Source organism: Apis cerana, linkage group LG5, assembly GCF_029169275.1.
Source record: "Apis cerana isolate GH-2021 linkage group LG5, AcerK_1.0, whole genome shotgun sequence".
Lineage (NCBI taxonomy): Eukaryota > Metazoa > Arthropoda > Insecta > Hymenoptera > Apidae > Apis > Apis cerana.
The window spans coordinates 8,305,819-9,188,210 of record NC_083856.1 but is presented as its reverse complement, the minus strand read 5'-3'; the positions used below and the strand labels follow the sequence as shown (position 1 = coordinate 9,188,210).

The 882,392-nt window shown below is 41.4% G+C and overlaps 39 protein-coding genes, 7 long non-coding RNA genes and 1 pseudogene across 115 annotated transcripts; 19 read left to right on the top strand and 28 right to left on the bottom strand.

Moving 5' to 3' along the window:
* Positions 1-94,695: 94,695 nt before the first annotated feature.
* On the bottom strand, positions 94,696-212,778 carry LOC133666094 (uncharacterized). Its single transcript, XR_009829710.1, has 3 exons — positions 212,525-212,778; positions 153,554-153,654; positions 94,696-95,062 (listed from the first exon to the last, which is right to left on the bottom strand). It is a non-coding gene; the product is annotated as an uncharacterized LOC133666094 (long non-coding RNA).
* Positions 159,098-369,640, top strand: LOC107994315 (uncharacterized). Of its 4 annotated transcripts, none has more exons than XM_062074916.1 (8): positions 159,098-160,900; positions 298,336-299,716; positions 313,378-313,555; positions 335,119-335,231; positions 353,881-354,130; positions 361,209-361,320; positions 363,849-364,190; positions 364,299-369,640. In XM_062074916.1, exons 3-8 carry the CDS (start codon positions 313,394-313,396, stop codon positions 364,886-364,888), a joined length of 1,569 nt encoding a protein of 522 aa, XP_061930900.1. In that variant the 5' UTR covers positions 159,098-160,900; positions 298,336-299,716; positions 313,378-313,393; the 3' UTR covers positions 364,889-369,640. The 4 variants fall into 4 exon arrangements, with proteins under 4 accessions (XP_061930900.1, XP_061930902.1, XP_061930899.1 ...); XM_062074917.1 differs by lacking the exon at positions 159,098-160,900 and adding an exon at positions 212,920-213,093; XM_062074918.1 differs by lacking the exon at positions 298,336-299,716.
* Positions 369,641-377,148: 7,508 nt separating this feature from the next.
* LOC107994490 (tubulin--tyrosine ligase-like protein 12) lies at positions 377,149-379,848 on the bottom strand. Of its 2 annotated transcripts, XM_017051454.3 has the most exons (3): positions 379,522-379,826; positions 379,353-379,438; positions 377,149-379,001 (listed from the first exon to the last, which is right to left on the bottom strand). In XM_017051454.3, the coding sequence occupies exons 2-3, from the start codon at positions 379,433-379,435 to the stop codon at positions 377,585-377,587; spliced, it is 1,500 nt and encodes a 499-aa protein (XP_016906943.1). In that variant the 5' UTR covers positions 379,436-379,438; positions 379,522-379,826; the 3' UTR covers positions 377,149-377,584. The 2 variants fall into 2 exon arrangements, with proteins under 2 accessions (XP_016906943.1, XP_016906942.1); XM_017051453.3 differs by having other exon boundaries at positions 377,149-379,438; positions 379,522-379,848.
* Positions 379,849-380,118: 270 nt separating this feature from the next.
* LOC107994472 (RNA-binding protein 34) lies at positions 380,119-382,879 on the top strand. Of its 2 annotated transcripts, XM_017051418.3 has the most exons (5): positions 380,119-380,274; positions 380,511-380,668; positions 380,771-381,949; positions 382,034-382,344; positions 382,436-382,879. In XM_017051418.3, exons 2-5 carry the CDS (start codon positions 380,551-380,553, stop codon positions 382,640-382,642), a joined length of 1,815 nt encoding a protein of 604 aa, XP_016906907.2. In that variant the 5' UTR covers positions 380,119-380,274; positions 380,511-380,550; the 3' UTR covers positions 382,643-382,879. The 2 variants fall into 2 exon arrangements, with proteins under 2 accessions (XP_016906907.2, XP_016906906.2); XM_017051417.3 differs by having other exon boundaries at positions 380,511-381,949.
* Positions 382,724-383,283, bottom strand: LOC107994475 (cysteine-rich DPF motif domain-containing protein 1). Its single transcript, XM_028665076.1, has 2 exons — positions 382,986-383,283; positions 382,724-382,764 (listed from the first exon to the last, which is right to left on the bottom strand). The coding sequence occupies exons 1-2, from the start codon at positions 383,281-383,283 to the stop codon at positions 382,724-382,726; spliced, it is 339 nt and encodes a 112-aa protein (XP_028520877.1).
* On the bottom strand, positions 383,204-384,889 carry LOC107994474 (putative transferase CAF17 homolog, mitochondrial). The gene is made up of 3 exons (XM_028665034.2): positions 384,650-384,889; positions 383,359-384,533; positions 383,204-383,284 (listed from the first exon to the last, which is right to left on the bottom strand). The coding sequence occupies exon 2, from the start codon at positions 384,498-384,500 to the stop codon at positions 383,388-383,390; it is 1,113 nt and encodes a 370-aa protein (XP_028520835.1). The 5' UTR covers positions 384,501-384,533; positions 384,650-384,889; the 3' UTR covers positions 383,204-383,284; positions 383,359-383,387.
* A 1,434-nt stretch (positions 384,890-386,323) lies between these two features.
* Positions 386,324-422,933, top strand: LOC107994432 (unc-112-related protein). 2 transcript variants are annotated; one of them, XM_017051352.3, is made up of 8 exons: positions 386,324-387,032; positions 417,993-418,226; positions 419,032-419,300; positions 419,642-420,061; positions 420,692-421,120; positions 421,267-421,479; positions 421,560-421,796; positions 421,885-422,933. In XM_017051352.3, exons 1-8 carry the CDS (start codon positions 386,894-386,896, stop codon positions 422,083-422,085), a joined length of 2,142 nt encoding a protein of 713 aa, XP_016906841.1. In that variant the 5' UTR covers positions 386,324-386,893; the 3' UTR covers positions 422,086-422,933. The 2 variants fall into 2 exon arrangements, with proteins under 2 accessions (XP_016906841.1, XP_061930860.1); XM_062074876.1 differs by lacking the exon at positions 386,324-387,032 and adding an exon at positions 388,281-388,284.
* Positions 422,781-425,006, bottom strand: LOC107994433 (testis-specific serine/threonine-protein kinase 1). 2 transcript variants are annotated; one of them, XM_062074910.1, is made up of 4 exons: positions 424,610-425,006; positions 424,143-424,316; positions 423,416-424,081; positions 422,781-423,326 (listed from the first exon to the last, which is right to left on the bottom strand). In XM_062074910.1, exons 1-4 carry the CDS (start codon positions 424,691-424,693, stop codon positions 423,159-423,161), a joined length of 1,092 nt encoding a protein of 363 aa, XP_061930894.1. In that variant the 5' UTR covers positions 424,694-425,006; the 3' UTR covers positions 422,781-423,158. The 2 variants fall into 2 exon arrangements, with proteins under 2 accessions (XP_061930894.1, XP_028520902.1); XM_028665101.2 differs by lacking the exon at positions 424,143-424,316 and having other exon boundaries at positions 424,610-424,722; positions 424,809-424,950.
* Positions 425,007-425,324: 318 nt separating this feature from the next.
* LOC107994314 (small ribosomal subunit protein eS25) lies at positions 425,325-426,680 on the bottom strand. Its single transcript, XM_017051153.3, has 3 exons — positions 426,534-426,680; positions 425,887-425,979; positions 425,325-425,643 (listed from the first exon to the last, which is right to left on the bottom strand). Exons 1-3 carry the CDS (start codon positions 426,534-426,536, stop codon positions 425,380-425,382), a joined length of 360 nt encoding a protein of 119 aa, XP_016906642.2. The 5' UTR covers positions 426,537-426,680; the 3' UTR covers positions 425,325-425,379.
* Positions 426,681-426,790: 110 nt separating this feature from the next.
* On the top strand, positions 426,791-430,114 carry LOC107994353 (zinc transporter 7). The gene is made up of 2 exons (XM_017051214.3): positions 426,791-426,959; positions 427,392-430,114. The coding sequence occupies exon 2, from the start codon at positions 427,425-427,427 to the stop codon at positions 428,487-428,489; it is 1,065 nt and encodes a 354-aa protein (XP_016906703.1). The 5' UTR covers positions 426,791-426,959; positions 427,392-427,424; the 3' UTR covers positions 428,490-430,114.
* Positions 430,115-430,235: 121 nt separating this feature from the next.
* LOC107994408 (uncharacterized) lies at positions 430,236-599,308 on the bottom strand. Of its 8 annotated transcripts, none has more exons than XM_062074857.1 (13): positions 599,180-599,308; positions 598,737-598,874; positions 576,280-579,878; positions 493,174-493,725; positions 475,160-475,344; positions 473,756-473,945; positions 467,329-467,937; positions 466,251-467,164; positions 461,515-461,804; positions 448,266-448,614; positions 442,496-442,808; positions 433,431-433,640; positions 430,236-432,669 (listed from the first exon to the last, which is right to left on the bottom strand). In XM_062074857.1, exons 3-13 carry the CDS (start codon positions 579,805-579,807, stop codon positions 432,031-432,033), a joined length of 7,779 nt encoding a protein of 2,592 aa, XP_061930841.1. In that variant the 5' UTR covers positions 579,808-579,878; positions 598,737-598,874; positions 599,180-599,308; the 3' UTR covers positions 430,236-432,030. The 8 variants fall into 8 exon arrangements, with proteins under 8 accessions (XP_061930841.1, XP_061930837.1, XP_061930839.1 ...); XM_062074853.1 differs by lacking the exons at positions 598,737-598,874; positions 599,180-599,308 and adding exons at positions 589,345-590,513; positions 591,379-591,978; XM_062074855.1 differs by lacking the exons at positions 598,737-598,874; positions 599,180-599,308 and adding exons at positions 589,345-590,073; positions 591,379-591,978.
* On the top strand, positions 517,230-556,295 carry LOC133666090 (uncharacterized). Of its 2 annotated transcripts, none has more exons than XR_009829705.1 (5): positions 517,230-517,426; positions 554,112-554,233; positions 554,293-554,548; positions 554,683-554,814; positions 555,280-556,295. It is a non-coding gene; the product is annotated as an uncharacterized LOC133666090 (long non-coding RNA). The 2 variants fall into 2 exon arrangements; XR_009829706.1 differs by lacking the exon at positions 517,230-517,426 and adding an exon at positions 528,965-530,139.
* Positions 599,309-602,733: 3,425 nt separating the features above from the next.
* LOC133666089 (uncharacterized) lies at positions 602,734-604,577 on the bottom strand. Of its 2 annotated transcripts, XM_062074912.1 has the most exons (3): positions 603,679-604,577; positions 603,408-603,597; positions 602,734-603,298 (listed from the first exon to the last, which is right to left on the bottom strand). In XM_062074912.1, the coding sequence occupies exons 1-3, from the start codon at positions 603,983-603,985 to the stop codon at positions 603,109-603,111; spliced, it is 687 nt and encodes a 228-aa protein (XP_061930896.1). In that variant the 5' UTR covers positions 603,986-604,577; the 3' UTR covers positions 602,734-603,108. The 2 variants fall into 2 exon arrangements, with proteins under 2 accessions (XP_061930896.1, XP_061930895.1); XM_062074911.1 differs by having other exon boundaries at positions 603,408-604,577.
* Positions 604,578-606,349: 1,772 nt separating this feature from the next.
* LOC114577043 (uncharacterized) lies at positions 606,350-622,257 on the bottom strand. Its single transcript, XM_062075583.1, has 6 exons — positions 622,067-622,257; positions 621,878-621,998; positions 621,606-621,746; positions 620,037-620,704; positions 606,636-617,111; positions 606,350-606,541 (listed from the first exon to the last, which is right to left on the bottom strand). Exons 1-6 carry the CDS (start codon positions 622,255-622,257, stop codon positions 606,412-606,414), a joined length of 11,727 nt encoding a protein of 3,908 aa, XP_061931567.1. The 3' UTR covers positions 606,350-606,411.
* An 888-nt stretch (positions 622,258-623,145) lies between these two features.
* LOC107994434 (kell blood group glycoprotein homolog) lies at positions 623,146-687,434 on the bottom strand. Of its 4 annotated transcripts, none has more exons than XM_062074868.1 (18): positions 687,301-687,434; positions 686,607-686,807; positions 679,527-679,746; positions 668,609-668,716; positions 655,460-655,674; positions 648,772-648,867; positions 632,600-632,731; positions 632,379-632,488; positions 632,122-632,292; positions 627,675-627,861; positions 627,328-627,504; positions 627,145-627,245; positions 626,972-627,027; positions 626,608-626,894; positions 626,338-626,496; positions 625,797-625,873; positions 625,425-625,710; positions 623,146-625,340 (listed from the first exon to the last, which is right to left on the bottom strand). In XM_062074868.1, the coding sequence occupies exons 1-17, from the start codon at positions 687,301-687,303 to the stop codon at positions 625,611-625,613; spliced, it is 2,400 nt and encodes a 799-aa protein (XP_061930852.1). In that variant the 5' UTR covers positions 687,304-687,434; the 3' UTR covers positions 623,146-625,340; positions 625,425-625,610. The 4 variants fall into 4 exon arrangements, with proteins under 4 accessions (XP_061930852.1, XP_061930853.1, XP_061930854.1 ...); XM_062074869.1 differs by having other exon boundaries at positions 632,122-632,297; positions 632,390-632,488; XM_062074870.1 differs by lacking the exon at positions 648,772-648,867.
* LOC133666093 (uncharacterized) lies at positions 627,744-690,445 on the top strand. The gene is made up of 2 exons (XR_009829709.1): positions 627,744-627,881; positions 685,908-690,445. It is a non-coding gene; the product is annotated as an uncharacterized LOC133666093 (long non-coding RNA).
* Positions 690,446-694,793: 4,348 nt separating this feature from the next.
* Positions 694,794-727,154, bottom strand: LOC107994313 (neuroendocrine convertase 2). Its single transcript, XM_062074872.1, has 12 exons — positions 726,680-727,154; positions 717,910-718,014; positions 716,785-717,052; positions 715,032-715,069; positions 712,424-712,500; positions 708,506-708,770; positions 705,627-705,839; positions 701,539-701,639; positions 698,787-699,020; positions 698,294-698,458; positions 698,109-698,226; positions 694,794-698,000 (listed from the first exon to the last, which is right to left on the bottom strand). Exons 1-12 carry the CDS (start codon positions 727,100-727,102, stop codon positions 697,836-697,838), a joined length of 2,172 nt encoding a protein of 723 aa, XP_061930856.1. The 5' UTR covers positions 727,103-727,154; the 3' UTR covers positions 694,794-697,835.
* Positions 727,155-727,884: 730 nt separating this feature from the next.
* LOC107994471 (AP2/ERF domain-containing protein PFD0985w) lies at positions 727,885-730,744 on the bottom strand. 2 transcript variants are annotated; one of them, XM_017051416.3, is made up of 3 exons: positions 730,081-730,744; positions 728,613-730,012; positions 727,885-728,451 (listed from the first exon to the last, which is right to left on the bottom strand). In XM_017051416.3, the coding sequence occupies exons 1-3, from the start codon at positions 730,163-730,165 to the stop codon at positions 728,365-728,367; spliced, it is 1,572 nt and encodes a 523-aa protein (XP_016906905.1). In that variant the 5' UTR covers positions 730,166-730,744; the 3' UTR covers positions 727,885-728,364. The 2 variants fall into 2 exon arrangements, with proteins under 2 accessions (XP_016906905.1, XP_016906904.1); XM_017051415.3 differs by having other exon boundaries at positions 727,885-730,012; positions 730,081-730,639.
* A 10-nt stretch (positions 730,745-730,754) lies between these two features.
* LOC107994470 (VID27-like protein) lies at positions 730,755-735,657 on the top strand. Of its 3 annotated transcripts, none has more exons than XM_062074903.1 (9): positions 730,755-730,976; positions 731,049-731,153; positions 731,222-731,352; positions 731,434-731,513; positions 731,584-731,633; positions 731,737-731,860; positions 733,448-733,570; positions 733,662-734,196; positions 734,511-735,401. In XM_062074903.1, exons 1-9 carry the CDS (start codon positions 730,879-730,881, stop codon positions 734,687-734,689), a joined length of 1,425 nt encoding a protein of 474 aa, XP_061930887.1. In that variant the 5' UTR covers positions 730,755-730,878; the 3' UTR covers positions 734,690-735,401. The 3 variants fall into 3 exon arrangements, 2 of the variants coding, with proteins under 2 accessions (XP_061930887.1, XP_061930886.1); XR_009829703.1 differs by adding an exon at positions 735,462-735,657 and having other exon boundaries at positions 730,756-730,976; positions 733,662-734,884; XM_062074902.1 differs by having other exon boundaries at positions 730,757-730,976; positions 734,734-734,958.
* LOC107994469 (protein FAM50 homolog) lies at positions 735,395-737,372 on the bottom strand. Its single transcript, XM_017051413.3, has 4 exons — positions 736,724-737,372; positions 736,476-736,630; positions 736,287-736,399; positions 735,395-736,195 (listed from the first exon to the last, which is right to left on the bottom strand). Exons 1-4 carry the CDS (start codon positions 737,370-737,372, stop codon positions 736,075-736,077), a joined length of 1,038 nt encoding a protein of 345 aa, XP_016906902.1. The 3' UTR covers positions 735,395-736,074.
* Positions 737,373-738,171: 799 nt separating this feature from the next.
* LOC107994489 (zinc finger protein 568) lies at positions 738,172-744,947 on the top strand. 4 transcript variants are annotated; one of them, XM_017051451.3, is made up of 7 exons: positions 738,172-739,577; positions 739,657-739,994; positions 740,071-740,211; positions 740,285-740,350; positions 740,416-740,480; positions 742,857-743,710; positions 743,828-744,947. In XM_017051451.3, coding segments are annotated over exons 2-7 (1,461 nt in total). In that variant the 5' UTR covers positions 738,172-739,577; positions 739,657-739,661; the 3' UTR covers positions 743,830-744,947. The 4 variants fall into 4 exon arrangements, with proteins under 4 accessions (XP_016906940.1, XP_028520858.1, XP_061930872.1 ...); XM_062074888.1 differs by having other exon boundaries at positions 739,040-739,185; positions 739,394-739,577; positions 742,857-744,947; XM_028665055.2 differs by having other exon boundaries at positions 739,051-739,185; positions 739,287-739,577; positions 742,857-744,947.
* Positions 744,795-746,160, bottom strand: LOC107994395 (uncharacterized). The gene is made up of 6 exons (XM_062074914.1): positions 745,999-746,160; positions 745,820-745,912; positions 745,567-745,692; positions 745,256-745,426; positions 744,940-745,107; positions 744,795-744,871 (listed from the first exon to the last, which is right to left on the bottom strand). Exons 2-6 carry the CDS (start codon positions 745,901-745,903, stop codon positions 744,821-744,823), a joined length of 600 nt encoding a protein of 199 aa, XP_061930898.1. The 5' UTR covers positions 745,904-745,912; positions 745,999-746,160; the 3' UTR covers positions 744,795-744,820.
* Positions 746,161-746,568: 408 nt separating this feature from the next.
* On the top strand, positions 746,569-756,803 carry LOC107994390 (L-asparaginase). 8 transcript variants are annotated; one of them, XM_062074881.1, is made up of 9 exons: positions 747,916-748,052; positions 752,972-753,250; positions 753,345-753,456; positions 753,538-753,652; positions 753,971-754,307; positions 754,705-755,019; positions 755,134-755,438; positions 755,520-755,693; positions 755,771-756,803. In XM_062074881.1, exons 2-9 carry the CDS (start codon positions 753,085-753,087, stop codon positions 756,095-756,097), a joined length of 1,851 nt encoding a protein of 616 aa, XP_061930865.1. In that variant the 5' UTR covers positions 747,916-748,052; positions 752,972-753,084; the 3' UTR covers positions 756,098-756,803. The 8 variants fall into 8 exon arrangements, with proteins under 8 accessions (XP_061930869.1, XP_061930868.1, XP_061930867.1 ...); XM_062074880.1 differs by lacking the exon at positions 747,916-748,052 and adding an exon at positions 748,714-748,854; XM_017051268.3 differs by lacking the exon at positions 747,916-748,052 and adding an exon at positions 749,868-750,107.
* Positions 749,380-750,630, bottom strand: LOC107994396 (uncharacterized). Its single transcript, XM_017051279.3, has 2 exons — positions 750,049-750,630; positions 749,380-749,868 (listed from the first exon to the last, which is right to left on the bottom strand). Exons 1-2 carry the CDS (start codon positions 750,244-750,246, stop codon positions 749,545-749,547), a joined length of 522 nt encoding a protein of 173 aa, XP_016906768.1. The 5' UTR covers positions 750,247-750,630; the 3' UTR covers positions 749,380-749,544.
* Positions 750,580-752,591, top strand: LOC107994394 (ADP/ATP translocase 1-like). Its single transcript, XM_062074909.1, has 5 exons — positions 750,580-750,963; positions 751,048-751,304; positions 751,666-751,897; positions 751,976-752,126; positions 752,186-752,591. The coding sequence occupies exons 1-5, from the start codon at positions 750,580-750,582 to the stop codon at positions 752,188-752,190; spliced, it is 1,029 nt and encodes a 342-aa protein (XP_061930893.1). The 3' UTR covers positions 752,191-752,591.
* LOC107994392 (uncharacterized) lies at positions 756,124-758,556 on the bottom strand. Of its 2 annotated transcripts, none has more exons than XM_062074913.1 (6): positions 757,625-758,556; positions 757,361-757,541; positions 757,091-757,274; positions 756,840-757,011; positions 756,594-756,754; positions 756,124-756,522 (listed from the first exon to the last, which is right to left on the bottom strand). In XM_062074913.1, the coding sequence occupies exons 2-5, from the start codon at positions 757,532-757,534 to the stop codon at positions 756,598-756,600; spliced, it is 687 nt and encodes a 228-aa protein (XP_061930897.1). In that variant the 5' UTR covers positions 757,535-757,541; positions 757,625-758,556; the 3' UTR covers positions 756,124-756,522; positions 756,594-756,597. The 2 variants fall into 2 exon arrangements, with proteins under 2 accessions (XP_061930897.1, XP_016906762.1); XM_017051273.3 differs by lacking the exon at positions 756,124-756,522 and having other exon boundaries at positions 756,532-756,754; positions 757,625-757,767; positions 757,897-758,556.
* LOC107994391 (uncharacterized) lies at positions 758,551-760,719 on the top strand. Its single transcript, XM_017051272.3, has 5 exons — positions 758,551-758,779; positions 758,868-758,953; positions 759,157-759,343; positions 759,412-759,553; positions 759,662-760,719. Exons 1-5 carry the CDS (start codon positions 758,600-758,602, stop codon positions 760,063-760,065), a joined length of 999 nt encoding a protein of 332 aa, XP_016906761.3. The 5' UTR covers positions 758,551-758,599; the 3' UTR covers positions 760,066-760,719.
* LOC107994387 (transmembrane protein 8B) lies at positions 760,206-765,677 on the bottom strand. Of its 4 annotated transcripts, none has more exons than XM_017051264.3 (6): positions 765,537-765,677; positions 763,606-763,847; positions 763,241-763,518; positions 762,513-763,145; positions 761,597-762,449; positions 760,206-761,517 (listed from the first exon to the last, which is right to left on the bottom strand). In XM_017051264.3, the coding sequence occupies exons 2-6, from the start codon at positions 763,782-763,784 to the stop codon at positions 761,355-761,357; spliced, it is 2,106 nt and encodes a 701-aa protein (XP_016906753.2). In that variant the 5' UTR covers positions 763,785-763,847; positions 765,537-765,677; the 3' UTR covers positions 760,206-761,354. The 4 variants fall into 4 exon arrangements, with proteins under 4 accessions (XP_016906753.2, XP_016906754.2, XP_016906755.2 ...); XM_017051265.3 differs by lacking the exon at positions 765,537-765,677 and adding an exon at positions 765,389-765,528; XM_017051266.3 differs by lacking the exon at positions 765,537-765,677 and adding an exon at positions 764,931-765,070.
* LOC114577049 (uncharacterized) lies at positions 765,163-766,242 on the top strand. The gene is made up of 2 exons (XR_003696789.2): positions 765,163-765,300; positions 765,409-766,242. It is a non-coding gene; the product is annotated as an uncharacterized LOC114577049 (long non-coding RNA).
* Positions 766,123-769,748, bottom strand: LOC107994386 (protein O-mannosyl-transferase 2). Of its 3 annotated transcripts, none has more exons than XM_017051262.3 (14): positions 769,606-769,748; positions 769,402-769,485; positions 769,246-769,330; positions 769,070-769,174; positions 768,875-768,983; positions 768,492-768,760; positions 768,278-768,384; positions 767,945-768,137; positions 767,623-767,826; positions 767,389-767,540; positions 767,220-767,308; positions 766,962-767,110; positions 766,496-766,905; positions 766,123-766,357 (listed from the first exon to the last, which is right to left on the bottom strand). In XM_017051262.3, the coding sequence occupies exons 1-14, from the start codon at positions 769,695-769,697 to the stop codon at positions 766,252-766,254; spliced, it is 2,154 nt and encodes a 717-aa protein (XP_016906751.1). In that variant the 5' UTR covers positions 769,698-769,748; the 3' UTR covers positions 766,123-766,251. The 3 variants fall into 3 exon arrangements, with proteins under 3 accessions (XP_016906751.1, XP_061930857.1, XP_061930858.1); XM_062074873.1 differs by having other exon boundaries at positions 766,123-766,334; XM_062074874.1 differs by lacking the exon at positions 766,123-766,357 and having other exon boundaries at positions 766,778-766,917.
* LOC107994385 (probable ATP-dependent RNA helicase spindle-E) lies at positions 769,304-775,727 on the top strand. 4 transcript variants are annotated; one of them, XM_017051261.3, is made up of 10 exons: positions 769,304-769,446; positions 770,538-770,728; positions 770,787-771,081; positions 771,148-771,605; positions 771,707-772,076; positions 772,153-772,319; positions 772,433-773,626; positions 773,688-774,827; positions 774,892-775,226; positions 775,313-775,727. In XM_017051261.3, exons 2-10 carry the CDS (start codon positions 770,552-770,554, stop codon positions 775,449-775,451), a joined length of 4,275 nt encoding a protein of 1,424 aa, XP_016906750.1. In that variant the 5' UTR covers positions 769,304-769,446; positions 770,538-770,551; the 3' UTR covers positions 775,452-775,727. The 4 variants fall into 4 exon arrangements, with proteins under 4 accessions (XP_016906750.1, XP_016906749.1, XP_016906747.1 ...); XM_017051260.3 differs by lacking the exon at positions 769,304-769,446 and adding an exon at positions 769,618-769,755; XM_017051258.3 differs by lacking the exon at positions 769,304-769,446 and adding an exon at positions 769,724-769,816.
* On the bottom strand, positions 775,473-777,922 carry LOC107994384 (G protein pathway suppressor 2). 4 transcript variants are annotated; one of them, XM_017051256.3, is made up of 9 exons: positions 777,794-777,922; positions 777,513-777,631; positions 777,228-777,444; positions 777,002-777,155; positions 776,831-776,945; positions 776,677-776,748; positions 776,408-776,566; positions 776,195-776,319; positions 775,473-776,125 (listed from the first exon to the last, which is right to left on the bottom strand). In XM_017051256.3, the coding sequence occupies exons 2-9, from the start codon at positions 777,607-777,609 to the stop codon at positions 775,952-775,954; spliced, it is 1,113 nt and encodes a 370-aa protein (XP_016906745.2). In that variant the 5' UTR covers positions 777,610-777,631; positions 777,794-777,922; the 3' UTR covers positions 775,473-775,951. The 4 variants fall into 4 exon arrangements, with proteins under 4 accessions (XP_016906745.2, XP_016906746.2, XP_061930891.1 ...); XM_017051257.3 differs by having other exon boundaries at positions 776,677-776,730; positions 777,794-777,917; XM_062074907.1 differs by lacking the exon at positions 777,794-777,922 and having other exon boundaries at positions 777,513-777,722.
* A 1,324-nt stretch (positions 777,923-779,246) lies between these two features.
* Positions 779,247-811,397, bottom strand: LOC107994443 (tubulin polyglutamylase TTLL5). Of its 8 annotated transcripts, none has more exons than XM_062074867.1 (16): positions 811,242-811,397; positions 799,348-799,519; positions 798,823-798,903; positions 798,569-798,692; positions 785,720-785,826; positions 785,240-785,453; positions 784,750-785,006; positions 784,474-784,673; positions 784,166-784,395; positions 783,894-784,089; positions 783,657-783,822; positions 783,437-783,568; positions 783,201-783,351; positions 782,955-783,121; positions 782,675-782,850; positions 779,247-782,601 (listed from the first exon to the last, which is right to left on the bottom strand). In XM_062074867.1, the coding sequence occupies exons 1-16, from the start codon at positions 811,246-811,248 to the stop codon at positions 782,585-782,587; spliced, it is 2,397 nt and encodes a 798-aa protein (XP_061930851.1). In that variant the 5' UTR covers positions 811,249-811,397; the 3' UTR covers positions 779,247-782,584. The 8 variants fall into 8 exon arrangements, with proteins under 8 accessions (XP_061930851.1, XP_061930849.1, XP_016906857.1 ...); XM_062074865.1 differs by lacking the exon at positions 811,242-811,397 and adding exons at positions 807,516-809,501; positions 809,638-809,822 and having other exon boundaries at positions 779,247-782,850; positions 783,437-783,577; XM_017051368.3 differs by lacking the exon at positions 811,242-811,397 and adding exons at positions 807,516-809,498; positions 809,638-809,822 and having other exon boundaries at positions 779,247-782,850; positions 783,437-783,577.
* On the top strand, positions 792,582-798,543 carry LOC107994444 (uncharacterized). Of its 3 annotated transcripts, none has more exons than XM_017051371.3 (2): positions 792,582-792,749; positions 796,013-798,543. In XM_017051371.3, the coding sequence occupies exon 2, from the start codon at positions 796,030-796,032 to the stop codon at positions 797,770-797,772; it is 1,743 nt and encodes a 580-aa protein (XP_016906860.1). In that variant the 5' UTR covers positions 792,582-792,749; positions 796,013-796,029; the 3' UTR covers positions 797,773-798,543. The 3 variants fall into 3 exon arrangements, with proteins under 3 accessions (XP_016906860.1, XP_061930871.1, XP_028520820.1); XM_062074887.1 differs by lacking the exon at positions 792,582-792,749 and adding an exon at positions 795,389-795,600; XM_028665019.2 differs by lacking the exon at positions 792,582-792,749 and adding an exon at positions 795,390-795,585.
* On the top strand, positions 799,426-803,840 carry LOC107994445 (uncharacterized). The gene is made up of 5 exons (XM_028665020.2): positions 799,426-799,532; positions 799,606-799,846; positions 800,025-801,714; positions 801,837-802,002; positions 803,229-803,840. Exons 3-5 carry the CDS (start codon positions 801,475-801,477, stop codon positions 803,633-803,635), a joined length of 813 nt encoding a protein of 270 aa, XP_028520821.1. The 5' UTR covers positions 799,426-799,532; positions 799,606-799,846; positions 800,025-801,474; the 3' UTR covers positions 803,636-803,840.
* A 205-nt stretch (positions 811,398-811,602) lies between the features above and the next one.
* On the bottom strand, positions 811,603-814,088 carry LOC107994356 (molybdopterin synthase catalytic subunit). Of its 3 annotated transcripts, XM_017051217.3 has the most exons (9): positions 813,847-814,087; positions 813,662-813,775; positions 813,442-813,588; positions 813,074-813,377; positions 812,456-812,696; positions 812,290-812,375; positions 811,981-812,225; positions 811,837-811,890; positions 811,603-811,752 (listed from the first exon to the last, which is right to left on the bottom strand). In XM_017051217.3, the coding sequence occupies exons 3-9, from the start codon at positions 813,580-813,582 to the stop codon at positions 811,681-811,683; spliced, it is 1,143 nt and encodes a 380-aa protein (XP_016906706.1). In that variant the 5' UTR covers positions 813,583-813,588; positions 813,662-813,775; positions 813,847-814,087; the 3' UTR covers positions 811,603-811,680. The 3 variants fall into 3 exon arrangements, with proteins under 3 accessions (XP_016906706.1, XP_061930888.1, XP_061930889.1); XM_062074904.1 differs by having other exon boundaries at positions 811,603-811,890; positions 813,847-814,088; XM_062074905.1 differs by having other exon boundaries at positions 811,603-811,890; positions 813,662-813,745; positions 813,847-814,088.
* A 3,239-nt stretch (positions 814,089-817,327) lies between these two features.
* On the top strand, positions 817,328-832,781 carry LOC107994399 (RNA-binding protein Pasilla). Of its 14 annotated transcripts, XR_009829702.1 has the most exons (7): positions 817,328-818,097; positions 819,643-819,789; positions 819,893-820,050; positions 820,510-820,861; positions 820,950-821,404; positions 825,304-825,498; positions 825,577-826,287. XR_009829702.1 is itself a non-coding variant. In XM_017051293.3 (6 exons), the coding sequence occupies exons 1-6, from the start codon at positions 817,980-817,982 to the stop codon at positions 831,207-831,209; spliced, it is 1,245 nt and encodes a 414-aa protein (XP_016906782.1). In that variant the 5' UTR covers positions 817,328-817,979; the 3' UTR covers positions 831,210-832,781. The 14 variants fall into 14 exon arrangements, 12 of the variants coding, with proteins under 12 accessions (XP_016906782.1, XP_016906783.1, XP_016906784.1 ...); XR_009829701.1 differs by having other exon boundaries at positions 820,950-825,498; XM_017051293.3 differs by lacking the exons at positions 825,304-825,498; positions 825,577-826,287 and adding an exon at positions 831,195-832,781.
* Positions 832,782-833,111: 330 nt separating this feature from the next.
* Positions 833,112-837,478, bottom strand: LOC107994400 (probable maleylacetoacetate isomerase 2). The gene is made up of 5 exons (XM_017051296.3): positions 837,238-837,478; positions 836,852-836,903; positions 836,500-836,648; positions 836,208-836,412; positions 833,112-836,135 (listed from the first exon to the last, which is right to left on the bottom strand). The coding sequence occupies exons 1-5, from the start codon at positions 837,253-837,255 to the stop codon at positions 835,906-835,908; spliced, it is 654 nt and encodes a 217-aa protein (XP_016906785.1). The 5' UTR covers positions 837,256-837,478; the 3' UTR covers positions 833,112-835,905.
* A 1,209-nt stretch (positions 837,479-838,687) lies between these two features.
* Positions 838,688-841,884, top strand: LOC114577035 (uncharacterized). Its single transcript, XR_009829704.1, has 2 exons — positions 838,688-839,269; positions 840,227-841,884. It is a non-coding gene; the product is annotated as an uncharacterized LOC114577035 (long non-coding RNA).
* LOC107994355 (scaffold protein salvador) lies at positions 839,879-841,735 on the bottom strand. Of its 2 annotated transcripts, none has more exons than XM_028665013.2 (7): positions 841,601-841,735; positions 841,341-841,417; positions 841,153-841,280; positions 840,850-841,083; positions 840,546-840,767; positions 840,172-840,477; positions 839,879-840,099 (listed from the first exon to the last, which is right to left on the bottom strand). In XM_028665013.2, the coding sequence occupies exons 1-7, from the start codon at positions 841,689-841,691 to the stop codon at positions 840,009-840,011; spliced, it is 1,149 nt and encodes a 382-aa protein (XP_028520814.1). In that variant the 5' UTR covers positions 841,692-841,735; the 3' UTR covers positions 839,879-840,008. The 2 variants fall into 2 exon arrangements, with proteins under 2 accessions (XP_028520814.1, XP_028520815.1); XM_028665014.2 differs by having other exon boundaries at positions 840,546-840,761.
* A 1,829-nt stretch (positions 841,885-843,713) lies between the features above and the next one.
* LOC107994451 (serine/threonine-protein phosphatase 2A 56 kDa regulatory subunit epsilon isoform) lies at positions 843,714-867,663 on the bottom strand. The gene is made up of 10 exons (XM_017051384.3): positions 866,743-867,663; positions 866,376-866,669; positions 847,019-847,215; positions 846,647-846,841; positions 846,388-846,518; positions 846,170-846,287; positions 845,817-846,092; positions 845,495-845,724; positions 845,216-845,358; positions 843,714-845,140 (listed from the first exon to the last, which is right to left on the bottom strand). Coding segments are annotated over exons 1-9 (1,581 nt in total). The 5' UTR covers positions 866,744-867,663; the 3' UTR covers positions 843,714-845,140; positions 845,216-845,219.
* LOC133666091 (uncharacterized) lies at positions 852,047-856,545 on the bottom strand. Its single transcript, XR_009829707.1, has 2 exons — positions 854,302-856,545; positions 852,047-854,194 (listed from the first exon to the last, which is right to left on the bottom strand). It is a non-coding gene; the product is annotated as an uncharacterized LOC133666091 (long non-coding RNA).
* Positions 861,367-863,983, top strand: LOC133666092 (uncharacterized). Its single transcript, XR_009829708.1, has 2 exons — positions 861,367-862,577; positions 862,646-863,983. It is a non-coding gene; the product is annotated as an uncharacterized LOC133666092 (long non-coding RNA).
* Positions 867,664-868,096: 433 nt separating the features above from the next.
* Positions 868,097-869,824, top strand: LOC107994366 (JNK1/MAPK8-associated membrane protein). Its single transcript, XM_017051234.3, has 4 exons — positions 868,097-869,074; positions 869,154-869,323; positions 869,422-869,498; positions 869,590-869,824. The coding sequence occupies exons 1-4, from the start codon at positions 868,602-868,604 to the stop codon at positions 869,803-869,805; spliced, it is 936 nt and encodes a 311-aa protein (XP_016906723.1). The 5' UTR covers positions 868,097-868,601; the 3' UTR covers positions 869,806-869,824.
* Positions 869,825-869,911: 87 nt separating this feature from the next.
* On the bottom strand, positions 869,912-873,715 carry LOC107994310 (amino acid transporter heavy chain SLC3A1-like). Its single transcript, XM_062074879.1, has 9 exons — positions 873,253-873,715; positions 872,407-872,785; positions 872,081-872,325; positions 871,869-871,994; positions 871,551-871,777; positions 871,285-871,468; positions 870,988-871,214; positions 870,239-870,388; positions 869,912-870,137 (listed from the first exon to the last, which is right to left on the bottom strand). Exons 1-9 carry the CDS (start codon positions 873,487-873,489, stop codon positions 870,062-870,064), a joined length of 1,851 nt encoding a protein of 616 aa, XP_061930863.1. The 5' UTR covers positions 873,490-873,715; the 3' UTR covers positions 869,912-870,061.
* LOC107994368 (uncharacterized) lies at positions 873,155-875,631 on the bottom strand (annotated as a pseudogene).
* A 146-nt stretch (positions 875,632-875,777) lies between these two features.
* LOC107994367 (maltase A3-like) lies at positions 875,778-881,482 on the bottom strand. Its single transcript, XM_017051237.3, has 10 exons — positions 879,740-881,482; positions 879,112-879,622; positions 878,233-878,412; positions 878,011-878,165; positions 877,809-877,943; positions 877,508-877,704; positions 877,227-877,422; positions 876,696-877,150; positions 876,497-876,637; positions 875,778-876,416 (listed from the first exon to the last, which is right to left on the bottom strand). The coding sequence occupies exons 2-10, from the start codon at positions 879,275-879,277 to the stop codon at positions 876,191-876,193; spliced, it is 1,851 nt and encodes a 616-aa protein (XP_016906726.2). The 5' UTR covers positions 879,278-879,622; positions 879,740-881,482; the 3' UTR covers positions 875,778-876,190.
* Positions 881,483-882,392: the final 910 nt, after the last annotated feature.

Here is an 882,392-nt window from a genome sequence, read left to right as displayed (position 1 = left end):
CCAGGTGTAAACGTGTACACCGGCGAAATTGATTATCAATTTCGACTTTGGTCGGGCAGAGATAGCACGGGAACGAGACTAATTCCACCCTTTTACAGATCGTTTTCGCCGCGTTTTACGTCGAGGGATTACGTGTTTTCGTACGATTCGGTTTTCGCGTAACCGTTCGTTTACGATTTCGATAACGATGAGTCCCTTATTGCGGGATCACCGCAAATTCCACGTCGCTTCACTGCCCTTCCTTCGCTCCCGCCAGTTATTCGCCGTTTTTTTACAAAAGCGACGATTTTGCTCTTCGTTGCGACTACGATTTAAATACGTCATCTTATACATCTCCTTGACCAAGCGTAAATCGAAAATGGGCTTCGTTCGAATGTTATTCGCAGTGATAATGTGAATTCTGGAAAATAACTTAAAATGTATCGATTATTGACAGACAGGATGTGCATACTTGCAGCTCGAACCGGACGAGTTTCCTTTAAACTTCAATGCTCCATCGAGGACAAATTCCATTATTATTTCTTCCATCCTTAACTTAATTTCGTTCCGTTTGCGGAGAGAGAAGGAGAGAGAATTCTTTGAGGAAACTTGGGTCTCCCCCGCGTGATAATACTCCTCTTTTAAAAGGAACGGAATGTTAATATTTTCGCTCCGAGAGTCGAGTCAATTTCAACGCGGCCCGAACGCCGAATAAAAAATGAGTTCCAACGGACCGGGAAAATAAATTTCCCGCGTGTTTTCGGCCGAGCATTTTCCACGAGGCTGTCAGGGGATTAATGCATCTTTACGACTGCTCGCTTTCGTCGCGATGCAACACGCCCTGTGAATAATATATCGCACGCGTTACGTCGCAAAGAATAATAAAAAAAAAAAAAAAAGAGAGAGAAAAAAGGAAAAACAGAAAAGCAAGAAAAAAAGAGGAAAGTACAAAAGGTGTCTCTGGTTTCGGCTTGAAAAGGCGACGACTTCTGAAGCTCTCGAGCAATACGATGTGTGACGATGTGTCACCTTTCTAATATCGGACTGCTCCTCGGATGAGTTATGATACGTGGAACCAGGCAAAGAGTAGGAAGTGGCGAGGAGGCTGCCGGCAACGAAAGATTCCTCCTTTCTTCCTTTCTTTCTCTCTTTTCTTTTTCCCTCTTTTCCACCCCCCTCCGGCTCGAGACGCCTCGCCAATGGCGAAAGGAAAAGGGGGAAACTGGAACAACATCGCGCCACGGGGGATGCCGCGGCTTCTGAACCATTGTCGAGTTGGCTTGGAAAGGGGATGAAGAATTTTTCTCCCTTTCAATGGACGAAGCCCGAATCACCTCGATCAGAAGATACGTCTCGAATAATTGGAACCGAATTCGCTAACCTTCGACCAAAACGCGTTAACTTTCCCCATTTCCAGGACTCGGTCTGCCACATTTTCACCTTTTCACGCGAATTTATCCGTGGCAAACCGTGGATTAAGAACGGCTAAAGTTTTTCGGCCGAAATTTTTCCCCTCTCGTTCGTCTTTTTTTTCCCTCCCCCTCTCCACGAGGAGAGAAAAACGAAAACGAGGGAAAGAGAGAGAGAAAAAGTGGCGGCGGCCTGAATTTACAGCATTTAATATCGGCAAAATGAAGTACGAGCAACGACGGAGAGCGCGGCAAGGAGGCCGCCATTTTGTGGCATCGATAAATCCATTTTATTGCCCTGGCTTGTACGTAGGCGGTCTGACTACGGTTACCAGGGAGAGCCTACTTTTACTCTTATACCTTTCTCTGGTCTATGTGTATAAGAAACATGGGACAAGAGGAAAAAAGGGGAGGAAAACCAACCCCCGCATTTGACTAGAGGGGCATCAACTTTTATTTTACTCTTTCATTCGATCGCCCCTCCTTCAGGCAGCCAAAGCAAAACGCAATCTCGACGCAATTTCCTTCTTTGCGTGAATTTTGCATTAATTTTTCCTTCTTTTTTTTTTTTCCTTCCTTTGACGAAAGTAATTGAAAGGATTGTCACGAGAAATCGTGATTTAAGATGTTGAAAAAAGGAATGTGCGTATATATAATAACTTCGTTTTCTCGAAACGTGACGAGATAAGATAACTTTATCCAGCAGAAATATGAAATCGTATCAAAGAATATAGTTTCAGTCCACTCGTCTAATTTCCATCCATGGGAAGAAATTTGACCGGGGCGAGGAAAATATTCGTGACGAAAAATTGTGATGGAATTTTTCGAGGAGTTGACGAGAAGTCGAGGGATGAAAGTCGAGGGGGTTCGGTTGAGAAAGGATTTTCTCTCGCGGGGAGGGGCAGAGTTTTCCAAGATGAAAGTTAATTCCGCTGGATAATCTCAGCCCCCTTCCCCTCTTCCTGCGAGCCTGGGAGCGGGGGAGCAGCGTGGGCGGGCGTAACGAGGGCGAAGAAAGATCCGTCACCCTTCCTCGCTCCTTTTTCAGCTTGGAAATCTTGGAAGCGGATCGAGAAGTTTGCCGAATTTATGAGATTTCGGGTTTTCGGAGAGAGGGAGAGGAGCGGCCGGTCCCAGCGGAGGAGGGGGGAGAGGGATTAACTTGGTCGAGCCATTTTCTCGACCGCGAGAGGGCTTTGTGAGGGAAGGGAAGACACATTCCCAGCAATTAGCCAACCCTGGTGGTGTCTCTGCGTCCCTCTGTGCATCGATGCACTCGAAAAATCGCTGTCCAGCCAAATCTTTGCCGGCCAAATGTCCCTATATTTATCATGGATGTACCACAACCAGGATGAGAAGATGCCCACCGTGGAATTCGGAATGAGGATTCAATGAAACTTAATTATCCGTGGACGTTAAGGACAATTATGTCGAGTAATAAAGATCCTTCAATAAGACGTCTAAGACGATATAATTTTCGATCGAATTCTTCGATCCCTCCTCCTGACCAGAAGTTGTCGGCAAATGTTGTAGCAAAACTTTGTCGCGAATAACTTTGGACGATGGCCGGTCTCTCCTCCGATGGAGTCGCTAAGTCCATAAGACTTTTTCCGTTCCCCGAACGGAATATTCGGGGGGAGAGGGAATTTAGTCATCTAGTTCGGACCCGTTCCACGTAAAGTAACGAATGAAGAAAAAGGAACAGGAGAAGGAAAGAAAGAAAGAAAGAAAGAAAGAAAAAAAAGAAGAGCGAAGAAAGAGGTATAACGGGGGAGGGGAGGAGGGGACAAAAAGAAGAGCAGACAAGGTTGGATCAACCGGTGCAGATTAATCGGTCGGTAGTACGCCGAGGCACCGACCTTTTAAGAAGTCTGGAGAGAGAGAGAGAGAGAGAGAGAGGAGAAAAAAGAAGAAGAAGAAAAAGGAAACACCGTTCCAACCGTTACTTGGCTGAAAACTGAGAAAGTATATATTCCAAGGATTTCTTATAAAAGCTTGCAGAACGCCCCGGTTAAACTGACTCTTTTGGAGGGGGGTGGGAGGGAAAAAAAAAAAAAAAGAAAGTGGGAATATTTCTTCGTCAGAGATTTAAGTGAGGATCTATTAAATGGCGGCCAGGGATCGTGATTCGTTTGCGAGCGGAAGGACGAGGGAAGAAAAAGAAAGATAGGCCCTCCTTGGGTGGAAGAGTTACTTATTAGTTTTTAAGCCGCTTCGCGTCCTCGTGGAATTAACGAGGAGCAAATAAATCCCAAAGTAGGGAAGGGGGCAGATTTCGTCGAACGAGAAAGTCCCCCCTCGTTCGCCTTAAAAGCATGATAATTAACGCGGGGTGTCGTTTTTTCTATCTATACGGAGGGGCGAATTACGCGCCAATTTTTCTCCATTCCTTCGACGCGTCGTTCGAGCGGCGAAACTCGTAATGAAAGACACGCAACGATGAAACTGAACGTTTATATGAATATTGGGACCGAATAATTCGAAAATTCTTTGATCAATAGGACTTTAAACAGTGTGCTCGACGAAACTGTCAAATCGGAGAAACTTGGAACGACGGGAAAAATAAGGGAAGAAGAGGAAAAGAAATTTTCCATGCGAATGATATGGAGCCATAGGGAGTCGCTTTATCATCTTCGTAATTAAATTCTCGTTCGATCTCAATTTTAAAATAGGTTAGAATCTCGCAAACTTTCCATTTATTAAGCATACAAAGTTTCGCAACGAAATTAAAAAAAATACCTCATCATCGAACGCAAAAAATTATTCACATCCTAATCCGATCGGCATTTCACGGACAAACAGGCGCGCGGTTCATTCGTGGCCGGATATTTACCGAGAATCGTGGCACGCGTCGAGAATGCCTGTTTCCCTATCCCTCTTTGCGTAGCTTTATTCCTCGAGATTAAAAGGCGCGCCGGTAGATACACGAGGCCGACACTCTTCTCTGGATACGTGGCAACGAGTCGCTCCCTTCTCAGGATTCGAGCAGCTCGCGAAATTTATTTGTAGAAAAGTTTGCTCGTTAAAAGCGGCGCGGCGTGTACACTGTTCCATTATCAGCTCCCCACTCCCCTTCGCAGTCGCGCGTTGAAACAATGCTACGTTACCGACGGCAGATAAGGTAGCTACGGGTTATTTCGTTTTCTTTCTCCTTTTCTCTTCCCTCTCCCTTCCGTTTTTTCACCGCCACTCGCATTTCTCTCCCGGTTTTTCCGAGAACGGCTGGTGTGCGTACCGCATAGGGAATGTCTTTTTTTTTTTTTCTTTATGTCGCGCTTTTCCACCACCAGTTTTCTCTCTCTCTCTACATTATCAAATTGGTATTTATCTTCCCGATTTTTCGTCGCCGACCCAGCTTCTTGCACACTCGTTTATTTCGGAATGTACGTATCGCGTTCGCTCTGCTCTCCCGCGAACGAGCTCAATTCTAAAAATGAACATTCATCTCCGCTTTCGGCCGTTCGATTCGTCGAGCATTTTTCCTCCTCTTCTCTCTTTTTTTCGAGACCAGGCAATTTTTTTGATTTTTCCCAGCAATTTCTTCGATGGTCAATCTTCTGACAATCTTCTTGCGGCTCCCTTTCGTAATATTCGCCACGCTGTTGATAATTCGCTCGAATACGCGTGGACAGTTTATTTATATCCTCTACCCCGTGATAATTAATTTTATCATCGTCGCGTACACGCTGCCTGCTTCGTAGATAGATTAGAAAACAGCTTTTTCAATGAACCGCGTTACAGATAAGTAAAATTCATACGCTCGAATGTCAATAAGACGAAGAAAATCGAAGGAGCAGAGAAAGATAAACCGTTCTTGGATAGTAAGCAACAAGAGGATCCCATCTTCTTCGCGATATCAAGGCGAATAATTACTTAATTTAAAGTAAATAAATAAAAGCGATCGACTTAAAAAAAAAAAAAGAATCGATCCACGGAATGAGAAGTAACCGATAAGAAAATTCCTCCCGCGAGAAAATTCCTTCTCCTCACTTCCTTAAAAAAGAATCTTAACCTTATCACGATCCGCTAAGTCCGTCAAATGAAGCGCAATTTGTAACGGAGGAGGAGAAGGAGAGGGAAGAGGCTTCCCCCTCCGGTTTGTTTTCGCCCGGCCTGTCCCATCTAAATCTTCATTTATCCTCTGGTTGCGAGGGGGCGGAGGGGACGGAGTCGAGCCAGGCTTTAGACGCGGCATAATTAGTAAGTTCTTTTAACGGTGGTGGTCCGCCCGTTGATCAACTCTTGGCGAGATTAAATTTTCGATCGATCTTTCCTAATTACGCGAAAGATCCGACTGGTTCCAAGCTTTAATGACCGGCATCGTCATCCTCGAAAGAGAAATGTTCCTCGAAGAAATGTGGTCAGGGATTGCGAAACGATTAAAAGAAAGGGGGGAAAAAAAGGAAAAGAAAAGAAAAGAAAGAATAATTAAAAAAACAGCCGCCAATTTGCATTTATCTCGGCTACACTTTTCGGGATCTGTTTCGATGAGAAGAAAAATCGGAGGAATGGGTCGAAAAAGGGAAGAAATTGCGTGTTGGAAATTAGCCTGTGTCGGGTGAGAAGGGGATGAGAAAGGAAAGGAAGAAAGACTCGAGTTGTCCGCCAATATCATCGCCGGTCGTTATTGAAAATCGCTTCTGTTTTATGATATCGCGCCTGGCATAATGGCTGCCACCAAGATCCAAGCAATTGATCCAATCTTATCTGCAACGTATTAATGCCTCCCCCTCCCTTCCCTAGAAAATTGCTTCCGTCGGAATCACCGTCCCTCCCTCCGCCCATAGAGGAGTTTTCTCCATAAGGATAAACGATTTCCAAATTCGAACGATTAGATTTAGCCTTGGATTCTTCAATATCCATTCAAAAAAACTTTTACGAATTGGACAATTATCGGAGGAGATGGTTTATACGTGGGACGAAACGCATAGAGCTAGTTAAGCGCTTCAGAATATATAATAACTGTTTAACAAAAATTAATCGCGAAATTATTACGGATTATAAATATGAAAACCAAGAGCACCAAGAAAATTATTAACCAAGAAACTGTCAGAGAGATTTAAATCTGGGTCGAATACATTGAATAATTAATCAACAAGAAAAAATTGCAAGAAAATCGTCACAATATTTCCACTCATCAAGAAAACTTCTTAATCCATTAATCCATTAATTATATTCCCCTTAAAAATAATAATTCTATCACGGTTCTTGAAACGGTTCTTGAAATCTCTTCTTTCGCAATCGGGGACACCTGTGCAGTTAAATCCACCTGGCCGGCCATCCACCTGACCCTTGTTGGTATCTGTGTTGTCAAAGAAGGGGTAGGGGGGGGGGACGGAACAGTGACAACAAGGACGATGATGACAGCGAAGAGGCCCCTCCCTCTCCCCCTCGACACGTAACCAACAACCATCGCGGCCGCGGGAAACCGGATGGCCATGGCGGAATGCTAACGTCCGCATTAATACAAACTCCGTGTAATTAATGGCAGGCTTGGTACAGGGGACGTTATTCTAATGCGTTCACCAGTCACGTCGCTGCACAACCCCTTGTCGTCGTTTACTTTCGACACTCACCCACCCTCCTTCGCCCTTGTTGGCACACGCTGCGTGTTTTTCCACCAACTATGCGCTATCTTCGCCAACAAGTTTTGGAAACATATATATATTCTTTTTCTTTTTACGATAACAAGTAACGATATTAAATTCAATATTCAATTGCTGGGAAAGAGCAAAAAGGTTTTGGGAGATTTGTCGAGTTTTGTTGAAAAATTTTCTTCTATTTGTGGAAGGGAACGTGTGAAGGGGAAATTATTATGGAGGGGGTAAGTATAAATGTGTATAAATGGAAAAATGTGGAGATATGGGAAATGGAAAAGTATTGGAAATTTTCTCGAATGGAATGTGTGTTTCAAAAGTCGTTTAAGTAAGTAACGACTGTATTCTCTCTCTCTCTGTTGAAAATTTTTTCCTTTCAGATCGAACGACTGGAACAGGATATATTTACTTTCGACGGGGCTCTTTTCTTATCTCTCCTCCTCTGGAAATTTTTTTGAGACAGAAAAATCAGCAACTTTCCACCTCTTTTCTAATGTTTACTTTAAATCTTTAAATCGAGAGCAAGAGCGAAACAGGATACGCGTTTATGTTTTTTTCAAACTGGAACATACGTTAACTTTCAGGCTCTTATCTGGACATTTTTTTGAGACACGAGAATCGAATGATCGTTGAATATTATTTATTTTAATCGAGGAGAGGAGGAGATCCTTGGAGATGACGAGTCGAGGTCAGTTTCCGAAAGACACGGGCTCTCAAAGGGATTTCATCTCTCCCGTTCGAGATGATGTAACGAGAAGAAATAGAAGGAGAGGGTGGATAGGTTTGGAGGGAAAGTTTTGATTGAAAGACGGGAGAGTGGGTCACCGGTGGGACTTTTGTCAACGGGTATCTCGAAAAATTGCGCGCCTCGTAAAAAAGCTGCTCCTCGTGGAAGCTGCATCGTTCGCGACTTATATTTTTCGAACACGACCTTCTTTTTCCTATTTCTCTCTCTCTTTCCCTCTTTCTCCACGCCGTCATACGATCCGTTTTCCCCGAGATTTTCTCGTGAAAACGGAAAACTCGTCAGACTCGTCGTGGGAGGGAAAAAGCACGAGACGAGAGAATCTTTCCCTCGATTCCTCGCGCTTTTTCACCGCGTTTTCGTTTCCCACTCGAGAAATTTTGCGCCAAGGATGGCTCGTTGTTTTCGCGCCAGCCTGGAATAAATGAACGACGCGCGAGGATGTGTATTCGAGTCGTTCGACAAATCGGCCTATTCCACGAGTTTTTCCATTCTAAGTTTTCTCGCGGTTCCGATATGCCTCGTCGGGAAGCATTCAGAAGTTTTTGTCCCCGTTGAAATAATTATTCTTACGTTACGATGGATATTCTTGAAAATAATTGATAATTTTTTCGTCAGCAAGTATTTTTGTAAAAATTCTACTATTTCGTGCGAGATGAAAACAAGGAAAATTCTTCATGACAAACGAATACGTAAAGTTCAATTATGAAAATCTCTTCGAATTATTTTCGCCTTTCGTATCTTTTTTCTTGAATCTCTCCCGCAATTCGCAAAAGAGTATGATTATCCACAATTTCGCGTTTTAATTGGAAATATAAACGGTGCGCGAAGGACATTAAAACGCGATCAAATTATATATATATAGATGCGAGGAGATAAAACTCGGGCGGAAAAAGGCGGAGACAAAACATCGATCCAGGGATTGGCTGGTATCCACTAATGAGCCACTTCGTTTCAACGATCCATGTGCTCGTCGCGATCGAGAGTCGAACGATTCGCGGAAGGTAATCACGTCTGGGTTGAAACCGATAGGAAAAACAATGGAAATCGAACGTCTTGAAAAATTTTTTCCAAGATTTAAAATTCCTTCTCTCTTACTCTTCCCTTTCCCTCTTCGTATACATTTAGTTGTTTCCATTTCTTTCAAGAAGTTGTAAAATCTTTTTCTTGAATCAATTTTTTATTTAAAAAAAGAAGAAAATTAAATCGAATCAAGACGACAGATTTCGTTGGGAAATAATAATGCTCTGGCAAGAATTAATAATCAGACTGATCGTCGTATCAAGATCTGAACCGAGGGTAGGGAAGATAATAAAAATTAACGAGACACTTCTATTCCACCGAATTTCTCCGAATTGTTCCTGGAAACATTTGTCCAACTTCGCAGGTGTGACGGCCATCCTTATATATTATATATATAAATATATAATTCAATGGATCCGCGCGAGGAACTCGTATCTGCGCACTGAAATATGCAGAGATGTTGGCGAAAAGCGTCGATGCTCCGTTTTTAGGGGTCGGCGAGTGCTCGACAGGACACGGGGCGGGAAACCCATTCGACTTTCCAAATGACCGGCGCAATCGACCTTCGAAATGGTAACGATAGCCATCCAATCTCGGTCGACACTCTCGAGAGCTGCAAAGTGGATGGATACGGGGACATGACGGGAGCTGATACTACTACTTTCCTCGAGTGTGCTCGTGCAACGAGCGATAAATCAATAAACAATCTTTTCTTCTCTCGGCAAAATGAATTTTCGTAAATTTTCAAACGAGATTCCTTTCTACCAAGATGTTCTTGTTCACTCGAGAATCTTTCTCGCCATTCCAAATTAATTATTATCTCGCACAAAATTAACGTGTTTTCCCGAACTTTTTAAAGGATTTCTATCTGCAAGCCACCGGTATAAATATTATCAAAAAACGAATATTAAAAAATTGTGAAATAAAGGAAATCGTCGAAATTTATTATAGAAAGCGAGTCGAACGCGGTATGGAAAAAAGGAACGTTTATAATCGGTATTAATATCATCGAGTAGAAAGTAGATGAATGTTAAAAAAATTATAAAACAAGGATATCATCAAGCATGGAAAACCGGTATGGAAAAACACGCGTCTATAAGCCATCGGCATTATCGACTTAAAAATAGATGAAATCATTCGCGAATTATTATAATAGAATCGAATGGAAAACAGAGGAGAGTCGAAAGGAGTTCGATTGTTTACAAGAAACCTCGAGAGTATATCGCAGGATAGGAGTGGATCCTAATTAAGGGGAATGCCGGGTCCCACAATCTGTTCTTACGCGATTGTCGGTCCGCCAGGTATTATCTTTAATGAGGAATTGCTTCCAGTTCAGTCGCGATATACACGTCGTGGAATCTTGGCCGGCCGGTTAACGACGCTTCTGAACTCTAACCGCGCTATTAGTCAACGCGAATCTCGATCCTCGGCTTAATTAGAACTCGTGTTTCTTCAGGTGACAGGTTCGAACAGGGAGGGAAAAAAAATCATCGTCCGCCTTCCGCGAACGATTCTTCTCTTCGCGAGAGAATCTTGGCAATGTGGCTCGAAAAGTTCATTTTTAAATTTAATAAAAAAAAATAAAAAATTGTTTCGATCGTACATTTGAAATTTTTAAAAATCAAATTAAAAACTGATCGAATTGAGAAATATTCTGTAAAAATTTGTTAAGAAGCGTTTAAATTTCAATATTACGTATATATATTTTGGGAAATATTTAATTTGATTTCAAATAATTTGTGTATGTATAAGAAGACGATTCGTGTCTTGTATATTTACGCGTGATTCCGGGTATCATTGGGCGGCGCGTTTCGGCTTTGTTTTGTTTCGTTTCCGCTTGTGAAGCGACGCGGCACAGCGAGCTCGGAGCAGTTGAACGAAAGCATCGGCACGATCCACATCTACATAACGTAATTTATTCCTAATATTTAATTTTCTTTATTATATATATATTCTTTCTTGCCGTTCGACTTTTCGTCGAATCATTTCACAATCTATTTCCCTGATATCATTGTGAATTATCGATGAGTATTTCGATTTTTGTTTTTTCTTTTTCTGTAAATTAAAGTAAAATAATTACATCGTATTCACACGGTATAATGTCATTACGTTAATTTTCGAATCTTTGTGATATCTTTTTTACGCAGGAAGAGAAATTTATTTGTATAAATCAGACAGGAGGACGAGCAGATGATCGATTATTTCCACTATTATTAATTTTCTCTGCACGATCGAAATCGAGAAATAGATTGCGCATTAAATAATATAGAATCTTAACTTTACGTCATATTCATTTTTAAATAATATCCTGAAACACTTACTTCGTTCCCATTCCACGTACACATTTCTCATTATCAGATTTTAAAACCATATCTCATGATCGATTCTTCTCGTCATCGAATTACCGAATCCCCCTTTCCCCTTTCCACAGAGAGGAGGTTACGACATCCCACAGGCGCACATTTCACCGGGTGATTAAATCTCATTCAATAAGAGAGCAAGCTTCGCCTTCATCAAGATCTCAACATCTCGGGCGCGAGGGTTAGGTTTCTCGCAAAACCGCGACGACGGTGTAGCGGAAATGGCAGTTGTAACTGGCCCTAAGGGAGGGGCGTTAACGCCATAATCGCCGCAGAGCCGAGTGACAGGGACGTGATGCGGAAGCCCGAAAGCCAATGCTAGTCGCGCCATCAATCCCCGCGATTAGCCTAATAATTTCTCTCCACCCCTTCGAGTGAGGGAAGGGACACGGTGAATTATAATATCTCCGTCTCGGCTCGATGTGTTCCTCGAATTATCCACGCGCGCGCGCGTGTGTTCATCCGAACGATCGATCCTCTTGTTCGAGAATTGATCTTAGAGGAATAAATTTGTGAACGGAAAAGGGGACGATATTTCTTTTTTTTTTTTTTTTTTCTAATTTTGTATTCGATTCTCTAAACGAACTCTGTATTGAAGTTGATCTTGGAGAATAAACTTGTGAAAGGGAGAAGATGATACTCAAATCTTGCAAGCGGTCTCTTATCGAGAGATTGATAGGTCGATCTTAGGAATAAATAAATTTTTTATATTAAACGTTTATCGAGGTTGACAGGTTGATCTTGGAATAAATTTAGCTTGTGAAAGGAAGGGAATGATATTTTGTTAATTTTATATTAAACGATCGTTTATCGAGGTTGATAGATTGATCTTGGAATAAGTTTAGCTTGTGAAAGAAAGGGAATTATATTTAACGGTCGTTTATCGAGGTTGATAGGTTGATCTTGGAATAAACTTTGTTTGTGAAAGAGAGGAAATTATATTTCGTTAATTTTGTATTAAACGATCGTTCATCGAGGCTGTTGGGTTGATCTTGGAATAAATTTTTGTATTGTTCAATTCTGAACGATCTCTTGTCGAGTTTGTTTGTGAAAGAAAAGAAATGACGTCTTGTTAATTTTATATTAAACGATCTTGATCGATCTTGAAATAAATTTAGTTTGCGAAAAAAAGGAAACGTTTCTTTTACTTTTACATTCGCCTTCAATCGTTTCTCGAATTCCCCGTATTAGATCTATCCAGAGAAAAGGCAAAAGAAAAGTCAGAGAGACTCTCTTTCACTTTTCACGTTCCCTGGAAATGTCCACGACGCGCCCTAGAATGCGAAATCCGACGCACGACGCATCGAACTCATCTCCAATGTTTCGAACAATCTCCTATTTCGAGATATCGTTCTTGGAAAACTCTCGTCTGGCGAAAGCATGATGTTCCAAGATGTCAAAGAGGAAGAAGTTTTGCGTACGTTTAATCCAATATTACTCCAAATAATTACACGAGACTCGAGGAGAAAAGAAAAAGATCGGAGGAAAAGAGGAAAGGGAAGAAAGGAGAGAGAAAAAAAAAAATTACGGGACGGCTTTGAAGCGACGCCTGTCGTTATCCGGACAGTAGCCGGCCCATAATTTAATGGCAGCCGATGAACGTCGCTAATAGGTAGTTTCTTTTTTGCCAGGGCCGTGTCGCGGCCGAGGATGGGTGTCGCGCCGGAAGAGAATCAATTACGAGCTTTTAGTCTCGTTAGTTCGCGCGTCGAGGTGACACGGCGACGTGTCATCTTTCCTTTTAAAGATAGAAAGGCTATTAATAAACGTCACGCGTAGATAAAGTCGTCCGTGTCTAGCTAGACCATCGTTGCACGTCCTCTCTTTCTCGTTAAAAATATTGTTCACCGCCTTGTTTCTCGCTCATTTTCATTCTTCCCCTTTAATTCGCCGCCTCGTCTCCTTCCTTCCTTCCGCAGAAAGGAAAAAAAATCGGCACTCGAAAACAATCGAAAATAAAGCACAAGTAATCCTGTAAACAGAAACATTTAAAACGCATGAAACCACGCGTGAAACGAGAGAGCAGATAAGTCAACGCTAAGAGGGGAGGGGGAAAGGGATGCTCGTTAAAATAAATAAATTAATCCTGCGAAACGAGAATATCTCGTTTCGAAACGAGGGATTAACGATCTTGGAAAGGGAAAAGAGACTCGTGAAAATCGAGGGAGGGGGGAGACGTGATCCAGCGTCTTCTGGAAGATGATGCACGAGCTCGCGGGGATGACAGCCGCATCCGGTACTGCTATCCGAGCACGGCACACGGAGAAACGCATTTTCCCCGGGGTTTATTTAACCAGTGCCAGACGGTATATAGAGCGTCGCCACTGTTTCTCCACGGCTAATGCGTCTTACCCCTTCGATTCACATTCACCGTGACGGTCTGACAGCATTCAAGTGAAGGGAGGACTCGTACTTTCCCTCTCATCGACATATCCTCTTCGTTATTAAACTTTTCCTTTTAACGTATTTCTCCTACTTTTACGTTGGAAATTAATTCGTTAAACCTATCCTCGAATAATATACAACGATTCCATCGACGCTCTGATAGCATTCGAAATACTCTCTCTTTTAACGTAAGAATTTCTCCTTTCTTGGAAATTAATCAATTCGTAGTTTATCTTCGAACCTCGAACAATATCCAAAAAATATCGAGCGTTGTAATACGATTCGATCGACGTTCTGATAGAATTCGAAATACACTCTCTTTTAACGTAAGAATTTCTCCTACTTTCAGGTTGGAAATTAATCAATTCGTAACCTGTTCTCGAAATCGATTAACGAATATCAAACGTTGTAATAATATTCGATATTCTGACAGCATCCTAAATACACTCCCTTTTAACATAAGAATTTCTCCTCTTCTGGAAATTAATCAATTCGTAGTTCATCGAAATCCTCGAACAACATCCAATGAACATCCAGCGCCGTAATACGATTCGATCGACCCATCTCCATTAGCCGCCTATACTATATCCGCATATCTCCTCCCCTTCCCATAAATCTTTCACCGCATTTTCCTCGTAAACGCGTGTCCCTCGAGGATCGCGTGGCGATTTAATCGAGCCGTCGACAAGCCCCTCCCCCCCTCGTTTATTTCTGCTCTAACTCGCGGGTTAGTTAAATGTTCCGTGGATCAGGCTCGTCGCGTCGCGCCCGACCAACCTCGATTCGTTCGATTGACGGAGGCGTCTGTTGCTCGGCACGATCAAAGGCGGGGGCCGATCCCGACTCTCGCGTCTCTGCCGCAGTTTTCGGGGGTTCCCAGGATGCGCGCAGGGCGGGTGCACGTGTTTAATAAGGCCGGGGACAAATTGACGCGAGTAAATCAAACGGCGGCGTAATTCGTTTCTCGGTATATATATATATATATACGAGGAGCGTTGGTTGAGGATCGGGCACAGTGACCTGTTTGTTCGGGCGGCGATGGGGCGAGGGGGTTGGAGGAATATTTAAAGCTTGACAAATGCGGGCCTTTAATAACCGAGGAGACGGTTACCAGCGGCGGACTATATAATCTTTCACGATTCTGACGGTTCCTGTTAAACGCTCGACGACACACCGCTTCTTTCTCTTTTTCTGAAACGAGCTATCCGAGCAGCTTGCTCCTCGGGAGAAGTTAGATTATGGATGTTTGCGCAGAATTATGTTTTCTACTTTATTCTTCGATTTTTCGATCCGCATGATCGCGCAAAATATCTGTTTCTATGATGATTGGGCATCGATAGAAGCAATGAAAGAAGTCGGATTACGGATACTTGCGCAGAATTATATTTTCCATCTTATTTTTCGACATGGATGATCGAGCAAAAAGAAATTTAAATTAATACCCTTGGATATATTCGATGTGTTTCTATGATCATTGGCCATCGATGGAATAATAAAAGAAATTAGATTATGGATATTTGCGCAGAATTATATTTTCCACTTTGTTCTTCGATTTCTCGATGCGAATGATCGCGCAAAAAGAAATTTAAATTAATATCCTTTGATCTGTTTCTACGATCATTGGACATCGATCGAAGCAATGAAAGAAGTCGGATTACGGATACTTCAGAATTATATTTTCCATCTTATTTTTCGACATGGATGATCGCGCAAAAAGAAATTTAAATTAATATCCTCCGACGCGTTTGCACGACGATCATTGGGCATCGATCGAAGCGACTAAAGAAATATTTCGAGACGCGAGCAATAAAAATCGGAACTGGAAGGATGAAGAAGCAGCGGGAAACAGGATTTCCCTCCCCTCCTTTTTTTCACATCGTTATCGAACGCTTAATTGCTCGTTGAAGGAACTCCTTTGAACGGTTGTAGGTTGAGGATATTATTGTGCGCCTGCGAGAGCATCCCTTTCATAAAATTCGTCACGTTCCGGTTTATTACGATTCAATCTCGGCCGCTGCTCTCCGCGGCGACAAAAGACGCGGCTCGCGCCGCGCGCGAGCGGCCGAATCCGCGCCTCGTTTCCTACTACGTGACGAGATAAACGCGCTTCGATTCGCTTCGACGAAAGCGATCGCGTTTAATTGGACCAATGTTCGATCGGATGGGAGGAATTGAAAATTTTTTCCTCGTATCGGGAGGGAAGGATGCAAGAACGTTGAGAAGAAATTTGTTGGCAAGGATTTTACCTTTCATATATTAATAATAAAACCCCCGTTGTCCTTTCTCCCCAACGAAAATAACTTCTATTGTTACCATCGCACGATTCGGTTATTTTAACTGAATATTTTCGAGCGGAGCCTTCGTCGCAACGGGGCTCGCTTCGTTAATAACGAGTTGTTAGAAAATGTTTTAAAGATATTCTTTCCTATTATATGTTGTGTGGAGTAAGAAATGGTTGACGGCGGATACGAGGAAGGATCGTATTCGTGTTGGAGACTCGGCGGACCGAAAAGGGGGACGACCAGATGCAGGTTCTTTCGCAAAGGGAAATCGGTCTTTAAAGGTGTCGAAACGTTGGAAACGGGAATAAATAATCTGCGAAACGAGACGGGTTCCTTTCGAACGCTAAGGCGAAAGACAACCGGAAACCCATTTGTACGCTCTATTTCTCTGCGTAATGACGCGACGAAAAAATATCCTCGCGACGACATTTAAAACTTCCTCGATTGCGAGGAATTCCTTTTTCAGAGAATTTCTAATAATTAAATTACATTTCCGAATATAATATTTTTCTAAAAAAGAAAAAGGTATAAAATGGAAATTCATTTCACGAGCTTATCCTCTCCTCTGTCAACGAAACTTCGTCGATCGATCGGAAACGGATGTTAAAGATGAGTGGCGCAAAGCTGAACAACAAGCCCGATACACGAATATTTCGCGCGGCCACCTTGGAAACGAATATTCATCACGACTTTGATTTACAATTTACAAAAAGGGATCGAAACAAAATCCATCCACGCCCGCGAGAAATTCTCCGCGAAATCGCAACAACGATTATTCGAAAAAAATATTCTCTTGCAACGCATCGACCAGAGGGATTTCGAAAAACAATGGCGCGAGATCGAAGGGTGGGATCGATGCTTGCAACGGCAAACGTAACAACGCCTCCGGCCAGATTTACCATTCGCTCGATCGGGAGAGGTTAAACCTTGATCGAGTCATATCTCGTCTCAGGATTTGCCCGTTCGTTCGTTCGTTCGTACTCTCGTTGTAACTCGAAACGAGGCTGTCGCGGCCTGGCCAACGCCGTGTCCCGCCCCGGTTTCGTGCTGCAATTTACTGCTGATGGCAGGTAATTCCGACGGCTGATAATCGCGCCACCAGCATCCGGCCACCGACTGATCCGCACAATAAATACGGATACCCGTCGGTGATTAATGATTGGGGGAGGCAGACGTACTTACTTACGAATTCTCGAATTTGTTACCTCGGTTACTTAGTTGTAATCTTGGGACCGTTTCGAATCTAGTAGCCATAACGAGGTTATTCGAAGGATAGTGTTCGAATTCTAGCGCCACGACAGTTTTCGTAACCCCTTTCTTTTTGGTCGAGAAATAAGGTAATCGTAATTACGATGGAAGGGATTAGATTCCAAGTTAATGTTGGCCGGGCGGTGAAAACAATAAATATAAACGTACGAGTTTTGCTGAAGGAATATATTTTAATTATACGTGATTGCGCGTATCTGTTTACAAAACAACTGATCTATACGTATCTAAGAAAAACAAATAGGTGCCAAGTAATAACAGTTAAATATAAATTTCATGCTAATTAAAATGTCACTAAGAATTTAGAAAAATTTAGTTATTGTTCCTTTTTTCGAATAAAGATTACGTTTATATAAATTCTATTATATATTTTGAAGAGAATGAAAAAGAAAAAGAAAAAAAGAAGCGAAATTAAAAGTCTCAGATGAGGTTGAAGTTGGGCCGCGAAAATTAACGCGGCGCGAATTCAGAGGGGACGTGGATGGATCCTCGACTATCTTTAATCGAAGTGGTCTGGATCGGCGCCCGTTGATTGGACGGAACGACTCGATCAAACGGCTTCTCGAGACTCGATCCCGATCGCCTCCCTCGTACAGTCGCGTCAACTAGTTCCCTCCAAACACGCATCGAAGAAAGAATTATTCATCTTTCAGAAACCGAACAGACTCACGAACGAGAGATCGAGCCTCGACGGTTTATAAATTCCCGAATCGTTGCTCGAATCGAGCGTGATCCGATGATGGAGGATTGAGGCCAGCCGGATGAATTGCCAGCCGGTGAAAATTTCGGGCCGCGAAATCAATTTACCGAAACATCGGGCCGCGCCAGTCGGATAAAATACCTCCGACCATCGGCCATCTCCCGGGAAATTTAGAGCCTCGCGATGTATCCCCCGCCTCCACCATTTTCCCACGCGACGTTGCAAAAATAGCAGCGGGTCGAACATCGGACATTGAACTTGGCCGGGTCGAGCCGGTTGCAGTTTCAACGACTGTACCTCCTAATACCGCGTAACCGTAAGCAGGTGCGACGCTCAGACGTTTTGGAGCACCTACTACTCTCGCGAGTGCCGAGGGTAGGTAAGAGGATAGGGCAGGCGACCCCTCCCCACGGACGCGCCACTCTCGACCGGGCGTGTTGGCAATAACGAAGTTCGAGGAAAAGAAAAGAGAAGAAAGGGAAAGGGAAGAGTGAGCGAGAAACGATTGTTTTTTCAAACAAGACAAATTTTGGGGAAGAGTGGAGAAAATGATTGATGTAGAGGCGAGACGTTAATCCGAGTCGAGTAGAAAGTAAGTTAAAAATGAATGGAAGTTGCTTCGAGGTAAATAGGTATTATATATGGTTAAAATATATTCCTAGTTATCGATCCGTTTTTCCTGCAAACCGTCGTACATTTTCCGATTGTTATTGAATTTTGAACGACGAATTATCGAAGCAACTATTAAATTTTCCCCATCACCGAGAAGACTACGCTTTTTACACTAGTTAGGAAGAAGGCAAAGAAAGAAAAAAGAAAAATATGTGGTACACGTGCAAGATGAATCGTTTATTTGCAAATCCTAATAAAGCGATTCGACTGCGTAACGATACTTTGGATACAATTCAAACAAGAACCTTATCTTTGCTAGGAGGATGAAGCGAAGAGGGATAGAGGGGGAAGGCGTCGCAGGTGCAGTCTCCGCGAGGCAAGGCGAGAGAGGGGTTAAACCCATTCGGTGGCGGGAGAGGGGGAGGAGGCAAGCGTAGTCTCGTTAAAAATACACGCGTGACAAGGTCCTTTACACGCGGTGCAACATCGGTCGCGTGCTGGAGCCGGAGGAGGGAGAGAGAGAGAGGTTGCTTTATGGCTGAGCACTCGTTAGTAATTGAATACTTCGGTCGAGGAGGAAACGAGGAGCGGGCGGCATTGTTGCTCGTGGCTTGCTTCCGTCTTGCGCCGCTAAACGTGACGATATCTCGCACCTGCTCGATGCGTCGCCACGTCCGACCGAGGACATCAAGTGACAAGTTTCAGGATCTCGAACTTTGGAAATCTAGAGACTCTGGTATTTCACTTCTCCCGTTTCGTTAGTTAGACATTCGAAGTCGAATCTTTTTCGATCTATACTTGATATTTTTGTATCTTTCCTCTTACGTAATAATTGATTATGGAAGAAGGAAAAGATATACAAATCCTTAATAATCACGAAAGCACAAAATACGATCTTCATTCCACAAAGATCGATTTTTATAATAATCCAAACGGTCTGACGCAAAGTGGTAGCAATAATTAAAATTGAGGGCAATTTTTATTATTATAGAAAAGTTTCGGGGGAGCGTTAGGCTCGTCGGTTTCGGTGGAAATTCGATAAGGGCAGGCCCGCGTGACCGGCCAATAATTCTGCGGCGATGCTTTTGCGCAGACTTCCGCCGAGTCGCGATATATCAGTCCGAGGCCGAGGCAAGCCGGAACCGGAAACCGTCAATCATAGGACTAAGTTAACGCCGAGTCCGTTCTACTCGCCCAGAGAACCGCCGCCCTATATCGTAACGCCAACTATTTTATGGACTCTCTCCCCTTTCTCCCTTCCAAACCACCCTGCCTCTACCTGGTTCCTCCTTCCGTCTCGATTCTCCTTTTCCCTCGTTCGTGAATATACACACACACGTGTATATATATATGTAGGAAGGTGGGCATCGTCATCCCCTTGAAATATACTTTCGAGCATGGAACATCGATTTTTTCATAAATAACCATCCCCTGCCGGTAAATCTCTCAATCTGGCCATACTCATCCCTAAACTGCGCGTGTCTGGTTAATTCCGTCTGGATACTCGGATAAGCCTCGATATCGAGATGGAAATATTTTTTTGAAATATTTTTTTTCCCCCCTCCCATTTTAACGGTTCGTTATACGGTTTGTTTTGATGCATTGAAATATTGGTTGTATTGGTGGCGTATGGTGAAAATGTTTTTTCGCGAAGGGTGGGTTTCGAGGAAGGAATGTGGTTGTCGGTGGTGTTGAGGGGCCATTAGGGATTGCTTTTTTTTTTTGAAATATAAAATATTAGGATATTTTATATTATAGTAGGATGAATCAAATATTATATATATATATATATTTTTCAAATTTCACAATAAATACAATGAAATGAACAAATATTCTATAATCTTTTCATTCATTAAGAACATGTAATATTTATTGGTATTATAACTGATCCGCTCTTCATGGCGGCAAGATTATCTGCCGTTATTCGAATGATAAACTTTATTGTTAACCCATTAAAATTTCTTCCCGCAATATTCGAATCGTTAAAATGACAAAAAATAATATTCCATTATCCGGAATCATATCGCTCCTCGATATAAACTCCTTAATAAAATTAAACATTAATTCAACAATTACGCAATTTCGCTTCGCGTAAAACACATATATTCGTTGCACAAAACGATACTATGCACTTTCTCTCTACTCATCATCGAGATCAATGCGCAAATATTCTATGCACGACGGGGAAAACAAAGAGGGTGGAGAGGGAGGAGGGAAGGGATATATCGATAAAAAGATAGAACCGAGGAGAATGAAGATAAAGGGGTATCGTATCACGAGAGGGTATTGGACAGAAATTGAAGGAGTTGGCCCATGGGAGGGGAGGGGTTTGGCCGATGTATCGAGGAACGTGGATTGAATAATTGCCACGGTGGGCTCGGTTTTCGCCTCGCCTCGCGAAGTACGTTGAAAACGGGTCGTGCCATTTCCCCTCCCCCTCCCCGGCTCATAAAGGTCGAAATTTTACGGGCCGTAAAACGGCCCCGGTCATTAGCGAAATCGGCGATAGCTTACGGTTCCCGCTTTTACGGCCCCCTGATCCTTCCGCGAAAATAAAAGAAACTCGTCCCTCCAACTTCTCTACCCAACGCCCTTGCTCTCTTTAATAGAAACTCTGAGATGTGGAATGGTGAAGAGGATAAAAAGAGGAGAAAGGAAAGAGAGAGGGAGAAAAAAAGAAAATACATGAACAGGAGGAAGGTGTTGTCGATACCGTTTGTCGAAGCGTCGTTCAAGCGGAGATCGTACGTTTAACATCTCTTACAAGAGAACGTTTCTTACAAGAGAATGGACCGACTACTTTGCCAGTGACGGTTGTTCAATTTTCATCCTGCGACACTGCGTTATATAATGCGTTACGTTCAGATTCTGAAAATTTGCGTTTATTAAGGATATTACACTTATTATCCGTTCTTAAAAAAAAAAGAACGTGAGACGTATTCAAAGATATCTGCAGTGTGGAGGAATCGAGACGAAATTTCCAATTTCTCGCGGTGATAAATCCGAAGCGGACGTTGGACCGTGGAAGAGAACGGAGGGGGAAAAGAAAAGGGAGAAAGAAAAGAAAAATAAAAGAGCCATCAGAGAGAGTCTATCCAGGAATGGCTTCTTGAAAAACGGTGATCCCCTGGATTCGATCCGCCGGTATTCAATCGGATACCTTCTCTCTCCTCCAATCCCACTTTTGATGGAAACAAAATTGGCGCCCCGTGCCACAATATTCGCGTATTTAGGCCGCGTAAAGCGTTTCCCAAATCGTCCTTCCAACCGTTGTAATATTGCTCTTCCCCTCTCCTTCTTTTTAATATTATGCGGATACCACTGAACTGGAAATCGCAATAATCGACGGTATCCTCCTCTCTTTTTCCTCTTTCTATTTTCCCGTTTCTTTCACAATGGGCACGACGAGGTTCAGGTCTCGTCTCGTCACAGGGCCTCGTATTTTTTTCCAGTGAGTTACGGGGTCGCGAAACAGTGGTTAAAGGGGGCCGACTCTAATTCTTCCGGGGCGGACGTTAACAGCCCAGAAAAGGATAAGCACGTAGCAACGCGCTACGTGACGCGAGATAGGGAAGCTACGGCCACGGCTATCTATAATTCATGCAATCAATTGGCGAAACGAAACGATAACTTAGTCACGCCGCGCTATTCGCTTTTACGACCGCTCGAGCCCTGCCAGGGACACGCTTCTCTCTCGTCCTTTTTCTTCTCCCTTTCTCATTCCTTCTCGAGTAAAGAGGATGGGAAAATTAATTCGTTGAACGAAGGTGGACAGAATCCCTCGGTCTTTCGCTTAATTACTCGCGTTCGATTTTAGACGGTAGAACCGTGGTTGAGATATTGACACGATCATTCGGGTTATACTGGGGTGGAGGAAGACGTGTTTGCGTTGGATCGTCTTTGGGTTAATAATAAGATCCGCGGTCGAGCTGGAAATGTGCCGCGCGACGGATTTCGGCTTTTCCGTGATTGCGCTCCTAATTAAATCGAGGGAAGCTCCGATTCTGAGAAGGAGTGGGGGGAATATTCTCGAAGATCCTCCTTGCTCGGCGAACGTTCGAAAGTAAATTTTTATCGAGGATTATCGGAATGCGGAGAAAGAATTGGAATTCTTGCGAGTTTTTATCCCGAAGATCGATAATGTGACGACATTTGTCGTGAAATTCCGTCTCGAAAATTCCACGCCTCCTCTAAATATTCTCCCTCTCCGTTTTCCTTTCCCATTTTCTCGAGCAACAAAAAGGAAAGAAAGGAAAAAAAAAGGAAAATAAGCAAAACGCAGAAACCAGAAACGCAATTTCAAGAATCCCCCCTATTTTACGCCTCCCCCTTTGTTTACCCAGGGAAGCTCCATCGTTCCATGCTTGCGTTTCGCGCGGCCACGAAGAGGTGAAACCTCTGTTTCCTCGTCAAACAAACAAATAAGATACCACGGGGTTTCCACGCTTCCCCGGGGAGGATTCGAGGTCTGGTGGAGAACGATCTCCGACCTGGGGCGAGGCTGAGTGACTGGATGAGGCGCGCGAAATTATCTAATACCACGGAGGGGAGAAGAGGGTAGCTGGGGGAAGGGGGGTGACTTTTAACTCTCGTTCGCCTCTCGCTTCTTCCTCATCATCGTAAAGTTTATGCCACGGCGTGTTGCGTAGGGTGGTGCCATTACGAGCGCAAAGGGTGAAAGGTGGCCGTTCCAGCCACTACTACGAGGGAAAGAGGGTGGAGAAGGGAGATTGCGGTGATGGTGGTGGTGTTAGTCTATGAGGCGGCCACGTACAGGTTTCGAAGGTGGCTACGTACGAGACACAATTTCACCCGGCTCTTTATGGACCATCACAGGCGACGGCTAAACTTGGAAGGTGGGCCTCCCTCCTATATATTGTTAACTATATTCCTGTCTGAGCGAAAGAGGAGGAAGTGATAGATGGCGGTGGCTGTGTGGTGGTGTGGAAAAATTAGCAGGAGATTCGAAACGCTTAGAAATTAATCGTCCTTTCTCGAACGCTCCTTTTCTTCGCTTCTCTCTTTTTTCGATTTTATAATAGGTAAATAATGCGGTAATAATCTTCTCTGTACACAAGATAAGATGCAAAGAAACGAAGGAAATTATAAAATTTTAGAAGAGCGTTAAAGATTTCACAAAATTTTTTTGCGAATCGTGTACTTTTCCTTCTTCGATGTTATATTCCTGTTCGGAGAAGGAGAAGGAAGAGAAGGCGAGCCTTTTTTCGATTTTATAATAGATAAATGATCTGATATCTTCTCTATCGCAGAATAAGAGATTCAACGAAATTATATATTAAAAATTTCAAAATGTACAGCGAGGCAGAGAAAATACTTTGGAATATAATTTATTGTTTTAACGACCACATCTGTTGCGAATCGTCTCCTTTCCTTCTACGATATTAATTAAATTCCTGTCTGGAGAAGGAGGAGGAAGGGGAGTAAAAAAGGCGAGCCTTTTTTTTCGATTTTATAATAGATAAATAATCTTCCCTATGCAGAATAAGAGATAACGAACGAAGAAAATTATACATTAAAAATTTCAAAATATACAGCGAGACAAAGAAAATACTTTGGAATGTAAATTTATCGTTTTATTGTTGTTTTCCATATTTGTTTTAGAATCGTCTTCGCGCTCCTTCCTACCCACCGTCCCTCCACTGGATTTGAAATCGAGATTTTTTTCCGCCGTTAATCAGCGTAATTTCGACGCGCGATTCCGCCGAAAACGAGTTCGACCAGCATTGTTCACAACGCGAGTCGGGAGGGAGAGGGAAAAAAAAAGGCAATCTCATTTGCATGAAAATATCCACGGCCGCTCTCGTGAAATTTCCAGACACGGTGTACAACCCCCTCCTTCCCCTCCCCCTCCCCTTGTACCTGATCGAAAACAGAGCTTCGAATTCGACTCGGTTTTGGTAACCAACGGCACGTTACAACGATTTTCTTGAAACGTTATTACCACTCGTATCGTGAATCAGAAAAGAGAAAATGTTTGAAACAAATATTTTCGATAAATCGCTATATATATATATATCATTCTTCCTAATCAAGAAGGATGATCAATTAAAAAAATTACGGATATATACTATGGAAATTATTCTGAGGAATTTATAAAAATATCCTTTCTTTCCAATAGTTTTATATTCTTCGCTACGTTGAGATAAGATTTTGTTAGCCAAAAATATATATAAAAATATTGAAAAACTCGATAATTTTTTTTATCGTTTAAACGAGCAACTATTTCTATTCGTGGAAGGAAAGGATATTTGATTAAAAAGGAATAGGATACAATACCGCCGTTCCACTGGTTTATAATTAAATATCAATTTAGAAGCTGGTTGCTCCCGCAAGAAGTTCAGAGTGGTTTAATTGATGAACGTTGATAGTCTCTAGACTAGTTTCCACTGGGGGGAAGGGGGGTGTTGGAGAGGGGCGAAACGATAGTTTCGAATGGCTGGCGGTAATTCGGTTGATGAAAAGACGGTTCGGTTTATATATCTCGGGGATACACGCGATCCCCTCGAATTAAACGTAATTTTACTCTCTCGCGTGCGTAAACAGTGAAACTTCCTATCCTATCCTACTCGCTGCGCGTAGAGACTACTCTACTTTTCTACCATTAGACACATTTGAACGATCCCCCTAAGTTAAGCTTATATATATATATATATATATATCCGTGGAATTTTCGCCATTGAAGAGAAACTTTGAGCAACGAGTAAATAAGCCAAGGGACCTCGGATGGCCGAGCTCGAGTGTACAATTTATTCGATATGGGAGGGAAAGTTCGAAAAACGTGGTTTTATAATTGGGAGGGAAGAGGAAGAGGAAGAGTAGGAGGAGAAGGAGAAGGGTTTCGACGAGTTTTCTCCAAGTTTTCCGAACTGTGACCGAAGATCTCGGTTCTTGGGGAGGAGGAGGGTCAGTTTCGGTTGAAAGTTGACAGGCACCGATCGGCTTTAAAAGTTTAGGCTGCGAAAGGCACGAAATTCCAGGAAAGCTCGAGGGCCATCGGTCGCCCCGACGCGACCTAATAAACTCGTTCGTTTCATGGTTGAAACCGGTCGAAAGCTCGATGAACGACACTCGAGATCGAGTCAGCCGGAAAACGAGCTTTCAACGGCCCTGGTGTCGTTAGAAGAGAGAGAGAGAGAGGGAGAGAGAGGGGACAGAGAGGGAAAAAGAGAAAAAGGAAGAGGAAAAAATAGAAAAAAAGGGGGAGAGAGAACGACCTGGATCCAGGGAGTTCGTGGTGGAGGAGAAAAAAAGGGAAGAAAAGGAAAAAAGAGAGGAAGGAAGAAAGACAGAAAGGAAGAAAAAAAACGTCGCGATCTTCCTTTATCGTAAATCTTTCGATCGAGACGTGCTCGAGTGGGCGTCTTGAGCGAGCCGAGGCCGAATCATCGAGAGAACGGGGTCAATAATGTGAAAATGGCCGGGCTTGAAGGTGTTGGTTGTAAATTCGACGTGGAAGTCGCGAGTTGACGCCTTGTGTATATCGATTATCCGTTTAGCCGGCCACTGCAATGCACCAGTCGCTTTCTACCGCTCGAACCCTCTCGTCAATTTGCATCCCGCAATCTTGCTCCCCGACAGATAACGACGATTTCACAATTCCCCTCAACCTTTCCTCGAACATTTCACATACCCAACAATCGCATCGATCTTTAAATTTCAATAAAGAAATTGAATCTTTCGGATGGAAAGAGGTAAGAAGAAGAGCGGAAGAATCGATTGGACGGAAATTATCGACGAGATATTTCCCCCTTGAACTGACAACCCTTGATAATTCGTTGGCAAACAACCGCAATCTCAATATCCAAACAACCTCAAGTTGCACGATGTCCTTTATGAATACCGAGGACGAGCACGGATGCAAACGCGCGTCGCATTTGCATAAATTCCAAAGCGAAACAATTTCGCCGGGGCCAATATCGCTGCGAAGCGAGTGGAAAGTTCCCTATCTGGTCAGGCGGTCGACGGTGGCGGCACCCAGATTCATCCGAGGGAGCCGAGGAGTCACCGGGAACGGTTGGATCGCGCGTTATTGCAACCTGGTGAAGTTTCGGCCAGGTACCTTCTCGAGCTGGCCGGAAATTGCGGATGCATTACCGTAGACAATTTGGAAGCAGTGTATGCCCCGCAGCTGATTTCCATCCTACCTTCGCGGAAATTAATCGCGGATCCTACTATCGCCGATAAGTAGAATGGATTCGAATGCAAATTAAAGTTGAAGGATAATGCAGGCGCGTGAATCATTTCCGAACTGCGTCTGTTTATACGGTTATCGTATCGTGGGAAATCGAAAAACTTTCATTATCAAAATCGTCACTCGGAGGACGAAGAAAATTATACCGTTCGAGTCGCTTTTTGTCTCGTTTCGATATCTCAATCCGTTGCCGAGATATGGAGGATTCGAAGTTTGAGATTACGAATCCGGGGAGGGGAGGGCTAGTGAGCTATATCTTTCATGCTGGAATCGCGTCTGTCACTTGTTCGAAGTTTGGAATAGGTCAGTGAGAGGAGACGCGAGAGGCCCGAATAAGCGATGAACGATTAAAAAAATTACCTTTCTCTTTACACGACGATATCTCGGGAACCGGAAGTCGTATCGAGACAAATCAAAAAGCGCATCAAAGAGGAAGGTTCCCCGATTCCGACGATCCTCGATTCGTCGATCGAAAATCGTTATCTTCGAAGTTACGGAGATTTAAAGTTTTTCTAATTTTAATAGCGTTTGATCGAGCGTCTCGAGGCGAAGACGCGTATTTATTTCTAGAAAAATTCACTTGCACGGACGCGGTTCGAGTCAAAGAAACTCATTTACGTCGATAAGTAGTTGTCGAAGAAACCAGTTCGCGAAGAGAAACTTGTCGATTGGAAGGAAAGAAGAATTTCACCGAACAAGAAACGATAGAATTTAGTTTAGGAAAAGGGGATAACGAATAAAAGGGAGAAAGGTGATGGAAAATGGAGGATCCGCTCGTGTTTGTTTCGCCGGAGGGGGAAACAATAAATGGCCGCGCTTATAACGAGCGCGATACGGGCGAACATTGCGGCAGGCTGGAATCATAAATCCATGGGGGATTAGTAAATATGCCTAGCGGATGGTGCGTGCGCGGTTCGAAGCAGGGGAAAGGAGCGTTGCGTGGAGTTTGTTGGAATTTAGCCGGCAAAAAGACCGAGATTAAATCGGATGGACCGGTCCCCGGTTCGGCGATACGTGTCGCTTAAACGTGGCCGCTGTTAAAAATGACATTAGAGACGGTTTATGGGCAGAAGGAGGATCCCCTTTATTTCAACTTGATGGGCAATTACGAGGCACGAGTGTCGCGAGAATCGTTCGGCGTGTCGTTTCGTTAAGGGAAATTGGACGAATTTATTCGAGTAATCGTCCGGGAAAGAAACAGCGAATGAAACGAATGAACGGTACCGAAAATCTAAAATCTAAAATTTATCTTATTTATTAAGTTCTTAGACACATTTTATTATTAAAAAATCTACTTTCCTTTTATCTAATTTTTATTCTTCAATTTTTCTACATACAGTACAAGTATGTTGAAAAATTGAAACGAATTTTAAAATATAAATCGTAGTCGCTTTGTCGCGAGCTTGCAAAAGATTAAGTAGGCGGCTATAGGGATGCAAATTAGCGGTGCCGCTACAAAAGGGAGATATTTCATCCTTCCCTCCTAGTTTTTATATTAAACATCCAACCATTAAATCACACGATTTTCCGCGTACGTACGTAATCTTTTATTTTTCGTTCCACGATTTCTCACCGATCCTGCGTTTTACTTTCGTTCAACCGATCGTTTAATCGGCGGACGCTCTCCACGAGCTCTCTTAGACTCTGTCAAATTGAGTCTGTACAGATTCGAGAGGAAAGGTGGGCAAACAATGAGGGGTGGCGAGAGATCCACCAACGCTCCGCGTCAACTCTCCTCCTCGGCCAGACGCCACGTATATATATATATATAACGTAGTATATAAAGGCCACATCGAGGGGCGGATGTATCCCACTTGCAAGGTCGTTTGCACAGGAAAACGTCGTAGTTGATGTTAATTCACGACGTCAACCCCCGGTGGATCATCAAGCCCATTAGTCGCGCAGCCTGGCGAACCTCCTGGCATGGAAATGGTCTGTTTACAGGATCATGGTTCACTGCGTTTAATTTACCAGCCTCTCTCTCGCCCGCCGAGAGAGAGAGAGAACCGTTTCGATTCGGGCGTCGCGCATTCGAATTCCATCCTCAAAGAGGAATACCGAAATACGGGCGCGATATTCCGGCTGATTACTCCTCCTCGAAAGAAACTCCTCTTCCCCCTCCCCTTTCGTCGCCTCGTGTTGCGTAGATAACTTTAATCCTCTCGAAAATATGACTCGTTTCGAAAGAGAAGGTTTCGATCCGAGAAACCTTTTCGATTTTCGATTCATTTTCGAAATTAATTAAGAGGGGAGCAATGAAACTCGAGTCGATTTTATTTTATTCTTTCGATCGTTGAGCGATATACGAGCGCAAATATTGCGAGGATGACGAGGATGAGGAGGAAGCAAGAGGTCCGTCTGGGAGGAGGACAGCCTTTGACTAGGCAAATGAGCGCCAGCCTCTCACGTCACGGTCTCACGTCAAGCAAAAGAAGAGAGGAATCTGTGGGCACACGATCTCCTCTCTCGAGGATGAAAGACATCGTGCCTGGACCTAGCTTTACTCTCGCCTTCCACTTTAACGATACGATCGGTCGTAACGGGACTCGACGCTTAAACGGATCAGGGGAAGTGTCCATCATCGTTCTGCCGTCTGATAACAGTGATAACTGTCATTCATCGTTCCTCTCTTCCCACTCGAGAAGTTACTTTGAATTTTTGGCAGAGGCGAAGAAAAGAATTCGTATCGAATATCGATAAATTTACTCGAAGATTGTTGGTGGATAAATGGAAAGGCGAGATTCCAAGAGAAGAAGAGGGAAGATTTTTTTGGAACTTTTGTAGGATATCGAAAAAGTTGGAGATTTTTAGAGATTAAAACTCTGTAGTTAAATTAACACATTGAGATATCTCGTTTTAATGTTTTTTCGATTCGATCGACGAAAACGCTCGAAGCAATAATAGGAAAAGGCAAGAAGAAATTTCCGAGAAAGGAGCGAAACCAGATATAATTGAAAGAATGCTTCACCAGAAAATGTAAAAGAAACTTACATAATAAATAAATGTAACAAGAAATATACTAATATACTAATATTTAAAAATATACTAATATTTAAGAATACTTTACAAATGTGAGTTGAAAAGTGTATATACGCATGGTACACACTTTTAGAGCGTTCAAAAAATGTGTGCAAGATTAATTTTAACGTATTAATTTTAACATTTTGCAAAGTTTTGCAAACTTAAATTAACGGTAGAAGAAAAAGAAAGTAGAAAGTTTCTACTTTTCATTACGATATCGAAGATAAAATAATTGCATCGATTTCTAATACGAAGTAAATTATTTAAATTTACGTTTAATCCGCCGGAAGATATAAGAAGATTAGAAGGGGAGGATGAAATTTCAAGCTGCAGATTTTCCATTCTTCCATCGCTTCGAGTTCGCAAAAGGTACGCAGTTATTTCGAGAAGGATCCCTGTGATGACGGAAACGGTAACGCGTCCATTGTTATTTCTTTTCGCGCGGTGATTTCGATTTTATCGCGGCCGTGGTGTTACACTTAACCTGAAACATTTACGACCCTCCAGCATCTCCTCTTCCCTGCTATGAAACACGGATCAGAGATTTCCAGCCTCTACCTCTGTATCTCTACTCAATATTTCTTTCCTGATATCCCTCTCTCCGTTTCGTAAGAATTTTCCAAACTCGGGCAAAAAGATAGAAAACGGTCTTCTCGAAAGGTATTCTGTTCTGTGTGAACAGATCGTCGGTTTATATTTATAGAAATGAGGCCTCCAAAATTATTTATTGCCTCATTTGTTTATTTGTCGATCTCGACGATAACGTTGCCTCTTTTCGTTGAACGAGAGGGAAGGAGAGTTGGATTTCCAGCGTTGTATCTCTCGGCGCTGGTATCGTTTCCTGATATTCCTCTCGGTTTTGTAGGAATTTTCTAAACTTTCGGGCAAAAAGAAGGGGACAAGGTACAAGGAAAGCCTTTTCGAAAAGGATATTCCGTTCGAAGTGGTTCGACAGCGTGTTTATATTTATAGAAGAATTTTTTGGGGAGGCTCACTACGAACGATCGCGTTGCCTCTTTTTTGTTAAACAAAAGGGAAGGGGGACTACGTTAGAGCAGTTTTAGCACCAGGATCGTGGAATTTCTAATTGGAAAGGTGAAAGCGCGGGGGGAGGCGTCGGTTGTTTACGGCCTATGTAACGAAACGAGCTACGGAACGACGTTTAATAAAATGGTCGTAAGGATTCCGACAAATGGGGGCCCCCGTCGTAAGGTTAAGGGGAGAGACTAACCAGATGAGCGTTCAATCCGGGATGATCAAAGCAACATCGCCAAGGTATTTACGACTGCTCTCTCCCATTCGTGACTTTGACATAACGTTTCCTCCCTAACGGATTCCAATTAACTTACAACCGAACGCGTTAGCTCGGAAACGAGGCGCTCCCCGCTCTTCGTGGACTTTATAACAGGTCGATCGACACCTCCTCCTTTATATATTATAAGGAAATATAGCTCGATTCGAAATTTCAGCAAAACTCGGAAGAAAATATACCGATTCCGCTTCGAAAATTTCGATCCAAATCGGGAAAAGTCGAATTCGAATTACGAATACTGTAAAAAATTCATCTACCAACTCGCAAAGGTTAAAATTCAAATTTCGACGAATATTCCGAATGCTATTTCGCTCGAATAGGAAAAAATTCTTCTTAGCAGTTTCCACCAAGGTATTCGTATTCCTTGCGGGGGACAAGACTCCGCCAGATTGCAACGCGACGTTGCCGATCAAAGGAGCGTCACGGAGAGGAGCACGAGGAGCGGAAATTCCGGAAAGTTGCCGGAAAACGCGGTTAATGAGGTAGGATGGAGGCAACTCCTCGAGGAACAGCCGATCTTCCCTCGCGGACAATCGAGCGCTGCACAGGAATCAATTCGAATACGTGTTCATGGTGGTTCATCGTCTTCGTTTTATGAAGCTGCTGTTATTCGAATCGAGTGCAATATTGCTCAGTTTCTTTTTCCTTTAGATGTAAAGAAGATAGATTATTTATCACACGATCGAGTGACAAACTTTGGAAATTTAAACTATCTCCCTATCACGATGATTTTTGGGTTAATATTTCTTTTTTTGGTAAAGAATATCAATTAAAGAAACGGGTTAACCAAGAGTTAGTTTCGCAAGAATCTAACTCTAATATATATTCTTTTTACTTGACATTTATTACACGATTTTGGGAATTTCGAAATTTAAAGTTAAAGTATAAAGAAACGGGTTAGCGAGTCGGAACAATCCTCGATTACGCGTGGAGCATTTTTCATCCACGGAATAATAACGATGAAAATCGAGTTTGGTTACCATCTGGTGGCGAACAACCAGGCTGGTTCATAGAGGGACGGCCGATTTCCTTACGGAGGGCGATCTCCAATTAGAGCAACTTCACCACGGAGCGAATCACTAACGAGCTTTGACCGAGAGAACGAGGCCGTATCGATTCCATGGCGACTCGACAAGATTTACGACCGGTGTACGAAGGTGTGCTCGCCTTTGAGACTCGGCCGCGGTTACCATCGCTGACATTGTCTTTCGATCCTTTCTCCGCTTTCCCCTCCTCCCCCTTTTTTCCTTCGATATCAAGCAAATCTGTGCTCTATGATCCTCTTTCTTTTTTTTTCTCCCTTATTTCCATTATATTTCGAGATTAGATTTCTTTCAAGATTGGATTTTTTTCTTTCAAGCTCACATTTTCCAATACGAATTAACTTAATTGTTGTACATTTCAGGGGATACTTTATTCAAAAACATTAGAGATAATAAATTCACAATAAAACTTATACGAACACTTATACGATCAAATACGCGAAATTATTCTCCCCGCTTAATATCACCAAATGTAATATTCTCCTTCTCAAAACTTGCGATCTTTTCGGAGGAAATTAAATATCTACAAATTTATCTCTTTAAAAATAAATTCAAGTAACATTCTCCTCCGCTATTCTTTTCTCCAATCGTGCAAAAATTGATTACTTGAAAACTTGGAGGGACGAGCCAATACAGTAATTGCATTTTGCGTTTCGTGGAAGCACGATTCAACGAGTCTTCGAACTGCATACATGGTCGAGGAGAAAAAGTTCGACTCTTGAAAATGGAGGGACCCGTGCCTCGTACGGATTCCGGATTCGACGCGCGGCTTCTTCGATAAGTCCTGTAATACAAGATATTAACGGCGTTGATGCGAGTCTGGAGCGTGACTTTAAGGGTTTGCGCCAACGTTCTTCCTCGCTCCCTGCTTTCCACCTCCGTGGAGGAGCCGTTGTCCCGCAAGAAGGAGAGGAGGGCTGACAGAGTGCGTCGAGGCGGGCGATGCGTGGTCTGTTGGAGAGCCAGCGCCAGGGAGATAATAACTTCATACGAAGCGCTGGTGGTCCGTGGCGTGCAGAGAAATCGACGTGGGCAAAGAGTCGGAACAAAGAGTCCCTCTTTCTCTCTCTCTGGGAGCGTTTCGCGTTGGCCGTGATCGCGGGAAACCTGATTGCGACCTTGTAATTAGCGATTTTATGACTCCGAGGCAATTGCTTTATACCGTCTTAAAGACCTTGCCTTGTGAATCGCCCGTGAAATTAATTAAACCGAGCCTGGCGAGCTCGGGAACTCTTGGAGAATCGTTTCTTTTCTTTTCTTCTTTTGAACTTTTTTTTTTTCGATACCACGGAAAAATTAAGAAAATACGCCAACGATAGAATAACATTTTGGCCGTCTTCTTTCCTTCTTTCTGCTCCTAGTCGATCCTTCCATATATCCCTCGTGAAAATGCATCTCTCGATGCAGGAAGCTTCCTTGTCTTCCGGGGAATCAGTGGGCCACGTGTCAAGGATTCTCACCCTTTATCTCTGCGAAGCAACCGTCCCCGAGAGTCGATCAAAGGAGTCCACTCGACAAAGAAGCATTTCTCGATACTCTCTCACCCCCTCCTCCCCTTTCTTCTTCTTCTTCTTCTTCTTCTTCTACTCGAAAACGTTGGAGAAACCCCTTCACCCAACTTTCAAACTCGTCTTAGTAGAAATCTTTCTTCTCTCCGAGATACAAGTATTAAAACATTCTCCACTCCCTCCTTAAAGGAAACGGAGAAAAGGAGAGACATATTTTTCCTTCTTTTAAATTGAATGAAAGGATAACGATTACGGGTCGGGCGAGAGAATAATACACGATCGCGCGCTTGTCTCTCGAGTTTCCTCGATTTCTCTTCTCGGATCGATATATCGGGGGAGAGAGATGCGATAAGAAAGGGCGATCGGTGACAGGTAGACGTGGGTGAGCACGCCTCGCGCGTGCACCGAGGAGGCATGCAGCGATCGTGTAATAAGATATTACGAGAGCAAAGGCACGAGAGGCCGACGGGCATGAGCGAGGAGAACGAGGCCGGTGGTCCTTGCCGATTCCACGAGTCGCCTCCCCCCATGGAAACCTCCTCGTCGTCTGTCATCCACGGTGAACGGATTGGCGGACCATCTTTCCATGGTGTATTGTAATTAAACGCGTTTTATCCGGGAAAGGAGGACAAGTAGAATTCATCAGAGTAACGCGTATTTTTTTAGTTTAGTTTATTCCAATTCTATTGTCGATCGTTTGTTAATTATTTTATTCTAATTTTTAAATTATCGAGAGGTAAATTAAATCGTCATAAAGATACATGTGGCTTTCGATAGTCTTTCAGGACAAGTAGAATTCATCAGGGCAATGCGTATTTTTATAGTTTAGTTTATGCCAATTCTATTGTCGATCGTTTGTTAATTATTTTATTCTAATTTTTAAATTATCGAGAGGTAAATTCAATCGTCATAAAGATACATATGGTTTTCGATAGTCTTTTAGGAGGACAAGTAGAATTCATCAGGACAATACGTATTTTTATAGTTTAGTTTATTCCAATTCTATTGTCGATCGTTTGTTAATTATTTTATTCTAATTTTTAAATTATCGAGAGGTAAATTAAATCGTCATAAAGATACATATGGCTTTCGATAGTCTTTTAGGAGGACAAGTAGAATTCATCAGGGCAATGCGTATTTTTATAGTTTAGTTTATTCCAATTCTATTGTCGATCGTTTGTTAATTATTTTATTCTAATTTTTAAATTATCGAGAGGTAAATTAAATCGTCATAAAGATACATGTGGCTTTCGATAGTCTTTTAGGAGGACAAGTAGAATTCATCAGGGCAATGCGTATTTTTATAGTTTAGTTTATTCCAATTCTATTGTCGATCGTTTGTTAATTATTTTATTCTAATTTTTAAATTATCGAGAGGTAAATTAAATCGTCATAAAGATACATATGGCTTTCGATAGTCTTTCTTCTTATTACTGGATACACGATTTTGTATTTTCTGAAATTTCTTCATAAAAATCCTACATCGCGTGTAATATAATTTGAAAGATAAAATCATAAAAATACACGTAGCCATTTTATATTTGACATTTTTAGAAATTTTCAATAATTTTTTACTTATGATCAAACGCACGATGTTTTCTGATATCGGTTAATCATTATTTACGGATTTCGGATAAGAATTTCATAAAAATCATTCAATCCGATAATTTTTCCTCTGCCCACAATCCTCGAAAGACCAGAAATGTTCTCCTTTCCTCCTCAGACGAGAAATACATCTAAACAACTTGCTCGCGATTCCCCTTCCTCCTCCTCGATCATCCTAATCAAAAATACGCAAACACGGTAGCCACGATCTCGTATTTCGACGAGATATGCATAATATCGAATCTATCGCGCGGGGGATTCGCGTGAGAACCTCTGCGAACGGTCGAGGAGGATGCGGCACGTCGTCGTGGCGGACAACTGGATGGATGGAGCGGACTCGGGTCGGTTCGCTCACTCGAAGCGAGGCGAAGGGTATTATTAGGACCCGGGGCCGAGCGTAATGACTTAATACTACGAGGCTGCTCGGGCACCGTCCGCCTATGCATCGCTTTCTCGACCCTGTTCGAGCTAACTCCTATCCATGCTTCTTCTTTCCGTCGCTCTATCCCCGGTTGAGGGGATATAATAAAGTGGCCACGTATATGCTAAATATTAAGTTTCTGGCAAGGATGAAACGGTAGTCGAACCGAGGAGGGGGTTGTAAATATCGGGGTCAGGAATTTAATAATACTCTGGATCCCGATCGGAAAGGTACGAAGAAGGTTCGCGTGGGTCGACTGCTTCTGGATACAGCAGAGACATCGAGAGTGCACAGCGTGTTTCGAGTCGAGTCGTTCCTCGGTTGTTGAGAGGGAGAAATGATCGGAGGAATATTTTTGAAGAATCGATCTGTTTGTTGTACGAATTAGGTGTTTTATTTAGGGAAATTTCGTAATGGATTGCAGGGAGGTGGAATTCAATTTAAGGATATTTTTCAATTTTTGAATTTTTAACTTTGTTCTTTTTATGTAAAGAAACAAAAATTTCACCTCCTTATAAAATATCTCGCGAGAGAAAGGTTAAATTGTACGGAATTTTATTAAAATTACGTAATCCTTCGTATATGATGTTTCACGAAGCAATAAAAAAGTGTTTGAACACTTTCCTGTAATTCGCTGTAATATCTCCTCCGTGATATCGGTTATTTAATCTTCATAAAATTTTGTGGCCTGTTCAACGTAAGATAATTATTATACATAGAACGATTAACTACATTTGTTCGTTACTTATTTCTTCGTATCGCGCGAAATTAATATACGATCAAAATACGTTTCTCCTTAAACGGCGTTAACCTTACGGAATATATTTCATAATATATCGAAAAGTAAACATAAACGGATTTACCTCGTACGCGTTTCGTATCAATGTAAACAAAACCGTGGATTTTCGTCTTTCGTGTTCGACGCTTGGAAGTGGAAAGACGCAGTTCGCGCGTGTCTCTCGATAACTTCGAACGTTTGATCGAAGAATTATTTTTTCTCGACGTAATAAATCCTCGTTTATCCTTCGATATTTCGGAGAAAACATCTCGTAAAGATCGATTCGTAATCCGTAATCGAGCCAAGGCTCTCGAGAATCCTCGTGATACTTTTCCTATTTTTCCCCTCCGTAAAAAATTCAACACGTTTTTATTTTCGATCCGCCTCCACTGTTTTCCAGTTGCCGATAGGAAGAAATCGGTAGGGAGAGGATGGCGGAGGATGCAGTCTCCCGGAGGACCCCTTATTGGAAAGTATCTCTTCTCCCTTGTACCGGCCTTGTTCGCGACGTAACGATGGAAAGATTACACGTTTGGTGGCCACGTAACGTTTCCTTTCGGGGAAACTCCGTTTTCGAAGAGGCACCGGTTACCGCACCGGGGCTGCTGAAGAGAAACGAGGCTGATAGATGCTCGGCGACAAATCTGCTTTCCCCGAGGCGTTGTCTCTTGGCGTCTCGATTAATCACGAAATAATCGCTGTAATTAGAACGCCGCTTTGCTCGCGTTGTAGCCGCGCGATCCTCCCTTTGAAGCCGCCCGATTGCGATTTGAGCCACGCGATTAATCAAAGGTAAGGAAACAAATGGAGAATGTTAAAATAAACAAGGCGAAACAGCGAGGATAAATTTATGCATTCTTGCTATTAACGTTTTAATACGGGGATAATTTTACATTATTTCGTATCTCGTAACATCTCAAACGCGTTACGCTTATTATCGTTACACGTTTGAATTGAGTTCTTTTTTTTCTCGATAAATATTTGTTTTAAAGCAAGGAATTTTAATTATAAATGGAAATGGCGATTTTAATAAAGGCGGAAGAAATTTTCTAACGGAATAGTGGAGATTTTCCTTTTCTCTTTTTCCTTGCTTTTACCTCTTTCTCGTACGAACTAATTGTTTTAATCGTTTCGTTATCTGGCGCGCAAATAGTCATTAATAGCCTGTTCCTGAGAAACTGCTCGCGGAAAAGGGAGCATATTTTCGCTCGACAATAAGACGCCTCTCCGCACTGTGTCGCGTTAAATAATGTACGCTCGCCTTCCTGGAACACGTTTTACGAGATTTCCACCCGCTTTAAACTTTGCCTCGCATTCGAGAAACAAGTGTTTAACGACGACAGTTTTCGCGGCCGGCGAAAAAAAAAATACATCGTGAAAGAAAAATTCGAAGAAAGATTAATATTTCCTCGACGCCTTCGAAAATTCTAAATTGGAACGGGTTTAGATTATTTCGAGCGAGATCGTTCGTTGAAAAATATACGAGACGAAGATGAAAAGATTTTCCAAAATTTTCCAAAATTTTAAATAATTCCAATTTTCTATTTAAAAATTATTGGACTATTTTGAGGGAAAAATTTTCAATTGTAATATGATCGATGAAAGAAAAATTCGAATTAATTTTTTCTGGATGCTTCCGAAAATTCTAAATTGGAACGGGTTTGGATTATTTCGAGCGAGATCGTTCGAATTTTTGAGTTGGAAAGGAATTGCAATCGAAATATAGTCGATGAATAATATACGAAACGAAGACAAAAGACAAATTTTCCAAAATTTTAAATAATTTTCTACTTAAAAATTTTGAGGGAAGAATTTTCAATTGTAATATGATCGACGAAAGAAAAATTCGAAGAAAGATTAATTTTTCCTTTCGAAAATTCTAAATTGGAATCTAAATTTTAAATTATTTTGAGCAAGATCATTCGAATTTCTGAATTGGAGAGGAACTCTAATTGCAATATGGCGATAAATATAGCAAGGGAGACGAGAACAAAATTTTCCAAGAAAGATTTTCTGAAATTTTCTGAACTAAATAATTTTAAACGATTCTGAATGAAAGAATCTTGGAGGAAGAAGAATTGCGATTATCGAAAGATTAATTTTTTCCTAATTAGTACCGAAAATTTCTAAATTAAAAAACGATTTTAAATCAACGGTTTTCGAAACGAGATAATTAATTCTAATTTTCGAATCGAAATCCGGCGATCAGCTTGCCTTGGAAAGGAATTCTAATCGCAATATGGCCGGCGGTCGACCGGTTTTCGTAGAATTAGCATAATCACCGCGTCCACGGTGGAACGAATCTACGCGGACACGAGGAAGGGGGGAGATCCGTGGCGTGGAACAGCTGTCAGCGTAGGATCCCATGGAGGAGTCGTCGGGGTCCCCAGTCAAGCAGACAAAGTCGTCAAAAGTCGAAACGAGCCTCTCGTTTATCCATCACGGCATCATCGTGGCTTCGGGCCACGAGTCGAGGAAGCACGCTAATCGCGGACCTCTATGACCTGCCATTTTATCTCCGATTATGCTCCCTCCTTACCTGCCCGCTTAAAGCAAACTGCAAGTTTCGCGGACGTTTTACGTTTTTTCCGCACAATTTCTTCCAAACCCTCTCCTCGCGTTTATCTGTGAGAATTTCCAAGTCTTTTCGTGTTATTTTTTTTCTCTTTTCTTTTCTTTTTTTTTTTTTTCAAAGATCGGCTATCGTATATATTCGCCCGAAGGCTAAATTTATATTTCCAACAAACTTTCCTGCCAAGTTTTAACTCGTGTAAGAGAATCTCATGAATATTCCGATTATTCGAATATTTATCCCAAATTTCGAGCGGATTAAACCATTTAAAATATTATATTCTTAATTTCTTATTTAACGTAATTACAGTATTCGTATTCGCTGTGAAAAACCGCGGTCATTTTACACTCTTAATGCAGAAACGAATCGTCTCTTTTTAAAACGATACAGTTTTAACTGTAATTCCGAGCTTCCAATTTAAAATTCCGTATTTCAGATTCCATTTTTCACCTGGAATCGCGATCGTTGTACTCTGTCACTGAATATATTACGAAGACACATCCCGCGTAGAATTTATTGCCAAAGTATCAAAGAGTCGATAATGGAAAAAGTCTTGTTACTTGTTCAAGCAAACAAGGAACAATTGAATGATATAAAAAAATTTACAATTTTCACGAAGCAATAACAAGTTTTGAAGGGATACTTTCTCGTTCGTACACACTGTGATTCTCGACTATGGCGAAATAGCGAGGCGGAAAATAAAGCGGACAGGATAGGGGGAGGCAAGCATCTCAGGTGTGCCGTTTGTTCGTTACCGGTGTCTTCTAAATCCAGGTTATGACGGACATAACGTAACGGAAATTCGATGCTTGCGAGTACCACGAGTACATTCTTCCCTCGATTTTATCGTCCCTCGATTCCCCCTTTCTCTCTCTCGAGTGAATTTCGATTGAAATCTTTAAGGCTCCGCGTAACTCGGTATCATCGTCGTTTTTATGGACGTATTTACAGATTCCAGAAGCGTCTGAGAATAACGGAGGAAATTTTTGATATCGTCAAAAATAAATCTTGAGTAGTGATACGATTCTAATCGGCTATAAACACATCTCTCTGATAATTTCACAGTAACAAAATTTATAATAGTTCAATCTCAATTAAAAGAAGATATTTGGATATCAACGTATTAACGTTTTAGAAAATAAGAAGATAATTTCAGTACCAAAATTTCAGTAACAAAATTATAACTATGGAATCCATGAATAGCAAAAATATCAAAATTTATAATAATTAAAAGAATATCAACATTTAAAGATTTTAGAAAAGAGGAAATCGTTCGATTTTTGATTCCAAGTAACAAAATTATGAGGAAAAATTAATCGTTTACATTAAAAATATCCTCCGCGTCATTATACATCGTTTCGAAATACAAAGATCCAAAGGAGAGGAAAAACGACGTTTTCCATCCCGACGAGCATTAACACGGATCCGGCCGGTTTCTCAAGTCGAGTCGCGCGACCAGAAACGAAGGATAAATACGTGGAAGCGTTTTCGTGCGGCGCTTCGATAATTATAGTTCGCAGCGCGTAAATCACTTCGCCGAAAGTTTGCTCGAACTGGCCGGCCTCCTGGAACGGAAGGCCTTGGATCGTTCCGCGGCTGCCTCTGTTAATGTCTTTATTACCGGCGACGATGCCCGTTGTCGGCGAATAAAACGATTCGGCCGTGAACAACGCGTGGAGGAACTATTCTCTCTCTCTCTCTCTTCCTCTCTGTTTATCTCTTTCTCTGCAGCCGTCCGCAACTCTCGTCCCGTGGAAGTCGCGGCAAGAAACGAGCGTGGAAGTCTGGAGTGGAGAGAGAGAGGGAGATTTCTTCGAGACAGATTGTACACTCGGCGTGTATGGAAATGTTTGGTCGAGTTTTGAAAAGATATTCGATGGGGAGGAGGTGGGGGGCGCATTCGAGTCGCAAATCACGTAGAATCGCGTCTAGGGCGGTTGAAGAGCGGTAGAAATTGGCTGACAATCGTTCGAAACGAGGTCATGGAAAAGCAATTGCCACTACGTGAACCGGATCTTGGAAATTCCCGCAAGTGGAAAGTTTGCGAGCGGGGAAAATTGAGCTTTTTGGGGGGAGAGAAGTCATTCGGGGACCGATTCGACGATTAACGTTGACTTACGTGCTATGAAGAATTGATCATCTATCTATCAATCATCCTACAACGCCATTCTTTTAACAACTAGATCGCATAATTAAGGAACTTTTTCGAGAAACGCCACAAGTGGATCCAGATCCACTTTGGATCTCGTATTCGAATATCTCGAAATCGGTTTTCCAATTTCTCGAAAATTAACCCTTCGTGCTCGATGACTTTTTTAACGAAACCTAAAATGAATCACTCGAGTTATGCAGCATAGTGGTTCGAAGGATAGAACTGGACAAAATTATTTTCTCCCGATTTTATATTCAATTTTTTATAGAAAATATAATACTATTTCTTTTATAGTAATTTATTATTTCTTAAATAACGTAAAAGTATAATTAAATTTATAAAAAAAATTAACATTACAATAGTATCTAGTAGACTCGTTTCTGTAACGCAAAGGGTTAATATCCGCGAGGAGGAAGGAGGAGATTTTTGGAATATTTTTTTTCCTCTAGGATAATAAATAAGTTGGTTCGACTTGTCGAATGAAATGAATTTATCGCTGCGGCGGCAAGGAAAGGGGTTAATTACCATGCAAGTGAGTAGATCCCCTTTTTTGGCTGAACAGGTAGTAGGAAAATCGTTCTCTCTTCTTCTTCTTCTTCTTCTTTATCCGCGCATCAGGTGATATATGCTATTATTATCTGGCAGTTAGAGCCATAATCACCGTGGCGCCAGGTAGGATCCGGTCTTTGATATACCGTGGATCATAAAGCAGTGATCTTCTATATCTAATTTCCGTTTGAAGGAAAAATTTTGGGTCACGACAGCTGCACGTTTCTCAGATACATTTTCATTAGAAGAAAGGGGGAAAAAATTAGATAGACGATTTACGATATATGTAGAAAACAAATATTAAAAAGACACGTTTGAGGTTAGATTTAAACGAAGAAGCGAATTGTGTTATTAGTTTCAAAAGTTCGATCGGCATATTTTCTCTATAAATGACTCGATTTAGGAAAATCTCTTATTCCGAATTCGAAAAAATCGATACGATTTTCGATTAACTTTTGAAAAAATCCTCCTAGAAAATTCGTCTCTTTCGTACAAAACTCGTTCCGTTTTAAAAAAGGAATTTTAGAGATAATTTTTTCCTTTAACGGTCGTCGTTGATCGCGAACGTTTGCCGGGGAACAATCGGCGTTGACTTGGAAAGAAAACTGCGCAAGAGATTGAAAGGGAAATTTTTCTTTTTTTTATTCTTTTTCTTTCTGAACGAATGAGAAAAATAGCAGGGGGGAATAATATATATTTGCTCCGTTAATGAGCTCGGTAACGTTGTTAATTTTAACGCGAAAATCTGTGTTACCTGTTGAATAAAATGTTGCCTCCGTAATGAAGCCGATGATTAAAGCACGGCCGCCTATTTTCCACCGGTAATTATCGTATTGCCGCGAAGAAAAACCAGTCTCCCTTGCGCCCCAATTATCCTAGATTTAACTTGGAACGTAATAATTAGGGATCGTGCTCGATGATTCGAAATATTCTGTAAATAATTTCTTTCGCAATCTCTTTACTTTTTCTATGAAATACAAAAAACGAAGATGCGTCAATCGTATACACTTTGAGGAAAATTTAATAAAAAAAGAATCTCGAATCGATCGTGGAATATTTTTCAACATATTTTTGAAACGAAAGATACTTTTGACAATTTTCGAAAATTCCCTCTTAAATATGCATTTCTCTCGCTTCCTAATTTATTCATTCGAGGACAAAAATACAGCGGAGCTCGTACATTTCATTCATCAAATTTAACATTAATTAATCCCGATGTTCGTCGTTAAAAATTTCTCCGTTGCATTTTCCGCGATCACGTCTTCTCCATAAAAATTTCATCTATTTTCGTTAACCCGAAATACAATTCAATCATTGCTAATTCTTCAAAGAAAGAAAAAAAAAACCATTTCTCCTTCGATCTTATCGAAGAACACCTTTCTTCTCACGCGGTGTATCGAACGGAGAAGATACGCTTCGTCACGCCATTCTTATACTTACATTATTACAGATTAAAGATGATCGCGTTGAAAAGGATACATCTCTTTCTTCAACCGTTTTAACCTTCACGCTTAAAACCACCTTCCCTCCTTCAAACATCATCATCCATCTTCCCGCTCCGTTTATCGATTCGCCACGTTGCAAATCCAGGATACATATATATGTATCCCTCGTCTTCCAAATGAATTCTAACCTCGTTCCTTCGTCCCGAATAGGGAAACCCGATTCGAGAGATTTCTGTTTTATTTCTCTTATTATCGGCCAACGTAATTTGCCCTACCTGGTCGCTGCACGCAGCTGCGGACTCCTTCTGCGGTCCGAGAAATTACGCGAGTTCCGATTCACCTGCTCTCCCTCTAATGACTCTATCGAGAGGCCTTTCCTATCCGCCTCGACACCTGTACTAGCTACTCCTCTGTCTGGCTAGGGATCCAGAATTATTATTATTGTTATTATTAGTCATGATGTCGGATGGAAGAATTTAAGCGAGCAACTAGAATAATTAATAACTAAAAATTGAGAATTCTTGGAATAATTAATTCGGTAATTTCCAAGGTCGAAGAATCGTTCTATTCTGTTCACTCCGGAAAGAGAGAAGGAATTAGGAGTATTTGTCGCGTACATGATCCGATCGTGATAAAATTATCTAAACCTCGATTTTAGATAGAATTCAGAGAGAATTGGGTTAGTTAGCCGGTTGAAAGGCTAAAAATCTCGAATGAACGTTCGTTATTCGACAAGTTATTCGACAATTGTCACGTTTTGAATGATGAATTATCGAAGTAACTTAAATTCTCCCCTGAATCATCGAATTAATACGTAATATGCGCACTTCTAATGCATAAAAATCTGATTTATAAATATTTACTCGATCATAAAGGAATATACGAATAAGCAATAATTAATTAAAGTTTCAACGATACTTCAATTTCCAAATCTTAATCTAACCTCACCGGAATGAAAATAATTTTTACGATTCAAATTACAGCCACTGCTTGCGTGTGCCTCTTGCCTCTCTTGCCCGCCAGACTTCTTCCAAGCAACGAACAGTGGATACTCTGGCTCGAGAATAAAAATAACATCGTGGAGAAAGTCAGTCTCCAAGCAACACCTTTGGATTCCCTCCTCTGGAAAGGGTGGAGAGCAAGGAAGGGTTCTCCTCGTCGGGGGAGAAGGGAGGAGGAGGTGACTCGCGGTGGCACCATCAGGAGTGGGAGGAGGAGGAGGAGGAGGGAAAATTGGAAATGCGGGTAAAACGAGGAAAAAGTTAAATTAAATACTCGAGTAGTGGTGGCGAGAGCAGCGGCGGAGACACGCGCTTCTTCCGCATCGGCCCATCCTTTAACTCGGATTTTTCAATTTCCTCCACTCGGGAAAAAACCGCCGGTTTCTTCTCCCCCCCGCCTTATCCACGCCGCGGCCACGGCCGCTTCTCCCCCTTCCGCCCTCTTTTCACAGGCCCAAGAAAGGAAGGATGGCTCAATGTCACTCAATGCCGCGGCCTCGAATATCTTCCCAGCTTCCTCTTTATAAGGTAATCACTTGAGAAATTGCTCCCTTTGCGCGTTGGAAACACGCTTCCTCCTTACCTTTTCTCGGATTCAATTTCTGCGATGTATCTAACCGGAGGAGGAGGTGGGGGAATCTCGTTCGACTAACTCGGATGACGGGTGAAATGATGGGTGAAATTCTCTCGAGAGTTGAGGAGGGGAGGAGGGGCCAGGCTGCGATTTTTGTCGACGTAATTCTTCGGTTTCGAGTTTCTTTCGGGTTCAAAATTTTCTATGCAGTGTTCATTTCTTTTTTTTTCTTTTCATCTTTCGAGACGATAAATAATAGGGCGTCGAAGCAAATTTGGAAGTTTATTTTTTTCACTCCAATTTATCTAACAGTTTGTCAAACGTTCGATTGGATAGGACAGGAGAAAAGAGAGGATCGGTTGATCAATTGTAGGAAAGTTGTAGGAGAATTCGATCAAGATTCAATATTTCAAAGGGTATGTATCAAAATTCATGGAACGTATCGATTGATCTTCCAACAAGTTTATTTTCTCAATTTCGAATCCGTGTGCCAGGCATCAGGATTTTGTGTATGCGGCTGCGTATAACCGGCCAAGTTTCTTGCCCAATAAACGTTTTGAACTTCTCTCATAAATTCAATATTAATCCATCGTAAACCGAGAGCAGAAATATTATACGAAGCGGAGATGGGTCGACCGCTTAATGAAATCTCTCGCATGAGCATCGATGCAACGCGAGCTCTCTTTCTCTCTCTCTCTCTCTTTTCGTCATTGGTGAAAAGCTTTTCGTGAATTTCATTGCGAAGAAACAAATGTATCGATATTTGCGACGTATCTCTGATCCCTTCCTCTTTTTCCGCCAACACGAACCATACATTTCGATAATTAACTGTTGTTCCTCTGAGAAAAAATTCATTGGCGTACAGAAACTTGAGATCGACTTATTTATGTATATAAGAAAAGGTTCATCTTTGAAAGGCTGTCACATCTTCAAATGCATACGGATTTTTAAAATTTCTCATTGTACGTGAAACACTTCCAGATCGCGATTGAACGCGAGCCACTTCATTTTGAAACATATTCCATTTAAGAAACTGGAACTTTTTCAAAGTGATATTCAAAGTGAATGCAAGAACGATAAGAAAGAAGGAATTTTGAAAGTTCGTTTGGAAAAAGAATTAATATATTAAATTACACGATAATTTTACATAAAAATTTCGAGAAAAAAAAAAAATTGATAATAACGTGATTAGTATCGATGATAATAAAAATTACTGTAGTTATCTCCGTAGCACCAATTTCTTTTTTATTTTAAAGCTAAAAGCTTTACCCTTTACAATGACGCGAGGAAAAAATTAAAAAAATATTTTTCAACGATATGAAAAGAAATCGTATTATACTGTGAACCAGATATTCCATTAATTATCTGTATAAAAATTTTTTTCATTTTGAGAGGCGAACAAACCCCTATTGTGAGAGAAAGTTGCGCGACTTTTTACACTCGTCTTAAGAACCCACCCGAAAAGAAATTCAAATTGAGGAAAATGAAGCGTATCGCAAGGCAGCGCGAAAAGGAAAAATTCAAATTTCGGAAAAAAAGAAAAGGAAAAAATTGGTGGAATGGAAGGAGAGACTGGGAAGAGATCAGAGATTGGGGAAACGGTGGAAAAGCGAGACGACAGCGGAGGCAGAGTGGCGTGAAATGGAAGTCGGAGCACGGACACGTCGGGTATCTTAGGTGTGTAGCGGGCCTGTCAATCAGGGCTCTTATGTTAGACTATGGCCGCGGCGGAAATCTCTGTCGACCCCTCCGCGGAATAAAAGCCTGCTCCCAAAGGCCCCCGCGACATCGACAACCTGCCACCGGTTATTCGTTGTGGATTTCACGGGTCAATGGACGCGCTTCGGCCCTCGCCCCTCCCACGTCGGATCCTGTTCGATCTTGCCATTGAATATTTAGCGACTTGGACCAAACGTATCCTTGATTTCGCGCAGTAAGGTAAACTCATCCTCGACGTTTGCTCGATAAACTTTACCTACGAGCCGAAAAGTTGTTTACGGATTATTGTTCTGTACGTGTCCGTCGAAAAACGTTGGATATTCTCGATGGAAAGCGATATCGATTTCAAGGAGGAAATGTACACAGAATTTTAGGAAAGTAACGATGCTAATTTGATAGAATTGCACGAATTTGAGAGCACGGTGATTACTGAACCGTCTGATTAAATATCTCGAGACGAAAAATATAACAATATAAATATATTTTTTCTGCTATATTGTAAAGACTCGTTCAACGATCGACGATAGTCGAGATAGAATTCGCGTGACGAACGGGTGATTCAAATTTCAATTTTAACGGCGAGCTACTTTATATCTCGAGTAATTTTATCGTTGGAGAAAAAAGGAAAAATGGAAAATTCTGCAAGGCAAAGGGAGTTCCAAGAATAATCCTTTACGGCCGGTAGGTTCCTCGGTTGGTCTGGTTCGATCTGGGTCGTCCAACTCTCCCTCATGAGCATTTACCACACGTTTGTAACACTTTTATACCCGGGAGGGTTCTCTCACGCTGCCTTTGAACCCGCCAAGACGGGATAATTGCACGTGACAGCTTGGACGCGTGGACGCCTTTTCCCCCCTCTCCCTCTTTCTCTTTCTTTCTTTCTTCTCTCCACCCCTTTCCACGTTCCCTCCAATCTTTTGTCCTTGCAACGTTTCGTCCCTTTGTGCGTCGGCGGCAAATTTTTAAATTTCCCGCCTTTCATTTCACTCCACTTTCGCGATAAGAAATAGTCGCCGAATCGATTCTTCTCGAACAATTGTAAGAAATTCATATAGGGAGAGAATGGAAATCTGGAATATTTTTTCACGAGGGATAATTCTCGAGTTTTAACTCTTCGCACTTTTGTTTCCCTCTCTCTTCCCTCTCCTTTAAATAACACGTATTGACACGGTGTACAAGTAGAAAACGGTGCTTTGTTTAAACAGAATGGTAATTATTTTGCACGAAGAGTGGAGAGTTTTCAGTTGATTCGAAGAGCAGGATAGAGGATTTCCAAGCAGCTCGTTTCACTTTCCCTCGGCCCCTGGATTCGCAGGGCCGATATTTACGAGGGCCGCTCGATTTAATCACGATTTATGAGCGGGACTCGACTGATCTACGGACGAGCGGTGATCCTCGAGTTATCCGGAAGGCGAACGGATGCTGTCGACGCCGACTTTTTTCGCGGTCGATACACAACGCCGCTACTTTTTCCTTCGAACACGGATCACTGAGTCTCGCTTCTCCATCGATAAAAAAAAAAAACGAAGAGAGAAAGAAAAAAAGAATAAACTTGCACATATCGATAAAAGTGGATTGCCCGATAATTACTGAAACCTCGTTTAAAATTAAAAGAAAGACGCATAGAAATTTAAAACATTTCAATCTCGTACAACGCAAAAAATACCAAAAAGAAATAAAATTAATTCGATGCCGGGAATTTAAAACACGAATTTAAAAAACATTTCAATTTCGATTGAATAAAATATTTTAATCATAAATATATATTTCCGGTTTTTAAAAACGAAATGAGATTAATTCAACGCCAACTTCTTAGAGATACGATAATCACGATTCTTTTTGAAAAATTACCACGCGAAAGAATTCTGACTCGACAGCATCGAAGAGGTCAAAAATGGCGTAGATCATTGACTAAATAAAATATCAAGAAACGTGTACATATTCCAATTTCCAAACGAAATTAATTAATTTAACCGCCAACCAATTTTTCGAGAGAACAAATAACGGTGACTGTTCGATCACGATTCCTTGTGAAGAATTACCACGAGAATTCCCCTTTACGTGAAAGAATGTGAGAATTCTCACTCGAACCCGGCTCGAAGAGACAAAGCTCGCGTAGATCATCGACGGCTAATCGAGCCGATGCCCGTTCCTCTCTGGGACGCGTGTGTCATCCCGAAGGGGGGAATAAACGAGCCTAATATATGCACGCTCGCCGCGGGAGATCGGCTTAATGCCTCGGTCCACCTCCGCCATAAGACACCGCGGCTCGTTCGAACCCCATAACTCTTCCCCTGTAACCTGTCCGCCGTGTAATTACCCATCACGATCCCGTTGAAATCTTAAGGTGTATTCAGTCGGAACGATTGGATGGAAAACAAACTATCTTCCGTGCTTCTTTTGTAGAAAAATTATTTATTGCCAATCCTTCCCAACGAGGAAAATTCTAGTACCTTCGTGCAATTACAAAATACGAATCTATTTTAAAAAAAGGATTTCAATTTTTGTTTTTTCGAGATCGTTTTAATTCACTCTTTAACGACTACATTTTCATCCCCATGTTTATACGACAGACTGATTTTCATATTGTTTAATTTTCGGATACATTTAAACGAAATTTAGATGTATTTAGTCAAAATCTCCAGTGATTTACGAATAGATAGATTTCCTTTCGTTATAAAATAACGTAAAAATCGAATTGGATTATTCACCTGCTTTGGATCAACGACATCAAAAACCAAAAATTCTTAGCTAACTATTGCGATCGAAAAGGTCCAATTTTCTCTTGTCTTGTTTTCGAAACGCTCGTTGCCGAGTGTACAGAGCTTAACTCAAGCGGCGTTCGCGCGGAAAACAAATAGGCGTGGACGCGTCGTATAATAGCAGGCGCGATATAGACACCGATACCGATAACGCTTACACCGTCCAACTCTCTCTGTATTAGCCTCATCGCCGCGATGACGCCTGTAATTCGCTCGCCCCGATTCGCTTCGCTGCCCTTCGTATATTTCTCCCTCCCTTCCTCTCTCTCTCTCTCTCTCTCGTCGGCTCGAGAGTTATTGCAAGGAATACGTCATCCCTTCAACGCTTACTTCAGGAATTCGTTTCGTGGATCGGTTTCTCCATACGTTCTCAGAAGGTTCTCAGAGGTTCAAGAATTTTTCCAAGCCAAGTTCAACGCGGTTTAAACTCCCTTTTCGATCGAATCGTCCTTTATCATTTTCTCTTTTAACTGATTCTCCTCCTCCTCCCTTCGAAACTTGTCAGAGCAGAGATTTAGGGATTTCTGCGAAGTTAACTCTACCGATCTGCTGTCGTTAAAACTGTTGGATCCAGCTTGCAATTGTCCTATGTATAATATTCATTTCTCGATTGATTTCTTTGGTCAGGTTGGAAAAAGTTAAGAGGAGGAGATAGTTATGGATATTAAACGGAAAATAACGGTTTGGTTAAAAATATTTCTGGAGATTTATGGAAGATTTATCGGAGGGAGGAGGTGAGGGTGACGAAGGGGAGAGAAACGGATGGATATTTGATGTGGAAAGCTTACGGCAAATCACTTTTTCGCAAACGGAATTCTATAGAAGTCGGGGAATATTTTATACAGAGGGAGAAAAAAATACGAAGATATATATATTTATATATAAGGCGCGTCGTGGGAAATATAAATAGATATAGCGAAGTGATCAATTTGATCGAGTTGGAGAAAAAGACGGAGGGTGGAGAGATTTAACTTAAAATCCAAGCGTTTGCCAGGATGGAAATTTGCGAATGGGGCTGCTATACTTTTTCGCCGTTTACCTTCGTTTCCCTTCTAACTCGTCTATTGATAAATTTTCATTATCGATAAATCGAATATCGTTTTCGAGGAATCAAAATTCCTCCTTCGATATCTCCTTCCACCTCTTCCATTTCCATTCATCCATCCGTCGGTCGGAAAGGGACAGACTGTAGACGTATAGGCGTGTACGCAACCGTATAATGCAGTCGAGCCAGTGAGTCCACGCGAACCGGAGACACCATCTATCATCCTGATCTCATCCACCGGCTTAGACGACCCCGATACGTCATTTTCCAAATCTCGACGTCTCGAGATTCGCGGATCGACGCGATTCCGCTGCAAGTCGAGAAGGGGGAGGAGAGAGGGTGAGGAATCACTCGAGCCAGAAGGAAAATAAAGCTCGCGACGCATTTTTCTCGCCCATCAGAGGCGACGTGTCTCTTGGATCTCATCCGTGGCGAATAAATATGGCCGCTTGAATCGCGACGTATTTCTCCCTTTTCTTCTTTGCGCCAATAAAGAGAAAAGGAGGGAGAGAGATTTCAAGAATTTGATTTCAAGAAGCTAGAATTCTTTTAGATTTCGAAATTATTATTCTTTTTTTTTATAAATGGAACGAGAGAGGGATAATTGGTGAGCGAGGTATCAAGATCGGTCGCTCGTAAGAGACATTTACGATAGGATGATTCGGAAAAGGTAACGCGAAGAGACACGAAAGATCGTCTCGATGACGCTATCGAGTTCCCTCGGAATTCGCCACACGAGACATCGATTAAAAAAGTCGTGTCGCATTATGCGGCGATCGATGAAAAGGGACGGGAAAAGGAGGACGTGGAATGCTATTATCTTTAATTGAAGCATCGCTGGCTAGAGATTGAAAAAAAGAAAAAAGAAAAAAAGAAGAAGAATCGTTAAACTTATGCATTTTTCGATTCGGCGGGTTCGACTGAAATTTTCGTGAATGTTTTACGAGAATTTTATCAAATTTTTGAAAATAACGGGGAAGAACCTCATTAAAGAAGAGATGATAAAAAAGAAAACGCGATTTTAAGGGCGTTCTTGCGAATTTTTTACGAATTTTCGAATTTTCAAACGTTCGTTAAAATATTCATCGAGTTTGTTCCATATTTCACAATATCCTTAAAAAAATAAAAGGAATCAAGCATCAAGATAAAAGTTAGGAGAAGTTTTCGCGAATTTTTCATGAGTTGTTGAAATTTTCAAATTTTCGTCTATTTGGATATTCAGCCTCCAAGAATTTCTCTCGTATTTCTAGAATCCTTAAAGAATCCTTAAAGAGAGGATAAAAGTAATTAAACGCGACTTTGGATATAATTATGAAGTTCTTACGAATTTTTCACGAGGCTTTCAAATTTTCAAATTTTCGTCCATTAAAATATTCATCTATCAAAACTTTCTCTCGTACTTTTCCAAAAATCTTAATTAACCGTGACTTCGGATATAATTATCAAGTTCTTCGCGAATTTTTCATTAATCTTTCAAATTTTCAAATTTTCGCCTACCAAAACATTTATTCTCCAAAACTTTCTTTCATATTTTTCAAATATCTAATACGAAGTTAAAACCCTTCCAATTCTTCAAAAATTCAGAAATTTTCATCCATCAGGACACGTTTTTCGCGAGTTCTTCAAGAATTTGAAAATTTTCCAATTCTTCGAATTTACGAATTTTCATCATTCATCTGCCAAGATTTTCTTTCAAAAATTTTCTCCTAAAAAGAGAACTAAAGGGATTAATCTCGATGTAATCGGGAGTTTTTATTCGTCAATTCGAAAATTTTCCAATTTACAAATTTCCATCATTCATCTGGATCAAGATTTTCCCTCATACTTCTCCTAAAAAGAGAACTAAAGGGATTAATCACGATGCAGTCAGGAATTTTCACGAGTTCGTCGATTCGAAAATTTCACAAATTTCCATCGTTCATCTTCCAAAATTTTCTCTCATACTTCTCCCAAAAAGAGAACTAAAGGGATTAATCACGATGTCCTCGGGAATTTTCACGAGTATTCGTCAATTGGAAAATTTTCCAATTCCACAAATGTACAAATTTCCATCATTCATCAAAATTTTTTCCCAAAAAGGGAACGAAAGGGATTAAATTTCGTAGACAACAATTTTCACGAGTCCGTCAAATTTTTTTAGGAAAATTTCATTCAGCGAAGCGTTCATCTTCGCGAGACTTTCACTCGCATTTGTCAAATCCGAGGAGTGGGGGGGAAAGGAAGGAAACGACGAAAGCTTGGAGCGACGCCATCGGCCGTGCATCAATCTTCCTCGAGGGGCCATAAACGTCGCAATTAAGCCGGTTCCTCCTGTTCCGGAGGGAACCAGCCCTCAAGAACGCGGTCATCGATGACGTGGACGTCGTTCGCCAATAATCGCGGATCGGTGTTTGCCAGAGACGGCGCACGTGTCGATCGTAGCTCATCCGAAGGGGTTAACCCCCCTGGAACCGGCAATCAAGGCCTGGAATAACGTTTTCCCCCGTTTCAGGGACATTGTTCAGGGGAGGCGACAAAAGACGCGGCAGAAGACGCGATTCAATTGCAGCTCGCTCAAAATTCATGACGATTCGTATAACCATTGTATGCCGGATGCAGGTGGGCGTGCGCTCGTTCCACGCACGTATTAATTGCCATCGCCCCTCGGAACGTAGGCGAGTGTGCTCGAGGAAATAAAAACTGTATTGTGCGTAATTTTTTGTACGACGAATTCGTGAAATTCAAGCCGAACCCGTTCGGCTAACTCGACGTATAATTCTACTTTATGGGAATACGATTTTCCTTGTTTGAATCGCAAATACGAATCAATCGTTACGTTAAATATTCTTTTTTACTCAAGATTTCTACTATTCGTAGTCGATCGTCACTGTCTTCCTCCTATTTCTCTTTGTTTCTAAAACTTTGTGAATATAAAAAAGAAAGAAAAGAGGAATGTTCCACGACTATAAATACATATACGTTCGCCTGACTCGAATGGTAGTCTCTAATTACACAAACGTTACGAAACGAAAGAAGAAGAAAGAAAGAGGAACGCAATCACGTCGAAAGGTATTAAACACGATTTACGACCGAGCCCCGGCTGCCGATCAAGCATCGAAAGGGGCAAGTATTCCGAGTTTTCGAAACGAATTCGTTAAGGATTTATTTATTGTTTGGATACGTTCGTGTCGTGTGGAAGCCGCTCGAGGCGGTTCTCGCGAGCGTGGACCGCGATATCTATAAATATTGGACCGTTGTCCGGGGACGTGGCTTGTAATTAGGGGGAATAGATCGCCCCGAGTGACGCAGCTGGCCGTAAGTCAATGGCGGAACGCGGCCGGAGGCGGAATCGAATTTGAAATTTTCGGGAGGCGTGGATTCGGACCCCGAAATTTTCACCGAACCCCGAGGACAGCGAGTTGCCGTGGTCTCGAGGGGGCGGATACCTCGTCCTTGGTAATTAATACTTGTGATCATTGTCGAAATTACGCTTTTTGTCGAGAGCGACAATTACCGACCGACGTCTCGAGAAATTCGCGCGCGTTTTTCTTTTTTAAGTAATTATCGATTATCGGAAAAGGAAGAAAAAAAAGGAAAGAGAAATCGTTGCGAATTCCGCGATACAATCTGACCAGGGCTATAATTACGTTCGATGGACAAGAAAAGCAAAAGAGAAAGAAAATATTATTGAAAATTAGGTACGTTTTCCTAATTTTTTTAATTTTTTGGAATTAGACGCATATATTTCCAATTCTCGATTCTCGCTTCGCGTTGATTGATTGGTCATTATCCAGCATCATTGATCGATCGGTAACCGTGACGACAACCACAGGCTGGTTTATTTAATCAGTTTACGCAATAATGCTTGATTAACTATTTAACGAAACAAATATATAATAAAGCTACATTTATACGATTGGGAGGAGCACAGAAATTATATATCAATTTCGTTAATTCTTGATCCCAAAAAGCTATATTTTTCAAAAACGTTCCTCGACGAAACTGTCTTCCGTTCTTTTTTTCATCTATGCATCTACGCAACGACTTGATTAACTTATCGACTATTATCCTTAAAAACTACCGTGCATCGTAACAATCTTGGACGAATCCTTGGCCGCGAGTAGGGATCCTTATAAATAATATGCCAGATACGCCAGTAGTGTCGTTGAACAAACTTTGGGCGTAACCGTGGCGAGCCGAATGCATAAATTCCGCGCGATCCTCTTCTTCGAAGGAGTGAAAGGCGTGCACGCAACGCGCGTACACGCGTATATTATAAGCGTGGAGCGGGCGTGTTGTTGCGTGCCACGTGATTTAACGACGGCCCAGGGCCCTGATGGATCATCCATTGAATGGTAATCTTCGAAGCTTTACTCTCTCCTCCTCCTCCTCCTCCTCTTCCTCTCGGTTTCTGCTCGCTTCTTCGCGAGAGGATAGGCGACGTCGCCGAATTTCCACCTTCCGAAGAAATTGCACGACAGGAATATGTATCAGGATTAATTCAATCTCGTTACTATTCCTCCAAAAAAAAAAAAAAGAAACAACTTACAACCAAAGTGAAAATTTCAATTTGTTCAAAACATATAGTAATAGTATCAGCGAATAACTGCAATGCCAAACAATAAATTATAAAAATGAATTATAAAAAGAAGTTTCAACTAAGTAATTGTATCAAAGTAACTTTATTAAGAAATTTTGAATTTCTCTGTCTTTCTAAATTCTCACTCCGCGTTCTCCGCCGGAAAATTGATCACCGAAGTCGAATCCCATAAAACGTTGGTTAAGTCGACGATCGTCTATCGATTTACAAAACAATCGCGGCGAAATTTCCACGGCGTCACGACAACGCCGTGACAAAGGGCACGGAAGACGAGCATCCTCCCTTGCGACGGACACAGATATCAAGGGAGGAGCGTGGAACGGGTTAACCATGGAACCGCGAACATATTCGTTTTCTATAAGGTGCACGGCGTTTGGCTAACAGGCTCTATCAGCCCGTGCCGATCAGTCGTTAGCGTTTATGTCGCGGCTGGCAGCGAGGGGGCTGCTTCCAAGGATGCTACTTCTGCTGCAGGTGCTCCCTTTCCCCCTTCTCCTCTTCCTCCCCTTTCTATCCTTCGAAACTCGGCTCCTCGATTCTTTATTCTTTTATTTCCACGGTATATATGTATATATATTCGAGGTTCGAAAGAAGGAAGGAAGGAGCGTGTCAGGGCGGAGGTGTGGGCTAGTCGATGAAAGATACCACCCGGTAATGGTTTATTTAAATCAGTCGAGTGGATCCTTGCTCGGGGTGGGTGAAAAAGAGAAAGAAAGAAGAGAAAAAGCTTGTTAGACCGGCGTCGCTCGTTTGATACGGAGACACCGACCGGTTAATTGACGCTCGGGGAGGGTTCTCCCTTCCTTGAAATATAAGAGTCGGTTGGGTGGTGGTTTAATCGACGGTCAAGATTGATACGTTAAGAATGGCAACAATGTTCAGCAAGAGGTTACGATCTTAACCCAATCCGTTGTTTGATATCATTTCGGAAAGAAATGAATCCGCGACGAACGGATCGTGCATTGGATGGAACGCGTGATGCTCAAAATTCCAGTTATTCGATCCTTATTTGCAATTCCACGAGCGTGGGACGAGGTGAAATATCGATTTCCAACGCGGAGGAGGCGCGGGAAATTTGATTTACGCGCGAGATAAATCCGCGTTCGAGGACTGTGCGCCACGAGAGAGCCTCGATAATCTCGAAAAGAAACCGTCTCTTCACAAATTTCCGCAATGAACGGTGCGAATTTCTTTAGGAAAGGGTTCGTTCGAAAACGAAAGCTTTGTTTGTTCGAGGTAAAAACGTTTCGCCATTTGTCATCCCGGAAAACGAACGGGTTCTCTGTTAATTAAAGCTAATACGAGTGGAAATTACACGTGTAACTTTCGTTCCTGAAGGATTGAAAAATTTAGAATTTTTCGTCGAAAGATAGGTGGAATCTTTTAACAATTAAAATAATCATTTAACGAATCTGGACACGTTGGTACGAATTATACGTGGATTAGTAGAAAATTTACGGAGATTATATAAGTTCTACGATTAATTTTTACCTATCGAAAGAAGAAACGATAATGATATAATTCATTCTTAACATCATCATTAATAAGAATAAATTTCGAACGTGATCGCGCAAAACTTGAGAAAAAAAAAAAGAAAGAAAAATCGGAGATATTATACCTACCAAGAGGAATTAATCCCTCTTACACTCGGGTATCCATCGGATCGAGAGATACGACACGTTGCTACGACGCGGGAAGGAACGATTTTTCCTTCAGCCTGGGTTCAACCTGATCTACGGCGATGTGTACCAATTACCAAAAAATTACTCCCTCCAGAAGCAGGGAAATAATGGTGGCTCGTGATGGGAACAGCGTGTCGAGGCGATAACTTGGAGATCGTTTATCGAGATAAGGAGAACGTAGCGGGGAGGTGCGAAACAAAATGGAGGAGAGTGTCACAGAAGACTTTTGCGGCCTCCTCGTGAAGCCTCGTGTCCGATCCCGTCTCGAGATACTGTCCACGTTCTCGTGAGTCGTCTCGTGTACCGTTTTCATTCGGACGCCAGACCGTTCGGATGCTTTATCTCGCATCTTCCTCCTCCAAAGAAACACCGATAATCCATGCGAACGGTTTCAAACGGTTTGAATTTGTAGTTGCGGGCAGAGCAGGTTCGACGGATGGAAAACGAGCTACCGGTCCGAGGTGTTCGAAGATGAGGAGGCCAGACGATGATATCTTTCGATGTAACGTGCTCGGGTCTTTGGAATGGTAGCCGAGACGTTTTGGTGTTGGTGATTTTTAGAAAAGGAATTCAATGTAATGGTCGGGAAAAGACTGAAATATTCTTCGAGAGACACATTAATCGATCGAGAAATATTTATATTTAATAATACAATAATACGTTCGAGGAATTTTCGGAAGAAGAAAAATTTCAGAATTTCGTTCTTGCTATTTCGATTCAAGGTAGCGAGGTTTTTGTTTGGAGAGCGAAAAATCTCGATTTTTGCCCTCATCATCGGAGATTCCACGTATAAAGAACTCTTGAATTTCGACTTTTGAAAAAAACTCTTACCAGAGAATCAAATTACTACTATATTATTTTAACTTTACTTTAAATATTCGTAGTACAAGTAAATGTACGATGTTAAATTTTATTGCGAGATTTTAATAAAAGTATGAAACAAGCAATGAATAATTTCAAGAGAACGTTTTTCATTAACCGTCCACGATAATCCACCATAAAATACGATCCGCCAAGATTCGCGGCGCAAAATTTTCTCTGACTAATGGGGAAGAAACGCGTCGCCCCGTTTCGAGCTTCCTCGAAAGAAGATTTTTTCGCACTTCGGTTCTCTCGGTTCCAAGTTATAGTTGGCCGGTTACGAGTTCGCGTGGCGCCAACTTGCGAGGAATCGTAACTTCGTTTCGTAAGCAGGCCGAGGAGTTGTCTCGAATTAGTCAGCGGCCGCCCGCCACCCACCCTCCCGCGGGATTGGATTAATTGCTTTTAAGAAGTTCGCCATGCGCGACCCATTAAAAAGGGAGTGACGTCTCTGCAACGGACAGCTCGTTTCGTTGCTTCTTCCGACATCGAACGAGTTATCGTCTACTACGACAAGTTTCTATTCACTTTTTGTGCTTTTTTAATTATTTTTGCCTATTTTCTTGAACTATCGTCGTAATGGTTTGTTTGAAAGGAAATAGATTCGAATCCGTGTATCGAATTTTGATGATTCTTTTTAAAGTCTGCGCAGAGTTCACTAATTCACGCCGCGATCTGTCGTTTTGGGGCGATTTATAATATATACTTTGTGCAACTTCGGAAGAATTCCCTTTCTACGCGAATCGTACTTCAAATTTATAAATTATTTTTGTTTCTTTTCTTCAATGATATCGTCCAACCTTTGTTTCGTCTTTTCATTTTTCCGCGAATCTATAAATACAAGATCATTTTTGTCAAAACAAACATAGATTCGAATCCGTGTATCATTTTGTTTTGATTTTCAAACTCGATGGAGTTTAATGTGATATAGAATTGATAATCAGTGATGGGGAAAATTTAATAGTCACTTCTATAAGTTTAACTCTAATAATTTATTGTTCGTAAAGCATAATAACTAGTTACTATTCACACTTAACTAGTTACTTTTTCAACAGGTTGATACTCTGTTGATAATAGTGCCGCGATCCGTCGATAAAGAAGAAGAAAAAATCGTTTCGTTATGTAACCACTGTACTTAAAATACAATATCCATATTTTGTGCAACGAGTTGAGAAGCGTATCTTCGAACGTAAGCTAACATAAATGCTATAGAAAGGCGTAGAAAGAAGCTTCGCAAGGGTTAAGAAACAGAGGCGACAACGTGTTTTGTCCCGTAATTAGTTATTAGGCGCGAAGCTTGGCTAGGAGAAACAAGAAAGTTGGCGACGACGTGTACGAAGGTGAGCGTCCCCCCACCCCTCCGTGCAAATTGCCCCATTTAGGAGAACAAACAAGTAACTATCCTTCTAGCGAAGCAAGAAATCCGCGATTCTCTCATCGCGATGAATCATTCTCATCGCGCTTCGTCCGATCAAACGAAGCTGGAACGTTTTGTTTTAATCGTCGATAGATGTACTTCCTTTTGACTCCCCTTCCTTTTGTCCAAAACTGGATCTGCTTTGACGAGAAAGAGAGTCCCGGAAGTACGAGAAGTCGAAATCATCGGTGGAAATTAAATTGGGACAGAGAGGGGAGGGATTGGCCGATCCCAAAGGGAGAGGCGAGGTTTGGCCGACAGCCAGACACGTTGGTCCACGCTGAAAAATTACTGCGGCTATGACAGCTTCTTTCTATTGCCGCCCGAATTGCTTTCTTCTTCTTTCTTTCCAAGTGATGATCGATCAACACCGTCGAATAGTGGAGTGGCCTCGCCTCTTCGGAGAAAAACAGCCAGAGAAGATATTTACCGACTTCTTCTTTCCCTTTCCCGGACGCGTAGCGCAATTCCATCTCCGTATATCTTTTATTCATTTAACCGCGATCAAGCGAATGATCGTACGAATATTCTATATATATATATATATATATCGTGTGATTTTACAGAAACGGTTCAACCAATAATCCTAATTCACAAAATTCGATTCGATCTTTCCATCGATCCTTGAATCGTATCCCATCTCATCTCACTCTCGCTTCGCAATATTAGGATGATCATCGTACGAATCTACGAGCTCTCAGAGATAAAGAGAGATATCGACTTTCCGTTTGAACTGGACGAGTTTGAACCTCGGGGATCGGATGGGCGAAAATCGGAATGCGGTCGGATCGTCGGTCGGTCGATGAACCAGGATAGGAAGAGGAGGGGAAAAAAGGAGATTGATTAAAACGCCGAACTCCGCCGTCTTTCACCATTGATATTCCAGTTTCAACTCTCCTTCGCCTATCTGTCAACACTTACGGCCCGTCGATGCTCGTCGAAATGGGTGAAAAGGGGTGGGCAGGGGTTGGTTACCGGGCCGGCAAACCACCAACGACAACCACGGGCGGCCCGAGGCTAGATGAAAAAAGTTTTCGATCGAATCAAAGCCACCTTTATTATCGATCAACTTCACTTCGTTCCGTTCCCAGCGAGAACTTTTTTCCAGCCCGGGAGCGAGACCGTTTTAACCTGGCCACCGTCTTTGTCCCTCTCCCTCTCTTTCTCTTTCTCTGAAACAGCCCCTGGCCATTTTCAGATTTCCAACAGTGCCGTTTCGAGTTTCTCGATCGACGACGATGAATTGATATTGTTCTTAGACCGATGGAGAAGGCCGATCCGCGCATCAACTCTCAGTTTCTGGACACCTAGCAACGCCATCCTCGTCCCTTGTTGACCGCTCATCGTTGACCCGCTATATATACTCGGCTCTTTTCAGCGGGAGGAAGGAAAGCTTGCCCTCGAGCACGGCAACCGCGACTCAACAATCAACACGTCGATCAACACAAGGGTGGACAAAGGCGACGCTCTGCCGGTCGGAAACGGGGAAACTCGAGAGAGTCCCGATTCCCTTCCCTCGCCGGCGAGTATCGAAAATCGGGATTCGAGAAAAAACCAGTCGCGAAAGAGAGTTGAGAGTCTCGGAGGAAAAACAGGACGACGTGATTGGTTCATGAATAGATTGGATAGCCGGTTACAAAGTGGCCGGGTCGTACACGTGGTTCGTCCACTTGCGGAAGTAGTTGTGGTCGGCAAGTAGGTGTACAGGCAATCATTAACGGGACAGAAATACAACGCTTTCCTTCTCCGTTCTCTTCCTAGTTTCACGTCGATTCGATACCCAAAAAAGGATGGATGATTTGGAAGAAACGATGCTTTCACTCGCGCGTGTTACGTGCCCTCCTTTACTCTTTAATCCCAGATTCGATCGAGAAAATTGTTTGCTCTCTTTCCCTGTGTAAAAGAACAGGTGAGAACGAAACGGTATTCGCACGATCCGTTTTTCCACGCCAATTAAAGTAAAAACACTTCCTCGCCGTCGCCATTCTATTTGTCTTCCCCCGCTCCGGCAAGATTCCCTCTAACCCGCCTGTTCGAAAACTTTACAGCCGAAGTCAACAGGACCGACCGGATCGATGCTCCCTTAATTTTTGTAATCGCCCCGACACCGCGTCCCAAACTTGTTTGTTTGCCGGTGAATTAGCAACGTCTGCTGTTCGAAAGGCGAGAGACAGCTTAATTTTCTGCCGAGGAGGTCGAGGGGGGTCGGAGGGTGTTGAATAAAACAGGAGGGAGAAGGGGCGAGGAACGGCGGAGGCCGTAACCAAATACCAAATTCCATTCGATCCTGTGTGGCGGCAATTTTCTTAATCCTGGCTGCAAAAGTTGGGCGGCGAATTTCCGCCGAGTCAGTAGATCAAGAGGGGATGAGATCGAAATTGAAACGTCCACGCAGCTTGTCGAAACTAAACTTTTAACCCGTTTTTTAATTAGATCCATTTAATTGGATTAATCGAACAATTTTGTAATTGGGGGAATCCGACGATTCTTCGTTTTCTTTTTTTTTTCTTTCGAGCGGAGAAGAAAATTCGATAGCCGAGTAATTTTGTAATTTCTCGATGGATGATTCTTTTCTTTCAAAGCGGAGGAGGGAAGAAAAAGTAATTTGCACGGGTAAGCGGAATTAAGCAAATATTCGTAAAAACGGACAATGAAAGTCAATCTGACCTCGATAATAAATCGATGACCGATTTTTTAGAGCGTCTATCACGTTTCCGCGATGGGAACTGACTCAAACATACACATTGGAAGGAAAATCGACAGCTCCGAAAGTCTAATATTCCAATTGACTGACCAGCCAAATGAAACTGTCCCCCGATCAAATTACAAAGCTTCGATCTCGAAAGGAGTACGCGTTATTGAAACGCCAAATCCGCACGAATCACATTTTTACATAGAATAACAATTTTACGTAACGATACAATGCGTAATGTAATCGCACATTCGAAACGAAGGGTTAAGAAAATCATCAATTTGGAAACGTTCTACGTGTAACGAAAGTGGCCTAAATATCGGGCTACGTGAGCGTCAGTCAGACAGAGAGGAGAGGGGGGTGCAACGAGGAGGAGAGTCCACGATAAAATATTCAACAGACGCTGAGCTGCAAAGTGGCAGAAACTCGTCCTGGTGGCGCATTCCCTCGGGATGTCGTCAGGGAGAAGCGAGAATCGGAGCGGCCCTCCTCTCCCCCTCCCCCCAGGCCCTAGGCTCGTCCAACAAGAAATCTCTTCCCCGTTTCACCCTCTACGCTCTAATTCCTTTGTTCTCCCTCCTCTCTCCCCTATGTTTTCAGCTGTCCGACTGAAATATTAAGACGATAAGGGAAAGTTAACGTCGGCTCTATTCGATTATAGGGACTCGCCTCGTGAATTTGTTAATATGTCAATCTCGACGATACAAAATGCCCTTCCCCCCTTCTTCTTTTCGATCCTCTGATCGATCTTCAACCCGAGTTTCACTTTTCACTCGCTCTCCGCAGTTACTCATTTGCGATCCACGCGGCTGTGATCATATTTGCGAATGGAGCATCGACCGACGAAACTGACGTAATTATCGGCTGTTGCGAAGTTGGCTTTTGTTTTTTATCGTGATTCATAAGTAATTGCTGTATTTCGAGGATTTCGAAATTTTTCACCCCTCCTTCGACAACATCCCTAATAATGCGTCCAGTACCCTTTGATAATTTGCAATGGAGTGTCGATGAAACTAATGTAATTGATTATTCTCGTAGTTTTGGCTTTCGTCGTGACTCATAAGTAATTGCTGTATATCGAGGATTTCGAAATTTGTCTCCTTCCCTAACGATGCGCCCAGTGTCTTCTATTTTTCAACTTGTTATTTCGAGCCAATGTCAAGAACAATCAACAAGTATCGAGAGATTATTTTACAGTTTTAACCCAATTTCCCAGAAGCATAGAGTATTTTCGCGGATGGGAAGGAAGATATGATCTCGGGCGAGTTACGTTGAAAGAGTGAGAGAAAGAGAGAGAGAGAGAGAGAGGGAGGGATGGGCAAATGGAGAGACGTATAAAACGGCGATGGGCGGGGGAAAGAGCGGGGAAAGAGCGATCGAGGTAGTGGAGATTAGCCCGTAGCCTCGACGGCTGAAAACGGACTATGCTTTAAATCTTACATGAGGGACGTAATGTCAGGGAAATTCAGAGATGTGATCCATTAGCAACAGCGGCTCTCTCGGGCGAGGCGGCGAGGGGGTCGAGCGAGGCCGCGTGTCCCACGAGAAATAACCGTAATCGCTATTCCCCTCCCCCTCCGCTCTGCACAACCTCTCCATCTCTGTTGCAAGCCTACCGCCACCCCAGCGGAGAAGGACGAGCAAACGTGCACGTTTTACTTCCCTTCCCTCCTCCTTCTCCCCGTTTACATATTCACGCGACAGGGGGTGGGTTTCCATGGGAGCGGAGGTAAGCCGGTGGCTACTTTTCGAGGAAAGTGGCTTTCGAATCGTCGTCTCGAACGACGGCATCGTGTATCCAACCGACAGATACCCGTCATCGTTTCTTCTTCTTCGAGGAAAAGTTTTCGTTTCGCGATCTGTAAACGTTTCTTATTATTATTATTATTATTATTATCATCATCTTCGCACGATTCGAGAGAGCGAGGTATAATAATCGCGGTATAATATCGATCGGATTCCATTTTATTTTATTCTTCATTCTTTATTCGACGAGCGACGACGAATCTTTGTTTCTTGGAAAATTCGCGCCATTTCCACGTACGCTCCCCGCAATATATACAGAACGTCGAATCTGTACACCCCCTCAGCGACAAACGGAGCAGCCAATCGTTTAATGCCCCCGCCACGCGCTTTCCCTTTGCGGGTGTTCATTTTTCGAGAAGGGAAAACGCGATAGAATAGGGTGTACGGGAAGAGGGAAAAGAGAGAGAGAGAAATTTCGCTTTATGAACGATCGGAATTTAAATTGCTTTTCCACCTCCCTTTTTCTTCCATTCCTCTTCCTTAGTACTCTCCCTCCCCGCCAAGGTTTCGTTCCTCCTTATAAATCCCAATACCCTTTGGTATCGGCCGCGAGAAGAAAGGAGGGAAGGAGGCGGAAAGTAGCAGTCGCGAATGGAATATGAAAATATTTGGCGGAGCTACCACCGCGTGTTTACTCCTCCGTCTCTTTGTACCTGTACCTACCCTAAATTGTGTTCCTCCCTTTCTCCCCCGTTTCTCCTTTCGAGAGCTTCCCGACCAGGATCGATCGATGATCGTTTCGATGAATTCGGGAACTGCAAGATGGAACTAGAGCTAGCTGGAAACGCGGCAAGTCATTGTCAAAGGGACGTCTGCGGCCAACTCGCCATAACTCGAGCCAATGAGAGAAAAATAGTGCGTGCAATTATAATTATAAACGCGAATATATATATATAAAACTGAAGGGTAACGTCTTTTCGCTTCCCCTCACCTGGACAACTCCGAGCGATTACGTTCGAAAGACCGAGTGAAGAACGGGCGTAAAGAAATATATATTCGAGGATAGGCCGTGGTGACGATTTTCGAAGACATCTGGTACGGTGCAAGCTGTTGGAAATTAGCGTAAAAATTATTCGTCATGGACGGGAGCAGAAGTTTGTTTCGTGCGCGGATTTCGTAGAGGAAGGGTCGTCGACCGAGAACACGCGACTCCGAGGGTCGCTTTGTCGCGGGATAAACGTGGAATGAAGAGGGTTTGTCCCCGAGAGAGAGTCGTTGCCTACCTGCAGCTTACCGATGCCGTTCAAAGGGACTGGTAATGCGGGGGGAGGGAGAAATACGGTGTATTTTTTTCGGGATACGGTGGCATTGAATACGGGGGCCAAGGGTGGTCTGTATCCGAGGCGCAAGGGACCGTAAAGCGGTACTAATTTCTTCGAGGTTTGAATCGAGAACGAGGACGATTCTCTGCCTGTGGAGAAGAAGATAGAGAGAGAGAGAGAGAGGAGGAGGGGAGAATAGTAGAATGGAAAAGAGGGCGAAATGAGATTTCCTTTCGAAAGGGATGTCATCGTGTCCTTAAAATAAAGAAGGAAGGGGAGAGCACCTGGCGAGAAAGCGAAATCTCCCCCTCCCTCCTCCCTTCACCTTGGAGACTGCATACAGCGCCAAGCAGGTCGTGGAAAACGTCCTAATAAAATCAGACGAATTAATCTAATCTCGACGGCGATCCCTCAGCCCACCGGCACAAAGGATCGTTGCCCTGACCTAGGTAATTCAATATGATTCGACAAACAGTTTAACTGGGATTACATCGAGTGTAACTGAGCGAAAGTAATTGGCTCCTCTCTCTGTCTCCCCTATTTGTCCTTTTCTTCTCGTTTCTCGGAATCACCTTTTCAAACCGAAGCTGATACCTCGACTTTTTTTCCAGTCAACGCGGCAACAATGGACGGAAATATGGATATAATAAAGTAGAAAACGAAGTCGAAAGATTCGAGGGGAGAATTAAAAGTATCGGGGTTTCATATTGGGAATTGGCCTTTCGATAATGCTACATATCCGTTGGTAACCGAAATTTCCTCTCGCGTATCGAACGATTTCGACCAAGGAATCCGTTCGAGGGAAACGGAGGGGTGAACGGAAATTTATTTGTGGGTAATCCGACTTAACCTCTTCCCCGTGATTTTCCTCCACACCACGCGATCTTCGAGCAACAATCTGTCCGCGAGATATTATGTTCGAGGAGAAGAATACACACGCTCCCCAGTTGCGAATAAATTATGCAAATTTGTGAAAAAAAGAAAAAGGGAAAAAACAACTTTTTACTCACTCCAAAAGAGTCCTTTGCTAGAACACTCGTCGCCCGTTTAAACTCGTTGTTGCCGAGTAACTACTGCCCTCTGAGGGCGACTGCTCTCACTACAATTCGCTCCAACAACTCCTATATAAATTTTTCCCTTTCCTCCGAGCTATCTTGGAAAGATAGATCGTGGGCGTAAGGACGATTACGAATTCACGTTGTGGAACACGTGGATTCAGGACGTTTTCGATCCAATCCTTTCCATCCACGCCTTTTCTATGTCCTCCACCGAACATAGAATCTTGGCTGGCTGGCGATCGATCATCATTCCGCGACGCAGTAAAAATACCTTTTCCCCGAAACGTGTCGAAACGCACAGGTTTCGTGATGTTAAACCAGCGTTTCGAAAGTGTAACACCTCGTACCAAGAAACCTCGAACCAAAAATCTAATACCTCGAACGTATCTATTAACGAATTCTCACCCAATTTCCAAAGTGATTCGTGCTCACGATCGTTTCCATTCCGTCAATCGAATTCCGTCCAACGGCCAACTAGACGAGGATCAAACGACGCGGGGACACGCAATCTTGTCGTCGCGGACCCCTCCCGAGCGGGGATCGCGCCGTTGTAAATCCTAATCTCACGACAGACCCCGTGCACCCCGTTAATTAGACGTCCCGACGCTGGTTCGATAAATAACGGCTTCTGGTTGCCTGGATAAGGGGGACCAAGGAATGGCGAAAGTGGATTCACGAGAGAAAGGGAGAGGGGGGGATCGAAGTTTCGTGGACAGAAGGCGAAAGTGAGGCGGGAGAAAGGAAAAAGGTAGAGAGGGAGGAAAGAATTAAGGAAAGGTCAAAGCCACGGAGAGAAGAGGAAGGAGGATTCGTTGCGGGACGAATTGTGAAAAAGAAAATGGTGAGAGGAGCGCGAACTCGTACAAGTTGTCGTAGGAGGACCGCGGCTGAGAGAGGATTAAGAAAAGAAAAGAGAAAAAAAATGGAGGGAAGTCATAGACAAAAGACTCGCGAAAGTAAATTCGTGGAGGAAGGAAGAAGATCCGTTCGTGACCATAAGCGCGAGAGAGAGGTGTTGAAACTCCTCGTAAATAAAGGGCGAGAATGAATTCGCGGAAGAGAGATGATTGGGACGCGTGAAAGGAGGAGAAAATTAAGAGAAGCTTCACGGATAGAAGGCGAAAGTAAATTCAGGGAGAAAAAAAGAAAGAAGAGGAGGAGGAGGAAGAAGAAGCGGAGCATTGAGACGAAGCGCGAGAAACAAGAGAAGCAAGAGAAGAAAGAGCCGAAGCTCCATAAATAAAAGGCGAAAATGACTTTGCGGGGGGAAAAAGAAAGCACCGTGAAAGAGAAGGTCTCTAAAAATCGAAGAAGAATCGAGAATACGAAGTATCCGCGTATGCAGGTGGTGGAAGTTTGGGGCGGGGAGTCGAAGGGGTGGTTGGGGAACCGGCTGATTAACTTTTTCGCGTTTTTTAATCGCCGTAAATTATGTAGGTACCGTGGACGGTGTAGGTAGGTGTGCCTCGAGCGTTGAACAAGCTCGATGTGTATGCCGCAGGGTATGTACGAGGTTGTGCAGTTGAATTAGCAAGATCTATCCGTTTGGGTGGAGGTGGGTGACGACCTCCACCCTTTGACCTCCGCCGCGACGCGAGATTCAATTATATTTCTTTTCTTCGGCCCTTCCTCCTCCGCCACGAGGAAAAAACCCCCGTTCTCTTTCGAATCACCGTCGGGGAAAAATGTTTTCGAGTTTTACGGCGCGTATCGTGATTCGATCTCGCAGATGTCCCTTCTTTTCCCTCTTTGTTTCTCTCTCTCTCTCTCTGTTCTTTCTTGCGCGAACGTTGGAGAGAAAAAAAGAAGAAGAAGAAAAAAAGATTGGGACGGTTCTTCAAAAGCGATTCATTAAGAGCATTGCGATGGAATTGCACTTTATGAATCCCCCCCCCCCCTATCGAGAGGGATTCGCTTTGTTATAATCGGAGTGTTTTAATATTACGCTCGCTCGGAATTGTTCGAGTTTTCGTTCTCTCTACGAGATTTTTTTTTTTATCAAGAAATTTTTATTAATGCAAGGGGTGGGGGGGAAATTCCCTCGCGCAAAGGGAATTTATCAAGGGCCCGATAAACCTCTGTTTAATTCACGGCCATCGCAACGAAGCTAAACCATCCGCTTGATTTCCTCGCTCGTCCACGAGGATTCGGGCGAGGAGAGAGACGTTCATCCGGAAAGATAAACAAGACTCTCTCGAGAAGAAATTATAAGACGGTGTCCTTTCTCCTCTTCCTCCATTACTATTTCTAAGGCTCGAGAGCTCGAGCTCGAAAACTCGGGACGGGATCGGGGAGAAAAATAAGTCTCCTTACTCGACCGGTTGAATAATATTCGACGAAACGCGTCGCCATGCTTGTAATGGGCCATCGTCAACCCGCTATCTCTTTTGGTATTACTATTTACACGACCCGTGGGAGCTCGAGGAAATTCTTTCCCTTTTTTTTTTCTCTCCACGATGAAAATATCCCGCTCCCCGGCAACGATAATAAATATTAGAATGCGGCCCGAGTATCCGTCTAATTTGGGAAACATTATTTTCCCTTATTTTTTATTATTCATGGTATGCAGCTACCTTCTAATCAACCTTCCTTCTCCGTTCCGTTTATTTTTCTTGGAGAAATCGTGCGTCCGTTCCTTCATTAATCCACGTTCTCGCGAAAAGAAAAAAATCTCGACACAATTCTTCGTTGAAGAACTTCCCCCGTTTGATTTCTCGAGGATCATCGGTTCGAGTAATCCCTCCCTGAGAACTCTTTCCGGAACCCTCACACGTCGACGAGTGATCACCCTTGTCGGACGATATTATTTCCTCGTGGCGTGAATGTTGGCCGCGCCAACGGGTAATTCTATGGATTCGACACAATCCAATAACGCGGCCCGGCCTCGTTTATCCTATTCCAATTACCCTTGCAAATGGCGGCCGCGAGACGAGCCACGGCGACGTTTCAGAAAACGGGTCGGTGATTATGAAAAAAAAAAAAAGAAAAAGAAAGAAAAAAGAGGAGCAGCGAACAGTCGGAGCCGGTTATTATTAAGCCGGTGCAATATTCGGCGTAATAAGCCGGCGCGCGTTACTTTTTTTCTCGTTTGAATTTACGCTCGTCATGGGAGCAAACGGAAATGGCGGCGTAAAGCAACGGGTAATGGAGGATGGCGCTGCTTCCCTAATGGTGAACTACTTATACTTATTGTTGGAGAGAATTTTGGAGAGTTTTCAAGCGAGACGATAGGGTCTCTGTTCTTTATTTAAGCAGACAGAGAAAGATATTAGACGTTCGATTTCCAAGACGAGTAACGCGCGAAGAAAATTTGTTAAAACTCTTGAATTAGGAAGTGACAAACGAAAATCGAATGAAACGGGAAACAAAAATTGATATCTGTATCATAGTTTATATAGTCGAAGTTTTTGAAGAACGTTCGAAACTGCGCGTTACAATATTTCTCCAAGCTTGCTCAAGTTATGCCCGCGGGCCAAGACACGTGGGCGGAGTCGGACGAAAATTGATCAGGTTGATGGAGATAGGCTTTGGAGTATGGATCGAGTATGGATATCGGTGGCCGCCGAGCTTTTCCCGGAATTGAGTGGTAAAACTTGCGGCTTCTGGAAACGCGTAACTCGTCCGCCCCGCTTCTTCCTCGCCCGATCACGCATCGAGTGATATCGACGGAAGTTGAGGATCGATCCTCCCGAGGTAGGGCTCAAGTTGATTTGTTGTTACGAAGCTTGGGTTGAGTAATCGCCGAGCGGGTGGCGCTGTTTATCGTGCAACCGCCGGCCGAATAAAACGAATTGGCTATAATCCGCCTCCAACAACACCCGTCCGTTGATAGATTTACACGATACGAGGAGGAATAAAAGAAGCGTGGCAACGTATCGAGCAAACGAAACATTAATTTCCCCCTCCCCCTACCCAGCGTTGAAAAATTTGCGAGGAAAAGCGCCTGGAAGGGCAGAGAGAAACGGAAGATGCTCGAGACGACTCTCGATTTTGACGATCTGCGCGAAGATATCGCGTTTCTCGCATCGAGCATTTTGTTCCATCGATCGCGTTTGGCGAAGCAACGCGTTCTTTCGCTTCGTGCAGGACGTAATCGTAATTTTTTACCCTCTTTTGTCCACTGTCGTTTGTCGAAAGCCGCGTCATTGGATTTCTCGTTGAAATCATTCCGCGTGGAATATGCTTGAGACTTACGTTTCCCGATCGTCGATTCGGAATCAGCGGAGAAAAATTCCTCGATCGTTTTTATTAAAAAAACAATGGAAGACAAGATATTCCATCTCTTTCGCACAAGATCCAACGAAGAGGTTGACTTGGACAATTTTTTAACGATTCGATTTCGTTTCAACGAAGAAAAAATTTTCCTTCCCCAACGATGATCGATCGAAAATAAGTTTCGCAGCGATGCTTCGTAAAGTAAATTCAACGCTCAACAGGAAGGACAATACATACCCTTCCATTTCGAATTCAAAGACACGTTTCCATCCTTGATCCATCCTGTCCGCACGATCTATCCCGCAAGCATCGCGCGGACAGATACCAGTTTCATCCTCGCTCGCGTGCTCGCGTTCACGGCGTTGACGATCACGGTCACGAAAATCAGGGAGCGAGAATACCTCGGGGAAGGGGGAGAGGAACAAACGAGGATATGTTTGCCGATCCGATCCACTCGAGCGTGACTGGAGAGCGCGGGGACATTGTGCGATTGTCGCGTTACAAAGGAACGGACGACAGAGAGAGAGAGAGAGACGCCTCGAACGGGAACTCGAACTTCTGGCTCCGCCGGCATAAACAGTTGTGACAGATGCCGGGTTATGTAAACAGGGCCCGACAGATTCTTGGATGCATTGTGTGTGTGTCACCGTGATCGGCCGTGATGGGGAACCGGACCGTGTCCCGCCACCGTTTTTTCTTCTCCTTTTTTCTTTTTTAACCGACGGCCAACAATACGAGGATTTGCGAAATACGCGCTCTAGGAGGAATCCGTCGCTTGAGCCGGCCCGTTCCTTGGCTTTTCCACTTGGTCGCTCGTCGATCGTGACACGGTCCTGTTGCCTGTTGCCACCACCAAGTTTAATGTCTTTGACGTCGGATCGTACTCTCATCTTTCCTCTCCAAGGGGGGAATGTTGTTAAGGAATAAAAAATGGTTTTAGGTTTATGTAATTTTAATTTAGGATTTCTGAATGTAAGATAGGATTTCTTTTGGACGATATTGTAATTGGATTTAATTAGGATTTTTATTGGTTTTTATTGGGAAATCGATCGATCGTTTGGTAAATTCGATCGATTCTTATATATGATTGTTAGAAATTTGGTCGATTTTTCCATTCGATCGAATTATGCTCGGAATTATAAATATTTTCGATTCGATTGACATCTTTCGAAAACTTTATCCCATCCTCATCCCGGAAATCTCCTCGCCTCGAAGTAAAAATTTTGCGAAGGAGAGGAAAAAATTAATGGCACTCAGGATGAGCGAAACCACGAGTTCGTGAGAGTGATTTCAATTGGAAGGCAACAACGATGCCGGATCGAGTCCGTGGCATATGTTGCGCTCGTCGTTTACCTCCCAATTTCGGTGGGCCGCGCTCCATTATGGACATCTCGATATTTCATATCTTGCGGTCGTCCGTTTCGCTGGAACGAGCATCGAGAAAGAGAGAGAGAAAGAGGGGGTCAGAAGGCGATCGGAGAAAATTAGAGTGGTTTTCGAACAGGTTTCCCTTCCAAGTTCGAACCCCGACCACTACTCGACGCCAGGGGCTATCGAACAGCCAGCCACCTGGCTTATCGTTTCGCAAACTATCCTTTCAAATGTTTGCGAACCGGCTATGAACTCGCGCCACGGCAACATTTATACCTGTATACCTTTCATTACGCCGTATCGAAATCGATCGAGCAAGATCGCCAATTGTATTCAATTCAGGTTCCTCGTAACTCACCGATCGATCGTCTTTCTTTTTTCCAAAAAGAATTCTCCTATACTTTACATTCCGAGATGATCCTTTTCATCCTCGACAAGAGTTTAAATATTTTCCTAAAATAGAACACGAAACGTGAATCGAAATCCGTTCCACGAGGAGGAAGCATCGATACCTCTTATCTTACCACACTCTGATACTTCTCAAACTTTCACCCCTCCTGTATCTATATCAGAATACACTCACCGAATCTATTTTACTCCAAGATCGCTTCGAATTTGTTCAGCATCCTTCACACCCTTTCCAAGCGGCCGAGAAACCCGAGATGAAGAATCAAGGGGGCAGCAAGAATCCCCACCGGCACTTGAATAACTCGAAGGTCCTGCGGTGGTCTTGAAAATTAGCGCGATTTTCATCATTTCGTTCGGACGCTCCAATTTGTTGAAAAGGCAAAGGGGGGGAGGGCAAAAGCCGCAATAAAGGCTGCCTCGTTTCGCGAGGATGAGCACGGCGACGAGAAACGATGTGGAACAGGAATCGAACGCTCGTTTCCGCGTGGAGATCGCGGGAGGCCGCGTTCCGGGAACCGCGAGGAGGCGAGATGTTATCGGTCCACCTACGTGCCCCGACACCTGCGAGAATTCGCACGGTAGGTGGCTCCTGTATGTGTAATGGCGCGGGTTGGGACCTGCTGCATATATGTATGCATCGCGCATATATGTATGCATACATGCATACGTGATAGCGCGCTAGCGATGGGAACGAGTTTCGGCGGATTTCAGTTTCGGTTATCGTTTCGAGGTCCTTCGAACCTTTTGAATAAAAGCTTGATCTGTTTTGGATGTGTTTCTCTTTTTCTTTTTTTTTTTGTTTTTTTTCGAAAAGAGGGGAAAAGTGGATATTTATGGTTAGTCGAAGGTTAATGGAATTTTGTGAACATGAGAATTTTTAATTATCTTTTCTTTTTTTTTCGAAAATTGTTAAAATATTTGTGGAATATTTTTCGAAGCTATTTTGGTAAACGTAATATTATTCTTGGTTGGCGATTTTGGATATATTTTCCTTTTTAAAGAGGGAAAAATGGAAATTTATAGTTAACAGAGTCGAAAGTTAATGGAATCTCGTGTAGTTTTTTTTTCGAAAATAGAAAAGATTATTGTTGGGATGACGTTAAAATTATGGAATATTTCCAAACTATTTTGATAAACATAAAATCGTTAGGGATTACATCGGTTTATTAATTATATCGTTTTTGAATAAATTTTTCGTTTTGAATTGGGGAAAAATTTATCGGTGAGAAAAGTCTGAAATTTCTATGAGTTTTTAATTTATTCGATTTTATATTGTACTTTGTTTTCGAAAATCGTGGAAATGTGAAAATTTACGATTTCGCAAAAATTGAAAGTTTTCTTTTTGCTACGACAATATTGATTAAAATTTTAAATTTTAATTTTAAGTTTCGAGCACAGATTTATAACAACGAAAAAAATAGATAAAAGATTCTTCCATCGACAAAGATTCTCTCTCCTCCTTTCTTTCTCTCTTCTCCAAACTCTTCTTTTATTCATTTTCAAACGAGCGTTATTCTGGTTGATTCTTCAAATATCGTTATCGTTATATTACAATAATTGACGCGATTAAACGTTAGGAGGAATTTTTCTCCAATTATGGGTAAAAACACACGTATCCCTTTCGAGTAGATATCGTTGAAAAGCGATCGGCAAGTTGTTCACGGCCTTTTTATCGACGTTTCCATTCTATCGTCTCTCAGCCCTTTAAAGGCGGTGACTTGCCACTCTCTCCGCACCACCGCAATAGGAGACCTTGCTTGGTCGACAGAGGTGTACTTTATGGGGGGAACGAGCAATCTGTCTTCATATTTACCAATTTCCCCTCTTTTCCATCGTTTTATTAACTTTTATTGATTGGGTGAACGGTTATCCGAGGTGTCTTTAAACGAAACGCACGCCCTGCCCGATGACTTTGCAAACTTGGTAATTTCGGTTTTCCATTACACTACTTCGAAGATTATTAGCGCTCGAAGAAGATATGAGATTACGTTTGGACAAAAGTATCGTAGCATTACACGTAAAAATAGAAAATAAACTATGGAATTGGTAATAATGATAGTATATCGAATCTCTTGGAAGTTGTCTAGATTTTTCTCATTATTCCACGAACTCTTTCAGATATATTCCGCACTTAATGTTCTAACAAGCGGTTAAGGCCATGTTATAACTTAGATTTTTATTAATGTTTGAAAAGAAGAAATACAACGTTTGAATATAATGGTTTTCAACGGAAATAACAATTGTAATATTAAAACCTTTGAACAATTACCATTGATATAAAAAAAATTTGAGCAGAACAGTAAATTTTAAAAATAAACCAAACGGATTCTAGTTTGCATTGTATTTCAACCTGTTTTACAATGAACAAAATACATTGAATTTATCGATTCGATATATTCGATGAACATTACCCTCGATAAAATTGTAAAAAACGTCGAGCAACGACGTTAAAAATTCGATCGTTTCATCGCCAACAACGTAATTTTGAATCACGATCGACGAAACAGGAATTCTATTAATCCCATTCGTGAAATCTTTTTGCAACCACGCGCTTTTTGCTTCTATGTTACAAAACTGATTCGAAGATCAAAAAACGAGCGGACGATCGATCTTGCCAAAACGCTTATCGCCATTATCGACTAAAAAACCTAATATCCCAATCTTTCCTTCGCACGAGGAGAAGGAAAGGCGAGGGCGCTGGCAAAGTCGACTACAGGTATGTGGAAATATCGCCGCTCCAGGTAGTCGATCCATCGTGAGAGATCGTAGCCGGAGATTTGGAAGCGAGAAAGGAGGGAGGGAGGGTTCCGGCCTGGTTCCCCCTTGTCGCGTTTGCGACATGCCGAAAAGAGCGTGCATAATACGGGTCCGGCATTGTCCTCCGCGAAAGGCAAGGCGAGGGTAGGGGGCGTTAATCGCATTGAAAATTCGCGCCCCGTGTCCGACTCCTCCTCCTCCACGGTCACGCATCCACCGATCGAATCCTCGCCCGTGAAATCGCGGACGAATCTGCGGAAGGTTTCCTCCCGCCTTTTACGGGAAACCCGTGACGATTTCCGATATCTTCTCCCGTTTTCTTCCATTTCCCAGCTGCGAGAAGAATCCGTAAGAATTTTCCACGCCGCTTTCGTCCGATTTTTTCCACCCAGATGCCTTCAAGATCGGCGTTCTGCTCGGTTTGGTAGTCAGCTTAGGTTATCCTTTATTGGAAATTACGAAGAGAAGCTTTTAAAAACTTTTCTGTATATATTCTTAAGGAGAGTTGATATGTGTTTGTCCATAATGTCGAACTATCTATGAATGTTTCGTTGCAATTTTTGAAAATACTTTTACGCGCGTTAAATGAATCTGCTTATCACGTTTCATTCTCCAACAATTGCAATTATTACAAATTTGTGGAAAGCTTTTAAAGATTTCTTTAAACGAAGACTTGGAATAATTAGATACGTCGTAATAATTTACAATTATGTGAGATATTTTTCGAAATTTCAGTTATTGTTGATATATATGTCATTTATATTATACAAAATTTACAACGATTGGAAATTATCATTCTAAGCGAATTCCTTGGCTTTTAAGCTTTTAAAAGTTTCTTTATATATTCTTAATGATATTGATATACGAAGAGTTGATGTTTGTATCCTCTTTTATTACATGGAACTAATAGCTGCAATTATTAAAAATATTTTTGGCAAAATTTAACACACACAAAATGAATCTTTTTATCACATTCCTTTCTCCAACGATTATGATGTTACAACGATTGCAAATTACGATTCTAAGGGAAGCTGTTAAAAGTGTCTTTGAACAAAGGCTTGGAATAACTTAATGACAGGAATCTTTCGTTGCTGGAATCATTAAAAATACTTTCGACAAAATACAGATATACACAAAATGAATCTATCACGTTTCATTTTTCTATTCTATTTAACCTGGCAAATCAATCCAAATAGTAGCAGTGCTCAGAGCGTTGGAAGGAGGATTGGCGCGAGAGATCGATCGTCGAAAGCCTTACGATTTTTCGTTGTCGTTCGTTTAACGAACGGCGGACGACTTGGACGTAGGATACGTGACCGGTGGAGAAGCGGAAGAAATGGGAATGCTTGCTCGCGCGAGATCGCCGCCGGTTCAATTTCGAATTCGGCCACCGAGCGCGCTACGTGGTTATCGCCCGTTCCACCTCGATGGATCCGCGCCGCGACGAATCCTCATCTATTTAACGCTTCACGTCCACCTTCCTTACGTCGCAAGAAGGAAGCAACGGCTCGATGCATCTGCTATTTCTCCATTCTCTATAAACTTTCGAACAAAAGTTTTTTTATTCAAATATATATATATATATATCAAGCAAACCAATAGCGAGACAGATTTCTATCTAGGTAGAAAAATTACGTAGAAGGGCGCAGTAGATTCGTGATGGCGTGGACGGTTGACGTCCGTCAATCACCCTCCATCACCGAAAAAAAGCTTTGAAAGCTGCACTGTTTTCACAAGACAGCCCGCGGAAAATCGTCACTCATCCGTTCCACGGCCACGTCTCTCTTTCACGATCGTCGAGCCAAAGGAATTCCGAGGCACCGTCGTTTAAACGCGATTCCGGGGAACAATAAGTGGCATTTTTCACGGATTCGAGTGTTACGTTTCACGCGTTTCATCCGCTGGAAAATGTTTTTACGGGGCAAAGGAGCGACCAGTTGTACGAGTTGTAGGAGGACAACAAAAGATGGGCTTGCGGTTGTTAATTGGACGACGGAAGTGGAGAATTTTACGAGGTTGTTACAAGTTCTTTCTAAATTGTATGATGGGAATGAAAGCGAAACGTTGCTAGTTTGAGAGTAATGTGAATAGTCATCGATCAATAGCGAGAAATTTAAACAGAGAAAATTATCAGAAACGATGTTGTTATTTTGAGAGGCAAAATTGAAAGCCGTCGAATCAAAGATATAAATATATATTATCGATCGTGCGTGGATTGTTTAGAACGAATTGCAAGAAAGAAGTAAAATTGAGAGCCTCGAGATTCGAAACGCGTAATACAAAGAGATAAATTTAAACCGGGATGGAGATGAAACTAACTTTGAGAGGTGAAAAATTATGGTTTCGAGATAACAAAATTGAAAATTGCCACCTTTCAACCATACTGATAATGAATGGATCTCTCCGCAAAAAATTTCAATAAAGGGGTAAAATTGAGAGTACTACCGGTAATTTAAAGCCACGTATGTAAGGGAATAAAAGAATCCAAACCCGAGCGATTTAAATAAAAACCCCTGCCCGTTATTTAAACGCCGGGGAAGAAAAAAATTCAACGGAGAGATAACGAAATTAAAAATCGACGCACGATACACGCGAAGAAGGGAAATAATTGATATCGATATCGCGTCGATCGTCGAACAGACGAATATATACATATTTATAAACGAAAACAAATGGAATTCGTTCCCGAATTCGAAGCAGTAATTCGGCAATTTGGCGGACGAATGTCGAGCGTGTGTTTCGCGGCCGATGTTAATCAAACGCAGGTGGCAAATGGCATCGATCGCGGAAGGCCGGTTCCCATGCTAAGGAAATTATTCCCTTGTACGGCAAATTCCATTAAGCGTCCCTTCGATTAGGCGGATCGATCGATCGATGGCAAATATGCCGCGTAAACAGGGCCGCGGATTCGCTCCTGGGAATCCCCAGAATCCCTTTGCGACGAAACAGAGTCCGGCCGGACCGAACGAACGGCGGATCGAATTTCTGCTTCGAAGTCGCTCCAAGACTTCCCTCCCCTCCTCTCTCTCTCTCGATTCGTTAGCTCTGCGGCTTTTCATTAACGGGTCCACGGGTCCACGATCGGACTGTTTGCGGTCAACGTGTACGACCCCCGATCCCTCCTCTCCTCGCTTCATTATCTCGGCCAAAAGCCAGAAATTCGGCCTCGATCCAAGTTTCGAATCGTTTACCGATACCTTATCGTTTGTCTCCATCCGTTAAAGGGACGCGATGTCTCTTTGAATTCTCAAACATTCCGAGAGAATACTGTTCGAGAGGGAAGTGTACTCGAACAATTTTAATTTCCGATCTCGCGAAAAATATTCTATCGAGGGAGAGAGAGAGAAAGAGAGAGAGGAGCTCGTCGAGGGGGCTTTCGATTCGATCATCCCTCCGCTGTTTATCTTTTCGCCCATTTCTCGTGGAAGGAAGAAAGTAGGGGAGAGTGGGCCTCGCACGAGCGAGGACGTCATCGTTGTCCCGAGGAAGACGACAATGGCCGCGACGTGACATGGTACGGGGCCAAAAGCTTTCGAGTTTCCTCGTGTGTACACTTGAGACCGCCAATCATGCTGATTGTCCTGATTGTATCCCTGACCCGTTTGCTCGCCGTGGTCTACGCGCAATAATTATATTAGCTTTGATGGCCGCTTCCTACGTATCCTCTCGGCCGTGCTCGCGGTTCATCGACCCTGCCCGACTCATTACCGATACTCTGGATAAACAGAAGGGACGCGGGATTGGCGGGATCAGGCCCTCAAATTCGCCGGAGGGGCTGCCTCCATCTCCAAGGATCAAAGAGATTCGTTTTTCCACTCGATCGTTGCCACCTTTCCATTTAAAAATTGTATCCGGCATAAAATGTTATTAAAAAACTATATCATCCGGGGAAGATCGATATAATCGGACGGACTAATGTTCCTGACGTTTCCACGATGAAAAAAAGACGTCCATCCCCCGCAATTCTCAAAGATCACGCCCCCTCCAAAAACACTCGACCACCCAAGTGCCCTTCGATCCCCCGTCCCCCCATTGTTCCATTCCATTCGCTCCCACCGAGCCATTGTCGCCACGAATACCATCCCTATCGTCCAATCAGGGGCAGCATTCATCGCTAATCACTCGTTTAACCCACTCCCTATATACGGCGAACCACCACCCGAACAAGAATCCTATCGTTATCTCCGTCCACGCGTGTACCGTGGACGTCCATAAACCAGACCCTCTCTCTCCCTTCCCACCGCTGTTGTATCCTCTCTCACCGCCACGTTGTATCCCGGGAGGATAGTCGAGTCCTTAGATAAATGATAGCGGAGTGGAGGAGCTATCCATAAGTTGGCGGGCGGAGAGGGGAACCGGTTAACGGGGAGAAGATGCGGGCGCGGATCGGTTGGCAAGCGCGTCGATATGCGGCGTTTACAGGTGGACAATGGCGAATAATCAGGGGCGGGAGGAGGAGAAGCGTAATGGAGTGCGGGTGAAAGGGAGACACGCCCCTGATAGCGAGAGGAGAGGAGTGCACGCGTGTACACGCGTGAGGGCCCGTTAGACGCGCACGGCATGTTATTACAACACGCGGCTCCTCTATCGTATCTCCAGTTCGCACGGCTCTTAGCCTCTAATCGGCCCGCTCGCATCTGCGCCTCGGAGGCAGCCGCCACCCGGGACACCTACATCACGCTCCACTACCGCCGTCTCGTTCCACCGTCTCGATCGTGTCTCCCCTTTGAATTTCCCCAGATCGGGATTAGATTAGGGGGGGAAGAACGGATTCGAGATGTAGTTTTTGGAGAATGGTGGAAACTTTTGGATAATGTATTCTCGATCGGGGTGAATCTCTAAATTTTGATACTCGATTCATAAACGAAATCATCGATCGAATTTCAGGATCGAGATTGGGTGAATCTCTAAATTCAGAATTGTAAAGAATTGTTTGGGAATAGGTACGTAGATCGACGAACTGTGCGTATAGTTTAAGAAATTGTGATTCATAAACGAAACTTCGTTCGTTAACAATAACGTTGATCGAATTTTCGAATTGGAGCCGCTTCCTTTCAATTTTCGTTAACAATTTCCCCATTGATTAGCCTCCTTAGTAATATCAGTTAAAACGGATGCTCGATATCTGAACGGTTAATTCCGCAACTTTGCTCGGTCAAGACCCTCCGCCTCCTCCATTCGACGTTTCGACGGAACAGGCCCTCGCTTTTAATTGGATTAAAGAAATTCCGGGCGATAAGGTCTCCCGTGAAACTCTCCATCCGCGTTTTATAAAACAACGCAGCAACAAGATTAAAACTACCGAAAGGCGAACGAAATAATACCATTCGCATCGGGGATCGAAATTAAAGACACTTTAATTTCGACTCGTGACTTCTCTCCTCGACGTTTCTCCGCGCGCGGCACCAGAGAAGTCTCACTACTCTCGGGTGGGAAAGAATTACATAGGAATTTCGACGACCGCCACCGCTTAATTTCCTCCCCTTCCCCCACGGTCAACCCACTTTTTCGCCTCGAGATCCTCTCCTTCTCCCCCCCGCTCCTCCTCCTCCTTCCATTGTCTCTCCCGCCAGCAGGAAACTTTAATTGGCCCGACGACAGATCGATTTGCCGCAACCGGCTAACGAAATCGTTACTACCGATCTCTATCGAAGACAGAGCCGTGGTCCCTTCCTTGTTCGCGCGGGCTGCCTTCCCGCTGATTTTATTGCGTCCACCAGCAATGGAACAATGGAGACAAGGATTCCATTGAAAAACAAACGAAGAGAAGAAGGGACGAGACGATTTCGTTTAACGGTAGACCAATCTCTCTCTCTCTCTCTCTCTCTCTCTCTCAGATTTGTTACATTTTCTTTTTTCTTTTTTCTCTTCTTTCAAAGTCGAAAACGAAAACATCCGCTTAATTGATCTTCGATCGGAATTTTAACGGGAGGGTAATTATACAGGGTAAACTATCCCTATGACGAGATATTTCCCGACGGGTTATTTTTCAATCAATTTTCGTCATTAGTTAGTTAAAATGTTTTTCCACGAAATAGATATGGAAATGACAATGGCTGAATGTTAAAAAAAGAAAAAGAAAAGTAAGATAGAGAGAGAAAGATCGGTTGACGGGGAAGAATTCGAAGCGTTCGCAACGTTCACAGCTCGGAATTGGCGCGGGCAAAGGCGGAGGACGTTGAGTTTTGAACGAATTATCGGAAAATCTTTGATACGATACGGAATAGCCTCGGTAAATCAATCGAGGTACACAGATCGAGGCACAAAAGGCGGGCTGTTTTCTCATCTTTTGCGGAGCGTATCGCCGATAAAGCGTTTAAAATAAATAAATCGAATTAAATTAAACCGGTTTCAGTTTCGTTCCGTTTCGAGGCTTTTCTAACGATAATCGTTAGAAAAACAACAAAGAACAAAAGGATCCTTCCAACGCATCGACGAAAGAAAGAAGTGGTTCGACGCGATATGACGCTTAACTCGCAAAATTTTCCACGCTCTTTTTTCCCTCGAATAGCAACCCTCGACAAAAATCGCTTCCCTCGACACGTATTCCTATTCCCGATATTTTGCTATACGATACGTCGCTATAACGTAAAGGAAACAAAAAGAAAAAATCCAAGCAAAGACTTTCTCTCGTCGATTAATATCGAAATATCGCAAAATTCCATCCTCCCCATCCTTTTCAAGATTTAATTTTAATTCCAAATCGTTATCGAAAAAGTTATTTTTAAAGAAACACGATCCCCCAGTATAAACTGTCTCGTTTCCAACGATTTTGCCAGGATTCTTTCTCCAAATTCGAACCGTATTCAAAGACAAGTGGGACGAGTTTTTTTTCTTTTAATCTCGCGACAGTCAACCGCCCCTCCCTCCTCCCTCCCCCCAGAGGAGCGAGGCTTCGATCCACGGCAAGCTTTCACGGCACGTAGCTCGCATCGATCATCCCTCGATCGCCAATATGAATTCCGCGCGAAGGGGATAGCTTTCCCCTCGTTCCAGGTGTGTATCACACACGAGAGCACAGGTGGATACGATTCCTCCTCCCCGGCGCCGGTTAAAGGCGGCGCCAACGCCTCGAACGTACGAGATTAATTCGGCGTTTAATTCACATATACGATAATAAAATCGATTACGACCTATCAAGATCGGCCTCCCCCGAGTTTACGAAACTGCGACGTTTATCGAGCCGCGGAGGGCTATTCGAGACCCTTCAAGTCAAGGATTAAGGAAACCGCGCGCACACGATCGACCTGCCGTTTCTCGATCTCGAATTCGATCTCGGTCTCAATTTGAACGAAATACGAATGCCTCGCAGAATGTTTCGAGAGGTATCGCACGAATTTTGCCAATTTTAAAATCAATCTGCGACTCGTAAACTCTACTTAATTTGCTTGGCACATTTCCCCTCTTGTGTACTTCCTTTTGGGTAAATAAATTCAACTGGTCTTTTGGAAGCGAATTTGGAATATTATTATGAGTTTAAGTCGGGCGCAGCTGAAGCATATCGAAACGTTTGGTTTTTTGAAGAAGATTTTCTACTAATGAGAGGATCGTTCAAGAATTCAGTCAGTCTGAGGGTTTTGGAAATGCTTTATTAAACGAAGATAAATTGAAAGCAAAGAAAGTATCTCCAATGACTGTTCACAAACATTTGGATGCAATGGCAAAGTGAAAAAGTTGGAAAAGGAGGATCAAAAATTTGGAAGTGTGCTTAAAGCTAGAAACGATAAAAATCCATTTTTGAATAGAATTATAATCTGTAACGAGAAATGGATATTATAATCGTACGATTGAAAAAAGTTATGGTGACTGTACGGTGATCTGGCAAAGGAAATAATTCATTATTCTTTTAACAGCAGCATTATTTGCCTCGCTATTTACAGTCGTTTTCAAAGAATAAAATATTCGAGAAGCTATAATCGCAGCATTCGAAGTAATTTCTTTTACGCTAAAACCATAAAAGTTTTATAAAAATGGAATATGTCAGTTGGAATCTGGAAAAGAATCGTTAAAGCCAATGGCTCGTGTTTTAATTATATATATAAAAATTATAATTTATATATCTTTCTTCTTTCGACCAACAAAAACGACAATTTCATGTGGTAAGATCTAATATTTCACTTTGATTAATTATTTCATTTAATTCGAAAAGAGTGATGTACGATTTAGAGGGAGGAGAATTATAGCCAAGATTATATGAAGAATGAAATAGAATTTATGTGAATAAATGTTTAATTCGATCGTTTTCGAAATAAAGTTATTTACTTAAAGTAACTTTATTCGAAATTTTAACTAGTTACTTTTTTCAGCAGGTTAGTGCCGTTCCCAACTCTGCTCCCAAAGTTCCAACATTTTTTCATTTTTTCACTGTAATTTTGCTCGGCAATTTCCTTCGCAATAATAATGTGATAGAGCACTAAATTCTGAACATTTTGCAATTTAAAATTTTGCTCCATCTCCCACCATTACAAAGTTATATTTAAAAAGAACGGAAAGTGTACTTTTCATCCTTTTAAAATTATATTTTGGTAAAAAAAAAAAAAAAAATTGCTCCCATATATACAACTCGTTATACATTATACTAACATCATGCTGAAATTTATTCTATTTTACAACTTGACCCATAAAGATATTTTTAAATATTAATTATATAAATATAAATATTAATTATATTTTTTTTTATTCTATATTTTTACAGCCCAACATCACAAAATTCACTTGTATCGTTTAAATAAATCACTACTAACACTCAAATCTTAATTTTGATACGTGAAGTATTTTTGGGTCAAGAATTTATTTATATTTCTTCGAATAAAATTAAAAATAAACATAAGAAAATAATGGGCAATAAATTTTTTCTACGTCTATAGATAAACATCGATTAAAGATAAAAAAAAAATACAGAAAGAAATTTATGAACGTGATTATTTCATCGGATATCATCTTTATTTCTCAAGATTTCACAAACAACAAATCGTTCTCCACAAAGCATCGAATAACCTCCTCTTTCACCGCACGAATCAATCACGACATTACAATCAAGAATGGCCCAGCATCGGGCCATTAGTTAATAAACAATCGGGTGGGGGATCCGTCAAACTCGAGGATCCGATACTCGTTCCCTTCTTTTAATTAAGCGAATTAATTAAAGCCAAGGAGGCGACGCAACAGTTTCCCGTCAACAGAATTTCGAAACCTTGCGACTGAATTCGAAACTCGCGTCCTTCTTTCTCTGTACTCTCTCCAAAAAAACAAAAAAAAAAGCAAAAAGAAAATAGGGGAAATAGCAGCGTGCTGCAGTGGAGGAGGAAATGGAATAGGAGTAGTTCGGAAGAAGGGAAACCGCGGCAGGAACCTTTTGAAACAAGGCTCTCTCCTCCCCTCCCTCCTCCCCCCATTAACGGAACGCGAAGTCATCAGGAAACTCGAGTCGCCCCGCGTGCTCTTTTAATTACCCCGCGTTCCGTTTCCAAGGAGCACGCGACGGGCATTTGCATTCGCCAGGAAACACCCGTTTAGAAAGTTACACCGCCACCACGTTGTTGGTTGTTTAATGAATAAAACGAAGAAACAAAGGGGAGGGAGGGGAGGGAGGAGGAAGAAGGGGTTAAAACTCTCGGTGGCCCCCGCGAGTGGCCCTCGCGGGCGAGGCCACGAAAAGACCGAAGGGATCTGTTCACTTTCAGGGAAACTAAGACGCGGGATTGCATTTTAATAGAGGTATTACGCTCCACGCTCGCCTGTCTTCCTCATCAGTTGAACTTCCACCGAAGAGAGAGAGAGAGAGAGAGAGAGACACTTGTCCCCCCATTGCCTTTTCGTTTCTCCACAGATTCCTAATAAAGCTCGTTACCAGGAGAAACCACTGGGCGAGGAAAAACCTCGTTATCGAATTTTAAATAACCGTTCGCCTTGAAATTTATTTATATATTACGCGTGGAGATAATTGGGAGACGATTTACCATAAGTAATTTCGAGATGGTAGGCGAGAACTTTCTTAGGCAGCGCTCGGTTTTGAGAAGGAATTGGAACGAAACGTGAGGCTTACCTGGAAACGCCTTCTGGAGGGTCACCAAGTTGGCGGGAATTAGCGCGCCTTGTCGGTGTTCGACAATTAGGGATACTTTTCCGCGGCATCGTTTTATCCACGTTTCCTACTTTGGCCACCGTTCAAAAACTCACCGTTCATCCGAGTTGAAAACCGAGTCCCGGTTTAAATCCTTCCTAAGGATTCGCTTCGATGCGAATTAATCCTCGCCAATCGGTGGAAATAATCAGAGAGGAGAGGAAGGAGAGTAAGACGGCGGAGATTCGTAGGGAAGGGGGAAAGTACTCGAGGTTCGTTGTTTCGCATTGTTAATTTTCCCGGGTCGATTGGAAGAAAAGAAAGAGTTGACGAGTCGTCGAAGGTTGGAATAGAGAGAATCTTTTCGTGTATTTTAACGACAATTCGAGGGAACGATCTGAAATTCGCGGGAAAGTTTGGTTTCGTTCTTGACATGATTGCCGCCTGTTAATTTTGCCAGACTAAGTTTTTCGCTCCGATTCCCTCTCGCTTGACGCGTCACGCGAGACACGGGAAAAACTCGCACGCGTGATCGCACGTAATCTCGCGAGCTTTTCGAAAACGATCCTTTCCCCCGTTTCGAAGAACTCAAACGGACACGCGATCGAGCGTGATTTACTCTCCAACGGTCGCTAACTCCCTTCTGTTTCTTGTACGAATCGTATTTCTGTCCCTGGATTAGAGTTACGTTCTAATTAAGACTCTAATAACAATTTCTGAGAACTTTTTATTAACGAATTTTTTTAAGAATTAATCCAACAGTTTGATAAATGAATATTTCTCTCTTTTGAGTGAAATTACTTTTGAAGAAAGACTTTTTATCTTTAGAAAAATAAGAATGGCTTACAGAAGATTGATCGACAACAATAAAAGGAACTAGTAGAATTGAATACTTCACTCGAAAAGAATGAAACCGAGATCCCTGTTGCATCCAATAACAGAAAGGAAGAGCGATATTTGTGCCGCTTTAAGTTCATCCGTGCCAGACCTCCGAATAATCATCCTCTTTATTGAAATTTACCCCCGCCCCGGAAAGGAGTCTGGTCAAATTCGAGCAAAAACTCGCCTCTTTCCATCATGTATATACGCGTCGTTTCTCGCGCGAGCAATTTTCCCCGGCTTTTGTTGTTCGAGAAAATGCATCAGCCACGTCGAAAACTTTTGATCCGGTTGCACGACTTTCACCGTGGAATTTCGAAGGCGGTGGGGCGGCCGCAGGAGAATAACAGCTGGCGACTTACGGTCACCGATCGCGGGGGAAACTGATTTACTGGCGTCTTCCTCCCGGGAAAAATTCCGCCGCGACGCGATACTACGCTCCGCTGACCGGGAAGAGGAATGCGATTGATTCGGCCACCGCGCGTTTTATTACCTCGAAAGATAACGGCGGCCCACCCACCACCTCTGATCCTTGAAATTACATTTCCCGGAATCCCGCCGCCCGCTTTATTCTTCCCGATGGTTGCCGGGTATTTTTCTGGCGGTCAGCGGTCGAGGGATATCGTTCGCTATTTATCCGGCTGATCGTGGGTGGATGGACGTGATGGACGACCCCTGGGAAGTCGGATTTTGACGTGTACGTCAACGATAACGATATTCGATAACGTATCGAAGAATCGAAAAATATTTGTGTTTGCGCACGTTTGATTCAAGTTTGAACGAGAAACGTAGAGACTATTAAAGAAATACGGGAGAGTCTTACGAGAAGGTTCCGTGGATGGAGACCCCGGATCGCGACATAGGGGTCTACGTACCTTTCGCCAAGGATTCCACTCCACGGTTTTTCCATGCTATTCGATTCCTCTTTGTTTGCGTTCACGCATTGTTTGCGTCTAGATTTTCTGGTTTCTCGTTTACGCGTAAAATTATGTTTGCGATAAATAAATAATGTTTATCCGCTCGTCTACATTTCACCGGTAAATGCCTTAATGTCCATTTTATTAATCCTCATAATTAAATTCCAAGCTTTCACCTCGTTTCGTCTGCTTTATTTAGAAAGTATTTACATCCTTATAATATATTCGTTACAAGGAAACTCGATACGGAAACTCGAGAATAATCCAGGTTTGCACGCGTCAAGCCACAGCCCGCGGTCATCCGAAATTCATTCATTCACTCAGGTTTAATTATATACCGCCGACTCCCACGCTTCCATATTCATATTTATTTATATTTACCGCTCGCACGGTACGCAGGATTTATCGTCAAACTACATAATATAAATTGAATCCATCGACGACTCGAATAACGATCGATTCTGCCTTTAATCGAGCCTGCTCCTTGGTCCAGAGGTCCATCGATGCTCGGTTTTGTAAACGTTGTCGGTTTAATCGAGTGGCTGGTCGGTGATCAGGAGGGCTGAAACGTGGCGAAGCAACGTAGGAATCGAGGTGGACGTCGAAACCGGCACACCGACCGGAAATTGCCGCTTGGAAATTCAATTAATGGCCGTGTCTCGTGCGCCTTTTTGCATCTGTCGGTGAACTAGTTACCTCGAAAACGCGGCCGCTTATGCGGAATCGGGATCATAGAATCTGTGTCCCGCGATACACCACGTTTGAACTTATTTCCTTTCAATTCCGATTCGCGTATCATTCTGTCATCTTATCGAATAACCATCCCTTTGAACCACTTTGATTATTTCGTATCGATTAATTTGCACGACGAAACGAAACGAAACGAGTCGTCCGTTCGAGGACAAAAACACACTTCTTCCCTAGATACCTTCTATAAATAAACCTTTACTTACAATATTTACGACTTGCTCGAAAAAATGAGAGATATCGTTGTCCTCCTTTCAAATTCTAAATCTCTATCGAGCATCCATATATATCTCTCTCTCCCCATTCGATTCCAATATCGATCTTCTGAAATTCTCCGAGGAGAGGAAGCAACAATTTTTCGTTTCCACGATACAACTTGTATCACCACCACCGCTCGATTCGACGGATCCGTTTATTCCGTTTCTGCATTCCTGCGACCGTTTCCGTCCATCTGCATTCCTGTTCCTGGCATAGGCTGGAAACCTGTAGTTCCGACTAAGTTCCAGGAATCGGCGAACCAAACATTCCTCGACGGCTGCTCGGCACACTCGGTCCCATCGAGGCCTCTATCGAGGGGAGAGGAGGGGATGGGGTAAACCGTGTGCCGGATCGAGAGTGAGGGGGAAGAAGAGGAGGAGGAGGAGGGAACGCGAGAATTCCTTCGACCATAGAAATTTTGCATTCCGAGGTCAGACTAGGAGCAATATCCAGTTCCGCGTTCAAAATCGAGTCCCCTCCTCGCCCCGTAATCGGACCCCACCCCCTCCCCTGTGTGTAAACGGGGTAGGGAGTCGAATTTTCCTCATCGTCAGAAGGAGAGATTAAAAGATCTATAGAACGATCATTACATGGTCGAATTAATCCAAGACGATTTCTTCCCTCCCTTCGTTTTATTATTCCGCGAATAATAAAGAGGAGAGAGGAGATTCAAGGTCGTCGGTAAGAGTAAGATCTCTCGCCACGAGAAAAAAGGATCTTTTCCCCCTCCCTCTTTTTCTCTTTCTCTTATGACACTGATTATGGAAACAATTCCTTTTCCTTGAACCGCCGCAGTCAGCAACGGCGAAGGGAGGAAAAGGAGGAGGAGGAGGAGGAAGAGGATTGAAATAATATTGACGCAGTGTTTTACTTTCTTCCGGATCGAGTCTCCTCCTACTTCTCGAGCCACCGTAATAAAGAAAGATCAGCCCTGCTGGACGGAATCCGATTCGCGTTCAACGCCGGGCAAGAATGCTGCGCCCATTAATAATCCCATTAAACCGATCAAACACCGGTGGAATAAATCAATAATGGACTTTTACCAGCGAACGAATAATATTTGCTCTATCCGTGCTCTATCCACGCGTATCCACTCTCGCGTTAAAAGTTCGCTTATGGTTACTGCAAAACTTATTATTCATTCCTCCGCCCAACTTCGAGCTACCGGGAAATAATATATACGAGTTACGATCGTTGTTTCGCAAAATTTACGGATCAAAAATTTAAACGAGGAACCGGGTCATTCGAGTTAAAACTTCTATTGGAAAAAATTTCACCCGCCGAATTCTTCGTTCCTTTGCATTGGAACGATCATTAACTTATTAACGATCGAATCGATTACGATCGAGGGAACGAATCGAAATTAACTCAACTTCGTTCGTTTCGTGGAGGAAACGAAGTCGAAGACGACGAGGGTGGGAGAGATAGGTAGTATTCCACGGTGGATCGACTTTAAACTCTCGTCAATCTGGAAATAACAACTCCCAATCATCGAAGGGCTCCTCATCTCAACTCATCTCGTCCAACGTCCTCCGCATCCAAGGATCTTTTAAGATCTCGCGCAAACAAGGAAGTGCTCCTCCACGGCTCCCCCGTCTCGCCGCCGCGTCTCAAGGAGGCCGGAGTCGATTGCACCAGATCGGATAATGTCGCTCGTTAGCCGCGATGGTTGGTTTATTGGCGTCACATCGGTTCGCGAATAACGAACGCTGCTAACTCTCTCTCTCTTTCTATCTCTCTCCCCTTCCATTCTGGAAAATCATTCGACCGCGGAAACTTGGCCTCACCCTTGCCCCTCCTCGTTAATCGAACAAATGAATTCCGCAAAAAAGAAAAAAAAAAGAAAAGAAAGAAAGAAAGAAAGGAAAAACGATCAGGTCGCGATATCGAGTCCGTTAATCACCGATAACCGCGCCACGATAGACTCGCCCCTTGCCCCCAGTATCGGTGGAAACGTAACTGCTGGCATGGATTCGGCCATTACGTGATTTAGAAGCGGAAACGCGGTTGGCCACGGGCCGAGAGGCTGCCCAGGAACGAGCGACGAGAGCTTAAAACTTTATCTCCAAGTGTCCGCCGCGATACGTGCGGCATTTCGAACGAGCGAAAGCTACTACTTTTTTTCCCCCCTCCCATCCCGATTTCTTTTTATTTCTTTTTCTTTTTTTTTTCTTTCTTTCTTTCCTTTTTCCTTTTTTTTTTTTTTAGACTGGGTCTCTCTCGAGTTTCTATCCCGCAAGGAATAATTTGTATTGTTATAGACGGAATCGTTAATGGAACGGATGGAATTCAATGTTGCGTTGGAAAAGGACCATCCGGGATGATAAATGGCGCGGTGTGCGCCATGGGTAATTAGGCAATGATGATTTATCGCATCGATCGTATCGTGAATTTTTGCATTCTAGGTGGATGGAATTCGGATGATCTTTGGAAGCGGATATAGTATGAATTGATGATGTTTGAAGCAGAAGAGGAATTGAAATATTAATCTTGGAGCCCTGATTTTGGAAAAATATCGGACATGTAATTTTATTATTTGTTATGTCTCGTTTGTTTTTGGAGATATTAAAAAGAAAATGTTTCGAAAAAGATTAACTTTGTTCTTTTAAATGGAATCGTACATTTTTCGACACGTGATTCGATGCAGCGCGCTATTGTCTATAAAAAAGTTGTTGAAACGATTATAGTCAAAAACTATTAATTTGAGAGATGTTTAATTATTTCCTCAATTAATAATTATACGGTCTCATACTTTGTTATAGATGATATCGAGATATATCGTTGAATGCATCGAAAAATGTATGATTCTATTTAACAAAAAGGAAATTGATTTTTACAAGATTTTTGTGTGTCTATCTACGAAAAAATTATTAAGATGAGAATATAGTCAACTCAACTCAATTTTTATTCGAAGCATTTTTTTATAACATAAAAAACAAACGAGATATTTCAGATATAATTTTACATAAATTCCGAGCTTTTCCTAATTGTAAGAGCTAAGTATATGAAAGGTAAGTATCTAGAATTAAGAAAACTGTTGAAAAAACGATAAAAAAAAAAATAGGAGCTGCAACAGGTAAGTATTTCAAAGGTAAGTATACAAAAGGTAAGTATCTAGAATTAAGAAAACTGTTGAAAAAACGATTAAAAAAAAAAATAATAGCAGCTGAAACAGGTAAGTATTTTATAGAAGAGGTAAAGGTAAGTATATAAAATGTCAAAAAAAAAAAAAAAAAAAAATAATAGCAGCTGAAACAGGTAAGTATTTTATAGGTAAGTAAAAGGTAAGTATATAAAATTTCATAAAAATTCTTTTAGAAAATAATAAAAAATAAAAAAAAACAAAAAAATTCAGTTATGTTTTTACCAACTGTTCTCCTGTTGAAATACGATAAAAAAGTCGCAGCAATTTTCGGCTGAAACAAAGTATTTTATTCGGTAAGTAAAGCTCCGTTTCGAAATTCTGAGAAAAATTTCTCGAAAAACGTTACCATCCTACCAACTCAGTTATGTTCTTCTAATACAAAGTCGAATTTTCGGCCAAAATTTTATTCGGTTGCTCCGTTCCGAAATTCCGAGAAAAATTTCTCGAAAGACCTCCTACCAACTCATGTTCTCCTAATACAAAGTCGAATTTTCGGCCAAAATTTTATTCGGTTGCTCCGTTTCGAAATTCCGAGAAAAATTTCTCGAAAGACCTCTTACCAACTCATGTTCTCCTAATACAAAGTCGAATTTTCGGCCAAAATTTTATTCGGTTGCTCCGTTTCGAAATTCTGAGAAAAATTTCTCGAACGACCTCCTGCCAACTCATGTTCTCCTAATACAAAGTCGAATTTTCGGCCAAAATTTTATTCGGTTGCTCCGTTTCGAAATTCCGAGAAAAATTTCTCGAACGACCTCCTACCAACTCATGTTCTCCTAATACAAAGTCGAATTTTCGGCCAAAATTTTATTCGGTTGCTCCGTTTCGAAATTCCGAGAAAAATTTCTCGAACGACCTCCTACCAACTCATGTTCTCCTAATACAAAGTCGAATTTTCGGCCAAAATTTTATTCGGTTGCTCCGTTTCGAAATTCCGAGAAAAATTTCTCGAACGACCTCCTACCAACTCATGTTCTCCTAATACAAAGTCGAATTTTCGGCCAAAATTTTATTCGGTTGCTCCGTTTCGAAATTCTGAGAAAAATTTCTCGAAAGACCTCTTACCAACTCATGTTCTCCTAATACAAAGTCGAATTTTCGGCCAAAATTTTATTCGGTTGCTCCGTTTCGAAATTCCGAGAAAAATTTCTCGAACGACCTCCTACCAACTCATGTTCTCCTAATACAAAGTCGAATTTTCGGCCAAAATTTTATTCGGTTGCTCCGTTTCGAAATTCCGAGAAAAATTTCTCGAACGACCTCCTGCCAACTCATGTTCTCCTAATACAAAGTCGAATTTTCGGCCAAAATTTTATTCGGTTGCTCCGTTTCGAAATTCCGAGAAAAATTTCTCGAACGACCTCCTGCCAACTCATGTTCTCCTAATACAAAGTCGAATTTTCGGCCAAAATTTTATTCGGTTGCTCCGTTTCGAAATTCCGAGAAAAATTTCTCGAACGACCTCCTACCAACTCATGTTCTCCTAATACAAAGTCGAATTTTCGGCCAAAATTTTATTCGGTTGCTCCGTTTCGAAATTCCGAGAAAAATTTCTCGAACGACCTCCTACCAACTCATGTTCTCCTAATACAAAGTCGAATTTTCGGCCAAAATTTTATTCGGTTGCTCCGTTTCGAAATTCCGAGAAAAATTTCTCGAACGACCTCCTACCAACTCATGTTCTCCTAATACAAAGTCGAATTTTCGGCCAAAATTTTATTCGGTTGCTCCGTTTCGAAATTCCGAGAAAAATTTCTCGAACGACCTCCTACCAACTCATGTTCTCCTAATACAAAGTCGAATTTTCGGCCAAAATTTTATTCGGTTGCTCCGTTTCGAAATTCCGAGAAAAATTTCTCGAACGACCTCCTACCAACTCATGTTCTCCTAATACAAAGTCGAATTTTCGGCCAAAATTTTATTCGGTTGCTCCGTTTCGAAATTCCGAGAAAAATTTCTCGAACGACCTCCTGCCAACTCATGTTCTCCTAATACAAAGTCGAATTTTCGGCCAAAATTTTATTCGGTTGCTCCGTTTCGAAATTCCGAGAAAAATTTCTCGAAAGACCTCTTACCAACTCATGTTCTCCTAATACAAAGTCGAATTTTCGGCCAAAATTTTATTCGGTTGCTCCGTTTCGAAATTCCGAGAAAAATTTCTCGAAAGACCTCCTATTAACTCATGTTCTCCTAATACAAAGTCGAATTTTCGGCCAAAATTTTATTCGGTCCGTTTCGAAATTCCGAGAAAAATTTGTCGGACGACCTCCTATTAACTCATGTTCTCCTAATACAAAGTCGAATTTTCGGCCAAAATTTTATTCGGTTGCTCCGTTTCGAAATTCCGAGAAAAATTTCTCGAACGACCTCCTACCAACTCATGTTCTCCTAATACAAAGTCGAATTTTCGGCCAAAATTTTATTCGGTTGCTCCGTTTCGAAATTCCGAGAAAAATTTCTCGAACGACCTCCTGCCAACTCATGTTCTCCTAATACAAAGTCGAATTTTCGGCCAAAATTTTATTCGGTTGCTCCGTTTCGAAATTCTGAGAAAAATTTCTCGAAAGACCTCTTACCAACTCATGTTCTCCTAATACAAAGTCGAATTTTCGGCCAGAATTTTATTCGGTTGCTCCGTTTCGAAATTCTGAGAAAAATTTCTCGAACGACCTCCTATCAACTCATATTCTCCTAATACAAAGTCGAATTTTCGGCCAAAATTTTATTCAGTTGCTCCGTTTCGAAATTCCGAGAAAAATTTCTCGAACGACCTCCTACCAACTCATGTTCTCCTAATACAAAGTCGAATTTTCGGCCAAAATTTTATTCGGTTGCTCCGTTTCGAAATTCCGAGAAAAATTTCTCGAACGACCTCCTACCAACTCATGTTCTCCTAATACAAAGTCGAATTTTCGGCCAAAATTTTATTCGGTTGCTCCGTTTCGAAATTCCGAGAAAAATTTCTCGAACGACCTCCTACCAACTCATGTTCTCCTAATACAAAGTCGAATTTTCGGCCAAAATTTTATTCGGTTGCTCCGTTTCGAAATTCCGAGAAAAATTTCTCGAAAGACCTCTTACCAACTCATGTTCTCCTAATACAAAGTCGAATTTTCGGCCAAAACTTTATTCGATTGCTCCGTTTCGAAATTCCGAGAAAAATTTCTCGAAAGACCTCCTACCAACTCATGTTCTTCTAATACAAAGTCGAATTTTCGGCCAAAATTTTATTCGATTGCTCCGTTTCGAAATTCCGAGAAAAATTTCTCGAACGACCTCCTACCAACTCATGTTCTCCTAATACAAAGTCGAATTTTCGGCCAAAATTTTATTCGGTTGCTCCGTTTCGAAATTCCGAGAAAAATTTCTCGAACGACCTCCTACCAACTCATGTTCTCCTAATACAAAGTCGAATTTTCGGCCAAAATTTTATTCGGTTGCTCCGTTTCGAAATTCCGAGAAAAATTTCTCGAACGACCTCCTACCAACTCATGTTCTCCTAATACAAAGTCGAATTTTCGGCCAAAATTTTATTCGGTTGCTCCGTTTCGAAATTCCGAGAAAAATTTCTCGAAAGACCTCTTACCAACTCATGTTCTCCTAATACAAAGTCGAATTTTCGGCCAAAATTTTATTCGGTTGCTCCGTTTCGAAATTCCGAGAAAAATTTCTCGAAAGACCTCCTACCAACTCATGTTCTTCTAATACAAAGTCGAATTTTCGGCCAAAATTTTATTCGATTGCTCCGTTTCGAAATTCCGAGAAAAATTTCTCGAACGACCTCCTACCAACTCATGTTCTCCTAATACAAAGTCGAATTTTCGGCCAAAATTTTATTCGGTTGCTCCGTTTCGAAATTCCGAGAAAAATTTCTCGAAAGACCTCCTACCAACTCATGTTCTCCTAATACAAAGTCGAATTTTCGGCCAAAATTTTATTCGGTTGCTCCGTTTCGAAATTCCGAGAAAAATTTCTCGAACGACCTCCTACCAACTCATGTTCTCCTAATACAAAGTCGAATTTTCGGCCAAAATTTTATTCGGTTGCTCCGTTTCGAAATTCCGAGAAAAATTTCTCGAACGACCTCCTACCAACTCATGTTCTCCTAATACAAAGTCGAATTTTCGGCCAAAATTTTATTCGGTTGCTCCGCTTCGAAATTCCGAGAAAAATTTCTCGAAAGACCTCTTACCAACTCATGTTCTCCTAATACAAAGTCGAATTTCCGGCCAAAATTTTATTCGGTTGCTCCGCTTCGAAATTCTGAGAAAAATTTGTCGGACGACCTCCTACCAACTCATGTTCTCCTAATACAAAGTCGAATTTTCGGCCAAAATTTTATTCGGTTGATTAATTTTGAAATTCTGAGAAAAATTTCTCGAACGACCTCTTACCAACTCATATTCTCCTAATACAAAGTCGAATTTTCGGTCAAAATTTTATTCGGTTGCTCCGTTTCGAAATTCGAGAAAAATTTCTCGGACGACCTCCTATTAACTCATGTTCTCCTAATACAAAGTCGAAATTTTAAACAGGAAAAATTTTTCCAAAATTAGACTTTTATAACAGGAAAATATAACTGGAAAGGAGGTGGCACGTGAAATTTTTCTAAGAATTTCAGAGTTCATTTTTGTTGAATTTTTAGGTTTTTCTATCAGGAGAATATAATTTCAGAAGAGGTCGCACGTGAAATATACTTACCTTATACTTACCTTATACTTACCTTTCACATACTTACCTCTTTAAATATTTTCAGGAACAATTTTTTAATTTTTTCATCATTTTACTTACATCTAATTATAGAATTTGACATACTTACCTGTTTTATACTTACCTTTTACATATTCAATTTCTCCTAAATCCAGCATCTGTAAAAGAAAAATACAAAAATATATTTATATAATATTTATACACATTTTTATTTACAATTATATATAAAATATACATATCAAACTCTGTCGAGCTTGCATATACATACGTACAATATTACAATTTTCTAAATTAATCTCAACTTTCAATTGTACTTTATACTCGCCTAAAAAATATTTCATATCTCGTCCAATAATCATCCAATAATAAATGAAAATGATCTCACGATCTGCATACTCGATCGCAACACTTTCAGATTGAAACGATCAAACCGGCTAGCCAGATAACGAGCTGGACCGAACGATTTTCAAACGTGGCCGTGGTGATTAATCGGATTTCGCGTGGCGTGTCTGCGAAATTTGCCGTGGCATTTATCAAATTCCGCCTTTAAAAACGGATTTGTTACAGAGGCTCGTCCCTGGGAACCTGGCATAATTCATCCTGTAAACCAGGCTGTGCTTAATTGCACGTAGCGCGACCGGTTAACGATTTAATCACGGCGTATAGATATACGCTCGCAAATGATGGGAATCGAACTCATCGGCGATCGATCGGCCACCTACGAATCATCGAGGCGACGAAAGTGTGACGTGTAGGTGATAAATTGATAAATTGAAACGCACTCTGAAACCCCTCGGCGAGTACACAAGAATAAGATTTCTAAAATCGATAATTAAGTCTCGACTCTTTTCGAATCGATAAGCTTCCAATCTGATTTCTTTCGTCTCGAAGGTTTTCAGGAAAATCGTGGGAGATCGATCTCGTTAAACCGAAATCACCGGTTAATCGATTCGCGCCTATATACGAGAGAGGAATAGGATGAGGATGGAAGGGAAGGGAAGAGTGGAATGGAGAAAAGGATGAAAGAGAAGGTATTCTTGGGTCGAGGAAAATCGGGGAAATGGTAACGAGCAGACTTGATTACAGGAACAAATTGAAACTCGATCCGATTCGTTTGTTGCGCTTTGTTTTCTCGATCTTGAGAAACGCTTACTCAAAGTGTTTAGTTGATATATATATATATATAAATACATAGTAAATTTCTTTTCCTTTAATAGAATTTATTAATCAAAAATGCAAAAATATTTCGTATATCTTGGGAAAGATATATAAAACCATAGACTTTTGCAACAAATCGTTTACTCAATACTTTCTGTACGTCGTACAGAATTATGATACGTAGATGATAACAAAATAAACGCTAAATATACAAAAATATTTCAATTCCATAAAATTTGAAGGAATTCTAATTCCTAATTCTAGAAATTCTAAAAATTCTATTTCTTTTTACTTTATAAAAACAATGGTAAAAAATACAATCCTTTTTGATTCACAATTTGAAAATTCATCGTGTCCCTATATCCCTCCATTCCAGAAGATCTTTTCGAAAATCCGGTTTACAGGATATATAATCTTTTGTCTTTCTTTTTTTTTTATTCGAAGCTTCATCTACGCTTTTATCGAGATGAAAGTAGCGGGGGAGTGGTGGCCGGGCCCGGTTAATTTACGATTCATAGAGACGAAAAGCCGCCGGTTTTTTGGCCATGGTTATTTTCGAAGCCGAGTCCGCGCCGCTCGAAAATTGGCGCGGAGGAGAGTTTCCTGAACACTTCCTTCCGGTTTTAACGCGTTATTAAGCGGAGAATTTTTGCCAGCGTTATAATTCATATTCCCCCTAGGTTTCCGCGCCGTCACATTCCGGTAATATCTTCCCTATCGCCGCGAATGAAAAGCTTTCGTTCGGGAGACAGCCGTTTCGAAAAGTGAGAGACAGGCAGCCGATCTTCGAGACGCGACCGAATTTATTTTCGAGCAACGTTCGGCGTTTTCTGCAAGGAATCAATGTTCCTCCCCTGTTCCTCCCCCGCGATAAAAGCCTCCATGATACTTGGAAAGAGCGGTCGATCATTTAAATATTCATACGAGAACGTGGAAAGAAAGCCCTTCGAAAGTAAACGAGAGTAACCATCCCTCGAGAGAAACGTGGTTTCTTTTTATGCATCAGAGATGGTGAGATGCGAATAAAAAAAGGAACTACTTCGAAACTACTTGGATTGGAATGTATCGAGAAATGGCGAAACTTCAACGTTCAACGTGCGGACCGTCGCGTCAACGTGCGAGTTGTTATCCAAGTCGCTATCCGAACGAGTATGAAAACGTGAAACGTGTGAACGTGTAGTGACAAAAAATTATCGAAGAGGAAGAAATTCGAATAACGCGAAGAAACGAAGAGGATACCGTGACGAAGAATTTGACTCGATACGAAATAAAGAATTAATCTGCCAAATATCCGTCTTGTCCCTTTATTCCCAAAAATTAATCGTGGCATACTACTAACGCTTCTTATAAACTACGCTTAAATAATAAATTTCAAAAGAGATTTCAAAAATTCCACGTTGTTCTCAATCCCATCCTTCCCGAACACGAACGAAGTTTATCGCAACGAGGGAAACTTTCCATCTACCTTCGAACATTCGAATATTTCATCCTTACTTCCCAGAAACCCGAAATCCTTGCCCGAAAAGCGTGGCGCGACTCCGTCCGCCATTTTTCCCGTGGAAAAGGTAAACTTTCCGCTCAAACTATACGCGCAAGCGTCCGCTCTGTCCGAGGCGAAACGTTATCGAGTGCGCGTCTCCTCCGCGTACACAGAAGCGCACTCTCCGACAACCGGATCCGAACGAGTCGAATTAAAAGAGGGATTCTTTTGAAACTCGCACGCCAGCTTTTACACTTCGATCCTCTTTTTTTTTCTTTTGCCCGCGCCACGTGAATACGACAGAGGGAGAGAGAGGGGGAAAGGAGGAGGGAAAAAGGAGGGTGGGCTCGTTTCATTCCGAAAATCGAAGTAACCGTTGTCGCGAGGCCGCCATGACTTGTCCGCCTTTTTTCCCCGCTTCTTCCTTTTTTTTCTCTCTCTCTCCCTTTCACCCCGTTAAGGGTGTCCGAGTGAATAGGGTTTCGTTTTTCGTACGGGCCAATGTTTAGCTGCTTTACCCCTTTTTAAATAGAAATGGCCGAGACGAGTTAATTTTTAATTAATCCGATGCTTCATTTATTCTCGCTTTGTCAGGAATGTATTTTCTCTGCACGAAAGATCTCCTCTCTTCAAACACGCATAACGAATTTCACTAATTTTTTGTACAATATCTCTTTCTCTCCTCGCGTTGAGAAAGGAACTGTTTCAAGAAAAAGAGAGAGAGAAAAAATTAGCACGCTCTCCTAATCTTATCTTCTTCCTCCAATAATTCATTAACGAATCGAATTCAACATTTCGTGGAATTTCCACCGTCACCCCAATTGATAAGCGGAACATATACATATATATATACATTCGCATTATCAAAGTTGGGGCGTCAAACTCGCGAGACATAACCAGGGAAGCCGCGCGTTCAGGAAAGACCCGTGGCCTGAATTTTGGCTAAGCCTCGCCCGACTCGTGAACGAAGTCGCGAGATTATTCCTCCTCGGGTTGGAAGGGGAGGAGAGGAGGGTCGCGGCCGACTTGGCGAACGGATGCAAAGTTTACGAAGTTGGTCGGATCGTTAGTCGTGGGGGTTGGAGGCTGTATCTCGCGCGGAAAGATAAGGGCTCGGATGAGGGAAGTTGCATTCGGGGCAAACTTGTGCCCCGAGGAGCGGAGAGAAGCGACGTCTCCGCCTCTAAACGGCACTTGCGGCTCACGGCCGCGGAGTTGTCATTTTGGCCGGCCGCTTGTGTTCGTTCGCCACCAACCCCTCTTTGTAATCTCTGTATCGCCACGCCGAGGGATCGAGGGATTATATTCAACGGCGGCCTCTCCTTCGAGCATCTGCCTCGAAACGCGTACAAGCGATCAGGCGTGCGAATAAGTTCGTTTCCTCTCCCCCTTTTTTTCTAAATTCAACATTTTCTCGGGTATAAATCGGGTATAAGATTATTTTAAGATTTCAGTCTTTGTTTTTCCTAAGCTGGAATGCAAAAAGTAAGCGAACGATGCTTCTCGCACAGCTTGAAATTGTTGCACAGGATTGGAAAGTCTCTCGAAAGGCATCACAAAAGGGAAACAATTCGTATTCAGTCAGAAGTTATGATATATATATAAAAATTGTAAATAAGAGTGCAACAAGATCGAATATTCAATCGATAATTCAATAATAAAAATTGTAACTTCCTGTAATGAATCAGTATTGTTCGTCGGAATAAATTTAGAAAATAAAAAACTTATATTCCCTTCATGGACGACCTGTTTTTCCCAATGTTGTGCCGTAAACTTTTATTCGGATTAAATGTTCGTTTAAACTTGTCGTAAAACGCACAAAAGATGCAATACACAACAAATATTATAATATTGGCCCCAAACTTCTCCGATCCAGTCACTCATCAAAGCTGAAAAATTAAAATTTTCTTTCGAAAGAAATAACTTCGATCGATGCTATTCTTTTTCTTCTTCTTCTTCGGGTATCTTCCTTTCAGAAATCGACGCGTCCCACAAATACGTTCTCTCGTCTCGAAGTGATTAAAAGGCGATCGAAACGGAAACGTAATTAAAAGAGATTAGCAAACAGAGATATTACACAGAGGCAAACGCGTGCAAACACGTTGTAATTATGCTCCAAGCCATTATTGCGGCACCGTTAACTCATCCGGGGAACGGGGATGGGCAGATTTTCGATTATATTTCCAGCCTCTATTTTCCCCGGACAAATACGCGTTATTTGCCCGGCATTCGTTCGTTACGCGCAAACAATAAAGTCGCGCCGATTCTCGTAAATCGTACATATAATATATACACACATATATATATACATATATAAATACATATATATATACGTAATGATAGAAGCCAATTAAAGCCGAGCGTCCGTTTCGTATTTGTATCACGATAAACACCACCATACAGAAAACTTGACGCGACGATCAACAAGGAACGAAGGAGGAATGAGAAAGCACGGAAGTACCGCGGCTGGGGCGCATCCACAGTACCAGGCAGGGGTGGAGGTTGAGGGAGGAGCCGGGAATCAATCTTTCACCGACTCCATCCGGCCTTCGGTCTGGATCCAACTTCAAAGGCGACTTGGGCGAATCGAGCGGCCGCTGTAAATGGTCCTCCTGGTGATGCGAGAAAAGGGAAGAAGGGAGGACGCGTGGAGGACAAACGCGTCGGGGAGGGCGGTGATTCGAGGGTCACGCAACGCGGCGTAATCGTATTTACGTGCTCGCGGGGGACGGGTAGCCGCAGGTAGCCCGTCCGTCTTCGTTTCCACGCGCAGGAAAAGAGGGAGGGAGAGAGAAGGGGCGAGGGTGGGGAGAGGGTTGCACCACGGGGGTTTTTCACGCATTCCGCCATCGGCTCGTCTTTGTGAAACCGTTGGCTGCCTCGGAACGAATTCGCCGACAAACGTCGATGAATAAACGATCGATGAATACGAATCTCGACTCTAAACTGGGCCAGGGGACTTCTGAGAGAGGCCGCTCACAGGTGAAAACGCACTTGTCGACCGTAATTTTCAACGATCGTTTTACAGCCAGGATACTCGGCTATTCGTCCAATTTTTTGAAAAGCGTTGAAAAGAATTCTCGCGAGAGGGTCCGATTCATCCCCATTCGGCCATTAGTGGAAAGGATTCCAATGGTTTCGAGGAATTCGAAAAAAAAGGGGAACAGTCGTCGAGATTTGCCAAAAGGCGAAAAGTTGCCAAGATCAATCTCCCACGGACAACTTCCTCGCAGATATTCGCCGAATATTGATTGCGCGTCAGCCCCGAAGGCGAACCTTCGGCTTTCGAGATCGAGAGAAAAAGCTTTCACCCTTTTTTATAACGCGATTCGTCAAAACCAATCGAGTATTCCTATTGTTTTCTTAGTGCAAAGACTCCGCGACCCCGACTTCGTCGAAAATTTCGAGGAGAGGATCCCTCGAAACGCGGAGGAGTTTCCAATTGATTCGATCCGACAACCGCGCGACACTAAACGGACCTGTGACCGGAATATTATATCCAGTTTTCATTACGTTCGCCGTGAAAACGATCAAGAGTGGGGCGTGATATCTTGTTTCGTTTAATTCTTCGATTTTCTTCAAGGAATTACGAGGCACCGTAACTGAATGTAAAGGGATTCTATGTAAATTCAATACCAATAAATCATGTAATACGAGTTATTTGTCACGTCAATCGTTGCATACATTGTGCTTCTTTTCGACGATTCATTTATAGATTTAGGTATATGGAATACGCATGACTCGTGATCGTGTAACTAATCTGACTCTTTTCACTGTTGAAAAGAACCCTCGCGGGATCTTTGCTAAGACCTATACCTATCCTTACGCTTCGTTGACAATCCAGACATCAAACAGCGATAAAAAACAAATTGAATATTTGTAAAATCATTTATGAGACTATTGGAATAATCATTTGAAAGACTGAAAACTGAAGTATTAATATATCTACGTAAAAACGTTCTATGCCTAATGCATCGAGCTTTATTTAATTATTTATCTCACGATTATCAGTATATAAATAGAAACTTAGAACGCTTATAAAGACACTTGCAGACACTTTGAAGAATGCTATTTCCGAACCACCTTCCGTTCCACGATCCAAGATCCAACCATGTATGTGCACGCACGGGTGTAGAATAATACGCTTCGAAAAGAGTGAGGACGCGCGAAAAGTTGGCTTAACGAAGCGGACGCGAAACCGGAAGCAAGGGTCGCACGAGAGACAGACGCGCGTGATTCGAATCCGGGAAAGCGTTACAAAGGCCCGTTTTTATGGAAAAGTTTTACGCGCGGGGGAGGTGTAGCTTTTGCAGGGCCGTCACACTCGTTATCGCGGCATGATCGCCGTTTTAAACTCGGGCAAAAGTAGCCCGGGGAACGGAAATTGATCGGGCGTGCCGGAAACGACGTTTCTGACGAAGCGAGGCGTATCGGCGAGGAATCGTCGAGCGGCAACAACCCCCCTCCCCTTTTATCTACACATTCTACATCCAATCTAAGATGGAACCGTCGCAGTGCAGAAAGCAGTAGGGATCCAGCTAGGAAAATTGCGGCAGTACGTTACACGGGGAGCCCTCCCGTTGCTGCGCGCCTGCCGCGCTTAAAACGAATGGAACGTTCGCGTGGTTGATGCAGTTTCGAAAACTGGTACCCTCGATATCGGAGAATTTTCTTCCCCTCGCGATGATTCATAAGAATTCCGTTATCGAGCCGTGAATAACCGAATTTATCCTAACTTTACGTATTCCCGAAAGAGGATCGACGTACACACGCGTAAAAATCTACACTAACGGTAGGTAGGAATGGATGGCAACGAGTTCGGAAACCACTTTTTGGAAAAGGAAACTGGCGGTGTTATCGTCGGAATTGGCCGTTAGCCTCTCCAACACTCGTGTTATCATCGGATGGCGTAACAGAGGCTCGGTTAAAAGCATCGGCGAAAAATAGCGAGGCAATTAGCTAATAAATAGCGGGAGGGGTACCACGGTGGATAACGCGGTGATGCTCGTCGATGCTGGAGGGTTATATCGTACTTGTTTGCCGCTTCCATACGATGATGATAACGTTAAATAACTCGTTACGAGGTCTCTCGCTCGCTCGCGCGTGCGTTGCCTTCCACGATAATGCGATCCGTGGCGGGGAGAGGGCTTCCGGAAATCGCTTTCTATGGCTCGTTTCAGGCGTAACGCGGCTGTCTATGTATCGCGCGACGCACCATCCCATAACTGCTGCATAATGGAGGGGGAAGGAGTGGGGCACGGAGGGAGGCTTCGATTAATATGGGTATCGACGTTTCGCCGGAGCCACGATGACATTTCACCTCTCGATTCGGCCTCCATCTCGACCCTTGTACAACGCTGATTCTTCGCGTGTCGTTGATGGATTTCGAATGGATGGAATCGTATCTAAAAGGATATATATGTGTGTGTGTGTGTGTACGAATCTTGGTAATTTTATTTACACGCGGTGGGTCATTTCTCTCTTTCCTTTCCTTTCTTGGAGAAGATTCTTCTATTTTTAATTTTTTTTTTTGTTATTGCGTTAACTTGCGAAAAATTCGTAATTGATTTCGTCAGCGAAAGAGGTAAAAAATGGGTATTTTGAATTTTCGTCAAATTGTCGAATTACTATTTCCGAACTGTCGAGAATTAGAATAACGATTTTTCGCGCCACGTAGGTGATTGCACGTAGTTTCTGAAACTGAACGATCATTGGCAGAGGTTTATTCTAATATTGTAGCAGGGTAAAAAAAAAACGGAGGAAAAAAAATTCCAATCGTTTCCCTTAAACGAATCGATTGAAGCGGCGAGAAATAAAAGACGGTCGGCGAAATGGGTTAAGTTGCAATCAACGATGCGGAAAAGCAACATCGTAAACGATTTTAATTCTTTTACAATTATGTACCTGCGAATCGAATCGTTTGTTCCGTTCGAAACGATTCTTAATAACTCGATCGAACATTTTGCATTTTCAATTTTAACAGAAGCAGGTATTTATTTCTTATTTGTTGTTGTTGCACCGCCGATTTTTTCCAAGCGATATTACGACATTATTCCCAACGAGATTCGCAACGAGAGATGACTTGAAAAATATTAACGAGCGTCACATCTGTCTATATCGTCGAAATCACCAACCCTTCTAAGTTACGATATCAAATCGATCTCGTAATAATCGATAGCGTAATAATTCGAACTGGGCTCGCGTCGATGCGTCACGATCGGCCATTTAGAGAGACGAGTAATAAATCTTACGAACGAATTGTCGAATTTTTTTCAAGGGAACGTCGAGGCTTGATTTTCGATGCGGATTTATCGCTATATATTTGAAATTCTCAGCGTGTACAAAAAAAAAATCATTAAAATCATCGCCAGAGAACGGCGATCCATCTTTCCACATTGTCGATAAATTGGATTGATAATAAAATCGTCGATATTCGAAATTGCGTAAAAGTTTATTACTTTTCGCAAGATAGTTTCCCATATCGTTCCTATTTTACAACAACCTATCTCGTTCAAAACACTTCGAGAGAATTATTGATTCACGTGGCTGATTCAAGTTGCTGCTCGATCGCGATAACATTGATTTCAAACCTCGATCTTTCCTTAATAATAAAATCGAAACATCTATCCAATCCATAGGCACGCATTTCGAGTTCGTCCTAAAGAAACGAGAAGAACATCACGCTAATCAACGTCTAAGGTTAACGAATCTAATCGAAGCCACTCGAAGATGGTCGATCCGTGGTCCAACGAGGACGACGAGGCTCGAAATAAGAGAAGAGAGGAGGAGACCACGATCAATGAGAAATCGAGAGGACCGATTGCATCCTCTCCTATTAATATTGACGTACTGGCTGCAGTATCTCTATATCTCTATTGAGTATTCAGGGTGAGGCGACGCGTTTGATTGGCGCCTCTGGGGTCATTTCGATGGATGAATGGTTCCTCTGTGTTCGACCCTTGTGTCACCGTGGCTCGCCCAAGGCTTTTCGCGCGCAAAAAAAAAAATAAATAAAAATAAAAAAATTAAAAAAAGAGAAAAATAAAGAGAGAGAAAGAGAGAGGCAGAGAGATAGGAGAAAAATTATTGATTGGCCCTTCGCGATCTCGCATCTCTCTTTCTCTTTCGCCGATTTTATCCGCCACCACTTCCCTCCACCCCGCGACACCTCTATTCCAGATCACCACGAAGATCACCGGGTGGGAAAAATGGGAAAAAGTCAGAAGGAGGAGATTGGAAAACGGGAGCGAAACGTCGACGGAAATAGGTCGCGGAGCGCATTGTGAGAGGAGCCGCAATCGCGAAGCGCGTCCGAATATTTTGTCGTGGTGGATGGAAACAAAAAGAAAGTCGAAAGGAGGGAGGAGATAGGATAAAATACGAATCTTTCGCGGCTCGTTATTATTAAACGCGTGGAAATCTTGCGCGGATCTTTTTCTCTCGAGGCAATCTTTGCCCCTCGAGATTGTTCGTGTGCGTTTGGATAAAGGGAGGGATCGTTAGAAATGAGGGAGAGACACAGGTGCGCGATCGAGGCGTGATCGTCGATATAGGGAATATTCGGAAACGCGGCAATTGTCGTCGATCCTATCGATCGTTCGTTGTACGACGGTCGAACCGAGTTTTTTCTGTCCTGGACGAGTTCGAACCGTCTTTTTATGGACCAAGCTTCTTTGAATAAAACGGGGATTTAATGATCTCTCTGAAGAAGAAATACGGTGGATGTAAATATTTTTCTTTTTTTAAAATAGGCGCGTGTAATGCACGATGGATCACAGGGATAATTGATAAGTAACATTTGCGAATAATTCTGCAAGCGTGATAATTTCTCGATGAATTGAGATACACTTTCACGCGTGTTGGTTAAAAAAAGAATCTTAGGTTAGAATGATATAGCAAAATTCACGATAGATGGATCATCATTCCCGCGAGTGTGGTGCGGGATAAAAAGAGATGCACCCTCTTTTAACGAGGACAAGACTCCCCACGGCCCTCGAGATTGTCGAGGGATGCAGGTAATTAGACATCCAGGTGCCCCTTGCTTCTTAACCGCCCCACGAGCCAGGATCTTCGGGATCCCCATTGTCCTGTTTCGCATTCACCGATTCGATCACGCTAGGCTAACTCCTCTAACGACCTGACGCGTCGTGTCATTAATGATTCGCCGAAATCGCTCATCTCGTCAACGGCCGGAGGGGAACAGCCGCAGGTGTGAACACGATTCTTTTTCACGTCCCAATTTTTTCGACCGACAGTCGAACCAGTGCATAACTTAGTTCTCCAATTTTTCCTCTAAATAATTTTCGGCTAAAATTTTGCGTTTACATCGAAAGATTTGTTAAGATCGTTAAATAAAACGTGGTTGAATATCACGTTTTCGCGAATAATTAGATCGAGGAACTTCAAGAGAACTCGATAATATATACTCATATCTTACAAATAACTTTCTTTGGCGACAAAAAAGAAATCTCTCTATCTCATACGGTATACCAGGGATTAATGTTACAACCCTCGATGAATAGCAACGGATCTCCCGTTTCTTCCTCGTCATATACACAACAATCGAGCCCCGTCTTCCCTCTACATAATAACATATCTACCCTCCCTGTCCAACGATGCAGATCCCACAAACAGCGGCCAATAAGTTTCCCCATTCTTACCGCGTCAAGAGAGCCATTCCCTTCCTATTCATTTACCAATGCCGCGATTTCTTCCCGACGGCCAAGCATCCACGGGCCAGGAAACGAGAAAGGAAAAGCAAAAGGACAGGAGGCGAGGTCGCGATCGCCGCGTCCGCGGGGAGGCTTCCGCCCGCGTTCGATTCACGCTTGGAAGGAGAAAAGGATCCAGGGCGCAGCCGTGGTTTCAGCTTTAGAGAGAAAGAGAGAGAGAGAGGGGGGAGGATCGAGGGTTGCTTGCCGTCGATACAATGACTGGACGCCGCCACGCTTCGCCTCGTCGATAGTCCACTAACCGAATTTTCCCCGAAAAGTTTGGGAAAATCGCCCCCTGGCTGTGATTTACACTGCCTCCACCGCGGTATTTGCACCTTTGTGTCGGAACGAACAAACAAACAAATATTTTCTCCGGTACCGTAGAAGAAAAATATATATATATACTTCATTGTGCCCCTGTTTTTCCACGCCACCAATTCTTCGTCAATTTATTCGAGAATTCTGTCCAACGATGAATCTCTATAGAACCAAAAAATAGTTGAAACGCCGCTTTTTTTTGATACAAATCCTGAACCATCGGCTAATTATAACGAGTTTTCCCGGTAGAAACCTTTTAACTTACGAGCCGTTAGCCTCGATTGGATTCTTTCGAGAGCTTTTCCTCGAGAGTTGTTGCTCCGCGTGTACAATTCTGGTTACTAACCGTGTAACCGCACAAAGAGGAGTTCATCTTTGTTGGGCACGGAAGAAAGAAAGTTAATTCTCTTTATCTGGTGGAGAGGAGAGTTTACAGAAACCGGTCCTCGCGGTCGGCCAAGGCGACGACAGGACACCTGGCCCGCCCTATAATGGCGTCCCGCAGACTCGTCGTCACACAGGCCTTGGATCTTTCCGGAAAGCCATATCCACGGCACAATTATAAGCTTCCGCTTGGCCGACCGTCCCACTCCACCCTCTCTCTCTCTTAAATTTACCTCTTTCTCTCTCTTTCTCCCGCGTTCTGGGCGGAGCTCCTGCGACGATATAATAATCGAGCGAAGAACGAATTTATTATAGGTGTTAGTTGTAGCACAAGAATTTTTCTCCAACACTTTTGTCGCTCGCGACAACCACATTTTATACAAGCGGTTACCGACATAATGGACACACTGGGTCTTGGAAAGGATCGGTGACGTCGTTTTGTCGAGACGAGAAAGAGAGGAAGAAAAGGAGAGAGGGAGAGAGACGTCTCTTTGTCGGCCGGATGGGACGACGGAGGGAGGAGAGGAATTTTGCGATTCTTTCTTTCTTTCTTTGTCGATCGTCGCTCCGGGGGACTCTAGTGGCGCTTAATGGCCGGAGAGTGTGGAAACATTTGTCCGTCTGACAAGAAGGAGGTCGGAAGATCCGTTTGAAGGGAGTCGTAGCGGTTAATACAATACCGAGTATTTCGTGAAAATTGGCGAAAGGACAGGTTCGATGGTGTATAGGACCCTCGACGTTTTTTCCCTTTGTTAATAATATCTTTCTGAACGATTTCGTTGAAAGAGGCATCGATGGAGGGCAAAGAACCCTTCGAAGGAAATCGAGTCGAGTCGGGGAGGGAATCGGCTAATTCGCGGAGTCGAGTGCGCGGTTGTCTGTCCTCGGTTCTTATGCATCATCGATCTATGAATTAAATTTCGTTTAATTCGCAAACAAGCGGGATACGACGGGGCGACTCTCGAACAAGGGCCATTCCTCCTCTCTCTCGCTCGTCCTTTGTACCCTTGCGGCCTCCATCTGGAGCCACTCCAACCCCTTTCGAATTATCCTCGAATCGGCCGTGTCAATGGAACCGCTCGGCCCTTTAAAGGGAGGGAATTTACCGCGAGAATCCAATTACGTAATATCGTGGCTGCGGTTCCCCGAAGAAGCATCCGTGATCCTCGACGACAGAGGACCGAGACCATAGATGAAGCCGAAGGAAAGGAAAGAGGGAGGAGGAGGGGAGGCGGAACCTTTGGTGAACAGCTTCGAGCCTAGCATCCCTCCTATACCGACGCGTATGTATGGGCCAAGCCAGATGAGAGTAACGCGCATCTCACGCTGTCCTGACTCCATCTGCCTACGCGGGTGCCGCTCTCCACCACCGTGCGATCCGGTTTCCTAGGAGATACTACGATAATACTACGTGTGAAATAAATATCTCCCATCTCTTTGCGGAACTTTATGATTTTTTTATTTCCCATCGTTCTAACATCGCCGTGCAAGAGTAACGACCGCAAGGTGTGTAGAAATTTTCACGATATCCCGCGTTGCGAAATATTCTGTTCCACGCTGTTACCATTTAAGATCGTTTAAGATAATCGATATTTATATCGATTTACGAAAGTGTCATCAAGTTTCCGATCCGAATAACGAACAATTTACCGACCGAGATACAATCGTTTGCTCACACGGTAAAGAAGAGTGTTTATTCGTTTCCTCGTTTATTAGAAAATTATACGTTATTCCTCGTAAATCGAATACGACGATTCTGTTCGTTTTTTCGGAGCACGAGATAAATCGTAGGGATTTGCGAAATAGCGGTCGAGCGGAGCGGTTCCTTCGGCAGGAAAGTGGCCGATTTTCACATGCAAAGAGGAAAGTCGTTGCACGTTATCGGCGCCGTTCTCGCCGACTAAGAGAGGGATCGACCATCCACGACGTCGTTGGCCTCCGCGTTATCGCAACATCGAAGGATCCTGCTCGCTCCGTGTAACTTGGATATTACGCGTGCCACGTTGCATGCCTCGCATCAAAGTGCTCTCCACTTCTTCCCAACAAACTTGCGAAGAAAGTCCCCAACTATTTCCCCATAAGGTTGTTTCACGTGAGGAGAAATAGTTCGATGGAAGTGGGTGTATGTTTCAGATATGCGCGAGACATTCCTGGGGAGATATACGTCGGAGGAGGAGAATCAATCGGAGATCTCGAGCGAACAAACTTCCGTAGTGGAAATTTTTCCACTGCAATTCGAAAATCGAAAAATCGATTTTTATCGAATTACTGCAATAATTGTAAAATCACAAAATCACAATCGATATTATTTCTAACATTGAAATTTAATAAGATAAAGGAAAACACGTAAGATGGTCGAATCGATCGAATTAAAAATGGTTCGTGCAAATGAGAAAAGAAAGGAAATGGAATGGAGAGGTGCTTCGAATTACCAAAGAAGCGATACACCGACCATGTTTATTCTCTCTTCCCTCCCCCACCATCTCTTTTCCTACAACCATCTTCTACGAGCATCCTCGGTCGCGACTCGTTTTATTCGGCGGAGCCTTGGACACGCGGGAATCTTGGGCTTCGTTCGAGGAATTAATTTCCTTTGTGAGCTTTCAAAGGGCGCTCGATGCGGTTGCTTTCGAGGATCCTGTAACGGGGGAAGCAGGATCGAAAGCAACCCACCGACAGACACGCGAATAACTTTTAAATACGATTAAGATTGCCGTTAAGAGGATGATATCCCACTCGAGTCTCCCCAGCTTCCGCCTGATCATCGTGTACCTGGATCCGGCCCGATGGACCGGAAGACGGAAACCGATTCCCTTCTCTCCCTCGACGAAAGCTTTAGACGTTCCACGTGATCCTTTAAGGAAGCTTTCTTTGTCCTAGGTTTTGCGATCAAGTTTAATTTGAGAATACTGGTGGAAGCTTCGTGGTATTCGAACAGAGTAATCGTGTTTCGTTTGATGGCGAGCACCGTTCGGTTTTGGAGCACGAAATAATATCTTTTAAATCTTGGAAAGATTAAGAAGATTCTCGAGGTTGTTATTTAAATGTGTTATCTCGAAAATTCGTAAAGATAATGAAACATAATTTTAATAACTTGATACAAGAAATGCCAATATCATATTTTTCTAAAAATGAAACAAATCCGAATTTGTAATCAATTATATTATTTTATAAGAATAGAAAGAAATTTTAATTATTATAATTTTAATATAAATTTTAGTTTTAAAAAGATTCTCGAATTTTATTATTTAAAAGATTCATTATCTATCTCGAAAATTTCTAAAGATAATAAAGTACAATTTTGCCAATATTTTTGAATTTGTAAATAACTACATATTTTATATAAGAAACTTTAATCCCTTCTTCTTCCATTAAAATAGAAATTATTTTCTAACTTTTATATTTAAGTGTTAATATCCGTACTTCATAATCGGTAATAATTCTTGCATCGACGAGGCACGGAATTATGGAAGGCGAATCGATATTGCATCAGCCGTGAACAACACGTGTCAAATCCATCCAAATGTTACAATAATCCGCAATTAATATTGTACCAAGTTCCAATTAAGAATTTACGTCGCTTACTCGTACCCGATGGAATTAATTGAAAGCTCACTTTCATCAAATTGATTACCGTTCCACAAAACTTTCATAAAACTTTCGATAAAAATTATCTCGACTATCATTCACACCTCGTCGACGAGCTTCCCTATTCGCGAAGCTCGATGCCCAAAACGGTTACTTTCGCCTCAAGAGAGAGCATCGTCGACACTAGGAATCCGGGAGGCGAATTCCCGCGAGGGGAAAAGGCTCGTCTGCCACCCCCGCCTCGCCAAAATATATCATATCGAGGCATTCGAATGATCCCCGGGTATTCGAATCGCGGATTCCCAATAGGGGAGGGTTGCTTGAACACCGTGGAAGAAGCGTCGTCGTTGCTGGCTTTCGAACGAGAGGACGTTAGTGACGCGTGGCTACGTCACGGCGCAAGCAAAATTGCTTAATTTACCATGGAACCCAACCCGTCAGGAGGAGGAGGAGGAGGAGGAGGAGAGCGTGGAAATCGAGAATGGCGGAGTTTAAAAAGGCGCGAATTGATATTGAGACGAAATTGAGGATTTTCTTTTTCCACTTTAACTATCGTATTTTTTTAACGGAACTAATGAAAGCATTCGAATTCGAAAAGCTCTCCTTTCCGTTTTCAATTGTAGATTTTTAATCGTGGAAGCACGCTAGATTAATATTTGTTGTTTCAATCACAGGAATCTAAACGAAACTTTTTTTCTTTGCTCGAAGCGATTATACGTATATAATGCGTATCTTCGATAGTTGAACTCGTTAAAGCGAGCTTTAAAATAAATTCAATTGGAATTCTTTTCTTACTTTTTACCTTTCACACGCGACGTCATCAAATTTCGAACAAACGAAATCATTTGCTCCGTTCGGAGAAGGAAAATTATCTTATAACTGGTATCGATCTGTCTGGAAGAGCGAGGGAAATATATAAAAATGGAAATCTCGCGCGACGCGTTGAAATATTTCTGCCGGAAGTTGGATACATAGACGTAGTGGCGGCTCGCTTTTCCACCTTTGAGCGGTGCGTTCTCGTTCGTGTACAGTTTATTCGCCGACCCAGATATCGGGAAAGCATTACGCTCGATGGAGGGATGGCAAATTCATAATTCATTCCGCGGAGGAAACGACCGAAAACTTCTTCCTTCTCGTGTTTACGCGCCTCTGAGAATTAAAATTGAGAATAAAAATTCTTTGGAAAGACCGATTTCGATTCCGTTCTTGACTTTTTTTTCTTTTTCTTTTTTTTTTAAGCTTTGTTACGATGCAGATAAATTCGAGATGTCAACGATTGGAAAATTGCAAAAAAAAAAAGATAAAAACTGCAGAATATCGAGACTCTCTCTCTCTCTCGTTCGAAACTCGACCTTTCGAATTTACGTATCTACAAATGCGGCGACTTCGATTTCGGATATCGAGCAGCCCATCGCTTTTCAACGGTTTCTTCCGTACCAGAAATTGTCGTCCATCTCGATAACTATTCATCCCTTCCGATTCCTCTTCCTCCTTCTTCCACCCCCAGCCACGACACGGGACCAATCCCCCAAACGAGTTCGTCAACCAAGCCAGAAACTTCGATCCCAAAAACTCGTTCGATCGATGATCGGCTGAAAGATATCTCGGTTCCGGCCAACCCTTTCTTTCGATCGACGCCTCGAATCCCTTTCGAGTTTAGCTTCGAATGGAAAGGGGGAAGTTTTCAGAAGAAAGGAAGGGAGGGAGGAGGGAAAAAACGCCCTCGTTTAAGAAGCGCATAAACTAATAAACCCCGTAGAAATTGAAATCTATCGCGAAGCGATAATCCGCGCGCTGTGACGATCGAAAAAATGGAATCGGCGTAGATAGCCGCTCCTCTCGGCTCAGTTGCGCCTGCATCCGCGATACCTGAGCGTGCAATGGACAGCCGGAGTGGAGGTTTGCGGTCGTGGATTGCGTGGAGCCGTGGATCGTCCGCGGGGTTGGGAAATGGCCGAGGTCGCTCGAGGTCGGGTGTGACCCACGCGTCTTTTAATTGACGATCGTTCAAGGGGTGGAGATGGAGGGGGAAGGGGACACATATCTGTTGCGGACAGATGGGAAACGGGACCGTTGTGCCCGCAGACAAAATCTCTTCCGATTTTGTTTCCATTGATCGATCAATCGTTCCATCGCGCGACATGCTCAACATGCGATATTTTATATTCCGTGAAAAAAAATAAACAAACCGTTATTTTTCCCATGACGTGTTCACGCACGCTTTCAAAGGATTCCTTTACAACAACATCGATGCGCAACTCGATTGTATAAAAACTCGACCCGTATAAAAATTTATTTGTTCGCGTAGCGGGAGGGAGAGGGGGAGGGCCACTTTAAAGGAAATTTGTTTTTTTCCCCGATCGAATACGAATTTACCATTCGTTATCTATGAAATCATTAGTAATCTCGTAAGGAAGGTGTTATCGTTAATTATCCTTTGTGACTCTCGATATATATATATATCGATAGACCGATAATCGTCCCATTACTTCGCAGGAAAAGAATCCAATCGGATTAAACACGAGTTTACGCTTTTTCGCGTCATTTTAGATCGCTCGTCGGAGAATGTTACGGAGGTGGAATATGAAAGTTGGAGTATTTTTACGCTTGCTCGACGATTAAAACGGTTCTCGAAATATCAAAACGGTGGAAAATTCTTTGTACGGATTTACAAATGCTTTCTCTTCTTTCTGGACGTTTTACATGCTAATTTTCCCAGATATCTTATCTCATCTTTTTACAAAAAAAAAAACTTTGCCGATTACACGCCATAACTTGTTGTTTCGTTAGCGCTTCGTTTAATCCTGATCGTGGAAAAACACGAATCTCTATCTACTCCGTTCACGACGGAAGCAATCGATGTCTAATATACATATAAATTAACCAGACGCTGTGCGCTTTCCCTCCTTTTCTGCTGCCCCTTTGTCCACGTCCCCGCTCTTAAGGTGGCCCTCCTCCTTTTCCTGGTCGTTTTGTCGTCGAGGCGAGCACGACGACAGGTTCCACGACTTGGGACTCGGTTAAAACGATTATCCTGGTCGAGCTCGCGAGCGCGGCAAACGAGGCCACCGCTCGAGCTCCCTTTGATCGACACCTTAATCAAAGGATCTAGTCCACCGAGTTCTACGTCCACTGACTAAACTAGGGACAGGGGGATAAGGCCGAAAGACTGGCCGTCGTAAAATAACGCCCTCTAACCCGACGACCTCTCCATGTTTTTTTCATCGCCGCCCATTCTCCATTACCCTGTATCACCCTTTCGAGAGAAAGTGTCGCGAGAGAGCCTCGCTATGTAGAGTCAAAGGACCCGTAGTAGCTCCACTGGCTAATTCGATAATGCACCGGGGTGCCATTCCAACAGGAGCGTGGAGGCAACGAGCTTTGATTCGAACGGTTTGAGATTACAGAGAGAGAGAGGGAGGAAGGGAGGGAGAGAGAGAAGATTGGACACGGAATTCTAGTCTCGCGTATGAGAGAAAATTAGCTTAAGGGACGCCGACACCGCTTAGCGTCGGATAGTTTTTGGACGAATAGTTCAAATGCGAATCTCTCGATGGCAAAGAGTGAAAACTCTGGAGAATGTCTCTGGATGATAGACAACGCGATTCCGAAGCAACGAAATTTCATAAACTCCTCGCTTAAAAATCGTAATCGTTATTAACCTCGTTAGGCTCGAGAGGCGGCGAAGCCTAAAACGAGAGAAGCTTTCACGAAGCTTGTTCACGTCGGGGGTGTCGTCTGGGGGAGCGTGCGTTAAGCGATACACGCCCTCGTACACCCTTTGCTTCTTTGTGTCGCGTGACAAAATTTAACGGGCCGCTCTCGTAAGCGCCCCATTAAACCGGCAGCCAGGCCCTTCTCCTCTCTCCCCCACCCCTCCCCCTCGTCGCGACGAAAGCCGCCAATTTACGCGCGGCGGGCCCCCAGCCGAGGATGCGGGAAATCTTGCGGGACGTAAAATGGAAAATGGAAGAGAGGGCCGTCTTCCTCGCTCGCCTTTGTTCCCCCTTTAACCTTTAACCTGAGCAAGCCGCAACATCGGCAAAGAGCCGACCGATCCTTCAAAGAGTCGGCGAGAAGAGAAGAGAAGAGAAGAGAAGAAGGTGCGATCGTGGGAAAATAAGCGACGAAGGCGAATTAAAAAACGAGGGCGAGGGAGGCGAATCGGTGGTTTTGTCCGGCTGAAAGCCAGCCAGCCAGCCGGCCGATGACGATACCCAGTTCGAAGCTAATTATCGTCGGCTAATTAACGAGCATTACCGGCTGCCGTTGGCTGGCGTGCGCGGCCGCAGCGTACGTTCGTTATCGCGCAATCAAAAATTTGGGCCAACCCCCCGATCGCCGGATGTAAATTGCAACGAGCTTCCCTCGTTAACCATCCCTATCTCCTTTCCTCTTTTCTCCACATCTCTCATTCCCCTCTCTCGTTTTTCTTTTTCTTTCTTTCTTTCACTTTTTCTCAGTTCCCGTTCTTCTTTTTTTCCTTTCTTTTTCAAGCGCTACCAGCCACGTCATTGCCGCGATATTGCGTCGCGAGATTTATGGAGAGGAAGGGAGAGGAGAGGGCGGTGAGAATCCGGTGCGAATCGACGGCTTTCGCGCCCCTATATCGCGCATATCGTCCGCGATATCGATATGACAAATAAACGTAGAAAATCTCCCCGTGTCCAAGCTTTTTTTCCTCCCGCTAGTCGGGCTTAACTACGGGCTCCTGTATCTGCGCTGATCGGACAGACAGGGAATCCGGGAACATGACGATGACGAGGAGATTTTGTTTAAGAATTTCTTTTTAAATATCTAAACTTAAACCTTACCTTAAAATCTCTCGAAACTGGTATACTGACACACATCATGATAAATTATCTTCATAGATAATTAAAATTTTATGAATGAAAATTGCTCGATCGTAATCGTGATTGTAAATTAAAATTATTATTTGAAAGTAAATAATTTTTCAATGGATTGAATCGTTGCTTCTCCGTATAGCTGCAAGATGGATATCGAAGAATGGTAAAGCGATTAAATTCGAGTTTAACGTACGACATTCGTCTGCGCACTAAACTCGACGATCGGCGGTCGCCCGTGTATTCGTTCGCTCGTGTTTATCCATTCGACATTTATCGATCAAAATCGACGAGCGGCGTTCGAATAACAAAACTCAAGCGATATTTAAAAAAAAAGAGGGGGGGAAAGAAATATTTGAAATTCCGAGAATCTTTTCGAAAAAAAAAGATCGAATTTAATTTTACAGTTTACAACGATTCATTAAAACGTTGAGAAGAAAAGATAAAAGAAAAAGATAAAAATAAAAATCGGGCTTCAACCAATCCTCCCCCTCGACCTTTTGCTTTCCGATCGATTAGCCATTTTTTTTTTTTTTTTCGTGGTTGCCGCGATCGTCGCCGCGAATTTTCACCGCGATAATTAACGGGAGCGGCGCGCCAAGGGAAATAAGTGATCGCGATCAATTACGATGCACGTTAACGGCGTAACCGATTTGAGGTTTCATTAACTCGAGTAAATTCGGCGCGCATATAGGAGCCCGCCCGTGTGCTTACCGCAGTTTCTGACGGTTCTCCATTATTCCGAAGTGCTTCCAGCGGTAATTCCAGTCTGGAGAGAACGTTCGGTTGCAATTATAAACGCGGCCAGCCGGATCGAATTCGAATACGTTCCGGTTAACTCTGTTTAGGCCTACGGGAGAAGGAGGGATTAATTTCGACTCGACTCGTTCCCCTTTAAAATTCAATGGAACGACCGTATCCATTTCTATCTGACGACGGAGGAAAGTTTCATCTCGTTCCTTTCATTACGCGACACGTGCGTGGCGCGAGTCATTGTTTTGGCGCCTTAAATACGCTTATCGTCGTTTCTTTTATACGCGGGAGCAAAGAATCTTTAATAAAATCCTCGTACTCGCATTGAATGAAATTTAAGATTAGACGCGTAGCGGATTACATATATTTACATTTTCCAGCAAGAAGAAGCTTCCAAGAAACTTCCTCGTTTCCCTTTTACGATGGCAAGATACGCAACTTGGAGAAACTTGAGAATAATTTCTGAAATCGCGTATTCGATTATTACATTTTTTTCTAAATTTCCCTCCTCCGGTTCCCATCGTTTCCAATCGTGTAATATCGAAATCGCAGGTCCGACATTATGCGAAACCTGTACGATTCCATCTGTATAGGTATTCGAAACCTGAAAGGATCGAATGATGCATCGACGTGCACGATGAAAGTGAAATTCGTCGAGGGAATGGCGATGCTCGAATAGCGGCGAGTTTCCTCTGTGCGGGCAAATATTCTAACCGCTCGTTGCTCGATCGAAATAATTCAGGGTAGACGAGAGTGCGGCGGCGGCGGCGGCGGCTTTTAGCTCGGAAAAGCTCGCACGCGTTTTGCCCGTCCTCACTCGAATTGTTGCGATACACTGTTCGATCAACAAAAATATCCATGGAACGTTCTCGCTGATTGACTTTCTACTTGTCTCTCTCTTTCCCTAGATATACACTATATGCGTGTATACGTATTTTTTTGATTGAATCGTTTTTTCTTTTTTTTTTTTTCAGCGTAAAAAGATCGATCTCTGATAAATATTAATTAAATGCGTTCTCCCGACGGTGGATTCTCTTTGCTCGAAGATAGGCGAACGAGTGGAATTATCGGCTGCCAATGCTTCGAATTTCAATGTTTTCCTTCTCTTTTTTTTCTCAAACCTCTCTTCGATCATTTTTGAAATCGAATCGATTTGTAACCGCTGGTTATCAAAACGATTTTTCCTAATTTTTTTTTAACATAGCGAGCAAAGAGTCCAGTGGAAATCAGATTATAATTCTTTTTCGCTCGACGCTCCCTTGTTAAAGATAAGCAACCTGCTAAGGGAGAAACGAGGAGCTCGAAGGAAACCGGGCCAACTTTGTTCCGGAGAAGTTACATCCTTTAAGGATAGCGAAAACGGACGATTGCAACTTCAAAAGCTGCTTAAGAGGAATTCTAATTAGAGACGGTATCGGGGGCGGAAAAAACAACCGACGAGAAATGGTTTTTCTTTTCTTTTTTCTTTTTTCTTTTTCCCTCTTTTTTGGTATTACTGGCATCCTCTGAAAATATGTGAGTTACCGATCCGTGAAATTTACTAGTTTTACAAAAAAAAATCTTCCTTTCTTTTTTCTCTAACTTCTTTTCAACACCTCCAGAGAACACGTTAGATCGTATACAATCCATCGATTCGCCAATTGCGATGAACGAAATAATTCCTAATCTTTTTTTTCTTCTTCCTCTTCTTCTTTTCACTTGGACATTGTTACAAGAAGATCGCAATAAAGGAAAGACAGTGATATTACTATTAATAATTTCAAAGCTGCCAGCGGAACGAGAACAAAAAGAAGAAATTCTCGAAAATCTTGGGCAAAGTTTTTACCGCCTCGAAACCAAAGCGTGGAATTATGGGAATCGAATACAAAGGGGGGAGAGGAAAAAGTCCTTGCGAATATTGAATTTCTCGATAGAACAAGGGATATCGCGGGGGTAGCCAGCCGACTTTGGTGGGTGGAAAATTTAATTTCCAAGATTACGAAGCTGTGGCGAGCGCGAGAAAATATGACAGAACGAGTAAAAAGTTGGAGAAACCTTGCGATTCCCCACCAAATACCAAAACCAATATCCATATCCATCATTCCATTTTTTCTTCCTTCTACTCTACTTCCCTCCTTCTTACGTTAACCAGCTATTTACCCTGGATTCGAAGGGTGGGCGAAGCGCGATTTCACCAATTTCCTCTCCCGGGTCGAAGCGGAATTTTATGGATCGCCATCTGTACTCGGATCGTACTCCTCTCTCGGTTCTTCGAGAGGAGGAATCCAAGAAATCGGGGGCGGATAAAATATAATCTGGAAACTGGAGCGCCTCTCTCTCTTTTTGCCGTCCTCGAATCAATTGCTGGGGGCACGGGGCACATTTATTAGAAACAATTACCTCAAGGGAAGGAAAACAACAGGGTTCCACTAGGTTTTACCTTCCCTTATTACTTTCTTCGTTAGCCGGGGTTGAAAAATCGCGGCTCGAGTGCGGCCGTAAAATTTCGTTCGAGATCCACCACACCACTACCCTCGCTCGAGGGTAGCGAAACTTTCCATTCGTTGGAAGAAGAAGGGAGGGGGTTGGAAAAGATTTGTTCGAGGAGAGAGATCTTCCCTAAATGGAGAAATATAGCGGGGGATCGTACGTTAACGCTTAGGACTTGCGCAAGGTAAACGGGCTTCTAATCGGGGAATTCGACCGCAATTCCTAGCCCCCCGCACGGGGGATTAGATGGCCATAGGAGAGGGAGGAAACAAGGTTAACGTTATTTTTCTCAGAGACTCGTTTTATCCGGCTACTCGGGCGGATCGTCGATTTAATTTTCGTCCGGCCCGTCGAATCGTTTAACCGGATTAAATCCTTTCAACTTTGTTGTCGTTGTTGTTGGCCAACTCGCGACGGCGCGACGTTTCGTTAATTACGATTCGAATTCGATCAGTTTTTCCGTCTCCAACGACTCCTCGAGCTTTTTCCTTCCTTTTTCTCCTTTTTATGAAATCGTTTCCATTTTCAACGAGTTTCTTCTTTCTTTCTTAAAGACTCGCGATACCGGCGGAGGAGGCTGGTGTTGCCGTCGAGATAAAAAAAAAGAAAAAAGAAAAAAGAAAAAGAGAAAAAAAAGGGCGCGATGAGATTTTTTTCCCCCTCCCCCCATGGAAGTCGTATTATCGAGAATTGGACCGGTAATTACGATTCGATAGGGGACGACTGTCATTACGAGCGGATAATGAAATACGGCGAGAGTCCTCGAGACGGGTTTGGAATCGACGCCTGTCCGTCGAAAATTGATTTTCCCGCGCGGCCGCCTCGATGAAAATTCCGCGACGTCCGTTCGTGACTCCGAGTAATTTCACAGCTGACTTCGAACTCGACTTTCGATCGCGGCAAACACAATCACGCGAGCATCAAGCTCGATCGATCCTCCCGAAAAACGATACGTTCCAAGCTCGGGTATTGCATAAAATAAGGGGACTGGAGAAGAGCGGAGAGTCGAGGCCGAAGATAAAGACTCTGATCAAAATTTAAATCTCGAAATTTCGTCTTTGCCCGAGAAAAAGAATTCGTGGTTACGCGCGTGGTGTTCTCGAGATACGAGAAAGACGGCGACCGTAATCACGAGAGTTTTATTTCGGTCACGTACCGCCACAATCAAATGTGGCGGGCCGTGATGAAAAAAGGAAAAAAAAAAAGAAGCACGACCACCTAGCTCTAGTTCTGGCAAATAGGGGGGAGCATCGCGGGAACTTTTCGAAAAAGGGGTAAAAGGGGGACGGATGCGTTCTTTAGAAGCGCGAGAAACGTCGGCCACCCCTTAATCCGAAGAACATCGGGGTTGGTTAGAGATTTTCGACTTTCCGCGCGAAAGAAACTTTCCTAATATTCTCCCGTTTCTTCTGTTTCCACCCTCGATCAAAATTTTCGTCCCTCCCTCCCTCATCTTAATTCTAAACGGGAGAGCCTCGCGTCCTCCTCCCAAAACTCCTCCTTCTTGTCTTTCCCTCGAGATCACGTCGATCGCGCCGATCGAGGAATGTTTTTTTGTGATCTATCAAGCGTGGAGAGGACAAATTTAAGAGAGGAGAAAAAAAATAAAAGGCAAAGATGCTTTCCCCTCCTTTTTCGTCCCTTCCTTCCCTTCGTTAACGAGAAAAATGTAAAAGTTGCGGGAAGAAAGAGAAAAGAAGTTTTCGTTCCACTTGCTCGATTCATAAATATCCCTTTGATTTGAGGATCGGCGATAAGACGAAGTTCTTCGTAAGAGGGATAAATATAAGAAAGAGGAAAGAGGTCCCGACGAAATCTTATCTTATCGCTGTTGAAAGTCGTCCTCAACGAGTGGTACGAGCAAGTTATTACGCACTCGAGCAAGCGGCAAGCCGGCTTCAATTCCGTAGGACGTGTCTAATGGTAAGCCTCTTACGGGAGAATAATTAAACACGATTTGTCCGGGCGAGCGAGCTCTCGAGATCGAACCCCGTCAAGCAAAGCGCGCGTGGGGGGTTCGAGCGTGGCCCAAGACGCGCCGCCCTCGTAAGAGGATTCCACTTATTACTGCCGAGTGACCGAACGCCCGAATCGGAAAAACCGTCCGACGTTGGATTAAAACATGGAATATTCAGGCTGGACAAGCGATAATTAATCCGGCGGTTTCGTGAATTCGCAATATCGAACAAACAGCTTCCGCTTTCGATACCTTTCCAATATGCATGGGCCACAGTTGATATCGAATTAATTTACCAACCGTCCATGGGTATTTCGTTCGACGGGGGCGGTGGGAAACGATGATTTCCAAGGATAATTTTCTTTACCTTTGTGAGAATCGAATCACCGGGTTGATTAAACGGGGGCGGGGGAGAAAATCTCCATCGTCTTCTCTCTCCCCCTTTCGAGAACGGAGGAAGCTCTTCTTTCCTCCTTCGAGGAAGAGATTAAAAAACGCGTCGAACCGATCGAACGACGGGAGCAAAGAATGGCAAAGCTGAGCCGCGTCGAAAAGGAAGAGGAGGGAGGGAGGGAGAGAGGAAAGGGGAGTCGACATTAATTTGCGATCGGCGTGCATAAATCTCCGCTTAGGGTGCGCGTTTGCATAGGGAACGAGAGGAGGAAGGGAGGTCGCGAAAAGAGGGCGGAGGAAGGAAGAAAGAAAGAAAGAAAGAAAGGAAAAAAGGAGGAGAACGTAGATAGGTAGGTGGGTAGGTGGGAGAGCCGTGTTTACCTCATCAAATTCTCATCTGGCGGAATGTCGACGGAGGAGCGAAAATCCGGCTACCGATCGACTCGTCCCGGTGGCGCAGAAAATTAACAAACAGGCAAAAAAAGGGGGGAAGGAAATCCGATGAGAGGAGGAAGAAAGCGGTCGACGGAAGGAGGAATGAAGTCGATGGGGATAAATTCCAAAATTAATCGATCGAACACGCCTATCGAGGATCATCGTCATCGAAGCCATTCAGAACGTTGCTCGAATTTTCGACCAAAAGGAAACTAGATATCCATAATACACCACATTTTTCTATTACATTTGACGATTTTTTCCATCCAATTATCGAGTCGAAGGAATAGGGACGAGAGGGAGCGAAGAGATATTACCATGAAATATTCAACTTGGTTTTTCAAAGCTCGCCCCTCCTCGAACCTCGCTGTTCGTTCGAACGTGGAGGAACTCGGATGCAGGGACCGTTCTCGAAATGTCCAAGCAAGTTGGTTCTCACGGTCGAGCGAAGAGGTGAATCGAGCCGATCCCGATAGACAAAGGGGCCATTCTCGATCGGTGTCACGTCGATAGGGGAGGAAGCTGGACGGCTCGCGTCCCTCCTTATAGGGGAAAGAGAGGGAGGGAAGGAATAAGAAAGGCGCGCACGTCGGGGATCGTCATACAGGGCGAAAAATAAAGGGGCACGCGGGCGGCAAGAGCGTCTCTGCAAGATAAATGAACCATCTGCCGTCAGGACGTGAACGCTGCCGCGAATACCACCGCTGAATACCGTTTCCTGTTGTGCAGATACACCGGTAAAACGCACACGTACGACCGTGCGGCGTACCGACATTTTGAACCACCAGACGTTCCACCAGACCACCACCACCGCGCGCATACCACCAAGCGCAGACAATTACGATCCTATTCTCTATTCTTTCCTACCCGAACTACTTTCCTCGCGTACGTGTCACTGTTATCCTACCTACGAATATACAATGTAATTCGGCGAGTTGGACGAGCGCCACCTCGGCGGAAGAGACGGACCCCGTCTATCTAGGATCACGAATAAAACGGGTGGAGGATGGAATAGAACCCTCTTATTTCCTCGACACGTCTCCTCCGGATCCTTTCGATGAGAAGTCACCTTCGATCGAGGTAGCATCGATCGAGGAAAAGAAAAAAGCGAAGAAGAAAAAGAGGGAGAGGAAGAGGGAAAGGGGAGATAGAGAAACGTTGCGATATCGAGTTACACCGTACTCGTTAAACATCCTTCTCTATCATCCCCCTCTTGCGCTATTCAAGTTAACGGGGTAACACTAATAACAACGGCGGCCGTAATAATAAGATCGTCGTCGACCTCCGTCACGAGAAGTTTTCCCGGGGTATAACAAACCCCTCCCCCCTTCCCACCGCTCTTTCCTTCTACCTGCGCCTCTCTCCCCCCCGCGTCCTCTCCATCGAATCCTCGCCGCGAAACGAAGTTAAACGACGGGGACGAAACTCCCCGGTCCTCGAGTGTCAGGGGGGAGGGGATGGAGAGACGAGAGGGCAGAGATGGGTATCCTTGAGCGATGGAAACGAAGCGAGGGACGAAGAAAAGAAGAGGACGGCGGGGGAGGGGGAAGGGATGTGAGTGGCAGGCGACGGGGTGCTCGTGTCTATCTTCATTAGAACGTTCGGTGCATTCATCGCGACGAGCAGCCAGACAGAGAGAGAGAGAGAGGGAGAGAGAAGTGGGGAGAGGGAAGGAAAGGAAGGGTTAGGCTGGCAGGTTAAACCCGCGCGTATATTGTATTCGAATTTCGTATTCCTATTCCGTTAACGCGGTGAATGCTCCGCGTACCTAAGCGAACTCGTACGTGCATGTATAATTTCACGCGATTGTGCCTGGCTCGGCATTGTGCGGCTGCCTCGGCCCCCCATTGTACTCCGAGGAGCTGTCTGTCAAAACTCACAGCGTCAACCAACGCCCCGCTACTATTAAAGACATTCATACCCGTAGCAGCGCCCGCTTTTTCCCGCTCCCTCCTCGCTCGCCGGCCATATTCCGCCAGAATAGAATAAATTAAAAGGGGGCAGCCTCCTCCTCCCCCTCCTCCCCGGCCGTTTTCCAGGGCCAAAGGACCTGTTTCGCCGCTCGGACGTTTCCGCAGCGGCGTAAACGTTTATTACGGGGGAGTCCAGTGGTATCGCGGCCGTGTACCGGAAACCCGCCCCGTTTGGAAACCTTCCAACCACGCGATCGACTGCCTATCTCTGATCGTTTATGGGGCAGAAAATGAATTTTCTCTTTTTTTTTTCTTCTTTTTTCTTTCGAATATTTCCCTGATACATTCGTCCTGGTTATATCAATTTCTATTTTCGCCGGTCCAGGTAGGGTCAAAATCAAATGTATTTGCTCGAGATCGAGATCGAAAGCTTAGAGAGATGAATTTAAAGAAAGATGGGTGATTTTTGACAAACGCAAGATTCTAAGAGAGAGAAGAAGATTAAGATTAAGACTCGAGAGTGATTCTTTAAGATGGATCCGATGAAATTATTATATACGTAGTTACATTATTTTTTTTGAATAATGATTTATTCATCGTATATATTATTAATTTTCATTTTCATCGGTCCGGATAGTATTTACCGGAGATCAAAAAATATGAGGGGTTAAATGGGGAGATGAATTCGATTCGAAGGAGGATGATATTTGATTGAATTCAAGAGTTTGGTCGAGAGTTTGGTCCTTTAAGATGGATTCTCTAAAGGGTTATTAACGATCCGGCAATTTTTTTAAGTGGTAGCATTGGAATTATCGTTATTAACGGTCACGAGGGGTGAAAAAGAAGGACGAAGCGAATCGTGTACTCCTCCTCCGGTGGCGCAGGTGTTATCCGTACAATTTCTGTTAACGATCGCGTCCTATTTTATTATTCGTAAAATATTCGTTCGAGCGGAGTTTGGAGAGGGAGGGGGACGTGTTAATTAATTTTTATCGCGAGTATACGTATACATCGCGCGCGAACAATTGGAATTCGACGGCCTACAAACCGGCGCGGATGTTGCTCGATTCCCGCCGATGTTGCCCGATTAATAATAAAATTGGCCCTGCTTCATCGATCGGCAAAATGTAATTGCGAATAATTGCGAAAGAGCCGAAACCTTTGGCCGCGGACGGACCGCTTGCTCGAAACCCCGTGACTAATTAAACATCGCGCAAAATAAAACATCACCCTCCAAGAGACGTTAACCTCCCCCTCCCCCGCCGCCACTCCCTTTGTCCCCAGCTTTGTTTCAACAATATATTTTCAAACGTTAATTCAATCAATTAACGAGGTTATCGAGAAAATGAAAAAAAAAGATAAAAATAAAAATAAACGTGACAAATGATTTGGATAAAAAAAAAAAATCTCGCACAACTCGCCGGCCATCGATTCGAGCAACGGCATGTGTAATTGTGCACGATCGAGGGGAGGAGCAAACGGTGATCGAGCGAAGCGAACATCGATTTCGCGGGAAAAAAGAAAGAAAGAAAGAAAGAAAGGAAAAAGCGATTCTTTGTTCGACGCGCTTTTTTCGAGGATAACTTTTTCATCGCGCGCGTCACCCTCGTCCCGGATACGCGGCCCGGTTTTTTTTATTAGCTCCGTTGTGAAATAAATTAGGGGTAAAATTATAAAAGCAGCTTCCTGCCGCGCCACCCTCCACAACCATTCACCATTCACCCGACGCTCCTACGCTCCCTCCTCTCCCCTGCATCGTACAGGCTTTGCCGCACGCGTTCCACAGAGGGAAGGAGAAGAAGGCACCCTCCGGGAATCTGAGCCCATCCGTAAGGTTAACCTTCGACGCGACGCCGTAAAAAATCGCTTCCACTCCGTAGAGGGATCGCGAGGGAGAGATGGGCCGCGAGCCGAGAGGAAGACGGATATTTTTCCCTGGATCCAGCCGGGGATCCGTAGCGGGACACCCGTTATACGTCAATGCCGACGAGAGAGCGGGAAAAGGAGGGGAGAGGCACGGAGAGGAGGAAGGAAAGAGAGGGCGGCACCCCTTCGAAAAATCTCATTTCGCCTTCTACACGGGTTAACACCGAAAACACGTGCTGCCGCCGACTTATGAACTTCCATTCTTAATGGTTCATGAAATTGCCTTATATTTCACGTCCGGCAAACGCGGACACGAAGCGGAACGAATTTTCGAGGGTTGCAGAGCACGCGGGTGTCGTGCCATCGGCCGAGAAATATTTAAATTTCGCCTCCGAAACACGCTTCTCTCCTCTGCACGTGCGTCCAACACACCGCCGCGTGTTTGCTTCGTAAGGTGTGGCGTTTCGAGTTTCGATCCGCTGTTTATAGATGGGATCGGATCGAACGGTTCTCGAAACACGGATAAACGAGAATATATATATATATATATACGTAGAGAGATAGAGAGATAGAGAGAGCGCACGAATTGAAATCTGTTTTTCTCCCCGGATCGTTCGGTCACCGATCGAAAAATGGATTTCAATGGCGCAATAATTTGGACGGGCGAGGTTATCGGCGGCCGATCGGCCGGCTGCATCGAAAGATAATTCAAGGCAAACTAATTTCACGTGGCGGCCGTGTATGACGGTAAATCCGAAAGGTCAATAAATAATGGGTTAGATCGTATCGATGCGCCGCCGGTTTATGAAGTGCCGTTTGTTTACCCGCTAAGCGTGTACGTCCGGATGAAATTCGAGCGTATCAGTTACACGGTGGACACTGGCGGACTCGTTCCGCCACCGAATTATTTACCGCTCAATTTTTCCCGCCCTCGAGACCTTGTTCGACCGGTGTAACGACTAGATATATCCTCCCCATTCCACCAACATTTACCACACAACCGAGATTCCACGACACATCTCTCTCTCTCTCATTGATTTTCGTCGAATCGAAAAGTCGGTCGAATTTTCGGCGACGCGAGAATTCTTTCGATCTCGAGCCTCTTCGAGCACGAAGATCGAACAGGTAGCAAGCACGGCGTGACCGATTTTCCGGTGCTCGACACGCGGTATCGCGTCCCCCCCTCTCCCCCGCATTAAAACGCGCGGTGAGAGGGAGGAGGGCTTATTAGTAAAAAGCATGACAAACGACTGGTGGTTTAGCCGGGTTTTAACCCCGTGGACCAACCCCAGTAGGGTCGTAACCTAGGCATGCAACACGGTGCACCGGTTGATATATGGCGATTTTTAGTCACGCCTTTATACAGATATAAATCCCAACCGGTTAACGTGTAGCTCCCCAGATTCCCGTAAGCACGCGGTACCCCGTATCATTGGCCGGCGATGGTGGTGGTGGCAAGCGACGAGAGAATTCGTTACGCGGTAAAGTTCCCCCCCTTCCGCTCCCCATTTATCGCGTCGATCGACCGTGAACCGTTTTATTGTCAATTTCGAGGAGAATATGTTTCGAGCGAATAATAGTTTAGCGTTAAATTCCTTTTTTTTTTTCATCGAAACGAAATTGTGGCGAATGGAATGAATCAAGGGAGGGGAGGTTCCGTTTAACGATCTCCGGATCTTGTAAATCTCCGTCGGTTCCGTTCCGAAGAAAGTGGAACGGAGGAATTACGTTCGCGCGTTATTGGGAAAAGTTTTTTCGCTGTTTATCGTCGTCGACGTTTAGCCTAAACTTGGCTAACTGAGCTCGGTTCGTCCCAGTTTTTTTCCAAGATTCGAATTGTACGAGGCGAACATCGCGCACCTTGACCGAAACAGCGGGACCCCGTCGCAAAGCTCGTTAATCTTCACGGGGGAGCGGAAGCGAAGCGAAAACACCGTGTTATCGATGTGCCAACGATTTTCGATTACGAACGCCGATTCGCTAATCCGCGAGAGAGCTCGTCCTCGATCATCATTATGCGCGATTTGTCGGATTCGCCCCAAAGGAAGGCGAAAGCCCCAGCGCGAGGCAACGATGATTAATAATACGTTATCCCCTGATTGGCGGAGGTAATCCGTATCCGCCGAGCAACGCCGCCTATGATTCACGACTATGATTGGGCCAATGTTTTTTCGCTCTTTGTTCGAAAAATTCGAATCCCGATATTTTTCTCTCCCACGAGAAATTCCGCGTTCCGATGGAAACGATGCTCGCAAATGCTTTTTCGAATCTTTTTTTTCTTTTTTTTTTTCTCTCCCTCACCAATCAACGTTCCAACACGGATATAGACAGAGATACAGAGAATCTCGGCGCAGAGAATGATATAGGGTTGCGTGGAAACTAAACGAGCAAAGGTTACGACGAGACTATTTATGGGAAACCGTAAACGGTATCAATCGCGCCACTTTCTCCGAGTAAGGGAAGAAAACATTTCACCTTTCGAACGGGGAAATGTCGCGCACGCGCTCGTAAATTTCGATAAAGAGATTCGTTCGAGATATAAATTTTGATTGATCGAGCGATGAATAAACTTGAAAATGGAAAAATAGAAAAAAAGAACCGCGAATAATTTACTCTTCCGTTTTATTTAGGTTAATCTCAAATCGTTGGATGCAAGAAGAGCACACTTTTTTTTACGGTATATGTAAATTCTGGAATGGAACGATCACGGGACGAATACTTTACGATAAATCCACTTTGGAGATAATTCTTTACACCCGGATAAATTTTGGAAGGAACGATCGACGAGAAAATTGTTTGATTCGGAATTAAGCGGTAACCAAGAGGCGGAAAATAAAAAGTGGCCGTTCCCAACGGAGCGCGAACGAAACGAAATTGATTCGTTTATAAAAGCCACGGGGCTTTATTTTAATAGAACTCGCGGAGCTAATTGCGCGTGGATTTTAAACGGCGCTTTCCACTTTGTCGAAGCAGCAACCGAGCCGAGTTTCCGCCGCGATCGCGCAACCAACTTCCTCGACGATGCGATCGTCTCTCTGTTCCTGTTGAATTAACGTTTATTAGTTTTCTCCCGGGCCGGGAACGCGAATTCCGCCAGTTATCGTTTGGCTTCGCCTCCGCTAATCCGGAAACCAGGCACGCGATGCACGCGCCAACTATTCCGAAATTTCACCAACCTTCCTTTAATCTTTCGTTTTATTTGAAAATCGTTCCAACCAACCCCCTCCCCCTCCCCTCCTCCACCACCAGCCCATGTATCGCGGATCGATGCCTCGATAACTCGGTGAATTCGTCTCCTCGGAAGAGCTCGTTCGTATCGTATATTATTTTTCGAAAACGAGAGGACGACCAGGGAGGAGGAAGTGCGTTCGCACGCTGCGAAGCACGTGGCAGCCAACGACCATCCAGTCTTTCCTCGGCAGATGAACCGACCACGTGTTCCACCACCGAGGAAATTAACCGGCTATTAGCGTTTCCTGCGCCGGCTTCAACACCCTCTTCAATTACGCCTCGCCCGATAAATCACCCTCCCCGAAAACCTACATCCACCCCCTCTCCTTCTGCCCTTCGCGACGTTTCTTTCTTTCTTTCTTTCTTTTTCTTCCTGAAAAATCGGCCCTATTTTCCATTTTTGATGCAAACGCCCGAATCGAACGTGGTAATAGTGTATCGCGGCAACATGTTTCGCAGGGCATTAAAAGGCTTGCCAGATTGGGCGCAACAACTATGCACCGATGCTTTATCGGATATTGATATATATATATATATGCGCTTCGATGTGCTCGCGGAAACAGGATAACCAATTCAACGAAGCCATATTTTATTAATGCTCCCGGGGAGAAAATACGAGAGCGGCTCGAATCCAGTCGCGCGCGCACGAATCGGGGACACGATAGGGGCATAGAGATGGGTGTGGAGGTGATCGCGAAAGGTTACACGGGTTAATTCGCGGGGAGGAGGAGGAGGAGGAGGAGGAACGAATCGAAGCGAAATCGCGCGGCGATAAAAAAATGAAACGACGATAACATAAAGCGGCCGCTTTTCGATCCAAGCCTCGAAAACGGCGTTCAACCACCTTTTGAACCGTACCATATTGGGATGCTCCATATTGCGATATTTATTTCGCGAGAGTTTTTTTTTCCTATTATTTTCGGCAGCGAAACCTTTGTTATTAGCTCGATTTACCGGGATCTTTGTTCCAGTTGCGGGGAATTTTGTCCCGTGAAAAAATTGGCCGGTGTTCGGTTCTCTGCGCTTTTTCCCTTTTCCGACGCGACTCGAATCCGATTCGCTCAAGTTCCGTCTCTCGATTTAACGATTTTCTTTCTTTTCTCTATCTTTTTTCTTCTACCTTCCGGTCTCGGATGGTCAATTAAACGGCGATAAATCGTCGAGATTTTCCGATCGATCGATCGAAGGAACAACTGGGTTTCACGCGAATTCAAATTCCGTCCTCGTAATTTCATTTCGTGAACCCTTTTTCACCCGGGCTTTCCATCATGGAATCTGGGGGAGGGGTGATAATTGAATTAACGAAAGCGGACGGGAAGACTTTCCACCGAGGCGGAAACTCTCGACTTTGACTCTCCCGTTTCCGGGTGGATGATCCTCCTCCCCCATCCGCGGCAACCACATGTTACCACGAAAATCTCGTCCCGTGTCCCCGACAGAGAACGGTGTCCCAAACGCCACCACCGTTTCCTCCCACGGAGCGTGCCTCTTCAAGACTTCGGTGGCTGCCACCTGTCCCCTCAGATCCCGAGGGAACGAGCGAACGGCTGACGAAAGTGGAGGAGAAGGAGCAGGAGGATTCGAAAACACGAGAAAATCTGAGACAGGAATACCGTTACCCGATTTTCGCCCCGAAAATGTTTACTCGGCTCGTTCAACGTCGGTTCCCCTCCCCGTAAGTTCGTAATGTGGGCCAGACGAGAGTGGGCCGACTCGTCCACGAGAAATTTCGAACCGAAAGAACGGAAGAGGCGATGGATGTAACAAGATTTCGAGCGCGATGATCTGATTTCCATTTAGGAAAGGAAGAAAAGATTCGAAATTCGGCTAATGCGGTGTTTTAATTACGATCCTTCCATAGGATTATTATCCTCGAAGTTATAGATATATACGTAGAGAGAGAATCTAAATTTGTTCTAGTTTCCATAAGATTTGTTAATCTCGTCAAATTGATTCTTCGGTTGAAATAAATCGAATCATCGTTTAATTCCGAATTATTTGATACAATATATTCGAATAGAGGAAATACAAAGACGAATTGCATTGATCCTCGGGACGAGAAAAATCAGGTCTGACCACGCGTGCGGGTAAGAAGATTACCAGGGATTAAGATCGAATTCTAGATCGTGAATTAGATTTCCGTCCGTGTTTTTCGCCCTATTTCCACTGTACACAGGATTGGAAATACTTATAGAAATACGATTAGGATCGTGTTACGACGTAGGTGGAAACGACTCGTGGGACAGCTTAATTAAGGCCATCGGGCAGCCATCTGGCAAACGGAAGATCCAGACGCAGATCTCGTTCCTTGAAACAATCTTTCCTCACCTTCCAAAAACGCGAATCACTTTCCTCTACCGCGACAGAAAACTGTTCCATTGACTCGATAAATAGGTGTTGGAAACGACACCACGCACGTGTTCTTTCCTTCGACCCTTGCGGTTAGCCGATGTTTCATTTCAGAGGACACCCGTCGATAAATTCACGCGGAGCATCCCCTACCCCGCACCTCTGACCTCGATAAATTATCCTCAGGGATGACACAGACGTTATAATCCAAAGGGTGTAATAAAAAAGACTCCGCTTCGTCGTTACTCGGCAATAATTCGAAAGATCCATTCGGGGGCGAGGAGGCCGATCCCTCGAAGAACAGAGAACGAGAAGTGGAAACTGGATGGAACGAGAAGGAAGGGAGGAGAGAGCAAGTCGCAAGGGGGAGGGCAAGTCTCGCCCCTGCTAGGCAGATGCCTCGAAGAGAACAACTTGCACAATGCTTGCACCGACAATGGAGAGACGTCATAGATCTCCGCGCCAAAGATCCACGCAGGATGATTTATCGGATCGTATTCGTAGGCCATAATACGGGGAAAACACAATACGGTGTACGTATCATCTTCTCGAAAGAGAAGTCGAACGTTTCTGGTGGAAATTACACATAAATATTCACGCGTCTCTCCGATCCACGATTTCGCTTGGAATGCACTAAGATTGCTCACTTTCGCCCTCTCCCCCTCCCCGTTGATGGTTGTGGAAAGAAGCGAATGATCGAAAACGAAGATTAACTCCGGAAAAGTTTGACGAAGTTTGAACGCGATTCGGAGCGAATCGACTTTGGTAATTGTTTAAAATAGCGCGGAACCGCGAATTCGCCCCGGAGCAGCGAGGAAAACTCTGATTGGCTGTTAATAGCGTTCCGTCGCGATCGAAATTTCATCCGACAGTCAATTATGAATCAGGCGCCTGTGCCACGAATTCAGACACCCCTCCGCCCCGCAATCTCGTTTCGCGGCTGATCGCGACTCGAGGCGCGATGCATCCTCGATGAGTCGAGAATATTCCCTCCCTTCCTCCCTTCCTCCTTCGGTTAAGAACGCGCTTGAAGACACCGCTCGCTTTCTTCGACCCGATTCGTTGGAACAATAGACGGGGGGAAGGAAAATTCGAGAAATTCGACGTCTCTGGCCACTCTCGCTCCAGCCGAGAACTTAACCGATCCATCGAAGAATTCGCGGAGCAATTTGGGAGCGAAGGTATCGATGTCGTTAGGATAATATCGTTTGTTCTACGCGCGTTCCTAAGAGTCCTTAATGAGGCTGTGGCACGTCTCCTGTCTGGGGTCTCAGGTATCCGGGCGTGGCGGATCGACGGTGCAAGTATGCAAACTATGCGAGCCGAGTTCTCCATTAGCGACGATACACGTGTGCCTACGAGGCCGCGGGCCGTTTTAATAAAATAGCCTCGTTAAATTCTCGACACGGGTGCTGCTGCTTCTGGTGCTGCTCCTGCCACTCTTTTCCTCCTTCGTCCCTCTTGCGCGAGCTTCCGCAGATCTCGACATATCTCTCGAACTCGAGAGAGAAAGTAGATTTCGACGCGTTAACGTAGCTCGGTCTACGGAGCGGGAGATTACCGGAGAATGGGCCATTTCTTTGGGAAAGGGAACGAATTTGAGCGATAAACGCGGTCGTGGAAGCCGCGACGAAGTCGGTCATCGAACGGTTTCCCATTCGACGACGATATACCATTCCCTGTTTCGCGAAACAATGCACGAGGACGGTATCTCGAGATAACGGTTACGACAATTGGGGATATATGGAGGAGGCGTTCGCTGATGACGTCCGCATAATGACATCCGTGCCGCTGGATTCGCTCGAATACACTTCGCTCCGAGCTCTTACTCCAATGCGATACTTTTCTCATCGATTCCCTCCTCGGCGTGTACAGAACGGTTCCTCGTGGAATTCCGCAACGAGACGTAAACGTGGATTAATATCGTCTGGTTGCAAAATTTCAAAAGAACGTTTCCACGGAAAGTGGCCTATCTCGGGACTGCACAAGAAAATGAATATCCTCGGTGGTATAATGAAAAAACAACTTCACCACGAAATAGTAGTAGTTTCGAGATATACACGTTGCCGTGGGGAATCTGTAAATTCCACGCGCGAATTACGCGAGGATTATTAAGTCGAGGAAGGGGGCGAGGACGAATCAAAGAGCAGCATCCTGTTTTTCATCGAGCGAGGAGGGTTAGACGAGAAAGAGGGAGAGAGAGAGGGACCCTTTTCGGGACATCCAATTTCTCAAAGAAGTTTACGGGCATAGAAACGAGGAAAATTGCCCGTTATATATTAAAGACGTCTTTAGAACGGTAAACAGAGCGACTTCCCGCGGCAAGTTATACGACAGTCCTTGCCGGAGGATTATCAGACGCGTCTTCCCTCTCTCGCCCGCTCTAGCCTGCTCTTTGACGAGCAACGTCAACCCTCCCCTCCTCCTCCTACTTCCAGAAGGGGGTGAGTCGCACGGAGCGAGCCTTCCTCGCTGATTCTCCGCCTAATTTTCTACCCGCGTTCGGCCGACCGCGACGCGACCAACTTTTCGGCAAAAGGATATGAGATATTCGGATGAAAGGAACCTCCACCTCTTCCCCCCTCTCCTTTCCCGTCGAATCACGCTCATCCACTCTATTACCATCTTTTTTCCCGACATACACGTGATCGTATCCTCCAAAGCAGGGACTTGGATTATGACCAATCGTCCCGCTAAGGATTCGAGAGGCCTTTCCAAGTTGCCAAATTTTGGAAAGCCTGGAGGGGCGACATCCACTGGATACTGCTTTGAGGAAACTGTTTCCGCCCAAGTTTTGGAAAAGGCGCGAGGGACCGATAAAAAGTCCCCGGTTTTGGCTGGAAGAGAAATTCAGATACGGCTCGGTTTTATTGCGGGTGGAGGAGCGGTTAGGGGAGGCGAGAACGGTATTCGAACGAACGCGCTAATCGATGTTTTCGCATAGTCTGAGTGGAAGGGGAACGTGGAGGGAGAGGATCGCTTTTTCGGTAATTTCTTCGCGTGGATGCTTCGAGAACAATGCTATTAACTCGCCAAGAGGTTCACCCTGAAATTCATCGAGCCAGTCTTTTTCTTTCTCAGAATTTCCAGAATTCCAACACCCTCTTTTTCCTTACTATCTTTCTGACTCTCTTTCAAGAGGAGCTATCTCGCGAGTATTTTGCTTCTCTTTCGAGGAATCCGCCGAAAAAATACCGACAAATCATCTCTCTGTAAAAAGAAAAAAAGAGTTAGGAGAGAGATCCGAAATTTCATTTCGCACATCCTTGTTATATAAACTCGTACGTTCTTCAACAATCCAACGTTTTTATTCTCGTTCGCAGAAGAAGAAAAGGTTTCGTCGCCGATTTCGCACCAATTTCAGGAATATCTCTCTATAGGAGAGGACGCATGACGCGTTTCGGCGACACGGGAGGACAAGGATAAACCGAGGGAGGGCATCTCGCAACGTTATCCTGTCTGCCACGTAACCGCGATCAGTTGCAGCGTCGGGTAGAATAGGATGGGGAGGGGGAGCAGAGAGGGTAGCGGCAATAAATCGTCGGGCGCAAAAACGAAAACGGGCGCAGTTTTCCCCGACGAACGCCACAGCCTGTTCGCGGAGCCGCCATTCTCCGGATGGGATCGCGGAGGTGGGAACACGGAGGAGGAAATACGCGTAATACGAATATAATAATTTATGGTGTATCGAGGTATCAGCGCAAGGTGTCGCCAACGACCCTCTTTTCTCTTCTTGCCTTGGCTTCGGCCAAACCCTTCCCCCGAAGCATTATCTACGCATCCCATACGTACCACCACCACCACTACCACAGCTGAAAACAGCTGACGTGTCGGAAACTAATGCGCACCCTTCCCCTTCCCCCCGATTCGAGGATGGATTTTGGCCGGATGACGTGAAAATCCTCCTCCGCTTTCGAGCCAGATCCACCTCCCACAGCCTTTTCAATCTCGGCGACAAAGATTAAGGCCCGCGGAGCTCGGAGATTATCGGCGCGGAGACATATCGCGTTCCTCGCCCCGATCGTCCCCTTTTAAAATCCATTAAGGATTGTGGATAACGATAAATCTAAAAGAAAAAAAGAAAACAAAAAAAAAGGGAAAGAAAAAAGAAAAAATTGAAGTTTTCTCCCCGGCAATTTAATCCAGAAAGATGTGGAAGTGTGACAGGGGTGCGAAAAATTACGTGATTTTGAAGCCTGGTACCGGTCGTGTCTTATCAATGAACCCGGAGGAGACACCACGTTGCGAGTGCGACCCGTTACGTCGAGGACTGATCGATGCGCGACGAGGTCAGATAGACGGGTGAAATATTATTTTTTTGCGCGAGAGCGACGAGGGAGGGGAAAAACGGGGGTGGGTCCGTTTGTTCGGAGCGACAATAGGGGAGAGGAAGTGGAATGGTGTAAACTCGCTTCGAACGTCGAATCGAGTTAATTATGCATGCTGAATTTACGACGGATTATGAGAGGAGGAAGACGGAAATTTATTCGTATTCGTATCGCGCCGTTATTTTTGTTTGTCAAAGATACGCGCGTGTCCTCCTACACCCTTCTCGCAGGAAACGCGTGGCAAACATCGTTAAAACGGTTAAAGCTAGGTAATTACCTGCTACTTCCTCCTCCTCCACGCGAAATCCTATAAATTTCTGTAATAAATTTCGCGAAACGGAGCGTTCCACGTTTTTCCACCGTCAAAAACGTAAATTTTAAGCTTCTTCTTGCGCAAGTAGAGAAATAACGAAACGGATAAAATTAGCGGGGTTAAAGGGAAATAGAAACGGGGAGGCGTTATTCAACACGGAGGGGGAGGGCAGCGTCGCATCTCCCTGAAATTTCGTCTCGGTCATAAAAATTTCATCAGCGAGCGGGTTCGCGCTGATATCAGCGGGAACTTAGACGCGAGCGTGTAACACGCGGCCTGAATTAATTTCTCGGCTCCCCGGGAAAACGGCTAATCTCCATATTACGAAATTAAAAAAATTTCTCGCCTCTCTAATTCACCCCCGCCGCGATGAATTCTAATTTCCGGCGCACCGGCCATCACCGCGATTTCTTCGCGCCAACCGAGAATTTCGCTGATGAATCGTTTTTCGACCGTGTGCCTCTCTCTTTCTCTCTCTCTCTGAGCTTTGTTTAACCTCTCCCTATCGTACGCGGTGGAAAAGGGTCGATAATCCGTGGAAAAGGTAACCCGGTCCATTTTCCATCGAATCGATGGAATCGCCATTAACGCGCGAAAATCCACCGACCCAGTGTCGGAAAGTTCGTTTCGAATCGCCGTTACCATAGCTCGTTAAACGAACGTCGGTCCACACACGAGTCCCGACGAATCTTTTGGCTCGCGTTAACAGGCGCAATTTGCCCGGTAATCTCCGGTACGTGTCGATTTATAAGGACGTCCTCGTGTTGTTGTATTTTCGAGAATCGAAACGGGGAATGCAGGGAGGGGGGATTCCTCGAAAGTTCTTTTAATCCTTCGCGCCGGTGTACGTTCGCGCCTGTGTCACGATGCTGAAGGGTCTTTGTGGGGAAATCATATGGTCGGATGGCGATTCTACATAATACGCTTTGTTATTTCGTGTAAAGCGAAGAAAAATTTGATCGATCGTGTTCTTTAGAAAATCGGTCGAGAAATCGTATAATCTTTAATTTCAAATTCAATTTTCTCGAAAATTTATTCGTATTTTTTCCATCGTGATTTGAAAGACACTCTGGATAGAAATTGCAATTTGGCTATTTCCCTTCCTGAATATAAATCCTGCAAGTAATAATCGCGTTTGATGAAGATGGGCCAATAAACCTACGAACCGAAATCGTAATATTACCTTTTATGTACCGTTTTCGAAACGAGCAGAAGTTACGCCTATTAATGAATAGAATGATCCTGTCTCCCCCGGGTATTTTTGCACAAAATTGTGCGGAATAGTGGACAAATTACGTTACAAAGGGGAACGTGATCGATGAGGTAACCGCGCAACACGAATTCTTACAAAAGTATGAAAACTTGTTGATACAATTTCTATAATAACACGCTGCCACGTGGATCACGTAATCACGCTAATAAAAAGGAGAAGAATACACGTATAAATAAAAGAGCGAAAACGAGCGAGTTCATTAAAGGGAAGAAAAAAAATTCGTGGAGAAACTGATATTTCAAAATAAGCGTAGAGAGAACGAGGGAGCAATAACGATAATAAACCCGGCAAGGGAGGAGCTGATTTTTGCCCCTCCTCGTTTTACCAAAACGAAGGTAAAATTCATTGCAGCTCGTTTAATTAACTTAATTCCCAAATAATATATATTTTCCGGAAGGGGGATAGGGATACGAAAAAGAAAAGAAAAGTATCGGGCACGCAACAGTGGAAATTTCGAGACCTGATCCTCCTCTCTCTCTCTCTGTCTCTTTCTCTCTTCCACTCGTTGCTCGTCCGGCAGAATTACCGAGCTGGCAAGCGAACGAGCCGCGAAACTTTATTTGGTTTATTATCCGGGCCGGTGTTTGCGCCGAAATAGAGAAAGCTCCCGGAAGAGATATTTAACGCTTGACGCGGCGCGGATTATATCCGCGAATTTAATCCGCGAATCAGCCGAGGAATTTTTCACCTGCCTCCTCCTCCTCCTCCTCCGATGTCTCGGGGTCACGCGGGGCCCGACAATAACACGGAACCGTATGCGGATAATCGTGAACCGTTCCCCTCCCCTCCGACACGCTGTTTCGCGGATTACGAAGATTAAATATTTCGCCCCCTTCCTCATCGCGAAAAAGGGAGAGCGAGAGTTCGATCTCGTACAATCAATTTTTCACCGCGATCGGTCAATTATCGATCGAAAGATTCGATTCAGGAAAATTCGGGAGCGAATGTTACGTTTGTGAGGAGAAAAAAAAGGAAGAAAGAGAAATGCGCAGGTCGACAACAACTGGGCTTCGGCTAGAAGGTAAGACGATGGAGTTGGAATTTGATAGAGATTGAATCGTCGTATTCGTCTCCTCGTCCGCTTCAGCGATGCTGAAACATGGAAACTTTGATGTTCTCGAGGAGACAGAGAGAGAGAGGGAGAGAGTCAGCTGTGTCTAAAGTCAAGTCGAGGAGAGAGGAAGTTGGATGGGCGGCGAGACAGCGGCAGCGTTGCAGATAAAACTTGGACAACGATGGCTAGTGTCCAGTCGGCGTGGAATGGGATATATGGGTTGTCGAGAGGAATAGTTGGCGAGATCTAGGAAGGTAAAAGGGGAAGGCGAAGTTCGAGAAAAGGGGGCAACGAGACGTGTATAACGCGATCGTTTGAATTTCAACGGGGAGGAGTAAGAGAGTTAAAAGTTCGCTTTGTTCCACCTCCGAGTACCTTAGATACTATTTGTTTGACAGCCCGGCGAATATATAGCGCTGAATATATTCCTTATATTCCTTGCACCGTAACCGTAACCGTACACGGAGACGTCCACTTTTATTTTCCATTTTGCACTTTCGAATACGAAATAATAATAACAATGATAATGGAACGGAAATGGAAACATCATTTATCCAAGAGAGATCTATTTAAACGTATTTACGTCCCATCGTCTTTAAAAGAGATTTTTCCCTTAATGACAGCACGTTGATCGAATTATCCGCTGGGTAGAATGGAGGGAGAGAGAGAGAGAAGAAAGCGAAATAGCGATCAAAGCGGCGGGGGACCCACCACCACGAGGGGCTGAAGGGGGCGAGCCCTGTCAAAAGAATCGTAATCGGAGGGTGAAAGAGTGGCGCTCGGTCGTTGGACACAGGGAGCCCGTCATATCTCGCTGGATCTGCGAACAATGCGCGCCTTAAACGATTTCCATCAACGTGATTTCCAACCAAGGTGAATATTCAAAAAAGAAAAAAAAAAATCGGGCGGCGGCCCGTCCTCGAGGAGGAAGGACAGTTCCGAGGTTGGAAGGTAGCAGAGGGGCTGTGGATAGGTCGATGGTAATCCGTCAATGGGCCTAATGGTTGAAATCCAGTGGACGAAAAGCGTCCCGTTTAGACGGTTGGGCCATTGTGCGGTCCAGCGGTGGGATAAATTTACCGTGAAAATATGAAAACTCGCGGACACTCGTCGATCGTTGGACAACGGAGCCGTCGAGTGGCCGACGTTCATTGATCGGCAAATATATACCGGGTGTTCGGAAAATAAACAACCAAATATTTCCCCATCATACACGAAAGCGATCGATTCTCTCTCTTCTTGAGAATTTCATTTCTCAATAGTCTCGTTTTTAGAGGGGGATCTCGAGTTTTACCGATTTCCTACGTTTTTAGAAAAGAGATACAGGAACGCGCGTTACCTTTTGGATATCCAGTAGCGCAGAATCGAGAAAATATCCTTCGACCCCTGTGCGAGTACGCGGATTTTCCTTTCTCTTTTTCCACTTTTCCACGAATTCTTTCCATTTCCAGATACTTTGCGACGAGCGACGTGTCGATTCCGTGTCGATTAGAAAGATTATTTTCCAAGTATCAATCAAGGGAAGGGATAAAGCCTGGACTTCTATTTTGATCTACTTAAACGGCTAGTTTAGGTTTAATTGGGAAGTGGCAGGTATAAAGGAAGGTTCAATTCCCATTCTTCTCGAAGCCTTCGAGGCGGAAAGAGCTCTTACTTAATAATCCCTCCATTCAACCAACCCACCACCATCCTCCACCGACTTACCCTTCTCCACGATGACCGTTTGCTTCTTTCCTTTCTTTTTCTCTTTCTACCTTTCCCGCGATCGCGTCAACCGTCCCGACCATCATCTCGTCTCCCCTCCCACCCCTGATTGTTTTACTAATTACACGGAAGAAAGAAGAGGATCGTCGAAGGAAGAGCGGCTCCGTTAAGCGGGCTTAAACTCTGCCTCCGAAGGAAGTAGTTCACCGGAGAACGAATTAATTAAATTCCCGTAGGAAGTCACCGAAAGGGGGCGCGCGGCAACCCTGAAATTGGCCGGGAACCGAGAGAAACCTCGCCTCCCTCCAAGGTTGGAGGCGTCACGCGACGAGGAGGGGAGTGAAAAAAAATAAATAAATAAACAGATAAATAAAGACCACGAAAGGAAACAAATGAACGCGCTGTGTACCCGCGCGTAAACGCACGAACACGCGGGGACGGTCGCCTCTCTCTTTCCGCCCGATATATATTCAGAAGGGGATCGGGTAAAAGTTAATTAAAAAACGTAATGAAACGCCACAGGCGTATCGCCAGGGACCACCGATAATTACCTTCCCTCTCCCCCTCCTTTTTTCCCCTCCTCTCTCGTTCCATTTTCACGGATCGCAGAGGCCGATCGTCCGGATGTCTCGGTGCGCATTGAATCGCCCCCTCCCCCGATGAAAACATATCGATGTAAATAATAAACAAACGAAAGGGACGACGCCTACGATACCATGCCACCGCATCCAATGCTGATTTTCCATTCTCATCGGCAACGCGCCCCCGCGTAATTTACCGATCCGACTAACTACCACTATTACCACCTGCCCTCCTCTTCGCCCCAACCCCCTTTTATATTTCCATCGTTCATTAACATTTCAACCGGGACGAGAATCGGCGCGCGTCCCGCGCGTGTAATTCGATTTCCTCGCGACGCGAATAAAGTTTGTGGATGAAATAGACACTAACGAGGGCTTCGGCTAAATAGACGCGTCGATTCGGGGAGGGGGAGTTTGCGGCCGGCACAACTGCGCTCTGTAAAATAATTTGTTGACCGTCTGCAAGTAAATATTTCGCTTCGGCAGGGATGCACGCGACGGAATATTTCTGAATCGCGACCGAACCGAAAATGGGACGGAAAATCTGCCCGTTTTGTTTGTTTCGCTCGTTTGCAATCTATGCCGTTGCGACTATGAATCAATTCCATCCGATTAACCGCACATCGACCGCGTTCGTATTCTTTCTCGTTTTCCTCGCGTCGATTATCGTCTTCTAAAAAATGTTTAATTATTCGCGCTTGTGCTGCTTCCCTACTTTCCTTGATATTGAAGCTTGTTTATCTTTTCTACGTGCGTGAAGAAAAGTATCTGTTTATCATGGATTAAACTGGATCAAACTGAATGTTGTAACGAGTGAAAGAATTTTACGTAAACGTACATCTGCTTTGTGAAATATATTACGCGAGACTTGTTAGAGGATGGCTGGGCCAAAGATGGATTGGTGTTCGTTCAATTGGCGGGAAAAACTAGAACCAGAAAGGATTAATAGCGAATTGACCGAATTAAAAAGCAAGGTGTAAAGGTGAAAAGGGAGAACAATGAATTTGGAAGATGCGAAGCTTGCATTTTGAAATGGAAACATAAACCTCTTTTCTCGGTGTTACTCCTACAACATCCTAATGCAGCTCGATCGTTTAATCCGACGATAGAAACAGACGAAAAACTCGTATGGATATATGGAAATCATCATTGAATAATTAAATTTGTTAATCGATATACATCTTTCTCTGGAAATCAGTAGAATCAGTATTTTCTTTTCGCATCATTTGTTTCTCGCGAGATTCCTCGATACTAAAAATCACCAAAAAAAAAAATACTATCTGACGATCTTTCTCGAGTACATTTTTGGAGAAATCGCCCGCAGCGAAAGGGTTAAGATTCGCGGAATTAATATCGCTTGCTTTCGAGAGATCGTTGCGAGAAGTATTTTCGTCGCGAACGCGTGTTTATCGCCCCGGGGGCGGTGGAGTGAATCAACCCTTGGTGGCGAGGGCGGGTCCTTGAAGTGGCGCAACGTTTTACGACGGGTTAGGACCGGCTTAATTAGAAAATGCTTGACCCTCGTAAAGTGTGGGGCCTTGGACGCTTTGGACGCGGCTTCCACCAGTAACGCGCTCTCACCACGTGTCCTTCCCGCGAATATTATAATCCCCTGAGGAGGAGGGGGGAGGAAATGATGCTCGTACGTCGTAATTTCTTTCCCCCTCCCACCCTCCATGTAACACGTTTGAATTCCTTCGTTAACGATTTCGTTCGCTCCACCCTTTTGCAAATTTCGCCTTTAAACCCGCCTTTAAACCCGCTCTTCCGACTGTTTTCACGCGATCGTCGGCGCCGGTTTCACGGGGGAGCCAAGTTTGTACTCGCCAAGATGTTGCGTCCGGGCGTAACGTGGAATCGAGGGTGGTTCTTGTCAAGCTTGTTAATGAAGGGAAATAAACGTTCCTCCCCTCTAAACGCGGAGAAATATTGGACACGAATACGAACACGTCGAGGGGATGAGATCATCATCACCCTTGCGAAATTGTAAGACCGCGTGGCAGTGATTCGCCGGATCGATCAAACGCAGAATTGGGTCAAGAACGAGCACATCGAGAACGTGACGGAAATGGATACAGCTTTATTATTATTTATAAAAATCGGGACTGTATGTCTTCCCACATTTCTCGTGCTTTTTTTTTTTCAGTGAAACTTGAACGAATGTTCGAGTAAAATTTGATTGAAAAATGTATGTTTCTCTACCGTTTGCATACATACACGTAAGCGGTAGAATGAATGTTACAAAAATTGTACGCTCACAAAATATTTATACACGGTCATCGAATTAGCCGATTCAAAAAAAATTCTAGATATTTGGCAGAATAATCCAAAAAAACGAAGGGAAAAATGAAACACCGTATACGCAACGTGATTAAAGCACGTGCTTGTGATCGCTCGATACTAAAAAGTACCAAAACAATAGCAGTTAACAAAAATTCTAATCGAACGCTTGCCTTAATCGAACTTTTAAACTTTACAAAAAAAAAAAAAAAAAAAAACACGAGAAATAATAACTAAAAAACCACCTAAGCGCTGGCCAATTTTCGAGAAAATGAAGATACGCGATAAATAATCTCGAGCAGAAGAATCTAATTAAACCGTGCGTTTTAGAAACTCGAAGGGTTCGTCGAAGCGACGACAAGCCCCGCGCGTAAGTCGGCATTGTCTCGAAGACGCTTTCTTGGATCCGCGTCTCCCGTCTTAGTCGCGGCGGGAACAATGGCATCGATAACAGGGATTGTACGCGGCCGAGATAATGCGAGCGAGTCGCGCGGCACCAAGTTGGTCGAGGGCGGACTCGTGCGCGAGACATCCGGTTAATTACGGAACTACGGAGGACAAGTTTTGGAACCGAGAAAGGAATCCGTCAGCTGACGCCGCGACAGCTGTCCCCCAAACCCCGCTTTCGGTAATTCTGACAATTTGCCGATTGTGTCGCGAGGATAATGGGGATCCCTCTCTCCCCATCGGGGGTGTGGCACGAGCCTAACTTCTTTCTCGTCTCCGGCCGGAGAGAGAATGCCCCCCCTCCATTGTGTTCAAAAGCGCACGTTCACGAAACTGCGCTTTTGTCGAAAAGCGATTTTGGAAAACGATTTCGTTGTTCCCCGATTTGTCCTTCTCCTCTCCCGACGAGATTATATTAATGCTCGTTATATCGATGCGATTTAGGGTGCGGATTTAGGAAGAATGGATCCGCAAAGGAGTAGCGATCCATTTCTTAATGATCTACCGATGAACTTGGATTCCCTAAAATCCTAATTTTTTTATGTTACGTCACGTTAACAGCAAACTGGGAACGTTTTATATTTTATAAGTTTTCTTAAAGACCAAAACTGTATCCGGAAGGGGAGTGACACGAGCAATCGTGTCACCGTGACAGGGGTTGCCAACGCGCACGCCCACGGAACGCAATGACCGTGGCCATTGTCATCGATTTCCATCGATCTCCAATCTCGTAAACTGTATATCGATTGTACACTTTTATCCTGCGACAGCCGGCATGCTACGAGTCTTTAACCGTCCCCTGCAAACACCTTCTCCCTTCGCATTCTTCCGCGTCGTGCCATTTTCGGAGGGGCGCCACGGGGAAACGTGTCGCTAACTGCCGCACCATTATTAAGGCCGCGATGCCATTCCATTTTCTTCGTTACCAGCCAGACGCGCGCCCTTCGTTCCCCGCCGCCCTTTGTGCTCGCCTTATGGCAATTTATCGGAACCACCCCCCTCAGGAATCTCCATTTACGCGCCCCTGTAAATTATTCGATATCGCGATAAGGCGAGTCCCCAGCCCTGAAAATATCGATGTCTGTCCGATCGAGAACCCTCGCCTCAACCCTTTCATTGGCCACTGGAATTCGACTTATCGCGTTCCCCTCTCTTCTCTAATTTTTCGTATATATATATATATTCCTTTCTTCTTCCCTCTCCTAGTTTTTAATCTCTTCTTCCTCCATCCATTCATCCGTTCATCCATTCGTTTATTTCGTCGCGCGTCATCGCGATCCAATCGAACCTGGCCGCTCTTTCGCCTTCTTTTTCCCTTTTCCTTTCTTTTTTTTTTCGAGCCACGGTTACTTTTATTGGCACGCCGCGCTGATTATACGAACGTACAACTCCCCCCCTCCCCCAGCAAATGGAAATGGAAATCTCCGATAAGTCTGACAAATTGTTCGTATCTCGCACTGCGCGCACTGTCGCGATCGATTATCATTACCCCGTAAATAACGCGGATCTCCCCCTCTAAGTGTATGAAAATTAATATTCGCTTTTTTCCCTCCCCTCTATCGAGGAGAGCCGGGTGGAAATCAGTTTATCGGAAAGCGATAACGCGAACGGTATTGCGCCAATTTTTTCGTAATGATCATTAGTTAAACCAATCTGACCTGACCGATTTTATATATATATAAAAATGTATATACGTATGTCTCGGTATTTGCGTGTTAGGATCGATTCCCAAGCCCGAAAAATAAATAATAAGGGATATTAATTATCGATCAGTGGCAGAAATAGGCAGAAAGGAACAAAGTTTGTGGGTGCACGAGGCGGCGGGTTTCGAGGGAAATTTACGAGAGACGTTTCGAGATGCTTTCGTAGTACGTACGTCGGTTCCTCGATTATGCATGCCAAGTAGCTACACGCTACGCTACGTACACACACGCGACACGCTGTACGTAGTTTCTTTCCGAATCGCGTGTATATTTATGCGCGCGAGGCGATGCAACAACGACACGGCCGCCACCTCCCGAAACGAAAACGGTTATTCCTAGGCTGCATGCGATCTCTCCCCGCCCCCGCTCCTCAAATATTTAACGAAACATTTTTCGGAAAAACCTCCTTCCTCTCCTCTCTCCCTCGAAAATCTCGCACCGAACGCGCGTCGTTTCTTATTCACGGGCGAAGCGCGGTCGCTCGAAAAATGCCCCTTAATCTCACCTCTTTGGCGAGAGTTTAGCTGCTTTCCTTCTCTTTATTTTTCAACGGGAATATTTTCTATCTCCCGTCGCTTGTTCAGGGATATGTAAAGAATTATTCATCGTCTCGCGCATTTCACAGGTTTTCATAGGCGATTCATTCAATGGCCGAGGAATTAATAACCGGATGACGTCACAATGGCGTACAATTAAGCGATGAAATAGTACGAGTTGAATATTAAATAAAATAAAATCGAGGGACAAGACTCGTTAATTGAAAGGGGTGGCCCGCCGATGCCTTTTCCGCGCTCAAACCGTTAACTCAAACAGGAGGGAGGGAGGAGGGAAATAAATTAGTCACGCTTTAGCGTTGCGTGTATATACACTTCGATTGCAGTGGCTATTACGTAGCGGTGTGGAATTGATTCGAAAAACCGTCGTACACCGTTTGGATTATTAATAATTTCGCGGGTAAATGTTTACGCGATAAATATACGGGGGAGAGAACTTTGCGCTCGGCTTTCCGCCGGCCGATACGACCGAGTCGAAAATCGAGATCGAATCACGCGTTGGAAAAACACGGGACAGAGGGGAGGAGGGGGAGAGGATAGAGAAATTATTAATATCAAAATACGGAATTTTAATATTAAACGGAACGCCGTGGGAAACAATAACTCTATTAATTATGTGGCCGTCTGTCCTCGACTTGGCCGATAATAACAGGTTATGGTTTCGTTCGTGGACGTCGAAACGAACGCGTAAATACATACGCGTTGATAACCGGAGTCCTCCTATTCGAATCTCCATTAATTTCGACGAGCTCCCCCTCCCTCCCCGTTTCACTGCAAGCCGCAACATTTTTCCGCTCTCTACACCCCGTGGCTAGATTAATCCCTTCGCCAAGCAACGAGCACCCCCTATTTTTCCGCCGCGAGAACGGGGTGTAAACGAGAGAGAGAAAAAGAGAGAGAGAGAGAGGAGGGTGGATGAACGATAATCGATCGATCGTTTGTCAGAATCAGTGGTCAACGATATAATTGATTTCTATAGAAAAATGATTGGAGAATAATGAACCGGGCGTTTGATTGGTCGGTGCAAGTATAGAACATCGGACGAGGCACGCAGGCAAATATATATATATATATGTGTGTGGCACGTGTAGTTTCTAGAAATCGGTTTGATTGATAATATATTTATTCGAACAATATCCGCGGTTAATTAGGTAATAATTAATAATGATTCGATAACACGGCTCGGGATAAATTTGATCACGGTACAACAATTTCGATTAGCGAACTTGCGATACGAATGCGATTATTATTATTTCATGCGTGACTCGTTCCGGGATAACGTGTATCGATATGCGAAAATCTATTTATAAGAGTCTTTGATCCTAATTAATAAGAATTATCGTATGTTTTAGCGGAACGAGTCGATATATATATACATATATCCGACGAGTTCACGGATTGCTCAAAACGGTTCAAAACTACGTATCGATCGATCAACCCGCCCGATATTGATGCAAATTAATATTTCTACAAATTTTTCTATTTTTCGTTTCTCTCTCTCTCTTTTTTTTTTTTTTTTTTAATGAAACGTATCAGTGCACTCGTAATTAAAATTGTTTTTTTCTAATTAAAATACGCGAAATTCTTCGCAGTTATTTTCCCCAGTTTGCTCAGTCGTATCCCGCAAAACGATTCCAATAGATTATAATTCTCAAGATTATCGCTTAATTACAATCCCTTTCGTTTCAATACCGTTTTCATCCCTGATTCGAAACCGATATACGGGCACGAGACACGAGAATGATAAACTGGGGACTAAATTACACAGCCCCCGTAGACACAAAAGTGGACGCAAAAATGGCGGGCGACAGATCCGTTTCCATATCCCGGCCGGTGGAAATATAAACGGGTGTACCGTCGGTTCAATTATAATTTCGTATAGCAGTTTCGAAACACGACTGTCCACGATCCAGCCGCGTTGCTCGCTCGCCCGTTCGCGCTTTCACCCTCGCCTATTCAGGCCGCATTACAGCCCCGTGATCCGATATGCGGAGGTTGCGGCGCTCGATACCTGCCCGTATGAACTGCCGCCTACAAATAGCGAACTGCGGGGTTAAAGGGGCAGAACCGACACGTACCTTCCCCTCCCCCTCGACCAACTCCGATACGGGCATTACGCGACACGGATTGCCAGAATCTTCGATCGATCGAGCTCCATTTCTCGATACGTCCAATTCTCTCTTCCTTTCTCCTTCTCTTTCTCTCTGTCCAAGTACCGTCCAAAATAGAAATTTCAAAGATCGATGGAGTCGGATTCCGACATCCATCCTCGAATTTATTAACTGGAATCGCCGTCTCGATACACATCGGGAGAAGAAATGCGAGAAATGTTTCCGTATTGTATTTTCGAAAGTCGTTTCGAAGAAAAAGAGAAGAAGATCGGAGGAAAGAGGAACGGCGAGAGGGCGGATCGATGATCGAATCTGGAATGGCGGCCATTTCCCGGCGGTAATTCGCGAGCCAAGGTAATCCCAAGAATTCTGCTCAGGAATACGGGCGAAGACAATAAGCTTGGGATATAGTGGACGAGTATAGTAGTCCACGAAATGCGCGAGCCGCATCGAATTGAAAGTGCACTGCCAAATGGGACGCAAATAGAACGGACGAGCGGCGTAGGAGAGAGCCGGATCTTGGCTCGCGACGGACCCACTGATAAAAGCCAATAATCCTCCTCCAGCAATAGAAACCCTTCTCGAGATTCTCCTCCCCGGAATCACTCCTCTCCTCACCGCTTTCACCGCGAATAATCGCGAGACGGGCACGGGAGGAGCTCCAAATATCCCGTCAGTGAAAGTTCTTCTCGCGCGAGAGAGAATGGAACGCCGCACAATGGGAAGAAAAATTTACTTTGAAATGTTTGGCGGCCGATTTCTCCTACGTGCATATATACCTTCTCTTCGAAGATCATTTTCGAAGCGATCTCGGTCAAAAATCACGCGTCTTTATATATATATATATATATATTTTCTCTTCCATCGAGAATTTTTTTTCGAAGATCGCATTACTATTCGAGGAGGGGGAGAACAGGGTTTTTCGCACGTTCGCACGACGATCGAAAAAAATTCGTGTACGCTCCAGATATGGCCAAGATCCAGGCGAAACAGCGGGTGTTTGGGAACAGGAGAAAACTTTCGATCGATCCGCCTTTCGAATCGGTCGATAGTCACGCCTGTGTTTCCCAGTGTTCTTTTCATCCCCGCGACGATTGTCTCTCTGCCTCTCTCCGTCTCCTCGTTTAACTCGAGGAGGACACGGATCGAAGGGGAGGGACGGGCGATGATGCCGGAGGGGATGAGAGGCGCGCACAAGCGCCACTTGTATCCATTACAGCTCGCGGAGTTATGAGGCCGACGTTTATTGGCCAACTTGTAACTCCTTGCAGCTCCGCTCTCTGAATTATTCCACGGCCCTTGCACAAGCCTCGTAAGTTTATTTCAATTTGGCCCTGCACCACCACCTCCCCTCTCATCGTCCTTTCCTGTCTTTCTTTCCTCCGTCGTCGTTTCCGCTTCCGAGATTTATTACGCGGCGGCGGCTACGAATTTTCATGAGCCTGTCTCAAACGTGACGCGAGGGAAAACAAAAATGGAGAGTGAGGGGGAGAGAGAGAGAGAGAGAGAGAGAATATCATCTCGCGAATCTTAATTCGCAACACCTCGGACGAGTTTGAAAATCTAAACTGGTTTAACCGTGTTAAACGGGGCTGCAGCATCCCACTCGTAAAACGTGGAGAGAAGCGAGCCTCGGTGGAACAAAGGGCGAGAATTTTTCTGGGGATGCTGAAAGGGAAGAAGAAGCACAGCCCCGTTACTCGACTCGAGAGAAGAAAATAAAACGGAAGGTGTTAACGAAACACGGGGAACCGCTATTATCCCATTCGTCGTGGTGCCAGGTTTATCTTGTCTCGACGCGTCCTCCGCTTCGTTAAGGGTGCGCACAACTCGGCGCATCGTCCCTCGCGTCCTCTTTGTCGAATTCATCGGATTTCATGCCGACGTCGTTACATATATATATATATATACAAGCATCGGACCGTGTTCCATTGACACTCTTTCGACAAGTTTAATCTCGACCGAGGATTAGACGACGAATACGAGATACGTAAAAGTGAAAAATGCAGAGATAATTGAATAGCGAGGCACAAAGTGACGTAGAAATAGAATTGTTGTCACCTCTTTGCGCGTTCTTTTTGGTTAGGAGGGGGGGAAGGCAAAGGAGGGGGAGCTTTCTCGGGTAACCCAGTTTCCCTTGTCCCTTGTCGAGATATAAGAAATATAAAAGGCAGCTGAGGAGCAGCCATTAATTTTGAAAGACATTATTAACCGCGAGATCGTTTGGAAAGCTTTATACCCTATATTCGGGAAAGAAACCTCCTCTCCCTTCCCCATGGGATACTTACTTCTCCACTCTCCAAGATAAATATCCCTTCATCGATTTATTTTTCATTCAAAGCCCGCATTCAGGGAAGGGGGGCGAATATATAATAAATTTATAATTGATCGAAGAAAAATGTTTCCCCGAGATTCCGATTCCTCGAGAGAGAGATATCTCGCCCGCACGAAAAATGTAAATGCGCGTTTCCTCGTCGATTCTCCGGCAAACGATCCTAACGATAAAAACGGCAACAACGCGCCTCGTTCCCTCGGAGGAAGGAAACATCGAGAAACATCAACGACCCCTCCACCCACCCTCTATCGTTTCCAACTTCTCCTCGCCGGTGCGGCTTCTCCGCGGTCTTTAACCGCCGCGATATTTTCCCTCCCCCGGCCAAGTTTCACCGGGAGGAGGCCACGAGGAGGCAACTTTTCCACGGGCGAGAGAGCCGCGAGTGGCACAATTATACGGTTTCCCTGGCCATAAAACCTCTCGAACAAGAGAGACCCTCGTATGTCGCGGCGCAAAACCGTTTGCGACCAACTTTCTCGCCAGTCCATCGCGTCCACGTGCAAGTTTCACGATTTCATCGTTCCTCGCCAGTAACTTGAGGGGGGAAATCGAGCCAACGATCGGATTCAACCGTGGAGAAAGAAAAGACGAAACGTCCAAGATTCGTTCGTTGTTAGCGAATGTTCCGCGAGAAGAAGAATCGCGAACAAAGTTTGGAAAACTCGAGGGAAGTCTCTCGAAAAAGTCTCTTGGAAATCAATTATATCACGGATATATATATATAAAGAAAGTCGTTCGATGACCTCGTTCCTTCGCGTTTCGTTAATAGAGAGCGAGTAGAAGCAAACAGTTCGGTTTATTTCCAGTCCAGTGTCTCCCTTAGGACGCATTTCATTAGCGCACGACGCGTACGAATCCAGCATGATAACTGATCGGAGAAGCCTGGCCAACCTATGCTGTACTCGTTCGCGTCGAGAGCTTTCCAATCAAGTTAACTTCGAATCCACGACCCCTGCGCGCTATTCCCGTCCTAACCGATGGTCAAACATTTGCACCTCGACATTATCGAGCTCGAGCTTCGATCGATCCTGTGCACGGTTTACGCGAGAGAGACGCCAATGGTCAGAAGATTGGACGGAGGGGGGAAAAAATGGCAATACCTCGGAGAGGAGCGTTCATTCGGTATTTTATCACGCGCGGGACAAACGATCCCGAGCAGTAGTCCTTGGGGGAGTATTCGGAGGGTTTGGCGGAGGAAATCAGTCGGGCAAGAAATTAAATATTACCCCCGAGGAGCGAGGGCGAGTTTCGGTTGCGGAAACCTTGGTGTCTCGAGCGTTTGGCGGCCGCCAAAGGAACGGTCTCGAAGGGGGTTGCAGTACGTACTCGGCGTGGTCCCACGGGTATCCAGGACAAATAACATCCTGACACGGACGCGGCAAACAAGAAACCTCTGTTCCCTCGGCGCTCAATGTCTCATCTCGGCCCCTTTAAACGCACCTCCTCGAGAGAGAGAGAAGTATCGATTCGACACCCTCTCCCTCCACCCTCGCGCAGAGACGAGAGATCCTCTCCATCAAATGCTCCGCTCCAAACGCTCCGTCGTCGGTCCATCTCCGCTCACCTCCGTCCCCTCTCTTCCGCGCCGATTCCTCGAACAGTCCTCGCCGCCCCGTCAATGTGATCGATCGTCTTCTGGCCGCGACGCTTTTTGTCGCGACACAACTTTCGCGCCGGAAATTAATAACCGGGCAACCGGTGATTTATTCCACGCAACAGACTCGCCCGCCGCGGCACCAAATTAATTATGCGCTTAATTAGGAAGTTTGATTAATCGCGAAAGGAGGGGGTGGAAAACGAGACGCCTCGAAGAAACGAGAAGAAAATCGGCGGCAAGGGATCGCGTACGCGTTCCATCCTCGCTCTCCCCAGATCGCTCGATGCCTCTGTCGCGTTCAACACGGCGCAGAGCCACGTTTAAGCGTGGCCGACAGAGAGGATTCTAATTAAACCAGCTGCGCGGGGTCCTTCCTTCGTCTCCACCTACGTAGTTACAGTTATTGTTGTAATTATCGTCGACGCGTGCACCACTCGCACCCGTGGCCCTCGTTGTAGCCGTTGTCGTCGTCGTCGTCGTCGTTGTTGTTGTTGTTATTGTTTGTCGCGAAACTTCTCGATCTCGCCTTGGTTGCCCCGCTTCGCGCGCTCATCCCTCCCCTTTAGCTCGCGTTTATCGCGAGTTTCGGTGTACCGCCAACTTCTCCTACGTGTTCCGGTAACTGGGTTTGCCACGCCGCCTCTAATATCGTCACGGCTCTAACTATGCCCCGGAATCGAGTCGGCAACCGTGCGCCACCTTCCACGTGGGATCGTTAACTCCTTCTCTTCCCCCCCTAAAGTAAACGCTGCTGTCCTTCACGAATACCTTTTTTTCGTCTCTTCTTTAGAATTTTTCTCAAGTGCTCTCAATTGCCGAGATTCCCGTTCAAATTCTCTCTCAATTATAACCAATGTCGCCGATTTTCCAAGGGTAGTTCGGAAACGAAGACGAGGAAGAACAATTGCGATGCGCTTTAAAGTTTTTTAGTTTAAATCGGGGAGGGCAACGTTAAAAACTTTATCGGCCAACTGCATTAACTGGTCGCTTCCCCCGAATGCGTCGCCTCTACACACAGGTTCATCGAGTTCCCTCTCGGTGACGAATACCCGGAGGGAAAAGCAGCCCATCGATGCCTCGATTCTCTCGAGCGCCACTTTCGCCCATTCCGACCGCTATCGCCACCCTAAAACCCGATCCTCCTCTCGTCCCCCACGTCTTTTATCCGTCCCTTTTTTCCCTGCTTTCCCTTCTCTCCTCACCACCCCCTTTCGAACCGAACCTCGAACCGTTCCAACCCGAAAAGCTCGGGGTTGCGGTTCTGACGAACAGTGTTGCGAAAGTTTTCGTTGCTGTTTCCGCGCCACGACCGTTACACCGGCCATGTAATGGAATTTGTTGGCCAAGTTAGCTGCACGAAATACCGCCTCGTAAAAAATCGGCTACGTTGGATAACCGCTGTTTCCCTCCCTTCCCCGCCTTTCCACCGCGAAACTGCGACTCCACGAATCCTCGCCCGCCCTCTTTTCCAACAGTTTATTCGAAAGCCGTCCGTGAAATCGACCAAGCCTCGCTTGCTCTCCCATCCCCCGCGTTTGTTATTGTACTTTTCCCTCCAAACGTAAGAAAAAGTAGCGCAACGAGAGAGTGACGGATCATTGACAAGCATGATCGTCATATATCGTATATATTTGTGCGCCAATTTTTTATTAAACGTTTATTAAACGTGTTCGAATAATTTCTACACTTACCATTCCTTTCATTTCGCCTTGCATACATTTCGACCAATAAACTCTAATTCGAGGAACTATCAATATCCACGCGACTCCTCTTTGATCTTGAACAGAGCGGGCGTTACAAGGCTACATCCACCCTTCTTTGGCTTCCAATAAGTATGAGCTACCGACTAACCCCTCTTATATTAAAATCCATCTTCGAAAATCACCTTCCATCGAAATTCACGTTGATTCGCGTTGGGAAGGGAGGGCGCATTCTCACGGCACGTGTCGTGTCGACACGACCTGCCGGCTTCCGGCCCGGTCACGTGGCCTCGATCTCATCAAAGTTCATCTTTCGCGCGAGCCCACCCCCGCTGCGATCCTCGCCGCCATTCTCCTTCGAGGATCATTCGTGACACACCATCCCCTCCGTTTCTATTAATACACGCCTCCTATTAGCGCCACTCGGTATATATTCGCGAGCCAGGGGGTGGAACGGTTATTAAAATCGCGGGATCAACGTTCGGGGCATTAATCACGCGCGTGTAAACCGGGGGAGGAGTTCGATCCCCCGGCTTCGTGGCTTGGATCTCTAACTCGCGGCTAATTTCTCTCTCCTCCTAGTGGCGGAGGGGATGATGGAACCGTGCTCTCTAACGATTCTTTATGGGATGGAAAAAGAATCGAGGGAAAGGTTGGGTCTCCCCTATCGTTTCGAGGTTTCGTCACGACGTGATATCGCGAATATCGAGAAGCAATCTCTTATCGTATCGAGGTTTGCACTAGTTCGAGATGATGCGAGCGATCGAGGGGTATTTCTAAGATTTTTCTTTTTCCTTTAATCAAGAAATTAACTAACCCATAAATATCGTAGCAGCCTCTCCTTCTCCGGGTGGAATGCCGTTCGATTTTCACCTCCTTTCCTTTGTCCGTTCTTCTTATCGGCGAACGTTAAGCCATCTGGAATTTGAACGAAGGGAAATTAAAGCGCGACGGGAATCAAGGGAAGTTCTTCGAGTCGCTCGCGCAACTTTTTACATGACATCTGGCGAACGTAGAACGTTACAGAGAAGAGGAGTTGTAGTCGCGCAAGAGTCATAACGCGACATCTGTTTGGAATGAGCGAGATTCGGGGGTGGTTAAAGACGGAAGGAGGGAACGAAAGAGGGAGAGAGAGAGGAGGTAATACGCAGTTTTTGGTGCATCCGCACACATTGGAGACGAGGTTCTCGCTCGAGACAAGAAGACCAAGTGAGTGCCGACGTACACGAGGACCGCATTACCAAGTAAGGTATTAACTAAGGTTCCAGCGGTACGTGTCGTGCGACGAAAAACAGCGCCCCGTGCTCTCTCTATCCGACGTTTCCCCTTCCTCCTCGTTATGCGTAGCATGACGAATAATCGAATAATCGCCCGATGATGGCGCGGAAAATCGTGACGATCCGTCGAAGGAAGGCACTTTTTGGAGGTTGCACCATCTCGCTGCAGAGGAAAATATCTCGATCGTTTACGACGACGAACTTTATCCTTTTTTTCGCGAGACACGGTGCGACAATTCCATCGGAATTCCGTGGCAGCGATGGAAGCCGAAAGAATGCAAAATGAATGGGAAGAGGGTATCCTCTTCTCTCGGGCTGACTGCGCGCGATTTCGAATCCGTCCGAAATCCGTCGACGAGGAGTTTCGAATGGGAACACGGAATAAGAGTTCGTGCGAAATAGTTGGCGAGTAGTAATCGATTACTGGTCCCTCGAAGGGATCGGAAGGTGGAGATGGTATTCGATAGCCGGCGGAAAGGTTCTCTCGAGGGTGAGAATCGGCGGAGAAGCGGGATCGATGAGGATTTTTCGAAGCTCGGCCGGCACGGAAAAGATAACAACGTGACCGGAAACGCAGCATTTCGACTAATTCGAGCGAATGACGGAAAGTGAGATAACGGGGAAATGGGGGAAGCGGGCGGTGAAGCGGAGAACGTGGAAAGGGGTGGAAATGGGTGGCCAACTGTCGCTACACGGGGGTAATCACGGGGGCTAAACTTTCTCTATAAATCACGAAACGATTCGAGGATATGCCCCGTTCCTGCGAGAATGGACGGAAGAAGACGAACGGATGATGGCACAGGGAATGTAATGGATATTAATGTCGCCTCTCTATGCTGATTCCCTCCACGACCGTGTCTTCTTTCAGCTTTCGCGTATTCTTCGTAAATTCCCACATCTCCCCGATCTCGATTATGTGCCACATTTGTTTTTCTTCTTCTTTTCGCCCATCTCATCCTCCTCGCGTTTCTCTCTTCGTTTCCGAATGATTCTCGTTCGAATTCATTTGCGTATAAATTTCCAAATTTCCATCCTCTCTTTTTTCGTCCGATCGGATGGAAGTTTCAAGGTTCGAATCTGCCTATATATCTCCTTCTCCTTTCTCTCTCCCTCTCCCTCTCTCTCTCTCTCTCTCCGTCTCTCACTTCGAACCCGATGGAAATACCAAGATTCGAATTTCCAAATTTCCATCCCTGTTTTATTTTTACCCTCTCTCTTTTTTCGCTCGATCGAATGGAAGTTCCAAGGTTCGAATCTGCCTACAAATCTCCGACATCTCTTTCTCCTTTCTCCCTCCCTCTCTCTCTGCCCGCTCGACTCGATGAAAATTCCAAGATTCGAATTCATCCAAACTTTCAAATTTCCAAATTTCCATCTCCCTCGTTTTCTTTTCACTCGATCGGACGAACGTTGGCCCAAGCTTGGTCAGCGTACGAATCCCTTTCCTCTTCTTCTCTCCTCCTCTCTCGTCCTCTTCGATCCGTCCGAACTTATTTTCCTCCTCCTGTCGCCCCCTCTCCTCGGCTGCGCCCCGATTCGAAGGTCGCGACTCGTCCCGGGGATCCTTCCGCCGCAACCAGGCGAGCTCTCGCAGAATTATGGACCTCCGGTTCCGAGAAAGCCCGGTCCCCATCGAGATTTAGGTGAGGCACCTTCCTACTAACTACGTGTCACTCGATATCCACTCGCCGAGACGGCGAAACCTTAGCGCCAGCGTCGACTTCCGTTCCCCGGAAACGGAATTATCGAGACCGCAATGACGCAGAATTTCAATTTCGACGTTTTAAGCCAAACTTATCCGCGCCCATTTATTTCTCCCCGCGGTCGACGTTCCTCCACCTCTGTCCTCCCCCCGCCCCGCCAGCTTCCGCCTAGGTGATAAATTTCGTTACCTTTAAAACTCGGTTGGCGCCCAGCTTTATAAACGCGTTGAGCGCGATCCTTCATCAGGGGCATACGGAGTAATTATTAGCAGAAAATGGCCACGTTATTTGTCGGGATAATATAACGTTTCCGATAAATTTTCTGGCTTAGAAAAATACGGAAGAAAACTGAACCGTTAATAACCGGTTGACGAAAACTTTCTTCGAGTTTTAACTTGTTCGAGTTTCAACTTATTGAAGGAATAAGATCTACGACACGCGTCGATTAAATTACGTAGTTTAAAGAGAGTGTTAAGAGTACAAATATCGTGGGTAAATTTCTCGAGAGTTGCAAAGTTTCCGTCTTGGAAGCTTTGAAAATATTTTTGCCGATGAGAATGTTTTTCCTTTTAAAAGAAAAATTGTTCGGGATCTTATCACGTGGAAATTCCTCTTCTCCTGTACACGCGTAATCACCGAGGCTGAATTCATTCAACTGGCGCGATATCCCTTTATCCGTTTCCAGTTTGACCATTGGTCGGCCAAGATTGCGGTCAATCCGCGCGCTATTCGTGCATCAAATTAGCCCGGAGAACGCCCTTAAACCATTCCCGCAAACGCTAAGCTCGCGCTCTGGTAATTTTATCGTCCGCCAGCCAGCCGGCCGGCTTCTGCTTCCTTCGGTGACAACTAATTTATTTGGCCACGGGAGGGAGGAGCGCGGCAGCAGCGTGGGAACAGGGAACGGAGAAGGAAAACATCGAAAGATGGTGGTGGTGGTGGCGGTAGTGGTAGTGGTGGTGGTGGGCTATCGCGAGAGAAAAGGATTGCTCCTCCCTTTCGCCCAAGGAATCGATCGAGCACTCTTCCAGATTTCGTTCCATCCCCAGTCCTTTTTTCTCCCTCTCCCCTCGTCGTTTCGCGCGAGAAAACTTTCCCCGCGAATTGGTTTATTTACAACTCCCTCTTTTCGTAAATTCCCTCCCCCTCCCTCCTTTCGGGGGAATATTTACGTTATTCAATACGGTTTAAATCGGGATCACCGGATTCTTCGCGCGCCCGTTCGCGCTTCTCCTTACTTTCAAGCGTAGCGCGACTAAGAACAGTATCGTGAACAGTGTTGTTGATCCTAGATCTACCTAGATCTTGGCGATATCGACGCCTCGATACCGTGTCGAGAATACGCGCGTGGTGAAAATTCGCGCTCGGCGAATTTCGTCGAGATCTGGACCAACTGCGTTTAATTAATTAATTCCTGTAAAGAAATGCACAAATAAGTCGAAAATACCACGCTCTCGAGAACGTTTGAAACGGAAAGAACGTTTTGGAATGCGGAGGAAAGAGAGAAGAGAGAGGGGAGGAAAAGGTAAACACGGTAAACACGGGCCTCCACCCCCCCTCCCCTCTCTCCACGGCCACGCGATCGCGTTTAATCCGAATAAAAATACTACCGGCTGTAGTGTTGTCAAACACAGGGACAGTTTTTATTCGGATTAAGGGAGGAAGGAGGGTTCCGTTCGGGGAAAGGGGGGTCGGTTTGCGGAGCGTCGTGTAATAACATCCCCAAATAACGGTGGTCGAAGTTTGCTCTCGAATCGGGCTGTACAAGAGACAACTCACCTTGAATTATTGTTTCGGTTCCGCGGGATAAGCCTTTTGATAAACCGCTCTTCCCCCTCCCCCTGCCCCGTGACAAATGTCCCCTCGAATCTTTGCCGCGTCGTCGTCGTCGTCATCCGGCGAAATGGTCGATCGGTAATGCGGTTTTTCCCGCGGAAATTGAAAAGTTTTCTTCTTGTGCCCCTCGGGGGAATGGGCGCGAGAATCCGACGGAGGATTTCTGGCGGGATCGAGGGGGATCGAGGCGAGGTTGGTGGAGGAGGAGGAAGCTCGGGGAGATGAGATATCAAAATTGTTTTAAAATTGTCTCCCCCTCGGGATCGAGTTGACGAGCGTCTGCGGAGGAGGAGGAGGAGGAGAGATCGGATGGACCCTCTCCCTCGATCGGTCGCGATCGGAGAACGGATCCACCCCCTTTTCGAAAAACGAGCGGCGTTCCCGTTCGAAACCTCGGCAGTTGCCTCGGTTCAATATTTATGAAATCAATATTTTACTTGGCCGGCGCGTGTTTGTTCTAACCATCGATAGCCATAGTGCGCTAAAAATTGTACCTCTATGCATCACGGATTACGCGTATTAGCCGGGCCACGCTTCTCTACTTCCCTACTACCACCATCCTTTTCCGTGCTTAATTCCGATTAATCCGATGCGACGTATAGTACACGTATATACTATGGTGTACACTCGATTCAATTCATACGTTTTTTTTTCGTCTTACGTACGAATCTCGAATCGAACGGAGGAGAGGATCGCGTCGTAAAAAAAAAAAAGTATCGAGCCACTCTCTTTCGTCGAATCGACGGAACAAGTCTTCTCTTCGCCATCATCTTTCTTCCTTTCGTCGTAAAAATTCCACGCGGCAAATTCGTTAAGATCTTATTCCGGATGAGAGAGATCACGTTTCTAATCGCGAAGCTGTCTGCTATCGAGAAACGTTCGTTACCTCCTCGTGCGAATGCGTACGATACGAAGGCGGAAATTGGGCGAATATTCCGATCGATTGGAGGCGATCGCGCAGGGGGGAGAGGAGGGGGTACACGTGTCCCTTGAGAGATGTCGAAGGGGAGACGGTGGCGTGCGGAGGGAAACAAAACAGCGGAGGGTCGGGATGGACGAAATCGTAGGAACCTTTTAGTCCCGGAGGGAGCACGCCGCGCCAGAACAGATTATCCATCCATTATTTGGGGTTGGGGAGGGGAGAGGGCGGAGAGGAGAGGAGAGAAGAGGGCAAAAAAGTGGCGCGCGCGCGAAAATCCGGGAACGGCGCGAGGACTAGAAGGGAAGACCCGAAGTGGACAAGTTTTCCGGCGGAACTCGGGTTCTCGGGGCCTCGATTCCCTTTAAACGCGCACGCCACGCAGAGAGCCTCGTTATATCCCGGCGTGCCGCGCTCCATTCGTTTCCGCCGCTCGAAACGATGTAATTAATATCGTTGCTCGGCTTTCGAATTTGCGACTGCGCGCAACTCGGTCTCGCTCTGGGCCGCTCAGCCCTCTCGTTCCAACCCGCCCGCTTCCCTCCCTCTCGCTCTCTGTATCTCGCTCTGCCACCCCCCCGTCGTGGGGGTGGCTCTCGTCGCCGAGGTTCGAGCCTCTCAGTCGTGCCGAGAACCCGCTTCGTTGCAGCAGGGTCACCTCCTCCTCCCTCGGTCGACCACTTTTTCGACGTTTCGCCGTTGCTTTCGCGGCGGACTCGGTCGTTCGGGAAAAGTAGGCAGGAAAACGCGATCGTCCCTCTCGAACGTCCAATTCCTGCCTATCGCGTCCTTCCATCGACGTGCCCGCCTTCGACGAGACTTCGGCGGTCCGCTCGAGGCGACGTTTCGAATCTGTGGAGAGTTGCAGTTTCGTAGGATCGTAGGACCAGAGAGGGAGAGAGAGAAAAAGGGAGAGAGAGAGAGAGAGAAAGACTGTGTGCACCGGTATGAAAAGCGCGGCTGTTATCGCGCGCGGATCGAAGGTGGTGGAAAGAAGGGGTTGTGGCGATTTCACGGATTCGCGCGATCGTGTTCCGGTTTAGCGGCGGTTGAAAGTTCTCTCGCCTGGAGAAGAAGAGGGGCTCGTTGTCGGTCGAAAAGGTCTCCCCCTTTTGGCGCGCGAGGGGGGAGGGGCGACTCGGAAAGAGGAAGAGTGACCGATCGATCCTGGTAATAAGGGAACTTTTGCGTTGTCGGGGGTAGGGAAGAGGAATCCGTGGAAGAAGAAGAAGAAGAGGAGGAGGAGGAGAAGGAAGAAGAAGAAGAAGGGTGTCTCGCCGCCACCCTGGAGGAGAAGAAAGTGGACGACGGACCCTTGTCGAAGCTCCATCATCCCCCGGCTGCGAAACTCTTTTGAGGAAACGATCCTCTCGGGAAACCGCTGAAGCGCATCGGAGAACCGTAAGAGACCGTTGTCGAACAGCGAACGACTAGCTTCGCCTTTCTCCCTTTAAGGGGGATCGAATCGCCTCGCCTCGTCGTTTCTCGCCACTTTTTTCTTTTCCTTTTTCTTTTTCTTTCCGTTCTCTTTTCTCTTTCATTTCGTACTCGAGTACGAGCCCAGACTCGCGCCCGACGATCCATCCAACGGCGAACCAATTTGGTAATCGTTAACATTATCTCGGTATCCGGGAACGGGTGATACGTTTAATGGCCCGACAATTAAATATAATTAACTCGGGGGATAGCTGGATACGTGGCGTTCGGCTGCCAATTAGCGCGTTAGCGCCTTATCGAGCAGCGACCGATCGCCCGGCCGCGTCGCTTCCATCGTTCCATCTTCTCGAGCCGATAAAATCGCCGTAGTCGAGGGGATCAGTCGTCCTCTACGAGGAGAAAGAAACAGGGAGAGAGAGAGAGAGAAGGAGAAGCGGCCAATGGATGAAGCGAAGAGAAAGAGCAAAACGAAGAATCGAGAACAAGCCGAAGGATCTAACCGATTCGGCCGATCGTGAACGATCCTCGGGAAGGGAAGAAGAAACTGGTTCGTCTCGCCTCGCGCGTCTCGCGAAAAGTGTGACGGAACGTACGAAAGAAGGATGAAGGGGCGATGAACGCGACGACGGGAATAATAACGGAACGAGCCACGGCGAGTCTTTGACTCCGGTGGAAAGTTCGGGAGAAGTGTTTTTGGTGGAAGAGTACGAGGAGGCGCGAAACGGGCCGGATTACATGGTCGGGGGGAAGGGGGGGAAGGGGGAACGTGGTTCCGTCGCTCGTCGCCTGTTCGCCCTCGCGAGGGCAGCCCTCGACTCGAGCGAACTCGCGTCGCCTGTTCCGTTCGGGGAGCGCGTCGCGCATCAGGCGGATTCCTCCCCGTAGGAGGACTCGAGGAGGATCGAGAACGAGGGGAGAGAAGTGGACGCGCGAGAAAGGGCCGGAAGGAGGATGCAATCGTGACGAACGGAGCTTCCGATCAGGATCGTGAGGTGAGTTGCTACTGTTACCTTTTCTTTTCCTTCTTCGTTTACGACCATCGATTTCGCCGCCACGCGCGCTCATATTCCTCCGCTCGAGAGTGGGAAAAAAGTAAAGGAAAGTAGAAGGGGGATGAAGGGAAGGAGAGACTACTCCCGCGGGAAATGCCGGCACAGCCGGGGGCAGAAATTTCTTTATGCGGTGGCTGGGCTGACTTGGCGACCTTTCGCTCGTCTCCGAGGAATTTCTCGGTCTATTACTTTTCCTAACCCCGGCGACGGCCAGCCGCTACTTTCCCGGGTATCGCGCGGCCCCGCGTAATAGCCGCGCGTTTATTCTTTCCTTTAACTCGCGCTTTTCATCCCGTGTAATTTAACGCGTTCTCGCGCCTTCTTTTGAACTCGAACCAACTCTGTTGATTGCGCTTCGAAATTGCGCCAGAGCTCATTCTCCTTCCTTTCCTTTCTTTCTCTCTTCCTTTATATTTTTCGAATTAACGAGAAGCAGCGTTGCGGTCACGATAGAAATATATATATATATATATAGGTAGGAAACCATGGACACAAGTTAACCGTCTAAGCGGGCGAACAAACGTCTCTAAGGTAGCTTAGGTTCGACGATCAAACGAAAACTTGCGGGCCCTGGTAGCAAAGTTCCCGGGTAATTAATAATTTCTAGAACATCAAACACCGTAGTACTTTCCTATTTACAATATATACTCCTCCTAGTAATTCGTATTCCACGGAGAGAACCGCGTAGAATACACGGTTATACAAGTATACCCACTTTCGAACAAGTATACGCAAGTTTACATTTCGCCTTCTCAAACAAGTTCGATTCCCTCCCCTCGCCGCTTCTTCTTCGCTCCTCGTCCAAAATTTATTCGACCGCGAATTATCCTAATTTCACGGTGCAACATTAGACACACTTGAAGAATACGAGGGAAGGGGGCAGATATCGAACACGGCTTCATCCTTCCCCCTCCACTCTCCTCGTGTCCCGGATAAAGTTTAACGGCTCCCCTCCTGACCGATCCTCCCGCGGCACCGACGATTAATTATTTCGTCACCGATGTCGGTCTAAAGAGGTTATCGAATCTCCCTCAAGTACTTAGTAACTTTACTCGAGAGAGGGTGGTGGCTTTAGCCGCTCGTAAAGCCGTGGAGAGGCTCAGATTTTGAGACTTGGTCGGCGGGAGCGATTCCGGCGCACCTGCGTCCGTTGTACGCCGCCAAGATCAGAGAGAGAGAGAGAGAGGGATGATTCGAGAGCATTATTAAGGACCTCGTGTCTTCGCTCATTACGCCCATTCGTGAAAACCGCGTCGTACGTTCGAGCCTTATCTCCATTAGGCGGGCAGGGAATTAGTAGTGGATAGAGGATGTGTTCAAGCGCGTGTGGAACGGCATAAAATATTCGTCCATCCCGTTCGTTAGGGAGGGGAAAGAACACGTGCTAGCAAGACTTGGCGATAAGGAGTGGAATATATAAATTAAATTTAATTCAAACGCGTACGGAATTCTCGGGATTCTCGGGAAGGAGATTTCATCGATCGACGATTTCGTTTCTCTCGACTCGATGTGTCTCTCTGGTATGCGGCGTGCACGTACGCAGGCAGAAGAAGAACGCGAGAGGAGGCAGATCGATGAAAGAGACAAAAGGAAGATGGCGATAAGCGGATACCAGGTTTCCGCCGTTTACTCGTTAGACCGCTCGATAATTGTTTATCCGCGCCGCAGCCAGCATCGCGATACGGCAACTGGAAAATAATTAATTAGAAGTCACCTGACGCGCGTGCCGCGTTGCGCCCATTCGATTTGGATAATGCGTTTTCCCGCCCCTCCCCCGTGATTCCATCGCAAACCGTGCAATTTTTCGAGACACTCGACCGGCAGAAATTAATTTCGCGATAGACGTGGCAGACACAAAGCGGGTTCCAGCTTGCGCCAGACTAATTAGCAAACAAACGATAATCGATCGTTGATTTCGTTCCCTGCGTGTCGTCTTTCCACCATTCGCAGCTACTACGAACTTGTCATTCCAATTCGAATCGAACTGTTTCTCTTTTCTTCCTCCAAAAATTCCTCCCCTTCCTCGCCTCTCTCCCTACTCCGAGTGAATAAGGAGGAAAAACGACACTCGCGAAGAGGAGTAAAATTGCGTAAAATTGCTTCAAAGAAAAAAAACAAGGCCTGTTGCGCTTACTTAAATTCTCGCGCCCCTCTCGACGACTCTATATATATATATATAGCCATAACTCTCCTAAAACCACCGATTCGTCCGATTTCCGGATTCTTGGATTCCCAGCAGGAATTTTTCATGGCCGAGGTGGCGACGATCCCCGGGGAAAATCCTAAGGGGACAAACGGTTTCCACTTAAGCGCGATTATCCGGCGGCGAGTGTCCGGGCGAGTTGGCCGGCCGTTGATCCGGGCCGAGGTCGCGGCAAGGTGTAAAGACGTCCTTTAATCAAAAGCTTCCCACCACCGATATTAGTCAACGTCGCCCGTTCCTTCCTACCGTCCCCGTCGTAATTTCATAATACCGGCGGCCTGTTCGAGGGCGCCGAGTCGCCGCATAAATCACCGCTTTATCCCTCTCTCCCCGCGGTTTCTCTTCTTTTCCTTTACGCGGAGCCAATCGAACGAATTTCGAATTTTTAATTATCCGTGTGACGAGAGAGGCGTAGCTTCGAACGGGTTTGAAAAGGAAAGGATTGGGAGAGAAAGAGAGAAAAAGAAGATTATGGAGAGGAAAGCACGACTTTGGTCTTCTATCGAGCTTCGATTTCGAATAGGGGGAGAATAATAAGCAAGCTCGAGGAAACGGTTGCTGGCTGTGCGCCACGAGAGGAGAGGAACGAATAAAATCGGGTTGAATCGGGTATATGGCAATATCCGTTAACGATATCCACTTGTACGGAACAAGTGCGAGTTACGCGGTGCGAACGAGAAGAGAAAAAAAATTCTGCGTGGAGGGAAGCGTTTTCGAAGAAATGGAAGGGGAGGGCAAGGGGAGATGAGACTCGGTTTAGGATCTCGATGTAAATGTATCGCGACGGAATATACGCGAGGGGTGGCGTCCGAGCATTAGCCAAAAACCAGTCGCTGAATATATCGGGTGGAAGAGGGAAATGGCGGGTAGGAGAAAGGAAGGAAGCGACCCAGTTCTTCGACCCGCGTCAGATAAATTGGATCCGAGCGGTTTTATCGTAAAACACTGGCTCGGTTCGATCGACGAACGGTGCAGCGATGGCCCGGTCATCGCCGGCAAAACTTTAACTTCGGCCACGGAAAGCGGTGGATCGTCTGCTCGCGACAGCCTCCTCCCTCTTCCTACGGAGTTAGAATCAACTTTTCCCCGGCCCCACCGCGTCCCGATCTTTCTTCTCCTGTCGCTCGACTCCTCGTTTCACGCCCCCACGCTCTCCGACAACGACCGGTACAAATCGACCGCCCTAATTCTCTCCCATCGGGTTGATCGGGTTTCGTTTATCGTTAAAACTCGCCAAACCTTGTTTCGACGATTCTACCAGCTCCGTGCGAATCTCGCCGTGTGAAATATCGCTGTGTTTATTTTTCCCCCGGATTACACGCTGGTACATTACATGGTGGTACACCGGCTATGATCCGCGGGTGTAAATCGTCTTCGAATAGAGCACTCGGCCGTCTTCGCCGAGTGAAATAGGAGGTGAACGCTCGGGACTCGACAAGGAGGGAGGCGTGGAGGGGGATGGTTTGTTCGGTAAACGCGCGGCACGTTGATCCACCGGCTAAGTATTATTTAGTGGTGGTCGGCGACGAGTCGATTTAATTTATATCGCGACGCTCGCCCGCAGAAATACACGGCCGATCTTCTTACCGAACGAGCACGCGTGGCGAACCAAATTTTTACGAGGTACGTCACGTCGTCTCGATGACGCGTTCTGGACGCGTTCCAAACGATCTCATCGTTCGGAGCTCGAAATCCTCTCTATCTTATGACATTGTATCCCGCGATCGTGAGAAGTAGCGGCATCGTGGAAAATTTCCACCTCGATAAAAATTCTCATCGGTTTCGCGAGCTGGCCGAGGGGCTTTTTTCCTTCGCCCCCGTTCGTTTTCATTTTTCACGCTCGTAAGAAAGCAATTGGCGTAAGGATCGGCACCGGATCGGAATTTCACCGAGGTATTGGTTTTTGCACGAGGATGGATACGCAGACCGCTGCTCGCTTCCCGCCGGTAATTATGCAAATAGGGTATCGATTACCGGTTAAAACGCCCGATAAAAATAACGCGAATCCGCAGAGGGCGATCGGTTATCTGCAGATTCGCGTTAAAAAAAAGAAAAAATAGGCAGGATCGCGTTAAATACGGGGGAGGAAATTCTCGAAACGAGAGATTAAAAAAGCGAAAAGGGGTTGGGAAACGGGAATCGGAACGGGGGAGAAAAAGGAGAAAAAGTGGTCGACGCGTATAATTTTCCGGTCTGGCTCTGGCCGGATGAAATTCACCAACGTTTTATAAAAATTACGGCACGCGCAAAAAAGCGTATAGGCATCGGGCGATCGAAAGGGTGAAAAAGATAGGTTCAACCTCCGCAATCAAACAACGATCACGCCCCTTAATGACCGAGTGACTGCTGTTACTCCTTCGTTCGTTTCAGGGGAAGGGGGAGGAGGTGTTTCGTGGCGTGTGGGGTCGAAACAGCTGCGAGTGACACCCCCCTCACTCGTACACATCTCTCTCTCTTTCTGCCTCTCCAGCGTTTTCGCCGCTGTCAGAGCAACACCGCTATACATAATTGCTGCGACTACTACGTGCTACGCTTAACCCTCGCGGTAGAAATTTGCATTATCGGTCTCCCCCCTGCTCGAGAAGAGGGCGGGACGAGGGATTCTCCGAGTAATCATTAAGGAATCAATCACACTCGACGGAGGGAGGGGTTCACTCGTTTTGTCGCCGCGTCGATCGCGCGAATTTCATAATCATCCGTGATTCGTATCGTTGTTCGATGATCACTTTTCTTAATTAAATGGCTGTTATTATCTTACGAGCATTTTTAAACCACGTTTCATAATGCATCACGAAGATGCGGCGGATGTACAAGAAACCGGATCTCGAAACGTAAAAAGGAACGTCTTCCGTTACGGCTTACTACAATTTCGGAGGACCTTTTATTTTCGCAATCGAACCAACCACTTCGCTATTTAAATCTCTCCAAGTTGGTTATAGAAATTCGTATTATCCAATTACCAGCTTCCTCTTTATTCTCGTCACTTCCGAAAATTACCCGAGCTCTGTTATCTCGATATACATACGTTCTCAACTTTCTCGCCTCGCGCTAAGAACATCCGCCTTTAACCCCGTCGCAGCTCGGTTTCCGCCGAATCACGTTACCAATGGTCCTCCAACGGTTCCAGTTTCTTCGCGAAATTATTACCCGTTTGCGAGATCGAAACATCGCTTCGAACATGTACCCCAATTAATATTCCAAAACGCGTAGTCTCGAGGTTTAGATTTTTACGATATCGAAAAAAATTATTCAAACATCCAGGGCAGAATTCGTAAATTTCCCGTCCGCGCCTTACACGAAACGAGATTCGACATCTCGAAGCAATACTCAACCGACGGTGGGTATTCACGAAACACCCCCATGGGGTGACTTACGCGAAATGGAATTAAAAGCGAGTAATAATATTTGCCCGACTCGTTAGGAGGTCGACATCTGTCGCTCCACGTGAGAGAGTGGAGAGAGCGTCCCGTGGAACGCTCGAGATCGTCGAGATACGTATAGATTAGGCATCCGCGTTGATCTCGCCGACTTGCACGAGCCCCGCGACACGTACGATCGCGAGAGGTACATCGCGGTGGCATCGTGGGCGGGACAGCGACGAAATGAAACTGATATGTATGGAAATCACTCGCATCTCTATGTATGAGCCGGAAACGTTACGTTACCGTATATAATACGCGCGATTTTATATGTTTATACGCGCGCATGTGTGGGCATCCACCTCCCCCAGCTAGTCGCCGCTTTAATCGATCGATAGAATCGAGTGGGGGAGAAGGAAACTAGTCGTTTCGTGGAAACGTGATTGCCGGCAACCCTTTCGCGGCCCCGTGGATCAACAAGTCCCCGTTTACTTCCTTCGACGATTCGGGGAAAATATTTAACAATCGGTACCATTTTTCCCGTCCAGGTTTTCGCGGGGTCGGAACACGATTCGAGGATTTTTAAAAACGCGTGAGAATCGCGCGAGACGAGATATCGACAGACAGGCAAGTTTTTGTCCGCGTAACGATATCTCGTCGAGGAGAGAGAGAGAGAGATATCGCTACGTTTGGATCGTGTTTGGACTTTTCGATTTTTCGAATAATATTTGCCGAGCAAATTTGACCTTCGCCTGGCGGAAGAGGGGAGGGAGATCGATTTATCGATTGAGGTAGGTACGTAAGGGATGGACAGAGGTGAGAGGGAGAGAGAGAGGTGGGCAGAACCGATCACCAGTCGTGTATGTACAAGCGGCGGGACGCGAACAATCGCGCACAAATCACCCGTAACGCGCGCGTGGCCATCAACCATCCGAGGCTGCAAAGCCGCGATGGATCCTTGCATCGCGGATCTTTTGTCCCCCGCGGACAATCCCGTCGATTTCTGCCCCCCTCTGCACCACCTCTCTCTCTCCTCGCTGGCGTGTAAACGCGACGGGAGGGCCGGCCGCTTTCATCGCCTCGATTCCGCTGTCCCTGGAATTTCCCTCTTCCCTCCCCCATAAATCAACCGTTGATTATTTCCGCCCGTCGATGCTCCCTGTGTTTCCCTTTCTCTCTCTGCGTTTACGATGTTCCGTTGAACCGCTTACGAGATCGTTGGCGTATTATACGCGCGTATCCGATATCCGCCCGTTGTTTCCTTACGTTGCTCGTGGCGTTCGATGGAATCGGGCCGCGTATGCGTTCGCGGAAATCAAGAGTAAGAAAACATTCGTACGCAGGAGGGGGAGTGTAGGATTTCTTCGCGGACCGCGGTAACCGGAGGAAAATGTCAACCAGGGGAGGGGGAGTCTCGGCGAGTGAATTTGAAAAAAGACTCTATGGACGCGTGTCGAATTGTTCGTATCGTATCGTGGAATAGAGACATACGGATCGAGGAGAGGGGAGGGGAGGAAAGAAACGGGAGGGCGATAACGTTATTTGTATTGTCGATAGTAATATTATCGCACGATTTGGAAGCACAAGCTGTTGAGTTGCGTAGTTCGAGGAATTCGGAGAATCTCTATCGGTCCGTTTCACAGGATTAGTACACTTTTCGGGGTGACGAGGAAAAATCGATCGGGTACGTACGTATGTGCGGGGGCGGAAGGATGCAGCGGTCCAAAAAAGCCGAAACAATTTCGTAAATCGAGCGTGCGTAACATATCGCGCGCGCTCCCATGCCCGCCGGGGCCAGGATCGGTAAATAACTTTCCCGTTACTCTCGCTACTTTAGGCAACTAACGAACGTGAAATTAACCGCGGCAACCTGGGAAATAATCAAAGTAACGACGCTTCAATGCTCGAAATCGCGTTCGTCGTCGTACGCCCGCCGCACACACGCTCGCCCAGACAGTAATTATCGACCCCCGTCAAAGACCTCCCTTTAACGCGGCAGTGCGCGCAATTAAGTGACATAAGCGAGCGTAGCTAGCCACAGTTTGCGCGTCCAATCCTCTTTTTCGACCCCGCCCGGTTCGCGGCGATCATCCTTCCGATATATCGAACTCGCTAAATAAATTTATAATCCTCGTTGTATTTATCTTTCCTTCCCTCCCTCCTCCGTTCTTCCCCTTCCCCGTCTCTTCTCGGCGTTGCCACGACGACGACGACGACGGTTGCCGTCGCGTCGTAAAACGGAAAAAAAATTGACGGTCGAGAGAAAAAATCCCAGGTTATTCTTGGGCCGCGCTTTACGATCGCGAAAACGGCGCGTAATCTCGCGAGCGCGGACGTAAAACGGTCCGAAAGGTAAACACCGGTAGCCAGCAGGATCGATGTCCCGCCAAGATCGAGGCTCGATACGATACGTTCCCCGCCTCGGATCCTGTAAATATCGGAGCGCGATTACGCGAGTTATCGGTTACGAGACACGGCCGGGTGTCGACTATCGCCGTCTCGACGCGACGATTCCCGGTAGTCCGATCGTTTATCAGCGTTCCACGCGTTGTACGCAACTTTGTTATCGGTGCGCAAACGCGCGTGTCGCGATACCACGATCGTAACCTCGAGCTGTTACGCCGTTCGCATTCCGATCGGGGGCCCTCGCTTGTCTCCCCCCCAGCGCAACATCCAGGACAGGATGATGTAATCGAAACGCGTTATCGAAACATCGCCTCAGAGTTTCGTTCCCTCTTCCTCCCTTTCCCCGCGAATCGCGATTTAACGGGCAAGGTGTTCCCTTCCACCTTTCCTGTTCCTCTCTCGTTCTTATTTACCGAGAAATAAGAAAAAAGAAAAAAGGGAAAGTTGTATAGCGAGAAGAAAAAACACACAGTACGATTATGTCGATGAATTCGTAGCGAATGGCTCTTCTGATCGAGGAGAAAGAAGGATATGTCGGTATCGAGAATAGTCTTGGAACGAACCCCTCGACGCATTTTCCTTCTGGTCGGGCGAACAAACAGCTTAAATAAACGCACGTGATTGGATCCGATGTATGCGCATCTGGCTACTGAACGGAGGGAGGGAGGAAAAGGATTCTTTTTTTCTCTCTCTGTCTCTCCCTTTCTCTCAAACACACACGCCCCGTTGGTCCGTTTTTTCCACCCCCTTCGAACAGTCTCGAGTAGGGCACTCGGAAGCACGCTCGGTTCCTTTCATGCGCAAATTCGCACTCGGCGCGACGACTCTCGGCATCCCTCTTTTTTAAAATTATTCCCGCCGACTGTGCCCGCGCGATGACATTAGATTACCCATCCCTTCCGCGAACAGGCACCCCTCTGTCGATCCATGCTCACGAGCGAGTCGTGGAGCGTTGCGCATCCGGTTAGATTGCTCCGCATATATGCATATATCTTTATTGTTACGCTCGAATTTCGTAAGAGCAATTTCTCCGATCTTACGTACTCTCGTTTCTTTTTATTTTTAGCAACATAGTTCTTATCGTGACATCTTTCTTCTTCGAAGAGTTCGATTCCAAAACAAAACGTTAACAGAGAATTGGTATACAATTTTTTTATTTTTATTTCTAGCATCGTCATAGTTTCTACCCATTTAGTAGATAGACAATTTGTCGAGATAAAAATAATTTGTTCGCCTCCTTTAAATCCTCGACATCTTTTTTTTTTTCAAAGTCGTCGAAAATCAACGCGGCGCGTTCGATTCCGAAACTACGTCACACTCGTGGCACAGAGACAGAGAGAAATTCGTTCGTTACAATTTTTATTCGTTTCATTCGGTCGCTCACAGCCGGTGAGTTTTAATTTCATCCAGAATTTTTCATCCCGCTATTCGACGCGTAACGCGAGGCGTGCGCCGTTGACTGAAAGGCGGAATAACATTGGATTACCCACACCCCCATTGTTGACGCCCCACTGGCAACCCTGGCAGTTTTTACACCCTCTTCAGCCACCCCAGAGAGCGAGCCGGGGAGCGAGCGTTCCTTTCTTCTCGTGGCCACGCGCGGTAAAGGGAAAACAATCTTTGGCGGAAAACAGCGCGTCGAATAATTTATCGGCGGCGGGCCCAAGTTGCAAGGAGTCACGACCACCCCTCTCCCTATCTATCACCCCTCCCCTCACGCTCCGCTCTTTCGCAGGCCCGCTTCAAACCAATCTCCAAACCTCCGACTTCCCCTGGATGGAGAGAGAATTTCTCGCGCAGAAAATTTCACGTGCTCGTGCCGATTTTCGAGCAATTCTCACCGAGATTTTTTCGCGCCAAACACAGGGGAAAAAATTTAGTGACGAGAAGAGTGGAGTGAAACGGGCGAAATTGGAAGAAAGAGCGAGAATCCTCAGAGATTTTTTTTTTTTTAACTCTTTCGAGTCTCGAAAGTGCGAGTTTCGAGAATTTCGATCGATAAATCGACGCATCGTTTCGGAAATTGTAACTGACGCAGAGCAGACGTGAAGTTTACAACGCGTAGAGTCATTTACGAAGAGAGAAGAGAAGAAAGGAAGGGGCTTGGAAAGGGAAACGGAAAGGGAGGTGGAAAAAGAGAGGGATAGCTGGCTGGTGTGCATTCCTCGATCTGGTTTTCTCCAGGGAGCGAGAGGCAGGGTCGAGAGATATCGCAACAGAACTAATCAACGCGAGGCAAGAACGATTTTCACCCCTGTCGTTCCGAATAAAAAATAGTTCCCGCCCGATAATATCGCTGCCGGGAAGATAGACTTTTTTTCACTCTCTTTCTCTCCTCGTCCCCCACGACTCTGTTCATCCTTCCAACCTATGCAAACTGCCTATGAGAGCTCCCAAGGGAAACGAGCACTCGTCTTAAATCCGCTCCAATATTTTCTGAATCGGCCTGTCCAGATGGACAGAAGATTCCCTCTCGCGAGATTAATCGCCTATCCTCCTCCTTCGATCCTCGATGAACGTCCACGTTCGCGCCTTCGCGTCGTTTCCCCTTTGCTTTCGAGAAAAAAAGAAAAAGAGAAAGAAAAAGAAAAATCGTGGTCGAAAGTTCGGTCGCAGTGGGGTTAGAAAATTCTGTAGCAGCGAAAATGACGAGGCGCGAATACGAATTCGGCTGCAAATCGATTTTTTATTGGCACTCGATCACCAGGGGTGGGTTCGACGATTGAAGTGGGCCCGCCGGAATCCAAACTTCCTGCTGGCGCTCTTTCTCTCTCTCTCCCCTCCCTCCTCTCCGCTCCGTCACTCGTTTAAACCAGCCAGATCCCCGTGCCTCTCTCGTTCACACGCTAATTCGTGACTCAGCCGAGCAATTAATCAAGTTCATTCGCATCGCACTCGACTACGCCGCTCGGAGTAGTTTAAGTTAAGTTCATCGTTGCAACCGACGGTAACTTGACGATAACTTCGCCTCTGCTTCTGCGGAGTACGAGTCTTGGAGGAGGGGGAGTTTGGCTGAGCGTGGAAAAGGTCAAAAATCGCAATCGTGATAGCTTCGAGAGTCTCGAGTAGAACAGTTTGATCGAGCGATTCGAAGTTTTTGAATCTATTTGTGCGATTTGATAAATTTGTCCATTTAGTCTTCGATTTCTTTTTTGAATTGAGAAAGCATGTAAAGTATGTCGTAGAGAAATTTTCTTACAGAATAACGTAAGAGTAACGTAAGAAATTGTTTCGATAAAATATATATATGTGTCTTGCAAACGAAGAAAAAGAAGAAGAAGAAGAAGAGTCTAATTCGAGTTAGTCCGCGGAGCAAGGGCCACGAATTACGAGGGCATAGGTAACGTATATGAATGACGTGGCTGAACTCTGACATCGGTAACATCGTTTTAGGGACACTCCAGACATCAGCTGCTGTTTGTTAAACATCGTTCAGCTTGTCAGCGTGAACACGCCCGCCTGCTCCCGTTGCACGCGTCCTAAAAATTCAAGCGTCCTTCTCTCCCCTTCCTCGACGACTTGGTCGACCATCTCGATCGATTCACCCGCTTCCTTCCCGCTATCGTCTCTTAATAACTTTCGATCCTTTCGAGAGCGGAGATTATTCTTATTCCCCTTTCGTTCCCCCTAATTATCGGAACATTCGTTCGCTCTTTCAAATTCGAGAGAAACTTTGGGACGAAGTTGAAACAACGGTGATTTTTCTGGCGGTTGGAAAAGATTCAACCGTCGTTCGAGGATGATTCGTATTGACGATTGACGTTTTATTTATAAACGACCGTCGGCGGACCGTTTCTTTCTTTTCTTCTTCTTTTTTTTTTTATAAGAATCCATTTAATAAAACGATGCGCGTAATCGATGCTTCGTTGAAGCTCGTTTGTGTCATTTCTGCGAGCCGATAGTCACGGAAAGGGACGGAAAGTCGATAGCGATGAGTTTGCGACACGCCGTGTAATTTAATCGTTTAAAAAGTTTCTCCGGCAATCCCGGAGGAGTTTCCTCGACGTTGCACCGTCGGACACGGTTCAATCTGCTCCTTAAATATTTGTCGATAAATCGGGAAGAAATTCCGATAGGAAATTCGTCTCGTTAGATATTGTTTCGAAACACCGATAATACCCGGGCGCCGCCCTGAGAGAGATTTTCAGGGAACGAGGATAGAGATTAAATTCGGCTCGCGACGCTGTTTCGAAAATCGTGTGCGTGCAATTTCGAAATCCAGGGATCGACGTACAGATGTTAAGGTCCCATGGTTAATAAGATCCGTCCCGACTCGCAAAATTCTTGGACGAGCACGAATAGGTGTAACGCAACGAGGAGAAAATAAAGAGATGAAACGGCGAGTGGCGCGAGAAAATAACTCGCACGACTCGCGATGTGACGAGAGTGAAAAAGTTGAATCGCCGTTAAAAATAACGCCGGTCCTCTCTCCGCTCGGCCGGCAAAACTATTGCCCTCCTCCCCGTTTCGAGATTGCACGCCGGGAACCGATCGGCCCTCGACTATATATATCAAGCGGGACCGAGTATAAATATTTATAAAATAGCGTCGGCAGATGGTGGGTTGATTCAGTTACACCAGCGCTACCACGGACCCGCTTTCCACGTCACCCAACGGTATACTTATTACCGTTGTTTGTTTCTTATATTAGACGCGCCGTGAATCACAACTTCTGTCCACAGATTTTTCATTCACGGTCTGGGGTGTAAATTATCTCGAGACGTCTAAAGTTCGAATTCGATTCCAACTTATTTTTCTTTTCTTTCCTTTTTCTCTTTTTTTTTTTTTTTTTCGAACACGGCAAATTTTCACTAAAAAGATATCGTTCGTGTTTCGTCACTCTCGCCCTCGTTTCGAGACGACAGGATTGAAGAGATAAACAACGGTGGGGGAAAGAAAGAGAGAGAGAGAGGGAAAATCGAATGGTCGCAATCCGGTTCGAGCAACTCCTCGTTGCTACTGCAATGCTTTTGCAATGCTTGCTTTTATCGTAGGCGTGTGTACTCGTTAATAATTTATGTTCGACTAACGGTTACGTGTACCGGACGTTTCGACTTTATCGCATATATCGGAGCATCGGTATACGCATGAATTTCAAACGAGGAATATCAACCGTAATTTTTTCTTTAATCGCGTCTTCGAGAGAATCTATTGAATTTCTCGCAAAATAATTGTTATCTCGATCTCGAAAGTTGAGGATCAAGTACGGTTGTATCGTTGCGATCGTTCTCTTCTCTTTCCCAACAATTCTCCGCGTTCGTTTTCCCAGGCCTTCGTCGTCCAATTCCGCGAGAGTTTCCGCCCGATTTAATCGCGCGCGCGCGCGGGTCCACCAGACTTTCCAAGACCTATATTTCATTTTTAATATCGCACGTGTGGCGCCCGCGATGATATATTTCCACCAGCTAGCTAACCGCGTGCTTTCGAACCACCCCCTCGGATCACAGTCGATTCGCCTTTATTCGTTATCGATCCTTTCATCGAGAATGGAACAAGCGTACCTTGTATTTTTTTTTCGCCGATTTTTCATCGGATCGATCGGCTCTTCCCTCCGCCGAAAAAGTGGAAATAAATATTTATTTCCGTGGGAAACGCGCATAATAAATCGATCGGTTTTTTCCCCCCTCGACCACGAGAGCAATTGTTGCGCGTGCAAATTAACCCGACGGACAGTATTATTATTCAATTCATTCCCAATAGATGGATAATAGAAGTGGAACGGAACGGAAAAAGAAGACCGCGCGTTTCGATTTCTTCGAAACCACGTTTCGAGCGTCGCCTGTGAACGACGTTTCGACGAACGCGCTCTCGTTTATTCGCCACACAAGCGCGTGCAACGCACACCGACACGCGTGGAAAATGCAACGGTTTGCGTTTGTTCGGCTTCCGACAACGAGGTGGGAACCGGTGTTGCGCGGAATCGATAAACGGCCACGGCGAAAAGTCGCGAGTTTGCCGCGAGATGAAAACGCGCGCGGGTGCAATTAAGGCGTACACACGACGCTGTTCCTTCGGTGGGAAGGCCTTTGCACGGCCTTTGTACTTGCACCGTTCGTACTCTAATTGATCCAACAGGTAACGAGATACCCGAGATTCGCAAATCCCGGCTGCTCGCGTCGTTTCGATCGTAATAATTACCACCGGGATGATGATCATTTTCACCGATTTTCCTCGATTCAACAAAGCAATGGAACAAAGCAATTAGTCAGGAACGAACAATGGAAGCTGGGCGTGGAGGATCTCTTCGTTCTTTTTTCTCTCTCTCTCTCGTTTCTCGTTTCTGTGTCATCGTCGAAACGATCCGCTCAATTGTAGATCTCGTGCTTTGGCGAGAGGAAAATTTTTCTTTTTCTTTCCTTCTTCATTTTCAAGCGCATCAAGTTTCATCTCTCGAAGAGGAGAGAGAAACTCGGTTGAAGATCACCGCTCGTATCGACTCGCCATTTCGAGAATTCGTAATTTTTCTTTCCGATCGTAAATTGGCGAGAGTCTGGGCCAAGACGTACGCGGCAATAGGGCGAAATTAACGCACCACCTTGTTTCCGCCTTTTATCCCATCCCCGACCAAGCTCCAACGCGGGGGGATACCTTCTCCCTCAGCCTCTTTTTTTTTTTGTTCGAACTTAATCCCAGCAGCGACCAGGGAAGGCGAGTTTTCTTCCTTCTCTCCTTGCCTTGGTGGGGGCGAGTAGACCCTCGAAGACTTTAAATTTCGACTTGGCGAAGAAACGGCAGAAGTAGGAGCGCTCAAACTTTTCATCCCTCCGCCATTACTGGATTTCGAGCACAGTTTAATCTCGTCGTTTACGCGGAATAATCGCGAGACGCCTCGAGGATGTGCATTAAAAGTCATACCCACCCCTCCTCTCCTGAAATTCCTTCCCCCGTCCGCCCACTTGTCTCTTCTCTACAAGCTTCTCTTCATCATTTACGACCTTTCGCTTCTCTTCCCGCCAACTTTAACGGCAAAAGCAAGAAATAACTTTCGAAATATTTTCCCTAACTATCGCGATACGCGATAGCTGACAGAATTTTAGCGAGTTCTCCTCCGCGACCTCACAGAGAGAGAGAGAGGGTTCGAATCGCGTATTCGATACTCGGCTGGAATAATTATTACGAGTTGAATTTGTGGAGCTGTTTCTCGAGAACGTGCATAACACTCCACCTAACTACGCGATTTTACGCGAGGCACGGACGAATTTCTCGAAACCGAAAAATAGAATTCTCGTTTCGAAGATTTTCACCTTCGGTGTAAACGGTGTTCGAGCGAAAGATTTCCTTCCTCCCCCTGATTTACGAGCTTTTCTCATTGATCGGATTCGAATGTCGGAGGATAGAGAAAGAGAGAGAGAGAAAGAGAGGAACAACTTTGTTATTTTCAGTCGAGCGGATCGCAGCGAACCGTGGAGAAACGAAAGTGATTTTGCGGTCGCGACGTCCGGTGAAAACCAGGCCCGCGTTAAATGGAAGCGTAATTGACTATGAAAAAACAACGCCCGTGGAAAATCGACTCGATCTCTGTAGGACTGGTTTTCACGCGCAACCTAAAGGAATGCGTTCCAGTCTCTCTCTCTCTCTCTTTCTCTTTCTCGTCAAGGAAATCGCGGAAAATTCGTCGTGACTGAAAACAATGCCAATAATTATCACATCGGTATCGTTTACAACGATGATAACGAAGTTAATCGTATGATAATAAGAACAACAGCAACACCGTGCAGATACATAGACGCACAGCGGAGGGATAACGAAAGGTCGTCGTCGCTCTCGTTCCACTTTTTCGAAGCGGAACCGTGCGTGACCGACACCGTCACGTTCGAAATCATCGATTCGAGATTCTCAATCCCCGAATCATCCGCAAAGGTGGCGCGCATCGATACGGGAGAGAGGGTTGGAAGAGGGATCTCCTGCCCGACGCGGCGACCGAATATCGGCCTTCCACGAGCGACAATGACCGGCCCTCGAAACGGATAAGCCTGCAATCGTACCGTTTGTACTTCCGTACGGCCGCATCCCCCGCTTGATCGCTTTGTGAAAGCCATCCATACGCATCCGTGATCAAGGTATCAGCCGCGATTTCATCCGACGAAAATCTATGTCGAGGACGCGCCGCTCGATCCCCTCGATTTTGTCATCCGCCTCGCTTCACCTACGCCCCCTCCCCCCTTCTCTGCTCGTTCAACGGGAGGCACAGGGAGCGGAGTGTTGGTTTAATCTCTCCTATCCTTTCCAGCGCGCATCGTACATCGATATGATTTCCGAATCGAAACTGCTTCCGCGTTCGAGACCAACTACTTGAAACCGCAACGAGCATCGGACGACTTTCGTCCGTACGATAATATGGGAAATACACGTGGGCATCGACGAGAAATCGAGAGCGCGAAAAATCGGCGGCGAACGAATCGCCTTTGCCGCGCGGCCAATTGCTCTTCGATTAATAAAATATCGGAGGCGTGTGTTGTGTCGGGGGCTAGCGATATCCCGTTGTTTGGAAAATTGGAGGGCGCGGTGTAACATACGTATCTACGGCGTTTCGTTCAACGACACCGATAACGGGTGTTTGTTCTAAGCTTCGGTGGCCTTTTTTTTCTCTTCTTTTTTTTTTCATAAATCTCAAAGAAATTGGCCTGTAATTAATCGTTAACCGACATTTTCGATACGCAATTGGATTGGAACGGGCGAGGCCGATGTCGATTCCCAATTTCCGATTTTTCCTCCCTATTGTTTCAATCAAACTCGATCGATGGTTTTCATAATGGAAAACAATTCCTTTTTCCCCGGGAGTCCGTGTATCGATGCTTGTTTTCTTTTTTTGTTTTTATTTTTTATTATTTTTTTTTCCATTAAAATTGCACGTAATCGATCGAACCGCTGCCTACACGCGCAGTTTACTACAACTCTTCCCTAGTGTCGATCTGTCTCGAAAAAAAATTCTTTCATCATCGCCCCCTCCCTTCCAAATTTGTAGATTCTTTTTTCTTTCTTTCTTTCTTTTTTTCATTCGACACGGTGGACGAAATTCCAAGCTGTATTATTAACTCGTTCCTCGATTCGAAACGAGGGAAACGCATCCGCGTTGTGTCCCACCCCTCCCCCCTCCGTCGAAATTAATTTCGCTGGCTCAGACGGCAGCGAAATGAGCCAAATTTCCGGAATGTGGCCCGAGGCTGGGCCGGCCACAAACGTGTGGCGAGTTTGATTTTTATCAAGTGTATCGACTACAAACGGAGAGCCAGGGGCGATCCTGGCGATCCCCTCCGCTGCAGCTAATGGGTTGGCGCGCGGGCGTAAAGAGGGACGCGTCCTGGATCGACTGAAAAACCAGCAGGAATTGAGAATGGAATTGCCGATTCCGGGCCGCCGTTTAAAGCCCGGGCGTTACGTGAAAATCGAACCGGCCGCTTGTTTCGCGTTCCGTGTTATATAGCTGCCTGTGACGCAGATGCGTGCACAACTCGACCTCGTATAGGATATACGTATGTACATGAGCATTTAGTCGACGCGAAAAAAAAAGAAAAAAGGGAAAAAAGACGGCGAGTCAAAAAATGGCTTTCGAATTGGAACAAGTCTCTACCTCGGTTCTTCCGTTTTTTATCCCCTTCCTGGCCTGGAAAATTTAACGCGACCAACGGTGAAAACGCGGCGCGTTTCGAAATACCGACCCTTCAAGTCGAAAATAATGGATCCATTCTTTTCTTTTTTCTTTTTTTCTCTAAAAATACCGTACTGTCTTCTTTTTTCGTTTTTAATCCTTCGATATCGGGATGGAAGGATAGAGAGAAAAATTTCAACCCCCTCGCGTTCCCTCCGATTTTCGCCAAGGATATTTTCTAAAAGAAACGAGATGGTTTAATTAAAGACTTAAATGTCAAGAATAACTGTAAGGAATAAATATCGTTTTATCAACACCAACGTTTATTATTAGAACTTGATTTAATTTCGTTCCGCTGTCGATACCGTTGCAACGTTTGCCCGCAAGAAGAATATTTAATATCCCTCGAAACGGGACAAAATTCGCCACAAACGTTTCGATCCACGCTGCGTTTCGGTGGCTTCATTTCATCCGCCCCGCGGAACATTCTTCAACGCGTTTTCTTTTTCGAAGGATCGCGAACTCCTTCGCGCAAGTTATCCAATCTCGCGTTAGCGGATTCGGTTTGTTCTGTCCCCAGCGCGATACGTTCTCGGGGGGTTTAAATAACATCTGGCAAATAAAACTCGTCCCTTCCGCGATTGTGCCTCGAGACCATCGTTTCTTGGACAAACTTCGACGCTTGCATTCGATCCTCCCCGGCTTCGCCCCTTTTCGTATCCACTTTGTAACGCAGAAACCCCCCTCCCGCACGTTGAAATTTCGCCGCACAATGTCGCTAACCTGTCAAAATCGAGCGAAAACGCCGCGAGAAAGTTGCGGAGAGAGTTTTTGACACGTGGAGAAACTTTGCAACGGTATCGCGCCAAGTTGCGAGATAGTTGGGGACATAACAGGAATCTCGCGATATAACTCGCGAAACTCGCGTGAAACGTGGAACCTTTCACACCCCTTAATCGTCAACGTCTGCTCTAATGCTCTTTTTCCAATGCAACGAAACGAGGAAAATATCTTATTACTTCATTAGCCGGGAGACACAAGTAAGATTTGCGGCGCGTGCGCAAACATGGAACATGGAACAGCTTCGAAGAATGGAAGTAATTATAAGTAAAAGTCCTACTTCTTTTTTTGATATAGATAGAATCGCGCTATTACAACGAGGACGTAAAAGTAAATAGATCAAATATACCCGATGCGGTTTCCTTCACCCTTCGTTTGATAATACCGCTTACTTACGATTTCATTAGCTTCGAAGCATGGATATAATACAATAGCGTTATAATAGGATTTGCATAACGTGGATACACTAAACGTAACATGTGCAATTTCAAAAGAAATTGTTCCACTCTCTGAATGGGTTCACTCGTCATCCTATCCCGCACGCTTAATTGTTAATATCCGGGCCAAATGTTCCTTCGCGTGCAACCGAATTCAAGGAAAATATCTTACGATTTCATTAGGAGACGGTTCGGTCGTGGATCGGTTACGGTTTTAAATGATTCGCGGCGGTATTCGCTCGGGAAATCAGCAGCCGCCGCGGTTGTTTCTGTCGAGATTTCGCCGTCGACGCTATCGGCGCGCACACATCTCGAAAATTCGAACGGGCGCAAGTGCGCGCCGTTAACGCGGATATTAATGGAACCGTGCTCGGCCCTGTATCCCTATATAATATTCGGGGCTGAGAGTAAGTGCCAACTCGTCGCCATTTCCACGGTCGCGCGGTGGAACGGCGTTCCGCGCGAGTTGTAACTTTCTCTCACCCCCTTTCAACAGCATCGAACGGAAAGAGAGAAAAATCCAATCCAAACACCGAATTTACCCGCGTCGCTTGCTAATTTCGCGTCGAAAATCGTTCTCACCCTCCCTCTACTACTGCCGTGTGTGTAACTGGAAATTATTACTTTCCATTCGAGCGTAGAGAGTAAAGAGAGAGTCGGTGTCTTTAATCAACGACGATGCATCAGTACGTCCTTTTTGTGGAGGAGGAGGAGGAGGAGAAAATAAAATAAAATAAAATAAAATCAACACGCGTCGTGACACTGGTACATCGCGTTCGTTTCACAGCTGAGTTGGCGTATTCTCAATTATATGAATTTTTTCGTTTGCTTGAAAGTTGGGGGCCGTGTCCGGGTTCGTTTCGGTCAATTTTACGGTTCTTTCGGCACGATGCGCGGCTCGAATCAGTGGCGTGCAACTGTAAATTGAAATTAACGGTGGAAAAACGGTCGCATGAAAATGCCGAGGAGAAAAGAGGAAAAAAAAAAAAAAAAAGGAGATCTAGCTCGACTCGAATCCGCGGAACGTAATTATCCGCGACGCGCGTAATTCCACACTCTCGATAACGCGCACGCTCTCGGCCTCGTCCTCGGCCGAGTAAAGTCGACGATCCGCTTCATTAGTTTCGCGCGGCGGTGACAAGCCTTTGTCCTCTCCGCCCCTTAACGTTTTTTGTTCCCCCTCGTTTCCAACCCATCTCGCCGAAACGAACCAACTTTTCGTCCAAACCGAAACCCCTCCCCCCGTTGCGTACTCGGGACGAGGTCGTTTTCCATCCCCCGAATGAAAACGATCCGCGTTCACGGCCATCTCCGCGAATTTATTCTACCAATCAACGCCACCGTTCGCGAAACCAATTTCGAGAGAGGAGGAAAAAGGGAGGAAAAAAGCAGGATCGTCCCCATTGAAGAGAATCTCCTCTTCCTTCCTCGTTACGACTCCTCGTAACAAGCTTCCATCCCTTCTCGATTCCTTTCTCGAGATCTCGAAACGAATTCCTCCATTTTTGCAACGTGGACGCGGCAGTCGAGCAACTGTTTAGCGATTTTTGATAAAAGTTCGCGTTCATGCTCCGTTCCGTCAAAATCGAGCGGGAAAATTTCAAATTTCGTGTTACACTCTCTTGTTAACGCGATGGAACGACGTTCTCGAAACAGAGAAGGCGAATTTCCAGCGGGATGGAGGGTTTTCGTGAAATGGATACCTCCCCGCGCGAAAAGAAATCGCGACACGCGCGAATAAATCGGCTCTCCGAGACGTAACCCTTTTGTGTTCTTCTATGAGATTCATAAAAAAAATCCCCTCCCGTTTGATTACCCGTTTGGGTTATATACCAGGAGCCTCGACGAGTCTCCACTTTATTTGCGCGTTGCTCGTCGCGCGTTCGCTCTTATCGCGATGATGGGGGGAAGGGAGTATAAATCCGTGCAACGGCGCGAAACGGACATAAATCTCCGGTTTAGAACAAAGACTCTGGTTGGGCAGAGTGTTTGCACAGAGTCCGTTAGGCAAACTCAATGGCCGAACGCGAACAGCGACCAACGGCCATTCCGTGTTTTTCTACGTCCTCCGCCTTCCTCTTCTTATCCCCCCCTCCTCACTTTATCTCTTCTCGCGAGTCCATCCGGATCCACATCCCGTCATTTCCTTGCTTCTCTGGATCTCTCCTCCATTTCTCCTCCCCGTCCCGTTTTCATTGTTTCCCCTTTCCTCCCCGCGCGATATACCGGGCTCACCGAGATAGAGGGTAAGCAAGACGGTCGATTCGAGAAGCCAGCATTCATCCAACCCGTCATTTCCTCCGCGATGCGTTTAGCGCGTCCCTTCCTTCCTTTCTTTTCCTTCGAATTGGATTCTCGTTTCTTCGAATCGAGGAGAGAAAGAGAGAGATCCTGTCCCACCCTTGTTTACCAGTCCCATGCTTGCATTCCTTTATTCGCCTCCATTACTCCGGCCCCTTCTCGCGTTGGTGGATAAAGTGGTCGCTTCTCCAATTTGCAAACGAGGGTGCGGAAGGCGACGCGCGAGTCTTGGAGAGTCTAGGATGAAGGGAGGAGATTCCACGGTTAATTTAGGCGTTGTGTTTCCCCGGGGTGCCGTCGACCCGTCTTCTCGACCTTCTCTCGCCCCTCGCCTCGGTGAAAAATACCATCGACGATGGGTCATCGAGGGCTCGTCGAATACGAGTCGGATACTTTCTCGCTTAGTTCGTATCCTTTATCGATTTTGTATCGATTTCGAATTCGAATCCACCTCGATCTCCTTCCCTTCTTCTTGCTATCGTAATCTTCGTTTTCTTGCCTTCGCTCACAATTGACAGTCTCTTCGAAACATGACAAAGAAGATCGATCTTATTGATGGTTGGTACTTGGGCTCGCGTATTATTCGAATTCACCCTATTCGTCTTTAAGTGGCGGGTCCACGTGGCGGGGTTTTTTCACCCTTCGTTCCCCCATCGATTCCTGTCGGGAAGATGGAGTCGCGTCGGAGATGTCACGGTCATAATGCCACTTGACTTTGATTCGATCGAAGCCTCGCCCTACAACCACTTACGACTACTTTTCTTTCATTACTGCCAATCTCGCGCTCCCCGTCGCGTGGGGAGAAAACAGTGCAACGAGTCCAGGAGAAAATCCAGGTCCTGGTGGTGGAGTTGTTTACCAGAGGAGGAAGACTCGAGAACGCGTCCCTCTCTTCTTCGAGGAAGATCGAAACCGAAGGAATCGATCGGGTGAGATCTAAAAGAGATTAAAAGAGAGAGGAAGCGCCGTCAGAAATCATCGTTCCGACTATTCTCTCCAACTTTCCCAGAATGCGAGCGCGTTGTCGCGCGCATTGTACGAGCGCATTGTTCCCTAACGACTCGTCTGGCGACAGCTTTCGAGATCCCTCGTCGCCAAAGATGCTCGCCGACTCCCATGTGTCTCCCATCTCCATTCTTCTCCCTCCCTCTTTGTTTACGCGTCTGTGTCTTAACGCGGCCACGCAATGGGGAAGTTATGTTTTTGGCCGCCGCGCATCCTAACGTACTGCTCTTGTTCCGCCGCTCGAGGGTGGTAACAGTACCAACGAGCCACCAAATTCCCCGCTCGCAACTATTGTTGTATCTCGCCCGAAAATTATCTTCCCGCAATTCTGGCCCGATCTTCCAGCTCGCGTTTTCCTCTTCGCGACCGTCGTACGTTTCGTTGTTACGCTCGAGCCGAATCCTGCTTTTACGAACGATGACTCGCCTTTCTTCGAAATGAGTGGAATCACAGCAACAATCGCGTAACTTTCCGTTCGAATATCTCTCGGCCACGATGAATCGAGCTAAATTCGAGCGTGCAAATCCTTGCCCCGCGTTGTTTCGCCCATCGTTCTCGCCGCGGATTATCGCGGGTAATAATAATCAATTGGAACGGAGGCGTCTCCCCGATCGCTCCCGTCGGGCTTTATTTGTCGGCCGGGCGACGCCTACGATAGAAAACGGGAGCAGGGCCGCTCCCGTGTCGACTCGCAAATCTTTCGTTTCCGGCTCAACACAGGCAGATCCAGTTAAACGGGAGCGGCACGGTGGGCCACGGGATGCTAACTCGTTATACGCGCCGTGTGACGCGCCGTTTCGTCGCTCGCCTACGATGTTTGCCAAGCTACAAATATAGAACCGGCTAAATGTCGCCCAACGATCATGTTTTTAAAGATACAAACTCGGTAACGTGTGTCTAATGAACGAGATCCGAAATGAATACACGCGTCTCTACACGCAAGCAGCCGTGTAACAATTACGGCGATATTTGGACGAATGATGAATCGTCGAAACGAGAAGTAAGTTAGTTGAAGGGATATCGACAGTAATTGACACAAAACGTGATCCCGAAAAAAAAATACTCCGGGAAAAAGTAGTGGTAGGTTGACGGTACGATTTAAATAATACGAATGGATAAGTTAAAAGAGAAACGAAGGTATAAAAATTACGTTACGAGCGAAAGCGATTCGTTAATAATTCGCGGCCGTGTTTCCCGATGACCCAGATGATCGAGCCGAGTGGATTAAATTCACGGATTAAAATCACAGTTTTCCAGGGGAGCAATTATAACGGGTACGTATTCCTTTCGGATTATTCTTTTGCCGGGTGTACCGCGATGCTCATTGTCCCGGGCATTAAAGAAGATCTCGAAGAGGGAAGTGGCGCGATTTCCAAGTTGGCTCACAGTTGCGAAGAATAGCCGGGAGCGCTTAGCGACCGAGTAATTATTTTATAAATATTCCGCTCGTTAAGACGGTATCGGTGAACCGTTCGCCAATTCGAGCTTCGTTACCTCTTAAATCATTTCTTCCCTCATTTTCATTCCTTCTCCACCTTTTCCCCCTCCCCTTTCCCTTCGGTAAAACAGTTGCAGGGGTAAAAACACTTCGCCATCTCTTTGCCGCGTTAAATATAGAAACGTTTTTCGAACGAAATATAATGCGAGTTGGTACAACGGAAACGGTCGATTGTCCGAATTAATCGGAGGATAAATAAATTCCACGATTCCACGTATTCGGCGAGAAGCAAATTTCTCAATCTCGTCAAAAGTAAAAGTTGAACAATTTTCGAACGCGGATACCTGGATCGTGTAATGCGTACTCGTTTAATTCGTAATAGTGTAAATACATTTTACTCAATTTTGCGTCGAGAGAATCGGTTACTCGATACGCGACATTCTCGTTAAAAGTTGAACAATTTTCAAACCTGGATACCTGGATCGTGTAACGCATATTCCGAACTTGCGTTCAGATAATCGGTTATTTCGAATAATTAAACTTGGAATAATCGACTAACCGTTATTCGTTTTCGTATAATTCCTCGATCGAACGATCCCTTGTATATAAATCGATACATATATATGGACTATTATTCCATAAAATAAGAAAGAAGCGATATCGGGAGACGTCGTAGCGATACTTTGCACCTAACGTACGTTGCGCGCTTCGTTCCTCGCTCGTTTCACGAGAGATTTTAATATCCTGCCCTTTGATACCCTCTTAAAACTCCTCCGCCTTGCTCTCGCAACAGATATCTGTAGCTACGATCCAATTCTCCAAATAGAGGATTGAAACGAATGGAGGCAGATACACCGGGTTACCCTTCTCCTCCTCCCTTCTCCTATATACCTAGCCAGAGCTTAGATACCTTATCGTCCTCGATGCCTCGCCTATACAAGACCGTATTCATTTCGTACCGTTTGAACCGTGCACAACGAATCCGCAATCAGAAAGTTGGCTCGCAGTCAGAAGAGGCATTGGCTCGGCATCGAGGACACGGGGCCGAATTTATTTCGGATTTAAACACGATCGCGCAGTCGAGCCACGAGTGTTATTATTAAAACGGATGGAGGGTGAACGTGCACGAGGAGCGAATCGTGGGAATGGAAGGGTATCGATGGAAATTCTTGAGAGATTCGGAGAAGGTAGGATGCTCGCGAAGGTTCGAATGGTTTCGACGAGGCGGCCGGTCTCCAAGGGATTTCAGATTTGGGTCAAGCACTCTTTTCGCCTTCTGTTCTCGCTTCCATCGATACTCTTGCAACGAATCAACGAATTTTTCCGCCTCTATTCCCCTCACGCACCGTGCCCAACCATCCGATTCCGCTCGCGACGATACATCCCTCCCCTCGAGCATCGACGAAAAGATCCTCGACCCGTGCACCTGCTGTTCACCTCCTCCTCCTGCTCCTCCTCGAGGATGAACGCCAATTCCCCCCGTTAAAAACGTACGTGGACTCGCTCGGCCGACGAAACGAGTGGTGGAAAGGGAGGAAAAAAGGGAGGAGAGCGTCACACGGGGTTAGCGGGCGAGCTAACTTGGCCGGCGTCGCGAAGGGGGAGAAGAAGGGCAGTGGCACCCTTTGTCGGCCGACGGCACATTGTTTCCAGTGGCCATAAATTGTCTCGCGGCTCGCCTCGAGACTAGGCTCGAGCTTCCTTCCTTCCTTCCTTCCTTCCTTCTCGCCCTTCTCGCATAGGCCACCGCCCGTTCCTCCCCGATTTTCTTTGCCGCCGTCTAGCTCGATCCATGACGCCAGGGGGGATGCAACCCTCCATTCCGACTAAAAGCGGTCTCTGGTTTACCTTGACCGTGCTTGTTTACGCGACGAAACGCGAACCTCGTCTTCCGAGGAAAAACTTTCTTGGACGAGAATATACGTTTCTCCTCTCTTAATTCCTCCCTCTCCCTCTCTCTTCCGTTCCGCGTGCTTTTTTTCTTCCTTTCCTTCCTAGATTTCTTTTCAACCGAACCCGCAACGCGCTCTTACACTCGGTTTCCAGCGGTGCACAGAGAGCGTCTAAACGGTTTTACGCTACGATGTACGCCCTACTGTATGGCCGTATGCTCCACGTTGGCACATGTTCCGTCACAGCGTTATAGCAGTGAGGCTAACCTCCCTACGACGCCATTTCCTCCATCCCTTAGGTGGCGTCACGGTGCTTCCAGCCAGGCTTTCCCATATACCCTTCTTCGTTCCCCTCTTCTTACTTCGCGTAAGATCGTTACTTCTTTCAATCCCCATAGGGGACCAACTTATCGAGTTGGAAACAATATACCACTCCACCTGCGGGTTACCATCGGTATCGGCGCCATATCCGCCTATACAACGACGAGCTGACCTTTCCAACTTGCTCTCTCGCGCAATCTTAACACGTTATCCGACGAGAGCGAAGCGTTACTCGATGAAATATATATACGAGGAACAGGGTTGAAGGGATTGATAATTCATAGCTGGTTGGCGAGGCAGGATCCTTATCTGGGGATTTCCATGGCGTTTCGAATGGAGGACAACGCGGAGGGGGAAAGCGCGTGTTTGCACAGACGTCGTCCGACTTAAATCCGGGAGGGTATCGCGCGCTCTTTTCGTGCCCCGCTCGACTCGACACTCGAGGGAATCGCGAGATAACGCCTGCCCGAGCACACGAGGGTTGCGCGAGCAACGGTTCAAAGTTATCTCGCCGTTAATTCGATCAGAGATACCGCTCGATCCCATTTTTCAACCAACGTCTCGACTCCATCTCGCGTAAAATCGCTCGTCGCATTCTCGTCTCGCTCGCGGGGGAATCGGTCGTCGCAACTTTCATTGTTAATTGCAACGGCGTCGTAAATTGTTGGCAGAGTTCGATCGGGGAGCGAAAGGGGATGGAAGATGGAAAAGGGTTTGGAAAGATGAAAAGACGATCCGTCGGGCATCCTTGGACAGGGAACGAATCGCAGGATAGTTGCAGACGGACGCGTAAACTTTGGATTGGCTGCGCTCCAGTCGCATGGTTTATTAGATCTCCCCGTTGGGCGAGCCAATCGATGCGCCCCGATATTATTGTACCTGGAGATTTTATTCGCCCCCGTCCCTGTAACCGTCTTCCGCTCTATCGAATCACGTTTCACCCGCGTCCAAACAAACGCCGAGCACCCAGCCGGAACTGTCTGGGGGGAGCGAGTTTTCCCGAGATAATCGCGAGAGCGAAACGGCAACGACGAATTTCCCGAACTCGTCGCACCACCCTTTACCCTTTCTCTCTCGTTCCTATCCTCGTCACGCAAGCCCCCTCCTCTTTCACCGCCTTCGCGTCCATTTCCTCCAACGGGTAGGGCCGGATACGGGGCCACTCGGGAAAGGCGATCCTAAATTTTCTGCCGGTCGCTTTCGAGGGGATGAAACCGAGCGGGAGGATGGCGGGGATAAGATTCCAAGGACTCGTGTCACGGCTTCTCGAAAAGGGTGCGAAGGGGGAGGAACTTCCTCGAGGGTGGACTTGTCTATTTGGCCGTTACACGCGTACGACCATCGCGGATATATGCAAAATCGGTCGCCTCCTGGCAGGGACGATGAAACGCGTGCGCGCGTAAATATTCATTTCAACGATAGATAGAGGATGGATGCGTGTTTCAGAAGTTGGTCGAGGTTGAAAGGAGAGGTGGGGTTGTCTAGACAGAATTTGGGGCCGACCGTATCGTCGAGGGCTGTATCTATCTGGGTACACGGAGATAACGTTGGAGCAACGAAGGGTCGGCGGTTGTCCTAGATGCCGTTATCGTGCTCCTCTACTTTTTCTCCTTCTCGAAACTCCCTCCTCGTCCATATTTTTCGACGTGCACGACGAAGGATTTCGCTATAACCCACTAATTGAAAGCTTCCAGAAGAAAGGAAGAAAGAAGGAAGGAAGGAAAGAAAGAAAGAACCGTGCGGATTCCATGCTCTCGTTCGACCGGTGTAATTGTTTCGTAGCTGCAAGGAAGAGAAGAAGCGGGTTTTTCCTCCCTTTTTTTCTTCGTTTCCCCTCTTTTTCTCCCTCCCTTCCCAACTACTTCCCGACAAAGACGGTATATAACGCGCCTCCGGTCGCGAAGCGAAAAAACCCGGCCAAAGCGTATCGGAAGCGTAAACTCTTTCTTTAAATCTCAACTCTCTTTCTTCGCGTGCTCCAATCTCCTAACGGTCGATCGCTCTGTTCCCGTTTCGCGTCGCGGAGAAAAAGGAAGAGAAAGAAAATCGACCACCTCCTTCGAGATCAATGATATAATCGAGGATTCGCTTATCACGACGATGACGTATTTCAACTCGAAGCGTTGAAGGAAGAGGAGGAAATTCGTGGAGATGGCAGAGGAGAGGAAGGTTCTGTCGGTGTTTCGGAGCGTCGAATGGAGAGAGGAGGAGAAGTTGGTCCATTCTCGGGAACAGGTGACGTTACTTGCGCGAAAAATCCGACGCCGCGAAACTTTTTCCCCTTCCCCGCGAGAAGGGAGGTACTTAAAGTCCCGTTAGATGGCGCGAGAACGACGGGGGAAGTGGAGCTTTCGAGAAAGTTTCCTCGAATGACCTGCCACGTACACGGTCTTTTCTTGTGCACGCACGCGTGTGGCCATTGTGTACGCTGCGCGTTCGCCATTAGAGATGAAAGAGGGCAAAACGCCCCATAAATTTCCAACCCGTTTCAACTTTTAAATCCTTGTCGAATGGTCGAGGAAATTTTATGCGCCCCGCGTACGTTCGAGTACGTCCGCCCGAGGCGGGGCGGGGCGAAAAAATTTACCGAGCCGATGAAACGAAAATTTCCTCGAAACTACTCACTACGAACCTCGGGAGAGCGAGAAGGGGGAGGAGAACGAAGAGAGAGAGGAAAAAAGAAAAAAAGTCGCATCTCTAATTCAACCCCGAAGGCGGAATTTCTAAATGAACGTGGCGCAAACAACGCGCGCGTGTTCGCCTCTTCCCACCTACGATTAAACGAGAAAGAACGAGAAGGAAAGGCTACGAGAATTTGGGTATCTGGAACGTGGTCGGCTCGCGAATACAAAAGGCAGGTGGAAATTATTACCACGAACGCGACGCGCGAACGAATCTTGGTGGCCGCGAAAATGGCGATGGTGGCAAAGGAAAACGCGGGAGAAAGAGAGCGGAAAGATGGGGGAATGGCCAGGTACTTTTAAATGAAAACAACTCGCCCCTTTCTTCGCGCCGGGAGGAATCCGTATCCCCGGGACACGGATACTCGAGGAGGAAGCTCGACCGACACACACCGAACGAGCGAGCGGGGAGAAAGGAGGACAAGAGACGTCCACGGGGCATGCAAGTTGGTGCAAAGTTGACTTAAAAACTCGAAAGAGAGGAGGAATGGAAATGGGTAAGGGGAAAGGGAGGAAAAGCGAGGAGGAGCGAGAGAATGCACGGCCATCCTCCTCTCTGTTAGAACGAGCTCTTGTTATTCGAACGGAAACCGTTTCGAGCACGAAAGAGAGGACATTCGATAGAAAATTCACGGGACCTCCCATGGTAGTTTCATGGTCCAAGCAATTACGCTTGATCTTTCGCAGAGAAATTCTCTCGTTTCCTTTTCTCTCTCTCGCTCCTCGACGAGCATTTAAATACAACGCGATGCGTTCGTTCGATTTTTCCTTCTCGTCAAGGAAAACAAGAGTGAGAGAAATGGAGACGCGTCTACTCGATTAAATTTCCAGCAACAATGTTGCGCAGATAATAATGATACGCCTGGCACGTTTTCGAGAAGCGTCACCACGCGTTTGCAACGATAAGCCGAGTTGCGAGTCTCTCGAATGGAAGTCTACCTCACGCAAGTAGTAAGTAACCGAACTCCGGTGCTTATCAGCCATCGCACAACTTGCGAATATAATAAAGACACGGTTTATCGCGTGTATATATATATATATGCACAGCGCGTACCGTATTCACCCGTTTGTTCTCGTTAAAAGCGTTTGCGCCATTGAGTCTTAATCAATAAGCCTCCTTTTAACGAAACATTAGCCACGTCTTGCACACCGTTACGCGTCTCTCGAATCTCGCGAGAAGGATATTTAACGGAAGGATGAAAGACTAGCACGAGATATTCGAGAGAACTCTCTCTTTCACCCGACTTTCCCCCTGTTAGGGGATGAAAAACCGGAGAAGATCGTTAGATTTAATATCATATTAACGTTCCTACCGGTTTAAATCTGTGTATACACGGTATATATGTATTCGATCTTCGCGAGGAAAGATATTGTATCCTGTTTCGGTGTGCAAAGGTTAACGAAAATTATCGACCGTCTTTCGCAATAAAGGGTGATGCAACCGGCGGTGAAAGAGGCGCGCACCGAGCGGGTTCGACTCTCTCCCGCATAATGCAGCGGCCTCGGTAATGCACATTTTAATTACGTTAGGTATGGAAGGTTGGGCCGTCAGCGGCTGGTATATAGAACGCCAACACTTCTGGTTTAACGGCTACGTATCCGCATTACTGGTCCAGCTACACGGAAAATCAAATTCGGATCCGCATTAGCCGGTTGACGAAGGTTGGGCGTGAGTACAGACCTGCCCTCAACATCCAACACGGTCACTGTCCCATTGCGTTCGGTTGGTTACACTTTGTAATCGCGTAATTGAGTAAACGAGCGAGTAAAAAAAAAGAAAAAAGAAATCGCGACGTGGATACGTTCCTTCGTCAAAATTATTCCGCGAAATCGTTATTAATTTTTCTCACGAATTTCGGAATCGTCACCAGCTAGATAATTAATCGAGGTTAAGGCGAGAGAAGTTTAGAGGTGGATAGAACGTAAAGTCGATTCGGTTGTAAAGGTAAGCAGAATCGGTTTATCCGACGGTAAGCTTGATTTAAACCCGAATGAATAATTAAACGATGGACCTCTCTCGTGATTCTTAACGCTAACACTTTTTTGTGCAGAGTTCCCAGTATCCAGAGCCGCGGGTTCAAATATTAAAATCTCGGCGGTAAAAGGCCGCGACTTTTTGCGATTCGAGCCGTGTTAAGTCGCGAGGGTTAGCTTTCAAAAAGCTCGATCTTTTCCAATTTCCCCTCCCTTTGTGGTCAACCTAGTAATTCTCGAAAAGAGTTAAAGCCGCTCGAAGATTCAACAGAAAGAGAAATCGGCAAACGAATCTTTTTTCCCTTAATTAAGGATCCAAACAATAGTTCTGAGAAATTGAGATAATCAATACAACTGATCGACTTATTCTCAATCATGGTTACGCGTCTATTTCTTTTTAATTCTGCTTCAGTTTCTTGAGAGCAAAAACACCACTCTAGAGAATTACTTCAAAGTTACTTTCCAGAGCATAGATATAAACCCGTGGAATAAATCTTCTTCGCATTTCATCCAAACATCTCGACAATATTTGCTTCCCTTTTCGAGTCCCACTATTTAAATAAACCGATTCGTTTCAGAGATACAACCCATCCAACTTCATTTCCCGTTACGAGCAGCGGGATAATCGTCTTTTTCAACCCTGTTCCGCTGTTTCGGTCACAGATCGACGCGCGTTTCCCTCTCGCCACGATGATCGCGAATGCTCGCGTTATGATAATGCGGCCACGCATCGGATCGCGGTCGGAAAAGCGTGCGTGCGAGAGCCACGTGCGCGCGGCACAGCCATAGCGGAAGTTGGTTGGAAGCGCGGGCCGCGTTCACTGTGCGACGATGCGCGCAGTTAAACTGTACGACCGAGTTTATTGAAATAACAATTACGCACAGTTGCGAATATTCGCGTTTCTCCTTCCTGCGCGGTTCCTCCATCCCTTTCGAAACCAAAAATCTTTTCTCTCTCTCTCTCTCTCTCTTTTTTCCTTCGAAGGAAATAATTGCACAATTTTCGACGATTCGCAAGATTATCGCGACGCGCGATCTTTGAAGAATAATATCGAATTACGCGTTATGAATTTGCGAATAGATTTTTAGTTCGCGATAATTAAGGTGTTGCTTTTTAATTAGAATTTGAATAAGCGAATAAAAGCGCGGATTATAATAATTAATTATTTTTAATGACATCGTTAAATTAATTGGTTTACCGGGCTACGTTATGCAGGAATAATAATGCCAGTTGATTAACATATCGAAAAATGAGGACAATAGTGTATACATATGTATTATAAATTTTCACGTTGAAATGTTAAAAGACATAATGATACCGTAGAATATTTAAAGCGAGTACGAACAAATTTATCAACGTTCGTCATCAATATTTAAAATTTCGCCAGTGTTGGTTAAAAATTTATCAATTTTCCCCCAATTTACGTTACTTATTCAACGCGTTTCAACGCATTCGTTGAATCAGCGATTAAATCGCATCGATCATCGCATGCGAGCCCTTTGTTCCGCGCATACACGTATCGCACGTACGCGCTTGCTGGCCAATGACTCACGCTTTCAGAAGATTATCCCCGCGTTAAGCGGAGAAGATGAATTTAACGAACTCTAAGCCGCGCGTAAGAGGGCCGCGCAATTAGAGCCCGCTAACGTACGAGGAACTGTAGTCCCTGTCCACGAGTGGAGTGGCAACGTATCATCGGCCAAGCCAAGAGCTCCAGGCATACATTTACAGCCAGACCCCACGAGTTCACAGAGAGAAGTTACCCCTCGTAATTCAGAGTTCACGAGGCATTAGCATTTAGTGGCAAACTGTGCTCACGCTAAACACGTATGGATATGGTTTCATCGTGCCGGTTCTCAGGGTATCGGTTTATTCCACGATTCACGGGATCAGCTATCGAAGGTCGCCTCACTGGATCGCCACGAGGAAGACCTATGGAGGAGCCTCCTCCTGCTTTGAGCAACGGACGCAGCTGTTGTCCTATCCCCTCGCATCGAATGCCCTCTCCTTCGAGAATGTAACCGGTAACCGGCTAACGTATCCTACACGCATCGTCATGCATCCAACGCATTCGCCCTGAAGCGGATCGTTCTAAAGCGATACAGAAACGTCCGTTTTCACGATTTACACCCAGCAAATTCGAAGACGCGAGATTACACGTTGCCGTGCAAAGTGTCCGGCCCTAGAGACAACGCATTTCTTCGTTCAACGAACTCTCTCGCGAATCCTCGTGCAACCGGATTAATCCAGGACACGGCTCGCGACGCGTCGACACTCCTCGGCCCACGGAAACGTGGAGAGAAACGGTGGAATATTGGACACGGAAGCGCGGAAGCTCGAAATCACGGAGTGTCGCCCCATTTTCGCAATCTCACCCAGCTTTCCCTCGTTAACCGTCGCGGTTAATATCTCCAACATCGAGGTGGCATCCTGCCGAGAATTCCCACCCACGGTTCATCACGCGAAGAAGAATTAGACCCGTTCCAATTAACCGAGGGAAACCGAGTCGAGGATTCCGATCTCGAGAGCATGCGATTCCCTCGCGGATCTTTCCTTTCGCGAAAGAATGGAAATATCGGTGTGGCAACAAATAAGAATTGCTCGTGACGTTTTGCAGTTATACTCGTTTTTCCTTTTTTCGCGTCAAAGAGGAACGACTTCTGACCCAGAACGTGCACGCGTATGTATATATACATTCGAAAATTGCTTCATCGACGAGGCACTCGAGAGCAACAATTGGCGAGTTCCAGGAAAGAGAGAGAAAGAATACGATAAAAATATTCGTTTCAACGGTATAAGCATCGACGTTCACGCATCGATTAAGAGGATTGCGCGGTCGTTTTGAAACACGAATTTCGAATTAATAAAGGAGACTGCTCGAGACGAGTAGTCCAACCTGTCGAACTCGGGTTACTCTCTCCTCGGGCAAACGAAAACGGTTTTTACGTGATACTAATTAGTCACGGGAAGTGGAAACCATTAAAGTATCGGTCGCGCCACTCGAAGAATTTCTTCGCTTAACGAAGCTTAATTAGCCGACTCATTAACGCCGGCCGCGTTCCACGCCGGTTTTAGGTTCCTAATAACGTTCTATTTTAAATTTATTCGCCGAAGGAGGGCGCGAGACGGAACCATTTGCTCGCGAAAGTAACGTTTTCAAATAATAACAATAACACGGTAACCTTTCCATCGCTCCTCCCTCAACGTGCTCTATAATCGAGAAATATCGAGTCATGCTACTAAAAATTTTATCGAAAAGGAAAAAAAAGACCAATGATTAACGAGATCGCGGATTGGAGAGGGAACGCTTCTTCTTTCAACCGCCGCAAAACCGTTCCAAACGCTGCAGATCAAAGCGAGGAGGATCCATTATTTCCTGGATCGCTGGTAAACGCGATGGTCGCGGAGGACGTGCGTGGCCATCGATCATCTATCTATCCCTTAATCCCGTGGAGCTGGACCAACGTTTCGACTGAAACTTACTTACCAAGCTTCCCACTCATCGAAGATGAAGACGCACAAAGTTAACAACGCGCCTCGATACGCGCGATTCGTCCAACGCTCGATCCGTTCATCCCCTCCGCCGGTTTTAATCTTACGGAGAGCAACGAAAACTGGGAGAGGAAACCGACGACAAGGGGCGGCGGGTTATCATCGATCGTATCTGGTAATCAAGATAATTGTCCGATAACCCGCGCGCGGTTTTAGGCGGTCTTTCGCAGCTGCACTCAGGAATAATTGCATTGTTGCATGCATGTCGCGCCTCGTGGATGGCGGAGCCATGTTGGTTTTGATGTCGACGCTGATGATGACGCTCCGACTGAAGGGGGAAAGGAGGGAAGGGGGGCTCTGTGTACGGGGAGCGTACGGGTTTCGAACGGCTGGCTGATCTGATTATGTTAATGCATAGCGGACTCTCGATTGATAATTGCATCGGGGATCGCGGATGCGGAGAGCTCGAATGCCATTCAATGCCTACGCTTCTCGTTCCCAGGAGTGATTATCTATGCTAAACGGTTGCCTCGTTAATCGTCATACGACGACTATGCTTCCTATCTCCTACATCTTTCTTTTCCTCTCGTAAACGTTCCATTTGTTCGGTCGTCGCGTACAACCTTGCACGCAAGGGCGACCAAGGAGCAGCGTTGCAGCACTTGGATCGAGAGAAACGCGCGGTTTCCTTTCGTTTCGTTCAGTCGCAAACAATTCTTTCGTTGGGGAATTTAAAGTTCACTGAAATTTAAACACGCATAATTATAATTAAATATATATAATATTCGTTCGGGTAAATCCGTACATTTTATTTACCGTTTTCAACATCAACATCTTTTCGTCGTGTTTTCGGTTACGGAGATGGCACGCGTGAAATTCGGTTTTCCCAAAGTTCAGCCGTTCAACTGTTCCCATCGCAGCGATAATCGTCGGGGCGAGAGCTCGATTTCGGTGACGGTTCGTTGTATACGCGTATACGAGCGTAAAACGGAGCGAACCATACCGTTAACGAGGAAAGAATTAAAAATAACGCTGACCCGGTTGGCTCTCGCGTCACCCGGTGTACGTGCATGCAAGCGTCTATGCACGCGTGCCAATAAACGGGAGGTTTATCGTCCTGGAAATTAGGGGAATCGCGAGTAACGTGGCGTTTATAATCGCGCCCTGCATTGCGGAAACTCTGGGATGGACATTTTCGTTCTTCAATCTAATCGCGAAAAAACTATCGTTTAAACTTTAACTTTAATTCTCAGTCTCGAGATTCGCATTACGAATTAGCTTCGCTAAAAAAATGTGGAAAACGGCTGGAAATGTAGCCGGAAGAAAGAAAATTTTATACAGAAAATCGTCGCCAGTTCGACCGTTCGATTAAATTAACGACGCGACGAAAGTGTTCTCCACGCGTTTACGCGCATCCGGGATCAACGTACGCGCGTCTTCTGGCTTCGTTTCAAATTTCCACGATAGATAGACGCGATATCCACGCTCGTCGAGGAATTTTATCCACCGTGCGAGCCTCGAATTCCCGTGAAACCGAAGAAATATTTCCGGCCTAACAGGCGGAAATCCGTTGGATTGGAGAGCTTTTCGACCGCGTTTCGAAATCTTCTTTTTTCTTCCTTTCTTTCTTTTTTCTCCTCTCCTTCCATCCGGCGGAAAGGTAGTAGAAGTAGAGGCACGGTTACAAGTAGCGATAGCGTAGGGCGACATCAAAGCGATCGAGGAACCGGGAGGGAAAACAGAAGCGCTGTATTACATACCGCAAAACCGCTGTTTTATTTCGCCGGACCCAACTCGGTTGCATTAATTCACCCTTTGTACACGATTCTTCCTTTTCTTCTCTTTCCCCCCCTCTCTTTCCCTATTTTCCTACTCTTTTTATTTCGCCACGCTCGACCGGTCAATCCCGGGATGGGAAAAAACTCGGGATGAATCGAAGCAATCATCGATCGACAATGTTTGCGCAGTTAGGCTGACTGTGCGCATTGTTTTTCCCCGCTCTCCATCTTCCTCGCTCGCCGTGCTCGCCCTTCTTTTTCTGTCTCTCCACATGGCGCGTACAATGGCGCGCGAGTCGACGCACGCTCACACGAGCTCACAACTCACGCCGCCACTCTTTTCCCTCTTTGTATCTGTTCTAGTTTGGCCGGGCCGGCACCGTTTATTCCACTGTTACGGCCTGTTTAGCCGAATCAATCTCCCCGCCACCACGTGGCTCCGCTTCTCACCACCTCTCCCCCCTCCTCGACTCTTCGACCGAGGGAGGAAATAATTAAAAGTTAGTGTTTACCAAACGAAAGCAATCGGTTGCCCATCACCGGCAACAACTGGATTCAATTATAAAACTAAACGCGCCATCGGTGCCATTATACCCATTCGCAGCTCACGCCGTGCTGAGCTCCCCCCGCTGACCGAAGGATCGAAGGAGACTCGAGGACGACGAATCGACTCCTCGATATTTCCGTGGAGGAAAGGAAAGATGGAAGAAAACTCCGTCTAGAGAAGAAGAAGAAGAAGAAGAAGACGCAATGGATTTCTGATCCGATCCTTCTCTCGTCGACCCACCACCTAGTCTCCGAACCCCTTTAATTGGAAATCCACGTGACAATGGCACGCCTTCGTCCTCCCTCCCTCCTTCACTTCTTCTTTCGTTTCCTCACCCCTACGCGACTTCTTACTCTGCCTCCTCCTCCTCCTCCTCCTCTTTCTAACGCTCGGTCAAGAAACTCGACTTTCCTTTCGGGAAGAGATCAAATCCGGGAGAATCTTCAACGACTCGACCCGATCTCCGACGGCCATTCAGCCCGTCTTGACTCGATCTCCACTCGTCCAAAGATTACTGGAAAATTTCTCGTTTCCTTCCATCGACGCGGCGCCGCGCTAAACCCTCAACCCCTCCCCCGTCGCTTTTCTTTCGCGGGTGAAAGTGTTAGAACGAGAGAGAGAGAGTGGGAGAGGGTGAAAAAAGGGAAGTCACGTCGAAAAGACTTAATCTCCGCTCGATCGGGTAGAGATCTCTAATCTCCTTTCGGACGGACTGATTCAAGTTCCAGTTTGAAAGGGCGTTAGCCAAGTTAAACAAATTAATTGGAACGCCGCAATCGACTTTCGCCTTAATCCCTCTCCGCTTGTTTTCGCTTCTTCCGTCGAAGAAGAGGAGCCCTTTGTGTCCACGATTTGGGAGCAAACGTCGCAGAAATCGTCTTCCCTTCCTTCTCCCTTCCGCGACAGGGTGGAAGAGAGCTAATGACGATCTCGGATCCGCGGAGATCCAGGATGCGAAAACGATCTGTCAACGATTTTTCGAGGCTGTTCCAACATCGGTTAACCGAAATTTTGATCGTTCTCTGTCTCGGTACGCGATGACGTGCGTACTGTTTCCGAACGAGGGGAGGGCCGGATTGATTAACCGGTCGGAAAATTGAAATCGCAACGTTTTCCACTCGTTTCCCCATTCACTTGTCGCTCCACACATACCACGCGAATTTCCAATTTTTCCGCTCCGCTCCGGCTTAATGTTCGTTCGACTTTTTCCCCGTCAATGTAAACAAGTTTGGAGGAAACAAAACGAGACGAGAGAAAAAGAAAAACGAGAGAAAGAAGGGGGAGGGGAGAAAGAAAGGAAGAAAAAAGAAAGGGGAGAGAAAAATGCGAGGGTGGTGGTGCGCGGATACGTAATATCGAGGGGGGGAAAAATAGAAGGAATAAAAGGGAATAAAAATAAACGGCGAACGGGATTACAACGAAACGATACGGGGAGCCGATATTATGCGGTATTTAAAACTCGATTATTGAAACGCTCGCCGGGGCGAAACGCGAAATCCGTTTACCCGATTTCATCGGTCCAATGTTTTTCGTACACACGGGCAAACGAGTCGTTAGTTATAATTCGGGCCGGTTACCGGGTGCCGCGCGCGTGGTTTATACAACGCGGGCAAACAGAATTCCCTCCATTTGTAATGTTGCGGATCAACCGGTGGATCAAACGAAACGTTTAGACTATTTGAAAATCTCGTTACGCCCGCCCCTCCCTAACAAAATGAAAACTGGTAAACGCGGTATTGTAACGTTGGATCGGGCCGAAAATATCAAACGATCGCAACTGGAACGGGCAACGCGGTTCGGCATCCATCTTTTAAAGGGAATCCGGGCTCGAAACACTGCCCGATTGTCCAAGGTTCGAAGGTAATTATAACAATAGCGCGGAAATTCCCGTTTCGACAGCGGCCCGCGTGGCCGTGAATGACAAATTACTTATTACCATCGCTTTCGCGTTTCCACGCCGCGTCATCACCGGCGACGATCCAAATTGCGACCCAAATTCTCCCCGCTACCTGGCTAATTGAAACGGCTTCCTTTGAAATTTACCGTCGAATTTCCTTTGCGGAACGAAACCCTCCCCGATCCCTCGATAATACGCCTAGGATATACGCGCGGGGATAAACGCGATCCACGTACGGCCGAGTACGTGTCCCTTTCTCTCTCGATCGTAATGGATCCTGCTACTTGCGTGTACTCGTAAAAGCGGGGAGGGGAATTAAATGGGTCGAACAACAACAGAGCGTTTACGTTTCTTCCTTACCATATATTCCTCTTTATCTCGTTATCTATCGTTACTCCTCTTATAATCTTCGCAACGTTGATCCCGAGCGAATACGACTCGAGAGCGAATTAAACGGTAAAGAGACGTTGGGAGTTGGAATTAAAGGTTTTGGAAATTTACGTTCTTCAAGAAATTTATCTTCCCTGCAGGGGCGGGGTTCCTCGATTTATCGTTAGCGATGCTCCAACGCGGCGAAATCGCCGAGACGATTGCGCGCTGGATCAGAAAGAAAGGTTTTGCTCGACGCGGTATCGAGCCGCGAGGAAGTAAAGGAAACGATCGATCGAAACCGACTCTTCCGACACCGGCCGATTCTTTGGCCGAACTCGAGGCGAAGCATCGCAAAGTTGGAAACACCGACTATTACGTTTGGCTTGTTAAAAGTTGGAGGAGGTTACTCTTTATATTTTCCCGATGATATCGATAGAGATACCTCGATACCTCTCGGGGGCAATCGATATATACAAAAAGCATCCCGCTATTTTCACGGCACCGTGTTGTCGGATACGAGATGTAGCTTTATTAAAAGTACGAATAAAAGGGATCGCACACGTACACCACTAGCGTACCACTCTCCATTATGTTTTCTTTCTCCTTTGACCGCTTCTCCTTTCATAAACTCGCGAAGGAAACTTTTCCAATCTCACGTTACGAACACCGGGTTAATCTACGATCGTTTCCTTCTTTTCTCTTCTTTCCTCGTTTTTCCTTTTTTTTTTTTTCTTATGAAAAAGCAATTGCTCGACAATGGAAACGCGACTAGATTATTCGACGTGCGTTTCTCGCGTCTCTTCTCGAATTTCCAGAAATGACGAATCAATCTCGAAACTTCCCTCGTCCCGAAGGAGGAGCAAGGTTCCATTGTCTCGAAAACGGGAGGAGTTCGCTTCGCAAAACGCTTCGAACAAAAAGGGATCCCCTTTTTAAAAAGGGGAGGAGGAGGAGGAGGAGCGGGCGGTTTGGATGGGATCGGGGAGAGAGAAAGAAAGTCCAAAGGAGTTGGGCCGGTGATTGATGGCCGTCGATCCGAGAATGCGTAGCATCCATCGCCGTTTCTTTTGAGGTGGCTCATTTCCACCGCGAATTCTCTGTCGTTTTCTGCCCTCGGCCCGAGTGGGCCGGGCCTCGGGAATGTCGCTTAATTTTAGCGCCGCTCGGGAGAACGAATGGCGGCTTCTGATCTCCGCGGGGACATATATTTTCGAGTCGACGGAACGTGTCGAGTGCGCGCCACTGAACCGAGACGCCACGCGTCCCCGATATCCTATCGGCTCCGCCACTCCATTTCGCCTTCGTCTTCGATTTTCCAACGTGTCCGAGAACAACCATAATTCATGCGCACACGCACACGCGGTGTACGGTGTTTAATTTACAACGTCCAGTTTCGCAAATATCCGCCCATATCTTTCGCAAACGAGCGTAGTTTCCAAGTCGCGGACAACCGTTCGGATAGATCGACCTTTTACCACCACGCGCATATTCTATATCTAGCTACTTTGGAACGTGAATTATCGCGAAACGAGATCGCGAGAAAGAGCGCTTGCTAAATCTAATCCCTCCAATTATTTCGTTTCGATATAAAAGTAAGTAAGTTTCGTCCGGAACGAATCGAGGTGGACGTCTCAGGGGAGGAGAGGAAAGAAGGAACGTTCGGTTGGAGAAATTTGAATGCTGGCCGCAACAGCTGCGCCTGGTTCGGCGACGAGCCGATCCGAGAAGGTGAGGCAGAATGCCGAAAATGTTGGCCGCGTTAACGAGCAACCGGGGAGACGTCGACGACAAAACAATTCCGCGGGGAATGCGCCAGCCCTAACTTTATTTATCGGCCGGCCGAACGTAGCCGGCGAGAATCTTGCGGGGCGTGGTGTCCCGTGGACCGCGTATCAATCTCTCCGCCGCTGTCTTTGATCTGCGAAAATAGCCCGAGCCGTTGGCAGAGGTTTAACGCGCGGCGAGCACGGGGATTCAGCCGATTAAACTCGGCCCAGCGCCGCGGAGAATAAAACGGAAAGAAAGAAAAAGAAAGAAAGAAAGAAAGGAATGGGAATGGACGAGGAGAATTCCGCCAAAAGTCGGAAATCGATCGTTTCGAACGTACGAAAATGCGCGTCCAAAGAGTGGAGAGATATTTAGTTGGTTACGAACGAGTAATTTTCCTCTCCCGCTCGCGACACGCGATGGGGATCGCTTTATTTCCAACTCTTGGCTTCCTGACACCCCCGCAAACCACAGGCCGGAGGGTCGGCTTTCAATTCTTGGCCGAGACAAAACAAACGGGGAGGGAGGTGGGGATAGAGAAGGGAAGAATCTTCGGGTCTTCTTCCGAGTCGAAGAAGGAAGAATAAGAAGGAAGGATCGAGCCGGTGAGCTTAGGGCTTAGGTCGATGCAATTTTCGCAAGGATCCATTAAGGATCCTGGGCGCAATTAGTGGGTGCCTTAACAAGGCCATTGTCGCCCGAACCCTTCCCCGCCAAATCCACCTCCTCTCCCAAATCGGCTCGACGCGATTTTACTTTGCGGATTTAATTTGCCTTTTTCGGAGACAGCCCCACCGAAACAGCCCGTCAAAGGGGACGATGGACGAGCTTTCAGCCACGGGTCCAACGGGTTAGGGGTGGATAGGGTTATCGGTGGAGCTATATCGAGTTTCATTAAGCGCATTGTGCTCCCGTCGGGGGTTGCTCGTCGCATATAGGCCGGGGAGGGGAGGAGGCGAACCGTGGCACGGCGAGAGTGTGGAGGGGACCGATACCAAATGACCTCTGGTGGGAAGAGGTGAGGCGGCCCCGATGCTCGTGGCAAGCGGTAATTTTCTCTGTTTACCCCATTGTTTAACGTTGCCGTGTGTGCCACGCTATGTCGAATTAAAGATATACCTGTGCCCCGATTCGTCGTAGACCGACTCGAACGTTTGCACGCTCTTGCGCCCTCCGAGAGTATGCAACCACCGGTGTTCCAATTCCCGCTAATTACTTTCCACGTAACGATTAAACGCTTATTAAGGATTTCCACGATTGTCATATCGTCGACCAACGTAAATCGGAAATTGGAAATGCGAAACGGACGAAGGTAGAGGCCGAGTCTGTGGGGGAAGGACACGTGCGGAGGACGAGAAAAGGAAACGAGGTGGTAAACGTTTTTCAACGATTTCAGAACGTTTCTGTTAAGCGCACCGTGGAAAGAAATCTCGGTAATGGGCGTAGTGGTAGTGGCAGTAGAGTGTACCCGCTGCGTTCCTCTCAATGATGATGGATCTACTTATATCGTGCGCCGGATCCTAGAGTGGATCTCTAGCTCGCGTAATGGGCGAATCCAACGTTCCTTTAGCCGAGTAGCGAACGCATATCGCTCTAATTGTGAACGATGGCGCGCCATCATCGGTATACTTGATAAATGCCTTTGAAGATTTACCGGATTAAGTCGGAGGCCGAGCCGAGTCGCCTTGGCAACGCGATAATCGACGACGAAACGGTCGTCGAGGAAAAAGAAAAAAAAGGGAAATAATAATAACAATAACTCTTTCCATTCAATTCGTATTATCCATTTTAAACGTTAAACGACGGCGCGGTCAACCGTTTCGTCCCCTGTATTAACGTACGCGCCATTGAGATTGTCGTTTCACCTGGTGAATCACGCTAATAGGCAGCCGACACCGCGATACCTGTAATCTCCCGTAAATGTCGCATCTCGTAAAAGCTAACGCGCGTTAGTCGCTTAAAGTTAAACCTGCGCACCTCGATTAAAATAAATTCGTCCTAATTATGACAGGTGGCTCGGTAGACCGACATCAGGCAACCGGTAAATATAAAAAATCGTGACTGAATTAACGAGCGGCGCGCCGCCTGTTAAAAAAAAAAAAAGTATATATAACGAGGGCCGCAAAAATGTAACGGACGTAGCGTAGCAGGCCCACCGCTTCGTTGTATCAATTAGACCTCGTCTTGGCTTTCCTTATCCAATTAATCTTAATGCAACGTTGGTAAATGTTGCGAAACTGTTCGAATAACGAGTGATCTAGCTACGATTATATGTATATATATATTACCGGATACTGTACTTGCGTAAACGCTCCCTTTTTCATTAAACGGATCGAGAAGAAAGAACGATGCGAACGGTGCGCACGGCACAAAGAAAGGCGGAAAACGAGGAACAGATTTTACGGCTGCTCTATTATTCAACTAGATAGAAGGCGAACGACACACTCGTGTTCAGAAGCGCAGCCCTCGGCGAGCTCAATTAAATCGTGCTTGCCTCTCACGGAATGTAAAATTGAATTTTATTTCGCGACGGAATTATTTCGCGGATATTTTTCCTTCCTCTCGAAAAAAGGAAAAGAAAAAGAAGAAGGAGAAATCTGACTTTCCTGCGTAAGTATCCGTAATTCTACATCGAACATATTTGCAAATATGGGCGAGAAATGGGGGAAAAGAGAAGCGTACGAGGCGCGAGTTTGGATATGATGGAAGCACGGCCTCCATGCTGACTCAGCACGTCTGTCGCGACGATGGGAGCTGACCGCGGAGCTGGCAGCGTTAATGGATTTGACAAGATTGAATTATAGGCCGTTTCGTCGCCGGCAATACGCTCGAAAAGGGGCGATGGATCGGCCCTCGAAACGTACCGACGATTCGAACGTAATGGATCGATCCAGGAGGGAAAAGTTTCGTTCGGACGCCGTTGATAATTGGACCAATTGGTCGAAAATTCGTCTCGAGAAAAATTTCACGTTCCGAAGAATTTCGATCGCAGAAAAATCTTCATCATCCGATCCAAACCGGTGGCAATACGAATACGAACGGCACTCCACTCGGGAGTATTAGCTTGTAATACCTTAACGAGAAGAGAAATTATTTCTTAAGGGTGAAGAGGAAGCGCGTCCAAGAAAGTTGGAACCTTTCTCGGTAATTAGAAAGGCCGCGTCCAATTTCTCAAAGGGACAGGACGCAAAGGCGTCCTGGTTCCCTCCTAAGAGAATGAGAGAGGCGAACCACGACGTTCGGTAGCACTGTTTCACTTACTTTCATTAGAGCAGAGTCTCTCGCGAAATACGGGGAGAGATCGGGCAGAAAGGAGGGACACTGACCTCAATTGGCCTCAAACAATTTGCCTGGTGAATTGGTTTTGCCAGGCTACTCCTTGGCAAAGCGACCGCCGTACCGTGTACGTGTAGCTATTTATTTATCCTCCATTTGGGTGGCCTTTGGATCTCGGTAACCTAATTTTCCCCTCGCACTAAACTCTCCCGCATTCCAATTCCAGCACCGTGGAAACGACGGATTGGACAAACGACGAATTATCAACACGTTGCCTTATCCTAAGCGAGAGTGTTAACGGGACTTCTGCCGAAGAAAAACACGGTGGGAAAACTTAAAAAAAAAAAAAAAAAAAAAAGAAAAGAAAAAGAAAAAGGAAAGAAGAAAAAGTAAGGGGAGCGTAATTGAATCATCGTTGAAGAGGACGCGTTCCTACGACGATGTAAGGCAGCGAGAGATTGGCAATGTTGGCGCTATATCGCTTCGCGGCATGCGGGTAGAAGCTTATTATTGTTTGATTAACAACCCCAGGAGTTTGTGATATTTCGTAAGCAAGCAAAGGGTTGCGCAACGAGATTGGATGGCAAATGTACACAAGTACATGTACAGCCGCCGGCTTAAGCTCAACGTTAGACGTTTGCGAATTTCCATCCCTATTTCTCTCTCTTAAGAGTATATAAACGCAACCTACCTAAAAGTTCACAAACTACTTTCGTCCCATTTCTTTTCTTTCCTTTTTTTTTTTTTCTTTATCCTCTGTATCGCATAACAATTTCCTGTAATTTAACATGCGACATCTTCCTGTCCCTTCGCATATATATATATCCGATATATCTGATATATCCGTTTCGAAGTTACGACAGTTTCGTAATTCGACAGATTGGACGAACGAAACGAGGTTAGTGGTACTCGTATCGCCAAATTTTTCAAACTCGGAACTTGTAAATACTCTCAACCCTTCCCTTGGGCAAGATCTCTTTAACACGATCGATCCCGATCATCGGTCTCGGTACACGATGCGTTACACGAGTAAACAGTCGAGGCTGAAAACAAATCCAAAACGTGGCGAATAAATATCAAAATATCAATAAACAACTCTGGAATATGTACAAACAAACTTCGAAATATTAATAAACTGTTCTCAAACCAATCTGGAAACGTAAACAAAATTCGAAGCACGAACAATAAAATGAAAAAGTGATTAATATAATTTCTTTGATTCATAGTTGTTCGTAGAAGTAATGATAAATGCGGGCGATGAATAATTCGCGTAATAATAAACTGGACGCGATAGAATCGCGCGAGGAACGGCGAAGCGCGTCAAATAAAATCTTCGAATATCGCGTTAAAATCGTGAGTGAAAATGGTGGCAACTGCTCTGGGCAGTTTTCCTTTTCAACGAGTGTAAAGTTAAGCGGGATGTTACTGGGTCTGGTGGTGAATCTCGCCGGTTGTTACCAGCTACGCTCGAGAAGACCTCGTTTCTACTAGCTACTTCCCTCTCGAACGTTCCTATATACTCCTAGCAAAGTTGCGCCACACTTGAGCGCTCCAAAGCAAAAATCCACCTGGCACAGAATCGACCACGGCTGTTTCTTCGCATTCTATCCGGCTTCAATACCATTCTCGAGGATCCTCCACGATTTCTCTCCCTTGCTGGTCCGTTTCCATATCTAGGCCACTTCGCGCTCAATTGTGACGACTGTATCGACCGCGTCGAGCCACCCCATCGCGTTTTTCATCGGTCGAGCACCCTGACTCTTCGATTCTTGGACATCAACGGCCCGCCAATTGGCACATCACGCGACGCTTTCACATTTACACAGGTAACAGAATCTCTCGAATCGTAAGACGCGACGTTTCTTGCGTGTCCAAGTTTAGAAGGGTTGCAGAGATTCGTTCGAAAAATTGACCGAAGCTTATAAAATTTCTCTGGCTTGATGTGATTCGAGAACGACGTGGGGTACGATACCCAACAGGGTTGTAAAACTTGCGCGTTGCATTCACGGAACGATACGAGTTACGCATATTCAGAGGAAACGCGGGTACTGTTAAACCAACCGCTTCCTTTTTTTTCTCTTCAGAGAGAAGAGATTTACCGCACCCTTTTCACAGCATTTTCATATAAATTAAATAGCGCCTCGAGCGAAATACGACACCTACGTTCTCTACCATATTTTGCACCACAGCATCTCTTGAGATTAAATTATTATTTCGTTAAGTCTAACGAAATAATTAATTAACAATTGCCTTTGAGAGTTTACTCGACCTCGCGCCGCTACGAAATGTAAAGCGAGACACACACACATACGCGTGATTTCTTTCTCACTTCTTTACTAGAGATCTCGTTTTCGTATTCGAGATCTTATAAAATGCACGACCGATAGCTCGAGTAATATGTCGCTTGATTTTGTGACGGCAATAGGGACGACGAGTGTACGGCCTCGTCATAAATGTATCGCGGACACACGAGAAACAAAAATAGTTTTGACACATCGTTAACTCTTGACCGAGCACGCGCGTCCGTGTAAAAGCTCGTACTACGTATTTCGACTTATAAGAAGCAGGCTGGCGACGCGCCAGCAGCCATCCGACCGATGCCTGCTTTCAAATTTACGTTTGAGTAATATCCGCTGTACTTTGCCTCCTCACCCGTCCATCCCTTTCCCCCTCCCACCATAAATTGATAAATTTCGCGGGACAAAAGTGGAGGAGAGGCGGGAAAAAATTTTCCTTCTAACCCCATTTCGAGGATCCCTGTTTCATACGCGTGCGGACTTGTCCTGCTTTGGCAAAGGAGCGGGGGAGGAAATCGAGAAGGAACGAAGTTACATCGTTTCCCAATCTCGAGGCGTTAAATATGATTGGGGAGAGGCGAGAATAAGAAGAATCGTTCGCTCTTTAGAAAATAGGATTTGAACGGGAAAGCCGTATCGGTTGTCGTCGAGAGGCAAAAGGTATATCGAATTCGCAGCGATAACGAGTCGTCGATAAAATAAATTTGACGTTTCAATTTATCGATACGCTCCCTCCCGTCCTTCCGTCATTTCGTCCTCCATCGTCTCTTAACACAGGGTGAATACGGGTTGAAATCTCGCGGACCCGGCGCCGCAAACTTCGGGAAAAGAAGTGTGCGTATACATCTACATACGTATGTATATGTATATAGTGCGGCTACATGCACACGTTCGACTTCCTTATAATATTATAGAATACGGAGGGCGGGTAACGAACCAAGTACTTGTCCCATAAGTAAATCAGTGTATAACAAGCCGGTCTATCCACCGTTCGAGCGGAAGCTCGCAACGCTTCGAGCCGGAACGAAGAAACCTCGAACTTCTTTCATCACGCCCGAGCGGGTTCCTGCAATTCGATTTAAGGGTCGATCCCCGTTCGAGCCAAAGACGAAACGAAATCTGGGACGATGACGAATTTAGAATTTCAAGCGAGACGCCCGCCTCCACAATCTGAATACTCGTGATACCGTTGGAATTTTATCGGGTATTATGACTACGGCAAATAACGCTCCTCCTCAAATTCAATCCCTCGAAATCAAGTGTACCTTCCCTTGGGACGATATCTCGCTCCTACTCGGCACGATTCCCTAATAATAATTCTCTAATTGCGGGATCGAAGGCGATCGTCAAGGAGGTTGCGTCCTTTCCGTGGAAAAAGGGGATTGGAAATGGTCATCCACGTCCTTGGAGAGATGATAAGAAGAACGGGGCAAGGCCGAGGGTGTGAGAGACCGAAGGAGAGCCGAGGTTGAAATAAAACGCGAGCCCCATAACTATCCCGGCTCCGTATATCTTTCGGCAACGTTATCTATCCCGGTGGTTAAGCCAGACGCAGACGTAACGCCCCTCCTTTCGTCGTTGGTCGGCTTAATCCGCAAAATCCCTGGGACACGTCCCGATCTATTAGCCCGGATATCCTCGAACGGTAGTAAGTAAAGATCCCGAGAAACCCTTTCCTCCTTCTCTCTGTTGATATAACCTTGACTCGTTGCCTGGCGCCAGACTTCGAAAATAAGGTGGCCAGGATTGGTGTCTTTGCTTATAACTTGGAGAGGGGAAGTGGAGGAGAATCGTTTAAATCTACCCGGGTTGAGTAATTTACGAAGACATTGCTTTGATCCAATTTCAAGGGGTGCATCTTTGCCCTTTTAGCGCCACCATTTAAACGCTTGCGTCAAATTTATCAAAGGATATTCGTTTAGACGCGCGCACCGCGATATCTAATTTCAGTTTCATTCCGCCTTCGCACGATTGCTCTCACAACCGACCGTATCGAGAATAGATCATCACCGTTCCGTTCGAAACAGAGAATTCAACGCGAAAGTGCAATAAAATTTTCCAACCGACACTGCCCAACCAAGCGGAGCGGAGCCGAGCTATATTTAGTACAAAGTTTATCGAGTAATTTACATTTTGCACCATCTCGAGAGTAATAACATAGCTACACAAGGTTGGGGGGGGGAAATTTGGTTTAAAATATAGTTTTCAATAACGCGATACGTCAGGAATTTTTTATCAAGGTTGAAAATTTGAGGTTTGATAGCGCGATAGGGATGTTCAATCTTCGATAACTTTCGATTTCGAATGCAAAAGACCTGTAAGCACTCGTGGCATGTACTTACGGTACTTACGTAACCGAGCAAGTTTACCGCATATGCAAAGTTTCTAAATCGATATTATCAGGAAACTTGTCGATGAAATTAATTGATGCTAATACCGTAAAGAGAGCCATGTCATGGTTATTACCTCGCGAGACGTCGCCCTAATAGCATAGTTTGGAACGCTCGAGCAACTACCATCCGTCACGAGTAAAAGATATATTTTAGTCCCATTTTTCATTGCCTGTACGTCGCATTCCAGAAGCGAGCTAACTTCTTCGTTTACACGTTTTCTACTCTCACCTCTGTGATCCTTCTACCCTCGTTAGTATACAGCGAATATACACGCCAAAAACTTGTTACAAAAAAAAAATAAACAAAAAAACAAAACTCAACAACGGAAGGGAACAAAGGAAAATTCACCGATGAGAAAAACGAGGTTGAAAAAATCGGGTGGACGGAGATGGGTTCGAAGGGTTCGTAGCAAGCGATATCGTTTCCTTGCAACCTCGAGCTAATCTACATAATAATACCGGCCGCGATTAAAAACGTCTGCGTGTGTCTGCAGGGACTCTAAATTAATATTCCACTGAACTTGAGCAAGTGGCTGGAAGTTTCTCTCGGACTTAGCGAGTTTCTTGCCACGTCCCGAGGGTTTCATTAAGATATTTCGACCGAGCAAACGAGCCTTGCTTATTACAGTTTTCGGCATTAATTAGTATCCGACAGACACGAACTTCGAGAGTCATTTGTTTCGCCTCCCCTCCTTCACTTTTCGCTTCGAAACGCGTGTCATTATCCTCCATTACCTTTCTTTCGCGGGCAAAAAGCAAACTTTAACGAGCGTGGTTTAGCTCCGCCGCTTTTCCTATACCCGTATAATATACGTCGATGGTGATATTAGCAGCGAGAGGGGAGGGGAGAACGGTTGAATTTCGCTGAAAGGACACAGGGAAAGCCTTCGGAAACCCTTCGAATTTCCTCGAGCCGTAGCCAAGTTTAATCAGTCGGCGAATCGATGGCTTTAATTAAGGAAACGTCTTACAACGGGATGGCTAGGTGCGGCCTGGTTAATACCTTAATGTATACGCTACCCACATGCGAGTGTATTCATATTCGTGCATGAACACACGACGCGAAGTTACGCTCACGCTCTCCCCTGAAACCGACGCGTTTCGAGCTGTTCGCAATGTTCCTTATAACCATCGACTTAGCCGGAATAGTGCTTTCCATCGTGACACACTCTACCGATTCGCGCTATCTCCGGCGGTAACTTCTACCCGCGCTCCCAATCGCGATGTAATCCTTTGAATGTGAACGTGAACGGGATAAGGAAGGCGAAATTCAATGAGAGGGAAGAAAGGGGAGGACGCTTGCACATTTACAGAGCTATGAAGTAAAATGAATTACTTATCGGCTGGCATAATCTTACGACAGGCCATAAAAGTCAGGCAGGGCTTTATCGATCGTTCGATCTTTTTCTTATTCCAGGATTTTTACTACGTATCGATCGTAAAATCTTCTCGTAGATCTCATATTTTCATCCGCGCCCCGTCAATTTGATCATTCTGTTTTCTCATTGTACAGAACATTTTCCACGTTTGTCAATTTGGAACGTCATTTAACCGGCAATTAAATCAATCTACGTATAAATAAAGCGTGTTCCGATTTTATCGATCCACGTACTCGACATTCGAATTCAGGTTTCCAGAGAATCGTATCCGGAAGCGATTTAATCGATGTCGACGACAAGCGTCCGATCGGACAAAGCCAAGCAGCGAAATTGGCCTGCATGGAGAGCGATCAACGGCGATGCGTGAACGGCGTTGTACACGCATTTGACACGCACACTAAAGGGTCCTGTGTGACGCGTCGCACCGTCTTGTTTCCCACGAGTGTGTGGGAGGAACGGGGACAACGATCGAGGAAGGAAGAAGATGTTTTGAGAGAGGCATACGGAACAGAGAGAGAGAGAGAGAGAGGGAATAATCCGCTTAGCTCGTCTGCACGCATGCCATACAACGTGCGACGTCTCTCTTACATTAGAGAGAAGCACCACGGGAGTGCATGTTACAAGGCAGGAGATATTGAGGATGGAAATAGAGAAGTCCAGTGCGGCGGAAAATCATGGAACATCGTGATCTGCACGGGTGTCACACGCTTCTCACGGACTATGATTCATCGTAGAACGAACTAATTTTTAGGGAATGACGATATAAATACTTCTAAATGTATATATTTAAACGATGATAATACTATTAACTCTTTTATGTACACGTATGTGAATTGAAAAAAAAGGTATATTGGTTTCGTTCTAGTAATTTTATAACAAATCATGAATTTTTTCAACGTGCATTTAAATCGAGAGAGTGTCCAAAGAGTTTTTCGAGGGCGCGCGTTATTAGTGGACTCAATATCCTGAATCCAATCCAATGCCTTTGGGGTGTTCCACGCAGTTTGACGCCGGATATGAACGGCCGATGTCACGTCACTGACAACGATAGATATGTACGTTACATACCGTACTTCGACTATTTTGATATCTGTCGGTTGGCACACCGGAGATCTGACACCTGTCGAAATTAATCGAGCCACACGAACGCGATCGATGGGAAATTCTTTCGAGTAGAAACGAATCATTTTCGAGAATCTGCTATCACAATGTTCTTTAACGATCAGTTTTGACATACCAATTTTCTTTGCTGTTTATCGATCGAATTTATGTATCCATAACTCGAGAAAAATACGAAAGTATAATATCATTTTTATATGCAAAGAAGCAAAATTTGAAACAAACTGTATACATCATGTACTATCGGTACAGGTTATGGAACATATTCGAATCATATCGTATATTTGTATTCGATAAGTTTGGTTATGTTCGTATAAAACGAAAAACAATTTGTAATGAATCAATAGCAATGAATATTGTTTGTATATGCAAACGATTCGACAATATTCTTTTTAAATTTTAACTTTTCGATTATGCCGTTATTGTAATGGCGTCGCAATAAACCGTGATTAAATCTATTATTGAATCTTGTGATTATTGATTGATGTACAGTATACGATAGAATCGTAATATATTTTTTATTCATTTCAATAAAATCTATAGGATCGTTATTAAGTGATAAATGATAATATCTATTTTTGCTTTAAAAATATTTTCACAAACAAAAGGAACGACGGAATATACGTTTATATGTTATATACATATAATAAGTGAAATATATGTATATATATGTATATATATTTATAAAATTAGTACTATTCAATCCATAAAAATTCCCAATAAAACCGATATTTATCATAATGTATGATAATCACATCACCAACAATCACAAAATCAAATTATGCGTAGATATGTACTCACCAGTAATTTGTAGAATTGGCAGCAAGTTGGCAGCGAATAATGGCGAACAATGGCGTGAATCACACGTTTCCTTTCGAACGAATCCGCGAAGACTGAGATAGATTGTAAATACACTTATACCGATGTTCGTTCGCGTAACCGTTTAACCACATTTGTTTATATACACTCATTGTCGTATTTCACAATTCGATTCAGCAAAATATTGTTTTCAAACATATGACTCATTTCGTTCGCGCACGGTTCGACGTCTCAATTATAAATTTAAGCTTCGTTTCTTCTCGGCGAATATATACGAATTTACACGAAGGCATAAGTGTCGTAAGGGGGGCGTAAGAGTCGCAAATATCTTCGGAATTTGCGCCACCTCTCGACACTATAATTAACGATTAGTTTAACGGTAAAGTTCTTTCGTTCGTGCACGTGTAACTGCGTAGTGATCTCGCGAGTGAAAAAATGTGTGTGATACGCAAATAAAATTGATTGATTGACAAATAAGATGGATCGAGGATATCCTGTGAACACTGTGCACAGCGTGATGCGATGGAATATGAAGTAACGTCCATATTTGGGTGAGTTTGATAACTTCTTTATTCTAAATTATCATGGCGCCATTTTATGATGCAAATGGCGTCATCGTTGATAATTATGGAATTTTGGCGTTTAATTTACGTACGAAATCAATAATTATGGTGCGAAATGAATAAATATTACATATATATACGTGATATTAACCATGCGCCTGATAAAACTAGCGATATTACATTGAACATAATTTCGGTGGTAAATACTAGGTGGAAAGTCAACGATTGCGTGATCGTTGTGATATTTGCCACTAGACTTTCATCCTCTGTTCGATGTACACGAAAACGAGCGCAGGTAATGGATCCATTCGTGGCATGTAATTCGAGTGTTTCGCATTATCCACTGCAAACTCGTGTTCGTGTACATCAGCACGAACTGCATTCAGTGCAATGGGCCGCAACGTGCAACACAACTTGCGCCAATGCACTGATCTTGAATCGGTAAACTGGCTGAAACTGGCCATGAATTCCCATGATTCCGCGTCGATACGTTTTATCGTACGTAGAAATTGTTTTCGCTGGTTAACGACCGTTCGTCATGAAATTTCTGTGCTCGTAAGAAAAGCTATAGGATGAATACAAGAGAACTAATTTGCATGAAAATATTCTGTTCATGATATTTCTATGACCCGTATGTATAACGTTTAAATTCAAACGATCAATTTTTTTCTTAATTTGACAAAAATTTTCTCTTTTTCCACGAACAAGTTATTTTTAAATTTTTCAATTCTCAACAAAATGATTAAAATTCTCAAAATAAATAGATTTACGTAAGATCGATCCTACGTAAAATTGCAATACGTTTCGATTATATTGGATCGAATAAATGAAATCTGTAATCGTATAATTATAGTACATTTTTTTAAAAGAGCAATCTGAGATTCGATTAGATCCTTACAAATTACATACATAAGCATACGATAGCAATTACTCTCGGCAAGAAAGCTAATACACCTTACATGTAATTCGTATATGTAATCGGAAAACGAAAAAGTGAATGCGTTCACGTGCGTGCAATATTTAGAGGTTAGAGGATTCCAATAATCCATTAATTTCGCTATATATCGTATAGTTGTTTAAACCTTATCCATGCATGCAAATTTAAAATACCGATTTTCCTTAATTCCACTGTCAGCGGAGAGTCAAAAAAATGATCATACTGATATATAAATCTGAACAAAATTAACGAAACTTGAAAGGCAATAACTAACGATAATAAGTACGTGTGTGTTAGTCGTAAACAAAACTAACGCGAGAAGTGAGGAGGAGTTTGGTCAATTTGAAAGGTATTAAAGGGAGACCAGTGCGAGGTGTGGAAAATTAATCCCTTGCGCAATTGCGCCGTAAAATGGGTGGAGATTGCGTTTGTCTGTCGTAAGGGGAAGGTGCAAATCCGCGTGGGAGATATTCGCAGGCTCGGAATCGCGCAACCATGCTTTCGCTCACGCACGCGAACGTAACTCTCCCCTGGTCTCCCGCGCCGTCGTGGAATTTGCATATTTATGACTGTTTATAATGTATAATTGACGGGAATCCGCATACCATCGGACTAAAGCTACCGGGCTAGAGGCTACACTGCCTTCTGCGAGCCGCCAAATCAGATTACCGGCTTTGCATTTTGGCTCGACCTCGGTCACGACCACCATCGACCGCGATCTCTCCCCATCTCTCTCTCCAACCCTTTCTTCTTTCTCTTCCTCCCCCTTTCATTCAGAACGCTACGCTTCGACCTCGCTGTCTCTTACCTCGTCCATTTTCTCCCCCTCTTCGTATCCCTCGCCTCTCTGTTTACCCTGTTTGGCGCAAGGGCCAAAGTGGACTTTTTTTGCGATTTTGGTCGCGCAGGAAGAGGGTGCAATTAAAAAGCGACGCCGCGCGTTCGTGGAAGGAGATCTCGGCTAGGGTTAGGTCGCTTTTTTCAACCTTTGTCGTTGAAGTGGATTCGAAGCACGCGAATTTTACAGCCGCGCAATTATTCAAGAGTGGGAACCGCGCGATGCCCAGCTGCTACTCGCGCGACTCGTCGACGCGCAGACTTTACGCTCTTAAACGTGATTATCGGGAAACGTTGAATTATTCAGGAAGCCGTCGTTTAATTGTTTGTTCTACACCATCGAGGCAAAAGACTCGTCGAAATTCCGGACGTTGGCGGCGTGTTGGTAGTGTGTTAATTTATTTTCCACCTCGTGTTTCATGAATGAAGACACGCTCGCTCTCCTGTTCCGCCGGTCAATCTTGATAATACCGTTTCAATGCGGAGATGGACGCATCTTCCGCACTGTTCTCCAATCAGCTTATCCGAGGATTAAGTCTCGCGACAAGCAGCCCCGACAAATTCACGCGTGACGTTAGATCGGTCGACATCCCTTCTAACGCGATTGCTCTTGCCATTTCACGCCTTCCTGCGTTTTGGTTCAACTCTAGAATCTCTTTGACGTTCCACGAGCGTTGCGTTCCTTGCGCGTTAGATCCTCTCGCGGTGGCAAAAAAAGAGAGAGAAAGAAAAAAAAAAGAAAGGTTAACGACTTGCAAAGGAACCTTTTGTTTTTGCAAGTTCGTTTCGAGAGGCTCGCGCCACTGGAAAATCCAAAGATAGAAGAACGGATATCGTTTCGCGTGGAACACGCGATTTCGTCATTTCGCCGGCGCGAATTTCGCGAGATTTCACGCGATTCCTCGTCTTATTTCACGCTTGGCGAGCGAATAACGGGTAAAAGTAGGTTTCTTTTCGTTGGCCGGAGAACGATGCTCTTGATAAAAAGTCGCAAACAATTAATTTTCTCGTTAACGAGAACAACTGTGTCGTCCCGCGATGAACGAGCTCACGCGCCACTTTCTTTGTCTTTGTCTTTCTTCCACGACCTCTGCAAGATACTTTAAAGTATCTTGCACCGCGGTTGGAAACTTTTGCCATGCCAACCTCTGGCATGCCACCTACTTTCCTGGAAGAAACGCTTTTTGACCAACCAATTTCCACGATTTCATCCTTCCCCCCGCGATCTTTCTTCGCGGTCTGAATTCCATGCACCGCGAACTGAAAAATTCTTACGCTCCGTATCCGAGCTGTTTGTTCCGAGCTTTTTCCAACCAAAAGTATTATTTGTATTAGGTTACGTAACATTACGATCCTACGAGGCGAACGCGTTTCTTGCTTTTCATTTGATTTACCAGTGGAACAGTATCTTGATTTTTGTGCACGAAAAGAAAAAAAAATGTCGAGATTTATTCTAGACGAAAATCTGATATTTTCCGAAAATAAAATAACATATCAAGAAGAATAGGATTTCGACAAGGAATATTTAAATTCAAAATTCATTCGCTAGTCGTCTCATTTCTGTTGGTAAATTGGCATTAAACATATATATTTTTTTCTCTACATGCTTGAGAAGATTTTGCAAAATTTATTTAAAAAAAAAAAGTCAAATAAAGCATATCAGATTAGTTTTTATAGAGTGTCATCAATTACGTTTATCGGAATGAAAGGCACATTGCTGTTGAATATTTCGAGCCCCTCTCCCTAATCAAAAGCACTAAAATGTGCAATAAACCGTAGAACGACCGGTAGTTGTCGGCATAACAAATTTTGGTGGCTAATATCAGCACGCGCCCAAGGGTGTATTAAAAGTGAGAGGTGTAAAGTTGAACTTCGAAACGTATAAACGTAGCAGATTGCGAAATGCGGAGAATAGAATGGATACGCGTGCAGAGCGTGAGGGAAACTTTTGATGATAGAGGTATCAAAATGTTTGATCGTTTAACAACTATTTCGCGATAATGAAATTTTATACACTCGATTCGCAATGCGTACCCTTTGAAATTTTTCGTGGAACAAAACTCTTGTCCCTCCGCGAAGAATTAACGAATAACACGTACGAAATGAGGATAAATTCGATATTACGAGTGTAGCGATTATTCCACGTTCCAGAACGCGATTGATCGTGTAAAATCGCGACGTAAGCCCGTATAATCGTGGAAAAACGCGCGGATCGAAGCGATACACCGTTTGCGTGATATAACGTCACGCGACAAATGGCGAACCATCCGCGAATAATAACGCATCGACGAAAGCAAAACGAAAGTCGAAATCGATTTCTTTCTTTCCCCTCGAATCCGCCGTGGACGTGAATGGGGAGAGTTACCATCGCGTCTTTCGACGTGGAGGAAAATACTTGGCATTTCGTATTCATCCATAAAGACCATGACTTTCCAATGAGAATCCGCTCTTGAACCTTCATCTATCGTCGAGACCCCCTTGCCATTATACGACCGATTTCCTCGAATTTCGCTTTTTGCCAATACCTCCGACGAATCTTTGAAAATTTCCCTATCTACATTTCTCGGTGACAGGATCTCGACGATGAAAAAAGTCTCTCTCTCTTTCTCTCCTCTCCCTCGCGAAAAAACGTTGAAATCTTTCAGAGTATGCGACCCTCTTTGTTCCGCGTGGCCTTTATTCGGCCAATAGAAGCATTGGCCGCCAATCAAATTGCGTGGCTATCCGGCGTGTCGCATTCGAGAGAGGCGAAGAAAAGAGCGGCGCGGAGAAGTGGAAAGAGTGGACGGTATATAGCGAAAAGGGAAGAGGATGGAGAGGGAGGGAAGAAAAGGGAGAAGGGTAAAGGTTGCACGGGGTAGACATGGGCGTGCCAGGGTACTGTTTGGTCTCTGGAGAGAATAGAGAGGGTGCAAGTGAGTCTGGTTGCCGGAGAGTGACTGGATGGATCGGCGTCAAAGTGAGGGAGGCTGATGTATATGCATGCTACTCTTGGGTCAACGGGATGGCCCGAATTACCATAAACACGATAGATAGTAGGCTAACTGCCACTGTGTGCTCTTGCTCACTCTCCTATCTCTTCGTCTGCCTCTTTCGATTCATCAAACTCCGCGTTCCGAATTTCTCTACTCCCTCCCTTGTTTACCGTCGAGACGAGTTTCGCGTTTTCACGCCTTGCCACTTTTTTCATTATCTCCGTTAATCTTCTTCCCGAGTAAATTTCAAATCCTCGTTGACAATTTTTATCAAATCGCGACGCGGAAATCACGATTCGAAATAGCATCGAGTTGTACATGAGATTTTATTGTTAAATTTACAAATTAATAACTGGCATTAATAACTGGCAAATTTGCTTTTGTGCATTCTACGAGCAGTCTCTAATTACGGGCAGACAAGCATACCCTCCCCGTTCCCCTATTTATCCTTCTCGAGTTTCACGATGATCCGACTTTCACCCCGCTCCATTTATCGACCTTTGCCGTGCCAGATCACAGGGAATGTCTCTCCTTGATGTTTCTCTCCGCACGGCGAGCAAAGGGCCAAGGGCAGCCTCTAGCGTTGCCTTTATTCGTTCCACAGCCGCGTTTGATCGATTCTTCCGTTCCAAGTCTCAAACACCTCCGGCCCAAGTTATTCTTTGAACCCTTTGCTCGGCCCGTGACCCGGGAACCGAGATCCGATCCTTCGAGCCACACACTTTTCCACGCTTCACGCTCGATATCACGATATCACGATAATAATGAAACGGCGAATATCAAAATTTGGTGGGCTCGGGCCGAATTACAGGGCAACGAAAATCACGATGCCGATATATATATATATGTGTGCTATATAAGATCGACGGTGGAATGTTTTGCACGCGATACGGCGGAACGAAGTGGATCCGTTCGACTACCTGGCCGCAAAATTTGTTAAATCGGCCTCGAAAGTTGCCCTCTGCGCGTTACAGAGTCGCGCGTCGTTGCCAACGCCACTCTCGATCGGTTCAATTTTCCCACAGGAATCGTTTCTAAATCGAACACCCGCGTAACGGATAACGCGATTCGATTCGACCGGTTGAAACCGTGGAGAATTCCTCCGGTGGATGCACGTATATGTGTACACGTACGTGAATGCAATCCCGCCGCGTTTTTCTCGCGATACGATTTATTTTAACGAGAATTGGCGTGAATCTCGTTGACGAAAATGCCGAGCGATGTCATTAGCAATAATTTCGCGTGCCCCTTCTTCGACAATGCAATTAGCCCGAGGATCGATAAGCGCCGCCGCATCCGGCGCGATGCCAGTGGCTCGTGTGTCTCATTTTCCGAGCTTTTGCGGCCAGGAAAGATAGCCGTTTTGCGATTCGTACGCTCGTTGAGCACGTTTAATACGAGGAGGGACGAAGCTGGTGGAATGGTTAGTTGAAACCGGCGACGGCGAACCATTATTCCATTATCCATTCAAGGGTTGGGGAAGAATTAATTCGTATCCGAGTCGAATCGGCGATGGATGGGTGTAAATATCGCGTGTAAAGGAATCGCTTCTTTCGCGTTACAGTTAATTAAAGATAACGTAAGCGAGAAGTGGCTTTTAACTCGGATCTTCTCCTCCGCATTCCTCGAGGATACGGGGAAAAGTGGAAAGTCTCGGAGGCGTTCTCGAATGTTGGTTCGACTGTTGGCGGAAAAGCGCGAGCAGCGAGGCGTGGAGAAAGCGTTTCGACGATGGCGTTCGCCGGATTCTCAGGAAGGGAACTCGAAGGAATGCAATTTTCCTCGGATGTACTTTGTGCTTTCCATCGTTTCGACGATGAACTTCTCGTCAAGCCCGATCACGAGGACTACCGACAGGGGAGAAGGGAAGCAGGATCGATATCGCGCTCGACCGTATTCCTACGCGTGTTCGATCAATTTCGACGATCGATTCGAATTTTCCAACCTTTATCCCTCCCTCCTTTCCTTCTTTCCCCGAAAATTCGCGACACGAACCGAATAGTTTCGCCGCCGAATAGTTAGTACTCGGTGAATAATCTATTAAGCGACCTCCCATTCTCTCTCTTCGGAATAATAATTCCGAATTCGAAACTCGACCGAGGATTTTATCTCTTAAATTCATTTTCACGGAATTTCATATTCAAAGACCGCCTCGATACCACCTCGCCCCGATGGTCCCCGGGAGGACACTTGAACCGCGACATCTTGAATCGAATATTAACGCGACGCGCACAACAAAGCGGGACAAATTCGGTATTATTTTCATCGCGAGGCAGGCTTGCCCCGCCTCCGCTCTCCCTTTCTTCCTCGCGAGGATTAACGTGAAAAGACGCGTTGGCGAGATGAAGTCATTATCCGTGGAATTATTTTAGATTAAAATAAGGGAATAAAGGTCTGCAAGTGGGAAACCCGGGAGAAACGTAAAAGGCGGGCGGCGAGGAAGGAGACAAAGAAGAATCCGTGGCGGAGGGATAAAACCGCGGAGGGGTCGAGACAGGTGCGGCGAAGGGCGGGGAGAGGACGAGGAAACGAAACGACGTGCGACGGAAATCTGATACCTGCGGGTTTGGGGGAGGGGGAGAGAGGGAGAGGGGCCGGAAGAGACTTTTTAAAGTTATTTAAATTAAACAGACTGTTGGAAAGATGGAGAGAAGACGCGGGAGGGGGGGAGAAAGCGGAAGGAAAAAGGGGAATAAGAGAGCGAGGAAACGTGGAGGGCGAGATAAGGGTTGATTGTGAAGAGGGTAAAGGTTGAGAAGGAACCCCGCCGGTATTGATAGCGACAACACCCCCGGATAAAATATAACGCGCGTCTCGCAGGGAATTAAAAGGTGTTTCTGCCTCCTTTTAACGGCCTCGCAAGAAACCAGTCGGGGTCGTCCTCGAAAGAGGGAGGGCAGCCATCGAGCGATGCTATCCCGAATCTCGATTCTCTATCTCCTTCTGGGGAGGGTAGGGACGATAATAACTCTCTTTAACGCCTCTTTTGGAAACGGGTATCAACGTTGGAGAAATTACTTTTACTAATCTTCCTTCCCGCTATCGCGATACTTCGCACGTATCGTGGCTTCGCCCGATATTATATCTCGGCGAGCCGTGGATCGATTTCTTCCCATCTCGTACGCGCTCGATAATCGATTTCACCTCGCGCTCATTACACGTGCCTTTGGCGTACGGTACTTCGTTTCGTATGCCCGCAATTCTCGACGGAGTTGTCGACGGAGTTTGTGAACCGGCGAGGCGTACGCTTAGCGATCCGAATAACCCGATGGATCGATCATCCATTTTGGCCCACTCCATCCGTCCGTCGGGGTAAATAGAAGGGTATTAAGTTCCCAATAAAAGTAGGAACGATTCGAGGATGCCGTAATGCAACGTAGATCTCGAGCCGTTCTCTTTCTCTCTGTTTCTGGAGGCCCAGTAGAGCCCTCATCCCAAAACCTGAACAGCTCCAGTTACACCAAAGTTTTGGCGGCAATAATGGACTCTGCAGCTCCGAAACTTGGAGTATTGTTTTATCCCCTTTAATACTCGCCCCCTTCAGGTAATGCAGAGTAGTACCTATCGCCTCCATTTCATTTCTCCGCTCCCTTCGACCCTTCGCCCACCCCTATCCCTCTCCCCCTTTTTTTACGTTGCTTTTCACGGCCGCTGCTTCGCGATAAGCGATTTCGTATGCGCGAAAGCAGCCCGGGCCTCCTTTAATTTTAACGCTCGTAAAACTCGACCCGTGGCAAACGCTATCCCTCCAACGACCAGCCAATTTTTCAAACCAACTTCTTACACGTCGCCCTCTTGGATTACTCGGCCGGATAATTTATTCCCGTTTCCCGAGATGTATTGTAATTATTGCCGGAGACGCGATGGTTCAAATAATCGAATGCCAAGTAACAAGGAAACAAGGGAAAGAGGCAGTCACCGTTTCTTAGGAACGTTCCTTCAGAGATTCTTCGGGAGAAGAGAGGTAATTAAAGTTGGTTTTCCTAATTAACGTTGCAGCAACGTCCTCCGCCCCGATATTTCTTCACCGTAATATCGCTCGTAATTGCGCATTGCGGCACAATGGGTTTGATCGCGATATCGGCGAAAGCGAAACGAAACGGGGACAATAAATTGGGCGTGGCGGATAATCGGCGGTGGCAAGAAACGAGTGGACGCGTATTGTTGTTGTCGCTGCACACGCTGATCGAATAAGAAAAAAAACGAGGAGAATTGACCCGATTTCTGCCGTATCGTCGTGTCGGTAATCGGTTAATAGAAAAGTGTCGAGTATCGTGTCCGATGGAATCCCAACGATTCGTACGAGGCAGAGATACGATGGAATCCCCTTTCTCGAGTGTTATTAATCAGAGAGGCGAGCAATGATGGGGGGAGAGGGAGCAACGAAGGTTCGAAACGCGAAATTCGGCGGCATCGGCCGTTTATTTTCCACGTGCGCGGATCGAAAGGCAAGTGCGTGTGCGAGACGAGAGGGGGCAAAGAGAATAGAATAGGGACGCGGGGAGATAGGGGGAGGAGAGACGAGCGAGTAATTTATGATAGAAGTTTTGATATACTGCGCATTTAGGGTAGAACTTTAAAATATTAAAATAGCTACGGCGATACGATAGAGGCGGTCGAACCGCGACGGGAGATTTATCATGCGCGGGAGATATCGTTGTGTATAGGTGTTGTGCTGCGACACAACAGCCCCATCCCTCAACGATCCCTACACCGCGACACTTGGCCGCGCTACACTGCCGCCCCCCTTCTCGCCCTATGAATACATCGGCTAGGTTTAGCTCGGCCCCAACGCGATTTCGATCCCGCCGCGGAGATCGTCCACCCTTCTGTCGACCCACGATACTTTAGAAAGGGGGAAGGGAGGAAGGGCACGACCGTTCCTTGACCGACGACATCGACAAAGAGATCGAGACGACCGATCTCTGCGCGAGAAACCCTTCCCCTTCGTGAATTTACCGACTCGTGGCGAGATATAACACGCGTGTGAACGCAACGTATTCGATAAGGAAGGGAGACCAGTTCCACGAGATCGTATACGAGGTACGATATATCACGCACTGCGACGCGTAACGCGGTTGTCGAGAATCATTGAATTTCGATCGGAGGAGGAAAGATCGGCGAACGATTAGCGGTTGAAAGAATGGAAGATGTATTGGTTACGTGAAAGAGTTAACGATGAAAGTGTTATCGGGAAAGGAAAAGCCTCGCGTTCGATTTCGGGGCACGTAATGGTCGATCACGGGTCACGATAAGTCATGAATCACGTGGCGGACAACGTGACCTACTGGCACGATCTTCATTATGCGCCAGCCACCCTTGATGGCGCGCATAAAAAAGAAAAGAGAGAAATAGAAAAAAGGGCAGACACCCTCGAGAAACGTAACCCTACTCGTGGGTAGGGCAGGGTGCGTGGGGGCTGGAAAGTGGAGGCAGGGACAACGACACGCGCAGCATGTGGAGCCGCATATGGCGCGTGGCTTCCCATTGTTAAAGGCGCGGCTTACCTAACTGACTTTACGGTTGACCGTAGTTCCAGGGAGAATCCAGGCTGCGTCCTCGTGGGGCCCATGTGTGCAAGGTGTCCTGGAACGATTCATCGTTCGATAACTATTGTCGGCCGCAATTCTCGTTACGTTTTTACAACGCTCCTCCTCCTCCACTCTTCTATACGGGATGCAAACAGTTCGAGAAATCGATAAATACATTCGCTCCTGTTTGCTACAATTTCAATGGAGGGAGGGGATGCCTCGAACAGTCGAATATTTTTGGCCACGTCGCGGAATCGAGGCGAAAATACGCTGAACGTAATTCAGTCGAGTCGTTAGATCCGTTATTATCTACATGCAACGAGAATATTCTCGTCGAATTCGTGTTGAGGAGAACGAGATCGTTTCTTTCAATCGTCGTGGATAAGACAGTCTCTCGTGCTCCCATCGAAGAATTCCTGTTCGACTTAATTGCGCATCCGATCGACGAGAAGGATTCGAAGATCCTCGGGGGGGATAGGATCAAATCGCAGCCTTGCTTCGAGATAGTTTTCCTTTAATTTCTAATGGCGGCGAATGGCAGATTGGACGATGACGATTTCAACGCGAACCTCGCTTCCAACTTTCTCTCCCCCGGAAGTGGATGACGTCCGCCGCCGATTCGAAAGTACGAAGGGCGTCTGCGATTCACAGGATCGAGGCGTAGCAATCAGCGCGATTCCCTGAAAGAGGGGGAAACTGGGACGCGGGACATTTAAATTATGCATTCCTCCTGAAGAGGAGGGAACAGTCGATAACGGTCTCTCGGAGGCGAGGCGAGGGAATGGGCGGCGGAATCGAGGCAGCGCGGTGGCTAGAAATCGCGCTTGCATAACGGACAGGCTTGCGAATCGATATTACGTGTCGCATTCCCATCACCCGAAACTCGACGATCTCCGTGGAATGCTGTGGAGCACGGGTTGGGAAACGGGTGGTCGAGTGCATCTTGTCGGGACGATTATCGGCCGTATAACCGGAGCGTATTTAACTCGTTATCCGAATCCTCGAACCTCGAACCCGTCGCGTTGCTCCTCCGTCGTCGCGTCGTCCAAACAAGAGCCGAGCGAACGGAACGACGAGGAGGTGGAGGGCCTCGAATAATCTCGAATGCTCCACTTCGTTCCTCGGTTATTCTGCGCGGCTGTTTCCGTTAATTAAGAATGGTAGCTCGCCTCTCCTCCTGTTTCCGCAATCGAATGAACCGGGCGATGCCCACTTCCGCCTCGGTTATGATCAACAGCGACCAGCCCCTTCCCCTCCTTGTAATTTAATCGCCGCTACACGCCGCTCGGCCTGGCCTCGCTTTGGCGACGAAATGCGCGTCCGTATGGAAACGAAAACTTTCCCCTCGTCATCGTCGAATGAAAATTCAAGTTTCGCGACACGATGGCCCGACCGTCTCTTGGCCCGGCGAGCCGTGTTTCGACGGTTAATGCACTTAACTTCCGGATAATCAAACGAACATTGTTTGCCGAGTTGCGAAACACCGTGCCCGCGCGAAACAGAGTTGGATGCTGTGTGCAACCGCGCGCATCCTTTGGGACATCCGAGGACGACGACCGAGGAGGCTATACACGCCAGGCAACGTCAGACCGTGCACACAACCCTCCCCCTCCGGATAGGAGTTTCGACATTCTCAGGAAACGCTTCCGTCCCTGTCTTGAACTTTCGTCTTTTCTCTTCCGGCCGCTGTTTTACTCGGTCCACTCCGCCCGTTAACCGAAATAACGATGAATCGTTTAGGGAAAGAGAGAGAGAGAGACAAAGTTGTTCACTCGCCGCTGCTTTGAGTTAGAGTTAGAGAATCGCGACTGACGATACGATTTATCGAGAAAATGGATTCTCTTATAGCGGGGAATACGTCTCGTTGCGTGGCTGTGATAAATGATATTTTATATTTAGATTGGAATTTTTCGCGATCGTTGAAACAAGGGGGAAGTGGAGCGGTGAACGAGAGGTGGAAGAGAGGGGCAGGAAATATTCGCAATTATCCGTAGCAGAGAAAAAAGAAAAATAAGAAAAAAGGAGAAAAATGAAACGGAAGGGGCGAAGGAGAGGAGGAAATGGAAAACGAGCTCGTTTATCGACATCGGGATAGTAAAAAAGGGCCAGATTGGAGGCTTTACGTTAAAGTGATGCGCGTATCAAGGTTGGTTATCGATAATCGAAATTACGCCGAATTATTATTAGTTCGGTGCATTGGATCAAGCTTCACTTGTCGCTATTCAATATTCCGTGACGGCCGTCATCCAAGGGCACGCAGCCTCTCCTCGAGAATTACGCGGATCAACGGGGGGAGTAGGTTGTCGGCCAAGTTTAGATTACGTCCAAGTTGCGCTTGCGAGTCTAATTCGTGGGAAACGACGATTACAATAACGATCCAGAGATTTCGAAACGGCAAGTTTCCAATGGCGAAGCATCGCGGGGGAGTGGAGCTGGCAACAAGCTGCCAGTTTGCGGACCGTTTGTAGGTGACGCGAGCTCTCTCTCTCTCTCTCTCCATCGATATATTATCGGTTATCAGAAGTTTGGCGCCTCGGTAACTACGGTTAGCTCGATCGATGGAAATTTCATTCTCGAAAAAATGTCCAACCGTGCGGAATCGGTAACGGGGGACAAAGGAGGAATGTAAAGCGGAGCGTAGCGAGCGGTTTCGGGTGCGGCGGGTTTGAAATTTTTCAAAAGCGTGTCTCGAAATGGTAATAACGGGGCTGTTTTATATTCCTTGCCATGGTTCGAGCTGAAAGATGCGTTCCACACGACGAGATTCGTTCCAGCTCGTTTCGGGGGTTGGCTGCTGGCGCATGGACCCTCGACGGACGACAGTTTAATACGCATCGAATGAATGGCCGAGATGCGCGGCATAGGAGGTTGTTGGCAGGGGATGGATGGGGATTGTGGAAAATAAAAAATAGGCGAAAGCATTTCCCTTGGTGTATAAATCGCGATGGCGTTGCGGGATGACGCGTACGTGCCGACTTTGCGCCACGGGCAGGCGAGCCACGATTGGCGTTTTGATTCGATCGCGAACGTGAATCGGGTTGAGCACGAGGAGAGGGAGGGAGGGAGAGAGAGCGTGTGTTCAACGCGGGGACACGCGAGCCCGTCGAAAACGTTCGACGTCTCGGAAGGCGCCTCTCGCGCCGATCTAATAGAGACGTTTCCCGGTACGAGACTTGATTTACAATTCGATCGGATTTACCAATAAGTTTCGCCGTCCGGTATTACCTGTCAGGTGTGTCAGCGGCGGGCCGATTGCTTCGCCCTCGCTATTTTGTCCTGCATCGATCGATCCTCGTAAACGAAGCCGGCCTATACAACTTGCCCGTATCTTGCCCATCCACGGAAACGAAACTCGACGCCTTTACCAAACTTGTATCGATAATTCAGCGGCGAGGAACTTGCGTGCCTCGACTTTCGCGTCAAGCTTCAAGTTTCGCCAGACTCGGGAACTCGGATACTTGTCGCTCTGCCCGAAATGAAAATTTACCTCGTCAGGAATTCGACGGAGGCGAGAAGGAAATTATTTCGAACGATATATACGGATTAAAATATCTAAATATCTTTTTAGGGTGGTAATTGGAAGTAAGCAAAGTTTTCAAATTTAGAATCGATCATTGTCATAATTATCGAGCGACGGGAGAATTAATTTTAGATACTCGAGCCACGAATTTTTTATATTATAAATTTAACGTGATGGATATCGATACACTTTTCAAAAATCACCGAGCGAATGCGATAAAAAAAAAGAAGAAAAAAAGCGAAATATTCTCGCGGCTATCGCTTCTGTTTTTCGTGCCGCTTTTCGATTTCCCCTTTCGACCCGCAACGAGTTCCGCCGATTAAAATACACGCGAAAACGATTCAGAACCACCGAAATACGATCAATCCGATAGATTAGATCGGTTATCCGATCCAATTTAAATTTATTCCATTCAAAATTCGAACGAATGAAAAAAAAGAAAATTAAAATCTGCCCGATAATTTAATTACCATTCAACGAGATATACGCGTTTATATTTCTCTTTTTTTCTTTTTTTTTTTTTTTTTGCTCGAGATTCCTTCGCGCCACGATAAACATTGTTATTACTCTCGAAATATAATCGTTTTACGCTCTTGGACGGAAATAGAAGCGATCGCTTCGATCGTCGTTGATCGCTGGTCGTGGAATCGACCGCGATCCTTCTCACCTCCCACGCAAAATTAATTCGAAATTAACATTGACCTCTCGACGATCGACAGTTGCGGTCGTGGTCGTGGCAGTGGTCACGCTCGCGATACAGAAGCGAAGAGAGAGAGAGAGAGAGGAGGTCGGTCACAGTGCACCGTGTGTGTCACGTGCATGTATTATACCGCACGTGGCTTGTCAACTCTGCGTTTGACAGCGTACACGTGCGTTTGCCTTTCTCTCCGCGCGCGTGTCAGTTAGCGCGATCGCGCGCGACAACTTGCTCGACGAGCCTTTGCCTCATCGCGATTCAACGTACGAGTCGAAGTGACGAAAGTCGCGCCAGATCTAATCGTTGTCGGAATCGACGTTTCGGATGCGATTTCTCGAGGTCCCGGTGCGAGGAAACGACGAGGAAAATCGGGAGGATGGTTACAAATTTTTCGCGCGGCGAAAGGGAACTGGAGTTTCGGCGAAGGTGTCGCGGCCTAGCGATAAATCCTCGTGAAAGATGACCTTGGGCGCTCCTGGGACGAGGATTTCCTGGCCCGCGGAACCGACTCTGGTTCTCTGCCACTGGTGTCTAGCTGGGATGGAGGGTGAGGATGGAGGGTGTCGTGGAGCGGCGGGAGGACGGCTTTTGACTCCCTGCCAAGAGCGAGAGCCTCTCGCCCTCTGCCCTTCCGGTATCCTGGCATCGCAGCCACGCATCGGGATTAGCGACGTAGGCCAGGGCCAGACTACGTTAGGATTTATGATTGAAGCTCCGCTCGACCGCGGAAAATGGAGGAAGGAGGTAAAAAAAGAGGGGAGGGGAGTAGCTAGCAGGGCTTCGTGGGGAACTAACTCGTAAAATTTGGCATCTGGCACGGCTGCCCCACGCTTTCTGCCGCTTGCCTCCGTTCCTTTCCTATGTACCAGTCTACCTACCGCTTCTTTCGCCCCGCTAGGCTCGGAATAGATTCCCCTTGGAACGGGTTAACTCTCGCATCCTCCGCTTTTACGATTGAGAATCGGAGTTCCGGTGTTCCGCGCTGTCTGAAGTCAAGTGGTCCTGGACCAACGTCTTTATAGACCTTCCCCTCTTTCGTGTTCGCTCTTTCTTTTTTTCTTTCCTTTCTCGCTCCCCTTTATTCCATTTATGCTCCACGCTGCATAGGAGACTCGGTTCTCGGATGTACGTGTATATATATATATATTGGTCGAATTAACACGCGATTTGCTTCTTCTCGGCGTTGGCCACATCGTAAAAATTTTCCAAGATAATGAAACGAGATACGATACGATTTCGATTAGGAGGGGTTGTTTATCGGAAGATATCGAAGATCTCGAAAGGAGCTCGTTCCTCTTCAAATCCATCCTTCGCCCCGGTTCTTTTTTCCCTTTCGTCGAAGGGGTGCTTCACGGTGTCGGCTTAAATCGAACTGCGGCCACTTAGATTCTGTCTTTTCTCGCGCCAACTCTCGATCCTTTTGATCGATTCCTCTCTTTTTCCCCGACTTAAAGACTTCGCCGAGATCCAAAGCGAGGCCCGCTCGAGAGTCTCCCCGGTACGTCTCTGGCTTGTAAATCGTGGCGGCGCATAATAGACGATTACGGTTATAAGTCGTGGCACGGCTCGTTCCATGCCGCTTCGAATATTAGAACCGCTTGTTTTACCTCGAGTGGTGCATTACGATCCTCCGATACTCCTAGCAAGTTGTCGTGTATACGGGAGGTGAAGGTGGTCGATCGAACGCCAGATTAGCCCGAAACGTGATTGATTATATATGTATTCGTTCGATACGTTTAGGGAGATTCCAATTGAGAATTATATCGTTACTCTCAATTTTATTAAAATTAAATTCCTCGAATAACAGTTCTTTACATTGTAATAGCGTATGAAAAAAATGTGCTATCTTTTGGAATCAACGTTTACTTTTTTTCTTTTTTTAATCTAATAACGTTGTAATTTTATAATTCGCTATTTAGATACAAAGGGAACGATTTAGAATAGAATGTATAATTATATCGTTACTCTCCATTTTAATAAAATTAAATTCCCCGAATAACTGTTCTTTATATTGTAATAGGGTATGAAAAAAAATTATCTTTTGGAATCAACGTTTAGTTTTTCTTTCTTTTAATCTAATAACGTTGTAATTTTATAATTCACGATTTAGATGGGAAGAAATTTATCTAATTCGCCTCGCTTCGTGGATCCACAACTGACACAAAATCCGAAATCGAATGACTTGGCAAAGATAAGCTTGTTGCTGCCTTAAAGTGTAAAATATATATATATACGCAGCCCCGACAAGTTGCGCGAAATAATATTGTACGCAACACGGTTCCTCGCGTTTAATTCAATTTACATCCGCGTTAAGTGGCGAGGCTGGAACATCCCGACGCCAATTAAATCGATTACGCGTGAATCCCGTTACGTTGAATCATAAGTTACGTTATATCCCGTTCCATTGCTCGGAGAAACTCGGTTCCCGGTTCGTGAAATCGAACGAGAATAGCGTTTTCAAAAGTTGCGGCTAAAGGAAGGAAATCGTTTATTTCAATCGTATTTTTCCCGTCCATTCGAAATAGAATCACGGAGATGGTTATTCCCGGTAGTAAGGAAGTCGTCGGAATCGTGGAAATTTTCTCGATATCTCGAAATCCCATCGGATCAGCCCGTTTATTTTTACAACAAAAGCAACAAAAGGCAAACGTAAACGTTTCTCGTTTCCCTCCACGATTAACTCCACCGTGAAATATCGCGTTTTAATCAACCGCCCTAAATCTCGACCGCGAAGATGATCGTAAAACGGTCGTTTAACCTGGGCGAATTTAAGAAAATTATATTCGTTTAACTGCCAGATATAAATAGGAATATCCCACTCGAGCCGATGTATCGCAATATCTTCCGGCCGGCGCTTCGTGTTGCACGATGCCTCCAGTGAGTCCAGCTCAAACGATCGCACGCTCGATCACGAGGCGAATAGTTTGGCGCGATCGTTAATCGCCTCGGCGAAGATCGAACCGCGACTTTATCCGAAAGAGGAAGAGGAAAATCTCTCGCGGTGGAAAATCGCGAATAGGAAACACGGCGATACGACGAGTGGGAAAAACATTGGAGTTGCTTCGCTCCGTAACCCGGGCACGGCTTCCTGGCAAATGGTCCGTAAGCCTTCCTCGTGTAAGTGTATCCCCGTGTGTGCCAGCGCCCCGTACATAGCACAAGAAGCCCGCACACGGTACGTCTTATACTCGTACGGATACTCGTGTATCTTGCGCCGAGACTTGCCACATCGTCGACCGTGCAAACGTATTACGTGCACTGCGAAGCGCTCGTATTGTGTAAGTACTTGCTCGCTGTTCTCTTTAACGCGTGCACGGCGAGCATCCAAATACGGGAAACGTAGCGGTGAGAAATAGCACGGCAAGTGTTTTATTCATTCGGCGAGAAATGATCGATCGCACGCCGTTGATCGGAATCTATCCAGAGCACTATCCGGGGAGGATTTGCAGGATTTTCAGCATGGGCGTCATTGGAATTATTATTGAACGGGCGGGAGGAGAGGTGAAGGGAATCTCGACGTTTGAGGTTTAATATTCCGATCGGTGGGGGGCGGACAGGCGAACAGTTTCTTAACAATTCGGAGAGTTCAAAGTTCGGCGAGTTGAAATTCCGCAATTTTGGAAGGCTTGCGAGTCGAGAAGGTGGCGAGCTTCTCGAGAAAGTTACAGTAGAAGAATCGAGTTGCTCGAGTGGCCGGCACAAAGGTGCCCGCTTCAGCGGTTTAACCGTCCAACTTCTCTCTCTCTCTCTCTCTCTATTCGAGCAACGATTCTCGAGCAAGGGAAGAGAATAAAGCAATCTGGCTAAAGAGATAGAGGTGTGCGATAGATAATTGATCTCGTGAATATTCGCGAGATCATACGCGATTTATTCACTTAGAGTATTGTAAAGCGTCGTAAATGAATGGGATGGTTAACGTTTCTATCAATATCGATGTACTGCTTAAATAATGAGACGCGTTCAACGTTCGTGACGCGGCAGGTTCCGAGTATCGTGTTTATTTATATATCGAATCCAACGTTTCCTCTTTTTAAGAATCGATTCTCCGATAATCTGAGATTATTTAAACGACAAATCGTTCCCATCCGTATCCGCAATCGTTTCGATTTTTCTACCGGCTCTCTCTGTTTGTCCGTATACAGTTGAAGGACCATCTCACGGTCGTGGAGCATACGGCCACAATGTGTGGCACAATGCGCGTCGCATCCTCTCGCTGGGGTCCTCGCTCGTTTATTTTTCCCCTCCCCATCATCCTCTGTCTTCCCTCCTACGGTCACTCATTTCCGTCATTGAACACCGAACTCGAACACGGAGCCAGTGTTCCGCACGTTCCGTACACATACGGAATGGAACGCGTGTTGTTTCTCTGTATACGCGATTCTACACCCTTCCATCCTTTGTTCTTCGTTCCCCTCTCTCCTCGAGGCTGTCTCGATGTATGCAAATCCTGTCTACGAACTTGCTAAGTGCACGCGCAAGTGTATTAGGAGGACGATAAATTGTAGATCGAGTCTCGAGGAAGTGTTGCGGAACTATGGCAAGTTGGGCGAAATTGAGTCAACCTCGGCTTAGAGTTTTATCAATATACGAAGTAACGCGTTTTCTAAAGGCGTCGAGTGAGGGCGATCGCGTATGCGGGAGAGTTTAACGAACGAAATCCTCCGAAAAGGAAAAATTCTTCGTTCGAGTGTCGCCATTGTGCGACTCGTAAACACACGGCGAACGAGGAAGGGGAATACGTCGAGATGGGTTGGAGAAAAACGATCATCCGCTTCGATCGATTCCTTCCCCTCCTCCTATGACCGGGGATGGAGAAGAACGCTTTAACTTCTTCCTCTCGCGCCATTGTACCCGACTCTAAAAGTATTTCACTGCCGTTCACCATTGTCGGTCGCATATACGCGTACACGAGATGCACGTACGCGTTCGTGCGATACAACGTGCCCGTCCTCCTTTTACGATCCTCGTCGCTCGATAATCGATCCAACTTGTCATCGGTTGAAACATCGGGGCGAGCCGATCGAACTTTGGAATCTGATCGCATCGCGATACCACGCGTCCCTTCCGATTCTCGAGAGCGAACGCTCGTCAACACGAGATGAAGAAGCAATTCGGAACGATTCTCTTCTTCTCTTTCTTCGTTTTTGATGTATCGCGGTCAGATTTGCCGCGCGAAAAATAAAATAAAGCGAGGGGAGGCTCGGTTTTATTTACATAAAGATAAATGTTTCGGTTTAAGCACGTGGGGGTTAGAGAGAAAGAGAGGAAGAGATCGCGGGTCGAGGAAAGTAATTTGCGGCGGTTAGTAGGAAATCCGATTTACATTTAATGCGAGACGAAAATCCCGCGGACTCGAAACCAACGGACAATTAATGCGTTCCGCAGGTACGCGGAGGGAAAAGGATCGTTAAAGCGTGAAGCTTTCGCCCTCGAGAGAGTAAGAGGTACGCAACAGTAAATTTGCATCCATTTCGAAATACATGTCGGTCTGTTGGAAAAGGACGGGGGATGGTGGTGGGGCGCCGGTGGATAGCGCGCGAAACCTCCCGCCTTTTAAGGGGAGACTACTCGGGGAATTGAGTAGAAAAGAGGGAGCGCTTAATCGGCTTTAATTGCAAACATCGCGGCGTTTCGGATTCCCGCGAGCATTTCACGGTTTTGAATCGTTGTGCCACGCTCTACCTTACCCCTCCCCCTCTCCTTTCTTCTTTTTCTTTTTCTTTTGCTTTCTTCTTCTTCTCTCTCTCTCTCTCTCTCTTTTTAGTCTCTCATCCCCGTTTTTTATTCGTTCGACAACCGCCAGATCCGAGCGACGGGGCGTGCCATCTCTCTCTCTCTCTCTCTCCCCTCTTTTTCGTTTTTTCATCAGACGAGCAGACAGACGAATCATCGCGCGATGTTTAAACTCGTCCGCGATTCCGAGCTTCGTATTAATTTATTCGCACGTCAAGGGACACGCGAGATGAAATTTAATCAAGGGCGGGGGAGAGGAACCGTATCGACGCGTCCGTATTGAAATCTGTGCTCGGAATCAGGCCGGCTTCGAAAAATGCAATCCAACCGCCCGTTTATGAGCGTCGATACAAAACTTGGCGGAATATATCTCGCAAATGATTGTTTTAACGCGTTGTTGCGCTCGTTACAACTGGAAATCCGAGCGGTAATAAAAACGAGCAGGTTTCGGATATATATATATATATATGTGTGTGCGTGTGTGTATCCGTGTTGGAATCGAATTGGATCGCGAAGATTTTATTACCGTTGAAACGAAGTCCCTTTGGACGGTCGATTTACGAATAAACGTTGACGCTGAGAGAAAAGTCGCCGCTTTTAATCTATCCCGTTGCACACAGCGTAATGTACGCTTAACGTTAATTCGTGAAAGACCTTTGTCCTGTTCCCTCTTGCCCCGAAAAAGGGCACTCCCTCAAAAGACGATGGATCTTGCGATTTTATTTCGCGTGGTGACGGTAAAGATCGAGGAGCGTGTTTGTCCCAGCTTATAGTCCGAGTTATTCGAAATAGCGGCGGAGACAGTGAATCGAATCGAAGCGCGACAGTGGCAAAGGGGGCGTCGGAGGGCGAGGAAGAAAGAAAAGGGAGCGGAGAAGAAGGGCGAGGAAGAACGGCATGCCATACTCTGCCCCCTCCTGGGGGAAATCACATGCTTCCAGGTTTTATGAGTACTCCCGCTTCTGAGCGGGGACGATCCACGGGGAAAGCCTCTCCTCCCCCCGTCTTATCCCACCTCCTCCAAACAACTCGTGCTTCTTTCTCCCCGCGTTTTTCTTCCATCTCGTTTTCCTCTCTCCGCTCCACTCTCGCGGGAGCACCGATGCTCGATCCTTTTGTCTTGCCAGATTATGGGATGCCTCGCGATGTTTAAGGCGATTCTCGAGCCCGCAAGGCTTCTTCGTTCCGCAGCGATAACGTAAACACCGATCTTTAAGATCCACCTCTCTCCCCTGTGGTGTACGGCTTTTTCCTGTCATCAAAGCGGTATCTTTATACCGGCGAATCTCGAGACGATCCGCTCCACCGGTACGTGTCGCCGCCGCTTCTTCCTCTCTCGGCGAAGGGAAGAAACTCGCGTCGAAATTAAAAATTCTTCCGCGGCCCCCGGGACGGTTATTAATAATTTTCAAGAATTCTGTCTCGTTCCGGAAGAGAGAAATTTCGCGAGGAGAGTTTCTCTCCGTCCGAGGAATCGATCGTTTTTTTCTTTTTTTTTTTTTCGCGAAATAGCATTTCGAGATACGTAAACATCACGAACAAATCGCAACGAACGGCACGAGGCACGATATTACATTGGTTCGAGAGTAGAAGCGAGTAAGAAATATGGAATAAAGGTGAATGGAATTATACGTGCGCGAAAGATGGCGATGGAAACAAACACGATTCATCCCGTTGCATATCCGTGAACCGAAACGAAAGAATTATTTTTAATTTCGCCGAAACGGGGTGCAAAAATATTTCTCGCTTCGTTCGTTATCGGATATGACGCGGGGGAGAACGTAGTATCGAGATACGAAGACACAGGGTGGAAAAGGGTGGAGAACGGAGAGACCAGTAGCATACCTACGTGTACCCACTCCATCTTGAGCGGACCGAAGCCTGTATACAGCGGAATATCGATCGACTACCGTATCCCGTAGGATTCCACACCGATTCCACTCCCCCTGCCACCCTCTCCCGCGCTCTTTCAGGATTCTTGGGTTGCTCATGCATGTTGGTCGTTCGCACCCCTTCACCCTTGCTCCTCCGCCGCCGGAAAGCCCCTTCGCCGTTCCCATGCTATTATCACCCTTCCCCACCCTATGCATCTTCTTACAACCCGACTACGTTCGCTCCCGAGCTTTCGAACATTCGCACGTATTGTATCCCGAGGAGAGCTTCCTTATACGCTTCCCTCGTAGTCTTTTTTTCCTGACACGCTTATTTCAAGGCTTGCCGGCTAGCTGGATCCGTTTGCATTCTCCAAATCAACCAGTTTCCGCTCTCATCACCCTTCCTCGGATCAGCTCTCGCCGAATTTTACGCTCGTTGGCCGGCGAAAAGTCGAAATTTTTCGAGTGGATTTTTCTCTCTCGGATGAGGGCAGGAGCATGTTGCATCTCAGGTCTGTTGGACGAATACGGACGAAGTGGTGGGGAGGGGCGCGATCGCGTCGACCTTAATTTTCGAGGAAATTCGATCGGTGTTTCATCGGTGATATAATTCATTGTTGGACGATGTTTGCCCTATCCTCCATCAACGTGTTTTAATGAAAATATGCACGGCAAATATTTGAGAGCCGCGTTCATATTACAGTCCCTCTGATATACATTAACGAGATATTTTTAAGGGATGTTTTCCAACGAGCGAGGCGCCCCTCTCCGCGGCCCGCCAGTTTACAGCGCAGCACTAAACACACCTACCCCTTTTGTAGGTGTACCTACCCCCCGCGGAAAAGTCGTTTGTACACAGCATCCCCGAGCGAAGTAGTTTACTAAATCTCATCTGGCTTATCGAGTCATGCTTGTTCCGCGCCGCGAATTCCGCCTCGCGTTGAATCGTGATTCCCAGGTTTTTCTAACCTCCCGGTATTACAATACAAACACCAGATGCAAATTCCAGCCAGCAAACGTTTCCCCGAATCATTTTTTTCTTTTTTCCCAGAGAACGACTTTCCCACGACGAGTTCCTTCCCTGGAACAACGCGACTATTTCTCGATCGACTGCGCAAATTTCCCCCTCCCTCTCCCCGATCGAATCGATCGTCGTGAACCAGTGCTTCATCCCCCGTCGACGACAAGAGAAATTCGAGCATATTTTTCCACCGTGTATCCTCCTCGCTGAAAATTGCAGGTTAAAATTGTCTGGTGCGCGTTCGCACTCTCGCGTGGGAAATGTTTACGACTTGCTCATCCCCCTCGGATGCATTTTCCATGCGAGGAACGAAGAGTAACGTCGCGCGACGAGAAAAGACTCCCCTTTTCTCTCGAGGGGGCGAGAATATCGGTCGCGCTCGGATTACAGTTCGGACAGTCGTCTCGTTTCGATACGATCGAAACGTAACGGCGACCTGTATCCAGGGAGAATACGATCTCGTGAATTTCACGAGAATGAAAGGTTTCTCTCGTCCGCCTTCCCTTGGAATCATCCCTGACGCGAGGAATATATATATATATATATACATATATATTCCGATGGAATTTAGATATTCGCTTTCTTATTATCCTTTCAAAGTTTGATCCCTTTCGATTTTTATACGCCCTTTCGTCCGTCGACTGTGTCGCTCGGATCGGATCGATGCAAGCATTCGAGAATTACGATTTCAATCGCGTACGCACGTCTCCCCCCTCTTCCTTCCCTCAGTGGCATTTTTCTCGGCTCGAATTCCAGCTTCGCCGTGGTATTACGGATGAGCGATTCGAAGAGGAGGAGAAGGAGGAGGAGGAGGAGGAATGGTCGGTGATCGAAATAAAACCCCCGAACTCCCTTTTTCCAAATTCCCTTCCCTCGAGGGAGGAGGGATTCGTCGGCCTTAAAACCGGCCCGAGTGGTTTCTCCTCGAGCTCGATGTTATGGAGGGAGGTGGGTGTTTCTCTTGGATCTCTGTACGCCGAGAGGTGTGCGAAACAGAGGTGTCATTTCGATCGAGGCGTCTTGTTGGAGGAATTAAGACGAGGTCGGACGAAGGTCTGAGGAGGGGGTGGAAAGAGGGAGGGTTGGATGGATGAGCGTGCCTCGAATCGCTTATGATATTGTTCCTCCAACTCTGCGCGGTTTTGTTCGTTTCACCTTTTCCTCGATCGCCTTCCAAGTCCGTCCTTCCAACTTTCCGTTCCTTTCCCGACCCGATAGGATTATCTCATAAACCGTGGCGTCTTTTTCCCTCTTATCGAATAATCAATGTCGGCCGCGAGGCGAAGGGAACGCGCTCGCCTGACTGGCATTTTCAAACGGCGCCACCTTCTTCTTCCTCGATCGTCGTCCAATCCCGACCCACCAACTGCTGTACTATTTTCTATTATTATCGAGGAAACTTGTTCCCTCGCTACAAATACTTCAATGTTGCACGCGGCCGATGACGAAGATCCTCGACCCCTTCCGTTGTCCTCCTCGATTATTCAACACCTCGTTTTAATAATTGCAGACGTTGGCCGGGTTTTAGGAGAAGTTTCCTGATCGACATAATTAAACTCGTCTCGCGGACGAAGACGAGGGAAGTAAAACGGAAACGAGACTTTAAACTTTAGATTCGACGCGTGTTATAAACTTTGGCGTAACATTTTGGTTTCTCGCCCTTATCTCCCCTCCCCTTCGTCTAAAGTCATCGCGTACATAAGTCATGCTTCTCCGCCAAAAACTCGCGCGTCACCCTCGTCTGCGAGGATACGCCGGGGGCTGAAAGACAGCCACCAAGGGCCGCGATAGAGCGTGATATATAAAGCGCGAGGAATTATTTATAAAGGTTGTTTCAGTTCGAATCAAAGCCTATTCAGAGCCCTCGCTTTCCTGCAAATGATACGCATTTTTTTCACCGTCGAGGGATCTCCAATTCGAGAGTTCGAACGTTATTTCTCGAAACTAACTGTCTCCCTTATATTCTCCCTTCCCAAATAAAAAAAAATACTTTGAATATAAATTAGTCAGAGGAACAGAGAAACATACGGTCAGTAGAATCGATGATGACCGGTTACCCGCGGGACGACAAACGTTTCAGGAAGTAGGAATATTGAATTGGCGGGGAGGAGGGTTGAGAACGCATACTCGAAGAAAAATTGGGATGGACGGTGCGCGAAAGTTAATTTACGATCCGATCCTAAAAAACGAGAGCGAATTGTAGTATCGAGCTAATCGACACGTCTCTGTTCCTTCGCTGTTTTCCACGCACACCTCTCTTCAAACCTTTCCCCCTTTGTCCACCGTCTAACGGCCGGCAAGCTCGATGGCCCATCCACTGTGCTGTCAATCGTGCGAGATGGTGCATACCCGATGAGCAACTTGGCCAACATCACGGAGACATTGACCTGCACAACACCCTCTCGCAATTTTTCACCCTACCTTTCTTTCCCCCATCGAGTGTACCGCTCGCGTTCTCGATAAAAAGACCGAAAAGTGGACGTTTGTTGAAATTCGTTTCTTTCCTCGAGCGAGCCACGATTTCATCGAACTCGAGGTTATCTATGGGGGAAAGCCGCTTCGTTTCGAAGAGAGAAAGAGAGTTCGTAGATCCCTCCTCCCGTGAATCGATCTTGGTCGGCGAGGCTGAAGGGAAAAGAGTGGCGGATGCGAGCCGTTTTCGACTGAAATATAGTCGTTCGAAAGGAAGGGAACTGGCTGCTCCCTTTCATTTATGCGACCCCCATGATAGCAATTAGTAATGGTAATGGGCAGACACGTGATACCGGCGCATAATTAATCCTATTCGTTAACATAATTTTGCATGATAGCCGTCTGGCCGCGAGTGCATCAACCGGGCCGCGGATCTATCTCGAGTTAACTCGCTAGAAGTTATCTCGGGCGAAGCGGGTAAAAAATTACCATGTAAAACAACCCGTCGGCCCCTGGCTTGCGGAGAGAAGCCCCTTTGAGCCCCGCTACCTCTTTAGATTCCCCCGTTTCTTTCTTTTTCCCCACCTTTTTTTCCCTTCCCTGGCGCCGCTTTCTTTCGCCGCCGGCCAATTTTCTCCTACCAAGGTCGCCTCGCGCGCGCGTGTGCGTGTTTTGCGGCTCGTTTACCGCTCCCTTTCCGCGAGAAGGTGGGGGAAGGGGGGTGTGGAAGGTGTTGCATCGCGATTGCATCCGTCAAAGCGGCATCGGTTAATAAACCGACCCCTCCTCCTCTCCCCCCTCGTGTCGTTCGCTCTCGTTTCAAAGATCTCGGCTCGGCTATCAGCGGCGGCGATAAAGGAAAAAGAACTACTTTGTTATATCTAGATAAAATTTAGTTCGTTGTTTGACCGAAAAAGGAGCGGAAAGGAACATGGGTGAATGAATGAGGGTCCACGCGAAATTCAAAGGGTTAATTATCACCTTTCCCATCCCACCCCCGCTCAATTATGCGAAATTGATTATCCATGATGCGCAGAATCCGCACGCTTAATCGCCCGTAAACAAAATATCGACCACACGTCTACACGATTACGCGAATTTACATTAATTCGATACCGTGATTCGACGCATCAACGACGAGGTATCCATCATCCTCTTCCTCCTCATTCCCCATCTGTTATATCTACCTCTCTCTCTCTCTACCTTTTTTCGCGATACCTTTCTCGTGGAAGATCGAATTGAAAGAAAGAAGAGTTTGAGAAAAACTCGGAATCGAAACACTCGCATCGCGACGCGAGATGGGGGGGAAAAACGTGGAGCTGTGCTGTTTGCATGTCCGATACGTCTGTGACGCGGTCGCGACGACGTCGGTGAAGATTCTCCCGGGGGACGAATCGGTCCACGCGCGACGTGTTCTCGTTGGTCGGAGGTTACATGAAGGAAAGTGCGCGCTTAACTCGAGCCACGGCAAGGAAAGGGGTGGCGTCGCCAAAGAGGGGAATGACAGGCGGAAGACAGGGGGCCAGGAGGGACTGTAAGTTCGTTGCGAAAATGAAATTACCGCAAGGTGAAAGCACTGCTTTGCGTGAAATCCGTGGGAGAAAGGGAAGAATAGGGGAAGGAGGCGAGGCGTTGCGATAACATCGTACCTTTCCTTCTTTCCTTTCTCTCTCTATCTCTCCCTCCCTCCGCGCCTGTCCCTGGCCATTGCAGCCTCTCGGCGTCGAATAAGTGAATTTTCGCATACTTTAGATTTTTTCAACAGACAGCGAACGCGCCACGGCTCGACGTTGTCTCCTCTCGTTACAATCGAACGCCAAACGTCTTCCTTCCTCCTTTCTTCCCTCAGAATCGTGCCGATACAAATGTTCTTTCGCCCCCTCTCCGCCAATACCACCAATCCCTCTCTCCGTTATTTTTTCTTTTTTTTTTTCCCCCTTCCCACGCTGGCGAACAAAGGTATCAGGGATGAGAGGATGAAAGTCCATAAGGAATTCGCAAATATCGCGCGTATAATCGCGCGGACAGATTGGCGGAGGTGGTGCGCCGAGTGAGAATACGACAGGAATGGTGGATGGAACCCTCGTTGAAAAGGCATGTTTGGAAGGGTGGGGTGCGTAATCGAGGGCGACTTTGCATTTTATATTTTCCAATTTGCACCGAGTCGTGCCTGGGTGGTTCGGGAAGAGGAAGAGGGAGAAGAAGAGAAGGAGGAGGTTTCTTCCTTTCCCGCCTCTTCTTAGCCTCGGATCGCGATAACGGTCGCACCGGGAATGCCGGTTAGACCGAAGAGAAAGCGAGAGTGAACGAGAGACGTGGAAAGAGGGACGGAGTTTGTTGGTAAGTTTTATAGACAATCAGTCGACTCGTTAACCGGTAACTACGAGGCCCTTTTCCGGCTGCGTTCCACCGTGTTATTTCCATTCGCCTCCACCACCCTCCACGTTGCAGACGTTAGACAGGCCATTCTCGGCCTATTTGACGCTCCCCTTGTCCCGTGAGGGCAACCCACTCTCACCAGCGCGCACCAAACTTCCATCCAACTTCGCAACCTTGTCGGGTATGCTAATGCTCCCCGAATTACCATACCGCGACAACTATGCGAGAACAAACAAGTGAAAAATTCTATTCGTCGAAGGGGGATATATGAAAAGGGGAGGGATGGCGCTCGATCGATCTTTTCCTCTCGTAACGCGACATAAGCTCCTATTCTTCACCCTCTCTCTCTCTCTCTCCCTCTCTCTCTCAATTTCCTTAACGAAACTGCGAAGCTTTTAACGGTTTCACGTGGTGATGGATTTGGGTTGGAGCCGATATACGATCCGTTGGTAGCGATTAATCGTGATTAAACGTGATAGTACGTACGTATGTACGGCGTCGTGACGTCGCGGATTCTTTTATCGCTGTCATCGTTCATTCTTCTGTCGGTCCATAATGATTTTTTTCTCTCTCTCTCGCTCTCTTATCGCCGCGTCTGTTTTCGCGCGGAGATGAATCGTACGAGAGGGTCGTCGCGTGGAGGATGGGGGGGGGAAAAAAGAAAAAGGAGACGGTGGAAGGCAACAAGAGAGATCTTAGGAACAATATTCGGCGCAAATGGATACAAACGAGGTGATTGGCCCCGGCCAATCCATCACCGCGTGCCTCCTCAACTTTTTCCCCTCCGCTCTCCACTTTTCTTGCTCCATCCCTTCGCCCCCCCTTTCTTCTTCCTCCCTTTCTTCCCTGTCGAGAGGGGGAAAAAGGGTCGCGTGGCTCGAAATAAAACACATCCATCACGATCCGCGTGCACTGTCTGCTGTCGATAAACAAGCTTCGAATAACGTTATGAACTTCTCCTCTCTTCCTCGATGCTCCTTTTTCGACCTTCCTTTTCCACGATGGCCGAGCACCGATCGCGGCTGCGAAACAATGGTGGAGGCCGCTTTATCGCTTTTTGATGGGTTCGTCGTTAATGCGCTGCCCGCATCGCCAATTCTGCCACGATGGAATTCGATTCCACGTTTCGAGATCGATTCGCGTTCCTTCGTCCCTTCGAATCGCGTGGTAAATTCGTGGGGGGGAGAATTTTGATGGGGAAAAGAAAAAGAAAGAGAAAAAAACGAGAGAGCGTATATACTCGGCCGATATATTTCCAACGGAACGGGTAGGGCACGGTTGTTCCGCGCAAAGGGACAGGTGGAGCGATTTTCGAGCGAAAGCCAACGAACGATGGACCAACGAGTACCGTAACAGCTTTACCTCCCTGTTAATGGTCGGTTTTACACGTGGTGCGTGACACCCGTGTCCGCGTTTACGCACAGCCCACCATCTCTCTCTCTCTCTCTCTCTCGCTTTCTGCTCTTTCACCACCAGCCACGAGCCGGCATTGCGAAACGACGGAACGAAATAAAATTAACGAATATAGATTTACGATGGCTGCTATACGAGCTTTCTTAACCGTATCCGAACGAGAGATCGAGTTATCGTTTCCTCGCTTTCATTTTCCCCCTCGAAACGTTCTTGGAAAATAATATTCTTAAATTTCGATCGATCCCCGTAATTTTTACTAATCGTAATTATTAATCTCTCGCTATTCGTCCGCTGCGCGGAAGAAAAGCTAAGGTTTCGATTGTTGACAACAAGTTGAAGAATAGATATTACAAAGGAACGTTCGAAATAAGAGAGGCGTTAACAAGGAAGGGGGATATAATGAAATTCTAATTATCCACTGGTCTCTCCGGTAGGCCACGCGGCGTACCCGCGGCGCAAAAGTTTCCTTTAAACGGCGTGGGGCCGGCTCGTGAATTTTTTACCTACAATTCTCGGCCGCTAAAGCAACAGTTACGATTAACTCGGGCCGCAAAAGTTCATACGCGAGCCGCCTCACCTTTTGGGAGACACATTTCATGATAACGGGGCCGAGAAAAAAATTCAAATTTAATTTGCCTCGGCCCCGTTGCGCGAGAATTACGCGAGCCCCCGGGTAAAAATTAATTCCACGGGAATTTCAGGCAGAAAGGGCGAGAAAAATAAAAAAGTAACTTCTTTTTCAATTTTTTCCTTTCCTTTTTTTTTTTTCCTCCCTATTCCACGTACGAAGGAATCCAACGTACGAGGAATCATCCGATTCCATTCCCCAAAAGTCGGGATATTTCGAGTGATATTATTCGCGGATAATTTTCGATTAAAATTCCTTCGGGATAATCGAGTCCACGTGGACATCGGAATCGACGCACACAGCATCGTTCGTTTTGCTACATTCTCGATACGCGATACCCGACCGATTCCCGCGATTTACGAGTTGCGGCGAATATCTCGATGCAAAGCGAGCACCGATAGCGTGACAAATCGCGTCTGTTCCGGGCGTGGATTAAAACGAAAAAAAAACTCGATTTCGCGAATCGAACTCGGGACGGTCAAAACAGGTTTCGATAAGGAATAGCAATGTCCGCGTGGAAATCAATGCGAGCTGTCCTCGCGATAAATCAGAAACGAAACCGCGATTCAAAATTGCCGCGCGAGAAGGCGCAAAGGATAGGAAATTACGGGGTAGAGTGCTCGGTTCGAGGATGGCTAGTTGGCAGCGTATGCCGGAGTCTTTGCAGATCCGACGGCGAGCACGATGGTCGTCGTCCGCCGCATTGTTAGGACGAGTAAACGAAGGAGGAAGTGGAGGAGGAGGAGGGGAACGTGGTCCGCGAATTTATCATGCTCCACATCCCTTGACGGCGATACATTCTGCGAGGTAGGTAGGGAGATAGGTATGTAACCCATCCGCCTCTCTTTTCGTCCTCGCTCGGAACGTTAACCCGGTAACGGTGTCGTTCCGTTCTCGAAATTCGCTCGGCTCTCCTCCCCTCCCCTTCGTTTATCCTCCTTTTACGCTCGCTGACAAGCCTCATCGTCCCGTTCCTCCCGTTGTCTCGCGGCAGTTGGCAGAGCAACAGACGACCCGTGGTATATTCGAACGGGTATACTTCCTCTGCCAAGTATCGCATCTCATTTACATCCATTAAGGAATAGATCGGCAGCGGAAGCGGGATGCAGACGGATCGAGAGAGAGGCAAGTTTTGTTCTCTTGTAACTTAACGTTACATCCGTGTATATATCGGAGCTCTGGGAAATGCTCGAGAGAAATTTATATCGAGAGAGGGGGAGAGAGAGAGAGAATAGACGAGTAATTTGTCCTCGAGCTCTCCCGTTTAATTCACGCTCGAATTTGCTCGGTTATGTATGTACACTTCCTTCCTTCCTTCCTTCCTTCCTTCCTTCCTCCGAGTCCTTTTGAAAAGGACTGGGTGTCCCAGGAAGGGGGCGACAAGTCGGCGATGATCGACGTCGATTCTCCATCTTTCTATAATAAAATCTCCGTATAAAGTAATTTCTGGTTACACGTTACACGATACGCGGAGTCGAGGAAGAGGCGTCAACCCGCGCGAAACCACCGAGAAAGGGAGTGGAGGACGGAGTAAACGGAAGAGGAGAAGAATAACCCATACATCCCCTATTGTCGCGAACCGTGCCGCGAGGACGACCGATATTCCCGGCAAAGTGACTTTCATCGTTCCGTAGGAGCTGCTCTCCTCCTCCTCCTCCTTTTCCTCGGCCCTTGGAAGACAAAACTTCCCTCCCCTTCCACCCTCACGTTCCAACGCCGCGTGTTCCGCCAGGAAAGAAATCGGCGAGACGGAGGGATCTCCGCGTTTGCGTAATTGCGAAAACGCAGCCTCGAACTAATTGTAAGGAGTTCTCGGTGCCATTATAATTGGTCGATCGACCAAACGCTCGAGAAACGCGGCGGCGACAAGAGGCGAAGGAGGGGAAGAGGAGGAGGACGGAATATGGAGAAGGAGGGGGAGAGAAGAACATGGAATATAGAGAATGGAGCGGAAGGGGGATTGAAATTGCAGTTAAAGCAGTGCGTGCAGACGCTCGTCGTGCTTACCGTTTCGAAGATCTACTACTCGTGCCCGGGCACGTCGTAAAGACAGAACCGTCTACGTTTCGATTAAACTTCTCAGACGGGAGGAATTATCGCTGTCGCGCGATCGTCTCGAATATAATTCGTACGTGTGATGGTTGCGCGTGTTCCTTTATGCGGAACCAACTCGGTGTACAAAGGCAATGGCCGATTCATCGAGCGAGAATATTACGACGGTCGTAATAATGGACAGCCTCGATGAGGTGAGGATCGTATCTTCTCGTCTTTCAACTCGTCGTTAATCTCTTCCGTCCGTCCCTCCACGATTACGACGCGTGTTACGCCTCGAATTTCCAATCTTCCGTTTCGAAAATTAGCATTTTTACGGCACGATAAACCAACTCGCACCCACCTCTCTTGCATATGCATCAGCCTCGTAAGGCGGAATCGTGCTTAAGCGTTCCTCGATTCATCGGGAATTGTCGGCCGATCGTGTTCCGATTGTGTTGCGCGATGGATATTAGACGAGCAAGGAAAGGGAATTTTCTCTGGATTTTCGGAAATGGACGACCGCTCCTCGCCGAGGAGTTACCAAGAGATTGGAAGAAATCGGTTCGTTTATGGGGCAGATCGAACACGAGATTCTCTCTCTCTTTTCTCCATATTTCCCCTCGATCCAAGGTAATCGTGGCAGACTAGTTGCGGCGATCCACGAATCCACGATGGAGATGGTATCTCCTATCTTATACCGGTCTTTTACGGGATCGTGGTGCCTATCCTCGCGAGGAAAAGCGAAAAGAGGATAACGGCTGGAAGGAGTGAATTTGATCGAGGACGGTTACGGGTAGGAATGGATTATGGTTCGCTCGAGACCACTTGAACGTGCGTTCGAGGACACTGAAATTTCTGCATATGCTCGGGAACTGACTTGGAACCTTTTCGTTGCTCCTCCATCGAGAGAACTGTGCAACGCGGCAATGGCTGTTAAATCTCACGTTTATGATTCACACGGTGCAAAATACACCATGGCTTCCCCAACTACTTTTCTACGTACCTCATTCTACTCTTTCTTTCGATCGAACAGAAGACGCAGTCTGTTAAAAGTACCGGATTCGTACCGGTTACGACGTATGCTTTACGTCACAATTTACGAACATACTTGTTTCGCGTCGGTAATAACGGCTGGCGTAATAGATACTAGTTGCCGTTCCCCTCTACGTATATATATATAGGATAGATCTCGCGTATAACGCACCGGATCGCGCTCACGCAGCTACTACCCGGCTACAGTAAACCGTAATAAGTCGTAATAGTACAACGGCGTAATGGCGTCGATGGCGTAATAACGAGATGTAATCGAACGAGAAAAAGTAGGAGGGATGATGCGACGATAAAAGAAGAAGAAGAAGGAGGAGGAGAAATCTGGATAAGACACGGGAGGGTGAAAAGGTCGAAAACACACACGGCCGAAAGGAGATACTTTTCCCGAGGCGAGAGGAGCTCGCCAAGTTTTTCCCTCCCCGAAATTTGCATACGACCTGGACCACGCTTCTCGGAGGCGAGATATCCTGAATAAGGGATCGACTTGTTGGCGCGAAAAAAAAAGTCTGAGAGAGCCACGTTCTGCGGCCGGATGCGCGCATTCCCTTTCGCGGGAAGGGATTCGAAACGGATGAAATATTCAAGAATTTTTTCCAGATCCATCGACCCATACGAGAGGCTTCGAGCGGGAGAACAGGATCTTGGAAATTATTTCCCAATGGGAGCGGATCATTACGCTCCGCCGACTTTTGCCCTTTTGTTGGCGCGTGAAAAATGCGCCTACCGTAAACCATAAACCGGATTCGTTTGTTTTTTGGGGAGAGGGGGACAGTTCATTCCGTGACGAAATCGCAACGGAAGCACAAAGGGCGACGTTTTTTCCACGACGCGCAACCCGAACATAACATAGGAAAAAGAAGAAAAAAGAAAGAAAGAATCACGCACGATCCCCGGTCGAAATTTTCTCTAATTTATAGGTCTCCTGCTCCCTTTTGTCCTCGCCACCCCTCCCGTGGCGGCAATTCCCGCCGTCTCTCCTGGGATCGAAATAATGCGGCGAATCTGCGCGGAAATAAAGAACGGGTGAATTAAAAATTAAAAAACGATCGAAGCCGAGTGCGTCACGCGCCGATCGAAAGGATCCTTCTCGGAAATTAAATTGTTGGAGGAAGAGAAAAGATGATGGTGGAACGCTAGCCCTCTCCAAACCCTCGTCGAATAAATCGTCCCTTCCCCTCGATCCCTACCCGATCCAAAACCGCGGAGGGTTGAAAGCACGAGAGCCAAAGAAATATATATATATACACTTACACCAGGAGGCCAATTAAGACGGCCAATTTACCGAGCTTCCTCAGAGAGCTCCTTTCGTATTTCGTTATTCGTGTATACGATTATCGTGCGCGTATACCACGATCCGTGGTTCGTTAAGTCGGTGGTTAGTCCCTTGAACGAGGGCCTCGAATGTTGCGAAATTTTCTTTCTCGAGGAAGAGGGGGAGAAGAAACTCCGTGGGATACGTTCTCGAGGGAGAATTGGTTAAATTCAACCGCTTGGAGGAAGGAGACTTTCTACGTCGGGGCGCAGCCAGTGGCCGTTATCGTGCTTCGCATTGTGGGGACATGTATATGCAAGCCGGAATGCGCATATGAAATTTACAGCCACTGTGACGCGGGATACGCGCCCTTCCTCGCCGTCTTACCTTGCATCCTCTCCTCTACTTTTCTATCCAAACGCGACGTCCCAGGATTTTGCACAAGATCGTCTCGTTTCGGGACAGAACGTTAAACATCGGGCTCGATGCGACTATTACTAGTCTCTACGATCTCGTACAATTGTATTTTTTCCTAAGATGTTACGTGTAACTTCAATTTTAATCTCGCGTACATTAAATGATCGTATCGATCCGTTTCCGGGATGATTCGATGTTTTCGCAGGCTTTTCTAATTAAAGATTAAAATGCCGACTTTACACGAGAGAGAATTATCGCGGAAAAATCGCATACACGGGAAATGCGAATAATAGAATAGGCGCAAATAATCGTATCACGCGTTATTTTCGCGCCCGATAATTCGACTGGAAATACGTGTAGGTATAATGAAAAATGGCCGGGGACTCGTCGCGCGACCTATTCATTTTTCATCCCGCACAATCCCTTAACGCCTCTGTCTCGCGCTTCTGTCACACGCGCTTTTCCGTGTTATTATTCATATACATTCGTTTATTTGCATTCCGCTTCATTATTGATTCACGTTCCTCGGTTTGTGCGTTTCCGCGGATTCTTTCTGTCTTCCTGTCCTCTTTCGACCACCTTGTCCCCTTCTTGTCGAACGAAACGAAACGAAACACGATGGTGGGACGAAACAAGGCAGGCGCAAGGGCGAAGGATTTCGAGAGAGATGTCCGCTCGCCTCGTAACTCGCAAGAAAGTCAATTGACTCCCGCGGGATCGAGGGATTTACGAGGGGGTGAAGACAAGCAAGACGTCGTAAAAGGAGAGGGAGGGGGCGAAGAGAGTCGACATCGTAAAAAAGAAAGAAAAAAAGAAACTTAATATCCTAAAGGTGGGGGAGTAGGCTCGACAATCGCGCCTCGAATCTTGGTCGCGAGGGGGTTTCGTTTCTCGCCGCTGGGGGGTGATAGACGCAAGGCGGGAAACAAAGGGGGAGGACGAAAAATCAATTTCCAGGGCGCGATCTCGACGAGGAGAGCGAGCTTCGATTCAACGTGAAACGTGAGTTGCTGAACGCGGAACGCGAGAGGCAACGATACGCGTAAAATCCTTAAACCTCTTAGCGGGTCGAAGATCGTGGCTGCGAGCGAAGAGACGAGCGAAAAGGAAGATGAACGCGCCACAATTTTCTTCTTCTTCTTCGGATGGAAATTTGATCTTCGCTCTCTTTACGATTCCTACGGCTATGGTTTCATCTTTGCCCCGGATTTGTTTCCACGAAACGGGAAGAGCTATTACGGAACGAGTGAACCGTGTTTTCTCGCAAACAGTTTAACTCGAAGAGGGAACTGTTTCCGCCTCTTTGATCTCCGCTCCAAACTGACGATTCGAAATTCGTTTTCAATTCGTTCCAGAAAATCTATTCGTCTAGCATTAATTGGTGGATTCATTGCGATTCATTTTTTCCATTTTTTTTTTCCCCTTTCTCTTGCGACGGAAGAACGGAAATGTGCGCTTTCTTTTCGAAACACGCTTAATCAATTGCGAATTTTCGCAAGTGAAAACGTAAAATTTTTTTCGGACAGTGAATCGGGACGTTGAACATTCGCGGAACGTTCGTGGAACGATTATCCGAATTATTCCTCTTTATATCCCCCGCGTGTTCGAAGCGAGAACAAAAGCAGCGGGGATGAAGGCTCGCGGAAGAATTCTCGGAACAACTCGGACGGAACTCTCCGAGCTTCGCCCTTTCTTTTCCACGGCTCGCTATTTTAACGCTCTAATCGCGGCCGTCCGTCTGTCACCGCCGTCGTCTCGTGGACGAGGAGAGGTCAGCTCGAGGTTCGGTTGGAGCGAGGCACGACGATACCGCGAAATCTCGCGTCGTGACACGGCTGGGTAACGAACTCCTCGTGATCGTCGTGGTAACCGGAAGGGGCCGGTTCTCCTCGTCGAAAATTGGCTTCCATCGGCGGATGGCGTAAAAAACCATCGGAGACAGGCTTGAATTAATGATGAACGTTTGAGAGATGGTTTGGCAGCTCGTTTTAAAAGCTTCTCATTTTCTCCTTTTTCCCTCCATCCTGGAAAATCCTCCAACGATTTCGAGATTTGGAGAGACGACGAAGCGTCGGATGGAGCGATTCATCGAGCGATTTCGATGAAAAAGGTAAAAATTCAAGATCTCGACGAACCTTTCGACTCTTTCCAGATATTCGGCCAGTCGTGAATAAATAACGCGACTCGGTGAATCTGCGGCGGGTTGCACACCGCAGAAAGGCGAATCGGGGGAGATCGTAAGATTCTTTCGCGAAATAGAATTCCCCGCTTTAACCGCGGTTTACGAGACATCCAAGTTTTATACCGTCCTCCCTTTTTATCGCCGGACGAATAATTCCGTCCCGATATGTAGATCGGAATTACGATTCGTATTCCGCGTACGCGGCTACGTAGGAGGGTTACATCGTCCGAAAATAAAGCCCCTCGCCTGAAATTTTTATTCTCCGCCGCTTTCATTCCGCTTCGCCTCTGCTCCGAACCTCCGATACACATCCGAATCACGATCCTCCTCCTCCTCTTCCGGGTTTCGCGCTTCGTTCCAAGTCGAAATCGTATCACGAGGTTATATCGTATCGATGATACGTCTTCGATCCGTCGAGTTAAAATATTCACCATCAGAAATCGAAATGGATGGGGATCCGGTATCCTATCGATCTCGTCTTTTTAATATCGGCCCCCTTTCGTGCCGCTCCATGCCGGATTATTCTTGGCACGGATCCACGGACGTTGCATTAGCTTCCATCCGACTTGGAGTTTCGTTTTTCGATTCGGTTCATTGACAGCTTGGTTGACGAGGTTTGCGTTTCACCTCTGGCTGCCTCTCTCGCCTTCTAAATATAAGCCCGTCTCCTCCGGTTCCTCCAACTTTCCGACGCGCGGGGACGAAAAGAAGGGGAAAAGAAGGCAGCGAATGTCCGTCCAGTTTGACGGGTCGGGCTAATGCGTGACGTCGGACGTTGTCTTCTCCTCCGGCAATTTTTCTCGCGATGAATGTCGCGAAAGAGGAATAGCCTCCCCTTGGAAAATTGATTCTCGACGGATTACCACCGATTCTCGAATTAATTTCCGCGTCAACGGCGGAACGACGAAGGGAGACGAGTGGCTGTTTCGCTCGCCGTGGCTCGAGATTTATGCGCGCCGGATGATCGCGGCGATTGACGACGACGAGCATCGTAACGTTCGAACGAAACGCGCGTCATCCTCGAACGATTTGTCAGAGAGTTCTCGGAGAGCCGATAATTTCGAGTTCAGTCTCGTCTCGTCTCGTCTCGAGTCGGCAAGAATAATCGGTCGGTTATTCGTCAACTAGCAGTTATATTTTTCTCGACTTTCGAGAGATAGAAAAAGAAAAAGAGAAATAGGATAAGATTTCTGTTTCGAAAGGGAACGCCTGTTTCCCCAAGTAATCGTCCAAGGAATGTAATTAAGTTGCGGTTCGAATCGAAGTTGCTAGATCGGAACGAGATCGGTGGAGGCGAGAAACGAAACACCACCGTTTCCCCTCACCTGCCCCTCCCCCCTCATCTGGTAATCGCATCAATCGTAATTGGCCGTGAGAGTTTAGCGCTTAAAGGCTGCGCGCGTGCGTCTTGGCCGTGCGGAAAAGCCGATTTGTCGGTCAAACCTGTCCGACAGATCGAATCACGGGTGAAAAGGAGAGGAAAAAAGAGTAACGGAAGTCGGATTCCGCGGAGGAGAGAGCGAGAGAGAGGAAGGAGAAAGAAGGGGGCGCACGGACTCCCTCTCTTATACGCGATTGGCCGCGTTATTTCCGGACGATCTCGCTCCAAGCTCGCTTCTGTCCGGTCGTGTTCTGTATATGTAGGAGGAAAATTGGAGGAGCTTTCGAAGAGAAGCCAAACGGCCGCTGAATTCGCTCCGCTCGAAGCCAACCGAGTTGTCCGACTTTGCCTCGCATCTTCTTCCGCGATTTTTCAATTTCCCCCTATATTTCTCGAATCGTGCTCCTTCGATGTGTTTACCGTTTTCCTCCTCCACTCTCTCTCTTTCACTCACTCTCTTTCTCGATACAGGAGAGGCTGTTTGCCTAAGTTGCAACGTCGAGTAGAAACGGAGACGAAATGGAAAAGTTCTCGTGTTTATTTTCGCCTCGTCGAGCCTAACGATTACAACTCGTGAATCGTAGAATTTACCCAAGTGTGTGTGTGTGTGCAATATTCGATCGAACGAAATATAGAATCCGGTAGGCCGTCCTTCGTTTTTCGACGACTTTCCACTCTTGGTCGTCATTAATTCGAATTCGATCAACGGTTGTCCCCGATCCGAGCCATCGCATTCCTTGCCAGCGCGTTTTCGAACACCCCGAAAGGATCCTGTTTATCCAGCGAAATTGGAGTCGTCATACTCGTCCGCAATACCATTTCTCCGTTTGCCCCTCCTCCTTGCAGCGGACGAGCGGGCTGTTTCCGCTGGAATTCCAATCATCGAAGGCGTGCTCCTTGATCTTCCCTCGCAATACAATAATCGTATATAACTTTCGTTGGAGAATCGTGTGTACACACTGTATTCGTATATACGAGCCGGATTATCGGTATTCGTTCGAATTGGACCGAGTTGGCGGAGCATCTCCCTCCCCCCTCTGGAAGAAATAATCCCTTTGGCCTAGATACAGGTCCACGACCGCGTACCACATCGATACGGTCAATTGACACGGCTCGTCGAATCCCATTGTCTTCCTTCCAGCGGATGGAAGACTCCATCCGGCCGATTGTCGCGGCCCTCCTCGCCCTCCTCGCGCGGCTGTTCGAACGGCGGCAGAGCCGCGTCAGGTCGACCGCGTTGCGGCAGCGTTTCGAGAATTTCTCGGCGATCTCTCGCTCGTTCGGAACGCGGCTTCAAGTACGAAACGTCGATAATACCGCCCTGCAATCCCCGTTCCACTTTCTTTCCTGCTCCTCCAACTCGGGGGAGGGGCGAGGGGGAGGAAGGAAAGGGAGGAATAAAATTACACCAACTGAAAGTCGAAGCGAAGACTGGGGGTGAAAACTTGTTCCGTCGAGAGCGGCGGCATTCTCTCGACGAGCGAGAAAGTTTACCAGTCTACTACCGGTTCCGCTTCTTCTGCGCCCCTTAAACGATTTTAAACGGACAGAAGAACGAACAGCTCTCCCCTCCCCCATTGTTCTACATTTTAGTTACCACTTACTTACGCGTCGAGTAAACGAAACGCTTCGCTCGAACGCTTTAATCCTTCGTCCAAGAGCGGTGATCGGAATATCTATCGCGCGGGCAGACACGAGATCTTGGACGAACGCGTGGAACACCTGTTAAAAAAATTGACTGCCATTCCATCAAGAATTCCAATAGTTAAAGAAAAGTCTCGATCTGAGCCCCTAACATCGTCCACTTCTCGTTCGTTACCGCGTTTCGAGGATCGAGACGCTGCTGGAAAACTCGCGTTCCGTTTGGAAAATCGAATTTCTTGGCAAGGTGCTTGCAAACCGGGGTTGGACCGAATCGTGGAAACAAAGAGAAGATCCGAGTCGTGTCGGGGGAGGATTTCACCCCGTCGTCCCCTGGTTCGGGTAACCGGTCGGACAGTGCAAACACGCGAGCTAATTTACAATGGGTGTTTGCTCGAAAATTTGCGCCACACCGGTGGCGGCCGCGGTTCGGCGCGTGGTTGCTTCTCGATCTGACGAATTGCCGCTCGTTTGCTTAAAAATTCCATTTAGCCCGGTCGGAAATCCTCGAGGCCGTTTTGTTTGTTTTTATTAATTAAAATCAAACCGGGCCGGGTCGCCGCGGCCCTAGGACCGATCGAATCGGTTCACGGCCTCCGCGAAGCGTTTACGAGAGGAGTGGAGCGGAGAGGAGAGGAGAAAGGGGATGTTCAGACGGCGACGGGCGAGCCGTGGAAAATTGAATTTTCCCCGGTTGCCAAGATAAATCGAGAGACCGAAATAATATGCGACAGCGTTGGGAATCGGAGCAGGCCGCCGAAAAATACAAACGATTCTATTAATTCGGCGGTAGAGAGAGAGAGAGAGGGAGTAGCGGTGGTCCTTGGCGCCCACCTTTTATACGTATAACGGCAAAAATCCCGCTATAAGGGCGGCGTATCGCCGATGCGGAGACGCGGCTTTTATTACCGCATGCATTTAAATATAAAGCGGCGGCAAGGCGAGCTTACCACCTGCGTTGCAGGAATTTGTCGGATGATTCTGAAAAGGAGTACAACGCGCTAGCACTCCGGATCTTCCTCTTTGTGCAACGCGCGTGTCTCGCCCCCCGACTGCGCCTTCTTCTTCTTCTTGCTCCTCTCTCCTCTTCGTTTCCTTTTCGTTTCCTCCCCGCTTATTTTTCCTACTGCGTGTTTCTTTCTTTTCTCCCCTTCTTTCTTTCTTTTCTTTTTTCACGTGAGTATCGCGGGAAGGGGGGGAGGGAGAAGAAGCACCCGGGGGCAGGATTTCTCTTTGTACGCAGGCGGAAACTCGAGGAGGGAAGCTGCTCGCGCGGTACAGGGAGAGAAAAATCTTCCACGGGGATGATCCGCGTTAATAAAGATAAGAGTAACAGCGGCGGCACAGGGGAGAAGAGGGAAATTAAATGTTCGCTGACCTCGGATTCGCAAAAGAGAAGATGCTTGTTTTTTAATGGACGAGGAGGCGAAACACGCGCCGCGACGCATCCCTGCGGAAACGAATCGCGGGAAACCGCGAATATTGAATTTCATCAAGAAACCCCTTTCCTCCCACCGCTTTTCTTCGACTCGAGCCCTCGTTTCGGTGGCCTTGTTCTCTCTCTGCTGGTACTATTTCTTTATTTCTCCTAAATCCGTCGAAACAAGTATACACGACATAAAGAGATAGTAAATTTTCATCTCTCCACGTTTTAACGACCGCCCACGACGGGACGTGGTATTCCATCGCTCGGAGTCGATTGATGAGCTATTGATAACGGTATTCGACTCGGCGAAATAACGAAGCTGAAGAAAAAAAAGGAAAACGCGTTTCGATCCTTGGACAAGGATCCGTATCCTTCCTCGACGACACGGATAAAACTGGAAGAAGGGAAGGGAAAGCGAATTAATTACGGGCGGGGAGAGGAAATTAATCGGGCCGTTTCGCGAACACGCTTTCAATCGTCGCTCGTTCAAAGTATCCGCGAACAAAACCATTTGCCGCGGCGGCAATCGATAATCCGAATCTCGGTCGCTCGAATCGCGAGCAATAGGGAAGAAATAACGCTGACAGAGACGCGGAATAAAAAGTAATTATCGACTACGCCACTCTCTCTTTCTCTCTCTCCTCCGCTCGACCAATCGAAACGAGAATCTCGGTTGAACGGGGTGAAAAGCTTGAGAAAAAGGCTATTATCGCTGCCCTCTTCCATCACCGCGTCGAATTTCATTTTTGCCTTTTCAATTCCCCCCTGATTTTCTAATTGACGTGCCTCGTGCGCGAAAATCCGCTTGTTTCCCTTCGCTGGAGGGGAGGAAAAGGTTGGAGGGAAGATACGAGGGAGGATACGATCTCTCCAACGTAATGGAATCGCGTGGACATCTCGAGCTGCAGCGCGTTCAAAGGTCGGAGATGATACGGAGTAAGGCGATCCTCTCCGTAACGTGGTTGGAAGGTCGAATCGCTTGCCACCGAGCGAAACGCGAGCTCGAGGGTACGTAGGATAGGAGATACAAGTTTCGATCCGATTCTGCCGTGTGTTTCGCGAGTTCTCATCGCCGAGCCATCCGATCCATCCATTGTGCACCTTACTCCGTGTCCTCGTGCGGATCCAGAGACGTCATTTTTCGATACGATGTTGATTCAATGGGGTTAATTTAAGTTAATTATTTTTCAAACGTATTCCGCGCATGCCATTCCTGTTTCGCGCCATTCGTTCGTGGGCATGGTGAGAAGGAAGGGGAATATTCCGAGATGCTCGAGGTGTTTAAACACTCGTTAGCGGGTTGCCGCGAGACTGCGCGCGATCCACCTCCGCTTTGCGCGCTTCTTGTTTGCCGTTCATAAAGGGACGCGACGTTGAGATGGCCGTTCTAATTAGCGACGCGTAGATCGCGACATCCCCTCCGCGTTTCGCTCGAAGCCGAAGCGAGGAAGGAGCGACAAACGTCGGTTAGCAACAACGGAGCGATGTTTCGATCCACTCTCTCCTTATCTACGTATACGTGTGAAACAAGGCGTCTCGATAAACTGTAGCGACGCTCTTGAAACTGTAGCTTCTCTAACTTCCCTCCAAGACCTTTTGCCCCGCTGGGACAAAAGTGCTCTTTCTTTTTTCCTCTCGAGTTAACGCTCGAGAAATCGATAAAGGGTATTCCTCTTCCACTTGTGGTTACGGTTGGAGACACCTTTTGGCCTCCCTCTCCGCCCGGATAAGGCGAACCTTGCTTAGCAGGGAGAAGAGAGGGGAGGATTGCGTACCCGAGGCGGAATCGGGGAGGAGAGGTCGTGTCTCGTACGTTTCCGCGAGTAACCACATTTGCTCCTCGGTCGCCGAGGGACACGCACGCTAATGGAGTAGGTAGACTCGCGAGTTCGGGCGAAACTATCTCCGGTCAACCTTCGCCGACCTTCCAGGCGATAGCTCCAAGATACACTTAAGGCTTAATTGAATTCCGCCAACTTGAGACCTCCTCCTCTTCTCCTTCGCCGCTCGCCTAAATCACATTGCCGTTTACGGGGAGAACGAGGGGTCACGATCGATGAATGAAATCGTCGGATCGGTTGCGTAACGAAGATCGACGATCGACTCGCTTTCCCCACCGAAACTTGCACCCCTCTCTCTCCGTCTCTCTTTTCTCTCTGTCAGCCGCGGTTGGCCTCGTGATCGGTGCAATTTACAATTGTACTCGAAAACGTACTAGAATTACCATCTTCTCTTTCGAAGGAATTTGAAATTAGTTGAGATATTCCGTGGAAACTTTGGACCGGTTTCGCGGTGTCGTTTCTCGAAAATTTCGCACGGACGGAAACCAATTTATAGAAATAGAAACCAATTCTCTCGAATTTCTCCTTTTTCTTTCTTTCTTTCTTTCTTTCTTTTTCGACGTCGCCTTTGCGTACGAAGAAGATCGATGAAGGGGAGGGGCTATTATCGCTCTCCCCCTCGATCCCTCGTCGTTCAATCTTCTCGATTTCCTCGCGGAATCGCGCATCGGTCAAAGAATCCTAAATCCGTAAACGATCCGTCGAAGAGATGCTTTTTAAGAGAGAGAAAGAGAAAGATTCGTTGGAGAGATTTGAAGAAAGTGATTTCTCGAGGAGGGGCGAGTAGTATCGAGATCAAGAGTGAGCGCCGCTACGCTTTCCTCCCTCGCACGAATGAAAACCGCGCCGGGTAAACGGCTTTCATTGGCCCGATAAGAGAGGAGGGGGAGAGGAGGAAGGGAAGAAAACAAGGGGGACGGGGTTGGAAAGGGGCGGCATCGGCATTGACCTCCGCGCCGCGGGAGTCGGCGAAAGTTAAAAAACGGCCGCGTCACCCTTCCTCGTCGAGCCCAGTGATCATTTATTAATTAACGCGGCGATTAATCGGTCCGAGAGATTGAAAGGGAAGCACGAGATTGAAGAGACGGACGACGTTATTAGAAGATCCGTTCTAAGTGAGTCAGCAGGATATTTCGTGGACGGAGGAGACTAGTTTACCAGCGGCATTCCGGTCTCACGCTCGGTTACCCTTCGACGATCTCGTCCCCGGCTCGCCAACGGTGGACACTTTGTCGAAAATGAATGGATCTCTATCAGCAACGTTAATTGATTACGCTTCCGCGACGCGATCGATTAACCAACCGCGCAGAATTTATAATAAATTTCCTCCGTTGTCGCCGTTGGATTCGCCCGTCCGCTTTTCGAGTCTCGCGTCACGAAGCTTCAATTATATTTTTCGAGACTTCGAAGAAGAAGAAGAAGAAGAGACATTGGTGAATAAATCTTGGATCTTCTTCTTCTTCGCCTGCTCTCCAACGACGTTTCCACGAAAGAATAAACACGAATCCCGGAAGATTCACTGCCGATTCTACTACCTTCTTCTTCTTCTTTTTCTCGCGTTTCCCTCGCGGCTCCCTCCTTTTCCTCCCGCCCAGCGCTGTTTTTCCACCTCCTGGATACTCTTGTCCAGCTTATTCTTCTCCGGTGCTCGCCGGGGGAGCTTCTTATTTCAACTTCCGTGGTTCAATTATTCGAGCCGAGAAGAAACTGTAAGAAATTTTACATCTCTACGTTCGTTACGAGCCTCCACCAGCTTTTCAACGCCAGCGTGTCTCTAAATCTCGCGGAGAAAGAGACGCGAGCACAACGTTCGACGAATACATCTTTGACGGTTCGAGGGAGAGAGAGAGAATAGCTTTGAGAATAAGAGGAAGTTGCGGGTTCGAATGTCTCGCGGACTCGTCAAACGTTTCTGGAACGTCGCAGAATTTCCGCGTGACCTGTTTCGCTGCCCCGCTCTCTCTAGGATCGCTCGCTTCGAATACACTGCGGGCCGTTGCGTTGAAAGGAGGATATAGAAACGAGAGAAATTTGAAAAAAAAAAAAGAAAAATCGAACGATCGATACGATACTCTTTCCGTGTTTTCCACCCGACGCTTCTCGTTATCGCGTAGCAGAGTTGAACGACTTTGCGAGATAAACTGTTGCGTATAAACGCACGATCGCCATTCTTCTTTCAACGCCGTCATCAGAATTCGATCGGGCCAAATATCGAATACAACTCGATTCGTTCACTTTCACGAGACGAAACGAGGTCTGTCTACGTTCGGGTAATTGATTCGCGAGATCGAACATCTCTGTAACGCTCGAGCTCCCCTCTACGCGAGATTGTGCCAGATCCCTTTTGAGACGAGATCTCGATATTCGCGGGCTCGCTCCTTTCAAAGAAACGGAATAGAAGGAACAGGAAAAGGAATAATTGATTGGGAAATAGTTGATAAAAGTAGCCGGGGAGCGAGCTTTTTCGCTCGGCGCCACGGTCCATTCAAATCGGTCCCTGTAAAGATTCCGGGAAGAAAGGAAGGAAGGGAAGGATGGATCCGATGTCCGGCGAGAGGAAGGCACGAGATACGGGGCTGATAAGTGAGAGACGGGAGCGAAACGGGAGGATTATCCCGAGTCTTTCGTCGAGTCCCGTGGGATGCTCGACGCCTCCACCTTCTCGATTGCCCGACGTCGTCCCGGACGCGAAGAGGAGGGGACGAGCTGACCAGTCGAGAAACCAGTGATCCACCGTCGACACCTACCCCTCTCGAACGAACCAACGATCGGACGAAAAGTGGCCGGAGATTCTGCAACCTGGGTCCGCTTCCTTCCAACCACCGAAACCGTTTCTCCGTAAGAGGAGGAGGGTCGTGATGGATTGCGATACACTCGCCCGTCTCTACTCCCGAATAGAGTTTCCGAATGGCGTTCCTTTTTCTTCTTCCTCTCTTTCCTTTTATTTGTCCACGTGCCCGTTCGCGACGCCTCGATAATCCCTCGCAGTTAGCTCGCAGAGATCGGGACGGATGCTACGGATTAATCCGTCTGGACGTTCCTCGCGATTATTTCATACGCGATTATTTATCGAAACGGGCGGAGTGGAATTCGCGGGGTCTCGATCGCCGTTAACCAACTGTGCGTCCGATGCACCATCTGTTCGTTTCGCGAAATGGCGGAAATTTCGCGCGCGCCGACAAATTCGAAGCGTGCGTACGAACGAGGGGAATTCAGGGGGAGGGTATGCACGAAGAATGCGGATAAATAAAATGAAACGAGATAAAAGTTTAACGAAACAACGTTTAAATGGTGTGTGGGAAACGGATAGGTGGAACGAATTTAAATCGAATTCGATCGTCCGTTCCGAATTGTTTCGTACGAAATTATGTACGATTTTCCCTCCTCTCTCGTCGATTTTCGGTGCTTCCTTCGCTCTCGCAACGCGATCGTGGCACGTTGGGGCGGGGAGGGTGGCGGACGAGAAGCTCGTGGAACGGGCGTCCTGGTGCTGAGCCAGCACCTCGCTGCTCCTGTTAGCGGCGTGGCGCGCAAGCGGCCGGCCTAAATTCACCACGTTGCAGATCCTCGAGTGCAACCTCGAGATATCTCGCGCGTCGAGGGGTATCTCTCGTCGCCGCGGGAATATCGTGGTAAAAATCTGCGCGAATGTGTGCTACCGGTTTCTTTTTTTCCTTTTTTTTTTCCTGATAAGTTTGAAATCGATGGAACGACGATTAAAGACACCGCGAATTTTTATTTATAGAAAAATGTTCACGTGTCTTTGGAAATTTTGTTGCGAGATTCGTTTTCAAGTACGATAAGTAATGGGTGGAAAATTGAACGAAAATTGAACGATTGCGTTGCAAAGACAGCCGCAAATCGGGTGACTCAAGATCGTTGGTTTTTTTGGAAAGCCTGCTTTCTGTTCGAAAGCTGTACTTTCGACGATAATTAGGATGAGCGGAATGGTCCGAGCCAAACGGTGAAAGATCGCTGAAGAAGGAGACGGATCGTGACTTGATTTATAAAATCGAAGGGAGAAGGTGAAGTAAAAAAAAAAAAGTCCAAAGTCTTCGTTTAATTCCAAGAGTTTGGAACGGTGAGACGTGTGTCTCCATCGAAACGATAATCTTTTGCCTAGCGGCACAACGTTATATTATCAAAGAGATTGCAATATTTTGCGTAATTTTAACAACATTTTCAACCGCCTAAAAATCGATCCGACGTTGGAAAACTTGTTCTTTGTTTCCCGCCACTACTCTTTTCTCTTTCCGATCGAGTATAAGAAACGAGGATTTCTCTTCTCGGGGATAAGCTTTGACGAGTTTTCGCCACGAAATTTCTTCTCCGCCGTTGTTCGAATGATGGCGTTCAACTTCCATCTCGCCCTGTTTATTTCAACCGAGAGCAAAGGGGTACAAAATCTTGGCGCAAAACGTACGTTTCACACGTTTCACGGTATAGAAGCTTCTTGAAAGCCACGTATCATCGTATCCTCGTGGAAACCGTATAGTACGACAAACGAAACGGCGCGCAACCGTCTAATATTTTGTCGCGATCTCGTCCGGGGAGGAAAGTTTGCGCGAAAATTAAGCTTGCCCGATCTCCGGGCTGAATATTCCGCGGTAATCTAAACGCTCGCTGAACAAAACTCGTTCCCGAAACTCGATGACGCGGCAACGGTGTTAAAACCTGCCCTTCCATCGACCCGCCTTTCCCTCTTCGACCGTTTCCTTCCCTCCCTTTTTTTCCATCGGATTAAACCAACAACCTCCCGAGTTTCAATTTTCCTTCCGCCAAAAATATCCGCCGAGAATAACCGCACAACAGGCAACAATTGAGTCGGTGGAGCGTGCTCGAGTTGTAACGCACCGCTAGAAAATTTTACCAATTTAACCAGTAGCATCATCCATCGAGTCATCGGTGGCGGCGATAAGAGTTCGTTTGAATCGATCGTGTTGGTTACAAATGGGAGATTCGGTGGAAAACGATGCCGCACTTTCACAGAATTTCAGAGAAAAAGGAAATGTTATAAAAACAATTTGGTATTCTGTTCGATCATAGAAACTAGAAGAAGAGAAAAACGAGGAACCCTTCCGATCTAATAACCGTACGAATTTCAATATGTTATAATTACACGCGCGAAATATATACTGGCGAGAGTTTTCGAGGCCATTAGTAACAACGTAGCAACCTCGAGCATTTACCGAAACTTGGCGCCAACGACGCCTCGAGAGTTCGACACGAGCGTGCTACACGACCTAACTTGGGATCCTCCTTCGACGTTGACAACCACGTAGCACAGGGAGGAGCGTTATTAAATTGGCTGGCGAAAATATTCGAGGCTCGATCGGTGGAGGATCGGTGGAGCGCTCGAAAATAGGTTTGCTCGATCGTTTAGGCGGGCGCGTGACCAGGCGGCAGGCCCTCGTTAGTTCCGGAGAATTCGTCTTTCTTCCGCGCAATTACGAGCCCGCCTTGGAACGCGGCCGCTGTTACAAAGCCGGCTCGCTTAATTCCCGCGGATAAATCACCCATGGCCCCGAAACATCCAGTTTCTTTCCGCCGTTTCGAATCCCATCGTCGAACAATCCCTAGCCGCATTCCCTCGGAAATTAGGGTTATCCCATTATCCTCCCCTCACGAGTCAACCAATGCTTAATTTTCCATCCTTGTATTTATACAAGGTATATTATTTGCAGCGTTACTCTTTGGAAAATACTCTAGTTAATTGTTTAAATAATTTGTCTCGGCTCGTTTCACTTTGAGTTCTGTTCTCACATTCGTTATAGAAATTTCTCGAAAGTGAGGTCGACGCTTCCATTCCATTTATTGTTTCGAATAACCTATCGCGTCAGGGACGTTCTCAGCGAGTTGAGCTCCGGTTATTGGCCAAATCGTGGACCGAATCGTAAGGGAATTCAATATCCTACCGATTCTTGCTAAAACTGCACGTCGTTCCGAAACCTCTTGGCATAAATTGTTTGCCCCGGAAACGAAGAGAAAGAGAGAGGCAATGCGATGCTCTCCACGATTTCCTAATTTCTTACTACTCTTCCCAATTTCCAACGATTACGAAACCTTCCTTCCCGGGTAACGGGCTGAAATATCCACGCCTTTCTCTTTTTCCTCTTTAATTCCAAGCCTCTGTTCCGCCTCGCTTCGCGTCGCGTGCCGATACGGTTCGATGGAACAGTGTTGCTGCGGCTCGCCTTCGATTTATCTCCATTTGCCGCGTTAATTGACTCCATCGAAGGATCATCGTCCTCCGAATCGATTTTCAGAGAAAATGGACGCGCGTTTCAAGGCCGCGGCTCGCAGCAAAGATGGAACGGTGTTGATCGGTCATTGGATCTGGAAGGGAGGAGGAAATTTATTACGGAAGCGTCACGCGCCTCGTCGAGAAACGGATTTCCAATAATTTCCCTCCCGTTCGATCCCGCGAATGGCGGCAGCCAGCGTCTTCTCTCGATAACTCGTTACGCCGGATCTCGATGTTTGTACGCGTTGAAAATTCGCGGCGGACGAAGAAAGTTTGAAAGTCGCGTCCGTCCGGAGTCGCGAAGAAGAGAAAGCCGTCGATGCGTTGCCGGGAGACAACTTGTTTCGAACTTTTGACCGTTCGGACAGACCGGTTTCCCGACGAATCTCGGGAAATTGGGTTGGCCCCTTCGATCCCTTTCCACCTGCTGCCTCTGGGACCGGATTAACGTCAAATCGCGCGCACTTTGGACGGCTGCCTGCGTTCGAATGCATATCGATGAAGGTGTCGATCGTCGCGACTCCTCCCTCGATGACGTACCCTCGCCAAAAGAGTTCGGAGAGACTCGGCGGCGGCCCCCTTTTGGCCCCCCTCTCGAGCATCTCGCAGCAAAGGTTGTCACGATCGCGAGACGAGCGTGGATTGAATAACAGGAGAAAATGGACCTCGGCATTTCGATTTTCCAACGATATCGGTTATCGGCGATATAATAGTCGGCCCGCTAATCCATCGATTATCGTTAGCGCGGCAATAACATTACCACGTTTGACAATAATTTGATATATCACCGTTGGCGTTGTGTCCCCACGGGGGTGGCGGCGGAGCAGCTCCCGATTCTACGCGCTCCATCCCCCTTAACCGCTAACAGACGGTCGACTCGATTGCCCGATATCGATCGCCCTCGCATCGATGTTACGCGCAAACACCTCCCCCTCCCCCGATTATTACCGAATTTATCTGCCCGATTAATAAAGCGCTTAATCGCGCATAAAATTAGCGCGACACCGATCAGCCGTATTATTGCCGGCGGAATCGTTTCGCGGGGAAAGAAGTCGCGTCGCCTGCGAGCGGCCGGGCAAAACTTCTCGTCTGATTTCTCACACGATCTCGTTCGTAAATCTCGAAGGCCGGACACCGAAAACCGATATCGAGTAATAACGAATCTCGGTTTATCAAATTCCTGAGGGAGGGGAGTAGAGAGAAGGAGGCAGATGTCCATCGAGAGGAATCGAGGAATCGTAATAAACTCTTCGCTTGAGCAAAAGAGTCTCTCTCTCTCTCTCTCTCTCTCTCCCTGTGTCGCGCGCGCCACTCGTAAATTTACGTCTTTCGACGTTTTGCGCGGAGATTTGCGATCTTCGTAAATCCAGCGTGGTTGATGAACAAGGAGATATGCGAGGGAGAGTATGCGAGGGAGCGGGCATCGATAAAAATATCCGGATATCCGAAAGCCGAGGCGAAGATCGATGGCGCGGCGGGTAACGGCGGCGCGACCGTGTCATCTGTTTCGGTGATTGGTGGTGCGGCGAAGAAAATTGAGGGGGAGGGGGAGGAGGAGAAACGAGATCGACGCGCGATACCGACGACGCGTATTCGAGAGGAGAGACAATGGAGGGAGAGGGAGAGAGGTGTGCTCGGTTTGGGAGCGACGCGAGCGTGATGGAACGCGGAGGCGGGAGAATAATGCGAGGACGCGGCGTTGCCGGAAGGATTCTTCTGTGGAGATGGGAAAATTTTCTTCGCATTATCATAGAGATGGCGGGAAAATTCTGCTGGGAAATAATAAAGAATTAGAATGGGTGCCAAGCGCATTTCCATAATTCGATGACTCCGAGAACTCCGAGGAGGAGGAGGAGGAGGGGAGTGGCTGGACCGACCGCTAACCGATGAATAACTCGCTTCCCCGGCAAATCTCTTTTTCTCTCGATTTCCGAAAAGGAGAAACCTCTTGGAACAATTGGGAAAATGTACATACTCGCTCGTGAAAGCGAGGGCATCAAATTCGAATCGACGTCTCCGAGGGAGGACGAAAATCTCCCGTTTTCCTTCGCGATTCGTTGTGAGGAGAGCGATTGGAAAGGGATATATTGTTGGCGATCCCTTGGTCAAGGTTGCAGGAGTAAATCGGTTAGTCGACACACGGTTCTCGCGTCGAATATAATCGCCGCACGGAGTCTAAAAGATCTCTGACCGCGGGGAGCGAATAGTGAAAGCTCGAGGAGGAGAGAGAGAGAGGCGCCGTTAACCGGGGAGAGGGGTATATACGTGAGCCGAATCGGCGGGCCAAGGGGATGAAAGGAGTTCCTGGGATAAAATCGGCACGTTCCACGGTTGGAAGGAAGGACTCGAGGATCTCGTTACCTCTCGGCCGGCCGACGACTCGCCACTCGAGATTCGGAAACGCTTCTTTCGCGTAGATGTGCGAGCGGATAGCGGAGAAGGAGAGAGAACGAGATACGTGTGTTCCCTCCCTCGGGAACATCTCTGATTCTCGGCCGCGTCCGGTCACGTAACCAATTATTCAATAAATGGAATCCCGCGCCACCGACCGCGACTTGGAATTATTTCGGGTGTAGCGTTTTGAATTATACGCGATTAATTGTTACGCGCCGACGAGATATCGGATTTCCAATTGGTCGATGATAGTGGCTCGGTATCCCCCGGGAAAACCAAGGGATGGAAGGATAGGAGCTAGGAACGGAATCGAATCCGCGAATATCGGGTCTTTTACGAGTTTCGAATTATTTCGGGTATTTCGAATCGCGCGCGATTAATTATTACGAAATATCGGATTTCTCTGGCCAACCATTGGGATGCGTACCCGAGCGAAGATGTATCTTATTGGATTAGAACGAAACGAACGGAAGAGCACAGTCTACCGTTCTTCAAATTATTTACGCGACTAATTGTTGTTCACGCACCGTTGAAATATCGGATCTCCGCCAGCTTCGATTGAAAGACACGCGCTATAGGTGGAAAGGATCGTCGAGTAAAGGTCTTCTCCGTTCAGGAAGTAACGGTGGCCCGCCTATCGGGCCGTGTAACCAGTCGTTTAATAGCTGCTGCACGCGGAAGCGTATTATACACCGTTGTTGTGTATTATGCGAGAGAGTGCGCCGGCCTTTAAGCATTCGGGATTCCTGCACGAGGAGCGTTGTATGCGCGTATGTACGTATGTATGCACCGTATGTACCGGCCGCGCGGAGGGTGGCCGATCGAAGAGGCCGGGAGAAAAGGATCTGAGAAACGCTTCACGTGTATATATATATATATGTAGAGCTCGTTAAGGGCTCCCGTGGCTAACCTTTTTTCCTTGCGGATATTCCATAAAGGAGCACGTTGGTGTTCCACACGGCTCGGCCATCGTCCCTTTCAACTCCATAAAAAAAACTACTTTGTCGCGGGATCCCGTAAAAATCGTAAAACGAGAGAGTTCCGCGAGATCTTAACCGCGTGCTTATTAACCAATGGCCAACCGCGAGTTTCACTTTTCCCGTTACACGTACGTACGCGATTACGACATGCGACAGCGGATAGGAGTAGCGGTAATCGATTGGAATGTACGTGCGTTTCGCAATTTTTCCCCTTTTTGCAAATTTATACACCTGCTAGATAGGCCGTACCACGGCGGTATGTGGAATACGGTGGAAGGAATTCCAGGCGTGGAAGAAAGGAGAGAAGGATGGAAGGAAAATGTCGCATTCGTTCGAAAAGGAAAAAAGAAGAAGAGAGTAATTTGGTTTCAACAGCTTACCTCGTCAAACGTAACATCCTCGGTTTCTCCCTTTCGATTTACGGGGAAGGTTTGACGCAACTTTGGACCTTAGTTTCCCCCGCATCGGGGGAACGAAACTCGTTTGCATAGAAATTACGGGATGGAAATCCGGCGGTTATTAAAGGAGGCGGCTACCTCTTTTCTTCGACGACCGCATCCCATTTCCTGCGAGCGCAAACAGGCTTGTCCGGCTGATTATTAGGTTTGTCACGACGGAGCGCGGAGAACCGATCGCATCAAAGAAAGCGGGCGTCGCTGCTACCGAGACGGCCCGGCATCCACTCGTTTGATGTTGACCGGCTGCGAACGGAAGCGTTGGCGTCGTGTCGACAACCGTGTTACCGTGGCACACGCGTTCGTAAACTGACCCGTCCCGTCCCCGAGCAACGCCCACCGACGCGCCGAGTAACGCGATCGAGGATTCTGGGAGCGCGTGGCACGCGCTTCGTTGCGACCTTTTCACCAATCGACCGTTGCTCCCCGCTCGAGCGGTGGTGTCGCGTGGCCTCGAGAGCGAAACGAATCGTGTAATACGGCCGCTACCCTCGTAATTTCGAGTACCGTGCCCGTAAAAAAGGAAAAAAGGGGCGAATAGTTGCACCGAATGAAAAATATTCGAATCGTGGATACGTAATTTGGAATGAAAGTCGAGTGGAAGATCTTGGAGCGAAGTGATACGGTATACTGCGTTTGCATCGCGAGATCGAAACTTGGGACGAAATGGAAGATTCGACGGGAGGGGGCACGTTGGAGCGATTTGACGCGAACGATTCTGCTCGCTGCCGGATTCGATTAGTCGGTGACAATGAGCGCTGATGATCCCCGCGTCTCGACGCGAATTGTCCGGGCACAATGGACGCGACGTCGGTCGGTGACGCGGCACGGCTCGCGTGGCAAGGGTCTGCGGCCAGGAGGGTTGAGATCGAAGGGATTGGGGGCAGACCCCTAATAAAAATCCGCGACATATGTCGAGGCCTGGGCTCGAACACTCGCTTCCAACCCCGTGAAACCATCCACCTGATCTCTGCGATTCCACCGACCATACGTTGCCTCCTAACCGCTTTCTTCTCCGTTTCTCTTTTTTCTCTCTCTGTCTGAAGGCATTGTCATCACGAGTACGCGCACGCTGTATGCATTATGCGTTCGCGTGTGGATATTTCGATTTTATCAATTAACGACATTATCAATTTGGCAAATCAATCGAAGGAATTTTTACTTTCATCGGTTACGATTAAACTCCGGCGAGGATCGAACGACCGATTAAAAGCGAGAATCGGGCAATGATATTTTTCGCGTGCGCTCAATTGCCATGGCGACCGCTGCGTTTATGGCCACGAGAGGGGGCCTATATGCGAAAAAATATCGAAACGAGTCTGTGAAAGCTATAGGTAGGTAGGTAGATAAGTCGTGTGTCCAAATATTTCCACGTGACGAAGGGAGAAATCGACCTCGATGTCCATGTTTTTTTCTTTTTTTTTCTTATCGAATCGCGCATTTAAACGAATCGGAACCGGAGTCGATCGTTCGACTCGTATATAACGTATCCGCGTGTATCGTTGAAAAATTTCTGCTTTGGATTATTATTTCGCGAAAATAATTCGACGATCGCTTCTTTTTTATATACCCGCTTTTGCCAACGGTAGAAACGTAACTGTAATAAACGGAGAGCGGTTTTTCAATACGGATCCGAGTGCATCGCGAGTGCGCGAACACAGGTGCACACATACGAGTGCCTGGAAAGGGAAACAGATGTCCTTTCGCACATTAACATGCATGACCGTGCCGGACCGATACCCCGCTCGATCAATTGGCATAATTAATTGCCGGCGGCCACGGAGCCCGGTAACCGGTAACAGAAACAACGTTCACGGCGATCGTTGGACCGGCAATGAAGTAACCTGCGACGTACCGAAGTAAAATCCGAATTAAAAAAAGGGGAAAAAAGGAAAAAGGAAGGAAGAAAGTAGTCGAGCTTCCCGAGCGAAACAATTGAACGCGAGCAAACAACCATTTCCGTCGACGCAAAATAATCCAAAGAAGATTCGAGAAAAACCGTTCGAACGGAAGGGGGGATAACCGCGTGTCGACGTCGTGGAATGCGTAGAAATCGTAGTTAAAGGCATCGTTTCGAAAACCGGATCGAGCGACGCTGGATCGAGGGTCGGCACCGCTCTCCACGGAGAACATTACACGCATATGGCGGCCGGTTCGCGTCACCTGCCGCCCCATTCCGCGGAAATCACGTGCGGGGTCGATCATTTGAATAATTGATCGGCCATTCAAAACGGGGCGGAACACGCGCGTCCATTGATTCCGCTTAATGTTCCCCTCCTCCCGCTTCGCGGCCGAGAAACGAGAAATACGTTAGCAAGTGAAAGAAACGGCGGAATCCTCGAGGAGGCGAGCTCGTTATTAATACATTATCGTTGCCCGCCGCTCGGCCGCATCCGCTCGCCTTTTTTTTCCCTTTCTTTTTCCCCTCTCTCTTGGCTTGCGCCGCGTACATATTTCAGGGGACGCGCGAGAAGGGGAAGGTCCGTCCAAGATTAAAAATAAAGGAAGGAAAGCGGCGGCTTACGCTCTTATGAAATTTTTAACGATCACAGTGGCCGCCACAGGCGAAAAAGTTGGGATTATAGGTAACGGAGCGAAGACAATGATGAATGGGCGAGGAATCGATGAGCGGAATATTAATAGTAATGCGAGTCCGCATTGCGGTTAGGAGGCGGAGGAGGAGGAGAAGAAACTTTTCCCTCCGTGGAATAGCTCGACAAAAGGAACCTCGACGAACGCTCGCCGATCTTCCCGCCACGCAGAGTTTCTCTTCATTACCGCTATTATCATCCCGAGTTTTTAATCGCGCTCGTTCCCAGATTCGACTCGGCTCGCTCGATCGATCCGAGTTCGCCAACTTTGTTCCTCGCTTGCATTTTGACGATTGCTCGACAATGACGAGCGACATCTCGATCGGGGAGGAGCGAGCGGAAAAAAAGGAAAAGAGAAAGAACGGGAAATAGGACATTTTAAATCCAGAGAAAAGGATCGAGGAAAGATTTTAATCCTCTGAGAACTTTAAAAAAAGAAAATTAAAATCCTCCTCTCTCTCTCTCTCTCTCTCTGGACTGGCATATCTGTTTAAAACGATAAACCACGGGCCGGTAGAGATTACCCAAGGGCGCGACGCATTCGAGCATAAATCACGAGCCTCATCTAATGCAAATAGGAAGGCGTCGACTAATAGAGAGAAACTGTTCCAAAAGCGAACTAATTGGCCCAGATCTGGAGAGGCGAGGAGCCGCGACCCAATTTTCTTCTGGCCGGTCGAGCGAAAAGAAGGAGGGGGGTGTCTCGGTCGAACGTAATCCCGCGGGCAACGCTCCGTTCTTCGGAGGGGGCGTAATTTCCGGAAAAATTATCTTGAACACGTCGCGCGGTGGCGAAAAGTTGGCGTGGATAAGCAGGACGAGGTTGGAAGGTCGAGATCCCGTCCAGAAATAGCTTCGGGCCGCCTCCGGTGACCGATACGTCGTCTTGACGTCGTTCCTTCGCTCGTAGAATATTCAATCGGTGCAGGAACGTCATAGAGAGTCGCGTTCGCGTCATTCGGCTTGTGACGCGTTACGGATCGATGCCCGGTGCACAAACGGCATAAATCGCTGGCGGACGACGCGATTGTCCGCTAACAGCTCGCTCGTTGATCGAACGTCCGAAAGAATCGATTTTTGCACTCGTTCCTCCGCCCGGAATGGATCCCTCCGCGAGGAAGGATGCAAAAGTTGGAAACGAGGACGAAAGGTTGGAGAATTCGCTAGATTGACGAGGCGAGTAATTTAAACGTCCTTGAGCCAGGATAGATCAAAAGTAAAACCATCTTCTTCCCGACGAAACGGAGGAGGTTAACGAGAATTCGAGGGTTCTCTTCGCGCGCGTTTCTAAAGTTTTCGAATGCAGCGGATATCTCGAACGGACGAGCGCGTATTCCTACGCGAGCCATGGAAATCTTATCGTTATATTTACACGGAAGAAGGAGATAAGGAGTCGCACGATCGGTGTTGGTTCCAACGATTGCTGAAAGGGGCGAACCCGTCGTTACCCGCACGCGATGATTCTTTTTCCTCGAAACGGGTATCTCTCCTGAACATCGACGTACCATCGACTGTAATTGTCGACTGTAACACGGCGAATGGAGTCGAAGTTATCATCCAAGATATCACTCGTTGCGAGTGGTTACCGGGTCACCGAGTCCGGGTCATCGCTGCTTTCCCCTTATTCGCGCGCCCCCCTCCGGCGAACGAACGGGAAAAACACAGGCGATACGTCGCGCGCCCGTATTTAGATATCGTTGGAACAAGTTGTCGGGAAACCAGTTCCTGAGATCTGGGTAGGTGGGCGCAACAGTGGCTCTGACAGAGTTGTCCTCGAACGACCGAATCTGGCCACCACTCTGACTCAGCAGGTAGATTCGACAAAGTCCCTTTTGTCTATCGTTCTCGAGAATCCTCGTTGGGGAGAAGGGAAGAGGAGTACTTCACCTTCGAGAGAGGTTCGTTCCGAATTTCGTTCCGCTTAATCGAGGCGAGGAAAGAATGCACGTCTCGTTAGTTGTCGAGAGACCATCCTTCTTATTGACACGCGAGCACAATCGAATTCTTCGAGGTTGTTCCGACTTATCGGTCGAGGACCAATAATCCAGCTTCGTCTTTCTCTCGCGTCCCTTTTTCGCGACGAATTCGGACGGACATCCACGTCCACGTTGCCGCGTGGTTGGACGTGGATTAGCCGGTATTTCTTATAGTTTTATACTCGTTGTCAGAGGGCATCCGGCCTTCAACCAGAGATGCGGCGACGGTTTATTGGGTCTGCGGCGGCGGGTCGCGGAAAAACAATCGAGTGCCGCGCGCGGAAAACTTGGCTCGCCTTAACCGACAAGAGCTTCCTCCGTCCGCCAACCCCCTCCCCTCCTCCCCTTTGTTCCCGGACGGATTCTTTTTCCGCGACGTTTTGACAATAGAAATTGCTCGAGGTCGTGACCACGGCTCCTTTCTTCGAGCCTCGCCGTTTCCTCCGCTCCTCCTTTCAAAAAAATCTGTTCCCTCGCGTTCCTCCGTCCTTCCATCCCAGTTCCTGTTATCTTCACTCGCCTCTTTCTTCCCCTCGGTCGGGACGGAAAGGACCGTCGTTCCGTGTCGCGCGGATAATCTTTTCACGATTCGCTTCGGGTAGGAAGCGTAGGAAGCGTAGCTACAGTGGCAGCTAAACGAAACGAGCGAACAGGTTACACGTTCGCCTTCTTTCTATGGAGAAATGGCAATATTATTTTTTCTCTCCTTCTTTTTTGTTCCAATCTTTTCGTCATATTGAATTCCATTCGTCGAATAAAGGGAGTATTGTGAACCACGGCCTTTATCGGATCCGCCCGTTGGAGAGTTTCGAGCACGAGTTTAAAATTTTAACTCGAACGAATTTGTAGGTTTAATCGGGAAGGTGGTTCCGATCAATTATTCGTGACGCCTTTTGACTGATCGAAACCTGATCGGCCGGCAAGCCGGGATTGATAGTGTGGCAAAGTTATTAGGTCAGAACGAAAGTTCTGCCTGATTGGTTTTTGATGTTAACGGAAACGAGCCCCGCGTAAATGAGAAGCAATTAATCATCGATATCAGTTTCCTCGTTTCCCTTGGTAATATCGCTTTTTCACCATCTCTTTCCCCGCAACTTTTGCCGGCGAACGAAAAAGTTCACCGACATCGCCAACCAATACAAACCTTCGACCCCTCCCCTTCCAATTATTCGCTATTACTCCTCCATTAATTTTTCTTCCGCGGTCGCGTGCCACTTCTTAGAAATCGATTTCTCTTCCATTTCGTTGTACGTACATGCAGATGTACGTATCCTTTCGATCGATACGAAATCGACGGACGAAATGGTTCCAAGTGTATTCGGATATACTTGGGGTAAGGCAGATAACCTTGGTCGAAGGCTTTGGTGTTTGAAATATTCAACGTTCCCCGAGCGTTAATGGCGATTCTCATAGGTACACCCGATTTATATACGTTCGAGACTAAAAATTCATTCGCGTATTATTCTTAGATGCAAGACGTCGGAAGTGACGTGTTAGTTCTTAGAAAATTCATCGATGGACATTTTTAGCCGGGCGATCGATTCGCGAGGAGGAAAGGTGTTTCGAAGGAGAAAAGGTCGAGCGTGACGCGAAACTTTCATCGTCAACCGTCTTTCGTTAATCGTCATCCAGTTACGGACGCCACGAATACTCGCAAAGGTTATCTATGACCCGCCGTTTGTATTTCCGCCGAGTCAATTCGATACCTCGTACTCGAAATACCAGCCGGCTCGGAATAAAGTCGTATCTTGGAGCGGAAATGTCACGCGAGTCGAACGATTTTCGAGTCCGCCGCCAATCTTGCAAGACGACACGTTTCGCGACGTGCGATGCCATTTCAGAAACGCGTCCGATCGATCGACCGACACATCCGGTTCTTCATCACCTATGCGCCGAAACGAAAACACGGAAAAAGGGATATCGTTCGTGCTTTATTTAGCCCCGATCCTCAAAAAATCATTACACTTTTGCACCGCACTCTCTCCCCATCCGTTGTATAACTCGCTTAACCGTTCTTCCACTCGATCCAGCGCTCTTTAATCCGCCGTGCGGAACTATGTTTCGTCGTATATGCTTTCTAATTGATAAGTTAAACAATATCTGTTGTAACGGGTATAAGTTGTTTCTCCAAAAGGAAAAATGTATGCTTTCCAATTCTTCTTCTTTTTTTTTTTTTGAGAGCCATATGCATCGCAACGGATACACTTTTGCCTTTTCTCCTATTCGATTTATTCGACGAGAAACCGAGGGAATAATCGCGAATCTCTAAGAGCGATCTCTGGATAGAGAAGACAGACGTGATTTTCGATCGTTAACGGATATTTGAAATAACGCAGCGTCGGGCGTTCTCTCGAACGAGAGAGAGAGAGAAAGTACATTTGGCCGCGACACGGCCGCGTCGTGTCGCGTGACGCGCCCTACTCGCCGCGTTTTGCGGTCAGCCCGGTGCCTAGCCGCCATTGTTCCAGCCCTCATACGTCGTCAAAGCCTGTCAGCTTAATTATAGGCGGGCCACCGCGGACGAGCCGTTGTTCTCTCGCGCGACACGTACCATTCTCTCGTCCTCGCGATCTGCGATTGACAGTGCCCCCCCTCTCAAAGCGATGAACATCGCTTCCCCCTCGAAACGCTTATTATCACCGGTGATTATAATTAGGAGAATTAATCGGCCCGTGAGTCGAATGAAACGAGCTCTCGTCTCATATTTCGTGCCCGTCCCGCGCTCGTCCTTCGGAACGTAAAGAGTAACGTGAAGAAACGGAGAGGAGGAGGAGGAGGAAGAAGGCGGACGTGACACACTTGTGGACAGTTGCAAAGACTCTCTTTCGAAATCCTACCAATTTCGGAGAGTCAATAGGGCGGAGGAGAAGCGGCTTTTGCCGGGCGTGTGGACATCGGTGAATCTTATCAGATCGGCACACGCCTCGAAGATACACGAAGAAGCGGGGCCACTCGGCGAAACGGTCGTTGCTTAAACATAAGTCGACCTACCTAAAGAGGTTCTGGGGAGGAAGAAAGCTCGACAAACTGGTCCACCACCGGTTAAAAACCGGTGGACCTCTCGAACCCGCTACGTGGTAAGGCACTTAGCCGCGGGTTACGATTTTCTCAAAGAAACTTGGAAACTTGGAAACTTGGAAACTCCTCGGGGGTTGGGCACGGTTAAACGGAGCAGCATCCGAGACGGAAGGTCGCAAGTTGTCGGCTATTCCCTGTTCTCAATCGCAACACGTAGCGCGTGGCAGTGCACGATACACGTCGAAGAGAACGCGTGGTGGAGAGAACTGTTACCTCCGGTTTTAAACCTCCGCCCGGGATGTATATTTAGCCAGTGTCACTGGCAAACGACACAGCGCCTCGAACACTCCTTCCTCTCCTTCCCCTCTGAACTTTTCATCCTCCTCGTTCGCTACGAATATCCCAATAACAACGCTCCTCGAATCCTCCCCATTCTTATTCGAGTCAACTTTCTCAATTTTAACGAAGAATAACGCGATCTCTTTTCGGAATAAGAAGATTCTATTATTTCAGAGAGAGAGAGAGAGAGAAGCTGTGCGCGATCGTTGAAAGTCTTTGGAACGTCGTTCGATCCGGATGGACGCGACGGAAAGGGATCAGAAATGGGGTAGCAGAGGTGTTCCTCGGGGCTATTACTTAATAGATGGTCCGGCTGCCAGTCCGGGAAGCGGATACGTTTACAAATCGCCTCGTCAGTCGGAACAACGGTGATACATTATTCCCGATTCCCGGCCGACTGTCGTCGATCTCGCGGCACCCACGCGAATAGCTGCCAGCCAGAGCAACGTTACAACGTTCGTTATTAAATCGTACGACAACGCGCTCGTCGTCCACGCGCGTCGCCACCCGAAATAGCACGATGAACTCTCGCCGCCACCGTTTCGAACGATATGCGCTTTTGGATGGAAAAAGAAAAAGAAAATCCGGATGATAATTTTACGTTCGATCTGGTATTCGATGCAGGCCACGTGACTGTACACGAAAAATTTTTTTATAACGATTTTCTTTTGAATTCTTCTTTTATATTTATCAGAGAGATCGACATCGATCGTCTCTCTCTGAATTTTTGGTTGGTTGGAAAAAATTGCGAGGCGAGAGAATTATCGTTCTATCGCTCCGTTTCGAAAAGTTGGACGAAGAGGAGTTATTTAAGGCGAATCGTCGGTGTCTCGAATGACCGTGTACGTGTACGTGATACACGGAGCTAATACAGCCGCGACAACTGGACAGTCGTATAACCAGACGTCTGCTCGTTTCCACGTATCATCATCGATCTTGTCCCCCTTCTTCTCGAGTTCGTTTGTCGGTGGAAGTGAGACACTGTCATTTACATCGGTAGTCTCGTAACCGTAGTCTCGGTGATTTACGAACGAGATAGAGAAAATACGGAAGAAAACTAACGCGAAGAAGCTATCTAAGAAATTATGAAACTATCGAAAGGTTCATTCGAAAAATTCCCTTATCGATTACAAATAAAATCGGTGCTTGTTCCAATTTTATAAATCGCTAGTAAAGAGAATAGAATTGTTCGTTTATATAAAATCCACCATAAAACAGTCCCCTACACGTTTCAAATAAAGCTAGAGTTCGTTAGATGGTACTCCTTGCTCGATCGGGCGCGAAGGAAAAGATGCTATCACAGATTCGTTGTATAAAAGCTATATATAAGAAAGAAAATTATTTATAACAAATCCAGCTCTCGAATATCTGTGGTATACGATACCCGAATTATTCCTATATCTCGATAAAATTTGCACCGAAGGAAGGTCTGAGGGAAGAAACGTGGATCGATGGGAAATTATGTTAAGAGGTAGAGAGCGTAGCGAAAACAAACAAGTTGTTCCCCTCCTCTAGACGAAATTCGGCGACCGCCTCTCGCGGGTATTCACTTTCGAACGAGTTTGCAACAGCTCCACAAGATTACCTATATATCGTCGTCGATCCCCGCGTTCATAAATCTACTTTGAGCCCAGCGGAGGAACGTGCCCCCCGGCATAATTTCGTTACCGGTACGTCGTCGTCGACGGCGTCTTCGTCGTCGCGAACCGAGACGTCACGCCGCGCCGCAAGCTTTTCCACGCCGAGCTGCGAACAGAGATGTCTCTCGATACGATACTCGCTCCCACGAACCGTGAAAATTGCCACGTTTACGAGTATCCATCCCCGGTGATCTTTATTCTCGATCCCGTCAACGATCGCCGTGAAATCGTCCGTTTCGATAAACTTTATCGCTCGGAAAATAAAGACGAATAGACACGAAAATTGTGACAGGGGAGGGGAAGGGACGGGAGAATGATTAGATTACTCGTTGCCTATCACCTGCCCTGGATTCGTTTCGAGAGAGAGGGAGAGAGACGAATTATCTCTCCGTTAACTTCGAATCGAGGACGATTCGAGATAATACGCGATATCGGGCCGTTTACCTCGAAGACGAAACCGTTCCAAGCGGAACGACGGAGGCGTTAAACGAACCTAGCATGTCGTATTACGTTGCACGACTTTACGATCTAGTGACATAGACAAACGCGCGAATAACGGGCACATTTTTTTCCGTCCAGAACCAGAAGTATTCTAAAATGCGCCTCTCGGAATGCACTCGGAAGATTAAGTCGCGAGCGCCATTTCTCTCTCGGCGGATGGGAGCAGCGAAAGCTTGTTTCAAGGATCGAGGACAACGATCACCGGCGACAGGCCACGGATCCCCGCGGAAAGTGGACTGCGGCGTGAAACGGAAGGAACGTTGATTTATGAACCGGTAACCAGGCTCACTACCGAGCCCCGTCCAATCGCGACGATGGCTTGTAACGCGGGATCGGAAGATGACAAACGCCGGCCTCTGGCGAGAGGCCGTCGAACAGGAACGAGACGTCGCGGCCAGGGCGGAATCATTAATCCTTCTAATTGCCACTCGAGGAGGCATCGCGTGTTTTTCCTCGCGGCCTTCCGCCTCCTTCCTCCTCGATCGGGCTTTCTTTCGCTTTCTTTCCGCTCCAACCACCACCGCCACCATCACCACGACGAATGGGGAATGGGGGGACGAGAGGCCGTGGCCTCTGCTCGTTTCGATGGGAGGGGAGCCCCGGGGATATATACCCGCAGCTTCGGTAACACATTCGGTCGACAGATGTAGGATTGTTTATTTGATTAGCACGGCCATTAATCAGGAAAGCCGGAGCCACCCTGAAGCGGCGGAGAGGTGCGTGCGTCCTATTAACGAGCGTCTATAGGAGCGTCCGCTTTTCTCTTATTGGGCGGGCGGGGAATGGCAGGGGAGCAGGGGGAGAGGGAGTGGAATCTATCCAGGCCCGGCCAGACAGATATGAAAATGCTTTTTGCCTTTCCACCACGCTCGATCTCGATTACGCTCGCGTGATGGTGGCTCGTCGTTATGGGGGTCGATACGTGCGACTCTCGTTACTATATCTATATATATATACACATATCTCGCGTTTTTCTTGATAAATTAATGCACGCTGAGGGAAATTGGATTGCTTAGGAGAATATAGGAGCGCAGTTTCGCTCTGGAATCTAGATTAGAAATGTATCGATATCGAAAAGATGGAACCGAGGGAAGCGAGCGAGCAACCGCAACCCCTTCTCGCCCCGCGTTCGTATCGACCAACGCGTTTGGATTAATCTGGAAACGGTGGGACGGTATTTCCGGATGTCAGGAAGTAATCGGGTTCCATTAAGGCCGAAACGCGCGGACAAACATTCGATCGGCTTTAATCCGGTTGGCCGCATAAATTTAGCCCCGTTCCGGGGGGCGGCGGCGGCGGAAGCGAATCGTTTTCTTCCGAAACTACGGCGGCGCGCTCGTTTGCGAAACAGAAGCGGCGCGCACGGCTCGTTAAACGACACAGCCCCTATATTTACACGACCTGATTCTCGGCCAACCACCGCAAGATTCGACCGCAGCGGATTCAAATTCGTCGGCGGATCGGCGACACGACGGATCCCCCCTGCAAATTTTTTCCCCTTCTCTCTATTTCTTTTCTCTCCCCTTCCTCCGTGCTCGAGATGCAAAAATTCTCCGAACCGTGAAAATGATCGATACGATCCGATCCCACGTCCACCCGGAAATTGCGTATACTCGCTCGATCGAGCATGTGAAATTGGGGATTGTTTCTTCCTCCTCTGTTTCGAGACGGGGAGAAGAGACTCTTTAAAATTCTTCGCAACCCTTGGTGTTAGTTTCCTCTTGGTGTCTTGGAACAAAGCGGTTTTAAAAGAGGACAACGGAGTGGAAGAGAGAACCTCGACCGACCAACGATTCGTACGGGCTTTAAGCGGGATTCTCGGGCCGCGAGGGGTGGAAAGCGGGGGGAGGGAAACTGGAGAAAGGATGGGGGAAAAGTAGACACAAAGAACGGCGGAGCACGGTGGTGGTTAATGAGTCGTCCAGTCGCTCTTTCTTAGCTTTCCGTCCGCGTGGACACCGAACGAAAGCTCCGGGCTGCCCCTCGTCCTGGTCCCTTAAGGCCAGAAACCTACCCCTCTCTTGTGTCAGATCCGCGAGCCAGCGACGGAGGGAAGAAGGGAGGAAGGAAGGAAGAAAGAAACGGAACGGCCGGTTCTGTGTCTGAGCCTTATATATCTGCCGGAACTAATTGTCCCATAATTCACTCTGTCCGGCAGTTACGTTGCTCTCCGCTTATCCATCGCTGCTACTTCCCTCCATCTTCTCCTTTCCTTCTTCTTCCTTTCCTCCTTTCTCCCCTCCCTTTCTCTTCTCTTCTTTCCTCTTCCTCCCTCTCTCTTCCCTCCGAGGCAATGGTACGCGCCAGCCGTGGTACATTTGGCTTCTGCCTCGCCGTTGTCTTTCCTCGCGACCGACGCGCCTCTGTTTTTCTCCTTCCAATTCGTTCATATTCCGGATCGGATTATTCTTCTCTGGATCGAAATATCCGATGGACTTAATTGGAGAAGGGAGAGAGAAAGAGAGAGAGAGATAAGTAATTTTCATAATTAATAATTGGATGGAATATCGTCGACCAAAACTTTGCTACGAAATTGCTTTTTGTTTCTCCTTTGGTTTACCCTTTCTACAGCCGCGGATCGGATTCACCCCGTAAATTCACCCCGTCCGAACGTTATCACGAGCCCTTGCTTCCGTGAACCTGGCCAGACGACCGGCTCTAATGCACTTTCTGCGGCCAACTGTGGGACACATACCCTCCTTATCCGGAAAGCCGCCCCTCTACTCTTACCTCGCCGAGGGTAAGAGAAGGGTGTCCGGTTTTCTCGCAGCGTGGAGCAAACAGCCCCGACTTTTCTACTCGAACAGGGCCGATCGATCGGCTTACTCGGCCGATTGGCCGGGTTTTGTTTGCTTTCGTTAATTCGTCGGCCCACGTACAGCGCGCTGTGCAAGCCGAAATGCGGATCACGTTGGCCACGCGTGGCTTCTCACGACGAAACGGTTTTCACCGGTTCGCGGATTAAAACCGTTCCCACGTGGACGAGGTTTTCCTCGATCCCTCCCTTTTATTCGTGGAGGAATAATTAACGAATAAAAAGAAGAAGAAGAAGAAGAAGAAGAAGATACAATTTGGAGTTGAAAAAGTTGAAAGGCTTCCCCCGAAGACTCGGTTGAAAACTCAATTTTTGCAAACACGCTTCGCGAAACTTCTCTCCGCATTCTCGAGAGGAGGGGATTAAACCCCGGGGCCCTCTCTCGCGAAGGTTGTCCTTGAAGTTCGTCGAGTTTCCGCGAAGTTCAAGCGGCGACCTTCCTTCCTTCCTTCCTTCCTTCCTTCGCCCGGACGCGGAGTGGACACAGATACTCATCGTTCATCCTCGACGTATGAATAACGTAGAAGTTTGCTGAAGAGCGCGGCTGGAAGGCGGACGTGGAGCGAAGAAGGGACGGGCTGAACGCGAGCCACCAGGTTTCATACATAAGTAAAGGGAGGAGGCGAGGGCTACGGGGCAGTCCGAGATCTCCGGCGTAGTTTCACTTTGCGCTCCGTTATTTTCCGCGAGAAACAGGGCAGACGAGACCCCCTTTCTCCTTCACGTCCTCTCGCTGGAAACACACCCTCTCCTCTCTCCGACGCGGCGACTGTATTTCCTTCTCGACCTTAATCGAATTTTTCCACCAGTGAAAAACATGGTTTTCAATGGAACGTTTTACCGTGATTGCGCTCCAACCTCCTTTGCATCTTTCTTTTTTTTTTTTTTCCGTAATGCAAGCTTATTTTTTTTTTAACGAGAATTACCTTCGGCATAAATACACGCACACTCGCGCAGATTAATACCGATATTTAAATATAATTGCAACGACAATTTCGTTACAATTTCCTTCAACGATTGTAGTCTCGACGCATTCTCGATCGTAAGAAATATCTTGAACGAATCCTTGATGAAATTATAAATTCGAAATTCCTTCCCCTTCGTTGTCGTTGTTGGTCCGTGACAATGCTCGTGGAACGGGCATAAGTATCGTATCTAATATCGTACGAGTGCGCGCAGATCGCGCGCGTACGCCTTTGTTCCGAGGAAAGAAGAAGACCTTCGGAGAGGACAATGGGATTAATGCCGCGCCTCCCGTGTCCGTCCTTCCAAACGGTCAACAACAACCGTGTCCAAGAGAAAGACTGGAGATTTCAATCGACAATCCGACGAAGGATCGTGTGTATTATCGATATTCCTCTTTAAATAAACTCTTTCAACTTTTGGAAATTCGTCGATTTCTTTGAAATGGAATTCTGTTCGCGGATTAATTCGCGTTAAAATATAAATCGTCCGCGGGTGACGAACTCCGTTTACCACTCTGGCCAACTTTTACCAATTTATGCCACTTGAAATCCAATAACTCGTGTCGTTGCTTCGTGGCTCGCCTGCCGTGTGCATCAGGCAACAATGTGCTCGCGCACGCCTCGAGACGATGTCCCCCGCGGTTATTACAACCGATATCCCCGCGGAATTTCAAGCAAGCTTGAGGGAAGGCAGCCAGATCCTCCTCGTCGCGTGCCGGTTTCCTTTGAAAACAGAGGCTGAATCTCTGGTTATCGCGCGATCATACTATTCGTCGTTACATCGCTCGTCGCGAAGTCGAAGGATGACGCGGGCGGACGTGGCGAATAAAGGAAAGGATCTCTCTCAGGAGGAGAGTGGAAGAAAAAGAAATGAGAATTAGACGGGAAATTGGTCGACGAGTTTCACGAGACGGAAACGTCTTATTTATAGCGAAATTTAGTCGCGAAGGAATAATATCTTGATTTAAAAGAAGAGTGGCTGGCCGTGGAAAATTCTGTTTCCTCGCGGTCAACGGAAGAAGTTTCGATTCGAGGATGTTCGAACGGTTTAAAACAAATTGGTAATTGTATGGAATTCAACGGAATGAAAATTGGAGCGTATCGTAATAAACGTTTAATTGAAACGAAAGTTTGTCCTTCCTCGTTAACAAGTTTTTTTCGCTACTCCATCCAACTAGATCTTCATGCGGTCTTCCTTCCACTTTTCCCTCCCCGGGCGTAGAAACGGTCGAAATTCCGGAGCAAAGGAGGACGTAACTCGATTAATTGCTCGTCTCCGGTCATGCACGAAGACCAAATCCTCCGCGATCGTTATTCCCTTCCAGGGAATATTCATCTCCCTGGAAGCGCGACGGAACCCGACGCGAAGAAGATTGGAGAGGGTGGAAAATCTGGGGGACAAAGCTGTGGAGGAAAGGAAAGGAAGACTCGCGTTGTACGCGCGCGCGGCTCTTTAAATTTCCCATCGTGCCTCGTCGACCGTGAAAAGATTCCTCATCCGAGGCAAAGACCTCGCCTCCCCACCTCTCCGAACGCAACAACGGTTTCTCTCTTGTGTTGCGTCTCGAGATCGTTTGTTTTTACTTGCTCGGGCAGGCGATGCCGGCCTGTCTCCCCCCTTTGACGAGGCAGAGAGGCAGCATCGTGCGTTTTCCTCGAGTCGGGGAATCGATGAACGCCAAACGGAATTCTCTCGAGCGGAAGGAAAGATGTTCCTTTCCGTCGTGGAAACGGTCGAACCGCGAGACGGGCGAATCCGATTAAAATTCCGCGTGAGAGGGATACGCGGAAGTGCGTTCGATTCCACTCTATCCCGAATCGAAACGAAAATGTCGAAGAGAGATAAGGGAAGTTCCGCTTGTCGAGCTTTTGTCGCCTCTACAGCGCTCCACGAAACCCCCTTCGAATATTCCAGTATTTTCGTTCCCAGAGTCGAGGCACCGATCGAACTGCCCCTCCCCTCGTCCGATTTTTCGATAATACCATTGTCGTTTTCTAACGGTCACTGTTTCCGTTTTTTGTTCCAGGTGAGTGAAAGCAGAAGCCTAGACGTGGAAACTCCGTTCCGTGAGTAATTATCCACGTCGTGCCCGTTTTTAATAAAGCGACAGAGAGGCGCGAAAAGAGGTGTTAAGTCCACGACGAAACACAGAGGTTGTTAATCGGGTACGCGATCGTTATGGACGAACGGAAGGGGAGAAACGGAGCGCGTAATTATTCGGATCGGCTCGCTCCGATAGGCCTCTCTATAATCCTCTAATGAAGACACTACGCGGCTCCCCTCGACGAGGGGAAACGTCTTATTTTCGGAAACGGCGCCATGTGGCGAACCGGTCGGCCACTTCTTCTATCCTCCTCGTTCGTTCGTGAACACGCGAAACCGGTGATTACTAGACAGCCGGTTCGGAAACGAAGGATGGAACGAGGCATCCGTCCGCGACACCGATACTCGCCCCTCCCTTTCACACCGATAAAACCGTTCAAACGTTGCGTGGTACGTGATCGACAAGGGTGTGTCTATTATCGGAACTCACGCAACGCGTATTTATTAAAAGGGCTGCCTCCACCTTTTCCGTCGATCCTTTCCTGGAAACGCGAACGGTTCCGATAGCGTTCGAGTTTCCGTGTTTGCTGTGTTTCGATATTATCGAACATGTTGTATCTACTTTCCGTTCTACGTAGAAAAAGAGGGAACGAATCTCGAGGGAAGAGTTAATATAATACGATATTCGAGGGGGAATTGGAGCGAAAGGTGATGTTTATTTATCAAATTGTTTATAACGATTAAAGTTTTTCCATTATTGTTAATTTCTTCGTTAATTTTGCTTATAAATTAGTTATAAATAAGCGTCTCAACCAAGATATATTAATATCTTAATTTATACTGAATATTCCTTGTTCCGATATTACACGTTACTCTTCTGCATGCAAAAAAGAGGAAGAGAAAAATGAAGGAGAAAACATCATCGCGGTTTCTTATATTTTTACATTTTTACAGACGGCCGCGCGTTGCTCGTGTTCGAATCCGGTAATAAAAACTTGCGATGCCTTGAACGAAACTGGCTCATTTTTCCACTTTTCGTTTCGTTACGTTACGAAACTGGTGGTACGTGCACCGCGGTATCGAGACTAATTAAGCGATTATCTCATTCGGTGTAGACGCGTCGCGCAGTTGCACAGTTCCAATTGCGGACAAAGGCCAATAAAAGCTACGTTTTTGTTACGAGAACGTTCCTCCCGGTGCCGACCTACGCGTTGCTTAACCAGCCTCGTTCCTCCGATTCATTCCTCCCCTCTCTTCCTCTCTCCCTCATTTTTCCTCCCTTTTTTTCTCCTCCGAGTGTTCCGTTTATTTTCTACCCGCCACGGCCGCTTTCGAACTAGACCCCCCTCCCTCTCCCTCTCTCTCTCTCTCTCTCCTCGCGGATTTTAATTCCTTTTTTACGTACCTCCCTCCACGCGAACCAAGATAACGCCACGGCCCCCGGTGGCCGTAACGAATTACAACGCCGGAAAGAAATATTATTTCTACCGTGGAAACGTCCAACGTTTTCCGGAATTCCAATTACCGGCCACCGTTATTATTGTATTTCGTTCGGTATCTGGCGGTGCGGCGATACTCGCCAATTTTTCCTTCCCCGAAACGAGATCCAAAAGATTCGCGCGCAAACATTCCCTATTATTAATATTAATATAATCGAAAGTTTGTCGCTCGTTCCGAGAATATTTTACGCTGATATATATATATATATATATGCTTGCCCCACCGAAATTTTCATATCTAACCGTTTCAAGTGCGGTGGTAATTTCGATGCGTGTTTTTTTCCCTTTTTGAAGATTCTTTCTTCCTTTTTCCGCTTGCCTTGGAAAAACTTGCAGGAAATCGTTTTTCGAGCGTGCGTGGGACCGCGATATTTGCGCGTGTAAAAAATTTCATACGATCCGCCGTTCGTAAACAGGGAGCAACCACGCCAGCAACCCCGCATTCCTGTGTTTATTACGTACCACAAATTGCAACTTTTCCTCCCCTCCGTGGATAAAGAAGGAGAGGATAGGACCCTGTTCATACGATCCCTTGAAATATAACGCGCCGTGCATAAATTTTCGCTAAGTATCGTGCTCGAAACCCAATTTCAACCCGTGGTTTATCGCCGCGGAACAGCGCGGAACAACACTGGATGCGTTGTTCAGATACCATCGAGAGGTTTTTTTTTTCTTCTTTTTCTCGAAAAGAGACGAGGAGAAACAGGCGTCGTGTCGTTTTTAAGCGAGAGATACGTTGTTTGTACGGCGCGATACAGGTTGGACAACGGCGGTGGATCTCGAGGGGGATCCCATTAAAATTTTTCTGTGCTCGGACGCCACGTCATCCGCGCCACCACCGGACGGAAAGGAAGGTCGAAGGCGAAAGGGAGAAAGCTCCTTTATCATCTCAACTCTCCAGAGTCGCTTTCTCGGTGGACGGAGGGCCGCCGATTCTCCCCGCTTTCGATCTCGAAGATCTCGTTTCCCCGACAAATTGCAGCCTGCCTCGAGGGCGCAGCTCGAACATCGATAATGTCATTATCGCGTTACCGGAACCCGTTGATTTTTTTACCTCGTCACGGAAACGATTGGTCATGCCGCTGGCTAATATATACCTAAAAACTAGAATTTTCTCGTTCCTTCACGGTGCCTCTTTCACGCCCCTTCGACACGCCTACTTTGGGCCAACGTGTTACTTTCAACGTGCTTTCCTTCCTTTCCAACTCTTTATTCTCCCTCCTTTCTTTCTTCTGAGAACAAATCAATTCCGAAAACATCTGGAAAATATTTAATAACATATATTGAGATTATACATTATTATTATTATATACTTATTAACCCAGACTCGAAATATTCCAAATTCCTTAAAAAAAAAAAAAGAAAAGGAACAAGCTTCTCTTCGATATTACTTACCGAACGAACCAACTCAACACCTTTCTCCTGCCGAAACGAGGAAACCGGAAGATATAATAATCGAGCGAGCTCTGAAACGGGCAAGCTGGAAATATCCTCGATTAAATCCGCCAATTGTTAATCGGGCGTGTGCTCGCTCGACCGGTCAATGCTCGAGCCACTCTTCCTGAAACGGATTCGGCGTATCCGCGTGAACTTCCTTCCGATCGTGAGCAGCTCGTCACCACCGGAGACGAGTAACGAGAGGTCGTGGATGCTCGTCCAGCGAGCAAGAAGGATAGGATAGCGCAGCGGGTCGGGGAGAGGTGACCAAGGAAGAGAGAAAGAGAGAAACGAATTCTAGTACGCCCGCCATATGTCACAGGGTCCTTTGCGTAGTGGTTGGGTATCCTGGACGTATCTTATCTTCCGCTTATGGCCGCGAGAGTAATCCGAGCGGAAGACAAACGCGCACGAAATAAAATCCGGACCGGTTCAGGGACGGGACTTCCTTACCCTCTGTTGCCACCTCTCTCTCTTCCTCTTCGTCTCTTCGAGGGAAAAGGGAAACGTTTCTTCAGAGTTGTGCGATCTGATGACACACTCTGGGAAAAGTGTCGAAAGTCGGGAAGGAATTCGTGGAACAAGATCCATCTGGAGACAGAGAGAGAGAGAGAGGAAAGATATTTTATGGTCGTAGAATTCACATTCTACGAATGATTCCGTAAATATTACCTTCTTGACATATTTCTTCGAATCAAGTTTTACTCGTGTACGCCGTGTCTCGAGGTTTCGAGGGAGGGGGAATAAGTTTATTATCCTAGTTAAGCGCGCCGCGTCAAACGCACATGCGTCGCATCCTCGACTCATTATACGGATTTTCAACTCCTTTAAGAAAGATCGTACTTGGTGATGTTGGCGCGCGACAACGTGTTCCGAACAATTCTCGACTCGCACGAGTCGGAGGGGATTACAAAGAACGAAAAGGAGATGGAGCAGAGGGATAAACGAGACCACGTTCTCGAGCCAGTTGAACCGGTTGAACCGATAACGCGTGCGTGCGCATACGGAATACCGAAACAAAAGCGTCGTTACGTCACTTTTCCATCCAAGCAGAAAGAAAAATAAAAAGATCCGACGAGATCGATCTCGAAGAAAGAGAGAGTTGGACTTGTTGGATCCGATTGCGATTCGAATTTCGTCGCATACGTCCCGTTCGTTCTCGTGAAACCACCTCTCAACTTTGCGAGGGGTCGTCGCTTTGCCTTTGCCCTCGAAACCGCAGCCATAGTCGAGGCCCGGTGTAAGAGTAATTAGCAGGAGGAAGGAACTGGGGAGAGGTCTTCAACGCGTGGCCAATCGATTACCTCTCGACGGGGTCGTCACCTTCTCGACGTCTCGGGACGAGAGATGAAAAACTGCTGGCACCTTTTTCCTTGGAAAAATGCGAAAAGTTGGAGGAAACTTGAGCTAAAACGATGAACGATTTTTTGGGAGGATGTTTAAGAAAGAGAGAGGAGAGTTCGGTGTACATGATTCTCGCTTTTCAAGTTTTGTAAAAGGAGAAGAAGAAACGGAAAGAAGGGTCGGAACAGGTTTTTCTAAACTGACGTTCTAAACAATGCCCGGTTAAAATGGTTATAGATAATTACTTCTAAATTTCTCTACGAATACGAACCCTACCTACGTATTTGTAAAGATAGCGATAAAGATTTCGTAGCATCGGCCAACGAGTCGTCGTTGATTATCCGAGAACAATGGAATAAAAAGATGGAGAGGAGAATAGAGAGGACACTGTCGCAGCGAATAAGTAATAAACGGAATCGGAGCGTCCTACGAGGAAGAGATTCTCTTGGACGGGCGAGAGGCGTAGTGGTCGTGCACGTGTACGAGCGCGTCCTCGCTCGCCTCCAATGACCGGGAAGAAAATTAGAAATATCTGGCCAGTGGGGGGACGTGCTTCTCGCTCGAGTCGTGGCATTATCGTTCCCCGTGTGTGTGTGTGTGCGTACACTCGGTCGCGGACCGGTGCTCACGTTTCGCTCACGAGAGACAACGGAGAGGACACGATACTAGATAGGAGAGGGGGAGGGTTCGGATAGAGGGCTCGTATATTCGTACTCGCACGTGCGCCAGAAACGACCGCCATTCCTTTTATCGTTATATACATTTATATTTTTCCCTCCCTTCTCAATCTCCATCCCCAATCCTCCTCTTCCGTCCCGGTCATCGTTTCCGTCCAACTCGTGGTTATTAAGTACGATTTAATTAAACGGACCATTGTCGAGAATACGTATATACAGGTGCGTGTGTATGTGTGTGCGCGTGTGTGTGTATATACATATAGTCAGAGAATGAGGACGACAATTGCCAGCTTTAAATCGAGGCGGTATTTCTTTCAACACCGGTGGTGAAAACTCGGGATTTGCCCCGCGTTTGTACACGAATTTCCATCTCTTTATTCTCTGACGAGAATCGCTTCCGCGGAGAGGAGCTACACCCGAGATTCGAGATTCAACGCGCCGCGAAATTGTCCGTCCGAGTTTTCGCCCGGGCGAAAGCGGCGATCTGTGACTCGGAAGAAGAAGAAAGAAGAAACGGGTTTACGGGTTGTTTGATCTCGAAAGGGGAAATTCGGTAAGCACGGGTCGTTATTTTTTTTTAAACAAAAGCGGATTTTTCCGCCGCCGGTAATGAGCAGAATTTCCCGATCTGGAAATGAGGGATCCATCGAAGGAGGAGAACGAGTCGAAGCAAAATGCAAGGAAAATTGCTCGTCGGCATCGTTTCCATCGGCGAATCGAAAAATTGTACACGTCTGTTCAAACGGTTGGTCCATAGGTTCGGTCGAAAATGAGATTCGGTCACTCTGCCATCGTGATTTCGATGGACCGTTGGAGAGGAGAAGAGAGAGAGGGGCGGACAGACGGCAGTCGTTGGCTCGCGAACGATCGAGGTTATTGGAGGGATAATAACGGTCGTAAAAAATAATAGGGATCGAGGTGAATCCTGGAACAGTCCGCTCGATATTTAGAGGATCTAATGACACCGAATTTATGAGCCAGGTGCGCGCCGATTTCAGCGTGAAATACCAAATGACGGAGAGAGGGAGAGAGGCGATCAACGTTTAGTCGTATAAATCACCAATGTGGCGAGTACTTACATCCTCGTGATTCGGTTCCCTCTCCCTCCTCCTCTCTCGCGACAAAAACGGAGTTGTCCGCGCGTCCTCACGTACTCGAGCAGGCCGAGTCCTTTCGTCGGAAACGAGCCGAGGTCGATCCAAAACCCTCGAACGAGAGAGTGGCTGGAATATTAATATGCGTGAAGGGGCACGAATTTTTTCCTCGTCTTTATCTCGCGAGAAAACAAGAATATAGAACGAGTTTCGAAAGTCTCGCCGCTATCTTTCTTTTTTTCTTACTCCTCTATCTCCCTCGATCATCGAGGAACAAACTCCCCTCGGAGAATTTCAAAGTACGCGGGAAGAAGAAGAATGAAGAAAAGTAATATTTATCGGAGGTGGTCTTCTCTTGGTAATCCTTTACGTAAATAACAGAGTATATACGTAAGGCTTGGTAAAAAAGAAAAAAAGCGAATGGCGAGTTTTCGGATTATGTCAAAGGTCTCCTCCACGACAATGGCCGCCCGTGTTTTCCGCTTCCTGCCCCGTCTTCTCCGGACCTTTGTCCTGGCACGAGCATCTCTCGTTCGCGCGTATACACTTATACGGTATACGAGCGAAGCACTCGTGGGTGTGCGTTGTAAACGCGACCGAAGGGAGGCAAGCCTTTTACGGGCTTTACAGCGGCATAAAGCGTTCGAATAGATCGAAACTTTCTTCCGCTCGCTCGCGTGCACGCTTCGACTTGTGCGTGCATACACTTTCTATATACGTATAATATAGTATATCTGATGCATTCACCTGGCGGGATTAATCGGATAGGAGGGGATAGCTGGAATTCGACGATCCGATTCGGAGATCGAACGTCGTTGAAAGATGGGCCGTTGTTGCGCGTGAATCAAAAATGGATATCGAATATATTCCGCCCATTCCATGGCAAAATCCGATATTGATTTTTGTTAAATTTCCTTCGTTCACGAATTATCCTGAAAAGGTATTCATAACTGGGGGAGGAGGAAAAAAGAGTAAGATCGGGCGAATAATAATCGTTCGATCGAGAAATGTTACGCTCGGCGGAAGCTCGACGTTTACCTTTCTGGCGACTTGGTGATTGGTGGAGCAAAGGGTTCTTTAATTAAGGAATTGGACGATCAACAAGGTTCCCGCGGTTCGCCCATCGCCATTATGAAATTTGCCGGGAAACCGGGTTGGCGGCCGACACAGAAACGCTTCTCGCTCGGTTTAGGAATCGGGCAGAGCGTTTCGGCTTTCAGCCTGGCAGGCTAATCCTCCAGGCTTTGTCGCCAGCAGCCACTTTGGTTTGTCAGGTCTCTTTGATCAGGTGCGCGGCTCTGTCGTCCCTTTTTGTTCCACCGCTTCTTTTTTTTTCTTCTTCTTCTTCTTCTTCTCTCGACGACGGGCCACGAGTTTCTTCAACCGCTCGAAAATACGTTTTTACATTCTCGATGTCGTCGTCGAAAATTGACGAAGGGAATCGTAATTCGGCTCGAATATCACGCCGATGATAATTATTCGCGGATGCGGAGGTGGCTACAGCCTCGTAAACGGCATATATTCGGGGAAATTGACCGGGATTATTCTCGCATATCCCAGTGTTTCCAAGACCCAGATACGAGAATATTCGGGGAAATGTGTCCGCCCGTGAGCTTCGTCGACGATAATTGGTCGTCTCGCTCCGCGTATTGTACTCGATAATAATCGGAGAAATACGATTATCGATCTTCACAGCAACAGAAAAGAAGAGCAACAAACGAAATCTCCGTTTTCTCCATCGAGGCGACGAAGAGATGGACGGGCGATGGATTAAACGATCGTTTAGAGGTGACGAGAGAGGTTCGGACCCGCGTCAAGGTGGCAAGGAGAGGTGTGTTCGAAAAGCCAGGATCCAGCCACGGAAAGATGACGATACCGCGGCCGGCACGAAGGTGGCAGGACCTCAAGCTGCGAGCATAATGAGCGGCTGGCGGGTAATGAAGATCGCTCAATCTCTTCCAACGCGCCATCTTCTCAAAGAGCGAACTCCCTTAAGTCCGATCCCGACCACTAATCCGTTTAATCTCGAGATAATTAATGACCGTTACGCTTTAATAATTCTTGCTCCCCCGTGGAAACGCCGTGCTCCACCTCCGATATTCGCGCGAATTTAAACCGGACGTATAGATAGATCCTTTTTCTGCCTTTCCATAGTCTCTTAACTTTCGTTGTCATCGTGAAAAATAAAATTCGCGTGCAACGGCCGACGAGATGGAAGAGAGAAAGAAAAATCTTTTCGCGGTTACATTGCACAGAGAAAATATAAACTTTTCTCCGAGTTGGAGTTGTTTTTCGAGGACGAGTTTTCATCTTTCCGCAAATATGTATATTTTATTTCTCGATTGTCGAAAGGGGAGGCGGGCTACGTTTCGAGATCCAGGTGTTTTCAACGTTTTCTCGTGACACGCAAAAGGGGACATCGACGTGCCAGGACCCTGTCACCGTCCCAGGAAGCCGTTTCCCGCTCACAGTTTACACAGGATTTTCCAAAGAGACGGCTTTATCCACGCGTGTAGACGCGTTTACATCAACGCCGTTGTATCGGGGGGACGTGTTTGTGGACGGGGACCCCAGCTAAATGCACTTCCAAATGTTTGCGCGGACTCTGTTGCGGTCTTTTACCTGATGAATTTTTGTAACGCAAATATACAAGAGAAAATTCCTCCGTTTCTCCATTACGATTGCCATTCCGGTCAATTCGAGCCACGTTTAAGAAACGTGCGTCGTCAAAGATGAGAAATCCTTTGACTTTCGGAAAAGAGAACAAAAAAAAAGAAAGAAGAAGAGTTGAAACGAAGCGGGTATAGGCGTCCAAGGGAGCGAGCATACCTGCGAGCCTTACCCAATTATCCCCCGCATCTCACCCAACTGCTCCGCTCACTGTTGTTCTTTCAACGTTTTAACGGACGCTCCTCACCGAGATAATTCAGATATCATCCCTTCGATTTATCCGGCAATCCTGTCGAACGAGGGGACGCGTTGGTGGGGTCTCGCGTGCCAACTGACGGTCTCCCAAAAGCAGGCCAGATTATAAACCGGCGATCGCGGACCGAGGGATCCTCGATCTTGGGTTGGGAAAAAGAACTCGTGAGATAAAGAGGTTTTCCTGGGCGAAACAGGGAATTCCGAGGACGAGAATTCGGGGATGAAAAGTAGAGAGAGAGAAAGAGAGAAAGAGGTCTTTTTCTCGCTGGAACAGGGGGAGGGGGAAGGGATTAAAGCGTTAAGAGGGCCGATTCCACTCACGGCGCGAAGCCTCGCACGCTCGAATCGATCTTCAGGGATTTCTCGTGCCGGTGTCCTCGATCGTGGGGACGAGGCGAGTGGATGGGCTTCTTCACGGCCGATTAAGTAGCGCCGCTCCGTGTATCGGGGCGAGCCGACGAAAAGCTTCGTGGAAATTTCCACGTTGATCGCAGCTTTCGACTCGGCGAAAGGGATTCTCTTCCCCGAGATTCTTCTCTCCGCTTTTGGGAGAGAAGTCGAGAATTCGAGCGGAAGCGAAGGGGGGCGAAAAAATTGTGGGAAGGTAAAAGTAGAAGAAGAAGAAGAAGAAGAAGAAACGACGTTGCGTAAACGTCGATCGTGGAAGTTGATTTTGAAAGAATTCGAAACGGTTTGTTTGGCGCTTTCCGATAGTTCGAAACGCGTGCAGGAGTACGATGGTAACCGATTTAAAGACGGTTACTTTCGCTCTAATCCGCGAAAACTCTCAACTTCTGGCAAAGTTTCCGGTTTCATCGGCCGGCGAAACTCTTCTCCAACGCACCCTCGAATTACTCCACTCGTTTCGTGTCTACCCGCAGGAAAATCTCCCTGGCATCTTTAATTAAACGCGGCTTTAATCGTTCCGCCATCGAATTTTGCTTGTAACCCGACGCATAATATCTTACGATCGGTGGTAATTGCCGCTTTATTCATAACTCGTTCCACGTAAAATATTTGTTTCCTCCTGTAAAAAAAGGGATTTCAAAGCGAATACGAATTTCCGCTCTTCGACAACGATTTTTTTACTTACTCTCGCGTGACAAATTCGAGGTATAGTAAAGAGAATTGTTTCGTCGAACTCGATCGCTACCGAAATTTCTACAACAATGTTCCGGAAGCAAAAGGAGCGCGATTGTTGCACGGTCGACCATCGATTAGAAGACGATGAAACTAACTGTGACGAAATCGTCTCGTTTCGAAAGCAGCTCTTCCTTCCCAGAAGAAGGGAGGCTTGCGTGCCCGAGAACGGATATCGCGTTCACCGTTTGACTGGCAAGCGTGGCGAAGGTTGGAGCGTTAGGGGGTGCGTGCGAATATCGAATGCATTGTTCTCCGTGCCCCGACGCCCCGCCGCGGTGCTCATCGCGTCTTGAAAGCGTCTTCTCCGAAGGAGATGGATTTATGAATTTTACGGCCACCTCGGTCGGCGGGGGACTAATTGCCGGCGGCAGCCCCGAAGGGAGCCGGGGCCCGAAGAAATGGAAAGCGGGCCTCGCTCGCCCTTTCGCGAAAAACCGGGGCTCGTACCCTAATAATTGCTGTAATTTTCCCAACCGTCGTTTAAACTCTAAAGTTTCCGAGTTTCTCGCGTTTCTCGGCGCAAACTTTCGCCGAATCGTCGCAACCTTTCCAACGACTCGCGAATTATGATTCATCGAGGATCGTTTAGTTGATAGGAGATTAGACGGATAAATTGGCTGGTTCTTTCGAATTCTCAACGTTTAGGCTACGTGGAAACGTTTCGTTCGAATCCCTCCTTCCTGCTAGAAATCATTCGCGCAAGGATCGAACCATCGAAATTAACATCGATTTTAGAGGTGGAAGATTTATGGGATGGAATGGTTTCGGTGCGGTTCTGTTCTTTCGGGATTAATCGAACACGTTGGGGATACCGTTATACCGCGATCTTTCTTCGAGAAATTGGGTAACGAGACGCGTTTGAAATCGAGTCGAACGAATGGAGAGAACTCGGCGGCCCCTTTCTCACCCGGTGTAGGAAACGTGTAAGGAAAAAAAGCGGCCGGACCTTTTCTAGGTTGCAACGCCTAGCATTTACATGTCGAGATAAGCTAATGAGACGTCCAACGGTTCGAGGTAAACACGGCTCAAGTTTTTGAATTCCACGAAACGCGACTGCCATTCCGGCTTATTATTAATCCACCGATAGCGAACCTGGTCGAAAATCGTATCCGACTTTATCGTATCCGTTGTTCTCCTTTTCTTTTCTTCTTTTCCCTTTTTCTTTTTCTCGGTTGGTGAATTTTTCTCTCCTCCTTTTTTTAATCCCTCGTTTCACGATCGCCGCAGCAAAGTAAAACGGTTCGGTACACGAAACGATAGGGAGGGTTAATAGCTCCGAGTTTTTATTATTTCTAAAAATATAATAACCCTAGACAATCTGGATCTGGAGTTTCTAAACATTTTTCGAGAGATCGACGAATCGTTAAATTTCCACGACCGTTTCTTTCTTTTCTTTCCGTTAAATTGAGGAACGCGTTCGATAAATATTTCAAAAAATTTTCTCCGCCACGATAAAAATCCTGTCCAAGAAATATAAAAAGACAGAGATCTAGAATTAAATATATATATATATATATATACAAAAGTAAGAAAGGTGAAATTTTCAGTCACGTCACTCTTTCCTCGCGTCGCGTCACCTCGCGTCTTAAAATCCTCGAAATAAATCCGTCCGTTCATCACGGATCCACCTTCGTCCCCGCCCTCTCTCTCTTCCCCGAGCAACAATGGAAAAGCACGGAGGAGCGGGCGTTGCATCGCATTTTTCTTGATATACACGTTTCAAGACCTCCCTCCCCCTCTCCCCGTTTTGAAATTCATCACGGGAAGCTACTTCATGCAACGCGGCCTGGATGAATTATGTCGCGGCGTACCTCCGCCGCCTATCTTCGTTTTTCGCCCGCCCGTGCAAGTAATCCCGGCCCCGCGCACGTGCTCCTGAATTTCGAGGTTTAAATTCGCGGGGCGACGTTTCGAGTATGCGACCGCGGAACGTACGCGAGCCGCAGGCCCCCGTATCTCGCCGTGAAATAATTTCCAAGCGTCGCCAAACCCGCGATCACCCCGCGCGTTCCACGGATATATTAACGGCCACTTTACGTCGCAACGATTAACCGCCAACTTTCCTCCCCCCCGCGTATTAATCTTGCCGCGAGTTCTCGTTTTCGTTTTAACTTGGATCCAAACTCGAATTTCTTAGGAATTTCACCAGTCCGATGCTAGACTCGATTAGGATACATTTTTTTTTAATGGAGTCTCCTCTTTGACCGGCCAGTCGTCCTCGTTTTAAATTAAAATATCGAGATAAGAGGGGAGAAGTAAGGAGAGATCGAAAGGTGTCGAAGAAGATGGCGATTAAATGGTGGTGAAATCGGTTTACGACGAGGTTGTGAAACCGCGGTTAGATCGATGTTTCTTCTTCTTCTTCTTCTTCTTCTTCATCGCGGTGAGAGTAATAAACGCGGTAATAAACGGAGACGAAGGAATTAACATTGTGGCAAATTGCGTTTCGCAATGGGCGAAACGAAGCGGGAACCCGTTATCAGGCTCGGCAAACGACTTCGATACAGGCACGATAATGTAAATACGGGACAGTCCAAGGCGTTTATCGTTCTTTCGACCAGGTTCACGCGCGCCTCTTCGCGCGGATTGACGACCTCTCTGCCATTCGAAGAAGGTATACATACGCAATTTAGTCTCGGGCTATAAATCATGGTCCACCTACGTCCTGTAATTTCTTTTTGGATCATAAATCAGCTACGCCTCGACACCCATACGCGCGCACCGTATACCAGGAGACGGTGCGTGTACCAGCGATGAGAAGATGTGAAAAGTTAGGTAGGTGTATCTGTTGCACCATCTTTTCAACCGTCATTAAAAACCCTTCGCTCTTGTTACTCGCCCTTGTATCGCTGCACACACACACAGGTGTCGAGTTTATCTCTGATTTTTTGTCTAGAAAACACGCTTCCGAAATCCGTCTTTTTTTTTTTTTTTCTAACTGTCGTCAACTGTTTCCTTTCGTCGCGAATATCTTATACGGTTACGCACGAGGTTGGAGAGCGACTTGGAGATTTTGGAGAGGCGTTTCGAATTCCTTCAAAGATTCTATCTTTAATAGAAGTCGAATAAATACGTTTAAAGAAGCGTTTCGTTCGAGAGATCCGATCGACGATAATCTCGTGGACCGGACGAGAGGTTAAAGAAGAAGCCGCTAACCAGGGGACGAATTAACAGAGGGATACCGGGTCCATTAATATCAATTTTATTGTCGCGATTGGGGAAGCGCGTGCGCAGGTCGCCATGAGTCACGCACATGTGTACAGCGACGATATTTTAATATACCCTCTCCTCGTCCCGCCCGTTCCTCGAACACGGGATGGACTCGAGGGCTCGGTCACCTCAGTCGACACGATACGATGCCGCCTTTGAAGATGGAGGGAAAATCGTTTCTTCGTCGACACGATTTCCGTAGCCACGGCTCTTTGTACCCGTGCTGCTTAATCTTATCGCTGTTCCCGTTATCGTCTTTACACGATCCGGTACGACGTTCTCTCTCTCTTCGATCGTCGCGCTCCAACTCCGTCGGGTCGTGACTCTCCTCGCGAGTCCGTGTCTCATGTTTATTTAAAAGCACGCGGTGATCGCCGGTTGTAATCGAGGACAGTGTTCGAAAAGTCTCGGGGAAATGCGTGAGTTTGTCGTCCGATAAGGCGTCGATAAGCTGTCGAGACGTTTTCTGGAAAGAGATCGAATTGGAAAGAGGCGAAGAGACGGTTGTTGGTAATTGGTTAAGAGATCGCCGCTGGTTGCGACGATCATCCGCTTTCTTTCCCCCGAAGTAACGCTTCCAAGGAAAGCATGTCGGTCGGGGAAGGTATTGGCGCTTTATCTGGCCCCAAGTTTTTCCGTGAGTGCAACGAACTTTACGCTTCTCGACCATTATCGCCTCGTTTTTGTCCGAGAAGAGAGTGCCTCCCCTCCCCCGAGATACGACAAGTTCCTCCGTCTATTTGCCCGGTTAGATACACCGGCTATCTCGCGTGTTTTTGAGGAAGGTTAAACAAACTTGCGACGCCCGAAAACCGGCCAAGATTACCCGGTGTTTGTCGAACGATGCATCATCCCTCGCAAACAGAGCGCGCGAGATCTTCCTTCGTTCGGGGATGGAGAACGCTTCGTATTTGCCCGCGTCGTGAAACTCTTAGCCGAAGAGAGCGATCCCTCTCGATCTCGATCGAACGAACGGGAACGTGCCGAATCGAACGATCGGGAAATTTGCCTCGACGAAGAGGAATAATCGCGGTCACGATGAAACAGTGGCACGAAACAAGAGGAACCCTCCCCTGAAACGGAACGATAAATCGCGAGGCGTGGACGCGATGGCGGGGCCACTTTCGCGTTTCCGTGAAACGCGGCCACTTTCTCACGGAATGCATTAACGCGTTTCCCGGGCTCGTCTACGAGCATCCACTCGACGTCACACGGCGTGCACAAGCTTCACGAGGATGTTTAGCAAACACTCGGAAAATTCGCTGCATCACCTTTCGGCTCGGCGTTCGGCAAACAAGCCCCGGTTGGAGCGTTTCCAGAAAAGCTGTCGCGTAGGCGCCGGCGTCCACGAATAATCTTCACGAGATCCGATCTTTACACTAACGTTCTCCCTCTTTCTCCCCCTCTCTCTGTTCAACTCGAAAGATCTGGCGATTTTTTTTCTCTTCTCTCCCCGCCTCTCCTCTCCCGATCGCACTCCTTCCGTATTAACGTCTGCGGCGAGGGAGAAAGCGCAAGCGTGGTACAATATCGCGGGTAATACGATAACCACAATGGACTATTTCGGCATCAACCTGTTCCGCAAAGCTCTGCCCTTCCCGTTTGAAGTTGCCCGACTCGAGGCGCCGGGGCTCCCTTTCACGATCCACCAGGCCGAACGAAAGGATTTCTAAATACTCGTTCGCGGTATTTGCGGATATCCGTCGGCTAGGCCTCGAAATACCTCTCCGCCTCGAAGCATGCAGCGCAGCCACCGTGAGAGGGGAGAGGGGTGTGTGTGGGAAACAGGGGGTGGCGGTCCGAGGATGGGAAGGAGAAGGGAACAAACGGCGGGACCTTCTCTCACGGGGCGCCTGCAATCCGATCCTCAAAGCCCATCGGGTAAATACACCCGCGCTATCTGGGAGGGGATGGAAGGAGCGTTTAATTAATTCCATCCAATATACCGGTGTGCGCCGGCTGGATGGAACGTAGCCGTTTTCCACCGTACGTACGCACGTGTTGTTGCGTTTATGCATGCTCGTACGAGTGCGTGGCCAACTACTCGGTGGTCGTGGCTTCGGTCAAAGCGTAACCGCCGTTTTAGATTCCTCGTAGAGCGAGTGGATGCGTCGAATTATTCTTGACCGATTCGGGAAATGCCGCGCTGCGTCCGCATTTTTCTTCGTCTCCTTCTCAAAATATCGTATCGTGTATAGTTCGCGTATGTATCGCACGTTGACGGTATTGGGGATGGAGGAGAGGTGTGTCGGTGCGGCAAGTTGATATTTCGACGGAGTTGCAGTCTGCCGTCTGCTCTTTGCGTGGGCAAACTCCAGCTGTTCGCGATCGGAAGAACGCTCGAGTGCCCGCGCGCCTGACCCATATCCCACGACGTGAGTTCCGTCCAGCTCGAGCCAACGTCCCTCGATTCTCGCGACCCACAACGATAACCGAGATCGAGGATGTCCGATTACCAAGTGACTCGTGTGTTCGCATCGTATCCCATTGTCGAGACCTATGTTATTATAGGAACGTATGTAGCGTACATGTGTATCTGTGTATCCGAGCTAATAAACGGGGTTAGATAATTGAATCCGCGAATGAGACGTGAAACGTCAGAATCCGATATGCGTGTGCGTCTGCGTGTGCGTATGTGGAAAGAAAAGCCGACGAAATTCTCCCTTCTGTGATCACCGAGTCTCCGTGAATTAAACGCTCGCCAGAGCAAACAACAGCGACACGCGTCACTTTACGCGACGACTTTGTCTCGTTCCAGCCCCCGCGGAATTACCCCGACACGGAGAGTCTTGTCATTCAACCCCGTCACCGGCTCGTCGACGCATTGTGTCAGCCCCCACGAAGCCTGCACGGGACGGTGGAGGGCACCACGGTGCAGGCTCATCGTGAAGGGCGGCGTAGAATCTCGGGGAGACCCTGGAATCTCTCACTCTCGCTCTTTCTCTCTCTCTCTCTCTCTCTGCTCGCACCCTCCGACGTGGCGCTGCTTTTTTTTTTATTTTTCCTTTCCACCGAGTCACCGTTGTGTGTTCACGCTCTAAAAGGACGACACTGGTTTCCGTCCTCCCCGCTCGCACGACTGCCACTCCACATCGCTGAACGCACGGTCTCGCTCGCACCCTCGTGAAAGAAGTCTGCCACGCAGAGCACGAAGAAAGAAGAGTCGCGAAGGAGTGGGGATAGCAAGCGCAGCGACTGGAGTGGGGAGACGAGGCGCCGGTGGGGGTAGCTCGCAACGTGATAGAGGAAGCTTTGGGAAGGAGGGGTGGTGGGGATAGGGAACGGAGCGAAGGCTCCGAACGGTCGGGCGAAAGCGACGAGCAACAGTGTGCCGCGCGCCACCGAGGAGCGAGTGTTGTTGTGATCCGTGTGCTCGGGTAAGCGCGTGTTTTCGGAAGTTCGGAAGTGCGTTCGAGAGTGACATTGTTGTTATTACGCGGAGAAACGTTACGTGTTCGATCACGTAACGAGTGCGAATACGTGTTTCGAATCGGATGTGCGGATGACGACACGACAGCTGACACTGGTGGATACATGGGAGTGTTCGAGTTGTGTTAAACAGTGAGGTTTTCCGTAATGATGATATGGGTTCCGTGCGGGTGCGAGATCAACATCGTGTCTCGAGCAAGTGAGAGAGGGGAATAAATCGGGGAGAATGATTCGAGTGCGGGAGGAATAAGTGCATCGTTTTTGACGACGAGCCTGAAAAGTTGATCTTCGTGTCCGTTAAACGGCGTATGGCTCGCGATCGGTCGATTTTTTTTCTGCCGTGGAGATTCGTAACGACGCTCCGGCACATAGAACAATCGTCGTCCGACCGTTTGTTTGTAAACGGACGTGGAAGAAACGCACGATCGACGAGCAGCAGAAATATTCGGCGACAGGTGATTTCGAGGATAGTGATCGCTATTCCCGGAATACGTTGTTACGGTTCCGGCCGAGTGATACGTGAAAGAAAACAAAAACGACGGAGTGATTTCGCATCAGCGCAGAGGATATAATACACCGTGTTGGAATAGGAGAAAGATAAATCCTGCGGTAGGGTGGTGCGCGGAGGGGCCCGCAACGAGGAGGGTGACCGTATTTTCGAAGGAAATGCGCTGCTAGCAAATCGGCAAGGTGTCGCCCGAATTTTTGAGGTAGGCCATCCATTTGATTCACGGTTTAACCGCGCCGCGATAATCGTTCGCGAAAATGCTCCGTACGGAATATTAGGATAGACGTGGCGACAATTATACGTAGAAATATGCGTGAGTGGCGCGGTAATTGCTTCGGGAAATGGACCATATCGTCGAAGCTGAAAGCCCGTTACGGTGGAAACATAGCTTTTCGAGTCGCGTGCAAATTACAGAACCGGCGGTGTTTCGGCGTCGGCACGTGGATCCCGGCCAGCAGCGAAGCTGGCCGCAAAGTTGCGACCAGTTTCGCGAGATTTTTCCCCTCGAAAGAGGATTACACCCTCGATACGATTCCAAAAACCGGATGTCCCACCGGGTATCATCCCTATCGTAAAATCCTTAGGATCACGGGGAGTAGCAAACGTGATATCGATTTTAGATTTCAGAGATGGCCGTCGGATCGACTCGAAAATCCTTCCCCCGTCAAAATTGTCGCGCGGATCGAATTTCGAACGAATTCTCGAATTCTTCCCTCTCGCGACGGAGTGTTTCCATTCTCGAATTGTTCCCAACGCGTGTGATCGCGATGGCTCAGCCAAGATCCTCCACCGAGACCGACATTTTTCCGCGGTTAACGTAATACGATAGCTCTGCGAACCTCTCCGGATCCAATTCGTCTGCGGCAGACGTTCGCAGACGAACGATGAAATGTACCAGAGAGAGAGAGAGAGCGAGAAACGGAGGAAAATGACAGGGGGAAGAGAGACGGGAAACAGAGAGAAATTCCGCGAGAGTGTGTCTTTGGGGGTGGTGGAGAAATGCAGAACTTAATGCAACGAGCAAACAAATAAAGCATCTCCGACGGGGATTGAAAAGAGTCGACGTGCCGCGGAGATCGATATTCGCGACTCGCTGCGAAACGTCGAGCGGGATTAACGCACGCTGCCGCGGAAATACGCGTCGACGGCCTCTCTCGCGCTTTTCCACCACGCTTTTCCCCTTTTTCTCCTCTTTTTTTATCCTCTTCTCTCATTTTTGTTTCTTTTTTCTTTTCCTTTTTTTTGTAGCGAATTAAATCGGCACCGGTACGCGTCGACCGTCGCCGATTCAGTTCCGCGCTCGTTCGGCCTTTTCAACGACGAGGGCTCGTGCTCGTTCACCTGTTGGTTAATTTCCATCGAATCACGGGGATGTTTACTCTCGATTACCCCCCGTAATGGAGAATTTTCATCGCGGTAATTAAGCGAATCCTGGAATCCACGCCGCGTCGGGAAATACACTCGTTCCATTTGCGAAATTACCGGGGGGGCCGCCGTCGATCCTCGAAACGGCGCAACGCGTGGTATCGCGATATTTCTACGTGGCGGCGACCATTAAAACATCCCGGCTGGTGGCGGAACGTTTCCGCCGAGGTTCGATTTAAACCAGTCCAACCTCCTGCTAACTCTTTTCCACCGCGGAGCGCGTGCCACCGAACGGAGATGAAATTAGAAATGATCTCGAGACTCCCACGAACGGGTCGGGGCGAACCGTGCCTGCCGTTGACAGTTATTAGGAACTTATGGGGCGAGAGTTCACGGTGAAAACTCGAGACTCCCCGAGTTCCTGTTCGAGACGCGCTACTAACGGTTTATTTTGACCGTGCACAAAACCGGGCTCCTCGTGCTTTTTCCCTTTGCCTTTGTTTCATCCTCGAGTTTCGACCCCCGTTTCTCTCTCTCTATCTCTCTCTCTCCCTCTCTCTTTCATTTATTCCGTTCGGAAAATTCGACGATGATTAGAGAACGCGAAGGAAAATGGCGCTTTCAAATTTTTTCCAAGAGATGGAGGGGAATTTAAATATCGATAGAAATGGAGAGGAGGCTCTTATTGCAGGGCTCGATCGGAATCGTATTTCCAAAGGTGTTGAAAACGCGCGCGTGTTGTACGCGGAACGGCGGTCACAGGGCTGGTTCGAATCGAGCTGAAAATTTAAACGCGCTCTTTTTTTGCGCGCATCGCGAAACACAACGCCACTAATCCACTCTCTTTTCAAAGAGAGGAAACGAGCTCGATAAATCGTTGCGAGCATCGGAAAAAAAATCTCTCGCCATGGAATACACCTTCATTTTCCTCGCTAATTCGTAAGAATGCGCGGCGCTTTGTACGCGAGGGATGCGTGATAATGGAGCGTCAAATTCGTTGAATAAATCCGCGCGATTGCGCGTAAATATTTCAAAAGGAGCCCACCGCAGCCAGGAAAAAGCGAGGCTAGCCGCGTCCTTGACAGTGGAATAGTACGGAGAATCGGCACCAGATGGAACCACCGTACGGTACTCCACGCGGATCGACTTTTCCTTCTTTTTAAAACTGTTCCTCGGGTGGGTAGAAAATATAGCGATGGTTCACAATTTAACGAGGTTGTAAATTGAATCATAATGAAGAGGGCGAACACGCTACACTTATAATTAGACTCGTGTTTTATCGAATTTTTTTCAACTTCTCTTTTTCTTTCTCACCAAATTTTTTGCTCCAAGTCTCTCAGGTCGTTATCTGATCGTAGATCCGTCGAAACGCTAGGCATCCATACGTCATTACTTTCCGTTCCATTGATTTTTACGACTTTTCTCGTATAATGTGGGCCCGCTATAATATATAACACGTACACGCGGAACGATAAAACGTAACTATTGTTGTTTCCTCCTTGACGACGTTTTAAGGTCTACTCAATAAAGTTTGGATAATGTTAGTTGCGGTCGAGGCATTTCATTCGTTCCGCTGTATCGCGCGAGAAGTACGTTAATGACTATTCGTTCTATTCGAAGAGCAAGCATTGGTCGATAATGATCCAAAGCTAACGTCTCAATTTGACAAGTTGAGAATCGTTCTCTGAAACCCATCTAAAACCCATCGGTTCGATAATTCCCGGTTCTTGGAATAGAATAGGTGGTTAAAAGTGAGACGTTAATTAGGGGCGTGAGTTAAGGGCCGATAACAGCAATTGGAAACCGAACTTTGCAATTGTTGGACGTATCGGTAAGAGGATCCTGCTGCTCGATCGTCGTAAACTCGGTTTGGAACTTGGGAAGCGGAATCTCGTAACGGCAAAGGGTAGCTCGACTGGCGCGCAACACCCACGCGACACTTGCTCCCCTCACCCTCTCGTGTCATTGGATACCTGTGCGCTCTATACGCTCTCCAAGTCGGTCCCCTCGCCGGAGGGTCCCGGTTTAATAAAGCACCGGTGAGAAACGCGAAACACGTGCGTGCAAAAGTTCTCCCCACGGAGCGCGCGCGTAACGACGTTCCACGGCCGAGGAAGAGGAAGAAAGGAAGGAAGGAAGGAAGGAAGGATGGATGGAAGAAAGTTAGGAGGGCGGTTACGCGCCGTATCGAGGAGGGTGGAGTTAGTTTTAGAGGTCCCGTTACCCTTCCCTTCTTCCCCCTTGTTCTCGAGCGAGCCTCGAGGGGTCGAGGTAAACGATCCGCGGCAGAATTTTCGTCTCGCGAAATTACACCTATATAGATGGAGATAGGCTCGCGTCAAATACGACGAATACGGTTGGGCTGGACAAATATCGGACGACATCCGAGCGACATCCGCCGGTTTAAACGACGGAGCGACGTCGTGAACGTATCATTGGAAAATCGAGTCGTTAACCGTTGGTTCGACCAATGATTCTCGAACGATGAAAAATGCTAGACGCGCGGAGAATGGAATGGAGAGATGGAAAAAGAAAGGAAACGGGGCGAGACCTCTGTTGCCAAAAAGGAAAGAGGTTCGTTTCTATGGGCGAATTGGCGACAATTTCGATTGGGGATTGTCAGATTCGTGGGGTTGGCGATTGTCACACTTGTGACGAGAGAGTATCGATGCCGAGGGGGAGGCGTGCCGCTTGTCATTCTAACCCCCGTCTCCTCCGCGCTCTGTCTCCGCGTGTCTGCAAACACTCACTGCCGGTGTATCATCGCCGGGGAATCGATGGCGATTCGTCAAACTACAAATATTTAGAGAGCACTCGGCGCGCGCTCCTCTCGTCGATTGCGCGTAATGCGTTTTATAAATTCATCCCCGGAACGATCTCGTTCTCGAAGGAGCGAGAATTCGACTCTGATTTCTTGTTCCGTGTTTTCGAAACGCGGGAGACATTGTAGAGAAGAAGGTATAATCAGGGAAGAAAATTAAGAAGGAACGATTGTAGCGAGCGTTTGAGAGAAACGGCGGAATATCCTGGAATCGATGCATGGATTCTGGAACGAAAGCATGGATGTCTAGTCTCTACTCGAGTCACTCTGTCAAACATCGTTCGACTTATTTACGACTCGCGTACGTAGTCCTCCAAGGATCGTTACGCCTGGAAAATTATAGCGCGTGGGCGGCCCGCGTATTTCCCGATGGCCGCAGATTTACAGATCGTTAAGTCTTACGAATTTACACGTTTCTTTTCGCCGTGCCTCTATTTGCGGCCGTTGCCGACGTTTTATCGTAGCCGCGCGCGCGCTTTGTTTGCGGTCGAGGCGTTCGAACTATCCTCGCGAGGATAGTCGGCTTTTCACCGAGAAGACCGATTTCAAGTATCACGCGGTGATTATCCGATAAACATTTCTTTATTGGATGTGATAAAAACCGATTACTTTTGAGACGAACGAAAAATTTCCCAGAGAACGGATTATTCTTTTACACGTTCGAGCAGAAATATCATTTTCCGCTATTCGATGGGGTTTGGAAAGTAAGAGAGTTGGATATGGAAAAAAAGGAAAGTGCAATTTCTCGAAAAAAAAAAGAAAGAAAGAAAGAAAGGAAGAAGAGGGAAAAAAGGGCGCGTGAAACGTTTCAACTGCGGAGGAAACGTTAGGAGGAAGAGAGATCACCCTTTGGGGAATAAAGGCGGGCGCAGAGGTTATTTCTGGATCGCGAAAAACTTTTAATAGCTTTCTGATAGCTTATTGGTCTGTCTTATAAATACTTTCATATCTCGCGTCCCATCCGTCTGTCGGCTCTTTTTCTCCTTCCGCCCTCGTTACTTTTTTCCCTCCATCGTGTCCACCCGAAAACTTTGATCCTCCTCGTCGAGAAGAAATTGAAGCTGTTATTTATTTATTACACGTTCGGAAGATCGTTCGTATCGCGCGCGTCCCGACGGAGGAGAGACGAAATGACAGCGCGACAATGCCGCCTCGAGTCTTCTTCACGCTGCACCTAATTTCGCCTCTCCCCCAACCCGCTATTATCCACCGTAATCTCGTGAAAAGATTACGGATATCCTAACGGGGAGATGTCGAAGGAAGCGTGTCTCGTCTCCGGGAACGAAGCATAAAAGTTGATTGGTTATTCGATTAAAGGGATTGTCGGTGTTTCTGCTTTTCAAACCGCTTAAATCCTCGCTTCAAAACTTGCGGTATTCTTCCTCGAGTTTCTCCCTTTAAAGGAGAATACAGTCGTCTCTGTGAAACGCGAATGGCGTCGAATTAAAAAAAGAAAAGAAAAATGAGAGAAAAAATATAAAATAGCGCGTTGGATTGACGAACGTTGGTGAGACCGGGTGGAAAACGGAGGAGGATCATCGGGAGCAGCCGGCGTGGCGATTCTGTTCAAGGACGGAATTATTAAATTCGTCCCCTAATTAAAAACGATTCGGCATCGCGAAAAAGTTGGGGCGGATAGCGCGAAGAAGAAGGGGATGAAGAGGGAGAAAGATTGTACACGCGTTACCATCGCGGAAAATAATCGAGTGACGACCCTAACTCCACCCTTTCTGCCGTCCATATCCCATAAATAACGTCCCTTACGCACGCCGCGGCAATTTTCTCGCGGAGATACCGCAGGAAACGATCCCCGCCGCGTGCATAATCGTAACGAGGAGCCGAAATTCGGCCGGAATAATTGCGTGGCGACTCGTTATCCTTCTCTCGACCTGTTAACAGAGGCACGTTGTTACATCGATGCCATTATCCTCTAAAACTGCGACCTGCCAATGCGAATTGCATAAAACTCCATATGCGGATAAAAATTCTTTACGACGAGCGTTTGAAGCGTTGGTTCGATAATAAATATTTACAAATCGGGAAGGCGTGTTGGAGCACGAAGAAGATCGGTCATTTGTCGAGGCGGCGCCTCGTGGCGCAACTTCAAATCGGTAAATACCAATTTTACTACGCGTTTTTCGCCTGATCAAGATGCAAGATCGTACTTCGTCCGACTCGTCGCTCCGTGTTAATTTCCATTGATTATACCGGGACGGTCCTCGCCCCGATCGAAAATAAAGCCACTCGAGGTGCAAATTCATCGCCCATTACCGCCAATCTCATTATCATATCCCGCGACGTGGCCGGCGCGAGATAACAACCCGGTGGAACGTTTTCGCTCGCGAAAAAACGGTCGATCGTTGGCAACGCGTTCTTTAACGCCAATTATCGCCAATTTCGAACAATCGCGCGCCGCTAGAAGAAAGAGCAACCAATTGCACGATATTTATTCGCCTCTTTCCCTCCCCTTCGCGGCCGCCACGCACCGTGTGGTCCGACCGGTTCAAGCCCGTAATCGGCGATCCCCCTTCGAGGAGGAGGAGGGGAACGCGCGACGGAGACGGCCGTGAACACCGACGGCCCACGGTGAGACGGGAGGATTAACATAGAGATGAGGTCGCCTTCGGTTCTTTTCCGCGTTGAGTTATGTTCCCGTGACCGTGCACCCTGATGTCTCTCCCTCTCTTTCCACGGGCGAATCAGCTTGGATCGAACATCGAGGCGCCCCCTTGATCGCGGCGGGCAGAGAAGAAACGTGGTAGGATGCTCCTCGGGTATCCGCGCCGATAACTTGGTTTTTCCCGGGATTAATTGGTGCTCGAGATTAGTAAAACGGAAGGGAGAGAAAAGAGTCGTTGAAACGGAAGGACGGGTACCGTAATTGGAGCGGATCGCGAGCTCCTCGAGCGATTTCACGGGGCCGAGCCTCTCTCTCTCTCTCTCGAGCGGAGGCTTCGAAGGGGAGTCGCGAGCAAATGGATGTTTGGCGTGGGCCGAGAAGCTCGGCACGCGTCGTTCGCGAGGACAGCAATTGATAGCCGTTGCCGCGGAGAAAGCGGACGAATCGAGGACGAGGTGTGGGCGGAAGGTATGGTTGAAAAATGGCCGATATTTCGGAGGAGGAGGGCTCTTTTGTGGAGGTTTCTTTCTCGCGCGGGATTGTTGAGAAAAGAGGAAAAGAAAACGCGTGACCGTCGTCGGAAGAAAAATCGGGCGACGTTGTATCTGGCTGCGCGTCGAAAGGTAGGGCATAGAGAGGCGGCGGGTGTTAAGGGCGGCGGTTGTTTGCCAACATGGATAATCATGTTCGTGACGCGTATTTTGGTGGAGGTGGTGGCGATTGGCCGCAACAACGGGAATGGCGAACGCGCGCGTTGGTCGAGTTTGTATCACTTAACCGACGCGGCGGATACTCGGCAATACATACTGGGCTCGGGTAAGCGAAGTTAATGCTGAAATAATGCGACGACTGGCACGGCTGTTCGCCGAGCTTCCACCGACCGAAAACGCAAATGCCGCCTCTCCCTCCACGCTTTGCGGACGCCTACGCGCGCCGATATCTGATCGCGCTTGTCCTATCCTTTTCACGGGTCAACGTTCCAAACCTTCTCCATTTGTCCGATTTAGTTTATCGATTATTCCACGTTCGCTCTCTTGTCCGATTTTCCTATCGACTCGAAAAAACTCGTTCGTCGCTTTGACGAAGGTGTCGAGCGAGAAACGTTACTTTGACTGCGAATCTTTTTTTTCTTTTTCTTTTTTTTCCCCCTTTTTTTTAAGATCTTTTTTACGTTCGTTTAACGAGCATTATTTGCTCAATTATCGTGAAAATCGTACGACTCTCGAGTCGCTTGTTCGGACGGAGAACGAGATTAACGCCGCTTTTCTTGAACGAAAGTATCCAGGATTCGAAGTAATTGTCAGTTCAAAAACAAATATAAGAGAGGAACCTGTGCTTCGAGATTTGCTCTTCTCGTTTTTCTTTTTTTTTTTTATTCTTTTTTTCTCTCTATCTCTCTCTGCCTACAGTTTACTCAGCAATGAACTTCGAAGCTCGTCGAAACGACGTTGCTCGTGAAAGTTCGCTTCCCTTGGTAACAATGGGGTACAACGACGAAACGAAATACCGGAGAGCGAAGTAACGATAATAATTAATGCTCCAAGTTTTTGGCATCGAATCGCGCGTTACAATCTCGTTCCAAATTAATCTCGTCTACTTTCGCCGACTCTTGGAGATATTACTCCTCTCCTTCTTCTTTTTCTTTTTACCCGAAAATTCATTTCACGAACAGTTTAAATTATGGATCACGGAAGGATGATTTGTCTTTTCACCCCCTAATTTTTACACGATTATTCGAATCGTTAAACGTCGTCGTCTCGAAAGCGCGTAACACAATTTTAACTCAACGTTTACGAACTTGATTTAAATTAATGTAATTGTTTTACCTTGGAATTCGAAACGGCCAAGTTTACCGTGGGATTAAAACAACTTAATTTAAACTTGTCCACGAGCTCGAGAACGATCCACTCCAACCTTTCTCTCGACCTTTTTCTCTCTCTCTCTTTCCCTCCCCGATCGTCATCGATATCGTTCCCGTTTCGAAAGATTAGTCTCCAAAACCGATTCTTCGATCCTTTGCAAGATGCTCTTTTTAAAAACACTGTGGTGTTTCGAGTCCACGAAATGAAACGCGCTCCGAGTAAAAACCTCAACGAGTAGTACATTAAACAAAGTCAGCCAGCCATAAATACGAGCCACGGTGACATTCATTTCGGCGAAAATGGCGAACGTGGAGAATTTCGGGTGGCAATGGTGGCAGCGGTGTTACGAAATTTCGCGCGACGCGGTTCGCGAAATCTCTCGTCTCTCCGCTTCCATCCCGGTGGATCGTCGTTTCGTACAGCCACCACTGTTCTTTTTCTCCCACTCTTTTTTTTTTCTCTAGGCCACCAGCAGCCTCGTCATCCTGGGAATATATTTTTTCGCGCGTCGCTCACCGACGCGTAGGCTCGTCGGATGTGCTCATAATGAAATTACCGCGCGTGTCAGCTGCGCGAAGACACGGTTTTACGCGCAGCTTTTGGGCCGTGGCCAAGAGTATCCACGGAAAATCATTCCACCCTCCGTGATTTTAACGCACACGCGTTTCAAAATCGTCTGGCTGAGTGACGGAATGCGAGAGAGAGAGAGATTGTTTGGTTACGCGTCGAACAATCCCAAACAACCTTGTTCTTTAATACTACACGGATTTACAAAATCTGTCGAAACGACAGTTTCCAGATTCTTTTTCTTCCTCTCTTTTTTTTTTTTTTTTTTTTCTGTCTAGAACGTAGCACTTGGAAGTCGCGCGAGAAAATTAAAAGTTCTTTGTCATTCTTTTAACTTACTCTTACGAAGCATTGCAGATCGTTCTAACTTGACTTAAATGGGCGGGTAGAACTGGCGATATTTTAATATTTGAAAAAGGAAAAAATTCGAGAAAGGTTCCGCTAGACGGGGGACGTTTTTTAATTAAAGGGGGGAGGGGGAATTATTAAAATAATACGCATTTGATAAAATTAATTTTAACTTTCGTTCGGAGTGAAATACATAATTACACGCACGCCCTTTATTTTCGTTATACCAATTTAATTATAACCATCTACGTGTAACATATTTAAATAGCGCACGTCGCTAGTTCCTACCTAGTTAATTTATGCACAAACATAATTTATAGGTACTTGAACTTTCTCCAACGCTTTTCAACGCTGCCGTCCAGCTTCCAATTTTTCTCCGCGTAATCCTTTTATCGCCTCGACGCAGCGGTTTATAATCAATGCCTAATTAACGCCGTGATAACGACTACTTCTGCTCGTCATTCGCGTGCTATATTTTTCCAATCCTGGCTATATACACTTTCAAATCCTTTCTCGTCAAAATTATCCTACACCCCTCCCTCCTCCCGAGGTATATTCGTATTTATTAGAGGATCACGTGTCGGTGCGGAGAAGGAGCTTTTTTTCTTTTTTTTTTTTTATTTTTTCGCTATTTTTTTTTTTTCCAGTGAAAATGGCCACTCTCTCGAGCGCACAATTTCATTAAGGGCGACGTCCACTCTCCTGTTTTCGGCGCATCACTTCTAATTCTCGACTCCGGCCGAATTTTCAGCCGCGGTCCGGCTCAATTTTCGCTCGTTGGACGCAACCCGTTGTTCCCCTCGACTATTTCGAGAGACGCCCTTTCCCCGCCTCCTCCTCCTCCTCCGTTGTCCTCTGAGACGCGCACGACGAGATTTATCGCGCGAAATCGCGCGACGCGCTTCCAATTAACCCTCGAATAAATTCTTGCTCTCGGCCCCGACTTTTCCTCTCGCCAACCACGAGAAAGAGAGAGTAGTAATAGTAGTAGTAGTAGTAGTAGTAGTAGTGGTGATGGTGGTGGTACGATGGACGACATATTGTCCCCTATCGCCGTTCCATTGTCAGATCGCCAAGTTTACAATTTACCACTATTTTATCTCAATAATATATCGCAAACGGCACGTTGCCAAAGATAGGTTCGTAAAATTCTTACTGTATTAATATTAGAATTTCGGGAAAGAAAAAGAAAACTTGTACCTCGATAGACTGGATACTAAAAAAACTCTTATTCGGACGCGTAATTATTATCGTTACAAATTACGTTGAATACGATTCATGGATTATTTTCACATGGATAATTTTCGAACAGTTTGAGTGAGAAAAATTTTATCGAAAAGGGAAGAGAAAAAACGTCGCCGGTGTATTAATACCACGACGCTATATTTTCTTTTAATCTAAACAGGCGAAAGAAAGAAAAAAGATCGATAGAACGAGCTCCTTTGAAAGCGCGCGTATCGGCCCGCGATGTTTTTCTACCCCCCAACCCCATTGGGCCTCGGTCCCGAGCGACGAATATTTAACGCGCGGAAGACGCGGTTCGCCTGGAAAATACCGATAGGCTTGGCATTGTACCACCTCCTCCATTCAATCTCCCCCTACCTCTCACGCTCCCTTATCCCCCTTTTTTTTCTATATTCCGTTGCGCGAAAATCCCCGTCGATGTCGTACGACGGCTTTCAATGGCGGCGCGTTTTTCGGTTTCTCGGCAAATCGCGATGGAAATGGGCGGTAAAGGGGGTTTCTCAGGGTCGATCCCGAGCCTGCAATCTCATCCTCCAAAGCTCTAAAATTATTCGACTCTAAAATTATTCGGAATCACGGCGTGACGTGTCGCAATCGGATCTCGGGAGAGGCGAGTTGTCGCCGGTCGAGCGGCGTCGATTCGAGGGCGGAGGAAATGGGATCTGTATGACGAGGAGGGGGAGAGAAATGTTTGGAACATCGTATCGGGGGGAGAATTAAATAAAAATCACGCGAACTAGAGATTTGGCGGGCGGGTTCGGAACGGAGCCAGAAAACGAGATGAGCGGTTCGCGGCGTTCGAGCTTGGCTGCTCGTCCGCATTCTGCTCTGCATATGAATGAGGGGAGAGGCGAGGGCGAGGTTTGGGTGGATGGAAGAGAAGCGGAGAATGGAGGGGGAACATGGTTCGAGACGGGGAATATCGGGCAAGAAACGGAACGAAAGGAACGCTGCGTTTATTAAACTGTGCGCGGACGTGTGTGCCCCCTTCCACCTTTTCTTCTTCGACTTCATCCGCCTGTGCTCGCTTCGCTTCCCCTTTCCCCGATCTACATACATATATATGTGTGTACACCCTTTACACCCTTTCTCGACTCCACCACGCGCGAAAATAACGATTCCGCTACTTACTCCACCTTCCCTCGTGCTACTTTTCTCTTTTTCACCGATTCCGAATTCCAACTTTTCGCCTCTCGAACGAGGGGGCATTATCCTTTTCAGCAAAAAGTTACTCGAGAACGAATGTCAACGAGAGAGAGAGGGAAAGAGAGGAGAGACTTTGTCGAATCGCGGATTGTTTCCATCCCTCCCCCTGAAACTTTGCTTTCGTACGGATCCGAATCGAAAGAGAGAGAGAGAGAGTTTGTTTGAGAAAGGATCGGCAAAGTTTTCCTAGGCCGGTGTCGAATCGAGGTAAACGATTTGTTCTACGCTCGAAACTTGGAGTATGACGAAGAAGGAAAGTTAATAGGTTAGTTTCCTTTCGTAGCCATCTAATGGAGCAATCCTTTTTGCCTTTTCTTCCCCTTCTTCTTCCTCTTCTTCTTCTTTTCCCTCGTCATCTCGAAAGGGTTAGCGGAGCGAGCAAGTGTTCCTCGAACGCGCAGATGTTCCACGAGCGGAGCGTGGAGTATACGCGGAAACCGGTGTCCACTCGAACGAGAACACTGGTCCCATTATACATAGGAAACACGAAACCTCGTCATTTTAACCGACGTATTTAAAAAATATATATATATATGAGACTCGTGCAACTGGCTTATCGGATATTGAAACACCACCCACGGAGTATAGTCCTATCTCTCGTCGTCCCTCGATCGATATCGATTAAAGAAATTGGAAACGCGAGCGTTGGAGATCGATCATCGAAATGGCGCTTCGTATGACGAATAGATTCGGCGTCGTGTATCGAAGGATCTGTTCCGTCCCGATGATACACGCGCATCCTCCACAGGACGTCATAGGTTGCGGAGAGGCCGAAACAATTAATCAAGGGAATACAATCGTGTGTACAAGCGGATGGAGAGGGGGATGGGAGGAAAGCAGACGAACCGTTGGCGTGACTGATTCATTATGAGAGCGTAATTAAGTCCGTATATTAGCATACCGACTAGAGATGGAGACCCGTTGTTCCACAATCGGTCGGCAGCGAGCGGAACGACTTGACCCGAAGCTGCCTCCCATGCTAACGAGATACCCATCTTTCCAATAAACTGCGCGCACGCGCTAGTGCATGCGTAAGAAAAAAAAAGAAAAGAAAGGAAAAAGCCGCGCGTTCACCAATTACGCCATCCTCCGTTCCCTCGCGACTATTCTCTGGTCACCAGCCATTAAGAGATACGGGCCAGCCAGACGCGTATCTCTTAATTAGCCGGCGAAAAATCCACTCTCTGGCCGCCGTGAGGAGAAGAGGGGGTCCTGACCCGTTATCAATTTAACCCGTGGCCGCCAACTTTCTCGGTCAACCGGGTTCTTTTTCTTTTTTCCCTTTTTAACTCCTCCTCGTGCCCCGCAGTTCGTGCGCTGCCTGTTTTCCCCCGACGGTATCCTCCGGTTTTGCTAACGAGTTTATCCTCCATGACCTCTTCCTTTCCTTTCCTTTCCGTGGTTTCTCTTCCCTTTTGCTTTTTCCTCTCCGTGAAAGAATTGTTCAAGGCTCGCGTACGATCGCGGCTCCACCACCCAAGTAACGAGATTTCCGGCGTAGATTGTTTTCCCCTGCCTTGCGTTTTGCGGCGTTTTCTAGGCGGGAGCAGGGTCTGGAAAGGGAGTGATTCGGTTTCGAGGGAGAGGAGAGAAGAGGAACACGGTTGGTTCGCCTCGACTCGGCCGAAAAAAAGGAATGGAAGAACCGCCACGCGAGTTGGCAGCGAGTTTCTCGCGTGCGGTGGAAGGAGAAGAAAGGAGAAGGGAGAATAGATTACGAGGTGGTGCGTTAAAGGAAGAGATAAAGGTTCTGTCTCTCTTCCCCGCGTGCCGATTAATAGTTCTGTCAATAAGATTAATCGAGCGTTGATTTTCCGTGTGGTTTTCAGCACGCTGAGGTGGAGGATGGAGGAGCTGGAAACGCTGGAGAGCACGGAGTGCCCCGAGTGCCCCGGGCCACCCCCCGAGTTCCGGTTACCGCCACCCCCTCGGCCACCCTTCCTCACCGACGGCACCTTTTGCTCGGAGGAGCCACTCACCGAGATCGAAGATTGCGTCGCCATCCCGGTAAGTCCGATTCCTCCTCGATCATCTTTATCGCTTCCGCCCCGTTCCAACTCGCCAATTATTGTAAAAAATTAAACTTTGTCCCCCTCAACGTTTCAATCCAACGGGATTGAGATCATTCGATGCACGAGCTTATATTTTGCTCGGTGTCGAATCTTTGAAATTTATTTTTTTCCGCGCGACACGCTCCAATTTTCTCCTAATGTAAAACCTGGCCATTTTTTATACGATTTACATTACATTACATCAAGTATGTTCAATTTGAAGTAAAGCTCCGTTTCAATCGTTCGACCCATCCTCGAGTTGGCACCGCGTGTTTACCGAGCGGGGTATAATCGCCAGAATATTCCATTTTACATCGTGCGAAAAGGGGAGCACGAGCCTTCTCTCGTAATCTTCCTTGCACGCGAAAAGTCGTGCGAACGAATGGGAGCACAGTGGGATCGAAAGGTTTGATGAGTCCGGTGGAAATAGAAATCCCTGAATAGGGAGGAGCGGAATGGTAGGGGGAGAGAGAACAGGTGGCAGAAAAGAAACCGGTCGACGGTTGCTCGATTCATATCGAGAGGACGGCGGAGGATTTTTAAGGCGGGGATAAATTCCGGCGAACTCCTTATCCGACAAATTGAATCGGGGACACAAAAACCTCTCTCTCTCTTACTCTCTTCGTTCTCCCCCTTCCGCGAGAAATGCTCTCTTGACGAAATATCGGAGAGGGGAGGTGCGTTCGATCGAAAGAAAGATTTTCGAAAATAGGAAAAGAAAGAAGGGAGAGAAAGAATATCCTTTTGAAACGGTATTAAACGGCGGGTGGAAAAGGAAGAAGAAGGACATCTATTAACGGCGATCCAGGAGTAACGCGTGTATAGCCGCGTTAACTTTTCTCGAAACGCGGGGGAAAGAATTCGAATTAAAGTAGTTGGGGGCCGATATTCTCGATATTCCCTGTGCTAACTGTACAGGATGTACCCGAAGACTTTCGAATAAGTTGCAGTTTGCCGTAACGAGCTTTTAAAATTCTCCACGGATTCTACGAGGGAGGGAGGGAGGGGATATCGAAAGGCTTCACTTTTCCGGACGCGTTTGCCCGCCTTCCGCTTCGATATACCGCCGTCGCCCCGATTAATCCCCTTACTCCCTCCTCCCCGTTCTATTACAGTTGTCCCTTTTATTATAGTTGTCGTTCCATTCCGCCGTCCTTCTGTTTCCACCGCCGCAGCGCGCAAGGATTCACCGCCCAGGTGGAAAGTTGCGGCGGGATAGGAAAACGAAAGTCGCGGAACTAATTTCGACCGCGCGGATCGTTTCGACCGATTAAACGATCCATCCCCCCTCCTCTCCGCCCTGACTCGAGACTTTTTAACGAGGTAACTCGTTATTAAAATATCCCTTCCAAGTTTTACGATCCTACCCGTAATCCTCGTTCACGCTCTCTCTAAAATTTCATTTATGCGAAAGAGAGAATAAGAGAGAGGGAGAGAGAGGACTCTAGAGCGAGGATTAGTCTCTACGCGTCGCTTTCGCTCGTTAAGCTTTATCGCCGGGCAAATCGGCCGGGTCGGCGACACGGAACGGCTACGAAAAGAGAGCACGACAAGTGGAACGAAAGGGTGAGAGAAATGGGGAGAGATCATCGAGACGGATGTTAAAAGCGGGACCAGTTGGTAGGAGTAATCGGTCTGGCTCGCGGCTCCTGTTCCGTTACCCCGGACATGGAGAGATCGGCCGTTTCCTTCGGAAGCAGCGGAAGAGAGGGGGCGAACGTGGTGTTTCTGTTATTGTCTTTAGCGGCCCGTTAAAAAACCGTGTTTACCCCTGACAGGCGCCATCGGTCTGCCACCGCGTCTCCTCTTTTTCATCGTCGACCCTCTCTCTCCCTCACCCTCTCTCTCCCTCGAGCTTTTTCCTCCCGCGACGACCGGTGGCCGGATAAAAACGGCGCTGGCCTATTAATAGTGAACACGTGTCTCGTCGGCGTGGCGAACGTCGGGGACCCATTATCGCCCCACGATTTTACATCATTACGCGTAATTGGAGAATCCTCTCTCTCTCTCTCTCTCTCTTTGACCCTCTGTCCCCGTCCTCTCGAGATTTATCTTCCGTTTCGTTTCGATTAAACGGGCCGGGGAATTTCCGTGAGGGGGAAAAATCTTTTGAGAAAAGGAAGGAGAGAGAAGGAGAGAGGATCGATAAAGAGGCAAAGGGGAGGAAGGAAGAAACGATCGTATTATTTGAGCAACGCTATTTAGAATCTATAATTTATAATTTTTCTCGCCGACCTTCGTTCGACTTGGACGAGCGTTGTCGTTGGGGCGAGCAAGATAATTAATCTTGGAATAATTATTTAGCGCGTGCAGAGGATCCAGAGGGTGGTTCGAGACGCACGAGCGCGAGTTTCGAAGGAGAGCCGGGTTTTTGCGCGCTCTCTCTCCTCTCCCCGATTTTACGCGGGGGTGTTAAACGCATCGGCCTTCCTTAATTGAATTCTCTTCCCCGTTGGCGAGTTGTAACTACCGAAATTGCAACAAACATTTCGACCGTCCTCTCGAAGGTTCCTCCTGAAGACCTTCGTTCAACGGCGTGGAAATTAGGAGAAGTCTCTCTCCTCGCCTTTTCGGCTCTCCTCTCTTCAACCTTCCCCTCTCGAGACGTTCGATCCGCGGAGGAGGCGTTGTCCCCTTTCTTCAACGATCCGAAACGTCGATCTGTCCCGAGAATTATTATTCTCCTCCTCCCTCGCCACCGTAAATATTCTCTCCCTTTTCTCTCTGACTCGGTTTGATATCCGCGAGCGAAATTACATCTTGCTACGGTAAATGTCAAAGGGGATGGGGGGGTTGTTGTTAGAGACGGAGTTTATCCGACGGAAGAGAAAAGAGAAAAACGGGAGACAAGTATGAGCGAGGAGTGTATGAGGAAAATAAAAGAGAAGGTAGGATGATAGTGATTAAAAAACACGATTCTCGTAAACTCGTCTCTCGAGTTTTATTGACTCGACGATGGAGTAACGAAACTCCTGTATTCCCTTCGTTTTTTCTACCCATCTATTCCAGGTAGCCACGATCATTTTCGGGGGAGGATCCTGCTCGAGGTTAATTTCTTCTGGGCGATATTTATCGTCTAGAACTCTCTCTATAGTCGGTTACGCTGGGCCCGCCATCCCTCCACATTCTCCCCTTTTTCTCCCCCTCCCCCGTCATGAAAGTTTAGATTAAGTCTCGGGTATAATGCGACGAGTGCGACCAATTGGAGGACGAGTTTGAATTATCGTTCGCGCGAGATTGCAACCACCGTGTCTGGGAAGGGAAGGCGTAGTTGCAGAGGCCGTGAAACGTTATAGCATAATGAGAAAGTCGAAGAGGAGAAAATATCGTTGAAGATGTGGGAAAATCCAGCCGAGTCCTCCTCCCTTTCGATCGAGAATTCGGCCATTGTTGGGAGAAAGGGGATGAGAGACGAACGGTGGTGATGGAAAGAGATCCATGGCGATAGCTTTTTTCATTTTTGCGTCGAACCGAGTCTCGCCCTCGTCACGCCTGGGAATCCGCTTTGTTTCTGCCTGTGCTGTGCAGGGAGCCGACAAAGAAGAACCCGCGAGGAACGTTGAGAAGAGGGAAAAGAAGTTTTCGCGGCTACGATGAGAAGGGAACCAGGCTGGGATTATTTTCAGGAAGGTGGACTATTTTTCAGGTTAGCGATTACGTATCGTTGCCGCAGCTAGAACGGTTAATTACAGCACGAGCGGAATTGGTTTCGTTTATTGGGCTCGATGGATGGAAAGGTATCGTCGTTTCGAGCGAACCGATAGGCAGACGTTCGATATCCTCGTGAATATCGGCGGAGGAGGAGGAGGACCCCTCGTCCGGATTATCCCGAACCGATTGTGTCTCCTCTCTTTCGCCGATAGCCCGGATTTCCTGCCAATCCACTCGCCGTCTCGTGTCCGGTTTCAGCCATTGCGACGACTCGGTGTTGTTGGCCGATCCGAGCCTTGGGCCAACAAACCATGATAATTCCTCGATCGTTTATCGAATTTCATTTTCCTGTAAACTGATTATTCTCATCGTTCGAAAGATCGAATCGAATCTCTCGAGATCTTGAAACGAAGTTGAACGTTTCCAACGGTTGGAAGTGTAGCACACACGCGCGTAAAAAATCGCGATAGATACGAGAGAGAAAGAAGCAAATCCTTTGATCCCTTGCAAAGGTCTTTCTTCTGCTCGGAAGATTCCATTATACGGCGGATGAGCCACGCGAAGGCGGACAGTTACGCGCTTTGTTCCCGCGTACGAAGCATCAATTTATACCCGGGGCGGGCGTAATATTTTTCCATTTCTCGCGCGTATGCACGCCCCGCCGTATCATGGCGGCCTAGAGGAATTCCTTAACCTACTCTTTTCCGCTTTTCAATCCCCCGATTCTCGGCAAATGCCGAGCGTGTCTCATCAAAATGTCGCCGCTTAAATCCTTGGCAAGGTTTCTTCGGTTTTGACGGGCGGACGAACGAAACGGAGAATAAACCGCGATAAAGAGAAAGAGAGAAGGAGGACGGATATCTCGTTCCGCTGCTATACACCGGCGAATGTTGCCGCGACGTCTCGAGTCACCGGTCGTTCTCCTCCGTTTCACGATACGTTAAATAAAAATACAACGATCGCGCGATATAGAATTTCTCAGCTGAAGAGCTGCCGCTGGAACCGAGTTGATTATTAAACGGCCATTAAACGGACCGTGATCGAGGCTACCGCAGCGCCGGCTATCCCATAAGTGTTGATTATCGCGGATTAGAGTCGATGTTAAATCGCGAGCGTCGCGTCCGGCCGCGTTCGCGATCGGGCATATCACGTAATCAACGAGCGTGTAAGCGCGTAAAGTACCGGTTCGAACGTCCGGTATGCGCGCGCACGTATCCCGTCGAATGCATTAAGGAAAACGCGTTAAATCATCGATCATGTCGTAACCAGCATAACGAGCGGCGTAAATCACCGATTAATCCGCCATCCGTTATCTTCCTTACCCGTTGAAAATTTCTCGATCGAATTAACCGAACGGAACGAAAACAGGGAATATTTTTCGCACGGACGTGGTTAGTTAGTCGTCGGTCTTTGGACGAAGAAACACGGAAAAGTGAGTTAAACGACCTGCACCAAGGAGCAAAGGGGAGAGAGAGGTTGAAAGAGAGGTGGTACGGTAATGTCGCGCGTCGAGTTAATCTTTCGTCGAGCGAGGAGGAGAAAGATGTACAAGAGGGGATGCTGGCTCGACGACCCGTTTAGATAGCGCTGTTGTTGTTTGTCTAGCTCGGTGAAAGGGAAGAAGACCTGCTTCTCGACGATAGAAGCAGTCCTTTCCAGGACATACACACACACTCTCTCTCTCTCGTAGGTATGTACGTACTTACAAATCACAGAAGGAATCGTGAGCGTGTCTAACGAAGCGATAAACGTCTCTCGAAATATTCGAAATGGATATTCCACCGGATGAAGATGAAGTCACGCGAGAGAGAGAGAGAAATTCGAGAGAGGAAAAAAAAGAACCGGAGATCCTTAAGCATCGAATCCATAAATATGGAGTATCATCCCTTAGAGATATCCTTAATCTTGAAGCTATCTAAACGAAGTTTTAGGAGAAGGTAGAGACTGATATATATATATATAGTTAGATACCGTGTCTTATTCTTTCGTCAGAGGCAAAGAAATAGGTGGAAGAGCCTTAGCCGGAGGCTGATATCGCCCCCCGTCGTTAGCACCGTTATTATACCCCCGCGAATAAGAGGAGTTGCGCCATCTTTCGTCGATGTTCACAGGTTTTACCTTCGATATAAAGGCGACCAATAACCGTTCCACCCGCGGTAATAAGGTCCTCTGCCCTTGAAAGGGCGCGGTAAATCGAGCTTGAATCCTCTCTTTCTTTTCCCCGCGATCGAATCGTCCATCGACTGGACTGGATTGGACTGGAATGAACGCGTGGATAAGAATTTTTCTTGTGTAAGTTGAGGAGGGAGGATCGAGTGGTCGGAAATGTTTAGTCTGCGACGATTTAATCTCGTGAAGGGAAGCGTTACGAAGGATGGTGAAACTTGAAAAATGTTTTTGACGTAGGAATTTAATAGATCGGATAGATGTATCCTATAAAAGATGAACTTCGTTGTTGTAAACTATGTGTATATATATATATATATAACGGTACAAAGAGTATATATTTTTTTTCTCACTTCGTGTGTATGCTTATTTAAGCATGGATTGCCCGTCACGGGTAAGGAAGAGTTTTACTCTTTGTTTTTATATGCCTTTCCACCTCGAAACAAACAGTTACGCCGCGTCGTATAATTCCCGTTCGTGCTGGAGGTTTGCCGCATAGATAATCGTCGTTTCGAGTCTAGCATTTCTGTCGTCGAGCAAGAGCGTATAACTTCGAAAGAGAGTCGGCGGGAATGCGGAGAGGGTATAACAATAAAGATCGTGTTTCACACGAGCGCTCGAAGCATCTATAACTTGCTTGATTTCATTAAGATAAGGGGCTAATGGCGAGAAGGTTCAGGTTCGCTCATTGGAAGCGCACAATTTAACGCTAAAGAGTCGTAATAGAAGCGAAACACAGAGATGTTCTTCCATCGAGATCGTACATTCGATTAATTCGTGCGACGCGGTTCGAACACGCAGGCTAAACGTCATTTTCCGGATTTTCTTTCCGTTCTTTCATTTTTCTTTTTCTTTTCCAAAAAAAAAAAAAGGAGAAGAAAAAATTCTCTCTCTGAAATAAGAACGATTAACCGTAAATACAGATCATATGGAAACATAGATCGTACAGAAGGCAGACGCAACCAGAGGGCCGTCTGCATCGGCTCTGCTGCCTGTCGTCGGCAGCCGGTGTGTTTACACAGCACGGTTCCGTGGAAACGAGCACGTGAAAACTTTCTCGACCTTGCAGACGACCACGCGAAGCCCTTGAAAAAAAAATAATCACCCCTCCGTTCCCTCACATCGTTGGTTAAAAAAAAAACTTTCTCGCAAATCTTTCCCTTATCGAACAAAATAAGTAACAACTCGAAGAACGATAACCTTTCCAAGACTCTCGATTTTATGAATTTAATCGAACGAATTTCCCATTGCTGCGGGGACATATCGCTTTTGTTGCTCGCCGAATAACTCGCCAACAACTCGTAAACAATTTATACGAACGGTTCGTATAAAAGCGTAGGGGATAACACGATTCCCTCCCCCGTTCAAAGCTTTACGGCGCAGCGACATTTCGAAATTTCCTCGAGAACTCGAATCCATAATTCAGCGGAAAATAAGCAGCGAAGCGTCAAGCGAGAGAATTTGCGGTCAGCTGGGGAATTCCGGCTTCTCCTACCGGGGGGTGGGGCTGTTTCGTCGACTCTCGTCGGATCGCGGATGCGCTGCCAGTCCAAATGTTGACGCGGTTTACGGTTTCTCTCTCGTTTCATCCGAGGGATGAACGGGCGCTGTGTTTACGCGTATTCGGAATAATCAAGGGCCCCGTAACGAGGGTGTAGCGAAACCGCAGCCGCTAAGCCGAGCCTCGCGAGCCCAACGACCCTTTAACCCGCAGCATCCGCGGTCCCCGGCGGTCGTTAGTCGTCGCTAACGGGCCGGGTCATGCGGAAAAATTTCCACCCTCCCCCGCGCTCCATTAAAACCTCCTCCCTCGCGCCGAGGAAGCTCGAGTTTAGGAACAGAGTTTCCTCTCCCCGTCGAGGAGCTTGTTAAGATCCGCCGATATTATTCCGTGTACGAGGGTGGTTTCTTGCGGGATTTAGGGTGGCGTTTGATTGGGGAAGGTGTGAAAGATAGGTGGTTTTCGTGGGGGAGCGAATTCATCCGAGTGGACGAGGACGAAGAGAGGGGAGAGAGAGAGAGTAGCAAGTTTCTAAGTATCCGTTTAACAACGTTCGCGTCACTCATATTCGGTAAAAATTCTTAAACGAGCTTATTTCAGTACTTACGAAGGATCTTTCAAGGTATTTGGAAAGATATTCCGCAGGGTGTGATGAAGCTGTTGAATTGTTACGAAAGTAATACAAAAATGGTTTGTTAAAAGAATCATTCAGAATGTAAAACTTTGAAGCATTCTATACAAAGATGAGGTTGGATCGGCACAATTTGGACAAAAAGTTGTTGCCTATGTGATTTCTAAGACGTGATTCATATAAGACGTACAACTCTTCCATTTTCCTTTTCGACATCGAAACGAATTAGGGCAGGAATTTTAACAATTATTCCACTCGTTAAAGATTCGTAGAGTGGCAAAATGACAGGTTGGTACAGCGGCGCTTGGTGGTCTGAATTTCGTTGGAAAACCGGTGGTTGATATTCCTTGTTCTCGACGCGTGTCGTCTCTTAATCGTAGTTTCCCGTAGGAGGACGAAACGAGGGCAATGCGGGGAGGCATGGCGCGCGTCAAAACGTGCCAAACGGAGTGAAATGGATTCCGGGAGTGGAAAAAGTGAGAGAACTGGCGACATTTGCGGGAATTCAGTGAATCTCGCCGGGAATCACGGGAGAGTTAATCGAGTCGCTGCTCCTTTTTCCCTGCTGCTGTGTCGAGGAGAAAGAGAGAGGAAAGCCGTTCTTTTTTCTCTGGTCCAAAAATTGGCGAGAAACGATTCACCATGATCTCCGCGAAAGGTAACCGCATTCGAATTCTTCGATCACGCTTAACGCCACTATGGTATCCCGGTTGTTTGCTCCCGCGATACTTGCGGCGCATCTTTAACGATCCTGGCCCTGGGTTACGTCTAATGGCATCATTAACTCTTAACGAACACTTGCGCCAACTTTAATGACTAACGAGCCGCACCTCTTCGTATCCTTGTTAATTTCTCGAAAACTTTTATTCCTCTGGAGGGAGGGGAGTGTATCGATGCGATGAAAAATCCATCTTAAGAATCTTGGAAAGAATTTTAAATTACGAAAAACACGGAGTCGTTCGTCCACCGAGGAAAAGAAAATTGTGTAACTTCGCTTAAAAGGATTTTCTTCGAATTCCATTTAAACGCTTTATGAAGCTTCATCGTAAAACAATATCGTCTCAACGGGAGAAAGAAAGAAAGAAAAACGAAGCTCGTGTTAATTTTCCAGGCAGAAAGGAGAAGGAAAATGTACGATCCCTCTCTTTCTCTCTCCCAATATCTAATTCCCAGAGGTTGTGGTAAACGAGACGAGCGGCGAAAACAAGTGGCAAGGGCGGCGACGAAAAGAGGATAAGGAGGAGCTTTGTCCCCCGAAATCCTCGCAAGTTCCGTTCACGCTCGAACGACGGCCAACTTCCGCTGTCACACGCGGCGTAGACTAACGAGGGATTCCTAGGGATCTACACCCCGATGTTTCTCCAACACCACGACAATTACCACGAGATCGAACTCGAATACTCTTACTCTTGCCACGCTATCCGCTACGATGCTTCAATATATCTCTAAATTCTATCACTTCACTTGCATTTCTCTCCATCGTCAAAAAATGGATATCAATTCTAAACCGCCGCGCTCCCGTTTCTCGAATTTCCATCAAGTCCGTGGCCTCGGTTCTTTTTTTTTTTTTTCTTTTTGTTTTTCCCGGTCGAGACACAATTTCGCCACGTTTCCAGGGCCGCCCCCGGTTTCACGCTTTAATCTCGGCTCGGACCGGGTATCAAACGAAAAGGGACGGTTTAAACTTTAATACCGTTGATATTCACGCGAAGCTTTCATCCCGGTGGCACGGCCTTCGTGCCGCCGTGGCACAGTTTTCGTCGTCGCCGCGAAAAAGCCCCCGGTCACCCTGAAATTAATGCAGCTTCGAACTCGCTCGAGGTAAACGAGGAAACTCCGGCAAACTACGTTTCCACGGGCCCCGAGACCGCGTCATCCATTCTCAGGTGGACGCGTTTCCTCCGGGGAAAAGCGAGAGTTGGTTGGAAAGAGGGGTCGTTTCCCCGGGCAAAAGGCTATCGGGGAGGCCGCGATTAGCGGGGAAACCTCGGCTATTCCGGGCTTCTTCCTGCCCCGGAGGGAGACCGTCGCCTCTGTTTTTCGAGCGCTATATCGATTTAGATCGTCGTCCCTTGGACCCCAACTTTCGTCCAACTTTCATTGCTCGTTTGTCTTTCAATGAATAGCGTTTCTTCCTTCGTTCTTTAACGATGATAAAGCGCGCCAACTTTTATCTCTTTTCTTTATTTATCTATTTATATATCGATGGACTCGTATAAACTTTTATAATAAAGATGAAATAGACGCGATTAGATATCTGCCTATTTTACTCCTTATACGCAAATATATTTTATATAGCATATTCCATACAAATTTAACATTGCGAAATAACAGTTAGATTATATACGAATTTTTCTCTCCTGTCCTTCTATCGAGAATACGAGAAGTATAGAAAATGGAACGCGTGGATTCGAAAGAAGCGAGATTCACCCCCTTCCGATTTTCCGAGCTAGAAGCTCGGGCAACGTCTGCCAAGAGGCTAGATTAAAGGGTGGATGTATACACTGGAAGAGAATCGCGTCCCTGGTCGGCCTAACGATCCCTTTGGCGGCTGCTCGGATGTCACACGACGACAGGCCTTCCGCCGCCGGAATCGGCGCCGCCCGTGAAAAAGGAGGATCCCCGACAGAGAGCTACCGTTTCCTTCCTCGGATTACTTCATTATCGGCTGCCGCCCACCACCATCCTTTCCCCCTATTCTTCTACGAAAAAGATGAAAAAAGAAATCTCTCTCTCTCTCTCCAGACGCGAGGACAGAAAATTTTCGATCCGATATTCGATTCCTCTCGAGGATCGATCGGACGATAGATTCGCGCAGATTCCAATTTCTCCTGTTGACGCTTCGCTGGGACGACGAGGTTACGCAGAGTGGAGGGGCAGCGGTCGTGGCAATCGCTCGTGATTTGCTTTCAAAGCAGAGACCTAATATCGCGGGCACGCGTCGATTAAACGAGAGTCAGCGAACGCGCGGGATTCTTGTCGAGATCAATATAATAGCCACGGATGTAACCGGTTGTATAAGCCGAAGGGGTGGCGCGCGGGTTGATATTGACACAGGTAATACTCCCGTTTACTGGGTTAGTGGTTCGAAGGTAGGGTAATGAGCGTCTGCCTAAGCGTTTCCACGCTTTCCCCCAAACGTATGGAGGAGAGAATTACGCGTTGCGTGTGCGACGAGCAACGTTAAAACCGGTATATCAATTGTTCGCAAAGGGATTAAATTCGTTGCCAATGCAAGAGAAAAAGCGTTCTTCCAACGAGAAAGTTGCTCCTCGAATTCTTCTTCTTCTTTTTCTTCTCTTCCTCTCGTTCCTTCGTTCTCGTTCCAGGATAGATAAATTTCCGCGGCCTAACGTAGCAGAGATGGACGTTGAAACGATGAATCAGCGGGGACGAAATTTAAATAATGGCCACCCCGGCGGCCGATCGACGGGACGATGAAGCGGGGGTTGGGGAGGAAATGACGGCCGCGCGTATGCCCGTTGATATCACGTACGGCGCGCCAACTTTCCTCAACTGACGCATTTTAAATCATTTATGAATTACGAGCCGATTGATGAGATGGCGCCGGCAAAATTTCTAAATTTATTTCGAACGCCTCGAAAACGAAAGACCTCGTCGGACGGCCACGCGAAATGAAATTTACAGCAACTCTTTCTCTCTCCCCCTTATACTCTTATGTGTGTCCCATGTAATTTTCACGAGAGATTACTTTTTCGAATAGCTGTCGATTCGTCGGATACCAAAATGCCGAGGTGTCGCCATTATGAAATTCATCCTTGGATCAGAATCGAGAGGGGGCGTCGCGGCGAAGAAAGGAAATTCTCCTCGGTTCGTCGTTTAATCTCGCGGTTCGGGAGGTAATATTACGGCGCGGCCGAAATGGAACAGGATCCCCGATAAAAGGGAAATTGGAACTTTTCCACGGGATCGAGTGCCGACACCGCTGCCGATGGGCGTCGATCTTTCGCAAAGAAGCCGAGGGTGGAAGGGAGGAAGCCTGTAGAAACGCGTACCTCTTTTTTTCTTTTTTTTCTTTTTTCCATCCCCCTTTGTGCCGACCTGGTAACCGGCGAAAGGATTACACGAAAGAGTTGTCGCGAGATCGATGAGAAAAAGAGGCGACCGAGAAAGGCGAACGGCTCTTTTTTTCTCTACTCTTTCTTTTTTTCTTTTTCTCCCCCCTTCTCTCTCTCTCTCTCTCTCTCTCTCTCTCTCTCTCTCTCTCTCTCTCTCTCTCTTTATTGGAAAATATCAGAATTTTCAAGGGATCTATATTTAGCCGCACTAGAGAACGCGAGCCTGGCTAAACGCTTTTGCCTTCCATCGGTTATAGACCATGCTTTTAAGTCACCGCCCCTCATCCTCTTTTTCTCTCTTCTTCGTAGTCTACAACAAACGAGAAATTAACAGAGGGTGTAGGGAGGAGGGGGGAGAGAGATTGCAGGAGCGCGCATTTCCGCGAAGATTTCCATTTCCTAGCAAATAACACCGTTCAATTTACAGAGACTCTGTTCTCTCCTCTCTCTCTCACTGCGGTTCTTTCTCCCTGAATAACCTCGTTCCGACAAACTACCTAGCCAGAGAAGACACAGAATGCCGGATAGGTAGCGGAAAAACAGAGAGGGATGGGATGAAAGAGAGAGACTTTGCATCGAGAAGGTTCATTTGTCTTCGATTTCCCGCTACGCACCTGGGAATAGAGGCTTACCGCTCGTTACTAGACGGCTTACCGTTACGAACAGCCACGCACGGCCTCGCCCGCCTCTCCCCTTATACGTAATTTCACGAGCATCCGCCTTTGTCGTTGCACGATCGAACGGCAAACGAAAAGGCCGATCCTCGTTAACGATTACGAGTTTATCGTTTCTCCCTTTTCGTTACGATTATTTATTATTATGACGACGACCACGACTACGTGTGCGCACACAGCGAACAGGCGGGGTGGAAAGAGTGGGGAAAGGGCGATACGTGACGATAACACGGAGAGATTTAATCGGCGACGACAAGCGTTGATGGGTTACGTTAAGACGGAATATAATTAATTCGCTCGAAGACAGCTCGTTTCCCCCTGGCCGGGAATAAATCGGGGAATGGTAAATGGCGCGATTAATCGATTTCCGTAAGAGCGATGGCTGATACGCGTGGGATAACGAGTATTTTTCTAAATGAAAATTTCATCGTCCCTCTCGTCGAAGCCTCCCATTCCGGACGCGAGAATTCGATCTCTCGTAGCATTTCTCAACCTAACCTCGGCCGAATAATAATATTTTTCCTCGACGAGGAGAGATAAATTAACGATCCCTATCTCGATACGAGAAGCGTCGACGAGAGAGAAGAGTTGAGAATTATTCTCGTCACCTTCTGTACTTGCGTATCCATCTTGCGATCGATTTTTTCTGATTTGTGAAAAAAAAAAATTGGTCCTTACTCTATTCCAGAACAACGATTAATAGAACGAGTTTCGGTCGAGAGGAAAGGCTTGGTTCGTTTTTCGAGCAGTCAGATTTGGACTTGATTTGGCCAGAGGCGAGAGAGACAAAGTTTGAAGAGGAGACGGAAGGGTTGTGAATCGGTTACCATCGACCGTTCACCGAAGCGGAACCGCATTCGTTCCGTTTCGAATATCAAAAACAATTCGCCCCCACGGGCGCCACGTGGCACCCTGAGGGAAGGGAGAAGAAGGGTTGACTGGGGGGCTCCTCGTGACGAGACACACGGAGTGAAGTAGATTTTAGGCGAAATATCCTTGCACAGGATGGGACGAACCAACCAACTCCCTCATCGCATGAAATGGTAGGCGATATTAAAGCGCGTCCGGAATGTTGCTCCCGTGTCGTTAAACACTCCTACACACGGCACCCACCCCCTCCCTTGTATCTCTCCACCCCGCCGCTTTCATCCCCTACGATATTGCGCCATTTCGGGAGGGGGAAGGGTGGACCAGATATTATACGCTTCGAATTGCCATTCCGCGAGCTCTTCGAAAAATAACGCACCGAACCGATCCGCTCGATAAATGTCGAGAAATCCTGGATGATTTCTGGATCGAGCTTGCGTGTTTCCTTGTTATTCGCTCGGATTGCATCCGACCGAGAGGGGAAATGACGAGTTCTCTCTCCAACATCTTCTCTTCTCGTGTGAAGCGAAGTCAACTTAGGATAGGAGCGGATGGATGTGGAACAATTCGAAAAGCGGACGAAAAAAAAGAAGAAGGAAAAAGAGCAGAAAGAGATCGACGTCACGAGGACAACTCGATCGTAAAATTCGACGTCTTCGAACGAATTCCATTACTGGACCGAATGATTTACGGGACCTCGTCGCCCTCGTCGATATTAAACCGCGTCCGGAATTTTGATGTCCACGTCAAGTTAAACGACTCCTCCGCCACATAATCTCCGTCATTTCACTCTCTCTCTCTCTACCTCTCTCGATGTTTGTACGCCTCCGAGCGATTTCCACAACCCCTGATCGACCTGTACCCGTACACCGAGAAAAAGAGAGAGAAACGGAGAGAAAAAGAATAATCGTCGTCGATTGTTTCCAAAAAGAATTAACGGACCCATCCCCGTCAGAGCCCGCAGATATCTCCGTGAAACTCTCTATCTATTCGTCCCCGCGTTCATATCCGGATGATTTATTCATACATAGTCGGATGATGATTTTTAAGAGAGAGGTCGATACGAGAAGAAAATCGTGGGCCTCGCGTTCGAGAGCTGTTCCACTGACACGCAAATGCGCGGGATGATGCATCCATGGAAATGTTTATGCGGGGGAGTGGGTGGTCGATTTCCGTTCGTCATCGAGGGAGGAGGGTGGAGAGGAGAGGAGAGGGATGCAGCTCGTTAATAAATACGTTTTTATCAACGTATGAACGCGGGCGATCGACGCGCAAATAATCGCGGTCGGCGTTTACGGGAAATCGAGCGAGAGGGGGGCGCAAATTAATCGAGGTCGCGCGTAAAACGTCACGGCGCGAGAGAACAGAACTGTGTCTCCTCCATTCCGAGTGTTGGCGATCGCGAAGGCGAGATTCCATTACGCGCATCAAATATTTATGAGCTGCTTTCCTCGATGGCCGAACGAGAGGAGAAGAAGGAAAATCGTGCGCGTCCCTCCCGACGATGTCGACGAGGCTTTCGCCCTGTCGCGACGAATTCGAGGATAAAAAGGGGCGAGGTGGACGACAACAGGAGGGGAGAGGGGAGAGAGCAGGCTGGTAAATAAACAAGGCAGCGACTTTTCGTTCGATCCTGGGGATAAAAAGGGTTTCTCCCGATCATTCGACAGAGGCTCCGAGTTACTACCGCTCCTCTCCGATCCGACCTTCGTCGTCTCTCGGCTAATCCCGTTCTCTCGGCTGTTTCCCGTGATTCCAACGTGGGGACATCTTCCTCTTTGTCGAAGTCAATTTTTGATAACGTAACGAACGAGTACGCTTGAAAAGTTGCGTATATATGTACGATGTGTATATGTTCTTGTCGCGACGATTCGAAGTTTTGCAGGAGGAAAGAGACGATCGAAAGAAACGATCGATTTGGAATTTTTTTCTCCTCCTCCTCCTCCTCCTCCCGTTAAAAATCGACGGACAGTTGAAAATGTTTCGCAGCCAATTTTCTCTACAAATTACTGGAGGGGGCAAGGATGGAGGGAGGGAGACGGAAACGAGACGCGGGCGGGACAATGGAAAACGAGCGAGCGTGCCGCGTTTTGCCGCGGATAAAAGGAACGATCGATGTCGGGCGGTGATTGGAAAACAATAAAGAAGAAGCGGAATGGAAAAATAACTGGAAAATATTTGCTGGATAAATAGCCGGCCGGTCTGAAACAAAACTGGAGAACGGGGAGAGAGAGCTAGTCTGTTCTAGTCGGCCGATTGCTCGCAGCCAATCTTCGTCTCGGGAAGGGTAGAAAACCCCGGATAGTCTGATTGAAAAAGACTGAAATCGCGAACGATGCAACGCAAGAGTCGCTCGTTTCTTCGACCTCTTCGTCCAAGACTCCCCCCAATTTTTCGTACCTCTCTTAGTACCTGGTTTCCAAGATTTTAACGTCACTGATCGAAAGAAGTCATCGGTGCATCGCTCGCAATAATTTATTACCGATCTACCGGCGATCTAGTGGATTCCGCAGTGGTGCGATTCCCCGTTACGATGGATATACGTCCGCGTATCCGTGACTATCGGCTCAGGGAGAAACGATAGAGAGAGGGGAGGGGAGAGGGAAAAAATGAAACGATCAACGATTCAACGGGGTACGTCGGACAGAATCGTAGCTCTAACGAGACGATTTTCAATAGGACAATTTGGACGAGCGACACGGGAACAAACGCACGGTAAACGTGGCGATCGTGACCCCTCGGGGACAAGAGGAATCGGGCGAGGCAGGCTCGGTTCGGGCGGAATCGGCCTTTTCGTTGCCTCGTTTCGATGCCTCGTAACGATTCGTTACGACGACGAGCCGGGACACGTAAACTCTTGGTAACGCGACGGCGTAACGCATGCAAATTCCCGAACAAATGCGTAATTAGCGTGTCCCGGACCCGCCACCATCACCATCACCGCGTCGACGTGGAGACGTGTCCTGGAATCGTTCGGATCGAGGGGTATATGACGGTGTGTAACGGTGTGTACGCGCGCGCGGAGAGTTGTTAAATCAACGAGAGACGATTCTCGATCGACTCTCCCTCCCCGTCTCTCGCTATTGTTACGTACGTGCCGTTCATGCTAATGTCCCCCCCGCAAATCGAATGTTTTACAGGCTCATGCATGTTCATACGCGCCGGGGGAAACACAACGACGCCCCTTGTCACGCGCATATTTATTTCGAGGCGGCCGAGATTTTCGGCACTACGCCCCGCATTTTCCATTATCCATTATCCACCATCGAGAATCAATTATATCGACCAACAACGATCTCTCCCCTCTTCTCGAATAAACCGCTCGTCGACTGAACCGCGTCGTTGGAATTATACGGGGGAGGAGGCAAGGGAGGGAGGGGTGGCCACCACCACTGGACGAATCCATTAATAACCGGAATCAAGTGAAATTCAAACTGGCCGCCGTTCCGATGCTGAATCACCTGTATGATAAACGAGAGGAGAGGCTTTTTGGAAGGTAGCGACCGTTTTAAGCGGCGTCACTCGCGGTGACGTTAAAATATAGGGGTCGCGAAACCGGGGTTATTTAAATCCCCCTCCCTCGAATGAATGCGTTCTTCCGAAACTCGTCTCGCCACCCTCGAACCAGTGTCGAATACGTGTAATAATATCCTCGGTGTTGGGCCAAGAGGGATCGATCGCCATCGCGCGATATCGATTACACGCGAGGAAGGCCAAGATGCCTGTTCTCTCTCTCTCTCTCTCTCTCTCTTCCACACGGCGGGGCCCTATCGAACTCGCCCCTTTGCCCTGTTGTTCGCCCCATTGTTCGCCGCCCCGGCTTCATTAACCGGGGCACGCTAATTAATCGAAGAGACGGTTGCCAACCGAATCAAGATGGCAACGAAACCGTTTGTTCCCGGTTGAGAACAGCCGAAACTGTGGATCGAAGGCGCCTTTGCGTCGCCCAACCATCTGATATTTCCGTTTCCAGTACGATACTACCGCCTCGCTCGCCACGATTTCGATGCTGATCGCCGCTCGCCTCGTTACTTTCGCGATTCGGAAGCCAAAGGGAGGGACCACAACCACGGTGGTCCCTAATGGCTACGTTTAATCTCCAGCCACACTCTGTTTCGCCGAAATTTACGGCTCTCGATAGGGGAAATTTTCCAAGTTCGCGCTCGGAAAAACCGCCCTCGATCTAATCGCAAATCAAACGGTGTCGAGTAATAACAGAATTGTTTTAATCGGTATACAACGAGTCGTAAACCAAGAGTCATAAAGCGATTGCTTCGCGTATAATACCGGGTTTCTCGAGAATCTCGAGGTAATTTTCACAGCGGGAACGAAAAGCTTTCGCTTAATCGCTCCCTCCACGTTTCTCTCTCTCTCCCTCCCAACATCCGAACGTAACATTTCGAACGCACGCCTCGGCGGTTCACCTGTTAATTGGAAACTGCAACTATCGCGCTCGATTAACGATAATTCGATACGATACGAATCGAGTTGTTCGATCTTTGGATTCACTTTGCGGTGAAATAGTGTTCGCACTGCTCCTATCTTCTTTAAAGTACCGTAATGTACAGTAATATAACGTCGAAATATGGTTATTTGGTGTGTCGAGGGGATACGAAGCAGGTATCTTCGTATATATAATCAGGAGGACGGTAAAGAAATTTCGTATAAATGGATCTCGTATCGCGACGCTGGGAAACAAGTTTTCCTCGTTAAGGTTATACGTTCTTCGCTGGTGGTGTAAATATTATCGTCCGAAAATACGAGTGGCACGAAGAAACTCGTAAAACGCGATAATCCCCCGAAGGGAACACATGTAGAGAGGAGCGAACCTCTCTTAGACGCCGCCATGAACGATCCTCGACCGAGCGAACGCACCAAAGTTTGTCACTTCGCGTCGCAATCTCATCATCGCGGCACATTCCTGAAGCTGGAAAGGATAGGCCGGTGGAAGATAAGCCGTGCCCCGTCCACCGAAACGTCGTCGGAGCCGAGACGTTTACGAGGAATTTCCAGGGACGCGTACAAGGGTTTCGGGGAAATGGACGACGCGCGTCATCCCCGTTGGTCGGAGCCGACAACGCGAACGACACACACGGGAATCGATCGGGTGCCGCTCCTACATATCCTCCTACAATTTAATTGACTCTCCTCACCATTCTAATTGTGCCAACCTTTTCCTTTCCTTTCTCCGCCGTTCCCAGCCGTGCGGGAAAGTTTGAGAAGATTCGAATCTCAAGCACGATCCCGAACGATCTAATCCCGAGAAGAGAATAGGGATAGAAGCATCTTGATTTCGGATAGAGAGTATAATTCAAAAGCCCTTCCTTCTGCTCTCTCTCTCTCTCTCTTTCTCTCGAATTTCCCTCTTTAAGTAGATTACGTCGAGCATTAGCGAGTTTACCGTATTCGAGCAGATAGAGAGAGATTCCCAAAACTATCGGGCAACGGAACAGTCGCGACCCCCTCCCCCTATAATAACATCCGTAACGAAAGGGGAGGGAGAGCAAGTTAACTACGAGACATCGGCGAAATTAATCGACGTTATCGGGTATCGATGAGTGGTGCGGGCTCGTGACTCATTTTCGCGAGGAGGAGATGAGATCATCTAGTGGGGTGGGGGCGGAGCGGGGGCACGCCACCCTTGGCACCCGTCGAGCTCGATGGCCGACGAGATCCCGCTCCCAATTCCATTCGAAACGTACGTCGATCGTTATTACATTTCGTAAAGCCACGCGCGTTTCCCACTATCCTCCAGGATTCCATTAATTGGATCCGGGCTCGGGTTACGGGTTTCTGTTCCACGGTTGCTGAATCAGAGCAACGGTGTAAGTAGAGCGCGTGCAACGCGCCGGAAACCTATGGTTTCCCCACCGAAGGGGAGAAGTAACATCCCTAACGTCGCAGGCTTATAACAGTCTTTGTCGCGCGATTCGATCTTCTTCGACAAGGCTAATGTATGTTTTTTTTTCTTTTTGGGTCTGTCTACTGTTTCTTTCTTCTCGCGTGCCTTGGAAGCTTCATCAGGGGGAGGAGGGTGAGATGATTGCTCTTTTCGTGAGCAACTCGTTCGGCCACGCGTCTTTGAAGGCCTATGAACGCGAGAAACGGAGGAAGATTCCTAGCTTCTTTCCTTTTCTCGCTCGTTTCGCGCAAATTCTCCATTTTCCAAAAAACAAAAAGGAAAAGAAGGAGTAAGAGGAGACGGTTGCCCGCAGTCTCGCGGTTTTATCGAGCACACGGGACGTCGCCTCCCTTAGGAGCCGCTTGGGTTTCCGATAAAGGCGAGAGCCGCGGCTCGGTCACAGCGAAGAGGAAAGCACCTCTCTCGATTCCTCTCCTGCTTTCGTCGTCTTTGAAGGTATGAACTCTCGCGTCGCATCGCATGTACGCGTGAAACGAAAAAAACGACTTTGTTCGACGAGGGACAATGAGGGTTGAGAAAAAAGGGAGAATCTCTGCATCTCCCGAAATCTCGAGAGGAGGAAATCACGTTCCTCGAGACGATACATCATAGTCGGTTGGCTTTTATTTCCCGTATTCCTTCTTGGCAGCCGGAAAAACGCGTGTCGAGAAAGTGGTCGAGAAATAAGGGTGGGGAAGAGCTCCGTCTAGCTCTCCGGATTGCTAAGCTCTCCGGCTGAATCCATTAGCTCGCGCCCATTAATAACCCCCGTAATGATGAGCGATGAGCCACGATGAGCGAGGAGGAAGAGAGAATCGTGGCCAACTCGTTTCGAGCGCGACCGAAAAGGGTTGGTTGGTGCTCGACTTACGCCGCGATTTCGTCGAGACGCACACGCTCGTCAACGAGGGAGCCTTTGATAAATACTGCTTTCCTTGGACACCAGCCAAACTTGGGCGGCGTAGCGCGATACTCCACCATCTCTCTCTCTTTCCCCCTTCTCTTCCGGAGTTCGACTTAACGGGGATAGCGTAGCCTACTGGAGATGGATCTGGAACTGGAGAGGTCCGCGGCTATCTGTGCATCTTTCTTTCCACGAAACGTCCTGGACGGAACGATCGTTGAAATTGAAAATAGAATTTTCCACGGTCGCAGAAAAGGAGGGGTGGGGAAGCCGTGGATCGTAATGTTGGTCGATCGAGGTTGGCCCCTCGCCAACGCATCCCCGAAACATGGACGAGTCGAGGATAATAGGGAAGGGAGGAGGGAGAAGGGGTGTGTACGAAGGCGGGGCGGCGGTTTATCGGATACCGCGTTAAATCGGCAGTCCCAAAGCGATCTTCCTTTGAATCCATCTCCCTTTTCACCCGCGTCTCGCGCCTCAGGTAAATGAGTCTCGCGCTCACAATGCCTCGGTCGATCGATCGATCCGCGACAATGGGCCAGGCCGGGGATGGGACGGAAGTTTCACCCTCCCCTTCCCCTACCCATGCGAAAATCACTTTTCCTTTTCACGGAAGGGGTGAACGCTCGACACCCCTCCTCTCGACGCCTCGTGGCGCAAGCCAAGCACGTGTCGAACCGTGATACGAAACGTTTCTCTCGCGAAAATGACACATCGTTATACGATTAATCCTTATTTTCACGTCGCAAAAGTTCTCGTAAAGTGACGATGGTTGAAAAGCGAACACCGATCTTTCGAATCTTCGTGACTCCACGCGAAGTCGGCGCGGGTCGATAACGAACTACTGGTAGAATTATTATCGATCTTAAGTTCTTCTCTATCGCGAATTCCTAAAAAGTTTTAACGATAGTGACGGAGTTCGTTGGAGCGGATCGATTAATCTGAACGATGCGGCGCTTTCTCGGTGCACGTGCTCCCAATGTTGAATCGTATTCAACATTGATACGAAACGTTGATGGAACCGAAGGCGGACACCGAAACCTAGAAATTAGAATATGAATAGTGAACGCAACCGGATGAATTATATATTCGGTAATGATTGGAACAATGAATCGTCTAACGAAGGATCTTCCTTGTTTTCCAGATGATCGATGCTTCGTACCACACGAATCCATCGCTTCAAAGCACCGCCCTCATCATCACCTGCGCGGTGGTACTTCTGCTGATGGCAGCGATCGTGTCCGTCGTTTTTTGGAAGTGAGTGCTCAATTTTTGTTAATTTATCAATAATAATAAGACAAGCGATTATTACTTGGAACGTGAAACGGACATTGGATAAAATAAATTGCGACGAGAAAAGAATCGATCAAAAAGGATACACGCGCGTGTAAGACGGGAGAATGAGGAAGAGGGAAACGTATAAAAGTTTGATTGTCGTGTATAAAACTCTGCGGGGTCGTGGCGGACACCGTGTGACATCGTGGTAATAAAGACTAGGTTTCATTCCGAGCGGACATCGTAACGTTCGGGGTTCTCGAGGTCGATCGGGTTGTAACCATATTTCAAAGGTTCGAGTGGCTATTTGCAGTTGGAAGGAGGGACAGGAAAAAGGCTGGTAGACACTTGGATGGAAAAAAGAAGGAGAAAAAAGGGAGGAAAGAAGAAGGAAAGAAAAAACGAAGGGAAGAACGCGTCATTGGCATTCTAGCGGTCATTAAATTGGCCAAAAATAGGCCATTTCGCATCACCGTTCTGGCGTGTAAATGACATCATTGCCTCTTTACGACCAACTTCCGGAATCCTTCCTTGTTTGGCCCCGTTCGCCTCGTAGGAAGTTAGATAACTGCACGTTACGGGTGCATAGGAAAAATGAATCTTAATGCGTACAGGAAGCGAAGGTGATTGTTATTCTGGTGAACGGTTAATTATCCTAGAATAAATCGTACCGTTAGAATCATCTAGCGTTGCTCTCTGCTTAACGGTTAAAATATATGTACAGGATGATTCGTGACTTTTAGCACGAATAATACTTATTTACCGAAGAAGAGAAATTTAGTATTTCCGAACGAATACTTATAATTTTGAAAGTTAATTTTATTTTTAAATCTATTTTTAATTCTTTTAATAAAATTCAGGCCTGAACGGAATTTAAAATTTTCACAACGCAAATAATTAATCATACATTTTATATATATTTACTATAAATGAACGATGAAATTCCTGGGTGATTCTTTGACAAAAATATAAGAAGAGATAGAACAACGCATATAAAGAGAAGAAATAGACTCCAGAACAGAATTCTTGTTTTTTTCTTAATCGTTGCATATAAATTCGATTCTATATTCCATCGAGAAAAATCACCTCAGAGTCTCGATCACAAGTTTTCTCAAGATTCGGAGCAAGACGGACAAAGGAGCAAAGAAGTGAAGGAAATAAAGAGAGTTTAGTAGCTTAAATTAGCCAGAAATAGGGCATTGAAAAGAAATCGGGCGTGCGTTACGCATCAGCAGCAAGAGAAAGAAAGAGAGAGAGAGAGAACAGCGTTACACTGATAATCTCCGACACGATGGATGCGCACAGCTCCCTCCTCCCCCTTTTGTGCCCGCGTAAGCACAACTTGGCCACGATCGAGCCTCGTACCGCGGAAGAAATATGCATCCACCGCAGAAACGCGGCTCGAAGATTTACAAGTTCGCCCGAGTTCCCTCTGTTCGGACATTGTCTCTCTCTTTCTCGTTGCTTTATAACACTCGTGGCGGTAAAAAATGAAATACGACGGGAGAAAAATGGTCGCAGGGGATTGGCCCTGCCACGATACCATCCTCGTCTGCGAAGAAGGTAGAAGGTTTCGCGCGACAACGCGTGAAATTTTGTTTAAATCCAATTTAAAAGCGTTTCTTAAAGGTTTTCCTAATGCGTGCTTTTGAACCAAAAATTCTCTTAGATGGATCAATCGAGGATCGAAAGGGTTAATTCGCGAATCTATGAATTTCATCAGAGGAAATTCAAATCAGGTGAAATTCCCACGGTTCGAAAACGAACGATAAAGATAAATAATCGTGCATGGATCGGGGGAGGGAGGCGGTGGGATGAAAAACTGGAGAACCTGGCAAAGAGGCAGCGACGACTAATTTCACGTGCGCCACGGGAGCCAGAAAGGCACGGGCGATCGATGATGCGACGATCGATGAACTCCGGCTCCGTGGTAGGATCGGCACCGTGCCAAGACGATTTTGGATCGCACAGAGGCCCGTATTCAGGATCCACCGTGTCGGCGTGTCGTATATTTTTATCCAGGCAAGCCTCTCGAAAGGTCCGCGCAGGTCGTGACAATGCCGACCCTGTCCTGCTCCCCTTTTCCAACCGGTTATCGTACGATCGTTATCGCTCGCTCTCGAGCAGGCTATCCCTTGTAATAATTCGTCGTGTCGCGTTACCTCACGCGTTTCTTCCCCTCCCTCGTATCTCATTCGTCAAAATTTCCCTGAAATTTGACTCGATAGGAGACCAACTTCTTTCTTTCTTCTTTTTTTTTTTTTTTGCATCGCTACTTCTTATTCCAAGGGTCGGTCGATCGTGGATAATTTGTTTGCCGGTTCTAGAGCGACGTCTGTTTGCACAACCGAGTCCCTGTGTGTAGTCCTTTTTTTTTTCTTCGGTTTATCGTAATAGCCGACCATTATCGTGGCCCACAAGCGTAGTAATCTCAAGTGTTACCGGCTCTCTCGATCTCAAGATCTCGGTTCTTTGTGGGTGGTACACCGCTCTTCCTCGAGCGGTTCTTCCTCTTCTTCTCTCGGTTCGACGGCGAACGGCCTGGTGTCCTTTGCACGCCGCGCCTTGCACGATCCTGGTCCTCGCGGAGAAACGTGTACGCGTGTACTTCCTCGTGCGATAAACCTTGCAATTCTATTGAGCACATGGAGAATTCGTTCGACGACAATTCTTAGGTTTAGTTTATTATTAATCGTGGTAACAAATTTAGTGGAGAATGTCCGGTTTTGTGGTCGGTCTAGTTGGGTATTATTTTTGACCTCCTTGCTTCATTTTCCCTTTGAGACGCACGATTGTTACGTCAATTGTATAATTGGTATCAATGCTTGTTGTTACACCGAGTTGCATCGGAACGGTATCGTGGGCTTGTTACGTGTCTATAATTAATTTGATCGATAAATAATTATTGAAGATTAGAAATTCGCAAACATTTATTACCGCGTAATGTATTCATATTATTCGTAGTTACGATTTCAAAAACATTTCAATCCAAATTCGAAGAAATATTTTTACTTTTTCGAAATTATATTCGACGTTTATTTTTCTTTCATTATTGTTATACCATCATAAACAATTTGCAAATTATCTCTTCCTTTAATAAATTTATCGAACCAATTAATTATAAAAGAGTAATGAATTCACAATTTTGCCCGATACTGTGCGCGTACGCGTATTTATAATCGGCATACTTGTTGTCTATTTTTGAATGGCACGAATCGTTCAACTCATCGTTGCTAAACGTAACAATTCCATCGTGCTCGAGTGCTATCAAAACTACCGAAAAAAGAAATAAATAAAAAAAGAAAAAAAATGAATCACAATTTTTGGAAAAAAAAAAATTTAATCGAAACGATGATATTCGATTACGTCGATTAATAAATTTGTCGGCGATCGGTTCGTCCGAGAGAGACACTTCTATCCGTGTCCTACTCGCGTTTAAAACAACAGTGTCGAATTATCGCGAATTGGCTCGAACGATTGCGACGATGGCGCATCGGGTCGGGCAGGAAATAGCATCGCAGCCGAGGGGAAGAGAGAGTGGCGAGGATGGAACGAGCGTGTATCGCTCCGACGGGACGAGGATAGACCGAAGAGATGGAAGCCGAACACGGCTCTGATTAGCATACAAACTATGCGTGGTCGTGTTGGCTTGCCCGGAACGATTCTCTCTTTCCCTCTCCGTACACTACGCTTCTACAACTCGTGCGAGATCGTGATTAAAAAGACACGCGCGATTTCGATCTTCGTGGGCGAATTTTCCCTTTCACGCTATGGAAAGGGAAAATGTTGCAACCGTTTCACGCCTAGAACAGGCTTTTGTATCTCGTCATTCGATACGATCTTCGATTTAACTTGGGGGTAGAAACGGCTTGTTGGTTATATCATTTTACGATTGGAAGAAAAAATTCGAATTCGAATATCCTTTGTTTATGTTATGTTGGTGGATAAAACGTATTTCTTCTCGGTAATCCGAGAATGGCTGCTATCCAGACACACCACCACCACGACGACGACGACGACTCGGTTTCCATTTCCCCTCTAGATTCACCTTTCCTCCGATAAATATTCCATATTCCGTCGGTGAATCGATAGCAAAAATTTTCTCAATAATAGAGTGCGCGTTGCAGGAGCAACACGTATACTAATAATAGAAGAAGAAACGAGTTTGTTACCGGACACGGCGATCCCCGATAATTTCCATTCCAGCGCGATGTCGTTGACCGAACCTCAACCCCCTTGTCCCTACCTATTATTGTTGCATCGGCCTTGTCTCACGCGGAAACGCATTCCACGGATGATCGTTGGAGGATCGTATCCGATAACCGCGCGGAACGGTGGTCCCTTTTTCTCCCGTTTATTCTCCTTATCCCGGAAAAGAGAAACGGCTCGGTGGAGCGAGCATTAAAATCTGAAAGAAATGCCTCCGTCGAAGCATGGCGAGCAGACGTGGAGGAGGTTCGGGGCGGAGATCCCACGGCCTTTATTTAACCGTCACCCTTCCCACGATGCTCCCGGCAATACCTCTTCGCCTAATCTAACCCATATTTTTCACCGTTTCGCCCGACTATCGACCTCCCCTCCCCTCTTTTGCTCACCTTTTCTGCGGTAACTATCCCTTACGGGATAGAACCGCGTCTAGACAGAAGCTATCCTCGAAAAACGCCTCCATTCCGCGGAAACGTTTCGACGTTGCGTTCAACGACCGCCGAATCTCTTCTACCTGGAGAAAAAACCTTGTTTCATTCCGGTGTTGAAAAAGAAAAAATTAATACTCTTGTAGTTTTTAAGAAGAAGAAGAACAACGCTCGAGTGTTTAACACTGAGCTTAACTCCATTAAATTCCACCCTCTCCATCCTGTCTCCATCGTCGCGTAAATCGATCTATGGACACGGAATTTTGAATTACGATCCGCGAAGCGGCTCGCAGAAGGCAATATTAATCCTCTATCGGATTAGACGTTGCCTACTTCCTTCTCCCTCGTCGATAACTAATGTTCACTTTCACGGCCTTCGTTCCCTTGGAGCGGATCTCGTTGGAAATCGGATTTAAAGAGGGGTCGTGCGCGAGGGGTAAAACCTTTCGGCGAAACGAACCCCATTCCCCCTTCTCCCTCCTCTCTCCTTTCGACGACGTGCGTACTCGTTGATCCGAATGTTCGATCCACCCAGAAGGCAGAAATTGCACGCTCGGCAATAACGATAAACATGGAGGGAGCGAGGTTGAATCCGAGGTTGATACACCACTCGTGGAAGGAGCGGAGGAAATGGTCGGTTCGACGATATTTTTCAGTTGCGCGGGCGTTACTTACGTTCCACTTGCCGTGGCACAGATTCTCTCAGACACGATGCGAATTGGTAAGAGTAAGAGGAAAGCCCACTCCCTCTTTCCCTTCTCCCTTTCTCCTTTTTGGCCCGCGCTTTGTCTCCGCGAGCCGCATTCGGGTCAGAACCGCGGGACGCTTTAACCATCTGCATTGCACGCAGACCACTTCTTCCACGCTCTCTTCGTTTCTCGCGACTCGGCGCGAGTTTCAACACAGCTTCGACTCGTTGTTGTACGCGCGATGCCCCCGGTTATTTCGCAAACAACGCGGTCCCCTTTCCATTTCTCCGTGGAAATCCGATTATGGCCCATGGTCCATCGTCGCAGCGCGCGAATTTTCTTCCTTCGATTGCCGAGAGAACGATACCATATTTATTTACTCGAATATTTCGCGAATTCACTCTCCTCGTTATATATATATATCTCGGGCAAAGGGGTGGAAAATTTGAAGGACAATATCCGAGACTGAAACACTAATGGAGAAACGTAATGGAGAAGAGAATTTTCTTCCTTCAATTGCTGAGAGAACGATATCAAATTTATTTATTTCGAATTTTCGCGAATTCACTCTCCATCCTTATATATATATATATATATATCTCGGGCAAAGGGGTGGAAAATTTAAAGGACGATATCGGAGACTGAAACACTTGCGATAATGGAGAAGCATATCTTTCACGTTACGAGCAATTTATCCGTTAAAAAAAGGGAAGGAACTATCAAAGCGGAGAAAGTTGTAGGAAAATGTTGCAAATGTTTGTTCGTAGGGGTGAAATTTCAGATAGATGAGTTTCGTTGCTCCCTTACCTTGACATTTTCGAATTTACTCCCTTATATCCCTGTCTGGGTCACGAGATCCCGCCTCGTAACTCGCAAGGACCGTAAGGATGTCGCGGAGTCGGTGGTGAAAAATACTCTCGCTCGGGGTGACGCTTCGGGAGGGGGGTGGAAACGCGGGCGCACAATAGCTAGCAATTATGTAGAGTGGCCGGTGTCTGGGCTAGACTCCGGTCTAGTTCCGCACTCCGCCTCGCGGGTCGTCTTCGTTTCCTTCGGTTTTGCTCGGCGACGACGACGACGACCGGCAGTCGTTGCGAGTCGTCGCTTGTTAACGTTGCGCCTCGGGTGTCTTTGGGAGCGTAAGTACGCTTTCCGCTCCTTTCTTCCGCCTTCTTTCTCGCGCGCGCGCCATCCATCCCACCCCTCCATTCCGCCGGGGGAGGGCGGAATCCTGGTGCACGGGCGGACAGACATTGGTAAGAAGTGCACGTGCAGAGGAAAATCGCGGGATGCACTTACGGATATTACCGAGGAACGCAGCTGGTGTAAGAAACGGGGCGAAACGTCTCTCGAGAAAGACCCGACTCCCCTTGGAATTAAATCTTTCGGGATACGTATTTACGCTGCGGCGGTGCAAAGCTTCGTTGCCGATTTTACCTCGGATGGTGAAGAGGAAACATCGAGTCGAGATGAAATTAAACGACGAAATATATATGTAACGTTCTCTCTCTCGTATTCGTTCGATAGCTCGAATTGTGATCGAAATGCGGGGGACGAAAATCCTCGCCATATTCGTGTTAAAACTACTTTTATTCCTTCCTTCGCGATTTGTTTTCGGATTAATTTCTCCGCATCGCGCTTTTTTTAAATCTTTGTTACCCTTTTTCGAACCTCGATTTTCTTCTCCCACGATTTTGTTCACTTACGTTTGTTTTCGAATTGCTATCAGGAGCATCGTTTGAAATTATTCTCGATTCATTCGATAACACAGGGGACGAAAATCCTCGCCATATTCGAACTACTTTTATTCCTTCCTTGGCTTGTTCTCGGATTAATTTGCCACTTTCGCCACATCGCGGTTTTTTAAAAACTCTTTTCCGCATCCCTCGCTTTTCCTCTCCCTCCTGATTTTCTTCACTTACGTTTGTTTTCGAGGTTGGTTGCAATCAAGGGTCCATTGTGACCGGTCTCGGGAGAGGCCATTAGAAGACAGACGGTCGCGGAACGCAGCCAAGTCCGGTTGCACGCGCGTAAGCGCCGCGTCGAGCCGGCGCATCCATCACGATAATTTCGGCCAAAGTCGGATGATGCCGCGTTCGGGGAACAGTGAATCATGCTCGTTGTTTCTGCATATATATATATATATATATATATATGCATATATACGTGGCAGCGGATACGTGCAAGGGGGAAACGGTAGGTCCATGGGTAATTTAACCCGTGCAAGCCCTGAATGGGTTATAATTGGTGATGACAGGCCGTCAGGAGCAAGGAGGCAGCATTGAACGCGGCGAAAGTGTCGCCCTCGAGGATCGTCGCAGACAGACGTCGGAGACAGATCCAGTCTTGATTTCTATCTACGTGTTGGTGACGTCGATTCAAACGAGAGGAAGGTGTCGCGGAAGGTTACGATCCCTTGAGCTGCTTGTCATTTTCTAGACACGGAGCTGTAATCGAGGTGTAATCGTCCCTGGCAACGGCTCTTTCTTTCGTCCCCAACTTTCTCCCCTTGATATTCGAATCCAAACTCCATTTACGTTTCGATCGACCTCGAGAAAAAAACGAGAGGATCGTCCGATTCGATCGAGTAAGTCGGTTAACAGGGTTAATCCGTGGATCTCGCTGGCCACTCGATGCTCCTTTGCATCCGTCGCTTGGATTCCCGTAGCGTTGCATTCCGACAGTTTCCTTTGTAACCGTAGTCCTGGCCCACTGTCGGATTCCTCCTTCATTGGTTACGCGACTAGACATAATTCCATTCTCGCCGTGATATGTCTGTGAATGCAGGCTGAGAGACCCGGCCAGGGTCTCTCAAATCACACTCTGAATCCTCGAAAGATCGGGAAATTGTACCCGAAATTGGAGTCGTTTTAAAAATTGAAAGAATGCGAATGAACCTTGCAACTCGTTTACGCGATCCTGTCGAATCCTCCTCTCTCTCTCTCTCTCTCTTTTAACTCAATCGTAATATCGGTATAAACGGAATGCATACGCGCGAATGTATTGTAAACTAGAATAGACGCGAGAGTCCCTGACCGGGAGTAACGTTGAAGGGAGATGCGGCGGACTACGTCCTCCTAATCCCACAGCCACCATTGCAGTTTCACAGCCTGGGATATTACCCTAACTGGCTATAATTACGTCATCGTCATTGTCTCTCCTCGCGTACATCGACGTTGAATACCAGACAACTCGAGCCAACCCTTCTCTTCCTCCTCCCCGCAACTGCCCCTCCACCTCCGCGCGCCCGGCTCATTTGCAAGGGGCAGTGACTCGTTTCCACAGGCATAAATGCCTCGGTACCCGCGGATTTCCACCGGCGCTCGCCTCGTTTTCACCCCTCTGTCGCAACCGAAATTGTAACCCCTCCCTCTTTCCCTTGTTTATTCCCGCGCACCTGTGACTCTTGCGGCGTTCGCCCCATTCACACAGGGTGGGCAGGGGAGGGGCGGGTGAATGTGTGTACCCGCCTCGTTACGTTTTCATTCGTGAACTCGACGATTTCGCGCTGCCGGTCGTTCACCCCGCCCGCGACTTTTTTGTCCGGACTCGGCTTTTTCACGACTCGCGTAATTGGGGGGAAAAGAAAATCGCGAAACACGGAGAGAGAATGGTGCGCGCGCGAAACACACGAAAGGGGGAAGAGTCGTGGAGTGGCGCCTCGTGAAAGAAGAAAACCTCTCCTCCTATTCCGCAGGAATAGGAAAGCGGAATAGGCGTCACGACGATTGCGCATGTAGGCTAAGGTGCTCGAGATTATTATCTCGCACTCGTGGTGCTTGAGCGGGAGACGAGAGGGTTGGAAATCTGTGTTTAATCTTTCCTGGGAAACGGCGCACGGTTTATTCAACTGGGGCTAAGCTAACGCGTAACATTGTCGCGTGGTATTTGTACGATTATCAAATACGATTATTTTCCTCGCGGTTCTTTCACCTGCGCGAAATAACGAGTGAAATGAATTTATGAATTTGCGAGGGAGGAGGAAAGTAGACCTTTCTTCGAAGGTTCAAAGGAAATAATTAGAAAAAGGGACAGTGTGGAGGAGAGTGGACGGAATAAAATCTTCGTTTAAATAAATCCGACGGGGAGAAGAACTCTCCCCTCTCTCTTTCCTCCATTTCCGCTCCTTTTAACTTCATAACTCAGAATATTTGAATAAGCGAGTCTCGTCCAGTCCATTTTTCGAATCACTACGTGTTACAACATTCGTATACGTATATAATATAATTCTTGGCACCAGTTCAAATAACAGGGACTTGGCTAGAGTTGGTTTAATCCAAAGCAAAGAAAAAGAGATAAATCACCCAAGGTAAAACTTCATTAACCAATAAATAGACGTCATATATATATATATTCACATATATCCAGAAAGGAGAGGAATTGATCCGACGGAGAGGGATTCGATCACGGTCCATCCGAGGGAGGACCATCCATATTCATGGACATATTCAGGGATATATCCGTGGAGATGGCGAGGAGGGGTTTAGGAAACGCTTAGGCCAGGATGTTGTATGCACGATGGTATTCGTCCGCGTGCATATCTCGCGCGGAGTGCACGCTCCGCCGACGTGAATAGGCCATCCTCCACACTCGTGTGTTAATACAGCGGGGGAGGAGGCGCGCGCTCCCCGTTAATATCCGAGCCGACCTCACCGCCGTCGATTAGTCGGCCCCCTCTAATGCGACGTTACGCCGGTAGTTGCGCTATGTCGAATATGCGAACCGCACTCGAGGGAACCGCCGCATCCGTGATAAGGGAGGAGGCCAGGGAGAGGAGCGGATCTTGCCGGACCGCAGAGTCTTGTGTCGGCCGAGCCCAATGCCCTTGCCACGTATCCCCTGCATGTCCGTAATCCGCTCGCCTCCGAGTCTTGCGCAATTGCATTTCGCGAATTATTGGCGTATCGCCGCCAATTTCGACCCTCCTCCCCCTTTCCCAAGTGGAGGAAACAGAGACAGGACGGAGGGCGAGGCCAAAACCACCGTCTTCCGGCGGAGTGGAATTCCTTCGGGTATTGGAGCCGTGGAGGAGGTCTGCCTCCCTCGGTTCCCCTCCAATTAGACAGGAATGGTGGTTCGTCGTATCTCTTATTGCGAGTAGACGATCGGGTAGACGAGCAACAACAAGAAACAACTCGAGGAGGTTTAAACGCAACGAGTTTAGGGAGGTGATTTTCGATCGAAAATCAAATCGGGGGTAATAAATGAAAGGAAAGGGAGGATTCATCAAGGGGATATAGAGAGACGGGTTATACGTTGGCTTGGTGTACACAAGTAGCCGAGTAACGAGTTTATTCGATTTAGATTTGGTAATATATAGGACGTTGATTAACGGTAGTTGCCGGTTGCGAATCGCCGGAAAATTGGCATTTGTCGCGCGCACGTTTACGCGGACCGCAACTGCGCGACAAATGGAAATTTGACGGGGAGTAGTTCTTTGGCAAGTTACTGATTCAATTAATACCGTTGCGCCGGCTTCGAATAGAATTCGATTACATCGCTGGTTGTGCAGCTCATTGGCGGCGATTGCGGGGGATGGAATACGGTGGAAACCGGGGCCCCGATCTAACCAAATTATTAAAATTATCCCCGGGGACAAACCGTCTCTCGAACGAACAAAGATGGAAAAATCGGGGGCAGTTTCATAAACGGAATTACGTTAACTAAAGCGACGGCGAGATAAGGACGAGAAATCGAATCGAATTCAAACTCGGCTAAAGCATCTTCTCGAGGAGGCATTCGCGTTCTCGTTGATGCACCACTCGTCTTCCACATCCACATCCGATATACTCCCCCGATTTACTGCATTTCTCCGCCTGTCACGGAAAAAATGAAAGGCAGTCGTGGCGACGCGATCCGCGGTTGTGCGATACCGTTTTTGCGAACCGGTTTTCCCATCTAACATTGTTCCCCCGCTCTGATAAACTCTCGACGTTTAAATCGTTTCCGCTTTTTGGGTTAATAACTTGTTTCAACAATGTCGAAAATGTCGGGATTTTCCGGGGAGTGTGCTCAAGAGTACAAAGCGATAATTCCGCACTCGGCCTCGAGAGGGTGACGATTCGCGGAGAGAGAGAGAGAGAGAGAGGAGGGGGAGAGGAAAAGATGGTGAAGATAAAAATTCTCGACGGGACGAGTTTAAGGGTCCGTGATACTCGCGAGCCTCTTAATCTCTTCTCGTCGCTTTAATTATTCCCTCACGTAGCAATAATGAGAAGCCATAGCAGCCTGTACCTGACCTCGTTCAAAGGAGATCGTCATTTAGGCCGGATGCCCTCGCGGATGCCGACCGAGGGACGGACGGAGAAGGAAGATCATTTAGAGGTGATTTACCTCTGTTGCGGCGCGTCCAACTTGCTCTCTCTCTCTCTGGTTACGGTCTATTTAGTAATCTCAAGAAATACAAGCGACTGAAACGACGTCGAGAGGGAACAGCCCATCTCCGCGTCTCTTACTTAAATTAATTTCGCGAATTTACGTTCGAGGAGGGAGGGCACTTACGCTTCGTCGTGCGCATATTTGAAAATCGAATCGAGCGAGGTAGAAAAGAAATAAATCGAATCAAAAATTAAATTTCCATTTCTCTCGTAATAACAATCGCGTAGAAAATTGGAACGGGCCGATTTCTTCTCGATCCCCCTTCCCTGCAACGATCAACATCCAGGGCGCGCAACAAAAGTCTAAAAAAGAGAGGGAGAGGGAAAAGAAGAGAGGCGCGCAAGAATAACGAGTCTCCAAGCATCGTGGCGGGAAATAAAATAAAACGGATATTAAAACTGGCGAGAGCTAATTTCCTCGCCTTCCCAAGAATAATACCCATCTTCCTTTTCCACCCTCTTCCTCTTTCTTTATCCTTCTTTCTCCCAATTTTTCCCCTCTTATCGGGCCGCTAAGCCATCCATCGAACGAACGCCTCCTGAATATTCAGCGCGAACCGGAATCAGAGAGAATGCTCTCTCCGTGATCGAAGGGACAAAGGTGATGCAATAGAGAGAGAGAGAGAGGGAGAGAGGGAGAGGAACGAAAGGGTGAAAGGAGGGTGGATGAGCAAATCGAATTCGAGGCTCGAGCTTGACGAGTGACAGGCCGTTGAACGCACGGTGCAGATGCGATTAAAGTCTGCCAGAACGTCAACGTGATGCTCCTGAAATATACGAATTCCCTTCCAACGGCCCTTGACCCATATCCATCCGGACAGGGAGATTGAATCGTTCCTCGTGAAATTCCATCTAATCCGACGGCGATAAAAATCGATTCCCCCTCGTTGATATGCGCTATATGGATTTTTATTAATTTCCTTTCGAGAGGAGGATCTTCTCACCTCTGGCGCCGACTATATATATAAAGCGCATCGAAGGAAAACAGGGGATCGCGCGAGGAATAGGAAAGGAGGAGAAAACCGTAATACGCTATTCACAATTCCGAAAGAAAAATTCCGTTCTCGTTAAGTTTCCGTAAAGAATGCTGGTCGATCGAAAGGAGAAAGTGGTGTCGCGAAAGAACTCGTCGTGGCCGCAATCTCAGCGTTCTTCATCCTTCGAAATCGGAGGATGATGCTCCTTCGGGACGTAAACGGTAATCGGATACCTGGAAACGTACGAGCTGGACATCCGACACTGCATCCATATAATATCGTCAATGCTTTTAGCCACGACAAACAGTGACCTCTTGCTCCCTGCTTCTCGATCATCCGTTTCTCGCTCCCCTCGAAAATACCATGGATATTTCGAGTTTCTCGTTTAAGTAGAACGGTCTTGAGTCTTGTCTCGAGTGCCTCGAAGAAGATTGGTCGATGTTCTCCTTTATCAAAAGAAAAGGAAAAAGAAAAAATCGAAGATCGGTCGAATTCGATTAAGAAGCGGAGTGGTTCCAGCAGCGGCTCAACTTGGTCAAGATAGATATCGGATAGATATCTATCTCGAAACGTTATTGCCGTCAAAGGATCCTCCACCACATCTACGTGCCGATTTTCTGGTAATGCATAATGTGGTTGGCGCGCGCCAAGTGGGATCCACTCGAGGGACATTGTACAACTTCAGAGACGTCTGACGTGACTGCACACCTTCCCCAATCCCCCAAGTACCTTTGAAGTCATTACGACGCCATCCTCCGTCCTTCGTCCCCCTCCTTCTACCTCCCTCCCCCTCTCTCTCTCTTCCAACTCGAATTCGCCAGTCTCAGTCAGAAACGGCTGGTTAATCAAGCTCCGTTTCACTTACTAACCCACCTAACCACCCTTCCTCTTCCTAGTATCTCTTCCTTATTCGCCGACGCAAACTCTCGTCCGCCAACTTCCCCGCATCTTCAATGACCCTCGAACCAGCCTACCCTTCTATCGGATTAGTCATAGACCACTACGTTTCTTCCTTGTGAGAACACGGCCTTCCTTTGAGGGATCGAATCGAATGGTGGAATAGATAAAGATCGGAGGAAAAAAATTGTATTACATCCGCGGCGAGATTGAGCAGAACGCGCAAAAGAACAAGCGAGGAAGGAATCCGTTGACGTTTAATCAACGATTTTTGCGGCAACGCGAAGAGAAGAGCGGTGGACGATGCTCATTAGGTAAATCCGAGGAGGGAGGGGAAGAAAAAAGGAAGAGGAAGAAAAGAGGAGGGGGTAAACTCGGGCGCGGAAGAAACAGGGCTCGGCGCACAAATTTATTCGTAAACTTTCGCAATTTAAATGTTCGCGGTGTTTCAATCAAGCGGCGCGCGTTGCGGCACGTGCACACCTGCACGCGCGCCTACACTGTACATACACCTCTCCCTCTCGAGAGATTACTTTCTTCCCCCGTTTAGACTTTCATCGACTCCCCTAACCTTTTTCTCGGCGGGCACAGATTCTCGCGTCGGCGCGTTAAATATTAAACGGCATCGCGATATCCAGCCTCGTTCTTTCGAACAACTTCGAACAGCTTGGAAACCTTCGAGCCCGAAATTCGAATTTTTTTCTCGATTCTCTTCTCTTAGTTTCAAGAACCGTTGGTTGGTTATATATATATAAAAGAAAGGAGGGAAAGATTCGCGATTTTCCACAGCGACCTTTGTCCCATCCATCGAGTTATCTAACCATCGTCGGAGAAAACGGCGGTTCGGGTCGTTGCACGTTGCCATCCCGTTCCTATAAAGGGATCGTCCATGCATGGATGATTCTCCGGGGAGAGAGGTACGGAGACGGTTGAGGAGATCCGGATCGGTTGGTGGCCGATAACCAAAGCGTGGGAGGTCACTTGACCGGACGGAAATAATGCCTCCGCTATGCTAACCCTTGCTGATAACGGTGTGTACCGTTCCACGGTGGCCGCGATAGCGGCAAAACAATATCCCTGCTTGTACAAACAGGGCTGTGTGGATGGGGGTTGGATTTGGTTTTGCGCCACGGTGTTGTATATATATATATATATATCGCGTCGTGCCCACCGAGATAAATCGACGGGATTTATGCTCCTCCTGAAGGGGCCCATGAACAACTTTGAAGGTTGATAAATCGTCTGCATGATCAAGTTTCTTTTTTTTTTCCCCCTATTAATGGATATTTTGTATTCGAGGAATTTTTTTAATAAGAGATTTACGAGATTATTTTTCGATCGACCGTGGCTCGATTCAATTTTCTATGTGGATGTAGCGTTATATATATATATATAAAACTTGCTCGAGCTCGAAAAAGGATAGAGATAGGGAATATATAGTATATATTCAAGAATAGCAGGAAGGGAACGATATTACCGACCGGGAAGAGAGAAGGAATAGAGAATCCAGCGGGTGGATGGAAGGGTAAAAGGATATCGGTGTGGGATAGTGGTAGAAAGTCGTTTATCGAGTCGGCAGGTACGGGGATGTATCCATGCGCATTGATATGCAAAATTTGTAGTTTCGAGAAGCTTACGAGAAACTGTGTAGCGGCGAGTAAACTTCAAAATCCGATGCGCTTGTCGGCAAGGGTCGCTACACCGAGGTACGAGCTCTCTCGGATTTAACCGGTTCGTGCTTCTGGTTACGTGCACGCGTATATATACGTTCGGATAAATTGCGCGGTCAAACATCCTTTAATGTGATTCCAAAGCTGTTATATCGATTTGCTTTGTCATCGATCTCGATTCGCGCCTTTCATTCTCATTTTCTTCTTCCTCCTCCTCTCCTCCACTTATTCCACTCATATTTACATCGACTGGAAATATTCCGAGAATTTGTTCTTTGAAAATTCCTTTTTTTCCACGAGAAAGTCGTCGAATAACAGTAATATAGATGCACGCGCACATATAGGCGTTAATGCACGCGTAATACGACGAGCAGGTTAGCTGTGAAAGAGCGAATGAAAAGGGGGGAAGGGAAGGAGGCAGGTAGCCGGATGCACGCGTCGGAACCAGATAGAAACACAGAAAAGGCAGTTAATTAGCTCGAGTTAAAAGCTCGGCTTAAACGACCTATTCACCGAGTTGGTTCGGTTCGTCCAACTCGGAGCGCAGCTTTCCGAAGAAACGGAGCGAGGAGGATCGAGGCGAGAAAGAAGGTGATCGCCCCCGTTGCTTGGACGAAACGGTGCCCGCGTCTTACTTACGCAACGGTGGAGGAAGAGGAACCCCTTTATTCCAATTCTCTTTTGTTTTACGCCTCTTCGTCGCCTACAATTTCCCCGAGCTTTGGATGCTTCCCTCTTCTCCCGCCTATTCTCGCCTAGGAGCGAGCTGGCCTCTCTTCCCCGATACGGTTAAATGAAATCCATTAGGAAATGGCCGATGAAGCGTCGTCGTGAACGACGAAAGAGAAATGGAGAGATTGTACGAATATAGACGTCCAAGTTAATGAAAGATCATTCCGATATCTGAAGGGAAATATTGAGGAGAAACCGCAAGGCACAAAAGCCAAGGGATGGATCTCGGTTATGTATGTATATATATATATATACCTCGGCCGGAACTGGATTGATTAGAAACACACCTAAAGTTTCGAAATTCATCAGGAACGATCCCCATGCTGCTCCTCCATTCTCCCCAAGGACGAACTTGGTTCCTCTTGTATGGGCTACCAATTACTAACATCCCCTTGAACTCTCCATCTCGAAAATTCGATAATTTTAATTATCACGTGGTGGGCGCGCGTGGTGTCGAGAATACGTGGAATATTTGCGATTCATTCGAGTGTGAAAAGAAACAATAAAAAAGAAAGAAGGGGGAGACGAAAATATACCGGGGGTACCGTGTGCGTATCCATCGCGATCGCTGAGGGATTGGGGGGAGGGGGAAGCCCTTCGACGAATACGCGCGCGCGTGTTCCACTCGGTCGACACTCCACAAAGCGCTTTATAGTCCGTTTATACGACCGCAAGCTCGCGATACCATGTTTAGCACACGGGTACGCGATCACGAACACGACTAGCCTATTCCAGATACGTTGAACGGGGCCAGTGTTTCTCATGCAATGCCCGCTTTACGACTCTCACCCCTCACGATTCGCCGAACGTGTCCAAAGTCCACGCGTCCAAAGTTTCCTTGAACCATCGTGTAATATTTCGAGGCGCGCGACGATTGCAAGGAATTAACGCCTATTTGAAAAGATTGCCAGGATTTCCACGCGAGACCCGATCGAACTCGAGTTGAACTCGAACGATGCGCGTGAGGAGGAGAAACGGAAGGGGTGGGAAAAAGCGTTAGAAAGCGATGCGAGATACGATTGAGAACCGAGGCGCAAGGTGGGTGAGGCCGGGTGCCATCGTTTCCACCGTGCATATCCGGATATATTCGCGCGGATCGAGGTCGGGGAACCGCGTGCGTGCAGCGAGGAGGAGAGCTCCGTTCACGGAGCGCGTTAAGAGCACCGCTAAGTGCGGTCGCGCTATGCCTGACAGTCGGCGGCATTAGGCAAATTGAAATCTTGCCGGGAGAGGAAGCAGAAGGGAGAGGATACCTGGTTTACGCCCTCGTCTCTCACCCTCTGTCCAGACTCAGCCCGTCGTGAATCCACCGCGATGATTTCGGATCTCGGATCGTGGACCGTGAAACACATCAAACCACTAACGTTCGCGAGATACGAGATGTTGCGGCTCCAGTCTCTCCGGAACCGGAAGTCGAGTCCTCCCTTTCTCCATCCTCCTCGTTTAAACCTCCTTTGCCCCCTGTTTTACGACGTAACTGGCTCTTTGCCCGAACTCGGGATAATCTTTTAAGGCTCGACCACCTCTCGTCGAGCTAATTTCGTTTCCTCTCCTCTCCTCTCTCTCTCTCTCTCTTCTCTTCTTCTTTTGCGTTTCATTACCCGGGTTCGGTAACTATCGTTCCTCGAATTAAGGCCAAAATCGCGGTCGGCTCGAGTCGAGAACTGGTTTCGAGGATTATCGAGGATGTATTTTTTCACGTTTCTTTTTTTTTTTTTTCTTTTTTCGATCGATGCACGATCGATGTTCCCGTTTAAAGATAGAGGAAGAGGAGGGGGAAAAAAACGACGATGAAGGCTCGTTCAGCAATTAATTCGCTCGTTATATACCTTCCCCGATTTATTCTCGCGTAATACACAAACGGATATCCGTTGGTTGGTTCGGCCGAGGCATTCACCTCGCCGACGACCTACTATTGGAAGCGCGCCACAAGTTGTTAACCTTAGTTGGCGGTTTAATTACACAGGCAAATATTATCGAACTGACAGAGTTAATTAGATAATTAAAACTTGAAGGGTAAACTACTTTGCCGGGCTACGTACCTTCGAGAACGTACTATCAACGTATTAACGTTAGGCAGTCCGTCAGACGCGAGGAAGGAGTCGGTTCGCCCTTCCACGCGTTATTCTTCTGGAGCGCGCTTCCAGAAAGACGGACAGGGAGGAAGGCGCAGAGAGATTGACGGCGCATCGCGAATCGAGCTTCTCCGAACGGTAGATGAGGAACGGGATCCACCTGTTCCCGTAATAGAAGTATCCTTAACGAGGGAATTCCTCGGTCTTGTCTTTTTCTTTTTTAAACCCGGCCACGGCAAATTTGTTGAATCTCTTTCCGTTTCCGATTCCGAGGAATTATTACGAGCTCGGAGAAAGGGCTTCTTCGTCATTTTCAACCGTTTTATTACCGTTCAAGGTTTTCCTCGAACTTAAAGAAAAAATCAATATATCTTGCCGGGAAGGAATACGTGAAATGGTCGCGACATACAAAGTGTAAAGAATTAAATTATACACTCTAATCTTGTTGGCCAATTCCAGAGATAATTCCATTAAATACAGATACTGTATTTTACTGTAAATTTTTTGCCAAGAACAAGACATCGGATCGGCCGATTCTCGACAACGCCTAACGAAGGTTATCGTGGGTTGTGTGTTGCAGGCACAAGCGGAAAGTGCAGAACCTGTTACCGTGCAAGAGCGCAGCAGGGGCGGCGGCGGCGGCGGCGGCCGCGGCCGCGGCCGGTGGCCGGAGCCGAGTGTTGGCCGACGGACAGTCGCACGGCGGAAGCGGGAGTGCGGGTGGCGCGGTGCTGTACGAGGACCTGCCGGAAGCGGTGACGCACTCGCAGCTGCATCACAGACAGAACCACCTGCCCAGCCACCACTCCGGCCAGGCGCCCACGATCGAGGTACGAAATCCCGATCAACGACACAGCCTAAGGGAACGACAACCGCAGCAGTTGCAGCGTGCTCGCGCCCCCGCACCTCATCATCTCGACTATCTCGACTACCGGGACCCGAGGGCGATACTCCGCGTCCAGGACAAGCCCTCGAGGGCGGTGTTGGGCGGCTATCGAACGCCACGCGCCCTCCTCGCCAAGTCTCAGGGTGTCCCGCTTTCGATAGCCACCCACGCGCCCTCCTCGCGATGCACAGCCGCGACCAGCCCGCTCCTACAGAACGGCGGTAACGTTCTTCGTAACAGCCACCTGCTACTGGCCGATCAGAACGCCTTGATCACCACCCGCCACCACCACCCTCTGCCTCCCACGCCTCCCCCCGTCTCCGCTATCCCTATCACCCCCGTCGAGGCCAACAACACCTACCTGCCCGACACCTGCGCCCGACCGATAGACTCCCGTCTTCCCATCACGCCCACTCATCGGCCCAAGCTCCAAAATCATCCACCCTTGGACCGTGGTTCCCTCGAGCCCTCGATCGGTCGGGCGCAAACGACCCCCCGACAAAGAGTCGTGTCCTCGCGGGAGGAGGTGTCGAACGGCAGGCGGCCGTCCGTCGATTCGGAAGGGTACTCGTACATCGATTTCAAAGACACCGATCCGGAGTCCACGAGGCACGATTCGACGGTGGGCCTCGATCGGACGGAGACGAAAGAGGGCAAGGCGGGCACGTTGTTTCGTTCGGCCTCGTACAGGTCGAGCTCGGTCGACTCGGACGGTTACTCGTACATCGTGGACACCGGATCTAGGAAAGCGCCGGGCACAGCGAGAAGGATCGTGGCCGAGGGCACCGAGGAGGAGGTGTGTCCGCTCTGCACGATGCAGCAGATACACAACCTTCTGAGCAAGCCCGAGGACGTATATCTCAACGTGCACGCCACGTGACACACGTCCTTCGCGAGCGACGTCTTCTGATAGAGACTGCCCCGTCTCGGATGTCTGTCCCCCTCCCCTGCTTCCAGTACGAGTACGAGTCCGGTAACGGGGGCAGGTTGACGATTTACATATCCCGTGACATCGTTCGGCCACGATCGCCGAGACGAGACTTTGATGAGACCGCGTTTCGAAAACTCTCGTCGTCTACGCTCTCCGTGTGACGGCGGTGTAAAGTGGTTAGGTAGATTAGTGTCTTTTTTTCGGATTCAGCGAGCAGAGACGAAGATGACACGGCAGGTGTCTCCTTCTCGAACAGTCGCGCCGCCTTCGCGTTCTTTTCTTTTTCTTCTCTCCATTTTCGAGATCTCTGCGTTAAACGGGAGCATCGTCGAGGAGCAACGCGTCTTTCTCTTCCTGTTATTTTTTTTTTTTCTGCATTCCAACGATGAGCGAGAGCGCGAGTGGGTGATTTCGCCTTCGATCTCGTCTTCGATGCAAACTCTCGTTCCTCTTGCTCGCTATCACCTTGCTCGATAGGTGAAGAACGAGGCGAAGACACTAGCGCGGACTAGTCAGTATTTATTTTGTTACGCGGCCTGTGCTTGCACAATCTCTCTTCTGTTCGAATAAACGAAAAGGAAGCGAAAAAAGGGGGGCGGGAGGAGAGTTGAAGAAGAAAATTAGAAAGGTTGAAGGATAATAATGTGGAAAGGCAAGAGTGGCCTTAAAACAAAATAATTATTCTCGGTTGTGCGAGCACGGCACTCTAGATTGCACTCCATGGTTGTAAATAGAAAATTAGATCTTGCAACTGGAATATTGTAAATAATATACACAAAGTGAGACAGAGATTGATGAGAGAAAGAGAGAGAGAGAGAGAGAGTCGCATAGTGATTAATATAAAGTATTAAAACGATAACTGCCCGTGAGGAGTAGCTGTGCAACCCTTCCCGAGGAAAGATCGGAAGACGTTTATATCGGACGTTTATGTTTCTCGTTTGTATAAAAAAAAAACGAAAAAAAAAGTTTAGACAAAAGATTATCGCGATTAGTTGTTATAGTCGCGCGCAGATTAATAATTATTATTATTATTACTATGATTATTATTATTATTATTATTATTTATTATTGTCGTTTACGTATTCCATTACCGTAGCCGGTGTACGGTAATTATGTCTTGTAAATAAATTCCGGACGGGTATTCGAGAAAGTAGGATTAAAGGAAGAAAAATAACAGCGAGAAAGTACGCGCGAGAGGGAGGGAGAGAAAGGGAGAGAGAGAAAGAGAGAGAGAGAGAGAGAAAAAGAGAAAGAGATCCGGCAAAGTCGGAGAAAGTCCTGTGTATATTGAAGTACTGAGAGGAAGAGAAGGAGAGTTTGAGAAAATAAAATTACTTTACTGAAAAATTTGACGAGGAGTGGTTATTGACCCGGTCCACAATCCCATCCCATCCCTCGCATCCCTCGGTGGAACAACGCGATTATCTCGAATAAAGCGAGAAAAAAATACGTCGAGCAAATAACGAGAAGAAAATAAAGATCGAGATCGAGAGATCGCTAGATTCTTCTTTTTCGGATGAAAAATTTTTTGCAACGCGCATACTTATTACTTAACAACGCGACGAGCAAAGAACGAAAAATGATTTGATGAAAAAAAAGAGATAATATTTTCACGTGGACCTATCGTCTCCCGACACAATACACGCGGACACGGAATAACCACTTCTGTGTTCAAACTTTTTCTTAAAGGGGAATGAAAAATGTACGTTCGGTTTTTTCTTTCTTCTTTTTTTTTTTTTTTGGAGGAAGTACGATACAAAGGTGAGAGGATTTCCCGCGCGTAAACGAAAGAGGTGGGGAGAAAGAGTGTGTGTGTGTGTGTGAGAGAGAGAGAAAGATAGAGAGAAAGGAAGAACAACGAAGAAAAAAAATAACGAAACGAAAAGAAAGACGGAGAGAAATCAAGAGAAAGATTGACGAGTTAGCAATTGTGCCGCGTCACCTCTCCATCCGATTGCGCAATCCCGAAGCTCTGTAATTTCGCAAATGGAGTCCGTACCGCACGATCTCTCCCTCAAACGTAATTTAATTGCTCGAATAAGTCTCCGTTTCTTCCCTCTTCGTGCCCGTCTCTAATTCGGTAAACAGGGTCCGGAAAAAAACGTCATAAAAATTGCAGCTCGATCCAACGTCGTCCGGACCAATGCTCGGAGATTTCTTCCCGTTTCACGGGGTCGGGTCGATTTTGAATGGTCGAATAATAAAGCACTCCGTTCGAAATCGAACGATTGAAACGTCCACCTGTTGTCGGTCTCGATTACCAGGCCTCTCTGTCGATGTCGCGACGCGTCGTTAAGCAACGGGGCCATGGCTGTTTCCGAGCCGTCGAGCGCGATGCCGCTCGTAGAAAAAAAAAAAAAAAAGAAGAAAAAAGCCGGACGTCTCGTTTCGAAGAGCCCGACTCGCAAAGGGACTGCTCGCCAACTCGTCTCTAAGCTAAAGAGATCGCTAAAATCGATCGTTTCCCCATCGTCTCGAGCGAACGGTTCTTTCGCCGGATAAACCGATAAATATCCAATCTTGAAGCTGTTGCCTCCCCGATTCCGCCTGTCCCACCTGTTGTGTGGCTCAATTACGCCGCTCTAATCCATATCCTGGCACGTCGTTAGGCCACGAAACCGCGCCAGCACCTGCAACACCGATGTAACGATGGCCGGCGGGCAAAGGAGGGATCCGGACTTAGGAAGCTAATGCAATTGTCAACGTAACTAACAATTAGCAGGTTACGGTAACGTGCCGTGACCATGACATCCCCAACTATCTACTACCCGTACGTTCTACGATTACCTGCCCGGGATGCTCGATTCTCGTTCGAGAATATATATATATATATGTATATGTATATGTATGTATACACACATACACGTATACATACACGTTTGCGCTTGCAATTGGGATTGAGGCAATTCAATCGTATACACACCGAAGATTCGGGACACGCATGATGTATTCCAAGTCGCGTTTCGCGCGATGATCGATAATGCTCGGCCTGTTCGACGTCCGGAGCTCCGCGGTACGATGATGATTAAAGCGATCAAAATTAATGGACGCGTGGCCCCTGAATTATTGGATTCGTTACGTTTATCGGGGAAATGGGAAGTTGGAGGGAGAATTATCAGGCAAGCCGTACCGATACCGTCGTATTCTTCGGGCGTATCCGGTAATTAGAAGAGAGGCGGTAAATTAGTCGATTAGAGGGGGCGCGTTATCGGGGCACAATGTGACGGGTAGGTGGATGAGACGAGCGGACACACGTGGGGAAACGTGGGGCAGGTTAGGCGCGTTAGGGACAACCCATTAACCTCCGTGCTCCACGCTATTACGGAACGGACATATTGCTTCCTGCTGTTGGATACGATGGGCTTAAGCCTCTATCTCAATCTCGCTCTCTCCTCCTCCTCCTTCTCCCTCCTTTCTTTTCCGCCTCCGCGGTTTCATCTAGATTTCCCGCTTTCACTCTTTATCTATCGCGTCCCATCTCCTCCGTAATTGTCCCCCTTTTATTTCGTCCCCCCTCCTCTCTCTCTCTCGCAGAAGAGATTCCTCCTCCGTGCTACTACGGAATGAATCGAGCTGGAAGGAAATTTATATTCGCCTTCTTTATCCACTCTCTCGAAAAATAATAACTATTAGGCTATTCTATTCTGGCGATGCTTGTCTACTTTCTCTTTTCGAGTGCGATTCTCTTCCGCGTGCTTTCGTTTCATCGTCGTTTCGCCCGGATTCCGAGATTCGCCTCGCGAGCGACTTTGACAAACTTGGTGGAGACGACACAGTTCCGCGAAATTCGGCGTGATTCGAGGGAGGAAACGGCCGATCCCGCGATGGCCCGCTGTTAGAAAGAAGCCTGGAGGGCACGTCGATTCGGAGGGAGTCGCTAAGGGCGACAATTACCTTCGTTCGGGGCCGGCGTTTCTAAACGAGACGCCGGGGTAATCGAGTGATCCTCTTTCGACGGCGATAATATCGGAATCCGTATTCGGAGCAAAGAGCTCCAGGCGTTCGCTCTTTGCTCGTCCATCATCCGATCGCTGCATCACGATCGCGCCCTCCCCCTCCTCCCCGTTAAATGCAATCGCGAGAATGCAATCTTCGTAGAGACCCCGATTCTTCGCACCCTCCCGTCCCTCTCCCTTCGTGACTTGTTTAATGAAAGTCGGGAAAGGATGGGAAGGAACGAATTTGAAACGCACAAGTGAAGCGCGCAAGAGTAGGGAGGCGAATTTCGACGAGAGGATGTTCTATTGCTTCCAATCTAGCCCTGTTATCTTTGAACCGACGGAAAAGAAAGGTTTTCCTGGCGGAAAAAAAGGGGCGAATAATCGGGTTATCGAACAGTCGAGGGGGAGGGGGGAGTCCCGAAAGAAAGAAAGTCGGAAGAAGGTCGGAAGAGAGGGAAAGGGGGACGCGTGATTAGACGAGATGCGAGTAGACAAGCGGAGAGGGAGGGGAAGGGTCGGACTCGAAGGGAAGCCTTCGAGTGCGGCGAAAACGAAGCAAAAGTAATAGAGTGATCCTCCTTTGTGGGCTGATAGGGCCGCCCGCGGGACTTCGATTCGAGGGATGGAGAAGTATAGTAGCTCGAACGGTTTCGTTTGCCTTGGCTCCCTCGTGATTCCCCTCGTGATTACCGGGGGCCTAAACTCGATTTCGCCGATTTCGGGGTCACGAGAACGAGCGACCGATTGCAGCAACGTCGTTCGACGCCTTCCATTTTCTTCGCCAAATTGCCAGCCAATTTTCGGGATAACGGGCAAACCGATCGCTGCCGTGAACAACGCTGTCGACCGCTAATTTCCAATCTTGCACGCGTCTCGTGCCCGATACGTAGAGATTGCGAACGGGCCGTTGCATATCGTACGTATCGTGGAGCAGCCCCAAGGAAACCAGCCTCGCCAAATTTTATTAGGAAGTAGTTGGAAGAGGATCGAACCATCGCTGTCTCCTTTCACGCGATCGTTATTACAAAGTTGCGATTCGAACCCCCTCGGGCCACTCGTTCGTACCGGATCGTTCTTGTATCTCTCTCTCTCTCTCTTTCTCTCTCTATCTATCTCTCTCTCTATTTCTGTGAAAAGCGGCGGCAGAAAAGGTCGAGTTTTTGCGAGAGAAAAAATTTCATTTAGAAAAGTCGCGTTTCCTCTATCCCGCTCGACGTCATTCAGCTCTCCGGTTAACGCGAAGCGACGACTCATTAGGCGAATTCATCGGTGCAAAAAAAAAAAAAAATAGCTCTGAAAGCTGTCTGTCACGAGATCTCTGCATTAGGATCGCCTCGTATCTCTGTTAACCAGGAGCACGGATTAAATCGCGCTGTATCATATCAATCATCTCGTTGAATTTTTAATCCCATTCTGTCGACGGCCGATCCGGTCAGGATTTAATTCAAAAAAACCTTTGAAACTTTTCGAGCTCGTTCCGCCGTTGATTTTGAAACGCGATGGGTTCCGCGGTTTCTGTCCGGAAACAGTCGGGAAAAATTAAAAATTAGCCTTCGATAAATCTGGTGTCAGGATCGGGTTCCTTATTACTCGAGCCAGGATTTCCACGATTCGAGGATTAACTTACGACTCCCTCGTTTCATTCCCGCGTGGTTCGCACCGACTCAGCGTTTTCGCGATCGAGGCTCGCCCGAAGGTACACCTTCTTCCGCCGAGAATCTCGAGGGTCTTTAAGGGCAGGAACGAGTTAATCGTCGGCCGGGAACGCGATGAAAGCGCGCCAGAATTCTCTCTCTCTCTCTCTCTCTATTTCCTCCAACTTTCGTTCCGACTCGAAATTACTGCGCAATTTTAATTCGCATTCGTCACTTAACGATCGTCAAAGATTCTTCAGCTGAATACCTTGAAAATTTGTCCTGACGTTTCAGCGTCGATAATCCCTTCGGCCAGTAGCGAACGATGATATTGGATTTATTTAAAATTTTGAAAACACATCCGTTTCTTGTTATTATTGTCGATTTTCTTTCGCGCGCGATTCTCGTCTTGTAAATCGTCCTCACCGCGATACCTTAGATCGCGATAGCCTTAAACTCGAAGAAACCACGAAACGTGGTTACGTTTCTAACCTAATTTTTCATTGTTACACACAGATGTTGGACGTGAAAGATACCGGAAGAGGCGTGTTCGTGTGCAGCAGCCCGGGTCCTGATCCGTACACGTCGCAGGATCTCTACAATCCCGTCTACGAGGAGCTCAGCAACGGTGAGTAATACCGGCCAACGACCAAATATGCGTTTCGATTGCTCGTGCAATATTCCAATTTGCACATCGGCCAACTGGATAAAGGTCTTAAAACGTTCCCCTCCCCCTCTCCCGTATATAAACACCAAACCACACGCTGCTCTCCATTCTAGATGAGACTCGGCTGTGAAGACTTTGAGGGGTAGAGAGCGCGAGCGATCTTCAGGCTCGAGCTCGGCCCAGGCGGAATTCGTAGGTAGGATCCGAGTGAACCCGATTAACCCATTTGATTGAGCTATAAGAGTTAAATCCTAAGGGTGTTCTTTGCCTCTAACACCAGAATTGCCACCAGAGCTTCTTTCCCTCTCTTTCTCTTTGCCTCTCGATTAATCGTGCTATTTACCTTTCCTTAACTCTGGAGCTAAACCGCCAAGTTGCCAAATATTGGCGACCGGGAGCAAAGTTCGCCCTCTGTTCTCGCGAGACTTTTCCAAAGTCTTCCGTCCCCTCTTCCCCCCAAAAAAACTTTCCTCCCCCCGCCAAACAGACGTAACGGAAGAAAACAACACGCTCGCCGACCGATGCAACGACCGACCAACTTTCAACGTTCTCTCTTTGCCATTCGTCATTTTTTCTCCCGCCCGCTTATCTCCCAATTAATTCGGCCAACTTCTCCGCTCGGACGAATGAAGTTGGCCGTCCGGCGTCTAATCTTCTCTGGAGCGGAATCGGAAGCTGTTCATCTTCTTCCCCGGGTGTATCTTGTTCCTTTCACGGCCGACCTATCTTGATAGCCCCGGGGACCCTCCGAGTGTCGCGCATCGGGGCATCCTCCTCCTCCCACTCCTCCTTTGGTTGGAAGGAGATAAGCGTGACACGACCTCTGACTTATATTTCCCATTAGTCGGATAGCTAATTAGCATGGTGATGAGACTTTCGACGTTTGACGGGGACGCGGTAATCGAATACCCGGTTCGTTGCGCCTCGCTTCAACCACCGATTATACGTATTATGCGAGAACATATATACCCTCCCCGCGATAATTCGTCTTTGTTAACGTCGCTCTTATCCGCTTTTCCACGGATAAAAGAAAGTTAGCTCGAATCTCATCGGTTCGAGGAATTTTTAGCTTCGAATCGTGCGCGTGTACGGGACCGACACACATTGGTTGCGCAATTGTATACGAAAGGAAACGTATGTGTGTAAATATATATATATATATATTTCGTGGTTTCTAAATGATTTCGCTGGCCAGCAAATTCCACTTCGCCTCGCGGAATTCAGCTTCGCTCCCACGGGAAATCCTAGTTTACTCGGTATCGTTTAAACCGATGATAAATACGGGAAGATATAAAATAACGGAGATTAAAAGTGCAACCGCGGTAATCCGAGAAGCATCCTCGAGTTTTTTCCTTTCCCCCTCTATTTCTCTTTCTTCTTTTTCCTTTCTTTTCTTTTTTTTTCTCTCTCCTTTTCTCTTTTCTTCCCTCCCCCGTATAAATAAAAGACGCTGCGTCCGAAACGAAGCGAGGACGATACATCTCTGCAGACTCGAGGGATCGTCAAACATCAGGAACCGTGACGTTGATTAGAATCGATCCGATAAACTTCAAACTTCTTTTGACCGCCTTTTGTATTTAATCGCTCTCTCTCTCTCTCTCTTTTCCTTTATTTTATGACAAAATGCCAATCTCAGATTTGCCAGTTTCCCTTTTGATCGGAGAGGCGAAGTTTAACGCGTTCCACGTTGTTTTCCATTTTTATGCGAAATATGAGGGAGGGGGGAGAGAAAGAAAAGGAAGAAAAGAGTTGGGGAAGAATCGAAACGTGAAATTGGGTGAACCCGTGTATAATTGAAAACGATGGAAAAAATAAATTCACCGCGCGAATAAAATGGTAGTTTTGATTTTTAACCGGCCGCGTAACCACGCTTTCCTTTTTTTTTGTTTTATTTTTTTAATGAGTCCGATGAATAAACCGAGTTTATTCTCGCCTGACGTATCCTGCGCGTGGTAAGCGTGGCGCAATTGTCGAAACGAAAAATCACGAGAGGAGAGAAAAAAAGAGAGAGAGAGAGAGAGAAATTGGAGAGGATAAAGGAAAACGGGGAGAAGAAGGGAAGCTCGCGATTGGAAACGTGACATCGATCGCGCGGAGACGCCATCCAAGCATCCGTTTCTTCCTGTTTCGTTGTATTCGGCGACTGTAATAACGCTTCCCTTTCCGTGGGAATACTTTCACTTAACAATCGTCCCATACCCCTCCCCCCATTCACTTGGCAAAGTTGGAGCACGAATTTAAATGAAACGACGACCACACGACAACGGGACGGATCTCTCTAACTAATTAATTCTGACACTGATTCACAAGCTGAAAATTGAAAGCACGTTCCCCCGATTCGATTGGATATCATCCACTCCGATATAATCGTAACTTTGACACGCGAAAGAGATTGTCTGTTAATTAATTAACGAACTGTCCAATTAATTATCGTATCGGCGGGCGCGCAACCACCGCGCGGCACTTATAAATTATTCATTCCGTTCCAGGGGACCATCCGGAAACGGACGAGGAGAGCGAGTTGAACGCACGGAATCGGCTCCACAATCATCACCGGCATCATCATCGGCCCTCGTCGAAACCGGGCAGCGAGGACGAGTTCGCGGAAGACGAGCTGTCGGTCGGTGAACCGTCCGAGGCGAGGATGCTCACGGCCTCGACGGGCCCGACCTGGGGCACTTGTCCAGCCGGTGGCAGGCCACCGCGAGAGAGACGAGGGAAAAGCCCCAGAAGCCTCGACAGGCACAGGAGAGACAAGAATCACGATGTGGGCGAGTTCCACGAGGGGATGCTGCTTGACGCGCTACTTCAACTTTATCCCAGCGTCGCGGGTAAATTTCGAATCTATACGTAGATAACGTTGCGAATAACGATGACAACGGGCGGGGTGAGAAGAATGGAATCGAAGAATGGAACTGATCCGTTGCCGTCGATTTCAGGTGTGGCCGGCACCCGATCGAATAGCAATCAACGACAACAGTCCGTCCCGTCGGTGGCCCACAGATTACCTTATTTCGTGCCACCGATGCCAGCGACGCAGGCTCTCAGGGTCGAGGAGAACCCGTACGAGAGCGTGCCGGTACTCGGCCCTCTCCACCATTACTCGAGTCAAAGCAGGAGCAGCAAAGAGAGGTGCCGCAAGTCAAACGACAAATACAAATACACGGCGCAATACGGGGGATCCGAGTATTACGGATTGCAAAACCAGGACAATGCCCCTGTGTATACGCAAGTGGGTAGCGAATACTCGGACACTTACTCGCAGCCGACCGACCGTCTCTACAACGAGGACAAGTACACGCAGCCGGTTTACTACGCGCCACGCGACACCGAGCAAATTACTTCCGGCAGACTGTACCAAGGTCAGCCGGACAGCAGTTTCGGCAGCGACAGCGGGTACAGTCATCACACTTCCGGCACAACTGGGACAACCGGCACGCGCAGCAGTAACTCGAGGACGAATCACAGGAAGGACAAGCATCGAAATTCTCATCACTCCCATCATTCCGCGGACTACATCGTATCTTAATTAAGGATGGTCACGTGGATCGGAGCGGGAAAAAAACAAACGTGGTTTCTTTTTGAAAGGAAGCGTGGGAAGAAGAAAGAGATAGATAAATAGATAGATAGAGGAAAAGATGGTAGATCGCGTAGATGGTAGTAGTTCGATACTTCTATCGAAGAAAAACTTGTAATACTTTTCTAAAAAGTAGTGATTTTTATTTATTTTGTAAATTGTTTCCTTCTTGTTGTTTTTTCTTTTCTTTTTTTTTTTCTTTTTTACAGATTATTTTATTACTCTCATAATGAGAGCTTGCGTTATGAAACAACGTGATATATATATATATAGTATTTTAATATTTTGAAAAATGTATCGTTAATATATCGTATAAATAGAAGATATTGATTATCGTAGGAATGTGTTGTATCGATGTGTTGAGCTGTGTTTGATTTCAGAGAGAGAGAGAGAGAGAGAGAGAGAGAGAGAGAGAGAGAGAGAGAGAGGAATTCGTTCGAGAAACGACTCGAAGTGAATATCAGCAAGAGCAATAGCAAGAGAGACTATATTACATATATAAACGCGACGATCGTATTATATAGGAAACGTATGAACAGAACACTAACAGGAAACAGTGATCTCTTAGTGATTTAGCAAGACTATTTAACAAATTATTTGTAATCTAACGAGACTCAGGCTGGTACCAAAGGATGCTAATAAGATAACTTCGACTTTTTAGCCTTCTAGTTTGTAATTTATACGAAAGTAGAGCTACTCGCGAGAATGATTTTTAACAATAAAGAATTTCGTGTGAGACGTGCGACTTTCGGGAAGAAGACGATTCTACGAATTAGAATCTAAAGAGACAATTGAGGAAGACGAAAACGATTCACTGTCAAAACGATCCTAAATAATTCTGCCAAGACTGCCATTGATTAATATATATATATATATATATATATATACATATATATATATACGTTAGAGAAATATTATATAATTCGCCCACGTGCTCTCGCACATTCCACAACGCGATATCAGCATCAGTCGAATTGTAACATACTAGCACTTAAATAAAAAAGAAGGAGAAGGAGAAGAAGAAGAAGAAGAAGAGGAAGAAGAAAATAATAATAATAATACTTGGAAGCACTTAGAGAGAAAAGAAAGATAATGATTCGTAGCAATACACGCACATCGGTAGTTTTACACCAGTGTAACGTTTAAAACGTACTACCGTTAATCGAGTCGCAATTTTTCTTCGTCAATTAACCAAGTTACGATGATCATCCCGGATAGCATTTACGTGGAAGGGACAAGCTTTTCGAACGCGAATGCTCAAAGGGAGCAGCTCCTATTTTTGCAATCTCGTACGAGGTCACGGCGCGTCTCAATCAGAAAAACCATTGGAAAGAAAAAGAGAAAGAGGAAGGGAGAAAGGGAGAGGAAAAAAAAAGGAGAACGAGAAGAGGCTTTTCGCAAAATATGCTTCTGCAAAGAGAATACATAGCGTTCCTTCTGCGAGCCCTTTCTACTGCATTTCGTCCCACATTCTCAAAGCTTCGACCCGCGAAACATTATCTCGGCTGCATAACTTTTCGTGTGTCGCGATGTTTCCTTTTCCGTCAAATCAAAATCAAGCTTACAATAATAACTTATCGTTTCTTGCGTATCACACAGAGGGGAAACAATTCTTTTTTGACGAAACCACGTCTCAAGACCCTTTTCCTCGCAGAAAGAACGAAAAGAGGATACACGAGGTTGAGCGACGTTAATAATACGTGCTTCTTTCTTTTTTTACGGATCTAACCTTCTTTTCTTAGCCTATTCCTTTCTTAAATAATAATCTTTCGTTCCTTTTCGTAATGATTATTAACGTTCTCGCGTGTTTCCTCTTCTATTATACACGCGTGTCAGGATAGACTCGTAACTACCGGTAGTCGCACGATTTTCCGCTCGCGAGGCGCCTCGATCACGCTACCAGAGAGACAGACCAAGATGTGACGGATAACCAAGGGACAGTGTTCTTATTATAGGCTGTACAGGCACACGCTGGTACATATGCATATACATATAAATATACATATATACATATATATATATATATACATACAGATGCAAGCATAAGTATACATACTATAAGAAAAACGAATAAATTATTCGCGAATGACCCCGTTGTAAATATTAAATTATACGAGAAGCGAAGGGAGAGAGGAAGGGAGAAGTGTATCAGGATCATTCCTGATATAGCGCAGCTGTATCATATCGTTATCAGACTTTCTCGCGTGTGCGTGCGTGCGTGTGTGCGTGTGTGTGTGTGTGTGAGATGATGAATGATACGTGGACCGAACGACGAGCAAAAGACGAGAAAAAAAACAAAAAAAAACGAAAAAAAAGAGAAAGAAAAAAAGAAAAAAAATAAGATCACAGAGAGAATCGATTTAATATATATACATATATAAAATATATAATTTTTAAATTATTTATAAAGAAGATCGCGTCTCATATCGCCGATGATTTACACGAAGATACGAGGTATACACGAGAGAGAGTGAGAGAGAGAGAGAGAGAGAGAGAGAGCAAAGAGAAAGATAAAATGAAATGGACGACGATGAAAGGAAGCGATTCTATTTCAAATTCTCGCGCCAATCTCCCTTCTCCGCTTCTCGATACTTGTACACTCTTTAGATGCATGTAGAGCGAATACCTCACGACAAAAGAAAAGAAAAGAAAAGAAAAAAAAAAAAAAGAAAAAAGATCACTCTGTTGTAAATATAATTTTATATCATACCTATACGGGCAGCGAAAAAAATGAAGTGTGTGACCTAGCGGACACGTTTCGCACGCGAAACACTTTCCCTCTCGACTCATCCCTCATCTACTCTTCTCCTCCCTCGCCTTAGCTTAAAGGCTGTAACAATCTGTTCAAACGGCTATCCTCTCTTCGTGACTATCCACCCTCCTCTATTCCTTTCCGCTGTTAATCTCGAATTCGAATCTGGCGGCAACCAACAATGAGAAATTTAAAATTCTAATTGGCTCGATTGGGTTCAATGTGGTATAATTCGAGCGTTCGTTCTTTTCCACGCGATATGAAAACCGCGAAAAACCGCGGAACAGTTATCGATCCGCGGCCGCGTAGCACACAGGGATACTCGAGAGGGAACGAGTTCGTGGGTGAAAAATAAAGGTGAACTGTAGGTGGTATTACACGTACTTATCGAGGAGTGGAAGCGCACGACCAATCACGTGTGTATGATCAAAGATGCGTACAATCAAAGAGTGCAAAAGGAGAGAGAGAAAGAGAGAGAGAAAGAGAGAAGAAATGGAGGAGAGCAAGAGAAAGAAAAGAGTGAGAGGATAGTAGAAGGGGAGGGAGAGAGAGTGAGAGAGAAGGAAGGAATGAAAGAAAGGAAGAAATGGGGGGGAAAAAAGGCGAGTCGCGTTCGATCGGTTCGCGGCGTGGAAACTCGCGTGGAAACAAAGAATCGAAGCCACGCGCCACGCAAATGGGAAGAGGGACAAACGCTTTTTGTACGATTTTACGTCCATGTTAGTCAAACCGTTTTTCAAAACCGTTTTTTATATATACATAAGTACATAAGTATAATATGTATAACAGGCGCATGTACAGTAGAAATGACGAAACTTAATTTATTATCATTGTTCTTATTTAACAGGGGATGCCGTTCTATCCCCTATCTGCAATTATATGTATATTCGCTACCGAGTACTTTGTCGCAGTCGAAAATGTTGTTACATTAATCGATGTAAAATGTATTGATTATTATTATTATTATTACCATTATTATTATCATTATTATTATTAATTATTATTATTATTATTATTATTATTATTGTTGTTGTGCATCGCGATCACACACAAATGGAAAATGGGAGAGTTTGATTTCGTCTTTCGTTTTTTTTTTTTCTTCCTTCCGAATTTTCGTTGGCCGGCCAGTTGTAATAATAGGCGAGAACGATGGAAGATGATGATCATTCATGATAAAATCACTCTGGCAATGATAAGACGCGCAACGAACGAACGAATGAACGAACGAACGAACGAAAGATCTCTTTCCCTTTTTTTAAGAAAAAAAAAAGAAAAAAAGACGCGTATACGAATCGCGAGATTATTAATTTATTGTTGCGTTCGAAACGGGAGAGAGCGAAGGTGTCACGTTCCTCCCCTTCAATCTCGCTAATTTTAGCTGCGATTTAGCGATATAGGCAGAACAGAAGACAGTGAAAAAAAAAAAAAGTCATAGGCACTAGAGTACCTCGAAAGATAACAAGTAGCACTCTTGAAAGTTAGCTTGCACGGACGTTCTCCTTTTCCATCGCGCCGCCTTGCAATTAAAACGAGGAGGAGGAGGAGGAGGAGGCGAAGGTGGAGGTGGAGGGGGGTGAGGATTGGGAGTGGAATCGGCGGATGAATAGGAAAGGGCGGAAGATCGATCGTCCGAAGGGACGTGGCGGATGAGACGCGAGAGTCGGTGAATCGTGACGTGATCGTGTAAAAGAGAGCACGCGAAAATCGGCCCGATCGATGGGGAGAACACCAGCTCGCAGAACAGGGTAACTAGCTCTAACATCTATCTCTTACATCACTTAAAAAAAAAAGAAAAAAATGAAAAAAAAATAATTACTGAAAAAAAAAAAATCTCTATCACACTCGTTCACCTTATGGTATCACAGGTTCACTCTAATCACAAATGTCGGCCAAGGCTAACTCGAAACACTATCACACCTTCGTACTAATAAACGATTTACTATTCAATTTCACATTTTATGCGTCTGTGTGATTTCATCCCATCCTTTCTTTTTTTTTTTCAGCTTTAATCTTCCTTCTTTGATTTCCCCTCTTTTTAATGATCATTATATATATATGTCGCTGTTATATGAAAAATTAGGTCGAAATATCGGATGAATATTTAAAAAAAATGAATGACGATAACGCGTAAACACGTATATCGACGGGTCGACAAAAATAAAAAAGAAATTATGTGTAAGTAATCTATAACAACATTGAATGATGGGGATAACTCAATCGTAAGTCCAATTTCGCGCGCATATTTTCCATTAAGCATGCATCGGTTAACACGAATGTAAATTTCATTTGGAAATCATTTGTCACGGTATAAACTTTTCATCATTTCGAATGCATTTACCATACAAAATTCCACATCCGACCGAGAATCGCGCGACCGGAAATCCAATCGAAATTACATTGTTATCGGCTTCGAGATCGAGTTTCGATATCTCGTCGAATGGTGGAGCGAAAATTATACCTGAAAACTCCAGGTCTCTCGGTTTTTTCAGCATAGAGAGCAAAAAAAAAAAAAAAGAAAAAAAAATGAAAAAAAGAAAAAAAAATCCATAGAAATCTAATTACGTATTTCTAGGACGCATTGGGATTGGACTTGCACTGATTATAATATGTTTTCCGTTACTCTCTCGTTCGTTACGAATTAAAAAAAAATTTCTTCTCCTTTTTTTGTCCTTCTTTCTCTCTCTCTTTCTCTCTCTTTTTCTCTTTTCCTTTCCTTTGTCACTCCTCTTTCATTGTCTCTCTCTCCCTCAAAAACGAACGAACGACGGAAACACACGTGACGAGAATAAAAGTAATTAATTGCACCCTAATTCGTCGAGATGCACGTGATCGCGACAAGTGAAACGTTGCAATTATAATTGTATCAGTCTCTTTGTTTGCCGCAGCTTTCTGAAAAAAAAAAGAAGAAAAGAAAAAAATCAATTCCCGGTCGATATCCTCTCTTTTTTTTTTAGAAAAAAAAAGGAAAAAGAAAAAAAAAATCCGAACTCAAGAAAAATCTTTACGAAGATTTCTTTGATGAATAGAAGTGCTCGAGTGTCTCTAAAGGGGATGAATTGGTTGGGAAATTTTCATTGGGATTCCTCGCCGTCAACTTTGAAGCAACGAAACATTATTAATTAAGGTAAGAGAGAAAGAAATTAATTATAAGCCCTTTAAGACAACGGATGACGGAAAATCTTCCGGGAGGAGGGAGGGAGGGGGGGGGATAGTTCGGAAAATGAACGAATCCAGGGGATGAAGGTGCGAGAAACGGGCAGCTGTATGCAAACAAGAACCGCATGACTGAGCAGTCGCGATGATCAATATTAATGAAAATCAGGCGCGACGCCGGGATGAATAGCTCGAGCTACTTGTGCATAAAATACCCCGGCCGTGTTGTCTTCTTTCAACGTCGGGATTAATCATAACTTCGCAATATTTCGGCGTAAATTAAATTTCGCCAACGACACCGTTCCCTCGTATCCTAAACTGGCCTTTAATTAAACAGGTTTCTCCCAGTTCCTTGGAGAACGTTTCTATATAAATTAAACGCGATAAACTCTTCAGGTTTGATACAAACAGCATGGCAATTTCGTTTTCTCTCCCTTTCTTCCCTCCCTCCTCGGTTAAATTTTCTCCCCTTGATACGATTTACCTCTGGGTCAATCCTCGCCTATTCTTCAGCGGGTAAATAACGAAAAGAATCCCGTAAGAAACAATTCCGTAAACCTGTTTTTCAACAGAGCGGAAATAATTTCTTTAATAAGAGGTATGTACCCGAAGATAACCTCGGGTAACAGATGTTGCGAACCGTCGACGAGGAAAGAATCAAAAATAAACGCGGGAAAGGGATGGCTGAGAGGAGATAGAGGGAGAAGATAAAGTTAGAAGGGAGGGAAAAATATTGCTATCGAGATGGGGAGGAGGATGAAATTAAGAGGTCGCGATTCTTCGAGGGCAAGGAAAAAAGGAACTTGACGGGGAGGGGGATCGACGGTGAAATCGTATCTCGACGATTTTTTTCAGGGACAGGAAATTTTCCACTTCCTTCGAGTCGAGACGAGTCAATTTTCAAAATGTAAGGGTAATACGTTTTCGAGAATGCTCGATCATCTTGCTCTCCCCTTTTTTTGCATCTCGTGTTTCCACCTTAGAGAAAAGATTAGGGACGTTGATCCAATGGTTGCGGACGAACCAGAGAGAGTTGACCCGCAATTAAAACCGTGCTGTTCGTACATATATATATGTATATATATTTCTCGATGAATGCGCGCATCTCTGCACGTTGACCACACTCGGAGGGAGGGTAAAAAGATGGACTCGGCGGAGCAAGTAGCTAAAAAGGGGAAAAAGAAAAGCCAGCGGCGACGCTAATTGCGCAATGGACGAGTGGAGGCGACCCTTTAGAGAGGCTTTCTCGCGTTCTAAGGAGCGTGGTGAAAAGGAAGTGACGATGCAGCCAGACGCTTACGGACCACCTTGCGGCCCACTGCGCTCGTTCCGCCGCCACGTTTCAAGTGGCGAAAATAATGTAACCACCGGTGTAACGAAGCTTTCCTACGTTTCCCCGCGGTAATCACTACTCGAGAGAGCTGGGTCGCTGCTCGTTCGCGAGACAGAGAACGCCGTACCCTTTCCCCCCTCCGGGAAGGGGAGAAATTTCCACGATTCGAGTTCACGGATTATTTTCGCGCGTCGATCCAGGAAATGGAAATTATGCGCAGGCGGGGCGTACGACGAGTGTTATATTTCGAAATACTCGGTGTATCGAGAGGACCGCTTTAAAAACGAATCCGCGGCAAATGTGTACCACGCGACACAATGATCGGCCGTTTGTACAGGCAGATTTGGAGAGAAGAAGCATCAACAGGAGGGGAAAGTTGGATGGAAACGCGGTGCGAACGCGGTTTAATCCCCGGATTTCGGGACGTTTTAAATTCCAATTATAGGAGCGCGGGGGAGAAGCTCGCGCGTACCACGTCGCTCGTACGTGTAAATATGCGCTTCGATTGTCCGGTCGGTCAATAAAATGCTGTATTCCGAATATATGTGCTGGGAAGCGGAGAGAAGAGGCGATGTCACGCGGGTAGGAGGCACCGCTAATAATTAAATGCCGGCCGGATTGGTCCGGAACGTTGTTTTAATCCTGTCATTACCCACAATGACGATAGTACCTGCGCCGCGGTCATTCATTGAGGCGAGTCAATTACGGGAAAGCATTATCGAGTTTCGAAGGGTGTAAAACGGAAATAATGATATTTTGATCGCGACCGGCCTCCCTCCACGCTTTTCGATCGATGCGGTGTAAACCACTCCCCCTTTTGTCAAAGTGGCGAAGTAACAGAGAATGCATGTGCAAACGGTCAAACGCGCCGCTGATTTATGCACACCGACAAGTATTCGCTCCGCGTAATTCGTCGGTGATCGAATCGAATTGATTGATTCGACGAGAATGTCCCCCGCGAAATAAAGAAATCCACACCGCTCGTTGATGAAACGTTCCAAGGGGGGAGGGGGGAGGGAAGGGTTTACATTATTTCGTTAAAATCGATAATCAATTCCCCTGTCCCCGACACTCCGCACATTTCCACGAAATAAATGTCCCTTTCACACCGCTGACAGTTAACGTAAAAACTGAAAACACGATAATCCTATCGATCGAGCGAGTGAAACTGTTTCAATGGGGAGGGGATTTTCGATGTGTAAAATATCCCCATAATATAATATTCCGCATCTTTCATCGCCGTCTATCCCCGTCTATTCTTTCATCGGCAAGGCAAAGCGCACGGATCCCTTGTTTTTTATCAGCATCGCGTGGCGGTGATAATTAATAACAGCGCGGATGCCTAACGGTGGTCCGATCCGTGTAAGATACATTGGCCATGATTTATGAGAGCGTAATGAAGCCTGTTCCCTACAGGAGCCTCGAGAACCGGGAGGATATAAGCGGTCGAAGGCCCACGCCAGCAAGGATGGAAAGGAGAGGAGAAGGAAGAGCGGTGGAAGATGCTTCCTTCTTGGGTGCAATAACGCGTGTCGGATTAAGGAGGGAGAACTCCATCTGGTAAAGATGTCCGACACTGTAAATCGTGCATCCACAACTACCTGCTCATTTCGCGCACGGAGAGGAGTTAACGACCGGCTAAAACGCCATATTTCTAAGTCGTCTCTTCCACCTGCCGCTTTTTTCTTTCATCTTCCTCCAGAGGAAGAGCCGTTAATTAATCGCGATCAATTGTGAACGAACCGTGAAATAAATTTAACAAAATCAGATTAGACTTGACAAAAGTTCGAGATTAATTAGAAATTTTTCAAACTTCTTTCCCCCTTCTTTCTATAAAATTGAAAAGGCGACGATACTTACGGAGAGTAGGGCGTACGGATCATTCGAAATTCCCCTCTCAGGGAAGGGAACAGTCGGAAGAAATTGGTCTGATGAAAATTTATGCAGGGTCGAATGGCCGGACACGATATCCACGAGGAAAGATACGCCAGCTTGTTTTATATTCCGCGGTTGGATATCACGCAGCCCCTTTCCTTCTTTTCTAGATGGCTTTTTCTTAAAAATTTACGGAACAGCGTTGCTACAATCGACGTCCCTACTCTCTTCCAATAATACCAGACAGGGATGATGCGACGCGCGTCTCGAAAACGTCGTGAAAGTTTCAACCTGTGGGACTCCCGTTCGGGTATAAATCAAACGGGGACGTTAAAAAATTGACGAGGCACGATGATTCCCGGTCTCGGGCAAAATCTAAACGCCCATAACTCGAACCTACGTTGCTGTTAAGTTTCTTCGCGAAGTTGGCAAGAAAATTTACACCCTGAAAAATAAAAGGGAACTCGCGCGATAGGCGTTCTTAACCATCCGGTACGGCGGTGATAAAAAAGTCAACTCTGGCGAAGTGTTCGCCAAACGAGTTTCATTTCAAGCAGGAAAAAGGAAGAGAAAGAGAGAAAGAGAGAGAGAGGGAGATACTTTTTACAGAGTTATTCCACAATTTCCTCTGGACAAACTTGGATCGCGTAATGGACTGCGTACATCATATTTATTCCGCATGAAATAACGATTAGACGCATTAATTAACAATAAACTGAGGATTTCGGGCGGTTCGTGTGCATCGATGAAGGGGAAGAGCTCCTCGAGACATAAAACGCGACCCGCTTATGTATTCCGGGATACGACGAGCAGCCGTCGTCAGAATCCGACCGGAAAGAAACGAGTCTCGTCGAGTATTTCATAACAACGTAGACCATTTTCAGTGTGGCCAACCTCGCCGCCGCATCGTGTAACGCAATGACATTTGTCGCGCTAGGAAATTCGTGCGCTCCCCTAATTGCACATATTTTCATTCTTACGTTTCCTCCCGTCGACGTTTACGTGTTCCTCTTTCGCTGTTCCGTGCAATTTGGAAAGGAACGCCGGTACGACCACGAGCCTCGAGGATTTCGAACTAATTTTGTGGCGGCCGACTATCTCTAGGCGACATCGTAGGGCCGAACGTTGAAAAGGCATTTAGGCAAAATGGAAAATTACTCGCGTTCCTCGCGATTAAACGTATTCTTTCGACCGTTCGGCCTCGTTCTCGAATAATTACCGCACCGACCGCGCAACTCTAGCCGACAAATTCTTCGCCCCGACCGAGAAGGGTCGAAACGAAATTACCAAATTAGCCGGGAGTGTTGCACGGCACCAGAAGAACGAAATTGCCGCGGCCGGGAGAAAGGCGAATCGGCGCTCGCACAACTCGGAGAAATAACAGGCCGATGTGTCCGTTGGAAAATAAAAGGGCTAACGCAACGCTCGTTTCAATGTTCTCTTGATATCAATCTCCTCGTCTCGACCGAGGAAACGAATCGGCGGGGAGCGAAATAGGGGTATCAACCGCTGCTACGATAACATCAGGTTATCGTTACGCGAAAAAAAAGGACAAAGAGGAAAGGCGGGAAGGGGATACAGGTATGTGAGAGTAATTTTGAACACTCGCGAAACGAGACGAGACGAGACGAGACGAGACGAAACGAAACGAAACGACTTCGTCAGTGCTGAACCCTCGTTATTGACGTCCCTGTACGCAGAACTCATTTGCTTAATTACCATGATTACCAGCAACACCGTCGTCTGAGCACTTTCAGTGAAAGGCGGTTTCACCCGCCTGCCTTTTTTGCATATGTGATACCGTAATTCGCGGAAACGAATATATAACAATGTACGGACGTGTGCACGTAAGTACAGTGATTCCAGACGTAACATTCGGGAATGCATGGTACTGTAGGACGGAACCGACTACGTGGAGCCGCACGCACTTGCTTCGGCGAAGGGATGAGGATGGTTATTAAAAGGGCGAAAGATAATCAATTCCATGGAAAAAAAGAAAAGGAAGAAGGATCGCGACGTAGCATTCAATCTTTCATATTCTTCGTTCTTTGTTTCGCTTTGAATGTCGCGCCGATTTTTTAAAATTACCCTCATCGAGAAGATAAATTCCACGTGTACCAATAAATTATGTTATATAAATTATGTTTTACTGACAATGAGCGATTCGTCGCAAGGAAAAAGATGTACCCATCGTGATCAAAGTTATCGAAAAGAAAATTTTTTTTCTTCTATTGCTATTTATATTCTAAATTTTGTTACTATTGAAAGATATTTCGTTTTTACTAATCATAACTGAAGTAATTTTCTCCGAACGATATTTCATTGATTTTCCTCTTTGAAATATATTTTCTTTATGAAGCAATTATAATTTAACATCCGCTAAATTATATCGAACAAAATATCGTAAGTAAAATAGCTTTATGTTATTCGAACTTGTAATAATATTAAATTCGAGCGTCGATACGTTTGTATAATTGCACGAGACGAGCTTTGTCGATGTGCTAGAAAGACAAAGCTTTTTCAAACGAGTACAAGCATCGCAAATATCATTGCGAAATAATTGAATAACGCGCGGAACGATAATTAACAAAATATCATAGTATAAGCTTATTGTTGTCGCGAACGATTGTCAGTAAAATGCGATTCGATCGGCACAAAATGATATAAAGAAATAATCGTTGTGGCTAATCATGTTGTCGAGACGAAATTTCGAATAATAATTGATAAAAACGAAAGAAATTTATATACAAAATCTTATAAATTGAATAAAAAATTCAAATCTGTGATAATCATTATATAAAAATAAAATAATTTATACGAAAAATTTTACATGCGCTCAATAAAGTAAATATCTTGATTAGCATAATAAATATTTTGAAATCCGAGAAGAAGCAATAAAATATATATTGTCATCCTGACAATATATATAAAAATATAGTATAGCTATGTAAAAATATAGAAAAGAATGAAAAAAATTGTCAAGGAGGATAAAAATCCTTGTCAAATTTTTAAATTCAATATTACCAGGAGGCTTGACAAAATATAGAAAAAAAAAAAAACATATAGACGAGATGATAAAAAAGAAGAATTGATTTCATATGCTTCGATATATCAGTCTTTATTACCTATTTATATCGCAAAAAATATCACTGAAAAATTTGGATCATCATTATTTTTCATTAACTATATATTGTTACATATAATATAATATATACGCGGTGTCCGAAGCAAACTGTTGCGAAGCTGTTTCAATTGTTCTCTCGTTTATTATTCCATTAGATACTACGAATAGTCTTCTCGTTGTCAAGTTATGGTACAAATTATTTATGGAACAAATGTACCCTTAACGTTCGCATATGCAGATTTATTGGAGCTACTTCAGCTCATTACCGCATACGAAATGCGGAATTCGCTTGCTTTAAATAAATAAATATATTTGGTCACAACGGTGACCATAAAACGATCGTTAATAGCTTCTTGATATTTATAATTCGTATATGCTTTTAGGCCATCGTATTTCATGCAAAATTTAATTCTATTCCATAGACAAATCGTGAAATATTTCTGGATTATTAACATTTAAAAATAAACATTTGAATATATCATTATAGAAATTTGGATAATATTCGCAAGCTCTTTTACAGTCAGGCGAAAAGTTAACCTCGAGTAACATAGGCTGTATCGTTTCCTGTTTCCATTCAAGAATCAAATCGATAGCATATACAGCTCTACTTATTGAGCTTTCCGCAATTCCTCTCGGTGGTTTTTCTGCAATTGCAGCCTCGAAAATTTCACGAAACATGTGCAAAATTTTTGGTTCGACATGTTCTCTCCATGAAAAGTCAGGATACTGCCTTTCCCATTCTATGATAAAATCTGCGCATTTTACGTGACAAAGTGGAGTGTCCTCTGAATAATTCATGACTGTAAAATGTTGTTCGTATACATCGAAATTATTTAAAGCAAATTCTTTATTTGCAAATCTTAAAAAGAAATTTTTGTAAACAAAAACTCTTAAAGGATTTACAGATTTGAGCATTACTATATATCGCACATCGAACTTAACTTTTCCGATTTCCAGCCTCTCGTACAAAACTGGATTCGTAATATATTTTTGAGCAATTTTTGGCCCTGTGCTAGGTAACCGTAAAATATGGAATAAATTTTTCGTAATATGCGTATCTAATCCTCTAGCAAGATTCCAAGGTTTACAAATCCAATGATTATCTAAACCCATTGATTCTCTTTGTTCAAAATATGTGACAAATTGCACTAATTCTATGCTTAAATTATAAGTAGTTGGTAACCATGTTGGATAAGTTTCAAGTGTGCCGGGATCGTAAGATTTTTTATCTGCTTTTCTTCTACATACAATTGATAATAAATCTTTAATTGTTAAAACATTTTCAAATGGAAATTGATTTACAAAAACATTTGGCGATCGGATACTTAATTCTTTATATTCTTTAAAGTGTGAAGTATACCACAAAATATCTGCTTGGTCTTCATTATTTACGATTTCAAATGCGGAATCATTCAAATATTCATTTACGTATGTGTACTGTGAAAAAACTTTTAATTTTGTATTTCTATCTCTTTGAGGTAATTGTAGATCTACTTTTTCTGGCAGACTTTCACGAATATGACCTGCTAAAAAGTAATTTTCATCGGGTTCTACTTGTGCAAAACTTTCTCCAAGAAATGATGTGTCTATCCAAGGTAACAGTAAAGCTCTTCGTTTTTTTTGATCATTTGTTTGACCTTCTACAAAATCTCTTGTAACTTCTTCATCATAATCAACATCTTTTATAGGAAACAAAAGTGTATAAGTAATACCTTCTGGTAAATATAAGAAAGGCACTGTTCTAAAGTTAGGATCATCGCTATGATTTATTGCTGATCCCACTTCATCCATAATGTACCAAACTGGCATTCTATCCTCTATTGATCCGCTATTTAGAGAAAAAGATTGATTATATTTCCACATTTCATTCAATACAAAATCTATTTTTTCATCTTCTTCTGAATCAATGTCAAAACCCATTAAGGAACACATACGATCTAATAAACCTGGTATAGTTGATAAATTTTGTTTCGCATTTTTAATATCATATGTCCATGCATGATCTATTAAATAAATATTACTTGGATCTTGAGCAGAAATACCATTTTTATAAGAAACAAAAAGTTTCCAAATAGGGTCTCTTGAATTTCTTTCAGTATCATCATAATCAATTCTTGCCAATTGAAATACCAGGCCAGAATCAAAAGTTTGACATTGAAGTTTTTTAAATAACACTTGCCAAAATATTTTGGGCACCCCAGACATTTCTAATTGAGGTCGATGCGATTGAAGAAAAGTATTAAATAATCCTATACCATCCATTGCCTATAAACGAAATAAGACAATAATCTAAAATATTACAAATATTATAAATTAGTTTATAAAAGTTTTATAAAAAAAATTATTACCAAATATAATAAATATAATAAAAAATTATTTAAATTTTTTCCACCTATCAATATTTTAAATTATGAAATAAACTATTTACAAATCTAGAATCTTACGAGATCATAAGATACTTTAAAACATAACCTCTTTTTTCTCATCGAAAATTCGATTTAATATTGTAACAATATATAATCATAATTTAAAATAAATGTAATATATGTAATATATATATTTATTTTTTAATCTAATTATTTTTTCATAATAATTTCTTAAATATAATTTAAGATTATAGTGATAATATTGTAAGTAATTGATTGTAAGATCCATAGGGAAATTCGATTTAGAAATTGTTAGATTTAGTGAAGACTACCGCGTAGAAATAATAATTTACTCTTTCAAATAAATTAATACAGTTAATGGTATACTTTTTTTTTTCATCTTTTTAATAACTTCAGTTTTAATATTTTATAGTTTTTATTTTTTTTTCTATATATTATTTTATACATTATCTTCTTTCATATTCGCGTTTCATATTTTTCATCAGTTATACCAATCAAATAATTTTCTATAGATTTATATAAATATTTTTCTTAGGGATTTTATAAGAATGTAGAGAATTTTGTTTCTTGCTAGTACGTTACATTCAAAAAAGATACGGAACATTAATGGCTGGTTTCGTTCATCCTGTTGGCGCTTAAACTGTTTTCAGTTTGAGCCGGCGTATTGAAAAATAAATTATTCTTAGCGATTTTATTTGTGTATATATACTTGTAGTAAGTACTTAATATTGTTTATTACAAACAAATAGTATAGATAGAACATTTTTTTTTATTAATTCACCATAATTTTTTGTATTAATCTATCTTCGATTTAACCGCTATATAACATTTTACACGTGGAATAATAATTTTATTTATTACAAAAATTATATATTACAAAAATTAAATTATTTGAAATAGATTAAAAATGATATATATGTGAAATTTAATCATATTTGAATTTATAACAGGATAATTTTAATTTGAGACAATAAATAAGATTTCTGAAAGATGGTTAAAGCAGTATCGACGAAAAATAAAGATCTAATTTCTAAAAATTCTCTAAATTCACCAAAGGATGGATTTATACATAAAAAGAAGAATCAAAAATTTAAACAAACACCAACAGGTAGAGTCCCATTAATTAATGGATCAAAAGTTCAAAATAATAGTAGCATGAAGCAACAAAATTTACAAATACAGAAAAATAATTTATCTCAAAAATCTCCAGAACAAAACAAAAAATTAAAAAAGAAAGATCAAGAAAAAAATGATAAAAAACAAGAGCCTCTTAAGAAACAATCAATGAAGAAAAATGTGAAAGTTGAAGAAGAATCTGATTCAGAAGATGATATTAACGAGGGTATTGAATTAGAAGAAAGCATAATGGAAAATAGTGATGATAATGAAAATGAATCATTTGATGATGATGATGATGATGAGAGTGAAGAAGAAGAAGGAACTGTTAGAAATATTCTTGGATCTAGTTTAGCAGATGAAAGTGATGAAGATGATGAAGATTACGAAGAAAACAAAGATACAAAAGTAAATAAAGGAATAAAAATGTTTGATGGATCAAAATCAAGTGATAAAAGCACTGATTCTATTCAAGATAGTTCTGAATTATCATCAATTATGGAAGATTCTATGATGGATGATAGTAATGATGAGATTGAAGAAGAAGAAGAAGAAGAAGAAGAAGAAGAAGAAGAAGAAGAAGAAGATGAAGATGAAGATGAAGGTGAAGATGAGGAAGAAGTAGACGAAGAAGAGGCTGAAGAAGAGGAGGAAGAGGAAGAAGATGATGATGATGAAGAATCAGGAAATGAAGAAGAGGGTGATGAATCTGCTTTAGGTCTAAAAGCACTCTTGAGTAATAGTATTGCTGAGGATGATGATGATGATGAAGATTTTGTTGAACCAGATGAAAATGATGAAGATGATGATATAAGTGATGAAGAAGAGGAAGAAGAAGGAGAAGAAGAAAATAAGGTACAAAAAAATTCTTCATCAAATAAAAATAATAAAATAAGTATGGATACTTCTTTAGAGGAAATAAAAGAAGATGAAAAAACAATTTTTGTTGGTAATCTTCCAAAAGATGTAACGAAGAAAAAATTGAAAAAATTATTTAAGCAATTTGGAAAAATTGATACAATACGTTTAAGAGGTAAAATAGCAAAATCCGCAAATGTATCTAAAAGAGTTGCAGCTATTAAAAATGAGTTGCATCCTAAATTGAAATCAGTTTATGCATATATTAAATTTGTATCTAAAGAATCTGTTAAAGAATCTTTGTCTATAAATGGAACGGAATTTGAAGGAAATTATTTAAGAGTAAATGCATCTAATAAATCAGAAAATAAATTTGATTCAAAAAAAAGTATATTCCTTGGAAATTTACATTATAGTAAGTATAATATATATAATAATATAATAGTAATAAAAAGTAACCACAAGATTATATATTAATATTATATATTATAATTTTCAGATATTGATGATAATACAATTATAAAACACTTTAAACAGTGTGGTGAAATAGAATCTGTACGAGTAGTTAGAGACAACAAAACTGGAGTAGGCAAAGGATTTGGATATGTTAATTTTAAAAATGAAGATGCAGTGACATTAGCATTAGAACTTGATGGTACAACAATTTCAAATAGAGAAGTTAGAGTAAAACCAGTTATTGATCAATATAAAAAGAAGAAAGACAAATATAGAAAAAGATCACATTCTACAGAAAATACCCAAATAGTTTCACATAAAAAATTAAAAAATGACATTGAAGTACCAGCATCAGTATGTTATTTTATATATTAAAAAATACTTGTTAAATATATAAACTATTTTATTTCTTAATAGAATATAATATAATTTATATTTTTTTTAGATTCGTAATAAAGAAAATGCTATGAAAAGAATAAATGAAAAGGGAAAAAAACTTGAAAAAAAACAAACAAATTCACAACAAGAAAAAAAATTTCAGGGCCAAAAAGCTGATGCAAATAAAAAGAAGAAAAAACCTACTAAGTTTGAAAAAAAGAAAAAACTTCTGGCAGAAAAGCTTACAGCTAAATCTAAAAAACCATCAAATTAAATAGCAGAGTAAGAAACATAATGATATATCAAATGTTTTCATAAAAAATAATTTTAATTAATTTTAATACATATATGTAACTCATTGTAACTTATAACAATGATAAGTTACAATAGCATTATCTTATTGAATCAAAACAGTTAAACGTTTTTAAAACTTTCATCAGTATGTATTTCTCAAACGCGAAAGAGAAAAAAAGGACGTATTTAATGTTTAATAAAATATTATTTTTATGAATCTTTTTCTTTTATTAAATTTTTTATCTTAGAATGAAGTTGTGGTGGTAAATTTTGTATATTATTTGATGCACATTTTAAACAAAATCTTTTTCCGAAATATATACTGCATCCTAGACATACAGATTTCTTACAAAAATTACAATCGGCACCTAATACTAAAACTTCTCCTTTGTTTGGTAAACTAAAAGGATCTTTCATGATATAACATTCTTCTAAATATGTTAATTGTCGTGCAAATGGTGCTTTAATGCCTTTGAAATCAAATCGTTCTTCTAATGAACAATAAGAACATTTAAATATTCCAGTTATGGTTTCTTTAGAGTTCTGAACTGTGGATGTTAAATCTTGATTTTGCTCAATGATACGAATTTCTTCCGTAGATGTGCTAGCAATAGGTTCCATCCTATAAAGTAAAATTGATGGAAAATAATGTATAATTTTTTCTGATAATATATTTATTTTACATTTATACATTACAATTTCATATTTAATTTAAAAAATATTATTCATTCCGTTTTATTAACGGAAATTTGCTTTTGCAATTCTTGTGGCCACCAAATAGGTTTTGATACTTTTAACTTAATGTTTGATATAGTAAGTGATTGGGCATTCAAAGAATCATTGATTCGCATTAAGCCTAATCCATATTGATTTTTAATTCCTCTAAATTTACCTACTACATTACCAGTTTCATTAATAATTTTTTCATCATATGAAAAAGATTTATTAGGAACTTCATTAAATAATAAAGGCATCAAACGTTTCCTTACAACACCAGTATGATAAGTACGTGCTGTAAGTTCTTGACCTATATAACAACCTTTATGAAAACTAACACCATGCAAATAATCACAGTTTACTTCTAATGGTAATGGTTTTCCTGGTGGCAAATCTTCAATACCTTCTGGAACACCAAGTTTATAACGAAATGCTTTGTAGCTCAAATGATTAGCAGAATCCAATGCATTTGAGTTTAAATGTTTTATTATTTTATGTCTTTCAATTTCTGATGCTGCTAAAATTCTGATACCTAAATCAGATAATCTAGGATCTTCATAAATCATAATATTATCAACTATTTTGCTTACTTTATTATTAAGAGTACCACATGGAAATATTAAACCTTCAAGCTTTTGCCTATTATTAATATGTTTATTATTCATATATTGAATAGGATCGAAGAATGCCCAAACATTTACATTATCTTCTAAATGATCTATATCTATTTTCCTTCTAACTCGATACATTTTTAAATGTTTTTGTAATGGTTCTGCAGCTTGTGAGTCACATTCAATATAGTACACATTATCTTCTTGAGTTCTATAGATAATAACATCATACATAACTCTACCCTTAGTATTTAGAAATAATGCATATAAATTTGCTGCCCCTTCTTCAAAATGTTTCATATCATTTGTAATCAATCCTTGTAAGAAAATTAAAACTTCATTCCCTCTAACCCGTAATAAGCTTTTATTTTTCAGTTGTTCTAAGATTCTGGGTGAAGATTGTGAAGAATTATATCTAACAAGTTTTGTTTGTATTTTTCCAAGATTATCCAGTTTGCAGAATGATGGAATAAATTTTTTGAGATGAACAATCATTGTGTTAAATATCATCAAAATAATAACCAATCTTTATACAAATTTCACCTTTGTGAAAAAAAAATGCAGATAACCAGTATAAAAATCTTCATTAAATTCTAACCTTAAATTATATTTATAATTTTAATCAAATAAATACGTTATAATCAAACAAATAATCTTACGTTTTCGTTTGTTTATGTAATATTATAAGAAGTTTTTCTGCCAAACTATTACGAACTTTATTTTTAAAATTTATAAATATTAAATATTTGAAGTATTATATCTATACTTTTAGCTTTATAAAATATAAAACTATAGCAAAACGGACCTCGGTGTATGACGTAGAAATATTATAAAGCAAATATAGGTAAGGAAGAGTGAAAAAAGAATAGAGATAGAATAAAAATTAATGCTATTTTTAAGGTTGTAAATGAAATTAATAGATAAAAGATTAAATAATACAAAAATAGAGATAGAAATGAATGTTAACGTCATCTTTTGAATTTAAAAATATTTTTTTAAAAATACTCAAGAGATGGATTTATTCTTCAATTCTTATTCTATCTTACCTTATCTTTATAGAAATATGTTTGACACTCAAGAGATGGCGTTTAGTGATCAAATCTTATTTTATATTTATCCGTCTATTATTTTTTTTCTTTTTTTTTTTTTACTTACATTTAATTTTATTTTTGGCATTCTAGAGATGATGTTAATTCTTTAATTTTTATTTTATCTCTTATTATTTGCTCTTATCTATATTTGCTTCTAATATAGAATATTCTCATCATTTATCTTTCAAAAAATATATCTTAATCTTTAATGTAGGAAACTTTGATATTATTGACTTTACAATATATATTTTTAAAACAATGATCATAAAAACATAATATATTTTGATATATGTTTCTTGACGCGAGATAATTTGATTTAAATTTCTCTTATTCTGGCAATTCTAATGTTATTAATGCATTAAGATATATATATATATACATATATGAATTTAATACGAACCTATATAAACCTGAATTTTTCTTTTTCGCTGTTATTTTGTCAAATAGTCTTGAACAATTGTTTTAAAACATGTGTCGTCCATTTAATTTGTTACGATTTATACTTCCTGCGAGAATGAACACTCGGAATCCCGCCATAATCAGATTCTGTGTTCTGTTGGTAATGATGCGAGAGACATGAAAATGATAATGGGGTTCCAAAGCCTCAAGATTTGAGCCACAAAAATACATCGCATGATTGGTCTATTCTTATATTTAGTCTATGACAAAATATTCAGAGATAATTTTATAGATAATATATATAGCATAAAAATTTTGAATTCAATCGAAAATGTTCAATTCAATCGAAATTGAATTTATAAATTTACAAAATTAAAATTAAAAACATTTAAAAAAACTTAAGAAAATTGTTGAAAATATTCAAATATTTCAATATATCATTGTATTAAAAATGATTAAAAATTTTAAAACTTTTTATAAAACTTTTTATAAAATGTTACTTCGTAACATTTCACGAAAAATGTATATAATTTTTGTCATATATATCAAAATTATTTTAAATCACATATTCAGCTTACATCACTTTAAAAAACTTTACGTCAATTTAAAAAATCATTAATACAATATTTTAGAAGTATTTTAAGCATACAGTATTTGGAAGAGTGAAATCTGCATAAAGTCTGGTAAATTCTCGGAGATACGGTATACCAATATAGAGGAACAAGCGCATCAGTAAAGAAAGAAAAGAGACAGTTGATACAAACACTATCCATGAGGAGATCGAGAAGGAGAAGGAGTACTCAAAGGCAATGAAATAGGAAAGGAAAAACGACAAAACAGCTTCGATGTCGGTAGACTGTCGGAGGGAAAGGAAACCAAGTTGTGTGACGGGTTACCGCGCGCGGGGCGCGACGCTTGATGGTAAAGAGGACGGGGGAGAGATCTGCGCGCGCATTCCAAGCGCGCGTCACTTGTAAATAGTTCTATTCTCGGCAAGAGTGTAGCCGAGCCGAGAGTGCATGGTCGACACCAGTCGAGAAACCAGCTGGGACGTGAGACTGTCGACTGAAGCGCCTCTACATACTATTCGGAACGGATTCATGCGAGTCCGATCAAGGCAGCCAGTGTATCACAAGTGCGCACACTTGACCGGGTCGAGTCGTCGAAAGATTGTGAGATTCCATCGTATGGTACTGTGGTACCAATAAATTAATACAATTTGTTTCTTATCAAGTGACGATTAACTTTAAAAGTGTATTCGCGGCGATGTCAAGTGCCGCGAAATCATGATTTCCGCGCCTTAAACAAACTTTTTTCTTGTACTCAAGTGTCTGGAACTGAAGGTGCATACGCGGCAAAGTACGTGTTTTTTCATATTTTGTTTTCTGACGTACGATCATTCGATCGGGAAACATGTATTCCGATGGTCACGAGGTAGACGGCAGCTGGGTGCTGCGCGTTTACGTGACCGATCTTCAAGTAGAGAGGAGCTTACGAGTAAAAGGAGAACTTCATATTGGCGGTGTCATGCTCCGACTGGTTGAAGATCTCGGTGAGTCTACATTCCGTTTCTTTTAATATCGCTTATGACTGACATATTATATTTCTTAATGTCGAATAATTGAAAAAAACGCGTAGAAATTGAAAATTCGAACGACCGTTCACGAATTATTTATGACACGTGATAAACAGAATCGTCACGTGATAACCTGTATGCAGGTCCATATTGAAAAGTCAAAAGTAAAAAAAGATGTCTCGCAAGAATTATATTTTTAAAAAAAGGGCTGGTTTATGCATTATTTCTGAAAAATGAATATCGAATGAAATTTCTGTTGGAATGATCGATAGATCTTAATGTGACGGAATAGCAACAAGTTGTGGGATTAGCGTGTCGTTGCAAGGAACGCGATTGCTCGAGATGTGGTCTCCCACCATCGAAGAGAGCACGACTGAAGCGTGCACGGGAGTGGAAAAACTGGATGGGCGAACTAGTTTCGCCATGACGACGGACGTATGGACGCGATCACCGACTCCTTTATATGCTAAAGGAGCTCCCACAGCTCCGTAGAAAGACGAGAGACACGTGAGACCGGCAACCGATTCCTATGTCTCGTCGCACGTAAAACGGATACCATACAGTCACTTTCGTCGTAGATAAGCATAACCTATTTGGTATCCGATTCCCTCCTGAATTGCTACAAGAGGATTAATTCTAATTCTACGGATATCTTGCTCTTCTTTTCATTCTTTAACTTCTTTTCACTTAGTAATTTACTTATTACTTACTTATTCTACAATTAAGGATCTTTACGTTGGAATTTCTCACTTTGACCTATTCGATATGAGAACTACTGCCGGTCAATACACCGGATAATTAGCCAGGTTGGGAGTAGGATAGTTTCAGCCTCGACGAATTAGCCAATTTCGATCAATTGAGCGTATACCGTAACCCACGGTATACACGGCCGAATAGGCAAGTGAATATATCGCAAGGCAGCTTGGTTTCAACTGTCTTAAAAAGACCTGATACAATTCTTTGCAAATTGTCCGTGAAATTCAAGGCTAAGTTCTATCTATCGATCGATCTCGATGATAATTTACATACATGGTATTATGTTCGAAGAAACGCAATTCTCCGGAATGAAGTTAGCAGTTTAAGAAAATTTGCTTATCGACAAAATTACCAATCTGAATTTCTCTCTTATATAGTTAAAATAAAATTATTTTTATCTTCGTTTTTTTATTGGTTTATTTTTTTAGATTCGTTTACAAGCTACTGTAATTTACACCTACGAAAGATCTCGGTCTCCCCTTTTCATCCGTTTGCCGCTTGTTTAGAAATGAGCGTATAAACTCGTGCGCGCCAGCTCGTTTTCTATTAAGCTTTTGGTATATTTTCGGTAGAGTCTTATGAAGACGACATTTCCGTCTCGTTTCTTTCTCTGATCGCACGACAGAGAACGAGCCAGAGGCTTATTTTAACTCGGTGTTTCCACCATCCGATTTTTCGAAGCCGGCTTTCTACTTCCACGTATACAACCTCCGATCTCTCTGATCTTAAAAAGGATCTCTCGAGTATTTTACTCTCGCCCGACCCTCTTATATATACCTTCATTAAATCTCGTCCTATAATCCCCAACTAAATTAGTTCTTTTTATATCGGGTGTTAAGTCGGGATAAAGGTTTTTTTTTCATATTATTCAATTATTAATTATAATTAAAAACAATCTTCTAATACGAACAATTTCTTCGTGCACACAATGCATATACCATCGAAATGCAATTTTCGCATCGAACAATCGAACGGTTTTTCTATAGAGGAACGAACATAATAGAAGGCTACTTCCGGTGAAAGAAGATTTCAACTATAATGCTTACTCGTTGCTCGTGCGACAACGCGATAACTCGTATCTAGAAGATATGTCCCTTATGTGTTTAATGACGATAATTTCATACGAGTACATGTATATATATATATATATACGTACACCCACACTTTGGTCAACGTAATTTTTTGTCTCGACAGATAGAACACGATTCGATATCGTTCGAATCAAAAACTATCTTAAACTGTTTCTCGAATTTGTGAACATCGTTGAACAGAGGATCGAAAAGACTCGACACCTTCGCCGATTTCACGTAGCCAGGTACGTAAAAATCGGAGACTCATCCAAGAGAAGGTGGGAAACAGGTAAAGAAAAATCCGGCGATGGAGGAGAGGGACCCTTTTGTTAGGCCCTTTCTTTGTCCTTCCAGTTTGACAGGTTACCGCGGACGAGTACAGGTGCTGGTCCACCGTCGAACAGCATTTCGGTTCTGTACCAAAAAGTAAATACGTACCGGGTGTCTCGAACATCTCGGCCCCCGTATGCACGGAATCACACTCGGTTGAATAACATCGGCGAGGAGGGGGGCGAAAGGTCGACATTCTAGCCGACCGAAGTAAGTGAAATGCATTGCGACGCCTGCATACACACGAGTGTATGTGACAACGCTCGCTCGTTCGCCGCTTAAACGGATGCGAGCGCTTATAAATGGCGCGTTTAACCACAATACAGATACATCAGCGTTACGAGACACTTCCCGTGGATATCTTACGATCGCATCGGGCCCGACTGTTTAGAGGCAGCATTAGGCAAAAATCGGATAAAATTTATATTCTCTCTACGGAACGAGCGCCGTATATCTCCGCGTGGCGTTTTGGACAACGCGGAGCGAGACACGTTCTATTCGCGGTTTTTATCTTCCGCCAGAGATTTAACGTGTTTTGCATGTGGGAAACGCCGCTGGCGTTGGAACGGCACGACGTCGCATAGTAACGTAGGGACGGCTGTCGCGCGATTGTGATTTCTAAATTGCATCGCAACGAATACGTATATATATACACGAATATATAAGATGCAGGATATTCGATTTATAAGTGAGAGGTAAAAGGAATAAAAGGAAAGCTGTCGAGCTGTATGTACGCTCGCATAATTAACGTTCATCGGATGGACACGTGCGTGTACGCGAGCAAGGGAAGAGCGCGGAAAAAAGTGGAGAACTCGAAAGTACCGTACATCAGTAAGCCGATGACAAGACTACATTCTTCTTGCGCCGGTTCTACGAAATCGAAACAAACCCTCGCGACCGTCGTTGCGGCCATGCGTCTCGGCCTCGTTTCCTTCATCTCTCGTTTTAATTAACGAAACCGATAAGCCGTGTATACGAATATTACACGATCCCACGATCGGATCCCATCGTCGTTCTCACACAAGTCTCTCTCTCCACAGGTAAGAGATTTTTTCTTGTATGGAACTCGCCGCCGCGGGAAGCCTAAGAAAATTCTCGGTGCGTGCGATTCCTTAGCATTTTCGTGGACCGATCTGTACGAGTTCCACAGAGCCCGTAGAAAAGCAGTATCGGCGGCACGGGTAGAAGGAAAGGCGACAGGCCCGCAGGTGCCGATGTTTATAGTTGGTTACGACACGTACCATTCCGTAGGAGTCTGGCCGCATGGTAGGAAGAAGAGAAACGTGGAGAGGTCGGAGAGGAGGAGAGAGCGGGAGAGCGAGGCCAGTAACGCGTGGGCACGGACGCACGAACACGTCTCTCGATATTTTTTTAACATCTACCCCCTGATCGGCGACCGAGTCACCGAAGGCACAAAATCCGAGCAACGAGACTTATCCCACTTAACTCGAATTATCTGCTCGGTTTACGTGTACAGGTTCGGATTACCCGCCTCGTAATTTTATATTCCGGCTACCTCGTATAGGATAGGATGGAAAAATGGAGTCCCCATCCAAGGGGGTAGATAACACGAGGGCGAGACGAATTGGTTACTCTGACTCTTGACGCTTCTCGATGAAGTTTCCTTCTTCTTTTCTTTCGTTGTGTTTCCTCTTCCCGCCAATTACAAGTAATTTAATCGACGTAATTTCGTCGATTTCTGAATTGGATTTCCTGGTAAATTGGAAGCGCGGATGAGATAATTTCTTTGTTAAATCGAGCCGTCATCGCAATTTCCTACGCGATGATTACGTATTGTTATGAAAGATTTCGATGACATTGCGAAACATCATGACTGTGGCCGGTTAAATCAGAGACGATTTAATATTTAGATCGTGTAAACCATTAATGAAACGTGTCGTAATTATCAATAGGAATTCGTTTAATCGATCTAATTGATTTATTTGGATCGTGATGTGGCGCATAAAAAAGAAGATAGGTTTCTTTAACATCCGTTCCTTGGCCGAAAATGGTGTCCTCGTTCTCGATTTCTCTTTCTCTCTCTCTTTTTTCTCTCCCTCGTAGGCACCAGGTGCAAAAGAATCGAAGGTATTTATTGTGGTGCACCAGGACCGTTTCACCATTTCGAGGCAAGGTCGCTCTTACGGTACTTGAACGAGGTGTGTGTTCTTTTACCTCGGCGAGCCTTGGTCGACATCATGCGCGTTAACACGTTGCAGACAATTATTGCCGTGTACCACTCTTAATCGATCACTTTGCTATTTTATACGAACCAAGTTACGCCAATTTGCCGAACAGTTCAATATCTAATAGAAATTGTTCAATTCGATGTTAAGATAAATCGTTCGATTTTCAGAAAGCGAGATTAATCGATTTAGATCCTTTTAAAAGATCTAAATTTAATACATCTCCTCGCGATGAAGATTGGTCATTAATTTTGTTGTTCGGCGAATATGATTATATTAAAAAGAGCGATTAAGTATGTTCATTTTTATTACATTTTTTTTTCATTGCGTAAAATTAATATAATCAAAATATTTCGAATTTAAATAGCAAACATGTGGAATGTCTTATTTTGTAACGTCAGTGTAGACGTTTCCATTATAATCTATCCGATTACAATGCCAGTTCATTCACAACGCGTATACAAATGCGGTAGATGTCTTAATCGCGTTATAATATGAAGACGCTATAAACCACGGCGCTGAAGGCAAAGCAACGATGATGCAAGAAATAACATATGGATTACGATATCGTATCATACCATGTTCGAGAAGTTAATATTTAAACATTCTGTTTCGTTACCGAACGCTTTGTCCCTCGATTCTCATGGCCGCGAGATACCTAATTTCTATCTCAGGCACGTTTCTATGCAAAATCATTTCCGCTAATCTCACGCTATGCGCCGTATCTCTGTGCTCCATTCCGTTCCCCAGAACTAACCCGCAAAAATAATCTTTCTCGTTTATCATTTGGCTTGGCTTAAGCGACGACTCACCCATATATATATATATCTCCCAAAAGCGTCCAATCTATCTGTTTGATCATGGAAAGGAAGAAAGTGCGAAAGATTCATCGTTTCTCAGTTCTCGCGTTAATCTTATTTACTCGTGATATAGGATCAGGGCGATATCGCAGGGACAAAACCCTCTTACTTCCTCGGAAGAAACTTAAGAAGATTAGTCGTTATACTTCTGTACACTGGAATTAGGGATGGTCGTACCCGGAATAACGAAACGAATTCACACACGACGAGAGTGTTATCTATCAACAATTTCCCACCTTACGTCTTCTCGTAGCCTCGATGCGAGCGAGATGGAGTTAGACAGAGGAGAGGAGAAACACGATAATTGCCTCTGAATACCATCGATCATCCTTCAACCGTTAAGTAGATATGCTAATAAGTTGCACGTTGCTACTTCACTCGTCGTAATGAGTGGTCGGCGATCATCGATCCTGTCCAATCGAGAAGTATAATCGTCGAATAATAATTTCGATTGGGATTGCGCTCTTGGGAAGCCAGCATTATCGAAGCTGGATAGAGATCAGCGAGGAGAGAAGGCAGCCGACTTATCACGGGGACAACTCACGCCGATTTCCGCTCGAGCAAACTTTTCTTCTCGTTTTTGCGTTCTTTTCCCCGCATTCGACGATGACTCACGCCTGCATGATGCATGTATATCCTTATTCCAGTTTTAAGTTACACGACGTCGGTCACGATGCCCGTCCCCGCCGGGAACTGGCCGCGCAACGTTTCTCTCCGATTATGAATAAATTCCCCGAGGGGGGGAGGAGCGAGCGCGCAACAATCAGTTTTTAGCAAAGTTTGAACGTGCTGCTCGGGAACGGGTTTCATAATTGGCTGGCTGAATCATCCGCGGGAGAGGAATCCTTTTTAAATAAATTGAGAACGAAAGGGGGATGCGCCGCCGACTAATTATTCGAGGAACGCTCAGACGTGGCGGCCACCACTCCAGAATGGATAATTGCGTTTGATGCGAAACGATTCACCGAAAGAAAAAGAGAAAAAGAAAAAAAAAGAAGAAGAAGAAGGAATCGAATCCTCGACTCGTAAACGAGATTCAGAAATGGTTCATAAATCGATTCCGATTTCGTCGTAACGGGAGTTCAATGTTAAGAATATATACATACACGTTAGGCGTGGTGGGTAATGGGTTTTCGTCTGGAAACGTTCCGTCCTTTTCTTCTTGGCCCGGGTGAATAATACACTCGCGAGAGAGGGAACTGTTGTACATAAGGTAAATCGCGATGAAAGTTTCGCAAGTTCAATAGTAGATGGTTACGTGGTACGTCTAGGGAGATACAGTTTCCGATGGAGTTTGTTCACCAGCCAGTTGGCGATGCTCCAACAGAAACGGAGGTAAGGGCAAAAAAGTTGAGCCAGCAGTTGACTCATCGGACAGCTGTTGATTCACGATTATTTACCATTATTTTCCACGAATGTTGGAAAAATCTTATTGGTTGTTTATTGTAAAAAAATATCATTTTGTATTTGGATATTTTACTGGAAATGTAATTGCACGAGAGACGTATATATATATATATATATAATACGTAAGCGCGTGTCGAGGAAAAATCGTAAAACGAAATTACTTGGCAGTCATATTGCGGTATTTGCGATTATATCTTAATAGTCGGTAAATTATTCGTTGTATTTTAAACAACGCTTTGGGATAATCTGTTACGTAATATAAAAATGGCGAAAGCAATAAAAGCTAATATTACGTAAGAAATGTGTTTTTGTCGAATCGTTAGCAAATCAGTGACTAAACTTTGACAAGAGAAAACGCCGTAAAGTGAAATTTTGGGGTCAAGCTTTATCGTATTGTAAAGGGTGGAAATATGTGGAAAAGAAATAATGCTGCTTCCGAAACGCTTTCCTTGGAGATAAGATAACCACTGTTCGATATTGTTTTGCATTAGGAGTCGAAGTGAATGGATTTCGAGCATTGATATCATACCGTAACCTAAGACACGGGACATAGCATAGACCCAACACCCAATACGTATTTTTGTGTCACGTTGTTTAAACTTTGTTGCTTTCAATGGACAATGCTATCGCGTGGAATATAATTGCAACGTTATTGACGCTAGTTTAAAGAGAGAACGAAATGAATTCGATCATCTTCTGTGATTCATCTTCGTGTATAACAAATTGGACACTCGATCACGGATCCAACTACGGAAAGAAAATGATAATTCTCGCCACTGAGAGAAAAACCTTGACTGAGTGACTTCATTATTGTGGTTTAACGGCACGAACCACGGAGAACTTATACGGCTGCAAAATCGTTCAACGAATTTGTCACGATCAAGAATAAATGAATAAAATTGCTCGCGTGCAATTTTCTCACTTTTGACAAAAGTCATTTCATCACCCAGAATTTCATCGTGCCAAACCCGCCTCGCGATCATTTCATCTCGTTAAGATGATTGCTCGACACGCCTCGAAGACCTGGTCAAGGTCGTTCCTTTCCTATAAAAGAGAACACCGAAGGAAATTTCCTCCAAGGAGGTAAGATGCAGTCCTCGGCGATGACGAGATCAAACAAACCACACCTCTATTAATAGAAGATTGGTAAGGTAATATTTTAGAGACCGGTCCTCCCGTTGGATGGCTCAATGCGATCGTGATGTCACGCACGAGGCAAACACGAAATATCTACGAGTTATAACACGTTCCTTCGTTTCTTTGCCAACAATATTTCCATTGAGATCATCAAGGAATTTCCGTCAGAAGACTCGTTAAAATTATTCCCCTTTTTTTAAAATTCTTTTCTATGCCCACGCACAGCGCGGGGTTGGCCCACAAACACGGGAGTATTTCATTCATTTTATCTGCTCGATGCCAGCGGCATAGGCTTTCGTGCGTCTTCCTCTTCTGTGGATGCTTCCTTTCGATGGCGCCTCGAGAATCATATCTCGAAAATAAAGCAAAGAAGATCGGAGCGCTGCGTCCGGTCGTCCAAAGAGAGACGAGACGAGACGAATACTTTATTGCACACCGATATACCGGCTTCTATCGACTATTAAGTTATATCAGAAAGGTCGACCGATCTCTTCGCAGAAACGATTTCCCGCTGCACCGATTAGCGAGAAGAGCTCCGATGGACGTAATCGGAGTGCACCATTCGTGAATAAGCTACAATGGTTTTAAATGACAATTCATTCGCAATCGAGCTTGAATGATTAATATTAAAACAGCGATTAATTTTCTTCGACAAGTCAGCCGATCGAGAAATAGACGGAAAACAAAGTTAATAATTTTTAATCACGGCCCCTTTGTTCGTGAAATCGAAATGATAAAACGATGCACGCAACGAAACAAATTATCGCGTTTTAATTTATGCTGTCACCGAAAGTTATCGCACGGTAGGCTACCGTCCGATGTCGAAGGGTCTGTACGATATACGAGGAATCCTTAGCGCGCACGTTGTTCGGATCCGCTATCTCTACTTTTTTTCCCCACCCGTCCCGAACGATTAGAACGCGCTCCTTTTTTTTTTAACTGTCAGACGGAAAGGGTTCCAAGAACTACTTTTTACGTTCTCGAAAAATTCTTGACCTTCCTCTGGTAAGAATGCAGTCTTGACTCGGAACATATATTTCTAAAATAATTTTCCTCTTAATCATTTTTCTCTTCAAACTCTTCTATTACTATATACTTTCACGATCTGTTCCAAATAGAATGTTCTTCCTTTCAGAAGTTGCACAATAGCCATTTTTATCTAGTCTATCTCTTCGCGATTCCCTGTTATTTCTGACGAGGATCCTCGAGGCGTTTCCTCGCAGGGTTCCTCGTCGGGAAGACGCGAAATGTCATGCGTGGGCGGTAGCCGCCTTTCCGACGTTTCAGCATCCTCGACGAAACCTCGAGCGCGCCTCTTTCCTATATAAGGGGCCTGTATAAGGCGAGCTTTCTCCGACTTGTTCGCAGCTTGATGATTTCACTGGTGATCGGCAACGACAATACGATAGAGACGCGACGAGAGGCCATCTCGCCGATTCGAGCGTTGCGCCGTTCACGGGGAGTGAACGGAAATCTCGAGTGGCCGTTGATTGGCGCAAGGACGCGGCACGTGCAATATTCACGAAGGAAACACGCGCGCGCACAGCGTCGAGGCACGAACACGAGACGTGGAAAAGTTGATTGGGAGCGCGAGGCCAATGGGATAACCGCCGACATCCCAGTGCAATTCTCTTCAATATTTCAACGGTGCTCGTTTAGTTTTCAGGCCGCGACCGCGAGCAAATTGGGGCGACCAATCCGGAGGATGCGGGTGTCCGCATTTGCGGTGAATTGGGCGCGACTCTTGGATGGATCTCTCCAAGAATTTCGATTTTGTCTGTTGTGCGTTTTGGAAGGTGGCCATCGGCTTGCTTCCTCTAACGTTGAAGGAACGTAAGGATTACGTAAATGATTGGAAGAGTGCACTCGATCAATGGAAATGCCGGTCCAAGTCGAGGCGTTGGTCTCGAGTTTTAAAATTTGTTCACGTAAACGAATTGCCCCCGTAGCGGCAATAAACGGTGATTTAATTGAGGCCTCGTTCAACCCGTCTTTCTCCCTGGGCATCGAGTGAAATACGCGAAACATATATCGATCCTGGCGGGGTATAAAAGCGACTCTCGATCGTTCGTTTATAACGTATGCGTTCTCCATCGCACGCATTACGACCGACATTTGACACCCGGCCAAACATATCGAACGCGTACCGTGCGTATTTACGCGCTCCAGGACCGTACCTACCTACCTTCCATCTACTCCTTTACACCTCGGTGAAACCGGGAAAATTTTTAAAAACACTTCATCCCGTATATTTGAAATAATATTTCAGAATTCAACTCTAACTCTAATTATTATTGTATCTCTGAATATCGGCTCAAGTCGATCAACAATACTTATAGTTATACTTCGCCCGAGGAACTCGTTTGAATAAATTCATCGTACATTTTTCTTTTTTTAAAAGCGATCCGTGATCCATTGAAGTCCGCGGCTCGTAGAAAAAGAGGGTTAGAAAGTCGCGTGTGATCGGTTTTACTCGGCCCAACGGAACCCATATGAACGGATATCTTTGTCCACTCGCTTCCTCTTCTCGCTCCGCGCGCTCTATGCTAAATATACACGCGAATATATATCGTTATCGTTCCTCTCAGCAAAGATCGCGAATCGAATATCCCCGATCGATGCATTGCGACACTCCTCGGTCTGTTTCGATTCGAAGCATTGCTCGCTCGTGCGAGACGATATTTCAATTTCATTCGTTGGCCTCTCTCTCTCTCTCTCTAACACTCTCTCTCCGAGTTATGCGAACTTAATTTCGCTGCCTCGACACCGGTGGTCCGACAGGATCTGAGGAGAACCGGTCGATGTCTAACCGAAGACTACCATCGCTCGATTATCCCGAATCGAATATTACGCGCTCGGCCGGATCCCATTAATGGCAGGAAGAAGGATGATTCACACGCACGCGGTTCCATCTTTTCTACCCTGTTCCTTGCGTGTCTTTGACGCTTGTCACGGGTTTTGCCGCGAAATCGCATTATTTCTGGCCCTTCCTCCCCCCCTTCCTCCGTATTAACGTCAAATTGCACTCACCATTAAGCCTGTTCCTCCTCATCCTACGACATCCTTTGATTCTCCTCGTAATTGGCACGAGTGAAAAAAATATACGATTCGAACAATTCGTGCTCTTATCAGTTGGCAAAATTGTCATATATCCAGAATGTTTATATCCAACTGTTTATTATATGTACATATATATATATGTGGAGAAAACAAATTCGGTGTACAAATATCTGTCTCAGAGGTTCTCGCAAGCACAGGCTTATCGTGATATACTGAACGTTATCTGCCCGTGAACTTCGGGACCGCACCCGTTTCTTCGAATGTGCAAAACGGTGCCCTTTTATTATAAGTATCCACGTGCACGCGTGGTACACTTCCCTGCGCGGAAAGGAAGGAGCCCAGCTTGACCGTGGTGTGGAGCGTGTTGGCGCGCAACGGCTGGTGGGAAATAAAAGCGGTCGGTGACGGAGAAAGGCGCTTTCGGGCGCGCGCGTGCGAAAGAGGAAGAGACAATGGTATATTGTGCGGCCTGGAACACGGCGGCCTGGCGGTGCACGCATCGCATCCGTTTCTGATCTGACGCACACGCGAAACCGGCCCTCTACGTCTGCACGCTGCTCACAGTTTAAACATAGCCCGTGACGTCAGTCTACCGGCTGCCATCCCGTCACATTTTGGTTTCGTAACATTTCGTCTGCCTGTCTGTCCGCTTTGGTCCACGCGACCAACTATCCGCGAGCTCTCAAAATTCATTGGTATTGTGCACTCACGTAGATCGATAGATCAATTTGAATTTTTTTTTTCAGAAGATTTAAATTTCTAAAAGAGCGGAGATAACAATGTGATAAAAAATTATCGTTTTGATGAACAAATGCGTTTATTAACGTTTATCGGTAATTTTTAATTTAATGTTAAATGTGCAGAAATTAAATGTGTAGAATTAATTAATTGTACCATTGTGATATTGTTGTTACGTAAGTCGGTTACTAAACGAATTGAGTGAACTGAATTGGGATTAAACTTCGTTGCGAAAGAAAGTCAAGTTGTAGATGATGTCGAATTAAGTCTATCGTTATGAGAAGTTTTTGTTAAAGAAATATGAAGAAAAATGAGTAATATAAATTCCCGATTTTTTTTCGAGAAGGAGACACGAAAGGGTTGATTTCACCTAGGATTTCGTCATGGCACGTTCTCTTTTTTCGGCATGTGACTCACTATGTTTGTCGCGCATCGATCAGTCGCGGTCGCTCCGATCTCAATTTCTTTCCCCTTCGATCATGGTACCTCGAAAAGAGTTTATCAATCCAACGACGATCTGTACGTGAGGAAAAGCAGTAATCGACTTCCCGCATGAACGGCATCGTTGAATTTTCTTCCATAGAAGAAGATGTAGGAAGTTACGCAACGGATGTCCATTTACTTTTTCACTTTTGCCGCGATGCATAGCGTCTGCCTCGCGAAAATGTCCGATGGGTCCAACGAGTGACGCAGGCTCGCGACACGGACTAATCTTTCGTCTCGTAGAGCCGTGGCTCTCGTCTCTCAGTGGCTCTCAAACGAGCGTTGCTCAAATATTAAAGGTCAAAGTACAACGTCCACGTTTTCAGCGGACACGAAACGGCGCTTAAGCGTACGCGACACGGATTCAAATACAAGCGGAGGAATAATTAAGAAATTGCAGAGAGCAATTGTACTCTCACCCCGATTCGATGTTCCTCGCCTCGATTCAGAATGCCAGCCTATGTTCTTCTATGTTCTCCACGAGAGGAGAGGAGATCTATGGAGGGTCGTAAGTTTGCTCGCCGATAATAGACGTGGACAACCGCGATAAAAGGTGTAATGAAATTCCAATTGCAGTGAAGGAGAATCGGTAGCCAAGAAGGCTACTTTGTACTGTGCGAGGCATAAAGCGATCTCGGGTATATATACGATTTGAATACGACAGCCGAGATTCCCTCGCGAGAGAGGAGGAATCTTCCAACCTTGGACGTACCTTACACGGGCGGAGAAGATACGTTCGCACAGATGTTCAACCCGTTACACGTCTTCAAAATGTTGCATGAGAGAGAGAAAGAGAGAGCGCAAATGCCACGCGAATATTTATTTTCCTCGAAAATATACAATCGAGCCTTGAAACACGTGGATCGTCGGAGGTCTCGGCCGTGGCACAATTATCGTTGGAAAAAGTAAGCGCGTTCCATTTTAATCGAGATAAAACTGATAGAGCGTTGTCACGCGAGAAATTTTTATACTGCTCGTATAAAAGATGGTTTTAAAAGCCACGGTAATTTTCACATTTAAAGAGGCACTTTTGTGCATTCCGCCTTTCTTTTATTCAGTCCCTCCTTGCTCAGTTTGAAAGCATCAACGTCGTGTTGAAACGAAATTCTCTCTCTCTCTGGTGGTGGGCTCTCTCGCAATTTCGTTGAGTGCATACTCGTGTACTCATATGCACCACCGATCGAGCCCACCGGTCGTGGATGCGCACCGCATTCCTAGCGTCTTGGCAATGCGCCCGAGTGCATACCTGGATTACAAGCCGTTGATTTTACCTTTTCTGTTTCTTCCACCTTTTTCCTCGCAATCTCGCCGATTTATCTCGACGTTGATACGATGCAAGTCGTTGCATCCTCGAATCGGTTCGCCTCTTTCTTCCTCCGTCGAGCTGTTTCTCTCGAAATTATTCGAGACGGATTGTTCGACATTTATCTTTCGTATTCGATGATTATAGATTGGTATTTCCGCTGTCGTTCAATTATAGTCTCGAAACCGAGAGAACGAATTATAACGCTTCGCAATTAAACGCTCCTTCTTCTGAAAAAGGAGCTTTCGCTTGTTTATTCATCTCACGGATTATCTAAATACGTCCCCCCTACACGCTTCTCCCCCCTCCTTTCCTAGCCTCGCGAATCGAAGTGTACATTGCATAATCATATTTTTCATAATTTTCGCGTATCGATAAATCGATTCGATCTTAAGCGAGTCGCGGGTGAAATGATAACGGGCTTTTTTAACGTCTTCAACCGATCTCTAGAAGCGTTATCACCTTGTGTCAATATTATGCTGTGTGTATATCGCGAACAATTTGCTCTTATCTCCCTGAATTCTTCCTAGCCTGACTTGTTGTTCACGGGATATTAATGAGAAATACTGTAGAGAATCGTCGTCGTCGATCGTGGCTCGGGACTCGATTCACAAATTTTTAGATCGGTTGATTAGAAATTAAGAGGAAGAGACGATGTCATGAAAAAATACACGCTTGATCAGCTTCTATATTCGTCTGCAGAGTCCGTGTGTCTGCGTATATGCAGATACATAAGCAAGACCTGTCCGTCTGTACGGAGGTAAGAACGCGTAGGCGGAACTCGCCTCTCGGTTCCCATTCACTCGAACGCCTTCGTGTCCATTCATGGTGTTTAGCATGTAGTATGTCGACTCTTGTCACGCGTACCGCTTCATATCTTGTGATAGATTAGAGGCCAAATTGGCTTCCAGTGTCTCTATCTCGTCCCCGAGAGACCGACTAAAGAATCGATAATGGATACGATAGAGACACGATGGCGTGTATTACGTACCTCGATCGATACTTTCAATCGCGCGTGCACGATTGAAAGGATTTTGGCAGAAAATTTGAAAATTTGAATCGGTCGTCTATGATCGCCTATTATTAATTTATTTATAGCGTGGATATTCGCGTATATCGTTCCAGCATGCCGTCGCTCACGTACACAGAGCCCATTATATGAAATTATCGAAAGAGCGTTACGCGGTTGGTGTATTTATAGTGGACGATAATTAAGCGTTCTTTTATGGAAAAGAAAAAAAAAAAAGAAAAGACTGAATGGCGTATGAAAGGCTAACGGCTGACAATGATACATAGCGAAGACAAGGAGGGTATAATAATAGCCGATAAGTTGACTCGAGTTGCAGTCGATCGGCGGATTCATGTCTACGCGTTGCATCATTGCTGGCTTCCACCACCCCGATACAAATCGAGATTTTTTCACGTGCAAATCGAGATTCACGTGATCTACGCGATCTTCCCTCCGCTACATCGATCGTTACTTCGTTGTCCTGTCAACGGACGTATGACACGCATGACCGCCATCAATGTGTCGGCGCCTATTTCATGATTTACCGCGATCGATAACATCGATATGCGCGCGTATACCTTATCTACCCACGCAAGTCTCAAGCGTGGCTCCCCCTCCCCCGCGCGCGCCCTTCGATGTCTCCATTGAAGCCCTATACCCCCTCCCTCGCTGCCCATTCAATTCATCCTCACGCGCGAGTTTGCACACCTTTTTTTACCCGATCTTATCGACGGTAGAGTGCCAAGGTGACGCGATCTTGGAGATCACGCTCGAAGAATAGATACGCCCTCGAAGAACGGCGTATGGTGGATTGCAAATAAACCAACGTCACTGGAATAACAACTAACCGAGATCCGACCTCCCTCTGGCCGTGGATCATTTACAGGGTCCTCGCGTAGGCCGTTCAAACCAGCCTGCACAGGGAAAGATAAACGTCTCGAAAGATTTAAAGGAGTATGGTACGTGTCGTAAGTGCGCGTACGTGCGTACGCGTCAGAGGTAATCGCCCACCCGATCGATACGAAATCGTACACGAAATCGAGCTCATCAGCTCTTCGAACGAGATTCGCGCCGACAACTCGATAAAAAAGTTAAGCTATCGGCTCGCCAATTATCCATCTCCTGTCAGCAACGTGTGAGCGATTCACGCTTCATAAAAGCTAGAAAAATCGAGCTTTCGTCCGATCCGCGACTTTCCTCTTGGGGAACGTTTAATGAACGTTTGCGCAAAGCGCGTCAAACCCTTTGTTCCGAAGGCGGAGACATTTGTGACACATTAGCGAGCGCCTAACGTGCAACTCGCTACACGCGTTTGAGCGGAGCGCCCGAGTTCGCAAGAAGCGCGTGGCTCTCGCGATGAATGGATCCCTTTCATTGCGATAGCAGAGCGAAAGAATGCTAACGAGATTGTATAATTGCACGATGTATCGATGCGCCGCTACGCGACCAAACCCGATGGGGCTGACCCCCGATCGCGAATGCAACGACCGTACGAGGAAAAATACGGAATCGCGAGAATTAACGCGGCTTCCGGAAGGCGGCGAGCAACGACCGCTATCTCTACAGCCTTCTTTCCTTCTTTTTTTCTTTCTTTTTTGCCTTCTTTTCTTCTCTCTCGAACGTTACACTTTGTTACGCTTTAAGGGGAAATGTATACACGCATATATCTTTCTCGAGAGACAGGGAGAAAGGAAGAGAGTAGCGGAGTTTAAAACAGGTGCACCATTTAACGCGAAGCTGGGTAGCTCGTTACGTCCGTTCACGTATACCGAGCAGACCATTTCCATACCAACTGTACAACGAGCGCATAGAGGCGGATCTTGACCAATAAAATTTCCTCTATCTTCGAGATAGCGAGCCAAGCACGGCTGCGGGACGTCGAACCTTTGACCAGACATGTTCACGCTCGGTCTGTATATCTCTTGGATATTAACTTGGGTACATTTCGTGTCTTCCTTGCTATATCAAGTTTGCCGCAACTTAACTTCGACTTGGTTGGGAAAACGGAAAAGTCCACCTCCTCGAGAAAACGTCCGCGTGGACTCGTACAACGTGTGGTCGTTGATCGGTTATTGCAGCGGCGCGGTTAGCGGATTCATTCTCTGTTCGTTATACCGGAAACGGTGTTACAGGGAAAGGGGAGAGCTGACGTCAGCGGAAGTCGATGATACTCGCGAATGTGCGAGAGAGTTAAGGATGTGCAGCGACGATAAGGCGGCCGGAATCCTTGTACGAAGCAACGCATGTACAACGGTGATACGAGCACGAGGCCTGGATGCCAAGTTCCCCCTTTTATTCGCCGATGCTAATACGACTTTCGCTCGTTTAAACGGAAGCGGCAATCTGCGAATACGTCCGAGAGATTTTTTAACAGGCGCGACTAACTATGCCAGACTACGCGAGGCACGCGAGGATGTTCTTTTTCTTCTTTTTTCACGCGATGATTATTCGCGGAACGCTTGATACGTATCGTCTATCGTAAAACATTTGCCATTCTTCGCGACTTTGCGCACGAGCTTATACCACGGCTCGTCGAGACGCTCGTAAAATTTTGCATAAAGTCTACAAGGCGATAACTCGCGACCGGAAAGTGCTCGAGGGAGAGGTTGTTACAGCGATAGCCGAGCTTTCATAAAATTTTATTCCTCCAAGGTCATTCCGTGCGAAAGTAAAGCGCTCGCTCCGCCAGCCGAGGCTTTTCCTGCCGATCGATCCACCCGCACGCCCGTCTCCTACTCCCACGTTGTTCCGATATTCCTGTGGTACCTCGTGTACAGAGCCACCCCCTTCGAGGGACACGAAAAAAAAACAAAGAATTATAGACGTCTATTATTACAGGTTGGCAAGGTCGAGGAGAAAAGCGGCCGATCGAGCACGCTCTCTTCTCTTTTGTCGGCCGACGATCGAGTCGACGGTGTAGCAGCGACGGTGGCTTAAGATAAATTGCTCCGAGGGAGTTCAATCACAGGGAACGCGGCAAGAACCGACTTCTCCCCTTCCTCTCCCCTAGAAATACCACCAGAAATAGTTAATGTGTCGAGGAAACTACATATATGTATATATATTTCTTCACGCGTTTTCTTTCGATGCTTCCCGAGAAACTGGGCCTCCTCTGCTGGTCTGAAAATTAACCATCGAGAGTATGATTTATGACGAGTATCACGGGGTGCTGAATTTACATTAATAAGTAGGAACGCCTTTGGCAAGCTTTCTCGCGAACGCTTCGACGCGAACGCGTGAAAAGGGATTAAAGCGGGTTTGACTATTTCAAACTTGTTAAATCATCTGTTAAAAGTCTATACGTGTAGGACGAGTACGTTGCGATATAATATTATCTGGAAATTATTATATCGCGCTTGATAAATGTCGTTCAATGATATTCAAAATGGTAATGGCTCATCCGGGATTCTTTTACACGTAGCCACGGAATAATAAGCTGTTACGCGAGTCAGCACAGTATTTTCGTCGCGTTTACGTTTCACCAACTCGATTCGACGAAACGATATATATATGCCCGCGTGTATGTATGCCTAAAGATACGAGGACGCATTTTACTGGCCATTGCGAAATGCAAATCCGTGGCGCCAGTTTGCATGGCCGCTCGGCCGCATTACGTCATCCGACAATTTTTTTTTCTTCTTCTTCCCTCGATCGTATATCTCAATAATCCTTTTAATCGAAGGTTCGAATCGATATATAAAATCGCGAAAACTTTTCATTTCGAATGCCAAAAGACGCCGAAAGATCATCGATCCAAAATCGAGCGATTCGAAACGAGGACTCTTCTTTTCTTCGCAGAGAAGGAATGTTATTCGTGCGCGATTATAGCGAATATATCTTGAAACAGGAAACGTCGGCAGCCGTATCAATCCGAGAGTCGTTGACGCATCCATTCATGAACGTGGAACCGTCACTCACTCGGCCAAGCGTTCCGTTTTCAAGATTGAGGAGGATATTGCGAACGTCTTAATTAGCTATCTTTTCTTCCTTGATTTACAAGAAATCGTTTGTTGACTTACTCGTTACGGCCATTGAAATCGCTCGAGTCGACTGTACTATGAAATTTACAATTTGTGTGATTAATAACGCCTGTGCAACATCGTGTCGATCGAGACGGGCATCGCCATATTTCTCGATCATATTTCAAGATATATATATAAAAGTCGAGATTGTAAGAGAAGAAATTTTCTTTGCGCGATTATTCGAGGTAAAATTCAGGGATAAAAGTCCAGTTACCACGTTAAAGCAGCATCCTTTCACGCAACGACGATTTCAAGAGGTATTATCGTCGAATAATCAGAGCGAGTCGTCGCTTTCCGATGCGACGGAGTGCAACGACAAAAAGCAGATTCGTCCACAATGGCCCGGGGCGACGAAACAATCGTGCCACCGTCCCTTTCCCCGGTTGCCTCGAGAAAGCGAGGAAGTTGCGCACAATGAAACGAAAAAAAAGAGGAATAAGCTCTCTCGCGGCCGTAGAAACGTCCACGTCCCGGAAGTGCGAGTCGGTCGTGCCTCATTACCGCGTGCGTTTCCCGTGGAACGACTAATTGCGGCTCTCCTCCCTCTTTCTCTCACGCGCCACCTTCTTCCCGGCCGTCGCAGAATCTCTCTTCCCTTCCCTCTTCCTATTCTTTCCCCTCCCCTTCTCTATTCGCCTTCCGCCGTCGCCGTTTTCCGCTCGTTTTCCCTTTGACGGAGCGGGAGGATAGGAAGCGGGGGACAAGCAAATCGTGCATTCGCTGCGGGGACAGGGCCAGTATGTATTCGGCCATGGATGAAATCGATTTGGCTCGCGCGATCCACCCCTAGGAATCCTCGTCTCCTCCTCGATCCATTGGCGAGGCGAGCTAAGGGATGGAATAGAAACGGCGCGATAATGAGGGGTTGTTTTAGGTGTATTCATCAGGGACGTTACAAGGATGAAAGAAGGAGAGTTCGGCGGATGCGAGAATACCGATTCCAATAATAGTTTTCTCCAGCCCACCTCCTCCCACTCCTTCGCTCTTTCTGCAACACCCTTTCCAAAGCCTGCTATAAATAGGCTTGGCTTGACCCAGTTTCTTTTCGGGATAAGGAACCGGAGATGTTGCCATAAACCAAAATTATCGTGTGACGCCATGTTCTCGATCGGGAGTAGAATAAACGCCTGAGTTTCACAGATTTCGCGAAGGTCGTGCTCTCGTGGAGACGGTGAGGAGTTTTAGCAACTGGTTCGTTTGAACTGGTTTTATTAAAAGGAACTGACGCGTGGAATGGAGTTTCTTCCGATGATTCTACGTCGAATGCGAATGAATCTCGGATAACGACGCGACGTTGATCGCCACCTCATCGGTGATCGGACATTTCCATAACTCGTCGGGACGAGTTTAGCAAAGGAATTTATCTTTCGTATATTTCGATAAATTGTACGCATCGTCGCACGTACATTTCAAAAAATGTATTTCAGAAAAAGCTAAGAACGTTTCGTCGGCTGATTTCCTAATTCTCGATTCTTCAAATACCTCTCCCTCTGAATTGCAAATTAAAAAGAAAAAGCACGAGACGAGCGATCCTCGCTTAACCTTAACGATCACAAATATCAAAATTACCATAAAATGCATTCGCGTCACTTGGAGGCGCCACACGTAGCCCCCGAAGTTATTTCGATCCTGCCGGAAGTTGCACGTCCTCGATCCTTTCTTCGATCGGCCATCGATCGCGACCGACACCTCTGGCATTGCAATTCATGGCCCATTGTGCGCTCGAAAACCTGGCCGTCTTCTGCGAATCGCCTTCTGTTCCCAACGACGGACCAAAGCATGATCGAGCCTGGTTTTCGCCAGTTTTTGGAACACGTAGATGGAAACGATTCGTCCGTAGTTGATATTTCGTTGGCAACGTCCGGTCGGGGGCAGCCATCGCGGGGTCGTTGTTCCGACATTTATTGCGCGCTCTCTCTCTCTTTTCTATCCACTTCGTTCCCTTAGTTCCACCCTGACTCTTTTTTTTTTCCCCTCTTCGTGCTCTCCTCTCTCTCGCAAACACGCTCAACCGCTCCCTCCTTCTTCATCTATGTAATTGCGCGTCACTCGCGAGATCGTTGTCGCGACGCTATAACTTTTATTTGCTGGTAATGGAGCGAGGGAGGCCAATTTGGCGGACAGAGAGGCATAAGAGAGAGAGAGAGAGATTATTACCTTGGGATATCAAGTTTGTATTTATGATTCGATGAAGAGGAAAAATTCGAGCGAAGTAGGTTCTTAATAACGATTGGTTACTTTCATCCGCCGTGGCTCCGCTTTGACCTTTCATCTCTCGCGAAACGCTGCGTGGGCAGCCTTTCGATTCCACGAGATGTACACCGCGTTTAGTCATACGTACGAGTCGAGGAAGCGTATCTCGAGGAAGCGCACTTTCGTTGTATCGAGTTAGTGGCCACGTTTATGGGAACGTAGGTGGAAAATCGCAGAGCGAATCGTATTGTGAGCAAATAATGTAAATCGGCTTACCGTTATGGGATAAAAGAGCCGGAAATGTTGGAAGGAAGATAGAGAGATTGGTATGAATACGAAATGGCACGGTGAATCGTGAAAAATTTGTCGACGCGTATTTGATCGAGTATAGCGGAGCGTGTTTATTAACGTACCCCTGTTTAAAAACGTAGTGGTAGCAGTTGATTTAAGCAGTAAATCAAAGGCTTGATGAAACGAAACGATTGGAAGAGAGTGCGATTTAATTTCGTCGATTGAATTCCAACGACGTCTAGCCCGTATGGATTCCTCCAGTTAAAAAGTGGTTCAACTCGTTAGGCACGCCCGCATATATATCTGCTCGTGTTCGCGTAAAAGGTCAACGAAATCGATAAGTCTCGCAACGTTATCTCATGTCGCTCTTTATCACTTGTATGTATATATTTTCGAAGCTTTGCGAAATAAAACTTAAAATAAGCCTGGATTTGTTGTTTTTCAATTCGTTATATCACATCTATTACTCCTCTCGAATAAACGGAAACATTGAATGAAGCGTGTTCATCATTGTTAATCCCAAGAGTTGAAACGTGATGAAACAAAGATCGAGTCAGATTGTCTTATGCCAGACTTTTGCACATTATTATATCGATCTCCTTATAGATACGAGATATCGAACGAAGGGAGTGCTCCGTCCTGACCTGATTCTATTAGACAAAGACGGAAGTCACCCACATTTATGGAATTCCGCCACAATCTTGGCCTAGTATCACCGTCTAACTAACTAATTAACTGGCTAGCTGTGTCAAATAGCTGGTCGACGAATAATTTATCGCTTCGTGAAAAATTTTTTCGCGAAGAAAACGCACATTTCCGTGTTTCTTTTAAGCGAATAAACTCGAACGTCCGATATTTCACGACGACAGGATAAAACATCAACGTTCTAATCAAATGTTATTCGGACCACCCGCTCGTAAAGAACGATTACATCGCCTGTCACGTACAATTAACAGCACCGTTTGTTCCGTGACAGGTTGTTCCTTTTGTTGCATCTTGCAAAATTGCAAAATTATCCAGAGGAGAAAAACATTAAGAAATGGGGAGGAAAAAGTGTGGGAAAAGTGTGGAGACGTGCGACACGGAACGAAAGCCCGAAAGCACGGAGCACGGAGTGCGTAACGGAAACAGTTACGGCCTTGACTCGTTAATTAAATTCAGCATACATATTCATTCATTCGCTCGGAGGAAGTCCGTACAGGTAGCGTCATCGTTGGTGTTACCAGTTGCTAGTTTCGACGGTGAGAGGCGGAGAAAACGCGTTTTGACGCGTGTACCACAGATCGTGTGGTCACACGTTTTCGTACGAAACGATTTATCGTTTTCTGGTCAGAATCGAACGGCCATATAGGACGATTTCGTCGCCGCGTTTCTAAAAACGGATGGACAATCCGATGCCCATAGACGCCCACCCTTTTATGGTCGAGTTCACGCTCGTTTCCCTTCCCTCTGCTCAACGCTTTCCGAGAATAAAATATCAAACGATCGATCACAACGACGGCACGGCAACGACATTTTTAACCGGGCACCTGTTGCATACGTCGTTGCACGGAATTTTCCTCCGAGAAAATTTTCTCTTCCCTTCTTTCGTTCATCGGTTTCTCGCGTACTTTGTTACGCCAAGTTGGACAACGATAAAGTATATGTAACTAATAAAGTGATTCTGATGAAATTTACAAAGTTTTATAAATTTCTGCGAGGAACTTGTTCTTTCAAATAGTTAATATTATTATAGTTGATAAACTAATGATACATTTTATCAAACATGTTATGATAGAAACAAAGCAAAGCACGTATCTTCGTTTCTTGTTTCTTTTTTTTAATCTCTCTTAGGAAAATCTAAGCCTCTGTATGATTTGAATTTTGAAACGCAAAATTGGCTGGACCCGTTCCACGTAGAACGCGATAGAGAGCATAGATTCAATGATTCTAACGGGGTCACCGATAGTCGGTTGATGGCAAAAGTGGATCGAAAAGGGGGACACTGGCTGCCGCGATAGACGATACGCATCTACGCGTGTACGCGCGTTGCGTACGTAATTACGAGGCCCGCGTACACACGCCCCCCAGAACCGTCAGATAAAGCGTAATCGCTTGAGTTATTTAAAGTGTAGCTCGGCTACACACTTGAATTTCGAGGCCTGAATTTCAGACGATTCTCGTCTTCCGGAAAAGATGACTGGCACACTTGTGTCAGACGCGACGCAGATTTACCATCCCCGGCACGCCATCGACGAATCGCGATAATTTCGTGTTTCACCGTATAATAATAAGTAGCCTGACCAATTATTCCAAGGCGGAATTCTGCGATACTCGTCGATCGCACATCGAAGCTCGGTTAATTAAACTATGTCCCGTTCCAGTTTCCCTAATTTGTCGAACCGGTTGCGTAATAATTACGCGAAGAATAATCACGTGGTAGAATTTCACCGTTTCGCTCACGATCCTAATAAGAAAGGTCAAGCAGAGCATACGAACGAATTAACCTCCATTGTTCCACGCGCAAAATGCACGACATTATACCGCTTCTGCTCTCGAGGAAGAGCCGGCTCGTTACGGTAAGACACACGCGATATCACCCAGAACGGTCTAACGAGCGTTTTAAAACGTTCATTTTATTACATCACCGGTTTTCTTCTCACGGATCATCTAACTGTTCCATTCTCAGCCGCGGGAGACGGTCGGCCGATCGTTCGACGACCCCGGATTGTTCGTTGAATGCGTAACGGTTAATTATCGTCCGGCAATCAGCCGGAGGAAAACGATTGAGTTTCTCGGTTAAAAATCGCCGAGAGAGAGAAAGAAGATGGAATCTGTAGGCGTACTTCGCGTACTCGCCTCGATCGATCTCTCGCTCGTATTCCCGAGGGGAATTGGTGTTGCGCTCTGGATCGAAGCATCCATCCACAAACGGATTAAACTCGGTTAAACGCGTCCCGGTCTGAGTCAGTGCTTATTTTAGAACAATTAAGGGCCGGCAAATGGCTGGAGCGCGCCGCGAATCAACCTCGCGCATCGACCATGACGAAAGATTTCAGCGCGATAACCGCACTTGGCGGCGGCTGCGACGTTGCATAATTCCAGTTCGCGGGGATAATCATTTCGAAGGAGATTGTTTGGGTACGGGAAAGTGGATCGAAGGCGAGAACACGAGGACACGAGTCTGGACAACGAGTGTTTAAATAGAACGCAACAGGTAGAGGCCGGTCGATTTGCATATCTCTTGTACCGTCGCGGTGCCGCATTGCGGGCACCGTGAAAGGAAATAAATTCGTGTCGGGAATTACCTGTATGCAGTTTCTCGCCTCTCAGAGATACGTTCCATTCTATTTTCGAACGCATTTCCATTTCGTTTCCTCGTTTCCTCCTTGTCTTGAGAATACTCGAGATTAATTCCGGTGTAAGAACGCGGAGCTTTTTAACTTTAATTATCGCGTTTGCCCGATATTCAATTAATTCTACTCCAGAAGAGATTTAACATAAACAGATAGGAAGATCAGAGGGACGACTTTCGACCGATAGACGAGGGCGGTTCTCGATAGAGAGGGAGATTTCTTCCAGAAAAAGAAAAAGTATTCGTTTCCCGCGGCTTTGATTTTTACGTAATATTCGTTCCGAGAGAAGAAGCGGCGCCACGTTTAATCGACCGAGAAATCAAAGGGGCGTTGGGAACCAAACAAGCTAGGACTTCCTTCTGACTCCCTGACTGACTCTCTACGCGAGTTTCCGCGAGTCGTCTTTGTGCCTCGCTCGTCGAGGGTAACTCGACAATGCTCCATCCCTTCAAAAGAGGTAAAGGGAGAAGGAGATTGGCGAAAAACCGCGAGGGGTTGCACGATGATTTTATGCAGGCACGGATGCACCAGAAAATTCGTCATTAATTCGAATCCATTTCACGATCGGAATCATGGAATAAATATTCGTACTCGTAAGCGAAATCGTACGAAGCCACCGATGTCTTGGAGGAATAAAAATTGGCGTATATTTGGTATATCTGGATTTTTTTTTTCAAACACCACGCGTTAAATCCATCCCTGAGCATCGTCCTTGCTGTTGACAGAGTTGGCGTTCTTCTAAACCCTCTCTTTCTTCCCTCTCAATGGCCCACATTTCTTTGCACAATCGCAGACCCACAGAGGGTTGTCGCTCCCTGGAACCCCTCGGTTTTTCGCGAGGGAACTCGGGTGGGGGGGAAGGGGTTGGCGCGGCCATTGTCACCGCTCGTTCTCGTCCCTCCATTATTATATCATAATATTATATCGCGACTTCCGTCGAGGATCGTTTGTTCCTGCGGAAAGGGGTGTTATGTGTAGCCACGTGCGCCACGGGTTTTGCCCCTTTATTAACCGTTTACCCCGGTTTAAACACGCTAGCGAGCAGTGCGACTTCGATTCCGTGTTGCGTTTACACAGTCGTGGCACGTGGTTCCCGTGCTTTTTAATATTTACGTGTATATATATATATATATATATACTAGAACGACGAGAGATAATCCCGTCTAGTTCCGTCGAGAAGCTGGAGTATTTTAAAAGAAAACATTTGGTTACGTGACAAAACGATGATGCCACGTGCCGTTGAAAGGATTATGCGTGGAAACAGAGAGAGAGAGAGGGAGAGAGAGAGAGAGAGAATGGGAGAGTCCATCGTCGGGGAATCGTCGAGAACGTTTAACGAGGTTTACGTTACGAGCCTGCGTTATACAGAGCCGCTTGGTCAGCTGTTGACACTGTATCTTGTGCTCGAGGATCGACGCTTGTGACACGGACAGACACGGTTTGATAACGAGTACGATAACGAGGCTTGTATACACGGTATCGTAGCTGTGCAACGCGATTATAACCACGCGATGCGTGTTCCCACTTGCGCAATTCAATCGGAAACGAATGTTTCGGTATTCGCTGCATCGACAATGTCGAGAAAAACGCACGTACGCGTATAACTCGACCCAGTTACCTCGTTATACTTTGCCCGATTGTTCCCGAAGAATTAAACTTCGCTGAAAAGCTCCGACTGACGAAACGATTTTACCTGCTCTAATTTATAACCAGAAGTCGAGTCGGTATTTTTGTCCACTCTTTACGCGTAAGCTCCAACAGAGGGGCGTTATAAATGGCGAATACGAGTTGCCATTTATACGCGCTCGAGTCTGAGCGGCGGCAAAGTTCAATCCACGTTGTTTCTTTTCTTTTTTATCACATCGAGGAGGACGCGGTCGCAAATATTCCAGCAAAAAAGTTGGCCGGGGGCGGTGCGAGGAGGCAGGGCGATAAATTTTCGGCCGAGAGAAGCGGCCTTATAACGACGGCGTGGAGCAATTTCGCCATTCTCTGGAAGGGAGTGACGGTTTCGCAATCGATTCGATCGAGGAGATTCCACGAAGGGGAGACAGGTGCCGCGTGCAATATCAATGCGATCCGCGCCTAATTATTCAAATTACTTCTCCGCTTTACGGAATTCTTGATCACGCTCGTTTCGTACCGCGATTTACGCCTCGCCTCCTCGGCTCCCTTTCGAATTCATCCTCGAACCAACGAGACGTTTATTCCGCGTGTCCGTCCGTCGTGTTCGAGGAAATTTTTATTGTAACTTTCGCGCAACAGTTAACGCGTGAAACGGATTCCAGATTCCAAGATTCCGGCGTGTTCCGTAGGTTGTTGCCAAGATACGCGCGTTTCTATGGAATTTCGCGTCGCGAAAACACGCGCGCGTTTCATTGGAATCGTTCCGCTATGTCGGTCTCTCGGATTTACGCCCGGCTGTATTTACTCGAAACGTGCCCCTACCGAAATAGATTCACTCGCGACCGCCGCGAGGGACCACGCAGAAGAATCGAGCTTCCAACTCCATCATCGAACACTTTCTTCGTTCGGTCATGTAGCAAGTGTCGCGAGAAAATGAATTTCAATATGATGTATCTCGATCGAATAACGGTTCGAAACTAAAAAGTTTAATTTGATCGACAATTAATACGATTCTTAGATCTTCGCTAGGATAATTGAATCAGGCTCGTTCGAGTGAGCGAACAACAATTTTCGCGGTGATGGGAGGATTGATCTTGGCGAAAAGATGTTTCGGGCACTCGCGCGTTTCCGGTCACTGGCACGAGCAACAAAGCGACCTGGAAGAGACGTCGTTTTTCTCTTTAGTGTGTCACGGTGCCACTCCTAGCGGTACACCGCATACACACATCGATCCCTCGTTGTTATGCAAAGAACATTTTCTCGTCGACGAATCACCACGGTTTCCTCTCTACCTTCGATTCCAGCTTACATTTCCCCTACGCCCATTGTCCACTCTTGTCGATCGATCGGCCGATTTTCGAGAAACATATCCGACCGTTTTTCAAACGATGACAGTTCCATTTAAGTTTGATATGTCGCGTGTGTGCATCGAGCCCGTTCGTTGCACTTTTCACGGTTCAACTTCCTTGAACGTAAGGCGTAACGTCTAGGCGTCCGTTATTCTAAATGTCGTGCCGCATCCTTGCAAATGCGAGCGTAACCTACTACGCTATTGTTCAAATGCGCTCGTTGCCGCGCACAATCATTCGTAAAATGATAAATGGGAGAAGTATTTCATAAAGTTTCATAAAGAAAGTTGCTCCGTTGTAAAGAAACAGTCGAAAAAGTAAATAGTAGAGAAATTAGTTCACCTTTCCGCCCATTTCCTCCTTCCCGTGCATCACAATGACCCAACATTTTATTTTATTAATCAAACATCTATTTAAATATTATACACGCGTGATAAAGCGGTCAAATCGGAACGGAAAGGTTCAAGGCTCAAGAGGTAAACGAACTGTAATATTTCGGAATTTCTTTGAACCCCGATCTCCCATGAACCGGGGGGAGTCGATCGAATCAAATGACCGATTTGCATACAAACTTTCGAATTGTTCGCATCGTATGCGGCGCAACATCGTGTACGAACGTCTAATTGAATATTTTATATCAGGACAACGCGTCGGTTAATATCTCGTAAGTGGTCGCGACCCGACCACAATGATTCCACTTCGCGGCAGTCGTAACGAAAGACAATGCATACTAAACGCGTCGTAGGTAGCTGTAACCAGCTATGTTGTAACATGGCTGCTAGTCGTCGACGAGCGGAATGCGCAGAGACGATTTCAAAGTCATTCTCCCGTTGGCATTGTTCCTGCATTGTTTTCTCCACGCGAGAAACTCCCTCTTCTCTGCATGGAACATACCTCCCCCCACTCCTCGTTTCGTCGATTAGAAAGATCGCGTGGGCGCGTGTCGAGGAATCCCAAAAAATGTTCTCTCTCGATCGGCGAGAGAGCGGCGCAGGGAGGCCTCGCAACGAGTGCTAAAATTCGCGAAATATTTATAGACCGCAGCTGCACACACTTGGTTGCCCTCTCGCTGGGGCCTCCTCCCCTCGGTCGGGCGCCACCACGTACGTTGCGTCGAGCCATCCTCGTCGTTGCGACGTAACGGTGCGTGAAAACTGCGTTGGGTCAACTCTGGAGGAGATCATCTCATTAACGGTACACCCGCGACGTCCTTTGAATTCGTCGCGCGCCGTGCCTCTCGCGCATAGAAAAGACTAGGTATCTTGGCTGGCCGGTGAGAAAGGAGAGAGCTCTGGACGAAATCAGCCACCCCCTTCTTTGGAATGATTCCAAGCACGGAGAATAGATGACTCGGTCGAATCTCGAAGGAGGATCGACTTTTTCTTAAAAATATCCTGCGAATTATAATTTTCAATTGTAGATATTCTCTAAAGGGGGTGCGAGTTGAGAAAACGGAAAGAACGGAAAGGTGGTTGACATCGGCATATATCGTTCCAGGCCGCAGCTGCGGCAAGAGGTCGTTTCTTTCGACGGTGGGAAGAAACTTGTTCGGTGTGTACACGCGGCAAAAATTCTGGTAGACGGCGTAAAAAAAATGGATCGAACAAGGTCCGGCTGTCATCCACTCGAAGAATTTGAGAACCACGCGCTGCTGCCGGGAATCGAATTCACACCCTCGGAGGAACGACACACGCACACCCGTCCGAGTCGAGATCTCGCCCCGTCCACCATGTGGTCGTCCTAATAGCCGCTTTAAACGATGTTCGGTCGGAGGAGTGGCACGGATTTTCGGGATTTCGAGTCGTTAAATCGAGCGGGACACGGAGCGGAACAGCTGTGAAAATTTGTTTTTCACCGACACGTGTGTGTCTCGTCGTGTTTCCCCGCCAGCAACAGCAGCACCAGCAGAAACGGACCGGTTTTCCCCGAGTTTCGAGAGGCGGCGAGGGATGAAACCCTTGAGCCAGCCGACAACCCTTGTCGACGTCTTCCCGTGTACAAGGGGTTGTGTCCCTGACTCGCTATTTTCTTTCTCCCTCTCTCTCTCTCTTCATCTCTTTATCTCGCTGCCTCTTCGTCTCTCTCTTTGTCTTTTTTCTCTCCTTCCTTCTTTCCGCCTTTCTGCTCGTGCGAAAGAATGGCCGCGAAGGGGATACGGGGGTGCAAAATCCGGGACAAATATCTTCGACTGCTCGTGCGTTCGCGAGTGTGAGTGGAGACGTGTTTGCGAAAACCTTGTGTTCCCGATTCTCAAAGGTTCGTTGTAACTACTCCTCGGGTTCAGAGAGACGTTCACGCGCGCGCGAATCGAAGGGAAAGAAAGAGGAGGAGACCCGGCCCACTCGACGACGAGCGAGAGGAAGAGGGAGGCTCGAATTGTGCCGTGGACTTCTGTACACGAAACAAACGTACGAGGAAGTCTTTTGAAGCGTAGCAAGACGCACCAACCACCCCTCCTCCGGGACCCTTTCATGTCGCGCCCTCCTCCCAGATTTTATCTTCGCAACAGTTACCACGGACACTCGAGGGAGCTCGTAATTAGTGGATCGTGACGGCAATACCTTGACTCTCGGCAATTAGAGGGGTCTTCGACATTGCGGGGAATAATAGCATTCCGATTCCGAGGAGGGAGTGACAGGAGGTCGAGGGTACGGGGATGGGAGACGATCTGTTTCTCGTTGAATCTCACCATCCAAATTCCGATTTCCGGATGCGTTGTAACGAAAGATCGGGTATCTAAGATTGGAAGACGATCGATTTACTTCTAGTCTTCCCTTTTTAACGACTTAGTTGTCCGAATTTCGATTCATAGATGAATTTCGTCGTGAATTGAGAATGGAATCGGCCGATCTGAGATGTCCAAATTCCGATTCCACGATTGATTTACAGTAGGAAAATGGGAAGCGTAGAATATTCAAGAATCGTAGAATATTCCAAGCGTTGAATCTTAGAAATAAACCGATAACCGGTTTCTATATTAATTCCACATGGCGATAACAGGACGCACGGTACGACTTGGACCACGTGGTTGTAAAGCCCGATAGTGTGCGTATGTGTGCGTGTGTAAATGATCGAACGAGGCCCGGATAGGAAGCGTCATGAAACTCTGACGCACATGTCCCGGATACGGGGTCCGGGTGGAAAGAAAAACACGGAGACACTGTCCACCGTGCCAAAGTATCGTGACGAGGATGAGGGTTTAAGACTGCGGTCGGAGACTCGGGAAGTCGTACATTTGCAACCGCAAGAGAAATTAAATCTATGGAGTTATTGCGTGGAATGTACAAAGTCGTCCCCAGTGAATCTAGCCTTACCAACTAACAATTCTTCGATGAAAAAGTACGAAGATAAAGTTACGGCGTAACGAGACAAATTCGTTTCAATTTCTCCTTTCGATTCGGATAGCTCGAATAGCTTGTTCTTCGCGATCTATCTCGTAGGATCAGATTCTCGAGAGATAAGCACATCCTACACATCGTTTCGAGTCCCCAACGCATCCGGATAAATAACCCCTGTCCCCAGATACGTTTCTCTCCAACGACGAATTAGGAATGTTTTCTGTTCGGAATCTCGAAACGATCAAAGGGGGCCAGCGACGAAGGGAATAAACACACGCCGTCTCGTTGGATCTTCATTGACGTAAATTGACGGTTGCCTTACCTCCGTTTAAGAAGCATTAAACAATCGACCGTGTCCATCTTCGTAAAATGGAATCGACGCGTGATGAAACGATAAGAGCGACAATATTTTCAATAATCCATTTCGTTCTGTGTGTACGCAGACATCGCCATGGACTGGTCGGATCACGCGTTATGGTGGCCGGAGAGGAATCACTGGTTGACGAGAACGAGAAGCACTCTGGACCAGTATGGAGTCGCCGCCGATGCCCTCCTGCACTTCACACCGATGCACAAAACTCTGAGAGTCCAACTGCCCGATATGCGCTGCCTCGATTGCAAGGTCGACTTCTCTGTGAAAACGTTCAACGCCGTGATTAATTTATGCAAGGAATTGGGTGAGATTTTCTCCTTGAAGATTTTTCCTCATTTTCGTCGTACATGGATCGAATATAACGGCATTGAACGAACTCGATTCATTTCGAATCCGCAAGGATTCCTTCGAAAGCGGTTAACGCGAATCAGGATTAGAACGGTTAGTTCGCACGGTGAGACAACGGTGCTAATTAGTCCCGATAATGAAATAAAATTGTTAAATTCGCAGTCACGCGAAGGTCACGGGGAGTCTTCGTGCGAGTCAAGTCGAGCGTGGCTATTCTAACGGCCAGCTTTTTTAATCAAGGAAGTGGTTCGCCGCGATAATGAAGGCATTGTATCGCGTCGCCTTGCTTTAAGTAACTTGGAAAAATACCGGTCGAGAATATACTTTTTTCGAGTAGCGCGATCTGGAAAGGATAATTAATCACGATTTCGTGATGTAATCGACTTATTATTATACGTATACGTAAGAAGAAAAAGAGAAGAAAAACTATGACGAAGAAATTTCAAACGCGTCGAGTTAATTTATTTGCGTTGATGTAACCGTTATTACGTCTTCTTACTTGTTTTTTGTCCATACTGTCGCGGACAGATGACCTCGTCGATAGCCTGACTCGTGTCATACTCGTAAATAGACATGGTAACGAACAGCCATTTAGTTATTTTCTTGGAACAAACAAATTACCGTGAAAAAAATACAAAAAAAATGCATGTTAATTTCATCAAACCGTTTCGCATTATATTGCGAAACGATATATTCGAATGAATCGATAGATTGAAACGACAATATAAAACGAAATTTTTTATCGACGATGAAAAATTTAGGCATCAGGCATCCAGAGGAGTTGTCATTCTGTAAACCGCTCGAGCCGAATCATCTGAAATACAATTTGAAAGATCTGCCGGCTAAGAAGAAGATCGAGAACCAGAAGAACGGGCATTGGAACGTTCCAGCGGATACGAACACGTTCATTCCGGTGAGCCAAAGTCCCAGGGGATCGACGGGTAGCCTGGATCAGAGCAGCCCTTTCATGTGCGCGCCGGTCACACCCAACAACAGAAATCACAGCACGCCGATCAGCTCGCCCGTCTCGGTGAGTACTACGACGAATCTCTAGATTTAAACGCACTGTCGTGGATCTAAATCCAAAGATAGAGGAGAAGATAGGATCGAAAGTATCTGTTGAGAGAGAGCCGGACCTGTTATGGTAATAAATAATCCCCCGACCGACCCGATTGCCGTGGCTATGATTTATCGATATTGGCCTATCATTACCGCTTACGGAATCGTTCAGAAAACTAATTTGCTTCTCGCGAGAGGGTCGTTTTTCCAACCGGCGGTGGTCATTATGGTGTATTTATTGCTCGGTTACGAGCACAATCTTGTTGGCCCGACGTACCAACGCGGACTCACGTTTGATTGGGTTTCTTCCAGCAAACCGGTACCTGGAAGAGGAACAACAACTCGTCAGGTTTCGGTAGCACCGGCTCGTTCAATGCAAACAACAGTACCATGAGTTTAGAAGTGTTGAACGGTGGATTGTCCGAGTCGTTGGCCCAGAGTCCTGCCACCATCTCGCCTGAGGTGAGGGCAAAGTTGATCAGGCCGAAGAATCTTGTGGAGCGCGCAAGAATGAACGTTGCCTGGCTCGATTCATCCTTGTCGATCATGGAGCAGGGAATACGCGAATTCGACACCCTCAGGTTGAAGTTCAAGTTCTATTCGTTCTACGACCTCAACCCGAAAACCGACGCTGTCAGGATCAACATGATTTACGAGCAGGCCAAATGGCAGCTGCTCGCCGAGGAAATCGACTGCACCGAGGAGGAGATGCTCATGTTCGCTGCGTTGCAGGTATATTACACATTTCTCCCCTCATACAGCTTTCAGATGTAACAGTTCCATTAACCCTTTCCGGTTGCTGGTATTCGCGCGGTACCACGCTAGGATGGGCCAGCTGCGCGACTGTTTACGCGGCTAAAGTTTTCACGATCCAAACATCCGGCCCTCGTCGACCGGATCGATCTATATATACGTCCAGAATTGGTCTCGGTGAACGATGGAACGGAAATAGTTGGCGATGACACGAGAGCTCGCAGCTTTAGGACTCGTTCCTGAAATTGAGGAAAGGATCGGGTTATCGAGATAAAAAGAATATTAGAGAATAAAAAAAAATAGATAGAAAGTAAAGTTGCGACGGAGCAAGCTTGATCGCATGGAAGTTGGCCAATTAAAGGCATTCTACGCCCCTACGATAAATCGCCTCCGCGCGCACAGTTTATTTCTCGTATGCAAATCTCGTTTCCTTAAATCGAATCGAGAAAACATTCGCGTCGTTTTTCCGATACGCCGCCTACCGGTTTCTCGATTAATCGCGTCACGGTTATCGGATAAAAAAAAAAAAGAAAAGGAGAGAAGAGAAAAGCTCGTATCCCAAGGTAGAAGCAAGATGGGCGTCGGTCACATTTGTATTCCGTGTCGCAGGTGCAAGTGAATCTTCAGGCGAGTGTACCGCAGCCGAGTTACGACAGCAATGGCGCCGCCTCCCCGATCGAGGATGACATTGACGCAGCCTTGACGGATCTCCAAGTGACCCTCGAGGGCAGTAATATCAGTAACGGGCCCAGCGACATCACTCAAGTGCCCGAGTTGTGCGACTACCTGCGTTTCTTGAAGCCCAAACGTTTCACCTTGAAGGCGTTTAAACGCTATTGGGTCACGTGCAGGGACCTTCAGTTGAGACTGTACAAGAGCCGGGAGGAGACGAACAGTACCGAGTCGCCTGCCCACGTGATCAATTTGCGTGGATGCGAGGTCACGCCCGATGTCCATCTCTCGCAAGGTCGCTATGGAATCAGGTTGGAGGTGCCTAGTGCCGAGGGCATGACCGAGATGTGGATCAGATGCGACAACGTGAGTCTATCATTTAGCCCTGCCCTCGTCTACGCCAACATACGCAATTGAATTTAATTAAATTCTTCTCTAGCGACTAGTTGAAATTAATTATCGATTACTGATCACTGGATGAAAATTATTAAATTCTCTGTTAACTATTACAGGAACAGCAATATGCTAAATGGATGGCAGCGTGTAGATTAGCAGCCAAGGGTCGCTCCCTCGCAGACGCTTCTTACGAAAGCGAGGTAAACAGTATCACTGCCTTCTTGCAATTGCAGAGGCCCGCCCCTGCACCTGCGATCAATCCAAACGCTCTTGATATCGTGCCCGAGGATTATGTTGCTCCCAGATTCGTGAAAAAGTTCAAAGGAAAGGTACGTTTCATATATATATATATATGTTTATATACGATCCTTTATTCACTTTGATTAAATTCATCTTTCGTTTCCCGTAGTTGGTCCAGAGGATTTTAGAAGCACACGCCAACGTTAAGGATCTACCTTTGATCGAGGCCAAATTGAATTACATCAAAGCCTGGCAATCTCTTCCCGAGTATGGGATCTCTCTGTTCGTAGTCAGATTCACTGCGAAGAGCAAGGACGAACTGTTGGGTATCGCTAATAATAGGCTGATGCGGATGGAGTTGCACAGTGGTGATCACTTGAAAACTTGGAGATACAACACGATGAAGGTAAGCGGATCGATTTGGTATAGAAACAGTTAGAGGAAATTTTAGCTCTGGATAAAGATTTTCTGTTATCGATATCTTATTTGTACAGGCATGGAACGTAAACTGGGAAGTGAAACATATGATGGTCCAATTCGAAGAAGAGAATATTATCTTTGAGTGTCAGTCCGCAGATTGTAAAGTTGTTCACGAGTTCATCGGTGGATATATATTTTTGTCGATGCGATCGAAGGAGGCAAATCAAACGTTGAATGAAGAGATGTTTCATAAACTAACCGGTGGATGGGTTTAACGAGTCGTGAGAAATTTATGAGATGATATTTCTTTAAAAAAAAACTTACATTTATCGAAGCATAATTTGTTGTCATACGTGGAAACGAAAAGCTCTGATCTGAGAAACAACGAGACACGTTGGTTGACATTTGTAAAAAATACTTAAATATAACTTTAGATGTTTTGTTAAAGTATTTGTAAATAGAGAAATTGTATCGTTTGTATACAATTGCCGCGCTCATTAAGAGTGTAACTTTTATTTCATATAGGAAATTAATCGTTTTTAGCGAATTAATCGTTCACCTGAAGTACGAGAAGGTCGAACCATTGTAACCTGAAGATAAAAAAAGTTTGTAAAGCAATTTAGCGGGTTAATAGCGAATTTTGTATATGATCACAAAATAATATTTACTGATGTCTTGTTACGTAGAACATTAATATAAAACACGCACAAGATTCGATCAGACTAAACCGCGCCCTTTTCTACACGCAATGTTGTTGAAGATCACGAACTAATTAATATTTTTACAGATAAGCATGTTATATTCGAGCTGCCCTCTAGACTCAACCTCATTAGATAATATTCTTTATAATTTTTTTTTCTCGTCAAGTCAACCTCTTTCAGGCAAAATATACGTGTAGTTTTAACATCAGGGGTGCTATGCTGAGCGAGATTGACTTAGACGCGAAGATTATATTAAATTGTGTAAATTATTTGTTGTTTTAATGTAAACTATATATATTAAAAATATTTACTTGTACCGTTACATATTATCTTCTTATATTATATCACGTTTTCGAACGTGTAAAAATTATAGTTTTGTATATTGATAGATACTAGTTGTACAATAAATTTAATTATTATCATTTTTTTAGATTTATTTCCGATTTATAGTAAATTGCTGTTCACATAATTTTAGCCACGATTAAAATTGATAGTGATATTTTTTTATTAAAAGAATGCGTTATTAAAAACCATGTATAGATCAACAATAATCAGGAAAGTAAAAAAATATATTATAAACATTCGTGTGTTCGTCGACGTTCGACGTACGAACGACGCTGGTTCATCCTTGTCGGTCCCATGTTTCTTCACTCAATGGCGGACAATTGTGTATCTTTACCCGGATTGTCCGTAGACTTTACGGCATTACCATGATTTTGATTGTCAGCATTCTTGAACGAAGGTAGACCTCTTAATACCACGGGTACGTTACCTGCAGCTCCTGCCCCGACTAAATTTCCTCCACCTCCACAAGTCTAATATAAATTAAAAGAATCGAAAAACATGGGAACGCAAAATATATTAAAATTTTTTTTTCTTATTGTAAATGTAAATAATCAACCACCTGTGCGTGAATAGGCGGTGCTGAATGTACTAATCGACCGGTAAGAGATCCAGGCTTCTCCTTTTTAGTGCGTACCCACTCGTGGCCTAGAACCCTTTCCAATGTTAACCTTAAAGTAATATCTGGTTCTAGGATATGTTTAACAATGCTCTTTGCAAGCGCAGAAACTGTTTCCCGCACTCGCGATCGAAACATCCAGTTCCTCGACATTTGATCTTTCAACAGCTTCTTCAAGTTCGAATCGTCAAAAGGCATGGAGGCATTTAGCATGATAAATAGGATTATCCCAAGCGACCAGACGTCGGCCAGTTTCGGGTTATAGGGGGTACCGGAAACAACTTCCGGTGCTGCATATGCCGCGGAGCCACAATAGGTCTCGCTAAGAACGCGCCTTCCCTCATGGTCAACGCAGAATCTCGCGAAACCAAAGTCTGCAAGCTTCACATTGAACTTCCTGGATAACAAAATGTTCTCGCATTTAAGATCACGATGGGCGATATTTTTTCCATGAAGATAGTGCAGACCGGAAGCCATCTGTCTGAACCAGAGTTTTGATTGTTGTTCCGGTACAACACCATTCCGTTTTACAAAGTCCAGGAGATCACCATTGTCCGCATAACGCATAAATATGAACACTCTTGGACCACGCTGTAATATACTGTGCACCTGTAATTTTTTTTTATCCAATGTTAAGTAACGTATTGTTCTTTTTGTATGGACATCTTACTTGAATGATATGGGGATTTTCGATCTTTGTAAGGATTTCGAGTTCACGAGGAAAGAACTTGTTGAGGAAATCAAGCGGTGCTTTCTCTTTGTCGAATATCTTACAGGCTAATCGCAATTTCTTTGAGCTCGTCCCGTCCACATATTCGGCCAGGTGTACGGTCGCATACGAGCCCTAAAAATTCCAGTTTGCCTTCAAGAGTAATTATTCCGGTAAAATAAAAACAATTCAAGTTATAAAAAGTAAAAAATATAAAGTTAAAAAAAAAAATGAAAAAAAAAAAAAAAAAGAAAAAAAACGAGTAATCGTTCAACGAAAGAAATGAGAACACGAGTAATTGAGAGAGAATCTACAGTTTAAAAAGAAACAAACGACGCAATATTGTAGAAGGAATGTAAGAAGCAGGTAGAGGAGAAATGAAAGAGGTTAACGAACAGGTAGGGAATACAGGGTTGGAGGTAAATAACCTGTCCGATTTTTTTGCCAATAAGATAGCCCCGCTGCTCAAGAGCGTTCACCTCCGAATTTCGGGGGCTGAGTTGCGTGGCCATGCCAGTGGATCTTCATTGGACTTCGGATCCTGATAACAGATAACTGATTCTTTTTTCTTTCTTCTTCTTTGCACACCCTTTCTTCTTCTTCCGTTCCTTTACACCTAAAACTTACTTCTTTTTTATTCTATATCGCTGACAAGTTTTCCCCCTTTGAAACGTCTACCCGCACCTTCCTTGAACGTGATTTGATCAATTTTGTTGTTAGAGATCTGCAATTCGCGCTCCGCAAGGAGCCGAAGGACGCCTCGCTGAATATCACGTCGATGAACCCGAGTCGGGGAACCGTTCTGTCATTTCAAATGGCTGCGTGCACTAGAATTTTGAGCGACACCAGCTTGTACCTGGTACGGAACGGGGCAGAGGAAAAGATCCGTGTCTCATTCGAACACAGCCATTATATTTAAAAACAACAAACGATCGATTCGCGAGTGCGATTTCGCCATACTTAGATTCGATTTTAAAGCATATTCACGTCGTACATAATACATTTAAAAACACACGGTATATTTTATAAATATATTATATATTTTTTCTAATTCGATTAATAGGTTAAGACATGATTAAAAATTAAGATACCTTTCATTTTTGCGATGTATCATTCTTATTTTTGATTTGAAATAAATCAATATTTATATTTATAGATGTTTTTTATTAAATGGTATTATACATTGCGTAAAAACAAATTACGCAGCTGGATCGTCACCCTTAGTAGTACGTGTGTAAATTAACTGTGCATGATGCTGTACAACTTGTTTAATAAGTCCCTTTTGTTGCAATTCAATCAATGCTCTCCTTGCAAGTGATCCACGAATTTTTAACCTTTCACTAACAATGGATGGTGTGATCAATTTATATTGTGGTACTTCCTTCAGCAATTTTTCATATGTGCTTTTATCAAACAATACTTGATTGTTTAACTTGTCACGTACTTTTCCTTTGGACCACTTCTACGATAAAAAAATATAAATAAAAAATTTAAAATATATTCATGTTCACTTATTTAAATTTATTTATTATAATATATATATATATATCAGGCTCATTAAATCAGCTTTTTACTTCCATGATTTATCAAGCTTATAAGTATTCATCACATAATATTTTATTTTATAAAGTTATATTTATAAATTATTACTCTAATAAATAAATAAATATTTATGATAACTATCTGCAATAACTATGATACTAACCTTTTTCTTGGCTTTGCCACCAGATCCTCCCTCTTTTTTCTTTTGTGTTTTTTGTGGTTGTTTTGAAGATCCTTTTGTATCCTTTTTAGGCGGCTGAAACATTAAATGAAATTATAACAAATATTTACAAAAAAATAAATATTATAATTAAATAATATATATTGATCAGGCTCATTAAATCAATATTATACTATCATGAATTTAATCAAGAATGAGTTTTAATCATCACAATAATTAATCAAAGAAAATATTAATTCGTAAATAATTATTTTGTCAATAATTCTTCACAATGTCAACAAAACATTGAGACAACAAGAGAAGTTATGATTTCTTAATGAAAACAATATTTTTTATTATATATAATGCATAAAAATTAATATAATTCTATAAAGATAACGAAAACATACTTCAATTGAATATAATGATATTCAAATAAGATATCTTTTTTGCATTATACGCATACACCATGTGGATGAAATTATAGAGAAAGGTTATCTACTTAGGTATATATAAAATTCATACAAAACTTGTAAATTAATTCTTGAAATAATATCACTGCATTATATAAAAAAGTAATTTTTATTACGAAATTTTTAAGATAAATATTATTAAAACATAATTAAAACATTTCTTTCGCAAATACTCACCATGATGGCTGTCGACTATGAAAGAAAAGGGAAGTGCGTATATCGCCATTTTGAATGCTCGTTACATTCAGCGCTATCTACAATTCACTACATTAATAAATATTATTTCTAAAAGAATTAAAAATTTAAAAAATGACATATTAATAGTTAAATAAATAGTTATTCGAGTAAAATTATTTTTTATATTATAAAATTATTGAGATGAATTCATATAACGCAGTACACGTGTTTCGAGCAATCACGAATCAGACTGTCAGTCACTCAGGAGTGGCTGTAGCGTGTGAAGCATGGCGCTACGCTGTGTGTTTTCGAGTCCCGGTTTTTCACATCTTTGACCCGTTTACAAAATGTATTCACGTTAAGAATATCGTTCGTATAGTTTAATCAATCACAGATATCCTTTTATATTTAGTTTTATACAAAAAGGTAATTTATTTTTTTTGATCATTATTTTTATATGAGGTTAAGATACCTTTCACTTATTGCGACGTGTCATATGTGTTTTTATTCTACGTGTATTGATATTGAACGAATTGATGAAATAGTTTAACAACGTGACAATTAATCTCAGATTAAAACTGATTTATAATACGTATATACAATAATTACCGATTAACAAATATTAACAGATAAGTGAGGTTATCGTTAATCAGTTTTATGTTTGTTATATGCTTAACATATTTTTGGTCTTATAATATAAATATTTTTCTTGATACACAAGATTAATATTTAAATGTTTGCATTAATATGTATTTGTATTAATGTGTAAATATAAATATAATTAAAATTTTCATTTATAAAAATTGAATTAACATATGAAAAGTTTTAATATAATAAAAAATTACTTTTTATTTTTAGGATAAACTTCATTACTGAAACAACCTTGTGCTTATGAAAATGCTTCCTCTTTCACACAAAGATTCAAGAAACCTTGGCAGTAGAATAAAGGAGAAATTATTAGGATGGAAACGTTTGATATTTTCTGACAAAAATACTAGAAATTTATTTTTATTTCTTTTATTGAATTTATCCTTTGCCTGCATTGAATTAATGTATGGAATATGGACAAACAGTTTGGGTTTAATATCAGATAGTTTCCATATGTTCTTTGATTGTACTGGCTTATTATTTGGTTTGGCTGCATCAGTTATTACAAAGTGGAGAGCAAATGAACGATATTCTTATGGCTACGTCAGAGCAGAAGTTTTAGGAGGATTTGTCAATGCTCTGCTTTTATTCTTTATTGCTCTTTTCATTATGTCTGAAGCTGTGGAAAGAGCCATTGAACCTCCAGAAATTAAACACGAAAGACTTTTAGTTGTATCCATTATGGGATTAATAGTCAATTTAGTAGGAATGTATGTATTTCGTCATGGACATGGACATAGTCATGGAATGGGACATGGTCATTCCCATTCCCATTCTCATGGAAGTCATACACAATCTCATTTAAACCACAGTCATAGTCATGATCATCATGATATAGAAATTGATCCTTCCTTCAGTGGTACAAATTCTCAGATTATGAAAGGAGTTTTCTTACATATCTTAGCAGACACTCTTGGATCTGTAGGTGTAATTATATCAGCAGTACTGATGCGTTTATTCGGTTGGTTTATAGCTGATCCAATTTGTTCTATGCTGATATCAGTATTGATAGTTTTAAGTGTGCTTTCTTTAATGAAAGATTCATGGGAAATTTTAATGCAAAGACAACCAGCTGCATTGGATCATATTTTACCACAGTGTTATAACAAAGTGACACAATTAGCTGGAGTATATAGTGTGCAAGAACCACATTTCTGGACACTTTGTTCAGATGTGTATGTTGGGTGCTTGAAATTGGAAGTTGCCAGAACAGTAGAGCCTAAATATGTTGTAGCACACACTCAGATGATTTTTCAAGCTGCTGGAGTAAGGCATTTAACTGTTCAATTAGATTATGCACCTATGTGATCTATGAAAACTATGCATGTCATTAAGTGTTCATACAAGTGCTCCAAAACTGTATTTATTTGTGGAGTTTGTCAGAAACAAGCAAGAAATATTGCACTTGTGCAAAATATTTTTGCCATTTTAAAATTGTGCAGATATTTTGTTCTAAGTAACAGTGAATATCATCTTGGGTTGCAGATTATTTAAAAATCTGTTTAAATCTTTTAAAAAAGTGAAAAGACTTACCAGACTTATGTGACATCACATTATGTGACATAGGATCCTATTAAGAAAATAAGTCTTATGATCAAAAGTTAATGCATTTTTGACTTGTCCACCATGAATAAAAATCATTGATTTCATTTCTTTCTTATCTTATTGTTGTAAATATAGATATTTGTTCTAGTTAATGATATATATATATATATATATATATGTGTATGTATATCATTATTTCATGAAATTGTAGTTTATTTTTATTTACAACTTTGATCCTGTACTATGTATTGTACAAAATCTTAAATAATATTTTATATTATCTATAGAAGTCTATATTATAATGCATTTAACATTTTAAAATATTAAAGATACATCAAATTACATTTTTTACCTTTATAATTAATTGAAGTCATAATTATAAAAATGTTTTTATCTTACCTTTATTACTGCATTATTTTTTGTATAAAATATCTATTTACAAAAAAATTCAAATTTCATGGTCAAATGTGTGCAAAATAGAAGAAAATCATCAAATTATATTATAAGCAGCTGTAGACTGCTAGTCATTATTATACAGAAAATGTGAAATATACGTTATATATAAATATAAGTTTATATATAAAGTGTAATATATAAAACAATTTTCTTATGTTTGAAATTGTGCTTTCCTTAAATAAATTGTACTTTTGACGTACTGTCCACATTAAGTGGATTTATCTAATCGATATTAAATAAATAATTAATACGTACAAGATCGTTTTATGGCAATATACATATATTTATATTAACGAAATATCATTATTATTGATGAATATTCTTTAAACAAATTGCGAATGTCAAAATATGCTATAAGAAGTTTTTTAAAAGTAAAATTTTAATAGCAATGGAATTTTTTTATCACTTCATTCAAAGTAGAAAGCGATTGAAATGAAATAAAATGTTTCATAGAGAAAGCATGGTCTAACATATGCACTTAGTGCAAAATGTCAGCCAAATTTTTCATCGTTTTTTATTAATGCTGTAATACATTGTTCAAGACAAATTACGAAGTTAGAATTAACGACAGATTTGTAAACATAAATTTTAAGTACGACCAGGACATTCCATTATAGTCAAGGTATATTATTTGTATATTTGAGATTGTGATGATATAGGCCAAAATGTAGATATCGATAGAATGAAATGAAAAAATTAGAATATTTAGTGATAATATAGAGTAATTTTTCTATCGAATTGCTGTACCATTGTACACTGAAATGATCGAATTATTTGCAGTTCTATCTGATGCAATTACTTCTACGAAGAGCGATATAATTTCCGAGATGAAAGTCAACGTTGTTATGTTTTATTAACATGATTGTATAAATAAAAAATTCAGAAGAGTAATCTTCTAAAATGTAAATAATAAAGAAAAATGCTTATAATAATTTTCGACTTCCATATTCATACAAAATCCTCTTATAAATAACATCTTTTTATGAAATAGAAAATTTATCAAGATCATATACATGTATTTTTATCGATATGGGAAATCATCTTTGCAACAAATTTTCAAACACATATTACATTTATTTGAAGGATATGTATACACATATAAATACATAAATATTTATAATAAAATTACTGAAACTGATTCCAGACGATAAAGCGATCTTGGATGCGTTGAACAATGTACTTACGCGCGTATGGTGTCAGCTTCAGTCTTTCACCACTCGAATTAGTAGTTTAAATGGCCTCACAAAATTTGCAGATCGTACCTTTGATGCCTTCTATCTTTTGCGGTGTCTTATGTACATAGCAAACTATCAAAAATGAAAAATCGTGTGGAACTTTTGTCCCTGCGAGGCTATACCTGCCTATCTAAAGTGGACCATAAAAGGGAATCAAAAATTACGTTTTCTCACTAATTGTACAAAAAATCGAACGACCGTGGAATTGCTTTTTTGCACAAAGCTGAACAAAAGCTGATCGAACTTACTCGTTGGTTTGTTTCACGTATTTTTTTTCTTATTTTCTTTTTAATCATTATTTTCATTTCTTCAAGGTATATGGCAGTATCGTATTTCTGCTTTTTTGTTGGCAAAGGGACAGCAGAAAATCACACATTGCGTTTTAATTCGGCAATAGATGGATAGAAATCATCGTATCGCGCTTATTCTAGAAAATAACAAATTCCTGATATAATATCGATACTCGCGAATAAAATCTATAATTACGATTTGGCAGTTGAGTGTCGCACGTTCTCTTTTAATCGCAAAAAGTAAGTATTTTTTGTTGCTTTTTTATTTCGTTCTTCATTCCTTATTATACAATAACCATTATTTTCTATTTAATTGTGTACAATAGAATTCAAAATCCGAGGACGTCTCTCTTTTACTGTCTGGATACGTATTTTTTTCTTTTCTACCCACTACTATAGAATATAATTTATAAAATTTCTTCAAATTTCCAACAACACGCCATCCGGTAAAGCCATTTCACTCATGGATCGTCGATTGCAATTCAATCGATCGTAACATTTAATAATCATGATCAGAATATACTAGTAATCGTAAGAATAATAATAATAATAATCGCAATAATGACAATAATAATAATATATTACTCTGAATCATATTTTACAGTCCATCTAACAACAACGAACGTATCTAGTTGCAACAGCCTCTTTTTTTATTATTATTTTTTTTTCTTTTTTTATTTTTTAAATATCTTTCGATAATACGTATGTGTATGTATAATTGGTCTTGCTAAAATTTTTATCTCGTTTTATTTATTCTTTCTCGTTGAAAGAATATATATATATATATATATTTTACCCACCCTTGTGTACGATTTCAACATATTTCTGCGTATAACGGACCATCGAGAATAATGCTCGAGCTAATAATGCTACGATCTATGGATCTATATCGTTAGGAAAGTGATGACGCGCAGAAAAGGAAATCACAGTAAGACGAAAATCCACAAAGTGTTGGCTTCATTCCTTTCTTCCTCTCCTTCTTCACGTCTTTCTTCCTCGTGTGAGTACTCTTCTTATTCTACATGCCTCTTACGGCTAACACGATCTCGTATCTTTCTAAATCTACATTATTCTCATCCTAAAACATTCTCTTAGCCTCTCTCTTTCCAAGATCCGTTTCACCGGATCATTTACGGATTATCCTGGAATCACGTGCAACCAATCATCCCCTCCCCCTATTTCGAACGTTTGCCATCTCTATATTTTCATTCATCTACGGATCAAATTCCAATCGTTATTTTTCTACGGCCACATTCTTCCGTGATCGAACAATTACGAACTTTCCAATTGTCGTTGACAACCAAGAATTCTCCAACCGAATCTTCACTTCTTTTTACCTTTGCTACTTTTCTGGACTTTAGTGATCTTCAGTCTGCAGTTCGACCCACCGGTGTACACGACTTCCGCCCTTCCACCCTCCTCTATCGCGGCCACCAAAGCTTTCACCGACTTTACGTGCACGTCTTTGGCACTGATCTCCAACGAGGTGCCCGGAAACCGATCTCTAACACATTTTCCGATACTGGAAGCCTGCGATTCCGTGAGATCCACTCCATCCAGACAGAGCCACGTCAAGTACTGCAGATGTGTCAGGATCGTTTGCACGAATACGTGTTCCATTTGCACCTTCTTCGCGCTGTCGGTCACGATCAATCCATTCGCCTTTAAGAAGCTCAGGTTGCACAATTTCAGATACTTGGCGATCTGCCTCATCGTCTTCTCGCTGTCCTCCAACGTGATCCGCCAAAAGTTAATCCTCAGGGACTGTAGATTCTTGAAGTGGGAGGAGAAGCAGGCGAAGAATTGTTGAAGGATTTTGTCATCGATGAACAGCAATGATCCGCTACTGCCTCCTATGGTCGATTTGTCCAACGAGAGATCGAGCTCGCTGAGGGCTGTGAAACCGGCGAGGAATGGCAAAAGAAGCGGCCCTCGAAGCGCCAAACGATCGTTCACTGTCACCTGAAATCAGAAATAACAATTATGCATCGCTTCTATCTTTCTATTTCTCTTTCGACCAGAAAAAAAGATCAAAGCATCGAGTAACGAAGAAACGTTCGAAGGATGGATCGAATTCGATCGTTCTTAGAATAGAAATAGACGAGGAGGAGAATAAGAATAGGAATAGACGAGCAGAAAATTCATAGGATCCGCCTTAAGGAAGCGTGTTGTTTACCAAAGTTTTACGTAACGAATCGAAGAGCGTAACATCGAACGCGGATTTACTTCGTAACCGAGCACTCGAGACCGGTTTCCCTAACAGGACGAATAATCTATCTATCGTGGTTTGGACGGCCGCTGGTCGCAAACCGCAAACGAATCATCGTCGGCCTCGAATTACGAATCGACCGATTCGAGAACTGGAGTGGAGTGTCTCGAATGTGTCGTGTTGCGTCGAATCCTTCGGGAACTCGATACGTCGACACGACTTCTCGTTGAACGTGACGCATCGTTACCTCGCATCGTTTCACTATACGAGTATTTATCCTCGAACGATCCCCTTTGAGAATGGAATAGTCGCTTTCATCCTTACGAGATGTCTTAGGTAGGTTGAACATTTCGATAATACGGTCCAATTAGCCTCTCTATTCACGGCACAAAGGGAGCCACTTGACTCTCCTCAAACATGGTCGCTGATCTAATTCGTCGCGATAGTCAAAACTCGGAGCTCGAGAAAGTCGGATGAAACTGGGCTAGGATACTTTTCATCCGGGATTACTTACTTGAAAACCGGCCAGCCTGAGAAACACAATGGCGGGACAGGCGGGAGGAGGCGCAGCTCTGAGCAACTCCGCTCCTGCATCGTCCCTACGACCTAATCTCGCCAAAGGACCCTCGTGAACGGCCAGATGTAGCCGGGCGTTGCACAGGCTCAATTCGCGGACGCTCGTGTATCTGAGTAGCTCGGAAAACACCGCCAGACTGTCCGATTCCTGGAACATTCGTGGTATTTTTCTTCGTTTTACGTTTATTTTACGAGTGGGGAAATTCAACACATTTGATGGTTAATATTTATGCATAGAAAATTTGAATATATAGAGATTTATGGAATGAAAAAAAGATACAAAAATCTAGGATGGTTCTCTGTTACTTTTTTTTTTAGTTGATATTCATAAAAATTTGATTTTGCATGAAAATACAGTTACGTAGAAGGAATATCGTTTCTTAAGAAATAATTTTTTGACGCGAAAGTTTAGGAGATATTTAATATAGATAATATAGAAGGTTTAGGAATCGGTCGAAAGTCACATTCTTTGAAAATCACTTACATAATTCAAAAATCTCTTTATTCAAATTTCCAATTGACGAATCAATTTGAAAATTTAAACAATAAAGAGTTAAAGTTTCTTAAAGAATTAAATCACAAAATCGGAAAATATAATTTTCCACATAAAATGAATTATATTTAAAATTTCAAAAATTTAGATAAAATTTGTCAATACATTATTAATTAATTAATCGCATTATCGGATTGATCCAACAAATTAACCCCATCTGATTTAATCATCGAGAGAATATCTAAGTCAGATCTCGAAGATCCTTTGATCGCCTCGCCCTCCATTATTAATGCGTGTTTCCCGCGCTAAGCGAAGAAAGTGGTTCTCCCGAGCGTCGCGACGTCGAAATCGCTCGCGGTATTACATTATTCCTGCAATGAGACGGGAACAAAGCGACGTGTACGACGTGGAACAATGAATGGTGAGATTACAGGATCGCGTGCGTCGAAGCTGCATCGATAAAGCCAAAGCTAACAAGGCTACGACTAATCTCGAAATCGAGTTTGCGAATCGAGTTGCGGAGTCGCTTGCCTCCGTAAACTATTCGTTTGCCTCGAATGGAACGCATAATGCGATCAGTCCACGAAAGACGAGAGCAAGTCCACGAGAGAGCCAGGAAGGTGGAAGGTAGAAGCAGTAAAATCTCGAGATCCTCTCGTTTCCTTTGAAACGTGAGCGTCCGAACTTTCCTCAGGATCTATCCGCAACGATATCGAAATAGCGTGACCCAATTAGAATCGTCACGGATTCGGATAATTGAGCGCGACACGATATCGATTTCTCGTTCGAATCGATCGCGAACCAAGCCTCCCCCTCGTTTTAACTTGAGAGGATCATGGATGTGCGTAACGGAATCGTGATCACTCCTCTGGGATCTCGCGTGATTCGTGGAAACCGAGCACGAAGGGGAGAGCAACGGCAGAAAGGCAGTTTTGATGGAAAATTGCGTTTCGAATCAGGAGGGAATCGTGGCCACGATTGAAACAATCGACATTCCACCAGAGATTTGGGGTTACGAATCGAAGTTCGCAACGTTTGTTCCGCAGATAGAGCTAAAACGGGATATCGATCAGGAGGAATATTTTATGAAGGTTGCGCGCCACCGCTTCAAATACTCGCATATTCGACTCGTCGTTTAAAAAATGTTTACTCGATAATCGGCGCAACAAGTAGCCGCGCGCTATTTTAATCGGTCTCTTCTATTTTGTCGGTTTTCCACCGAAATTAATTCTTTCGACCGCAAAAAAAAGGTGTCATTGTCTTTTTACCACGAAACGTATTACGTAGGACGCTTTTTCTCTCTGTCTCGCAGCTAATCCTTTCGCTATCTTGCGAGGTCTTTTTTTTGTCAGACAGGTGCTAGCTTTATAGGATTCGAGGTTTTGCGAGGATCGAGGCCGTTGGAGGTGCCAGAGGAGATGCGAATTTGAATTTTTTCGGGAGAATTTTTTACCTCACGCCCGATTCCAGAGGCATTCAGCCCTTTTTTCCGCATGAAATAATTTCAACGACGAGGATCGTGTGATTTACGAAGGCAGTTTTCGTGGCCCGGCTTGAATAACGCTGAGAAAATTGGTCAAAATTATGGACGGCGTCGACCAACCAAATGCCGAAGGAATGCACGATTACGATCCTCGGCGAATGTAATGAACCTTCCTTTATTTTTTATCGACGCGACAGAATTTTTTCTTTTTTTTTTCCCCTTCCTTCTTCTCAACTGCAAACGAAACACAACGAAATCTCTTCAGAATGAAACAATCGACGACGATTAACATTCTTAACATTTACCATACAGTTCGATAGTTTCTTCTCTATTAACTTTACAAAGTGCAAAGATTATCCACGAAATTCAGAGCAAACATTTCGAAACTTCCCGACGACGAACGTTAATTATTCCGCGCAACGAAAGGACAAATCACCTCCCGTTTTTCATTCGTTTTTTTTCAGTATTATTAATGATTAAAACATCGAGCCAGTTCTCGTACAGAAATGGTAACAAACTATCTCGTTTCCACGGTTCGGTTTCAACTTCTGTCTGGAGAATCGGGGCGAAAACATTGGGGAGGGGATATGGGCGACATCGTTTATTGCGGAGAGAACGATGGCCGACAACCGCGTCGTGTTTGAAAATTGTTTTTCGCCCAGGGGATCGTTGATACTGTGCTCCGTGCTACGTGGAACGGTCAGGTCGATGAAAAATACCGGAGTGGCCTTATAAATTCAATGAATCGGCAGCCGTGGCACGATTCTTTTTAAATGGAAATCATCCCGGATCGTGACAGGCCGAACAATAATGTCGCACAGTCGGGGCAGAAGTGGAGTGAGGCAAGAGGAGGGGGAGGGTGAATGGAAAGAGAGAGAGGTGGATCGCTCGAGAGAGTGGAACTCGAACGAGCTGCATTGTTTATAATCATTCTCGTGCGTTAAATTAAATCTGGCCGGGGCTCGTCTCTGCCTCATTGTTTTCCACGCGTGATGTCGTCGTGTCATCGTAGGATTTTACGGTCGCACAATTTATCCTGGATTATTCTGCTGGAATTCTACGCTTCTCGGGATCTTCGCTTTTCCAGGGTGGAAACAATTATTGAGGGTGAAAGAGTATCAAGAATAAAATTCTTGATAAACGGAGAATAATTTCTATTCTAAAACGTAGCCAAACGTAGTTTTCAGAGTTATTTGTCTGCAAATGAACGTTGTGTTGCGAGAGTAATACAGTTCTTCATTCAAGAGAGAACAAATTTACTTTTAAACTACATTTATTTTCTTTCTTTCTTTTTCTTTTTTTTTTTTTCCCCTTTACCGTATTCGCACCTTTATAAAACGTAGAATCACGACATTGAATTATGTAAACTCCTTTTTTCACTACCTTTAATTTCGCCAAGATGAACTCGAGTTTCGCGAACTTTTAATTTTCCTCTCACATTTTTTTCTTGGTCGCGGTTCAATCGAGCTGCTGTACTCGATAATAGCGCGGACTAAGACCGAAGAAAAAGAAGGGGGTATTGTCGCGACGATTGATCCTCGGCCACGTTCCTCCAGGGATAATTTCCTTGTTATCGAGGAAATCATCAGGTTGTTTTGAATAAACGTTTAATAGCAATTGGTTTGCATAATGGAACGAGGAGCGACGATATTTCCATGGAAATTTCTCAACGAGGCCCGCAGACGATGGTCAGGATCGTGGAAAAGGATGTTGGAGGTCGCTGGAACATCGGGGATGTCGTGTAATTTATCGCGAGCAATATTACCGGCGACGTTGAGCGGGTTGGAAAACCTCGGGAGCACCTAGCCATCGGTGTTTTATGGCTGCCGAGAATCCCATATTTCGGCTTCCACTCTTTGCTCTCGAGAATTTATGTTCGTATCGACGATTATTCCACGGAACGAATGACATGAATGGAACGAATGAAAAATAAATTTCCGAAATAATTACGATCGAATAATTATTGATTAAACTATTTATGAAAAATTTTACATTTCCGAGATAAAACAAGTCTGTGTCGTTAATTTTCGTGTCTCTCTCTCTCTCTCTCTCTCTAGTTCTTTTTAATAAGAATTTAAATTTGCATAAACATCCGTAATCCGCAGTAGTTATGATTCGATTATAAAGTTTTTTAATTAATTCATCGAATTATTCAGATAGTTTGCAAATTATCCAGCCTCGTTTATATCACACGCGGATAATGAAGAGGGAAGTGGACGAAGAAGTGTTTCCATGTAATGGCCGGGTCGTTCCGCTCGGTGGGCGATGATCGATTCGTCCACTTAATGCGCCATTTCTCCTGTATTCTATTTCCCGGGGAAATTGGTTACGGAACAATGTAGCTGCTATCGGTGATGCAGCGACGCCTAGAGGGTTGCCAACTCTTGCAGATTTAAGTAAATTGAATCATACGCGAGTGGCGGAATTTTTGATAAATAGAGAATCTTTTTGGTCCATTTGCAAATATGCATATATAATCAATCGCAAAAACATTTATAGAATTCTCTCTGTTTTCAATTTAAGTAATTTATCAGTTGAATTCGCGAATAGCATAATTCAGAGCTTTATTTTATAGGAATCTTGTTTTTGAATCAAACGTGCGATTTCGTTGATTTCGTAAATTGTTCCCGTTCTGAGAGAGAGAAAAAAAGAGATTAATTAGTTTAATTGATTTCAATATCTTACTAGAATTGTCCGATTCCGTAGCAATTCGTTTCGTCCATCCCACGCAGCCATTAGCGGTCCTTTCGACAAGAGATGGATTCGAATAAATTGACTGCATCGTCCTCGAGACACATTCTGAATAACGAAGCACCCAGTGAGAACATAAATCTCTCAGGGAACGACGCGTTGGACGTGTTTTTGATGAGGACGGATGAACTGTGATCCGTCTTATGGAAGAAATTTTCATTTACTTTCATTTCGTTTTCTTTCTATTCGTGCCGGCTCTATTTTACGTTAGATACACAATTTCATCATGGTGAAACGATAAAGAATAAAACTCAAATCATACTGTGAGTGAAAAAACAGGAAATAAGGATAAGCTAAAGAAATAATTTTTCCTTTTCTTTCGAAATGTACTTATTTTACGAGTACCATGCCGTGACACGTAGACGTACTTCCGGCGGTATTATTTTACGACTGATCATACGGCATTTGAAATATCCTATTTTTCTTCTTCTCATTTGCCCGCTTCGATTCTCCTTCCCAGCGAGAAAGAGGATACGAGACGATTGTTTTCTTTCTCTTCGTTCTTCTGGTTTTATTACTCCGACTTCTGGTACGTTTGCGACAAGTGGAATGGCGTTTTATACGAGAAGGCGATGGAGAAAAGGAACAAAAGAACTCGTTGGTTCGCGAATCGGCAGTGGAAACAAGCTTTAATGTTCAGTCAGTAGAAAAGGAGCGAGCCTTGGTAGACGCCGATCGAATAATTTCTACAAAGGGAATTTTTACGGTATATTAATTCTTTTTTCTAGAAGTCAACGCGCCAACTTTATTTTCAACCAGAACCAAAACGTTAAGGATCAAGTTAAAGTGGAAAAGTTAATATTGTGAAAATTAATGGATTCGATTTAAGTTTGATCAGTTAACAGTTTGGCTTTTCGAAAAACAAATATTATTCTCTATTACGGTGATAAAATATACGTTTTTGAATCTTCATTAAAAATGAAACGCATATAAAATATAATGTTTGTCAGATCAATGTTTTTTTATCTTTAAAACTAACGTGAAAGTGGATGTATCACGTTCGAACCGGGTTTCTACTTAAATATCTCTCTCGGCAGAAACAACGAGATCATGTTTGAGGGAAATGCGATAAAATAGGTCATCCTGTATTATTCATGAAGACGTTACTGACGACCGAAGTGGCTTGATACGGTAACTGCTCGCTAATTAGGGAAACATGGTGCGCCCACAACTATCTACGATGAGCTTGTAAGCTATTTCCACGTTCCTGTACGTTCGCATTAATTAACAAAGTTGGGAGTCGAAGCAAAGGTAAACAGGATCTGCTGTAAATCGACGACATTCCTATATTCCTATAGGCAAGATAAAACGTTGATATAATGCGTGGTGATGATTCTCCACGTCGATAAAGCAGTTTTGAGACCGAAGTTTCTGCGTTGACTCCTTTAGCAATTACCGACCGATCTCGTAACAAAATCTCAAAGTCACTCTCGTTCTTTATCTCCTCCGTTTTCCACGGTGTCGGCATGGTGTTGCTCCGCGTCACGGATAATTAATTACCCACTTTTAGCTTAATCCAAAAGTGCAGCTGGTGGGATTATACCGCGGTCGTGTTCTCTTTCTCCTTTGTCGCTTTTCGACCGCCTTTCCACCCATTCGTGGCCACGACTCGTACTTCACTGGAGACAATGGCTCGTCGCCAACAATGGCTTACGGAGAGATAGAGAAAGGGAAGAAGGTTAAGAGGTTCAATGGAAGAGGCTAGGAAGATATATTTATATCGTGTGCTCGAAAGATATATACGCGACCGATACCACTGATTAGGTGCGACTACGTGGATCAAGTGTTTCGTGAACTAGGAACCGGAACGAGCAGAGAGGTTAGTTTCGTTTCCTAATTGACGATCGACTTTAATTACCTTTGTCATTGGCTCCGTTTTAAACAAACGATCGACGTTCGTTTTTCGTGAAAACATCGTGAAAGGAATAATTGAAGATACTTGTTGCCTTTGACTGGATTTTTATGAGGACTGTTTCAGAAGTGTGCCTCTGATTTCAATAAAAATTTCGCATATTGATTTATATATACAATGAGTCAAAATTTTATTTATAGATAATCAAAAATTAGAAATTATAATTAATATTATACACAGATCATAATTAGAGTTATAAAGTTTACGATTAAAATTTCAGCTACAATTACTTATATATATATATCGCCATCAATGTGCCAAATTTCATCAAAATAGGATGAAAATCAGTTCTGAAGCAGCCCTCGTTAGTCAAACCTTTCAAAGGTGTTTCATCGATGTGGCACTCGTTGTCGAACGATTCAGAGGCGGAGAAGAAGGGGGCAATGGGCAATGAAATTGCAGTAATCGAGGTAGAATTGCGTCGCGTCCCCAGTGGGCCGTGACGTTAATCAAAGCGCGGTGTGAAAATAATGCGCATCAGGGACACCTGTCGCCCGGGTAGCCGCTCGTTTCGAAATCTCGGCGTCATAAATCTGATTAGGCGGCGCGTTTAGGGAGAGCCGGCCCGTGTAATCGTTCGTGGAACGTTCAATTTCGTCCGCGTTTCCGCTGGTTTGCGAGGGAAATCGTTTCGTTCGACGGTGGTCTGGATTTCGACGAAAATTCGGGCGTGAAAATGGGGTGAATTTCCTGTTTGCGGAACACGCGATGCTTCTCCTGCCCGTTTCCGCTTTCGATCCTTTGTACAGGGCAGGTGCACAATTGGAACGAGGCAGAAAACTCGATGGAATTTCCAGAAGCCCTCCCCGATTTATCTTGCGGTGTTGTTAAAAATTCCAAAAGGAGAAGAAGAGCATGGAGATACTGGCGCAAATGCCGGTGAGTTCGATCCCACGGCTGCGGAAACCGCAAGTTTTTCGATTGATTCTTTTTACGAGCCACCAAGTTACTCTTGGATTTCTTCGTCGGTTTCTTTTTATGGGTCCTGGACCGTGTTCGTAATTCTGTTCTGAAACCTCGAAAATGTAACCGAAGAAGCATATGTACGAATATTCGTTGAACGTTGCATCGATTATTTGATCATTTTTAATTTGTTTCTTCGAAAGCAAAATAAAATAACGCGTGGAAAAAGAAAGACCGAGTTTTTTGAGAAAATTTCGTGAAATTTGATAACATTCGTGGCGATAAAAACGAAAATGTTAAAAATTTCGTATTCAGAAGAGGAATCTCGCCAGTTCCCAAGACTTCAATATTCGCAGAGCGAATATTCTCATCAAGGTGAAAATTTCACGATCTCGAATTCACCTTTAGTCGCCTATACCTTTTTATTAACAGATTTTCACGAACGAAAAGGAATAAACCGTTGAAATTATACCGATTCGATTTACTTGGAAAATCGGTTCTCGTTTACGGGAAACGTTCGTTCCAATATAAAGTTTGATCGACGCATGAAATCGAATTTCCTACCTTCCAGTTTAAAATGGTAAGCGATTTTTCGGCGTTTCTTCGTTATCAAATCGGTGATCGGCAGAATAAAAGAATGTTTGGCGGCGTGTTCGTGGCTGGTATTTCAAATTGAAGAAGGTTTCACCAATGTCGCGCACGCTTCGAGCTTATACCAACTTTTCAGACATTGTTATCGAGACAACTAGTTTGGATTCTGTTCTCTCTCTCTCTCTCTCTTTCTGTTTCGTGGGAATTGTTATGCAACTTTGTGTCGCATAGCTTCCATACAGCTGCTGAGAGGAATATTACCAGGGAGCACTTTCGGAATTGCAAGCCACCGGGAAACGGGGAAGCTCCAACGATTCTTGCTCGACGCCCAACCCTTTATTTTTTCTCTCTTGGACTTTTACGACTTTGCATAGCGTTCATTGCTCGAGAAATATAAATCAGTTCCTTCTGTTTTTAGATAAAATTATCGTTGTAAAAATTGTTACATGATATCAATACGCTTCGTCACATAGGATTCACTCATCTGACCATCAAAGTTAAATAAGCTACGTTGAAAAAAATAAAAATTTATTAGTCGAAATTTTTATGTCTATAAATAGACTTAATACTAACATTGATAAAAATGAAGAGACCAATTTGCGGATTTATTTCTTTTTTCCTGAAGAGGCGAATAAATTATAATTTTTTTTTTATGTTCATGTAAAGATCAAGAAAGTAAAAAAGAAAGAAAGTAAGGAGTATAAAGAAATTTGTCAATAATTCTCGTCAATTTTTGTCAATGAATGTACATATGAAACGTCGTCCTCCTCTTTTTGTGTATCGCTGATTATTTGTGATAATGATTATAATCATTACAATCAATCGAACAACAATATCGAATATCAATAATAATAGAAATTAAGCACTCACCTCTATTCTAAAGGTCCATCCCTCCAGGCTGAGCAGCTTAAGGCTAGTATTTCTGGCGAGAGCGTGACACAGTAATCTGGAAGGGTGGTCGTCGAGGGCGAGTCTTGGACTTGCTAGATCCAGAAGTTGAAGACACGGTGCCTCTGTCAGTGCCAGTACTAATGGCATCACATCCGCCGGTCTGGATGCCCCGGCCGCCCTCAGAGCGTCCAAATTGCGCGCCCTTCTGATGGTCTCTCCCAAGCAGCCCGCGTCCAATCCGCCCAGTAAACACTTGGACACGTTCAGGGACCTCAGCTTGCAGTTCGGCTCCCTGGAGCATTGGGGAAATCATCCTCATATTAGCTCATTGATGTATAATTTGATAATTTTGTCAGGTAGGAAGAAGAAAGCGAATGAAATTAAAAAAAAAAAAGTAAAGAAACGCAACGAAGGAATCTAGTTGCGATGAGAAATTGTGTTGAAAAGGGGCGGAGTGAAAGAAAAGAGACTCTTCACCGTATTCAGTGACACAATTGTATTCAAGTCCTAACGAGGATCCACTCGAGTATTAATAATGGTATCGGTAATTGGAAGAATCTTGAAGTCTCCTCGATACCAGAAGAAATAGAAAATTAGCATAAGAAAAGTGGGGCAATAATAATACGGGAGGGATTGACAAGAGTTTTCGTTACGCGTTCTATCGTTATAACTGAATTCGATCTCTAATTCGCGATTTCATTTAACCTGACGATGTAATATTCCACGAATAATGACGATATAATCGAAAAATCGTTAAAAAAAAAAAAGAAATAATAATTAATAATTTAGCATAACTCGAACGAAAGTTGAGCAGATTTATCTGGTTGAAGGTAGAGAAGAGAGTAGACCGGAGAGTAAAGAGACGGAAGGATTTAATCAAAGCAACTGACAAGTCCAGTAATTACGCAAGATCGATGATTATACCGGTTGTAAGGTGGCGAGGATAGCCAGTATCTTTATTAATTGAACGCAGATAGACTTTTAATTAAATCTCGTTCCCGACAGATGAAGGGGCGAGGAAAAAAAAGAAAAAAAAAAGAGAAAGAAGAAGCGAACAAGGAAATTAAGATTGTTACAAAAATGGAGATCTGAGGTAAATGTAATTACGGGTACGGATAGTGAAATAACGGCGGCCTCGTCTCTGTTTAACGAGATCGATTCCGGGGAGTTGATTATTCGGCGGGTCGCTTGTAAATTGAACAGTCCCTCGATAAATCAGATCACCCATTAACACGTGTTTGCAATCCTTTACGCGATATTTGCTTAATTAACCGATACGTTTCATCATATTGTAAATGTATATCGATAAAATTGAGTCGTTGAAAGCACGAGAATCGATAAATCCAAATGGAAAGGGATCGTTCTACAAAAAATTCTACAGTACAATTTTAGACTTGGAGTACTCGAAATAACATTGTATTAAAAAATAGAATATTGGAAATCACAAATATTGAAAATAGCAAGTAATGGGAATCGCAGATATTAAAAGTAGAATATTGGATCAAGCATCGGTGGTAGAGTATTGAAAATTGCAAGGATTGGAAAGGACATAGTATGATTGCAAATATTGGAAATCGCAGCTAATAGAAATCGATATTTCAAATTACAAAATTTAAAGCCAGATAAACCAAAAATCACAAATTTTTGCTATATAAAATCTCGAGTGCTGTTGTCAAAAGTGTCAAAAGACATACCTTTTTTCATCGTCCGTCGAAATTTTCATCTATAAAGGACAAGGAATCCGCGTATATCCGCGTTTTAACAGATACGATCGAAGAAGTTGGATCGTACGATCGTAAGATCAGAATTGCGAGTCTATTTAACGGTATCCACTTTTCAGAGGATATTTACTCGGGCTATTAACGCGGTACAATATGGCAGCGACGAGGGTTGCAGCTAATGGCGCGCCTTTAATGGCGCCCGAGAAGTAAATCCGAGTGGGTTGGACGTATCTATCGCGGGGAAAAAAAATATAGCTCGCGAAACGGTACGTGCCGGCCGTGCTTTGAATCTTTCTCCGAGAATAAACATTTTATTCAGACCATTCACCGCCAGGATAAGCTATTCGGCCAATAAAACTGATACTTTAAATCAAAGCGCGCGCGCGTATCGGTTCTCTCCTCTTCGTTTCAATCGTGTATAATTCTTAACCGAGGAAAACCTCGTACTTGGTGAAAATAAACGGCCACCCGTGTCGGCCAATGGATCACTTTCACGACGTATTTTTTTTTTTCTTTTCTTCTTTTTTCTTTTATTCCTTCTCGCGCCAATTGATCTCTTTTTTCGAGCACCGCGGCGTGTTCGATACGCGTAGCCGCGGACGCGAAAACACTCGGATAAATCCGAGGGAACACTGGACGGGAGAGAAGATTTTTAAACGACTCTGGGTCGCCAGTCGAAATTGGAACGCTTGGTAAATGAAATTTATTCAAATTACGGGGTAATCTTATCCAAACGAAGCTACGAATAATCCGAAATGAAAACTGGAGGCAGTCTGGAGTTGTAAGACAAGAGAAGAGAGGAGAATTCCTCGGAGGAAGGAGATTTGTGTGGGGTAAGGAAGGGAGAGGCGGGAAAGCAGGAATCGATGGACACACGTAGCCCATTGTAACTCGTAAACAAGTTAATTGCACGCCAACTCGGAAACTTGCTGTCCTCTCGCAGTTTCCTTTCAATTCCGTTCAAAGAAGATTGTCCGAAGTTCTTCGGGCTCGCGTACATCCAATACGACCGATGCCGTTAACGACGTTAACCGTGCCGCGCGATACATTTCCGTTTCCTCCTCTTCCATCGAATCCATGGAAACGAATCGAACTTCGCTACGAATTTAAATTTCGATCGGGCTTCGTAACGAATATATAACGCGTTCGAACGTTTCGAAAAATTGGAATAGAAGATTTTTTTTTTCTTTTTTTTTAATCTAAATCTAAAAGAAAGAAGAATTATTATTTCGTGTTTTAAGTTACTTTGTGTTATTTTTTTCGTCACGGTATCGGTCGTCTCACTCGCAGCCGCAGAATTCTTCGAGTAACTCTTTGAGCTCGCCACGCTCGAGTTATAGCGAATCGGAAATGCGGGAGGTACACGCGAAAGGACGTTTGCTAGACGCGCGTATGAATGGGTTGACGATATTTTTAATTAAAAACACAGAGCGGACCGTCAGACGCGAGTAAATTGGACCTCGCCGAGAAAAATATTTCCGAGATTATTTCTCCGTGCTTCTGCAGCGACTCGTTTGCCTTTTGAAAAATATATACATTTTCGTTAAATTCCATCGCCCACCTTTATACACGATTGGAAATCATCGAACCGTGTATTAACGCCGATAAATACTATGGCGTTATAATATTATTGGCATGAAATTTATATTCGAGTAATTTTGAAAGAAGAAAAAAAAAAATAATTGAAATACTTATCAATTTTCGTCTTCGACGAAATGTTAAAAATTCATTTTTAACGAGATTAAAAACGATGGAATTTTTCCTCGATCCTCGCCAACCCAAAATTCTAACAATAATCGATATCGACAAATTGGCGTTAATTACGTTTGAACAATTTTTAAAAAAAATTACGAACAAAGACCTCGGATAAATTTTCAGGGAGAGTGGAGACAACAAAACAAAATTCCACGCTGTTATAATCTTAAAAATAAAAAAAAAAGAAAAGAAAAAAGCCACGCTGACAAAGGAAAAGAACAAAGGAAGCAAGCAGGGGTGTTAAATTATTTCTCGCGTTTCAGGGTTGACGCGTGATAGTTTGTTCGTAAATGGAGAAACAATGAGCCTAAGGGCACACCCGGTCGACTTCCGTTTCGCCGCGTGTTCCGACGCGGCGCGTATCGCGGCGAGGCTCGCGCGCTCGTAAACGGATTCATAAAGGGTGAGGAGGAGTGCTTTCTTTTCTGGCTGCCTTTTCATCAACCAAGCCACGGAACAAATGGTCCAGGCCGCGGCCAATAATGAAAAAACACGGACACGCCTGTCATCCCCTTTTTTTTTTACAACCATCTCAACCGACATTTCTGTTATCCCGTTTCCTCGCTTCCTACTTCCTCTTTTTTACGATTCCGCGTTCAAATCTCGATGACACCCGCGAAATCTGAACGGGCTCTAAGTGTTCAATTGTTCTTGTTGGCAGGAATCCTTTTTTTATAGAGAAGAACGTCTGTCATTTAGAGAATTACACGAAAACTACTTCTATAATATTAAATTTATAAGTGAAACTATATGATGTAATTATATGAGATATATATATATATAATCATTCCATATTGTTGAAATTATCTCATTCACGTTCGAAAATCGATATTTCAGATTTTTTTTCTTTTTCTCTTTCTTCATACAGAGAAAATATTAATCCTCGTATTACAATAGAAAAATTCAACGAATCCAGATGGATTCAGGATCTGAATTTTATCGTGTATCATACGATATTTGATACGATATCTCGTAATCAGAGATAAAAATACTAAAAATTATATCGTTATAACGAGATTAAACTGGGAGATTAAAAAATACGTGGGTTTTTAAAAATTTCTCGTCCTCTGTAACACGACGCAGTTTTTGCTAGCACGCTCGATATTCGAAAAATCTTTGGTATCCGGTTTATAACGTTGCGCAAGGAAAACTGGCGACCGCGAGATTATTCGACGCGGTAACACTGCGGGAATTCCCATGAAATTTCCTCTCGCAGCTGGTCTGTTCGAATTATGATGCGAAACGTAGATGAAAGAATTCCATTGCGGGCCATGTAATGGAAATGCAAAGGCTGAAAGGGATTTTTGCGTGGTCGCATGTGCGTGAACAATGGACGATATCCAGCTGACGGTGCAGGTGAGACTTGAAATTAACGCCCGACACGACGAATGCCGTGGGCAGGTGACAGAATTTTATTTTGAAATTCCATGGTCTCGATAAAACTCCATAAAGTTCCGACCAACAGCACAGAGGAGTACGAGACAATCCTTTGTCGATTATTCTATCTTGTCTATTGTTCCCAATTCTTTTGAGAGTGAGAGGAATTTTTAAGAAATTTTTAGTAAAAAAAAAAAAAAAATTTTCATCGAAGAACAGAGGAAAAGAACTTTTCCGACTGGACGATCGTTTTGCAAGAACGATGTTGACGAAATCTATTTTTCGACATACTTCAAATTTTACGTCTAACAATCGTTCATCCTGAAAGGTAGCGCGCCCCCTTCACGGAAACTTTCCAAGAAGTTCTTATAATTTCTTCAATGGCCACTCTCCACCGTCTCTTTAATTTCCATAACTCATTTACCGGATGTTCGAGAACCAATCTCGAAAACTTTCTTCAAGAGAACTCGTTGCAGCGGTTTCTATCACGGCCTACAAACTTGTCCGATGATTGGGACTCAACTAACAATTTCCACCAATTTTCGGCTAAATGAAAATTGTAAAATTTATTTTCCTTTTGCTTAAAAGTATCAATAACCCCAAAATAATAATCCTTTTCGAGGCTATCAAACGTGACGCCACCTTTTAAACTAGATCCTTATCTGCATTAATCACTTTTCCAATATTTCCATCTTTTTTTTCTAAAATCTAATTCACTCAGCAATGATTCAAAAACCAATTTCATACACGATAAAATAAAATACATCGTATTATTATCACATAACTTTAAAATATATAACAGCGTTAATTCTGAAACCTACAGCGTTAGTCAGTACAGAATCAAGTGAGCTCGTGATCCATCTCGTCACAGATCACGTCAGATACGTAATCCTCACCTGATGGCGTTGAAGATCTCGTGGAAGCCAGTTCCTTGATGGCTGCTGACGTCGCAAGTGGGTAGCGGGTGCAGAAGCGGCAACCGATGACAAAGTACGCTATCGCTGTTCCTCTTGCTGCTTCCGTTACTGTCTCTGTCCCTGTCGTTTTGCGGCAGCGGTCCGTTCCCGGTGGCGGGCGCGGGACCAAGGCCAAGCCCGAGGGGAAGCCGCGGAAGGGTGGCTGGCCTCGTTAAGCTGCCGTAGGCTGCCAATGCACCCCTCGGCAGGGACGAGTAACACCGATTTAAGGGTAGCGTGCCAAGGGTACTGGACGCGCATCCGCTGCTTCCGGATCCGGATCCCGAACCTGCGATGAAATTGTATGGATCTTTTCAGCATGGATCGAATTAATCGTTTTAAATTTCTCGTGGAAGTGGATTTTACACGATTTGGATAAATATTTTTGGAATTAAGGGAGATTAAAGGGAATTGAAATTTTTAGTAACAAGTCTTGCATATTTTTCGTAAAAGTGTATTTTTTTCCAGGAATGTAGGTATTCATGTTTAAAATTTAATGTTTAAAAATTAGAAAAAATTAAAATCCGAAGATAGCAATCCTTGGTTAATGGACGAATAATCGTTAAAACTGTGGAATCTTGTAAACTTTAAAACTTCATCTCTTTCATTTATCCCGATACGACTTTCCATTCTTGAGATATTGTCCGGTAAAAAAAAAAAAAGGAAGGATAACTTTTAATCGTTTACTTTACTTCATTAAAATCAGGAAAAATTTAAGTCGTTGTAACTTCGAGGATAATTAATCCTTCCAACGAATTATTGGAACGATTAAAAAAATCCTATCCTTTGAAACATTTTTTGATTTATTTCGATACAATTTCTTGTTCCGAGATATCATGTAAAGAAAAAGATAATTTTTTAAATCATTTGAGCTACTATTTTTGTTCTCGGATCTCACGTCTCACTACCCAAATGTCAGATTCGATAGAAAGATAGAAAAACATAATGCGCAATTTTTGGAAGATTTCACAATTTCTGCACCATGTTAAACCCTATCAAAAAGTAACTTCAATGACATTATAATTTCCTCTATTTCCCGAGTAGATTTTGATCATAATAAAAATTTTAATATATTCCGTTCACGTTTTTCATATAAAAAAAATTCGATATTTCACGAATGTTGTTCCGAATATTGTTGAGACATAAAGTATGCAGCCGCATTCAACATAAAAATAATATTTTACATATTATACAACACATTTTTCATAGCCCGCACGACAACTTTAATAAATGCGTGGTTTCAAGTGTCTTTGACATGTGATATTACAATACTCCGGAATCGGGACATCCGACCGTTTCCACCTTTAAATTTCAGCCTTCAAAGCGATGCTGAAGTAATTTGTACTTAAATTAGTCTCGCGAGAAAACTCGTAAGATTGCGTGACTCTGCATAAACCCTCGCGACGACTGGATTAAACGAGACACATTGGGTGGCGGGTGTTTAAGCGAGTTCTGGCCCGAGTTTACTGCCAGTAAAGCTTCTGGCCCCGTGGAATTAATATAAACGAAGCGTATAAGCGGGAAGGGTAACGTTGGTTGGCTAGTGTATTGCCGGTTCGTAAAGTAAGCGACAGACTCGAATCCGGACAGGAAGTGGTTACGAAGGGAACTTTATTAAGGGCTCTCCTCCTCCTCCTCCTCTGCCTCGTGCTTCAACGTTTCGTAAGATAATGGCTTCAATGACGAACGATGCGTCACACGAGTGCAATGCACTGCTAAATAAACCGCGATGCAAGTGTGACATGAATTATTAGGAAGAGGCATCGACCGATTTCGCCGGACTTTGTGTGCGCACGCAACGTTCCTTTTTTAAATTTAGAAAAGTTTCAATTTCTCGACACGGAATGTCGGTGAAAACAATTAATTCTAACGTTTCCTTGTACTATTTTTCAGATTAACAATACTTGCATCTCGCTCGCATTCTCGTGCATTTCCGTGGATCTCCGCCGCGGAACGTATGTTAGCAAGTAGCGCGGTAATAAAAGTATATTCCGGTTTATATAAGCAGTCGGACGTGTGTTTTACGGCAACCTCATCCCGCTGATCGTATTATCACGAATGGTGGAGAAACTTTATCGAGATACGCAACAGCTCGTGCTTGGAAAAAATATAAAACGATTTACGAGCAAGTTATGCAGGAAAAACCCGCATCTCGAAAAAAATTTATAAAGTCCGCTACTGTGTCGAGTGATAAAATTTTACAGAATTGTGCAGGTTATATCTCGAAAGTCTCGATCCGAATCTCGATGCGACTAAATACGTTCCTAAAGGGAAGATTCTACGTTTAATCTCGTCAAAGACGAGCGCCAAGGGATGGAATCGTAGCCGTGCGTGAAATTACTAAATTCCTCTTTGAACACTTGTTCGAAAAGCAGATCTCTAAGATAAGCGATATCTCGATACTTTGATCTAATTCTTCATCTAAGAAATATTTTACAAATCGAATTAACAATTATATTGGGGGAATTTTACAGAAATCTACCAATTTGCCCATTAACCGATATTTAATTGGCTCGAGAATAACTGAAAATCGCGGCAATATTTCCCTTTATGAGAGCCGGGCCTGTTCTGTTTGGCGCGGGCCGAAGGGAAATGGAAAGCGCCGCTTCGAGCCAGGAAATGAGACTCGTCGCTAGGGAAACTTCTACCTAGGAATTGCCGCAATTGTCATCCTCGTTACTCTCGTTCTACTATCGCCCCACGGTGGAACAATTAGCAACGACAGGGATGGTAAGTAGCCCGGGCAATAAGCAACCGCGAAACGCCGATGGGATTCGTTATTCTTTTAACACTTTGCGAGCGAACCTTGTGCGCTAGATCATTCGTACGACCATTTGAACCGGCTCTCAGGAAAGCTAAATGGACTGGTATATTTTCGAGACGTCAAATGAACCCGTAACGAAGCCTTAGGCAAATAGTATGCGTGTGCTTCGAAGGGAATGCGAGTCTGATCCTCGAGCTTATTATTTCCATTTTCTGAGGGAAAAATTACTTTTTCTAGAATTCGTATTTCGTAATTTTATTTAACACATACTGGATGATATCGAAATATGGCAAGAGGTAATATAAAAAATTTGTCAGACATTCGGGCTTTTCATCGGTATCACCATATATTTTTGATATTTCATTCGTTCTACAATTGCAATTGTGTGGTTATCAAAAATCTATCTCCATAGGGGATTTATTTCGACTTTTCGACATCGCGGTGAACGTGTTAAAAAGAAATGTTTAGAATTTCAAACGAGAGAACGTATTTCAGATACGGAAACAGTTATCGATCAAGTTAACTCTCTCGTTCCCTTTCAAAGAGAATTCTTCTTGTTCACGCATGACAAAACTATCGACGTACATACGTACGTACGTGTCGCAAGCAAGACATTCCGCTTCTTTCTCGCCTTTCTTCCACGATCCACGATCCGGAATCTAAATCGGGGCGACCATCTTTTTTGCGAGACTTTCCAGGATGGCAGTACTCGTTTAGCCAGAAAGACACCTTTTTACCTCTTGACGAATCGTTTTAACACGGCGACAATCGCCGCGCTCGTATCGAGCTCGCTGTTTTTATCGCGAGAGCAACGACGACGAATTTACGCTGGCTCGTACGCCAAACCCTCTCCTCCCTCCCTCCTCGTGCAAAAACCATTTCCCGTTCCAAAGCATCGTAATGGCCGTTTCCATCGGCCACGGTACATTGGATACGAACGTTCCTCCCTCGTTCAGAGCCGATTTAATTCCGCTTCGAATCTCCTAGGCACGATCGAATCCGCTCGAATACTCATTTCTCGGGAGTTCGTTTAAACCCCACTCGTTCCCCTAGATAGACTTATTATTTCAGGGAACCGATTCCTATTTCTATTCCAGATCCTCGTTCCCTTATTTTCTTTTCTTAATTTCCTTCTTTTTTTTTTTGTATTATCTCTTGTTTCGTACGTATTGTTTCATATTCCCTTTATTAAGCTCGACTTTTAAAAAGAAATTCCACGAAAAGGGAAATTATTAAAGAAAGTTTTCCTCCTTGCTTCGTTATCGATGCGCCAAGAAAAATGGAACGTGGAACGTTTTGAATAATCGAACGTGGGGAAAAACGAGCTCGGTTAGATTTCACGTCGACAACGTTCTCGGCTGTCTTTATTCGAGTTTTCTTTTTTTCTTTTTTTTTTTTTTTCGTCTCTGGTTACGCGCGTTCGAGACGCGTGCAGACGCGGATACGGTCGCGTGTTCGTCGGATGGATTAATTACACGCAGAGAACCCGTTGAAATTGCGCGAGAATCGGTCGCCGCACACGAATCTGAGATGCTCGAGGATGAAAAGTAAATCGAAACTGGAATACGGATCGTTGACAGGTTTTCTGAGAAGAGAATACGAAAGAGAAGTTACGTAACAACACTTTCGCTCGAGTGAGTATTCCACAGATAAAGCGGAATAAAAGAGGATAGAAGTAACAACCGTAATCCGATACGTTACACTTTTAAAAGATCGAATCTAGCCACTGAAGGAAATAAAAGCAAAAGTCGATGAAAAAGAAAGAAAGAAAGAAAGAAAAACCTAGTCACGAACAAAATACATAGATAATGAGTCCTTTTCGTGTTATTTCAAGTTGAAAAATGAAAGTATAACTTCAGATCTGTTCGATAAGTTTGAGGACAAGTCTCGTTAAAAAAAGAAGCCGTGTCGTTTCCAGTATCGTTCCAGATCAAATGAAACGGAAACGTTTAATATAACGACGGAGGTCGAGAACAAACACCCAACTATCCTATCCGTTAACGCGAGGGATGCAGTAACGGTTCGCTGTTGTTCTTCGACGATGTCGAGTGTTAACAGTTCCGACCGAGGAGCCCCAAGTTCTTCGAGTTAGCAACTGTTTATAGTATAGCTGGTAGCCCAGCCAGGATCGATCCGCAGCGAATTCGTTACGTTGGAAGAGGTCACGTTTTCCCGATAACGGTGGTGCTTTATTAACTTTTCGAGTTTCGTTTCACGTTTAATATATTCGAAGGATCGTAAATCTACTCTCCTCTGCCTCCACCTCCTCCTCCTCTCTTTCTCTCCGCTCGAGAGATAGACTCGAATTTCTCGCTGGACAATCGAAAGTTGGGAATCCATTGCGATCTGCAGAACACAGTTTTCAACTTTTCGGTTGAGAAAGTCGCAGAAAGCGATGTTGGATGGACCAGGTGGCGGAGGGGAGGAGATCCGAGGGGAGATTCGATTTCCAAGTGGAGTAGCAGTGCGCTTTCCGCCCGGTGTCGCCACTATTTCACTAAATAACCACTTAAGACGGATAATGGAGGCACACGCGCGTATTAAGGGCCTCCGTTCCAGCCAGGGGAGGGAAACTGGAGCTTGACCCAAATTATCAAAGAACATTACGGGTTCCCGTTGCATCTAAATTCATTCGCGCGCTCGTGCCGCGCTGAACAAGCGGAACGGCAAAGAGAATAATAAACGGGCGGAGCGCATCTTCTTCTCCCATCCGAGTTTCATTCTTTCCCTCTTGGATTTCATTAAAGAAGTGGAGAGAATAGGTCGCCGCGACCCGGAGGATAATTACGTAATTCGTTAAAAAAAAATAAAAAAGAAGAAGGAAGGAAAATTTAGACCGGGCCATCTTTCGGGGAAACGAAGGCGAAATATTTTTTCCCGCAATTTATAACTTTCTCGCCGCTCGTCCTTTCGTGAAGAAATTATCATTTCTCTATAATTATCGACGAAAAGATTCAATTTCTTCGAATCGATTTCGTTCCTGCTCGAGCCAATTACGTTTCATATCCTTCCCATTGAAGGAAACCAATGGCCACTATCCCTACGTACGACCGGAGTTTTGCAAGGATCTATTTTCCGATCAGATCGATCGACCAGACTTTTCTAATCACGTTACGGGACGAAAAATCTTCCCGAATAAAGGATTCTATCTTCGAATCGATCCTCTCTAACGTACGAGTAGAAAAATACGAGTAGAAATCTGGAAGTTGTCGCAGGGTCTCGGTTGAACTTTTGCTTTCGATCTTATTGGATTAACCATTGACAATTTTATCCGGGCAAAAGGGGAAGGAGAAATTTCGAAATTCATCGATCTTTGGATTCGTCGACAAGTAGTTATTTTTTCAGACACAAATCATTCTTGAATATTTTGCAGCTCACGTACCGTTCATCTTTCTCGTTGCCTGTTATCGGGTGTTAGAGCATCGAGTTAGGGAACCGGACAGAAGCGGATTGATTAGAATCCCGTAACGGAGGCAAATAAGCGTGCTCGGCTCGAGACCAGCCTTTATTGAGATTCAAGAGAGAGAGAGAGAGAGGGAGGGAGAGAGGGAGAGAGAAAGAGAGATTGGCGAACGTGCCCGCCGGCGATTCGCTCCTCTCGCTCGAAGAGGAAAGGCCTGGAAAAGAAGGAAGACGTTGATACTTGTGCGGATATATACACACAAGTGCAATTTTGAATCGGAAGGGAATTCTCGAAGGGAGCTCGGGGTTAATCGTGTCTGGAATCGCTGTGAGAACGGCTGATAAAAACGGTTGATATCGGGATGTTTCAGAATTGCAAGCTGAAATTGTTCATCCGAAGGGAAAGAGAAATAGACGGATAAATAGATAGAGAGAGAATTGGAAAATGAATGGATTGTGAACACGCGAGATGGTTTATGTAACGGAGATTGGATTATCATAATTGTCTCTGAACCGCGGGATAGAATTATGCAATATCATTTACCAAGATTTCTGGTGGGTACCGTGTATCTGATTATGGGGGATCGATTGGCTTTTACGAGAATGGATTCGAAAGCTGGTCGTCGTATTGAAATTGCATCGCAATTTGCGTCCATCGTTTCCAATTTTTCCACCGCGTGAAAATAAGATTTTCTCTCACGAGTTTCGATTATTTTTTTTTTTATACACACACATATATATATATTTTGAGTACACGAGCGATCGTTCAGCTGGAAATGATATGCACAGATTCCTTTTGGATAGCAAAACCGGGGCGCGAGCAAAACGAATATTATTTTCTCTTCGGTGAACCGTTCCGGTATCGTTTCTCGGCGTCACGCGTATTTTCCCTTTCGCATCCGGTTCCGCGCATTGTTCCGCAGCTATCGAAAAAAGAAGGGGAAAATGGGGAAGGAAGAAAAGGATAAATCGATGAATCCTCTGGAGGAGCCGCCGAGCGAAAGATTTGATTTGTCTATGGGGTTGGTTATAGACACGGCGTCGCCGCCTCGGGAAAAAGATTGCCTTCGATTCGACCTCGATGCTGAAACGACGGTGGAGAGGAGGGAACGGGGATCTTGAGGGACTGCTTTCAGATCAGTCAGAAGTAAACTCGATCTTCCTGTTATCCGTTTAAAGAAAATGGGGGAATGATCGAAAGACTTGGAGTGTCTTCGAATGAAAAAAGATTCCTTCCTTCGAAACCTTTTTTACCCTTTTCGTCGAAATTCTACAATACGAACTATACTATATATACTATACTACGATTCGCAACGAAGGAGGAAACACAACTGCACTGTTCAAGATCGATCGATAATTTCCTCGAGATCTCGTTTCTTCGTCATCGAGACGAAGTCGTCGTCTATCTGGCGACGAGAGGGTTGCCCTCGGTTGTTTGTAATTACCGTAGCTGCGAAGGAGTAACACACCAGGAGCAGACCGTGTACACGGTCGGGTGTTTGTCGATACCGGTCGTGACGATAACATTAACCGCGAGACGAGCGTTTGTCTGGGCAACGAGACACGAGATAGGTGGCGAGAATCGTTCGAGAGATGCGGAGTGTGAAACCAGAGAGCACGGTTGCTTCCAAGCCAAATGTTTGCTCTATGCGTTTATCGCGGGATTATACGCGTCTCGAGGAATTACGGAGGAGGGAGGAATCGCGGGAGAATGTATGCAGCGTAGATTTTTCACAGATATTCGATATCTCATCCGCAGATGAATTTACGAGATCGAGTACGTGAAATCTTCCTTATCTTTCCAGTCTTATCAACGCTGATTCTCATCGCCGAAGATTATCCTACGTACACCTACATATCTTCACGAGCAACGATGACACGATTCAGAGAACAATTCAATAATGCAAAGTGAAATCTATGTATCTATCCTTGCGGATCTTCGAAGCACGAGCAACTATTCCGATACGGGATACGACTCTAAAGGTATTCCCAAAATGGTCTCGTCGAGGCTATTCATGCATGTGTATGAGAAAGACAGAGAGAGAGAGAGAGAGAGAGAGAGAGAGAGAGAGAGAGAGAGAGAGAGAGAGAATGGAGGGATATCGGGAGGGGCGAGGGTTGGAGGAAGACGTTAAGGGGCTGTTAAGGGAGAAGGTTTGGACAGGACGTAACAAAGGGGCAGATGATTAATACGTTATTTGGGAGCGGAAATTCACTTGGAAAGTGTCGTTTGCACGGTGCTCCGCGTATAAACCGAGCGAGGAGGAGCCGCTGTTCATCTTCCTCGAGAGAAGAACGAAGGGTTGTTATCATTCCTAGGGAAGCGGGCCACCCCGATTCAAGCCTCGTGCAAACTGTCGCTGATTTTTCTTTTTTTTTTCCTTTCTTTCTTTCTCCTCCTGGTTGTGCAAACACTGAGATAGAGAATATCTGTGTCGAAGGGGAAGGACTCGAGACGAATTCGTTGAGGGATCAATTTCTCTCTCTTTTTCTCTCTCTGTTGGAAAATTTATTCTAGCCCAATCGAATCGTTTACTTATATAAAAAATTTCACCGCAATGTATTTGGCCAATTTTGATACCATCTTCGATTGTTCGATTTTTGTCCAATATTTTTCCCCTCTCTATCCTCTTTTCATTTTCGAGAATGCTCATTTTAATCGAATTTTTATATCATTCCTAGCGTTGTGCTTGCAGAAGAATCCAATGGAACAAGAAAAACTGATCTTCCACAGCTTGAGAAGAATTTGGAGAAGGACAAAACTAATTCCAACGCAAATTAGAACAGCCGTCGTAGTAGCGCTAGTAATCTGAGATAAATCGATGTAAGAAAAGCTCGCTCGCTCTCTCTCTCTCTCCTCTCTCTCTCTCTCTCTCTCTCTCTCTCTCTCTCTCTCTCTCTCTCTCTCTCTCTCTCTCTCTCTCTCTCTCTCTCTCTCTCTCTCTCTCTCTCTCTCTCTCTCTCTCTCTCCCCCCACTTTTTATTTCTCTCTCTCTCTCTCTTTCTCCCTGTCTCTGTTTCTCTGCCTATCTATTTGTCTCTCTCTGTCTCTGTTCTGTCTCTCCCACCTCTCTCTCTCCTACTTTCTCGGTTTATTAGAAGAGAATAGACGCGTCAGAAGTTGAAGTCTCACGCGTGTACTATGTGCAAAATGGCGCTTGTGAAATTTGTACAAAAGGGTTGCGAGGTTTTGTTCTCAAGTTTGATGGAAAACTTTTTTATTTTTATTTTTATGAAGAGGAGAAGGAATTGATAAAAATAAGGAGGAGGAGGAATTGATAAAAATAAGGAGGAGGAGGAATTGATAAAAATAAGGAAGAGGAGGAATTGATAAAAATAAGGAAGAGGAGGAATTGATAAAAATAAGGAGGAGGAGGAATTGATAAAAATAAGGAGGAGGAGGAATTGATAAAAATAAGGAAGAGGAGGAATTGATAAAAATAAGGAGGAGGAGGAATTGATAAAAATAAGGAAGAGGAGGAATTGATAAAAATAAGGAGGAAGAGGAATTGATAAAAATAAGGAGGAGGAGGAATTGATAAAAATAAGGAGGAGGAGGAATTGATAAAAATAAGGAAGAGGAGGAATTGATAAAAATAAGGAGGAGGAGGAATTGATAAAAATAAGGAAGAGGAGGAATTGATAAAAATAAGGAGGAGGAGGAATTGATAAAAATAAGGAAGAGGAGGAATTGATAAAAATAAGGAGGAGGAGGAATTGATAAAAATAAGGAAGAGGAGGAATTGATAAAAATAAGAAGGGGGAGAAATTGATAAAAATAAGGAAGAGGAGGAATTGATAAAAATAAGGAGGAAGAGGAATTGATAAAAATAAGGAGGAGGAGGAATTGATAAAAATAAGGAGGAGGAGGAATTGATAAAAATAAGGAAGAGGAGGAATTGATAAAAATAAGGAGGAGGAGGAATTGATAAAAATAAGGAAGAGGAGGAATTGATAAAAATAAGGAGGAGGAGGAATTGATAAAAATAAGGAAGAGGAGGAATTGATAAAAATAAGGAGGAAGAGGAATTGATAAAAATAAGGAGGAGGAGGAATTGATAAAAATAAGGAAGAGGAGGAATTGATAAAAATAAGGAAGAGGAGGAATTGATAAAAATAAGGAGGAGGAGGAATTGATAAAAATAAGGAGGAGGAGGAATTGATAAAAATAAGGAAGAGGAGGAATTGATAAAAATAAGGAGGAAGAGGAATTGATAAAAATAAGGAAGAGGAGGAATTGATAAAAATAAGGAGGAAGAGGAATTGATAAAAATAAGGAGGAGGAGGAATTGATAAAAATAAGGAAGAGGAGGAATTGATAAAAATAAGGAGGAAGAGGAATTGATAAAAATAAGGAAGAGGAGGAATTGATAAAAATAAGGAGGAATTGATAAAAATAAGGAAGGGGAGGAATTGATGAAAATAAGCTTGCTCTCTTTCTCTCTCTCTCTCTCTCTTCCTCTCTCCCTCTCCCTATCTTTCTCTCTCTTTCTCGGTTTATGAAAAGAAGATAAACGCGTTGGAAATTGATCTCACGCGAGCAAAATGGCGCTTGTGAAGTTTGTACAAAAGAATTGCGAGATTTTCTTTTAAGATCGATGGAAAACTTACTTTTTTTTTGTAAGGAGTGGAGGAATTGATAAAATTAAACTCTCTCTCTCCCTCTCTCCCTCTCCCTCCTCGCTCTCTCTCTCCCTCTCCCTCTTTCTCTCTCTCTCTGTCTTTCTCCCTTTCTTCCTCTCTTCCTCTCTCTCTCTCTCTCTCTCTCTCTCTCTCTCTCTCTCTCTCTCTCTCTCTCTCTCTCTCTCTCTCTTGCTTTATGAAAAGAGAATAAACACGTCGGAAATTGATCTCACGCGAGCAAAATGGCGCTTGTGAAGTTTGTACAAAAGAATTGCGAGATTTTCTTTTAAGATCGATGGAAAACTTACTTTTTTTTTGTAAGGAGTGGAGGAATTGATAAAATTAAACTCTCTCTCTCCCTCTCCCTCCTCGCTCTCTCTCTCTCTCTCTCTCTCTCTCTCTCTCTCTCTCTCTCTTCCTCTCCCTCTTTCTCTCTCTCTGCCTCTCTCCCTTTCTCCCTCTCTTCCTCTCTCCCCCTCTTCCGTTCTCTCTCCCCCTCTTCCTCTCCCTCTTTTTCTCTCTCTGCCTCTCTCCCTCTCTCCCTCTCTTCCTCTCTCCCCCTCTTCCGTTGTCCCCCTCCTCTCCTGACTTCCTCTCCCCTCTCTCCCTCTCTCTCTCTCGCTCTCCGTCTCCCTCTCTCTCTCTCCTCTCTCTCTCCCTTTCTCCCTCTCTCCCCCCTTCCTCTCCCCTCTCACTCTCTCTCTCTCTCTTTCTCAGTTTATGAAAAGAGAATAAAAGCATTAGAAGTTGATGTCACGCGTGCAAAATGGTACTTGTGGAGTTTGTACAAAAGGTTGTGAGGTTTTTTTTCAAATTCGATGGAAAACTTATTTTTATTTTTATAAAGAGGAGGAGGAGGAATTGATAAAAATAAGGAGGAGGAGGAATTGATAAAAATAAGGAGGAGGAGGAATTGATAAAAACAAGAAGGTGGAGGAATTGATAATAATAAGGAAGAATAATTTCACCACAGTCCTAATTCCAACTTTCTAATTCCATGGGCAGTTAATGGGCGCACACTCGCAATTAACTCGTTTCTGGTACGCGTTCACGTTTCCTGGCGGATTTTCTGGCGCTTTCATTATTGTCTCGATAAGCTTTTTTTAGAAAACGAGGTCAAAAATTCTGGAACGAATCAATCTCGATAGAATGGCACTTTGCCCGGCAATGTTATCGTACTCAACACTTTATTTCGATCTTCGTCGATGTTGCTCGCCTCTTGTCGACAACTCTTGTTAAGCTAATATTCGAGTTCCCATTTTAGATCAATGGTACGTAGTATCTTTGTCATTAGCTTTAAACTGGGGATCTTTAATGCAAATTGAACACAAACGAAGAAATTTAATATTTTGATCTTATATGATATGATATTTAGTGAAAGTTAGAAAAATTCTGGATATCTTCGATATATTAGAAGAAACGAAAGATACGAAATCTTTTCCAGATAAACGAGCAATTTAAAATTATCGATATATTTGCAAATATTATATTATAAGAATCCTCAATTCAATTCATCGAATCTGGCCAAGAGCATTCGCATTCAATAATTGTAAAATTAGGAAATCGATTAATTTTGACAAAGATTAACCCTGTCCTCGAATCACCTCAAATCCATCGATCCATTTCACGTATTTGGCGTTTAGGCGTTTCTAGCTCGACAACCGCGTCGCGTTAGGTTTCATCTAAGTGCATTCGGATCGCAATAAATCTCGATGCAGCGTGTCGGCGCACTATCATGCAGATTGACCTTAATGGCGGCCGATAGTGGATCGCGTTTAACGCGAAGTGGCGCGTATCAAAATTTAAAATAGCATCCAACACTCCCTCGCCCTTCTTTTTTTTCCCAACGTGGTCGAATCGATTAAACAACGATGGGATGGGAAACATTTAACCCGCGTGATCGTTAATTCGGCTCATCTTAAGTCCCAGAAGTTTGTTATGCTCATGCTCGTTGATCGAGTGACGGAAGATCCATACTTCGTCAACTTTCTAAGCTTCCCTTGATCAACCTTCTTGCAGGATAAGTAGAGATCGATAATACGAGAATCTATGGAGATGTTTTTCTTTTTTTTTACGGACACTTATTATTAAATGCTCAACCGTGTTAATATCGCGAATGAATTTCGTCGATTTCTATTTTTTTTTTTTTTTTTTAATTATTCCGAGTTTTGTCGATCCTTTCAGTTTGCCGAAGCTTGTGCAAACTGAACCGTCGAATGTCGGAAATTAAAAGAGACTGGAACTCCGACCGTGTAAGCATTCCCGCTATTTTTGTAATTTTGCGATCTACAGTGTTCAACTGTGCAATAATAGTTGGAAATGGGAAAGAAAAAAAGGAACGAAGGAAAAAATAAATAAATAAAAAGAGAAGAGAAATAAAATAAAACGGCAAGGTTTTACCCATACTGATTCCAGAGCTGGATGGATCCTCGTTCTTGGCGCCCCAACTTCCGGCCAAATTGAGCGCGAGCAAAGGCCTCTCCTTGAGGAGTTCCGCGACCGAGGCAAGTCCCTCGCATCCGCATCCCAAATGGGGCAAGTGAAGCGCCTGCACTTGAACGCAGTCACGAAGAGCATCGCAGACCCTGGACACTTGCTCGCCGGACAGATTCATGTCGAGGACCAACCGTGCCAGGCTGGTCGACGCGTGACTCAGCCCACGGCAAAGGGCGTTCACCACGCACTCCAATCTGGAACACAAGCAACGGTGGAACGGAGGGGATAAATTCGCCTCTGTCAATTACGAACAGCCTGAATTCGTTCAGGCCGAGAGCTCGTTGCTCCCCATTCGAAACACAGGGATTGGCCTCGAATCATTTGCTCATTCGATTTACCCTCTGTTTGTGACCCGAAATCATTCTCATTTACTCACGGACGTGGAAACGCGGATTCGAATGGGGGATTAAACAGCCGTGTTGTAAACGGTCACTTGGCCACGAGGGGTAATCGGCGAAATCGGTGTCCCTATAGTTGTCCCCTCGATATATACATACATATATACATACATATATATATATGTACACATACATATATGTACACATACATACATACATACATATATATATATATATATTCCTTTTTAGAAGACTTATTCGGTTGTGTTAAGGAAACGTTGCAGTTTTCGTGCCAACGTTTCGCAAGCATTGCAGTTTCCTTCATCAGTGGCTGCTTGACACACTGCTACCAATACACTGCCGGCAACTGCAGTGTTTGCGAAATGTCAGCAAAGAAGCCGAAAATATGGCCTCGAGTAGGGGATACCGTTCCAGTTTTTCAAGCGGGAGCCGGAGTAATTAAAAGTCAACAGACCAACGTCGAATTTTTAAAATGAGTGTATCTTCTCGAAAAGTAGTATATTTTTTCCTTGTCGATTCAATAACGCGATGAATTGGATACGTACGCGAAAAAAACTTGAGCAATCGATCGATTTCAGTCTTGTCCGCATTGTTTATGGATATTCGTGCATGTGTAACGTTATACATCCGCCCATTATTTCGAGAGAACACGCGTATGCAACAGTTATGCGAAAGCTACCGATGTTTCTCGTCAGAGGAAAATTTGAAACGAGTATTTGGATTTCCTCCAAAATTACACAGGGGAGGGAGGGAAAAACGTAAGAATTTTTACGAGAAGCGAGTACAGCTGAGCGTTTCTGCTAATTTAAAAAAAAAAAAAGTATAATGTTCCATTCACGAACGATCGTGAACCGATATGGACGAGGAATCAGTAATGGATCGCTATAAATAAGATAGTTCGAGTGTATGAGTTCATGAACAATTATTTGGCAAACAAGGCTTCGTTTTTAATTACGCGATATATATGGAATTAAAATAAAGTGCTCTGTGTTTTGTAAGTTAATTAAAATATCCAACGCTACGTTACTGCTCCGGAGTAATGATCTGTTTAATGATCAAATAAATCTCATAATTACGCGACGCGTATATTAAAATGTAAATAGAGTATTAAAATTAAAAAAAAAGAAAACGAACGTAAAAAGAAGGACGAACAAATATATTTTTACTCATCGATGATAAATTAGTTGATTAATAAAATACCTTTACTTTTAATTTGCTTGATTCGAATTTATGATTCGTTCGACGAGTATTCAGTAGATCGAGAGCGTGTCTGACCAATCATACGTGCTATCACTTGCAGCTATTGATAGCTCCAAATATTCCGACAGCTGTCAGTCATCGTTATCACAAACCGTGCACCTGATCTCGGCCGAAATTTTGATATTCGTTAACGTCATCCAATGCTAGATTGCTAGATTTTCAGCAATTTATCGAGAACAATATCACTTAATATTCAAAATGGCATCTAAACGAAAAAAAAAAAATTCCAAGAATTATTTCAAGCCCAGCTTTTCCCATTCGTTCTATATCATCGAATTTACGTAATCTCGATTTCTCGACGTTGAAAAGAAAAAAAAAAAGAAAAATGACACGCTAATTTAAGTATATTCCTCACGTGGAATTTAATTTCTCCGAGCTGAATCGAAATTTTCTTCTTTGCAAATTTTGTTCGATCGTATCGAGCGAGGGAGCAAAACCGCTCGAAATGGGGGGTGAAGCGGCGAAAATGAAATTGCACGGCAATCGAGAGGGAGTAGAACAAGCCGTGAAGCGCGGTGCGGCCTCTTTCGAGCACCCGGGACTCGTGTTTCCTTTCCGCTCGATGCACTCGAAGCTGCTGAATAACCGGATGACTCCTCGTCGTCGACTCGGCGTATCTCTTCGATCTATCGATCGGTTGCCGTTCTTTGTGGCGAGCTCCATCGAGATTCCTGCCCAATTTTCGAAGCACCTCTTGCTTCGATCTCGCAAGGAGTGGAGAGAAGGTGACGGGTAAAGAAAGGGGGAGAAGAGCGAAAACACTTTCTCGACGCGCGACGATGAGCTCGAAAATGGTTAAACGTCTCTCCGCAGAAGGCGTTTTTCACGTGGAATTTTCCTTCGAAAACGTTTGGAAACAATCTTTAAAGTGAAGATTTGGAGAGAGAAAAATGCGGTGGCGAGAGTGAAAATTAGAAGCAAGAATCGAGATAGGCGAGAGTCGAGGGGGAATAGAACTCGAAAAAGACTTTGTTTAGGGATCTGTAATCGGAGAAATTGAATCGGAGGAAAGGAGGAGCCGAAAGAGATGGAGGGAGCTAAAGAATTTGATCGTGCCTTGTGAAATTGTAGCCAAGTTTTTCACGTTAAACGTCAAAGCGTTTCTTCGTCGTGGCTAAGTTTTTCCTCTGCGGGAGGAAAGATTATGAATCGGCGCAAACTCTCGCGAAAAAGAACTCTTCGAGAAGTTTTCAAAGGGGGGAAAGGGAAGCAGAAGGAATCGCGAGGGGGACAGTTGAAGAGGAAGAGGAGACCTCCGCGACCTCGAGATTGAAAAGAACTGAGAAGCGGTACGCGATCCGCAATGCAATCCGGACGAGGGAGGAATGGGAGGGAGAAACGAAATCCGAAAGAAAGAAGTTGAAAGGAAGATTCGAGGGGCGAATAGACAGAGAGAGAGAGAGTAAAGTGGAGGGAGAGACAGAGAAAATTCGAAGTGCAGCGTCGTCGTCGTCCTCTTTAATTCTTCGCCACGGGCCACGAAAACCGACCAGCAGCCTTCGTGAACAAGGTTCGCGAAAAGGGACGGGGGAGAGAAAAATCCGCCCCATTCTTAGCCCCGGCATATTGTTCCGCCATTTTCTCGACTTTTCCTCCGCCGCGACTTTATGCAGCCGTGATTCACAACCCCTCTCGACGGCCGCCGCTCATTGTTACCCCGCTCTTGTTGCCGCGTTTGCTCGCGGCCCGGTTGCTCTCGCCGTGCTTTGAATATCGAGTGCCGTGGCCCTTTTCGCAATGGGGCCACGCGTGAAAAACCCAGTCTTCAAAGACGGTGGATATGTTGTTCGCGGAAGAACATCCTCGAGAGTTTCATTGCTCTCGAGTTCTTTTTTTGCTTTTGGGGGGAAAGAACATGTCGGAGAATTGATAATTTCCCAAGAGCCGCGTCACGGAACAGAGGAACGTTATTCATCTTCCGACGTGGTTGCGCACGTTGCTCCACCCACAATGCAATTTTTCAGAATCATAATTCTCTCCTCTTTGCCGACGATTGAAAGGAAAAACAGATTGGAGACAGCTTTTCGAGTCGAGAGGGATGGCACGAAGGTTACTCGAGAATTTATCGTTGCATTGCAACGCAATTGCTTTTCATCGGGTCTCGATCTCTTTTCATCGAGGCGGCTCGTGCTCGTTCCCTCGCAAAAAAAATGCGAGAAAGCAGGCCATCTGACACCTGTCCTCGTATAAACCGTGCGCGCGCACACGGGGGAAAACCGGAACGGTTATGCAAATGGGGAGGGGGAGGACTCGAAGCATCGACACCCTTCGCGTATATTCATCCGTGCTCGGCTCGTTGGATAAACACGTTCTTTTTCCCCACCCTCGAAAACCAGCACCAGGGTAAATGTCTTCTTCGCCGTTCCACGCGAGAGCAAAGTAAACTTTTTAATTTATCTTCCGACCTTACACGCTGTACAACGAAAGAACGAGAGAGAAATTTTACCGAGAAGAGAAATTAACCGGGAAGACGTTTCGTTGCAGACGTTCGACGACCACCGTAAAGAAGCGTAAATTGGTTCGAGCTTGTTCTTTTTAAAACCGGTAGTTTCTCATCGATGAGAAATATTCATGCTCCTGGAATTTTTTGAATTTCCCTATGACAAATATAACTTTTTCCAACTTCTCGCGTTACGGAGTAAATATATTCGTTATTAATAGTTAGTAAATATTTCTCCTTGTTTAGACAGTCTCTTGCTCCCTCCGAGTTAAAAAGCGATCTGTTCGTTCGTATCTCTCTTCTTCTTTACTTCTCGAAACTTTTTTAATCCACTTTTCTGACGTTGCTCGACGTTCGTAAACAACCCGACGTTCCCCCTCCCCTCTATCACCCTAACGAATATTCCACCGCCGTTCCCCCTCGGCAATTTTCCTTATCGCGTCTCGTGCATACGTTCCTCCTAGAACCGACTTCGAAATCGCGTGCCTCTAGAAACATTTTATAAAATGTTGTCCATCTCTGATTTCTCGCGACACGTGTATACGTGAATTAATGAATAATAAGAAATTAGCGGTACTCACCTATCGTGGGCAGCTTCCTCGAGACAGGTTATAACCAGTTCAAAGTCGTTCAATTTCTTCTTGCCGAGGACGCTCTTCAAATGGCCGGCCAGTTTTTGCGCCTCGTCCGCGGGGAACTCTTGGCCAAGAAGGGACGTGATCCTCACGAGCTTCACGCTCTCGTTCCCGGCCAACGCCTCGAAAAAGTCGTCCAGATATCTCGGATCGGAGCCCCTTTCCACCTGGAACACAACCTCGAGGGCCTCGAGGGTGCACGCCGCGCTCTCGAGGATCCTCGCCCACCCCTCCAGCTCGAGGGGGGAAGTGTGGACCAGAGGAGCAGGTGGCCTCTCGTTGGGCGCAGGGCCGAAGCCGGGTCCAGCGCCGACCAATCTGCACACGGCGGAGATATTGCCGTCCGAGGCGCCGGCTGCCTTCAACAGGGAGAACACAGCCCTTGGTGGCACCTCCAACGGGCACAGTTGGTTCAATATCAGATGCGTCTTGGGCCCCAACAGGCCGGCCAAGTGGCTGATGATCCCCGACGGCAGGCCCTCCAACTCTCTTCGAAGTATGTTCGCGTACTGGGCGACGGAGGTCAAGTAGTAGGCCGCCAGGAATTCGGCCACGGCCATGTGAATGGGCGTGTACAGGTCAGGTTTTCGTCGTTGGCCGAACGTCAATCCTTTGGTGAGGAAGCCCAACCTGGTCACCTCGATCCCTCCACCCCGTGCGCGGAGCTCGGCCTCCGTGTAGCAACACCTGCCTTCCCTGAGCGCGGCCAACGACACCTTACCGAAGTCTTCCAATCGTTTCCTGCAATGGCCCGGGATCTCCTCGTTGTAAGGGACAGGTGGATCCAGACTCCGCTTCACGATGCACTTAACCGCTGCTTGAACCAGCGCGCTGGTCTCCGTTGGCAAACTTCCAGAGTCCTGCGAACCGAGAGATTTAAAATTCCTCTTTTTTCTTTTTCTTTCTCTTTTCTTCTTCTTCTTCTTCTTCTTTTCACGAACTGGAGAGAAACAATAACGGCGAAGCAATAAATTGGAAAGAACGAGATCGATAAAAACATCACGATATATATATATATAAATACCTGGTAGAGGCAGCAGAGCATGATCCAACCGAGAGGGTGCTGACCGAGCTGTTTCACGGTCTGGGGTTGCACGTTTAACGCTTCGAGGAACTCGCAAGCCTTCTCCGCGATGTCGTTGTGGATGAAATACGCGACACAGAGCCTCTCTACGTGGGGCCACTCCAACCCGGCCAAATGGATCCTTCTTTGGACGAGGGGCGAGAGCATGGTCGAGTTGCCGGGCGAGCACGTGACCAGGATCCTCGCGTCCGGGAACAAACGCCCCTCCAGAAGGTCTACCGCGTCGGCAAGGGACGCTCTGCCGCCCACGCACTCGTCGTACCCGTCCAGGATGAACAGCACGCGATCCTCCATCAGGTGGAGCGTGCGCCACACCTGAGCGATGGCGTCGCCGATGGCGGCCGTCCTCGGGAATAATTCCCGCGCCAGGTAATTGAGCACGGGGCTGCCGCGTAGCTCGCGCAACGGGACGATGAAAGCCAGAGCCGGGCCATCGCCTTGGATCGCCCACTGGTGAAGGAGGCGGAGGCAGAGGGTCGTCCTTCCGCTTCCGGGGCCACCCTCGATGGCCACGCGACGAGGCGCCTCCGAGACCGTGCCGTCGCTCAACTGCGACCACATATTCCATTGTTTCGAGTTGGAAAGAAAAATATGTAATTTCGTCCCGCATCGATCGAGAGGCGAGCACGAATTGGCAACGTTAGAATTGATAACGTTGATAATTGGTGGTTGATAGATAAGCGAGTTCGATGATCATGGTGGGTGGGGGTGGAGAGGAACGGTGATCGGACGAATGGGATTAGCGGTTGGCGCGAGCAGTGGTTCAAAGTTCTCTAATTAGCAACCGGACTGGGATCGTGAAACCAAGGAGTATCCGAGAAACTAGTCACGAAGCATCTAACTTTTCTTCTTACCGCTGCCCCACTTGTGTCTGTGTACTCTGGGCAAACCAACTTCCGGTATACGAGTTGTTCGTGATTCGAGCCTGCTTTTCGTTTCGTTCTCTTTAACTTCTATCTAGCCAACATAATATATATATATATATACAGAGGTCGAACTTATCTATCCGTAACTCGCGTTGATCTTCACCTATACTCTTCGACGAGCTACGAGGATCGACGTGCCACGGATTAACGACAGAGAACCTTCGAATTTCCGGCTCATCTCTTCTTTCTTTCGTTTTTTCTTCTTCTAATAACGAGTAACGAGAATTTAGCGAACAAGCGAGAAGAGAGAAAAAATTTTCTCTTTCGTACGTTCGTACGAAAAGAAAGAAGAAAAGAAAAAACAGATTTAATCAGTGCATCGATGAAACTGTTTTTTTTTTTTCACGTAATGTTTTGTACGCATCCATTGTTCCCGAGATGCAATACGTATGCTACGGCAATAAAGGGAGAAAGTCGTTTGTTTCATCATGCTGGTAACTATTGCTAGTTCCCGATCGATTACGCGATAAGCCATCCTTTGTGGAATAGAAACTTGCTTACCGAACCGATTATGAGAGGACGTGTTCCCGTATTTCCGATTCCATCGATCAGAAATCGATTGTTTATCGATCGTTGCTTAATCATCGCGGCTTACGAGCATATTTTATATAAATATACACGTATTACAAGCGCTGATGATATATGAATTATATTAATTATATCGTTAAATTTTTATTGTTATTCGTTTCGATCCGATTAAATTAGAAATCCATCCTCGAAAAATATTCCATAAATTGTACATCGTATGTGTCACGTATCGAGTCACGATTTTAAAATACGAAACGAATAATTTGGGACACGAAGATGATCGCTGCAAGATCGTGTCTCGTCGTTGCCTTTGTGCGCTCCGCATTCTTTATCACGAGAGTTGTCTCGGCTAGACCTAGATTATGAAGGGCTCAACCATCAGAAAAGTCTTATTATCCAGCTTCTTCGTTAGAGACTGTCAGCTCGAGCTATTATCCCCGTGGATCTACTCCATTTACGGTCCGTTGCTCGCCTATCCTTATCCTCTTCGAACTAGATCAAACTACGATCCGCCGTATATTATTAATTTGATTTTCTCCTAGGTTCCGGCAGATACCGTACACAACCTGCCTATATTCTAATATCCGCTTCATCCGTCTGGACGTTCGATCGAACCTGTGATTTCAAGCCTTCGATGTTCCAGTTTGACAGGAAGGTATTCATCCGTATCTCCTCTTTATCGTTATGATCTTTACGACTCTGGATCTCTCGTCAATCTGTTGCTGCTAATTTTTTTCATGATTTATTTTACTCTTGAGCGATAAATATCAGTATTGATAATTAAATGAAAATTATATGTTGTACCATTTGCAATACTCTTATTTTATCACGTATAAAATACGTAATTAGAACGACACGAATTTTCATTTATTTCAATTACACATCAAATTTTTTATAATATATATTGAACAATTATTTTACATTTTAACATTTTAACTTTTTATTTCATCAACCAAATTCATCAATCGTCCTGAATATTATTTGCGAAACGCTGATATCAAGTTTTCATCGATACGTTACATAGATAGCAACCCACCGGTGTTTCAATTTTATTCTATATCGAATGAAAACCATTCGAAACAAAAATAAAAAAAAATAAAAAAAATAAAAAAAGAATATATCCGCTGTGTACCCTCGTGATTATTTTCACGTGCATGCTTTTAACCCATTATTCTTCGTGAATACGCATCGAAATGGTCCACGGTTGGTAAATAGTCTTCTCTTTCGCGAGAATGGGGGAGGAAGCGAGTAGAAAAGAGACGGAGACGATGTGTCCGTACGCGAGATGAAGGAGGGTTGCATCGCAGCAGGCGCGTTTCAGAGGCGTCCGTGGCGAGCATCGAGACAAAGAAATTACTTCCAGCTGGACAGATTGGAGAACGGTCTCGTCGCTGCACTCGAGTTCCGGGGAAATGGAGATGATGTTCCAACGAACGTCGACGCCTTGGAACGTCGTCGTTGATCCGGAAAAACGTCCACAGAGACGTCTCGCGATGTAAACGCGCTCATTATCGCGCCGTGCACGCGATAAATTCCGCTCTCTCGTGGAATTTATTGATTCGACCATTCTTTTCATCTATTGTTTATCGAGCAGACGTAGTAATGGGGAAAGGTATTGAAAAATTTATACGATTAATCGTTGGAATTTAGTTTTATTATAACGCGTTCGATACGATATCGATAAAAGATGGAATGATTTTTTGATAAGAAATAAAATTTCGATAATTTTCTTCTTACTCCGAAAAGATAAATGTAGTACGGTAATTTTCGATACTACCAGAAAATGAAAATTCTCCTTCTCTTTTCGTTATTGATTTTTGAAGCATACAAGAAATAATTGAATAAATATATTTAAATATATTTCTTTTTTTGGAAAAAATCTATCATATAATATAGCAAATTTATATAATACGTCAGCATTGAATATGATCCAATGGTGAAATCTTTTTCGTTCCTCCAAACATCGGGGATAAATGTTCAGTAATTTTCGATACCGGAAGTGAAATTTTCTCGGTCCACGAGTGTTGACTAGACAATGAGGCGAAACGAAGCAGGAAGAGAAGAGTAAGAAGAAGTGATCGATGTTACGAGACGGAATTAAAGCGGCCCATTTACCCGAAGCTCGATCACCGGCTCGTTCTCCGCGGATACAAAGAGACGGTCGTGCATTGTGCAAGAAGTTATCACCGTGGCGCTATTAAAAAAAGGCTTTCGAGAACCGTTAACGAAGCGAAGCTCGGCCATCTGAGATCAGCCATCGAGCGAAGCCACGACAGAACAATACCTCGTTACGCCGGAACCGAACCGAGTGGTGGTCGTTCGATTCCTCTCTCACCGCATCTTCGACCCAACCGATTAAAACCTTCCACCATCGAAAGTATTACGTGCGACGATAATACCCTCGATTCGACTCGATTCAACGACGACATAGTGGACGACCATCTTCTCTTCTTCCTTCCTTTCCTTTCCTTTCCTAAGGAAACTCTCTCGATTTCTCCTTTGATCAGATCGCACCGCGGGAAAACTCGGTTCGGGCATATTTGTGCGACGATAACGCTCCCCGATTCGATGCTAGAAATTACATCGTTTCGAAGGTTTCTGGACGATCATCTCATCCAGTTTCCAACTCTTAACACCTTTCCAATCGAGCTCGTTGCAATTTTCCAGTTTCTCTTTTCCCTCATCGTGTCGAGAAAACTCGGTTCGAGCATATTTGTGCGACGATAATATCCTAGATTCAACAGAAACGACATCGTGAAGGTTTTCGGATGACCATCTTCCTCTTCCCAATTTCAAATTCTCGATACTTTTATTTCAATTTTAAGATCGATAGAATTGTCTAATTTCTCTTCCTTTTCGTGGCATCGAAGAAAACGATGATAACGTAGTAAAGATTTCTTTTCCTCCTTTGCTCTGTTTTTTAACACCTTTCCTAGAATTATCTAATTTCTCTCTTCCTTTATCGTATCGAGAAAATTGTGTAACACTTTCGATTCGTCTCGATTCACGTTAAAAACAACAGGTTTCCAGACAACCATCTCCCTATTCCTCTTCTCAATTTCAAATTCTCGATACTTTTCCTTCAATTGTAAGAGATCCATATAATTACATCTAATTTCTCTTTCTTTTCGAGGGAAACAATAGTCCTCGATTCGATGCTAGAAACGACACGATAAAGATTTCCAGATGAATCTTTCTTTTCCTTCTCTTCTCCGTTTCTTAACACTTTTCCTTCGAGGAAAAAATAGAATCGTCTAATTTCTCTTCCCCTCTTTTCTTTCATTACACGAACGTGAGAACTCAACTCAAGAATATTTGTCCCCCTCCGATTGCACTCGCATCCATCCTCTTCTCTCTCGAGGAGGATCCTCTCTTTATCATCCTCGTTTGCACTTGTCAAGAGAAAAGTTTTAAGATCCTCTCTAATTGCCAACCTTTTCGCTTTTTCCGCCCGAATAACGTGCTGCTCGATCGATGAATCCTCCTCCCATAAGAACAGAATGTTCCTAGAATCAATGAACGTCTTTCGAATAGTTGAGTTGTAAATTCAGTTTAGAAAGGTAGTTTGGGGAAACAACTCTCTGTTCGATTATCGAAGAATTTCTCTTGATCGGAAGACGAAACGTATCGAAACTTGCTACGTGATTCAGACGAGTTGCCCGGAGAGAGGATTCATCTTTCATGGCAACAAACATCGACAGACTCAACGAATGAATGAAAATCTTGTAACTCGTCGAGAAACTATCTGTTCCTTCACCTCTTCCTTTTCTTTCCTTTCTTCGAAAAGTTTAACACGCTGCTTCGCTTGCATTACTCGATTCGTTGGCTCGTCGTTTTTAGACACGATCTTTCGAAGATGGATTTCAACGGAATAAAGTTTCGAGAAGAAACGAATATTTTCAAATCGTGCGTTCGAATCCAACCCATATTTTTCCCATTCTACTTCCATCTTTCTTCGAACGTAATACTTTTAATATCGCGATTCAATTTGTATTTGTTTATTCTTCCTGATAATGTGAGCATGACTTATCGAGAGCATGATTATCGAGAAAGATCAAGAAATTCTAAAACTCTCTCTCTATATAATAGAATAACGAAATCGAGATTCGAAGAAACTGAACGTTGCGAAAATGCGGACGCTGGTAACTTTGCTCTCACATGTCGCCAAGTTGGCCAAGTGGCAAGTTTTAGCATTCATCGAAGGAGAATCGTAGTAGCATCTGTCTAAACTTGACTTTTGCAATTATGTAATCGATATTATGCAAATCTGTTAAACAAATTTTCCCTGTTGTTACAATTGGAGAGAGGCCTAATGCACTCGGAAAAAAAACTTTCACGCAACCGCGTCGAAACGAGATGGATGGATCGCTTCTCCTTTCTTCCCTTATTAAAAGATTCGAAAGATTTTTACATCTTCTGCTTTATATTCTCAATTTTTAAGAAAGATGAAATACGCGAATGGAGCAACTTGATCAAACAAACTTCTAATCTCAACAACGAAATAAATCGATACGGTGATGGAAAGTAATATAAGTGAAAAAAGGAAAGTAATGATATAAATTTATACACGTTATATATCTAATGTGCAAAAGTAAGTTTTCACTTTAACAATCGAAAGAACACGAACAAATTAAATCACACGTTCCACCTCTCCCAAATTTACCTACCATTATCCTCGATACTCTCTCGTTCCGTAATTAGAGAAGAATTTGAGGTAAAAAACTTTGGAAAAGGGGGACACTTGTCTGGAGGTCGGAAGCGACCCTTTATCGAAAATTTCCTCTCGAAGGAAATTCCTTTGCTCTCGAAAACCGAAATCCACCAAAGGCGGAACATGCGTTGTGTGGCAAGTTTTACGAGCACGTCCCGGCAGGCCAAGCGATAGTTTCCGCGGGATGATTTACAACACTCACCCTGACGGGGGCGAAGATCTGGTCGGGCTTGATGTTCTCGAGCCTGTGCTCCTGCTCGCCTTTGTGGAGCAGCTGCAGGTGCGGCTGGAAATGCGCCGGACAAAGGGTGCCGAGTGGAAGTGGCGACGCCCACGCCGGCAAATGGGGTGGATCGCGAGTGCCTAGCTCCCTGTAGAAGGACTTGAGGAATCTGAAATCACCAAAGTTTGCGGTGTTCAAACGGCACAGTTTCCACGAATCCGCTTTCGTGCACGAAAATGGAAATCGAAAAAAATCGTCCCCCGTTTAAATGTTTCGTGTGGTGATGAGAGGCTACACGAGAGCGTGGCTTTTTTCTTTTCGAAAGAAATTTTCAAGGGGAATCGAGGGAGATTGAAGAAAGAGGGGATGGAAAGAGGGGATGGATGGAAGAAAGAAGAAGAGAGAAAAGGCAATCGGTTTCGAATTGTTCATAATGAACAACAGAGTGAAACGAAGTGGGAAAATATGAAGTGAAGAATTACGCATAGAAACTGTGACTTTTAAAGAAGGGAGGAATTACGACTTGGAATGTTGACTTATTTGGCGAAAGAAAAGAGGAAAGGGAATTACGAGGATGAAGTTTGTTTTCATAAAGGAAACCTCACCTCGAAGGGATGTTTATAAAAAAAGATGCAAACGTTTCCTCACTCAATCTCGAACGATTTTTTAATCTTCCCTCTAACCTTCTATCGATCGAATTCGAATCTCACTTCGTCATCGCTCACGCGACAAACCCCCGCTTCGATAACGATCGCGTGCTCTTTCCTCCCCCTCCCCCCTTTTTTATCGCTAAGATTCTAATTAATTCGCGTCAACGGCGTTCCATAGCGGATCGTGCGTCGGGTTGACTGGATAATCCCTCAGGCGACGAGGCCGTAGCCGTGCTAAGCGGTAACTTGGCGTCGAACGATGCATTCGTCGTGCCGTTCGCGCGCGTTAAGATTGATGATCTTAGGCGGAGCCCGAGGAAAGAGAGGAGGGGAGTTTTACCGCTTCCGGATGATTGGCCAGGAAAGGAGCAGGGATAGAATTTTAGGGGGAGAACGATTTCTACTCGATTAACCCCTCCTTTGCTTCGAATATTTACTCGTTCGTTCTGTGCAACTCGTTTGTAAACCTCAGTGAAATAACATCTGGAATAAAAAAAAGACAACCGAACGAGCGTTGGACGAGCTCTTAGCAGCATCGAGGCTACTTGTGTCCAATCCCAACGGTGTACGTAAAATGCCGAGAAGACAGAAGGCAGGCGTTTTCTGAAAATTGTCTCTGGAGACTCGACGCGGCCACCGACTCGACTCGTGGGCCGAACATTTTCCACGTTTGGCCGGTCAAGCATAAGGTTAGGCGATACGGCGCGAGAAAGAGAACGGAGAGTGAACTGACCTTAACAGTCTTCCCAAGGGGTCCCTTTCCGGTGACGGCGGACCTCCGCTTCCGGCGCCGAGTCTCCGCGAGGACGCACGTGCGCTCGATATGTATGCGGCCGGCGCAGGGGGCGGGCTGCAGGGCGGGCAACAAACGGGGCTGCTACCCCCCGGGGTCGAGAGGGTATAACTTCTCTCCAATTCCTGAAACAAAAGAAGAGAAAAGCCGCTTTAGCTAGGTTCCACGACTGCTACTCGATTCCTCTTCACCCTCTTCTTCTTCTTCTCCCTTTCCACGCCCGTGTCGTTTCAACACGGCTCCTTCCCCTTCCTTTATCACGTGCATTGTTTTGTTCTTGGGATGGATGGATCATCGATTTTTTTGCGGGGGTAAATAAACGTCGTTTTCGAAGTTTATCTCCCGAGGCGATAACTTTCTTCCCCGGGATCGTAGATCCCGTTTTATAAACCCCTTTGGTAAGAGAACGAGATCAAAGGCGTCCGGTTACCTTTTATTATTCTATTATATCTTCTTTTCTTCTCACTTTCTTTCTTATTACTTTTCGCGATATAAACGCAACTGAATGCTATCAATATTCGTTTACGAATATTCTAGTTGGAAATAAAGTATCTTCTCGAAAATAATACGAATCGATATAGAAACTAATTATGACGATCAAGTAAAGATTATTAAAACGGGTGTATCGTAAGAGAATTAACAAAATACAATTAACAAAATACGATAATCGTATCTCGTTAAACATTATAATATCATTCTCCTTAAATATTGAGACGGATACGTCTTATTGGAAACACGAGGAAGGTCAAGGATGAGCGAAATTTTCCTCTCGAAATCGAGGAGGAGACTAATGGTCGAAGCTTACCGGCAAGTCAACACGTGGCTCATCCCTGGCCGAACGCGGTCGATTACCCAACCGTGCTGAATCATCATCGGTGAAAGCGGCTCGATTAACGATCTCTCGAATCTTCTCTATTCTACCATCTCTCTATCCCCTTCCGAAGAAGATCGCAGCCAAAAGTGTCAAAAGAAGCAAGTTCATCCTCTTGATTGAATTCGATGAAGAATTTCAAAAAGCTGGGCAAAACTTTTTCGAGGGAATTCTTTTTCGCGAGCTAATCCCTCGATACGCGTTCCTTGCCAGTTTCGTTCCCTCGCGAGCGGAGAGAAAATCACGTGGCGGTCACGTCGGTGATCGGCGAAAAGGGGGGAAAAAAGAAAAAGGAGCTTACGGTCAGCGATAGCCTTTCAATCGTAACGCTTCTCGTCTCGGCCGCTATACGTGATCGAGGATTAAGTTGATCGGAGAGAAGGAAAGCTACGCCCTTTTTTCCTATACCGAACCTTTTATCCCGAGTATTCTACCTTCCGAATTTTTGTCTCTTCTTTTCTCCCTCTTTCTTCTCCATTGTTCTGATTGGAAAAGATAATTCAAATTCGTAGGGTAGATTTTATTGAACGATATTTGAGAGTGATTTTTTTATGCAATTCCTATTCCGAGTCTATGTACATTTGGAAAAAAAGTGTTTTTAACTCATAAATAAATTTAATTTGCAGTGTTCTGATTATTTAGCATGGAAATAAATACTCCATCAAGTTTATTAGGAATTGCTCGTAAAATTGAATGGGTAAGAAGGGCAAGTATGTTTATTGAAATTATCTGGATCATCTAAATGATAAGGAGATTGAAAATTAATAAACATAAATAACGAATAAAATGATGTAAAATCCTGATAAATTTTTAATAGGAAGATGTAATGAAATTTTATATATAATCATTAAAATTTTACCCAATTGGATTTGACGATCCAGTTAAATGTAATGGAAATAAATTGAGCAAAATTACCATAGATAAAATAAAATAAGGCGAATAAAATCGATTTGGTGTCGCATTATTAATTGAAAAAACCTGCCTCAAATTCATAGAACAATTGTGCCTTCGATGCACGGCATCGTTGATTTTCATTGGATCGGGACCAAAAATAATAATTGCACAATTACGTTCCGCGACATTCCACGCTTCTTCGAAACGCTCGTTCATCAATCGTGTGGACACGGGGAACACGATGTTAACATTTCCTTCGAGCAAACGCTGCTTGCAAAAAGCTTGTGCCGAGGGTGTGCTCGGGCAGGAAGCAAACAATTAAACGCTGGAGCATCGCGGAATGGAAGATGGAGAGGTTGGTTCGGGATAGCAGAAAAAGCGCGTGGTATCGGAGAATATGTGCGGTTGAAGAAAAAAAAAAAAAAGAAAGAAAAGAAAAAAAAAAGGAATCGAATTATCGAATCAGCGTGAAACGACCGTGTTCCATCGATTAACTGGAGCATGTCGGAGGTCGATGACGCGGATTAACCGTATCGTATTTCTCCAGTTCGATCCCGTGGACTTACTTTTTCGACCGAAATAAGGCCATTTTAACAAAAATACGGACGCAACTTTCGATCCAAAGCTGCAGGATCGAACGAATACAATTGTATATATCGAGCATGCACGTTTCCACTGGGATCTCTATTTAATTTCTATTTATAAAAAGATTGCTTTTAATTGGATGCGCGAGATCACAAAAGGTAAAAGTCCCTGTGCTGTACGCTTTTAACGAGTATGGCGCAGCGAGGACAATTAAATAAAAAAAAGTATTCTCTTTTCCCCGAATATTGGATTCGGCCGATTATCGACGATGATCAACGTCGATCGACGTTGAAGACTCGATAGCACACACGCTCGGTAATTAAACCCTTTAATCGCATTACTCTTGGTTATTAATCCCGCTTAGCGCGGTGGCTTTCTGTAACGACTTCCGCCGAGCCGCAACCATTGATCGATCAAACTAAATAACGAAGCTTTGTTTGTAGGATCACTCGTATACGATCGATGAATCCGATTCGATGAAAATCGATCGTTCGTATCCTCTCGTGATTATTTAATTAATAAAGGTAATGAGGAAAAATACTAAAGGGGGGGAAAAAAAGGAATGGAAGAGAAGGATCGATTTTTCAACCCAGAAATTTCAATTCCTTAACCAATTTCCCATTATGCTTCTTCTCGGTCTGTATCGGCTGTAGTTCACGGATCAATTGTCCCTTTCGCCGATTCACCTACCAGCCATATCGTATCGTCCATTCGCTCTCCAAAAAGTCAGATATTTTTGCTATTCATCGCATAGCCGAGCTTCCTCTTGACCTCGATCCCATCCCCCCGACTTTTCCTTTCAGACTTATCTCTCCGAAACTTTAGTTTATCCCTCCCCCCGAATAATCCGTCGGATCTCGAGTCGACAACAACGTGAAAAATTGCGCCCATCCTTATTTACCATCCTCGAAACCGCTATCCTCCTCCTCTCTCCTTCCTCGCAAATTCCATTAACTTTTCAACCACGATTTCCACGATCGTTCAAAACATCCCACATATCGAGAATTCCTCCCTATTCCACCGCGGAAAATTCCCTTATTTTGTCGCTTTCGAACGTACCCTTCGAGAAAAATATCGACGTGGAGGGGGGAGAAAACGTCAGAAGCAGACAACGTACGGCCTGTTTCCGGGACAATGGGTCCAAGAACCGATGGAAGCTCGACGACGCGGCAAAAGGGGGAGGAGGAGGGGAGGCGGAAGGGGGTTGGTTGAAGACGGTTGGAGAGAAAGCCGGCGGCATTAATTCGAGGTAATTTCTGGCGCAGACGACAAAGGGCTTCCGCGGCGTTCGACGACAAGACACGCGTCGCGTTGGTTGGGCGCGGACAAAGGGTTTCCCTTCGAGGATTACGGGAATCACGCGTCTTCGTGCGCTTGTTAACGGCGGTGCGCCTTATACGCCGGTGTAATACGTAGGGGGTAACTGCGGGGCAAATACGTCATTACGACCCCCTGCTACCCGGGTATACCCGCCGAGGAACGGGTGTTCCTGATGGATCGCTCCCTCCCCCGTTGTCCTCGTCCCAGGATTTCCAGCAATTTACAATTAAAATGGGTGGGGGCGGGAGAGGTGGTTCTTACGAAAGAACCATTCCAACCGTTTCTCTCTGTACTTCAATATTTTCTTTTTTCTGCGGGAAATTGATCAAGATCTAAAAATTGGATCTCATTTTTTTTAGCTTATAGCGTGCTGTACATTGTATATTTACACTCCGTGGGGATCGATTCTCGAGAGATGAAGTTCGGAGAAATGGAAGAAGAAAGAAATCGCGATAAATCGGAGAAGGTTTAAAGTCGTTTTCGATATTTCATCGAAAAGCAGCGAGGTAAATCGAACCAGCACGGTTTGGCTCCCTCCACGGGATTTCGCCCTTGGGTACGTTTAAGAGCTTTCTTCGCGGGGTTACGAGCGCAGGATCGCCTCGGGGAGACGATTAAACCCCGGTCAGGCTGCGACAGCGTCCAAATACGTTGGGATTAATTAATTTACGAGAGCGGTCCAATAAAATTTAAGCAAATTTGAACCGCCCTTGTATCAACCTCGGCGTCCCCAAAGTAAATAGTTACTACGTTCCCGTGAGGACGGTTATATCGGACAAAATGTTGGACAAGAACAACTGAGCGCTCGAGATGGAAATTTTCTCGTCGTAGTCACGTAGGAGAGACGGACTTTCCCTCCACTTTGCTTTGGAAATCGTTTCGTTTAAGGGGGAAAAAATGCTCACGAACGCGAAAAAATAATTCTTCTCTCTGGGCGGGCGATGTCGAGGACGGATCGATATATTATTCGTTCCGTTTCGAAGGGAATAATTTCGAAATCGGTGATTAATAACCGGGCCGTATCCGTTAATTTTTCATTTCCGCTCAAATAATGGCGCGCTACGCGCCAGCTATTTCGTTCGTATTGTTGGCGCATGGAAAATTGAATTACGACTGAAATTGTAATTTCGCCCGGTAATCCCGCTCAACGATACGAAATCGTTCCATGACTCAGGCGCGGATGAAATAAAAATCGCAAGCAGAGCTAATTAACATCGCTTTGATCGGCATGGGCGGGAATACCGCCGATTAATTAGCCGGAAACGATTCGATATTCGATCCGATCGGCGTAATCCTCGCCGGTTAAAAATTTACAAGTGTTTTCGATCGTCGGATTATTACGTTGTTTCGAATATATATATATATATTCGCAAGTACCTTTCTGTTGCAAACTAAAAACTTTCCACGAGTATTCATCCATGAGTTAAATTACTTTCGTTTACTCGTACGGGACCGATCCAAAGAATCGAATGGCTTAACGAAAAAGAATTTCCTCTTTCTTCGAAACGACAAAAAAAAATAAAATTATCTCCCAAGCAGAATCGAAGACGATGTCGGGTCGGGAAAATTACGGAAACAGGCGAAACTGCTTCCGAATTTCGCCTATCAAAATCGGCGAACAAAGGAGGGACGAGCAGTTGGAATCCAAGGGGGTTGAAATCGATGGGATGGAGGAGGGTACAAGGGGGAGAATTTCGGATCCCTAGGAATCTCTCCTCCTGCGCGTTAAAGTTCCATCACCGGCGGAAGTTAATTTAATCCTGATCCAATTAAACCGGATATAACGGCTAAGCCTGTTGGTGGATGCAGTTGGCCGTGTGCAGTTAACGTGGCGATGCTGCCCGTGCCAGTTAACCACTGCGTAAATTGGAAATTGGCCTCGCCGTCCAATAAATATCGGATTAGCTAATAAATCGGACGGAAAACGGCGATGCGTTATATCGGCGAGGCAAAATCAGGGGGATGGAACGTAGGGGCGAAATTAATGTTTCTACCGTTTCTCCTCGACCTCCACCCTCCGCGAATTCGAATCGTTTGATTCGTTTGAAAAAAAGGGTTCGTTCGTTTTTGTTGATTATTCATCGAGAAGCTCGATTCTTGCGCGTAACGTTTGAAAATTGGAAACAGATGGGATAGAGATGTTTGGAGAGGAAACTTACAACTTTGAAGAAAACATTAGCAATAAATTGGGAAGAGGGAAAATCGGTGCACAGTTTCTTCTTCTTCAACTTCTCGAGAGAGGATTAGTTCGAAGGTGACATTGATGGCAGAGCGAGTATCATAGCAAGATAGGAGAAGTTGGTGAAATTTCGTGACGAAGTTGGAAGATAATTCGGTGATATCAAGAATAATGATGGTAATTTTGAAGGGAATTACTTTTGAAAGGCGAGTAAGATGTTGGTATCGATGTATAACTTCCCAAGGGAATTACTCGGAACTTAATTAGAACCGAAATTGCAGCATTGGAGGAGCACGTAAATAATTTTATCGTTTATCGTAAAATTATCGTCATACTTTGAATTTAAGGACGTAGATTACGGATACATCGATATCCAGGCTTCTGAACGAAACTCCTGAATCTTCGAGAAATCGAATTTTATAACCTTCTTTCAGGGGAAGGGGGAATATTCACAAGCGCTCCCGAAGGAATACGGTATCTGGATAAGGATCGCGATAAGAAGATGCGAAAATCCGACTCATAAAAATCTGTTTCATAAAATTTTTTTCCCCCGATGCTGCCTCTATATAGCTGATCGTCGAATTACCGAGATATTTGCCTTCGTTTGTTATTATTATCCTTCTCGTCGATTTCAAATATTTTTTCGATTCACACGGTGTCCAGTACGAATCGATAACAGTTACGAGCATCTCGCGCAAAACTTAATAAACACGGAGCTGTAACAAAGTTGCGCCATCTCTTAAAAGAGCTTTATGAAGTTTCGTGTTTTTACGAGGGTAACGCGACGCGACATTTGCTTCGTACTGTCACGTAATCCCTGTAGTAGCCCAGCGCTACGTGCTCGTTTCTACGATTACACGAGCGCTTAATCAAACGTCTCCTGTTTTAATTGTACTCGAGGTCAGTTTCCCAATTGACTGCCAATTACGGGGTTAATTTATTCTCGTTCCTCGAAACGTTGGCTGGGATATTTTCGAAAATTCTTTTTTTTTTCGCCCATATTTATTATAGAAATATTGGAATAGTTAAATTTACAAGATCTTTCAAGATAATTTTGCACGACATTCCTTTCAGATTCGTTTATTTTTTTCGATTTATTTATTCCAAGTCTTCACTTACAAACTAGACTCTATTATTATTCAATTATTCAGAGGCAAAATTCTTTTGCCAGGGTCGATCGATGGTTTCCAAGATGTCTTTGTCACCAGGCCTCGTTCTCCGACCATTCTCTATTCGTTAAATTCGTGTATACTCAACGCAGGTGTCGCGTGTGTCTGCATACAGATGGCAAGAATTTTCCAACGAATGATGCATGATTTAGAAACACTCGTGTACAATGTCGAGACATTGACCCACCTGAAAGAAACCGCGTTTTTCAACGTCGTGGAAACAAATGGGCCCACGATACAGGCCCACCTACGCTACGAACCAGTCGTGCAAGTTCGAAAAGCGCCGCTCGCCGTTCTCCGACGAACGCTCTTCGTGAAGAATAGCTCTCGTTATAATACGAGAATCGATTTTCCTTTCCTCTTCTTATCTACTTCTATTCTGTTTCGCGCGATACGGATGAAAAACACGCCATGTGCCTATGCCTGTACATAACTCGTTCCATTTTAAAAACCCGTCTTCTTCCGCGATACGTGACGTGAAGAGCGGGGAGAAACGACGAGAGCAAAACGACGAGCGCGTATAGAAGGCCAATACCCGATCGCAGGTACATAATAATTACTTATGTGGCGTCCTTCGTATACACCAATGATCCTGTTTAATTCGTTGTGCCACGAGCAATACCGAGAACAAAGCTAGATGGAGGAGCGTTGAGAGAGACGCGTGTTTGTCTGTGTTATCTGGGCGATGTTCGAGGTAAAGGTAAAATTAACGGAAAGGATAGTCAGGTACAAACAAGGCCAAGGAAATAGTGATGGAGGTTTAACTTTAAATCAAATGTTTGAGTTTGGCAAAGTAAGAAAAAAAAATGGAAAAATTAGCAGAGTGCAAATTAGAGGCGCAACGTTGAGGGGGAAGTTAAAGTAATAGGAGAAAAAATTAGCAGGATATTAGCAGAAGGCTAATGCTGAAGGCAGCGAAACAGAGGGGGTTTGAGATCTCAAGTCGATTGTTCGAGTTCGGTAAAGCAAAGATAACGATAATTAGAGAGTTATATATTCGAAGACGCAGAAGGTAAGGATAAAAATAGAAATCAAGGTGTAGTGGAAATTTGAATAATGAATCTTTGACTGATATCCAATCAAAATTATCAGAATTTCGGCGAGTGCGAGTGAAATCATAATTCAAATCTGATACATCGGAGAGAAGAGAAAACCTGGACGTTGTCTCGGAAAATAAAAGAGGAAAAAATAAAAAAAAAGATCTCCCCTCGATCGCACAGAATTTCACGGAATTTAAATTAGTTTGCGGATCCACTTGATAAATAGTAACAGATAAGGTTGGAAAAGAGCACGGGCCTCGATGAAAAATCGCCGATATCCCCGCAGGATAAACATGGAAAATGAGAGGAAAAATAGCGAGGTACGGTCTTCGCAGGAGGGTGTGACGCGTCACGTGCCAATGTAATCGGAAGGGTCGTTTACTTGTTACACAATCCTCGTGAATTCCTCGATTCACGAGCTATTCGAGGGAAGGAGGGGAGGGGGAGGGGTTAGGATCCGACATAATTTCGGAGCAGCTGAGCACGCGGTCGTAAATATCGCTTGAAACGCGGCAGGAATCTATTCCGCTATTGGAAAATTGGGGCAAAGTCGTTGAAATAATTTTTCAACGACGGGAAGATGCATCGCCATCGTTCCACTTATAAAATTGTCCTACATCCTTTTCGAATTAAACATCTTCTCGCTTCGGGAAGTCGGTCTCTCCCACGCTTCGTCGTTGATGGAAAATACTGTACAATGAAACAACTCGTTTCCTAGAGAAGAGGTACGAACGAAACGAAAGATAAGAGAGCAAATTAAAAAATAGGGGATATTCTTGGATTGTCAAAATTTGTTAACAAAAAATATGTACGTTCTTTTGGCTTGAATGTGAAATTTTCTTAATTTTGAAAGATATTTATTTTAAACGCACGAAGGAAAGATTCAATATTAAAATATTGTACAAAAAGAAAAGACGATAATATATTCTTCATATATTCTTCAAATAACTTAATTAAGAAAAACGAATCATCGCACCATAAATGTGATCGATCGTAACTTCATTATTCAACGAGAGAGAGAGAGAAAAAAATCGAATGGGAATGAAAATTCGCGAAAAACGGAAGAGCAAGGGAATAATTAGAAAGAAAGATCGAAGGTGAGGTTATTACATTCGATTAAGCAACTCGAGGGCTCGTTCCCCCGAGATAAAAGCCTTGGGAAATTAGCCTTAACGAGTACGACAATAAGACGATTTTAATTATATCCGAAGAAATAATCACGGTCGACCAACCTCGATCCCTCGCGATCGAGTCGTCGAGATAATAAAGTATCCCTCCCCCCCTCTTCTTTGAACCGTTCCAAGATTTATCAGCTCGATTCTTTCGCTCGACAGCCCCTGTTTCTTAACGAAGATTTTCGCGAGAGGAGGAGTAACGGAGTAACTTGCGGAGTGTTAATCGAGAATCAGATACGAACGATCGATAATTAAGTTTGCATCGTGCAATCAATAAATAAAATCGAAATTGTCGGACGTTGAATCGTTGTCCCTGAGAAAGAAAAAAAAATTCAAAGAACCGCATTTTCGAGGTCCTGCAGTTCCAGTTTTGAAGGAATTCTACTTATTCACTTGTACCCATTTTACAGATTTCATCGCGATACAACTTTAATCGTGGAATTAATAAAACGTGTTCGCAATAATAGGAGGAAACGAGGCGAATAAAGAACGGGGCCGATTTCCATCGATTCGATCGCGATTTACAAGGAGCCCCAATTTTTGAATGATAAAAAATATTAGCCGGGAATTGGATGGAATTTCTCCGTTCCCGTTTCACTCGAATAACAGGTGATAAAACGATCGAACAATGACAGAAAGCGCGCTTCGATTTCACGATTCGATCCCCTTTATTATCCGCGAATTTGTTGCCCTTCGAAATTCGAAGATCGTTGAACAGAGTCGAATCTCTGTCCAATCGATCGTCTCTCTCTCTCGTCATCGCGAAATCTGTCCGCGTCCCGGCGATATTTCGAGACTCGTTCGACGTTCGGCGTGGAAACCTCTCCCACCTGGCCGCTTTCTAAATATTCATGAACAATCTTGCGGTAATCCGCTTCGTTGTGACGTGATTTGATGCATATCCGGGACACGTGTAGCAAAGGGATCCTCGCCGCCCTCGTAATTGGCCGTGGGACGTGATCGAAAGAGCGTTCGGCGTTCAACTCGAGGACAAGGGAAAATCGTGAACCCTTCGATTCGTTCACCTGTCTGCGTGAAAAAATCTTCCGCGCGATTTTTCTTCCCTTTCTTTCCTTTCGTGAAAAAAGAAAGGAGGCTTTCGCCTCAGGACGATTACGCGCGATTATGGACGTTTATTTGAAGCTAAGTTACATTTCGAGTTTTATAGTCCGGTTCTTTCTTTATTATGCCCGTATGTAAAAGCTCATACGTTCGAGTACGCCTTTCCCAGCTTCGATGTTTACTCTTTTTACAGAAAGCTTCTTGCCGCGCGCCGATGTAATAACCCCTTTGCAACCGGGTCACGGAATTTCTCTTCCTATATGCACACACACACACACACATTATTTCCTTCGCTTACAACGAAGCCGTACATTACACCGGAGGGAAGGAGCTTCATATTTTCCGCCAGACGTCTTTTCTCGTGAATCTCGCCTCGAGGAGAAGGAGGAGGAGGAAAGGAGGACGAGCTAACCTAATGGACGAGCTTGCGAGAGAATATTTTCATGGGAAACGCAGATTACGCGTACGCGTTGGATGATTGAACGCGAATCATGATCTTCGCCACCGAGCGTGGAAAAGCGTCGCGAGAAAGAAGCGCGATTTCTCTTCGCCCCTCTTTATTTATTATGCAAAGAGCAATTTCGCTGCGTGATAGACAAAAGTGTCCGTAACCGGGAAATGAAATGCATGAAGTTCGAGAGGAATCTTTCAGATTACTCGAAACTTCCTCTCGGTCGGCGAAGGGACTCGAAATCAAGCAGCAACTTTCTGTAAGTAACAACTGCTTACGAGTTTCCGTACGCCAATGCGCAACCTATGACTAGTTTCGTAGAATATACGTAGTCGTTGCAACAAAATATTGGACAGGTTGCAATAACCTGAAAAGTTTCGAGAATCTTAAATTTCTCGAAAACTTTTTTTCCTTTCTTCCTTCTCTTTTTTTTTTTACCGCACAACGATACGACTCCGTATCGACGTAATTTATTTATCATTCCCTCGATCCGTCCAAGTTAAGAGAGATGGGAGGAACGAGAGGAGAAGGAAGAAGATTCCTCGAAGATAAACTCAATTTCTGTGCAACTTCTGGAAAAGCATAAAAGTAGGAAGGACTAATAAACGCGAGTCCGGTGTAATTGTCGGATCCTGATCGGAGCAATCGTGTGGCGCGCGTCGGTCACGGGGTACAGGGGATAGTTTTTCAAGGAAGCCGAGCTCTCTGAATTTTCTCGAAGATTCCTCGAGTTACGACTTCCCGGAGGAGTTTAATCCCCCGATGGAAAGGAAGTTGCGACGGTAAATACCGGCGTGTACCATTCCCTTTCTCTCTCTATTCACGTTTTCTTTTCATCCGGTTCAGATAAAGAGGAGAGGAAGAACCGACGATGCTTCCTTCACGTATATTTATTCCCCCAGGGCGAGTCGATTTTTTTCTTTTCTCTTTTTGGCAAAATCGTTTTAATAATTCCGCTCGTAGTTTTGATACACGAGGAATCGTATCAAATTGGACAGCTTTTCTCTTTCAGATGAAGAATTGTATTTCTGCATATTTAAAAATGTGCGTTTATTCCTCGCAAATCGAATATTTGTATTCGTAGAAACTTTTGAGCGCGTCTGGAAGGTTGAATTTTAGAAAAATTCGCAGGAACGTTTGGTTCTTTATTCAGAGCTACTGGAACTCTAATAAATTTCTTTAAAGATAGCATATACGTATATATCTCGATTTTATTCATTTTTTATATTCTCGAGCACGATAAATCAAGTCAAATTTCACTTGTAAAATTTGCCGCGAGGCAAAGAAAATAAATGATGAAAAACCACGTCCATCTTTCTTGTTTTCCGCATATCGATATCCTTCCGTTATCGAGAACCCACGTTCGCTCTATGATAATGATCTCGTTACCCTTTCCCATCCATATTCATCCGGCGTATGTAAAAAGAGACGTTTTCCAATTCCAGAAAATTTTTCAAGTAATTGGCCGATACTATCCAATGAGCCGTAAAAAGCAAGAAAAGAAAATGTCACGTAGCTATCAACAATTAGCCGTCAAGTCAGTCGATGATAACTGAAGGATATATCATGTACTTACTTTGTTCCTCGTCGAGTCGTTTATCAAAGTCGTTTAAAGTGTTATTTTTTCCTTTTTTTTTTTAAATACACCGAAAAGAGTTTGTTTGACGTCGGTCGTTTACCTCGTTACCACGTTTGCTCGGCTTTAAATGTCAAGAGGTTGCCGACTGATGGCTAGGAACACGACGTCACGTAATACGGCATGCCGCAACGCGAGCAGTTTGGTTGACGTTCGTAACAGCCACGACTGAGAGCTTCAACCTTCCGCCAGTTTTCACCGGAAACGTCTCTGGACCGCCTCTTTCCACGTCAAATAGTTCCAGCATGCGAGATTACATCGGCCGAGTCTATTTTATATATATATATCTTTTATCACGTCTTTTCGGATCTCCACAACGAGTCTCAAATTTTTCACGGACCGAAACTTCTTCATCTTCGTTCTTTCGTTCCTCTTCCTTTTAGGTAGGATCCTTCTCGATGAAGGACGAGAGCTATTGTGAGGTTCATTGACTTATTTATCGACTGACAGTTGTTAAGATCGTCGGATAATCATACGCTCCACGAAATATTCTCAAGCAGAGGATTTCGCTCGAATTGCAAATGCGAGAGTTAGTAACAAAGAGATACCTAAAAATATTCAAGGACGAAATGGAAAGAAGCTCGCTTATTTTCGAAAAGATTCGAGAAATTTCAGAAGACGAAACCGCTAATTGCGAATCCTTCCATCTTGCGATATATATCGGTTTGTACGAGATTTCCGATAGATAGCCGCGATCGTGGAACAAATAATCGGAAGACGATATTGCGAAGACCCGAAGAATCCCTCTAAATCAAAGGGAGCCGGGTCGAATCCGACGTGTTCCAGTTCCCTCCAAGTTAAAACGCGACCACGCGTTACGTAAAAGGGAACCGAATATCGGCTCTGCGGTCCGTACATAAATGGCAATATTATTGCGGATCACTGCGGAAAAATACGAGCCCCCCGCCAATCGATACAGGCGGCCGTCGTCTCGTATATCGAAATCGTAGACGGGTGCTCGCGGTCTCTCGAGTATCGATATCCTCCCAAGCGACGTTTTTCCCTTTCGTCGAAAAATCTTCGTCCGATTCTAGCCGCTCGCGTTCCAAAATTTCATCACGAATCCGCCCCGACCGAATTCTGGCTAGCTCTTTCTTCTAGTTCCAGCTCGACCGTTTGCTTTCAAATTTCGACCCAGTTGACCAGACCAGAGTGTCTACACCGGAGAACAAGTTGGTACAAAGTTTGCGCTGCTGCGATTGTACACCGCCGATCGTTGACAAAGACCAATTAATCGACACTTTGCTGCCCACGACACAAACACGACGCTTCCTGCTTTCAGTTTCAAACCGAATTATTTCCAAACTGAAATGTGTTTGTGAATTGCCGATTAAACGAGGATGTATCCTTATTTATTTATTTTTCTTCCTTTCAATTGCGATTAACAAAATCTCTTTATTATTTGCTTCTACAACTTTCCACGTGAAACTGTTGAAACTTAAAGTTATCTTTCATTGCGGAATTTAATTACGCAATCTCGAATACGAATTACACGTTGGAGAGTTTCATTCTACCACGTGTTACATTTGTTTCAATTTCAGACGAGGAACGCTACCTAAGGACGCCACCACGATACCGTTCCATTCAGCTACGCTCGTAAGCTAATAATGCAACGATCACGCGAGTCAACGACGCACGACAACTCGTGACACCGCGATTCTACGTGATCGTACTTAACACGGTTCGTCACGGCTTCCCGATTGCGCCGCACGAAACGATACGAAGAACCGGTGAATTAACTCGAATTCCATCGGTGCCGCCACGTCGAATCTCGTTTCTTTTCCTTTTTTTTCTTTTCACCTCGTTGTCGAAGTTGCACGAGTGCGTCTTGCACGGCTCGGCAAACCGAACAGCGCACACCTTATGCATTATTTATCAAGTGTCTCTCGTTGCGCGCGTTAAGTGTTAAGTTTCCACTTCAAGTGTCCTCCCGCGCTCGTGTTTGCTCGTGTCCTCGTGACACGCTACACTGTTATTGAAAGCGGAAAAATACCTGTCCTCGAGGACTTGTTAATCATTCGATGAGATAAATAGTAGACGTCTGCATATCCTGGTCCGCTCTCGAATCGAATCGATAGGAAACGTTTGCGGAATTACGCGTTATTTGTGCAATAATTCGTCGAAGGCGCGATTTCGAATATATACGAAATAATTGGCAACCTGTGGTTGCTACAAAGGGATCGCCGCTGCCACTTTTAATCAACGATTTTCAAAGGTCGTTTATTTCGACATTAATACCCGGATTTTCGAGAAGATTCACGGGTATTACGCGCGGATTTTATTTTAAATGAAAATCTTATTAAAATTTAAAGAGAGAGAGAGAGAAAATGTATATCGCTGTAACTCGAACGATTCTCGATCCTTTTCGAAATAAAAAAAAAAAAAATACAAATATGTAGGTGGATCGCGGGCCCAACGGTATATCAAGCGATAATGGAAATTTTGAGTTCTTACGTTCCGATTGAAATATTGGAATTAATATTAAAAAAAAGTAGCTTCAACGGTATCGTTCTCTCCATTTCCTGAATAGGATTTAATGGCGAAATTTTTCTTCTCGCGTTTTTTACATAAAAAAATTCGAAGCTTCCACACGTTTTAATAATTACATCAGAATTTATTAGAAACGTTACAAACATCTACGTGTTTTTCTTCTTCTTCTTTTTTTAATTTTCCTTATAGAGAGGAGGATCGAAAAGTATTTGAACACGAAATGAATAATTCATTTTCCAACAATCGGTAAACAAGCAAGGACGCAATTCATGAATTTTTTATTCAACTTTCGCCTGTCGGCCATCGAACCGTCCCAGGATCTCATTTTCAGATAACGAAACTTTCCGTTCTCGTATTGGATCGCTTAACGAACCCTGGAACGGTTCTCGAATCGTTCACCCCTTCTTGGACCGGTTAGGGAAAACTTTCCAATCGTTTAGGGTCCCATCGCATCCATTCCATACCCGTTAAAACGCCTAATCGAATCCATTCGTCTTCCGCCCTGATCGATTTCGCTTTCTATTTCCGTTTAGAAAGTTCTCTGGAAATCTTCAATCTTCCGTTACAACGGATACAACGATTTTCAGAAAGCTATTTTCCCCGGCAAGACGAGGGCAAAGACAACGATTAATCGGATCAGGAGTTCAACACGTTTCCAGGATATCGTCTCCTTTGTAGATCGATAATCGAGAATTGTTCCCCGGAATCAAGTATCGACACGAGTTGTTGGGCTACGTACAGGCTACGTAATTCCACCCAGCTAGCGGCTTCGAAATTCATTACTGGCTCGAATCTTACACCGTTCCCAAATCCCTTAGAGGCTTGTAAAGGAACAACCTACCTCGGTTTTGGGCTTTGCCCCAAACTCGAAGACATCCCTCCCCCTCCATTAAACGGCGAACCAAGACCATCGCGTTTCTCAAACTTGCAAACTGGTGCGTATATATACTCCTTCAAATTGCACGGATAGACACACAACGCTTGCCTTACTTTCTCTAAACCGATTATTCTATTATATTATAAAATTCAAATCTTCAAACGCGAGAGTTACTAAGATTCCATGGGATCTAATCGTTCCCTATTTCTCTCTGCCTTCTGGAATCGAGACTTTTCGAATCGAGAATGGTAAATTAGCTTCCTGTCCACGCGTTTCCACGAACGCGGTTACACGGCGGAAACTCGTGGCTGCGAAGTATAAAATTTAAACTCTCGCTATGGGAGCGTTTAACAGTGACGAAACTTTACGCATTATAACGTTATTATATAATTCAATGTTACGTTCGAAATCATTGCAGTCGTACATTAGCCACGCGAAAATTTCAGGAAATCAATTTCTCTGTTGATCCTCTGCAATCGTATCGTCCGAAAAATTGGAAAAAATTGGAAGAATTCTCCGATTCCACATTGGAATAAAATATCAAACGAGATATCTTTATCTTTATCCCCCACACTTTGAGAAACCCCCCTCTCTCTCTCTCACTATCAACCTCCGCAACGTTATAACCGAATATATTCAACGATCGAAGAATACGCGACTCGAAATCCCCTTCCTTATTTCCCCTGCACAACTCGCGGCCGAGCGCGGCGATTTAATCCGGGGTTGGAGAGCATCGTCTGACACGCGTTGATACGTCAAGGTTGGAAACGCGATATCTCGCTTTCGTTGTAACGAAACGAAACGGAACGGAACGGAACGAAACGCCGTTACCAGGGAGCGAGCGAGCAATACCAATAGCTCCGTTGAGCCCGATGGAACTCGATTGCCGGGGCGAAACACTATTTCGAGCGAAACGGCGACGAAACGGATCTCCCCGGACCGGGTCACGGGGAGCGCGGGGATCGGATGAAAGAGGACGAGGAGAAAAACGAATCGAACCGTTTCGACCGTTCCTCTCTCCCTCCCTCTCTCCCTCCCCCTCCCCAGCCCGACAAACCGAGTTTCATCGAGTTATGCGGCTCACAATCGGAGTAAAACGTTCTGTCATGCGGCACTCGATAAGCTCGCGAGCGAGCGCGCTATTTACGCTCTGCCTTTGTCGCCGTTTCAACGCCACGCTTTTACCTCTCCGGTTTGTTTAATCGGCCGATACCGATCGGAGGCAGAGAGTTGCAGAGACGGACGCGAGCTTTTTTTCTCCTCCTTCTCTTTCTCTCTTTCTTCCTCTCTCAAGTGAAATTGATTGTTTCGCTTTGGAAAGAAGCTCGATCGCTTCTTCGTTTTCCGAACTTCTTTCCAAACGGCGGCGGTGGTATCGGCGGTAGTTTCGTAGGTTTAATTTAAGAAGATCGCGGTTTAAAAAGTGGGAATTACTTTGCGAAGTTTCCCCCCTCTCCTCCCAATTATCCGGAAAGTTATCGGGTATAGGGAAGAGGGTTACGAGTTTTGTTCGATAAGAGTTTCAACCCGTGGAACGAATTAACGTGGAAGCGATTTGGCCAAGTCGCGCGAAAACTCGTGTTCAGATGGAAACACACTTCTGACAGCAATTAAAACGCGTAACAATTTCCCTCGAATTAATCCGTAGTTGCGTGTGGAAATCATTAATTCTCCCGGCCGGGCAATCGTAACTAACGAGATCGCGTCGTATATTTTTTTTCTTCTTCCTCTTTCTCCTCCTCCTCTTCTTCTCTCGCGTTTCTGCTCCCGACTTCTCTCCTTTCTTTTCTTTTTCCGCGATTCTTTCCGCGCTATTATTTCCATTACCGCGATTTCTGTATCGCTAATAATGAATTAAAAGTAAAAAGATGTTGGAGAGCAGAAATCTGTTAGTCTGGCTAAGGAGGAAACCTAAGGAAGATAGAGCAGCTCGAAACCTTACTAGGGTATTTAATCCCTATTGAAACTGCTTCGCGAGATCGTGGGTGTTATCGAATACCGATAGCTCCGCTACACCCTGACGATTCAATTTAAAATTACCGTAATACGATACTGATCCTCATTTAAGATCTTATCGAATGGATTTTACATAGAAATCAACAACTATCTATCGAATCGAGTATCAAACAGATTCCGCTTTGAATTTTCCCGAATAAAATTTAGATCTCGTTTCGATTATCATCCCCCTCCTTATCATCCTCTTACCTTGTCGTCCAACTTTCCATTCCCCTCCTCTTCTCCCTTCCTTTCCTTTCCATCCTGCTTCCTCCTTCTGTCCCTCTCTCTGACCAGGCCGTTCAGACTTTTGTAAGACAAGAGGCGACACATGTCGGTGGTCAAGTCGGGCAGACGATTCTTGCAATCGCCGCATTGCAACTTCTGCTGCGGCATCTCGCAAGGCGGGCCCCCGGCCACGTCGCCCCGGAAAACCGGAACTTCTCGCTCCCTCCCCCACTGTACATCCTCATCCTCGTAACTGGCCCGCGCTCGAAATACCTTCGAGCGCCGGCCACTCGCGTTTCCACGCAGATTACACGCGATTCTCTCCAATCTTCCGATCGACTTGGAAAATCCGAATATATATATGTATATATATATATCTTTTCCTCCTCGAATTATATTTCCAATGACACGATAATCACTTAGGAACGAAACTTGGACGGTACTCGCACGATGTATATGGATTTCTGGTATACGGATAAAATTATCGCATCGTGGAAATTTGGTTGCTCGAAAGGTTCGGTTGTTCGTATTTTTCTGTAAGAGAGGGGGAGGGAATGATTGGACAAAGTGATTTGATACGTGACGAGCATCAGCAGGGTGAGCAAAGTCTCGTATGTATGGGCTTTTAAAGGATGAAACCCCGTAAGACGAGTTTTTCGAGAGAGAGAAAGAGAGAGAGAGTTGTGAGAGAAGTTTTAGATGGCGCGAAAGTTCTACGACATCGGTAGATCCTTAGATAGATTTAGCTTAGGGAACTTTTTTTCCTTTTTGATAGAAAAGTGATAAAAATGTATACAATATTAGACTGATTATCCGAGATATGCTTTGTTCTTGTATCGAAAATTTCGAGATTGTTTTCCATCGGATTCCGTGACGAAGAAGGAACGACGGCACCCTGCTTCGAAATCTGTTTTACTCTTTCGAAATTCGCTGGAAGAGAGCACCAGTGGTGAATCTTTTCGAAACAACTGTAATTCAAGAAGAAGAAGAAGAAGAAGAAGAAAAAGAAGAAGTAGGAGGGGAAACACGATCGTGCCAAACCCGAGCATTACAGAAGAACTCTCTCCTAAGCGTAAGCTTGCCACGACTCGGTCGAAGAACCATTTTCAAACTCGCGTTCGAGCAACTTTTCTTCCCTTCTCCTTAACCGTATAAAACTGTCCACAGAGAGAAGTAGCGAAAGTAGCGAAGGGACGGAAACGGGGGATAGAAAGAAGGATCGATCATACGTTCAATCTCGAGAAGTTCCGTAACGCTGGTCGCGCATTAAGAGCGGCTCGGCGCGGTGAAATTGGGGCGATCGAAAGAAGCTCCTTGGCACAGTTTCACCAGATGGTGGATCATCGTCGTGGGCAGTTTTCAACTTCCTTCGTTCTCGCGTGGCCAGGTGTACACACAGACCTGTTTTCTATTTCGAAAGCCTAACTGGCGCCTTTCAAACCCCGTTCTCACCCTTCGACCCTTCTCTCTCTCTCTCTCTCTCTCTCTCTTCTGCGCCGGCGGAATGAAAAATGAAGTCGACCGCGTTCGCGCGGGTATTTTAAGAAATCGGGGACGCGATGCTTCGAGGCAACCACTTGGAAACTCAAACCGATCGAGCACCGCTGTTTCTCTCCTCGAAATCGCGATCCCCACGATTTCCTATCGGTGATCCCGCGTTTGTTCGACGACGTTGGGCTCGGCCGCGTTTAGAAACCAGAAAAATCGGAACGACGATCGACCAACGACTGACTGAGAGAGCGGTTTCGAGAGTCTGGGACCGCCGTTCTCGTCGTTCCCGAAACGTTTAAAAATATCCAAGAGGAAGGTGGACGAGGTCGCTCGGCCGAGACGACACGCGAAGCTTGAAAAAAAATTTAAGAAGCTAGAATCCGTCGCGGCAAAAAAAAAAAAAGAATAATCCCGCGTAGTCGAAAATAGAAAAAATCGTTAATTGATTAAATTTATTACACGTTTTACTTTTTCTCTCTCTCTTTCTCTCTTAATGAAGTGGAATTTAGACGATATTTATCGTACATATTATATATATATATGCAGCTGTCGAAAGTGGTCCGATTATTGTCGCGTACAGAGCAATAACGAGCTCGTGATTTATTGATAATTTAATTCCATGATTAGCAGGCCGTCCTAATTACGGGAATAATTCATTCGAAATGTGTAAGCTTCGCCCTCGAATCAATTATCGATATTTCCCGCTTACATCGGTAGTTCGGATCCTCGTTACTGCGATATTTATTTATTGTTCCCCCGATGATAAATAGAGTTGCTTCTTTAACGCGATATCGCGATAGTACGGCTTTCAGCTACGGTCGATTTTAATTACGGAAATTTTCGACGCTTCGAAAACTCGGCTATACATATCGATAATTCCCCGATCAAGTTTGGATGAACGAGTCGAGAATTCTGAATACAGGGCTCGCGATACACGGGGGAGGAGGGGAGGGAGAGAAGGAGGAGGAAGAGGAGGACGTAAAGTGTCTCGATCCTCCGATCCCTGCGATCTCACTTTTACACAGATTTAACGGCGGCTAATTGCGGGTTGTTAAAACATTTTATGAACCCGTTTTGTGCGGGGTTCGGTAAGAAATAAATAAAAAAGAAAAAAGAAGCAATAAACGGATTTCGCCCGAAACGACGATTGTAACCCAACGTCGATTGTTCCACGCCTCCGGGGACAATTCTTCGAAGGGACTATCTTCCGTCTATCATTTAACATTCCTATTTTATCCTTTCTTTTTCCACGCGAGAAAGTCTTCTCTAACGTAATAACGTAATACAGAGACAGTAAATTTTAATCGATGAAATTTATATCCACCGCAAATGTATCCGCGATAATCAGGGGGAGGAGGGGCAAAAAAGAAAAAAAAGAAAAAAAAACGAAACGAGACTGAAACAAACGTTATTGCCTCGAGAGGCTATAATCGTGGACGGCAAAGGAACGTCGTAACACGGACTTTATCGTTATTAGCACGATCTCGGAGGGGAAATATCGTCTCGAAAGTGGGAAGGAGCGAAACCTAACTTTATTCGGCCAACCCGATACTAATTACTCGCGAAGAGAAACTTGTTCCCCACGGCTAATTGAATACGGTTGGTCCACGGCGATTTCTTCGCCCGGATACGGCGTCCCTTGTTTCCTCGCTTCCCTTCGTTCCTTCTTTTTTTCGGCGAGGCGAGGAGGAGTCGAGCGGGGCTCCCGTAATTGGATTCGTCGTCGATTAAGAGAGGCCACCCTTCCCCTCTCTTAACTCCATACAGTTTACAGATTGTACAATCGAGGAGGAGGAAGAAAAAAAAAAGAAACGCGCAATTAATGTCGAATTAGGAGGTCAGGAGCAAGCTTTTCGATCTTTTCTCGAGTTGATCTTGGCATGCTCGGTTTCCATTAGTCGAAGGGGGAGGGGAGGGTGGTAAGTGATGGAAGTAATTTGAAGAATTGGTTCGTTTGGTGGTGACGGGGGTGAATGGAGTGGCGCGATAACGAGGGCGTTCCCCAGTTGGTGTTTGGGGAAGAATTGAGCATCGGGGAGGGATTAGAAAAGGCACGTGTGGTTCGCGCGATAATTTTTCTATGGAGCCAAGGAGTGGAATTAATTTTTGCGAGAACGGATACTTTTGATATTGAAATTGTCGAATCGAGCGAAACAAATTGTTTTATTCGTTTCGAATAAATTTTTTTTGTAAATTATTATTAAAAAAACGCACGAATTTCGAATTTGAAAATTAATGTTAAGTTTTTGTCCGAGGAAAGATGATTTTATTAGTTGTTTTCATAATGGTCTAATATAGTTGTAGGTGCATAATACGTATGTCGGTAATTTTAATTTTGCAAAAGTATGGAACGAATTTTAATAAGTTTTATATCATTCATTTTAATAATTGGATTACACTTCTTTGCTAGTTCTCTTTCGTTTTCTAGTTAAAAAAAAAAAAAAAGAGAGAGAGAGAATAATTAAAAGGAATTTAATAGATTATACCGCAAAGTGACCATTTTGATCGCGTTATAAGGGAAATCGTATTTCAATTTTCGATGTTCTTCATTACGAAATAATGGTTAACCTTCCATTAACGGAGCAAGTAATCTACAAGTAATCTACAGCACCCTGATATTAAAGATCATTTTATTAAGAAAAATATAAATTTTTTAAAAAAATTAAAATTAATTATCTTACTTATACAGCACAGTGCAAAAAGCTCAATATTAAAAATCGAGGAAGACGTGTAACGGCGAGATTGACGAGAAATTTCCGCAAAATTAGACAAAGTTGGTCATCGTGTAAAGAAACTTTTTGTGCCTGATGCTATCTGTGTGTGTAGAGGAAGCGTTTCGCAATATCTAGCCGAGAAAAACGAAATTGAGCGCGTCACCGAGGAACAAGGACGTCGACAGCTGTCCCTCCCGAAGGGAGGAACCGTCGAGACGTCGTCGTAGCGTGTCAGGTATAATGCAATCTCTCGTCTTATCCGCGTTTCTGCGAGAATACGACGAGTCTAAGTTTATCAGAGAAGCTGCAGCTTCCACGCCCGGAATAAAGGGATTCAAACTGGAACGCTACCGGAGAGTGGAAAAACATTTCCCGATGATAAATCGTGTATCGCGTCGCGAAAACCTCCATTCGTCCAATTACACCTGGATTTTATCCGATTATTAATTTTAATTGGTAGGAAACGAGCAAAATAAACGTGTACATATAAATGGAATCATCGCTGGGTTCTCGTATTATTCCGTTCAAGATTTTAAACACGAAACAATGGGTTCTGTTCTTCTTTGGAACTTGTTAATTAAATTTATTAGAGAAGCAAAGAAAGTTTATTACGGAACGATGAATTATTGCTCACATAGCTCACGGTCAAACTTCCCTAATTGCTCTCGTGATCTCGATAAATATCCGCGACCTCTTTCGAGATGTATCTGTCTTATTCCCGCTCCATTTATTATTTTCTTTTTTCTTTTTCTTTTCTTTAATTATAAATCACGATCGATACAAAAGGGTTTTATTAAGAGCCTCGTTAATAAAGCGAGGGTACGCCATTGTTATACCCATAGAGAAACGGGTATTAATAGATTAAAATGATCCACGATTCAGTCGACCAAAAATGACATGATCGATAGAAGAACCGGCGTTCAGGTGAAATGGAGTATAATACGAACGATGAGTTAATAAATTTAGATAATTGCCAGGAGTGGCGTGGCAGAACCAGCGTCAACAAAGGATCGTCAATTTTCGAATGTTGCCCCCGGGACTCGTATAAAATTTTGCCAGTGCGACTCCAACTCCGTTCGTGCAGCACGTAACTGATGTTGCTATAGAATGAAATAAAATTTCTACTTTTAAATTGCATCTCCGCGTGAAATTTCTCTTAGAATGCAGCGAACAAAAAAATGTTCGCGATGCATTTTCGTCGAGATATTCGTTTCTCAGAGCGGAATAACGTTGAATACTCTATTAGGGAAAAAATAAAACGAAGAGAGAGAGAAAATTGTCGAAGAGAGAGAAAGAGAGAAAGAGAGAAATTGTTAGCATTTCGATAAGAAAGAGATAATCCGGTTGTAACAAGGGTTTGCGAATGCTGTCGACTAATATATCCAACGTGGTTTACATTAGAGAGAAACGCTATAATTCTGTCGCGAGAAATTGTTGAAACAACGTCCTTTTCTTTTCTTCCGCAAGATTCGCTAATAAATAACGTCTGAATTAAAATCACAGCTTGTAAATCGTCCCTTTCCACTTGTTACTTGAGAATTTATTTATTTTCACCTTTTACACAAATTCCCTATGTGAATTTCTTATTTCTTCCTTCCTTTTTGCAAATAAGAAAAAAGGAACAAAAAAATTGCGAATTCTTTGCCAACGCTTTCTCTCATTTTCCAATTAAAAGAAAAAATTTTACTTCTCTCGCAAATTTCTTTATAAATTTCTTCAATGACTTTTCAAAAAATTTCACTTTTTTCTTCTTTTTAATAAGTTTCTTTAATTTATTTGGAATTATTAATCACTCTTTCTTCGTTTCTTTCAATTAAGAAAAAAAAATTTCACCTTTTTTTCTTTGCAAATTCTTTAATAACCCTTCGTCTTTAATTTTTCGATTAAACAAGTAAAGTGATTAAAAACAATTTATTATCTCTCGGAAAGCGTGCAATTTTTCAAACCTCGAGGCCCCCCAGATTCACAACGAAACCGATCGATAAATTGGTTCCCGGAATCGCGATAAATTTACGCGGCCGAGTTTAGGTCGTAAATACATCTTTAGCGAAAACTCAGCCATCGCAAAAGTTTCAACCGGCTTCGAGACGAACTGTTCGAAGCCGGCCGACTTGCTCGCGCCAATTAATTGCCACCGATTATCACCGAGGAACCCTTGGCCTCCGATTAATCGCGGATGGAGTGACACGCGCGGAACTTGAATGCATTACTCCACGATTGCGATCCAACAGTTCTTGAAATTCACCAATTTATCGGGAACAAAACCGATCTTTCGTAATTTTACAGCGAACCGATTTTTCCATCGACGTTTCACTCGTGTCATTAGTTTCGTGATTTGTTAGAGAGAGAAAAAAGAAATTCGATATTATCAAGCTTAAATTTTTCTTATTGATATAAATTAATATTTGAGGATATTTTACATATTTGAAAAAAATAAATTTGGTTATGATAAGTTAACTTTTACCGCATTTTGCGAAAAATTAACCAGGTTAATTTAAAATTTTAGTATTTTCGTTGTCACGCAGTATTGATTATTAATTTTCGTGAAATTTTGTATCAAATAATCATGCATCACGAAAACAATGATTACGAATTTTATTATTAGGTGATATTATCGACTCTCATGGAATTTTAAATAATCATGCGTATTAAAAACATCGATTACTTGCTTATCTGTTTACTACGCTTACGCTTCTATTTATTTATTTTTTAATAGTATTTTTCATATTGCGTAAATTATAATATAATCGAACTTGTTTTTCTTTAAATAATAGCCAATATGTCGAACGAAGCCTCATAAAGACGCGTCATAACAACAATTTCATCTCGCTTCATATTTGTCGTCTTCCAACGAGAGATATTTCCTCCCCGTTCAAATTATTACAACGAGTAAAAACGGTCGCTCCATCGCGAGAGAAGAAACGGAAGGAGATAGCCAGATCCAAATATCGGCCGACATCTCGCGATTATGGCGAAAGTTCAGCGCGGAAACACCTTCATAGCGGAGTTTTATTTAAGCTTGAAGGTGTTCAAGTCCGTGTTTACAGCGTCCGTTGGCGCGAGATTCTCGAAAATAAATGAGGGAAGATGCGAGATCCGGAGAAACTTGGGAAAAACTTGCGAAAGATTATCCGAGACGCGTTGAGGCGCGTTTGTTTAAAAACGGCGGATAACGATTTTCCAAGAGAGCCGGCGTTAATTGGTTGTGAAAAAGCCGATTACCGATTTCGAGAGATCCGAGCGTCACGCGAGCTTGGATCCGTGGCTCGTGATTTCGAAAGAAAGCGACCGTGATTTTGCTCGAGAATGTTGCTCGTTTAGAAATTAAGACGGAGAAATGAAGAGATGAATTTTAATATAAATTTTCTTTCTTTTGTTTCGCGATAAACGAGCGGAACGTTGTAAAACATTATAGGCGATCATTTAAGATTTAAAACGAAATTTAACATTTGAATTTTTTCCATCCAGTTCGTAGATAAGAAGAGTTTCTATTTGTTTTTAATTTTTAATTTTTCCCTACAGTTCCGTTTTCTAATCATTTCTGAAGCACGATCTCTTTTCTCAATAATCATAAATAAATCGCGATTTCTCTCGCCTAATAATATATATATATAATTGTATCTTTAATACAGTGAAATAAATATATTATTTTATATTTATGGACGAGTCGTAAGATCCAACGAAATATTAAATAAAATCAATCAATAAAAAAAAACTAACATAAAATATATCCGTAATTTTCGGTGGAAAAACTATAATTAATAATCGATATTTATAAAGATATGTTACAAAAAAAATTTATATTCAAATAATTTCTGCTTTATATATATTTTTTTAAAAAGAATTAATGTTATTTACACAAAACATGACATTTTCTTGCACCAATATCTATAATTACAATAAATTTTTCATATTTTTTCACCACGATAAACCACAAATCACCTCTATTTGTATTTCCACGTTAAATACTTTAAATAACCATCGAAAATTTTCGTTGAACAATTTTTCAAATAAATAATCGTAAACAGAAATAACAACAGCGACTCATAGGTTAAAAAATATCGGTCCATCTTCGATTTACGAACGATAATTCGATTCCAAATTGTTGACATTTGTTTCGCGATAAAATGATCCGGCAATTACGTTTCGCTCTTATATATCTTCTCTTCTCACCGCGATCATCGCAGACAGATTTTTACTGGAAGTCGTTCGAGAACGTTACCGAGAAACGACGATTGCAACCCGATTTCTCCTCTTTCACGACTTCTATAAACTCTCTGTCCAACGGTCGCCAGATCTTTCGATTCACTACGCTCGATGAGGATTTTTCCGCCGTGTGAAAATAGGTCGCGCGCGCGACTCGAGAAAACTTGACACCAGGCATTCGCTGACGTAACCCTTGAAACATGTTTGGCCACGCCGCGCAAAACGATTCCAAACGTTCACCGATCTTGTCAGAATCGCGATTCGGAATCGATAATTCGACATCGATAAATCCACGTGACACTTTTTCAATTGCGCAGAGAAACTATTGATTTTTTTTCCAATCACGATTCCTTTCGATTCGAAATATATTTTCACTTTGTGAACCTTATTCTCACTCTTTCTTTCGTAAGTCTACGTTTAATTAACTTAAATATTATTTACTCGAAGGAGCTTATTAATTCTAATAAAGAATTTCTATTGTAGAATTACGATCTACTCTCAGATTTTTTTATTTTCGTTCTCTCATTGACAAATATCGCGGAAAGGATCTTCGTCTTCCATGAAAAAAGAAACAGATTGATTCGAAGCTTGTTTTTATACGACTTTCCTCTTCCATCTCAATGATGATTACATCTTCCACACTTTGAATTTGAACGTTGACGGGATATTTCTCCACGAAAATGTCGATTTTACTATGATTAGAAAAAATATTTATCTTACGTCGGGATACGAAAAATCGGGAGCGAAATTCTCGTCGAAACGCGGATTGATGGGGCGACGATGCGGGGATCGGACAAAACGAGGAGTCACGTAATAGCATCGTCGGACGCGGGAACCATTCGATCCACGATTTTATTTACGACGTCGTTCAGCGGTCTTCTCACCGGTAAAAATTTTACTTACATTTTATGCGGCTCGATTTCACCGTGCGATCGCCACGCGAGATCGATTTTTTATATAGGGCCCAGGATCTCTCTCTCTTTCTTTTCCCCCCCTCTTCGAGGCGAAATTTATCTCACTAAGGTTGGTGCCCTAGGTAACGAGAGAAGTTTGACTTCTCGGATAAAACCACGATTCATTAGAATAGAAATTCTCGGCCAACGTGAATCTCACCCTCCTCTTCGTAAATTTGTTTAATCAACAAAATCAAGATTCAAAACTCGAAGGGTAAAGAAAGGCGCGCTCTCTCTTCTCCCCCTTTTTTTCTATCTTCTCCTCCAAGACTTCTTTCTCGTTGGAAACTTCGAAATTTACAATTCAAACTGGATAAGCACGAAGGTAAAGCAGAGTGGTATGGGCGAACGGTTTGAAAATTTGCCGGGCAAAACGTCCCAATCAACCTCCCTCCCTTCCCAAAGCCTGTTTCACGTACGGAAGCCGCGTAAAACGTGTTATCAGCAGAGGGATCGTGCGTCCATCCTGGGCTTAATAATCCCTCGTGCGGTGGAAACGGTGCGCCGTTCCTCTCGAAGGATTTACCGTCCCGCACGGTGAAAATTTTCAACAACGGAATACCGTTTTCGAACGCATTTTCCATCGTGCTTTCTTCGTGATTAATGAACAAACAAACGTTTTTTTTTAAATAAAATTCTCTTCTCGCGGAGAAGAAACGCGCAACGTTTTCATCGATCGATGTAACTCGATCGGTTTGATCGGAGTTCCTTTGGTTGGGTTACCAGGAATTAGCACAAGGATCACGAAATTAGAAGCGAAATTGAAAACTGGAGGAGGGCAGAGGAGGAGGGCAGCGAGTTGAACAATTGCGAAACGTGGAGGAGTAAGTAAAGTTGAGACATTAACGTGGCTCGAGACATTAGGTCAGCAGTTGTCAAAGCTGAGGATGATAATGGATGTGCAAGCAATGCTGAGGGCAGACTTAAGGGCAGACTTGGAGACTGGCCGAGGCTAGAGCCGCTATTGCGGGGCAGTTGGCTATGTCAAAGCTAGGGATAGGAAAAATAATGATGAAGGCCCGGGGGGCAAGACGGACGAGAAGACAAAGCTAATGGCTAAGTGAAGAAACTGGGGAGAGGAAAGGCTCGAGAGACTTCAAATCTTCCGCTACTCCATTCATTCTCTCTGAAAGGAGGACCTAAAGGCAGCGAAACCAGCGAGGGCTCGAGATTTTTAAGATTTTGAGCGGCTGTTCAACGTTGTGATACCGAAAAAGAAAAAAAGCCGAGGGAGGAGAGCAACTTAAAGGTAGCGAAACTAACAAAATTAGAGAACTCGAGGATTTTAAGTGAGCGGTGTTCGGCATTTGCTTTGTCGGGAGGTAAATGGCTAAGAGCGACCAAGAGAAATTAATGGAAATGAAGGGGACTCGAGGTAAGACATTTTGCCAACCGTGCTGAGGGCAAAGTTAAGGTCAAGCGAAATTAAATGGAACGGAAAATTGAGATTTTAAACGCATTGTTATATCCTAGTCTGTTAAAATCCTATCCTATGCCGTTCATAATTAAACAACGGCTATTAAAAATAGAATTATCGCCACGCCGGTGTTTAGGCGACTGTACATCTATATGGGCCTGCTATTTGCTCCTCCATTGCTCCTCTGAGTCTTTATCCTCAAATTTCATGGGACCTGTTAGTCAGAGCGGAGCGTGCGAAACGAACGAGAATTTATCACCCCTCGGAGAGCGGGTGGGTGGTTAAAATGCGACCGGAAAATATTTCACCGGTCCGAAACCGGTGCACCACCGCTAATGCTGATAAAATGTACGTCACCAGCGTCGTCCCCTCTTTCTCATGTTTGATAGAAGATAATAACGCGCGGTATTCGCGGCGTTATTAGAGGGGACCGGCAAGAAAACAGCGCAAAATCGTCGGTGAATAATTAACAAGGAACGGCCGGCTAACGAGAAACTTTGGACAGAGAAAATTGCGCGCCGGTCGTGCAACCGTCCCTCCATTCTCTCGCCAATTGCACCCTGCATGGCGCATAATGCAGAGCGCGGGGAGTTGCGGCGTTGTTGGAATCCGCCATCCTCGTGTTCGAAATTGCTACTATTTTTATCTTTAATTCGGCCGACGAACAGCGTTAAAAGGAATATCCGCAACGCACATTTATTTAGAAAGTTTATCGCGAATACGATCAATTTAGAATACCGAGTTTGATAAATAACGTCGCGCCGTAAACCGGATAGGCTCTCGATCCAGGCTCGCGTGTCTTATCCCACGACGAGAGAAACCATCCTCCCCGGTTAAATCCGTCCGTATGGGAAGTGGTAAATTTCACGAGTGGACGGCGAAAGAAATGAAAATTAAACATCGATACTTTCTATTCCACGAATTTCGTTCGGCTCTCTGGCCGGCTTCCTGTTCACGCCCGAGTGAATAAACTAGATGATACGGCGAACTAGAATTCCACTGTTTTTCGGAAACATTTATACGGGGACAAGGAAAAATCAATCCAACTTTAATTTCGCGTGGTAAACAATCCGAAATCGCGATGCCCCGCTTGGCAAATTAAACAGTTCCGAGTTATCGAAAAGTCGGAGCAAGATTCGAAAACTTTTCCCCGAGCCGAGGAGTCGGGGGGAAAACAAAACGAAAGTTGTTTACTCGTGCGACGACGTTCCGAAGGATAATCCACACGAAGGTCGGAATTTTTGTTTGTTCCGTCGTAGGAAATAAGCTTCTCCATTCGAGAGAGATACGTAAACCTCGGGAGAGGAGGATCTGTCCGCCCTCGAGAGAGGCGTAGGCGTGTTCGTGTTCGCGTGTAGGACGGACAGAGGAATATATTTTCAGGAAGCACGCTTGCACCGAGACCCGAGCGGGCCGCGTAATTATTCCGCCTATGAGAGCACGAGGAAAATGGAAGGTGACGAGAGCCGGCTAACTTTCGAATCGCCGAACTTGTTTGGGGGCCGAGAGAGAAAATGTTCCAAAATGGAAAATGGACGAAGGGAAGGAGGACGAGACGCGATTTCGAGTTTCACAGAAAGGAAGCCACGGAACGCGTAACACGATCATCGATGGAGACTGGCTTTTCCAACCTGGCGTTTCACTTTCAAATACCAGGGATTCCTGAACCGCGCGATACAGATTACGACGATATCTCTCCGCGGAATACTTTCAACGGCCAAGTTATTGAAAAAGAAATTTAATATACGAATCGAGCATTATTCTACCGAAATTTCACCAAATTTTACCAGGATGTTTGAAAAAAAGAGAGAGAAAACTCGAATCGCACACACGAGGCGTATTGCTCGAACGTCGATTCTCTTCTTTCACGCACACCGGAAGAATAATCGGAAGAGGAGCGCGCACAAACGACACAGCACAACACGGAACGAAAGTCGACCATTCGCCTCGAGCGAACAATCCACTCCTTCTTTCACCGCGAAACACTGAATGCACTTAGAAGATATATCCACGGGATTGATCCACGGTGAAAGAGCAAACCGGCCTTGGAAACGCGTTCGGATCGCAGAAAACTTGGTACGGGTATCGAGGAATTGGAAGCGTCGTCGAAACAAGGTACGCGATTTCGACGAGCCCGAAGCAGCCTCCGCCTCGGAACGTTGTCCAACGCCTCTCTCTCTTTGCCGGCGACTCGCAGCACGCTGCCCGATCACAATCTATTTACGAGTAAAAGCACTCGCGTCGCATGCCAACGGTTGGCGAGCACTGGCGTGTGCCGCGGCACACGAGCACCGGAGGGACAAGTTTTCGCCGCGCACGTGTACCGAATGCGAGACGATGACACATCGATGAATCATACCGAGTTTTGCCATTTGACGCCCGTCCGCCCCTCCTTCCAAGGAATTCCAGTTTTTCCACGGGAGAAAAAATTCCTTTGGGAGAACGTGTGTCCTCTCTCGCGAAATCCTGGTCAAGACTTTGATTTCTTCTCTCTCTTCACTTTCGAATCGATTTATCCCCTCGTGATTAAGATTTTCGTCTCTTCTCAGCTCGAAGATGGCGATAATTCAATTAAAATTTCGTATCTTTTAATCGAAGGAGATTTTCTTTTCAATCGAAAGATTTTTTTCTTGAATTAGATCACCGTTATTGAAATCAAAAGTGATGCAAGAATAAATAACTGGAACTATTTAATCGTACTATTTTATTATAAGAAAGGAGGAGTCAAATTACTCAGTCACATTCTTTGAGACTTGCTTAAAGTAGTTAAAATTAAATCTCCTTATTTAATAGCTTAATACTTCACCGAGTTAACTAAATATTCGAAAGAGATTCTTGAAAAATCGTTCTCAGAGAACTTACACTCTCTCAACTATCATCTATCTTCTTGCGTTCAACGCTTGTGTCGAATATCCGAATAATATCGGAAAGAAAGGAAAGAAAAAGAGAAGCAAAATGCTTTCAAACGAGAGCATCCTCTCGTAAAAAAGAAAAACCAGCATCTCTTCTTCCCGAACACGAATTATTCCCGACCACGAGCGAGCGCACTTGCGAAAATTCCGCTCCGTCCCCTCGAAACAAACCGAATTCTCGTGTTTCACAAGCAAACAATCCCTCGCGACGAAGTTCCACCGAGATGATATTCCCAATATCGAACGCGTTATCATCAGTCGTAAGAGGCGAAGAATCTCTTTCTCTCTCTCGAGTGCAGCGCGAAACCTCTTCGACTCTCGAAGTTCAGCGGCCCGGGTGAAGACGTGGGCGAATCGAGCGGCCTACTGCCCACTTTAGACGCGGTCTCTCGCCGACCTAGGCCAACCTCTGCCACGCGAGAGGAGGAAAAGCGGCGGTGGTGCACACGCACCTCGAAATACAGGAGGACGATTTGTACGCGTCGACCGTCCGCCGACCGTGCGCAAAATGTTTGAACGACGTCCAACCGTCGGTGAAATATCGAGAGTATTCGGCCCCTTCGATACGAGGGGACGAGTTAACGAGGGTTTGGAATTTTCGGTCGGCAGGATTTGCCGAGATTTATGGTACACGCGGTGCTCTCTCTCTCTCTTTCTCTCTCTCTCTCTGCGTGTTTAGATTTTACGTCGATCGAGAGTCAGTTCGAGTGGTTGATTGATAACGTTCTTATTTTGAAAGGAGTTTGTTATTGGAAACGATGTGAAGTGATGTGGAGAGATGTTTTTGAAAAATAAAATTGATATATATATATATATATATATATAGATTGAAGATTTTTATCGAGATTCGCTGCTTGCTTTTTGAAAGCGTTTTTTTTTAATACGATATTGGAAAGAATAAAAAGAGAAGATTCCTCGGTTATTCAGATGCTTATATGATACGAGAGTTAATTTGCCCGGGTTAATGTCGTTCAATTTCTTCGATTCTTGTGTCTTATAAATCGAGATGCGAGAATAATTGAGAGGTGAAATGGACGTGGAACGAGGAATAATCACGACTGTCTCGCGTTTAAAAGGATGACGAGGAACGAGATGTCGATATCAATCGCATAAAAATCGTGAATTTTTATAAAGAATGATGGACACACGCGGATCGCAGTTCAATTCATATTTTACGGATTTACGGAAATCGAGAATTCTTGCAACGAATCACTATATCACGGTAGATTAACGTTTCATTTTTTATCGATATATTACGGTATTTAATCGTAGATCAATCGTGCTCTTGAAAAAAAATTCCATAAAATCTGCAAAATCGAACAAACTCGCGTTTCATTCAATCCTCATCCCAAACGATGTTCCGTAAATTTATCTTGACGCGTCTTCGCGACGTTTACACGTCTCTCGCCGGAAGTTCCGTTATTGACGGAGGTGGTAAGCGTTCCCTTTCTCTTTCGTTCCATTTTCCTCCGCTTGTTCTCTTTTTTCAGGGAGAGAGAAAGAGAGAGGGAGCAAACAGTAATAACGAGCCACCGCGTGTACTCGGAGTGGTCTTTTTGCCACGACTTGGCAATGGACACCGAATGCGAAGACGTTTCTATTTTCGAAATTCGTCGCCCCGTTTCGCCACTTTTACTTAGATCCCGCTCTTTTCGACTCTGTACAGAATTATCGAGAATCATTGTCACTCGTCGAAAGTCAATTGTCGAAAGATCGACTCCAATGATTCCAAAGATTCCAAAATGAAACGGAAATTGAGCCAAGTCTAACAATTTCTCGTTTCCATTTCTAAAGCCTGGTTCCAATAGAGTTGAAACAAGATTTCGTTTATTTTTTTTTTTTTTGATTTCCGGAAGCGTAGAAAAGAAGCGAGATAAATTTTGAAAATTTAAGACGAGGAGAATTAAAAACCCGAGTTAAGTGTATTAAGTGAGATTACAATGTTGAAACTGCGTTATCTTAGCGCAATTTTTAAAGACCGGTGGAACATGATATCCAGGCTCGCTTCCGTGAACTATTAAACAAGAATACGCGAGACGGCGGGAGCACCGTCTAGTTCTATTAAAAGCGACATTTTACAGCGGGCCACGTGATTCACAATGCTCCCGGAAATAAAGGTGATATGCAAATGCGGGAATAGCGTAGTTATTCTCGCGCACGGCCGCGCCTCTTCCTTCCTCCCCCTTGCCACTCCTCGTCTGCCCCGCGATAAATACTTCCGCGAATCCCGCGAGAAAGTTCGACGTGTCTTCTTCTTTCTCGCATCGACACCAGAAATTAAACATTTTCGATACGCACGTACACGTTCGTTAATAAATGAGATGCAACTAAATGAATAAACCTCGATAGATTATTTTTTTCTTTAAAAAGTATTTACGAATATATATTCGAATCGATTTCGTTTAATTCGCAATCGTTCGTAAAATTCAAGGAAAGATTAATTTCACTTCGTAAAATTTAAATTCAATGTCGAGTATTTAAGCGTCGTAAGTACGTAACGTATTCTCTCTCTTTCTCGAAATTCTTCGCGAAAATGGATAGCGGAATAAAGGTAAGGCTGTAATTGTCGTTCTCAATTCAACGAGTGAAACGAGAAGATTCTATTCTCGACACGGACAAGATGGTTCACTCTTGGACGTGAAATGCTTGGTAAAAATTTCCCGCCGGACAACTTGCTCGTTTCCTTCGTCAGCTTCAGGTTTGAATCTTTCCAGCCGCCTCCAATTTCCGTGAAAGTATCTCCGGTTGTTGTTGGGGCACGATAGAGCCTCGAAAATCCGCAAAACTTCTCTTTCAGTGCGGCGGAACAGACTTTATTCTGGGCGAGATGCGCGTCACCAAGAATTCGCGACGCGGAACAAGTGTGCGTCTTTATTCGACGTGACGCGTGCCTCGGAGATTCCACTTCCGGCGTTTTCTCCTCTGTGTTCCGCGTACGTAATGTTTCGAGATTGTAGCAAAGAGGTTCGTGTTTCGAAATTTTCGAGAAGAATCTTCATTTTTCAATTTCGTTCATTGAATCAGTTGGGAAGAGGGAGAGAGAAACCTGGTTGCAGTGGCGAGTGCAATGTTCAGGGAAGGAAAGAGAGGGAGGCGGCTTTGAATTTCGTTAAACGACATCGATAGGCCGGCTCTCTAATCGACATCCTTTGACCTCGTATTTATGCAAATGAACCGTGAGGAAGGCTTCGAAGCGGGAGAAAATTATCGACGGCTTCGTTTCCGCCGCTGGGAAATTATCTTGGCCGCTGGGCCATCGCCGGGGTTCGATGAACGCAATTTTCCCGAACGATCGTTCAACCGTCATCCTTCTTCCTTCCTGTTAATCCAACTTGTTAAACGGAAACATTGCAAACTCGTTTAAAAAAATATTCTTCAAAAATTCGTGAAAACGATTGTCCAAAATTGTCCAAGCCCAAAAATAAAATCCAATCCAATCCTTCTCGAATGAAATTCAAATTTTAAAGGGTTAGAACAGAAACTCACTTTCCTCTATATTACTCCCCCTTCCTCCTTCCCTCTTCTAATCCTCGAATCAAAAGGATTTGATAACTTAATAACGATCGTATCGCAGAGAATAATCGTAGAATCGTCGGGGACGATAGTTTATTGTTGGAACAGGTTTCGTTCGCGTTCATCGGCCGATTGTCCGCCTCGATGCGCGTCGTTCACGGCGCTCGCTCGTTTGCGAGATGCTCGTTACGAAATTGTCCACGATAATATCGAGGCGGAGGCTGGAAATCGGTCGAAACGCTACACGGTTTCTCGCGTGTAGCATGCGCGCGCGCGTTTCCAATTAAGCGTAGATCAATTTTGATGCTGCAGGCTACGTAATTGATATAACGGCCCGGGTTGGTGTACATATATATATATATATATATCGCGTCGGCCATTCGTACTTATCGGCCGCTGCCAATCACCACTTTCATCCGATTTCTGTCACCTGTCCGATTTTCCATCCGCTCCAATTGCCGGGCATCTTTCTGCGTTCGTGCTCCTCCGATATTTCGATCGATAATTCGGTAATTCTATCTTCCTCTCTCTCTCTCTCTCTCTCTCTCTCTTTCTCTCCAGTCGGAGAAATTTATCAATCGATGTCGGACGAATACTTTTCGATACTTTTTTTCGCTCCCCCAATATTTGGCGTATTATATTTGAATATTTGTCTTTTTTGAATCAAGATTTGCGTGTCGAAATTCTTTTTTTCCCTCCGTGTCTACATATATATATGTATTCGATAAATATCGACGAGACGATTGAGCGTTGCTCGTTTGTAAAAATGGGGAGGAAGAGGCAGGAGGGGAAATCTGATTCACCGCGATTAAACAGCGCGCGGGTTTAATTGTAAATTCGATCGATCGCTTGCGCTTGAAATTGGAATTAAAATTGATAAGCTTCTTTCTTCCTTTCGAGCGCGACAACAAGGGGGACGATTGAAACGCGAGCGCTTTAAAAAAAAAAGGAGATTTTTCCAGAAGGAGGGGAGAAACCGCTTTGACCGCGTTATAAAGGTGTATAATTATAACGAAGCGAAGGATCATTGATGGACGCCACCAGGAATCGAACGTTGTTTTCGTCGTATGGAAAACACCTTTGTTTCCGTGTATCGAGTGATGAAACGATCGATACAGGAGGGGGAGGGGGGATGCTATCTATGATCATTATCGGTGCAATCGTTGCGCCCCTCTGTCGCCTACGGTACGGAGAGATTACCTGTTCAAACAACAGGTGGTTCTGAAAACGGCAATTAATCGAAGAAGGCTGCAATTTATGTGTCCGTTGAACGCTTCCCTCCCTCCTACTTCTTTTGTGCGAGAAAGAGAGCAAGAGAACGGGGAAAATTAATAATCAGATCTCCGATAATTCACTATCTTCTAGATAGAAAGATGAGTGATCGATCTTTCGAAAATCTTGAATCTTGAATCATTATCCAAGATTATAAAAAGACACGAAATGCATTTATGAAAGAAAGCGACGAAAGAATAAGCGAATCAAGGGATCAATTTTTTTATTTTAAATTTTTAAATTTTAAATTTTAACCACCATTTCTTCTGTATTTCCAATTTCCGTTTGATCCAAGATTCCATTTAAAAAGATACATTTTGTAATTTTCAACATTTGTCTATTGTCATCCGTGACTCATTGATGTATCATATTGCCTCTCTAGAAAGATGGAAAATGGAAAATCGTTAAAAATAGAATTTCTCGAATCGATTAATCGCTCGAGATACGTTCTTTAGAGGACGCAAACGATATCCCTTTTAAGAGAGACGCAAGTATTCAAAATAACGCGGGTCGATTCGAACATGACAGAGAATAAATCTGTCAACGAAAGAGAACGCGTTTCCTTTGAAATCCGTGAAAGGAAAGGGAGAGGAAGGGAGGGGCCTGGCAAAATAGGAGAAAATTCTGAAACGTAAGGGAAGGGAAAGGAGTTGCGGGAAACCGCGGTGAATCGATGTGCCCCGGCGAAATCGAGTTATACACGGTGAAAACACGAGTCGTTTACCGGCAAACAACCGGCGCGACAATTGAAATTCCAGTGGTGGATCGTATTTCCGCTCCTCTATCCAGAGGAGGAAATCGTCTATCCGCGAAAATCCTATGAGAAACGAGTGGATAAAAACTCGATCCTCGCGCGTCTAATTTTGAAGCGTCTCTCGTGACGAGTTAAAGGAAACGTCTACTCGATGACGAAACGTTCAACAGCATCGAATCTCTCTCCGATCTCTTCTCAAAATAATGTCGTGGAAATGTCGTAACGCGTGAAAATTCCATTCTGCTCTCTTTCTCTCTTTTCCCTTTCCAACTTTCGAGACATCTACTCTCTGTTCTTGTCTGCAACTTGTCTTCTGAAAGGGATCTTGTTCTGGAAGGATTGGTCGTCTTCGATAGACCGAACAAAGTCATCGATTTCGAATCGAAATTTTTATGAACGGAACGAATTTTAAAATTCCCCTATAAATACAAATCTACAAACATTCGTATTTCTGATCTTAAACGCTTTTTACAAATAACGAAGAGAATTCATATAGATTTTTTTTCTCTTCGATACATGATGGATGCACGAAATAAAAAGATAAGAAGAGGAGGAAAAAGAGAGAGAAGTATGTTACACCTTCTCGATCGATGAAGAAATCCAAAACGGGGGAAAAAATTTGTCGAAATCGAACTCGATAGATAATTCGGTGCGCTCGTCGTGGAGAATCCGCGAGGCCGATTCGAGAGGATTTCCCGCAAGAATATCATCATTTTAGCCGATGGAGATTGCGGCTCGATTATCGATTCGAAGTGGCTCTCGTCAAGTAATCAACCGTCGGGATTCGAGGCTGCTCTTTCGTTTACACTTCCTGTCACCGTTTCCGATGAATCTCTAACGAAACGTGAATTCTCCTTTCGCTCCTCTTGCATGGGGATCTGCATTCACAATAATGGAAAATATATCCTTCGCACGAATTACGCATTTTGCATTATTCATAATAACGAACGATGATCACGATAGAAATAACGCACAATCGAATTGGGATTGAATAAAAAATGAATATGAACGAAACAATAATGGTAAAATTTGGCCAATATTGAAACAAGCCTCGATAATCAAAATATAATATTTTAATCGAATCTTTCACTTTCGTAAAGAATAACGAGAAAAATAAACGAACGACTAAACGCAGAAAAACGCAATTACCAACTAATTAAAGAGGGGAAGAAAAACGAAGAATCGTTTCGTTAAAGTATCCCTCCGAACTGAACCGAGTAAAGGGAACGTTCATAATTATTCCGCGATCCGGTACAGTTTTAGAAGCGCGAAAGTGGGAGAGTCGAAAAAAACGTGGCGGAACGCTGCGCGATAATTAGTCGGGTATTTCGAGCGAAACTGGTATTCGAATGATAAATGGATTTTAATCAAACGCGTTCCTTCCAACCAGTCAGTCCATCACGTCCAAGGGAGGAGTGCTTTCCACCTGTCGTACCAGCGCATCGTTCACCGGGCTAATTAAATCCCGAATGCGCCACACGATCTCGCGAACTCCTCGTACTTTCTCGTACGAGGAACAGGACTGATCGTCTCCTCCTCGACCCACCCCTTCCTCCCCCAATTGAGCAAGTTTCGCTGGAGGGAGAGGAGGTTATACGTTAACGGGGGAAGACCGAGCACATTTGTCTCTCCGCTTGTTTCGTTGCAAACGAATGGAAAGCAACCCCCTCTCCTCAGTTGTTGGAAAGAAAGCAAGCAAGCCCTGGAGGGTTTGGAGCGAAACTTGATGGTTGGCGACCATGGTAATACACTTTTAACTGCGTCGTTTGCTTTGCACAAGCATCGCGCAAAAGAACAATGCTCTCTACCCGCGCTACTCTCAACAAGGAGGGGAAATATGCGAAACGTTAACAACAGGGAGGGAACAATAACGCAAACTGTATATATAAAGTAGCTGTTTAGACCGGTCTTTTGTAAATTTTGTTTAAATGACTTGTTCGGAGGGAGAAACTTTTCACGGAAGAATTTCTTTTACACGATCGACAGGATTAATTGGTTTCGAAAAAAGGGAATAATAACGTGAATTTTGGAAATTTTGTTGTTTCGGATTTAAAAGGTGATTTTTCATTCATTTTTTAGCAGATTAATTCGATTCTAATTCGATATATTATGTGTTTTAAAAGTCTGAATATTTTATCACCGAATATTGACTTTTGATTTTTGCGTGATTGTTCGTGGAAAGGAGAAATCGACTGCCTTGGAAAAACCTTGCGAATATTTGAATAAATATTTCTCAAGAAGGGGGGAACGGATAATGAAAAATTATACGAAATTATTTGTGAAATTTATACAAAACAAGAGCGGAGAAAGATTGAAGATTCGTTAAAATTCACTGCCGGTCGCTCCGACGCTTGGAAAATTAAAGAGAGAAGCTAGACGAGTTTGCGGAAATGATTCTCGAGCCGCGACCTTCAAAAGAGTAGCGCGTGTCTCTCATTCAAAGTGTTAATTACGTATCTTTCGAATCGCGCATACCATTAGCGTACTTCAACATTCTATTTAACATTATTCTTGATGTTCGCAGAAGAACGTTGCTTTATTGCGCGTTATTAAAATAACATCGACGAAGGGGACATTGTTTTTTTATTTATTTCGAGGGGGATGCACGAGCCAGGAATATCTCTCCGAGCGGGGAGATACGAAATTTTAAACTTGACGTGGAAAGTAGAGCAAAGGCGGCGACGACTCTCCTCGACGAATCGACTCGATTTCGCTTTTCGTTCGCGAAAGATTGCCTCTCGAAACGAAACGGATTTATATTATAAACCGAGATTAACTTCGAACCTTGAACGAACCTTCGTCAAAGATCGAGGAGGTCCTCGAAACAGAAAAATATATCGAACTCGTGTCGAACACTTGCGCTCACTTCGTTCCACGTGACACTTTATTCGAAAATGAATAGGGTTTATATTATAGATTAACTTCGAACCTTGAACGAACCTTTGAAACCTTCGTAGGCCAACGTAATAGAAAAAGAAAAGTGTCAAAAATCGAGAAGAAGATCCTCGAAACAGAAAAATATATCGAACACTTGCGCTCACTTCGCTCCACGTGACACTTTATTCGAAAATGAATAGGGATTATATTATAGATTAACTTCGAACCTTGAACGAACCTTTGAAACCTTCGTAGGCCAACGTAATAGAAAAAGAAAAGTGTCAAAAATCGAGAAGAAGATCCTCGAAACAGAAAAATATATCGAACACTTGCGCTCACTTCGTTCCACGTGACACTTTATTCGAAAATGAATAGGGTTTATATTATAGATTAACTTCGAACCTTGAACGAACCTTTGAAACCTTCGTAGGCCAACGTAATAGAAAAAGAAAAGTGTCAAAAATCGAGAAGAAGATCCTCGAAACAGAAAAATATATCGAACTCGTGTCGAACACTTGCGCTCACTTCGCTCCATGTGATATTTCCTTTATTCGAAAATGAATAATAGCGCTCGTATATCGCACAGAAGAATCGAGAGTCTCGATAATCCTTTGCCCCTATTTTCCACGCCGTTAATTAATAATCGCGACTAATATCGTGGCGTTCGATGGTGGTCAAACCGCAAAATGGCGAGCTGTTGACGCATCCGGCACGGATTACCGCGGCCCCGATTAATTGATCGTCCTTGTGCATCGTAATTGGGCAAAAAGATGGAGAGTCAACTTGATTCTCTCGTGACTTTTCACGATTCTTATATATTTCCATTTAACAAGGATACAGCAATTAGAGTAATTGGTCTCAATGGAGAGGTTGAAAAAAAAAAGAACGGATAATTAGATACGTTCCTCTCGCAAGTACTCTCCAAAACAAACGTATAAACGTATAAACGGACGATGGAAGGGGAGGGAAAAAATTTTCTGTTCGAAAGAGACGAGTATCTACTTCTCTAATTTAAACGATTATATACTCTTGGAATAACCGTGATGGCAAGTGTAATTAGAATGGGAAGGCGAAGTGCAAGGAAGGGGAAAAAAAAAAAATAGAGAGAAAGTGCACCTTCGGTTAAAATTCATGCGAGGCGATAATTCGAGGCAACAGGTTGGCAGCATTGATTTTTCAACCGCAGCCGTCGAAGCTCGTTGGTTTCGGGGTCATTCTCGCCTCTGACTCGAGGTGACAGCTGGTCCACATTTCAACCCGAATCGAGGACGTTCCAATGAGCAGCAAATTATCGGCTTTCTCGGCGTTAAACGGTTACTACATGTAATAAACGTTGCGACGGTGAGTATCGAGTTTGTCGAAATAATTTTGGGGGAGACGTAAATAATAAAAAAGAGAGAAAAGGTTGGTTTTAACCAGAGATATTTCTTTTTCTCTCCGAACACAGCAACCGAATCACGATTCTGGATCGCGAATGGCGGACGCGTGGGCATTGGAGACGATTGTCGCCCATTATGGTAAGTAGATCTTATTCCAGCTCCGTTTCGCGCAGTCTGCAATTGATTAGACGAGCGGATCACGCGATTAAACGAGCCCGTTCGTTGCTCGGACGAGGTGTAACGAGAATCTTCGATTTCTTCGCTGTAAAAAAACGGAATATTTTTAACAACGCGCGACGCAAAAATTACCCGAATTTTCCGCTTTCCAACGACCAGTCTAACCTCGTTCTCGAGCTATCCATCGACGATGATCATCGATCGACGATTCTTCCTCCTCTAACGCGTATAATAACGCGCAGAACGCGACAAATGCGAACGTAAATAGAAACGTAAATAGAAACGTGAATGTCGCCGTATCGCTTCGTACGAAAATAAACACGACACACGATTCCGTTCGGGCTTGGAAATTATAAACACAAAACGGGACAGTCGTAGTTCGTCTACCGCGCAGTACGCACAACACCGAGAGACAACATCGAGAGAGAGAAAACTCACCAGAAACTCGCCGCTGCCGAGGCTCTGCTGCGATCCGTCCGGCGTCACGGCAAGATCGGCAACGATCGACGTGGAGAAGCTTCGCCTCGTCTGATGGTGGCACTTGTGCGGCCCGTTCATCCTCTGAGTCGCGTAAGTGGACACGTTGCTCTCGTTCAACTTGGACGTCCATATCTCCTCCTCCCTCTGAGGCGATTGACCGATGGTCCGATGCTTGGTGAACCTCGAGATCCTCTCGGTCTTGACCCAGTCGTGATTAGGCCGCGGTTGTCGGGTGATCGTCTGCAGGGATTTCATCGCGTTGAATCTCGAGAAACCGTCCTCCATGGCCGCTGCCCACAGGTGATCGGGCAGATCCTTGGACCCTCGCCGAGTTTCCACCGACTGCCTGTCCGAGGAGGAGCCCAGACCGGACGTGGTCGGGGTGTTGGGAAAGAATCTTCGATAGGTGTCCTTCGAGTCCTCGATGTCGGTCGAGTAGAAGTCGGCGTCGCGCGATTCCAAGGATCGATTGTTCTCGTGGAGGTTGAGCGACGACCCGATACCGGTCGACGTGGTCGAGGTGCGGAAGAACTTTGCCTCGTTCGCGGACGTCCATATCTCGTCGGTGATGGACGAGTCGATTCCCGTCGAGGTTGTTGGAGTTCTGGGGATATGGTATTTCGAATTTCCGTGTTTCGTGACACTCGGCCGCGATACTCGGCGACGAAACGAAAAATAGAAATAGAAACTCGACTCTCTGCTTTTAGTTTCGTCGTTTTCACTATTGTATTCTCTATCATTACCATTATCATTATTACTATTATTATTATTATTATTATTGTACGTTTTCACGGGATAATCTCGGGAGGGGAAATGTCTACCTGTAAGAGAGGTTCCTCTCCTTCCACAGCTCTTCGGGGTTGGTGGTCGTGTGGCCCGTGGCGGTATTGGCGAGCGTGGTGTGATGATTGGCGTAGGAACATCTTTGGGGGAAGCCCATACCCTCGTCGAGGCCGGCAGCCCAGAGCGACTCGAGGGGCAGATCTTGGGTGCCGACCGAGGTCCCCATACCCCTGCTGCTGCTCCCCGTCCCCGACCCGTGCTTCCCCCCATTCGAGGGGAACACTCTCTCGGCACCCTGAAGGACGCAGCACATGCTCGTGCCACTTCCTCCGCCACCGCCGACCGCGCCTCCACCCTCCTCCGCCTCCGACCCCCTGGAACCTGAGCTTTGCAGGCAACCTATTGTGACCGAGCTTTTAAGCTGCTCGCAGGCCTCCACCCCTTTTTCACGGGGCTGACGACCTTTCCTCCGTTACCCTCTCCCCACCACTCTCTCCGCACTCTGGCCTTGCCAGCCTCGTTCTCCTCAGGGTCGACCCTTCATCCTTTCCTCTCCCTCCCTCGTCCCCTTCCTTTGTCTTTTCCGCTCTTTTTCCTCTTCCCCCTTCTCCTCCCCCACCCTCTTTGATTCTTTGTTTGTCTAATGGATGAAACGGCCCGCTACCCTTCTTCTATTCTCTACGTATCTCGATTCCTCTTCCCGTGTTTTACCTAGTCTCGAGTCGAGGTGCAGCGCGTATCTAAAGAATACCGGGATACCGGTCGTTGCAGAGATTTCTTTTTTCTTTTTCTTTTTTTTCTTTTAAGATAAAAATAGATCGCGCTCGATTCGAATTCCTCGAATTCCTCGAGTTCTTTCGTTCGTATCCCCGTCATCTTAACGAGGCGATCGATTATTTTCGATCCCGAATTTCCCAATCGATCCTGCCTTCACGTGCCAGCAAATTGAAAGCCCGCGTGATTCGTTATTTACCGACCTTGTTGCCCCTTGCAATTGATCCGAAACCGCGGGATGATTTATCGACTCCCTCCCTCTCTCTCTCTCTCTCCCCGGCACAGGTTCGCCGACAACACTCGGCGACTTGTCTCTCGGCAAAGGATTTACGACTGATGTGCTCGAGACTCGAGCCACGAGGTCGAACTACCTGTTTTCCCATCGAGGGGCGGGTATGTTGATATCGAAAGGTGTTTCCTCTTGTCGATTCGAGGGGGAACATAGGTCGATGGCCTGAAGGGTTTTCACGAACGTGTTTGCGAACACGCCCACTTTGTTCTCCAACGAAATGGAAGTTAACGTTTGATGATGCTTTTGTAAGATAAACTTGCTACTTTCTTAAATTAAATTCTAATACAATTTATTATTCGATTACGAACACCGTTCAATCTCGTTAATCAGATGTAGAGAATATTTTGCACTTGTTGGTGAGAATTAGAGGATTAAATTTCCTGATACTCTCGAGTATTCCATTATAGCGAGAAATAGTATTGAAACAAATCGAACGCGAGAAAAAATATATATTTTCCGCCGAATTTTTATTTTGAAATCAGTCGAAGCTGTAAAATCGTAATACACTTCTTTCCCGTCTCACCAAATGTTGCAAATATTTCACACTTATAAGGAATTTGACATAAAATTAATCGATTTATCGATCGATTTGAAGATTTCGCGACAAATGTACATCGTTTTGTGAAACGGTTCCTCCAAACCGGATAAAATATCAGAGAAATATCAGCGAAACGAATATTCGCCGCGCTCTGACGGTCGTCAGATGCGTAATCGGACGGAATTGGTGATTTATATATATATATAAATGTATATAGAGAAAGAGAGAGAGCGCGAAATTCCTTTTACCGTGTCTGGCCAGGTTGATGAGGATTTACGAGGCAAAAATGGTGGAGGAGGGCGTGCGAATAAGGAAGAGGAAACGAGAACTAATGGGATACTCGATACTCGAAAAGTCGGATAATATCGCGGATATTCCGTGCATTAATAACGCGTTACGTTACGGTAATTTGCCATTTGCGTGTGCGATCTCTACGTATGCGTGTAAATCGCGTCGTACCCCGAATTTGCATCTCTCGAAAACTAGGAGATCCGTTATTCCCCGTTCGATACTCGATACGGAATTTTTCCCCGTTGAACTGCACAATACGGATCGGGGATTATTATCGAGTCGTGGATCGAGTCGTGATTTGCATACGAGGAAACGGTGGAGGGGGAAGATCGCCGAGAAAACGTTTCCCCGGTTCCCTGGCACACTCGTGATATTGGATATCAACTGGGCTGTATCTGTGACCGAGTTACACGTGAATCGATAACCAGATGATAATATAATGTATATTAGGTAATTTCGTGCGCGGCCCATTCACACGAAACACCGTCTCGCATGTCGCATATCCATCGAGGCTAGATGCGATACTAGATGCGCAACGATAATTTTTTTTTTTAACTTATTTGACTTATCAACGCCGTGTATCGATATATTAAAATCCGAGAACGAAAGAAGAAGTTGATCGAATTCGGTCGATCGGAAAATTTGTTGGGGTTTTTACAGTTTTACAGACCCGTTCTATCAAGTCTCTCTCGTATCTAATATCGAATGGCATCGCGCTTATACGCGTATATAAAGGAATATCAGACTGCTCGACGATATAATCCTTCTTCATACGTTGGTTGCATCCCTTTCACAGATTTTCACCGGAATTCCCGGGGGAGTCCAAGCTTGATAACTCCGATACGCCCGCGCCAACGGTAAATTTTCCACGATCTTTCATCAGGATATTCCCTTCCCATCTTGGATTTTCAATATTCGAGGAATCTTTTCGAAAATAGGAACCGAGTCGAATAGATTCGTCGTTCATTGTCGATTGGTAGCGAAGCGAAACGTAGGCATACACGACGTCGTGTCGCGATCGAATCGAGCTTTGACTTCGAGGAATATCGATAGTAATATCGACCGTTACCATCGACGCAACAACGAGGAGGAATCCCGAAGCATCGGCCGTTCTTCTATGAAATAATGGAATCTCGAGAATCTAACGGTTTACGTATACGTCGATTCAAAATTTCAGCGACCAAAGTCATTGAATTTCTTTCGACCAATTTTCAATATTCGTATTTTCCTCTCCTCCTGAATATAAAACTATTTATACATTTTTTTCCACGCTCAATACATCCATTAATTCTTCAACTTCAACGCGACTGTTAATCAAAGTGTGCGAGCAAACAAACTCCTGCGACGACAACAAGCAACGTTTTATCCTTTCGAGAATAATTTCTCGACATTTTTCATCGCGAAAAGAAGGTAAAAATAAATAAAAAAAAAAAAAAAAAAAGAAAATGAATAAATAAAAATAAAAAACTTGCTCGCGCACGGTGGAAAGTAAAGAGAAGGTATGGCAAAGCACGGGAGCTCGTTAAATATTTATAAAATGGTGGCTGGTTATAAGTAAAACGACATATCGTAGCTCCGGTTCCGCGAACCTGTGTGGCTCTCGCGCGTAAAGTCATCATTTCCATTTAATGCCCCCATGAATATCGCCCCGTGGCCACGGAGGGAAGAAGACGGCTTTTGCACGACCGCTAGCAACTCTAGGATTCCAGCTCTAACGGAGGGGGAGGGGAGGAGGGAGATGTAGATCACGCGCGTACACGCCGGCCGTGTATCGCGGTGAGATGGGCGTAAATCGGCGTTTAGTCGGCGAGATCGATTTTTCTCTCGAACGACGGGATGCGAAACTCGAAATTTTCCACGATGAGATTCAAGATGGGAAATATAAATATAAATAACGCCGATGATCTGAACTGTACGCGAGAGCTACATTATCTCTCGGAGTAGCAAAAATCGAGATGAAAGCGGTTTGAACGAGGGAAAAGAATTTGAATTTTTGAATTACAGAAGGGTTAAAGTATTTCCCTCGGTAATTAAGAAAAAAGTAATTCGTTAAAATGGATACTCGTTTAGAGGAGTTCTACGTTTGATCTCTGCGGCACGAGTAGAATTACACGCGGTGGAATGCGGTGCCGTCCTGTTAAATCGAACGGAATACGCTCGCGTAGGATAAAGGCATATAATCCTTTTCTCCAGAGGGGAAAATAGAATTTTTTCCATTTACGATTTGAGGGAAATTTCAATTTTCGATTTTCGAGCGGGAGAATTACGGAAAGATTTTAAAGCGAGATATAAATATCTTGCAATTAAAAAAAAGGTAATTCGCTGAATCTGATCTCGTCCACTGCTATTTCCACGGTAGAAGCGCAGGAAGAGGTGGATGTCTTCCGCTGAATATCGAGATCAAATAGATTATAAATGGAGAATATCCATTATCCGCCGGTTTCTTTTAACGGGGAAAATAACTTTTCGACGGAAAAAGTTTTCTTTTACGAAAGAAACGATTTATACACGCGAGGATGATAAGTTGATTAAAAAGGGTCGCAAAGTAATTCCTCCGGAACAGAACGGAAATGGAATATTCATTTGCTAAACGCGTTCCACGATTGTCTTGATTTCTGTGTTCTACAATACAATAGAGACTATACAACAAAGGGAATGCCGTGCTAAGCTTCTGTTCAAATCGAGATCAATGGGATGTCCATGGTGGATAAACGAAGGATACTCTCCAAAGCATAATCCTTTCGATGGAGGGAAAGCATTGAATTTTCGATGATGGAAATATATATGTATATATAATTGGAAGCGCGAATCGTTTCGAAGATTCGCACTTCGAGGCAACAAACGATGAAACAAATTGAATTTGTAGCGCATCTGGAAAACGTGTTTAACGGGGAAGAAGTCTGTGAGCAGAGATGCATTTTAAAAATTCATAATATCCCCGCGATAAATTTATTCTCGCGACATCGCTTAATCACTGCGACAGGTGTCGTCGGTCGGTTGGCCGTGTTTTCAATTTCGACGAGCGGCGCCCATTTATTTATAACCCTCCCTCTTCTCTAATCGCTCGCAAAACATGATCGATGCCCTCTTCCGCGTTGTGCCGCTTCGTCTCGAAATAAAATCGAGATGATCTTGTCCCATAAAAAAGAAGAAGAAGAAAAAAAAAAGAAACTAAGAATTATTTATAAAGATTCAGCCGTCGAAGAACACGTATTAAGAGACAAAAAAAAAAAGAAAAAGTTCGAGGTTCAAATAGAAAAAAATAGAAAATACGGAAAAAATGGCTGTCGATCTATAAATTTATTTTTTTTAATTTTAAAGGAAAATCATAGCGGCACAATTGATAAAATGAAATTTTGTCGCGATATTAGCCAAAGAGTATAAAAATATAGAGAGAGGAAATTCTTTGTCGAATATCAATTCGAAAATATAATTTCGCTTATACACCATTACACCATCTCATTCAATTTCGATCGTCCGTAAGTTCGATTTCGAAATGTGGACGGGTCAAAACTTGCAGAAGGGTGTGTAGACGCGAGTTTGGACGAGGCGAAAGAGATTTCTCAGAGAAATTCTCAGAGAAACCCGGCTAGCTAGATGAAAACTGGTGTTCGTATAATAAAAGCAATTTCCACGGATATCGTGGGAGCGAGTATGCACGCCGGTGCCTCGGGTAATTTAAATCCTTCGAGTCCAGCTCCGTGGGCTTCATGCATAATATTTCAAGAGGAGGAAAGATGTGTCGCGAGCGAAGATTCTGCGGAACAGCGAGAGAAGACGAAAACCCAGAAAAAGGAACAAGATCCGCGACGACATCGCGGATCTCCCCTATCTTCAAATTTCTTTATTTTTTTCTCCTCTTTCTCTCTCTCTCTCTCTTTCTCTCTTCATCGTCCACTCGTTCCGTTTCGCGAGCAACGAGGACATTTGTTTTCGCGTTAGAAGATGTTTGGACGGCGGCGTGGCGAAAAATATTAGGTAGAATATTCCGCTACTACCTGTTCCACTATCCACCATCTCTTTCATTCTCCACGCGCATTTTCCTTCTTCCATCTCCCCTCTCTTTTTTCTCCGAAAGCACGAATCGCAGGAGCAGGAGGAAAATGAAAATAACGTTCAACGCGAATTCTCGAAACGACAACGAAATTTCCCGGATTTCGGTTACATACCGCGGAGAGAGAGCTATCAAAAAACCGTTGGAAATTCTCGCGCCGTCGGTTTCGTTGGAAAATTATTTTTCCAACCGGCGATAGTTCTCGATGGTAGGAAAAATTAAACGCTCGAAACGTGTCACGACGCGTCGAATACGAGTAGAGAAAATTTTCGACGATCATCCGCCATCGGCGAAGTGGCCACGTGGACGACTGAAATACACGTCGGGGAGAGGAACCTTGGAATTCTTGGCAAACCGTGTCGAGAAACGAGGAGCGGAGAGAGAGAAAGAGAGAGAGAAACGCGAGAGCGGATTTTTCTCATGGGATGGAGACGATCGTAATTTTTTTTTCTCTTTTTTCCTTTCTTTCGCGTTTAATCGGTGCATCCGTCGGTCCAATTTATCCTCGAGAGAGAAACGCGTTATCCCGGGACAACGCGTGCAATTGAAATCGCTCTAAATCGCTTTAATTGCTCCGTTTTCCCAATATAATCAGAGAGCGAGATATATAGCTGATGAAATTGCGCCGAACACGCGCGATCCACGCGGCCATTAAATTCTTTCTCGAGAAGAAACGCGATATTCGATTTGTTTATTCCTAAGAATTGTCGCGGTTAAAGTCGAAAAAATTTATACAAAAAATCTACCCAAAAATTATTGCAACGAATGGATCATACAATTTGAAAAGAAACAAGATTTCAATTCACGAGTAAAATATCGAATCTCGAGAAGAAACGCGATATTCGATTTATTTATTCCTGAGAATCGTCGCGTTTAAAAGTTGAGAAAATGCGCAATTTATACAAAAAATCTATCCAAAGAATTCTTCTCGATACAACTTCCAAAAATTGTTGCAACGAATGGATCGTACAATTTGAAGAGAAACTATCGAATCGTTTATCTCGAGAAGAAACGCGATATTCGATTTATTTATTCCTGAGAATTGTGTTTAAAAATTGAAAAAATGCGCAATTTATACAAAAAATCTACCCAAAGAATTCTTCTCGATACAACTCTCAAAAATTTTGTTTTATATCGCGACAAATGGATCGTAACGATTGGAGAAGAGAAACAAGATTTCACGATTTATCCACCGTTATATCAAGTCAAAGTATCCTCGATTAGAATAGAATATTCCACGCGTATACACATCTCTCGACCAATGTTCGTAATTTGTTACAAACGTCCGCGATATTAGAGATTTCACCAACGCGTCAACGTATCGATAATTTATCTCTACAAACTTAGGAATAACTTACGAATAAATAGCCACGAATCTACGCAAAGTGGAAGCAAATATTTATAACCCTGTCCACGTTTCATAATTTTAACACTAGCACGATAAAAAGCTTGAAATATCTCGCTAATGATAAATAGCAAACGTCGAGACGATCGAGTAACAGAATATTTTTCACCCATCTTCCTTATCCTCCGAGAGGATACTCTTGATACGCGCCAGAGTGAAAACGCTTCGTCGTCGACGAGATATAAATACCCATTACGGGGTCCTGGATCGGCGAGCATCGATATCCTCCTCCGTGCGCGGAGACAGTCGCGAGGAACGACACCGCGTAGGTGGAAGCGCTCCCGTAAGACCTTTATCGGGGCAATAGTCGGGGCAACAACTCGCGGTTATCGTCGATTGCGGGTGTGTGCGAGAGCGGAGGCGATAGGGAGAGAAGTGAGGGGAGAAGGCGTTCGAGGGAGACCGGCGAAGGAACAGGCACGCACTCGATTACGGGACAGGTGAAGTTGGAAGAGTAAACCGATTCAAAATAAAGTTAAAACAATTGAAAATTTTCACCGCAATCGCGGCCTATTTGCGATTATTATTATACGTTTCGAACGATAAATTATCGAGGTGACTTATCGAAGTAACTTCAACCATTATCCACGAATCGTAATGATAAAAGGAAAGAAACAATAGAGCCTCGTCGGTAACTGGAAAAACGAGAAAAAGGAACGAGAAGTTGAGATGAATAATATAACAATTCCATTAATATTGAATCGTACGATTATATGTATACATTTTAAATTATACATTTTAAAACAATTGGAAAGATATCGTATTTGAATCTTGCGACGAAAACAATCTTCTCTTGAGAACAGAAAGCGTATACATTCGAAAAATAAAAGATATAATAATTATACATCCGGCTGGATACCTTCAAACATATTTACACCGACGAGATCAAAGTTTGCAATCCCGGTCCAATCCCGGGTTTAAAATTTGCACGGATACACCAGAATCGAATTGCAGAAGCGCGAGAAATCAACGCGACGAGTATTTGTTCGCGGCATAATTCCAATACGAGCTACGAGCTATTTCTCGAGGAAAGTTACAAGCTACCACAGCCGCGTTTCCGTCTCCCTTCCCCTCACCCAGATACCAATTGCCGATACAACTATTACAATATCCAAGTCGTGATGGTTACGGCAGCGCCACAAATTTCGGTTAATAGCTGCTTCGGATGTAGAAGGTGGAAAGAGGAGGAGGAGGAGGAGGAAATGATGAGATCGCGGTTGCCATGCGCCACGTGTTGCGCACCGTGGAAAACCTCGTTAACGACGAAACAGTTTGCGAAACTATTAATTAGCCAACGACTATTCAAATTGCAACCACGATGGAAAGTGACGGGGAAAAATATTTCTCTCCTTCTTCATCCTGCCTTATCTTAAAGTTCTCTCCACTTACCCGATAAGGATAATTCGAAAGAGGAGAACGTGCGAAAGGTAAAAAATATCGTTGCATAGGCCGATAAGCGATGAAAAATAGGATGATTGGAGGCTGGGTTGATCGTCCGTTTTCAATGATCGATAGGAGGTTTTACGGTCGGGAGGGAAGCAACAGAGCGAGAGTTATGGTCTTCGCGTCACCTTCGCCTCGACGCGTTATCGTTCCTCCGTAAAGCACGGTGTACAGCCGGTGTACGGCCGGCGATAACGATAACCAGCCTCTCTATCCGTCCATCCCCCGTTAGATACGGTTAATCGTTCTTCTTAAACGTTTCCGACATTTGCGAGCGAGATTGTTATCCTCCTCGCTCCCGGACGATTCGTAATTCGTAACTTGAACGAGGAGGTTTCGTCCGGGAGTAACTTCTCGAATGCGTGAATTCATTGTGAAAAGTTAAGAACGACACTCGTGAGTAAGTTTTTGTCGTTTAATTTGTGTGGAGAGAGAGAGAGAGAGAGAGTGTTGTTTTTCCCTTTTAAAAATATTTGAAAACGGAGAGGTTTGGAAATAATCGGTACGAATCGGTGAAAAGATTCGGTGGAAAAAAGTAAAAGAAAGGAAAAGAGAGAGAATGGAGTTGTTGCAGCAGGGAGAAGGGGGAAGTTGGCACTTGAACGAGGAGAGGTGGAAGGAATACAAGGGGCATCTTGTAAAATTCGAAGTAGTCCAAGCGCTTTAATTGCACGCGAAAGTTGGCACTCGGGCACAAGTTTTGAGCGGTAGCCTCGAGGAGTAATTACGTTCGGTTCGCGGGGAAGTGGCTTTTACTTTTAACGGGATCGATAAAGCGCTCGACGACCTTTGTGCACCGATTAGTCGCAACTGAGTAATCAATTAGCCATTTAAAACGCGGCGGATGGCTAGGGTGGAAAAGGTTGATGGTTGGAAAAATGGACGGATGAAGAGAAAGACGCGCAGCGACGAGCGATATTTTCTAAATATATACACAGATTGGTGCAAAATCATCGTTTAGATCTAGACGATGAAACAGAATCTTAAAAATAAACTTGAATAATCTTTCCGATTCGAAGGATAAGAGAGAAAGTCACTTCTCCTCGATTTGTCATGATATTTAACGCAGATTACGAAGAGGCTTAAATCTTTCCTTGAAAAGGAATTCCAACAAGAACAAAGATAATAAAATTGTTTGAATTTATTCTTTGAAAATTATTCTTTTCTTTGATAATACCTTCAGAGGCAAAAATTCTATTGAAATAAATAAATAAATAAAAAAAACGTTTAAAGAAGGAAGCTTCCACCGAAACAGTTATACAAGTTCAATTCCTTCCCTAATTTCAACAAGTCGGAGGATAAATTTATTCGTGGACGAATATCGCAACGATCTCACCGATTGGCGAAACAGGATACGAGATTCCATCCCGATCTGTAACGCAAAGTTTACAAACTCTCGAAAAGAAACGCGGCTGGCTTTCGCGTGTATCTGTAATTTTTCCGCGTTTTGCCCGGGGAACGTGGATCACGCACAAAGTTTTGGAAAAATATCGCGTAACGGCAGAGGAAATAGAGCCCCGTGTATTTTTTGAAACGAAGCTTCCCCGTATTCGGCTTTTCCCCGATTTTATGGAAAATTGAAACACGAATTCGACGACATCGGATCCTATTCAATTTTTCACCGCGCGAATATATCGAAAATACGAGTCGATCCGCCCACCCCCTCCCGGCCCCGCCGCCTTGTTTTTCATCCGTATCGCCGTCACACTTGTTTTTTTTCTCTTCCCCTCTTCTCCTCCCCGGAACGTGCGAAAGCTCCCGGCGAAATACGAGCTTTCCTGCGAGAATCCGCGATCTCGCAATTCTTATTGTACCCTCGCGTTTCCCCCGTCGACGCTATTCTTCCACACACGTTCGTTTCTTCCTCCTTTTAACATCGTGATCACGCCGCATCAACCTTACGTTTTACATAATGCATTCCCCGTTTAAATTTCTACAGCTCCTCCTTCCCCTCCGGCCATTAAATAATATTCGAAATTTCGAAAAGGTTCGAAAAGAACGAGTCTATTTCATTCTCCACGATAAAACGAAATCCAAGCATTCGAGGCGACGTTGTTTCGACCGTTGGAGGAGAACGGAGAAACAGGTTAGGAATAATTTTAAAAGCGGGTGCAATTTTCCGAGGTTTTAAGCGATAAATAATCGAGAATCTCGGCGTATCGCCGCATCCTGCGTTCGCACTCGGTAAATCCGGGGTACAACAACCCCTTTCACGATCCAATTTCCCCGGGTTTGCTTCCCGCTTTCTTGTTTTTCCGGCCGCCGCTCGAATTTCCAGCCAAAAATCCGGCGAGGAAACACGCTCGCGGCCCGACTCGGGCAGGAAATCGTGTGGGGGGAGGACGATATCGGGATTTATCAGAGCCCGGTGGAAGAACGTGGAAGAAACGTGACCGCGCTGGTGCTCCATTAGGATTGGAGGAAAATTGTGGGATCGATCGGGGATAAAAGGCGATAAAAGCTCGCGTTTCCAAAGTTGCGAGAATATAAATAGCGAAGAATCGAGATAACTTCGAATCCGAGAAAGAAGAAGAGAATATAAAACGAAGAAGGTTTAAAGAGAGGCAAATAAACGCGGTGCACGAAACTTGGCCATTTTTCCAACTTGGGGCTTTTGTCGTTAAAATCGTACCCTACGTAACAAGGTAATCGAGAAAAGGGAACTCATTTTTTTCCTTTCTTTGCGTAGAAAAATTTCGCACAATGCAAGAAGAAACAAACGTTGATGAAAGATGAAAATTCACGATCTGCAAAAGTGCGGCGGTAACGAGCTATCGTTTAAAAGAAATTACGAAGGAAGCCGAGCGTGTCGGGAAAAGATGGTAGAAAACACAAAAGGAAGCAGAAGTTTGCGCATCCAGGGACGATAATAATATAGGATATAGGAATATTACAAGGTAATTCGCAATCCCGCCAGCACAATTACCTACTAACGATTGCTAATTTTCCTTGAACCAATTAGAATTCCCCTTCCTCGTTTTACCAGCTAATGTAACTCAACTGCTCGTCCGCGGGCGGAAGACCAAGTAGATCAAAGTAATTTCGGATGGGTTTCGCGACTTCGTGGTTGAGACGGTTGTTCGAACTCCGAAGATTGGCCTCGGTATAATCGGGAAACGTCGATCAGAGTGGCGTGCGAATTAAAAGTTGGATGGGACGGCGACGGCAGTTCCCCTTTCGAACGATCTCTACTACTAGAATATCGAATCCCCCCCGTTCCACGGTAAGCGACTGAGAAATAATATCTCCTGTCCATCCAATCATCCAAGTTTCGCGTTACCTCTCTCAAAATTCTTCTATCTTCTGATCACGACAGATTAGAAAGCAAGGAGAACAATTCTCGAGAAAGAAAGGCTTCTAAAGGCTTCTCGAACGGGTTATCGGGACGTTAAACACGCGTCTCTCTTTCGTTTTCCTATATATCTTGGAAAAAACTTCGAGCGTACCTGGACCAATCTTGACACGGCGAAGAAATTTTAATCGTTCTTTGACGAGGAGTTTTGCGAAACTTGGCTCCCCTTCGATGGAAAAATGGGGAAAATACGAGGCAGGGCGATAAATCTTTCTCCTCTCCGTCGCGAAACTTTAAATTCTCGTTCGCTCTGGCGACAGAACGAAACAACGCGAACGAATAGTGGTGGAGATCACGTTCCTTTACTCTTCTACCCGAAATGCGTGTCGGGATTACGAAATTCGACGATTGGCAATTCATGGGATTACCTGGGATTTCGAGGATCGCGCATTAACGATCCATTCGATCTTGGGCGTAAGGAATAAGGGAGATTCGAGCTCTAACGTGCTCTATCGAATAATCTCTGATATCTCGCTCATTAACGAACGCAATTAACCCGCGGGATCGTCTATCGTCTCAGTTACAGTTACAATTTTCGTCCAGAATTGTGTAACGATCGTTGCCCAATCAAGTTGTTTCTGGAGTATTTCCAGGAATATTTATACTGCGCAACGAATCGCAATTTTATCATGCACATCAATCGAGGAAAAGATGTGGAAATAACTAAACTTTGAATAACGAAACTTTGAATAAGCTCGAACGAGTGGGGATAATTGTTACTTAAAAAAAAAAAGGAAAAAAGAAAAAGCAGATTTTAAACACGCGAGAAATCGAGGGTACGAAATACGATTTGGAACGGAATATTGGCAAATTTGACGAGAGATCGATGACGAGGCGAGAGTCGAAACGAAGGAAAAAATTCCCTTCCATTTTCACGAGGGAGGGGTCTCGGCCGACAAAACAAACCATGATTGTGTTTCTATCGCGACAGAGAAACCTCGTTTTCGCTCTGTTTTCACGAGTCCCGTGGGGTAGGGAAGGCAGGGAAATTGGTGGCCCGGGAAACAGAGCCCGGGCTGTATCGGCACGCGGATTGAAAACCGTTCGATTCCACACTTTTACCTTTTTCAACCGTGGAATCCAAGCCACGCGATCCCATCTAGCCACGGAACACTCGATTCCGTCCATTATGGATCTATCTTCTTGTCATCACGAAAGAACTTCTCTCATTGTTCTCGCCTCGTCCTTTCCCTTTTCTTTTTTTCTCCCCCCTTCTCCTTCTCTTTCTCTCCTCTTCCGTTCATTTCATTTTTCCACCCACTTTTTCCTTTCTCTTTTTTCAAGCGTTGGACGAGGCACCGCTTGCGTTTGGCGTGTGATAGATAGCACGAGCAACTCTATTAAACGAGAAAACGCTTTGTCGGCACAAAGACGACACGGCTTCGACGATTGATCCTCCCCAATTGGACCGGCCACGGTTGACCGTGGTTTTTCCTTCTTTTTCTTTTTCCTTTTTTCTTTTTTTGGAAAAATTACCGCGGCTCGAACGGATGGAAAAAGGGGAAAAAAGACGAGTATCTGGATTTACGCGTCATTTTCTTTTTTTTCTCTCTCTCTCTTTCTTTCTTTCCTTCGTTCCATAAATCAAAGCGGAATTCTTTTATCTCGACGCGCGTTTAAAAAAAAAACGATCCATTCTTCCGCCAAAGAGTAAGTAAATGTTTAACTCGATTATCGAAACGAGCGAGATTCTCGCGCGTTCCTTGATTCGGTAAACATTCGACATCGTTTTCAATCATCGAGTCGTCTGTTTTTATCCCGATGAGCGCGTGTATATTCGTCCATCCACCCGTTTTAATTTCTGTTTTCCCCGTTAATCATCGGATGCAAATACACGGCGAGCCGTGGTTATTACGATTTTCGAGGCGAGGCGCGAAAAAAGATTTTCCCTCGCGGCCGGTGCTCGATCGATGCTCCCAATATTAGTCCAACCGCCGTTTAAAACCGTATCCATCGTTCGTTGTCCGCGTATCGGAAATCAAAGCCCAAGATCTTCCCTTTCCTTTCGTGGAAAACGCGAAATTCGAATTGGAAAAATGCAAAATCCGTGGATTAAATAGAAGAGGAAGAAGAAAAAGAAAGAATTTGACAATTTTTTCATTTCCACAGACTGACCAAGATAACGCGAGACGATAAATTTTTCCCCCGCCGAAAATGGAAGTTCGGAGAAAATATTACACGCGAACGGAGTGATAAATTAATCCGCGCGTATTCGCGTACTTTGGATAAAAGCAGCGGAGAAATTTGGGATAGGGTTGAAACTGGATACGCTACACGAGTTCGAACCCCTGAAACTCGTGTTCTCGAAACTTTCCCCCCTCCCAGTAACGAATAGAATTCATTTGGAACGCAATTATGGAAATGCGAACTCGACCACCAGGCTTTTTCCCGACTCTTTTTCGAAAAATCGAATCCATTAATCCCTGATGATCGCTTTTAAAACCGATCCATCTGATATTATCACAAATAGATATCGAAAATAATCTAATTACATCGAACATCGACGAATGTTATCCCTAAAATAATATTCTCCGTGGATAGACTTGCTTGGACTTACCAACACCGTCGAGAGAAATCGACCAATGGACGTAATCATCTTTCGCGATTCGAGGCATCTCAATGCCTCTATCTGTCCGCGTCGGATGAATCGGATCAAAATCAATGCAAAATCTCGTTGTTTAGCGTATTATTACGCCGCTCGTAGAACGATCCCTCCGCGGTTGAACAGAATAGATGCCCCGCTTCGCGGCAGGTAATCTCGAAGAACGACGTTTATCCTGGGGGAGCGGGGGCTGAGTAATGGTGGCCACGCGGAGCGGAGTTGGATTAGATGGAATATAGACCGAACGAGGGATCCATCTCCTTAGTGGATCATTTGTCCAAACTCGAAACTCCGAAATTCAACCCCCTCCATTACCTCCTCCCCGTTATTTACCCCCTATTCATCGTTAATTTTAATCACTCGTTCTCCTTCCCGGGAGATACACGTCCCCGCGCACGAAAATTAATCGTCTCGAGAAGGAAGATCCCTCTCGTATTAATTCGAGTGCGCCAGTTTCGTTCCAACGTTGCGTGAACAACCGTGGAACAATCGAATTATTGATATTGATAATGGGTATCGATCGAGATCGATGGAATGGAGGGGGCAGGGAATTATCGTCGCGAATCACATCGATAATTTGAGAAGAGTATTAAAAACTTGGTCGATTAATAAACTCCCTGTGTACCAGTAAAAAGTAGCTTCTTCTTCCGTTAAAACGGGAAGCTATAAAGGTAGGAAGAAATCTTTGATCGCCGTAACGAATGACCGGCCGATATATTTTATCGAATGGAACTGCCAATGAGAGGGGACGATCTCGATCGGCTGGTAAATCCAAGCTTGAAAAAGATTGGAGGAGCGAGAGGAGGAAGGGAACGGGAAAAGGACAATAATCCTTCGAATTGGTTGGCGGTGTTCGCTTCATTAAATTACGTTATATTGCGAATTCCACGCGAAACTAGAAACTCTGGTATAAAGGAAAATCCTTGGTGGTTGCGTGTATGTGTGTGCGAACGTTCGTCTCCTTTTACTTTGTCGTCTATCGATTCCAATCGTATCCGATCGCTTAACGTCGGTCGACTATTCGTCGCTATACTCGGACGAAAAATTACTTGGATGGATTGGATGGAGCCAAGCGGATCATTAATTCGCTTAATTCGCTTTCCAAGGTCTTATCCACGTACGTAACAAAGCCTCCGCTGGTGCCTAATTTGCGGCCCAACTCTCTTACCGAGAAACGAGCGAAACAAGAAAACTATAGGTTTATCGTTTATCAAAGCTGCTGGGCTTTCGTTCAACAAAGCCCTTCATTTGACTTTGGCCTCATTGCCAGGGAATCGAGGAAAAATGAGAGAACGGGATTCGAGTCCGTGGTTGGCGACCCCTGATCCGAGAGGGGTCTACACGCCTCTCGCCAAAGCGAATCTTTCCTTCACGCTATTGCTTCTTTCCATGGATTTAAAAGAAAGGCGTATACAAAATGCTCCATTATCTTAGATGGACAAGTTCACTTATTTTCAATAATACGAGAGAGCTTTACATTTTTAAACTTCGTCGTAAAGTTCAATTTTTCTCGAACCTTTCGAACCGAATTTGCATAGTTTTCGAATCGAACGCGACTCCTCGTCATAACCATCGCCGGTAATTAACGGAGTTACAAAGCAATTGACCAAAGCGCGCCGGCGGATGTGCATTTGCCAAATGAATTCTACGTCTGATCTCGTTTCGACAGCCGTGAGAGTATTCCTCGTTATATCTAAAACTGTTCACAGAGGGACGTTGGAACGAAACCAGATTCCTGATAGCCATTGATGGGCTTTGCGAGAGACGTCACGACTCGAATTTACTCTCGCTACTGTTGCGCGCGAATTACGCAACCGCGGGCATATTTGCCACGCGGCCATTAAATATTAACGCGCGATACGTTTCCGTTTGTCCGGAACCGGTTAAAAGCTGACGAGTCGGTTCGCAAAGGGTTGTTTAATCGCGTCCGATCGATCTTTGTCTTTGAATACGAGGCGAGGCGAGGAAGTGGCACTCTGCGAAAGGATAAAACGACGGACGGCGATTTGTTTGGCGGCGGTCATAATTAACGAGGAGACACAAAGGGCAGTGGGTTCGAGCCGCGCATTTAATTAATGCATTCGATACACCGGTAAAATCGACCGTACACGTACGATGGATTAACGAAGAGAGGAAAATGTGTGTGTACGCGCGCTTGACAGAACAGAGTGCTCAAGTGAAAAATATCGCTTCTCTTAATGCAACGGGCCGATTTTTGCCTTGGCGTTAGATTAATTATCGTACGGGAGGAGGAAGGGTTCGTTGTAAATTGTACTAGATCGCTCGAGCTCAGGAATGAACCTCGATCCATCCCTGCGCTTAAGACTTGCGGATTAACAAATCTGAATCTCGAATATTCTCGAGCAAACTAAATATAAAATTATTATCGCAAGACTTCTCCAAGACTTTGCTCGTTCCGATCCGAGATCGATTCGACTTAAAACCGTGCATACGATACTCTTTCAACTCGAAACGAATCTTCTGTAACCGATCTCTTGAAAAAGTAAATATCGCATAATATAAATCGAATAATTTCTTACGAAAAGATTGAACACGAATTAATTGTCGATAAGAGATACGTGAAAAATGCGAATTTGAAAAAAAAGAGCAAGAATTTACTCTCTTTCCTTTCCTCATTTTTCCATAATCCATTCATATACTTTTTCGTTTCGAAAGAATAAAGAAAACCAACGAAAATCAGGCGCGTCTCTTTTTTAACGATATTGTAAATCGTTAATCGAAAGAAAAGAGAGGGAAAGAGCACGCATTTTTCCTCGAGATGCAATTTCGCGTGGAAGACGAGGCGAGGGGAAGGAAAGAGAGCGTTTCGAATAATGAGATCGGTATCGTTCCAGTGTCGAAAATGCGAGAGCAAAGTTATCTGCATCCTGCGGGCCGCGGAGGAAGCAAGCAACGCGAAGAGAAGAAGAAACAGGGGGATTATTACGGCGAAACCGCGGGCCGCAAAAATACAGTGGACAGGTTTCGTGTACGGTCGAGATTCGCGGCGAGGATCGCCTTTTTTGCGAGGTTTTACGCCTAGCGGGGCAGAAAATTCGCGTTTGACTGGACGGCGAGATGCGAATCGAGTTGACCGGAGGTATTTCGGAGGTCTGGAGGGGAGGAGAGGGGAGAATTCCTGCAATCGTTCTTGTCCAACGATCGACCATCAATGACAAACCGGGGATCCTCGATCGTCGCAATATACTTCGAAGTTTTCAAAATGGAAAGTATAAAAGTTTGGTTAGCTTCTTTCCAACGAGTGAATAGGTATTTGGATTCGATGATTCGATGCGAATCCAAAAAAAAAAAAAGAAAACGTTGCTTCGTTAGATTAAGATTAAACATTTTCATTTTAGTTCTCGTTTTCCGTATCGATTGTTGTAGCATAAAACTTGAATAAATTTCCTTCGAATACGTGGAGTGTATATATACAAAGCCTGTAAGTAAATGTTTGGAATTTTTTCTCTATAAACGAGAGATTAATCAACCGGTTTCCTTCTTTTTTCATGGATTCCCTTTCTTCACGAGTTCTGCGATCAAAAGAATGAATAACGCGGGAGAAAACAAAAAATACCCACCAAAAAAAGGAAAGAAAAAGGGAGAGAGAATCGTTGGACGAATAAAAATCTACACTCGAAAAAGAAATGTGGAAAAAGATCTTCGAATGGCCTGGATATATAGATGAATCTCGATTCGTATCCACCCATTGGATAAACGATATTTTTTTTCTTTTTTTAGCAACGTATCAACGATAATTCCCGTTTCATCGGCATGCATATTCACCGCCGCGATCGTATCCTCGATACTCGTCAAACGAGCGAGTCACGCGGTGAAATGGCACATTTAAACGATCAATCGGTGGTCCAGCCGAGAAAGAACCCCTATTCTCCTCTTTTCCCCCCAGTGCGGGAATTATGAAGCCGATATTCGAGCACACCATTACCATTTGAATTGCAAAAAGCCGATATATATATATATATATATGTATATAACAGTGGCGAGCATTTGGCCGGTTCGCATAAATTTGCAAATTGTTGGAGCGCCGTCAGCGTGGAGAGACGGATCAGGTTCGCGATCGCGTTTGCGCTCGCCGGGAGCGCGAGATTAATCCAGGAAACGGTGAGCGCCTGTACAGTTTCGCGTTACACGCCGAGCCAACTGCATTAACGTATCATTGTCCCGCGGCGGCATCGCCCCCAGGAACAGTTTCCAACCGCGTTCCAAGTACGTTCCCTCTTCTTCTCCGTGTGTGCCGAGTTTCGTGCGCCCGCTTCAGCGTTCCTCGAAACCTCCCTCCTCCTTTGCTCTCCCTCGCGTTGCCCAGAGAAGTCCAACAAGTTCGGCAGAAGCCGAGAAGTTTTCGATGGAATTTCGACGTTTCGACTAATAGGAGTCCCCCGTGGATCGCTCGTCAAAGCGTTCCAACTAACGTGTAATCGAATTTCCCGTCCTAGCCGCCAATTCGGAGCGAGGAAATCTTCGAAGGGAGAATCTTGACCCTCAGAATTAGAAGAGAATGGAAAAATAATACGAATGCGGAGAAGTGGAATCGAATCCTTAATATGTTGGAGAGTTGATCGATTAATATTCGGAGGAGATCTTTTGGAGAAGATTTCCCTTAACCCTTTCGCTATGATTCCTCCAAAAATGTGCATAGTAATCGAGAAAGATCGTCAATGGCTTTATTGCCTCGCTGCTTTCATGGTGTTCGTTGAAAAAAAAACTCCTCAAAACGGAGTATTTGTAAGTTGTAAACACACTCACGTTTAATACACACTTTGGAATCAAATAACGGAATATAATAATATGGTATAATTATATGATAATAATAACTGTTAATAATAATATTGCGTAACAATACTCGATGCACAATAACTCCAATCGCTCGTCGGTATGTACAATACGTATGCAGAGCATCTATAGTACGTTATTTGGCATTTTATGGAGAGCATATTATAATAACGAAAGGATTAATCCCTCGTCGACCAAAGAAGCCTAGCTCCTTCATAAAACGCGAGATCTCGCCGCCATACGTGGCAACACTCTTGCTTAATTTTAAATCGCGTTGGCGAAGCTCGCCTCTCTTGCACAAAAGGAACCAGCGGTAAGTGTCGCCGCGGTAACCCAGACTAGCGTCGAGTGCTCGCAGCCTTGCTAAACAAGAGCTCCCCGAGCTTTTTCTGTTCCGTTTTCTCCCTTCTCTTCGCCCGCCTTCTTTTTAACATCTTTCTTCCCCTCCTTCCCTCGAATCGTCTCGAGATTCGGATCTCGTCCGAGGGAGGGGAGAGAGTCTGCGTCCTCGAAACGACTGGAGGATCTTATTAATTATAGCGGGTGAAAATTCGCGTCGACCAAGTTTTAATTAAAGAAGAAGAAAAAAAAGGAAACGATCGAAAGAAATAAGATTTTGAATCGTGGCATTTCCGCGTCAACAAACAAATTGAAAGAGACGCTGGATAGAGATCGGATCGGGAAAACGTTTAATATCGATAGACGCGTTTACGTTTTACACGCGCCATTAACCAGTGAAGAAGTTACGATACAACGCCGCTCTAACGAACCGGCGCCAACGCTTAAAAAGCGCATCGCGACAGATTTTTCAGGAAGGAAAAAGTTGTGCGAGAAAGTTTGCAGAGAGGGAGTGGGATAACGAGGCAAGGAAACGCAACGTTGCATCGATTGGGATTGAAATATTGAATAGCTCGAAAGGTGTTTGGATCGTTTCTCTTTCGTTAAAGAACACGGGAGGATAGATGGGTATGTTTGATAAATTGTTGAAATTGAATTTTCGAAACGAATATTTTTTACTTTCCTCGAACGTCCCCTTCGACGCTTATTTTCAACGCGAATTATTGACGGTGGTCAAACCGTGCGCGCGACTCTTCTCCAGCGAAAAAAGAGAGCGACGAGCGTGCGATGGTCGTGGATCAACGCGCAACGTTGTGTCACGACGTACAGCCGCGAGCGGAAGATTACGCATCGTTGCTTCGTTGTCGTCGCGCTATTCGTACGTGATACAAACATTTCCCACGGAATCTACAACTACGTCGTTTCAAACGTAATTCGCAAGCATGTAGAGACTAAAAAAAGAAAACGGGAAATAAATATTGCATCGGAGGATACGAGATTTCATTTTGTCCAAATGAAAGTTTGAACGAAATTTTCACGTGAGAAAATCATAAATAATTCGTTCATAGCTTTTGCACAGTAAAAAGTTCATAGATAAGCTTCGTATTTTTTTTTTCTGACTAGCAAAGTTCTTACAGTTTGGCCGTAAAAGCGCGAAATACCCTGAAATACGCGCAAGTGAAGCATCTACGATAATACACACATATATATATATACGGTGAAGAACGGCTGGTTGCAGACACAAAGGGGTATCGAACGCTCGGTATCAAGTTAATCTCTTTCCCTCGAGTAGAAAAGTGTATTTCGCGCGATTTATCCCGCGAAGCAAAATAATCGATACCGCTCTCCCATTTTTCAAAAAGTTTTATCCCCGCATCCGTAAACTTCCTTCGGGATTCCAGAGTCCTTTGAGCGACCCTTTCGAAAATCTTCGAAAGAATAAAGCCTTATCTTTATCGCGGTCCTTGCGAATATCACAGGTCAGAAATTAACAGTTGGAACGCAACAACAATGGCGGGCAACACGAGGATGGAAAATTGGCGGGGAGGATGGGAAGAAACTTTCGTTAATCGACTGTTCGAGCTTCGCTATTCCCAACGATATCGTCAAAAGCCGATCAAAAGCGGATACGGAGAGAGGGACGATTTGACCGGTTGAAAACGGCCCTCCTGCTTGGAAAATTGGAGGAAAACTTTCGGCCCCGCGGACTAATCTCGGTCTTAATTGAATTTCTCGACAGGATTCGGCCCACGTCGGGCTACTTAATACTTATGGATTTTCTTGGGGGAAGGAGGAAGGGGCTGACTAGGAGAATGGAGGAAAACTCTCTTTCTCTCTCTCTTTCTCTCTACTCCTATTCCGATGTTATAGAGGAGGAAGGAAACGTTAACCTCGAACTTCGTCTAATAACAATTTCCTTCCCCCCTCGATAATGATTCCGGTGTAGTTTAACGGTGGACGGTTATTTAACAAATTCTTGCCAAGTTGGCAGTTTCGCGACTTCTTCTTTCAAGAGCGGTTTTGGAGTGGAAACAGCGGGAAATAGCCGTTGCTTAATCGAAACAACGAGGAAATGGCGAAGCTGGTTCGAGAAAAATTAAAGGCAACGAGGGAGTGCTTCGAGAGGAGGGATATCGGACCCGCGCGTAAAATAAATCTTCTTTGGTAAACAAGGGGCTAATCGGAAATGGAGAGAGGAAGGGGTGCGCGTTTGGGGGAAAAGATCCTCAAACCTCTCCCTCTAACAACGGTTGCTGATCTCTTTTTAGATGGAGGGACTCGTTTTGTTTCAAAAATTTTAATTAATATATAATTATCCAAAATTTCAATGTACAAGAATGAACAGACAGATTATAATATTCGAAGAGATAAATAAATTTGCAAATTTTACAAACATCGATTCGAGAAATTTGGAACATTTCAAAAGAAAAGAAAAGAAAAAGGAAACAATACATAAATAATAATTCTCGCGTATCCACGAATACAATTTGTGGCGGTGAGTGTCGAATGGAAGAAAGGATCGTGGATTAAAAAGGGAGGATAGGAGAACGGGTAAAAGATTTTCTTTTTCAATACGACGAGAAGAAAGAGAGTTAAGGAAAAAGTTTTCTCTTCGGGGACGGTGATGTGCGAAATGTGTGAAAATAAAAGCGGCCCCCGATGATCAGACCGGAACTCGTACTATTTTGTTTTCAACCGGGATACCGGCCTCTGGCATTTATTTGAATAACAGACGGATTTTATACATTTTTACAGACAGGACACAGTTGCCGTGGATACGGCGGAGGGGAGGGGAAAAAATGAACCACTTGGTGCGTTAACGACGAAATGGCACGCGAAAGGGGCGGCGTTCCAACCACGGATGGAATACAAAATACGGACGTGCTACGTCAAAAGAATTAATTTAATGCCCTATCCGGGTCAGGGATGGAACGATGCCTCCTCCGAACAAATTGTCGCGCGATTCTCCTTCGAATCTAAAAAAAAACTCATCGTGTCGAACGATCATTATTTTTATTCGCTTTTTGTACCGAAATTATTCTAATTCTTTCTTAAAAAAAAAAAAATTAAAAATATTCGTCATCGCTCAAAATCAATAGCAAACTGACGTATCATACAGTCGTCGAATAGTTAATCAGAAGGTTAATAGAACACACGTATTAAAATTGGAGAATCCTTCGAATCGAAATCTTTCGAAATTTTCGTGAACAGTGTAGTATTGTTACAATTGATAAGCGAGAAACGATCCAGATTTTACCAATTAGAGATTCGTGATCGAGATACCGTATCAGAAACGACGTGATTTTGTTCGGTCGCGTTCTACCAATCGTTTCCGTTCGATCGATGGTAAGGCATCCTTCTTCCTGCCTTCCTCCTGTGAACATAATTATCCAGATTGATGTCCATCGAGCCTGTAAAGGTAGAGGAGGCTGTACCAGCGAATATCGATTCCTTGACGAGTAGAAATACCAGATTGGAGAGCTTGTCATTATGCAAATTGCAATTTTAAGATTGGGATACACAAAGATTAATGGAAATTAATAATCGACTCGGGATCGAGTCATATTTTTCTCTTTTTAAACGCACGACGAGTTCTAAGTTTTGGCGCCGCAACGACATTCTATCGCGTTTCGCAAGTAGTAGGAGAGGTTGATACGAATGCCTGTTCGTAACAGGGCGCGGATACCAACGTCATTCGCGGCTGGTAGCAATTAAGAGCGACAAAGTCCTGCGTCGACGATACCACCGACGACAAATTGTTCTGGCGGTGGAATAACCGACTAACGAAAAGTCGTCCAACTCGAATAGAAATAAACGAACCAAAAATCAAACAAAAAAAAAAAAAAGAAGGGGGAAAAATGAAATAAAAATAAAAATAAAAAACGAGGGAAGAAAAAATAGGGGAAGGAATAAAAAGGATGAATCGATCTGATTCGCGCGGAACAAATGGGTGTAAATGCGTAACGAAGCGTGTATTCCGCGCACGTCTATCACATTAATGGGACACGCTCGTTTGTGAATGTCGCTCGATCGACGTTATAAAAAAAAAAAAAAAGAAGAAACAAAAGTGTACGTGTAGTCACGATTTATTAATCGGGAATAAACGAATGATGCAAGTTTGTCGGACTCGAGCACGTACACTGACGCAATAGTCAATCGATAATCACCGTGTACGTGGCGTTAATACGTTCGCGAACGATCTTTCTCGATTGCGAGAAACGAACGTAAAAATTTCGATTATAAAAAAATAAAATTTCGATCCACGGAAACTTGCAGAATGCACAAAAGAATGAAATCTCTAAACCTTTAAAAATCTTTAATCGTATTTTTCAAAATTTGAATTTTGGAAAATAAATAAAAATCTAAAAATCTTGAAAAGATTGGCCACGAATATATTTAAAGCTACGATTCTGCACACACGACTCTAACTGGATATCTGAAAATAAAATAGAGTATCGTCGCGTCAACACTATAACGAACGCGTTGTTTTTGTCTAATCTGATTGTTTTAAATAAAAAAAAAAAATGTATAGTAGAAAAAAAACGAACGAAATAATTGCGCCACCATGTCGCTACAATTTCACTCGTCCACCCGCCGTTATTGATTATCTCCACGATAAATAAATTTATGGGTAGATGACCTGCGTGGAAATTCGCAATCGTGTAAATCGAGCGCGTTCAAAATATCCAAATTGTCTGAAATCCGATCAAAATATTCCACGTTTCCCTATGTACATATATATAGAGAGAGAGTTGAAAAACATCCTATTGCAAAATATACAGTGTGTATCATCGAAAATGATCACTTTCTGCAAACGATAATTGCGAAACTTCAAACACGCGATCCTTTCAACGATTTATTCGATACATTCCAAAGATTCCTTTCGTCAGCATGTTACGAAGAATTTGAGAGATTTGAAGAAAAGGGATTATTAGTTAATCATGGAGCGTTTCGATATAATAACGGTGGATAAAGCGAGGTTACGAGTGGTAATAACAAGCGGAAAAATTGTCGAGGAGATTTCTCCCTTTAGTTTAGACGGTTAGAATATCTGGTTTCGGTTGGCATTAGGCCGCGGGCCAACAGGGACGTGAAAATCCCTATATGCAGATGCCACGAAGGTAATATTCGATCGTAAATACCGGCCGTGCACACCACTTAATTCTCGCTCACCATGTTTACGATCCGCGCGATATTTGACCGCGTTTATTCATTTAGAAGCTGCGGTTCGATTGATCGGCTAAGGGATCGCCCTTCCCTCTTGCGAATAACAAATGTTAAAAACTATGCGGGACCACGATAGAACGGAAAGGAAATATCGATGGACGATCGTTCAGGAACTTGAATGGTTGACGAGTCCAAAAAATACACGGTCGTTTTTTTTTTTGCGCAAGCAGTTACAACATAGCGAAAGGGAAGGGGAGAATAAATAAATAAACGATCGGTGAGCACATTGATCGGGATACTCGCGCGTTGGCGGCGCCTGTGGCAACAACCTTTGGTGCGATTGCTTGGTGAAAAATATAGAAAATTTCGCTGGTTTCTCTCCATCCCCTTTTCGCTCGCATTTTTGTTCGCGCGAAGCGAAAGGTGTTCGAAATCTCTTTAAAAAAAGGAAAAAAGAACGTTTTACCGAATATCGGACTACGTGCGAACGCAAGAAATGGAAGATATCCAGAATCTAAAAAAAGATTGGAAAAAATTGTCGAAAGGGGGGACAAATTCGTTCCACCTCTTCACGAGATTTTTAATGGAATCGTTAATTCAATCGCCCCCGAACAGCTTTGACCAATATTTACCGACGCCGGGCTACCAACCCCTTTTCTCCACGACCGTGTCCCTTCACCCTTGATCTAACGTTCGACCCGTTTTCTCCTTCGACGCCTAGGTAAACTCCTTCTTCCTCTCCTTATCTCTCTCTTTCTCTTTATCGCACGATTTCGCGAGAGAATCGTCCTTTCAATTCCATCGATAAATTCGTCGAGTCTGGCGGACGATGGACGCGACTTTTGTTCAAGATCTCGGTGGTCATCCGTATATTTGCATACGGAAGTTTCGTAGCCGAGGAGGAGAGAAAAGCAAGAAGAAAGGAGGAGTTGTTTAGAGAAACTGTCCTCCCTGGAGAACACTCTCAACTTCGTCGTCTCTTTGCCGGGATCTCGAAGGCCGTCTCACTCGAGGTCATCATCCCGTCGAGGGTGGAAGGTGTTGTTTCCTCCGCGATAACGCCAACTGTCATCCTCCTTTATTTCGCGGCCCATTTGTTTTCCTCCCTGCTCGCAAACCAGGGGAATATTTTACGCCCGCTATTTGCGCGGCTCCTTGCAAAATGCGGCACAATCGCACCCCGCGGCATTGTCTCTTTTGTCTCGTTTGAAAAGGCTCTCGCGTAAAGCCTCCGTCCCGTTTAAATATCGATTAATTCTCCATAAAGGAGCAATCAGAAGGAATCGAATTGAAGTAACGTGTTTAATAATTAAAAAATTAGAAACAATTAAACGAAAACTGTTTCGTTTCGTCGAAAACACGAAACAGTTGTTTCCTCTTTATGGATTTAACTCGTGCAACTTCAAAGACCGACCGTGTCTTTGGAGGCTAATTTTCAAATAGGAATGAGAATACACAGCGGTAACGATAAAATCTCGTTCCATTTTCGTTTGTAAACGATTTCTAAAAAAAAATCTATCTCGAACACGTCACAACGTCTCGTGCGCACTTTTGCAGAAACATCAAGCCACATGATCGGGGCAACGATAAATCAGCGCGGAAACAAAAAGCAATTGCGGGAGAAAATTGCAGCGATCCGCCATCAATCAACGGACGACACGGACGACATTTTAACGAATTTATTTCCGAAGGATGCGTTCCCACCCCGGCGCGGATAGCGTTGGCGGCCGAATTGGCGGAAGCTTATTCAAGGATTCGAGCGTAAGCCGATTCGAGGGATTCGTAATCTGGCCGGCATCTCGATCCAATCGTTCCATGCCCCTCCAACTAATTTTCAAACCTGTATTCCCTCGTCCCCTGTCTTTAATCCCGCCACCTGTTCAACGAGCGACCACCTATAATCCTCGAACCACGATCATAACGATCGTAATGAAAGAACGAACGAAGAAACGATAAGGATCTTTCCAGGATGAATCCAGGCTTCTTACGCAACGCGAGGTAAAATGGTGTATCCACGAATCGTCTGGAATATAGGTCAGGTGTGCACCAACTTTGTACAATCGAACTGGTCGCTTTCCTTCCGCCAATGTAAATAGAGAGAGAGAGAGAGAGAGAGAGAGAGAGAGAGAGAGAGAGAGAGAGAGAGAGCTCCATAATCGAGCTGGAAACTTTCGCATTAGCCCGGCCCGGCCCAGCCCAGTTTGATCTTCCCGGACCAACCGTTCTCGTTTATTTTCTTTGCCGATTCTCTGATTTCCGTAACGGGTTCGTTTTGCAGCTCGAATACTCGATGGACTCGGCGAAGGGAAGGGGAGGAGAGGGGAGGAGGGAAGGCGAAATTATTATTTAAACGTTCCACTCGCACACGTATACGTTTTTATACGGTACGTAGTCTTTCTCGTTGCTATGCGTACGTTTCAGGAGAATGCATAATGAAACAGTATGCAAAGTATGGTGAAGTGAAAAACAAAAAAAAGGAATACATTCAAGTTTTTCCGGAGGAAGACCGTGTCACCGTGATGCAGAGTTACAAAGCGCGAAGCTTTGCCTGAGAATAAATCTCCCTCCCGGGGAAAAATTTTAATTACGATTTTACCGATTCCCATCCGTATATTTTTCGCGGTCGATCTGTCTGCGATCTCCTTGCGCGTATAAAATCCACCCTTCTCCACCCTTCTCCATGTTTACAAACGCTCGATACTTGTGTAAACTTGGGATTCGCGTTTACACGTATCCCGGGGAAAGATAAACGCGGCGCGGGGAAGATAAAGCGGAGATGAAAATTTTCACGATATCTTTCCCTATTTATATTTGTATTATATATTATAAATATATCATATATATTTCGGATTAACGGAGCGCGCAGACTTCTCTTCGCCTTTCGTTCGGTTTTCAAACACGCTGATTCCCATTCAAGGGAAGAAAGTTCGCCTCGCCAAGACTTACGGTTTAGTTGCTTATCTCGAGCTCACGGCCCATCGAACCTCGCTTCCAGAAATCCTTTCTCGTTTCACCCCCTTTCTTCGTTTGTTCTTCGCGAATCAATTTGGATATAAATGAAAACTAAGAGGGAAGGTGGAGCCGCCTTCTCTACGAAACTTTTCGAAAGAGGGGATCTTAGAGACTAGATTAAAACTAGAGCCAAAGTGCTCTCTCTCTCTCTGGCTTTAATTAAAAATTTTAACCGATCCGTTTTTCGAGATACCCTCGATCCTGCCTATTCGCTGCCTATTCGCTGGATGCGCCGCCAAGGCAGGAAATTGCGATTTCATCATGCCGCGCTGTTCCGAGACAGAGTTTATCCTGGAACCGTCTCACCTCGCCCCTAGATATACCCTATTCCATATACCCTGTCAGCAACGATGAACGCATCGAGCTTATCTTCGTGAACGAAAATGGAACGAAAGGAATCCTGAGAATTTTATCGTTACGTACACCCCAAGCACCCCCAAGTCCAATTCCAATTTTTCCACCATCCTCGTGGTACGTTGAATTACGGCCGTAAATTATGATTTCGAAGAAGAAGAGGGAACCGATACGCGGCATCAATCTTTTCCCGAGTTATTATACTCGGTTAAGGGAGGAGGAGATTTCTATCGCGCGTTTTATCACCAAGATATTACATTAATCGCGAATGATTTCGTTGTTCAGCTTATTAATTATTGTACGTTGTTATGTTGAAGGGGGAGGAAGTTAACCTTTCGATTCGAAAGAGAATCGGTCGGGAGCAGCCGGTTGAATTGAATTGCAAGTTTTGGCAGGGAAAGTTTTGGCGGGGAGAAATCTGGAGAGCTGTTGGAAAGGTGGGAAAAGGGTGGTAAAGATCGCGCGGGATCGATGTCGGGGAAAGGATCGAGGGGAAACAATGGCGTTGGGGAAACAATAGGACGCTTTCGGTAAGCTCCTCTCCTCTCCCTCCTCCCCCTTCGACGTGTCGCCCACGAGCCCCACTCACCGTGGCCAGTTTAACGCGCGGTTAATCGCGTGCAATTAACTCGTTACTTGACCTTTTAATCAAATTTTAGCACCCGTGACCCGCTCGATTTTCCAATTTACTCGTCCCTATTATCTCCCCGCCGTGAGCCGAGACTTGGACTTCGCAAAATACCACCCCTTCTCTCTAACTCGCCCTTTTTAGTCCCGCTAATTTCCTTCCGAAAATTCTTTCCCTCCTTCCGTTGCCCTCGATTCTCTTGCGAAATAAATTAATTTTTTATCACGTAAACAAGAATATTTACAATTTTATAAATGCAACTAATGTTATATATATGTATATTTGATTGTCTCGAATATTTTGCAAATGAAGTTATTTTAAAAGTTTTCCAGAGAGAAGTGAAAAAAAGAAAAAACAAAACGAAAACGAAAAGAATTTTTGAAACAACCTAGCTTTAACATCGTGCCTATCTGATACGATTTGATTTTCGAGTCGATTCTTCCAACACTTCTTCTCCACCTTGTATCTATCTGTCATTTCGAATCTAATTTCCTTTTTCTCTTTTTTTTTTCTTTTCATTTCATCTCACAATTGCACAAATATCTCCCGATTCCGTGGAATTTTTCCACGTAATATCATATCGACTGTGAAATTCCAATTACTTTTTTTTCGGCAACCCTGTCCCGCTCAAGATAACCAAAGCTTATATCCGGCTTATATTGAAATTCGTGAACGGAATAATATTTCGAGCGTTCCGCTTTTCGCGTATTACGAAAATTCGAAGCTTCGTTTCGAACAATTCGTGCCGATCAGCCGAACTGATGGAGACTTTTAATAAGAAAACGAGTGAAATTCGAGAGGAGGAAAGTGGAATCAAAGTCTGGAAGAAAGGACACGGGGAAACAGGATCCGATGTCGCGATGTTGATGGATACGGACAGGGTAACTTGCGCGTATATTCTCGAAAGAAACTTCTCTCGAGCGGAGAGAGTCTCGAGTGCGAAGATTTAACAAGTTGGCGGAAGTAGGTTCGAAAATACGCGTACTCTTCTCGCGCGAGTGAATCGTTACAGGCAGATTTAATTTATGGCTGCCAACTTTCCTCGTGCCTTTGCCTCGGTGTCGCCGGCTTCGAGAGTGGGAGAAGGAAGAGGGAGGGGAGAGAGAGAGAGAGAGAAGAGGGAGCGAACGTCGAATAAAAGTAATTACGGGACATTCTTTCCTTTCGAGGCGAGGGTTTTCATTAGTTTCAAAGCGATCCCTTTCTCCGATCTAGAAATCGGTCGAATTTTCTTCTAACTTCAATTTTCACGCTTGAATTTCTCTCTCTCTCTTTCTTTGATATTTCTTTCTACCTTTTAATTCCCTCGATTGGAAGAGATAGGAAGGAAAACAAGCGTTTTTTTCAATAAACTAGAGATTTTTGGAAGCCGACGAGTTAAAAAAAGAAATTAAAACGATGTCGATTCTTTCGTGTCATTCGTACAAATCTCTATCGATTGTTCTTTCGCATTCCGTGCATTTATACGAGAGAATGGTTGCCTCGAGCCCAGGACGAGTAGTCTGATTATTCCAGGCTGCGAGAAGAAGTGGAAGAAAGGAAGAAATTCCGAGATTTCGCGAGATGGAGTTCCGATCGGTAAACCGAGTAAAATAATAAACCGAGAAGGAAAGAGAAATAAAAAGGAGAAGAGGTCGATTCTCGAATCTTCTACTAGCGCGCGAAAAACTCTGCAACGACTCCGTTACCGCCTCCTCCTCGACTTACGATCGACGATCCTCTCCTCTCTTGCCGGATGGATCCTCGATCCTCCAAGGTTCGCTCGACGAGGAATAAACGGAAACAAAATGAACGTCACTCGCGATGTTCACTGCTCTCTCGCACAACTTTATTACTTATCGTGGTACTCTGCAACTGTCACGATCAATTATTAGCGGCCAGTTTGGCCGTGTGTCACGATCACGACTCGTCGTTCAATTCTTCTCACACGACACCGCACACGTCGATACCGATTAATATTTCGATCGATCGCTAATGCGATTTCCCGTCCGCGCGCATCCTCGCTCGATCGTGTACGATCACTCGCCGATTAATCCAACATCCATATACTCCTCCCCCCCCTGTGTCGATCGCATCGCCTCGACCCTGCTCGATGGATCGCGAAATTATCGTGAAACAAGCTAAGGGGGGGATTAATAAGATTCGTTCGAAATATTCCTTTCGATGTTTACTTTCGAGTTATTTCATCATTCTCGTGGTAACCTCTCCACCCTCTTCATCCTCCAATATTACGGGATCCTCTCGTTTCCCGAAGCGAGAAGAAGAGCGGCGTGGACGCGTTACGCTCTTTCCAATTAGTTTAACATCACTCGAGCGCGCACCACCACTCGCTCCCCCTTGCCCAATTATTCCCGTTAACCACGTTGACAAGGAGGGAACAATCACTCTCGACCAAATACTCGATTCTTCGGGGGAAAGAAATTCTTCGCTTTCCTCGATGCAATCGTCGCGCGTCGGTAAACGTCGATCGACCGGATTGGACGCGGTGGAAACTCCAAAATTACGTATCAACACCTCTTTTCAAACTCTTCGACGTTGGAAGGAAATCGAGCAGAGTCGAGGTCCGGTATGCGCGATTCCGCTCATCGTTGAAAGATCAAACTTTCACTTCGAGTATAAATAATAAAATACCCGTAAAATAAAACCCGGGGACGCGTTGACTGAAATTATCCTCTCCTTTTTTTCTTAACCCTTTCGAAAAGAGGAAGAAGAGAGAGAGAGAGAGAGAAAGAAATCGCAGCGAATTCCGTTCGCACTCGGTTCGAAGGGTGATCGTGGCTCGATCGAGGACGATTAAGAAGCGGTCGAGGCACGTAAGCGGATCGATCGGTGGATCGCGATCCAAGCGGGGGTTGTCGCGCGACGCTCGGGTTGTACGTGGTCAGTTCAGCGTCGTGGAGCGCACTGAGAGTCTAACAGCCCCACCCGCTACGAGGAAACTCGACGCCGGGCGTCGCGTAGATTCATCCCCATCGGTTGCCCGGAGCAACGCCGGCGTACGAGGGAAGCGTCGCGACGCAAGCGTCCCAGACAACCCGAGAGGGCCCAGACGACGCGCCGCAACCGGTGCGTACACCCAACTACTGCACGCCAATCCTCGCTCTTCCTTTCTTTCCTTTCTTCCTTCTCGTCGCGCGTTTCACTCCTCTTCCTATTCCTTTAACAAGCCGTCATCTTTCATTCCTCCCTCGCGAGCGAAGAATCGCTTTTATCGAAATTATACCCTCCTTGTTTCTCAATGAATTCAATGAAACTCGGATCGATAATTCGATACAATAGTTTCGAATATGACGAAACGATATATATATACAAAGAAAGGAAGAATTTCTCTCGAATCAGTTTCCTTACTGCGAAACTGGAAATCCACGTATAAAGCGTAAAGCTGTTTTTCTCACGCGATTCGACAATCGAGCGAAACGCTTCACCCGGATCGTATCGCATCGAATCGGATGCGCGGGGACACGAGCCATTTCCGGATCGCGCCATCTGCCGTGAGATGAATCGTCGATTTCGCATCAACTGGTCGAGTTTCTTCTTCTTTCCCGTTAACGACCTCTCCTTGCCCCCCTCTGCTTCCTTCGAAACTATTCGACGAAAGGTAGAGAGAGAGATACTTGACCGCGAAATTTGTCGAAATTTCTACAACGAAACGATTCTCTTCGCAGAAAGCTCGGGATAGCTCTTGGCTTCGACTTGGCCAAGACTTGGATTCGAGAAAGGAAGGAGATCGGCCGGTGTCAGACGATATTAATGGAGGCTCGAGTGCACTCGCCGCGCGCATGAGGTACGATCTCTGCTCCCGGCAGAAACGTTGCTGGGAACCGAGCTCGCGTGTTTTGATGCACGGCCGGCCGCAATTCAATTATCGATCTCTGACTTCGCTCCACGCGATTTCGTCCTCCACCCGCCGAAATCGAATTCGCCTCTGTTCCCTTCTCTCCGCTTCGAGGCGGAGTCGTCCTCCTCCTCCTCGCATCGATCATCGCGTCATCCACGTGGCGGTGATCGAGGCTAATTGACCGGTCCAGGAGTCGATCCTCCCTCCCTCGATGGCAATGGCCTCGAGCAGGAAGCGCGGAGAAGGGATCTTGTTGCACGCACAACGAAGGAAGATCGTATCTCCTCTCGTCTTTTTCACGTTTCTCGTTGCTTGGAGGGATAAGTCGTCGAGGGTGTATCTCTTTTACAATTCGAACTTGAACGAGGGTGTCGAACGAGCGAGGTGTTGATGATGATCCGGGGGGAAAGGGTTTGCAGATACACTATACCTTTCTTAGGAGTTAGGAGATCTGTCCGATTCTCCTTTCCTTTCCTCGGTGGAGGAACGCCTCTTCCTTTCCGCGATTCACCCTTAATTAAACGTATTCTCTCGAGCCGGCGGTGGAGGAATTATGGAAAATACCCGCGGCTCCCCCCCCCCCCCCAAGTTTCGCTTCCATTGTTCTTTATTGCCGTTTCCAAAGAGCGCGTCTTAAATTTCACGGGAAGAGCAAACTGGCGTAAATATACTGGCGGGGGAAGTTTTATGGCTGGAAGGGGCGCGTGTTAACGATGACTAAAGGGGTGAGAAGGAGAGGCGCTCCTCCTTTGAGAGAAACTTGGCCGTTAATCGAACGCGGTTAATACCACCTCGTTAAACGATTGGAAGATGAAGGGATGAAAGGCGAGAATGCTGGATTAAAATTCGCTTGAATTTTTCCTCCTCTTCCTGTTTATTCTCATTTCCCGACTCGTTGGCGCGCACCGAATTTCAAAGGGAATTTTGATTAAATATATCCTTCTTATTTTATGAAATGAAGTTAATCGACATCGCGAGAATTGCTAAAATTATCATCGAATTGTTCCTTAAAGATGAGCGCAACGGGAATAAAAAGTACGTAAGTATTTTTAAATAAATTGTGTTTCTCGAGCGCGAGGCGGATCAACGCGATAACATGTCGAAATAAACATTACTCACTCGTTGCCGGTAACGGCGAGCCAGTGAAAGTTGAATTTACATAGTGCTCAAGAAGACAAATGACAGTGATTATACGGTAATCGGCGTAATCAATCTCGGTTGTACTCTCGACGGCGCTTGATACTTGATATTGCGCGCGATCCAACGTTTTCTCGCGATAAACGACGAATTGTCTCGGTGAGAAGAGCCGTAACGAATCTCGCTCGTCGATCGAAACACGGCTTTTGTCTCTGCGATGAAAAAAAAAAAAAAAAGAAGAAGAAACGCAAATAATTTTTATGGAAGAGAGAGGGGGAAAAAGGGAGGGGATAATCCACGCAGGAGACGGTTCAACGCGCTCGAGAAAGAAAGAGAGGGGTCGAAAGAGTAGTAAGAGGAATCTCTTCTTATTGCCTCTCGTCGAGTGTTCCGGTTTTTAACATGCGTCGCGTCGCCGCTTGCTTCGAGCGCTTCCACGAAGATAAATACCCTGCTCCGTGACTCCGTTTCGTAAATAAACCTTTGTCCGGTTCGCGTATATTATAATTACGTTAGAAATGTGTAAGATAAACGATCCCCACGTCCTATCGCCATTTCCTACTTTATACCCTATCGGCTGTAATCTCGGAACAGGTAATCTCTTTCATCCGTCCACTCGTTAAACTCGGATTTGAAATATTTACTTACAAGCTCGAACAGAAAGAAATTCACTCCCCTTGCGCGAAATATCTCTTTTCCAATCCAAGGAATTGGAAAGAATAAACGCATGTATCGTATCTCTGCGAGGTAGCTCGTAAGGGGCAATTTTCAATTTCACGAGACTCGTCCTCGTTCGAAATTGACGGCCTTTCCTCGTCGATGCATCTCGCAGGAAGATAACTTTTAGACCGGGTTCGCTAAACAACCTTCGCTCCATCCCTCCCTTATCTCGGGCCACATCCTATGAATACAAAACGGTCCCGTCTAAAAAACAGTTTGCCGTTGGAGAAGGATCCGACCCCCTCTCCTCTCCTACCCATCCGATAGGAAGGACACCGGCGGTAAACGAGAACACGGGGGATGATGGGAAGATGGAAAAATAAGAAGGAGGTGTATCCCGCGTGCATGCACACGTACCGAGGGCGTGAATTATACGGGCGCAGGATGTAACGTTTACCCGTGCATGCCTACGTAAATACATGGTACAATTACCTAGGCCGCGTGCACCTGCTCTTTATTTACCTGCGGCTACACATCGTTCCTTGCCGCCGTGACATCCGATCGCGATCATCTCCGGCATCCGGCTCGAGTTCACCGAGAGATCTCTCTCTCTCTATCTCTCTTTTCATTTCCTATCCGAATCGAGCTGTCACGCGATCAAAGAGAAAGAGTAACATTGTATGCAATTACTTCTCGATATTTCGATAATAATAGAAAAATAATGGATGAGAAAAAAGAGAAAAGAAACAATGGTGGATAATTTTACAGGGAAGATTAGTTAGAAAGTTATAAGTTGTTGTTATAAATTCGTTATAAATATAGTTAACTTTGGAAACGATGCGATGGCAGTTGAATCGATCCACACACGATTCTTTTGCTCAAGATGGAGTGATTTTTGTTTTCCACTGGGCCGTTGATCGCAGGAAATTAAATCGGTGACGTTTCTTTCTGCGACTCGCATTCCTCGATCGCCAATTTCCTTATAACTTGCCAACTTAACGGCTGTCTCGAGGAGCCAGATTGTGTTCTTAGATCTAACTAGGTTAAACTCTCCTCTCCCTGCTCGAAAGTTTATCCTATTCGTTAAACGAAGTACGATTCGAATGTTTCGTAATTTGTCCTTTGATTTATTCGAATCGTATAATCTTTATCCAACTCCAAGTTTTGTCTTTCCATAGCTTTTCTAGATCTCTACTATTTCTCTATTTCGTTTAAAAAAATGAAGTTCTGCTCTCGAATATATATCTCGAAAAAATGAGGAAATATAATACTTTTTTTTATAACATAATATAAGGGATATTTCTTTAACTCAGGATACGGTGGAAGTCGTAAAAGGAAGAGGACACGGGAATATTTGGCGTGTCGTCGCAAGATTTTACACAAGTGACGACTCACTCGGATGGATCCTTTGTTGACGAAACTGCGGTAATGAAAGGTAATGGATCCTCGTAAAAGGTTACACGTGAAAGTGCTACGAGTAAAAAGTTTTTGCAGAGAGTCGAATCCAACGGAAATACAACGTTTTTTCGTTGCACAACACACGCGCGGTACACGCACGAGAAGCAAGAAAAACTCGATGACGAAGATGGATGCGTTTCGAACTAAACTGTACAAGTACCGTTGCCCAATAGAAGTTGGCCGATCGATTTTCGATTATCCTCGCCACGTACACGTGGAACAAGAGACAGGAAATTTTAAAACAGAGCCACTGCGTTAAAGCGGTATTTGCTCCATTCAGATTGATAAAACGGTAAAAGTGTTTTTCGAAAATGCTTTATACTTAATATATTGTTCGTTCCAACAAATTCACCGTTGATAAGATCGTCAATGGCGTTATCGCGTTAATCTATCTTGAAACTCGATAAAATTTTTTAATTTTTATAGGTTCGGAGATGAGTGACTTCCGGTCAACGAGTGAACGATCGTTGGAAGCGCGGAACTTTGCCCTTTAAAACGTTTCTTGATTTATCTCGATACGACTTCCTGTTCCCGAGATATCATCGTGTGAAGAAAACGGTAATTTTCAATTCTAAATGACGATACCTAGAACAAGATAGCGCACATTTCCAAGAAAAAAGAGCAGGTCAATGGGCCCGTTTCCTAATCCGGTCTTATTAACGCAATGGAAACCTTAAATCCTTACATCTTGACACACGATTGAGATAAAAATGGATTTCAATTTTTTATTTTTCCATACTTTTTTATACGAAGAATCGAGATTCCACGAACGTTTCATCGCAGAAATGCAACGATCTCGTCGTGGTCGTCGTCGAAATAACGTAAAAAGACATTACAATCGAGTAAAAAATCCACAATTTTTCTACTTAAAACTCCTTAAACTCAATTATCCGATACTATTCTGACCTAGACGAATAAATGGAAACAATTACCTTTACAGATCGATGTACATACGCGGTTCTGTTGAAGGAATCTGATTCTCGTTCGAACGGCTAACACCCGGCTTATTGTTTCCAATTCCAGGATCGCTCGACTTCCTGCGACCAGTCTACAATTTCACCAAGCGTCGCGAAATCCACGCACGTGGGTCGGACACTGCATTCTCGAGCACTGTGGGGATCGATAAATTTTCCAGTGGCGCTGCCGAGTCAAAGTCTACTCGTGTTTGTAAACGTTGCAACGTTGTTACAAAGAGAAAATTCCAGAGATGTAGAAAATTTCCTCTCCCCTCCACGCGTTGACATTCTTCGTAGTTAACATTTTCCTTTCCTCCACTCGCCTTTTCCCTCCTAAAGGAGAAGCACGCCAAGAGGATCGATTTTCGAGAGAATCGAGTATGAATCCGTGATCGTGGAAAAAAAGAAAAGGGGAGAGCATACACAAAAGAGGGGGCGATAAGCGAAATGCTCGTCTCGAATTTTGCAGCGTTGCAAACCTACGTTCAATGGGACGAGAAACCGCATAAGAGAGGGGGGTTCAACGTTGATGTTTAATGGAAGGAACGTCACGGGGCGGAGGAATGCCCTTCGAAAATAGTAACAGCCGAGCGGGGAACAAATAGCGATCTCGAATGGAACGGACACCTTACAAAGGACTTGCGATTTAGTCGAAAGCGCGCGGTGACAAATTTTGCGAAAAGGTTATTCTTCCCTTTTCGTGCGGCACTGGTTGAAAGCTGAGCGCAGCATTTCGCTTTATCGAATTAAGTTCCGATACTAATACGAATTTTCACTACAAAATAAAATATTAGACCGCGTTGTAAATAACTTCGAATGTTCGTGACCGTGCAATTTTACAATTAGATGGAATCCTTGTTGTTTGTGCCAAAAGTGCCAAGATCCGTGTCTTTTGATCCGATATCGCTCTTCTCGTGTTTTTAAAATATTTCTATAAGAAAAAAATATTATTAAACTCCGTTTGGAAGAGAAAGAGCGGAATAAATTACGGATTAAAAATGAGCACAACATTCTCCTGTTGAAGGATAGGCTTTTAAAAAAACGACTCTGTCAGTTACGAGAATATACGAGTAATGAAATATACGAGGGGGGAGCTTTTTGAATCTTGTCTTTGAGGGAATTTATTTCCATATGTTCGCCATTTTCCACAAAGAATCGCCGGTGTCCGGGTCACAGGCGGAGCTTTCACGACCGTGGCGGAAAAAGTGTATGGCACCGGATTACGTTTGGCCGAGTAAAATTATTACACTATATACCGCTTCCGCTATAAACAATAATATGGAAGGTCGGCGCTTTAATTAAGAGAAATACATTTGGCCCGCGATAATTGTTCCTACGAATCCTACGAACCGTTTCGAAATAATAAACGTTATCCCAAACTCGTATATAATTATAATATAATTATAGCGACGTTTAATATGTAGCTAATTAATGATACGCGATACATTATACCCATAATTATCAATATTTCTATTCACGATTCCGGAGCAAGCATCTCGAGATAAATTCTCCCTCCTGAAATTGACGATTTGAAGGATAGAATAATCCTGGAATCCGTACAGAAATGAAAATCGAGAGCTTGTTGCGCTTGTGTTACCGTAAGAGACACAATATCGTAAAGAGAGGGAGGGGAAACGACGGTGCGTAAATAGGGAAACGAATGGTCAATGGGCTCATAAAAAAGAAGAAGTAAATAAGTCTGCCTGAATGAAACTATCTCGCCGTCTTCTGCACGAGCATTCCACGCGGCATCTTTTCAACAACGCTTTCCATCCCCCTCGAGCATCGTCTCCTTCCGTTTACCTTCCCCCGATTCTATCCCCTCCCGGTGAATCGGTGAAAACGCACACGCGTGCCTCGTCTCTCTTCTTTTCTTTCCCTCTCCCTTTCTTTCTCTCTCCTTAACGATTAACAAAATCGAGCGTCGTCACGATCCTCGACGAACGGGATAAAAGAGAGAGAGGCGCATCGTAGGGAGGGAGCGCGATAAAGAAATCAATCTCGACCCAATCTCGCCAACACCGACCGCCAACCGAGTTTATTAGAACCGAGTCGAGTAAAATTGTGCGTTCTAATGGTCGTCGTGGCAACGCGGGCAACGAAGGAAGGAGGGAGGGGAGGGCGGTATTATTATCGTCATCGATTCGACCCGATCCGGCGGTGGCTAGAGAACGGTCTAGACGCCATCTCCTTCCCTCCCCAAGGGACAACCTGCTCGATATTTATCCCTCGTCGATACATCCTCGAGAGATCGTCGGTGTAATTCTCTTCCAAAGATCGAAAAAACTCGAGGACGCGACTTTGGACGCGCGTCGATCGCGTGTGCGCGTGTGTGCGCTTCCACGCGTTCGGCAAACGTTTGCCGATCCGGTGTCGATGATCAAATTGGCGATTAATAGGGGGAGAGAGGGGGGGTAATATCTCTGTTTGGCGGCAGGTAACGAAACACGACACGCGTCGTGGGAAATAATAGGGAAATTGTAAATGTTTGCTTAATAACGGAATCGAGGCACGGGGGAAGATGGACGTATAGGGGGGATAGATGTTCCGTCGTCCCGTTATTCGATGCGGGTGCAAATATTTGTTCGTACGTTGCATTTTTTTCCCTTTTTTTTTTCCCCCTCCTTTTTTTTTTGCGCTTGTGACATCGGCGGCCACCGCGGAAGCGCCAATGCAAATTTCCATCCGTTCATTCCGGTAACCCATAATCCGTTGAAAAGGAGGGAGAGGGGGGAGGGGAGGGGTGGTTACGAGTTGATTGGATCGAGACGAAAGCATCGATAATTCGCGATTATCCCCGCATGCGGAAAATTTTCACAAAGATTTCGGGGCGCAACCGGGAATTTCAACTGGATGAAATTCCATGTTTTTCGAGGGTTCGTTTTAATATTAATCGGGGATGAAGTTTGTTAAAAGGGAAAAAATAGAAAAAAATAAAAAAAATAAAAAAAATAAAAAAAATCGATCGAAATGTTTCGGTAAGGGTAGTTCTGCCGATATTTTCCCGAAACAGAACAGTGGTTTTGTTCATATTTTTTTTTTTTTTTTTTATATATATATTTTATATTTTGTCGAAGAGATTTCAATAATCTGTACTATTATATCGCCCGTTTCAGGTCGCAATTTATTACCTGAAAACAACAATTTTAGGGGAAAAGAATGTTTTCAATCCCTACGAAGAAAGCATAAAAGTATTATACGTTGAAATCTCAAAAAGTTAGAATTTCATGTCATTGCTATACGCTAACGATCTTGATATCTTAACTCGAGATTATTATCGTACACGGGATATACGATAGAAGAGAGCTCGGTCGTATTCCGGATCGTACGTCTCGATTGTATATCTCGTTATATCGAAACGTAAGCCTCGTTGCATAGCGTCGAAAAAGAAGAAGAAGAAGGAGAAAAAAATACTTTCTTGCCTCATCAATCGTGAGAATACACTCCTTCGACGAGTTCGTTTCTCTTTCTCAAATTTCAAAATTGGTGTGCAGCAACTTTTCAGCTAGGTTTTCAGCAGAGGTTTTTAGGAGGGATGCAATAAGGGATGCCAGGAAATAATTCAACCACTTTCGAGGCGACAATCGGTGTTCGTACAAATCCGCATACGTCATTTCGACGCTTTCGCGATTCGCACGCAATGATCCAGTATACGCGTCGGCTTACACACCGCCTCGTGGATGATATACGATGTCGCAAGCTAGGTATGCATAATGCCGCCGCTGTTGGTGCTCGAAACCCCCGTGGGCATGGTAGCTTCAACTCCTGTCAATGCCGCGGCCACGAAAATACACCGTGCATGAAATTAACGCGCGCGTTCGAGAATGCGTCTCTAACAACTTGTGCAACTCGTGAATGACTCTGGAGAATTGCTTAGGTTATCAAAGTATTTAAAAAAAAAAAAAGAAATCTCCGATTTTGGGAATTCTTTAGAAAAAAAAAAAAAGAGTTTCCATGAATTCTTATATTCTTATATTATTGAACCGAGTAAAAATATTCGTTCCAGGAAATTTACACATATTTGCACATTTTTACATATTTCATTACGTTCTCCTTCTCTTTTCTTTCCATTCCTTTCGTCTCCGCTACAAAAGAGAAGCATAGGAGTAAATACGTTTTTTTCATGTTCGCGTTTCGACCCGTCTCGAGTACGAGTTGATTATGAAAATTTCCATAATTTCTTGCTGTTTGCGCAAACATTAAGCTCCCCTGTTTACACTGTTAACTCAACCCCACTTAAAACACGAGGTACGGGACGCTAATTATTTCGTTCGAGACAACGACGCGTGCATACGTGTCGCCAGCTTTTTGCAATCGAAATGTTAGGGAATGTTAGGGAACAACTTCCGACCTCCGTTGCACGTGACGCGGCCGTATTATCGCCGGCGCATAACTCTGCATCTCGCCGCGGCCAAGGGGAAGTTTTAGTCCAGAAATTCCGGAATACGCGACTACAGATAAGCGTGATAATTCACCGTCGTCGGCAAGGAATCCTATTTTCCCTTTTCTATTTTTTCCCTCTTTCCTTTTTTCTTCTTCTTTTCTCTCCCTCTCCCTCTCTCTCTTTCTCTCTCTTCTTCTCCCCGTACCCCCTTCTCCTGCCACTGGATCCGCCACGCCTGACGAAACCAGAAATTGCACGTAAACCGTGAATATTGCGCCTGTGCACCGCCGCCAGACAAATATATATCCACCCTCCCGTCGCGATTTTTCCCCTTGTTGTTTGACCGGTGGTGGAAAACGTCGGTCAGAATGCCTCCCTGCTCGAATGATTTAAATTGCACAAATGAAGCGGATCCCGAGGAATCATCCGATTAAAAGAGATGATGAATGATAGACGCGATAGATTCGGTAGTTTCAAATTTTCCGAGACAGTTCGGTTTTTGTGAGAAATTAAAAAAAATCGCGAGATTTTTGAGATGGTTTAAGGGAGAGGAAGAGAGGAGGGAAAGAGTTGATGAAAGAATCTCTAAGATTTTGACGGGAGAATCGATCGGAAAAAGAGATCCATTGTTTTTTTTTTTTTGTAATATTCCTCCTCTCGCATTCCGCTTTATCTCGAAAGCAGTTTTTCCACGCGCGCGCTCTCTCTTAAAAGCGAAACAATTTTACGTAACAATTTCGAAACGTTTCAACGTGACCTGGTTCCATGGCCACGACGAAATGAAACGTAAACTCGGCTCCAATTCGCCATCCTCTTCCGGCATCCCACCCTCCCCCCGAACATCGTTATTTAATGAAAATATCGAAACGAGGCATATCGCGAAAACGATTCGATAAACAGTCACTATTATCTGATTTTCCCTGCTCGTCTATATTAATATTATCGTGGAAATGCATGTCCACGTCCACTGATGAACTTCCGTTTTGTCCACGTTAACCCCTGTTAATATCACGGGATAATCGAATAATTATCGATAATACATCGTTCGAAACAACTATTTGCATTTCCGTTCTACGCTGCGCGAAGAGAAAAAAAAAATAGAGCTGTTTCGCGCGATAAAATTCGAATGCAATTAAATTTACAACCTATCTCGATCACACTTCGCGTTAATATTCTTTCTTGGTAAGGAACGAATCCGAAAGTTATTTTTATTCTTTAAAAAAAACGTACTATCGAACCGTTCGAACAGAATTTTCCGAACCGAAAAATGCGCGCATTGAATTAATCTGGAAATAATTGGAAACAATTGCATCCCGTGTTACTCGACAAACGTTTACTCTCCTTCTCGCCAGCAAGAAATTGGAAAGAAATTCATTTCTTTAACCTGGCGTCACGATGACGGAAGAATGATTAACTCGAAACTTGATTGCCGAGACTGAGATCGAGAACGACGAATGTCGACGGAGGAGTCGTAAATCTTGCGATCGCCTGCTTATCGCTTACGCGACGGTTCGAATCAATCGTGCGATCATCGACGAGAGGATCCCCTTTCCGCGTAATCCTCTTACAAATCCATAAACGATCCGTCTTACAAAGGAAGGGCCCCTAAATGGTCTAATAATTCGAAGAAGCCACTTTCGAGACGTCGATGTGCGTTAAACGACTCAGAAATTTCTCCCTCTCTCCCATCATCTCGAATATATATCTTCATCGAGATTACTATCTACTAACTTTCACGAAAGCGCGCATGAAAAGGATCACCTTGTTCGCCTTCGACATCGATGCGCCCCCCTCCCCCTTTCTGACAACTGATTGATAGCGTATCGAAATAATCTTTGCCAGGAAATTACCCTCCGAGACGACGAATAAATCGAATGCCGAGACCCTGTTGACATTTATTAGCATATCGCGCCGGATATATCTCGGGAAGGGAGGAGGGGAGGAAATTTCAATCCATCAGAAATTTTCTGCCGAGCTATCTTCCCCCTCCTCAACATGGCTACATCTCTCTCTCGTATCCCGTTATTTCTATCTTATCTCTTTTCTCTCTCCGATTAACCACCCATCGACGGTCTCTCGAAAGGAAACTCGCAAAGAAGAAGCCCTCCCTCTCCCTCTAACCGATGCTAATAAAATACCACGGTTTCGATTGTGGTTCGATAGGCGAGCAACGAGACTCGTGTTTGCCGTTTGCTTAATTACAGAAACTAATTAATTTTACTGCCGCTGTCGCGGGGAGAAGTATAAACTCCTCGCGGAACGGATATTAAAACGCTGGATCTAATTGGGAGGAGACAAGGATCAAAGAATAGAAGAATTCGTTCGAACGATTCGATTAAGAAAATTCGCGACGTACTTTGGATTTCGTGCACGCCAATGTTTACGCGGTGTCTTCGATTAAGAGAAAGAAGAGGGAGCGGAGTCAGTGGATGCGAACTCGACGGAAGCCGGAAAGTCGACCGTGTTGTTGCTTCGTAATAGGGAGAGGGATAGAGAGAGTCCAAGACGAGAGAAAGAGGAAGGGAGGAGGGGAGAAGGACGGAAGGAGCACGAGCCACGAGCTAATTAAGTCTGGTCGAAACCACTGCCGCGGAAGCTTTATTAAGCCGCCGCCAGATGCTTGCACGTAAATTCCACGGAGCGAGCACAATTCCAATTTCCAATTTGAATTGGTTCGCGATGCTCGCGGATCAACTGGTGTAAAACCTTTGTGAAACGTCTTCTTCATCGGGGTTAAATTTCGTTCGATTTTTTATTTAATAATCGATTGGATTCGTTGGGATACGTGATTTCGTTTATTTACACGTGATAAACGATTTTAATTTATCGGCATTTTTTCTTTTTTGCATCGCGGATAGTTAAGAAATTTTTAATTGACTGCTGGAACTGCCGCGCTCGAATACGCATGTGCGTTTTATTTATTTATTTATTTGTAGGACAGAGACGGGGACTTTAATTTGCCGGGTTTTTGAAAATTTTATATCGTAAACATTTTGAATCATGCTAACCATCGCGGAATAATAATTTTGCAACGGGGGATGGAAAGTTAAGAAATTTTTAATTGATCGCTGGAAATTTGAACCGCGTTCCAAATACGTACAATTTTATTCATATTATGTATTTGAATTTAACAGGTTTTTATTTACCCTTTAACCTTTGATTTCGTAATGGTTTTCGAAATCGTAATCGCACGTTTCGTTAGAAATATTTGATCGTACAATGATTCAAGGGTAAATAATTAAATGATCACTATAAAATTTATTTAGTGATATATAGCTCAATTTCCCGGAATTGAAATTCTATTTTTGTATTTGTTCCTCTTGAAACGATTTCTGTCTCGATAATTTAAATTTCTATTCTCTGGTTTCGAGATTGTCGATTAAGAGGGGTCAGAAAAGTGAGATTTATGACAGCATTAGGACGTCACGCAATCCCTTTCCCGCGAATTCCATAACTATCCGTCAAATAGATTAGGATGAATGGCCAGTATCCCGGAATCGAACCTGATCGCAAACCAGAAGATTCGTTAAAATTCCCTAGGAGCGAGACAAAAAAAAGAAAAATCGTTTTCCTACGTTAAGATGGAAATTTCTAGTAATTCGAGTTTCTTAGAAGAGCGCAACACGGACGCCATAGGAGAGGTGCATCTCTCGATTCGACGCAAGTTTGTGCAGCGAAATCTTCCCGTCTCGGTCCAGATATCTTTATAATACAATAATACAAACTATTGCTCTCCACGGACAAGTATCATCAAGTATCGAATCGGGATGGAATATGGTATACCGAATCTCATCGATATTGCTACTATTGAACATCGTTGTCTCTACGCAAATTGAAAATTTCCTCGAACATAGATCGTTGCATATCGATTTAGTTTTCCTAATTAACTAGAAAAAAAGGAAAAAATACGATTTTATATTTTAAATCGTATACAATCGCTTTAAATAAAATAAACAAACAAGCATCGAAACGATCCTTTTTTCGCGTATCTCGAGATTTACACTCTCGTGCTAAAAATGCGATTCGCGATCTCCGTCATTCGAAGGAGAAGAAAAAAGGAAAGAAAGGAAGGGAGAAACATCAGATCGGAACACGTCATAACGATGCCCAACGAGCATTGGAACATTGGCGCGGGAAATAAAGCTCGGGTGGCGAAAGCAAAAGGACGAGGGGCCAACGTGTCGCGTTGGCGCGATAACGATCGTTGAAAAACGTGGCAGGACAGTTTCCCCGGATATTTTTTCCCGGGCGTCAACTTTCCCCCTCGTGTCGTAATCCGCGATGAATGAATCGAAACGTATTTTCCAAAAATTTTCCACGAACAACTCGCCCGCGATGCACCGAGAGCGTCCCGCCATTCCAAGCTTCTCTTCTCTCGAATAATTCCACGAGAGTGTTACACGCCGGGGAGAACCCGTGTGTAAAATTTGGTCAGCATTTGATCGAGGACAACGGGCGAGGATTGCTTTTATTTCGCGGTTTATGAACGTGCTATGAAGATTAACGATTCGCGCCATTGTTCGGGCAGCAAGAGGGCGCGTGCTCCTCCTCGGTTTTCCAAGTTCGGGGAGGAGAAACGAGAGATGGAATAAACAGGGGCGAGCGAGAAGGATGAGAGATAGGATGTTCAAGCTTTGACTTTCCAGTCCCAACACGGAGCAAAGAAAAATACACCAGCTTTCCTCCACGAGAATTAAAACGCTCTCTCGAAACACGTTGTTCCTGTTTCAAGGCCGCGCATTTTCATAGACGGTTTTTTTTAGAAAAAACTTAGGGAGAAAAAAGGATCCGGGGGAATAAATCAAACGCAGATGCGTCGACGAGTTTCATAAATCATCGATCTTTCGGCGCCGCGAGCGCATCGGTGACGTAGGAAAACGATAAATGGCAGAAACGATGAAACTAAACGCTTCCGCGAATTTTCCACCGATACTCGTAAATCAACCACCTCGTCCTCGCCTGCCCATCTGGCAAAGTTTTCGATTTGCACGTAAATCGCGCCTTCGAAACGAGTCGAGAGAGAGAGAGAGAGAGAAAGAGAGCAAGGATGCCGCCTCCCAGATTCTACTCGTCGTAATTCTTAGGAAAATGCAAGCCTGTGAAATATGTGTCGCTATACGGGACGAGATAAAGTTGGGTCGGAAAGTTGGACGATAAAATTCATCCCCCAAGATTCCACTCGAGAGACCGGTATAGCGGCCACTAGCCAATCTCCCGGCTTATTCCCGCGATAAATACTAATTAACTCCGTGCCCCCCTCCCTTACACCACCTATGCAATCCCCCGACCACCAGATAAGAATTTCCCTTATTCGCTTCTTATAGACTCTTTATCCTCTACCCCTCAGCTATCGGATAAAATTTAACATCGTGCAGAATCGCGTATCCCATTATTTCTGTCACTTTCGTTCCTCTTAAGCCGGCAGGGATAAATTAATAAGAGATATTTCGTACCTTTCTTTGCGATAATTTTCCCGCGAATAGATGGATCGATCGATTCTCGCCTCCTTGAAAGTTAGAAGTGACTTTTCGCGTTTACGAATATCTTTCATGTATGCTCGAAATATGAATTAGAATTAAGGGATAGGAGATCGTTTCGAAAATTTTAATCGAATTTCTGTCTATTCAATTCACTATTCTCTATTGTTCGTTGATCAGATTTCATGAAAGAGATTCTATACCGAGGAAAGTAAAGTAAATTTTGTATTTCTCTAAGAAGAAAGAGAAATATATACCTCGCGACGCGTCGATCATTGTTTCTTACACTGATCAACAACGCCAATATCAGTCCAAACTATCCAACGATCTACTATTTACTATCTTTCCAATTAAATTAAGAGGAGGATCGTCTAATTCTTGTTATACGCCCTCAAATAAGATTGTACTTTTTTCCCCTTTTCACGCAGTTTTATCTAACTGCACGCGAGGGCCAGGCCACAAAGTTCGTGTTCTAATAAACTTCGGGGACCGGAGGCAAGTGTGCAGCCAAGTGTGGCAGCTGCACACAGAAGCCCGAGAATACACGAGGGACGAGCGCCACTTCAGGAAATTGCGAACCCTTTTTAAACAGGCTCTTTCATCGTCGCCGCATTTTCCTTCTGATCCATTATCCACCATGCATTATTCATTATTAAACAACTGCTTACTGCGAATCGGATGAAACAAAACTGCTGGCTTAAAAAGGAGAGAGAGAGAGAAAAGAAAAAGACGAGACAGGAGCCACTTCACGGGGAAAATATGTCGTCTTGGCCCCCTCCCTCGTATCTCGACCCCCTTCGCCTTCCGTCCACGATGCGATCAACGCCTTGAATTCAGATGAATTCGCGACATCCACGACGAACTGGGAGGATCTTTGGAAATTATTTACTGCCCTGTTGGAGATCGTTCGCCGAATGGAATTTTCTTGTAACTCGCGTCCGCGTCCATGCGTTCTCGAGACGAGGCGTATATTCTTGCGTAAACCCCTTCCTCCCACCCCTCGAAGCCCGGACTCGTTTACGTTATTTCATATTTCCCGGCGAAGTTTCCTCGTCGACCGAAAATGGGATTTAATCCTGACTCGTTGCTCGTTGGATTTCCCCTAAAGCGTTCCCTTCTTCCTACGGAGAAAGTTATTTTTCCAATTGACCATCGGGTAACAACGATTAGAAGAGAGCAGCATATGGCGCGCAACGCGACAGATGTTACTTCGAACCGCGTCATTCCTTTCCATCTACGGCGTAAAACCATTAGTACGTACATATACGTCTCTTTATTTACCTCAATTTCCTTCTTCGCGTTAGATCGATATTCAAGAGTCCGTGCCGTGTACATATAACAAAATACCAAGAATTCTCGCCGAAATTATCGAGAAGAATTCAAAGATTTCACCATTGGTGACCGATACGTACGATACCGGTCTTTCCTCGAGAGGAAATCGTTGTTGGTAAGAAGAAGTTTTCGAACTCCGGGAAAACTCTAAATCCTCCTCGACGACGGGTTACTATTTAATTTTCCAGTGAACGGGCTCTCTCTCCCTCCATCGTTTCCATCGGAGCGTCAACTCCGGTTGATGGAAATCGTTGGACGGGCTCCCTTTTCCCGTAATCAGCTAAAGTTGAATAAAAGTGGCGGGCGGACGGGTCGACGACGCAAAGTGGCCAACTCCCCGTTGTCTCGCGTGGAAAATTTCGATCGACGCAACGTTGCATACACACACACACACGCACTCATGCACGCACACTTGGACGCTTGGTCGCGGAAAATTTCATTTTACGGCGAGCAAAGGCCAACGCGCGGCCTTCTTCCGCCCCTTTATCGCTGCCCGCCATGCGCCTCGATCGTAAAATATCGAGGACCGTTGGTTGGATCGCGAAAATACGAGCAAAAGGTGGAACGAACTGTCCGACTATCGCGTCTCCTACGATATATATATTATATATTATATATAGTCTCTCCATAACTCGATCACTCTATGATCGTTTTACGAGGTTGCATAGAGAACGATCCGCGCGAGATATATGCATATCGTGGAACTCTTATCGAGAATCAACCAACGAGTTCAACTCGTAATTCTCGCGATGTCTCTTCTTTTTATCGAGATGGATTAATAGGTGTACGTATAAGAGGATTTCGTGAAATGGAACCGTACCCTGTACGCGCGTTGCAATGCATTTTTCTTTGATTTAACCGAATTTGACAGAAATGGAAGAAGCGCGATAATTATCCGTCAACGAAATCTACGAAAAACTGTTCTGAGATGATTTAGAATTTCGTTGATCGTTAATTTAGATGGAGAATTATCATTGAGTTTGCTATCTCTGTTTCGAATGCGAATGGTTTTTGACTTTTTAACGAAAGGCTATACCTGGTGGGAGAGAAAAGAGAGAGAAGATATTCTCGGCCCCCTTGATCGACCAGTCGGAAACGAGACGTACACCATATGGCAATTTCAACCGCGTATGTCTCCTCCTGGAAGGCTTACTATTTTTAGGGGCCTCTCACGAGGAAATCGGCTTCACGTGGCCGCGTTGATAATCTCGTTATAAATGGCCAGTGACCCTTAACTCTTCTTTCTAGACGCCCGATAAATTTAAATAGGTGACGAAGAATGAAAGATCGATTCAAGAGGCAGGGATGATGTGACATCGTAGAATATTTTCGATATCGAATATCTTTTTCTAATTTTCTTAATAACTCGATATTATAATGATAATTGTATCGAGTGAAATTTTTAAATACTTTGATTTTATAAAAGATATTAATATCAGAGTCTTGTCACAGAGCGCGGACATTGCGTCGTTTCTGATACAATTCTCAAAATTGGTCGGTGCGCGAAAATCTGGAAATGGAGAAATTTTTCTCTACGCCACAAAGCGAAGATATTTGGACCTTCCGCAAAAATTTTCTCCAACTTGGAAGCTGGCGAATTTCAGGTTCACGCTGAGCTTGCTTCCTCCTCTCACGAGGACCTATCTATTTCGTTCGAATCGCCCGATGAGGGTTAAGCTCACGCCAGATGGAACGTTGTGAAATTTATTATTCCGCATCGATGTAACTGAACCGCGTTGGTGGTTACCGCCGATAAACTGAATATTCTTTGCACGCGATGGTTTTGACGGAAATTGGGTTTCGATGCTAACGAAAGTAATTACGTTAATGTACGTTCAATAATTGAAAATATTCAACGAGCCCTGAAAATATTATAAGCTAAATTTGGAATCGGGGGCGGTACCAAAGCTATCGATACGACGAATTAATTAAATTTCGCAAACAATAACGATAACCCGGGCAAAAAGGGAAAAAGGAAAAAGAAGAAGAAGAAAAAAAGAATACTCGATACGATTCGAGAAGATATAATTTCGAAATAATTTTTCAATCGCTCCAAACGCATTATTAAAAGAAAAAAATTAGAGGATGCTATTAAACCTGTATCTCGATACAGGATACGGTTCAAAAACGTAATTCTTGTATCCCGTAGCAGTCGCGAACAAGCTTTCGTTTCCTGCAAACTCGTTACAAAAAATGCTGTTATATCTTGAACAGGTTCTTGAAGAGAGTTCTTCGAGAGGTCTTTCGAGAACTTCCGTTCCTCCGACGCGACCAAAAGAAACCGTAAATATTTTCGAAAGAATGAAAGAACGGATAGAAGAGAAATACTTGGGATACTCGTACAGTTCTTAAAAAAAATCTAAACCAATTTGCAACCTAACTTTCTAACTTTCTACACCCCCATACGAACAAAATTATTCGTATCTACGAACAAAATCTGAAAATTAAAATTACACAGTTGCAGCGTAGTAATTAGTTTCTAAACTTCCAAAGCGGAACTTCTCGCCCCTTTGCAATCGAGGATTTCGACAAGATATCTCGGCACATCCTCGAAACGGACATGGAGAGATTTCTAAAGAGAAGCACGGATATCACCAAGGTATAATGATCGCAGAGTGGGGCGATTCATTGGAAACTGGAGCATCTGGAAAAAAAGCGAGACACCGACGTCTATGACGATAACCGTGCAGCTTAATCCTCTTGAGAGATTTCGAAACTGAATAGCAAGTGTGTACACATTTATAGACACGTATCCTAGATTTGCCATTAAAGGGATTTCCATAATCAGCCGAGATACGTATCGTGCAAGTTGACTTAACGTGGCGACAGATTCGACGATGGCAAATATATATATATATATATAGAGGGAGAGAGAGAGAAAGAGAGAGAGGTGTGTATCGGATAATAGGCACGGTTTCATCGAAGCCATAATTTCGAATATTCGAAACTGTGTCGAACCCGATGTCGAACGGATCGCTGGCAAAGCCCCTCGAGTCTTGTGGCATTTGGCCACAACAAGCACCGCGTAATACGAGGCGGGCAAACCATCGGAACAGGCTAGCGGGGGCTTTAGATACACCGTAAACACAGCTGTTAGCGGAGGGTATACCTAGACAGGGAACACGCGTAGATCAGGCCAAAGTTCTGGTTAAGTCACGTTTCAATTTTGAACGTCTATGTTTAGGACGGAGGGATAGTTTGGGAGGAGAGAGATAACGAAAAACGATATCTTTCTTTAACCGGAGATTTGCTAATGAAAGTGTGATGTGAAGTTTATGCCAAGTCAGATTTTTTTTTTTTACAAACGCGACCAAAGAAATGATGTTTAATTTAGTAAGGTCGATACTGAAATAGTTATTTAGTGGATATTTTTTTTTAACTATATAAGTTATTTTTAGAAAATCATTAGACCCTTCAAATAGAGATATGTTTTTATTGCTGAAAATATCATAAAATATTTTGTAATTTATAATATTTTCTCACAATTTTCAATATTTCTCGTATTTTTAACAATTTTTATTAATATAAATCGATAAATTTTATGTTTCCTTCCCTTATTTTAATTACAACAATTGTGTAATGATTCTGGGAATTAATAATTGAATGAACTTTTAAAACACGAAAACTATTGAAAATCGTTTAATTATGCTTCAATTTCGTCCAAGATCTCCTTGATACGAGCGTACAACGTTCGAACTCAACGCGAGAAAAAGAAAAAGGCGAGAATGTTGATCGAGCAAATTTGACGAAATCGTATTTCAGAAGGAGATTCATTGCTCGCCGAATTTAGAGAGGCGTGTAATTTCAGTCTATATCGCGTATTATTCCAATCGATTCTTATCGTCGACAGGCGACCGAATTGTTGCCACCGCCCGGTTTACGACTCTAATAAACTGCGCGAAACTGATACAGGCCGACGATGGCCGTTCGTACTTTCGTGCACGCGCGTATCCAGCAATATCGATGCAATTTATACCCCGTTGCTGTTCGTTAGCCTGTACACGCGCCAACCATCATAAGTCTTCGTCCGTGGAAATCGATACGTCGTCGGGGAATACGAGAGGATCGTGTGCGCGCCTCTCCCCCTCTCTCTCTCGCTTTCTCTGCGTCTTAATATCTGGCCGATATCGCGGGACAAAAGCGTGTAATTCGCCGCGCGAATCGATCCTCGCGATCACGAAAGGGAATGGCGGATAATTTTACAAGTTTGCGCAACGATCGAATTCGAATTTTCCATCTTGTCGCACCCTGTCTCCTCCGTTCGAGGAAACACCGCGTCAAAGGTGTGCACCCTTCGATCGAGGCAACGAGGCTTGCCCATTGAAATCCAATGAACCGAGGAAGCGTCGCGACGCTCGCACGAGGAGCGCACTCGAAACACAGTGCAGGTGTCATCCCCTTTGTCCTGGATAGTCGATTTCTAAATAAAGTCTCGCGCCCTTTGCCTCGAGGACCTCCTCCCTCGATCCCAGACTTTACTCGTTCGATAATTCTCGTTGTTAAGCGCGATGAACGAGAGAAAATTGGAAATTGGAAAATTTTCAACGCGTCGCGGCGCCGTTTTCTTCGAAAATTTACTGCAAATGGATACGTTATTCAAGGCGAAAAAAATGGCAAAGTTGCACCTCCACGCGAAATTTTGTTTGCGGAATACAAGGACGAGCGTTTCTTATCGCCCGGTTGTAGTTGAATTACTACCGCTATCGAATTTTTAATTAACACGTTGGACGCGATTAGTTGGTTCGAGAAAAATAATTGGTTTATCCAGCGTGTGGAAATAAATATCGATACAAGAATGTTAAAAAATATTTTCCCCTATCAACCGATACCGTGTGAATCGATAATAACTTTTTGATTGGAAAGAACGATAACAAACGTAACAAACGTTTGAAAGTAAATTCAATAAAAAAAAGAAATAATACCCTCGCGATATCCTTTTCCTATCTCCGACTTCTTCTCTTCATCGTCATGCAAAATGCGGTCATTATATCTTGGAGATACACGGGAAACTCTAGCCATCGAGGAGGAGAAACGAATTGGAAAATAAAGGATGATAAATTTCACGGACGAACGTGAGCGTTTGCGAACAAGCGGGGAAGATTAAAGGAGGTTTCCAGGGGAAAATATAAATTTGATAATAGAACATTTTATCGGGAGTTCAGCCGAGTAATTTTAATTTTCTCCAACTGCGCCCGGGCAACAGGGGCGAAATATTTAAAAGGATTATCTATTATGAACGTTTAATGGCCTGGACGAGAATTTTTTTCTTTCTTTCTTTCTTTTTCCTTTTTTTTTTTTTTTTTTATCCCTCGTGAAACATAAAATGTTTCCACTTTTCAGTCGCGAGTAATTTATAATGAATTTCGCGTAACGTGTTTAACAGCGTGGTTCATAGACTTCAAAGAGACTGCGACTAATAATTTTCGATAGAAACGTAGGACTAAAAATATAAGGTCTTGAAATTATTACCCCGCCAACGATAAATTTTACAATAAGTGTAAGAGGAAAAAATTCGAACTGTCCAACTAATAATAATAATAATAATAATAATAATAATAATAATAATAATAAGCCAAGCCAAATATAATATTAGAGATAGCGAGAGATTCGAGACACGACTCTTCCACTTTCCACACCTGTCCTCTCCTTTCACCGACGAAGAACGCCTTTATCCTCTAACCGTGAATTCTTTCACGCTCCATTGGTATTCGATGTTTCACCTCCGAATGCCTGCCGACTCGCGATATTTGCTCTCCGCGTTAACACTTATATTCGCATAAAATTAGACACGGCCATTTTATGCCACGACTCGATGAGGCTCGGATAATACTCGGACGCTACAGTCGACAACGGGCATATACGATTTTCACGTACAACGTTCGACCGAGATATCTCCCCTCCCATGGCATGGTACTACGCGTGGCCTGGCATTGCAATCGCTACACCAACGGACTCGCTTTCATCCAAAATGCATCGCGAAACCGTCTCAATTAAACGATCAATCCGTGTTTTCATCACGGAACGTAACCGTATATCCATCCGTGTGTTTTTTGTAACCGGATCCCTGTCGCCAATTAATTCGAGCCGGGGATATACGTGCATCTGCATACATAATTTTGGCCGCAATACATCAAAATCAAGCGAAGATTAATCGAGATGCACACTGTCAGGGACAGCAGGTGGCCATACGTGTGCACCCTGTATGCCGATCGATCGCTACGGTAGATCGATTCGTTCGTTGCGATAAGTAAGCAGAAAAAAAGAATTTTCAGGCTTGGAAAGGACGCGAATCGGTGCCTCTGTCGCTTTGTAAGGGCGCATGTACAATTTATTGACGTTCGATGCGAGCGAGACCGATGCGTATTGTTCTCGAGTTGATTTTGTTGATGGAAATTATACGAAAAAACTAAATTAAATTAACGCCGTTATTTCTTCATTTTTCTCAGCAATCTGAAAACTTGAACGAAATTGAAATTCTTTGAGAAAAATTACAACTTTTTTCGCACGAATTCCATCTAGAATTTTTCTTTCGATCGAAAGTAATTTCGCGACTTTCTTTTTCTAGTAACGTGGATTATTTTCAATTGAACTGGAGAATTCGTTGAAAATTCGAATGGATCTGCCAGGATAGAACATTCCAAATTGCGTCACATTCTTTAAATTCGTAGAAAAAGACGAATTCCGAGTTTCTATATCCTCAGAGAAGAATAAGAATCCATTGACTTGCAAAACACAATTAAACATTTTCAAATCATTTCAAAAACCTAACCACGTACATGTACAACCTACATCTCCACATTTGGACGAACATCTGGCAAAATAGACTAATAAACATCCGCCAAATTATTATATCAAAAGCAACGTTTCCACCCAATTCGAGCGCGGGCGAAACCACAGGTTAATCGAATTCTCATCGAACTCTGGCTCCCATTTCCGCGCGATATCCTGGCGGATCCTCGAGCAATCCAGCAGGGGTCGCGGGCACGCATTAGAGATACCGCGTGAGAATCACAGCGGAATTAATCGAGTCATAATTCCTAGGTCGGCCGACTGTGTATCGCCGACTGTGGACAATGGGGCTGCGTGCGTGCACCCACCCAGATATGCGCAGCTCGAGAGAGAGAGAGAGAGAGAGAGTGGGCTCATCGATATGTAAACGCGCGCGCGTACGTGCAGAAATGCATACGCACACCGCCGTTGTCGCGCGTACGCGAGCGCTTCCGCGCATACGGACGAGCAGGTACGACGCTCCCCCTCCCTCCAACCCCCTTTGTTTCTCTCTCTCCTGCTCCTGATCGCGGAAATTTACGAGCGAGGCACGGTGAACCCGATATGACGGCCGAGTTCGAGTCAGAAGCGGTATTTTCTCGCGGATTCGATCGACACGCCCTTAACTTCATTTTGCATCCCTATTACATTACTGTTTATCGAGAGTTCGATTAAAATTTTATATATATTTGGTTTTATACGGTTTTTTTCCTTTTTTTCGAGTATTATTAAGTTGGAGAGAAGTGATCGGAGAGGAAGTTGAGAAAAGAAAATGATGGATACTTGGTTTTACGATTAGATTTTATAATTTCTTCCAGCCGTATAATTACCGTTCTTTTTTACATCGAGTGAGTAAAAGAAAAGAATCTTTTCCTTTTTTTTTTTCGATTCGATAATTCGAGAAATTTGAAAGGAATAATCTCGACAACGAGGGCAAAGAATAATTTGCATTTCGCAGTTTTTATAAATATTCGATCCACCGTATCTTCGGGTAAATTGATAAATAAAATCGTTTTTAATAATACCGTCATTTTTACCGTTATTATCATCTCGTTACATCGCTTATACCCTGTCCAGAGTAACAATGGGCAAATAATCCGCTATTTGCATCTGGAGCAGAATAAAAAAAAAAAAAGAAATAAACGAGAGTTGCGAAACAAGCTGCACGCCATTAGTTCCATGAAAATCCTTTTCTTTCTTTCTTTTTTTTTTCTCCCCGATCCCTCTTCCCCCTTCGTTGCGATAATACATAACATGGTTTTAATTACTGTTTGCTTGGGCTGCCAGCATTCCCAGATTTATCGCGATACACATTGTCCGTAAATCGATCAATTATTCCGGAACAATGCAAGAATACGACGTTAATTGCGACTCCCATCGGAATAACATGTCATGGGATGAATTCACGGCCGACGGAATCGCTAACCAGTAATGGAGGAGTCCTTTAAAAACGGCCGATAAAAGAATACGAAAGCAATTTATCGAACGTCTGGTGATGACAGCCCGCGAGAGTTAATTGAGCTCGGATTGGATACATAGAGTATCCACCAGCACGGAACCATCGTTAATGTCGTCTCGTGGCCAACCTTTTTGAAAAATCTCTCGTTAATCCGATCCATTAAACGGCCGTCGATGCCGTCTTGATGCGCGCCGCGAAATTCGCGAAACGCAATTTTTCCTCCCTTCCCTTCGAGACTCTTCACGTTTCTGTAATGGACGTCGATGGGCCTGCTACTCGTAGACATACGCGCGAACAATTAAAAGAATTCAGTGTGAAATTTCGCATTGCCATTGCGAAAAATCGATTAACAACGACACGATTACCACGATTGAATGGACGCCGGTGAAAATTAATTTACAACGTCCTTGAAACGAAAGGCGAGGCGAGGGGAGGGGAGGGGGGAAAAAGTCGAAAACGAAACCTCGTTAAGAGCGAGCCTCGGGCCGCGCGTACTAGCACGCGTGCTACAATTTATTGCATCTTTCTTGCGCGTTAAAGCGTACTATGAACCGCATACCTAATGCTCGGTTCCCAGCTCGGTTGGATCATAAATCGTGCGAGTCTCTCCCACCAGTTTCTTACGCGGAGTCTCGTGTCTCGAGATCGTGCACCACGACGAGGCAACGACTTCCACGCTGGCTACCCTCTCCGCGATAATTTCCGTTATTCTTAATTCTCCTTCCCTTCCACCGCGTATCTCCCCCAAATTCCTTCCACCCGTTTATTTTTAATAGATCACTTTCTTTCGTAAAACAAGGGTCATCGAAAGACACACTGCACGTAAAATCGTTACATCCACTTCGAGATGAATGGAGGAGTAGGTGAAAAGGGGAAATTTTGGATTAGAGGTAATTAGAGGTAGTAGGATGAACAAGAGAACAAGCCGGCAACTATTTTCTATCGCGGTTCGCCGATCATAACACGGTCTGTTTACATGCTTCGTCGAAATTCGCCGTGGGCGAAAATTTGCCAAGTTGGAAATCGCCGGTGTGAGCGAGATTATGGAAGCGGCAAATGGAATACCGTAGCGACGAAACACCATTGGAAACGAGTGAAAGAGGCTTTCCCCGTAATGGTGATTCGGTGTATACGCGATCGAGATAAAGAGGAAATCGAACGTATCTCGGTTAATTCCGACTTGTAATTATTGGAAGAACCACTGACTCGACACAATAAATATATATATATATACGTATCGAACGGCAAATGTAATTATTGGTTTGCTGTCAACCGTATCTCTCCAATGAAGCTTATCTCGGATCGAATTAAAACGGTCTGGTTACCACTATCGAAACGCGATCGCGATATTTATGAAACGATTCCCAACGACATCGTCGATCCGCCAAAATCCTGGCTGCTCTGGGGTCGGATTCGAATCACGATCGAGATGTTGGAATCGATAAGACTAATAAAGACCACTTTCAACTGTTCGTGACCGTGACTCGCGATTCAATTTACTTTATCATCGCGTAGCAGGTGTGACAGATCGTCGAGAGACAAAACAAAGAGGGGGATCAGAAATGAGCGATTAAACCCGTAAAACATTAACCAACCGCGTAAGTAAAGAGCGAAGAAGGCAATAAAAGTCGTTTTGTCATCACTCACCGCTTTCGCTAACTCGTAATCTCCCTTCCTGAGCAGCTCCATCAGCCTCTGCCGCTCCATCTCCTCTTTCGTCACGTACACCTTGCTCTCCTTATACCTCGCGTTCTGCACGTTCTCGTAATTGTCGCACAAAACGTTGTGGTACCCCATCGCTCTCTGCTGACCGACATGCTCGATGAGCTTTCCAAACGTGTCACTACAACCACCACCACCACCACCACCACTAACAATATGCTCCACCGAATCCTTGGGCAAATCTTGCTCGAACTGAAGATTCTTCACCAACACTTCGTTCACCACAGACCCGCGCTCCTCCATTTCCCTCGAGCTAGCCCTCTCCTTCTCGCTCTCCCATCTATCGACCTTCTGGCAACCGACCTCCTTGGCATCCTCCTTTTGAAATCTCGCCTCCATTGTTCGATGATCGGACATCTCGTTCGATCCAAGACACGCGTCTTCGACCTTGAACTTTGCCGCCTGCCTTTCACTCTCAAGCTCGTCCACGGGGATAGTGGCGGTGGAGAGATTGCTATTCTCCCGCGAGTGACACGGTTCGCTCCTGTCGGCCGGGTTCCCGGAATCGTAAGGGATCTCCGTGTCGTGGACGATCATGATCCTCGGCGGCTCCTCGGCAGCGGCGACCTCCCGTTTTTCCTGCTGTTCGTTGCACTCCGACAAACCAGTCGCGGCGGGTCGAGATTGCAGGTTCGCCTTAATGCCCTGGGGGGAACTGGATGAGCGAAACGTGACGAACGTCCTGCCAGCTTCGTTCGCTTGATCCGGCTTCGAACACTGCGTCAAACCTTCCTTCTTCCTCCTCTTCTTCCTCCTCTCCTGCGACCTACCGTTCGCCAGGCCTTGCTCGATCTTCGAGCATCGACTCAATCCGATCTCCGGGTATCCGCAAACGGACGCTTCGCTCTTCTGATCGTCTTCCTCGATAGTCTCCAGGTGTTCGTACCGCAACTCACCGACCCGTTCGTAAACCTCCGCTTCTTCTTCTTCTTCTTCCTCCTCCTCCTCCTCCTCCTCCTCCTCCTCTTCTTCCTCCTCCTCCTCCTCCTCTTCCTCCTCGGCCTCCTTTTCGTTTCGTTGGCCGAGCATAACCACTTCTTTGGGAGGCGACTTGCGATCGGATCGAGCGGCCGTCCCTCCTTCGCCGTAAGCAGAAACCTGCAAAGAAGGTCGAAGGATCGATTGGAGGTCGTCCACGTGAATCACCTGAGGCTGAAGACTGCGCTCGTAAATCTTCTCCACCGCGTGATTCGGCGAGGAATAGTGGGGTCTCGCGGGCGACTTGTCAGCGGGGCCGTTGCCCGTCGACCTGGACTTGGCCGAGTTCTGCTCGTTCAATTGTTGCAACGCCGCGTAAACCCGACTGTTCGGCTTAAACGTGGACCGAGGGGAACCGATCGGCGAACGTTTCGTCGCCCGATCCTCCTTCCCCTCCTGGCAGCAAGGAATCTGATCCCTCCTCGGGAGAACCGGTGGCTTTCTAGCTTCCGGCGGGGCGAGGCCGGCTTGGAGATTCCTCGGCCTCGTGACGCGGGATTCCTGATGACCTTGGAGAGTCCGCACGCGGGCGCCAACCGCACCGTAAACCACCGTCTGCTGATCCATTTTGTTGTCCCTCTTGCTGTCCTGAGGATAGCACCTCCTAGACTCACCGCCCGACTCACCACCCGTAACCCGCGTGGGTCGATCCCTCGGAACCTCGATCGATTTGCAGGCAACATCGGCTGCTTTATCACCAGCCGTTCGCGATGAATCGGTCGTGAGAGCCGGCCGCCTACTTTCTCCGTCCTTATTTGGCGAGATCGGCTCGCCTTGGTCACCAAGGTTGGCCGGGCCCTTCGAGATGCCGCTCCCTCCTCTGCCGCCTCTCTGGCCTGTCTCTTCCTTAACGAGCGGCCGCGACGCGCCGGCCGCGCTTTGATCGTGACTCTGCGACCGCTTGAACGACGCTTTCCTGCACGGGATAACCGACGCGACACTCGCGCTCGCCGATGTTGTCGAACCACCGGTAACGCCGCTTACCACCACCACCACCCCAGATATCCTCCCGTGATCGGACTCGTTTCTCGTCTTTACCAAATTCGTCGGCCTGCTGTCGGCCGCGTTTCTCGCGCGACAGTTCTTTTCGCCCTGGTAAAATTGCGACGGCTGCTCCCCCCCGCCGCTATTATCCGCTTGGCTCGCCTCGTTGCCCGACGACTCGAACCGCCTCGACCTGAAGCTCGAGCCCAACGGGCCCCTCTGCGGAATCCTAGAGCCGGCGGTCGAAGGGCTCATGTCCCTCGTTCTGCCGATCGTCGCGCCGCAGCTCGACGCGCTGAAACCGTAATCCTGCTGCTTGCCGCTCCTCCCGTTGCCGCCGCCGCCGCTCTTCGAGGCGAGATACTCCTTGTACGTCCCTCTGCTCGTGTTCACGCCGACGTTCACCTTGTCCACGTTCGGCTTGCGTTCCACCTTCTTCTCCGCCCGGCTGAGATCGTCGTAGCTCGACGAGGTCCCGTTCGACTTGTCCCTACCTTCGTCTATCGACCTCGACCTCGAGTCTTGCCTGTACCTCCTCTGACTCTTCTGATCCGCGCTGCTGTTCGACCTGGTCAACGCTTTCTCCCGCGCCCCCGCGAAGTTCTGGCTCTGCGTCTGATTCAGCCACTCGTCCACCCTCTTCTGCACCTCCCCCTTGCGAAGCAACACCTCCGGAACTCTCGCGCGACCTGGGTCCACGGTGACGGGCACGCAAGACGAGGGACGAGTCCCGTCCTCGATCGGCGACTGCGGCTGCCTCGAGGATTCCTTCTGCCTCTCCCGAGACCTCTGCCTCGCCTGCATCGGTTCACTCGCTCTCGCCACCGGCTGCGACTTCTCTCGCGCGCCCGGCCACTTGGGCTGGATCCTCGTCGCGGCCAACGCTCTCGACCTCTCCTGCTGCTGCTGCTTCTTCCGCTGGTCCATCATCACGGCCTCGAAGTTGGACACGCTTATGCTCCCGACGTCGCTCAAATCCGACGACCTCCCGTAATCCAGGTCCTCGTACTCGTCCAATATGTTGTTCACCGACTGCGTGTCGATCGAGCTGATGCTCTTCGACTTGTTCCTCGCCACGCTCTCGTCGCTGCTCGAGCAACCGTGGTTCTGCCTGTCCCGGCTCCCTTGCCTCCTCTGATACTTCAGCACCGCGTTCTCGTATCGTTGCAGAGGATTCTCCCCGCTCCCCTCGATCGCCTCGTTCCTCGCGCCGATCCTCCTAGGGTCGGGCGATTGCTTGTATTGCTGCCTCTGCTGCTGCTGCTGCTGCCCGACCAACATGCTCGCGTTCCGTTCGAGCATCGAGGAGCAGCTTCTTCCCTCTTGATCGATCCTCGACGGCCCGCCGAATGTCCCGAAAGTGTGCGCTTCCTTCCGCCTCACCTCTGTCCTCGATCGGCCGCCAACGTGATCGAGCGCCGTTCCATCCTCGTCCGCGAATGGAATGTTACCGCCACCGGTCAAACCCTTCAGGATTATTTCATCGTTCATTTTCTCGATCCTGCGTGTTCTCGCATCTTCGCGTAATCGTAATCCCCTTCCAATCTTCCTTCTCCCTTATCCTGCGAAAACAGGCAACCCTCGTCGTGAGTGAAAAAGGCAAAAAAGGTACAATGCGAATATTCTCACGATCGATCCGATCGATTACTAATTCATAATTAGTCCGATTAATTAATGGATTGGATCGACGAGAATCGTCTCTTGGAATTTTTTCCAAGATTTTTGTAATTGCATGGTTTTTTATTTGGTGAAAGTGGGAAGTAAGGGGATATCCGTGAAAAATTGGATGGCGCTTCCGTAAAACGGTTCTCCCGTTTTAGGTTTCCGGTTAAGCGGCGGGCGCACGTTCTAGCAATGTGGAGGTATCCGGTAGTTGACCGATATCCGGTCGGAATTAATTCGGTTTTCGAAGCCTGGGACGCATTAGATATTGTAATGGCCGGCCACGTGCTCGTGCGTCGAATCGTTAAAGACCATAACGGCCGCTTGGAATTCAATATGCCTGGCCAACCGTTGCACGGTGAATATTGACTATCGTAGAAGTATATTTGTGCTCGCCTCGAATATTTATATCGGGGATTAAATTTTGTGGATTAATCGCGATTCACGGCCGCGGTAAAAATAAATCTTCGGCTAAATTCTTACTTTGATGTTCGAGAAGACCGTTAAACGAATACGTCGATGATAAGATTAATTCGATCCTTTCTTAAAGCAAACCTAATGTTTATTTTGAGAGAGAATCGTGCAACTTTTATTTCGTTCTCGTATATTCGTCGTTTTATCCCATTTTAACGGTCTGTTCCATTTTTCCTCTTACGGGAAGATGAATCTAATGTTCGAAAGTGTGCATCGAATCGCATTGAAACGTTACATTCGTTATGGCGAAATAAAATTTTCTCCGGTTAGAGGAGTAAATATACAAAAGGATCTCTTATTCCAAGAAAGATTTGCTATGTTTCGTGAAATTTCTTTTTTTCGAATTCATAATTCCAAAACGAGAATAGACATTGACAAACATCTCGTTGATATATCTTTCACCCTTTTCGTATTTTACAAACGTTCGAATAAGAGTTACAAATTCATTTAATTCTTCTCGATTTTACTCTCGATATTCCACAATATTTCGCAATTTTTCCCGCATCGTCGATAAAAATCCTCGAAGAAAACAAATTTCTAATTATCTCCCAATAATAACCGGATATCGCGATTATTGCCAAATTCATTTTCGAATTACATTCCAGGAAGATTTCTAGCCGGAGGGCCGTTGCTTGTCTCGAAATTCGAGGCAATTACGAACGAATTTCGATTAAATGACGAGCAGAGATGGATAAAATCTAAAAGAATATCCCGGATATAGAATATCGAAACGTGGTGCCCTCCCCCGAGATATAAGTTTCAATTCAGAAGATGACGTGCAGCGTAAATTGAATTAAAGCAACGTCCCATCAGAGTATTAGAGGCGCGCTCCACGCGATTCTAACGTTTCCCACGCGGCCTCGCCTCAAGGATCTCTCGGCCAGAGTTCTACTTTTAGATCTGTTCATCGAGATATCGGCCGTGGGCCACCGCGTAGCCGCGAGATTCGAGAGAGATTCCTGCTGCTCGCCCATGGCCTCGTTCTTTCTCTCTCTCTCTCTCTCTCCTCTCCTCTCCTCTCTCTCTCTCTTTCTCTCTCTGAAATTGACCCACAATTAAGATGTCGGCCGCGTGCTGGCTCGAAAATGTGAGTCTACTAATGTACAGAGTGATTCAGAAATAAGCGTCGATACTTGGACTTTTTAAATTGTGGGGAAAATAATATTTTTTTAACGTTGAAAGTATGCGAGGTTTCGTGAAGCATTCACTGGCACCGTTCTACCTTTGATTTGGTTAATTCTCCAAAGCTATAGAATAGTCCAAATCAGTAACAAATAACGATCTAATCGATCTTAAATTCATTGATCATAAATACATTATCAACATCATTAACAACAATATTTGTTATTATATTATAGTTAATCCGCTCTTCTATACTATAACCACTTACTGTTCCATGCTTTCGAATGATAAATATTTAACCCCGACCGTAATTCAATTTTTCTTCTTCGTACAAACCTATAACCTATGATCGATCATTTATAAAATTTAGAAATTAAGATACACAGGAGGGCACCATATTCGTATACTTCTCACTACTGCTTGTTTCTACATATTTCCTCCGCCGTGTCTAAATATATTTCTGAATCATCCTATATGTAACAGTCTCCCCTCCCCTCTCTCCATTAACCAGGACCGCTAAACGAGCAACAAAAGCGTTTCTTTCGAGACAATGCGGTTCCAACGGGGCACAATGCACGGACCCGATAAATAAAAGGAAGGGGAAACGGAAGAGGGGGGAGGAGAGAGCGAAACAGAGGGTTTCGCTCGTAATTATCATCTCGAAAAAAATACATTCCGCGCGGGTGGAACGCGACACGCCGAATGGCTGAGTTCCATCGGCAACGCGGGAACGCCGCAAGAAGGGAGAGAAAGAGAGAGAGAGAGAAACCCATTTTTCGGATGCACTGACCCGAATCTTAAATCTGCCTCTCTGGAACAGAGATTGCACACGTTGCAACGAAATCGGCATTTTCGTTTCGTTAACGAAATTCTTCTTGATCCGCGCTTCAACCGTTTGCTACGTTTCATGATAAACGTTCTGGACACGAGAAATCTCTCAGAGATGACGATTAATTGCGAAATTCGATATGGCGTTAATAGCCGCGATTCGCCGATGGATCGAACGAGATGATTTTCCACGAAGAAGTTTCGAAGAAGTTAACCGATCGCGGTATTATTAATTCTTGGAACAGTGCGATGAAATACAGGAGCTGTAGGAAGCATCTCTTTTATCAGGTTTTATTATTCAATTAATTATATCATGGAAATTGAACGAGAGAAAAGAATTGAACACAATATGGATAGAAATATAAAGTTTAATAAAATTGTTTCTAATCGTCTCTATTACACGGAAAAACGAAACTCGTTTTTGCAAAAGAGCAGGCAACGTAAGAAAGATCTGGAAAGTTAAAAATATAATTAGTTGGAGGAAGGAGAAAGGAAAAGAGACAAGCACGAGTGAACCGACATATGGGTTCTTCGATTCGGCTTGGCATAATTTCGGTCCCAATTGATATTTACCGGACTGAGACTCGGGCCGGATCTCGATCGGGGTCTGCCGGAATCGAAGAGTTAAATCGCCATTCTCCTCGTATAACTGGCTGCCATTAAACGAAAGAAAAGCTCGTGTAAAAAAAAAAATAAATAAAAAACGTGTGGATCCGTGCTCGTGGCATATATTAGCATAAATTTCATACATCATCGGGATGTAAAAATCCGCTAGACAATTTCGTATATTTCGTGTATGTATATATATACGCAAAGATCGGCTCGAATAGACTGTGACGTGTGCACTCGGTTCTCTTCTGATTCTGACCGCGTAAAAAGAAAAAAGAAAAAAGAAAAAACTTTTTTTAATCGCCATCCAATGTTCACGAGCTGAACATTGAAAATATATACCGCACACGAGCCGTTTCAGCTGTCTCGAGTTGTAATCGTTCGTATCCAATCGAACGATACAACTCGAGGGCTCGAGTCGACGAATCGTGTGGCAGCCGCCGGTACACAGGGACCACACACGAGTCGACGACTCGTGTTTCCTCCTCTCGTCTGCTCCCCCTCTCCCGCGAACAACGACCGCGCGTATACGCGAATACTTAATTACACGCGTGGTCTCGATACAGTTTCTTTGCACGAGCGAGCACCACCGATCTTTCCGCTCGTTCGTCGATTCCGCGAAAGCGACGCGCGCACATTCGTACACGCATTTTCACTTACGACGTGATTCATCTGCGTATTTACGCACAGATGAGTCGCTATCGCTTCCTCGGTTGATCACGCGAAAGGAAAGAACGATTCATTTTTCAAATTTTCCATACATCGATGTGTCGAAATTAACGATGGGGAGGGGAAGAGATGCGGTGAGAAAGAGAGAAATTGTCGAGAGAATTGTCTCTTTCGGATTACAAGAGAGGAGGGGGGATAGTATAAATAAAGACATCTCTATCTATCGAGCGAGCATCTTTTTATCCAATGTTATCCTCGCGCTCGCTTCACCGCTTTCTTTGAACAGAGGGTTTTTGGACGGGTGCCAAAATAACAGTGGGACGCCACCAAGAGGATACAACTCTGGCTATCTCTCTTCGATTCATCGGCAACAATGTTAGAAAAAGAAGAAGAGGAAAGAAAAATCGCTCGCGCGCGAATCTTTTGTACTCGGAGCCGAGAAAGAAACGCGAAGCGGCGTGGGCACGATTTCTCGACCGTGGCACCGTTTCGAGTTAATGAGTTAATAATCGTTGCACGCATCAATCGCGAAAACACTGGTACGCATTAGCGATGGCTCGTTAAAAGTAAAACCTCGCTCGAGAAGGCTTAAACCCCTTTTGACCTCTTGATTGATCAAACGACGAGACCTTTGATCTCTCGTTCGTTATTCTCTTTAACGGGTCACTCTTTTCGCATTTCGTTCCTGCATTCTTTCTTTTTTTTTTTCTCTCTATTTATTTCCAGATCTGAATTTTCTTTCAGGATGTAAAAAGAAGAAAGGAAGAAAGAAAGAAAAGAAGGATACACATTATAAATTGATCAAAGAAATGTTCCTTATTTTCCCGGTATCCGAATTATTTTTTTAATAAACGGTAGAATAATCTCGGTGGATATCTATAATAAAAATATGTAAAGGCGAAGGCCAGTGGAGGTAGAAAAACGTGCACAACGTGCATGGAAGTGATGGCGGTTTTGTCGAGCGTGATAAACGAATTTTCGGCACGTCAAATGAAGACTTCCCGCGCGTGAAAAACTTACAGATTAACTTCAACTGTATCTGCTCGATAATGCTGAACCATTAATCTTTCTCACGGATTGACGCTCACCTCTCCACCACTAGAGATAACGGTGCCTCTTACACGCCACTTAATCGAGCGCATATTTGTGCATGCAGGCTATATTGCCGGTAATTGGCTTGGACCAATTTTTCATCGAATAATTTCGTTTGAACAGAATCGAAACTGAAATATCAGAATTTCTTGCCCAAAGTTTTTCCATTTGGACGAATAATTTCGTACAATTTTGCATTGGGACAAAGTCGCAAGGAGATCGGAATATAAAGCAAGAGATAAACACAAACACGCAGAGAGAGCACAACCCAATTCCGAGCAAAAATGTACGGCCCTATCTTCTCATTCATTTGGCAAATCTCTTTTATGAAATATTCCGTGCGTTCGATGTATTCGTAATGCAAGAGAAACACATGACGCGAGATCACGGATAAGATCGTATCCGGTGGATATTTTATCACCGTGTTAATTAAAATTATTATACCAGCCTGAATTTTCTTTCTATCACCAGGCACGAGATTTCAAAAGGATTGAAATTTTCACATTTGAATTTGCGAACGTTAAAACGCGAAAAGGAGCACGTTTCGAATATCAATCATATCACAAAGACCCGCGATGTAACCGAGGTACTATTATAACCGAGGTACGTGATACGGATGTTAATGAAAGAGAGAGGGAAGAGGAGGAGGAGGAGGAGGAGAAGGAAAAAATATCGCCTCGAGGATATTAAAAATCACACAGGTTTCAAAGTTGAGCATCCAACGTTCCAATATTCCCTCTTTAATACTCGTTACTCCAAGATTTCAATTTATAATGAGATCAAGCAAAAATCTCCACGGTGATAAGCGTATCGATCTTTCTCGAATACGATGAAATCAGATACGATCGGGATATTTTTCGCATTATGCTTTTCCCCCGTAAAAAACGTAAAAAATCCAATTTGTATAATATATATATAAAATTTTAAAACCGCGTTTAAAAATTGAATTACGAACGGACGAATTTGTTCGAGAACTGCGAACGGAACGCATTAACGGAACCCTCCTGAAACGAAGGCAAGGATCTCAAGAGGATCTCAATTTCTTGGAAAATCCAAGAAGCGCTTCTTCAAAAAAAAGAGAGAGAGAGAGAGAAAAGAAAAGAAAGAAAAAAAAGAAAAGATCCCATTTGAATAGATGTATCGTTTCTGATGGACCGGCGATCTATACCTTGTGGATGGTATTCCAGTGGTTCTCGAGTGTACAGTACCTTCTGAAAACACTCGATGCCCTTTCACGATGTTCTTCTTCCCTACCCCCCACCACGTTCCTAAGCCGATGGGGCTATTCATGGCCCTGACAAGGCTAGCCTTTGAGGTGCATGACCTGTGCAACTGCACCACGACCGAGCCACGCATAGAAATGCCCCGTGAAACGATCGCTATTTCTGTTCATATTGCGTGCTCCCTTTGATCGTTACTCGCTATTTATCATACGCCACGCGTTACACTGTTACGCGCGGCCTGTTGCAATTAAGAAAAAAATATCCGACTCTTTGAGAACGCTTTCTCGCGATCGAATCTCGCGACACATCTTCTCGCTCCATCGAACCATTCTTTTCCTATTTTAAATCGATGATTAGATCCTTCTTTCATCGTTGATCATTCGTTTCGACATATTACAAATTTTATTAATAATATTCGTTAATAATTTCTTTCGCTTCGTCCTTTTAAATTTCCCATATAAATTTCTAATGAATATTTTCACGTTAGTCGAACGTACACATTTTTTTTCTTCTCTTTCATTTTGGCCAAGGTTCTCGCCACGCGGGGGCCCGGATTCGTGGTCCCCAGATGGTCCAAGGCTCCTTCCCTTTTCTTCCTCTCCCTTCCATTTTTCTCCGTACACCACGACCTTACGGAGAAGCGCGTCATTTTTTCGCGAATAAACCACGTGCTCGGTTCTGGCAACGGAACAACTGTTGCCAACTCGGGCGAGATATCGTGCCACCGCGATGCGAAACGGCCGCTTCTTTCTTCCAAGGGATCCTCGCTTATTTATATCCCTCTTTGCCTCGAATTCGGACGTAACGCGAATCGTTACGAGGAAAGGGAAATAGATTTATTCTCGTTTCGTAGCGATGCAACGCTCGATACAACGACAAAAACCAAGATCCTGCGAATTCGCAGCAGATGTTTAGAGGAGAATTTAAAAAGAACGGTGGTACGCGTAGCGATCCCTAGTTCCACGATGGGACCTATCCATTTCGAACGATTTTCAGAGATCGAGAAGAATTATCAGTCTCACGGCGAGAGCCCATTCGATTTCTTTTCCCTTTTCATCTCATCCTTCTTCTATTCCGTTAAATATCTTAACTGTAAAGAGGTCTCGGAGAGATATGGTCTCGGGGAGAGATAAAATTGAATTTCGAAATTAAGAAGAGACTCCTATGGAGTCGAATCAAGATTTCGTACAGCTGCGAGCTCTACAAGGTGTGACGATATCGAAGATCAGATAGATTGAAAAGAAGCTTGAGATTTAACAAATCTTAATTCAAATTCATCTCCCTTCTTCCACGTATACTTCTCGCTAATATAATGAACACTGCTTAACAGCATTAATCTAACTTTTAAATACGAGAGAGATGACCTAAGTTTCTCTTTTATTCCGCTGCCGAAAAAATACCGTTTGAATATCACAAAGAATCGCAAAATTCTTCGGTAAAAAGAAAAATCTATTTACTTTCGCCGATCGACTTCGAGCCAATTCGCCAAAAAAAAAACATTTTTCTAAATTTATTCGATCCACAATTTTCCCAAATCTGAATTATATTTCCCTTTTAACGCGCAGCTACAAGGACGAAGAAATTTTCGATTTCTCGCAACAGAAACACCGACCATTCTCTCGGCAGCCACTCGTCTTTGATCTCGCTCTTGTACCGGATACACTCGTTACGAGGCGGCTCTTTTCGAAACCCGCGCTCCGTCGCGGCAAGTGCATTCACACGAAGATAACCAACACACGGACGACGGATCGTGGTTGGCCATCCTCGCCGCCATTGTCCAGCTCATTCGGTGGCCGATAATCGTGGAGAATATGAATCGAGCCGCGGTGAATGTTTGCCGAGCTTTATCGTATACACACGCGGCCACGCACGCTGCCGTTCATTGCGCACTGAACGGAGGGGGGAGGGCTGTTCAGGAGGAGTCAAATCACGTCGGTAATTCGCGAATTTATACCAGGAATGAAATCATCGACGGGAAACGTTGCCCGATTTATCGTTTGAGAGCAAACGTTCTCGAATAAACGACGACACACTTTCGAATTTGTGGGCGAAGAGAATCGTATTACGATTACGCGTTCCTTTTATCGTTGTCTTTCGTTAAATCGTGTCTCGTTGAATCGTGTCAATTTTCTTTTCTTTGGTTTTCTTTCTTCTTCTTTTTCTTTTTTTTTTTTTGAAATGATAAATAAGTCGATAAGGATATTGTAAAATATTGCGCCATTTTATGGTGTTACGATAATTTTACGATAATTTTACGATAATTCGTAACGTTTAACGTTGCTGCACAAAGTTGGGAAGGGCAGAATTCCAAAAAGCACAACGAAATTAAATTGAGAATTTTATAGCTCGCCTATGAGTGGAATTTCTTGTTCCAGACTTTATTTACGCGAGTACTTGTTATGCACGAATGTACTTATAAAATGTAAAGACGTAATCTTATTACCACTCCTGTAAACTTGTAAAAAGGACAGAAAGAGACGATCCGATATATACGATAATATATATTCGAGAAACAAAGAAAATTTCATTTTACGAAGTAATCGTACTTTCGAAGAGAAATATGCGTTATCACTTAACGTTATAACTTAACGAATCGAAGAAAGAATTCGCATTCTTACGAAACGTTTTATTTTTCATCAATTACGTCCGATGAATTAGATAACTCGAAACGAATTCATCTTTCGTAATCACGAGTCCGTCAACTTTTAACACGATGCGCGACGATAAGTTGCATCCGAAAGCGAGCTCGCGATAACTCATCACCGCGCCCATGAAACTTTTCTTTGTTCGCGTTTCACCGGGGTGACCGGCCGCCCTCGTGCGCCGATCTTACGAGCGTAGTACACCCACGCCTCCCGCCTTGTCATTCGATCTTCGCACAGCGCTGGAGGGGGATCCTCTCCTCGAACGCGTAGGTTTGAGTGAACGATAACCGTAGAAACGTCGAGAACGCTCCCCTCTACATCTTTTTTATTAATTGCCGCGACGCGAACAGCTGATTATTTAGACAAATCTTAGAGTAAACAAATGTTTATTACCCACGTTGAGAACTAATATATATATATATATATAGTAATACGAGGTGTATGCAAACGTATTGGAATTTTGTTTTCATCACGAAAATTGAATTAAGTGGTTTATTGGACTCATATTTAAATTCCAGAAGAATTCTAAAACACGCGTGTTCTCCACGATGCTTTAGAAAGGGAAAGAGAAAGAAATCGGAAGTTTCGCCGCCTTAAAGAAGCAAAAGAGGTCGATGAGCTGCATTAATCGGAGGGACGGATCTACGAATCTACTTTTGCGGCACGCGCCATTATCGAGCACGTGTAAATGCAGGCGTACATACCCAACGCACCTCTCCTGCCTGCTCGCTGCACCCAGTAATCGACTGTGGCCACGTTATCCTGCCAATTTCTGGCTACACTTGGCGCAGCGTAATTTCGTCGTGGCCGGTATTAACCGGTGGAGCACGTTGCCAACCACTCGATGCCCGCCCGTTCCATCGATGATTCCTGATTGCGCGACCAATACTATCTCTATCCACTCCCCTCTGCAGGCCCAACCCGTTATCACAGGAATCATCCGCTCGATAAAAAGCCGCCGAGAAAAACGATCCAAGTGATCGGCTTGAAAAGGAAGCTTCCTTTGTCCCTTCTTCTCAACACGGCTCGATCTCGCGTAACATACGTAGCACACACATCTCAGGAAACGGTGAGAACCGTGACACGTTCACCGAGAAACCACTAAATTTGCCATTTCATCCGCGAATGGGGGATCGTGGCTAACGTAACACTCCTATAGAGATTCACCGCGCACAGATCGCATTCCTTTCGCGACGCACGATCAATCACCTTCTATTTTTGCGTTGCTGAGCAATCGTCTGGTCTGGTTAGATACTCGGGGAGAACTCGAGCATCGTTCGTGGAACACTCGTTATTTATCGCGCCGCGCCTTCCAGAATAATTTCTTTTTACCAGTGGCAACGCGTTTATTCGAAGAGCTCGAGGCGTTGAGTGCGTGCGTGCGTGAGTTCGCTCGGTTTCCTCGATACACCGCGATTTCTTTTATCTCGCCGCTGCGAGAAGAGGACGCTCCGTTGAAATATCGCCACGGCTCTCGTCCTCGTAACTCTCTCCTTTCCGGGTTCCGCTGCTCGTCGAACCCTCCCCCTCCCGCCAGGCGCACGCGATTAATCACAAGGAGCGACGACGTTTCGAACTTTTTCACGGGCTTCTCTAATTGTGAAACACCGACTCGGTATCAGGCGACGACTGACAGTTCAAACAGTGTTATCAGCTGCGTGAAACGAAGCGGTGCGTGGCGGGCTATCGCTCGATGCCACGCACGAAACGTCGCGCCTTCCGTAAAACGAGCGTGCAAAACCGTTAATCACCGACCAGGCCTCCGGTTTTTCGCCAGACTTCCTCCTCCCCTGGGATCGAAAACCCCCTGATGAATCCCGATCCAGGGACGCGGTTCAGAGAAACGAACGAAGGGCGATTCGTCACGGACGAGCTGTGACCAGGAAGAGAATCGTAAAGCACGATAATTTATCGATGCGAGGCGATGGTATATTGGTATAACTTAATGAGAAAGGGTCAATTTTTTTCTTATTGGGTCGTTAAGCGAGTCGTATGGATCGCTTGTAAACGATGATAGGCTGTAATTTCTTTTTCTTTTCTTTTCTTTTTTTTTTCTCTACTTCTTAAAAAAGTCAGTCGTTACTCACGCGAACTGACTGAGAATGTATCGGGTGTGAAAGGAAGCCGAGGGAAATTTCGAGAAAGGCAGGAAGTTAAGAAATTTATTTTGCGGATATTCCACTATATTCTATATTTCGACAATTGTCTATCTCGTCTAAACAATTGGAAAAAGCGTGATCGATAATTAATTAACGCGTTAACGATCCTCCAACGATCCAATGGGATCGAATATCTGCTGAATAGTGAGAACGGGTAAATTAATAATCTCTATTCAAATTAACTCGCGTACAATATTAAACGAAACAATTCGAATACAATATTTCTCATAAAGAAAATTCCTTAAAGAACTCGATCAACGACCTAATAAATTTCCTTATTTCTTTTCCTTTTTTTTTTTTTTATTTCCGAATGAATGGATGACGTCGAGAACGACGATAAAATTAACGACAACGAGAATTAGAAGAGAGGAGGATAGAAAACGGAAGGGGTCGGATAAGATTTGACAGCGTTACGATAAAAGAGCGGAGAAGGAGAGAGAGAGAGAAAGAGACGGACGACCAAGTTGAAACTCGGGGGAGACAATGAATTTTAGATTATGCCGCTCCACCGTTAAAAGACGACAGAGAGATTAAATAAGCTTAAGAAGCGGCGGGTATACCCCCTTCTTAAGAAATTACCCAAGAAAGATCTTGTAAGCGAGGGTGTGATCCGAAAGGGCGTTAATATAATTGTCCCTTAACACTCCCCCGTTACGCTGCTCGTGGCTCCCCCGTATTTTTCATCCAGAGACGACGGCTATGAAAAATCCACTGTGGAAAACACGACTCGTGACACGGCGGTTCGATACACAACACGATGTTCCACGAGGGAGGGAAAAAAAAAAAGAAAAAAAGAAACTGGAAAACGTACCACCGGAGACCGACGCACACCGACAAAACAACAAATCTTGCACGAGAGAGAACGGAGAAGGAATATGAACGAGACGAAAAAAGACGAAATAATTAAGGACGGAAGACGTTGTTTCAGGAGGAATCAATCAAGAAAAATATATCGCTGTGTTATTTTTAGATTTTTCATCATATCGATATCGCGTCTCTCGATATGTATACGGTTTCCACGATGGACGATGTTTATTTCACTGCACCCGTGTGATATCGCGCGAAATTGATTTGCGGTTTGATATTTCGAAACGATCGCGACGCGGCCGCGCGATGCAACGACATCGATCCTTTCGATCGCGCTGGCGCGGCAAGACTGGCCGCGTGGATCGGGATCGTGATCGAGGGACGACAAACAGGAGCGGAGCAACCGGTGGTCCGGTTTCTTAAGGGCCCTTGCCTAACGCGCAAAAAGATTTTCACGTTTTCACTCGAGTATTGCAAATTAATGCATTCGATCGTTAAATGCGAATCAAAATAAGGATAAACGAAAATCAAGGATAATAATTTTTCAGAGAATCTGAGAAAGAAGGATCGCAAGATTTCGAGGGGAATATTTTTTTTGCACGATTCTCAATATTATTTTTCCTCCGCGTCCCTTCATAAATCGTATCTACTTCGCGTCTTCAATCTCGCAAACGAAACTCGAATCCACGGCAAAGAACACTCCTTTCTCTCTCTCTCTCTCTCTATATATAACCAGGGAAAGACGAATGAGTTCGGGGATGAAAAGATTACGCAACGCGCGGGGGCCCAGCGTTCAATTAAATTAATGAAACGTCACAATTCCATCCCATCCCTGCATCGATACCGTCCAAACCGAATAAAATTCACCCGACGCTCGATGTTTTAACGAAATTAAACTATCGCCGCTTGAGAACCGATAAGTCAACCAATATTCCCCGATATCAGCATCGTACGTTTGAACACACGAAGAAAAAAAGAGAGAAAGAAAAAGGAAAAAACCAAAAAACTATAAAAATTCACCACTGAACGTCTACGAATTCCTATTCCTCTTGTGTATTTGTGTGTGTGTGTGTGTCTCGTTCACTCACATCGGGCCGAAATTCCACGGTCGAAAATCAAGTTTGGCCACGCGGCCTCGAAATCCCTCCCGATCGGATAGTGACGAGGAGGAGGCTCGTGACGAAACACCGAGTTCCCAGGTAGTCGGGCCAGGGAATGCGGCGAAGAAGACTGGTTCCGATAGAAGACGGTACCCCAGCTGCGTAGCACATGGCCACGTAGGTGCAGGTATGCGTGCACTCGTACCCGGCCCCTTCCCCAAGGTGCGCCACACAGCCGCACGCTCTTCGCAAACGTCTCCCTCATTAAGAAACTCGACCGGTCTGACCGTGTACCATGTTTTTCGCACACGAGAGACGGGGAGCGCGCACGATCATCGAGTCGAAGGGCATCGTATAAGGTATGACGACGATACGATTCCAGCTCCCACGTGGTTTCTCTCCTATTTAATCCCGAGCTATCCACCACCGTTAACCACCATCGCGATCCTTCGATTCCGCTCTTTACACTAATACTCTCCCCTTCTTCTCCTCCCTTCTCCTTCTTTTTATGAAGTAGAAGATGTTGAAGGAGAGGATTTATCGGGTTCATTTTTTCGCAAAGGTGTTAGGCCACGCGGGTGTGAAAGGAACGATTATATCGAGAGGGGATCTTGGTGGATTTATTAATCCGCGATAGGAGAGGGGGAAGTTAGCGGAGACGCGTATTTGCGCGAAGAAGGGTGGATATTTCGCGTTTTTCACTGCGAAGCCTATTCACCCGGCGCGAGCTTGTTCCGCTTGCTCCTCGTAACAGAGGTACAGTGCTGCTTTTTCGCCCGTGAATCGAATTATGAGCTCGCTGCTGTAATACCCTTTACCGAGTTTCGCGAGTAATTTCATCGCCTCCCTCTAAACGCTCGCGCTTCTTAATTAATTTCTCGCTTTCTCTCCGCCCGCCCAGATCTTGACACTGTCATGTCCATTTCGATGAAGAAGAAGGAAAGAGAAAGAGAGGGAAATAGCTATCGAGAGAAGCATCAGTCACAAGGATAGATCCATCTTCCTTCAAACTTTTTCCTGCAATTTTATATATTCGTATACACGCGAAAAAGGCAAGAAGGGACAGCGATTTAACGAGAGAGAAAGAGAGAAGACTCGCAAAAACGGAAGTTAATCCAACGAAGTTTATATACGCGTTGCCTCAACTTCTTTCCCTCCGACTCCCTGGTTGGTAAACAGATTTTTACAAAACTCGAGATCACAATTTTCCTCTCTAGCGTGTGTACACGCTGATATTTTCTGGTGTAGGGGGAGCGCGCAAAAAAAACAGATCGCCCTTCATCCGCCCCGGTAAATCGCGCCAGCGGGTAGCTTTCTTCTCTCGCGAAAGGGATTCTCAACCACGAGCGTGGAATTGTTCACGAGAGAGAGAGAGAGAGTTTAAGGATCGACGAGAGGCAAAACGACAAACCACGAGAACGAGTTCCCCTTTCCTCTGCTTCCGCGAAACAAGCTTTCCCAGCTCGCCTCTTTTGTAAGAGAGAGATTGGAAGATCGGCGAAAGACAGGTTGGAAATTTCGAAAGGGAGGAAAATTCGAATCGGAGGAAGAGAATTTGAGATTACGAAGCGAAAAAGTTTTACAGATTTACCTTCCGGAATTGCCAGCAACTTCGTAAGCGAGCTTTTAACCGCGGAGTTGCTTCAAGTTTGCGCATTAACACGTTAACCACTCCGCAAATACGTGAAACTTTGCCTCGTGTCCGGCGACATTCTGGCAAATAAGCATCTCGAGACCCCTTTCACGGGAAAACGTTGTTGCTTAGATATGCAAACCGATGCACGTAGGGAACGATACATAGAAAGCGCATTTCGAGCGTCAAGAAGGAGGAGGAGGAGGAGGAGGGGAAACAAAAAAAAAGAAGAAAAAAGGAGAGGGATGGGAGAAGAGGAGAAGCGTAGACCGCCGGAGTCGATGCTTGAGAAAACTCTTCTGGCAAAAGTTTCGCCATACCATTCCGTGCTAAGGGATTCCGTTTGTCCCGCTTTCTCATTCTAACGTCTCAAGTTTCTCGCTACGAAACTTCCGCGAATTCCGGTGGAACACCAATAACTGGAAACTTCTCCATCCTCCCCCCTCCCTTCTAATTAGGTAACAAAATATATTTTCGCTGTTTCGCTAATTGCCAGCCACGTCGTTGTAGCCGCGTAAACACGGATGAATCATCGGTTCTTTCCAAGTAAACACAAGGGGACGAAAGAACTCGGGAGAGGAGTGGGGGAAACACGACGTGCGATGTTTGTTGCGCTCTATCTTTCGGTATTCGCTTTCCGGATCTCTCGAAAGTCTCGCCTCGTTCTCGATCGTTCCAACTTCCCCCCGCGTGGATTAGAGTCGATTCGAGGGTGGGTGTGTCGGGTAAATGTGCGGCTATTATCAGGTTTCGCGAGAACGATCCGATGTTGTGCGAATCTCGTTGCTCGGGGCGTTAATGCGGAATTCACGTCGGCAGCTGTGCGCAACGATCTAGCTAGAGATGGTAGTTGGTAAGAGGGGAACGTTAACTGGGGCCCATTGCGCAACACGCGTCGCGAATGTAAATGCGGCAATTCTCGATTGTGTGGCAGCCGCCGGAAGTGAACCGGTCTCGATCGTGGATGAACTTGAAAATTTCCCGAGAACCTTTTCTTAAGAACCTCGGAATATGCTTCGATCTATCGGGCTAGATATGTGATTGGTATCAGTGATATAGTGATCCGTATGTATATAAGTTTCAACGTGAATTCAGGAATCGTTAAAATTATCCAATTTGCGAAGAAACTTTTCTTGTCTAAGTAAGCAACGAATTATATAGATGCAATTAGGAGTCGATCTGTGATGTATTATTTACGCGTGTGAAACGACTTTGTCTGCAAATAAATATCCAAATACGACCGCGAAAGCGTTATCAAATTTAATTAGTTCTCGCGAAACATTGGATTTTATCCCGGAAACGGAGAACAGCTATTGTGTAATTGAAACACGTACGACGAAGGGGAAATTAGAAGATTCGCAACCTCAAATTCGTAATTCCAATTCGACCCGAGACTTTTCTTAAGAAGCTAACGAAGCGGAATATGCTTCGACGATATCAACAATATCGCAGGTCTCGTGGGATGCAAATTGCTTCGTGTATGGACTACTATCGAGATAGATATGCGATCGGTATCAGTGATTCGAATCATAAGTGTCGACGTGAGTTCAAGAATCGTTAAAATTATGCGATTTGCAAAATAGTGTTGCGAAGAAAGTTTTCTTGTCTCGAGTAACTATATAATTTCGTGCAATTAGGAGTCGATCTGTCGCGATATATGTTATACGCGTGTGATTCTACTTGGAAACAAATACGATTGAAAAAGCGTTATCAGATTTAATTAGTTCTCGCGAAACATTGGATTTTATCCCTGAAACGGAGAACACCTATTGTATCGTGTAATTGAAACACGGGTGAAAAGGGAAAATTAGAAGTACAGATTCGCAACTTCAAATTCGTAATTCCAATTCGTTCGTTTCCCTACGAAATTATTCGAAAAGTTTGAGCGACTGCGTTTCCGAAAAGCGAACCGATTCATTCCACCCCGCCGCCTATCGTCGAAACTTCTATTACAAAGCGCATTGACCGTCGAATGGAACGGTTAATATCTAGATAAATGTGCGGTTTCGAACGTAAAATTATAGGGGACGGATCGGCCAATGACGCGTATTCACTGGAACCGGTTCCCGGATGCGAAACAGAATCTTTTCGGTCGACCAAGGGCCTCGCTGAGAAAGATTAACCCTGCTGTTCTCTTCGTTTCTACCGTTCGTATTTGTTCGACAAATAAATTAAATTACGAATAAATTTGAAATTCTTCCTCCGTGATAAGTAGCGCGCAATCTTATCTGATATAATTTGTGCGAAATAGGTTTTAATTCGTGATTGTACAAGATATACAAATATCTATTGAAAATTTTAATGTTTTCCTTTTCTTTAAATTATAATCTATTTCTTTTAATTATTATAGAATATTATTTTGAGTAAAAATATAAGCGTACGTGGAAAACAAGAAACAGAAAATAAAATTGATTTTGGAGTCAAATAGAACGGAACAACAAGCAAGGTTAAAACGAGCGCAACCATTGGGAGGGAATTTCAATGTTTTCTCGTTTCACGCCGTTGAATCTCGTGATACTGTTAACCTCGAATCCCCTCATTAACCAAAGACTTAGGCGTGGATGGAAAAACGACCACGACTTATTAGATCCGCCAAGTTTTTCCTTCCGCCTGGCAAACCGTTACGAGGCCGTGCAATTGCGATTCGGTTTTACAGTTCGAATTTCTTCGAAAGTCTCGTCGCAGACATCTTTTCCCGTCACGTCGAGTGTCGTTTCGCCACTTCACGGAGAACCCAGATATCTTTTAAATACCGTGACGAATGTTGATGATCGTACAGAACTGGTCTCTGTCTGGTATTTTTTTTGGCGGAAAAGAAGGCGCGCGCGCGCGGCCAAAGATTAGACCGATTCGACGATAACGGTGGAGACTTAGGCGCAGCGTTCAAAGTGGGGCAGAGGCGCAAAAACGCGCGATCGAAACGAATGATGGAATTTTGCGAGCGGGAATCATTCTTCGAGGACAAATACCGCGATCGAAACGTGTCGCGACAATTATTTGTATTTCCCAGAAACGAGAGAAAGGGGAAATTTAAGTAAATATTTCACGTTGGAGTACAATAAGTGTATTGTATATATTCATAGGACGTTTAATCTATTTGGTGCGGGTTAATTAGCATTTAGATGCTGTAATAAGCATAATAGTGTGCAAATACTTTCCGCAGCCACTGTATTTCCTTCTACGGAAGAATGGCCATAAATGGTAGAGAAACGCGAACCAGTTTATTGGAATTACAGGTTAAATTTCACCAAAAGCCTCGATAGTCCGTGGCAGATAATACGTCGAATTCTTTGGTAAATAACGATGAAGGAACGCCAATAAACTACGATCAAGCAATAAATAACTAACCGAGGATGTACAACCGATTGCCGTCGAACTTTATGTTAATTCAGCTTGGATCAAAACTCGTTCGAAACTATCCCCGGTACGAAGAAAGTCAAAAGCGGTAGAAAAGCGGCTGGTGATTGATTTTCACCGATTGTTTGGAAATTTCCTGTAGAAATCGAACAATGTGTGTACAACGCACGATATACGACACGGATGAGGGGTGCGTGCACGTTCGAGGCAGGAACTTCGAAACTTAAATTCCGAGCCTTTGTCCTTGCGTGGGCGGAATTTCGAGTGGCTGTATTTTAGGGTACGATCGGCACAATAAGCCGATTCACAGAAAGAGGGAGTGGAAAAATTGCGTGAAAAGGGAGGAAGTCGGGGCTTGGAGGGGATGAAAAATCGTAACGCGAGAAAAAGAGAAGGCGAGATGGTAAGACAAAGACGTAGCAGAGCACCTATTAAAGATATATTCATGATGTTCCGCCTTTTGTCCCCTAATCACTATTGTACGCTTGGATTCCGTATATACCGAATGGGGCACCAGATGTGTACCATTGCACAGAGAATACAATGTAGCGTTTCATCGATTCAGCTAATTTCGCGAATACGACCAGCGAGAATAATGGAACCGAAGTAGCTTTGCAATAGCAATTGTGATACGGTATTTTAAATTAAGTTATATACTTATACGATATGTTTGTATTACGTAAAATTGCGTGAAATTAAATTCGAAATAAAATAGAATATCGCAACTTGTGTAACGTACGCTAACGCCATCTGTTTGTCATCGTGCTCGAAATAAAATCGCCATTAATATTATCGCCATTATACACATACGTGATAGAAAGATATTAGATATTCTCTATCTACGTAGAAATTTTGTACTCACGGTAGATTCATCGAAATCCATTTACAAATTAAAAACGCAATCCGTTTCGTTAGAGATAAAAAATAAATGTGGATATAATATGCGATGCACTGACATGGTTGCGTGCAATGGAGTTGATACGGCCCTGTGCACGCTAGCCGCGTGTACTCGCGGTATTTATCATTCGAACGTGACTTACCTTTGCCGACGACATAGAGAAGGAGGTAACTGCCTCTACGGCTCATCCTGATGCGTTTCCGGGAGAAAGGGCCGAGAACAGGGCTTATTGGTCACGGATACGATCTCTCGACGTGTGGAAGCTCGACGATATCTCGATCTACGAACATACAGCGACCATTGTTAGAGAGAAAAAACTGGCGAGAAATCGACGATCAGAACACACATACAAGTAGAGAACAGACGAGTTTATTCCCATTTGAATGAATATTTCGCAATAGTTTCACTGGCAAAAACGGCTGATCGAAAGCAGAATAGAATCAAGGTTAATTCGAGGCAATGAGTGACGCCACTACCATCAGTTACATAAATGGTTATATTGTTAGCTTATTACGGTTACGATCAAAGTCAGACGTTTTTACGTAGGTTGCAAGAAAGATTATCACGGAAAGCAAATAATGTTACCTTTGTACGTTGAATTATACGTTGATTGCACTGATTTCTTCTTGAAATTCACTCACACGAAATCTCACCGTTATACTCCATTGCGACCGCGCGAATTAACTAACTTTAAATCAATATTTTCGCTAGTGACCACCAGATGGTACTTTTAAACTTGCATCAACCAATAGCGTACGTAGATTGTGTCAAAGATGCAATATAAGCTAGATCGATTAATCGATATATTTTTTATTCTGTGACTCACTTCACACATCTTCTATATCAAATCGAGTGAGAATCGCACCTAACGTTTGTTCAGTTTGAAATATTAATTAGAATTAGAAGTATATACTTATATAATTGTGAAATTGCATCATAGACATCTTTCAGAGTTAAAGATATATTTATACTTGTGTTTGTGTATTATTTAGTGTAAACTTTTGCAATGCAAAAATATTTTTTCTGCGATAGAATATATTCTTCGAAGCTTCAGGTATGTGTTACAATAATTTATAATCATCATTAATTGTTGCTCTTAATCGAAACAAAAGAAAACGTGATTTTAAAAATTTTCGAAAGGAAAGATTCTTTTATCCTTTCTTCGGCCTTAAAAGTTTTCCATCGTTTTCAAAATATCAATATCAATTCGTCCTCTTTACTCGAAATGGTAAATTTATCTTTTCATCGATCAGTAAAAATATCGAGTTTATTTATTTTTCTTTGACTGCTCATTCGAGTAGACATTCCTGCGATAACTTTCTTTCGTTCTTTAAATCTAACCGTTTTTCGATATATATAATCAAAAACATAAATATTTAATTCATATTCGATAGCCTCGAGACTAAAAATTTTCTATCTTCATATCACATAACCTTGAATTCTATCGGAAATATTGTTAATCATTCCGCTCTGTCCGTGCAAATAATCGTAATGACGGATGATTCGTTCAAGAAATCTCTTCGCGTGAAACTCAATTTCAACGTTGCTGCGTATACACTGGTGGTTAAATTACATATTCAGAGCAAGACGAGGTAAATCTTTTTTCGCGTATCGTGTAAATGAGAACTATAACGAGAATATAATGCTCTCTTCCGCCGTCGAGTCAGCTGGACGCTCGTTAGGTTAGGTTAGCATTCAAATAAGAACATATGTATAGGTTTCGCTACGATCAGGTATCGCGGTAATTGGTAGAAAAGCAGCGCGTGGTCTGACCCGGAAGTCACACGATCTCTTATCCTCGTCTTGACATTTCGAACGCCCCGTAAGCAGAAAATATTTCACGAAAAGAAATGCATACGCCACGCTCTTTTGCGGAGCCGACGTGACGACTATTGTTCCGTTTCGCGCACTCGTTGCCCCAAGCCTCTCTATGGTCAGTTGAGTGCAGTCAATCTGAAGTGGCCCGAGGCTACCGAATTACAATGGAGAAAGAACAGCCTTTCTCCAGCCGTGGTCGGCCGCAAACAGGCAGCCAAGTTGGACACAGGTGCATGCAGATAACCGTACAATGCGCCGAGTATAACCTCCACAACTTACGAAGATCGTCTTTTTCTCCGCCACACACATCGTTATCTTAAAAGTGAACTCGTTGAACGAACAAAGAAGAGTTTTAAAGATTTTAATAATTTATAGAATATCTGTAAATAACGGATAAAATAAATATCGTGATTATTGAAGACGAGCTGTAGGTAAAATTTTTTTGATAAATTCATTTGTAATTTTTAGAAAAAAAGAAAAAAAAATTAGAACATAGCTTGAAGACATGAGTGAACGAAAAATTGATAATTTTATCTAATATATATATAATCTTATGAAACTAGTCAAGGGACAATAAACAGGAACATGTTCATACATATTTGCATTGTAAATTTCGCGTGTGCAACACTGTCGTCGATAATATACCTAGGTAAAAAATACGAGCTACGAGAAAAGTTGGAATAACAAAATGTTACGTTGAGCGTTTTTATTTTAAAACAATACGTGGATGGTCGAGCGTTTAGCTCTTAGCAAAACATCGTTCTATTTACACACGTTTTTAAAAATAGGCATCTATTATCAATTATTCGATATAGTGTATATCAAAGATAAAAAAAAAAAGTGACGAGTGTATTTTCGAAATATACGAAGGTAGCTGGAAAAATGCAACTTGATTAAATTTGGGAAAAATATGTGAGAACATGGAGGAAAGGAGTGGTCGATCGAATGAATAATAAAAAATGGTGTTTGATGAAATTTCAAAATTTCATTTCGATGCATTTTGCCAGCGAGCTTGGTGTAACAAAATATTAACAACGGCGACAGGGACGTATTACCGGTTTATTCAAGGGAAAGTATCGATGGTATCATTAAGAAAATATGATTCACAGACGAAATAGCGTTAAACGCGGTTGACGAACAATAAGAATAACAACCAACGTCTGCTTTGTCGTTCGCATGACAATATCCCCTCGTAAAATCCCAGTTACGTGTATGTGACGAGGAACGGAAAATAAACGAAACCGACAGGGAACCGAGATCCCTCTCGTTGTTGAGACGTGTAGTGCAACGGGTCGACGTATGAAGGTGGTAGCCATGGCTACCTGTCGCCAGAGAAATTGCACGTTTATGCAGATGTTCCAGACACCGGAAAAAAAGAGCGACGTGATAAGGGATATCCGTGAATCGGAATGCGTCATGATTTTATCGATTCCTTCCGACAATCGATCGATTCTTATGTCGTGTAAAATGAAAACCAGTCGGCCGAGGCGGTTGTCAGATGTTCCCCTTACTTCTCTAAAAAGAAAGAAGAAAAAAAAGGAGAAAAAAAAATTGGCCGAATCGATAAAAATCATCACCGTGAGGAAACGAATACGAATTCGAGAATCATGTTTCTCTTACTCCTGTTCGCGAATGATCGAGTCTAATCGACTCGGATTATCGCGAAACCACTTTTGTATTGTTACTCGATGGGCGACACCTCTTCTCTGTTTCGTTGTTCCGTGTAAAAAAAAAAAATCACTTCGTTTGGAGTAAGTTAAAAGAAAAAAAAGGAAAAGTTGAAAGAAAGAAAGAGCAGAGCAGAGCGAGGGATAGAGAGAAGGGAGTGAAACACGAATAAAGCTGGGAACAAAAGGGACGGGAGAAATCAATCGGTGAATCGTCCATTTCTCGAGCGTGATTAGCGCACGGTTTAACCTTTGGCTGAACAGGCCGGTGAATGTCGCAACTGAAATGCCCTCCTCCTCCCCCTCCCCACCCCCGGTGTAGCGGGCATTTATTTTTATTCACCGTGATTAAACGCGATGCGCAAGAAATACGCGTACACGCGCGTATGAATATTTACATTCCACCGCGGCGTATAAATAGCACTCGACGGGAGGGAGGAAAAAAAAAAGAAAAATAGGTTGAAGTGGAGGACACACCCCGGCCATAGATATCAACCGGAAGCGGTATCCACAAATTCCCTCTCCCGTGTTCCGCATTGCGTATAATTCCTGTCGAGCTTAGCACGGTAAATCGTGCATTTCTCTCAAATCGACGTATGAATATCGACGTATCCGCATCGTGAAAACGCCGTTTGTGTCCCTCCTTCCCCACCCCATCCCTCCCTCCCCTCTCCCCCGGAAACGGTTCGACACGCTGATTTTCGGATTAATCGGATGAGCTTTGTTGCCTTACAGTATGCTCCCTCTGAAAACGACGACGGTGGTGTCGGTTGAAATTCGTTGGTATGGAATTTTATTCATGTAAATACGACGCCTACCTTGTATCTGTTTAGATTTTGCAACGATTCTTGAGATTTCTTCAATTCGTCTATCACGTATTTCGTGTCCTCCTCTTCCATCTTGGAATTTATAGTGTCGCCGTACGTGATGACGCGTATCATCGTTGAGCTCTCTTCCTTTTCGGATAACAAACTCGCCTAAACGTTTTTTCGTTCGTGTCACAAAATGATTCTTGTGAAATATAAAGATTTAAGAATCGTCGATCGTTATATATCGTCTCTTTTTTTTCACCTTTGATTCTTTTGTACTTGTGGTGGTGTTCGTGGTGCTGGTGGTGCTAATTTGATGGCTAGGTGGTTGAGGTTTCGCACGAGGTTGAAAGAGAGCCATGAACGGATAGACAAAGAAAAACGAAACGTTGAGAATAAATTCTGATATCCTGGAAAGGAAGGGATAAGTGATCGGGTGGAAAAATTGACGGTGTAGTGGAAGAAAAAAAGGAAAAAGAATTTCGTCTCGTAGGTTGAAATACTTTCTTCTGCTCTTACCTATTGCACACTCTGACAGACTTTTGACACGTATCTGGATGCACAGGTTGCCCTAATTCGTTAAATACAACGCTTCTCGATCTTAAATCTTTCTCGTAATATCTTTCCATCTTTTCGGTATTAATCAAAGTGTCCAATCCCCAACGACTTACTGTCGGCACGCATAAGCCAAACATCCATTTAAAGAAACCTAATAAAAAGTTCCTCTTTAATCCTCGTTTCTCGAAAAAAAAAAAAACAAAAAAGTTCCCAAAATTGATTTCTGGATTACCTAGAAGAAGTAGAAATAACAGCAAAATGGTCAGGACAGAGCAAACAATCGTCATAACGTTATGCCAAGAAATTGTCATTACGCCGGGCCAAATCGTAGGCCAAACTTTAGGCTCTTCTGGAATTTTGTTTGAAGTCGGTTTCTTTTCCTCAAGACGGGCGACGTGATAATCTTTGACCTGGGCAGGCTTAAATCTTGTATCGCTTTTATCGGTACACGTGCAGTCGGAATTTTTCACGCAAGAGCAACTATTCCCTTTTCGTACATTTATCCTTCTTCGTGCCACCAGCTGGTCGTAACGGTTCATAAGTATCGCTGGAAAAAAAAAAAAAAAAGAAACGAAACGATGAAATCATCAAAAAAGGATTTCTTTTCTTTCAAATCGATTCGTTCAGTTGTTGAACGAAGAAATAAACCCTTGGGGAGGGGGAGGAAGGAAATCGACCAACGCGAGTTTTCACGACATTTACCGGAACAAGAGAATTCTTCTAAAGGGAGTTTGCCGTACAAATTCAGAATTATTTTATGATCATGATGGGGCGAGATAGTCTTCGTCTCTTTCTCGACGTTGAACCACGATGGCGGAAGTCCTTGGGGACAGTCCGTAATCCGTAATCGGTAAGAGGACGGGGATGGGCCTTTGTTGGTAATCAGCACTGTTATCATCGTGTTATCAATTTTAGTATTATCTATATGGACCTCGTTTATTTGACCAAGCGACCTGAAATTTAATACGAACATCGTATTTCACCTTAAAATTAATCGTATCGACCGTACGCTCAAATGATGTCTCAAAGGCGATACGATACACGTTGCGATCGTTACATTTGCTTAGAATCCGTCGCTATCCCAATCATTTTATCCCATACCTCCAAGCATCGCAGTTAGCTTGATCAATATCGTCGTTCGAAGGCATGAAAAAACTAGCTGCAATGTCGAAATGAAATTTCTACCGAATCGAATGATTCGAATGATTCGGTATGGCAAATTATTCTAGAACGACGGTTGACAAAATGAACGCCATTATCAACGAGAAATGTGTTTTTCTAGATCACATTCCGCCCGGCACGTCGATCGTTTCTTTCTTTCTTTCTTTTTTTTTTTTAAGTTGTCGTAGGAAGTAGACAAACGGAATACGAATGGAAACGTATCCCCGAAACGATCATCACCTCTCTGGAACTCACCCGGGTTTGAGAAGGCTATTGTAGTCCTCCCTGAGTTCGACGTCGATCACAGACACGTGCATCGAATGGTACTCCAGTGCGAGGAACTCGTGGCTTCCGGTTCCGTTCACATTGTACTTGATGGCTTCGCTCGGCACCCGGGCGAAATTGCTCAAGAAGTAGCAACCGGCCCGCCCAGACTTCCGTGCTTCCTACCACCACGTCACATTAGATCGAACGTGTAACGATTCGATAACACCCACCAGTTTACGGAAATGTTGCCGCCACCTCGGCAAATATTCGGCCCACCCTTCCGTTCCTGATCCATTATAATATAAGAGCAGACCTCTCGCAGAGCTCGTGCAAAGATATCGCGCGCAATCATACGTAAAAATTGAAAATTTTTTTTTTTTTTTATTCACCATTCATCACGCTCTCTGCGCTTGCTGGCGTCGTTAAAGATAATTTTCACGTGGAAATGCGTGCAACTTTTATTGGGATGGAATTCGTCGGTTTCGCGCAACAGTCGCATAGCGTTTCACATGCAATCATACGAATCATGTTTATTTAGATGAAATTACACGTACTTGGTATTATGCAGTTGCCACAATGAATTCACTCATTGTACCGCCTCGCAGCTCGTATAGCGTTTTACGAACGAACCCATTAAATTCGTACTTAATAAAATTACATTAGCGTAACAAGTGATACACGGTATGCGTCCTAAAAATGTCCCTCTTACATGCCACGTACATTGCGAATTAGCAAAGCTCGCCGGTTAAATCTAATATTACTTTCTCGACTCGGTATAATAATTGTTGTGTGTGAACAGGAAATAACGTTGAAATAATTCGGTTACATCATTTATCAAGTATCAATAATAACTCTAATTATTAATAAAGGAATTGCACGGCGTCGCAGGTACCTATGGAATTACCGTCCACAAAAAATATCCGTGCGATTGAAAATTATCGGGGGGGAGAGAGAATAAAAATAGACAGGTGGACAGGTTGATCTCACTATCGCTTCGTTTATTGCGCTTGTCATACGTACGATGTCGTGCCTCCAGTAGTCGAGTGGCTGATTTTTCAAACAGGTTCCACTGACATGCTCGCACCGATCCGGTTGGCCAGCGAATGCCGTGAATCCTACACCAGCCTTATCACACTCGTCTACATCCCCACTGATCTTGTTCGCTTCCACAACTAGGTATTCGCTTGACCATCCTATACAACGTATATCGAAACTTTCTCTTTTACATTATAATGGCTTATATTGTTTGATCTTTTCGTTTACGATATTATTTTCAAAACCTTTAGCTTCTGAATACTTTGCTCTTTCCTCAGAAAGCCTCGATGGTACCAATAAGCGATCTCTCGTTGGATCCAAATTGTATTCGATGCCCGATGGCGATCTCATTTCGTTATACTTAAGAGCCACCGTATTTCCTTTATTTCGATAGTATTTATCGAAGGTACCCAATCTGATGAGATAAACGTCCTGTGTAGCGTGAATTTAGTGACTCCAAGATCTCAAACGTGCTTAATCGCTACGCTTCTGATTGAACCGCTTACCTTATGATCGAACCGTTCGACAAATCCTTCCACAGAATCGATCCATCGGGCAAAGTATGCTTCACGTAAAGCCGTAGATCTACCTTGTGGACTATTATGGGCTCTTCCAATTGATACACCGAGTACCTGAAAACGAAATTCGCGTCGTCTTCTTTTTTTCTTTCCTCGACGAAAGACGAAAAAAAGAAAAAAAGAAAAGAGAACAGAAAGGAAAACGAACCACATATCGCTGAAGCGCAGACAGTGAGCGGATTCTAAATATTTCAACGCGTCCACGTTAGGAGGATGCCTGGGATCCGAGCAATCTTGACCGCCCCGAATTTGCCGTTGTTCCTTCGCTCTACTTTCGTTCGCCGTTCCTTTCGCCGTAGATCGCATATTTTTGCCCCTTTGTTCGCGCGAGGAAAATTTATCACGATCCTTCCACTTGACTCCATAATCAAGATTCGAAGGTTGAATCTGCTCCTCCTCCTCCTCCCCCTCTTGCTCCTCCTGCTCCTCTTCCCCCTCATCCGACAGCATAAGTAAGTTCCTCTTGAAAGGCCACTTGCTCTTTTTGTTATTCTTCTTATTCCTATCCCCCTTCCCCTTCTTCCTCTTCCGCTTTCTTCGCCGCTTCTTCTTCACGTGCTTCGTATTCTTCTTCTTACCGCCGTGTTCCCCGTGCTCATTCGTCAACCGTACGTTATCCATAACCGCAGACTCCCTCTTCTCCAAATCGTCCGATTTATCTCCCGCGCAAACACCGTTGTTCTTCTTCGACGTCCTCTTCCCCCCCTCGAGATTCGACTCGAGGAATTGGTCGTCCACGCTCTTGCCGGCCACGTTGCGCGGATAACCCTCGTCCTTGAACGGCGTCTCATCCCGCACGCTGGCCACATCGGCCGACCCGATCCTTTCCACCTCCACCAGGTCTATCCCCCCCTCCTCCCCCTCCCGATCCTCCAACCCGTCCTCCACCGTCTCCCTCCCAATTTTCCGCTTCTCGTCTCGTTTCAGATCCTCCCCCCTTATCACGGATTCTATTATCTCCTTGATCAAATTACGATCCTCCTTCGAGCTCTCCTCAACCCCGTTGAACTCTTTGCTCTTCACCGATCGCGGATTGTTCTTGGATCGGACCTCGTCCCCCAGCATGACCACGGTCTCGGTGGTGCCCAAGTCCTGGTAACCGGGCGCGGCGAATTGCTTCAAACTCCAGAACGTTCGATTGTTGGGCACGATGATGAATTTCTTGAGGTGTATCAACGTGCGGCCGGGCGCGTCGCTCGAGGTCACGTTATCCGTCACGAGCCTCTCCAATTTTTTCACGAATTCCGAGATGGCCAGCATGTTCTTCCTCTCTATGGACTGGTCGTTGGCAAACCCGTAATCAGGCTTCACTTTCTTCAACTCCTCGGGCCTCACCTTCTGCTTGGGGAAGCTGAGTTCCGCCTTTATCACGGTCTCGTTCATACGCGACAATATGGTGGTGGTCGCGATGCTGGTGGTCGTGGTCGGGGGCATCGTTCGCGCGCGCGGGGTGGTGGTGGTGGTGACCGCCTGGACGGTGGTGGTGACCGCCTGGACGGACGTGGTCGTGATCGACGGTCGGATCACGATCGGTCTGCACAAAGTGGTCGGCTTGCATATGGTCGTCGGTCTGCACGTGGTGGTCGGCACGCACGTGGTCGTTTGGGCGACCGTGGTGGTCACTATGGGCGGTGCCACCTCGGTGGTGGTCGGCGTTGCCTCGGTCGTGGTCGTCGGCGTTGCCTCGGTCGTGGTCGTCGGCGTGGTGGTGGTGGTGGTCGGCAGACACGTGGTCGACGGCTCGCACGTGGTCGTTGCAGCAGGCTCCAACGTGGTCATCCCCGAGATATTCTTCAAGTACGTGCGCTCCTCTTTCTCCGGATACGTGAGCTCGGCCTGCAAAACGGTGTCGTTCGAACTGCTTATTACCGTGGTCGTCTCGGAGGGTAACGTCCCCGCCGCCGCCGCCTTTTCCTGCTTCTCCACCTCCATCGCGATCGCGGAGATATTCTTCGGGGCTTCGGGCACGTGCTCCGGGTAGGACAGCTCCGCCTGTATGACGGTGTCGTTCGAGCTGCTTATTATCGTGGTCGTCTCGAGGCTCGGTGCCGAGACGTTCTTCGGTCGCTGCTCCATCTTCGTCGTGTTCAAAGAGGCGGCCATTTTGACGTCGTGAATGCTCAGATCCCCGTCCGACGCCAACACGCCTAGACGTTTGTCGGTGAACGTGATGTTTATGGGCAATTGGATGCTTATCGTGGTGAAATTTGGGGCGAAACAACGCTCGGTCTGGCCCACGTTGCTCAGGCTGTCCTCTATAACGGCTTCCCGGCTCCCTATGTCCGGTTTGAGGAAAGAACTCTCGGGCAAGTCGGACAAGTCTAGGGAAACTTGGGGCAAATTGTCGAGAAATTCGTCGTTTATCTTCATCGACTCCTCGTCGCTCAACGCGATCTTGTCCTTCGGGTCGTCCATATTGACGGGATCGTCGCGGTTCGTGTCCGGCGACTCCTCCTGCTCCTCCATTTCCGCCTCCCGCTGAGCGTTGTCGTTGGCCGACGAGAATCTCGCGGACTCCTTCTTCGAACGTTTAAGGGTCCTTTTCCAGGTTTTCTCGTCGACGGACGGCTCGCGTTGGCCCAACGGCGACCCGGCGTCCTCGTCCTCCTCCGAGGACGCGACGTTGTCCACGGACTTCTTCTGCAGGTAAAGCAACTGCCGCGGGTCCGAATCGCCCCTGTACTTGCCCGTGTTCCGATTCTTGGCGCGCACCGTGTCGAGCAGGTACTCCCTGGCCACCGATCGATCGTCGATCTGATCGAGCGGCACGTTGACGGACGGGCCGGCGTCGAAAACGTCGGACAGAAAGTTGGCGTTGTCCGTTTCGCCGGAGACGAGGGCGTCCGACGTGTCGACGAAAGAATTGGGGGACTCCAGTGGGAATCGATTCCCGTAGTTGTTCGTTTTCTCGTCGTCGATAGAGTTCTCTTTGAAAAATTCGGGCTCCGCGTTGAAACTGATGGAAACGGGCCGCCCGTACGAGTCGCTCTCCAAGTGGATCTTCCCCGTGAGGGAGATCTCGAAATTTTTCCCGTGCTCGTCGCTCTCTTGAAGATCGTTGCTCTCCAATTTGTTGTCGCCGCCGTTGTCCACCGATCGTGCCTGGTTCCCGTTGTCGTTGGAATACTTGTCGAAATCGTTCATGGAGGAAACGTCGTTAATCAACTGGTTGTAAGAGTCGTCCGTCTGCTCTTCCTCCGATATCTTGGACCCCTCGTCCGACTCTTTCTCCAAAAGATTCTCCAACGTGGGATTCGTGTCGAAATTCTCCACCGATTCGTCCAGATTCTCGGCCTTGTCGTTGTCGGCCTTCTTCGACCCCTGATCCACGGGCACCGTTTTATCGTCCTCGTCCATCTGCTCCTCGGACTCGTTGTAATCGTCCTCGTCCGGCAGTTCTTGCGACGAGGACACCAATTCCTGCTTCTTGTCGCTCTTGTTCTTCTTCTTACGCTTCACCCTCGTCGAATCCTCCTCTTTCTTCGCTTTCTCGTGATTTTTGTCGCGAATCGATTTCAAACGTTTCCGATGCACGGACGCGTCATCGTATTCGATATCGGGGCCATCGTCGCTGATGAAATTGTTCTCGTTGCCGTGCTCCTCGATTTTCTTCCTGTCCTTGTTGGCCCGGTGCTCGGCGTCTCTCTTCTCGTCCCTGGGAGCCCCTACGGCCCCTGAGATCGACAGCAAACGCCTCCCCTTCCGATTCGTCCTCGTGTCGCAAGTCATCTTCGCCTCGTGACTCCCCACGCGACGATGCCTGTCCTTGCAGGGCGGAAGTATCCTACCCGGGACCACGTCCATCGTCGGACTCGAGTAACTTTTCCTCGACCTGTCTTTCCCCTTTATCTTCGCACCCTTGCCCAACCCGAACGGACTCTTGTTCGAGAACACGGGCTGGTTGTAATTGTCCTTCGTCCCTTTCCTGATCGTGTACTCGGCGGTGGCGGTGGTCGCGAACCACGGATGATGAATCCACTTGATCCCCGGCGGAACCTTCTCCTGCGTCCCCGCCTCCTTGTTGTCACCTTTCGAGCGATCAGAATCGGTCAGGATATCGTCGCTCGCCCCACCACCCTCCTTTTCCACCTCCCGATACTTCATCCGCTTACCTGCACCGCCGACGCTTGCCCGTATCCGCATGAAATTCTGTTGCTCGTGGGAGAATTTCGACCCGAACTTCTTCTTTATGAAATCCACGTTCGTAGCCTTGTACGAGAACTTCAACAGCGAATCCACCAGACGTTTCTCCTTCTCAGGATTATTATCCTCGCTCTCGCGCATCCCTCTCGTGTCCCTCTCGCGCACCACCTTCTCCGCGCCGCCTTTGCCCGTTTGCATCGAAGATGTCGTGCGTTTTTTTTTCCGTCTCTGGTTACCCAGCCACAGCTTCTGCCCACCTATCTTGACCGGCTGCACGGTGGCCGAGATCGACTCGAGATCGGTGAATCCCCGCTCGAGCGAGGACTCGGTGGTGAGCACCAACACGGTGTGCCGTTCGGGGATCGTTATCCCCTCGATCCCGATCTCTTCGTGGAAGTTGGCACCGCCGACCGAGGTGCGGCCAGGTTTCGGCGTCTTGTAACCCGGCCGGATCATCTGGTCGGTGATGGTGGTCATCTGGATCTCGGTTTCCGTCGTTTCGTTGATCATGAACGGCGCCGTCGTCCCCTCCGTGGCCATCCTGTAACTCGGCCTCAATTGCCCGATTCCTTCTTCAATGTTTTTTTTTACCCCGACAAGGGGGGCATGGGGGATCCTCAACGACTCGGGATTCATGTCGGGCACGATCTTGAAGAAGTCGACCACGACCAGCGCTCTCGTCAAGTCCGATCTTTCCGTCGTGAACACGGGGTTGGGATTCAACAGTAAGTCGTTCTTGCTCAAGTCTAACGGTAGAATTTCGTTCTCGGGCGAGAACACGTTCGACAAAATTTGATTCGACGGCTCGTTGATGATCGGCGACCCGATCGGCGGAGAGATGACCAGGTCGGAATTCGGGGTCGAGCTTTTGTAATTGTCGAACAATTGGTTCAGCTTGTTCCCTTTGTCCCCGAACGACAATTTGTTCGCTTTCTCGTCCTCCTTGTACGCGATCCCCAGCTCTTTGAACTCTTTGTTCTGAGCACCTATGTCGGAATTCGGACTCACGTTGATCTCGGCCGTTTGATAAGAGGGAATCTTTTTAACCGCGAGTCCTTGCTCCTGGGGGTTCATAAAAGGATTTTGGTTCGCGTTAAAATCGATCGATTGGTACGAGGGAATCTTCTTGTTCCCCGATTCTTGCTCGTTATCCTGGGGAGGAGACATCATGTAAGGATTTTGATTCACGTCGGGTGGTGGCTGGTAGAACAGAATCTTTTTGTTATCCCGAGGACTCGTGTCGAGATTTTGGTTCAAGTTGAGCTCGGCCGATTGGTACGAGGGAATCTTTTTATTCGCCAGTTCTAGTTCTTTATTGAACCCTTTGTTCTGAGAATCGATGTCAGGAATTTGGTATACGTTGAACTCGGCCGACTGATACGAAGGAATCTTTTTACTCGAGAATTCCAATTCTTTGAACTCTTTGTTCTGAGAGCCGATGTCGGGATTTTGGTTCACGTTGAATTCGGGTGTTTGGTAGAAGGGAATCTTTCTGTTCCCTATTCCCAATTCCTTACTCTGGGAGCCGATATCGGGATTTTGGTTCACGTTGAACTCGACCGATTGGTAGGGGGGAATCTTTTTATTTCCCAATTCTAATTCCTTATTCTGAGAGCCGATATCCGGATTTTGGTTAAATTCGGGCGACTGGTAGAAAGGAATCTTTTTATTTCCGAATCCTAACTCCTTGTTCTGAGTGCCGAGGTCGGGATTTTGGTTCACGTTGTATTCGGACGATTGGTAGAAAGGAATCTTTTTATTGCCGAACCCTAATTCCTTGAACCCTTTGTTCTGAGAATCGATATCAGGATTTTGGTATACGTTGAACTCGGCCGACTGGTAGGAAGGAATCTTTTTGTTTCCGAATCCCAATTCTTTACTCTGGGAACCGATATCGGGATTTTGGCTCACGCTAAATTCGGCCGATTGGTAGGAAGGAATCTTTTTATTTCCGAATCCTATTTCCTTGAATTCTTTATTCTGAGAAACGATATCGTTGTTTTGGTTCACGTTACCAAAGGTTTCGGACGTTTGAAACGAGGGAATCTTTTTATTTCCGAATCCAGATTCCTTGAATTCTTTGATCTGGGAACCAGTGTCAGGATTTTGATTCACGTTGAACTCGGCCGATTGGTAAGAAGGAATTTCCTTGTTCGCGAATCCTTGCTCCTTCGACTCTTTAGAACCTTGAGAACCTATGTCACTTTGAATCGCGTCGGCCGATTGATAGAAAGGGATCTTTTTATTCGAGAATTCTAATTCTTTGATCTCTTTGCCCTGAGAAGAACCACCCATATCAAAATTTTGATTTACGTCAGCCGATTGGTAGAAAGGAATCTTTTTATTGGCCAATTCTTTACCCTGAGAACTCGCATCGAGATTTTGATTCATGTCGGCTGATTCGTAGGAGGGAATCTTTTTATTCGCGTATTCCAACTCGTTGAACTCTTTATTCTGCGAACCGATATCAGGAGTTTGATTCACATCGGCTGATTCGTAGGAAGGAATCTTTTTGTTCCCGTATTCCAACTCCTTGAACTCCTTATCCTGTAGACCCATATCGGGGCTTTGATTCGTGTCAACCGATTCGTAGGAAGGAATTTCTTTATTCGCGAATTCTTGGTTCTTAAACACCTGAGAACCGGTATCGGGGCTTTGATTCGCGTTAAAATCAGCCGATTGATAAGAAGGGATCTCTTTATTCGAGATTTCTTGCTCTTTGTCTTGAGTAGCGATGTCAGGACTCTGATTTATGACTGATAGATGATCAACTGATTGATAAGAAGGAATTTCTTTGTTCGAGAATTCTTGCTCTTTGAACTCTCTACCTTGAGTACCCATGTCAGGACTTTGATTCGCGTCAGCCGATTGATAAGAAGGGATTTCTTTGTTCGTGATCTCTTGCTCTTTGAACTCTTTGTCTTGAGAGCCCATGTCGTAACTTTGATTCGTGTCAGCCGATCGATCAGAAGGAATTTCTTTAATCACGAGTTCTTGGTTTTTAAACTCTTTATCCTGAGAACCCGTTTCGGGACTTTGATTCGCGTTAAAATCGGCCGATTGATAGGAAGGAATTTCTTTATTCGGGAATTCTGGTTCTTTAATCTCTTTACCTTGGGAATCCAGATTCTGATTCTGATTGTCAATCGATTGATCAGAAGGGATTTCCTTATTCAAGAATTCTTCCTCTTTAAACTCTTTCCCTTGAGAACCCGTATTGGGATTTTGATTCGTGTCGACTAATTGATAAGAAGGGATCTCCTTATTCGAGATTTCTTGCTCTTTGAACTCTTTATCTTGAGTACCGATATCAGGACTTTGATTCGCGTCAACCGATTGATAAGAAGGGATCTCTTTGTTCGACATTTCTTGCGCTTTAAACTCTTTACCTTGGGAATCTACATCAGGATTTTGATTCACGTTAAATTCGATTGATTGATAAGAGGGGATTATTTTATTCGAGAACTCTTGTTCTTTCAGCTCTTTGTCCTGAGAATCTACATCGGAATTTGGGTCGATGTTGATGCCGATCGATTGATAAGAGGGAATTTTCTTGTTGAAGTCAAAATTATTTATCTTTTCATTGAAAACAGACCCTATCAGCTTTTTTATATCGGGAATTTCATCAATTGGTTGATTCGACAACTGTGCGTTTATCTCCTTCTCTTGCGTGTCTTTGTTTTGCTTATCCTTATCTATCGTCTCTTTATCTTGCTTTTCTCGATTCTCTTTATCTTGATTCTCTTTATTTTGCAACTTGTCTAAATCGTTCGGAGGTTCGTCGTTCTGCATTTTTCCCATAACCTCCTTCCTCTGTGACGGTTTCAACCCCATCGTATCCTCCTTGAGCGTGTCGCTTATGCGACTGAATTTCTCCTCGATCTTTTTGTCCAAGTTATCCGTGTCCTTTGATGTCAATTCATCGCCCTTCTCCTCCTCCTTTTTCTCCTCCTTTTTCTCGCTCTTACTCTTCTCATCCAAATCTTTTTTATCGTTGAGTTCGCTCGCCACCATCTTGACGAATCCCTTCGTCGGTTTCTTCATCGACTTGGCGTTATCTATATATATTTGCATACCTTTGCCGAAATTCGGCTCCGCGAATCTTTCGCTATCGTCCGCCCTTTCGCTCCTCTTTTGCCGACCTCGTTTCCGAAATTTTCGTTTCACGATTCCCTCCGACTCGAGTATGGGATGCTGATTTTTCTTACTTTTTACGTATCTGCGGGATCTAAAGTTGCTTTTGTCCTCCCTGTAACCGGCAAAATGTTCCCTCGACTTCTTCTCGCCGTGATGATCGTAGTTGTTCCTCAACGACAAATCCTTCAACGTCCTCTTTTGGGGCGTGTAATTTTCGATCGTCTCCTCCCTAGGATGCTTCTTCCTCTCGCGCGCGTAAAAATCGTCTTTTCCCTCTTTCGCGCTCGAAATCATTTTCTCCCCCTCTATGTAAATTTCTCTCGAGCCGCCGAACACCTTCCTCTTCGATCGAAAATTTCCGGATCTTTCCGCTCTGCGTTTCTCGTCGAGACTTTCGCCCTCGTTCCACGCGGATGTGGTTCCTATTACCTCGTCCAAATTATCGTCCCTGATCTCTTTCGCCGGGACTGTCCAGCGCGTGCCTGATCTGTTCAATACACCTGTCTGAAAATGCCTCAAACGTCCGTTCGAATGCATAGGGGGTCGGATCGCGGCCACATCGATAGCGGAGAACGCGTTGCTGCTCTTCTTCTCGCGCTTCAAAGTCCAATCTTTATTCGCGTAGAAAGACTCGATCTGGCATTTCTTTCGTCCACCATTCGTCGCGTTATCCTCGCCGTTAACCTCCTTCGATATTCTTTCCGGTATCAATTTCTTTGATTCGTATTCCACCGAATAAAACGAAATCTCAGGGCAAGTCACGGCGCGGAACAAACTCTCCCGTTCGTCCGATCGCCCGTTCATCGAGGAATCTCCCGAATTTTTCTGCACCTCCGACAAATTTTTCCCGCCCGATTGGAATCCGCGATTTCTTGAACTCTCGTGCCGATTTTTCTTCATCGATCCCGATTTTTTCCCCATTGTCGATCCTTTGTGCTTCGAATCGCCGGCCGTATGGAATTCGCGATCCCTCGAGCCGTCGTGCCATTTTCCTCCGCTCACTTTCGCCGATCCCGAATTCTTCCCCGCTGACGTCGATCCCTTGTGCTTCGAATTCACGACCGTGTGATATTCGCTATTGCTCGAACCCTCGTACCGATTTCCATTTCGAAATCTTGAACTCTTCTCCACCTCGTCGTGTTTCGAATTATGGATCGATTGGGATTCGTGGTTACTCGAAGCTTCGTGTAGCTTTTCTCCACTCTCTTTCGCCAATCCCGAGTTTTTCCCCATTATCATCGATTCGCCGTGTTTCGAATTATGCAATTCGCGATTGTTCGAAGCTTCGTGTAGCTTTTCTCCACTCTCTTTCGCCAATCCCGAGTTTTTTCCCATTATCATCGATTCGCCGTGTTTCGAATTATGCAATTCGCGATTGTTCCAAGTCTCGCGCAGTTTTCCACCGCTCTCTTTCGCCAGGCCCGAGTTTTTCCCGATTATCATCGATTCACCGTGTCTCGAATTATGCAATTCGCGATTGTTCCAAGTTTCGCGCAGTTTTCCACCACTCTCTTTCGCCAGACCTGAGTTTTTCCCGACAGTCATCGATTCACCGTGTCTCGAATTATGAAATTCGCGATTGTTCCAAGTTTCGTATAATTTTCGTCCACTTTCTTTCGCCAATCCTGAATTTTTCCCAACCGTCATCGATTCGCCGTGTTTCGAATTATGAATCGAAGCTTGGTACCGATTTTCTCCATTTTCTTTAGCCAATCCTGAATTTTTCTCCACCGTCGTCGATTCGCCGTGTTTGGAATTATGCAATTCGCGATTGTTCGAACTTTCGTATAGTTTTTCTCCGCTTTCTTTCGCCAGTCCAGAGTTTTTCCCCACCGTCATCGATTCGCCGTGTTTCGAATTACGAATCGAAGCTTCGTGTAGCTTTTCTCCACTTTCTTTCGTTAATCCTGAATTTTTCTCTTTCGTCGCCGATTCGCTGTGTTTCGAATTATGGAATTCGCGATTGTTCGAATTTTCGTATAGATTTTCTCCATTTTCTTTCGCGAATCCTAAATTTTTCTCCATCGTCATCGATTCGCCGTGTCTCGAATTATGGAATTCGCGATTGTTCGAATTTTCGTACAGTTTTCCTCCATTTTCTTTCGCGAATTCTAAATTTTTCTCCATCGATTCGCCGTGTCTCGAATTATGGAATTCACGATTGTTCGAATTTTCGTACAGTTTTCCTCCATTTTCTTTGGCAAATCCTAAATTTTTCTCCATCGTCATCGATTCGCCGTGTCTCGAATTATGGAATTCACGATTGTTCGAATTTTCGTACAGTTTTCCTCCATTTTCTTTTGCAAATCCTAAATTTTTCTCCATCGTCATCGATTCGCCGTGTCTCGAATTATGGAATTCGCGATTATTCGAATTTTCGTACAGTTTTCCTCCATTTTCTTTCGCGAATCCTAAATTTTTTTCCATCGTAATCGATTCGCCGTGTCTCGAATTATGGAATTCACGATTGTTCGAATTTTCGTACAGTTTTCCTCCATTTTCTTTTGCAAATCCTAAATTTTTCTCCATCGTCATCGATTCGCCGTGTTTTGAATTATGGAATTCGCGATTGTTCGAATTTTCGTACAGTTTTGCTCCACTTTCTTTCGCAAATCCTGAGTTTTTCCCCACCGTCATCGATTCGTCGTGTTGCGAATTACGAATCGATTGGAATTCGCGATTATTCGAAGCTTCGTAACGTTTTTCTTCATTTTCTTTCGCGAATCCTGAATTCTTTCCCACGCGATTGTTCGAATTTTCGTATAGCTTTGCTCCACTTTCTTTCGCCAATCCTGAATTTTTCCCAACCGTCATCGATTCGCCGTGTTTCGAATTATGAATCGAAGCTTGGTACCGATTTTCTCCACCTTCTCTCGACAAACCTGAGTTTTTCTCCACCGTCATCGATTCACCGTGTTTCGAATTATGGAATTCGCGATTGTTCCAAGTTTCGTGTAGCTTTCCACCACTTTCTTTCGCCAATTCTAGGTTTTTCCCGATTATCATCGATTCGCCGTATTTGGAATTACGATTCGATTGGAATTCTCGATTGTTCGAAGTTTGATACCGATTTCCTCCATTTTCTTTCAGTAATCCTGAATTTTTCTCCATTGTCACCGATTCTCCGTGTCTCGAATTATGGAATTCGCGATTGTTCGAAGCTTCGTACAATTTTCTTCCACTTTCTTTCGCGAATCCTGAGTTTTTCCCGATTATCATCGATTCGCCGTGTTTGGAATTATGGAATTCGCGATTGTTGGAAGCCTCGTATAATTTTTCTTCATTTTCTTTCGCAAATCCTGAGTTTTTCCCCATTATCATCGAATCGTCGTGTTTTGAGTTACGAATCGATTGGAATTCGCGATTGTTCGATGCTTGGTACCGATTTTCTCCATTTTCCGTCTGTAATCCTGAATTTTTCTCCATTGTCATCGATTCGTCATGTTTCGAATTATGGAATTCGCGATTGTTCGAAGCCTCGTACAATTTTCCTCCATTTTCTTTCGCAAATCCTGAGTTTTTCCCCATTATCATCGAATCGCCGTGTTTGGAGTTACGAATCGATTGGAATTCGCGATTGTTCGATGATTGGTACCGATTTTCACCATTTTCTTTCGCCAGTCCTGAGTTTTTCCCGACAGTCATCGATTCACCGTGTCTCGAATTATGAAATTCGCGATTGTTCGAAGTCTCGTACAATTTTCCTTCATTTTCTTTCGCGAATCCTGAATTTTTCCCTACTATCATCGATTCGCCGTGTTCGGAGTTGTGGAATTCTCCTTCGTTCGAAGCTCCATTTCGATTTTTCCCCGCTGTCATCGATTCATCATGTTCGAAGTTATGGATGGACTGGAATTCTCGATCGTTCGAATTTTCGTCTCGATTTTTCCCACCTGTCATCGATTCGGAGTTGTGGATCGATTGAAACTCTCGATCGTTCGAATCTTGGAACCGATTTTCTCCATTTTCTTTCGCAAATCTCGAATTTTTCTCCACTGTCATCGATTCGCCATGCTTCGAATTATGGAATTCGTGATTGTTCGTAGCCTCGTGCCATTTTCCTTCACTTTCTTTCGCGAATTCCAAGTTTTTCCCTACTATCATCGATTCGCCATGTTCGGAGTTATGGATCGACTCGAATTCTCGATCGTTGAAAGCTTCGTCTCGATTTTTCCCTGCTGTCATCGATTCGGAGTTATGGATCGGCTGGAATTTTCGATCGTTTAAAGCTTCGTCTCGATTTTTCCCTGCTGTCATCGATTCACCGTGTCTCGAATTATGAAATTCGCGATTGTTCCAAGTTTCGTATAGTTTTCGTCCACTTTCTTTCGCCAATCCTGAATTTTTCCCAACCGTCATCGATTCGTCGTGTCTAGAGTTATGGATCGACTGGAATTCTCGATCGTTCGAGATTTCGTCTCGATTTTTCCCTGCTGTTATCGATTCGCCGTATTTAGAGTTATGGAATTCTCGACCGTTCGAAGTTTCGTCTCGATTTTTCCCTGCTGTCATCGATGCAGAGTTATGAATCGATTGAAATTCTCGATCGTTCGAAATTTCATCTCGATTTTTCCCTGCTATCATCGATTCGCCGTATTTAGAGTTATGGATCGACTGGAATTCTCGATCCTTCGAGCTTTCGTCTCGATTTTTTCCTCCTGTCATCGATTCGCCGTATTTAGAGTTATGGAATTCTCGATCGTTCGAGGATTCGTCTCGATTTTTCCCTGCTGTCATCGATTCGGAGTTACGGATCGATTGAAATTCTCGATCGTTCGAAGCTTGATACCGATTTCCTCTATTTTCTTTTGCGAATCTTGAATTTTTCCCCACTATCATCGATTCGCCGTGTTCGGAGTTGTGGATCGATTGGAACTCTCGATTGCTCGAAGCTTCGTCTCGATTTTTCGCCACCGTCATCGATTCGCCGTATTTGGAATTGTGAACTCGCGTCGACTCGCGTCCGCTCGAAACTTCGTCTCGATTTCTTCCTTCATCTTCCTTCGCGAATCCCGAGTTTTTAACGACTGTCATCGATCCCCTATGTTTCGAATTACCGATCGACTGGAATCCGCGTTTATTCGATGCCTCGTATCGATTTCCATTGGAAAATCTTAAATTTTTCCCCACCGTCGTCGACTCGTCGTCTTTCGAATTATGGAATTCGCGATCGTTCCAAGTTTCGTATCGATTCCCTCCATTCTTTTTCGCCAATCTTGAACTTTTCCCCACGCGCATCGATCCGCCGTGTTTCGAATTGTCCATCGACTGGAACTCGCGATTGTTCTTAGCCTCGTAAAGTTTTCCTCCATCTTCCTTCGCCAATCTTGAATTTTTAACGGGTATCGTCGATTGCCTCTGTTTCAAATTCCCCTCCTTTTCGATCAGTTTTCCGTTTCCTCCCTTCTCTCGCGTCAACGCCCGATCTCCTCCAACCCCCGCCGTCGTTACATCCAACAACTCTCCCACGATCACCTCCAGATACGAAGAAACGCTCGTCGACGTCTCGAATCCCTTTCCATCGTAGCACCTGTCCTGTTTCGCCCGGATCGTGGCAGGAAAATCCGGCCCCTCGCTTTTCCTCGACCCGTTATTCACCGTTTCCTTATTTACGAGCGGCTTCTTCGACAAAATTATCTGGATCCCGTTCCGCGTGTCGTACAAAGTTCCGAATTCGATTGTCTCGTTGCCAGGTATACACGAATGAGACACGTTTGGTTTCTGGTGGAATGGAGCCTCGCCCCTTGTTGGCTGGCCTCGTGCCACCGAATTATCCTCCGTATCCATCCACCCGCTTTCGCTCTGAAACCTGTTGCAAGATTTGTTTGCAGCGGCTTCGTAGTTTGACTTGGCCTTGCCGCTGCAACTTCCCGTCGGCTGGCTCGAATCGGGCAAATGATGTCTCTCGAACGTCGAATTGCAGGAACAACAGAAACCCTGCAACCGGATTATCCGTGATCCTCGATAAACAAAGGGGTTATCGGGAATGTTTTATGTGTTGTAATAGACCAGGCAGAAAGCAAAATATAACTTCTTCTCGGAATTTCTGAATTTATCGAATCGTATGAATTATTGAGCGTATACATTATAAAACTGATTATATCAAAAGTATCTTATTTGGAATAATACGAATAAACGTAGAAATAAATCTTCAAACAATTGACGATAATCTCTTAAAAGAGAAATCCTCGTCAAATGTTCCGTATTCGTTTTCCGCAATTGTCATTTCGCGCGTGTAAGATCGAAGATATTTCATTGGAAATAAAATCGGAATCGTGCGAATCGTCAAACTAATTTTCTACGATCTATCTCCACCGTATAATTCCCCTATAAAAGAGCGATTGACAACGAAAGTCACGAAAGATATTCGTTGCAAAGTGAGAAATGGTATTTGGGAGCGCCGTTTACCTCGCTGAACGGAACAGGTTTCCCGTGTATGAAGGATCGGCCGCAAGTGGGATGCTCGGTAACGCTGCATCCCGTAAAATTCGGGCTCCGGTTGTTAATCACCTCTTCCCTCGCCTCTGCGTTAACAACCTTGTTCAAAGCCGCGCGATCAATAAGATTGCCCGCGAGATCTCGTCGACCGCTCTGCTAGTAGTGGTGGTAGTAATAATAGTAGTAGTAGTAGTGGTACCAACGAATGGTAAAAAAGGACACGCGAAATTTGTCGGATAAAATAGCACTTATCGCGATCCGATAAAGGAATCGAAGTAACCGAGCAGCAGAGCCGTCGACCGATGATGGAAAGTGATTTTTCATTTTTATCTCTCGTGGAAGATTTTCTCTTTTTCTTTTTCTTTTTTTTTTCTTTTTTTTCCCTTTCTCTTATACTCACACTTTGAAATTTCAACCCATAAAACTGCAGTATAGTATCTTGGCGAACTTTGATCACATAGGGATTTTGGAGCGGGATCTTTTCCATCGTGAACGGGTCCAGCACGTGGTCGATCACTACGAATTTCTCCTCGATCTCGGTCTGGCAATACCATTCTTCCGTTATACCTCGTTATTCGCGCGAATATACAGGAAGAGAGAGAGAGAGAGAGAGAAGAGAAGAGGGAAGAAATAAGAAACGATAATAATCTCGTAGGAATCTGTAATCAGAACCTTGCCGATATTGTTGAACCTCATGCTGATAATGATCTTCCGCGTGCAGTTTCTCATCGTCACTGGATTCTGTTCCTCGTCGTGTCTACGTTTTCGACGAACGTGAACACCTTGCCTCGTTCTACGGGTTCGAATTCGAAGAATCAGATATCTCCCTCTCTCGAGACAGAGGTAAATGTCGAGGCTTACTTCTCGTTTCCAAGCAGGGGGCAGTGCGAGAGCACCGCCCTGATCTCGATCAACGGTCGATCCCATTCGTCCGAGTCTTCTCTGATTTGCCTGTCGCTGATGAACCGGGACGGGCAATCGGGATTTCTGGAAGGGTGAAGCTGAGGAACGTACTCGAATTCCGACACGTATGGTGTACGTGTCGCGCTCATTCTGCCATAAGAGACGAGTGTCATCTGCGCATAGATGGGTCGCGTGAACAAAATCGATCATATGTAGCGATTTCGCGTGATTTTTCGTTTCTTTTTTTCTCGAATTCTCGGTCGGGAGTACCCCGTCCCGTTTCCGTTTCACCCTTACCCAGAGGATCAGGAGATGCGAGATAGCCGGTGACATGTTAGGTCATCTGTCATGGAACTCATCCTCGGGTACAGGCGTGCGGCCTCGAATTTTCCCTCATGTAAGAAATTTCGTGAATGCGAATTGCGTATGAAATAGGATTTATATATTTCGATTGCCCTCTGGACACTGATACTTTCTGACAGGTTTCGATTATGCTTTTTCTAGGATATTCTGTGGGGTTAGAAGCAGAGGAACGTCGAGACACTCGTCTGTTTCCTGATCGAACTCGCCGCAAACTTTCAGGCCACTTTGATCTGTATTCAAGTGTTATACACGTTATAATCCTCCATTTTCATTCAGATTTTTTTCTAAATCTCCTATTAAACACCGACCATTGTTATTTCGCGCGTGGGGAAATTCCTTCGAGAGAACGAAACGCGAATCTAAATTCTCTGATACAAGTTTTCACGTTTCTATCTGGAAAATCGTTCTCCTGCGATATTTTATATATCGTACGCAGCGGCGTTCGATTCTAAAAATTTTGTTTTTCTTTTTTTAATTTTTCCCGTGTCCCGTTACGAAGTTATATATTTGAAAAACAAAAAAGCACTAAAAATTTTATCTCATTTTCTCCAAGTACGAAATTTAAAAAAAAAATTTCATCCAGACGAATATTCGAACCGCTACAATGTGCAGCTTTCATCGGCCGATAAATAATATATATATATATAAACTCTTCGGGGAATTGATACGCACACTTGTATATAAACCATATTTATTTGCCATACGAGTTTTCAGCCATTTACATTTACAATTAACGTGACTTTATGCTTTCGATTCGAGCGAGGGATCCGATCCGAGCGCGCCGTTTCGACCCCTCACAGATTCTTCCAGATTCCTCCTCGTCGATAAGAGAACGATCCAATCCCGTACAATCGATCCGACGCGATCGGGAGGAAAACGGACGCGTCGGACGCGATCCCTCTAATTGCTTAAATACCGCTTAAGAATATCACAGATCGCGATTCTTGCGTAAACGCACTAAAATTGTAACAATCTTCTTCGCTACCATTTGGCCCCCGACAATCCAATTTCCCACGGACGCGGACGGGACGGCTCTGTGTCCCTTTCTCGCGGCCACGATTCGGTCTTTTCCCCTCGGAGATCGGAATTGCGAGCCATTCGTCGCTTCAACCATTCTTTCCACGTCTTTCGAGGGGAGGGGGAGATTTAAGAGCGTCGCGACCAACGGCCCACCGCTTCGAGAATGATATAATTCAAGAGGAATAAGGGAAACAAGATGTCGACAATCGCGCATCGCTCTCGTACGAAAGAAAATTGCGCGAAACGATATACTTTTGTGCAAGGGATAGCTTTGTCTGGGAGGTTTGAAACATTTTTTTTGAACTCTTGATCGAAAGAATATCGTTGCAACTCTTATTTTAACTTTAGGGCGTGATAACCTGATGTCATCCTTGATGAGATTGATGAGAACTTTTCCGAGTGGGAAAAGGGAGAGGAGAGGGGAGGGGGAGGGGGGCGAAAGGGAGACGATACGTTTCTGACGTGTGTCAGAAATCGTGAGACGTCAGAAGTTGACGAAAGTCGAGTGAGCTGTTGGTCGGGATCGGCCAAGAGTCAACTGAAACCCGTTTTTTTTCTTTTCCTTTTTTTTTTCTTTTCTTTTCTTTTCTTTCCTCTCTTCTTTTTTTTTCCATCGAGAACCGAGCGAAACGATGTCACGAATAAAAGCGAAGCGTCAATCGAAATTTGTGTCCGTACGAAGATAGAACCGAGCGAAATACACGGGTGAAGAGATAGAAAGCGCGCGCTAACCAGCCTGGTTATCTCTCTAAGCCCTCCTCAGCGTGAATCTATCCGAAATATTGAATCGTGACGAGATTGACGAGTTTTTATTATTATTATTATTATTTTTTTTTTTTATTTTTATTTTCTTTTTCCCCTAATTTTTTTCAACTCGACGATTTTACTTTTACTTTTACTTTTATTTTTTTTTTTTTTTTTTTTATACGCCGCTCCTCTAATCAACTAAACTAAACCGAAAAAGATCAGGGAGGGGGGGGGGAAGAGGGAAAGGGAAAGGGCACGACTTATTTACAAACTTTTTAACAGGAGCAAGACAAGAGCGAAGACAATCGGGTGCGCGAGAAACTAAACGAATCCGCCTCGTTTGCAACCACGTTCGTCTCCTTTGCGACTCGAATCTCGCATCTTCGAGATCTACAGCTCCTCGAGTATATCGCAGAGATTTTAAAACGAACTCTTGAAAAAAGAAAGAAACATTTCTAAACGAACTCGGATGGCGCGAGTGAAGATTACTCGCCGACTCCTACCTAACGTAACGTAACCCTTCGTGTCAATCGTGGGAAATGTACGAAATGTATGTCGATCGTATACTCTTTAATCCGGTCTATCGTGCAATACTCCTTCCGCTAATGAAACGAATAATTATTATCGTTCCCCCGACGATGCAACGATCACCAGCTCGCCCGCCGATTTTGCGGACTCGTTGCAAAGTCGAGAAATCGCTTTGATAAATTTATTTATTCACGTGCGTACACGTGCCTCCTCGTTATTCTCTCTCGTTCACTCGCCTGTTTTTGTTTTTTGTTTTTTTATTCCTTTTTTTATCACACACACATTCATACGTATACATTCTCTCTCTGTCTCTCTCTCTCGTTCGTTCAACAATTTATTGCTTTCGCTATAATAATAAATCTCTAAAGTCCTCTAAAGCGTCGTAAGGAGAGATTATTAACATTAATGGCGCGTTCGAACCGAAAGGGAGAGATCCCCTCTGCCGGTTTCCAGAGAAAACTTTGAAAACGTCGCAACAAGCTTCTTCTCCGTCGATCGATCCTCCGTGTCGAATCGAGCGATCGTCGTTGCTCCGTCGATCCTTTCCTCGCCTCTAATTTTCCAAATCGAACTTCTGAAAGTATAAATATTAATTCGTTTTGCGAACAGTTTCGTAAAGGATAAAAGAATTTTCTTTTCTTTTGACGAGTTCTATTACCCGAATCGATTCCCTCCGACGCAAGATCGCTCGACGATTGTTGAAGAAAAATAATTTAAAGCCCTTGAGTCGCTTTTCCTCGCTCTTCACGTGCCACAATCACACCACGCCGTATCCAATGATCGAGTTATCGTGAGATGAATCGCTGACGTTGTCGGCGAATTGTACGTCCAAGCCTGATCGTCATCACCAGGTGGTGCACTTGTTGGGGGGGTTCATCTTCGTTCCGAGCGGGCAACGGAACGCGTCCGCGAACGCTTGAGAGTTCATCATTATACCGTTGACTCTGGTGTTTCAAAAAGAAATCACGATATCGATATTATCGAGTGTTTCGTTCGATCGAGAAACGAGGATTAGTGATTGATTCAATACCTTTCGGGCTGAGGTGTGTGGTAATCGAGCTCAACGGAAAGAATGTAGGCCTCGGCAGTCATATTGGAACAGTAAGTCTGGAAAAGAAGATAACAATCCTGTGTTTATCGTACCTTTTAAAAAAATATCTTCTTCTAAATGCTGCTTTAAGTTAAAGAAATTGAAAACAACGTTCAATGCTAAAAATCGAAGAAAATCCCCTCCGTGACGAATATTGATTTTCGATAAAGCAACAAAAAAGAGAAAAACAATAGAAAAAAAATAGTCGTAAAAATGCAACGAAATTCAAAACGGCTGTGCATACTAACGCTTGGATATCGGACCGCGTATACGCAAAAGGAAAAACGGGAAATTCTTTTTCTCGCAAAAAGCCAGGTCAACCTCCGTGTAACGGAAAATTGAACACGTACGAACGACACGTAGAATTTAAAATATCTCGATACGCGTGTATTCGAAAGGATAGGAAATAATAAAAATTTGAAGGAGAAGAAAGCAGCCAATCTCGAATCGATGAAATACGGCGGCCGGTCTGTTTGTTTACCTGGGCGGCGCTTATGAAGAAAAGCTGGCTCGCGCGAAGTCCCTCCAATCCTGGAAGACTTCGATCCTTGCCGTTCGTCAAAGTGTGCCAGGTTTTATACGAAATCTGCAAGGCTCCGATATCAGCTACGTTCTCGTTCCTCGTCACGTTCCAATCAAACTGAAACACGTTTCATCCCTCCGATTTCACCACCGCAACCTCGTACGACAAATTTACAAGGAGATATACACACGTACACACACATATGTATATATATATAGTTTTCCCAACCTGTACAGCAACGTCGTTCCCGTAAAATTGAACCTTCCTCCAGAAACTCCTGGCGTAAAGCCTCGCAACGCATTCGATCCTCGCCTCCAACCTCTTCCAAGACTCGGGCGTGATCCAGAGCCATTGATCGACGTTCATATCGGGATCCAATGGCAGTCGGCGTCGATGGAGGTCGAAAGCGTGGAGGATCTCGTGGCCGATCACCGATCCGAGGGTCGCGTGCGCTGCATACGCGGGTCCACCGTCCCAGGACCACGACCAGGCTGTCATCATAGCCAGTGGGATGCCTGAAATCGACGAGCTACTTTTTCCACCGTTCCCCCAACAAAGAATGGTGCAAATATTTCTCGTTTTTTTTTTTTACCAATCGTGTTCGTCGATGATTCGTAATAGGCGTTCACGTTGTAGGGATGACGACGCCTGCGAAAGTAAAAAAAATTCGTTTGACGAGCGTTTATATTGAATATACGTTCGCGGGCTGGCTCGTGACTCTTTCGAGCAAAACTCGTTCGGGATAGATGAGGCGAGGTTTCTTACTTCTCGGTCACGTTTCTCCTCAAAACCTTGTCGTCGACGGTGCGAATCTGTTGGAACCGTCTCAACACGGTGTGGAAAAAGTCGTCCGGATCGATCTCCACCTGTCGAAGGCAACAAAAGAAAGAATTTAAAGGTGACAAATGTATCGATACGCGTTTGGAATGTAAGGAAGAAGCCGCTCACCTCGGCCATTTCTCGGGCCAGCAAACTCTCATTGTGGAAACCAGGCCACACGTGAAATCTTCCCCGCAACGAGTTCAACTTCAACAACGCCTGCGTCCTCGTCTCCTCGTCTAGCCAAGATTTCACTAAAATACGCTCGGCTACTGTCTCCTTCACGCGCTCGAACAACCCACCCACCTGTTCGCGACACCAACATTATTTATTTCGCGTTCGTGCGATGGAGGAAAGGGAAATATTCGCGAAGCGGAACGAGAGGCTAATTTTTTTTCTTTTCCTTCCATCTTAACAATAAGATTTCTAAGATAACTAAGCTAATTAATGCACGAGACTATTTTTCATCGCCTTACCCTGTTCGCTAGGGTTTCTAGATATTGAGGCGTGTACTGCTGCACGTAGAGAGCGCCCACGACTTCACCGAACACCTCCTTGGTCAGCTTGAAACAAGAAAGCTTCCAGTCCTTGCTCCCCGTCACGTTCACGATGTCGTGGAGAGTGTCCGTCGCGTACAGCAGCAACAATCCGTTGTGAATAATCCTTCGTAACAAGATGCCCTCGTGAGTATTATTCTATTAAAACCTTATTTACGTTTACGATCCATCTCTCTCTTTATCTTTGTTTCGATCAGTCCTCGATCTAGCATTGGCCATAACTTTTTCTGAGGATGAAATAACGAGCCTGCGAGAATAGGCATGTATATATATATTTCGTCGAAAAGTATAATGGCCTCGTGGCTATAATAATAATGAACAGCTGGCACCGAGAACATAACGAATTAACGTTATCGATTCCATCGAGACTTTATGGTCGCGCTACCATAAATACGAGTCCATTTAAACGAATTTCGAGGATATTCTTTTATACCCGAGATAATATTATACGCTCCTTAATTTTTAGACTTTTAGATCCTTTTATTTTTAACTGCGTTTTTTTCTTCTATGGATTTTATATACACTGAGATGTATCAAGATCGTGCTTTCACAAGTCGTTCCATTACCACGATAAAATGGTGCTTTTAAATTTTCCTTAGTTATGGAGATATGGAGAAGTATGTAAGTGAAAATTAGGAATAAAGTTATTTGGTCAATTGTTCAAAATCAATCGAGCAAATCAACCGTGTAATAGCCATATGATAAATGTTATTCGAGCATTTTAATATCAAGCAATTATTCAAAGTAACTTTATTCGAAATTTTCAAGTTCGAGTTAAGCCCGATTCTGGATTCAATAATTGCCAAAAGATTGAAAAATACTTTTTTTTTTTAATGTACGACGATAAAAATCTTTTTAAATCGGGGACAACGATAATTTCCGCGTACACGGAAACAGCATTGGCGCAGATGCGCCGAAATTTCCTGACAAAGTGTAATGGACGAATTAGGCACCGATTTACGATGCATGCTCGCCTCTGATATCAAAATTTATGGTCGTGCTATACGTTTATTAACCGCGTGCTACGACATCGTGCGTACGAAATTCTCTCCTCGTAAATGTTACCCCCCACATACTGATACCATCCACCTATTAATAATTCTTCGCGGCACTTTAACTTTAATTTCCAACCACCCTTCGAAAAGATTAAATATTAATCGCGATCTGAAACGTGATTCGAAATTGGCTCAACACGTTTCCTCATACGTAACCGAAACAATAATGGAACGAAAATTGGAAAAGATGAAAATTCACGAGAAGTTGCAAATGCGCGAGACTTGGAAAAAAGCGGAACTTGGTTCGAAGGTATCAAGGACGGATAGATGGGACAGAAATTGGCGAGTGTCTCGTTCTCGTTCCGCGAAATGCCTTCGACAATAATTATCGCCGTAGCTGTATTCGGTCCCTCCATTCGCGTAGCGTCTGTCTAAGAGAGATAATAGCGAGGAACGAGCGTGGGCTGCCAAGAGCCTTTTGGAATTCTCGAATGTTTGCTCTCCTATCCTATACGCTCTGCTATTGCCGATATTAGGACTAAATTGGCAAAGTTCGAACTCCACGATTTGTCGCCACTTTATCCGTTTAAATAGGAAATGAGAAAATTAAATAGGAAAATCGTATTATTCACTATCGTTACATATTATAATTGGTGCGAAAATGTTATCTGTTGCTTCGTGCTTCACACCGACCGACCGAAGAATTTCACGTTGGATCTTTGCTGCAAAGCGCTCCACCGTGTTCACCGACCGAATAACTCGAGTCGAGCTGTCTTCCAGCGAATACCACCGCCACAATCACTTATCCCTTTTATCTCTTTTCTCTATCTTCTTTTTTTTATTGTTAAACAACTCGATCAAGGAAATCGATTTACCAATTGAATTCGATCTCTCGTCGAAATAACGAGATATTCTCACACACACACACAAATTTACTCTTCTAAGCTCGTCGAGAGTTTCTATCGAAATTTTTCGACAAATTCGATTCTCGAGCTCGAGTTACCAATTTACTCACTCGCGAAGAAAAGCAAAGCGTCCGTCTCATTTTTCACGCTTCGAAATTGTATTTTCTGCCTCCCTTTTTAAAACTGTCACGCGTAACTTCGATCGAGGGCGCGAATTCGTTTCGATGCTGACCGGTTGAGAGGAAGTTGCGGTACGCGTATATGCATTATGCAAATGCAAATGCCAGTGCCATCAAAGTGAAATTCGGCTCACACGGAGCGTGAAAGTCAACCAAGCGTGGTGAGAACCTCGTTTCGTGCGATCGGTTTACGATTCGTGATAATCGATGCTCGGAGCATTACTTCCTCGCGCAGAGTTGCGGAATTATCGGGAAAAATATCCAATCGTGCTAATAGAAGAGTTTGAAAGAACGAAGGAACGTGTTTTAAAATTTTAAAATCGATCTCGCTTCTCTGTTTCTTTCTGTTTTGTAATAATGTAACAATAACTTTTTAAACGTTCAACGGATTATTGAAAACGAAATTTTCTTTAACAATACGGTATCGTATATCGTATAATATAGTATATCAGAGTTACTCCTGTTCTAAATTCGATTAATTAATTAATGTCCGTTTGAATTATGAATTTTGGAAATTGTCGAGTCATCGAGACTATTATCCTCAAAGACCCTGCTTTTGTTCCATTCGACAAAAGAGAAATTATGGGGGGATTAATTGGGCCGAACGAAAGGCGAATTAATCGTGTTTCGATTCTCTCTTTGTTTCTATAAAGTGGCTCGATTATCGAGCGAACGAATACGCGATACGATATATCAATTCTTGCGGTGATGGAAATTTTCCCCGTTGGATCATTGAATCTTCGCGCTGCGAAGACCAGTTTCTCTTTTTCCCAAATCTTCTCTTTTTTTGGAGCAGTTGTCAAAGAATCGAGGAGGAAATTCCCTCCCTCCATCCGTTTTCGAATTAATTGTAAAGCAAAAACTCGTCCCATCAAAATCGAAAAGTTTAAGAAAATTATTTTAAAGGACAAGAAATCTTGGCAGGAGGGATGATGTGACGCTTGCAATCCGTCACAGTGATATCGCGTTTCCTAATCGATTCCTCGTGCATTCGATTCATATTTCCTTCGTATATTCTCGAATATCCAACGAAAGTAAACGCAATCGAACGCAATAAAGCCTTCTGATCGACCGCGTTTACGTTCCATAATTCGTTAGTCGATTCATTGGCCGAATGGCCGATATTTACTCGGCTCGAATCCTCAACTTCCGGTTTATCGACCGCTCGTTATCAATAATATATATATATATATATACACGCGTATTTTGAACAACAGCCAGTCAGAACTTTTGTAGAGCATAACCGTTATTTACCCAGGGAAAACAGGAGAGAACTAACAGTTCAGCTTCGCGTTTATAAAATTATCATCAACTGTATTAGCTGATATAATATTTTCCGATAATTGTTGACGAATGTGCGGCGAAAGGGGAGCGTATGAGTATTTCGATCCATTCGATAAATCCATGTCGATAATTCAACCCGATTTACGCGCCCATTTTTACGCACGCATGGTGTAAACTATTTAGAGAAGAATCCATTTCCATCGGGTAAAAATGTCCACACTGGTTGGCCCATAAAGGAGAAAAATTATCGAAGGGATTCGATAGGGATGTTATCGAAAGTAATTTTAGGATAGGAGGAGCGATCGTAAAAATTGCAGGTGCAGTTACCTTCCATCGTTATTTTTAATACCACACAGGCGATTCGATTAATAAATAGCGACTGCCTGCGCTATCGTAAAAAAAAAAAAAGAAAAATGCCGTTTTCCTCGATATATTTCCTCCATTCATCTTCGAGAATAATTCTTCAACGCTCGATCTATAATATTTTCGTTGCCATTTTTGATGAAATAGAAACTGTAATTTCCTCTAAGAGACTAAAATTTCAATTTCAAACATTTTATCCGTTTCGTTCGATGTTTGGAATGATAAAGAACGAAGGTCTCGAGTCCTCCCAAAACAACGGTTCCGTATTTGGATAATCAGTTATTCCAAGATCATCTAATTCGATTTATGAAGCTCACGAACAACTCGAGTCTTTAATATCCCGGGCTTAATGTCGCGGAAAGACTTTTGCGCAAGAATCGAATTCGCCTTCCTTTTAGTGGCGAAAATACGAGCCACTAACAGACATCAGAGTCTTGGATATTTTCGCGGCCGCGATAAATTCCCTTAAAAAACACCCGATCGTTCAGAAAATCTTGAGAAATTCGCAAAAACGGAAAATAAAACCTATCCTTTCTCAAAGAGACGTCAAAAAAATCCTCGCCGCTTCTCGATCCTCCCGCCAGTTCCTCCCTCTTCGAACGGAAAGATGGACGTTCGAATTCGTATCGAAACCGCTCACCTCCTGGAAAAGCGGTTCAGCAGTTTGCCAAGGCTGCGGAAGTAACGGGGGGCGGTAACGTAAACGTAGACCAGCTGATCCTCGTAAGGGATCCGATCCCGATTGCGGCTGCTGTGATTGTAAAGATCGGCAGTGGCAGCGCCTAGAGTGGCGTTCAGCAGCGTCCCCCACCTTATCTAACCCGGGAACAAACGGGACCAAGTCACTTTTCCTCTCAAAAATCGCCTACGTGACCGCGATACAATAATGTATTCGACCTTTTACTCACATAACCGAAACTCTCCTGGAGATAGGACATGTTGAACGGCACGTACACCCTTTGGTCCACGTCCACCCAATTGTACAGATCCTTGTGTTTCGGATATATCTGGGGATCAAGATTTCAATATCGTGATGAATAAATTCCTTTTTTCTTTTCTCCTTTCTTTAGATTTAGAAGGCTGAGTGATCAGGGTAAAAGAAAAAGAAAGTTGTTTACCTTGCTGAGAGACAGACAGAATTGTAACAGCAGATCGGTCTCCGATGCGCGGTCTTTCGGATCCATACTCTTCGGCAGGAAACCCTCGACGATTCTGTGAATCCTTCTCGATCTTAGCTCCTCCATCTTACTCTGAAAATAATAACCGTCTGAAATCGTTTGATTACGTCGTTTCCCGTGTATTTGATCGGTCGAGCGCGTGTAAACTGTGCTCAGAGGGTGGGGGGATGAAGATATTCGCTTGGAGAGGATCAGGATCGCGAAGAAAAGCGTCGAACACGCGTCTTCATCCGCGGAAGAGGAAGATCGATGATGGCAACCGTTGCCGAGAAGGCGAAGGGTCGAAGAAGCCACAAACTCGGGGAACGCGAAGGGAAAGCCTCGAAGGTATTCAAAAACTTTCGCGGCGGGGAAATGGAAACTGCATTGTTTCTGAAAATACGAGGATACAAGAAGTTGGAAGTTTCGTGATTAGGGATTAAAAACTCCGACCGTTTCGGAAAAGGGAAGAAAAAGGAAAAGAAAGGAAATACAGAGAAACAAAAATTAGATCCAATTCGCGTGATAACCCGGGGAAACTTTTACGGATGGAAAAATTGAATTAAATTAAATCGTTTCTGAAAATAACGGGGGAGTTCGATCAATTCGACGTTCGGCGATCCAAGAAGTGAATCGAACTTTAATAAAAATTAATCGAACGAAACACGATCAAGTCTCCGAGAAGAAACTTTCTTGATTGAAAAATTAAATCGTCGTAAATTGAAAATACAATTCCAATGATTCTTCTTCGTCGCTCGAGATATCATCGATAGAAATTTTTAGACGCGACTCCCACTCGGAAGAGGGGCGTAGGAATTATTCGAGCGTAAATAATTTCGCAACAGATCGATGGACGCTTCCGGGTGTCTCGAAGAAAACGAGAAGGGTGTAGAGAAAAAAAAAAGGAAACGATCGAAAGCAACGTCGATAAGGCTGTTCGACGCCGAGGCTGTGCTCGGCTCTATCTTTGCCACACTTTTCTCACACCGGGAACTTTTCCGCTCGAGGAAAGCTTTAGCCCACCCGCGGGAATTCGCCCCTGTTGGATGAACTTCTCGAAATGCTTTCGTATATGCAACGGCACGACTATCGAGCAGATTTTCCTCTCTCTCTCTCTCTCCTCTTCCTCCTCCATTTATTCCTCCTGAGAGGGAACAAGTTTTCACGCGTCCCCCTGAGAATGTGGAAACACAGAGCACGCCGAAATATCTTCCGGTAAGAGATCGTTCCTCGCCATTTTTTTGCAATCTCGTACGTTCTACAAGAGTATGATGACTCCTTGGAATATTTGTTCTTCGCTCGTTCGACCATATTTATATGTACGATCACAAATCAAGAATCGTTTATGGCCATCATCTTTTACAATCCTGGTTGAAACTGGAGGAGAGCATTGCAATTTCTTGCATGATTTCTTTTCTTGCTCGTCGAACCGACATCTTTCCACGCGATAAATCATACGTTTAAAGCGCGATCGTGGCGTACATTCGAGGGATAGGAAGAAAAATATTGTAAAAAATTTCCGTTTTATTTCCAACTTGTAACGCGGCGTAAAAATATTCGCGATTTTCAATATCTCAAGGATTCTCGTTTCCCTTTCACCATCCACTTTGATCACGCGTCAAACAACGGCCATCCTCCCGCTCATTCGACGCACTCGCGGATCGAGATCAAGACGCAACTCTTTCCAATCATCCCCTGTCTGAATCATCCCTGATCTTCAATCGAATTAAAAGGAACGCCGTCTTCTTTCATCTTGCCATCAAGGTGTGCCATCAACTACCAATCACTCTCTCTCTTTCCCTTTTTCCGCGAAAAAAGAAACACGACCCAATTTCATCCCGATTTTCGCATCGATCCCTAGTTGATATGGATCCTCGGTCTATCCTCGATGTATCCTCCCCACCATTTTTTCCAATAATAAATGAAGTCGTGGGGGGGGGGTGGCACAATGGTATGGTAACTAAAGCAATATCCGCCTGTTTTATTCGCGCGGAGGGGAATTGGAAAGCGCGATCGAGGATCCTGTAAGAAGAGCGGCCCGAAATGAGGCGAAGAAATCTGGGAGGATCCTGTCCCGAGGAAAAATTCATTCGAGGGAAAAGGGGGGACACTTCTCAGTTACGTGGAGATTGGCAATCGGATATTCCGGATATCCATTGGAAACTCGGCCCACTTTGTTCTCTGCTGATGGAAATTTTGAAAAGCCAATTTTGCGATCTCCACTTTTGCCGAATTTAGAGACGGGCGAGCAGGTTTCGAAGTAAGGGGTAATGAAAATGAGAGGGGAGGAAAGTCGAAGAAGGGTCCAGAATTCGGCTGGGTGGAAACGAGGATGGATTCGAGGACGAATCGTAAACGAACAAGAAGGCAAATTAATTAGCTTAGGTTGCTCATAATGCTCTAAGAAGTGCGGCAAACTTTTCCAGGATCTCGATTCGATTCTTTCTGCCGAAATTTTCACTGAATCGATCGAAAAAGCATTTTGCAAAAATATTAGATTTCGTTAATTCCAAAAAATTGATCCTTAAATTCGTTCGGTGTTGCTTTGGAAATCGAACGAAAGAAAATATATTATCTCGTTAATTTAAACTGAATGGAGATCAGGATATCAATTAGGTTCGATTTTATTTTCCTGGAGATTTTGGAACGACGCGGAAGAATGTAAAACGTAAATCTCGTTTAATTCGAAAAAAATTAAACCTTTAAAATTTCTCACTCGATGAAATTAACAGAAGCATTGTCGAACAAGATTCTTTTCGCCCGTGGAAATTTTAAAGTTGATCCGGAAAAAAACATTCGTTCAACATGTTTAAAATCTGATTTCACACGATGGTGTTATCCAACGATTGAAATTCTCATCGTTCGTTTAAAAACTCTTACCGATGAAAACGAATGAAAACGCGATTAGATTGGAATATTAATAAGATGAATCGGATAATTCTCGAGCAAAACGTCCGCTTTATTCTCGCCGGCTTAACTTACTTATCCTTTCAGGAGGATCTGGAGGAAACGTGGTAAAAATATACGTAAAACACGGGGCCGCGGCTTACACGCCCGTGATATAAAACGGCGAAACGGTGAATTTATTAAATCCACGCTGCGACAAAGCCGGCTTCGCGTGGCCGCTCATCGTTTTCAGGAATTAAGCAAAATGGGCTCTGTGTTCGTTTGCTGTAATTAGCAGAACAAAGAGCTCGGCGAAAATTGCGTCTCGTTTTGGTTTTCATAAACTGGCTTAATGTAATTGCCACGCGGGATATACGTAAGGATATACGTTTCACTTTGAAGAAAAATATCGTTTCTCCCTGAACAAATTTTTATCTTTCCTGACGACCCATCTTTGAAACGTCTCATTTCGACAAAGTAAATATTCGAGAATTTTTTCAGAGTTTTTAAAAGAATAAAAGAAAAATATCTTTTCCTTTTTTTTTTATTTTGAGAAAAGATCGACTCTTCGCGTTTTTCGATCCGATACAGCGGCTCTAAATATCTCGTATTTCTCGTATTTTATACTAAAACGTATTCTTTAACAAGATCCACCCTGATCTAGATTAGTTCACGCAATATGGAACGGAATGAAAGATTATCAAAGATGCAACGCGACACAGGGGCGAATCCTCGAGGCAGGGACAGCGCCACGCGGGATCATTAATTTAAATTTCAATTCGATTTGCATGTAACGCGTCCCTCCCCCACAAGCGTCGGGGGAAGAAATCGTGGTGGATGAGAGGGACGGGTGAAGGGAACGGCTGCTCGGATCGGCGTCTGAATCCACGACTATTTGAACGGGCCCAGGATGCATTTAGTCGAATTTCCAGGCTTAATTAGAGTGACGGTGACGAAATGGTGGAACACGGTGCCGGATATGAAAGCGAGCCGAGTGGCTGTGAGGTCGGGGGATGGGTCGAGAATAAATCGAGGATGAATAGTTTCACGAACGGTCCACGGCCAGCTTCCCCTCTGCACAGTGTTGATCTTTGAAGAATTAATTCTCACAGGCTGAAAACAAGTTTTGTAAGTTTTAATGCGTGGCATCGATCGGTCTGTTTTCAATCCATAAACTTCATCATGGAAATTTGTATATTCGTGCGTTCTTCGCCCTAAAATCGACTGTTCAAACGTGAATAATACCTCGTATATCGACGAAGAACGGAAAGTTGTCCGGGAAAGGAGACGATAATGCCACTTTCATAAGTCAGGAAAAATATCGCCTGTTCCATATGCTGTATTTAGGCTCTTTTAATCCGAATTTCTTCTAGAAAACTATCGTATAATCTCTTCTTATTTAATAGTACAAAGAATATAAAAAAAAAAATGAGACGACGAGAATTTAAAATCGAAAATTCGTTGAAACGTGCGAGTTTTAAATCCGCGCCAATTTCCCTCAAGTTTAAATGTCTTCCGTGCAACGTTTGCTTTCCACTCCGCGCTCAAACAGCCGCGAGATGGTTTCATTTGTAAAGCGAGGCGTGAGGGGGGAGATTTGCCGGAAAGGCAGAAGCGACAGTCATATTTACCGCGATAAATCGGCGGAAAAACTGCTTATTACGCAGATTCATCGCGGAACAAAGTTTTTAATCCTCCGCGTACATCTCTCTTTACGTTACCTCGATCGAATATCCGGATATCTTGGATCGACGACTCTTTTTTTTTTCCCCTTTTTCTCACTCGAACAAAAGAAGAATCCGCGAAACTTTCCTAATATAAATAACCGGGAATAAAATATAGAAATATTGAATTATACAAAATATTCGAGCCGAGAACACGCGGAGAACGAAAGCACAGCCATATCCGGTCAGAATTTTCGTAGAATTTTCCCGAGAAGTTGTACGCGTTACGCGAGGCTTTTAATTACCGTCGTCGTCGATTCGTCGTCCTCGCTCCGTAAACATTGCGGGAAATTTCATTAAAAGCGTGTGGGGTGGGGTGAGGAGAGGAGGGATGACTGGAGCGGAACCTCTCGCTTTATTAATCGTCGCGCGACACATTCGCGACCCTTCCCTCTGCGTCCAGGGATTTTGCTTCGATTCCGACCGAATTGAATCGGCTCGACTCGATGGCCGGGAATCGTGGAGAGTCGACTCTCGAAGGACGTCCTATCGAGAATTAACGAATTCGATGGGGAAAGAGAAAGAAAAGAAATAAAAAATAAAGCTTGGATCCAATTTTCATCCTCCTCGACTTGGCGAATAGAAATGTAAGACACGAAACGAAACGAGATCTCTGACATTTGGTCGAGTAACCTTCGATTTTTGGGGGAGAAAGAAAAGAAACGAGAGGAGCGAGAATGCGATCGAACATATCTCGCCAAGTCAGTCAACGACGGCTATTAATATTCATCGCGCGAATTAATATCGCTGCCCGGCCAGAATTCGAAAATTTATCAGGCTTTATTAAATTTAATCGAGCCCGTGTATCCGAATGTTCCGTTGCATCCGATCAAATCCGCCGAGAATCGAGAGGACGGTAACTGTACAATGTTAGGAACGATCGTGCTTCTTTTCGATCCATTAGGCAAATTAATTGGATAATTTATACGCGTGTATCAATTGTTAAGAATTATCGAATTTCCAGTGAATCCGTTGTTCGGACACGAACACGTGTGCGTGTAATATTTATGGACCAAGCATGGCGGTTGGTCGTCGTAAATTATACGTATTATAGAGCTTTTTAAGAGAGCCACCACGAAGAGGACGCGCATAGAAAATTAAACGAAGCCTCTCCGAAATACGCGAGATGAAATTCATTTCTTGGATAGTGGAGTTCGGATAAAAATTTTTGGGCTGATGATTTATGAAAACGGATCTTTCCCTTTTTCCTTTTTCGATCCGTAGAATAAATATAACGATAAAAACGAAGTTAACGCAGGGGGAAAAAAAAGGATAAGAATGGCTGAAAAATTTCATATATTATTGAAATTTCGTATCAATTTCAAATATTCGACAAAACTGATTTCCCCGTTTAATTTTTCCTCTCATTTTCCACGCGATTTCGATACAAAATATTCACGTCGTACGACTATATATATTATATGTATATTATATTCTCGCAAAATTTACGAATTATCAGATAATAGTGATCCAAAAAAAAAAAAATATCTTCATATCTTTAAACGTTTCCCTATAATTAAGAAGATCAAACAACGTCAAGATCGCTCAGTATGAACAATCAAGAAATATAGATCGCCCAAATTGTATAGTTATCGTACGAGTGTCTCTTAATTAATCTCTCGAGACTTGCTCGAGCGGTCTATACCCTTTCCCCTCTCCCCTATCCTCTTATCCTATATTTCTACAACGGCACGGTTGATTGTGAACTCGAAACGAAGGAAAGAGAGCTCGCACGCGAGCCATTTCCCTTTCGAGCTCGACTATACGCGGCGAGTTTTCGATATCCATTGGAGAGGATCCACGGCGCGGAGGGTAAAGTCGAGAGGGCGGCTCGAGAGGGCAGCGGATCGGTGTAATTTGAACGGAAAGCAGCGATCCGCCGCGTGTATACACCGATTTCCGTAAGTAGGGCAGCGACGAATCCGGCTATTTATTCGGCCGATCTTTATCCGATCTCTCGTGAAATTTCGTGATCGAGGTAACAAAGTCGCGCGTCGAGTTTAAACTTATCGAAGGAGGAGAGAGGAGCTCGAAGAGGGGAGTGTCCGCGTAAAAATTTAAGAGGAGGGAATAAAAGAGATTGGAGAAAGAAGGATGAAAGAAGAGGAATTGGAAGAAACGACGTGTAATCATTTATTAAACGTCACGGTTGAATAGACTCGAGACGACGATTCTCCATTCAACCTGGTGATGGGTGAATTAATGTTCGCCGCGTTAAAGATCGTGAAAAATGGAAAATGGATTTATCTTCTGTATTTTTCTTCTCCTTCTTCCCCCCTTTTTTTAAACCTCGAATAGATTTTTCTCGATCGATCTCGAATATCGATCACTTTCTAATTAGGGGACTCGTTGACGATAATTAATTAGTGAATCGTCCGTTTAACGCCAAGTGTAGTAAACAATAATTTCCTTTTCTCAACTCGAGCGATTGCAAATCCTCAACCCGCAAACTCTTCAATTAAATTGATACGACTTTTAATTGTCCATCCATGGAAGTTTTAACGACTTTAATCCGTTTGAAATCCAATCAAAAAGTTATTCCATGTATACCTTCATCGTGTAAAATAAATTGACGAAACTTTTTCCCCCCCTCCCCTTGTAAAATTCGTCTCCGGAGAACAACACGACGAAAGTATAATATTAATATTGATATAATTATGAATTATAGTGTCATAGATTGAAGCGTAGCATTGTTGAATTTGTTAATTTCCGACTCGACGTTTTGAGGGAACGAGTCCCTGGTTAATTAAGCCCCCTTGTTTCCGCGTTACAATTGGCCGAGTTTTGGTTTCGCCGTTTCTTTCGAGTATATTTTTTTCAAAACAACACAACCCCTCTTGCGCCGTGAAAGAGAAACATTCTTTCAGGGTCTCGGCGGAGGAGTTTCTGCCGGGAGTCGTGCTTCATTTACGCCGCCGTTGAATTCGCAATTTCGTTTCGGCCTCGGCCTTTGTTTAATTTGCCGGCCTAGGAGAAAAAAATTTTTATCCCGAGCCTGGCCAAAAAAGAAAGGGAGAAAAAGAAAAAGGAGGGTTAAATTTTGTTTAACCCCTGCGTTGGTCCGAGCGAACAGCGTATCGCTCGACTTGTAACGTCGTGGAATGAATCAATTACGAAGATTAAATTCCCGGAAGCGGGCGAAAATCCGCTTCAATCCGGACGCTTTTATCCGCCAAGAAAGATTATTCTGGCGGATATATCGTCAAATTTACGAGGAAACGCTCCCCTCGTAATTCACCGTTCTCATAATCATTACGCCCAATGCATCCCCGAGTTCAGTTCGGGCCGCCACCCTTTGCTTAAAACTTCCATCGAGAAATTAATTATCCCGAAGAGAACCGGTGTTGTTCCTCCATCGACGAGAATTACGACCATCCTCCAAAGTTGAACGACCCCCTCGCTTCTTCGAAAATCGTAATTTGTTAATCGTGTCGATTAACGAGCGATCGATAAATCCGAAAAATTATTTCTTCCTCTCTTTCCAAGAGTACGAAAATTTTTCGAAACGAAACGGAATCGATGCGGGTGGACCAAGTCGCGACCAAGATTTCGTAACCGAGATTTTGCAAGAAAACGAATTTCCCTTCCAGAATCTCCCCTATTTCTCTTTCCCCCTGTTCCACTCCTGTAAGATCCTGTTTCCCTTCCGTTCCCGAACACTGCTCTTCATTCATCGATTCATATTGCGAAATCAAGCGGAATACCACCCCCTCTCTGAATCTCGCAATCTCGCGTGTAATCGTTTCGAATTTCTTCCATTCTCAACGGGCTAAATTGATGGAAATGCTCCCGCATTTCTAATACGTTCGGAGAAATCTCTGCCCGATTCGTCGTGGATTATCGCGGAGAAAGGTATCCGCATCTCGAGAGACGCCGCTCCATTTCCTCGATGTTCTCGGTTTTTTTGGCAGACTCGAGTATTCCAGACATTCTGATTATTCGAATATCCCAATATCACGAAACTGGATGCGAAAATTCTATCGAAACCACGTACGTAACAATGTACGTAACAAACGTCCAGTTTCTCTTATCATGGATAAGAGAGAAGATAAAACGGAAATAAAATTTAATTTGAAATTAACTTTGCTTTCATAGAATGGACGTGTACTGTTAACTTTTGAAATGGAAGATAAAAAAGATCGATGAGATCTGTTACACCAAGCCATGGACTATCTAATGTTGGAAAATTCTTAGGAAACAGAAGTGTGAAATTAATTAATTCGCTGCAAGTAAAAAGCTATGATTGAGCAATCATTGAGCAATCATCGTTTCTTTCGAAAAATAGTATTTCGTTTATTATTCGTGGACAACGATCGAAACGTCAAAATTTGGGGCATCATCTCGCCCCTTCAACAACTCCCTTCGTTATAATAGCGTCGTTATTTGGCATTATTGGAAAATCCTTAGGAAACGGAAATGTGAAATTAATTAATTCGCTGCAAGTAAAAAGGTATGATGGAATCATCGAGCAATCATTTTTTTCGAAAAATAGTATTTCGTTTATTATTCGTGGACAACGATCGAAACGTCAAAATTTGGGGTATCATCTCGCCCCTTCAACAACTCCCTTCGTTATAATAGCGTCGTTATTTGGCATTATTGGAAAATCCTTAGGAAACGGAAATGTGAAATTAATTAATTCGCTGCAAGTAAAAAGCTATGATGGAATCATCGAGCAATCATTTTTTTCGAAAAATAGTATTTCGTTTATTATTCGTGGACAACGATCGAAACGTCAAAATTTGGGGCATCATCTCGCCCCTTCAACAACTCCCTTCGTTATAATAGCGTCGTTATTTGGCATTATTGGAAAATTCTTAGGAAACAGAAGTGTGAAATTAATTAATTCGCTGCAAGTAAAAAGGTATGATGGAATCATCGAGCAATCATTTTTTTCGAAAAATAGTATTTCGTTTATTATTCGTGGACAACGATCGAAACGTCAAAATTTGGGGTATCATCTCGCCCCTTCAACAACTCCCTTCGTTATAATAGCGTCGTTATTTGGCATTATGCCCCGGCCTAGTCTTGCCTGGCCTAGGTAGCATTCCTGCCGGATACGATCTTAGCAAATCACTTGCAATATTACCGTTTCCACTGCGAGAATTAATTCCAGTCTAAGCGTTGCACCGCGAGACAGTTATGACTCGCCGCCGTAAACTGAACCCGTAACTTGTGCCAACTTCTTCATTTGCCCGTACGCTCGTTGATAAGGTCGAATTCGCGAAACTGTATTAAGGGCAGCCATGTTTATTATATCGAGGAAAGAGACGTGCAAAGTGATTGGCCGTCCAAATTGGCCGAGAGAAAATTCGAACGAGTTTTCCTTCCAAAGCCAAGCGATTGTCAGACATTTCCGTGTAACTGGAATCCACGAATCATTATTATTACATTTAAACGAAGAGGAAATGATTGACTGATAAAGTTATACTTGTAATAATTTGTTGTTCGAAACGATAATTGCAAATAATTAACGTCTGTGATTGTAATAAGTTTTATGGCCAATGTTCGTTTGTGATATCGAAGAATTGTTGTCTCGTGTTTGATGAAATTGTTAATCGAATCGCGAGCGAGCAGTGAGAATTTTATTCGAGATAAATTTTAATTCCACGTTAATTTCATATTTGAAGAAAATTTAAAGGAGCTTAAAACTCGAGAATCAAATTCCCAATCGTTTAGCAATAATGGATTTAAGTTGCATTTTGAATAACACGTGCTCGATTGTCCTTCGTCTGTTATCGATCACGAAAATTTATATATCTGTGTGCATTCGTGTATGTGTACGCATTTATTTCGTTTTACGTCATTTTGCGCGATGCTAAGGCTTCGCGAATTATATATCACGAATTTCGCAGAGCCGAGACAATTAAACAAACGTGTCGATCGTCTCGCCCCATTTCCCTTCTCCAAACATTTTTTCCAAATTGATTCGTTCTCGTATTTTCATTCTCCCCTGGAAAACCGGGGGGAAAAATTGAAATAGGGGGAAGAGGAATTAATTACTCGAATTCGCGGTAGAGACGGATCTTCGGGGAATGGCGAGAATGGCGAACTCTCGGCCGAGGGGCCAAGAGTTGTTCCTTGCTCTCGAGTTGCCTCGTAGTTGCACGACGAGGAGTCCACATTTCATCTTAATTCACTTCCTTGTTTCCATCCCTCGGGGGGAGAAGAAGGGCGTGAATGGGAGAAGATGGAAGCATAACTCGTCGGTGAGATAAATTTCAATTCAACCGAGTTGGAGAAAAATTCTCCTCCGAGCGGGTCGATCTCGATTCCGAGGATCTGGGGTAAAAGTCTCGTAAGAGTTAGGTTAATCAAGACGGATGGTTATTTCAATTGTTGTCCTCGATTGTGCGCTCGAGTATTTGATTCGAGATCGGTTGATTTCGGTCAGTTAACCGTGTCGCGGGGGGAGGAATTGCGACCACTTAGAAAACCATATTCGAGAAACGAGACTGGCGTAATGTCCCGGAGACGTCGATAACGAGCGCAGAAATAAAAATCGTACGTTTCCACTATGTAAGCTTTATAGTTCCATATACGGGTATATGCGCTCCCATTTCCGTTTGACTTTTCCAACGGTTATATATACATATATATACATATATCTAATAGTATACACAAGATTAAACTTAATGGTATCGATAAAAGCTATTCATATCGTTTCACGAATCGATTTACGTTTGTATGAATAAACTGCAAAAAGACGATTTTATCTTCCATTAATGTCAAAGCTTGCGATTTTTGAACGTTCTTTTAGAAGAGAGAGATTCTAAAATTTCTTAAATTTTCCTTTTATCTTATATAATTCGAAATATCGAGCTTCTCGAGATCTTCAAAGGAGAGTTACGATCGAGAATTTGCTTTTTATTTCTTTCCTCCTCCCTCCTCCCGATTTTGCCCTTTTTTCCTCTCTAATATATTTTGAAATTAAGATCTTCAAAGGATCAGATTTTGTCTCCTAATTTTCAACTCTTTCTTTTTCCCTTTTATTTACTTTATTTTTCAAAATTTTCAAAAGCAGCTGTGATCACAATTTATTTTTTCTCTTTCGCGTATCCTCTTAACGTTCCCCATTCTAATTCCTCTCGATACAACAAATTTACTTTTCCATTTCCCGTGGATTGTTCAAAAGATCATCTTTCTGAAAATCTTTCGTCCCCTTTCATCTCGTCATCCTCTGACGAAAAAAGCGAAAAAAATTTATGCAGGCAACAGGATCGTCGTAATGGATCTACAACGGATGTTAGTAGGACGTTTTGTTCGAAACGTGATTCCCACGAGACGATCGGGCGTACAAATTCGCGCGAGATTTATCGCGCCGTGGTGGAAAAAGTATACCGTGATAAAACACGCGACACGGCACCTTTCACGGGGACAGAATGGTCGAGATGTGTCTTTTTCCCCCCTCCCCGAGTAAAGCGTTGTCTTTAATTCGGGACGAATCGCATCTCGCGGAAATATCGTCCGCAATGGCTCATCGCGTCGAGTCGTATCTCTGAAAATTTATTCCCCCTTTCGAAATTGGTATAAGTCGATCGTGAATTACGCGAGCAGTGTCTTTCTTTCGCGTCTCTTGATTCTCACGTCGAAAGTGGAACAATGTTTCGTACGTGAAAAAAACAAGGAGAGTCCAATTTTATGATAAGCGAGAGGATATTTGAGATATGAGATATATGAGAAGCAGTTTAATGAAACTTGTCATATTTAGCCTCCCCCTTGGATTAGCCGAAGTGGAACAAATCGTTTCTCGTCTTTCCATTTTTCTTCCACTTCTTTTCCTAGTTCCATCGCCAATTCCGTTTCACCGAAACGATCCCCGCTTCAATCGAGATTGATAACCAAACTTTTCAAACGCACGATCTAACGATTTTAACAACGCAACGTTCGCCTTTCTCTCCCTCCCTCTCTTTTTCTCTTTCTCTTATGCGAAACTAACCAATCGAAACGAAATTCGTTCAATAGAATTCTTTAGGTTAGGGATGTTTTTGATACAAACTTTTCACGCGCAACGATTTTTAATGCTATATTTATCTTTCTATTTGTTCAAACGAACGGTTCCATTGAAAACCGCTCTCCATGCTTGCTCTCTATCGAAATTTATATCGAATAAACACACGCATCTTTGAATTTTTTCAACAACAGTTTTAAATAACGCCATGTTATTCGAACAAAGTGAAATTTGTTCGGAAAAACCACTTTATCAAACGAACTAAATTTATCAAACAAAATTATAGATGGAAATATCTTCAATTCGCAAAAAATAAATAAACAAATAAAATTCACTGGATGGCATTCCAGAAATTTCGAACGATTTCGTCATCGGATCTCTCTTTCGCACGCGGACGAAAGATTGCGTTGTCTCGAATTTCAAAATTCCATCCAAAACAATTAATTAAAGTTGCAAGGAATTTCTTGCTTGCGTGCAGAGATAGAGACTATTTTTATATGTCGATGTTCTAAGTCTCGTTTTCATACTCTTCGGTTTTCGGTTTCTCCTCGCTCGTCACGCACTATTCGCGCCTTAAGAGATTCCATCATCCGTTTATGTACACACGGCCTGATCGTGCATGCACGCATGTACACACGGTTTTCTTACGTCTCTCTTACGAATCCGCGAATCATTTATAAACTTCCTCCCTTCGCGACGTCAAGTCTCATTCAAGAGATCCTAAAATCGTAACGAAAAACGATTCGAAAAAGGGTGGTGAATGGAACGTGGTGAATTCATCTTGATCAGAATCCTCCTCCTACGTTTCACTGATGTACACATTTGTGAGGCTTTCTTTTTTTTTTAACGAAATTTTGTTCGTGAAAAGTGACTCGTAAAAATTCGAAGATTATTTTACAGGGAAAATAGATACACAATTCGTTACTCGTGCAAAATTTTTGTTTTTTTAGAAAATCTCTTTTAAAGGGAAATTCATTTTTCAGAGTTTCCGCATTCTTTCGCGTATTTTTGAATACAATTTTATCCTAGAATAAAGAGTAATAGTCCGCGAAGCGTAGTTTAAATTAATTGGAACAATACTTTCAGGAATTTAACACGCATATTTCTCTACAGTTTTAATAATTTTATTTAACTTTCGAATAACTTTGCCATTCTTTTCGCAAGTATCGATAACGTTATAAATTATTCCAAAAATAACCTACAATGAAAGGAGTATAAACGACTTTTCGAGAATGTTGCTTCTCCGTTTTCTAGATCTCGCTATTTTTTATCGAGATAACGAGGCAGATATCCGGCCACGATGGCTTTATTCGACGGCTACAGCCAGCCTAATTAGCTCGCCGACGTTCCATCGATCACGTCGGGCCGCATACCGCGAATACTTATGGATTAAATCGGCACTATCACGGTTAATATCGGGATTGAGATTTCGACAGAATCGACAAGTAGGTCAAGTGTACCCGACGTCTCGGGGCCAGATTTCTTCGGGACGCATTTACGTTCCACGAAAAAATGAGAAAAATCCGCGCGATTCGATCTCTCGCGAATCACCGACACCTTATCCTCCTTCTATCTCTCCCTTTCCTGCTCATCTCTCGAAAAAGAGTCAAAAGTACACTTGCAAAAATATTTGCTCGATTCTATTAATTTGTATTTGCACATATAATTTATATCCTTTTCTTCGATCGATTTCCAATGAAAGATAAAAGTCCGATTCACTAAACGAACTCCTTTATTTTCAAGAGGCGTCGAAAGTACAAAAATATTTGTTCGATTCTTTCTAATATATATATTTTTACATAATTTCTACTTTTCCCTTAATCAATTTTCACGTGAAAGATAAAAGTCTTTCTATTAATTTCTACTTTTCCCTTAATTACGCAAGATTCATTTTTACCTTCAATATCTGATCGCGAGTCAATCCACCTTTGAAATATTTTTCTCGTTCATCGTTAATCATCGATGAAGATTCCTGAATCAAAACAAACGTTTAATCCCCAAACTTCGGTCCCCACCGTGGAGGAACAATACGTCTTTCGAATGCAAACATAATTTGCACTCGTCCGTTATATCGGCGAGGAGGGGCGGGTCGATCAGTCATCGCGGCGAAACGCTGGATCGCTCTCCCCTCTCACCCTCCCTTCCTCTTCCCCCCCTCGTGCTGGAAGCGAGTTTCGAAATGTATTAATTGATATTCGAGAGGGGTCCCAAGTGCTTGGTCCCCCCGTGATTCTCCAAGACGAGAGCTCCGAATCCAGCGAAATTAATAATAATTTCGATCGTATCGGCGCCGGTTTCGTTCCCGGTCGATCGATCGGGACGCGTTCCAATTTCGCTCGGTTCGAGGAGAGGGCGCAATTATAGCCGCCTCCCTCGGCTTCGTTCGGACGAAAGTCGTGACGACAATGATGGACAGATTGGTGGAGACTCGCCTCGACACGCGTGTTACTCGTAATACGTTTCGACGTTTCCCATTATTGTTAAAATCCTTGTGCGGGTAGACACAAACAGACGGTTTTACGAGAGGAATCCCACGTTGCGTGGATTTATTACGCGTAATATTACGAAACCAAGAGCGTAGAAAAAAATATATATATATATGTCTTTGATGTAATAATTTTGAAGAAGAAATGATAGGAATTATTTTCATTATCGTTATTGGATTATGCATCATCGATGATGTGTTTAACAATTTAATGGAGAGGTGGATGGTTCGTCGATTCCATCAGGTGGGAACAGAAGAGAGAAATTTATCAGTGACGGGGATTTACGACACGAGTGGTGACGAAACGCAAGAATCGAGTAGAATTCGGAGGAATCGTAGCAACACCGCGGGATTCGTTCGATCGAATTGATAACACGTGATGTATTACGCCGCACAATTTACGAGAGAAGGGAGGGGGAGGAAGAACGAAAACGAACGTACGAGTAAAATATCGCTCGAAGCTTTGGAAAAATTTCTCTACGTCCGTTAAGAAATCCTGGATAATTTTCTCGTTCGAAATCTTTGCCATCGAGAAAGAAATTTAATCGAATAATCGAAAGGAATGGCAGGGTCGATATTTTATCAAAAGCAAGAAATTCGATTTTATTTACGATGAATATCGATTAAAAAGAAAAAAGACGCGATTAAAAGAATTATACGTACAAAATACACGTAGAGTCTGGCCCCAATGATTGTCCATAATATTCAATGCATTGGACATTTTTTTAATTAATTTATTCCCGTAGCAAAGGTGAGAAACAACGCATTTCCATTTATACGTACTGGTTATATACTGGTTATACCGGATCAATACTTACGTGTTCGGATAATAGAAGCTTATCAAATTCAGTTAATCATTATCGCGTTCCATACAACGTTCCATCGCGATAATGAAAAAATATTGGCAATTGTGCAACACGTATCGCGTTTGATCTTTCCCACTTGACGATATTAAAGATTAATAACAATAATCGGTGCTCGCTCGCTGTTCCGATTCTCGCTGTGTAAAGGATAGCGCGTTATTGGGCATGGAGGCTCGTGTATCAAAAGGAATTTGCCGGTTGTCAGGATACAATTACTCACGTACCTTGATCATGGTATAAGCTCGGCTTTCCTCGTGCACCGCCCTCTTTTGCCGCTTCTCCATCATCGAGTACGCCTTGGCCCATCGTAATCCTTCTTCCTGTGACACGACACACCACGTTCAACGTTCAATCCTTGGATAATCCATTCGTTCGTGCTTACTACAAAACTATTCGACTTCTCCTCCAAACAAAATCCGCGCCTCGTGTGTCAAATCGCGATACTTTGATCCCTTCCATCCAAATATTTACCCTCGATTCCGTGCTAGGCGTACATTTGAACGGAATCGAAAACGGGTACACCGCGTATCGCGCATCGTCGTTGCGTCCACGCGTAAACCTGTGTACAGAGTTGGGAACAGAATCGCGGGAAACGCGATTATCCAAACGGTTGGCGGCCGAGCCTCTCCACTTGGTAACCACGATAAATGATTTACCGTGTTAATCGACTTCCGTTCTGCTCTATCGAAGGTTAAATCGGATTATTAAAAGAGTCGAACGATATTTTTCTAATTATATATTCACACAGAAACCTTAAATCTACCCTACTCCGATTTCGAGCCGGGTTCAGTTGAAACTCGAATTAAGAGTCGTGTTTTTATCAACTTGTTCCCAAGCACGCTCTATCGAAGAATCGATCTCTGTAGCGATCGTCTTCTATCTGATTCGATTTTCGATCTCTGTTTTAACTCGACGATGAAAAATACGGTTCGTTTTGAATACGAAACGGATTTCGCATTGCGGGGCCACGCGTCGTTTCCAACGACGGTTAATTAGCCGACAAAAATTAGCCGAGCTAATTTCGCCCCTTTATCGCGCATTTCCAGTTTCTAACCTTAGAGAGATGCGGACTACTATTTTTTCCTTTTTTTCCTCCTGCTACTTTAAATTGCGCAAACATCCGACAATGGAGAACGGAGCTCTTTTCGTAGGTTGCCGATTCGTAATGCTCCTTTTCCCCTCGTTCTCCACGTTTAATAAAATCTCTAAATAGAGGCGAGCGATATTGTTATTTTCATTCGAGCGGAGGACGAATGAGAATTTTTTCCGGCGTTTATGATCGGATATCATCTCGTAGTTAATTTATCGTTACGAACGCACAAACAACTTTTTGTATAGAAAGATATATAGAATATCCGAGAGAATTAGTAGCCATTACCTGTAACCGCGGTATCGATTATTCGATTTCGTTAATGATTCGTAACGTGGATGAAATACGTTAGTTTCGGCGGGAATGCTCCCCATTAATCACCTCGTTAGATCGATGACAGTACGCGAAATTGTTATAACGAGATATATATTTCGTTGTATTTGTACGTTGCATTAATAAATGAAGAGAAGAAAGATAGAAAAAGAAAAAAAGAGGATAAATTTTCGATCACAACCGATATAATAATCACCGTTCCAAGGATCGTGTTTATTACGTGATTTTTTTAACCAGTTGTCGTATAATAAAGATAAATATTTTCAAGATCAACGTCGATTTCACTCGATTGCATTTATGCACGACAATCTGAAAAAAGAAAAAAAGAAATTGCTCGAAACAAACCCGTTGACGAGGTCGATCACGTATCATCCTCCTTGTCGTAACAATGGTATCACGCGGATCCAATCGGACCCATACGCATTATCATAATCGATATTTCGTTAGCATAATGAAACGATACTCTCTCTCTTTCCCTCCGTTACGAAATGGAACGTCCACACGACACATAACTATACATACGTGATGTGTGACCATCGAAACGGGAACAGTCGCGCGATTAAAATTCTCTCCGCTTCGAGATGTCGTTTATTTGTTTAAGGTAGTTAATCGCGCACAAAATTCACACGCCTTTTACCTTTTATCCGGCTATTTGTTTGTGGCTTGTTAAAAAAAAAATATTCTCCCTCTTTTTTTTTTTTCATTCGCTTCATCTTGCACGATATATTTGTAGATTCTTTTCCAATCGAGAAGGTTGTGTACAGATTCCCCGCTGTTATTTTCAAATAAGTTTTCGAAACTCGATCACTATTAACTGCGAACAGATTAAATTCATGCAAATTCGTCTGCAAACGATGAACAGTGTTCTCTCTAGAGAGGCTGTACACATCTACCGTACTTGTTTTCCAGCTAATTGTCCGTTCTAGTTCTAGTATGGATTAGAGTATTTTTGCAAACAATCTCTAATCTCGCTGTAGCGTAAGATTGGATCGAGGTACACTCTTGGCATCGCAGGCGCAGTTTTTTAAAGTAAACAACGTGCTACGAATTGGCTAGCGGATACACCTTACACTCATGTTCATGTGGATAAAACTACGCTATACATGCTTTGTACATTATATACACACACACACACGGAGGAAACATACGAAACAAGCAAACGCGGGCTTTAAAATTTTCATCTCGATTCGGAAATTGGACGATTATTTAAAAAAAAGGAAGAAAAAAAACAGAGGATGGAAGGTCAAACTGCGAAAGAAATGGAAAATTAGGAAAATAGTTGTCCGATTCGAGCCGAGAACTCTGGCGGCCGGCCAAGCAACCCCCAACTATTTCGCCTACACCTCGCCTGTTAAAATTCCTGGCTCCAGTGTGTCCTGGATCACTCCCCCTCCCACTAGCCCGATCTGCCATCCACACAAACACACCTCCTCGTTTCCAGCCTTCCGGCTTCTCTCCCGATTCTCCCCTTTCCTTTTTCCACGATTTATGTTATTTTTCTGGCCAAAGTTTATCGCCCCTCTTCTCGTATCTTTCTGTTCCGCGCGCCACCCTTCCGGCCGACGTTGAGAAAATTATGTGTAAAGAAATGCAAAATGTTTGAAATATTATTGGCCTCGCGGCGAAAGAGAGAATTTTTGGACCCGAGAAAGGAACTACTTCGCGATCCACGATATTACAACTCGACTTCCTTTTTTTTTATCCCCCTTCTTGCCATCTCGAAGAAGGACGTTCTTCGAGGTTGATTTGGTTGAATCGATCAACGAGGCTTTTTTCCCCAAATCATGAATAAATCTCGTCAATTTATCTGGATCGTTCATCCCCTACTTAAGACCCGGGTATATCGATCTATATAACACGATACGTTTACGCTACATTTAGCACGTCGATCAAGAATCGGCCATTATTCATCCGCGACTGGCTCGTGACGAGCCAGTAGCAGTAGCAGTTTGATTGAAATTCACCACGATGCAGCCAGACCCTCGTTCCAAACCCGATATTGAATTCGTGGCTCGAACATTATCGAACACGTGCTCCCCAACCTCGTGACACTCGGATGATTTTCGGCGGTACTCGGTCAGGTAATAAGATAAACTCGGAACGAACTTCACGGCCGATTCATTTACAGCATCCCGTTTAAACTTGTCCCTCGAAAATCGTTTCAAATCCTCGTATCTCTGCGCGTCTGTTTCTTTCGAAGGCGAATCGCGGATAACCACGTGTAAACGATCCGTGAAATAGGTTGGCGCACGATTACCAGCGTAAAACGAACCGAACGTTTGTCTGAGTAGAAGCCACGCACCCGTTTATCCGCCATTTTGAAATCGTTTCGCGACTCGTCGTCGAGTACATTCGAAAAGATTTATTAGATATCTAAATTAATGTATCGTCGACTTGACGCACGAAAAGAATCTTCGAAGGCTCGTGAATTAGGGGAATGTCGTTAAGGCGAAGCACCGATGAAACTGAGCTAGCAAGCTCGTGTCGACGAGAAAGAAGGGAATAATACTCCCTCCCCGATGTGCCATTCTTTTCAACCGGTCGACCAACAGGCGAGTTAAAGTGTCGTCAACGACGGTGAACCCTTTTGTCGAGCTCAAGTATTAAAATCCTCTCGGCCTTAAGCTCTTATCACAATCGCAAGGAGGTTGCCGGGACAAAAGAGGTGGACGCGTCGAGCCGTGTACATCCACCGGGACCCTATCCTCCGCCGCTTCCAGCGAATCAACGCCCCATTTTCAACCTCGAAGTCTCGGCCTCTCTTATTAAGAAGAGAAAAGAAAAAAGAAATTTTATTCTCCGCGGTTAATACCGTGCTTAATTTATCGCTCCTGTGATTAATCCCCTGGAATTATTAATTCTTGGAAGAAGATTTCCTCTTCGAAATATATGGTGGACGCGTGAAACATCGGGGAATCCGTCGACTTTCCCCGTTTTCGAGAAGGAGGAAGGATTTTTGGGTATTAAGAAAGAGCGGATCTCGAAGATCGAGATCTTGTTTGGGGCAAAGTTAAACCACTCGAAGGGGGCATTGAAAGACACGCTCGAAGAGGCCTCGAGATCGTTTCCCGGAATTTCCTTATATATGCTTGCAATCGGCCCCTGTGTGATCCGCAGTCTTCCAGAGAGAAAGATCTCCACGATTTAATCGATGATGAAATTACGGCCGTCTTGATTCCAAGTAGCCTGCCCGGAACAATGCGGAAGTTGGAAAGTATCGCGAAACTTGAACGAGAAACTTAATCACAACGTCTCTCTCCCTGATCGAGCTTGGAGGATTGTTTAATCTAAAAAGCGGCCTCGCTCTCTTCCGGCCCAATAACTTTCCCCGATGCAATTTCGTCTCCCTTCTTCCTTGTAATTAGCATCCAAAATTCGACGGATAATCCGATTCCGGTCAGATCGTCGGCGAAAATTTCCTCGTCGAGTAGCTCGCCGCCATCTTCCTCCTCCACGAATCTTTCTCGATACTTTCTCCTTCAATTTCAAATCGAATATTCTCGAGAGGAAGGAAAAGAACGAGAAGTTGATGATCTTTTGGTGCAATTCAAACGAGCAAGAAAATCGAATGACTTAATTTAAAATTGTATATATATATATATATATATATATATATATATATATATATATATATTTGGATTTGTTTATACTTATTTCTCGAAAGAAGAATGGAAACCGTGTTCCACGAATAAATTGTGATTTCGCAAGAATGTTGGAGGACGTAGGCGAAGTTTACCGAACACGATCATCGACGTGATGACCGTTGGAAAACGGTTGAAAGAACGGGCGTAATAATTAATGCCCGACACGTTCTCCTCTTTGAGAACGAGGCTCGATACACCCACGTCCATCGAACGCCCGTCGCTCTTGGCTGTGATAAAGTTGCAAACTTCTTTTCTCTTCAATGTCTTTTCACCTGAACTTTTTACGATCTCCTTCGATATCGACCCTCTCTCAACTTAAGATTAACCAAACGACGAGAATTATGATTAATCTCTCCCTTTTATGGATGGGATATGATCCTGGGACCGATATTTTTTTTTTTTTTTTAATCTTTCGGAAAACTTGGTTAAGCAAACGACGAGAATTATGATCATCTCTCTACTTTTTATGGGCGATAGTTTTTATTCTTTGAAATTGTTCCTTTGAACTGTGTGAAAGAGTGACGAGGAAGATGACCAATTCTATGAAAGAACTGAGACAAAAGATACGAATTAATTCTAAATCTAAATCATAAACATATTGAAATACGTATCATCGAAGAGCCTGGGAAACTTATTTTCAAAAATAACAATATTTAAATTATTAAATCAATCTGTATCGATGGAACATTCGTCGAGTCGCGATTTTCACATTTCCGATCATGGAAACGTAATATTAGAAGCCATCTTTGATCGATACTTGTCGTATAAAATTTAGCTTAAGCTAAATCGTGGCTAAGCCTGATATTAAGGGGGCCGATTGAATAACGAAGAATAACGAAATGATAAAATTCGAAGCCACTTTAGGAAAATTTGTATGAAAAAAGGATTTATGCGCGCGTGTCGAAACTCGCCACACATTTGCTTTAAGGAATTAACCGAGGCTCCTCCGTTTAATCGTGTTATTATCTATTAATAGCCGAGAAGTATTCATCCCCCGGAGTCTCGATAACGGATGCAAACGCGAGGGTTTCGGCCGTTAATTTCCCTCCAAAATCGATGAACGCCGCCGAGATTGAACAGATTTAGAAATTTCGTTGTGCACGCTCGCGGAAAACTCGAGATGAAAATCGTGGAATATTGAAAATTGCTGCATATACGTTGTACGTGCAGAGAGATAAAAAAGTATGTTAAAAAAAAAGGAAGAAGAAGAAAGATCAAGACGAAATGGTGCGAAAGTGTGTCAAAAAAGCGTGTCGAAAACGAGACTTTTTGTTTTCGAAGAAAAATCGATCGCGGACTTTGATGCACGTGCACTTGAGGAGGTAGAATGTAGAGTAGGGTCGTGTTAAGTGCTGCTTTGCACGGGCTCAAGTGCACGGGCTTCATAGAAAGAACTTTATGATCGATTTTCCGTGCAGCATTCTGTCAAAAATTCTTACTCTACTATTTCTCCTGACTCGTTGTGATTCTCGATACACCCTTTATATAGATATATATATATTGGGCATGTAGCAGTTCGATAGCAGCCGATGAGTAATGTTGTTGGCCTCGACCTCGAGAGTCTCGGTTGGCTCGAGTCCTCGATAAGAGATTTAATCGTATTGGTCGTGCGGGAAATGCATTCAACATCGAGTGATGAAAAGCGTAGCGGTGAAACGAGCGAAGTGAAAGTTCATCTCGAATCTTTGAACGAAGGGATAAGGAGGGATCATTTTTCTATAGGCGTGCGAGGATAGACGAAAGTTGAAAGTTGAAAGATACGTTTACAGGCTAGTAACAGAGATTAATGCTAGATCTACTTGTGCGGGTGAAGAGATGTTGGAGGGGGGAGAGGGGTACACTCACCGGATTCTCCGCGAAGAAAGCGTCTTCTTGACGTTTCGTAGGCAGATCCAAGAAGACGGACGATCTAGACCGGTCGTAAAGATCCACGTCGACGAAGAAGTCGAAGAGGGGGGCGCCGTTCACCCTCAACAACCTCGAAACTAGGGGTGTTATGTCGACCGGTGCAATGCTCTTCGGCGGTAGATAGCCCCCGAGTTCGCGTAAAAGCTCGTAAACTGAAAACAAGTGATCGTGAACAAGGTTTCTTTTTTCTTTAACGAGGTTTCGCCAAGGATGGAACGATAGAGTGTGTGTGCGTGTGCTAACGGAATTCATCGCGAGAAAAGGGAGGAAGGGAAAGAATAACGGTGATGGAAAAATAATCGAAAATTCTCGGCAACAGGAGAGGTTTTTCATTCAAAAATCGATATGCGTCTGTTCGACGAGCACGGACAACAATGAGCAGGATTTCGACATCCGGTGGAACAAAGTTCAGATCCCGATATATTCATCTCGCTGTTTAACGAGCGACTTTTCATCATCGACCATTTCGCGTCCATTCTTTGTCGATACGCGGCCCATCGTGGATGCAACGATAAACCGATGAATAAAAGGCGAGCACGTCGGTTCATGCGCAGCATACGGATGGATCAACAACGATCTTATCTAGGTTTACGATCGTCCTCTCGTTCGGGGAGAATCGACAACCTTCGATACGTTGCTATCGAGAATCTGTCACGCGTTTCGCTATGTTTGACGATCGTCGATCTTGATCGATTGATATTCCCGATTACGTCACGAGTCGTGGGACGAAATAAGGGAAAACTAGGTAATCGAGAGGTTCGGTCGATGGACGAGTTCGGCCGAGTTGAAAAAGTTGGATTGAACGTATTGGCGACGAACGAAAGAGAATTTAACAGTGACATCTCGAACCGCGAGTGTAATATTGTCCCTCGTAAATATCGTTGGCTGAGCTTTACGATTTATTATTTATCAGAAACGTTCAACCATCTTGTTTTCGTGATCATTTTACCAATTATGATTCTCAATTAAGTAATATAATTTTGCTCAACTTATTCTTCTCGCCAATAATTCATATCAGCGATTGAAAAAAAGGGAAAAGAAAATTTGGCCCTTTCAGAACTCGTCCCTTTCCTTTCCCTTTTATTTTTGTTGCGCATGCCGATGTCATCCCAGGAAAATTGCACGTTCGAATATACACGGTCGGTGGAGAATTTCCATTAGAAACTCGCCCCTTTAAGAGGAAGGTCTGAAGCGAAGCACTAAGCGGCAAAGCTTAGAGCTCGATAAAGATGGCATCTTGGCACGGTGAATATATCCACGTTCTCGAAATCCTGGCAAGTTCGCCGTTAAGTAAAGGTTCGCGTGATTTCAATCGCGGCGAACAATCGCGCGCGCCTCCCCCCTCTTGCACGTACGAAATCGACATCAACCACCGCGTCCTCCACCCGCAATCCACTCCCTCCTTGCGCCCCCTCGATCCTTGTTCGTCTGTATGCTCGCATGACGCAAGCGACATACACGGATTGCTTTCGATCGACGAAATTCCTCCCTTTTTTTTCATCCCCCGTCTGCCCTTCATCTCGCGTTTAAAGTTTTCTCTAAGAGTTTTATATTCTAAGTTTTTTATTCGTAATAAAATATCTCTCCGTTTACGAAAATACCTCGCTTTATTCGGATTCATTGTTTATTATTAATTGTTTAATTATTCGAAAAAGATTATAATATATTAATAGTGGAAATGCAGGAGCTTGTTATGAGAGAGAGGTTACGTTTTTAAGTTTTTAATTAAGATCGATATTGTTGCTGGCACTTGTGGTTATCGCGTCTGATATTTGCCTGTTGCCAATTAATTTATTCGCGGTTTATCACAACGTGGGATTTTAACGAAAATTTTAAACGTAGAAATTTTGTAAGTTTAATGTAACTATTCGAAATCGAAGTTATTCCGATTAAAAATTAAAAAAATATGTTATAATAATAACAAAGAAGAAAACATTGGTTCCATTACGTTGAATGAAATCTTTATAATAACGTAATTATATGTAACTTTATAAGGAATAAAGGAGTTAATAATTATCTTATCAATTAGTTCCTTTCTCGCAGAATTTCTTTCTCAAGAATACTCGATCGTTCTCTTTCAATAATTAAAAATTACGTTACGATAATACAATATAATAATAACAACGAAACGTTCGTTTCATTGTGAAATTAAAATAAAATGATGTTAATAATTATCCATCCACCCATTTTTCAATTCTCTTTTCAATAATATAATATAACAAAAACAGAATCTTCGATAATATAACTCTCGAGGAATAAAGAAATTAATTATCCAACCAGTTAGTCTCTTTTCAATTCTCCAAGATAAAAATCTCGGAGAATATTCGATAAAAACTTCATTACACGCACACGTTACAAAAATATAATACAACCATAACACCATCTTCTATATATATATATAATACGCAACTCTGGAACAACAAACGAAGAAGTTGACAATTTCCTCGAACAGAGATTACACCCCTTTTTCGATTCTCGATAAGGATAAAAGTCTTTCTATAAATTAAAACTTCATTATCATCCCCGATGGACGCGTCATCCGCCCCGGGGAAGGGAATAAAATACCCGGCGCGGTTGGAAAACTTAATTTAGAAATCCGCAATTTCTCTCGGTCCCTCGATGTGTGTGTATTATACCTTTCCAACTCTTTCCACGCTAACGAGATAATTTTCTCCGCGTTTCTGGCGGCCGAGGCCGGGTCGGCAGTTGATTTCACTCGCGTTCGTAATTAGAGGCGTCCTAACGAAACGCGCATACGAGCGAGTAGCCGGTTGGATCGAAAACGCGTTTAGAGGAGGGAGGGGCGAGGCAGGATGGAGAGAACAATCCGGAAGTTCCATTTCCGCAACCCACAATCTTCCCCGATTTCCTAGGCATGGAAATTCAATCGGGATACGGCCGGCTACCGGCTTTGAAATTAACCGTGCCCGACCGGCTTAATTCATCCCTCTCCATTCTCTCCTCGAGAATCGACCATTTTCCCAACTGTATCGTGTATCATCGTCACGACAAAACGTATAACCGTAAGGCGAAACGTTCGTTTCTCGAGCCCTTTGAAGAATGCTCGAAGATTTCGCGTGGGTGGAGAGAGAAGTTTAAGAATCATGGTATACCGAATTTCAGTTAGTGAATCGATACTGTATGATTCGTATCTGTTCAAGGTCGCTATTATCGAATGCTTCTACTGTTGTATGTATATATATAAAATTATCGAATCGTTTTCGAATCGATGTTTACTTTATCAGAGAGAGAGAGAGAGAGAGAGAGAGAGAGAGAGAGAGAGAGAAAGGAGAAATGGAAATTTCCGTCTCTTTCGTCCGAAAGGAGAAAGCATCAAACACGATCGATTGAAAGCGAAGCGCGTGAAATCAATTGCGCGGCATAAAGAAAAGAAAGAAAAAGAGAAGAAGAAAAGAATGGCGCGAGAGGTTTGTCGCGCTCCTTAACCCTTCCATTCAGTTCTGGGTAGCGACGAGGAGACGTGAACTTCCGGCTTTCAGGGGAAAGTGCACTCTTCCGCGTCGAGAACGACTTTGACGAACACTCTCGTGAAACATCCACCTGCCTGTTGTCTCTCCCCCCCTCGAGTTTCCATCGATGGATGAAATTATCCTATCCTATTTCCCACGCCTCCTCCCCCTTCCTCCAATCCCGAAAAATCCGGCAAATCCAACGAAACTGCACGTTTCCCAATGAGTTGAAGAAAGTTACGGAAGTGTCTACCGATCGAGATTGTCCTTGACACGGTTTCCGAGTCGAGCATTAACATTGGGAGGGAGGGAGGGGTTAAAAAAAAGCTTCTCGTCATCAACTGCCAACCCTCTAACGTGCCTCGATGCGATGTCTATATATAGAACTACTTTGGTACTACCTTGCTTTTTTTTCCCCCTCCTCCCTCTTGCCACAGTTATTCCGTGTCGAGTATTCCTCGAGAAATTCTACACTCCTTTCACCGCCCCCTCTTCTAAGTCGAAACTCACGAACCAATTCTTTACCACTATTACAATTTCTCGACGAGCTTATTCTAGATATCGATCACTGGAACGGAATATAACAACTATTCCTCTCGTATAATATCCGATAAATTTATTGCTGATAAATAAATAAATAAATAAATAAATAAATTCAGGGAGGAGGGGAGGAAAGTTTAGTTTCCAAGTTTTTCTTCATCCGTTATTGCTCGAACTCGAACAATTTCCGTGTTCCAGCACGGAATAGTTTGGCCGACGTAGACGTAGGAGTAAATCATCCGACCGTACGACGACGTAGCTAGCTCGAGGCCAAATTGTCCAACCTTGACACCCTTGGCGACTTTCGCCTCGTCGTTTTCGTCGTTTTCTTATTTGCCAACGGCTTATAATCCCAACGCTTGCCCCCACCCCCGCCTCCACGATTAATCTTCCCCCGTTAATTGGGTAATGGATCGTCGTCCGTTGCACGAAACACGTCGGCATGGTACAGGTGCCGGCCCGGTAATAATCGATTCCTCGCGTTCCATCGTGCCACGTATATATATCCCCCTCCGCCGGAGGGGAAAACGGCTCGATTGTCTCGGAGCGTAACTCGTATCTCGAAACAGTGGCCGGGCGAGTAGAATAGAGCGGTTACAGCTCTCTGGATGGAGACAGCCTCGGGCGATAAAGTAGATTATGATACACGAACGGGCAAGGATACGTCGATCGTGATAAGTGGAACGAACGATAAACAAAGACAGGTGGATTAGGCATAGTTACGATAGTTAGATCTTGATCGAAGTGAAGGAAACATATGTCAAAGTATGTATATCATAATGTCGCGATAGGGACAAGTAGAATGAAGTATCCGCATTGTGTCGAGTAGAACGAATTGGTTATACGGGTAGACGAGGAGAACGAGCTAATAATAATGGTCGAACAAGTGGAGTAAAATTGTCCTGGCTCGGCAAGTAGAGCGGGATAATCGTTGTGGCGGCAGCTTGTTCGTTTTAAAGATTAGATACGTGATGTTAGAGCATCGTAAAGAGATATACGCGGTATTTATGCATTATGTTTTTCTCCCGTTTCTCCCCCTCCGTTGATTAAAATAGAAATCGACTTCTTCGAGACAATACCACCCGCTGTACTACTTTGAAAGTTTGCAGGCTTCGCTATGGTAACTATACCGGTACAAAGGCGATACCACGAATTATAGTCGAGTCCTTTGTGATGACATATATATATATATATATACGTAATACGTATAGTAGGATTTAGCGTGAATAGAAGCGCGAGCAATCTTGACCGTGAAAAGCTTAACCAATTCCCTCTCTTATCCTTGGTTGTTACAATTAATCCAAAATGGAATCAATATCGAACCATTCCAACGAGAACAAATATCCTTTCTCTCTCCCTCTCTCAGTTCAGATTTCAAGCGAAAGATACCGGAATATCAAGCCTCCCTTCAGAAGGTACTTGAAAATGAAATTTGCAGAGGGAGAGAAGTTATCGTGTTACCAACCAGCCATTGTAACGCTCGAAGCAAGAGCAATTCTATAGCAAATTGCAGAAGGGTGGCGAAAGTCGTTCGCGATAGCGGCGCGCGGGCCACAATAACGAAAATGTAGAAAGCATCGTCCCCTGAAACGAGATAATGAGAAAACGTGGAAATGCCTGAGACACGGTCGATCTTCAATAATCGTGGATAATCGAAGTTGGACGCAAGCAAACAGGGACGCGAATATCTCGACCTTTCGCGAGGATCGAAATACGATCGACGTTCGACTCGAAAGCAGAGTCGAAGAGTCAGCGGGGGAAAAGTGGGTCACGGATCGTGACCCGCCAAGACGCACGCGAACCGTTTCCCCTATTCTGCTGCATGCGTGTACGCTTTTTCACCGCCTCGTGTCGCGTTTATCGTACGCACGCGATCAAGCCCGCTGCGCAAAAGAAACCCACCTCCATCGTCTTTTCCTCCAAGGACTCGTTCATAATTACGCACAATCGAGGGGATAGCTCGAGTCTACGATCAAACACCGCGTGAAGAAAGAAGAAACGCTTTTCGCAAAACCAGAAAAGGTCTTCCCTTGCGCGAATCTTAAAATGATAGACGGTGAAACAGGGTGTTAACAACAGCGAGATTTTCGAGGGAGGAAGAAGGCTATAGTTTATTGCTTTATTATTCCGTTTTATTATTCCTTCGAGGTTGGTTGGATACGACGATCGCCGATGGGACCTCAACCCGTTCTCAAAAGTTTCAAGGTTTTCCACAATTATTGAGAGCGATACCAGCCAAGCTTTTAAACCGCTTAAATGATTTATTTCCAGAAGAACCACCTCTGCGCTTCCTCCCCGAACTAACGAGAACGAGAAAACGAGCGTGTAATCACAATTGGAAAATAATTTGTGCCGCGATCGAAGACGAAACAGCATGTTCGAATACGTCAGCCAAGTTTTTCCGACTCGTTTCTTACTGTCGCGTGATCGATTACTGTCCGCCTATTAACTATTTTTATCTATCGTTCCGGAATAAGAAAGGCGGTCGTCCAAGGTTGTTCGAGACACTGGCAACGATTCGCGTGGTGGTTCGAGCATCTGCGAGAGGTATGCGGAACGACTCGATTCCGAGAGATTGGCAAACGAGCCGCGACCACACGCGCGACCACCCGTAATATCCACTAATTGTTCCCCGATTAATTACGCGCCCACCCGCACACAGCCGGGTACAACCGAGCTAATCCGCCGCTGACATTATTATCCGGGTGATTGTCGGCTACGTTATCGGCTCTTGCGTCGACGTCATCGGCGATCAGCAACCATTTACACCAGCCAGTATCGTCGATTCGAATCTCGATCACGGTTCGAGTCTCGTTTCTCGAGGGGGGTGAATCGCTCGACGAGGTTCAATTTATTTTGCTTCGAGTTTTATATCGATCGATGTTGTTCACGTTGTTTCGATTCGCGTCAGTTTAAGTCTAGTTGCGCTCGTTCGAATTTCTTGAATTATTCGCGGTTGGAAATCGTTGATTCGTATCACTGAATTTGACTCGAGTTTGAATAGCATTATCGTTCTCGATCGTTGTTCGAATTTCGTGTGAAGACGGTTGAAAAGAAATCATAATCATAGTTGAATTTACTTGACTCGAGGCTTGTGCTTCGATGTCAATGTGTAATTCATATTGAAGGAAGCAATTCGTCGATTCGTACCGCTGGGACGATCGAAACTTTAATGCTAATTGGAGAAGCGAAAAGTTGCCCCATCGTGATCAATGGACTTTCTCACGGTTTTGTAAATATAAATTATTCACGAGCAATATTCATGACGTAACAGTATCGTCGAACGCATTTTAACCATCGAAAGGATTTTATTGTAATATAGCGATATAAAAGAGCGAGCCAAAAGCAATTCAACTTCGCTCTTTTAAATACCAAACTTTGTGCATCTCTCTCCTCGACTGGACACTACGAAACTCGATCTTTTTATTAACACATAAAATATACGCGTAATATTAATAATACGAGGAATAACTATCAGAAAAATCCCGACGTCTTTCTATTCTGAATAATAACGTAACAGTCCATCTATTACACATCTGGCGATATTTTAATCCATCTCTTCTATCGATAAAAATATCCCATATCTCGACGAGATCCCCTCCTCTCCCTCCTGCATTCGTATTAATTCGCGACTCCTCATATTTCTTCGACCTGGTCGAGATCGATCCGTCCATAAATAAACGCACGAACGAATAAAAATTCTTTTTCGACGAGGAAAGGAGAAGAAAGGAAGGAAAAAAAAAAAAGAATTCGAAACGTCTCTCGCCATAAATCACGAGACTGGTCGAATCGCAGCCAGGATCACCGCTACTACCGGGGGAGAGATCTGATCTGATGGAGGAAGAAGAGTCTGGAAATGGCCGCCGGGTAGGAAAGAGAGAGAGAGAGAGAAAAAAATTGTTTCATGCATTGGAGCGCGATGTTACCCCTTCTCCCTCTCCCCCTCCTCCCTGAATGCAAATCGCGGCGAGATAAAAAAGGCAACGGGCTGACCGCCAGCAAACTGTCCATCCCAAACGTGGCGTACGCTTCGAGAGTGCTCGCTCCGCGAACATAATCCGCGAATCAACCCCCGAAAAACTAGCCTCTCTGGCTTCTATGAAGGGAGAGGGAAAAAAGCGACGCGTACGTGTGTGCGCGTTTCACCATCGAGACGAGCTAATCGATCGACATCCGCGTTTTTCGAACCTCGTTCTTCTCCTCCTTCCCTTCCCTTCCGTTTTCTTCTCGTTTCTTTTTCTTGCGAATTTCAATTATGGTTGAAAGAATTTTTTTTGCCGCTCCGCGTTGCCGTTCACGCTTGAGGTCTCGCTTTAAAAAAACGGGCCGCCGAAAACCACCACACGGCTATGAAATTCTACCGCCGTTCAATTAAATCCGCGTCAGACGAAAAACAAACTTTGACCCTCGCTTTGACTCCCTTTCCTCCCCCGTTTTTCACGAATTTTATAACTCTATCCATCTAGCGGGATTTTTTTTTTTTTATATATAGATATAGTTGGTGAAAATTTTAATTCAATTAACCCAGAAACGTGTATGTGGGTTAATAATTATCCAACGTGTGGTACGGATAGCCGTGTATGCACCAAGATTTTCAGCAGAGAAAACCGACGACCGGCTTAACAGTCAATTAACGTCGAATGATGCACCGAGGGAGGCCGTTGTGCGCCCCCTCCCCCGCCACAACAAAGCGTGCTTTCCGTTTTCCCGCTCGACGACCTGCTCGAACAAACTTCCAAGGCCCGTATCGCGGCCTTGAGCCGCATTTCCATTCGATGTGCACCACAAATTCTTTTTTTAATCGTCAAGGAGAAGGGAAGAAACGAAACGCGCGAGCAAATGCAAAGAGCAGAAGTAAGAGCGAGAAAAGGGGCAAAGAGGTAGTAGGAGCGGTTTAGTTTCTTATTCGAGGGAGAAGGTTAAAGAGCGCATCCTGTGCTCCAAATAGCTTTACACGTGGCCAATTGCAATCCGGTTTCGTAGGCATTGATCTAAACCTGCGTTAATTTCGCTTTGCACGGCTGAATCGGTCTAAAGTCTCAAATCTCCAATCCATCAATCTCCCTTTCGCCCTCTGCATTGTCCACGAGTTTCCGCCCCGCTGCTTTCTGCTTAATCTCTCGATCGTATTTTCGAAATGGCGTTAAACAGCATCGATCCCTGGGACCGAGAAATCGTGGAACAATATTCGGCATTTCGAAAAACCTTTCCCATTTACGAAAGCCCTGTCATTTCTTCCCTTTTCGAGCAAACGCATTCGAAACGTAAATTGGAAAGCAGAGGGGATGATATAGAGCAAAGGGACGAGGAACAGGGAAGACTTTTTCATCGAACTCGTGGCGCGCATGCAAACGTGACGGATAACGAGATTACGAGCCAAGGACAATCCCGCTATAAATTTCTCCTTTAAACTTTCTTCGAATCGCGGCTACTTGGAATCCATTTCTAGCGGAAATGGACGGAGAGAGGGAGAGAAAGAATGGTCGGTGCTTCTCAGACGAACGTGGTCAACGAAGAGTATCGATGATCGATCGTGTAGCTTTAAGAAGCTAACGTGGAATTGAACGATAGGCCGGCAAAGGATTTCTGAGGAGGGGGAAAGCCACGTGGTCGTTTCACCCGTTGCATTACGAAGGGTAAGAGGATTCACTCCTCCTCTTTTCTTCCTCGCTCTTTCTCTTTCTCTCTTCGATACCTGACGCGATTATTCCGTCATTTGTCATTTCTTCTTCGAGGCTAATAAAGAAGGCGAATACTCGTTGGAATTTCGTTGGAAATTTTCGTGGAATCGTTGCTCGATGTAAACGAGTCGAATGAATTTGGGCGGGATGCGATAGCGGTCGGTTTAATCACGGTTTAATCAAACATTCCGAAACGATTCGATTCGATCGATCCGGGCGCTGTATTTTCAAACGGACAATCAAGTGCGATGCGACAAGTCTCTCGTCGACCAACGAGACCAACAGGTTCTCGTCATCCACGAGTATCTCCGACGTTTTATTTTTTTTTTTCACCGAAAAATTCGTTTCGAAGAATCGAACGGTTACCCGATACTCGATACTAAATATAAACTTATAAACGAGCAAAGATAAATCCTATTCGAGGTCGAAACAACGAAACGATACACGCGGATACATTTCACCGTGATATTTCGACGAAACCTGGCTCTCGCTTCGATTCATCTCTGATTAATGCCACCGTCCGACGATTTGGCGCCGATACTGATTGATTAATCGCACTGTCGGCCGTATATCGCCTCCACCACCGACTACCCGACATTGCCTCGCTTCTATTCTTAGACCGCCTACATTGACTTTCTGGGTTAAAGCGTGCTGGGTCCTATGACGTGAGAGTTACGGCCAACCAACCAACCGTTCTTCTTTCGAATCACGGATTTTTCTCCCCCTCTTTTCTCTCTCTCTCTCTCTCTCTCTCCTACTCGATCCTCCGAAAATTTTCAAGCCGTTCGTTCGCGGAAATTCGGCCACGAGATAAGTTCTCGGTTCACGAAACGACCTGTTCGCAATCAAGCTTTCCTTTCGGATGAAATTAATTCGCTGGAGGGTGGTTCCCGAATTTGGCGGAAAAATATTTCAGCGTAAATAATAGCGAATCTGTTTTAAAGAAGGGAGGAGTGGAGGACCGCCTCCTCTGAAGTTTCACTCGACTCGACGCGTATCGTTAGCGCAAATGTCTTTGTCGGAGTGGCGGTTTCGTGGGTTTTGTTTTGTTGGTGAAGTTTCGATTCGGTTGTGAAGATTGGGCCGGGCGTGGTTGTATCGGAATTTTCCGAGAAGGATTTTTAAAAGGGGACGAGTTTGGAAACGGTATAATATACGTGTTCTTTTCGTATCGTTCGCGATTCTCTGTAAATTTTCTATCCCAACGAATTTAAACTGTAAAAAAGAATTGCATCAAAATCCATCGTATCGCTCGGATTTTTCTGATTTCGCAATTGTCACATAGATTTTAACGAAACAATTCCAACAAGCCGAGCGGCATCGAATAATCTCGCACAGGTTGCTCTCTTTCGCCCGAATTCTCCTCCATACCGCTCGTTTTTCCCTGTTTCCCTGCAATTCTCCCTCTCTCTTTCTCCCTTTTTCCTTCCACGGCTTTTCATCGCTCAAGCCGACCGCAATCCCATCCTGTAATTCGTTTCTTTCACCATCTACTGCACACCGCCACCACCACCAACAACACCGTCTTCCGTCACCGCTTCTTTCTCTCTCTCTCTCTCTTTCTCTCCTCTCTCCACTACGTTTTTTCTTTTCTTTTCTTTTCTTCTTTTTTTTCAACCGATGCAACATCTTCTGCCCGTCGTTCAGAGTACAATGCAAGCGAGAAGAAGAGAAAAAGGGAAGACGCGAGAAAGCATTAGCGCATCGAAAAATGCGCTCTTCCCTTTCACGCCGATCTTTTCTCCCGTTTCAACAAATTATTATGATATCCATTGTCGTTTACTCGTCAACGAGAAAAGAGAGGGGACCAGAGACGTTTTCTTGATCTTTACTGTGAATCAACAAATGCGTTTCCTCTTTTTTTTTCTTATCATCGAGAAGAACGATAATGTCATGTTATTGAAATTAAGGGTAGATTTTAAGCTCGTGGTTAGTAGCTCGTGGAAGTAAATCGGAAGTTAATGTAATTCCAAACGATTGAAGTTATAATTGCCGATCGATGTAACGATATTTTTCTCTCACAAATAAAACGAGCGAATGGATAAAATCCATTATTCGAGAATTGTTAATCAATTCTAATTCTTCTTATAATTTCAATCTACATTTGCAAACATATATTCCGAACGACGAGATCGAAACAATCTACGTTCATTTTTGGCAAATGAAAAATGAAAGTATAGTCTGAAACTTGCCCATAAATCGGCGGCAACTTTTCCCAAGTATACGAAGCACGAAACGTTTGTCCGCAATGTTGCACGTGTTGCGTTTCGTATCGCGGCAACGGATTCATTCATATATTCAATCGGTTGCGCAGATGTTCTTCGCCCCCTTTTTCCCTCCTCCTCTGCGGGGATTCAGCCGCCGAGATTCAGCCCTCGCTCGGCCGATCGATTATTCATACTCGCGCGGCCAATAAAAACCAACAATTTTCGATCGTCGAGAGGATGCACGTCCCAAACCTGCAAACATCGCGTGTCCGCATTCGCCGTTGCAGAGCGCCGTTTATATCGTATTTACGAACGCCTCCCCGTGATATTTTTATTCCACGTTCCACGTTCGCCTACGTTCCTCGGGCTGAATAAATATTTCGTCAACTCGGATATTTCTAGCCGGATAATTCTTGTTTCTCTTCTTCTTCTAAATATACCGTGAAATGAATCGTGGAGACGCGTGGGACGAATTAAAAATTGTCACGGTCGATCGACGAAATTGTTATTTGAAAATGATCCAGAAATCGTTGTTACGCACGATCCCTCGTTCTTGCCTTTGACAGACGAAATTGGAGATGTGGATGGAGAATCGAGTCGTCTCGATTGGACAGCGGTCGGATATTATTGACTCTTGTCCGGTTCTTTTAAAATTTACTCGTATTTATTTATCTGCGAGATGAACGAGGGTCGAGTTGAATTTCTATCGCGTTCCCTCTTTCGAGCTTAAATTTCGATCCAATCGCAGAAAGGACTGTACCTCGAATATCCCATACCTTCCCCTCGATACTCCAATATCCGAACAAATATGTATCGGGCGAGGCATAAAATAAATCTTTCGCCAATAATGCCGTTCTTCTCTTCTTGTTAAATCCCTACGAATCGCAAAAGAAATTGCGATCCGTCGCGTTGGGATGTCGAATTGCGATCGTGAAAGTCCCCTGCTTGGAAGGAAAATCAAGGGAAGAGCACGAGGGGGAGGGTCGTAAACAGGACTTGAACGAGTTGCGGAGATGCGCGGTTCAATTTTGATCGCGTGCGGAGCTCAGAGAGAGAGAGGAGAGCGCGAATGTGACGCATCGTGTGCGGAAACGTGTCGTTAGCGTGCGCCGTTATTTCCGGCAACGACGCCGCATTTGTCCGTCACGATACCGCTGCATCCGTTTCGAGTTTAAATATCGGACTTACCGGGTGTAAAATTCACCGGTTTCTCCCTGAATTTCAAGCATCCGTTGTAAAACTGGCCCAACTTCTCGAACTCGCCCACCATGTGACCGCTCTTGTTCGCCATTAACTCTGAACAGAAATTAATTCAAACGTGTTATTAATCTTTACAAATACTTTATACATTGTAAGAAGATGTTCATTGTAGTGAGATTCGAAAGATGATCACAAGTGATCGAAAGATCGGAGAAATATACGCTTATTTTTTTTTTCTTGCTCTTTTTAAAGGAGAGGAATTTATAATATTTCGTGAAATATTCTTCAGACATGTTGGAACGGTGAATAATTCATAGATGACAATGATAGGAACGATATGGTTTGTGATAAAAATGATCAACGATTATTCGGGAACAAAACGCGGCACGAAAGAGGACGAAATATGTTCTCTAAGTGCATGCGAACTCTTCCCCCCGTTGAAATATTTTTCGTCCCCTTTAAATATACCTCGATGGCACGAGGAAGCATAAATCACGGATTCGTCGCTCTATAAAAAGATGAGCCGGGAATCTCGAGCTGAAACTTGGCCGAATATAGCATCGCCGTTCTGCACCATTCAACGTTCGAAAATGGCAAAGGTTCGTTTGGTTGGCGAACGTTCGGAAAGCGATCGAAGGGGCGACTTCACCGAAATAGATCCGGAAACCGGATTCCTCCTCCGCGTCTCGTTTTCGAAAGACAGACGGAATCGATGTATGCGCCGGTGTTTGTATCGAGAGAGTGAAAATTCACGTTTCAACGAGAGAAGAGAAAGGAACGCGATGAAAAGATCGGCGAGCTTTGGATAATCGAACTTGGGATCCGAGAAAGCGACGTAATTCGAAGTTTTTTAATTAGAAGATTGAAATTTTAGTTCGGAAATTTCGTTAGCTCGAATAATTGGACGAGCGTCGACCATTTTTGATTAAGATAATTAAATTAGATTCCACGCTCTTCTCTTTTATACGCTTCTCTTGTAAATTTTATCCTTGTATCTTATCAAAACTGGCCAACTTACAATATATTTTTGCAAATCGACTTTTACCATATTTCCAATTTCGAGTACGAAAGCGATCTAATTTATCGCAGAGCATCGATCAAGATTCGAAATTTCTTCTCCTCCTCTCTTTATTCGACTATCAAATTTAACGCTACAAAAGCGAACGCAAGAAATGTTGAAGTTTGATTCGAGATTTAACGTCCTTTATTTCACCTATTTCAAACCGATTTACAGATCGACTTTAATTCGACGAGCGAGTATTTCAGGATCGAGGAATAGAATGGTGAGAGGGGGCGGGAAGGAAGGAAGAAGAAAGCGACATGCGAACGTTGTTCGACTTCCTCCGTTCCCACTCGTCGAGGTCGTTCGTCCAACGATCGCAGCCCGTATGTGGAGCATTGTGTCGAGTCACAGGACAACGTGCATGACACACTTCCGTGTGCACGTATATCGATTAACATGAAATATTTATAGTAACCGGCTAACCGAGCACAACCCAATCCGCCCTTCCGTCAGCCTTTCGCTGACCTCCCGCCGGATCGTCCTCGACATCCACCCGTTTCTTCTTCTCCTCTCCCATCTCCACCTATCGTCACTTTATCCCTCATTATTTTCAATCCCTTTTGCAATATTCGATCGTTGTACAATCGTTACCGCGTCCTCGACCGCCTCTCTTCAAAAATTTTCTCCCCCTCGATCTTCCATTCGATCTCTCGTTATCTTCCCCTCAAATCAGCCAGTCTCCCCATCAAGTTTCTCGCTGGTAGAACGATTTTCGTGGTAGATAAGAGAGGAGCAGCTTTTATTCTTGGTTAGACAAGTTGCAACGAGCTGACAATAAAGACAATAGGTAGATAATGAACTTTTCTCTCGTCGTTTTCTTCATTAATCCGAATATTCGAGAAGTGAAACTACTAATTTTAGTTTTCAATAATAAACTCGTGGCCGGATATAGATTGAAAATCGATGTTGTAGTCTGCGCTGTATACGTTCTTGCGCTATGCTCTCCTCTCTGTTTCTCTTTCTCATTCTCTCTCACTTTGCGGCCGTAAAAGGAATTAGAATTTAATGCGATCAAGGGCCACAGCCACCCTGACACGCTGCCGACCAATTTGCAGAGAGAAAGAAACACCCCGAGTCGCTTTACTGCCCATTCGAAGATCGAATAGAAACTCGGTTTTTACCGCTCGATTCTATCTTCCGTAAATTATTTATACCGTTTCCCAAAGTAAACCCATGCTAGGCCTGTCGATGATTTATAGAACGGTGCTTCTTTCATCGATCGTTGCCGTACGTGCTTCCATTGTTTAACGTCACAATTCCCCCCTTTCGCTTTGCCTTTTTGCGCCGGAATGGTGGGGTTCTTGCGGCGCTCGAAAGGAGAACACTTTCCAACGAAATTTCGCATCACGAATGAACGAACAGCGAAAGGATCCGGTTTGTACCGGCGTCGAAGTTCGATCGATTCGCTTCGATAACTCAAATCCCGATTGCATTCCTCGGCAAACGAGCGGCGTTATTTCTTTATCTAACGACAGCAGTTGACAAGAAGGGAAAACTGGTGAAACTGAGGCGTTCAAACTAATTCCAGACGATTCCAAGTTAATTATATGGAATCCAGTACAGAAAGAAGGGAAGTGAAAAGGGGAGCGGTTCGAATCGTTATATACGGAAACTCGTTACACGCGTTTCGAGGCGAAACTCGAAAGTAGCAGCGGAAGTCTGCACTCCCTTCCTTCGTTTCCACTTTTCGTTCGCCTACCCTTTCCTGCCTTTGTCCTCACATGCTTTCCCGCGGTTAAATGGAAACTCGAAATTTCGGCCTAGTGCAGCCTCTCTTTGCAGCAAGAGGAGAAACCAGTAGCGGGAGGAGGCCAGCTTTTGTCGACACATGTGCGTTTTTCACTTTCTCCTCCCTTCAATTCATCCTTCCCTTCTATAGATACTTGCTACGATTCTGCTCGCTTTTTTTTTTTTTTACTTTTCTCCTCTGCGATTATTTTTAACCACGCGAATCGAAAAAGATTCGGCCTGGACTGGGTTTCTCTGTTTTTCGTGGAGGAGGGGAAAAATGAAAGTTTCCACGGGATCGAATGGTCGTTAAGACGTTGCTCGAAAAACTGTTAAACGCGGGAGTGAATATTCAATCCCGAAGAGTCTCTTTTTCTGACTTTTTCTCCCTCTTCTCGAATGAAGATTTCGGCGGAAGAAGAAGTTTTCGAAACGAAGACGACAGTTTCCAGACCATTACGACTTTTTCTTTCTCCTTTTTTTTTTTTTTACAAGAAAGATTTTAGAACCGGATTAAAAGGAAACGATTTAAACGATTTGAAATTTCTTGTTGGATTTGCAATTCTGGTTTGGTATCTCTTCTCTCGACGTGCATAATACGGAATTTTTTTTACGAGCAATACGGTGTTACATCGTTGGGAAAAGTCGATGCGTATTTCAGGTTAAATGCGAGCATAATAGCCGGACGAGGTAATGCATTTCCGTGGAAAAGAAAAGTAGATATTAAACGCCGGTTGAACGCAAATTTGCCGAGATCGACTCGATAATCTTGCGTCTCTTTATTACGAATTTCTTTGATAGTTAATAGCCGATTAAAGATCAATTATCTCTCATCGCGTTCGAGGCAAAAATTGATTCGCGATGGAAATTTCGATTTCCACCGTTTAGAGAGATGATAATTGTGGCGATTGTAGTATCTTGTTCCAGTCGATAGAATCTTCTCTGGTCCGACGTCGGAGGCCATCTCGATACGAAGATTAATTCGAACGAGGGCGAAGAAGATTACGTCGATTTCGAAAACTCTTCGCTCTCGTTATACGCAATTTCAAATAATGCAATGGTTTTGCAATGGTGCTTCGATTCGAAACAACGAGCGTGGAGAAAGGAAAAGTAAAAAAACGCAGAATCTTCCGTTTTATTGTCTCTGAAATAGCCGAGGCAAAAATTCCGTTATCGATCATCCCTTTCTTGTCGATCTATCTTTTCGTTAACAAAGCGAAAATTCCATGGTGTATCATCATCATTGGCAATTCCTATCGATCATCTTTTCTCATCAACAAAGCAAAAATGCATCCATCATCGACTATCCGTATCCTCCGTCTTCCTTTCATCCCCCGCATCAATCGTGTATCTTTTCATCGACCAAAAAACAAAAATTCCACACCGAAAAACGATTCCCCGTATCCCCAATAAAATATCGATCCATCTTTTTTTCCTTTTTTTTATTATCATTATCAACGAATCGATACATCGAATCCCCAATGGTGAATACCAATCGAGGGTGAATTACTCTTGCTTGCGAGTCGTGATCGAAACGGATCGCCCGATTTCAAGGGAATTGATATCGGTTACGTGCCATTAATAACGCGTCCACGCGTCGACAAACAGAGGCGGAATTGGAGATATCTGGCCTGGCGTCGGCCAATTCCTTGACCGGGACTACACACATGTCGACCACAATTTGCGAACAACATCCCGGCAAGGATATTCCCCCCGTGACGCATGAGTTTGGACGGTCCCCGTCTTTGGACTGGTTTCGAGGTCGTGTTCCATCCTACTTGACATGGTCAATTTCCTCCACTCGAGTATTTCGTGGAATTAATGTTTCTATTTATTGGCCTCTCGAATCTCCGAAGGTTGTTGAGTATTTGATACGGTAAAAAGTGGAATTCAAAGTTTGAGGTTTTTATTATTATTATTATTGTCGAAAGAGTTTCTTATTTGCTTCTTATACACATGTATATGTATATTTATAAGAAATCTTTACATAAATGTTGGAGAATCATGGTATATTATATTTTTATGATATCATTACCGACATCTTTACCGATATTCATCGCAAATTTCGTTGATTGTATCGTTTCTCTAAATATTTCCTTTTTGAATACTTCATTGACGTTCGATTTGAGTCGAAAGAGAAGAACGGTCAACGTATCTCGCTAAAAATTGAAAGCTTTTATACATGGCCGATGGGTCCAGCTTTCAAATCGTTTCGAAACGAATCTCGAATTATTCGACCAGCACAAACGTATCCAAACCGATTCGCGACTTTTTCCCGATTTATAAAATTCTACGAACGGGCGATCGAAATTAATGGAAAGTAAAGGGTGAACTGCAGAAATTGAATTATCCAAACGTTGGTACGATATGTTGCAATAGTAAAATTTATCGCCAAAGTTACGATGGTTTAATCGGTTTAAATGGAAATGGAGCTTTTTACGAAAATTTATCGTCGGTGAAATTAATCGTCGCCACGTTTCCCAAGGATCGGCTTCGATCTATCTTCTTCCTGTCGAAATATCAGCTGGAATCGTTACTCGACCAAACTGTTGCCGGTCGAGTCACGCGAAAAAATAAAACAGCGTGAATCGAGGAAATGAAAATCGATGGTGTTCGCGACGCCAGATAAAACACAACTCTATCGAGGAAAGGGAGGATGGAATCTCTGGGTGGAGAGGGCAATTTTCCTTATCGTGGTGGAGAAGAAATTTATCGATCGAAACTGCTCGAGATTCGTCTGAAAACGAAACGATGTTTTCGAAAATCATTTCGAACGAGAGGGTACCAATTGAAGGAATTCTGTCTGACTAGGCCGTTCGAGGGAGGCGATCTGGTTGGCTCCTGATCGTCGCCTAAGAATAATTCTCTTCCCGATCAAACACGTTTGGCTTTCTTCCGAATTTGGAAAGTGGATGCCAGACAGTTTTGCGCATTGGCCAAAGTAGAAGAGTAATCGCGCTGCCAAATTTTCTACAAGGTGATTCGTAAATGGATCTCTGTACTTTAGGGGATGAATTTTTAACGACCTTGACCTTTTCCATATTCCCACGAAGTAGGTTCGATTATTGCGCGAATTTTCATTTTACAGATCGAAATTTGATGCAAAATCGTTTAGACGAAATAATTTGATCAAATGTTAGGAAAAGATCGAAAGATTAATGTGTTCGCGAAGGAATATTATCAGTTTCTTTCTTGTTTCGAAAATAATAAGAAAGAAATTGTATCCCGATTTTCACCAGCTTCGAAACTGCAGCGTGGCGACGTTCTATTTATGGAAATGGATAGACTTGGTAAATAGTTAGAATTGCATAAGAAGAGAAGGGGAAAGGGGAGAGTCTCGATATTTTTTATTATCTCATTGCTCGAGATTCTCGATAACGCGAACTTATAAAGTCTGAATTTACCCAGAAATTCTAGTCGAGTCGCTGTTGCGGTTATAAACAAAACTTCCACGAAATAGTAACTAGGCGACTCGAATTCCATTTAAGACCTACTTGCGATTTGCATTCTGGATTAACAACGAAATTTTATATAGAAGGCAATATTGCAGGGAAAACTTCAATTTCTCTCCGTTCCAACTATACTTTTCAACGTACAAACAAACAATGATTTCGTGAAAAATCTTCTCCCAAAGAATCCTCCTTTATTTGCTGTTAAAATTTCTCATTTTTCTTTCCACTTTTCTTTCTTTCGAACAACGAAATTATGATAATTTAATGTATCAAATTTAGAAGAAATAACTTTTTAATATACAATAATTTTTATTTATACATATATACCTGTAACATGCTTGAATAATAAATTCAAACTGAAATAACTTGTTCGATGGACGAGCAAGAAAATGATATGCGTATACAATAATACAAACTTCTAAAAATATTCTGCTTTAAAACGTGTGTTTGTTCGTACGGAACGGACGCAAGTATGTCGATAAACCCATACGTCGAGCATAATACGTAAAGTGTGATAAATCTTATGCTCACAATGGCGCGCATCGACCGACCAAGGAACAAACGAACATCGATTTATTTACGTTCGAAAAGCAAAAAGCGAAAACACTGTGTTGTCCATTGTACACGTTGAAATAGATCGCCGATACGATAAAGCTAATTTCGCTTTGAGATTGAGAGATTATCGAATTAGCGGTCAAAGTGTATTGCCGCGTATCTTGGTTGAATCTACCGATGTGAAATACGAAACCAACTTTCCCGCTTAATCAATACGTCTCTCCTCCAGATAAAGGGGGAAACGAACCGCTTGCGGCCTCGTTTAAATTTTCGCGGCTGAGACAAGAACAATGGCGGATTAAGCGAACCGTGTCTTACTCTAAAACGAAGCAAAAGGAAAACACTATTCTCCTTTGATTGTGCATACGGTATCGCAATTCGAAACGGATTATTCGATAGAGACTACAAGAGTTGTGAAACGTTGATACACGCCGTAAGATTATCTCTAAAAGGATTTTGTAACGAAAGAATAATGAATTTTTGATATACGTTCATGAATGAAATTTTGAAAACGTAGAATAAAAAATGGAATAGGAAATTTCTATATATATACGTGCACACTCGTGTCGAATCTAAATGCGCGAAAAATGTGCGGTTGATCGATCTCTGCGATGTTTAGATTTCACGATGCGTATGCAAAATCGTAGAATTGAATCGATTATGGAGGAACCTTCGACGTGATTCTAGCTTAACGGAACCGAGCTTGATCCATTAAGCAGGTTGGATTAATCAAGTTTGTAACTCTTCTTTGTTCTTACGTAAATTCAGAATAAGGCACTAAGGCTTCGCCAATATTCCGGGAACAAAGATACGTACGAGACGATCAGCCGATTTCGAACTGATACAGGTTTCCATCGTGATGGAAGAATTTCTTTCTAACACTTTTCCGTTATTCATTCGCTTATTCAAAATAAAAGACTCGAAAGATGCTTATTATAGTAAGTGTATTTAATGTATTTAAATTTATAATTCGATTATAAATAATTAACCAACGATCGAAATGTTTCTCTATGTTTGGAGCAGAATCTTATTCGACGTGCACAAACGGAGAAAGGATAAATATTTATATAGAAGTAGCTCTCTGTTAAGAAACATTTTAAATTCAAACGATCGATCGGCATACGTAAAATGTTATTCCAAAGAGTCTGGAGAAGAGACGCATCTTGTGTAAAAATCTTCAAGATTAAAGTGTTTTGCACAAAAACATCGAGGACAATCCCCGGGGGAAAAAATTTGGCCAAAGGAATCCTCGACCCGACACGATTCATTCAACGATTGATTCCTGGCAACAGGGATCGAGATGAAAAAAAGTCTCGTGTTTCCAAAACGAGAGCCAAAGGAGATTGATAAGAAATTTGGAAGAAACGGTGGCGCCAACTACGGGACAAAGAGGTTGATTTTTAAACTCTTGTCAAACTTTCTCGTCTGGATTCCGCTCTTCCGTCCTTTTTTTCGTCCCCCGTCGGATGAGACATTTCTCTCTCTGGTCGAAATAAAAAATGATAAGTGAGAACGAGGAGAAAATAGTCGCGTGACGAGCGAGTCCAAGTGTTTCTATTCTCGGAGAGACGTTTTTCGGTCGAGAACAATTTCATAAATGTATCTGGTATATTCGTTTCGCTTTCGAGATAAAAAAAGGAAAAGAAAGAAAAAAAAAAAGAAGACGAAGTCGTATCGAAAAACACACAATGGGATGATCCCTTCTTTCGCGTTGAGATCTCCATTCGAGCACGTATGCTGGACGGAGAAAGATTTACAAGCTCGAATGAGTGCTTCGTTCGCGCGAAAAAAAATGAGCAGGAGAAGCGATGAATTATTACGCGGAACGTCCATGTGTCATTCTTTGAGCACGCCGCGTCTTTTTTTCATAGACTCTCTCCGTCCCTGTAAATCTTCATTTCCGCCGACCTTTTTCTCCCTCTTTCATCCAAAACGGGGAGGAAAGCACACCCTTCGAGTTTAGGGAAGCGGATTCTCTTTCTTTAAAGAGAGAAAACCTTCAACCAAAAATTCTAAACGACCTACTGAAAGATGGAAAATTATTTATCGAAATAACGAAAGCGTCGCAGTGGTGTCGTTTCTTTTATCTTTATATGTACAAATATCGTTTTATCCTTTCGTTCAAACGTTACTTGCTCGAACATCGAACATTTTCTTTAATCTCCTCAACATTTAACAGAGGAATAAAAATTTCAACAACTCAGAGATTTACGAGCTTTCCAAGTAAAGCAGCGAAAATTCTTAGGAAATATGGCGAAAGATGCGCGTAAACGTAATGTCGCTATCTGGTCGTTGAAAGTCGAGTCGTAGTCCATGGATAAATTTTCGAAGCTGGTTCTCAAAATTTCGGATGAAATTATTATCTGAGCGCAATTGTTGCACGAGCGAAACAATTCGACTTTTTTCCACAATGTTTCGTCAGGATGGACACGCGGCAGGGGTTGTTTTTCATCCCCTACGTCAGCGCATCGTGACGTATGCACGTCCAGCTCTTTTAATCGCGTATGACCTACATATTCCCCCCGATTCTTCTGTCTTCTGTTTACTCGCACGTACTCGCCGCGAAATATGTATTGGAATCTCGATAATTCGTCTCGTTTAACTCGCGAATTTTCGACGATAACGCGAATCGAAAGGAATTGATTCGGGACGTATTTTAATAACACGCCCGGGGAATTGATTTTAATTTCGTAGCGTAGAATACTTAAAATATTTTTAATCCCCCCAACGGACAATCCTTTATTTCTGGGGCGAAATTTCATCTCGAAAGTATTTTAATATTCTGCTTTTAAATATTCGATCGGATTTGGAAACGATCGCCTAATGGAAATAGAGACTTAGATCTCGAGAGAATTTTAATTTTTTTTATACCTTCCAAATATCAAACTCGCATAACGAACTCATCGTTACGCTCGATGAGTAACCATCCCAAAATACTTTCTTAAGAATCGAGAATAATCGTGGACTAGATTTTATACCAATCCAAACAGATTCTTTTCTCTCCGATAATATCGATAAATTTAAACACGTTCAACTTTTCAACCCTCTCTCGAAACTCGTTCGATTAACTTCCCCCCTCTCGTGGTGGAAGCCATAAAAAAAAATAGAATAGTTGAGACAACAGATTACGTAAGAAGAGATCCAAGAAGAGATACGATTGGATAGGAGGGGGTTGAAAAGGCGGGGAAGCGAGGAAATTTCTAAACATCCCCCGTGAGTATAAATAAGGGGCGCGAGAGGAACCGATCAAGGTAAGGCCGCGAATGGATTGAACGAAAAGTATTGATTGAAACTTAATCGAACGATGGAGAATGGCGGAGGATGCGTCCGTGAAGAGTTTTCGCGATGATGATGCGAATTGATTTCAAAGCAGGAGGGGGGAAAGGGGCGACGCGATCAGAAACTTTCGTTTCGAATACGCTCCTGAGCGTTTGGTTAATTGAAAGTTTAAATGACGGAGGGAAAATTTGCCCACGCTTCTGAATCAATTATCCCTTCCTCGAGTGCTCGGGTTGAAACTTGGTGGAAAAGCTTCCCTTCTCTTTTTCCTTTTTTCTTTTTTCTTCAATTAATTGGCAAGAAATTAATTTCGACATTCAAATTTTGGTTTTATCGATCGAGCCTCGATTAAACGAACGAACGAAACGTGGTAAAATAATTTTCGTAATATTTTTACGTAAAACTGAAATGATCGCGATTCTTCTGCAACTTATTAACTTGTAAAAATGTTTGCGATATAATATCACTAGTTTATCTTAAATTTCATCCACAATTCTAAAACTCTTCCGTTCCATTTACCAACTAAATAATTTACTCCTAATCTTTTCTTTTCTTCTTAATTGTAAGTTAACGTAAACAAGCTCGTGAAAGCTCGTTAACAAAAACAAGTATCATCATTATTATTATTATTATCTTAAACGTGGATGGATATATGTATAACACACATATATATATATATATATTCACGTAACTATTTTCCTTCGTTCGGAAAAGAGGTTCGCAAACAGAGTTCTCGAATAACTTTCCAAGAGTGTCTTAATGGAAAAAAAAAAAAGAAAAAAGAAAAAGAAGAAAAACGGAGGAAAGAACGGAGAATGGGTTCACTCACTGTGAAGATGATCGTCAACCTTCGCCTGGAGCATGTTGAAGCTCGAGCTAGGTTGATACGGCTGCTGATCGCGAATACCGCCGCACGCGAACTGATAAAAGTCCTTGCAAGGATCCATCCCCTTCCTCATGAACGCCACCATCCGCTTCGAGGCTTCCTCGCAGGCTTTCGAGTCGCACAAACCCTCCTGGCCATCCCTCTCCCTGATACAGGCCTCGTCCTGCAATCAAAATCGTCCCATATTTTCTCTTCCTCTTCTTCTTCGACTTTTTCATTCTTTTTTACTTTTTTTTTTTTTTTTCATATTGTTAGCCTCCAACTTAATCCAGGAGGATTAGAAGGAACGATTCTCGAGTCTTATATAGGTCGTTGATCGATACAAAAGAAATTAGACGAGGGATATATATATATATATATTATATTGCACAAAGGGGGAGATAATCGCGCGAAGGTGAAGGCGAGGCGGGTGCAATAATGAGGATGAAAGAAATGGGGAATAAAGTTTGAGAAATAACGTTGAGAATCATTTTGCTAATGCAAGAGGTCAAGGATACGTTTCTTACGTGCGGTGCACGGTTCAAATGTTCCCTCGTAAAATTTTTATCGCGTAGGAACACCGCTGTTCCCTCTTTTCTAATTTAATTTATTTGGCGCGATACGATACGTAAGTGGGAGGGAAGTGTAATTGAAACGGACACGCCGCTTTATTTGTCCATTTTCCACGACCTCCTGGTCTAATATCGCGTGTAATATTTCACGCGTGTATACAGATCACGCCGTGCCGATTGAGGAGAGCGAGTAAAATTTTCTCCCATTTATTCTTATCTTCGAAGAAAGAAAGAGCGGAGAAATTTAAGAAGAAGAAAAAAACGTACGACGAATTCTATTGGGGGATCTATCGGATAGATATAATTTAAAGCGATGCAACTTCGGGTCTTCTTTTATTTCTGCGATTGGATGGAAAAAAGAAAAAAGGAAAAACTCGTTCGATTCGTCTTCAGATATAAAGATCACATGCCTTTCTTCCTTAATGCGTCGGGGGAGCACTCGCGAAGCGAAATGATACGTCTTTCTTGAAAAAGACGAATGGTTTGACGCGAACCCGGCGAAGATAAATAAAGGAAAAAGGAGGAGGAGGAAGCGAAGAATCGAATCATATCCTGTGAAACCTGTCCAAAGAGTTAACCTAAAAATTTGAGGGGCCTAACGAAAGGGGGGGCTGCGCAACTATACGTCTACGATTCTCATTGTCATCAATTGCCTCTCATCCTGGACGCCCCTGGATGCGCCTCTTTTCTTGACAAAGACGGATGATGATCCTTTCACCAACGATCATGCCTCACCCCCCTTCAAGTCGGATGCGGTTGCGTGAAATTAACCAATTCGATCCAGTTCTCAGAGAATTTTTCACTCGTCTCGGGATGAAAAAGTAGAAGAATCAAAATCTAAATCGAATATCGAGACGACGCACGAATCCTTATCATTTCACAAGAAAATCTATGCGTACAAATCGTCCAATTCTCGTCATAGAATCTGCGTTATATATTAGCTATCTGTACTTCATTCGATTTCCCCTCTCTCCCCCAAACCAGCTATATTTCTCCATATTCGTACACACACATATATATATTCCTTTACACGAAAATATTCTCTGATGAAAATTCTTCAAGACTGAGTAAGCATCCGCCTAAATGACCCAGCTTTCGCGATTCAAAGATTTCAAGCTTTCCGAAATTCTTCGCCAAGTCGCCCGTGAATTTCGAATTCTTTAACCCCCCGAAAAAGGAAAGGAGGTCTCGAAGAGGAGGTTGCTACGCCCCGGCGCAGCAAAGGAAACAGCTTCTTTGGCGGTTTTCGATACGAAAACGAATTCGGCTTAAATGGAATAAAATTAGGAAAAGCCCGAAAAACTTTTCAATTTCGTATTCCACGGCCTGCTCGTGATCCATCGTACTTGGACGGCGCGCAAGGATCTCTGTTCCGCCATAAGGTGGATAATAATTTATCTTCGTCTCGATTCGGAACGTATGGGCTTAAAGGGGGGAAGATCGCAAGTATGCGAGGAGAATTTCTCGGGATTGAAGTTCGGTTACGCGTAAGGAAGCGTGGCAAATGGCGTGGAGAATGCGAGTGAGAAAGTTTGGCACGTCTTTGACGGTGCGCGTCAATACGAATTTCTAATACTTCTATTTCCACGACAGAAGAATATTCTTATTTCTTCGTGAAAGTTTTGAACGAGTTGTTACCGTGAATATTGAACAAAAGCAATTATAATTCTTATTGCTCGACTAATTTTTCTAATTTTCCTTTTTGATTAACTGAATCTATCTATATAAGAATAAAATAGAATTATCTCTTTTCTTCGCGTTTTCTCACACAGCGGATCTCTCCATGTTGCAATTCGCACACCCAATTAACTTTCAAAACAGCACATCGATCCGCGTATAAATAACGGGCTATTTACACGCAGAAATCGAGAAATACATCTTCTTCTACTGGAAACGCATCTCTTCGTGCCGATTTCCATTTTCACAATGAAAATGTTAGACGAAACGAAGAAAGAAAGTTGGAAGGAAGATGGGGGGGAGCCCTTAGATAGAGGGATTGAGGGGTCAAAAGTGTCCGAGGTTGAAAGATAAAGGTCAGGATGAAGGGTGAAACCCTGACCTCGCGTAGGGTTGACATTTTGCCTCGAAACCTTACCGCATAGTATGGCTTCGCGCGTACAACCCTCTCTCTAACGACCCGTGGTCGAACTTGGCGAATCCTCCACGGGAATAGCATTCGAATCCATCGTTTGTCGTCGACGCTGAATATCCAATGTCGAATAAATCGAATGTATTCGATCTTTTCGCCGCATCCCGCCTAATCCTCGTACCCGTCTCGATCGTTTGACGAACGTTTCGAAAAAGGACGGCCGGGGGGAAAACTCCGTGAATATTTCACGCATTGCATACATGCATATCTTGCTGCGAAAATGGCGTCAGGATCTACTCTTCTTCAAATAATCGCAATCTTTGTAAAATAAATATTTCATGTTTTATGTGCGTACATATTACAATTGTTCAACAATTTATAAGTTTTAGCAATTTTAATAATTTCTCGAATAACATGCGTTTTACGAATATATATATATATTCATCGTGACTAAAGACGTTATAAGTATAAATATATATATTGCGATTCGATTGCCATAATTCTTCCATATTACTTTATTCAATGTCAGAATAACGTAATATGATAATTACATTGCGGATTTTCGTGCAAATATATATATATATACTATATATGTTTCACGTTATATTCCGCATAATTATATAAATTACAATACGTCATTACGCATATCTTTCGTTTAATACACGTATTTAATATTTATAAAGTTAATATCCCTACACGTTCTTTTTTAGAGATTAAAAATATTCCAACTCTCTTTCCTGCTAAAAACTTTTCTCCTTTTTTCTCTCTCTCTCCCTCCCCCCTCGCCCCATTATGGTGGCAAACGAACGATATATTCGACACGGAGAACTTAAGGCAATTAAGAGACACGGCTTAAGATGGAGGAAACGCGAGCGGTATATTACATCGATATAACCAATCCCTTAACTACATCCGGAATATTCGAGCGGCAATCTGCTTCGAATCCCACTAACTACCCCTTGCAGCTGTAATTACTGCAAACTTATTAACAGGCTGAAGCCGAGGGAAGACGCGGCCGAAAAGAACCGGTTAATTGATCACGGATTATCCCCACGCTTTTCTTCCCTGTTAATAATCCCTCGAAATGGATGTTCAACGATTCCGAAGAAGGATCGAACGAAAATTCGTACGTGATTCGATGTACGTTCGATATTTCAAAATTGGCCGATTCCGGTCGATGGGTTGGATAAGTCTCGAATATCGACTTAGGTTTCACACCCAAGAGGATAAAAATTTGATTTCGAGCGAAAATAAAATTGTTAACCAGTTTTGCAAGTTTCCAATTTTGAAATGGGGAAAACTCGAGGAATTCGAGAAGATAAATTTCGAAATAATAATAATAAGAGCAATCCTTTTTTGCGCAATTTCGAGGAGCTGTTTTAAAAATTTGAATCGATATCCGGTTAAGGAAAATTGGTTGGCCCGCTTTCGTTGAACGCAGCATCGAATGAATGCGCGTAAAATAAAATTCTCTAAAAACCTTCCTCGCGGATATCACCGCATTAACTTGAAATTTAATTTAATCGTGTATTTGGCGAATGCGAGGTTGATTACAAAGCAACCAGAGGAGTCTCTGTGATAATTAAACCGCAATTGATAAACGTTATTATCCTTGAAATTTTGGATAGGACGTTAATGATAATTATACACCGTCGTCGAGGCGTCGAAATTCAAACTCGAATTTCGATTCCTGTTTCCACGGTCTATCATTATCCACGTCGTTCCTCCCCTGCTTTTCATCCCCCTCGCCCACAATTTATCCGAATAGAGTAGAGGGAAAAATAATTCGGCCAATTTTAAGACCTTGCAACCTTTCTTTTTTCCTCCCCTCCGCCAATAATACCTCGCCACTGGAATTAATAAATTTCCTTCGAAGAGGCCGCCCGCTCGATGCGATCTATTTTTATGTTTCACAGTTTATTCTCGCCACTCCGCGAGACAATCGATCGATCCCACCGTTAACGATTATACTCACCGGCCTTTAACCCCCTTTTCTCGAATTCGCAAACACGTTTCGCTTTGATCGACCGTCGAATCGCCTGCGAATATTTTTTTTTTTTTTTTTTATTTGCCGACCACGAGCACGCAACGTAAATAATAAAGTAAGATTAATGTTGACTGTGAAAACTGTGAGAAATTTTCAATAGCTCGGTTCTAATTACGGTACTCTCCGTACTTGTATGAACGAATTATTTCTCGTTAAATGAGATTGTATCGAAATTTTTTCGTTCCTTTATTTTTTATTTTTTTTTTTTAAATTCAGAAACTCGGATAAATTCGAAATGAATTCGAAACGGGATTTTATACAGAATCTGAGGACTGAGGTGTATATCGAATTACGAATTATCGTCGTATTCAAGGATCTTTAACTGAATTATAGACTTGCTTAATGTTAATTGGGAAACCTTATAGGGATAACTGCGAACTGATACCAATTATACGGCTATTATTTGTGCGAGAATAACATCGGATGCAACGCGTTTAGCCTCGTTGAAGGTTTCCAGCGATCGCGTGAAATCCAATTGAGATTTACATCGCGTTCTCCCCTATCGATGGCAAAAGTTTCCCCTATGTTTCGCATTCCGATACACGCATCAACGTGGAAATCGAAAGAATCGGAGGAAATTTCCTTACGAGGATTCAGTCAAGAGAGTAACATCTTAAGGTAGCAAAATGATAAAATAAAATCTCGAGAGAGAATTTTTCCTAATATCGATGATATTGGCCAATATTGTTCTCAAAGTAAAAATAATCCTCGAGAACTCTCGATTCTCGAACGTCATCGCTATACTCGCACTCTTGGCTTGTGTTAATATTACTTTATTCGTTAATGCTCAAAGTAAAATGTTAAACTTGCTGTCGAGAAATAACTGTGAAAGCTTTATTTTATTTCTCGATAACGGGGAAGGGGGAATTTTATTCTTGAAACAAGTATCTTATTTAATCTCGAGAATCCTCTCTTTAAAGTGTACATATTTCCTAATAACATTTCACAAAATCCCCTGAATTCACCTCTCAATAACTGGGAGAGAAGATTTTACTCCCAACAGAGTTGCTTACCCTTACGCTTCACGAAAAAAATAAGAAATCCGGAGAAGTTAAATCGTCTCGAGCGAATCAACGACTGTGAAATATTCGTTCTCTCGTATTTATATCTGGCAAACGTTCCTCGAACTCATCTCGAGGAAACGAGTAAGGAAGCGTGAGGAAGTGAAAAATCGGCTTTGGGAATTTTCTTTCATTCTCTTTCTTTTTCTTTCTTTTTTTTTTCACGCGAAACTCTCCTTCACCGTTGATCGCCGAGACGAAAATTTCCAGAGATTCCCACTCGTGACACGTCTCTAACATCTTTGCCATGTACATGTTTCGATATAATACTTCGAAGGGGTGACTGTTGTCATGGACAAAACCTGTTACACTGCTGCTAACTAATTCTTATTCGCAACAATTAAAAAAATTAGATCTATATTTTGCCAAAAATATTTTTTTTAAGAAGATTTGAAGGGGAGAAAACAATTGTTTAACCTGTGAAAGTGTAATCGTTTGCTTGGTTCAATCCTGAAGCACGATAATTACGAAGAATCGAAATTCATTTCATGTATGAAATTATGGATCTACAATAACGTTAATTTAGAGAGGAATTAATACAACGAATAATATAATAATAATAATGTGTGTCCGTAGGAATAAAAGGCGAAACTCGGGTTGCGACAAAGGAAGCGAGGAATCGATGCGACGCTGAAAAGAACGGAACAGGCAACGATATTTTAACGTTCGAAGGGAGCCATATTTCAGAAGACGCATCGCTTTACGATCCAACTTCGGTTTTACGAGATTTTACACCGGATCTCTCTCTACACCGGTTAGACAGAAATATCACATTCAAGAATTTCTGTCTAAATCTTATTTTTCGGCGTTTCGAAAGAAGAGATTGGACAGATAAATAAACGCCGATCTCTCTCCCTTTCGACCTCGAAACACTCCCATTCCTTCCAGGATATGATACGATGCTCCAAAAGCGCAGTTTTCATTTAAACAACATCCAACCAACCCCGCATAACACGATCCATGGATGAAAAGACTGAAACCAGTGTTCCGTAATCAACTACCCTTTCTCCCTTCCCCTTTACAATAGATACAGAATACTCGTGTAACGTTGGCAAAATTCGCGGAAAAAAGAAAGAGAAAAAAGAAAAAAAAAACACCGCAACTTTTGAGCTAGAGAATAACTCGCGACATCCTAATTCGAACAAAGGTGAGAAAGGGAAAGGGACAAAGAGGGAAGGAGCACGGAAACGGCGTTGAAAAGGTGAAGAGGTCTCGCGTGGGTTCGTGGAAACAATCGTTGGGGGAGGAGGGTTAAAGAGAACAGTTGTCGCTCACCAACGGCAGGCATTCACGCGGTTGCTCTCCCTCGGGCAGCGTGGTGATGAGGAAGAGGACAGGACTGGTGACGAGCAGGCTGGTGACGAGCAGCATCGCGAACGTGAGCAGCGCCTTGTGCACGGCCTTACTTCGTCTGAGCCAGTAACATGGCACGCAGCATATCCAGGTACCTTGCTGCGCGGCCCTCTCCACGTGCACCTACGCACATTTCAATAATCGAATGAATGTATCGTTCCTTGAAAAAAAAAGGAAGGAACGTTCGATACGTATATCGTTCCTTCGATCGTTTCACCGTGTGATTCGATAGATAAATATCAAAATCAAGCGGTGATTGTTATTTTTCTCGACGTTTCTGTCGATAAAATCCGTGCGACGCGTCGTCTTGTTAACGATTTTCGCGAGTGCACCGAAGAGAAAAGCGCGAAGAAGAGAGGTTGAGAAGAGAAGGTTGGAATTGCTTTAATACGGGGAAGACTCCTCTTGGAAGGAATCCTCTTTATTAGTAAAGAAAATCGTTTAAAGGGAAAACACAGGTGGGATGGAAAAGGAATGTCGAGGAAAATGGAACGTCAACACTGTGCCAGTCGAGGATTAGACGTTAAGACGTGGTCGGGGTGATAAGGGGTGAAAACTAAAGGAGGAGAGGAGGAGAAAATTAATTGGATGGAATAAATAAGAAAGAAACACTCACCATTGGCTCGTCCGGAAGGCCGGATCCCTCCTCGGTGCCAGGATTATTTCCGGTTCCAGCCGCGGTTCCACCGGGTCCAGCCCCCCCCTGTACGTGCACATGTGCGCCACCTCCGGCCCCAGGGGCGCACAGAGTGCGAGGACTCAGGGGTAGCCTCACGCTTGCCTCGCCACGGGATCTACCCCCGCCCCCACGGGCCCCACGGCCCCCGTAACCCCGGCTCACCGTGCACAAAGCCACATTTGCCGGGTCCCGCGGAACTCCCTTAGCTCTTCAAAGCCCGCCAAAACTTCTCCAGCCGCCCTCCCTCGCCGCCGATCGATGGATCAAACCACCGACCGGATCCACCGCCCTCCCTTCCGCTCCTGCATCTTTCTAGTCTATCGCCAGAGAAATCTGTGGGAAAAATTAATCGAGAAATTAATTCTTCCTTTTTTCTCTCTCTCTTTCGCTTTGAAAGAATTTTCCGACAGTTGTCGGTCGAATATTTTTCACGATGGATCGTTTTTCGAATCGCGAGAATTCGGAAGAAAGGAATTTGTCGTCGAGTTGAAGGAGGAAACGCGTTATATTTCCGTAAAATTCGTTTCTTTCTCGCGATAATTCGATGGAACGTGCGTGACGCTTGCCTCGTCCCGCAGAATCTCTGTGAAAACTCGTGGCTTCGCAAAGAGGGGGGAGAGAGGGGGATGGATATTGGAAATATCTAGCGCAAATTAGATTTAAATCGTAGTTTCGTGCGCGGATTCTATCGTTCGATCACGTTTCGTCGAATACACACGCGATTGTAATAATAAGTCGGCGTTTAATCCCGGCCCACTTCCGCCGTGACTCATTGGTCGGAAGGTGGCGCAAAAGAAATTCAGAATAAGTGGTAGGGACTCGGATGTAGATAAAGCGAGATTTATAAAAGCCAAGGTTACGCACGAATTAAGTCGTTCTCCGTATCATGAAAAGCGATCTTAGAGTCTACTAAATCGCCTTCACGAGAAGCCTCGGTTTAATCTGGATTACTTCCAAGCTGTTTCCACCGTGGGATTTCTAATTTATGCGCATTTCTTTGTCGCGGCAAAACGCACCGTTCCATCCAAACCGTTTCTTCTCTCCTTCCCCAAAAAAAACCCCAACAAACGATCAAAACGAAGTAATCGGCCAAGAATATCTTGATAAAAAGTTTGGATCTCGATCCACTTGTTTATCCGACGATAGTTCAACAATCTTTTTCTTCTCTCTTTTTCTTTTCTTTTTTTTTTTTTTGTTTTTTACTTGAAATTTGCAAATCGAATCGAATCGACAGCTTTTTCTTATTGTCTTGTGCAACAATCCTATCTGCTCAGCGAATAATTCCGTTAGTCGAATCACGTGTAGACAGATATCGCGAAGAAATGTCTGATTTTTCTTTCTATCAAAAGTTCTAAAGCAATAATATTCGTTCGAGAAACGGGGAAAAATGCAGCGGGATTAATAAAAATTTCAATCTTATCTCTCTTCGCTTCTCAAATTCATCGGTATTACGAAACCGTTTCTTCGCGAATGATAAACAATTTTTTATCGAAAGCTCGTCTAATAATAATAAGAAAAGCACGGTGCACGTCCCCTTGACGTGAAACTGACGTCATTCACAGAGACAGATTTTTCGTTTCGAAAGGAGGGAAAAAAACATGCACGTCTTTCTTATTTATTTCATTCGATTACTTGCTTCGCCGCTCGAAATATTACTCAGAATAAAATAACCGATCCGTCTTTCGAAAGTTTCGAAAATTCTAACCGAAGCTGAAAAAAAAATGAATTTTTCTTTTTCACCTTTGAGAGAATTATTTCGTCGGGAAATTCACGGAGGTGAAGGGAAAATTATTATTGGCATCGGTATTTTCGAAGCGCAAACGTCATAAAGAAACGATAAGGGATAAAAACCGATCGATCGATCGATCGATTAATAAAGATTTATATACCGGGCCGATAATAATTCTAACCAAGATTTACGATGGCGCACGAGTGAACTGGGCCGATCACCGCCGTCGAAATTGATGAAAACAAGCGCAGCAGACGCGTCGTCGCAGGAGGGTTTATTCATAGGAGTAACACGTAAGCGAGTGATATATTCGCCGATTATTTTTTGCATCGGGTTAAAAATATTCAGGGCCGATGGGAGATCACATTTTCCAGTCAATGGAGTACGTGATCGAGGCCTGAGGGGGTTGCGGTGGCGAAAAGAAAAATGTAAACGAACTGGTGGGGGCGAAAGGGAAAGCTGGATCGAGGGACGAAACGTAAATCCAGAGAAGAACCGGACAGAAACATCTATCTCTTCCTCGTCCCATTTTCTCCCTCTCTCTCCCTCTCTCTCTGTCGCGTTATCTCGCGAGAATGTCTCGCGTGTTTTTCTTTCTTTTCCAAAGTTTCTCTCGGATGGATTCGAATCGATTGGAATGCATGAACCGAGAACGGTCGATCTCGGCGAAATGTTTGCGCGCGGCCACTAAAACTTTTCGAGCGGAAGGGGGATTTCGGAAATTGTCGCTCGCTTCTGTTCGAGATGCGTCTCGAATCGAGAAAAAGTTAACCTTGGGTTAATCGAATCGGCGCGAAATCTCTTCGATATTTTTAGGGTATATTCCTGCGTTTATCCGCGTTTATCCGTGCGCGGATGAATTCGAAGCTCGAAACTCTCAGGAAGGATCGATGTCGAGGATCGGTTTCTTCTTCTTTCGAGAAATTTATATATATATCGTGTCGAGGAATAAAAGAGGAAGAATTGGGATGCGTGGTGTGATCGTTTTCGAAAGAAGACGAAGAAGAACTATTGTTTTTCTCGCGTCTGGGGTGATAAAATCGCGAGAACTACGGGAGCAAGTTTGACGATGCGCCGTGGTAGGAGGAAGAATGTCAAACATTACACGTAAACAGTTACGCGAGTCTCGTGCTGATTCAGCTCGTTAACAGCCTCATTAACGAAAATGCAAACCGGTGTCTTGCACGAAAGTTCCTGCGATTAATCTTTCTTTAATCTTGAAATTTTTAGATTAGGATTCAAAACGGTGTTTTTGTGTAACTGTCTGATATCCGTGTCACTTTAGAAAATAGATTTATCGTACGAAACTTTCCGATTCAATTTTCAAATAAACTTAACCGCTTCAATTATAAATCTACCAAAGTCTTACTTTTATCACTCTCGACTTTAAGAAAATAACTCTCCCCTATTTCCCCCCTTTTTTTCTTCTTTTAAATCTCTTAACTCGTTTATAGATAAAGAATCCTGATCGACCAGGATTCACTCGTTTTTACTCCACGGAACGGGATTAAAAATTAACCGATTATCATCAATTTTCTATTCTCGCCATTGTTATCTTCGCTCCATTAAGAGAGAAAGAGAGAGAAAGAGAGGAACGATCGATCGACTCACCTTTACGAAATCCAAAAAATGTTGTCAAACCCTTGGGATCAGATCGTTTTTATATTATTCCCCTATTTCGAAGATTTCACTTTGCCGAGTTGTTCACTTCCGGTTCACTAGATTCCGCCCGCGGGGGAACGAAACGGACGAATGATCGAAGCGCGGGTTCGCTCGTATCTCCCGAAACTCCTCTTCGGAAACTGTTTCTGCGTCTAGGCTGGCACGAGATAACCGGAAGTCGAGAAAACGCGGCCCTGCTTTACGGCTGGGGGTAACACGCGGACTGTCGGGCCGGACTCAACCACCGTACCGCCTCTCTCTCCCGCACACACGCTTCGCCCACCTCCCTCCTCCATTCCATTTCTCCCTCTCTATCTCGAAGCCCCTTCTCTCCCTCTCTCTTCGCTCGTCCTTCTCTAGTTTCACCCCGATCCTTCCCATTCCATTTCTTATTTCTCATGTGTACATCTTTATAATTATCGTGCGTTTTTCTCGTCTGTTTTTCCTCTTCTTTCTTCTTCTTTTCGCTTTTTTCCCCTTCTTCCTTTTTTCCTTATTCGAGCATCGAGCATTGGTAGACGATGTATCGATGTATCGATTTATTTATCGCGATAATTTACCCCGATATTATTTCGAACCCTCTTCTCTCTTCCTCCCTCTTCTTCTTCCCTCTCCGATATCAGAAGCTCGTGCTCGTAACGCGCAAGCCCTCGATATTCAAACGTTAGGAGAGTCAGTGAGAGTCAGAGGCAGTGGGAAAACTCGGAGTGCGTTCGTTTCGCCCGCCGCGGAAACTTTGTCAGCCAGGCTGAAGAAGTATAATGGATTCTCTCCCCGTGAAGATAATACGAAATAAAGTTGTTAGATAGATCGAATCTCTCTCGCTTCCTTTTTTCTTTTTTTCACTCTTTGGAAGAATCGTTGTTGTACGTTTATTCGATTAATCCTGCGGAGAGATGATTGATTGAAAGGAAGACGAAACGTTTTTCTCGATCGTTAACGTTAGATAAATGTATGGAAAATCGAGTTTGAGAATTGATTAAATATCCCCTTTGAAGTCTAACTTTTTTATTGATATAATTTACGAATTAAATAGACTGTAAATATATTTTTCAATTATATTTTACACAATTATATAATTCCTTTCGAGTCCTTTTATCTTGGCAACCGATTGAGATAAAACAAAGAACGGACTTCACGGTTTTCTCTATTTCTCGAGTAGATTTTTCAACGAAAAATTAAAATTCGAATAAACTACTTCTAATAAGAAACTTCAGCCTCGTCGAGACGCCTATGCACGAGCAATTAAAAACCTTGGATGCGTGTATCGAAGTGGGGGGACAAGCTGAAGTTTATACCAAATTATTTCAAAGAACGCCACGAGCGAGATGAACTGACGTCACTTCGTTAAATCCATCCATGAATTCGTATAAAATCGATGGATAACGTTATATCCAGGTCCACGCCGCCGGAAGAGTCGGCGATATCGCGTCAAAAGCTCGAAACAAATTCGGCCGACCCTCGAAGGCTTGATTAACACGTCGGCCAAGATCTCGCGATACAAGCATCGAAATATATAACCACGAGCATGCGATCATCGAATAAAAACTCTCGAAATAACAAAGGTGAATCCCCCCTCCATAAGAACGAGTTCGAAATTTCGCTCCCCAGTTGACATTTACCGCCTTCGACAATCCCCAGATGCGATGATAAACGTTAGGCTGCGTGCACAGATTGCAACGTAGAATCGCAAAGAACGAATATAGAAACGGCTTATTTAATCTTTATAAATAGCTAGATTCGAAGTACTTACTTTTAATATTCGTATATATCATCAATCTGAGATGATGCAAATATTCCATGTGATGATGTTCCGATATTCCAATGATCCCATTCTATGCCCTTCTCTTTCTCTTTCGTTATCCTGATCCTGCAGGGAACTAGTACGAGCATTGCGAAATCGCGTTACGAATAATTATCTGCTAAATTGCTCTCGATGTGCTTGTTCCATCAATATCTTCAAATCGATCCTGTGAACTGACTTAATCATTGGATCTGCGTAATGCAACGTGGGAGGAAAAAGAGAAACACGCAACTTTGTTACGTTTAATGCACCGCAATGTGTATCATCGATGAACGATGAAGTTTTTTCATTTGCATCGCTCCTATGTGAAAAGGTCTCGTTACTCGGAGGCTTGAAATTTTAAACACTTCTCCTCCCGTTTCGTATCTCCTCATAGGAGGAAAGAAATCGTCGTATATATATATATATATAAAACACACAGCGAAGAGTTAATCGCGGAAGGCCTCGCTTGAATTTATGAAACCCGCGTAAATAACGTTTTAACAACGCCGGCCCAATTATGCAAATTGGCAGTGCTCCGTACCTCGAACGGAACGAAGTTAATTACACTGATCGATCGCCAATCTGTCAACCCTGTGAACACTGAAAACGAGGGGGAGGGAGGGAAAAAAGAAAGATAGCGAGCCATTCCATTCTTGGCGTGGAGAAAGGAGAAAGGAGGAAACCGCGAATAGGAATCGTAACCATTCGTATCCCATCTTCTTAAACAACGGTTCCAACGGAACTCTGTTTTCCTACCGGTAATTGGAGCACGATTGAAACAAGTGAAAATTATTTTCAGGTCAGGGCTGAATCGTGTTTTAACTATCGATTTCGAAAAAGGGAGGGGGGAAAAAAAAGAAAAACGCAAGTAGGGAGGAAAAAAAGGGTGGATGTCGTCGCGACATCGAGAGCAAACAATCCATTAAAATATTCCATCTCGGCTCCGAGTTCGACGATGTTTCAGAGTCATCGATGTTTTTCTTTTTTTTCTTCTCTCTCTCTCTCTCTCTTTCGTTATTATTAATAAATTACTTCGCTTTTTATATTATAGTTTATAGACAAATCGTTTTTTTTCCTCTCATCGAAAATGAGATTTCAAATTTCAACGATTTCTTTTTCATTGTTTCATCGCGATATAATGGTTGAAAGTTCGATTTGAACGAAGGCAACGAGATAACGTTCCTTCATCCCGATGAGGATTATTCGTTCGAAGAGAGAGAAAAAAAGAAAAAAGACAAAAGGGCAATGTTCAAATGACTCGTGATATTCGTTCTTTGTACAACTGATCCGTTTTTCGACGGTCGATTGCTTTGTATTTCCTCCATCGGCCCAATAAAATACGCTAAACGCGTTACCAGCGAAGCGTGATGTATGGAAATTTTAACTTCGTTATGCGACACATCCCTGCTTTCAGATTTAACCCTATCTCTTTCTCTCTCTCGATATTATTCCCTCTACGATGCAAATTTCTATAGATGTTCACGGTAACGTGTTTAAAATAATTCCACTACGTTTGATGAATTTCACTCAGGTATGTACGCTCAATTATTCGTTTTAATTATTCGAAACGGATATATAGAATATTTCTTGATCTTTCTTCTGAATGTAATTCTATGTAATAAAGAATAGATAAAATTGAGAGACTCTTTTGAAAATGGATACGCAGAGCGATAACTGTTCTAACTAAACTGACAATTTGTACAAATAAAATAAAATAATTCTGGGAGAGTTTTTATTTTTTTAAACGAATCTGCATTTTTTAGTACAGAAGGGAAGAAAACAGTAATTTTCGTTCGATCAAGCGGTTTTCCAAGAATATGAAAAAGAGTACGTAACAAAGAAGAACCGGAAGAATTTGTAAAAGAATGAAACAAATCGATATGGATCTGAACGAAGCCGTAAAGAAACTGTTTTAGTACGAAGCTTTACTACGTTGATATGAAACATCTATTTAGTCCTAATATAATTAGAATGTATTATCCTTCTTTACCCAATCTTATTTTGCTTATGGTATTCGTCGTCGATTTGACGGGGTGGTGGCGAGATAAAAAATAAAATCGTCCATTTTCGACCGTTTCCTTCCTTCTTCCTTGATAATTCGATCGTTCGCCTTTGTCCGAAATTTATTTGACAAAAAAAGAATAGAAAGACATTACTCGACATAACGTGATGGGTAATTATTTATAAATCGATCAGCTTCGAAGGGGAGGCGGTGACGTGAATGGATCGCAGGTACAGCATATAAAAACGATGCAGGCCAAAAAATAAAGATTTTATTCATCCACGTACATCACGTACAGAATAAGGTTGATTAAATTCACTTCAACTATATATATATATAATATGTATATTTTCTCTTGATTTTTTTCTTTTTTTTCTTCTTTCTCTCAATGTTTAATGCGCAAATCTCCCCGAATATCTAGAATATCTAGTATCTAGAATATCTACACGTCTTTATCTTTTCTTTTTATATATATATATATATATATTTTTTTCTCTTTCTCTCTCTTTCTCTATTTCCTATAACACACTCTTCTTTCTATCCCCCTTTTACCCAATCTCTTTATCCCCTCGCTTTCCTCCCATTCGCAAGATCGAGAAATCTAAAATTCTTCGAGTAGAATATAATTAATATGCAGCGCGGCGAGCACGGGCCAAGTATCCTTCCATATTTCTCGCTAAAAATTCGCTCGCTCATTCACAACAGCGAAACCAATTTCCAAATTATTCTCTCTCTCTCTCTCTCTCGATTAGTCTCATTCTACGCGTCAATCGATCAATTTGCTGAAAAATACATGTATTCTTTCTAGGATAAACGAAAGTGGCTCTCGGGCACACGCGGAGATCGTGTAAATATATTGGAACGTTATTCTCGCGAAAGACTCTCGTCCCGCGAAATTGGGAGGCCTCTTGCAACTCTTGAAGAAAAGCACGAGGTTTTGGATTCCCAATCGCGCCATCGAGTCTTTCCTATACGATGCAATATGCGAAATATAGATGTGAAATTAATCTAATCCCGACAAGGGGCTTAATCAAATAATAATAATAATAATAACAATAAATGGAAACTTCTCGAACGAAGTTTCCTCGGTCGATCAATCAATCCTCTAATACTGACGACGGATCTCGGTCGGTTACTCGTTACATCTCCGCGAAATATCTGTCTGAAGTCGGGGGGAACATCTCGTGGATACGATTTCCGGCGGAACAATCTCATTTTTTTTCTTTTCTTTTCTTTTCTTACAAAAGTGCATGGACTAATGATATTAGATCACGTAGGGCGAGCAGTACAATGCAAGCGAAAAACGTAAGGGGGGGGAGGCTAAGTTTCGGGAACCCCCTTGATAAATATATATCCGTTTCGTATTCGAATTTTGCCCTCGTTTAATAAGATAAGAGATACAAACCGAGATATGATATGGAGATCAAAGAGGGAACACGTGGATCGATCGAACATTGCCTCGAATAGTCCATGCGTGCGAACGTGGATTAAATTAAACGTGCACTCTTGATTCTACACGCACACGTTCCTTTGCAACGTGTTTCTTTTTACAAATTTTGAATACTGAATCGGAGGGGGAGGGGGCAGGAGAGAAGTCTTTTTGACTCGCTACTGTTATACATATACATATGTATGTGTTTTATCGTGGTCGTTTATTTATTTTATTTATTTGTTTTTTTTTCTCTTTTTTTTTCTTTTTTTTTTCTTTTCTTTTCTTTTCTTCGAGTCAAGTGAGCTCGCGAATCGACAAATTTTGGTAAAAAATCGTCCTTATTATCTGAAATACAATTGTGCGTCGTGTTCGAGGGATCATGGTGGATACGCGTGGATATGTAAGTTCAAGGGTGAATACTGATTCTTTTCGGGGAAAGTTTCACGCTACGAATTCTTAGAGACAGAAAAAAACGCGTGACGCGTCAGAATCGGTGAACGTATATATTACACGTAAATCGTGTCCAAAATCTTTTACGATATTTTTGGTAAAAGAGAATCATACGATTACTTCTCGAATTCTTTGTCTTTGTTGGAAAATCTTCTGGAATCGTAGAGATTAAATCGATGATGATTTGTTATAATTTGGTTAATTTCTTTTTCTATCCTCCCTTAAAACTCTGCGCAAATTTGGAAAGATCAAGCTTCGATGCAACGTTTCATTCCTCGAGAAATCTATGCATGTTTATATATTTACACTCGTATAATAAGGAACTAATATCAATCGATATACAAAAAGTTCATCGTATCCTCTTTCGCGAAACTTTCGTAACGGTTCCTCCTGAAAGTATCTTCTAAATCGATGAATCACAAACGTTGGCACGCGTGGACTACCACCAAATTCTATTCCCTTCCCTCTGCTCTCTGTTTTGATATTTCCCCTCCCAACTCGACACGCGTTAAAAACTCAACTATATACGAATTCAATGGTTAAATTGGTACGAGACGGACGGGCTCGTCGTCGAGTTGTGAGAATAATTCCGAATGATTATTGTTCCCAACTGAGACTGTTTTGGCGTTAGCATTTCTTAGATGGCGATATCTTTCGTTATATTTTTTTCCCTTCGCTTCTTCTTTCTCTCTGTTTATTATTCATTGATAGGAGTTGTCGCGTGGAATAAAACTGAAATCGTCAGTTTCCCTTCAAACTTTGTATAGGTTCGTATAGGTTTCTCGAATGCTCACGCGAATAACGATTTGCAAACGCGAATCGCTTATATTCTGTTTTTCTCTGAGATTAATTTTCATGCTGGATGAAAATCGCGGTATAATGATCATAAGTAAAATTAAAAATTAAATAGAGAAAAATTATCGAGAAGAATTATCGACATGCGAGACTAAAAACACGATTTTTCTCTGACAACAAGTCAACAACGTTTCTTATCTAAATCATATATAAATAATATAATTTATCGTAAAAACGAGAAAATTAAAACGATAAGCTGTATAGCCGTATAGCTAAAAAAAAAATAAATAAAAATAGTACGAAAAAAATAAATAGCACGCGATATCACAGGAATCGTACGTAAAGAACGCAGCAGTCTGCAAAAATTCGAATGTAACTGCACAGAAATTATCCGAAGATCAGAATTGTCGAGCATCGTGCATAAAGCTTCTTCTTCTTGTTCTTCTTCTTCTTCTTCTACTACGGGTTAATCAACTATTACGAAAAGACAGCTTCGACAACTTCGAATATTTCTCTTGTCGCTCGTAAAAATGAGATCCTTAAACAATAAGACTAGTAGACGCGTGAACATCTCTCGATATGAATGTATCTAGGGTCTTCTTCGTGGTCTTGTTCGTTACATAGCCGACGATCGTTCCTCGTGCGCTTTCTTCACGATCGCCAATTTCGAATGTGGATCCGCTGCCGGAAGCCCGGTGTAAGGCGGCTCTCTGGTGCCGTGCAGCATCAGGGTCCACTCTCTGATCCATCCGTGTTGAGGTGTTTGAGTATTGAAGCTCACCTGGACGAAATTTAATCGATAAGATATTTGAAATACTCGATTTTCTCACGAGAGAGGGGGGAAAAAAGGAGAGAAACTACTCGATTCCTCTTTCGAATCTTTCGATACCTCCAACAACCAATTCCCTTGAGGATACTCTCCCCAAGTATGAGTAGTCATGAAAGGCCATTTCGTGAAACCGTCTCTGTGGTCGTCGTCGTTTATTCTCCGGCTCAGAATCATCGATCTGAAAAGAAATAATTCAACCGATTTGTTATAATAAATCCGAAACTGGAAAGTTCGAAATTAATTACCTGGTACCCATGGGGGAGGTTAGAAACAGTTCCAAATCGCCACGCCGCGTAGCGTTCACGGAAATGACGGCCTGTACGTGTTCCAGATAGTTGACAGCGTACTCGGTCCCCGCGCAGGCATCAGTCTTTATTTTCAACAAGATCGATCGATCGCTCGTCACTTCCCTGGAAAAGGAAAATTGGTGTGTTTATCCGCTTTTCGAAAAGGGGCTTCAACGCACGGTGGATTCCTCGAGAAAAGTGGAAAGATATTGGAGATGTCGACACAAATAGGGAAAAATAAGATAGAAAGGAAATGGGATAGGCGACCTGATCGATAGACCTCCCTCATCCACCAATCGTAATTTGGTTCAGACCTTCTATTTTACACGCGATTGTTAACTCGTGAACGGAAAGAAAGCGGAAAGGAAGGACAAGGTGGCGTTTCTCACCGCCCTCTTGCGGGTGGCGAGCCCTCGAGATTGAATCGTACAGTGAATGGAAGTACACTCACTGAGTTTCGAGCACGGAACCAGCCTCGCAATGATACCGTGGTGGCACAGTTTTCCATTTCTTTGCCAAAGCGACCATTGCACCGGCATCCAATACGCCGTAACCGAACAGATGATTGAATTCGAGACCGACCCCGTTCATCGTCCAATGAAATCTTCCTTTCGCGTCGAACAATGAATTCCTCTTCGAAGTTAAAACCGTCAGATGTTGAATATCGCGCCAGGTCAATTGTGGGCTGAAATCGAAATCAAAGATTCTTCTTATATAAATTGATTCTTATAAGAACGTTACATCGTACGGTTAACACCTGTTTTCTATCCATTTCGAACAAAATGTTAATATTAATGTAATTAATAAACGATCGTTTGAGATTCTGCCAAGTATCTTTTATCGAAGAGCGATATTGATTCGCTCGGAAAAGGGGGAAGAGCATTTTTCGTGTTCACGTTTTCCAATAGAGGGATCAATATTTGCCGATATCGTATCAATGGAACGATCAAAGAAACTGGGACGAGAAAATACGAGAGAAGGCCAGAAAGCGTCGCCAAAGAGACAGTGTCGTGCATTAAACCCCGGTCTTTTAATGTTACATCCTTGTTACTGGGTCGCGTTTCAACGACAGTGCTCGATCGAACACGGAGCTCCCATTAGCCAAGACCTTTTACCCTCTGTAACCTGCCATCCTCTTCCTTAATTTTCGGGACTTTCTACGACCAACATACCCGTTTCAATCGCGGAATCAAATTATCTTTGAACCGAATATTTATTCTCCGACCTTTGCCATCTCGAATTATTGCCTACACGAATCTATTCGTTTCGAACTTTGATAAAAATAATGTTTATACGATAACGAATTCGTACGAAAAATGATCGATACTTTTCTACGAATACTTTTCTTTTTTTTTTTTTTCGAGGAAAATTCGTTGCTTTAATCCGTTCGATGGATCGATGTTGGATTCGTGATATTTTCAGTAGAATAGGTCAACGATATTTCGCACCGAGTCGTTAAACCACGCGATATGACACGTTCGCTATCATCGTTCGGACCATGTCGTCGACAATAACGATTATAACGATTATTCGTGTCTCTGAAATTTTAACATCATCAATAATCATGGAAATTCGAATTGATATAATCAATTTCCATTAGCTTCAATCTTAAATATTTGACGAGAGATACGATACGTAAGTAACGTTTATTTCATAATTATTCGTCAATTTGCAATATCATTTATTATTAAACGAATAACGATGAAATTATAAATTGGATCGTATTTTATACGGATGATAATCCAATTGCTTTTTAATGCTCTTGAATAATTTTTTATCTCATTTTGTTATTAAATTAATTTAACATTTTTATGTCGTTTATATCACAAGTGCTTCTGCACACGTACAGAGATTTCGAAAACGTATAATATTCGTAGGATATAACTTTCTATTAAATTTTACTTTATCGGAGAAAGAATTAAGCGTTTGCACTTTCATTCGCGTTCGAAAGATCCTTAACTTATTATTTTTAATTCATTTATCTTTCTACGTTTTTTTCCTTTATTTTTTTCAATTCGTTTTTATTTCTTTCTAATTCTTTTCTCTTTTTTCCCTCCACCTTTTTATACGCCATTTGATATTATTACTTTTCTACTTTTATAAAACTTCGATTCTTTTATTTTTTTTTTTTTTTTTTTTTCACTCTCTACTTACTTTTAGATGACGTTTCTTTTAGCTTCTTCCAATTTTTTTTTTATTTTACGTTCCTTTTATTTCCCTCCTGTTTTATAACCCCCTTTTCTTGTTCTTTTTTTATCGTTGAATTCAATTTTTATGCTTCCCATTCAACATTTCTTTCTTTTTCTCTTTTTTTATCAGATTTACGAATCTACTCTATTACAACGAAATTTACAACAATTTAAAAATTTCCTTTTTACTTTTTATCATCTTTATCCGTGATGTCAAACGTTTTACGATGATATTACATTTGTGAAAATTTGTATCCCCGTTCGCGGAACTCATTTTTTGTAATTAATCCGAACTTTGGTATATATAAAATGAACGTTATTACGAATCATATTTTTCAATTTATATTTTGGCTCGTGATAAGATATTTACACGATCTAATACGAATAATATTTCCGATTCGAAATTGCAAATTCGCATCGGGGCAAACAATAATTATGGAAAATTCGTCCTCATCTGCTCGTTTATTCCATTTCCAGAATGCATATCGTGAAAGAATCGCGTTTAATCGTCCAGCCAAAATCGATGGACCGTTTATCGTCAAGTTTTTTCCTTGGACAACGAGTGAAAACTTTCTCAGCGAAAAATTCGAAAACGCGCAAAAATTGAGCGTTAAAAATAAAACGACGATTGGAAAATGTTTCGAAAGCTTTTTACTTCCAACCACATCTGATAATTCGATATTTATCGTGGCAACCTTTTTGCGCGACGATAAAAAGCTCGAGGACCACGGTCACCATCGAAAAATCGAATCGTTCGAACAGCATTCTCACGATTCACGATGCACCTTGACTCTTTTAAACGCGTTAACACTTTTTAACAAAACGGATTACTGCATTTAAAAAGACAACAAGTTAATAAAATATCTGGGACAATCTTTGAAAAGATTTTTCAAAGATTTTCGTTTGTAAAGATTAAAAATTATCAGAGAACTCGATATCGATGGCGCGGATAATCATCTGCGAAGATGAAACAGCCGTTCGAGAATCATATTAAAATTCCATTCGCACACTCACTTGGCCTCAAGGGCGAGGGCAAACACTCCTGCGGCTTCCGGCGCGGCGGCTGACGTTCCACTGTGCGTCGTCGTGCATTTGCCGTAGAGATCGGTGGTGGCCTGGAAAAAGAAAAAAAGAACGTAGAAAAAGACCTCGGTCGAAAACGCAGTGGCAAGGAGAATCTCCTCTCCTGCTGTTATCTAAGATTAAAATTTATTTTAACCGCGACTTCTTACCGCGGGATATATTTGCATTTTAATGGTGCCACGGGACGTTTTAATTGCGATTAACACTCCTCTCAAAAGGGCGGAGTTTGTACTCGCGTTGGCGAGCGCGTGTCGCCCGCCAGATTTTAACTGGCAAAATTCTGAATGCTCTTTTAACTCGTAACTCGACGGCCTCGTTATTCATAATCAAACACGACGTTTCTATCTTCGAGGGAGAGAGAGAGAGAGAGAGGGGCAAAGAGAGAGAAGCGCAGAAAGTTTTAACAATCGCGTAATAATATTTCACCGAGAATAATTTCGAGACGATCGTAAAGGAGGAAGCAGGGATCGTTTTAGGCCGTTGAACGCGGTTAACTTGCAGAGGAGAGGATTAAACGTTCTGTCTCTAAACGTTGTAATTTCCTCTATAACAGCGCGCGTGTTCCCTGGATATCGAGAAAGTTTTCGTATTAAAAGTTCGGATCCGCGCATAGTTGGGATAAAATCGCGATCAACGTCGGTTTTAATCGATCTTCTCTTCCCATAATGTTTGTAAATATGGAACAATCACGTTCCACGTTGTGGAACGATCAAAAAGAGAAAGCGTATCGGTCGAGGATTGCACATTTTCTATCCCTGTTTCATCGAGCATGTTCAATAATTTTAAATTAATCATCGTCGAGTCGAAATGTTTAAGACGTAGATGTTTAACACGTATTTCGAGCCACGAGAAGATGATGATAAAGTTAAAAAAAAAAAAAATTGAAAAGGGAAAAAAAATAACGTAAAGTAATCCCCTTACGTAAGTCCCCTTTTTTCACTTAACGCGGATGAAAATGTATTTTATTCGACGATAATCTTAGCGCGCGTCTAATCTGTGCCATACGGGTATACGAGTTCAAACCCGTTGTCTTTCTCCTTTATTTTCCCCTTCGTTCAGCCGTGAAATTTTTCGTGGAGCGGAGAGAACGGTGGAAAATCGGGGCGAACCGTGTTCATCCATAAAATGCCGGTTATCGAGCGCAAAAACGGTCCAGGAACGAGGGCAGAATCTATTCAGGAATGTGTGTACATCGTTGTAAACGATGCGGTGTAACACGCTGTTAACAGCCAGTTTATAGAACATTATCGAAAAACATCCTCTCCTGCAAATTGCGAATTCCTTTTTTCTTTTTCTTTTTCCTTTTTCTGCAAGTTCGCATTTTCTTTTTCACTCACGCGACTCTCTTCGAATTCGAATCGTTCGAATGGCGATTTTCTCGCTCGTTTCGCAACATGGAGCAATTATAGTCGAGAAAACATATTGTATTCTTTTTCCCGAATCGGATCTGTTCACTCTGTTTGTCGCGTCTTTATGGAACCATTGGTCTTCGCGAGAATCGTTAAAAAAGCTCATAAAAAGGAAGGAAAAAAAAGGAACCACGAATAACAGTGGCAATCTTACTTTAACGCGTGAAGAAGCTTCCATATACCAGGAGTATCGATCAATGATAAGCATCCATAAAACCACGGTAAAAAAGTTTACGAGCAGTCTACTAAGCTTTCGTGAGCTAAGAATTCCTCGCGTTAATCTTGGCCAATGAGGACGATCCTCTCGTGAAACTTTCATATTTCTTCACTAACGATGCACCATATGTATCGAAATATATTTTCTTTATTGTAAAAATTTATTTTATTCACACAAGATAACACAGATTTTTATCCATAAACGATACGCGCGCATTTCTTTAATTTATACTTTTCAATCCTATTCGAAAAACGTTCCAGGGAGATTTAGTAGTGTTTCTCGATTCTTCGTTATTTGCTGGTTATTGCGCTGAAATCTGATTTTCTCTCTCACCGTTTGAACTTCGAAACGATGACGATGCCTTAGTGCTTGTGCGTGAAAAATATTTTTTATTATTAAAATTTCTATATAAAAGAGGGAGGAAAAATTAAAAATTTCATTCGACGAACATCGATCGCAATCATCCCCACTCGTCGAATATTCTCTTTTCGATTACATCTTCTGGAATATGTTATCGGGCAATTTCATAAAATGTTCACGTTGATCACAATTTTCGAGCGATCCTATAACCATGGATCTATGTGGAACAATCTCGCGTATGGCGAATGCAACTCGTCCCGACAGACCAGAATCTAATCTCATCTTGGTTGAACAAATAATAAGGAGTGAATATTTCATCCCAGTTTACGATCATTTCTCTCTCCCTCTCTCTATCTATCTCTTCTCAATCTGATTAAAAACCATCAATGACAACGACTTCTCTATACGAAATGAATACGATAAAATCTAACCAAATGAAAATTTCCATCGACCTATGGCTCGCTCTTTCCTCCCATTTTATTTAAACGAAGATCAATTTACTAGAATAAACATGCTCCCGCTGAGCAATCGCGAGTATTTCTCGTATTTCCCTAGCTATTTCGCTTATATCATACCAGCAAGATTCGAATTCTTGCAAAACTTGTATCAATTGTTAAGTTCGAATAATCGTTGAATATCAATGGCAATCAATAGTGAACGCTTTAATAAACATCTAAAAGATTCTCTGATCTTCCATCGTGCACTTGTCACCACTCGTCACTTTTTTGTTGAATAAAACAAGCTACCAACTATCCTACCTACACATGCTTTCCAAGACATAATTTAAAATTTCATACAGAATTTTTTAAATTAAAAAGCTCGTAAATAAATTTTACAGAAATCTAGATTATATCCAAAAAAAAAAAAAGAGAGAGATTTTAGCCAAACGACACTTTTACGATCTTATCTTTACTCGTGCGCATCACGAACCATAAAAAAGAACAAATTAATTTTCGCAATTATATATGATTAACCACGCCTACGTTTCACAAAATTTTATATCTCACCACGCGATATTCTATACCAATTTTTATTCCTCCAGTCCAATCCAATTCCTTGGTCGAAAGTACACGAGAGGGATCGTATCGCGATCGCCATTAATAATCGAAACGCGATATTCGTTTCGCAACTTCGGCCTCCAAACAATTGCTCGATCGCCAATCATGTCCTCCACGCTTCTGTATAATAAATCAACGCGTTAATGGCGCGGGAGAACAAAAACGGAATATTTATGTCGCGATTCATTTCTAGCCCAGTCGAGATTTTCTCTCCCTCGTTTCCAACGCGTTAATAACTTTTGCCCAGAGACATTTCCGCCTCGTGAAATCAGGGAAACTTATATATATATATATGTGTGTGTGTGTACATCGGTTGACCTGGAAGCTTCCACTGTATCCACTCTAATTAGAGAATGGCCTTTGTCCAGACCATTAACCATTTATCCAGCTGCGGTACGTCGAAAAATAAAAAATCGATGTTCGTTTATTCGAAAATAATTAATACATGGTGATGATTGAATGCATTGGAGATTTCGCAGAAGAAATTTTGTTCCAAAAATATTGTACGATTTATTCACTGAGAAGCGATACTCTTTTTGATTTATAATTACTCGGGTTTGTTTATTTTCACTTTGATTCCAACCTCGCATATTTAACCAGCGAAATTGAAATTCCCTCGAAATACCTGGATAACCGTTATCGTAACACGTTATCAAACTCTCCAACACTTATTATTTTATGCACAATAAAGTAGCGCGTAGTAACATCTTACTAGTTTTCCATTCGTATCTTGGTTAAAAGTTAAACAATTTGTTTCGTCCTGATTATGATTAATCTTGAATAAAGAGAGAACGTCAATGTTAATCTTTATCTTTGAACATTTGAAGGAATATTTCGAAAGTTTCGAGACTAGAGTTTAATTCTGAAGATGTTGCCGAACCTGTCCACTGTTTAACCGTCGCAAATTCATTAAAATCGAATTACGTTTCGAAGAAAGATGGGGGAGAGACGAATGTTGTTGGAGTTAGCACTTACCACTCCAATATTGGGATCCTTGGCACCATTGCTGAACGTCGAAGCCAGGGTGCTCGAACAGCTCTCGTCGTAATGAGCGTTTTGCCCATCGTTGATGGCGCTATTAATACTGACGGTCCACATACTGGCCGCATAACCGTCGCAGTTGCAATCGTCCTCCTCGCCACCGTCGCCAGAGGCCCACACGTAGATGTTGCCCAATCCTCTTCGACCCTTCCAAAAACAGAAACGGTTAATTCGATCCAATATACATATTCTTAGTTGAATTCTACTTGAAAATAATTTTAAAAATATTTTCTCGCGTGTAAGATGAAAGCGTGAAATGCGTACTTATTACACACTGTTTTTTTTTAAATTATTTATTTATTTATTTCTTCACCGACAATTTCATCCTCGAGTGAATTTCATTGGTCGCCTCTCGGATCTGTCATAAGTTTTGTGTGTGTGTGGGACGACTAGTTATTAAGGAGAAATTCTGAAACGAGAGGCAGCGGCGTTTCTCTCGAAATATCTGAGAGCTGATCTTGACACTTATCGATTGGCCTCTCTCCCCCTTTACGGAGGGAGAAACATCGTCGCAGCATCGCATAATTAGAAGATGGAGAAAGTTTCCGATGGAGAATTAATTAAAAATTAACGCTTTATCCGTTTCTCGAACGAGAAAATATGAGATATATCGGTGGAAATGAAGAGGGACAGAAGGAATAATACATATACGGAGGAAATTAATTAGATTAGTTAGATTAATTACTCGCATCCGTGTTCAAAGAGTATAATCAACAATTTCACCTCAATCTCGTATTGATCTCGGCTCTCAACTGCGATCCTCGGATAACTCGATCAGATTCTCGTAATTGCATTTCGAATTAACCGATAATAATCGAACTATCAAGAGAAATGAACGCTTTCTATTTCGTCTATCTATTACTCCTCCTCGTTAAAACTACAATCGTTGTAACGACGACGAGCAACAAACGTGCATCTTTTATACGATTTAATTATCTTAACAGTTAATAAGAATCATCTGTAAAAAAAAAATCATCGTTCTCCTCTTAAAATCGTGCATCGACTCGAACTCGGAGCAATTATCGAAAATTTTATTATTTCGAAAATTTCGAGCGAGCCTTCCTTCAAAAAAATTTAATCACCGCGGTTACGCGAGAGTCTCTTTAAAATCCCAGCCTCGTATTAACGCGAGATTCGATTCTACCCTTATTCGTATATTCGGCTGATGACATTCTTTGTAAAATTCTCTTAAAACGTTGCCTCGCTTGTTCCAACTTGTTCGAATTTTTATCCTCTTTGATTAAAATTTTAATTTTAAACCCTCGTTGATCGAAGGCTTCTCGTTAAGCACGTGGGAGAGAAAAAAAGAAGGAATATTGATTGAGGGTTGATGGAAAGAATGGATCGAAGGAGGATCGATGGGGGTAGTCTCGAAGGGGTGGATACTTTGTTTGTACGTGGCTTAAGAGCGAGACGTGGGACGACTTCCGTCGATGTGCCGACCGTCAGAAATTCGCGGCGCAATCACGAAGTTAATTAGCATCGCTTCACCGCGACCTTTATTATCCGTTGCTCTCCTTCCTCGGAAAAAAGAAGATTTCTCTCTCCGAGAGAGAAAAAGAATTTTTCGAAAAGCTTCGATTTTCAGCAATTTGAGTGTCAAACAACTCAAATGAAATTTATAATTCGCGTTTGAGATTACGAAGATATGATGAAAATAAAACGAGATGGATGAAGAACAAACGAAACGAGAACCGAGTAAAGTAGGTTAGGCGTAATGAAAAATACAATTTGCGACGTGGTTGGTGGATACAACGAGTGGATAAAGACGCAAAGGAAAAAATAAATAGAAAATAAATCTCTGAAAAATACAAAGAAAATACAAGCACGAATATCTCGTACTGGATATACGCAAGATACGTGACTTGAACTATTCAAACAATTCCAGTAAAACGGAAGCACGTTCTCCAATTTTTGTTGGATCGTGTCATAAAAACAATATCTCAAAATATTACGTATATACTCTTACTCTTAATGAATCGAAGCAATAGCAGAAATGAGTCTCAAATACTTAAAGACTCGTGAGACGAAAAGGGGGAAAAGTTTTGGCTTTGCAACTTAGTGAAACCTCCAAGTTTTATCACGCGAAATCTCGTTAGAATCTCTCTCTCTCCCTCTCTCTCGATAAATTTCACAGACGGTTCGAGTTAAAACTCTTAAGTAAAAAGTTAGCAGAAAGGCAAACTTCTGAGAGAATGATACGTTGTAACGTGGCTCCAAGATAAATCACTCGAGTGGAAAAGTTCGTCGTCGTCGAGTAACCGATGACAAAACGACGGCGATTCCACCGAGTGAAAACGGTCTCTCACTGGTTTGCTGATTTGCCAATATCTCGTTTTGCAGTTCGAAACTTGCGAGATAACACTGGCCCCAGAAAGCACCGGTAACAGAGCACAAATGGCAGCGATCGATTCGTTCTCACCTCTGTCAGATCGTGGAATACGAGTGAAAGATGAATGGCAAGTATCAGCATAAAAATTACAACGTTAGGCCTATTGTTTCGACGAAATTGAGCATCTCTCACGAGAAATCACAGCCCTCTCATCGCCATTGTTTCGCGAACTTGAATACGTATATACATTTCTAACTTTTAACACAACAAATACAATCGCGAATTACTTCTAAATTTAATAGAATCAATCTATAAGATAATTGATCGTTATAATTCAAATAAAATTGCTGGGCTCCATGGAGGGAAAGGGAGGAAATAAGTAAACGTGGCGGGGGTTTCAAGGATGAATCCCTTCCCTTGAATAAAAGGGGGAGGGTAAGAGGATCCGGGCGAGGATAGGGCTGGTGACGTTGATACACACCTCGTTAACGCCGCGCACGATGGCCCTCATGGTCGCATTTCGCGGCCCGTCCACGGTTTTCCCGTCGTCGGTCGGCCCCCATGAGGCGCTATAAATGTCTATGAGGTCAGGTTCGTGGCCCATGCTGTTGGCCTCGATCAGGTCGGTCATGTAAGGCTGATCCAACATTCGGATCCCGGCTACTTTCGAGTCGTAAGCTACGCCCACGCCGCACACGCCGTTGTCCCGGGCCGCCGCTACCTCGCCGGCACATCTGGTTCCATGGCTTTTTCAAATGAAAAAACAAAATTGTCCATTAGATGGGCAAATAAAATTTTTGCGCCCGGATTTTCCACCCTGGAAATCTGGCTGCTCGTTATCGGCTGCTTGAACGGTAATTGAAAAGCGTGGAACTGTAGGTAAAGAGTTAGTATGAATTGTTGGAGAAGTTGATTTTATTTGGAATCGTGAATTGAAGTTTGCGTTGGATGAAAGGAGACGTGGATGGATTATTATTTGGGTTATATAGTCTTGGGTTAGTCTAATTATTTGTTAATGAATAAAAATTAATCGGTTTTGTTTTTTGGGATCGAGCCTATGAAGCACGTCTCGTATATGATCGATCGGGGAGAAACTGTGTGGAGTATAGTTATAGGTGCAGCAATTTCTTTTGGAAAATTTCTATGTGAAATCAACCCTTAAATTTCTATCATCTTTTCATTTCTCAAATGCAGCCTGGGAATATTTTCTATAAAGTGGGAATATATTCGATAAAGTAATAAAATAACCTGATGTAGTTTTACTCTATCTAATACAAATAGAATTAAATATATTCACCAGTTTCATAACTTTATAAAATAAAGTTACTATTGATTTTCATAACATTTCGTTAATTGAACTCCTGTAAGGTTTATTTTTCACTGACTGTAAATATTCCATTGAATAAGATTTTAAAGAAGAAAATATTTTTCGTCGAAGCATTTATGCTCTCTTTGCATAGCTAATCGTTTATGCAATTCCAAAAGTTAGACAAATTGATGGAGAAACGAAGCAAATGGGGAAAGAACGATACGTGATATTTGAAAAATTATTTCTTCGCGCGAATAAATAACACGAGTTAAATTTATAAATATCGATATATTCTCTTTCCCTCCTGTTTAAAAATAAATATAGAAATAGATGTACATCGTTGGAGAATATTTAATGAAAATTCATTCGTTCCACGACGAATCAACCTCAACTCACGGTTAAAAAATTTCGAATTAATTAAATTTAGTTAAATTTGTTCGTTGCTAGATGTCAAACACACTTATCCAATCCCTAATTAATCCTTTCCATTTCGTGTTCCGTTTTGAATTTTAATTAATTTCCAAAATAAATAATCGCATTTTCGTTTCGTTCACTACGTACAATTGTGCATAATGTACGGTTATGTTTTGCGGAATGCAAGCACGCAAGCTGTATTCATCGCTTCCAATTACATGTAAACGATGCAGTGACCCGTTGTTCCTCCTGTCCCCTTTCCTTAATTACTGCTGGTGCCATTCAACTCGCATCACTGCGATTTAACAATGACGACGACGTTGACGATCACGATGATCTCACGCGATAATCGGATCGAATGTTTAACCTTCGAATGTGACAGGATGATCGAGTGAAAATTAATTAATGTAATTTTGTTTATAGAGAATAGGATAACACGGTAATGTCACAATAGCGTCGCCAGAGACAATTCTATCCTGTCTTGGATGGAGATTGCATAATAAAATCGTATTTATCGTGGCCTATTTGCGGTAGCTGTATCTGAAACGGTGGCACCAGATGCGTTGTGGAGCTTGCAGTTGTTCCAAGCCGTGGCGTACAGAGCAAGTAGTAAGGGTGGTTAATAAACGTCTTCGGTAATTTTCTAGCTCGAGCTTGATTCGTCGCAATGAAATTTCCATTAAACGTTCTCCAAGGATATATATATATATTCCGTGCATAAAACAAGAATATTGTCGATAAAAAGTAACATTTTTGAACATTTATGAAGAGCACAAATATGTCGACAATGCATTCGACATACGTTCTTTAGACGCGAAATTCCTTTCGTTTTTTTTTTTTCAAAATAAAAATTTAAATCAGTCGCTTAAATGAAACTCGGCAAAAATTCGAAATATTTTTACTCGGCAAAAAGTGAGGCAAGTTTCTCAAAGGAATACCACGTGACGACAAATGGACGACATTACGTTTGAAAAGTTGGCGGTGTAAACGAAGCGTTCAGAAGCGAATTGCTAAAAGTTTCGAAACGTTCCAAGGCACGATGAAAATGCTTGGTAAAAGGATTCTCGATTCTAAGTCTAAGCGGGACAAGTTTTCTCCTTTTCTCGAATTTCCTTCGTCACGTTTCCTCCTTTGAGCGTGTTTTTAACGTTCATCTTTATTATCGCGTTTTGATTAAACCAATAAAATCGAGAGACGCGTGTCGTAAAGATGATATAAGCGACTTGATCGAAGACGTATTAACGGCTAAGCCGCGAAACTTGTGTCTCTCTCTTTCGCTCTCTTCTTCGAAAGTTTTTCCACGTGCGAGCGAGGTATGAACAAATCGTATCAAGACGTATCGCGTCATCGTGCAATATCACGGATTAAGAGATAACTCGTAAACCACGCGAAGAAGAGTTTTAATCAATTTTACGGTCATCCGTTGGGTAAACTCGTTTCTCCTCGATTAATTGAAAGATCGAGTTGTAATTGGTTCGCCGAGCATAAAAAAAAAGTAAAAGGATTCGTTTCCGGTGAAAAATTCAACGATTTTCAGTCCCTCTGTAAATAATTACAATCGAAACGATTTTTATTTTTTCTTTTCTCTCCTTTTTTTTTTTTTTTTTCGTTGAAAGAAATATCGAGATGGAAATTGAAATATAGCTGCTTCGAAACGTGAAAAAGAAGAAACAGTTGAAAGTATTCGATCGAAGTAGAGAGGAAAATGGAATTTCTTTCAATTCGATAATAATTGAGAATATGAACGTTCCTCCATTCAAATAGACGCGACGTTGGAAACGGGACGATGGAAAGAAAAAGGATTTGAGAAAAGTTGAAAATCTCGAGGGTGGAGGAGTAATGAAAAATAGAGTATCGAGATGACAAATTCTCTTACAATAGGAATCTCTGTTACAAAATATGTAGATAGGAAAATATGTTTGGAAATGCTTTAAAGATGAAATTGTTCGATTATTACGTTCGACGTTCTATTTCCATATACCGGAAAAATTTGTCAATGGCACAAAGATCCTCTCTGGAGGGATTTACGTAAGGCGAGCGCGAAGAATAAATGGAACGTGAACAATTTTTTTTGCGTAAGATGCGCGTGGACAGGCAGAGTGGCACGATTACGATTATTTCCCACAATTCTCCAAAGAAAAATTCGACGATTTTAAACGAAACTCTCGAGTTTCTTTCTTCCATGAATTTTAAACGTAAACCCAAAGACAGGCTCATCCCGATTCTCTAACTGGAAAGTCGGTTTCTCATTATCGGATAAAAAGTTTCATCGATTCATTCGAACGTTATTATTCTCTGCTCCTTCATCTCGAAGCGTGTCATCTTCGATCGCGATGGAAAAAACAATATAAACTCGAAATAAGAAGAAGCTCGAAACAAATTTTCCAAGTTTAATCACCGTCCTGCTAATTACCGGCCGGTAATCATTAATTATCGCGTCGAGAATTAACGTTTCTCCAAAGCTCCTATTACACAAGATCAACCCCTTTCTAATCTCGTTACTTCGAATACCGGGCTTTATGTAACGAATAGCCGTCTTATAACCTTTGTTATTCTTCTGGATCATTCTCCTGGACAAAGGGGAAACGTTTCGTGATTTTTAACTTGTTTCGATCTAATTAATTTTAAGATGAACACGCGATAAAACGCGCAGATACTCGATCGTTTTATACTCACCTATTGAACCAATCATCGGTGTATCTCGGATAAGGGTAAGGGTCATTGCTGCTGAAGTCGTAAGAGGCTTTCGTGTTCTGAAACGAAACGAACAATTTTCTTTATCTCTTCTTCGTATCACGTCCCTTCATTAGAAAGACAAAAGTTCTCGATAAAGAGATTCGTTAAGGATTTCTTTCCAATTTCTTTTCTCTTTCTTGTTGAAAGGATGGAAGAAAAACGCGTTAAATCGAATCGTGTACAACACACGGGGGAAACAAAGCTACTCTCGGCCATGACAGTCGTCGAGTGAAAGCTCTCTAACGTTGTTCGAATGGCAGAGAGAGAGTAGTATTTGAATATTACTATAATGTTTTTCTCTCACGTGATTTTTCTGTGGTCTTCTTTAATGATCTTCTTTACAACTCGTGATATATGATACATCGTGATACATATTATATATACATTTTCAATTGTACAACTGTATCCCATTGTACGCTGGAAAAATCGCATTCTGATAAAATTGAACATCAAGTTTTGTACGAATATCGTTGTTTTTCTTTTATAACGAAAAATATTTTATTTTATGGAAGAATCGAATTCGGATTTCCTGGAGTGGCGGGCAAGAATTCTATTGACATTTATATCAGCAGTTTTCTTTCGCCACGTCAATCTTTACCCTCCGCGTATTTTTAGAAGAAAATTCTTTTTGTGGTTTCTCACCACAATAAAACTTGCCAACTCGCTATTTTACGCCATTTACTTCTTCGTTTCGCAAATATTTTCAAGGAATATACTCCTCGCGCGTAAAAATAAATTTTGACAAATTTGTATACGAATAATAAATCAAAATAAATCTTATGTATAAAAATGACGAGACTTCTTGGCGTCGTTAATTAATCGAGCAAGAATTTGTCTTTTCTATTAATTTTGTTCTTCCCATAAATTCTTTATACCCACACACAACAGTCGCCAGACTATTAATCTTCGTCTTGAAAACTATCCCTTCAACTCTCGTTGCATCCATTCTCCTTCCTTTCCTGCATCTCCTCTCTTCTCTCCCTCTCTTCCTCTCGTGCCACCTCATTTTTTACCTTCTAATTGAATGACACTGAAAAATTCCATAATCTCTGGATGTTTTAGCATAATGACCGATCGTCTGGCATATTTTACCTCGTCGTTTCTCTCGAAAAGAAAAAAAAAACTCAAATTTGCTTTATTAAATTCACTTTGTCGAATGAAGTTCCTCTCCCTCCTTTTTCTTCTTCTTTTTTTTTTTTTTTTTTCTTTGAAATTTATTCCACGCTGGATGACACGAAGAACATTGCACCAGAATAAAATTATTTTCCAAGAATTCTTCATCGGAGAATCTTGCCTCTTGCAATTTTAATATTCGACCAATTTTCTCTCTTTTCGTTGTCTCCTCGTTCCTAAAGTTTATTATATTACAACAGGTGAGTTACATTATCTTTCCACTTTTTTTATCCTGATCTTTAGAAAATTTTTGCAAGAAACTTCGTTTCTCCATTATTTTTCTTCTTCTTCTTCTTCTTTTTTCCCCTATGCAATATTACTGATTTCTTATTCATGAAACGCCACAACTGGCTTTTTTGTTTTAACAATACCGCGTCGAGAAAATTGGTCGAGGATGCATTATCATCCTGCGAAACAAAATAATTCCACGTTTTTTTTTTTTATATATATTTGTCATGCTTTCGAAAATTTTTCAATTACTCCCTTTTCAACAGATCCAATTGCATCATTCGACGCACGTCACCGTCAAGTTTAACTAACCGAGCTTAATGCGTTCACTTCCTTGTTTCTTCAGGATCCATTAAGTGGATCTTGAAGAGCTGGCTGTAATGTACGTGATCTGAATCATTCTGGCCATCCTTCTCTTCCAAGAGAAATCACTCAATTGACAGGACAAATTTTTCTCTGGTCAAGAACAGAAAAATTCTTCCATCTTTCTTTTTTTTCTTATTTATTACACATCATGTTCCTTTCGAATATAAAATCTCTAAAGTAGATATAAATCTCGATACTTTTTCTAACGCAAGCAGAAAAAAAGTTTCGTTTAAAAACTTTTTCTTCCAGATAAGTTCCATATCCAAACGAGGAAATACTCCGAGCCGAGTGAGAGATTCGAAGAGTGAAACGTTGAACACGTAATTGAATGGTAATAATTAGTAGCAGAGATAGGTCTGAAAGCAGCATTATTCGATATTCTATGATTTTCCAATTTCACCGCATTCACCCGAGGTCGACGAGACATTTCTCGTTAATTAACGTTTAATTACCGAACAACAATTCGATCATTCGTTCGAGTAGATCCTGGATAAGGATCATCGAAATCTACACGCAAAATACAATATCGAAATGGATTCTCATCTTCTCGTTCGCCTCGATAAATGCGCGCTCTTCAATTCCAATTTCGTGTTCGGATATTACGCTAATGCATCTTATTAATTATGCCCTTTCGTGTTACAACGAAACACTCGTCGAGACTTAAAGAAACCGGATCTTCGACTTGTGTTCTTTTCGACTGTTTTGGAATCCCAAATAAAGAATAACGAAACTGGCCAACAATGATTTATCACGATGAATCTACCTGTTTATTAATACTTACGTAATTATATTTCAAATCCGGATGCATGTAATCGACCCCTGGAACAGAGGAGAAGAAACGGTGTTTTCACAATGGAAACTGCGATCTCTGGACTGTGAGGAACACATGGATGTTTCGAGATCCGAAATAATGTAACGAGAGTTATCGAAGTGAAACTCTTTTCGATAATTTGCTTGCTTGCTGATAAATCGATTGCAACGAATGTACGATTTATTCGAAGAAAATTTGAACTTGGATCTTGTCTATTATTAGATACCAGATCAATTTCAAAAGAAAATAGAATTTCTATGATAGGTAATCTTCTGTCATACGCTTTACTTCGTCGTTACTTCGAACAGATTGCAACAGAGAATCGAAGTGAATCGAGGTCGATTGAATAATGGAGAAATTTGTTTATCCCGGGGATAAATAAATTCCACTTAAATGCGTTAAATTTGTAACAATCCTCGATCGACTAATGCTAACCGATATGGTATCGTCGCCGATGCTTAACCAACGTAAATCATCGACAAATTGTATACTTGTCGCAGCTTAACGACGATAGATACCGAGATTCCGGGCGTAATAAACGACAGAAAACGACCATCGGTTATATATCACAATATTCGTGTTTATGAAACGAGAATTATGGAACTTAATCACGTATTTCAAGGTAAAATGATATCATTTGTGAGAAACGTTACGTAACAATCCTCTCGTAGCAAGCACGTGCAAGTAACTTTGAAACAAAATTATTATCAACGCGAAACAGAGTTTCAGACGATACATCGAATTAACAAAATGTAAAATTTTTAAATGGTATTCCATTTTGTGATAAATTCAATATTATTTTTTTTCTTTTTTTTTTTTAATTTAAACGTATATGATTTTCTATACGATTTAACGACAAATGTTGGATTCAATGAAAAATTCAAAGAGAAAAGGATTCAAAGTATTTTAAAATTATTTGACGTTAATAATTTACGTATAAATTATTTTAATAATTTCGAGATATAAAATAATATTCCACGATCAAGAATTCAAGAATTCGTCGAAAATTGATTTTCGTTTTCGAAACAATGTACAAAAAATTTCGGTGAAGCTGTATTGATCAAAGATATAAATTTCATTCGCGATAGAATCGGTTAGCTGTCGATATATCACCGTAAAGCTGGGGCTGGTCGCATCAATTTTAATCCACTGGCTAGTTGGCTATCGCTGAAAACTCTGTATGAAATAGGTGTGCACTGTTTAATCAATCCTCGAAATTTTATTTTGTATTTGGTTCTATTGATGTGACGTATTTTCTTTTTTTTTTTTTTTTGAACGAATCGTAATAATCGCGGAAATCTGTAAAAAAAAATTTTCTAAATTCGACATTCTAGATATAGTTCAAAATATTAATGCAGTGTTACGAACAATATTGAAAAATTGTACAACATAAAAAGAAACCAATGAAATGTTCAATTGCGGAGAATTCAAAAGTTTTGAAATTTTGAAGGATTGAAACGAACATCAAAATATGTGACACGTTAATAGAAAATGAAATGAAATTCAAATTAAAATGACGAGAAAGTAATACTTAAACGAGACATTCATGTGTCATATAATCTATAAATTCAAAAAACGCTTTCGATTATTAGAATTTCGAGATTCCACGAATGAAATTTATTAAATTGCGAAAGATCCCCCCCAAGAAAATTGTAAAATTCAATTTCAAATAGAATGCATCTCAAAATAATTTAAAAAAGTATTCGAACAATTGGAATCTCACCATCGTCCATTATAGCCGTGGTCACATTTTTCCCGGTGACACCTTGAGCCCAGGCTGCTTTTACGTTCAAGTCCAGCTTCGGTTTCCCGCCATTTTGGCCGGTGTTTTTCAAGTACCATTGATATTGAAAATAAGGATCAGACGGGTCTCTGTTGCCAGGATTCGATGGATTTTTAATCTGATAGAGGGGCACCAGATTATCCACGCTGAGAGGCTTGTAACCTCTCTTCACCCTCTTGAAACCAGGCTGCTGCACGGCTGTGTGCACCTGAAACATTTTTAAACGAGTTCTCTCTTGCACCGACCCAAACATTCTATCCCCTCCGCGAATAACAACTATACGTACCTACCCCTTTTATATTCCTCGAAATCGATTAACAAATATGCATTATAGATTGAAAAAAAAGTTGAGTTTCACAACAAAGACGTGAAATACTTCGTTTTCGCGAGAACGGGGAGCATTATCGAAGAAATCAATTGAAGAAATTGAATATTTTGCTTCGTTTCATTCGATGTCGCGTGGGCGCGATGAAACGATGGAAAAATAATGGATATTTGTTTAAAGCTTCTCGCGATTCTTGGAAGGGAAATGATGGACCGACGAATACAGAATTCCACGATGAAAGGTATATGATAACGGTAGAAAAACATAGAGGAACGAGTACGTTCATCGAGTATCGATGACGAATTTCCCAGAGACGCGACAATTTTACGCCGGGATATTTATCCCGGATCCAATTATTGTTATATCTTCGTTTGGAAATTGCGCGTTCATCTACATTTGTATCGTCCGCCCACGAGCGAGATAATTTCTCTCTTTCCTTTCGTAGTTTTTATATCTACTTTATACACTTTTGAAATTTATCATCCACGCACAGTGCGATAAGAAAGTGGTAAAGTAAATGGCACGGGTGAAACATTCTCCTTGCAACAGAAGATGGGCGGATAGGAAATTTTTCGTCCTTAAAATATTGACTCTCCCCTCCTCTCCCCCCCCTTCTCGTTTAAATAATAAATTCGACGGTGTAAAACAAGGATTTTTTGGTTCGATGAAAAAAATTCCATTCTCGAAAATATGGAAAGAGGGTTATAATATTCCTTCTGATGATGAATGAATTTACTTACCAAAGGATCCACCTTCAATCTTCTCATGTGGGGCACGGATCTCTTGCTCCGTGCGTGCGGTAGAGCTTTGTGCACGAAGTGATATTCCGTCTGACTGCCCAATATCTAAACAGACGGGGGAAAAAAGCAATTTATATTCAACGTCTTCTCGTTTCACGTCATTCGTACGTCAGTTTGATAAAATACTTTATAGAAGATAATAGAATAAAATTCTTATTTCCTTACGCAGCAGGAATTCAACGAGAAAATAATTCTCGGTGAAAAGTGAAAAGAAAAAAAAGTCAAATTCAAGAACGAGAGTCAACAGCCGAATCTACTTATACCTATCGATCGTTTTGGATTGGACAAGGAAACAAAAAAAAAAAAAAAAATATCCAAGCGTCGAAGATAAATTCAATTTTTCTTTTTTTTTTTTTTTTTCTCCTTCTGTCTCGCGTACACGAAATACTTGAGAGATATCCAACCGGATACGTGTGGTAACAAGAGAATCCTTTCAAGAGTTCGATTCACTTAGGATATTGGAGCACATAGGTAAATAACGTTGTTTGATCGAATTATACGGAAACGAGTTAACGATCGGCCGGCGAGCCGACCATTTCGAGGATCCAATCGAACCAATTACGGATAGATAAAGTCTCCATCTCCATCTCACAGAATGTTATCGGATTAATAAGTTATTTATCCCCGTCGCCCGTTAATTTATCCGATCAGGGGAGAGGAAACGTTGGGAAAATAGAAGGCGATCACTTTCTAGTAAATGGCACGTGCACGGATGTAAGACACCACCGGATCGATCCTGTGCATCAAAGTGTATCAATATCAATTTTGTATCATTTTTTTTTCTTCTTCTTCGAAGACGGAGAGAAAGAAAAAAAAATCTCCCCTTGTGCAATGCAAATTCCTGATCAACGATTCGACGAGCGCTTTTCGAGAGGATGCATTCCACCCTCGGAAATCGAGAAACAACACACGTTCGTCGCATTCTGACAATGCCATCCTTGAGACTAAACTCTGCGACACGCCTACTTCCGCTCGCATTCAAATCCATACCAGCCAGTTTTGTCACGACTCTAAAAAAAAGAAAAAGACACCATAAGAAAGATTGTAGAAATGTTGTATTACCAAATGGAGGAATGCGATTGAATGCGAGAGAAAAGTTGTACAGTCGCGCAACTCGAAATTTTAATCTCTACGGGAATAAAACTTCTCGTGTACGAACTCGATTGTTTCTCGATAGTTGGATGTAAAGAAGAACATTTTGTCGAGCTTCGAAACTTTAACCGGAAAAAAGAAAGTAAAAAGAAGGTAACACGTGGAGGATTATCGATGTTGAGATACACACGTGACCGCGGCTCAAGAAATCTCATTATTGATGATATTGGAATCTCCGTACTGCGGGTTCCTTATTTCGTTCCTATCGCATGCACGCAGCTATCCTCCACTCCTATTTATCTATCTACAGACTTATGGCCGTAACCCGAGGATTGATGCAATTTTCTGGAAAACGATCGCACAAGGTCGAGGCATCGATGCTCTATGGTTACTCCAGACTTTCTAGCCAGAGTTTCAACGCTAATGAAATTTGTTCTTTCTGACGAGAAAAGAGAATTTTAATATATAGTGAAATTCTTTATTTACAAATATTATTTACAATCTTAAATATTTACCGTATCGTATTTTTAAGAAAATTGAAACTTTGTAATTTTTCATCTATAATAATGTTAACGAAGCATAGTTTAATATAGGATAGAAATTATTTATTTAAACAATTAAACGGAAGAATGGTTGAAAGAATTGATACGATTCGATAGCTTTTCTGATCGTCCATTCTCGGTGTTTGTATGTTAAATTTCCATAAGTCCACGATTACTTATAGGTTGTGCAAGAATAAACGATGAACCAATCATCTTTGGTAATTGATTCCTGCAAAACTTGGAGCAGTCGACGTTGTCTTTAGATACCGATGATACGAGGAAACAAGATTGGTCAACGTGTTCCAACTTTCCTGTGTATCTCGTTACAAAGTTACTCGCAGAGGCGAAATTATTAAATTTCTTCTCGAGGAGATCAAAGGCGATCGATATTTAATATCGCATCGGCGAAATTGCGAGAAGATGAACGATAAATAATAAAAAAAAACTCGCATGGAGTATCATCCAGGGCAAATCGGGACAAATCTGTTCTGATGAATTGTTGTTTACCACGAATACCAATACCGAAGAGAAATAATCGTATCGTGGCTGAGAAAGAATTTTCTCATTTCGCCACTCTGATTACTATTGCTGCCCTCTTCCTTTCCTCTTGAATCCCATAAAACTTGGCTATTGTTGATAGAAAATTTTATGATACGATGAAAAGCTTTAAAACGTTTTTAAAATTTTACGTTCCGATAAAATCCTCTCGAAAAGGAAAGATTTATTTCTCTCTTTTTCTAAAATTAGATACAAAAAAAACTTGGATCATTCCTTTGAGAATTTTTCACTTCCAGGATCACAGGATTAATCCTCGCTTCCAAAGATCGATAGGATACGACACGTTTGTTCGCCAACGTATCGAGTGACACAGAATGCTAACGCAATATCTTTGAACTTCGAAATGAAGTTTTTATCACGAGATCATATGATAATACGATACGACTTCGTTGCTAATGACGAAACAAATATTGTATAGGAGATTTTCATCAGAGGCTTTACGTTATTTAATCCTGCCTCCAGTTTCCGTTGAAACTGAACGAGTCGTATGATTAATAATCCTCGATGAAATTTATCTTCAACGTGCACAACGTATCCGATTGATTAACCATTTCCATTAATTTGCGTGAAGAACAATCGTGTAAATATCAAAGCGATAAGCTCTTAAATAGAGTTACAAGAAATATTTGCGGATCGTTGAAATATTAACACTTAAATATTGCTTAGTAAATCGAAATGGATTAAATCTCGTGTCATTTGCTGGCAATTTGTCGTTATAATTCACCGAGATATTTTACCAACGTGAAAAATGAGATGCAGAATTTGACTTGAAAGAAAAAATATTTCGAAATGAAATTCCTTCACTGTTGTTCACTGAACGAAGAGATAAAATATAAAGTCTTCTTTAGGGAAACATAGAGGAGATAGAGCGTCCTTTAAGCTTATTCACCTCGTGATGCAGTTTCGATCTACACGTGTCGCGTAAATCCAATTAGTAACCGTTCACCAAGTACATAACATCGAATCGCGGCATTACAACGTACGTACATGCGTTGTCCAACGGATAAACAGGAATTTGCAGGTTTATCGTTCTTTCCCCTATAGATAGGTCTATTTCCATGCATGCGAATGCGATATTATCGTGGCCACGTGGTATCGAAAGCGTATATTTGCGTTGCGAGGATCAGAAACGGGAGAAGAAAATGTGAAAGTTGTGGCCATTTAATCTTCCATTTTAAGATTTATCAGAAAACCTTTTATATATAATTGAAACATAGCGGTTGGAACGGTTAGATGGGAAAAATTAAAAATCCGTGCAAACTTTGCCCGATTTAATCCAGTTATGGATAGAAGTGAAAAATCAATTTCTCCGGCTTGTTATACATAAATCATCTGCGTATCTTTAAAGCTCTGGGGGAGAAAAATAAGTAAATTTGAAAAAAAATTCATCGAGTATATTCAACATTTCCATACTGTGCGTCCATGTTGAATTTAACGATAATTAAAAATGTCTGTTCGATAAAAATACGGATACAGAGAGTATGTAATCCGAATAAGTTGGATCGTGTAATTTTAAAAATAAAGGTAAATAGAAAAGAATATATGAAGTTGTGCATCGAGATGTTTATTGTTGAACAATCGATCTTCCATTTTCTGCATTTATTCATTTACTTGCACTTGTACAGATGACAAGTCGTAGAGAATGGAAGAGAGGGTGATGAAATCTGCATGTCAAGTGGTCAAGTAAGTGTAATAAAGGCCTGTGTGACATTATGATGCGTACGAAACACGTGCCAAGCCCTGTTATTAATATAACAGCAGCGTAATTGCATTTTCGATATTATTCATCTTCAATTTTTCGATTGACCAGATACAATCCTTACATGTTCATCCTTTGAATACACGGAGAAATTCTTGTTGACTACTTGCAGCAGATATATATATACGTTCATAGTGATTTTTCAATCCATAAAGAGATAAAAATATAAGAGATATAAATATTTCATGTAAAGTAATTAATCATCCTTCGATTAAAATTAATCAAAATTATTTAAAATCAGTTTTCATTCTTGACGTGTTTTAACTCGTTACTTCGGTAAATTAACTCGTGCACGAGTTTTGTCTGCTCGTTAAAGTTTAGTCTTTCAACACCGGTGTACCCCGACGTATGATCGAATGCTAGGGTGCTCATTACTTTCCACGCAACTTTATTCCTTTATATTATCCACGAAAATAATCAAGAATGGTAAAGTAATTTAATTAACAACTTCTAAAAACGGCTATTACTCAACTGAAAGACGTAGTCGTACACGGGATGTACATTATTATTATGTATAGTAGAAAATTTTACTGAAAGATTAAAGGGGGTGGGAAGAAAGAGACTAAAGATTTTTACAAACGACTAAAAATAAACTAAATACGCAATTTAGAAGATTAAAATTAGATTGGCTTGCTATAACCTGCATGCGGGTAATCATCGTTAACTTTTACAGTTGCCTTATATCCAAGTCAATTTAAAACTCGAATTTTTTATTTTATTTATTTTATTATTTTAATCAGACGAGAACTTTCGTATTATTTAATTGACCAATAAAAACGATTGAGCTCTCATTAATATTTAAAACGTGACCGATTAATAAAGAGAGACAGTGATAAATTCAACTAAATTATCCGTTCGTGTTAACCGTGTCCTATTAATAAATCGACATTAATTAATTCCGCCCAATAAAATTTCCCTCGGCTCGAAAACTTACGCTTACGTAAAGAAAATTCGCAAAGTTTATGGCCCGCGTAAACGTATCAAAACATAAAACTTTTTTTTTTTTTTTCTATATTTTCCTCCATCCTTCATACGAGGAAGAAAAACAAAGAAAAAGAGCAAGGGTTTTCACCCCTTGTTCAACTTATACAACGGCGAATCGAAAGGTTACCGGCATTACCGCAACATTCCAATCGATCGACCTATTTAACATGATTATTCCACGCGGCTTCTCGTGGCTAATCTTTTTATTATTATTCGCGGACAAATCACTTTCGAATCTTCTCGATTTTTTTTCTCCTTCGCGATATTCGTTTTGAAAAAGACGTCCACGCGACATTTAGCCATGAATATATATATACGTGACCCGAAAGACGCGATGCCCTTTTATTTCCCCCGTCATAATGGAAATCCGCCGTTATCGACGATGACAGTTCTAATCGGTCGTCGGTGGTGGCGATCGATCACCGTGATAATCCAACGAGTACGTCACGGAGCGATTAATCGTGTGAGACGGGTGAGAAACCCAACGATCAGATAAAACAACGTCACAAATCGGTGTAAATATGGCGTTCAAGAAGAGATCGATTCCCTGAAAACCGATAAATAACACTTCCTGCATGAACTCTCTAAACGACGCATCGTTTCCCAATCTCTTCACCCTTCCAGCCAATTGACTTTACAACCCCCACGAGCTCCAGAATAAACTTTCCATTCGGCTGATTTTAAAAACAATCAAAAATCACTCTCATCGAATTGTTTTAATCGGATGACAAGCTATCTTTCGATCGTTCGTTTTCTTCGTGTTTCTGTTTTCTTTCTTTCTGTTATATTCGATCGTCTTCCGAAGTTTTTAATTAGATTTGAATGAAACTATGCCTAGATCTTTATAACTTAAAACTCGTACAAGCTTTCTTTATTTAAAAGATGAAAAATGAACCTCGAGTCCATATATCTTGGAAAATAAAGAGATGCTAGATATCTTATTGACAGTAAGAGAAACGGATCCATCTATTAATAATAATAGTTCTCTCTGGTTTATCTACGATAAATTGATAATATATTTAATGAACTTGCATGAAATGTCTGGTCGTTATTGTTGTTGAGAATAGTTGTTGTTAGAATAGAATTCCTATATTGCGTAGGTAGAGGAAGATCATATACGTAAATCTGATAATGGATTGCACGCATGAGGCAAAACGTATAAAATTTACTCGACGACACACGATCGTAATGCCCAAATGGTGCAGAAATTAAACAAACGGTGACGAATGATGCGGATGCATTAACAAAATATATCCAACAAACTTACAATTGCAAATCTGTGGTATATCGAGATAAGACAATGATATTCGAGTTTCTTGTCGAGTTCTTGTGAGATATATTTATCGTGAACATATCCATTGACCTTTCGCTTAAACGGCCATTACACGTCTGTTTCATGCGAGCACAAGTTAAACAGTATCCATAAAATTGAGAGAATATATTTCTCTCAATTTGAATAATGGATATTTCGAGCTAAAGAAATTTCTAAGTAAATCTCCTTTAAATAAAGTCTCTGCTCTGGACGAAAGAAGAAAAGTTTCGAGCTAAAAATAATCACGACGTGAAGTTTAAGCTTCTCGATTATTGAGGAGACGTAAAATAACGCAAAAGGCAATTTCTCGTTTCTTCAATCGTTTGCTGAAAATGAAAGAGAATTATTCTCTACGGACGGCGAGAGTAATATTAAAAGTATTGCAAAATGCAAATTGGAGCACATAATTATCGGTAAAATAATGGAGCGAAGAAATAGAATTTTGTAAGACAAAAAAGAGATAAGTTTCGGCTAGTGAACCTAATAAAGGGAAATAAACTGTAGACGTCACATCGACTAACGCAATTCGTTCGATGAAACGGATAGTTGCTCCAATTGAAATTTGTGCTTTCAAGAGGAAAACTTCAAATGTTTCTTCACCAATTACCAGCTGTTCACGGTAGCTTTCATTTTAATGAAACTGTAAGAAACAGTTTGCATCGTCGTAAAATGTCAGAAACAAACGTTCAACGTTTTCCTCGTCTCGGCCCTTACAAAGATATATTTATTGTTTCTCAACTTCATTCCGGTAATCGTAGTCAAACCTTTGTCAGCCAAAGTTTTCCCACAATCGTACAAACTAGCCTCGCAGATACGTTTTAATCGGTTTGTTTGTTTTAATATTTTTTTTTTATTTAAAAATTATTCTCAACTCGATAGAGAAAAATTCTCAGAAATTCGTTTAAAGAGATTACACGATCCGAATCAACGTATATATGTTTCGACGAAACGAAATAAATAATCGTAAAATTGGTTTCCCAGAAAAAGTATTCTAATATCTCGAGATCGCAAAAACGTATAATAAAATAATAAAATTCGTGCAATAAGGGAATATTGTTATTCAGAAGCGCAGTTGAAATTTGTAAACATTTATTCGTTATTATTCCTGTAAATTAACTTTGAAAATGTGTTTTGATCGAAAATATCTATCAGTTTCCTTGTAAAAGGGCATTTTTCACGATATATCGATAAGAAAATAGAGAAAAAGCTGAGTATATTAGACAAAACCTACGCAATATTTGACACGTAGGCGTCTGACCATGCCGCGTCGTTTTCACTGTTGCACTGTCTGATCAGTGATTGATATTTTCATTTCGATTAAAGCAAATTAAAAATCGAGACGCGTGGAATGAAATGACCAATATTTTAGTAAATATAATAAAAATAAATCTATGGCAATACGTGTCTCTTATATAATATATAAATTATATCAATAACATTTTTAAGATACCATAAGAAAAGAAATGAATGGTGCAATTCTAGACAAATCTCTACCCTCGTATTACTAGATAATGATGTTTATCTTATCATTAATACGTATCCTACATATTTATGACGTCGATCAATTGTTTCGAACGCGTTTTTTCCGCGATAATGCGGGTATTCGTGACAAAATCAATGCCTCTGGTAAATTCTGCATACTTGCGGTGAATATCGGTCGATCATGAGACGAAGCGACAAGTTGATCGTTGATATAAATCAATAGTGAAATGAATCAAAAAAATATGTGACCAACACAGATTTTCCAACAATTGCACAAACAATACGTATTCGAAGATTTATCAACCCATACGCGTGATATGTTGGAGATTTAAACGAAGAATATTATTTAAAAAATATATATATATATATAAAACCATCGAAATTATATTTTCATTCGTTACATTTGTAATGAGTATAAATTCTATGTACTTGTTTAAATAGATATCTTAGCTCAAAGAATTTTATGTTTATTATTATATCTTGAATTTTTTTCCCAAGTCCGAAAAATAATATATAAACAGTTGCGTTTTATTCAAAGTATTTTTTCTTAGCAAAGTTCGTATCGATCGTTCAAGAAAGATTTTATTCTGATCCTAGCGTATTCACCCCATCCGCACCCTAAGGCATACTCTATTTCATCTGAAATAAGCGATTTCTTTAGCATGTTGTATGATATAATAATAAATTTAATGTATACGTGTTAGAATTACCAAGAATTATATATATTAATATTATAATATAGTAAAAATCTAAAAAATCTAAAATCTTATGGATATAATTTTATTTTCTATCGTTCTATTTTAATCGCATCAAATAATATTCGCTAATAAATACTTTAAAAAGAAATAGTTCGTATATGTTCAATATGATGTAGATTATTTTAAAAGTCAATAAAGTTCTTTTATCTCATAATATTATATTACAATAATCCATTTCATCAAAAAGAAAAAATTAATTTCTATTAATAAAAGATAAATTTACCGGTCCAAGATTAACGAATCCATTCCTAGCAGCCACGCGATCGGCGATATGTCTTTCCGCGGGCTGCCTCATCTTCACGAGAAACGTGTTAGTGAACACCTCGGCACTGCTACCGGCACAGAGGAGCGCGATCACCGCGAGTAGCATCGTAACAGGCCGACGGCGTACGCTGATGTACTTAGCATTCGCGGGCACTGTATTCGGTGTACGCGATGGTACTACAAATTTCGAACTATCAACCACCTCTACAGAAGAAGAAACTGATGTCTTTTTCTCGGTGGTTGTTACAACGCTAGTGGCGTTACCGACTACGTTCATTTCACTGGTGAAAAAGTCGGTAGGGGTGGTGGTATAATCGTGCGAGTCGACGTATAAGCTTGCCGAGTTGTGCGCAACAATATAAATGACACGTGCTCTCCCCATGCTTGTCGCTGATCGACTGGCTTACTGTCGTTTCTCGATCGAGTCGTTCAACCAATCAGAAAAAGATTTGCGAAATAGATATCTGTCTTGATTCGTTAGGCATCTATGGTGGGGATGGTCAATGACATGCTGCAATGACATGATCATTAAGAATAAATCAAATATCATGTTCAAATATCTTCAAATTTTCAATGCATACGAATTTGTGCGTATTTTTAAAAAGAAACTTGTTACTGTTCATATATTTCTTTCATGTTCATGAAATAAAAACATCATTATGAACTCAAAACTGACGTCACGTGATGTATCGATTGAATATGTCGAGTAATGGCGCTCGTTTACTAAACATGCGCGGATTTGGAAACATGAAAAATTTTTTTAAATATTTTATAAAATATTTCTATTTATATATATTATTATATAAATTTATTTAACAAAAGACTTTCATTTATTATTATTTATTATTACGAATTACTTACTTTAATATTTTTTTAGTAATTTTTTTAATAATTGTATTAATATTATTGTTTTCTAAATATTTTTATTTTATTTTAAATAGTAATACTTATTTAATTCATATGATAAGATCTTTTCGATTCTATTTTTATTTTTTGTAAATAATAATTTATTAAATATATAATTTTCTAAATATTACATATTTTTTAAAATTTAGATTGCGAAATATATTCATTTTTAGTATATATTTGACTAGTATTTTAGTATATAATTAACTAAATGAAATAATATTGTAATATGGATTTAATATATATTTATGTAAGAAATAAATTAAACAAGTTTATCCAGTATTTATTTTGAAATTTACTATCTAAGTATAAAATTAATACATATTATAATACGTATTATAAACAAATAAATATAATATTTTATTATATTAATTATAATTCATCAATTATATGATTGAAAGATAATACTAATTATCTTAAGAATATTTTTGTAAATTATACATTAATACAATAAATACAAAATTTAGGTAAGATTAGATTTTTAAATTATATTAAAAAAAAAGGTGATTTTTTTATCAAATAATTATATATTTTTATACAATTAGAATCACAGAAATATAAAGAATAGGCACGATAATTCTAAATAAAACAACACATTGTGTAAAAGATGATTTCATTGATTTATATATTTAAATAATACCAGTCTATCACCTTTTTACATATTTCTTCCCTGGAGATCTTCTTTCTAACAAATTACCACTTGATTTTATATTTTTTTGCTGTAATTTACGTTTTGCTTCAAGTTTCATCTTTGCTTCCAATCGTTTTCTTTCTATTTCTTCTGGTGTACATCGTACAGATTGGGATTCTTTTATTTCTTTCATGCTAAGTAAATTATTAGTAGAATTGTATTTAACAATATGATTATCAGTTTCTTTCTTGTCTAATTTGTTAAATCTATGTGTATTTTCCATGCCATTAATTTGTAAAAAATTATTATTTTTAAACGAATTCTGATTTTTTACAATGGAAAATTTAGTACTTACTGATTGAGTAACTGCATTTGATTTTAATACATTTATTGTTTTGTTATTTGTATTAGCATATTTACATTGATAAAAACATTGATCTGATAAACTTTTTGTTCTAAAGAATTTCCTGTTTTCTAAGGAATTTTTACTAGGAAAAGAATTTCGTAATGTTTCTATATCTGTTATAGTTTCAACTTCTTCTACTAAATCATCTGTAATAAGCTTACTTTTATTATTGATATTTTCTTTTATACCTGATGTTGAAAGAAAATTATTTGATATTTTTTTATTAGTTATTGCATTAGAAATAACAAGTTTGGGTATTCTTTTGGAAAGACTTGTATTATGACTTGAATTTGATGGGCTAAAATCATATTCTGACAATTTAGATTCTAATTTATCATCTTCCATACAGGTTGCCAAACAATCATCAAAAGAATCATCTGGAAAATCTGACATATGTTTTTTTTTCAATGTTTGATTTTCATGTGATATATTTATATTATTGTTATTGTTAAATTTTAAATTTGATATTGAAATATTTGAACTAGAATTTGTTCTATTCGACTTATTCGAATATGTTTTTAAATGACCACTTGTATTAGTTGAAGAATTTTTAGAATATTCAGTAGAAGTATTAGATGTAGTTAAATAATAAGACTTTTCAGATGTAGAAGATAATTCTTTTATCTCACTTACTATAGATAATTCCATTATATCATTTTTTTTATTTTTACATAAATTCAATTTTTCTTCAATTTCTTGACTACATTTTACCATTGAATCATCAATTGAATCATCAAATAAATCTTCATAATTAGTAAAGTTCTTATTATTACTATTAATAACAATAGAATTCATTTTTGATTTATCATTATTAATAACCATTATTTCATCACTATTATCACTATCCAATTCTATCATCAACTTACTACTAATTTCACATTTTGTATCATTCTCTTTCTCAATAATATCATTATCATAATTTTTTTGTATGCTTTGCATCTTTTCACTTAAAGCTTTTAATTCAGCTGTCAGTTTTCCAATATTTTCTATATTTTCCATTTTCACTTGTTTCCTTTTAAGTGGTTTTTGCAATAATGGAGAATTAGAATTTCGCTTCTTTTGCAACTGTTTGGTTCTTTTTGGAGTTTCAATAAGTTTATTTGATGATTTAGATTTATCATAGGAATTTTTATTAACAGGAGTTTGCCAATCCCAGGCAATTTCATTGCCTCCATCTTGAGTACAAGGCATTGAAATTGGACTACAACGATAATTTAATTCAGGAGAATCTTCTATATCAATAACATATTCCTTCTTTCGAATTGGTGTACTATGACCAGAAACATGTGACTCATAGGAATGAGAAGAATCATTTCCCAAATCATCTTTCATATTTTTTTTAAGTGAAACTACAACACAAAATTTATATTATTAAAAATTATTAATCTATTATATTTAGAGAAATTATATTAATTACCTTCTTGTATATTATTTGTTGTACTATTTCTTTGTTGTACATTACATTTCTTTGATGATTTTTTATTTTTATTCATAATTTTCATAAAATTAAAACAAAAAATTAATAATTAAAAATTGAATATAAATAAACTGATATATACTTTATATGTGATTTCACATTAATTTAAAATAAAATATAATAATAAAAATATTTAGATTTTTTCAGTGCGTTTTGCTTTTTCTTTTTGATATTTCTATGATAATTTTTTTTTTTTTTAACAAAATAATTTAATTTGATATTCTGTATAAATTTCAGATTTAAAGATCAGAAATAAAATAATTATTAAACTTTATAATTCTTTAAAATTACTAACCTACAATCTTTCTTATACAAAGTGAAAGTAGCTACTAAAGCAGCTTTTTAATGTATTCGTTTTCAATTTTCTTATTATTCTGAAATAAATTGTAGGAATATTAAATTTATGTATCATAATTTATGTTTTTAAAAATAAATTTAAATATTAATTATAAATATTTTTATAATTTATTTTAAGCAAAAAGAAAAAAAGATAAATAATTAAAATATTAAATTAATATTGACTTAAATAATATATTTAAATTTCCCTCAAAAATTGAATGAAAGGCAAACTTCAAATGAATTATCTAAAAAATGTATGTGTGTGTGTACACACACACACACAAATATAATATCAATTTATGTTGAGTATCGATGTAAATATAAATATTACATAATAATGAATAAAAGTTAAAACAATTTAAAGAAATTTATTTTGAATTTAAAAAATAAAAATCGAAAATGAAACTTGAATTATATAATGATATAGTAACAACAATTCGAAAATTTCGAGGTTTATCAAAAGATTGTAGAGATATTTTAAAAGAAAAATATAATGAGTAAGATTGTTTTATTAAAAACAATTCAATTTAGATTTGCTATGACAAAATATTTATTTTTATTTTATTTAGCATTCCAGTATATACATTGTATAGTATATTATCTTTAGAAGTACAACATAAGATGAAAGTCAATCATAGCAAATTATTTGGTAATAATAAAAATTATTATGATACGTAAGTATCAAACATATCAATATATTAATATAAGATATAGCTATATAATTAATTAATTTAAATAATAGTTATATGGAAGCTGTACAAAATGGAGAACCTGTTGGAATTTTATTGAAAATGGCGAAAGATATTGGTGCACCTCCTGCACTGTTAGCTAGAAATGTTCTTGAAAAACATTGTGGAAAAGATGAATTTAATGGTAATTTAAATATTATATAATACTATACAATAAAATTCTTATAATTCTTTTTAAACAATCATAAAAAAAATATATTTTTAGTCTCTAGGAACGAAGTTAGCAAATTATTTAAGGATACTACTCTTATACAGGACAAAGATCTTGCATATGAAGTCTATTTGGTAATTTAAAATTTATTAATATCTTAAGAAATAAAATAATGCTGTATAACAGTTAAATAATGTTTTACAGTGTATATTATATGATAATTTGTATGGACCTATATCAGATGCTGTTGGAACGTATGTATTGTGTTATATATTAAAATAATCATACTTATTTTATATATTTGTATAAAATAATCATACTTGTTTTATACATTGTTTTTATATATTAAATCTATAGTTCTGTAGGTCAGGAATATGAATTAAAGTTACAAAACTACTTGACAGAACGAAATCTTGCATTTCGTAATGAGGAACACTTGAGATCAAGAGGATATGACAAAACTCCAGATTTTAAACTTGAGGTACCAATTGCAATAAATGGCTTTGTAATTAACTGGATAGAATCTAAAGCAAGATTTGGAAATACAGAAATACATCAGAAGTATATTAAAGAACAATTTCTGAGTTACTGGAATAGATTTGGGCCAGGACTTGTAATTTACTGGTTTGGATTTTTGGATAATTTAAGTGAACCCAATGAAAAAAGATTTATTATTATGGATCATTTTCCAGAAGAAATTACATATATGGATCCCACTTGCATTAAACCTACAACTTTATAATCATAAAAGATATAATGTTTTATTTCATAACAATATTAATGTTATATACAATAAAAATTATTATCGTTATTTCTGAAATGATAAAAATGATTTTTATTATTTATAATCTTTTAAAATTATTTTACAAAAATTTTCACAACGAATATATGTATATATCATATCTTCTCTCTCTTTCTTTTTTAATTAATCTGTGAAAAATATTAAAAAATTTAATATATAATAATTATTAAATATATAATAATTAAATATATAATATTCCACAAATAAACTAATATGTACGTTTATTTACATATTGAGTTGTATCTGGTTATAGTATCGCTAGTTGCGATTTCGAAGTCAGTATATAGTATCTCATAGAGCATTATTATAATATAAAATAATAAACTTGAAAAAATAAATATCAAAACATTTTGTATTCATGAATTGATAATAAATAGTAATAATATTTTATTAAAACAATTAAATGTATAATAAATAGAATTTAATAATGTCGTGAATATTTTAAATCTATAGAATATTTGATAAGACTTGTCATTAAGAGTTATTATAAAAAATTACTACGTGAATCCTATTACTTATTATATTTAATTTCAAATAACGCGATATGGGAATCGAAATAATATTCTAATTTGTTAATTCACGATTTTAAAATAAGAATTTGTTAAATATATCCTAATATAATAACAAATATATGTTTGCAAAATAATTCACGTAAATTTACATTAAATTTAATAATGCATTTTATTTTTTAAATGATTTTTACATTCATAATTAATAAAATTTAATGAACAAAAATAGTTTTATTTTTAACCTTACAAAAATAACATTACAAACATAAGTAACATTACAAAAATAAGTAAATAAATAAAAATTAACAAAATTTAAATTTAAATATGAAATTACCATACATTCTTAAAATATGATAACATTGATAAATTTTGATAAATTATCAAAATAAAACACTTTCGCTAAATTTCAAATCCTAATAACTTCATGTGATCATAAATTTAAATTGTTTGCACTTATTATATGTTATTTTAATCCGTTTCAGTCTTGTTCCAGATTTTCCTAGTTCAAGAACATATCACATGCATGCATTGAATTAAGTTAAACTTACAATTAAATTTGAAAATATTTAAAGAACATAATCATATTTAATTTTCTATTAATTTTTCATTTTTTCAAAAAGAAAAGAAGGCTAATCTTGAAAAAAATTGTAATTATTATACTACGATCTTTAAATTGATTTTTTATTCATCAATGATTTTTATAATACTAAATTCGTCATTTCCTAATATGCCAAGTTAAGAAATTATATGTTTTTAGCATCCTGATATATTTAATAATAAGATGGCCAATACATACAAAACAACGAGCAATTCAAAATTGCAAGAACAGTCTATGGAAACTGCGATAAAATCTCAACTTGTTATTAAAATCAAAAAGGAGGTGAACAAATTTTATGAAATTTCTATTTAATAACTAGTTTGGGAAATAACCGATCATTGATTGATTAAATCAAATTTCAATATCTTCAAAGGAGGAGGAAGAAGAAGAAGAAGAAGAAGAAGAAGAAGAAGAAGAAGAAGAAGAAGAAGAAGAAGAAGAAGAAGAAGAAGAAGAAGAAGAAGAAGAAGAAGAAGAAGCAGAAGAAGAAGAAGTATGGATATCAGAAAAAGAATTGTACATGGAAGATAACAGTGATGAAGAAAAATTCAAAACGCAATCACAATCGCGTAGTAAATTCGATGATAATCAATCATTGTCTTTGGTTAAATCTAATATTGAAGAACAAAATCATTCATTTATTTTAACTGAAAATGAAGCAAAACTAAAAAATTCTACACATATTCCTGAAAATAACATTAATGAAGATCAGTTTGCATTGAAAACTGTTGAAAAATGTAATAAAATATCATTTATAAATTTCACTCGATCACCGTCAATAGAATCTCTACAAACCAATCACTCTACATCCAAATCATCTCTGAATTCAAATACAAAGGATTTTTATGATTTTTCAATTGTGGAAGATCAAATAGAAAAAATGAAAATTTCATGGAAAGCAAAAAAAGGTACTTTTTATATATATAATAATTCAAGTGATATCAAATAAAAAAATAAACAAATGCTGACATATTAAGATAATTTTTACAATTAAATTATATCATCATTATTGGATTTTTTTAAAAAAAAATATATTCAATTTATTTATCATATTATGCATATTTATATAATTATATAAACTATTTAATTTGAAATTCTTTAAATATTCAATATAAAATTTCTTTCGCTGGATATCTTAGCATTTTTATTATTCTTATCTAATAATATGCAATATAAATATTTTCTTAGATTCAATAAATCAAATTATTTATTAATTAATTAGAATTTCAATATAATGAGGAATTGCTTGAAAATGAATGGAAACATGACATTAATATTTTAAATGATACAGAAGATGAGAATATACAAAAAGAAATTTTAGAAGTGGAAAATCTTGATAATCTTATACATATAATGAATGATAAAATAAAAGTAAAGTTTTTGTATATGATGAGAAAATAATTATTTTTATTTTTATAAATAAAATCATTTTAATCGTGATATAGGAAGCAATTGAAGAAACTTTAACTTATCAATGTGAGAATCGAAAACGGCTAGAAAAAATTTTAGCATCAAATCCATGTGAAACTGGTAAACTAGCAGAAAATACACGACAATTTTTTTACTTATGTCCAAAATACACTACACTAAGTACAGGTATGATAATAAAAATAATGTACAAAAAAAATTCAATAATAATAACTTTTAATATATTTTCGAGTAAACAAAAACATTATTGCCGAATTTTAAATAGCATTCATATATATATATATATATTTATTATATTTATTTATATAATTAAAAATCTAACAAAAATTGAATTCTAAAAAATTATAAAAATAGATTTTCATAACACTAACAAATCATCCGAGACAAGTAATTCTGAACAGCAATTATGTGAAAATGAAGATAAAATAAGTCTTTTAAATCTCGATAATGAAGTAAGTTATATCAATAAGTTGAATTTTATAAAATTAAATTACTGATTATTATTAATTTTTTCAAACTTTATTTCTTATCTAAAGGATGAATGGAAATTCATTAATTCAACTTGTTATATTGAAAAAATAAATAATATAATGAAAGATTTCTATATTAATCCATATATCATAAATACATGCAAAGATATAAAACTAACAGAAATGTTATTAAAAACAAATAAAAAAGTAAACTAATAATAAAATTTATTAAAGTTCTTTAATTAACATTATTTTAATAAATAATAAATTTTCAGCAAAACTTATCTGATAAACAAGAAGAATTTTTTAAAAAAAATGACAATATATTTAATATAAATAATGTAATTTCAATACATAATACTATATCAACAAAAAATTTACAAAATATTGATAATAATTTGATAAATCGAGATATAAAGGAACCTCAAATCATGGATCCATTATCAATTGTAAACGACACAGAAAATGAATTAAATATAGTGAAATAATTTTTCTTTTTCTATTAATATTAACTTTATATTATTATAAAGTTATCTTATCAAAATACTAAATAAAATATTATTCACTATAAATATGAAATATTTTTTTTATAAAGTATCTTTATGAAATTTTTATGCATTACTTGAAATATATAAGATTATATAATGTAATGTTCAGTACGAAATTTAAATTATATCGATCTTTACTTATAATTAAATAATTGAAAATTATAAATTTCAATTATATAATTATTTAATATTAATATTATTAATATACATTAATATTTTTTGAATATATATAGTATTTATTGAAATTTAAAATTGAAATTTTTTCTAAAATTTAAATTTCTTTTACTGAACACAATGTATTAATAGGTTTTGTACAATTATTTCCTATACAATCTATTTATTAAATTTTATCTTTTTTTCTATTTTTATCTGATACTGTATATTTATCATAACTTTTTGTTGGATCAAAAGGTTCCCATCTACTAGCAGGAAATATATGTTTATTTCTTTCATACCAAGATCTGAAATAAAATATAATTAATATATAAAATTTATATATAAATTTACATATATAAATCATAGTTTGATTGATTGGTGAAAAATATAATATACCTAAGCAATACTTTTCCAGCATGAGATTCTTCTGTTTCAACAGAGGCATCATGCATAACACGAATGTCATCGTGGACATCAAATGTAAAAAGTGGTCCACTTTTTCCCCTTGCCTAAAGTTAGCATAAATAATATGTTAATAATATTATGTAAATTTATAAAATAAAATTTTTAGTATGTTAAATTTACCTTTGTTACGATAAAATCATAAAATGTATAATGATGAGGCAAAATAAGATCTTCTTTAACATACATTAATTGATCAGCCATAATCGTTTTAAGTTCACTGAATTCTCTTCTTAAAACTTCTAAACATCTCTGAAGAAGCTGATAAATAGAATTACCTAACAAACAGTGCAAACTAATAACAATTAGCATAAAATTATTCTTGTAATAAATGAAAAAAAATATAATTACAATAATAATTAAACCTTTACCTTTTTTCATAATAACACTTCTTCTATGGCCAGAACCATCCCAATAACTGAAAGTAATTTCAATCTCTTCCTCTTTTAATGCATTTTGTTTTCTAGCCCATTCTTGTCTTAATTCTTCTCTTAATCTGTTTTCTTCCTCTTCTCTTTCTCTATCAGGTAAGAAACTTGTATCTACATCTGGATTTTTTTTTATTTTTTTTATTATTGGGCCAATATCATTATCTTTTAATATTTCAGATTTTTCTGTTTCTCCTTCTAAAAATTCTGCTTCATCTTCATATAAATTAAATGACAAAGCTTGTATTTGCTTTTTTTGTTTATTTTTCTCAGCTTGTTTTGCAGCAAGTGCTCTTTCTTTTTCTTGTTCCTTTTCTCGTTCTTTTTGTGCCAATTTTCTTTCGCGTTCTTTTACTATATTCTCTTGTTTTGCTTTCATTTCATTCAAAGTAACTAAACCAATAGTAGACGTTTTTAATTGTTGTTCAACAGCATTATAATGTGTTGCAAATTTGTTTTCTATATTATGAATTTTTAAGTCATCTTCAATTTTCTTTTTTCTTAATTCTATCTCTTGTTGAGCAATTTCTCTTTTTTTCATCAATTGCATTGCTCTGCCAGCTTCACTAGCTGCTCCTTTATAATGTGCCATTTTTTAATAATATATCTTAAACGAATATGTTTTAAAAATTCTTAAATTGATGAAATAAAAACTGTAATAAAAAAAATAATATTTTAATTAGAGACATGATATGTCCAAGTAATATATAATATGTTTGTAATTTATTAAAAATAATAAAAATTAATATAAAATGAATAATTTTTGTGAAAAGAATATATGAAAAACTAAAATTACATATTATAATTATTTGATAAAATAGAAAATGTATAATTTTTAAATGTATATAACTTACTAAATTTATTATTCTTATTTGCAAATAATAAATATTTTATAACAATAATATTAAAAAAAAATAGAAACTCAGTAAGAAGTATTATAATAGTATATATTTTAATTTCATAAACAAATCATAAACAAAACATAACATAACCTCTAATTTTTGTATCATACTTTGAAATTTAATAATTTACATACCTCCAATCTTCATATAAAATGTATACAAATATACAAATAAAAAGTATATAAATAATGGAATCGTCAAAATTGAAAAATTAAATTATTCAATAGTTTCTAGATTAAATTTTTTTAACTTTTAAAAGCAATATTTTCTTTTTTGTGTAATAAAACAGTACATGATAATGCACACAATATAACTCACTACTGAAAATTTCTTTAATATTCTTTGTCTTAAATTTAATACCAATCGAACTATTGCATTATACCTAAGAAATTATATGTACATTAAACTAGGGAATTATTAATTTAATATAGGGAATTATTATTTAATTATTTGTACTAAAAATAGGGAATTTTTTAATTGTATAATATCGCTAAGAAATATTGAAATCGAAATATTGAAAAAATTAAGAATAAGAACTCTCATCAGCGCTATCTCTGTAAAAGTTATTTTTTGAAAATATTTAAAAAATAACGCTGATCTTTAATTCTTACTTTATCTTGACATTTAAGAAATAATGATTGTGATCAATTCTTACTTTATTTATATTTTTGTTTTATTGATTTTATTTATATTAATTTTATTTGCATTGCTTTGGAGATAGCATTGATTTCTATATTTTTATCTTATTTCTGATTTTCTTCCATTATTTATTCTTTTTGTTCAGTTTTTATTATTATTTTTGCCACGTGATCACGTGATCACGTAGAAGATATCAAATCGATGCTATGTATCATTATATTTCATTACATTTATAATCATATATAAATGATTTTTAAATTTTTGAAGACATGATTTACAATATATTAATTTTTCATCACAAAATAAATTTATAAATTAATAGTGTATTAATTCAAGATGAAAATTGATCTATATTCTCTATTCTGATAAAATAAATTATAAGTAAAAATCTAATAAAATAAAAAATAAATTATAATATGCATAAAATGTTTTTTTTTGTAATTTTTTCTAATATTTTCTTGAAATAATTGCAAAATAAAAATTTATTTATATCACCGCTTACTAAAAAGTAACTTTTTGTAATTGTAAAAAAAATGTACATAATAATATAGAACAATCTATGTTTTATAATTTCTATAAATATATTTATAAAATAGAATATTTCATGTACACTTATAATATATTATACAACAAAATATTTATTTTATTTCTTATTTATAATTTTACATTGAAATTTAATTTTAATTCCAACTATTACGAACATTACAAACTTATTCTGCAATCAATAACATTAAGGATGACACTAAAATATATAATCTTAATACTCTGAGACATAGAATAAAAAATTGAATGTTAAATCTATTCTGTATCTTGTCTATGGTATTATCATGTCGGAAAGAATTATATGAAATTTAAGAAGACATTGTAATTATAAAATAAATATCTTATTTAGTAAAATAGTTTAAAATAAATTATATAATTTATATGTATACAACGATATTTTTTTATTTATTTTTTTCGTATAGTGTAATAAATCGGCGCGAAAATGTCATGTAAAAAATTAAAACTTTGTAAAAGTTTATGACAATGGTTATTAATTAAAAAAATTTGATGAATATTTTACTTTTTTAAGTGATTCAAAATGAGAAAATAATGAATTGGAATAATATATTGAATGATTTGAAATATCCTATATATGGATGAAGAAAAATGAAATTTTAAAAGAAACGAAACTTAATTTAAAATTTCTGTTATCTTAATCGTGCATGCAAAGTGTGAAGAACACTCTTTATATTTTTATAGTAATTAATTTTTTTGTAAGTACATACCTTTATAGAATTTTAAAATATAATATAATTATATTTTTAACATTAATCTAGTTTTTGCATTCAATAGATATAATGGAATCTGAAAGTCCTGTTATATTAGAACCATGTGAAGAACATTCAATTTTAATTCAAACTGTAAAAAACATGGTTAATGAAAATACACGTACAGAATTAGAAAGTGAAGAAGAAGGATTTTTTGTAGTAACTGATGTTCAAACTGAACAACAAAATGTAATAGAAGTTTCAAATGAAGAATCAACAGTAACTCAGTGTAATGAACAATTTTCTTGGTCTAATTTATGCAGAATATGTGCTAATACCAATGATCATTTAATCCCAATATTTGAAGGAGAAGGTTTACAACATGATTTATGTAATAAAATACATAAATATTTACCAATATGTGTATGCATTTATTTTTTATTTTACATATAATTTTTATTCACATAGATTATTTATATATTAAATTTATATAAAATAGATAACTGAAAATGATACACTTCCATTACAATTGTGTTATCACTGTGCTGCTACATTATTAGCATGGCATGAATTATTAGAAGGATGTTTGAGTGCAGAAAGAAGATTATTAGAGATGCAAGATGCTTTACAAGAAAAACAGGTATATATAAAAATAATTATACATTATTTTTTAGCTATTTTAAATGTGATTTAAAAAAATATTTATTTTATAGGAAACAGAAGGATTGGAAACTTCTACACAAGATACAACATCTATATCTAATATAACAGAATCAGTTGTAAGTATAAAAATAACATAAATTTTTATATATGTGTCTTAAATAATAATCTCTTTTAATTATAGCATCAGCAGCAAGAAATTGTGAAAGATGAAGTTTCAAGAAATTTAGCTGTTACTGATTCAGAAAGGTAATGATTTTTTTATTTAAAAAAAGAAAAAACTAAAAGTTAAATTAATATATTGAAGTTTATATAGCATGTATAATGAACGTGCAGAAAATATGCCCAATATAAATAATATTAAATTTAATAAATATTTTTATAATATCAATTTTAATAAATATTATGTAATGAATAAAAAAATTTTTAACACATGAAACAAATATTGTTAAAAAATATTTTATATATTGACTATTTTTAATTTGAAGTATGAAACTTGGATTACTGTGATTTCTTTCAATCAAAATATTTATATATAGTTATATACAAAGACAATTACAAGCAATTTTATATATGTTCTATTTAGACAAATATGCTGAGAAAATGATACATGACTATGAATTAAGGATTATCAAGAAAAATAATCTTAATTTTCTCAAATACCATTGATAATTGGATTAAACAAGAACAATATACATCATATAGCTGCAAATTCGAAGTCAAGTATTGACTGTTTTGCAGGTCCAGTAATATGCGAACACCATTTAGAGTGTTCCTAGATATGCAGAATGTATTTTGGAAGCCATACAGAAAAAAGTTCCAGTTGCAAGAAAGAAAGCCTGCAGACAGTGGAGATTGCGATTCGGTATGGATTACTGTCATGAATTCAACACTTGATCATCCTAGTATAATGTCTGATCAACTACAAGACAACAATGATATTATTGTAAAAGAAGAACTTTCTCAAATATATAGTTCAAATAATTTAGAAAAATTAAAATTACATAATGAAACATATAAATCAACAGATTCTTTAAATATAAAAAATAAAAATAAAAAATTAAAAGGAAAATGTAAAATTTGTTCTAATAATACAAAAGAGTTAAAGGATTCTTGTGAACATTTGAAGAACAAAACTACTATTAATGTTCAAGAATCTTATCAATGTATTGAATGTGGAAAATGTTTTAAATTAAAAGACTCTTTTCTCAGACACATGAGAATACATACAGACGAAAGACCGTTTACTTGTCATGTGTGTGGAAAACAATTTAGAGATTCTGGTGGTCTTTCTAGGCATCTAAAGGATGTACATGCAAAATTAAAAAATTTTACTTGCGATATATGTGGTAAATCTTTTGCATCGAAAGCTACAAGAGAAGATCATCGACGAACACATACTGGAGAAAGACCTTATATATGTGATTCATGCGGAAAAACATTTAAATCAAAAGCTTCTTTATATATTCATAGTAAATTACACACAAATGAATTTCCACATCCATGTACTTATTGTAATAAGAAATTTCGTAGAAGGCAGGAAATGTTAGCTCATGTAACTACTCATACAGGAGAAAAAAATTATGGTTGTGACGTGTGTTCGAAAAGATTTCGAGTAAAATCAGAACTTGTTAGACATAAACTAATTCACTCTGAAACAAAACCCTTCATTTGTGTAGAGTGTGGACTTGCTTTTCGACAAAAACGTTATTTGAATAATCATATTAAAAGCAGACATATTGAAACTTTACGAGCATGCTAATATGCTATTTTATCATTTTGCTCTGCATCTAGATATTTCTTCGAATTTATAGTAGGCAATAAACATTCAAATCTGTACATTTATTAGTTTTCCAGGCTATCTCAAAAATATTTTTTTGTATTGTAAATTGCTCATAACAGTAAATATTTAATAAATTGTAAAAAGTTTAATTACAATGAAGATAGCGATATTGATAATTGTTATAAACAGATTTAAAGAATAGCATATTAAATGTAAAAGATTTGAATAAAATAAAGATATGCAGGATGAAAGTAAAAATTTTTTAATTTTTTTCAGAAATGTAAAAAAATATATATTTATGCATATAGTATGATATCACAATCAGACAAAATTATGACAAAATTGTATTTAATAGACAATCCCATTCAAAGTTTACTAAAAACAATATAGAAAACAAAATGTATCAATCAAGAAATAATAATGTATTAAAATGGAAATTTAATTTAGTGTAGTCTTTAAAAACGAGCACAAAAAAATTCATACAAGAAAAAAATATATACAAAACTTACAAAAAGTCATTTAAAAAAATCGTTTAAATATATAAAAGGCATCTCTGCACGTTCACAAATCATTTTATTTAAAAATTCTCATAAATGTTTTTTATATAATAAAAATTTAAAAAAAAAAACATAACTATATTTTCATTCATATCAAATAGAAATCCTATTCTTGCAATATCTGTAACAAATTTCATAGTAAAAACTATATTAATCGAATAAATGAATTCATAATAATCAATGCAAGATTCAATCAAGAATATTACTTGAAGACAAATAACAGCAAGAACTTAACACATAAAATTTCGCATTCGATAACATGATATCAGAATGTTTATTTTGCAGGTGGAAGGCTGAATCTGATGCTGTTATGCAAATATCAACGATCGAAAGCGAAAATATAAACGCAGAGGAGATAGAATACATTCAATGTGCTCAATGTGATATTGTCTTCGTAAATATGAAGTACCTTATAGATCATATGAATGGCGAGCATGAAGCTCAAATGCATTATTGTCAGTATTGTAAGCTAGTGTATCATGGTCAAGAAAAAGATTTTGAATATCACATATCGATGCATAGTAATAATTATAATAAATTAAAAAATATAGAAAATGAAATTTTAGAATGTACAAATGACACAAAAAAAGAAAATAGAGATAATGAACGAATTTCCACTATAGATATTGAAAAGCCTTTGTGTTATACTTGTAATTTATGTGAAAGAAAATTCACAAAAAAATCTGAATTAAAAAAGCATATTAACAGACATTCTGATGTCAATCGAATTCAAAATCCAGACGAGACAGAACTTGTAAATAAAGCAAAACAAATAATTAATGATCGAATTTCTTATAAATGTGACACGTGTAAAAAGATTATATTTACAAAACGGGGGTTTCTACGCCATATTCGTGTCCATTCTGATAAACGACCTTGCAAATGCGATTTATGTGGAAAATCTTATCGTATCGAACAAGATCTCGCTAGACATATAAGAGATGTACACGAAGGATTAAAAAAATATGCTTGCGATATTTGTGGTCGTGCGTTTGCAAACAAAGGAACAAAGGACGATCATCGGAGAATTCACACCGGTGAACGCCCATACGCCTGCGAACATTGTCCAAAAATGTTTCGAACTCTGAATTCTGTTTACATTCATAATCGCGTACATACAGATTATAAACCTCATAAATGTACGTACTGTGAAAAATATTTTAGAAGTAGACAAAGATTAACTCATCATGAAACTACACATACAGGTATTAAAGCTTTTGCCTGTGAAATTTGCGGTAAAACATTTTCTGTTAAAGGAGAAGTTGTGCGACATCGTGCAATACATAATGGAAAACCTTTTGACTGTAAATGCGGTATGAAATTTGGTCAAAAAAGATATTTGCGGAACCATATAAAACAACATCATAAAGAAGCGTCATCGTGGTTATTAGCAGAATTATTGGGAAATAATCGAAATATAAGTTGAAAATAAAATTACGTCTTTAAACAAATTTTATACGAATATTAGATAAGATAAAATATACAAATTGATATGTTTATTTTATTTATTATATCTATATAACTTTGTATAATTTCTAAATCAATTTAAAATCGAAAATCAATAATATATCTATAAAATATTTATTTTTTTTGTATCCATGAAGAATCGAACTATTCTAAATTAGTTTATTATAAATGAATTCAATTAAGAATTTTAATAAAAAATTCAGATAATGTATAGAATGTATAACATAGATTTATGTAGGCGTTATTATAGTTTGATTCTAAGTTAAACATTTTTTATTACATTTATTTAATATATTAACAATTATGCAATATTATAAAATACTTGAATTATTACGAAATATTTAATTGCTGTGATATGATTTCAAATTATAAGTTTATATATATATGTATATCATATATAAAGTAAAATAATATTATAAATATTCTAAATGAAAATTTTAAATCATAAAATAATTTTTATAATGGATATTTCAGAAATCGTATATATATATATATATATATATATAAAGAATAAATCATTTTCATCCAATTAGTTTAATAACATGCATTTTTTTTAAACTTAATAATAATGATAAAGAATTAATATAAAAAAGTATAGAAATATATACATTTCTATAATATATGAAAATATATAAAATATATATATATATATATATTTATATATAAAATGTATATATATCTATATTATATCTTATTTTAAAAGTAATGAAAATTTTGAAAACATTTAATCATCAAATAATATATGTAATACTTCTATTTTTAACTTCTTCCTTTTGAAAAATTTATTTTTGCAAGTGATTAAGCATCAATTCTTTAAATTTATATATCAACATCTGTAACATTTTACATATATATTTATTTTAATGTAATTTTTGTACACTTAATATAATATTTATTTTACCTTGTCAATACTTCCTTGTGTATATTTTTCTTCTATAAATGTATTTTTTTTAATATTTTCACTTATAAATAATTTACTCATATCAATATTTTTTATTAAAGTATCAATATCGTTCAAGTTTAATTTTCTCAAATTTTTAATAAGTTGAGAAACATTTATTTTATGCTTCTAGAAATAAAAATATGATAAAAATATCATATAAGTATTTTTAGTAAAATTGAATTTATATTTTAAATATAAAACATATTTTGAATATACAACACATTTTAAGTATAAAACATATTTTAAATACGAATATTTAAATATGAAACCTCACAAAATTATTTTTTAAATTTAAATTGCATGAATTTTCTTTTTGGAGATTCATTATCCTCTGTCGTTCGGCTAGTTTAAACTTCATCTTTGTTGTTTTTGAACCTCCTATCAAGCAGCGTATGATGTCTCTTTTTTCAGTACTTTTCCAAGGATCGTAGGCTGGTACGTTTTCCTTTAATGTTAAAAAATATATATAATCATATATAGATATTCAAAATTATGTAGTCAATATATGTATTCATGCATAGATATTCAAAATTAATACATGCATAGTTAGATATTTAGAATAAAAAATATTTAATAATTAAAAACCTCTTTCCAGTCTTCTACTGTAGGAGAACATAAATTTTCAACACTTTCTAGAGGCACGGTTCCTAATTGAGTCGATGAATCAAAAGTGTACTTCTTTTTATTTTTTCTTTTCTGTTTCAACGCGCTCTGCAATTTCATTTCTTATTATTTTCAAGTACATATAATTTTAATTAATTTTAATTATTATTATATTTTTTATAATATAATAATAATTAAAATTAAAATATACCTTATTAGCGTAAATTTTACTTACCGAAATTTCTCTTTTTTGTTGGGTTTCTATTGATTCATAAGCAGACCCACTGTTTATATCAATTGGGCACGATAGCATAGACATGTTTACGCTCTAAATTAATTTATTAAATGATATAATATATTTATTATTATTAAATTTAATAAAATATAACATAAAAAAAATTAATAAAAACTTACATTTTCAATAATATTTTTAATACTTTCAAACTTTACTATTTTCAAACTTTAATCAAGAACCGTGCGTCGTTACGTCCACGTGCTACGAATGTGGAATCAATTATGGGTGGATCTTCCTTTAGTAGAGCTAAAATTTCCGCTAGAGGGACTAATGGTAAAAAACATGACTTGCGTAGTTTTTAGAAAAATAATTAAATAAAAATAAAGAAATCATTGTTTTATTATTTTTTATATTATATTTTTTATAAAAAAATATTATAAATTTTATATATCAATTTTATTATATATTTTTTGTTAATTGATCATAAATTCTGCAAATAATAATGAAAATGAATAATTTGTAATGTCCTCCATTTATAATTCTCAAAAAATATAAATATTTCATTCATAAACGTTTTATTATAATATTTTATTTTTTTAAAAATAAAAAAATTTTTTTAATGAATAAAAGAATATATTAATTCAATAAATGTTTTTATATAGTTTGAATTTAAAATAGCACATCTATAGTTAAACAACACTTATATACCTTGCACACATATATCGAAAACTATTTATAAATGAAATACCGTTATCATATTATTGCTCGAAATAAGTTGCTGGACGCAAACATTGTGATCATAGTGTTATGATAAATATCATTTAAAATGCAAATCATTTTATTTTAATATTTTAATAAAAAGAAAAAATATTTAAATGTATAAAAAATACTCAAATATATTTACATGAGAAATTTAGAAATTTTTTATTTAATTACTAATATTAAATGCGTGTAAATATTTTAATTAAATATTATAAAGTTAATACAAAAATTAATAATTAAATATTTATTAATATTTGTAAAATATTTATAAGCACATTTGCAAAAATTGATTTTTTTTATTCTATACATATTTTTTTTATTCTATATATATTAAATAAATAAATGTATTTTGATATATTATAATATAATATATATTAAATAAATAAATATAAAAATTTAATAAATAAATATAAATATATGTATGTAACATTTTATCGTCATTAATTTACAAATTTTATTTTCAATTTTTATTTGAATATGTCTATTAAAAATATAATAATCGAAATGTTAGTAGAGGGGTGGAAAACCTAGACTAGACGAACTGACAAATATATCAGTCTTATTTCACATAGTGTTAAAGTGGTTTACTGGAGACAACAAATCAGTCATAATATTTGCATAGTGTCAATATTGAATTTATTGAATTAATCTTTTGCATATCTTTATTTTGAAATGAATTTTAAATTATATTTAAATTTATTATTATTTTTATAATTTCTAATATAAAGAAATTATTTCCAAATATTATTTTTTGTAAAACATTAATTTTTTTATTTGATAATATTTAAATTAATTTAAATAATATAAATTTTGTCTTTTTAATGATATATTTTGTCTTTTTCATCATTTAACAAAAAATGATAATTTATGTTTTTTAATATTTTTTTCGATAAATAAATTATCATTTAATATTGTGGGAAAAAACTGTTACAAAGTATGATAACTAATAGTTGTTGAATTATTTAAAAGTGTGTTCAAGATTGTCAATATGCAACGAGTTCTTAGCTTTCAAATGGCTCGTGGACTTAGTGAATCTAGCGAATTTGTGACAAAACGTATATGTTTTTCGTTAATATTTTCTGTCGGTTTTCTTTCTTTATTGTGTGGATTTTTACTTGGCCGTTTTGCCACACAAAGAGCTATAGAATTTCGTGCAGAAAAAAAACGTCTTGAATTAGCGGGAAATGGTTTAGAGAATACTGAATATCTTCAACGTTTAGTACTCGAACAATTAGAAAGAACGCCTCTTGATGCTGATTTCGAAAGGTATATTTATTTTTTTTTTTAAATACTTAAATCTCATTGTCTATTATTTTTAAATATTTATAAAATAGAAAATGCGAATCTTTCAATTTAAAAGAAGATGATATAAGTCAAGTAAATGATATTTTATCGAATTTATCGCTTATTGAAAAAGTTGTTAAACATCAATCATATATTATGGCTACTATTAGAGGATCTAGAGAATCAGGTAAGTTAATTTTTTTTATATTAATTTTATATAAATAAAAATGTATAAATTGTATATATTACTCACTATTAAATGTTTAGATAGGTATATAATTTTATCAGTCAGTTGCGAAGGCGTCGGTGTTGCTTTGGAATTGGCAAAAATTTTTAATCAAATTCAAAAAGAATATAAATGGAAACCTCGTAGATCTCTTATTTTTTGTTTATTTTCGGGATCTTCCAACTCTTGTACAGAAGTATTATCTAATTTTATGCCCCATAAAATTATGGCTTATATTGTAGTACACCATCAAGCTTTGCAAGGTTTGTTATGATAAACAAACTAAAGATTATTAATTTTTTACATATTTCAATAAATTTCAGGTAAAGGTCATTTTATTGTATCTGGATCAGATATAGTACAATCTATGGTTCTAGAATCTGCTAATATTGTAAAAAAATGGTTTTCTTATAATAATCAATTATTGTCTTTAAACAATATACCTTATAATATTACAACTTCCCGATTGGCTTTAGATATACCTCATGCAGTATTATCTTTTATGGTAAATAATATTATTAAATATAAAAATTTAAAGAAACAATTTTTACATTTTTTTTATATTTTTAGAATAATAATATTACATATAATGAAAATCATCATGAAAGAGAAATACGTAAAATAATAATAGCACAAATACTTGCTCAAACTATTTGGAGATTTTCTGAATGTTTGATAATAAAATGGAACCCAAATTATTTCAATGAAACTGCCTTTAAAGCATTAGAATCTATAAATCGTATTGAATTGTTAGAACATAAAGGTATGAAATATATCAATACTTTATATTTTATAATTTTAAATAAATTTTTTTTTTTCTAGAAAAAATACAACAAACCTTGGATAAGTTGTTAATTAATATTAAAACTTTAAATGAAAAGATTGATAGAATTGACAACATTAAGTATGTAATTTATTCACAAATTATTATATAAAATTTTTATATATATATATATTATAACATTTCAGAAATATAAAGAATCTATCCTTTTTTTTTCTTATAGCATTCTTGATACAAGAATATTAAATGATTTATTGATGGATTTGGATAGAATTCTTCTATGTCCTGATAAACAATATCAATCTAAAACTGATTGGATAAAATTCTTTAAATCGAATCAAGAGCCTTTTAATATAATCCTAATGCATATTAATGAGATCATAAAATGTTATGAAAATGCTATACAACTTTTACAAGATCAATAGAGAAAATATAAAAATATAAAAGCTTAGATTTGAAATTTTTTTTAAAATGATTGTGGTAATATTCAATAATTATCACTGATCATTGAGTTTTTTAATACTGATGTTTATCTATATCTAGTTTAATTTTTTTGCTTACAAGTTCCTATTTTTTTCATTTTTATATTATTACAAATTATATAGACATTTATATACATGTAAGTACAAAACATGTATTATTTTTGCCTGTGATAAATTAGATCATTTTAAATTAATGTATGTTTCCTATACCATATCTTATTTCTCTTTCGAATTGTGAAGCATCAAGTGTTCCCTCAATAGCTTTACAGTTTGGATTAAATACAGAATAAGCACTAAGTTCACCTGGTTTTTTTGGTCTCGATCGAGTATTTAAACAAATAAATATTAATGTAGACACAATAAAATATATTGCTCCAAATTCATATTCAATTGCAATTATATATAAGGTAGCCCATAGAAGAAAATATAATAGATATGTTACTATTCTTAGTATTGTACATTGTGATTGGTGTTCAGTATCATCTGAATAGGTACTTTCCATATCTTGATTATCCTGCAAGCTTTTAATAATTAATCATATGATCTATTATATAAATTTTTCAATATTACTTTAATCATTTTTTGTAAAATAAACGTATAGTAGATTATTTGGTATTATTGAGATATAAAAATATGTTCAATTGTCGTAATAATATTTAAAGAACTATATACGTCATGAATAACATAACCTTACTTTAATATCACTTGGTGTTATTGCCAAAATATTTTCATCTGATTTATTTCCATTCCATGGTAAGATAATTTTTTTTATTATATTCTTAATAGATTTTGTCATTTGTTCTCTATATTTCTGGCGTCTGTAACTGTCAAGTCTATCTCTTATGTTAGTTCCAATCATGTTAAATACAGTGATTTTTTCTGTCCAATACATAACTTTATGCTAATTCGCAATTCGATTTATAATATACATTATTGTGCAAAATGATTGGTCGCTTATTATAATTGCATTTAAACATTATTATTGGTCCATATATAGAAAGATTTTTGTGTGTAACCATTATTGCGATATAGACTAAAGTTGATTAAACGAAGTTTGTCTAATATATATTTGAATTTATTGAATTTATCTAATATATATTTGTCTGTAATATATATTTGAATTTATTTTGAAAAATAAAATGAGTTAATATTATATTAAACAAATAAGATTTAATAAGTCTTTTAAGTTGAAAAATCTTTTTAAATATCATTTTAAATAGTATCAATGGAGAATCGAGATAAACATACAACACAATCTGATTCTAAGGTTGATGCTAAACTATTGAATGGACTAGATACTCGGTTACATGTCGCAATTGATTTCGGAGCTTCTTTCATTATTTCCGGAATTTTGGCAATCATATTTAGAAGTATGACTGCGCCGCTAGAAAGGATTAAATTGATTTTACAGACACAGGCGAGTAGCCGTCAAATAGGAATTCAGAAACGAGCTCCATATAGTGGTGTTTTAAATGCATTTATTAGAATACCTAAGGAACAAGGATTCTTATCTTTATGGCGCGGAAATCTCCTCAATGTTTGTCGATATTTTCCAGCTCAAGCGATTCATTTTTCCTTTTATGACATATATTACGAAATTTTTCGAAGAGTTCGTTTAAAAGATTAATTTATAAATTTTTTTTTATTAATTTTTTTTTAACATTATATCTGTAAATTAGATAATCTTATGCAGATAATTCCATCGGGAACTTACAATCACATCATTTTGCCATTTTTGACCGGTGGTTCTGTCGGTGCTACTTCCACTATGATACTCTATCCCCTTAATTTCTGCAATACACGAATAAGCGTAGATGTCGGCGATGACAAGATTATTAAGAGAGAATTTTCCAATCTAAAAGATTGCTTAACGAAAGTTTATAAGAACGATGGTTATAGAGGTTTTTATCAAGGATCGTTCTACATGGCGATCGCGCACTCCTCGTACAGGTTTTATAGTAGTAATACTTAAGAATATTAAGTAAAAGTATGTTATTAAGTAAAACTAAAATAATATTTAACAATAGTACTTAATTTTATTATCAATTGTGAATTCAAATATATTAGTATGTTTATTGAATGAATTTGTTTTAATTTAATTTCTTTTGTTAATTTCTTTTAATTTAATATTTTTTGAATTATTGTTGTAATTATTTCAAAAGAATTAGATCGATATAATTTTTGATTCTACTATATTAAATAATTCTTCAAATAAATAAATAAAATAGAATGAAATAAGAATAAATAAACAATAAAATTCTAATATCATAATGTGACAATTTAGATTAAAAATTTAGACTAAACTTTGTAGGTCTGTTTACTTTGGTGGTTATACAATTGGTAAACGAATATATTTGAATAATTCTTTACAAGATGATAAAAATTCTCATACAGTAACTGTACCATTCTTAGTATCCTTGTTGCTTGCACAATCATCATCTTGGGCCGCGATAGTTATAGCTTATCCTTTTGATACATTGGCCAGACAAAAAATGCTTTGGAGCGGACGTAATGCAATTGAATATCCGCCAATGCGACATGTGGTCAGTAGAAAATTATAAAATAAGGAATATTTAACAAATATTTTATTTAATGAATAAGACTCTTTCATATTTTATTAGATGAATAATATTATGGCAAAAGATGGCCTATTTGGTTTTTATAAAGGTGTACAAGCTAATTTAATGACAACTATTTGCGGATCTTCAGTATTAGTTACATATGATATTGTTAAGTTCCGCTTTGATAAGCTAATGGAGTCATATTCCAAAGGTACATTGCATATTATTAATAATTTCTTAAGATTATTTTTTAAAAATTATATTTTTTAGGATAAATTCAAGATTTGAAAATGAGTAAGAAAGTTGGATATATAAAAAAATATGAAAGATAAATTTGAGATTATAAATTGTTGCTTTCTATATATATATATATATTTAAAATAAGCTTAACCAGCTTTACATAAATACATAATTGTGGAAAAAAAATAAATAATTATATAACATTATTTATGTTTATATAAATTTTATAAGATTATATAATATATTTATACAATCAATTGTATTTTCATTTAAAATTATTTTAACATTATTTTAACATTTTTATATATTGATTTGATATCATATAGTACATATGTTTGAAAAAAATGTTAAAAAATAAAAAATTTTTTATAAATGATAATTACAAAATTTGTAAAAAAAATTACGATGAAATATAATATCAATTTAATGTTGTAAATTCAATGATATCTTTATTTTGTTAGACACTATCTAAGGCCAATAAGCATGCGTATCATTTTCTAGAACTTTGATATAATATGATGAAATTTATTCTGAATATACAGTTATGTCATATTTATTTATTGTATCAAATATTTTTGAATTAGAAACAATAATATGATTATTATTATTATTAGAATATATTAATATTAGAAACAATAATATCGAAAAAATTTATTTTCTATATTTAATCTTCATTATATTTTAATAATCTTTCACATTCTGTCTTGTATTATGAAACATCTTATGAAACAAGTATTTTAAACTAATTGTTTCCAGAGATTTTTGTCATATATCTATATTATATATCAATTAGAAAAATATATATGTATGTTTCAGACCTTGATTCAACGTTTACGTTCAGTGACAGAAATAATATAACAAATCATTCTCAATAGAAATCTCGCACTGATAACATCGTACTGTGACACGTGGAGCGCTCAATTTTAAATATGTTGCACGTGGAAAATCATATTGATAATCATAAGGAAAGTGGCATGGATCACTTGAGAAATAACATTTGTAATAGTTGTATAACCACTGAAAATGTTCGTGAAAGTCATGTGCTTGTTCTTTATACTGGCGGTACTATTGGTATGATTAGAAATGAAAATGGAGGTAATATTATAATTATAATTTTTTCTTTCCTATATAAAATTAAAATTAAAATAATCTAATAATAAATATGAAGATAACATATTTCTTTTTATAGTTCTTGTACCTAAACCAAACGCTTTTGTGAAGAAATTACGGAATTATCCACATATGTATGATCGAGAATACACAGAAAAACGATTTGGATCAATGGGACCGCTGGTACTTCCGTAAGTGTAAAATTAATAATAAATTTCAACTTATATTTCAAATTATAACATATATATATATATATATATATTTTTTTTAAGAATGACTGCAACAGATAGTAGACGTGTCATTTATAATGTATTAGAATATTCACCACTCTGCGATTCTAGTAACATGACTATGGACGATTGGATACACATTGCTAATGATATTAAGGTAAAGTATAAATTATATATATATATAACACAGAAAATATAAATATAGCCTAATCGTAAGATATATGTATTTGTAGTACATATACATATAATATACATATGTATACGTACATTAAAATGGAAAATTCGTTTCTGAAATATATGTACATGAATGAAAAAAATGTGAACATCCATAAACAAAATTAAAATATATAATGTAAAATCTTTGACATTGTAATTAAATTTTTAAAGTTTTTTAAGTTAATTTTTAAATTAATTTCTTAATTTTTTGATAATTTAAAAAAAATGTATATTTATAATATAATTTTCATCGTTTTAGCAATCTTACGAGTATTTTGATGGATTCATCGTTCTACATGGAACAGACACATTAAGTTATACAGCATCTGCTTTATCTTTTATGCTTGAATCTCTGGGTAAAATAGTTATTTTAACTGGTTCTCAAGTTCCAATTTTTGATAGCAGAAGCGATGGTTTGGACAACTTTCTCTCGTCTCTAATAATAGCCGCAAATCATAACATACCGGAAGTATGCGTATTTTTCGGAACGAATTTGATGAGAGGAAATCGTACTTGCAAAATATCGGCCACCTCATTTGAAGCGTTCGATTCACCGAATTTCCCACTTTTGGCCAAGGCCAACATCAATATAGAAGGTTAGCAGCTGACCCAATTACAGGATGCAATTCACTTAATTGACTGTGGTTTTATTTTCGAGTGGATCGTTTGCTTTCATGAAATATTCTCTCATCCATTAGATAGAAGTGTAAATGCAAAGAAATAGTTATCAAAATGTTTAAAAAGTGAGAGTAAGTAGTACTTATGTACATGTACTACTGATTGTATGCAGTAATATTAACATGTTTATATGTATATGTTAATTTATTGCGGCATGCATGTTTTGCTACAAAATTTTATTATTAAAGTGCTAAAATTGTTATTATAAAGCAAATACATTAGCATATATGTAATATATACGAATGTAGTTTATGTATTTATTTTATCAATGTATTTATTTTATCAATGTCATTATAATGAATATCTGCATTACAGTGAATTATCGAACAATATTTCGACCATGTACATTAGAAAAGTTTTATGTACATACATCCTTGAATAGAAATGTTGGATTGATTCGAATATTTCCAAGTATGACCACGGATTTGGTAAAAACATTTTTACAACCCCCTATTGAAGGTGTTGTGTTGCAATCTTACGGAACAGGAAATGTTCCTTCTAATCGAGAAGATATAATTAAAGAGTTATCCGCAGCTACGAAACGCGGAGTTATCATTGTTAATATTACACAATGTTCAACGGGTCATGTTTCAAATTTGTATGAGCCTTCCAAATTTCTTTATGATGCTGGTACAGTATACGATTGAAATTATATATATAAAAAAAAATGTATAGTTCAAAATTGAGAAACAAATAAAAAGGAAATTATTTCATATTTGAAAAAAACTGTAAAAAAACTTTTAGGTATAATATCAGGTTTCGATATGACACCTGAAGCTGCATTAACTAAACTCGCTTACGTACTATCAAAGGAAGAATGGGATATGCAAACGAAACTCGAAATGATGCAAACGAATTTACGCGGAGAATTAACTGCAGGACGACCTCCACATCTCGAAGATTTAGATCTGGTGGAGGCAGTTGCAAGATCTTTAAAAATCTCTTCGACGACAGAATATCAAGAATTGGGATCAATTCTTTTTCCTGCGATGTTAAATGCCGCCGTGCGAAGTCGCGATATAATAAAACTCGAAGCCTTGAAAACATATGTAAATATATATAATTGACATATTTTTTTTTAATTTGATTTTTTTTTCAAATCAATATATACATATAATATTATTTCTTAGGGTGCAGATATTTCGCAACAAAACGCAGACGGTCGCACAGCTTTACATATTGCTTGTTGCGAAGGTGATTTAAATATTGTTCGCTGCCTTTTACGAATGGGTGCAAACGTTCATATCAAAGATCGATTTAATCGTACACCTCTCACTGATGCGATAGAATTTGATCATCATGAGGTACAATATCATTTCAACGTTATATTTTTTCAAGTTCAAGAAAAGAATTTCACGGATTTTTCATTTTAATTTTCTAGATTATTAAAATTCTAATACAGTGCGGTGCACATTTACATGGAAACGCATGCATAATAGGAGAAAAAATGTGTATTGCTGCAACCACTGGAAACGTGAAACGTTTAAAATCGTATCAATTGGCAAACGCTATACTCTCGCAAAAAGATTTTTCTGGAAGAACCCCATTGCACTTCGCGGCGCTCCATAATAGAACACAAGTTATCAAATTCTTAATGGAATACAACGTAGATATGATATGTTTTGATAAAATGAATCAATCGCCGTATGATCTCGCCATAGCAGTTGGTTCCACAGAAGCAGCGATATTGTTATCTCCTCCTAAATGATCTAACGAATTGAATTCATCGAATTAGCTATAATTAGTAACTATAGTTACTAACTATAGTAAAATATCTCGAAATGAAAGTATAATAATCGGTAACTCGTAGTTCGCTATAATACATAAATAGTATAAAATGAATATCTATTTTTGTATTCGCGTTCTAATTCAAATAATACGATGACAATTCTATGACGCGCAGCAATATTTTTTTATACTATAATAATTGCAAAAAACAACATACCACGAAAATACGTTAATTTGTCACAGAAGCATCGTTAAGCATACGATAATTTAACAAAAAGTGAAAGTTTCAAAATAATGGTGATTATGGCTGTATCACGCAGCAGTGCACGCGAAGATATTTCATAGTGAGTGAGTTAAAATAATAACATATTTCCTTATATTATAAGCTAGAGGAGTAAAAAATCTCTGAAAATGTTTTTAAATTATATACAAAAATATTTTTTTTTATATTTGTACGATAATAAAATATACCTTACATCGTTATACTATTCCAAATTCGTTCATGATAGTTTTTAGAAACTTTGGTGTTATTAAACACTCCTTATAAGCATAAGCACAATCATGATTTCCTTTCCGTCCGGTAATCACAGCATCTTGAATGATTGTACCATTTGTGATGTCTTTGAACCAATTATGACTGTACGAATTCATTCATTAAATATTATATAATATTTCATAATATTAAATTTTTTAGTTTTTTTTCTTTCCAATTTTAATAATACCTTGATAATCCATCAATTATTTTGTCCGCACTCGTTGGATTTTCTGAATGCGTAGCTACTGAAACGATCGAACAAACAATGCGTTGCATACATGGAGCCACGTAATTGTTGCCAAAAATCATTTCGTTGATAGTGTTTCCCATTTCTAACCATTGGCCATTATCCATTGATCCTTTTGAGCAGAAAAATAAAATGAATATAAATAAAGAAAATAAATTTAAATATAAATATAATCGATATCATTTACTCACGGTAATTGAATTCTGGATGCGGTTTTGAGAATAATGGAGAAACTACGCTAAACAAAGTGGTTATTAATCCAACGATTCCAACAGATTTCGCGTTAACATTGAGCAATGGTGGAATTTCATCGTTCTCCCTTATTTTATGTTCAAAAGGTATCGAAATAAAGGGAATAGTTACTGTCCAATCAATCTTTAGCAATTATAAAAAAAAATAATAAATTTTATTTATCTGAATAAAATTATTAAAATTATTAACAATTGTTTATTAAATCTTACACTGAGTTTTTCTTGATCCGAATCGAAAGAGATCAATCCACCACTTGGATATTTTCCAAATTTACTATTACTGTGAGTCCTTGAACTTTTTACTTTTCCATTAATGTTCTCTTTCGAGATAGAAAAATGAAAAAAACATAATAACAACGTAATAACATTAAACGAATTTTTCATGATTATCCTAAAAACAATTTGATAAACTGTTTTAAAAAGGATTCAGCTATAAATAAATTATTAGAAGTAAAAATTTTTTGTTATATTTACCGTAGAGTTAGTAAATCAACTAATTGAAGCGCACTCAAGAAAACATATGACGATTGCTTGATCCTTGCTGGCAGTTTTTGTACAAGAGTCAGCCCACTCTTGTCAAATAGGAAATTCTATTTTCACAAGCAGAATTAACGAACCTAAAAGAAACTTCTAGTTAAATTATTGTCACGAAATTACTATCACATATATATCATAGTTGTTATACTGATCATCGTCACGCCTAATTCCGCAAATTCGCGCATACGTGTAATTACATTTGCACTTACGATTCATTATTTTCACAAAAGTTATTTCATGAACATTTCAATGAAAATTCAATAAAAATTTTCATTATATATATATATAGAAATATTTTCATTCCTTGATTGCTATTTGATTAAAATTAAAGCGAAAGTTTGTATCATATATGATTGAGAAACACTGGAAATATTTTTTAATGTGTGCATTCATATGTGAGGTTCGTTAGTGTATGCATATGACTTTCGTGAATTTTCCAGAGCAACCTGCAGAACGAATTCTATGTCTTAAAATCAAATAGACGACGAATGCATAGCTGCGAGACTGACACATGATATTCCAATTTCACGAAGTTTCTGCGATTTTTAATAAATAAAATATCAAAAGATATTCTTTCTTTTATTTCAATTATTGAAATTTAAAATCATATATATTGCAAATATCATAAAAATTAGAACGATAACATATTGTATAATATCTTGTCTTTTTTTTCTCAATAATATCGTGCGATTTATATTGTTTTTCAAGAAATGTAAAAATTATGGATTTACAAAAAAAATAAACAAAAATGCGTTAAAAGATCCTTATCGATCTTGCGAAAGATAAATTATTTCGGGCTCAGACAATAACGTCTGTCGCAAGTGATTCACAGCGACAGTTTAACGTCCTGCTGCTTCTTCAGAAGAGACGAGCAAGTCACGGACCGTAAGAGTGTCCTATGGAAATCTAACAATGAAAGCGAAACCACCGGTTCCAATTATGTCCATGGTTTGTCATGTCGTGACGATTCGGAGTAGGTGCATGGCTATATATGCTACGAACAATGTTAATATCCTTCAGTTTCTTCAAAACGAAACAATACGACACGCCCTCAAGAATTATTCTCCTTTGATAATTCTAATTTCTTCCAAGGTATGTTTCTTTCAAAGGAGATAGAATCATCAAAAAATAATGTTCTTAATGTATAACGTTTCTTTTTTCTCAAATTTTATTTTCATAGATGCTATTTAATCTTCAAAATCTCATCTTATTCTTATTTTCTTCAATGGCGATTGTTAGAAGCAGTCCGAAATTTGATGATGGAGGGTAAGATTCCTTTTTAGATCTGATTAGTGATTGTAAAAATATATTTTTATTTATAAGATACAATTGATTTTTTTTATTTCTAATTTTTTTTTCTAAATAATGAGCACTCTATTCTATTTATCTCTCTAAATTTTAAGTAATAAGTTCATTATAATTATAAGTAAAAGTCTATTTTAAACAAAATAAATTGTAAATTGTAACAGATTTATACCGAGTTCCATGATTTATATGGATAAAAATGCAAAGTCCCAGGATCAACTTGCTATGCCTTCTCAAGCAGAGCTTCGCAATGAGACTTCAGCAAAACGGAATGACATGGACAGTAACGATATCACGGATCGCAGTCAAGAACCTAGATTCAGTTTCACAAATCTTGGTAGCACAGGAAGTGTAAGTCATCTTTCTTCTCGTTTCTTTAAACATATCTCAATAATTAAATAATGTAGAAATTGGTGCAGGGTTATGGAATATCAACATATGCTCCGGCAAAAATAGATTTAGGAGGATTGTTTTTGGGCGCTATTATAGGAATAGGTTCTATCCTCATTATTCCTAAACTGCTCTACGTTCTTTCTGGTACTTATGGTCATTATGCAAGAAGTAAGTTAGTTTAAATTTCATTTTAATAATTAGTGATTAATTCTGTCTGAAAGATATAGAATCAAAATTTTTATCATTTAATTTTCTAACAAAATATATTTATTTTAGGTGAAGAAAGCGGCTTTACTCAAATAATGACAAAAATGGATGATGTCCTGGCCCACCATGGTATCGATACAACATCCTGCATGCAACGAATTGTGTGTACTTATTCGCAACAAGCTTCTTCATCTGTTAAAGAGGCCAATAAATTAAATAATGATGAAAAAATTTCGTCCTTCGACCGTGTGATTGATACGATTACGACGAATCAAATTTTCCGTACAACTATGGAAGGAACCGCGATACAAGAGGCAGTGGAAGCAGGAAGAGCTGGTCGAAACTGTTCACGGATTTATCCTCATTGCGGATTCTCCATGGAAACTATGTTATCTCTTTTATCAAACGTAATTACTGCAATCGCCGCAATTAACACAGGAAATTCCACGCCTACAGGAACTGGGACTTTATAATATATAATAATATCAGAGATCAAAGAATGTGAATATTCTGATTCGATTAAAATATAATGAATTCTCAGAAGCGTATTTTTAAACAAACGGAATGATAATGAAAATCAATATTATGTTATAGAAGATATTATATAAAAATGTTTTTATATAGTTCCATTTTATTAAATAATCTATATCACAAATAGAATCAATTTCCCATCGGGAAATTTCTTAATTATAAGTATATTCTAATTATAAGTAAAATAGTAATTGCAGATAATTTTTAATAGATTCAAGACAAACAGCATAGTGATTTCCTTTCACATTTATTTGATTTTGTATATATATGAATTAAGAAAAATGAAATTGTTTTCACGTAAAGTGATGGAACCGTTGGTTCGTGCACTTTCGCGTATAACGTGACAACTTTCCTAATAGAGACTCGTGTTCTTTATACAATCTTTAAGTAAGGCAAATAAGATCGTATAGAGTTAAATGGTATAACGATTTATCTTTTAATATGAACACAATGTTCGTTATATATTGTTTTGATCATTCAATATAGATATAATAATTTTTTTTACAATGTATATAAATATATAATCACTTCTATTAATGTATGAATTGCGTGCGAGGTTTTGATTCCTAAGAAAAATAAAACAAAATTTTACAAGATTAACATTGATAAAAATAAATATCAAATATTAAATAAACATGTTAGAATTTAAACTTCAAAATACTTCTTGAGGAATTCATAATCAATGATAGATTATAGAGTATTGTAATACATTCAGATTAGTAAATTCTAATCTTATTTTTACAAAAAAATATTGGACATTCTTTATTATATTTTATATATGTAATTATCTATGCTTATCCTAGAAATTCTTTGGTCCTTAGCGAAAACTTTTGTTGAACGTATTATTAAGCAATATAATTTAATAACTGATATTAATAAACTTAATAAACAAGCAATCAAGCCATGATGCCATTTGAGCGATTCTATCTTAAGATAATTATACAAATGATAGACAATATTAAAACAATTAATGCTGTAATGAAATTCATATTACTTAATAATATGCATTTAGATGAACAATTAACTATTTTATAAACATTATTTAACTTTTATAAGAATAAAATCTTTGGTAATTGTAATATTGTTCGATGTACCACCGTATATGAGCACCGTTAATTGCTACAAATATTTTTGTACCTTTTTCTTTTTCATTAAATTGGCAACGAAGTTTTTTTTTTCAATATAATACAATATATAACTTTTCAATAACTTTCATTTTACAGAAAAATAATTATTTCATGTACTTTCGCTTTGGTAGAAGGAGTATAGCTCCTATAGCGACACACACGTGCCACAAACTGTGCACAATATAATAATTACTCCTTGTCTGCAGAAATGCGTAACAAATGAGGCCGACGGAAACTAATAGAAGACCAGCCGGAAAATAAATGTTCCTGTAAATATAAATAAATTTCACTTTATATAATGCAATATAATGCAAATAATATGAATTTCTAAAGAAAAATAGCTTACCTATAAGGACGTGATGGATAACGAATCGTACCTCTTCTCTTGCATCTTATACCCCAAGAAAAACCAATCAGTGCAGAACCCGTTATAGCTGGCAGGAGAAATACCCAGAGGGCTGTACGATCCATTTCAGCACTCATAGCGAGAATAACAGCTCCAGTTATTTGACAAAAAGCAGTAAGTTTCGGTCCGAACGAAGCCATTGCTACTAATGTTACCCAAATAGACAAAAGAGCGTTGAAGAAGTCGCAGAATTGCAACACACTCAGTCTCATAATGCATACGCTGTATACGTCCTCTCCAGCTTCACAAGCATGATAAAATGTTGAAAAGAACAACACAGCAGCGTAAACTATAGCTTCTGTGAAGTATTGTCGACGTACTGCCACATAAACAGAAGCAATGAAAGCCAGATTGCTGCATGTTAACATTAATACTCGAACTATTATGTCGCTGTTGCTGAGTACATAAGTATCATCCGCACAATCAAAACCTCGGTAAGCACCTGAACAGTGACATGCGGCAAATACGAAACCGCCACTCATATAATGCATACATTTCCCGCGAGAATTGCAGCGACCTTCGATGCAAGGTAATGAAGAAATACGACTCTCTACTCTGGCATCACAGGGATTCATGCAATCACAGTCTTCACATATAGTATTATTCAGACAAGTTCCGATACAATGGCAATTTTCCTCCACACAAAATGCTTTCAAACTTATATGCCAGATTCCTGGTTCTGGAAATGGAATGTGAAGAGTAGCTGGCCCTGTGGAATTCACATAAATGTCCGCGATCGTTGTATTTTCCATACGTGTACAACTTCCACCGGCAGTGATATTCGAATAATAACCTAATAGAACAGGAATTGCTTGAATAATAGAATTTTGTTTTCATTCAATTTTCAATTGCTCACCTAATGAAATGCAAGCGATCACAATGATATTTTTTTTTCCTTTATCTTTCATGTCAACTATTTTTAATCCTATAGTTAATGTACCACCAACATCATATACTCTACCGATTTCGAAGCTAAGGACGGATAAAGTATTTGAAGTTAAATTAAAAGCTGATGGTTTTATACTGTTTCCTTGCAGATGTTCATAATCAAAGAGAAAAAAATCAGGTAAGGATTTCCTCATTAAATCCACTAACTTCACTTGATCCAAGTCATAATTGGATGAATTATCGAATAACTGCAAGGATACATTCGAGGAGTTTCCAGAGAGCAAACGAAGAGTTACATAATGAAACGCATCTGAATAGGGCTTGAAAAATACAGTGCCATTTGTAGTATTCAATATCATTCCTGTTAAATAATCTTCCGCGGTCACGTAAACCGCGATCGTGCATTCTTCACCGCAACTTGATGTAAATAATAAATTAGACTCCATAAATTCATCGGGAATTAATAATTGTATTACAGCTGAATCCATGCTTTCATTCATATGCACTTCATATTTCCATTTTGGATCCATTGACGAAACTATAGAAGCAGATTCTAATAGTAATTCTGCATCTAATATAGTATCACACGATGCTCCAAGTCCTGCAAATATGTAATAATATATACATTACATATTATTACGTTATTAACATCAATTCTTCTTTGTTTGTAATTTATTCATTAATTTGGTAATTAACCTTGTTGCGTAATCTTTCCATTATCAGGATCGCTCCAAGATCGAAACGCAATGGCATACCAATCGCCTGGTGAAGGTGCATCGATTCTTATCGAATCATTATATCCATTACTTTCCATATCTAAAGAATAATATCGACGTCTCTCTTTCATAAGTTTTGCTGCTATCTTCGATCCATCAGGTCGTACGAATGGTAAACTGCCAGATTTCAAAAATATAGAGACATTTCGAGCTGAACATCCACCTATTCCACCAATTTTTTCTTCTTTTACAGTGAACCTAAAGATACATGAATCATATTTATTTATTTTTTACAATAAAAATAAAGAAATTGAATTTTTTTATTCAATTTTAATCAAAGTTTACTTGAATTTTGCAGCGACCGTGCAATCCGGAACATTGAAGTGGATAATAGAGATGTGACGATAGGCATAATAATCGTCGAGAACATTGTTGGGTCGATGAGCAACTCGCTCGAGTTTGCCGCACAGACCTTGTTCTATCACGAAAATCCATGCCAATGAAATGACTAGTACGTCTCGCATATTATAGATCCTACTATTCGCCACATAACAAACTACTTCTAATCAGAGATGTGTTTTAACAATCTACACAGATAAAATATATTTATAAAATATATCTGTAATCTTTTTTTTTCTTTTCTTTAATAAACAAAAAAATTTTTTGCTTTTTTCATTGTGAGATCATTCGAAGTTTAAAAAATTCAAATCATGATATAATCATTTTAAATTGTATGATATTATTTAAGATTACCATGTAATTTTGCAACATAAATGAGGAAATATTCCAATTTATGATAATTCTCAAGAAGGAAATGATATAATAGGAGTTACACCTTCGCAGTAAATTTTTTCATTTTAAATATTAACGAAGATTTGCGCGATATATACGATCAAGTAAGTAGGTCAAATTTCATTACCAATTCCCGCGTTTCCTGTATTTGCAAGATATAATAGTTTAGTTTCTTTGTACTTCCATGATATGAAACAGAATTGCTACTTGTTATTGTAAACTGTATAGATACTTCAATTCAAGTTCAATAAAAATTAAAAAATAAAATAATGATAATTTAAGGATTTAAATTAAATTAAATTTAAAATTAATCAAAAGCAAGTTTTATTTAATAATTAATTAATTAAAAAAAAATGATGTCAAATAAAAAATAAGAGTGTAATAACAAGGAAAAAATATAAAAGTTATCTGATGGCTTACGAACTAATTGATTACAAATAAAAATTGAAAAACAAGAGAAAAACAATTCTTCGAGTTTGATACAACTTGAAATAAATTATCCAAGTATTATGCATTAAATTATACATGAAAAATTGATTTTCTATAATACTAATCAATTGAAATTTAATAATTAATTGTTTTGTTTGTGAACTCGTTTTTATAATTTATTTGATACAATAATCAGCAGATATGTTAATTAATTCCTATTTTGCACATATAATTTAATACATAATATATAATATAATTATATTTCAATTTAATTCAATTATAATCAATTAAAGTTATTTAAGATTTACACAAATATTTTTTAGAATGATATATAAAAAATGTTAAATATTCGTTTAAAAAAATGAAATTTTTTAATATGTTATTTATATTTTTTAATAATATTATAAATTTATTAATTATTATGAATTTAATATTTGATTGATTTATACCTGATTAACTTAAATATCTTGATAATATGAAAGCAACGTGGCAATTTGTATCTTACGTATTACTTTATATGTATACATTGATATCCGATTAATGTTGTTACACATGTTCATAATGTTCTATGCTTCACATGCAGTCGAACAGATTAAATTTTTTTAAACGATACTGCTTGATAAGCTGTGACAAATAAAGTCAACTGTTCCGATTATCTTTGCTCGGTATAGCAACAAGTGTCTTTAAACAATACTCATTTTAAATCTTCATCGTCAGGCAAGTTTTTCAACCAATCTAAATTAGCGCGCGAATTATTGACGATGAATTTTATCATTACCAATTAAATAATTTTGTCGATGTTAAAAGAATGGCGACTAAGTATGTGATTATCAATCAAATTTAATATATATTAATATATACTGTTAAAATTTTTTATTAAAATTTATAAATTCATACTCATACATACAGTTTAATTTGTGTTTCTAGGAAGAAATAACACTAGTAATCCAAGCAAAAACCTCACTAGTCTTAGTCGTTATATCTTTCTGTAGACCGATCATCGATAATAATAATCATGCGATTTTGTACATACATATAGGCGCGAGAATACGTACCGGAAATTCATAAGAACACGTGGTCACTTTGACAACTATTCCTGATCTCACGTGAGAGTGCGTTCGTAGTCGTTCAACAGACTAAAAATCCCCGGGAGTTGTTTATTGATCGTTAAAAATTTGTGCTATTATTCATCGGTTAAATGCACTAATAATTGTGAGATTTAGTGTAAATGAAGATTCAATGTATTAAATAAATTGATATCTATAACTATTTAGATTAAATAAACTTAAAAGTTAATAAAAGATTCACAATGATTCGAGATTTCTTTTTGATCGGGCGGTTAATAGACAATTGAGACTGTGTCGCGTTGTCGAGGCGCAACTCCAACACGTGGGTCGATCAGCTGAGCAACTACGCTCACTCGAAACTTTAATGTGATCAGCATCGTAGGTTTTTGTATAGTGTTATTTTTATCTCTCAGTAGTGTATAATTTCTCATATAATCTCTTTTCTTTATTTGATTGATTTGTTATTATAGTATAATCTCATAGTTATATCTTTTATAAATAAGACTGAAAAAATATTATATTTATGAAAAATAAATCATATAATTTTTGTATTTAAAAATAAAAATTGTCACAATTTTATAAAATATCTTTTATATTTATACATATAAAAATATAATGATATGTATGTTTAAATTTTTATAAATTTTAAATAAATATATTTATATTTGTTTTTTATGAATTTAAAATAGAAAAATAATTTTCATTAAAATTCCCAAGTATCCATCCATCTTAAAGAATGCATTGGACTTTCAGGATCTAATGAAGAAGGACCAATCATACCATAAGCTAATGGAGAAAACAAATAAAAACTGTAAATAAATAAATTGATTAATAAATATATGTATTATACATATGTATGTTCATATATATTCATATATATATATATATATATATATATATATATATATATATATATAGTCATTATTTAATTGCATTTTTATATTTACCTATATATGATACTTGAAATAACAATAGCCATTATTGTATGATATATAACATATCCAAGTTTGTTTGGAAATAAAATAATTAAACTTTCAAGAATATAATTTAAAGTTGTTCCACTTAACATTGAACTATATAATAAAGCTGGGAAATAATGATGAAAATATAAAACTCTAGTCATTGCCCAAAATGGTGCATAATGCAATATCCAACCAATAAAAAGCCATTTTCCTGCATTTAATATTTTATTTCTTTGTTCAAGGATAGCAGGACTTTCTATGCAACCACGTTGTTGCCTTACGCAAGCATGAATGTATAACATGATAAAAAGTATTAAAAATATAATATTACCCCACCAAATAATAGGATTTCCAAGTAAATATATCCTTAAACTGTTACCAGAAAAGAATTGACCCTAAAAAATTTACTATTTAATTACATTTTTTAATTTTTTTGTAATTATATACCTACTCTATAATTAATAGGCCACTGCCAAGGACGTGATGATACTTCTCCTTCTTTAACTTTCAAATCAGAATTTCCTTGCAACATTACTGCATGTGATTCCAAAAATCTATCTAAAAATCTAGGTGCATATACTTGAAAGCTGACATTTGGTACTGTAAAAAACATTATTAAATAGCAAAAATGCTATATGCTATGAAATATTATATATTTAATTATTTGATATTTATAATAATAAATGTAATAAATATTGAACACACTAACATTTTGCATAATTATTATCTTCAATATTCCATAATGCATTTTTATCTCTCATATTTGGATTACATGAAACCTCTTGTTGACTATAAGCCCTAAAGAATTATAATTTTTGTATATATAAAACTTTTTTTCAATTTTGTTACTTGAAAATATATTAAATCTTGTAATTAACCATTTTGGTAATGTTTTACCACTGCATGTTAAAACACAATGATATAGACAATGCACAAATTTTAATTTACTTGTCACTGTTTCAACTATGTCACCATCTTTACCATTTACTATTAAAACTTTCCATACATCATTAGCATCACCAGTACCATTCTATAAAAATCAAGATAGACCATTTTTAAATTATTATAAATAAAAAATTAATATAAATTAAATTATTATAAAAAATAATTACTTCACCATATCCTGTAACTTGATAATGTTTTTTAGAAATAGGTGCAATCTCTTTATGAGAATGCAAATTTCGATGAGTAATAACATGTTCTAAGCGTATAAGATCACCATGTTTTACTAATATCGGTTCCGACGGTATATCGTCAGTATCAAACATTTTTATAAGCCACAAATTATTATCATCTTTATGCGAATAAGTTGTAATCTGATGAAAAAACATATTAAAAAGAAAAGAAAAGGAAAAAAAATATAATATAAATATATAATAATTATTAATAATGATAAATAGCAATAATTATATAATAATATAATAAGATTAATACTTGTTGTTGTCTAGCTCCAATGCCTTCTGGATAAAGATGCCAATGAGAATGTAAATATCCTCCACCAGTTCTATGGTTTTTTAAAGTAATTGTCGCTCCATATGCTAATTGTCGTGGCATTGTTGCATTATATAAGGAATTTCCTTCTAATAAAGATTGAAATTCAGAACTATAAAATCCATCTCCACTTCCACTATAATTAAATTATTTATTATTATTATTAATATTTCAAATTATATATTTATTATATATTTATATTTATATTATATATTTATAATGTTATTATATTATTTTATTAAAAATTTGTATATATATAATAAAGAAAATTTTCACCTTTTACTTAAAACAGTAAGATGAATATAAAAGAATAACATGTACAAAAATATTGGTATAAAAATTAGACAAATACATCGTGCTAATAAATGTTTTCCTACATTTATCTGTAAAAATTCAATAAATAAATTAAAATAGTTATCTTTTAATGATTACTAAATATATATTTATAAAATAAAATTATAAAATAAAATATTAAATTTATAAAACTTACAATAGGTTTAGTGAGATCTCCTAATTCTCTCCATAATTCAAAAGCAGTGTTAAATCCAACTAACAAAACAACAAACAAACCAACAAATTTTACACTAATTGTACAAGCAAGAGAAATTCCTGTGAATAATAACCAACCCCACCATTTCCATGTAAATGGTTCATTATAAAGAGAACCTACACGGGTCATGCCCCAAATTGCACACATCATAAAACATAATAATATAGGATCCAATAAAATATATTGATTTAATGTCAATAATCCCACATCTAAAATATATAAATTATAAAGCAATAATACTTATTTAAAATAATACTTATTTTACTTATTACACATTATATATATTAAATAAACACAATATCATACATAAATATAATACATACCAAACAATATAAATAATGCAGAAAATGTTGCTGCTTGAATAGATTTTGTTAAGTCCCATATAATAAGATATGATAAAGGAACTATAGTTGCACCTAAAAATGTACAAAACTGAAACATAAAATATATTTATTTTATTATTAGATATTTTATGTTATGTTTATGCTTATAATCTTTATACAATGAAGTATACTTACAATTCTCATACCAACATATTTAACATTTTCAAATTTATCTCCTGGTTTTTCAAAGGGAAATGTTCCATCATAACCAGTTACATATCCAGATAATGCTATTAACATCTAAAATATGATATTTTATTAATTTTAATATTTTTATAAATAACAAAATAATTTATGTATATATTATTTACCTTTCCAAGAGGTGGATGAACATCAAAGAAGAATGTTCTATTTATATACCAACTTCCCATTTTACCAAAATGAGTCTCATCCCAACTAAAATATTCAATATTTATATAAATTAAATATAAATTTAATGCAACAATATTTCTTTACAAATAACTTACCAAACATGTTGTGGTTCTGTAACTTTATAAAATCTTGTTCCTGCTGTGAGTATTATAATAATTCCAAATAAAAGCCACCAATTCCTGTGATTACATTATGAAAATATATATAAAAAAAAAACAATTTAAAAAATTCAAAACAAATTAGAATATAAAGAAAAATGTTTAAAAATTCAAAACAAATTAGAATATAAAGCTACGTACAAATCGGTTGTTTCCCTTTTTTCTATAACTTTAGATATCTTATGTAAATTTTTTATTTTGTGTGTACATTCAGAATTACTTATATTCTTCATGTTACTATTATTAATTATTATAATAGTTCACAGAAGCCACGAACGTTGATTCAGACAGGTAAATTGAATTTCGAGAGTTAACAACTATTCATTCAGATCAATTTTGAATAGATTAACAAGTACGTACAAATAAAGTTAAAATAATATTAAATGCAAGTGAAATAAATACATAGAAAATTTATTGAACATAATAACTACTACAATATTATTATACAATAATGTTTAGATTTTGATATATGCATCTTACTATATACATAATGTATATAATATAGTGTATATGAATTCAAACGTATGCTAACGAAATAAAGATGCACACTTTTTTTTTTTTCATTTGTTTAATAATTTAAATTAGTTTTATACAATATTTAATTATAAAAAATTTTGAAAATGTAGAAATTTTATATTTCAATGTAAATTTATTCTATTTTAAAATATTTATTTTCTTTAAGAACATCTTAAAAGTACCGCTATGTTTTGCAGAAAAGGATTATAAAAATGAATCTTCATTGTTCATCAATCATTTTATTATTGATTTTTTTTAAATTAAAAAATTGAATATTTCAAAGTTATATAAAATTCATTTATTTTTAATTATTAATAGATAAAGGTTATAGAAATATTTTAAAATAATTTCAATTGTTGATGAATACTTTACTAACTAAAACGGTAATTCATTGTCTTTGATATAAATTATATTTATTTAAGTAGATTATTTTAATTCAAATCATTAATTATTGTAGAGCACATAAATAAATATCTTGATAAATAAAAATAACATTATTATTATTTAAAATTATATACAAATGTTTCAATATATTTTATAAAACTATTTTAATACAGGTCTTTGATGTAAAATGGATATATTGAACATGTATAATCAAAAAATAGTATTGCCTGGTCCATCAAGCCGAAAACGATTACTCGACAAGTCTTTATTAGATGTACAAAAATTAAATACAACTACACATAAAGAAAAAGGAACAGATTATATAACAGAATATGTACAAAAAGAAGAAAATAAACTTTTACAGGTATGTAATTTACAACTTAAGTATTATTTAGCATTTTATTTATTTATGATATTTTTAGACTGCAAATTATTATAATGCAAATAAAGGAAATTTTGATGATGTATCACAAGGGACAGATGCTATACAAAATATACAGAATGAAGAAACAATGAATATTTACAAAACATATCAATTTGTTTATCATACAAAACCTAATTTAGTAGTTACTTCTAAAAGAGATCAGATAGTGTCTATGATTGAAACTAATTCAGTTGTAGTAATTCAAGGACCAACTGGTTGTGGTAAAACTACACAAGTACCTCAATTTATTTTAGATTCCTGTTATAAAAAAAAACTTCATTGCAATATTATAGGTAATTTTATTTTATTTTGTAATAATATTTAATTTACATTAAATAAAATTCTTTATATTTTTATAGTTACACAGCCTAGAAGAATTGCTGCTATAAGTATTGCAAAACGTGTCAGTAAAGAAAGAGATTGGCCAGTAGGTACCCTTGTTGGATATCAAGTGGGTCTAATAAATCATACATCCAGAGATACACGTTTGACATATTGTACTACTGGAGTTCTTTTACATAAATTAATAAATAGCAAAAATATGTTGGAATATACACATGTCATATTAGATGAAGTTCATGAAAGAGATCAAGATATGGATTTCCTTCTTCTTGTTGTTCGGAAGCTTTTACATACAAATTCACGTTCAGTAAAAGTTATTTTAATGTCTGCTACATTTGAAGTAGAAAAATTTGCTAAATATTTTTCTTCCCCTGTGGGAAATAAACTTGTTCCTGCACCTATTATTGATATACCAAAAAAAACTTTGTTTAATGTTGGTATTTATTATCTTTGTCAGATGACTGTATTAGGACCGGTAAATGTTTTACATTGCTATTTAAAATAAAAATAATATTTAACATTTGATTTATTTAAATGTAATATATTTATTATATTATATTTTTTATTTTATTATAGATACCTGAAATTAATGCTACTAAACCAAATATTACAAAAAAAATGATAGATTTCTGTGTTAATCTTATAAAAATTCTTGATGATGTAGATATGAAAGCTGATGATGCAAATTATGATCCAGAAACAAATGTTTATGAAAGACATGTGATTCTTGTATTTTTACCAGGAATTAATGAAATTGAAGAAATGAATAATTTATTATCTTTACCAAAACATGAACAAGCTAAATGGGATATAGTAATTTTACATTCGTCAATTACAAATGAAGAACAACAGCGGATTTTTCAAAAACCACCTCATGGTTATCGTCGCATTATTTTATCTACAAATATTGCCGAAAGTAGTGTTACTGTTCCTGATGTAAAATATGGTTTGTTTATTTAATTACAATAAGAAGTATAAGAGATTTTGTATAAAACAGTATTTAATTTTATATATTTTTTTAGTAATTGACTTTTGTTTAATAAGACAACTTGTTACGGATCCACAAACGAATTTTCAATGTTTAGAATTAAAATGGGCAAGTAAGGTAAATTGTGAACAAAGGGCAGGTCGTACTGGCCGAGTAATGGATGGTAGAGTATATCGATTAGTGCCACGAGCATTTTACGAGGTAATTTCTATTAATAATTTAAAAATAATTTAAGTAAATTTATTTAATAATTTAAAAGTTAATATAAAATTTTAATAAAATTATTAAAATAAAATAAAAATTAAAAATTACAGAGTATTTTACCTCAAGAAGTATCACCCGAAATATTACGATCTCCACTTGAAAATGTAATTCTCAAATCAAAATTATTAGATATGGGTGAACCTAAAGCTATTTTAGCGCTTTCTCTTGATCCACCTAATCTTGGAAATTTGGAAAGAACAATATTATTATTAAAGGAAGCAGGAGCATTATTAAATAAAGGCAGTGAAATACAACCTCTTGATGGAGAATTAACAGATCTTGGTCGAGTTATGGCTAATTTACCCCTGGATATTCATTTATCAAAATTAATTATGTTAGGACATGTGTTTAGTGTTTTAAAAGATACAATCATTATTGCAGCTAGTCTCTCTGTTAAAGATATGTTTAGTAATCCATTTCAACAAAAAATGTTAGCTTATAATATTAGACTGAGTTGGGCAGCCAATTCTTGTAGTGATTGTGTTGCTTTTATGAATGTATATAAAGTATGGATTACTGAAAAAGCTAATCGTCGACTCAATAATGACATTGAAGAAAAAGCATGGGCATTGAGGAATTTTGTACAGATTAGAGTGTTACGCGAAGTTAAAGCTATGGTAACAGAATTAACTAATAGATTGGAAAAATTAGGTATACAAGAAAGTGCTGGAGTTAATAAAGTTGTATGGAAAGAAGATGAACGACCATTTGTTTTAAAAATTGCAATTGCTGGTGCATTTTATCCAAATTATTTTGTTAGAAGCATACCAATATCAGAAAATCAATTTAGTGAACATGCTGGAGTGAAATTGTTAGGAGGTTTAGATCCATCAAAGACAGTATATTTACAAGGATGGCCTATGAGACAACCTGGACTTTTGTATGCTAGAAGATTTCAAGATATTTTTAAAGAGCATTTAACAACTTCTATTGGAAAAATAAATGTATCTTTCGATAATTCTTCTCGTGTTTATATACAATTTTCTAAAGAAATATCTGAAAAAGAGTATAATTATACATCAAGAAAAATATGTCCTTCTGTTTACAAAGCAGTTAGAATGAGACAATGTAACATTCCTATAGAAATACCGATTTTAACTGAATCTATAGCTATTCAACGAGCTGATGAAATGAATTTGAATAGAAAATCATTTTTTCTTACTCCTGAAAATATAATAAAAGATAAAATTAAATCCGAATTACCAAGTTTACGAGTAACGCGTATTCCTTTAACTATACAAAATGTATGTATTTCTAATGAAATTATAAATTATAATAATAATCTTAATAAATTTATATTTTCAGGTTAAAAATCCAGGTCGTTTCTGGGTTCAAATGCGTAATCCTATAACTAGAGAAAGACTGAAAAAAATAGAATCAACTATTGAAAAAATGAAAGATCAATTCAAAACATTTAAAGTAGCCCCAGAAACTGGTACATTAGTAATTGCACCATATGAAGAAAATAATTTCAAAAAATATTTTCGAGCAATAGTGAAAGGTCATAGATCATTAATACCAGAGATATTAGTTCAAGTTTTTTTTATGGATTATGGTTATTCAAGCGAATGTCGATTATGTGATTTGAAATATCTAGAATGTAATAATGATATTTCTAATATTCCTGCATTGGCTTTTGAATGCAAATTAGCAAAAATTCGACCATCTATAGCACATAGTTTTAATGACGATTGGTCACAAGCTGCATTTGATTTATTTTGGACATTAATTAATAAGTCTGGTTTACTTTTTGGTGAAATTTATTCTATTGTCAATAGCGTTGTTACAATAGAATTAATTCACAAAAACGGAGAGGAAGAAATTAATATAAATCATAGTCTTATTGAAAAAAGATTGGCAATAAAAAAGGAAGAAGATTACTTTTCACGCTTTAATCATAATTTAAGATTACAACAATCAGAATTATCGGATGAGCAATGTTATCATTATGAAATGTTACAGTATAATCAAGATTATATGCCTGATATCTATCCAGATCCACCTGCAGATATTGAATGCAATACAACAGTAACTTTACGGGGACCATTTTCACCATTAGAAATTGAATTAAGTCATCTTATTATGGCTGGAAGAGATAAAAATGTAAAAATAGCTCCCAGTTCGGTGAATTCTGTTCTCTTAGACACTGAACTTGAAGATTCTTCAGTACGACTTTTAGTAGCAGGATCTGTTTCACAAAATATATCTGGACATCATTTAACATTATATAATACAACATTAATGCCACGTCTTCCTGGATTAACTGCTTTAATTATATTAATTTTTACACCATATATGGAATTACGACGCAATAATTTTGGAAGTTATTATATTGGTGCATTATGTGGATTGGGTTTTGATCCTCTTACTAAAAAAAGTATTTTTCCAGAACATGATCTAGAACTTCATTTTGATGCTGAAATTACTATAGATGATTTGCAATTTGTAAGTGTATTGTTGATAAAATTTTGTTTAGTTGCAATATATTTATTTTTCTCATTTATAATAGATAAATAGATTGCGTCATTGGATGAATATTGGAATGCAAGTTTCTTATCAATTTGAAAGTAGAAATAACATGGAAGAAGTTATTATTTGTCAAAATAGAATAAAAGATGCATTGTTGAAATTAATTGATAAAGAAAGAAAAATTCGCACTATTGAATTTATTAATAATTTTGATAAGTGGGGTTTATATAATGAAAATTTATTGCTTCATCCTAATAAGCCATCCATGATTACAAATAGTATATATAAATTGCATAATGCATTAGAATTGGAAGATGAAAATGAATTACAAGAAATTACAGAACATGTAAAAAAATTACGAATATTAGCAACTGAGTAAGTAAATTACTAAAAAATTTATTAAATATTATTAATTTATTTCAATTATTTCATTTTTTAATTAATATTTTATTAATATATAGGGATCCAAAAAAACCTGAAAATACCAATATTCTTTGCAAATTGTGTAATCTTACGTTAACCGACATATTTGATCTTCGCAGTCATTTGTATACAATGAGACACAGACAAAATGAAGAAATATTAGGAATTAAACTTTAAGTCATAACAAGATAGAAAATATATAGTTCTATCAATTTTATTTTATGTAAAACATTTGTTACATATGTTAATATGTTAATATTTCGTCGATAATTTGTTGTTCTATTTTAACAATATAACATATTTTTATTTCAATCCTATCTTTAAGAAGCATAATAATTTTATTTTTTTATAACTTTACAAAATTATTGCTATTTGTTTTTTGTAACTACATATTTTTCATTGCATTATGTAAAAAAATCTTTAATATAAAATAAAATATATATACAAATAAAAGTGCTTTATCTATTATTCAAAACATATCTACAGATCTTGTATTTATATATCTTATATGCAATATGGCGTCTAAATAATGGCATATAAAATATATTCTTTTTACAATTTTTTTTATGATATTGACAAATATTTTTAAATATTATCCAATACTATCATATGGTGACTGTAAAACATATACACAATATAAACAAGTACCTTAATTCAAGCACTTGTGAATTAATATTTTAAACTTCTCTTTGAAGATATCGAGCACCAGGCTGAGTATATAATAATCGTCCAGGAACATTAGCACCAGAAGCACTAACATAAGTACCTGGTGGTGGTGGAGGATATGGAGCTGGTGGAGGTTGTGGTGCTCTTACTGGATATCCTGATGTGATTCCTCCAGTTTTTGCACCCTGTTTATGAATTATATATAATGTATTTATATGTTGAGAAGATCATAATATTTAAATATAAAAAGAAACCTGTGGAGGTTGTTGAATTGGAATAGCTCCACCATGAACAGTAACATGGCTACTGGGCCTCAAATAATATTTATCTTCTGCATAAGCACCTTTATGATCCAATGAATGCAAATTTGTGACATAAGCTAATAAATAAAAAATATTGCAAGTCTCTCATTAATATATATGATTTAAAGAGATTAAAATAAAATATCTATATAAAATTTAATATACCAGTTTGGTGTGTTGATAATGTTGCTCTATTGCTTGAAAGATATACAGATTTGGTTGGTTCAGGTTCTCGAGATGGTTGTGAAGTTGGCGCAGAATAACTATAAACACTTTGACCTGTAGGTGCTGAATAAAAATTGGAGGCAGAATATTGATTGTTCTCTGCAAGAAAATACATTATACCAAAATTAAGAATGTGAAATGCAAAAATAATTGTTGATGGTTTTTTAAAGAAAAAACATGGAAATTAAAGAAGGTTTATATTCACTCACTGTTCCAGAGAACAGCTCGGGAATCGCCAGATCTCCTAGCTGCTTCCTCAGATTCTATACAGGCACAAATATCTACTTTTAATATTCTTTTTTTGTCTTTTTTTCATATTTCTGTTAACACGAAATTATAGCTGTTATATTTTTATATACTTACTGGAAGGTGGAGGATTATAACTTGGTATTGAAGGTGTTGGTTTATATCCATAACCAGTATGGTATGGGGAGGCAGTTGGAGGTGGCGAAGGACTATGTGTTCTTTTTAATGGTCCCTAAAAAAAAATCTATAAGTAAATTAATTTTTTATAAATAAATAAATTTTTCATACATTTACAGTTGGTAATAAAGTATGTGTTGGTGCACCAACAGCTACTTTATAAAGAGGACTACTGCTTCTTGGTAATGGAAGAAACAATTGTGGATGAACTACTCTAGGACCTGTTCCAGGATATCCTACTGCTGTTAAAACTTCTGTGCACACACTATATAATAAAAATATTTAATTACAATATATATTTTTAAATTATATATTTGTTAAGAAATATGATATAAACCTTGTTTCTTTAATTAATTGTCGTCTTCTATTATCATCTTCATTTAAAACTTTTTTTAATTGTAAGAACAATTGATGCTTCTCATCTTTTAATTGCGAAAGTTCATTTTCTAAATTTGATATTTGTTCTCTAGTTTCACCTAAAGTCATTACATCTTGTTTTTGCTGTCGTTCTCTTTCTTTTCTTTGACGTTCTTCTTCTGCGTCTGCTTCTTGTTCTATATAATTAAAATAAAGAGATAATAACAGCAAAAGTTTAATGAAAATTTCCTGTAAAAAAGGTTACCTTGTTTTTTTCGTTGTCTTTCTCTTGTAATATGAGTCTTTAATGCTTGCCACATTTGTTCACTACGTTGAGGAGGACCCACGATTACTGCTGGCATTGTTAATTAGTTTTCTCTCGATCTTAAAATAATATAATTCTATTAAAATAAGATGAAAAATCTTGTCAAGATATACTTTTTGTATACATTATTAAGAATAATATAAATAACTTAGTCACAGACGAAATATAAAATAGATATAATTTCTTATGAATTTTTGTGTCACGTTAACTGTAATACCGACCTTAAAAAATTTTCATCACAGACGAAGTACAGAATAAATCTAACATTGAATACATTTTTTGTTCGATGCTTTTAGGATCTTCTTATCATTTAATATCATTTTCAATTATTAATATCATTCTACCGATTTGAATCAGAATAAAATTGCAATGTTAATAATTAATATTAATATTAATAATAATAATTAAAATTAAAATTAAATTTTAAAATAAAAAATAGAACAAATATTTTGTTACAAAATATCTGTATGAAATATATTGATATACATGAAACTCATATGTTTAATTATCTCTTTTCTGTGAAGTATCAAATATAAATATGAATAAGAAGAAAAAAGTGTGAAAAGAACAGAAATAAGTAATAAATATGGGAATTAAGATCTTGAGAGAAAATGAAACTAATATAAATAAGATCAAATTAATATAAGTAAGATTAGATATAAGAGACTACATCTAGTTTGCTATATCAAGTCTATGACTAAATAGTATGATTAAATAGTAATATAATAAAAAGTGGATAGAGATAGAATTGTTATTATTTCTTGAATATTTTTTTAAAAAATAATGTTTCTAAAATCATTCAAAAGTAGCATTAATTTTCCATTTTTAATGTACTTTTAAAAAGATTTTGATATTCAAAAGATGACATTGATGGTTAATTCTTATTATCATTTCTCTCTATTTTTCTCTTACTTTCGTTTTAATAAAAGAAATTTAATAAAGATTTCTAATCTGTTGTTATTAGTTTCATTTTTAACATTCTCAAATGGTCTTGATTTCCATATTTTTACCTTATCTTTATTCTTTTCCTGCCTATTTCATTATCTTGTTATACAAATTTTACGCGCTCAAGAAATGATTCCGATATCTGATTAATATAATCATGTTTATTATTAGCAATCAAAAAATCTATAAAATCCAATATAATATATAATATATGGAAATATGAAATGAAATAAATATGAAATATTTATATTTATGAAAGAACATATCAAAAAAATTATTTTTAAAATTTGTTAATTTTACTAATTTTTGTGATTAAATTTGTAATTAAAATTGTAATTGAATGTAATTTCTCAACGTTCTAAGTCATATCATAAACATTTTAATTTTTTATATTATTGATATTTTAAAATATAAAATGCCAAATTGCATTAATTATAAATATTAATTCTATACATAAATATTAAGTCTATCTTGTTTGTCTTGTAATAGCAAAATATAAGCAAAATTTTATGAATAAATAAGCAGAAATTTTATTTTATTCTTTTCTTATAATATTTATTGTTTTAATTTTTAGAAAAGAACATGAAAAAATATATACGATTTTAAATAGCAACTAGCGCTAAAATAATGAAATTAGAATATTTACATATGATATATACAAATAGTATATTTAATTAAGATACATATAATTTATTTTAGATTATTATTCATTAAAACAAGAAAAGAATATTTCGAATTATTACATTTTATTTTGAATATAATTTTACAATGCGAAAATATGTTTATACATATAATCGATATCTTTCGATATCATTTAAATATTAAGAAGGCTACACGTACTCGGCTATATAACAATCAACATAATAGATGATTTAACAATGATAAATTTAATTGAAATCTTTTGTATTTGATATTTTTTTATGATATTTTGTTATATTTCCGAGTAATTATTTTATGTTTGATGATTATAATAAAATAATTATATATAGCAATTGTGAATGTGTAAGTGTGTTTTCTTATAATATTTTATTTATATTAATAAATGCAGTAAGCTGACTAGTAAATTTTACAAATCACAGGTAGGAAGGGAGTGTTACATACACAATATAGAGGTAATAACAATTCTCTTTTTATATACATCTACTATTTTTACTGATTTTTATCACTTTTCTTCAATTATTACGATTTTACTATTGTTTGTTCAACGTTCTTTTGTAATTATAATTTATAAATAATTATTCTTGAAGTTTTTTTTTAATAAACTTACTGCATAATTTTATTGGCTGATAGATAAGAAAAAATTTTTCATCAAATATTTTACGCACGAATTGATATTTATATTTTTCAAAAATTTTTTAATTAAGTTATTATAATAAATAATTCGCATCACAAAATATATAAATACAGAAAGCATTTGATTTAACAGATTACGAACATTTAAGTACAAGAACAATACGTTAATTATATATTTGCAATATATTAAAAAGCTTTCTAAATTTTCGTGTCTTCCTTTGATTTCTTCTTGATATAATTTTAATTTCAATAATTGTTAAAACTTTACACTTACAGCTAGAGTTTTATGAACTTAAAAAATATGTAACTTAGATATGAACATTATTATTTTTCAATAAAATAATTATAACTAATAGTAATCTTAAAAAAATAAGTGAAACTATTGTGCATTTTTTACTTTACACAATTTACATGTTTCGAATACATAAAATACATCTATTCAAATAAAATTTTTCATGATATAAAAAATACATTACAATTATAAAGAAAAGATATGTTTATAAAATAATGGCAGTATATATGTGTGTAATAATATTGATTTAAGATATTAATATTTTATAATATTTAAGATAGATGCAAATAGTGGACATGAAACTGATATATCTTATTATGATATAAGATAGATAAATTTGGGCAATGAAATATAATGATGCATATATAAAAGATAATATTATTGCATGTTAATATCTTTGATTTAGATAAATATATTATTTAATATAATATTCAAAATAATAGAAAATAATATTTCGTACACTTGTATGAACAAAATAATTAATATATGATATAAATATGATATATGATATAAATAAAAATGAATAGAACAAAAATATAATTCCTGATAGACTATGATAAAATAAATGTGATCAATGCATATTTAAAAATATGTTTTTATATCTATTCGTTGTATAAGTTTTTTTTTAAATAGATGCTTTAAATTTTGAAATAATAATTAATAATGTATTACTTAATTGATTAAAATGTGTTAAATTATGAATACAATTATGCAATAACAATATTCTTTCATATTATAATAAAAATAATATTAGGTTCCTTTGTGCTCAGCAAGGGATAATAATAAGAAATTTGTTTCACGTGAGATCAACCCACTGAAATAACATGTTATAACATATTAAAAGCGATTGAGTCAGAGATATTGATTCTTGTGTTGTCACATGCAATTGTATCACAGCAAATGAGTTGAATTCATGTACCAATACTTCATATTTCAATCTAATAACGCAAATGGAAAAATATAATGTTTCTTTCTGTTTCATCGCGTGCAATGTTATAAAGCTTTTCAATAATGTAAATGACATATTTCTTGGAAGAATAAGCTGTAAATCCTTGTATTAAATACTGACGGCATTATATGGATGGATAAGATCTATACGATTTTTTATCTAATGGATTGGTACCTGCCAATCATATCGATAAACATTCCCCAAAGTATGGTACATATTTCTTTTAAACTGAATATATGTAATTTAATATGTATTATCATATGATAATACGAGTCATAATTCAAAATCATTATTATATATGTTACTATAACTATACAAAGTGCCTTATATCTTATAACGAATCTAATATAAGAATTTATTAATTATTAATTTTTTATTGCACTTCGAAAAATTGATATCGAAAAATTCTTAAATCTTTTTTTCATGAACTATATGCTCGTAAATATTTAATTCGTTGAATCTTTTTATGTTTTACCTTTTTAATTATTATATCTTATATTTATCTCTAAGTTTTTTTATGAAAAAATTGAAATTGTCAGACACGCGTGATATTGTTAATAAAAGAACAACAAATAACCATAAAAGAAAAAAAACCTTATATTAAATTTTTTCATGTATGCCTTCAATTTGACTAGACCTAAAAAGGCATCAATATAAATTCATAAAAACAAATATGTTGGTTTTAATTGGATAGAAATGTAACTTAAATAGGAACATTTTTAATAAAACTATTAAAAATAGTAATTAATTACTTAAACTTCTACTTAAATTTTTAATAAAAAAAATTTATAAGTTAGCTATATAAAATTAATTGTTAATTTGATAAATAAACATATATATGTATATATATATGTATATGTATATTATATATATATATATATATATATATATATGTATATATATTAAAAATTACATACTTAAACAATAATATGTATTGAAGAAATGACAAATATATTTTTGTAAATATTTTTGTAAAAGATTTTTCATCATTAAATGTTACAATTTAATTTCAAAAAGTAAATTAATCGCCTATTTAGGCCGATGACATGTCTTCATTAAAATTTATTATTGAATTATTTATTTTTTAAGATTTCTATTTTACCTTAAAACGATTTTAATTGGCCACGTGTTTTATATGATAAAATTTGCAAAACCTAAATCCTTAGTAAGTATTTAAAAATTCTTATTTTAAAATAATTCTCTATCTATCTTCGTCGATTCTTTAATGTTGAAGATTAATTTTAAGATAAAATTGTAATTTAAGAATATGAACTCGTTTAGAGAGACCAAGAAAACTTTTTTAAAAAGGCTTAAGATATATGTAGTTCATTACAATAATATAAATATAACGAACTTTTTTCTTCTATCTTATAATAAATAAGCGAATATTAAAGCGCTTTTCAAGCGTATCCAAAATATTTGTTTTGTGATGATTCTCTGTGCTATATTAATATGGGAAACGTTAGGATTATATATACGTGGATGATTGTCCACTTGTACTGGGAAGTTCTAGAGCAGCCGTACATAGTACTTTTAACAAGCAAATGTATCTATAACAAATATTCACATTATATAACTAAGTACGTGCAGCTTTTATAGGCCTAGTGATTGATGATTGATTACATTTGCATTGTTCACTAGTTGCAGCGTTGGAATATACACGAGATGTAATATGAGGCAAAGAACCCAACAAATTAGGACCGGGTAGATTTCCTGCAAAACCGCTTCTTCCCAAAAAACTATGGGCGCATTTGTATAGCCTCGTTTGTAAACTTAATATATCATCTAGATCTTGCTCACTATTTAATAATTAAATTATAATATTACATATTAAAAATGTCACATATTAAAAATGTCATTAATAATAAAATATATATGAAAGAAAAATTAAATATAGACTTACTTTGCCGCAGCTAAAAATTTTTGGAAAAGTCGATTCGGAACAGTACGTGGACGGTCAACTGTATCCGCATAAAGATCCGTTTCTCGATTGTATAAATGTAAAAAGTCTGAGAGTTGTTTAGCTGTAACTGCAGCCCGATCTTTCTCGCTCAATTTACTACTTGGTAACTATATATAATAAAAAAAAATAAATAAATAAAGTAAAAAACATGTAAAATTTTAAATAATATAATTTAACACAACTTACCGTAAAAAAGAATGGTGTTCTTAAATTACTAGCTGATTGTTGAAGAAATTTCATTACAAGATCACAACATGCTGGATCCGCATTAGGTTGCGATATTTTACGCAAAATATGTCCTAAATATAAACCGAAGGCTTTTCTAGCTTCTCCAGGACTAAAAATTTTGTTAATTATGTGATGTATAAAGTTTTTTGTAACGTATATTTGATTGGAAATATTGATATAATCATATAACCAACCTAAGCTTATTTCCTTCATGCATAGACTGTACCACTTGACTCTTATATTTATGCTTATCCGTATCTATATTCTCTTTACTATGACCGCGATCTAAACTTTGTTTGTGCCCTTTTACCAACGCTCTCTCATATCTTTCATATCTGTAATAAGTTGTACCAATTTGTATACCATTATTTAAAAAATGGATTTTTTAATTTCTTATTATTTTCACAAAAGTACCTAGACAATCTGTCCAAGGTAACTTCGGGAATGATAAAATCAGTAGTGCGACTAGCTGCGGGAAATAATTGTTCATGTAACATTAAATTATGATTCGTATTAATTTGATGTGGAACTCTGCCGGGTCCTAAAGGATCCGAAACTATTGGTATTCCAGTGGTTGGATCTATATATAAAAAATAATATTAAATATAATATTATTTATAATTCATGATAAAAATTACTTTAAATATTTACCTAAATATTGTGCGTACATTTCCCATGATTTTGGACTAGGAAATATACGAACAAATCCACCTCGTCGTTCGAATTGAGCTTTTACAGATGCAACTATTCGTTGTTGTTCAATTGTTAATCCTGATTTATTGATATTACTTTTGCTCGCATTCTTCTTTCTTTGCGACAATGTTTCAGCCGAATGTACTCTTCTATACTATAAAAATAATAAAATCCTAATACATTTAATCATGATTCATTATTCAATTAAGAACTCGCATCAAAAAACTTACGTTAACTATTCTTTTAGTAGAAGTAACTGCAGATCGATTTAATTGTGTACTTTGGGGTCGTAACATTGGATCAATCGCAGGTATTCCAACCAGGGTAAGCAAATCAGCTATTAATGCCGATTTCAATCTAACATCGAGCGGTGAATCACAACCTAACGATGGCGTCAAATTGACTTCCAACAACCATGGTTTCAACGTATCATCAATTAAAATATCAAATCCAAATAATTCTAGAATAAAATATATAATTTATCAAAATTATTATATTTACCATCTTATATTTGACAAAATAATAAATCCAAAATTACCGAAACATGCCTCCGGATATTTCACAAATTGCTTGATACCACTGACAATTCCAGAGGCAGTTGCGAGAATCGACTTTATGATAATATCCTCTATTCGTTGCATAAGCAATTCCGTGTCCTGTCCCATTGATCGTAAATGTCTAAGTAACGCCGATAAGGTCCACTTATGACCTACATCCTCCGCATCTGGATCTTCGCTCCTACAAGATAGATAATTTAGATAATAATGGAGTAATCTATCTTCATACGTATAGTGATAAAAACAATTTTACTTACTTTACGTAATCCACATGGAATTTATTAATACTATAATTGCACAAATGCATGCAGGGATTCCAGATATATTGGTTGCCACCATCATACTTCACCGTGGCGAATCTCACTAAGCCTTCTTCATATAGATAGATCAACAGTGGATCGTAATTTGTGACGGCTACATACAACCGTAAGTCACATTTGTGCCCATCGACCAGTAGGGGATTATTTATGTATTGTGCAACGATTACAGATTCATCCGTAAGAATTTTTTCAGGCTACAAACACAAAAGATGTTCGAAATCAATACTTGTACATAAATTATATGTATACTTAGCAAATACAGAAACGAAATTTCTATGTCTTTGATCTATATCCTTTCGAGTTAATAAAAAAAAAAAAGCTAATAATGCTTTTTAATATAATCGTTTATACTGGCGCTATACGAAAAACAAGCATGCAGGTGCAGGCCACGTTATCTATATTCATACCTAGAAATTATTATGCTCACACTATTAACAATATAAATCCCACGTCCACGAGAGCTGGCTTTGGGTTTGACAATCCAGGGCCCGCGATACCTGAAATGCGCAGTGAGTAATTCTCTCGATTCGCTGGGCAGCAGAAACGTTTGGGGTATAAAATCCAGATTTCGTAAACCCTTGCTGCGTTGCATTGCCTCGATGTTCTTGTACAATCGATCCTTGCGCGTTATTTCATACGATCTAAGGACAGAAGGACAGAACGATAGATCTTTCAAATCTTCACTTTTAATTCCGCTATAATTGAACAGTTTAATTTTTATTTTTTTCGATATTGTATCTATTATTTTGAGCAGCATAAATAAATAATACATGCCTCACTGTGTTCCTCACTATTTAATATATTCATTTGTATGTTCTAAAATTAACTTTGATTTCCTTGGAATTATCTGTTAATTTCCTCGAGCAAATATCCGATATTTACTTATCTTGGAAAATGATTTACATACCTTGGAAAATGATTTACTTTTTGATAAGGCATTAAATTTCGTAGAATATCCGGTTTTGGATGATTTCCCATCCACAGAATGTTAAAATCCATCTCATTCATAGGAACCTGAAAAAAGTAGTATCCGTATCAATAAATGCTTCAATATTTATTCTTTCCTTTTAAGAATAGTCAACGAAAAATCAGGCGATAAAACCTGATTAATCAAGCCTCGCTTAATAAACAATACATGAAATAAGTTTAGCAAAATGTGTCTATCATTGTCACATTGACACTTTTTAATATTCGTGCCGCATTGTCATTCGCATATGTATATATATATATATATATATATAGTCTTCGTCGACCTTGTTGTCATCTTTCATAGGAACAATATATATATTTACGTGAACAAATTATTAATTATGGTATTTAGTGGATGCAGCAATGTGATAAGGTCAACGTGATTACGATAATTTTCGTATCTATGATCTTGCTTATAATTATATTTTCATTTTCATCTTTTTATATATAGTTTATTATTAGTTGAATGTTAATGAACGCAATTAGCAAAGAATTATTTATAGTACGAATATGATAAAAAAAAAAAACATCATGCGAGAAGGAAGTTATTTTAAGCATTCGAGAATAATGGGATGAAATTAAAATTAAAAAAAAAAAAAATTAAAAAATTAAAATTAAATAAAATTAAAATTCATTTTATTAATTCGACTAAATTTTATTTCTATCGATATATTGATAAGAAAAGATAAAGATAAATCAATTTATACAAATTATGTTAGGAGTGTGCATTATTTCGTCATACAAATTTCAATCGATCTCAATCGACGCGGATAATTAATCCTTTTAATTATCTTAACCATTAATCTTCTCGCCTATATATACAGTTTTTACGTGTATAATTGCGATAATTTTACCACGGTGTTTGATATAACAAGATTTAAACAATATTTATTTCAGATCGCGCTGAACGAGCTTAATTAATGACTTGACTCTAATTAAGATCAAACAATCGACCGGAATAAAAGATAATGTCTATTCACGGACGATATAATCGTTATTGAAAGAAGCGAATTAAGACTCGCACCAATTGTGTTATGATTTGTAAAATTATCGGTGTAAAATATCGCATCTATATTGTATTCTTAATTTTGAGAAAATTAAATTTTTTGACTTGAACATTTTCTAAAACGATTAAATTGATTAAATATCGAAAGAAAAATGTAAAAAGTAATTATACAGATAATTAACGAAAAATAATAAATTTATATACGAATTCAATCGTTTGAAACGAGTCAAAAACAGTGTTTCCAAATTTTTTTCGAATTATAATTTTTTTTTTTTCGTAACATCCTAATTCATCATTATTGTTAATTGATCGAGAACCGCTGAAGTGTAAGTTATTATCGTTTCTAATGCTTAAATCGCGATCATTTTTGACAATCATAAATCCACGCAAAAAATGTTCAAATGAGTCAGATACCAATGGTCTGCGTATCTGAAAACTTTATGACCAATTGTATCGATGCTTTTAAAGTTCTATTGTTCTCCAAATATCGAAACTATCGAGTCGAACGATCCTTTACGATCGTTTTGCAAGGTCCTTCCTTTCGATTCAACGATCGATCGCGGAACTTCCTGGTTTTTGTCGAAGAATAAGTGTTCCCTCTTGTACAGTTAAATTACGCGTACAGGTGTTAACACGGTAACCTGTCCGAATTGGAGTAGTGCCTAGACTCTTTAAGGCAATAATTTATGCAAATTAATTGAATTTCAGCGATAGCCTTCTTGCATTACCATCCAGACTTGGCAATGACGGTTAATGGTATGATTTCCTTTTAAAACAGTCAGGTATACAGGGTGTCCCGTTTCATCACGTAGTAGAAAGTTTACCGATCTGACAATAAGTTTAATGTAAATGCAGTATTATAACACCACGCGCATTCGCTATACGATGACCTAAGCTCGATAAAGAGCACCGATGATTGCGAGCACGTGATCTAGCGCGAATGTAGATCATATCAATTGACTCTAATGAAGATGGACCTCATCGTAATTCGATAACGTCCTCTTCGAAGCCGTTCGGTGTCGACGAGCCTAGATAGCTCGTAAAGTAAAATTTGATACGAACTTCTGCTGCTTCCATGAAATCCAATGGTGACATTTCTCGAGTTTTCACTCGTCATTCGTCACCGGAATGTAGGAAGAGAAAGGGGGGAAGGGGAAGGAGAGGGGGAAGGGACATAAAATATTTTCAAACTGTAATTATTGTGGACACTGATAACTAATCGAACAGAACCGAGCAGAAGATAAGAGGATAATACGATTACTAATTTTGTTTACGAACTTCGAAAGATGGTTTCTTTGGGTAGAGCAGAACAGAAGATACGGATATAATAGAGAGAAAAAAAAAAAAAGAAAATACAATAAAGAATCTGACGCGCAATAACTTCACTATAGACTACGTGACCATGGTCACGGCGGCCAAGCTCATTGACTTTTCATTTATTGTTTTGTTTGCACATTCAAAATTTTTCATTCGTTACGTGTAGCCGGTACTTTTGATTTTATCGCGTTACATTTCCAATAGCAAATAATAACGATGATTAAGTAAATATGTAAGTGAAGATCATTAAATCAGTATTGTCTCTTACAAATATTTTGTATAATATTTTCTACAATTGTTTCGAGCTATAGTTTTGACTATAATTCTCAACTTTATGATTCGACTAACTATTTCGTCGCTCTAAGCGAACTGTTTTGAACTATCGACTATTTAACTTGAGAAATTTGGCTGAGGTAGTTCTAGCGTGGGTAGAAAGCTAATATTGATAATTGAAAGAGTCATAAACAGCTTGAAGATTGAGTTAGGTTAGTCATCCCGATATAATGGATTTACTTTCGGGTTACGAGCGCAAAGGAAACAAGATCGTTAAACGATCAAACATTCCGCCTGCAATACGTTCCACGGTGAATCCTTTCCTCTTACGATGTCCGATGTTCCCTCTTCCTCTCTATTCGACGCGAAGAGAAAACACAACACCGAAAATACACAGTCGAAGTTGAGTTAAAGTTCCATCAAGCCGTTGAACCCTCTTAATATCTTTCGAACAAAGGCAGACGAACAAAACTTTTTAAAGAATATCGCCTTGAAGAGCCTCGTTATCGCCTTCCTTATTCAAAAAGTCCTACTTACCTATTCCGAAAAGTCCGAGTAAATCCGAAATTTTATCACTTTCTTAGAATAAACCCCTTTGTCCTTCTTAGAATAAATAAATTAGAACTCCTTTAAAGTTTGTACACGCTTTCTAATTTTACTTGAAAAGGTAAAAGAAATATACAACGAAACATGTTGGGAAAAATGTATCGATATAAAATATTTCAACTAAGAAGAGCGGTATACCTAGCAAAGGAAACGAGTTGGCCAGGATACATATTCGAGGCATTCGACGCTAATAGTATACCATATACCTCTCAAGGACCGTCTCCTCGTCTCGATTCGAAGGTCTCTGTCCCCAGTCACCGTGTTTCGATCTCAATAACGACCGATCGATGTCGTGAATCGAACGGAAGGAACTGTCGATTGGTAGGCAATGCGGAAATTTAGGAGGAACACCGGTGGCCAGGGACGTGGTACACATTATATATGTTTTCTACGAGAGTGATAGACGTACAGGACCGGTTAGCTTTTCAGTCACGGACCTTCCAAGGCGGCGCGTGACCCTCAAACCTTATCCCACCAGATCTGCCCGTGTCCTCACCTGTTGTCCGCCATAATCGCTGTACGAATATACCCGACGGTGAAATATACTACCTACCGAGTGTCACGAATTATTACACGATCGTTTTATCACTGCGTGTATAATTGTCACGAACTCTTGCTCGCCCTTTTCTTTTCGTTTCAACTTGTTTTTAACATGTTCGCATTTTTTCAACGTATTTCAACTTAACCTCGTGCCGATCTTTTTAACTTTCGACCAAAGTAGGCCTAGAAACAATTGTTGGCCGATAAAAACAATTCTTTCGAAACAAGAGGCGTTATTTATCCGTTTGGCGATTATTCATCGAATTGGAAATCCCACGAATCCAAATGCTTCAAGTATACGCTCTGAGAATGCAATTATAATTTTTGTAATATTATTGCTACGATTCTGAATAAAAAATTAAATGGAAGTAATTATTGAATTATAACTACATGTATAATCTCCATGTTTTTTTTTTTAATGTAAACAAGTTTATTCTCGTTTTATACGTTTCTACTTTTAAACGCGTCATCGGATAACATAGATAATGGAATTAATTCGATGAATATTGCATATACCTGATGAATCCGAGATCTCCATCATTACAACTCGTACATTCCGACGTATAAGCAAAAGGATCTGCGAAGCGAGAGTGGCACGAGTCGAGAGAGCAACATTCTTTGCTTCTGACTTTGCTCGCTTTTTTGCCGGGTTTGTCATCGAGATATATCTGATCGTCCGCTGGAGATCTGCGTCGTGAGATCTCCCGTTGACGAGTGTTGTAATCGCGCAAGAAAAATGAATCCGTACGAGGCGAAACGTAATTGCTCTAGGGAAAAATTCAGAGTGAGGCCCCATCACGCGGAAACGCTGTGCGACACTTCACAGTCGGCAAACGGCGTTAAACAGGCGCATCGAGCGTTTAAGGGGGACTTAATTGGAACGAAGAGACCGAGCGAAGAGATTCTCGTTGTAGACACCATTGTCGTATCTCATCCTACCTTCCTCTTTTTTACTTTATCGCTCGAGGTTTGCTTTCACCTCGTATCGATCCTCGTATGTAATTGCTCGAGAACCATGAACGCGACACCGTTGAACTACTCTGGTTTTATTTAGCTCGAATTTTCTGAGATCCGAAAATTATCCGATTATTATCAAGGGGGGAGAGGCGAAAAGACGAGGGGATTGAAGAAAATAGTTGGGGAAACTAGTGAATTTACATTTATTGTTTACAAAAAGTTTCTACAATTCAATAATGTGTATGAATTTAAAAAAATTGTTAACGATAATTAACACACAGAATGTTACGTATATTTGCATAATCATATGTAAATTAAAAACGTTAATTTCTAAGGTTGAATTTCATATTAGTATCATTAATGCGTCCACAATTAATTTTTCATAATTACGAATTTTAGAATCACAAGATCTGATCGTCGTTTTTTTTTTTTTAATGTATGAACAAACGTTGTTGCGATATGCTCGGTATTGAGAGAAAAAAAGAGGCGTCCGTGTTTCAGGAGAGAATGTGTAATATGTGTTATTGATATTGATTCACAAGTTCATAGACGATGATTAATGAACGTCTGCGTCAGCAATATCGAAGGTGACGATTAGAAGGATTCTGTTACGATCTATTGAAGAAAGGTATCAAAACAGAAGATGCGATGTATCTTACATGCGCGACAAGAAGGCAAACACATGGTCGCGCTTTTGCTCGTCGCTTTAACGTGTCGCTTTTACGTGAGCCACATATTGCGTTACCGATCAAGGATAACGAGCTGGTGTATATACTCAACGATCCACAGAGACGGAGACGAACCACTGAAATTCTCTCTTCTTATCCTTCTCCTATTGATTTAAAAAGAATTGCAGAGAAAAAAAACTCTTTGTCGGTAGACGACAAAGAAGGAAGCAATTAAGGTTTCCTTAACTCAATTCCCTCGAGTCTTAGAAAATTGTCAGTAGTACGAGTAAACGAAATTTGAAGGAGTAACAGGGTGTTATGAACGCAAAGAGACGAGAAAACGTATTCGATCCCTTTGAGAATGTAAACAGAAAATAGAGTGGAAACTTGCGAGGGTCGAGAGACCTCGCTACCAAATCCCGAAATAGTCGAATAATTCTCGAGATTTTGAGCCCTGCTATATCGAGATGCCCTACAACTTCGATACGCCAAAAATATTTCAATGGCACCTGAGCTTTTACAGAGACGAGAATATCGAGCCAGCGATTGTCCTCACATTCGCGAGACATCGTTGACCTCGTGCTTTCGATCTTTAAAATAAAATCTCAAGATAGTAGGGAAAGAAAGAAACGTGTAAAACTTCAAAAGATCTAAAGGAAAACTTTGCGAGATATTTCGAGCATGAATGTGAATAATTAATTGTCTCGGCATAATTTATAGTCAGCGATTAAACAAAGTTGTCAATATACGCATCTCTATCTTCGTTGCAACAAATTACGTTTCAAGGCACATGTGTTTCGGTCGATGAGCAATTGATCCGGATCGAACGATTATGAGACGATCCTCTGGAACGTCGATGACACCGACACCGCGTGTAGTACCTCGGGAGGAGGGTACGGGGCGAGATCGCCCGATGACCCGCAGCGCAGAGGCGAATGACTGGCAATTAACGCGCTTTCCAATCACCAATTATAAATCGCAACGAATTTGCCAACGATTAAAATGAATGTTACTTTAAAAAAAATTATTTGATATTATGAAATTATATATTTCCTCGATTGTTTCATAATCTTTCGTGAAAAAGTACGAATAAATATTTTCTTTTGCGTTCCGTGTCTTTGATATGTACATAATATCGATATAAAGTCCAACACGATTTCATACCAACCACGCAACACGAAATTGTATTTCAAAAAGGATGAGGATAATAGAACAATTTGCTTTCCTCCGGAAAATCGATATTTTTCACGATAACGCGAAGCATATCGCAAGTATAAGTATAATGCACGCCGCGGCGAGATATCCTGTAATCATTATCCGGCGTGTCGATAAATAAATAAAGTAGCATATTTTAAGGCAACTATGAAACGACGAGGGACCGAGAGTTGGCGGCTCGACTACTCAGCCCCAGAATGGATGGAGAAGTGTGTAACATCGTGAGTGTAGTGGGCAAGCGAAAAGCCGGACGACGAGGTCGCGGGCCGAGCCGAGTCGAGAACCGAGTCCGCATCAGCCAGCAGACGCATGCGATTTCGTAGCGGCGGCAGTCTAGCACGAGCCGCCGCTCAGGAGACACCCGTAGGGGACTTGCTTGTTTCAAGGTAGGCACCTGACGCGATACCATTCTTTTCCTTTTCTCTCTTTCCCTCTCTCTCTCTATTTCTCTCTCTCTCTTTCTCTCTTTCTCTCTCTGGACTGTGATCAATCACTCGCCATTTCTTATTAACAACCGACCTAACTTCTCGATCTCTTTTTATTTCCGACTTAAAATTTCGTCGCAAAACAGAGCTTAATTTTCACGAAGAATCGAGTACGAACAGAAGAGATAAACAGGGAATTACGATCGATACTTTACGAGCTCGCAGTTATTTGCCTCTTTCATGAATTATAATATTTCGAGGGGCGATGAGCATCGTGGCGTTATTCGATACTGTTGCGAAGAAGATATTCCGATATTCCGATTTTACTCGTCCTTCCTTTATGATTTTTTTACTACTGTTTATCTGGTTAAAACTACTTTTAATTCGGTTCATTCGTATTGAAAGAATTGAGAGGAGTGTTAAAAAGTATTTGGTTTCGTGAAAGATATAGTTAAAACCGTGTTATATGAGTAAAAGGGCAACCTATGCCAGAGATTTTGCGCTGCTTTTAGAAACGTATACGCAACTGTTGAACACTGAATTTGGATCGGTTGGGAATACGAAATGGGAAAAGATTCGATCGAAATTTCAATCGAAAAATATTCACTTGAAATAAACGATCATTCTAATTTTTTTTTACTATAACAATTATTTGAAGAAAAGCGTACATTCTTTTAAAACGTATATGGTTTATAGTTGAAAGAGTTTGAAAGTTTTGTTTGGATCTTGTTGATGCAGTGACACGTGGGTAACATATACTCGACTATGCGTTACTCATTAGTTATTTGTGCAACACGGTGTTTAAATCGATTAAAAAATATTATATTGAATCAAGAAAATCAATGATCGAATATCATTAAGTATAAGTAAATTTCCAATTAGTTTCAGTGATGTAGAAATGTGAACATTGAGTGTCAAGCCGTTTTAATACCGTTACTAGAAAGTAGCGTCGATTGCTCGCAAGTAGAATGAACGAAAAAAAAAATGGTCCAGTGAAAGTGTCGCAGCGGTATGTCAGATTCGGTCGTGTTTGCCTTTATGTAACCGAACGTGTGAACGACACACTGTATTTACATATTGTTCGGATTTCGATGTTAATCACGTCATGTGCATCACGCGAATTTCTATCTAGTTATCCGATTATGGCTTTTACGGAACCGATTTGAAACTTTGAGGATAATATTCGTATTACCAAAATATATGACCTACGACGTAATAATAAAGAATAAAATATCGAAGAAACCGATTAGATTTCAATAATTCGATCTCAAGTATTATCCAATCAGCATTGAATGCGATTTGCATATGTTTCTATTTGCATGAGTAATTATTTCCATGTAAAATCTAAGATATGCTTTTGCCGCGTGATTTGGTCTAGGTCAAACAATAGCTAGGTCTAGGTCAAGTTTAAATACGATACAATTGCAATATTTACTTTTAATCTAAATCTAATATTTTTTAATCAAATCAATAGCGAATTTCTAATCTTGTTTTTTTTTATTTCTGATTTTTCGTAATTGTTTTCATTACAATATTTATTCTATAAATTTAACGTTTAATATATTTCTTCTGATTTCGTTTGTGCGTGAATACAGATAGCTATCTGTGACGACTCGCAAAATTGCATTACGGTACACGAGGCGTTAGTTAATTAACAAGAGGTCGCGTGAAACCTTGCTGCTCGCGGACCGTTCTCCAACGTTTTCGCAATTATAGCATGCATCGATGCCACCTTTCTGTCACTCTCGCAACAGGTCTTTGATAATTGCTTAGACGAACATCGTTTATGTACAGAATAGAAATCGATTGAAATAAAGACGTTAGTATGATAATAGCAGAGAAAAATAATCGTATGAATGATGTATTACTATAGAAATTACTTTATCGATGATTTAATTCTACGATATTATCTTATATGATGAATTAAAATTCGGAATCGAATTTGAATTAAATTCGTATTTCATCTTATCTATGCAATATAAAAGGAAAGGCATTTTCAATAAAAGAATGATATATTAAATTATAATTTAATTAATTATATTGTTAAGAAATAACGAATAATCACTTAAATAATAAATTAATATTCTTCCTAAATTAATAGAAAAAGTTGATGATGAAGTTTGAAAATAATCGATTTGTTCACGATACATAATGATACATAAAAAAACATACGTATATATAAATTATAATATAATATGGTGCAATATTTTTTAGAACAAAACATATTTTCTAATTTTCCTGATATATTATCGTGATACATAGAATCGTAAAGGAGAGACAAATACATGTATATCGAATTTTATTTAGTTAATTAAATATAAAATAGAATATTTATTTTTCTTTTACTATTAAATTAAAAATTTGTAAAAATTTATTTTTACTTTGATAATAACTCATAAAAGAATCATTTATTTAAATGTTTTGATTAGCTATTCTTTTTTCAAAACTAGAAAATTGTAAATTAAAATTATTTATTCATTTGTTTGTTATCAAAAAAAAAAAATAAAAAATAGTAGGAGTGTAAAAACATCTTTTACAATTATAGATTTAAAATATTTAGATTTACCAAAAAATAAAAAAATGATGATTTTTTGAATTTACATGATAATTTTGAGTTTATAATGAACAATAGTCAAACAATGAGGAGAAAAAGCGTCGGCGCGTTCTGCCATGAAAGTTTGTGGGAATAGTAGCAACGATTTTTCGCTGCTCATAATTATACAGGAAAGTTGTTTATATAGAATGTTTTCTTCAGATGATTTTGTCCTGATAATATGATTGTGATATTCATATTAAAGTAGGAACTTATAAAGTAAAAAAAACGATTATTATACTGTGATTCAAACATAGTTAACCTCAAAATTATAACATTGATCTTATTTTGCCTATTACACATGCAATTAATATCTAGTATCTAAAAAAAATAATTTTTTATAATATATATGAATATTTTTTTATAACTTTATAATTAAATCTATTTGAATATTTAATTTTTACGATTAAAATTCTTCATAATACACAAGAAAAAAGTTGTAATAAATTTCATATATTAATTAATATATATTAAATTCTTTGTTTGCAAATTCCACTAATTCCAATAACTAAAAGTCAAATTTTAATTGTATATATAATTAATAATATACAATTGTTCTTATTTAAAATATAAATATTGAAATAATTTTCATATTATTATATTATACTAAATAATGTATATAATATTATAGTGAATGAACAAGAGAAGATGCCTGGCCACCGTCAGCCTAATTCCCTAGAGGGGCTTAGTTTGGGACGTGTGTGTCAACAACTCGACGGGACGTGCCGAAGGCTGCAGGTGCTTTCACAAGAATCATCCGCTGCACAAGTATTGGCATATGCAAAGCAGACTATAAGACCATATTATATCAATGCCTTACCAGCACGTTTAAGATCTCAAGTTATTGAAGAAACTTCAAAAATGTTATATGGACCTGCATCTGATGGATCAACTTTAATTTCTGGCCCAGCTCCTTTATATCTTTTAGCTCTTCTTCTTGGGCATGATATAAAGCAATTAAAAGTGAATCTCTGTTGTTATTATGGATGTAGTCATCAAACATCATTATTAAAACTGCTTGCATCAGAAGGAATTGGACTTGAATCTTTAGAATTGGCTCGTTCTGCTTTATTAAGATTAGATTGCAAATTATTAAGATGTGCACTTTTAAATATGAAAAATTTAATGAGTTTAACTCTGCGTAATATAGCCAGTGATGCAGTGCTTCAAGTGGTGGGAAAAGCCTGTCCAAAACTTGTGCATTTGGATGTAGCTTGTTCAAGACAAGTAACAGACATAGGATTGAAACAATTACTGTTACAAGTAGAACTTCGAGATAAAGTACCTCATACTGCTATGCAAGAACCTACTAGTTGGTCTCGTTTAAAAACTCTACTTTCAAAATTAAAAATGAAAAATTCTAAATCAGAAAAGAAGGAAAAACAAGGGGTATTATTAGAATACTATGAAAGCAGAAACTTTCTCTGTGACACACTTAGAGTACTTAATGTTGCTAATACTGGTGTTACCAGTGCAGGAGTACTTTTAGCTTTGGTACATGTTCCACGATTGGAATCTTTAGCAGAATATAGTCACATGGGAAGAGTAGTGGAAATAATGAATAAAGGACTTATTGGATTTAAAACTCCATTTAGTCTAACTCAAGCAAGAAGTAGCAGAACTACTCCAGTTCGTTTGGAACTTTTGGCTCAGGCTTGTCCAAGAGTAGAAAAATTACATATTTCTGAGCCTCATCATCCTCCTGAAGCTTTGAGACTATTTCCCTATGTTACTTCCCTGAGTGTGCATAGTATACCACCTCAAAGAGAATGGTTGGATGGTTTTTATGATTATCTTCGCACTAATGGTCACAATTTACGTGAACTTAATCTCAGAATAACTCAAAATGAAAATCCTATTCAAGTTGATTTGAAAGAAGTTCTTAGTAGTTGTTCTAATCTTAGAACATTTACTAATGATGGGTCAAACATAATTTGGACAGAAGGTGTTGATCCTCCTCCATTAAAATATTTGAAAAAAATTCAATTAGGACGTATAGTGAGTGCTGTTGCTATTACAAAACTTCTTTCATTAGCACCAGAATTAACAGCATTACATGTTCATAGTTGTTTTGATCTCACTAATGAACATTTGGAAAAATTATTGAGTGTATCAAACAAACATAGAAATCTAAGAAAGTCTGATAAATGTGAAAATAGTTTAGTACAAAATCTAACGTGTTTTTATATATATGAGGCCAGTAAAGTATCTGCAACTACTGTCCTTAACATGTTTAAAAATTGTAAAAGACTGAAAAAGATTGGAAATTTGGCAAATTGGGGTTTAGATTGTGAAGGTGTAAGGATGTTAAGAACAACACTTACTCGCGCAAATTTAGATGTGGATTTATGTCCAGGAGCTCATTGGTTTTGTGGTAATTGTATTCAGTAACAGATTTTTAAGAAATTTACGATAAAATTAATTTTTTAAAAATTTTGTCCATGACACAATTGGCTACTGTTTAAATCTGTTATACTTTAATAGACTGTAAAATTGTCAGTATTAAAAATAATTTTAATAAATATAAGACAATTTATATTTGAATAAATGGAAAGAAATGTTTATTATATAATTAAATGAATGTAAATTTAAATGCAATTCGTAACAGTAATTGGTCATCTTAGAATTTTTTTAAAAATACATTTTTGTTTTATTTACTGAATTCTGATTCGATTTTCTTATATAATTATATACTTCGTTACATTACGATAAGTACTAAAATAATATTCAATAATAACATATTAAATATTAAATAAAAAAAACTATATGTAGAAAACTATTTCATATTATATATAATAACTTACATTACAGTAATATCATTAACAAATAAATCAAAGTATATAATACGAAATATACGATTTTTTATATCACAAAATATAATTGTTAAATTAAAAATTTAATTAAAGAAAATTATGCCAGTAAACAAGTGTCATGATAAAATATATAAAAAATGTATTTGTCTTAAATATAAGTTGTATTCTACTATTCTCACAACTTGTATATTAATGAGTACTTAAAAATAAAAAAAAAATAAAAAAAAATAAATAAATAAAAAAAAAGAAAAAAAAAAGAAAAAAACAAAAAATTAATTTCTGTTATAAACGATTGACTTGATTTTCTTAGTACATATGTACTGAAAATAAATAATTTTTTGAAAATAAATTTGAATTGTTTTTTTATAACTTACCTCTGTTAAGCCGTGTGATTGCAGCAAAAGATTAATAAGTTTAGTGTCCGTTTGAAAAATTTTATAGGTCATGTGCAATATTTTCGCGGGAGGTTCTTTCGGAGGAGTTGCTAATGCAGAACATCTAAGAAAACAGTAAAAAAAAAAAATATCAAAGATTATACTCTGCAAGAAATATAATTATTGCATTGTATATTATATTATTATTTTGCATATTATATGTAAATCATAAAGAAATAAGATATTAAACTTACTTGAAACGTAAAATAGACTTGTTCCCACTTGGTCCACTTAATAGCCATTCGTTGTTTTGTGGACTTGCGTCTTTCGTTGTGCTATAAAATATATTTTACAAACTATTGCATGTATAATTTAATTATTAATATAAGTATTTTAATTTAATTAGAATTAGATATTATTAATATAAATATTAAAATATTAAAAATATTAATAAAATTAATAAAAAGTTTAAATAACAGTTACAATCTACATTATTCCCGTATCATTCTTGTAAAAATTTCTCTCTTAGAATATAGCGCCCTCGAATTTATCAGATGTCGGTAAAATAGAAATCTGATAATCTATTTTAATATATTTAAAATCATTAAAGTTAAATCTAATTTTTTTTGAATTATGATTAATGAATTTTATTTTTTATATATTTTAAAAAATATAAAATAATTTATAATTAAAAGTTTAATTAAAATATATATCAAATTTTGACAAAAAAGAATATTATATTTTTTTTAATAAAATATTTAAATTTTTAGCTGACTTACCTTTCTGTCGTTTCCAATTTGTGCGGCTTATGCACAAGAGGTTCCAAAGTCTCTTCACTGCTGTTCGATAATTGTGACATACCGGAAAGACTGGAAGACGACATTAGTTCTTTCGGTCGTTTTCCTTCCAGCTTTCTAGTAGAATTGGTTTTCATTTGAGACAACATAATATCTGTAATTTTCAAGTAAGAATTTATTTTACTTTCAATCGTAAATTCGAAATAAAATTTAATAAAAAACATTTTTATCCATGCCAAGATAAATAATGTCAGTCTCGTTAGTAGTGGCGCGTAAAAAAATAACATATTAAGGAGAGAGTATTCACGTAGTTTCTCATTGTTTCGTTTCGTGGGATTCACAAACGTGTTATCGCGCGCATTGACAGAAACGTCAATAGATTGTGTGGGAACGAGCGTGAAAGCCAACGAGACAAACTTTTACGGCCACGTTAACTGACATTCAAATCGACAGAATGGATAAACGAGTGAATCGAAGAACGGTTAGTATATATACCATATAGATAATTTATTCATCTTATTTTACAAATATTATCAAATGTATAAATCTGTCGTATGAAATTTGCGTTAATTTTAACGCGATGATACGGAAGATTATTTTTTAAACAAATAAATAATTTTTTAAAGAATTATACTTATTATATTCATTTGAAAGTTTAGTGCTTATAGACAGATAATCGATTTTCAAGATTCCTGCGTTACCATGCACTTTGCTCTTCTACCACTGGAATGTCAATGGGCAACAAATATAACCGCAATGTAGCCTGTACCTTGACTCTTGCCAGACTTGCTTGCTTTATGTAGGTAATCAGATCAAGGTACACTATGAAAAAAAATTAAAGACGAAATGATTCGAGTCTATTCGACATTACAACTATTTGTCAAGTTATGCGATGTCGACGTTATATGTCATAATTATATCTCGAAAATAACGTGTCGGAAGATCGTCCTACGCTTTGAATAGCGTTGACGTTCTATCTGTGAAATGTTCGAATGCCATCCCGATCAATTCGATCGATCTTTCTTCGAATGCGTTCATCGTTTTATAAATGAATTCGTTCATTATTTAAAGAGCCAACTGCCTAGAGATGTTTCTTTGAATAACTCCCGCCTCTTCTTATATTTTTATCGAAGAATAACGATACAAGATAAATGTTCAAAATCATTTTATTATGCTATTCGGATCTTGAGTGATCTCGAGTTTGCGAGACGTTGAACTCGTTTCAAAACCGGTTATAATGGTATCGAATAAAAAATGTAACATCCAATGAGAAGAAAAATTTAATTGATCTTGAAACTTATTTTACAATATTTATTAATTTTTTTTTTTATGAAATTTCAACTTATATTTCGTTATTGCATATATTATAGTATATATTAGTTTTTTAAAAATCTCTAATAATTCAACAGCATGAAAAATTGCTAATTAAAACCGATCTTTAAATAGAACGTTATCATCAAAGACAAAATTCCCAGACATATGTTTCGTGTATTACATATGCACGACATGTGATCATTAAAAGCACGCACGTATACTCGTGGTTTCTTACCAAAAAAAAATTGGAATTTATCGCTTTATTACGGTATCCCTTGCCATTAACTGGAATGAAAAGCAGGTGACAGAGGCATGGTCGCTGCATGAGTCACCATCATGATTTTCGTGATCGACGTGGTACGCATAATAACGAGGACGGAATTTCGTTTCTTTTACAAGTTCGTTCATTCGACAAAGATCATCTACATCGGATACAGATACATAAATATGATTAAAAAAATGTAAATTCATCTCCAAAGATCTATCCATTGCACAGCAAGTGGGAGAACGATAAAAAAGAAAATGCGAAATTTGCAACGAGCCGCAACCTCGATAACCACAAATATAATTTGTTGGGAACAAAACAAAAGCGACAGGACGTATCTGACAGATGTCAAAATTTCTAGTCTTTTTCATACGGCGTCTTAATGCGGTAACCTTCGCAAAAGAAAAAAAATTAGCAATAAACGATAACTATTGATCATCGTGCCCGGAGAAATTATTCACGACAGCCTATCGAGAGACAATGTGAGAGCACGCGCGCGTACCAATGCCAGAAATGGAAACGCAACGAGAATGGACGAGCTTGCAATTACTCGAGAGCCCATTAGGAAGCGTACCAGGATTGGTAACAAGTGCGACTCACAGACCGTGGTTCCGATATCGTTTCCGATCCCAAGAATTGTGTCCTTACCGGTGGAGATCATCTTCGAAATTTTCTCCTATCTCTCCTACAAGGACCTTTACGCCATCAGTCACGTGTCCCTGTTTTTCAACCGGCTCGCATATGATCCATTTTTATGGCGAACTTACGAGGTATATATCAATCGATTAGAATCGTCAACCGAATTATACGCACAGCTTTTGAAAGAAGAGAAAAAGTTACGTGTTAAAAATTTTTAAAAGCATCTTACTCAAATTTGTATCCTTATTCTCAGGTGACGAACAACGAACAAGATACAGCTGAGGTGATTAAGGAGCTGAAGAGGATGCCGCTGCTGAAGAAGTTCAGTATAAGTGTCAGAGCGGATTGCGACGAGATCTTGCGGCAGATCTCGCTGACGAACAAAAAATTAGAGGAACTCCACGTTTCTAATTGCACAGGTTTTACATTCTCTCTATCTCATCGTCAGCTTTTTTTTTTCTTTCTTTTAATTAAGTTTTTCCTCGTGTCTCGACCTCATGCGGACCCGTATTGACAAAGCTAAGAGCGCGGAGGACTCACTTTGGCTTGGGTTCAAAAAACTCTGCCCGGTTGAAATCTTTTTATCCCGTTTCCTTTTCTTTTTTTCCATCTTGCTCTCGTTTCCCTCTTCCGTGTCTTTCCTATATATCCAAATATACCGAGTTATTCGTCATTATCAAAATCGGGAAAAATACGGTCGGAAAATGGAATAACGGAGAAAGAGAAAATAGTTTGGCTACGTGTCAAGAAAAAAAAAAAAAAAAAGAGAGAACGCGCCTCTGTAGTTACTATTTCCTAATGGTGCATTTCAGCCTTCTTTTGCCGCGTTCCGCACTGCAAAGTAAGCTTTTAGACATCTCCTCTCCCCCTCCTCCCTTTGTCGTCCATTTCGTTGCACCTTTATCTTCTGTTTGGTCGGACGATGACTATCACGCAGTCACAAGGGGGTAGAAAATTTCGATCGATTTGCAGGGCGTTCGCGTATGATTCACGTTGAGATAGAATGTGTGCTGTTTGACCTGGCAACCGTGTTTACCGCGGCTTTGACGTAATTAGTATTCCAAACACGTTTCATTGAATTCGTCTGCAGTGCGGGAGAAAAAAAAAGACGAGCTCGAACGATATATTTATATATACCGTTCAAATAAATCGCACGCTTTATATTTCTCTTCCGTGTTAAGCTTCTCTGACGACTCGAATAAATGATTCAATTGATTATTAACTAAGATACGTATTCGAATTCCTCTCACGCGGTAGGGAAACAGGGAATGCAATCCATGTTTTCAATAATCAGTTTCTCTTTTAACATTCCATCGACCGCCGCTTCGTGCTTTAATCGATTCCGCGACGATAAATTTCTAAGCAACAACATTTAACGCCGAGGATACCGTTCACCGGTGTTTGCATGCTATTTTAATGGCTAACGAAGTGGGGCGCGAAACACAACGTGTACAATTTTGCATACATCTACATACGTTCTGACGTACGTACGTACGAACGAACGAACATTTTATTTATTAAGAGAGAATTAACAGGAAAAAGGAAAAAGAAAGAAAGAGAGAAAAATACGCGTGTTTAAACGTAACGGAAGAATTATACGTAAGTATAATCGGGGTATAACCTATCATGAAACTTTCTCCCACAGGTTCCACGTCGAAATTGTATCTACGCTCGGGCTACCTGATCCGCATACTGGAGAGGTGCCGTAATTTGCACACGATCAATATACTGGGGAGCAGATTCCGCGGCCGGAAGTTCTATCGGCTGTTGGGCGACATAGGGCCACGTCTCAGATCCGTCTACGCCCCGGCGACGAAATCGCAGTTCTGCACGTTCATCAAGTACGCAAGGCAGATCAGCGAGACTGATCGGGAGACGATCTGCTCGATGTATATCGGAGTGAAAAGTTGGGCGCCCTTGTACTACTTTGTCACGAAACGGGCAGATCGGGTTTGCACGGCCCTGATCAGCTACCTCCACAACGACATCCTGCTGATCGATGCGAATCGATCGATTCACAAACTTTCCATCACCGATAGAAGGAACACTTAATCGAGAGGTCTTGAGAGGCTGAATCCTTTTCTTCTTACGACGCTTCGAAATATCGTTCGAGAAGAATACAAGCGATACGAGGAACGATGAAGATACCATGAAGATGAGAGAGAATATTCGCGTTTTACGATATTCCTTCGAGAATGTATATGTAATCATGCCGTTGTATTGTACAAATACATGTATATATAAGTGTATTTAGTTACTTGGAGAGATTTTTTTTTTTCTTTTTTTTTTTACTTACTTAATCGCTCTACAACAATCTAGGCGCAGAGTGTAATCTCGAGGCGATCTATGTGGGTCGATCCGTGTGCAAATGCCAGCCAACCACACGAGGGGTGGTAAACTTCCGTGAGCTTTAAACGATAGATCAAATGGAAAGCTTGGAGCGTTGATACGAGGTTAATGAGTTCTGAATGACGGGCCAGACGTTTCGTCAATGATCGTACAATGATCAACTTAATTCGACTAATTATAACGCAGGTGCAACCAGTGAAAATTAGAGAGAAGAAAGAAAATTGTATGTGTGTGAGAGAAAGAGAGAAAGAGAATTTATTCACGCTTGTTCAAACAAGTATTAACTGGCTGGATATATTCAATTAAGCGAATTGTTAACGATACGAGAAATCCCCGATTAATGGATATCGTCTCCATTTTCGACAGATAATTAAAATGAAACTTTCTCTCAAATTCTCGCGAGACAGCACGCGATCCACCACGCGGGGAACGTGTCGATCGATTTCCATTACGCAAACGGTATAACAAGTTCCGCTAAAATGTTAGGGATCTTGGTTCGTCGACCCGTTACTTCCTGTTCTATAATCATTTGCATAGAGCCTACTAACATACCCGTTAATGGTTACGGTTTATCGGGCCAGTGTTCGCGCGATCCACAATAATATTTTACAGGTAATTTGCGGAAGTTCCGTCTACGTTTTCGCGAAGCAAGTCGTGAAACATAGTGGTTTCTGAAGATAGCAATTTCTTAAACGGTAAACGTAGACTTCCTTTCGTTAACGACCATCGCTCTATAACGAAATATATTACGGTAATCGAGCTGAGAACGAGCAATTAAATATCTTAAATATCACGGATCTTGTTTCCTTTTTTTCTTTGATATTACAACGATTAATTTATCATTTAAACTTAAGCAAGAAAATTATCGAAGTTCGTTTGACATTTTCGTTCAAACAAAAATTTTTATATTACGAAATGGAATATACACATTTAATTTTCATGCAAATTTTATTACCTTGTTACCATACTTTTATTACCTTATTATATATTACCTTATCTTGTTATCTTGCACAATAAGCGCATGTTTCGTCACCAAAAAAAACACATTGGATCATCATAGAGACCGGTATATATATATATATATGTATAACGATTGATTAGCCAACTGCGGTTACTGTTAACCCGCAGTGGTAACTTCCCTCATGATTTGAAGCAAAGAGAAGAGAGACATATCGATTGGACTGGTTTTTGATTTCCGACGTGCACGCGGCAACACTCGAATGGCATACGTATTGTTCACACAACGCAGGAGGCGCGTATTAGGAAGTGGTTTCGTTCGTTGAAACGTACGACTTTCTTTTTGCCTTTTCTTCGCCTGTTCACGCAACCGTACACACATCAAAATCGTTAACGAGCGGCGATTTATTATGAGAAACTTTACATAAGCCACATGACACGCGGAATTCTTCATTTGCACAAAGAATTCTTCACTGCATAAAGAATATTCGCTCGAGCGAATATTAAAACTTTACTTCCACGTATTGATTAGTCATTGAAACCTGTCATTTTCATATTTATGAAGCGATAAAATAAACGATGAAAGTTTAAAATGATCAGTACGTAATGCGATTTTTTAATTCAACCGGTGTCACGAATAATTGTAACACCTGATTAACCTCGTACGCTTTTTCCACGTGATTTTTAGAATACGAGATGTAAAATGCACGCAGATCCATGAAATCAAATCATACTATTTATCTTTAAAGATAAATTTCGTACAACGTTTATAAAACACTTTAATCTTACATCTATATACATATGTACAGATATTTATACCCCTGAATTTATTTACTATGCCATTATTTCTTTAAAAATGGATCGTAGGACATATATTTATCTAAACTTTTTTTATTTAAAAATACACGTAGAACTTATACCCAGATTTCGCCCGACCTTTAAATCTATAGCATTTACCCTCATGGCCTTACACGTATTTGTTGCATCCTTGAAATCCCTACTAATTTACCATGTTCGATAACTTGTAATATCTAGCGTGTTCTAAACGAAACAGCAAGCGTATGCCTTTCTAATACGTGCATCGTTAATCCGACGATTTTTTTTTTTTAGGTTCTCGTGGTCCAATAAATTCGGATCGGCCAAGATCTATCTTTCAGGATAAAGTAAATAAGAGAGGAAGTGTAGGTCAAGCGTGATGCACTTTCAACTTTCGGATCGATGGAGTCATGACCTAAAAATTTACGCTTCCAAAGGAAAATGGGTAACGCGTGTTTAAATGTTGGGCGAATTGCGCAATTAGCGAGCAACGAGCGCGCAATTAAGTTGCAAGGAGATGTGAGACGTGGTTAATGACGCGATAACACAGAGGGTAGATTCCTGGTTCTTGAATACACGAATGAACGTAGAAGAAAATGTAGTTTCTTAAATAGAAGATCGACATCGTCTCCCTGTGCTACCGTATTTTTGGATCTACTGCATCTCCCTGTTGCGATGCGGCCGATTGCTCGATTGTTGAAAGATCGTCGAACAAAAATATAGGGAGAGATCCGAGATTAAAAAACGATCGATATCTAAGAATCGCGAATAGTAATCTATAACATGTTCCAATTGATTAAAATAGATTCGATAATGACCGATTCTTGATATATTTTTCAATTCTTATCTTTCCAAATTTTTGCCATATTGCTTATCCAGACAATTCTGAAGGGGCTTGCATGCTATCAATAATATTATCAATACTTATCGATATTTATCGATGTTCATCCGTTTGGGAAGTTGTTCACTGATAATATATAATTTGATCAATTTTATGACCTCGTTACATCACAGAAATTGAATTTTCATTGAAATTAAGCGAGTCGAGAAGATTGATTTGTTTTTATAGCGTGCAACGAAATTCTAATATGATCGATTCTTTTTCAGATGGAATAATTATTGAATTAAGAAAAAAAAAAAGAACAATAATGATAAAAAATTTTCTTTGAATTGTAGAAAAGGAAATTACAATGAAAGCAATCGAGTATTACGCCAATAAGTAATAATTCTTTGAAATGGAATCTTCATTGAGTAGATGTAATTACATCTAAAATGGTAGGATGGATTAACCGCGGATGGACAACGTTTGATCGGGCTACAGGTGTTTGCGGGAAGAAATATTAATCAAATCATTGAATTGTCGCGTTGCACTATTAAATCGCCGCTTTATGAGCTAATCAATCAGATCGAGTCGGATTCTTTAAAGGCAACTAGCCGAGCGGAACGATCGTTCCACGAATTGCAAAGATCGAATTGGTAATCATTTCCGGCACGATATGCTTTTACAAAAATTCCAACGATTCTCAATTGGTAGGCTCGGCTCGTTCCAAAGAGTTTCAATCTAGCCTGCTGTGATAATTTCGAACATCTATTAAATGAATCATCGATTTCCTATGCTCCGGTTTAAATAGAGGCAATCGAAGGCTTCGATATCTTTTTATCGAAATTAGTAGCGGCTAGTAATTAACATTTCTTGCTTTCTTTGAGTAATATTATTCGATCGAGTTTACGATATATATATGAAGAAAAAAGAAAAAGAAAAGAAAAATAACATAGCTATTAATTAGAAAAGATACAATTTAATACTTACAGAAATCTTATTCACTTCACTAAATACGAATGTTATTTAAAAAAAGAAAAAAAAATACGAATTGCTTTCTATTCATCTATGTAAACCACTTCGATAAACCAATCATCCAATCCACGAAGCAAGAAAATCGAGAAAAGAAAACGCTTATATACGTTGATCAGTTCCTTTCACGACGACGTCGAACAACACACTATCGATCACACGCGAAATCAGGCGAATCACGATCGCGAGAAGGAATAGGCGGCCGTTTTCGAGCTTACGGGTTATCTATGCAAATGTTGTGCATCCTGATCGCGGCCAGTGATCACGATAGGTCGTGAGATATAGACATGATCCACCCACTCATTCATGGGACCGCCAACAGGTTATTTCCGATAGCTCAGGTAACAAAGTGCTCTGCAGACTAGGAATCGTGTAAACGGCCTTTACCAGCTGTGTCCTCTCCGTTTGGCCATCGACTGGCCCGGAAGTAACAAACGGTATATCGTTTCGTTACATCATCGATCCATGGGTGAAACTATGCTTCTCACGATGGACAATTAACTATATCATAATTTAATTTAATGCCGTTTCAATTCATTGATCATTATCGGATCTTTAATCTTTTTTTTTTTATTAATGCCTGATGCTATTTATAAATTCATGTAAATACAATGTTAATTACTAAATTTTAATTTTTAATTATATAACATGAATTCTAATAAGAAAAAATAAGAGCTGCAAGCAGTGCAAATCTTATGTTTAATCTCTGACCGAACATTTGTAAGAATAAAGCTGTGTATAGATATTTTGCGACCATATCTTGTGTTCAGCATTTAAAGATAACTACAAGTTGGAATTTGGCGAAAAACTTTCTCTTGAAATTAAAGTATTAATTAGAAGAGAGTATTAATTAGAAAATTAAGTTATTTCGACCTTCGAGAACTTTTATGTTGAAAAGAAAAGAACGTAATTCTTCGAATAAGCTCGAATTGTTCTTAAATTGCTTCTCTTCTTGTAGTATGTAATAGTAATTGAAAATGTTCAAGAATATAATATGTATATTCAGAATTTCAGAATATAGATAGTTAGAAACATGTTTGTATATACTAAAGAGAATTGTTATGATGTTTTTTCAAGTAAAATGTTTTACATTTTTTATAATGAAGGGTGACACTTGTTTTTTAAAATTTGTCAACTCGTAGAACTATACTAAGATAATAAACACGTAACGAAGTCATGTATGTAACATCATTTTTCATGATAAGATGTACATTTGAGATTGTTTCATCATATATTTCATTGAATGGCCATGATATGCATATAATCATGTATGCAATATATATATGTATAATTTTCTATATTATAACATATATAGTTTTTTTTTCTTTCTTATCAAAATAATGATGATAATCATGATAAAAATTATTTCACGTACATATATATATATATATATATATTTATCTAAAATAATTGATCGTATCAGATTGTATAATATTGATTTTAATAAAAAATTATCATATATACATTTTGATGTTTGAACGATAATAATCTCGGAAATAACTTTCTTTTCATTATCCTTCTGAGTCATATCTAGTTACAAGACTGAAACAACTCACGTGGAAATCAAAGAAAGAGTAAATCAACCAACCGCGTCAAAAGAAAAAACAAAAGTGTAACTTCTCCAAGTATTACAATTTCTTATTTAACCCCAATATCTTGTTTAATCCAAATATTAAATTTCTATTTAATTCTTTCAAAGTATTCTATTCTTAATAACGTTATTGAAATTCTGTTTGTAACAATTAAATGAAACGTATTATGCCATTTATAAAATACATATTAGGTTTTCTTGCATGTGATTAAAAAAAATCATATTCCTTATTTTTCTATACAATATTTGTTTTCTCTATATATAAACGAAAAATTGCATAGTACGATGTTACTTCGTACGATGTTGTGTTGAAATCCACTTAAATTGCATTGTTTTGTTCCAATAAGTACCTACTTTTAAGAAAATTATGTACGCGTTAACATTCTAAATGTAATTGCATATGCATAGCATAGAATAGTATGTGTACACTTTCGAAATTTATGGGAATTTATGGGAAATTTATGAAAAGATCAATCTAAGGAATTTTACCTGTGAAAGAAAGCTTCCTTACAAATTTAAGGTAGAAGCAAACGAGGTCTCCAATTGCCTCGGGACATTTACTTTTGTCACTGCGAAGTCTTGAGATAAAAATTGCAGTAACGTATATCAAAGAATTGGAAATTTTCCGGGGATTCTCGTCTCCATAGATAAATTATTTAAAAATCGGCAAATTTTGTCTGAAAAAATTATTGAATTTATGAAAATGATTTAAAAAATTTATATTTATATATATAAAAAAAATTATATTTATATATAAAAAAAAAAAAATAAATAAAATGATCCGTACAAAATAATTTTTATTAAGATACATAATAACAATCGAAATCTTATTGCGCAAACAATTGTTTCGCGACGTTTCGTTTCAATTAAAATCGTTTAACCGCACAGCAGATTAGTCTGTCTCTTAACAGTGAATCTTCACGAACAATTCAGTATCAGGCATCTAGCATTCGATTCCCATCAATTGCTGTTTTAATCGATTTCAATGTAATCGCGTTTCTACAAAAAGTTTCCTTATGGAGAATCTCAAATAGATTCGATTAAATTTCTTAAGAAGCAAAGAAAGAAAAAACAAGATATCAAAACATAATAATACATAATACATTAATTCGTTAAAACTAAGTTTTACGTTTCCGAATTCTTTCCGTCCCGATTACGCTCTCGACACAATTTTCTCTTTTGAACTATTGCATGCTAAATCAAGATACAAATCTTATACACTTCTATGTATCTACACTATCCACTACACTAAATACTTTTATAATTATAAGTAAAGAATACGATTATTAAGATAAATTTTAAAAAAGTCATAATTATAGAATAACTTATTGGCTTAATTTGCATATGCAAATAATATATATAAGAAATTTTTCTTAAAACCGATTAAATTACTTAAATACTTCGAAGAAAACGGATACTTTTTTTTAATATTTATATTTAGTAAATAAATTTGATTTATCATTTTCATTCACTAATTTCTATTTTATTAAAACATTTAAAGAATTATATATCTTATTTTAAAAATCTAATTATTTAAAATTGTTTGTTTTATAAATAAGTATTCTAATTTGATTAATATTATTACTATAGCTTTAAATTTACATTAGAAATGTTTTATTTCGATAACATTTAAGAAAACTATTAGAAGAAACCATGTGCCAGAACAAAAATAGATTGTGTAAAAATAAATGATATTTTCCGACAGAAAAAGTAAAGAAGCGGATGACATTTAGACAAGTTTCATCGATTATTGTAAAGTGAAAAAATTATTCCGTAATCCGAAAATCTCCAAGATGGCCAAAAATCAAAAAATTCATTGAAAAGTAAGAATATTTATTCTAGATTCAAATTGTAATTTGTTCGGTTTAACATCATTGATCAATGTGACAATATATAATACTAAAAAACGAAAAAAATGATATGTCAAAACAAATAGAAATACAAAAACAAAAAATATAGAACCAACTAATGGTCCATAAACTCAGCTGAGAGGAAAAAGGATGCTTGTCACCCTGGCAGACGACGTGCTAGCCGCGTGTTCAACAAATATAATAAAATATATGTATTTTAAAAAATTGTATGATGATACTCACTTAGCATTCAAAAATACAGCAATGTTTTTATGAACTTTTGAATGAATAACACATTACTATCAATAATTTAGTTCAAATATCGGAATAAAGAGAAAACTTCGACAAAGCGCAGCCATACCGTATGGCAGCACGACGAAGACTGCCTCTATTAACCGAAACATGAACTAATACAAGTACATAGCCAAACAAAAGTTTCTATCTGATTGACGAAAACTTAACCTCATTTTTTGATATGCCTGTACTTTTATGCGCCAGACAGAATTTATAATCATTGGTGATTTAATTGCGAATATAAATTATGGTTTAACATTTATTAATTATTACTAATCATTCTTTATAATAATAGAAATTAAATTATAAATTTCATATGTAAAGTACATTGTTTATTTTAAAAATATAATTATATAAGTAGTTGATATTATACAATTTTTATAAATTATTATTTTGCTCTTTTGGCATATTTATCTTCTAATTCATGCAATTTTGAATCAAGTTCTGCCATGGAATATGTCTGAAATTATTTTATAGTAGTGAAATAATCATTTTGTGAAAAACTATACACTTTGAAAGATAACATAAACAGTATAATATTTACCCTTTTTCTAATTGGTTTAAATGTTCCTTTAAGATTATTCATATCTTCTGTTTTCTATAATTAATTGAAGATAAAAAATTATTATTATTACATGTTTATTATTATATATTTCTAGAATTTAATGATATCTAATTAAAATTTTACCCAAAGATTTTTATATTCAGGAGATATGCCTTCTAAATATAATATTCTATCTTCAATATTTTTAAGCCTTTCATAAACATCTTTGGGAACAGGTCGATTTATTCCAAGAATTTTTTCAGTAGTTGAAATTCTCTCATCTAATACCGATGAATAATTATTTATTTGATTTGCTCCCGACATTGTAACTTTATGCAAAACATGTTGATCTACCGTTTGCGGTCCCCATGTATTAAGTACTCTATGTACTAAAAAAATTTTAAATTTAAAAATTATATTAATTAATGTAAATACAAATATTGTTTTAATTACCTTTTACATGACTTTTTGAATCTTTTCTTCTAATAAGAATGGCATCAACTCTTGCACAAGAATCTTCATTTTCATCATTTTGATCTCTAAAATATAATAAGATTAAATTACAACACCGTGAAGCATTTAATATTACATTTTTGTGAATATTTTATAACTAATTAACCTGTGACAACAAAATTCTTGTACATTCACAATATTTACTTGTTGACGTTTTCGTTCAATAAAAGCTGATATTCTATGATTTAATTCATTCGACGAAGCGCGAATTTGAACGAGATTTGGATCAATTATTATTTTAGACTCTTCTTTTTCTTCTTCTTCTTCACTATCATATTCTACTGTTGTTTCTATTTCATTTGTTATTGTGATATTTTCTGATTCTTCAAAATCAATTGCATCATGAACTGTACAAAACAATACTTAATAAATAAATATATATAATATTTTTGAATATATATAAGAATATTCAATTTTTTGATTTAATTAAAAAATAACAATATATATAAATAAAAATCACAAATTAGGTGAATAATTGTAAAATTACAAACTATGATTAATAATTTATTAATATTTTAATATATCTAATATAAAACATATTTTTAAATCTTCTACAAATTTTAACAATTTTATATATTTAACAATATATTAAACATAATCTATATAAATTTTGTACAATTTAATAAATTTATTTAAAATTTAAAAAAATTTTACAGAATTTTTGTTTGTATTTCTTATCTTAAAATGTTTTTTAAAAACATTATAACATAAAAATATCATTTACTATTTGACCAGGCACATTCTTTGTTTTCCTTCCATTGCATTTCTTGTGTGTCATATATCTCTTTTTTCCAAATTGGAACAGATGATTTCAATGCATTAATAGCATATTCAACAGCTTTTAATGATTCTTCTCTATGGGGAGATGAAATTGCAATTACTACACTTGCTTTAGATACTGGTACTTCTCCTAAACGGTGATATATAGCAATATGATGAACATTCCATTGAGAACGAATTTTTGAACATATATTATTCATTTCTTTTAATGCCATTGGTTCATATGCTTCGTATTCTAATTTTAAAACCTGAAAAACATATATGAGTAACATATCTCTAGATTTATAAATAAAAATTTAAATAGATAAATACCTTTTTATTATCAAAATTATCACGAGTAATACCAATAAAATTTGATACAGCTCCACAATTAGATGCAGTTACTAAATCAATTATATATCCAATATTTAACTCTTCTTGTTGTAATTTCACAATATCCTTTGTAGTATCCATTCTAACCTGAAAATATTTAGTTTATTTTTTTTACACTAATTATATTAATATTAATTCATATAACATATGAATATCAAACCTCCACTAAGTGGTGGAATAACAGCAATTTCGTCTTTTTGCGAAAGTATTAATGTGCTATTTAAGGGAACAAATTCTTCGTTCACTGCTAGGATTAAAGTATCACGAATATTTTCTAAATTAAAATGAGTTATTACTTTATCTACCAAATCAGTATATGATAATTTTTGTGGAACAACAATATACCATTCTTTTTTCCCTGTTATTTCTCTTGCTTTAGCGAAAAATAAAACTTTAACTTGTATTTCAATAACACTGTTATCCATTATGAAGTATAAGCATAGAATAACAATGTAAATTTATAAAATACTTTAATATCATAAGATGTATAATTATGAAGATATCAAATCATATTACGTAATATGTAATTAATCCAAAGATAATATATGTATTATTTAAAACTTGGAAGAAGGTTATGTTTTCACTAAATTACTTATCTAGTCAAATTAATATCTATAAATATAATATAAAAGATATATTAAAAGATATTAAGATCTAAAATTAATAAAAAAAATCAAAAATATAAATAAACAAACATAATTTGTTATTAAAATTAAATATTTTAATATTTTTCATAATAAATTATGATTCTGAATATGGTGTAAGCATGCGATATGCAATCTAAGCTATTAACTTTTAAGCGGTAGAATACAAAATAATTGAGTACGTAATTATAATTAAAATAAAAATATTTTGGATTTAAATTATCATTTATTTGTATAAAAAATGATAACAATTATAAATATTTTTTGTTTATATATATTACAGTTTCCAAAATATTTAACAGAATGGAAATATTCTATAGATCGACTTGAAGTACCTTGTATGATATTAAGGTCAAGTGAGAAATGAGGTCAACGTAGCAAAGAATCGTACTATTCTGTTTGTATAATATTCTATTCACGAAAACTAATATATTTTTTAAAATATATTTAATTTACATTTAAAAGGTATTATGATTTATAATTATTTATTTTATTAGATATTTTGAAAAAATTTTACATATAAATATAATTCGTATCATTTTTAAACTTTAAAGTTTGAAACATAATCTAATCTTATAGATATTGTGAATTAGAAATTTTATAAGACGCACAAGCTATTGTTTTAAAGTAATATGTTAACAGCAATATGTTGATGTGTCGGTAAGTAATGGCCTTGGATAAACATTTAAATGTATGCATCGTGCGTATAGCACAATGTGCGCTCACGCTTAAGTATAGATGGATAGCCTGTTAACCCGAAGTTTAGAAAAGTGCAATCTAATTCGTTCATTCGAATTGCTGTCAAACGAAAACAATATAAAAAAGAATATTCCTGTAACATTTAATTAATTCTCTTAAGAATTATTTAAATATCATAATCAAGAATCACATATCACATTAAACCGGTTGACAATAATTACATATATTTATATATATATATATATATATATATATATATATATATAATATTTTAAAGATGCTATCTCATCCAAATGCTAGATTGTGATTCAATAACATAAAAGATTCTAAGATGTTAAGTAAATATTAAAAACTTAAATTTTTAATTAACTTTTGTCTAAAAAAAAATATTAATTAAAATTTTCTAAAATTTTCATCTGTAAATTTTTCTATTTATAAATTTTCATTATTTAAGTTTTTTTATATTATTTAACATTTAGTATTAAATAATTATATTCAAAAAAATTAATCAAATTTGAATATTGTATACAACTATTTTAATATATCTCTTAAGTAGAAGTTTAAATGAATCAGTAGCGAAATAGGATATGTATATGAGAGAGAAGTGCAATTGAATGAAGTTATTTGATGACTGTATACTGACTAATGGTACTAGTTTTATTGCTTAAAAAATTTATGACATATATAATCAGATCAGAGAATAGTATAAGTGCCATACATATGAGCAACGACTAATATATTCGCGCCTTTAGTTCAAATAAATAGTGCAGTACGAATAGTCGTACAGAAAGTATCATGAGATATATTAATTTGTTTGTAGAAGTGAGATAAAGATTCTGAAATGCCATATCCGCACGTGTTTAAATCTAGTTATTAGAATTATTAAGTGAAAGTATAATATTACTCAAAAGTCACCAAATCGTTTAAAAACATTTTGAAAAGAAGAACAACACGATTCGCGAATTGTCGCTCTTGTCGTCTCAACGATGAGCTGCATTCACTAGTAACAGCATTGCGACACACGACTGTGACAGAAAGCTTCTGTGTATAACATATAGCATCGTTTGCCAATAGATTCATACGGTTATTTGTAATGTGAAATAAATTTCTCTATATCTAATTAAATATTATTTGATATTATTTGCATCTTCGAACTTTATTCTTCTTGATAATAAATTATTAGTTAAAAAAAAATATGTATATTTTTGAAAAATAAATTTTTGAAGTGAATTGTTATAAATCCGATTTGTAATGTATCAGCAACCACATGAGCGCGCAATTGGTATTAGAAAACAATGCCCACGAGTTTCAACCATGACTGTATTGTTTCTGTTCGTTGCAAAAAATCTTTTGCGTTATAATAGAATACTTTGATCATATTTATTGATAACGTAATATTATTAATTTAAATAGATAAAATATTCTGAAATAAAAAAAATAATAATATTTTTTAATTAACATTTTGAATATTTTTTAAACCATAAAATAAAATCGTATTTTGTATTGAATTTAAAACAAAAAGAATCACATTTTTAAACACGTGATTCATTACAAACCAATAGCGTACACTATCTACGTTCTTTCCCCAGATAAGACTCTTAAAAATATCTCTTTCTTTATGACTTTAACTTATGCATGGATAAAAATATTCGTAAAGAATACATACATATATGTACTTACATTGTGTACGCGTGAATATGATATATTCTATGATTTCACTTTCAAAATGGTTAAAATGATATAAAAAATAATATCCTTTTCAACTTTGTTAATATTATTTTCATAATTTCATTTCAGTAGTATTAATAATTAATTTAACAAAGAGAAAATTAATTTTGAAAGATTTTGCGATATATTAATGATATTTTGTTATAATTTGTCTATAATTTGATCTATATTTGAATAATGAATATCGATATGTTAATATAAACCATTATATGATTCTATGATGATTTTAGATCATATGAATTTATTTATACTTATTGATAAAAAATGATCTTAATATCATATTTGATAAGCGATCGTACTTTTAAAATCATCGTTAGGAAATCAAATGCATCTTATTCACTTGCTCATGAACTATGATGTCATACTGCAGTGCGCACCAACGACAACAAGATTAATGTCCTTGACAAGAAAAATATTTCTATAATATATAATATAAATGCCTTTTTCTTATTAGTAATAATATTTAATTGAATGTTATAAAATATGAAATTTAAATTAATATCTTTTACAAAGTGCTCGTATCACTTGAAGATATGTACGATAAATGCAACATGCCACAGTAAGTTGCAACTGTAACTGTATGATGCTTAGCAGAAAAATCAATCGATAACAATTCATTTAGTTAACTTTGATTTACAATAAATTAGTTATGATACATATTAAAAACTGTTTAATACGAAAATCATTCATTACGAAATGTTAAATTGGTTAGAAGAATTTATAAAAATGGGAAAGAAATACAATAAATTATATAATATAACGTAAAATATTATTATTGTCAATTGGAAGAGACAATTATCCAAAATACAAACCAATAAAAAGGATAAATGAAACATGAATGAATGAATAAGTAATGAATCTCCTTCGAATTTTTATAATAATATTTCATTGAAAGATTAAAAGATTCATACGCATGAATGTAAGGGCCCAAAGTAAGACGCCCCTAGTATAGGTTGAATAATACGTTCCTGCACAACGGAGCCCGCGAGGGCTGGCGAGAAGAAGAGAGATATACTAATGATCAGAATTGATAGAAGAGTGACAGAGATAGCGAGGGCGAGAGAGGAACGCGAGGGCCGAGGCACACCATCGAGTATCAACCAGCTGGTTGGCAAGGCAGCCGCGAGCAGTCGCCAGTGAGACGCGGTACCCCGCGAGGGCTTTCGTCGTTTGTTCGTTCGTCTATACGTGTGTCTATATGTCCGTCATCTCCCTTCCGCTTAAACCTATCGTGGTCGTGCGTACGTTCATTCGTTCGTCCGGTCCGTGTGTGGTGCGTCTCCCTTCGCTTGCTTTCAACGACACTTGCCACCGGTCGCGACTATCGTCTCTGTGTCAAAGTACATCTCTGTCTTACTCTATCTCTCTCTCCTCGTTTCTCTTGGCGTGCCCGACTGAAAAGACAAGATGGCTGCCGACTCAGGAATGGAGACGTGTCCCTCCCCGGAGATTGCAGACTCCAGGAAGCGGCCGCTGGATTGTGACGCGGAAAATGGCGCGACGAAGAGGTCTCATTACGGATCAGGTATTTTAATTGCGTGTTGTCAATCAATTTTCTTGACTGTCGCATAAGTTTCCTTACATACCTTTACCAATGTTCCTATACATATACGAACGATAATGTACACTCACAATGATTTTCTCTCTCCTCCTTCATCTCTCTTTTTCTTTCTTTTTGCTCTCTTTTTCTTGCTTAGCGCTCTTTACTCTCTCACACGTCTTTGACAATCTTGTCGCTGCTGTTGACACAGCGATCGCTCGCTCGACCGTTCTCTTTCGTTTCCCACTTCGAACGTGTATACGAAGGCAAGAACGTGAACACGGTGCACCGCACAGCGGTTCGCGCATCCTCTCGTGCCACGTCTCCTTCTCTTTTCCGTCTCTCATCTCTTTATTTTCTTAATTTGTTCACTATCTTCTGTCTAATGTCACAAACGCGACTTCATACGTGTTATCTATAACAGTGTTTTTTCGTTGACGTTCATTTTATTATTGTCAACGTCAGCATTGTCACCATCGTTTTCGTCTTCGTTGTCACCCCCCACCCTTCTATCCTTCTTCATCATCGTAATCATCAACATTGTCCTTATTTTCCTGCTTGTCTTCATCGTCGTTATTACTGCTGTCATCGTGGTCATCATCATTGTTTCTACGTGGGCGACTGTGCCTGTGAACGTCGTTAATGGAGAATCGTTGCTGCGGTGGCTGTCGATTATGATCCGTGACTCTGCAACTTCGTCTCTGTCGCGCCCGTTTCATCATTTCAACCACTAGCTTCGCAGCAAGAAGTGGCCTATACTTCGTTCCATTTGTACGCATATTGTGTACTTTTCTGCCGCATTCTCGTAGTGCAGTGCCGCTGTTGTCGCAAAAGTGGCATACTAAGGAACACGCTGCTACCCGTTGAGTGGCAGTTACTAGGATGTGGCGTATCGGTGAGTTGTCAGGCACACCGTTCCGCTGCCGAGGTTGCGGGTCAAGGTCGATGCAAAGCGAGTGAGCGCACAGGGCTTCCATCTGTCAAACAGCTGTTTGCCTTCAACGCATCGAAACTTTGTCATTCTACATTATACTTCCTTATTCTTCGTTCACCGATTACGCGACACTTTTTCGAGGCTCGTACTGCGTGTTCATTGGTATCGGTCTTTCTGCGCTCGCGTGTCCGTGAGTACGCATGATTTCGCGTTTCATCGTTTTAGAAACCAATCAGAAATCACAAGTTTTATCATGAATATCCGAATAACGTGTTATTTGATAAAAGAACATTGTAAAGTTATATGTGAGCTTTAATAATTTAAATTCAATAATAATGATCTATTTTATAAGGATTATGATCGTCATTAAAAAAATTGGTGTTTTGAAATGTGTGTGCATTTTATTGAAATTAATTTAATGTTTTTCTTTATTTGCTTATACTAATAAATTTTTTTGTTGAATTGTTTATGTAATTTAAAAAAATGTAATTTTTTAATGATCTTGTGTATTCTGTCATATATTAATCCATAATTTGTGTATTAATATTATCTTTCATGCAATTAATACAATAATTATATAATTTTATATTTTACAGGGGGAGATGGAACGTATCATCTCAAAGTATTGGTCCCTGGAGTGGCTGCTGGAGCAATCATTGGAAAAGGAGGAGATACAATTGCCCAATTACAAAAAGATACAGGAGCTAGGGTCAAAATGTCTAAATCCCATGATTTTTATCCAGGTATACTGAAAACATTTACTTATACTATATCTATTATTAAAAGATCTATATAAAGATATATAATCCTTTTAATTTATACATAATTATTTTATATGATCTAAAGGAACAACAGAGAGAGTATGTTTAATTACGGGCAGTTTAGAAGCTATAATGGCAGTTATGGATTTCATTATGGATAAAATTCGTGAAAAACCAGACCTTACATTGAAAACAACAGTAGATTTTGAATCAGGAAAAACTACTGCAGAAAGGGATAAACAGGTATAAAATTTTTTATATGTTTTATATATATTTATATTAAATTAATATTAAATTTATATTAAATTAACATTTCTATACTAATATTGTAATAGTGTATTATTTCTAATACATTATATGATAGTAAAATTTTTATTATTAAGTAACATTTTATTTTTGTTATCATATTAATGATCAATCATCAAATATTATGATCAATCATCAAAAATTTGATTAAAATCAAATATATTATATTTATTGGAAATCTATAATAAGAAATGTTGTTTTATCTATATATGTGTGTATATATCTATGTATATATATATATATATATATATATATCTATGTATATATATATATATATATATATATATCTATATATGTTGTATATATTATATATATCATAGTGTATATATATATTGATTGTAATCAGAAAGAATAGAATTTCTTTATTTAGATATTATAATTAATGTAATATTTTAGGTAAAAATTTTAGTGCCTAATAGCACTGCAGGAATGATAATAGGTAAAGCAGGAAATTATATTAAACAAATAAAAGAAGAATGTGGCTCATATGTTCAAATAAGTCAGAAAGCAAAAGATGTATCTTTACAAGAAAGATGTATAACAGTAATTGGAGAAAAAGAAAATAATCGTAATGCATTAATGATGATATTAGCAAAAGTGGCAGATGATCCACATAGTGGTACATGTCCAAATGTTAGTTATGCAGATGTTAGTGGTCCTGTAGCTAATTATAATCCTACAGGTAGTCCTTATGCTCAAGCACCTACAAGTACTCCTACATATACCTCTACAGCTGGCATTAATACAGGTGAGATAATAAATAATAAAAATAATAAAAAACGTAACAATTATAAAATTAAAATGCGATGTTAATAAATTATCACTTGTATTCACAGTGAGTCTCTTGAATGGTGCTGGATTAAGTTTGAACTTGAATTTAGGAGCTGCTATTACAGCGGGTACAGCACCAGTGACAACGCAATTATTAGAACATATAAAATTAAATTTACGAACGGCAGGTTTTTCTGAACCTGCTGCTAGTGAAATTTTATCTGCTATTGCTACACTTGCTAAATATAATCTTCTTGGAATGGGAATTGGAATGCCTTCTAATATGAGTTATCTTGGAAATCCTATGGACAGCACTACAACTGCAAATGGTTCGAATAATAATGGTGGTGTATTTGGGCCAATTGGAACAGTTCCTACTCTTGGATCTACGTCTCCTACACCACGTAATACACTTGACAGATACGAGCCCTTTGATCCATTCAGACAAAACAACACAGCTGCCAGTGCTATTCATCTAAACAACAATTCATTTGGCCTTGGCACTAACCAGTTATCACTTGTAAGTAAGAGTCCTACACAGGTAGACGCCAACAACAAGGAGACCAAGAAAGTAGACATAGAAATTGCAGAGGTTATAGTGGGAGCTATTCTGGGACCCGGTGGTCGTGCCCTCATTGAGATTCAGCACCTAAGTGGCGCCAACATACAAATCTCTAAGAAGGGCATGTTCGCTCCTGGTACCAGGAACCGCATAGTGACTATCACGGGTTATCCTAATGCAATTGGCACTGCTCAATATTTAATTGAGCAAAGGATCAGTGAAGAGGAAGCAAAACGAGCACGTCAAAATGCCCTCGCCAATATGATCCATTGATTTCAAGTACAGCACTTTTGTTCATCCCCATTATTGAGCTCCGTTATTCATCTTTCTACATCTTGAGATGATGTTTACGGTAGCTCTCTCTTCCCTTCTTTAAACTCTCGTCCACTATCACCTACCACCCGTTGTCATCTGTCGCTACATCACTATAGCGCTTGCATTATCACATCACTATTCATACATCCATCATGGTCAACATTTATCTATCTTTTAAGATTATTATAATATATAAATATTATATGTTATATGATAACTACTACAATTGTTCTGTGATACACCACGTTACGGGGCTTTATCACAAATAACACACGTACCACATCAGAGTCACATAATATATCTAGTTGTATGGTATAATAGGATATTGAAAGAAGCATGATAAAATTATAATTATATTAGAAACGAAATGGCACAATTTGGCCATAGTTGTTCTTGAAAAATCGAGACAACAATATTATATGGGTATATTGTTTCGTTTCATAAAGATGAATCTATTTTTTTTTTTTATATATATAGGAGCATAATCTTACTATTAATGCGAAAAATATTTTTAGTTAGAAGATCATACAGAACTCACAAATTGAATGACTTCAATTTGAAAGATTAATATCCTAATGTATCGCGCAAGTCAAATTCTATTCATTTCCACAAAATAATATTGCAATTATTGTATTGAACTGTTCCTTGAACTATGAAATGATTAGGCTGTTTGAGCGAGTTTTTACTCATAGTTAACATGATATTGAGCGAATTTTCTTAAGTACAGAGTAATACCTTGGCAAAACCAAAGATCTTACATTTGTAAAGCAGAAATAACTTGGCTGGAAGATAAATATACATACAAAGGGAGAGCTATTCTATATATAAACATATATTTATATATTTACAATACTGGCTGGTCCAGTTAAATGATAAACATAATACTTTATTGCCAAGTTTTATTCTGAATCCCAAAGTCTTTATTTCTCAAAATCTTCATCCAATTATTACATCGTGTAGTATTTAGATTAATGTACTCAGAAATATATAAACATCGAGTCTCATTCTTCTTTATTCATATCTTAGGAACAAAGAATTCATTTTATTAAGATGTTAGGATAAGAATTACTCGATTTATCATTGGATCAAAACGATCCTTTCGAGTAATATTTCAGTATGGTTGCAATGTGCTGCACATTAAAAGTTTTGTCTAATTATTTTTAGTTTCAAGGTATATCAGTTGAATACAATTTTATATTTCATGACACACTTCAAACTAAAAGATGTGACATGAAAAATTTTTTTTGTCATTCCTTTACATTATAGTAGCATAAATATAATTATTTTTATTACATAGAGATATTTATATTTATATACAACCATTTTCAATAGTTTAATTGTGGAATATTGTTTGAGAAAAATATTCTATTTTCTTCTTTAGTGTTTTCATTTCTTTTCTATGTAATGATTAAATATTCTAAAAATGAAATAAATTACGATTTCTGCATATATATTCACTTTTATATAAAAATTTATATAAAAGTTTATTAAGGTCAGCATATGTCATACATCCTTGGGTTCTGTATGATATTGCTTTATGTGGAATTCTATTTAAGCCAACCAAATCTTTGACAGATTTTTAATAACTGCACTTTGACGTTGAATCAAATTTTTAGATAGGGAATGGATTTTAGCTAGAAACTTCGTTTATGTTGATAATTATCAATATCATAAGCAACAGAATAAATAGCTTATATTTCATTGCTAGATAAAAAAGAGGATACAGCATCTATTAATAACAAACGTTTCAAATCATTGTTTTTCTTTTTGGGGGGGTAGGTATTAGGAAAGGGTGATATAAGGGATAGGCGGTAATCAATAATGGGTTTAGTTAAAATATGTCTGAAAACGTTAGCTGTAGCGTCAAATGAAATATATAAGTGTACATGAGTACAATTCATAGCTGGAGGCGCTGGCTCACCGCTCTTTAAAAATAACTTGTATATTCATAAATATCGCATAACATGAGTAATAATATATTACACACAGAGAGAAAAAGAGTAAATATATATATTATATATTATATTATATATATAATATATATATGTATATAAAAAAGATGCATATATATATATACATGAAAAGTTTGAATTAGATTATTAATAAAAGAGAATTCATATTATCTAAAATATAAATGACATATATGTGTATATTTATATGTATATATATATACACATATATATTCTATATATATATATAAATATATAAATATAATATATAAAAGATATAATATAAGTAATGAAATGATATTATAAACATTGTTGACAAAATATTTGCGTCCGCGTACGTAAAACATAATTTTATGTTTATTCATAAATTGTATGTGAACTATTATTGATTAAACTTCACTGTGTTGCCCAAATACATTGAAAAAGAAGTCACAGATACGATGAAGATGCAAACTATTATTATATTGCTGTAGATAGATCTATTCAAAGAAACTTTAATAGAACATGTTACGAACGTCACGTGTACCATTAATTTAATTTATAAATCACTTTATTTTAATAGCAATCGTGCTATTAATATTAATGGCAGCATAATATTTCTTTATTGCATCCGCATATGCAGTACTTTTCTTCGTTAATTAATACGTATCATCACATTAGATCTATCATTGGCGATTTATCGATTTTATCCTATCGTCACTTTCTCTCTATTTCTATTTTATAATTCACATTTTTTGACTGCCGGTAGGCAGGTGTGTTCCAATTGACTTATATATGTGAGGATTTTCAAAAAAAAAAAAAATGGATTTTATATCTCGTTCATTTATAATACATCGATTCGTACATTTGTCATTTGTGATGCTCATTAAATATATTTGTACTAAGATACCTAAATCTAATATTGCACTAAACTCGTACAAATAGGGAAATTAAAAATGAATTTACATTTGATTTCATTAAAAAAATTTTGATATATTTTGTGCTTGTTACAAGTAATTTATTATAGTGAAGTGAAGTAAATTTTTATCTCATAAAATATTTCTCCTATTAATTTTTTTCTTTTTCTTTCTTTCTTTTTTTTTTTTTAATTTTTCTCTCTTTTTTTATGAGAAGACAAATATTTTTTATCTTATGTTCTTAAAATTATAACGTTTCTAATGTTATCGATCAGGAATAGCAATCAAGATTTTTTTATTTTATTTGCTGTGATCAAAATCAAAAAATCAAATTATCTTTTTTCGATTCAGAGTCTAAATTCTATTAAACTTGTAATATGCACATTAAAGTAAAAAAAAAAAAAATGAAAATAAGAAAAATGAGAATATTTAAATAAATTTTATTCATAAATTTCTATACAAATAAACAACTTGTAGGTAGCAAAAAATAATTAGATTAGGTTACAATTTTTCTCAATAAACACATTCCTTAGTAGAACAGATTATGTATAAGGCTAGCTGTGATGGAGTTATGAGTGAGAGAGAAAGAGAGAAAAGTAGGATGAAAGAAGGAGATATAAATATTCATCAGCTACCAGTACGTAAAAATTGCCACAATATGTTAATAGTGTGTAAAATATAAAATTTATTTGTGCAGGGAAAATAACTCGGTGATGTAAAGATTCATCAAGGCAAGGAAGATGGATGCGTTTTATTCGCAATGATAAATGACGATGTCGATGTTGAAATGTGCATTTCTATCAGAATCAAATGTCATAATATCAATTTTCCAATGTTATCACTTGGAACATTTGAAAAAAAAAGAAAAAAAACAACTCTCCTTGCATCAGCGGTAAGAAAATTAAGCGATAAATGTGTTAAAAGCTAATAGAGATAAATCAATCTAATATAAGTACTATATTTCCTTTAGTGATTAATATGCATCTATACAATATTACTATTTTATAAATATTAATGTTATGGGGCTATGTGTACTGGTTCGTATGTGTTCAATGGTTAGAGGATGTATAATGCAATAGGATAAAATTAAATTATTCGGAACATTGAATCGTGATTACGATTGATGCAAAAATTTCCATAAAAAAACGTCCAACGAGAAAAAGGATCGATCGTATATACGTTTGTTCTGATTGTTTCAATGTTGACAGATACCTTTAGAGAGTTTACTTGTTATTATTGTGTTAAATTTTATTGTCGCATGTTGGACGATTGTTGTCTGAAAGAAAAGATATGCAAATACCTCCATATAAAGTGGCAAAACAGTATTGGTTGGCCAGTCTGTGTTACCTACGAGTTGTTTAACAAGAAGAAGAATCGTTAAACAATTTAATGCCGGCAGTCGCCACATATTTAGAAGAATCTTATTTCATATGACGCTTTGTTTTGTACAGTTCGAGATATTTCATTCGATCATTCTTCTAAAAAGGGTATAAACACGGCGCGTAAGAATGGTCATTGCGCGCCATGGATAGTTGTACACGATTACTAAGTATAGATGTGTAGATAGTGTCTTAAATCTCTTGTAAAAGTCGTCATTACAGGTTCAACGTTTTAAATCAATAATCGATCGATTTAAAAAAAAAAAAAAAAAAAAAAAAAAAAAAGAAAAAAATTACAGAAATAGCTATAAAAAAAAAAAAAAGTATAATTATACTCTCGCACGTGGAGACGTAGTGTAGTAATCAGGGAAACTGTAGGAATTGCATTGACTCGCCTCAATTCTAATATGAACTATTGTTACAGTAACTATAATTGAATTTGACACACGTTGCCACAATAAAGTGGCTTGCGTGTCACGTTACTTGGCTGTGTGTGCTAGGCTACATCGTAATTCATGTTCCATCATCCATCACTCCACTCGCACAGACTCCATTTACCTGTATAGAATGCAAATAAAGGGGAAGGGATAATAAAAAAGGGAAAAAAATGTAACGATGATTTATCATTAATTATGTTCATTATATATATATATATATATATGTGTATATATATATATATATATATATATACACATATATATATATATACACATATATATTGAACAAAATGAAAAAAAGAAAAGAAAGATCGATATATACATATTTGATAACAGAGAAAGTGAAAAAAATAAAAAAAATTTTCTTCGCATGACATTCACATACTCCACCCAATCACTTTAGTGCCATATTGATATCCCATCAGCCACACTTGTTGACGTTTTGACGGTAGAACGTGTTGTTAAAGATGTGTATATTCTGCAATTATGCAGGCTGTTTTGAATAAAGTCGGAATACGTTTATTTCCCATTACATATATTAAATCGTTACAAAGTATTATGAAACACACCTGTATATGCTTATTTAGTTTCTGCAGTGTACAAAGAATCGTTTTACAATTATTGAAAGATTTTAACTATCGATTATCACAATGACGAGAGAGAGAGAGAGAGAGAGAGCGAGAGTGAGAGCGAAAGAGAGAGAGAGCGAGAGAGAGAGAGAGAGCGAGAGCGAGAGATTTATATATGTATATATGTATATATATATATGTATATATTAATATATACATACATATATATATGTATGTATATGTATATGTATTGATTGCAAACTCTAAGTTCGAACTTCTTATTTTATGAATAATATATATGAATAATATTCTAGAAAACAAAATTTTGTAAAAAATGCAACAGTTTCTTAATTAAGAGCAATGTATTTTCCAAATTATTGTTGACAAGACAGAAAAAAGCTATCTTTCGTTTTATATCAATATTTTGGACATTTGGTGTTGAAGCAAGTAGAAGAAAATTTTTAAAAATTGCCACAAGGAAAAATTAAAAAATTAGGAAAGTAGAAAACTAGGATGAAGAAGTATAAATAATTTTTTTTTTTTTTCAATTTTTTTCTAACCATTGTTTCTAAAGAAACGTTGCATTTGGATGCTTTAAAGATGTTATTCTCGGAAGATTCTTTTAACTGCCACTTGTTGCAATTGTTCGCTATAATCAAAGATTTAAACGATAGAACAAATTAACAATAGTCAAAGGAAATATAAAAATTGATGTAAAATAACATTATTAAGAAGTATTAATATATTAAGAGATACGATAATAGATATCATAAAGAAACAATTAAAAAAAAAAAAGATAAAACGATGAAGATAAAGAAATAATAATAATTGATTGCATTGCATTGATCGACAATAGAGCAGAAATAATTATTATAATATGTAGAGAACAAAGAAAGACAAGCTCTGTCTGTAACTAATAATTAAACAAATTCTCTTGAACATTTAACTTCTTCTTCGCCAGATGTTTCCACTTCAAACACTGTTGTATATTATGAAATTTTCAACCGCTGTATTGTTGCCGCTGTTTTGTATACAATCGTGTCGTATTAGAACATTATCCGCAAAATCGATTCGCGATATTTTTGCTTTTTTTTTTCTTCTTTAACTTCCGTTAATGCTTCCTCTTCTATTTTATTCAATTCATCTGATTAAAATTTCACGATATACCTGCATTGCAATGCCCTTAAACGAACAGAATAACAAAGGAATAAGATACGACATAAAAATGAAAAGAATATAAAATGAAAAAAATAAAGAAAATAACACGTGGCTGTAAATATTTTATATATATATATTAAAAAAAGAAATATATATAGAGAGAAAAAAAGAGATCTATCTATTATAGAGATACGCGTGGAATTAATCGAAAAGAGGCTTTTATTTTTATCTAAAAAATAAAAGATGGACGATAATTGAATATAGCGAGACGAGAATTATAATTGAACGAGTTCAAAAAAAAAAAAAAAGAAATATCCTGACTTTAGTCGATTTTAGTGCATAGTATTTACCGATAAAGTATTAAATCTCGCGCCATTGATACAAATTTCGATCGTTCAGTCCGCACTGTGTCTTCTGCATAAATAACCAAACGCTAAATTCGCAATTTCTGATATCATTGTACAATCAAAAAAAGAATAACCCACTTATAAAGCAAAATATAAAAAGACAAGAAAATAAGAAAAGGGAAGCTTTTTTTCCGCGTATATAAAAATTGAACAGAAAGAAACAAGCCTCGTTAGTGTATTCAAAATAGCAATGCATACCGGTATATAAATCTGTAAAAAAAATCATAATGACTGAATATCTGAAAAAAAAAAATTAATTCGAAATATTTAGATGCAGAGCGAATATAATCGAGAAAGAATTTATCCGAAAGATAAACTATTATCAACCAAAAAAAAAAAAAAAAAAAAAGCAGAAAAAAGAGGAAAAAACGAATTGTGGGACTATAACAAAAGAGAGAGGCATATTTAAACGACTAGATCATTCGTTAAAATATAATTAAGAGGGTTGTACAAAAATGTATGTAATGTTATTTTATTGGAAGTGAGACTTAGAGTTAGACTGTTAATACATGGTATATTATTTTGGGTAAGCATATGTAAAAAAGAAAATGATTAAAAAAATAATGAAGAATAATGACGAAGAACTTGAATGAGATCGTTATTGTTGAGATAGAAGTAGCACATAGCAGCTCGGGGATTATAATGATGAGGAAGAGGAAGGAAAAAAAAAACTATTAAGTACCTTGTTGAATATAAGTAGATTAATAATCGCTAAGTCGCGAAGAAAAAAAGATAGTGCACCGCGACGGTGCATGTGTGCACATTCATGTTCATTAAACAACTTGTCGTCATTTTACACACACAAACACATACTCATACGCATATGCATATGCATACATTGATACATACAGAGGGACATTGTACACTTGTATAACGCGAAATGTTGCATGCCTATACACGCAAAATGAAAGATTTAACAAAAAAAAAAAAAAAAATAATGAAAATATTAATAGAGGGTTTTACGCGAAACGCAGTGCCGCGCGTTGTGCTTTACCTTTTTAAGGGTCGTATCCGAATTACGATACCGGTTACATTAGATGAAATAAATAGCATTATCTTCCACAAAATATTTCGAATTTCAAGAGCAGCTGGCTGCGAAAAAGGTACCATAGAGAGATTCGTTCGTCATTGATGGAACACGATCACAAGTATTGTACCTTACATTCCTTTGGCTATAAAATATAATAGTAAGAACATGACGACCGTGTGCATCGTGCGCTTTATGAATCGCAATTATCATACAGCAAAAAATAAAATAAGAATAAAAAAAAAAGAGAAAGATGAAAAAATAGAGAAAAATATAGAAAATTGGGGAATTCATGCGATTAATTCATAATAATCGGAAGACGAAAAAGATATTTTTCAATTCGATTTGTGAATATGATACGAATATTCTAATTTCATTAATTGACGCACGCATTACACGGTCGATCATTCGTTTTGTTTTTTTTTTTCTTGTTTGTTCATTTCGTCAGAATATATATATTAAAAAGAGGAAACGGTAAAAAAAAAATAGCGAGCGAAATTGTATTTTTAATATATATCTGTATAATCTGAATATATATATGTATATATATATATTCAGAATATATATATATTTTCTGGGGTTTCGCCACTAAAAAGGATATTGCGATTCAGCTTCGAATATTCGCAAGGGATTTTAGATATAATTATCGAAAAGATTATTATAATTATTATAATTATTACAATTATTATTATCATTATTATGAAGAGTATAGCGTGTTCTCTTAAAGTGAAAATTTATATATATATATATATATGTATATATATATATATATATGTATATATAGATATGTGTGTATATATACATATACATACATACACACATGCATATATATATATATATATATATATATATATATATATATACACACACACACTTCTAAGCGAATAAGAACGAATAAGAAAAAGAAAAACTACGGAGTTGTCATTGAGAATTATTGAGAATCATCTGAGCGATATATTAGAAAAGGAATATGCACGTATTTGAATACGTGTGTCGATGCGCATCGATTGTTCATGAATTGTTTTGTCACAATCTTTTTCAAAAAAAATTTAAAAAAAGAAAGTAAACAAAAACAAAAATTAATAGGGAAATGTCGCGTGTAGCTCTGCTGCATCTGATGCTTGATGAAAAATGCAACAGGAAAATAAGTTTAACAACAAAACACATTTTGTCCCTGCTTAAGACTTCCTTCAAACAAACGAATGTCATATTGTATCGAGCACAAAAAGCTGCGTTACTTTCTTCTATAATTTTACATTCAATTGTATTTTCGCGAAAGAATTTTTTCTTCAATTGTCAGCTCGGATTTGTAAAAAAAAAGAAAAAAATGCTTCGATTTTTCGATATATTGAAGAAGCGACATTTTAAACTATTTCGATTTTTTTTATACGGATAAGTTATTATCAAATTAAAAATGAAATGATTAGAAAAAATTTGATCGAGTCGAGCTTTTCTCGACTCGTATCGATAAGAAAATGAATTTTATATTTTCCTTGTCGATACGACGAGAATACATTAGATAAATATTTCTTTCCTATATTTAATTTAAAAAAAAACATAAAAAAGAATAGAAATAAAAACGTATATTTATGTTTATTATTATTATTCTAGGCAAAATTTAAATAACGAATCAACAATCGGAAAATCAAAGTGAATCCGAGATGTGCGGATCGATAAACGCAACGACAAGCGAATATGCATCACGGCTTGTAAGCCTAAAACGTGAGAAAAAAACACTCTTAGTTTTTTTGATCGATCAACGTGAAATAATTACATTTTTTATTTAATAATTTTTTCTTGTTATTTAAAGTTTATTTAGAGTATACCCGAAACCGTGACCTCTTGGGCATCACTATGATTGTTACTGATGAAGTATATATTATACTATATATATATATATACATATATAATATATATGTATATATATATACATATAATTAGTTCACAGCATTTGAATTTACTCTAAAATAATTACTTTACACTCTAACCACATTTATTTGCATCCATAAATTGTTATTCTTTCATCATCAGAGTTATTCCATTCAATGTTAAATAATTATAAATATTAAAAACATAATATATTAACTATTTTCACTCATGAAAAAGCATCGTTACCTGTATGACAAGTGACCATAAGAGCATAATAAACAATCGCTCATTAAATGCATTTTGTTGTTCTTCATTTCATGACCTGGCCACATGTTCCATCCATCTACTCCATCGATCCATCCATTTGTCCATTCAATGTCGCTGTATGATCGTCATACGCATTCTTTTCTATTTTTTTTCTTTCTCTTTCTCTTTCATTCACCCAAGACGTGATTATCCGAGTATCACGGAAACTTTTTATTATATTAAAGTTACTTCTCTTTTTCTCTTTCTCTCTTTATCTCCGTTAATTTCTGACAATGGCATCCAATGAACTCCTGTGCAATTGTAATTTTGTCGAAATTAGGAAGGTTCCGATTCAATATTGCGATCTCTCAACATATATTCATATTCTATTCGCATTTGACCGAACACGGTCCAATTCTATTTGACTTACGATGAAGCCTTCCAAATTTTGATAGAAAGTTCACGAGAGATGAAACGTCCTTTATTAAGTGGTACCTGTAAATACAATGATGTACAATTTACGCGATCTCTAGGTAAGCTGTTCGACTAGTCTTAAGTTTTTTTATAATGTATCTACGTACACGAACGGAAACAGGAAAAACAGGAAAACAGATGCGTTTGTATTGCGATGTTAAGTAACGTATTAATCTCAATTCTTTGATTTATCTCGTGTTTTCTGCAAAAACGAGTTAAACCGAAGGATCGTGGCGAGTATAATTCCATAGATATTTTCAAAAAATATATATACATATATATATATATATATATCGAATGACAAAAAAGCGCAGAGATATTATTAATATCAAATTAATATCATCGTCATTCTATTATACTCGTTTTAACTATCTGTCGATTCTATCGCGAATTTTACTGTTGCTGTTGTTCTTGTTTAACGTATCTTACGTTCGGAATAGCATATCATTCTGAGTATACAGTACCAGAAGAACTGAAATTATAGTTCTCGGTGCATTTCGTCAGCGTACAAAACAGAAAAAGATGCTGTTCTTACTAGTCAGTATAGATAAGGGAATGTATTTTTTTACACGATTGATTTGTAATAAAGATATTGAAAATGAAAGAAAACTAATCCAGTTTAGATAGAGGAAATATGAGAGCTTATGTTATTTGAAAAAAAAGAGAGAACAAAGATATCGATGAAACTTTTGTAAAGCAAATCAACGATTTTCCTTTTTTTTCATTTCTAGTTAGCTAAATTTCTTTCAGTTTTAAATTTTCGTCTATTGATTGGAGCATTTTGCAATGGAACAAAATTTTCGAAAAATATATGAAACTTCTTCACCAGGTAAGTTGTATATTCTATTTTCTTTTCTTTGTTTTTTTTTGTATTCGTCCATCTTTTATTTTTTTTTCTTATCTTATATTCTATTATATCTTTCTTAATAAATCAATTGATACAGTCAAAACATATTCTTTATTCGAATAATAAATGCACATTCACAAGTGTATTTATAGTCTGTTGACAGCGTTTCTTAGTTTCGCATCTACAAATTAATATACATACACTATGACACAGAATTTATTATTCTTCATAAGCAATGAACGTACATAATTCATTTTCACTTACAAAATATCTATATGCATATCATGCCGATGATTCGTTTTTTGTTTAAATTTTCATGAAGTATCGTTTGCATTCATTATTATTATACACACATACTCGCATTTGCTTCTTCTATAAAGTTTCTCACGCATTCTTTTATAAATGTGTACGTAGCTCTATCTAACTAAACTCTACTTAGGACCATCGGTAAAATGAACTTCTAAACATTATTGCCTTTAGTTCATCCCACTATACAATGATTCTATGTTGCGTTTTTTTTATTAATTTGTTTGTAAAACAAATATTTATTATTATTACTATTATTATTAAGTACTTTCCTGCTTCTGACTCTCATATATTCACAAACAAGCTAATAATGAAAAAATGGTTTATGCTAAAAAAGTAGAATTTTTAGTTTTATACATAAAAAAAACTATTTTTTAGAGAAATGGAGAATTAATTGTTATCGCATCAAAAGTGAAATTATCATTAGATGCACCAATATTTGTACAATAATAATTCCTCGAATTTTTCTTATATTATTAAATCCTATATTATTAAAGATAGATCAATGATTTTTTTCGCTTGAAACATTTTCACAAAAATTATCCATTTCTCTTTCTTCTTTTCTTTAATATGTAATTATTATAAGAATAACAAATATCATGAAGATTACAAAAAAAATTTAGATTATTCTTCATTATGATCACGACACTTCATTAATATTCATCACGATCTTACATCATATATTAATCAAATGTTTCACGATATACTTTAATAACGGAAAAATCGATTAAGAAATAAATATTTTTTGTGCGATTACGCTTGAAGAGTAACGCTTGTTTGCATTCTTTCCTTATGCATTTTCTATAACATCTATAACTCTGTAAAACTTGCGATACTTATTGAAATGATTAGCCATCTCGAAAATCTAACAATCCGATTTTCTGCATGAAATACTTGAATTTATATTATGTATAAAAATTATATTAATTATATTATAATTATATATATTATTATCTAATCATATCACTTGTCATTTGTATAATGTATACAATTAAATTTAAAATATGTTTCAATTCTTATTTTCGCTTTATATTAAAATATAAATATAAACAATTTCTGCATACAATTAAATAATTGCATGAAGAAGCATGCAAACAAACATCTCCTTCATTCTTATATAGTACGGTATTTAATATTTTAAATCAAAAATAGCTTTTACTTTCATAAAAAGTAATGATAAAAAGGAACCCGGCAATAAGGAACAATGCCGACATTATTGACAAGTTTACTACATGATTCTGTTTTGTCTTGACATTTTTGTTATGTAATAAAAGTATTCTCCATGTATAAAACTACAAAATATATAGAAGTTATATATAGATGATACATTAAAGATGTATCTCTATATAAAGATTACTCTTTGCAAAAAATATATTGTAAAGTTTTAATTGTGCTTAATATTAAAACATAAAAATATTTTAAATAATTTTATTAATTATCACGTTTTATTATTTAAATAAAAATCGCATAAAATTCTTCAAATACAATTTTTTTCAATGGAATGTTTAAAAAATGATTATAACTTTGTATATGAGCGTGTATTATAAAATAAAATCAATTACTATTATTCTATTTTTCAACGCTAAAAAAAAATATAAAATTCAAATTTAATTTCATTAAAATTTTTAAATGTTTACTTATGATATACTTTACAAAAAAAAACGAAACATACTCAAAAAAATATTTAAAAATAAAGCTTTAGAAAAAGAAATTTGATTTGTACTTTTTATTTCTCGATATTATTACGGAGTTTGAGCAGATTGCATTCCCTTATTACACGTTTCCTCTTCTATTTATTCAATGTGTGAGTATGTGTGTTTGCGATGTTAAATCTGCTACTTTATACTCGGTAAAGAATTTCAAGTTATATTTAATATTATTTAATAGCAACACTTTTCCTTAATCTAAGCAAGCTAAAAATAATTGAAAAATTATATCATTAAAAGTGTATAAAAAGTAAACTTTTGATTTCAGACAACAGAACCTATTTATAATAGGTCAGTACATTTTACAAAATAATATTATAAGTATCATACGAAGAAGAATTTTGTTAATTTTGATTTTGTATATATAAAAATTAATGAAAAAATATAACAAAATTAAAAAGGCCAACATTTTTATCCTCTGAATAAGTATAGAAATGGAACAGTGTTTTTTACCTGAAATAGATAGCATATCGTGCATTTGATTTTGATAAACAACTAAAAGTTATAGAATTCAATATTCTATTTTACACTGTTTACCATTTCAATACTTAAACGTAGTTCATAAGTGATAAAAGGTGTAATACAAAATATGTGTATAGTATAAAAAAAAAAAAATAAATATTTATATAAAATATATGACAAATGTTTCTACAAAATTGAATAATAATTTCAATACATTAATATACTATGTATAATTATAAAAAAAGAATTAATATACATATTATCATCTTGTTTTGTTATAATTATATATTAGTAACTTTTTTGAAAGTAAAGTTGCATCACCTTTTGCCACTATAGAACTACACCATATTAGACCACTTCTTTTCCTGCTTCCAATAAATTAAAAGAGGAAGAGAGTGGTCTGCCTTGCTTGCTACTTGGTTGCCTCTGGAGGACAATCAGGCTGATTATTTGGATGAGCAGCAGTAAAAGCTGGATGATTTTCTAAATGACGGTCTACCCTTAAAATTGTTGGAAAAGGTCGTAAATCAACAAGAAACCTTCTTGCATTAAATATCTGCGGTATTAAGCAACAATCTGCTAATGTGATTTCATCACCTACACAGTATTTTCCTGCACTTGATGACAATAATTTTTCTACAGCTGAAAAATAATATTAGTTATATTTATATTAATATATTGTTAAAATTATTTTTATTTCCATAATTTACATACCTGTTAAACCTCTAGTAATCCAATGTTGTGCCCATTCCTTTTTACGTTCTTCTCCAACATAAATCAACACAACTAAATTTTGTAATGGTTGAATACCACTAGCAATAACTTCACAAATTTCTCTGACGCGTGCTCTTTTCACTGGATCTGCAGGCATTAAAGGTCGATGTGGTCTGGTTTCTTCCAAATATTGTAAGATATTTAACTGCAATGAGAAAACTTTCATTTTTAATATAATCCTTAATATCACTAAATAACATAAAGTAATGTATATGAATATTTATACACTTACAGATTCTATTAATGTGTGATTGTCAATATGAAGTGCAGGTACCTGCTCCATTGGATTAATCTCACGAAATTCATTAGAATGTTGTTCTCCACCACCTTTTATCAAGCTAACTGGTTTTATATCATATGGAATTTCTTTTAAATTCAATGCTGTTAAAAAAATATTATATAAAAATATTATATATAATTTTATATAAACATCAAATATACATGTTAAAAAAAACGGAAAAACTTTAATTTTATTTCTAATAAGAAACTTATTTCATTTTTAAAAATAAAATATTATGAAATTTTGATAAATTCTAATTTTTTTATTTATTATTTCCAAAATTTAGCGAATATTTTTCACTCACCAATTCGCACTCTCCACGAACAAGAACTCCGCCAATAGGAGTAGAGTATTGGCTAAAAATTCAGAAAAAGAAACGAGATAAATACTGCAACACATTTTGCGATGTTTACTGGCTTCAAATGGCACGTTGACGGAAGGTATACATACATTAGTTTTATTTATCTAAGACCGGTGAAATATAATCAGATTTAAGGAAAGAATAAAATAATAAGGATAAAAAACTATAAATGAAATTAACTAATGATTAATAAAGAAATGCATTTAAAAATAACAGAATTTTTAAATCGAACGTTTAAAGAAATGATCTCGTTGCAAATAAAGGATTGATAATATGAGTAAGACTGTAATAATGTCGGATTCAATGCATTAAAATGTTAATTTGCTTACCTTTCCCATAACGGACATCTCGTCAGGCTTTGATGGACGGATTCGCCTGCTTAATGATCTTTGTCCGATTATTCGAGACGACGCTGTGGCTCGCGAATCTCTTCGAAATTATTCGGTATCCGTTCAACGCGCGAAATCACTCCTCCCTCCCCTTTTATTCGATTGCCAGACATCCCATTCCACTGTCTCATTCCAGTCTAGGGTTCACACAACCAATCACAATCCACTTTCCGATAGGAAACAGTGCTGTATAACAGGAAAAACCTTGAAGATTGATGTATGCATAAAATTTTACAACTTTATATATTTCATGATTTTATATAAATTATTTTATCTTAATCTATACAAGAATTTAATTTATAACTTTCAATTCAATTTAGCACGAAATATTTATATTTATATTTATATTTTTCTTTATACAAATGAAAATAAATAATCCAATTATATCTAATTATTCAAAATTACAATCTTATTTTTATCGAAAATAAGAATAATCTATCATATGTATATTAATAAGAATATAAAATGTAAAACCTGTACACATATGCGTATATACATTAATATCAAATTATAATTCCGGTATATGAAGGTTAAAACACATCAGTTAATTTTTAATTATATTTTATACTTATTTTAAAATATATATAATTATATATAATATATGTTTATATTATATATATTTTTTTATGTAAGAAATAATAAATCTTTGTTAATATTATATTATGAAATAATTACGAAAACTTAAAATAATAATAAATATATATAAAAATATTTTACAATATTAAAGTTAAATTTTAAAAAAATAAATAATATTAAATATTTTTTCATTAAAATCTAAATAGAATTTTTAAAAAATTAAAATATGTATATATATTAATTTGCAATCCTAATTATGATAACCATATTCTATTTTATTTTCGTATTGTTACTTTGCATTTTTACAAAATATATTTACAAAGTACTTTTTCAACATTTCTAATCATTTTATTTTTACTCTTTAATGAATTTATAATAATTTAATTAATATTAAATTTTATATTCATTTTTTAATATCATATAATGTATTCGTAATATAATAACGTATATTTTTTTAAACTGCTATTATTAAATTAAAACACATTGAAAAATATGAAAATATGTAAATATATATATATATATATATATATTTCATATAAAATTACAAAATATACAAAAAAACGAAAATATTTATATAAAATTAATATATATAAAATATATATACAATATATATAAAAATACAGAAATATATATTTTGTATATAAAATATATGTATTATATTTAAAAACATAAATTATTATCTCCTTTTTTTTCTTTATTCAAAAGTCCTTATATTTTGGTCCATATTTATCATTAATATTGTTACAATTTATATAGAAGATAAATATAAAAGAGAAATAGAATAGAATAGAAAAAACAGAGATAGGTTAAAAATTATAAAATCAGCGCCATCTCTAGAATATTACAAATGGATTAAACATAAGGTAAGAAAAGTAAATAATAAAAGAAGGATAGAGATAATGCAGGAATTAATAGTTAGCGCCATCTATCGAGTAACAAAAATTTTAAGTTTGAAATTCCCCAAGAGATGGTGTTATCTGTTCATTATTTTTAGAAAAATATTTTTAAAAGATTTTATTTATTTTCGATTCTTATTTTTCTTTATTCCGTCTTTGATATTCAAGAAGTGACTGGTGGTTAATTTTTACTATATTTCTAATCTCCGATTAATTTATTTTTCTTATCTTACATTAATTTTATTTATATGATATTCTGAAGATGGCGCTGATTTTTATTCTATTTTTTTGTTCTTCTCTTACTATTTGCTTTTGTTTGTATTTATTCAATAATTGTAATAATAGAAATACTTGTTACAACTTACAAATCAAAAAATGAAATATAAGATATAAGATATAAAATTTTTTTTTTGTAATAAAAAAAATGATTGTTATGTATATACATAAATTTCTATATTTATTTACATCATATAATAGATATATAGATATATCAATATTAGGTAAGAAATATAAATTTAATTTACTTAATTTTATTTTAAAAAAGTATTTAATTTTTGTAAACATTATATATTGTATATACATTATATCATAAATTATATCTTATATATACATGTTTAGATAATTTTAAATAATATGATAGAGAAAAACTATAATATATTATTAGAATGTTTTGTAAAACAACAAATTTTCATTTTTAAAAATTATAAATAAGATCAATTTCGAATAAAATATATATCTTTTTTATATATAATTATGATTATTATAGTAGTTATAAAATATTGAAATTATTATTACAACAATATCTACAACAATATTACCAAAAAAAGAAAATTATCCGAAAATTCAATATTTAACTGGAATTTATGCACTTACTGCATGGACTGCTATATATATGTTTTATCTATCAATGAAAGAATCCTTATTTACAACTCCAAAATGAAATATATTATTTTAAATAAAATAACTTAAATATTATTCAATAATTTTATGTAAAATAATTTAAATTTTTAATTTTTGTAAGGCAAAAATTGATAGAAAAATTAGAAAAAGAAAAAATAGAATATATAAAAATTCAAAATGAATTTAGTTTTAAGTTATAATAAAATAGATTTTTATCACAAAAATGTTTTTATTAAATTCAGTTTACTAACAGAGAGATTTATAAATATAGTTTAATAACTTCTTTTTATTTGTAGAAATTATTTATAATATATAAACTTTATTTTAGGTAGAGATTATTTAAGGTAGAGATTGTCGTAAGGCAATTGCTCCAGAAGTTTCTGGATTTAATTCCTTTAATCTTTGTTCCATTTCACATAACAAAGCTGACCTAAAAAATCATATAATTAAAAAATTTATGATATATTATATACCAAAACAAAAAAAATATAATTTAACAAACCTATATTCTTCATAACGCATAACAACTTCTTCTAATTCTTGTTTATATAATCTAGTAAGCATAGCATTAAAACAGTCAAGTTCTGGTAAACGAAAAAGTTCCCACCGTAATTTACGATCTAATGCTACTGATGCTCTACTGTATACATATAACCAATGAGGTATTTCTTCATTAAGGTATGGATTAGCTGGAACTAAAACACTGTGGGAGTGAAAATGTGTGTGGCGTGGTGGTGATACAACGCGTACTGCTTGTACTTCATGAGGATAACATGGATGCTCATATTGTGCTTGCCGCGTAATATGACTATAAATAATATAATTTTTTTATAGAAATTATAATATATACTTTTAATTTTAAATTATAAAACCTACTTAACATAATAAACACCATATTCTGGTGATTCTATTCTTTCCCAGCCTGTAGGTAAGCCTTCTTTTTCAAGAGGATGAGACCAATGAGTGGTTTTTGTATTGTGATCTATATAATATTTTCTACCTCTAAGAGTGAAGTCCACAGACCATCCAGGAGGTAAAGGAAGTTCTTCTTGTTGTTCATTCCTAGAACTTGATCTTTCTGAATGGCAACGACTATATCTTAAAAATATATATTACAAACATAAACAAAATATGCATACTTTTGATAATTTTATAAATCTTAAGTATAATACTTTTCTACCCTGTATTTTGACGATATGCAGAATGATTATATTCATCATAACCTGAATCAATATCAAAAGGTTTATAAGGTATTTGTGGTGTTTGAACCCGATCTAAATGATATTCAGATCCAGCATATTGATTAACATATGTATGAGATATAGCAGGTGAAAGTCCAGAATGATACATTGGAGTTGCAGTGCGAGATGAAATTCCATCTCTTGTACTAGTATTGATAGAAAGACTGGCAAATCTAAATGAATATATTGCAAATTTATTTTAACTTTAAATTATTATTAATATATTTTAAAAGATAAATTACCTTTGTGCTAAATCTGGTACAGAACTATTAGGAGTATATTTTCCTTCATGACTTCCTAAACCTACTGCACTCATTGTTGTCTTAGTATTTCCAAACTTTTGTACCATACTGGGTTGTTGTGGAATAGACTACATAAAAATTATTTGTTATTTATGTACAAAAATATTGTACACATAATTACTATTTACCATAGATGTAGGAATAGTTGAATGATTATTACGATTCCTTGTTCTTCTATTTGGTTCAGTTGTCCATACATTAATAACTAAAAGTAAATAATAATTATAAAAAAATAAATTATATTTTATTATTCGATATAGTATAATAATAAGAAAACAAGTAAAACAATAATAAAAAATAATAAAAAAAAGTGTATTATCAATATAAAAATTTGTTTTCTATAAATTAAATTCTAAATATGACACAATAATATGTAATGATATCTTACTTGGCATTTCAGGTGGAGTTTCTTTCTTGACATATTTACCAACAACTCCTTCTTTAATTGTTCTTAAATCCTTATTTTTTCGAGACAACATAATGGAATAAATATTTGATCGAGCGACAAACCAATAAATCTTCGATATTTATAACCTATGGTCACGATATTATATTCGTAAAACTAATGAAAGTATATTCCAAACATATAATGATATGGTCAAAAATAACAAATTATTCATTTTATATATTTGTATAAATTTGTTTTAATAAAGACTCAAAGATTATTAAAAATTGCTTAACTAAATTATGTACTTGTCACATGTATGTCTTTTCATAATATGAACGTTCGAAAAAAAACTGTTTCAATTGACGACGCTTTAGATATATCAACAATTTATAATATTAAACTTCGTTTTTAAATTTTTTTGTTCAATCAAACAATTTTTTGTCAATTACTTGAAATTTAAAAATTTAAAAAAAAATTAATTTCATATACATACATTTAGTATTTATAGTAAATTATTTCATTTATATGTCAATTTGACATTATGATATATGTCAATTTCGTCAATATCACGAACTGTCAATTTGACATTATGATATATAAATTTTTTCGAAGAGAGTAAAAGTGAGTTAACTTTCATAAATTCATATATTAGTAATACCAAAACTGATTTTCAATTCATTTAGTATATAGTTCAAAAAAAATTTGTTTTCATTATTTTTATATAGATATACATATAATGTATTATAGATGAAAATTGTGTCTTATATTTCTCTTTCTTTATTTTATATTTGTTATATTTTATATTTTAAGGTTATTTCCATAACCTATCTCAATACGTCAATAGTTGATATATTGTGCATTAAAATAGCTTAATTCATATATTCATTTGTTTACAAGATAAATATACATTTTTCGCTATATAATGTATGTAGATATATATATAATAAATATATTCTTTTTATTTTATTGTATCATTATTGTTTATATGGATATTGCTTTTTTAAATGAAAATCTTATTATATAATGAAATAAGAATTTCTAATTTTGATATTAACTGAAAACATTTTTCATTTTTTATAATAAAATACATATTATGAACGATTTGTAAATATTAAATGATAAATATTTAAATATTTTTTTGATAAACAAATGTTTCATTATTTTATTATTTTTTCATTATTATTTTATTGTTTTTTAGTATCTTATATTTTTTTTAAAGTCTTGATAATTTTATTTCAAGCTAAAAAAAACATTGACATACAGAATAGAATATTCTAGTAGTATATCTTCAAGCAACAACTATTTTAGATTATAAATAATTATTAATGTTATTGAATTACTGCTCTGAAAATTTATTATATGAATAGATAACCATTCTTATGTGTAATATGACAAGGATAAATTAATCAACTTTCATTTATGTTACTCTTTTTACATTCTAAAATCAACTGTACAACTGTTATGTTTCTAACAGTGATTAATATGAGTATCTGAAGTATATATCTATTAAGTCTATTTACAATGAAATTATATCCGCTATAATTCGGACTAATCATATATTGAGGTTGTTCACTTGTAATTTGCACGAGAAAAAAGAAAACTAATATAATCGCTAATGATTGCATTGTAACGATAAATATGTACGATAGACTATCACAGTGTAGCTCGCGTTTGTAATCGTAGAATCTCCTATTGTTCTAATCTTTTGATTATATTTGTTTTTCTTTTTGCCGCAAAATATGGAAGTACTTATTTGCAATTGTTTTGTATCCAATTCTGATAATCGTGCTGTCATACAAATGCAGTATTTACGATATAAAAAAATACTAATAGATACTATCATTAGAATTTCTTATTGTAGTATATTTGCAAGTGTATTAAAAACTAAGTTAGCCCAAATATAATAATTATCAAAATGCTTTATTGTTCAAAGAATAAATGGATACTTGCAAATTTATATTTAAAAAAAAAGAAAAAAAAAAAAAAAAAAAAAAAAAGAAAAAAAAGGAAGAAAAAAATAGGCCACGACAAATTTTTAGTAATCTAGTATTACACATATTTGATAAAGCAGTATTTAAAAAAAATTAGAGAGTAGAAATAAATTAGACATTCATTTAATAAAGTGTCTATTTATGCGTATAGAACTCTTATGAATTTATCCGTATTGTTTTTCTCGAGTCACATTACAGCATTTACAATAATTATATATTTCAATTTATTTTTGAACTAATTTTCATGAAGTGGAGATAAATCGTGTACAATGTAAACAAAGTATGCTATGAGATGAGGTAAAACATATTTGACATAAAAAGAATGAAGAATAAAACATAACAAATATATTAGATATTTCTCAACTACTTCATGAAAATATGAGCAAGCAGTCACTCATTTGTTAACCATCTATTTATTAAGAACTACTATTGTTTATTATTATTATGCAATGGTAAGAAACTTTAAAAACGATCCCACGTCTTTGCGGTGGCCTGTGGGAGCACAGCTCCGAATAAATCTTATGCATTGTATCTCTATTATTTATTATATTTATAAGCAATGGATATTTTGGTACAATTAAATTTTTTTATTGTATACTTGCCCCTCGCATTTTTTATTTATTTTTTTTTATTTAAAAAACAACATATATTTTTTACGTTTTTTTGTTTCAATGGATTGAATCTTATTATTCAATATTATTCTCGATATGCGACGAACAAATCGTCACGGCCTTTTTTCTTTGAAAAAATTTATTCCACTTGCTGCGGGCATGCAGTCAGCACAATGTTAGTATTTGTAGCACATCGGTCTGTACGTTACACGTATTTACCACAGTTTGGTGTATTCGTGTATGTGTGAATGTGTGACTTGTATCTCATCAATAGTACTATATTTTTATATAATATATTGTATTATATATATTTATATATTTACCTAATTTTATTATGTTTTGTTATAGTTATCATTATCATTAATACGAATATATGATACATTTCAAACAACGCCCCTGCTGGCTCTGTTGGAGGCGAGAATCAGAGTAAGGTGGGTCAGTCATGAAAGGACATTAGCCATTTAGAAACTGAAGCAAATGTCACATGCAAAAATTAATATTATAACAATATATTTTATCTATTTGAATTTACATCTTGATCGTCTCCTCCTAACCGAGCGCAGCTAAACTTTAGTTAAAGAAGGGACTAACATTCTCATATTATGTGCTGACACTGAATAAATTGTACAAATTAAATCATTGCTATTAAAGAAAAAGGAAAAAAGAAAAGTAGAAATTAATGTACACAATAAAAATATTAGAACTCATCAATCATCATTGCGTCGAAGAAGAATGAAATTATGATTATTAATTCTTTCATTTTTCTCTTCTCCACTTCGCCCTTTAGGCTAGTAACTAATGAAAGAAATTACATTACGTCAAGAATGCCATTGTGAGACACTTTGCTCCACTAACAACAATAATTTTTGCATGTAGTGTATGGACAATCGACGTAAACTAAGGGCTAATGATTGGGCAGCTTGGGAGTATACTTCCACCTGTAATAATATTCACTATATATTATACATATATATATATATATATATATATAAAATGTATATTTAATTATTTACCAGTTCAAGGGCGGGCTCGTGTCGTAGGTGTTGTGGCAGGAACTGGATTATTGAAAGTAGCTGTAAGCGCATTACGTCGTTCTACCTCCAATTCAGTCAGTTTCCTCCACAATTCGTCTCTTTCCTTTTCTCTCTTCTTTTCTCTGACATTACAAAATATTTCTATAGATAATATAAAAGCTATCGACGAATTTCATTTTATTGTTTTTCAAAAACAAATTTTTAAAATCTTTATAAAATTATTTTATATATTATTTTTTAAAATAAAATATTACTTACTTTTGCCTTTCAGACTTATAGCTGGCAGTAAGTTCATCAAAGAGCTTGCTATTCATTTCCATAAATGTTTTTAAAACGTTATAAACAAGGGCTATAATTGTCTGATTCCAATGTTCCTTGCTAATTCTATACAATGCCGGGAACATAATTCCCATTATTACATGATTATTTTCTTCAATTAGAGACATTATATATTCATTATTCCAAAAGAATAATGCTCTTTCGGCAACCTATGCAAAATAATTTTATCGTTAAAAATAATTTTTAATAACTTTTATATTTTAAATAGTTAAATCAATCATTAAAAATTAATTTCAAATACCTGAAAATGTGGTGAAGAAACACAACGTGCAATTTGCCTGAATAAAGGTTCTTGTATTTTAACAAATTGGCTAGGTTCTATCACGTCCAAAATTTCTTCAATTTCACCAAGGAACATTACCTCCTTCTGGCTACACGTTTTAGGCCAGAACTTAAGGAGGCCTCGTATAACAGGCTCTGTTAGGGTCGCATCCTTTTCAAGAAATTGTACTACACAATAAGCTAATTGTGCATGATATAATGATAAGCACTTTACTTTATGCAATGGTAGCAGCACCTGAAACAACATAAAAAAAGATAAATCAAATTTTAAAATATATTTTTGAGATTTAATATTTTTATATTTTTTTTTACCTTAACTAAGAACTGCTTGTGCTCAACTTTTAAAGGAAGAGCAAATCCATTTATAATGCTACCCAAAATTTCAAGAAGTTCACCAACTCCATTGAAATGCTCTGTTTCATATACAAACCTATAAAAATAATCAATTAAATAAAAACTTTTATTGTATACACAATTGTACAAATATGTATATTTTAAATTACTTGAATTTCGTTAATTTATAGATATACCTCAAGAAAATGTTACTGATTTGTTTGCGTATGAAGGCTCTAAGACCAAGGAACTTCCCATAAATACGATGCAAAACAGTTTTCAAAAAATCTCTTTCCCTAGGATCCTCTGAATCAAACAATTCCAGTAACTATAAACATTAACAAATATATTAGATATTATTATATATTAAATAAAGATTTTATATGATTTTATATAGATTTTATATTATTTTATATAAAAATATTACTTTAAATTAATTTAAATTACAAATTATACCTGTAAAACAAATTTTTGGTCAATAACTTTTTTGCCAATTGTAGGTTGGAAATCTGAAGATTCAAGAAAGCGTAAAAAGAATTCATAAACCAACTGCAGATGGGGCCAGCTTGCCTCCAATGTTGGATCATCTTCTTCTGGATCAAAATCTGGAGTTTCACTAGGTGGTAATGTGCGAAACAAATTTGCAGAAATCTAAAAAAAAAAAAAACATTAATATACAATGAAAATATTTTTATGAATTAACTTATAAATATATTTATATATATATATATATTTATATATATTATTATATATATATTATATATTTATATATATAAATATATATATAAATATATATATTTTTATATTATACCATATCTTTATATTTACCATTTTTATGATTTCAGGATATACAGGTTCTGTGAGAACACCTCGTCCAGCTGTAATGTATTCAACCAATTCATTGAGTGTACTACGTTTAATTTCTTTTCCTTTAAGATCCGCCATAGGATCCATAAAATCAAAGGTCACACAACATTGCCGAAGTTTTCGGATGAATAAATCTTCTTGCTCTGATGGTGTGACATCTGTAACATTTCAATAATGATTTTTAAATTCAATGTAATATATTTTTCATAAAAATTTTCTGGGTTAATTATATTGTTACATATGCTATAATCTGTTAAATTAAATTTTATCATTAATCCATTAGTAATTCAATTACTAATTTTGTAGTTCGTAACATTCGTTCGAAACGCATCAATTTTCATCAATATAACGGAATCAGTAGATCGTGAAAAGTCATTTTTCATTTGTTTATAGACTCTAATATATCCTCGGAACCAATTTCGAGCATTTCAATCAAATAAAAATCGAAACACGCTAGATTAGATTTATTTTTTTCAAGTTGATTTAAATGATTGATGAAAAATATAATATCTTTCAAATCATTTTTTTATTTTTTTTAAATAAACAAATTAACATCTTTTTTAAATTTTAACTTTTTATTATAAATATTTATGATTTAAAAAATATATATTTAAATGAAAAAAATAAATAAAAAAATATAAAAAAAAAATAATTACATTGAGATTCATTCAATATACTTTTTGTTATTTATAAATAAATATACAATTATAGAAATTTTTCTATTTTATTTTATACCGGCAAATTGTTCGACATTTTAGTTGAGGTTATGTCAAGTGAGGTTATGATTTAAACGACACGCGCGCACCATGCGACGTATATTTAATTATATTGGCAACACTGTAAACAGAAGTAATAAATTTCTTTTAAGAACATTCATGTGTTACGATAATTTCTCTATCGCTTTTAAAAAAAAAATTAGATGTTATTTTTTTTATATAAAATATATTCAATTTTTTTTACATAGATGTATCAAATATAAAATCACTAATGAAATAAAACAATAAAAATATAATTATTATAACAATTGTTTGATAATAATACAATGTTTATATGATGAAACGATATGAAGTGATTGATCTAGACAATGCAGTTATTCTATTGATATAATATTGAAGAAGAATCTTAAATCATTAGCTTTGAATGTTCCTGATTTTGGCAGAAGTTTTTTTAGAAATTTTTTATTTTAATTTCTATTAATTTTTTTCGTTTGATCACAAGGAATTCATTATAAAATTTTTGCTTTATTGTAGTTGATTTTATACTTCAACTCTGACCATTAATTACTCGTTTATTGATTTAAATGGTTCTTACTAATTTACTCTACCTTGAAGATTCGTTTGTCTCGTAATTAAATTAATGGTTATTTTTAAAATATCTATAATAATTCTGATTCACACAGTATTTTTGTTAAAAAACATAAAATACAATTCGTGGATCTGATAGCTAGTATTTATCAATTTAATCTTATCTAATAATATACTAAAAAACATTTTTTAATCATAGCTAATTTTTAACCTGAAAAAAATTGATTTCTATCAACTACATAAGAAATAGTAATATTTTATTTAACGATAGTAATAAAGTTATGACCTAATTTATGGTCATATATAATTAATATGCGATCATAATGAAGAAACATAAATCGATATTCAAAGAAAAATTAATGAATAGAAAAATATCTTTCTTTAACATGGAAAATTGCGTTGATATTCGATTTTGAAAAAAGATTAGAAAAAGAATGTATTAACAGAAATGATATGATCTCATCATGATCATGTTTTGTAATGATAAAATAGTTGTTAAATTATAAATTATTATCAGCATGTCTACTTGATAAAGAATTGAATGAAATTAGATGGAGTTTCCATTTATTGATAGAAAAGAAAGATAAGAATTAGAAAGCACAGAAGATTGTTTTTTCTAGCTTTTCTCTTTTTCCATCCATCCATTAATCTCACTTTCTATTCATTTCTTCTTTGGTTTCTATCTTTTTTCGTTTATATTGATTTATTTAGATAATAGCATCCCTATTCTTATTTTGATTTTTCTTATAGCTCTTTATAATAAAAAAATAATATTTGTCGCGACAAATTAAGAAGATTTTCTCCAGAATCTTCTCTAGCTTTTTTTTATTTTTATCACTGAAAAATTGAAAATTATATTATAATCCATGAATGAGATTGAAACAGAATGGTAAATTCATATTGTATGTTATGAAATATTTTATATGTGCATTCCCGGTATAGCATTTTATGATTTACATTATAAGTTAGAACAAAAAGATATATCGAACCGAAAATTAAAAATTAACGATGAATAACATATAAATATAATATATAATGTATTCTTGCAGCTTTTAAATTCTAGATTGTGCTATCAAATAAGATAATTAACGTAGAAGGCCGTGATGTTAAATCAATGTCGCTATTTGCTTATTAAAGTGAACTTCCGCGATGTGATACTCTATATCCGTTTATTACGGAATCTGTAATCCTCGAAACAATCAAAGACAAATTAATTTAACAATATCCATTTAGGACAATTGATTTACAAATATTGTATTGTATTATATTAACGGATCTTCTTTATAATTTTTTTATTTTATAAAAAGATTTTTAAATGATTATTATATGTATTATTTTTTCTTTCTACTTTTAATATATAAATAATATTCTAATAACTAACTTTATTATTTATATTATTTATATAACAAAGATATAACATTAATAGATATAACAAAATAATCTGATATTCAAACGCAAAAATGTATCATTTAAAAAAAAAGTTCGTACTTCAAATTCTATCGCTATTCGATTATTTCATGCTTGACCATCCATCAAGATTCTTATGTCAAGAAGATTGTCAAGTAATTGAAAACGATCCAGAGCACAGGACAAAACGAATTAACGGTGTACTTTCGTTCGACTCAATGGAAAAATGTGGATAGCAGATGGTAAAAAGCAAAATGAGAAGAAGAAAAAGAATAAAGGGAAATAAAAAGAAGAAAGCTACAACGCACAAAGAGGGGATAAAAAGAAACAGGAGTAAAACCTTTTCAACCGTTAGAATGATGTTCACAGGCAAATACAAGGAATTACAAGACTAACTAAGTTGTATAAAAATTTCATGCGCACGCATGATCATAACGAGACGGAATAATATATAAGTTATTAAAACATACTATGGCAGAGATCGTCTTAATTGTTATTGTTAATCAGAAAACAAATGTCACGACACAGCTATGTAAGCTTTTATTTAATAATGTTACTGTCTTCAATTAACCTGGCCTTATTTATATTGTCTCGATTTCACCAGTTTACATAATTGCATTGTATTTCACTGTGTATAAGAGCGAAGATATAACTGATATATTATATGAATACACGATAAATAAATAAAATTTTGGGGCAATCACAATATTAGAATATCGTTAAAGTGAACAGGTTGATAGGTGACTTTTGATGCACAATCTATGAGCTTCGAATATTACTCTCGATTTCCAATAGGAAAACTATATTTAATATTTCTCTCAATTACATACATACAATTGAAAAAAAAAAGAATGTATATATATGATCAGAATGTACAATTAAAATAGTATAAATTTTAATTAAATTTTTTACGATATAATCGTGATAATTACACACTTATATATTATACTCCAGAGATTGAGATACACTGATTTGAAACGTATATTTTCATGATCACAGCCTGTGCGTAACAGGTGATCTTTATTGCTGTAAATAAAAGAGAATATATTGATGATTTTTCGATAAAATATAGAGAATACGAAAATACGAATTTGGTTCAAGTCAAAATTTCCATTGGAAATTGTCTACGATTCTCGGATGATGAACATGGATATAACATAATCAATTACAATCTACTTATTGCGAACGCGTAGCGTATAAAGTATAAGTGAAATCGTCAGCTGAATATTCCGGTTATGCGACCTTGCGAACATTTAAGTAACGCGGGTAGTAGTTGTACAACGCGACCGATGTTTTTGATATGACGAAAAAAGAAGATGAAAACATAGAATTAGTTTGGCGCGACTAGTAACTTGCCGATTCGACATTTGATCACGTTGTGAATTAATATTTCATTGATAAATTTTTTAAAAATATTACTAGTTTTGACTGTAGTATACAAAATTGTGTATATTTTTTTCTTCTTATTTTTTGTCATAATATGTATAGAAACCTCGACAGGTTCCATTGAAGGAAAAAAAAAAGCAATGAAAAAGAGATAGATATAAAGGTGGCTGGAGAGCGAAGAAAAGTACTCGTGCAAGAGAGTTTGTTTATTTTCAAGTCAGTCAATGAGTCGCGAACTAATAATTGTTGTTTTCTTTATGTAAGCGGGCAGCTTCGATAATTTCGTATATTTCCATCCGCAGCCACGACAAGAAAGAAGACCTCGATTATTTCGTTTCATTTATTTTCGGCCTCGGCAAACGCCGACCGTTCCACTGGCAGGCATTCTCGGCGTAATTAAAAACAGGAAACTTTTCTAGAGAGCAATGGTATATACACGCCGACTGCCGTGGAATTGCCGGACAGACGAAAATAATCGGAAGCGCTTCTTCATTCCTGTCTCTATCGTTCGTCGAACCTCAATCACGATTAATTGGTTTTGCTTTATCGATGTGCGCTGCTTGCACATAATAATTATTTTCAGGGAATGGATTCAAGTAATTTTGCTTTCTATCATATTAATAAATTTATCGAATTATGCGATTGCCCTCCTCTTCTCTTTTCCAATCTATGCGATACATATGAATATGATAGCGATAGCGCACCAAAAGTATGCTTTTGTAAAGCAATAGGAAAAAGAAAAGGAAGATCAGTAGAAGGAAGAAAATCGTCAAGATTATCGAGCGTCACGAATGACGACATCCGTGTCTCTTTGAAGAATTGACACCGTGCCCAGAATCAACGGTTTGTGATTCGTCCAAAATATAATTAGGATTTCGGCAGCGCCACGATGACTTCGGCACGCGGCCGTGTCATGTCGCATGTCGGAAGTGCGATCTTATTATCCGTTATTAACAGAGATTCGTACAAACCAGGGTCACGGGCCTCTTGCTCTAGATTAAATGAAAATATCTATCATTGTTTTGGAAACAATCTTATTTTATCGTGAATAATTTTTTTTTAATTTGGAATCAAATTTCTAATTTTTTTTAATTGTAATATTTTTATCCTTGAAACCTAATAATCATTTTCATAAGTAATAAGATTGTGAGAAGTTTTATCTGATAATCTTAAAAATTAAAAATTAATCTTAAAAAAAAAAAAAAATTAAGAATGTGGTAGAAAATTCAAAGTGTGAAAATAATTGGTGCCAAAGGTTCCAAAGTTAGAATTATGCGTCGCCGAATTACGTGCACGATCATCTAGCATGTATGTATTTATAATTTCATTCATAACTCGGGGTACTTTCACATACTCTTGCCGTACTATACGTTCGTGGCCTTGCAACATGAACGTTGCTTTTACGACTATTCGCCCACCGCGCACGATTCTTTGATGTAACGAATGGACCACGAACCGAGTATAAAAACGATCTGGTTCTATGCTTTTCTTTTTATTTTTTCATTGAAAATCAAGAATGGAAACTTAATTTATCGATAAATCAAAAAACGATCGTTTTAATGTCCATCAACGTGGTATGAGTGTTGTACGAAATGTGTCTCGATAAAAAGCAAAAATCAAAGAAAACCAAACAAGAAAAGAAGACGGTCTTGAAATCATGTCACGTGTGTACAACCGGTTCTTACTTCATCTAACTCTGTTGCTTCTTACTCAAAGTTCACCAAGGTAAAGGAACAAAGGAGATCGTAGGTCACGGAACAAAAGAAAAGAACGTTAAAGGAATACCGAAGACGATCCATATACTCGATCCTCGTCTTCTCCCCTTTAACGATTGTCACCGAATACTATAACATAATTCCCCAATTCGAACGCGAATATTTTATTTACAAACGAAAAAAATAAAAATAAATAAATAAATTTATCCAAATTCGAATTAACACGAATCAAACAATTTTAAATTACAAAAATTTGTTTAAGGGCCATTTTACATTATTCGCTTAAACGCACTACAATCTAGTAGAAACATTTGCGGAAATGTTGAAACAATCGTTCCTCTCTGGATTAATTCGTAAACGCAAAACCGAAAACACAAAAACATGTAATTGCTAAAGCGATGTACAAACACTATAGAGACAAATCACAAAATGTTAAAGCACGCTTAAAAGCAATGTTTTAGTCGAAAATGGCATCAGTTGTGGCGATTCAAAAACTATTCTGGAACTGCCATAAACACGCAGATTCGGTACGGAGACTACTTCCGTGCCGAGGAGGCTAAAATAGAGGGATGGGGAACAAAGCGAAGGAACAAACGTTCAAGAATCGGATGCCGAGAAAAAGCAAAGTGTCATGAGCAGCGATGATCGAGAGAGGAAGAAACAGAAGGCAATCTCTTGGGGTGTTGTTTTAATATTCTCGAATGGAAAGGGCGGCGTGAAATCAGAGGATGGATGATCTGAAATCAGATCTAGATCTGAAATCGAAGACGAAGCAAGAGGCAAACGAAGTAATTCGTGGTTTAGTTATGGTTTCAGGGATGGAGTGAAGGTTGGATGCGAATACTTGGACTAAACGAAGAGGAAGAAGGAAGAAGGAAAGGATAGAAAGAAAAGTCGGTGTACATAGGAAGAAAGGAAGAAAGGAAGGAAGGAAGGAAGGAAAAGAGATAGAGATAGGGGGAGAGAAGGTAAAGGAGAGCGTTCGAGGCAGCCGGTCGCCGGCATTCCGGATCAATACTCCCACCGCCGTCGCTTCTCTGGGGATTCGTTGGGTGGCCCGGCTCTTCTCTCTCTTTCTCTCCCTCTCTCCCTCTCCTTTCGCCTTTCATCCTCCTTCTGTCTTTCCATTCGTTCTCCCATTTTCCACCTCTCCTTCCAATAAACACGTATATCGGTGAATCTCTGATTTGATTCTCTATCCTTCTTCCCACTTTTTACCATTTTCGCATTTTCGATTTTTCTCCCCATCACTCACCGATCAATTTATATACGCGTATGTTTTTTACATATTGTGCATATCATCTCTTTGTTTCATCTTTTTTTTCCTTATCGTTTTACGAATACATGGAAACAAAGTGATATTAAAAGTTATTAAAAATCAATGAAACAAAATTAACACGTATTTATAGTGTATCTATAATACTTATTATACTTTCAGGTTAAAGATGAAAAAAGATTGACGCGTCTTTGAGCGATATTGTTTCCTCCTATCGGCTTTCTCCGTGTCAATCCGAGGGAACTCGATCCTCTGGTACACCGCGGACGGGGAGAGCCACTCCGGAAAGTGATTCCGGTACGCGAGAATGCGCCAGCCGGATTTGATGCGTGCAGTTGCGTAATTCTCATTAGCAGAACGAGACGATGTAACGCGAGACCGTATCCGAGATCGTTCAGAAAGGTCGACGTTCTGATGATGTCAACTGTGCGTCCTGCGCTCGGTACGCTACACGTTCCTCGATCGATTCCGCGATTCAACCCCCCCGCCAGGATCTGCCTTTGCCGGCACTTTATTGCTTCGGCACAGTTAACTAACTGTCTCGTTTGCGCGATACGTGATCTCTTGCGAATAGATACGGATGGAAAATAATTTTTCCAATCCGTTCTGCGACCTGTTTAAAGACCGCCAGAGTTTACTTTGGATTATACATATATGGATTTGGTGAATTCCATCGGTAACCGTCGTTCCTTCGCTGGATATCGAGTTTCACCTACTTCTAGAAACTTCTTCTCCTGGGAAATTGTTTGTATTGCTTGTTAATTCTGTTGGATCATGATATATATATATAGAAGTCAAAGTTTGCTAACTTATCTCTTAAAGAAGAAAGTGAAACTAACTGAAGTTGCGAGTATGTAGAGATTTGACATTTTTTCATACGGTGCAAGTTACATTCCTTTCGAAACAAAAATTTTTCACTCGTGATAATCCAAATAGTAATCTGTTATGTTATGGAAAATTCAAGTGAATTTCATAGTTTCATTTAACACGCGAAAAAAAAAATATAAAATACGGAAATGCCTTGTCTCGAGAAAGGTGTCTCGCAACGGCGATAGACAACAGTGGTTGAAAGGCATCGTTGAAAGATAAGAACAAAGAATTTCGCAAACCTCCGTCTTCTTTTTTTTTTCCCCTCAAAGATCGTCGGCGCGAAGGGAATCCCTGACCTTCTTTAATTAGAAAAGCAACGACAAAGTTAACAGGCGAGAATCAACGAGGCTTGGCCACGACGATTCTGAGAAACGGGATCGAGGAACGTGGCGTGCAACGTGGCGTCGATCACTCTATTAAGATTCTCCTCTATCAACGCTTCTTCTCCCTTCCAGCCTTCTTTTCTCCTCCTCTTCCTCCTCCTCCTCCTCCTCCTCCTCTCCACTTTTTTCTCGAGGACAATTAACCATCGTCTGCGGTAGCGTAAACGCGACACGTAATTTCTTGATGTAACAATCGAACGATCCTCATTCAGATTCATTATTGGCTACGATCTACTCCCGATAATTGTTCGTAAGGACGATGATAATATAATGAAGGAACGTCGAACACGATTGTCGTCTCGTTTTCCGTTTAACGAGCATCGTTTCATCCTCGGTTGTCGATTATATATATTAATTTCGTTCACCGACTTCAATATTTTCCGGGATATTGTTTAATTAATACCTTTTTAACTTTATTTTTTTCTCTTTTTGATAAAAGTTCCAACGTTCCAAGTTTCGTTGAAATTCCTGATTAAAGGAGGCTTGAACAATCTTTGAGCACGTTTATCCCGACGACGAAGTATTCAGAATAATAATTTAGACATGTTATGATTTTTTAAAACATGTAAAACATGGCTGGAAAGAAGCACGTTTTTCTACGACAGCTCAATTCATGACGAATAAAAGTATACAATAGTACTTTCTTGTTGCCCAGAAAAAAAATTACTAAAGTTACGAAATTGATCGATAGTTGCGTCATACCACGTATTTTTATAAAAATTTACTTCGAGACAACTCTATCCACTTTTATTCCTCTTGTATTCCCGTATACTTCTCTTTAAAGGTAATAATATCGATACGAATCAAGGTGAAATCATTTTAAACCGGTCGAACTCTGTATTTCTGTATCCCTTTTGATGTTATTCTTCGAAGAACGGTCAACCGCGATAATCGCATTTGCTGCATAATCGTAAAGGTGTAATGCTCTCTCTCTCTTTCTCTTTCCGATCATGGTGCGCCTTGTTGAAGGAAGTGTCCCTCCCGTTGTCGTAACATCACTGTTAAGACATTGCTCTTTCTCTTCGATTACATAATCCTTTGAATACATCAAAACATTACGAAACAAGGACTTAGAAATTTGCTTTCTTTTTCAATCATTTTTGTGAATACGTATTGTATAATGTTATATAAAATAAAAGAAACTTAACATATAGTTTATCGTTTTCATATGACGAACACGGTAATCTGCGGTTCCACGATAGAACATTATTCACCTCGTCGTACGATGCTCGTAAAGAGATATTCTAAAGGAAAGATATCACGAGGTGATTAATTAACGAGTATCGAAACATTAAGACTCCGAACGATTTAACCGATTTACTTTGGAACGCGAACGAAATACTAATTAAAATTTCCTATCCTTCGAGACAAAAAGTTCGTGTAGATGCCGACTAGATAGCGGTTAGCTACAGTAATTGAATTTACGATGATATCGCGTAATCAGTGAGGTATCAGTTTCTTATCACAACGGTTTATTTTATACCAAAGATTTTCGATACTCTTCACCGAGATAATAAAGTTACTAGTGTCTCGTTATCGACGCGTTATCGCTTCTTATGTCTCGTAATAGTCACATTTAACGAGATACCGATGAAAATTTTAACGATTTTTACGAAATAACGTAATAAAAAAATAATAAAATAATTCATTCGCTGAAATTCGAACTTGAAAAAGTGATTTGAACTGCTTTGATACAAACACGCGCACAAAAACGATTTTCATTACAAAGGAAATTAACAAATGGCCGTTAAAAATGAGAAATCTCAAGGATTTCATCGATTTCATAATTGTATTGTTAAGAATTAGGTGTTTGACCACGCGATTTTTCTTAAATTTTTTTACAATTATAGGAAAGAAAAGGATCCTTGACCCCATGGTTAGTTCTACTAGGTTTTTCCGAGTTGAGCATGTTGCTCGGCCGATAGACTTGGATCGAATCCAATCTTTGATTAAGGAAAAAGGTCTCGATCCTCTCTGTGAATAGTGTTTCACAGATGGACTGCTTCCAAGGAGGACCGCTACAATGGGCTGTGATTACGGAAGAAACGAACTATCGGATCTACGTATGGTTCGATTTCACGAAGGATCGAGAACTGAATTACGCGTGAAAGATCCATTCTCGCGATAAAAATCGCCGTTCTTTTGATTCGATCAGTAATAAAGGAAAAGAAATTAAAAAAAAAGAAGAAGAAAAAAAGAGAAAGAATATGGAAGTCGAATCTCGAGTTGGACCAACTTCAATCAGCATTTTGATCGTGATCAACAAACATCTTGGAAACGATTACGTTTGATGTCTACGAGTCGAGTTCTCGGGGCACAATTGTATTTCCTTCTAATGTATTCAATGAACTCGTTTCGTGTTCCAATTACTCAGCACCGGCACATCTACATTTACACCGCTTTAGTGATCCTCTTGTACTCTATTTAATACCAATTAAATTTCTTGCCAACTTTTTCGATGTAGAACTCGGTTTAATCCTATTCAGAGTACATATAAAAAGCACGTATACAGAACTTATTTGAATTATTCCAAGATACAGGTTATTATTACGCAAGGACACGATCGAGAATCACCTTGCCCCTGGCCAGTCAGCGCCCTCTACTCGGAGGAAGGGATTTACGAGCTCGAGGAACGTAAATCGGTTGTGCATGCTCGTAAACTACCGCCAAGATCTATCGGACGATCTTCTCCATCTATTATTCCGCTTCGTTTTAATATGGTTTCAGATGCAGACCGGTTCATCGCCACGGATGAAGCCTTTAATCCTTGAATCGAGACAAAGGCTCGATAAATCGTTCAAGGATCGAGATTTATTTCTCAATTTTGCAAATCGGTCGCGCGTGTTCACGGATAATTTACGAAAAAAGATGAAAGCGATAATTCGTATTAACTGAAGATTACTTAACGACGCTCGATGATTTTCCGCCGTGAATCACGCGTGTCGTTAGTCCCTCGAGGAACATAATTAGCGCCTGCATCCCGTCTTTGTTCGTGAATACGAGTTGCTAACAGATTTTTAATTGCTTCCCTTTACTATCGTTTTTACATTATTACAATATTTCGAGAAATGGAACGACGAAATGTAGAAATCAAGACAATCGACACGAGCGATAATTTACTTAATTTTTTATTGTCAAGAGAATACTCGAGTAACTGACAAGATAATTCGATAAACAATACAATAAAATAAAATGGCGAAAATGATAATCAAGTTTGATTCTTTCGAGACAAACACCAAAGAACGAAATCAAGGATAAAAATTGAAGGTCAAAATATACGCGATTAAAAATTCTATGCACTTCCTGTCTCTTTCTCTTTTTCTTTCATCATCCTCTTTAAACGTGAGATTTTGCTGACGATTGTGTATAAACATGAATAGAGATTCTGCCTACACCGACTCCGAGTTAAGTCGACGAGCGTGCAGTTGCAACTGCACTCCAACTCGACCAACAACTGTTGGATATCGGCTTGACCTCGACAATGACTCACCGTCAGGTCACCGTGCTCTGACCGTTTCTCCGTCACCAGGATTTTCTTTCCGCTTCCTCTGCATATCTACTCTTATGCACGTTCAAACGATACTCTTCTATCGATCTTTACTCTATGTACTCTATCCACATTTACGTATTTCTATGTACCCAAGAATTTCAAGTCATTGACATGGCGTTAATTTTCAATCATCTGTCTACGTACATCGTCGTATTGTTTCGAGTACATTTTAATTTGATCAAAGGGAAAGATCAAAAGTAAAAACTTAACTCTTGTCCGATCAAGTCTTGAACAAATATGTATTTGGGTAAATTTTTCAAATCTTTGGCCACGTACTATTGCGATTCTTTATAAATTACCGATGCAATCGTTTTCGCTTTTTAACTATAAATATAGACACATACAATTTGTTTTTTTTAAATCTATTTGTACAAAGTTTTGTATCTCGCGACTCGTTGATAATATCAATAAAACGAAGATGATTCTGTGTCGATCGAGAAAGGATGATGCAAGAATAGTGCAAATGCTTGTGCATACGAATGAATCAAATTGATAAAAGGAATAGAAGGAATAAATCGAATAATTATTTCGATTTTCTATTCTAAACCAGTTTTTCAACAAGACAAGAATACAAAAATATTTACAAGAATATTTTTACATCAATGTTTTTTATTTTTTTGTGAAATAAAAAATATACGAACAAATAATCCTTTTTCTCGAAAGAATCTTTTATTCCATTTTATTCTAATAATAAATAAATATACGTTAATCGTCACGATCCAATTCTAACCAAAATTTTGCCACACAATGAGCAGTCCGTCAAAAATATAAAAACACGCGCATAGAATGTCGAACGAATCGAGTCCAATTAGCGGAATGGCAAAGAACGTTAAGCGCCGCGACACCATTCGTCGTCTCTCTATTCACGCGTTCCTCTCCTCGATACCCCCTCGTGGATGCACTCGTCGCTTTTCGCACGATACTATTCCCCTCTCTTCTCTGTTATTAGCGACAGTCTATTTTATATCTCTCGTCAATGTCAATGCCAGAAATGCATTCCGGAATATTCTTTCGAGCGTTTACCGACCGAAACAAAAAAGAAAGAAGAAGGCAAAGGCGAGAGAGAGACGTAAATCATTCTATTAACATAATTATTGCGAAAGATTGGAGATGCATAGATACTCTCGCATAAACTCGATGCAAATTGTTTTAGATTGCCGACAACGAGCGTATCATCGAGATTGATCGGTATTACGTGGCCGTATCTGCATTTTACTCGAAAATCTTGAATTTTTCGAAGGAAACGGGGATAAAATGGTGCGAACCAAAATGCAAATACCGATCATATAATATGGAGAGGTAAAACCGAAGGTATGGGACTGCTCCAGATATTCGAACGAGGTTAAAAGGAATTTAGTATTTATGAAGAACAATGTGCACGAAGGAAGCGGAGTTATCGATGTACAAGAACGGACTCAAAAGGAAAAAATTTATGAGCGTGTTTTATGATTCAAGATTAAGAGGAAAGGAGACAAACAGATGAGAATTCGAGAACGTTTTACGTTCGAGGTACAACAGCCTCTTAATCGAATAACAGGTGTTCGAAATGGCCTCCAAGACTGGTTTACGTCGATATTCAATATCGTTACGTTCGAATCCCAATCCACACCGAGTCTCGCGCATTTATTTGTCACGTAAAAAAAAAAAAAAAAAAAAAGAAAAAAAAATATCGTAGTAAATATGATATATTCAAGTTTATTCTCGAAGAGCTTAAACCTTGTCTTGCGTATAATTCATGCTCGTAGACTTTAAAAGTGGTTTGTGTATTTTAGAAACAGGAACTAATATTTATTGCATTCTTATTTTCAATTTGTGATACAAAATATGCCTATATATATTTAAGCGTAGCTTTATTACTTATCTCATATACGGAAACAAATATAATTGATCTTGAAAGCTTTTCATTGCTCTCTGTGCACCATAAGCGTCATGGCATTTTCATATTGACAACTTCATTGCATTTCTTACATTTTTGTATTCGAATGAAAACTGCCTTTCATTATTCGTAAACAATACCATTTGTAAAATTCTTCTCCAACATCTGTCATCGATATAAATAAAAAAAAGGAAATAATAAAAAAAAAAAAATAAGAAACAAAAAAAAAATATAGTAAATATGTGGTAGAGAGGAGATAACAGGCAGCATGAAAAAACACGCCTACGATAATTAAAAGCTTAAATGCATCACTCAAATATGTGTTCAAATTATACTATATATCGTCTTTTCTTTTTTTTATCTATGCGATTCAAATGTTGCGCGTTATAAAATAAACAAAGGAGAAAAACAGAATAAAAGAAAGGGACAGGGGACAAAGAGAAAGAGAGAGAGAAGAATCTGAAACAAGCAAATAAAATCCACGTTAAGACGTTAGGCAAACGAACCGCGTTTACGGTGTAAACGCAGCTTAACGATCGACGCCGTGCACGGAGCAAGCTCGCCCACTCTCATCGGCCGGAAAACTGCTTTATCATCCTCCTGCACCACGATGATCTTGACAGTGACCGTAGCGATCAATGGCGCCGTCAATTAGGCGAATCGCGTACTCGAATTTATGGCTCAGTGGACAACAATGTTTGAAAACGGCAAATCACGCGTGATTCTGAAAATCTGTTAACCGTGATCTATCAATATATTTTTAAAGAATTGTTTCGTCCTATTTTGAATCTTCATTCAAATATTTAATTTAACTGAAATTTTATTAAACGACTGATTGTTCATGCAGATTATATTTGTTTTGTGTTACGTAGAAGTGAAAACCTGTCGTGAAGAATTATGTGGAAAGCTTGAACAAGATTTTATTACGAACGTTTAAAAACAAGATTGACAAAATCGATATTAAGAAATGTTTTTCAAAAATATAACGCATTTTCCAAGAAACAATTTGAAATATTTCTTTTCAGAAAAATCTTTTGAAAAAATTCGCTGAAAAATTTATAATAACTAGATTCGTTAACCTTTGTAATTGAACTCTTTATTTCTTTGAAACTTATGGAGAAGAGCAAGTCCGTTTATAATAAAGTTAATGCATGATTTTTATTTCGTCTGCACAAAACGAGATTCGAAACTTTGAATATGATCGGAAACAAGGTGGATCAATTTATTGCAAATCTATAGAACTAAATTGTATTGAAGAAACTATAATGAAAAATGACAAATGCTCGTCGATAATCGATAATAAAAATACAGTACTGTTTCAAATAAGTTTCGAAGCATAAAAGTTCCATTGGTTTACTGAATGATGCAAATCGAGTTTCGCCACGTCGAAGGAAGAAAGCGTAAACGTTAAATCGAACGATAGACAGGGCGTCAGAATCCGTGAGAACCCCCCCAGGAAACCGGAAGTGTACGAAATTAGTCCAATTTTGTGCGCGACAAGTGGAAAAACGTTGGCCATTGGCGACTCCATCGTTGTTCTCGAGGGCACACGCGTGCCGCAACGAGAATCCGCTAGGTGACTCGCGTGTGTATTCATCGCTTGAACCCCGATTAGCCTGCTAGAGGGCCTAATAACAAGTAATACCCTAGTCGCGTCATCGAGCTTAAAGAGATTTCGCAACAGCTCGCGATCTCTTATATGTTCTAACTATTTGACTGTCTATTTGCTTGCTGATCTAACATTCTAACATCGGTGAATAGATTATAAACACCCACTGTGATATTGATTATATATATCGTTTTTCAATCAGATATTTTCAGATAAAATGTTACGGTCAACAGAATTGCAGAAAAAAATATCAGTTGAAATCAATGATAAACATTTATATGTACGTGACACGATGAAATGAAGAACGAATGGCGTGTTTTCTACTCGGCGATAAATCTGTGGCTTCTTATCTGTCAACAGAAGATTACCACGATCGTTTGGCGATGTTGTAACAGCCTGACAGTACGGAATGAACGGACATTGCTAGACATTTCTCCGATGAACGAATATATCACGTGATCTAAACATATGCGTTCTCCGAACGTCATTGCTTCGATTCATGACCTGTAGACACATTGATGTTTTTCAATTTAACTCAGATTTAAATGTTTTTATGTATATATTATTCATATACACGAATCTTAATTTAATATAATACGGTTGATGTATGAGCCAAATTATGTTTGTAAATAAATACATAAATACATATAAATCAATAAGCGAATCTATTTTCATTTCGTTGATTTGTCACGAGTTAAATTGAAAGACTTACACAATTCTTGATGCACAAAAGAATATTTACACAAAATAACTCGTAATTAAAATATAAAGAAACTTTTCTAAAGGTCATATATTTTAATAGGTTTAGAAAGTTTATATAGATTTAGAAAATTTATCAAGATTTCGATAAAAATCATCTCTATTTTTCGATCAATAAAAATTAATTTAATTCATTTAAAAATTTCGAAAACGAAAGTATAATAAAAATTTCTCTCTTATATGCCCAGATACCTTAATGATTATAATTTTAAAATACTTCGACTGTTGAACAACGCGAACTCGTAGGTAGACACATTGGCTGCACACCTACGTATTTCTAAATAAGTCTTATTCGTAGGTTGGTTGCAGTATGGAAGCAAAATTCATATCTTCTCCGATCTATTCGATGATTATTATTTTGTATTATTATCTAAATTCGAATCTTTATTGACAAGAAGAATACAATGTTTATAAGATGATGAATGTATGTTTCTATTAATCTTTTTCACAATATTACCTACGTACAACTATATATACCAATATTACGAATAAAAACTGCACTTTTCATTGACAAATATTTACAATGAGTATATATCAACACTCCTAGGATGCTCTTAAATACTGCAATCACTGGCACAAGTTTCTCCTGAGTACATAATTTCTGAATATATTTCTCCGCTTTAGTCTTTGCCACAGACTCTATGCAGTACATAAATTCAGCATGAAACCGGACTATGGTTACAATCTTACTGACAAAGTATTGCGATATAACACGTACCACGTAGATAACTTTAATGGTAACACATATAACTTTAAATTAATAAAGACTATTTGTTTGTTTTCCAAATAAATTAATCTTATTGACTATTAAATTATCTTCTCTCAGATAATTGTACGCATGTATTTTTTATTTTGATTTTTGTTCTTTAACCGAAAATTACTCTTCCGTGAAACATGTGATATCGCGTGTATCGATACGTAAACGCATAGCACGTACGCATACAACACTCGAGCGGAAAACACGTGCATATAGGTTATGTACGCGGCATGCAAGAAAGAGATGGTAAGAGAAACCGCGTAGAAATAAAGAGATAGAAACAAGTGTAAAGAGGAGGAGAAAAGCGGAGAAGACAGTGAGCTAGTGAATGCGTAACAGAAAAGGAGAGACTATAAGGACTACTGCCGTTTTATTGGCAGAGGTGAACGACACTGCCTACTGCAAGGTGGATGCCTGTATTTCGCATAACCACTCGTCGTTGGAACGTGCCATGAGTTTATGGGTCACTACCTACTGTTTTCAAGCATCTTCTTACAAAAATAGTGTGAATTCGTTGAATTAAAATTACATCGACATTGATACATAAACATAATATAAATTATATCGATGAAAATTGTGAAAGTTTATTTTTACCTTTTTTATGTTTTATTAATCTGTATCTTTTATTTATAGAAGAAATCATTTTTGAAATAACATAATTTCGTTGTTTGCAACACTTCTAATAAACGCCGACATTTTAAAAGCTAACCTTTAAGCTAAAATACACTTAACATGAATTTCCTAGTGACTGATTTACATTAAATCGCATACATTTCAATTAATTAAAATATATATACGGATTTTTTTGAAATTATTTAAATGATACTTTCTGAAAATCAACAATTCATTCAATATGTAACTTCCAATTGCAGAAGATAATAAGCTTGTACAGGTTATGTAAGAGTAATTTGAAGGACGAACAGCAGGGGAACGGCCTAATCAACAAGAGTAGAGTTAGAATTTGTGATTAATTTTGTAGTTAACATTATAATTTTTTATAATATAATTAGATGAAATAAAATCTTAGATAGAATAATATATAAAAATACGTGATGTAAGATGACACCCACATGGTGTCAATAAATTTTGATTTTCAATTTATATAAAATAATATAAAGTTATACTATGATAATATTAACATTTCTAATTGAAGTTTCCTAGAATTTACTATATATGATATAAAATTTCTCTATCTTTTGTGACTATCGACAGTACACGAAATTTATATTGCAGGAAAATCGGTCGAGTAACGTGAACTGACCTCTGCTTTGCCGCTCCTCATCGATTTTCTGAACATACGTCAATACGAAGTACGCCAGACAAGTATTCACAGAATTAAATGCTATTACTTTTTAAATATTCGATAAATAAAGATTTCTATCACCTTATGTATAGTAATTATATGAAATGTTTAAGAAATAAAAATATTTTTAACAAACATACTTATCGCTATTTTGAGGTTAACTACAGCAATTTTATATTATCTTTATATCGAATTTAATAATATATAATTACTAAAAAAATATTAAATTTGCATTATTTAATGTTTTATCTAACATTATATTATATTATTTATTTTTAATACCTTTTGCAAAATTTATACCAACTAAAAGAAGAATTTAATTATTTCAATATGCAATATGTAGTATTTTGTAATTGTTTAATCATGCAATTAATAGAAACAAGAATCAAATAAAAAATAAATAAAATAGAATATATTGAAATAATGAATATTAATTATATTCATTTAGTATTTTTATTTATCATGAGAAAATATAATTTATTTATGTATTAATTACTCAATATTAAAAATTATAATAAAATATTTTGTCAATTGTATATATATAAAATAATTGCTTGATATCAAAAATATTTGATTTTCAAATATAATATATAAATTAAGATTTATCTTCATAATAATGAGAAGGTTTAAGAAAAAAATATATATATATATAATACATATGATATATTAAAAATATAAAATGACAAGTTCTAAGAATATATAACTTGCATTTTCAACCAATATCATAGATTCGTTTGATTGTAACACAGAAACTTTATATTAAATTAAGTAGACGTATTTATATTATTATGTAATATCATTTATATATAAATATTATAGTATTATATCTCACACTAATCATAATGTGAAAGATAATAATTGAAACTATAAATATATTAACTTTTTTGCTTTTCATTGTAAACATAATTACACATGTATCTTTTATACCTTTAAATCTACAGATGATATAAAGCGAATAGCTTATGCTTTACTTATAAATATTATTTAAATAGATCATGATAAAAAAAAATATGAGTACATTTATTAATTCTCATTCATGAATCTTATCAATATATCTTTGTCACATGTAATGAAAATGTGAAGAATATGTAAAGAATAAATAAAGTATAAGATCACAACTAACCTTTGAGCTGTGGTAATTGCTGAAGTTCAACATCTTGAGAGTTTCGATAACGAGATGAACCCTGTGATTTCTTGGATTTCTTCTTAAGAGATCTCTTGGCAAAGGGATCTATCCGGTCCACAAAAGTCGCTGACGACATGTTGGGATTAGCAGAGGCACTGTAAGAACTGGAGGGAAGTGGAACGCTGGAGGCACTTTCGTGCCTCGGCTGCACTTTTTCGGCGTTGGACGCGACTAAAGAAGATTGCATCCACCCCGAGGAGGTCGCATTCCGCGTCGAGGAAGATGAACTCACTACACACACAAGGATAAAGCAACACTACACGATTACCAAGCGCACGTGGTGTACCTGAACACGGTAACCTACTGGTTCAGACGTTCCTGAAGTAGAGAGGGGTGAAAATTGATAGTAGTGCGTGCATAGCACGAGTTTTTCCGCGTAACAGAGCAACGTGTTAATCGACAAGATTTGTCAATCGAAGATATCCATTAAGTTCACAGTTCAATTAAAATTCAATGAAGAATTGTCAGCTCGTTTTTGTATCGGTTGAGAAAAGGGGCGCGATCGCTTGTTAGGCGTTGTCACACGCGAACGCACGCCCCGTCGTACGTCGAATCTCCCACCTACACCGTGCAACACAGAAGCGGCACCGTGTCTTTTCTCGATCGTATGTGGATTACGCGTTACCTGAAACCACGACCGATGATTTGGTCTATGGCTCAGTTCTTCGGCTTTTGCCGTTCAAACGAATATTTGATTCACGGCGCCGGAGACCGTGAACGGCTGGCAGGCTTACCGTACCGTGCCTGCGTGTCGGGTACCAAATCGCGAAAGAAGCACCGTTACGAAATAGCTTGTAGCTCGTCTACAAGCGGTTTTTCGTCGCGCGAAATCTATCTTCCACAAAATTATCTTCCTTCCGCACGCGGTAGCCGCACTCCGCTCGCGCAGCTAAACGCACACACTCACTTAAACGTTGCGATGGGGGACACTGAGGCTCGAACAGCACTCGGCCGCCATCAGCTGCTCGGACCGACGAGCTTCTTTCATTTTTGCCGGAACGACCGACAGACCGTCAGGCGCTAAGTCCTGCCGAGACGTCTTCCAACATCGTACGTTTTATTACGCGCACACAAGTTACTATAATTTCGGCATCTACCGCACGTAAAATTTAAATTAAAAAGAAAAAAGGATCCTTGCACCGTCGCCCTCTTCACTTATTGAAAACCCGTCAAGAGGTGCCTTGTGTGCCTGAAAATAGTAATGTGCACTCGACAATCATCGGCCGGAGATTCCCGATCAAACACGAATACCAGCGAATATCCTAGATTGCGCCACTTTACGAATCTTTATCGTTTGCCATAGCACTATTGCATTTTCTTACTAGGAACATTTAAATTTACAATTAAATAACTACATTATTAACATCACTTAAAACTATTGGTTAAAAATTATATTCTTTTTTAATGTTTTTTGATTGATATTTATTGTTTATATTGATAATTCGGTATCAATTGCTTCCATTTCTATGAACATAGCTTAATATAACTATATAATAATATATAATATATTTTATAGTTGGTACTTTTTGTGTTAGAAAAATAATAGAAAATAATTTATAAATTTGTTTAAAAAATCTTTTGATGTATTGTTGCATTATATATTAATTTTATATTTATAATATTTATAATATATATATAATATATATATATATATATGTATGTGTAAAGTTATATTTTATATATTATATATTTTTATTTATTTCACAATTTTAATATTTTTTTTAAATTATTTGCGCTTGCATAAAATCATTTTCTTATTTTATATATTATATTTGTTGTTATATTTTGTATTAATATATATTTGTTATTACGATCCACAATATATATAATTGACAAATATCGTTACATACTTCATAGTTTACAAACTTTTATAAGTTATCATGACATATTGTTAAATTTTAAAAACAAAGTATTTTCTTAAAAATAGTGCATTTTTATTATTCAAAATAATAAATTTTGAAATTGACGACACATATATATAATATAAGATTATTATGTCATTATATTATATGGAATATAATTTATTATATTCGATATTTAACCTTTAAATACTTATATTATGTTGTTAAAGATAAAGTGTGTTAATGTATATTTTGAAATTTAAAAAAACGCGTTATAAATTTCAGAAATATTAATAAATATTGTTTTTTTATCTAATTCTTCATGTGCTCTATACCAAAGTCAAATGCTTTAAATTTGTTTACACGATGTCCTGGGTTATATTGTGGAAGAGAATTATTGTCAGATGGGAATTGGAGTGACTGTGGTGCATGTCCTCGAGGATTTAGAGCAAATGCCTCTTCAATATGTGTACCCTGTGATGATGAACCAATGCTTTATGATTGGCTTTATCTAGGATTTATGGCATTAGTAGCATTGGTACTACATTGGTTTTGTATTGATATGGTATCTAACCAGCGTAATATACCTAAGAAAGTGATTGCATTACATTTGTCTGCTTTATTGGAAGTTATTTCTGCATCTCTAATTACTTTACAATTGACAGATCCTGTAGGTAGTTTTAAAGTTAGATCATGTAAAGCTATGAAACTTTCAGATTGGTATACATTATTACACAATCCTAGTCCAAATTATGAAGAAACTTTACATTGTACACAAGAAGCTGTTTATCCTTTGTTAGTAATTTTTTAATCAATTTATTTAACTTTATTCAATTTGAAAAATTAAATAATTATATAATTATTCAATTCTTAGGTACACTATGGTGTTCATTTTTTATGCTTTAGGAACAGCTATTATGTTAATAATAAGACCAATTGTAGCCAAAAAATTTTTACCAAGACAAGGAAAATTTTCAATTTATGCTGCTCTTTATTTTTATCCTATTTTAGCATTACTACATGCAGTTGGTGGTGGTCTTATATGTAAGTGAAACAATTTGAAAAATTATATATTTTACAAATTATTTAATTATTATTACAAAAATTATGTATCTCTATATTTCTAATAATTATTTTTACAGATTATTCATTTCCATATATAACGATAATATTATCTGTATTATCTAATGCAGCACATTTTTCACTTAAATTAAATCAGGTAATATTTTTTTTTATTATTTACATTTAACTATATTTTTAAATATTTAATATAATTCATGTTTTTATTATTAATTTTTTTTTTTTTTCAGTCAATGAAAGCATTATTATTAAGTTGTGTATCAGATATGAAAAATGCAATAGTCATTTTAGGTCACTGGCTTTTATATGGATATGGTTTAATGGCTGCAGCAACTTTTCGTGGTTTTGGTATTCATCCAGCAATGCTTGCTTTAGTTCCTTTACCTGCATTGTTTTATATTCTTACAGCAAGATTTACAGACCCACATAAACTTCATATTGAATAAATATACATTGTAAAACTGTTTATTATTATTTATATATAATTTGATTATGACTAAAAAAAAATTCTTTTCTTAAATAACAAATGATAGGTTAATCAGAATTTCTATATTTTTTTTCATATTTAAATCATGCATCATATTTAATGATATTATTCATAAAAGCAATACATAATTATTTATAATGCTATAATATATAATAATATAAACATAGTAAGCATGAGATTATTATTAATTAATTATAAGTTTTTTTATCTCATAATTAATTTTTTGGAACAAATGTTAAAACAATTGTACTTTTGGCCGATATAGGAACCTTATTAGAAGGTAATTTTGTTCTGTAAAAAAAAAAAGCTTTATTAAAATTTATATATATAATAAAATAATTTTTTAATATTTTTTAATATCTAAATAAATAAAAATTATGAAATAATATTACCTTATTGTTTCGCCATCTTGCACATAATTAGGACTATATGCAATTACACTAACTTCTTCAGAAATTTGTGGTATTATAGAGAAGTCCACAACAGTAGGTTCTTCTGCCGATTGATACGCTACTAAGTAACCAGGATTGCCGCTCTTTAACCTAAATAATATTTATTTTTAATTCAATACTTTTACATGCATAATAAGAAAGAATGATTGACTCAGTTTTCAAAAATGAATGATAAATTAATATTTTATTATTTGTTAATTAAAATCATTAATATTTGAAGTTACTTTTACGGAAAACAGGTTTCATGCTATATGTTAGTAATAGAACTCACCAGCTTCTGCGTTGCATAGAAGGAAGCGTGGAACAAGGTAAATTGATCTTTGGTTAGTAAATTATATTCGTGTCAATAATGTGAGATATATACAATAGTATATGAATTTTGTTTGAAGATTATGTTTAAAGATTAAATATAGTATTAAAGCATAATTAAAATAATTATTTAGTATAATAGTAATTGTGATTGAACTCTTTTTAACATAAATAAATATTTCAATTACTTAATTTTATTTCTAAAAGATATAATTTTTATTAATTTGTTAATATTGTTTCCTTTATTATTGTTGTTGTTGTTATTGTTGTTATTGTTGTTGTTGTTGTTATTACAAGATTATAAAGATATATTATTCAGATTTAATGTATGAATGAAAAAAAAAATATCAATATTAAAAAAAAGAAAATACTTATATTACCTTGTGTATACAAATACACTTCCATTAATAGTTTTGAGCATTGTCTCTCCATAAAGGAATGTTAAGCTTTCTCGTGCTTTAGATAAAGTTGCAAAGGCATCTTTTGCAGATAAAGTATCATTCAATTTTAACACAGGTGTTCCAGGTAAAAGTAATATCATGAGTGTTAAACTGTCTGCTATATCTGCAGGCATTCTTTCTCTCAAATTATGTTTTTTGCCATTGATCTAATAAATAATATAATATATACAATATATAATATAATATAAATTTTATAAATATTTCAAATTAACTTACATCCCAAGCAGGCCAAGAAGTGAAATTAAGCCAATGAGAAATACCACGTTGTAAGGTTGTGGCATTTATACTACTATCTGCAGTTGTGAGAAATAATGAATTTTGTGGGATATCAATTAGTCTTTTTTTTTCATTATAAACTTCAAGCATGTCAGTACCAATATCATCTTGAAGAGCAAAAAATCTGGAAAAATTTTTGTTTGAAACGAAATTATATATATTTATATGTATACTATATGTATACTATATCATGAAGAATAACTAACCCTTTATTTTCTGTTTCATTATAAATTCTTTCTTGCCATTTTGTTAAGATATTAACATTTTCTGGACGATCTCTTGTATAAGCATGTACTAAAGAATTATAGTTATCTGCTTCAGTAGGTATAACACTTCTAAATTCATCATGAAGATTTGGATCTTCAATTAAGTATTGAATATTAGCTAAACGAAATCCACTTATTCCTAATTTTATCCAATGACTTAAAATATCCTAAGAGTTAATGAAGTACTATTAAATATATTTTTGTACTTATAATATAATGTAAATGTAATATAAAAAATAGAATAGAAAAATAACTTACAGAAAATTCTGCTACTACTGTTGGATTATTATAATTTAATTCAGGTTGCGTTTTATTGAATTGGTGAAAATAATATTGTGCTCTTTGTTCATTCCATTCCCATGCTGATCCACCATATACACTTAGCTAATAAATAAATAGTTTATATAATAATATATATAATAGAATGTATTTTTTAAGAATACAATACAGTTTGAAAAATTATAACTAACCCAATTATTAGGTGGATTACGTTTTCCATCAGATGTTATCTTTGCATCAGCCCAAACATAATAAGATGAGAATGGTTCTTCTCTTTCAATAGAACGTTTAAACCAAGGATGTTCAATTGATGTATGACTTGGATCTAATTCTAAAATAATATATTGCTCTCTATCTTTTGCAGCTTTTATAAGAGCTTCCAAATCACTTAGAGTTCCTAATTCTGGTTTAATGTTTTTGAAATCTTCTGTACCTCCTATTTTTTAAAATACTATATTTTATCTATTATCTATATTATGATAAATTATACATATATACATAAAAATTATATATGTACCTGTTAAACTTTCTTTAACTATGGAAGCAAGAGAAATTGCATCTATGTTCTGCTCTTTTAATATATCTAACAAAGATTCCACACCTTTTAGATCATGAGTATTTGTCTCAACAGGATCTAATTGAACAATAGAACTTCTTTCCCACCATTCTTTAGGTTTTGGTGCAGTACATTTTGGAGCCATTACCACAATAGCTATAGCACCAGCTAGCATAGCTACCCAAAGTAACCAAAAAGTAACAAATAAGAACCATCTTAATCGAATCCAAAATGGATCATTAGCAAATTTCATTAATTCTTCTTTTCCCATTCCAGACAGAGCTTGCTTAACTGTTTCAATATCAATTTTAGTATCCCCATTTTCGGAGATAAATTTTACCTATTTGAAATAATAATATATTATATAAGAAATTAATAAATTTGATATGCAATGAATCATGGTTATTTTCCGAATTTTTTTATTTTAACTTTACTCTCTAGTTTTTATACAACATCTATACAAGATGATGTAATAATAAAAAATATTTAGTTTCAAATAATAAATTCAGAATATTATAAAATATAGAATACATGAAATATGTGAAAAGAGATTAGAAAGTTATTTAAAATTCGAAAGTAAATTAATTATTTTATTATTGAACAAAAGAAATGATGAATAAATAAAATTAAAACTAATGTAAAAAAAAGAAATATCAATTATTCTTGTATGAAATAAAAATAATAACAATAATGATAAAAAAGAAGAAAATAATTTTTTAATTCTAATTATTTAATTATATGAAAATAATACATTTTATTGATCGTGTAACGATAAAACATGTTTCAAGAATATGCTTATGAACATACCTCGGTCGTATCTTTTATAGGAGAAATTTTACTTTCATCCTTGAGCATTTTTTCGTGGACCCCATCATCAATTTCGTTTTCATTATTTGGTTTTCCCATTGTAATATTTTCTACTTTTTCTTGTCTAACTGTATCGTCGTCCGGTAACGCCTTGTATGTAGCGGTGGCGACAACTGCCGTTTCTTTCGCGTTCCCATTCGCTTCGACACTATCTAAATTCAACCTCCCACTCTCCATTATGATTATCGAACAAAACCAAGGTCGTGCTTGAATTATCTTATATGATGGGGATGTGCGAAAATTCTTTTTTTCTTAATGAACTTCTGATGAATCTTACGCACCCTGAGTTTCAAGAATGACTGAACAAACGCGTTTTAAGCCATGAAGATGTCTGGCTGGTTCTTATTCTCTTTTTGTCACTACACCTATTTACTTTACTACTACAAACATAAGACACAAAGTAAAATCAGGGACGGCTATCCTTGTACCAAATGATAATTTCACAATTTTAAAATAAATAGTATTGAGATTTATAATATATTATAAAAATTAAAAAATATTCATAGTTTTTTTGATATATTAAATAAATAATTTTTATTCAAATAAAAGTAGATAATTATATTAATTTGATAAAGATTTATATTTTTATATTGCATTAAAATATTTTGATAAATATAAAATAAAATTAAAAAAAAAGAATAGATAACTTAAAACATATTTTAAAGAATTTAGAATTAGAAATATATTATATATATAAAATTATTAAAAAAATTGTTGGAAATAATCGTTTTGTATGGGGTTCTGTATTTCTATAGTCCAGTACTGATGTAAAGTCTCCCCTTTCGATTCAATGATTCCACCGACGAATAGAATACTTGCACGAAAGACAGTGCAGAAGGTATATATATATGTGTATATGTGTGTATGTGATGTGTGTGTAATACTTATCGACATAATTTATTTTTATTGGATATTTCGAAATTACAATTGCAGAATATTTAAAGATATTATTTTGGAAATATTCTATATCCTTTTACAATTTTATTTAATAGTAATTCTATCAAAAATAAAGAACTAAATGATTATCTTATATCTTGTTAATAATACAAAAAATATACTATTTTTATAAATCGATACATCGATTTTTTATTTATCGATTTATTCAGAAAGATTGGAAATAGGAAGATTGTATATTATATTAATTCAAATTTTGGAAAGTTTACTGAAACAATATAAATTAAAATAGTTATAAAACATAAGAGTAAAGATGAATAAAATTTATTATTTAAATACTTACTGTATTTGTTACATTTACAATGACTATATCCTCGGAATTGTGACATATTTTTGAAATGAAGCAGCAATGAGATAAAATGGATATAATAATTACTACTATTAACATCGCCCATAAAAACCAAAATATACAGAGACGAATATTCATACATATTGGATCAATTGTATAATATTTAAAATTATCGCTCGCTAATTCTGAAAAAAAGATTTATTTTATATCTATTTAAATAAATATTTTTTGTTTTGTTATTCTTTAAATTTAAGTTTTAATTTATCAACAATTTAATATATTTTTAACTATGATTTATATACGTACATTTTATTTTATGTTTTTAAATTGTACGCATAAATTATTAGATATAATTTCGATCGATCGAATCTAGATTCAATATTTTAATTTATAGAACTTCCGGTCTCGAATTGCACATGATATATGAATGCGCGAGCATATATGTTATGATTGGTTGAATTTAAATTTGAGATTTCATTCAAATATCGTTCTCCTACTGTACGCGTACTTTGCACGTTTTGTGTATAGTGATGTCAAACCTGTGTCTTTTTTCTGTTTGGATTCGCCAAATTGTACAGCCTCATAAATCGATTTGTCACAAAAAAGGTGAGTAGTTTCTGCAGATCCCATTGTTCTGTATTCCTTTTCGTATTCTTCGTATTTTTCACTATTGTAACCAGTGATTAGTAGATTTCTTGAATTATCGTTTTTTCCTTCGCACGTTCGTTTGCTTTCCGATTAGATAAAAATATTTGTGCTTACACTACTTAAGTACGATTTAGGCTGACCATTAATGATCGGTATTACAAAATTACAATATTACCAGACAATGAAGACGAATACGACATTTCTGTCCGTGATAAATATAGACATGAATAGATAGCAATTGAATTATAGATAGCAGTGAAATTTCTTTTACTGCCCCTATTACTGTTTGTCTTTTGTGCTTATCTTATGAGAGATACATTTATTGAATGTATTTGCGTTTATTTAAATCCTGTTTTTCTGATTAAAAAGGAATCTGTATATAAATGATAAACTGAATGACATAAATGTGATATTTTAAATTACAATGCACTATCTATAATCACAAATTCAATGAGGGATATGTTCTTACTGTTTACGAGGCAACGAACTGTTTAAAATTTTTATTTTGCCTTACTTCACGTTCGTTTGCATTTCAAACAAATCGATAATACTTATATCGTTATTAAATGTATAATTATACCAACGGAAATAAGATTTATTTTTTATTATAATTTATAATTTTAAATATAACTGATTTATAAACAACATATGCCACTATCTGACATCACATTGCTTAGTTTATTATGAGTCATTCAATTCATTAATTGCTTTGAATATGTGAATGTACTTGAATAGTATTTGTTATTATTAATATAAATTATAATATTTCAGAACCAGAATATTAATATCTGAGGCTGATGCTTCTGTTATTAAAAATAAATTTTATATTTATAAAATATATTTAACATATATAAAATGGGATGGATTAAACATATATTTGTTACTTTTGTATTTATAAGTTCTTATTAATAGAAAAATATTTACTTTTACTATTTTTTATTCTAACTAAATTTTTTCTATAAAATTTAAAATTCTATAAAATTTGAGTTAATAAAATGATGAAAAGTTAAATAATAATGTTACTGCAATACTTATACTTGTTATTATATGTATTGATGAACAAATAATAGCTGAATTTTTTTCAGTTGTCGTCGAAGTTGTAGTTGTTTCAGTTGTGTTATTTCCTTCAGATGTATTACAATTGCATGTATCAGCTTTTAGTACTAATGCCGCATTTGCTGTGAGTATAATGTTTTTTGGTGAAATGGTTGCTCTAATAAATAAATTATTCAATTATCTTTGTGAATAGTTAACAAAAAAATAATCTTTTATGATACAAGAGATATCGCTTACGTATTGTGAACAGCATTACTAGAAGCGATAATAATATCCAGAGGATCTTCAAAATTCGGATATAATGACATTAAATTAACCGTTTCATATCGTAGTCCCAAATTAATAACAATAAAATATGTAGGATTATTTTCTAAAGATCTAATAAAAAATAAAATTAAATACTTATTGAATATTTATTGAATATATTATTACGTACCTTTTAAAAATAAATATGCGACCATCATTTAAGGTTGCAAATTCATAATCTCCATGAGTAAATACTTTATCCTTCCTAAGAGCAGCAAGTAATTTATATGTGTTCAAATTGCTATGTGATTTATATTGCTGAGCTTCAACATTCCTTTCTTTATAATCTGGATGAAGAGGAAGATATGTAGTTTTATTAGACGAAAATCCTGCTGAGATATTAAAGTTCCATTGCATTGGTGTCCTTGCAGGATCTCTGGAATAATTTGCATATGTTTCCTTCGTTCTCGAACAGCCCATAGGATCGATTGTTTCATTCCATAATATTTTTCTATCTAACATAGCAATCTCTTCTCCATAATAAGTATATGCTTGACCAGGTAACAATAGATTAAGCATATGAAGTCCATCTACGCGATTTAATCCGATCCTTGAGGCTGCTCTTGAATTATCATGATTGGAAAGCTAAAATTATATAGATCGTCTTTTTAAGTTCAAAATAAATAGCGGAAAATTATTATTGTAATATATGCATTCTTACCACCCAATTTGTGCTTGCTTTGTTGGGAATTTTTTTAAACCAATTTTCCAGAACATTTCTAATATGATCAGCAGTGCTTGTATTATGAACTGAAGTAATTAATCGGAAATTAAAAGGTGGAATTCCATTGTGTGTTGAATTACCATAAAGTGATATCAACACTTCATCAGAGTCATAAGATTCAGCAATCAATAATCTGAAAATAGTTACATCATTTTAATATGAAGATAAAATATGAAGATTATGAATTAAAATAAGATTTTTAATATTTCTATACATACTTTGAAGTTGCATTATTTTTTTTTACCCAATCATCAATATATGAGCGAAACTTATATACAAGAACTGTGTTTTCTGGTAATCCAGATGTTGCATTTCCTTTAAATTCATTTTTTAAATCTATATCTTCATAGAAATATGATACTGCACTGATTCGAAAACCATCAACATTTTTTTTTAACCAAAAGTTGAAAACATTCTAAAATAAGAAAATAAATTATTATATATAATGTATATATAAATATATATAAATTATGTATATAAAATTTATTTATTTATATTATCATAATGCAAATATTTTACCAATAATTCTTGCAATACATTTTCATTTCTTAAATTCAGATCAGGTTGAGATTTATGAAATTTATGATAATACCATTGTTTTCTATTATCATGCCATGTCCATGCAGATCCCTCTTCATCATTGTAAGTGCTTACCTAAATTAAAAATAATATTAATTTATCAGATTTCTCAAAATTATTTAAATAATTATAAAAAAGTTACCCAATTATTAGGAGGAATTTTTTTGTTCCCGTCTGTAAATCCATTTGCCCAAATATAATAGTCATTATAAGGTTTAATATTTTTACTTGACAATGAAAACCATTCATGTTGATCGCTTGAATGATTTGGTACTATATCTAAAATCACCTTCAGATCTAAAACATTTTATTTTATTAAAAGAAATTGATATTTATATTGGATAAATAAATTATTGAGACATACCACGATTATGTGCTTCCTTTATAAGCTCATCAAAATCCTGAAGATTACCAAATAGAGGATGAATGTCAGTATAATTAGAAATATCGTATCCAGAATCTATAAGTGGTGATGAATAAATAGGGTTCAACCAAATTGCATCGATTCCAAGGCCTTTTAGATAATCGAGACGATTTATGATACCTGTATGACATTAGAAACTTATTTAAATTATATTTTTTTACATTAAATATTTGTTATTTTTATAAATCATAAAATATTTATTTCTCCATATGTCTTTCTTGTCTATGTATCAAAAATATTATGATAGCATTAAATCATAGCATTATATTTTTCATAATAATTTCTAAATCAATGAATAAAATAATTATTTCCATCGTATGATAACATAAGAATTTTATCTATGACATATGAAAAATTTGAACTTCAGTTGGTACATATTATACATGACCAACGAATGATAATCGAGACCTACCCTAACACAACCCTGTAAGATTAATGTTTCGCTCATTTAACGTTTACAATACATTTTTTTATATTCCAAGAATAAATTTATGATACATTTTATAAAATCATTGTATTATATATATATATATCATATACTATCATATATATATAACTATGAACGTTTTTATAAGAAACATTATTTAGAATTTATTTCAAACAAATCTTTGTGAATAATAAGCTTCCAAACGATCAGATTCGAAACTAAATAGAATTTTATTGCTAACAATATCATGTTCTTTTTTCATTTTCGCGTGCATTCGTTATGAATTACTACCAAATATCATATTTTTCAATTAATTCGAGATCCCGATATTTATAATTTATTTACAACGCATTAATCATTAACACATCTGTACATTTACGTTTAAATCGTACCCTTTAAATCACCCTCGCCATTTCCATCGCTGTCTTGAAATCCCCTCGGCCAAATTTGATAAATCAAAGCGGTTTCCCACCATTGCTTGTCGACCAATTTGGAATTGCTCGATCCCATAAGAAGAATACCCAGAATTAATCGTAGAACAACACAATAGTGATCCATTTCGTCGTCCAATTGTCGTTGAAACTTCGATTCATGATCCGCAATTCCGCTATTATATATATTTTTGGCAGAAACCGGTTTATCGCTTTATCTATTGCTATCACTACGTCCTTATCGCTCTTATTCCTTGTTCCATATAAGTTATAGCCGTGTCATTTACGTGTACCGAAACATTCCTTTAATCTCTATCGTCATGACGAATCATCGCGATAAATTTTTATTTGACCAGTGAAGAGGAAAATCTAATACCAGCTCCATTGCGAAAGGGGTATAATTATACAAATTGCTTGAGAAAGGTCTCCGCATTGCATATTGATGATGTTGAAGATACCAACTGATGATTTGCTGAAAGTAAAAAAAAGATAAAATTTCTTTGAGTTCTTTGTATTTCGTTTCAAAATAGATAGTCTAAAATTTAATCAATCTACGTTATGCAATATAATTAGAACAATTTTATCTTACCATCCTTTTAGACATTAAACTTGTTGTCTATTCCTGGTTGCTGCTTTCGTATCGAGAGCTATTCGTTCAGAGATCATTCTCGAGTGGCTGTTGACACTACACAGTGAATGCTCAAGACGAAAGCTTGGAACATCGCTGCCAAGAAAAAGATTTTCTGGCGTTCATCCTGAATAAAGTTCTGCCGAGAGATCAGACAGCATCGGTTTACTTTGAATTTTACTCGATCATTTGCTAAAAATTCAAATTCATCAAGAATCGTACATAAATTATCCCCGCCGTATTTTTAACACGAATATTTTTCTTTTTATCCCCCTCCTTTGCCGCACACCATCGTTTTCTGGCAGCTAGAAATTGTACGCTCGCAGTAATTAATTCCATCGATTTCCGCTTAATTAAAACTCCGCCCGCGACTTGTAAAAACACGACGCGTCGCGGCCCAGCACCGTTTTAATTCGGTTCTGCGCGGCGAGTAAAAAGGTGGTGTGCCATTGGAAAAATACATTATCTCCGTTCCTGCATTTCAACGAAATTCATCCGACTCTCGGCCTCCTGGTAATTCATTCTCGCGGTTAACCCTTTCTCGGTTTCCGACCGAGCCAACTTTCGCGCGTTCAGCTGACCACGGAATGCCTTATTGCGTCATCTAATTCGAGGTGTAAGCCTCTTACTACGATTCTGCGTTCCGCGAGAGAAATTTATTCGTCTCATCGTTCACGAGATGATTCATAAGTTCGTGATACATAATTTAGGGATTGTATTCATAAAGAAGATTAAAATGAAAGACATCGTATAAATGCACCAGTATATCTCAGATTGCGAGAGATTAAAGAAAATGCGTTCTTACGTGTTTTTCAAGTGTTCATAAAAATATAGTGTCCATTCGATACACAATTTGCACGTATCAAACAAGATGAAGATCTATAGCGATAATTCTTTAATTCTTTAATTTCTTGATCCAATATTTTCTAATTTATATACAATACTCGTGTACGTACAAATTCCTTTAAATTCGATTCGAAGATAAAATTCGATGACACGCCAAATACGTCGAAATAATTTGAAAGAGATTGGTATTGGATGGTATAGAATGGTTGGTTATTTATCGTATGGACGAGTTATTGAAACGAATGAATTGATGTATTGAAAATTCGATCATTTTGTTCTTCTCCATCGTTTCGTCACGCATGGAACGAATTATTAATCACCATACGCAGTATACCATTTATTTGCACCGTACACCGTATTGACAATACAAATTATCGAGTCACACCACGCGTTAAATAATTTCCACGTGTGTAAAAATTTATTTATGTTACATACTGTGGTTTACTTTATAAATAATCCCTATTTCCTTTTCGATTTTCGATCCTCAATGGCTCTTTTATAACTCGTTTATAACGGCACTTGTACAACACAGTTACTCGTCTTTTAATTAATATCCACAATAATTCGAATAATATGTTTTCGGAGAATACAACGTTTTCTATCAGGACGTCTACATGTATAGGATTCAGAGATAGATCTGTTCGTTTCTCGGCTGCTCATAATGGACAGTGAGATATCGTTTGTCCCCCAACGTCGAAAAGAAAAATAATATAATTTGCATAGCGCCGTCAGATAACGATGACCCAGCAGCTGATCGATTTCTCCCGCAGTTTTTGCGTTTGTCCAAATTATGATTCTTTCTTATCATCGCAGAGAAGGGATGGAATTAGGATGAATGGATAAATTATATCTGGTTGTTTGGATATTCCTGGATTTTTTATTAAAAATTTTTAATAAGAAAAATCGATCCACGATTTTTATCGATAGATTATCGATAGCATTTTAAAAGTTTAATTTAAGTGGCGATATATTAAATTCTGACGATCGAGAACAGCCATTTATGCGACAAAGCATCGAATTTATTCCGATTTATTTTAAACTTTACTCGTCATTTATTTGCCTCTCCTTTATCTCTGCTATTCTGTTAACGCAATATCTCTCAAAATATTCACGGTTTAATTTCATATCACGATTTATTCTTTTTACCAAAATAAAGAACGAGGTATTCCAAAAGGATTTTAAAAAGATGGATCGAGGTTGGAAATTCTTTGTAAAATATTTATAATTCATCGAAGGTGAAAATTTCTAAAAAAATTTGGTTGTTTGTCGTACAACCTTATCTTAATTTAATCTTATTTATAAGGCTTGTATATATATATTTTATAAAAAAAAATCATTCCACGCACGTATATATATTTCATCACATTTTTGCGATACGAGCACATTCCTGATAAATTAAATTTCCTTTAATCCAACATACTCTTCATCTTCAAAATAAATCTGTTTCCTTCCTGAACCATGCAAATGCTGCGATCGATAATTTAATTTAAAATTATCTCAATAGGAAATTATATCTCGTCAACAAATCGAAAATTATTAATCATCAATCATTAGTGGCGAGATTTATATCGAAGGAATGTTAATTCACGATATTTCGCGCGAAAACATTTATATTTTTGTTTATCCCGTTCTATCCCACTGGTCTCTAATTAAAAAGAAAGAAAGAAAAAAAAAGAAAAAGCAATTACTCGGTTTATTTATCCGTTCAACTGCAGATTCGACTATTCCACGATAGCGGAATGTCTATGGTGAACAATCGAAGGGGGAA

Coding starts and splice junctions, on each gene's coding strand:
- LOC107994315 (XM_062074915.1), top strand. CDS start 213,065: ATGGAATATGAAGTAACGTCCATATTTGG. Junction 335,232..353,880: donor GTGTCCGTCGTTTTTTGGAA/GTGAGTGCTCAA, acceptor TGTGTGTTGCAG/GCACAAGCGGAAAGTGCAGA. Junction 354,131..361,208: donor GCCAGGCGCCCACGATCGAG/GTACGAAATCCC, acceptor TGTTACACACAG/ATGTTGGACGTGAAAGATAC.
- LOC107994490 (XM_017051453.3), bottom strand. CDS start 379,435: ATGGATGGTATAGGATTATTTAATACTTTTCTTCAATCGCATCGACCT.
- LOC107994472 (XM_017051417.3), top strand. CDS start 380,551: ATGGTTAAAGCAGTATCGACGAAAAATAAAGATCTAATTTCTAAAAAT. Junction 381,950..382,033: donor CCTTGGAAATTTACATTATA/GTAAGTATAATA, acceptor TATAATTTTCAG/ATATTGATGATAATACAATT. Junction 382,345..382,435: donor ACATTGAAGTACCAGCATCA/GTATGTTATTTT, acceptor TATTTTTTTTAG/ATTCGTAATAAAGAAAATGC.
- LOC107994475 (XM_028665076.1), bottom strand. CDS start 383,283: ATGGAACCTATTGCTAGCACATCTACGGAAGAAATTCGTATCATTGAG. Junction 382,765..382,985: donor ATCTGTATGTCTAGGATGCA/GTATATATTTCG, acceptor TGATTCAATAAG/ATAATGCTATTGTAACTTAT.
- LOC107994474 (XM_028665034.2), bottom strand. CDS start 384,500: ATGATATTTAACACAATGATTGTTCATCTCAAAAAATTTATTCCATCA.
- LOC107994432 (XM_017051352.3), top strand. CDS start 386,894: ATGTATTCCGATGGTCACGAGGTAGACGGCAGCTGGGTGCTGCGCGTT. Junction 387,033..417,992: donor CCGACTGGTTGAAGATCTCG/GTGAGTCTACAT, acceptor GTGTGTACGCAG/ACATCGCCATGGACTGGTCG. Junction 420,062..420,691: donor TCATGTTCGCTGCGTTGCAG/GTATATTACACA, acceptor TCCGTGTCGCAG/GTGCAAGTGAATCTTCAGGC.
- LOC107994433 (XM_062074910.1), bottom strand. CDS start 424,693: ATGGCCACGCAACTCAGCCCCCGAAATTCGGAGGTGAACGCTCTTGAG. Junction 424,317..424,609: donor TTGGCAAAAAAATCGGACAG/GTTATTTACCTC, acceptor TGGAATTTTTAG/GGCTCGTATGCGACCGTACA. Junction 423,327..423,415: donor CACCGCCTATTCACGCACAG/GTGGTTGATTAT, acceptor AATTTATATTAG/ACTTGTGGAGGTGGAGGAAA.
- LOC107994314 (XM_017051153.3), bottom strand. Junction 425,644..425,886: donor GTGGCAAAGCCAAGAAAAAG/GTTAGTATCATA, acceptor TTTTTATCGTAG/AAGTGGTCCAAAGGAAAAGT.
- LOC107994353 (XM_017051214.3), top strand. CDS start 427,425: ATGAAAATGCTTCCTCTTTCACACAAAGATTCAAGAAACCTTGGCAGT.
- LOC107994408 (XM_062074857.1), bottom strand. CDS start 579,807: ATGAACGATGAAATAATCCTGAAGGGTTTGACCGGTGGCGGTAACATT. Junction 448,615..461,514: donor CAGCTCTGGAATCAGTATGG/GTAAAACCTTGC, acceptor ATTTCATCGCAG/GTTCGGGATCCGGATCCGGA. Junction 433,641..442,495: donor GATGGACCTTTAGAATAGAG/GTGAGTGCTTAA, acceptor CGAATGTTCCAG/GAATCGGACAGTCTGGCGGT.
- LOC133666089 (XM_062074911.1), bottom strand. CDS start 603,985: ATGAACCGTTACGACCAGCTGGTGGCACGAAGAAGGATAAATGTACGA. Junction 603,299..603,407: donor TCTGTCAGAGTGTGCAATAG/GTAAGAGCAGAA, acceptor CTTCCTTTCCAG/GATATCAGAATTTATTCTCA.
- LOC114577043 (XM_062075583.1), bottom strand. CDS start 622,257: ATGAGCGCGACACGTACACCATACGTGTCGGAATTCGAGTACGTTCCT. Junction 621,747..621,877: donor GGTTCAACAATATCGGCAAG/GTTCTGATTACA, acceptor TGGTATTGCCAG/ACCGAGATCGAGGAGAAATT. Junction 606,542..606,635: donor CTGCGCTTCAGCGATATGTG/GTTCGTTTTCCT, acceptor TTTCGTTTTCAG/GTACTCGGTGTATCAATTGG.
- LOC107994434 (XM_062074868.1), bottom strand. Junction 632,732..648,771: donor GAGCTTATACCATGATCAAG/GTACGTGAGTAA, acceptor TATTATTTTCAG/AGTAAGATGGAGGAGCTAAG. Junction 627,862..632,121: donor CTGAACCGCTTTTCCAGGAG/GTGAGCGGTTTC, acceptor CTTGTTACGAAG/GATTATTCACAACGGATTGT.
- LOC107994313 (XM_062074872.1), bottom strand. CDS start 727,102: ATGGGGAGAGCACGTGTCATTTATATTGTTGCGCACAACTCGGCAAGC. Junction 715,070..716,784: donor CACGGCTATAATGGACGATG/GTGAGATTCCAA, acceptor CCTCTGTTCCAG/GGGTCGATTACATGCATCCG. Junction 698,459..698,786: donor GGTTCCGTGCTCGAAACTCA/GTGAGTGTACTT, acceptor TTCCTTTTCCAG/GGAAGTGACGAGCGATCGAT.
- LOC107994471 (XM_017051415.3), bottom strand. CDS start 730,165: ATGAAAATTATGAATAAAAATAAAAAATCATCAAAGAAATGTAATGTA. Junction 730,013..730,080: donor AACAAATAATATACAAGAAG/GTAATTAATATA, acceptor TTTGTGTTGTAG/TTTCACTTAAAAAAAATATG.
- LOC107994470 (XM_062074903.1), top strand. CDS start 730,879: ATGAAACTTGAATTATATAATGATATAGTAACAACAATTCGAAAATTT. Junction 731,154..731,221: donor AATAAAAATTATTATGATAC/GTAAGTATCAAA, acceptor TTTAAATAATAG/TTATATGGAAGCTGTACAAA. Junction 734,197..734,510: donor TTCATGGAAAGCAAAAAAAG/GTACTTTTTATA, acceptor TTAATTAATTAG/AATTTCAATATAATGAGGAA.
- LOC107994469 (XM_017051413.3), bottom strand. CDS start 737,372: ATGGCACATTATAAAGGAGCAGCTAGTGAAGCTGGCAGAGCAATGCAA. Junction 736,631..736,723: donor AAGTGTTATTATGAAAAAAG/GTAAAGGTTTAA, acceptor ACTGTTTGTTAG/GTAATTCTATTTATCAGCTT. Junction 736,400..736,475: donor ATGATTTTATCGTAACAAAG/GTAAATTTAACA, acceptor TGCTAACTTTAG/GCAAGGGGAAAAAGTGGACC.
- LOC107994489 (XM_062074888.1), top strand. CDS start 739,662: ATGGAATCTGAAAGTCCTGTTATATTAGAACCATGTGAAGAACATTCA. Junction 740,212..740,284: donor ATGCTTTACAAGAAAAACAG/GTATATATAAAA, acceptor TTTATTTTATAG/GAAACAGAAGGATTGGAAAC. Junction 740,351..740,415: donor CTAATATAACAGAATCAGTT/GTAAGTATAAAA, acceptor TTTTAATTATAG/CATCAGCAGCAAGAAATTGT.
- LOC107994395 (XM_062074914.1), bottom strand. CDS start 745,903: ATGTCTATGCTATCGTGCCCAATTGATATAAACAGTGGGTCTGCTTAT. Junction 745,693..745,819: donor AACAAAAAAGAGAAATTTCG/GTAAGTAAAATT, acceptor ATGAAATTGCAG/AGCGCGTTGAAACAGAAAAG. Junction 745,108..745,255: donor TAAATTTAAAAAATAATTTT/GTGAGGTTTCAT, acceptor TTTTATTTCTAG/AAGCATAAAATAAATGTTTC.
- LOC107994396 (XM_017051279.3), bottom strand. CDS start 750,246: ATGTATTGGACAGAAAAAATCACTGTATTTAACATGATTGGAACTAAC. Junction 749,869..750,048: donor TAACACCAAGTGATATTAAA/GTAAGGTTATGT, acceptor AAAAGCTTGCAG/GATAATCAAGATATGGAAAG.
- LOC107994394 (XM_062074909.1), top strand. CDS start 750,580: ATGGAGAATCGAGATAAACATACAACACAATCTGATTCTAAGGTTGAT. Junction 750,964..751,047: donor ATTACGAAATTTTTCGAAGA/GTTCGTTTAAAA, acceptor AATCTTATGCAG/ATAATTCCATCGGGAACTTA. Junction 751,305..751,665: donor ATCGCGCACTCCTCGTACAG/GTTTTATAGTAG, acceptor TAAACTTTGTAG/GTCTGTTTACTTTGGTGGTT.
- LOC107994390 (XM_062074881.1), top strand. CDS start 753,085: ATGTTGCACGTGGAAAATCATATTGATAATCATAAGGAAAGTGGCATG. Junction 753,251..753,344: donor GATTAGAAATGAAAATGGAG/GTAATATTATAA, acceptor TTCTTTTTATAG/TTCTTGTACCTAAACCAAAC. Junction 754,308..754,704: donor GGCCAACATCAATATAGAAG/GTTAGCAGCTGA, acceptor TCTGCATTACAG/TGAATTATCGAACAATATTT.
- LOC107994392 (XM_062074913.1), bottom strand. CDS start 757,534: ATGAAAAATTCGTTTAATGTTATTACGTTGTTATTATGTTTTTTTCAT. Junction 757,275..757,360: donor CGGATCAAGAAAAACTCAGT/GTAAGATTTAAT, acceptor TAATTGCTAAAG/ATTGATTGGACAGTAACTAT. Junction 757,012..757,090: donor GCATCCAGAATTCAATTACC/GTGAGTAAATGA, acceptor TCTGCTCAAAAG/GATCAATGGATAATGGCCAA.
- LOC107994391 (XM_017051272.3), top strand. CDS start 758,600: ATGAAAGCGAAACCACCGGTTCCAATTATGTCCATGGTTTGTCATGTC. Junction 758,954..759,156: donor CCGAAATTTGATGATGGAGG/GTAAGATTCCTT, acceptor AAATTGTAACAG/ATTTATACCGAGTTCCATGA. Junction 759,344..759,411: donor ATCTTGGTAGCACAGGAAGT/GTAAGTCATCTT, acceptor AAATTGGTGCAG/GGTTATGGAATATCAACATA.
- LOC107994387 (XM_017051264.3), bottom strand. CDS start 763,784: ATGCGAGACGTACTAGTCATTTCATTGGCATGGATTTTCGTGATAGAA. Junction 763,519..763,605: donor ACGGTCGCTGCAAAATTCAA/GTAAACTTTGAT, acceptor ATGTATCTTTAG/GTTCACTGTAAAAGAAGAAA. Junction 762,450..762,512: donor GATCGCTTGCATTTCATTAG/GTGAGCAATTGA, acceptor CTGTTCTATTAG/GTTATTATTCGAATATCACT.
- LOC107994386 (XM_017051262.3), bottom strand. CDS start 769,697: ATGAAGAATATAAGTAATTCTGAATGTACACACAAAATAAAAAATTTA. Junction 767,827..767,944: donor TTGGAGCTAGACAACAACAA/GTATTAATCTTA, acceptor TTTTTTCATCAG/ATTACAACTTATTCGCATAA. Junction 767,111..767,219: donor AGATAATAATTATGCAAAAT/GTTAGTGTGTTC, acceptor TGTTTTTTACAG/TACCAAATGTCAGCTTTCAA.
- LOC107994385 (XM_017051261.3), top strand. CDS start 770,552: ATGGATATATTGAACATGTATAATCAAAAAATAGTATTGCCTGGTCCA. Junction 773,627..773,687: donor TTCCTTTAACTATACAAAAT/GTATGTATTTCT, acceptor TTATATTTTCAG/GTTAAAAATCCAGGTCGTTT. Junction 774,828..774,891: donor CTATAGATGATTTGCAATTT/GTAAGTGTATTG, acceptor CATTTATAATAG/ATAAATAGATTGCGTCATTG.
- LOC107994384 (XM_017051256.3), bottom strand. CDS start 777,609: ATGCCAGCAGTAATCGTGGGTCCTCCTCAACGTAGTGAACAAATGTGG. Junction 777,445..777,512: donor AAGACAACGAAAAAAACAAG/GTAACCTTTTTT, acceptor TTAATTATATAG/AACAAGAAGCAGACGCAGAA. Junction 777,156..777,227: donor CAATTAATTAAAGAAACAAG/GTTTATATCATA, acceptor TTTATTATATAG/TGTGTGCACAGAAGTTTTAA.
- LOC107994443 (XM_028665015.2), bottom strand. CDS start 799,652: ATGTTATTTTTTTACGCGCCACTACTAACGAGACTGACATTATTTATC. Junction 798,693..798,822: donor AAGTCTATTTTACGTTTCAA/GTAAGTTTAATA, acceptor CTGTTTTCTTAG/ATGTTCTGCATTAGCAACTC. Junction 785,007..785,239: donor GGATTTATATTGTTAATAGT/GTGAGCATAATA, acceptor TTGTGTTTGTAG/CCTGAAAAAATTCTTACGGA.
- LOC107994445 (XM_028665020.2), top strand. CDS start 801,475: ATGGACGAGCTTGCAATTACTCGAGAGCCCATTAGGAAGCGTACCAGG. Junction 801,715..801,836: donor TTTTATGGCGAACTTACGAG/GTATATATCAAT, acceptor CCTTATTCTCAG/GTGACGAACAACGAACAAGA. Junction 802,003..803,228: donor CCACGTTTCTAATTGCACAG/GTTTTACATTCT, acceptor TTTCTCCCACAG/GTTCCACGTCGAAATTGTAT.
- LOC107994356 (XM_062074904.1), bottom strand. CDS start 813,582: ATGGATACTACAAAGGATATTGTGAAATTACAACAAGAAGAGTTAAAT. Junction 812,376..812,455: donor CAAGAATTTTGTTGTCACAG/GTTAATTAGTTA, acceptor ATTATATTTTAG/AGATCAAAATGATGAAAATG. Junction 812,226..812,289: donor TTCAAAAAGTCATGTAAAAG/GTAATTAAAACA, acceptor AAATTTTTTTAG/TACATAGAGTACTTAATACA.
- LOC107994399 (XM_017051291.3), top strand. CDS start 817,980: ATGGCTGCCGACTCAGGAATGGAGACGTGTCCCTCCCCGGAGATTGCA. Junction 818,098..819,642: donor GAGGTCTCATTACGGATCAG/GTATTTTAATTG, acceptor TATATTTTACAG/GGGGAGATGGAACGTATCAT. Junction 819,790..819,892: donor ATCCCATGATTTTTATCCAG/GTATACTGAAAA, acceptor TATGATCTAAAG/GAACAACAGAGAGAGTATGT.
- LOC107994400 (XM_017051296.3), bottom strand. Junction 836,649..836,851: donor TTCGTGGAGAGTGCGAATTG/GTGAGTGAAAAA, acceptor TTTTTTTAACAG/CATTGAATTTAAAAGAAATT. Junction 836,136..836,207: donor GATTACTAGAGGTTTAACAG/GTATGTAAATTA, acceptor ATTATTTTTCAG/CTGTAGAAAAATTATTGTCA.
- LOC107994355 (XM_028665013.2), bottom strand. CDS start 841,691: ATGTTGTCTCGAAAAAATAAGGATTTAAGAACAATTAAAGAAGGAGTT. Junction 840,478..840,545: donor TATGGTGTTTATTATGTTAA/GTAGGTTTTATA, acceptor TATTATTTATAG/TCATATTACGCGGCAAGCAC. Junction 840,100..840,171: donor ATGCGTTATGAAGAATATAG/GTTTGTTAAATT, acceptor ATGATTTTTTAG/GTCAGCTTTGTTATGTGAAA.
- LOC107994451 (XM_017051384.3), bottom strand. Junction 846,288..846,387: donor ATCAGTAACATTTTCTTGAG/GTATATCTATAA, acceptor TTATTTTTATAG/GTTTGTATATGAAACAGAGC. Junction 846,093..846,169: donor ACAAGCAGTTCTTAGTTAAG/GTAAAAAAAAAT, acceptor ATGTTGTTTCAG/GTGCTGCTACCATTGCATAA.
- LOC107994366 (XM_017051234.3), top strand. CDS start 868,602: ATGTGCTCTATACCAAAGTCAAATGCTTTAAATTTGTTTACACGATGT. Junction 869,075..869,153: donor CAAGAAGCTGTTTATCCTTT/GTTAGTAATTTT, acceptor TTCAATTCTTAG/GTACACTATGGTGTTCATTT. Junction 869,499..869,589: donor TTTCACTTAAATTAAATCAG/GTAATATTTTTT, acceptor TTTTTTTTTCAG/TCAATGAAAGCATTATTATT.
- LOC107994310 (XM_062074879.1), bottom strand. CDS start 873,489: ATGGAGAGTGGGAGGTTGAATTTAGATAGTGTCGAAGCGAATGGGAAC. Junction 871,469..871,550: donor AATGAAACAGAAAATAAAGG/GTTAGTTATTCT, acceptor AAATTTTTCCAG/ATTTTTTGCTCTTCAAGATG. Junction 870,138..870,238: donor CAAGATGGCGAAACAATAAG/GTAATATTATTT, acceptor TTTTTTTTACAG/AACAAAATTACCTTCTAATA.
- LOC107994367 (XM_017051237.3), bottom strand. CDS start 879,277: ATGGATCACTATTGTGTTGTTCTACGATTAATTCTGGGTATTCTTCTT. Junction 878,166..878,232: donor AAAGGAAGCACATAATCGTG/GTATGTCTCAAT, acceptor AAAATGTTTTAG/ATCTGAAGGTGATTTTAGAT. Junction 876,417..876,496: donor AGTAATGCTGTTCACAATAC/GTAAGCGATATC, acceptor TTTATTTATTAG/AGCAACCATTTCACCAAAAA.